This window comes from Lissotriton helveticus, chromosome 4_1 (assembly GCF_964261635.1).
Source record: "Lissotriton helveticus chromosome 4_1, aLisHel1.1, whole genome shotgun sequence".
NCBI lineage: Eukaryota > Metazoa > Chordata > Amphibia > Caudata > Salamandridae > Lissotriton > Lissotriton helveticus.
In genome coordinates, this window is record NC_136063.1 from 2,040,525,702 (window position 1) to 2,041,679,134 (window position 1,153,433).

At 45.8% G+C, this 1,153,433-nt stretch overlaps 2 protein-coding genes across 5 annotated transcripts; one reads left to right on the top strand and one right to left on the bottom strand.

Moving 5' to 3' along the window:
- The first annotated feature begins 44,301 nt into the window (after nucleotides 1-44,301).
- On the top strand, nucleotides 44,302-855,284 carry LOC144829492 (A-kinase anchor protein 17B-like). Of its 3 annotated transcripts, XM_078688685.1 has the most exons (6): nucleotides 303,094-303,206; nucleotides 303,465-303,632; nucleotides 381,456-382,249; nucleotides 742,081-742,199; nucleotides 771,245-771,479; nucleotides 852,932-855,284. In XM_078688685.1, the coding sequence occupies exons 3-6, from the start codon at nucleotides 381,572-381,574 to the stop codon at nucleotides 854,753-854,755; spliced, it is 2,856 nt and encodes a 951-aa protein (XP_078544811.1). In that variant the 5' UTR covers nucleotides 303,094-303,206; nucleotides 303,465-303,632; nucleotides 381,456-381,571; the 3' UTR covers nucleotides 854,756-855,284. The 3 variants fall into 3 exon arrangements, with proteins under 3 accessions (XP_078544810.1, XP_078544811.1, XP_078544812.1); XM_078688684.1 differs by lacking the exons at nucleotides 303,094-303,206; nucleotides 303,465-303,632 and adding an exon at nucleotides 44,302-44,717; XM_078688686.1 differs by lacking the exon at nucleotides 303,094-303,206 and having other exon boundaries at nucleotides 303,428-303,632.
- Nucleotides 855,285-1,006,928: 151,644 nt separating this feature from the next.
- PGRMC1 (progesterone receptor membrane component 1) lies at nucleotides 1,006,929-1,067,791 on the bottom strand. Of its 2 annotated transcripts, none has more exons than XM_078688687.1 (4): nucleotides 1,067,653-1,067,791; nucleotides 1,066,992-1,067,291; nucleotides 1,016,813-1,016,968; nucleotides 1,006,929-1,009,268 (listed from the first exon to the last, which is right to left on the bottom strand). In XM_078688687.1, exons 2-4 carry the CDS (start codon nucleotides 1,067,278-1,067,280, stop codon nucleotides 1,009,165-1,009,167), a joined length of 549 nt encoding a protein of 182 aa, XP_078544813.1. In that variant the 5' UTR covers nucleotides 1,067,281-1,067,291; nucleotides 1,067,653-1,067,791; the 3' UTR covers nucleotides 1,006,929-1,009,164. The 2 variants fall into 2 exon arrangements, with proteins under 2 accessions (XP_078544813.1, XP_078544814.1); XM_078688688.1 differs by having other exon boundaries at nucleotides 1,066,992-1,067,336; nucleotides 1,067,653-1,067,780.
- Nucleotides 1,067,792-1,153,433: the final 85,642 nt, after the last annotated feature.

Sequence of the window (1,153,433 nt, forward strand, 5' to 3'; positions counted from 1 at the left end):
AGAACTATTATGAGTGGAGCAGCACGATTCTTGTGCTTCAACCCGCTGACGCTGGGTAAACAAGTGGGAGGGGTGTGGGTAGTACAGCCGAGAGCAGGGACACGCAGCGTTTACCGTACGAGAGCAAGCGCACTAATTGCTACCATATGGTGCTGCGCACTCTCGCAAGGCAATCGACTAACGTGCATTGTGTGCAAGTTTTTAAGCGAAAAACCAAACCGATATCAAGTGGTCTCTTCCCTACGCAGCGCTGCGTAGGCGAGACTTAAAAAGAAAGTAATTGCCGCTACTTGCCGCTACTTGCCGCTACTTGATGGGTGCTTATTCCAAAAGAAGAAAATACTCAGTGGTGTAATGAAAGATACTTGCATCAATGAATGTACATATTTAAGCTTGACAGTGAAATCAAGAAAGTAGCCTGTTGCTAAGGATCCTAGCTGGAAGAAAAACATGAGCAGTTCTCTGAGAGTAGGCACCAGTAAAGAGCCAAGTTGTAAGGGTCTTTCTGAAGGTGAGATGGCTGGACATGCTTCTGCTAGGTGGAGAAGTGTGGCTCAATGGTTAGAGCGGCAGACCCTGATGAGGAGGTCTGGCCCGGGACCAGGGTTCAATTCCTGCCTCGGCGGGTCTTGGGCTCAATTTCCTCGGACCTGATAATTCTTGCCTCCGTGCCTACTCTAATCATGGGTCCCACTCTGCAACTCTGGGCAATAGCTAGCTTAATCTCCACAATGGCCCCAACAGCGCTGGGATGCCTGGCTTCACCTTGGGGGTGCCCAGGAGTGGACACTTCACAGGGAAAAGCCAGGAAGGATTCCACAGCGGTATGCGTACAGCGCCTAGAGGCCTCAGGGTATAAGTGCGCTATACAAGTACGAAGTTTACCGTTTTTTTCTGACTGAATGAGGGAGAGAAGTTCCCATCTCCTAGTCTGGCCCTTCTGATCTGGGGCAAAAAACAGTCCAAAAGAAGATGATGGAATGGTTCTTCCTGTGGTGTATCTGGACATTCTAGAGGACAGATATGTAGGTCCTATGTTGCCAAAGCATTACAGCTACTGCATAGAATCGTGGTGATAGATTGCCAAGCAATGAAGTGAACCTTGAAGGGTCGCGGCTTGCAAAACAAGATAATGAAAGATTAGTGATCTGAACAGAAGAAGAGAGATTACTGTCAAAGCTGATTTCTAGGATACAGGACTGATAATTAGGAGAAGGTGGCATGTCTAAGGAGGATGACCCCGAAGAATCAGACCTAATAGTATTATATGCCTGCATGCTTCTGATGAATGGACTGGATTGGATCCAGTCAGCAACCGCCTGCAAACAGGTATGAAAGACATACTGCAACTGAGAGAAATTAGAAGAAGACTAGACCTGTAGACTGGAGTGTGACCTGTGTAAGTAAAGAACATTGCCTGATTCTATGGATAAGGGCATGTGTAAAATGTAAATAAAATAGGACTAAGAGAGGACCCCAGGGGAACTTCCCATAGTTACCATTAGGATTTTAGATCTGTAGGATGAGAACTAAAGGGTTCTTCCCATTCTTCAAGAAAGTATGCAATCCAGGCAGGAGCACTGTCTCTCGCCCCCACAATCCACAGTTGACCTAGGAGGGCAGGCTAAGAGACGGTATGTATCAAATGCTATTGAGGAGAACAGTTAAAATTCAGGATGGCACAGCCACCAGCATTCAAGGAAAAATGCAATCTAATTCGGTAACAAACACAGATTCTGTGTTGCATGGCCTGACTGAAAAAAAGGTTTGAAGAGGATCAAGTACATAATTTCTCTTTAGAAAAGCGTACAGAGATCAGAGACAATTAAAAAAAAAGTCCTTAAATTAATCACACCCACTAGAATTCTCTGTGAATAAAAATGACAGCTGCCTTTTGCATGGCTCCTTATATACATTACGTGCACATGCTTAAATACGTCAGTTGCTGGAGCTAAAGGATTTCTTGGCCATAGCTGTACTCATTTTCAGATAACTTTGCCAGCTTTAAGAGCATCAGCAAACCAAGGAGATCGAAGATGCTTTGTCCAAGAAAGTGGAGCCATGAGATGAAACACAGAGATATCCAGTGATGAAGCTGAAGGTCTGCATTGGAAATATCATATACCAGAAAATGTGGTTGACACAGCACTCTAATAAAGGTTTGTAAAGTAACTCATAACTATTCGCTACCAGGAGTCAAAAGCCTAGTAGTTTGGGGTGCCACTGAAGCAATACTTTGAATTAGAAACTAGATCACAGAATGATGCTACTATGGATAGCATGTGACCATGTAGATTTTAGTAAGTCTGAAAAGCGCATAAATATGGTTAAGAAGAGGCGAGCGGGGTGATATTGTCTGATAGGGATTAAAAGAAGCACATGCTTGTTGTAGCAGTTCTGCCAAGTCAGGTTGATCGCCCACATCAATCCATATATTGAATTAGTCTAATAATATGATTTTAGGGGCTCTGATCATGAAAATATCGTTTTAATTCATTATTAAGGTACCAAATTTAGTTCCGGTGGTCCAGTGGGTGATATACAAGACAAAACAAAACAAGTGAGGTAGGAAGGGATGGACCTGAAGGAGTTTGGCAAAGTAACATGAAGGGGAAGTGAAGGAGATGGGAGTAAGCATGGTTTTATATACACTCTTCCATCTCCTGCCATGGCCTTGCAGAGATTAGACACCAAGAACAGAAAAGCCATTAGAAGCATCCACAGCAAAAGGGAGTATCTACAGCAGAGGCTTCATTGCACAAAGATTTGGTGATGTAAAATATTCATCTTCCCAGCAAGAAGTAAATCACGGATATCGTGTTTACTTAGATAATTAGCACACATTGAGGGAAGCGGCATAAAGGCAATAGAGGATAATAAAGAGGGATGTGAGTGAAGGCCAGGTAAAAAAAGTGGTCACCAGAAGAATATGTGACAATTAAGGTAGCAGGTGAAGGGTTAAGGATTAAGAGAGCTTCATAATGTATTTACAGATTCAGAGAACTAAAACAGGGCAACATGTTTTGCTCTGTGCTCAGTTGGTGCAAAAAAAACCAACAGACAGTTTTATTTGAGGGTGCCATGGCACATCCATGCCAACTGTGGTCTTAAATGGGTCGCTATAAGCCTTGGTGGGAAGGGTGAAAAGGTGTACAGGCAACCAAACACAACAAAGGAAAGAACATTTTTAAAAAAAATTAAAATTAAATACCAAATGGACCGCAGATGCTCCTCTCGTATCTGGCAGGAAATATTTTCCTATCGGATAATAGTCACCCCCACTCCCCCTCCCCCTTCCTCCTCTTAGGTAACCCCCCACTCCCCCCCCCCGATCCCTCGCCCCCCCTTGGCTTTTTATTTTCCCCACTTTTTAAGTAGGAAGTGCACTACACTGCATGTTATAAAATGTAAGTCTGCAAATAACTTTGAAATAAAAGCAAAAAAATATTCAAACGTCGTGTATCAATTATACTACAGGGTGTGGTTTGCTTGAAGACAAATGTCGACATATGAAATTATGTATTTCTCTGGGGAGGGAATGGAAATGAACAGATCTTGTTGTGAAGGGAATGCCCAAGAGGGCAGCCATTATCCCAGCTCTGCCCAGAGCAGCGCGGCAAACAACAGGGCTGGAAATAGAAACCAGAGAGGCATCGCTATGGACTTCAGGTAAATGTATCTTTGTAAATATGCAACACTTTCACAACACGGGAGATGACTGCTCTGGGCTGCACCTGACACAGCTCGGTGACGGAAGATGTCTTTCTTTGTTTACAACCCAGCGTCACATTGGTAAAGAAAGCCGTGTGCTACTGAAGGGCTTGGTGGAAGGCAACTGACAGAGCCTGTCTAAGGAACGTCTAAACTTTGGATTAGGAAACACTCCCTCAAAGGTCAATGACAACAACATAAATAAGGCCGCCATTTTATAGTGCAGCAGTCCACATAGTCATTTGTGAGGATTCTATATACCAGAATTTTGCCACAAGCATAATTGCGCTTTGCAAACAGAGGAGTTAGGCGTTTAAGATCCAGTCGCTCCATACAAACACCCAAAATAATGGAGGCTGGGTCATTTTACAGTGACGTTTTTCTGCCAAGAAAATACTTGCACTTTGGGTGCTTCTAAACACAGATGTTTAGCAATAAAAGGCAAACTTCACCCTGTTTGGGGCTCATTTCTGCCCTTCTTTTGGCAGCGGAGTGGTCAGTAGGTTGGCGCTTGTTGCTGGGATCTCTGTGTAACTGCAGGTCACATGTTTGTATCCACACCAGAAGTACTCTGCCCCTCATTCTTAATTGGTTAGTAAATTAAGAACCAATGAGCAGTAGAAAAGTAACATTTGCTATATACAGCTCTATGAAAGCAAAAAGGACCAGGGCAAACTGTGGGGAATCTACTTATCCTGCATGCTTACACCAGATGTTTCCCTTTTTCTAAACCCTATTTTTGTTGGTAATAGGACTGTGTGCCTTGTAACACTGCTATTCAGTGCAACAGTCTGTGTGTGTACTCTGGTCCTAAAATGGTATCAATAATGTTGGTTTCAACCATTTGATCTATTTAACTTTCCTGTAACACCACGGTAGATGGCGCAGAAATTCCACCAGAGGTGTGTAGGTTAAAAGTTCTATATTTACGCCACACAGATATATCAATAAACCAATCAATCCAGTTTTGTAAAGCACTGCAAACCACTTGTGAGGATATCCAGGCAAAGAGAGTACTGCTGCAGGGGGCTCAGTTTAACCCCGGCCGTCATGAGTCACGGTGGGCATGTGCGCACGGTGGCCGTCTGAGCCACACGCGCGATTGGAATGTTCAGCACCACTGGCGGAATTCACGCCGCAGCAAAGATGTTAACAGATAGGGTTTGAGGCTTTTTCTGAATTCCAGCAGACAGGATGAGGTCTATAGGTGAAGTTGGAGGTTGTTCCAGGACTTTGCAGCGACATAGGAGGAGTGTCCTCCACTGTTGGTGTGGAGGATTGGGGGGTGGGGGGGGGTTGTGGACAAGACATAGTGAGACGGAGCGCAGGTGTCTGGAGGGAAGGTGGAAGTTCAGGCAGTGGTTCATGAAGCTGGTCCCTGGTTGTGGAGGGTTTTGAAGGTGTGGAACATCTTGACCTGGCATTTCTTCTGAATGGGGAGCCAGTGGAGCTTCTTGAGCTGGGGGGTGGGTATGTTTTTGGAGGTCTAAGATGAGCCTGGCTGCTGAGTTCTGTATTGTTTGCAGTTTTTTGAAGAGGTGCGAAGTGATTCCTACGTAGAGGGCATTCCCGTACTATATGAAAAAAATGTATGGCTGCTAGGAGTATCAATGGACACTGACTGGGTTGCAGTTTAAAAGTGATGCAGTGACACATGAAAGATAACAGTGCATTTGCCATGCAATAAAATGCATTTTATGTATTACTCAGTCAACCTTAAAATGTGTCTTGTTAGTTTTCAAAATCGGAGTTTATGGTCAAATCCAATTTTTGATAACTTTACTAAAAATGTTTTTTTTTTTTTGTGGGACCTTGCGGAAAATGGTATGCAGCCTTGTGGAGCCCCTATCGACAATAGCTTTCAGCCTAACCCCCATTCCAGTTTTGAGAGCTAAAAAGTGACTAAGTCAAAAGATAAAACCTTGATTTGAGTTGAGGTGGATAACTTATCTAAGTCCAGCTTCATTTTTATCAGAACTTTTGGTGCCAACACAGACGGCCTCCATGGAAGCTTGACAACTACATATGCAACTTCTTTTTTTGTATTCAAATCGTTTTTTATTGAATTTTTCTGAAGCACAGACAGAAGCATAAGGTACAGTTGCGAATTAACTAAATACACAAACAACGTGCAATCGTGCACTTGAAAAAGGGATATAGAGGTGGGGATAAGAGGAGGCTGTGCAATGTTTGATTTGAAGACATAGATGTTATGTAGATAACTGGGACTCTCACGCAATAATCACATCATGAGGGTTATGCAAGTCTTAGAGTTCATCTTTGAATTGAGACATTATAACAGTATGCCACAGTAATCAAGAACCAATATTAAAGACCGCTTGGTAACCACTTTTTGCGGTTTGATTATATATGCAACTTCTAGAGATCCTTTCTGGCTTCTGTGGTGGACACTGGCCCTCAGATGAATACGGACGTCCAGAACTAGGACTAAGTCAGAAGGTAAAAACTTTGACCGAGGTGACTCTCTTGGTAGAGCCGACACCATTCCATTACAATCAGCCTAAAATCCTACCTAGATACCAGTCAACTACAAACTTTTGTAGCACTTTACTTTTTCTAAGAGCTTTTTGCCATAACATTTGTTAAAAAATCATATCTTCGCCCCCTCATTCAATGGTATTCAATTTGGTACCTTTTTGCTCATTACATTTTCTTTATAATTATAAATTGGTTTAAGAATGTTAATGTGTTGTTTCTTTGCTTTAAAATTGTTGATACTGCTTGAATTTAATACACACTAATGAAGAGATTTTCTGTTGCTTATGTCTTAACTATCAGGGACTGGGCAGAGATTCTCTATAAACTATGCTTTGGTCTACCCATATTGAGTTTATTAAGTTGCACTATATGAAAGGAAACATATATTTCTATTGCCATTACTGATATTGACTTTTATTGCAGCAAATAATCATTTATTAGTAATAAGAAACTGTAATGCATGTTGGAATACGAGAAGGAAACATATGTATTTACTTTTTTGTGATTGATGGTTGAATGAAAAGTTGCTGCCCTGATGAAGCGATAAATATCACCAAACACGTATTGGCCCACATTATTAATATTCATCATATAATAAAGTGAAATGAATGATAAAAAAGTGCACCTTACCATCATCTTACATACGTTTTAAATATCCCCTACCAGTTGTGCAGCCTGGTATAGATATATAAATATGAGAGTGCACAGTCCATTAAGGTGTGATTGTCCAATTTTCTATCAATTTTACACTAAAGAACACCTACCTGCAAAAATCCAGCAAAGTTGGCCCTCAGGTTCCCCACTAGCTCAGGCCCTGCAAACTGGCTTTGAGATCTTCGCCTGCTTCTAGCTGAGGAACTATCAGCCTTATTTAAGCTTTACAGTAACACAAGGAAGACACCACAAAAACACTCCAAACATGTTTAAAAATATATAGAATATTTTGTATAAATAAATCAATGCGTTGGTCTGCATCTGTGGTTCTGGAAGCGATGCAGAAGTTCTAAGTGCGATGCGCCGGGTTAAATTCCTGTAACTGGGTAAATGCGCTGTGTTAGAAATGGGGGTCTCTAGTTGGCAATGGTTTGCACCGTTGTCCAAGTAGGGACCCATCTTCCTAGTCAGGGTAAGGGAGATACACTTTTCAAATAACCCCTGCTCACCACTTTGATAGCTTGGCACGAGCAGACAGGCTTATCTCATAGGCAGTGTGTAAAGCCTATGTGCACACATACAGCAATACAGTGAAAAAACTAGAAATGGACACCACAAAAGTTTAGAAAAATAAGTCATCCTTATCAAGACCAAAACAAAAAATATATAATATACAGTAATCAAAATATGACTTTCTAAAGGTAGAAAAAGTTCTGTTCAAAGCAAATTGCAGATGCAACACTTTCAGCACAAAGTACCTTGCCTGCGTCAACCCAAAGGGAAGGGGATGCGTTGGTTCCTTACGCAAAGGGAAGTTAATGCGTCGGTTCCTTACGCCAGGGGAGGTGATGCATCAGTTCCTTGCTGCCCCGCAGGGGGGGTGATGTGCCAATTCCTTCCTGAAGCGGAGGTGATGTGTTGGTTTTTTACTGTGCGGGGAGGTGATGCATCAGGTTCCTTTTGTGACCCCAGCGTCCTTGCAAGACTTGGCGCCCGGCGCAATGCATGAGGATCAGGAATGCGTTGGTTCTCAATGCGGCGGCAAAGCACTTGCGTTGGTTTCTTCAGCCGCGGTCCCACAATGCTTTGGTTCTTTCAGCTACAAAGCAAGGTCTGCGTCTGAATCGGTGCGGTGATCTCTGCCTTTGTTGATTGGTGCACTCGATGCAGTGATTTCTCGAGCGGCGGGCAGGCACTGTGTCAGTTTCTTAGGCGATGCCTCGGAAACAGGTTCGGATGCACTTTTCCTCGTTGCTTTACTTTTCCAGGTCCCAACCACAGGAACAACCTCCAGAGGTCCAGAACAGAAGCAAGCACTTCTTGGCAGATCAGTACTCTCAGCAAGGGAGTTCAGGGGAGCTGGGAGTGAAGTCATGGTATCCCTGAGACTTAAAAAACAGGAGGCAAGCTTTACTTCAAGCCCTTGGAGACCGTCCTCAAGCAGGGAACAAAGCACAGAGCAAAGTCCTTGTCCTTTCCTTAGCAGAAACAGCCACTGCAGGCCAACCCCAGACAGCACACTGCAAATGGGCAGTACTTCTCCTCAGTTTCTCCAGCTCTTCTCCTTGGCAAGTGTTCCTCTAAAGTTCAGAAGTCTAGGCCCCACTCTTTATAGCACAAAATCGTTTGTTCTCTAATGGCAGAGAAGCTCTTTGCCCAGCCAAAACCAGTTATGTCCTCTCTGTTGCAGCTTCCTGGTGGGAGGTGGAGCCAGCATTGTCCAAGGCAGACCAGGCCCATTCAGCTGTGAAAGGAATCTCCTCCCCCTACTCTGAATGCAACCCATGTCTATTCAGCCCAGTCCTGACTTACCCTGGAAAGACAGAACACACCTCACCCCGCCAAGTGGCTGTCTGAACAGAATGCACATCCCCCAGCCCTTGTCACTCCAAAGCTAGACAGTCAATACACAACCTAGCAGAGGCACACAGAATGGATAAGAAAGAAAATACCTACTTTCTAAAAGTGGTATTTATTTTCAAACACAGAATGTAAAAATCATCCTCACTAAAAGATGCATCTTTATATTCTTAGTTCAGGCATTCTAAACTTTAATTTTCTATCTTGTCCCAATGGGAAGTTATATTTATAAGATGGTATAACTGAACTCACATTCTATCCTATGGGCTAGATAGGCTTTCAATAGTGAAAAACGAAATTGACAGCATTTCACTATTTTATTTTAATAATTTGTATGGCGCATTGAATCATCCCCAGAGGGATCTCTCGGCGCCTTAGAGAGGGACACAAATTAGGCAGTAGAGTCTAAAACAGCCAGGTTTTGAGTAGCTTCTTGAACCGTGTGAAAGTAGAGCTGGCACAGATCTCATCCGGGAGCCTATTCCAATGCTGAGGGGCAAGATAAGAGAACGCTCGGCCACCTAACTTGACCTTTCTGATCCTTTGAGTACAGAGTAGAGAGCGATTGCTAGACCTTAACTGCCGCGTCGGTCGGTACAATTCAAGTTTTCTCTTCAAGTAGGCATGGCCGTTCCCCTATAGAGACTTTAAGACCGTACATAACAATTTAAAGATGGCCGCTTCCTAATGGTGTGCCAGTGCAATTGATGGCTTATTCGGGGCTTGGCGGGCTGCCGTGTTTTGGGCCACCTGCAGTTTTGAGGCCAGATCTTCCCTTATTGCCACAAGCAGGGAGTTGCCATAGTCTATTCGATTGATCAAAAGCGACTGAATCAGAGATTTCCTGGCCTCAAGAGGGATCCACTGGAATATCTTCCTAAGATCCTTATTGTTCCAAAGCAGGTGCCCGAGAGTGATTTAACATGTTCATACATCAATAGCTTTTTGTCGATTCTGATGCCTAGATCCTTCGCCCATTTCTTTCGGGAAGGTGCAGATCCCAGGTCTGAAGGCCACCAATCAGTGGTCCACAGCTCTTCTGCTGGCTCAAATAGCAATATCTCGGTTTTGGTGGAGTTCAGCTGAAGGAAATTCTTTCTCATCCAGCTTGCTATAGTGGACATGCAGTTTTTGAACTGTTATTGTGACATCTTCCTCTATAGGAACTATCAGCTGTGTGTCGTCTGCGTAAGATATTGTCTCAAACCCGCAGCTTCTGATAATACCGGCCATGGGGGCCACATATATGTTAAACAAAGTGAGACTAAGGATAGATCCCTGGGTAACTTCCTTGTCAACCGTGGTCGTTTGAGACAAAAGAGAGTCCAGCTGAACACATTGTGTGACCTGTCCGACAGATAGATTTGTATCCATTTCAAAGCCGTGCCTCTGACACCAATCCCTCGCAACCTATCTAATAGGATACAATGAGAAATGGTGTCAAAGGCGGCTGAGAGATCGAAAAGGACCTGCATTGTAGGGGTTCACTTGTCCAACCTCCAGTAGGGCCGCCTCTATACGATGAGAGGCCCGAAAGCCGGACTGGAAAGGGTCCGATATGTTTTTTTCTCTCCAAATAGTCGGAAAGGTGCCTATTAACTATAGTCTCCAGGATGTATGAACACCAAGGGAGGCGAGAGATCGGCCTATAGTTTTGCAGATCATTCGGGTCCACTGATGCCTTTTTAGACAGGTGTTTAATTTGTGCATTTTTCCACTTCCGTGGAAATGTGGCAGTGGCTAGCGAGATGTTATAAACTTCAGCTAGCACATCTGCTAGGACCGGAGAAAGTTCTACTAAACTGCTGGCAGGACTGGGTCCAGTGGGGAACCTGATTTTACGTGCATAATTAAAGAACCCACTTGCTCACTCATTATGTCAGGATAAGATCCTAGGCTAGGGGTGGGGGCCCCCTGTGTAGGATCTTCCTTGTCCTGAGTCTCTTCCAACCCAAAGGACCAATTTGTTAATTCGATCTTGTTGGTGAAGTGGCTGGCTAAGTCGTCACATAGTTTCTGGGTGGGTGTCAGGGATAGATTTTTGGCACAGGGGTTAGTAAATTCCTTCAAATCAAATAATCAAATCAAATCAGGTGTTTGTTAAGCGCGGCTACTCACCCATAAGGGTCTCAAGGTGCTGGGGGCGAAGGGGGTTTGCAGGTTCCAGTCCATCAAGGAAGGGGTCTGTCGAAGAGCCAGGTTTTGAGGTTTCTTGTGAAGTTAGGGAGCGATGTTATCTGTCTGAGGTGGAGCGGAGGTGGTTCCTGGCTCTGGCCACGTGGAAGGAGAAGGAGCTGCCTACGGATCTGGTCTTTCTGGTGCGGGGGACCACCGCGTAGGAGAGCTGAGCTAATTGTAGAGTTCTTTGGGGTGCGTGGAATTTGAGTCGGCTGTTCATGTATGCTGGTCCGGTGTCGTGGAGGGCCTTGTGAGCGTAGGTTAGCATCTTGAAGGTGACTCTAGCTTCGAAGGGGAGCCAGTGGAGTGTGTGAAGGTGCTGGGATATGTAGCTGTGTCTTGGCAGGTTGAGGACCAGTCTTGAGGCGGCGTTTTGAATGTTCTGTAGCCTGCGAGTGAGGTTTTTGTTTATTCTGGCATAGAGTGCGTTGCCGTAGTCAAGCCTGCTGGTGACCTAGACATTAGTGATGGTCTTTCTGTGTTCGAGGGGGATCCATTTGAAGTTCTTACGTAGGAGGCAGAGGGTGTGGAAGCAGGAGGACAAGACGGAGTTGGTCTGGCGGTCCATTTTGAGCTCTGAGTCCAGGCTGATTCCCAGTTTGCGCACCTGGTCTGTGGGGGTGGGCGGGCTTCTGAGGGCGGGGGGACACCAGGTGTTGTTCCAGGCATCTGGGTTTGGGCCCATGATGAGTACTTCCGTTTTGTTGGTGTTTAGTTGTAGGCAGTTGTTTTTCATCCATTTGGCGGCGCCTTTCATGCCTTCTCGAAAGTTGTGTCTGGCGGTGTTGGGTTCGTTGGATAGGGAGAGGATGAGTTCAGTGTCATCTGTGTATGACACAATGTTGAGTCCTTAGGTTCTGACGATGGGGCGAGCAGAGCCATGTAGACGTTGAAGAGCGTAGGGCTGAGGGAGGACACCTGGGGGACTCTGCAGGTGGTAGGTGTAGGGTCTGAGAGAAAAGGGGGGAGTCTGACCCGCTGCGTACTGCCGGTGAGGATGGAGCGGATCCAGTCGAGGACCTTGTCTTGGATCCCAGCGTCGTGGAGTCTGCGTATTAGGGTACGGTGAGAGACTGTGTTGTACGCTGCTGAGAGGTCGAGGAGGATGAGGGCTGCTGTTTCTCCTTTGTCCAGTAAGGTATGGATGTCATCTGTTGCGGCGAGGAGGGCGGTTTCCGTACTGTGGTTTTTTCTGAAGCCGGATTTGGAGGAGTTGAGGATGTTGTGTTCTTCAATGAATGTGGCGAGTTGGCTGTTGAAGGCTTTCTCAATGACTTTAGCTGGGAATGGGAGCAGGGCGATGAGTCTGTAGTTTTTGAGGTCGGTGGGGTCCGCCGAGGGTTTCTTCAGGAGGTGGTTGATATCAGCGTGTTTCCAGTCATCAGGGAACGAGGCAGTTGCCAGGGAGTGGTTGATGGCAGAGTGTTGGCGGCTCTGTTTAAAATGTGGTGAGGGCAGGGGTCCGTGGGGGCCCCGGAGTGGATTGACTTCATCGTCTTCAGTGTGTCTTCGGTGGTGAGGGCTGTCCAGTTGTCAACCGCTGGCTTCAGGGTGTCGGGGGTGGTTGGTGAGGGTTCAGTGTGTTGGTTGTCTTCATCGAAGTTGTCGTAGATGCTCTTGATTATGTGGTGGAAAAACGTGCTGAGTTTGTCGCAGAGGTCTTGTGACGGAGAGATGTCGGTGGGCTCGCTGGTGGGTTGGGCGAACTCCTTGATGAGTTAGCTCAACCCATGAGTTGAGATTTTGTCTTCAATCGCTTTTTTCCTCATTTTTCTGATGAGTTGGTGGTGGGCGTTGGTGGCGGCTCTGAAGTTGTTGTGGGCTTCTGTGGATTTGGTGTTCCTCCAGACCTTTTCGAGGTGGCGGCAAGTGCGTCTGGGCTCCCGAATTTCAGTGGTGAACCATCTAGCTTTCTTGGCGTGGGTTTATGTTATTTTTCTTGAGGGGGGCTTATGTGTTGGCGCTGTCGATTACCCATCGGTGCAGGGTTCGGGCTGCAGTGTTGGCGTTGTGGTTTTCGGTGATGGTTGGGTTGGAGTTGCTGAGTGATGAGGTTAGCTGGTCGTCAGTGATTCTTCTCCAGTTTCTTTGTGGGAGCAGGTGCTGACGTCTGTGGATGGTGGGTGTTCTGAAGGTGAAGTGGACGCATCAATGGTCAGTCCATGGAAGTTCGGTGGTGTGGCTGAAGGTGATAGAGTCTCCTGGTGTAAAGAGGTGGTCGAGGGAGTGTCCTGCTGACTGCGTGGGTTCAGTCACGATCTGGAGGAGTCCAATGTTGTGGAGGTTGTCCAGGAGGGATGTGGTGCTGGGGTCCAGGTGGTTGTCGAGATGGAAGTTGAAGTCTAGTGACCGTGGGGGTTCCACTTCCAATTCCTGCATATTGGAGAAAATCGTATCTAACTGGTGCCCAGCCCGATGTGTGAGACTGGCAACTCTTGAGAGAAGGCCTGGTGATTCCATGGCTGACACTAGGCTAGCGGACTCTGTGTTGGAGGAAAGATCTAGATGATCATTAAAGTCCCCTACCAAAAGGAACTTATCCGTATGCAGTATGTATGGGGCCAGTCTTTCTAATAGAGTCGTACAGAACTCCTTCTTATTTTCTCCTGGAGGATGATACACTAGGGCTCCAGACCAGGCGATTGCTTGGGGTGCCTCCACCGTAAAGATTAGCAGTTCTAAGGTGGGAGAGGAGACAGTGTCCAGCGTCTTAATAAGATAGGGTGTACGTACAGCAATCACTAATCCTCCACCCCTCTTACCCACCCTATCCAGTAATATCACAGAGTATTCTGCGGGGAAAGCTAAAGCCAGTACTTGCGTAGACTCATTATGGAACCAGATATCTGTGAAAAGGCATACATCTGGTCTGGCATAGTCTATCAAGTCCAAAATTTCTGCCATGAGCTTAGAGACCAATCTGGCATTAAGATAGAGACCTTTAAAGGGAACAATTTGCTCTCCCCCAATCTGCTTTCCTATCCCCACTAACTGTTCCTTAAGGGGATCAGTTTTCCTGGCGGGGTGATGAGTTTTAATACAGACTTTCTATGGGTCACTCAGTGACCATCCACAGGGAGGACAGTTCCCAGGGCAAATCGTATATGTTACTCCCGGGTTATCGAGGTCCCTCACACAATGGGATATGTAGCCTATCTTCAATAGGTCCGCTTTCCTGTAGGATATCCTAGATGGGGCCCCAAACTGGGGGGGGGACGGGCAGCATCTCCTGGCAGCCGGCAGCGTCCAGGCGCAGACGTGCTTGCCTTAGACGCGCCTTTGGCGCGCTAGAGGAGTGCCCGCTTTGCAGCCGCTATCGCAATGAATTTATACCCCCAGCAGGCCGGCCGCTAGATCGCTGACTTCCGCAACTGGCGTCCAACGTGACTGGCAGAACCTAAAGAAATCCTCTCTCCACTCAATCACTCGTCTCGCGATTGCGGTGGACCAGAGAGGCTGCCTGGCGGTACACAGTTGAAACAGGTTTGATTGCGGCTCCCCGCTCCCTCCCAAACACAGCATCAAAGTCGCACAATACAAGTTAAGAATGTTAAAAATGTTATAAAGAAGTTTGTTTTAAAAAAACTCTAAAATTCCTGCACCTTCGTGTCTCTCGCTCTTTATTGGGACATGCCACACACATCAGGGCATGTCCTATCTTTCACATACACTGCACCCTGCCCATAGGGGTAGCTTGGGCCTAACCTAGGGGTGACCAACATGTAAGAAAAGGGAAGGTTATTTCCTGGCAAGTGGGTGCACTTGCCAGGTCGACATGGCATTACCAAACTGTATGGCAGGTTTGAGTTACATTTACAGGCTGCTTATGTGGGTGGCAAAATCAGTGCTGAAAGCCCATTAGCAGCATTTGATTTACGGGCCTTGGGAACACACAGTACACTGTACTGGAGACTAACGAGTAAATCATTTATGCCAATCATGGAATCACCAATCCATAACAACACTTTACAGGGAACATTTGCACTTTGGCACGGAACAGCAGTGGCAAAGTGCCCAAAGCATCTAGACCAGTAAAAACAAAGTCAACCAACCAGCAAAATAACAGGAGGCAAACGCAAAAATACAGGGGGAACCCATGCCAATGATGCCAGGTCTAGCACACCAGTTCTGCCACACGCAGACTAGAGATGTATCAATTTCTCTGGTGCAAGTATCTGAGTCCACTTCCACTGATTCACTGATTGCGGTGTCCCCAATTTATGGGGGGTGTCTCCAAATCGCACTCATGTGTTGATTCAATAAAGTTTGTTCAAAGGCTGTACAGTGTTTTCAAAAAATCTTTTATTTGTTTCATTTTCTTTTACTTTTTAGCATTTACTTGCTTTCTTCATTCGGTAGCATCCATTTCAAATAATTATGATCAAAATCATGTATTCAGAAACGTAAATACGCCCAATGCATTTCGGGCATATTACCTTTCATCCGGGGCTGAATCCTAAAAACATAATGGGCCCGATTCACAGAACTAACTAAAGACAAAATCCTAAACTTACTACCATTTTGGTATTCACAGAAGGCCCTTACTCATTTTGGTATTCGCAGAAGGCACTTACTCATTTTGGTATTCACAGAAGGCATTTACTCATTTCGGAATTCACAGAAGTTAGGACTCCTAACTTTAGGACTCCTAAATGCCTTCTGTGAATACTGAAAGTCTTAAAGTTAGAATTTTTCTCAGTTTAGGAGTAGTAAAGTTAGGACTCCTAACTTTGGGAATCCTAAACTGAGGAAAATCCTATTTGTAAGGCTTTCGGTATTCACTGAAGGCATTTAGGAGTCCTAAAGTTAGGAGTCCTAACTTTACTACTCCTAAACTGAGAAAAATCCTAACTTTAAGACTTTCGGTATTCACAGAAGGCATTTAGGAGTCCTAAAGTTAGGACTCCTAACTTCTTTGAATACCGAAATGAGTAAGTACCTTCTGTGAATACTAAAATGAGTAAGTGCCTTCTGTGAATACCAAAATGGTAGTAAGTTTAGGATTTTGTCTTAAGTTAGTTTTGTGAATCGGGCCCAATGAAACATAGAATAAACTCGAGCTTAGTCATCGCCGGTACATCAATATATTTACTGTAATTCATGAACTTATTGGTGGTGTAAGTGGTTCCTAATCTTTGACTTCAAACACTCATGGCGAAATTAGTATGGGTGGAACCTATTGTGTGCTGTTGTAAAGGTGCTGAACAGTCATAAAAGAGTCTTGTGCCTGTGTTATCTGGATCTACCGATGCCCATGTTCAGAAAGTTCAAGCAAGTCACAGTGAAATGCTCATGCATTCATAAAGTGAACGTGGATAACAAGTTCCACAAGAAACCAAAGGGAAACAGTAAAATACCAGTAAACGAGCTGAGTTGTGCTCTTGTTCTTAATCTCATACACATTTGTAAATGCGGATGACAAGTTCCCCAAAAGAAAACAAAATGGTAAAAAACAATAAGTGCTCTGGGTTGTGCCCCAATTCTACATCTTGTGCACGTAACCGTTAAAGATCCCGTTTACATGCAGGTAAAAACTTACTACAGAGGTGATAAATGGTTTGTTCTGGTGACCGCATTTGCAATTTTTCAAGTGTTTGACCTGAAAATGACAAAACATTACATAAATTCAACTTCACCAGAAAGTTAGAAAGTTTAGACCGTTCGTACTCAGCAATCGGACTTACCCGATTAGATTTGTGTCCTTGCGAACTTCGGTCGCCTCAGTCTTGTTAAATGGTAGTTTTTGTGTGTGTCAACCGAATATAAACATCTAATCCAGAATTATACAGCCGCGCTTCCCTCGTGAGGATAGTTTCAGTGAAAAAAGTGAAGAAAGACTTCATTAGATGACCCTCAGCTTGTGTCAAGACCGAAATGATGTGAAAAGGGCATAGAAGAATTATATTAAAAGATGTTCTTCCCGTTTCTAAGATAATGAGCCTACAGTGATGAAAATATCTGGGTCGGTGTAATGCCAATCACCTGTAGCAATGTATCTTACTGACGACATGATCAATCAAAACAAGAATAAATAGATTTTTAGACTGTGATGTTGAAATATAAAGCGGAATATAGTAAAAATAAAATAAAAATAACCGTATTTTACTTAATTGTTCGCAATCCTTTCAACCTCCTTATCGTGATGCACTATCAATGTATAGTGATAATTGTTATTAACGAATTAGATCAGCACTTAAACAAATGTTAATGTTCTCCCATGTGTATTTCCCCATTTAAGATGTTTCCTGTATCTCTATGAGACCTTGTATTCCATGTACAATAAATTTCACTTTATTAAAGAAAAGTCACATTAGTGGAACAAATTCAAGTCCTATGCCATTTAAACTCTATCCTACGGGCAAATGATATTTTAAATATAAGAAACAGCTTAAGGCCATACGTACATTAAGCCCTCTAGGGTTAACTGTGTCTAAGTGATTGATCCAAAATATTTCTCTCCATAGTAAGAATTGTGTATTGTCTCTTCCCAATTGGATAGGAACTGATTCTAAAATTAAGAATCTGAGTTTGCTAATGTTGTAATTGTAAGTGTTGAAGTGAGTAGCCACTGTTGATTTAAGATTTATTGGTTTGAATATTACCTTAATGTTCATTGAGGCGTATCTTCATTTTCTTCTCTGTTTTACCCACATATACGTACCCGCATGGGCATTTCAGTATGTAAAACACATTGCTACTGTTGCATGTAGTTGTCACTTTTAATTTGATGATTGTACCTCTAGTCGAGTGTGGTACTGTGTTACCTTTGATGATCGAATTGCAACTCCCACATTTCATACAGGGTAATGTACACCAATATGTTTGTTCGTTTTTCTCATACACTTTGTTGAGTATTTCTTTCAGGTTTCTCGTGCGTTAATATGCTTGGTTGATGCTCAAAGATACCTTTAAAATCCTTTTCCATTGTGAGCATTGGGCAATATTTCAATAAGGTCCTATTGATCCTATAACTGCGGGTGGAAAACTTAGATACATAAACGATTCAGTTTTCTTTCTCTTTTGGTACATTTGTACTGATCAATAAACTCTCTCGTGTTTTGCTTTGTGCCTTGTCAATGGCCTCCTCCAATATTGTTTGTGGGTAACCTCGTTGTCTGAATTTCTCAACTATGGTGATCATACTTTCATTATACTGCTTTTCGTTTGATGAGATTCTTTTTAATCTTAATATTTGGGAGAATGATAAATGTTTATTTAGTGATGGGTGGTGAAAACTGTTGTAGTGGAGGAGATTGTTCTGATCAGTGGGCTTGGTTTACACACTTGTTGTGAGAAGTCCATTAAGGTTAGTGATGAGAGTGTCAAGAAATGTAATCTGTCCTTTACTGATTGTATAAGTAAATCCAATTCTTTTCTCAACTGTGTTAAGTTTGTCAATGGCTTTTGTTAAATCCTGTTGTGACCCTTTCCAAAGTATGAAACTATCATCAATGTATCTTTTGTATGTAATAAGATTGTCGGTCCACTCTCGCTGGTTGAGTATATGATCATGTTCAAACCTTTACATAAACAAGTTCCCATACGCCGGAACGGCGCAATTTCCTATTGATGTTCCTGATGATTGGATGTAAAAGTTGTTCTGCCACTTGAAATAACTGTGAAAGAGTGAAACTGTATTAACTCCATGAGGAAACCTTTAAGATCATCTTCTTTGTCCTATTCCATCAAAAATGATTCTACTGCTTGGATGCCCAAAATGTGGGGAATTGAAGTATATAATGATTTGACATCAATGGTAAAAAGTGTAATTTACTGTGTCATTGCCGTTTTCGTTTTTTCCAAGGTCTTTAAAAAGTCTGTAGTATCCTTGATGTATGTGGACTTGTTCTGTACCAGAGGCTGAAGGTCTTTATCCAGATATTTCCCTATGGGTTCATTAATTGAATTTATTGTAGATAGGATAGGTCTGAATGGTGGTATTGTAGGATGTTTATTGAATTTTTGGAATCATACATATGTATGGTATTGCTGGATTTGTTTTGATAAGGTAAGTGTTTTCATCATTTGATATGGTTCCTTTTTCCAAGGCTGTATCAATTATTTTTCTGAACATTTTTTGAAACCCATTTGTTGGATCAAAGGATATTTTCATGTAAACATTTTCATCTTGTACATGTTCATTGACACTTTTCAAGTAGTACTCTGTGTCCATCACTACCAGTGCTCCTCCACTTCCACTGAACCAGGTACAGAAGCAGGGGTGGAGAATTTGATAGCCCTGAGTTTCAAGCAATAGGAGGCAAGCCAGCAAGTCGCTGGAGATCAATTCAGTTGCAAGGCACAGCCCAGCTCTACTCAGCAGGGTCAGAGAGTAGCAGGCATCAGAACAGCACAGCAGAAAAGCAAGCCGTCAAAGTCAGCAGTTCAGCAGAGGGTCAGTCCTCGATGCAGCACAGCATGTCTTCTCACAGAGTGCAGTTGGAGGTCCAGAAGTGTCTGATTTGGTGAGACCAGAGACCCAGTACTTATACCCTGTTGTGCCTTTGAAGAGGGAGTTACTTCAAAGAATGTTCTTTGAAGTGCACAGACGCCTTTTTTTCCCAGCCCTGGCTCCAGACTACTTGTGGGGAACAACCATTCCTTTGTGTGCCTGTCCATCTCTCCCTTCCTGCCCAGGAAGACCATCAGAATGCAGATGAGTACTCAGGCACACCTAACCTTCCTATGTTTGTGGCTGTCTGGAGGGAATGCACAAAGTTTAGATGTCAACCATCCAAGACGTGTATTGGAGACAGACTGCGGGCACACAGAGCTGTAAGTGCAGAGAAATGTCCCCTTTCTAAAAGTGGTACAAAAGGGGGTGGTGATGGACGGAGCATCTGAACCAATCAAATACTCACACCCAGTCAAGAGATCTGGGTTTAATCCATCACCGTTCTTTAGCCCACTCTGCCAACCCAGTTCAGACATGGCCATATGCAAATCAGTCTGACCCTGTGCCTCATGGGAACAGTCCAGCCCGAACTGCCAAGCCATGCCTTCCCTGGACCGGAAACAAGCTTCCTAGGACCGGTTTCTGGCATTTCAGTCGTCTTCAGCCAGGCTTGCTTGAATCCAGTGGCAAAGTGAGCAAGGGACTCACGTCTGAGCATACCCTGCCAACTATGGCAAACAAAGCGGTACAATAGGGGGTGGTGATGGACGGGGCATCTGAACCAATCAAATACTCACACCCAGTCAACAGATCTGGGTTTAATCCATCACCGTTCTTTAGCCCACTCTGCCACCCCAGTTCAGACAAGGCCATATGCAAATCAGTCTGACCCTGTGCCTCATGGGAACAGTCCAGCCCGAACTGCCAAGCCATGCCTTCCCTGGACCGGAAACATGCTTCCTAGGACCGGTTTCTGGCATTTCAGCCATCTTCAGCCAGGCTTGCTTGAATCCAGTGACAAAGTGACCAAGGGACTCACGTCCGAGCATACCCTGCCAACTTATGGCAAACAAAGCGGGACAAAAGGGGGTGGTGATGGACGGAGCACCTGAACCAATCAAACACTCACTCCCAGTCAACAGATCCGGGATTAATCCATCACCGTTCTTTAGCCCACTCTGCCACCCCAGTTCAGACATGGCCATATGCAAATCAGTCTGACCCTGTGCCTCATAGGAACAGTCCAGCCCGAACTGCCAAGCCATGCCTTCCCTGGACCGGAAACAAGCTTCCTAGGACCGGTTTCTGGCATTTCAGTCGTCTTCAGCCAGGCTTGCTTGAATCCAGTGGCAAAGTGAGCAAGGGACTCACGTCTGAGCATACCCTGCCAACTTATGGCAAACAAAGCGGTACAAAAGGGGGTGGTGATGGACGGAGCATCTGAACCAATCAAACAGTCACACCCAGTCAACAGATCTGGGTTTAATCCATCACCGTTCTTTAGCCCACTCTGCCACCCCAGTTCAGACATGGCCATATGCAAATCAGTCTGACCCTGTGCCTCATGGGAACAGTCCAGCCCGAACTGCCAAGCCATGCCTTCCCTGGACCGGAAACAAGCATCTTAGGACCGGTTTTGGCATTTCAGCCGTCTTCAGCCAGGCTTGCTTGAATCCAGTGGCAAAGTGAGCAAGGGACTCACGTCTGAGCATACCCTGCCAGCTTATGGCAAACAAAGCGGTACAAAAGGGGGTGGTGATGGACGGAGCATCTGAACCAATCAAACACTCACACCCAGTAAACAGATCTGGCTTTAATTCTTCACTGTTCTTTAGCCCACTCTGCCACCCCAGTTCAGATATGGCCATATGCAAATCAGTCAGACCCTGTGCCTCATGGGAACAGTCCAGCCAGAACTGCCAAGCCATGCCTTCCCTGGACCGGAAACAAGCATCTTAGGACCGGTTTTGGCATTTCAGCCGTCTTCAGCCAGGCTTGCTTGAATCCAGTGGCAAAGTGAGCAAGGGACTCACGTCTGAACATACCCTGCCAACTTATGGCAAACAAAGCGGTACAAAAGGGGTTGTGATGGACGGAGCATCTGAACCAATCAAACACACACACCCAGTAAACAGATCTGGGTTTAATCCATCACCTTTCTTTAGCCCACTCTGCCACCCCAGTTCAGACATGGCCATATGCAAATCAGTCTGACCCTGTGCCTCATGGGAACAGTCCAGCCCGAACTAACAAGCCATGCCTTCCCTGGACCGGAAACAAGCTTCCTAGGACCGGTTTCTGGCATTTCAGCCGTCTTCAGGCTTGCTTGAATCCAGTGGCAAAGTGAGCAAGGGACTCACATCTGAGCATACCCTGCCAACTTATGGCGAACAAAGCGTTACAAAAGGGGGTGGTGATGGACGGAGCCTCTGAACCAATCAAACACTCACACCCTGTCAACAGATCTGGGTTTAATCCATCACCGTTCTTTAGCCCACTCTGCCACCCCAGTTCATACATGGCCATATGCAAATCAGTCTGACCCTGTGCCTCATGGGAACAGTCCAGCCCAAACTGCCAAGCCATGCCTTCCCTGGACCGGAAACAAGCTTCCTAGGACCGGTTTCTGGCATTTCAGCCGTCTTCAGCCAGGCTTGCTTGAATCCAGTGGCAAAGTGAGCAAGGGACTCATGTCTGAGCATACCCTGCCAACTTATGGCAAACAAAGCGGTAAGAAAGGGGGTGGTGATGGACGGAGCATCTGAACCAATCAAACACTCACACCCTGTCAACAGATCTGGGTTTAATCCATCACAGTTCTTTAACCCACTCTGCCACCCCAGTTCAGACATGGCCATATGCAAATCAGTCTGACCCTGTTCCTCATGGGAACAGTCCAGCCCGAACTGCCAAGCCATGCCTTCCCTGGACCGGAAACAAGCTTCCTAGGACCGGTTTCTGGCATTTCAGCCGTCTTCAGCCAGGCTTGCTTGAATCCAGTGGCAAAGTGAGCAAGGGACTCACGTCTGAGCATACCCTGCCAACTTATGGCGAACAAAGCGGTACAAAAGGGGGTGGTGATGGACGGAGCATCTGAACCAATCAAACACTCACGCCCAGCCAACAGATCTGGGTTAAATCCATCACCGTTCTTTAGCCCACTCTGCCACCCTAGTTCAGACATGGCCATATGCAAATCAGTCTGACCCTGTGCCTCATGGGAACAGTCCAGCCCGAACTGCCAAGACATGCCTTCTCTCGACCGGAAACAAGCTATTAGGACCGGTTTCTGGCATTTCAGCCGACTTCAGCCAGGCTTGCTTGAATCCAGTGGCAAAGTGAGCAAGGGACTCACGTCTGAGCATACCCTGCCAACTTATGGCAAACAAAGCGGTACAAAGGGGGGTGGTGATGGACGGAGCATCTGAACCAATCGAACACTTACACCTAGTCAACAGATCTGAACTGGGGTGGCAGAGTGGGCTAAAGAACGGTGATGGATTAAACCCAGATCAGTTGACTGGGTGTGAGTGTTTGATTGGTTCAGATGCTCCGTTCATCACCACCCCCTATTCAACTGCTGTTATGTGTGAGCAAAAGTATTACATCACTGGCTATTGATGCTGGCAATGATCGATCGAGCGGAACTTGTACTTAACAACTCTCAATGGGTGTGGATCCCTCACTCCGTGAGCTATCCTGAGTTTTAATTCAAACTTTTTTTTTTTTGTAATAATTTTTATTGATTATAACACAAGAGGAAAAATGTACATACCGGGTGTCATTTGGTGGTACATAGTACAGCGGTGAACGGGCGAATGAATTGAGGAAATACAGTACAATTATAGGCATCCAAAAAATATCAATACCAGCTTAGAGCTGAGGCAAAACAATACGATACAGATAACCATAAGCAAACCTCATCAGAACCCGCCCACCAGGGATACAGGATATGCAGATTGGACATTCGACACCCGGATATGAGAGACAAAAAGATCAGGAGAAGGTGCCGCATCTCTTGTGAAGAAGGGAAAAGGGAAATAGAAAGGTCATAGAACACAATAAAGGAAAAATAAACCCACCCCCTTCTAACCCCCACCCTGCACCCCTGCGGATGGCTACGACCTAACCCCACTAGCAGCGTGCCTGTCGCCCCCTAAACTACACCCCAGGGAAGGGAAAAAAGATGGAGGAGGAGATGTATTACAAAACGATTCGGGCTCCCGGACTCCCCTCCCCCGCCAAAAGCAGACATCCCCTACCGCGGTATTAAGCAAGTTATAACATTCTAATAAGCAAACCAATAGGGGAGCCACCGACAGAGAAAAGACCGTCCCGCCCAGCCCCCGGCACCACAGAGACAGCAAATCCCTTTTCGATCATAGCAGTCACACCAAACCCAGACAATAAGAATTCCATCTGGCCCTCACTCCCACAGAAACAACCCAGCTGAGCCAAAAGAAAGTCACCGTACCGAATTCAAGTCAAATCAGCCCTGGCACTTACGATCCATTGCACAAACCCCATCCAGTAGAACCAATATAGTAGCAAAAGAGTCAAAGTGTTGTTGAAAAAGGAGATCAATATAGCCAAAAAGAGTCAAAAAGGTTAAGTCTCGAAGTCCATCAGATACACGAAAGTCAATCCAAAAAATAGTAGTGGTGGTCTGCAGAAGAGAAGGAAGAAGTGAGTCCTGTGCGGGTGACGACTTTGCCGATCTTGCTAGGTGTTCAGGGGCTCCAGTAACGTAGCGCTGTAATCGTGCGGGCACAATCGACACCAGGTTCAGATCATAGTCGGGGTTCTCCTCTCGAGGTAGATCAAGCGTCGCGGGGGTAAGCGTATGTTTCAGGTCTAACACAAGGCTGGAGTCCGGTCTCAAACAAACAGTCTCGAGGCGTGCAGTCAAATTGTGGAGAGCAGCCTCCATTTGCAGGCGAAGAGCCCCGATGGCGGCCATTACGGTCCCCAGGGTCGGTCCACACATCGTCTGATCCATCTCCGCGTGAGTGATAGAAAAGCAGATCTTCAGCCCTGGAGGCCGGCTACTCCGGGGAAACCAACAGGCGCGGAGTGGACGGAAGCGACTGGCGACTCACAGGCTTGGCGACCGTTACACCACTGCCGAGAGCGGGGGCCCTACCCGCGGACCCCGAGGGCTGCAGCAGGGTCCCGGGACCTGGCCCCCACCCACCGCGGCAACCACGTCTCGTCGCTGTTCATCCAGTATTCGCAGGGACCGAAAACCACCACCGGGATAGAGAATATGTTCCACTCCGATGAGACCGGACTCTGCCGGGCACCCGCGGCCGATGTTGTTCAACTGAAACCCGGCTGGGTCAGTACTCGAGGTCCCGGCTTACACGCTGGAGGAGGCCCGAAGATGAAAGACGGTGTAACTTCGTCAATAAAGGCGATAAAAACTCCGGGATTGCCCCTCTGGGCTCAGCAACCATTCAGACACACGGGAGTCTGGCGGGAGGTCAGGATGAAGTTCAGGATAAGTCCGCCAGCGAGGGAGGTCGACGGAGCCGGGAGCTTATGCGGCCATCTTGGATGCTTGCGTAGCTCCTTCTCCTTAATTCAAACTTAATAACAAATATTTGGTTTGAGGGGTGTGCAGCAAGGTATGGTCCTCTGAACCTGGGTGTTTAAACACGTAACAAATTGTTGCGCTGCCCCACTGGGAAGCATCCCTTAGGTGCACAGCCTGTTCTGGCACTGACCAATATTCTTTTGCCCAGTAGCCCCTCCAGGCCACAAGGAAGGACCAATCCCTGCCCAGGCAGTGCGCACCTGCAGCCTCTTTGGGAAGCAATGGGAAAAGTCATGCAAAGTGATGCCAAGCAGCACAGACCAGCGCTGGTGGTAAGAGCCAGCAATACTTACTTTGTCAAGCCCTTTATGCTTGTTGCTATGTGCAGCCATCAGTTTTTGGTACTGTATGTGGCACAGATGATCATTACTTTGTGAGCTATAGGAGTTGGTTACTGTGTGGGGCCTTTAATGCTTATTATGGTGTGTGGCCATTAGTGTTGGGTTTTAATTTTCATAACCAAGTGGGGCTGTTACTGCTCATTACAGTTTAGGGTCATTAATGTTAGTTGCTGTGTGTGACCAATTAAGCTATTTACTGTATGTGTCATTAAAGCAGGGTACTCAGGTTGTTCCTGTCTAGTGAGATTGATACAGGCTGAAGTCCTGCTAGATCTATGTTAGACACAGCTCAAATTCCCAAGTATCTGAGAATATTTCTGATGTTGTTTCTAACAACAAATTACATGGCCTTTTATTTTACCAATATATAAAGGAATGTTATATCATGTATAACTTGAAAATGGTAGTCAAGTGGTCGCGTTTTCATGGATGTTATATATCATATATCACTTAAGAATGGAAGTCATGGGCGTTTCTAAATCAGGATTATACCTACCTTGATTCTGTCCGTAATGTACAGCAGTTTGGCCACCTAGCTTTATACAACATGGAATTTGTGATAAAACTTAGTTGTCCAATTCAAATATTATACTGTGGTATCAAAACAAGTTTCCCAAGGTATTAGACTGATGTGGTTCAAGGATAGCTCAACATTAAGGAAAATAAACTGAACAGTATGGGTTTAGTAAAATGTTTTTCTTTTTTCAAACTTGTTTTAACTTAGCAGTTGATAACACACCATATAACAACATAGCATGTCATGTACGACAGTATCACAGAAAATAAAAAAGGACAATCTACTACAGCTGCCCATCAATCAGAAACAAATCAGAGACAATGATCCGCAAATTGGGGCCGAGGACCCACTATAGCAGTCACTTCTCGTTAGGCATGAAACTACATATATTGGATATATTATATGCATCTCCTCATCTTCGTTGAGATCTTAGATTGTATTACCTAATCAACTAAATACAGCCAAGGTAACAAAAACTGGAAAACATGAAAGAAAACCAAAAAACAGACAGCAGCAACAGCATATACCCATTGTGTGCACTCCCTCCCATGGAACCCTGTCCGTGAGAGAAGAGTTGAGGAAGAGAACCAGGGGGGAAACAGGGTGGGGCAGAGCCTTCCCCAAAGTGCAGGTGTGGGCAGAGGTGGTCAACACAGAAGGCGATAGATGGATATCCAGAGCACAGACCTGGGGGGCACCCTACGTCCTCCTGTTGTCTATAAACGCAGACAGACACACTGTACAGGGATCTGGGGCCCATCCTACACATCCCCTAGGTTGTCACTGAGTCCACAACTAGTGTGTTGCATGCTCCATCCCACAGTGAGGGCAAGCGGTTGATCGCGTGGCATCAAATCTATGCAGTGGGTGAGGAGTTAGGTAGGTGCGGTGCAAAGTGGGTGTGCTTGAAGTAGGCATTGTTGGCAACTTCCTGGATTTGTGAGAAAGCCCGTCTACATTCACCCTCCATGACGTTCTCCTATAGGTCGGTCAAGCACCTGTCCTGAACTCCGGTCAGATTTCAGGGCTCTGTATATGCAAGAGATCAGGCCTCTGGAGACCCAGCGTTTGCGACTCCTCCGGTTCCACTGGGAAGTCAAACCTGAACTCGTGAGCCATGCATGAGATCTTAGCATATTGTAAGATTTGGCCAGGTCATAACTGAAAGAATTCTAGCACCTCCTCCAATGTAAAAAAGGTGCCATTGAGGTGTAAGTCCCCAGCTGTGGAATATCCCCCATCATACCACTGCGTTAAATCCTTTACGGATTGCATCTGGGGGAAACAGGGTAACCATTGAGAGAAAGCAACCTGGCATATGGAGATCACGTTACCATTTCAGACCTGTGCCACTGGTTGCGTATATAGCAGCTTAATTCAGGAAGGGAACACCAGAGCCAGTCACATTCTCCATAGCACCTCCCAAAGATAATCCCATCTGAGGGTATCAAAGGTATTTTCAATATCTAATGCCACCACCACGGCTCTCAGGTATGTGCTACCGAGTGAAGTACATAGAACAGCCTTCACAGGTTTATCTGTGTTCCCTTACTGGTCGTGGTAGACCAGATGGGTCACCGCACTCTCTGAGAACATTGCCAAGGCCTTCGCCAGGATCTCAGTGTCAACCCCCAGCATGGACGGAGAAGCTGGGCTCTATCGGGTCTTTGCCAGGCTTTGGGAGCATGAAAATCTGGGCCTCCCTCATGAAACGTGGAGGTGAACCATTGTGTCTGGATTCCTCGCAGGCACAGAAGCAGAAGCCCTGCAACAAACTGATAATATTCTACTGGAAGCCTGTACTGGCTCGGAGCATTCATGCTCACCATGGTACTAATTAACCCTGCAATTTCTCCACCCGAAGGTCATCCTTGAGACCTTGTCCCTGTGCTTTCATGAGGCACAGGACGATCAGATCATCCAGGAATCCCCCTGTCAGAACGAGGGAATTTGAGGACCCCTTCTGTAGACAGTTTCCAGGTGGTCCCATAAAAGTGAGTTAATGCTGGGCTGGGTACGCACCACCATGAAGGCCGGGCATCTCAATGAGAGTATGAGAGCATGAGTGGGAGTAGGCGTACTCTTTTCAAGAGCCACACCAGTAATCTCCCTGATTTAGCACTCTGCAATGCAGCAGCTGCCAGTAATCGTGCCTGGTCACACAATAAAGGCTGTCCCAGATATGCCCCATCCGTCGCAGTGCAGCCAGCAGGAACTTGCGGTGCTCCCAGTCTACTGGCGCCATACGCTGAAGATCCGTCAGGACCTCCTCCACCTCGGTCAGCTCCCCCTCAAGGTGCCGGATCGCACCACCAACTTTGGATATGCATTTCCCACGCAGGTCCAGCTTCATGATATTCCACTCCAGCCCTCTCCGATCGGTGGACAACCAATTAGTGTTGAAGTACCTTCTAGCTCCCTTGTGAAGCTCCTCTCAGAACAGTGTGTCAACAAGTGTCTATGTGTGGAGAGGACTGCGGACACACCAATCCAGCAACAACGGCACGTGGTCCAAAGGGAATTTTCCCAAGAATTGGATCGGCAATATAGCAGCTGCCATATTGCCGGACACAAAAAACCTGTTGGGCCTACTATAAGTCTCATGCATAGGGATATAGCATGTGAATTCCTAAGCATGATGGTGGTTCGCACACCAGGCATCTGTGAAGTGCAAGCGCCCCATCACCATGCGTAGGGTGTCCGTCATTTGTGGCTTGGTGCACGGCTGTGAGGGGCGGGGGGGGTCTAATCGCCTATCGAGTACGCAGTTGAAGTCCCCAGCCCCCAACAGATGAACACCAACATATGGGATCAGTTCCCTCTCTAGCTCTAGGTATCATCCACATTTGGGTTATAGACCTTCAACAGGCATTCTTCCACACCATCCAGTAGGCCATGCACAAGAAGGTATCTCCCCTCAATGTGTGCCGCAAAGCCATGAACCTGGAAGGGGACATGTTGGGCCATCCAAGTCATCACCCCATGGGCATAGTTGGAGAACGTGGCGGAGTACAGTTGTCCCCTCCATTTCGTGTATACCGTGTGAACCTCACTCTACATTAAATGCGTCTCCTGCAACATCACTATATGCACACCATGTCTGTGAAAATACGTCTGTACCCTGTATCCTTTCACATAGGAGATGAGTACACAAACATTTCATGATACAAATTTGAGTGTGCCATCATCCTGCCTCTAACTCTATCCAATCCAGTCCCCCGTTCCCTCTCCCCCAAACCCCACCCTTTCAATCAATCAATTAGGGAATTGTAAGTGCGCTTCTCACCCGTGAGGGTCTCAAGGCGCTGGAGGACAGCAGTGCTGCTCAGTCGAAGAGCCAGGGCTTGAGAGTCTACCTGAAGGTGTTCAGGGAGGGGGCACGTCTGATGTTGATCAGGTGCTCATTCCAGGTCTTGGCTGCGATGTAGGAGAAGGATCTCCCGCCTGCTTTGGCTCTGTGGATGCGTGGGGTTTCGGCGAGGACGAGGTTGGCGGATCGGAGGTTCCTTTTGGATACGTGGAGAGGGATTCTGTTGTTGGGGTCCTGTGTTTCTGTAGGCATTTGTAGGCATAGGTGAGTATCTTGAAAGTGACTCTCTTCTTGATGGGGAGCCAGTGGAGCTTTTCGTAGGTGTAAGGCTGTGATGTGCTTGTGTCGAGGGATGCCCAGGACAAGTCTGATGGCATGTTCTGTATAGTCTGGAGCTTGCAGAGTAAGTACTTGTTTATGCCGGCGAGAGAAGACGCTACAGTAGTCCAACCTGCTGATGATGAGTGCGTGGGTGACCATCTTCCTTGACTCGGGGGAGGATCCATTTGAAGGCCTTACAGAGGATGCAGAGGGTGTTGAAGCAGCTGGAGGCAAAGGTGTTGACCTGTCGGTTCAAGAAGAGGGAGGTGTCGAGTAAGATGCAGAGATTTCTGGAGATGTCTTTGGGGGTCTGGGAGCTGCCGTGTTCCATGCCGATCGGGAGGTTCCGAGGACGAGGACATCAGTCTTCTCAGAGTTGAGCTTTAAGCAGCTGTTGTTCATCCAGGCTGCGTCGTCTTGAATTCCTTCCTTGAAGTTGAGTCTGGTGGTGGTGGGGTCGTTCGTGAGGGAGAGGATGAGCTGGGTGTTATCGGCGTAGGATACTATGCTGAGGCCGTGCCGTCGGACAATGGCAGCGAGTTGGGCCATGTAGATGTTGAAGAGGGTTGGGCTAAGCAATGATCCCTGTAGGACTCCGCAGTTAATTTTCTTAGGTTCAAAGAGGAAGGGGGCAGTCTGACCCTTTGGTTTCTAGCGTTGAGGAATTATCGGATCCAGTCGAGGGCGGTTCCTCGTATGCCGGCATCGTGTAGTCTGGTTGCAAGTGTGCGGTGGGAGACAGTGTTGAATGATGCTGACAGGTCGAGTAGAATCAGGGCTGTGGTGTGGCCTTGGTCGAGGAGGGTGCGGATGTCGTATGTTGCGGCAAGTAGGGCGGTCTCTGTGCTGTGGTTGCTGCGGAATCCGGATTGAGAAGGGTCGAGGACGGCGTTGTCTTCAATGAATCTTGTTAGTTCTGTGTTGACGGTCTTCTCAGCGACTTTCGCCGCGAAGGGGAGGAGTGAGATGGGCCGGTAGTTTTTGAGGTCCGTGGGGCCTACTGAGGGTTTATTGAGCAGGGGCCTGACTTCTGCGCATTGCCAGACGTCGGGGAAGGTGCCGGTCTTGAAGGTGGTGTTGATGGTGCGTTGTAGTTTGGGTGCGATGGCAGTGGCGGCTCTGTGGTAGATGTTAGGTTGCCGGGGTCTGTGTGAGCCCCTGAGTGGATCGCTTTCATGCTTGATGTGGTCACTTCGGTCGTGACCGGGGTCCAGGAGGAGATGGTGGGCTGGTTGGCGTGGGCAGGGGGCAGGGTAGCTGCGGAGTCAGGTGTAAGTTGTTGAAGTTGTCGTAGAGATTTTTTATCTTCAGGTGGAACCCTGCAATCAGTCCGCCGCCGCTGCTTAACCTCTACTGACTCAAGGAGAAAACCTCCCACCCACCGGGAAAACAAAGAAAACCAACAATTTGTACCTCCCCAATCATCACAACTCCCCCAAGTCCAACCCCTTTAGAAAGTCAGATCACAGCCAACTACAGTCCCAAAGGAGAAAACAAACAAAAAAATAAAAAGAGAAGAAAGAAAAAAGAAATGAGATTTTTGTTCTTTGGTGAATCTATCTGTTTGAGTCACTTCTTTCTTGAATATATATATATATGTTGTGACCAAGTGCCCGTGAGCTCGAAACGCGTCTGTTTTTGTGCCCTATAAAGAAATCTTGATCGTACCTGGCTGGTGTGGCTTGTCGTCCCTTAGTCGAGCGAGAGGATCGAGTCGATATATATATATATATATATATATATATATATTCACTGAAAAAACAATAGGTTTCAGGCGTTATATAGTTAGGAATTAGCTTTTAAAAAACCTTTGAAATTCACTCAAAAAACTATAAGTTTTAGGGGGTGTTATAGTTAGCTGGACATTTCACTCATACAAAACCATTGAAATTGCTCCTATATAGTTAGTTGTACTAACTATATTTCGCGCACCCGCAATCCACTGCTGATGATGTCACATATTAGATCATTCATGACATGGTCAGTGACATCACAGGGCACAGTTGAAAATGCACTGATTTGCATTTTCAAAGGTATTCCTTATTTACCACCAACTTATAGTTGGTGGTAAATAACGAATCCTAAAATGGGAAAAGCACTCCCTACATTGCAAATTCGGTAATTTACCGATTCGGTATTTTAAGGAATCGGTAATTTACCGATTCCTCAAAATACCAAATCGGTAAATTACCGAATTTGCAATTTAGGCCACCTACATCCCAAATGTCCAATACCGGTCGGTAATGGCCGAAATTCTGTAATTTCGGCGGTTACCGACTGGTTTTGGGCCACCTACATCTAGCCCTTTATATTTGTACATTTGGTCGCAGAAGTATACACCCCTAATTTGAGTGGGTAAAGACTTGTAAGTGTAAATCTGGGGAATCTCTACATAGAAAAGGTGAATTCCACCCATGAGTATATCTAGACCATGGTGTAGGTGGATATTTCCAGCTACAGGGATCCTCCGGATGTAAAGTTACCTTGGTGAATAGGTCCGTGACTGATCTTTGGTAAAAAAGGGAAAGTCATTTTCAGATATAGATAGTGATGTTTGTGTGTGTGCTATATTGTAAGAAGGTACACCATTGCTGGGATGGGGTACAGTGTATTGTTCCTGATAGTGTTGAATGGTGCAAGAGGTCCAATAACGGATTAGATTAACAAGGCTTTATGCATGCACTGTATAATTAGACTAAATACTTACTGGTCCAGGGCCACAATGCCTTTGGGCCTCCTTTGCTACGTTGTATTTGCTGATATCACACTGTGACGTTGGTGGTACGCTAAGTGCAATCTTAGGAGATAGGTTAGTCTGATATCAGGTTTACAGTGTCCGGTGTAAATGCAGGCCCAGTAAAAAGCTAGGAATAGTATGAATGTATAATAATGGTACAATTCATGAATATCAAGAACACAATATGGAATAGTCATACTATCGTGACCAGAATATCAAGGAACAAAATACTGAAATGTACAATTGAATACTAACTCTACATATACATACCTCAGTGATATATTTATCTTCAAAGTACTTAGATGTGGAGTTAAGAATAGTAAATCCACACCTCAGTACTTAGATGTGGAGTTACGAATAGTAAATCCATACCTCCCTCAAGACCTCTTCGAAATGTTGCCCCTCAATATTCTGGTGACGATATTGTGACCATTCAATATTTTGTCCTCCGTATTCCCTACTACATTCAATTAAAATAAATAAATAAAGCGCTGCTGCTATCCCAGGTTCTCCTGGTGCTAACTTATAGAAAACAGATAATGGATCTGGGTAGTCAATAGCCAACTCTTTAGTTGCTTTCTGAAGATTAAATTATCATTTGGCCTTTCAGAGACAGAGAAGGGTTCTTACATACCCTATCCGCCCAATAGTATTCACCCACTCTCACAGGAGTGGCAGATTGAAGAGACATACAAGAAGGTGGCAGTGAAAGACTGCAAAGGATGAGGAAGCATATGCGATTTGAAGTGATGGCTAAGGACAGAGTTATGTTGGATAACTCTGTAACAAATACTGAAGCTTTTAAAAACAGGCGTTAGGCTACATGGAGCCAATTCATGGTTTTCAAGTGTGTAGTGATGAGAGTCCTACAGGTAAGTCCAAAAAGGAGTCAGGTAGCATAAGTCTGCAAGAGAAAATTAAATATGAGATATCTAAGAAGAACTGTATACAGGAAGGTTCCAGTAGTTTCACAGGACAAGCTGGTGGCTAGTATAATAGTTGTACTGCGCAAGATGGTAAAAGAGTTATTTTAGCAAAAAGAAACATATGGAAGTTACTTTGTTAATATGGGATGAGGGTGTGGGATTATGGCCAGAGTTGACAACTTTGGAACTAGGAAACCAAACTTGAGTCTCCGTGTTGGCTCAACATCCTGTGATTCTAAGCAAACCACTTAATCTCCCCATTACCAAGAAAATGAATGTAACTGGTGCGCATGTAAAGCCCTCCTTCAGGCTGAGTTTGCACTACACAAAACTGAAAAAAAGATAGCCAGATTGTCAAAACTAAAAAACCCACATATATTTAGACTGCTCTGAGAAAGCTAGGGAGGCACACATGATGGAAGTGCACTATTCTGCGAATAATAAGGAAAGAGAATTGCACTGTGTGCTGAATACCACAGGCTAAATTAGGTAGTCAAACGGAGGTCATATTGTGACCCAGAGTTAGTGTGTGAGCTCATCGAGACCTATTTTTGTATTTGAAGTCTGGTAATCCATTCAAAATGCCAAAGGTAAACTCATGTTTAGAACAAAGCAAGGATGGATGACGTTTTCACACATTACATAGGGCCACATGAAATCCCTGCAATCATAAATACCTTCATTTCAAACCTTCCACCCAAGGAAATAGGATCTGGGTGCAAAAACCCAGCCCAACATTCTGACTCAAAATTCAGAATATCAAAAGTGTAAAAAGGTTAGTGTTGGAAATGACTGTCTTTTGTGTAGTATCTTCTCAGATTTTTGCCCTGAAGGCCTAATTTTTACATAACAGTTTTGTTTGGTTTTAGGACTATTCACACTTTACACCTGCTAACCAGTGGTAAAGTACTTGTGCTCTCTCTTCCAAAACATGGTAAAATTCGTATACACCTGATTGGTACATGTAACTTACTTATAAGTGCCTAGTGTATTGTACTACATGTACCCAGAGCCTGGGCATTATATACTACTAGTGGGCTGCAGCACTTGTGACACCCGCTAATGTAGCTCTGTAATACATGTCTCAGGCTTGCAACTGCAGCCTATGTATGCAGTTTTTACCTGCCAATTCAACCTTTTAATACTTACAAGTCACCCCTAAGGTAGGCCCTAACAGCTCATGTGGCTTGGTGTACTTAAATTTTACACGTCCCAGCAGTGATACCCAAGTCGTTTTTCAGTGTGGCAAGGCTAGCTTTGTACAGCATAGCACTGGTTTACCTACTATGTTTAATAAGTGATGATTTCAGTAGGGAACAGCTAGAGAAACACTTATTTTACTCATCTGAATTGTAATTTAAAATCCTCTTTTATGGTAAATTTTGGATTTTAAGTTACTATTTTGAAAATTCCACTTTTAGAAGGTTGGCATTTGTCTGCCTAAACCAAATATGCCTTTCTGCCAGTGTCCAGGGTCACATGACTGTTAATGGCTCTCTTGTGGTGTGATGTGTATTTCTTCCAGACAGTCAACAGAAGGGCCTTGGGTGTGAGTAAGGGTGCTCCTATCCTGAGCTGGATGGCCTGGGGGTGGTAGCCAGCCCCTTCCTGAGCTTCAAATGGTAGCATGAGGGCTGTACCCAGCTCCTTAGTGACTTCAGAAGATGCCTGTACTGTCATTTGCAAATGCAGCTCACACCGGAGCCTGCTTGCCCTTTGTTTCACCAGACAGACTGGAGCCAACCTGGGGAAAAGAACTGACCAGACCCAGTTTTAGATTTACACGAAAGGGTGACCCCACCCACAGGCAGGCAAAGGGCATAAAAGAGGCATCCCCAGACCCTCTCATCAGAACACTCATGGACCCGGGGAGAATGAGAAGGGCTCCCCTGCTGTCTAAAGAAGGAAGACGAGACCTGCTTGCCTTGATCCCAGGACCCAGTATAACGACTGTTAGGTGTCATCTAGTGTGCTTAGAATGGGAAACATCCTTTACAACGCAACTTTTACCACGCAGTGCTATTACAACGCAGGTTTTACAACGAAAACCATTACAACGCATTGCGCTGGGGGGCGCTCTAGGATAGGGAATATATTTAATTTACTATCCAACACCTTCCCTAGTGTCCACGGGGACTGGAGTTGGAATAGTAAATTAAACTATTCACTATCCAGCACCCCAAAGCGCTATGCGTTGTAATGGTATGCGCTGTAAAAACTGCGTTGTAACGGCATGCTTGGTAAAAGCATGTGTTGTAACATCATACATCCGCTTAGAACAGGTAGTCCCTGATATAGTCCATGAGGTTGTGACAGTAGACAACCAGGTGACCAGTGGCTTTAGCTTTCTTTGAAAGGTGTATGGGGGGTCGCAGGTTCCGTAAGGTTTGCTGTTAGTCTGGCCATGCCTGTTGACTGTCTATTAGGGAATGTCCTAGAGTACACCATCTGGAAAGCGGTGTAGCTCAAATGTCACCTAGAGATGTTGGGATTGCCTGAGTGGATGTCGCTGACCACACGGTCCATGACTGCCTGTCAGGGGAGCTAAAAGGACATGGAGCTGGCAAAATGGTCTAAGTACCTGTCAAGTAGAGGGAGAACATGAGAAAACCAGACCCGAGATTCCTGAGGTTTGGTAGGAGGCTGGTCCTGAAGGTGATGCCCCAGATCCTATAGGAGACGACATTGCTGCCCCGGAGGACCTCCTGAGTTAGCCAGGTAGCAAACTGAAGGGGGGACATCTGGGGCACAGTTATGCAAAGCACTGAGTAAGTGCCCTACTCTTGAGAGACTACTGGGGCAGGCTGAGATCCAGGCAATTGGAGACACCTCTGGTGATCATCTTATCTATTGAGAGAATGGTATCCTGTATAGCGAGCCTCGAGTCTCTGAGCCTGGAACAATCCAGTGGTGTTGGTGGTCCTCCAGTGCTATAGGGCCTTCCTACTGAAGCTGGCTTCAGATATTCTCATGGCAGAACGTCTGGGGCATGCCAAAACCTTTCACTGGCTGGCCACCTTTTAATACAGGCCATGGATGAATATGCAGTCTTATGCATTTTGAAAACTTGCATGACCTGCCAGGCCAGTGGGAAGTCAGGAGCAAAGCACAAAACTCCCTGCTACCATTTCCCGTAGTGGGAACACTCGTTGAGAGGGTGGGTATAAACATTGTTAGGCCTCTGAATCTCAAAACTGCCCACAGAAACAGGCTCATCCTGGTCTTGGTGAACCATGAAACATTGTATGCTGAGGCCATTCCTCCGAGGTAGGTGACTGATCATGCAGTGTCCAGGGCACTGTTTGGAGATATTTAACCTTGTGGGTTTCCCCGAAGAAATTGTGACTGACAGGGACACCAACTTCATGTCTGCCAACATGAAGTTTAAGTGGGATGAGTGTGGGGTACCCTATGCAGCCTTCACACCACTCCCAGACCAATGGGCTTGTTGAAAGATTCAATAAGACTCTAAAAGGCATGATTATGGACCTACCAGAACCCACACAGGGTAAGTAGGACATCCTTTTGCCATGCCTTCTTTTTGCATGCAGGGAAGTGTCTTGGAAGAGAGTGGGGTTCTGTCCCTTTAAGCTTAAGTTTGACCACCCTGTGCATGGACCTCTCAGTCTTGCAAAGGAGGGGTGGGAGAAAGCTCCTAAAAAGGCATCTGACTTTGCCAAATGATTTTAGTGCAGACAGATGCTTCAGAGCATGGTGTTAGGCCTGTCCTGTCACAGCTAAATGATGAGGGTTTGAACCAACCTGTAGCCTTCATCAGCAGGAGGCCACTTCCCAAGGAACAGAGATGGAGAGTAATTAGGAATGGAGCATTTAAAGTGGTCTAGGCGCTGAAGAAGGTTAGACCACACTTGTTTGGGATTCACATCTGGGAAAAGACAGACCACAGGTCCCTCAGATGCCTGATGGGAATGAGGGGTGATAATCCAAAAATGTTGAGGCGGTCCATCTACCTAAAGGGAATGAACTTTACAGTGGAACAGCCCTGGTATTGACCACATCAATGCCAATAGTCTGAGGGTGAGTGTCTGAAAAGTTTCTGTGCTCCATCCATCATCTCCTTGAGTTTGCTTTCTTCGCCATAAGTTGGCAGGGTATGCCCAATTGTGGGTCCCATTGCTCACTTTGCCATTGGAACAAGCTAGCCTGGCTGATGAGGGGTGTTAACCCGAAACCGGTCCAGGATGCTTGTTTTCGGTTCAGTGAAGACCTGGCTTGGCAGTTCGGTCTGAGCTGTTACTATGAGGCACAGGGTCAAGACTGATTTGTATATGGCTGGGACAGAACTGGGGTGGCACAGTGAGCTAAAGAACAATGATTGATTCATCCCAGATCTGACTGGGGTGAGTGTCTGAAAAGTTTCAGCGCTCCGTCCATCATCTACTTGTGCTTGTTTTGTTTGCCCTAAGTTGGCAAGGTAAGCCCAGACGTGGGTCCCTTTTCTCAATTTGCCATTGGATTCAAGATAGCCTGGCTGATATGGGGTGTTACCCTGAAACCATTCCCAGGATACTTGTTTCCGGTCCAGAGAAGACCTTGCTTGGCAGTTAGGGCTGGACTGTTCCCATGAGGCACAGGGTCAAAACTGATTTGCATATAGCTGAGTCTGAACTGGGGTGGCAAAGTGAGCTAAAGAACGATTATAAATTCAACCCAGATCAGCGACTGGGGGTGAGTGTCTAAAAAGCTTCAGTGCTCTGTCCATCATCTCCTTGTAATTGCTTTGTTCCAGTCCAGAGCAAGATAGCCTATGGGGTTGTGCTGAAGATCCGGGTTATTTAAGACCCAGCGGCGCCAGGGGAAACGCCCTAGTCTCTGGGTCCACCTGTCTTAGAGTACAGAGACACGGGGTACTTCTTGGTGACGTCAAAGATCAATTTTATTAGCTGCAGCCAGTAACAGATAGCCTAGAAGTACAACACGGTGTATGTTCTCAGGAGACTGCTCAACTTTACAAAGCTAGTCATCCCTTTTTATACCAAAAATTATGCTTCATGCAAATGATTTACAATTGACCATTCACATGTTTTCACGAAAAGAAAGAACAGGATCATGATGACAAGTCCATTTTTCAGTTTGTCCACCCCACACTCAACTATTGGTCGAACCTAACATTCTACATCAGACTTGTCGATCGAACCCATCATAAAATCGGGCACATCCCCATCGTAAACGGCCCATAAAGAAAGGAGCAAAGACAGGTGTGAGCAAGATAAGACATAGTGATGCGCAATAAAAGGTTTGATGGTGTCTTGTGTCTTGTTCAGTAATCTTGATCAGCTACTGGCTTAACAAGTTTCGGCTTCAGGCAAGAGGGTCGCTCGCTCAGGTCATTCAGAAGTCAGCTAAAGTGTATGTGTGCTTGGAGACTCGTTTGGCCACTGTCATCGGCCTATGTGAGGGCAACCATAAAATCGCTGCCGTATACAAAATGGAACCCGAGGGTTCAGAACGGAATCCCTGATTTCATGGTGATCTCGTCACTCGAATATGACGAAAATGCTCGTATACCTTACACTTGCCATTTTCGGTCTAATGCTACCAAAATCGTCATGATACGACGACAATTCTGAAACGGGTTCAGAATTTCAGTACCTCAGACCCTCCTTTTGCCCTTACATAGGCAATAACCTAAACCCATGTCAGTCTGAGTCCAGGTCTATACTCATCAGGTCATCAAGATGTTGCTGTAGCATCATCCTATTACTTCGCACGTCCCTCGATACAGGTCTCCTTACACACGATGTAGCACAGAGGCCACATATAGCAGGAGCACACTGTACGCACAGACAGAACAGGAAAAGAATGGCTAAGATCATCCCAATGACCATCAGAATCTTCCATCTCCACGTGGATAACAGTTCCCAGAACCATACCATCAACGACCAATCTCCTTTATCCACATGTATAGATTCGGAGATTTTATGTAGTTTGGAAATGGCCTGGTACACTGACGGAGCATTATCTGGAATGAAAACACAGCAACTTGATTGGATCACTTTACATACCCCACCTCGATCTGCAAGTATGACGTCTAACGCAACTCTGTTCTGGAGTGTCATAAGACGATCCGACTGGAGCTCAGCAGTCAATTTACTAAGGGCACCGGCAGTTTCAACTACGGTGGACTCAACCACTCTCGTCAATTGCCGTATGTTCCTGCTGTTCACCATAAGTCCCCAAAACGGCAGAAAACCCTTCAAGAAATCTCCTAATTCTTGTCCTGCAGTATCTTCCTTAGTGAAGACACCTCTAACTATCCTTGTCTTGTGGTAATCTGCCACAGCTGTGTAGGTGGGAGGCAACAGGAACGAGACAAAACATGTGCCCGAGAAAGCAGGGGGCAACCATGTGTATGCTCTATCATAACAGATGAAATAGGTACCCTTAGCTGCTAGGAACGATGGGGAAGTCTGGGACGCAAAAACATACGTCTCAGTGCAGGTACTCTTCCCTAACTGAGCTCTTGGGTTCTTGCCATTACCTTGCAGACATAGGTGAACCTGATGGGGTACAATCCAAATCGTAGAGGATCTTTTTGCTCGCTGGTTCTCGCTCAGACTCACTCCATATCCAGTCACGTTCCATCCAATATATGCTAGTGTCTCATCTTTCGGGATAGTCTCATAGGAACTAGCTCCCTTAATCATATCGACTATTGCCTTAACTAGAGCACTATTCTTTGGATTATCCTTCACAGAACGTAGGGGGTGGACTTCACGAGCATAGATAAACATCGTTCTGTATGCCCACACAGAACCATTGTAACTGAATGGCAGGACCAGATAAGGAATACCTTTTTCAGTAGTATGAGGCATAAGGCCACACACCCAACAGTTAGTCGTGTTTACGACTAACTGGTGTTGGTGTAGAAGCTGAACGAAAGAGTTATTAACGAATTCCAATCTCCTAATGGACTCATGTTCAGGCAGAGGATGAAAAGAATGCGAAGAAACAGTGGAAGAAAGTATGGGCTGTGTTGTGGGTGCAAACGTCACTTGAAAAGAGAATATAACATATCCCATTAAAAACATCATTAAGCTAAGCAACATAAAAACACACAATATTAAAAAACATTTTCTGCTCATAATTTGACACATTTTGGCTCTAAAATTCATTTCTTCAACAGGTCTCTCCATCTCGAAAAACTCCATCCTCTAACCTTGCTGCTCGCGGAGGTAGGGTGTTCCGTGCTAAGGAATGCGTCTGTCAGTCCAGGGAACGCCCTAGGAACAACCAGAACCGTCGAACTTGTGTCTACGGCTTGCACTCCAAAGACTTGACGCCGCGACCCTACAGCTGAACCCGGATGGCGGTTCGAAAAACAAAAATCGGTCAAAACAGTTTCTCAGATGGGAGAGCTGAACTTTCAAAAGTAGCAAAAAATATTTTTTATTTTTATTTGTCCGTGATTCTTGATCTCAAATTATAACGGCTTTTTCCAGGTAATGTCTGGTCTTGGAATAAGAGTTCAGGCTCGGTAGTGTCCAATCGAACTGGCGGTGGCACAGCTTTTTGCAGAAGATCGTCGCTTTCACGCTCAGAACTTGTCCCCATCAAACGTGCATCGCTGAAAGGCAGAAAACGAGGCACAGTTTCAGTCTCAGAATCAGGAATGCCCTCCTGGACCCACTGGTCGTACGGCAGAGGTAAAGGAACCCTCTTGCAGTGTACGCCGTGGATCCAGTTCTTTTTTCCTTGCACCCGCACTGCAGTTCTCGTGGACAAAAGCACCAGGTAGGGGCCGATCCAGCGAGGCTGATCGTTCTTTGTCCGCTGGAAATTCTTGATTAGTATCCAAGATCCAGGATCGATTGCATGCCCTGGATCTTCAGAAGCCTGAGGCAGTGTATCATGAACCTGTTGGTGTAAGACACGCAATTTAGCCGTCAAATCATACAAGTAATCAAGCAGTATAGGGTGTTCAATCTCACTGAATTTCGTCGGCCTCGGCACTCCCCATATGTTTGCCGGGCGATCAAAAATTATTTCGTATGGACTAAGTCCCACTCGTGAATGCACAGTCATCCTCGTTGATAAAAGTGCTAATGGCAGAGCATCAGGCCATTTAAGACCAGAGCTCGCTTGTATCTTGGCAAGTTTCAATTTGAGGGTGCCATTATAGCACTCCACTACACCAGCTGATTGGGGGTGATTTGCAGCGTGAAACTTTTGGCGGATTCCTAACCCTTCACACACTCTCCTCATCACTTGACCCACAAATTCACTCCCATTATCGCTCCAGACCATTCTCGGCAATTCAAAACCTAGGGAAGAATTATTTGACAAGGGCTTTAGCTGTGGACAAGGCAGTATTGTCTTTTAGGGGATATGCTTCTACCCATCTTGAGAAGGCACAAACAACCACTAGTACGTACTTCAGGTTGTTGCATCTCTCCATGTGAATGAAATCTAGCTGCAAAACCTCAAACGGATACGTCGGAGGAGCAAAATGACCAGCTGGAGTTGGAGTTCCCTTACCAGGATTGTATTTCAAACAAATCACACAATTCTTGACCACATTCTCTACACACTTAGGAATTCCAGCATTTTGCCGTACTGGAGCCAACAACTTACAGATCCCTTTCACACTGATATGGGCCATTCCATGCGCCATTGTAACCACTGCAAGCACGTACGCATCGAGTAACAACCATCGCTGATGTTCTGACAACTCAACCCAACAACCATTCACGTCTAATTTACCCGTACTCTCTCTCCACACCCTCAATTCTTTCTCTGTAGCTTCAGCTTGAATAGACTTCACACTCTCTATTGTATCTTCACACATTCCAACGTCACCAATCCATCTTGCAGGGCCCGCAACATACATTCGACTCATCACATCTCTTGCCGTTTCTTTCACAACTTCATCAGCAAACGCATTACCGCGACCAACGTCGTCAGTAACCTTCTTATGTGCACTGCATTTCACAATCGCAACTTGCAACGGTAAGGTAAGTGACTCAAGAAGCTCATTCACCAACTGACCATGCTGTATCTTAGTTCCATGAGACGTGAGGAACCCACGTTCCTTCCACAATCGTCCAAAACTGTGAGCCACACCAAACGCATACTGGCTGTCAGTATATATGGTCACTTTCTTTCCTTTTGATAATACACACGCTCTCGTAAGTGCAATCAATTTCAGAGGCCTCACCCGCTTTCCAGCTGACCACACTCAACTGTACCTGACCTGGTCCTCTCTGCGGGTGAGCATCCTGAATCACCGCCCCCCCCCCCCCCTCCCCCAAATTGCTGCCGTCCGGGTCCTGGACCAGGGCCGGACTGGTCGTTGCGGGCACTGGGCAATCCCCCGGTGCGCTGGAAGGGTGGGGACGGATTTGCTGCAAAAACAGCCCTGTAACAAAATCGGCCCCGGCAAAGAGCTCGGTCGCACCCCCAACCTCCCCCCGGGGGGCCTGACGAGCACTTTGTCAGGGCCGGTTTTGGTTTCCAGTCCGGCCCTGTCCTGGACCCTTGGCCGGACCCAGAATGTACTCCTCCCTGCTCAACTGAGAGTTTCACAGGATTTGACACATGGTCTCACCTTGCAGCTTCTGAACGATGGCTTCACTGAATTCGACGCAGAATGGCACAGGACAGTACATAGCTTTGCCTCTCAGCACTGCGCAGCCTCTGATTTGTGGCTTTACTGGATTGGAAGCAGGATGTTGCAAGGTCCTTGCATCACAGCACTGCGCAGCTCCAACTCAACTGACCCAACGCAGGGCGACGTAGAGCTTCATATCACAGTATAATGCAGCCCCGCACCGAGGACAAAAGGTACAACTTCCGGCTGGACGAACCTGGTCCCGTATCTGACCCATGCTTCATTGTGGCCGGCCTGAACTTGTGACTTTGTCCTGGTCCGACGCGACCAGATACCGGCAGGTGGTGCTTTGCTGCTTTTGCCACTATTTGTACCTTCAACTTTAAAAACTCATAACTCCGACTTTACTGATTAGATTTTTGGCGTTCTGGTGTCATTCTATTTATTAAAATATTCTCTAGTTTTCTAAAATTGATTTGGGTTTGCCCTTGTGTTGTGTTTTCACTTTATTGGTGTTTGAGAGCTGCATAAATACACATAGCCTAGCCTCTAACACACTGACTCATCAAAGACCCGTTTTGCGAGTCTTTAATAGCGATTCATAAGGAATCGCTATTAAGGACTTGCAAAACGGGATTCATGTAGGAATTACAGTAAATATTGCGATTCCTACATCTTCCTTATTTGCGATTAGCAAATTGCTAATCGCAAATAAGGAATAACTCCCCATTCATTCCTATGGGCCTGTAGGCCCATAGGAATGAATGGGGAGTTATTCCTTATTTGCGATTAGCAATTTGCTAATCGCAAATAAGGATGCGATTTCAAGGGTACCAGGGGTGTCCAAAGGACACCCGCTTTGGACACCCTGTAGCACCCCTGAAATGCAACATTACACAGGTGTTGCGCACACACATGTCCAAAGGACATGTGTGTGTGTAACATGCAACAGAGAATAATGCACTAAAGTGCTTTTTTCTATTTTTTTCGCTATTTACCACGAAGTCTGACTTCGTGGTAAATAGCGGCCAAATATTGCGAATTCGCAATTTTAAATTGGTTAATGAATTGCATTTAAGGAATCTCAAATAGAGATTCCTTAAATGCAATTCCTCGCTAAAATGTGAATTCTGAAATAGCGATTTTTGCATTTGGGATGATGAATCCCAAATGCAAAAATTGCGCTCACAAAAATCTGGCCCTTTGCGAGCCGATTTGCCTTTCATGAATCTAGCTGCAAGCCTCAGCCTGACTGCTTTTGTGCCAAGCTACCAGAGCGTTAAGCACGGGTTTATTTAGTAACTTTTGAAGTTTACCCTGACAAAGATGCGACCATTTTTGTTAAGATAAGCAGGTTCTCAACCCCTTCAAAGGAATAATAGAATTTCTTACCGTTAGTAATTACTGGAATATAAAATGCAAAACAAATACGTGTGAGCTTTTGTTAATTTCTTACGGTGAAGCAACCAGTTTTTTTACGGTTTGCAGACCGAATGCTTATCGTTTGTAAACACGTACAACTCTTTAAAAATAGCTCAGATGCAACAAACAGGGCATTTCTGGTCATGCACAAACGCCAAACACAACAGCCCGTGTTCCCAGATATGGACGGCTCTTGCTGGGCGTTGGGCTGCAAGAGAGCAGCGGTGGAGGTAGAAATTAAAAGCAGGCTGGCTCCTACCTGGGTAAACCCCCGCGGGGCTGGCGCATCCTAAGATTAGCCTCGGGCTCTGCACAGGCAGAGAGGTGTGTTAGTCCTGCTCTCCCTGCGCACAGGTTGTACCTCGGCTCGTGCTCGACGCAGGCTCCGGAACCATGAACAGCTGCTGCGTGTCAGTCGCTGCCCTGCCGCGCGCTGCTGTTTACTTCTTCGCGCTTTTGTGATTTCGGTGCGTACTGCGCAGCGCTCCGACGAGGAACCACCTCACAGAACGTCGAATTTGTGAAAGCCAACGGGGAAATGCGTCGCTAAGTCGTTACGTTTTGCTGCATCCTTATTTCAATGGAATGGATTATACGTGCTACTTCGAAGAACTTAACCATTTGCTTGAAGACTGTGTGCGCGAGCCTCCCCGCGCCCAGGCCTGCCACGCGCCTCGAGGTAAGCTGGTCTGTCGAGATTTAGCCCTCTGTTCTGATTGTTGGAAACAGCAACTGCAGTGTTTTGCATTGTATTGCATTAACGCAGAGTGTTAGTGTATATAGTGCTTACTGTCCTATGCGAGGTGTTGAGGCGCTTTACAGCAGGTAGCAACCCACTCCAGAACCTAAGGTTAGTAGTTGGTGTAGTGTTGTTGTTTATTGCTGGTTATGTGGGTTATCCTGGTTCTCTCAAGGAAACCACTTCATGCATTTACTCCAGTTGCTTTGTGGGAGATTACATTAGTAGCAGTTGGATGTGATTGCTGGTGTGAGTTCCTGCAGATGGTTGCTGAGATGAACAGGTAGGCCGCATAGGGGGGGGGGGGGGGGGAGAGTTTCAAAGGTGAGGACTGTGTCTATGAGGCGAGGTGTAGGCAGTATGCAGAAGTACAATCATAGAAAGTAAGCAGACAGGGGTAGGAGTTTACCTACTGGCATGCAGAGGATGGAGGCTAGGGCGAGGGCCATTCAACATAAAGACAAGCGAGAGAACGACCACCAGTTTGAATTCAAGGTCAATTTTTTATGCAGGAATATAGAGGGGGGGGGAGGCTTTTTGGGGTAACTTGAAATCTGAGGTTGTAATACTGTAGGGAGCATAAATAGTTAATGGAAAATGTATTGAGTAATTTTTTTATACATAGCATGGATTTGATTATGCATAGTCATCAGATTACTGCCATTTAACTATTTTTCGGGCAAGTCACAAAAGTGTTAATAAGTACAGAAGTTGTACTACAGGAGTACCCTTTTTATGTACTCTCGCATGTTTTTGCGGAATGGACACAAATCGTCCAACTGCTAGTTTATAAAACAGCAAAGAGGGCGCAGTCCTCTCTATTATTCTATATTAATCTATATTTCCGGAAAATTCACATTTTATTTCCCGTTGACATGTTTTGAGTGCCAAGTCACAAGACATTTAAGAGTACTTAAAAGAGTACTACAAGTTTGCTACTTTATGTACTCGAAGGATGGTTTTGGGAGTACACATGTCCTGTGTTGTGCATAGCCTCTGTCAGCAGTCCTTCACAGGAGTTTAATAATAGACAAAAATGGAATACAAGCCTCCCTCTGTGTTTCACTAAGAGTACTATGACACAATGCGGAGTTGTCAGTATTGCTTGTACACACAAATCACTGCTCAGCAAAAATGTATGTGTGTCTGCCAGCTTAGCCAGTTCTTGTCAACAGTTTAGGTGCATTAGCCATGGATTGACTTTGGCGTGCATTCTCATGCAATGAATCTTATTAAGCAGTTATGAATATAACATTGCACAAGTGCAGTGCAGGCCAGCAGCATTGCCATTTGCAATGAAAAATCAGTGCAAAAACATTTGCCATAAACATCTAGTGCACATCCTCACATTTTGCAGAAATCCATGCAAGAGTCAGTGATGCACTAGTTGGTGTAAATGTTTTTTGTTTTTGTTTTTTTGGCAAATGTCAGTCGGAACAAATGGCAGTAATTGCACTGTCCTGATGGTGGATCAGAGTCCATGTTTATTCTGATTGCACATCCCCCTGGAGTATCATCTTTGACAGTTTAAACTCTGTAAATTGGCCAAAGATATTGGTACATGTGCTAGTGTTTGAACAACGAGTGGGTATGAGGGATAAAAGTTTATTATTTTCTCTATGTTTCGTCCAAAGGTGTTTTGCTTTTCCCCCTGCTTTGTTGTTTTCTTTGATAACTAAAGTGAGTAGGATTTCCCCCCGGATACCCTGGAGCCAGGACCACTATCATGTTTCGTAAACAGCTGAGTTTGTGTTAGTTTCATCGTGTGCTCCTATCCATCGTGCAAATCGTCGTTGCTGATGGGGCCACATCTGGGCACTGAGTGCAGAATGATCCCCCATTCCCCAGCGAATGTCTCTAATTGCTATGTGAAGTATTGTCTGTCACCTGTTCCAGCAAGCACCAGGAGGTGTGCAGAGAGGCGCTGCCAACTGTCCCCACGTCCCCAGGCTTAGCTAGTTAAGGGTTTCAGAGCTTCTAGACTCCCTTTTGGGGTATTCCTGGTTTAATAAAAGAGAACTGTTCTGGAACTAGAGTGGATTACAACGCTATATGGTTCTAAAGAATTGTTTTTTTGTATTTTTTTTAAAGGGCAATTTTTGGTCACAACAAACAATGTGTTCCATCTACATAATGGAAATGCATCGTACAGAAAGTGGTATCACATGGCTATGAAAGAAAAACACAGAGAAAAAGTTGAATAGTTTAAAAAAAACATCCACACTCGTCCTCCTTCGCCCATTATTCACTGAGATATAATTGGGAAACATGATTTAAAATAGTCAACAATAGAAAAAAAAACAGCGATGTTGGAACATAAAAAAAATCATAACCTTCGCACTCAGCCCCACTCTTGCAGTGAATTACAAATAACATTTCTTACTTCCCCTCCCGCCAAGAAAGCCACTACACCTTTCTTCGTGGTGGTCATTTGTTGGCCGCAGTTTATTAAGGGTTACAAGGAAACAGGTATTACTTGCATTTGCATGTTATGTCATATACATTTCCTTGCCAATGTCTCTTGGCCCTTCTAGGGCGGTTTTTCTGTAGGTTTGATTTCCTTGCGCTTCCTCTGCGCGGGATGGGGATATTCGTTGTCCCAGAGTTAGGCTGCCTCGCTACCTTTCGGACCTTGTTGTGCCCTGCCATCCGGCGGGGGCTGGGCTGCGAGCGCCGTCTCCGCATATTCCCCCTTCCCTTCGTCGCATGTCACCCAGACGTGAGGCATCCCAGAGCCGCTGTCCTTAGGCCATCTCACCCAGCCTTGCGGCATCTGAAGGTGAGTGGACCTATTCTGGCGCACCGCTCTCCGGTGTGCCTCCGTACCAACCGTTCTCAGCGTAGCCCATCGCCACGCTCTTTCCCTATCTCAGCCCTGCGACAATGCTGATCCCTTGGTGTGGGTGGGTGGGACAAGATTCTTTAGCGCCGTGCTGCTCCCCCCGCTCCTGTGCATAGTAGTATCACTGGGGGGAGCGCGCTTATATGCCCCCCCCACGCCTGTCTCTGCCTAGGGAACCCCCCTCATTGAGGGGTTTGAATATCGCCTGCCCCCCCATTGGCCGCGGCGCGGCGGAAGCAAAGAGGGGGGGGGCGAGCCGGCCACCTTCCGGGGTCCCCCTGCTCACTAGGGAGACCCCGTTTTCCTGCCCTTGCTTCGTGTCTCCAGGTGCTGTCTCCCCCCCTTGCTGCCCTTCGGGGGCTCGCCGCATGGTTATGGCGACGGCTCCCTAGTCCCCTACGGGGGCCCGCCTCTGCAAGAACAGAAACAGTATTATGCTACACCAGAAGATGAAAGCCTTGCCCAGGCTCTGTTCTGACTCGTATTTAATTTTTTCTGGATTCACCCTGACCTAGTTCCGCACTGATTCATTTCTGGCAGAGTTCTTGAGCCCTTTTGTTCTTTTCTACTGCTAGCATTTCTGCCTTACACGAAAAAATTTTTTTTGCAAGGCCTGTCCTTTTATTGCAAGTAGATGCTTTATCGTTAATGTTTTTGTATTGTCAGGGGCGTAGCTTGGGCAGTAAGATAGGGGAGGTGTAAGTTTCAGATTTTCCAACAATCACCCTGACATATTTTGTTAAAATGCATTGTACACTAAGTAGGGTGCATGAGGGGCAATAGAAGGGGAGAGGAATGGGGATTGGTGGGGGAACTAGGTGAAAGAAAACAAATTTTTTTGTAAAATAACCAACATTTTTTAGGAATTTCAAAACGGAGAGAGTATGTGTGTGTGAGTTTTACTCTATGTGTATGTAAGAATTCCTCATGAAATCCAACATACACCTCATCATACCCGAGTGAAAGCACCTGTACCCAACTATTTATCAATTTATACATTTATTAGGGGGGTGTAACTCCCCAAACACCCCTACCCCTATAGTCTGTATAAAACTGTCGTCGGCAACTGTGTTGTGTATTTTTAGGGAAATATTATGTCATGATTATATGTGAGTGCGTGAGTATGGATGTTTAGGTGTGTCTTCCTTGTTAGCACTGGTCTGTAGGCGTATTTCATTGTTTAAATGTATAACATGCGTTCTTACCCTTTCTTGTAAGGAGAAGGGTTTTCGACTTACTAGGCCGAAGAGAGGAGTCCGAGAGAAGCCATTCAGATCTTAAATTTAGGATTTCTTTAACAACAGGCTAAGCTTCTCTTGGGATCCAGTTAGGTGGGTAGAATATGGAAAGCTGTTTTACCTGGGGTTCGATAGGCAATCGGTGAGCGATGTGCTGGTGGTCTCTTTGTGGCTTGTTTCTTGAAGAATAAACACATTTACCAGTACATTTCTGGAGCTGAATCTTCCATTCAGTGGCAATGAGGTGGTCGTGAACCTGCTTGAACCACTAGTTACCTGCTTTCGTCCATACCTTCTGCCTGTTGTCCTTTGATAGCATTCTGGGTCAGTTTCTTGCTTCTGCTGTCCTACTGATAGCCACTAGCAGCTTGATGTTCGTTCTCAGCTGAATGCTGGTTTGGGGATAGGTTTGGCATTTTAAAAAAAATATCCGCCATAAGTTTTAAGTGTGCACATTCTTTACTACCCTGCATGTGTTGACTCATTCTAACTGGTGACCCACGTGTGTAACCCAGAACGTCGTGTGGACCTTCTTTATTTGGCCATACCTTCAGTTGCTGAAAGTGGCCAGTATATGTGTGTGTACATCATGCTGCACATCGCAGCAGCCATTTTGGATTGGATTCATTCATTTATCAAGGAAATCGGTTCTGCAGATATCATTTTACTTTGAGATACTCTGCAAGCCTTCAGGCACTGAACAAATCTTACCGTTCTCCTTACTATGCCAGGCATTAGCGGCTACAAACTCTACGTACTGTTTTGTGAACTGTACATGGCATTATATTAGGCATTAGTGTGCACACCATGGATGTCATCAGTGCTCCTCCTCCTTTCTTATCTACACCTGATACACCTCCTTTAACCACTTGCACGCTAGCGGTTTTCCCGCTGTGTGCTGGATTTTCAAAATCAACATGTTGAGTGACGAGTTCACCTTGTCATCCGCACAGGGCAGGTAAAGCTGATGACGAGCTGAGCTCGTCATCAGCATGGAAGGGGTTAAACTGACCACAGGGGAAAGAGGCATTTAAGGCATACTTAGACGCAATTGAGCTTTAGTAGCACATACTCTAGGTGCAGAGTAGAGATCAGTCTTGAAAACTTCGCCCATACTGGTGGTAAGGACGCAGTTGGACCAGAAGGAAGCATCTGGAGAAATAATGTCAGGAGAAATAAAAGACGAGCATGCCTTGCTCATGTAAACGCTTGATAAGAGATTCCCCCTTCCAGAAATGTGGTTCTAGAAAGACATCATTTCTTACAATGAAGAGAACAATAAGGAGAATCAATTGAAAATGTTGTCTGTGCTTTAAGGATACCGGCAACCACATGTAACTATCTGGAATTTAAAGATGAAATAATTTTTGATCAATTCATTGACAAGACAACTAGGCCGAATCGAGAGGTTACTATAACAATTGCTAGACTGATTGAGAATTCAGATGCCTATTTCAAAGAGGTGTCTACTCCAGTTGATCCCGGAACAAGTGAATGCACTTCAAGTTTAGGAGGAACGCAAAAATGTAAAAATATTTATCAAGATGGAACGTCAATGGATGGCAAAAAGGAAAAAAACTGTGATGTCAATATACATTTTAGATGTAGTAGTCAAACTGATATTGCATCTGCCAAGAACTGTTCTGCATTACTTCAATTATGCTTTACTTGTAACTGCAAAGGTCATTTTGCAAACCTGTGGTAGCCCAAGTGGAGGAAGGTGTGGAATTATTGATGAAAATGACATGGTTTTGACTGTTATATAAGCTGGCCATCCTATTTGCAAGTCAGATTATGTGGTCGACAGTACATGTGTTGTATCTGTGAAACCTCTTTGTAGAAAGCCCCATATTCCAATGTCCTAATTAATGGCCTCAATGTACAGCTAATTAGTGATTAGGGGTCACCTTTCACTTTTATTGGTCCTGAAGTGTTCAGTATACTCAAACTCCTGTAACTATAAGATTCTTGCGTAGATGCATATACTTCTTGACCCGAATCATCTAGGTTGTGTAATGACCAAGTTCATACTGGCTTGTCTGAGGATGTCGTCCATAAATCATTGGGTGGACACGTTTACAGCAGTATTCACTAGCGAACTAGGACGATTGAATAGGTTCCAGCACAAAATCTTGTTGAACACACGTTCCACACAAGTTGCACATAAAGTGCATAGAATGCCACTGTCTAAGAGACATGATTTGCGCAGACAATTGGTTAACTATGTGAATGAGATTTATTGGAAGCTACAGGGTCAGACTGGGTTTCTCCTGCTGTTCTGGCATTGAACAGCATTAATAATACTCGGGGGTGCTTCAATGTTCACCACACTGAAAATGTCAGATGTTTATCACCAGGTAGTGTTGTGTGAAGAATGTAGATACTTGTGTGTGACTCCTGAAGGAGCTTTCCGCTTCAAGCTCATGTCATTTGGGTTGGCATCTGCTTCATTGGTGCCTAGAGGCTCATGAAAGAAATGTTTAAAGACTGTGTTGGGGTTGCGTATTTCTAGGATAATATACTCATGTTTGAAAATAATCTGGAATTACACAACACAAGATTAAACAAGGTTCTGCATATTTTGCCTGATAGTGGTTTAATGCAACAGTGTTATAAGTGTAAATTTGAGCAAACAGGAGTGGATTGCCTGAGACATTATATTTCCAAGAATGGTTTTAGTCCCAAAATGATGTTATTGGGAGCCATCGGAGAGGCTTCTTCCCCTTCCTACAAAGAATGGTTAAGGTCCTTCTTGGAGTTGGTTTAGTTTTCCTTCAAATTTGTTCCCCATTTTGCTTATAAAGCAAGTCTTTTGAGAAGGTTACTCAAAAAAGTAGATTGTATGAATGGAACGTAGATTGCCAAAGTGGTTTTAGCATGAAACATATGTCAGTTGTGTTAGAACAACCTTTTAAACTCTTTGAGAACAAGGACATGTGTGTTTTTGTGACTGATGCCAGTAGTTTTGGTTTAGGTGATGTTCTGATGCAAAGATGGTATGATGGTAGAGAGGCGGCTGTGGTGTTTGCTTCAAGGGAACTTTGTGGGGTGTATCACACCTACTCTACTGCTGAGAAGGAGGCATTAGCGTTGTGGTAGGGAACACAGTAATTTCACACTTATGTGTGTGTGGGGGCCTTTTTGGTCTCCATATAGATCACAACCCCCTAATTGATTTATTTAGCACAAAAGGTGGAGCCAGGCCCACACCCAAAATTGATAGGTGGTAGTATTGATTGCAGGAATTCAATTACAAGATTGAATATGTTCCTGGTGAATGTAGTTTTAGATTTTTTTGTCCAGAAGGCCATTGCATGGGTCAGATGACATGTCATAAAGTAACTATAATGGAGGATGATGACGACAAAGTATGAATGACCAATCAGATTGGCATTGTGATTGGGGGAGCCTTGGTGGAGAGTCAGGGGAGAGACAAGATGGGCAAATATGCAGTTTTTTCTAAGGTCATGTCATGGGTTATGGGTTGTTGGCCCAGTCAAATAACGGTGACCCAGGATGTTCCACCGTGTGTTCAGGTGGCCTCAGAAATGTGTAACAAGGGTCTTTTACGTAGACTTGGACAATTGGTGGTGCCTTGTGTCATGAGGAGGAAAGTGTTGAAGTTAGCACAAAGATGACACAGAGAGCATGAGGACTTCTGGTGGGCCACACATGACTAAAGCCATAGAATAGTCTGTCAGGGATTGTGGTCCTTCGATAATGAGTGATAAAACCCAGGTAACTCAACCACCTTTGTTTGGCTTGGTGGACACACCTTCAGTTCCGTGGTCAAAGTTGGCTTTAGACATAGCTGGACCCTTAAAAGTTTTTTGCAAAGGTTCCAGATGTGCAATCCTCTTGATCAATTACATCTCTAAGTGACCGGAAGTGAGTTTTGTTAATAACAAATATCTCCTCTGTGATTCTGTTTTTGCATAGAGTATTTATGAGGGAGGGTTTCCCTAGCAACATTGTAACTGATAATGGTGGCCAGCTACTGCCAGAAGAAATGAAGGTGTTTTTAGAATCCATGGTATCAAGCATGTTAGGACATTCTTTTATCATCCCAGGAGCAATAGTCAGTTGTGATTTTGTATTCCTGTGGTGGGTCCTCACAATAGCAAGATTTAGCTTGTGATGTGCTAACATTATTGTATTTGTCAGTGTCAATTTTGCTGTTTCTGTTTAATAGTTTAATGTCCCAATGTTGCTAACTTCATTAATGGGGCCAATCTTTTTGTATCATTTTTTAGGCTGATGATGCAGTGACAATGATACACTCCACAAACATTTTTATAAAAAAGTGCGTTACCTATACCTTACTTTGGAAGAGAATGAAGGAGAATGTTGTGTGTCATTGTTTGCAATTGCTGCAGATAAGATGCTGGTTTAGGAAGAATATTTTACTGCAGTGTCCAGAATCAGAGGACCATTCCTACGGCAGAGGAACATGGCTAGTATGAATGTAAGGACTCTATGATCAGATTAGAAAGACAAATTAAGTTGTGCTCCTGAGTAGTCGCAGAAATATATTGATTCTATACTCGCATTCAAGTTAAGACTTAAACTTTTAAAGAGCTTCTTATTGACCTGAGAAGTTTACCTACAACATGTCATTTTGGATATAGGTTGGAGGAGATGATTTAGAGATCTACCTGGATAATAGGTAACCCAAACTTAGATGAGTGATATTTACAGCAAAAGCAAATAACAGACACCTAGCTGAAAACGGTAAGTGAAGGTAGAAATTAAATGAACTCTAGTAATGTATATAGTGTGATTGGACAACCTCAAAACAAGATAGAAATAAAGATAAGACATTTGGTATGGAAGGGGGATCCGCATTGCATTTTTAAATAGCTTTCCTACTATCAAAAAGGACTGACATATTTGTAAATCCAAATGGTACTAAGCAAAAGAATGTATGGATAGTAAGGGGTCAACCAGAAATATAGTAGGGCAGTTTGGTGAAGGTGTGACTGAGGAGGTTAAAAAAGTATGTGTTAAGTTCAAGATTATGATTTTAGTTCTGAAAGATGTTAGTGAAGCAGCTCTTAGAATTCAAGTAACTCAGATCCACTCTTGTGTTCAAATGAAGTATATTGATGTGAAGAGTGTCATGGCATATGCTGGAGTCACCTTACACTGTCATTACTGGAAAACTAATTGGCAAAGTGCTGAGTGCCAAAGTTAGGTGCGTAGAGAAATCTGGTGTGTGTTTTGTGGTTGATATAGGTCATTCTATTATTTTCTATTTCAAATGGAAATTGCTTTTATGGAATGGCAAGCACCATTTGAGATATGTGGCATTTAAGGAGATAGGTCTTTGTCATTGGAGAACGCCAGTATATGCTAAGAATATTTTTAATACTTGTGCTTTTGAACAAGTTTTAGTAGCAGTAGTATGAGCCCCACATTGTACAATGTTTCAGTGACTTTTTTGTTAAGTGAGATTGAGCAAACCATTGGAGTGTGCTTACAAGATGTGCCTTTAGAATGAAGCTTAGTCTTTGAAGCAGAAAAAAGAGTGTAGCAATATTGCCTTTTCGGCAAGACTACCCCAGATTTTTTTTTGCCTTTTTCTAGAGCGTTTTTTAAATAAACTTAGGACTCTGACCATTTTACAAGGGCTAAACAGGAGTTACGTGCCCCTTATAAACATGGTTAAATTGGCTTACCTCTCATTGACTTATTTATTTGCTTACAAGTCTCCAGGATATGGTGTACCAAACTCACCCAGAACCTGAAATGTAAATGCCACATGTAGACTGAAGCACTTATTGCGCCTTCCACAAAGTAGGCCTTTAAAACATGGCCTCTGCCCTGCCCTGTGTAGCCTGCCTGCTGCAGTCTACAATTCTACTGTCAAACCTATCACAATAACCCTTTTTGACAGGTGAGAAACCCTGATTTTAAATATTAGTAAGACCCTTCTGGGTACACTTTGCTGCACACAAGGTTGGATGCCTGATATATAAAAGCTGAATATGTGAGAAATAAAAAAATGGCAAGTTCCTTCATTGACTAGCCCTAAAAGCTATTTTCACTGGCAGGGCGGTAGCTGAATCCTAGAAGTGTCAAAGTACAGATCATAAACCTGAATCTGTACAATTTGACAAGAAATAGCTACAAAAGTAATTCAAAGACTATTCTTAATATTTATTAAAAATAAATTATATTGGTAACTAAATAAAAGAAAGACTCCCCCAAGCAACAGTATCATAAAAGTCTAATAATATGGTCACAAAGGGGGTCATTAGGTTGGCGGGTGGATCGACCACCGCCGGCTCGGCGGTGGCGACCTGCCCCCCATCCCAACTTGATTTTCCCCCGCCATATTATTATGGCAAGTGGTATCGCGGTGGACGCAAAGTGCGCCCAACGCTTTTCCGCCGGTCGGCGAGAAGGCACCGCCGTCCATATTAAGATGGCTGGTTTCAAATGACTTTCCATGGTAAAAGGCTGGCGGGGATGTTCTTTTGGGGCCCGTTGTGGGCCCCGGGGGTGGGTATGAGGGGTGGAAGGTACCCATGGTACCCCCCTGCATTCCCATGCACAAGGTGGCAGGCACCGTGCGATGCCTGCCATGTTGTGCAAGGGAATGCACAACATGTAAATTTTGGCATTGCAGCGGATGTAAGCAGCACCTGCTGCAATGTCAAATATGTGGAATGTGACCGCCAGGGTGGCGGTCACATTCCTAATCAGTGGTGCGGGACCGCCGCACGTCTGACAGCCCATCCAAGCACCGCGAGGATGGCGGGCGGACTGAAGTCTGCCCGCCATCCTAATGGACCCCAAAGTGTTCCAAAGTTCCCTATTGCAATCTTCGAATTAGATCCAAAGAGCTTGTTGTATTCAAACTATCGTAGTTCCATTTACACATTGAGCATGAGCCAACACGTGTTTCATAGTTGAGGCACAAACACCTTCAACTTTATCAGGGCTACAAGCAACCATAAGCATACTTAAGCAAAATCTCCTATACAACAAATTTATACAAACCCACCCCCAATCCAACAAGCATTGGCATAGCCAATAGGTCTCGCTTTTGGGATTTTATAAGTTTTGAGTTATGTTTTATATTATTGTACGTGAAAGTTCTAATAAAAGTGTTAAAACTTTCACATACAATAATATAAAACATAACTAAAAAGTAGGAGCAGGGGTGCAGAGAGTAGAGGCAGGGTGCTGTGGCAGAGCTAAGCAGGCATAAGGTATTGGAAACATGGGGTGAGAGCGGGGGGATGTGGGGGGCAGAGAGTAGAGACAGGGAGCAGGGTGCTGTGGCATAGAACGGGACAGGCAGAGGGCATCGGAAGCACAGGGTGGGAGCAGGAGAGGGCAGAGAGCAGAGACAGGGACAGGCAGCGGTGGGGTTAGGTCTGAGGGAGGTAACAGAGAGTGAGCATGGCACCATAAGCACGGGGTGAGAGCAGGTGAGGGCAGCGAGGAGCAAAGGAACATGCTGAGGAATTGCCAGGAGGAACAGCGAGGTCAGCGGCTCCAAGCAGGGAGTCGTCATCAGGAGGCCTGCGCAGATCAAGAAGTGGCAGCGGCTATAACCGGTCATCGGCAGCTTATCGGCGACGAGTGCTGCTGCCTCGGAGGTGTTTCAAAGTCCTGTATGGCATTGATGCCAAGCCTGCGGGGTAGGTTGCAAGCGTGAGAAGGAGCCTGCAATGTGAGCAGGAGGGAAGGAAAAGCTGGCTGCAACAGTGGTTGTGCCTCGCCGACGACCCGGGAAGTCTGCTGCTCACCAGGAAACCACGATTGCACCGGAAGAAGCGGGAGTGTTTAGTGCAAGCAAGATGACGGGACAGTGCAATGCAGAGAAAAGGGTTGGCGCTGCATGCTTGGGGGGAATAAAAGAAAGCATCAAAGAAAGAAAGTTACTTTGGAGGGCGTGACGGGTGAGCTGAACTAAGCGCAGCTGTCGGCGACTTGGCTTGAGGCATTCAGTTTGATGAAAAAAGTGCGTACACACAGTAATAAAATTCTTCTGTATCTACTCTGGGGAGTTGAGTAACACAGTAACACAATTATAAAAGTAAAACATAGTTGCAAAGTGCCAAGCATTACAGACAGCTGCTGGGTCACTCTGATATCAATAAATCACTTGATTGCTGGGACATTTATTTTTTCTTAATTACCATTCTAAGTGGCGCCCACCATCTTGGATTGGTAAAAAAAAAAAAAAGAATACAATGGTGTGCCCACACCATTCCAGAGGTAGGTGCATGCAGCGTGACACATGCTTGAGTGTAAGCCATCATGCTGTGCACAAGTTGGAGGTACACGCGGGTGAGGGCATCCACCCACTATTTTCACAGAAGTTGGGCCCCATTGTTATGACATGTCGCTTCTGCTAGTGGGCAGTATACTTTTAGAGTATTTTGTTTTGGAGACGCACAAACTCAGAAGTTTAAACGTACCACAGTTCTTGACTTTACTAATAATTATATATTTCTAACCAAATGAAACCTTTTTAGCTACATTAGGATAATGTCTGACTGGGGCGGAAAAAACATAGCGTTCTAACCTACATCCAGTGCCACTGCCATTATGTGATTGTGCTGCCTCAAAAGTATCGCCATTATTATAGATTTATCGCCTCTGCCATATAAGCCATCATTTGGTGCACAATCTGCAAAAATAGTTTCTAGCTCAAACGGTTTAAAAGTTACAAAAACACTGCACAGTGAAAGTCCCTTTGCCAAGGTTCAATGGTCACCTTTCTGTTGCTTGTTGCAAAATGTTGGTGCTAAAATGGTACTAATGAGGTGCAACCAATGCCCAGATAGTTTTAACAGTTAAAAATAACAAAATAATGACGTAATACTATCACAAAATGTGCTACATTATGCCACATAGTTTGCCTTATATTGTTGCATTATTTGCTCAACCCTGCCGCATAATTTGGCCCTGTCCTGCCCTGCTACAAAATTCCAGCAGACCAGCCTGTATCCTGGAGTTTGTATGCAGCTCTTTGATGACAGTTCATTGCTCACTGTGCTATATTAGGGTTGTTGCTTATGAACTAGAAGTAACAAAGGGATCTCGGGACAAAAGCAGCAACTTACTGAGCAAACCACAGAAAATACAGTTTGGTGATATGCGTGGTACAGGTTTTTTGCAGCACGCATATTAACCCTCTGAGGTACCTTATCATGATGGAAACTGCCAGTAGATAAAACTCCGATCTCTCTCCAACAGGAACATTAATCACCAGAGTTATCTTGACATTTTTATTGTTGCCTGAAAACTGGACACACATGGAATCTGCAGCAGGTCTTTTCAAAACCTGTGCTATTTCTAAACATGTTGCTCCCCCGCCAGATCCGCCTCCCTTTTTTGATCCACAAGGGACATGTTTCTGCCCACTTTGATACCTAAATATTTATATGAACTTGTTTCCTCAATTTGTGTGTTCTTTACGTACCATTTATATTTTCTTGGTCTGGGGCCTGCAAGTCTCACCACCTTGGTTATTGTTTTGTTTAATTCCAGGCCTAAATGATCGAAATAGTCGATTAGTTTGTTTATGATCCTTTGCAGCGTAAACCTCCAGAGTTATCTTACCATTATTACTGTTCCCTGAGATTTATTCACCACACAAAGATATCAGAAGGAGGTGCCTTAACTCCATATTATATTTAAAAATGCAGATTTTGCAACTAATTAAGTAGACCAGATTTACTTCACATTTTTCCTTGTTGCCTATTATTTGTGGCAGAGTTTTTAAATATTCCATATATAAGTTGAGGCCCAGATTTTGAGAATGGGTTGCATCACTTTTTTTTCACAACCCCAATGCAAAATCTCATTTGTTAAATGTTGTAATGTGCTCAAATGTACTCATGATAGACCCGCCAAACATGTGTGAGGCGTTAAGATCTGTTGCCACTTCTATGTGCTTGCACTTCCTGAGAGTAGATGTCATGGGTTGTGATGCCACGTCTTGTGATACTGTGCCGTTATGTCACACGCCATGTTGTCACTTACATACTGCCTAACTTAGTCCCCCCACATTTTTTTAGGTCTTGTGAAATGCCATCATGCATGCCTAAGGAATGACATGCCAGGAGCATCATGACACCTACGCACACATGTGCATATCACGTAATGGCATCTTTTTCCTTTCCTCTTTTTGGCCGCTGCTATGCAGCATCATCAAAAGCATTTTTCTTTTTTGCTGATGCAGTATAGCACCAGAAAAAAACAAAGGCACAGCCAAAAGATAAACAAGCATTTGCAATCCAATAGGTCTTGCATGTACGCGTGACCTATTGCTTTGCAAATGGTAGGCATCACAACAGGAGGGAGGGTGGGGGGGTTAAGAAGGCATGGACAACGGGAGGGTGGGCGGTGGGAGATGGCATGGAGGGCGCGGGGAGAAGGCTTGGACAACGGCAGGGCAGGGGGCAAGACAGCAAGGACAATGGGAGGATGAGGGGGGAGAAGGCATGGACAACAGGAGGGAGGGGGGAGTAAAGAAGGCACCAAAGCATGTTGTGCCTGCAGTAGGAGAACCTCATTAAAGGAAATAGTGCTCACAGTCTAATAAACACGTACCATGTAACAACCGAAGTAAATGGGCCAGTCGCCATTGGAGGTCACAAATGAAGAGGAGGTGGGAATAATGAGGGATTAACAAGCCTATCGACGAATCAGAAGCCAGCATTTAGGACAGACAATGACACAATCCAAAAGCAAATATGGGTGGAGAGTGGGCGGAGCTTCTATTCACCTTCTCCTCTACAATAAGCCTCGCTGAGCAGCGCATGCACGCTGGCTCTAGGCTCGACCTAAAAAGGTGATACCTATTGGTTTCGGTAAAAGCTTGTTTTTACAGTATTTTAGGATGATAATTTCTATGACAAAGTCTGCCTCAAAACATTACACATTTGCATCAGTTTTGCTTTATATCGTAACTTAGTGGATGTACATAAACAGAGCTTCAACGTTCGATCTCAGCCAATTGAAAAATAGATTCATGTTTATTTAGTGTCCAATCCTCTTCTGTGCAATTCTCTTTACTGCACTGTAATTAAATCCAAAATACATGTTTATGTAATTTAGGAATATGAAAGTAGTTTGGCAAAGCTGGTTGAATTGCGCCTTTCAATTGTAAGTATGGCAAATTTGATTTATGAGTTTTAAATTCCTCATCAATATTAATAATTAGAACAGTTATTTTTTTATACCAATATGGATTTTAATATGTGTTTTCTACAGTGCATTTATCAATTGTACTGAAAAAGTGCAAAATGAAATCAAGAATCTATTTCTATGCATTTCGACCCGTTACCACAATAATCAAAGAAAGGCAAGACATGTTAGCAACATGAGACTCCACACAAGAAAAGCAAGCAACATTGAAACCGAAACTACCAAAGACGTGCACAGTGAAAGAAGGCCCGCATATTGGCCCAAGCTGAGCGGTCCTCACCTGGCTACCAACAAGATCTGACTGGAAGCCAAACAAGCCGAAGCTGGGCCTGCTCCACAGCACTGAGGGGCGCTGGTGTGCAGTGCCGAGTATCTATCTGTCAAACGCATAGCTTCACCGAAAGTAAAGTTTATTTCTCGGCGGGCCAGCTGTAATTGGGTCATTAGAAAAGCCTGCTAGCTCTCCTTGTGTCAGTGGTCATATTACGTCATTTCTTGTTAAACCGTCCAGACGAGATGGCTACCGATTGTTTTTTTTTTTACACCGACATCTATCAACACTAGCACCAAAAGAATAGCACACAACATTTTACCAAAAGTTCCTCAGTCAACTGACGGAGGAAAAAGCACATAACAAAAGTTGTTCTTAATAAACAGACTATTACATAAAAATGTGACCTGCATACAATCAGTTGACACAGCCACCATAAACCTGCCACGTCTAAAAGAAGATTAAAACATAAAAGCTTGAGCAGTTAAACAACATATTTACATACCAGTCCATGTATGTTCAGGAAACATGATACCATGCAAAAAAAAAACAGCACAAGTGTGCGCCTCGCGCGGCAGCAGGGGAAGGGGGCCTGCGCGATTCCCTTGCGGGAGGGTGCAGCAAGGCGCGATGATTGCGACCATATGGCGCCAGCATATGGCGCTACACGCTCCCGCAAGGGAATCGCCAGACGTGCACGCGTTGCCATGCAAGCAATACAACGCATGCACGTTTTTGCCCCCAAAGATGTGCCGATGGCAAAAGGTCTCTCTCCTATGTAGCGCTTGCGCGCTGCGTAGGCGAGACCTAATAAGGTACAAACCTTGATTACAATTGCTAATGTGGAACCATATCTAGCCAAAGTGCAGCGCCACCAGAGGTTCTATTTGACTCAGGTTTGGAATGGCTCATCTTTTGGTAGCATTTCCTTCAGGGGTTTATACCACTCGAGATCTAATACTTAATACCTTTTCAGTTACTATAGTTTTTCTCCTTTAACTTAAACCAGAACATGTGAACCTGCATTGTAAAACCCTCAATATTAGAGAGTGTAAGGGGCGCTGGAGCATTAGCAACTGCTGCAAACAGATGTGGTTTGCCAAACAATCTATATATTTATGGCCACTGTAGTCAACCAGGCTGATTAGTTGGGAAATATATGAAATTATCATAGTATTCTGCCCTTCAAGCAATATAATTAGAAGTTGATTAGGCTGTTTTTATTTCATTATTTGTTTTGTGTGCGTTTTTAAAACAAATATGTTTTTATATTTATGGATTGTTTTATTGTATTTCAATGTACTAGGGCACTTTATGTATAGTATTGTCAGCAAATGGATTGGAGAACCTTTCATTTGACTGTACTTCTCAGTTTTTAGCTTGTGATTTCTTGATATAACTTGTAACTTTGAAGGGGCATGGAATGATTTTAAGTTAGTTGATTTTATCTTTTGAGAATATATTACTCTAAAATGAGATGCATTTTCTGTGTATTCTTTTCTGCTTTTTTAAAAACAAAATGAATAAAGATTGGAAATGTAAAGGTGGTGCAAAACAAACACATATAGTGTGAAAGAATGTTACATACATTGGTAATCCATAACCAGCAGTAATGTCAAAATGGTATGATGGTGCCATCCTAAAACAATACCTTAGATTGAAAAGGATTCCAATTTAGTGGAAAATTCAATCGATCAGTCAAGGTTGGTAAAGCGCAACTACTCACCCCTGAGGGTCCAAGGCACGGGGCGGCAGCTCTGTTGAGTGATGGGGTCACCCGAAAAGCCAGGTCTTGAGGTCTTTCTTGAACTAGGGCAATGTGGAAGATTGCCGAAGGTGGAGGGGGGAATTGGGATATGAATTCCAGATCCAGAACAAACAATACAGAAAAACCAGAAGGGGACCAGGGAAAAGAGTTCCACAAAAGGAATGGCCTTCAGACAAGGTCCTGGAACAAGAAAAAACAATGACTCTGCATGTAGATTCTGGTCTTGATATTAATGTTGTTAATCTATCAAGTAAGGACTTGACTAGAAATATGTATAATCTACTAAGGAAGAGTATGACACTTTGTCCCACTATGGGTTGTAACATATATGATCTTAAGATTGATTTATATAGGTTTATACTTCAATTGAAATTTAGGAAATACCTTTAGCTAAACCCAATGAAGAATGAAATGGATGTATCAGAGCACCTTTTTAATAAACTGACTATTCAGGATGTCTATGACACAACTACACTCCTAGTACATATACATGGAGGAGAAGGAGGTATACAATGCTAGGTCACCCTCCAAAGACGTATCATGAAAAACAGAGCCCGAGGTATTGGGTTCTGAGACCTAGCTTGTGACAGGGCTACCGGCCAATGTGGTCAGACAAAGCCCAAAAGAAAGAAAAATGTCTTTCTAGAGTCCCCTCACTCACCGGGGTTGCCCCACATTGACATGCTTCATCATTGGGGCCATCCCAGTTCTCTGCGAACTGGGCCGTGCTACGACTTGCAAACTACGTAGGAGCACTATATTGTGAAGGACTATGTGTGGTGCACAGTGTAGTGGAGTGGGTGTAGGTGATTTAAAAATACCGTGCTAGTGGGCCTAAACACATTTTATTCTTGCTCCTAGGTTGGTATGGTTTAAAAATGGGGTAGAACACTGTATGCCAGCCCTGTGTATGCCACTCCTGTTTAAACCTAAATAGGAAAATAAATATTAAAGGATAGGTGGACGCTGCTACTAATAAAAGCATGCGTGAACATACATACGATTTCTATTCTTCGCAGTATATCTGTAATATAATAAGGAAAAAATATTAGTGGTACAAATCCCCTCTCTCCTCAGAGTCGGGGTACACAACTTCCTTCATGCTGCAGGCAAAATATGGGTGATTGTTTGCTCCATATCGGTGCTTGCAAACTCTCAGGGTCCAGTGATGTGCTGAGAAAGTAATGCTCGTGGTGATCTGTGGCATGAATTCACACAGAAAAACAACACAGGACTTAATATGACAGTAAAAACACACACACACTATCTAACACACATAACATAGAATAGTTAATTCCTCAATATTTACTTGTAAAAGTGCCTAATAGCACTCCATGGTCTCGGGGGGGAGGGGCTGTGGGGGTGGGGGAGGTGTCTCCCTTCGAAATACTCCTAGTGTTTGAGGATGAAATGAAAACACAAAGGCGGTTTTCGTTATTTTTTGTTTAACAAAAAGTCTCAGTTTGCATTAATTACGAGCGTTTTCAGGCTCGTCTGCACATCCGTGTGCCACAGCATCTGTAAGGAAAGAGAGATTCCACTTACTTCTGACTGGGGGACGCCGCGCCGGAACACCTACTTCGCTTCCCCGCCGGACCACATCTTAGCGTGTCTCCGGCGAGGGAAGGTTTAAAAACTCTACCGCGTTCAGTATTGCCGCGTGGAGCACACGGCAAGACTAGACCGCGGCGGTGTATACAAAATGGCCACGGCCCCAGGGCAAGTGTGGCGGCCATGATGTGTTCATTAGAAGAAGGCTTTGTTCATGTTAATGAATGAGCGATATGATGGGGTGTTTCAATTGATGGCGGATATTGGATCCATAAATCATGATCATTGTTAAGCATTCACTGTGGGAAATAAATCACATTGAAAGTGGTTACAAACCAGTTGTTCTGTTCATGATGAATTGCGAAAACAGGTCAATGTAAATGGCATACCAGGTTGTAATTAGTTATTTTTGAAATTAATTATTATTGAAATGCAATAGTTGCATTTGGGGTGCATCAGAGAAAGTTATCCATGTTACTTTTATGTTCTTTTTGTTCAGTAGGATGGGACACATATTTACTTTCGAAAGACTACATCACCCTGATGTAGTAAGGGTCCCATATCCTCTGGTCGATACCTATCTCTAGGTACAGAAGGCGCCCCAGGGTATGTCATCGTTCAGGCCATGTGTATCAGTGTGGAGTTTGAACACCCACCGCTGTTCACGTTCATGTAGTGATCTCTCAAGATTGTTCTTGTTCTTGATGCACTCTAATACTACCCACCTTAGGTCGTTGGGTGTATGCTGTTTTTCGATAAAGTGGCTCGTCATTCGTGTGGTTGCACGTTTGCAACGGATGTTGCTTCTATGTTCCACAATGCGAGTACGCACTTTTCTTGTCGTCATTCCCATGTAATGCAAATTACATGTGCAGGTGATCAAGTAGATCACTCCAGTGGCATTACAGTTGGAAAACTGGCGTAGTTCCCAGGTGGTATTGTTGTTAAAAGAAACTTGTTTTGTGGCTGTGGTTAGATGGCACACACTGCAATTGCTGCATGGGTAATGCCCTGTTGGTAGAGGGTGTTGTTTTCCATTATTCTTGGTCGTGTGTGTACCAGATGATTTTTCAGATTTATACCACGTCTGTGACTGAACATCGGTGTGGGTATATCTAGGCCCCCGCTGTTAAGTATTTTCCAGTGTTTATTCACTAACTTAGTGACTTGATCAGATGCTGTATTAAACGTGGTGATGCATATTGGTTGCCTGGTTTCTGTTTCACTGGTCCTTTTTGCTTCCAGGAGTGCTTCTCTGTTGTTATTGCCTGCCCTCTTTTTTGCTTTGTTGACCTGTTTTTTTGGGTAGTACCACACATAGTCCTTCACAATATAGTGCTCCTACGTAGTTCGCAAGTCGTAGCACGCCCCAGTTCGTAGCTAATGGGATGGCCCCAATGATGAAGTAAGTCACCGTGGGGCAACCCCGGTGAGTGAGGGGACACTAGAAGAAATGTGTCTTTCTTTTGGGCTTTGTCTGACCACATTGGCCGGTAGCCCTGTCACAAGCTAGGTCTCAGAACCCAATACCTCGGGCTCTGTTTTTCATGATACAACTACACTCCTATCCATCTTGAGTTGTGCACAAACTTAAGTATGGCTAGTGGACTGAAACATAAGCCAAAGTGACAATAACATAGATCGTTTTCATAAAGCAATTATTTCAGAGACCCGACAAATGGGATACTGGCTTCCAAATAAGATATCCATTGTGATATAAAGATCATTTCACTGTCAAGGAATGTGCTGCTCTCAAGCATCTGCAACAGGGTAAGATTTTATAATGAGGAAGGCAGACAAGTGAGGAAACATGATACTTATGAATAACACTGTTTATGACAATGAGATTTATAATCAGCTTAGTGAGCTATCTTGTTATATTGAATTGGACCATAATCCTATTTTGCATATTACTAAAGTGATTAATACCAAACTAATGCATTGGCACTGTTTGGGTTTGTCACATGATGGAGAATACTAAAATTTACTTATTAATCATCCTAGGTATATCTGTTTGTATGCTTTACCGAAAATATACAAAGATCAAAGTTTTCCACCAGTTAGACCGACTGTCACAGGTACTGGAGGCTGGACAGAAAGGATATCTGAATTTGTGGATATTTCTTTGCACCACTGTGTCTCTAATCTCCCATTATATATTAGGGAAACAACATATATTTTGAATTTACTTAATGATGTGACATGGGGGCCAGATATGTTGTTAGTTGCCATTGATGTTGTATCTTTGTACATGAATATCACAAATGAGTATGGAATTACAGCTTTGAGATATTATATAAACAAAAGACCTATTGAATTGCTTAAACATACAGATGTTGATAACAATGGCTAAATTGATTCTTGAAAATAATGTCTTCCTGATTACTGGCGAATGGCACAGACAACTTCGCAGTACTGCGATCAGCTCCAGATTTGCCACATCTTATGCCAACCTGTTTATGGGATGGTTTGGCTCAACTTTAGGGCCAGAGGCCATTAACTGGAGCAATACCATCTATTACTGAGGAAGGTATATACAATGATTTGGACAGGGGATGTTGTTGGGTTGAAACTGTTTTTTTGAATATCTAAACTTGAATATATTTATTATGTACTTTACATTTGAATGCAGCTATCAATGTATAGTGTGTCTGGATGTGGAGTTATACATGCATAATAATAGGATTCATAGCAGAATACACAGGAAAAATACATCACGGATTGCTTTGTTGCATGCTGCAAGTTCCCACCCCAGGTCTCAGATAAATTCTATCCCATATGCGAAAATGGTAAGAGGACAACGTAATTGCAGTGAAAAAACGTAATTCTTGAATATCTTATGTGATATTGATAACAGATTTTTTGTGATAGGTTATGATAAGGATGAAATCACGAGAGCCAGTAAAAAATCAGGTAAACTTGACCGTAAAACTGTATTGTGGACTAAAATGTGGGATGCTAAATTTACAGCCAAGACAGATTTTAATCCCTTTTCTAGTAAGATTTAGAACATTCTGCATAAGCATTGGTACTCACTCATCATGGAAAGGTCAAAAGTTCACCCAGGACAAAACTGAGCAAGGCTCAGGGAGACTCCATCTCACTCGAAGGCGATTGGAAATCTGAGGTGTGGTGGCTCTGCTGGGGAATGTGATTTCAGGGCTGGCAGCCGATTGGCTGAGTTTTGGACCACATAATAATGATGTTAGGTTACCAAACAATATTATTCCCTATGGGTGTTTTCTATTCAGTTTCTCTTTTACTGCTATGGTTATTATTTTACCGTGAGACTCCCACCATGACTACGGAGAAGATACAAACATGTGAATCTATGAAATATTCCTATACTGGAGAAACATGATTTATGGTGGACCGATATGACAAAGGGGTTCTTCAAATGAGACACTGTGATATGGGTCGGTGGGCTGATGACAGTAAGAAGGAGTTTTGTTACTGTGATTCTCGTGAATATATGATTAATACTCACATTGACTGTGAGTGAATTTTAAAACTTTTAAACTGTTCATTTGCACTTTTGCACTTTTGCTGATTTGCACTCTGTTACCCACTGCCTCCTCCTCACCGCGCTCGAACCCTGGTCCCGCAGAGGATTAGGTTCTGCCGTGGGACGCACTGGGGGTTAGCGGCCATTTTTGAAGGACTGTTGGGTGCGGACTAGTTGGTTTGTTAATCCCGTTCCTCCTAGGTATAAATGACGACAGTCACCCGACCGCGCAGCGGACGACCGCAGCGGGCGTGCCAAAGGCAAGCCCGTCTGCGCCCGTCCGCGCCAGACCGCTGCCAGGTGCCAGTTATTATGCCAGTTGTCCCAAAGGTAAGGCCCTAAAATCCGAGGCTAATGGGACGACCACTTATTCCAGGCAGGAGCTACTAAATCTTGCCAACCAAGCGGACTGCCAGGACGGTCCTGATTGCCTGTTCAACCGCTGTAAAAATCAGTTCCCTTTAGACCTGGAAGGCCCTATTGCTTGCCGGAATTGTAAGTTCCACAGCCTCCCTGCAAATATTGGCACCTCACCCCATAGCATTCAAGCCTTGGAGGAAACCCCTGCTGACCACAATTGGAAAGCCTTTTTAGTCAATGCGCGCTCTCTCCCCAAACATGCGACCCACATCTGGGACTTTTTTCCTCTTCGAACCCGGACCTTGGGTTTATCACAGAGACCTGGTTAAAGACCACTTCCGCCCCATCTGCTCTTCCCTTGCGGCATCTTGCCCTGAGCTTAGTGACCTACCCCTCCCTTCTCAGCTCACAGCCATCAACACCTGGCTGTTAAAGACATGCAACCGCATTGTTCCCCTCAAAAGAGTCGCTATTAAGCGTGCTCACGCTGCCAACAGGTGGTTTTCTCCCCTCCTTAAAGACAAGAAACTGGTGGCGCGTAGAGCAGAACGAGCTTGGCGTCGCAACTACTGCCCCCTTCTCAAAGCTAAGTACTGCCTTGTTCTCAAGGAATACAAACAAGATATTCTAACTGCTAAAGCTGAGTACTTTTCTGGTAAAATTCTGGCAGCGGAAAATCAACCGAAGGAAATATTTGCCACGGTACATGAGCTTGCTGCTTCTGACAGGGTGATCTCCAAAATCCCCCCGTCTCAATCACTCTGTAATTCTCTCAACTCTTTTTTTATAGAGAAAGTGGCGCTCATCAAGGCTAACATCCCTCCCTCTCTCCCTACTCCGTCCACTACCCTACCGCTTCCCGTTGTCCCACTCCTCACTCACTTCCCCTCCCTGACACGGGAAACCCTCCTTCCTTTACTGGCTCGGGTTAAATCGGGATCACCTCACGACATCGGCCCGGCTTTTGCCCTAACAGAGATCTTTTCCAGTTGTTACTCCCCTCCACTTACACTTATCAACCATTCCCTTACTTCTGGTATTGTCCCAACTGCCCACAAATCAGCAGTTATCATTCCCATCCTAAAAAAGGCAGGCGCCGATCCATCTATGCCTGCCAACTATCGTCCCATTTCCCTGCTCCCTTACTTGGCGAAGGTCTCAGAGGCCCACGTCACCCGGACTCTGAGTTCCTTTGTGGAGTCCACAGGCCGCCTCTCCCCTTGTCAGGCTGGCTTTCGCCCGCTGCACTCAACTGAGAAGGTGGTAGTGTCGGTGATGGACAAACTGAGGGAGGGCATTGACACCTGCCTCCCCCAGGCCCTGGTCCTCCTCGATCTGTCCGCCGCGTTCGACACGGTAGACCATGACATCTTATTGACCCGTGTCGAGGCGGTGGGCATTGGGGGCATGGCCCACGCTTGGCTCCGGTCTTTTCTAACTGACAGGGAGCAGGCTGTCCACCTGGCAGGTTTTGCCGCCCCTCCCCGTAGAGTAACATGCGGCGTTCCCCAGGGTTCCTCTTTGTCCCCTTTGTTATTTAATTTATACATCTCACCCCTCATTTTTTCTTTACAGCAGATGGAGGTCTCGGTGTTCAATTACGCCGACGACCTCCAACTTATCTTTAACCTCTCCCATTCCCCTTCTTCGGCCCAGAATTTTCAGAGGGTGATGCTTTTCATCCAAAATTGGATGAACTGCAACCACCTCAAGTTAAATCCCGACAAAACTGAGTTGGTTTTGACCGGGGGTGGTTGCAGTCCTTGGTCCCCGTCTTTCTGGCCTGACTCACTTGGTTCCCCCCCTCCCCGGTTCCCAAGGTCAAAACCCTGGGCATCTTTATCAACTCCCAGCTTTCGCTTCACACACAGGTTTTATCGGTGGTGTCCCCCTGTTTCTACTCCCTCCGCACTATCCGCAAGGTTTCCCGTTTTTTTTCTGTCCCTGCCCTGAAGCTCATTCTCATGGCCATGGTGCTATCGCGCCTTGACTATGGGAATGTGGTCTATAACGGCGCCCCAGACTATTTGATCCACCGACTGCAGCAGATACAAAATCAGGCTGCCCGCCTGATTTATGGACTCCCCAAATTTCATCATGCCACCCCCTTGTTGCAATCCCTGCATTGGCTACCGGTGAAGGAGAGGGCTCTGTTCAAGCTGGGCTGCATGACCTACCAGGCTAGATCTGGGACTGCCCCTGCCTTTCTTTGTGAGAGTATATCTCCTTACCTCCCGACTAGAGAGCTTCGTTCCTCTCACCAGGCTCTTCTGACAGTTCCACGCTTCAAGAAGAAGAGGTCTGGGGGGACGAGATTAGCGGTCCTGGCCCCCTCCTTCTGGAACTCCCTCCCTTTTGCCCTCAGAGCTTCTACTTCATATGCTGAATTCCGTAAACACCTCAAAACCTTCCTGTTTCCCAGTTCTCCAGCAGTTTAGTCTCCGTCCCTAACCCCTCTGGTTCTCCGCTGTCTAGCGCCAGGAAACCGTTTCGGTAACAGTGCGCTTTAGAAGTTCATTAAAATTCAAATTCAAATTATCTACAGGGACCCCATAAAAGCCATTGTTTTGGACCAACACCTGAGTACCAACCTAGAAGTGATTATATTTAGAATAGATCTTCATCCACAACTTAGTTGGAAAGGCGCACTCGTGTACCGTCCCCCTGGCCCTATGGCAGATTCGATTTCTATTCTCTCAGAGATGATTGCTCTCCATGTCATCTCTACTAATAGATTCATACTGCTGGGAGATTTCAACGTCCACAGTGAAAACACACTTGATCCAGCGAACCTGCATTTTCTTAGAGAAATATCCCCTCTCGGCCTGATTAAGAAAAATAACGCACCCTCACATAATGCAGGTCATACGCTAGACCAAGTACTCTCAAACTCCATGGACTTAATCTATAAACAAACGTTCCCTCTAACTTGGTCGGACCACCACATGATCACATTTGATCTAGTGGGTCCCAAGGCGAATATTCCTAACAAACAACCAGGCACGCGTTACTTCAGGCAATGGCATAAACTTTCACCGGTGTCCTTCTCAGAGGCATTTCACGTCCCCTCCCCAGTCATCCGATAGTACAGTTGAGGAGCACCTCAAATCCCTTCACGTTGCTACCAATCTTACACTAGACACCACCATACCCATAAAAAAGGCTTCCACCTTAGCACGCTGGCCCCAAGCTCCCTGGTATTCACAAGAACTGAAGGCAGAGAAAAGTAGATGTAAGGTACTGGAACGTATTTGGCGCCGATCTAAAGAACAATCAGACAGGGACACTTTCAAAGAGATGCTGAGAAAATACCATAAGAATCTAAAAAACACCCGTAAAAAGCATATAGCATCCCAATTGGAGCAAGCCGATAACACCTCCAAAACGCTTTTCCAGATTCTAAACTCTCTCGTTAATCCTAAAGCCTGCAGCCCTGAGGACGAACCGTCCCAACTACTTTGTGACAACATTGCCAATCATCTGACTCAGAAGATTGATGACATTTACTCTAAATTCTCTTCCCCCAGTTCCCTAGAGCCAGATACTGATACACTACTTATTAGTCCCCTTGCACACTCTCAGCCCTCTCTAAGAGTATTTCCCCTTCTTACCATGGGTGAAACCGAAATCCTCCTTAAATCAGCTAAATCAGGATCTCCCAAAGACCTCATCCCGGCGAAAATTGCAAAAACACTCGCAACAGAATTAGCAGGACCTCTGGGGGTGGTCTTTCATAGTTCGATCACTGAGGGCAAACTCCCGAAGGAATGGAAAGACGCACAAGTCATACCAATTAGGAAAAATTCTAAAGTTCCACCAGATGTGATTACAAACTATCGACCCATCTCCTTGCTTCCGTTATATAGCAAGTTGCTGGAGAAACACATTAATAAACATCTCTCATCTTATGTTGAGATCTCCAACTGCCTGGACCCCACCCAGTCGGGATTTCGTCCCTGTTACAGTACGGAATCTGCCCTGGTCAAGGTTCTAGACGATATCCGATTGCAGGCGGATGGGGGTCGAGCAGTTATTCTTATACTGCTCGACCTATCCGCCGCCTTTGATACCATCTCACACCGGATCCTCCTAGATAGACTGCACACCATAGGTATACAGGATACGGCCTTGGAATGGCTGACAGACTTCCTTAAGGATCGAACCCAAACTGTTAATCTGGGCTCCTTCAAAGCTAAGACCACCTCTGTTACTAAAGGAGTCCCACAGGGCTCATGCCTTAGCCCTACCCTTTTTAATATTTATATTGCCCCTCTTGCCGCTCTGCTTAGGAAGATTGGGTTTATCCCAGTCTCCTATGCAGATGATACACAACTGCTCCTGGCATACGATACCGATGCACCTAATATTCAAGAAATTTTCTTTGAAGGCATGCTAAAAATTAAGGCATGGATGAGTCAGAATTTCCTTCAGCTTAACACTAGCAAGACTGGAATTATGCTATTTACGGAAGCAGTCACCAGCTGGTCCCCGAGCTGGTGGCCGGAAGAGCTTGGGTCGGCCCCAACGTCCAAATCGGTAGTAAAGAATTTGGGGGTACTGGTCGACAATAAGCTAAACATGGAGGAGCACATACCATCCGTGAAACGTTCTTGCTTCCATGCCCTCAGTCTTCTGCGGAAAGTCTTTCATTTTCTTCCCCTCACTACTCGCAAGACTCTTATACATGCCCTGGTACTGAGCCGTCTGGACTTCAGCAACACCCTCCTTATCTCGGCCAAAGATTCTGCCCTACAGACCCTTCAAGTGGTCCAGAACACAACAGCTCGCTTGGTTACCAACGCCCCTCGTCGCACTCCTTCCCTCCCCCTCCTTCGCAAATTACACTGGCTCCCCATTCGTAAACGCATCCATTTTTAAATTTGTTGTTTAGTCTTTAAAGGCCTCCATCAGCTTGGCCCTATATATTTAGCCAACAAATTGACCACATATACTCCTTCGCGCAGGCTTCGTTCAGAAGGCAAAGGCCTCTTGGTCATTCCCCGCTTCAAGAAAACCAAGTGGGGAGGGAAAGCCTTCTCCCACCTGGCGCCCACAATGTGGAATCAGCTACCCGAGGCACTACGCTTCACCCACAACTACTTCAGCTTTAGGAAGAAACTGAAGACATTCCTGTTTTAATTGTTATGATCTCTTGCCTCAATAATTACAAAAAGGGAGTGGTGATGGACAGAGTATCCAAGTTAATCAGAACACTCCTACCCAGTCAACAGATCAGGGCTTGATCCATCACCGTTGTTTAGCTCACTGCACCATCCCAGTTCAGAACCTGGCTATATGCAAATTAGTCTGTCCCTGGCCCAGTGCATCATGGGAACAGGGCAGACCAAACTACCAAGCCAATTCTTCACTGGAAAGGAAACAAGCTTCCGGGGACCGGTTTCTGGCATTACAGCCGTCTTCGGCCCGGCTTGCTTGAATCCTGATGGTGCAATGAGCAAGGGACTCATGTCTGAGCATACCCTTCCACACTCATGGTGGCCAAAATAATTACAAAAAGGGAGTGGTGATGGACAGAGTATCCGAGTTAATCAGAACACTCCTACCCAGTCAACAGATCAGGGCTTGATCCATCACCGTTTTTTTGCTCACTGCACCATCCCAGTTCAGAACCTGGCTATATGCAAATTAGTCTGTCCCTGGCCCAGTGCATCATGGGAACAGGGCAGACCAAACTACCAAGCCAATTCTTCACTGGAAAGGAAACAAGCTTCCGGGGACCGGTTTCTGGCATTACAGCCGTCTTCGGCCCGGCTTGCTTGAATCCTGATGGTGCAATGAGCAAGGGACTCATGTCTGAGCATACCCTTCCACACTCATGGTGGCCAAAATAATTACAAAAAGGGAGTGGTGATGGACAGAGTATCCGAGTTAATCAGAACACTCCTACCCAGTCAACAGATCAGGGCTTGATCCATCACCGTTTTTTAGCTCACTGCACCATCCCAGTTCAGAACCTGGCTATATGCAAATTAGTCTGTCCCTGGCCCAGTGCATCATGGGAACAGGGCAGACCAAACTACCAAGCCAATTCTTCACTGGAAAGGAAACAAGCTTCCGGGGACCGGTTTCTGGCATTACAGCCGTCTTCAGCACGGCTTGCTTGAATCCTGATGGTGCAATGAGCAAGGGACTCATGTCTGAGCATACCCTTCCACACTCATGGTGGCCAAAATAATTACAAAAAGGGAGTGGTGATGGACAGAGTATCCGAGTTAATCAGAACACTCCTACCCAGTCAACAGATCAGGGCTTGATCCATCACCGTTTTTTAGCTCACTGCACCATCCCAGTTCAGAACCTGGCTATATGCAAATTAGTCTGTCCCTGGCCCAGTGCATCATGGGAACAGGGCAGACCAAACTACCAAGCCAATTCTTCACTGGAAAGGAAACAAGCTTCCGGGGACCGGTTTCTGGCATTACAGCCGTCTTCGGCCCGGCTTGCTTGAATCCTGATGGTGCAATGAGCAAGGGACTCATGTCTGAGCATACCCTTCCACACTCATGGGGGCCAAAATAATTACAAAAAGGGGGTGGTGATGGACAGAGTATCCGAGTTAATCAGAACACTCCTACCCAGTCAACAGATCAGGGCTTGATCCATCACCGTTTTTTAGCTCACTGCACCATCCCAGTTCAGAACCTGGCTATATGCAAATTAGTCTGTCCCTGGCCCAGTGCATCATGGGAACAGGGCAGACCAAACTACCAAGCCAATTCTTCACTGGAAAGGAAACAAGCTTCCGGGGACCGGTTTCTGGCATTACAGCCGTCTTCGGCCCGGCTTGCTTGAATCCTGATGGTGCAATGAGCAAGGGACTCATGTCTGAGCAATCCCTTCCACACTCATGGTGGCCAAAATAATTACAAAAAGGGGATGGTGATGGACAGAGTATCCGAGTTAATCAGAACACTCCTACCCAGTCAACAGATCAGGGCTTGATCCATCACCGTTTTTTAGCTCACTGCACCATCCCAGTTCAGAACCTGGCTATATGCAAATTAGTCTGTCCCTGGCCCAGTGCATCATGGGAACAGGGCAGACCAAACTACCAAGCCAATTCTTCACTGGAAAGGAAACAAGCTTCCGGGGACCGGTTTCTGGCATTACAGCCGTCTTCGGCCCGGCTTGCTTGAATCCTGATGGTGCAATGAGCAAGGGACTCATGTCTGAGCATACCCTTCCACACTCATGGTGGCCAAAATAATTACAAAAAGGGAGTGGTGATGGACAGAGTATCCGAGTTAATCAGAACACTCCTACCCAGTCAACAGATCAGGGCTTGATCCATCACCGTTTTTTAGCTCACTGCACCATCCCAGTTCAGAACCTGGCTATATGCAAATTAGTCTGTCCCTGGCCCAGTGCATCATGGGAACAGGGCAGACCAAACTACCAAGCCAATTCTTCACTGGAAAGGAAACAAGCTTCCGGGGACCGGTTTCTGGCATTACAGCCGTCTTCGGCCCGGCTTGCTTGAACCCTGATGGTGCAATGAGCAAGGGACTCATGTCTGAGCAATCCTTTCCACACTCATGGTGGCCAAAATAATTACAAAAAGGGGATGGTGATGGACAGAGTATCCGAGTTAATCAGAACACTCCTACCCAGTCAACAGATCAGGGCTTGATCCATCACCGTTTTTTAGCTCACTGCACCATCCCAGTTCAGAACCTGGCTATATGCAAATTAGTCTGTCCCTGGCGCAGTGCATCATGGGAACAGGGCAGACCAAACTACCAAGCCAATTCTTCACTGGAAAGGAAACAAGCTTGGAAGGGTATACTCAGATGTGAGTCTCTTGCTCATTGCACCATCAGGATTCAAGCAAGCCGGGCCGACGAAGGCTGAAATGCCAGAAACATGTCCCCGGAAGCTTGTTTCCTTCCCAGTGTAAGAATTGGCTTAGTAGTTTGGTTTGCCCTGTTCCCATCATGCACTGGGACAGTAACAGACTAATTTGCATATAGCCAGGTTCTGAACTGGGATGGTGCAGTGAGCTAAAAAACGGTGTTGGATCTAGCCCTGATCTCTTGACTGGGTGAGAGTATTCTGTTTAATTCAGAAACTCTGTCCATCACCACCCCTTGTTGTTAAATATTTTGTCCACCCTAAGCGTGGAAGGGTATACTCAGATGTGAGTCCCTTGCTCATTGCACCATCAGGATTCAAGCAAGCCGGGCCGACGAAGGCTGAAATGCCAGAAACCGGTCCCCGGAAGCTTGTTTCCTTCCCAGTGTAAGAATTGGCTTAGTAGTTTGGTTTGCCCTGTTCCCATCATGCACTGGGACAGGAACAGACTAATTTGCATATAGCCAGGTTCTGAACTGGGATGGTGCAGTGAGCTAAAAAACGGTGTTGGATCTAGCCCTGATCTCTTGACTGGGTGAGAGTATTCTGCTTAATTCAGAAACTCTGTCCATCACCACCCCTTGTTGTTAAATATTTTGTCCACCCTAAGCGTGGAAGGGTATACTCAGATGTGAGTCTCTTGCTCATTGCACCATCAGGATTCAAGCAAGCCGGGCCGACGAAGGCTGAAATGCCAGAAACCGGTCCCCGGAAGCTTGTTTCCTTCCCAGTGTAAGAATTGGCTTAGTAGTTTGGTTTGCCCTGTTCCCATCATGCACTGGGACAGGAACAGACTAATTTGCATATAGCCAGGTTCTGAACTGGGATGGTGCAGTGAGCTAAAAAACGGTGTTGGATCTAGCCCTGATCTCTTGACTGGGTGAGAGTATTCTGCTTAATTCAGAAACTCTGTCCATCACCACCCCTTGTTGTTAAATATTTTGTCCACCCTAAGCGTGGAAGGGTATGCTCAGATGTGAGTCCCTTGCTCATTGCACCATCAGGATTCAAGCAAGCCGGGCCGACGAAGGCTGAAATGCCAGAAACCGGTCCCCGGAAGCTTGTTTCCTTCCCAGTGTAAGAATTGGCTTAGTAGTTTGGTTTGCCCTGTTCCCATCATGCACTGGGACAGGAACAGACTAATTTGCATATAGCCAGGTTCTGAACTGGGACGGTGCAGTGAGCTAAAAAACGGTGTTGGATCTAGCCCTGATCTCTTGACTGGGTGAGAGTATTCTGCTTAATTCAGAAACTCTGTCCATCACCACCCCTTGTTGTTAAATATTTTGTCCACCCTAAGCGTGGAAGGGTATACTCAGATGTGAGTCCCTTGCTCATTGCACCATCAGGATTCAAGCAAGCCGGGCCGACGAAGACTGAAATGCCAGAAACCGGTCCCCGGAAGCTTGTTTCCTTCCCAGTGTAAGAATTGGCTTAGTAGTTTGGTTTGCCCTGTTCCCATCATGCACTGGGACAGGAACAGACTAATTTGCATATAGCCAGGTTCTGAACTGGGATGGTGCAGTGAGCTAAAAAACGGTGTTGGATCTAGCCCTGATCTCTTGACTGGGTGAGAGTATTCTGCTTAATTCAGAAACTCTGTCCATCACCACCCCTTGTTGTTAAATATGATCTCTTGCCTCTACTGTCAGCAGCGCGGAGATACCCCATGTGGGGCGATTCAGGCACTCTATAAATCATCTAAATAAATAAATAAATAAAGTACAGATTATATGATCATTTGCTCATTCCAGAAAGTTTATGTGGGCAGTACTATAAGACCAGTAAGAGAATGAATAACTGTGCACTTCAGGGCATTTAAACAGCAGGATAGAAAATACCCCATAGCAGTACACGCTATGGAATGTGAGGCCCAGAAAGGGCATTCAAGTTTTACATTTCATGGCATTAATCATATTAAGAGTGATGTAAGAGGTGGTAACAGATAACTGAAACTGGGACGACGTGATGCATTGTGGATAATGCAATTGAAATCTGTGGAAAGAGGTTTGAATATTGGCCATGAATTGCAATATTTTTTGGGTGCATGATTATGTTTGGAGGGGATACAAGCCATCCATTTCTTCCAATCACTGCAGTAGTTTAACATAAATTTTGCCTTTGCAGATATACATAGTTTAGCGGGTACATTATACAGGAAGTGGTCATTTTAAAAATACTGCTTATATGATGAAGGTTTGTTATAGAGTTCTGTGTGATGAGATATTTAGGGTTTAAGTTGTGCTATACTGATTTTCTTTAATCAGTTTTCTTTTGCCTGCATGATTATTATTGTTGGTATGTTGATCTTCATCCACATTTATAATAATAATTTGATATGGTTTGAATGGGTATGACTATGGATAGTTATTTATGTATACATTCTCTCTCTCTACACACACAAACACACACACACACACCCTCCCTCCCTCCTTCCTTCCCTCTCCCCCGTGCTCTTCGGGATACCTAAGTGACACAATGATTTGTTATGACCTAATTAGGTTTGACTATGAATGTCCTTACATAAATATCAGTATGTTTTTTTGTAGGATGTGTTGGAAACTAAGGCTGTGCGTTGTTACTTTCAAGTCCTCGTCCATTTTCATTAAAGCTGCACTTTATATCTCTAGTGAGCAGTACTTGTAGAGTACTGTTTGCTATCTTGTATTAGGTGAAGTGTTAAGTATAATATTGCGATATGGCGTATGCTTAACCTGCCATGCTTAAACTTGGTTGTGGAAATAATGGTTGTTGTGCAGATGCTAATTTAGTTTGTTTTTGATTATTATGGTCCTTTTTCTATCTCTCTAGTGAGTTTGTGCATGTGTGTTTACTTAACGATTAGGGGATTTAGAAGGCAACCATGGTCAATACGTTTTTGATTATTATGGTCCTTTTTCTATCTCTCTAGTGAGTTTGTGCATGTATGTTTACTTAACGATTAGGGGATTTAGAAGGCAACCATGGTCGATACTTTTTACATGTAAAAGAATTGGAAATTTAAGACATCGAGCTGATATGGTCAGTTTGTTGTTGAATTATATTACTATCCTCTTTTGGTATCTCTGTAAGTTAATGGGTATACACAGATTTAACGTTCTGGAAGATAATAATGGCCAATGCCCTACACATGTAAATAGCCTTCTGTCAAGTTCATTTTGGGCTGTCTTTCATTTTTGTTTCCATTTTAGATGTTACGTGTAGATCTCCGTTGTGGTCCCTTGTCTATCTCCGTAAGTGTTTTCAGGAGGTAATGAGTGAGAACACCTCTAATATATCAGAGCCCATTTTTATTTGTAGGCCGTCATTTATTGCATTTCTTCCATTATGGAGGTAGATGTAGATCTCTTGTATTTATGTATTTAAGCTTCTAAAGCACACAGCTACCCCCAACTGAGGTGTCCAGGCGCTAGCGTAGACAGAAGAAGGTGAGGGCGAGACAGAGTTGTCGAGCCACAGTGTGTTAGGGGAGGCTGAAGAGCCAGGTCTTCAAGGCCTTCCGGAAGATGGATTCCGATTTGGCCTTTCTAATGTCCTCTGGCATGGAGTTCCACAAGGTTGCGGTTTTTATGGAGAGGGACCGTCCTCCTATTCTTGACTTTGAAAAATGGGGGGTGACAAGGCGTTCAAGATGGTTTGATCTTAGGGTCCTTGTCCGATGGTATTTACAAACTCTCTTCCTGAAGTTGAGGGCCGATATCTTTGAGTGCCCTGTAGGCCAGAATCAGTGCCTTGAATTCAATTCTCCTTCTGATGGGCAGCCAGTGGAGGCAACGTAAATGAGGAGAGATGTGATGCCTCAGCGGGACGTTTCTGATAGACCTGGCTGCCGCATTCTGCACAGTTTGCAATTTCCTGAACAGGTATGCTGGCAGACCCAAATACAGACTGTCAAGCTGCGGCGTGATCAACGCATGGACTATTGTTTTCCTGCAGTTCATGGGTAGGAAGTCAAGGAATCTCCTTAGGGCCTTCATCTTCCAAAAGCAGGACAAGGAGAAATGGCCTATCTGGGTCTAGGGGGGGAGGGCTGATTGAAGAACAGTACCTCTGTTTTATCCGTATACAACTATAGGCAATTAGCTGTCATCCATGCTGAAATGTCCAGTTTGAAAATGCGTTCTCAGAGCAATCTTGGAAAGAAAACACATGCTGCGTGTCATCAGCATATGAGATAACATCAACCCCGTGTTGCTTTACTAGAGGGGTAAGGGGGAAAGGTAGAAATTAAAAAGGGTTGGGCTGAGGGCCGAACCCTGAGGTACTCCACAAATTAAGGGGCGAGAAGTAGAAGTGTATGGATGCAACCGAGTTCTCTGGGAGCGGCCTTCTAGAAAGGAGCTGAACCAGGCTAAGGTGGTCCCTATCACTCCCAACTGTCTAAGCCTGTCTAAGAGGATCTTATGAGACACTGTGTCAAATGCCGCAGACAGGTTCAATAGCACCAGCATTGCATAGTTCCCCTTATCCATTGTACCCCGGACAGTTTCTGCTACTTCGAGTAGTACTGTATCCCGCTCTGAATCCAGACTGAGAGTCATGGAGTAGTTTATTGGATTCAAGAAACTTGGATAGTTGTTTCTGTACTTCTTTTTCGAGATAGGTCTAAATGTTTTCAGTATTGCAGGATCTCCATTCTCCTTTTTGAGGATCAGTTGAACAACAGCGGTTTTCCAGATAGATGCATAGATGCAGTTTCCAGAGAGGTATTCCATAGCTGCTTTAGAGCAGGGTTGAGCAGTGGTGCTAATATTTCGAAAAACCTGGCCGGGCATGGGTCAAATGGAGACCCGGATTTAGTTTTTTCCAGCTGCTTAAGGGACGTATCCGGGTCAAGAGGGCTAAATTCTGACCATGTATTTGTCAAGGAAGGGGGAGACAGTGGTGTGTTTGACGTTTCAATCTCAGGAAATGCAGCGTAAATGTCTTGGATCTTCTCCTGGAAGAAGACCGAGAGATCTTCACAGAGAGAGGCAGAGGGGACTATATTGCTTTTCATTATCTCTGGTTTAATAAACCCTTGGACAATTTAAAATATTTCCTTAATGGAGTTGTCAGCTGATTTTATTTGATTGGCAATGTGGTCCCTAATAGTATTGCGTTTTAATTTGTGAAATTGTTTTATTGCCTTTCTGTACATATTTTTCGCCTCAGGGCTGTAGGTTTGGCGCCAGACCCACTCAAGTTTCTTGCAGCAGCATTTTTCTGAGCAGAGTTCTGGCGTAAACGAAGGGGCAGAGGGTTTGTTCCTGGCCTGTTTCATTACTTTCATGGGAGCTATTTTGTCTAGGGCCAAAGTGACCCAGTGGTTGAAGATTACGGCGTCCCTGTTCGGGTCTTCGGTAGATAGCAGAGGGGTGTTTGTTAATACCAGGCCTAGTGCTTCGGGGTAACTTTCCTCCAAATTCTTCTAACTTCGTTTTACGGGTTTCCTGACATTCTGATTTATGGAGATGGTTAGATAGAAAGGAAAGACTGTGGTCTGACCATATTAGTGGAATTGGATCCTCAGTTGTTAGGGTGGGGATATTAGTAAAAAATTAGATCCAAAGTGTGGCCAGCCACGTGTGTGGGCTTGTAGACCAGTTGTTTAAGGTTCAATCCTGTCAATGTCTCCGCTAGTTAGGTGGCCATGGGACATACATCATTGTCCATGTGGACATTGAAGTCACCCAAGACTACGAAGTTGGTATATTTTAGTGAGAGATCAGCGATCTAGTCTCATATTTACCATAACTCAGTGGGCTTACAGGCTGGTGGCCTGTAGATCAGCATTCCCACAATGGTAAGAGTAGGGGAGATTATGATATTGGCTGTTGAGAAGGATGCATCGGAGGAAGTTGGGTTCTTCAGTAGGTGGGTTGGTGGGCCGAGTGCTGGTGAAGCTGCAGTCCCGGCAGGAGAAGGGTCCTTGGGTACGCTTCAGGGCGGCCAGGCAGCAGGTGCGTGATCGTCCAGTGTTGAGTGCGTGGAGGGTGCGGGAGTCGTAGCAGAGGCGGGCGTCGTGGCGTTCACCAGGGGTCCTGGTGATGGGCGCGAACGGGCGCAGACAGGCTTGCCTTAGGCGTGCCTGTGGCGTGCCCCCGCTGCGCGCGTCCACCATATAAGGGGATGTGGGAGGGAGGGGCAGCTGGGAGGCGGGAGCGGGGCAGCGAATGGGAGAGCGGGGCGGGCGGAGCCGCAGGGAGGCAGCGGCGGGAAGGGACGGGGATCAACAGAAGGCAAGAGGGAGTGGGGGTAGGGGCACCACAGAACGTATGCAAAAGAATAGGCAAAAACGGCACAATACAGTACAGAAGATCCAAGCAGGACAGTGGCAGAAAAATTATAAAATGCAGCACAATGCGGCTACCAGGTCAACACAGGGGGGGGCAGTGCGAGCAGAGGAATGCGAGCAGGGGGGCGGGGGAGCGGCAAATTCACAGTGGCAGCAGCTGATACAGAGGCAAGCACACACAGGCGGCGCTGTGCGGCGAGGGGAGCGGCCTGACCTGCAAGCAGGGTCAAGGGTCACTCCTCAGCACCCGACATCGCCATAGCCATCCCGGAAGGCTACAAGATCACCCGCAAGGACCGCACCAACGGAGTAGGAGGAGAAATTGCCATCGTCCACAGGAACACTCTCAAAGTCTCGACAAACACAGAAGACACCGTCAGCACCGCCGAACACCTGCACTTCCAGAACCACACTGACCCCAACACCACCCTCAGAGGTACCCTCGTCTACAGGCCCACCGGACCCCGACCGAAGTTCAACTACGCCTTTGCCGACTTCATCAACACACACGCCCTTGCCTCCATGGACTACATCCTCCTCGGGGACCTGAACTTTCACATAGAGAACAGCAACGATCCCAACTCTTCCAACCTGATCGACAACCTCGCCAACCTCGGAATCAGACAACTCGTCACAACACCCACCCACTTCGCCAGCCACACACTGGGCCCCATCTTTTCAGCAAGCTCCCATGTCTTCTTCAACCACACGACCGACCTCCACTGGACTGACCACGGCTGCATCCACTTCACCTTCCAGAAACCCCCCACACACCACCGCACCCAGCAGATGCCTCGCCGCCGCTGGAGCAAAGTCACCGAGGACCAACTAACCACTGCCCTAAACCAAGAACCCACCCGCAGACCCGACTGACCCCGACGCCACAGCCCGCAGCCTCAGACAATGGATCGATGACTATGCCAACACCCTTATCCCGCACACGAAGCCCCCCAGCACCCACAACAGCAAGAGAACCAGCTGGTTCACTGAAGACCTCCAGGCCTCCTAGCGTACCTGCCGAAAACTCGAAAAAAACTGGATCCGTGAACAAACACCGGAAAGCTATACGCCACCAGCAGACACCACCACCTCATCAGATCGGTCAAAAGGACCTACTTCAAAGACCGCCTAGACAACAACGCACAGAACAGCAAAGAGATATTCAACATTGTAAAGGAACTCTCCAACCCCAGCTCCAACACCAACGACATCCCACCATCACAAGACCTGTGCGACTCGCTGGCCACCTTCTTCCTATGCAAGATCGCAGTCATCCATGACAGCTTCGAGGCCGTCACCACCCTGGCAACCGCTGAGACCCCCGCTCCCTCGACCACCACCCACACCAACCGCCTGCTCGCCTGGAACAACATCAATGACGACGACACCATAAAGATCATGAACACCATCCACTCCGGATCCCCGGAAGACCTCTGCCCACACCACATCTTCAACAGAGCCAGCAGTACCATCGCACCCCATCTCCGGAAAACCATCAACATTCTCCTTCGAGACAGCAACCTACCCGGAAAGCTGGAAGCACGCAGAGATCAACGCCTTACTCAAGAAACCCAAGGCAGACCCCAGGGACCTCAAGAACTTCCGACCCATCTCCTTGCTCCCGTTGTCGGCGAAGGTCATCGAAAAGACCGTCAACAAACAACTAGCCAGCTTCCTCAAGGAGAGCAGCATCCTGGACCCATCCCAGTCCAGGTTCCGCAGCAACCACAGCACCGAAACTGCTCCCATCGCCGCCACCGACGACATCAGGACCCTGCTTGACAAAGGAGAAACCGCGGCCCTCATCCTCCTGGACCTGTCAGCCGCTTTCGATACGGTAGGCCACCGCACACTATGAACACGCTTCTATGATGCCGGAATCAGAGAGAAGGCCCTGGTCTGGACCACCTCCTTCCTCTCCAGCAGAACACAAAGAGTCCGCCTCCCCCCCTTCCACTCCGAAGCCACCAAGATCATCTGCGGCTCATCCCTCAGCCCAACGTTATTCAATGTCTACATGGCACGCTCGCTTGTGTCGCACGACGACATGACCTCAACATTATCTCCTACGTCGACAACACCCAACTGATCCTCCCCCTCACCAAAGACCCCCACACCGCCAAAACCAACCTCCACAAAGGAATGAAGGCTGTTGCCGACTGGATGAGAAACAGCCGACTGAAACCGAACTCTGACAAGACGGAGGTCTTCATCCTTGGACCCACCCGCTTGGCCTGGGACGACTCCTGGTGGCCTACTGCACTAGGAGCACCCCCTACACCCACCGACCATGCTCGCAACTTAGGGGTCATCCTCGACTTCACCCTCTCCGTGACGAAGCAGGTTAACGCCGTCTCCTCCTCCTGCTTCAACACCTTCCGCCTGCTTCACAGGATCTTCAAGTGGATTCCCACTGAAACAAGAAGGACAGTCACCTAGGCCTTTGTCAGCAGTAGACTGGACTACGGAAACGCTCTCCACACCAGAGCCCCGGCTAGACTCCTGAAACGGCTCCTAAGCATCCAGAACGCCTCTGCATGCCTGATCCTCAACATCCCCCGCCACAGCCATATCACACGCCACTTGAGAGACCTGCACTGGCTCCCCATCAACAAGAGGATAACCTTCAAACTCCTCACCCATGCACACAAGGCACTCCACAACACCGGACCAGCGTACCTCAACAACCGGCTCAGCCTCTACACCCCCAACCGCCAGCTCCGCTCCGCAGATCTCGCCCTCGCCACCGTCCCCCGCATCCGAAGAGTGACCGCCGGCGGTAGATCATACTACCACCTCGCCGCCAAGACATGGAACACCCTCCCCGTCCACCTGTGGCAGACCGAAGACCTCCTAACCTTCAGGAGACTTCTCAAAACCTGCCTCTACAAACAGTAGCAGCGCCCCCCCACCCCAGCGCCTTGAGACCCTTACGGGTATGTAGTGCGCTTTATAAATGCTATGATTGATTGATTGATTGATATTAAAGGGCAAAGCTTCCATCAGGTCCATGTGTTCTACCCTTTTGTGTGATATTTCCCAATTGTTTTTTATGATCACCGCAAGTCCACCCCCCACTCTGTTTCCGTGACTATTTTGTAGCCTTTAGGGATAGCCATTGTGATATCGGGGTTAGAGCTCTCTCTCAACCAAGTTTTCGCAAGGAAAATGAGATCCCAAGTATTTAATTCTATCAGCAGCCAAATGTTATCTGCGTGCTTCGGAAGAGATGTGCAATTGATTAGACAGGCTTTTTTTTATGGTGGTTGAACTGTTACTGGAGATCCATAACTCTGAAGGTGTGGCCTCTTCAAGGGCCTTCCACTTTCTTCCCAGGACCTCTTTATTAAACTTGAGAGAGCAGGACTTACAGTTTAATCCCAGGTCATGTAGCTCATGTTCCATTGAATAGGAGCCAAGACAGGTCAGCCTAGGGCAGGCTGTTGAATTAAGCTCAAGAATGTGTACCCTAGACAGCATTATTCTTGTATCTGGTTGGATACGGGCAGCATGGCTGGCGCTTGTCGCGGGCTGGTCACGGACGGGCGCAGACAGGCTTGCCTTAGGCGCGCATATGGCATGCCCGCTGCGCGCGCCTGCACCCACTGCACACATCTGCTGCGTATCCGTGTCAGCATTGGGTTTAAATGGCAGGGAGCAGTAAAGCACCCGCCTCCTCCACGTCCGTGAGGGAGGATCTTTTGTTCCGGTCTCCGCCCTCCACTCAATCTGCAACAACCGTGGTGGACCGGGGTCGAGACCGGAAATGCAGGCAAAGCAAGTGGCAAGGTATATTTACTAAAAGCGCTCTACAACTATTTTAAACAGCATAGCAGTTTTAAAAACTGGTGCATAAAAACATAATAGCAGCAAGAAGTCTCAAGAACTAGAAGCACACTGGGCAAACTCAAAGCCCTTGTTTCCCTGATCCGCTGCACGTCCGTGTCAGCATTGGGTTTAAATGGTGGGGAGCGGTAAAGCACCCACCTCCTCCATGCCCCCAAATGCGTCACTGGCGAGGGAGGATCTTTTGTTCCGGTTTCCGCCCTCCACTCAGCTCCACTCAATCGGCGACAGCCGTAGTGGACCGGGGTCTAGACCGGAAATGCAGGCAAAGCAAGTGGCGAGGTAAATTTACTAAAAGCGCTGTGCAACTATTTAAAACAGCATACCAGTGTTAAAAACCGGTGCATAAAAACATAATAGCAGCAAGAAGTCTACAGAACTAGAAACACACTCTTGTGGCGAACAAAGCAAACACAAGGAGACGATAAATGGAGTGCTGAAACTTTTTAGACACTCACCCCCAGTCACATATCTGGGTTGAAGTCATCATCGTTCTTTAGCTCATTTCGCCACCCCAGTTTGGACCCAGCCAAATGCAAATCAGTCATGACCCTATGCCTCATAAGAACAGTCCAGCCAGGTCAGGTCCTCCCTGGACCGGAAACAAACATCCTGGGACCGGTGTCGGGGTATCACCTCTCATCAGCCAGGCTAGCTTGAATCCAGTGGCAAAGTGAGCAAGGGACCCACATCTGGGGATACACTGCCAACTCAGGGCCGCAAAGCAAACACAGGAGACGATGGACAGAGTGCAGAAACTTTTCTGAGGTCCCTTTTCAATTTCTGGAAGTAAATATTTAATGATAGGCAACATGGCACTTTACTTACACACCGGTTTGCATGTGGAGGCTGGATGGAGTACTCTCCATTAATTAAATACTTAGGTGACTTATGTTTGCATTGTTAATTAAATTAGAAATGCACTGTTTAAGATGTTGAACACTATAAATGTTTCTTCGATGCTGGGCTGTTGTTACTGATCGTGTGTGATGTCTGGGTTACAGGGACTGTGGACTAGTTCAAGATTTAGTTTATTTGGAGTAAAGCTTGGGGAGAATTATTGACTCCTCGTACATCCTTTTGGTTTTGTTAGAGACACGTATTATGGTTGGATGGGTTATGCTTTGCAGGGCGGGTATTTAATGAGGATATTTTTTAGGTAATTACTGATGGATTTGATGGTGAGGGTACTTTTTAATATTTATTTGTAGGAGATATTGACAATCATTTTTCTACTATATATGCCACATTGCAGTTTGGATTATTAGAAGGATGTAATGTATTGATGGCTATCAAGTGAGTACAAATTTGGGTGACTGAGGGACATAAAGCTTTGTCATATCAGTTTTTCCCATCTTTCTAGATGCAGTAGATACATTGACAATACTTGGATAAGGTGTATATCACTTCCTGACACGTGGGTGCTTTTGGTTCTGATCTGATTTACTTGTGCACGAGTGGATGGAAACACTGGTTGGGGTTTATCAATATTTGGTGACAATTAGTAATATGTATAATGAAATGTTTGATTTGTGTCTGATATTTTGGGTTTTCCTGAGCTGCTGGGTTCAGATTACTAATGTATGTAACCTTCTTTCACACTGAGGGAATCATTACGATGAGACTCGGAAAGCAGGTCTGAGGATTTATAGTCCCACCATGGGTTTCACTTTCGACTGCTGCATTACAATGGAGGTGGTCGAAAGTGAAATCGGCCAGTCATTCCTGCTGGATTCCGACAGGCTCCAGGAGCCCGTTAACCAGTCTGAGTCCTGACCGTAATCCCAATGGACGGCGTTTCCACAGTCGAGATTATGACGTCGGTTTCTGACAGGTTTTCCATGTTGTGCTTTCCAACATAGAAAGCCTGATAGAAAACTACTTTGGGGGCCCATAACAGGACTGCATCATGTGTAGTCGCATTGTAATGCTGCCATTGGGACCGGCGACCAGAGGTCGGTCGGTCCCGATTCCGCAATGGTGTCAGGCTCACGTGATTCCGCCCAATATTGTAACAAGTCCCTAAGTGTGTATATGTTGCACCTTTTTGGATTGGTGGTGGGTTGCAATACATTTATTGTATATGAGAATTTGCTTGCGTATTCTTATGTTTGCTTGTAGCCCCGATGAAGTAGAATGTGTTTGTGCAGTAAGGACGAAACATGTATTGGTTCAAGCTCAATGTGTACATGGAGTTATGGGTGTTTGAATACAAGAAGCCCTTTAGATCACATTAGAAGATTGCAATAAAGTAATTTGGAGAATTTTGGGACTGTACTATTTTATTCAATTATAGAACCACTGAGGTTTCTGTAAAAGTGTTTGGTGGCCTCTTTTCCGCCCTTGAACACCACTAGGTTCTAACACTTCTCAGAATGTGACGTTGTGTATGCTTAGGAGTGCGCCTTTTTTGCCTGGTCACCATTTGTTTTTGCTACACTTTAGTAACTGACAATGGTGTTCACTTAATTTTAGTTCTGGTGAAACATTTTTCAGAAGAGGTACAGCATTAAACACATCATTGCTGAACTGTGCAACCAACAATGTAATAGACTTGTTAACGTTCATGAGGTAGGGTAATCAGATGGGTTTGAAGGAGCTAGGCCCTTGATGTTTGTTGCTTGGTGAAGACTTGTCATACAGAGTTTTTCTTCATTCTGTTACTGTTTTAAGTCCTTTTTATTTGTTAAACAGTTGATCTCCTCCCTTTTAGGTTAGTCCTTGAAGGTTAAAAGGCATTACCAGAAAAGTCAGAATTAGCTTGTAACAATGAGGAAGTGAAGTCACCCAATTTTGTTTAGGCACAGGGAGATTAAGTGATTTGTGCAGAATCACAGGATGCTTGAGCCTCCCACCAAACTTGAACGTGGTTCCCCAATTTCAAAGTCGGATACTCTGACCATTAAACTACATCCTTTCCGATTATGTTAGTGCCACCCTGTGGACAGGCTAGTTCCTACTGGCAGCTTGAAGTTGGAAACTTACGGTTAGAACCCATTTATGATTTTAAACCACAGTATCTGGAGCTTTAATGAGTAAAGTTCTACTGATTCTTCGGTCAAGAAGACCAGTCTAAGGCTGGAAAGGGGGTGATATGGGTTCACACACAATCTTGCTGATAAAGTTTGAGTCAGGGTAATGCAGACGTATCACACTTTTAGTTCTGAAAATACCTTTTGACAGTCTTTGTCCCTCTTACAAAGTAGATGACTTCAGTTTGGTACTGGCAAGCTTGGCCGCAAGGTTATCCTGGGAAGCTCACTCCCTCAAGAAGACCTCCAGGCAAGCTTCAGACCACTACGTCTTAAGTTTGTCCTCCTGGTACAGAGCCAGCTCCTCTCCACACTTAGCTGTACAGCCTCTTAGCTGGGGCTGAACATGGATTCCCTCGATTCGTTGGGATGGGCAACAGGAATCTGCAAGAAAACATTACCTTTGAAATGCCGCGTCCAGACCAGAATATGGAGGCAAACCTCAGATTGTGCTGCCTTGTCACCCAGGAGCATAGAATCCACATTGCCCACTTTTTATTAGGTTTATCTTCTGTACATCAATAAGGACAATGATTTTTCATATATAGTCTAAACTTATTTTTTTTATTTTAAACCAATTTCTTAAGAATTTTATTTAGGCCACATTTGTATGCAAACCTTCCTTTTTGATCAATATGGCGGTCATATCTGACACTCAGTCCTGCTTCCCCACTCACATACATCCTCTCACCACAGTCTTGGCTGAGCCTAGTAGAGCTGATGCATTACAGTTTATTTCCACTGCAATAGTTTTCTTGTTAGTGCTACATCTTCTATGGTGAGGATGTAAGATTGCAACAAGTATTCATATTTTCCATGCCTTAACGGGTCTTATTCATTCAGGGAAAGCCTTATTGTCAAAGATTTAATATTTCTTTGAATGGCTCCAGCTGACATTAGCCTAGGGGTCTTGAATAATTATTTAAAAAATTGGAATGGTGTCTATGTGTTAAGGTAATGACATTTATTTTTCTGGTGTTCAGATTTGCTCATGAAATGATACATTTGCTCACACCACAATGAGTTTGCAGTACTGCTAATTTCCGATCCAAGAATTGTGTATTAGAATCCCTTGATTTTGGGGATGAGCCAGACATTTTTCTGAACCTTCCTATGCCGCTAGGGATGCTGTCCCATTTTCTAATGATTCTACTGCTTATTGGAATTTTAATATGTCCTGATTTTACATACTTTGTATATCTGTCTTACTGAGAGCCTTCATAGCATTTACTCTATTGCCTATTTGATTTTTTTCTGTTAAAAAATAAACACTTTTAATCTGCATTGTACTAGAACTTAATTATTGAATTGGCCCTATTACTTAATGAGCTATTTTACTCTACTTATTTGATGTTTGTCAACCAAACGAGGTACATTTTGAGGTTTCTAAATTTTGTGGTACGGTTTTGATCCTGCCCCACTAATTAATACAAAATACTCTACAAATGTGCTACTTTTTAGAACTTACTACCAATATGTAGGTGTCAATGAAAGGCACCAGTTATTATAAAATCAACAGATTTTGTGTTTAGCTTGTTTATAGTCTTCATTCCTAGGGTTCAGGTAAAAAACTTATGATGTTCACTGAAATTTCAGCTTCTGACAACAATCAATTTCCCCATTGCCTAGATAGATGTATGGCATAGCCGCTCTCTACTATGGTTAGTGAACAATTTTGGTATGCCCATTGGCCCTGAAAAGGCTCAAGTAATTATGAGCATGGTGGAGTAAATAAATATAGGGAGACCAGAATAACTAGAAAAAATCAAAGATGACACCGCTGTCCACACTATGTAAGTAATTTAATTCATACAAATTGTACTAGTTATATTTAAGCTCTTTCCTAGTCTGTTTTAGCTGCTTTCTAGCTCTGCTTCAGGTATGTACTGTCTACATTCACTTTTGATGTCTGTTGCCACTTTTCCTACAGTTCTACACAAGCATTGGTTCAGACTTCCAAAGAATACTCAAAAATACCTTTTCCTGTTTCTGCATTTTACACAATATATTGCCATAGACCTATGATTGTTTTGAGGAGCTTGTCCATGTACTGAGTAAGCTACATTCTAATGAGGATAAAACCCATGCAAGGAGCTGATTTCCAGTATTTGTATATATAGTGGAAGTTGTATTTATCTATAGTTAACACCTTTCTATTAGAAACTGTACAGATCAATGTATGTGATACTAAAGAACAAAGCAAGATTTTGTTGGATACATATAGAAGTGGTGACAATAAGTGGTGAGCAATGAAAGGCAGTGCATAACATACTGTCGTTATGTTATATCTTTATCATATTTACTCCAGGTGTAGGTTATTTTTGATGTTGATATATTGGGGTGAGGGGGATTTGTCATCTATTTTCACTTAAAGCTGTGACAATTTGGTTTTGTATGTAGTCCTGAAGTTTGATTAAGAGAAAATAGTGTAAGGGATGCCAACAGATGAAAAGTCCGAAAACAAGAGGAAGTGCAGGTTGCTTTGCATCCCTAAAGGATCTTGTGGCTCATAGAGCAGAGGTTACTCAAGGGTGTGTATATATGGGGAATGGTTTTTAGAGTGGTATGTTGTAGAGAAATCATGTGACTTGCCTTATAATTCAGAAATGTTAACAGGGCCCTGGGTTAAGCCAGCCAACTTGCTTGGTGATGCTAGTGTGATTTGGCCTGTTAAAGTAGGTTGAAAAGGATACTAGGGGCAACGTTGATAAGGTTGCCCAGGTAGGAAGCTGAAATACTGTTGGAGGCCAACCACAAGACTATTAAAGTAAAATATTTTGCTCAATACTATTGGCGAATTAAGCTGGAGGGTCCATACGTACTAGCTGCACTGAGGCTGATTTTTTAACTCCGACTCACCCTAATATTTCGGCGTTGTATATTTTACCTAAGATTTTACCTAAGATACACAAACACAGATGCCACATCCGGGCAGACCAATGGTGTCCGGTATTGTTTCTATTTTAGAACCTTTATCTCAATTTGTGGATTTGTTCCTTAGACCAATAGTGGCAGAAATGCCCTCATATCTCCAGGTTATGAAACACATCTGGTCCTTTTTGACCATGATCCATTTCGATCCTGAGAAAAATCTTCTGGCCTTATTTGATGTGGAGGCTTTGTATACAAACATTCCACAAGAGGATAGCCCTAGAGACGATTGAACAGCTGTTGATACAACACACACGGGGTGATCGAACACCAACATTCTTTGTCATGGAATGTGCATCCCTTGCCATGAGAGAGAATTCTTTCTCCTACGAAGACCAACTATACTGGCAAGTAACTGGCACTTCCATGGGCAGTACATTTGCCCCCAGTATGGCTAATTTGTATATGCACTGGTTTGAAGAGACTTACATCAACCCTAAGGAGTATCGATTCCAGTTTAATTTGAAAGTGTTGGAGAGATATATTGACGATTTCTTGGTCATCTGGGAGGGTGACCATATCTCCTTACAGGCTTTCTCTATATGGCTTAATTCTTTGAATATCACGTGCAAACATAGTGAGGTTGAACTTTCATTCCTTGACCTTAAATTGTATCCCAAAGAAGGTCTGATTTTTATGGAATTGTACCAAAAACCTATGGCCCGCAATTCCTTGCTCAGCTACAAAAGCTTTCATTCACAATAATCTCCCAGTAGGGCAGTTTCTGCGACTGAGAAGAAATTGTACAGAACTGAGGAAGTATAAAGAAAATGCTAATAACCTTATCCAGAACCTTCTTACACGACACTATCCACCACATTTGTCCGGAGAGACTCCAAATGGGCACATAATAATAACCGCGAGGCCCTACTAGACATCTATCCGAATTCTCGATCTGAGCGTTTGGTGTGTGTAAGCACATTTAGTCATTTGACTGAGACCATCAAGAAAGCCATCAATACCAACTGGCATATTTTGAATAAGGGCAATATGGTTTGCGAGAAACCTCTTTTTGCTTTCAAGCTTAAATGTACTGGTACATACCAGACCATGGCATACTGTGACCCCTGACACTTCACTTACCTTATGGACAGGTGTACCCATAAAGGGACATTTTCCCTGTGGCCCCTGTGTTGTTTGCCACTCTACACAACGTACTAAACATCTAGACCTAGGTTTAAAAACTATCTCGATCATAACCAACCATACCAACTGTAACTCTGAGGAGCTGATTTACCTGATCAAGTGCCCCTGTAATCTGATGTATGTGGGCATGATGACTCGCAAGGTTAAAACGAGATTTGTTGAACACAGGAGCTCTGTCAAATGTACAAAAATCCAACACCAAACTCACATGCCATTTTCTGGATGCTGGACACACTGAAAAAGATATTTTGTGGGTGGTCCTGGATAAACCATACTATTGTAGGTATATGGTACCTCTAGACAAAGCCCTCTTCCGTAGAGAACAGCGCTGGGTGTTCAGATTAGGATGTCATTTTAGCGGGTTGAATGATGACATTCCATGATGTGCATTATAAAACCCTTACATCACATACTTTGACCATTATATCCAACCGCAGTATATCTATACAACACTAAATAGTTCTACTCTACCGGTGTCTATGATATACCACAAGTTTGCTGATATCACATATCACTAAGCGTACACCTACCATACTCTGAATATGTGCACAGACATATTATATTTCAATACAGCTATGAGCGATGGCCACTCTGTCCTTCACTCGTATGGTCTATACCGAGAAGGATCATGGGTTGTTCTAATTTTTATTTTGACCCTTGTCATCTTTTGACACCCTTTATTATTCAGACCTGTTAATATATGTAGTACCGTTGCAATAGAGATCAGGGTGAGTTCTACTATACAGGGATGGGTTTCCTATTTAACCCATGAAACAACAACTGTCAGTTACACTCTCTACAACCGTTTGCTCAACAACTGCAATTGTTTATAGCAAGTATCCCTATGAACTACATTTCCCAGGCATGTTTTGTGAAGTTACGATGTCAAGACTTTGACCTTTTATTGAGCACCCAAGCCTCGGACAAACACTCCCACCAGAGGTCTCTTGCAGTGAGATAGGCGACACATAAGGTGTGGGTTTTGACACAATATGTGCTCCATTATGTTGCTTTGCTGGATGCGGTCTCTCGTTACGTACATTAGAAACCCTTTGCTGTGTTTAGGTTCTATCCTGCTGCTATACATGTTTTGCTTTAGTTTGGCTATCGCCGTGTTCCACATATGCCCCATCTGCATCTTTTCCGGCTGCCATTAGGTTTACATTGAAGATTATAACTCATACCGCATGCTATGGTTTGGCAACTTATTCAGGTGCGAATGGATATTCAGCTCGGCTGACGTGTGCAGCGAGCACCTAAGTTTTCAGTTTGTCTTTTAAATTGCCCAATAACTGGCGTATCTGTCTCTGTTATAGTGGGACACCATAACTCTGTTATGTTTAGTAGATACCACTATCTTATGGTCTCCCACAATAGTGTGCTTTCTTCAAATTTACTAACATGATACGAGTTGTTGATAAAGCACACTAAGTTGAATATCGTGTCCTCAGTTTTGTGATATGTGTTTGTATGTATTAAGGTAGAGCTCTACGTGAGTAGAGACTCTGTTGACGGTAGAGTCGGACCTTATTTATTCCTTTTGGGTAAGGTTGTGATGGATACTCTTTGGGAATATTTACACATTTTGGTTGTGGTGGTGGTTGACACTGGTGATTTACGTTGATTGTTATAATGCATATGTATGATATGTGCTTATTATTAGTATTATTTTTTCAGGGCCACCTGACTCACTCAAGAATCCGTTGCTATTGAGCACAGCTGGTCAAGAGTACAGCCCTGAGTATACCTGACGTATCATATGAGAGCGATACTATATGTTTTTGTACATGTTTTATGTAGCAGAGTGACTGAATAGCTTGGTCCTGAAGAATGCCCTGAACATCGCAGTCATAAACGGCAGAAACATGTTGAACTCGTACAGGGTGAACATCCATAACCCTATCTCATTATGCTTTTAATGTCAAAGCCTTAGGGCACAGGAATAAAGTTGTTTTGCTCCTATTGATATCGTTTTAATACACTAGTTTCTTTTGCCCTCTGCCCCTCACTCTATCCCGGAGGTACTAGTAGGTAGACGTGCTATAAAAACACTCCTGCTCCTTTCCTGCAGGAAAGTCGTAGCCAACACCTGGGACCTTGCAGTCCCAGTGTGTGGAGGGGATCCTATGATGAAGCATGTCACCCTAGGGTGATTGAGGGTTCTTGTCCAAACACTTGTAGTGCCCCACCATTTCTCCTTGTTTTCTTTCTTTCTCATTCCTCACTACTCTGTACACTGTGTGAGTCTAATTAATATGACAATGGCATAAGGACAGTGTTGTGAGACTAGAGGAACTTTGTAAAAACATTTTTGTGGTATGAGTTTAGTATGAGAAATAGAATAGACAGATAATGTCCCCTTGTATTAATACGAAAGCAATATTACTCTACTGAAATAGTAAGTAGTACTGTGCTTATGTGCTTCACTTGTAATGCTGTCTGAAATGGGAACCACGTAGAATTTCACAGTGCCACTTTTATGAAAGTATTTGAGTTATGATTCAGCCCTGCTCTGATGCTATTAGAACTATGCTCTTTCTGCTTTACTCTGTTTTATGTTCTTTTCTTTTACAGGGCAGTTCTTCTATTGTTTTGTTTTTGTTCTAATCTGCCATTGCCCGTTCTCTCCAGATAATGTATTCCGAGATTGCTTTTATTCTGGCAGGCTACATTTAGTTTTTGAGCCTTTATTCAGTTTTATTCAGTGCACAGGGACCTCAGCTCAGACTTTGAAATAATCATTTATGAATAATTGTGCAAGGATGAATAATCAATGTGTCATTTGTTCAACAATGGGTTGTTTGTGTTTGCTTAGCAGCACACAGGATATCCCGGTTACCAGCCAGTCACCCAAACAAGTCTAACTTGCTTTGCATACTGAAATTTAATAAGAATTGTAAACAAGAAACCTTGGCAGTACCAACATGCTGCATCATCTTTAGCTCCTAGTGGGTCAATATCTGGTCAATATGTGCCTGGGAGAATAACAGTTGGTACCTGGCTGAAACAAACATTATCACATGGACTTGGCCCTTGTTGCAGGGTCATCCCAGAACGTTTTGCCTTCCTCCTGAATGGTTACTGACCTGTTGTTGGTGGTTTTGTGACTCTGGACACTGCTGTTCAGTGTTAGAGTGCATGTGCTCTCTATGGTAAATGTGGTAAGATTGGTCTCCACCTGTTTGGAATATTTAATTAACCTGTCAGTCCTTTGTACAGTGGTAACCCATATACCCAGGGCCAGTAAATTAAATGCTACTGGTCGACTTGCAGCGCTGCTTGCGCCACCCACCAAAATAGCCTTTCAAACCTGTCTCAGGCCTCTGCGGGCCTGCTGGCCTGCGCTCGCAGTGTACTGCCGCTGTGATTTGGCACATAAAGTGGTTGCCACTTCTGTGACTCCCCTTTTACTACATATCAGTCACTTCTAAGGTAGGCCCTAGCTAACCCTAAGGGCAGGGTGTGGTGGAGGTATAAGGTAGGACATGTGCCTTAACTCTGTGGCATGTCCTGGTAGTGACAAACAGCCTATTTGGTTTCTCACTGCTGTGAGGCTGCCCTCTCATAGGAATGGATTAGGGATTCCCGGATATGTGATTCAGTGGTAATTCCTGATCTAAGTGGGGTAGCGTGATCAAGTTTGGTATGTTTGAAATAGTAGTGATAAATCCTGCTTAGTGGTGATTGCAGATTTATTATAACTATTTTAGAAATTATACTTGACAGGGGGAGCGGGGATGAGCATTCATTCCAGCAAGTCCCTGGGGGGGTTGAGGTGTGTCTTGCCCTGCCTGGGTGACTCGGCGCTAAGCTGAATAGACTTTGGCTGAATTTAGAGTAGTGAGAGGTGTTTTCCCTGGCACCAGAATAGGCCTGGCCTGCATTTGGAGTGGTGGGAGGAGTAGCACCTGCACCTGAATCAGGCCTTCCACAATGATGGCTCTGCCCCCTGTGGTGTGTGTGGAGCCAGGGCTTACACATTGAATGGGAAGTGTTGTGCACTGTAATTATATTTTTAGAGTGCCACCCAAACTGGTTTAAGCTGGGCTCAGGGCCTTGTGCCAAGGCAAAACAAATACTTTTTTGTGCTAACAGTATTGGAGCTGTGACCCCATGTCTGTTGAACTGAGCTTTTGGAACTAGAACAGAAGATACTGCGTGGGACCAGGAGGAACCACCATGGAATTGGACTTTTGAAAGTGCCTACTGCTACCTTCTGGGGCTAGGGGAAGGACTGCCACTGTGCCAAAAAGACTCCTTGTGCTGGCCTCCCTGGGGACAATTTGCTGTTGTGCCCCTGTGGTCCACTATGGCTTTGGGGCTTGCCCTATCTAATTTGTGACAGCGCGTGGTGAGCAATGTATTATTCACAGTTTGGCCTTCCCTGCACTGAGCCGCCTGTACCTTCCATAATACAGCAAGGGGCTCTGCTGACGTGGCCCGTGCTGTGTTTAGCCCATCTGCAAGGAAGGAAGGACACCGCCTGCAGGAGCAGTGTGGCTAGGGAAGCGCGTGCTGGGCACTTTCAATTTGACTGTCAGGAGTCCCAGAAGGGGGCTCCACTGCGAATACAGCAGGGGCAGTCATGCCGTGAAGAGCAAACTCGCCGGAAGCTAGTCAGAGGCTGAGACTGGTTGTGGGCAGGGTCTGACAGAGAGAGGAAGCAGACTCTCATGGCCTCCCATCAGCTGGGGGCCGGCGGAGGTCTGCAAGCGAGTGGAGACGTTGCAGCCCTGCCCCTCCCCCCTCAAAGGCCGATTATGGAGGAAGCTCCCGGAGGACAGGGGAGCTGGAGCCTGTCAGCTGTGCTAGGTCTCCACGCTGCAGCCCCTGAGCGCCCTGGCAGTGGTCGCTCAAGGCCAGAGGAGACCTCCCCCTGCTACCCTCAGAAGCGGGAAGACGACAAGCACCAGGTGACCAGACCTGCACCGTGTGTTGCGTGTAGTCCTGGCTTGAGGCAGCTGTCAGAAAGGCCCCGGTGAGTTTGGGCCTACGGAGGTGGGAAGGGCACGGCACCCCCTCCCTTTCCACTGCATCTGCGGCAACAGCTGAGCCCACTTCAGCGGGCAAAGGTCCCAGTGTGGACCTTTTGAGGGACATTGTTTTGGTAGTACAGGGATTACCGGGGCACGGATTGCTCCCTCTGACCGAGCCCCTCTATCTTGATCTTGGCGGTTGCGCCCACGTCGTGGGCTGCTGCCACTCACTTTTGGGGGCATTGCTTGGCAGCATAATGAGTAAGGACCCAGGAGTTGCATAGTAGGCACATCATCTATGATGCATGTATTTGCCTCACTCTAATTGCATCACATCACCTGCCCTGAGATGATGACTTATGTGATGGGTGCAATCTAGGGGTAGTTACCCCATGGCCCTGCCTGTGGTATATGTGTCATACTGTGCTGTGTTATGCCCTGATGTAACGTTGCCTATTGAAGAGATAGTCCCAGTGGGGAAGTAATCCTAATGTGTGCACTTTTCAAAGTGTTTTCCTATGGTGCACTGCTGATCATGGTAATGCCTAATGCTCTGTGCTAAATGCAATCCTACCAGTGGTTACTGGTTCGCCAAACTGTAATGATTATGGCAGTGGTCCGATTGGCCTAGTGATTTACGTAATCCCTGTGAAGTCATGATGAGTGCCAGTGGCACAGTGTAATATAGGTGATAGGATAGGATTTCGATTTATAGATCGCCCAAATGCAGAGGCGTCTTGGCGCTGATGTAAGAAAAAAGGGATCTAACAGTGCCAGTACTGATCAATTATGCCTCAGGGAACAGCCATGTTTTTATTTGCTTTCTGAACACTGTCCTGTTTGGTTGGAGTCTGGGTGTAATAGGCAGTTGGTTCCACAATCTGACTGCACAGTGCGATAGGCTCTTTCCACCCCATCTAGCTCTGCAGACTTTAGTGGCACAAATGAGGCCAGAATTAGCAGATCTAAGACTTCTAGTAGGAATATACCAGTGAAAGATTTTTCGAAGATCGGCAGCCCCTCCGCCATATAATGTCTTATATACCAGACATAAGGCCTTAAATTCCATACGTTGCTGTATTAGAAGCCAGTGTAACGCCTTAATGGTAGCAGAAGTGGGGTGACCTTTTGGGATATTCAATAATATTTGTGCGGCTGCATTTTGTATGAACTGCAATTTGGTCTTTTGTGCCTTGTCAATGCCTATGAATAGAGCATTGTAATAGTCTAGGCAGGATAAGACTAAGGCCACTACTACTGTTTTTCTTAGCTACAGAGGAATAAATGGGAACACCTTCCTCAGAAACTTCAGTATGTAAAAACAAGTGGAGGTTACGTGGTTGATCTGGGCAGAAAACCCCAGTTGGTCATCAAAGATGATCCCCAAGTTCTTAACTTTTGTGGATGGCGTTGTGCATCCACCTGCCTCTATCGGCCACCAGGTGTGGTTCCACTGGGACGGACCGCCACCAAACTCCATCACCCCCGTCTTATCCGTGTTTATTTTGAGGTAATTATTACTCATCCAGGTCATGATGTGAGTCAGACACGCATGGAATCTTGCGGCAACCGGCTCCGACTGTTTTGATATGAGATGATAATCTGTGTGTCGTCGGCATAAGACACAAACTAGAAACCATGCTGTCTAATGAGACTGGCGAGTGGGGTCACATAGATATTAAACAGAGTCGGTCAGCCTCCGCACCAACACCGTGTGGTTCACTGTGTCGAATGCTGCTGTTAGGTCCAGGAGGATGAGTATCGCTGCTCCCCCCCCATCCACCTGTCTCCGAATCTCCTCCGTTGGCATGACTAGCGCCGTCTGTCGAGTGACCTGACCAAAAGCCATGCTCACTTAGATCCAACAGGTAAGATGTCCGCTCCAGATTTATCGACCTTTCGAGGATTTCTGCTGCCATCGGCAGGCACGAAATCGGTCGGTAATTATTGACCTCCAGTGTATCAAGCGCCAGCTTTTTCAGAATGGGTCTAATGCACGCTTTTTTCCAGACCAACGGATAACTCCCTGATTCAATCACCTGATTTAGAATGGGAGAAGGTGCAAAATTGTCTGATTATTGAAAAAGTTTTGAGAGATTCTCTGAATTTTAAGGCTGGAAACAGAGCATAAATAACCGGGGAATTATTCCAGATTTTAGACACCCCATTGCCAATTTTTTTTCATGTTGGGGATATTCAAGAGAAAGGGAGAGAAAAAGGAAAAAAATGATGCTAAACTTAGGTTCTTGTGCATATACAGCTTTGTGGCAAATACAAAGATTAACCCATTCCATGTGCAACACGGCCAGGAGCCGTCGTGCGCAACAGTGCTCATGTGCGCAGGATGGCTACCGGCAGTCCTGGCACATGGCACCAGAGGGATTTCTTTTTCTCCCCTATAGCCTCGGGAGCTGGTGAAGAGCTTCCCCACCTACTGAGCCCCCCCCCCCCTGTTTCTGTGAAATGACGATCAGTGCACACGTCGCGCTGACGTCATTTCACAGAAACCTAAACTGAAAAGAGCCTTTAGGCTTATTTTAGTTTCCCTTTCTACGTGCTCAAAGGGCTATCTCAGCCCCCTAAGCACATAGAAAGATGGGAGAGGTATCATTGGAAAGGGGAGAATCTCCCCAGTGGATCCCTGCTTGGGGATCGCCCCAGGAAGGCAGAAATCCCCCTTGACTCCATGGATTTTTTTGTTGCCAAATGTGTTGCCAAAATGGGCATTTCAATGCCCCCACATCCCTCCACAATTACAGCCATTCTTCCCCCATGGGGGCATATGGAGGCAGTAGCCCTCAATCTGCTCCCCCGGGGGGGCAGAAAGCCCACTAGATGCCAGGGATGTTTTGGGGGGCAATTTATTGTAGGGAGTGTGGCGGCTTCCCAAAATGGGCATGTCAATGCCCCCACACCCCTCCACAATTACAGCCTTTCTTCCCCACATGGGGGGCCTATGGGGGCAGTGGCCCCCAATCTGCCCCTCTGGGGGGGAAAAATCCCAGTAAATGCCAGGGATTTTTCTTTGGGTAATTTGACTTAGGGTGGGGGCTGCCTAAAATGGACATGCCAATGCCCCCCCACCCCCTCACAAAAATTACAGTCTTTCTGCCCCCCGGGAGGCAGATGGGAGCTGTAGCCCCCAATCTTCCCCCCAGGGGGGGGCAGAAAGCCAAATAGAAACCAGGCATCTTTTTTATTCATGTAGGGGTAGGGACTGCCCAAAATGGACATGACAATACTCCCTGAAAAATTCCAGTCTTTCTGTCCCACCCCCCCCGGCAGATGGGGGCAGTGGCCCCTGATCTGCCCCCGGGTCGGAGGCAAAAAGCCCACTAGGCGCCAGCGATTATGCTGGCTTTTTTATGCTTGGGGGTGAGAGATGCCCAAAATGGGCATTCCAATGCCCCCACCCCCACATAAAATAGCCACAGTCTTTCTGCCTCACTTGGGGCATATTGGGGTGAACCCCCTCCCCCGATTCCCCTCCCAGGGCGGCAGAAAGCCCACTAGGCACTGACTTTATTGAGCAATGTGCCTACCTGTGGATTGTGGGCCCTAGCACAGCTGGCACATAGGGAAACCTAGCAAACCTGTACGTTTCTGAAAACTGGACACCAAGGGAAATCCAGGATCGGGTGACTTGCCTGGCTTTCACCAGGTTCTGTTACCCAGAATCCCTTGCAAACCTCAAACTTTGGGGAAAAAAACAAATTTTCCTCGCAATTCTGTTGTGGAAAGGTTCTGGAATCTACATGGATCGACAAATTTCCTTCTACGCAGCATTCCCCCGGAATGGTACCTTACTCACATTTTGGGTCAAGTACCCGCGAAAGGCAAGGGCCCAAATCCTAGTGAGGCAACATCAACATTACCTGTCACAAACCAACATGGTTTTCAAGGGAGGGTCCCATGAGTGTTTGGCCCTGGGCTCGGTGGCCAACTAGGGAAACCTACCAAACCCACACCTTTCTGAAAACTAGACACCAGGGGAATTCCAGAGAGGTATGGCTTGCGTGGATCCCCCAACGTTTTCTTACCCAGAATCCCCTGCACACCTCAAATTTAACTGAAAAAAATCACTTTTTCCACACATTTTTTGAGTAGGAAAGTTGTGACATCAACGGGCTGACACAAATTTCCTAACACCCAGTGTTCCCCCCGGTCTCCCGATAAAAATTGTGCCTCCCTCGTGTGGGAGGCCCAAGGACCCGCGACGGGCAAGGGCCCAAAACGTATTGAGGCGACATCAAATTGCCTATCACAAAACGACCTGGTTTTGCAAGGGGGCTGAACTGGGTTTTTGGCCCTGTGCTCTGCGGCAGCTAGGGAAACCTACCAAACACACACATTTCTGATAAGTAGACACCCAGGTGAATATAGCGAGGTATGGCTTGCGTGGATCCCTCAACGTTTTCTTACCCACAATCCCCTGCAAACCTCAAATTTAGCTGAAAAAATTACTTTTTCCCACTCGTGTGGGAGGCCCAAGTACCGGCGACAGGCAAGAGTCCAAAACATATTGAGGCGACATCAACATTTCCTATCACAAAACGACCTGGTTTTGCAAGGGGATCCCTGGTTTTTTGGCCTTGTGCCCAGCGGCCAGCCCAAACCCATACATTTCTGAAAACTAAAGACCCGGGGGATTATAGAGAGGTATGGCTTACATGGATCCCCCACATTTTTCTTACCCAGAATCCCCTGCAAACCTCGAATTTAGCTGAAAAAATGTATTGAGGCAATATCAAAATTGCCTATCCCGAAATGTTTTGGGCCCTTGCCTGTGCCGGGTACTTGGGCCTCCCACACGAGTGAGGCAACATTTTTATCGGGAGACCTGGGGGAACGCTGGGTGGTGGGAAATTTGTGTCAGCTCGGTGATGCCACAACTTTCCCACACAAAAAGGTGTGGAAAAAGTTATTCCTCTGGGTGTCTAATTTTCAAACATGTATAGGTTTGCTAGGTTTCCCTAGGTGCCGGCAGAGCTAGGGTTCAAAATCTACAGTTAGGCACTTTGCAAAAAATGGGTCAGTTTTCACTATGAAAATGTGGTGTGTCCATGTTGTGTTTTGGGTCATTTCCTGTCGCTGGCACTAGGCCTACCTCAAAAGTGAGGGACCATTTTTCTCGGAAGACTTTGGGGAATGCGGAGTGGGTGGAAGTTTGTGGATCCACGCAGATTCCAGAACTTTCCACCACAGAAATGTGAGGAAAATTAGGTTTTTTTTGGACAAATTCTGAGGTTTGCAAGGGATTCTGGGTAACAGAACCTGGTGAGAGCCACACAAGTTGCCCTATCCTGGATTCCCTGGGGTGTCTAGTTTTAAAAAATGTACAGGTTTGCTAGGTTTCCCGATGTGCCAGCTGTGCTAGGGCCCACAATCCACAGGTAGGCACAATGCTAAATAAAAAATAAAAATGTATAGGTTTGCTAGGTTTCCTTAGGTGTTGGTAGAGCTAGGGTTCAAAATCTACAGCTAGGTACTTTGCAAAAAAAGGGTCAGTTTTCACTGTAAAAATAAAGTGTGTCCACGTTGCGTTTTGGACCTTTTCCTGTCGCAGGCACTAGGCCTACCTACGTAAGTGAGGTACCATTTTTATCGGGAGACAGGGTAACACAGAATTGTAGAGCAACTGTTATTATCTATTGACTTTTCATGCATTTTTGCCCTCCAAATTAAAGACAATGTGTAAAAAAGAAGTCTTTTTGAAAAATTACCTATAAGTCTCAGGGTAGTATGGGTACTCACAATTTGGGAAATGTGCAAATAGCTACTGTTTCTAAACTCTATATTTTGTAACAATTTCAGAAATACATAAGTGTCTTTCATACCAATTTTTCCATGTATATATTTTCCCAAATTAATTGCTATATATCCGGAACATAATGAAAAAACATTGCAAGATGCTGCTCAGTTATTGGCTCTGGGTTCGTCGGGTTCTTGGTGAACCTACAAGTCCTATATATCCCCACAACCAGAAAGGTCTCGCGGATGTACCAGTATATTGCTTTCAAACAGCTGTCACAATTAGAAGAAGTTACAGGTTGACACATTTTTTCAACTAATTTTCAACTTTTCCTAGATCTACACAAATGACCCCTTTCTGAATTCAGAATTTTGTCTACTTTTCTAAAATGTATAGCTTTCCAGGATACATTATTGCTTTCATCCCCATTTCTACCATTAACTGAAAGGAGGTTGAAGGCACAAAAAAATAGCAAAAATATGTTATGTCCCAGAAAAATGCCAAAACTGTGTAAAGAATTTTGGTTTTCTGACAAAAGTCTGCTTGTTCCTGAAAGCTGGGAAGATGGTGATTTCAGCACCACAACCCCTTTTTTGATACAATTTGCAGGGAAAAAAACAAACGCATTCATCTGTAGCATTTTCTTCCCATTTTTCCCAAAAACACAAAATGTAGCTGTATTTGGCTAATTTCTGGTCAAAAAGTTACAGGGGCCTAAGCGCGAACTACCCCAAATAGCCAAAAAAAGGCATAGCACATGGGGGGAGACCTAGCAGCGAGGGGGTTAAAGCTGTCTCTCTTTTTGACAGGCAGACAGTGAAACTAGGTAAGATGGCGAGAACCAGTCACTCAACTAGTAAATGAGTAAGAGTGAAGAAAGCTTATTTTGTATCAGCTGTAGGCCATGAAATATATTTAGTACTTTTGAAATGTAAACATCAGGCCTGTCAAATGTAAATCTGAAGCTCTGGACTGCCTCAATAGACGTGGGACACTGATATAAAGGATTTGTCCTCCAGGCCTGTGACTACACGGATGAGTGGCTAGCAAATTCCTCTTCATCTTCTAGGATCAGCATAATGTGGCTGCTCCATGCAGTCACTCGCTTTATTTCTGGGCAAAGGAAATTTGACCACATCTTTTATGTCCTAATTCTTCAATGTATCCCCAGTAAAGCACTAACACTTTACAAGACACCATGTATCGTTCACTACATGATACCATGTATCATTCATAAAGTCCTGTATAACTCCATATCTGCTTCATGGCTGATAAATGGACACCTGTGGCGCCCAGCGAGGGTGGATGAATGCAGAATCCCTCCTCATTCAGCCCTCCCACATTCAAGCATGAGTGGTGTAGGAGGATGTGCAACAAGGATCAGGAACTCTCTCCCTCCTGCTCTGCACACAACCCCATATCATGCTACCTTTAAAAAGAAACTCATATCCCTCCTAGTCCTAATACATTTTGGTTAATGCTAGTTCCCAGTTAACGTTGTTCCACCTAAATAACGACTTTAGAGTAACATGTGACTATAGTTTCATGATAAAAATACCATGACTCTACATTTTTGTGGACAAAAATATTTTTCTTTTTTAAAATTTTATTCTTTTTATTAACCTTTGCTCAATTGACCATTCATAACCATAGTTACAGCAATTTGTACACAGTTGATATCTCAATCCTACCACATTTGGCTCCCAGAGGGATACAAGGACACTGGTATTATTCATTTCAAAAGACCCAATCCATGGCAGTTTATACATACAATCGGCAAGTTAACACAACAGGGCCACACTTTCTCCTAGCCTTGCCTCTTTGGTTGTTGATCCTCTACTCCCATCCCCATTCTATACTTACGCCATGGTGACCATATTTTCTCCCTCTTTTTGACGCACCCTCTACCTTTGTATACCGTTTCTTCCGCCCGTTGGCACCAATCAAGGTCACATTCCCAGTCACCCAAAGAAGGCAGCCAGGGCGCCCCCCACCTCCTGGCAATGTTCCTTTTGGCGATTTCGGCTGCTAGGGCAAGCCAAATTCCTGTATTTCTGGGCCAGTCTGAGTCGCCTTTGATTATTAGGAGGAGCCATTTGGCGTCCATAGGGACCTGTACACCTGTAACTCTGGACATTACATCCGTTACACCCTGCCAGTAACTGGCTATCTACGGGCATTCCCACAGAATGTGAAAAAAGGTGCCCTCTTGCTGACACGCCATAACGCAGAGCGCTTTGTGCGTTTTACCCCAGGTGTGTAGGTGCGTGCGTGGGTAGTATGTACGGTATAGTATTTTGAGTTGTACTAACCTAGTTCGCATCTGTACTGCAATCTCTCTTGGACTCAGTACTGCCTCCTGCCAATCAGTGTCGTCCATGTTCCCCAGATCATCTGTCCATGCTCTTCTAAGGGCCATGTTATTTTATTTACAAATTAACAGTAAATTGTGGTAGTTGGTTTTTCCATGATAGGGTCAAGGAGTAATCTGTCTTCCAGAAGTGAGTAATCTGGAATGGGGGTGCCATGCTGAATGTGTCGCTGCAGGGCGTGCATTAGCCTGATAGTGGTATTTTTGCGTGTGGTGTAGAGTGTATTCTTGTTGCAAATCTTCGAAGGTAAGTGGTGTTTCTCCTCTCCACACATTGCCTGAGTGTTCAATTCCTATTAGTTTTCACTTTCCAAAGCCCACAGAAGATTGGAGGCCCAATACTAAAGCCTGATGTCCCCGACCGCTAAACCCCCATCGTACACCCCTCCTTGCAACTTAGAAAGCGCGATCTTAGGTGAGCCCCCTTGCTATAGTAACAGTCTGACTTCCTGGGATATATTTTTTTTAATTGTTGGGGAGACTCGATATGTGGTGTTCTGGAGAACATAGAGAAGGCAAGGCAGTACCATCATTTTGAACAGGGCCGCCCTTCCCATTAAAGACAACCGGAGGGTAAGCCAGTGATGTACATCAGCGCTAAGGCACTCCAACTGGGCCTCAAGGTTTTTCCGCATGAACGCCTCCTGATCTCTCACAATGTATATTTCCTAGGTACTTAAACCCCTCTCTTACTACTGGGGCTGCACATTTAGCCGGTACCCTGTGCGGGGGCCCCAAAGTGGGAATATTACCGACTTAGCCAACTGATGCTGTATCCAGAATAGCAGCCAAAGAGCTAAAAAATGTGGAGCACCCTCGCCATTGAGTAATGCGGTCTTGCCAGGTACAGGAGAATATCATCCGCATATTAGCGAGATTCATTCCTCCCACCCTCCCGGTGGACAAAATTATTGAAGTTTAAATTATAGTTAACCAGAATATTGTTTTAATATATTACTTATTATAATGTTATTTTCATTATTTATGTTATTGTCAATTTTATTCTAAATTATTTTTAAATATTTGTATCCTAATGTGTATTTTTTATTTGGGTTAATGGGTTTAGCGGGATTGGACCAGAAGTGCTTATTTGTTAAATTATATGTTACATTTAATTGAATGTTAATTTTAATTGAATTATTTTTTGTTTTTGTTTATTTGTTAAAGTTTTAAATTGTTTATTACATTTTAATAGGATGATTAGTGGGTAGTGTTTCAATTATATATTAATTCAGGTTTATTGATTAATAGATAACTTTGTTATGGTTTTTTCTTTGTTAAACCCTTTAATTTGGAGTTGTGTGGTATTTGGGGGGGGGTTGTGTGAGAAGTGCTTAGATGAAATACATATACATTTATAATAATTGATTGATGTATTACCTCTGCATTTCTTTTATTTGAAATTATTTTCTATATGTTTTACTATTTAATAGGATATGTGGTTATATGTTTTTTTTCATTTTGAAAATGTATTTATTCAATTTCAAGTCAATACAAAAATCAACAGTGCAGCATAATATTGTCAAGCAATTACATTCTATAAATGTGGTAGGTACCGAAGTACAGAGAATTGAAGGTGGGACACATCCAAGAGCCAAGTATCCATCTATTCACAAATGGTCATGAGGGAGTCCTGCATAGGTTCCAGACCAGCTATGACAAAGAAGTAGTCCTGTAGTTCTGGGGGGGTAGATGAGTGTACGGGCAAGGGTGTCAGCTGCTCCACCTGTCCAGCCTCTGAGTCGGATATTACTAAGGACGCTGAACTTTGCTCTGTTTCTTTTGTAACCAAAAAAACTCTTTAATTTCTTTTTCTCGTAACAGATTTTATTACAATTGTTATGCTTATGTGTTATGCAGGAAAATGATTGAAGGATACTGTTTATTTTAAATATTATTTGTTTAAAACATTTGAATATTTTGTTAATTTTCAAAAATTATTTTTTTGTTCTAGTTTCTGTTATGTTAAGGTTTTTTTATTGTTTTTATTTACATTCAGGAAATAATTTTCAATGATTTTTTGTATTATTTGGGTGGGTTGTAGCTCAACCGTCCAATGTGTGCAATTTACACAATGTTTGCTACACTGGAGTTACAATAGTATATCTCCCCCACACCAAATATATGCACTTTGCCTAATAATTATTATAGTGAAGAAAGAATAGCAAATCTGAACCCCTTCCACCAGCTCTCAAAATATTCACTTTTCCCAATGACTGTTAGCCTGCAGTGGGAATAGTAAATTTAACTCCCCCAATGTAGGCACTTCCCCAATGTATGGATTTTACCCACTGATTGTTGGACGGTAAGTAAAACAGTAACATTTGTTAGGCTGTAATTTGAATATTAAATCTTTCCTAACTCCCTCTCAATTTATTGCCTTTTCCCCAATGTTTGTTAGACTGAATTTAGAATAGTAAATTTTATATATTTGTACCCCAATATTTTTTGGGTAACTATTTTGTCCTAAAACTCCCGCTACATTACCTAATTTGCCTTGCGTCTACCTGTCTGCACTGATCTCGTTACTACTGTTCTCATATGCGTGATTAGTCATTCATTACAAATTTCCATTCTCTTCTAAAACAATCTATTGCAATTGTGCCACATTTGCACTATATAAAACGGCAATAGATTATTAATTAGTTAACAGATGAATAAAAGCTCAAAGCAGGTAATAAGTCAAGCAACAGGAGCTAAGCTAGAGAATAATCTGAGTACGTCTCAGGGAAGAGACTATAGGCATAACACATGTCATTAGGTATCATTAGGAGGCAAAATGTATGATGTGTTTTCCAAAAATGAGGTAAGCTGATCTAAGGCCGCTTCTCCAATACCACCCTCACACAGCCCAGGAAATCAGGACTGTATGACAGAAAGCATCAAAGATGGCAGATAATTCCAATAAATAAATGCTTGAGCATGATTCACACAGAGATCATTTTGAGCCACTTCAAGAGCAGGTTTGGTGCTGTTATAGGCTTTAAATCATTTTTTAGTTAATGAAATGTAAATAAAGGCTCAAATGGCAGAAGAATGTGTTTTTTTCATTCAACCAATTCCGTATTGAGATGAGTTATGGCTAGGTAAAATAGTTTAATCAATCATTAAAAATGCATTCTTTCTATTATCAAAGGATCTTAATGAGATAAGTTGCTTAAGATTGTTAAAGAAAGACAAGTACATGTTACTTTTACTTCTTGCGACAATGTTTTTGAAAAAGAGTCAGAACAACTAAAAAAGAGTATAGGCTTGTAAATCAGAAAATAAAAAATCAATGGCTTGATTGTTGATTGGAATAATCGTATTTATTCACGCTTACATAGGGCAAAAACTAACACATACAGCTTCAAAGTGACTAGGATTGTAGCGATTAAAAAAAGGAAAACTTTGGCATTCTGGTATAATGAGTACATTTTTTATATAAGCATATGCCCAAAAAACACAAGCGTGTATTACACCAAGAGGGAGATAGAGGGTTTCACACTACTGTATGTCTTTCATATTATACATCAATCCCTTACAAAAAATACTGTAGTAATATCCACACCTAAGAGGTTGGGGATGTTGCTGGGGAAAGCGGGAGCAAAATTGAAAAAAAACAGCCAGAAAAGCCTCACCCAGATTGTTGTGGCATGCTTCATCATTGGCTAGTCCGTTCAACCCTTATAGGTTAGTACCATCAGGTTTCCACCTCATAACGAGCAGATTTTGAGAATCACCCTGCTTCTACTGACCAGTGTGATTATTCTCCAGAACCTTCTTGAATCTCTACGGGTGATGGCCTCACATGGGTCTATCTAAATGTTACTGGATCGCTGTTAAACGATAGAAGCTTTCCATCTAGCCCATCTTCTTTTTAATGAATTACTTACTTTCCTCTCAACATGGGGAAATATATGAATTGTCGCCTTTGAAACTTAATATTTAGTTTATTTATAGAAGATCATTTGCAAGGACCAATTGGCAGTCCTCTTTTTGTCTGATGACCTCCTTGTGCCAAAGGTGGTTTTGCAATGAACTTTCCCATAGCCTGATCAAACCTAACTAATGAGATCAATCCCTGCTCTCCCTTTTAGTGCATTGTTTAATTCTTCTCTTAATTTTTCTTTATTGGAAGCTATTCAACCTTTACTTGTAGTGAAGTGTATTTTCTTTCCCACCATATTCCAAGGCAAGTATTTCTTTGGGGCAACTCTTCCTAAGAAAGTTAATATTTTGTGATCAATCAAAGGAGTATTTATGATCTCTTTGTCAGATAGCAAATTAAAATGGACCGGGAAACAATATCAATCAATTATAGAGCTACAATTTGAATGACTATGAGTGCAATGAGCAGGGATATCTTTATCAAATCTTCCATTAATGACAATTGCCCCATTATTCCTATACTGTTCAAGAAGGACCTTCAGCTTTGGTCTGCCCTATATGATCTTGGAAAGATAGGGCTAGGGATATGTACTGCCTCTTCCCCCTCTGTAAATTAAAACTGACCTATTGTATGATTTAAGACCTTAACGTTATGATCCTGACAATAACTACTTTATTTATATATTTATTTTAGCTACTTGGTAACCATACTGGTACAGAGATTCAATGAGGAAACAGTTTTTGGGTCCAGGTGCAATGTATAAATTGACATGGAGAACAGTGTCAAGCCCCTGTCCCAAGTTCTTTTTCCAATTGAACGCTAAACACTGTACTAAATTCGAAGTGTGGCTAACTGATTTATAGGATCAGGAATAATTTGCAGAAAGCAATACTGCAATCCCTCCATTTGCATAGCCTTTTCTGGATTGTTTTGCTAGGCAATTAATTATTAAAAATTGATCACAGTCTAAAATCGCTGTACACCATTTATTCATTTATTTATTTATTTATTTATTTATTGTAAAGTTTTGTATAGCGCGAACAAGACCCGTGGGTATCAGAGCGCTTAACATAGAGGTATATGAGAAAGACATATATATACGACAATTATACGGACAACAAATATGAGGTAGATGATAAATATACAATATACGTGTGCAGTTCGCGTTGATAGTCAATGGTAGGTGTACTTCTATCTTAGGTAAAATGTAAAAGCGAGTCTGACAGTTAGGTCATGCTCAGATCGTGCATGTTCTATTCTAGGTAGTGTATTTCTTCAACAGAAAGCTCTTCACTTCTCGCTTAAATGATGCCACATTTTGGATCTTCCTGATGTTAGGAGGGAGTGAGTTCCATATTCTGGGGGCAGCTCCGGAGAACGCTCTGTCATAAGTTTTTTTCTTGTGGAAAAGGGCTGGCCGTAGTAGGAATTCCTCAGTACTCCTCGCTGGTCGATTACCTCCCGATAGCTGGATTTTGTTCGCTAGGTATCTTGAGGTGTTGTGGTGTAGCGCTTTATGGGTGATACATGCCATCTTCATTTGGATTCTCGCTTCGTAGGGTAACCAGCTTAAAGCTTTCAGGTGTGGCGATATATGATCGGATTTTCTTGATCCGGTGATAATTCTTGCCGCAGCGTTTAGGCAAGCTTTCAATGGCGCTGTGGACAATTTTGGTAGTCCTGCTAAGGTGGTGCAGCCATATTCGATCCTAGAGATAACTAAGGATTGGATTGCTAATTTGAGATCCGCTTCTGAAATGAATGGTTTCAATTTTCTTAAGTAGTTCAGGTGGAACCGGGCATTTTTTGCCATTGAGTTGATATGGGCTTTCATGTCCAGATTCTCGTCCAGAGTGATTCCTAGCGATTTCGCTGACTTGATTAGTGTTGGGGTGCAGTTTAGCGCAGTCACCACTTTCGTCCATTCCTTTATTTCTGTATGGCTCCTAGCTGGTGAGATTAGTAGGAACTCTGTTTTGTGAGCGTTCAACTTCAGCTGGTTGGTGGTTAGCCATTGTAGAGCCATTTTTAGAGTCTCGTTCATTAGCTCCATGTCTTTTAGGGAAGAGATCTTTAAGTATATTTGCGTGTCATCTGCATACATGTGATAGGATATCTGTGATTTTTGGAGAATTTCTGTGAGTGGTTCGACGTAGAGGTTAAACAGATCTGGGGATAATGATGATCCTTGAGGCACTCCAATTGAAATAGGGCATGGAGGTGAAATAGACTGGTTGACCAGGAATCGCTGTGTTCTGTTCTGTAGAAAAGAGATAAACCATTCCAGCACGGTTCCTGACAGGCCCATCCTGTCCCGTAACCTGGTCAATAGAGCTTCGTGATTTACCGTGTCGAAGGCTGAGGACAGATCTAGGAGAATCAGTAGACATGCTTTGTTTTGGTCAAGTGCCTGTAGAGCATCATCGACAATATGGAGGATCGCTGTTTCAGTGCTGTGTCCTGCTCTGAATCCTGATTGGCATTCATCAAGCAATGAAAATTTGGTGATGTGTCGGCTTAGTTGGTTCTGAACGCATTTCTCAATTAGTTTGGCCAGTAGCGGGATGTTGGTCACTGGGCGAAAGTTGTTTGGGTCTGATCTATCTGCTGAGGGTTTTTTGATTATGGGAGCAACTTGACCTGTTTTCAGGCAGTCTGGGAGGATCCCTTGTGATAGTGAAGCATTTATAATTTCAGTCCATATTGGAACCAAAACGTGATTGATTTCTCTTACACATTTTGCAGGTAGTGGGTCTTGGTAGTGGTTGTTTGGCTTTATTTCGGACAGCGTTTTGGCGATACTGTGCTGGTCATAAAGTTCGAACGAATCCCACCTTGCTTCATTTTTTGTCGTGGTAATCTCCGTTGTCGCAGCAGTAATTCTCGTAGGCATTGGATCTATGGGAAGGATTGCCACGGCGTTTTTGAGCTCCACTTCTAGCGATTTCGCCTTCTCTGTGAAAAATGTAGAGAATTCTTCGCAATTTAGGGGTGTTTTGGAGTTCTCATGGACTGATTTGGCTAGTTTGTTTGATTGTTGCTTTAGGATTTCAAAGAGTTTCCGTGGTCTGTTTTTGGCACTGTCCAGTTCTGACCGTATGAATTCTTGTTTTGAGTTGATGATCTTTTTGTTATATTGGCCTCTAATTTTTCTGAGTGCTTTCAGCTCTGGGGATGAAGGGTGTTGTCTCCATTTTCTTTCGGCCATTCTCAATTTGCGCCTTTCTTCATTTAGTGATTCGTTAAACCATGGATTTTTTGTCTTCTCCGAGATATTTTTCAGTTTTAGGGGCATGGTGTTGTTGACAATATTACCGACCGTTGTTATGTAGTGGTCGGTCAGCTCGTTCACATTATGCAGGTTGTTATGCGGTTTTAGGTCTCTTTCACAGCTTTCAACTAATATCTTTAAGTTTGCATCTCTTGTGTCTCTAACCCATTTTTTTGTCTTGAGGGGTTGTCTGGTCATGCCTTTTACCATTATAGGTATTACGAATGTTATGGCATGATGATCTGACCAGTCACATGGTGTTATAGAGAGGATTGATGTCTCTTTGTTTCGTGAGATAATCCAGTCTAACGTCGCTCCTTTCGAGTGAGTGGGTTGTGTGCATATTTGAGTAAGGTTCAAATCATCAAGGAAGTCTTTCAGCGATTTGACAAGTTTGTCGTTGTGGTCCTCCCAATGTAAGTTGAAATCACCAAGAAATATGTTGTTAACGCCGTCGTTAGAGTTGGTCGTTATGATCTCCATTAACTCCTCTGTAAACTTTGCGCTGTCTCCTGGTGGATGGTAAAAAGAGTGCAGGTTGCATCTTTGGTTGTTGGTTGTTCTTATATTAAGACCTAGGTATTCGCTGGATTCTAGAGGGTCGGTTAGGATTTGCTTGACCTCAATATCAGATCTGTGAATGCAGGCTATATCTCCTCCTACCTTTATGGGTCTATCGAGTCTCAAAATGTTATATTGGGGTGGTACTAGGAGATCCATGGAAGGGGATGAGGAATCCGTGAGCCATGTTTCAGTGAGGACTGCTATATCGATGTCCTTGTTAATGATGAGGTCAGCTATATCCGAGGAATGTTTGGTTGCTGACCGACAGTTGAGTAGTAGACATGTCAAGGGTTTTTCTTTGTTGATAAGGTCGCCAGTCTTATTCTCTGTTGCTATGAACTGTATCTGTTGTAGATTGTGAGGGTTAGCTGTTCTATCATTCTTTCTAGATGTTCTGTTAGGGTCGAGTGGTACTGTTTTGATTCTTTCCTCTTTCTCGTGGTCCAGTATTTCATACGATCGAGTTAAGGCCAGGGTTTCCTCTTTTGATAATGGTTTTGTCCTATTCGGTCGGTTGTCATTATGTCTCAGCTGCCAGACCGTTTCGTTATTCTTTTTTTGTGAACAATTTGCAACGTTTTGGATGTGCGTGACCTTGGCGTGAATGCTCGTCGTCAGCTCCTCGATTTTTTCAATTGCCTGTGATGTATTTATAGTGATTTGTGCCATCTTGTTTATTAGTTTCTGGAGCATCTTCATATCTTTCTTGTTCTGATGTGTTTTCTTAGGGTAGGCAGATCTGTTTATCCGGGATTTGTATTTTGTTCTTCTCTTGTTTGGATCTGTTCTTAGTTCAGCCTCCTTTCCCTTTGTAACCCCTAATTGATTGGCCCTTTCGTTATTGTTGGAGATGTCGTCATTGTTCGCTCCGTTCTGAGTTGTTGTGAGAGCATTTGAGGGTGATAATCTGCACGGCGTTGGTATTGTACTCGAGGGGGGTGTAGGGGGGTAGACATCTTCTCCCTCGTCCACTTCCTGGTCGTCCTGGGGCATTCTTCTCGAGTCCGATGTATGCTCCACCTGGGGGGTCTCTTCGTTCATGAGCGAGGGCTGCTCTTCTCTTTGGGGCTGGTCCTTGTCCTTATTCGCGCGTTTGCTAATCCTCTCCGTTCTTTCTGTCGTGTTCTCGGGCTTGGACATTATCATCTCAGGTCTAATTTCTCGTTCAGAGCTTAGAGCATGGTATTCCCTGATTTTAATGTCTCCTCTGATGTTATCATTAGTGACGGGAGTGTCTTCTGGTTGGGTCTGGAGTAGTTGGTGTCTTGGGTCTTCTAAAGAATCTTTCAATATATGGAATATCTTGGCAAATTTCTCCAGTTCTCGGTTTGCTGCTTGAATCAGCACAATACCCGATTTATAGATGGTGATACTTAGTTCTGCTCTACATCTGTGTGAAGGTGAGGTCATCATTTTTGTGCCATGAGGGATGTTTGTGGTCGTTTTTATGGTAAGCATCCTTGAGAAGGTATTGCGCCAAATTGTTGTTTTGTTCGTGTGGAATATGAGGTCATTCATTGATGTGCCTTTGGATATATTGAAATATAGGTCTGTAAATAGTATGTCGTGATTTTTTCTCAGGGTGTCGTGTTTAAATTTCTTGGCTGCATTTTTGGATAGGTTAGATGGGTATTGTATAATCTGAGCTTTCGAGCCTATCGTCTCTAGGTATCGTCCGCTCATATTGGTACTGAGTAGCAGGTCTTCGAGTGTCTCTTTCCACAGCTTGTCTCCGTGTAGAGTGGCTACTGATGATGCTTTGTTTCAGTTTTAAGCTCACTTTTCGAGTCTGGGCGTGTATGGATAGAAAAACTTTGTTATGTGGTGGTGGGTGCAGTTTCTACTTTCACCTCCGTTTACTTCTGATTATCTTATTGTCTTTGTAATTCCTGGTGGTCTCTTAGTTGTACTGTTTCTAGGTTGAGCAATAAAGTAGACAGACATTGTAAGATGGCTGCTGTCTAGTTGTTTTTTCTTTTAGAAGAGAAGACTTTCTCTCTTTCCACTGCTTTCCTCATAGGGCAGAGAGGGCTTTCTCTCTTTCCACTTCTTCCTTCATTGAGCAGAGGCTTTCTCTCTTTCCACAACTTCGAGTGAGTCCCTCTTCTCAATTCGACTATTGTTGTCTTTCATTTTTGGTTGTCACCAGGAGGTACTAGATTTCCACTGATGTTACTTTCATAGTTAGTATTAAATAGAAAGCCCTAGCTTTGATTAATCGCGCGCTTATTTCGACTTTAAACCGGGTTAATGTTTTTCCTGTCCGGTTTGGGCGCCATTTTAAGGTCAGGCAGGGCGATATTTGGCTCCCGGGTTGTTTACTCTTTGAGATTATCTATTAAGAAAAAGAAATGAAAACGAAAAGAAACGTCCCGCTTTCCCGCTTTCTCCTCACCGCAGCGTGCGGGCACTTCCACAGGCTCTTGCTTCGGTTACCGCCTCGCGTCTTTCTTTTGAACGCGGCTTCGGAGGTGTTTGCTGAAGAATCCGATGCGTTGGTTCGCTTCCTCTCGTGCTGGTGGGTCTCCGTTGCCGCCTCGATACTCTTGGGGCTGGCTTGCTGGCCTTTTAGGTACGCTTCGTCCAGCTTTCTCCAGGCATCATTTCTAAGCAGTCCGCCTCCGGAGGTTCTCTTTCTTCCGGGTCAGTGTGTGTCCGGTGTTTGCTGACCGGTCTTTGCTGTGCGCCCGTTACACTGCCCGTTACGCTGATTGAGATGCTTGTTCTTCAGCTCCTCGTCTTTGGGGTTCTGCAAGGGGGGGTTTTGGCTCGTCTTCGGGGTATTCCAGGGATTTAAACCGGTTACGGTGATCCCTACCCCAGGAGCTCTTTCACAGAGCTCTTATTCGGCGGCCATCTTCCTAGTGTTTTCCATGAATTCAGTAAACAAATAATATCTGCGGTCAAAGAAATCAGGGTGCACAATTTTTGAAACTCAGGTGAGCAACCAGCCAAATTCCAGGAATGGATTTTGTGACTTATTAAATAGACTGTACAGTTGTGTGGGAGCTTGAATATTTAAAGTTGAGTACACCATTTAGTTAATTTGTCATCTCCACCAGGCCGTGAGAAATTATTGTTTTGACCTAGGCAAGTGACAGAAACACTACAGTCTGCGAGACATGAGCATGCAGCTTTACCCAAGTATGTTTCTGAGAGGATGGGATTCTATACTGGAAAGTAAGGGATAACATAAATACCTCCACTAATGAAAAAAAATCACAATTTTCCAGTAATAAATTAACAATTACCCTCCATTTAAAGGTCACTTTTGATCTCTTTTCTATGGAGGCATGTAGCGATTGCACTAATGGAATGTCTTACCAACCTCAATTATACTACTTCTGAATGACAATTCAATAAACATGAAAGAGTTAAATACACAATATCCTTGAATAAAACAATGAAAACGAGAGTTATAGGCAAGTGTTTCATACCCCACTGCATTGTTAAATGTCCGTACCCAGGGCACGTTACATGTACCGCTAAATTTTCCATATTGTTCTCTAGCGGGTTTAAGTCAGGAGCAAATCTCAGTTTCCTTCTCCCATTTTTCAGCTTTCGACATTACCTGCTCTGTCTCTGTTTTTCCCCTTTTTTGGTGCTCCTGATGGACTGGGGAAATTACATTGTAAGAATGTTTTCTTTTTCTTAAAAAGTGGGAATGTTTTGTGCTGTACATCTTTTGGCATATGGCCTTGTCTGAACTGGGGTGGCAGAGTGGGCTAAAGAACGGTGATGGATTAAACCCAGATCTTTTGACTGGGTGCGAGTGTTTGATTGGTTCAGATGCTCCGTCCATCACCACCCCCTTTTGTACATCTTTTGGAGGCTTACTTTCCTTGTTACTCAGGAAGAAAACATCAGGGACTTTAAATAGCTCCTCAAAAATAAAGGAGTCTTTCATAATTTCTCTCACATGCTCCTGAGGAGCAATGGTGCCCGCCTTCAAACACAGGCAACCAACGTGGATCCCATCCTCCACACCTTTTTTAGGCCTACCATGTCCTTTCCCTGGCACTTATTTTCTCTTAATGCTACCTCAGCTTTTATGGGAAGTTTGAAAAGACAGAAGGTCGAGTATGTAGTCAGAGTTAAGTTTTTGTTCTTTTAAGCAGATTCAAGATCGAGCAGAGTATTCACTCTAAACATTGAAGTGATTAAAAAAATTGGACATATTTAGATGGAATGAAGTGTTCACATTAACAAAATATCATTACGACAAAGTGACTCCATTGTCAGGGTAGAAAGACATGCATTTTAGCACTGGTTAGCAATGGTAAAGGGCTCAGAGTCCTAACACCAACAAAAAGAGGAGGTAAGCAGGCAAAATGTTTGGGGGTAGACCACCCTAAGGATGACAGGTCTAACATTTGTCCTTCCCCCAGCTGAAAGTGGGGAGATCTACCCAACCTCTAGGGAGTTCTCTTCACTAAGGTGGAAGAACCTGGATAGACCATCAGAATTGGCGTTGTCTACCCTGGTCTGTGTTCCACTCTGAAGTCCATAACCTGTAGGGAAATGGACCACCTCTATGGTACTGGACTCTCATCCGTCATTTGCATGAGCCACCAGAGGGGCTTGTGGTCAGTCTGAATCAGGAAGTGAGAGCAAAACAGGTATGGCCTCAACTTCTTTAGTGCCCAAACTTCAGCAAAAGCTTCTCTTTCTATAGTACTCCTCCTCTGTTTCCCTGGGGAATAACCTCCTGGAGATGAAGTCTGCAGGTTGGTCTAGGCCCGCTTCATTTAGCTGCGATAAAACTGCCCCTATTCCATGTTCTGAGGCATCTCTTTGAACGATAAACTCCTGGGAGACGTTGTGGACCCAGAGCACAGGGGCTGTGCACATGGCCTGCTTCCCGGAGTAAACTATTGTTTGGCATGCCTCTGTCCTGATCACATTTCTAGGCATCTAGATAAACAGCTGAGAAGGCCTCCCTGCCAGCATTGACCTGGTTCACCAACCTCTGGAAGGAGGCAGGGGAATTTTTTAGTCCAAAGGGTATCACACAAAATTGGTAGTGGCCCTCTAGAGTGGGGAAGGGTGGCTCCCAGGCCATGACAGTCTATGTTAGCCTGGAGTGGCTGCACCTAACCCTGCCCACCAGGTGTCCCAAGTATATCGGAGACCCCTGCTCTATCTCGTACTTATTGGCCCTGATAGTCAGGCCTGGCTGTTGCAGAGCCTGTAGCATTTCCTGGAGGAGAAAGAGGAGGTTCTTCCAATTGTTACTGTAGACAGCTATGTCATCTAGATAAACAGCTGAGAAGGCCTCCATGCCAGCATTGACCTGGTTCACCAACCTCTGGAAGGAGGCAGGGGAATTTTTTAGTACAAAGGGTATCACACAAAATTGGTAGTGGCCCTCTAGAGTGGAGAAGGGTGGCTCCCAGGCCATGACAGTCTATGTTAGCCTGGAGTGGCTGCACCTAACCCTGCCCACAAGGTGTCCCAAGTATATCAGAGACCCCTGCTCTATCTCGCACTTATTGGCCCTGATAGTCAGGCCTGGCTGTTGCAGAGCCTGTAGCATTTCCTGGAGGAGAAAGAGGAGGTTCTTCCAATTGTTACTGTAGACAGCTATGTCATCTAGAAAACAGCTGAGAAGGCCTCCATGCCAGCATTGACCTGGTTCACCAACCTCTGGAAGGGGGCAGGGGAATTTTTTAGTCCAAAGGGTATCACACAAAATTGGTAGTGACCCTCTAGAGTGGAGAAGGGTTATCTCTCCTTGGGGATCTTCCAGTAATCTGATGTAAGATCAAAGCTACTTAACTATTGGGGAACCCCTAATTGATCAATCAGCTCATCAACCCCGGGATAGGATAAGCATCTGTCTTTGCTACTGAGTTTAGCCCTCTATAATCCACACAGAACTTTACTGCAAGTGTAGTGCCTGCTTGGGCAGTTTTTGGTAACAAAACCACATGACTGGACTAGGGGCTACCGGAGGGTTCTATCACCCCCAGTACCAGCTTTTAGAGACTTCACTCTTAATGCTGGTCCTCACCTTATCTGACAACCTGTAACCTGTAAAATTCATTCTTAACAGGTAGGTTTTCTCCTGTGTCTACATCATGGGTATATTGGTGGTAGTCCCAGGAATAAGGGAGTCCCAGCACTTGGTGGCATTCTCTCTGCTGTTCAGGAGTTAGAGTGGGGGAAAGGATTTTTCCCTCCACATATTCATCTGTCTCCTTGGAGTCTAAGGGGTCAGGGAGAGGTTCCCTCCCTTCCTCTTCTCCATCTGTCACCAACAGCATAGCAAGCTCAGACCTCTCAAAGTGGGGTTTGAGGCAATTAATATGGAGCGCCCGGTGGGGTTGCCTGGGGGTCTTGAGGTCTACCAGGTAGGTGGCCTTAACCTTGCCCTCAATTACCTCAAAGGGCCCAGTTCAACGGTCTGAGGGCCATGGGTTCCACAAGTTCCATAACCCACACTTTCTGGCTAAGCTGAAATTCCATAGTGGTAGAATTCTGGTCATACCCCTCTTTCATCACAACCTGGCTGGCTTCCAAGTTGTCTGAAACTTGCTTCCACAACTTAGCCATTTGGGTCCTGAAGGCCAGCATGTAGCTCACTACATCCTGGAGAATCTTCCTAGGAGCTTGCTCCCATCCTTCGTTGACCAAACCCAGAGGTCCTCTGACAGGGTGCCTATACAGAAGCTCAAATGGGCTGTAGCCCACTTCTGTGGTACCTCCCCGAAGGCAAACAACGGGCATGGCAAGAGATGTCCCACTTTTTCCTCAGGGCCTCGGGTATGCCTCTAATCATGCCCTTTAGGGTCTTGTTGACTCTCTCAACAAGACCATTTGTTTGTGGGTGGAAAGGAGTGGAGAACTTGTAGGGTACCCCCACTCCTTCCACACTGACTGCATGAATGCAGACATGAGGTTTGTGCCCTTGTCAGACACAACTTCCATGTTAAAACCCACTAGGGTAACAATCACCATCAAGGCCTTTGACACTGCAGGGGCAGTCATGATCCTCAGAGGCAGTGGTTCCCAAACCCTGACTCCTGAGGACCCCCATTGAGTCACCACTGGAAGCCAGGGACCCCCAACCAATTTGTATGATTTAAATTTCAAATATTAAAACAGTAATTAGAAAAAACACGTGTGCACACAAAACAAATACTCAAATTACTAAGGATTTTGGAGCCAGATGTACGACCATTTCATTTAGCGCCTTGCAATTGGCAACACATTGCGAACGGCAAATTGAGAGTCGCTAAATGAAATGTACAACAGTGTGTTTAACACGGTTTGGGATTCCCAATGGGGCCGCAAATTGTGACGCTCATTAATATTAATGAGCCTCTCGCAATTTGCAAACCCATTGGGAATGCTGCCCTCCCAGGAATGGTGGCCTGCTGGGCTTAGCAGACCACCATGTCTGAGACTGCTTTTCAATAAAGCAGTTTTTTAAAAATGGAGCCCATTTTCCATGCATTTTAAACAAAAGAAAATGAAACATTTTCGTTTTATTTTTTTAAGGGCAGGCGGTGGTCCTGGGACCACTGCCTTCCCTTAAAAAAAATTGTGCATGCATTTGCAAAGGGGAAGGGGTCCCCTGGGGATCCCTTCCCATTTGTGAATGCATCACCATCTACTTGAAGTAGGTGGTAAATGGGAGTATTTTGCCACCGCAATTGCGGTTGCAAAACGTTTGTACATGGTTTTGAAAAAATTGAGACTCGCGAAACTGGCTATGTACATGGCCCGATAGGTATTTGCATGCGCAAATGGGTTCACAAACCCGTTTGCGCATATAAAAACGGGTCGTACATCTGGCCCTTAGTATTTTATATTGAAGGAATTTGCAAAAAAGGAAAACATTTAATGGGAAGGTTGCTGCATCTCGGTGACTAACTTTTAAATTGTTTTTTTTATTTCCCAGTACTAGGCTTTTTAGCAGCATCAGGATAATGAATGAGTGGGAAAAAACATAAGTAACTAACTGGTACCAATCAGTTTGAAAACAGCTCTTTGATGACAGTTGATAGGTCCCTCTGCTAGATTACGATTGTCACCTATGAAGTGCACAGTAACAAAAGAATCTCTGTGACAAAAGCAGTAACCACGGACCTATGCACATAAAATACTGCTTTTTAAAATGCATGTTACTCGTTCTTTGCAGTACGCATATTAACCCTTTGTGCTACATTAGTTCAGTCAAAACTGCCACTGAACAAGACTCTCATCTCTCTCCAGCAGGTACATTAATCACTGGCATTATCTTGACACTTTTATTGTTGCTCGAAAACTTCTAATTATAGAAGGAACTTTGCAGTGCTTTTAAAACTGCTGCCTGCGGACCCCCTGGGAATGTGTCAAGGACCCCTGGGGGTCCGCGGACCCCAGTTTGGGAAACACTGCTCAGAGGGATTGCTTCTGGGTTCCTAGTGGCATGATCCTCCAGAACAAGGATAACCATGTTGCCTGATGAAGTCTGAGGATACATAGGCCCAACAATGTCGATGCCCACCAGTTCAAAGGGTGTGCCGACAGGCAGGGGATTAAGGGGAATTTCAACCTCTGCCCTGTCTTTCCACTGGCCTGGCAGGTCGCACAAATCCTACAGAATCTCCTGCCAGGTAGTTTTCATGAATCAGCTCCAGCAGAAAAGCCCTGTAGGATTGGGGGACCACTATGACTCTTCCTGTCCCATGCACAGGAGCCTTGTGCTCACTGTACAGAAGGTTGTTCCCTCAGTAAATGTGATGACTTCCAGAGGCATCCCCTGCTGCTTGGGCTTCAGTCTGCTGCCTCATGCCCTCAAGGATTGAGCACCCCCAAAGAAACCATCTGCTGGCAATACAGAGCTCACAGCAAACGTCAGAAGACCTGAGTCCCCATTCCCCATTCAAATGCTCCAATGGAAGAAGGGCCACTGAGTAGTGACCCTCTTGAGTGTCAGCCACTACAATTTGGTGGAGTACAGTGTGAATCACCTGCTCTGGGGACACAGCTGACTCCTTTCCATAGCCATCCTGGGACCTGTATCCCTCGTTGCCTCAACACCATGCCAGTTGATGGTAACCCACTGCCTATACTTTGTAGTATTTGAGGGCACATGAATCTTAGGAGCCATATTATTGTCATTCAGGGACCCAAAGGGTAATCCCAGTAACCCCCTGCTAGAAATGGGATTTATGGTTGGCTAGGGCATGCACCTAAGCCAGGCAGAAACCACTACTCTAGTCAGGGCAAGGGAGTTACACGATGAAGAAAAACCCTGCTCACCCACTTGGTAGCGTGGCACGAGCAGTCAGGCTTATCCGTGTGGCGATGTGTAAAGCGGTTGCGCAACACACTCACACAGCAGCGACACACTAGGCATAGCACAAAAGAAACTCCACACTAGGTTATATAAAAATAGCCTTTGTATTACTCATAAAACACATTAGAGCCCAATCACATATATATATTCACAGTGCCATCTGGCTCTTAGGTATCACTTTACAGAAAATTATATACATTACAGGGCTAATCGGGCCACTATCAGAACCATCAGAAAGCAGAAAGCACACATTATGCATCCTTTTAGGACCTTACGCTCTACCAACACCACAAAAATGACCCCAGGCCAACAGGCCTTCCTTGGGACCTGTCTAGGCTGTCCCAACTGCCCTTTGTCCCAAAAGTCAGGGCTTGATAATCATATGGCCTTCCACCAGGCCTTCCAGCTGCCAATGCAGCAGAGCAATGTGCGTGATGCACAGGGGAGAGGGAGTGCATCTTACCGCTTCCTCGCTACTAGAAAAAGCCTGCCCCCTCGCTCTCGCGGTGCTGCTGAGAAAATCAGCCTTGTTACCACTGTGCCTCTGAAGCCCCACTCTGGGACTTCTAAACAAAGAGTAACCCCTCATTGCAGCTGCCCGCGCTCTTGCAGTGCAGCTGGGAACGAGAAAGCATTGGCACCAATCGTGTCTTGGAGGCCCCTTCACTGGGGCTCTCCTCTGGAGAAGCGGTACCCACAGGGCCTCTCACAGACCCCACTCACCGGGGCCTTCTCAGACTCCTTCCAGGATATGCAGGACTTCAGCCGGGAGCCCACGAGGCTCCGGTCCCACTACTTGACCGCTGGGCGAGCCCACAAGGCACCGTCCCTTCAGACACAGGCCTCACTCTATCGCAGAAATACGCGGCCGGGGCTCTCTGTTTCCTAAGTAGAGCCCTGCCCACTATCAGGCCTTCCACTGCCCATTTTCCGGTCCGGGGGCGGCTGCTCTCGCCGCACCAGGGACCCGGGCCCACCATGCACTCCTGGGGAGGGGCATACACGCCGAAAGACACTGCCTAGCACAAGGCTTGGGGGCAACGCGGGGCTCTCCTCAGCCTCACAGGAGCCCCGCCTACAACCAGGCAGCCTCTGCCTGACTTGCTGTCCGCCGACCGAGCGGAGCTGGAGCCCTTCTCCCCGGGGCTTAGCAATACTCTGCAGGGGCAACGCTGGTGTTCTCGTCACGCAGTCTGATCTGCACACGGGGTTCTCCTACCACGGCGCAACAGCGCTTTCAGAGCGGCAAGGTGAGAGTCCCCTCCTCAGCTCCTGGAAGACAGCCGAAGTGGAATCCCACTCTTTGGGATCGGGCTCCAAGGATGTGGCGCTCACGAGGCGCTAGGACACCAGGTTTCAGAGGGGCTGGGCCCAAGGAGGCCAGCTCACAGGGCCCTCTAACAGAGGGGCAGTCCCTGCTGGTGGTTCCTCCTGGGGCCCAGCAGGTAAGGCAAGCACCCAAAGCAGCACACTGACATGGGGTCACAGCCCCAATATTTATACCACAGATGTCTTTGTTCTGCCCTGGCACGGGGCTAGGAGAACCAGTCCCAACTGAAGCAATTTGTTTACAATGCTCACATCCTCCTTTGGCTGGGGTTGGGCTCTGTCCTCAGACACACCACAGGGGGACGGAGCCAGCCTTAAACCAGGCAGGCACAGACCTATTTAAGGCTACTCCTCCCACTACTCCAAATGCAAATCTTCCTATTCAGCCTAGCACTGACTCACCCTACCCCTCTGGAGCCACACACCTCACAAGCCCCTGTCACTCCTGAGCCAGACATGCAATACACATCAGGCAGGCAAAGACACATAGCACAATGAAATGCCAACTTCTAAAAGTGGCATTTCTACACTAGTGATAATAAATCTGCGCACACCATTAAGCAGCATTTATTAGTACTATTCCAAACATACCAAACTTGACCACGCTGCTCCTCTCATATCAGGAATTACCACTGAAACACCTATCAGGGAATCCCCAATGCATTCCTATGAGAGAGCAGCCTCACAGCAGTGAGAAACAAGATGGCTGTTTTGTCACTACCAGGACGTGTCACCCACCTAAGTTACATCCCCTACCTTTTACCTAAAATGCACCCTGCACATAGGGCTAGCTAGGGCCTACCTTAGAGGTGACTTACATGCAGTAAAAGGGAGGTAACAGATGTGTCGCGCACTTTATTTGCCATGTCACAGCGGCAGTAAAACTGCGAGCACAGGCCCTGCAATGACAGAGGCCTGAGACAGGTTTGAAAGGCTACTTTGGTGGGTGGCACAATCAGCGCTGCAAGCTCACCAGTAGCATTTAATTGACTGGCCCTGGGTATCTGAGATACCACTTTACAAGGGACTGACAGGTAAATTAAATACGCCAAACTGGTGTAGACCAATCTTACCATGTTTACTACAGAGAGCACACGCACTTTACACTGGACAGCAGTGCTAAAGTGCCCCGAGTCCTAAAACCACCAACACCAGGTCAGAAAAAAGACTAGGAGGAATTCAAAAAGTTCAGGGATGACCCTGCAAAAAGGACCAAGTCCAACAACCTCCTACATTAACTGGGACTTCTCCCCCAAACAGCAACCTGCCTAACACATATTCATTAGACAAGATGTTTTACAACCGTTTACAAATTGGTTTTTGCCCTGCTACCTACTAGTCCATAGGTCACGTCGCAGAATTGCAAGAATTCAGTGCATAACTTGCACTCATTATTTGTGGCTTGCCTGCGCGAAGATCAAGCTCATAGTATGGAATACAGTTTAGCTAATTGTTAATTAATGCTATCTTATCCTCTTGTGTTATTATATTTATGGCTTTCGGCTTCAGTAACATTAGTGACACCATCTCTCTATAAAGAACCCAGCTCATTCCCTGTTGGAATTGACACACCATGTAATTTTAGTAATTATATCTATTTTCAAGCTCTTGGGTAAACTTGCACTCAGCCAAATCAGTCAAGATTGTTCACGTCATTTTTAGCCATGGTTACAGATGCAAGATTGAGTACTTGCTTCTTCAAAGTCAACAGTATATCAGAGACTATGTTTCTGATTTGAAATGAGTTTTATGTTCATACCTCCTTATAAATCATTCCGAGGTCTCCCACTCACAAGCCTTAGATGTAGAAGTAGCTTCTTGAAGTCAATTATTCCCTCTACTATTGAATCTTAGTGGAGATATCCTAGTGTGAAGAGATGCTTCACCTCCTGTGTCCTTGGGGCCATTCATGTTAGACACAGGGCGGTGATATCTTGCTACCTAATTTATTGGGGTTGTACTGTTACCTATGCCTGACTGGCATGGGTGTGCTGCAGAGTGGGTTGCATATATTCGGGCATTTGGTAGAATTATTTGTTTGTGGCTATTATGTAGCAATCTGGCATGCCGAGTGAACGAATGAACCTTCCCTGTCACAAGTTCAAATCCTGGCAGGTCCATTCAGCCTTTCATCCTTCTGAGGTTGATAAAGTGAATACTGTTGGGTAACATTAAACATCTGTTATTCAACGCAAAGATACTCTTCTGGGTGAGCGTGCGCTTTACAAATAAACATGTTAGGTTATCCGAGGCCTTTATATATTATATCATCTTTAGGTGCGTAGTAATGAGGTGGCAAAAAGTAGATCGGTAAGTATAAGTAGATTTATTTCCAAGTTGAAGCACCCACGACCAAGCGCTCTCGCTACGCACCAGGAAATCTGACAACTGAATAACATTCGCAGAATCCTGGCACACATCGTTCGCGGCCTGCTCGTGGAATCCTGCTCAAAAGATACAGAACCACGAGGCATCCTCGCGCTGGGCACAGTGCATGGAAAGTGCCAAACACTACAATTTCTCCCTCTTCACAAAGAACAAGATAGAGGAAGGAAAGCAAAACAAATGTGAAAATAAATGTCTGCAAACAGTAAAGGAAAACATAATGCAAAAACAACAATTCATGACAAGATATAATCATTGAGTTTGTAAGATAACTTCCTTTGCCGGATACCAAGAATACCATGCTGAATATCCGTCAAAAGAGCCCAGGAATAGTACCATCTTGCTGACTGACCTGTGAGGTTACACAGCGAGAAGCAACAGCTTCACTAGCTTGGTTTTCTCCAACCGGAAATGTGAGAACAGAAGTGGGATCATGTAACCAGCTGGTCCAGTCACAATTTTCTGCTTCCTGTTTAGACAACATGAGCAAAGAGGCAACCTGGGCATCAGAAAGATGCACAATAGATCTTTTATTCCACCATCCTCTTGAGTCAAGAAGCGCTGAACCCTTGCTCACCCCAATAACCTAAACAGGAGCAGAAAATTTGGACAACCCTTTTGCAACCTTTTTAGGATTTTTGATAAGGACCCAATCATTTACTTTCAGATCCATATTGTGAAAACTTTTCCCAGCATCATGTGTAGATTTCATGAGATTCTGTCTTTGTGAGACACGAGAAGCAATACCTTTTTCAGGATGGATATGCTTGTAATGTTTGTTTTGCAACCAAATGGGACACAATCTGGTGTGTGCATTTCTCCCCCTCAAAAGAGTAAAAGGCGGAACATTTGTGGTGCAAAGAGGTGAAACATTGTAAGCCCACAATTTGGTATCCACAAAATCTTGAACATCTTGGTGAGAAGAAACAGCTACCTAAATGGTGTCTTTAACCAACCTATTAGCCCTTTCAACCAAGCCATTAGCAGCTGGAGAACACAACGCAACCTTGAATTGACTAACATCATTATCTTCTAGAAACGTGCACATTTTGTGAGAAACAAAATGTGTACCGTTATTGGTAACAATGACAGAGGGCGAACCTTCAACTGCAAAGACCATCTTTTAAAGCTTGATAGCATTATCAGTACTAGCTGAATCCACTTTGAATGATAATCAACTATTAAAATGAGAAACCTAAGATTAAACGGTAAAATATCTTAGGGCCCCGAAAAATCCAAACCAACTTTATCCCAAGGTTTACTGGGGAAAGGTACAGGATGCAGGGGTGTGTTCATCAACTTCAATTTTTATCAGATAGCAAGCATTCTGTGCAAGTATCAATGCTGAATTTAACCTGAGACTCTAAAGATGGCCACCAATAATACAGCTTGATAAGTTGTGAGATTTTGGTTACACCCAAATGACCATGGTGTGCAAATTTGATGATATCTTCTCTGAGACTTGTGGGGGGAACAAAGGAATCATGCCGCATAACCATTCCATTAACAATGGATAACTCGGATGATACCATGGAAAAAGCTCTTAACTCACCAGAGAGTCTCCTTTGCTCAGGCCATCCTTTAACAATGTAGTCCATGACTTGTTTAAGAATGTTATCCTTATTGTATGCTTCTAACCACAACTGCTCAGTGATACCGGGACACTCTTTTATAGCATCTAAAGCTGCCACAACACATTCTGTGTCTTCAACATTTTCAAGGTCAGAGTCCTCCGGAACCGCCATGCGTGACAAACAATATGCCCTGAAGTTCTTACCACCTGAGATATGTTTAATAGAAAAATGAAACTCTTTGGACAACAGTCTAACCAGTCTAGAAGAACTGCCTTACCAAGACCGGACCGCATGTGTGTGAGAGGTTTGTGATCAGTAAACAGTTCGAATTCACTTCCCCAAATATAATTCTTGGATTTGTCAATCGCTCAAACGCATGCGAGTGCCTCACGTTCAATGGTGCTATAGTGGGCCTCAGACGGCTTTAGCATTCTGGGTGAAAAGGCTATTGTGTGTTCCTTCCCAGAAACCCATTGACCAAGAACTGCACCTAAACCAGTGAGACTGGCATTCACCATGATGAAGCATTTAGGACCATCTTCAAAAGCATGCAATGCAGGTGCTTCAATGATAAGTTTTTTAACCTGATCAAAAGAAGAGGAAACCTCTTCAGACCAGATGAATTTTGACCCCTTGCAAAGGAGGGCCCGTAAAGGTTCAACAGTTTGAGCATAACCCTTAACAAAACGAGTGTAATATTGTGCTAATCCCAAAAATGATCGAAGGGTATCTTTATCTGTGGGAGGAGCAGAATGGCTGATCGCCTTAATGAGGGATAACTTGGGCTTGATGCCCTCATGGGACAAGGTGTGACCTTGATAATCCAACTGCTGAGTACCAAACAGACATTTGTTGGTTCTAATGGTCATGCCTGCTTCTTCTAATTTACCTATAACTCTAGATCAATTGTTTAAATGTGTTTCCCAACTGTCTGTGAAGACCAGAATGTCATCTTGGTAGTCCTGGACTCCTGGCATGTCTCTAAAAAGATTATCCATAATCTTCTGAAAAACACTGGCCACGGAGGCCAGGCCAAATGGAAGTCTGAGATACTTATACACACTGAAGGGTGTAACAAAAGTCGTAAATTCTTGAGAATCCTGTGTCAAAGGTATTTGATGGTACGCTGAACGAAAAAACGTTGCACCACCCAAAATGGCAAGCAGTTCATGAATCTTAGGGAGGGGGTGGCAGTCAACCAAGATGTTTTTATTCAAGGCGCGTAAGTCTGCACACAACCTTAACTCCCCCGAGTTTTTTCGGACTATAACAATTGGTGAAACCCATTGTGAAGAGTCACATGGTGCAATGACACCTTCGACACATAATGACTTGAGCACAGCATTGATCTCATCCTTGGCACTTAGGGGCAAAGGGTGTACTTTGTGAACTATGGGCTGAGCATCAGGCTTAAGTCAAATTCGATGCTGGAATCCTTTAAAAGTGCCTAACATGTTAGAAAACAATTTGGGAAAGCAATCTAAAACCTTTTTAATATCTGAAGTGTGATCTTGAAGTCACAGACAATCCACCTTAGGATGTTCACCTTCTAATAACCCAGCTCCAGTATATGTAAATGTAAATGTAAATGTACAGGAATTTATATAGCGCAAATCACCAAGCGGTTTCTAAGCTCTTGCTTAGGGAACCCGTCCTGGTATTCCCCTGTGAGATAACCCCGGCAGGGTATCCACAAGGTGAAAGCCAGGCATCCCGCCGCGAGGGGCCGTTGTGGAGATTAAGCAAGCTATTGCCCAGAGTCGCAGAGTGTGAACCCGTGAATCGAGAAGGCACCGGAGCGAGAATTGTCGAGTCCATGGACATTTTTAGGACTCAAGACCCTGCCGAGCCGGGAATTGAACCCTGGTCCCGGGCTGACCTCTGCTTCCAGGTCTGCCTCCTCTAACCAGTGAGCCACACTTCTCCTTGAGGAACATCACCAAGAGCAATGGGATTTTCAGAGCCAAGAATGAGGTACAAGCCCATTTTTGCAAGATCCTGTCCTCTGATTATGTTGCGGCCCTTGAGAGCTACATAAACTTTTGTAAAAATTGATCTGCCTAAGCATTCCAACCTTGAGTTAAAGTAACCCAACATTTCTATGTCGAACTCACCAAATGCTTTTGGGTTAATGTTTGTCTGAGTTAGCGTAATAGAATCTTGCCACTTGTCATAAAACATTACATCTGACAATATAATAGGCAAACCCGAGTCAGCCATGATTGGGTTCTCTATTTTCCCAAAGAGTGCAACACCCAAAGGACCTTTGACATAACGGTCATTTAAAATAGAATTGCATTCAACCATTACAACAACATCATGTAAATGCTCTACGCAATCATCAAGAGCCTCAGAAAATTTCACAGCGTTAACTCTGGTGGTTCTTCTACCTGATCTACAAACTCCTTGAAAATGGCCTATCTTTTTACATAATAAACATCTCTTCCCAAGAGCAGGACACATAGGAAAGTTACTAAGATGTGATCTTGAGCCACACCTATAACACATTGTATTCCCTTTTCTGACAAATTGCTTAACACGCTTTTTAACAATCACAGCATTGACGAAGTGCAAAGAATCATGTGTGAGAGTCTTAACTGAACTTAATGATTGATCACTTCCAAGAGCTTTTGATGTGGCAATGGACCTTTCAATGTTCTTTGCAATATCAATGGTTTCTTCAAGTGAGTTTTTCTTGCAACTAAGAGGACGTTCTTGAATGTTTCTTGAAAAACAAGAGAAAACAAATTGGTCCAGGATGTAGGTATCAAGATTGGATCCAAACCCATAAGTGGAAGGCAACATTCATAAATCCGCAATATATTCATCAACAGTTTCATCAGAACGTTGTTTTCTTTTGAAAAAAATTGCCAAGGCCTCCTTGTAAGAATTCCAGTGATCCGCATCACCAGCTTCACCAAGGGGTGTGGGAACGGAGGTAAATTATCAAAAACATGTTGAGCAGAGAATCCTTGACAACCATACAGGATTGCAACCTGACGAGCAGGTGAAAACTTGACAGCGTCAATTGCCACTATGTGATTCTCAAGTGCCTTGACCCATTGCCTCCAGGGAATGCTAGGTTTACCTGGATGCTGTATGAAAGGAGGAAGTTGTGCAAATTGTTGTGAAGTAGCCATGAGAATAATGACAATGAAACAGAATTAAAAATTGGATAAGGTAAATATAAATGAAAAATTAAATGTAAGATAATCAGGAGAAAGGAGTATATGAATAATGATGTACTAATGTACAGAAAGTGTTGAAAAATGAGTAAAGCTGTCACTGAGGAAAAAACGCGGTAAACGGATTAAAAAAACAATATTGAATTGATTGAATAGCAGATAAAGTGAGCCTATCACAGAAGGCTCCAATTATGGTAAAATATTTGAAACAATAGCTGCAAAAAGGTGTGCCTGTCATCGTAAATGTGCAGGTAAAACAACTACCTGTATCCTCTTGTCGAAAGAAACAAATCCAAAATGGCCGCTAACGTAAAGGTTGATGATGCAGCCGAACAGTGAAAAGCAACCCAATCCAAGGTGGTCGCTTATGTGTAGACGTGATGACATTCAGCGTTAGGGAGCTGCCTACGTCACCAGATGATCCAGTCGGACTTGCACTCCAAGCGAGAAATGCTTCCGTTTGCGAAGTGCAGCGCGTCCCATGGAAGAGGAAGGAGAAGTGTCAGGAAAGGTCGGCTTTGTGCTGGGAGTCCGAGGGCAACAACCAAGCAGAGAAAGGCAGGAGCGGCAGATGAAGAGGAATTGGCCGGTGGGTGCTGGACGCGTGGGATAGACCAATCGTTGCCAATTGTAGGTATGAGGTGACAAAACGTAGATCGGTAAGTATAAGTAGATTTATTTCCAAGTTGCAGAACCCACGACCGAGCACTCCCGCTGTGCACCAAGAAATCTACCAACTGAATAAAGTTTGCAGAATCCTGGCACGCATCGTTCGCGACCCGCTCGTGGAATCCTGCTCAAAAGATACTGAACCATGAGGAATCCTCACGCTGGGCACAGCACGAGGAAAGTGCCAAACTCTCAGTATCAATGCTGCAGTGGATCGTGACTTCCCATCAGAGTGACTTATGTGGAATGACTTTTATATATGTTGAGAATATGTTGTGCACAGCAGGGCCTGATACACCCAAACAGCCAATATTATTAAAAAGGAGATTAAAACTCCTTTGAGCTGAGCCAAAACATGGTTGACAATGACTCAGACCAATAGGTGAAAGAGGCTGTTTGAAAAAAGCCAATGGTCGAAAGGTGCAGACCCAAAGCCAACTCATTTAACTTTTTGCAATAGTTCTGTTTTATAGCCATGCTGTAAAATCTCAGACCTTAAAAGTATATACAGACTCTGAAAAATGGGGCACGGATGCTTATAGAAGGGATTCTGATTAGAGCTGTAATAGCTTTAAGTAATATGGAAACAATGCATGGCTCAGCAGTAATACCCAAATAAAAGTTATGCAATAAACTACTCTGTATACCAGGTAAATATAATATAGGTGGAGAAAATAGACTGGTTGGTTAGGGATGTGTAATGAACTATAATTACATCTAGATATGGCCCAATGTTTAGAACTTTTGACTATGGAGCTGGAAAACCAAGTTCAATTTCGGCCTCGGTTTGTCATCCTGTGAATCTGGACAAATTAAATTAAGGCCTAGTTTATATATTGGGCCCTAAGTGAGCTACGCTGGTGGTCATTTCTAAAACATTGGCAGGAACCACCTTCATGGTGGTTACTGTTATTGATGTTTTTAGATTGGTGCAGAGCTAGATCACAATGGTGGAGCCCGGCAACAAACTGTTTTTTATTATTTTAATAATGAAAATCCCAAAGCAGCATTTTCTTTTTGAAAAGAAAAAAGAAAAAGATCTCCTGATCATGGCAGCCCACTCAAATGGTGAGGGAAGCATTTGGCAGTTTTAATTGCCCCTTACTGCCAGGGTTTCCCTAATGGTGTCCGGATGGTGAAAACTAACCTGTAAGTCTGCTCATCTAAATTTAGTGGGTGGAAATACTGGTCTGCCTCTAATGGCTCTTACTCCACAGGGCCGTCGGAGAGTTTATCACTGCGAAGATGAGTAGTCTGATGATTAAACCTAAGGCCCCTCCACTTTTAATTTTGGCCGGTGGCCTGTTATCTTGGTGGCATGTATACTCCGTTGCGGTTGTGAAAGAGTAAACATACTGCCAAGATATAAAAGGGCCGTTTATCTCACTAAGCATGAATTAAGAAAGTGTATCATCAGGTTCTCATAAACAGAGCTCCAAAGCTCTCAGGGTACATTTGTGTTATATAAAACTAGAAAACAGAAAAATCTAGCATGCAAATTGTTCTCCAATTTGTTCACTGAGTGGTAATAATACAGATTATTCCTACAGGTATGAATTGTAGGTGAATAGCAGATAATACTAGCTTGTAGTAAAATACTAAAATGTGTGCTTGTTATTTTGGGGATCAAGGCAGGGCTGCATTATATCACCTATAGACTAAAGATGCTTTGACAGATGTGTCTTTCTCACAGCACCCTACTCCACCAAAGCAGAACTCTACGCAAATGGTTAGAGACACCTGGCTATTGTCATTGTCACCAGAAAGGGGCAACGTAAAGCTACAGGGTGTACCCACAGTAACTTTAAGGCACGTGACAAGAGGGAGGACAAAGAGAGAGACAGATGGGTTGACAGCTGCAGCACGCACCTTTCACTGCCTGATCAGTGCTCAGTATCCACAGGTGTGTGTTCCAAGGGGTCTCAGCACGGTGGAGCAGTGCTGCAGTTGACAACTCAGTCTTGCCACTGTGCCACCACCTCCTCTGCCATCCCCCCAGACCTCACCCTCCCGGCCCCACCATGCTCCATGACGCTAAGATTTTGAAGTATCAGGACAAGGATACCATTCTCCGGGAGTCCCGCAGGCTGATTGAACTCTGTTACCAGGGTAATCTTGTGATGATCTTCCTGGATGACACCCGTGCAGTGCAGCAACGGTGTAGGACATACAATAGGGTCAAGCAATAGCTTCGCGCCAGGAGCCTCTGATATATGCTCCTTTGGCCCACGCCCCTCAAGGTGCTTCATGACTCTAAATATCGGTTCTTTGAATCCCCTGAAAAGGCCCTTACCTGGGCTGCTGAAGAGCTTCCCTTGAAATGCAACATCCTGCCACCGCAGGGCTCCACAGACATGGGGGAGAAGGTACCACCCAAGAAGTGCACAGATCACGATGCACCCAGCATAACACCCAAAGATGGTTTCCAAGGGAAGGAGACCTGCTGAGGCAATCACCCTTGCCCTGCTCACCCTCTTCAGCCACCTGCTCCTTAGATGATTGGGACCTTTCAAAGAAGGCCAGACATTCCATGGGGACTATATGCTTTTATTCTCTCATGATTACTGCCCGCTCTGCCATATCCTTTAACTAGCTCTAGCGGGACTGGAACTCAAAGGGCCATTCCTTTGTTTTGTTCTCCACTTAGTGTGGGGAGAGGGGGTTGTTCTGTTGCAGTGTTTAAAGGTTTCAATGGTTTTGTTTTTCATTCAGTTTCTTATTTTAGTCTACTGCTGCACTTTGAGCCCATTTTTCTTCGCGTACCCCTTTAACACACATCCCCTATGACAAAAACAGACACGCTGCTTACCACCTTCTCCTGGAACGTTAATAGCCTCAATCATAAAATCAAACGTGGGGCTGGTTTACAATACCTTAAATGGCACACACCCTGTGACATTGTATTAGGCTCTTTGAAGAAACTCATTTTACATTCCATGTAGAATCCCTGATGTGTAGAATACCTGTGTTACAGTATTCCATAAGAGTCAGTTGAAGACTTGCTGTTGATGGCTGAGGTGATAAAACCCTACGTGCTTTATACATCGGTGTTCCTGTATCTTTATTATCTACAAAAGACACCACACACCCCTAGTGGTGCTCCAGCACGAAAACCTCCTACTCGGAAATCATTGCCCCATCCTGTAGCAGGAATACACCAGAGTCTACCATGCCAATATACAGCCAGCTCCTGGGGAAGTGCCATTCTTTTACACAAGCAGCTTCCTCTGCTTGTAACAAGATGACATTGTGACGCACTCTGCCGCTTTGTCCTGGTGGAGGTTGATATTGAGGGCATCCACTGGATGATCGCTTCGATCTATGTCTCCCCACGCTTTTTTTCCCTACACTAAAGGCCCTCGCACCCCTACTCTTACAATTCCTCTCTGCTCCACCCTTATGGGGGGCGACTTCAACTGAGTGATGGACGCTCAGTTAGATTCTTGTAACCCCTCTGCCCATCGTACATAAGACATAGCTGCTTGGGCCTCTTTGTTAACCTTCACCAACTCATGGCGCCTGCTTCACCCACATACTAATGAATTAACTTTCTTTTCTCACCTTCACAAATCCCTTACTAGGCATGATTATCTTTTCATACCTCCCATGGACACTAAAAGGCTGATCGATGCCCGCATCCACCCACGCCCACTGACAGATTATGGCCCAATAACCCTGCTATCAGATCCTCCAGCGCCTGCAACTAAGCCACTGGCACCTTAGCTCATGGTGGTATACTGACTTCAATTTCGCAGACTTCCTTCAGACACAAATTTCCGACTATTATTACATCAATGCATGCTCTGTTACTTCTGCTATCCTAGTGTGGGAAGCCCTGAAGGCGCCCCTTTGTGGCCAGATAATCTCTTACCAGACAACTGCTCGATTCCATAGACTCAAGGACGTCTTTTCTCTACAACATGAACTGCACATAGCAGATGAGGACTATGTTGCTAACCTCAGCTCATCTGAAACACAGAGCAGATTTAAAGAGGCTTTCACTCTGCCAGAAACAGCTGGACACAGACCTCTGCACACCTTGCCTCGCAGAATCGAGTCTACGACAGACAGGACCTGGATGAACCCAACACGGCAGCCGAAATAACAGCAGCTACAGGTGCACTCCCAACAGTAAATCACCAGGTCCCAAAGGCTTCCCACTGGAAATAAATAAAAAAAATATACCTCCTTTTCATCTACCCCCTTGCTTGCAAGGTACAAAGAAGCACTGAGGGTGGGCAAACCTCCTTACGATCTCCGTGGCCCCACTATTTCTGTTATACTCAAACCACTGAAACCCCCAGGGACTGGAGGTGTTATAGGCCCATTTCTATCCTGAACATGAACTCTAAGATTTTTGCCAAAGGGCTGGCAAAACGATTAGTGAATATCATTACCTCCCTCACACATCCAGACCAGAACAGCTCTATGCTAGGGAGCAGCACTCGTCACTACCTCCGCCGGCTGCACAACGAGATTGCTCTTTTTTTAAGGCAAGACAGACCGTTGTGCCCTTGTCTCGAATGACTTTGAGAAGGCCTCCAAATCTGTTCACTGCCAGTTCTTGTTCCGCTTATTGGAGCGGATGAACTTTGGTCCTATCTTTTGCCGTGGGTTTCTAACACTATACTGGGCCCCTGGGAAGGATATGTGTAAATGGAGTCACCTCCCAGATTATCCCCGTTGAGCTGGGCACAAGTCATGGCTGCCCTCTCTCATCCCTTTTATTTACACGCCCCTTTGAATCACTGGCAGACTGGATCTAACGGGAAGCACAGCTCTGTGGCTTCTGTTGGCTTGTTGGACTTGAGGGCCAGGTCTTGCTACATGGATGACTTGCTTGTCTGTGTGGGAGACCCAAGAAATCGACCCCCACATACTACACCTGCACAAGTCTAGGCCGATGCTTCCGGCTTCATGGTGAACTGATCTAAGTCTACTTACATTGTCCGGTTGAGCTCTCTTGAAATATGGACCCATCCCAATGGTCTACAGGTAATTTCTGATGCTTGGAGATACAGATCGCCTTTCCCTGCAGCAGGTTGAGACCTTAACATCGCACCTCTCGCTGCCGGTGCCCGGAAGGACATGGCCCACCCTCCCTCTTAATGTTGCGGCAGGGGAGCATTATTTAAAATGATCTTGCTACCATGATTACTTTAGATCTTACAAAACTACCCTTACCCTATTCCTCTATCCTTCTTCCGCAGACTACAATCTGAGTTGACACATTTTATTTGGGCCAGTGGCCCGCCACAAATCGGCTTCTGAAATGCGTACTATGGCTATACAATGGTGGGTTGGGGATTCTCCAACCTTTCTTATATTACTGGGTCAGCCACTTTCTCCACATTACTGATTTGTTTTTCTCCGACCTTGGGGACCCTGCCATTGCTACAGAACTCGGCGAACTGGAACAACACAGCACCCCCAATCTACTCTACTGACATATCGCCCAATAAACCTGCCCTTGCCACCCTTTCAACTCTGCTCGCTTGACACCAGTAGCTGAAATGGATCGGATGGCACGGGGTGCCAACACCGTTATGGGCTGGGTCCTAGCTTTTCCTGACCACTACCTTAGAGGGCTTCAGTTGTATACACAAAACAACATCATGTGGTTGTGAGATTTAAACACATCTTTACTTATGCATGAGGTACATTTTGCTCAATAATCATAACCTCAAATTTGTTTTTGTAAGGATTGAACACAAATGTTTTTTAAACTTTCAAATTGAAATACGATAAAAGAAAGGACAATCCACATTCAACTCGATGGATATGCAGTGAGAAATATTTGAAAAGCACGTGTAAAATATGGAAAGGTAAGTAAATATACATTGTGAGAACGCAAAATTTATACATGAACTAGGCTAAAATTGCATCTTCACCAATCCAAGATTTTACAACACCAGAGCATTGCATTCACAGAAAGTGTTCTTTGTACTGGAACGTATAACGGTTCCAAAGGTATCTAATATGGGCTTCCAATAGTTTCTTCAGACAAATGAATTTATACGTCTATATTGATACTTGTTGAACTAGGATCCCTTATTGATCCCGGTCATTGATTTACCTGTTCATATTTCTCACGTGTTTTTCCAAAAATTTTCGCTGCATATCCATTGAGTTGAATGTGGATTGTCCATTCGCAAATAGAGAGGGGTCCCGATGGGACCCTTTCGGCCTTGAGAATGGAAAAACATATTTTTTAAGAGCAGGCAATGGACCTACGGACCACACCTGCCCTTAAAAAGTAAACTTTATAGTTTAATTTTCTGGTTTTGTAACGCACACCGTTTTCCTTCAAGGAAACATGCTGCATTTAAAAAAACAAAAAAAAGATTGCTTTGTTAAATAGCAATCACGGACATAGCAGTCTGTTGCCCTAGCAGGCCACCATCTCTGTGACTCCTATTATTCCAAATGGGTTGCAAACCGCAACCCACCTCATTAATATTCATGAGGTTGGTCAATTTGTGACCTCCTAGGAATCACTATTTGAAAGATGTACGTTTTCTTACATCAGGAATTTTGATTTCCTAATTGTATTTCGGTAACAATCGCAAATAGAAAATCGCAATTGTATATTTCATACATGTGGCCCCTGATTCATTACCTGTCTATAAAGCCATGAGGTGACCCTTCTTAATTAATGGTCAGATATAGAGAAAGCACTTTTTCTACGGTTCCTTTCCAAAAGATAATCCTCAGTTAGATTCTAGGAAAAGTTTCCTACGAATGTCAAAGTTGATTTCTTATGGCTGACTTGCCTTAGAGAGGAACCATAATTTGGAAAGATGTGGCACCAGCTGACATTACAGAAATGAAAGTTAAGGGGGCTATCAAGAGATCATTCGGCTTATAGGTAAGCACCTGCACTGCATACACAATGCAGTCTCTGAAGCATTGGCAACGAAATCCAACAGTGACAATATTGTACGTCAAGGCTCTTCATTATGGATATCAAGTTAGGTTTCTGTCTCACTTATCTTTTGATGCAGTATGTGCCACTGAATCAACTTTCGGTTCTGATACAGAAGCTAGAAGATATATAAGGATGAGATCCTTGAAGGTGGATATCTCCCAAAAGGCTATTGTGAGTCATCTTCTGTTCCAAGAGTGAAGCTGTTCAGGTAGCAATTAAAGGATATAATAAAGAAATCAGCACAGGACAGGACCGTTAATGCAAGTCAGTCTTCCTTCAGACGTAGAGGTTTTGGATACTGCAAGGCATTTGGCCCACCACAGTCTAGAAGACTGGTCAGCCCTTTCATGACCGGGGGAGTCCCTTTTCTGAAAAATCTTAGCCCCATCTGCCATCTCCCCAGCCCCTCCTACTATCCCAAAATTGTGACTATGCTGAGGAAGAAGGATGTCTTCTACAGTTTTCATCGGAGACCTGCCATTCAATGATATCAGACTCTTGGGTGCTTAAAGTACTTTAAATAGCTATAGCATTGACTTCCAATCGCTTTTGGGAGAGTTTGTCTTGGCACAATCTACATCGCTATGCTTACTAAACTGTCAGCTGTTGTTGAAGGGAATGCAGGACTTGATCAACAAAGAAACAGTAATGCCAGTTCAGGAAAAGGAAAATAGTCAACTATGTTGTACCTTGATTTTTCTTTTAGTTCAAAAACTTTCCGGAAATATTTTCACCAATTCTAAAAGAGGTGTATGCCTTTAACCTGTGCCAGAGATTCAAAATGGTTATGCCACAAAGCCCCGTGCCCCTATTGTCCTCATGAATTGTCCTGGCCTTGGTGGATCTTATTGATACCTATCTACACGCCCCAGTACATTTAGATTCCCAAAGCTACCTAAGGTTTTTACTATGGGCAGTCACTGCTGAAACCTGCCTTTCGGCCTTGTATCAGCCCGAATAGTGTTCTAACATTCTAATCTTTGTGCTCAGAGACTTTATTGTTGCCATGCCCAAATGATTGGTCAATCTGACCTCCTTTTACAACTTCCTGGAAGCAGTTTACCTGGCTTGCAAGATTCTCACAAGACACAGCTTTATGATGGAAAGTCCCACTTTCATCATGCCCAGGAGCTCCAATTCATAGGAACCCCTTTACTGGTTGGACATAGGATCTCTTTTACTTCCTCCTCTGAGTCAGTAGAAGTTGATGCCCCAGTTGAGATGCCTTCTTCAATGTTAGCAGGCTCCGGCAAGGCAATGGTTGATGGTTCAGGGAGACACGTCGGCTGCACTTCTTTTAAAACCTTGTGCCAGGTTACATTTATATCCTCTGGTCAATCAACTCCTGTCACACTGGGATCCAAGGAAAAGTGACAACGAAAAACTGATTCCTGCATCTTCTTCAGTGTCCCGGAAATTCTAGTGGTGACTGGATCCCTCAATTCTAGCCATAGGCGTTCCATTTTCTCCTCCCTAGAGACAAGAAATGCGTTACTTACCTGTAACAGCAGTTATCCAGTATTGGTGTCTTTCATAGATTCACATGCCTGAATCATTCCCCGTCGTCGAGACGGGAGCCTCCGGTATATAGAATAGTAATGTCTCATAGACATACATAAAGAAAAATAGGCCTAAGGATCTCACCTTAGTAGCCTATCCTCGTCCTTATGCAAAAAGGACCAAACTCTTAGAGCCAGCCAATCAGCTATCACCTCCCTCTAGAACCTTCCCTGCAGGAGCCTCAGTCTCTCAGATTTTCGTACGCACCAAGCTAGGTAGGCGTAGTATATGTTAGAGAGAGATGAGACCTTCCCGGGGAGGCGGGAGGGTTGCATGTGAATCTATGAAAGACACCAATACTGGATAACTGCTGTTACAGGTAAGTAACGCATTTCTTATCCAGTATTAGGGGTGTCTTTCATAGATTCACATGCCTGAATCAGAGTAGTTAGCAATATATTATGCACATTTCTGATGCAATGATGCCATATAATCAGTTAGATAATACAGGTAGTATCATGCGACTGTAAGTATTAGCATACATCAAGATAAGCAAATAGAAGAGATGTGCATACCAGGATGGCGGGATGTAGGAAGGCTCACCTCACTGGAATAGATGGCGAAGCACCGCCTGACCCACTGCTGCGTCTTGCAGAAGCTCAATATCCAGGCAATAGTGTCTGGCGAACGTATGCGGTGATTTCCACGTCGCTGCTCTGCAGATGTCCAGAATCGGCACTCCAGCGAACAGCGCTGCTGATGTGGACATCGCTCTTGTGGAATGTGCATGAACCGTGGCATTCAACGGCCGGCCGGCCTTTTCATGGCAGAATGCTATCGCCGAAGAGATCCACCTTGAGATACTCTGTTTCGTGAGAGGTAGACCAAGCCTTGGCCTACTGTAGGCCACAAAAAGTTGAGACGATGTTCTCGTCGACGACGCGGTCGTCGACGACGTCTTCGTCGTCGACGCGCTCGTCGACGATTCGTTCCTCGTCGACGATTCATTCCTCGTCGACGGTCTCGTCGACGATTCGTCCGTCGACGGCGGGCTTCTCGTCGACGTCCCAGTCTTCATCGTCGATGGGATCCTCGTCGACGGTGTCGTCGTCGACGATGGGGTTCTCGTCGACGGTCCCGATTTCGTCGTCGATGTGTTCTTCGTCGACGGGGTCGTCGTCGACGGCCCCGATTTCGTCGTCGAAGGTGATTTCGTCGACGACGGTTTTGGCAGTATGACCGATGGTATAGGTCTACCCGCCGACGACGACGATGATGGAGTGGTCGTCGTCGAGGCGAGGACTGACGACGCCGTCGTCGTCGACACCGGCGTCGTCGTTGTGGAGACGGCGAGTGGCATCACAGCTCTCTTTAGCGTTGAAGATGACGCAGGCTTGGTGGATGAGTGCGCAGGCTTCTTAAAGGCATGGGAGCCTGTGTCAGACACTGAAGAAGTAGTAGATTTTGCCTCTTAAGATTTCTTTTGTATCTTCATAGGAGGAGTGTCTGAGGGGCCAGGGGGGTCCCCCCTTGGCCTCTTGAGGGAGACGTCCGAAGTCATGGAGAAGCTGCCATCTGAGGACTCCACATTATCCCTCTGTTTAAGCCTGTCCAGCCAAATGAGAAGTCGACCTTCTCTATCCCTCAAGGTCTTATTAGGGAAAGAGCGACATATTTTACAGTCTTTGGGGACGTGGTCCGGGTAAAGGCAGTATAAGCACAGGTCATGCTTGTCCTCGACATGGAGCCTTTTCTTCCCACACGAAGAGCAGGCCCTGAAAAGGGCTTTCTTCTGGGATCCAGACATTCCTTAAAATTGTAAGGAAAGAACTCACTTACTGCAAGAGAAGAGTCTCTGTTGAAGAATTGGAGAAGGCAATCCTTTTCAAAAGTGAAAAAGTAGTTTTAGAAGATATCCTGAGGAGAGCTCAGGTTGGAGACTCCCTAGCACAACGTGCGGTAGAAAATCTGAGAGACTGAGGCTCCTGCAGGGAAGGTTCTAGAGGGAGGTGATAGCTGATTGGCTGGCTCTAAGAGTTTGGTCCTTTTTGCATAAGGACGAGGATAGGCTACTAAGGTGAGACCCTTAGGCCTATTTTTCTTTATGTATGTCTATGAGACATTACTTTTCTATATACCGGAGGCTCCCGTCTCGACGACGGGGAATGATTCAGGCATGTGAATCTATGAAAGACACCCCTAATACTGGATAACAGATGCCAGTTGTTTGAGTTTGGAAGCCACAGTGGGGTACACTCAGTCTAAGGCTTGTTCTCTGTGGCGGAGCTGAAGTCTCCTTCCATGGAATGAGATTGCTGCTGTTTACAAATCCCTGTTGTCCTTTGCTCTTCTTCTTCGGAGTCATGCAGTTCAGATCAGGCCATACAATCCATTCACAATATCTTTGGGGGCTACAGAATACAGAGGATAGCACACATATCAGAACTGATAAGAGACTTGGACAAGAAGAATCTACACTCTCCATCAGCAGTTTATCTCCCAGCAAAGAAAAATGGATTTGTGGACAGTTTGAGCTGTGTGTTACTATTCTCAGTAGCCACATGTCTTTGTACCCAGTTATTTCAGGAAATTCAGAAGGGTTTGAGAGTTCAATGGCTGCTCTCTTTGCCTCCCCACAGATTTTTCTTCTAACGAGTTTCTGATCCTTAAAGAAACTTGGGCTGTGCATCCAATACATTTTTTGTAGCCCAAAGTTCTACTTTATATGGCCACTCCCTTTGTCATGCACAGAAAGCCCTCTGCAAATTAGGAATTAGCAGGTGGAGGTTTCGGTTAGCTGTCCCGTTTGTGTGTTGCCAATATTTGTTTCCCCTCCTCCGGCAATTGGTCCAGATCCCTTTGGATATTTCCAAGATCCCATCCTCCCAAGATTCCCACTGATGTTAGAAATGTGTCTCCAAAGCCGGCCCTAGAGGTTTGGAAACTGAACAGTTAAGATTGGTGGCTTTAGGTGCCTTAAGGAGCCAAACCATTGCAATTTCCTCCAGGTATTGTATGTGGTGCTGTGTGTATCTTGTTATCCTAGTGGCATATAAGTCAGCGTAGTACTCTAGTATAGTGGTCTGGTTATTGGCAGTGTTGGAGGCGAGTGTGCCGTCTTGGACCTTAATGTTAGATATATATATGATTGTCCCCTGTGGGGGCCACAGTAAGTTGGCCATCGTTCTGCCGGGTCTTTCCCCTTCCCTGTCTCTTCTGGCAGAGGCATATTTCCCAAGTTAGTGTGCTTCTCTATCCGACGACTCCTGGAATTCATCTAGCAATTTGCATGCTTTAGGAGATAATTTGGCTCTAGACCATTGCACTCCCTATTTTCTAACGCCACTAAGTCGTCCTCTATATGCGCAAGCGTACTGCGCAGCAACCACAGTATACCTGCATGTTTGGATATACATATCCCTCTAATATAAGACTTGAAGGCATCCCATAGTACTGACCAGAGCCCACTGAGCCTTTGTTAATGTCGAAATATTCCTTTATGGTGGTCTAGAGTTCCGACCCGAATACTTCATCATGTATAGCCATATTTGGGAATCGCCACGGCCTCTCTATCCCTTCCGCTCTCAGAATTTGCAATTTGAGAAGCATAGGGGAATGGTCCGATAATCTGAATGGGAGGTGGGTGATAGCGGTTACCCAGGGGGGGAGATTAGGAATTAGTAACCAACAGTCCAGTCTGGTTCATGTGTCATGAAATGCTGCATTACGTGTGTCTGCTGTCTGCATGTGGTTGCAGCCTACCTGTGCCCCAGATTGCAGTGAGCAGAGTCCAGAAAGTGGTAAGGAGACTCTTCCTCAAAACAAAAGTTGTTAAAAGAACGATTTTCCCTTTCTGTGATTACTGTCTTTGCCTGTGGTTGTCACAGTTTAAAATTGTAGTTTTAACCTGCCTGTGATTGCATATTTTATCTCCTGTTTTGTGTTTTAAACTTGTGGTTTTCCCTGCCCATGATTCCTTCCATTTAACGTGTTGAATTGTGGGATTTGCAGTCCAAACTCTGTAGTTTATCCCTCTCATTCCTGGTGACAATTCAGTTTTCCCTCCAAATTTCTCCTTTGCTCTGTGCTAAGACCTGTATGTGAAAACTTTGCACCCCCAGCCACCATTTTGTGTTCACAAGGCAGTAAAACCAGCCCCCTTCCCCCCCCCCCAGCAACAGGGATATTTTACATCAGAGGGTGCTCCTGTGAGCTGTTTAAACTGTGGTTACTAGGAAACTTTCACATTTTGTGTGTTTTTTTTGGCCAGGAGAGGGAGTAAAGTTTTATTCAAACAGTATTGTTAGATTTCAAGTTTGTGAGGCCTTTACCTGCAGAAGTCCAAAGTGTGGATTGAGCCTGTCTGTCTCCTAGGAGATTCAGAACAGGAGAAGCAGCTTCCAACTCCCTGGCCTGCAAACCTTGTCTGAGGTCGCTAGGACGTTATATGGTCTGCTAGTGTTGGTACATGTGTTCACTGATTGGTGGTTGTATCTGGTGTTTCTATTGGATTTGGGTTAATGTCCTCATTGGTTGGGTATTTGAGGGTTCTGATTGGTTTCTGGGTCAGTGATTCAATCAATGTAGGGTTGGACAAGGGCTAGGGTTATGATTTCTATTGGAAGTAGGCACTAGGGCTTCCTATGTTATTGGTTGTTGGGAGTAGGGTGGGACTAGGGTCAGGGTTAGACCTTTAATTGGAAGTAGCGATTAGGGCTTCCGGTGTGATTGGTTGCTGGACTAGTTGTGGGACTAAGAGTAGGGTTAGGCTTGCTATTGGAAGAAGCGACTAGGGTTTCCTGTGCCATTGGTTGCTTGGACGTGAGTTGGGAATACTGGTAGGGCTAGGGCCTCTATTGGATGCAGAGATCAGGGTTTTTGAACTGTTGGTGTGCTTGGACTAGGGCTAAGATTGGCTATAATGTCCTGGTCTCCTATTGGTTCTAGATTTTATGCCTAGTGTTGTGATTGGATAGTGTTAGGGCTATGGTTCCCATTGGCTGAAGGGGTCACCTTATTACTAGGACTATAAAAGGCCAGGGTTAGGGCGTCGAGGCTAAGGGCAGAGAGGACAAGGGCAGTTGCCTGTTTGAGCCTGTTAAGGGCGGAGAGGACAAGGGCAGTTGCCTGTTTGAGCCTGTTAACGGCAGAGAGGACAAGGGCAGTTGCCTGTTTGAGCCTTTTCGAGACGGACCAGGGCCGGAGCCAGGGCCAGAAATGCTGCCCATTTCCCCATTTAGCAATACCCAGCCCACACCATCCACATGCACAAACGTATGGTACTTATGGATCTACATATTTATCACCTTCTAATTTAACATTTCCCATGCACTACCCTATTTCTCAGCCTATACTTCGCTCAATATATCTTCTAGCACAACCTTCTGGCTCCTCTCAAACATCTTTCTACTACTCTTTCCAATGCACTACCCTAACTCTCATCCTATACATCTATCAATATATCGTCTACATCCACTCTCTCATTTATCCAAAACCTCATACCACTACTATGTTCCCCAAAATAACCCTTTCTAGACTCTCTCCTACTCTACCCCTCCTTGCATCATCTGACACCTCTTTTACGATACCGATCCCATAAAAACGGATCTGGTGGCTCAGTGGACTAATGCGTCTACTGCAGGGGCCTGTGTTTGACCTCATGGTCACAGGTTCAAATCCAGGCGGGTCCACTCAGCCTTTCATCCATCTGAGGTCGATAAAATGAGTACATTGAATTGTGTAACAACAAACATCTGTTATTCAGCGCCAAGATACCCGTAGTGGTGAACGTGCGCTTTACAAATACACGTGTTATGTTTTTATGTTTAAAACAAACCTTTCTAAACTCTTCCCTCTGACTCTTCCCCTCCAAAACTCCTTTTTACTCATCTAAAAGCCTCCTCCTACTGCTTGAATAAAAAAAAAACATATTTCATTCTTTTATCCCTCCACTATCCTTTTCAATCAAAATTAACAGACTAACATGTTCACTTCTCAAATTCCATATTCAACTATACTAATTCACCACTAATTCATTATGGGTTCCGGAGTGGCGTGCTACTCGCCAGAAAAGCGCTTCAACACCCATCAGGGGTAACAAGTGCTATATGAATGGAAACCTTTCTTCCCCTTTTATCCCTCTACTTTCATTCTCACTCCAAGTAACTGACTAATATCCACCACTGAAATTACTTCATATTTCATATAGTAATTCACCACTAATCTTTTATGGGCTTCCTGAATAGCGTGCGTCAACACCCCATCGGGGGTAACACGCGCTATTTATTTATTTAATTTTATTTTAGTTTCTTCTATAGCGCAGGAATCAATCCCGTAAGGGTATCTCCGCGCTTTGCCAGCTATAGAGTTGGGTTAATGCTATATAAATACAAACCTTTTTCCTCCTCTATCCTTCTATCATTCCAAATCGGAATAACTGACTAACCTATCCACCACTTAAGGGCCAGTAAGAACTATATAAATGCAATTCCAATACAAATTACAGTACTCTGGCTCCAAGCGGCCATTAGTGTAAGCATATCGCACATCGCCTGCAGCGCCCTCCTAGTTCTAGCTTTGATGGATTGGGTATGGGCAGTGCTGTCCAGATTTGGTTGGAGCAGCATGTTAAGATCACCTCCTAAACAGACGTAGTCCGTTTCCTGGGAGTCTATTACTGTTTGAAGGTGCGCATAGTATTCCGGGTTGTCCTTGTTAGGAGAATACAGGTTCATTAGCGTTATGTGGTGCCCGAGTAGCTGCCCCGTTACTGTTAGGAATCGTGCGTCTGTGCCACATTTTTGGTCTAGTTGATGAAAAGGTATGTGCTTGTGTATTAGGATGGAAACTCATCTGGCGTATGATCTATAGTTGGAGAAGAAACTATTTTGTCCCCATGCCGAATAATAAAATAATAATAATCCACATTTGTAAAGCGCACAATCACCTGTTAGGGTCTCTAGGCGCTGGGGGCCGTTGGGAAGATTAAGCAAGCTATTGCCCAGAGTCACTTGGTGCTGGGCTAACCTGCCGCCGGAGCCGGGGATCGAACCGTGATCCCCAGATTCCAGCGTCAGTCGCCCTGGCCGCGGCGCCACACCTCTTCCTGCCGAGGCAAAGGTGTGTGTGTTTCTTGGCGGCAGATGTGTTTCTTGTAGGAAGGCTATGCCTAATTGGTGTCTCTGCAGGTATCGCAGAACCTGTTTGCCCGTACGCTGCTGAATCAGCCCCCTAATGTTCCAAGTTCTTAGTGTGATGTCTATGAATGGGTGCAAGTTAATGGTATTCTTCAGATTGTGTTAAGGTCGGTACGAGTATGAATTAAAGGCCTAGGGCAGTGTTCTAACAGTTGCGCTAGATTAGCATACAATTCTAACATGTGGTAACACCACAAGCCTCCCTCCCCCAACTCATCCCCCTATCACTGTGTCCAAGAAAACCCCTCGAAAAAAACAAGAGTTGTAACATTCTAATTATTAATCCTGACAACTTTGGGTTTAGTTCGTAGTGGGTATTCTCATGGGGGGGGGTGCCTGCTTCCCCAGTTCTTGTAATATGATATATAGTTTTTAAGGCCTTGGATGTAATGTCTGACGTTTCCTCACATATCGCATTTCCCGCCAGTCCGTCTGACGTTTTATAGCATGTTTATGGTTGTGGGTATTCATGTCCCTATTTTGCCTATCCCATTTCCAGCTCGGACCCATTTCTCTCCTTTGGCAGTGAGTCTCCCTCAGGACTCCAAGTTCGAGAAGGGCAGTCTGCTGTGTATTTTCGGCAGAAGTCCTGTACTATTTTCGGCAGAAGTCCTGTACCGCTGATGGATGTTCAAATATGTGTGGTGAACCATTTACGTCCACTTGGAGATGCGCTGGATATAGCATTCCATATCTCAGTCCCTGATTTCGGAGTGTAGCTTTAACTCCAGCGAATTTCCATCTCGCTTCTTGCACCATTGCCATGAAGTCGGGGAATATATTCAAGGTGGATCCTTGCCATTGTAGTGGTTCCTTGTGCGCTAAGCGAAGATCTGTGTCATGGTCTCTAAAGTTCAGTAAGTGGCCGATGAGTGGTCTCGGTGGGCAGCCAGGATTAGGCCTTGCCCCCAGTGTGCGGTGTGCTCTTTCCATTACAAAGGTGGAAGTGAAGTAGTCTCTGCCAAACATGGGTACCAGAAAGTTCTCCACCAATATGTCCAGTCCGCCAGTATTTGTGGTTTGGGCAAGGCCTATAATAGGAATATTGTTCCTCCTTCCCCGCACCTCCAGATCTTCGTTTTTGAGGGCCATGCTTTCATGATGTTCTCTAGCCGGTCCAGTTTCTTGGTGACTTGCTACACCCCAATCTTCCATTTCAGAGATCCTACCCTCTGCTGTGTCTAATCGGGCTTCATGCCGGTCTATCCGCTCACCCATCGCATCCAGCCGTCCGTCCAGGCCGTTAAAGCGTTCCTCCATGGTACGGAATCCACCTTGTAGTTCAGTCATGAGTACGGCCATTTCCGTCTTCTGTTCTGTTGTTGCCTCCAGTTCTCCCCCCACCTCAGCCATTTCTGACTGTTGCGAGGTGCCACAGTCCAATATCCTACGATGGGAAGGTGCTAGTGTTTGGCTCCCAGGTCGCGTGTGTTCTGTATCCTATGGGCCCCTTCTCATCTGTGCCTCTCACAGAGGTCCTGTTTTTGATCATGGATGCAGCTATCCCAGTACGGAATGTATGGCGGAGCCCTGTCAGTTGCTCATTTGATATGCCATTTCTCTGCTGCCCGGCCTCTATTTCTGGTGCAGCAAGGTCCGGGGAAAGCGTAGGGGCCCTCGACCTCAACGTCTCACGCAACGGTGTGGTTAATCCTGGGGGGACTGAGGTTTTCTGTCCCGCCCTCCAATGACTGCCAGACACCGTGAGAATCAGGTGGCCCGTCCTGGTGTTCTGAGAAAGTTTCCAAGGCTCGCCCGGAGCCCCAGTCACCGCGGGGCCTCTGGGGATGTGGTGGGCCGCCCTTTCCTCCTTGCTGGGCTCACCGCCCCACTAGCCCGACTGCCCGCTGACCTCATCTGCGTCTTCCCCGCTTCGGGTCTTTATCACAGGTGTGAAATGTGTCAAGCTGCTCCCACGGCCTCAGTTTGGTTACCTTGATCCCCCCACTCCGCGCTGTCTTATTTGGGCAGTGGCTGCTGATTGTTTTGGCCCTGGCGTGCAAGTTCCTCCTGGCCAGTGGCCTTGTCTCCTGTGAGTCTCGGCGCTGAATGTGCGTCTCACCACACTAGGCTGTAGGTCCGCAGCCAGTTGTAGGAAATGAGCGTCAGTTCCCGCCCCCTTTATTGCTGCAAAGTGTCGTCTGTACTTTTTCCACTCGGCCTCCGGAGGATGACTAGTAATTTGTTAGGAATATGCAGGATTGCTGGGTTGTGCGGCTGAGATTCAAGCCTACTGGGCCACCCTGGTCTGCGGCTTAGCCACACCCCTCTTTATGGAATGTTAATCTTGGGTTTGACCTGTTGTTTGTCTCCTGGCCTATCTTTCCAGGAGACCGAATTCACACAAGTTGGCAACTTTACTCTGTCTAACATCTTTCAGAAGAGTATCGGATATTAAGGCATTAGGGGTTTGTAGTAGGTTTTATTCCCCAGATGGGCTCCACTTTGAAATCTGGAAGAGGGCCATAATCATGTCTGAAAATATTGTTTATCCCTTTATCAATGACAGGAAAAAATTATGTGTAGTGAGTTGCATGAGAGTTTATGAACAAAGAATGCTGGAATCCAGACCAATTGGTGAGGATCATCCAGTAATTTAAGCCCTACAGAGCAGTTTTAACAGCTATTATTTTACGGTCGGTGAGAGTAGTGATGTCTGAAGCAGGAATTGATTTATTCAAGTTCCGGTCCCATTCTTCTAGGGGTGCAATGGACAGCAAAGTGTTTTATGCATGTGATACACTTGCAGATATTTTGAAAGTGGCAGATTGGTCAAGTGCTAACACATTTATGAGCTTTTACCTTAAGCCAGTAGAGCATGTGAGTAGTGTGGCACTAGGGACCTTTAAACATGCATAATGGTACATCAAGTTTTGTAATGAAATGGTGATTCTCCAATTAACATACACAGAGAATCTTGATTTCATTAAAGACAACAGAGGATAACATTATCCAGCCCACCACTCCCATTTAATTATCTTACAATTCTGAATTTGAAGTAGTTGTTTACCATGATTTATTGTGATTATGTACTTAACTTGATGTTTTTTCTTACAGAGGTAAATGATTATTTACTGTAGAATGCATGTTTTGGTAGTATCACTAAGATTCCTCTTTTTCAGGTAATTCTTTGAAGTAAGATTTTTTTCAAGCCAAAGGAGCATTACTTTTTTCGTCGCAGTTTAAAATGACAAAGTGAGATAGTTATATATTGTTTTGAATTTTCTAAGCTGGAATGTTTTATTTAATTCTCTTTAAAGGCTACATGTTGGGGCTGCTATAAAAGATTATTTATTTCATAATGTAAGCCTCCGTTGCCTTTAATGAAATGAAGATTATCTTTGTATGTTAATTGTAGAATCGCAATTCCCTGACAAACTGTCTTTTAAAGAGGTTTATGTGAGGAGACTGGTTCTACATTCTCCTGCCTCTTCCTGTGACATTCCTGTTGTGCTTTTTCTTTTACAGGGATTTACTTTTGAGTCATTTTTCGTAGGTGCAATTTCTTCATGTTGCAGAGTAGAGGAAAATTGTAGGGATCCTTTTCCAGCTAATAATCGATGTAATAGCTTTTTTGAAGATAAAGTGATGTAAGGACGCAACCCATCTTTCTTATCACAGGCGGGTTCTTATTATTTTTCTCAAGATCTACGACCAGGAAATCTTAGGGCACACCATAGATCTTCACACAGCACTTTCCATCTACTTCTACAAACATCATCTTTCAGACAAGGTAATTTATGTTTTGTCACCTTTGATTTAGCAAACAAGGGTCACCGTCCATACACCTCCCTCCTAGGTGGATAAGGATCACCATTGTTTTGGCCAATCAGAATGAAGCTGTTTCTCTTTCGTCCACTATACAGGGTTGTTTTAACAGGGGCATATCTTATTCTAGGGTGACGTTTAAGGGAGCCTCCCTTACAGACATTTGTGCTGCAGCAACCTGTGCACCTACTAATACATTTCATCATTATAAACCGCATGTGGGGGTGGTGATTTCTTCTTCTCCAGTATTGGGGTATCTTTTATAGATTCACATGCTTTAATTATTCCCCGTCGTCGGAGTGGGAGTCCCACGGTACATAAAAATAGCAATAAATATGCATAACATAGCCATATCATAGGTAAATTAGAACCAGGAAGTAAAATAGCTAGAAGTTAATGACTAGTCCAGGTCATTATATATAGTCCAAACTACAGCCAATCAGGTGACAGCACCTTCCAGAATGTTCTCTCCAGAGGCTCAGGCTCTCAGATTTTCTACCGTACGTCTTGTGAAAGGAGTCTCCCTGAGCTCTGCTCAGTACTTCTCATGTTTCTTCAGAATTTTCTTCATTCGTGATGTCTTCTTCTAAGAAATCTCTCTTTAGACCTTGTGAGTCTTGTGTGAAGCTCCAGCTGTTGTCTGAAGACCCCCACAAGAAATGCATTTATTGCTTGTATTCAGACAACCAGGTGAGAGACTGAAAGATATGTAGAACTTTCCCTCAAAAAACTCTGAGGGACAGAGAGGGACTTCTGCTTCTGTGGCTACAGAAGATTAAGGATCAGGATAACCCTTTATCTGAGGTTGGAAGTGTTTCCTCTGTCAGAACTGCTACCTCTAGGAAGAGGACTAGAGACACGGAATTAACTTCTCCTGGGCTAAGGTGTTGAAAAAACAGCCCACCTCTAAGAGTGCTAAGTTGCCTTCCACTTCCAAAAAGGCTCCTCCACCTATTAAGGGTAAAGCTTTGCCCTCTGCACCCCTGAGAAAGACTGTACAATCTCAGGCTTCTGAACCTGTTTCTGACAGAGATTACCTACCGCGACGAATGATACTGTCGTCAGCTTCTTCGCCGTCGGCGCTGGTGTCTGTCTCAGTGAGACCAACCACATCAGTCACTGCCTTCTCATTGACAATGAGATTGAAGTCTGCCATCGATGTCCCTCCGATTGTCTCGTCGACGGCCGCTTCATCGACGATTGCCTTGTTGACGGTTCCATCGACGACGGTTGCCTGGTCGACGGTTACCTCGTCAACGCCCGCCTCGTTGGTGACCACCTCGTCTACGACTGCTTTGTCAATGCTGCTATCTTCCTGCACTGATCTTCAAGTTTGGTCATCGTCTACAGCCACAGCATCCTCAAAGACATCTGTGGTGCTGTCTACGCCATTGCCACCGTCGACGATAGCGCCTTCCTTGCTTCATAGGCGCGGATCTTCTTTGGAGGTTCTCTCTCCAGTTCTCACATCCCCCAGTAGAGTTCCTCTTGCTTTGCCCGAGCAGTTACTGGATTATGGGGTAGATGAGGATGAATCTGAAGAGGATGACAGATTTTGTACAGCCAGAAGCCCTTCAGAACTCTTTATTAAATACCAAGCCGTAGATCAAGAAGAGGAGTACTATCCTGACACTGCTCCTCCAGCTCCAGAGTCAAACTCTATGGTACAATTGCCTTTATCACTTCTAAACAATCTGCAGTACATGCTCGATGACTATTACCGCCGATTTCCTTCATCTGAATCGGCTTCTTCTGTACCACCGACACCAGTACCTCAATCTTCCACAGTGTTGAGTTCGCCCAGACCAGTTTCTCCGGTACCTTCTATGTCGCATCATCAGGAAGCTCACACCATGGATGATAACAGGGAAGAGGGAGAATTGGATGATAGGTCACTCTTTACTGAATGGGATGAATTTCAGATACAGACGCTGTCTCCTTCGACTCCGGCTCCTGTTGGCTCACCTCCAGTGGACATCGGAGGTTTTCATGTTCTGATGGAAAGAGCAGCCTAACTTTTCCTTCTTCTTATGGAAACAAGGAAAGATTAAAGTTTCCTTTACAATTTTAAAGACCAGCCAAGGAAGCAAGTGAGAACTATCCCTATTATTGACTTTATTTGGCAGGAAGGAAGGACTGAAAGTCATGCAGACTCCTGCCTCCATTCCGGCGGTCCTGCCTTGCCTTGAAAATAAATACAAGGCACCGGATAAGTCACCAGCTTGTCTAACAGGGCAGCCTAAGCCGGATTCAGTTATTGCCCAAGCAGCGCAGCACCGAGCACGGAATCCTTCCTCTCCATTGTCAGCTCCCCCGGATCGGGATGGGAGACGTCTAGACGCAATTGGAAAAAAGGTTTCGACCATGGCGGCCACTACTGTTCATGCAGCTAACTCACTGGCCATCTTAGGCCGCTATGATAGGCAGATGTGGTCCGACATCTCCCTCTACATCGACATGTTACCTGAGCCCTCCAAAGAAGAAGCGCTCAAGATCCTCCAGGAGTGAGAACGAATCTCAGCTGAGATTATAGATTCTGCTGTGGATGTTGAGTCTACAGGTTTTAGGCAACTGGCAGGTGCAGCTGTCTTGAGGCGACAGGGCTGGTTGAAATCCACATCATTTCGTCAGGAAGTTCTGACAAAAATAATCAACATGCCTTTTGACGGCGAGTCTCTTTTTGGTCAGCATATCGATGAAGCCCTACAAGCCATTAAAAAAGATACTGAGACAGCAAGATCTCTCAGTACTCTTCAGTTTCGGAAGCTGCCTATTCGTGGCGCTAGAGGCTGTGGATCCTTCTCCAGTCGAGGAGGCTATAATCAGTCAAGGCAATACCAGTCTTATCAAGGTAACCAATGTTATTCCTTCCAACGACAACAATCCTTCAGGCAGCAACAAACTACGTCTTATGCACAAAACAGAAATAAGTCATCTAACAGCGGATGGAATACGTCCAAGAAGCAGCGACAACTGCCACCTGCTGTACCGCTCAATCCTACAAAAGTTGGAGAAAGGATCTCATGTTTTTACTCAACCTGACATGCTATTACGACAGACAATTGGTTCTTGGACATTTTGGCCAGAGGCCACGTTCTGGAGATAACCAAACTTCCTCCAAATTCTCCTCCGAAAGGCCCGCCTCCAGCTCATCTCACAGAGCTTTTCTCCCAAATAAATTTGATGATACAGAAGGGAGCGATCGAAATGGTTCCAAAATTACAAAGAGGCACCAGTTTCTATTCCAGATTTTTTTTATTAAAAAAAGAAATCGGGAGAATGGCGCCCCATCTTGGATCTTCGTTCCCTAAACACATATCTCAAAAAACAATCCTTCGGGATGTTGACTTTAGTCCTTCAACTCCTCTCTGCGAGGGATTACATGGCCACCCTCGACCTCCAAGACACTTACTTTCATGTGCCGACTTTACCCAGACATAGAAAGTTCTTGAGATTCAAAATGGCTGGCAGTGACTTCCAGTTCAAAGTCCTTCCCTTTGGACTACGGTCCACGCCCCACGTAATCACCAAAGTTTTTGCACCGTTGGCGGCACATCTTCGATTACAAGGAATCCAAATTTTTCCTTATTTAGACGACTGGCTTATCAAGGCGAATTCCTTCACAGTCGCAAAAGTCCATACTCAGAAATGTCTGTCACTCTTCCAGTCTCTGGGTCTCTCCATCCTTCTACGCAAGCTGGCTTCCCCAACAAAACTCGTGCGGGAATGCGTTTTTGATGAATTGGTTTCAGATCTATACCTACGCTTTTCCACCAATACCGCTGGTTTCCAGGGTTCTCCGGAAAATGAGGAAGGAGCCTTGTCGCCTCCTCTTAATAGCTCCCAGGTGACCTCGCCAGTTCTGGGTTACCGAACTCCTCCTTCTATCCGAATGCGATCCCATTCATTTGCAACCAATACCGAATCTCCTATCTATCCACAAAGGCATATCTGCCATCCGGATCCAGCATCTCTGCGTTTAGCAGCCTGGCACCTGAACACCTTTAGTTTGCCCACTTAGACATTCCTTCGGAGTGTAGGGAGATCTTGGCTAATGCTAGACCATCCTCCACAATAAAGATCTACATTCTCAAATGGAAGCGTTTTGCCTCTGGTGTCAAGCCGCCAACATTAATACAATACGTGCAAAACCGGAACAACTATTGCCTTTCTTTTTACATTTGGCAAAGTCAGGCCTTTCCCATTCTACTCTTAAAGTATTCTTAGCAGCTATCTCGAGATTACGACAAGATGGTACACATTCTCTTTACTCCTCTCGGATCATAGCCTCCACCCTGGCATCTCAACATTGTTCTGTCACAACTCATGAGACACCCCTTCAAACCTATTCATAGAGCTGATTTGAAGATGTCTCTGCCGTTGGCTCTCACATCAGCCAAGCATGTCAGTGACATTTAAGCCTTAACTATTAAAACGCCTTTCCTTCAATTCACCAGGGACTCGGTAGTGTTCCGCACTAACCCCATTTTTGTGCCTAAAGTGCCTTCTGATTTCCACCTCAATGAACCAATTATTTTTTAAAGACTTTCTTTCCTGATCCTCAATCACCTGCGGAAAAGGCCTTACATACCCTTGAGGTCTAAAATTTTACTTGCAGAGGACATCATCAATTCGAAAGTCTGATCAGCTTTTCATTGCATATGGGAAAATGCGCAAAGGACATCTAATCACCAAACAGACCATAGCTCGGTGGATTTCGGCTGCAATCTCTTTCTGTCATCAGCAAGCGGGTAGGCCGCTGCAGGCAACTCTGAGAGCACATTCTACTAGAGCAATCTCTTCTTCTACTGCTTTCTTTGCTGGTGTGCCTCTTCATCAAATCTGCAGAGCTGCAACATGGTCCAGCAGGCACACATTTACCAAGCACTACTGTCTGGAAGATACCAGTAATGCAGACACGTCTGTGGGACAAGTGGTTCTCTGTAATCTTTTTAAATAAGGTGAGCCTCACTCTTCCCTCCTCCTCTCTGATACATTCTTATGTGCATATTTTTTATAATGTATACATATTATATGTTGATGCAGATATTCATATGCATATTTTATACGGAATTGATTTATATTTATATGCATGTGCATATATATATATATATATATATATATTTATATGTAAATATATATATATTTCTTTGATGGTCTCACAAGCATCATTATGGAATTACTGCTCTCTACTCTGATTCAAGCATGTGAATCTATGAAAGATACCCCAATTCTGGAGAAGAACAAAAGTTACTTACCTGTAAACTGTGGTTCTCCAGTATTCGCAACTCCAGGTGTACTCATTTGGTGGTTGTTGTGTAACCACTTGGCTGGACCTGAAGCTGAGCCTAGGAGTCTGAGAGAGGGTTAAGTGTCCTCACCACCAGCCTTTATAAGCTTCCCAACTGCCAGGTATATCGCAGCTGAGAACAGAGAGGATAAGGGGGATTGTCTGTTTGGGCATGTCCAAGCCATGAAGAGTTGAGGGCCCAAAATTATTCCCATTTCAAAATCTACAAGAAACACAAAAGGGCCTTGACTCTACTCAGTAAGGCTGAGTCGCTATAATAACAAAATAGAACAAATGCCAATACTGAGCAACACCCCTAAACGTATTTGAAAACCGGGACCTAAGAATAAAACATATAGGTCCACACTTTCTACTATGCCATCAATTATTTTATTTGGCAGATATCTTTCAAATCACTTTATCAAAAATACTTTTTTATACACATATGCATTACCAATGAATACAAACAGAAAATATATACACAAACCTACATTTTTCAAAATCTACTGATCTCCAAGACACCACCACACATTCAATGCAAACCTCCAGACATACCTCAAACAGATTCACCAACCACTTATACCAAACACTCACACCATCCAACCGCCACACCAGGCCGAGTCTAGCCACACAAGCCAATAAATTTTAAGTGGCCCCAGACCTGGTGGACCACACTAAAAAAAATACCAAGGTCAAACAACCAAATGAATCCAATACACTCTCACTGATGTGCAGAGAACAATTCTGATTGGCCACAGTTTTCTACACTCAACAACTAATTCACTGCACCAGTGGATAGATACATGGTTTGATTGACAAAGCAGAAAAAGGGTCAACGTATTTCGAACCCCACTATTTGTAGGGTTCTCATCAGGACCATGAAGTTCTGAAAAGAAAGAAAACAACAGTTCATGTTTAGAAGGTTCCTACGACCATTACTTTAAAAAAGCACACACCCAACAGTGCATTCCGTCTACCTTATTTCATTAACAGACCAAATCTGCTGCCACAAAACAACAACGATGTTCGTATTCTGAAAAAGACAAACATGAGACAAAGGACAGTCTTTTACCCTGACGTCACACTGAAGCACTAATCCATCATGATAAGGAACAAGCTGGTAGTCGCTTACCAAGCGGAGGTCCTGGATTTATATTCTTTGATGAATGAAAACGGTTTAGGGGAGCCCTGCCAAAGAATGGCAGACGTGTTAGTATATGATGATCCGTTGTTCGTGTCATGCTGAAGAAACCCATAAGTTTGAGGCTTACCTCGATGCCGAGTCGAGATGTCTGTGATCACTTTATTCCATGTCTCCAATTTACAAACCAATCTATGGGCAAAGATTAAACCCTTTACTTAGTATGGCGGGTCCCTTAATGTCCAAAGAATTAAGCACATTAAACCACAGGCTTATTAACTGGAAAAGTATTATAGAAAAAGCGCCGTCCATGTCCTCGAAGTCTGGCGTGTGACGTCCTACCCGCAAGGAATGGTGGGATGTGAGGGGTGGCTGCGGTTTGTAGTCTTTAAACTGCCGGCATACCATAAAGGGAGCAGCCACAAACATAGCCATGCACACAAGCTCACAACAAACACCCAGCACACTCTACCAACAAATAAGGTCAATCCACCCACCGCTCACTCACCAAACAATACCTAGTTGTGTAATACACTCCTACCGCTACATTCATACACCCCTACATAAATCACAGCTCTGTACTACAACACAACCAAAAATACACTGTTGATATACCAATAACCTACAAAGCACACAACCTCAATCTCACAAACACCCACCCTCTCCAAAACAAAACCATTCCAATATCCTCAGCCTACTTCTAACATTGCACTTATTGACCCTCAGAACCCTTTCTTCAATCTTTAACATACCACTACAACACACAGACCAACGACATCACTTTTTCATACCATCACTCCAAACCCCTGTCATTCTCATGCTACTCAGACACTCTCTTCTCACACCCAATCCTTATCCCCACCTCATTCAACATAAACTCCTTCACATTCAAATCCTACACCTCAAATCACTACCAAAATACCAGTTAACACTAGCCCACTAAAATAACACCAAACACATACAAAATGTATCTGTACCAACGCATTAAAAAACACCCAACCTTCCCAACATACCTACACGCCTTCACTCTGATCTGAATCACAACATCAATAACACACATTCTCTAACACATACTTTCCAAGCAACAAGTACACCAACCACTCAATCCACATCATTCACTCACTAGTCTACCATCTATTGCAGAATTCAGAGCCTTAAACATGACACTCACGCTTCACCGCCATTCCTTGCCCATGCACCTCACACTTTCAAAATGAGCAAACGGAAGAACCTCCACAACACTTCTTGTCTATCACAGAACATGTCTACCTTTCAAACACAACTTTACAGCCCATCCCATCGATTTAAAAAAAAGTCTCACCACTTCTCAAACACGGCTTCTTCTGTACCACCGACACCAGTACCTCAATCTTCCACAGTGTTGAGTTCGCCCAGACCAGTTTCTCCGGTACCTTCTATGTTGCATCATCAGGAAGCTCACACCATGGATGATAACAGGGAAGAGGGAGAATTGGATGATAGGTCACTCCTTACTGAATGGGATGAATATCAGATACAGACGCTGTCTCCTTCGACTCCGGCTCCTGTTGGCTCACCTCCAGTGGACATCGGAGGTTTTCATGTTCTGATGGAAAGAGCAGCCTAACTTTTCCTTCTTCTTATGGAAACAAGGAAAGATTAAAGTTTCCTTTACGATTTTAAAGACCAGCCAAGGAAGCAAGTGAGAACTATCCCTATTATTGACTTTATTTGGCAGGAAGGAAGGACTGAAAGTCATGCAGACTCCTGCCTCCATTCCGGCGGTCCTGCCTTGCCTTGAAAATAAATACAAGGCACCGGATTAGTCACCAGCTTGTCTAACAGGGCAGCCTAAGCCGGATTCAGTTATTGCCCAAGCAGCGCAGCACCGAGCACGGAATCCTTCCTCTCCATTGTCAGCTCCCCCGGATCGGGATGGGAGACGTCTAGACGCAATTGGAAAAAAGGTTTCGACCATGGTGGCCACTACTGTTCATGCAGCTAACTCACTGGCCATCTTAGGCCGCTATGATAGGCAGATGTGGTCCGACATCTCCCTCTACATCGACATGTTACCTGAGCCCTCCAAAGAAGAAGCGCTCAAGATCCTCCAGGAGGGAGAACGAATCTCAGCTGAGATTATTGATTCTGCTGTGGATGTTGAGTCTACAGGTTTTAGGCAACTGGCAGGTGCAGCTGTCTTGAGGCGACAGGGCTGGTTGAAATCCACATCATTTCGTCAGGAAGTTCTGACAAAAATAATCAACATGCCTTTTGACGGCGAGTCTCTTTTTGGTCAGCATATCGATGAAGCCCTACAAGCCATTAAAAAAGATACTGAGACAGCAAGATCTCTCAGTACTCTTCAGTTTCGGAAGCTGCCTATTCGTGGCGCTAGAGGCTGTGGATCCTTCTCCAGTCGAGGAGGCTATAATCAGTCAAGGCAATACCAGTCCTATCAAGGTAACCAATGTTATTCCTCCCAACGACAACAATCCTTCAGGCAGCAACAAACTACGTCTTATGCACAAAACAGAAATAAGTCATCTAACAGCGGATGGAATACGTCCAAGAAGCAGTGACAACTGCCAACTGCTGTACCGCTCAATCCTACAAAAGTTGGAGAAAGGATCTCATGTTTTTACTCAACCTGGCATGCTATTACGACAGACAATTGGTTCTTGGACATTTTGGCCAGAGGCCACGTTCTGGAGATAACCAAACTTCCTCCAAATTCTCCTCCCAAAGGCCCGCCTCTAGCTCCTCTCACAGAGCTTTTCTCCCAAATAAATTTGATGATACAGAAGGGAGCGATCGAAATGGTTCCAAAATTACAAAGAGGCACCAGTTTCTATTCCAGATTTTTTTTAATAAAAAAGAAATCGGGAGAATGGCGCCCCATCTTGGATCTTCGTTCCCTAAACAAATATCTCAAAAAACAATCCTTCGGGATGTTGACTTTAGTCCTTCAACTCCTCTCTGCGAGGGATTACATGGCCACCCTCGACCTCCAAGACGCTTACTTTCATGTGCCGACTTTACCCAGACATAGAAAGTTCTTGAGATTCAGAGTGGCTGGCAGTGACTTCCAGTTCAAAATCCTTCCCTTTGGACTACGGTCCACGCCCCACGTAATCACCAAAGTTTTTGCACCGTTGGCGGCACATCTTCGATTACAAGGAATCCAAATTTTTCCTTATTTAGACGACTGGCTTATCAAGGCGAATTCCTTCACAGTCGCAAAAGTCCATACTCAGAAATGTCTGTCACTCTTCCAGTCTCTGGGTCTCTCCATCAATCTGGACAAGTTTCAACTCGTCCCGTCACAAACAAGAACATTTTTAGGAGCAACCATAGACACTCTATGGACACAAGACTTTGTCTCAAACAAAAAACAGCAAAAGCTGTGCAAGTTGGCCCTATTACTACAATCAAAAAAGTGTGTTTATGTCTGACAGTTCAAGTTGCTTCTAAGGATGCTCTCATCCTGCATGCTCTTGGTCCCCAAATATCGTCTCAAAATGAGACCCCTGCAAGAGGAGCTCAACAACCAATGGCTACAGGTCTCAGGGTCCTTCGACGATCTCATCCGCATCACTCCTCAGATGCGGAAGGTGTTGCTCTGGTGGACTTGCAAGAGGAATGTGGCAGCAGGCCTCTCATTCCTAGTGGAAGCTCCGAATTTCGTCATCACCACGGACGACTCCCTCGAAGGGTGGAGAGCGCACCTTCGAAGGCTAACAGTCAATGGCAAATGGGATGCTCAACAAAAGACTTGGCATATCAACCTTTTAGAGTTGCTAGCGATCTTCCTGGCCCTAAAATCATTTCACACCATCATTCTAGGAGCATCAGTTTTGATCCAGACAGACAACACAACAAGTATGCACTACTTAAACAAACAAGGAAGGACACGATCTTCTCTGCTGTCCCAGCAAGCCCAGCAAATTTGGGATTGGGCAATTTGTCATCAAATAACTCTGTCAGCAGTCCATGTCCCGGGAGTATCCAACATCCTAGCGTACTCCCTCAGGTGGTCGACAGTGTCCAATCACGAGTGGGAGCTCCATCAACCAACGTTAGAACATATATTCCGGAAGTGGTGTTGACCTGACCTGGACATGTTCCCGACCAGTCTGAACCGCAAAAGCCCATTCTACGCAAGCTGACTTCCCCAACAAGACTCGTGCGGGAATGCGTTTTTGATGAATTGGTTTCAGATCTATGCCTACGCTTTTCCACCAATACCGCTGGTTTCCAGAGTTCTCCGGAAAATGAGGAAGGAGCCTTGTCGCCTCCTCTTAATAGCTCCCAGGTGACCTCGCCAGTTCTGGGTTACCGAACTCCTCCTTCTATCCGAATGCGATCCCATTCAGTTGCAACCAATACCGAATCTCCTATCCATCCACAAAGGCATATCTGCCATCCGGATCCGGCATCTCTGCGTTTAGCAGCCTGGCACCTGAACACCTTTAGTTTGCCCACTTAGACATTCCTTCGGAGTGTAGGGAGATCTTGGCTAATGCTAGAGCATCCTCCACAATAAAGATCTACATGCTCAAATGGAAGCGTTTTGCCTCTGGTGTCAAGCCAGCAACATTAATACAATACGTGCAAAACCGGAACAACTATTGCCTTTCTTTTTACATTTGGCAAAGTCCGGCCTTTCCCATTCTACTCTTAAAGTATTCTTAGCAGCTATCTCGAGATTCCGACAAGATGGTACACATTCTCTTTACTCCTCTCGGATCATAGCCTCCACCCTGGCATCTCAACATTGTTCTGTCACAACTCATGCGACACCCCTTCAAACCTATTCATAGAGCTGATTTGAAGTTTGTGTCGTGGAAAGATGTCTCTGCCGTTGGCTCTCACATCAGCCAAGCATGTCAGTGACATTTAAGCCTTAACTATTAAAACGCCTTTCCTTCAATTCACCAGGGACTCGGTAGTGCTCCGCACTAACCCCATTTTTGTGCCTAAAGTGCCTTCTGATTTCCACCTCAATGAACCAATTATTTTTTAAAGACTTTCTTTCCTGATCCTCAATCACCTGCGGAAAAGGCCTTACATACCCTTGAGGTCTAAAATTTTACTTGCAGAGGACAGCATCAATTCGAAAGTCTGATCAGCTTTTCATTGCATATGGGAAAATGCGCAAAGGACATCTAATCACCAAACAGACCATAGCTCGGTGGATTTCGGCTGCAATCTCTTTCTGTCATCAGCAAGCGGGTAGGCCGCTGCAGGCAACTCTGAGAGCACATTCTACTAGAGCAATCTCTTCTTCTACTGCTTTCTTTGCTGGTGTGCCTCTTCATCAAATCTGCAGAGCTGCAACATGGTCCAGCAGGCACACCTTTACCAAGCACTACTGTCTGGAAGATGCCAGTAATGCAGACACGTCTGTGGGACAAGTGGTTCTCTGTAATCTTTTTAAATAAGGTGAGCCTCACTCTTCCCTCCTCCTCTCTGATACATTCTCATGTGCATATTTTTTATAATGTATACATATTATATGTTGATGCAGATATTCATATGCATATTTTATACGGAATTGATTTATATTTATATGCATGTGCATATATATATATATATATTTATATGTAAATATATATATATATATTTCTTTGATGGTCTCACAAGCATCATTATGGAATTACTGCTTTCTACTCTGATTCAAGCATGTGAATCTATGAAAGATACCCCAATTCTGGAGAAGAACAAAAGTTACTTACCTGTAAACTGTGGTTCTCCAGTATTCACAACTCCAGGTGTACTCATTTGGTGGTTGTTGTGTAACCACTTGGCTGGACCTGAAGCTGAGCCTAGGAGTCTGAGAGAGGGTTAAGTGTCCTCACCACCAGCCTTTATAAGCTTGCCAACTTCCAGGTATATCGCGGCTGAGAACAGAGAGGATAAGGGGGATTGTCTGTTTGGGCATGTCCAAGCCATGAAGAGTTGAGGGCCCAAAATTATTCCCATTTCAAAATCTACAAGAAACACAAAAGGGCCTTGACTCTACTCAGTAAGGCTGAGTCGCTATAATAATAAAATAGAACAATTGCCAATACTGAGCAACACCCCTAAACGTATTTGAAAACCGGGACCTAAGAATAAAAGATATAGGTCCACACTTTCTACTATGCCATCAATTATTTTATTTGGCAGATATCTTTCAAATCACTTTATCAAAAATACTTTTTTATACACATATGCATTACCAATGAATACAAACAGAAAATATATACACAAACCTACATTTTTCAAAATCTACTGATCTCCAAGACACCACCACACATTCAATGCAAACCTCCAGACATACCTCAAACAGATTCACCAACCACTTATACCAAACACTCACACCATCCAACCGCTACACCAGGCCGAGTCTAGCCACACAATCCAATAACTTTTAAGTGGCCCCAGACCTGGTGGACCACACTAAAAAAAATACCAAGGTCAAACAACCAAATTAATCCAATACACTCTCACTGATGTGCAGAGAACAATTCTGATTGGCCACAGTTTTCTACACTCAACAACTGATTCACTGCACCAGTGGATAGATACATGGTTTGATTGACAAAGCAGAAAAATGGTCAACGTATTTCGAACCCCACTATTTGTAGGGTTCTCATCAGGACCATGAAGTTCTGAAAAGAAAGAAAACAACAGTTCATGTTTAGAAGGTTCCTAAGACCATTACTTTGAAAAAGCACACACCCAACAGTGCATTCCGTCTACCTTATTTCATAAACAGACCAAATCTGCTGCCACAAAACAACAACAATGTTAGTATTCTGAAAAAGACAAACATGAGACAAAGGACAGTCTTTTACCCTGAGGTCACACTGAAGCACTAATCCATCATGATAAGGAACAAGCTGGTAGTCGCTTACCAAGCGGAGGTTCTGGATTTATATTCTTTGATGAATGAAAACGGTTTAGGGGAGCCCTGCCAAAGAATGGCAGACGTGTTAGTATATGATGATCCGTTGTTCGTGTCATGCTGAAGAAACCCATAAATTTGAGGCTTACCTCGATGCCGAGTCGAGACGTCCGTGATCACTTTATTCCATGTCTCCAATTCACAAACCAATCTATGGGCAAAGATTAAACCCTTTACTTAGTATGGCGGGTCCCTTTATGTCCAAAGAATTAAGCACATTAACCCACGGGCTTATTAACTGGAAAAGTATTTTAGAAAAAGCGCCGTCCATGTCCTCGAAGTCTGGCGTGTGACGTGCTACCCGCAAGGAATGGTGGGATGTGAGGGGTGGCTGGGGTTTGTAGTCTTTAAACTGCCGGCATACCATAAAGGGAGCAGCCACAAACATAGCCATGCACACAAGCTCACAACAAACACCCAGCACACTCTACCAACAAATAAGGTCAATCCACCCACCGCTCACTCACCAAACAATACCTAGTTGTGTAATACACTCCAACCCCTACATTCATACACCCCTACATAAATCACAGCTCTGTACTACAACACAACCAAAAATACACTGTTGATATACCAATAACCTACAAAGCACACAACCTCAATCTCACAAACACCCACCCTCTCCAAAACAAAACCATTCCAATATCCTCAGCCTACTTCTAACATTGCACTTATTGACCCTCAGAACCCTTTCTTCAATCTTTAACATACCACTACAACACACAAACCAACGACATCACTTTTTCATACCATCACTCCAAACCCTTGTCATTCTCATGCTACTCAGACTCTCTCTTCTCACACCCAATCCTTATCCCCACCTCATTCAACATAAACTCCTTCACATTCAAATCCAACACCTCAAATCACTACCAAAATACCAGTTAACACTAGCCCACTAAAATAACACCAAACACATACAAAATGTATCTGTACCAACGCATTAAAAAACACCCAACCATCCCAACATACCTACACGCCTTCACTCTGATCTGAATCACAACATCAATAACACACATTCTCTAACACATACTTTCCAAGCAACAAGTACACCAACCACTCAATCCACAACATTCACTCACTAGTCTACCATCTATTGCAGAATTCGGAGCCTTAAACATGACACTCACGCTTCACCGCCATTCCTTGCCCATGCACCTCACACTTTCAAAATGAGCAAACGGAAGAACCTCCACAACACTTCTTGTCTATCACAGAACATGTCTACCTTTCAAACACAACTTTATAGCCCATACCATCGATTTAAAAAAAGTCTCACCACCTCTCAAACACGCAGACTCGAAAAACAATTCTAAGCATTTTAGAGGAAGATAATGATAAAAACACTCTTTCTGTCCTGTAGTAGTTAAGACCACCACTAAAAGCACAACACCTACAACTTCAAAGGACAATATTTACGGGTTTAGCATTACAAACTCGCACAACCTCAAAAAACATTCTTTAGTCTGCTTACTGATAAATGCTTGTTCCATTTCAAAAAGCAAGTACTACATATTCGACCAAACAACAGACACAGTACCTTACATACTTTTCATAACCGAATACCGGCTTGGGGAAGATTTTTGTGTCAAACTGGCAATTACACAACTAAAGCAAATACAATGGATTGTTATTTAACTAACACGAAAGGACAACATGCCCAACCCATTTACAACAAAAGACTCCACGGGAAGGCAAGGTACTATCATCAACTGCATTTCTGTGTCTAGTGAAATCGAACCCTCTGACCCTTGTCCACCTCGAATCTTCAAAAACATTCTTTTAAAAACTTCAGTTGCCATCCCAGTCAGAACATGCTACTGGTGGTGGCAATGGAATTGCCTAATTTGTGTGGCATTATGTTATGCCGCGAATATCCACTCTTATTTCTTATTAATTATTGTAGCTCTGATGTACATTCGACGAAACACGTGTTGGCTTTTGGGAAGAATCTGCTGTTTCAACTTTGAAAATATCCACTATAAATGAACTTTGGAGTCAAACCTTTGGAACATTAAAACTTTTTGTGGAGTTGAAAACACCCAAGAGTTGATTACTGATAACACAATATTGTGTAAACTATTATATATATATTGTAGATAAAGTGAGTGCCAAAGGGATTAGTATGTATCTGGGCTGTTGACTAATGGATGACATGAAGCCACCTCAAATTGAATGCATTGAAAACTACAATATTCACCAAAAACTCAAGAGCACAAACTTAATAAAACTAACCCGCAAGGAAAAACAAAACACTTATCACTAATCTACTATCTATCTAACTCTGAACTTGGGTTCGGGAGTAGCATACTAATTACTGTAAAGTGCCTCAAAGCCGCTCCCGGAGTAGTAAGTGCCATATAAATACAATTTACAATTGCAATATGTGGAAATTATATAATTGTCTGGCAAGTGCCACGTCAGCATACCATCAATTAATAGCATCTATCCTCACTTTCTGATTTAGATGGTCCTTGCCAGCCTAACTTTTGAGATTGGGTAGTAACAGGAGCCAATGGCGGAACCTGAAGCAGGGCTCGAAAATCACACAACAAGTATTATGTAAAAATATGCTAAACACACTTTCAAATAAAATGTTAAAAAAAGGCTCTTGATGTAAATAAGGTGATACAATCAATCAATTACCTTGTCGGTGTTTTGAAATGGCTAGCTACAACCAGAATTATTACACAGCGTTGTATTGTCCTACCCTTGAATGAACACACCTATAAACACACTTACACTCACATGCTCACTCATACATCAACACATATCCACAGGCACACTGAAACATGTATGCACATTCAGGTGCACACACACTCTCAGACACGGACTCACACGTATTCTCGCTCATACACCAACAGCACAGACATTCAATTTAATTCTCAGCCCCTGCACACTTGGCATCTACACTAGCTACCTCCCAGAAAGAAGCTGTGTCTGGATTCTATCTCCACAATCTTGGCAGCAGCAGCTGTGTTGGGACTAAGAGTAGGAGTTTAGGATAGAGTTGGGGGCGAGGGGCAGAGGGACAGGGTTTACTGGAGGAGGGAAACATTGGGCCCCCACATTATTTTGAATCAGAGGAGGATGGAGTTGGTGGCTTCACCTATGACTTCACCTTTTCACATTTTTCAAAGGTTGTGGTGGGGTCAATGAACTTACAAACCCCACACTCGACTGTGGTAAGATGGGCAATAGTGGAGTTGGATACAGAGAATGGACTTTGGTTACATCTTCTGCTTCAAGCTGAGTTGTAAAGCACCACCAGAAGCAGGGCTGACATTTAAGACCATGGCCCTGCAGTGCTCCCAAACACTTGGGTGTGAATAAGTATGGGTTTGCCCATACTCATATTAACACACATGCGCAGAGGAAATCTCAGCTTCACCTAAAGAAAGGCTGAGGCGAGTGTGAGGCAGCTGTGAGAGAAAGCTCATTATTTTGATGTAACTAATACAGCAACAGTCTGCACTGTTTACTGTACTTTAATGAAATGTCAAAAATGGGCATGGCGAAACCCAAACTCCTATTTGAAGGAGACACCACTGGTTGGATTCTTGATATTTACCATACCTGATGCTGCTGGGACCTCAGCATCCACACCCTGCTGCTGGGACCTCAGCATCTATCACCCATGGTGCTAATGGGACCTTAGTGTCCATCACACCTGCAGCTGAGACCTCAGCATCCACCACCACTCTACTTCCAGTGTTGCCACAATTGTAATCTCGCAAACTTCCAGCATGCCCATGGACCAAACTGCTGTGGATGTAAGTAAGAACAAAATTGATGGAAATCTGCTTGCCCTTCTCCTTGAGGGTAATGGGAAGTATGAAGGCAAGACCATGTGCTCTGAGCGGAAAACGATGGAAAGAACTAGGCCTACTCCTGCAGCTGAGCTCTGGAAGGTATTGTCTGGAAGTTGCCAGTTTTTGAGGCATTAACAAACAAATTGGGCAACCCATAAACCCTTGGAGGCTTGGGTAAATCTAAATCAGGATAAGGCAAACATTCCTACAGGAGATTTAGTTATAGAAAATCTTATTGATTCAAAGAACTATATATATAATGCCCTAATTAGTGCCTTAAAGCGAACAAATTGACAATTTGACATATTTTTGAGTCATGGCATGGCTCCCTACTTCCAACTATGGAGGAGCATTCAAGGGCATTGATGGCAATCCATAAGATCTAGGACTCCATGAAGGAGCTGCTTGTTGTTCAGCACTAAAATATACTATTTGCCCTCCAACACAGAATGTAAATGTAAATGTAAAATGTAAAATGTAAATGTACAGGAATTTATATAGCGCAAATCACCGAGCGGTTTCTAAGCGCTTGCTTAGGGAACCCGTCCTGGTATTCCCCTGTGAGATAACCCCGGCAGGGTATCCGCTAGGTGAAAGCCAGGCATCCCGCCGCGAGGGGCCGTTGTGGAGATTAAGCAAGCTATTGCCCAGAGTCGCAGAGTGTGAACCTGTAAATCGAGTAGGCACCGGAGCGAGAATTGTCGAGTCCATGGACATTTTAGGACTCAAGACCCCGCCGAGCCGGGAATTGAACCCTGGTCCCAGGCTGACCTCTGCTTCCAGGTCTGCCTCCTCTAACCAGCGAGCCACACTTCTCCTACAGCCAAGAGGAACATGAATGCCCACCAGCTAAATCAAGTGTCCACGAAAGAGGTTGATCATGTCAACGTGCGGATTCCACCCAGAAGCAGACATAGGGACAAGTGGCTACTTGTGACCTGAGAAGCCAACTAAAAAATGGACATTATCTGCACTTCAATCATGTACATGTTCTGGAGAGAATGAGGGGGCAGATGGTTTTTGGAAGCCACTTGGTGGTCTAAGTCTGGGACCGTAGCAGCACCACTCCCTCATTTCCAGCATCCATCTTTACCCACTCCTTCCAGCAGAGCTTCCCAGCCAGAGCACACAGGAAGTGTGTCCATGCTGTAAAGCTCTCAGGGCTGTGGTCGACCTCTGCTTAACCAATTACTGAGTGAGCTCCATTCTGGACTTATGTAAAGTGATAGTTTCGATTTAAGATCTTGAGGAGTGTTTATAGGTGATTGTTTTGTTGAAGGTTCCGGTGGTGGGCTATGCAAGGGGATAGGGATAGTTGTGGATTTGGTAGGACAGCAAAGTGTAAATAGGGAATGTGTTATTTGGTGTTGGCTGTAAATGGTAGAGGTTGCCTGGGGATATTTTAGTTTAGGCGTGGGTTAGTGTATTGTGACTAGAAGATGTATTACGTAGGAGGGTTATGAAAAGAGGTAGGATAGCGCCGCAGAGCGAGGATGTTTTTTAAATAAATCTTTTTAACCCTAACATTTTACCTACTGTGTAATTTCATTTTAAAGTACATTATTCTCTTGTTTATAAATTCAAATGTAATTGTAGCTGAGATAGGCTCTAATGCCTCTACGTAACTACCAATGACAGCGTCCTCCTCGCCATCTTCTGGCGGTGACATACATCAATGAATGCCTCCTGATAGTGCAGAACGTGGTAGTCCACCGTATGGGCTTTCATTTCTAGCCATTTGACCTATTTCCTTTGGATCCCATGTCCAAATGTATCTGCCTCAGTTGCACTACAATTAACAACATTAGTCCCATCTTTTTACATAAAATATTTTCAGACTACTGTCCCATAAGAATTTAAGTTCCTCCACTGCCTGGCTGCTTATTATTTCTAGGACTATCACATCTTGCCTTGCATGCATTCCTTTTTCAGGCCGTCAAATCAGTGGAACTCTTTGCTTACATTGCCTTTCGAAAAAAACAGTTAAGACTAGGCTGTAGTGCTTAATTTGAGCCGGTGGTTGCCAGTGGAGCCCATCGGCCCTCATTTTCTGGAGACCAGCACTTATGTTTTATCATCTGACATTTACCCGGAGCAACAGGGGAAAACACACAAAGGGGAAAGAAGAAAGAACAGAAAACACATCACAAAGGGAGAAAGCAAGAATTTGAAAGAGTGAGATAAAGTGGCAAGGAGTGTCTGGTAGTGGGCCAAAGAGGTAGACTGCCTAGTGTTGAGGTCGACTCAACACTAGGCAGCCTTGGTGTTCAGCGTGCAGACATTTAATAGCGCCGGCTTCTTGCTTCAGCAAAGCTTTAGGCACTGGCACTCATTCTTTTGCAAATTGGGCACTACATGGCTGATCACTGTTTAATTAATGGTATCTAATATAATTATGGGTTGTAGGTAATCTCTCAAGGCCAGGAACCCCCATGGAGATTTGCGCGTTATACATATGTAAAAAAAAAAGTTACTTACCTGTACACTGTGGTTCTTCAGTATTGATATCTTTTATTGATTGACATGCTTGAATCTTCCCCATCGTCATGGTGGGAGTTCGATGGTAACATAAGAAATATCAGTAATACAACATTACGATGGACCTCCATAGAACAGAAAACTCACGTAAGTAACTATTCAGCCTCATTTTAGAACATCCATTCTTCAGCCAATCACAGCTGAGACCTCGAGTTCCCTTTCCCCACAGAGCCACCATACCTCAGATTTTGAGCACAAGTGTAAAGGTATACAAACTCTGAGGTAATTGGTGAGCCTAATCGGGGAGGAGGACGGGTCGCATGTGAATCTATAAAATATATCAATACTGGAGAACCACAGGTGAGTAACTTGTTTTTGTCTCATGTATTGACTCTTTTATAGATTCACATGCTTGAATCTGACTAGCAAGCAGTAAAAACACAATAAGAGAACAGAAATGGTGGCGGGAGGCGAACCATGCCACCATGACATAAACTTGTAGCATCATAAAACCAAGAAGAGAATAATAAGCATACAAATTTACACACAGTTTATAGAGAACATAGTAGGCTAAAAGCTGCCTACCTTCAGCAAAAGGGTGTCGGAGTGTAGCTTGTCCAACAGCGATATCTGCCTTTATACAACCATCAACGCAGTAATGCTTTGTGAATGTGTGAGGGTTCGCCCACGTTGTCACCCTGCAAATGTCCAGGAGTAATGTACCCGCAAACAGGGCTAAGGTAGTCACCACTTTCCTGCTAGAGTGAGCTTGTGCTTTCGCAAGAAGCAGACATCCAGCTTTTTCATGACAGAGGAAATCGTGGAGGTGACCCAATGAGCAATGCTGGCCCTTGTCAAGGCCTGTCCTTTCCTGGGTGCCGAGAAAGAGATCATTAGCTGAGAGAATTTACGGAATGACTCAGTTCTTTTCAGATAAAAGTTTACGTATCGTTTGATGTTATGTTATCACAACTTCTATAGCGCACTACTACCCTTAGGTGTCTAGGCGCTTACAGACAGCAAACTGGAGGGGGAACTTAGTTTTTGAAAAGCCAGGTTTTAAGGTTTTTCCTGAACTCAATCAGAGCGGGTATCTCTCTGAGATCAAGCGGAAGGGAGTTCCACAGCCTAATGGTGCTATGACTGAAACTCTCCCCCCTCCCCCAATTTGTTGTCATGACTCTAAAAGTGGGCATCAAGAAAACATTTGCCGATCGAGGTTGTCTACCAAGGGAATACCAATTGAAGGTATGCCAAAGAAATTGTGGACCTACTCTGTGCAATGCCTTGTGTGCTATACACAGTGCCTTAAATTTCACTCGTTGAGCGACTGGCAGCCAGTGCAGCTTTTGTATCTCGGCCGTAATGAACTGATGTTTAGGGACATCTAGAACCAATCTGGAAGCGGCATTCTGTGCCGACTGCATTCTTTTAAGTTGATTAGACTATAAATTCATACATAAAGCATTGCAGTAATCTAATTTGGACAAAACTAGGGAAGTTAGAACAGTCTTTCTTGTGTTTTTCGGAATAAATGGTAGAATTTTACACACTGTTCTCATGGTGAAAAATGCAGAGGTCACCACCTTAGAAACTTGTGATTTAAAATTTTGCTTTCTCTAGAACAACTGTGCTTCCAACTGAATTTGGTTGCATCCCCCTTTGGGCACACTCCTTGTCCTTTATTAAGGGTGAAAAAATTGATTGCAACAACTTTAATGATTTCCTTCATTAACTTATTTTATTGAAATTGTTTTCATTTCAAAATGTCTTCCTCTGCATTAATATTCATTTGTATTCATGAAACTCCAATGCATTTCGAGCTTACTCGCTCCTCATCAGGGAGTATTCCTACAATGTAAGCATTATACACTATTTATATGCACTTCTTTGTGTCAACATTCCAAAACTATGTTCTGTGTGTTTGGTACGTAAAACAATGCCTGCATGAACAATCCAAACTTATGTGCCCATTTTGTGCATTAAGGTGCTCGTAGTGAGAACGATGTCTGTGTGTAAAAATGATACATGCAGTTAATTCGAGTATCAAACTTGTGTTTCATACTTAAGAGTTCGCAATATTCATCTCGAAGCGAAGATCTATGCGGATAGAAAATATATGTAAACGCAACTGTTCGTGGCAAGTTCACGTTTGGCTTTAAATAAAGTTTTCCACCACAATTTAATACATGTGCATACTCGCGTCAAAAAGAACTTACTCGAAAAGTCGTAATTGCACGCTTCGCGCAGGTTCCAGCAACGTCTCCATATAACTCCGTGTGGCTCCGGTGGTTTTAAAACGAGCGCTATATTTACTCGTGTTTTGTGTATCCAACGGCTGAAGTCGCATCATTACAAAACTGACTGATGCATGTGTGTAATTACGGCAGCCATGTTAGGTTTGAAAACGGACTGATGTATATGTGTATTTGTGGTGGCCATGTGTAAACATATTGTTGAGGCTAAGCAGTGATGGGTGACTAAAGGAATGTGGATAACAAGACAATTGTTTGCAAACTGTGGTACATTGTATATACGCACTTTCTAATAATACAATACTTAGTCAACCATACGGTTCCAGAGAACAGAGCAGTTCTATGGCTATTTACAAATAGCACCCAAATTCTATACGTTCATTAAGGCCGTTCGGGCTGCATGATTGCATTTTCATTATCCAAAAATGTTCACGTCTTAATAAGTATTTTCTATTGTCTCTTCCTTCAGCCCTTTCAATGACTTCCAATATCAGATAAAGTAATTTGGGATATATTATGTTTTGCCTCCAAAAAGTGGGTCTCAACGGTCAATTTCATATTTTTGGTTCTAATATTAGACTTGTGTTCATTCATCCTTATATTGAATTTCCTTTCGATTTTGCCCACGTTTCAACATGTAAATCACATTTTCCGTGTCACAGGTGGCCGTGACATTGATCTTAATAGCATGTCCTTTCATTGTTTGATTTATTTTCACTCCTCGTATGATACCATTACAGTTGTTGCAGTTCAAACAGGGTATTGTGCCCTTCGGATTTGTTGTCGTCCTGGGTTGTTGTTTGAGTATTTCACCTAAATTTCTGCTTCTGGTATATGTGAAGATCGGTAGTTCTGAAAAATAATGTTTGAAGTCGGGTTCCGCAGTTAATAAAGGCCAGTGTTTAATGATGTTTCTTTTAAATATTTTACTAGCTGTAGAAAAGCTTGAGACTATCACTGTTCTGGTGTTTTCTGGTCTTTGTCTAGACTTAAGTAGGTTCTCTCGTGTGTTGGGTTCACATCTTTTGTTTTGCGTTTTCTAAGATTGTTTGAGGGTACCCTCTTTGTTTGAACCTCTCTTCCATTTCTGTAATTCTCTGTTGTGATATTATCGGGTTTGATACTATCCTTTTCACTCTCATCATCTGTGATGTGGGTAAATGTGTTTTCCATGTTGATTGGTGATAGCTACTATAATGTAGCATGTTGTTCCTCTGTTTTCTTCCAATAGATGTCTGTTTCTAATCCATTCTCAGTTATGGTGACTAATACATCCAAGAAGGTTATGCAGGTTTCTAAAATTTCACTAGTGAACTGTATACGCCCGTCTATCAGATTCCATTTAGAGAGGGCCATCTCTGCTTCTTTCCGGGTGCCTCTCCACAACATAAATATATCTGAAATATATCTGAAATAAGCTTTTATGTTTGGCTTCCATTGGGGGTTAGACAATATGTGTTCCTCTTCAAATTTTTGCATAACTAAATTAGAGTACGCAGGCGCTGTGCAATTGCCCAAAGATGTTCCTGTGAGCTTAAGATACCATTCGTTTTGCCACTGAAAATAACTTTGATATAGGGTGAAATAGATTAATTCCATGAGGAAAACTTGCATAGGTATTTCAAGTTCTGTGCGTGTTAGGGCATATTCCATTGCTTCCAAACCCAAGAAATGTGGGATTGAAGTGTATAATGATTTTATATCCGCTATACATAGTAGTACTGTTTCATGCTCCATCAAAGTTATTTTTTGCAGTTTGCACAAAAAGTCGGTAGTATCTTTAATGTAAGAATTCATCTTCTTAACACTAGGTTGGAGGAATTCGTCAATAAATTGACCTATAGGCTCATGTATGCTGCCGCAGGTAGACACTATAGGTCTAAATGGCGGATTTTTTTGGTCCTTATGGATTTTTGGAACCATGTATAATACAGGGTCCTTGGGTTTTGTGGTATGGTCTGATATATGTTCTTGTACACAACTTTCATAGTGCACTTTGTTGATGATTACTAGTGCACCTCCTTTGTCAGCTTTCTGACAGATGATGTTTGGGTTGTTTGCCAGTTTTTTTAGAATGTCCAGGTCCTTTTGGTGAGGTTGTTAGTGATTCTTCTGTTGTGATTTATTTGTGATTAATCCTGTTTTATTAGAGTTTCAAACAGGTTCAATGTTTTGTGGCTAACCGGGGCCATGAAGTTACTTTCAATTTTTAAACCTCGTAATTCATGAGATTCTGGTTGTCTTTGGTCTTGCAGGACGTTGTAAAAATAGTTTCTTAACCGCAATTTCCTCATAAGTTTCAATAAACTTACTTCCAATTCTAAAGAATTTGTTTTAGTAGTGGAAAATGCAATCATGCAGCCCGAACGGCCTTAATGAACGTATAGAATTTGGGTGCTATTTGTAAATAGACATAGAACTGCTCTATTCTCTGGAACCGCGTGGTTGACTAAGTATTGTATTATTAGAAAGTACGTATATACAATATACCACAGTGTGCAAATAATTGTCTTGTTATCCACATTCCTAAAGTCACTCATCACTGCTTAGCCTCAACAATATGTTTACACATGGCCACCACAAATACACATATCCATCAGTCCGTTTTCACACCTAACATGGCCGCCGTAAATACACACATACATCAGTTTTTTTTCTAATGATGCGACGTCAGCCGTCGGATACACAAAACGCGGGTAAATATAGCGGTCATTTAAAAACCACCGGAGCCACACGGAGTTATATGGAGATGTTGCTAGAACCTGCCCGCAGCGTGCAATACCGACTTTTCGAGTAAGTTCTTTTTGACGCGAGTATGCACATGTATTAAATTGTGGTGGAAAACTTTATTTAAAGCCAAACGTGAACTTGCCACGAACAGTTGCGTTTACATATATTTTCTATCCGCATAGATCTTCACTTCGAGATGAATATTGCAAACTCGTAAGTATGAAACACGAGTTTGATACTCGAATTAACAGCATGTATAATTTTTACACGCAGATGTCGTTCTCACTACGAGCACTTTAATGCACAAAATGGGCACATAAGTTTGGATTGTTCTCGAAGGCATTGTTTTATGTATCAAATACACCGAACATAGTTTTGGAATGTTGACACAAAGAAGTGCATATAAATAGTGTATTATGCTTACATTGTAGGAATACTCCCTGATAAAGAGCGAGTAAGCTCGAAATGCTTTGGAGTTTCATGAATACAAATGACTATTAATGCAGAGGAATACATTTTGAAATGAAAACAATTTCAATAAAAGAAGTTAATGAAGGAAATCATTAAAGTTGTTGCAATCAATTTTTTCAACCTTAATAATGGACAATGAGTGTGCCCAAAGAGGGATGCAACCAAATTCAGTTGGAAGCACAGTTGTTCTAGAGAAAGTTTGGCGTCTCCCAGGATGGTAACGTCACCCCAGGAGCACCCCAAATAAGAGTAAATCCACAAGGACTTTTTTCCAAAATACAGTTGTGCGTATAGCTATTATCACTCATTAGAAATTCATCTTCTCCTCTATTATGACCACCAGGTTTTTAGCTTTCAGTTCCAGGGTAGGGAGGGGGCCCAAAGTGCTTGGCCACCAAGCTGGTGACGAAAGGGGAGCCAACTTACCAAAAAGCACCACCTTGGTTTTGCTCGAGTTAAGCTTTAAACAATGCTTGCTCATCCAAGAACTCACAGAGACCATTCAGTCATGCAATTTATTAGAGTGACCGACATCCTGGTCTACGGCCGAGATGACCAGTTGAGTATCGTCAGCGTACGAGGTCGGCATTGGATTAAAACTTCTGATCAAGGGTGCTAATTCGGACACGTATATGTTAAAAAGCGCCAGGCTCAAGGAAGAGCCCTGCAGCACCCCACAAGGCAGAATAAAAGGTGAGGATTTAAAATCGCCCAATTGCACTGTCTGCGACCTATCTGCTAAAAGAGATGATAAAAGTGACAAGGCCTTTCCTCCTAGTCCAATAGTTTTCAGCCGATCTGTCAGCAGGTTGTGGTCCACAGTACCAAATGCCGCAGACAGATCGAGGAGGATCAGAGATGCTGATCCGCCGCCATCTAGTGCAGTGTGGATCTCCTCCGTGGTCCTAATTAACGCTGTCTCAGTACTATGGCATGAACGGAAGCCAAATTGGCTATGGTGTAAGACATTATTGCCTAGAAAGTTCCATTAAAAAAAATTCTCAAATATTTTTGCAGGCAGCGGTAGTCTTGCGATCGGCCTATAATTGGCTGGATCTGTTACATCAAGGTTGGTTTTTTTTAGTATTGGCAGTATGCAAGCCTGTTTCCACAATGTTAGAAAGGTTCCTTGTGAGAGCATTTGGTTAAAAATGCCAGATAGCTGAGGACTAATAATGTGACTAATATTATGCAAAAGCCTCGGGGGGCAAGGATCATGAGAGCCAGAATTAGTGGCAATCTGCTCTGGGGAAATATAGGTAACATTTTTAAAAGGTGTTATAGCTTTAACTTCCTGATCTATGTCAGCATTGTGAGAGGTATGTGAGGCAAATTGGTCATAAATCTGATCTACCTTTGCTTTGAAGGTCTGAGCTAATATGATGCAAAAATCTTAGGTGCAGTTCACAGTACTGTCTTTTTTTGCAGTAGTTAGATTATTTATGACTGTAAACAATTCCTTACTGGAGTTGCCCACCATCTCTATTTTCTGCACATAAAATTAACTCTTCTCCGTAATTATTTTTTTCTTGTACTTGCTAGTATGAGCTTATATTGTTCTTTTTCAGCTGCGTCATAGTTTTTCCGCCATGTTCTCTCTTGCCTCCTGCAGGCTTGTTAGTTTAATCGTAGGGCTTTGGAGAACCATGAGCCAGATGGAGTTATTCTATTTCGATTTGCCTCGGTCACAGGGGCTATTTTCGCAAAGTTAGATTTTAGCCAATAAGTGTAACCTCTTGCTGATCCTTCTGCTTCTGGCTCTCAGCTCGGGTGATTTAGCTGGATTCTAAAGCATCTGTATCAATATTATGCCAGGCTCTCCTAGCAAATTTATTACTAGCTGTATTGGTAGTTATCGAACCAGGCAGGACCCAATGAAATAGGATAGCATAGTGATCAGTCCATGTAAGGGGGAGAATAGAAGTAATAGATAAGGCTGGATTGTTTGTGAACACACCATCCGATGTATGACCTGCTTGGTGTGTTGAGCCTTCAACTAGCAGTGGAGACCTACATCCGATGTGATATCTAAAAGTTCCTGAGTTTCTTTGTCAGCTAATGTATCCAGGTGAAATTTCAAATCGCCCAGCATGGTGAAACATCTGGATGAAATTCCCAGTTCTAATAAAGACAATAAGCTTGTTAACAAAGTTAATTTTGGAGCCAGGTGGGCGATATATTAATAATCCTTTGAGGGTTACTTGGTCAGAGGCGCTAATATTAAAGTAAAATGCCTCACAGTCTGGAGAAGGATATGTTGAGCAATGTGCTATGAGTTAACTTTTTTTATGGGTCTATCGTGCCTAACAACCTTATATCCACATGGCACCGCAATATTAAAATCTGGGTCGAGAATGCAGAGAATGCAACGCCCTTTCCGCTGCTGAGGATGGATGAGAAAAGCACGTTGGTAAAACAATCGGCTCATTGAGGTGGGAAGTTGAAGGCACCTTAGGTATAAAAGAAGGATTAAAGCGTAGGATAACTCTGTCCGGCAAAAACTGCAGATACAGTTCCTTTATGGTGAGAGCTTGGATTTCACTGATATGTCTGGCTGACGTAATGGCCAAGAGAAAAGCCACTTTCCAGGAGAGAAACTTTAATTAGCATTCGTGTATAGGCTTAAAGGGAGGACGCATCAGTTGAGACCGAACAGTGTTTAATTGCCACAAGACTGCAGGAGGCTTAACAGGCAGGAAAACTCTAAAAAAAAAAAACCTTCATAAATTCTTTGATGAGTCGGTTAGACCACAGAGAAGTTTGATTTGAAAGTCTTCTATACCTAGAAGTTGCAGAAAGATGAACTTTTATGGAAGAGTGAGAAAGTCCTGATTTTGCTAAGTGCAAGAGATAAGGCAGCACCTGCTCCGGGGATGAAGAGAATGGATGCAGTGCTTGCGCGAAGTACAGAATCTTTTCCATTTAGCTGTGTAACATTTCAACGTAGATGAAGCTCAAGATTTCTGAAGTATCTTAGTACACTCTTTGGAAATCCGAAAATCCCCAAATTCAACCTGGTGAGGAGCCAAGCTGACAAATGAAGAGAGGGAATTTGTGGATGAACCACTTGTCCCTGGTTCATGTAGAGAAGATCCTCCTTTGGAAGGAAGACAATCGGGGCACACTGTGATAGGCAATGCAGCTTGGTGTACCAGAACTGTCTTGCCTACCCTGAAGCAATAAGAATGATCCGACAAGGCTCTTGCTTCATTTCTTGAAGTACTTGAGGAATGAGTGGAAACGGGGGGAATGCATAGGCAAACATTCCGATCCAAGGAAACTGGCAAGCGTCTCCCATTAAATTTTAATGAGGATGTCTGCTTGCGAAAAGAGGACACTGTTTGTTGAGGAAAATAGCAAACAGATCTAATGTAGGATAAGCCCGGGATTGAAACACCTCCTTCAAATGTTGGTAGTTGAGTTCCCATTCGTGGCACTGTTTGGAGACCCTAATGAGAGTCTGCCTTCCCTTTGTGAATCCCTGGCACCTGCTCCACTCGCCACGAGATGTAGTTGACAAGGAGCCATTCTCATATCTGTTGAGCAAGAAGGGAAAGCACCCAAGATCTTGCTCCGCCTTGCTTTTGGAGGTAAAACCTTGTTGTAGTGTTGTCGATCCTGACGAGCACTGACGCACCTTTGATGCGAGGCAGGAAGGCCTTCAGACCTAGAAATACTGCTTTGAACTCCATAATGTTTATATGAGAGTCCGATTCCTTTTTGGAGCACTTGCCATGAACCTGTAATTCTTTGAAGGTGAGACACCTATCTGTGCATCGACGCATCACAGGTTATCACCAGCTGTTGTACAGAGTGAATGGAAGAAAGACCTTGCAACTGGTTGTCCCTGACCATCCACCAGGCCATGGCAGCCGTCGCTGATGCTAAAAGACTAACCTTGTCGTTGAATGAGCCTTGAGACTGAACCCACTGCGCATTGAGCTGTTCCTGCAGCGGTCGCATGCGAAGTCGGCAATTGGGAATGAGCGGGATGCAAGAGGACATCATCCCCAGCATGGGCTTGTACTGCCTCACACAAGTGAACCTTCTTGATGAAAGAAGCTTTGTCGTATCCATAATGTGCATTATTATTTCCTGAGTGGGAAAGGCTTTGCCCAGGTTTGTGTCGAGATGCGCACCTAGAAAGACCAACGATTTGGCCAGGATAATGGATGATTTTTCCAAATTGATGCGAAGACCTGGAGACTGGAAGAGAATCTGACAGGCTGTCATTGAAATTTCTGCCGCTTAGAAAGACGGAGCCTTTATGAGCCAATAGTCCAGGTACGGGAACACTTGGTGACATGAACGTCATAAGAAAGCTGCTATCGGTGCTATGCATTTTGTGAACACCCTGGGTGTGGACTTTAAACCAAAAAGGGAGCACTTTGAATTGATAATGGCACCCTGCCACCTTGAACCTGAGAAATGTTCTATGTTGAGGGTGAATAGGAATATGAAAACAAGTGTTGAGGAGATCGAGAGATGTCAGAAAATCCTCTTTCTCCATTAGAAGAAGAATCTCCTGAAGAGAGAGCATCCTGAAATATTGACTCTTTATGAACTTGTTCAGCATTCTGAGGTCCATGACCTGCCTCCATTTCCCATTTTTGTTTTTGATGAGAACATGGTGGGAATAAAACCCCTGGTTTTGCTGGTTGAGGGGTACTTCCTCTATGGCCATTCTAATGTATTTCCTTCTTGAGATATGGAAGGTGGCAGAGCAGAACTTTGTGTGGTGGAACATTTGGAGGATGCTGAATACATTCTAGTGTGTGGCCATGTTGGAAAATGTCTCGAACCCATCTATCTGAAGAAATGGAATTCCATTTCTGAAAGGAAGACGTGATTGTGGTGTGGGACTATGGTAGCAGGGGCCTGATGATGTTCATTGTCTCCTATGGGAGTTTTGGGACTTTCCAGCACATTGCTGCCTCTTGCATCTTGCCAGTCTCAAATAAGTCTGAGAGGTGTTTGACTGAAAAGACGGGTTGTATGGCCCATAGGTAGTCTGTGGATATGGTTGGTACCGCTGCTGAAATTGCGGACGGAATAAGAATTGTTCCCAACCTCTGGTCCGAAAGGACTAAAAACGGCGCTGCTGGATATTGCCTAAGGCTTTGACTGTATCCGTGTCCTTCTTGATAGGTTGTAACTCCTTGTCTTTGTGCTTACCAAATAAGCACTCCCCATCAAAAGGCATATCTAAAACCTTGGCCTGGACCTCAGGGCGAAAGGTGGTTGCCTTTAACCATCCCTGGCGACACAGGACCGCCGCGCTCGCCATCTGTCGAAATGCAGTGGATGAAACATCCATGGCTATCTCAATGCGCCCCCAGGACCGCCGCGCTCGCCATCTGTCGAAATGCAGTGGATGACACATCCATGGCTATCTCAAGGCGCCCTGAAGATGCACTTTCTCCCTCCAAAAGAATATATTTTGCCACTGGGAGATGCTTCAACAGAGTAGAGATGTCCAACCACATCTGCCGGTCATATCGCCCCAAAATGGCCATGGCATAAGAGGCTCTAACTGAGGTAGCTGCCAAAGCCGAGAACCTCTTCCCAATATTGTTGAGGCGATGACCCTCCTTGTCCGGTGGGGCAGTGCAGGGAGATTCAGGATTCCTGTCTCTACTCTGTGCTGCCGGCATGATCACAGAGTCCGGCCTCGGGTGACCAATGAGGCACACAGGCGGGTCATCAGGAGCCTAATATTTTTTGTCCAGTTTTGGAATAACCGCTGGAACGGAGGCAGGTGTCTTCATCAACTTTAGCCCTTCTTGCCATAGAAAGTCAATTATAGGAATTGCTCTCACTGAACTTTGAGTGCCTGGTTTAAAATCATATAGAAAGCATTCAGTCTGTTTGGTTGGCATTGTTAAATCAAAACATTTGGAAGCCTGCTCCAGAAGATCATGAAACCCCCCGATATCTGCTGGAGGGGAAACCGCAGCAGGAGGATTAGGAGATGGTGGCATAGGGGCTATGTAGTCATCCCATTCATCATGGACATCTGTGTCTGTTTGTATCTCACATATTTCCGTCTGAGCATCCGGAGTGTCCTCCTTGATGACTATAGGAGGAGGAAGGGTCTTCTCCCTTGTGGATTTGGGAGTACGTTGACCAGGAAGAATAGGAGATATCTCCTGAGCAGGTAAAGGCCTCTGAGTAGCATTTGCGTCCGGAAAATGCTTGTAATAATTGTTAAGCATGTGACTGAGATCAGGCACCAGAGACATTGGAACGTTCATTGATGGTTCCCTGAACTGATGACGCCCCGCCTCTGTCATCGTAAGGCTAGAATTCCAGGAAGGAATCTAGCCTCTGCATGATAGATGTGCCTCTTTCCTCAAATGAAAATTCCCCTGCCAGATAAGAAGATCGATCATTGCCTTCAATGTCTTTATCATCAGAATCTTGGCACTTAACTCCTAACTGTGATGGACTGTATGCAGGGTCAAACATACCTTCATCCTTTGACTCTTGGAAGTCCAGAAGTCGAGCAGGAGGTAAAGGAGATATCTTTGAGTAATCCTGAATTTGCCTGTGCTGAAGTAGATGTGTAGTAATAATGTATACAATCAAACTACATGCTGTAAATGTTGCCCCTTTTAATCTGAAAAGTCACCGGCTGTAAGAATTAGCTTGTGCTTGTAATCATGAGGGCGAGGATATGACATGCAAACATGTGATACTTCTGATTCCCCCACAACTCGGGTACACATTATAAAACTTGAAAGGAAAGAAACTGTACATTTTCAATATGATCATTACAGTAGATATGAATACATGGAGATACTACCTCATTCACCAATATCCAGGATTTAAAAATTACAGAATTTTCCTATACTCCATTCTCTATCATCATCCAATCTGACAACAGAATTCATTACTTTAATCACCTCTGTGGCTGGAAACATTTACTTTCGCCTTTTTTTACGTGGCCCATTTATCTCACTTCCACCCAGTCACCACATTTCACACTCACAACCTTTACCCCTTTCCTGTTATCGTACCTCATTATTTTCTGTCTCTGAAAATCTGTCACTCTTGCCGTCATGCTGTCACGGTCCACCCATACCTGATCCTTCTTATGCATCGACATGGGGGATTCCTTTGTTGCAGGTTCTCTGTCCATGAGAGCTACAAATGGGGATAAACCAATCAGTGGATGTTTTATTACTCTATGACCCAATTTCATCTTATTCAGTTCCTCCTTCCATACCAGTCTGTTCGCCAAAGACAGCTGAATATTATCCATGATGATACGACTATTGATGTTCTGGGAAGAGTGGGAAAATAGTTTTAGTCTAATTTGGGATACTTTTAATGCCCTTTTAAATATGAATCTGTCCCTACCTGCTGTCGCTAATTCAAACCCTCTGGTCCGCTGCTGGGTTTCCCGTTTGTTCCGGAGAGAGTTGGCTGTTTTAGTTCCTGCCTCCGGCTGACTATCATTTTGAAGGTGGTTGACAGTCTAGCCTTCCAGGCCATTTCACGGCAATTACTATAAAATAAGATGGAAACCCGGGCGCACATGGCACGCGTTTAGTGAGTAAGGTGCCGCTGGGGGTGTTTTCACGCCTAAACCACTATTGATGTTCTGGGAAGAGTGTGAAAATTGTTTTTAGTCTAATTTGGGATACTTTTAACGCTGTTTTAAATAAATAATAAATCTGTCCCTACCTGCTGTCGCTAATTCAAACTCTCTGGTCCACCGCGGGGTGTCCCGCTTGTTGCGGAGAGAGTTGGCTGTTTTAGTTCCTTCTTATGACTGACCGCCATTTTGGGGGAGGTTGGCGGTCTAGCCTTCCAGGCCATTTCAGGCCAATTACTATAAAATAGAATGGAAATCCGGGCGCGCCATAGGCAAGCCCTTCTGCACTGTTCGGCGCTTGGACTGTGCTCAGTGCTAGCCACGTTGTCAGTATTTCACCAGCTATCTCTCTCTTTTAAAGCTTAAGGATCAGTACACAATGGACACTAATGTTATTGAAATGGTCAGGTAAGACATGCTCTGGTCCCTGTCTTGATCCATACAGAACTCAGGGCACTTCGCAATGATCTAACAGTGGCAATATTTTCCAGTACCTTCCATTACCTCCTAAAATACCTATTACCACGACAGCTCCTCCCAATGGGTAATGCAGACTGTTAATATAAGGTGTACTTATCAACACGAGGTCCTTAGTTAGGAATGCCATTGCATTCCGTTAATTTCTAGAACTCAATCAATTTGACATTGCTTTTATTACTGAAACGTGGTCAGACGCCTCCTCTGACCCAGATGTACTCTTTGCCATACCTGTAGGTTTTAAAATTCATAAAGCAGACCGAGCAGGAAGAAAAGGCAGTTGTAATCCCCTTCTTCTTAAATCAAGTTTTAAATCTTGCATTAAAGTGAACTTGGATAACCCGGACTGTGATGCCTTGAATTTAAAGTCGAACTATGTAGTCAATATTCCTTCAACTACATTTTACTCTTTTGCCCACCTAGATCTAGGGCCTCCTTTCTTGATAATCTAAGTATTCTCCTAGTTCGCAAAGCCGAACACTCCAACTTCTCTTTTTAGGTGATTTTAATTTTCATCTGGAAAAGGTCACTGACCCGGATACTGATGTACTTATTGATCAAAGGGCAAGCGCTGGGTTATGTCAACTTATTAACGGTTCGATATTGCTGGAATTTGTCTAGATGGGATTTTTACAGATAACGCCCATCCAAGATGGACTGGATCCTCGCCTATAATTTGGTCTGATCATTAAGCAGTCCTTTTTGAAATATCACTGCCTCGCAAAAGATGCTCTGAGGTCCGCTGGGAACCCTTTCTTGGTCGCTCCTGGAATAAACTAGAGGCTAAAGTATGGAATCCTCCCATTAGAAACTTTACCACACTTGCCCACCGATTCCGATCAAGCGGCAGCTAAATACGATTTTTGGCTGGATTCAGCCATGACGCAACTAGGCCCTCCTAAATATAGTCGACGCTCTAGGTGCTCTCCATCTGAACCGTGGTTTAATCACATATTGAGAGCTCAGAAAAAATTAGAGAGGAAATAGAGACTAAATGATAACTCATCCACCCACAGGAAATATAAATCATACCTCCAAACATACAAGAAACTCATCCTCAGTGAAAAGGCATCATTTTTTACCGAGAAATTAATAGCGGCCAACAGATGCCCTAAAGCTCTATTTACCACAGTAAAGATTCTGTCTAAACTGCCAGCGGCACCTGAAATTACCATCAGTGTGCAATTCTGCAACGCTTTAACTAAATCCTTTCAGCACAAGGTCAAGTCTGTCTTTGACTCCTTTGTGTTTCAGGACAACTGCTTAGCCCCGACCCCCGTTCGACTTGATAAGATACAAGAGTCATCAGAGTCAGCTATCCCAATCCTTTCATCCTTCACTGCCTTGACTACGGAACAGAAAACCAAAATTATTGGTGCAACCAAATCAGGTTCTCCCTTAGATCCCGGCCCTCCAAACATTTTGCACATGTCTCCAGAAACTATAGCTATTTCCCTCACACGATTTTTAATACTATGTTCACAACAGGGCGCTTTCCAATGGAGTGAAAAAAAGCCTATATGCTTCCATTATTTAAGAAATCCAACCTGGAAGCTAAAGAGACTCACATAGGCCGATATCAAGACTTACTTTTCCCGCAAAAGTGATCGAGAAAGCTATTAACATCGACTGTCCTCTTTTATTAATGACAATGCAATTCTGGATCCCTCCCAATTTGGATGTTTTGCTTATCACAGCACGGAGCTGGCCCGTATTACAGCTACTCAGGAGCTCAGGCAGACTTTAGATGGCGGGGGCACGCCGTCCTGGTCCTGTTGGACTTATCAGCAGCTTTTGATAAGGTTAATCATGAGCTGCTCCTGAACCGTCTAGCCTCTATCGGGATCAGGGGAAAGGCGCTCTCCCCGCTGGACTCCTTCCTGGTTAACCGGTCTCAGGTGGTTGCGTGGTAAATCTATGGGGCCTATTAGGATGGCGGGCGGATCACCCCCGCCATCCATGCCTGCATGACCCCCGCCATATTAGGATGGCTAGGGGGTCCGCGGCAGACGGGAAGCCCGTCCTCTGCTTTCCCGCCCATGGACGAGTTGACCCGGCAGAAAACGGGTTGAATATGGTGGCGGTGTCTGCAAGACACTGCCATCCATTTTATAATGGTGGCGGAGAGCAGGCAGGCAGTGTTCACTTGGGGGGCCGATGTGGGCCCCCTAAGTGTTGAGGGGGGTGCACATGTGGGTACCTATGGTGCCCCCCTACATTTGCATGTACAAGATGGCAGGCATCGCGCGGTGCCAGCCAAGTTGTGCATGCAAATACACAACATACCTTTTTTACATTGTGGCGGGTGCTGCTAACAGCACCGCCCGGCGCAATGTAAAAAATGCGGGATGCGCCCGCCAGTTTGGCGGGCGCATCCTAATCTGAATCACGGAACCGACGCACATATGGCGGGGGGTCCCTTTTGCTGTTACGGTGGCAGGCGGACTTTGTCCGCCCGCATTCGTAATATACCCCTATGTCTCATCTTCCTTTTCGCTACCGTGTGGAGTTCCTCAAGGATCTTCCATGAGCCCAACGCTTTTTATTCTTTATTTTACACCTCTGGCCGGATTAATTAAAAGCTATGGTCTTGCACTCGTGGCGTGCGCAGAAAATACACAGATTATTGTTTCTGTGAGCAATCTATCTGGACCCACAGCCATCAGCTTTTATGACTGCATGAGCCATATAGCCAATTGGATGACAGACAATTGTCTGAAGTTGAACTCATCCAAGACTGAGGTTTTGGTGTTTGGGAACAATCCCTCATTCTGGACTGATAGCTGGTGGCCGGTTCAACTTGGTCCTCTACGTAAACCAGTGCCTAAATCCTCAAAACGTTGAGGAAGATTCTCCCCTCAATACCAATGAATTTAAGGAAAACTGCTATTTCTGTATTGATATCATCAAGATTGGACTATTCTATTGCCCTTTTTACCAGTGCTTCCAAGCGCAGAATTCAAAAGCTTCATACTGCTCAATACGCAGCAGTAAGAGTACTTCTGGCAATCTCCAAATTTTACTACCTTTCCACATCTTTACTCCATTTGCAGTTGCTGCCGGTAGCTAAACAGATCTAGTTCAAATCATTTTGCATTGCCTTTAAATCACTTAACAACTAGGGGCAATGCAGCTGGCGAATTTCCTTAAGCCGTATACTCAAGCAAGATCCCTTAGTTCAGCCGATCTTGGAAATGTCACTTTTCCTAGAGTCAGTAGGGTTAGGTGGGGCGGCAGGAGCTTCACTACTATAACAACTAAAGTGTGGAACTCTTTGCCAACTTTGCTTATAAATGAAACCAGCCTGTTAAAATTTAGAAAGGGCCTAAAAACGTGCCTTTTTAAGGCATAATCTTAAGGTATAATTTTCATTTGTCGCAAAAATCTATAGTAACCACGCATACTGCAGGGTTGCTTCGTTAGCTTCTTTAATTACAGGAACATCTTAACACAACTGTAACCTCCAGCTATAATGATGAAGAAACAGCTTTTTCCTAGAGCACTCCTAGGCCCCCATTCCATCTGCACCATCAATGGTATTGAAAAATTCCACTTTGGAGTACATCTCCACGCGGTGTTTTCTTCTGACCAATTAAACCTTTGAAAGCATATTTTACTGGTTTTCATAACATTACAATTGACACAGAAAGCTACAAAATGGAATTATCATTCACCTCTGTTAATGGCATTAGGGCAGTCAACGTTCCAGGCAGGCAAAGCATTCTCATTCGTACAATACCTGCAAACATAAATACATTGATATCAGGCAGCACGCAGCTTGTTCAGTCAGTCAATCTTAATACAGTACTGTCACTGCCTTTCTCTTTCAGTCCAGAATATTCAGAGATCCTTTAATCATTTGCTTTAATGTCAGTAAGGAAAAATGTATATCCATGAGGGACCACTATTGGAGCGGTTGACAGAATTTCAAGAACAAAATATTGCTTGACATAATTATTGTTAAAAATATTGTTTACGAAAATATTGTTTTATATACTTACAATGAGATATACTAAAAATAAAAAAATTAAAACTGTTTTAATAACTTATGACAATGTGTATATATATATATATATATATATATATATATATATATATATATATATATATCCGCCGATTCGGCTCTCAAGTGCAGACCCCTGGCGCTCCCATCTCCGGTGCCGTACTCCTCAGCAGAGCCACGCTTTCATGTATTCAACAAACCTCCTTGATTTAAGGAAAATGAGTACTCACTCACAAAGTTCTCAGTTTCCCAAAGTTTTATTCGCAGTAATTTCCAGCAACCAACCAAATAAATCCAAACCGACGCGTTTCGCTACAAATGTGTAGCTTGCTCATGGTTAATTAACCGCGAGCAAGCTACACGTTTGTTATGCTGGAAATTACTGCGAATAAAACTTTGGGAAACGGAGAACTTTGTGAGTGCGTACTCATTTTCCTTAAATCAAGGAGGTTTGTTGAATATATATATATATATATATATATATACACATATATAATGAAACATTAAACATGTTGTAACTACTTTTAATTTAAAATATTTACTGTAACATAAAATAAAAATAAAGTAGCATATATACATCAAACAAAAATATCAACCCTAACATAATATTCAAATGAACATATACAAATAATTGTATTAAATAGTTTAAACTAAAAATACAAATATAAAAGATGTAAAATATAAAACCAGTATTTAAATAATTTAAAAATAACATATTAATAATAACAATAACTACATTAAAGAACATGTTGTAAACACAAATTGAACAATATAAAAATAACTGCTAACAGAAATGCATTTTAATAAATTATGTATATATATATATATATATATATATATTTTATTTTTTTTGTTATTATTTTTTTAATATTGAACATTTAAAAAAAATGTAATTCAATAATAGGAAAATAATTAACATACCTCCAATAAAAAAAAAGGGAAAACTGTTACACTTTGCACAGTGCATTTACTGTTATCAGTCCACTGTACACAAAGCCAGGGAAAGTTTTGGACTTTGTTGGAGTTAGATTTAGGGCCTGATTTAGATATCGGCAGACGGGTTACTCCATCACAATAGTGACGTATATCCCATCCGCCTAAATCTAAAGCGCATAATAGCCTATGGGATTTAGATTATGGCGGACGGGATACCAATCACTGTTATGACAGAGTGACTCATCCACCAATATCTAAATCAGGCCCCAAGTATTCCTAATCCACTTTAAGCAGCTGTAGGGAAGAGGCTAGAGTTCAAAGAGGTTAGATTCACTATTCCCACAACAGTTTAAACAGTTTATAAGCATATAAATTACACTTACAAATTAACAATAACAATGAAATAATTATAATGCAATTAGCTCACCAACCTACCCCCTTACAAACCAAGCAAGCAACTACTAAAATATCAATTACTAATTAAATTATTGAAAAATGCATTTTAGATTAAAATAAACATAAATAAGTGAAATACCAATTAAAAAATGTCTATACTATTAACCAATTACATATTTTTATTTACAACTAAAAGGCCTCAGTAAAAAATAATAAATAATTGTATTAACTTCCCATGTTATTCCCCTGCAAACCCAACAACCCAATACTATATTATAAATTACTAATTACATACAAAAAAATTAAATAGCATATCTAAAATTCCAAATTATATTTAAAAACATTATAACAATTATATTAATATCACTAACACTTAAATTAATGTACTGATACATGTCAATTTAATTAAAAACAGCTATTTTAATGAAAATTATATGAAAAATAATATATCTATAAACAATATTTTACACATATACATTTTTACCTTTGATATTCTGTTCCACGTTATTTTTTTCGAATCCATATTTTTGACACAACGTTCACGTCAGAAGATATTCTGGAATCGATATTTTTGAAATTCATTATAAACATAACTTTTAGTCAACCGTGTCCAACTCAAACATAACGAAAATTAAATCTGAGAGGTGAGACCCTTGCGAGTCAAGACAAATTTGTATACTAATTGCAAAAGTTTGTTGATTGATTAAAATGCAATCAGTCGCATAGACATTCCACTCCTTAAGAATATCGAAATTAATGAAATCTAAGCACCCAAAGAGAGCTGTCAAGGAGGAGGAAAAGGGGGTTCTGATCACTTAAATATGGTTCATGGTACCTTTACATAATAAGAATGTGAGGCAACTGTAGGTAGAAGACAACTCATAGACAAATCTAGAGCAATACTCACAAAGTCCTAAAAAATGGCCTAATCTGACCCTTATTTTTAGATACAGACATCTCATCAATGAACATAACTAGAAATCTATGGGCTTTACCATTTTTTTTCTATTTCATTCTGCACTGAAAAATAATAATACATGTTCCTACTTTGAATCGTTCTTCATCATCTCCAAAATGATTCTTGATAGCATCACCATGTTTCTCTTCTTCACCCGCGAAAACGTCTTGAATACCTAACACAAGTTTCTTATTCTTCTCCCTAAATGGTTAATATTCTCCCACCAAGCTAACTCGCCAAATAGCATGATGGCAAATAGTGAAAAAGTGTCTGACCTTCTTACATTTGAAACATTCCCTACAAATTGCAGGACAGCTTTTACTAGAAGCTGCATGGTTCTTTTAAGCCACACATAAAAAGTTTAAGGTTTACTTTAGACCTTCCTCCAATTTTCCTTAAAGTCGAAACGGAGGATGACCTTTTCGATAACCCATTCATAGATATAAGTAAAACAGCTGTGGAAATAGGAATAATAAAAAAAGGAATAACTACATCTCATATTCTGGAAAGTCAGGGACTTATTAGGATAGCGGACGGACCGTAGTCTGTCCGCCATCCTGGAGTAAACAGGGACAATCCGCCATACATGCGGCAGTCCCACACACCGGCTCAGGATGCGTCTGCCACCATGGCGGGTGGAATCTGCATTTTAACATTGCAGTGGGTGCAGCAGACAGCAAAATCCGCCGTGATGCAAAAATGCCGGGTGTTGCATTTCACAGCACCATACGGCAGGCACCACAGGGTGCCTGCCACGTGGTGCTGTGAAATGTTGGGGCATACCATCGGTACCCCCCAAGTGCACCCTCACCTCCCCACTACACCTGGGAGGGCCCGCAACGGGCCCCCGTCACAAATCCCCACCAGCCTTTCCATGGCGGCATCACCGACATGGAAATGCCGGGTGTAGGCTGCATCATGATTTGGTGTACTGTGCCTGCTACCACTGCCACCATATCTGGCCTTGAGGGCCGTCCACCAGGCAATCTGTGAGATTGATTTAGGAGGACCAGAGGCGGAAGGTATTTGCGTCCGTCACAGTCCTAGCGCGATTCCCTCCGCCATCGTAATGTGGCGGGGGAAAGCGCGGTACGATTGCAGAAGCACCGCATGGTTGCCAGTGCGGGCCTTCCGAAATCGTAATCGGCCCATAAGTTTGACACGAAATCAACCTTCACACCCAACTTACCTCCGGGGAATTCTATTCAGCTTTTTACACAGCATTACTTCATGGTTTGTACAAAGAACACAAAAAGTACATCTCCAAGACCAAATGCCTTCCTAAGAATCTGACGAAGGAACAACACAGGGTTTAGAAGATCTATATCATAATCCAGAAATAATATTCAACAAGGCTGACAAAGGAGGAAATGTGGTTATTTTACATATGGAAAATTAGCTATAAGAAGTTATTCGACAGCTAGATTATACCACCTGCTATCAAAAAGTATCTATAAATTCTATGTCAGACACCCTTAAGAAGTTTCAGTAACTCTGGACCTTGCAATCAAGGTTTAATGATCTTGAAGAAAAACTACATTGATGTATCAAACACCCAATCATTGCAACTAGGTACATACTTTCAAAAGTGCACAACCCAGATTGCCCACATTGATTCAATCTGTTCTAGATTAGAAGACACTGATAGCGAACAACAACCATACATGAAGAACCTCCCATCATACAGCTGTGATGCAAAAAATATCCTAAGAAAACTTGACAACATTTATCGGCAACCAGACTATGTTTTATCAGCTGTAGATGTTGTAAGCTTATATACTTACATTAATCAGGGAAACTGGTTGGAAGCAATTACACTCTTTCCTTTGAATTACATTAACCAGGGTTTTTATACACTCATATCAGCATATAGGCAATTGAATGTATAACTGCTTAACAACTCTCAATCACTACGTACATATGACCCTTGTGCCTATAAAAAATTGAGGGGCTCATTACGGTGTCGGGCAGAAACTTTCCTCCCAACTCCTTCTCGGAATCGGTTCCGACCGACTCGCGATCAGCAGCTCTGCATGACCAATTACAATGTACCCTTAGGTACCCCCTCGGCCCCCAACCTGAGGCCTCAGGATGAAGGGGGGCCTGCTAGGGGCCCCCAAAGTCCGTTTCTGACAGAGTTTGTCTCTGACATCGTATTCGCTTGGTCGGAAACACTGTTCGTAGAGCCATATGATGCAGTTCTGACCGACTCGTCTTCTCCGAGAGCCGGTTGGAACCAATTTGGAATGACCAAACAGTTTGCAGTCTGATTGCGAACATTGTAATCGGTCAGGCGAATTGGAATCCGACCGAGTCAGGCGGATGGGTTCCGACACGGTCTAGAAGAATCCGACTGTTGGTCGGAGGCTTGCCGCACAACATCGTAGTTGGCTCCTAAGTCTGGAAAATTGTAAAGAACCATGGGTTTAGGAAAAAGCAGCTACTTTGAACAAGAAAAGGTCTATGATCAAAATCATGGACGGCATAATTTTCTTGCTTACCTTCTGCATTCGTTCTGGTATAAGACTATTACAACATGCTCAAAAGAAGCATTTGAGAGAGGCATTTGCCTGAGTCTGGTGCTTTGGGTTGCACTTTGTTCAATGCAGATCATTTGTTTAATTTATTTCCTTATTTATTGAAATATTTACAATGAGCAACCTCTGGACTAATCCAAGGCTGTAGGAAACTCCTTGTCAAAAATGTTGACCTGCTCCTGGGTGAGAGCACTCTATGACAGCTTTCCCTTTGCACCTGTAGCTTTTCATCATTTAAAAAAAAAAAGCTTCACCAAAACCTCAATCACAGGTGATAGAACCCACTGACAACAGTCACAGCTTCCTCCTATTGATTGAAGAGAGTTCCAAGTTTTCTACTAAGCACAACAAAACCCTTTCTTTCTGGGCAAAAATGACATTTCCCTTCAAGGGAGAACTGCTCCACATACAACCTGGCCAGGTCATTAATTTCCACGGAATTTCGCATTTTAGACCGAAGTAACCTTTATTTGAAGCCTAATTTAAAGGTAAACTATGAATTAACCTGAAAACATGTTTTCACCCCTGAACAGTAAGTGCCGTTGAGTTTACAAAAATACCACCTCAGTTTCTACTTTTGTCTAAATCTCATCTCCTCAGTTATTTAATTGACTTGCAATTTAGTTTTATGCATTCCAAGTACCTCTAGCCAGGTTAAGCCTAACATTCAGCAAAGTTAATAAAACAAGATATACCATTGCCAGCCTTTGATAAAACTCTGCAGGATCACAGCTAGTTTTGGGAAGTGTGAAAAGAAGATTATAGTGCATTAAGCTTTGAGTTGTTAGTCACGCCCATCCTGACAGAGGGTTACTTCCACGCAGATACAATTTCCATTTTCCTTTTGCTTGGAGCTAGCACTCCTTCCACTTCAAATACCCCAAGAAGGCCCCCAGAAGGCCTGTCGGTTTCAGTTAGGGCATTACCTCCACTGCATCTACCCTTACCTGAAAGATTCATGGGATTACCTAAAAGATGTCCACAATTTCAGATTCAACAGACATAGCACTTCATAAACCAGAAATATATCAAAACGTTTTAAATTAACCTTTGTGATTCCTTTGCCCATGTGAATAGTTGCCCAGGGTTTCCAGATACATTCCATTTGGGCTGAATTACTTAACTTCAAACAGGACTAATTTTTGTTAGAAACTGTCTTTGAACCACATGTGACTAAGGGTAGAAAGGGCACTTTTAGTCGCTGGCTCTGGCTCCCCTAGTTGATGTCCAAGGCTAACATATTATTGCCATTTTACCTGACTTAACATACATACATCTTCACCCTCTGGTCTTTACTTGTTTTGCAGTATGCTACTCTACGCCACTCCAAGCCACTTTACACCACTTCACTCAATGCCACTCCATTCCACTCTACTTCACTCTACGCCACTGTAGTCCACATCCCTCTACGCTACTATACTCTACATCACTGTATTCTGTGCCCCTTTACTCAGTGCCACTCAACGGCACTCTACGCCTCCCTACTTATCCCACTCCTAAACTAGCATCATGATGCTCATTGGTTATATCAAACTTTCCAAAGCTGGTGTTGCAAATTTCCTCTTAGATAAGATAAAGGTTATAAGGACTGCCACTTGACCATCTGTCATGCGAGGTCCTTTGCCCCAGGTTATCCTGAGAAAGATACTGCCAGACCGGAAAAGGATTCTGCCTGCCAGAGATGTTAGCACTGCATCACACTTCTGTACCCGGGAGGTGTTAATTCTGATGCTGAATGCAAGTGTTTGCCCTTCATGGGGATACAGCCTTTATGATTCTTACCAATTACAGCATTTTGCTGTAAATAAGGTATGCAGTGCTCTCATCCTCCCTTATAAAATCTAGTTGCAAGTTATTATACTTTCCATGCTCTTCGGGTGTAGATCATATAAGTATGTTTTAGGTTTCTAGACGACGTTTTAAATCATTAATCTCATTGTTAGCAACATGCATTTGTGATGTTTTAATCATATTCTGTGCGGTTACTTTGGATGTGTTGAGCAACAGGGTGCACCTGTTGAAATAAACGCGCTTTTTAGTTAAAGTATCTCTTTTTTTATCGCATTTTGTGTGTGTATGATTGAGAAGAACAAGAAAGGTTTGTTTCTGATCACCACAGTGTCCCTGAGACCAACTTAAACTATGAATTGGGTGGAGCTCAGCAGTGGTCCAAAAACTTGTCTTTCACATTCTGCATTGGTGGATTGAACTAAGTTTACTTGTGTCACCTGTGGATGGGAAAGCAAACCTTGTAGAGCTGAGTCAGAGACTCAGTTTAGACAGCTCTAAGCCACTCTTCACCACTTCACTCTACTCCATGCCACACATTTCTATGCTGATCTGCTCCACTATACACCGCTCTACTCTATGCCACTTCTCTCTATGCAACTCCACGCTACTCCACTCTAAGTCACTCCCATCCACTCCACTCCTCTCTACACCACTCTCTTCTATGCCACTCTACTCCACCTCACTCCACTCTAGGCCATGCTACTCTAGACCAATCTATACCACGCCGCTCCATTCTACTCTATGCCACTCCACATAGTTCTATGGCACTCTATACCACTCCAATCTATGGCACTCTGCAGAATGCCACTTCGCTCTATTCCACTCTAATCTATGCAACTCCACTCTACACTACTCCAGATCACTCAACTCCACTCTATGCCACCCCATGCTACTCTATTCCACTCCACTCTACTTTACACACTCTATTCTACTCCTTTCTATTCTACACCACTCTACACCACTTCACTACACCGCTCCACTCTCTCTCCACAACTATATGCCCTTCTACTCTACACCACTCGACTGTGCTGCATGCCCCTCTACTCTACTCCACCCCACTCTATGCTACTCTACACCACCCTACTCCATGCCACTCTGCTCCACTCTACACCAATCTAGTCTTTGCCACTTTACCATTAGCAACTCTGACACTCCACTCCGCACCAAACAATGCCACTAAACGCAACTCTACTCTACTCCACAGCGCTTTACTCTATGCCACTCTACACCATGCAACTCTACATCAATCTCCTCTACGCCACTCTACTATTCGCCATGCTACACCACTCTACGCCAATCCACTCCACTCCCCTCCCCTTCACACAATGCAACTCTACACCACTTACCGCCGCCACTGCCCAGAGTCCAGGGTGCAGCCAGAGCGCTGAGCCGCCACTGCCGAGAGTCACTCTGCCCTTAAACAGCGCGCCACCGCTCCGGGGACCACAACACCCGGCAGGCCTCGCGGCGGCGCGCAACGGACACCTGACGCCTGACGCGAGCGCCAGAAGGAGAAATAAATTCCCTGACACCCCGGCGGAGCGGGGGAGAACCACTTACCGCCGCCACTGCCGAGAGTCCAGGGTGCAGCCAGAGCGTTGAGCCGCCACCGCCGAGAGTCACTCTGCCCTTAAACAACGCGCCACCGCTCCGGGGACCACAACACCCGGCAGGCCTCGCGGCAGCGCGCAACGGACACCTGACGCCTGACGCGAGCGCCAGAAGGAGAAATAAATTCCCTGACACCCCCACTTCGCGGGACGCCCGGGGCTAAGCCCGGGCAAAGGGCGGGCCCACTACGGCCCTCATCGGCAAGAAGAGACAGTGCCAGGGCCCTGACCTCTGTGCAAAATTCCCAAGTAAGTCATAATCTCCCAAAAACAATTGTCTGGGATATCACCTTCGACTAATACCATACGGATCTGCATAGACGTTACTTGGAAAAGTTGCTTTTTTTTTTAAAAATGTCGAAATCTAAAACCACAGCCCCCATTAACACCATAGACAATTATATGGTCCAGAAAGTTGCCAAAATCAACCATGATAGGAGATCATCCCTGGGGTTGAGTTACTCACCAGACTTGCTTATTGATAACATGCCCTTATCTACTTCCGCTCTCGATATCAGCAATGAGGTGTTCCAGATCCCAGATAACAACCCATTGACTCAGCTCCTAGTAGCCATTTCCGAACCAGCTCCGGAGAGCATACAGGACAAAGAAATTATTTTTCTAGGAGAGGAGGCCCCTGCACCGGTCCCTGCTCCGAGAGTAACAAAAGGGGGGGAGAAGAATATATCCAAACGGGGCGGTCTCCGGTCAAGCAAAAAGCGCCTCGATGCTTCCCCTCAGGATAATAGTGGAGATGATATAAGGGGTAATGTAGGAGGGAAGGTTTACTTGGATGAAGATCAATTCAAGAAGTTGCTTAATGCCGTAGATAATAAGATCAAAACTATAACCAAACCGCTCCTAAGTAAAATAGAGCAGCTTACAGAAGAGGTGAACGGACTGGGGGTTCTCCTGCAAAAATCACTAGAAGAAAAAACGAAAACCCCTCTGCCAAAAACACCTAGAGCCGAATCAAAATCTACCCAAACTGCCCTCAGGTTAGATTTATTCGCAAATACTCCTTTGACCACCTTGGGGAGTACAGCTCTAGGGAGGGGGGACCTGAGAGACATGGATCCAGATATTAATAAAGGGGACCCTGCAGGGCTGAGTTATAGAGGCAGAAAAGAAGATGTCACTCTAGAGAAGGGGCCCGTAGAACTAATCGTTGAGGCTTCACCATTAATATTGGTCCTAGCAAATGTCCCACAGCTGGAATCAGGGCAAGTAGAGAACGTTCCTTCTTTGATAAATAAATCACTCCATTGGCTATCAAGAAACATGGCTTTTACTCGGGGAGGCATGGATCAGTTGGCACAGGAAGTAGTTAAAGCTAGAAGAGTTGAATGGATCGGAGGTGGTACCAAAATATTCAAGGGGGATTGTGTGGTGCTACATCTTTCTGACCCAGAAGTTCTGCCAAATATTCTAGCTAATATATACCCCCCCCCCCCAGCGTAGATCAACTGAAATAGTGCCATTAACGTTGGATTTCTTTTATACAAAAAAAGGTAACACCTTAAATCCAACAATGCTGAAAACTAAGTGGAACCCTGTACTAAGAAAAGCCAAAACCCCTGATAATAGAAACAACTGGGGTATACCGACGGAAAATAGGTTCTCGGCCCTTTCTGGTCTAAGTGAATGTGATTGACTGGAAGAACGGAGGAGCTTAGGAAAGGTTATGGCTGTAGAGGTTAACTACGGGAGCGTTGGCATTATAAAGAATCTAGAAACGAATTGTAGTGAGGGTAAGACACCTGACCACAGGGAACATACTCCTAGTATAGTAGTGTATACCCCATTAATCACCCATATCATTGCAAGTAATGAGGAAAGTACTCCTCCATCCCTCTTGCTTCCCTTTAATCAGGGCATACCTTTACAAGAGAGGAACACTGAGTTGAAAGGTAGAATTAAACTCATTTCTTGGAACATAGCGGGAATCCATCACAAATTAGAAACTCCCGAATGGTGCGAGTTTATCGATCGGCATGATGTTATCATGCTGCCGGAAACTTGGGCAGTGGCACCAGTCTTTCGCCAGGGCTTTTTAAATTTCTATGTACCTGCGAAAAAGAATATTAAGGGGCGGCCTTCTGGGGGTCTAATCATTTGGGTACGACAATCTTTACAATGTACCACCAAACAGAGACATGTCAACAATTGTGACCTACTCCCATTAGTTCTCACTAGGGCTGATGGCCATAACCTGACCTTATATAATATCTATGCCAGGGGAACTCAAGGGGGTACAGTCTCTGATGTGATAGGTGCATTAGTTAATGATTTAGAGATTCTACCCATGCAGCACACCATCCTGGTGGGGGGAGACCTGAACACAACATTTGAACCACTAGGATGTGAGGATAATGAACTGGCCCAAGAGGAAGATACCAAATGGGGAATCCCCCAATTGGACCTCCCGCTGGTAAAAAAATGGACAGAAGTGGCAATACAGGTTAAGAGCCTATGCCTGTCCAGAGGATTGAGGGCAGTAAATGGCCGCACCCCTTCTGACCCACAGGGTAAGCATACCTTTGATAATTTGCGGTCAAGTAGCAGGATAGATTACATCCTTATAGATGTTAGAGACTGGCATAAAGTGGTGGATATGCAAGTGATACCACGACTGGAGAGTGACCACAACCCATTGTGCCTGCTCTTTAACCTGGAACAAGGTGTAAATTTAACTAACTTGAAAAGGGGTCTTACGACACTAGATGTCGTTTCAACCAATAATCTCCGTCACATTAAATGGGCAACTTTGGTAGATAAACCCGGGGATATGCAGGCCCTTGAGGAGATAGTTATTGAAGAGGTTACCAGACTGCAGATTCTTACTAATGAAATACATTTTAATCAATTGATTGAAGAGTCACAGCCAAAGTTCTTCGCCAATTTACAGAAGCTATTTTTTTTAAAAACCCAGCAGAGGAAGGGTACCAGACCACCAACAAAAAGAGGGTGGTATGACCACTCCTGCAGAAAAGCGCGACAGAAACTCAGCATAGCACTGAGGACTAAAATAGGAGTATTAAAGGCCAGGGACGAGTATAGGAAAGCACAAATTAGGGCAAAAAGATTATGGGATGAGAATATATGGCTAGATCTGAAGAAAGCATGTGCAGCCAAGCAGCAGAAGGAGTTTTGGGCCATCCTAAAGTGGGGCAGTGGGGGAATAGCAGACTGCCCGAAAAATCATGTAGCAAAGGAGGCTTGGGTGGACTTTTTCAAACCACAATACGCAGCTAACTCGCCTCCTCTAATTGAATCCCCCCTAGAAAGGGTATTCTATACTCATGAAATATTTTCATTGAAAGATGTAAACGAGGCAATGGATGGAGTATCCAGAGGAAGGGCGCCAGGAATCGATGGAATACCGGCGGATGTGTTTTTATCTGACAGGGCCAACTGGTGCAAATATTTTGTATGGCTTAGTAATGCCATCGCACAAGGAGCAACAATTCCAGTAACATGGAAAGGTGCGGAAATAATACCTGTTTTTAAAAAAGGGGATAAGGCTTTACCAAGCAACTACAGGCCCATCAGCCTTATCGACTCGGCGCAAAAACTGATGGGCAGGATGATACAAAATAAAATACAAGCCTGGATAGATGATAAGGATATCCTCTCCCCGTACCAAGCCGGCTTCTGCCCTTTAACTAGCTCTGTTGACCAGGTATTCCATTTTCTAACTATGTACTGGAAAAATGTAACCCTAACAAATGGTCCATTATTTGCTGTTTTCGTTGACTTGAAGTCAGCGTTTGATTTAGTTCCCCGCCAAAAACTTTGGATTGTCTTGCGGGATCTTGGAATAAGCCCTGAATTGCTGACCCTGCTGATGAGGATGCATGAAAACAACTATGCCCGGATTAGATGGGGTGCTCAGGGAGATGTCACTGAATCCTTCCCCGTGGATCGAGGGGTAAGGCAGGGCTGTGTCCTGGCCCCCACCTTATTCTCCCTCTACATCAACGGCATAGTTGACTTTTTAAAGCAATCCCCGACAGATGCCCCAATATTAGATGGGGAGCGGGCCCCAGTATTAATGTTTGCAGATGACACCCTGCTGGTCTCGCGGACCCCTAGCGGACTGCAAAAGACAATTAATGCTTTTGGTGACTTCTGTCGGTTACGGGGTTTGGAAATAAATACATCAAAGACTAAGTTTATGAACCTGAACCCTGTCAAGAAATTCAAGGGGAAAATGCATTTTAATGGGTCTTCACTGGAGGAAGTGAATGCTTTTACCTATCTAGGTATCTCCTTACAGGCCAACATGAACTGGAAATCCCATATGGACTCTGTGGTGCTAAAGTTCAACCAATTGACAGGGGCATTAGCCCAAAAACATAAATCTTCATTTACTAAACCCATCCAGCCAATAATGGAGATTTACAGCATGAAAGTGTTGGGCGCCTGCCTTTACGGATCAGAGCTATGGGGCTTCACCAATCTGAGCACATTAGCCGTTGCAGAAAACAAATTTCTTCGACGAATGACTGGTGTCCCCCAGAGCACTCCTTCGATCCCGCTCCATTATGATCTCGGGAGGAAAAAGATCGAGGGCATGGCCAGACTGCGTCCCCTCCTATATTGGAGGCGTATAAAAACTACTCCTGAATTGGGACATTACGCAGCTGCCCTCATGGACGTTGCTAGCTCAGACCGGTTTCACAAAATATCTTGGTTAAAAGAAGTTAGGAATTTGCTCCAAAAAATGCACCTAGATCACTTGTGGACTGCAGTAGACCCACATGCCTTTCCATCTAATGCTTTATTGAAAAAAATTTATTGGGACATGATAAATAATACTGTACTGATTTCCAATCAACCATCTTTGTTGGCATCCCAGTTCTTGGATTTTAAAATTACTCCTAAATGTGAACAGTACTGGGATTTGATCTCTAAACCCCTAGATAGGAAGCTGTATTTTCAGCTTAGAATTGGCTCTCTACCCCTCAATGCTTTTACGGCCAAATGGTCCCCTGGTAATGTAAAAACATGCTCTTATTGTAAAGCACATGTAGAGGACATCCCACATTTTCTGTTTGTTTGCCCATTATATGCTGCCCCAAGAAGTAGATGGTTAAAACCGGTTTGCAGGAATTTGGGGACAAGGAAATATCTTGAGGCACTAAGGATATTAAAATCAAATTGTGCCCCCAAACTTGCAATCGCAGTAGCCAAATATATGGGGTGGGCCTGGATAATACGCACGCGCACTTTAAAACTGTAATTAATTATAGGAAATGCATTTGTAATGACAATTTCAACTTGCTAAGGCCTTGTGCTGTGATTTGATTTTATAACGTATGAATTTTACAAATTGAAATATTTGCCAACACTGTATAAAATGAATGATATTTAATAATGCCTACTGCCGCCGACCCCGTGCCTGACCCCAAAATGGCGGCCAAAGAAGACATTGCCTGACTTCACAGTGAGTTATGACGGTGAAACTCACGAAGGGCATCTAACAGGGGGACAACGGTACGTCCTCTCCCACCATCCTCAACCACTTCTCCAAAAATGTCCAAGGAGGTCCTGCAGACCTAAAATACTTACCCTCACGCCAGACAGGGTACAAATCTATCAGAATGATCATGGCTGTTAGAGCTTATTAACAAGCAACCTAGAACTGCGTTAGTTCAGATCCCTCACGGAGCTGGCTGCTGGTGTGTACGTCTGGGAGGTTTTCTGCATGTCCTCTTCTAATCAGAGTCTCCATCTCACACCATTCGCAAGACGCTCGTCTACTAAAGTCTAACTACCAATTGGAACCGATCACCCGCAAACTCCTTAGCAGTACCACACGGGCTTTAAGACCCGCGCCATCGGCCTGGAACGTCAACCTCAACACTCTACGGGAACACCCCGGCTCGCCACTCCGGGCCCCCTAAGCTCCTAGCTTCACTTCGCAACTCACCAGGCTCTCCCCCCTCTTCTATCCTCACCATGGCCCGGGACCAACCTCCCCCGCCTCCTCCAGGAACTCTTGCCCACCTCAAACCTCACAGCCGGAACTCCTACACCATCATCTTCCCCCCCCTCCTCTCTACAAAGCTTCGACGCACTTTCAAGCAGAGACTCATCCGCAAACATGAAGAAACCCTAATCACTGACATTTACCATTCGACCTCCATAGGACCGATGAAGATGGACCTAATATTCCACACAGAAAGACCCGAATATTGGATCTCCACAATTAGATCGCGGATGTTCATCGCCAAAACCACCTCCACTGCTCACAGCTGCAAACTAACTACGATTCTTCCATTCAGATCAGTTGGCAGGGGCTATACAACCGTGACTATCTTCACCAATGGCACAGTCCTCATACAAGCCAACAATGATAACCTGGAAGCTTTCGACTCCTTATTCCCCTCTCTTAAGTCAGCCCTCCCTACCCCGCCGCACCTCGCATCTACACCCTCACCGTCCACTCCCTCGACAGACAGAGTAGACCGCGACACGACTCCCCTCGATCCTCATACAGCCCATCAGGCTCCCCTCCCCTCCGCCACATCCCTCCCCCCACGCCCACCCATCCACAACCTACAGGAAAGCCAACTCTCACCCCCTACCACCCTCCCTTACCACCTCACCCCCCACAGCTACCTCCCACCCCCGAGGACAATCACCCCCCGGTCAACTGGCAGACCACAGCCAACGAGCCTCCCCTCGAATCTCCCCCCTACTCTCAAACCTCCACCGTCTTATCCTCCTCCCGACCCTCCCCCCTTCCCGCCCATGTCCAATATCTCACCCAGCCCTCTTCCCACACCACCCCCGCCCTCTACCCCGATCCCTATCTCCCAACCCACCCCCCCGTACCTCAACTCGCTCGGCCCCACTGCAGTTGCCCACAACCCCCCCATTGATTCCACAACTAAGCGGCTCACGGCCTTGGAAAAACAGGTCGACTCCATCACCCAAGGCCTAATTGAAATCCTCCTCAACCTCGGTATAGCCTGTATGCCCCCTAAACTCCCTCCCCGAACGCCCCTCCTCGCCAACGACAACATCACCCAGGGACCCACAGTACCCCACAATGCACAACATAATGCCTCCAAACCTCCCCAAGCGCCCCTCCTCGCCAACGACATCATCACCCAGGGGCCCGCAGTAGCCCTCAACGCCCATCCCATCGATCCCTATCCCAAGAGCCTGGCTTCAAGTCCCATAAAATCTGAACTCCACAGAGCCCCATGGACTAGGCCCCCGACCACTACCTCATCTCACATCCCAGCACGCCCAAAACACCTGACCACCAGACCACTCAGATCAGAGGCGCCTATGTCAGACAGAGAAGCAACATTACTAGCCACGACCTACGACTCTCCCATCTCAGTCTCACCTAAATCTAAAATCCAAGTAATCACTGGTTACCGGAAAGATCAACTCACCCTCAAACGACAAAGATTACCAGTCCTCACCGCCATACCCAGAGAAGCTAAAGACAAAACAACCAGCATGCAGGAGAGAATCACCAACTGCCTCCTAATCAACTGCAGATCTGCCTCATTGCATGCAACGGACATAGCTGAAGCCATCCTTACACACGACATAGATGTTGCGTTCCTCACCGAGACCTGGCTAAATAAGTCATCTACCCCCTGCCTAGACATGCTGGTTCCACCGGGATTCTCCCTCATCTCCAAAGACAGGATAGAACAACGAGGAGGTGGAGTTGCTATCATCCACAAGGACAGCTGGAACATCACAGAAACATCCCCCTTTGAATACAACTCATTTGAATGTCTATCCGTTTCCATCAAAACCAAAGACAATGATTCTCTATTTTGCCATCTACTCTATCACCCCCCAGGCAGAAACAACGAGTTTGGAGACCAACTATCCAACCTGATCGCTCAAGACGCTCTCGGCGATTCCAAAAACCTAATTCTTGGTGACCTAAATCTCAGATGGAATGAAACCCACAACCCTCTAATTAGATCGCTATCCAACCTCCTCGCAGATAACAACCTCACTCAACATTGCACCGAGGAGACACACTACAAAGGAGCCACACTGGACGCCATCATTGCACAAAAGAATTCAATCACGATCAACCACATACTCCCCGTTGACTGGTCTGATCATCATATGATCCTATTTCACATTAATCACCCCATCATCCCGTTTAAACCTCCCCAAGACCCACCCAAATGGTCAAGAAACCTCTCCCAAGTCCCCCTAGACATTCTAGAAGGGCAGCTAAGCTCACTTCTCCCAGACAACTCTCCACACCTTTCGACCAACGATCTCATCGACCAGTACAACTCTGAGCTAGTCTCCATTCTCGATAATCTAGCTCCCCCAAAGCTTAAAAGAAGCCGTGCCACCCCGTCTAGAACCTGGTTCAATTCGGACCTCAACGCAGAAAGAAGAACATTGAGAGCCAAAGAAAGAAAGTGGAGAAACAACCCAACAGCCATCCTTCGCCTACAACTAAAAACAGCCCGAAAGAAATATAACAACCATATCAAAAACAAGAAATCCAACTTCTTCAGAGAGGCTCTTTCCAACGCCAAAAACAGACCTAAGGAACTCTACAACATAATCAGACATCAAACATCCAAGCCTCGGCCCTCACCCCTGCAGGCGTCCAAAGAACTCTGCGACAACTTCGCCAGCTTCTTCAACGACAAGGTCCTAAAAATCGAACTATCTCTAGATATCAGCAACACGACTATCCCTCAGGCCCTCCCTTCCGGCCCCCCTCCCCTCCCTTGGCTAAGCTTTCGCCACGTGCATGAAACAGAGATAATCTCGCTAATCTCGACCTCCAAACCATCAGCTCACATCTCAGATCCCATTCCCCCCTCACTTGTCAAAAAAATGAAGCTCACCTTAGCACCTATCTGGGGCAAAATTATAAACAGCTCCCTACAAAGCGGAGTGGTCCCTGACTGTCTAAAAATGGGTCAAGTCACCCCTTTGCTGAAAAAACCCGGCCTCGACTCTACTGACTTGAACAATTTCAGACCGATATCTAACCTCCCTCTACTCGCCAAAACACTGGAACGCTGCGTTCTCCTCCAACTAACTCATCACCTGGATAACATCAATCTCCTGGACCCCCTCCAATCTGGCTTCAGGCAAGGTCGTAGCACAGAAACTGCAATGCTGAACATCATAGACGACATTCACGGTTCTCTTGACGCTGACAAGTGCTGCCTCCTCATACTCCTTGATCTCTCCGCAGCGTTCGACACGGTGGACCACAAGCTCCTCATCAAAACTCTGCAAACAAGAGCTGGCCTCGGCGAGGTAGTTCTTGACTGGTTTTCTTCCTTTCTCCATAACCGCTCGCAAATAATAAAACTGAAGAACTACACTTCTGAAACACAGCAAGTCAACAAGGGTGTCCCCCAAGGATCAGTACTTTCTCCTCAGCTCTTCAATATCTATATGGAACCGCTCGCCAAACTACTCAGGAATGCCAACATCCTCTTCCACCTCTACGCGGATGACACGCAGATCTACCTGGAAACCTCTTCACCTAACGACATCCGTAGACTAAATGCTGTCTTAAAAGATGTTCAAGATTGGCTGACAAAAAACCACCTGAAACTCAATCCCGACAAGACCGAAACCCTTCTCATCTCTAACAAAGAAGACAACCCTCAAGTCACCGAGTGGCTGAAGTCGATCGATGCTCTTAAAGGCTCACTCACGCCAACTGACTCCGTCAAATCTCTGGGTTTCACCCTAGACCCTAAACTAACCTTGACAAACCACATAAAGAACTCGGCAAAAAGTGCTTTCTTCAACCTCAGACTGCTGAACAAAATCAAACCTTTCATTCCAAACAAGGATCTTAAACTTGCCACACAATCTCTAGTTCTATCCAGACTGGACTATGGGAATTCAATCCTTACAGGTATCCCCAAATCACACTTGGCGCCACTAAAAACAACACTACATGCGGCAGCAAGAATGATCACAGGATGCAAAAAATTCGACCACATCTCGCCAGCACTTAAAGAACTCGAATGGCTCCCGGTGGAAATGCGTAGCACCTTCAGAACGGCCTGCCTAACCCACAAGGCCCTCCACACCGGTAAACCAGAATACCTGGCAACCAAGCTCAAAAAAGCAGGCCAAAGCAGATATCTGAGAAGCTCCAACTCCCTGCTGCTCATCCTTCCAAAAACCAGAAAGAAGAAAACTGCGGACTGCTCCTTCACTGGAAATGCCCCCAAAATATGGAACTCTATCCCTCCGCATATCAGAACTCTACCGTCCTATGCGGAATTCAAGAACCAACTCAAATCCTTGTTCCTCATCCGCTCCCTAGGTCCCAGATAACTAAGATCTCCTACTGAACTATGTGTTATCTATGTATCCTTTTACCAAAAGTCCCACTTTACGAACTTTCCCTCCCCCAATATTGCCTTTCGAGGACTGCCTCTACCTGTTACATGTATTTTTGTTCACCCTGTCACGCCTGTTACTGTAAAGCGCTCTGCTACCTTCGGGTCTTGTTAGCGCTATAGAAAACTTCTAAATAAATAATAAATAAATAAAATAAATAAGTATTTTATTCTGTTCTTAAAACCTTAGCGTAGTATTTATTCTGTCTAGCTTAGGGAAACATGCTTTTATGACAATGTTGTCGAATAAAGTATTTAAACTTGAAACTTGCAACTCTACAGCACTCTATGCCCCTCTACTCTTCACCATTCTGCACCTCTCCCCTCTACACCACTCCACTCTATGCCACCATAGTCTACGCCACTCCATTCCCTATGTCACTGTACTATAGGCCACTCCACTCTACTTCAGTTAGCGCCACTCCAGTCTTCATCACTTCACTCTATGCTACTGCACTCTACGCCACTCCACTCTACGCATTTCTATTGTACCCCACTCCACTCTGAGCTAATCTACACCACTACACTAACCGGCCACTACACTCTGCTCTCCTCTAGGCCAGTCTCCTCTAAGCTATTCTACTCTGTGCTACGTCACTAACTTCAAGCTGTGCTGATAAGCAGCCACACTGAATTATAACAATGCTAAAAGACATTGTCAAAGACAATAGTTCTACTATAGGCCAACACTTTGCCAATGCTTGTTTCTTTTTCTGTAAGCACTTCACATAAGTGCAAGTGTTTTCTTGCTCTTTCCCTTCAAATCCTCGCCTCCATGCTCTGTGTCACGCACCTCCTGCCCCCTAGCATATCTGTTGCTTTCCCATCCTCCCTATCTGATAGTGCTCATGCTTGTCTTTTTCTTTTTAAACCTTATCTTAATTGTAGGCATGCGAGTGTGCTTTTAGATTTCCACCATGCGTTTAACAGATCTGATTCTTTGTACGTGTTATCTTATCGGTGCTGCATGTACTTTTTAGGTTGCAACCTGTCAGACAGCGCAACTGTCTGGTTTGCTAAAGACATCCTGGGACCATTAAGAAATTTGACTTGGGAATGCATTACGCCCATTGGTTACCATTGGCTTTGTGGTTTGTAACTCACATTTTCTGGGTTTCTATTTGCTGGCTTTATTTGCTTTAGGATGTCCAACTCGGGTTGGTCTCTCCCTTCTTTTGCCCAAATGTTACTGCATTCTTCCACAAACTCGATTTCTGTAAACAGCCCTTTAAATCTTGTTCTTATCTGGCACATTTGTTGTGCATTCAAATACTGAGGTCAAATGTCAGGCTGTGTTCTTCCAGAGAGCTTGGTGGGTTTCCTTTCTGAATTCAAATTGAAAGGATTTATTTATGTGCTAATCATGCTGCCTACAAGTAGTACAACTTCGAATCCTACATAAATCATACTACTTCAGGGTGTTGCTGCAGAAGATAGGAAGGGCTGACTCTCCTCTTTGCCTGCAATGTTGTGGACAGGAGGGCACATTATACTGCATATTCTTGGAGTGCCCCTAACAGTTCTACTGGGGGACAGTGGCGCAGAGAATAACACAGTTGCTAGAGCAGACTGTCCCATTGGACTCGAAATGGCTTCTTCTGTCTATAATGGAGGTGGTTTCTTCACCGACATGTAAGAAAATATGGCTGTTGATTGCAGCAGGGGGACCAAATTAAATATTGCACCGGCTTGGGGCGCAGACCACATTCCACGAATTGAGGACATAAGACTGGTGACAGCGAGCTGAGCAAGCAGTTTACCAAAGTAGGAGAAGCCCCTGATAGTGGAAAAAGGTTTGGGTCCCTGGAATGTGTTCCCTGGGTGCTGAACTTCGGGAATGGGATGGAGTAGAAATGGTGGGCTTAGGCTTTTAATGTGCTGGGGCTCGATGGCTGACACTGCAAATTACCAAACAGACTCCAGAGCAAATGTATAAATGAGCCTTCTCCTGTATTGCTTGTCCAGGCAAATGTATACAAGATGATTACTGCAATTAAATTACTGAATCCACTGTATGGCGAGTGTTGTTTAATAACTAGAGTAACAAGCATTTGCAATGCAATAGGTCTCGTATTTGAAAGAATTAGAGCTATTGGTGTTGTAAATGATAATGTCTTATCTATATGTTTGTCTTTGAGATCTTAGAAGTGTTTAGCCAAGCAGCATGCAATCCAAAGGTTTTGCACACACACCCTCGGATCGGGAGGTGCACTGCAGACGGAGCATTGCTTAACATACTGGAGCTTAAGCGTGAAGAACAGTAACTTAACTAGGCAATTCAATAAAACATCCAGAATGAAAATATATTTTTATATTAATCAGTTTCTGCAATTCTATATCAGCTGCAAGCGACTGGAGTTTCAAATATCAAGAACTCATGTTCTGTCTCTTTAGGAATTTACTGTATTATTTTCTCTAATAAATAGCAGTGGAAAACCCAAAAATAATTCAACAGAAAAAAATGAATTGTAATCACAGAGGCACGCGTATTTCAAGCATAAGAATTTAAAGCAGTGCTTTTGTGCAATATGTTATGAAGATTTCAGTAAACCTAGTGAAACCGATTTGCGGATTATTTACAGGCTGAGGAAAGCGCATATCATTCAGATTATTCTTTTACCAAATATTTATGAGCTTTTTCAAGTTTCATTTGTGGTGTGTAGAGGTTACGTTCACACGTGACCAATTTGCCACGAAAATAAAATAAACAATAGCAAACCCAATAGGTCTCACCTTTTTGACGTATGGACTTTGCCAATGTTTTTTTGCAAATGCTAGAAATGCGTTTTCTATTATCAAAATCTCCTTACCATGAGAATATCTCCAAATCTCAGTTCCGTAACATTCTTTTGCTAAAAACTTGGTAACCCATTTTGTACGCTGACACACAAGAAAGCCTCTGCCGCCTAGCCACGCAAGACGAGCAAGCAGCACAATGTGAAAGCACAGAAAACTAAAACAAACTAGCCCGGAAACACAACGACAGCAGCACAACTGACTGGATGTTGTGTCGCCATGCAGTGGTCTGGGACACTTGCGCTGTACAGCGAATTTGCATGCACTACACGAGCTTGGTGTCAACACAGGTCTTCTCTGGCAGCGCTGCTCCCCTGGAGTTTCGCGCAATAACCACTCCACGCATCAGTTAGCGTAAAAGGCCATTTATTAGGACAGGCATGACATCAGCAATAAACATAACACATTAACTTTTAACAATCCCCCCAACATCCTGCCATTCACCCATCATCCACTCACGTGCTTCACCAGCCACTCCCCCTTCACACCATGACCTCTTTGCATCTCATTCACTTTCCCCTTTTCACTTTCCAACTCCTGTCATCTCCATCCATCGCACTCCTGTCTACCACTCCCCCCATCCTGCACCTGTAACCCCCTCCCTGAAAGGGTGATTCTGCCCGTCATGGACTCCCCATCCCTCCCAGTTCCCGTCAACACCCTATCTTGCCATCCTGTCCTAAACTGGCACATTGCCCAACTTTGGCAATTACAACAAACGCCCACGTCCCCTTTTTCAACTGTAGGGTGGGTTGGTTTTAAAACTAACTTCTTTCCCTGAGGCACCGGGGACAGGAAGAGGAAGTCCTTCCCCCTCCTGTCCCCCTAAATAGCCTCCTAAACTCCTCCCACCCCTGACCTAACCCCCTAACTACATCCTGCCTGTCCCAACTATCGCGCGAACACCCCGGGGAAAAGACTGGTCTGCCGACCTGCTTTCCCCCGGGGGCCGCATCGCGCAATAACCACTCCACGCATCAGTTAGCATAAAAGGCCATTTATTAGGACAGGCATGACATCAGCAATAAACATAACACATTAACTTTTAACAATCCCCCCAACATCCTGCCATTCACCCATCATCCACTCACGTGCTTCACCAGCCACTCCCCCTTCACACCATGACCTCTTTGCATCTCATTCACTTTCCCCTTTTCACTTTCCAACTCCTCTGTCATCTCCATCCATCGCACTCCCGTCTACCACTCCCCCCATCCTGCACCTGTAACCCCCTCCCTGAAAGGGTGATTCTGCCCGTCATGGACTCCAAACCCCTCCCAGTTCCCGCCACCCAGGGATCCCCCGGAGGGCGGTTACCTGCCCCACCACACGTGCACCTTTCGAACTCATACTCTCGGACACCAGATAGATTCATTCCACAAATGGCTAATCAGGTCGAGCAACTCCATTAGGTAAAAGGCATTCCCCATGTGAGAAAGGTGCACGCCGTCGTCCCGGAAAAGAAGTGGCTGCTCCAGCTGAAGCCCGACACGAGCCAGCACGTGGATCCCCTTATCTGCACAAAAGAGTCTCATAGCCCTGTTCAGTTTCCTGCGTGCCCGTTCGACTGCCGCAGGCTTAAGCGCACCCCTCCAGATCCGTCGTGGAACAAATTCAGTCCACACAATACAGGCGCCAGCCAGATTGCGTCTCATTGCATCCAAATCCCTCTGCATCAAGTGCAAAAGTGACACCCCGACTGTTTCACTAAGTCATTCTCTCCCAAGTGGATGATGATCATGTCCGGGCAGCCCAGCTGCGCCACTTTCTTCGTGAGCCATGGTAGCAATTCTCCCCAACGCATTCCGCTCTTACCCCACCATTGCACTTCATGATGACTGCTCCTCAGGCCCAGGTTACGGCCGTACACCCGCCTGGCAGCATACTTCTCCCCCCAGTGCACAAAAGAGTGCCCAACGATCCAGGTGACCGTCTTGGCCCCCGGCGAGAAAGAGATTAGTACCCCAGCAGAACACGAGAAACAACAACCAAAAACAGTGCAGCCGGCCAAGCAGCACGCCCCACCCCTATTTACGCACGTATCGCTCGCAGCAACGCGACCTCCACCGACCAATCCTCCAGATCTCCTCCCACGACCAACCCAAACCCGCCGCAGCCGTGGCCGCCCCGATCCGAAACGAGTGCGTGCCAAAACGCGCCGGGTCCCTGCCCAACCTCCGCAAAGCCATCCGCAGAACCGCCAACAACTGAGAGGACGTCAAGCGCTTTCGCGACACATGCACAAAAATCTCCCCCTCCAAGCTCCGCTCTCGACCACAAAATGCCAGCCATTCACGCACCGGGCACACACCCTCACACCCACTCTCCGACAACCACACCCATTTGCCACGACCCAACTGGTCTGTCTTTGAACGTCCCAACCATATACCCAAACGAAACCCGTCCGCAAACACTCGGCCCGGCACCCCACGCGTCCCCAGCAACTCAGACACCCGAAATGCACCAAAAAACATCCAAATCATACATAAACGGAAGAGCGCCACCTCGTCCCCGTCATAACAACAGAAATGCAACTCCCTCAAAACCTGCACCAACAACTCAAACGTGACCGCCTCCCGTGGCAGTTCCCCCCCACCCATCTCCGCCCTCACCCGACCCCAACCTTTTAACATTCGGCTCAGCAGATCCGCCCTAGCCGGATCAAAACCCAAGTATACCATGCTGTCGAAAGATACGCCCGCCAACTTGCCAGCAATCGTCGTCTGCGACAGCCCTTTATCCATACAATCCAACACAAAGCGCACCACCTCACGCTCACATTCTTCCTTGGACAATCGTCCCACCCCCATCGCTCCCCCCACCAAGGACCCAAACTCAGCCCACGCCAACCTGTACGCCCGCCTAGTGGACCGCGCTATTGACCTTTCAACCAACGCAACCACTCTCACTCCCCCCAGGCCCAGATACCCTCCGGCACCTTGGTCTTGCAAGCTTCCGCTCCCGGCGCCAGCTCCCTGAAGCGCTGCCACTGCGAACGAGATAACGCATCCGCAATTTCGTTATTCACGCCTGGCACATGTTGCGCGCGGAACAGCACATTGTAACGCAGACACAGCAGCATGAAACTTCGCAGCAAGCGCAGCACCCGCAGGTCCCTTGCCTTCTGGTTATTCACCAAATCCACTACAGTCATATTGTCAACATGAAACAACACCGACCTGTTCCTGAACTCCGGGCCCCACACCAGCAACGCAACCAACAAAGGGAAGAACTCCAAAAACGCAATGCTCCTGCCCTGTCGCAGCCAATGAGCCGGCCACTGCTCTGCACACCAGCGGCCGTCCCAGAAAATTCCGAAACCAGCAGCACCCGCCGCGTCAGAGTAGAGCTGAATCTGCCACACCATCCAGTCACGCGCAAAATCCAAGGACACACCATTGAAGTCCTCCAGAAAAACCAGCCACACTCGCAAGTCCGACCGGACCCCCAGCGTGATCCTGATCCTGTGATGCGGGAGGGCCGCCCCCGACATGGCCATGCCGAGCCGCCTGCAAAACGTCCTTCCTGCCCTCACCACCCTGCACGCAAAGGTCAACAACCCCAACAGGCGCTGCACGGACCTCAACTCCAGCTTCCGAACCTCGATCGCACCTCCCAAAGCTTCCTGCATCTCCCCCACCTTCCGTACCGGTAGCCGCGCCTGCCAAGCCTCCGAATCCAACTCAATCCCGAGAAAAGTCAGGCAACAACTAGGCCCTTCAGTCTTCTCCGGTGCCAAAGGCACCCCAAAATCCTGTGCCAACAACTGAAACTGCCCCAAAGCCGCACCGCAAGCGCCAGAGTGACCCGCGCCCACAAACAGAAAGTCATCCAAATAGTGAGTCACCAGCCGGTGTCCACTGCGGTCCACAAAGGCCCACTGCAAAAAGGAGCTGAAAGTCTCAAAAAGCGCGCAGGAAATCGCACAACCCATCGGTAGAACCATGTCCACGAAGATGGACCCGCCAAACTGCATGCCCAACAATGAAAAATCCGCGGGGTGAATGGGGAGGAGGCGACTTGATGTCACATTTGGCCAACTCCGCCCCCTTCCCACAGGACCTCACCAAGCCTATGGCATCATCCACCGACGCATACAGTACTCTGGAGTCCTCCTCAGCAATGAAATCATTCACCGATCCTCCCTCAGGCCAAGACAAGTGATGAATCAATCGAAACTCCCCAGGTTCTTTCTTGGGCACCACCCCAAGAGGTGACACAATGAGATCCGACATCGGCCATTCCGCAAAAGGACCCGCAATCCTGCCCTCCGAAACCTCCTTCTCCAATTTACGCGCCACTACCTCCGGCAACTCCTTGGCTGACCGCAAGTTCTCAGCCCAACGTCTCTCCCTCGGCCCCTGATAACCAATTCGAAAACCTTCCATGAAACCCCAGTACAAACGCAGCGCCGCTTCTTTATCAGGATACCGTGAGAGCCATGGACCCATGGCCTCCAACCTAACCGGAGTATGGGCCCTTCGGCCCAGGCTGACCCCTACCCTTGGCAAGCTTCCACTGCTCTGACGGCGAAGCCAACGTGAGGCACTGTGTAACTGCATGCCGCCCCCCGCACTTCGAACACTCATGCTTGAACTTACAGGAGGGGCGGTTGCAGAAACCTTTATTAAAACCCCAACAGGCTCCTGAAGACACTGGCTTGTACTGTTGTCCCGCAGCCCCGTACCACACTGCCTGGTTTCCTGAACCACCTGAACTTCCTTGGCTACCCGCCCCAGACTGGGCAGGGCGCGACTGAAAAGACCGATAAGTCACCGGAAGACCGCTAGCCGTATGAGTGGAAGCCGCCGCCTGCGTCGAAGACATCCATTGGATACAAAGCTCCTGGTCCACCTCCCCCCATGGCTTGTCCGGATTGACGCTGATCCTGGCCCTAAACTCCTCGTCGTAGCTCAGCCAGGCAAAACCCCCGAAATGCAGCTGCGCCTTCCTAATCACGTCCATATACTTGAACAGAGCAATCGCCCGATCACCATGCTTTTCACAATATATACTCGCGTAAATCAGGAAAGCCGACGTCCAATTCTCCATCGTAACCGGCACCCTCGGCCGCCTGGTCAGCTCCCATTCCTCCTCCTTAGACCCTTCCTTCGCCTGAATCTCCCTATGTAGCAGTTTAAACACATCCACATACTCATGCCTCCAAATTTTCCCTCTCGTTTTCTCCGACAGATGCGATCCCAGGGGCACGGCCAAACCCATATAAGGTAACTTCTTGGGGAGCCTCCCCACACCATCATCTTTGCCCCCCAAATCCTCCACCTTGTCGGTTTGCGCACTGGCCGTCGTGACCTGCTTCCCCCCGGCAGCCGCCGTTGGCTCCGCCCCCACATAGGCCCCCGTCCTCACAGACCCATCCCCCACCCCCACCGACCGGCAGGGTTTCTTCCTCCCTCCTTTCCCCCCGTCAGTCCATGCGTCCCACCAAGAGCCCTCACCTGACAAGGTTGCAGGAGCGTCCGTCTCCCGTCGCCGTGCGTCCGCCGGCCTCATGGTCCCCTTGGTGGCCCGACTGGCGCCATCTCGTGCCTCATGGGAAACACCCACCGTGGCGGGTGCCACCTTAGCCCTGTCCACACACTCTGACTCGCGCAACTCACCCTCTTCCAACTCATCCTCCTCATCCTCGTAGTCCAACCACTCATCCTGAACATCCAGCGGCACCACTTCCGTCACCACTCTCTTGGCACCCTTTCCTTTCACACCAGGCATAAACTCGCATTCCAGCCTCGATGGTGCCCGCTCCCTCGATGGAGGGCAGGCCGCCGCGGACCCCCCTGCTTCTTCGTCCCGGCGTTTGGAGGCCGTTTTGCGCCCCGCCGGCCCACCCCGGCCTCTGCCAGCTGACCCCGCTGGCTTGTCCCCCCCCCCCCCCCGAGCCGTGTGCGCTCGGGGAGGCCCCGGTGCCAACAGGTCTCTGATCCGTCAAGGCAGTCCCTGAACCGTCCACCCAGACCCACTGCCCTTGTGACCCAGGGGCCCCCCTACCTCTACCTCCAGTCGGCCCCATCGCCCTTGAGCGCCCCACCCGCCTTCGCCCCCTTGGCCTCCCTCAAACGCTGCCACTCTCTCTCATACTCGAAAATGACGCGACGCTGGTCGCGGGCCCTCTCTTCCTCGGACATGTGCTCCCACCTGTCATAAATGGACGACCGCCCAGGCACCCCCCCCCCCAGGCACGGGTGCCGCAGCACCCCCGCCCCAGGCTGTTGTTGCGCCTTCAACGGGCCCTTGCCCTTGGAACCCTGCTGCCTGACAACCCCTTTCCGGCCCCCCGAAAGGTCAACCGGCTGCTCCAGGATGGTGAACTCCTCCTCCCCCCCAGACCCCCCCCCGACAGGGTGAGCGCAAAATCCTCACCAGCCGCCGCCTACCACTCACCCAGATCCTCCCCCCCACTGCCCTCACTGCTCTCATCGTACCCCACCAGAGGCCCCACACTCCCCGACCCCCCGGCACCCAGTGCCAGCGGAGTCCCAGACGCCCCACCATCCCCACCGTAAAAAGCCTCAATGGACTCGATCTTAGCCGGGAGGCTCAGCCGCCTCCCCCCTTTCTTGGGCGCCTCCTGTTGCTTCTTACCCCTAGCCTTTTTAGGCGCGCCCGCCCGAGCCCCAGAGGGCTCGTCCATACAGGCTGCGACAGCTGCAGCCACCCCCGCGGACGCCGACCGGGGCGTGCGGGACATCCCCACCCAAGCCTGGTCCAAGACCCCGGGTTGCAGGAGGTCCGACCTCCCTGCCCGTCCAAGAACCAGTAGTGCAGCCCTCACTGCCTCTGCATCAGGTGCTGCCATGTCACTAAAAGTGTTTTCCTACCTACCGCGAGATGCGTGAGGTTTGGCAACCCCAAATCCAGTCCGTCCGCGAGATGCGTGGGATTCGGCACCCTCGGCCCGTCCGCGAGATGCGTGAGATACGGCACCCGCGTTCGACGTACCGGGACACCGAGGACAAAAAGCTCGAAAATTACCCAAATGCAGATCCCGCCTAGCTGGACACAGTAAAACCGCCCCACTAAGTCGCTCTGGGGCACCAGAACGCGACCAAATTAACCCTTAATTCACACTCCACCTACAGCTCAAAAACTAACTTCTTTCCCTGAGGCACCGGGGACAGGAAGAGGAAGTCCTTCCCCCTCCGGTCCCCCTAAATAGCCTCCTAAACCCCTCCCACCCCTGACCTAACCCCCTAACTACATCCTGCCTGTCCCAACTATCGCGCGAACACCCCGGGGAAAAGACTGGTCTGCCGACCTGCTTTCCCCCGGGGGCCGCAATGGGGTGCTGCGTACACATTTTTTCACTGCGCAATGCAACATCTACACACACCTGCCACGATATCTGATGCCATGCTCATTATTATCAACCCCGCACCAATCTTAATCCTTTCTACTTAACACGTAAGAGAAATCAATTATCCCCATGTGTAAAAAAGAGAATTACGCCTCCTTGGAATAATCAAAAAGCTGGCTGCTATCAACACATTTCCACTCGGTTTTCAAGCACACTGTTTTCTAAGCACACACGCTCTGGAAGAAAGAGAGACTCTTACCTTTTGAGGGTCTTTTTTGTTTCGTTTGCAAGGAAGAAAACGTCCCCATTACTGCACCCATTTTGAAGTGGCACCTGTCTCACTTTTGCGTTCCCCAATGAAAAGGGGAAAAAATATATCTGGACCATGGATTGGAAAAAACTGAAGAAAAAAGGGGAAAGGCACAGCAAACTCGGTGCTTAGTGTGCTGTATTATGCTGCATAATTTGCTGTATTATGCTGCATAATTTGCCTTTTCTTGCCACATAAATCAATCGTACAACAAAATGTAGTCAGCCCACATAATTATAGTGGCCCTATATATAAGCAACATGCTGCGGGATTACTGTACGGTCTCGTTCACATCAGTCTGTGTAACCATTCGACTGCTTATGGTCCAAGGTACCGCTTTATTATCATGTGCCCAGCTTAGTCATTTGTTGACAAACTGTAACAAAAAGCCCCGTCTGTACCAAGGAGTTGTCTTGTGTCCAGACAACACTGCCTGCAGATGTGCACAGAGGAAGCAACAGCTAGTGTCAAGCGAATGCGCAGGATGGGTTTAGAGTGACTCGGTCCAGAGTGAAAAGGCAAGTGACAAACCATCTTTAGTGAAGAGTTGGTGACCTTGGAGGAAGGAGACGGAGTAGCTGTCCGTTGTCGTTTCATCATTTGTGCATTACAGTTTACCAACGCTGTAATGGCTGCAGCAGCATGATCCTGAGTGGAGAAAATGTTGCAGCTGGACCACTGCACCTTTTGGACCAAGTGCCACGAGGGTCTCTATGAGAACCGCAGTCTTCAGGGCCATGTGGAGGCATCCTGTGATCTGGGCCCCTTCAAAGGTTTAGACTGCAAGCCATGTATTTCACCATCTCAGATACGTCCATAGTCATTCTTGCAGGCATTCTGGTGTACAACCCCCCATGTGCTCTATCCACCTCGCTAGCTACACTGCTACACATGACTGCAGACCTATCACTCAGACACACGCACTTCATGGTGCTGGGAGATTTTAATCTCCATATTGATGATATTTCATGCACACTGACCACCAATTTGCTAGATACTATGCAGGGGCTGAACTTGACTCAACTGGTTCAGGGTCCCACTCACACAGCTGGCCACACCCATGACCTAATCTTTACTAACCACCCTGGGCTTACTACCCACCCCCCGCTTTCTCTCACATGGTCTGATCATTATCTAATTCCTTTCGAGTTAGCTTTACCTCAATCATCTGGCCCCTCAGTAATAGGTAGGGATCTTGGGAGAAAATGGCACAAGGTCACCTGTGCCGCCCTGGATCCTATCTTTTCTAAACAGATAGGGCATCCCTCAAACGATGTGAATGCAGATGTAGCCAAATTTAATACCTCCCTCTCATCTCTGAAACCCAAGGGTGAGAAAGCTAACCCTTATGTAAACATAAGGGTTAGCTTTCTCACCCTTGGGTTTCAGAGTTATAGGGTTTTCTCTGAACAAGCTGCACCAAACAACCTTACACCTTCATAACTACCCTACCACTACATGCTGTGCGCCATCCCGTCTGAACATTGATAACCCTTCGCTGAATTGTAACCTCCCTCTCATCTGCCATTGATCTTATTGCCCCATTGCAACCACTCGCCTCCTCCAGGTTAAGACCGTCGGCACCTTAGTTCTCCTCCGCTCTTCGTGAGGAGAAGAGTCGATGCAAAAAATTGGAACGCAAATGGCGACTGGCGTATGACGCTGAGGCAAAAACTACCTACAAAACCGCACTAAAGAATTTCCATGAATTAAAACGGTCCACCATGAGGAATTTCTTTGTGGAACAAATCAAGAGGGCCGATAACTCAGCTAAAACCCTCTTTAATATTATAAAGGATTTTGCTAATCCCCCAGCCTTGGTGTCACAGATTACCCCAAGCTAGGCCTTATGCAACTACTTTCATGACAAGATTGCCAAGATAACATCCACATTTACTCAAGATAGGGCTTGGCCCTCGTCTGACTCTAATGTCATGCAGAAGGCGACCCTGACATCTTTTAAAGACCTCACCATTGAGTCTGCCATGACTCTGTTTGACCAGTGCAAATCTGGGTCCCCTACAATTGGGGGTGGGGTCGCACACTACTCACACACCCCTTTGGATCCTGCTCCAGCATAGGTGCTGGGCAAACTTGCTCCCCTGGTGATTAGCCCACTCCTTGCTATCTGGAACACCTCGCTACGCATTGGCCAATTTCCGGCCACGTGGAAGCAGGCCATGCTGGTTCCAATTATTAAGAAGGCGGATGCTGACCCATCCCTGTTCAGTAATTACCGTCCGATATCTCTCCTTCCTAAACCAGCAAAAACATCTTGAAGCTAATCAACTATTGCATGACTCTCAGTCTGGTTTCAGACCAGGCTTTAGCACGGAGACGGCACTCCTAGAGGGGTAAACAACCTTTACAACAAAACTTTTACAACGCACTACCATTACAACGCGGTCATTACAACGCAAACCATTACAACGCATTGCGCTGGGGGGGATAGGGAATAGGTTAATTTACTATCCAATAACCTTCCCTAGTGTCCACGGGGACTGGAGTTGGAATAGTAAATTAAACTATTCACTATCCAACACCAAAAAGCACTATGCGTTGTAATAGATTGCAATGTAAAAACCGCTTTGTAAAGGTAGGCGTTGTAATAGCCTGCGTTGTAACGTCATACATCCTCCTAGAGGTGTCGGAGTCTATTCGAGAGTGTGTGGATGGGGGCGAGGAGGCCATGTTGGTCCTCCTCGACCTATCCGCAGCTTTCGATACTGTGTCACATGATATACTGTTAGACCGACTGTGCCATATTGGTATTGGGGGCACCCCACAGGCCTGGATTAGATCCTTTCTTACGGGGCGTACCCAGAAGTTCTTTCTTCGACCTTTTGAATCAGAAGAAAAACCTCTACTCTGTGGTGTTCCGCAGGGCTCTGCACTGAGCCCACCGTTTTTCAATGTATATCTTGCACCGCTGGCAAAAGTGGTTGAATCCTGGGGGGTCAGAGTGATCTCTTATGCTATGCTGATGATACTCAGCTTGTATTCTCTTTTAGAGATCACTCTGACAACAACTTGGCTAATTTTCGCCACTGCCTCAGCAACATCTCTTCCTGGATGACCTCCAATCATCTTAAATTTAACACTGATAAGACGGAGGTCTTATTTTTTAATCAGAAAACTCCACTGCCAGCCATCCAGTGGTGGCCGACAGAGCTAAATCCCCCTCCGGTCCCAGTCCAAGCAGCCCGAAATTTGGGTTTTCAATTCGATAATTCTCTATCTTGCAAAATCCAAATTAACATGGTACCGGCAGCTTGCTTCGGCAAGCTGCGTATGATTAGGAAAATTTTTCCTTACCTCCCGCTGGACTCCTGCAGGACCATTGTACATGCCCTGATCACCTCACATCTAGATTACTCTAACAGCTTATATGTGGGCGCCCCAGCTTACCAAATCGAGCGCCTGCAGATCGTACAAAATGTGGCGGCTAGGCTGATTGGCAATATCCCTTATCGCCACTCGGTGTCATCTTACCTGAGGAAGCTGCATTGGTTGCCAGTAACGCGGCGTATCCAGTTTAAGGCATTGACTTTTGCTTTCAGAGCCAACAATGGACTTGGCCCAGGCTACTTGAGAAAAAGGCTCAAACTTGTCTATTCCACCAGATCCCTTAGGTCCAACAATCTCCGCCTCCTGGTCACCCCGCGCTTTCGCTGGTCCAGAATGGGGGGTCGAGCGTTTGGGGTTGTAACCGCTAAGGTCCCTGAGGCGGAAAGCCGGGGAACCCAGGTCCGCTCTTATCCTGATTTACTGCTGCTAATGAAGTGCTAATTGAATTGCGAATTTGCACATATTCTATCTGCTACATTTTAATAATTTTACTCTGCATTTAATATTGGTCTGCTCGTTTATATCTACTTCAGCTTCTGCTTTGCAGCAGTCCCCGCAGCCGATTAGGTGCTGACGGAGGACGCTGATTGGTTCAGCCGCCATCTTTGCTGAGGGGCTGGGTCGCGGACCAGTTGTTTTTCCCACCCGCCCTTCTCCATTATTTTATGGACGGCACATCCCGACAGCGCAGCGGGCGTGTGCCGCGGGCGCGCCGACGGCGCACCCAAGGCGTGCCAAAGGCAAGCCCATCTGCGCCCGTCCGCAACCAGATCGCGGCCGGGGCTGGGGGAGATGCTGGAGAAACTGACTCGGTAAGATTGGTATACAGCCATACTCATTTACTTAATTTACGACCAAACTGCTGCTCTCTCATACGAGCCAACCCCCGGAACCTCTGGAGTGAGGACTTACTCTGCGAACAATGTGGCTTTTCATCGAGGGCTCAGGCTGACTCTAGTAAAGTGTCTCTTCCCCTTCCTTCACTGACCCTTGCTGTCCCTCAGCTGCAGCACGCCTCAATTCCATCCCCCCTCACGATCGACTCTCTCTACTCCATCCTTCCGCGGGTTAAATCCGGCTCCCCCCTGGACCCCTGCCCTGCCTACATTTTGAAACAGATTTATTCCCATTGCCCCTCACCGCCCCTCATGTTTCTTAATAGCTCATTATCCCAGGGTATTGTCACTCCTTCACTCAAATCGGCAGTGATCGTTCCTATATTAAAAAAACCTGGGGCGGATCCTTCGGATCCAGCCAACTATCGCCCCATCTCTCTCCTGCCTTTTCTGGCAAAGGTATTGGAACGTCACGTTGTCAGAACCTTGAGCGAATTTGTGGAAAGAAACAGTGTCTTGGCTCCCAGGCAGGCTGGATTCCGCCCCGCACACTCAACAGAATCAGTAATTATTTCGGTGCTAGACAACCTCCGAGAGGGTATGGACACTAGTCAGCCCCAGGCCCTGGTCCTCCTTGATCTCTCCGCCGCTTTCGACACGGTGGACCATGCCATCTTACTTTCACGTGTCGAGGCGGCGGGAATTGGAGGGACGGCCCTGCTATGGCTATCTTCCTTCCTAAATGGCCGCACCCAGGCGGTCCACCTGGGTGAGTACTCAGCTGACTTTTGTCCTGTCCAGTGCGGGGTCCCCCAAGGATCCTCTCTGTCCCCCCTGTTATTTAACTTTTACATTGCCCCCCTCATTTTTGCTTTACAGCAGATGGAGGTCTCTGTATACAACTATGCGGATGACCTCCAGCTTATCTTTTCTCTCTCTTCCTCCCCCGGATCAATATCTAATTTTCAGTTCGTCATGACTTTTATCAAGGACTGGATGAACTTCAACCACCTGAAACTCAATCCCGATAAAACGGAATTGGTGTTGACGGGTGGTTGCTCCAGTCCCTGGTCCTCTTCCTTTTGGCCCCCCTCTTTAGGTTCCCCACCCACTCCAGTTTCCTCTGTCAAGACTCTTGGTTTCAAAATCAATAATCAACTTTCCCTCCACTCTCAAGTCAGTGCTGTCGTTTCCTCAGCCTTCCTTTCCCTCCGGACAATACGTAAAGTTTCACGATTCTTTTCCCCAGCCGCCTTCAAGTTAATACTTCTGGCCATGGTGACGTCTCGCTTGGACTATGGCAATGCCCTTTATCATGGCATGCCTGCGTACCTCGTGAGGCGTCTTCAACTGGTTCAAAACCAGGCCGCTCGACTGGTGTTTAATATACCTAAATCACAACATGTCACACCCCTGCTCGTATCCCTTCACTGGCTCCCTGTCCGGCAGCGTGTCTTATTCAAGCTTGGCTGTACCATCTTTAGAGCGCGGACTGGCTCCGCCCCGTCCTTCATTAATACAGCCATTCAAGACTACATTCCTCCTAGAGAACTGCGTTCTGCTACCCATCATCTCCTTGTGGTCCCTCGCTTCAAACGGAAAAAGTGGGGAGGTTCCAAATTTTCTACCACGGCTCCCGCCTTTTGGAACTCTCTCCCACTCCACTTGAGATCTTGCTCCCAGTACCCCCTGTTCCGTAAAGGCCTCAAAACCTTCCTGTTCACCCAAGCCTTTCCCTCTTAAATTGCCGTATCCTTTACTCTCTTTGCCCCCTGAGTAGCAGTATTTACATAGCGCCAAGAAACCGTCTGGTGTATGCGCGCTCTACAAATCCCTTAAACTCAAACTCAAACTCTCCGGCCGCCCACACGAGGCCCTAAACTGACTATACCTATTAAGAGCTCACTGATAAATTGCAGGTCTTTGGTCAAGCATTCTTTTGACATCCAGCAATCCCTTATTGACAACGATTGGGACCTTTTGTTTTTGACCGAGACCTGGCTTACCGAGACTACCAACCCCGCAATCTCTCTGGCCATTCCTGAGGGTTTCAATATCATCTGTGCCAACCGACAGGGCGGAAAGAAGGGGGGGGAAACTATTGTTTACAAAAACAAATGGTCAATAACCTCTACGCAATTTGACCCCATCGACAATATCGAAGGGCTCCCTTTCTGCATTAAACTCTCAGCTTCAATCTTTTACGGGACTTTTAGTTTATCGGCCCCCTAATTCCAGCCCTTCTTATCTTCCGGCTTTATTGGACTACATCACCCAATCATGTGCCCGCTATGCAAATTTTAACGTGCTTGGTGATTGTAATTTGCATGCGGATGACTCCTCCTGTTCGATTAGCGCTAATTTTTTATCTTCTCTGGCTACTTGCGAATTGTTTCAGCTTGTTGCTCACCCTACCCATAGAGCCGGGCATATATTGGATCTTATCTGTTCCAATCTCCCTGAGATCTTTATTGATGAGCCCATTCCTGTAATTTGATCGGATCATTTCATTATCCCTTTTTCTATTCTTCTGACCCGTGTAGACAGACCTATGATGACTCCACGGGTACTAGGTAGAAACTGGAGTAAAATCTCTTATAGTTCGCTCAAGGAGCACCTTAATGATTAAAAATTAAAAATTAAATGTCGGAATTTGTAAAGCGCACAGCTACCTCCACCGGAGGTGTCCCGGCGCTGTCCGTATACCGCTTAGGAACCCTTCCTGGCTTTCCTGGGAAATGTCCACTCCTGGGCACCTCCCAGGTGAAGCCAGGCATCCCAGCGCTTTTGGGGCCGTTGTGGAGACTAAGCAAGCTATTGCCCAGAGTTGCAGCGTGGGACCCATGATCAGAACAGGCACTGAGGCGAGAATATCCAGTCAGGGGAATTAATGAGCCGGAGACCCGCCGAGGCGGGAATCGAACCCTGGTCCCTGGCCAGAGCTCTGCATCAAGGTCTGCCTGCTCTAACCATTGAGCCACACTTCTCCGCCACACTGATAGCTGTCCTATCCCTGCGGAGAACCTGGATTCTCGCATTTCCAACATCAATGACTGGATTAGTGAGGCTATTGATTCTCTGGCTCCTCTTAGGCCAATAAAAACATTCAGAGCCTCCCCAACCGCTCCCTGGTATTCGGATGAACTACGACGGCAAAAATCAGCCTGTAAAATATTGGAAAGGCGCTGGAGATCAGGGTACTCTGTAGAGAGTAAACAAGAGTACCGAAGAGCCCTCAAAGAGTATCGGAAGCAGATTATCATACATAAAAGAGGCTTCTTGGCAGAGAAGATTGACAAAGCTAGAAATGCCTCGCGAGAAATCTTCTCTATTGTTAGATCATTCACTGATTCACAGGCACTGATTCATCAGCAGCATGTCTCACACGAGCTCTGCTCCCAGCTTTCCGAATTCTTTGAGAATAAGATCACTCAGATCTACGCTTCTTTCCCCGCTGGTAATAGCTCGGGGTCACCTGTGGTTCAGACGGACCTGATTCATCAAGGCCCAGTCCTCTCTGAGTTTACAGAAATACCGGAGGACTTTTCCCTACGGGAACTACTCAGATGTAGGTCAGGAGCCCCTGGAGACCCCTGGCCGGCGAAACAATATAAAGCTCTGGCCTCCTTCCTTAACCCCTTTCTTAATCCTTTATGGAATTCCTCCCTGGCTACGGGTATCTACCCGGAAGCATGGAAGCATGCTTCCTTAGTTCTGATCCTAAAAAAGGCCAACGCAGACCCAAATGATCCAGCCAACTACAGGCCAATATCACTTCTTCCTGCACCAGCTAAGATCCTGGAGCGATTAGCCCATCAACAAATTTCTGGTTTTATTGAAACTCATGGTCTTTTCCATGATTCTCAACATGGCTTTCGCAGAGGATACAGTACGGAGTCAGCCCTTATTGAAATGGCGGACTCCGTCCGCTGGGCATTGGATCAGGGTTCGAGGGCAGTATTGGTGCTGCTGGATTTATCGGCGGCATTCGACACCATCTCTCACCCCATTCACCTGGATAGACTGAGGACTATAGGAATCCAGGGCAAGGTCCTTAAATGGATAGACTCCTTTCTGTCTAACCAAACGCAGCAGGTGCACACCCCCCTTTTACTTCCACACCCAGACCGTTGAAATGGGGTGTCCCCCAGGGCTCGTCTCTGAGCCAGCTTCTTTTTAATGTTTACTTTACTCCTTTAGCTGATATGATCTCCAAGCTGGGTATCAAAACTACGTCGTATGCCGACGATATCCAGCTGCTTTTTACTTTTGAGGATCCTTCCCTCTCCACTTTTGACACTCTTAAATCCTGCATCAGGGACATTGCTAAATGGATGGATCTCAATTTTTTAAGATTGACTACAGCTAAAACTGAAGTGCTTTTCTTCAATCAGCCATCCCCATTAAATTCTAATATTTGGTGGCCGGAAGATCTTAGCCAAGCCCCGATTCCGAAGGACTCGGTTAGGAACCTCGGAGTCCGGTGGGATCAACAGCTGTCATTTGGGTGTCAGGTCCAATCAGTTTCGGCAGCTTGTTTTTAAAAAATTAAAACGCTAATAAAACTTATCAACTATTTACCTAGTGCTAGCCGAAAGACCATCGTCCATGCATTAATTATCTCGCATTTGGACTATGCGAAGGGACTCTATTTGGGTCTATCTTCTGGCCTTTGCCACAAACTTCAATTAGTCCAAAATGCAGCGGCTCGCCTGATTGGGGGTCTATCGCGAAGGCAACACATTTCACCCTACCTCCGGGAATTGCACTGGTTGCCCATGAGTAAAAGAATTGAATTCAAAGCCATGATTTTGGCCTATCGTTCTACTCAGGGCAATAGATCTGTCCATATTAGAACTATCCTTCGTCCTTACTGTAACCCCAGAGCTCTTCGCTCAAATTCCAAGCTTTTATTGACCCTTCCCAGATTAAAAAAATCCCGTGCTGGAGGCAAAACATTTGAGCTAGGTGCCGCTCAACGATGGAACAAGCTGCCCTTGGGTTTGCGCATGATCAAAACTGAATCTGAATTTCGTCGTGCTCTGAAATCCTACCTTTTTTGTCTGTAACCTTTCTGTCTGAGGGATCTTGTGGTCAATCACTTAGCGCCGGGACACCCCGTTGGGGTAGCTGCGTGCTCTATAAATGACACAATAATAATAATAATAATAATAATAATAATAATAATAATAAACTCTGGAACAGCCTTCCATTAGACCTCAGGTTTACGTCTTCGGAATCACTGTTCCGGAGTAGACTGAAAACCTGGCTGTTTGTTAGCCCCTAGTGGCTACCACCCTATAGTTTAGCCTGCTGTCTGCAGCGCCGGGACACCCCCGTTGGGGGTAGCTGCATGCTTTACAAGCTTCAAAATAAATAAATAAATAAATAAAATAAAGCACATCTCGCGCATCTTCATCAGCCCCGGCATCTCGTTCTCCGCGATCTCAACAGCCTTGCGCCCCCATTCGGCCAGGCTGCTGTCCGCGACTTTAAAAGGCAGTTTATCGGACATGCTGAAGCTGGTTATGGAGAAGAAACAGAGGCAGCATGGTTCAGATAGCTGCTGGGGCGGGAAGGGCAGAACAGTCAAATTCATAAACAGCGTAGTGAGTACTGCGTCTCAAATGCCATCAAAATATTGCATTTTTCACGCATTCTCTCCTTACAAGAAAGTATCAACTTCATGGGCAAGCAGACACCTGCCGCCTCAGCACATTGCAGGTAATAACTGCTACACCAACATGTCTGGCCTTTACCAGAGATGAAAGGGGCCCTTGACAGGGGTTGTGGCCCCCTGTAACCCGAGAGCCGGCCCCCCGAGCTGCACCGAATGTGCAGAGCAGCACCAGGCAGCAGTCGGAGTTCCACATAATCGCAATTCAAAGCACGCGCCTCAAGTATAGCTTAGCAATTTTAGAGTGATGGAAACACCTGCGACTTGTAAAGGTCACAGTTTAACGTTGCGAACATGAAATGGGCCTAGTATTAGGTACGCAAGTTTATTTTTCCAAAGTAAAGAGGAAGAGATGAACGTGCGGGTCTTTAGGTTGACGAACAGCGGGTTATGCTAAATGCGGCGGCTGAAGCCTTCATGAAGCCTGTACCGGGCACGGGGAAAACTGCCATCCAACGCTGCTAAGGGCACTTCCTTTCTGGCTGTCGGTTCATATCTCGTGATTACTGGACACAAACTTGCTTTCGTCTGGGGTGGGACTACGTCACCGATCATTCCTGCACTTTTGATTTGCCCTCGGTGGGAGATAGGAGGGGGGCATGCCGCAACAACGCAATTAAATTCACTAAAAGGTTCCCGTGGCACAGGGCACAAAGGAGGCATGCCGCAACAACACGATTAAAAGTGCATTTTGCCAGAGTGATAAAAGACCGAAACCTGCTCAGAGCCACCACATACATTGAGGCGTGCCTCTACAAGCACAAAATAAAGTTAAAAGAATCAATAGGGAGGGAGGGGGGTGGGTGCATGGTGGGAGGGTGCTTCGGTGAGGGAAGCAGAAATAAACCCCTTTAAGGGGCTTGTTTTGAAGGAAGAGGTGGCTTAAGATATAAAGCTGCCGACTTTGGAGCGGCGAATAGAGTTCGAGCCTTGGTGTGGGCTCCATCATTTAATTATAAATAAATAAACAGTGATCTCTGAGGGAAGGGAAGGGAAGGGAGGGGAGGGTGGCGAGAAACAAATTAAACGAGCAGTGGAGCACGAGCAGTGGTAGGGTTGTCACCCTACTGTCAATTTGCTCTTTTAATGAAATAGGACTGTGAACAACATCGCTTGAATTCACTTTGCCTGCTTTTGCTTACAGGGATCGTAAGTCATGACGAGGGCCGCCATTGTCCCTGCTTTGAAAGTGAAAGCGGGCATGGCATATTGAGCTCGTGAAAGGGGCGGCAAAGCAGTCAGAGTCATGACCACGGCCACCATTGTCCCTGCTTTGAAAGTGAAAGAGGCCAGGGTGCGCTGAGCGCGAGTGAAAAAACAAGTAGTCCCTAAATATATAGTTAACAGCCAGGAGCGGAAGTAAATGGTAGTTGGTCGGTGCTGACACTTTACCATGCAGCACTGCACTCTAAACCACTCCAGTCTTGGCCACTCCACTATGCACAACTCCCCTCTGCAACATCGCATTCCATGTCAATGCACTCTAGTCATTACTCTATACCACTCCACTCTGCCCAGCATCACTCCACTCTACTCTACTACAATATACTCTAAGCCATTTGCACTCTATGCCACCACACTCTATGCCCCTGTACTCTGTTACTGCTCTCGACACCACTCTATGCTTCTGCACCACTCCACTCTACTGCACTCTATGCCACTGCGCTCTACACCACTGCATTCTACGTCGCACTACTCAATTCAATCCTGCCCCACCACTCTATGTCTCTGCACTCTTAAATCCCTTTTCTCAAAACTAATGCACTCCACACAACTGCACTCTATGCCAATCTACTCTTCATCACTGTACTATACGCTACTTCACTCTAGGCCACTCTCCACTCTTCTCTGCATGACCTGTCCTTGTCGATCAGTGTCTCTGTGATCTTCACTGTTTTCCACCGGCTTCTTCGAGCCCCAGGTGAAAACATCGATGGTAGATGGTGACAGTGGCAGTCTTATCTTCATCTTCTCGTACTCCAGCGTGCACATGATGCTGCACATGGCCCCACTATCAAGCACAAAACGTGTGCTGTGGTCTCCTACTTCAATCTCCACTGTTGCTCTTTTCTTAATCTCATGCTTCTCCACAGTGTTAATGTGCTCTGGCCTTCGTTCTTCTGTGGGTACATCTGACATCAGATACAGTTTTTTTTTAAACACTTTATTCATGACTGTATCAAACATTACAGTGTACTTTGAGCATTTCACCATTTATCAGTCTTTTCTCATTTTCTTAACATATACTGCCGGCGAATTAACAGGTGTTTCTATTCAGTTTTCCTTATATGCTCCAAGGTATCGATTTTATTACATCAGGAAGCGTTTTGCATTCACATTACAGTATCGCCTTTTAATGAACCTACATCCCACCCACGTCTATCCCACCCTCCCGTCTCCTGGCGTAGCTATCATGTACACACTGTTTTCCTAGGCACATGGGTCATAACTTGTTCAGAGAAAAATGTCGACATTTAGCTGGCTAACCCGCACCCTTGGTGTTCACATCCTCAACCCACAGTTCCTGTGCTTCGCACCCTTCGTATATGGTCATGGAGCGTTCCCCTGCGAGGACTCTAGGTCTACACTCTCCATCTCTATCAGCATTCGCTCCCAATCTTGCGCTACAGGGTGTTTGCGGGCCCCCTTCTCCTCCTCCCTGCGCAGGGTCGCACTTTCGGTTTTGCCCCATTTTAACAAATCAGAGCGCCACACCTCTACACTCGGTGGTCTGGCCGATTTCCATCTCATGGTGATAACTCTGAGTGCCAACAGGAGTGCCAGGTCTAGGAATTTCAGTTGTGCTCTGTGGGTCTTGGGCCTCTTCCTGTGTCCAATCAGGCAGGGCAGTGCCCCCTCCGGGATCTGCAGGGCTGTGATATCATGTAGTGTGTGTCTGACCATCCCCCAGTAGTTGCGTAGTCTCTGGCATGTCCATAGCATATGGAGGATATCAGCCTCATCCTCTTGACATCTGGGACAGTTGTGGGAGGAGGTAGGGTACATTCTATGGAGCTTATGGGGGGTGAGATACGCTCTGTGTAATATCATAGCCTGTATGAATTTAAATTTAACGTTCCTGGACACTCTCCTGTGATGCTCTAGGACAATCTTCCATTACCCATCTGTCATAGCCTCTCCTGTGTCCTCAATCCAAGCATCCCTGAGTATGGTAAGGGGTAGGGCAGCGTGTTCCCTAATGCCCACATAGAGCCATCGCACCAGATGTCCTCCCTCCCCCATATAGTGGAGGAGGTGTACCAGTTCATGTTGTTTCGGTTTGTTGCGCTGTGGAGCCCATGTACGTCGGACATATTGAATCACTGAGGCGTGCAGTAAGTACAAACGTAATGGGGCTCCTGTGGCCTGTGCAAAGGAGGCATGATTCATCAGCGTGTCTTCCCCGAACAGGTCGCCTACTCTATCTACTCCCGCCTCCATCCAGGGCCGTAACCTGCGTTGCGTCAAGTTTCCCTGCGGTGTTGGGAGCCCTAACAGGGGGATGTTATCCGCATAAGGGGCGGTCACGGCCGTGTATGCCAGTGCCTTTCGCCAGCACCGCAAAGCAGTGCGCAGCAGGGGGTGACAGTCCCGGGGAATCTTGGCTGTAGGCAGCAAAAGGGAGTGTAGTTCCCCGCGTGCCAGTCGGTCCTGTGTAAACGCGATCTCATGTAGGTCCCTACCCGCCACCCATCTTGTCAGCCACTGTAGTTGGCTTGCGTAGTAATAACCTCGCAGGTCTGGCACACCCAGGCCACCCTGTCTGGTGCTCAACTGTAGTTTTTTTAGGCTTATTCGATGTCTCCCCGGGCCCAATATGAGGGTAATCAGCAATGTGTTCAGTGTGGCAAATACATGTTGTGGAAGAAGGACTGGCAGATTTACAAAGTAGTACAATATCCGGGGGAGTAGGACCATCTTCGAGATCGCCACTCTGCCCATGACAGAAAGGGGCAGGGATATCCAAAAGTTCACACTACCTCGGAGACCATTAATTGCCCTCCGTATATTACCCTCGATCTGGTCCTCCTGACTTCTATAAATGTTAACGCCCAGGTATTTAAATGTGGCCGGTGCTATTTGGATCCAATAGTCACCAAATTGTATATGAGATGGTCGTTGTCCTTCCCGGAAGTAGAAACCCAGGGATTTCGACGGATTTATGGCCAGGCCAGAGACGGTCTCAAAATGGTCAAAGATGGTTGCCAATTGTGAGTGGTCCCCATCCAAATCTCGGAGATACACTAAAATATCGTCGGCGTATATAGAAATCAGGTTATGTGTACCTCTGACCGATATCCCCATCTCGGCCGCCCGAGTCCGGAGTGCGATTGCCAGAGGCTCAAGCGTTAACACGAACAACAATGGCGATAACGGACAGTCTTGTCTGGTGCCTCTGTAAATGTCATAGCTATCCGAGGTGTACCTCCCCGTACGTGCTCTAGCCGTCGGGTGGGTATACAATAAGCGTATCCACTCTATCAGAGTGTCAGGGAAACCGAAGCGCTTTATGACTTCAAACATAAAGTTCCACGTCAGTGAGCCGAATGCCTGTCGGAGGTCCAGGGCAATACAGCCAGCCTGAGGCAGATCTAGTGGCGTGGCCGACATGAGGGCGTGGAGCTGTCTCGTGTTTTGGGAGGTGCTTCTCCCTGGAAGGAAGCCGCATTGGTCCGGTTGAATTAAAGTGGGGAGATGGGCCTGTACACGCATAGCAATAACTTTACTAAGTATTTTATACTCCGTATGGAGCATTGAAAGCGGCCTGTAGTTATTTACGTCAAGGGTATCCCTGCCAGGTTTCGGGATGGATATCACAGAAGCCTGCATAGTCGTGGCAGGTAGGCGGCCGACCTCATAAGCGGTCCTATAAATTTTCTCTAAGACGGGTACTAGCGTTTCAGAATAAGTCTGATAAAGACATCAGATACAGTTGTTCTGCTTTTTCTGATGGGACTGTTCCTTCGGATTCATCTGAGGAGCTGCGATTTGCCGTCTCCATGTGCCTGGCATACCTGCTCATTACTGCTCGTGGTCTTGCCGGTCTACGTCGCTCACTTTTGAACTGACTACTCATGCAAGCACTCGCAAAATGATTGTCCCTGTTGCATTTCCTGCATCTCTGGCCCATTGCCGGGCATACACCTACGTGTGGGAAGTCAAGGCCGCACGGGTAGCACGTTCTTTCCTGTTTTTTTGTTGGCGGTGTGCTGTCTTTTTTCTTGTTGCTTCCCATTACGTGGTTTGCTTGTTCCTCCCGTCTATCTTTACCTAGCTCCATCTCTTTGGCATGTGTCATTGCTCTTGCTTCTGCTCGGGCCATTGTCAGTATCTTCTCCAGCGTCGTTAGTTCCTGGCAACCTTCGATGATGTGCAGTTGTATCACTTGTTCATTGTCGAACTTGTCAAACTCACAATAAGTTACTAGCTTTCGCAGTCTTTTTGCGAAATCGTCCAGGGACTCCTCTGCTCATTGACACGCGATGTTCAATGTGTACCTCTCGAAGTCGATGTTTCATTACAGGTCGAACTTCTCTGTGAGGCACTGTATCAGTCCCTTGTACGTCGCTGTTTTATCGCTGGGGAATGTTGTGAGCAGGTCCTCCACTTCATCTCCTACAAAATTTTATAAGAGGTCAACGTGTTTTGCCTCTGCGATGTCTGTGGCGCTCATGTAGCGTTCGAATTGCCGAATCCAGCTTTCCCACCTGATGCCTGCCTGTGGTTCCGATAGACTGAATGGTAGTGGTCTGCGAAATATTGCCTGTGCGCTGGTCTTGTCACTTTCGTTGGCCATGTTCCTTCTTTCTTTTTTCTTTCCGTCTTCTTTTCGTTATGCTGTGTTCTTTCCTTCCTCTTTGCGTTGCAATGTCCTTTTAGTTCTTTATTTTCTCCTTTTCCTATGGCTTTTTGTTAATGCCTGACTTCAAAATTGCCGCCTGGCCCTCTCCAGCCTCTCATTCGCTGTACCGCCTGACTCTAAGATGGCCGCCGGTACTTCTGTGGACAAGATTTGCTATCTATTGCATTGCCTGACTTTAAAATGGCCGCCAGGCCTTTCTCAGCTCTTCATTGGCTGTTCCGCCTGACTTCAAGATAGCCGCCACATTTTCACAAGCTTTCTGGTCAAATCTTAACGTGGGGCGCTCGTGCTCTCTTTCAGTCAGCGGTAGGCTTTTTCACGATCGGGTGCCTATTTTTGCACTTTCGTCACCTCACTCTCCTTGATGCGGCCGGGGTGGGCTCCCGATAACGTCGTAGATGCCGCACACAGACTAGGGTGGGCTCCTGGCTCTGTTTCCTCTGCGATCGGGGTGGGCTACTAATTTCGCGTCTTCTCTCTTTGGGGCCTGACAGACCAGGGTAGGCTCCTGGTTTCGTCTTCTTTTGTGGTCGGATGTACTCCCGACGTCGTCTCGTTGATTGGCGGACCAGGGTGGGTTCCTTGCTCCGCGTGGTCGTAGTGGCGAGGCACGCTTCGTGTCGCTTTTGGTGGTGGCTCCTGATCCCACCTCTTTGTCGCCAGTTGTCGTGTTCTCAGAGTGTCCCACACCGAGACTGGTAGGTGATAAGTTTGTTCTTTATTTTTTGGGTATCTCTGTGCCCACATGCACGTCTGTTCCCTCTGCCCTCGTCCAGTAAGTGCCCGCCCCACTCCCTGAACGGAAGTGGTGTCCGGTCTCTGTCCCCTCCCCTAGGTCTGAGTGCAAGGTCCTAGTGTCCCTGACCCCAGGTCACTATTCTGCATAGAATGTGGATCATTCAGATCACAGAGCTGGGTGTGTGAACTAGAGTATCGCTATAACATCAAATAAAAGAAGTTTCCTCACTGCATTACTATTAAGAATTGGTCAATGTTTCTATTCACAAGACAGCTTACAGCTCTACTCCCTAAACCACAACAAACAAAAATATGATAAACAAGCATTGGCAAAGCCAACAGATCTCGCTTATTCAGGAGCTGTTGACTTTGCCAATATGTTTTAGCAATGCTGTACACCAGAGTGGCTGCTGTTCAGCATTTTCTAAAATACCAGTGGAGTAAAGGAGAGCGGCATGGAGTGGCGTAAAGTAGAGTTTAGTGGTGTGGCGTGGAAGTGAAGAGGAGTGGCATGGAGTAGCTTATAGTGTTGTGGAGTGTCCTGGAGGGAGTAGAGAGTCAGAGTGGAAGGGCACGTAGAGTTGAGTGGAGAACAGTGTCAGAGTTGAGTGGAGTGGCATAGAATGTCATGGAGTGGTATAGAGTGGAGTGGCATAGAGAGTGTTACGTAGAGAGGAGTAGAGTAGGGTGTTGTAGAATTGAGTGGCGTCGAGTGGAGTGGCATAGATTGGAGTGGGATAGAGTGGAATAGTGTGTCATAAAATAGAGTGTAGATAAGTGGCATAGAGGGAGTGTCATAGATTAGAGTATTGTCTTAGAATGGCATAGAATGGAGTAGAGTGCTGTAGAATGGGCCACACCTAAATGACATGATAAGCTGTCTCACTGGTGCATGCCGATTCTCGAAGCTGGACCTGTGCAAAGGGTACCATCAACTGGAGCTCGAAGAGCAATCGAGGTACATTACCACGTTCTCCATGCACATGGGCCTGCTCTGCTACAAACGTCTGAGTTTCGGCATATCATCCACTGCGGAGATATTTCAGGAAACAATAAAGCAAGTGATAAGGCCGGTGAAAAACAGTTTCAACTACAGCAACAACATCCTGGTATTTGGTCGGTCCGATGAAGCGCATGACAGTGCCTTAAGTGGGATTTAGGGATTCCATCTGGCCCATTGGACTGCCTTGCCCACCTGGAAACTGTGGAGTTGCTAAGAACCTTGGGATATGGTTCGGTGCTGACCTGTGCTTCCGAGACCAGATCTCGAGACTGGCGGGAACCTGTTATGGGACTCTGATCACCCTCCGGAAGTTCTTCCCTCTTCTCCCCCAGGAAGCAAAGGAAACAGTGGCTAGAGCACTCATTCTGTCGCGCCTGGATTACGCTAATGCACTTTACGCGGGCGCTCCTGATTTCCTGCTCCGCAAATTGCAGGTAGTCCAGAACGCGACAGTGAGGCTCCTATTCAACATCCCCAAATGCCATAGTGTACGAAGACAACTGGCGGATCTTCATTGGCTTCCAGTTGCTCTCAGAGTGCGCTTCAAGGTCCTAACACTGGCCTTTAAGGCCTTACACGGTCCTTGCCCACCATACCTCAGTGCCAGGTTTGCCTTCTACCATCCCCCGCGACAATTGAGATCGGCCTCTCTCAGACATTTGGTCACTCCGAGATTTAAGAGAGCTCGTCTGGGAGGAAAATCCATGACGGTCATAGCTGCCCAGCTATGGAATAGCCTCCCTGACCATTTGAGACACACGACTAACCTCACTTATTTTAAAAAACACCTTAAGACTCACTTATTCAAGCAATTCATGTAAATGCACATCTTCTCTCTTGTTATGTTATCCCTTTGTTACTTTCTGACACTGAATCCCTCTTCGCGCCAGGACAGTCTTGACTAGCAGTGCGCGCTACAAGAAATATATAACATTAAGTGAAGTATGCCTGCAGCTGGAACAAGTAGGACTAACATTGAACGCTGACAAATGTGAACTGGGAAGAAGTGAACTGGTATTCTTTGGGCACATCTTCTCCAAGAAAGGAATGAGGCCAGGCCCCAGCAAGGTAGAGACCTTGAAAAAGGCGAATCCCCCAATAGATGTTGCCGAAGTGAGGTCGTTTCTTGGTCTTGCCAGCTACTGTGCCCACTGCATAAAGGACTTCGCCACGGTGAGCACACCACTGCGGGACCTAACAAAGCAGGCTCAGAAAAGTTCATCTGGTCTCAAGAGTCCAGCTGGGCATTTGAAGCCATCAGAGAGGCCGCGATGGCCGTAGATCACCTTGCCTATTTTGATGCATTGCTATGCACCGAGCTGACCGTAGACACCAGCCCGATCGGACCAGGGGCAATCCTAGCACAACACCTGCCAGGTAGATACTCACCAAGAAAAATTGTTGCCTACGCACGCTAAAGTCTGTCTGTTGTTGAACGAGCATATTCCCAACCTGTAAAGGAGAGCTTAGCTGTGGTATGGGCTTGCAAGCACTATCACATGTTCATTACGGAAACCATTCACCATCGTAACTGACCATCAGGCCCTGGTGACAATATATGGCAATCCAAATGCAAAGATGCCACCTCGCATTAAGCGCTGGGGCATAAGACTGATGGACTACGATTTCAAGATGTGCACACGCCGGGCAAAGAACACAACCTGGCCGACTACATGTCTCAGCACCCTTTACTACAGGCACCAGAGAAGACCTCAATGACAGTAGAATATCTCAACTCTGTACTAAGACAGAACACGCCGGCACCAATAACACAGGCTGAACTAGAGAAGGAGACAGCAAAGGATAACACAATGCAAGCGGCAAAAGCAACAACAAGACAGCAGAGATGGAGACACATCAAAAACAACTGCGCAGTGGGAGACGGAGTCAACAAGGAGGAAATGATAGCATTAAAAAAGATACATGATGAACTATCAGAGAATGAAAATGGTATACTGATGCGAGGAACAAAGATAGTAATACCAAGAGGGCGACATCAACGGACTGTTAACTCTGCACATGAGTCACACAGAGGCATGGTCACAACAAAGATGATGCTACGGGAGAAGGTATGGTTCCCTGGCCTAGACAGGATGGTGGAAGACACCATCCTGAGCAGCCACATCTGTCAAACAACAGGCCAACCAGCAAAGCCGGAACCATTACATATGTCAGAACTTCGAAAGGCAGTATGGACAACATTAGCAGCAGACTTCTATGGGCCGCTAGACACAGGCAACTATCTGCTTTTGAACAATGATGAATACTCGAGGTTTCCCATAGTAGGCCACCTCTCCTCGACATCAGCAACTGCAACACTACAAATATTAGATGACATATTTGCAGCCTGGGGATCACCAGAGACCCTAAAGACAGAAAATGGTCTTCCGTTTTCAGGGGAGGAGTTCAAAAAATTCATGACCTACCTAGACATTCATCACAGGAAGATAACACCTCTGTGGCCACAAGTGAATGGCATGGTGGAGAGATTCATGGACAACATAAAGAAGGCGGTCCAACGAGCAAAGCTGGTGCAGATTTCCATAGGACAGGTGCTCTGTCAAGTGCTACGAAACACCCCCCACAGCTCCACAGGACAATGTCCAGCTGAATTAGTGCTGGGAAGGTCAAGCAGTACGAGGCTACCACAGCTAGAGATAAAGAGGTCACCAGAACACAGCAGCATTGATGTGAGGGACCAGGAGGCAAAGGAGAAGAGGAAAGCATACGCGGACGGCAGGCAACATGCCACTCTGGTGCACCTCAAGCAAGGGGACCAAGTGGTGGTGCGTCGGCGGCAACGGAGAAAGTCTGACAGTCCATTCTCAAAAGTCCAACTAACAATAACAGAGGTCAAGGGGTCAATGATCACAGCGAAGTCGGGCTCCTACCGAATAACAAGAAACAGTTCTCACTTCAAAGGAGTGAAGACCATCGATGAAAACGGAGAGGACACCGCGGCAGAGAACATCGGCCAACAGGAGAGAAACAGAGCAATAGACAATGAAGGAAGATGCACGGACAAGAGTGAAGGACAAAAAGAGGAGTCACAGGAAAGAAAAGAAGGGACTTGTCCAAAAAGAGTGAGCAAAAGGACAAAAAGACTGATTGAAGAAATGTAGTGATGGGGATCAAGACATGTCTCTCCATTCTTCCCATTTTATCTCTCTCTCTCTCTCGCTCTCTCTCTCTCTCTCCCCCTCTCTCTCTCTCTATCTCTTCTTCCTCTTCTTCTCGACACATACATGGGATCTATCCCTCTCTCTCCTTGCATTCTTTTTCGTGAGATGTAGTGACCTGGGGTCAGGGGCACTAGGGCCCTGCACTCGGACCTAGGGGAGGGGACAGAGACTGGACACCACTTCCGGAGTGGGGTGGTCACTTACTGGACAAGGGCAGAGGGAACAGACGTGCATGTGGGCACGGAGATACCAAAAGAATAAAGAACAAAGTTATCACCTACCAGTTTCGGTATGGGTCACTCTGAGAACACGACATGCAGCAGGCACATTAACCCGCCAAACTACTTTGGGATGAGTCAAAACTGGCACTAGACAAAATTCCGATCTCCCACCAGTAGGAACATTAATCACCAGAATTATCTTGACAATTTTACTACTCCCTGAAAACTGCTGGACGCACAAGGAAGTGCACCTGCTTTTAAACCATTTGGTATTTTTTAACAATGCGCTCCCCACCAAAGTTAGCGCTAGGTGCAGCTGCACCAGTCGCATCGCCCTAAGGCAAGCCCTGAGTAAAGCAATGTTGGCTGGTTTTACAAGTCTGTACCATCTTTAGCTCAAAGGCTAATCTAATATGATTGTAGTTGTTACTTAGGAAGATAGGGTTCTGACAGTGTCTAGACTTCACTTCCTTTGAATTAAATTTCACGCCCCCCTACCTCTAGTGAAAACGTAATGATTCACAACGTCAATTTGAAATCGGGGACAAAATGGCTTTGTCAATGCTTGCGTTTGTTCACCGTTGCTGAGCAGAATCAGCCAAAAGTTGAAACCTCTTGCTTTTGCCAGTGCTTGTTTTATTCTGTTAACTCACTCCATTAGATGTCCAAATGAATGAGTTACCATTGATAAGGAACTAATGGTTAATAGCATTTTGACTTTTCTGTCGGAAGAACCCACATTTTTTGACACAGATGCAAACGATGGTCCCTCTTTTTCTTACTGTAGATTTTCATGAGGTTTTATAGGCCCATCAAGAAACACTGATTCACTATCTTGGATGTATTTACAGTCTGCCCATAGAGAAAAAATATATATATTCTCTATCAATAATACGTCCCTAATTTAGACAATGTACAACAGAAGACAGCTCATTTTAGTTTTCAGTCATTTTTATTGGCATTTTACTTCACTTGAAACAAGCCTTCAGTAGACCCCTCCACCTTCTCATCTATCCCAGTACCTTGCACTGTTGTCAAGCCTTCCCACAGGCGTTCTACTCACTGGCATCTGTCCTACAAACATTTTACTCACTGGCACCGCCCTAGAAGCATTCTACTCACTGGCATCCGTCCTACAAGCATTCTACTCACTGGCATCTGTCCTATAAGGATTCTACTCACTGGCAAGCATCCTAGAAGCATTCTACTCACCAGCATCCATTCTTGATCTACTTACCCCTTCTCTGAGTCAGATCAGAAATACCTGAATACCTATAACATATCCGCACAACCAATGTCTGCACTGATTACTCCTTTCTGCTCTCAGGTAGTTGTTGACGTACCTAGGCAAAACATTCTCAAATGTTAAGGGCATTTCCTCATGTTTTTGGACAAATAAGCAAGGGATAGTGACTAGATTACAAGTTGTATTTATTGTCTTTGAACAAGAAAAATATTCATCAGTTGAATCTGGCTTTACACCATTTTAGGATTTTTTAAAACTCAAAAAAAGCATGTTTCCTGATAAAAGCCTTTAGAATATCATCATCTGCTTGTCCAAATGAACAGGATTGCAAGATCTGAGTGGGTATTGTATATGATCCCTTTATTCCTAATCCTATCCTTAAAATACGGTGTATCCTGCAGACAGTGCCAAAGGTTAAGCACAATATGTCTGCGTTACTAACACCTTAAAACCAATCCTTTCTATTAATGTGCATTTTCTTTTTTTTTATAAGTCTTTTTTAATAAAAACAAGGCATGAGCAATGAAAATATCACGGTACATGTACATTGGCAATTTAGTTACAATACAAGAGTTACTTAAGACTTAGCGGTCATAAAACAATACTTTCAGTCCCCATTTAGACGTATTCAGGACCCATTTACAACATCTTCTCTTGATCTTGGAGGTTCCCAAATCTCTCATCTGTGAATGTTCCATTGACCCCAGACTTGCGTCCCTTTATTTGGGCACCCCCTGGCTTCATATATGGACTTTTCCGTGACCATACACCAGTCCATGTCTTTGCTCCAGTCCTCGATACCTGGTGTGCTCTGAGCCCTCCTCATTCTCGCAATATTGCGTTTTGCCACCATCAGCCCCAAGTTGACCCAAGTACGCTCCTTGGCATTTAGGTCGGTAGGGCCCTAGATGTTTAGGAGGGACAGTTTAATATTGCAGTCTATCTGCTGCCCCAACACTTCTTCCATAAGGTTTGCTACAGCCTCCCAATATCTCTGGATAGTCCTGTATTCCCAGAGTGTATGAACAAAGGTTCCCTCCTGCCCACACCACCTTACACAGTAGCGTCTGAGCCATATCCCATACGAATCAACACTGACCCAGACAGGTAGAATCTATGGAGAATTTTCAACTGCACCAGGCGCGGCCTGGAAGATGTGGCCACTTCCCGAGGGGAGGCGCACTGCTGCCAACACTTCGTCATCATCTAATCCCGCTACATTGTGATCCAACTTAACCCTCAGGTGGGTCAGGGGATCTGCCATGTTCTTAACCCATTTTTGGTAGATGAGTTATATGGCCTTCTCTGGCAAGTCGGCATCTAGTACTCTATCCTCAAGCGTGGAGGACTCTGGGAGTTCACTACCTTTAGGGAGAACCGCCAGTAGGGCATGTCTAATTTAGAGATACCTGAAATATTCCAGTTTTGCTATCTCTTATTCGTGCTGCAGCTGAGGAAAAGGGACCGCCTCGCCTGATTTCCACAAATCACCCACCTTGGATATACCAATAAGATTCCAGCGATCAAAACCCTTCGAACGAATCAACCTGCCCAATTGCTCACTATACCAGAGTGGTGTGGCCTGTGTAAGTTTCCCCTCCCATCCCAAACTTTTGGTAGCCGCCTTCCACACCTGCACCGCATGTCCAGTTGGACCAGTCAGGGCAGGTCTCAACGACCGTACATAAAGGGCCCCTTCAGAGCTATTTCCCAGGAGGAGCCATCTGTCCATCTGGAAGGCTGGGTCGCCCTCAGGCCTATACATACATTGGTTAATCGCTGCAAGGTATGATTCCCAATAGTACTTCTGTATGTCTGGAAGTCCGATGCCTCCATCGAACCATCCCAGCGTAAGCTTGTGTGTCGTGATATGAGGTGGCTTACCATCCCACAGCAGGTCTGATATGATACAGTCGATTTCCTTAAAGTACGATGGTGCAAGGGAGTGCGGAGTATTATGGAGAGCGTATACAAACCTGGGAAGGGACATAATTTTGAATAGGGCAGCACGCCACAAAATAGATAACAGAGGCGATTTCCAATGTAGGACGTCAGCTTTAAGACGCATGAGAGATGGCAGGAGATTGCAGTCATAAAATCTAAACGGATCTTTAGAGACGATGATCCCCAAGGATTTGAAGCCATCAACAGCTTCCACCAGTTGATATCCCAGAGGGAGCGTAGGCCTCTTTCCATAGAGGGTATATAATACTGATTTGGTCCAGTTTATGGAATAGCCAGCATATCTGCCAAGCACATGGAATATGTCCAGGACCACATTGAGGGATGCCGCCGGGGACGCCAGATACAGCAAAATGCCGGCTGCATACAGCGATCTACGGTCTTCCCAGCCGGACGTCCACCTGTGCCCCCTCATGGCGGGGTCGTTGCGGACCCACAGTGCCAGAGGCTTGAGGGCCAGGGCAAAGAGAAGCGGGAACAAGGGGCATCCCTGCCTGGTGCCCCTACTAAGAGTGAAAACAGGAGATTTCCTGTTGTTAACAACTACTTGAGCGGGCGGCTGTTGGTAGAGAAGTCGAACCCAGCTTGTAAACTCGGGCCCAAAACCCAATTTATGAAGGACAACAAACATATAGGGCCACTTGATGATGTCAATGGCGGAGGCAGCGTCGAAGGAGACCACGACAGAGCCCTCTCTAATTGTGTCAGCACTGCACAGTACTCTGTGGAACCTACGTAAGTTGAGGGAGGTGCTCCTAGCGGGCATAAATCCCTACTGATCCGGGTGGACCAGACGGGTGATGGCCCCAAGCAGCCGGGAGGCAAGGATCTTCGTGAGGAATTCCGCTTCGCAGTTAGGCAGCGAGATGGGTCTGTAAGAGGAACATTCATTACTCAGCTTGCCCACTTTATGGATGACTACGATATTAGCAAGCCGATGATCCCTCCATTCTTACTATCCCGAAACATTTTGGTGAGATAGGGTGCTATCTTACCCGCCGTGATCTTAAACAATTCAATGGGCAAGCTGTTGGGGCCCGCTGCCTTCCCATCGCACAAGTCTTGGATGGCTTTTTTGACCTCTGTGACTTTGATGTCCAGGTCAAGGTCGGAGCGATCCTCGACAGTGAGCAAGGGCAAAGAAATATTCTGCAAAAGCAAGGAATCCTCCTCCTCCGTGTGTGGCGTTTGAGACATATAGAGTGACTGGTAATATTGGCCAAATGCGTCTGCTATGTCCTGGGGGGCGGTGTGGCGGGAGTGAGAGTCCGTCTCTATTTCCACCACAACTCGACGGGCCTGATCTCTCCAATCTATCCAGGCTAACAGTTTGCCAGCCTTGTCACCAACGTCATAGATTCTGCTGAGTGTGGCCCTATTGTGCGACTTGGCAGCCTCAGTCGCCAAGTCGGTATATTCCTTGACTTTAATGCACAATCTCTGCCGTACCTCCCCGAGTCGTCAAGTCAAAGGCTTTCCTCTAAATAAAGGATTTTTTCCTCTAAGCAAGTCATATCTGCACCCTTCTCCTTTCGCTGTCCAAAGATCTGGGCCAGAGCCACCCCCGTATGACAGTCTTGTAGGCTTCCCATAGTGTTGTCCCGAATCTACCGTCCCGTATTTCTCCTGGAAATAAAGGTCTGACTCACTTACCATCTTATCTCGGATTGGGGGGGGTCATAAGATACCAGGAGTTGATCAGGGCTACACGGCCAACTGTGGGCTCCCCCACCTCCAGGCAACACAGGATAGGTGAATGGTGGGAGATTCCCTTGGCCAGGTGCTATCAAGTTGATGTGCGAGCGTCAATATATAGTCTATACGGGACATACTACGGTGTGCACCTGAGTAGAAAGTGTACTGCTGTTCGGCCAGGTGCAGACTCCTCCAGACGTCTACCAGACCCATCGCCCCAAGAAACCTGTGGATCCCCGTTCTGGAGGGCAGCAAGGCCTTCTGGGGTCATCGGTCAAGAGAATCAGAGACAATAGAATTGAAGTTGCCCCCAATCAATACTCTGCCAACCGGCAAGGCTAAAAGGAGGTCCCCAAGGTCTGCAAAGGCTTGGGTGTGTAATCCCGGCGGCATGTAGACAGAAAGGAGATTGAGTATGCACCCTTCCCAGGTCCCAGAGGGGGCAATGAATCTACCCAGGGCATCGACACGAACAAGATTGATGGTCATGGGGAATGATTTCCGGACCATTATGTCCACTCCCCGGAAGCCAGAACCGAAAGCAGAATGTGCCACCAGTTGGAAACCCCATCGCGACATGGCCTTACAAGCATTCCCAAGCAAGTGCATCTCTTGTAAGAGGACTACATCAGGGGAGTGTCTTTTCAAAACTTGGAGACCTATACCACGCTTGATCTTGTATGCCAGCCCTTTGACGTTCCATGACAACAGCTTGAGCCCCTGTTTGTACCCATTGCACCCCAGTGAGTGGTCATTTGGCTGCAATGGGAGCTTCCCGTGACCGCCCCAAGGGGGGGAACGCATTAGTAGACCACTTAATCTTCAGATACAGGAATACCAAAAGCATGTTACCAGTAATTGCCGTACCGCAGAGCCAGTCATATTTGTCATACCCAAAAAACAAAGAACAATACACTAAGACAACCCCCTCCCGTCCTTCGCAAGAAAAAACCCTCTGTACAAAGCACAGAGTAGGATGCATGAAGGAGAAGTGCTGTGAACAGGATATCCACACCCCCAAAAAACAATTAACCCAACAATAGAAGAAAAAAACTAACAAAAGCCCCCTCACACCCCAAAAAGAACCCTTGCACCCCCTCCCTGCCTCCCTGCATAGCGGGCCAAAAACTACCCGCCCCCCAAACTTGCAGAGTGCCTATCGCCCACCCTAAGAAACTTGTACGAGCGTGTACCAACCCCACTCCCCATAACAGTGTTTCGTAGCAAACTTATGCCCCCAGCGCTTGTCCCCAGTGAGGAGGTAGGGCCGTGAAACAGAACCAGTCAATGAGTACCCCCATCACCCCAATTTGTATACATAGTTACGTCTTTGTTGTGTACTGCATCCACAGCAGGCGAACTCCGGCAACTGACAGATGGCAGGCGCAGCACCCAGAGTACAATGACAAAAATAAGTTCACCAAGGTGGATCACAGTTAAGAAAGTTCCAGGGTCTCACTGCTCCTCCGTTTGACTCTGACCCAGTGAGGCATCAGCAACAACACTATCGGGCTTTGTGAGTCTTTGACGATCATTCGACCGTGGCTGTCAACCCGTCCCTCAGCGGTCCCTGTTGTTCCGCTTCTCGACTTTGTGCCATCCCCCAGCCATTCCCATGCGTCTTCAGGGCTGGAAAAGGACCAGGTTTTCCCCTCCGCTTCGACACGTAGCTTTGTGGGAAACAGCATTGCGTACTTGATCTCTTGCTCGCGCAGAGCGCGTTTTACCTCTAGAAAGCTGCGGCGTTGCTTCTGCACCCGTAATGTAAAGTCAGGAAAGAAAGTAATCGCGCTGTTGTTAATTGTGACTGGTGGGCTTACTCTAGCTGAGTGTAGTATGACATCTTGATCTCTAAAGTTGAACACTCGCGCCAGGAGAGGACGAGGCGACGCACCTGTCCGCGGCCTGCCACCTGGCACTTTGTGTGCCCTTTCAATTGAAAAGTTGCTGCATGAGATTCTCAACATAGAGATCGACCCCCTGTCCCTTCGCCCATTCAGGCGCACCCAAAATTTGCACATTGTTGCGGCGCATACGGCCCTTGTAGTCATCGAGCTAGTACATTAGCAATTCTGGGTTGGCCTGCAGGCCCGCCACCTGCCGCTTAAGCAGATCAGAGTCAGTCACTAGATCTTTGGTAGTTGATTTCACCTCAGAGAGACGCTCGTTCGTCTTGCGCATGTCCGCCCTAATCAGGGAGACCTCCCTAGCGACAGTGTCAATGCGGCCCTCTAGGGATGTACGCACTGTGGTAATGGCCACCAGAATATCCTGCAACGTCGGTTCTGGTGGGCTATTTGCTTCTGTGGGAGAGGTCTCTGCGTCTCCCTGCCCCTTCTGCCAAGCATATTGCACACTGCGGCCTCCTCTGCCACTCGCCATGTTGTCTTTGGCGCTTCAATTGGAGCCGGTCGAGGAGGAGGAATCCAACCGGCTATTCACCACCGCCTGCGTATGGAACCAACTTCCAACCAGCCTGTCGGGTTTCGCCAGTCAGAGATCGCCGGGGGCAGCAGTGATCGAAGCATGCCCTTCAGAGAGGGTGTGCAGAGCTACAGCACGACCCTAGTGTCACAGGTGGTCAAAACAGTTGTGTCCTGAGTGTACATTGTGATGCTGGTAGCAATATCAGCCCTTGGTGGTGAGGTCAGTGTTGCAGTGCCGTGGCTACCAGCGGAGGGCAAGTCCCAAAAGTATGTTCCAGCAACTGATCACTTCAGTCGGGCAGTAAGCAGGAGGCGCAAACAGTCATCCAGGGAGGTCGGGGAACAACAATGAGTGCAGAGTGCACCAGGCGCTGCAGTTAAGGGGATCTCCACATTAACGCACCAGAGATCATACCTGGCACATAATGAGGGGGCAGCTGTCTGTATTCACCCGCTCCACGAGCATCTGGTCACCCAACACTGGATGAGGAGCAGTCAGGAGTTAGGGTCAATTCACCCCCCACAGGCGCCACGCACCGGTCGGGACCGCCTCAGCCCCCAGCGCCATCCCCACAGGGGATCCGCGGCAGTAAACGGCACTCAGCTGCGCGGCAGTTGATTCGGGGGCAAGCGCCGGCTTAAAGAAGTTTTGGGCAGCAGGAAGCCCTCTGTGCACCTCCCGCTTAGCCCCGTCAGGCTGTTGGTGTTGCGCACAGGCCGGCTGTCAATAATCTCATATGCGTGCCGCCCGCCACCTGAAACTCCAGGGGCTTCGCTGCCGCACATCCGGCGGGAGCAGGACCAGTTCCAGGTGCAGCTAAGTGGCGCCCCATAAAGCAGCAGACGGGGCACCTCTGTAGCCGCAAAGCGGCGGAGTCAGGCGGCGCGAGTCCTCCAGGCAGCACCCCGGTCCTTCGCTGCACGGCTCAGGGTCAGACCAGGATCAGTGGCCTTGTTGATCGTAAACGGTTCTAAAAGCGGCTGATCGACCCTCCCTCTCACCGGGAACCATCGACGGCCGTTTCAGGTATTCTCTATCGGGGCAACGCTTGAATGAACGGATAGTTAGGGAATGCCGAAAGGGAGCTCCGCTAGTGAGCGCCCATTTCTCCTGGCAGTTGATCAATGTGCATTTTCAAAGGTCCAGCCAGGGCAGTCGAATAATGTCACCAGATCATTGGACATATATTTATGAATTAGCATTTCTTGTGGAAATGTGTGTATGGTGTGCTGCCTCTTGGTAGGAGCCCAGCTCCAAATCCTGGGCTTCCAGGTCTTTTCAATCTGAATACAAATAGATGCCAAATTAATCGTACGCAAACTAAATACAAGTCTATTTGTGATTGGCATGCTCTGGAGTAATGCTCTACATGGTGTCAGACTCGATGTCATGGCTTCTTAATAAGCAGCACGAATAACCACTACCTTACTTTGTAGCAACTAAAATTCTTATCTTGGATAGACCGTAATCCATTTAAAATGAGCCTATGAATCTGCTTTTATCAAGCAACTCCTCCCGCCAATTTGTGGAATGGGCCATGGCTGAAAGAATTTGGTCCTTTGAACTTTATGCAAAAAAGTAACGTCACTGTGCAGGAGAAAGTTACTTCCAGTCCTGCTTCTTCACTGTCACAGGGACTCTAGGGCCAAGGGCCTACCTCACATATTGAACCCTTCCAAAGGCTGAATTGTTTTGATTGTTAGTTAACGAATCCCTATCCTTAATTGATAACATACCTTATTTGTTAAAATGTTTGCCGAAAGCTATTTTACATTTCTACTGAATTGATAGTTTAGCAAATTGACTTACATTTTTATAAGTACTTTGCCGAATGAATAATTCAAGTAAGTATTTGCGTGCCCAGTGTATCTGCTCTCACAAGATACTCAGTCAAATCATTTCTTTCCAGCATCTGCCACTCAGAAACATACCAGCTGATACTCCGTCAAATCATTTCTTTCCAGCATCTGCCACTCAGAAACATACCAGCTGCCCACACGGTCACCTTTAATCCATCTCAACTAGACCAGCAGTCCCTTGTCCCATCTTAGTCTGACAGTCTACTGGCACCCTTACCATATCCTATACTGATGGCTTTAATCTTTCCAACCACTGTTTGTAATAAAAAAATGATAGGTTCACTAGACTCCTACCACGCACAACCTCCACAAATATATTTAGAATGAAAATATTAGCTTGTTGAAACCTCTCTGAACATGGATCTCTCAGAAAGCCACTCCTACCTAACCAACCTACCATTTAACAACAGCTCTGTTTATGGACTCTTACACAAAATTGTAAGTCTCCTTAATGTATACACAATGATATGCTTTGCCCTAAGATGTTTTAGATTGAGGTCCCGAGCCAACATTACCTTAACCAAAGGCTGTCAAATTCACAAGAAAAATAAAAACAAGACCGCAAACCTACTTTCAGCATTTAAGCACCTGCCAATTACTTGATCACTTGTCCTCTCGTGACTTTCAAAGTAGGGGTTGACTACTCACTAAGCTCAATCATCTCCACTCCTTAATCTTTGGTTGGTGTCTGTCTCTTTCATGTTCTTGATTCAGTGTAACTCTTCCAAGGGATTTAAAGCTCTAACTGAACTCTACTGCAGATACTCCATTTATTTGTGTACTTTGTGGGAAGCACTAAGAAGACTCTTCATAAATATCTAATTTCTCCTCACTAACCTGGTCACATCCTATACAAGTGTCATCGTATAGAGGTCTAAACAAATAAGACCCACCTTAAAGGTTTGACTGGATGGACAACCACTCAATCGCTTTCCATCAAGTAACATCTTCAAATGCTCTTTCAATCCAAACCCCCAAATTGCAGTAGGGTAGACGACTCAGGCTCTTCACCTACCCAGGCAAACCCTCTCACAAAGAGGAATGTAAAACAGGATTGCTGTACAATGGGGTTTTGAGATTGTTGGGAAAAAAGGTCACAGTCTTTATGCCAGCTGTGACAGAGAGTCCACAAAACTCAAACAAACTGACTCCTATGAGGTAAACTGTTTTCCATGAGAAATCCTTGCCTCGTTCTTGGTAGCTGGATTAAGCAACAAGGCTTGACTCACAGGTATGTGTGCATTGCATGTGTAATAACTGACCAAAACAGTAATACTGTTTAGGAAAACAAGAATATCACTGAAATGAATCAGAATTATGGAAGCAAATAAAACAAAGTAAACTACTGGCTGTGGTTTTCAAAACAGTCGCTAAGGGACAGCAGTACATTCAGTGTTGGCACTGAAACAAAGCAATGCCCCCATTGTATTTATCTAAGTGATAATAGATTTTAGAAATATGACCTCCAACACACCGTCCTACTCTCTTGTAACAGCACGAAATGCCCAGAGATCTACAAGTAATTCCTCAGAAATCCCTCAAAACTATCTACTCCTTCAGGTTCACAGCACAATGTCAATACGCAGCTGTTACCTGGATCCCCTCTGCAGATCTAATAACTTGATCAGTACTTTAAAAAGTCCAGTTTTTATTGGGCTACTGATTTTCTTCCAGGAATACATGGCTTCCTAGCTGTCTTTAGCATAGGCGCCAGGAGTAACACAATCCTCAGCTGCACTTGTACATTTCCATTATGCAAATAGTAAATGGAATTTTTACATCTGCCTTAATATTCCATGGTGAGCAGGTTTGTTTACATGTCACATGATACATTTTGTGCATTTTATAAATATGAAGTCCTACAATAGTAAATGAAATGTTCTAATATATATTTTTACGATATGCTTGCCTTTACTAAACTGTGAGATTCGCCTATTGCAACAGAACATTGCTTCCTCGGGTATTTGCATTTCCAGTATGTGATTTACATGCGGTTTCATTAGGCCCATGAATGTGTAATGCTTTTCTATGGTATTAGCAGTTGTTCAGTAGTAGAACTGCCCAACCGTGCCTCTGAGGTGTATTTATATTTGATGTTGTCCAGAAACCTTCCAACTTAGTCTGAGGAGAAACTGAGAGGTGCTGAACAGTTTGATGTAGCCACCTGCAGGTGAACTCTTCAGTGCTCCAAGGCCTCAAAATTATGTATTCAGAGCATTATCAGAACTGTAAGATAGTTTTGCAATCTGCCTGAAAATGTATCTCGCTATAGGGAGAGATGATTGCCAATGTGCAGAGACTGAGACCAACAAGCAGAAGTCCTGAAGCTCATCTCTCAGCTACGAGCAAGTAGTTAAAACTAGAAGCATAATTAAGACAGTGAGTAGATGAAGTATTTTAGAGCTGTCAGCCCAACTTATGCACAACTCCCTAAACTTCTCAGAGACCAGAAGAGTGAAAACTGCTGACTCTGTCCTTCCTGCAGATGGTCCTCTTGCGATTAAACTGTGAGGCCATTTACCCCTGGAGGATGTTTTTCCCGGACTTTTACCAAATACCTTAGACTACGCCTTGATATATATAGGGTAACTACCACAACTGTCCCTTGATAACAGCCTTAATACAGACCGTAAAACAACTGTCCCTTGATAACAGCCTTAATACAGACCGTAAAATAAAATTAACAAGCATTGGCAATGCCACTAGGTCTGACTTTAAGGAATGTTGTATGATAATGAGAAGCATTCCAAATAGATACCATGGGAAATCGATATGTGTTTGTGTAGAAGCAAGGATCTGTAGAATAATATTCATGTAAGTTAAAAGGTACGGTGGCAGTTGCACGGTCAAGACAGACCAAAACATTCATTATTGACTGCCCTCCGCCTCCTCCTATCTGTGCTGCTGCCTGAGAAAAACACAATAAATTATCTTGCTAACTAAGACAGTTTAATTACAATGTCATGTCTGTGTCTTTGAAGGTTCAAGCTCAGGCAGTTGGATGAATATAAAAAATGATTACATCTGTGTGGAGGCCAAACACTCTTTTTCTGAAAGCACACAACTACTCCCTAATCAAAACGGGTACTCTTGTGTCCCAAAATGTGGACAAAGCCAAAACCCCTTTCTAGTGATGCATCACATAATTGTCTGGCAACAGTTGCTCTGTCAAGCCAGGAAATAAATAAGAGTTGAATGTTTGGGACATTTTTCTGCTATGCCTGGGGAATAGGTGACGTTACAACGCATGCCATTACATCGCATGCCGTTTGTTGTGGGGGCGATAGATGACACCAGAAGAGGTTGCGGAATAAAAGTATTTTATTCAATTAACAGGGCCCACAGGGAGCCAGGGAACAGCAGTGCGCTAACAAGGGAAGCGATAAGGGAAGATAACAGTGACAGGTGTGACGTCACATATATCATCTCCGAACATTCGGAGAAGACGTATGTCTCGCGCTACAATAGACATGCAAAACACATTTCAGCATAACCAAGTGCAATTCACAACATCTCCCTTTTTTCCCCAACAAAAACGAAAAGAGGATAGATTGCAAAGCAACCTCTACCCTACAGCATAATCATCAAAACGTTTGGGCATTCTAACTAATCTTCCAGATTTGGACTTGGCACACACAGAATCATAGTTGTCAGCATTAACGACCTCCGCCCTTGAGGGTGCGTTATGCCCACTGGACGGAACTGAATCTGAACTTCTCAGGTCAGTCTCATTCAAACTGTCTTCACCTCTGGAGCCATATAGCCATCCACTGTTACTTCTAGTGTCCCCCAGACATTCCTCATTGCCTGCTGGACTTCGCACCTCATAGACATCTTCCCATTCCAGTATGCTCTCATCTAGACCAGATTCTTTCCCTTCCTTGCCTTTCATTATAATCTTCTCCTGTCCTTTTTTTTAATTTGATGACATCATCTTTACTTCTCTAACCTTTTCCCTCTATGCACACTGACCCTCTTAATGCTTCACAAACCCTTACCGGGTTACCATACATAGATTCTCCTTTAGCCACTTTGCAAGGTTTCTTCACTAGGATCCAATCTCCTTTTTCTATTTCCTTGTCTTTTGCTCTGTTTGTCATATCTGCGTACTTCTTAGTTTTTTCTTGCTTACACACAATTTTCTCTCTTACTTTGAGTTCATTTTCATCTATTTCATGAGTTGCGCTATCCCCCTTGTACCAATCACCGAATTTTGGGGTAAGCATATCATTGCATTTCCTGCCCCATATCAAACCTTGACATACAGTCAGCCCTGCAGTTCTTTCCGCCTTTTATGTGTCTTATGCTGAAGTTGTATTCCTAAAGCTTAGACAACAATCTTATTAGTCTAGAACTCGCTTTGCCATTTCCACGCCCCTCGCCGTCCATCATATAGACTAAAGGCTTGTGGTCAGTTACTATTGTGAATCTTTTGCCCCACAGATAATCTTTTAGTTTATGCACTGCCCAGACACATGCAAGGGTTTCGCGCTCAATTGTGCTGTAGTTTCGTTCCGTTTCGTTCAGTCTTCTTGATATGAACGTGATTGTATTCTCATTTTTCCCTTCTTGCTGGCAGAATATTGCTCCTAACCCTCTTGCGCTTGCATCCACGGTGATCACATTTTCCAGTTGTGGATCATAAGGCTTTAGTGCTGGTGCTACTGTAATGTTCTTCTTTACGTTGTTGAAAGCTTGGCTTTGTTCATGGGATCACTTGTAACTCACGTTTTTCCTCAACAATTTCCTCAATGGCTCAACCATGTCAGCATATCCTTTTATGAATTTCGAATAGTATTCGCTGAGCCCCAGGAACGATTTTAGTGTCTCCTTGTCGTTGGGTTCTGGGGCATCTCTTATTGCTCTGACTAAGTCATCCTTTGGCGTGATACCTTCAGATGTCAACACATGTCCCAAGTATTCTATCTTGTTGACCATGACCCTGCATTTTTCTTTGGAGACCGTCATCCCTCTGTTTTTCAGTATGTTCAATACTTTTTCCAGGACTTCAAGATGCTCCTTCTCGGTTCTAGAGTGTACCAGGATATCGTCTTGGAATGCCTCTACCCCTAACACTTCACCGAATAGCATATCCATCAGTTTTTGGAAGACTCCAGATGATGAGGCCAAACCAAAAGGCAAACGTACATATCTGTATGCCCCGAATGGAGCTATAAAAGTGGTTAGTTTCTTGCTGTTCTCTGTCAGAACCACCTGATGATAAGCCGCCTTTAGATCAATTAATGTGAAATATTTGGCTCCTGAGACTGATTGCAGTATCTCCTGGATCTTCGGAAGAGGGTGGCAATTCACTAGGATATTTAGAGACCTGAGGTCAACGCACAGTCTTAAGTCTCCCGTTTTCTTCTTCTTTGAAACTACAATAGCAGACACCCATTCAGATTCATCCGTTTCCTCAATGACACCTTCTTTTATTAGTTTTTCCAATACCTGTTTTAGTTCAGTCTTTATTGACAGAGGCACTGTTCTTACTTTATGCTTCATGGGTACTGCGCTCTCTTTTAATTTTATATCGTGGATGAATCCTTTCACACATCCTATCTCATTTTTGAAAATGTCTTTGTACTTCTCCAGAACATTTCCCAATTCCTTATTTTCCTCATCCATAGCTATGTTATTTATAAAATCTTCTCTCAGCATTATTGGCTCCTTGGCACCAGGTTGCAAGACTAGACCTAGCTTTGCTAAGTCTCTCCATCCGATCAGAATCCTTCCTTTCACTGCCACATACATTTTGGTTTTGATTATTCTCCCCCTAAAGGTAACGGTATCCCAAAAATAACCTACCATGTCAATGTCTTGTTCCCCAAAAGCCTTTCTGTTAAAATCAGTTTCTTGTAACGTTACATCTTTCCATTTTTCCTCAAATAAAGTGTCAGATATTGTGGTAATTGGTGACCCTGAATAAGCGGTAAACTGCAATTCAACATCACCAATTTTTACCTCGCCAATAGGTCCTTTTATTTTACTATCAATTACTTCTACAGACAGCACAATGTTGGCACACATTTCTTCATTGAATTCACCAATAGCATTTACTTTTACATTTCCATAAGACATTCTGGTTTTACATAAAGCAGTGTAGTGTCCTGTTTTTTTACATTTAGAGCATTTTTTAGTAAGAGCTGGGCACGACTTACTGTCAGCTAGGTGCTCGTGCGAACCACATCTGAAACAATTAAAGTTTTTGCCTCCCACCTTCTTACCGCTCCAATTTTTCTCATTTCCTTTGTATTCGCCTTTTCTTTTGTCCTGCAAATAAAATACATTAGTATTACTACTTGTACTAGAGAGCTCTTTTGTGGATATCATAGACCTTTCTATTCCTTTGGCGATATCCACAACCTCTTGCAATGACGGTTTCTTACATGCCAGCAGTCTTTCTTGCACCTTTTTTGAGTAGCAATAAAACACCACTTGGTCCCTAATGTAGGTTTCAGTCATATCCTCGAATTCACACTCTCTAGCTAGTACTCTCAAACATGCGATATACTCCTCAATTGTTTCTCCTTCCTCTTGCTTGCGTAGAGCAAATTTACGCCTTCCCACCATTATATTTGGTTCCTCGTCGAATTGTTTCTCAAGCCTTTTTACCGCTTCATTATATTCATCTAGAGGTATGAAAACCCCGGGTGGACTTTCGTATTCAGGCAAACTGTCGAATACATCTTGACCTGCCTTTCCTAGTAAACCAAATAAAATTGATGTTTTCCTTTCTGCATCGTATTTCTTCCCATCAATAGATATAATGTAGTTTTCAAATGCCCTCAACCATTTTCTCCATCTCATTACTGGCTTTCCTGGCTCATCAAGAAATAGCGGTGGTACACAAATATAATTACTTTGTGCCATGTTCCTGTTCAAAATAATTCTCTTTCACCTATGTTATAGCACAAACTTATGTTGAGGTTGTGACCCTTTATTTCCTTTATACACAGGTTTTCTATGTTGGTTTCACTTGATGGTTATTCTTTCCACCTTTACTTATACAGTGCTTTTTACGTTATTTTTATTGTAAATGCTTCCTTTTGTTACTCTTATTTTCCCTGTTATATTCACATCCATTTATATGCATTCAGTTAATTCTCCTGGTTTTATTCCTTAAGTTTTTTTTTATAAAGTAGGAATCAGTAATCAGTTCACATTTCCATTGCACTGTTCGATCGTGAAAGTTTCATTTGCAGTCAAAACGCCAAAAATGGCAGCTTGTTTATCTTAATAGTGACGTTTAACATCCAGCAGCCAATCATACGCTTGTTCTTGATAGCGCTCCTCCCGGCATGCCTCACGCGTACCTCTGACAAGAAACCTCAAATGCGCATATGCGGAGTCTCCTCAGCTTGATGCCAAACACGCTTCGCGCGCTGCCGGTAATTTTCGACTTACTTTTCTGCCGAAGCTGCTTTTTTCTCCTGTTCAGAAATCGAGATGAGGTTGGTCAAGTATTACTCACTCGCACCTCGTAGATCTATATTTCTGCACCCGTGGGCCCTCTCCTTTTGATCCTCGTCGCCAATTGTTGTGGGGGCAATAGATGACACCAGAAGAGGTTGCGGAATAAAAGTATTTTATTCAATTAACAGGGCCCACAGGGAGCCAGGGAACAGCAGTGCGCTAACAAAGGAAGCGATAAGGGAAGATAACAGTGACAGGTGTGACGTCACATATATCATCTCCGAACATTCGGAGATGACGTATGTCTCGCGCTACAATAGACATGGAAAACACATTTCAGCATAACCAAGTGCAATTCACAACACCGTTGTAACGCAAATTTTAACTCCGATTTTCAGTCGGGGATGGCGCTGGAAGTTGGAATAGATTAATTTTCTATTCCAACTCCAGTGTGTGCAACAGTAGGGAAGGTGTTGAAGTTAAATCCAACACCTTCTACCCACTGCTCCACACCTTTTGTGTTGCAACGACATGCCATGTAATGGCATGCGTTGTAATTGTTTTGTTGTATAGGCTGTCTCCCATGCCTGGGAGGGAGGAACTCCACCTCCCAGGAGTCTTTGGTTTGTTCTTTGAAAGGGAAAAGAGGTGGAGGCAGATGGAACCAACCCATTGAACTATAAAGTAATTCCATCGCCTAAGCTATGTGGGATATTTTGCTGCTTTGCCTGGAAGGGAGGTGTTAGATTTCGGGGTCTCTAATTGGCATAGGTAGGTACCTGTGACAAATAGGGACCCTTGCATCTAGTCAGGGTATGGGAGTACACTCCTAAAATAACCCCTGCTCACCCCCTTGGTAGCTTGGCACGAGCAGACAGGCTTATCTCAGAGGCAGTGTGTAAAGCATTTGTGAACCCATACAGTAACCAAGCGACAACACTACAGATGGACACCACACAATTTGTATATTAAAAATAAGTATCTTTTATATAGATTTAACACAAGAGAACAAATGACAAAAATCCACAATACCGTACTTAAAATGGTGGGATTAACTTAGATCTCTTTAGATCTTAAAATGCAACACTTTGAGTCAATGTACCTTAAGATGCGTAACGCAAAACATCAAAAGTGTTGCAGGGAAGGTGATGCATCAGTTCCTTACACGCAGGAACGGTGATTCATTGGTTCCCTACTGCTGCGTAGGGGACGGTGATGCGTCGGTTCGTCTCTGTGAGTGGAGGTGATGCATCGGTTTCTTGCTGCGCTTCCGTGGTGATGAGGCGAGCAACGCCGTGATGCGATGACATTTTGGTGCAAAGTAATAAAGATGTCGTCTTCTTCTTGGTGCGATATGATGCGGACGCAACAGGCCCTGCGACACGCATCCCGGTGATAGGGCGGCGTCTGCTGCAACGTCGATCCCCTTCTCCGGCGATGCGAGGCGCTCTCGTGTTGTGAAGCAGCAGCGGCATTTCGGCGTCACGCTTCTTGCTCGTGAGTCGCGCTTCCAGCTCCTTGCAATGCGCAGTTCCTCAAAAAGTCTCGCACAACCGCAGGCACTTCCAAAGAACCCTTGGGGAGCTGGGGGTGAAGTCTGTGGGAGACAGCCATTACAACGTGGGCTTTACACCGCGCTACCATTACGATGCAGCCATCACAACGCAAGTCGTTACAACGACTTGCTTACAACGACTTGCGCTGGACGGCGCTATATAATAAGAGGCAGAAGCTACAAGCCGGGGAGCGGGTCAGTTTGAACGTTGGTAGGGTGCATCCTCTAAACAAGAGAATATGCCCTAACGTCCCGTCCACTGAGGTGCCTTCGCCCAACATAATTTGGATGGAGCCTGGCATTTCTTAATAACAGAATTACACGCACACGAGGAGAAGCTACTCTTCCCTCGCTACATCAATAGAGTAGGGAATTCCCCCTCTTTAGCGTCCCCACACATAGGGGGATCTCTGAACCTTGCCCTGAAGAAAGTCCGGGACCTTTATGGCCTCTTAAGGACTGAAACATGTCGGCACTTCACTAGGGTCATAGGACCATAAAAATCCTAATAAACCCTTCTTTTATTCTTATTTTAAATAACCCAACCAGACCCATGAATAAAGGGATACCAGGGGTCTGATTGAGGTATTTTATTTATAACCCTTTTTCTGCCTTCATTATTATAAGAGCTTCCCAACACTGTGGTTGAGCCCACCCCGACCTGTAGGAGTCGGGGTGACCCAATGATGAAGCATGACACCACTAGGGTGTGTGAGGGTAACTAAAAACAACTAGTGTTGCACCCCTTCCATACATATGGATATGGTTAGCATATCAAACACATCCCTAGTTGAATAGTGTTTAATCCCTTCTCATACATAGGTATCTTCCGATAACTGCAACCTACATTGAACTTTTCTAGTCCTTTAGTAGGGAGCTTTTGGAGTATTTTTTGATGTACCGTAATTGTTGGGAGGACGTACTCCATATACCCTCTCAAAACCCCCCGGGACCACTGGATTAAACCACAGAGGTCCTTTGTGTTTGCAATCTTTTGAGGGCCCATGAGTTCATCCCCATATCATATGCCGATGACACCCAACTACTTTTCCCATTCAATAACATCACCCCAGCAGTATGAGTGGCCTTTTCCAATGGGATGAGAGCAATATCTCACTGGATGCGGAACAACTTCCTCCAGTGCAACGTGGGAAAAACTGAAATCATACTCTTGGGAGAGGCGCCCCTTCTGTGGACTCCTGAATGGTGGCCGACAGATCTAGGTCCCCATCCTGCCCCCAAGAAGTCAGTCAAAAATTTGGGAATCCGGTTGGACTAGGCACTTACTCTGAAGGAGCATGCCACCCAATCGGCTGGGTCTTGCTTCCATGTAATAGGCCTACTTCGTCGAGTTTTCCCTTTGCTACCGGATTCCTCCCGGAAAACCCTTGTCCAGGCGCTTGTGCTAAGTCACCTGGACTATTGCAACGGCCTGTTAGTCTCCGCCAATGATGCCTCACTAGCAAGATTACAGGTGGTTCCGAATACGGCGGCACGGATGGTCCTCAATGCTCCCGCAAGGACCCCTTCCCGCCCTCTTCTAATGAAACTGCACTGGCTCCCCATCCGTTAAAGAGTCAAATTCAAAATCTGCTGCACCATCCATAAGGCATTGCTTAACTCGGGCCCTTCATACCTCTCCGAGAAATTCATGCATTATGCCCCCTCGAGAGCGCTCCGCTCAAGCACCAAACATCTGCTGGTGGTGCCGCGAGTAAGAAGAGCAAGACTAGGAGGAAGGGCCTTATCCCATCTTGGCCCTCGCTACTGGAACGAGCTGCCGCTACCCCTGAGGCAGTGTCTAGACCACCTAAAATTCCGAAAGCTGCTCAAGACCACTCTTTTCCTCACCTGATAACTTACTGGAGTCATACTGTTACCCTTATGTTCTGTTAAAGCGCAGATATACCCCGGTCGATTATAGAGCTATACAAACAAACAAATAAATAAATAAATAGATGCAGATTTCTCTATTCAGCACTGTGCTGACTCTCCCTGTCTCCTGGAATCCCCAGCCCCTGTCACTCAAACTCCAGACAAGGAATATGCAACCTAGCAGAGGCAGGCTTGGATAGTTAGGCAAGAAAATACCTACTTTCTAAAAGTGGTATTTTCAAACACAGAATGTTAAAACCAACTTTACTAAAAGATGCATGTTATCATTCTGAGTTCAGGCATGCTAAACTCATTTTCTACCTAGTTCCCTGAGTCAGTTAGGATTATAAGACGTAATAATCAAACTGACCATTCTGGCCTATCGGGAACATGTAGCCTTGCAATAGTGAACAACGAAAATGCCTGTAATTCACTATTAGGACATGCCACACACATCAGGGCTTGTCCTACCTTATACTTACAATGCACCCTGCTCTTGGACCTACCATAGGAGTGTCTGATATGAAGAAAATGGAAGGTTTAGGGAATGGCAAGTTGGTGCACTTGCCCAGTCAGCATGGCAGTACCAGACCACACACAGGCTCTGCAATGGTAGACCTGAGACACACTTTTACATGTTGCTTCTGTGGGTGGCACAACCAGTGCTGCAAGCCCACCAGCAGCATTTGGTTTACAAGCCCTGGGCACACTCAGTGCACTGTACTAGGGTCTGACAAGAAAACCAAATCAACCAATCATGGAGTCACTAATCCATACATCAATTTACAATAGGGAGAGCATATGCACTTTTAGCACCGATCAGCAGTGGTAAAGTGCCCAGAGTCATAAAACAGCCAACAACAGGTCAGACAAAATACAGGAGGAAGGCAAAAAATTCAGGGATGACCCTGCAAAAAGGGACAAAGTCCAACAGTAGGAACTACACCTTTCAGGCTTCTTTGTTGTTTTGCTCTACAGGGGAGGATGGGGAGGCATGGAGAACCATGCCCTGCGCTATAAAGTGCTTCTGCCACCAAGTCTTCTGAGCCTGCAAGGGAGGAGCTGTACATCCCAGGCTTCTTTGGAGTTTTGTTTGACACGAGGAAGAGCATGGGTGAGGAGTAACCACCCAAAGTGCTACAAAGTGCTTCTGCACCGTACAGTTTGCTGCTATGCCTCGAAGGGAGGAAACAACCCCAGCCAGGCTTCTTTGTTATTTTGCTCCACAGGGGAAGGAGGAGGAAGAGGAGGAGGCAGGAAGAACCACCTTAGGACTGTAATTTCTGCCACTCCTGCTCTGCAGGATGCTTGGTTGCTATGCCTGGGAGGGAGAAACTATATTGGTTATAACTCTTCTGTATCTGCAGTGTCCTCTAAAAAGCCTCATATTATCACTCAGGATGGTCATAGTGTTGTAGCTCTTACAACATGCAGTCCGTGGACTTGCACAAGTTCTTTTCCAGCTTACAACTTACACCTGCAACAACATCTGATGTCATTTTTGCGGATGTATTTCCTCTAGCCCATATGCCTATGGAACCTTTCACAAATAAAGAGGTGCATTGTGTTGGTTCTGAAAACGGTGTCTGGTATTAGATTTCCGCCTTTGGATTTTTGGTATATTAATGACTGACTCTCCATTAAAAGTCCTATTATTTCAATAGGTGATAAGGTGGTGGAACAGCATGGCTATGTGGAAGATTCCAGATGAAAAGACCCTAGCATAGACACCTTTAGACTACTGTCTTGGAATGGTGCACATTTTCGATCGAAGATAGGCTCATAGGAGTGGCGAACATGATTTCTTAGTTTCATATTGTGCTCTTGTAAGGAACCTGGTGAGCTGAAGAGGTCTTTATCAGTGTGTTCTCAACTTCTAGCATTCTAGGGGGACGTCCCATGACAAAGCGAAGGGGGGACTGCTAATTTAGGATTGCACTTGAGAAAAATTGCACTTTTAAAATTCTAAAGTCTGATTCCTTAAATATCGTATCCCTGATGCTTTACATTATAACCTTCAGTACTCCATTACTTATTAATTTGTATAATGATTAGTTTACTGCCTCTAACATGAATAATATAAGGAAACAGTTTGTCTGTGATTGTTTATTTGAAAATAACTCTATATTTAATGTGGGATTTGCCAATACTATATTAGCAGGGGATCTGAATGTCAAACTGGGTTATTCAGACATAATGTCTGGCCACCGCAAAAATCTACGGTATTGTGACATGTATTTCAGTTGTATGGTATTCCATGCTCATACTCCTCTGCTGCTGGAGTTGTCAGCTAATTGTTATTTGTGTAATACTAGTACTATCTATCCTCCTGCATCTTACATTTCTATTTTTGTGGCAAGAGAGTCAGCTATCATTATTGACCACATTTTGTGTCATACTTATTGGTTTAAAACTTTGATTTACTATGAAGTTCTCTTGAGTATTTTAGTTATGATTACTAAATTACTCAAGATTACTTCAAAGTCAAAGTTTTAAATCAATAAGAATGATACAAAAATATGATCAATAATACTAGCTGATTCTCTTCCAGCAAAAGTAGAAATGTAAGATGCAGTAGGATAGATAGCACTTACATTCACCAGTAGGATAGGAAGTTGGAAATTAGCCAATCAAAGTCTTACGATAGAGAAGATTATCTCTATTTCCATATGTGGCACTGAGATGTGCCTGAAATACCCCAGTCCTAATATTTTTGTTATTAGAAGTTCATAAGGATGTCTAGTAATATTATCAAAAACGCTTTTACCATTTCCCTGAATTTTACACAATCTTCTTAAAGTCACTTGTTTGATTCTAGTTGCAGTAAAGCCAACTGTAAACTAAGTGTGGCCCCAAACAAAAGTCTAAGAGATGGCAGATTAAAATTGCAGACAAGCATATAAAAAGAGTTATAAAACACCATACATCACACCTTCATGATGTGTCTTGGAATAAATGAACAGTACCCTCTCTTCCTGATGATTCAAGTGGAATTTGGCAAGTAATTACTAAACAATTTATTTCACAGGAAGATCACGTTTTTGGCTTGCAGGTATAAATAGCCCCTCACCAACGAATTGCACATTTTTCTTAAATATATGGTATAACAAAAACACACACAACAAACATTAGCTGGTTAACAATCATCAAGCCCTATGTTTCACACTAGCAGGATTAGGCCTGGCACCTGCGAAAAAACCATCAAATAAAGCACCAGGCCCTGATGGTGTGCCACTGGATCTTTTTTAAATCCATCATTTATCTTTGGGCACCTCGCTTGACAAATATTCTGAGTAAGTCCTGTGTATCACCTACTTCCTCATCATGGAGGTCCTCTATTATTATTCCTGTTTTTAATAAAGGAAATAGACTTTTCCCAAATGCCATAGACTCATCTCACTCAAATAGTCTACTGTGAATATTATAGGCAGAATACTTCTAGGGTGGATCAAGAGCTTTAAACAAAGTGGTTCTCTCCACCTCACGTTAGTGGCCCCAACTCTGTAATGGACAAGGTAAACAGATGAAAGTTATGCCCATTTTTATGAGATGGGTGTGGACTGTTCAATTATCAATTGCTTTTAATTTGAACAGTGCAGTCTGGCAAGGTTTGTCCTGCCCCACGGCTTTTTAATTTGTATACAAATCAAATTAGTCACCACATAGCATCTTTGGCCGGATATACACAGATTTGCAATCCATCCCTGTAATGCTGAAATGCAGACAATGCTGTACTATTTTCTCAAACAGCTAACGATTTAAAGTGGTTCATATGTTCTTATGTATATTTTATGGCTGATTTAGATCTCAGAACTAATGACACTAACCTGTATGTGTTCACCTTGGAAACTAGATAAACTAAAACTTAAATTACAGTGAAGGAGCATATGATGAAAAAAGTTCTCTGTTTCTCATACTTAAAAATACAACTAGGTGGACCAATCTGTTATCATATAGAAAACGCCAATACATTGAATCTCCTGGTACTACATCATCTTCTGTTTCAAAGATGGTTAGGAAACCAACTGACAAAATTAAAATTATTTCTAAAAGTTAAAAAGTGTCCGTGGACACTTTTGGTGCCCGAGTCTGGAGGACAGTTGATGCAAGATATATGCAGATTGAAAAAATTACTTCTCTAGAAAACCTATTGGAAAGTTTCAGAATATGCAACACAGATTTGGATTTACCATATTCAGAAGATACAGTTCATGTTGCGGCTTTGCTATTATGGGTCTCAATTTGGACTAATCATGCTGTTTGTTTAACTAAGGAAATTATCATTGAGGGTCTAAACGCATGTTCTATAAATAACGTTCCATGATTATATTATGTTATAATTGAGCTCCTTAAAACATTTTTAAAGGCAGAAAATTGGTATTTAGAAAATCTTTTTTCATTCGTAAAGCCTTTGAGATGGAAAAAAGTGAATTATTGAAAACTAGTGTCAATTTTTATTTAATGGCTTTATATTCAAAGGGTCTTCCATCATGCTTGGGCTAGGCCCATAATTTGTATGAGTGCAAACTTTTAAAAAGTATTAAAGGGGTATAATGCACCAATCTCTATCATTTCCTAAACCCTAGATTTTACATGATGAACTAGGTTATTGTTCTTGTGGTGATAATGAGTCAGAAAATACAAAGATTAATTTTAATTTGTTTACTGCTATTTTTAAGATCTCCACATGTTAAATTTATTGTCCTCTATTACTGGATGTCAATTTTGATAACTGTTCCCAGTTTTTATTTTATTTATAAATGTTATCCTATGTGAAGGTATGTTATAGAATGGGAGAATTTTTAAAGGTGGCAATACTTATCAGATCAAATTGTTAAAAGATGTTCATTGATGTTATATATTTTTTTTTTACTATTTGTTGGGCTTTTATGATTAAATGCTAACTAAAGAAAACTATTATGCATTCATTCAGTTGTATGTGAACTATTTATTCGCTGTACTGACTATATCTGGATTTTGTACACAAGAATAGAATTAGCTGCCAGTTCCCATGTACTTCACTGAAATATAAAGAAACACCAACTTACATTTTTTTTTACATAATATATCACTACACTTCCTTCTTGTGTCAAATCATATCAACACAGCTCCGATTTATCAAAAACTATTTTCAGCTCTCCTTTATATACTACATGGTTTAAAATCATGTGGCTTGAAAAAACACATTCTCCTTGACAGTTTGGGGACAGAATTAATATTTTAGTATGTTTGTAATTAATCATTACATCTGATGGATATAATTTGGTTGATTTTCTATAGTTGATTGGTCATTTTTTTTTTCATCATTATTTATAAGTACTTTTATCAATCAAACATGTATAAGGTGATTCCATTGTGTATTTAAGATAATGTGACTTTGATCGACACAAAACGTTCTCTTCAGTTAGTGTTGTTAAAGAGCATATGTATAGCCGCAGCTAACCAAAAAAGGGTGTACTGGCACTATTGTTTCCTTATTTCTTTATAATCCTAGTGTACCTTGGCAAACCATCTACATCCTTTGTAGTGGTGGCCGGCATGACTCGCAGGTGGCGGGTGCGGGGTTGCGCAATAAAAACCGATATATATATATACACTTCTTGCCACTGGGTGCCGCGTGATTGGTTTTGTGCGTCCTGGTTTGACGCTCAACCAGGGAATGTGGACCTGGGCAAGTTTTCCACGCAGGCTGTAATACAGCCGTCATGGAGAACGGGGAAAGTGTGCATGACTGGTTTGTGCGGTCCAAGAGGGCTGACCAAACAGTCATTACGCACTTAGGAGTGGGCAAACTACTCTTCCCCTGATTGTTTCCACACCGTGTTTTCACGCTGCCCGACTGAGCAAGGAGGACGCCGAGCGAAGACGCCGAGGCTGCTGCTGTTCTCTTCTCCCGGCTCTTGGCCCCTGGCAGCTGTTACAGGCCCACAGCTTCCCTGCCCCTTTTTTCCTTGGCCTTGGAGGAGCGCGGAGTGGCCGAGGGAGCGCGTGGGGTCAGAGCCACGCACCCAGGGCCGGCGGCCGCAGTGAGCAGAGGGGAGTAGAGAGGAGCCGGTAAACAGCAGCACGACCAGGAGAGATCCGGGGGCCTCGGTGTTTACCTCAGACCGGCCACGGCAGCATGAGTGCATAGAGTGCACAAGAGTGTGCGGTGAGTCCTGTGCACAAAGGCGGGGAACACAGGATTCCTGTCCAGCACAGCCTAGAAAAAAAAAACTTTCAGCCTACAAACTGACCCATCTATCTCAAATGACATCTAACAAAACTCCGGTCAATTCGAAAATTAGAAAAGGAGGAGTGATCAAGCAAAGTGCTACCACTCACAAGACGTGCAAAGCCTTGATATTTAAAGAAGATAGATACGGGGTATATAGCTGGAAATTGACATACAAATTACCATACAAACTTGGTGACAGGATTGCACGAGAAAACCAAAGACAAGCTCACGCACAACAGGGGAGGGAAATGATGAAGAGCAGACCAGGCATCAAAATACGTAAAAGCAGGGTCGGTTCTGGCACCAGCATCAAGAAAAATTCGGATAAGGAGGCCCGAGCACAATTAGAATCTACCCCTATCGTGCATTTCACATTAAATTTAAATCCCAACTTAAAAAGCAAGGGAATCTGCCAATACTTTATGCCAAAACTTACTGGACAAAGAACCTTGGGGAATGGAGAGTCCGACGCCAATACACCAAAACAGGAGAAACAACAAGCTAAAGACGCCATGAGACAGGAATCAAAAATACAGAGCATTGACATACTGGACGATGGGAACTATTCTTCCTCCTGGAATAATGGATCAGACCCCTGTACATCCCCGGAAAGGAGACAAGACGTATTAGGGCAAGATAACCCGGAAATCCTGGAAATATCTTCAGTATCTGAACCATTTGATAGGAGGCAAGATGTACCGGGGCCGGGAAACCCAGTAGTCCTGGAAATATCATCAGCTTTGGGGTCCCCAAATAAGGTTAAACTGCAGATGTACGGGGAGAGCCCGGTGACCCCACAGGTAGCTGGCGGAGGATCTCATTACAAACTGTCCCAGTCACCGTATCTATCAGCAATCAAACTCCTCACCTCCACCAAAGTTTAATTTCGCAGGGAGCAGAGCTTAAAGAGAATAGCTCCCTGGGGGTACAAAATCCCCATCAATTAACTGTAGAGACAAAGAGCACAACCCAAAGTGGCTCTTACCAACAAAACAATTTATTATCCTCAATAAACTCCACATTGTCGACGGCCATCAAGGCTCTTACTTGGCAAACACAAAAACTTGAAATTCAAATGGACACAATGCAGGCAATTGCAACAGCTATGATCAACATAGAAGGGAAAATCGATATATTAGCAGGAAATTTGGAGTTGGTAAAGCTGCAGTCAACTGCTGGGTGTTCTTGTTTGCCAATGGTCGAGAAGTTTAGCTCTCTTCCAGAAGTTTTAACATCAATAATATCAGAGCTAAAGGAAAGACAATTGAAGTTTACAGATCAACCTAAACAAATATAGCTGAAAGAGCACTAAATCACTCAAAACATAATGGTATCAACGCCACAACAGGGGCTGATAGCCCCCTAATTTTGTTAGATCAAACAACGAAGAGCGTGAACCACATCCCAAGACCTGAAGTCAAGTCTTTTATGGACAATAATATTCAAGACAGCAAACTCACTTTAGGGCCGGACACACCTCCGACATCGACGCAGTTGGCGTTAGTAATGCGCCAAAATACACCCAACCACGAGGAACCGGTGACGGGCAAGACTGTCCATAGCAACTTTAACCATTCAGTTAACTCGCAAGAAGCCTCAGAACCTGCCAAAGTATTATCAAGGAGAGCAAAAAAACGCTTTAAGAAGCAAGCAAAAAATAATAAACAACGCAGCCGTGCAAAGGAATTACAGCTGGGCCTGGCTACATCACACGGCAGCCAGAGTAAAAAAACGAACCCAAAGAAGGCCCGTGCACAAAGCCCTCCGGAGTCTCAGAAATATTATCCTATATTTCAAAAGTTTAGACCAGGAAAAGATAAGCCAAACAAAATACCGCCATTGAAACTAATTACAAATACAAATTGTGACAATAATCAGCTAAATAAATCATTAGCTATCAAATTAACCACAAGCACAAATCTCGATGCTAGTCATATTTTCAAGCACAAAGAGCAGCCTATTGGGGTCCCAAATAAGCCCAAACGTTCACTAAACACAGATAGCGGGGAGTTCCACCTTGTAAAACAGCGCTTAGAAAATCAAGAACTGGTTGCATCACCACAGGCTAGGGGCAGAGAAAGGATATCCTTCCCTTTAGCTGAAAACCTCGGGACATGGGGGAATAAGGCCAGACTAGACGACAACAGAGTAACTACAACAACGGTTCAAAGTTTGGAAACACAACCTCCCGCTTGCGGCCAAAGGGTTCAAGTGCAAATGGAGACGGAGAGCAACATCATAATTTTCACACCTGAATATATATCTCGTGAAAGCTCCGACACATTAAACAGATCTAATATTTTACAAACCCTCTGATACATCCCAGAGCTCTCTTTTATTGTGAATGAAGAACTCATTCAAGTTCAATTCAAGGTTCTAGGGAGTAACACAACAAGAGAGTCAACAATATCAAAAGGGAAAAATAATTCAATAGCCTACAAAATCATGCAAGAAAGAGATCAATTTGCGAAATGGGGGATCAGTATATACATACCAAAAGAGGAAAAGTACCCACATATGTTAGGAGGCAGTTCAAACGACAAAAAGACAACAACTCCAAGAAAGACCATCTTAAGAGGAACAAAACCAGTTCCCCACACGTCATCGTTTCTTAACTTAAGAATACATCTTTCACCAAACCTCAACCAAACAGAAAGAGGACAAATTGACCAATCTAGAAAGTCCCAAAATGGAACTATAATGATCCGTACATGCATAAAACCAAATTGCTCCTAGCACAATAAGGAACGATCGTTTGGGGACTCAAATGATCACCACTATAAAAGTCATCTCATGGAACGTATACGGATTAAAAACTACGTTGCAAAATAGAGCTGCATTTGAATTCTTAGTCTGGGGATCTTTTGTGTCTCCAAGAAACCTGGTTACTCGCTCCAGTGGTCATCCGAGGCTTTGTAGAATTCCAACAACCAGCAAAAAAGTACAATATATTTGGCAGGCCATATGGGGCTTATCCATATACATACGAATTGGCTGTAACATAAAAGCTAAAACTGTGTTAAACCCGGATTACGTTCAAGCTATCTACTTGCAGGGATTACAACTGGAAGGCCGTCCATTTACAATTCTCCTATTGAATATTTACTTTAATTGTAAAGATAAACCAAGATACTCCGAGATGAGGGCCATGGTAGACACACTTCGAGACTTGCTTAGTAACCACTCAAACAGCGGGATCATATTGGCTGGGGACTTCAAAACCCAGAATCTGGGGAAAGTAAAAGATGCATCAATGCACATGGATCGCGCTGGGACCTTATTAAACATCTTTTTAAACACATACAGATTAAGGTCAACGCACGACCCACAACTTACCAACTATGCCACGAATAACGCTTCACAGGGGAAGACCAAACCCTCAATTGATTATATCTTGATGTGCAATTGCCTGTATGAACAAGCAGCAGAACTCCGCAATCCAGTGCTATAGACCAGTGATCATTTTCCATTAGCCATAGCCATCTCGCTGCAACCAGCCAGTCTTTTGAATATTCCCCTCAAAGCAAGCGGGACTTAAGACAAGCCAACCGTGAACATACGAGAGAGGGTAACGATAAAACACTTCAAAACCGGTTGTTAGCAAGAAAAGCTCACAGGAAAAACCTATGGGCCTACAAAAGGCAATTGCAAGACTCACAATGGCTGCATATCTTTAGCCTGCTGATGCCAAACAGACAGGCTGAATTCTGGTCATATATGAATAGGCTGTCCAGCCACGGCCACGACCGGCGCAATGGGGTCGCCAGCCACACATGTGTTTCCTATGTGACTACACTGTGCTGTAATGTTCCGGACCACAGACCAGTAAACCATCAAAGAGTTTCTACCAACATCAGTTCAATTAACCCCTGTATAATGACCACGGAGGAAGCTCCTGAAACTCTTGACACAGGCCCTCGGGTGACACTAATATTAAAAAATATTAGAAAGGATGGGGCCCCGGGACCCAATGGTCTGCCTGGATGCCTCTTTAAAGAAGACAGCGATTTTTGGGGAACTTTACTTACTCCACTTTATCAGTTCTCCCTGAATAACTCAATGGTGCCTGAAGCCTGGAAAGGCTCCCTGCTTCAACCGATACACAAAAAGGGGAACACTGGGGATCCAACTAATTATAGGTTGATAGCCCTCTTGGATATTGAGGCAAAAGGATATGCAAGCCTCCTCCTGCAAGACCTGCACAATTGGGCTAACGAGAATGAAATTCTTCCAGTATATCAGTCCGGTTTCAGGCCTGGAGTTTCAACACTAGATAACATCATAGCCCTCGCCTATCTGGTAGAACAGTCCACCCCGGAAAACCAGCTTCCACTTTTTGCATGCTTCGTGGATCACAGTATGTGATTGGAAAGCCATGTTAAAGGCAGCTGTGAGGGATGAGTAGAGTGTTGTAGAATGAGACCAAGCATGGCTATAAAAAATGATCCAAGAGACCTGTCAGAGCCTCACGTCATAGCATGGCACTAGACCTGGCTTTTGCACGAACAACACTGTGCATGTTGGAACTTGTAGTTTCATTTGGTTTGGACAGTTTTAAGAGGATTAAAATTGTAGCAGGCAAGGTATTTGCAAACACCCCACATCAGTCAAAGGGTTTTAACTAGATTCACTAACAGGGAGTACTACGGCAGCAGACAAAACATCACCAACAGCAAGGAACAGCGCAAGCAGATGTGGTAGTGCAAACTTCTCTTGCTTTCTCTTACACATACAAATATACAACAGCTATAGCATATTCTTCCCAAATACATAGAACTGGGATACACAAATCTATGTATGTACAATTTTGGAAAGGAAGTTAGGTCGTTTACACCATTCACTCTGAACACAGACATCTCTCACATATTTATTCACTCAAAATGTTTTCTTCTAAGTTACTCAAGGTAACTTCCAAAAGATATCATCTCACCTGTGCTGTAATTCCATGTGGTTGGGCCGAATTTATAGTTTACAGAGGTCAAAACTGGCCCTCGATAGAAGCAAAACGTCTCAGAAATTGGTGCCTCCTCACAGGCCAGAGTCTGATTAGAGTGAAATGGAATATAGAACTCGAAATACATACACAGATGTATTGTACTCCAAGTCCCACCCTGTGAACAATCCTGGCCTCCCTCTCGAAATCCCTCGTCATCAGCATGCGTTGTTATGAAGACTTTCTCCTTTTGTGTTTAAGTTCGTTCCATTCCGCTTAAATAGCCTTAGTGTGCATTGCAGAATATCACACACACCGCGGAAATGCCTGGTTATACATCAGACTGTTCACCTCATGATTCGTACAATTAGGGAATTTGTAACGTGAATGACTGACATGTACTGTAGAACATGTTGCTTAATTCGAAGTTTGGAATTTATTTGATTTAACACACATAAAGCTAGCTAATAGGAAGTCAGTCTGCTCTTATGGAAATACTTGATTTAATGACACTAAGGAAATGACGGAAACAGAACCCTACGTTTGTAGAAAGAAAACCTAATTTAACTAATGAAAGTTAATCTACTCCACTAAACCCCAACAAACAAATAAAGAACATAAAGATGTTCCAATACAGTAAAAGTGAAAGGATAGGCTTTGGGCCTTTTTTGTCATGCGTTTTCAGACAATAATCCTACGATGTGTGCTACGTGCTTCTCAAAATCTAGGTAATGCAATGAAGAGTAAAAAAAAGAGTAAATGCTGGAAGGTGGCAAATTGAAATGTGCCTTTGTGGTCTGGTTTCTCAGTTATAAATACACAAAAAATACCTCCATCGGATGTGGTCAGAAGTAGCAGAATTTCAGAAATTTGGCACACACAGAAGAATACAATCTCTAGGTGACAGATTTGATGGAGTCTGCTTGTAGAACCTTGGTGCTTCTAATGGCCTTTGCCGCATGTAATTTTCGCTACATGATACTGTCCTGTCACAGGGCACTAAATATAACACTCAAAAATATGCGCATCTAATCAGTGGGCATAGTGTGATGCTATTTAAACCTCCGCAAACACGAGCACGTGAAGTCTGCCCTGAAGGCTGTCCTCTGGCTTTAATTACATTGAAAGTTATCTGTCCCTATTTACATTGAAAGTTCTCTGTCCCGTCTTAAAAGAACTCTGGGGTTGTGGTCGGTACTGATCAGTGGTCAAATGACCGAAGAACACTGACATGGGTACCAATCGCATTTGATTGTATTCCAACTTCCCTTTTCACTTTAATTAAAATGTACTCTTATTATCTGTTGTTGGGCTCCGAAGCACTCAAAAGGTAAATGTAGCACGTCAATAAGAAAATGGATAAGTAAACACGCCTTTCCTTCATCTTGGTAATGCTGGTATCAAATGTACAATAAGGCCAGGCAGGATTAGAAATGTACCTCGCTTGCATGAAACGCACCCAATACAGGTGGACCACTCCTTTTGGTGCTTTTAAGCCAAAATGTAGTCAACTACGGGTCTGGTCTCAAATACCCGTTCCACATCACATGAGAAATAATAAGCCCTGCTCACAGGGGGAGCTTCCGTGTGTACTACACGCCCCAGAAGGAGCATGCAGGTCGAGGAATTGTATATTTTATTCTAGGGGCCGCATGTCGCAACGGTGGTACATTTTACACCGTTTCACTTACTTACTTACTTACTGTACTGGAAGACAAAACCAGGTAAAGAAAGCACCGTCCAAGTCATCGTAAGGATCTGACCTAATACAAACAGAAATTAACTTTGATCGCCCTGGACACAAAATAACGATCTAATAATTTATGGAAGTAATGCCGTACCAGAAACGCAGTTGCGGCCGGAATGACGGGTGGGGGGGAGGGGTGTATCGTGGAAATAAGGTCGTTGCAGGAGGTAAGCGGGAGGCGGGAGGGGTTGAATAAAAAAAAAAATATAGCATAACACTTACTGTCCTCAGCTTCTGGATGTCCCAACTCCCGCCGTCCTGCGTTTTTCAATTCCAGCTGCAGCTCTCGTCGTCATCACGGAAAGGCATCCTCCCTCACTCCCCTCCGCCAATCACAACGCTGCAATAGCAGCATTGTGATTGGTAAGGCACAGTAGGGAGTGCCCCAGCGGGCCCATTTACTCTATGTAGGCTGCTATGCAGCAGCCTACATTGAGAAAGTGGGAGAGTGGGCGGTCCTGCTCGCGCGCAGGGATGAGTGGCTTGCCCAATGTTGTGGGTATTGACTGTTTGGTCGGCCCCATTGAAGAACATTGAAACCTGAAACAGGGGTCCCACTGATACTTGGTCCTTTTAAACCAACAAAGAAGAAATTGGCACAGGAGCTGAAATATAAAAGAGCATTTTTATTAACCTCAAATGAGTGAGACTACCTCACACAGAAGCCTTAGCAACTGAATGAGGCAGTCTAAGGAGTACAGAAAACTGGGGCTTTATATATGCTTAGGGTTACATACTCAGCATAAGCCCAAGGGGCAGTCCTTGCTCATGTAAGCATGCAAAATGAGAAGATCTGCTTGCTCAACAAAGTGGGAGGAGAGTTACTTCTCCATGTAGCAGCAAAAATAACCTGACAGTTATACTAGAGAAGCAGGTGCATTCTACTAGCTAGGCCCTTCTGGGCATGTGCGAAGGTGGAAGATGCTAAATATAATTTGTCTTTAGGCAGACTTAAAGAGCAGTTAACACTGAGGGAGGACCGAGCACATGGCAAACAAAATGGCTGCCAGAAATACAAAATGGCTTTCAGCTCATGCTAACAAATCCGTCCAATATTTAACATATAGTCCTTTTAGCATGAGCTAAAGACATTCCCATGATCCAGTAGGAACATAGAAAATATTTTCTTATTAATTTTTCATACATTTATCAATATACTAATTCATTGCTAGGTGGGCATTTTCCATTCTAAACATTTCATTAAGCGGGTATAAACAAGAATACAAAGGGAACGAAGCATTATTAATTAACATTCAGATAGCAGGAGAAAGTAATGACCACTATCACAAACAGAATTATCATTTTTCCTAGTCCTAAGCAAAAGCAAATCCTAAAATCATCTAGTAAACATTTTCAGGGCTCCTATACATTTCAGTGACTATTCATTTTAAATTTCAGAATAGCTTGCAGAACATCTCTAATAAAAATATCTTCACTAGACTGTTCCATTTTCCTTTTATGAGGGCTAGAACATCAATTTATTACATTCAAGTAAAAGGGCAAAGTCACATTTTTCAATTGCTCAGAAAAATGTTTTTCGTGCATAAGTATAACTAATGCAAATATTAAAGCGACTAAACATATTATTACAAAAACAATCCTGGCTCCAAGGGATCAGGAGGACCACAGAGGGCCATAGGAATTAGAACAAAGAGCTGCAAAGGGCTGCTCCTCCTTAAAAATGGGACTACTAAAGGGGTACATTATTGACAAGAAAAAGAGAGAAAAAAAAGTCCTTGGGGAAATTGAAGCTGCTGTACAACCAAGCCAGAGGGGAGTCTTCTCCCTGTGTCCGTTTGAGCCTCACAGGCAGGCTCTTGTTGTTTCCATGGTGGAGCTGCACAACTCGCAGAGTATGCAGCTTTAAGACTGAAACACGCGTATTATACCGGGGGGGATAGATGCGGGCGTCTCCTGGCGCATAAGTTACGCACAATCACTCAGAAACAGGAGGTTAAGGAACTGAGGGGGAAGGACGGTGCACGTGTCGCTGGAGATCGGGCAATAGCAGAGGCCTTCAGTGACTTCTATGCCGCCCTATATGAAGCTGTCCCACCCGACCCGGAGGCAGAAACAGCCTTCCTGGAGGCGATCTCGTTACCGGTTCTAACTCAGGAGCAAATTGATAGCCTAGAGAAGGACATCCGCCCAGAAGAGGTTATCTCGGCTATTTCCCGACTCAAACTCGGCAAAGCACCTGGTCCGGACGGATTTCCAGCGTGGTCTATAAAACCTTCTGTGCCCAGCTGGCTCCGCTGCTTGCCAGACTCTTTACCTCGTTCGCGGAGGAGGGTGCGATTACCAGGGGCCTATCATATTTAGACGTATTCATTCATAAGCCTAAGCACAGAAGCCTAACTTGAAACATGAAACATTTTTGCGCCACTTTTTTTTTTAAAAGGACAATTATTTAACATCAGAACCAAGAATGTGCTTGTAAAAACGGCTTTAAGAAAGGAAATCCTCACTTGAAATGTTTTCTTGTTATACAAAATATTGAACCTGATTTTTTTAACTTTTTTTAAAGCAGCAGTCTGACATGCAGGATTTTACCCGTGTTTAACTGACAAAATCCTGGCTGAGTGAACATTTCTGTCTCTCTCCGTGGCTTACAAAAACAACAGCTGCTTGCTTAGCGGCAGTAAAAACACAGCTGAGGAAAGCTTTTCTTAGTGTTGAAATGGAAGCACGGTGACTGTCTATTTAAAACTGAGGCCTTTCAATGCGTGTTCTATAATATGCGTTTTTGTTCCGCAAAAATGTACTTCAGATGAAGTGTTTGCCTGTTAATATCTAATAACAATGTATCTAAGGAAAATGTTGTAAGTTTATTGCAAAGCACACAATTTCGTTTTTGAGGCCTTTTTTTATTCCTATTGAATGTGAATTCTAATTTTATTTTTTAAGCATTAGCAGTTTGTACATGTGCATAGTTGCTTACTCTATCATTTAAATAGTAACATAATTTATTTAGCATATCATATGGTTAATTTCTGGATTTTTCTTTAATTTTTATTTAATATTAATTAAATTACATTTTGCATAACAGACTGAAGACAACAAGAAAAACCACAAACACATGCATTAAGCTCATTCCAGACATGTACAGAAAGGGTCAAACACTCAGGACACATAATACAGGTCGCTTAATAGCCATTATTTCATAAATAGCGCAATCGCTATTTACTTACAGAAGTTGCAATGTAAAACCTCGAACCACATAGACATTTAAACACACATTTAACCCACAGATCAACACTTAAGACAGAAATAAAGGACAGCCCACAGACTGTACTTAAACCAAACCATTTGTAAATACTAGTTGAAAGTCATATTTACAAGAAACGCTTCTCAATAGTATTCCAAAAGACTGCAAAAAAAGAAAAACAGCCCAACAGACTGTTTTATTTCCAAGAAGCCAAAATACTCTCAATTCACTAGCTTTGGCTGGCAGAACACCAAAAAATCGCTCTGCATATCTCCATTCATAAAATTGCGCAGAAAAAGGATGAATATTTTAATTCCCTGGGGATACAGAATCACCAAGGAAGAAATATATTTTTATACCTAAACCCATCTAGCTATTCCCTCCAAGGAGCCGGCTAATTTAATTCACATCTCACTATGGTACCTCCAAAAAGAAACACATTCTTTGATGTGTGATTGAAACAGGCATGCCAAAAATATTGCAAAATATGCAAATATCAAAGTAGTGCTTAAGGTACTCTTCGTACGTTGCACCGTTAAAACAAGTCAGACAGAGAAAAACCTCCTCATTACCTGCCTACATTAATTGCAATTTACATATCTATCCCATACTAATCCAAAGTTGGCAAACACAAATCTAAGCCACAGTAAGTGTTACTAAACTACCTTACCAATCCAAGGCATCAAACCAACAGTAAGAGCCGCAGAACGACTCTTACCAAACAAATGGTTGTCCAAATTCTAACTGCCAAGTTCTGAATGACCTAACGGTCTTTTATTTTTTAAATACTCACGCCAAAAATGTTCTCAGTCAGGGATGACATCATGTGGAGGATCAAAATCAGGAAGACCAGAAATATACCAGACTGTAGAGAGAGAGAATCCCCAGAATCTCCGTGCACAGAGTACCTCCTTAGTAGAGTCCTGTCCTGTCCTCCACAGTAGATTTCTGTCTCCTGACAAGATCACTCCCTCAGATAGCCACTTCTCTGATGAGGTCCACGTTGGAGCGCCATTTGAAGAACATTAAAACCTGAAACAGGGTTCCACTGATACTTGGTCCTTTTAACCCAACAAAGAAATAATTGGCACTGAAGCTGAAATATAAAAGAGCATTTTTATTAACCTCAAATGAGTGAGACTACGTCACACAGAAGCCTTAGCAACTGAATGAGGCAGTCTAAGGAGTACAGAAAACTGGGGCTTTATATATGCTTAGGGTTACATACTCAGCATAAGACCAAGGGGCAGTCCTGGCTCATGTAAGCATGCAAAATGACTAAGATGGGCATATAAGATCTGCTTGCTCAACAAAGTGGGAGGAGAGTTACTTCTCCATGCAGCAGCAAAAATAGCTTGACAAATATACTAGAGAAGCAGGTGCATTCTACTAGCTAGGCCCTTCTGGGCATGTGCGAAGGTGGAAGATGCTAAATATAATTTGTCTCTAGGCAGACTTCAAGAGCAGTTAACACTGAGGGAGGACAGAGCACATGGTGAGCTCATGGCAAACAAAATGGCTGCCAGAAATACAAAATGTCTTTCAGCTCATGCTAACAAATCCGTCCAATATTTAACACCATGGCCGACCAAACAGTCAATACCCACAACAGTGGGCAAGTCACTCCCCCCTGCCCTCCACAGGACCGCCCACCCCCATCCCGGCACTTCTGTTTTCTCGCACTGCGAGAAGCAGAAACATTATGTTTCTGCCTTCTCGCACTGCGAGAAAGCAGCGGGGCAACGCCCCTACGCCCCAATGGGGGAGCTGCCACTGATGGCCAGTAAATGGGTCATTTGATTTTAAAAAGATTCAGTATGTAGAGTAATGTCTGTTTCAATGAAAGAGTCGACAAGATATGTTTGATTGTGTACAAATGTGGGAGAAAGAAGTGAATGAAAGACCGAGGAGAGAAGAAGCTATAGCAGAAAAAGAACAGCGCAAGACAATTTAAGCATTGGAATTGAAAAATAAAGAGACAAAGGAAATAAAAGAGAAAGATAGGGAACACAATTTAGAGGTAACTGGCCAGTACCCTATTAGGCGCCCCATTTATCCCATACTGAATAAACCTCAAGATGATTCTATTTTGTTAGATAGACCTCCGCCCCGGTATAAATTCCCTAGGGCCCCTGAGAATGAAGGTTCTGATGGAAGCATTTTTCTTCAGATGAAAAAGATGACAATAAATAAATTGGGTGGACGACTTGCTCTACTTTAACTAATGAACACAAGGCCACTCTCAGATCCGCTGCTAATAAAGCAGCTTGTGGGAGTGACTCCGACCCAGACCTTATAGAAATGATTCAGCAATGGTCAGATTTAGAGCAGTTATATTTTTTAGAGACATTTCCTTGGGAGTTAATACTCAGTTTTAGAAAACATTCTGGTGCTTTACAGCCCTCTGATATAAATTCTGATTATAAACAGTTAAGTGATGGCACCTTTCTTTCTTCACAGGTGTCCGATCTAATTAGGTGAGGGGTTACATTGCACATTGACGCATTCTGTTTATGAGAAGAGAAAAAGGCAGTTGATAAAGCTACAGCTGACAAACAGTTCAGTCTCCGGCGCAACGAGAAGGAATTGTAGGGACTGATAAAGACACTGGTAATATTGTAGTTACTGTGAAGCCGATGCATAAAGCTGTGCCTTTGTATGTTCCTCCAAAGGGAGCGGGAACAAGTGACGATAAATCTTCAGATAATGCAAAGCGATATTTAATTTATAATTGGGTCTATACCCCTTGGAGTAGAGCAGACGTTATGGCTCTTAAAGCTGCTTTGCCTGATTTGCGCAAAAAATCTGGCCGCCTTTTATGAAGAAGTAGAAGGAGCTATTAGTTCTTGCACTATGACATTGCCTGATATTGGCATGCTCTTTGGACTTATTTTACTCCCTGATATGTGGAGATCAATTCAGATGTAAAAGTAGCTTATGGTGATACTTGGGTGCACTTAGAGGAAATAGATGCTGCTAGAGAGCCTGCGCAGAAACCACAAGTGATATTAGATCTTCTCAAAGCTATTGTAACTAAGTTGAAAACTCTTATACCCCCTAAGAAAAAAGACTGGAGAACATTAGCGTCTTGTAAGCAGAAAGCGGATGAGTCCATTTCTGATTTCTTTACACGATTTAAAGAGACATTCCATGACTTTATTGGACAGTCATTGACAGATGACACAGGGTAAACATTTGTTCGTCGACAAATTTGTTGCTAACATATTGCCAGAAATAGCTAGTCGCCTAAAGGCCAGCAAGAGTTCATGGACTACGTCTTCCCCCATCTCCCTTTTGACTATTGCCCAGTATTATGAGCGTCAGGAATTGGAAGCCAAAGGCAAGTAGGATAAAAAGGTTAAGGATTTAAAAACTAAAGTTATGTTGGCTCAAGTCTATGGTCTGTCATTTAGAGGTAGTGTGAGAGGTGGATGTGCGATGTATCGCCCTGGTGTACCCCCTTTCCCTCGAACAACTTTGTCTTCTGTTCAGCGTGCGTATTGTTAGGAGATTGGACACTGGCGTTCTGAGTGCCCCCATTTGCGAGGTCAGCAGTATCAGTGGGGTAGAGGAAGTATGAGAGGCCGCCCGGGGAATACATGAAATAAGGGAGGCATAGATAATCGTACTAGATTTGAGGGAGTTGAAAACAACCCAACTTACCTTTGACAGACAAAACCAATAGTAAATGTCTGATTATTCGGCTGATGGTCCTATGGATTGTGATTATGCATAGGAATGCCTAAGATGGGGTAAGGAACCGGTTGAAGTCCCAGTAAATCAGAGGGGTCCATATGTTGATGGAAACGACTTTGGTTCTACTGATCGCTTTCTGGTTGATACAGGAGCTACTCGTAGTGCTCTGTCTAAACAATTGGTTCCTGGGGCTCCCCTGTCTGGCGCAATGATAACATCGATAGGATTCGATGCGACACCTTCCCTTAGCCCACTGTCACAGCCACTTGCATTTAGTCTTGATAAATTCAATGAAGCATGTCCATTTCTGCTTTCTCCTAACACCCTGGAAAACATTCTGGATATCGATATGCTTAAACATTTTCATGCTACAGTACGCTGTTTCCCCGAAGGTGTGTGTGTTATTTTGAATGACAACTATCCAATGGTTGAGAGGTCTTTTCTTATTAAAGAGGATATTGCTTTGGTATCGTTACCTAGTACCTTGAGGCCTACATCAGATACTGATGTGGGACAAATGGTTATCCCACCAGTACATATTCAAGTGAAGGAAGGTGCTTCATTGCCACGATTGCCCCAATATAAAATCTCTCGAGAAGGTGAAGAAGCATTGATACACATTGTGCAGGATTTTATTGGAGTGGGTGTTGTGGAAGGAGTCCCCTACAATACTTGTAATAGTCCTATTTTTCCTATTTTGAAAAAGGACACTGATACTAAGGTTTATAGATGTAACATTGACCTGCGAGAAGTTAATAAGATAGTAGTGCCCCAATATCTGGTAGTCTCTGACATCACAACACTTCTTACTATGGTTCCTCCTACTACAACTACATTCAGTGTGATTGCTTTGAATAATGCATTTTTCTCAATACCTATTCATCCTGACAGCCGTTATTTGTTCGGTTTCACTTTGAATAATCAATCCTTCAGATTTTGTAGAGCTCCACAAGGGTATACAGAGAGTCCTAGCATTTATAGCCAGGCATCGAAAAGGCAGCTTGATTCTTTCCCTGTGCCAAAAGGGGTGGCTCTTATTCAATATGTCGTTGACATCTTGTTGGCTGCTGATACCCCTGAACAGTGTGAAGAAGGAACATTGTTATTGCTCTCATCTCATTCCTTGTATCTCATCATCACAACGTCTCTTGGAAAAAATTGCAATATTATAGACAGCAGGTTACCTACTTAGGTCACCTCTTGTCTAAGGAGGGACGTGCACTCACACCAGATCGCGTTCAAGTTATTTTGGATACACCTGTGCCCTGTACTCAGAAGGATGTTCGTGCTCTGATTGGCCTTACTTCTTTTTGTAGGCAGTGGATCCCTAGCTTTTCTCACATTGTTAAACCCTTGTTGGCCCTTTTGACTAAAGACATCCCGATGCCCCTCCCATAGACTACTGAATGCCAGAATGCTTTCCAACAGTTAAGTCATGCTCTTTGTTCTGCACCAGTATTAAGAACTCCAGACTACAGTAAGGCCTTCACACTCTATGTACACAAGAGGGACGGTTGTGCTCTCTCTGTTTTAACCCAGAAACACGGTGATAAGCAGTGTCCTTGTGCATATTTCTCAGCTGTCCTTGATCCAGTCGCTCGTGCATTGCCTGTGTGTTTTCGAGCGGTAGCAGCGACAGCTGTGTCCATACGTCAGAGTGAGGGAATAGTCTTGTCACACAGATTGCCTGTGTTAGTGCCTCATTCAGTTGACGCCCTGTTAAACCAAACGAAAACACATTTGACTAGTGCTCGCTTGACAGGTTATGAATTGACACTTTTGGCCCCTCATATCACATTGAAAAGATGTTCAACCCTAAATCCTCCTACACTATTGCCATTTCTCGGTACACAGCCACAGTCACAAGAGTCCCATGACAGTATATCCCTTACTGAAGAACAACCAAAGGGTTGTATTGACCTACAAGATACGCCCCTTTCTAGTGTTGATGGGGAACTGTGGCTTGACGGGTCCTACTTGAAATTGCCCAATGGCACGACATCTGCTGCCTACGTGATCACAACACTTTATACTGTAGTTGAGACAGCTCGTATCCCACCGAAGTCAGCTCAGGCAGCTGAATTGATAGCGCTAACAAGAGCATGTGAGCTTAGCACAGATCTGTTTAACATCTACACTGATAGCCGATATGCTTTTGGAGTGGCTCACGATTTTGGGCAACTCTGGAAGGAAAGAGGCTTTCTTACATCACATGGGACACAAATAGTGCATGGGGAATTAGTACATAATTTCCTTACTGCCTTGACATATCCTACGAAAGTAGCGATTGTTAAGTGTAGCGCACACAAGAAAGTGACTGATAAAATAGGACAGGGCAATGCCAATGTCTTTGCGGATCACACAGCCCGTGAGACTGCAATGCAGCGAAGTACTACATCTATGTATGTGGTCAAGTCACAAGCTGAACGTTGGCATGATGCCAGACAAGAGGTGCTGGACATGCAACGATCTGCCTCTGCTGATGAATTAGACCAATGGTCTAAGGAGGGAACACTGGATGATGAGGAATAAAGAAATGACCAAGTGGAGATTGCCCACAGCCTATTTACATCCCATGATTCACATGACACATGGGCCGGCACATGTTGGAGCATCCTAAATAGCAAAGCTACTTATGCAAGTTTGGGATCATCCAGATATTGCCGGCACAGCTAAAAAGATAGTCCAGTCTTCCAGTATAATCCTGGAAAGGGAACATGAACTCCAACAGGAGGGTTTGCCATACCTACTGCACCTTTTGAGGTTCTGCAAATGGACTACATCAACTTTGAACGCTGTAATAATCTGAAGTATGTCTTAGTGGTGGTCTGTGCCTTCAGTAAGTGGATAGAGACATACGCTACGAAAGATAATACAGCTCTTACTACAGCAAAGGTGCTCCTAAAGGAGTTTTCCCCCAGATTCTGCGTTTGTCACATTTTGTGGAGTGACAACGGACCCCATTTCATTGGGCAAGTTGAGTATGTCTTGAAAGGATTGGGGATTAAGCAGAAATTTCATGCAGCTTTTCATCCACAATCAGCAGGGCTAGTGGAACGATATAATTCTACTCTCAAGCTTAAGTTAGCCAAAATCCAAGCTTCAACATCTCTGAAATGGCCTGATGCACTGCCCCTAGTTTTGCTTTCCATTAGATCGATTCCATATACATTATGTGGCCTCACACCATATGAGGTGGTTTTCGGGAGGCCAATGAATATTTGGGGCATTCCTAAGCCACCCCCTATACATGATGTACCTTATGTGTTGATGAGTGACTATTTGTCTCAGTTGACTGACAGCTTGCTTTTTAGTCATCAACAGGTTCGAGAAGCTCTTCCTGACAGGTTGCAAGGTGACTGATGGTCATGATCTGTGGCCCGGTGACCAGGTGATGGTGAAGGTGTTCCAGAGGTCGAGCCACCTGGAGCCTCGGTGGCAGGGACCCGAGCAAGTTCTTCTGGCAACAAGAACTGCAGTTCGAGTGGCCAATCGGAAGAACTGGGTACATTCTACCCATTGCAAGAGGGTGCCATCCGCCTTGGTGGAACCTGCTGCACTGAAAGGTCACCGTGACACTTCATTGTTGAAAAAGACTGTTAGAGCCGCTATCCTGGTTTAGTGAAAGTCTTAATAGCAAAGGGGAGGACTCTTTCAGTGATACTCATCTCAATCTCTGTGAAGAAACCAATGGCTGCCCAGGACCTTAGGGTACCATCTGTTTTGTTTTTCAACATCGAGATGAACATGCCTGCGGAAAAGAAATCAATTGCTGCAAGAGTCTGTGATCGAAAGAGTATGTTCATTATTGGACTCACTTTGATTGTTGTCATCATTGCTACAATAACATGGGTTGTAGAGAGAGTAGCTCCTGCTCAAAATCTACTAACTGTTACTACTCCTGGCCCCATTGAGCACCACTACTACACTCTCCCTTTTCATGCGTAGAAGCACTGACAGTCTTATCTCTACAATATATTCATTCAAATGTTGCATCACACTCACAATGCTACGAACATTACCGACTGTTGGGTTTGCGGAATGATGCCAGCTCATCAGAAAAAGGGAGGAACGCCTTTCATTTTTCTGCCATTTTCACACGATTGTTCTTGTAGGGCCTGGTTTGCGCTACTATGGGCTTCTAAAGTTGCTAACATTACTGAAGCTGATGTGGGTGGACTGAATGCCCAATTAACCAGGGCCTGTGACCCTGATGAGGAAGGAGATCCACGAGCTAAAAGAACTGTATGGGAAATGGAAGAGTATCGCCGAGGAAATTCCTCCACACACTATGTTTTCTCAAACACTTGAACTGTCAAGGGTAATGGATATCCTCTTATAGCTTCTACTAGAGCTCAAGCAGACCTTTATGTGAGCAGTATTGGCAGTATTCCTGTGGGGAAAAGTGACTGTACTATAGTTTTAAATGTTATTGGAACGAACAATAGTAGTTTTTGGTCGTCACATAACACTTATTTTATTTGTGGAAGTAAAGGTTATTACCACCTACTTATTGGGTGGTCAGGTGGCTGCAACGCGTCCTTTTTGCTACCACCTGTGTTTTTGGCTCCTGCATCTTACTACAAAGACTATAAACTGTATAATGACATCTCTACGAACCGATATAAGAGGACAATAAATCATGAGGAGGTGGATCAAACTGATACTGCACTGCAGCAGTACGTTGACTTTAATTTATGGCTATTCTTGTTTGTTGGTGCAGCCTTAAACAGCAGAAAAATCAGGCACTTGACATGTGTTGTAGAGGCTGTAACCAATCAGACAGCCATGGCACTTGGAAATATCACGGAAGAACTACAAATTGCGAGAATCGTGGTGCTCCAAAACAGGATGGTTCTTGACATCATCCTGGTCGATCGTGGTGGAGCATGCCGCATCAATGGGAGCAGTTGGTGCGTGTATATCCCTGACCACGCCCCTTCAGTTTTTAAGGCGATTTCTAAACTGCCTAAAATAGCCACTGAAATCCACCAGGATTCAGGAACATGGACTTTGACTGGATGGCAGAGAACAATGTTTACTGTCTGGGGCTGGAAGCTATTATCAGCCCTATGTATATTTGTTGCGATCCTTTTTTACTGCTTCCTCTGTATACAATGTGGCCCAATACTCTGTTCCCCATGTGTTTCTACTTGTACCTCATGTATACCAGCTAAACGAAATGTTCAGAATGTAAATGCCCCAACTAGTAACAGACCAAGAAATTAGTTAACTAATGTTGATTGATATTCATAATAACTTCCATGCTGCTACTTTATAGCGATGTCTTCAGCTAATGGTAAAAGGGCTGTCTGTGGAAATCGACAGAAATTGGGCATTAGCATGAGCTGAAGCCATTTTGGTTGTGCCATCCATTTTATTAGCCATGTGATTCTTCCGTCTTCACTGTTGCTTGCCTTTCTATTCTGCTTGAGTCATCAACTGTAGATAACTCTTTCAGGACTGAGCCAGAGCAATGTATGAGCTCAGAAAGGCCTGTAGCTGCTAGAATGCACCTGTTTTAGAATGTAACTGTCAGGCTATTTCAACTGATGTATGCAGTTCTGTCTCCCCTCCCACTCTGCTTACTAAGTGATATCTATCTGCCCATGTTAGTCGACAGCTATTCCTGTGTATGCCTGTACCTTCTATTTGAGTCTCCATGCTTACTGAGCAACAAACTGGGCATATAAGCACCATAGTTTCTGTATTCCTTGTACTACCTCCCACAGTGCCCGAGGGTGTTATATGGATGTAGTCTCACTCATGAGTGATTAATAAACTTGTTATTTGATAGTCCAGCTTCCGTGCCAATCTCTATTTTGTTGGTTCAGGGACCAGTGGACAGATAAGGGTGAACCCCTGCCCCGTGGGCCCCTAAAAAGGCTCATTTCCTCACCGTCCCATGAAAATAGGTATTGTGCCAGGATGATTCCGAAGCATGGGGTAGAACGTCACGCTGGTGCGGGTTGCCGCTTAGTGGATAGTAGAGCTTCAATGATTTCCGAACAGTGGAAAAGTCAACTAATGAGCTTCTCATTGACATGTTCAATTTGAAAGTAGCTCTGCCAAAATGCATACCTGTGACCAGCTGGTAATGAGGGCTATAGGGTTAAACAGGGTAGAGGCAGTGAATTCTTCCTTTATTTCAGTTATATAGCCTGTAGTTGATCTTGAAATGATTTACATGTGTTAGGTTGTGGAACACCTAAATTACTGTTCAATTATGGCCGAATTCTTAGATTTGGTAGATTCTCCTTGTTATTGAGTTTGGAGTCCTTCTTCAGTTTCAGTGTGAGTGTCTGCCAAGAAACAGTCCTACTTTACTTTTTAAAACCTGTGCATGGAAAGACCTCTCTCCCTTTCACATGGGTAGCGGATCGCCATCTTGGGAATAATCAACCATGTGGGATCGGTGGAAGAGTGGCCCCAAAATGGAGGGCTGGACGCAACCCCAAACATATAACCCCGGGAAAAGCGAATTACTGACAGAATATCGAGAGTCAGAATATAGACCTACATAAATATCGACGCAAAAATATCAGTCAGGAATATCGACATCCTATCTACATTATGGTAAGTACAAAAATATTGAAAGAATAATATTTTTTTTGTTTTTTTTAGTTCAAAGGTGCTTTATTGATATTTTCAAACTGCACACGAACACAGCTGTTTGCCTACAACCCAGGCAGCCATAATCATATCCGTAGTATATGCAATGATACAAATGTTAATTCCGACAGTGAGTAGGGTTTGGAGTGATAATGCAACATGCTGTCCACTGGCGTAGTGCTGTTCCGCATGCCACTATTGGCGCAGAGGTAGAGAACTATTTTATTTTTGGTTTAATGGTTCCAAAACTGATGCAACTAGCATAACTTAAGTAGACTAACCCTCTAAAGACCAGTACAAATCTGCATCCCGCCTCCACAACTCCACATTACAGAAGGGGAACTTTTGCACTGTACACACACAGCATAGTCCAGTGATCTATATGTATCAGGAATGTTTCATGTCTCAACAAAGACCTCACACACCACTCAACAGGTTGACAGTTTCTATGGCTCATCTCCCACTTCTAGATGTTGCAAGTAGTCCGTTAAATAACACCAAAAGTCTTTGGGGCGTGATTTCCTTGGCAAATCTTCTTCGTAGGTAACCAGCCTATCCCTGCAGTACGTCATATCTTGGAGCCAGGCATTAATATTCGGAAATAATTTACCCCCCCAGCATTTGGACACTTGTCTTTTTGCTAACAGGAGGGCTATCGCACAAAACTTGCGCCTACGTGCCTTAACATTTGGTAGCAGTCCCAGCAAGCACACCTTCATGGAGCATTCGACCTCTGCATTAACCATCGTACCCAGTGTGGTGGTCACCTTATCCCAATAATCCTGTATTTTAGGGCAATACCAGGCCAAGTGCGCAAAGTCGGCCTCATGCGCTCCACACCTCCTACAGGTAGCCTCTTCCCTCATCCCATATTTCAGCATGCGTTGTGGGGTGTAGTATGTTTGATGCAAATATTTTAAATGTGTTATACGTAAGTTGCCGTTCGGCGTTAGAAGTTTAATGATAGTGCATGTCGCAGACCATTCTATTTCTGATAGGGGTTCTGGCAATATAGCATTCCATCTTTGCATTGATTTCTCCGAGTTGTATGGGATTTCGCTTTGTGCCATGGTATCTGGATACTAGGTGGGAGGTGTTTGAGGAAGTTAGGATCAATTGTAGCGTGTTTAGGCAGGACGGTTCTAACGGGTAGTTTGGGTATAAATCTCGGATCGCCCTTTGCAGCCGGTAATATGTGAATTTGAATAGCATTGTCGGGTTGCTAATATATGTCAGTTCTTCCATTTGGCGGAAAGAACCTTCGTTGTACAGATCCCCAAAGCTATCAAAACCTATTTGTCTTAGGTTATCCATTCCAACTTTTTCGTTTGTAACCGAGATGTCAGGATGATAGTGCAGTGGTAGTGCCGGGTCATATAAAAAGAGAGTTTGGGTGCTAATCTGCCTAGTGTACGCCACGCATGTGTGGTTGCGTCGATGCTATTTATATCCGCTGCGTGCAGTGATGGCCTTTTGTGCGTAATGATCGCAGTAAGTGGTATAGGTGCAGCATCGCCTTCCTCTACTGCTATGTGCGTTAGGTAGGGCGTAGGGTGATACCAATGTGCAGCATAGTGCGCCTGGGCACATAAATAATACAGGTAAAAGTCTGGGACACAGAAGCCGCCCCTTTCATATGGTAGTGTTAGCGTGCGGAGTTCTATGCGAGCCTGCTTCCCAGCCCAAATTAGTTTTAGTACTAAAGATGTTATTCGTTTCAAGACCTCCTTTGGCGGCGTTATAGGAATGTTGTTAAATAAGTATACAAATTTTGGAAGGATATTCATCTTTACTGGAGTGGAGAAGTGTGGTTCAGTGGTTAGAGGCGGCAGACCCGTAAGCTGAGATCGGCCGTGGACCAGGGTTCGATTCCCCGCCTCGGCGGGTCTCGGGCTCAAAAAATTCCACGGACTCGACAATTCTCACTCCGGTGCCTGCTCGACTCACGGGGTCACACTCTGCGACTCTGGGCAATAGCTTGCTTAATCTCCACTACGGCCCCTCGCGGCGGGATGCCTGGCTTTCACCTTGTGGATACCCTGCCGGGGTATCTCACAGGGGAATACCAGGACGGGTTCCCTAAGCAAGCGCCTTGATACCTTCGGGTGATACGTGCGCTATATAAGTCGCAATACATTTACATTTACATTTACTATGGCAATGCGATCGGCCAGGGACAGTGGGAGTCTAATCCATCTATCCACTTTCTCCTCCAATTGTGACATAACCCTGCCATAATTGGTCCTGATGACCTCCTCTGGGTTCCTACTGTACCAAATCCCCAAGTATCTGGTCGGGTCTGTTTGCCAATCCAATGGGAAGTCTTGTGCATATGGTGTGGTTGAGTCTGTAAGGGGAATGATGATCGATTTGTCCCAATTTATTTGTAGCCCAGAGTGTCTGCCAAACTTCACGTATTCCCTCAATAGTGGGCTCAGGTTTTGCTCAGTGTCCCGAACATACAGGAGCATATCGTCCGCATATAGAGATATGTGGAGTGGCCTGCCTGGGAAATGTAGGGCAGAATGATTATGCATCTGACGTATGATACACGCTAGTGGCTCTAGTGCGATTGCAAATAGCAATGGTGATAATGGGCAACCCTGCCTAGTGCCTCTATTTATGCTGAAGGGAGCTGAAATTTACCCATTCACCCGGACTCTGGCCCTTGGTGACATATAGAGCAGTTGAACCCAGGTGATGAATCTAGCCGGAAAGCCCATCCTTTGTAATATAGTTAATAAATAAGACCACTCAATGGAGTCGAAGGCTTTGGCGGCGTCCAGGAGCACCGCGGCGGCTTTAGTTTGGGGGTTAAGATAGTGGGATACCGCAAACAGTGTCCTCGTGTTGTGGGAAGTGGCTCTGGTTGGAATAAAACCGGCTTGATCCGGCAGGATCAGATTAGTCAACAGGGGCTGTAAACGCTCCGCCAAGAGTTTGGCCAATATTTTAGAGTCTACGTTTAGCAGGGATAGCGGTCTGTATGAGTCGCAGAGCTCCGGGTCTTTACCCGGCTTTAACAACGTGATTATTACGGCTTCTCGCAGCGTGGGAGGTAGAGCGGCTTGGTCAAAGGCGGCTCCATACATTTCTACCAGATGAGGGGCCAGTATGTCTGCATATTTTTTGTAAAACTCGCCGGTAAAGCCGTCAGGCCCGGGTGCCTTGCCATTAGGTAGGGCTAGTATGATTGCCGTTACTTCTTCTACTGTGATGGGTTGTGCGAGATACTCACGTTGCTGGTCAGATAACCAAGCGATAGCTATGTTATGGAGGTAGTCTAATGTTTCACGCGGTGGTGCTATCGGTTGGGCCGTGTATAGTGACTCATAATTATGTACGAAGCTACTCAATATGTCTTCTGGCTGCGAATGAACACTACCCTCGCCGTCTGTCACCTGTATTACGCACTGGGGACTTCTACCTACTCAAATTTTCCTGGCTAATATTCTGCCTGGCCTCCCACCTTCCCCAAACTGTCTTGCAACCGGTCGTTTGGTGACGTATTTCATTTCGTCGTCAGCGAATTTCTGATGCTCAGTTGTAAGTGTCCTGATCTCACCCAGCAGTTCGGCCTTGTTTGTCTTTTCATATTCAATTTCCAGTTCCTTTATGAGTTTCTCCAGATTTCTAATCTGTGTCCTGATATCTCTCAGTATACCAGTGGACGTGCTCATGCATACTCCTCTAATGGTTGCCTTAAAGGCCTCCCATAGCGTGCCAGGGTCCTCCACTGTGTCGGTATTTAACTGGAAAAATTCTTTAATGGCCTTATCTAGTGTGTCTGTGAAGATCGGATCTAACAGCGCCCCGGCATTAAACCTCCAGCCGAAGGGCGGGGGCGTGTAGTGTGCGATATTCAATGTTAGTAATATCGGGTTGTGGTCCGACAGCGTTCTAGGCATTGTTTGAATGTTCTTTACCCATATGATCGCAGTGTCCGATCCCAACCAGAGGTCTATCCTTGACCAACTATTATGAGCCATGTTCACATGTGTGGCCCCTGGAATGTTCGGATATTTAACTCTCCATATGTCCCTTAGGGAGAGATCCTCCATGATCTCCTTTATCTTTCCTCTAGCTTGTCTGTGTGGTTCTATGGACATTGCAGAGCGATCCATAGCATTATCCAGTGCAACGTTAAAGTCTCCTCCCCAGATAATAGTTGAGTCGCTGAATTCCACCAAATGAGACCCTACCTCCTGAAAGAACTCTGGGGAGTCTACGTTTGGTCCATATACTTTTACCAAAGTCAAATTTTTCCCCCTGACCCTACCAGATATAATGACGTATCTGCCACCTGTGTCAAGGATGGAACGATCAATCTTGTATCCAGTACCTTTTTTGATTAATATCATGACCCCCCTTGAGTATGTGGAGTAATTGGCGGCATAACTCGCCTCAGCCCAGCGTGCCCCAATATTCCTACGGGATGTTGGGTCAATGTGCGTCTCTTGTAGAAGCGCTATGTCGACCCCAGTTCGGTCCAGACACGCGAACACTTGCCTCATTTTTTTTGGGTGTGTGAAGCCCCTAACATTCCATGTCAATAATTTCAAGCTCTCATTTCTAGCCGAACCCATCAATGAACCTGAAATATACTGTATCACGTTTGTAACAATGCATTCCCAATACCATGTGGTGCAACTGTACAGTGCTTGACTCTGAACCAACTTTACATTGTGCAGTGCGGATTACAGCGATGCATCTTAAATGCACTGGCCCCTCGAGGCATGTAACAGCCCAACTTCCCCCCCCAACACTTCCCCAACCCTCCCACTCCGGCAGCCCAATTATGCCGAAGCCGTATTCCCCTGTTAACTACATCAGACAACATAACTTTGTGGGGATCTCCCAAGTAGAGGTCTGCCGGGGGCACCCTCCGACACCCTAGTTAAGGGGTGTGGGCAGTGCATAAGAATGTAAATCAGATCTCGTAATGCGTAGGTTCACTATACAGATCACATAGATAACCTTAATACCTCTTGAACCTGGACGTGCAAAACATCTCACATTTTGACATGTTCAACCGCATAGGTTAAAGTAGCGAATGCCAACACTGGCCTCATGAATACACATAGCACCCACTCGAACATTTTATGTTAGGCAAGCTACACACTGCTTCCTGAATTGAGTTCAGTTCCCCAGGTTGTACCTTATGATTCAGCCTCACCACAGTGCGGCACCTAGAAGAGACCCAGCCAGGCCGTGTCCAGGGACTAATAGTCTGTGCCTGCACCCATGATGGCAGCACCCAGTGCCAAACCCAATGTCTCTTCTGGCTCCTCGTGGACCACCTACCGCAATGAGGAGAAGGCTATCCGCCCCGCACTTAATGCAACAATGCTGGAGCCCATATGGGAGTCATGCACATAAGTTCCAGGGTCTGTACGCTGCATGACTACAGTCACAGCTAAACGGTGAGTAAATGCACAAGTACGTGCCTTTCCATCCCTTCAGCTAGTTCGCACACATAATGTGACGGTGGAATGGACTGCAAGTACCATGTCGTTGCGATGGCTTACCTTCAATCGGAGTCTAAGTCCTTGTCTCTGCGGTTCGACCTTTTACCTTTGATCGCCGTCTTCTTTATGAAATCCATCGCTGCTTTAGGGGTCGACAGAAACACCGGCTTGTCCTCCCAGGTGATCTTTAACCGAGCCGGGTAGAGCATGGCGTAGGGAATATGTAGTTTACGAAGCTTGGCCTTGACGTCGTTGTACTCCCTGCGAGCCTGTTGTACCGCAACTGTGTAATCCGGGTAGAACTCCAACTTGGTACCTTGGTGTTGTATCTCCCCCTTCTCACGCGCCAGCCTTAGTATAGTGTCTCTATCTCTGTAATTGAGTATCCGGGCAACTATCGGTCTTGGTTGGGCACCCGGCGCCGGTCTTGGGGCTAGTGATCTGTGCGCTCTTTCCACGATGAAGATTGCCGACAGCGCTTCAGCACCAAAGATATCTCTGCAGAGCTGCTCAATGTAGGGCTCCATCCTGCCAGTGTTGGTGGATTCCGGCAGACCCGCTATTCTTATGTTGTTACGACGTGAGCGAGCTTCTAACTCCTCCGACTTAGTCTTGATGACCTCCAGCACTTTCTCCAAGCCGGTGCATTTGGTAGCGGTAGCATGAGATTCATCCTCCACGCTGGATATCCTGTTCTCCGCGGTATCTAGCCTTTCCCTTTGTTTGTCCAGTTTAGCCGCCATGCTGCCCACCCGTCCCGTGAGGTGGTCCAGCTTGCCGTTGATGTCTTGCAAGTTGACCTGGATGGCTTTCAAAATGTTTTCCATGGCACCACCTTCACCCGCTTCAGACTCCATATCTGCTTCTGAAGGCGCGTTCTGGCCCTTTGGCGTTTTCCGGAGTTCGAAAGTTAATTTGGCCTGCTGTCTATATGGCTTGCCCATAGTACCTGGAGGTAACTCCGCCGCTGTGTGAAGGGACGCGCCGACAGTACTGAGGACCCGACAAGGCGTCTTCCCGCTGTGCAATTAAGCGCAGCAATGCTCCCTATAGGTGCAGAACGTGACAGGCTTCCACATGGAGGCGAGTGCGTGGACTGAACACGAGCAGCGCAGCTATACCACCCCCACGATGTACTCAGGGGTCGCTACGATAGAAAGTGCCCCTTTCAGCTTATAGTTGTGTCTATGTTGGCGGACTGCGAGGGGCAGTGTTTTCATTGGCGTCTTGACCTTGTGGCTCCTTTCGCAACGTTAGTGACACAGTCCTCCGCTACCGTAAGAGTGGCGTATTAGAATGCCTCATGGCCACGTTGCCTCTAGACAAAGTTGCTGGGTATTCGGCATCTGGAGTGGCATGGACGTCTATGCTCGCGTTATCTAGCCATTCGGATCCGCATTGAGCGCACTGCCGTGTAGCTTTGAACCAGGTCTAGGCCACTGTAATCACTGGATAGCCCACGTACGTAGTGAGGGTTAGGCGTTTAGGACCTACGAGTCCCGGTTAAATTGCAGGGTCAGTGGGCGCCGCCATCTTGAGTATGATGTAAGTCTGCCTGAAATAGTCGATTTAGCGCCCAAAGGTTTGCAATTCTAACAAGCCGGTCTGCAGCCAGTATTTTTTACCATTGCTCTTCAATGTCTGCAGTCAGTGTACGTTCCCATATCGTTTGGAGGCAGCTGAAGCCGAGCATTACCCTCAGGCGCTGTGCGTTAACAGAGCGGGCGGCGCCATTTTGAATTGACGTTTCTGCATCTCCTTAGCCCACAGGAGCATCCAGGCGCCGTTTAACGGAATAAAGAACAGCCGCACTCACCCCTTCGCCTCTGCGTGTCTTTAGCTGAACGCAACGCAGGTACCTTTGATAGCGGTGACGCCTCTCACCATCTCACGGAGCCGTCCGTTCCCGCGTTGGTGGACGCGGCCGCCACCATGATGGCTGCTCCCGCGGGCAGAGCTCCGCCAGCGTTTTCAGCCGTGAAATCGGTCTCAGGTGCTCAGCACTCTTCCCTGAGCATGCCCCACACGGTCCGATTGCTAAAGATGTGCTTTTCGTGGATTAGCAATCTGATTAACGCACTTTAAAAGCGTTAAAATCGACTGCCCGGCTGAGCTGTTCTCTCAAGCAGCCATCCCGCTGTGCGCCTCCTAGCGCCTCCCCATTGAAAGAATAATATTAATGTCAAAAATATCGCTGTTAAAAATATTGGGTTTTTTAAGCTACAAAAATTATGTAAAATAAAGTAAATAATACATATAATTAAAATAAACATAGTTAAAATATTTTACAATGTTTAAAAATTATAACTAATATATATAATGTAAAAATAAATTAAACATATAGTATATAATATATATATATACTTAATAATATTTTAATTATTTTAATACCATAAATTGTTTAAAAATATCTTATAAATTACAAATACATCTCTACACATACAAAAATCATATAAATAAAAATTAAATAAATATATATAACATATTAAAAAATATATTATTTTTAATATTTTTAACATTAATTATATACTACATTAACTAAAATACTAAAAATATTAGATAGTTTTGGGAATAAAATTACTATTCCAACTCCAAACAGTGCAACAGGAGGGAAAATGTTGGACAGAGTAGGGATACATTTTACGATTCCCACTCCAGTGAGTGTAACAGTAAGGAAAGTGTTGGATAACGTAGGTGTAATAATGACGATTCCCACTCCAGTGAGTGCAACAGTAGGGAAAGTGTTGGATAGTGTAGGAGTAAATTTTTTTATTCCCAATCCAGTGAGTCCAACAGTAGGGAAAATGTTGGATAGCGTAGGGGTAAAATTACTGTTCCCACTCCAGTGAGTACAACAGTAGGGAAAGTATTGGATAGAGTAGATGTAAAAAATCTATTCCCACTCCAGTGAGTGCAACAGTAGGGAAAGTGTTGGATAGCGTTAGGGTTAAAATTACTATTCCAACTCCAGTAAGTGTAACAGTGTGGAAAATGTAGGGTAGCGTAAGGGTTAAATTAACATACTTAATAATTAAAACATTTTTTTTTAAATAAATAGCATATTCATAAATAATTAACAGAAAATTCATAATACATACCAATAAAATAAAATGTGTATTTACTTAAATAACATTAAATTACTTCCCACCCTATTCCCCTATCAATGCACAACCCACTACAAAAAAAGAACACAATTAATGTAATTATTAATTAATAAAAATTAATTAATAATTAATTAACAATAAATTAATAATCAATACCAATTCATAAAAATTAAAATGTACTTAATTATAATAAATTATTTCCCACCCTATTCCCCTATAAACCCTCAACCCGCTACACATAAATAATAACACAATTAATTTAATTATCAATTAACCAAATAATAAAAATGAATTAACAATTAATTAACAATAAATTAATAATCAATACCAATTAATAAAAAATAAAATGTACTTCATTATAATAAATTACTTCCCACCCTATTTCCCTATAAACCCACAACCCGCTAATCATAAAAAATAACACATTTAATTTAATTATCAGTTAATCCATTAATAAAAATTATTTACCAATGGATAATTATTTAATAAATTAACTAACAATAAACAAAAAATAATAAATTATTTTTATAACTAATATAATTATAAATTAATTAATTAATAAAAATGAATTATCAATGAATTAATAATTAACAATAAATTAATAATCAATCAGAATAAATAAAAAATATTAATTGATTATAATAAAATTACTTGCCACCCTATTCCCCTATAAACCCACAACCCGCTCTGATATTAAAACGCAAAAGTTACTTTACAAAAATTACTAATTTCTAAACATTTAATATATATTTAAAAATAATTACAAAACATTAACAAATATGTTAAACACACACATATAAAATACATACTAAAATACATAACACTTATATAAATATTGATATTATTAACAATGATATTTTTGCTAACGATATTACTTACTTCCATATATAAACAAACGATATTACTTACCTTAAGGTTGATATTCTGGTCAGCAATATTCTTGACTTCGATATTCTGTCCCTAAAATATTTAAACTCAATATTAGTGTAGGTCGATAATAAAAACTCGATATTATGTCTGCATACTGGAAAAAACACGGCAGGCACTGGACGCCCCAGCAACAAATCAACCCATTTGAATGATCCCACCAGTGACAGACATGCGTCGTCCCAAAAGGGCCGAGTGGGCGGCACCGCCTCTTCAACTCGTCCGCATGGGCGCATCTAGTGTCAGATGTGCTGCAGCCAATCTGTGATATCAGGGCACCCGTAGCCCCAAGCACGGCGGCTCCTCTCCAGGGCGTGTCCCACAGGAGTCCAGAAACATCAGGTATGCGACCGACAGCTCGTGTGGCGAACAAACGCCCAGGACGGGACAGTCCCCCAGGAAGGACCGAGGAGCTTGGCCTCAGCCCCAAACCTGGCAAGACCTGCAGAAAACCTCAGATGTGAGGCAGACACCCGGGCGAGGTGGAAGAGCATCAGCATGAGAAGAACCACCGCAGCAGGTCCGGGAAGTACAGTTGGTCCTCTGCCCCAGACCAGGTAAGAAACTTGTGAAAAAAGACACGGAGGTATGATGGTAATTCCAAGGGGTTTAATGATCCTTCACGTGTTCACATGTCCACAGTTCATCATCATTTAACATTCCAATTTCCCGTCCTTCCAACCCCCCACCTTCAAAAGATGCACACTCCTGAACCCTGTGCCTGGGCGTTCTTTACACGGCACGAGACAGACACGAGACGACATGCCATGTCATCTCGTGTCTATCACGTACCGATAGCACATTACATATTCCAACACACCTTCCCCCTTTATAAATTAACCAAAACAAACATTAATAATTAAATAATAAATATGATAATATGTACATATCTTGAATAGAATGAATATCATCATTTAACAAATTTATGGCATGTTTCTATTCTACAGTTATTTAATTCATAACACAGTCTTTGTACCTTATAGGTAAACAATAAGCTTTAACGCTTCTTTTTGAAATATCACTAGAAACATTAGGTGCAAGACAATCATCATTGTCTAATTTGATATCCAAAAATACATTGCTGTTACCATCACACTCAGAAACTCTCTTTCCTTTAAATATAGAGACCCTATTCAAATTCCATACACTTACTCCTTCTATCCTACCAGCACGTTTGGGAGTTTTCAAACATGCTGTTAGGATAGAAGGAGGAAGTGTATGGACCTACAGAAATATCACAAGTCCACAGTTCATCATCAATTAACATTCCAATCTCTCGTCCTTCCAACCCCCCACCTTCAAAAGATGCACACTCCTGAACCCTGTGCCTGGGCGTTCTTTACACGGCACGAGACAGACACTAGAAGACATGCCATGTCATCTCGTGTCTATCACGTACCAATAGCACATTGCATAATCCAACAAAACTGGTCTAAGCAATTTGGCCACACAACTTTTAGCTACTCACATGGGCCCAACCTCCCCAGAGCTGGCATTATTGGAGAGCTTGTGCCTTTACTGGGGAGAGCTCAAACATGCGAGATGGAGCAGCCGTTTCAAATATTACGCTGTCTTTCACTGTAGGTAGACCAGGCTTATTTTATTTGAAGGTCAGGAAGCCCTTCCCCCTTCCAGGTGTGTGCACAGTCTACAGTGGGAAGCCTGGGATCTCATTGGGACCACAAACTACAACTCTAAAGTCCCCCACCCCCCAGAGAAAACAAACTGTGCACCGCCTATAAGTGGTCTCTCTGGAACACGGGCATAGCTTCTTTTGGTGCAGAAGGTCCACTGGCACCGGAGGCTCAGAGACCTGAGTGGCCCATTAAACTCTGATTATAAAAAACACAGCCAGGGGACCCATTTTTTCTTGCAGTAAGGCCCATGAGACTGGCTAAGTTACTGGTTAGGAGCCTCTTTGCTCCTATTCACTTTGGTAACATGTTGCAGGAGCATGACTAAAGACGTTCCCACATATCGCAAATGAAGGTATGCCCTTTTGAAATTTATAGATGAGTCAGTGCAATGTGCATTAGAGAGGAAGCAGCTCAAGCTTGACACAGAAGGCCAAGGAGTAGGTGCAAACACCAGTGCATCCCCGAAAAAGAAACTTATTAGAAATGGGACTACTCTACTTTGAGATAAAATGTAGTTAAATCAATCGATGCATACCAGTGTTATACATCCATAAAGTGAAATGATCCAATAATTCCAAAAGAAGGGAGCGGTTTGTGCTGGCAATTATATTCAGCACAGAATCATTTTTCTGAATTGTGGCTAGGAACAAAAATGTATACTGGCTTCTATTTCTTGAGGTGTCTTACATACTAAAACGAAACATTTTCAAAGATTTAAAAGCAGGAGATGTTTTTTTCTGGGAGACATAATCAAGTGCCCTTTTCAAAGCTCTTTTCTGTCTCCCTCCTTCCTGGAAAGGGGCACCTAATACTTGCAAAACTTACAATCATTGTCACCCCGCACCACAGTAAGCTTTGCTAGTCAAGCACTTGTAATGAAGCAAGGACGCAGTGGTTATTTGATTTAAGGTTTATTACTTCGGAGCGCCGGGGCTGGCTACCTCTGGCGGTGAGCGCCAGAGAAAACTAAATGTCCCGCCTACCACGTCCTGTGACGTGGTTCCTGTTCCGCTCCTGGAACACTAGAGCGCTGCCACATCTCCCCCCTTTATACTCAATAAACAAAACTTTAAAAGTCTTACTTCCAGTCCATTTCATAGTCCTTGAATCTCTCCGGTACCTTGATTCTCCGCCCTGCTCGAGTTTCCACTCTCTCAATCTTTCTCTCTCCTCCTGTAGTCTCTTGTTCCCTTCTCTCTCTCGCACCTTCTGTTTCCCCATCCTTGGCCTTCTTCTCACACTCTTCTATGCCTCTGTTCTTTCCTTCCGTTGTCTCTCTACTCACTCTTTCTTCCTCTGCTGTTGTTAGTCCTTCCGTTCCGTTCACATACTCCTCTTGCCTTTCTCCACTTACACTTCCTCCATCCTCTGCGACATTCTCCGTTCCTTCTTCCGCCTCGTCTTCCCATTTCAGTATCTTGCTGCATTTGGCCATTCTGTCCATGGACCAAATTTTTCCATCGCTCAGGAGAGCTGATCTGGCATAAGGCTCCACCACTTTGAGGGGAGGTGAAAACTTGCTCTCTCCTTTCTTCTTCATGATGGCTAGCTTCACCCTCACCCAATCACCTTTGTCCAGTTCTGTACTTTGAGTGTTCCTTCTTCTGTTGTAGTGTGCCGTGTAGACATCCTGGGCTCTCTCCAGATTTTTCCTTACCACCGCCGGTGACCATTTACTCTGGACAATCAACTTCCTCCATGCTGCATTGTCTTTGGTGAAGGCTTCTCTGCCTCTTAAGATCTTGAAGGGGCTGTAGCCTGTGCTGCCCGGTGTGATTCGGTATGCCCAAATCATCTTCTCCAGCTCCACTTCCCAATTCTTGCCATCCTCAATGGCTGCCTGTATGGTGCCCATAATCACACGATTAAAGCGTTCCACCTGGCCGTTTCCCGCCGGGTGGTAGATCGGGGTGTGCTTCACTTCAATTCCGTTTCTGTTGGTGAAGGCCGTCCACTTTTCTGAAGTGAACTGGGGTCCATTGTCGCAGGTGATGATCCTCGGAATGCCTTCGCTGATAAAGGTGGTACGCAAGAACTTTATCACTGCCTCAGTATCCACTCTCTCCAAGACTTGTAGCTCGGGCCACTTGGAATACCTATCAATGGCGACCACCACGTACTTTTGAGTGCCCTCCTTGTTCAAAACTGGTCCCATTATGTCCACTGACAACATCTCCCACGGGCCATCTGGAATCGGAAACCTTCCCAGCGGGGGTCTCAGCATGCTCTGGGCCTTGTCCGATTTTGCGCAAGACTCGCAAGAGCGCACATGTCTTTCTACCTGCGCGTCGATGGCTGGCCACCAGTAGGCTTGTCTGGCCAAGGCTTTCGTCTTTGTGATGCCCTGGTGCCCTTCATGTAGTAAAGACATCAACCGTTCCAGAATGTTCCTGGGTGGAATCACCTTGTCCCCTCTGAGTAAGAACATTGGGTTTTCAGCCAAAGACAGTTCCTCTCGGACTTCCCAGTATCTCTTCAGTTCCTCCTTCAAGTGTCTCTTCTCGGGCCAGCCATGAACAACATATCCTTTTACGGCTTCCAAGTCTGTGTCTTCTCGGTATGCTTCTTCCCAGTCCTGGGCGCTTATTACCTCTTCAGTGTCCTGGATGGTGGCAACCACATATCCTTCCCACTCTTGCCTTTCTTCGTTCTTTGCCTCTTCCATGGCAGCTGCCCTACTTAGGAAGTCGGCCACTTTGTTCTGTGGCCCTGGAATGTGCTCGACGTCATAGACAAAGTCCAATAGCCGTAGGGTCATCTTGGCAATCCTGGGCGTGGCATGGTCATGTCCACTTGATGTCAGGACACGAACTAAAGGCTTGTGATCGGTTTTTACGAGAAACTTGGCACCCCACAAGTATTGCCTGAATTTTTCCACCGCCCAGACCACCGCCAGCATCTCTTTCTCCACCACACTGAACTTCTCCTCATTGGGCGATAACGAGCGGGAGGCGAAGCTGACGGTCGACGTCTCTCCCGACTCCTCTCTCTGCATTAGTACAGCTCCTAGGCCTCGGTCACTGGCGTCTGTGGTGAGAATAGACTCAGCTTCGGGGTCAAATCCCTTGAGGGGAATGGCCGTACCCATTTCTCGCTTGAGTGAGTCGAACTCTTCTTGCTCCTCTTTACCCCACTGAAACCTGTTCTTCTCCTTGAGCAGTTGTCGTATGTAGTGTGTCTTTGTTGCGAAATGAGGGATGAATTTGCTGTAATACTCGGCCATCCCTAGGAATGACCGAACATCTTCCTTCCTTTCCGGTGTGGGCGCTTCCATGATGGCTCTCATGTTTGTTTTCTTCGGGGTTATGCCTTGTCCACTCACCTCATGGCCGAGGTATGTGACCGACTGCACTCCCAAATTGCATTTCGTCCACTCGGCAGTCAATCCACTGTCTTGCAGTTTCTGCAGCACCTTGTGAAGTTTCACGTTGTGATCCTGCCTCGACTTCCCCATTACCAGTATGTCATCCTGGAAGAAGAGGACATCCTTAAGGTCTTTTAGGAGTTTATGCATGATTTTCTGGAACACGGCCGCGGCAGAAGCTAAGCCGAAGGGCATCCTCACGAACTCATAGCACCCGAAGGGTGTGATAAACGACGTGAGGTGGGTGCACGACGGATGAAGCTTAACCTGATGATAGGCCGACGAGAGGTCCACTGTGGAAAACCATGTGACGTCCTTTGTTTTCGCCAGCATTTCACTGATGCGCGGCAAGGGGAATCTGTCTATGACAATGTTTTTGTTTAACTCCCTTAGGTCCACGCAGAGACGTACCTTGCCGTTGGGCTTTTGGGCTACCACCAGGGGAGACAGCCACTCCGCGCTCTCTATCGCCCTGATGACTCCCTCCTTTTCCAACCTGTCCAGCTCTATTTGTACTGCCTCTCTGCAGCGGAACGGAATGTTCCTCACTCTGTGCACTACTGGTACCGCCCCTTCCTTCAGTTTGATGAGGTGCGTGTACTTGCCCAGCTCGCCAATCTGCCCGTTGAACACTTTGGGATATGTTTTCCTCCACAACTGCACATCTTCCCTGACCGCCATGTCCATGAGTAGGATCTTCTCTATGCCACCAGGGTTGAGCTGGATCCCCAATGCTCCTTGATCCTTCCAACTCAGAACAGACGGCCCTCTCTCCGCTACGTACAGCTTGCACTGCGCATGACGACCTCTAAATTCAAATAAGAGCGGGCAGTAGCCCAACATGGGGATCTTCTGTCCAGTGTACGTTACTGGTCTCACATCCATGGGTAGGAGTGTTTCTTTGATCCTCGCTGCAAAGTTGTCTTCCCATACCTGCCTCTGTACTATTGAGATGGGCGCTCCGCTGTCCGCAATCATCTCCAAGGGTATGCCTCCTATGTGCATGTCGAGACGAGGCCTGTCTGTGTTGGAACCGTCCATCTCTAGAACTTGGACATCAATGTACAGGAATTCTTCCTCTTCACCTTTGTCGTCTTGATCACTGGAATCTTCTCTCTGATCATGGTCTACCAAGCGCACTACGGCATTCTTCGGCTTTCTGCGACACACTTTCTCGTAGTGTCCAAAGATGTTGCAGTAGGAACACCTGGCCTTGAAGGCGGGGCACGCCTTGTCGTTTCCCATGTGGTTACTGCTACCACACCTGTAACACTGGTTTCTTTCTTTTCTGTGTGTCTTGCTGTCCGTCTGTGATTTAGTGGAGAAGTCAGCTCTGTTTCCTCCCTGCGTCTTCCGCGTCTCATTTTGCTTCCAACGGTCGTTTCTGTTTGGCGCCATTACTCTACACACTGCTTGCGATTCCTGGGCGTCCCTCTTCGCTGCCTGGGCACACCTTTTCGATAGCTCGGCTTTTTTAACCATCGCCCAGATCTCCTTGAGTGGAGCGTCGCCATTCACCCACAATTTCTCCTGTATGTGGGTACTGGAGGTATGCATAATAATTTGATCCCTGATGAATTCATCATGCAGTCCCCCAAATTTGCACGTGACTGCTAATTTCCTCAGTGCTACGACGTATTCGTCCACAGACTCTCCGCTCTTCTGTTTCCTCTGAAAGAAGTTAAATCTGTCGATGGCGACACACACTACAGGCCTGTAATGTGCGTCCAAGTCTTCAATGGCGTGATCAAACACCTCCGTGTCCGCTGCGGCTCTTTCTCCTTTCACTATGGTGTCATAGATCCTGAGCCCTTCTGGACCTAAGTTATGGAGAAGGATCTTCTTTTTTCTCAGACTCGTGAATGCGGTCTCGCCTTCCTCTTCTAGCGCTTCCAGATAGTTAAGGAAGTACCTCTTCCAGTCTTCCCATTTTCTTTCCGGTTCTCCGCTTTTCGTGAGGAATGGGACGAGTTGGGTGAGAGACGTGCTCTGACTCGCCATGGTTGGAGCCTTCCTCCTGGTGTTAGGTGTGACAACAGTTTTCCTGGATGGACTCCCTGGGGCGCTTTGATCTCCTCCCTCGTCCTCTCTGTTCTCGCACTCACTGTCCTCTCCCGGTCCACCCTCTGTGGTGAGAGATTCCGCCTCTGAGCTGCTTCTTGCCTTCGCAGTCGATGTGCCTGCAGTATCCGCCAGCGTGCACCCCTCTTGTCTGTGCTGGGGCGCCTGTGAGGGCTCACAGTGATGCAATAGGGCTGGTTGCTTAGTTGGTTTCCCTCAGGTGTCTTCCTCTCTCTAGCTGTGCTCACACTCCACCTGGGGCGTCATTTACCCGTGCTGTGGCCTTTACTGGGCTTAAGGACAGCTGTGGGGCCCCCTCCTGGCTCGTGGCTGTGCTGGCGCCGTTTTTCGCGCTTCTTCCCGCCTTGCCGGCTCCTCTGCCGCGCTCCGTTCTGCTTCTCACGCGTAATGCGTGTAAATACTGGGGTCGCGTGCTGATCCCATCCTCGTCGCCACTGTAATGAAGCAAGGACGCAGTGGTTATTTGATTTAAGGTTTATTACTTCGGAGCGCCGGGGCTGGCTACCTCTGGCGGTGAGCGCCAGAGAAAACTAAATGTCCCGCCTACCACGTCCTGTGACGTGGTTCCTGTTCCGCTCCTGGAACACTAGAGCGCTGCCACAGCACTCATACTTGAAAAACCCAAGTAAGTTAGTTCCAGTTAAATTACCGTTCAATCAGAAAGTGGCATGGCATTGCCACAAAGGAGCTTTCAAAATGGCATTTAGCAAGTTACGCTTTGGCATTAACAGTGTACAAAGTTAGGTTAACATGGTTTTATTCGATAGTGCAAACATAACACAGATGCACAACATTAAAATCTGGGGTGAATCATGTGTGGCGCTCATATGGACATAGTAGGTATTAAATTCAAAACACCAGGAAGATCTTTGCAATGGCATGGCACCCATGTAGCTAGCAGATTTGTGATTAGCTGTCAGTAAAGGCCAGAGGAAGAGAGCATTTTCCACAACGAGGCTCTCACGGTCTATTTTTATTTTTTAGGAGAAAGTGCTTTCAGGGATTCTGCTTTGTTTTGATTAATGAACTGCCATGCTGTTGGATCCCATGCACCATTCCAGCCCCTTTACAATGAAGGAAGCAAGGATGATTAATTGAGTCTGTTTGGGAGGCGGAGTTTTATGCAAGCAGTAAATATAGTTTTGTTGTGGGCCCTTCTTTTCCATGCCTGGTGATGTCACCTCTGGATTGTTCTTGAAGGAATGCATGGAACCTACAGCCTTTTTTTACTGGAGTACTCACTGTGAGGAGCTGTTTTACAATGGCGGTATTCTGTATTTCTTTAGTGGCGTACAATGTGATGGATAAATATCTTGGAAAGGAGCAGCTTTGGACATCGTCATTCTACATACCACAACAGATTTTTGGCGACAAGAAATTCCTGTGTTGGGGATAGTTTATAATGCATCGTCACCCCTGAGGATTTACTGCATTTTTTTGTTGTTTGATTCTCGGAACCCATGGTTTACGTAAATGAATTAGACTCACACAATGGACGTTTGTGCCTATTGGACTAATGATTGGTGTCTATTCATTATATTTTTAATTCCCTCTGGTGACAGTTCTATTGAGTTACCGTTACCTCATTTTTGTTAGAGTTCTTTTGTTCGAGTTCTTCGGCCTTCCGTTGCTCGCACTCGTGCTGCCAGACACGTTCACTCGCTCAACTTTCCGGCGCAAGAGTAGCGAGTTCTCCTTGACGATGTGCACGCACTTGCGCAAGGCTTTCTGGGAACTCACACGGAAGTTGCCTGCACGTGTGATCACACCGGTGGCCATCTTGCTTGTCCTCTGAGCTCGCATTGTATTCAGCAACTTTCCTCACATCGATCAGGTTTTATTTCCTACTCACGATTCCTGATGCGAGGTACGTGAAAATATGTGATATTTATTCTTTTTAACGACTTTATTTGGATATATCTGGAGATGTATTAACCAGGTGGAGAGTTCCTTCTTGGCGTTTGGAACTTCATCAACCCTTCTTTTAACTTCATTTAGGATTGGCCATAACTGGACGTTTTTTATATGTTAACTTATTATATTAGTTGTTTATTTTGATTTATCACTTAAACTTTTTTTTTTTTTTTAAATGATTGTTTTGCCTTGTTGTTCCTGTTTAATGCAGGATGGTGTCAACCAGTATGTACAAGCTCCTCCTTCTTTGAATGATGCTGGTAGGCCTCTTCTCCCCTGGAAAAGGTCAAATAAACTATTTGACTCGTATCTGGAGGCCATTGTTGGAGAGGAGTAGCGGCCGCTGCGCGGTGAGGAGAGCGACCCTTGACCTTGCCAGGTATGTTGCTCACCCCCTCCTCCCCCCCCCCCGCTGCAGCTCCGCCAGCGCTTGTGTGCCCCTTGCCTCAGCTGCTCCTGGTGCCCACTCTTTTCCCCTCTGTTCCCCACTCCCAGCCGCAGTTCCCGCCGCTGCTGCCCCTGCGCCCCGCCCTCCCATGCCCATTCGCTCGCCCCTGCGAAGGCAGCGCCAGAACCGTGGCCCCCGCACCAGCCGTGATGACCGCCTCCGATACGACGCCAGCACCCTCATCGCCCCCCACAGGCCTCCAAGGGCAGGTTGTGTTCCGGAGTGGCCTATGCCGTAGCTGCTGGGGCGCTGAAGTTCCTGCTGGGCGTACTACGACATACCTTTTGCTGTGGGGGGGTGGTGAGACAGGCTGGTGCCTCCAGCAAATTTGGTTTCTGTGGACTGCTGGCTGCCGGCGCAGGCTGGGACTCTCTCCCACCACTGGGGGCGCCTAGTTGAGGTTATCGCTGGCGGCACTGTGGTTCCTGCCTGGGCCCTCGTCTTGCTCCCCTCTCCGCTGGTGGGGTCCAGGGCGACTGCACTTGGGAAAGAGCCCTCATTCTGTCCACAGCACCGTCAATGCTTTCTCTCTTGGGCTGCGCTAGGCACTGGAGTTGCTGAATACCATACCTGCCAGTCTTAGTGACTGCGGCCCTGGCATGGGCTGCTTCTCTATCACAGCAGGTCTGGCCTGCCGAGCTCCCCGCGTGCCTTGCCCTTTGCTCTTATTTAGTTCTTGCTACTCCTCGGTCCTCAACTTTGTGGATGGCGGTGTCTATCAGACACCGCCACCATATCAGGCCCCTTTTCCGCCCGGTCACCTGTGTGACTGGCGGAAAACCGGCGGACGGTCTTTCTGTCCGCTGGGGGGAAATGGGTGGCGGGCGGGGTATGATGTAGGGCGGATTGCCACCGCCCGCTTGGCGTTGGCGATCCGCCCTACATCATAATGGACCCCTAGTATCAAAACTTTGGAACTCCCTCCCTATTCAACTCATATCTAATGGCAACCTGCTAAGCTTCAGGAAGCAACTAAATACTCACCTTTTCGCATAATCTATGCACTTACATCCTCACTAATCCTGTTAGCGCTAGGAAGTCGGTTCTGCGCTTTATAAGAAATTGTAACAACTCATATGGAAGTAATTGTAACATAACTCTTACGGATGGGAGACTATAAATGTGTGCTGGATAGGGATCTGGATAGTATCAAGCACCCAGCCCGACAGTAAGGTAGGGCCTCTAAAGCATTCATGGAATGCATGGACACTTTAAATTTACTGGAGCTGTAGCGGGCAACACATAGTCAGACTTGAGGCTACTCATTTTATTTGCCCTTTCATGGTGCATCCTCTAGGATCGATTACCTTCTGGTGCCCCCCGGGCAGGCAGCAAACTTAAGGGTGATTGAATATGTAGACCTCACACTCTTGCATCACCACCTGTTGGTGGCGGAGCTGAAAGGGTGCGGCTATGTACGACCTATACCACAGTGGCACTTCCATTCATGAGCACTACTGGACCAGGCTTACAGACTAGAAATCGGGGAAGCAATACAAGAGTTTTTTCAAAGTTAACACAGAAAGGGATACATTTGCGGGGATATTATGGGAGGCTCATAAGGTGCTCACAAGGGGAAACTGTATGGCTATAACCTATGGGGTGCGTAATTCACTGATGCACAATGTGAAAAGACTTGAGCAACAGATAGAAGTTATAGATAGGCATTCCCTACACACGGAAGAGATATGGGGGGGACAGACGTAGGTTACAAGTAGAAGAGGAAGAGGCTTGAGTTCCTCTCAGCAATCATGATTATAAAACATACATAGAGATCTAGCATGAACAGGGTGATACACCAGGCAGACTACATGTGTGGCTTTTAAAAAGAGAGCGGGGAGGAAATGGGGTTGTGACACTTAAAGATGCATACAGTGTAACCCTTATGACACAAGAGGATATTCTACACCCTTTTGTGGAGTTCTACAATGCATTATATGTGCAACCAGGTGGGAATGATATGGCGGGTATAAACGAAATCCTAGATGAGACAAAACTGCATACATCGGATGCCGCTGTGAGGGCAGCTTTGAATGTACCATTCACAGAATTAGATATTAGATGGGCCATAAAACAAATGAACATGGGAAAGGCAGCTAGGTATGATGGACTATCCGTTGAATTCTTCCGACAGTATGTAACTTTATTGTGTGCACCATTGCCAGCTATGCACGGTAAGGTATGGGGGTGTTTCCGGCATCGTTGTGGGAGGCCTACGTAGTGGTCCTCCCAAAATCGGTGACAGACTGTTCTGACTGAATAGATGCCAATATTTTGGGGAAAGTACTGGCACACCGACTGGTTGAGGTGCAGTGGGGCTTATGCACCCGGATCACACAGGGTTAATGGGTGGTTGCACTACCACCACTAATATCAGAAAAGTGTTCCTAATAGTGGAGCAGATTATAAAGGGGAGGGGGTCCTGCGCACTTGCTAGTTTGAACGTCCATAAAGCTTTTGACACTGTTAAATTGGGTATTCATGGATCAGGCCCTGCAATGTTATGACTTAGGTACTGACTATCTGAAATGGGTGTGATTACAGTATAGGGACACCAAGGCAAGGATTAGGATAGGTAGTAAAGTGTTGGATTGTTGGCAGGTGGAGAGAGGGACCCGACAGGGGGTGCCGTGCCCTCTCTCCACCGCTGATTTTTTCCCTGTTGCTAATAATACGAGCTAAGCATGAGGGTGATGGTAAACTGTTAGAGAGCAAACAGGCGATCATCTTCTTATATGCTGATTACATTCTATTGACTATATGGAATCCTTAGATGACCAGGAGAGCAGTAAAAATACAGCTGTCATGGTGGGGATACACTCTGGGTTCAAATTAAATGCACAAAAATCAATGCTTTACCCCATATGGATTGGCTGGACTGCAGATGGGAGTCTCCCTAACATACGAGTGCAAATGACACCAGTTAAATATCTGGGGGTTTATTTGAGCCCTGATATGGATGAAACGTATGCTTCCAATGTAGGAGCCCTACTAGATGGTATTGACCAGAATGTGCACAAGTGGTTATAGTTTCCGAGGTACCTAGTGGGTCGCTTAGCGATAGGCAAAATTATTATTCTACCAAGGGTTCTGTATGTACTGCAATTTATAACAGACACATGATTTCGTAGGCTTGATTACCTACTTAGACTGCTTTACTGAAGGAACGGGAGAGAATGCATTAGGGGGTTCTGAGATTACCCTAGGAGAGTGGAGGATTACAGGCCCGAACATTTCATAAATTACTGGGCATCTCACCTGCAGCATGTGGCGCAATGGTTCTTTGAGAGGGACTCAGACCTGTGACTGAACCGTTTAGGAGACTTTCTAGACCACGTGACCTACCTCTAGTTCATAAAAAAAAGAGGGTGACCCTACCAATGCAGGTTAGCACTATCCTACACGTATGGGAAGAGGCCTCTAGAAACAAAGGTGTTGATTACATTTACTTGCAGCAGTTGGTCCCCTGGTTTAAGGGACTTAGCCCCATGCTACCTATATTCCTGCGGCACTGGCAAGGAGGAGATGTCCCGCTGATACTGGGAGAGCTGAATGAATATGGTTGTTTACTTAGTTATGCTGCCTTTTGCTCACAATGGGAGATGACTGGGAGCTGTTTTCTGGCTTATGCCGGCGTCGCTGCGTCTATTCGCGGGGTTTGGGGAAGTGTTCCCTCAGGAGCCAGACTCTCGGATATTGAATCAAACTCTACCAGACATGGGAGGTGAATGTAGATTGGTCACCTGATTCTATTAATTATTAGTACCATTGACCGCCCCTCGCATGAGTTCCCTGAAGCTACAATGAGAGTCTGACATTGCTGTGGAACAGCAGGACTGCAAATGGACTGCTATTCTTGGTAACTGCAGGAAGGTCACACATAATTTGAGGTTTAAACTGATACATTACAAGTGTGTGCATAGGCCTTAAGTTAAACCATGCTGGTTGCACAGGATTTATGCCACTAAGTCCTACAACTGGCCTAAATGTAAAACAACAGCAGGAAATTACATACACATGTTGGGCATGTCCGGGTGTGAAGGAATTTTGGGAAGCAGTAGTTAAAACACTAGGGGATGTGACCGAACTGCCATTACAGCCAACAATTCAACTGTGTTTGCTGGGGTTGGTGACCCCAATTACACATACTAAGCATGCGGAAAAGATTATAGAACTAGCGTTGACTGTTGCAAATAAATGCATATCCAAATGATATATATTGTCCCGATTACCTACTCATAAACAATGGATCTAGGGATATGTGAGAGGGGTGAGACACATATTAGTTTGCATGGCAAAGGGACAAGGCAGAAGGATGGAATGGGATATAGCGGAGTTTAGATTACAGCAGGTACTAGAGAGCCTGAAATAGAGTAGTTATATATTGTTGCGCTAGGAGGACTAATTGGAGTTGTTCTACCTACTGAAAAAATTTATGTATCTGTATGGTCTTGATGCTATATATCACCTGTGACCGATATGTGATAGCTGTGTCATGCTTCTTTTCACAATTTGGGGGTTGAGGGGGTTGATTAGGGCTAGTTGGGAAGCTGTTTCTCCATTGCCGTATCCATGTTAACTCAATAAAAGAAATATTTAAAGAAGATGCCTGAGTTACATTTTGGGACACAGATAAATGTTGTACTTGAGAGTCACAAATTAGTTTCCCGTGTACAAGCGAAGACGGAAATAATTGGATATGTGGCATCCATAACGAACTTAGCTAGGACATTAGATTTTGGTGAACTGACTGAGTCCCTTATTAGAGATCAGTTGGTTTGTTGCACAAATATTGTACTTGTGCGAGAGAAGTTTCTTATGAAGAATCCTGAACTGAAGAAGGCTATGGCCATCATTGAAAGCATGGAGCATACCTCTCAGTGACGTTGGTGGTAAACTGGAAGTCTTTAGTGAACCCCATGAGGTTTCAATAAGCCTGAAATTAATAAACTTGTAAAGCCAGCGAGTGACTTGTTAAAATTAAATATGAGAAATTTCCATTGCTACAGATGTGGTAGTGGAACTCATGGTTACAACAATTTAAGTTGCATTGCCAGTAATTCTGTATGTAGGAAAGATGGCAAGCAAGGTCAATATACCTATGTGTGTAGATCTGTGTGTAGAACTAGTGATGAGAAAGTGAAGGTGGACAATTCTGTGGTGATACAAATCGAGGAGAACGTGGATGGTGTGAGGCAAATTGTTTTCCATGTAACTGATACTCCAGTACCATGTGAATGTGATGAAGGATCTCTCAAAATGCCTAACAGTAAAATTACCCTTGATGATGCTGAAATGAATGTATTAGCAGATTCAAGTTCACCTTTTATGCGTATAGGCGATAAGATTTGGGAGAATGTGTTCGGTAATGAGAATATTGTATTTAAAAAACGGACATACATTTGGTGGGTTATGCACCTATGAAAATCAGCATCAAGGGGAGAGAACATTTGGTAACCTGTAAGTGACTAAAATGTGGAGATAACTTGTTGGGATGGAGGCCCCAACAGGATTTGATTCAGAAAAGGGGGTGGTGATGGACAGAGCATCTGAATTAAGCAGAACACTCATACCCAGTCAAAAGATCAGGGCTTGATCCATCACCGTTTTTTAGCTCACTGCACCATCCCAGTTCAGAACCTGGCTACATGCAAATTAGTCTGTCCCTGGCCCAGTGCATCATGGGAACAGGGCAGACCAAACTACCAAGCCAATTCTTTACTGGAAAGGAAACAAGCTTCCGGGGACCGGTTTCTGGCATTACAGCCGTCTTCGGCCCGGCTTGCTTGAATCCTGATGGTGCAGTGAGCAAGGGACTCACATCTGAGCATACCCTTCCACGCTTGTGGTGGCCAAAACGATTCAGAAAAGGGGGTGGTGATGGACAGAGCATCTGAATTAAGCAGAACACTCATACCCAGTCAAAAGATCAGGGCTTGATCCATCACCGTTTTTTAGCTCACTGCACCATCCCAGTTCAGAACCTGGCTACATGCAAATTAGTCTGTCCCTGGCCTAGTGCATCACCACCCCCTTTTCTGAATCGTTTTTGGCCACTATAGGTGTGGCAGGGTATACTCAGACATGAGTCCCTTTCTCACTGCTCCATCAGGATTCAAGCAAGCCGGGCCGAAGAGGCTGAAATGCCAGAAACCGGTCCCCGGTAGCTTGTCTCCTTTCTGGTGAAGAATTGGCTTGGTAGTTTGGTCTGCCCTGTTCCCATGATGCACTGGGCCAGGGACAGACTAATTTGCATGTAGCCAGGTTCTGAACTGGGATGGTGCAGTGAGCTAAAAAACGGTGATGGATCAAGCCCTGATCTTTTGACTGGGTAAGAGTGGTCTGCTTAATTCAGACACTCTGTTCATCACCACCCCCTTTTCTGAATCCCAACAGGATTTGGGCATCACATTGAATCGTAATTTTCCAGTTCCAATTCTGATGATTTCTCATATTAGCGATGCTAGTGACATTGTTTCAAAATTTCCAAGTGCATTTGGAGACAAGTTGGGGCTGCCAAGGGTTCTCAAGAATGGAGCTTGACCTGTTGTTCACAAAGTTGTCAAGGTGCCTCTCTTGATGATAGCACCTCTGAAGTACAAAGAGGTTGAAGAGTATGGGTGTAGTTGAAGAAATTCAGTACTCAAATGGTTGACACCAGTGGTTCCAGCTCCTAAGGATGGGGATAAGAGTATACACATGTGTGTAGATTTGCAGGATTTGAATAGATGTGTTTGGGTGGATAGACAATCATTGCCCAACATCTCAGAAGAGCTTTCCCTCTTGCTTGGAGAACAGCAGTTCAGTGTAATAGCTTCATCGTTTACTTATCATCAGGTTGCTTTGAGTGAGGAGTCCAAGTTGTTAACGTCATTTGTGTAGGTGCTCATCGTTTTGTGAGAATGCTGTTTGAGTTGGAATCTGCTGCCACATGCTTTTAACGTATTATGAAGATAGCCTTGCAAGGTATATGGATTATAAATTTTTTCCAAGATCATATCTTGATGTTTGGTAAGAAAAAGAAAGAGCATGATGGGACACTAATAGAAGTTTTGAACAGGTTACAAACTCATGGACTTATGGCGAAGAGGGAAAATATCAGTTTAAAGTTGGGATATGAAGTGTCTTGGACACTATTTCTGGGAAAGGTATTAAACCCAAACAAGATTTGACTGTGCTATTGGTAGACCTCCAGTGCCATTAGTTAAAGAGCAGTTAAGATCATTCCTTGGTCTAGCTGAATATTATTCGAAATTCATCATTAATTTTGCAACTGAAGTTCATCCATTAAGATCTTTGTTGAAGAAGTGTGTTGAGTTTGAGTGATCTTCTGATTGTTATGTGATTTTCTAATTGATTAGGGAGCAGTGGGTTGCAAGTCAACTTTGGGTCACTTTGATATGCACAGGTGTGCTCATGACAGAGGTTAGCCTTAAAAGATTGGGGTCAGTGTTGTCACAGTTTGTTGACGGTTAGGAAAAGCTATAGCTTAGAGGTGCTGAGACAAATTAATCAGTCAGTGAACGAGAAGCACTAACCTGTGTGTGGGGTATTCAATGTTTTAAATTCGATTTGTTGGGTTTTCCTTATGTGATTAAGAGTGACCACAAACCTTTGGTCCACATTTTTTCTACCAAAGAGATTCAAAGTTTATAACCACATATTTAGATGTAGTTGGTATATGTGAAATAATACAATTTTGAAGTGCAATATGTGTGGGGTTGGGGAATAAAGTAGCTGACAGTCTTGCACTGTTATCACTGGCAAAACAGAGCTCTGGTGATGGACCATGGTGTGCTAGTGATGCCAAGGCTGTCAAATCTATCCATCGGAGTCAGAAATAGTGAGGAAAGAACGTGTCAGGGCTATCCAAGAAGGGTTGTATAGTAAAATTGCGAGTTTTGTGGTGAGTATTTTATGTGAGAATGCTGTTTTAGTTGGAATCTGCTGCCACATGCTTTTAACGTATTATGAAGATAGCCTTGCAAGGTATATGGATTATACATTTTTTCCAAGATCATATCTTGATGTTTGGTAAGAAAAAGAAAGAGCATGATAGGACACTAATAGAAGTTTTGAACAGGTTACAAACTCATGGACTTATGGTGAAGAGGGAAAATATCAGTTTAAAGTTGGCTGCAGAGAGTTTAGTTAGATGTCTGTTGTAGGAGTTATCATACTGTCAAAACAGAACTGTTTGTGTTGGAGAGTGTCTTGGGAAGAGGTGGTTGGAGGATTCCTCTGGATTCCATTAGAGAAGAGTTGGTGAACATTACTGATGATGGGCATTTAGGAATTGTATTGGAAGCCTGGTATGGATGGTATGGTGAAAACTGTGGGAAAGGGTTGTCTTTCTTGTGTTCATAATGACAGGAATAAGATGGTACAAAAATCACCTTTGTCAAAGTTGTCTGTTTAACCATGGAGAAAATTGGGATTAGATGTTGTGGGCCCTCTTAACTTGCTCCAACCTAAGCAGCGTTTTGTAAATCATATTTGTTGGTTATACCACCAAATGGGTTACTTCAAAGTGAGTGAGTTTTGTGTCTACTCGTGTCTTGCTGCAATTTGCTCAATGGGGCATTCCAGAAACAATTGTTATTGATAATGAAGTGCAATTTGCTACTGAAGAGATGTGTAGTTTCAGTTTCGTTAAAAGTTCACATATTACACACCAACGCACAGCTCTGTGTTGTCCGCAAGCCAATGGTTTGGTTGAGGCAAAGAACAAACATATGAAAGCCAGTATGGAAAGAGCTTTGCAGTGGAAAATGTCATAGTGTGATGTGCTAAGAGATACCTTGAGGGTGCACCGCACCACACCTAATAGTGTGACGAATACTTCTCCTTTTGAACACTTGGGAGGTAAGAAGGCAACTTACAAGTTAAGTCAACTCTGGTTGGGAGCATTGTCTTTGTCTTACCAGAGTGCAGAAAATGTATGGTCTAGAAGTGAGAGGCATCCGAGAAGGTATACAAGCTATGGTTTGGTAATGCACACAAAACTAAACTGAGATCATGGGCTGTTAATGAATGGGTTTTAATGAAAAACACAGATTTGTGAAATAAGACATCTCTGCGTATATGGGCCCTTTTAAAATTAGAGGGGTCCAGAAAAATATGGTGGTCCTACACAATGGAGAGGGCTGGAGCATGTCATGGTTAGTGAAATGTTCTAATAAGATTGTGAAGGATGTTTTACTGGAGGAAAAAGTGTAAGAAACTGGATTCTTGTTGCAGTACCTCCCACTTTTTGCCGGGTTTTTTGTGCAACCTTGACTGAGGTGTACTGTGCCCCTGCTGATTAGGTTCTTAGTACCAGTTCACTAAAACTGTACCACAGTTGACAGGACTTCAGCACCCCTGTAAGTCCCTAGTAAATGGTACCCCTGGTACTTAGGGCATTGGTACTGAAGAGGGTCCACTGAGGATGCAGCACCAATTGTGCCACCCCATACCACTCACCAAGACTAGGCAAGTTGCGTGCCTTGGTGCAGAGAGAGCCGTAGAGTCGATATGGCACACCACCCTGTGTGCCATTCCCCATTACACTGCATGAGGCTTAGGTAAGTCACCCCTACTGAAGGCATAACAGCCCTTAGGCTGTGTGCGCTATATCCCATGTGTGGATATATTTGCATGAGTAGATATAACCCTACATTATCAAGTCCATTCTTGTATATTGTAAGTGCACAGAAAAAGCCATAGAGAGTACATAGGCAGGATACTTGTCATTACAAGTTTCATAGCTCCATGAGGGCTTCACTGTACACTAAGATCTTTGGTATCAGACGTCTTGTCTTAATAAATCCTCACTGATGCCATTGTTAGATTTATTAATAACTGCACACAGGAGACAGACCTGTTAGAGGATCCCCTGAAAACCTACCAAGCACTGGTGGGGTCTCTGACTAGTCTTAGCCAGCCTGCCACCACCAGACTTGCTTCTGACTTCATGGGCGAGGGGCCAGTGCTCTCAGAGGCCAGGAACAAAGCCTGCTCACTGGCGTACAAGTCCCGCGGTACGAGGTAGCCCTCTAGGTCTAGGTGGCCCCCTCACCACAAATGCAAACTGGCTCTGAACTGAGAGCAGAGCCTCTGACTGGGTTGGAGGATGATGCCAACTGGGCCAATTCGTTTAAATATTAGCAACATCAGTGTCACTGACACTGTCACAAGAAGCTCCACGCACAGTCTGCACGTTTTAATAATTGCCTGCTGCCGTGCCTGTGTACTGCACTTACTGTATGTATATGGCCATGGACGGCAGGTCATTATTAATTTAATATGCCCCTGGAGACAAAGGTTCGGCTCGTGCAGCCGCACAGTGCCTGATTTTCACATTTGTGCAAGGCATGCATCGTCTGCATGCGCACTGCTGCTGCATGGTGTCCACCATGCACCGTGGTCTCTCTTCAGGGTGGGGCACAGGAGGGTGGGTCATGCACGCACCACGCATTAGAAACCGAATTGCGTTCGAGGGAACGAGCGTCTACTCTGCACCTGCCACTGCTACCAGTGTCACTGTAGTGAACGAAGTGAAGCAGCCTGCAATGCGATTGGTACTACTGCATCCACCAAATTACAGTATATTTTCAGTCTCTCTGTCACGACTACCCAGTTGACTCATTGAATGGTGCTGGGACTGCACAGGTTATCTGGGGAATGTAGCGGGCTGGCGGCAGTATTATTGATGCCTCATTCCCTGCCCCTCCCATATTATCATGAAACCTTAGCAGCATAGGCTGCTTTTCCTGTGCAGGGCTCAGTTACTGGTCACAGGGCAGACATGTGCAGCAGGTGCTGCAGGGAGAGGGTAAGACTTTCTTTTAGGGGCATAAAGGCTTTTAGGTTGTACTGCAGATGTTCAGAGACGTTTAAAGGCGTGGGCTCCAGCCCAAGGCCCCAGCCTTTCAGCCCACCCCCTCCCCCCGATAGAGTGAGCTCTATTTTACAGAGTCACAGAGTCCTGCCCCGATGACCTTGCTTAATTCTTAAACAGATAGTTTTAAATATCTTTTTCCTTGAATTTATTCTTAATGTGGGTGATGTGTGAGAGCCTCTCACAGGCATCTTGCAAAGAAATGTTGTCTTTACGTTTGATGCAACATCCATAAAAGTTATTTTTATATCAAAACACGATCTCACATATGCGAAATGGATGTCCCAGAGATAATTTGCAGTTATATTAATTAGCTGCTTCTTTAGTCACTATTCCTGAATATTAGATGTAAACACATTTAGAATTTGGATTAAAGTGCCTGTGCACTGTCTGTGACCTGGCCAGAGAGGGCATGAAATTGCTAAAATTGAGTCATACATTTAAATCTGTTCCAAACTGAGACCCCCAAAATACGTTTGACATTGGGATCCTAAAATCCTGAAGATGTCCCTGCAGACATTGTTCTTTGTTTGGTATGTTTTGTTAAAGGCAGAACATGACATCCATACATTTTCCCTGGCTGAGGATGGTGTTTACAAGGCATATGAGCTTGACTGGAGAAAGTGTGTAATGCTTTTAAGATGCATGATTTTGGGTTTCCCATGCCGGCCTTCCAAAAAGTGCATTGGACTTGGCCCATGTTATTTATGTTGCAGTGTGAGGTTCTCTGTGTATCAATCTACTACTGCATTGTGGAAACCGTCTCTGGGCTGTAGCTTGGTCGTTTTGTTTACACTGGGTGTTATTTGTCTGGAAAAAGTAAGTAATATGGTATTCTGCCAGTATATCATATTTTAAATATTGTGCTAATATATATAGGCTTCCACAATATGTGTTTATAGAAGGAAGAAGAAATGTATTCAATTCAACCTGACATATATGCCCCTCATTGACACGTTCTTCTTTTTGAACAGACAAAGGGGGCTTCTTTTTAGTAAATGGGTTTGTTTATTATGGTGCTGAACTTCTTAATGTTTTAACAGCACTTCAAAATATTTGTGCCTTTATCCACAAACAAAGTTGGCATTGTTTGACTAGACTTGTTTGATGTTTATGCTGTTGAACTTGTTGTTATTTACCAGTCACTTTAAATATTTGTGCCTTCATGTTCAAACAAAAGGGTTTGAACTTTATGCTGCTGTGCTTGTGATTGTTTGATCAGTCACTTTAAAATATGTGCACCTTCAAAAAAGGAATTGTTTGCTTACACTGGTTTGATTTTTATACTGCTGAACAAGTTGTTGTTTCACTAATCACTTTAAAATCTTTGCACCTTCAAAAAAGGAATTGTTTGATTTTTATGCTGCTGAACTTGTTATAGTGTTACAAGTCACTTTGAAATTTGTGCACCTTCATTCACATACCAAAGGGGTATAGGTTGACTAAACTAGTTTATTTTATGTATGCTGCTGCCTACTGCCTGCTGTACTTGTTATTGTTTTAACATCCACTTTGAAAAATGTCCACCTTCATGCACAAACCAAAGAGGGACTTTTATGACTAACCTTGCTTCATTGTTGCATACGACTGGACTTGTTTTATCATGCACTTTGAAAGTATTTTCACCTTTTTGCAAGAAGAAAAGGGGATTGTTTTACAAAACACACTTGATTTTTGTATATTGTTGGACTGGTGATTGTTTCATTATGCACTTGGAAAGTATCTGCACTTTTTCAGTTGCTTCATCAACTACATTTAGGGGTCGATTCCGATTGGGGAAAAACCGCTCTGAATAGCCGCAAGGAGCATTTTTCCCGTACGAATCGTACCCTGCAATGTCCCCCGTACATATGTCGAAGTACGCTTCGTACCAGGAGCTGGACTCCGTACGAATCGTACAGAGACCGTACGAATCAAACCCCCGTACAAATCTCCCTCGGAACCTGCTGTATGCGACATCCGTGCGGTTCGCGGCTGGTTTCTCCGACCCAGCAAGTACGATTCGTGTCCGGGAACGCACCGTACGACGCTTTTTTTACCGGAGCTGAAAACGTCCGGAGAAGCAGAGTTCGCCTCAAAACAGGTACGGAACGGCCCCCCCGGTTACGGTGCATACACCCCATGATCGCAGGGGTACGCACCGTACCCCTGTGATCATGGGGTGTACGCACCGCACCCCATGTCGGCTGGGTGTACGGTGAGTAGACCCTGCGATCGCTGGGGTACGGTGCGTACCCCTGCAATCATGGGGTGTACGGACCGTACGGTGTGTATGTGATTGTGTGCTTTTCCATACGAATCGACCTTACCTGACGTGGACCGTACGAATCGCGTCCTCATACCCCGGTCCGGATCGTACGGCATATTTACGATTCGTACGGAGAGGGCTCCAGATACAAATCGTACGGCCTTTTTTTTCCCGAATCAGAATCGACCCCTTAGTATAGATTCTGTGTTCAGGTACTTGGTAATATGGTTTGATTTTATTTTGCATTATGTGTTGTTTATGGTGTTGTTTTTACTTGTCTGTATTGTGTGCCTTAAATCTTTTAATTAGCATTATTTACACTACAGACATAAATAAAAACAGACAAACATCTGCATCAATGTTCTGAAGCATCTAAGCAGTTTGCCTGCCTGTTTTTGTCCTGCTGACTAACAAAGCCATGATGGTAGAAATTGAGATTACTTCATCAGTTCATTTTAAATACTGTAGAGCGGTTATTATCATGAACACCCCCTGACAGACGCAAGTGTATAGCATGCAGATAATTCACACCAATTTATTTCTCCTGGAGTTGGCAGAATACTGAGTTATAGCTTGTGTACTCCTTGCGTATATTGTCAGTCGAGTCTGTGAAATTGCAGGTTGGGTCTGTCTTTCACATTTTCAAGTAATTTTCTATCAATGTCAATTCTAATTCAGACCCTATGTAGTTGTCAGTCAGTAGTTGTTCTTTGTTCTTCAGCGATAGGCAGTTCCTGTAAATGTAAATGTAGTGTACTTGTATAGCGCACGAATCGACCCCAGCTGGGGTATCTCGGTGCTTGTACGAATACCGCTGTGGAACCCTTCCTGGCTTTTCCCTGTGAAGTGCCCACTCCTGGGCACCCCCAAGGTGAAGCCAGACATCCTAGCGTTGTGGAGGCCGTTGTGGAGATTAAGCAAGCTATTGCCCAGAGTTGCAGAGTGGGACCCATGATTAGAATAGGCACCGAGGCGAGAATGATCAGGTCCGAGGAAATTGAGCCCAAGACCCGCCGAGGCGGGAATTGAGCCCTGGTCCAGGGCTAGACCTCTGCATCAGGGTCTGCCGCTCTAACCATTGAGCCACACTTCTCCTGAGACAATAGGACCGCTTCTTGGTATTGCTCTGATTGCTTTCTCAGGGATTGCTCCCGCCGGGTCGGCAGTGGTCACCGCCGGCCCAGCGGGGGCAATCCGCCCGCCATCCGTACAGACAGTGACTCCTCAGTTTCCTCTTGCTGCGGTTTTTCTAGATGCCTCCAAGGCGTTTGACTCTGTGGAGTGGCGGTATCTCGTTACTGTGTTACAGAGGATGGGATTTCCGCCGATATTCCTGGCATGGGTGCAACTATTATATACAGAGCCCGCTGCAAAAATTCTAATAAATGGGCCCTGTCGGACCCACTAGTAATAACAAGGGGTACACGGCAGGGATGTCCGCTGTCCCCACTCCTCTTCGCCATTGCGATAGAGCCCCTAGCATGTCGACTTCGACAGTTGCATAAAGATAGCGCTTTTCGTTGTCTGCAGCGTCAAATATCAGTGTCACTGTATGCTGATGATGTCACGTTATAGGTCACTGACCCTCAAAATAAATGTAATGCCCGATTGCGAGAATTTGTGGCTTTTGGCAGACTGTCAGGAGTTACAATAAACTGGGGAAAATCGCAGTTCTATCCCCTAACTCCTGCGGTGCCAGACTTTCCCTTAGACTTCACCCTGGAATGGTGTCACACTGACCTGAAATATTTGGGCGTACAGATCTCCAGAGATAGGGAGGAGACGCTGAGGCTCAATTATGGTACAGCTATTGTGAAATTGGGTGACACCGTTACGAGATGGTTGACTCTTCCACTGTCGATGGCTGGCAGAGTGTCACTTATTAAAATGGTCATTCTGCCCCGTTTTCTATATTACTTCCTCAACATCCCGTACTACACAGGGGCTTATTTCTTTAAGACATTGAGAACAGAATTGATCAGATTGGTGTGGGGTGGACGTCAGCCGTGATTAAAATGGGCCGTTATGGCACAACCATATAGCAAGGGCGGATTCGACATACCAGATTTTGAAGCATATTATCTTAATGCGCAAGCCCACTATCTTTACCACTGGGTAAAGCCCACCCCATTTCTGCCCCAAATCGCTGCCGAAGACTGGATTGCTAGACCTCTACCCCTGAATGGGGTTGTATATGCTCCAATCCGTACATTGGACACTCCATGGAATACAGTGACCACTACAATAGATGCATGGCAGAGAATCTCAGGACCTTGGGTGTTGTATTCCTATATGCACCACGTATGCCCCTTACTTATCATCCCCGGGTAGAATTGTTGCAAGAAACTGGGCTTTCAGAATCTGTGTCAACGACTGCATATAACCACATGGGGAGACCTATTTATAAATGGTGAATTTCGTTCACATGACTTATTTTTTGGGAATACCAGTCCTTCTCCATTGGAGGTTTTCTACTATATTAGACTACGGGAAGGTATGAAGGCGCTGCTTCCCGACTACCCCAAGGAACCGGAATGTGTGGGGCCACTGCACACTGCACTGAGTAGCGTTGATGGAGCACATTTAGTGTCACACATCTATAGTAGTTTGCGGGCACACACACCGGAGATACCAGAGTCGTCCAGGGGGCATTGGAGTGTGGATCTAGAGAGAGAGGTGACTAATGACCAGTGGGACTACTGTTGCGGTATCACAGGGAATATCACATCCAGTTGCCGCTTTAAAATTATCCACTATAAGTTCCTGCATATGATATACTACACCCCAGCACGCAAATATAGGTTTCATTTGGCGGATAATGATTGTTGTGAACGCTGCAAACGACCTGGAGCTGGCTTCCTCCATCTATCTTGGGAATGCCCTAAAGTGGAGCAATATTGGGAGCAGATCCATAATGCATTGGAATTAATGTTAGATACTAGCCTTACCAAGGACCCATTAACCTTGCTATTGGGCTACACTGCACAGATACCTAGACCCTACAGGAAATTCCTAGATGTTTCTAGCCAAGCGACGACTTGCCTGTCGATGGGGCAGAGGGAGGGCCCCAAAGTTCAAAGAATGGTTGCAAGACATGACATATTGCCAGCAACAGGGTAAAATGTATGCAGAAACTCAACCCATTGCATCCAGACCTACGGATATCTGGGGGCCCTTACAGACCTACATGCTGCAACAAGGGACAACACCAACAGGGAGGGAAACCCCAGATGAATAGGGATGAGAGACTATATGTGACTGCAATGCCTCTTGATATGGACATGCTGGCCAGGCATAACTGTGCTGGCGATACCTTATAGACGAGAAATGTTACCCGCTTATTGTACAAGCACTTAGATGTTCCTTATATGCTCTTCCGCTCTGTCATGATAATGTGTGTACTGAATACGTTACCTGCTTTGATGTGCTTCTGTGATGAGCTGATATGTGGCTGACACTTCTCTGCTTTTTGCCTATAACATTGGAATCTGATAAGCTGCTTGATATATGCCCTCACTGTACCTGACGTGTTATGAGACTGTATGACGTGTCTAATTTTTTTCTGTATCTTGAAAATGTCAAAAATAAAGTAAAAAAAAAAAAAGAAGAAATAATATGTATGTGCTATGGAGCATGTTCAGGAACTGTGTCCCCATACTTTTGCCGACAGCACACTATGATTACAGATTTATTGCGTCCTAATAGATTGTGATGGCGCAGATCTTGTAAAGCGTATACCGTACTGTGCTTTGGGGAGAGGAGAATTTATGACTGTGTGTCCTGTGCATAAGGCTAGATCATTTTTGCATCACTGTAGTGCTAGCCATCCAGACTGTGTCAGCCGGCCACATCATGGTCTCTCTCTCACTTTCTCCTATATTTATGCCTACCCAGGTCAGTTAATAGGAAGTATCGGTAATGGTTTGTGGGTAGTACTTTAATGTGTGATTGACACAGGCACCGCCATTGATTTTCTCTTTAGAGCGGTGCCCCCTTCCTGAGCTGTCGCCAGGTTGAGGTTGAGTTCCTTACCCAGCAGTTGCGGGTAAGAGCCTTTTTTCTTTGATTTATGTTTGTATATCAACACAATTATTAAAGCCACTGGTTATATACCACTCACCGATAGGTTGTATATCACTGATCTACTGGTTCCGTTCCCATTAGGTACAGTGATCTTCTGAAGAAGACCAACCAGGAACATTATTGGTTTTGTATCTTTTTGATTTTTTCACTGAAGACACTTTAGCAGCAGCATCTAAATAGGTCCTGACGAAAGCCTTGCCCGAGCTAGGGGTATTATGGCTGGAACATGTTGACCAGTACTTTCCACCACACACATGCGGTTTAAATCCATATCGCTGGTGCACTGTTTTTAATCCTGGCAGGGACTACATCTAAATAAAGCTTGCATTTTGTCCTCTCTAGATATTTTTATTGTCACATCCCTCATGTTACATTCATTATCTTTCTTTGTGCTGCGCCCTCACTCAAACTTTAGTTCTCATTACTTGTGGAGTTAGAATATCCTGGTAGAGTAGACACCAAAACATCCCTGAGCTCCTCCCTCTCAGTGAGTGGGTTGTAGCCCTAAAAGGAACTAGGTTTTTCCTTTGAGAGGGGAATCCCAAATGATGAAGCATGTCACATTTGGTGTGTAAGGGATTTCCTCCTAAAAAGGAATTTCCTACAGCTAGGTCTGTGTGTTATAATATGTGGCTTTTGTCCTCTTCCCCCGTCACATAACCCCCCTATTGTCTAGTTTGAGTAGACCCAAGGATGTTGCCTTTTCTTGAGAACTAGTGTGTGCCAGTGTGTATGTGTCCAGATGTCGGGAATGAGGAGCGCGTCTTCACTATGTGTGGTGGGCATGTCGTGTCCTGAATAGCTGAGTATTCCCATCTACATGTGGTATCTAGCTTTGTTATTCTTTGGGGAACGCATGCCTTTGGCCAAACGTGTTTTATTGGGGCCAATTTGCTCTTGCCTGTTTGTGGTGCAACTATCTATCTGTTGGATTGATCAGGGTTTTCCCGGTATCAATGCTTGTCTTTGGGTTAAGAGAGACCCCACATGTGACATGTCATTCGATAGGCATGGGTGTGCGTCACAGCACCGGCCTGATCACGTATTTTTGTGTCCCGGTTGATGGGTTCATTGGAACGCCTGGAAATAAAATGGCAGTCACTGGTATCATTTTCATCGACATTCTCAAAATTTTGCGTACAGTTGTCATAGTGTACATCGATACTGACTTTACCGATATGGACAAAGTTATTCATGCCTAGATCATAGCGTACACCAACATTGTTTCTACTCGTTTCAACATTGTCATTTGTTAATCGATTGTGGCATTCATTGACATTGTTACTGCCGGTATTGACACTGCTTTGTGGGCATAAATTATAGCATACATTGACATTGCATTTAGGAGTACTGAAATTGTTATGAGGACACAGGTAATGGCATACGTTGACTTTGCATTTATTGGTATTGCCATTGTCAGACCTGCAAATATCATGGTATTCTTTGACATTGTATTTACCCATTCCAACAGAAGAATTCGGAGAGATCACTAAGTATCTGGTGAATCAACAAAAGACTGAGATTATGGAATGGAAAACCCAGGGGCTGTAGGGCTGCGCCCCCCTGAAATTATTTCCTTCACATTCCTGTACACATTTTGAATACATCCTTTATTAAGAGATACCCTGTATCTCTAAACAAATCTATGTATTTAATTCTGGGCTGTCTGTCCCAGGCTGCCTGCCCTGCCTTTGCTCTGAAGCAGGAGACGAAAGCCAGGCAGTAAATCTACTTTCTGAACTTTGGCGCATGACACAGGGCTTACTGTTCTAAAACCCTTCATAATGAATCAATGCCATTGTAGTCTATGGCAGTATCTACTATAGGCCAGTGATGCTTTCTGCGTCATTGGTTAAGGCAATGCAGTCTCCGTCCCTGCGTGAGAGCAGTCATCCATCATTCACAGGCATTGATCGTACCCTTACCCATACGTCACACATAGGAGTGGATCATGCAGGCATGTGTGTTTTTTGCTTCATTGACCAAGGTAATGGTCAGTGTTAGATTGCTAATCTTCTATGTATCTTGTTCTGAGACCCCTCGCCACCCTAACATCCCCTACTGTGACTATCCAGGTCCTGGGTGCAAGTTGCTAGCTCCATTGCTAGCTCCATTAGAAGTTGAGCTGTTGCTTTTGTTCGCCCGCAAAATGGATCCAAAACACGAGCAGGCCAGGTTTCTGGTTCCCTTGTGAAGTTGATCCAAATATCCGAGTCAAGCGCAAAGCAACATTAAAATGAGTGATAACAACATTAAGGCAATGCATGTCAGTGATTTAATTCCTCTCTTATTTCAAGTTTTACTTAATCTTGCCTTCCTAGAGAGTTAGCTATGTTGCATTACCTTATGTTTTTTTTTCATGCATACTTAGAGCTGTGCATGTGTTTATGAGGGTCTTTGATTGATAGCTCTAATGCTGACGCAGAAGCCACAGCAAAGTGCCTGTCAGTGGGTTGGCCTCTCTGCAGAGTACATACAGCAATTATCATGTATTCCAGTTGTAATTGCAATTTGGTGAAAATGTGTGTGAAGTGGTGCACAGATGACAAAATATTTACAGGACGAAGGCAAAAGTAAATAAATCGCTTAACTGTGAGTGCAGTCTATGTATGGAAGTGGTAAAATGAGGGTTATGCTAAGAAGTGCATTTGGGGAAGAGTGAAAAGAGGGTGCTAAAGAGGAAAGAGAGGTGGTTGAAGATGTGCAGATATTTCTTTCTATTTTTTTCTCTGGAGGAGACTCCATCCTGGCCCCCACGTTTGTACATTAAGCTTGCCCGTGTGGCTCCCTACATAAAAGTCATACCAAAGTCATACCAAACTTTTATGCTCACCACTTTCTGATGTCACCAGCTGCCACTGGGGAAACCCAAATCAGTAGCCCTTGGCCAGGAAGGAAATTGGGTGTCTGGGAATCCAAGTGGTATTACCTCAAAGATGCATTGTCCTTGTTTGCGCCACGGTGCATCTTCAAGCAGGTGCGCCAACCGCAACCAGGAACAGTGAGTACTATTGCGTGTGAGCTGAGCCTCTGCATTCAATTACAATGAATGAGTCCCCAGGGTAGCCCAAACTCGCCTCATGTTTTTCTGTGCAGGCAGCAACATACCTGCACTTTATAGAGGAAAGAAAGATCCCTCTGCAGTAACTTTGTCTACCTGCAGGTGAATGTCCAGAGGGCTATCCTCAGGGCGCGTACTAACAGTGCACCACCTTTTTTGTGGCTCACTATCAGTACACTTCCCGAGGGCATGTTTGCCTCTGCACTCACCTCAGTATATGGCAGTAGGCACAAAGACAATAATGATTCCCTCATTTGCATTGGGGCTGGCGTTACATGTGAGCCAGCGCTAGCAGTATTACAGAAGGTGCTGCACAGGCATCAGTGGCCCCTTCTTTAAAGCCATAGTGTTCCAGGATTCGAAAAGCAAGCGCACACGTCTGTTGCCTCCGGAACGACATGGCTATGTTTACAATGAGTGACCCTCCTTTCGTTGCTAAACTTGCTTTTCCGGACTATCCACTGGAACATATGTTGTTATTACCAGACAGTTTTTAGCAATAACATTGAAAAAATATCTGTCAGTTTTTCTATACGGCAGTCAAAAGTTAATGCATTAGCATAAACCTATACCGTGTTTTGTGTAGTTCATTATTGTACATGACTTAACGTAGTGCCCAGATTTTCTGTAAATACCTTACACCACGTCCACTGGCAGCTGGTGACATTTAAAAGTGATGGGGTGTAAAAGTCGCAAACAAACCTAACTATCATAAACCAGGTTCGGCATAAATCCTTTTTTGAAAGAAGAGTAGGCAAATCATTGCTTCCTTTTTTGAAAGAAGACTAGGCAAATCATTGCTTTATAATATTACTAGTAGAACTGTATGATTTGAAAATGTGGTGGCCATTTCAATGGAAATGTGCTATCTATGAATGACAGTGCACTACTGCACCATCCTCTAGTGATATATTTGTGATAGTGTGCCCCAAAATGCGCCACCTCCAGTTACATACTACATACACCCTTTCCAAGTTCCTGATGAACGGATGTACCTAATTTGTGCCACTTGTGCATTGTGCTACCTTTGCATTTTTCACAGGCCCTGTGAGTTCAGTGATGCAACATTGATAGCAGCACCCCCTCTCAGACAATTGTTCTAGCACCACTGCAGCATTTAATTCTGGCGCACCATATCCTTAGACCTTGACCCAATGCACTTCCTTTGTGGGCCTGCGGATACTGATGGTAAGTGCTGCACTTTTTCAACAGCATCCTCAGGCCCAGAATGGAAGCTGCACCTCTGCTGTTCATTTAAGTGGAATAACTGCATTTCACTGCGGAGTTCTTCTCACCGTCCCTGTTTTCCAAAGTCAAAAAGGAAGATCATCCTGGAGCCATTCTGAAGTCATTCGATGACTTCAGCCAGGCTATTCCTGTAATTATCTGGGGAAGTCATCCCAAACCATCCTGAAGTATGCCCACAGGGCAGAATATTTAAATGAGATGACTATTACTGTAATCACAAAACTACTCCTGGATGGTGTCCTGATTACTTCAATTAAAAATGCGTGATGATCCTGGACTATTGCAGGAATACTAACTGACAACTTCAGGATGAGTGTGATTTACACCTGGATGATTTCAGGATAACTTCAGGATGAGTCTGAATTACATCAGGATGTATTCAGGACAACGTCAGGATAAGTCTAAATTACATCTGTATGATTCCTGGACAATTTCAGGATGTGTCTTAATTACACCAGGATGATTCAGGACGTCTGTGTATTACTCGAGTATTATATTTAGATAACACATGAATGATTGTGAACTACTCCATATTTTTTAGAACAACTTTAGAATGCCCATGGTTACTCCATTATTATTTTCTATCATCTTGCAAATTATTATGGAATACTTTTGAATGATTTAATGACAACTGTATGCTGAAGCTCAAGAATTCCATGAAGAGGATTGGATAGTTGCAGATTATTCCAAAGTGACTAAATATTAACTTAGGGTTGGATCACCTTGAGGGTTTTCAGACAGGAGTACCTTCTCCGATTGGCACTTTGCCCATCCAGGGTTCATTAGGAAGAATTTGCAAAAACTAACTTGTAAGTAATAACTTTGAGAAGCACCACCCCCTTTTAAAACCGGCAATTGTGTTTGGGTGTAACAAATGTTCATTCTTTGCACAATACAGCTATTTAAAAAATAACCAGTAATCAGACCAACCTATGTTTTTTTTTGTCATATAATTTTGTGCATCTTCACAGTAAAAGGTGGACACTGATATGAACATGTGCAAAAAGTAGATGCCAGCAAAATGTCATCACTTGTATTTAAAAGCAGCATTGCATCTTGTGACGTTCACCCATACCAATAGGGTCCTGAATTTGAGGTACAGTTTATTATACTATGTTTTTAGTGACATGCCGATTGGAAAAAAAACATGGACTTGAATGACATATTGACATTTAATTTTATTAAGTTAAAACACATACTTCACCCCACAGGAACCCATAATACCATACAAGACAACATTAAAAAGATATGCAAAAATAAAAGTAGTCAGTGAAAACAAGCAACATTGTTATGTTTTCAGATTCAGCATTTTATTTAGTTCTCCTCGGATAGCATTTTTATGGCAAGCTTTTTCTTTTGTAGATCTGTTGTTTGGAGATTGCCAGCTGTTGGGCCTTGTACACAGGTTTTGTAAACTCTAAAAAATGATTAAAAAAGCATAGATTAGTGCCTTGCTTCTATTAGACTGGCCTGCCTTAAAAAAAAAAATATATATATATGTATATATTAAAAATAAATAAATAAAAGCAACAAATGTATTTACTGCCAACATGATATGGTGTTATGGGTATATGGGTTCATAGGTGATCTATAGGTGCAAAAAGAAGCACATGCACAATTAAGTCATGTATAGGATTATAGGTAACAAAAGAGCATATCTCCCTCTGAACTAGATGAGTAATGGGCCAGAAAGTGGCAGTTGCTAGACAAGCATTGACCAAGCCAGTAGGTCTCTCCTATGCAAGAGCTATTGACTTTACCAATGTATTTTAGCAATGTTGTACACCAGAGTGGCTGTTGTTCGCATTGGCTAAAAGTTAGTAGAGTAAAGGTGAGTGGGTGGTAATGGAGTGTCTTAAAGTGCAGTAGAGTAGAGTGGAGTGTTACGGAGAGGTGTACAGTTCAGTAAAGTACAGTACAGTTTAATGGGGTAGAGCATCATAGAGCGGAGTGTCGGAGTGTGGCCTAGAATGAAATGGCGTAAAATACAGTGGTGCAGAGCAGATTGGCGTAGAGTTCATTGGTTTTGAGTAAAGTAGTGTACATTGCATTGGCGTAGAGCTCATTGGAGTAGAATAGTGCGGAGTGCAGTTGCATAGACTAGAGCGATGCAGAGTAGACTCCAATGGCATAGAGAAGAGTGACTCAGTTGAGTAGAGTGGCGTTGATTGAAGTGGCATAAAGTTGTGGTTCAGAGGAGTGCAGTGGCATAGAGTGCATTCATGCAGAGGCAAGTGTCAGAGAACAGGGTCGTAGAGTGAAAGATTTTATAGTTGTGCTGGGGACAGTGACGTAGAGTACAGTGGTGCAGAGTAGAATAGGGTGGCGTAGAGTGCAGTGGCATAGAGTAGAATGTTGTAGAGTACAGTGGTGTAACACAGTACCCCGCAGTACGGGGAGCAAGCTGCAGGGGCCCCCTTTGCACAGTACTAGGACCCAAGAGCTCTGGATTAAATCTGGAGCAGGGGGCCCTCCCTGTACCTTGCAGGCCCCCCTTAATGTTTGTTACACCACTTGTAGAGTATAGTGGCATAAAGTGCAGTGGTGCAAAGAAATTGGTGTAGATGCAGAGGGGTAGAGAGCACTGAAAGTGTTGTAGAATGCAGTGGCATAGAGTGCTATGGTTTAGAGTACAGTGACATATCGTAGACTGCAGTGGCGTAGAGTGCAGTAGAGTGGCGCACAATTCAGTGGTGTAGAGTGCAGCCATGCAGAGTGCAGTGGTGCAACGTAGTTGGCATAGGTACAGTGGCTTAGGGTGCATTGGTTTTGCATAAAGTGGTATAGAGTGAATTGGCGTAGAGTGCAGTGGTTTGGAGTTGAGTGGCATAGCGTACAGTGGTGCAGTGTAGAGGCGCAGAGTGCAGCGGCAGAGTACTGTGGCGTAGAATGTATTGGTTTTGAGTAAAGTAATGTAGAGTGCAGTGGCAAAGAGTGGAACAGAGTGGCAAAGAGTGGATCAGGGTGGCAAAGAGTGAAACAGGGTGGCAAAGAGTGGAATAGAGTGGTGTAGGTAGCAGTGGCAGAGTAGATTGTTTCAGAGTAGAATAGAATGGCGTGGGGTAACGTGGAGTATGCAGTGTATGGTAGCGTACTGCCATTACAGACAACACATTTTCAAGAACCATTACATTTGCACTCACATCCAGTTTTACTGATAAAAGTATACAGCGCACAAACAATAGTGTGGAAATGTCATCACTCAAGTGTTGATTTAAGTAAGTAAGTAAATCTTTATTGCTCAGTTAATTAAAACCATTGCAAATATTGGCATAAAATACATTAATTAAATACAATTATTATAAAAGATATAAAATGACTATAACTTCATATAGAAAATAGAAATTAATACGTGACTTTATGCTTCTTTCACACTGAGCATGGATTAAAATAAAGTAAGTCACTTATTTTGCCTGAGCTGGATGTGTCGAAAGACTTGCACCTGGGATTAGACCGCACTGGAGTGTGTGCTTGGAACATAAAAGAAACTTTATATTCACCGGAGTCTATTTGTTCGTGGCGGTCCCCCACTGTTTTATTATTATTATTATTATTATTTAAAGATTTGTAAAGCGCCTGGTGACCCGGAGGCATCCCCGCGCTGTGAGAGCTTGAAATTGGCCAAGAGGGGAGAAAAAACGTATTTAGGGAAAAGCAGAGTTTTGAGCTGCTTGCGAAAACGCAAGTAGCAGGGTTCCAACCGCACACTGCGGGGAAGCGAATTCCAGCGTGTGGCTGCCTTTACGGAGAAGCGACGGCCTCCAGTACGTACCCTCCTAAACTTGGGGACATTTGCCAGTCGCTCATTGTCCGAGCGCAGAGATCTCGAGGCTTTGTATGGGGTGACCATATCTCCTAGGATCGAAGGGCCTTGTCCATTGAGGAGCTTGTGAGCGATGCACATTGCCTTAAACTCGATCCTCTCTCGCACTGGCAACCAGTGGAGAGCCTTAAGCGCTGATCTGGCAGAGGTTCTGGAAGGAAGACCCATCAGCATCCGGGCAGCCGCATTTTGGGTTCGTTGTAGCTTGCCCAGAGTAGCTTCAGGGGCTCCTAAATAGACAGCATTGCTGTAGTCCAATCGTGCAAGGACCAGTCCTTGAACCAGGGGTTTCCTAGATTGAAGGGGAAGCAGAGGAAGGATCTTGCGGACTGACCGCATAAGTCCAAAGCAGGTTCCAGCTGTTTTAGTTGCCTGGGTTTTCATTGATAAGTCCGGTTCGAGCCAGACCCCAAGACTCTTAATTTCTTTCTTGGGGGCGGGCAACTCACCCATAGTATCGGGCCAAACAGATGATGGAATTGCTGACCACTTCTTGCCCATCAGCATAACTTCTGTTTTGGACCCGTTAAGTTTGAGTGAGGACTCGCACATCCAGAGATGGAGTTTCTGGAGGCAGTGCAAGAGATTATCTGGGCATTGATCAAGATGTGAGAGAGAGACGACCAATTGCGTGTCGTCCGCATAACTCACAATCTTGATGCCGAAGGGGGCAACTACATCCTCCAGAGGGGCCATATAGGCGTTAAAAAGAGTGGGACTAAGTGAGGAACCCTGGGGAACCCCACTTGTCAAAGGAAGAGAGTCAGAACGGGAGTTGCCATCCCAGACCTGGAACGAACGGCCCAACAGGAATGACTCTATCCTGCCAACGCAGTGCCCCCGAGTCCTGCCCTGGCCAGCCGGTGGAGCAGGACACGGTGATTCACCGTGTCAAAGGCTGCACTAAGGTCCAGGAGGATCACTGCCACTGACCCCTCTGAATCCAAAATGCACCTTGCCTCCTCGATGACGGCGAGGAGGGCAGTGTCCGTACCTTGGCCAGGGCGAAACCCCGTTTGGGAACGTCGCAGCAGTTTGTTAGATTCCAGAAACTGGGACAACTGGACGTTAACCAGTTTTTCAGCAATTTTGCTGATGACCGGGAGGAGCGAGATCGGCCTGTAGTTGGCCAGATCAGCGGGGTCCAATTGGGGGTTTTTGAGAAGGGCTTTAACTACCGCCCCCTTCCAACTAGGAGGGATGGAGCCTTGGGACAGTGAGGCATTGATCAACTCCAGAACTGGAGGAACAATCGCAGAGGCGACTGCTTTCAAAAACCTCATGGGAGCAGGGTCACGGGGAGAGCCACTTTTCATCTTGGCCAGAGTCTTTTCAACTTCGTCCGATGAGACCGCCCTAAAAGCATTAAGCTGCGGGCGAGGGTCGCCTACTGGACAAGTGTCAGGCGTCACGTTGTCCCAGCAGGGTAGCTGGCTAGGCTGCAGAAGTGAAGTTAAGATGTGGCAGATTTTAGAGTCAAAGTATTTTGCAAGTTCATTACTCCTGTCCGGTAGGGCCCTGGTCAATGAAGGGGGTTGTGGTACCTTTAGGAGTTCTTTGACGATGAGAAAGGATTCTCTTGCGGAGTTTGTGGCATTTTTCTATCGTCATAGTAAGACTATTTCATTATTGTGTGGTAACTTGCATTCGGGAGTCTGTTCCTTGCCCATATTAGATGGTTGATTCGCTGTTCGTTGCCCCTTTGATTTTGCTTCTTAGGTTAGCATCATCCAGTGTCTGCCGTCTGTCGTTCTTGTTTCTTTTCTGCTTTCTCCAAGAATTTGACAACATCACTTACTTTATTTTAATCCATGCTCAGTGTGAAAGAAGCATAAAGTCATGTATTAATTTCTGTTTTCTCTATGAAGTTATAGTCATTTTATATCTTTTATAATAATTGTATTAAATTAATGTATTTTATGCCAATATTTGCAATGGTTTTAATTAACTGAGCAATAAAGATTTACCTACTCAAGTGTTGATTTGATTGTCAGCACAGTTCATTTACAGACATTCAAATTTTCTTGTATAAAAAAAAAAAGATCATCACACAGCCTTCCTCAAACAAACTCTAGTAGCCAGGATGATTGTCACATAAGTCCTCGCACTTTGAAGTTGGAGGGAAAAAAAACCCCACTAAGCTCCCTGTAAGACACAGCCTGGCATTTGACCTCTGTAGACTACACAGCACATGTCACAAGATGCGAGTTTGTAGAAAAATACAGTAAACAAGGTTTGAGCAACGGGCGGGACGAACTCGAGCAGGACAGCCTAAAGCAAATAAAGCCAGCAAATGTGAGTTACAAACTACAAAGCCAATGGTAAGCTTGGGCGGAATGCATTCCTAGGCTGCGACCAAAAATGCCCATCTGCAAATGTGCTATTTCATTTTTGTTCTGTTTTTCAAGTGAAAAGGAAAGTGGAGACTCTTAGCTCTGCCCCATATGATGCCATAGTTTTACATGGTAAAAAACACAGTTGATGGACAGAATGTAGAACAATGTCATACATTCACCCCAGTACAAAGATCTGGGCCTAAATCCATCGTTTTTTTGCTCTCCACACCACCCTGGGTTAGACACTGGCTATATGCAAATCAGCTCTAACCCTGTGCCTCATGGGAACAGTCCAGTCCGAACTACCAAGCCATGTCTTTCCCAGACCGGAATCAAGCATCCAAGGACCGGTTTCTGGCTATCAGCCTTCATCAGCCTGGATAGCTTGATTCCAGTGGTGTGGAGAGCCTGGGACTCACGTCTGGGCATCCCCAGCCCACTCGGGGTGAAATTGCAAAAAACACAGTTGATGGACAGAATGTAGAACAATGTCATACATTCACCCCAGTACAAAGATCTGGGCCTAAATCCATCGTTTTTTTGCTCTCCACACCACCCTGGGTTAGACACTGGCTATATGCAAATCAGCTCTGACCCTGTGCCTCATGGGAACAGTCCAGTCCGAACTACCAAGCCATGTCTTTCCCAGACCGGTATCAAGCATCCAAGGACCGGTTTCTGGCTATCAGCCTTCATCAGCCTGGATAGCTTGATTCCAGTGGTGTGGAGAGCCTGGGACTCACGTCTGAGCATCCCCAGCCCACTCGGGGTGAAATTGCAAAAAACACAGTTGATGGACAGAATGTAGAACAATGTCATACATTCACCCCAGTACAAAGATCTGGGCCTAAATCATCGTTTTTTTGCTCTCCACACCACCCTGGGTTAGACACTGGCTATATGCAAATCAGCTCTGACCCTGTGCCTCATGGGAACAGTCCAGTCCGAACTACCAAGCCATGTCTTTCCCAGACCGGAATCAAGCATCCAAGGACCGGTTTCTGGCTATCAGCCTTCATCAGCCTGGATAGCTTGATTCCAGTGGTGTGGAGAGCCTGGGACTCACGTCTGAGCATCCCCAGCCCACTCGGGGTGAAATTGCAAAAAACACAGTTGATGGACAGAATGTAGAACAATGTCATACATTCACCCCAGTACAAAGATCTGGGCCTAAATCCATCGTTTTTTGCTCTCCACACCACCCTGGGTTAGACACTGGCTATATGCAAATCAGCTCTGACCCTGTGCCTCATGGGAACAGTCCAGTCCGAACTACCAAGCCATGTCTTTCCCAGACCGGAATCAAGCATACAAGGACCGGTTTCTGGCTATCAGCCTTCATCAGCCTGGATAGCTTGATTCCAGTGGTGTGGAGAGCCTGGGACTCACGTCTGAGCATCCCCAGCCCACTCGGGGTGAAATTGCAAAAAACACAGTTGATGGACAGAATGTAGAACAATGTCATACATTCACCCCAGTACAAAGATCTGGGCCTAAATCCATCGTTTTTTTGCTCTCCACACCACCCTGGGTTAGACACTGGCTATATGCAAATCAGCTCTGACCCTGTGCCTCATGGGAACAGTCCAGTCCGAACTACCAAGCCATGTCTTTCCCAGACCGGAATCAAGCATCCAAGGACCGGTTTCTGGCTATCAGCCTTCATCAGCCTGGATAGCTTGATTCCAGTGGTGTGGAGAGCCTGGGACTCACGTCTGAGCATCCCCAGCCCACTCGGGGTGAAATTGCAAAAAACACAGTTGATGGACAGAATGTAGAACAATGTCATACATTCACCCCAGTACAAAGATCTGGGCCTAAATCCATCGTTTTTTTGCTCTCCACACCACCCTGGGTTAGACACTGGCTATATGCAAATCAGCTCTGACCCTGTGCTTCATGGGAACAGTCCAGTCCGAACTACCAAGCCATGTCTTTCCCAGACCGGAATCAAGCATCCAAGGACCGGTTTCTGGCTATCAGCCTTCATCAGCCTGGATAGCTTGATTCCAGTGGTGTGGAGAGCCTGGGACTCACGTCTGAGCATCCCCAGCCCACTCGGGTTGAAATTGCAAAAAACACAGTTGATGGACAGAATGTAGAACAATGTCATACATTCACCCCAGTACAAAGATCTGGGCCTAAATCCATCGTTTTTTTGCTCTCCACACCACCCTGGGTTAGACACTGGCTATATGCAAATCAGCTCTGACCCTGTGCCTCATGGGAACAGTCCAGTCCGAACTACCAAGCCATGTCTTTCCCAGACCGGAATCAAGCATCCAAGGACCGGTTTCTGGCTATCAGCCTTCATCAGCCTGGATAGCTTGATTCCAGTGGTGTGGAGAGCCTGGGACTCACGTCTGAGCTTCCCCAGCCCACTCGGGGTGAAATTGCAAAAAACACAGTTGATGGACAGAATGTAGAACAATGTCATACATTCACCCCAGTACAAAGATCTGGGCCTAAATCCATCGTTTGTTTGCTCTCCACACCACCCTGGGTTAGACACTGGCTATATGCAAATCAGCTCTGACCCTGTGCCTCATGGGAACAGTCCAGTCGGAACTACCAAGCCATGTCTTTCCCAGACCGGAATCAAGCATCCAAGGACCGGTTTCTGGCTATCAGACTTCATCAGCCTGGATAGCTTGATTCCAGTGGTGTGGAGAGCCTGGGACTCACGTCTGAGCATCCCCAGCCCACTCGGGGTGAAATTGCAAAAAACACAGTTGATGGACAGAATGTAGAACAATGTCATACATTCACCCCAGTACAAAGATCTGGGCCTAAATCCATCGTTTTTTTGCTCTCCACACCACCCTGGGTTAGACACTGGCTATATGCAAATCAGCTCTGACCCTGTGCCTCATGGGAACAGTCCAGTCCGAACTACCAAGCCATGTCTTTCCCAGACCGGAATCAAGCATCCAAGGACCGGTTTCTGGCTATCAGCCTTCATCAGCCTGGATAGCTTGATTCCAGTGGTGTGGAGAGCCTGGGACTCACATCTGAGCATCCCCAGCCCACTCGGGGTGAAATTGCAAAAAACACAGTTGATGGACAGAATGTAGAACAATGTCATACATTCACCCCAGTACAAAGATCTGGGCCTAAATCCATCGTTTTTTTGCTCTCCACACCACCCTGGGTTAGACACTGGCTATATGCAAATCAGCTCTGACCCTGTGCCTCATGGGAACAGTCAAGTCCGAACTACCAAGCCATGTCTTTCCCAGACCGGAATCAAGCATCCAAGGACCGGTTTCTGGCTATCAGCCTTCATCAGCCTGGATAGCTTGATTCCAGTGGTGTGGAGAGCCTGGGACTCACGTCTGAGCATCCCCAGCCCACTCGGGGTGAAATTGCAAAAAACACAGTTGATGGACAGAATGTAGAACAATGTCATACATTCACCCCAGTACAAAGATCTGGGCCTAAATCCATCGTTTTTTTGCTCTCCACACCACCCTGGGTTAGACACTGGCTATATGCAAATCAGCTCTGTTTTACATGGTAGCATCTTTAGACACCGTCTCTCTGGATTCTGAACTATAGAGCTCATAGGAGAAGAAAGACAGGCAAAGGTACATAAGTAGAAAAGGGAACCCCGATAAAATGCTTTCCCAGACCCAGCAATTGCGGTCAACAGATGACACTCTGCATACAGAGGATAAACAGTCAAAGCCTCAAGATATGGTTTCTTCAAGATGGGCCCTGAGGGAGATTTGATATTGAACTGTGCTTGCATCATGACTTCCTAGAAAAAAGAAAACTGCTCTAGCGACCGGTATCATATGGTGAATAGAAGACTTAATTCAGCTTATATTACGGTCTACTAAACATAGTCTGATAAAAAGTTGGGAACACAGTGTGCCATCACTGTAGTTCCTTCTAACACAGATTTATGGTCTGGGTCCTTTTCATGAGACCAGGAAAGACTTGCTCCTTTGGAAACATGTGATTGGAAGAGTGGAGAGAATACAAAATGGCAATGATGGAATCCTTTTACAATGTGATTTGCTAGGGAGTAACATATGCCAGACGGTTTTAAGGCTCAAAACAAACATATGCATACCACTATTTTTATGCAAACAATACAATACCTTTCACCTGAATGACTGTTACTAGTTGATCCACGTGCAATGCTGTCTTCAGGACGAGGGCATTTGGTACTTAGGGGGGCCAATCAAAATCATTCAGCCGGTGCTGCAGATCAGTCTGCATATAACACATAAGTATTATATAAGTCATTATGTATACATACTGTAAAATAATAAAAGCAGTGGTTGAGGATGGCGATTTGAAATATACGGAGCATCTGAACAAAATAAGATGCTTGCACCAAAAATACATATTAGCCATAACCTATCCAATAACCAGTTTCCTTTTTAAGGAATCATTGTTTCTCAAATAAACTAAGTATTACATGAATACTCTCAGAGTCTAAGAGAACAAATATGGTAAGAGTGGAAAATAAGGCAAGTCACCTTATATACTATCAATAAGCCACTGCATATTTTAGAGAATGCTGCATTTGTTTCCTTGAATATGTAAAAACCAGTGCTCACTACAAATTGTAAACTGCCAACTAATTTCCATGTATGCCTCATAACTGGGCTACAACTCAGTAACAATCCAAGATTCTGCTTTCCATTCTAATTCTACATTTGTAGTCCTGGTCATCCTATTACGAAATCTGAACTATGAGTTGTTCAATGCAAATATATATATATATATTTACAAAAGATGCTATACTCTTACATGGATTTAGGAATCTTGAACTCTGAACCCCCATGAGCCACTGTTGAGAAACAGTCGCCAAAGGCTCTGTGCAGGTAGAGGCTTAAGAGAAATGGGCACAACTGTCAGAGGGCATACAAAAAACATTTGCTTCTAAAAGCGATATTGAGGTGGCCACAGCATGGCTAAAAGCTACTGGTGTGGCGTAGAGTAGAGTGGCGTGGCATAGGGTAGAGTACTGGAGAGGGGCTCATGGTGGAGCTGGAAAGAGTGGTGAGTGCAATAGCGTGGATTGAAATGGAGTTGACTGTCAAAGAGGCGTAGCAGAGAGGGTAGTGAAGTAGAGTAGAATGGCATTATGTGGCGTGGCATAGAGTGTCATTAAGACAAGGGTACTCATAGTACGGCCCGCAGGCCGCGAGCGGCCCGGCAAGCCTTCCCTGGTGGCCCGCCGACCTTCCAGACATCTTACCTGTGTATTAAAAGAAAATGTAATCGTGTCTTCAAGCACTGCTGGTTGCTGCAGCGCAAGTCTAAGAGACTCTGCTGCTCTGTGGGGGCCGGCCGCCAGGTGATTCCAATGATAGTCAGAGTGGAGCTGCAGGGGCCTAAGAAGAGGTTAAATACAGCAAGGCCTCATTAACCTACAAATGGTCTTTCTAAAGACCTGTGAAGTGCTCAGGTGAGGCTGTGTGTGTGTAAAAAGGGGCTCGAGTGGGGGCGCGGCAGGTATAGGCAACACCTTTGTTTTGGTTACTTGTGGGTTTATTATTGAAAGCAAATGGTCAGTACAGCTCTTTCGACTTGAGGGGGGCCTTCGTGGCGATCTGCTGTGGCTCCTCCTACGTCTAGGGACCTTCCTCGGAGTCCGTCGCGGCTGGCTCTGACACCTCCCCGGTGGTGGAAACAGAAAAGAAACAGGAACCGAGTGTGAGTACTGTACACTCGTGAGCATCAAAAGGGGGAGGGAGTGAGGGAGTATTCACCGGTGCTCAACTATTTACAGTGTCCTACGTGGTTGGAAGGGTAGTGCACAGGAATAGGTTACCGGGACTTAGGTCTCCCCTGCTTCGGTACCTATTGTACTTTTACCACTAGCCCAGCCCCGCAAGCGATCACGCACCTGAACGAGCCACGCACCTCCCCTGGGTGAGTGGCTGGGCGGCTCACAGGAACGGTGGCCTCCTGGCTTTCTGCCGTCCTCAGCTGGCGCCGACTCAGCTTCCCTCTGTGGTTTCTTCACTCGTACTCCCCCGGCCTCTGATGGTATTCGCCGTGCTCCGTCGCCTTCTGTCTCCCGTGTTGTTCCTTCCGCCGTCCGTCGTCTCCCGCCTCCTCCTTCTCCTGTCTCGCTCTCCGTCTTCTCCCACTTGCTACTCCGCTCGTTCCGCTCCTCCGACCTCCGCTCCTCCGACCTCCAGGTGTACAAGCACACCTGTGTTTCCGGGTCCCGACCTTTTGTCGGAAACGCGTAGTCTGCAGGCTCCTCCCCTTCTTTCAGAGTCCAAGAATTAAAGGGCCAGTCCTCCTCTGCCGTCTTCGACGGGTTCCAGTCCATGTCCTGCGTGGAGGAGAGAGAGATAGTAGGGGGTGAAGGCAACACAGCATCAACCCCTTCCCTATTAGGTGCGGTGTCCCGAGGGGTTGTGGGAGTCGTAGGCTGTGAGGAGCTTTCGTACGCAGGGTCCCTCCTATACACCCCGTTACAGTGTGCCAGGAGGCTGTCTCAGCCCGGCTGACACACGCAGGGTGAGGTGAAGAGGGTGACAGAGGGAGGTAGTGGGACGGAGCCAGAGGGAGAGGGAGGGAGGGAAAGGAGACAGAAACATCGGGTTTGTTCCATTAAATATGAGCTAATGAAAACAGTTTTACATAGATACTTTAGGTAGATACACCACCTATGTGTATCTCGCCTGCTGTCTCTAATGTAGTAATCAAGTGTTTATTTAATGACACCGATTATATCCAGATGACTTTACTCTCACACTGTGTGTGACAACTTCATCTTGTCAGACCTGGCACCTTGTTTGTTTATCATGTTAATTGTGCTCCAAAGACGTGTTATTTTCTTTATATTTGTATTGACTTAGTACGACTATCGAGCTAAATTGGCCGGTCAGTTCTATCTTAATTACAGTCATCAAATAGCACGTGCTTAGCAAGAGCAGCAGCAAGTGCAGAATCCAGGAACACCATCTGGTGTTTAAATTCAAAAGGTTTCTGAGTTACGTAAACGCATTCCAAACTTGCCTGCAGTCAGCGCATGTTGAAGCGCTGGTGCGCTTCGGTTCGAGTAATTATGTTATTGCTGGCAATTTCTGCAGTGCAGGAGTATTGGGACCACTCAGTCCAATGCAGGTAAGCAATTGAAGCTGCCAAAGTATTGCAGTACTTCAGACAAGCAGCGCTAGTGCTTAGGGCAGTGTCTTTAGAAACCACATTGTTTTAAAACAGGCAACGTTTCTCAGTCCCGGCGTCGCAATGAACAAGATGCTGGCGTTCCCTTTTAAGGGAATTATGGTAATGGCAGTCTCTCACAGATAAATGTGCTGGGGCACTGGAAGGGAGGAAAAGGGAGGGAGACAGAGGGAAAGGAGGGAGAGGGAGACAGACAGTGGGAGGGAGAGGAAGACACGCAACGGCATTAGTCACATCCATGCAGTTACTCAAACTCTCCGCCCTGGAGGAGGGGCGGGTGATCGGGGAGGCGCCCAAAAACCTCAGTGCTCGAAGGTAGTCACAAGCACGGTGCAAAGCTTGTGACCGTAGCTTAGCTCCTGCATTTAACACCGTACCTTGAGGAGCTCCGAAAGGAGTGTGAGCTTCCAGTCACCGACCCAACAGGACAGTGTCTAGAGGCAGCTTTAGACGCAGCTGCCAGTCCATGGGCAGTTCCCGCGCTGTGCCAGCCTTCAGGTTTACCACGTCGAAGCCGCAGGGAGCTAGAAGCGCGAAATGGACAGCTGAAGTTACCTGCAGTCTCTAGGCAACCAACTGCCTAGGAGCTGTCGCAAAGGACATGGAGGGGCACCTAGAGGGTAGTGCCAAGACGTATACTTTTCTCACGGCCTGGCCTGCTTTCCTTCCGCTGCAAAAGGTTTATTATCTTTATGGGGCCCCCCATAAAGATAACAAACCTTTTGCAGCAGAAGGGAAGCAGGCCAGTCTGTCCAAGTGGGACGGACGAAAAAGAGAAAAGTGTCAAGCTCTTTCTCAATGGCTGGCCACGCCAGCCAATGGGAAAGAGGGGCGGGGCTTAAAGCCCGCTAGTGAATATCCCTCTAAATCATTAAATCTCACAAGTGAGACTGCGCATGTGCGCAGTTCACGCCAGCTCGACCTACAAACACTCTTGCGGAAAATGCCCTTTTTCTGACATTTTTCTATTCCAAAGTGAGGCGGGATGGAGAGAAATAGAAGGCTTTAATTATGAAAAATAAATACATAACTAAATAAAGAAAGACAGAGTGGTTGCAAAGTGGCCAGATTGGTTTTCTTCGCATCCAAATACATCAGCCTCACTTTACAGACTTTGCCGTGAAGCGCTACTTTTGTTTTGTCGTCTTTCTTCGAACATCATTGTAGTTCCTAGGTGTGAAAGTGTACCATCCCTGGAGGTACTGCAATACCTGGTGGATGGGTGGATTGGAAAACAAAATGTGTACCATGGCTCTGTGTTTATGGATGTGGTCTTTTAACCCCTTCCCTGGTGATGACGGAACCACGCCGTCATGAGCCACGGCGACGTGTGCTCCTGACGGCGTGGTTCCGTCATGCTGTGGCTGCTCCTCCCACGCGGCACTGATTCCCCGCCTGTGCGGGCGAATTAGCGAGTGGGCGGAGTCGTGATGGAACCACGCCGTCATAAGCACTGCGCGCCCGTGGCTCATGACGGCGTGGTTCCATCACGAGCATGGTGGCGCCGCGCTACCCTCCCACCCCCCCCCCCACCCCCCCCCCCCCACCCCCCCAGCGCCGCTGCGGAATTACCGCCGTGGCCACGGGGTTAAACCATACTGCTTACGTTTTGTAAGGATATAAGCAGTGGACATTGAAACGGTTCCCTTCAGGGCCCTGTAGTCATGTCCTTAACTTTTCAGGTAACACCACTCGTTGATTTCTGAATAGTGAGTAAGAGATCGTGAAGGTAACCATGTTTGTTTCTGCTTACATTTCACATGCACAAATGGGCAATACTACAGCATTGCATAAGTAGGACAGATAAGTTCACTACTGCATAATTGTGTTGATCGGGAAGCGTTTGGTGGCATTATGGCAAAGGGACAGATATTTCCCTAGTCCAGCACTGTAGAATTTGGAGTACCATGTGGATCAGTGTGGCATAGTCATAATCGGATAATGTAGATTGCAGAAGCATTGTGAAAAATGTGCTAATGTGTGCTTTATTGCATTTTTATGCAGTTGCAAAGCATCTAAAGCATTGCAGAACTTGGACAAATGTGCATGAATGTGCTAGGGTGACTAATCACAGATGAGCAAACTGCAGCACTATGGAGATTAGGCAAACGGGCATTACTGCAGTTTTAATGAAAATGTGCTATGCCCCTTACTTCAGGAGCCTAAAAACTGGGCGCATTCTTGTATCACTATCAAAAGGGGAAAACGGGCAAAAGTGCAGCACTGTGGAGACTGTGTAAATATGTGCATTATTCTAGGATTCTGAAAACGGGCTAACTGCATTGCTGCATCTCTGTGTGCAGACTGTACAAAATATGCTTTAGTGCAGCTCATTTTTGGAAACATACATTTGTGCTCAACAATACAGTTTGAAAAATAATGTGTAGTTCTGTAGTGCGGCCGCTAAAGTGAAAGCGGCCCATGCTGCTAATTAAGTAAGCACGGCCGCTAAAGTGAAAGCGGGCCGCGCTGTAAATTAATTACTTAACTAAGTGCATCCGCTATAGTTAAAGCGGACCGCACTGTAATTTAAATAAATACATTATGAATGCGAGCTGCGTGCTGCGATGGCGTGGGTGGAAGATGAGAACATCATTAAAGAAAATAGTGCTTACCGACTTATCAAACAAACTGTGTAACGACACAGGTAAAAAGTCCAGTCATTATGGGAGGTTACAAATGCAGACAAGGCGGTACCAAGGAGGGACTTGTGAGCCTATTTACAAATTAAAAGCAGCAATTTAGCAAAGACAGTAACAGGAGCCAATTGAAGAGATGGGCGTGAAATGGGCGGAGCTTCTATGCCTAACCTTAATACAGCATGCCTCGTAGATTGGCGCATGCGGTGCCCAGGCTCAACCTCAAAGGCACTTCTGCATAAATGTATGTAGATACGTCATAGTTGACAAGTTTCCCATGTCGATGCATGACTAGTTAGGACAGTCCCTTTTTTTCATATAAATCTGGAATTTGTAGTCTTATTTAACCCATAAAAAACCAGGACTCAAGTCCTAGAATTCTAAGAATAACATGAGACTGGAGTAACTAGTGTAGCAGGGACCTGGAAAAATGGCAGCTATGATGCTTGAAACAAAGATTACATGGACATGCTGAGATCCAAACCAGGTACGATGTTGCCATCCTGACCTATTACATAAGATCCACCATTAAGTAGTCAATACCACTAGGCATTCTGGAACTTGTAGTTTCAATTTTATAATTTTCCTGCTCAATGTTCTGGGTGACAAATCAAAGACTGGCTGAAATTTAACCTAGTGGGATAGGGTCAGTTGAGAACTTTGCTTGTGCAGCTGCATATTTCCTCTCAGTGACCCATCTCAAATGTGATCACTGCAGTCACTTTTGGCTTTTTTATGTCACATTTTTCTACATTTACCCATCTGCACTAGAAGTATAATCATTCTCAAAACATCAGGAGCAATTTCATAATGTTTAAAAGAAATGATGCTTGTGGAGATTTGGATGTTTATTTTCAAATCATCAAGCACAATTGGATCTTATGAAGTAATCACATACTCATTCTTAAATCCTCCTGAAGTCATCAGGAATAGTCACACCTTGTGAAGTCATCACATACTCATTCTTAAATCCTCCTGAAGTCATCATGAATTGTCACACCTTGTAAAGTCATCAGATGCTTATTTTCAAGTCATCCGCAAGTCATCAAGCTCAAGTTTCTAAAGTCTGCTGATGACTTCAAGTGCTTGATGATGTCTGATGATGTGAAAATGACTTCTAGAGTAGTTGGATGATCATTCAATAACTCTGGGATGGCTTCTAAAGTAATCCTGTTTGACCTGGGTTATCACAGCTGCAGTGTGCAGGAGGTGCATCATGCATGTCGAAGTAGAGCACACTTTGAAAACTTTCTGAGCACTCTGGGCAGCTTGTACTTCTGAGTACAGGGGATGCCTTTTGAATTCAGGGCACCTTTAAGGCAGGAAATATTATCTGGATGTCACCAGCTAAGCTAACATTTTGGGGCCTGGTTTAGCATTCCTCTGTTTACATTCTATTTTTAGAAGGTGTTCAATTACTTGTAAATTGCAGAAGGAATGCTGACCTGACTAGGACTGCTGCAGTGGCAATGCTGCAACCAAAATACAGCTTGTTACCACTGCGATGCCATACTACTCAGCCACTTGAGTTATACAAACGATGGCTGGGGGTTCCGTGTGCTGCAAATCAAGAAGCACTGCAAGCAATGCAACACGCTTCGGGTGTTGAATCTAAATGCTAGATCTGTGGTGAAACACCACCAAGCTATCTATGACCTCATTAAGGACGAGTCTCCTGATATATTTTCCATCACTGAAACTTGGCTTCAGGAGGCGGATGTGGCCATTATTAACTTAGCCTGCCCCCCTGAGTATTCTATTTACACCTTAAATCGGCCTACTAGAGGTGGTGGCATTGCCCTCATAGTTAGGTCTTGTTTTCCCTGTAACTGGAAGGGCCTTAACATCGCTGGTTGTGAAAGTGTCTCTTTTAAGATCTCAATCAGCCCCCAGTTTACGCTTTCTGGGATGGTTGTCTACCGACCTCCGGGTAGCGATGTAGTGTTCAGAGAAGCCTTTCAAGACGCCGTTAGTGCGTTAGCTATGGGCTGTGCCAACTTCTCCATCTTGGGTGACCTGAACCTTCATTTCGACAATCAGACCATCCCGGCGGTTAGTAGTATCTTAGCTGATTTAGAGGCCCTTCAGCTATTCCAACAGGTATCTCAGCCCACCCATGTAGGGGGCCATACTTTGGACCCCTTTTTTACAAACTTAGCTGAGGCTAGTGTTCTGTCCATTTCCCCATTAGGGTGGACGGATCATTTCCTTGTGTCCATTCGGTACCCACTGCCTGAGACCCCTTCCACTCCTTCGGTGAGACGGGTCCCTAGGCGGCACTGGACTAAACTCAGGCTGGATGACTTGCATAGTATCCTAGAGGAAGAGCCGTTAGGCCCTTTGGACAACGTGGAAATGGGGTACGATCAGTTTTGTAGGTGGATCTCCAGGGCGCTGGACTCTCTGATCCCCATCACTTCGAGCAAATTGAGCTCTAGAGAGTCGAGTCCCTGGTATGATAGTGCCTTACGTGCTTTGAAGGGTACGTGTAGACGGGCGGAAAGAGCATGGCGGAAGTCTTATGAGGCCGATAAGAAAGCCGCATATGTTGCTTCCATCCGGCTCTACCATCGAGCCATCTGCAGAGCTCGCGCGGCGTTCTATGCCTTGGAATTCCGTAACAGTTCGAACCCGTCGAAGACTATCTTTAAAGCCGTTAAAGATCTTCTGGCGAAAAGGACTTCTTCCCTGGCAGCCGGTTCCATCTCCCATTGTGAGGCTCTGGCCTCCTTTTTTCTGGAGAAGGTCCAGGTTATTTACCAGGCCTTCCCTAGTATCGGGCCAGTTTCGGGAGTTCTAGATTGCGCTCAAGGTCACACCACCTTGCACTCTTTCCCCCCGTTACTTCCGGAGGGGTTTAATAAATTGGCCCTGCAAATTAAGTCCGGCTCTCCTTCGGATCCACTAAGACCAGCTCTTTTCAGAGACCAGTCTTTTCTGGGACGCTCTACGGTGTGTTCCCTCATTAACCTCTCGCTGGCCTCGGGTGTGGTTCCGACCAAGTGGAAGCAGGCAGTGGTTTCTCCAATTTTGAAGAAGCCTTCTTTGGATCCTTCGAAACCCGAGAGCTACCGCCCTATTTCATTACTCCCTTGGCCGGTGAAGGTCGCGGAGGCCCATGTTAACCTGGCCCTGTCAGACCACCTCGCTCGGGCCAATGTCCTGAACCCCACGCAGAATGGCTTCCGTGCTGTGTACATCACGGAGACGGCCCTTCTTGCCTTGGTGGAGCATTTGCGGGCGGTGTTGGATGCTGGTCAGACGGCGGCGCTTGTATTATTAGACCTCAGCGCCGCCTTTGACACCGTCTCTCACAGCATTCTGCTGCACCGTTTGGAGGAGATTGGCATTGGGGGGCTGGCTCTGCAGTGGTTTCGCTCCTTTCTCGACAATCGTTCTTTTTGCGTGGCCACCCCACCTTATCAGTCCAAATTCCAGCCTCTGGCCATGGGGGTTCTGCAGGGATCCTCGCTGAGTCCCACGTTATTCAATCTTTACGTGAGACCGCTGGCTGAGGTCGTTAAGCAGTGGGGCTTGACTATGGGTTCATATGCTGACGACACTCAGCTGGTGGTTACTCTCAGTGGGGATGCGGAGCTGGATGCCCCTAGGTTTCAGAACGGACTGAAGGCAGTGGCCAGCTGGATGACGGCGAACTGTCTCCAACTTAACGCAAGTAAGACAGAAATTATGATTGTCGGTAAGAGAGCGGAGCTCTGGGGGGACAGGTGGTGGCCTTCGGAATTGGGACCATCTCCGACTCCGGTCTCGGAATTAAGAAATTTGGGAGTCTGGCTGGACTCTAGCCTTAGCTTCGTTGGCCATACTAAGAAAACCGCGGCATGTTGCTTTGGTGTTCTCCGGGGCTTAAGACCTGTCCTCAAATTCTTTGATGCCCAGACCAGCAGCTGGTGATTCAGGCGACGGTAATCTCCCGGCTTGATTACACCAGCTCTCTCCTGGTGGGGGCTAATCAGGCAGAATTTACTCGCCTGCAGCGCGTCCAAAATGCTGCTGCCAGAGCGATAGTTGGCTTGCCCGGATTTTGCCCCGTCTCTAACACCCTTCGCTCCCTGCATTGGTTGCTGGTGAGGATGAGAATTCATTTTAAGGTCTTATGTTTGGCCTTCAAAATCTTGACCAATCCTGACCAATCTTTTATCTTTGTATGTCCCGACACGCTCTCTCCGATCCTTGGGCCAGGCCCTCGCCGTGGTCCCCCGGTTCAAGCTTTGCCGTGCCGGGGGCCGATCCTTTCGAGTGAGAGCCGCGGCTATCTGGAACTCTCTACCGGTTGAGATCCGTTTGTTGGAGGATCTTCTGCAGTTTCGTAAGGCCATTAAAACCTTCCTGTTTTAATTCTGCCCCATAGTCGTTCCTTTTTCTTGTTCTTGCTTTAGTGGTGTTATGTTTTATCTTGTCTGGCGCCAGGACGCTCCTTTGCTGGAGCAGCTGTGCGCTCAATAAATAACTATAACATACCATAACATAACATAACTGCTAAACATCAGGTCAGCATCACAAGATCAGAGGGCGCATCAAAGGTAAGACTGGGATTTCATTCCCCAAAAATCACAGACTACAGCCTGAGCCCCTCATGATTACCACCATTATATATACCCACTTATGAAAAGCAGCCAGCCATCATCTGTTTCCAGGCCCCTCTCTATGTCCTGATGAATGGTTTTATTGCTCGCATTTCGAGTGCCTGCTTTCAGCAAACCACCGAAAATATTGGGCTGTAAAGTTCAGTGAAGAAAATGCCAGCTTTCCCTCTGATGAACTTGTAAACACAAGGGTTGGAGAGAGTTCACAAAACTTTAGTGAAAAGAACTCTTGAAGTGACAAATCAATGCAGTCCTGCACAAACAGCGCCTTACTTTTAATGTAGTGTGATGTATTGGACGGCTTCATAAGCTCCAGTGAGTGCACTGACGCGGGGCTCAAGACACAGTCGGACAGTATGAAGCGGTTAAAGGGTGAACATGCACGTCCGCTGACCACGTCACGTCTGCACTACAGTAATGTTCCAGTAGCAGTGTTTTGACTACACAAGAAATAAACAGCCCTACGCACATCTGCTACCAGACTTTCTCTTCCAAGGGACGCCTACCAGGATGTTTGCTCGAATGCACAATAGCTTTCAGGCGCGCCTGAGTTCAATATATAGAAGAAGGACATTACACCTCCCTAATCAATACCGAGACAAGCGCTCTGCAAATTGTACGTTCATTATTGCATTGTTCATCCAATGAAATGTTCATCACAAGGTTGGCATGTGCAGTTAGAGGCATACACATAACAATATGACAATCGATTAAAATAATGTGCCGCCATACAGCGCAACCATTGTGATAGATGTGGCGCAGCAGCCAGAACGGCTGGTTCCGGCCCACAGATCACAAATTGATTGCCGGCAGCAGCTTAGCTCAAGTCAGCATCATGTGACTCTTGGCAATCCCTCTCATAGGGCCCGATGTAGGTGGCCCACATACCAGTCGGTAACGGTGAAATTCGGTAAATTTCACCGTTACCGCCCGGTATTTAGCCATTTCTGATGTAGGGAAGGAATCGGTACTGATTCCTTAATACCGATTCCTTATTGGCCTTGCATTTAAGGAATCGGTAATACCGATTCCTTAAATGCAATGTAGAAAGCACATAACAGAGTGCTTTTGGGCCTTAAGGAATCGGTAATTACCACCGACTACAAGTTGGTGGTAATTACTGAACTCCTTTAAAAAAGCAATTACATGCTTTTTTTGAGGTGCCATGTGGCACACATCCATGCCCTTAGGGCATGGATGTGTGCCTTAGGGCATGGATGTGTGCCACATGTGCACACATGCACATTTCAGGGGTTCAACAGGGTGTCCTTTGGACACCCTGGCACCATTGCAATACCTCCCGGTATTACCGATACGGTAATACCGAATCGGTAATACCGAATGTCTTCACATTCATTCCTATGGGCCTCCAAGCCCATAGGAATGAATTGGTAGGTATTCGTTATTACCGAATCTCAATTACCGATTCGGTAATAACGAATATTAAGGATTCAGTATTTTTTACCGAATTCTTACCTACATCTGAAATACCGATTTCTTAATACAGAATTGGTACAATTCGGTATTTAGAATTCGGTATTTCACTATTACCTACATCGGGCCCTTAATCTCCCCGAAGGCCCTCGTGCCTTGAAACCTTAATGGGTGAGATGTTTGCGCTTTACAAGTAAGGATTAATATCCACCAAGCTTATTACACTTTGGGCCTAATTACGAGTCTGGCGGTCCTTGGACCACCAGACTCGTGGTGGGGCAGCATGGGTGGTCTTCCGACCGCCACATTATGACCTTGGCGGTCGTGCCACTTGGGACCGTTGACTTCACCAGGAAACCGTCATTCCCTGGCGTTGGTGTGGTGGTCAAGAGGCATCAATATGCTTTGCGGGACCGTCGATGTCCCGCCAAGCATATTACGACTTTCCTCACCACCACTGATTTCATGGAGGCCTTTCCTCCATGAAAACAGTGTCAGAGAGGAAAGTAGGGCCCCTTTGTGCCTCACTGAATCTGGATGCACAGAGGGGGAACAATATGTGCCCCCCTGTGTGCATACACCTCCAATTCCAGCATGCCATGGACTTCACAGTCCTTCTCTGGAGCCGCACCAAGAATATGGAACTCACTCCCGCCCGCCGTCAGAAGAATCCCGTCGCTTGCTCGCTTAAAAAAAGAGGCCAAAACCTTCCTACTGGGCAAATTCCTCGCCTAAACTCTGCCTGTTATCTCACCCAGAGATTAGATCTTGCTCTATCTCCTTGCTATGCATCCCTGGGAGTGCACAGGCGCTATCATTCCGGCTCCTCTGGGCTTTCCACCATTCACTTTGAACCCTTGTTTCCCTGTGAACTGTAAATATAACTGTTACTTTGTCCCTTTTTTTCTCCATTTGTTCCCAACTCCCGCCCCTCTCCAAGTTTTGGTGTACTGCTGCTGATTCCTGTAAAGCGCGCTGATACCATAACGGGTCAAGTTCGCGCTCTGTAAAACTCGAAAAGAAATAAATAAATAATGCCTTGGTGGTACTTCCTTTGATGTTCCCATTGTGGTGCCTATTTTATAGGCATCACTGTGGGAATGCCAAAAGAATCGCTCGCAAATGACTAAAAAAATCGTAATACAGCAGGCGGTTTTCATGCGGGATTGGCAGTGCGGCGGCGGGAGGTCCTGCCACCGCACCGATAAACTCATAATCGGGCCCTAAGTGGGAATTTATACTATCAAGAAAAAAATTACATCGCATTAAAAAAAAATTGTATTAGTAAACTTGGATAAATGGACTGATCTAGTCCCTGGTATAAAACTTTAGTTTGCCAGTTACAAATAATTCCTATTGCTGCAGCTGCTGATCTTGAAAATGTGAAATGGAATGGGGGACCTAGTGATAAAAGTTCCATCTTGTTTAGGAAAGGCTTATCCAGGCGCTCTTGACACAGCATGGTGCGAAAACGCAGCTTCCATTTACAGACCATTTTAAAACCCTGCTGGTGCAGTTCTAAATTACAGTGCGTTATGCGAGCAGCTGTAGAAACATTACTAAGTAAGAGCCAGGGGTGTCACACAGGCCCCCGCAGCCCACGCGGTGCGGGGGTTCCCCGTGGTCCAGGGGGCCCAATTTGGCACAATGCATGACTCTGGGATCTCACGAGTCATGGCATGCATCAGCTGGGCACATTCTCCGAGGCAGAAGAGAGTATAATAATGACATGGGCCTGCAGCCCATGACCCGCAATTGCTGGCTCTCTCTGCACGGGCGGCTCAGCGTGCGCAGCCGCAATCCGCAATGACACACGTTCACATTTTGTGCGCCATGATGTCATATCCATTTTAAAAAAATGGGGTTTACCTGAAATGGTCCTGGACCCGGGTATTTAATTGGTATCAAAAACAATGGTCCTAGAACCTCGTTCAAAGAAGGCTACGAGTCAAAAAGACATTTGTCTGAATAATTGATAAAAGTACAAGGGAGTTTTAGGACAAAGTTATTCAAACAAACTCCTTACACCTAAGTCAATAATTTAAACATCTAATGTACAGTCATACAGCAACAAACCAAACAGTTTTTAGTATTCAACAAATAATTTATTTTCTGATTCTGGTGAATTTGTCAAATATTATTCTGTTTATAATAAAAAATTGAAAAGAGGTTGCTCCAGGGGGAACGTGCGTAAAGGAGAAGTGCTCGGTGTGAGTCAGTGAAAAAGAAGGAAATTCAGTGACATAGAAGAAAAAGAACTTGGTATTCTTTTTTAACAATATGCACGGTTGTCAGTCACCGGCATATGCAGTCTAGCTCCACATAAGATACAATGCTAATACAGTTATTTACACGAATATGGGAATAATTTCCAAATTGGCACGATAATGGTCACATGAGAAAGTCTAGGCTTAATCAAGGTCGTCGACGTTTCGATCCGTCTTAGGGCGCAAGGGATATTCGGGGCCTCGGCCGTGCGGATCTTCTTCAGGACTGGGGTGGTGAAGGGCAACCTGGGATTGAGGTGGTTATGTCACCTAATGGATGGAGAAAATGTAGATCAGGTATGTTGCTGTGTATCAATAGCGCATCAAGGAAGACAAGGGAAGGGTGGGGGGTGGGCTTACCCTGCACAGTGGCATCGTGGGGAGCCAGTAACTACTTCATATCAACCTTGCTGGGAACGATTCATCCAGTGTAGTAGGCGGCGCTAGGGAGTAATGAAACATGTACCAGGATAAATGAGTATAATTTAGTGCATGGACAATTCCAAAACCGCTACAGGAGTAAGGACTTACTGAAACATACCTCAATAAGCTTGTGGTGAGGTCAAGGTCGTGTCTAAACCACGTAGTAATTGAGGTAGGTAAGGGCCGTCGGGGTCGTGTCAAAATCACAATGCGATCGGCAATCTAGGATTGATAAAAATGGGATCTCATCAGAGATACTGGCAATTGTAGACAAAGGGCGGTTGCAGAAAATAATAGTACAACTGCACGATGACCTGCGTAAAAATGACCTGATAATAGCAGTGACCCGCGATCTGTTCAGTCTCCCTGCACAAACAGAGTGCGGGCGGTCCTGACCGGCTGGTAGTTAGGGACCCGAGACGCGCGAACAGCGTGTGTCGAACGTGCGGTAAAGGCCAGAGTTGAAAGACTCTACCCGGTCATACGCCGGGACGTGAATTCGAAGAGAGCTGTTTTCGAGGCAAAAACTGTTTGGTTTGTTGCTGTATGACTGTACATTAGATGTTTAAATTATTGACTTAGGCGTAAGGAGTTTGTTTGAATACCTTTGTCCTAAAACTCCCTTGTACTTTGATCAATTATTCATACAAATGTCTTTTTGACTCATAGCCTTCTTTGTACGAGGTTCTAGGACCATTGTTTTTGATACCAATGATGTCATATCAGCAGTGGTCTGCAGGGTGGGGTAGGGTAGGATTCGTGGCATACACCGCACAGCAGAGGACGCGAATGAGGACGCTCCCTACTGCCTCATGGAGTGGTGATTGAGAATGTAAATTTTACACCTCAGTTTTTGGCTTGCCGCAGGGGTCCCTTTGGAATCAACAGGATTAGCCTGTTGCAGGCAGCGGGGCCACAAGTAATTAATAGTTGGATATGCCCGATTTTTTGCTTCGGGGTGAATATTGTGAGACATAAACACTATCCAAGCTAAGCTGGGACATAGTTTTATACATTCTTCTGAAGGTTTTTTGTGGCATCTGTATTAACAGCCTATATGACCGGGATACGGGCCTGTTTTCTGTTGGTTTTTTAGGGATATTTCTATTTTCTCTTGTTACTTTCATTTTGCCAATTGCAAAACAGCGCATATATATATATATATATATTACCTACTGGCGGTCGCCAGTAGGTATATATAGTTAGGATTTTTTCTCTATGGGATTTTTGAAAATTCTATGTCTAATAACTTTGGCGTTTGTGGACGGAATTGGCTGAAATTTTCAGGAAAATGGCACATTTTGTTTCTGAGCAGCCCTTGAAAATTTGGGGGGGGTTCCTCAAGGGGGGGCCGAGAAAAAAGGGGGGTCCCAAAACGTGTTTTTAACATTGAGTTTTCCATAGGGCGGTTGGCCTCACTTTTAGCCCGAACGGCTGAATGGATTTGCACGAAACTTGGCAAAATTGTAGGGACTGGTAACCCGATGTGCCTTTTGTAGGTCTCAATATATGTGCTCCAGTGGATTTTGAGAAATTAACATTTAAAAAAAGATATATATCTGTAACAGCGGACCTGGCAGCGTCCCAGGACGCTTACTTTTCGCGCAACGGAGCTTTGTGAAGCGAAGCTGATTGGTTCTCCGGCGTCTGTCAACATTCCAAAAAGTCCGTAGCGGCCGCCATCTTGTCTCTCGGTAGGATCGAGAGACAAGAGGAGGTCAAAACAAAGGGGGAAATAACTATAAGGGGGCATAGTAGATCCTCGCTGACCCCCTAGGTTTGATGTGGAGGTTTTAAAAGGGCCCCGCGGGGCAAACAATAATAATAATAATAATAATCGAACGGCTGAATGGATTTGCACGAAACTTGGCAAAATATTAGGGACTGGTAGCCCGATGTGCCTTTGCTAGGTCTCAATATATGTGCTCCAGTGGATTTTGAAAAATTAACGTTCAAAAAAAGATATATATCTGTAACAGCGCTCCGCTTCGCGTAACGGAGGTTTGCGAAGCTGATTGGTCATTCTGTCACTGGGCTATAGTTGGGCTACATCTGGCTGATATTTGGGCTACATTTGTTTTTTTGTGTGTCTGGCGGCCATCTTTGGGCTACATTGGGCTACATTGGGCTTCATTGGGCTACATTGGGCTACATTTGGGCTCCAACATATATATAGGCCAATGTAGCCCAATATATATTTTTCAAAGTTAATTTTCGTAAAAACCACTGGAGCATATATCTTGAGACATAGCAAAGGCACATCGGGCTACCAGTCCCTACAATTTTGCCAAGTTTCGTGGAAATCCATTCAGCCGTTCGAGCTAAAAGTGAGTCCAACCGCCCTATGGAAATGAAGGAAATGAATGGGTAATTTGTAATTAGCAAATAGCTAATCGCAAACTAGGAATGGTAAAGAATCGCTATTTATTCCTTAAAGTTCGCTATTTAGGAAATGCAAAAAACTTTGATGATACATATGGCGGTTCATCTCTAACAAGATAAGAAGCATAGGGATACATTTATGATGACTGGCGCATCACCAGGGATGTGTTAGTCATTCTGTGCCGCTGTTCCGTCACCTATGGTGTGCTGCATTTACAATGCGGCGCATCATGGGGCAAAAACAGCACAGATGCGTGATGTATCTGTGCCGTAAAGGTGGCGCATTGCTGGAGTTGTATCGCAAGTGTGATGAAGCTCCAGCAAGGGTCGGGGGTGCCCCTGTCGCAGGGTTTCTGTTCTCACACAGAACTGTGGACAGAGGATTGGAACCTCGGCGAATTAGGGTGTCCCAAAACTCACGTTAGTAATCAAAAACTCCTTAGTAAGCTAGGTACAGTGTCACATTGGATATAACAAACTCTCAATGTTTAGACAATCCAGAATATGAACTTATAGTACCTCAGGATACGTGGAACTCATGAACAGTCGGTCGTTATATATTTCTTAGAAACCAGAACATGGAGTTAAGAAGAACACATGTGTATTTGAAATGTTTATTTACTAATGCCGTCTTCTCAGGCGTAGTATCTTAGATAATACAAGTACACATATTATCAGTAGCAAAATTACCAGCATAGTTACTAGTACATAAAAAGCGAATGGTGATAGTATGTTAACATGCTGTAAATGAATAAGAGTTAGCAACACTTATAAGCAGCCGCGGGCCGTGGAGGGAGTTACGGTGAGGCAGGGAGGCGGGGAGGGGGAGAAGCAGGGTGGAGAATACAAGTACACATATTATCAGTAGCAAAATTACCAGCATAGTTACTAGTACATAAAAAGCGAATGGTGACAGTATGTTAACATGCTGTAAATGAATAAGAGTTAGCAACACTTATAAGCAGCCGCGGGCCGTGGAGGGAGTTACGGTGGGGCAGGGAGGCGGGGAGGGGGAGGGGCAAGGTAGAGAGGGCTCCACCCTGCTTCTCCCCCTCCCCGCCTCCCTGCCTCACCGTAACTCCCTCCACGGCCCGCGGCTGCTTATATCTCACCCTCCCTAATACACATATTATATTATTTGCTAAGAAGGTCTCTTTGTGTTGGTTTAGGGCGTGCCCATACTTTAGTGTCTTAGATTTGAAGGAATCACATCAGCATACACCAGCTCTCTCTTCATGTGAACCGCATCAACTGTTGTGTATGTGTGTTCGGCAAAGCAATATAAAACCCGCCTCATGCCCAGAATTGGCAGAAGTTGCACTTATGTTATGAGTATGAAGTCGTGGAGATCAGACCTCATAACAATTCTGTATCGTGTTGTTCTTGAAACTTTAGCACTCGCTGTACAGATATAGTTTAACAAGCAAAGCAGATAGTAGAGCAATAACATATTATTCTCATGTAAACCACGATGAACTACTAGGTGGAAAGCTAAAGCAACAACTAAGTGTCGTGTGCAGAAGTTGCAAAAAAGGAAAAATGGCGTTTAAACCGGTAATGAGCCCATGCTAACTTAACACGGTGTAAAGATATCCAGGACCTAGATGACACCTCCCCATGATCCGGAAACGAACTGAATAAGATAATAGAAGTGCCATCTCATGAGAGCAGATTGCAAGTTTATATGTGGACGGTCCGCAAGGTAAAGCATTAAAAACTAGGAAAATTTAATGCTAAAGAAAAATAAAACAGCCAAGTACTCTATCGAGTCTTAAGCCAATAGGCAAGGTAAATAATAAAAACTTGACAAATAAGTCAATGAATTGTCAATGAAATGCTAGTACTCAGCATATCAAACATGAAAAAGGTCTATGACATAACTGTGTATGCAAAATAAGCTGCAACAGCCTCCAATAGGAAGTCACCGTCTTCATCCGAAAACAGTTCAGCCATCCAATTTAAAAGCGGAAAAGAACATACGTGCTCTCCCAGCACCGGATCCTCTATCACCATCAGAGGACATCTCGGTGGGTTTTCAAGAAAGCTCTGTTCCAAGAAAGACTGTGCTGCCGCCAGTAAATTCCAGGGACCAAGTAGTCCATGCATCAATGCCACAGCCATAATCCTTTCGCCAGGACAAACCAACTCGTGAGTAATGATAGGAGTCATCAGCTGATTAAAGTCGACGTCAGGAGAAACCGGTCCGCAGAGACACAAATCAATGGCCCAATCGAAATCACAGGTCAGGCAGTGAAATACAGGCTGGACACAGGTGAAGTAGGAGAATCGAAAAGATAATCCATATGCCGTGCTTAATATCGCCAACGGCATTGTGCCATAATATTCTAGCATGCGATTGCGGAACAGTGTCAGCAGCTGCAGGGTGGGAGGTTGCATAGGAGGGACATCCATATTTAAAAATGTAAAAAAGCACAAGAGCGTCCGCTGGTAATGCAAGTAAAAATGCCAATCCACGAACCAGAGTGGAGAAAATAGAATGAAAGGAAGCAGGGATGACTCCAAAGATTTTCTCAAATGAAGTCACGAGACCACTGGTAACAACTTTAAAAAAGTGCGCCAGGGCCTTTGTGGAGGATGCGTTAAAGATAGTCGGAACCATCTTGCTGAAATTGAAAGGCAAATCTGAATTGAAAAGGGTCTGCACCTCTGTACGGGTGTTCGCTATGTGAAGCACGAAAGTTTCACGGGCCGAACTCAAGGCCACCTCTCTCTGAGACAAAAGAGCTCTTATTCTTGCCATGCCGTTGAAATCTGTCCCAAGGTTGGTATTTGTGGCCAGATTGAAAACTCCCTATGTTCATGTGTGGGAGGAAATAGAACATTTCTGCAGCAAATAACCCGTTCACTTACTGTTACGATAAAAGGAATACTTTTAATTAACTCAGAACAATCTTCATTATTGAGCATCAAATAACTACCATTTTCCAACAACTTGAACGTGGGGATGATAGCAGGAACTGGCGTGCCTTGCAACACGCAAGCCATATTTGGTCGGTGTTTGTTGCATGAACCGTGTAACTGTATGTGCCTACACATTAGTGAATGATCTGGCGTCTCAGTGCATTCCTCTCCATTCAGATAAACTTCTTGATCATCTTTGAAACATCTGTATGTGTATGGAAGCGACCAGACCTCATGAAGAAAAGCACTACCTAAAGGTTCATAACGGCCTATTGGTATATATTTCATACAATTTGAAAACTTATATAAAGCAAAAGGCAGCGTTATTAAACCGTGGATAAGGCACGTTGCCAAAAAACCCGCAATCCTCTGCTGATGATGTCACTGAGCATGTCATGAATGATGTAATATGTGACATCATCAGCAGTGGATTACGGGTAATAGTATCTCTAGTTTACTCCCCTATAGCTGTCTTTCTTTTAACATAAGTGTCTGTTTCCTTCCCTTATACTTACTGTTTTTGGTTCGCTTCCGGTTCGCGTACCGGCGAGCGAACTGGGAAGCGAACTAAGAGAAATAGAGGTTGGCACAGTTCCAAATATTGTACCAATTTTTTAATAACGGGGAGGTAGTTCTGAAAAGAACTTTTTTTTTATTGTTTTTGTTGTTTTATATTTTTTTTATTATTTTTCGGAACATTTTTTTACTTTTTTTGAATTTTTCTGAACAGTTTTATATTTTTTGGGGTTTTTCTTGGAGGGGGCAATGAAAACGATTCATTGTAAAGGGCTCAACAGGAGCAACAAAACAAAAAAAGAAGTATTTATTATTTTGGGCGTTTCGTACAAACTTGCATATGATAGTCAATAGCTCTGTTGATCAGAGTGATGCTTCTTTCTCCGTAGGAAATGAATCCATCGCAAAATACGCAGATGTGTTTTACTTCACCAAATTTCATTTGTATATTTGGCACCATCTCCCTGCCCTCTGGTCCCGTTACTTCCGGTACAACAGATCTTCTGGCCATAATAGGGAGATTATCTAGGTCGTTCCGAAACTGTGCAGCACTGTAGTTGTTAGGATGCCACCTAGTCATATGGCGATGCATTGTGTAGTTTCCGAAACTGTATTTTTTCTCGGTTCCTCTGGACAGTCTATCTTGACATATAAGGCAAGTTACGTATCTTGCATTTACTTTTTTCTGACCTTTGGGAATTTTAAAAAATTGCCAAATGGAGTTTTCTTTCCGGTGAGACGTCCTGGGCTGCTCAGGCAAAAACTGCCTCTCTTCGTGCTCGTCGTCCTGTTCCTCTTCTTCCTCTTCTTGTTGAATTATAACTTGAGCAGGTGGTCCACTCTTCCTTGGATGTGGTGGAGGTGGTGGGGAAGCACCAGCTGAAGCTACTAAAGAAGCCATTGCTCAGTGATCACAAAGGGTCTTTCTCTCACAATGATGAAAGTCAGAGTGAGGAAAGAAGGAGGGATTTTCATCATTTGGGAAAAACAAGAGTTCTCAACCAATCAAAAGTGTTCATTTTAGATTATATGACCTAGTCTTACATCATTAGGAAACCAAAAGTGAAATGAACCAATGAAAAGTGTTATTACCAAGTCACATGACTTGCTGTGTTTACGTTAAGCGCTTTGCAGGGCCTCCCGGTTTGCTTCCAGAAACCTGCGCTTTGCGACTCGCTTCGCGTACCAGTTCGCTAACGTAGCACGTCATATGACGTATCACGCGACAACGTGAAACGTCATGCGGACGGGAGGCGTCACGATGTTGTTTTCTAACGCGGCACTTGCGGTAAAGAAACGTTTACCGGCTCGCGGTCTATTTCGCGGCATCAAGGTCAGCTAACGGGAAGCTTCCCGATTCGCGAAGCGGGAACGAAGAAAAAAAAATATTAAAAAAAAAAATTATTCATAAACATATAAAATATATTTTTGGATTTAAAGAAGAATACATTTTACAGCTACAGATATTAGCTGTTAAAAAACCAATGAAATTCACAGAAAAAACCATAGGTTATAGACCATATATAGTTAGGAATTAGCATTTACAAAACCTTGAAAATTCACTGAAAAAACCATAGGTTATAGACCATATATAGTTAGGAATTAGCATTTAGAAAACCTTATTTTACTCACACAAAACCATTGAAATTCCATATATAGTTAGTTGCACTAACTATATATCGCGCACCCGCAATCCACTGCTGATGATGTCACATATTACATCATTCATGACATGGTCAGTGACATCACTGATGACATCACTGATGACATCTCAAATGACATCACTGATGACATCATCTAGTGTCTGTGTGTTTTTGTAAAGTTTAAATACGTTTTACATATTGAAGAATGAGTGGATGTATGGAAGACTGAGTGTGTGTGTGGCTGGCTGGGAGGTGTGTGACTCTGTGCATATCAATGTGTACTTGTATCAGTGATTGTATAAGAGAGTAAGTATGTGTTAGTATATGTGTGAAAAGTATGGTGTTCTGTGTTTAACTATAGATGAGGAAATCGAAGTGTGATTGATTCTTCACAGGACTGACTAGGTGTATGAGTGCATATGATAGTGTTCTAATAATAACTGACTGTATGTATGAGTAATTGTATGGGTGAATGAGTGAATGTGTGTGTAGACGTACGAATCAGTGAGTGCGTATGTAGTAACTGGTATTGGTGTGTCATGATGTCATCAGTGATGTCATTTGAGATGTCATCAGTGATGTCATTTCAGATGTCATTAGTGATGTCATCAGTGATGTCACTGAAGTATGGTGTTCTGTGTTTAACTGTATAGATGAAGAAATGGAAGTGTGATTGATTCTTTACAGGACTGACTTGGTGTGTGAGTAACTCCATGGATGAGTGGCAGTGTGTGACTGTCTGCATAGGTGTATGAGTGCATATGATAGTGTTGTAATAATGAGTGACTGTATGTATGAGTGATTGTATGGGTGAATGAGTGAATGTGTGTGTAGACGTAGGAATCAGTGAGTGCGTATGTAGTAACTGGTATTGGTGTGTCATGATGTCATCAGTGATGTCATTTGAGATGTCATCAGTGATGTCATCAGTGATGTCATTTGAGATGTCATCAGTGATGTCATCAGTGATGTCACTGACCATGTCATGAATGATGTAATATGTGACATCATCAGCAGTGGATTGCGGGTGCGCGATATATAGTTAGTGCAACTAACTATATATGGAATTTCAATGGTTTTGTGTGAGTAAAATAAGGTTTTCTAAATGCTAATTCCTAACTATATATGGTCTATAACCTATGGTTTTTTCAGTGAATTTTCAAGGTTTTGTAAATGCTAATTCCTAACTATATATGGTCTATAACCTATGGTTTTTTCTGTGAATATATATATATATATATATATATATATATATATATATATATATATATATATATATATATATACATACATACATTTGGGCTTCTTTGCTCATTGTTGTTTGGGGGAACAGGCCAGTGGCCCTCAGCTCACTTACTATAACATAATATTTTACATCATTAGAGCTGGATTCTACAATCTGGGGCCTCTTTTTGGAAATACATGCAATTGGTTTCACATGGCATACCGTGAAGCAATGCTGGCCCGATAAGATAACGATCTAGTGGATGGCGTATGCACTTTACATTGGAGTCAGATATGAGTCCTGTGACGGGGTGCTCAGCAAATCTTCCTAATAGAGTGCATATATGATTTAGTAAATCTCTGTCACTTTCCGGGAATCAACTGTCAAAAAGGGTGTGTGTATTTCTTTTTACATCTTTTATTGTTTCACTCTGCAGGCACTATTGCCAAAAGTTATCTAACGGCCCCTGAATACAGGAGGGAACACTTTCGAGGACAGACACTAACTATAGCCTGGATTTGTTTCCATAAGGATTGACTACGTTAGATGTGCAAATTTACTCATTGAGGTATGCGGCCTAAGCAATACTTTGCCTTGTAGGCACGTTTAGAAATTCAAACCGGAGGCAGGAGCAAGCTCGGAACAATCTGTCTTATGTCTACTATTCACGAGTACGATAGGAGTACTATATGTGTAAGTCTCACCCATTTCCAGCAAATCTCTTGTGATTTGTCTCATGAGGCTCAATTCTCACACGGTCTGATTCACAAAAGGTTTGTTACGAGTAGGCATGACAAATTCTTGCAGTACTCCTGGCTTACTTCCCAATTTCATTATAAACCAGGAAAACTCCTGGTTTACTCTTGGAATTCAGCCCCAAGAATACATACCATTCTCTGATGCCCTCCTACGACATCAGAACCCATTGCCTGTAATACCCCCTGAAACCCTACCCACCCTACAAAGGCTGACCTGGTCCTGCACACATTTGTCACCTCCTAATAGCTGGTGGTAAATCGAAGCAGATTTATCCACAGAAGGGAGGCTCCACATGCTGTTTTGGACCAGTCAATTCTCAGTTCGTGTTAATTCACATTCTAGGGACCAGTACTCAGAACAGCAGGATTTAAATCTGGATATACCATCTGGAATCACTCTTTCTGGCTAGAAAGTATCCTGACATCTTAATCCAAACTACTTGTAATTGGCCTAATGGTTCCTTTGATTTAAACCGATTCATTTTCTCTACACCCTTTTTGGTGAAATATTGTATTGGCTTCCCCTGAGTGGCTACCCAATGACCCTTTACTGCTGCATGTTCTGCTTTTATAACCATAATGAGAACTACCACTTCGGCATTCAAAAGAGATTTCAAAATATTTTAATCTTGAAGAGAAATATTAGTGGATCTTTTTTAGCAGGAAGAAACTCAAAATAGGCTATAAAGTAAGATGGTATGATATAGAAAACCTAAGTGTTACCTCAATTTATGGTACCATGCCCACCATCCGGCTAGAAGAGAAGAGTAACAAGCTATTTGCCTATACTATTATGGTTTCAAAGAGAGGTTTTCGAAACCTACAATCAAGATCTTGATCTTGGCATGAAATGCCTTAATAATTGCATACAAATGACTTTTTTCCTCCTAAAGAATATGGTATCTATCTATTCTCTGCATGTTTAAAGACGTATACCCCATCTTAGTTGTCTGGATACCTATTGCTGATTTTTTGTCATAGGTGAGCACAGATCATGCAGGTGTGTCATGACATAGGCCTGTCTTTCGGAATGCGGTTTTGTTGGAAGAAGAGGGGCACCCAAAGTGCTATCCTCATAGTGGCGGAAGGCTACAGCCTTCACCAGGAGTTCAGCAGCACAAGGGCGGTGGTGGCAGCATACTGTGTAGTGATCAGTAGTCGTGAACAGGTCCTTTTAAGACTGTGTCATTGGAGTCAGGCCTACTGGCTCACTCACTTTTTTGAAAGTTCAATGTGCTTGACTCACTGTTGGCCTACTTCCAGTAGATGTGCAGTGACTCTGCTCTGGATGTGTGTGTGCCTGGGAAGAGTACAGTGCAGGTATTTTTGTATGCTGCTGCCTGCTGTACCTGTTATTGTTTTAACAGTCACTTTGAAATATTTGCACCTACATGCACAAACCAAAGGGGCATTGGTTGACTTAACTGGTTTGATTTTTGTATGCTGCTGTGCTTGGTATTGTGTAACCAGTCACTATGAAATATTTGCACCTTTATGCACAAACCAAAGGGGCATTGGGTTAATAAACTGGTTTAATTTTTGTATGCTGCTGTACTTGTAATTATTTAAAAATTCACTGTGAAATATGTGCACCTTCATGCACAAAACAAAGGGGGAATTTTTTGACCAACCTGGCTTCATTTTTGCATATGGTTGGATTTGTTTTTATCATGCACTTTGAAAGTGTTTTCACCTTGGTGCAAGAAGAAAGGTGGATTGCTTTACAAAACACACTTGAGCTTTGTATAGTGCTGGATTGATGATTGTTTTATTATGCAATTTGGAAGTATTTGCACTTTTTCCTTTGCTTCTTCAGCTACAGTTAGTATAGACTATGTCATTAGGTACTTATTGTTTTTATCCTTCATAATGTGTTATTTATGGTGTTGTCTGCACGTCTATACATGTGCACCTTAAATCTTGTAATTGTTTACAATAGAGAGAAAAGATAAATACAGACAAACATCTGCATCAGTGTTCTGAAGCATCCAAGCAGTATTCATCCTCAGCCTTGTTTGCCTGTCTGTTTTAGTCCTGTTTACTAACAAAGCGATGATGGTAGAAATTGAAATTGCTTCCACAGTTCATTTTAATACTATAGAGTGGTTATTTTCATGCACAACCCCCTGAGAGAGGCAAGTGTGTGCCATGCACATAATTCACACCAGTTTATTTCTCTTGGAGCTGGCAGGGCACAGAGTTAAATCTTGTGTATTACTCATGTATATTGTCAGTCCAGTCTGTGTTATTGCAGGTTTGGGGTTGTGTTTCAAAGTTTAAAGTTATTTTCCATCAATGTTAATTCTAATTCAGACCCTATGTAGTTGTTCCTTGTACTTCAGAGATAGGCAATTCCTGAGACAATAGGACCGCTCCTTGCTATTGTTCTGATTTCTGTCTCAGTTAAATAATCTGCTCTTGACAATATTAATATAAATGGCGTAGCTTATATGTTAAGAGTGTTTCTCACTTTCTTATTAGAACTTTGAGCCCACAAATCTTGAGGCATTTCATTAAATGTTGGAGGTTTCAATTCAAAATATACCAGATTTTTTGGTGGTGTGGCAAAGTAGTAGGTGATGTGCCGGGGGGGCCCCCTCCATGTACTTTGCAGGGGGGCCCCCTCAGGTTTCGTTACGCCACTGGTAAGAGCCTATTTGTTTTTGCTCTGTCGTTTTATTTGTCTAACAGGGTATCTCGTTTATCATTTCTTCCAAATTTGTGCGAAATTACATTTGCTCTTTGCAAAACGTATCTTTGCACCGAGACAAGCAAAGGTTTCACCGCAAATATGTTGATTAGGCCACATGTTTCGCAGCTTAGCAGCAGAGTTTGGTAGGTTTCTAGCATCGGTGTGACCTTAGTTTCCAGGGGAGCGTGTGTGGAAAAGTCAGCCCATAACGCACCGGATGCCCAGGCTGCTGGCGCAAGGCGCCTCTTGGTTCCCATCATAAATAATTACCAAATGAAGAGACGGGCACTGGAAGCAGGAAGACAAGGAAAAAGGTTTATTTCTCATGAGGAGAGCCTGTCATTTGGGACACTCGCATAGTGTCTTCGGGAGGTGCTCTAACAAGTTTCTCTGAGGCTTCGTCTTTTATACACAGGTTTATGGCACACACATCCTTCATTACAATCAAGACATTGTGAAGTGTGAAGATATTCCAACACGTGGCTACAGTAGGGGCCCTTATCCTCCATACAATAGGAGGGGCTGTCACGCAGCTGAGTGTTCTGCTGATTCCTTTGGAATGTGTGCGCCTGGTCGAATCTCAGGGGTGGGGTGGTCATGATCAATAGTGGCTCCTTTCAAGAGAGGCGAGTGCATACAGTAGTGGGCAATAAACTGTATCCTCAGGCTAAGGGATGACCAGCGGTCCATGTGGACAATTAGGTTCAGAGGAAGAGGTCATCAAAGGAGAGATATTCATGAAAGGAAGGGTCAGTGTGGAAAATCGAGCGTAGAGAAAAGGGTTTATCAGAAGAGGGGTATTCACGGAAGGAAAGGAGGTGTTGGTCAGGCGCGGGGTGTGATTCTCAGAGACAGAGTCATGCGGGAAGGGAGGGCTCATGACTTGTGCATGTGAGAGCGGGGGCGGTCAGGGTGCATGGGGGAAGCTTGCAGGGTCAGGGAAGTGTGCCGATGATCGATCGTGAACAAGGAGACCATGATACCTAAAATGGCTGTCGTGTACGTGTGTGCATGGGTCTATGCTAGCGGGATAACACAGTCAGTGTTTTAGCGATATCCGTTCTGCTTACAACAAGGGGTACAGTGAACACAAATGAACGCCGCTTATGTACATACACATTGCTATTTTCAACAGTCGCCGCTTTTTTACATAAGCAAGTTCAATTTCTACATAGTCAATGCGATAGGCAGAATGCACTACATGTTAATTTACATTTGTTGGGTTCTTCATACAAGCCTAGAGATCGGCATAATATTTAGTCGGAGTCAAGAAAAGAGGTTCCGAAACATTACAGAATCAAGTTCAGACTTTTTCTCCGATGACATCAACATACAGTAAAAAGTGCTATATGAGACTTTTGGACTTGAGTGACCGATGAAATATTTTTGAGAGCAATAAAAATTGAGGGGGGGAATTCAGTTCGATGTAAACAACTAGTCAAAGGGTGGGTAGAAAGTTCAGGAAGGGGGGTCTTAGTGAAAATGTCTTTTTCAACGACGAGCCACCACTGGTAGACTCTGGTAGTCCGTTTTCTTTTCGTTGGCGCTTTTGAGCACCGGCGGTGGAGCTATAAGTCCAGCTCGGAATCATCCTTACGCGTTGCAGGGTGCGATCAGTCCTCTGCTGTTAGATCACAGTCCTGTTTCCTAACTGATCTCCTTAGGGGTGCCTTATGCTGGGCACCTGCATGTCTTTCTTCTTCCGCGGCAAAACCTAATTCTATAGTCAAAGCTTATATGAAAGAGTTTGTTGAATAATCGAGGGAGGAGAGGGCGGAGTGGGGCCAGACCTTCGAACACACCAAGGGACCAAGGGAGCAAAGGACAACGAGCAGGCAGGCCCATCAGTCGGACTCAAAAAAAGGGGGCGGGGACTTCAGGCACGAGTGGGTCAGCAAGTCGAGGGCTTTAAGGCAGCCCTTCATTCCTTCATCTGCCGAGTTTGAGAGCTGTGCCTCGTCCCGCGTCCCGTTGCTCTGCGGCTCCACCTTTGGTTGCGGTCACATGTGCTTCATGATCTGTGGCCAGGCTGTGCGTTACGTCCAGCTCCTCTCCTCCGGTGATTGTATCTTTGAATGGGTAGAAAACAAGTTTTAGAAAAACTGGCAGGAGAAGACATTTATACATCTCAATTCCGTCCCCAATCCTATGTAGGTGGGGGATAAGTTCATCGGTCACAGTCAGAATTCATCACTTATGGAGTATGTAGGAGGGCATTACCATTGAATTCATAAACCTGTTTGGCGTTCATTCGTGACGTATGTGGAGAGAAATTGGACCTTTATACACAGTGTATTATATCAAACTCAAAATCGAGTCCTTATGTAGAGACTCGCCCTTCCCTTCAACCCAAGCATCGACAATCTTACATCTCCCTTCGGGGTCGGCTAACTCTTGTAAGCAGGGGCGTTATCGTCATGAAGAAGGGGGAGGGGGCAGATGAAAAACATGTTTTTCTTGGGGAGTGAACGTTAATCAAAGTCATCAATTTCGCTTTCGAGGGTAGATGACATGAAGCTGGGGTTAATCGGGGGAAACGGAGACGCTTTGGACAGGGAGCTGGGGTCGATCGGGAGAAGTGGGGTACTCTGGACATCCGCACTCAGGGGCAGAGGAGCGAAGCAATCTGTGCATTGGGAATTGCATTTTGGCGAACCGAAAAACAGAAGGCCATTTGACGTTATAGTCCCCCCATAAAAGGCCAGATTAGGGGACATCCGTCGTTTTACCTATCCTTTCCTTCATTACCAACTCGGGTTCTATCGCTTTACAGGAAAGGGGAGGTAGTAATATGGCGAGTCACAATCGTTTAGTTCCGGTCAATTTTTCCAAACACCTTTGTGTTCGAGGAGACCCAATTAGGTGTTGTGCCGGGGTGGGCACAACGTTACCATACAAGGAAGGAGGGAACAGGGGGGCTTTAGAGAGTGTGAGAGAGTGAGAGAGCGAGAGAGTGAGAGTGAGAGAGGGAGAGAGAGAGAGAGAGAGAGAGAGAGAGAGAGAGACTGCACTCTAAGTGAGAAAGAGAGAGAGAGAGAGAGAGAGAGAGAGAGAGAGAGAGCGCACTCTAAGTGGTCCATTCAGTACACGTATGACATGGAGAGAGAAAGAGAGAGGGAGAGAGAGAGAGAGAGAGAGACGTGTACAATAATGGACCATTCAGTGCGCGCACAACATAGAACAACAGGGGTTAAGTAATACGGAAACACAAGCGGAGGGATGACGTAGATCCATACATCACGTACACACAAACTCAGACGGGGGAGACAGTACACGTATTATTTACAAAAATCCAAGATAAAACATAAAACAGTTATTGGCCAGAATTATCTTTTTCTGTATGCTGTGCATCCTTATCATCCTAAGCTCTTTTTACCCTTTTCTTCTCTTTTATTCGTCGGCTGCCTTTACTGGTGGTTTTGATTGTACACACTTACGCCGTTGGCAATTGGTCATGAACTGACCTGGTCGGGCTAATGCTCACGGTGGTATTTTCGAGTCATTTTAGCAAATGTGTTTCCAGGCTGAGACAACAGTTGGTGTCAATTGGAGAACAATGGGGCAGCCTTTAGTTACTTGTCTATGAGGATGCGAAAAGGAGGTAGTAGGTCTTTAAGTATCGGCAATATTCCTAGTCCTCCCGTCGGAGGGTACTTGTGTAATCCTTACCTCGGAATTTTCCTTAAACTTTCCCTATTTAGTTAAGTGTGGAGGGTTTAATCATGTGTGCACATTAGTTTAGGTTGTATTATTCGGAGTGCGTGGGCACCATAATCGAACGCCTTTTTCCCGTCTCTTCGTCCGTTAGATCACCATTTTCTTTTTTCGTATTTTTAACCGATGTTCCAAAGTGACCTGCAGAAAAGAGGGAAAAAGAAGGGGGCGGGGGCAGCATTTAAGAATACATCAGCGCGCATAAACCCGAAAAGGCTTTTACTTACTACATACGCGGTCTATCTCCCCGGAACGCAGTTCTTGCCAATTCGGCATTTAAGCCCAGATGAACCTTTTAGTGTGGGAGAGATGATTATCGGAAGCCGGTGGATAGCATAGGTCACCCAAGTGTGGTATTACGGATCATATGTAGGGAGGCCAGATGGCACTCCTTCGGAGCGACTTAGGAGCATTTTAACACAATTTTTCTGATACAGGTAGCATATAAAGTATAGACTGAATTCCAGGGTCTTTTAGCGGTTGCTTTAAGCTGTACAAAAATGTGCAAAGTACATACAACAAAAACCTGTACCATTCATTTTTGCAGTATCTCTGCGTACTATACTTTTTAATCCTTAAACAGTGGTCATTTATTCGAAACTTACTAATTCACACGTGACAACTACGTTTGCTTTTTCCAAAAATCTTTAATAAGAATGTCGGTGCATAAATATGGGCCTACAACCCCGTGGGCCGGCCACGGAGCAGGCTGGAACTGTTATATGTGGGGATACTTATTAGCAGAAAACTTTAATGGAGTCGGTGGTCGTTTATTTCATAATAAAAAGTGCGACAAGTGCAATAAAATCATGTAGAGACTTCAGTGTGAGCGAGTGTCATGAGTGTTGGGCTTCCAATTTTCAATAATCATGATGCGCCAAACTTAACAACAATTCATTGTCCGAATGTTCAATTAATACCCATCTGATGTCAATTTACCGTCTGAACACATAATCAGTACCCATCCAATATCAATTCATTGTCCGAACATATAACCAGTACCCATCCCATATCAATTCATTTCCCGAACTGACAGTACACATCCTGAATCAATTAATTGTCCGAACATATAATCAGTACACATCCTATATCAATTCATGTGGTTAAAAAAACCCTGCATATATATATCTCATGACACCAGGGCTGAACCATCGGGGTACAACAAGGAGTTGAAAGTTTCATTTGCATCGGCGCCATTTTGGGTGCAGTCAGGCAGATCCAGGCATAGTCTAAATCTCCACTAACTCGCGGTTGGCCCAGAGCTTCTTTTGGCAGTCCAAAAGTTCCGTTAAAGGGCAAAAGAAAGGATCGGCGGTATGAACCATCAATCAAGAGGGGAGGGAGGCAACAATGTTACTACCGGGTCATACTTGGTTTTCACCGGAACTGATCCGAACTGTAGTCTGCAGGATTCTAGTCATTCAAACTGAGGCTGGCGCCAGCATGGGAGCGCCGACGTCCTGCGGCTACATTTCCATCGTTCCGTGGGCAATCATGGCAGTCATTCCCCATCGGGGGTATCTGCGGGGTTCGGGGACTCCCGCGGCTCCTCTAGAATCTTCTAGGTCGTGGAGAACTTTTATGATGGTGGAGTCAACAAGTGACCGGGCCATTCCTTCATGCTGGGCCCGCTCTTGTAAAGTAGACCGCCATTTTGAGAGTTCGGCAGCTACCGGCAATCGCAGGGTCAAATGAGCAGGCGGGCTCCAACCTGCCGGGCGAGGTGTTGCAGCATCGCCACAGTGGATGAACCCTTTTGCCGGGCGCGTGGAGCGCCTAGGGTGCAGCTGGGGAGCCTCCACCTGGGGAGGCGGGAGAGGCTTGTTCGCACCGTCTCTCCCTCCCAGTGCACCCCACGGCGTCTCGCTTGACATTTGTTATGGCCGGACCAGGCGATGAGGACGAGGGGGGGGTCGGAGGCATGTGCAAGACATCCCCCCCCCAGTGCTGTCGCAGCCATTATTGAAGAAAGAAGAAATGTCCAGTGCGTCTTTTGGGGAGGGCCTCTGGTTGATGGTGGCCGGACGCTCCTTTCCACGGCCCCAGGAACGGGTCCCTTAGTCCATCCTGGGGACAGGCCTTGGCGCGCGGCGCCGCCTTCGGGCTGTTGGCGTAGCGGCCTCTCCACCCCCAGACCTCCCATGGAAGCCGGTCCAGACTGGGAGAGAGAGGGGGGGTCGAGGACATGGACATTCCCCCCCTGCAACTCTCCAGTGTTGTCGTAGCAGCCACCGCGGCCGGATCCCGTCGGCCTCGGCCTCTTATGATCTCCGGCCGACGGTTGGCAGCAGGACCCGCCCTACATGTGTTGCTGGGCGTAGCCGTAAACCTGTTGCACTTTGGGAGGTTCCAGAATGGGGGCGGATGTCTGCTGACTTGTATCTTTCCCAGGTTGCCGTTATTTGGGCGTGGCAGGCGGTGGGACAGACATGTTTGGAGCAGTGAGGGGCGGTGAAGCCTCGTTGCCTCATGGCCATCGCAATGTCAACGTTGGCTTCTCTTATCATTTTCAGGTTTCTTATTACGGGCTTATTTCTAACGTTTCTTGTTTCTAGGACAATAATAGGTTTTATCATTAAGTATTGTTATCGTTTCCTTGTTCGTTATTTAATAAAAAGTTCATCAGTGGCCTACTGATTTCGTTTTCCTATTCCTTTCTTTCCAGGTTGTTTCATGCTAAAGTTTCTGTTAACAGGATACAGTGATCACTTCGTTATTATTGTATATGTCCTTTTCACTAGGGGTGCTCTCTGGTCGGGCCAGATGACCTACCTCTAGTAAATGGTCCGGGTGAAACTGGCGTATCAATCAGTGGGGAGTAGATAGGCATGACAGATTACAACGGGGGACAAAGGTCCGCATTACCTACCCTTCACTACTTGCAAATATTTTTCCTACGTTATTTGCAAACAGGGAATACCTCCAAGAAAAGAACCAATTTCCAAACAGTCAATGTTCGGACAAACAATCAATCAATGAGGAACGAAATAGGCACGACGGGTTACAATTGGGGGCAAAAGCCTGCGTTACCTACCCTTCACTATCTGCAATGGGAGAGAGAATATTCCTATTCTTCCCCGTTTGTAGGCAGAGAATGATCCTTAAGAGAACCAACTTCGAACAATTCAATGCTCGATTCAAACAATCAATCAATGGGGAGAAAAATAGGTATGACGGATTACAATGGGGACAAAAGTCTGCATTACCTATCCTTCACTATCTGCAAAGACTAAACAGAGTATGGCGACTCTGTGCTTGCTTGCAAATAGAGAATCTCTCAGAGACAATAAAGTGAGTAATACTAGTATTTTCAAACAATCAATCAATCAATTTCGCAATTTGTCGTGTGTCACGACCTTACCCGGACCGGACCATGTGGACAGTTCTTCGCCTTCCTTTTTCCAGCGCCCGATCGTTCTCTTTCTCCATGTTTTTACCGCAGCATTCCTGTGGGATTCCAGTCAGGACAATAGGTCACTTGAGAGAGGTCCGTTCGGAATCGGTGAAGTTCATTCAATCGGCAGCCGGACGAGGGCCCTCTCAAGGCAGGTATACTCCAATCATTTAGATGTTCACCCCATCGTCTGGACCTCTCTTACCGGACCTTATGTCGCTGATGGACCCCGCGTTGGGCGCCAATTGTGGAAAAGTCAGCCCAAAACGCACCGGATGCCCAGGCTGCTGGCGCAAGGCGCCTCTTGGTTCCCATCATAAATAATTACCAAATGAAGAGACGGGCACTGGAAGCAGGAAGACAAGGAAAAAGGTTTATTTCTCATGAGGAGAGCCTGTCATTTGGGACACTCGCATAGTGTCTTCGGGAGGTGCTCTAACAAGTTTCTCTGAGGCTTCGTCTTTTATACACAGGTTTATGGCACACACATCCTTCATTACAATCAAGACATTGTGAAGTGTGAAGATATTCCAACACGTGGCTACAGTAGGGGCCCTTATCCTCCATACAATAGGAGGGGCTGTCACGCAGCTGAGTGTTCTGCTGATTCCTTTGGAATGTGTGCGCCTGGTCGAATCTCAGGGGTGGGGTGGTCATGATCAATAGTGGCTCCTTTCAAGAGAGGCGAGTGCATACAGTAGTGGGCAATAAACTGTATCCTCAGGCTAAGGGATGACCAGCGGTCCATGTGGACAATTAGGTTCAGAGGAAGAGGTCATCAAAGGAGAGATATTCATGAAAGGAAGGGTCAGTGTGGAAAATCGAGCGTAGAGAAAAGGGTTTATCAGAAGAGGGGTATTCACGGAAGGAAAGGAGGTGTTGGTCAGGCGCGGGGTGTGATTCTCAGAGACAGAGTCATGCGGGAAGGGAGGGCTCATGACTTGTGCATGTGAGAGCGGGGGCGGTCAGGGTGCATGGAGGAAGCTTGCAGGGTCAGGGAAGTGTGCCGATGATCGATCGTGAACAAGGAGACCATGATACCTAAAATGGCTGTCGTGTACGTGTGTGCATGGGTCTATGCTAGCGGGATAACACAGTCAGTGTTTTAGCGATATCCGTTCTGCTTACAACAAGGGGTACAGTGAACACAAATGAACGCCGCTTATGTACATACACATTGCTATTTTCAACACGTGGGGCTATTAGCCGAGGAGACGTCCAATATTAGACCATCTTTGATGATTTCCAATCTGGGGGTGGGACAGAGGGCACTGTTTGTACCACAGCAAAAGTCCATTCTGCGACTTTTATTAATGCATCACCAACAAAGCCCTCTATCAAACCTAACACTGAAGGTCACTTTACTGAGTCGATGCAGTTTCTTTCTTAGTCTCCCTTTGCTGTCCATAAAAAGCCAAGAAATAAAACATGGTACATTATGAGCAGAACATGCACTTTGCACTTGAACAAATCCATTTAGCCCATCTTGTAATAAATCACACTGCGGAGATGGTAAATGATGTGTAAACAGGAAAGAGACATGCACGAAGAGGCATGCACTCCGTAGATGTCTGTTACCCCTCACAAGAGGCTGCAACAAGGCTTGATTTCTTCCCTACTATGTGCATGGTCAGGAAATGCTCCTGGCCCTTACTACATGCTTTGACCTAGAGTAATTATCGGAGGATGGAGAAATTCAAAGTTAGCCCAGGTCAGGTGCTGCAGTGCAGAACTGACATTTGTTGCTATTGCTCTGCTCCACCACGCTTCATGCACAATGCCTTTACTGGCACGCTGCGCACAAAAAAGGGGGAGAAGAGCAAGTAATAGAAATGGCCAATCACTGTATGGGTTCATCATAAACGCCATACAGTGATTGGTCATTATTCTGGCCTGGACCTGAATCCTTCTCCCCCACCCCAGCGCTGTCCGATATGACTAGTAACCGTCCGAGATGCCTAGTACTCGTCCTTCGGAGCAATCCAGGTGCAGCTCTCCTTCAGAGCCAGGCTTGGCATAGTCAGGGAAACCCATCTCTCATCAGGAGTCCGGGGTATAGGAGGCTGCGGCTGTGAGCCTCCCCTGGCTCACTAATTGCAATGGGTAAGAGGCCTGCAGTGCATGGCAGGCTGGTCGCCAAAGGGCAGCCGGCCAACCTGACATGAGCTGACCTGAATGTTGTTAAGCCCCACCCCCTCAACCCTCCTGCACGACCCAGTCCCCTGCTACAACCATGCTCGGCCGCAGCTGAATAAAATGCTGTGGCATGGCAAGAATTAAAAAATATATTCAATTGTTCATAAAGGGCCTAAGAAGGCACATAGCTGCTAGGAGGAGGGCAAATAAATAGTAGGTCAACGTCCGATGCCTCAGTATAGTATAGTAACCGCCGCTTGTCATGTATTTTTAAGTAATACTTCATTTCAATCTGTTCTTATTCTAAGTTTGCAAAGAAGTGTTGTTATGGGTAGTAGTAAAGTCTTGTTAGTACGGACAAACCCACTCTCTGCATTCAGTTTTGAATCCTGACTTAATGCTTCTTAATTTAACATTTAATGATTTAACACACTTGCATTATATATTGTCTCTTTGTGTGTGTTGTAAAGCGCGCTGACACCCTACACTGGTATGAATGGAGCTATAAAGGATAATAAATACATACATTTAACATAAATTAGCAAGTGCTATTTAAATCGTTATTTTTGTAATTACTCATACACATAGATACAACTGACGTTCTTACTGTGCATGCACATCTCTTACAGGGAGGGGTTGAACAAAGTTAAAAATGTGCCTCAAAAATATAGTTTCTCTTAAGTACCTCTGAAGTGGTAAGTTGTGTGCATTTGTTTCCTTCCCTTGCATTGGCATTTAGGACTTGGGCTCCAGAAGGCTCAACAAAAGAAGGATTGATGGCCCTTTCAAATCAGACTTTTTCTTCTGCCACCACCCTAGGTTGGCGGGCAACAGTAGGGAGTACTTCAGATCCATTTCACTTAATTTCCACGTGACTGCTAGGAAGGAGCCATTGCGTTGTACCATGATAGTATAGTTGGGGAACAATGATGTGCATGCATTACCTACTCTAATGTCATCCACCTTGTGGGTTTCCCGCAGTATAGAATCTCTGTCACAGTAGTGTAACAGACGGAAAATTATCGGTCTGGACTTTGCTCCTGAGCTAGGTTTTCTAGTCAGGACTTGGTGTGCACGCTCTATGGAGAAGTATTATGATAGCATTGCCTCCGGTAACAATCTCTGTAACCATGTTTTGCTGTATTGTACCGAGTGTTGCCTCTCCTCACCCTCCAGAAGTCTGATGAGCTGGACATTTTTTTGTGTGGAGCGACCTTCTGCATCCTCCACCTGCGCTTCCAGGGTTGGTATTCGTGCTTGGCAATTTTGCAGTGTTGATTCCATTTGACGGGTGGTTGGCTGGATATCAGATAGTGTTTGTTCTACTGCACTTACTCTGTACGCCAGGGTATGATAATTAGCATGTAGTAACCTGAGGTCAGCCACCACATCATTAATTGTCGATTCTTAGGACGTGTGAGTCTTCTCTACGGCCTTCAACACAACATCAAGTTTATTCACGGGAGTTGGGCGAGGTAGTGCCCATAGTTAAGGAGGATTGCGAGGACGACCTTGAATTGTTGTTTCGTAGATGCCCCATGGTGGCAGTCCCCAGTATTAGGAGAGCAAAAGGGTAAATGGTCAAAATATCGAATCCAAAATATAGACAAACCAAAATATCGAGTCCAAAATATAGAATGGACAAAATATCGAATGGACAGAATATAGAATATAGACATCAAAAATATCGTTTTGAAGGTAAGTAATGTAATATCGATTTTAAAAATATAGACAGTCAAAATATCGATGTACATAATAAAGTTTATTAAAAATATCGAATTTTTAATATCGCAATTTTTTAAGTGTTTTTTATGTTAGTATATGTGTGAAAAGTGTATATATTTTTGTAATTTATTTTAAGTAATTAATTTTATGTTATTTAATTATTGTGTAATTTAATTCTGTAGCGGGTTGTGGGTTTATATGGGAATAGGGTGGGAAGTAATTTAATTATAATTAATTAAATATATTAATTAATTAATTGGTATTTATTTACAATAAATTGTTAATTAATTTTAAATTGTTAATTAATTAATTCTTAATTGATAATTATTTTTTATTAATTGATTAATTGATAATTATGTGAATTAAATTTATTTATTTTCTGTAGCGGGTTGTGGGTTTATAGGGGAATAGGGTGGGAAGTAATTTAATTATAATTAATTAAATATGTTAATTAATTAATTGGTATTTATTTAGAATAAATTGTTAAATAATTTTTAATTGGTAATTAATTAATTCTTAATTGATAATTATTTTTTATTAATTGATTAATTGACAATTATGTGAATTAAATTAATTTATTTTCTGTAGCGGGTTGTGGGTTTTTAGGGGAATTGGGTGGGAAGTAATTTAATTATAATTAATTAAATACGTTAATTAATTAATTGGTATTTATTTAGAATAATTGTTAATTAATTTTTAATTGGTAATTAATTAATTCTTAATTGATAAATATTTTTTATTAATTGATAATTATGTGAATTAAATTAGTTTATTTTCTGTAGCTGGTTGTGGGATTATAGGGGAATAGGGTGGGAAGTAATTTAATTATAATTAATTAAATATGTTAATTAATTAATTGGTATTTATTTTGAATAAATTGTTAATTAATTTTTAATTGGTAATTAATTAATTCTTAATTGATAATTAATTTGTATTAATTGATTAATTGATGATTATTGGAATCATAATAATTTATTTTTACTAGAGTGGGAATAGTAAAATTCACCCCTATGCTATCCAAAGCTTTCCCTACTGTTGCACTCTCTGGAGTAGGAATAGTAATTTTTACCCCTACCCTATCCAACGCTTTCCCTACTGTTGCACTCTCTGGAGTTGGAATAGTAAATTTTACCCCTATGCTATCCAACGCTTTCCCTACTGTTGCACTCTCTAGAGTGGGAATAGTAATTTTTACCCCTACGCTATCCAACGCTTTCCCTACTGTTGCACTCTCTGGAGTGGGAATAGTAATTTTTACCCCTACGCTATCCAACGCTTTCCCTACTGTTGCACTCTCTGGAGTGGGAATAGTAATTTTTACCCCTACGCTATCCAAAGTTTTCCCTACTGTTGCACTCTCTGGAGTGGGAATAGTAATTTTTACCCCTACGCTATCCAACGCTTTCCCTACTGTTGCACTCTCTGGAGTGGGAATAGTAATTTTTACCCCTACGCTATCCAACGCTTTCCCTACTGTTGCACTCTCTGGAGTGGGAATAGTAATTTTTACCCCTACGCTATCCAACCCTTTCCCTACTGTTTCACTCTCTGGAGTGGGAATAGTAATTTTTACTCCTATGCTATCCAACGCTTTCCCTTCTGTTGCACTCTCTGGAGTGGGAATAGTAATTTTTACCCCTACGCTATCCAACGCTTTCCCTACTGTTGCACTCTCTGGAGTGGGAATAGTAATTTTTACCCCTACGCTATCCAACGCTTTCCCTACTGTTGCACTCTTTGGAGTGGGAATAGTAATTTTTACCCCTACGCTATCCAACGCTTTCCCTACTGTTGCACTTCCAGGAGTGGGAATAGTAATTTTTACACCTCCGCTATCCTACGGTAATAATATTGTGTATTTATTATTAATATTATGTTAATATATATATATATATATATATATATGTTTTAACAGATATAATTGTATTTTCTTTATATAAGTTAAATTAGTTATTTAATAATTTTAAGGTAATTTAAGTATTTTTAAGTATATTTTAGCTATTTATGTTTAATATTTTTTTAATTTTACATTAATTTTAAGAAATTCGATATTTTTATAATGTATATATATATAAACGATATTTTTGGGTCGATATTTTGGTACTTACCTGTTTGGAGATAGGAATTCGATATTTTGTCTGTCGATATTTTGGAATCTATTTTTTTGGGTAGTCTATATTTTGTCCCTCGATATTTAGTCAGTCATCCAGCAAAAGGTCAGTAACATGAACAACAGTCCAGCTTGCAGGTGTTTTGTGTCGCAGTTCACACACCGGAGCACGAGCAATTTGGTGATTGCGGTCAGATATGGTCAAAATTGGTACTTCAGCCCAATATGGCCCAGCCGGCAACGCAAGATGGCCTTTGTGGCTGTCGGGGTGGAGGTGGTGGGATGTCTTTAGTTATTTGGTGATGGCCAGGGTCCAGTGTCAGTAATTCATGGGCCTTCCATCCAGGTCCGGGCGCAAGGATCTGCCATCAATTGGGCCATAACTTCCATTCAAATAAGTAGAGTTCGAAGGTATTTGGCAGCTTTTTCTAAGGCAGTAATTCACTGGTGTCAGTGTGCTTTAAGTTGCGGAATCCCGCAGGGGATTATGAGGTGGTTACAGTAGGTGGGTGGACTTCCAGTAGCCGATCAGGTACATGATAATTGAGGCAGCTCTAGGCAACAGCTTTAGGCTTGAATGCTCCTTGCGTGCAAGGTCTGTGCACACTTTTGGACCCACGCGCAGATGCTCACTTGTTCCTCAGCATTGCAGCACAAGCAGCCCAGGACTGTCCAGTGTTCACGGTGAGGGGGGACGTACACAACTTATCTGGACTCGAGTGAGCAGTCACCTACAGTACCTCTCTGAAAGTTCGCGTTGATCTTGATTTTGGTACAGCCTTAAGTACTGGACACTAGGCAAGAGGATTGTGCAGGTCTATGCTACAAACACCAGTGCACAAGTGGAGCACATCTCATGTCCATGTGTGGTATCAACGTTCCCGGTGGAAGATCGAGGGGTGCATGGCCGGCGCGGCGCAGTTTCCCCAAAGAGGCCTCTTCAGGACGTGTTGGCATATGGGTGCTGCTGATGAACAGAGAATGCACCGGCGTGGGACGAGGGTGTGGTAGGGCCCACGCAGCATCAACGGGTCCAGTTCATGTTTCAGGAGGGTGTGCCAGGACCCAAGTTCACAGTTGCTGGCCAGAGATTGCTGTCCACGTCTTATAAGCCATGATGCGGCTCAATAAGCAGAGGGAGTGGGACAGCTGATTTCGTTCAGCCAGATGTGTAGTCTACAATATAAGCTGGTCAGCCGTAGCAAGCATCAGGCTGCAGGGCTGCGGCTGTTCCGCTCACGGTCTGTCTCCAGATAAAAGCGGGGGCCCCTCTCCAGCGAGACGTGGTCCTCCGCATCTGCAATCAGTGCACGGGGGACAATTGCTACACAGCTGCTCTGCTCTCCCCATTCTGCCCTTCTCTTGGGGAGATGCCTACTGGAATGACGGGGCAAGGCAGTGTGGTGTTACATCTTAGTCCACGGCCCCCACCGGTTGTTGGCAACACGCAGGTTTCCCCTGAGCTGCAATTGGCTCTATGTGAAGTCCGGCTGCAAGTTTTCCCCAGCAGCTCCACCCGACTCTTTAGTGGCTTCTCCACTCTGCCGTGGTCTCCTCCGTGTAGGGCTTTACCTAGGCATGGGCGCTCGCGTAGTTTGCGTAGTTTGCGCAACTACGCGCTACGTGAATTGCACGTAGCGCAGTGCAAAAATGCAAAGCATAGCGGGCATTATTTGCTTGCTCGCGGTCCTCACCATCAAGTTTGGCAACTGCGAGTGAGCAAAATGACATCCCGGCTAGACTTTTTCCTCATTCGCGATCAGCAACATCAAGCTGCCGATCGCGAGCGTGGAAAATAAACCTCCCGGCGAGATTCTCAACACGTGGAGGTCAGGTTTCTCATCGCGAGTGGTCGCGTATGCTCGCGACCGCTCGCAATGAGAAACTACCAGTCCGCGTTGAGAAAACTGCTGCTTGAGTACAAATCTACTCAAGCGGCAGAAAACGACCGCTTGCACTGTACAAGGTGCCGTATGCAATGATTGCACAGTGCGACAAGCATCCGGCACTGTGCTATCATTGCGAACAGCATTTCCTACCGCACCACGCAGTTCGCGTAGTTCTACGCATAGCTCCCGTAGTGCGAAGTGCACTTTGCGAAGCTACGCGTAGCACTACTACGCCCAGGGTTAGTTTCACCACGCCCTAGTCGCTGCTCCACCACCACCTCCCTGATCCTCAGCAGCTCCTCAACCAAAATTTGTGCGTGGGAATCGATGCTACAACACTCAAGCCACACACCCCCTTATGTTCCTCAATCATCATAAACATAAGATTAGAAATATACATAAATCTAATTTTCAGTTTGAAGTTGCTTGGTCCAAGGGGAAAACGTATCAGAGAGTAAGCTGCTTTTGTAATAAGGTAAATGAAACTGTTAAACATATATAGGAGTTGTTCGATATAAGGATATTTTTATGGCCAATTTTTCGTGAAAATGGACCCAGAATTGTAGGAGATACTACGTTGCTCTACTTCAATGGCAAAATATGAAAACATATTAGTTGCATTGTAAAATTATTCAGGTTTGTTTTAATTGTTTATAGCTTGTTAGAAAACTATTGTAATTTACTGTATTTTGTAACTTTTTTATTGTTGTTTATCTGGTATGAATTTGATTTTTGAAATTCTACGTTTTTTTTGTTGTGACTATTAATCTACACAGTGAATAGACTTACTACTCCTAAAAAAATTTATATGTACGTATTTGTATATTTTTTTTTAGATCTGGTCGAGAGAAAACTTTAGCTGTCTCTCTAGTCTCATTCAGATTTTCTGTTGGCTTTTAGATTGTTCTCCTAATCCATTTTGTCTACTCAAGTGTGATTCTCTTTTTACTTACTCCCACCAGAGCATACATCATCGGGCAGTAGGTTAGCACTCTTCAACCATTAACTGTCTTCAGTGTGAGTGTTGGCATCTTGATTGTGCACAGGGAGATAGCTGTTGTGCACAGGGAGATAGCTGCTTAAATAGTCGTTACTTGAGTATCGCGGCCAGGAGGCTAATCTCTGCTTCATTTAATTGAGTTTTCTTATTTGTTTTGGCAATAGGTCATGTTTTACTTATAATTGTGCAAACATAAGCACACCACATTTAGAAAGCATTGATTTTACTTTGGATTACTTTTAGGCTTTCAAAACCTATTCCATATGTTTACAAACAGAAAGTAACCTTGCACCTTGCCAAGGTCAGATATATTGGCTTTGCCAGTGCTGTTTTATTTTTTTATGTTTATATTTTTGTGACACCTTTTTCTTTATGCTTATAGAATGAAGTATGTTTTTTGATACACATTTATTTTATCAAGCCACCTTGTCAGGCATAGATATATTCAACTTTTTTAACATTCATGATTACCAATAGCTGAATGTTTTGTCTGCATTGGCTTATACAATGGCTATGAAAGCTCATTTCTGCAGTATGCTTGCAAGAAATGTATGATGTTATGCTTCACATTCATAGTAAAAGAGCCTTTGGTTTTCCAGATGGCCGCATTACAAATGTAGTTACCAGTGTTGAGGTTGAAGCCTACCAGACAGTGCCAATGTCTTGTTTACTAACAGTATCTTAGGGAGATTCTGAAAGCAATTCCTGATAATGGATTCCTCCCATCGTTTACCATTAGCTTTGTGTTTTGTAACTCACATTTGCTTCCTTTCTATTTGCTGGCTTTATTTGTTTTAGGCTGTCCAGCTTGAGTTTGTCCCTCCCGTGCAGCGTAGCCTATTTATTGTATTCTTCCACTCCACTCTATGACATGCCACTCCACTCTATTCTATGAAATGCTACACTACTCTACGCCACGCCACTCAATAACATGTCACTCCACTCTGTGCCACTCAATGCCACTTCAGTCTACACCACTCCACTCTATGACACAAAACTCTACTCCACTCTATGACACTCCACTCTGCGACATTCTACGCCACTACATGCTGTGACACTTCTCTCCACTCTACACCACTCTACAATACTCCACTCTACGTCACTCTACTCTGTGCCACTGCACTCTACTCTTCGCCACTGCACTTTACACCACTCTACTCTTCCTCACTCTCTGACACTCCACTCCATCTCTAACAACTCCTCTACACCACTCTTTGCCATTCTACTCTATACCATTCTATACCACTATGGATCACTCTGTGACACTTCACTCTATGACACTCCTCTTCACACCACTCCACTCAATGACAATCCACTCAATGCCACTCCACTCTACATAACACAGAGTGGTCTTGTGACAGTGCTGTCAAACCAGACCGTAAATATCTAAAGCCAAGTTTAGAGCTAACTGCTTACCTGATATTTGCATTGCCTAACTTTTTTCTAAAATAGTATGCATATATGCATGTAAAATGAGTAAGGATTTCAAAATACAGTTTCTACAAAGTGTTTACTTATAAAAAGAACCTCTAAGTTTTCATTTCTTGATTCTCGTCTTTCCACAATTATATCCCTTTCTATATAGGGAAGTTGTTTATAAAGCTGTGCATTTAAAAACCTAACACAGATATAGTACCAAGCACATTCTGTCTACATTAAGATTTACCATGAAACCTGTGGAGAGATGGGCGGGTTGTAAACAGAGGGTATGGAAATAGGCAATATCCTTCATGCAACATCTTCCTCAGTGACAATGATTACTCCAAAATAATAAGACATCTCAAGTCAAATAAATACTATCTTGACACCTTCTCCACAATATCATAAAAACACATTTCACCTTTTTGTACAAGTCTGGTACTTTATGATTAATGCTTCACACACATGCCCAAATCATGCTCATATTAAAAAAGTAAAGAGTGACCTCAACATTGTAAACACACTTGAACCTATTTCTAACCTCCCATGGCCCAGAAAAGTGATTACAATTGTGTCCAATCAACTAATATCTTATATCAACAAGGAAGACAAGGAACACCTACTAGCACGTTATTAATCTGACCTCTGCACTGGCTGCAGAACTGAAAAGCCACTGCAGAAATCTATGTGACTACAGCCCACCCTGTATGAGCTCTCTGACTTGTCATTCTTCCCAATCCTCCAGTGGCAATTGACACAACCTGAATCTCACCCATGTAAGATAAAACGGGTTTCCAAAGACAAGTGCCCTTCTAGAAAACCATCATGAAATAAAAACAAATTGGAAAGCATACCTCTGGAAAAGCTCCACTGTCTTGCAGTGTTTCTCTGAGTTCAATCTCGACAGCCATAACTATCAATCTTCGTCTTGAGTCGCTGAGCACTCTATTTAAAAGAATGAGTGTCTCTATTTATTGGTATGTGAATGACACACAACTTTTCTTTAAAGAGTAATGGGTAAAATGCACACTTACTCTTCATTAATGCCTGCCAAACTTAAAAATGCTAACACCATGAAATTATGAGTTTCTACTTCTCATGCCGATGCCACAAACAGGTTTCTCCCCCCACTGATTGATGGACGAAATTTCTCTCCAGCCTATCGTTGGCGTTTCACTATGAACTCTACCATTCTAATTCATCCCACACATCCACAAAAATGATAAAACTGCCAATATCACCTCCCCCTGCTTAAAAAAATGAAATGCCTACTTTTAACCACACCTGAAATTGCCATCAAATGTCATGGTCATTTCTTAATGTGATTTTTGAAATATCATATTTGCATACTTAATACAATCCCTACTCACTCTACTGAAAGTGGTTCTTCACATGACTGTCAAACTCCTATCTTCCACAAGTAATATGATCACATGTCACGCATACTAAAAGACTTGCACTCAATGAAGCCATAATAAAATAAGAAATGTGCCGCCTGTTGTATATAACCATTAATCAAAAGAATCTGCCCTACTAAAAAGACTTACGATTTTAGATTATTAATGACAACACTGTGCATAGTGGTGGTGAGAGCTGCTGGATAGAACTGCCTAAAGACTGCTATCACTGATGAATTCGGATTATAATATTCTAATGAAGATCTTGGATTAAATATATATTATATACCATAGCTATTTAATAACAATGGCAGTGATTGGCTTTATATTTGTGCGAACAGTATATAATGTGGACTTTGTTTTAGACTTTGGCGGACAGGGTACACCAACAAAACGTAGTGGGTGTCCCATCCAGCATGTTACACATGCATTATAGAGAATGGTGCTCTAAATAGAGCGGACAGGACATCTGCTACGTTTTTACCCTGGGCACCAAACTCTGCATAAGGGCAGAGTTTTGCATTTTTTACCCTTGACAGTAAAAGTCATATTTGACCTGTCATTTTGCTTCTTGTCTGAGAGATGTATTTATTTACTGTAATTATTACCATCTTTCATAGATTTCTGCAACAAAACAATAGCTCCTGATATTGTATGTGAAACATCTGATGAAATAGAGCTGTGCGCCACTCAGTCGCTCTACCTGAAACCAGTGCCAAGGTTGACTATCCGAGTCATGCTTCCAGAATTACAAGATGCAACCATGACTTTTTCTAACCAAGACATAATAGACCAGTTGAAGGACACTGTTTCTCCGGATCAGTTTAGAAATATAAAGGTTTCAGAAAGCACAAAGGAATTCATTCGACTAGAAGGGGAGGCAGACACCAAAGGTTTGGCCCAGGCTTTTTTGGCAAAACTGCATGAAAGTGTCATCAAGTTGAATGGTCTAACGGAGGTCTTGAAAGTGGAAGTTAAAGAAGATCAAATTAATTTTCCATTTAAACAAAGCTGGGAGTCTTCACTGCAAGCAACAAAGGAATTGAAGGAAAATGAGGAACCTGAAGATGGGCAAAAGCAAGATATCCCATCTAGTCTATATTTAGAAGGGTTGCCTTGCCAATGGTTTCTTTCAACTGATTGCAATGGTGTAAAGCCAAGTGTAGATGTTTTAAAACAAGTTTTTGAAACATTTGGAACTGTGAGGGTTATTGATATCCCCATGCTAGAATCCTGTGCCGTGGAAGTGTCTGGAGAAGGTTGTGATAATGCCACTTTGGGATGTCTTGACACTTTTGAAGCTTTCATCCAGTATGAAGACTCAAAAAGCTTGAGAAAGGCAATGGAGTCCTTACGAGGAATGCAACTGATATTTAAAGGAGAAGACGGGAAAAGCGTGCCATGCAATATGAAGGTAGGTTCATTTGTAATTTTCTTTTATGTAATTAAACTGATTTAGGTGAATTCTTGTGGAAAAAAATATGATCTCTTTATCTGGAATAATTTGCTTGTCTGACTGTCTTGCACTACTGTTTAACTGTGTACAATAACTAATCGCAGTAGTTTATTAAGTTGAACAATTCCAGTGGACTAAGTTGACTGCTGTCATTCTCAAACTGCTATCTTTACCCATCTTTTGTGGTGCTGCAAAACTATGCACAAACTTCTGGTCTTATACTTTCATGTCTTAAAGTAGTTCTATTACTGCTGTGTCTTCAGTGATTTATTAAGCCGATTTCATGAATAGAAATTCTACCACCCCAAAAAACCCTACCCTTAAAGACCCTTAACGGTGACACCCACAGATGTGGGATCTGTTTTGTGTTCTTCTGAGTCCACCAAAAGTTCATATATGAAATGAGCATAAATTACAGCAGATACGGCACTGGAACAGGACTACAGTTCTGGACGGATCCATGGATGACAATGCATGCACATGCGCTATTTCGGCTTTGGTGGATGTAGCAGCCACCCATTAAAATAATGTTTGCTCCAATATGTTTCTGCAATGTGGCTCTTGAATTTCTGTTCTGTGCCATGGTGGTTTTGGTGTGAGAACATCTTGTCGGGGGAAAAATTCCTTTATGTAGCTAAATTAATTAATCACCACATCTGCAACAAAGAGAGGACCAGCATGTTTATTATATATTCACAAAATAAAAACAGCTGGAGAGTGACTCCACCATAAGAGAAGCACAAGTCAGTCTCAAATTACACACGATGTGAGTCCATTCTTAAAATACTATTTTTGACAAACAGCCATAACTTCAATACAATATTAACAATAGAAAAAGCTTCCTGCTTTTCTGTTCTTTTCCACCCAATCTGCACACATTTCCTGTTTTTGTGACTCTAGGAATCAAGCTACCTACAGGAATCTAAGTTTGGAACATCATCTGCTGCTCTGAATTTCCTGCAAAATATCCAAGTCACAAAGGTTCCCAGAAATACACAATATGAGGAGGAAAAAACACTTGAAAGTCAGACCGCATTTAGACCTTTTTTCAAAGCAGGCTGTAGATTACTTACCAGATAAATGTGCAACTTAACCACACGTTTAAACAGCCTCATACAAAATTTCCTTCTTTATTTGGTAATAATGCTTCACAGTTTCTAGGTGAAAGACAGGTAAAACAGAATATTGAACAGAATGATTAGGGCATAAGCTAAAATAGGGGTTTGGTTGCTTTCAGCCCCCTCTCTAGTCGATTCTTCAACTACTTCTTCAGTACACCTGTACATTTCCCCAACTTCTATATTTTGCATCTCTTTATTTCTTATTATAGGAAACATACCTCCCACCTTAGCTGTAACCCTCTTGCAACATACTAAGATAATCGGAAATACTAGGCACATCAATAGCAACAGAACTATTTAGGCAACAAGGCCTTAGAAAAACCCGACATCCAGGATGGCACCCAGCCAAACCAGCCAGTGAACCACTCATCTGGAGCACCCTCCTCTTTCTTTATTTATGTATGCAAGGTATACAAAGTCAAAATGGCCTGAGTCAGGTTTCCTTCACCTTTATCATTTGCTGGTATAAAAGTGCAGCATAGGGAACCAATATTCTTGCTCACTCCCCCTTCGATCCCTGTCATCAAGTCCAATATATATTGATGCTCCATTACCATAATTCTGATTGAACCCAGTTCCTCTTCAATGTAATTAAAGTCATCTTCTGTCGCATTGATGGTCTTCATCAATTCCCATTAGGTAATTTGCACCCAGCGAGCAGTTGGTTTTGCTTCAAATATGGGTAACCGACTTCCCCCTGTTTAAAAGAAAAATTAGAATGCTTACCTGTTAGGACTTGGTGTGGGGTCAAATGATGATCCTTTGAAGGGCCATTTCACAACACATCAAAGCCTGGGGAAATCAGTAAAACCAATTATTTTTCAATGTCATTTTTGATACTTTACTTTTTAATAAGCCATTCATCCTCTCAACTATTCCGTTATTCTCTGGGTGGTAAACTGGTGTTCCACTCCTAGTAGTATAGTAATTTGCTGAAATACTGTGTTAGCGAAGTGTTTGCCATTATTGTTGCATATTGACACTGGAACCTTTCACCCCAGTAGGACCTCTCTCACAAGGAATTTGGCTGCTTGGTCAGCATCACACCTGAGCAGGGTCCCGCTTCAATCCATCATTAAATTGATACACCACTACTAACAAGTACCTATATCTGTTACATTTTTGTATCATATTTACAAAGTCTATGTGTAACTCTATGAATGGACCTATTGGTCTTGGAATGGAGGATGAAGGCATTTTTGGTGATCTCTTATTAGAGTACTGATCGCACACATGACATGAAGCTAGGAATATGTCAGCTAATGGTCCTAGATTAGGGATAAAACTGTTTTTGTTTAATTCATCCATCATTACTCTTTTAGAATTGTGTGTTGATAAATGAAGTTGTTGAAGGGCTGGTATAAGTAGAGACTGGCTGATTATAACTTTACCTCAAGATGCTGATTTATAAAGGTGATCTAGAAATCCAGTCACTCCCCCCCTCGATTTCTAGAGATCTTTCTCCATAAAGGAGATGTGGAAATCCAGTCACCTCCGACCTCGATTTCCAGAGATCTTTCCCATGTTGTGGTGCTGCATTTTGAATGTCTAATAATGTCTCTGTAAAAATATTCTCATAGTGTTTTATCTTAACTTCATCACCTGCATCAAAAGTGTGTATACTGCATGTTCTCATTTCATATAAACTACCTTCCTTCGCTGCTGTTCAGCAACTTCATTTCCCTTAGACACCAAATCTGTTCCTTTTGTATGTGCCTGCCACTTAACCACTGCTACTTGAAAAGTTATTTGTAATGTAGCAATAAGGTCAGCTAAGAGAGCAATAAGGTCAGCTAAGAGATGTTGGTGCACTACTGGTGTCCCATCAGAATTGAGAAATCCTTGTCGTTCCTATCTCTTCAGTCCTGAGCGAGCTGTGGAAGCTAAATATGCTGATTTTCAGCGTATATCGTTACTGGCTGACCCTGACAAGCCTGTAGGGCCGTTATCAATGCTTTTAACTCAGCCACTTAGGCTGAGTCTTGGGATGGCAAGGGTAAGTGGTGCAGTAAGTGTAAGGTATCATTAGGTGTGTCAATAGCCTCAACAATAGCTGCACCTGTATGTATTTTGTCTGTCTCCTGGTCTATCCATGTGGAACCATCAATAAACAATTGTCGGCCATCAGGCAAGTGGTCCTCATGGGCCAGCAGGTGATCGTCCTCCTCCAATGTAATACTACAGTCGTGATCTGTGGGCTCTAGCGGGTGCACTAAAAAAGTTGTAGGATTGACTGACTGTACTCGCTCAATGCTGATGAAACGGTTGGACAGTATTATTCATAACTTGTCACTCTTTGAGCAGTAAGTGTACTTTTAGTTTTCTGCAGCACAGCAAATGGAGAGTGCTCAACATACAGGGTTATTGGTCATCCTGCCATAATAGTACTACTCTTTTCTACAGCAAAAGTTGCTACTGCAAGCTGCTGCTGCAAGCTGCTGCTGCAAGCGCTCGCGCACAATGAAAGTGACCTTTCACTTCACTGGATCTAACAATCCACTAAAATAGGCAAGAGGTGTGTGACCAACCAGGTATTTTTGATTAAGGACTGATATGGAATCCTCTGTGGCAGCGATGAACAGAAACCATCTCTTTGTATAGTCTGGATTTGCTAGCACTTGGGCTGAAGCAATTGTTTGTTTAATGTCTGAAATGCACTTACACTGTCATCAGTCCACTGTATGTATGTGTTGTCAGTTTTAGCTTGCTTCACTACATGTAATAGTGGTTGTATTATGGTAGCATAAAACAAATATCCGATGATGAATAAAATTACAAAGACCTTGACATTTTTGCATGTCTTTTACTGTCTTGGGCTGAGGTTGATCATGTATAGTTTGTATTCTAGAACCTGTTATCTTTTTTGCCTTCTGCAGATGACACTTGGCCCAAATACAGCACTCCCTGTTGCACAAACTGTAATTTTTTCCTTTCCACTTTGTATCCCTTAGTAGCAAGTAGCTTTAAGGGATTGATAGTGTCCAAAACCCATTCATATTCTGTCTTACTACATATTAGTAGATCATCTACATATTGGCAGACTGTACTGTCTGACTGGAAATTTAACAAATCGTCTCTCAACTCTCTATTGAACACAGATGGAGACTCACTATAGCCTGTGGGAGTCTAGAGAACACAGGTTGTTCACCATCAAAACTGAAGGCAGTCAAATAGTGACTGTCAGGATGTAAATGTATGCTAAAAAACAGCATTCTTTAGATCCACCGCATAAAACCATTTGTGTCACTTAGTATTTTAGTCAATATCACAGATGGGTCTGACACTATGGGGTACTCTGCTAATACTATGGCATTAATGGGGCGAAAATCCTGTACCGTCCTCCAGGTATTACCTGTAGCTTTTTTCATAGGATAATTGCAGTGTTACATTGTGATGGACAGGAATACAGGACTCCCTGATCCATCAGTGTTTGTATTGTCCCTCTAATACCTTATTTTGCTTCTTTGGACAGTGGATACTGTTTTACATGGGGCAATTGTGCACCTGGCTTCAACTTTATCTTAAATGGTTCTGCAGATAGTATCAGTCTCACCTCATCTGGAGCTGATGGTCAGAGACAAGGCGGGACAATATAGTGGGAGGGGGAATGGCACAACTGGTAACGTGGTCTGTGTAAACACACAATAACAAGTGCGGTATATGTGTAATCTATCCGTCCTGGTGGTATCGTCTGAAAAACGTTCTGAGTCAGAATTGTCCTGTGGTCCCAGTTCGTCACCACTAACTTACCTCCAGAAAACAAGTCTAGGTGGTAATTTCATCCATCTCCTAAAAGTATTTCCTAAGTCTTCAGAACCCTAGGTACTGCATCCGCTAGCAATTTATAATGCACCAACTCTGCCCTTCAACCATATTTTCTCTAGTATTCTTAGCAGATGTATCCCACATTTCGTTTGACCTGGTATTATGGACCCTTCAGAGGAAAACCTTATTGTCATGTTTAATATCCCTTCCTAAAAGAATTTTTTGTGAGTTTGGAGAATAAAGAAGACGTTCCTGTGTTCGCATTCCTGCCACCTCTATGGTTACATATGTCATGTACGGAATGCTCTGTACTTCACTAGTGAAGACCTACGTGTCCATGGTGGCAGAGGACAATGGAACATTTAGTTCTGAGAGCCAAGATTTTGTTGCCACTGTATCAACCAAGAAAGCATATCTCCTTCCCATTGGCTCCTCCTCTGGGTCAAAAGTCCTAGATACCACAGAAAAACTGGGATTCCCTGGTGTGTCCCATCAAGTTGTATGATAAAAGGGGGTTCCACCTTGAACAATGACTCCCCCTTGTCCTTGACTCCCTGTGCCCACCACTGTGGTAGTCTGTACCGGAGGCTGGCCTCCTGTCTGCACTACAGGTGCTGGCGTCCCTTGGACATTTACATTAGTAAATTGCTGTTGTGGCATATAAAACTGTGGTAGTGGAGTTATTTGTTGTTGAGGGTAGAAGATATACTCGTAAGGACCATATTGAGGCACTGGCCCTGAAATGTTGACATTTTATCGTCCCTTTCCTGTCCCTATTCCTATCACTCACTGTGCTTCATCACTGTTCTTAAAGCAGCATTCAGCAATAAAATGTTTAATGTTACTGCAGTAATGACATTTAAAATGTCTCCTTACTGGCATTTGTCTCCCCTCTCCTTGACCCCTTCCTTGCTCTCTGTTCACAACAGGAACCTGCACAGTCATTTCCTTTCCTGTCTTTTTCTTCTAATTTTTCTGTATTTTTGTTTCATCAGTTTGGCTTGGCCTCTATCACTTTGGTCTTTATTTTCCTATTATTTTCTTCCTATATTCTACAAAAATGTATTAATAGTTACTCCTTGTATCCCTGCACTTCTCATTAGGCTGTCCATCTCATCCCCTACAGTTGAGCTTAACAAGCTCTTTACATCTCCAAGAGCTAAAGGTATCCCAGCAGTTGCATTTTCAAATGCTTTTATCCATTTCCCTGCTCCTACAACCCCTCGAGGAGAGAGGAGGCAGGTCCTTGCTGCAGGATCATAACTCACTAAGCTGAAGCCCGATACCGCTTCAGGGTCAGGAGCTGGAGCCTACAGGCCCCAGAATTGCTTGTGGCCATCGCCATCACCGCCACACGTCATTCTTGCGCCCAGAGGCACTTTATCTGCATCTTAGGGCTACTGCTACGCAGGGTGTGCGCGGGCACGCCCGGGCTGTGCTTGGGCAAAGCCCAGGCCTAGGGCGGATCCATCTGCGCACGTCCGCGGTCGCCTGAGGCCACGCCAGTCCCTTTCTCCTGGCTGGAGTCAACCAGAGTCGGTGTTTTGGATGTACCACACCATTTTTCATCGGGGGAAACTCCTTCTTGGCTAAAGCGGTGGGGGCCATCTCAAAGGAGATGGAGCAGAGAAGAGATTATCTTTGAGGCCCGCTGGCCCCTCATTATCCCCGTCTGGTGAAACCTCAGTCATTGAAATCGTAAACTCTCAAACTTCAAAACCTCGGGAAAATGCTACAGGTGTTTTATTACCTTCATTACCTGCTGCATTAGTTGAAAGACCTAGTACTCCACCCTGGCCCTATTGGTAATGGCAGAAGAGCGACAATAGCTCCAAAACAAGGAGTGGAAGAGGCTACGAAGAACCAAGAAGCAAAATGAGTCGCAATGCAGAGGGGAGGACCCATAACAAATAAATAGAGCGATACGGGGGGAATTTGGGGATTTTTTAAAGCCAAAAATCACTGAGGGGACGACGGGTCTGCTGTCTCAGTGGTGAAACAAATTGAATAAAATGCTATCAGACTCTCGAGATACACATGTTAGAGTGGAAAGAATGTTGAACACTATTAATAAAGCACCCACCCCCCAGCCCAGATCTCCAGGGATAGGCAGTATGATCCGGAATGCTCCTGTTAACCAACCTAAAGTCTATACCACTACCTCATAACCACTTGAGGGGGGAAGGAGTTTTGATACACAAAACGGACCTGGGGAAGGCTTCTCACAGTTCTTTTAACCCCAAAGCTAGTGGTGGGGACAGGGGATATGGCGATAGGGGCTTTGGTGACCAGCGCCCTTTGCTATGTGTGCGTGAGACATCTAAGGAATGCTCATTTATTACAAATAGCCCTGGCTTACCAGTTATCGATCTCCCTCCAGCTTGCCCCTATACTGTGGTTCTGACTGGGGTACCAGGTCAGGGCACTTACAACGAGGAATCCCGGGACAAATTTATTAATAAAGTGACACACTGGTTAGGAAAACATACAAGATTCAAGGTAGCAGATAATTGCCACATTTTGATGGCCAGGAGGGTCTCTTGGATTGGCCGATTCATGAAAACAATCGAGGGTGATAGTGTGATTGTCTCATTCAGATTCCCAGAGCTTGCACGAAACATACTGAGACATTCCTTCCAGTCTCCGTTTTATGCTTCTGACATTAAGCCACTCCCATTTAGTTCTATAGACTAAATAATGCAAAGCTAGAATACAATAGCATTAGCAAAGCAAATAGCTTTACCTTAATAAAAGGCAACATCTATTGCATTTTCAATGTTTGTTTAAACCTGAAATCACTTTACACGTTCACTGGCACACAATCATTACTGAATTACAAATGGAGATCTGCTCTTCCCTTTCAAACAAACCGGAGTCTTTTTCTCCCCAACTATGAACAATTTGACACAGCAAAGTAGACTTTCCAAATATAGTTAAGGTAAAATGGCAATTTCCTACATTAATGAAAGTGCAAGGCCTTCTCTTACTTTGTATATAATCCAATTGTAGGTTATTTTTCATTTCTTCAGTAAAAAAAAAAACACAGTTGTTTTGTGCTTAACTCCTGTATTACAACCGGGCTGCTATCACCAAAGAGAGGATATAATATATGTACGTTAATATATTATGTCAGCGGACATAAACTAGAACTGGACCATGGAGAAGCTAGCATTCAAAGATCTGGCCTTTTTGTCTTTCTCGCAGAGACTATCCAAAATAACTTAATTGAGATTCACTGCTTCCTCTGTCCTCTGTGCAACATGTTCAAATATTTATTTTCAGAGTTTTGTAAGGAAGGCGGACAGCCCCATAGAAAAACGGTACACGCATGGAACATCACTCTCCACCTGCTTTAACAAGAAATGGGGGCATTTAACGCGGGAAGGCAGCCTGGTGCCAATGAGGGAAATCAAAGAGCGAATCATATCCGCCACACTCCATATAGTGATGAGCAGAAATTGCACAGTGTATTTTTAACAAATGTACAGAGGCTAGCCCCTAGTCACAGAGAAGACAGGAGTCCCTTGTGAATAAAGTTACACACTGGCTCAGGAAGGAAAGGCAATGTCGGTCAGTAATTAGATCGGACATAACAAATGTGGCAAGGATTCCTCCGGATTCAGGCAACTTAGATGATATAATGGTATCCTTCTGGTCCAAAGATATCCCTGAGAATTTAATTACTATGAATTTAAGATCCCATCTTCTTTTTAAATCAAAATTTGTATAAGACAGTGTAGAACAGGGGGGAAACATTGATTCTAACATATTTATTAACATATAGTGTTATAGTGATCTAGAAGCAATAGATTGACTACTTAAAGCCCCTAGTAGGCGACCTGAAGTGAATGTAATAGCCGAATCCTCCCCAAAAGCAAACTGCTACCCACCATCTATTGATTATTTTAAAATGCCTTTACTTTGTGAAGAAAATTGGACCGAGAGCAATCTAATGGCTGTTGGTGAGACCTTGGACGGTCCAATAATCTCCACTACTACTTGTCCTCAAACTGAACCATACAGGGATTTCCCAACTAACCAAAATAGATTTGATCTCCCAGCACACAACTTATCCCAATGTAGTCTTAAGATGATATCCTGGAATATAGCCGGGCTTGCAAGGAAAATGCACGAACCAGATTGGCAGACATATACTGACCTTTTTGATATCTGTCTTTTCTAAGAATCATCGGCCAGGGAACCTCTTTTTAAAATTGGCTACAGGACTTTCAGTCTAGAGGCGCACCAATCCCTTAGAGGGAGACCCTCTGGAGGCCTATTAGTCTGGATAAATTGACATCAATGTATCTGTAGATATTGTTCCCACTGGTTCCGATGATATCTTAGGTCTTAGCCTTAAATTTCCAAACAAGTACAGGATGTATTTGTTTAATATATATATAAGACCGAGGGAATCTCCCCAGGAGTCAATAATTGTCACTTTGCTAGAGGATGTTCTTGACACTCTTCATCCTAAAGATCTTGTCATACTTGAAGGTGACTTTAATTACTGCTATGCGCCATTAGAGGGAGTAAGCATGATTATTGAAGAACAGGACTCGGCAATGGGTATTCCCTTATTGGAGACAGATGAAATGTTAACACCTTCTGTTTCTGCACTCCAATTGTTCAATTTTACCATTGAGAGGGGACTAAGATCATGCAATTAGAGCCCAAATGCTCACATACCTTTTCAAGAGGGTTATCCTCCTCACAAATTGACTATATTATGATAAGTATTGGCTATTGGGACCTTATCCAGGGATTTAAGGTAGATTGTAGCAGGAAGGATAGTGACCATTTCCCTCTGTGCTCGGATCTCATGGGGAACTCATTTATGCTGCATTCTCCCCCCAACTAGCTAGGGCTCCAGATGTGATCCAACCACAGGTTTCTAATAATAGGAGGGCATTAAAATGACCATCCATCCTGGGTAATATTGAGCTTTTAACAGCAGTTTATAACATCTTTGCTGTGGCCAAATGATAACTCAAACTCAGAAAATTTTGATGGAGGGTATAAAGCCCCATTTAACTAAACCTGTCATTGAAAACACCAAATTGAAAACTAAATTGGGGCATTCTAATTCTTGGTTTGACTCTGATTGTGCCCTTGCAAAACAAAATCTATCACAAGCTCTGGACACAAAAAATAGTGTTTTGATTAGGCAAGCGAGGGGGCATATAATAATACCCAGAAAGTTGCACGCAGGAGATGGGATGACGATAACGGGGAGGAATTTCTATTAGCTTCCAAAAGAAATGACCAATTCCTGTTTTGGAAAATTATAGCAAATGGCACTAAGGCAAACATCCCGGCTCAATATTATAACCTGGATCCTAAGTCCTGGTATATCCATTTTGCCCGCCTTTATACTGTTCCAGTCCCAACAAATGAAGCCCTCTTAGCTACTGTTGATACATCTATGCTATTTAACCAGGCTCCCCCCTCCAATTTATCATGGCAGAGACATTGAGGGCAATTGCTGCTATTAAACCTTCAAAAGCACCCGGTCCTGATAAGATCCGGGGGGGTCTATTTAAGCATGAGATAGATGTTTGGGCTCCTTACATAAATCTCCTTTGTAACGGTATTGTCAATGGTCAGCCCATTCCTCACTCATGGAAAGGAGCAGAGATCGTCCCAATTCACAAGAAAGGTTCTAGGGACGATCCGACAAATTATAGACCTATCAGCCTTTTAGACATACTACAAAAGGTTTAGGCAAAACATATTATAGATAGGCTAAATGACTGGATTATGGATAACAATGTCCTCTCTCCCTGCCAAGCTGGCTTTAGGAATAAAATAAGCACCATAGATCAAGTCCTGAGGGGGGCGTGGCCGAGCCAGCCAAGATGGCGGACGCACTTCCCTAGTGATGCCTACCATCGCACAAACGGCCATGTACCGGCCGATTTAACTGCTACTCCTGTGAAGGACCCCCGCGAACACCTCTGGTGCCACCTGTGATCGCGGAGCTGCTGCCACGGACCCGGGGTGCCGCGCGACGGCCGGATCCACCTAAGATGGCGGCGCCCAGCTCCTGACGCCCGGGAGTCCGGAAAGGTGAACCCTGATGCCCGGCGACGCTGAGCTGTAGTCCCTATGAGCCCTGGGGGCACCCTGGACATGGCCGCTGTACTGCCGGTCTAGCGACGGTGAACGAGTCGCGGTGGGACCACATCTCAGATGGTGACCGGCCGTCCGTGACTCCTGGCCCGCCCGAGCGCCCTGGTGTGGTGCCGGCGGCTACGGACCAACCACGGAGAGGGCTGAACTACGGTGGGTCTCGGGGGACATCTCTGGCGCTCCCGGCGCCACCGGGACACTGCTGCGGACCCGAGACGGTATGCGACACTTGCCGCCCATGCCCACCTAAAATGGCGGCGGCCAGTCCGTGATGTCGGGGTGCCCGACGAGCCGGATCCTGGTGCCCGGTGACAAGACCCGACGATCCTGGTGACTCCCGGAGATGTCCCAGCCGAAGTGTCCATGCTGCCACCCCTGCCACAGTGAGTGCGTTGGCGCGGGGGCATCCGCGCTACAGACGACGGTGGGCCCTGCCTGATCCTGACCGGTCCGGGCGGCCCTGTGCGCCGCGGCCGGCGGTGGTGGTCCCCACGACCCGCGAGTGAACAAGGAGCGCACCGAGAGACCCAGCGATCGCCCCCCCAGGCTGCCAGCGGGGGGTGTCCCATACACCGGACACCCGAGCGAATCACCCCTCCCCCTCCTGAGGCCTACTGGCGAAGGACTCGAGGCCCCGGGGACGCCATACAGCGAAGGACGACTGTGGGGGGACCCTGGGACGGAGCTGCGCAGCGTACTGCGGCCCGGTGGACCCCCCGTCACCCGCCTGGACGCAACATGGCCGGGGGCGATTGAGACCAGAGGTGACCGATGAAAGACCCAAATAACCGCTTTCAGTGTGGGGACCCCCGCGGGCACGCGGGGCTGGGACTACCCGCATAGCCCATCATCCTTACAGCCAGCAGTTGCAGGGGCGCGGTTAGGGACCTACAGCGGGACCACTACGACGCTCCGTGAGAAGGGAACCCCACCTCCCCCGCTTCGACGACAACATCAGCGCTGCTTTGTGGCGGAGTGACGACGGGGGCTGGAGGGCCGTTTCAGTTTGCAACAGCAGGAGAACCCGGAGCGCATAGGCGAGACCCCTGTGCGGCGGGGGCCTCATACGGGGACACACCACCTTGGACTGCCACCCACTCGGAGAGGGGTGAGGAGAACCGCCGATCCGTAGACAGCGGCGTGAGGGCCCTCCACAGCGCACGGAACCGGGGTCACGCGATCCCATCTGAGAGACGGAGGCAGGGCACGCCGCCCCCGGGAAGGCCCCTGGTGCCCGAGGGGTGACTGCACCGCCGAACCGGTGGGCCATCAGCGACAGCGATGGGGAGATCACAGCGGACAGTGACCATGACGCCGGCACCCGCCCAGAGGCGATCGCCCTCCCCGGGCCCCTTGAAGATGCCGCAAGCCAGAGGACCGCCGCAGGGCGAGGATATGTCGACTAAGCTAGATAAAGTACTAGCGGCCATAGAGCACTCACGGCTGTCCATGGAGAATAAATTCGACGAACTCGCCTCGGATATTAACCTCCTGCGAGATGACCACAGAAAACTGGCGGATAGAGTGAGCCAAGAAGAAAAAACGCTACAAGACCTGAAACCACAGATCCAACTCCACCAAGAGGCCATCAAAGAACTCCAGAACAAAGTCAAATTCTTGGAACACAAGACAGACGATATGGAGGGTCGCTCTCGCCGGAGCAACATCCGCGTCCTCAACCTGCCGGAAGGAGTGGAGGGGTCTGACCCTATACACTATATAGCAACCTGGATAAAAACATTCACTCAGGTCCAGGACCTCACGCCCTTCTTCTCAGTGGAGAGAGCGCACAGGGTTCCAGCCCGACGCCCGGCTGCGGGCTCCCCCCCAGGCCATTCCTGCTTAAACTGCTACACTACCAGGACCGGGATGCGATCCTACGAGAGGCCAGCCAAGCGAGAACACTCAGGGTGGAAGACAAGCACGTAATGCTGTTCCCAGACTACTCTCAAGCAGTGCAACGCCAGCGAGCCACATTCCAGGCGGTAAAACAAACCCTGAGGCAACACAAGATACAATACGCTCTCCTCTTCCCGGCTCACCTTAAAATTCTACATGGGGACTCTGCGCACTTCTTTACGGACCCGGCGGAGGCACGGCGCTGGCTGGAACACCACGACAAGGATCTACCAGAAAGGAGAACCACATCATCGCGTCCCCTATCTAACAAACGGAGACTACGCTCCAAGAAGATAGCCCTCACGCAGCTGAGCGCCCATCGGATCCCAACACCAGAAATTGCCCGGATCTGGAACAAATAATAGCAGACAGACAGAAGGTCCTGCATGCGGCGGCGGAGACCTGGCGTACGGTGGATGGATCGGAGGAGGACCGGGGCCCACACATCTTCACATCCGAAGACGAAGAATGCAGTGACACACGCACCTCGAGGGGGGGGCTCAGTCTCCCCTCCACTGGTGACCCCCCAAATGGCGGACACGCTCTACTGAACGGCGACGAGCGGAAAATGTGGTAAGACCAGGACACTCAGACCGGGTGGGAGCAGAAGGGAATCGTAATCGATTCGATAAGTCTTTATTTCGAATAAAAAATTCATAAAAGACAATGTACAATCATACACAATATATAAAAAGACACTCCAGCAATATAATAATATTATACACAGAATATTCCTAAGAACAAAAAAATACTTTACACATATGTATATTAAAACAGATGGGACAAAAATAATTTGCACAAGAGTTAGTACCACTAAGAACCATGCAGGGCGCTATATACAGCTAGAAAAGGACATTCAACGTACAGGGATGCCCAATTTCTTGGATCGGATCAGCCAGGCCCATCTCAAAAATTTGGCAACACATACCACTACGGTTTCTGATCTAATAACACGAAGTTTGAGGAGTGCATCTCGGAAGCCACCACTGTTCATAGTCAAGCAGATCGGTCTTAACCACTTACTTCTTGGTGCTCGATAAGCAGGACAACCAAAGAAGAAGTGGCCAACACTTTCCTCCTGATCTGGACACCAGTGGCATTTATTTCCTGTAGACGTGTCCCATTTTGCTGTAAAAGAATTGATGGGCAAGGTGCCGATTCGGAACTGGTGGTATAGTTTACGATCTAATACGCTTGTGATTAGGTCCCAATACTGTTCTAGTGAGGGAACAGCCTTGAACACTAAAAAGGAGCCAGTTATGTTAGCGTCCAGGGATTGGTTTACAAGAATAGATTTTCTCCAGGCCCAAAAGAGTGCCTTAAACTCAAGTTTAGATGGAAATGTTGCCCCCCCTGGGTTGGACCAAAGCTCCGGGAAACCCATCAGGTTCAATACATTTTTAACTACCCAAAACCATTGTATTTTGTGTGCCCCCCACATGAGTTTTACTTCCTCCAACTCTTGGGTAAACAGACCAAGCTCAGGAGTGGTCCAGAGGCGGCGCCAAAAGGCCACCACCCGATACTGGGCCATCTCGTCGATTGGTCTGCAACCAAGATCCAACAGTAGGGGTTTAGTTGGAGTGGACTGAGGGAGACTAACCAGATTCCGTAGGAACCTGTTCTGCGCAGTTGCCAAACTGGAGAGATTCTTATGACCCCAAACTTCGGCTCCGTAAAGGGTTGCGGAGATGACCTTCGCCTCATAGATTTTTAAGGCAGGGGTAACACACCTAGTAAGGGAGTTCCTCTGTTCATGGAGCAAACAGCCAGCCAACCTCTTAAATTTAAGTTTAGACGTTTCCACTTGGGGGTTCCAGTTGAGTTGGTGATCTAGGGTCACACCAAGATATGTCATGACCCTAACCTGCTCGATATGGACTCCGTTTAAAGAAACAGTACACTTAGGGGGATTTTTCTTGCAAAAAACCATAAATTTGGTTTTATCCACATTTATTTGCAAGTCATTCATAGTGCAAAACTCGGAAAATCTATTCAGGGCTACCTGAAGCCCGGCTCTAGTTTTAGAAAGCAGGAGGGTGTCATCTGCAAAGATCAGCATGGGGTACTTTCGACCACCCAACATGGGAGCATCCGACTGTGTGTTAATGAAATGTTGTGTAACCTGATTAATAAATAAGAGAAACAACGTGGGGGCCAGGACACAGCCTTGACGCACCCCTCGTTGTACAGGGAATCGTTTGGTCACCTGCCCCTGACTACCCCACCTAACCTGGGCATAATTGTCCTCATGTAGTCGCTGGACTAGGATCAAGAGCTCAGGCGGAAAGCCCATGCGACTAAGGGCCTCCCACAACTTCTTCCTTGGCACCAAGTCGAAGGCCGACTTAAGGTCAACGAATGCAGCATATAACGTACCGCCACCCAACAGGACCACCTTCCAAAAAAGTAATGTAAACCGGAAGACTTGGTCAACTGTACTGGTCCCAAACCTGAAACCCGCCTGCATAGGGGAGAGTATGTTATTTGAATCGATCCAATCCAGGATTCTTGCTAGGATCATTCTCGACACAATTTTCTGGATTGAATCGATCAAACTAATGGGCCGATAGTTGTTGGGGAGGGTGCGGTCACCCTTCTTATATACTGGCAGAATTTTTGCTCCCTTCCATGAATGAGGAATCTCGGCCCCTGCAGCTATGTTGTTTGCCAGTAAGGTGATATATGGGATCCAAAGGTCAGGTTTGAGTTTAAAAAGGTCGGCGGGAATAGCATCGATGCCAGGAGATTTACCCGGCTGAACTGACTCGAGAGCAAGTGCGGTGTCAGATTCCAAAAATAAAAGTCTGTCTCCTATATGTGGGGGTTGGCACGTCAGTGTAGTTTTCATCGTCGGAACCGCCGCTACATTTGGATCATTAAACTGTGCGGAGTAAAATTCCACCCACAGTTGAGCGGAGACATGATTTACTGGAATCTGGGCGGCAGGATCCTTTCCCCTCCTTATAATCAACCAAAAATCTGTTAGGTTGGGGGAATCACATGCACCGAGGAGGTCAAGCCAATAAGAGTCGTCCCAGTCTCGCTTAGCAGCCTGGATGGTACGCTTGTAGCATTGCCTTGCTATCCTTATGGCATCGGAGTTCCGGGCCTTCACAGCAGCTAATAAGTTGCTGTGGGCAGCTCTACACTTCTTATTGTACCATTTTTTATATACTCTGGTTTTAGCAGGCCTTGATGGTTTCGTGAGAAGGTTTTTAAGGGTCGAAAAACACTCCTCATGGAGGTTAGTGATTATGGAGTCTGCATTGCCAGCAGGAGATAACAAAGGCATCCTACTCCACACGCCCCATACCTCTTCCTCAATCTTTGAAATAAGTACAGGGTCCTCCAGAACTCTAGGCCATTTTACACGGCGCCTGTTGTGGCACAGAATTACATCAGATGTTAGAATATTAGTCCTCCTGACAGGTGCCCCCATGCCTGGGACCAAAATCTCAAGTGAAAGGGGATTATGGTCACTCTCTGGGCGGGGCTCTATCGCCATGTCTTGTACAATGGACCAGCACTCAATTTTAATCAATATATAGTCGATACGGCTTGAGCACAAGCCGTTATCGAAGGTGTTGGACCCAAGGCAATCGGATCGTGTACGCCCATTGACGGCCCGTAGGCCCCATTCTAAACAAAAACCCAGCCAATGTAAAGCTGCCTCAGTGCCCCTGACACCCTTTGCAATAGTAAGCGGGGGGATTGCCCAAACAGTGTCCTCCTCAGAACCCACATCCTCTGCCAAGGAGGAGATGGGCTCAATGGGGGTATTCAAGTCTCCCGCTACAATTACGATCTGGTCGGTCCCGAAATTCTTAAATAGAAGATCAAGATCGTCCAGGACGGCTTGTTTTTTCCCACCCTGGCAACCGCGGGCATAGACATCGACTAAAATGATATCTGGGGTGTTAGGTTTACACAGGCTAATACATAAGAGATCCGCACACGCCACCGGTGTTTCCCTACCATGGAAACCCAAATTATTTTTTATCCAAATAGTAAGACCACCAGAGGCCCTGCCCTTAGGGCTCTTAATTGCGGGTTTTGAAAAATTAAGGTAACCCAACCTATACAATGGGACAGTTGACCAGGTTTCCTGGAAGATGACGATATCATATGGATCGATAAAGTTGGCCCAATCGTCATTCTCCAGACGTCCCCGTAGCCCAGCAATATTCCAAGAGATTACTCTTAATGGGCAATCCGTAGTTAGTACACATGGTGACTGTGCCACACCCTTTGCTTCATTCATAGCCAAGACAGGAATGTATACCGGATCTAAAGGTGCGCCCGGATTGTTAGACAACGGTGGGCCGACGAGAGATGGACTTGGAGGTGGAGGCCTCCGTTGGTGGGGAGTGATCATAGGGGGAGATAAATCTCCAGACCTCCCAAGTCAGTCCACCTCCTCCAGGCAGCCAAACCTATTGGAGGTTGAAAACCCTTGCCACCAGTTAGGTTGATTTTGACCAACAAAACTATGTGTCGGACGACTAACATTCCTAACAGTGGTCCATGACCCCTCACTCACTAGTTGTTGTCTGGGAGGGTAGAAAAAAGTGAGAGGCCTCACCACTATTGTGGAATTGGCCTCAAAAGATGGCCATGCACATAGATGCTGGGCTGTGTGGGGGTCAGAAAATGATACCACCACACAGTCACCGGCTATGGACTTGTGAGTGCGGCCAATCCAAGGGACTCTCCGAACCATAAGTACACTACTTCTTTGATGGTCGGGGAGCTGTTTGTTGGAATTCAGCCAGTGAATGACTTTATTTTTTAGAGAAAGATCATTCTCCTGGGATTGTTGATCCAACTCTGGAACACCGGCTAATATAACAACGTACGACCCTGCTTCTGGCGGGAGGTCAATAAACCCTCCTCGAAAGTTGTGGCGACTGGCCTGACGTGTTGGGTTACGCACCAAGGGCGGCCTGGGGGGGTGGTTGGCTGGTGCCCTGGAGTCAGTGTTCGGCCTGTATGCTGGTTTATACGGATGGAAGGGTTTAGGTACTACTGGGCTAGGGGTAGGTACAACAGTTTTAGCAATGGTGGTGCAAGGTTTTGGAATGGGTTTGGATATAGGCAAAGTCTCAGGAATGATTGGGGCTAATTGTAAAGGAGATTGAGCGGGTTCTGTATCTAAGGGCTGGGGAGTGGGTTCAGTTGCACGTAAAAGCTTAGCATCCATTTCCTTAAGGCTCAGGCTGGCCAGAGTGACTATGGTCCTATCCATTTCAAGGAGGTTATTCTCTATACGAGAAAGCCTTAGTTCTAGGGGAGAGAGTAACTGCTTTAGCGTGCCCCAGACTAGTTGGAGGAATTCGCTATCACCCTCCCTGTCAGACACTGGGCCGGTCACCCGACCCTCCAGGATGTTTGTACTATTCTGACTAGGAGAGATGATAAGAATATCATCTTCCACCGAACTAGGTATTTCCGTAAAAGCTTCCCCATTGAGAACACTTGGAATCGGTTTGGGGTTAACATCTTTCGCCCCAAGAGACCCCATAGCCCGTCTGTTATTAAAGAACTTTAATCTTGCTATTCTGGCTTTTTTCCTTGCGTGTAAGGTTCTCGCAAGGCATTTCTTTTTGTATGCTGCCGCTTTCTTAGCACTGCAATGACTTACTGCTTGGGTTGCTTTGGGAAGGGGAAAGGAGGCTGCAATGCTAAATAGAGGGGCAGGGCCAATATTTTGTTGCACTGGATTGGGTTGGGAGATTGGAGGGGAATGTAGAGGAATAATAGGGGGAGCAGGATGCATTACTACCGTTGTTAGTAAGGGCCGTGGAGCGGTTGAACGATCAGGGGTACGGGCAGATGCAATATTCCCCAGGGAAGATTTTTTGGAGCTAGCAATATGCGCTGACAGCCTTCGTGCAGCATCAAGTTCTAAGGAGACCTTGTGCTGCATTTTGCTGATTTCCTCGTCAATAGCCAAATTGGTTTTGACTAGGAAATCGTCTATGGACCTGTTGGAATTGCTAGCAGCCATAAGGGTTTTGCTCCGGCTACCCCGTGAACACATATTACAGAGTACAGGTCAATAAATTAATATACACACAACAATAAAACTGTAAGATGTGCCACACAAGACTAAAAACATAAAGGGGGGGTGGCCCAGCCCAGCCCTCTTAGACCTCGAACGGCCTCAAACGGCCCAGTCTTTGCCCTGTCTTCGCCCGGGCTGCGTCCCGCGCTGCGGGAGTGCTAAAACAATAAATAGGGGGGGCGTGGCAGCAGGGAGAGCGGACCGGAAGTTGTAAAATGGTCTTGCAGGGGCTCCTGGGCAATGGAGTCCCCTGCACGCTCGCAGCCCCGCTGACCGCACTCACCCGGAAGCCTGCAGCCCCTCACCAATGTCCCGGTCTGCAGGAAGGCGAAGCGGCACCCGCGGAGCGGGTGCGGCGAGATGTGGGTCTTTGTCCTCGGTTAGCCGCTGAGTAGCAAGGTCAGTCTCTAAAATGCCTCCAAAGTGCCTCTGTATGCTGGAAAGCGTCCCGCCAAAGGAAGGGGTGGGAAAGGTTTTAAAAGTGCAGGGGGCGGGGGGCGGCAGCAGGGAGAGCGGACCGGAAGTTGTAAAATGGTCTTGCAGGGGCTCCTGGGCAATGGAGTCCCCTGCACGCTCGCAGCCCCGCTGACCGCACTCACCCGGAAGCCTGCAGCCCCTCACCAATGTCCCGGTCTGCAGGAAGGCGAAGCGGCACCCGTGGAGCGGGTGCGGCGAGATGTGGGTCTTTGTCCTCGGTTAGCCGCTGAGTAGCAAGGTCAGTCTCTAAAATGCCTCCAAAGTGCCTCTGTATGCTGGAAAGCGTCCCGCCAAAGGAAGGGGTGGGAAAGGTTTTAAAAGTGCAGGGGGCGGGGGGCGGCAGCAGGGAGAGCGGACCGGAAGTTGTAAAATGGTCTTGCAGGGGCTCCTGGGCAATGGAGTCCCCTGCACGCTCGCAGCCCCGCTGACCGCACTCACCCGGAAGCCTGCAGCCCCTCACCAATGTCCCGGTCTGCAGGAAGGCGAAGCGGCACCCGCGGAGCGGGTGCGGCGAGATGTGGGTCTTTGTCCTCGGTTAGCCGCCGAGTTAGCCGCTGAGTAGCAAGGTCAGTCTCTAAAATGCCTCCAAAGTGCCTCTGTATGCGTGGGAATCGTAATCCACCAACGAAGGTAATGGCAGATGCGAATTCACTTACAGCTACACTGCGCGAAGGGCAGCCAGATCTTGAGCCTTCGGCAGCTACACCGACCCACCCCCCACACAAAACGAACTAGAGACAGTACGAGATGTACAGTTTGGACTTATTGTGCCAATTAATAGGCCCCTGTAGTTGGGACGGTTCCCCAAATGTTGTTCTTAAGTCCCCCCCCTTCATTCCACCTGTTCCTCATACCTCTGCGGGAGAGGGCTATTAGTCTACGTTTTGGGGAGGATTGTGCATGAGGAGGTGGCCATAACTATGGGCCCAGGGGTTAAAGAGTGTTGCCCTGTAAGACTAACAGACGGACATGACGAGAATCCCTAACACGGACATTACATTCATCACACTAAATGTGAGGGGCCTACATACAGCGAGTAAGCGCTATGCAGTATATGCTTATCTGAAAAGACAACAAGCACACATCGCCCTTTTGCAAGAGACCCACTTCACGACAACAGAGGTGGGGTGACTACAGAGGAAATGGCGGGGCATTGTCTGTGCTACCGGATACTCCGCATTTGCCAGAGGGACACTGATCTGGGTCAGGCCAGGTACCCCATTTAAAGAACAGACCAGGGTGGTGGATAAGGAAGGGCGATATGTGTTAATGGAAGGATTACTGGATGGGCAATCAATTCTAATAGGCAGTATCTACGCCCCTAATACTGAACAGAACGTATTCTGGAACCGCCTCACGGCAGCGCTAGCGCATCGCACCCACATCCAGTAGATACTGGGCGGAGATTATAACTGCGTCCTGGACACGACTTTGGACTGCTCCCGCCCCCGACCAGCACACTCACCACTTTACAAGCAGACAGAACTTTTTAATATTTGGGTGAAACACTGGGCATTGATCGACACATGGAGGGCACTACACCCCACCTCAAAGTTGTACTCATTTCGTTCCATCCCTCACGACCTCCGAGTACGCCTGGATAGATTTCTTTGCTCGGCGCAGTTACACGCTAAGGTACAACATACAGACTACCTGGGACGGGTGCTCTCAGACCACGATGCCCACTCATTGACCCTTAGATGGAATCCGCCGCACCCTCCAGTGCCCACATGGAAACTCCCCCAGGAGTGTCTTACAGACCAGGTATTCACACATGATCACCAGGATCACCTACAGGAACACTTTGCAGGGACGGCAACCTCCAGGCTCATAGAATGGAATACACATAAAGTAACGGCAAGGGGTCATTGTATACAACAGGTAGTGGGGGTGTGCAAGCTCCTAGAACGTACACTACAGGACTCGGAATGTGCTTTAGCATCCCTATCGAAGGCGGATGACCGCGGTGCGGCCACCCCAGAACGCGTGGCCGAAGCCAAAACCAGGTACACGGAAACACTGAGAGATCTCCGTAAATACAATTTTAGGATCTACGCCACCAAGGTACACCGGGAGGGCAACAGGGGAGGTACACTTTTGGCCTGGCTCGCTAGACAGGACCCCGATCTGAAACCTCTCACAGAAATTAGAGATCAGTCTGGACAGCTCCACACATCCCAGTCGGCAATCCTACGAGTCTTCTACACATATTACTCTGGCATATATAAGGCCCCGCGACAGGGAGACCCCCAAGCGATGGACGGATTCTTCCGCACTCTGAACATCCCCCAAGTCTCACCGACAGATAAGAAAGACCTAGACAGTAAGATAGGCCTACCCGAAGTGAAAAGGGAGATAGGGGCATTAGCTAGAAATAAAGCCCCTGGGATGGATGGCTTCCCCCTCAAGTATTATAGTACCTTCTCGACTCTCCTAAGCCCCCGAATGGTCACCATGTTTAACGCCGCATTCGAGGCGGGGATGTTACCACAATCCCTTAGGGAATCGATAGTAGTAACGTTCCTCAAACCACACAGGGACTCCACACTCCCATCGTCCTATAGACCGATCACGTTACTTAATACGGACTGCAAAATCTTAGGCAAAATACTAGCGGAGAGGTATACCCAAGTCCTACCTCCGTTAATCCACCACGATCAAAGTGGGTTCGTCCTCAACCGCAACACATCCCACAACCTCCGTAGACTATTCCATGTCCAAGACGGGACGCGAGAGCGGTTCCCCAATGCAGCATGCCTCATATTAGACCTCGAGAAGGCATTCGATACTCTCTTATGGCCATATTTATTTGAGGTCCTTCGAAAGTATAATGTTGGCCCGAGCCTATTAGCGTACACGAGGCTCCTTTATACGAGCCTCACATCCCGAGTCAGGATGGGCAGATACATCTCGTCAAAGTTCACGGTGGAGAGAGGAACAAGACAAGGATGCCCGCTGTCACCCCTCCGCTTCGCCCTAGCGGTTGAACCCCTCACAATACGCCTGCGACGGGAGGGCGAGGAGTGGGGAATCCCTCTGGCAGATACGAAGCACTACGTGTCCTTGTACGCGGACGACATCTTAATATATATCCGGGACGCTACTAATGACCTGACCAGTATCTGGAGAACTCTGGAAGACTTCGCGGACGTCTCGGGCCTCAAAGTCAACTGGGAGAAATTCTCGTTATACCCGCTGAGCCACCATATGGCCCCATTCGAGGCCCGAATAGGCCCCCAATTACTGGCGTGGGATGCAGAGGCCCCCCGTTACCTGGGAGTGCGGTTGTATCACACCCCAGAAGATCTATACGAAGGAAACCATCGCAAAACCCTAGCTGGGCTACGATCAGCGGTGGGCTTCTGGAAGACGCTTTCGTTGGCGCCTATAGGCCAGGTGGCCCTGGCAAAAATGATCATGGTCCCCAAACTAATGTATCATTTTGCAAACCTTCCGGGGGTCCCGCCGCGATCGTTCTTTAAGGAATTGGACAGTCTCCTCACGGAGCTGGTGTGGGGTGGGGGACGGCGACGGGTGGCGTTGTCAACACTCTACCTGCCCTCCACGGAGGGTGGATTGGGAGCACCGGCCTTCGAGGCGTACTTCTTGGCGGCCCAGATCCAATGGCTGTCATATTGGACAGCGTGCGGCACATGGGAGAAACCATCACAGCAGACGGCCCCATACCGCAACCAGCAATCCACCGAACGCTACTCCCAGGTACCAAACCTATGCGTACCCGACCCCTACAATTCTCCGTAGCTCGCACCTGTATGATGCATGTTCACCGCATGTCTAGAGCGCGCCCACCGTACTCACCCTTGCTGCCGCTGGTGGGCTTCCCACGAGGAGCCACGTACTACACGCAGGGTACACTACGGGTCAGGACTAAATTGGCAGTCACAGAGGTGGAATCACTCTTTGAAGAGGGACAATTGAAAACATATGACCAAATGATGGAGCAATACGATCTCCCCCCCGGACAATTCTTACTCCACAGACAATTAATAGAGAGTAGTCGTAGATACTGGGATCCTACCGCGGGAGAACCCACGCCACACCCAGTGATACACACGATCCTACACATGGGAGTGGGGCGCCACCTGGTTACCTGGCTATTTAAGGCAATACGCACACTACTCCTTCCATACCTCCAGCCCCTACGTCAGAAGTGGGAGACGGACATAGGCAGGGTGGTCCACGACAAAGAATGGAGTATGGCCCTGGAATACCCCAAGAAGGTCTCTAGGAATGCAAGATTCCCCAACATACAGTTTAATGTCTTCCATAGAGCCTATCTCACGCCGCATCGACTGCATCGCTTCTTTCCGGATACACACTTTGCCTGCCCCCGCTGTCAAACCCCGATAGCCGACTTTAAACACATGTCCTGGGACTGCCCCACACTCCAGGGGTTCTGGAACACGGTCCATCGGACCCTTGAGGAGGTGACTGCCATCACGACCATGTCTACATGGGAGGCATGCGCACTCGGAATCTTCCGCAGGCGGAAGACCGAGAAAGTGCAGTATCGTTTCCTATCACTGGCCACCCTCCAAGCAAAGCCGGGAATAGCTGTGCATTGGAGAGCCCCCGCCGGACCACCGGCGGCAGCCTGGATAGGCGCAGTATGCAAATGGGGTAAAGGAGAGGAGGAGATACTCCGGGAGGAGGAAGTAAAGGGGCACCGCAAACACCCTATCTCCCTGGATTGGGCCCAGTTACTGCATGACTTCACTCAGGCGACGAACCCACCAGAGATACAGACGGCCTCACAGTCCCAGACCCGAACAGTCACTCCGACCCCTATACCACACTAACACGGTCACACACCTTCCCAGGCGCCACATGGCCCCACTCCCCGCGATCCCCGTTCTTCAGCACAAGCCCCCGACTACCCGCATGCTACAATGCTGTGCTTCCTAAGTAAGATCCGCCACCGCCCCCCTGTACAACAGACCATCTCCCACTTCCCCCCCAGCCCCCCGCCCCCCCTACCAAGTTAACCCCAAAGGTTTAAACAATTGGAAGTTTAGATTGAAGGGAAGGTTACCCCTACTGAAAGTTTATTGGCAGAACCGGTAGACAAGAGCGTCACGAAGACACATGCAGACACGTATCTTGCCGGCCTCGTCGGCACTATATGGGAAGACTGGGTAAAGATCAATGAGTCACAGAGTCATTACTACACTACGCTTAGTAGGTCGATCACCACGGACAACCTCTGCTTGCCTGGGGAGTACGCCACTGACGCTAAGGGGAACTATGTGGTGAATATTAATGGTCCGTACAACTTGGATGGGCTGATTAACACATGTACACTGCATGGGGAAGGCTATTGGCGTGTATTGATACTGTGTACTTACGAATGCGTACCACTTACTGCTTTATCGCTGACATACTACCTGTAAAATGTCAACCAAAACCCAATAAACAATTTTAAACAAAAAAAAATAGATCAATTCCTGAGGTTAATAATTATCTCATGGAAGTACACGAAGCTGCGCAATGGTCACTTGTATGTAGCCTTCATAGATTTGAAGGCAGCATTTAACTCTATACCTAGAGATCGTCTTTGGGCCAGTCTTTTACACCAAGGGGTTCCGAGCAACATTATACTCCAGTTAGCCAGGTTACACGAGAATACATATGCAAAAGTGCGATGGGGGAAAGCGGGAGAACTGACAGAAGAGATTCCCATAAAAAGGGGTGTGCGCCAGGGCTGTGTCCTAGCGCAAACCCTGTTTCTCCTGTACGTTAATGATATGGTTATGACTCTTAAAAAATGCAACCATGATTCTCCGAAATTGGGTGGCGAACACATATGCGCGCTAACTTTTGCAGATGATACCATCCTGCTTTCTCAAACCCCAAGGGGCCTTCAAAACCTCTTAAATGTGCTGGATGGGTATTATAGACTAAAGGGGCTTGAAATCAACCCAATAAAAACAAAGTACATGACCATTAGATCCCATAAATGTTTTAAAAATAAGATGCAGTCAAATGGAGTCAGTCTGGAGCGTGCCTCAAACTTTGTATATTTAGGGGTGACCATTGACTCTAAACTTTCATGGAATCCTCAGATTGCGAAATCAAAATCTATTCTTAGTCAAAAAGCAATCACTCCTGCATTATTAGTCTATAAATCCGGGGTCCAATCAGCTGCACTATATGGTTCTGAGCTATGGGGAGGGGGGGCTCTCTCGCCACTAACTCTTGGGGAGAATAAATTCATGAGGAGACTTACTGCCCTTCCACAAAATACTTCGATGATCCCTCTGATGCTGGATTTAGGCATTAAGCGGATTGAGCATAGGGCCATATGTATGTCTCTTTCATATTAGATTAGAATATGGACAACGGAAGAGTTATATATATAAGCAGGCATTAAGTGAATTGATTGCCCTACACACTTTTGTCACATTTCCATGGCTGATCCATATCCGTTGGTGGTTTTTGAGTCTGGGCTTGACCAGGTACTGGGAACACCCGGACCAGCTTACCCCTGACTCAAAACAGGAATGTAAGACCATCTTCTGGAATTTCATCGACTAGAGTGTCATTCTAAGCCTTAGACATGGTTCACTGATTACGAGAATTCTATTGAGAAAGGGTTTTTAGGATGGGGGAAATACCGGGCGCACAGCCCCTGTTTGACGCATAAAGGTGATGTGGTAGAGGTAAAGGCGGTGGTGCAAAGAGGCAAGGGGATGAGCCCTATAACCCCTCAACAAGTGTGTGGTGAGAACCACACGCTAAGCAAAAACAAACAAATGCCTATTGCACACACCCAACAGGAGAAAAAGTACAGATTCTGTGCCTTAATAGACACCTAAAGAGATCAAATTGCAGCTTTCAGAGAGAACACCAATGTCTTTATGAATCAATCTTCATTTATTTATTCTTGATAGCCAGCCGACACGTGTTTCGTCGCGTGGGAGTGAAATGATTCCGCGACTCATCAGGGCTGGAAGGATACAAACAATATGTATGGAGCATACAACAATACAAAGAATGTACACCTTCATTGTATATGTAATGTGATTGAGTGATGGTCCCGTGGCATTTCAAAACTCTGAACAAGGTGACATGGGGCAATTCGAAGTGGAAACTTAAGACAAGACCCCAAATCCATTGTGGGCGAGGACATGCAAACGATAGTGCTGTATTTTAAAAGAGACATTGTGTGTGAAAAACGTCCAAGAAAGTTTTTGATGCCCTAAATAGATTGTGGAGAACAATGGGTATAAGTGCAGTTTCAGACAAGGACATCATGGTGAGTGTAGTGATATAAAATGATGGAGAAGTGGGTGCTCATTGGGGCATGCTGATCGGAATAGCAAATTAAAGGAGAAGTGCGTCATACCTGAAAGGTTGAGGTGGCGCACTTCAGGTCTGTAATAACAAATTGAAAACAAGGAAGGAAAAGGGGACACGATATTTAAAAATAGATCGACTCGTATGATCCACCCTGAGTTAAGTGGTGGAAATTACCATTTCTAGTTCAACACATAAGGAAAGATTTAGGAGATTAGTTTAAATTACAAGGAGGAAACTCACCGCTAGGCCGGTGATAATTCCAACCCGGCCCCGCTCAAGACCAGGTAATCAGAAGTAGGTCCTGATCAGAAGTGGGTCCTGATCAAATCTGCGCGTTTCTATGGGTGCCTGAGGAAAATGAAAGAAAAAAGAGGAGGGGGAGAGAGGTTAGCTAGATCCGATATAGGACCAGTCAGCTGTTATTGCTCTTGGAGGTGGCAGCAAGGGGTAGAACAGTATCTCACCTCCAGGTAATTCCGTTTGTCGGTTGTTCGGAAAAGAAACCCCGTAAGTTTGTGGTGACATAAGCGGCGTTCGGATCTTCAAATATACGGAATTTACTAGAAATGTAATCGAGGAAATGGGGGTCAAAATAGTGAGGGGGATGGGTATGCTCAGACGTGAGTCCCATGCTCTCCACACCACTGGATTCAAGCTATCCTGGCTGAAGACGGCTGATAGCCAGGAACCGGTCCTAGGATGCTTGATTCCGGTCCAGGAAAGACATGGCTTGGCAGTTCGGGCTGCACTGTTCCCATGAGTCACAGGGTCAAGGCTGATTTGCATATGGCCATGTCTGAACTGGGGTGGTGTGGAGTGCAAAAAAACGATGGATTTAGGCCCGGATCTCTGTACTGGGGTGAATGTATGACATTGTTCTGCATTCTGTCCATCAACTGTTGTTTTTGCATTTGTCACCCCGAGTGGGATGGGTATGCTCAGACGTGAGTCCCATGCTCTGCACACCACTGGAGTCAAGCTATCCTGGCTGAAGACGGCTGATAGCCAGAAACCGGTCCTAGGATGCTTGATTCCGGTCCAGGAAAGACATGGCTTGGCAGTTCGGGTTGGACTGTTCCCATGAGGCACAGGGTCAAGGCTGATTTGCATATGGCCGTGTCTGAACTGGGGTGGTGTCGAGTGCAAAAAAAGATGGATTTAGGCTCAGATCTCTGTACTGGGGTGAATGTATGACATTGTTCTGCATTCTGTCCATCAACTGTTGTTTTTGCATTTGTCACCCCGAGTGGGATGGGTATGCTCAGACGTGAGTCCCATGCTCTCCACACCACTGGAGTCACGCTATCCTGGCTGAAGACGGCTGATAGCCAGAAACCGGTCCTAGGATGCTTGATTCCGGTCCAGGAAAGACATGGCTTGGCAGTTCGGGTTGGACTGTTCCTATGAGGCACAGGGTCAAGGCTGATTTGCATATGGCCATGTCTGAACTGGGGTGGTGTGGAGTGCAAAAAAACGATGGATTTAGGCCTAGATCTCTGTACTGGGGTGAATGTATGACATTGTTCTGCATTCTGTCCATCAACTGTTGTTTTTGCATTTGTCACCCCGAGTGGGATGGGTATGCTCAGACGTGAGTCCCATGCTCTCCACACCACTGGAGTCAAGCTATCCTGGCTGAAGACGGCTGATAGTCAGAAACCGGTCCTAGGATGCTTGATTCCGGTCCAGGAAAGACATGGCTTGGCAGTTCGGGTTGGACTGTTCCCATGAGGCACAAGGTCAAGGCTGATTTGCATATGGCCGTGTCTGAACTGGGGTGGTGTCGAGTGCAAAAAAAGATGGATTTAGGCTCAGATCTCTGTACTGGGGTGAATGTATGACATTGTTCTGCATTCTGTCCATCAACTGTTGTTTTTGCATTTGTCACCCCGAGTGGGATGGGTATGCTCAGACGTGAGTCCCATGCTCTCCACACCACTGGAGTCACGCTATCCTGGCTGAAGACGGCTGATAGCCAGAAACCGGTCCTAGGATGCTTGATTCCGGTCCAGGAAAGACATGGCTTGGCAGTTCGGGTTGGACTGTTCCTATGAGGCACAGGGTCAAGGCTGATTTGCATATGGCCATGTCTGAACTGGGGTGGTGTGGAGTGCAAAAAAACGATGGATTTAGGCCTAGATCTCTGTACTGGGGTGAATGTATGACATTGTTCTGCATTCTGTCCATCAACTGTTGTTTTTGCATTTGTCACCCCGAGTGGGATGGGTATGCTCAGACGTGAGTCCCATGCTCTCCACACCACTGGAGTCAAGCTATCCTGGCTGAAGACGGCTGATAGCCAGCAACCGGTCCTAGGATGCTTGATTCCGGTCCAGGAAACACATGGCTTGGTAGTTCGGGTTGGACTGTTCCCATGAGGCACAGGGTCAAGGCTGATTTGCATATGGCCATGTCTGAACTGGGGTGGTGTGGAGTGCAAAAAAACGATGGATTTAGGCCCAGATCTCTGTACTGGGGTGAATGTATGACATTGTTCTGCATTCTGTCCATCAACTGTTGTTTTTGCATTTGTCACCCCGAGTGGGATGGGTATGCTCAGACGTGAGTCCCATGCTCTCCACACCACTGGAGTCAAGCTATCCTGGCTGAAGACGGCTGATAGTCAGAAACCGGTCCTAGGATGCTTGATTCCGGTCCAGGAAAGACATGGCTTGGCAGTTCGGGTTGGACTGTTCCCATGAGGCACAGGGTCAGGGCTGATTTGCATAGGGCCATGTCTGAACTGGGGTTGTGTGGAGTGCAAAAAAACGATGGATTTAGGCCCAGATCTCTGTACTGGGGTGAATGTATGACATTGTTCTGCATTCTGTCCATCAACTGTTGCTTTTGCATTTGTCACCCCGAGTGGGATGGGTATGCTCAGACGTGAGTCCCATGCTCTCCACACCACTGGAGTCAAGCTATCCTGGCTGAAGACGGCTGATAGCCAGAAACCGGTCCTAGGATGCTTGATTCCGGTCCAGGAAAGACATGGCTTGGCAGTTCGGGTTGGACTGTTCCCATGAGGCACAGGGTCAAGGCTGATTTGCATATGGCCATGTCTGAACTGGAGTAGTGTGGAGTTCAAAAAAATGATGGATTTAGACCCAGATCTCTGTACTGGGGTGAATGTATGACATTGTTCTGCATTCTGTCCATCAACTGTTGTTTTTGCATTTGTCACCCTGAGTGGGATGGGGAATACTTTATTGTGCATGGTTATTTAAAACCTTTACAATATAAATCAAAAAGGATTCAATAAAACATAAATCAAATTTAAGCGTGTTAAAACAGAGATACCGTCCTTAAGAGAAGACACAAGAATCCATGGTGAGGTAGCAGCAACAGAATTAAAAGAAGCTTAACATCATGTTAAACAGCCTATTTATCCTAAAAGCAGAAAAATAAAAAGTAAAAAATTAAGGAATAGATTCTTCCTCCCTGCCTGCCAAGGGAAGATAAAAAAGATGCCAAGGTGGAGGAGAGAATAGTTAAATTATGATAACAGTTCAGGGGAGCCCTATTACCAATCAGTACTAGACAGTGTAAGGGAGTGCAAAAGGTGTCACTCTGGAGGATGGGCTTCTGAAGTACCATTTAGCTCATCATTATGGCCCTTTACGGTACTACTTGAATTGTTCGTTCCTTCAAAATTTTGAAGCGGGCCTCAGCTGTTTCAAGAAATTTTACCATTCGGCAACTCAGTTGGATGTCATCTCCGTTAAAGCAGGCTAGCGCTGCTTGCCGGCAGGTCCGTATGTTACGAATTTTGAAAAGTGGTCGCAGGAGGACGCGGCGATCTCTGGTGAGATTGGAGAAGGTAGTGATCAGATGAACTATATTTTCCTTGCCAATCCCGCAGAGTCGGCATGTTGTAGGTAGATGTGGCCGTAACCATGGAGGTAGATGAGCCGCTGACGGCAGTAGACCTAGGCGATATTTCAAGAATTTCTCTTTTGTTTTTTAGTGAAGCCTATCTGCAGATAGGTTTGAGGCAAGAGCATGGTGTATGATTGAACTGTGAGCCAGCCATGAGCCCGCTCTATTAGGGCGGCTTTGTCCTGCAGCAATGATTCCTTCCGTACTATTTTATTGACCACCTTTTTGAAGAGTGCTGTGGAGCCAGAAAGTTCCCAGAGTTGCTGTAAGCCAAGGTCCTCAATGGCTGCTTCCAAGTACCGCCTTGCCGGGCATGTTTCTTTATTTTGAAGTTCCTTCCACAGGAGAGCGTTTAGGGTCTTTGGGTCCCCCCTGCTTACTCTATGCCAGGTTTTTATGTAGGCTCCCTTGAGCGCCAGCTCTTCTTTTTGTAACCCGAACTCTAATCTCATTTGGGCAGGCGATGCATACCTTGGAAGGCCGACGATCATGCAAAATGCTTTTGCTACTGTTCTGTCTAGAAGAGGAGCGTCCCTCCCCCTCATAGCTTCGCTGCCATAAGTGATTGCTGGAACTAATTTTGCCTGGATTACTTTTATGCGACGAAGTAAGCTTGGCCCCGAAACTGTGTTTTTTAGATTTCTGAGCGCCGCTGCAGCGATTAGTCCTCTCCTTTTTATGGCTTCACATTGCGGCTTCAAATTGTCCTTGTGATCTATGATGACCCCCAGATATCGATATTCGCTGACCTTTTCTAGCTTTCTGGATGACAAGAGCCAGTTTTGTGTTGCTTTCTTTTTAGAAAGGTTAATACACATGATTTTTGATTTTTCACGATTGATGGTAAGCCTGTTAGCAGCGGAATATCTTGAGGTGATGTCCAACAGGCGCTGAAGGCCAACCAGAGTCCGGCTGATGAGTAACAGGTCGTCTGCGTAGAATACATTTGAGATCTGTGAGCCCCCTAGCTTTGGAGCGTGCGAGTTGCATTCGTTTAATAGTATAGATAGTTCTCCCATAAAAAGATTAAAAAGTATTGGGGCGAGTTCAAAGCCCTGTTTTACTCCTGTATATGTTGGAATCTTTTTTGTTAGAAAATCACCGGTGCCGAGCCTAACTTGCACCCATGTCTAGCTGTGTAGGAGAATTAATTGGTTTAAAAGCAGCGGGGGAATGTTCAACTTGTGTAGTTTTTCCCACAAAAGGTTTCTGTCCACATGATCAAAAGCCGAGCTATAGTCAATATAGCACAAGTAGAGTGGATGGTTCGCTTCTTGGGCCGCATCAATTAATAAAGAAAGAGCTAAGATATTAGAGGTAGTTCCCATACCTTTGCAGAAACCTGTTTGGTTGTATGGGATTGCTGAAACTTCGGCTGCCCACGATGAAAGTTCCTCTAGAAGCAGACCCGCGAAGTATTTAGCTTCGTTATCGAGCAGAGCCACTAGCCGATAATTTTTCGGGTCGCTTTGGTCACCCTTTTTGAAGATGGGGGAAATAATGGCTCCCCTCCATGATAACGGGATTGATGATGTCTGCAAAATCTTGACGAACATTGGTCTGAGGGCAGCTGCCCAAAAATCGGGATCTTGCTTAAACAATATGGGGGAGTCCCGTTTGGTCCCGGGGTCCCCTCACGCTTTCCCTTTGATATTTGATAACAGATCAAGGCGCACTTAATTTCAATTGTCTGGTCTTGTTGCTGGGGCTCGTAATGGTCACAGCTGAGTGTTAAACATTCCTCGGTGTCTTTTATGAATTTGGACGTTCCTTGAGTGTTAGTATCAGTACCCTTGAAGTGAGTGCTAAGAAATATTATCGAATCATCTTCAGTGACAAAGGGATTAATGGCTTGACTCCTCCCCGTAGACAAATTGTTGATTTTTCTCCAAAATTGAGCGCTGTTGTTTGATTTGGCATCATATAGGAGTTTTGCCCACAGGGACTCTTCAGATTCTCGCTTAAGCCGCCAGACCAGCCTCCTGCGATCACGCTTTAACAGCCTCAGTTCATCCTTGGCAACAGGGTCTGTCCTTACCCTTCGTAACTTTTTTCCGATGAGAGTTTTTAGATGTTTTAGGTGAAGATTGTTTGTAAAAGCGTGATTGAGATACAGCGTCGGATTGACAGACTTTCCCCCTCCGTCACGCTGGTTTTTCCTCAGTGTTTTCCCCATGTTTTTGTGTAGTGTTTCTGTAAAATTCTCTCAGCTGGCAATTGGATCTGATGTTTCATTTTGTGCTTCGCCAAGTGCTTGCTTTGCATAGAGCAGGAGGCCCGAAGGGTCGTCTGTTCTGCACTTTAATCGCCTATCGTTTGCTGTGTAAACTAGTTCATTCCCAATGGCGCGTGCTGGGCTTGACATTGCAGAAGCCTCTAGAGTCACTTCTTGTGGTAAGTGGTCACTGAAATCAAGTAAACCGATATGGAAGTCAGTTGTCACTTGAAACAAATTACCAGAGAGGAAGGTGAAGTCAATTGTTGAACTGGTTGTTGTACTGTAGAATGTTGCTGCTTGGGGCCGATCCCCTGGGAATCTCCCATTAAGCGCTCGTAGACCAAGTTCTTCAAGAGTTACTAAAAGTCGCTGTGCTGCTTTAGTACTTCTTCTCCCTGATGTGTTGTCCTGAGAGTAAAGTTCCAATGCAAATGGATCCTCAATGGTGCTGACTTCAGTGGTCGATTTATTAAGCATGTTCTGATTGAAGTCGCCACTAACAATCAGACTATTAGTATCCTCTGCAGTTAATAGCCTTATAAGCTCTTCTTTCAATTGCAGGGCTCCTTGCTTCTTACCTCGGGGATGTAGGTAAAGGTTGATTAAAATTAACTCCTCCATCTTTCCCTGTTCTCGAATGGAGATTTGTGATACTTGCATTGCGTTGGGGGAGTCTAGATTGTCTAGAGTCTAGATTGTATGGTAGCGGGACTACTGTACGTGTTCTTTTTAACGAACAATAAGTGACAAGGCCCCCTTTTTTGTGGCCAAATCTTGCAGACTGGGTTGGAGGGATGAAATGCAGGGTAAATCCTGGAAGTGGTGGAGGATCTGACCAAGTTTCTTGCAAGGCTATGATGTCGAAGCTTTGCAAGTAGAGATTTAGTTCCAAGTCCATAAGCGTATCCCCAATGCCGTTGATGTTCCAGGAGCAGACTTTAAAGTTTTTAAGAGAATTCCCAATTTCAGACTTGTCATGTCAATGTTTTTCCGGCTTATTATTTATAGTCCTGGATAACCATGTCCAGTCTGAGTTAGCTCGCTCATTCCCGGCGTATTGCCTTCTTACGCCTGGTCCTTTTGGAGAGCCCCCGCCGGACCACCGGCGGCAGCCTGGATAGGCGCAGTATGCAAATGGGGTAAAGCAGAGGAGGATATACTCCGGGAGGAGGAAGTGAAGGGGCACCGCAAACACCCTATCTCCTTGGATTGGGCCCAGTTACTGCATGACTTCACTCAGGCGACGAACCCACCAGAGATACAGACGGCCTCACAGTCCCAGACCCGAACAGTCACTCCGACCCCTACACCACACTGACACGGTCACACAACTTCCCAGGCGCCACATGGCCCCACTCCCCGCGATCCCCGCTCTTCAGCACAAGCCCCCGACTACCCGCGTGCTACAATGCTGTGCTTCCTAAGTAAGATCCGCCACCGCCCCCCTGTACAACAGACCATCTTCCGCTCCCCCCCCAGCCCCCGCAACCCCGCCCCACCCTACCAAGTTAACCCCAAAGGTTGAAACAATTGGAAGTTTAGATTGAAGGGAAGGTTACCCCTACTGAAAGTTTATTGGCAGAACCGGTGGACAAGAGCGTCACGTAGACACATGCAGACACGTATCTTGCCGGCCTCGTCGGCACTATATGGGAAGACTGGGTAAAGATCAATGAGTCACAGAGTCATTACTACACTACGCTTAGTAAGTCGATCACCACGGACAACCTCTGCTTGCCTGGGGAGTACGCCACTGACGCTAAGGGGAACTATGTGGTGAATATTAATGGTCCGAACAACTTGGATGGGCTGATTAACACATGTACACTGCATGGGGAAGGCTATTGGCTTGTATTGATACTGTGTACTTACGAATATGTACCACTGTACTGCATTATCGCTGACATACTACCTGTAAAATGTCAACCAAAACCCAATAAACAAATTTAAACAAAAAAAATAGATCAATTCCTGAGGTTAATAATTATCTCATGGAGGGGCGTGGCTTGGACGGCAGTGTGAATGGCCGCCTAACCTTCGAGCTCCGCAACTCGGGAGAGCGACTTCATCGGTTCCCAGCTGACCCACCGTCCTGAACAGCGGGAGAAGCGACGGACCCGATGCCTCATGCCTCGCGGAGCCCTCCGGTGCCCTGATCACCGCTCTTAACACACCTCACGAGGACTTTTGCTGCCTTTTAGAGCGCCCACGCGCCGACATCAGTGCCCCTCAAAATGGCGACGCCACGTCACATCGGCGGTGCCTGACTATCACCTCGGGCTCTATTACCGAGCATCAACGGATCAAAACCAACACCACCGGGGATGTTAACTACAACGCCGGAATCCCCCACATGCCAGTAAGAGGCGTTTACAACAGCGCGAACACAGCATTTTAATGCTGATTCCTGCCCGTCTCGCCTGACCTCAAGATGGCGGCCATCATCGGAAAACGATCCGATCATAATTTAAGCTAAATAGCCACTAAACATCTGTTGGGGGAAGCGGTTCTCCTCTAATATCAAGGAGAAGACCTCCTGCCTGCTTCTTGTGAGGCTTTCATCGATTTTTGGGGACCACGACTTTAAGGCATACTGGCAGTGTGTCCTTAGCCAGTACCTCACTCTGCCTCTGATTCAGGCTTACTCACCTAAATCCCTATTACCAACTGCAACACTGACAAGCTGACAGGCCTTGGATCAGGGGACAACTCACCTACAGACACAGAGCCAACCAGCTTGCCAGCACTAAGGGGGTCATCTGCTTATCCGTGCCCGCCTGCCCGCCTGGTTCTGAGTGGATCTCCTTGTGGGTCCTTGCGGATCTCCCTGTGATATCACCTGGCCAACTCACCCCCTGGTGTTAGCCATCACTGCTTGCTACGCAGCCGCAGCCTGTATATACCTCTCTGTCTGAGCCCGCCGACGATAACCCCTGACAAGACTCCTGGACAGGGTAACTAGAAGATTCTCCTCAGTCCTCACCCTCAAAATGGCGGGCAGAGATGGCAGAGATGACAAGAACAATCCAAAGAAAGTGAAACCTGAACCACAGATTTCCGATTCCCCCATTAAAGGTAGAGCTGACATGGCGGCCACGATGGAAATGATATTGAAAAAGTTGGGAGACCTTACCGATATCTCCAAATCAACCAAAGCGAACACGGACTCTATGCAGCTAGAGTTAACAGCTATTAGAGCTGATATGAATGACCTAAAATCAGGGCTGGGAACAGCGGAGCAACGCATCAGCGATGTAGAGGACCTCTCACGCCAGTCAGCTGCTAGAATACAACGCCTTGTATCCACCACTGACATCCTCAGACGCCAAAATGCTGAGTTGGAAGACCGCAACAGGCGAGGGAACGTTAGAATTTTTGGGATACCGGAAAATGCGGAAAAAGACGCGGACTCCTGCGTGGCTTTCCTGGAAGCATGGATCCCCATGATCACCAAAATTGTATTCCCGCACGGTCTGGGGCTAGACCGGGCGCACAGAATCCCCACATTCACTACTAACCGCGAGAGGGGTCCCAGGCCAATGATCTGTAAGCCACTCAGATATCAGCATGTCGAAATGATCCTACAATACGCAAGAAAGAACCACTCCATCATGTGGGAAGGGCACAAGATCATCTTTACGCAGGACTACTCTAAAGACACAGTGGAAGTTCGCAAGGGGTTCCTCGAACTCCGCACCATACTCAGATCCAAGAGCATACCCTGCTCCTTTGCAGGACCCTCCAAGTTCAAAGTCATATTAAATGGCCACCCGAAGTTCTTTACAGACCCGAGGGATTTGAAAGACTACCTGAAAAATGGCCCACCTCAGGAAATGGACCAATCAAATGCCCCATCCAATAAAAGGAAGACCACGTGACTGTCCCGTCAAGGTGCAGGTCAACCGACACTTTGTCCTCTCCAGGTCGTACCACTGTGTATTTAATGCTACGTCGTAACTGCTTTCCTTTGGTCTCTATTGTTGCTAGCCGACCACTCACAATACCAAGTGCATGTCATATTATCCATTATCGCCCTATCGCTTCCATGCATATTGACAATGTTGTCAATGTTGTTAGTTATTCTCCTCCGTTCTACAAAGGTAGTGGAAGTTGTGAGCACAATAGCTAGATGGTTCTACCCCTATTTACAGCTTTTCTAATACGCAACGCAAACAGTCGCTCCTGATTTATTATTATATGTTTCTGTGCACATATATTTGCCATTGCTAAGGGAAGCTTAGTGCCAGTATAACGGTTTTAGTAGTTTTAGCACAATGTTTAGCTGGATCTACTCTTATTTACAATGTTCGTAGGCGCAATGCTACCAGTTGCTCCTGGTCTGTTATTGTATTGTTATTGTTATCTGCTGCAGAAAATAATACCCGCTACCACATTTAAGCTCGACATCTCAACCCACATACTTTCTAACATGGGAAATACTGAGCAACGTTTGTTAATGATTAATAACTCTTGTTTTGCCTAGCTGGGTACTGTCGTCTTACTCCCTACGTACGTATTTGGGGGGGGGGAGGGGGAGATGGGAGGTTTTGCATGGGTAATGGGAAAAAGAGAGAGCATTTTGCAGATTTAAAATGTCAGTACTTTAGAGCTGTATACTTCACCTTATGTTATTTTTGGTCGCTTTTTATGTCTGTTTCCTACAGGTACAACATGCGCACGCTAGATTTGTCCCTAGCCATGTCGATAAATCTGTCCCCTTGTTGTCGCAATAGCATACAGATTCTCACAGGGATAATTGACTCAATACATTGCCCCCCGCCAGATCATCGTTTAGCGATAATCTTGCCTGTCAATGTCTAACACTAATTCTATAACAGATGTCCTCAAGATTGTATCGCTAAATGTTAAGGGACTTAACCACCCTGTAAAAAGAAGGAAAGTGCTTGATTACATCGCCAAAACTAAGGGGGATATTATCCTTCTGCAGGAATCTAAACTATCGGAAGAGGACACACGATTCCTAAACATCCACTGGTCCTCCCATATACTGTCGTCTCCTGCACCACACAAAAAAGGGGGTGTAATTACCCTGATATCAAAGAAAGCGAACATAACACTGGTATCACACACTCACTACGCGGAAGGGAGGGTATTGGTGGCCCATCTGCGCAGGGATGAAGACCCCATACACGTAGTGAACATATACGGTCCCAACTCTGACGACCCCGAGTTCTGGGACTCAGTTTCTCGCTCGATGGAACATATCCCTCTGGACGACCTTCTGATTGTGGGTGGCGATTTCAATCTCCCCCTAGACCCCTTACTAGACAGGCAATCCAAATGCGCATTTCATCCTTCACGCTCGCATGAGGCCCTCCTGCGTCTATGCGAACGATACTGCCTTAGAGACTCGTGGCGTCTCCAAAACCCTGAGGGGAGAGACTACACCTTTTACTCCATTGCCCACAACTCATACTCGCGTATTGACTTTATCCTAATATCTTCCACGTTTGCACACCTAATCGAAGAAACTGACATCGCCCCTAAACTGATTTCCAACCATGCCTGTATTCACACCAAACTTGCAGGCTCCCGCTCAATCAGACCGCCCAGAAGATGGCGATTCAATGATGAAACACTAACCAACCCTGAGGACAAACTCCTGATTTCTAATGCCATCGAAGAGTACTTACTCTTAAATAATGTCCCTGACACGGACCCAAACACCCTCTGGGACGCACTCAAACCCACGGTCCGTGGAGTTATTATCAACATAAGAGCCAAAGCCAACAAAGCGATAAACAAGGAATTGGAGCAACTAGAGGAGGAGATCAGATCACTAGAAGCCTTACACAAAACCAACCCCCAAGACTCTAATCCCCTTGACCAGCTCATAAAAAAGAAATACGAGTATAATTCCATCACAAGTAAAAGAGCAGGGGTGTGGATCAACCGCTTCAAAGCCTTAAAACTATGTGAGGGAAACAAGGCCGGGAAGCTACTAGCCTCCTATCTTAAACACAAGCAGAAACTAGCAACCATTTCCTCTATAAAAGACCCCGCAAATAACACACACACTAATCAGTCCAAGATTCTTGATACCTTTAAATCATCTTACGAAGAGCTATATAGGAACGATAAGTCTCTGGACTTAAAGGCATGCTCGGATTACCTGGAGGCCCTCGACCTCCACAAACTTTCGGAGACTGACAAATTACATCTAGGGTCCCCCATCAGTATCACAGAAATCTCGACAGCCATCAAAACACTCAAAAACAACAAAGCCCCAGGTTCTTACGGATTTTCGGCATCCTTCTACAAAGCCTTTGACAGCCAACTTTCACCAATACTCCAAACTGTGTTCAACTCTTCGGCCTCTAGCGGGAGTATCTCTCCCTCGATGAGCGAAGCCACAATAATTGTTATACCCAAGGAAGGGAAAGACCCCCTCCAGACCAAAAACTACCGCCCCATTTCGCTAATTAATATTGACTGCAAGATCTATGCCAAGATCTATGCCAAGATCTTAGCTACTAGATTAAACTCTGTGCTACCCAAATTGATAAGTCCATCACAAGTGGGTTTCTTGAAAAATAGGATGTCGAATGACAACACCAGGCTCCTATGCCACATACTTGAAAAAGCGAAATCCTGCAAAACGCCGATGATTGCAATAACCCTTGATGCTGAGAAAGCATTTGACAAAGTCTCATGGCCCTTCCTTCAACAATGTATGGGCTCATTCAACCTGGGTAATTCATTCATTAAAATGGTGATGGCCTTATACTCCTCCCCCTCTGCCCGTATAGCAATTAATGGGACACTTTCCAGCCCGTTCCGCCTGTTCCAGGGTACTAGACAGGGTTGCCCACTTTCACCGGCTCTATTCCTACTGGCACTTGAACCCCTACTAACCGACATAAAAAATAATGAGGACATCACAGGTGTCGCCTTCGGAAAAACCCGGGTAAAACTAGCGGCATATGCCGACAACATCTTAATCGCCACAGAAAACCCATCTGTATCAATTATGGGTCTTATGTCCTCAATCAGCAAATACTCTGCATTGTCCAGTTATAAATTAAACAAGGACAAGTCCGAAGTCAAACCACTTAATGTACACACTACCAAAGAAGTCCTTGGTGATTCGGGACTAGCCTGGCAACCGGATGTCATAAAGTATTTAGGCATAGAATTCACTGACAACATATTAAGTACACTCAAACACAATGAATCGACCACACTAGCGAAAATCTAAAAAATCCTGGATGGCTGGTCACCGCGGTTCATCACATGGTGGGGCCGGTTAGAGACTATAAAAATGATGATTTCCCCATTGGTCAATTACCTAGGTTCAATGCTTCCCCTTACACTTTCTAACGACTTCCATTCTAAATTAGATAAGATGATCTCCTCCTTCCTCTGGCAAGGGAAAAAAGCCAGAATCAGCATGAAAAAGCTACGACTTGATAAATCCTTGGGGGTGTCAATCTGGCTGACTTTCGACTTTACCAGACCGCCTTCCTGGCAAAGCAAGGTGCGATTTGGTTCACATCGCAGTTTGATTACACACCTGTGTGGTTACAGGTAGAAAAATCTCTAGTGGAAGGTCTTGACCCCTCCGCCCTCCTCATCATTAAACTACGCCCTAACATCGACTCTGGGATCATATTTAAGAACACAAAGAACTCCCTGCTCCATATAAGCAAGTCCCTACCCCATCAATTTCGTAACTCAAAATGGGAATCTCTCTGGCAGAACAGCACTCTAACATACAGAGGAAAACCACTGTATAATCCTTCTTGGATCAGAAAGGGAATACACTTCCCTCATCAACTTTATGAGGGTCCAACACCACTTTCATTCAAAGATTTACAAGACAGATTCCAACTCGAGAGCATTGACTTCTACTACTTTCTACACGTTAAGGTCGCTCTAACAAAAGCAAACTTGGGCAACACTTCCCCCTCACTCCCTAGCCTTTTATCCGCCCTTGATAAACTTGGACATCAGGTATCCAGAATGTACAAAATGATAAAACCACCGAAATCTAACCTGGTCTCTGCAATACAATCTTACTGGGAATCGTATTCTTCCACTCCCACTTCGGAAAACGAATGGGCCAAAATTTGGGAGTCAACCACAAGACACAAAATTAGTCCGACTCTGTCCCAAACTAAATTCTGGCTCCTACACAAAGACTTTTGGACCCCTAGAAGACTCTTCCTTCACAACATCAAGGATACTGACTCCTGCTGGAACTGCTTGGAATCGGGAGGAGACCTTGAACATCTAATATTTAAATGCCCCCGGGTTACCACTTACTGGGACAGAATATTTGAATTTATTAACAAAGCCCTACACATTTCTCTCCCGAGAGAATTTGCTACTATAGTTATGGGTTCCTCCAAAGCTGTCACTTTAGGTGAAAATGACAAAGCCCTACTTGATCTTCTACTGACAGCGGCGGTTAAAATCATAACGACCAACTGGAAAAACACAGCCAAAGCCTCCTTCCCCCATTGGCTCAACTGGGTTTCTAATCTCAGGGGTGCCGATAACATTACCCTTGCTTCTAACCCCTGGCGACCATAACATAGGAAACTATGGACCTCACTTGACTCTCACTTTGATCTCTTCAAACCCCCGTGAAATGTCTAAATTCTGCTTACCCAATCATCTTCTCAATGTGTTAAAGGATGGACGTGATACACCCTACTGTGCTGTAAGTCTGATATAATTGCTTGCTGTAATAAGCCTCTCGTGTTGTACTGATATGATGCCTAATTGTCACTTTTCTTTATTTATTTACTTTCTCCCCCTCTTATGTTATTTCATCGCTTGATCGATTTTATTTGTACTTGTACCACGAACTTTATCTGCTCATGTATGTACTGTTCATATCATTGCCAATCTCTCTCAATAAAAAACTTTGTGAAATAATAATTATCTCATGGAAGTACACGAAGCTGCGCAATGGTCACTTGTATGTAGCCTTCATAGATTTGAAGGCAGCATTTGACTCTATACCTAGAGATCGTCTTTGGGCCAGTCTTTTACACCAAGGGGTTCCGAGCAACATTATACTCCAGTTAGCCAGGTTACACGAGAATACATATGCAAAAGTGCGATGGGGGAAAGCGGGAGAACTGACAGAAGAGATTCTCATAAAAAGGGGTGTGCGCCAGGGCTGTGTCCTAGCGCAAACCCTGTTTCTCCTGTACGTTAATGATATGGTTATGACTCTTAAAAAATGCAACCATGATTCTCCGAAATTGGGTGGCGAACACATCTGCGCGCTAACTTTTGCAGATGATACCATCCTGCTTTCTCAAACCCCAAGGGGCCTTCAAAACCTCTGAAATGTGCTGGATGGGTATTATAGACTAAAGAGGCTTGAAATCAACCCAATAAAAACAAAGTACATGACCATTAGATCCCATAAATGTTTTAAAAATAAGATGCAGTCAAATGGAGTCAGTCTGGAGCGTGCCTCAAACTTTGTATATTTGGGGGTGACCATTGACTCTAAACTTTCATGGAATCCTCAGATTGCGAAATCAAAATCTATTCTTAGTCAAAAAGCAATCACTCCTGCATTATTAGTCTATAAATCCGCGGTCCAATCAGCTGCACTATATGGTTCAGAGCTATGGGGAGGGGGGGCTCTCCCGCCACTAACTCTTGGGGAGAATAAATTCATGAGGAGACTTACTGCCCTTCCACAAAATACTTCGATGATCCCTCTGATGCTGGATTTAGGCATTAAGCGGATTGAGCATAGGGCCATATGGATGTCTCTTTCATATTAGATTAGAATATGGACAACGGAAGAGTTACATATATATAAGCAGGCATTAAGTGAATTGATTGCCCTTGACACTTTTGTCACATTTCCATGGCTGATCCATATCCGTAGGTGGTTTTTGAGTCTGGGCTTGACCAGGTACTGGGAACACCCGGACCAGCTTACCCCTGACTCAAAACCGGAATGTAAGACCATCTTCTGGAATTTCATCGACTAGAGTGTCATTCTAAGCCTTAGACATGGTTCACTGATTACGAGAATTCTATTGAGAAAGGGTTTTTAGGATGGGGGAAATACCGGGCGCACAGCCCCTGTTTGACGCATAAAGGTGATGTGGTAGAGGTAAAGGCGGTGGTGCAAAGAGGCAAGGGGATGAGCCCTATAACCCCTCAACAAGTGTGTGGTGAGAACCACACGCTAAGCAAAAACAAACAAATGCCTATTGCACACACCCAACGGGAGAAAAAGTACAGATTCTGTGCCTTAATAGACACTTAAAGAGATCAAATTGCAGCTTTCAGAGGGAACACCAATGTCTTTATGATTCAATCTTCATTTATTTATTCTTGATAGCCAGCCGACACGTGTTTCGTCGCGTGGGAGTGAAATGATTCCGCGACTCATCAGGGCTGGAAGGATACAAACAATATGTATGGAGCATACAACAATACAAAGAATGTACACCTTCATTGTATATGTAATGTGATTTAGTGATGGTCCCGTGGCATTTCAAAACTCTGAACAAGGTGACATGGGGCAATTCGAAGTGGAAACTTAAGACAAGACCCCAAATCCATTGTGGGCGAGAACGTGCAAACGATAGTGCTGTATTTTAAAAGAGACATTGTGTGTGAAAAACGTCCAAGAAAGTTTTTGATGCCCTAAATAGATTGTGGAGAACAATGGGTATAAGTGCAGTTTCAGACAAGGACATCATGGTGAGTGTAGTGATATAAAATGATGGAGAAGTGGGTGCCCATTGGGGCATGCTGATCGGAATAGCAAATTAAAGGAGAAGTGCGTCATACCTGAAAGGTTGAGGTGGCGCACTTCAGGTCTGTAATAACAAATTGAAAACAAGGAAGGAAAAGGGGACACAATATTTAGAAATAGATCGACTCGTATGATCCACCCTGAGTTAAGTGGTGGAAATTACCATTTCTAGTTCAGCACATAAGGAAAGATTTAGGAGATTAGTTTAAATTACAAGGAGGAAACTCACCGTTAGGCCGGTGATAATTCCAACCCGGCCCCGCTCAAGACCAGGTAATCAGAAGTAGGTCCTGATCAGAAGTGGGTCCTGATCAAATCTGCGCGTTTCTATGGGTGCCCGAGGAAAATGAAAGAAAAAAGAGGAGGGGGGGAGAGAGGTTAGCTAGATCCGATATAGGACCAGTCAGCTGTTATTGCTCTTGGAGGTGGCAACAAGGGGTAGAACAGTATCTCACCTCCAGGTAATTCCGTTTGTCGGTTGTTCGGAAAAGAAACCCCGTAAGTTTGTGGTGACATAAGCGGCGTTCGGATCTTCAAATATACGGAATTTACTAGAAATGTAATCAAGGAAATGGGGGTCAAAATAGTGAGTGGGATGGGTATGCTCAGACGTGAATCCCATGCTCTCCACACCACTGGAGTCAAGCTATCCTGGCTGAAGACGGCTGATAGCCAGAAACCGGTCCTAGGATGCTTGATTCCGGTCCAGGAAAGACATGGCTTGGCAGTTCGGGCTGGACTGTTCCCATGAGTCACAGGGTCAAGGCTGATTTGCATAGGGCCATGTCTGAACTGGGGTGGTGTGGAGTGCAAAAAAACGATGGATTTAGGCCCAGATCTCTGTACTGGGGTGAATGTATGACATTGTTCTGCATTCTCTCCATCAACTGTTGTTTTTGCATTTGTCACCCCGAGTGGGATGGGTATGCTCAGACGTGAGTCCCATGCTCTGCATACCACTGGAGTCAAGCTATCCTGGCTGAAGACGGCTGATAGCCAGAAACCGGTCCTAGGATGCTTGATTCCGGTCCAGGAAAGACATGGCTTGGCAGTTCGGGTTGGACTGTTCCCATGAGGCACAGGGTCAAGGCTGATTTGCATATGGCCATGTCTGAACTGGGGTGGTGTGGAGTGCAAAAAAAGATGGATTTAGGCTCAGATCTCTGTACTGGGGTGAATGTATGACATTGTTCTGCATTCTGTCCATCAACTGTTGTTTTTGCATTTGTCACCCCGAGTGGGATGGGTATGCTCAGACGTGAGTCCCATGCTCTCCACACCACTGGAGTCAAGCTATCCTGGCTGAAGACGGCTGATAGCCAGAAACCGGTCCTAGGATGCTTGATTCCGGTCCAGGAAAGACATGGCTTGGCAGTTCGGGTTGGACTGTTCCTATGAGGCACAGGGTCAAGGCTGATTTGCATATGGCCATGTCTAAACTGGGGTGGTGTGGAGTGCAAAAAAACGATGGATTTAGGCCTAGATCTCTGTACTGGGGTGAATGTATGACATTGTTCTTCATTCTGTCCATCAACTGTTATTTTTGCATTTGTCACCCCGAGTGGGATGGGTATGCTCAGACGTGAGTCCCATGCTCTCCACACCACTGGAGTCAAGCTATCCTGGCTGAAGACGGCTGATAGCCAGAAACCGGTCCTAGGATGCTTGATTCCGGTCCAGGAAAGACATGGCTTGGCAGTTCGGGTTGGACTGTTCCCATGAGGCACAGGTTCAAGGCTGATTTGCATATGGCCATGTCTGAACTGGGGTGATGTGGAGTGCAAAAAAACGATGGATTTAGGCCCAGATCTCTGTACTTGGGTGAATGTATGACATTGTTCTGCATTCTGTCCATCAACTGTTGTTTTTGCATTTGTCACCCCGAGTGGGATGGGTATGCTCAGACATGAGTCCCATGCTCTCCACACCACTGGAGTCAAGCTATCCTGGCTGAAGACGGCTGATAGCCAGAAACCGGTCCTAGGATGCTTGATTCCGGTCCAGGAAAGACATGGCTTGGCAGTTCGGGTTGGACTGTTCCTATGAGGCACAGGGTCAAGGCTGATTTGCATATGGCCATGTCTGAACTGGGGTGGTGTGGAGTGCAAAAAAACGATGGATTTAGGCTCAGATCTCTGTACTGGGGTGAATGTATGACATTGTTCTGCATTCTGTCCATCAACTGTTGTTTTTGCATTTGTCACCCCGAGTGGGATGGGGAATACTTTATTGTGCATGGTTATTTAAAATCTTTACAATATAAATCAAAAAGGATTCAATAAAACATAAATCAAATTTAAGCGTGTTAAAACAGAGATACCGTCCTTAAGACAAGATAGGTTTGAGGCAAGAGCATGGTGTATGATTGAACTGTGAGCCAGCCATGAGCCCGCTCTATTAGGGCGGCTTTGTCCTGCGGCAATGATTCCTTCCGTACTATTTTATTGACCACCTTTTTGAAGAGTGCTGTGGAGCCAGAAAGTTCCCAGAGTTGCTGTAAGCCAAGGTCCTCAATGGCTGCTTCCAAGTACCGCCTTGCCGGGCATGTTTCTTTATTTTGAAGTTCCTTCCACAGGAGAGCGTTTAGGGTCTTCGGGTCCCCCCTGCTTACTCTATGCCAGGTTTTTATGTAGGCTCCCTTGCGCACCAGCTCTTCTTTTTGTAACCCGAACTCTAATCTCATTTGGGCAGGCGATGCATACCTTGGAAGGCCGAAGATCATGCGAAATGCTTTTGCTACTGTTCTGTCTAGTAGGGGAGCGTCCCTCCCCCTCATAGCTTCGCTGCCATAAGTGATTGCTGGAACTAATTTTGCCTGGATTACTTTTATGAGACAAAGTAAGCTTGGCCCCGAAACTGTGTTTTTTAGATTTCTGAGCGCTGCTGCAGCGATTAGTCCTCTCCTTTTTATGGCTTCACATTGCGGCTTGAAATTGCCCTTGTGATCTATGATGACCCCCAGATATCGATATTCGCTGACCTTTTCTAGCTTTCTGGATGACAAGAGCCAGTTTTGTGTTGCTTTCTTTTTAGAAAGGTTAATACACATGATTTTTGATTTTTCACGATTGATGGTAAGCCTGTTAGCAGCGGAATATCTTGAGGTGATGTCCAATAGCCGCTGAAGGCCAACCGGAGTCCGGCTGATGAGTAACAGGTCGTCTGCGTAGAATACATTTGAGATCTGTGAGCCCCCTAGCTTTGGAGCGTGCGAGTTGCATTCGTTTAATAGTATAGATAGTTCTCCCATAAAAAGATTAAAAAGTATTGGGGCAAGTACACAGCCCTGTTTTACTCCTGTATATGTTGGAATCTTTTTTGTTAGAAAATCACCGGTGCCGAGCCTAACTTGCACCCATGTCTAGCTGTGTAGGAGAATTAATTGGTTTAAAAGCAGCGGGGGGATTTTCAACTTGTGTAGTTTTTCCCACAAAAGGTTTCTGTCCACATGATCAAAAGCCGAGCTATAGTCAATATAGCACAAGTAGAGTAGATGGTTCGCTTCTTGGGCCGCATCAATTAATAAAGAAAGAGCTAAGATATTAGAGGTAGTTCCCATGCCTTTGCAGAAACCTGTTTGGTTGTATGGGATTGCTGAAACTTCGGCTGCCCACGAATAAAGTTCCTCTAGAAGCAGACCCGCAAAGTATTTAGCTTCGTTATCGAGCAGAGCCACTAGCCGATAATTTTTTGGGTCGCTTTGGTCACCCTTTTTGAAGATGGGGGAAATAATGGCTCCCCTCCATGATAACGGGATTGATGATGTCTGCAAAATCTTGACGAACATTGGTCTGAGGGCAGCTGCCCAAAAATTGGGATCTTGCTTAAAGAATATGGGGGGGTCCCGGGGTCCCCTCACGCTTTCCCTTTGATATTCGATAACAGATCAAGGCGCACTTAATTTCAATTGTCTGGTCTTGTTGCTGGGGCTCGTAATTGTCACAGCTGAGTGTTAAACATTCCTCGGTGTCTTTTATGAATTTGGACGTTCCTTGAGTGTTAGTATCAGTACCCTTGAAGTGAGTGCTAAGAAATATTATCGAATCATCTTCAGGGACAAAGGGATTAATGCCTTGACTCCTCCCCGTAGACAAATTGTTGATTTTTCTCCAAAATTGAACGCTGTTGTTTGATTTGGCGTCATATAGGAGTTTTGCCCACAGGGACTCTTCAGATTCTCGCTTAAGCCGCCAGACCAGCCTCCTGCGATCACGCTTTAACAGCCTCAGTTCATCCTTGGCAACAGGGTCTGTCCTTACCCTTCGTAACTTTTTGCCGATGAGAGTTTTTAGATGTTTTAGGTGAAGATTGTTTGTAAAAGCGTGATTGAGATACAGCGTCGGATTGACAGACTTTCCCCCTCCGTCACGCTGGTTTTTCCTCAGTGTTTTCCCCATGTTTTTGTGTAGTGTTTCTGTAAAATTCTCCCAGCTGGCAATTAGATCTGATGTTTCATTTTGTGCTTCGCCAAGTGCTTGCTTTGCATAGAGCAGGAGGCCCGAAGGGTAGTCTGTTCTGCACTTTAATCGCCTATCGTTTGCTGTGTAAACTAGTTCATGCCCAATGGCGCGTGCTGGGCTTGACATTGCAGAAGCCTCTAGAGTCACTTCTTGTGGTAAGTGGTCACTGAAATCAAGTAAACCGATATGGAAGTCAGTTGTCACTTGAAACAAATTACCAGAGAGGAAGGTGAAGTCAATTGTTGAACTGGTTGTTGTATTGTAGAATGTTGCTGCTTGGGGCCGATCCCCTGGGAATCTCCCATTAAGCGCTCGTAGACCAAGTTCTTCAAGAGTTACTAAAAGTCGCTGTGCTGCTTTAGTACTTCTTCCCCCTGATGTGTTGTCCTGAGAGTAAAGTTCCAATGCAAATGGATCCTCAATGGTGCTGACTTCAGTGGTCGATTTATTAAGCATGTTCTGATTGAAGTCGCCACTAACAATCAGACTATTAGTATCCTCTGCAGTTAATAGCCTTATAAGCTCTTCTTTCAATTGCAGGGCTCCTTGCTTCTTACCTCGGGGATGTAGGTAAAGGTTGATTAAAATTAACTCCTCCATCTTTCCCTGTTCTCGAATGGAGATTTGTGATACTTGCATTGCGTTGGGGGAGTCTAGATTGTATGGTAGCGGGACTACTGTACGTGTTCTTTTTAACGAACAATAAGTGACGAGGCCCCCTTTTTTGTGGCCAAATCTTGCAGACTGGGTTGGAGGGATGAAATGCAGGGTAAATCCTGGAAGTGGTGGAGGAGTCTTACCAAGTTTCTTGCAAGGCTATGATGTCGAAGCTTTGCAAGTAGAGATTTAGTTCCAAGTCCATAAGCTTATCCCCAATGCCGTTGATGTTCCAGGAGCAGACTTTAAAGTTTTTAAGAGAATTCCCAATTTCAGACTTGTCATGTCAATGTTTTTCCGGCTTATTATTTATAGTCCTGGATAACCATGTCCAGTCTGAGTTAGCTCGCTCATTCCCGGCGTATTGCCTTCTTACGCCTGGTCCTTTTGGTTCTGAACTGGCCGGGGAGTTGCTGCGAGCCCCTCGCAATACAAAGAGCAAGTGGTGGTCCTGATTGGCCTGATTTTGTGCGTTCCGGTGTACAAAGTCACTTGCCAAGGGATCTGGGTATCTCAGTTTTACAAATGGGCGAAGTATTATGCCCCAGCCATTGAGTTTCGCTTGTTCGTTGAGCACGCGCTCAGCCACCTCTGTTGAGGCCCATACAGTTTTAGTGACCTCCACCCCCGGGTGTTCCGGTGAGACTATGAATTCGACTGAGTCGAGATCGTTGGTGGATATGTTTGTTAGGGTATCAATGGAGTTTAGCAGCGTAGAATGTTACCCCTGTTTAGGATGTCAAAAGCGCCCCTTGACGTGTATTCCGGGATTAATAAAATTGTGTGGTTGCCTAAATGCTCCTTTATCCGTTTGGGGCTGCTCAGCTGGCTTGTGGGGGTAATCTCAACCCTGGTGGATTCCTCTGCTGGCATTCTCTGATCAGGGGCCTTTGGTTCATCTGCTTCACTTACAACCTGTTTTGAAGAACTTCTGGTAGTTATGGCTTCAGGGGGATGATCTAATTGTACCCCTTTATCCGTTTTGGGCGGTGGATTTTTGGTTCTTATGGTGCTCGTGCTAATAATAGTTCTTTCCCCACAATCGATCAGACCCTCGCTCTTGTTAGATTTTTTAATATTTGCGCTGCCCCTCAGGTCGCGGCCGTCAACTTTTGTTGGGGTTGTCGTGTTAGAAGTATTTATTTTTCGATTCTTTTTCCTTTGGCTCGTATGCCACTGATCCTGATTAGGGAAGGGGCGTGAGTCCAATTCCGAGTCTGTCTCTGTACTCGTTAGGGCCCACTTGTCAGGCGTTGAGCCTGAAGGCAAGATGCTGACTTTGTTATTCTTAACTTTCCCTTCAGCCAGAGTACCTAGCTTTGACTTGCGGCCCTTCCTCCTTTGCTTTCTGCCCCGCTTTGGGGAGCGTCCGTGGTCCCTTTGGACATCCTTTTGGTTGGGTTCCCAAGTCGGGAATGAGCCATTATTCGCTGCTACCAGGGTTTCTCCTTCCCTGGTATGTCCTTGCGCTCTCAATAGCGTTGCATTTTCCTCTTCCCTTGCCAACTTGTCTTTTTGTATTAGGGGGGGGGGAGCCCTCATTAGGAGTTAAAATTTCTCTGTTGTTTGTTTGCCATGCTCCATTTGTTCTCTCCAGATGACCCGTTGGTGAACTGTTTTTGACGGCCTCTCTGATACCTGTAAGGAGGTTGTCCATTGCTCCAGGAAGTGTAGCCAGCTTGTCCACAATTGCGATGCCAGGACAATTTGATTGTATAAGTGCTGTCTCCTCTTGTGCCCTTTTGACAAGACTGTTCAGTTCAGCTAGCTTGTTGTCGATGTTGGAGACAAAAACTGATAGTGAGTGTAAAACTGTTAACTGAAGGTCCATTTTGTCCGATTGATATTGGATGGCGTTAACAGACAGTTGCATTGTATGCAAGAGAGATTCCCATACGTCTACCTTGGTTTGCGGTGATGCGATTGTGGGACTGAACTGTTGGGCTTTGCATTTTGGGGTTGTTGCAACTTCTTTTGGGGCCACATGAGGCTGAGAGGTATAGCAGGCGACCAGTTCTTCCGAACTCTACTTGCGTGGGATATGAAACCACTGGGTCCAAAGCTTTTGATGGAGTGGTGACTGTGGTTGCCTGCACCGGGAGGTGACCTCGAGGAGGGGTTAGGGGTTGATCAAACTGTGCCGAATGATGAACTTGTGCCTGAAGCCCGAGCGCCTCCGATGCCATAGAGAGGTTCCCCGACCGAGACTGTCCCGATGTTTTATCATCATATTCTACAATTACCCCTGAGCACTTACTAAGTTCTGGTTGCTCTTGCTCGAGATCTTGTGAAGAGGGTATATTTTTCTCTACCATAAGGTCCTGTATTGGTCCGGGGGAGCCTTGCCCTGCCTTTGTTGCAGGACCTAGGATCCTCACATTCAAGTTGCTTGATGTGCTAGGAGCTGGTGCCGGAGAAGCCGGGACTTCTGGAGTGCCAGGGATGCTGGGCTCCTTAAGAGCCATTTGACCCCCTGGATTTTTCTCAGAATCTCTGGCAATCTTGGACCAGTCTTCTGGGGAGCATTTTTCTCCCGATGGTTTGGTGGTGACCTTCTGGGCCGATTTTATTGTAAAACCCATACACAGGGCACTCTGAATAGATTCTTGCTTTTTGCTCGTGAATGCCTTTGATTTTAATTCATGCACCAGGGACTGAATTAAGCCCGGGTCAGAATCGAGGCCCCACTTTCTGATGGTCGTCGAAAAGGTTGCCCCTCTGTGGGATTCGCTGTAGTTTCCACTGTGATTTTCGGTCTGTGAAGTGTCAGGGCAGTCCCTCTCGTCGCTGTCTTCTTCTCTGACATCTTCTTCTTCTCCTCCTCCTTCTCCGTCTTCGTCATCCAACGCCTCCATGGGGGGCTTTCTTTTCAACACTCTCATTGGCTCTTTCTTTTGCTCTGTCTGAATCTCTTGTTCTGATGCGTAGGAGACCGGTAGTATCGGTGTTGGCAGGTTGTTGGGCTGCCGAGTGTTCAAGCAAAGAACCGAGCCTGCGTCCTTGATGAATGAAAATGTTGTATACATTTTTGGTTGGAAGCTTAACCCTTTGGGGTTTTGTGAAAGCTCAGGGCTTGGAAGGCGTGGGAGAAAGGGGGTCAGGGGGATCAGCCGCTCATCCCCCCCCTCTCACCTCCTTCTTCAGTTCTTCTTCTTTGCCGACACTCATAGAGTCTATGTTGGAATTCTTGTTGCCCTTATTTGCTCTCTTCGGTCTTTTAGTAGGGTTCAAGGGTACATGTGGGTCCCTGGATCTCCCGGATCTCATTGTGATCTTCTTGTCTTCTTGCTTTTGTTCCAACCCCTTGTTCTCTACTTCTTGATTCTTCGTCCTCTTCTTTGCGGGGTATTGCCTTAGCCCTTACTGCGCTTGCTCCCTTGGCCCCCTTGAGCCCTTTGGGCCCAACACCCGTGATTGGATAATCAGGTCTGGTAGGGTCTGGAATAGACTGCTGAGGCCTGGCACTGGGGGAGCCAAAAGACGGTGGCCACGGGTTGGTGGGGCTAGGTCCTAAACAAATGCGGTGGTGTTTATTGGTTGAGTTGCTACTTCCTTCTAACACCTCGGCATAAAACACTGAGGCGTCCCTCCTGAATGAGCCACTCGTGGAGTCTCTTCCTCCTGCTCTTACTGTTTCTGTAACCCCGCCTCTGCCTTGGAGGTTGGCAAGTAACTCTTTCCTTCCAGCTGCCTAGGACGCCGATTCCAGCTCAGCCGCGACAGCTGGGTAGTAGGGTAGTAGGGCTGCAACCTCCGCCTCTCTCACTTTCAGGAGGGGGCAGGATGGAGGGGGGGGAAGCAGACAACACTCCCCCACTCACCCCCTCTCCCAGCCGTGTGCCAAAGGTGAGAAGAGCGCTTGGGGCCCGCTATTCACTCGCTGCTCACTCCACGCTAATCCACTGCCACAGCTCACCTGCTCTCTGTCTTTTACCTGCTGCGGCTGGCTGCTCCTGCTGTGGCTGCAGCGTGACCGAGGCTCCCACTCCCCAGCCCTCCTCGCTCCCTGCTGTCGGCTGGACCGGGGGGGCAAGAGGGGGCTAGAGGTTAAGGTTTGAGGCTGAGGAGTGGCAGAGCGGCGGCGTCCTCCTTGATCCTCGTTCGCTCACACAGTGTGATCGGCTGGCTGCTGCGGGCTGGGAAACCCAGACTGGGTCACCTCTCCTGCAGCACCTATGCACGTAGTTGTTACGTGGTGTGAAAGACTCCTTAGCGGCTCCAACCACGTTAAGCTGAGTTTTAGTTTTAGTTTTTTTTTTGTTTTATTAGCACCGGCCGCAAAGAGAAATGTATTGGCTCCGGCCGCGTTGAACAAAGTTATAGCAGGTCAAAACTGTTTAGCGGCTCCGGCCGCAAAAGGAAATGTTTGGCGGCTCCGGCCGCTTTGAGCAGTGTTTTAGCCGGCCTCGTCCAGGCTGTTTGGCGGCATCGGCACTGACCGCAAGGAAAATGCCCAGCGGCTCCGGCTCCAGCCGCGTCCAGGCAGCTCCCCGCTGCCGAAAAATGCTTGCTGATGCTGACTCTGACCGCCGGTTCCAAACCCCTCGGCTCTGGATCTGCTCTGTTCGCTCACACGATCCGCTCGACGCCGACCAGTAGTGCAGACTAGAGTCAGACTCGGAGATTCAGTAAGGGTCTGCTCAGACGTAAGTCCCATGCTCTCCACACCACTGGAGTCAAGCTATCCTGGCTGAAGACGGCTGATAGCCAGAAACCGGTCCTAGGATGCTTGATTCCGGTCCAGGAAAGACATGGCTTGGCAGTTCGGGTTGGACTGTTCCCATGAGGCACAGGGTCAAGGCTGATTTGCATATGGCCATGTCTGAACTGGGGTGGTGTGGAGTGCAAAAAACGATGGATTTAGGCCCAGATCTCTGTACTGGGGTGAATGTATGACATTGTTCTGCATTCTGTCCATCAACTGTTGTTTTTGCATTTGTCACCCCGAGTGGGATGGGTATGCTCAGACATGAGTCCCATGCTCTCCTCACCACTGGAGTCAAGCTATCCTGGCTGAAGACGGCTGATAGCCAGGAACCGGTCCTAGGATGCTTGATTCCGGTCCAGGAAAGACATGGCTTAGCAGTTCGGGTTGGACTGTTCCCATGAGGCACAGGGTCAAGGCTGATTTGCTTATGGCCATGTCTGAACTGGGGTGGTGTGGAGTGCAAAAAAACGATGGATTTAGGCCCAGATCTCTGTACTGGGGTGAATGTATGACATTGTTCTGCATTCTGTCCATCAACTGTTGTTTTTGCAATTGTCACCCCGAGTGGGATGGGTATGCTCAGACGTGAGTCCCATGCTCTCCTCACCACTGGAGTCAAGCTATCCTGGCTGAAGACGGCTGATAGCCAGAAACCGTTCCTAGGATGCTTGATTCCGGTCCAGGAAAGACATGGCTTGGCAGTTCGGGTTGGACTGTTCCCATGAGCCACAGGGTCAAGGCTGATTTGCATATGGCCATGTCTGAACTGGGGTGGTGTGGAGTGCAAAAAAACAATGGATTTAGGCCCAGATCTCTGTACTGGGGTGAACGTATGACATTGTACTGCATTCTGTCCATCAACTGTTGTTTTTGCATTTGTCACCCCAAGTGGGATGGGTATGCTCAGACGTGAGTCCCATGCTCTCCACACCACTGGAGTCAAGCTATCCTGGCTAAAGACGGCTGATAGCCAGAAACCGGTCCTAGGATGCTTGATTCCGGTCCAGGAAAGACATGGCTTGGCAGTTCGGGTTGGACTGTTCCCATGAGGCACAAGGTCAAGGCTGATTTGCATATGGCCATGTCTGAACTGGGGTGGTGTGGAGTGCAAAAAAACGACGGATTTAGGCCCAGATCTCTGTACTGGGGTGAATGTATGACATTGTTCTGCATTCTGTCCATCAACTGTTGTTTTTGCATTTGTCACCCCGAGTGGGATGGGTATGCTCAGACGTGAGTCCCATGCTCTCCACACCACTGGAGTCAAGCTATCCTGGCTGAAGACGGCTGATAGCCAGAAACAGGTCCTAGGATGCTTGATTCCGGTCCAGGAAAGACATGGCTTGGCAGTTCGGGTTGGCTGTTCCCATGAGCCACAGGGTCAAGGCTGATTTGCATATGGCCATGTCTGAACTGGGGTGGTGTGGAGTGCAAAAAAACGATGGATTTAGGCCCAGATCTCTGTACTGGGGTGAATGTATGACATTGTTCTGCATTCTGTCCATCAACTGTTGTTTTTGCATTTGTCACCCCGAGTGGGATGGGTATGCTCAGACGTGAGTCCCATGCTCTCCTCACCACTGGAGTCAAGCTATCCTGGCTGAAGACGGCTGATAGCCAAAAACCGTTCCTAGGATGCTTGATTCCGGTCCAGGAAAGACATGGCTTGGCAGTTCGGGTTGGACTGTTCCCATGAGCCACAGGGTCAAGGCTGATTTGCATATGGCCATGTCTGAACTGGGGTGGTGTGGAGTGCAAAAAAACAATGGATTTAGGCCCAGATCTCTGTACTGGGGTGAATGTATGACATTGTACTGCATTCTGTCCATCAACTGTTGTTTTTGCATTTGTCACCCCAAGTGGGATGGGTATGCTCAGACATGAGTCCCTGGTCTCCTCACCACTGGAGTCAAGCTATCCTGGCTGAAGACGGCTGATAGCCAGAAACCGGTCCTAGGATGCTTGATTCCGGTCCACGAAAGACATGGCTTGGCAGTTCGGGTTGGACTGTTCCCATGAGGCACAGGGTCAAGGCTGATTTGCATATGGCCATGTCTGAACTGGGGTGGTGTGGAGTGCAAAAAAACGACGGATTTAGGCCCAGATCTCTGTACTGGGGTGAATGTATGACATTGTTCTGCATTCTGTCCATCAACTGTTGTTTTTGCATTTGTCACCCCGAGTGGGATGGGTATGCTCAGACGTGAGTCCCATGCTCTCCACACCACTGGAGTCAAGCTATCCTGGCTGAAGACGGCTGATAGCCAGAAACCGGTCCTAGGATGCTTGATTCCGGTCCAGGAAAGACATGGCTTGGCAGTTCGGGTTGGCTGTTCCCATGAGCCACAGGGTCAAGGCTGATTTGCATATGGCCATGTCTGAACTGGGGTGGTGTGGAGTGCAAAAAAACGATGGATTTAGGCCCAGATCTCTGTACTGGGGTGAATGTATGACATTGTTCTGCATTCTGTCCATCAACTGTTCTTTTTGCATTTGTCACCCCAAGTGGGATGGGTATGCTCAGACGTGAGTCGCATGCTCTCCACACCACTGGAGTCAAGCTATCCTGGCTGAAGACGGCTGATAGCCAGAAACCGGTCCTAGGATGCTTGATTCCGGTCCAGGAAAGACATGGCTTGGCAGTTCGGGTTGGACTGTTCCCATGAGGCACAGGGTCAAGGCTGATTTGCATATGGCCATGTCTGAACTGGGGTGGTGTGGAGTGCAAAAAAACGATGGATTTAGGCCCAGATCTCCGTACTGGGGTGAACGTATGACATTGTTCTGCATTCTGTCCATCAACTGTTGTTTTTGCATTTGTCACCCCGAGTGGGATGGGTATGCTCAGACATGAGTCCCATGCTCTCCTCACCACTGGAGTCAAGCTATCCTGGCTGAAGACGGCTGATAGCCAGAAACCGGTCCTAGGATGCTTGATTCCGGTCCACGAAAGACATGGCTTGGCAGTTCGGGTTGGACTGTGCCCATGAGGCACAGGGTCAAGGCTGATTTGCATATGGCCATGTCTGAACTGGGATGGTGTGGAGTGCAAAAAAACGATGGATTTAGGCCCAGATCTCTGTACTGGGGTGAATGTATGACATTGTTCTGCATTCTGTCCATCAACTGTTGTTTTTGCATTTGTCACCCCGAGTGGGATGGGTATGCTCAGACATGAGTCCCATGCTCTCCTCACCACTGGAGTCAAGCTATCCTGGCTGAAGACGGCTGATAGCCAGAAATCGGTCCTAGGATGCTTGATTCCGGTCCAGGAAAGACATGGCTTGGCAGTTCGGGTTGGACTGTTCCCATGAGGCACAAGGTCAAGGCTGATTTGCATATGGCCATGTCTGAACTTGGGTGGTGTGGAGTGCAAAAAAACGATGGATTTAGGCCCAGATCTTGGTACTGGGGTGAATGTATGACATTGTTCTGCATTCTGTCCATCAACTGTTGTTTTTGCATTTGTCACCCCGAGTGGGATGGGTATGCTCAGACGTGAGTCCCATGCTCTCCTCACCTCTCGAGTCAAGCTTTCCTGGCTGAAGACGGCTGATAGCCAGATACGTTCCTAGGATGCTTGATTCCGGTCCAGGGAAGACATGGCTTGGCAGTTCGGGTTGGACTGTTCCCATGAGCCACAGGGTCAAGGCTGATTTGCATATGGCCATGTCTGAACTGGGGTGGTGTGGAGTGCAAAAAAACAATGGATTTAGGCCCAGATCTCTGTACTGGGGTGAATGTATGACATTGTTCTGCATTCTGTCCATCAACTGTTGTTTTTGCATTTGTCACCCCAAGTGGGATGGGTATGCTCAGACGTGAGTCCCATGCTCTCCACACCACTGGAGTCAAGCTATCCTGGCTGAAGACGGCTGATTGCCAGAAACCGGTCCTAGGATGCTTGATTCCGGTCCAGGAAAGACATGGCTTGGCAGTTCGGGTTGGACTGTTCCCATGAGGCACAGGGTCAAGGCTGATTTGCATATGGCCATGTCTGAACTGGGGTGGTGTGGAGTGCAAAAAAACGATGGATTTAGACCCAGATCTCTGTACTGGGGTGAATGTATGACATTGTTCTGCATTCTGTCCATCAACTGTTGTTTTTGCATTTGTCACCCCGAGTGGGATGGGTATGCTCAGACATGAGTCCCATGCTCTCCTCACCACTGGAGTCAAGCTATACTGGCTGAAGACGGCTGATATCCAGAAACCTGTCCTAGGATGCTTGATTCCGGTCCAGGAAAGACATGGCTTGGCAGTTCGGGTTGGACTGTTCCCATGAGGCACAGGGTCAAGGCTGATTGGCATATGGCCATGTCTGAACTGGGATGGTGTGGAGTGCAAAAAACCGACGGATTTAGGCCCAGATCGCTGTACTGGGGTGAATGTATGACATTGTTCTGCATTCTGTCCATCAACTGTTGTTTTTGCATTTGTCACGCCGAGTGGGATGGGTATGCTCAGACGTGAGTCCCATGCTCTCCACACCACGGGAGTCAAGCTATCCTGGCTGAAGATGGCTGATAGCCAGAAACCGGTCCTAGGATGCTTGATTCCGGTCCAGGAAAGACATGGCTTGGCAGTTCGGGTTGGACTGTTCCCATGAGGCACAGGGTCAAGGCTGATTTGCATATGGCCATGTCTGAACTGGGGTGGTGTGGAGTGCAAAAAACGATGGATTTAGGCCCAGATCTCTGTACTGGGGTGAATGTATGACATTGTTCTGCATTCTGTCCATCAACTGTTGTTTTTGCATTTGTCACCCCGAGTGGGATGGGTATGCTCAGACATGAGTCCCATGCTCTCCTCACCACTGGAGTCAAGCTATCCTGGCTGAAGACGGCTGATAGCCAGAAACCGGTCCTAGGATTCTTGATTCCGGTCCAGGAAAGACATGGCTTGGCAGTTCGGGTTGGACTGTTCCCATGATGCACAGGGTCAAGGCTGATTTGCATATGGCCATGTCTGAACTGGGGTGGTGTGGAGTGCAAAAAAATGATGGATTTAGGCCCAGATCTCTGTACTGGGGTGAATGTATGACATTGTTCTGCATTCTGTCCATCAACTGTTGTTTTTGCATTTGTCACCCCGAGTGTGATGGGTATGCTCAGACGTGAGTCCCATGCTCTCCACACCACTGGAGTCAAGCTATCCTGGCTGAAGAGGGCTGATAGCCAGAAAACCGTCCTAGGATGCTTGATTCCGGTCCAGGAAAGACATGGCTTGGCAGTTCGGGTTGGACTGTTCCCATGAGGCACAGGGTCAAGGCTGATTTGCATATGGCCGTGTCTGAAATGGGGTGGTGTGGAGTGCAAAAAAAGATAGATTTAGGCCCAGATCTCTGTACTGGGGTGAATGTATGTCATTGTTCTGCATTCTGTCCATCAACTGTTGTTTTTGCATTTGTCACCCCGAGTGGGATGGGTATGCTCAGACGCGAGTCCCATGCTCTCCACACCACTGGAGTCAAGCTATCCTGGCTGTAGACGGCTGATAGCCAGAACCCGGTCCTAGGATGCTCGATTCCGGTCCAGGAAAGACTTGGCTTGACAGTTCGGGTTGGACTGTTCCCATGAGGCACAGGGTCAAGGCTGATTTGCATATGGCCATGTCTGAACTGGGGTGGTGTGGAGTGCAAAAAAAACGATGGATTTAGGCCCAGATCTCTGTACTGGGGTGAATGTATGACATTGTTCTGCATTCTGTCCATCAACTGTTGTTTTTGCATTTGTCACCCCGAGTGGGATGGGTATGCTCAGACGTGAGTCCCATGCTCTCCACACCACTGGAGTCAAGCTATCCTGGCTGAAGTCGGCAGATAGCCAGAAACCGGTCCTAGGATGCTTGATTCCGGTCCAGGAAAGACATGGCTTGGCAGTTCGGGTTGGACTGTTCCCATGAGGCACAGGGTCAAGGCTGATTTGCATATGGCCATGTCTGAACTGGGGTGGTGTGGAGTGCAACAAAACGATGGATTTAGGCCCAGATATCTGTACTGGGGTGAATGTATGACATTGTTCTGCATTCTGTCCATCAACTGTTGTTTTTGCATTTGTCACCCCGAGTGGGATGGGTATGCTCAGACATGAGTCCCATGCTCTCCTCACCACTGGAGTCAAGCTATCCTGGCTGAAGACGGCTGATAGCCAGAAACCGGTCCTAGGATGCTTGATTCCGGTCCAGGAAAGACATGGCTTGGCAGTTCGGGTTGGACTGTTCCCATGAGGCACAGGGTCAAGGCTGATTTGCTTATGGCCATGTCTGAACTGGGGTGGTGTGGAGTGCAAAAAAACGATGGATTTAGGCCCACATCTCTGTACTGGGGTGAATGTATGACATTGTTCTGCATTCTGTCCATCAACTGTTGTTTTTGCATTTGTCACCCCGAGTGGGATGGGTATGCTCAGATGTGAGTCCCATGCTCTCCTCACCACTGGAGTCAAGCTATCCTGGCTGAAGACGGCTGATAGCCAGAAACCGTTCCTAGGATGCTTGATTCCGGTCCCGGAAAGACATGGCTTGGCAGTTCGGGTTGGACTGTTCCCATAAACCACAGGGTCAAGGCTGATTTGCATATGGCCATGTCTGAACTGGGGTGGTGTGGAGTGCAATAAAATGATGGATTTAGGCCCAGATCTCTGTACTGGGGTGAATGTATGACATTGTTCTGCATTCTGTCCATCAACTGTTGTTTTTGCATTTGTCACCCCGAGTGTGATGGGTATGCTCAGACGTGAGTCCCATGCTCTCCACACCACTGGAGTCAAGCTATCCTGGCTGAAGAGGGCTGATATCCAGAAAACGGTCCTAGGATGCTTGATTCCGGTCCAGGAATGACATGGCTTGGCAGTTCGGGTTGGACTGTTCCCATGAGGCACAGGGTCAAGGGTGATTTGCATATGGCCGTGTCTGAAATGGGGTGGTGTGGAGTGCAAAAAAAGATGGATTTAGGCCCAGATCTCTGTACTGGGGTGAATGTATGTCATTGTTCTGCATTCTGTCCATCAACTGTTGTTTTTGCATTTGTAACCCTGAGTGGGATGGGTATGCTCAGACGCGAGTCCCATGCTCTCCACACCACTGGAGTCAAGCTATCCTGGCTGAAGACGGCTGATAGCCAGAAACCGGTCCTAGGATGCTTGATTCCGGTCCAGGAAAGACATGGCTTGGCAGTTCGGGTTGGACTGTTCCCATGAGGCACAGGGTCAAGGCAGATATGCATATGGCCATGTCTGAACTGGGGTGGTGTGGAGTGCAAATAAACGATGGATTTAGGCCCAGATCTCTGTACTGGGGCGAATGTATGACATTGTTCTGCATTCTGTCCATCAACTGTTGTTTTGCTTTGTCACCCCAAGTGGGATGGGTATGCTCAGACGTGAGTCCCATGCTCTCCACACCACTGGAGTCAAGCTATCCTGGCTGTAGACGGCTGATAGCCAGAACCCGGTCCTAGGATGCTTGATTCCGGTCCAGGAAAGACTTGGCTTGGCAGTTCCGGTTGGACTGTTCCCATGAGGCACAGGGTCAAGGCTGATTTGCATATGGCCATGTCTGAACTGGGGTGGTGTGGAGTGCAAAAAAAACGATGGATTTAGGCCCAGATCTCTGTACTGGGGTGAATGTATGACATTGTTCTGCATTCTGTCCATCAACTGTTGTTTTTGCATTTGTCACCCCGAGTGGGATGGGTATGCTCAGACGTGAGTCCCATGCTCTCCACACCACTGGAGTCAAGCTATCCTGGCTGAAGACGGCTGATAGCCAGAAACCGGTCCTAGGATGCTTGATTCCGGTCCAGGAAAGACATGGCTTGGCAGTTCGGGTTGGACTGTTCCCATGAGGCACAGGGTCAAGGCTGATTTGCATATGGCCATGTCTGAACTGGGGTGGTGTGGAGTGCAAAAAAAAACGATGGATTTAGGCCCAGATCTCTGTACTGGGGTGAATGTATGACATTGTTCTGCATTCTGTCCATCAACTGTTGTTTTTGCATTTGTCACCCCGAGTGGGATGGGTATGCTCAGACGTGAGTCCCATGCTCTCCTCACCACTGGAGTCAAGCTATCCTGGCTGAAGACGGCTGATAGCCAGAAACCGGTCCTAGATGCTTGATTCCGGTCCAGGAAAGACATGGCTTGGCAGTTCGGGTTGGACTGTTCCCATGAGGCACAGGGTCAAGGCTGATTTGCTTATGGCCATGTCTGAACTGGGGTGGTGTGGAGTGCAAAAAAACGATGGATTTAGGCCCAGATCTCTGTACTGGGGTGAATGTATGACATTGTTCTGCATTCTGTCCATCAACTGTTGTTTTTGCATTTGTCACCCCGAGTGGGATGGGTATGCTCAGACGTGAGTCCCATGCTCTCCTCACCACTGGAGTCAAGCTATCCTGGCTGAAGACGGCTGATAGCCAGAAACCGTTCCTAGGATGCTTGATTCCGGTCCAGGAAAGACATGGCTTGGCAGTTCGGGTTGGACTGTTCCCATGAGCCACAGGGTCAAGGCTGATTTGCATATGGCCATGTCTGAACTGGGGTGGTGTGGAGTGCAAAAAAACAATGGATTTAGGCCCAGATCTCTGTACTGGGGTGAATGTATGACATTGTACTGCATTCTGTCCATCAACTGTTGTTTTTGCATTTGTCACCCCAAGTGGGATGGGTATGCTCAGACGTGAGTCCCATGCTCTCCACACCACGGGAGTCAAGCTATCCTGGCTGAAGACGGCTGATAGCCAGAAACCGGTCCTAGGATGCTTGATTCCGGTCCAGGAAAGACATGGCTTGGCAGTTCGGGTTGGACTGTTCCCATGAGGCACAGGGTCAAGGCTGATTTGCATATGGATATGTCTGAACTGGGGTGGTGCGGAGTGCAAAAAACGATGGATTTAGGCCCAGATCTCTGTACTGGGGTGAATGTATGACATTGTTCTGCATTCTGTCCATCAACTGTTGTTTTTGCATTTGTCACCCCGAGTGGGATGGGTATGCTCAGACATGAGTCCCATGCTCTCCTCACCACTGGAGTCAAGCTATCCTGGCTGAAGACGGCTGATAGCCAGAAACCGTTCCTAGGATGCTTGATTCCGGTCCAGGAAAAACATGGCTTGGCAGTTCGGGTTGGACTGTTCCCATGAGCCACAGGGTCAAGGCTGATTTGCATATGGCCATGTCTGAACTGGGGTGGTGTGGAGTGCAAAAAAACAATGGATTTAGGCCCAGATCTTTGTACTGGGGTGAATGTATGACATTGTACTGCATTCTGTCCATCAACTGTTGTTTTTGCATTTGTCACCCCAAGTGGGATGGGTATGCTCAGACATGAGTCCCATGCTCTCCTCACCACTGGAGTCAAGCTATCCTGGCTGAAGACGGCTGATAGCCAGAAACCGTTCCTAGGATGCTTGATTCCGGTCCAGGAAAAACATGGCTTGGCAGTTCGGGTTGGACTGTTCCCATGAGCCACAGGGTCAAGGCTGATTTGCATATGGCCATGTCTGAACTGGGGTGGTGTGGAGTGCAAAAAAACAATGGATTTAGGCCCAGATCTTTGTACTGGGGTGAATGTATGACATTGTTCTGCATTCTGTCCATCAACTGTTGTTTTTGCATTTGTCACCCCGAGTGGGATGGGTATGCTCAGACATGAGTCCCATGCTCTCCTCACCACTGGAGTCAAGCTATCCTGGCTGAAGACGGCTGATAGCCAGAAACCGGTCCTAGGATGCTTGATTCCGGTCCAGGAAAGACATGGCTTGGCAGTTCGGGTTGGACTGTTCCCATGAGGCACAGGGTCAAGGCTGATTTGCTTATGGCCATGTCTGAACTGGGGTGGTGTGAAGTGCAAAAAAACGATGGATTTAGGCCCACATCTCTGTACTGGGGTGAATGTATGACATTGTTCTGCATTCTGTCCATCAACTGTTGTTTTTGCATTTGTCACCCCGAGTGGGATGGGTATGCTCAGATGTGAGTCCCATGCTCTCCTCACCACTGGAGTCAAGCTATCCTGGCTGAAGACGACTGATAGCCAGAAACCGTTCCTAGGATGCTTGATTCCGGTCCCGGAAAGACATGGCTTGGCAGTTCGGGTTGGACTGTTCCCATAAACCACAGGGTCAAGGCTGATTTGCATATGGCCATGTCTGAACTGGGGTGGTGTGGAGTGCAATAAAATGATGGATTTAGGCCCAGATCTCTGTACTGGGGTGAATGTATGACATTGTTCTGCATTCTGTCCATCAACTGTTGTTTTTGCATTTGTCACCCCGAGTGTGATGGGTATGCTCAGACGTGAGTCCCATGCTCTCCACACCACTGGAGTCAAGCTATCCTGGCTGAAGAGGGCTGATATCCAGAAAACGGTCCTAGGATGCTTGATTCCGGTCCAGGAAAGACATGGCTTGGCAGTTCGGGTTGACTGTTCCCATGAGGCACAGGGTCAAGGGTGATTTGCATATGGCCGTGTCTGAAATGGGGTGGTGTGGAGTGCAAAAAAAGATGGATTTAGGCCCAGATCTCTGTACTGGGGTGAATGTATGTCATTGTTCTGCATTCTGTCCATCAACTGTTGTTTTTGCATTTGTCACCCCGAGTGGGATGGGTATGCTCAGACGCGAGTCCCATGCTCTCCACACCACTGCGAGTCAAGCTATCCTGGCTGAAGACGGCTGATAGCCAGAAACCGGTCCTAGGATGCTTGATTCCGGTCCAGGAAAGACATGGCTTGGCAGTTCGGGTTGGACTGTTCCCATGAGGCACAGGGTCAAGGCAGATATGCATATGGCCATGTCTGAACTGGGGTGGTGTGGAGTGCAAAAAAACGATGGATTTAGGCCCAGATCTCTGTACTGGGGTGAATGTATGACATTGTTCTGCATTCTGTCCATCAACTGTTGTTTTGCTTTGTCACCCCAAGTGGGATGGGTATGCTCAGACGTGAGTCCCATGCTCTCCACACCACTGGAGTCAAGCTATCCTGGCTGTAGACGGCTGATAGCCAGAACCCGGTCCTAGGATGCTTGATTCCGGTCCAGGAAAGACTTGGCTTGGCAGTTCGGGTTGGACTGTTCCCATGAGGCACAGGGTCAAATCTGATTTGCATATGGCCATGTCTGAACTGGGGTGGTGTGGAGTGCAAAAAAACGACGGATTTAGGCCCAGATCTCTGTACTGGGGTGAATGTATGACATTGTTCTGCATTCTGTCCATCAACTGTTGTTTTTGCATTTGTCACCCCGAGTGGGATGGGTATGCTCAGACGTGAGTCCCATGCTCTCCACACCACTGGAGTCAAGCTATCCTGGCTGAAGACGGCTGATAGCCAGAAACCGGTCCTAGGATGCTTGATTCCGGTCCAGGAAAGACATGGCTTGGCAGTTCGGGTTGGCTGTTCCCATGAGGCACAGGGTCAAGGCTGGTTTGCATATGGCCATGTCTGAACTGGGGTGGTGTGGAGTGCAAAAAAACGATGGATTTAGGCCCAGATCTCTGTACTGGGGTGAATGTATGACATTGTTCTGCATTCTGTCCATCAACTGTTGTTTTTGCATTTGTCACCCCAAGTGGGATGGGTATGCTCAGACGTGAGTCCCATGCTCTCCACACCACTGGAGTCAAGCTATCCTGGCTGAAGACGGCTGATAGCCAGAAACCGGTCCTAGGATGCTTGATTCCGGTCCAGGAAAGACATGGCTTGGCAGTTCGGGTTGGACTGTTCCCATGAGGCACAGGGTAAAGGCTGATTTGCATATGGCCATGTCTGAACTGGGGTGGTGTGGAGTGCAAAAAAACGATGGATTTAGGCCCAGATCTCCGTACTGGGGTGAACGTATGACATTGTTCTGCATTCTGTCCATCAACTGTTGTTTTTGCATTTGTCACCCCGAGTGGGATGGGTATGCTCAGACATGAGTCCCATGCTCTCCTCACCACTGGAGTCAAGCTATCCTGGCTGAAGACGGCTGATAGCCAGAAACCGGTCCTAGGATGCTTGATTCCGGTCCAGGAAAGACATGGCTTGGCAGTTCGGGTTGGACTGTTCCCATGAGGCACAGGGTCAAGGCAGATATGCATATGGCCATGTCTGAACTAGGGTGGTGTGGAGTGCAAAAAAACGATAGATTTAGGCCCAGATCTCTGTACTGGGGTGAATGTATGACATTGTTCTGCATTCTGTCCATCAACTGTTGTTTTGCATTTGTCACCCCAAGTGGGATGGGTATGCTCAGACGTGAGTCCCATGCTCTCCACACCACTGGAGTCAAGCTATCCTGGCTGTAGACGGCTGATAGCCAGAACCCGGTCCTAGGATGCTCGATTCCGGTCCAGGAAAGACTTGGCTTGACAGTTCGGGTTGGACTGTTCCCATGAGGCACAGGGTCAAGGCTGATTTGCATATGGCCATGTCTGAACTGGGGTGGTGTGGAGTGCAAAAAAAAACGATGGATTTAGGCCCAGATCTCTGTACTGGGGTGAATGTATGACATTGTTCTGCATTCTGTCCATCAACTGTTGTTTTTGCATTTGTCACCCCGAGTGGGATGGGTATGCTCAGACGTGAGTCCCATGCTCTCCACACCACTGGAGTCAAGCTGTCCTGGCTGAAGTCGGCAGATAGCCAGAAACCGGTCCTAGGATGCTTGATTCCGGTCCAGGAAAGACATGGCTTGGCAGTTCGGGTTGGACTGTTCCCATGAGGCACAGGGTCAAGGCTGATTTGCATATGGCCATGTCTGAACTGGGGTGGTGTGGAGTGCAAAAAAACGATGGATTTAGGCCCAGATATCTTTACTGGGGTGAATGTATGACATTGTTCTGCATTCTGTCCATCAACTGTTGTTTTTGCATTTGTCACCCCGAGTGGGATGGGTATGCTCAGACATGAGTCCCATGCTCTCCTCACCACTGGAGTCAAGCTATCCTGGCTGAAGACGGCTGATAGCCAGAAACCGGTCCTAGGATGCTTGATTCCGGTCCAGGAAAGACATGGCTTGGCAGTTCGGGTTGGACTGTTCCCATGAGGCACAGGGTCAAGGCTGATTTGCTTATGGCCATGTCTGAACTGGGGTGGTGTGGAGTGCAAAAAAACGATGGATTTAGGCCCACATCTCTGTACTGGGGTGAATGTATGACATTGTTCTGCATTCTGTCCATCAACTGTTGTTTTTGCATTTGTCACCCCGAGTGGGATGGGTATGCTCAGATGTGAGTCCCATGCTCTCCTCACCACTGGAGTCAAGCTATCCTGGCTGAAGACGACTGATAGCCAGAAACCGTTCCTAGGATGCTTGATTCCGGTCCCGGAAAGACATGGCTTGGCAGTTCGGGTTGGACTGTTCCCATAAACCACAGGGTCAAGGCTGATTTGCATATGGCCATGTCTGAACTGGGGTGGTGTGGAGTGCAATAAAATGATGGATTTAGGCCCAGATCTCTGTACTGGGGTGAATGTATGACATTGTTCTGCATTCTGTCCATCAACTGTTGTTTTTGCATTTGTCACCCCGAGTGTGATGGGTATGCTCAGACGTGAGTCCCATGCTCTCCACACCACTGGAGTCAAGCTATCCTGGCTGAAGAGGGCTGATATCCAGAAAACGGTCCTAGGATGCTTGATTCCGGTCCAGGAAAGACATGGCTTGGCAGTTCGGGATGGACTGTTCCCATGAGGCACAGGGTCAAGGGTGATTTGCATATGGCCGTGTCTGAAATGGGGTGGTGTGGAGTGCAAAAAAAGATGGATTTAGGCCCAGATCTCTGTACTGGGGTGAATGTATGTCATTGTTCTGCATTCTGTCCATCAACTGTTGTTTTTGCATTTGTCACCCCGAGTGGGATGGGTATGCTCAGACGCGAGTCCCATGCTCTCCACACCACTGCGAGTCAAGCTATCCTGGCTGAAGACGGCTGATAGCCAGAAACCGGTCCTAGGATGCTTGATTCCGGTCCAGGAAAGACATGGCTTGGCAGTTCGGGTTGGACTGTTCCCATGAGGCACAGGGTCAAATCTGATTTGCATATGGCCATGTCTGAACTGGGGTGGTGTGGAGTGCAAAAAAAACGATGGATTTAGGCCAAGATCTCTGTACTGGGGTGAATGTATGACATTGTTCTGCATTCTGTCCATCAACTGTTGTTTTTGCATTTGTCACCCCGAGTGGGATGGGTATGCTCAGACGTGAGTCCCATGCTCTCCACACCACTGGAGTCAAGCTATCCTGGCTGTAGACGGCTGATAGCCAGAACCCGGTCCTAGGATGCTTGATTCCGGTCCAGGAAAGACTTGGCTTGGCAGTTCGGGTTGGACTGTTCCCATGAGGCACAGGGTCAAGTCTGATTTGCATATGGCCATGTCTGAACTGGGGTGGTGTGGAGTGCAAAAAAAACGATGGATTTAGGCCCAGATCTCTGTACTGGGGTGAATGTATGACATTGTTCTGCATTCTGTCCATCAACTGTTGTTTTTGCATTTGTCACCCCGAGTGGGATGGGTATGCTCAGACGTGAGTCCCATGCTCTCCACACCACTGGAGTCAAGCTATCCTGGCTGAAGACGGCTGATAGCCAGAAACCGGTCCTAGGATGCTTGATTCCGGTCCAGGAAAGACATGGCTTGGCAGTTCGGGTTGGACTGTTCCCATGAGGCACAGGGTCAAGGCTGATTTGCACATGGCCATGTCTGAACTGGGGTGGTGTGGAGTGCAAAAAAAACGATGGATTAAGGCCCAGATCTCTGTACTGGGGTGAATGTATGACATTGTTCTGCATTCTGTCCATCAACTGTTGTTTTTGAATTTGTCACCCCGAGTGGGATGGGTATGCTCAGACATGAGTCCCATGCTCTCCTCACCACTGGAGTCAAGCTATCCTGGCTGAAGACGGCTGATAGCCGGAAACCGGTCCTAGATGCTTGATTCCGGTCCAGGAAAGACATGGCGTGGCAGTTCGGGTTGGACTGTTCCCATGAGGCACAGGGTCAAGGCTGATTTGCTTATGGCCATGTCTGAACTGGGGTGGTGTGGAGTGCAAAAAAACGATGGATTTAGGCCCAGATCTCTGTACTGGGGTGAATGTATGACATTTTTCTGCATTCTGTCCATCAACTGTTGTTTTTGCATTTGTCAGCCCGAGTGGGATGGGTATGCTCAGACGTGAGTCCCATGCTCTCCTCACCACTGGAGTCAAGCTATCCTGGCTGAAGACGGCTGATAGCCAGAAACCGTTCCTAGGATGCTTGATTCCGGTCCAGGAAAGACATGGCTTGGCAGTTCGGGTTGGACTGTTCCCATGAGCCACAGGGTCAAGGCTGATTTGCATATGGCCATGTCTGAACTGGGGTGGTGTGGAGTGCAAAAAAACAATGGATTTAGGCCCAGATCTCTGTACTGGGGTGAATGTATGACATTGTACTGCATTCTGTCCATCAACTGTGTTTTTTGCATTTGTCACCCCAAGTGGGATGGGTATGCTCAGACGTGAGTCCCATGCTCTCCACACCACGGGAGTCAAGCTATCCTGGCTGAAGACGGCTGATAGCCAGAAACCGGGCCTAGGATGCTTGATTCCGGTCCAGGAAAGACATGGCTTGGCAGTTCGGGTTGGACTGTTCCCATGAGGCACAGGGTCAAGGCTGATTTGCACATGGCCATGTCTGAACTGGGGTGGTGTGGAGTGAAAAAAAACGATGGATTTAGGCCCAGATCTCTGTACTGGGGTGAATGTATGACATTGTTCTGCATTCTGTCCATCAACTGTTGTTTTTGCATTTGTCACCCCGAGTGGGATGGGTATGCTCAGACGTGAGTCCCATGCTCTCCTCACCACTGGAGTCAAGCTATCCTGGCTGAAGACGGCTGATAGCCAGAAACCGGTCCTAGATGCTTGATTCCGGTCCATGAAAGACATGGCTTGGCAGTTCGGGTTGGACTGTTCCCATGAGGCACAGGGTCAAGGCTGATTTGCTTATGGCCGTGTCTGAACTGGGGTGGTGTGGAGTGCAAAAAAACGATGGATTTAGGCCCAGATCTCTGTACTGGGGTGAATGTATGACATTGTTCTGCATTCTGTCCATCAACTGTTGTTTTTGCATTTGTCACCCCGAGTGGGATGGGTATGCTCAGACGTGAGTCCCATGCTCTCCTCACCACTGGAGTCAAGCTATCCTGGCTGAAGACGGCTGATAGCCAGAAACCGTTCCTAGGATGCTTGATTCCGGTCCAGGAAAGACATGGCTTGGCAGTTCGGGTTGGACTGTTCCCATGAGCCACAGGGTCAAGGCTGATTTGCATATGGCCATGTCTGAACTGGGGTGGTGTGGAGTGCAAAAAACAATGGATTTAGGCCCAGATCTCTGTACTGGGGTGAATGTATGACATTGTACTACATTCTGTCCATCAACTGTTGTTTTTGCATTTGTCACCCCAAGTGGGATGGGTATGCTCAGACGTGAGTCCCATGCTCTCCACACCACGGGAGTCAAGCTATCCTGGCTGAAGACGGCTGATAGCCAGAAACCGGTCCTAGGATGCTTGATTCCGGTCCAGGAAAGACATGGCTTGGCAGTTCGGGTTGGACTGTTCCCATGAGGCACAGGGTCAAGGCTGATTTGCATATGGATATGTCTGAACTGGGGTGGTGTGGAGTGCAAAAAACGATGGATTTAGGCCCAGATCTCTGTACTGGGGTGAATGTATGACATTGTTCTGCATTCTGTCCATCAACTGTTGTTTTTGCATTTGTCACCCCGAGTGGGATGGGTATGCTCAGACATGAGTCCCATGCTCTCCTCACCACTGGAGTCAAGCTATCCTGGCTGAAGACGGCTGATAGCCAGAAACCGGTCCTAGGATGCTTGATTCCGGTCCAGGAAAGACATGGCTTGGCAGTTCGGGTTGGACTGTTCCCATGATGCACAGGGTCAAGGCTGATTTGCATATGGCCATGTCTGAACTAGGGTGGTGTGGAGTGCAAATAAACGATGGATTTAGGCCCAGATCTCTGTACTGGGGTGAATGTATGACATTGTTCTGCATTCTGTCCATCAACTGTTGTTTTTGCATTTGTCACCCCGAGTGGGATGGGTATGCTCAGACGTGAGTCCCATGCTCTCCACACCACTGGAGTCAAGCTATCCTGGCTGAAGACGGCTGATAGCCAGAAACCGGTCCTAGGATGCTTGATTCCGGTCCAGGAAAGACATGGCTTGGCAGTTCGGGTTGGACTGTTCCCATGAGGCACAGGGTCAAGGCTGATTTGCATATGGCCATGTCTGAACTGGGGTGGTGTGGAGTGCAAAAAAAACGATGGATTTAGGCCCAGATCTCTGTACTGGGGTGAATGTATGACATTGTTCTGCATTCTGTCCATCAACTGTTGTTTTTGCATTTGTCACCCCGAGTGGGATGGGTATGCTCAGACGTGAGTCCCATGCTCTCCACACCACTGGAGTCAAGCTATCCTGGCTGAAGACGGCTGATAGCCAGAAACCGGTCCTAGGATGCTTGATTCCAGTCCAGGAAAGACATGGCTTGGCAGTTCGGGTTGGACTGTTCCCATGAGGCACAGGGTCAAGGCTGATTTGCATATGGCCATGTCTGAACTGGGGTGGTGTGGAGTGCAAAAAAACAATGGATTTAGGCCCAGATCTCTGTACTGGGGTGAATGTATGACATTGTTCTGCATTCTGTCCATCAACTGTTGTTTTTGCATTTGTCACCCCGAGTGGGATGGGTATGCTCAGACATGAGTCCCATGCTCTCCTCACCACTGGAGTCAAGCTATCCTGGCTGAAGACGGCTGATAGCCAGAAACCGGTCCTAGGATGCTTGATTCCGGTCCAGGAAAGACATGGCTTGGCAGTTCGGGTTGGACTGTTCCCATGAGGCACAGGGTCAAGGCTGATTTGCTTATGGCCATGTCTGAACTGGGGTGGTGTGGAGTGCAAAAAAACGATGGATTTAGGCCCAGATCTCTGTACTGGGGTGAATGTATGACATTGTTCTGCATTCTGTCCATCAACTGTTGTTTTTGCATTTGTCACCCCGAGTGGGATGGGTATGCTCAGACGTGAGTCCCATGCTCTCCTCACCACTGGAGTCAAGCTATCCTGGCTGAAGACGGCTGATAGCCAGAAACCGTTCCTAGGATGCTTGATTCCGGTCCAGGAAAGACATGGCTTGGCAGTTCGGGTTGGACTGTTCCCATGAGCCACAGGGTCAAGGCTGATTTGCATATGGCCATGTATGAACTGGGGTGGTGTGGAGTGCAAAAAAACAATGGATTTAGGCCCAGATCTCTGTACTGGGGTGAATGTATGACATTGTACTGCATTCTGTCCATCAACTGTTGTTTTTGCATTTGTCAACCCAAGTGGGATGGGTATGCTCAGACGTGAGTCCCATGCTCTCCACACCACTGGAGTCAAGCTATCCTGGCTGAAGACGGCTGATAGCCAGAAACCGGTCCTAGGATGCTTGATTCCGGTCCAGGAAAGACATGGCTTGGCAGTTCGGGTTGGACTGTTCCCATGAGGCACAGGGTCAAGGCTGATTTGCATATGGCCATGTCTGAACTGGGGTGGTGTGGAGTGCAAAAAAACAATGGATTTAGGCCCAGATCTCTGTACTGGGGTGAATGTATGACATTGTTCTGCATTCTGTCCATCAACTGTTGTTTTTGCATTTGTCACCCCGAGTGGGATGGGTATGCTCAGATGTGAGTCCCATGCTCTCCTCACCACTGGAGTCAAGCTATCCTGGCTGAAGACGACTGATAGCCAGAACCCGGTCCTAGGATGCTCGATTCCGGTCCAGGAAAGACTTGGCTTGACAGTTCGGGTTGGACTGTTCCCATGAGGCACAGGGTCAAGGCTGATTTGCATATGGCCATGTCTGAACTGGGGTGGTGTGGAGTGCAAAAAAAACGATGGATTTAGGCCCAGATCTCTGTACTGGGGTGAATGTATGACATTGTTCTGCATTCTGTCCATCAACTGTTGTTTTTGCATTTGTCACCCCGAGTGGGATGGGTATGCTCAGACATGAGTCCCATGCTCTCCTCACCACTGGAGTCAAGCTATCCTGGCTGAAGACGGCTGATAGCCAGAAACCGGTCCTAGGATGCTTGATTCCGGTCCAGGAAAGACATGGCTTGGCAGTTCGGGTTGGACTATTCCCATGAGGCACAGGGTCAAGGCTGATTTGCATATGGCCATGTCTGAACTGGGGTGGTGTGGAGTGCAAAAAAACGATGGATTTAGGCCCAGATATCTTTACTGGGGTGAATGTATGACATTGTTCTGCATGCTGTCCATCAACTGTTGTTTTTGCATTTGTCACCCCGAGTGGGATGGGTATGCTCAGACATGAGTCCCATGCTCTCCTCACCACTGGAGTCAAGCTATCCTGGCTGAAGACGGCTGATAGCCAGAAACCGGTCCTAGGATGCTTGATTCCGGTCCAGGAAAGACATGGCTTGGCAGTTCGGGTTGGACTGTTCCCATGAGGCACAGGGTCAAGGCTGATTTGCTTATGGCCATGTCTGAACTGGGGTGGTGTGGAGTGCAAAAAAACGATGGATTTAGGCCCACATCTCTGTACTGGGGTGAATGTATGACATTGTTCTGCATTCTGTCCATCAACTGTTGTTTTTGCATTTGTCACCCCGAGTGGGATGGGTATGCTCAGATGTGAGTCCCATGCTCTCCTCACCACTGGAGTCAAGCTATCCTGGCTGAAGACGACTGATAGCCAGAAACCGTTCCTAGGATGCTTGATTCCGGTCCCGGAAAGACATGGCTTGGCAGTTCGGGTTGGACTGTTCCCATAAACCACAGGGTCAAGGCTGATTTGCATATGGCCATGTCTGAACTGGGGTGGTGTGGAGTGCAATAAAATGATGGATTTAGGCCCAGATCTCTGTACTGGGGTGAATGTATGACATTGTTCTGCATTCTGTCCATCAACTGTTGTTTTTGCATTTGTCACCCCGAGTGTGATGGGTATGCTCAGACGTGAGTCCCATGCTCTCCACACCACTGGAGTCAAGCTATCCTGGCTGAAGAGGGCTGATATCCAGAAAACGGTCCTAGGATGCTTGATTCCGGTCCAGGAAAGACATGGCTTGGCAGTTCGGGTTGGACTGTTCCCATGAGGCACAGGGTCAAGGGTGATTTGCATATGGCCGTGTCTGAAATGGGGTGGTGTGGAGTGCAAAAAAAGATGGATTTAGGCCCAGATCTCTGTACTGGGGTGAATGTATGTCATTGTTCTGCATTCTGTCCATCAACTGTTGTTTTTGCATTTGTCACCCCGAGTGGGATGGGTATGCTCAGACGCGAGTCCCATGCTCTCCACACCACTGCGAGTCAAGCTATCCTGGCTGAAGACGGCTGATAGCCAGAAACCGGTCCTAGGATGCTTGATTCCGGTCCAGGAAAGACATGGCTTGGCAGTTCGGGTTGGACTGTTCCCATGAGGCACAGGGTCAAGGCAGATATGCATATGGCCATGTCTGAACTGGGGTGGTGTGGAGTGCAAAAAAACGATGGATTTAGGCCCAGATCTCTGTACTGGGGTGAATGTATGACATTGTTCTGCATTCTGTCCATCAACTGTTGTTTTGCTTTGTCACCCCAAGTGGGATGGGTATGCTCAGACGTGAGTCCCATGCTCTCCACACCACTGGAGTCAAGCTATCCTGGCTGTAGACGGCTGATAGCCAGAACCCGGTCGTAGGATGCTTGATTCCGGTCCAGGAAAGACTTGGCTTGGCAGTTCGGGTTGGACTGTTCCCATGAGGCACAGGGTCAAATCTGATTTGCATATGGCCATGTCTGAACTGGGGTGGTGTGGAGTGCAAAAAAACGACGGATTTAGGCCCAGATCTCTGTACTGGGGTGAATGTATGACATTGTTCTGCATTCTGTCCATCAACTGTTGTTTTTGCATTTGTCACCCCGAGTGGGATGGGTATGCTCAGACGTGAGTCCCATGCTCTCCACACCACTGGAGTCAAGCTATCCTGGCTGAAGACGGCTGATAGCCAGAAACCGGTCCTAGGATGCTTGATTCCGGTCCAGGAAAGACATGGCTTGGCAGTTCGGGTTGGCTGTTCCCATGAGGCACAGGGTCAAGGCTGGTTTGCATATGGCCATGTCTGAACTGGGGTGGTGTGGAGTGCAAAAAAACGATGGATTTAGGCCCAGATCTCTGTACTGGGGTGAATGTATGACATTGTTCTGCATTCTGTCCATCAACTGTTGTTTTTGCATTTGTCACCCCAAGTGGGATGGGTATGCTCAGATGTGAGTCCCATGCTCTCCTCACCACTGGAGTCAAGCTATCCTGGCTGAAGACGACTGATAGCCAGAACCCGGTCCTAGGATGCTCGATTCCGGTCCAGGAAAGACTTGGCTTGACAGTTCGGGTTGGACTGTTCCCATGAGGCACAGGGTCAAGGCTGATTTGCATATGGCCATGTCTGAACTGGGGTGGTGTGGAGTGCAAAAAAAACGATGGATTTAGGCCCAGATCTCTGTACTGGGGTGAATGTATGACATTGTTCTGCATTCTGTCCATCAACTGTTGTTTTTGCATTTGTCACCCCGAGTGGGATGGGTATGCTCAGACGTGAGTCCCATGCTCTCCACACCACTGGAGTCAAGCTGTCCTGGCTGAAGTCGGCAGATAGCCAGAAACCGGTCCTAGGATGCTTGATTCCGGTCCAGGAAAGACATGGCTTGGCAGTTCGGGTTGGACTGTTCCCATGAGGCACAGGGTCAAGGCTGATTTGCATATGGCCATGTCTGAACTGGGGTGGTGTGGAGTGCAAAAAAACGATGGATTTAGGCCCAGATATCTTTACTGGGGTGAATGTATGACATTGTTCTGCATGCTGTCCATCAACTGTTGTTTTTGCATTTGTCACCCCGAGTGGGATGGGTATGCTCAGACATGAGTCCCATGCTCTCCTCACCACTGGAGTCAAGCTATCCTGGCTGAAGACGGCTGATAGCCAGAAACCGGTCCTAGGATGCTTGATTCCGGTCCAGGAAAGACATGGCTTGGCAGTTCGGGTTGGACTGTTCCCATGAGGCACAGGGTCAAGGCTGATTTGCTTATGGCCATGTCTGAACTGGGGTGGTGTGGAGTGCAAAAAAACGATGGATTTAGGCCCACATCTCTGTACTGGGGTGAATGTATGACATTGTTCTGCATTCTGTCCATCAACTGTTGTTTTTGCATTTGTCACCCCGAGTGGGATGGGTATGCTCAGATGTGAGTCCCATGCTCTCCTCACCACTGGAGTCAAGCTATCCTGGCTGAAGACGACTGATAGCCAGAAACCGTTCCTAGGATGCTTGATTCCGGTCCCGGAAAGACATGGCTTGGCAGTTCGGGTTGGACTGTTCCCATAAACCACAGGGTCAAGGCTGATTTGCATATGGCCATGTCTGAACTGGGGTGGTGTGGAGTGCAATAAAATGATGGATTTAGGCCCAGATCTCTGTACTGGGGTGAATGTATGACATTGTTCTGCATTCTGTCCATCAACTGTTGTTTTTGCATTTGTCACCCCGAGTGTGATGGGTATGCTCAGACGTGAGTCCCATGCTCTCCACACCACTGGAGTCAAGCTATCCTGGCTGAAGAGGGCTGATATCCAGAAAACGGTCCTAGGATGCTTGATTCCGGTCCAGGAAAGACATGGCTTGGCAGTTCGGGTTGGACTGTTCCCATGAGGCACAGGGTCAAGGGTGATTTGCATATGGCCGTGTCTGAAATGGGGTGGTGTGGAGTGCAAAAAAAGATGGATTTAGGCCCAGATCTCTGTACTGGGGTGAATGTATGTCATTGTTCTGCATTCTGTCCATCAACTGTTGTTTTTGCATTTGTCACCCCGAGTGGGATGGGTATGCTCAGACGCGAGTCCCATGCTCTCCACACCACTGCGAGTCAAGCTATCCTGGCTGAAGACGGCTGATAGCCAGAAACCGGTCCTAGGATGCTTGATTCCGGTCCAGGAAAGACATGGCTTGGCAGTTCGGGTTGGACTGTTCCCATGAGGCACAGGGTCAAGGCAGATATGCATATGGCCATGTCTGAACTGGGGTGGTGTGGAGTGCAAAAAAACGATGGATTTAGGCCCAGATCTCTGTACTGGGGTGAATGTATGACATTGTTCTGCATTCTGTCCATCAACTGTTGTTTTGCTTTGTCACCCCAAGTGGGATGGGTATGCTCAGACGTGAGTCCCATGCTCTCCACACCACTGGAGTCAAGCTATCCTGGCTGTAGACGGCTGATAGCCAGAACCCGGTCGTAGGATGCTTGATTCCGGTCCAGGAAAGACTTGGCTTGGCAGTTCGGGTTGGACTGTTCCCATGAGGCACAGGGTCAAATCTGATTTGCATATGGCCATGTCTGAACTGGGGTGGTGTGGAGTGCAAAAAAACGACGGATTTAGGCCCAGATCTCTGTACTGGGGTGAATGTATGACATTGTTCTGCATTCTGTCCATCAACTGTTGTTTTTGCATTTGTCACCCCGAGTGGGATGGGTATGCTCAGACGTGAGTCCCATGCTCTCCACACCACTGGAGTCAAGCTATCCTGGCTGAAGACGGCTGATAGCCAGAAACCGGTCCTAGGATGCTTGATTCCGGTCCAGGAAAGACATGGCTTGGCAGTTCGGGTTGGCTGTTCCCATGAGGCACAGGGTCAAGGCTGGTTTGCATATGGCCATGTCTGAACTGGGGTGGTGTGGAGTGCAAAAAAACGATGGATTTAGGCCCAGATCTCTGTACTGGGGTGAATGTATGACATTGTTCTGCATTCTGTCCATCAACTGTTGTTTTTGCATTTGTCACCCCAAGTGGGATGGGTATGCTCAGATGTGAGTCCCATGCTCTCCTCACCACTGGAGTCAAGCTATCCTGGCTGAAGACGACTGATAGCCAGAACCCGGTCCTAGGATGCTCGATTCCGGTCCAGGAAAGACTTGGCTTGACAGTTCGGGTTGGACTGTTCCCATGAGGCACAGGGTCAAGGCTGATTTGCATATGGCCATGTCTGAACTGGGGTGGTGTGGAGTGCAAAAAAAACGATGGATTTAGGCCCAGATCTCTGTACTGGGGTGAATGTATGACATTGTTCTGCATTCTGTCCATCAACTGTTGTTTTTGCATTTGTCACCCCGAGTGGGATGGGTATGCTCAGACGTGAGTCCCATGCTCTCCACACCACTGGAGTCAAGCTGTCCTGGCTGAAGTCGGCAGATAGCCAGAAACCGGTCCTAGGATGCTTGATTCCGGTCCAGGAAAGACATGGCTTGGCAGTTCGGGTTGGACTGTTCCCATGAGGCACAGGGTCAAGGCTGATTTGCATATGGCCATGTCTGAACTGGGGTGGTGTGGAGTGCAAAAAAACGATGGATTTAGGCCCAGATATCTTTACTGGGGTGAATGTATGACATTGTTCTGCATTCTGTCCATCAACTGTTGTTTTTGCATTTGTCACCCCGAGTGGGATGGGTATGCTCAGACATGAGTCCCATGCTCTCCTCACCACTGGAGTCAAGCTATCCTGGCTGAAGACGGCTGATAGCCAGAAACCGGTCCTAGGATGCTTGATTCCGGTCCAGGAAAGACATGGCTTGGCAGTTCGGGTTGGACTGTTCCCATGAGGCACAGGGTCAAGGCTGATTTGCTTATGGCCATGTCTGAACTGGGGTGGTGTGGAGTGCAAAAAAACGATGGATTTAGGCCCACATCTCTGTACTGGGGTGAATGTATGACATTGTTCTGCATTCTGTCCATCAACTGTTGTTTTTGCATTTGTCACCCCGAGTGGGATGGGTATGCTCAGATGTGAGTCCCATGCTCTCCTCACCACTGGAGTCAAGCTATCCTGGCTGAAGACGACTGATAGCCAGAAACCGTTCCTAGGATGCTTGATTCCGGTCCCGGAAAGACATGGCTTGGCAGTTCGGGTTGGACTGTTCCCATAAACCACAGGGTCAAGGCTGATTTGCATATGGCCATGTCTGAACTGGGGTGGTGTGGAGTGCAATAAAATGATGGATTTAGGCCCAGATCTCTGTACTGGGGTGAATGTATGACATTGTTCTGCATTCTGTCCATCAACTGTTGTTTTTGCATTTGTCACCCCGAGTGTGATGGGTATGCTCAGACGTGAGTCCCATGCTCTCCACACCACTGGAGTCAAGCTATCCTGGCTGAAGAGGGCTGATATCCAGAAAACGGTCCTAGGATGCTTGATTCCGGTCCAGGAAAGACATGGCTTGGCAGTTCGGGTTGGACTGTTCCCATGAGGCACAGGGTCAAGGGTGATTTGCATATGGCCGTGTCTGAAATGGGGTGGTGTGGAGTGCAAAAAAAGATGGATTTAGGCCCAGATCTCTGTACTGGGGTGAATGTATGTCATTGTTCTGCATTCTGTCCATCAACTGTTGTTTTTGCATTTGTCACCCCGAGTGGGATGGGTATGCTCAGACGCGAGTCCCATGCTCTCCACACCACTGCGAGTCAAGCTATCCTGGCTGAAGACGGCTGATAGCCAGAAACCGGTCCTAGGATGCTTGATTCCGGTCCAGGAAAGACATGGCTTGGCAGTTCGGGTTGGACTGTTCCCATGAGGCACAGGGTCAAGGCAGATATGCATATGGCCATGTCTGAACTGGGGTGGTGTGGAGTGCAAAAAAACGATGGATTTAGGCCCAGATCTCTGTACTGGGGTGAATGTATGACATTGTTCTGCATTCTGTCCATCAACTGTTGTTTTGCTTTGTCACCCCAAGTGGGATGGGTATGCTCAGACGTGAGTCCCATGCTCTCCACACCACTGGAGTCAAGCTATCCTGGCTGTAGACGGCTGATAGCCAGAACCCGGTCCTAGGATGCTTGATTCCGGTCCAGGAAAGACTTGGCTTGGCAGTTCGGGTTGGACTGTTCCCATGAGGCACAGGGTCAAATCTGATTTGCATATGGCCATGTCTGAACTGGGGTGGTGTGGAGTGCAAAAAAACGACGGATTTAGGCCCAGATCTCTGTACTGGGGTGAATGTATGACATTGTTCTGCATTCTGTCCATCAACTGTTGTTTTTGCATTTGTCACCCCGAGTGGGATGGGTATGCTCAGACGTGAGTCCCATGCTCTCCACACCACTGGAGTCAAGCTATCCTGGCTGAAGACGGCTGATAGCCAGAAACCGGTCCTAGGATGCTTGATTCCGGTCCAGGAAAGACATGGCTTGGCAGTTCGGGTTGGCTGTTCCCATGAGGCACAGGGTCAAGGCTGGTTTGCATATGGCCATGTCTGAACTGGGGTGGTGTGGAGTGCAAAAAAACGATGGATTTAGGCCCAGATCTCTGTACTGGGGTGAATGTATGACATTGTTCTGCATTCTGTCCATCAACTGTTGTTTTTGCATTTGTCACCCCAAGTGGGATGGGTATGCTCAGACGTGAGTCCCATGCTCTCCACACCACTGGAGTCAAGCTATCCTGGCTGAAGACGGCTGATAGCCAGAAACCGGTCCTAGGATGCTTGATTCCGGTCCAGGAAAGACATGGCTTGGCAGTTCGGGTTGGACTGTTCCCATGAGGCACAGGGTAAAGGCTGATTTGCATATGGCCATGTCTGAACTGGGGTGGTGTGGAGTGCAAAAAAACGATGGATTTAGGCCCAGATCTCCGTACTGGGGTGAACGTATGACATTGTTCTGCATTCTGTCCATCAACTGTTGTTTTTGCATTTGTCACCCCGAGTGGGATGGGTATGCTCAGACATGAGTCCCATGCTCTCCTCACCACTGGAGTCAAGCTATCCTGGCTGAAGACGGCTGATAGCCAGAAACCGGTCCTAGGATGCTTGATTCCGGTCCACGAAAGACATGGCTTGGCAGTTCGGGTTGGACTGTTCCCATGAGGCACAGGGTCAAGGCTGATTTGCATATGGCCATGTCTGAACTGGGGTGGTGTGGAGTGCAAAAAAACGATGGATTTAGGCCCAGATCTCTGTACTGGGGTGAATGTATGACATTGTTCTGCATTCTGTCCATCAACTGTTGTTTTTGCATTTGTCACCCCGAGTGGGATGGGTATGCTCAGACATGAGTCCCATGCTCTCCTCACCACTGGAGTCAAGCTATCCTGGCTGAAGACGGCTGATAGCCAGAAACCGGTCCTAGGATGCTTGATTCCGGTCCAGGAAAGACATGGCTTGGCAGTTCGGGTTGGACTGTTCCCATGAGGCACAGGGTCAAGGCAGATATGCATATGGCCATGTCTGAACTAGGGTGGTGTGGAGTGCAAAAAAACGATGGATTTAGGCCCAGATCTCTGTACTGGGGTGAATGTATGACATTGTTCTGCATTCTGTCCATCAACTGTTGTTTTGCATTTGTCACCCCAAGTGGGATGGGTATGCTCAGACGTGAGTCCCATGCTCTCCACACCACTGGAGTCAAGCTATCCTGGCTGTAGACGGCTGATAGCCAGAACCCGGTCCTAGGATGCTCGATTCCGGTCCAGGAAAGACTTGGCTTGACAGTTCGGGTTGGACTGTTCCCATGAGGCACAGGGTCAAGGCTGATTTGCATATGGCCATGTCTGAACTGGGGTGGTGTGGAGTGCAAAAAAAAACGATGGATTTAGGCCCAGATCTCTGTACTGGGGTGAATGTATGACATTGTTCTGCATTCTGTCCATCAACTGTTGTTTTTGCATTTGTCACCCCGAGTGGGATGGGTATGCTCAGACGTGAGTCCCATGCTCTCCACACCACTGGAGTCAAGCTGTCCTGGCTGAAGTCGGCAGATAGCCAGAAACCGGTCCTAGGATGCTTGATTCCGGTCCAGGAAAGACATGGCTTGGCAGTTCGGGTTGGACTGTTCCCATGAGGCACAGGGTCAAGGCTGATTTGCATATGGCCATGTCTGAACTGGGGTGGTGTGGAGTACAAAAAACGATGGATTTAGGCCCAGATATCTTTACTGGGGTGAATGTATGACATTGTTCTGCATTCTGTCCATCAACTGTTGTTTTTGCATTTGTCACCCCGAGTGGGATGGGTATGCTCAGACATGAGTCCCATGCTCTCCTCACCACTGGAGTCAAGCTATCCTGGCTGAAGACGGCTGATAGCCAGAAACCGGTCCTAGGATGCTTGATTCCGGTCCAGGAAAGACATGGCTTGGCAGTTCGGGTTGGACTGTTCCCATGAGGCACAGGGTCAAGGCTGATTTGCTTATGGCCATGTCTGAACTGGGGTGGTGTGGAGTGCAAAAAAACGATGGATTTAGGCCCACATCTCTGTACTGGGGTGAATGTATGACATTGTTCTGCATTCTGTCCATCAACTGTTGTTTTTGCATTTGTCACCCCGAGTGGGATGGGTATGCTCAGATGTGAGTCCCATGCTCTCCTCACCACTGGAGTCAAGCTATCCTGGCTGAAGACGACTGATAGCCAGAAACCGTTCCTAGGATGCTTGATTCCGGTCCCGGAAAGACATGGCTTGGCAGTTCGGGTTGGACTGTTCCCATAAACCACAGGGTCAAGGCTGATTTGCATATGGCCATGTCTGAACTGGGGTGGTGTGGAGTGCAATAAAATGATGGATTTAGGCCCAGATCTCTGTACTGGGGTGAATGTATGACATTGTTCTGCATTCTGTCCATCAACTGTTGTTTTTGCATTTGTCACCCCGAGTGTGATGGGTATGCTCAGACGTGAGTCCCATGCTCTCCACACCACTGGAGTCAAGCTATCCTGGCTGAAGAGGGCTGATATCCAGAAAACGGTCCTAGGATGCTTGATTCCGGTCCAGGAAAGACATGGCTTGGCAGTTCGGGTTGGACTGTTCCCATGAGGCACAGGGTCAAGGGTGATTTGCATATGGCCGTGTCTGAAATGGGGTGGTGTGGAGTGCAAAAAAAGATGGATTTAGGCCCAGATCTCTGTACTGGGGTGAATGTATGTCATTGTTCTGCATTCTGTCCATCAACTGTTGTTTTTGCATTTGTCACCCCGAGTGGGATGGGTATGCTCAGACGCGAGTCCCATGCTCTCCACACCACTGCGAGTCAAGCTATCCTGGCTGTAGACGGCTGATAGCCAGAACCCGGTCCTAGGATGCTTGATTCCGGTCCAGGAAAGACTTGGCTTGGCAGTTCGGGTTGGACTGTTCCCATGAGGCACAGGGTCAAGTCTGATTTGCATATGGCCATGTCTGAACTGGGGTGGTGTGGAGTGCAAAAAAAACGATGGATTTAGGCCCAGATCTCTGTACTGGGGTGAATGTATGACATTGTTCTGCATTCTGTCCATCAACTGTTGTTTTTGCATTTGTCACCCCGAGTGGGATGGGTATGCTCAGACGTGAGTCCCATGCTCTCCACACCACTGGAGTCAAGCTATCCTGGCTGAAGACGGCTGATAGCCAGAAACCGGTCCTAGGATGCTTGATTCCGGTCCAGGAAAGACATGGCTTGGCAGTTCGGGTTGGACTGTTCCCATGAGGCACAGGGTCAAGGCTGATTTGCACATGGCCATGTCTGAACTGGGGTGGTGTGGAGTGCAAAAAAAACGATGGATTAAGGCCCAGATCTCTGTACTGGGGTGAATGTATGACATTGTTCTGCATTCTGTCCATCAACTGTTGTTTTTGCATTTGTCACCCCGAGTGGGATGGGTATGCTCAGACATGAGTCCCATGCTCTCCTCACCACTGGAGTCAAGCTATCCTGGCTGAAGACGGCTGATAGCCGGAAACTGGTCCTAGATGCTTGATTCCGGTCCAGGAAAGACATGGCGTGGCAGTTCGGGTTGGACTGTTCCCATGAGGCACAGGGTCAAGGCTGATTTGCTTATGGCCATGTCTGAACTGGGGTGGTGTGGAGTGCAAAAAAACGATGGATTTAGGCCCAGATCTCTGTACTGGGGTGAATGTATGACATTTTTCTGCATTCTGTCCATCAACTGTTGTTTTTGCATTTGTCAGCCCGAGTGGGATGAGTATGCTCAGACGTGAGTCCCATGCTCTCCTCACCACTGGAGTCAAGCTATCCTGGCTGAAGACGGCTGATAGCCAGAAACCGTTCCTAGGATGCTTGATTCCGGTCCAGGAAAGACATGGCTTGGCAGTTCGGGTTGGACTGTTCCCATGAGCCACAGGGTCAAGGCTGATTTGCATATGGCCATGTCTGAACTGGGGTGGTGTGGAGTGCAAAAAAACAATGGATTTAGGCCCAGATCTCTGTACTGGGGTGAATGTATGACATTGTACTGCATTCTGTCCATCAACTGTTGTTTTTGCATTTGTCACCCCAAGTGGGATGGGTATGCTCAGACGTGAGTCCCATGCTCTCCACACCACGGGAGTCAAGCTATCCTGGCTGAAGACGGCTGATAGCCAGAAACCGGGCCTAGGATGCTTGATTCCGGTCCAGGAAAGACATGGCTTGGCAGTTCGGGTTGGACTGTTCCCATGAGGCACAGGGTCAAGGCTGATTTGCACATGGCCATGTCTGAACTGGGGTGGTGTGGAGTGAAAAAAAACGATGGATTTAGGCCCAGATCTCTGTACTGGGGTGAATGTATGACATTGTTCTGCATTCTGTCCATCAACTGTTGTTTTTGCATTTGTCACCCCGAGTGGGATGGGTATGCTCAGACGTGAGTCCCATGCTCTCCTCACCACTGGAGTCAAGCTATCCTGGCTGAAGACGGCTGATAGCCAGAAACCGGTCCTAGATGCTTGATTCCGGTCCATGAAAGACATGGCTTGGCAGTTCGGGTTGGACTGTTCCCATGAGGCACAGGGTCAAGGCTGATTTGCTTATGGCCGTGTCTGAACTGGGGTGGTGTGGAGTGCAAAAAAACGATGGATTTAGGCCCAGATCTCTGTACTGGGGTGAATGTATGACATTGTTCTGCATTCTGTCCATCAACTGTTGTTTTTGCATTTGTCACCCCGAGTGGGATGGGTATGCTCAGACGTGAGTCCCATGCTCTCCTCACCACTGGAGTCAAGCTATCCTGGCTGAAGACGGCTGATAGCCAGAAACCGTTCCTAGGATGCTTGATTCCGGTCCAGGAAAGACATGGCTTGGCAGTTCGGGTTGGACTGTTCCCATGAGCCACAGGGTCAAGGCTGATTTGCATATGGCCATGTCTGAACTGGGGTGGTGTGGAGTGCAAAAAACAATGGATTTAGGCCCAGATCTCTGTACTGGGGTGAATGTATGACATTGTACTACATTCTGTCCATCAACTGTTGTTTTTGCATTTGTCACCCCAAGTGGGATGGGTATGCTCAGACGTGAGTCCCATGCTCTCCACACCACGGGAGTCAAGCTATCCTGGCTGAAGACGGCTGATAGCCAGAAACCGGTCCTAGGATGCTTGATTCCGGTCCAGGAAAGACATGGCTTGGCAGTTCGGGTTGGACTGTTCCCATGAGGCACAGGGTCAAGGCTGATTTGCATATGGATATGTCTGAACTGGGGTGGTGTGGAGTGCAAAAAACGATGGATTTAGGCCCAGATCTCTGTACTGGGGTGAATGTATGACATTGTTCTGCATTCTGTCCATCAACTGTTGTTTTTGCATTTGTCACCCCGAGTGGGATGGGTATGCTCAGACATGAGTCCCATGCTCTCCTCACCACTGGAGTCAAGCTATCCTGGCTGAAGACGGCTGATAGCCAGAAACCGGTCCTAGGATGCTTGATTCCGGTCCAGGAAAGACATGGCTTGGCAGTTCGGGTTGGACTGTTCCCATGATGCACAGGGTCAAGGCTGATTTGCATATGGCCATGTCTGAACTAGGGTGGTGTGGAGTGCAAATAAACGATGGATTTAGGCCCAGATCTCTGTACTGGGGTGAATGTATGACATTGTTCTGCATTCTGTCCATCAACTGTTGTTTTTGCATTTGTCACCCCGAGTGGGATGGGTATGCTCAGACGTGAGTCCCATGCTCTCCACACCACTGGAGTCAAGCTATCCTGGCTGAAGACGGCTGATAGCCAGAAACCGGTCCTAGGATGCTTGATTCCAGTCCAGGAAAGACATGGCTTGGCAGTTCGGGTTGGACTGTTCCCATGAGGCACAGGGTCAAGGCTGATTTGCATATGGCCATGTCTGAACTGGGGTGGTGTGGAGTGCAAAAAAACAATGGATTTAGGCCCAGATCTCTGTACTGGGGTGAATGTATGACATTGTTCTGCATTCTGTCCATCAACTGTTGTTTTTGCATTTGTCACCCCGAGTGGGATGGGTATGCTCAGACATGAGTCCCATGCTCTCCTCACCACTGGAGTCAAGCTATCCTGGCTGAAGACGGCTGATAGCCAGAAACCGGTCCTAGGATGCTTGATTCCGGTCCAGGAAAGACATGGCTTGGCAGTTCGGGTTGGACTGTTCCCATGAGGCACAGGGTCAAGGCTGATTTGCTTATGGCCATGTCTGAACTGGGGTGGTGTGGAGTGCAAAAAAACGATGGATTTAGGCCCAGATCTCTGTACTGGGGTGAATGTATGACATTGTTCTGCATTCTGTCCATCAACTGTTGTTTTTGCATTTGTCACCCCGAGTGGGATGGGTATGCTCAGACGTGAGTCCCATGCTCTCCTCACCACTGGAGTCAAGCTATCCTGGCTGAAGACGGCTGATAGCCAGAAACCGTTCCTAGGATGCTTGATTCCGGTCCAGGAAAGACATGGCTTGGCAGTTCGGGTTGGACTGTTCCCATGAGCCACAGGGTCAAGGCTGATTTGCATATGGCCATGTATGAACTGGGGTGGTGTGGAGTGCAAAAAAACAATGGATTTAGGCCCAGATCTCTGTACTGGGGTGAATGTATGACATTGTACTGCATTCTGTCCATCAACTGTTGTTTTTGCATTTGTCAACCCAAGTGGGATGGGTATGCTCAGACGTGAGTCCCATGCTCTCCACACCACTGGAGTCAAGCTATCCTGGCTGAAGACGGCTGATAGCCAGAAACCGGTCCTAGGATGCTTGATTCCGGTCCAGGAAAGACATGGCTTGGCAGTTCGGGTTGGACTGTTCCCATGAGGCACAGGGTCAAGGCTGATTTGCATATGGCCATGTCTGAACTGGGGTGGTGTGGAGTGCAAAAAAACAATGGATTTAGGCCCAGATCTCTGTACTGGGGTGAATGTATGACATTGTTCTGCATTCTGTCCATCAACTGTTGTTTTTGCATTTGTCACCCCGAGTGGGATGGGTATGCTCAGATGTGAGTCCCATGCTCTCCTCACCACTGGAGTCAAGCTATCCTGGCTGAAGACGACTGATAGCCAGAAACCGTTCCTAGGATGCTTGATTCCGGTCCAGGAAAGACATGGCTTGGCAGTTCGGGTTGGACTGTTCCCATGAGGCACAGGGTCAAGGCTGATTTGCTTATGGCCATGTCTGAACTGGGGTGGTGTGGAGTGCAAAAAAACGATGGATTTAGGCCCACATCTCTGTACTGGGGTGAATGTATGACATTGTTCTGCATTCTGTCCATCAACTGTTGTTTTTGCATTTGTCACCCCGAGTGGGATGGGTATGCTCAGATGTGAGTCCCATGCTCTCCTCACCACTGGAGTCAAGCTATCCTGGCTGAAGACGACTGATAGCCAGAAACCGTTCCTAGGATGCTTGATTCCGGTCCCGGAAAGACATGGCTTGGCAGTTCGGGTTGGACTGTTCCCATAAACCACAGGGTCAAGGCTGATTTGCATATGGCCATGTCTGAACTGGGGTGGTGTGGAGTGCAATAAAATGATGGATTTAGGCCCAGATCTCTGTACTGGGGTGAATGTATGACATTGTTCTGCATTCTGTCCATCAACTGTTGTTTTTGCATTTGTCACCCCGAGTGTGATGGGTATGCTCAGACGTGAGTCCCATGCTCTCCACACCACTGGAGTCAAGCTATCCTGGCTGAAGAGGGCTGATATCCAGAAAACGGTCCTAGGATGCTTGATTCCGGTCCAGGAAAGACATGGCTTGGCAGTTCGGGTTGGACTGTTCCCATGAGGCACAGGGTCAAGGGTGATTTGCATATGGCCGTGTCTGAAATGGGGTGGTGTGGAGTGCAAAAAAAGATGGATTTAGGCCAAGATCTCTGTACTGGGGTAAATGTATGACATTGTTCTGCATTCTGTCCATCAACTGTTGTTTTTGCATTTGTCACCCCGAGTGGGATGGGTATGCTCAGACGTGAGTCCCATGCTCTCCACACCACTGGAGTCAAGCTATCCTGGCTGAAGACGGCTGATAGCCAGAAACCGGTCCTAGGATGCTTGATTCCGGTCCAGGAAAGACATGGCTTGGCAGTTCGGGTTGGACTGTTCCCATGAGGCACAGGGTCAAGGCTGATTTGCATATGGCCATGTCTGAACTGGGGTGGTGTGGAGTGCAAAAAAAACGATGGATTTAGGCCCAGATCACTGTACTGGGGTGAATGTATGACATTGTTCTGCATTCTGTCCATCAACTGTTGTTTTTGCATTTGTCACCCCGAGTGGGATGGGTATGCTCAGACGTGAGTCCCATGCTCTCCACACCACTGGAGTCAAGCTATCCTGGCTGAAGACAGCTGATAGCCAGAAACCGGTCCTAGGATGCTTGATTCCGGTCCAGGAAAGACATGGCTTGGCAGTTCGGGTTGGACTGTTCCCATGAGGCACAGGGTCAAGGCTGATTTGCACATGGCCATGTCGGAACTGGGGTGGTGTGGAGTGCAAAAAAAACGATGGATTAAGGCCCAGATCTCTGTACTGGGGTGAATGTATGACATTGTTCTGCATTCTGTCCATCAACTGTTGTTTTTGCATTTGTCACCCCGAGTGGGATGGGTATGCTCAGACATGAGTCCCATGCTCTCCTCACCACTGGAGTCAAGCTATCCTGGCTGAAGACGGCTGATAGCCAGAAACCGGTCCTAGATGCTTGATTCCGGTCCAGGAAAGACATGGCTTGGCAGTTCAGGTTGGACTGTTCCCATGAGGCACAGGGTCAAGGCTGATTTGCTTATGGCCATGTCTGAACTGGGGTGGTGTGGAGTGCAAAAAAACGATGGATTTAGGCCCAGATCTCTTTACTGGGGTGAATGTATGACATTTTTCTGCATTCTGTCCATCAACTGTTGTTTTTGCATTTGTCACCCCGAGTGGGATGGGTATGCTCAGACGTGAGTCCCATGCTCTCCTCACCACTGGAGTCAAGCTATCCTGGCTGAAGACGGCTGATAGCCAGAAACCGTTCCTAGGATGCTTGATTCCGGTCCAGGAAAGACATGGCTTGGCAGTTCGGGTTGGACTGTTCCCATGAGCCACAGGGTCAAGGCTGATTTGCATATGGCCATGTCTGAACTGGGGTGGTGTGGAGTGCAAAAAAACAATGGATTTAGGCCCAGATCTCTGTACTGGGGTGAATGTATGACATTGTACTGCATTCTGTCCATCAACTGTTGTTTTTGCATTTGTCACCCCAAGTGGGATGGGTATGCTCAGACGTGAGTCCCATGCTCTCCACACCACGGGAGTCAAGCTATCCTGGCTGAAGACGGCTGATAGCCAGAAACCGGGCCTAGGATGCTTGATTCCGGTCCAGGAAAGACATGGCTTGGCAGTTCGGGTTGGACTGTTCCCATGAGGCACAGGGTCAAGGCTGATTTGCATATGGCCATGTCTGAACTGGGGTGGTGTGGAGTGCAAAAAACGATGGATTTAGGCCCAGATCTCTGTACTGGGGTGAATGTATGACATTGTTCTGCATTCTGTCCATCAACTGTTGTTTTTGCATTTGTCACCCCGAGTGGGATGGGTATGCTCAGACATGAGTCCCATGCTCTCCTCACCACTGGAGTCAAGCTATCCTGGCTGAAGACGGCTGATAGCCAGAAACCGGTCCTAGGATGCTTGATTCCGGTCCAGGAAAGACATGGCTTGGCAGTTTGGGTTGGACTGTTCCCATGAGGCACAGGGTCAAGGCTGATTTGCTTATGGCCATGTCTGAACTGGGGTGGTGTGGAGTGCAAAAAAACGATGGATTTAGGCCCAGATCTCTGTACTGGGGTGAATGTATGACATTGTTCTGCATTCTGTCCATCAACTGTTGTTTTTGCATTTGTCACCCCGAGTGGGATGGGTATGCTCAGACGTTAGTCCCATGCTCTCCTCACCACTGGAGTCAAGCTATCCTGGCTGAAGACGGCTGATAGCCAGAAACCGTTCCTAGGATGCTTGATTCCGGTCCAGGAAAGACATGGCTTGGCAGTTCGGGTTGGACTGTTCCCATGAGCCACAGGGTCAAGGCTGATTTGCATATGGCCATGTCTGAACTGGGGTGGTGTGGAGTGCAAAAAAACAATGGATTTAGGCCCAGATCTCTGTACTGGGGTGAATGTATGACATTGTACTGCATTCTGTCCATCAACTGTTGTTTTTGCATTTGTCACCCCAAGTGGGATGGGTATGCTCAGACGTGAGTCCCATGCTCTCCACACCACGGGAGTCAAGCTATCCTGGCTGAAGACGGCTGATAGCCAGAAACCGGTCCTAGGATGCTTGATTCCGGTCCAGGAAAGACATGGCTTGGCAGTTCGGGTTGGACTGTTCCCATGAGGCACAGGGTCAAGGCTGATTTGCATATGGATATGTCTGAACTCGGGTGGTGTGGAGTGCAAAAAACGATGGATTTAGGCCCAGATCTCTGTACTGGGGTGAATGTATGACATTGTTCTGCATTCTGTCCATCAACTGTTGTTTTTGCATTTGTCACCCCGAGTGGGATGGGTATGCTCAGACATGAGTCCCATGCTCTCCTCACCACTGGAGTCAAGCTATCCTGGCTGAAGACGGCTGATAGCCAGAAACCGGTCCTAGGATGCTTGATTCCGGTCCACGAAAGACATGGCTTGGCAGTTCGGGTTGGACTGTTCCCATGAGGCACAGGGTCAAGGCTGATTTGCATAAGGCCATGTCTGAACTGGGGTGGTGTGGAGTGCAAAAAAACGATGGATTTAGGCCCAGATCTCTGTACTGGGGTGAATGTATGACATTGTTCTGCATTCTGTCCATCAACTGTTGTTTTTGCATTTGTCACCCCGAGTGGGATGGGTATGCTCAGACATGAGTCCCATGCTCTCCTCACCACTGGAGTCAAGCTATCCTGGCTGAAGACGGCTGATAGCCAGAAACCGGTCCTAGGATGCTTGATTCCGGTCCAGGAAAGACATGGCTTGGCAGTTCGGGTTGGACTGTTCCCATGAGGCACAGGGTCAAGGCAGATATGCATATGGCCATGTCTGAACTAGGGTGGTGTGGAGTGCAAAAAAACGATGGATTTAGGCCCAGATCTCTGTACTGGGGTGAATGTATGACATTGTTCTGCATTCTGTCCATCAACTGTTGTTTTGCATTTGTCACCCCAAGTGGGATGGGTATGCTCAGACGTGAGTCCCATGCTCTCCACACCACTGGAGTCAAGCTATCCTGGCTGTAGACGGCTGATAGCCAGAACCCGGTCCTAGGATGCTCGATTCCGGTCCAGGAAAGACTTGGCTTGACAGTTCGGGTTGGACTGTTCCCATGAGGCACAGGGTCAAGGCTGATTTGCATATGGCCATGTCTGAACTGGGGTGGTGTGGAGTGCAAAAAAAACGATGGATTTAGGCCCAGATCTCTGTACTGGGGTGAATGTATGACATTGTTCTGCATTCTGTCCATCAACTGTTGTTTTTGCATTTGTCACCCCGAGTGGGATGGGTATGCTCAGACGTGAGTCCCATGCTCTCCACACCACTGGAGTCAAGCTGTCCTGGCTGAAGTCGGCAGATAGCCAGAAACCGGTCCTAGGATGCTTGATTCCGGTCCAGGAAAGACATGGCTTGGCAGTTCGGGTTGGACTGTTCCCATGAGGCACAGGGTCAAGGCTGATTTGCATATGGCCATGTCTGAACTGGGGTGGTGTGGAGTGCAAAAAAACGATGGATTTAGGCCCAGATATCTGTACTGGGGTGAATGTATGACATTGTTCTGCATTCTGTCCATCAACTGTTGTTTTTGCATTTGTCACCCCGAGTGGGATGGGTATGCTCAGACATGAGTCCCATGCTCTCCTCACCACTGGAGTCAAGCTATCCTGGCTGAAGACGGCTGATAGCCAGAAACCGGTCCTAGGATGCTTGATTCCGGTCCAGGAAAGACATGGCTTGGCAGTTCGGGTTGGACTGTTCCCATGAGGCACAGGGTCAAGGCTGATTTGCTTATGGCCATGTCTGAACTGGGGTGGTGTGGAGTGCAAAAAAACGATGGATTTAGGCCCACATCTCTGTACTGGGGTGAATGTATGACATTGTTCTGCATTCTGTCCATCAACTGTTGTTTTTGCATTTGTCACCCCGAGTGGGATGGGTATGCTCAGATGTGAGTCCCATGCTCTCCTCACCACTGGAGTCAAGCTATCCTGGATGAAGACGACTGATAGCCAGAAACCGTTCCTAGGATGCTTGATTCCGGTCCCGGAAAGACATGGCTTGGCAGTTCGGGTTGGACTGTTCCCATAAACCACAGGGTCAAGGCTGATTTGCATATGGCCATGTCTGAACTGGGGTGGTGTGGAGTGCAATAAAATGATGGATTTAGGCCCAGATCTCTGTACTGGGGTGAATGTATGACATTGTTCTGCATTCTGTCCATCAACTGTTGTTTTTGCATTTGTCACCCCGAGTGTGATGGGTATGCTCAGACGTGAGTCCCATGCTCTCCACACCACTGGAGTCAAGCTATCCTGGCTGAAGAGGGCTGATATCCAGAAAACGGTCCTAGGATGCTTGATTCCGGTCCAGGAAAGACATGGCTTGGCAGTTCGGGTTGGACTGTTCCCATGAGGCACAGGGTCAAGGGTGATTTGCATATGGCCGTGTCTGAAATGGGGTGGTGTGGAGTGCAAAAAAAGATGGATTTAGGCCCAGATCTCTGTACTGGGGTGAATGTATGTCATTGTTCTGCATTCTGTCCATCAACTGTTGATTTTGCATTTGTCACCCCGAGTGGGATGGGTATGCTCAGACGCGAGTCCCATGCTCTCCACACCACTGGAGTCAAGCTATCCTGGCTGAAGACGGCTGATAGCCAGAAACCGGTCCTAGGATGCTTGATTCCGGTCCAGGAAAGACATGGCTTGGCAGTTCGGGTTGGACTGTTCCCATGAGGCACAGGGTCAAGGCAGATATGCATATGGCCATGTCTGAACTGGGGTGGTGTGGAGTGCAAAAAACAATGGATTTAGGCCCAGATCTCTGTACTGGGGTGAATGTATGACATTGTACTACATTCTGTCCATCAACTGTTGTTTTTGCATTTGTCACCCCAAGTGGGATGGGTATGCTCAGACGTGAGTCCCATGCTCTCCACACCACGGGAGTCAAGCTATCCTGGCTGAAGACGGCTGATAGCCAGAAACCGGTCCTAGGATGCTTGATTCCGGTCCAGGAAAGACATGGCTTGGCAGTTCGGGTTGGACTGTTCCCATGAGGCACAGGGTCAAGGCTGATTTGCATATGGATATGTCTGAACTGGGGTGGTGTGGAGTGCAAAAAACGATGGATTTAGGCCCAGATCTCTGTACTGGGGTGAATGTATGACATTGTTCTGCATTCTGTCCATCAACTGTTGTTTTTGCATTTGTCACCCCGAGTGGGATGGGTATGCTCAGACATGAGTCCCATGCTCTCCTCACCACTGGAGTCAAGCTATCCTGGCTGAAGACGGCTGATAGCCAGAAACCGGTCCTAGGATGCTTGATTCCGGTCCAGGAAAGACATGGCTTGGCAGTTCGGGTTGGACTGTTCCCATGATGCACAGGGTCAAGGCTGATTTGCATATGGCCATGTCTGAACTAGGGTGGTGTGGAGTGCAAATAAACGATGGATTTAGGCCCAGATCTCTGTACTGGGGTGAATGTATGACATTGTTCTGCATTCTGTCCATCAACTGTTGTTTTTGCATTTGTCACCCCGAGTGGGATGGGTATGCTCAGACGTGAGTCCCATGCTCTCCACACCACTGGAGTCAAGCTATCCTGGCTGAAGACGGCTGATAGCCAGAAACCGGTCCTAGGATGCTTGATTCCAGTCCAGGAAAGACATGGCTTGGCAGTTCGGGTTGGACTGTTCCCATGAGGCACAGGGTCAAGGCTGATTTGCATATGGCCATGTCTGAACTGGGGTGGTGTGGAGTGCAAAAAAACAATGGATTTAGGCCCAGATCTCTGTACTGGGGTGAATGTATGACATTGTTCTGCATTCTGTCCATCAACTGTTGTTTTTGCATTTGTCACCCCGAGTGGGATGGGTATGCTCAGACATGAGTCCCATGCTCTCCTCACCACTGGAGTCAAGCTATCCTGGCTGAAGACGGCTGATAGCCAGAAACCGGTCCTAGGATGCTTGATTCCGGTCCAGGAAAGACATGGCTTGGCAGTTCGGGTTGGACTGTTCCCATGAGGCACAGGGTCAAGGCTGATTTGCTTATGGCCATGTCTGAACTGGGGTGGTGTGGAGTGCAAAAAAACGATGGATTTAGGCCCAGATCTCTGTACTGGGGTGAATGTATGACATTGTTCTGCATTCTGTCCATCAACTGTTGTTTTTGCATTTGTCACCCCGAGTGGGATGGGTATGCTCAGACGTGAGTCCCATGCTCTCCTCACCACTGGAGTCAAGCTATCCTGGCTGAAGACGGCTGATAGCCAGAAACCGTTCCTAGGATGCTTGATTCCGGTCCAGGAAAGACATGGCTTGGCAGTTCGGGTTGGACTGTTCCCATGAGCCACAGGGTCAAGGCTGATTTGCATATGGCCATGTATGAACTGGGGTGGTGTGGAGTGCAAAAAAACAATGGATTTAGGCCCAGATCTCTGTACTGGGGTGAATGTATGACATTGTACTGCATTCTGTCCATCAACTGTTGTTTTTGCATTTGTCAACCCAAGTGGGATGGGTATGCTCAGACGTGAGTCCCATGCTCTCCACACCACTGGAGTCAAGCTATCCTGGCTGAAGACGGCTGATAGCCAGAAACCGGTCCTAGGATGCTTGATTCCGGTCCAGGAAAGACATGGCTTGGCAGTTCGGGTTGGACTGTTCCCATGAGGCACAGGGTCAAGGCTGATTTGCATATGGCCATGTCTGAACTGGGGTGGTGTGGAGTGCAAAAAAACAATGGATTTAGGCCCAGATCTCTGTACTGGGGTGAATGTATGACATTGTTCTGCATTCTGTCCATCAACTGTTGTTTTTGCATTTGTCACCCCGAGTGGGATGGGTATGCTCAGATGTGAGTCCCATGCTCTCCTCACCACTGGAGTCAAGCTATCCTGGCTGAAGACGACTGATAGCCAGAAACCGTTCCTAGGATGCTTGATTCCGGTCCAGGAAAGACATGGCTTGGCAGTTCGGGTTGGACTGTTCCCATGAGGCACAGGGTCAAGGCTGATTTGCTTATGGCCATGTCTGAACTGGGGTGGTGTGGAGTGCAAAAAAACGATGGATTTAGGCCCACATCTCTGTACTGGGGTGAATGTATGACATTGTTCTGCATTCTGTCCATCAACTGTTGTTTTTGCATTTGTCACCCCGAGTGGGATGGGTATGCTCAGATGTGAGTCCCATGCTCTCCTCACCACTGGAGTCAAGCTATCCTGGCTGAAGACGACTGATAGCCAGAAACCGTTCCTAGGATGCTTGATTCCGGTCCCGGAAAGACATGGCTTGGCAGTTCGGGTTGGACTGTTCCCATAAACCACAGGGTCAAGGCTGATTTGCATATGGCCATGTCTGAACTGGGGTGGTGTGGAGTGCAATAAAATGATGGATTTAGGCCCAGATCTCTGTACTGGGGTGAATGTATGACATTGTTCTGCATTCTGTCCATCAACTGTTGTTTTTGCATTTGTCACCCCGAGTGTGATGGGTATGCTCAGACGTGAGTCCCATGCTCTCCACACCACTGGAGTCAAGCTATCCTGGCTGAAGAGGGCTGATATCCAGAAAACGGTCCTAGGATGCTTGATTCCGGTCCAGGAAAGACATGGCTTGGCAGTTCGGGTTGGACTGTTCCCATGAGGCACAGGGTCAAGGGTGATTTGCATATGGCCGTGTCTGAAATGGGGTGGTGTGGAGTGCAAAAAAAGATGGATTTAGGCCAAGATCTCTGTACTGGGGTAAATGTATGACATTGTTCTGCATTCTGTCCATCAACTGTTGTTTTTGCATTTGTCACCCCGAGTGGGATGGGTATGCTCAGACGTGAGTCCCATGCTCTCCACACCACTGGAGTCAAGCTATCCTGGCTGAAGACGGCTGATAGCCAGAAACCGGTCCTAGGATGCTTGATTCCGGTCCAGGAAAGACATGGCTTGGCAGTTCGGGTTGGACTGTTCCCATGAGGCACAGGGTCAAGGCTGATTTGCATATGGCCATGTCTGAACTGGGGTGGTGTGGAGTGCAAAAAAAACGATGGATTTAGGCCCAGATCTCTGTACTGGGGTGAATGTATGACATTGTTCTGCATTCTGTCCATCAACTGTTGTTTTTGCATTTGTCACCCCGAGTGGGATGGGTATGCTCAGACGTGAGTCCCATGCTCTCCACACCACTGGAGTCAAGCTATCCTGGCTGAAGACAGCTGATAGCCAGAAACCGGTCCTAGGATGCTTGATTCCGGTCCAGGAAAGACATGGCTTGGCAGTTCGGGTTGGACTGTTCCCATGAGGCACAGGGTCAAGGCTGATTTGCACATGGCCATGTCGGAACTGGGGTGGTGTGGAGTGCAAAAAAAACGATGGATTAAGGCCCAGATCTCTGTACTGGGGTGAATGTATGACATTGTTCTGCATTCTGTCCATCAACTGTTGTTTTTGCATTTGTCACCCCGAGTGGGATGGGTATGCTCAGACATGAGTCCCATGCTCTCCTCACCACTGGAGTCAAGCTATCCTGGCTGAAGACGGCTGATAGCCAGAAACCGGTCCTAGATGCTTGATTCCGGTCCAGGAAAGACATGGCTTGGCAGTTCAGGTTGGACTGTTCCCATGAGGCACAGGGTCAAGGCTGATTTGCTTATGGCCATGTCTGAACTGGGGTGGTGTGGAGTGCAAAAAAACGATGGATTTAGGCCCAGATCTCTGTACTGGGGTGAATGTATGACATTGTTCTGCATTCTGTCCATCAACTGTTGTTTTTGCATTTGTCACCCCGAGTGGGATGGGTATGCTCAGACGTGAGTCCCATGCTCTCCACACCACTGGAGTCAAGCTATCCTGGCTGAAGACAGCTGATAGCCAGAAACCGGTCCTAGGATGCTTGATTCCGGTCCAGGAAAGACATGGCTTGGCAGTTCGGGTTGGACTGTTCCCATGAGGCACAGGGTCAAGGCTGATTTGCACATGGCCATGTCGGAACTGGGGTGGTGTGGAGTGCAAAAAAAACGATGGATTAAGGCCCAGATCTCTGTACTGGGGTGAATGTATGACATTGTTCTGCATTCTGTCCATCAACTGTTGTTTTTGCATTTGTCACCCCGAGTGGGATGGGTATGCTCAGACATGAGTCCCATGCTCTCCTCACCACTGGAGTCAAGCTATCCTGGCTGAAGACGGCTGATAGCCAGAAACCGGTCCTAGATGCTTGATTCCGGTCCAGGAAAGACATGGCTTGGCAGTTCAGGTTGGACTGTTCCCATGAGGCACAGGGTCAAGGCTGATTTGCTTATGGCCATGTCTGAACTGGGGTGGTGTGGAGTGCAAAAAAACGATGGATTTAGGCCCAGATCTCTTTACTGGGGTGAATGTATGACATTTTTCTGCATTCTGTCCATCAACTGTTGTTTTTGCATTTGTCACCCCGAGTGGGATGGGTATGCTCAGACGTGAGTCCCATGCTCTCCTCACCACTGGAGTCAAGCTATCCTGGCTGAAGACGGCTGATAGCCAGAAACCGTTCCTAGGATGCTTGATTCCGGTCCAGGAAAGACATGGCTTGGCAGTTCGGGTTGGACTGTTCCCATGAGCCACAGGGTCAAGGCTGATTTGCATATGGCCATGTCTGAACTGGGGTGGTGTGGAGTGCAAAAAAACAATGGATTTAGGCCCAGATCTCTGTACTGGGGTGAATGTATGACATTGTACTGCATTCTGTCCATCAACTGTTGTTTTTGCATTTGTCACCCCAAGTGGGATGGGTATGCTCAGACGTGAGTCCCATGCTCTCCACACCACGGGAGTCAAGCTATCCTGGCTGAAGACGGCTGATAGCCAGAAACCGGGCCTAGGATGCTTGATTCCGGTCCAGGAAAGACATGGCTTGGCAGTTCGGGTTGGACTGTTCCCATGAGGCACAGGGTCAAGGCTGATTTGCATATGGCCATGTCTGAACTGGGGTGGTGTGGAGTGCAAAAAACGATGGATTTAGGCCCAGATCTCTGTACTGGGGTGAATGTATGACATTGTTCTGCATTCTGTCCATCAACTGTTGTTTTTGCATTTGTCACCCCGAGTGGGATGGGTATGCTCAGACATGAGTCCCATGCTCTCCTCACCACTGGAGTCAAGCTATCCTGGCTGAAGACGGCTGATAGCCAGAAACCGGTCCTAGGATGCTTGATTCCGGTCCAGGAAAGACATGGCTTGGCAGTTTGGGTTGGACTGTTCCCATGAGGCACAGGGTCAAGGCTGATTTGCTTATGGCCATGTCTGAACTGGGGTGGTGTGGAGTGCAAAAAAACGATGGATTTAGGCCCAGATCTCTGTACTGGGGTGAATGTATGACATTGTTCTGCATTCTGTCCATCAACTGTTGTTTTTGCATTTGTCACCCCGAGTGGGATGGGTATGCTCAGACGTTAGTCCCATGCTCTCCTCACCACTGGAGTCAAGCTATCCTGGCTGAAGACGGCTGATAGCCAGAAACCGTTCCTAGGATGCTTGATTCCGGTCCAGGAAAGACATGGCTTGGCAGTTCGGGTTGGACTGTTCCCATGAGCCACAGGGTCAAGGCTGATTTGCATATGGCCATGTCTGAACTGGGGTGGTGTGGAGTGCAAAAAAACAATGGATTTAGGCCCAGATCTCTGTACTGGGGTGAATGTATGACATTGTACTGCATTCTGTCCATCAACTGTTGTTTTTGCATTTGTCACCCCAAGTGGGATGGGTATGCTCAGACGTGAGTCCCATGCTCTCCACACCACGGGAGTCAAGCTATCCTGGCTGAAGACGGCTGATAGCCAGAAACCGGTCCTAGGATGCTTGATTCCGGTCCAGGAAAGACATGGCTTGGCAGTTCGGGTTGGACTGTTCCCATGAGGCACAGGGTCAAGGCTGATTTGCATATGGATATGTCTGAACTCGGGTGGTGTGGAGTGCAAAAAACGATGGATTTAGGCCCAGATCTCTGTACTGGGGTGAATGTATGACATTGTTCTGCATTCTGTCCATCAACTGTTGTTTTTGCATTTGTCACCCCGAGTGGGATGGGTATGCTCAGACATGAGTCCCATGCTCTCCTCACCACTGGAGTCAAGCTATCCTGGCTGAAGACGGCTGATAGCCAGAAACCGGTCCTAGGATGCTTGATTCCGGTCCACGAAAGACATGGCTTGGCAGTTCGGGTTGGACTGTTCCCATGAGGCACAGGGTCAAGGCTGATTTGCATAAGGCCATGTCTGAACTGGGGTGGTGTGGAGTGCAAAAAAACGATGGATTTAGGCCCAGATCTCTGTACTGGGGTGAATGTATGACATTGTTCTGCATTCTGTCCATCAACTGTTGTTTTTGCATTTGTCACCCCGAGTGGGATGGGTATGCTCAGACATGAGTCCCATGCTCTCCTCACCACTGGAGTCAAGCTATCCTGGCTGAAGACGGCTGATAGCCAGAAACCGGTCCTAGGATGCTTGATTCCGGTCCAGGAAAGACATGGCTTGGCAGTTCGGGTTGGACTGTTCCCATGAGGCACAGGGTCAAGGCAGATATGCATATGGCCATGTCTGAACTAGGGTGGTGTGGAGTGCAAAAAAACGATGGATTTAGGCCCAGATCTCTGTACTGGGGTGAATGTATGACATTGTTCTGCATTCTGTCCATCAACTGTTGTTTTGCATTTGTCACCCCAAGTGGGATGGGTATGCTCAGACGTGAGTCCCATGCTCTCCACACCACTGGAGTCAAGCTATCCTGGCTGTAGACGGCTGATAGCCAGAACCCGGTCCTAGGATGCTCGATTCCGGTCCAGGAAAGACTTGGCTTGACAGTTCGGGTTGGACTGTTCCCATGAGGCACAGGGTCAAGGCTGATTTGCATATGGCCATGTCTGAACTGGGGTGGTGTGGAGTGCAAAAAAAACGATGGATTTAGGCCCAGATCTCTGTACTGGGGTGAATGTATGACATTGTTCTGCATTCTGTCCATCAACTGTTGTTTTTGCATTTGTCACCCCGAGTGGGATGGGTATGCTCAGACGTGAGTCCCATGCTCTCCACACCACTGGAGTCAAGCTGTCCTGGCTGAAGTCGGCAGATAGCCAGAAACCGGTCCTAGGATGCTTGATTCCGGTCCAGGAAAGACATGGCTTGGCAGTTCGGGTTGGACTGTTCCCATGAGGCACAGGGTCAAGGCTGATTTGCATATGGCCATGTCTGAACTGGGGTGGTGTGGAGTGCAAAAAAACGATGGATTTAGGCCCAGATATCTGTACTGGGGTGAATGTATGACATTGTTCTGCATTCTGTCCATCAACTGTTGTTTTTGCATTTGTCACCCCGAGTGGGATGGGTATGCTCAGACATGAGTCCCATGCTCTCCTCACCACTGGAGTCAAGCTATCCTGGCTGAAGACGGCTGATAGCCAGAAACCGGTCCTAGGATGCTTGATTCCGGTCCAGGAAAGACATGGCTTGGCAGTTCGGGTTGGACTGTTCCCATGAGGCACAGGGTCAAGGCTGATTTGCTTATGGCCATGTCTGAACTGGGGTGGTGTGGAGTGCAAAAAAACGATGGATTTAGGCCCACATCTCTGTACTGGGGTGAATGTATGACATTGTTCTGCATTCTGTCCATCAACTGTTGTTTTTGCATTTGTCACCCCGAGTGGGATGGGTATGCTCAGATGTGAGTCCCATGCTCTCCTCACCACTGGAGTCAAGCTATCCTGGCTGAAGACGACTGATAGCCAGAAACCGTTCCTAGGATGCTTGATTCCGGTCCCGGAAAGACATGGCTTGGCAGTTCGGGTTGGACTGTTCCCATAAACCACAGGGTCAAGGCTGATTTGCATATGGCCATGTCTGAACTGGGGTGGTGTGGAGTGCAATAAAATGATGGATTTAGGCCCAGATCTCTGTACTGGGGTGAATGTATGACATTGTTCTGCATTCTGTCCATCAACTGTTGTTTTTGCATTTGTCACCCCGAGTGTGATGGGTATGCTCAGACGTGAGTCCCATGCTCTCCACACCACTGGAGTCAAGCTATCCTGGCTGAAGAGGGCTGATATCCAGAAAACGGTCCTAGGATGCTCGATTCCGGTCCAGGAAAGACTTGGCTTGACAGTTCGGGTTGGACTGTTCCCATGAGGCACAGGGTCAAGGCTGATTTGCATATGGCCATGTCTGAACTGGGGTGGTGTGGAGTGCAAAAAAAACGATGGATTTAGGCCCAGATCTCTGTACTGGGGTGAATGTATGACATTGTTCTGCATTCTGTCCATCAACTGTTGTTTTTGCATTTGTCACCCCGAGTGGGATGGGTATGCTCAGACGTGAGTCCCATGCTCTCCACACCACTGGAGTCAAGCTGTCCTGGCTGAAGTCGGCAGATAGCCAGAAACCGGTCCTAGGATGCTTGATTCCGGTCCAGGAAAGACATGGCTTGGCAGTTCGGGTTGGACTGTTCCCATGAGGCACAGGGTCAAGGCTGATTTGCATATGGCCATGTCTGAACTGGGGTGGTGTGGAGTGCAAAAAAACGATGGATTTAGGCCCAGATATCTGTACTGGGGTGAATGTATGACATTGTTCTGCATTCTGTCCATCAACTGTTGTTTTTGCATTTGTCACCCCGAGTGGGATGGGTATGCTCAGACATGAGTCCCATGCTCTCCTCACCACTGGAGTCAAGCTATCCTGGCTGAAGACGGCTGATAGCCAGAAACCGGTCCTAGGATGCTTGATTCCGGTCCAGGAAAGACATGGCTTGGCAGTTCGGGTTGGACTGTTCCCATGAGGCACAGGGTCAAGGCTGATTTGCTTATGGCCATGTCTGAACTGGGGTGGTGTGGAGTGCAAAAAAACGATGGATTTAGGCCCACATCTCTGTACTGGGGTGAATGTATGACATTGTTCTGCATTCTGTCCATCAACTGTTGTTTTTGCATTTGTCACCCCGAGTGGGATGGGTATGCTCAGATGTGAGTCCCATGCTCTCCTCACCACTGGAGTCAAGCTATCCTGGCTGAAGACGACTGATAGCCAGAAACCGTTCCTAGGATGCTTGATTCCGGTCCCGGAAAGACATGGCTTGGCAGTTCGGGTTGGACTGTTCCCATAAACCACAGGGTCAAGGCTGATTTGCATATGGCCATGTCTGAACTGGGGTGGTGTGGAGTGCAATAAAATGATGGATTTAGGCCCAGATCTCTGTACTGGGGTGAATGTATGACATTGTTCTGCATTCTGTCCATCAACTGTTGTTTTTGCATTTGTCACCCCGAGTGTGATGGGTATGCTCAGACGTGAGTCCCATGCTCTCCACACCACTGGAGTCAAGCTATCCTGGCTGAAGAGGGCTGATATCCAGAAAACGGTCCTAGGATGCTTGATTCCGGTCCAGGAAAGACATGGCTTGGCAGTTCGGGTTGGACTGTTCCCATGAGGCACAGGGTCAAGGGTGATTTGCATATGGCCGTGTCTGAAATGGGGTGGTGTGGAGTGCAAAAAAAGATGGATTTAGGCCCAGATCTCTGTACTGGGGTGAATGTATGTCATTGTTCTGCATTCTGTCCATCAACTGTTGATTTTGCATTTGTCACCCCGAGTGGGATGGGTATGCTCAGACGCGAGTCCCATGCTCTCCACACCACTGGAGTCAAGCTATCCTGGCTGAAGACGGCTGATAGCCAGAAACCGGTCCTAGGATGCTTGATTCCGGTCCAGGAAAGACATGGCTTGGCAGTTCGGGTTGGACTGTTCCCATGAGGCACAGGGTCAAGGCAGATATGCATATGGCCATGTCTGAACTGGGGTGGTGTGGAGTGCAAAAAAACGATGGATTTAGGCCCAGATCTCTGTACTGGGGTGAATGTATGACATTGTTCTGCATTCTGTCCATCAACTGTTGTTTTGCTTTGTCACCCCAAGTGGGATGGGTATGCTCAGACGTGAGTCCCATGCTCTCCACACCACTGGAGTCAAGCTATCCTGGCTGTAGACGGCTGATAGCCAGAACCCGGTCCTAGGATGCTTGATTCCGGTCCAGGAAAGACTTGGCTTGGCAGTTCGGGTTGGACTGTTCCCATGAGGCACAGGGTCAAATCTGATTTGCATATGGCCATGTCTGAACTGGGGTGGTGTGGAGTGCAAAAAAAACGATGGATTTAGGCCAAGATCTCTGTACTGGGGTGAATGTATGACATTGTTCTGCATTCTGTCCATCAACTGTTGTTTTTGCATTTGTCACCCCGAGTGGGATGGGTATGCTCAGACGTGAGTCCCATGCTCTCCACACCACTGGAGTCAAGCTATCCTGGCTGTAGACGGCTGATAGCCAGAACCCGGTCCTAGGATGCTTGATTCCGGTCCAGGAAAGACTTGGCTTGGCAGTTCGGGTTGGACTGTTCCCATGAGGCACAGGGTCAAGTCTGATTTGCATATGGCCATGTCTGAACTGGGGTGGTGTGGAGTGCAAAAAAAACGATGGATTTAGGCCCAGATCTCTGTACTGGGGTGAATGTATGACATTGTTCTGCATTCTGTCCATCAACTGTTGTTTTTGCATTTGTCACCCCGAGTGGGATGGGTATGCTCAGACGTGAGTCCCATGCTCTCCACACCACTGGAGTCAAGCTATCCTGGCTGAAGACGGCTGATAGCCAGAAACCGGTCCTAGGATGCTTGATTCCGGTCCAGGAAAGACATGGCTTGGCAGTTCGGGTTGGACTGTTCCCATGAGGCACAGGGTCAAGGCTGATTTGCACATGGCCATGTCTGAACTGGGGTGGTGTGGAGTGCAAAAAAAACGATGGATTAAGGCCCAGATCTCTGTACTGGGGTGAATGTATGACATTGTTCTGCATTCTGTCCATCAACTGTTGTTTTTGCATTTGTCACCCCGAGTGGGATGGGTATGCTCAGACATGAGTCCCATGCTCTCCTCACCACTGGAGTCAAGCTATCCTGGCTGAAGACGGCTGATAGCCGGAAACCGGTCCTAGATGCTTGATTCCGGTCCAGGAAAGACATGGCTTGGCAGTTCGGGTTGGACTGTTCCCATGAGGCACAGGGTCAAGGCTGATTTGCTTATGGCCATGTCTGAACTGGGGTGGTGTGGAGTGCAAAAAAACGATGGATTTAGGCCCAGATCTCTGTACTGGGGTGAATGTATGACATTTTTCTGCATTCTGTCCATCAACTGTTGTTTTTGCATTTGTCAGCCCGAGTGGGATGGGTATGCTCAGACGTGAGTCCCATGCTCTCCTCACCACTGGAGTCAAGCTATCCTGGCTGAAGACGGCTGATAGCCAGAAACCGTTCCTAGGATGCTTGATTCCGGTCCAGGAAAGACATGGCTTGGCAGTTCGGGTTGGACTGTTCCCATGAGCCACAGGGTCAAGGCTGATTTGCATATGGCCATGTCTGAACTGGGGTGGTGTGGAGTGCAAAAAAACAATGGATTTAGGCCCAGATCTCTGTACTGGGGTGAATGTATGACATTGTACTGCATTCTGTCCATCAACTGTTGTTTTTGCATTTGTCACCCCAAGTGGGATGGGTATGCTCAGACGTGAGTCCCATGCTCTCCACACCACGGGAGTCAAGCTATCCTGGCTGAAGACGGCTGATAGCCAGAAACCGGGCCTAGGATGCTTGATTCCGGTCCAGGAAAGACATGGCTTGGCAGTTCGGGTTGGACTGTTCCCATGAGGCACAGGGTCAAGGCTGATTTGCATATGGCCATGTCTGAACTGGGGTGGTGTGGAGTGCAAAAAACGATGGATTTAGGCCCAGATCTCTGTACTGGGGTGAATGTATGACATTGTACTGCATTCTGTCCATCAACTGTTGTTTTTGCATTTGTCACCCCGAGTGGGATGGGTATGCTCAGACATGAGTCCCATGCTCTCCTCACCACTGGAGTCAAGCTATCCTGGCTGAAGACGGCTGATAGCCAGAAACCGGTCCTAGGATGCTTGATTCCGGTCCAGGAAAGACATGGCTTGGCAGTTCGGGTTGGACTGTTCCCATGAGGCACAGGGTCAAGGCTGATTTGCACATGGCCATGTCTGAACTGGGGTGGTGTGGAGTGAAAAAAAACGATGGATTTAGGCCCAGATCTCTGTACTGGGGTGAATGTATGACATTGTTCTGCATTCTGTCCATCAACTGTTGTTTTTGCATTTGTCACCCCGAGTGGGATGGGTATGCTCAGACGTGAGTCCCATGCTCTCCTCACCACTGGAGTCAAGCTATCCTGGCTGAAGACGGCTGATAGCCAGAAACCGGTCCTAGATGCTTGATTCCGGTCCATGAAAGACATGGCTTGGCAGTTCGGGTTGGACTGTTCCCATGAGGCACAGGGTCAAGGCTGATTTGCTTATGGCCATGTCTGAACTGGGGTGGTGTGGAGTGCAAAAAAACGATGGATTTAGGCCCAGATCTCTGTACTGGGGTGAATGTATGACATTGTTCTGCATTCTGTCCATCAACTGTTGTTTTTGCATTTGTCACCCCGAGTGGGATGGGTATGCTCAGACGTGAGTCCCATGCTCTCCTCACCACTGGAGTCAAGCTATCCTGGCTGAAGACGGCTGATAGCCAGAAACCGTTCCTAGGATGCTTGATTCCGGTCCAGGAAAGACATGGCTTGGCAGTTCGGGTTGGACTGTTCCCATGAGCCACAGGGTCAAGGCTGATTTGCATATGGCCATGTCTGAACTGGGGTGGTGTGGAGTGCAAAAAACAATGGATTTAGGCCCAGATCTCTGTACTGGGGTGAATGTATGACATTGTACTGCATTCTGTCCATCAACTGTTGTTTTTGCATTTGTCACCCCAAGTGGGATGGGTATGCTCAGACGTGAGTCCCATGCTCTCCACACCACGGGAGTCAAGCTATCCTGGCTGAAGACGGCTGATAGCCAGAAACCGGTCCTAGGATGCTTGATTCCGGTCCAGGAAAGACATGGCTTGGCAGTTCGGGTTGGACTGTTCCCATGAGGCACAGGGTCAAGGCTGATTTGCATATGGATATGTCTGAACTGGGGTGGTGTGGAGTGCAAAAAACGATGGATTTAGGCCCAGATCTCTGTACTGGGGTGAATGTATGACATTGTTCTGCATTCTGTCCATCAACTGTTGTTTTTGCATTTGTCACCCCGAGTGGGATGGGTATGCTCAGACATGAGTCCCATGCTCTCCTCACCACTGGAGTCAAGCTATCCTGGCTGAAGACGGCTGATAGCCAGAAACCGGTCCTAGGATGCTTGATTCCGGTCCAGGAAAGACATGGCTTGGCAGTTCGGGTTGGACTGTTCCCATGATGCACAGGGTCAAGGCTGATTTGCATATGGCCATGTCTGAACTAGGGTGGTGTGGAGTGCAAATAAACGATGGATTTAGGCCCAGATCTCTGTACTGGGGTGAATGTATGACATTGTTCTGCATTCTGTCCATCAACTGTTGTTTTTGCATTTGTCACCCCGAGTGGGATGGGTATGCTCAGACGTGAGTCCCATGCTCTCCACACCACTGGAGTCAAGCTATCCTGGCTGAAGACGGCTGATAGCCAGAAACCGGTCCTAGGATGCTTGATTCCGGTCCAGGAAAGACATGGCTTGGCAGTTCGGGTTGGACTGTTCCCATGAGGCACAGGATCAAGGCTGATTTGCATATGGCCATGTCTGAACTGGGGTGGTGTGGAGTGCAAAAAAACCGATGGATTTAGGCCCAGATCTCTGTACTGGGGTGAATGTATGACATTGTTCTGCATTCTGTCCATCAACTGTTGTTTTTGCATTTGTCACCCCGAGTGGGATGGGTATGCTCAGACGTGAGTCCCATGCTCTCCACACCACTGGAGTCAAGCTATCCTGGCTGAAGACGGCTGATAGCCAGAAACCGGTCCTAGGATGCTTGATTCCGGTCCAGGAAAGACATGGCTTGGCAGTTCGGGTTGGACTGTTCCCATGAGGCACAGGGTCAAGGCTGATTTGCATATGGCCATGTCTGAACTGGGGTGGTGTGGAGTGCAAAAAAAAACGATGGATTTAGGCCCAGATCTCTGTACTGGGGTGAATGTATGACATTGTTCTGCATTCTGTCCATCAACTGTTGTTTTTGCATTTGTCACCCCGAGTGGGATGGGTATGCTCAGACGTGAGTCCCATGCTCTCCTCACCACTGGAGTCAAGCTATCCTGGCTGAAGACGGCTGATAGCCAGAAACCGGTCCTAGATGCTTGATTCCGGTCCAGGAAAGACATGGCTTGGCAGTTCGGGTTGGACTGTTCCCATGAGGCACAGGGTCAAGGCTGATTTGCTTATGGCCATGTCTGAACTGGGGTGGTGTGGAGTGCAAAAAAACGATGGATTTAGGCCCAGATCTCTGTACTGGGGTGAATGTATGACATTGTTCTGCATTCTGTCCATCAACTGTTGTTTTTGCATTTGTCACCCCGAGTGGGATGGGTATGCTCAGACGTGAGTCCCATGCTCTCCTCACCACTGGAGTCAAGCTATCCTGGCTGAAGACGGCTGATAGCCAGAAACCGTTCCTAGGATGCTTGATTCCGGTCCAGGAAAGACATGGCTTGGCAGTTCGGGTTGGACTGTTCCCATGAGCCACAGGGTCAAGGCTGATTTGCATATGGCCATGTATGAACTGGGGTGGTGTGGAGTGCAAAAAAACAATGGATTTAGGCCCAGATCTCTGTACTGGGGTGAATGTATGACATTGTACTGCATTCTGTCCATCAACTGTTGTTTTTGCATTTGTCAACCCAAGTGGGATGGGTATGCTCAGACGTGAGTCCCATGCTCTCCACACCACTGGAGTCAAGCTATCCTGGCTGAAGACGGCTGATAGCCAGAAACCGGTCCTAGGATGCTTGATTCCGGTCCAGGAAAGACATGGCTTGGCAGTTCGGGTTGGACTGTTCCCATGAGCCACAGGGTCAAGGCTGATTTGCATATGGCCATGTCTGAACTGGGGTGGTGTGGAGTGCAAAAAAACAATGGGTTTAGGCCCAGATCTCTGTACTGGGGTGAATGTATGACATTGTACTGCATTCTGTCCATCAACTGTTGTTTTTGCATTTGTCACCCCAAGTGGGATGGGTATGCTCAGACGTGAGTCCCATGCTCTCCACACCACGGGAGTCAAGCTATCCTGGCTGAAGACGGCTGATAGCCAGAAACCGGGCCTAGGATGCTTGATTCCGGTCCAGGAAAGACATGGCTTGGCAGTTCGGGTTGGACTGTTCCCATGAGGCACAGGGTCAAGGCTGATTTGCATATGGCCATGTCTGAACTGGGGTGGTGTGGAGTGCAAAAAACGATGGATTTAGGCCCAGATCTCTGTACTGGGGTGAATGTATGACATTGTACTGCATTCTGTCCATCAACTGTTGTTTTTGCATTTGTCACCCCGAGTGGGATGGGTATGCTCAGACATGAGTCCCATGCTCTCCTCACCACTGGAGTCAAGCTATCCTGGCTGAAGACGGCTGATAGCCAGAAACCGGTCCTAGGATGCTTGATTCCGGTCCAGGAAAGACATGGCTTGGCAGTTCGGGTTGGACTGTTCCCATGAGGCACAGGGTCAAGGCTGATTTGCACATGGCCATGTCTGAACTGGGGTGGTGTGGAGTGAAAAAAAACGATGGATTTAGGCCCAGATCTCTGTACTGGGGTGAATGTATGACATTGTTCTGCATTCTGTCCATCAACTGTTGTTTTTGCATTTGTCACCCCGAGTGGGATGGGTATGCTCAGACGTGAGTCCCATGCTCTCCTCACCACTGGAGTCAAGCTATCCTGGCTGAAGACGGCTGATAGCCAGAAACCGGTCCTAGATGCTTGATTCCGGTCCATGAAAGACATGGCTTGGCAGTTCGGGTTGGACTGTTCCCATGAGGCACAGGGTCAAGGCTGATTTGCTTATGGCCATGTCTGAACTGGGGTGGTGTGGAGTGCAAAAAAACGATGGATTTAGGCCCAGATCTCTGTACTGGGGTGAATGTATGACATTGTTCTGCATTCTGTCCATCAACTGTTGTTTTTGCATTTGTCACCCCGAGTGGGATGGGTATGCTCAGACGTGAGTCCCATGCTCTCCTCACCACTGGAGTCAAGCTATCCTGGCTGAAGACGGCTGATAGCCAGAAACCGTTCCTAGGATGCTTGATTCCGGTCCAGGAAAGACATGGCTTGGCAGTTCGGGTTGGACTGTTCCCATGAGCCACAGGGTCAAGGCTGATTTGCATATGGCCATGTCTGAACTGGGGTGGTGTGGAGTGCAAAAAACAATGGATTTAGGCCCAGATCTCTGTACTGGGGTGAATGTATGACATTGTACTGCATTCTGTCCATCAACTGTTGTTTTTGCATTTGTCACCCCAAGTGGGATGGGTATGCTCAGACGTGAGTCCCATGCTCTCCACACCACGGGAGTCAAGCTATCCTGGCTGAAGACGGCTGATAGCCAGAAACCGGTCCTAGGATGCTTGATTCCGGTCCAGGAAAGACATGGCTTGGCAGTTCGGGTTGGACTGTTCCCATGAGGCACAGGGTCAAGGCTGATTTGCATATGGATATGTCTGAACTGGGGTGGTGTGGAGTGCAAAAAACGATGGATTTAGGCCCAGATCTCTGTACTGGGGTGAATGTATGACATTGTTCTGCATTCTGTCCATCAACTGTTGTTTTTGCATTTGTCACCCCGAGTGGGATGGGTATGCTCAGACATGAGTCCCATGCTCTCCTCACCACTGGAGTCAAGCTATCCTGGCTGAAGACGGCTGATAGCCAGAAACCGGTCCTAGGATGCTTGATTCCGGTCCAGGAAAGACATGGCTTGGCAGTTCGGGTTGGACTGTTCCCATGATGCACAGGGTCAAGGCTGATTTGCATATGGCCATGTCTGAACTAGGGTGGTGTGGAGTGCAAATAAACGATGGATTTAGGCCCAGATCTCTGTACTGGGGTGAATGTATGACATTGTTCTGCATTCTGTCCATCAACTGTTGTTTTTGCATTTGTCACCCCGAGTGGGATGGGTATGCTCAGACGTGAGTCCCATGCTCTCCACACCACTGGAGTCAAGCTATCCTGGCTGAAGACGGCTGATAGCCAGAAACCGGTCCTAGGATGCTTGATTCCGGTCCAGGAAAGACATGGCTTGGCAGTTCGGGTTGGACTGTTCCCATGAGGCACAGGATCAAGGCTGATTTGCATATGGCCATGTCTGAACTGGGGTGGTGTGGAGTGCAAAAAAACCGATGGATTTAGGCCCAGATCTCTGTACTGGGGTGAATGTATGACATTGTTCTGCATTCTGTCCATCAACTGTTGTTTTTGCATTTGTCACCCCGAGTGGGATGGGTATGCTCAGACGTGAGTCCCATGCTCTCCACACCACTGGAGTCAAGCTATCCTGGCTGAAGACGGCTGATAGCCAGAAACCGGTCCTAGGATGCTTGATTCCGGTCCAGGAAAGACATGGCTTGGCAGTTCGGGTTGGACTGTTCCCATGAGGCACAGGGTCAAGGCTGATTTGCATATGGCCATGTCTGAACTGGGGTGGTGTGGAGTGCAAAAAAAAACGATGGATTTAGGCCCAGATCTCTGTACTGGGGTGAATGTATGACATTGTTCTGCATTCTGTCCATCAACTGTTGTTTTTGCATTTGTCACCCCGAGTGGGATGGGTATGCTCAGACGTGAGTCCCATGCTCTCCTCACCACTGGAGTCAAGCTATCCTGGCTGAAGACGGCTGATAGCCAGAAACCGGTCCTAGATGCTTGATTCCGGTCCAGGAAAGACATGGCTTGGCAGTTCGGGTTGGACTGTTCCCATGAGGCACAGGGTCAAGGCTGATTTGCTTATGGCCATGTCTGAACTGGGGTGGTGTGGAGTGCAAAAAAACGATGGATTTAGGCCCAGATCTCTGTACTGGGGTGAATGTATGACATTGTTCTGCATTCTGTCCATCAACTGTTGTTTTTGCATTTGTCACCCCGAGTGGGATGGGTATGCTCAGACGTGAGTCCCATGCTCTCCTCACCACTGGAGTCAAGCTATCCTGGCTGAAGACGGCTGATAGCCAGAAACCGTTCCTAGGATGCTTGATTCCGGTCCAGGAAAGACATGGCTTGGCAGTTCGGGTTGGACTGTTCCCATGAGCCACAGGGTCAAGGCTGATTTGCATATGGCCATGTATGAACTGGGGTGGTGTGGAGTGCAAAAAAACAATGGATTTAGGCCCAGATCTCTGTACTGGGGTGAATGTATGACATTGTACTGCATTCTGTCCATCAACTGTTGTTTTTGCATTTGTCAACCCAAGTGGGATGGGTATGCTCAGACGTGAGTCCCATGCTCTCCACACCACTGGAGTCAAGCTATCCTGGCTGAAGACGGCTGATAGCCAGAAACCGGTCCTAGGATGCTTGATTCCGGTCCAGGAAAGACATGGCTTGGCAGTTCGGGTTGGACTGTTCCCATGAGCCACAGGGTCAAGGCTGATTTGCATATGGCCATGTCTGAACTGGGGTGGTGTGGAGTGCAAAAAAACAATGGGTTTAGGCCCAGATCTCTGTACTGGGGTGAATGTATGACATTGTACTGCATTCTGTCCATCAACTGTTGTTTTTGCATTTGTCACCCCAAGTGGGATGGGTATGCTCAGACGTGAGTCCCATGCTCTCCACACCACGGGAGTCAAGCTATCCTGGCTGAAGACGGCTGATAGCCAGAAACCGGGCCTAGGATGCTTGATTCCGGTCCAGGAAAGACATGGCTTGGCAGTTCGGGTTGGACTGTTCCCATGAGGCACAGGGTCAAGGCTGATTTGCATATGGCCATGTCTGAACTGGGGTGGTGTGGAGTGCAAAAAACGATGGATTTAGGCCCAGATCTCTGTACTGGGGTGAATGTATGACATTGTACTGCATTCTGTCCATCAACTGTTGTTTTTGCATTTGTCACCCCGAGTGGGATGGGTATGCTCAGACATGAGTCCCATGCTCTCCTCACCACTGGAGTCAAGCTATCCTGGCTGAAGACGGCTGATAGCCAGAAACCGGTCCTAGGATGCTTGATTCCGGTCCAGGAAAGACATGGCTTGGCAGTTCGGGTTGGACTGTTCCCATGAGGCACAGGGTCAAGGCTGATTTGCACATGGCCATGTCTGAACTGGGGTGGTGTGGAGTGAAAAAAAACGATGGATTTAGGCCCAGATCTCTGTACTGGGGTGAATGTATGACATTGTTCTGCATTCTGTCCATCAACTGTTGTTTTTGCATTTGTCACCCCGAGTGGGATGGGTATGCTCAGACGTGAGTCCCATGCTCTCCTCACCACTGGAGTCAAGCTATCCTGGCTGAAGACGGCTGATAGCCAGAAACCGGTCCTAGATGCTTGATTCCGGTCCATGAAAGACATGGCTTGGCAGTTCGGGTTGGACTGTTCCCATGAGGCACAGGGTCAAGGCTGATTTGCTTATGGCCATGTCTGAACTGGGGTGGTGTGGAGTGCAAAAAAACGATGGATTTAGGCCCAGATCTCTGTACTGGGGTGAATGTATGACATTGTTCTGCATTCTGTCCATCAACTGTTGTTTTTGCATTTGTCACCCCGAGTGGGATGGGTATGCTCAGACGTGAGTCCCATGCTCTCCTCACCACTGGAGTCAAGCTATCCTGGCTGAAGACGGCTGATAGCCAGAAACCGTTCCTAGGATGCTTGATTCCGGTCCAGGAAAGACATGGCTTGGCAGTTCGGGTTGGACTGTTCCCATGAGCCACAGGGTCAAGGCTGATTTACATATGGCCATGTCTGAACTGGGGTGGTGTGGAGTGCAAAAAACAATGGATTTAGGCCCAGATCTCTGTACTGGGGTGAATGTATGACATTGTACTGCATTCTGTCCATCAACTGTTGTTTTTGCATTTGTCACCCCAAGTGGGATGGGTATGCTCAGACGTGAGTCCCATGCTCTCCACACCACGGGAGTCAAGCTATCCTGGCTGAAGACGGCTGATAGCCAGAAACCGGTCCTAGGATGCTTGATTCCGGTCCAGGAAAGACATGGCTTGGCAGTTCGGGTTGGACTGTTCCCATGAGGCACAGGGTCAAGGCTGATTTGCATATGGATATGTCTGAACTGGGGTGGTGTGGAGTGCAAAAAACGATGGATTTAGGCCCAGATCTCTGTACTGGGGTGAATGTATGACATTGTTCTGCATTCTGTCCATCAACTGTTGTTTTTGCATTTGTCACCCCGAGTGGGATGGGTATGCTCAGACATGAGTCCCATGCTCTCCTCACCACTGGAGTCAAGCTATCCTGGCTGAAGACGGCTGATAGCCAGAAACCGGTCCTAGGATGCTTGATTCCGGTCCAGGAAAGACATGGCTTGGCAGTTCGGGTTGGACTGTTCCCATGAGGCACAGGGTCAAGGCTGATTTGCACATGGCCATGTCTGAACTGGGGTGGTGTGGAGTGAAAAAAAACGATGGATTTAGGCCCAGATCTCTGTACTGGGGTGAATGTATGACATTGTTCTGCATTCTGTCCATCAACTGTTGTTTTTGCATTTGTCACCCCGAGTGGGATGGGTATGCTCAGACGTGAGTCCCATGCTCTCCTCACCACTGGAGTCAAGCTATCCTGGCTGAAGACGGCTGATAGCCAGAAACCGGTCCTAGATGCTTGATTCCGGTCCATGAAAGACATGGCTTGGCAGTTCGGGTTGGACTGTTCCCATGAGGCACAGGGTCAAGGCTGATTTGCTTATGGCCATGTCTGAACTGGGGTGGTGTGGAGTGCAAAAAAACGATGGATTTAGGCCCAGATCTCTGTACTGGGGTGAATGTATGACATTGTTCTGCATTCTGTCCATCAACTGTTGTTTTTGCATTTGTCACCCCGAGTGGGATGGGTATGCTCAGACGTGAGTCCCATGCTCTCCTCACCACTGGAGTCAAGCTATCCTGGCTGAAGACGGCTGATAGCCAGAAACCGTTCCTAGGATGCTTGATTCCGGTCCAGGAAAGACATGGCTTGGCAGTTCGGGTTGGACTGTTCCCATGAGCCACAGGGTCAAGGCTGATTTGCATATGGCCATGTCTGAACTGGGGTGGTGTGGAGTGCAAAAAACAATGGATTTAGGCCCAGATCTCTGTACTGGGGTGAATGTATGACATTGTACTGCATTCTGTCCATCAACTGTTGTTTTTGCATTTGTCACCCCAAGTGGGATGGGTATGCTCAGACGTGAGTCCCATGCTCTCCACACCACGGGAGTCAAGCTATCCTGGCTGAAGACGGCTGATAGCCAGAAACCGGTCCTAGGATGCTTGATTCCGGTCCAGGAAAGACATGGCTTGGCAGTTCGGGTTGGACTGTTCCCATGAGGCACAGGGTCAAGGCTGATTTGCATATGGATATGTCTGAACTGGGGTGGTGTGGAGTGCAAAAAACGATGGATTTAGGCCCAGATCTCTGTACTGGGGTGAATGTATGACATTGTTCTGCATTCTGTCCATCAACTGTTGTTTTTGCATTTGTCACCCCGAGTGGGATGGGTATGCTCAGACATGAGTCCCATGCTCTCCTCACCACTGGAGTCAAGCTATCCTGGCTGAAGACGGCTGATAGCCAGAAACCGGTCCTAGGATGCTTGATTCCGGTCCAGGAAAGACATGGCTTGGCAGTTCGGGTTGGACTGTTCCCATGATGCACAGGGTCAAGGCTGATTTGCATATGGCCATGTCTGAACTAGGGTGGTGTGGAGTGCAAATAAACGATGGATTTAGGCCCAGATCTCTGTACTGGGGTGAATGTATGACATTGTTCTGCATTCTGTCCATCAACTGTTGTTTTTGCATTTGTCACCCCGAGTGGGATGGGTATGCTCAGACGTGAGTCCCATGCTCTCCACACCACTGGAGTCAAGCTATCCTGGCTGAAGACGGCTGATAGCCAGAAACCGGTCCTAGGATGCTTGATTCCGGTCCAGGAAAGACATGGCTTGGCAGTTCGGGTTGGACTGTTCCCATGAGGCACAGGATCAAGGCTGATTTGCATATGGCCATGTCTGAACTGGGGTGGTGTGGAGTGCAAAAAAACCGATGGATTTAGGCCCAGATCTCTGTACTGGGGTGAATGTATGACATTGTTCTGCATTCTGTCCATCAACTGTTGTTTTTGCATTTGTCACCCCGAGTGGGATGGGTATGCTCAGACGTGAGTCCCATGCTCTCCACACCACTGGAGTAAAGCTATCCTGGCTGAAGACGGCTGATAGCCAGAAACCGGTCCTAGGATGCTTGATTCCGGTCCAGGAAAGACATGGCTTGGCAGTTCGGGTTGGACTGTTCCCATGAGGCACAGGGTCAAGGCTGATTTGCATATGGCCATGTCTGAACTGGGGTGGTGTGGAGTGCAAAAAAAAACGATGGATTTAGGCCCAGATCTCTGTACTGGGGTGAATGTATGACATTGTTCTGCATTCTGTCCATCAACTGTTGTTTTTGCATTTGTCACCCCGAGTGGGATGGGTATGCTCAGACGTGAGTCCCATGCTCTCCTCACCACTGGAGTCAAGCTATCCTGGCTGAAGACGGCTGATAGCCAGAAACCGGTCCTAGATGCTTGATTCCGGTCCAGGAAAGACATGGCTTGGCAGTTCGGGTTGGACTGTTCCCATGAGGCACAGGGTCAAGGCTGATTTGCTTATGGCCATGTCTGAACTGGGGTGGTGTGGAGTGCAAAAAAACGATGGATTTAGGCCCAGATCTCTGTACTGGGGTGAATGTATGACATTGTTCTGCATTCTGTCCATCAACTGTTGTTTTTGCATTTGTCACCCCGAGTGGGATGGGTATGCTCAGACGTGAGTCCCATGCTCTCCTCACCACTGGAGTCAAGCTATCCTGGCTGAAGACGGCTGATAGCCAGAAACCGTTCCTAGGATGCTTGATTCCGGTCCAGGAAAGACATGGCTTGGCAGTTCGGGTTGGACTGTTCCCATGAGCCACAGGGTCAAGGCTGATTTGCATATGGCCATGTATGAACTGGGGTGGTGTGGAGTGCAAAAAAACAATGGATTTAGGCCCAGATCTCTGTACTGGGGTGAATGTATGACATTGTACTGCATTCTGTCCATCAACTGTTGTTTTTGCATTTGTCAACCCAAGTGGGATGGGTATGCTCAGACGGGAGTCCCATGCTCTCCACACCACTGGAGTCAAGCTATCCTGGCTGAAGACGGCTGATAGCCAGAAACCGGTCCTAGGGTGCTTGATTCCGGTCCAGGAAAGACATGGCTTGGCAGTTCGGGTTGGACTGTTCCCATGAGGCACAGGGTCAAGGCTGATTTGCATATGGCCATGTCTGAACTGGGGTGGTGTGGAGTGCAAAAAAACAATGGATTTAGGCCCAGATCTCTGTACTGGGGTGAATGTATGACATTGTTCTGCATTCTGTCCATCAACTGTTGTTTTTGCATTTGTCACCCCGAGTGGGATGGGTATGCTCAGATGTGAGTCCCATGCTCTCCTCACCACTGGAGTCAAGCTATCCTGGCTGAAGACGACTGAAAGCCAGAAACCGTTCCTAGGATGCTTGATTCCGGTCCAGGAAAGACATGGCTTGGCAGTTCGGGTTGGACTGTTCCCATGAGGCACAGGGTCAAGGCTGATTTGCATATGGCCATGTCTGAACTGGGGTGGTGTGGAGTGCAAAAAAACGATGGATTTAGGCCCAGATATCTGTACTGGGGTGAATGTATGACATTGTTCTGCATTCTGTCCATCAACTGTTGTTTTTGCATTTGTCACCCCGAGTGGGATGGGTATGCTCAGACATGAGTCCCATGCTCTCCTCACCACTGGAGTCAAGCTATCCTGGCTGAAGACGGCTGATAGCCAGAAACCGGTCCTAGGATGCTTGATTCCGGTCCAGGAAAGACATGGCTTGGCAGTTCGGGTTGGACTGTTCCCATGAGGCACAGGGTCAAGGCTGATTTGCTTATGGCCATGTCTGATCTGGGGTGGTGTGGAGTGCAAAAAAACGATGGATTTAGGCCCACATCTCTGTACTGGGGTGAATGTATGACATTGTTCTGCATTCTGTCCATCAACTGTTGTTTTTGCATTTGTCACCCCGAGTGGGATGGGTATGCTCAGATGTGAGTCCCATGCTCTCCTCACCACTGGAGTCAAGCTATCCTGGCTGAAGACGACTGATAGCCAGAAACCGTTCCTAGGATGCTTGATTCCGGTCCCGGAAAGACATGGCTTGGCAGTTCGGGTTGGACTGTTCCCATAAACCACAGGGTCAAGGCTGATTTGCATATGGCCATGTCTGAACTGGGGTGGTGTGGAGTGCAATAAAATGATGGATTTAGGCCCAGATCTCTGTACTGGGGTGAATGTATGACATTGTTCTGCATTCTGTCCATCAACTGTTGTTTTTGCATTTGTCACCCCGAGTGTGATGGGTATGCTCAGACGTGAGTCCCATGCTCTCCACACCACTGGAGTCAAGCTATCCTGGCTGAAGAGGGCTGATATCCAGAAAACGGTCCTAGGATGCTTGATTCCGGTCCAGGAAAGACATGGCTTGGCAGTTCGGGTTGGACTGTTCCCATGAGGCACAGGGTCAAGGGTGATTTGCATATGGCCGTGTCTGAAATGGGGTGGTGTGGAGTGCAAAAAAAGATGGATTTAGGCCAAGATCTCTGTACTGGGGTAAATGTATGACATTGTTCTGCATTCTGTCCATCAACTGTTGTTTTTGCATTTGTCACCCCGAGTGGGATGGGTATGCTCAGACGTGAGTCCCATGCTCTCCACACCACTGGAGTCAAGCTATCCTGGCTGAAGACGGCTGATAGCCAGAAACCGGTCCTAGGATGCTTGATTCCGGTCCAGGAAAGACATGGCTTGGCAGTTCGGGTTGGACTGTTCCCATGAGGCACAGGGTCAAGGCTGATTTGCATATGGCCATGTCTGAACTGGGGTGGTGTGGAGTGCAAAAAAAACGATGGATTTAGGCCCAGATCTCTGTACTGGGGTGAATGTATGACATTGTTCTGCATTCTGTCCATCAACTGTTGTTTTTGCATTTGTCACCCCGAGTGGGATGGGTATGCTCAGACGTGAGTCCCATGCTCTCCACACCACTGGAGTCAAGCTATCCTGGCTGAAGACAGCTGATAGCCAGAAACCGGTCCTAGGATGCTTGATTCCGGTCCAGGAAAGACATGGCTTGGCAGTTCGGGTTGGACTGTTCCCATGAGGCACAGGGTCAAGGCTGATTTGCACATGGCCATGTCTGAACTGGGGTGGTGTGGAGTGCAAAAAAAACGATGGATTAAGGCCCAGATCTCTGTACTGGGGTGAATGTATGACATTGTTCTGCATTCTGTCCATCAACTGTTGTTTTTGCATTTGTCACCCCGAGTGGGATGGGTATGCTCAGACATGAGTCCCATGCTCTCCTCACCACTGGAGTCAAGCTATCCTGGCTGAAGACGGCTGATAGCCAGAAACCGGTCCTAGATGCTTGATTCCGGTCCAGGAAAGACATGGCTTGGCAGTTCGGGTTGGACTGTTCCCATGAGGCACAGGGTCAAGGCTGATTTGCTTATGGCCATGTCTGAACTGGAGTGGTGTGGAGTGCAAAAAAACGATGGATTTAGGCCCAGATCTCTGTACTGGGGTGAATGTATGACATTTTTCTGCATTCTGTCCATCAACTGTTGTTTTTGCATTTGTCACCCCGAGTGGGATGGGTATGCTCAGACGTGAGTCCCATGCTCTCCTCACCACTGGAGTCAAGCTATCCTGGCTGAAGACGGCTGATAGCCAGAAACCGTTCCTAGGATGCTTGATTCCGGTCCAGGAAAGACATGGCTTGGCAGTTCGGGTTGGACTGTTCCCATGAGCCACAGGGTCAAGGCTGATTTGCATATGGCCATGTCTGAACTGGGGTGGTGTGGAGTGCAAAAAAACAATGGATTTAGGCCCAGATCTCTGTACTGGGGTGAATGTATGACATTGTTCTGCATTCTGTCCATCAACTGTTGTTTTTGCATTTGTCACCCCGAGTGGGATGGGTATGCTCAGACATGAGTCCCATGCTCTCCTCACCACTGGAGTCAAGCTATCCTGGCTGAAGACGGCTGATAGCCAGAAACCGGTCCTAGGATGCTTGATTCCGGTCCAGGAAAGACATGGCTTGGCAGTTCGGGTTGGACTGTTCCCATGAGGCACAGGGTCAAGGCTGATTTGCACATGGCCATGTCTGAACTGGGGTGGTGTGGAGTGAAAAAAAACGATGGATTTAGGCCCAGATCTCTGTACTGGGGTGAATGTATGACATTGTTCTGCATTCTGTCCATCAACTGTTGTTTTTGCATTTGTCACCCCGAGTGGGATGGGTATGCTCAGACATGAGTCCCATGCTCTCCTCACCACTGGAGTCAAGCTATCCTGGCTGAAGACGACTGATAGCCAGAAACCGGTCCTAGATGCTTGATTCCGGTCCATGAAAGACATGGCTTGGCAGTTCGGGTTGGACTGTTCCCATGAGGCACAGGGTCAAGGCTGATTTGCTTATGGCCATGTCTGAACTGGGGTGGTGTGGAGTGCAAAAAAACGATGGATTTAGGCCCAGATCTCTGTACTGGGGTGAATGTATGACATTGTTCTGCATTCTGTCCATCAACTGTTGTTTTTGCATTTGTCACCCCGAGTGGGATGGGTATGCTCAGTCGTTAGTCCCATGCTCTCCTCACCACTGGAGTCAAGCTATCCTGGCTGAAGATGGCTGATAGCCAGAAACCGTTCCTAGGATGCTTGATTCCGGTCCAGGAAAGACATGGCTTGGCAGTTCGGGTTGGACTGTTCCCATGAGCCACAGGGTCAAGGCTGATTTGCATATGGCCATGTCTGAACTGGGGTGGTGTGGAGTGCAAAAAAACAATGGATTTAGGCCCAGATCTCTGTACTGGGGTGAATGTATGACATTGTACTGCATTCTGTCCATCAACTGTTGTTTTTGCATTTGTCACCCCAAGTGGGATGGGTATGCTCAGACGTGAGTCCCATGCTCTCCACACCACGGGAGTCAAGCTATCCTGGCTGAAGACGGCTGATAGCCAGAAACCGGTCCTAGGATGCTTGATTCCGGTCCAGGAAAGACATGGCTTGGCAGTTCGGGTTGGACTGTTCCCATGAGGCACAGGGTCAAGGCTGATTTGCATATGGATATGTCTGAACTCGGGTGGTGTGGAGTGCAAAAAACGATGGATTTAGGCCCAAATCTCTGTACTGGGGTGAATGTATGACATTGTTCTGCATTCTGTCCATCAACTGTTGTTTTTGCATTTGTCACCCCGAGTGGGATGGGTATGCTCAGACATGAGTCCCATGCTCTCCTCACCACTGGAGTCAAGCTATCCTGGCTGAAGACGGCTGATAGCCAGAAACCGGTCCTAGGATGCTTGATTCCGGTCCAGGAAAGACATGGCTTGGCAGTTCGGGTTGGACTGTTCCCATGATGCACAGGGTCAAGGCTGATTTGCATATGGCCATGTCTGAACTGGGGTGGTGTGGAGTGCAAATAAACGATGGATTTAGGCCCAGATCTCTGTACTGGGGTGAATGTATGACATTGTTCTGCATTCTGTCCATCAACTGTTGTTTTTGCATTTGTCACCCCGAGTGGGATGGGTATGCTCAGACGTGAGTCCCATGCTCTCCACACCACTGGAGTCAAGCTATCCTGGCTGAAGACGGCTGATAGCCAGAAACCGGTCCTAGGATGCTTGATTCCGGTCCAGGAAAGACATGGCTTGGCAGTTCGGGTTGGACTGTTCCCATGAGGCACAGGGTCAAGGGTGATTTGCATATGGCCGTGTCTGAAATGGGGTGGTGTGGAGTGCAAAAAAAGATGGATTTAGGCCAAGATCTCTGTACTGGGGTAAATGTATGACATTGTTCTGCATTCTGTCCATCAACTGTTGTTTTTGCATTTGTCACCCCGAGTGGGATGGGTATGCTCAGACGTGAGTCCCATGCTCTCCACACCACTGGAGTCAAGCTATCCTGGCTGAAGACGGCTGATAGCCAGAAACCGGTCCTAGGATGCTTGATTCCGGTCCAGGAAAGACATGGCTTGGCAGTTCGGGTTGGACTGTTCCCATGAGGCACAGGGTCAAGGCTGATTTGCATATGGCCATGTCTGAACTAGGGTGGTGTGGAGTGCAAATAAACGATGGATTTAGGCCCAGATCTCTGTACTGGGGTGAATGTATGACATTGTTCTGCATTCTGTCCATCAACTGTTGTTTTTGCATTTGTCACCCCGAGTGGGATGGGTATGCTCAGACGTGAGTCCCATGCTCTCCACACCACTGGAGTCAAGCTATCCTGGCTGAAGACGGCTGATAGCCAGAAACCGGTCCTAGGATGCTTGATTCCGGTCCAGGAAAGACATGGCTTGGCAGTTCGGGTTGGACTGTTCCCATGAGGCACAGGATCAAGGCTGATTTGCATATGGCCATGTCTGAACTGGGGTGGTGTGGAGTGCAAAAAAAACGATGGATTTAGGCCCAGATCTCTGTACTGGGGTGAATGTATGACATTGTTCTGCATTCTGTCCATCAACTGTTGTTTTTGCATTTGTCACCCCGAGTGGGATGGGTATGCTCAGACGTGAGTCCCATGCTCTCCACACCACTGGAGTCAAGCTATCCTGGCTGAAGACGGCTGATAGCCAGAAACCGGTCCTAGGATGCTTGATTCCGGTCCAGGAAAGACATGGCTTGGCAGTTCGGGTTGGACTGTTCCCATGAGGCACAGGGTCAAGGCTGATTTGCATATGGCCATGTCTGAACTGGGGTGGTGTGGAGTGCAAAAAAAACCGATGGATTTAGGCCCAGATCTCTGTACTGGGGTGAATGTATGACATTGTTCTGCATTCTGTCCATCAACTGTTGTTTTTGCATTTGTCACCCCGAGTGGGATGGGTATGCTCAGACGTGAGTCCCATGCTCTCCTCACCACTGGAGTCAAGCTATCCTGGCTGAAGACGGCTGATAGCCAGAAACCGGTCCTAGATGCTTGATTCCGGTCCAGGAAAGACATGGCTTGGCAGTTCGGGTTGGACTGTTCCCATGAGGCACAGGGTCAAGGCTGATTTGCTTATGGCCATGTCTGAACTGGGGTGGTGTGGAGTGCAAAAAAACGATGGATTTAGGCCCAGATCTCTGTACTGGGGTGAATGTATGACATTGTTCTGCATTCTGTCCATCAACTGTTGTTTTTGCATTTGTCACCCCGAGTGGGATGGGTATGCTCAGACGTGAGTCCCATGCTCTCCTCACCACTGGAGTCAAGCTATCCTGGCTGAAGACGGCTGATAGCCAGAAACCGTTCCTAGGATGCTTGATTCCGGTCCAGGAAAGACATGGCTTGGCAGTTCGGGTTGGACTGTTCCCATGAGCCACAGGGTCAAGGCTGATTTGCATATGGCCATGTATGAACTAGGGTGGTGTGGAGTGCAAAAAAACAATGGATTTAGGCCCAGATCTCTGTACTGGGGTGAATGTATGACATTGTACTGCATTCTGTCCATCAACTGTTGTTTTTGCATTTGTCAACCCAAGTGGGATGGGTATGCTCAGACGTGAGTCCCATGCTCTCCACACCACTGGAGTCAAGCTATCCTGGCTGAAGACGGCTGATAGCCAGAAACCGGTCCTAGGATGCTTGATTCCGGTCCAGGAAAGACATGGCTTGGCAGTTCGGGTTGGACTGTTCCCATGAGGCACAGGGTCAAGGCTGATTTGCATATGGCCATGTCTGAACTGGGGTGGTGTGGAGTGCAAAAAAACAATGGATTTAGGCCCAGATCTCTGTACTGGGGTGAATGTATGACATTGTTCTGCATTCTGTCCATCAACTGTTGTTTTTGCATTTGTCACCCCGAGTGGGATGGGTATGCTCAGATGTGAGTCCCATGCTCTCCTCACCACTGGAGTCAAGCTATCCTGGCTGAAGACGACTGAAAGCCAGAAACCGTTCCTAGGATGCTTGATTCCGGTCCAGGAAAGACATGGCTTGGCAGTTCGGGTTGGACTGTTCCCATGAGGCACAGGGTCAAGGCTGATTTGCATATGGCCATGTCTGAACTGGGGTGGTGTGGAGTGCAAAAAAACGATGGATTTAGGCCCAGATATCTGTACTGGGGTGAATGTATGACATTGTTCTGCATTCTGTCCATCAACTGTTGTTTTTGCATTTGTCACCCCGAGTGGGATGGGTATGCTCAGACATGAGTCCCATGCTCTCCTCACCACTGGAGTCAAGCTATCCTGGCTGAAGACGGCTGATAGCCAGAAACCGGTCCTAGGATGCTTGATTCCGGTCCAGGAAAGACATGGCTTGGCAGTTCGGGTTGGACTGTTCCCATGAGGCACAGGGTCAAGGCTGATTTGCTTATGGCCATGTCTGATCTGGGGTGGTGTGGAGTGCAAAAAAACGATGGATTTAGGCCCACATCTCTGTACTGGGGTGAATGTATGACATTGTTCTGCATTCTGTCCATCAACTGTTGTTTTTGCATTTGTCACCCCGAGTGGGATGGGTATGCTCAGATGTGAGTCCCATGCTCTCCTCACCACTGGAGTCAAGCTATCCTGGCTGAAGACGACTGATAGCCAGAAACCGTTCCTAGGATGCTTGATTCCGGTCCCGGAAAGACATGGCTTGGCAGTTCGGGTTGGACTGTTCCCATAAACCACAGGGTCAAGGCTGATTTGCATATGGCCATGTCTGAACTGGGGTGGTGTGGAGTGCAATAAAATGATGGATTTAGGCCCAGATCTCTGTACTGGGGTGAATGTATGACATTGTTCTGCATTCTGTCCATCAACTGTTGTTTTTGCATTTGTCACCCCGAGTGTGATGGGTATGCTCAGACGTGAGTCCCATGCTCTCCACACCACTGGAGTCAAGCTATCCTGGCTGAAGAGGGCTGATATCCAGAAAACGGTCCTAGGATGCTTGATTCCGGTCCAGGAAAGACATGGCTTGGCAGTTCGGGTTGGACTGTTCCCATGAGGCACAGGGTCAAGGGTGATTTGCATATGGCCGTGTCTGAAATGGGGTGGTGTGGAGTGCAAAAAAAGATGGATTTAGACCAAGATCTCTGTACTGGGGTAAATGTATGACATTGTTCTGCATTCTGTCCATCAACTGTTGTTTTTGCATTTGTCACCCCGAGTGGGATGGGTATGCTCAGACGTGAGTCCCATGCTCTCCACACCACTGGAGTCAAGCTATCCTGGCTGAAGACGGCTGATAGCCAGAAACCGGTCCTAGGATGCTTGATTCCGGTCCAGGAAAGACATGGCTTGGCAGTTCGGGTTGGACTGTTCCCATGAGGCACAGGGTCAAGGCTGATTTGCATATGGCCATGTCTGAACTGGGGTGGTGTGGAGTGCAAAAAAAACGATGGATTTAGGCCCAGATCTCTGTACTGGGGTGAATGTATGACATTGTTCTGCATTCTGTCCATCAACTGTTGTTTTTGCATTTGTCACCCCGAGTGGGATGGGTATGCTCAGACGTGAGTCCCATGCTCTCCACACCACTGGAGTCAAGCTATCCTGGCTGAAGACAGCTGATAGCCAGAAACCGGTCCTAGGATGCTTGATTCCGGTCCAGGAAAGACATGGCTTGGCAGTTCGGGTTGGACTGTTCCCATGAGGCACAGGGTCAAGGCTGATTTGCACATGGCCATGTCTGAACTGGGGTGGTGTGGAGTGCAAAAAAAACGATGGATTAAGGCCCAGATCTCTGTACTGGGGTGAATGTATGACATTGTTCTGCATTCTGTCCATCAACTGTTGTTTTTGCATTTGTCACCCCGAGTGGGATGGGTATGCTCAGACATGAGTCCCATGCTCTCCTCACCACTGGAGTCAAGCTATCCTGGCTGAAGACGGCTGATAGCCAGAAACCGGTCCTAGATGCTTGATTCCGGTCCAGGAAAGACATGGCTTGGCAGTTCGGGTTGGACTGTTCCCATGAGGCACAGGGTCAAGGCTGATTTGCTTATGGCCATGTCTGAACTGGAGTGGTGTGGAGTGCAAAAAAACGATGGATTTAGGCCCAGATCTCTGTACTGGGGTGAATGTATGACATTTTTCTGCATTCTGTCCATCAACTGTTGTTTTTGCATTTGTCACCCCGAGTGGGATGGGTATGCTCAGACGTGAGTCCCATGCTCTCCTCACCACTGGAGTCAAGCTATCCTGGCTGAAGACGGCTGATAGCCAGAAACCGTTCCTAGGATGCTTGATTCCGGTCCAGGAAAGACATGGCTTGGCAGTTCGGGTTGGACTGTTCCCATGAGCCACAGGGTCAAGGCTGATTTGCATATGGCCATGTCTGAACTGGGGTGGTGTGGAGTGCAAAAAAACAATGGATTTAGGCCCAGATCTCTGTACTGGGGTGAATGTATGACATTGTACTGCATTCTGTCCATCAACTGTTGTTTTTGCATTTGTCACCCCAAGTGGGATGGGTATGCTCAGACGTGAGTCCCATGCTCTCCACACCACGGGAGTCAAGCTATCCTGGCTGAAGACGGCTGATAGCCAGAAACCGGGCCTAGGATGCTTGATTCCGGTCCAGGAAAGACATGGCTTGGCAGTTCGGGTTGGACTGTTCCCATGAGGCACAGGGTCAAGGCTGATTTGCATATGGCCATGTCTGAACTGGGGTGGTGTGGAGTGCAAAAAACGATGGATTTAGGCCCAGATCTCTGTACTGGGGTGAATGTATGACATTGTTCTGCATTCTGTCCATCAACTGTTGTTTTTGCATTTGTCACCCCGAGTGGGATGGGTATGCTCAGACATGAGTCCCATGCTCTCCTCACCACTGGAGTCAAGCTATCCTGGCTGAAGACGGCTGATAGCCAGAAACCGGTCCTAGGATGCTTGATTCCGGTCCAGGAAAGACATGGCTTGGCAGTTCGGGTTGGACTGTTCCCATGAGGCACAGGGTCAAGGCTGATTTGCACATGGCCATGTCTGAACTGGGGTGGTGTGGAGTGAAAAAAAACGATGGATTTAGGCCCAGATCTCTGTACTGGGGTGAATGTATGACATTGTTCTGCATTCTGTCCATCAACTGTTGTTTTTGCATTTGTCACCCCGAGTGGGATGGGTATGCTCAGACATGAGTCCCATGCTCTCCTCACCACTGGAGTCAAGCTATCCTGGCTGAAGACGACTGATAGCCAGAAACCGGTCCTAGATGCTTGATTCCGGTCCATGAAAGACATGGCTTGGCAGTTCGGGTTGGACTGTTCCCATGAGGCACAGGGTCAAGGCTGATTTGCTTATGGCCATGTCTGAACTGGGGTGGTGTGGAGTGCAAAAAAACGATGGATTTAGGCCCAGATCTCTGTACTGGGGTGAATGTATGACATTGTTCTGCATTCTGTCCATCAACTGTTGTTTTTGCATTTGTCACCCCGAGTGGGATGGGTATGCTCAGTCGTTAGTCCAATGCTCTCCTCACCACTGGAGTCAAGCTATCCTGGCTGAAGATGGCTGATAGCCAGAAACCGTTCCTAGGATGCTTGATTCCGGTCCAGGAAAGACATGGCTTGGCAGTTCGGGTTGGACTGTTCCCATGAGCCACAGGGTCAAGGCTGATTTGCATATGGCCATGTCTGAACTGGGGTGGTGTGGAGTGCAAAAAAACAATGGATTTAGGCCCAGATCTCTGTACTGGGGTGAATGTATGACATTGTACTGCATTCTGTCCATCAACTGTTGTTTTTGCATTTGTCACCCCAAGTGGGATGGGTATGCTCAGACGTGAGTCCCATGCTCTCCACACCACGGGAGTCAAGCTATCCTGGCTGAAGACGGCTGATAGCCAGAAACCGGTCCTAGGATGCTTGATTCCGGTCCAGGAAAGACATGGCTTGGCAGTTCGGGTTGGACTGTTCCCATGAGGCACAGGGTCAAGGCTGATTTGCATATGGATATGTCTGAACTCGGGTGGTGTGGAGTGCAAAAAACGATGGATTTAGGCCCAAATCTCTGTACTGGGGTGAATGTATGACATTGTTCTGCATTCTGTCCATCAACTGTTGTTTTTGCATTTGTCAACCCAAGTGGGATGGGTATGCTCAGACATGAGTCCCATGCTCTCCTCACCACTGGAGTCAAGCTATCCTGGCTGAAGACGGCTGATAGCCAGAAACCGGTCCTAGGATGCTTGATTCCGGTCCAGGAAAGACATGGCTTGGCAGTTCGGGTTGGACTGTTCCCATGATGCACAGGGTCAAGGCTGATTTGCATATGGCCATGTCTGAACTGGGGTGGTGTGGAGTGCAAATAAACGATGGATTTAGGCCCAGATCTCTGTACTGGGGTGAATGTATGACATTGTTCTGCATTCTGTCCATCAACTGTTGTTTTTGCATTTGTCACCCCGAGTGGGATGGGTATGCTCAGACGTGAGTCCCATGCTCTCCACACCACTGGAGTCAAGCTATCCTGGCTGAAGACGGCTGATAGCCAGAAACCGGTCCTAGGATGCTTGATTCCGGTCCAGGAAAGACATGGCTTGGCAGTTCGGGTTGGACTGTTCCCATGAGGCACAGGGTCAAGGGTGATTTGCATATGGCCGTGTCTGAAATGGGGTGGTGTGGAGTGCAAAAAAAGATGGATTTAGGCCAAGATCTCTGTACTGGGGTAAATGTATGACATTGTTCTGCATTCTGTCCATCAACTGTTGTTTTTGCATTTGTCACCCCGAGTGGGATGGGTATGCTCAGACGTGAGTCCCATGCTCTCCACACCACTGGAGTCAAGCTATCCTGGCTGAAGACGGCTGATAGCCAGAAACCGGTCCTAGGATGCTTGATTCCGGTCCAGGAAAGACATGGCTTGGCAGTTCGGGTTGGACTGTTCCCATGAGGCACAGGGTCAAGGCTGATTTGCATATGGCCATGTCTGAATTGGGGTGGTGTGGAGTGCAAAAAAAACGATGGATTTAGGCCCAGATGTCTGTACTGGGGTGAATGTATGACATTGTTCTGCATTCTGTCCATCAACTGTTGTTTTTGCATTTGTCACCCCGAGTGGGATGGGTATGCTCAGACGTGAGTCCCATGCTCTCCACACCACTGGAGTCAAGCTATCCTGGCTGAAGACAGCTGATAGCCAGAAACCGGTCCTAGGATGCTTGATTCCGGTCCAGGAAAGACATGGCTTGGCAGTTCGGGTTGGACTGTTCCCATGAGGCACAGGGTCAAGGCTGATTTTCACATGGCCATGTCTGAACTGGGGTGGTGTGGAGTGCAAAAAAAACGATGGATTAAGGCCCAGATCTCTGTACTGGGGTGAATGTATGACATTGTTCTGCATTCTGTCCATCAACTGTTGTTTTTGCATTTGTCACCCCGAGTGGGATGGGTATGCTCAGACATGAGTCCCATGCTCTCCTCACCACTGGAGTCAAGCTATCCTGGCTGAAGACGGCTGATAGCCAGAAACCGGTCCTAGATGCTTGATTCCGGTCCAGGAAAGACATGGCTTGGCAGTTCGGGTTGGACTGTTCCCATGAGGCACAGGGTCAAGGCTGATTTGCTTATGGCCATGTCTGAACTGGGGTGGTGTGGAGTGCAAAAAAACGATGGATTTAGGCCCAGATCTCTGTACTGGGGTGAATGTATGACATTTTTCTGCATTCTGTCCATCAACTGTTGTTTTTGCATTTGTCACCCCGAGTGGGATGGGTATGCTCAGACGTGAGTCCCATGCTCTCCTCACCACTGGAGTCAAGCTATCCTGGCTGAAGACGGCTGACAGCCAGAAACCGTTCCTAGGATGCTTGATTCCGGTCCAGGAAAGACATGGCTTGGCAGTTCGGGTTGGACTGTTCCCATGAGCCACAGGGTCAAGGCTGATTTGCATATGGCCATGTCTGAACTGGGGTGGTGTGGAGTGCAAAAAAACAATGGATTTAGGCCCAGATCTCTGTACTGGGGTGAATGTATGACATTGTACTGCATTCTGTCCATCAACTGTTGTTTTTGCATTTGTCACCCCAAGTGGGATGGGTATGCTCAGACGTGAGTCCCATGCTCTCCACACCACGGGAGTCAAGCTATCCTGGCTGAAGACGGCTGATAGCCAGAAACCGGGCCTAGGATGCTTGATTCCGGTCCAGGAAAGACATGGCTTGGCAGTTCGGGTTGGACTGTTCCCATGAGGCACAGGGTCAAGGCTGATTTGCATATGGCCATGTCTGAACTGGGGTGGTGTGGAGTGCAAAAAACGATGGATTTAGGCCCAGATCTCTGTACTGGGGTGAATGTATGACATTGTTCTGCATTCTGTCCATCAACTGTTGTTTTTGCATTTGTCACCCCGAGTGGGATGGGTATGCTCAGACATGAGTCCCATGCTCTCCTCACCACTGGAGTCAAGCTATCCTGGCTGAAGACGGCTGATAGCCAGAAACCGGTCCTAGGATGCTTGATTCCGGTCCAGGAAAGACATGGCTTGGCAGTTCGGGTTGGACTGTTCCCATGAGGCACAGGGTCAAGGCTGATTTGCACATGGCCATGTCTGAACTGGGGTGGTGTGGAGTGAAAAAAAACGATGGATTTAGGCCCAGATCTCTGTACTGGGGTGAATGTATGACATTGTTCTGCATTCTGTCCATCAACTGTTGTTTTTGCATTTGTCACCCCGAGTGGGATGGGTATGCTCAGACATGAGTCCCATGCTCTCCTCACCACTGGAGTCAAGCTATCCTGGCTGAAGACGGCTGATAGCCAGAAACCGGTCCTAGATGCTTGATTCCGGTCCATGAAAGACATGGCTTGGCAGTTCGGGTTGGACTGTTCCCATGAGGCACAGGGTCAAGGCTGATTTGCTTATGGCCATGTCTGAACTGGGGTGGTGTGGAGTGCAAAAAAACGATGGATTTAGGCCCAGATCTCTGTACTGGGGTGAATGTATGACATTGTTCTGCATTCTGTCCATCAACTGTTGTTTTTGCATTTGTCACCCCGAGTGGGATGGGTATGCTCAGACGTTAGTCCCATGCTCTCCTCACCACTGGAGTCAAGCTATCCTGGCTGAAGACGGCTGATAGCCAGAAACCGTTCCTAGGATGCTTGATTCCGGTCCAGGAAAGACATGGCTTGGCAGTTCGGGTTGGACTGTTCCCATGAGCCACAGGGTCAAGGCTGATTTGCATATGGCCATGTCTGAACTGGGGTGGTGTGGAGTGCAAAAAAACAATGGATTTAGGCCCAGATCTCTGTACTGGGGTGAATGTATGACATTGTACTGCATTCTGTCCATCAACTGTTGTTTTTGCATTTGTCACCCCAAGTGGGATGGGTATGCTCAGACGTGAGTCCCATGCTCTCCACACCACGGGAGTCAAGCTATCCTGGCTGAAGACGGCTGATAGCCAGAAACCGGTCCTAGGATGCTTGATTCCGGTCCAGGAAAGACATGGCTTGGCAGTTCGGGTTGGACTGTTCCAATGAGGCACAGGGTCAAGGCTGATTTGCATATGGATATGTCTGAACTCGGGTGGTGTGGAGTGCAAAAAACGATGGATTTAGGCCCAGATCTCTGTACTGGGGTGAATGTATGACATTGTTCTGCATTCTGTCCATCAACTGTTGTTTTTGCATTTGTCACCCCGAGTGGGATGGGTATGCTCAGACATGAGTCCCATGCTCTCCTCACCACTGGAGTCAAGCTATCCTGGCTGAAGACGGCTGATAGCCAGAAACCGGTCCTAGGATGCTTGATTCCGGTCCAGGAAAGACATGGCTTGGCAGTTCGGGTTGGACTGTTCCCATGATGCACAGGGTCAAGGCTGATTTGCATATGGCCATGTCTGAACTGGGGTGGTGTGGAGTGCAAATAAACGATGGATTTAGGCCCAGATCTCTGTACTGGGGTGAATGTATGACATTGTTCTGCATTCTGTCCATCAACTGTTGTTTTTGCATTTGTCACCCCGAGTGGGATGGGTATGCTCAGACGTGAGTCCCATGCTCTCCACACCACTGGAGTCAAGCTATCCTGGCTGAAGACGGCTGATAGCCAGAAACCGGTCCTAGGATGCTTGATTCCGGTCCAGGAAAGACATGGCTTGGCAGTTCGGGTTGGACTGTTCCCATGAGGCACAGGGTCAAGGCTGATTTGCATATGGCCATGTCTGAACTGGGGTGGTGTGGAGTGCAAAAAAAACGATGGATTTAGGCCCAGATCTCTGTACTGGGGTGAATGTATGACATTGTTCTGCATTCTGTCCATCAACTGTTGTTTTTGCATTTGTCACCCCGAGTGGGATGGGTATGCTCAGACGTGAGTCCCATGCTCTCCACACCACTGGAGTCAAGCTATCCTGGCTGAAGACGGCTGATAGCCAGAAAACGGTCCTAGGATGCTTGATTCCGGTCCAGGAAAGACATGGCTTGGCAGTTCGGGTTGGACTGTTCCCATGAGGCACAGGGTCAAGGCTGATTTGCATATGGCCATGTCTGAACTGGGGTGGTGTGGAGTGCAAAAAAACGATGGATTTAGGCCCAGATCTCTGTACTGGGGTGAATGTATGACATTGTTCTGCATTCTGTCCATCAACTGTTGTTTTTGCATTTGTCACCCCGAGTGGGATGGGTATGCTCAGACATGAGTCCCATGCTCTCCTCACCACTGGAGTCAAGCTATCCTGGCTGAAGACGGCTGATAGCCAGAAACCGGTCCTAGGATGCTTGATTCCGGTCCAGGAAAGACATGGCTTGGCAGTTCGGGTTGGACTGTTCCCATGAGGCACAGGGTCAAGGCTGATTTGCTTATGGCCATGTCTGAACTGGGGTGGTGTGGAGTGCAAAAAAACGATGGATTTAGGCCCAGATCTCTGTACTGGGGTGAATGTATGACATTGTTCTGCATTCTGTCCATCAACTGTTGTTTTTGCATTTGTCACCCCGAGTGGGATGGGTATGCTCAGACGTGAGTCCCATGCTCTCCTCACCACTGGAGTCAAGCTATCCTGGCTGAAGACGGCTGATAGCCAGAAACCGTTCCTAGGATGCTTGATTCCGGTCCAGGAAAGACATGGCTTGGCAGTTCGGGTTGGACTGTTCCCATGAGCCACAGGGTCAAGGCTGATTTGCATATGGCCATGTATGAACTGGGGTGGTATGGAGTGCAAAAAAACTATGGATTTAGGCCCAGATCTCTGTACTGGGGTGAATGTATGACATTGTACTGCATTCTGTCCATCAACTGTTGTTTTTGCATTTGTCACCCCAAGTGGGATGGGTATGCTCAGACGTGAGTCCGATGCTCTCCACACCACTGGAGTCAAGCTATCCTGGCTGAAGATGGCTGATTGCCAGAAACCGGTCCTAGGATGCTTGATTCCGGTCCAGGAAAGACATAGCTTGGCAGTTCGGGTTGGACTGTTCCCATGAGGCACAGGGTCAAGGCTGATTTGCATATGGCCATGTCTGAACTGGGGTGGTGTGGAGTGCAAAAAAACGATGGATTTAGACACAGATCTCTGTACTGGGGTGAATGTATGACATTGTTCTGCTTTCTGTCCATCAACTGTTGTTTTTGCATTTGTCACCCCGAGTGGGATGGGTATGCTCAGACATGAGTCCCATGCTCTCCTCACCACTGGAGTCAAGCTATCCTGGCTGAAGACGGCTGATAGCCAGAAACCCGTCCTAGGATGCTTGATTCCGGTCCAGGAAAGACATGGCTTGGCAGTTCGGGTTGGACTGTTCCCATGAGGCAAAGGGTCAAGGCTGATTTGCATATGGCCATGTCTGAACTGGGGTGGTGTGGAGTGCAAAAAACCGACGGATTTAGGCCCAGATCTCTGTACTGGGGTGAATGTATGACCTTGTTCTGCATTCTGTCCATCAACTGTTGTTTTTGCATTTGTCACCCCGAGTGGGATGGGTATGCTCAGACGTGAGTCCCATGCTCTCCACACCACGGGAGTCAAGCTATCCTGGCTGAAGACGGCTGATAGCCAGAAACCGGTCCTAGGATGCTTGATTCCGGTCCAGGAAAGACATGGCTTGGCAGTTCGGGTTGGACTGTTCCCATGAGGCACAGGGTCAAGGCTGATTTGCATATGGCCATGTCTGAACTGGGGTGGTGTGGAGTGCAAAAAACGATGGATTTAGGCCCAGATCTCTGTACTGGGGTGAATGTATGACATTGTTCTGCATTCTGTCCCTCAACTGTTGTTTTTGCATTTGTCACCCCGAGTGGGATGGGTATGCTCAGACATGAGTCCCATGCTCTCCTCACCACTGGAGTCAAGCTATCCTGGCTGAAGACGGCTGATAGCCAGAAACCGGTCCTAGGATGATTGATTCCGGTCCAGGAAAGACATGGCTTGGCAGTTCGGGTTGGACTGTTCCGATGATGCACAGGGTCAAGGCTGATTTGCATATGGCCATGTCTGAACTGAGGTGGTGTGGAGTGCAAAAAAATGATGGATTTAGGCCCAGATCTCTGTACTGGGGTGAATGTATGACATTGTTCTGCATTCTGTCCATCAACTGTTGTTTTTGCATTTGTCACCCCGAGTGTGATGGGTATGCTCAGACGTGAGTCCCATGCTCTCCACACCACTGGAGTCAAGCTATCCTGGCTGAAGAGGGCTGATAGCAAGAAACCGGTCCTAGGATGCTTGATTCCGGTCCAGGAAAGACATGGCTTGGCAGTTCGGGTTGGACTGTTCCCATGAGGCACAGGGTCAAGGCTGATTTGCATATGGCCGTGTCTGAAATGGGGTGGTGTGGAGTGCAAAAAAAGATGGATTTAGGCCCAGATCTCTGTACTGGGGTGAATGTATGTCATTGTTCTGCATTCTGTCCATCAACTGTTGTTTTTGCATTTGTCACCCCGAGTGGGATGGGTATGCTCAGACGCGAGTCCCATGCTCTCCACACCACTGGAGTCAAGCTATCCTGGCTGAAGACGGCTGATAGCCAGAAACCGGTCCTAGGATGCTTGATTCCGGTCCAGGAAAGACATGGCTTGGCAGTTCGGGTTGGACTGTTCCCATGAGGCACAGGGTCAAGGCAGATATGCATATGGCGATGTCTGAACTGGGGTGGTGTGGAGTGCAAAAAAACGATGGATTTAGGCCCAGATCTCTGTACTGGGGTGAATGTATGACATTGTTCTGCATTCTGTCCATCAACTGTTGTTTTTGCATTTGTCACCCCAAGTGGGATGGGAATGCTCAGACGTGAGTCCCATGCTCTCCACACCACTGGAGTCAAGCTATCCTGGCTGTAGACGGCTGATAGCCAGAACCCGGTCCTAGGATGCTTGATTCCGGTCCAGGAAAGACTTGGCTTGGCAGTTCGGGTTGGACTGTTCCCATGAGGCACAGGGTCAAGGCTGATTTGCATATGGCCATGTCTGAACTGGGGTGGTGTGGAGTGCACAAAAAACGATGGATTTAGGCCCAGATCTCTGTACTGGGGTGAATGTATGACATTGTTCTGCATTCTGTCCATCAACTGTTGTTTTTGCATTTGTCACCCCGAGTGGGATGGGTATGCTCAGACGTGAGTCCCATGCTCTCCACACCACTGGAGTCAAGCTATCCTGGCTGAAGACGGCTGATAGCCAGAAACCGGTCCTAGGATGCTTGATTCCGGTCCAGGAAAGACATGGCTTGGCAGTTCGGGTTGGACTGTTTCCATGAGGCACAGGGTCAAGGCTGATTTGCATATGGCCATGTCTGAACTGGGGTGGTGTGGAGTGCAAAAAAAGATGGATTTAGGCCCAGATCTCTGTACTGGAGTGAATGTATGACATTGTTCTGCATTCTGTCCATCAACTGTTGTTTTTGCATTTGTCACCCCGAGTGGGATGGGTATTCTCAGACATGAATCCCATGCTCTCCTCACCACTGGAGTCAAGCTATCCTGGCTGAAGACGGCTGATAGCCAGAAACCGGTCCTAGGATGCTTGATTCCGGTCCAGGAAAGACATGGCTTGGCAGTTCGGGTTGGACTGTTCCCATGAGGCACAGGGTCAAGGCTGATTTGCTTATGGCCATGTCTGAACTGGGGTGGTGTGGAGTGCAAAAAAACGATGGATTTAGGCCCAGATCTCTGTACTGGGGTGAATGTATGACATTGTTCTGCATTCTGTCCATCAACTGTTGTTTTTGCATTTGTCACCCCGAGTGGGATGGGTATGCTCAGACGTGATTCCAATGCTCTCCTCACCACTGGAGTCAAGCTATCCTGGCTGAAGACGGCTGATAGCCAGAAACCGTTCCTAGGATGCTTGATTCCGGTCCAGGAAAGACATGGCTTGGCAGTTCGGGTTGGACTGTTCCCATGAGCCACAGGGTCAAGGCTGATTTGCATATGGCCATGTATGAACTGGGGTGGTGTGGAGTGCAAAAAAACTATGGATTTAGGCCCAGATCTCTGTACTGGGGTGAATGTATGACATTGTACTGCATTCTGTCCATCAACTGTTGTTTTTGCATTTGTCACCCCAAGTGGGATGGGTATGCTCAGACGTGAGTCCCATGCTCTCCACACCACTGGAGTCAAGCTATCCTGCTGAAGACGGCTGATAGCCAGAAACCGGTCCTAGGATGCTTGATTCCGGTCCAGGAAAGACATGGCTTTGCAGTTCGGGTTGGACTGTTCCCATGAGGCACAGGGTCAAGGCTGATTTGCATATGGCCATGTCTGAACTGGGGTGGTGTGGAGTGCAAAAAAACGATGGATTTAGACACAGATCTCTGTACTGGGGTGAATGTATGACATTGTTCTGCATTCTGTCCATCAACTGTTGTTTTTGCATTTGTCACCCCGAGTGGGATGGGTATGCTCAGACATGAGTCCCATGCTCTCCTCACCACTGGAGTCAAGCTATCCTGGCTGAAGACGGCTGATAGCCAGAAACCTGTCCTAGGATGCTTGATTCCGGTCCAGGAAAGACATGGCTTGGCAGTTCGAGTTGGACTGTTCCCATGAGGCAAAGGGTCAAGGCTGATTTGCATATGGCCATGTCTGAACTGGGGTGGTGTGGAGTGCAAAAAACCGACGGATTTAGGCCCAGATCTCTGTACTGGGGTGAATGTATGACATTGTTCTGCATTCTGTCCATCAACTGTTGTTTTTGCATTTGTCACCCCGAGTGGGATGGGTATGCTCAGACGTGAGTCCCGTGCTCTCCACACCACGGGAGTCAAGCTATCCTGGCTGAAGACGGCTGATAGCCAGAAACCGGTCCTAGGATGCTTCATTCCGGTCCAGGAAAGACATGGCTTGGCAGTTCGGGTTGGACTGTTCCCATGAGGCACAGGGTCAAGGCTGATTTGCATATGGCCATGTCTGAACTGGGGTGGTGTGGAGTGCAAAAAACGATGGATTTAGGCCCAGATCTCTGTACTGGGGTGAATGTATGACATTGTTCTGCATTCTGTCCATCAACTGTTGTTTTTGCATTTGTCACCCCGAGTGGGATGGGTATGCTCAGACATGAGTCCCATGTTCTCCTCACCACTGGAGTCAAGCTATCCTGGCTGAAGACGGCTGATAGCCAGAAACCGGTCCTAGGATGATTGATTCCGGTCCAGCAAAGACATGGCTTGGCAGTTCGGGTTGGACTGTTCTTATGATGCACAGGGTCAAGGCTGATTTGCATATGGTCATGTCTGAACTGGGGTGGTGTGGAGTGCAAAAAAGTGATGGATTTAGGCCCAGATCTCTGAACTGGGGTGAATGTATGACATTGTTCTGCATTCTGTCCATCAACTGTTGTTTTTGCATTTGTCACCCCGAGTGTGATGGGTATGCTCAGACGTGAGTCCCATGCTCTCCACACCACTGGAGTCAAGCTATCCTGGCTGAAGAGGGCTGATAGCGAGAAACCGGTCTTAGGATGCTTGATTCCGGTCCAGGAAAGACATGGCTTGGCAGTTCGGGTTGGACTGTTCCCATGAGGCACAGGGTCAAGGCTGATTTGCATATGGCCGTGTCTGAAATGGGGTGGTGTGGAGTGCAAAAAAAGATGGATTTAGGCCCAGATCTCTGTACTGGGGTGAATGTATGTCATTGTTCTGCATTCTGTCCATCAACTGTTGTTTTTGCATTTGTCACCCCGAGTGGGATGGGTATGCTCAGACGCGAGTCCCATGCTCTCCACACCACTGGAGTCAAGCTATCCTGGCTGAAAACGGCTGATAGCCAGAAACCGGTCCTAGGATGCTTGATTCCGGTCCAGGAAAGACATGGCTTGGCAGTTCGGGTTGGACTGTTCCCATGAGGCACAGGGTCAAGGCAGATATGCATATGGCCATGTCTGAACTGGGGTGGTGTGGAGTGCAAAAAAACGATGGATTTAGGCCCAGATCTCTGTACTGGGGTGAATGTATGACATTGTTCTGCATTCTGTCCATCAACTGTTGTTTTTGCATTTGTCACCCCAAGTGGGATGGGTATGCTCAGACGTGAGTCCCATGCTCTCCACACCACTGGAGTCAAGCTATCCTGGCTGTAGACGGCTGATAGCCAGAACCCGGTCCTAGGATGCTTGATTCCGGTCCAGGAAAGGCTTGGCTTGGCAGTTCGGGTTGGACTGTTCCCATGAGGCACAGGGTCAAGGCTGATTTGCATATGGCCATGTCTGAACTGGGGTGGTGTGGAGTGCAAAAAAAACGATGGATTTAGGCCCAGATCTCTGTACTGGGGTGAATGTATGACATTGTTCTGCATTCTGTCCATCAACTGTTGTTTTTGCATTTGTCACCCCGAGTGGGATGGGTATGCTCAGACGTGAGTCCCATGCTCTCCACACCACTGGAGTCAAGCTTTCCTGGCTGAAGACGGCTGATAGCCAGAAACCGGTCCTAGGATGCTTGATTCCGGTCCAGGAAAGACATGGCTTGGCAGTTCGAGTTGGACTGTTCCCATGAGGCACAGGGTCAAGGCTGATTTGCATATGGCCATGTCTGAACTGGGGTGGTGTGGAGTGCAAAAAAACGATGGATTTAGGCCCAGATCTCTGTACTGGGGTGAATGTATGACATTGTTCTGCATTCTGTCCATCAACTGTTATTTTTGCATTTGTCACCCCGAGTGGGATGGGTATGCTCAGACGTGAGTCCCTTGCTCTCCACACCACTGGAGTCAAGCTATCCTGGCTTAGGACGGCTGATAGCCAGAAACCGGTCCTAGGATGCTTGATTCCGGTCCAGGAAAGACATGGCTTGGCAGTTCCGGTTGGACTGTTCCCATAAGGCACAGGGTCAAGGCTGATTTGCATATGGCCATGTCTGAACTGGGGTGGTGTGGAGTGCAACAACACGATGGATTTAGGCCCAGATCTCTGTACTTGGGTGAATGTATGACATTGTTCTGCATTCTGTCCATCAACTGTTGTTTTTGCATTTGTCACCCCGAGTGGGATGGGTATGCTCAGACGTGAGTCCCATGCTCTCCACACCACTGGAGTCAAGCTATCCTGGCTGAAGACGGCTGATAGTCAGAAACCGGTCCTAGGATGCTTGATTCCGGTCCAGGAAAGACATGGCTTGGCAGTTCGGGTTGGACTGTTCCCATGAGGCACAGGGTCAAGGCTGATTTGCATATGGCCATGTCTGAACTGGGGTGGTGTGGAGTGCAAAAAAACGATGGATTTAAGCCCAGATCTCTGTACTGGGGTGAATGTATGACATTGTTCTGCATTCTGTCCATCAACTGTTGTTTTTGCATTTGTCACCCCGAGTGGGATCGGTATGCTCAGACGTGAGTCCCTGCTCTCCACACCACTGGAGTCAAGCTATCCTGGCTGAAGACGGCTGATAGCCAGAAACCGGTCCTAGGATGCTTGATTCCGGTCCAGGAAAGACATGGCTTGGCATTTCGGGTTGGACTGTTCCCATGAGGCACAGGGTCAAGGCTGATTTGCATATGGCCATGTCAGAACTGGAGTAGTGTGGAGTGCAAAAAAACGATGGATTTAGGCCCAGATCTCTGTACTGGGGTGAATGTATGACATTGTTCTGCATTCTGTCCATCAACTGTTGTTTTTGCATTTGTCACCCCAAGTGGGATGGGGAATACTTTATTGTGCATGGTTATTTAAAACCTTTACAATATAAATCAAAAAGGATTCAATAAAACATAAATCAAATTTAAGCGTGTTAAAACAGAGATACCGTCCATAAGACAAGACATAAGAATCCATGGTGAGGTAGCAGCAACAGAATTAAAAGAAGCTTAACATCATGTTAAACAGCCTATTTATCCTAAAAGCAGAAAAATAAAAAGTAAAAAATTAAGGAATAGATTCTTCCTCCCTGCCTGCCAAGGGAAGATAAAAAAAGAGGCCAAGGTGGAGGAGAGAATAGTTAAATTATGATAACAGTTCAGGGGAGCCCTATTACTAATCAGTACTAGACAGTGTAAGGGAGTGCAAAAGGTGTCACTCTGGAGGATGGGCTTCTGAAGTACCATTTAGCTCGTCATTATGGCCCTTTACGGTGCTACTTGAATTGTTCGTTCCTTCAAAATTTTGAAGCGGACCTCAGCTGTTTCAAGAAATTTTACCATTCGGCAACTCAGTTGGATGTCATCTCCGTTAAAGCAGGCTAGCGCTGCTTGCCTGCAGGTCCGTATGTTACGAATGTTTTAAAGTGGTCGCAGGAGGACGCGGCGATCTTGGGTGAGCTTGGTGCAGGTAGTGATCAGATGAACTATATTTTCCTTGCCAATCCCGCAGAGTCGGCATGTTGTAGGTAGATGTGGCCATAACCATGGAGGTAGATGAGCCGCTGACGGCAGTAGACCTAGGCGATATTTCAAGAATTTCTCTTTTGTTTTTTTAGTGAAGCCTATCTGCAGATAGGTTTGAGGCAAGAGCATGGTGTATGATTGAACTGTGAGCCAGCCATGAGCCCGCTCTATTAGGGCGGCTTTGTCCTGCAGCAATGATTCCTTCCGTACTATTTTATTGACCACCTTTTTGAAGAGTGCTGTGGAGCCAGAAAGTTCCCAGAGTTGCTGTAAGCCAAGGTCCTCAATGGCTGCTTCCAAGTATTGCCTTGCCGGGCATGTTTCTTTATTTTGAAATTCCTTCCAACGGAGAGCGTTTAGGGTCTTCGGGTCCCCCCTGCTTACTCTATGCCAGGTTTTTATGTAGGCTCCCTTGCGCGCCAGGTCTTCTTTTTGTAACCCGAACTCTAATCTCATTTGGGCAGGCGATGCATACCTTGGAAGGCCGAAGATCATGCGAAATGCTTTTGCTACTGTTCTGTCTAGTAGGGGAGCGTCCCTCTCCCTCATAGCTTCGCTGCCATAAGTGATTGCTGGAACTAATTTTGCCTGGATTACTTTTATGAGACGAAGTAAGCTTGGCCCCGAAACTGTGTTTTTTAGATTTCTGAGCGCCGCTGCAGCGATTAGTCCTCTCCTTTTTATGGCTTCACATTGCGGCTTGAAATTGCCCTTGTGATCTATGATAAACCCCAGATATCAATATTCGCTGACCTTTTCTAGCTTTCTGGATGACAAGAGCCAGTTTTGTGTTGCTTTCTTTTTAGAAAGGTTAATACACATGATTTTTGATTTTTCACAATTGATGGTAAGCCTGTTAGCAGCGGAATATCTTGAGGTGATGTCCAATAGCCGCTGAAGGCCAACCGGAGTCCGGCTGATGAGTAACAGGTCGTCTGCGTAGAATACATTTGAGATCTGTGAGCCCCCTAGCTTTGGAGCGTGCGAGTTGCATTCGTTTAATAGTATAGATAGTTCTCCCATAAAAAGATTAAAAAGTATTGGGGCAAGTACACAGCCCTGTTTTACTCCTGTATATGTTGGAATCTTTTTTGTTAGAAAATCACCGGTGCCGAGCCTAACTTGCACCCATGTCTAGCTGTGTAGGAGAATTACTTGGTTTAAAAGCAGCGGGGGAATGTTCAACTTGTGTAGTTTTTCCCACAAAAGGTTTCTGTCCACATGATCAAAAGCCGAGCTATAGTCAATATAGCACAAGTAGAGTGGATGGTTCGCTTCTTGGGCCGCATCAATTAATAAAGAAAGAGCTAAGATATTAGAGGTAGTTCCCATACCTTTGCAGAAACCTTTTTGGTTGTATGGGATGGCTGAAACTTCGGCTGCCCACGATGAAAGTTCCTCTAGAAGCAGACCCGCGAAGTATTTAGCTTCATTATCGAGCAGAGCCACTAGCCGATAATTTTTCGGGTCGCTTTGGTCACCCTTTTTGAAGATGGGGGAAATAATGGCTCCCCTCCATGATAACGGGATTGATGATGTCTGCAAAATCTTGACGAACATTGGTCTGAGGGCAGCTGCCCAAAAATCGGGATCTTGCTTAAACAATATGGGGGGATCCCGTTTGGTCCCGGGGTCCCCTCACGCTTTCCCTTTGATATTCGATAACAGATCAAGGCGCACTTAATTTCAATTGTCTGGTCTTGTTGCTGGGGCTCGTAATGGTCACAACTGAGTGTTAAACATTCCTCGGTGTCTTTTATGAATTTGGACGTTCCTTGAGTGTTAGTATCAGTACCCTTGAAGTGAGTGCTAAGAAATATTATCGAATCATCTTCAGGGACAAAGGGATTAATGCCTTGACTCCTCCCCGTAGACAAATTGTTGATTTTTCTCCAAAATTGAGCGCTGTTGTTTGATTTGGCGTCATATAGGAGTTTTGCCCACAGGGACTCTTGAGATTCTCGCTTAAGCCGCCAGACCAGCCTCCTGCGATCACGCTTTAACAGCCTCAGTTCATCCTTGGCAACAGGGTCTGTCCTTACCCTTCGTAACTTTTTGCCGATGAGAGTTTTTAGATGTTTTAGGTGAAGATTGTTTGTAAAAGCGTGATTGAGATACAGCGTCGGATTGACAGACTTTCCCCCTCCGTCACGCTGGTTTTTCCTCAGTGTTTTCCCCATGTTTTTGTGTAGTGTTTCTGTAAAATTCTCCCAGCTGGCAATTAGATCTGATGTTTCATTTTGGGCTTCGCCAAGTGCTTGCTTTGCATAGAGCAGGAGGCCCGAAGGGTCGTCTGTTCTGCACTTTAATCGCCTATTGTTTGCTGTGTAAACTAGTTCATGCCCAATGGCGCGTGCTGGGCTTGACATTGCAGAAGCCTCTAGATTCACTTCTTGTGGTAAGTGGTCACTGAAATCAAGTAAACCGATATGGAAGTCAGTTGTCACTTGAAACAAATTACCAGAGAGGAAGGTGAAGTCAATTGTTGAACTGGTTGTTGTACTGTAGAATGTTGCTGCTTGGGGCCGATCCCCTGGGAATCTCCCATTAAGCGCTCGTAGACCAAGTTCTTCAAGAGTTACTAAAAGTCGCTGTGCTGCTTTAGTACTTCTTCCCCCTGATGTGTTGTCCTGAGAGTAAAGTTCCAATGCAAATGGATCCTCAATGGTGCTGACTTCAGTGGTCGATTTTTTAAGCATGTTCTGATTGAAGTCGCCACTAACAATCAGACTATTAGTATCCTCTGCAGTTAATAGCCTTATAAGCTCTTCTTTCAATTGCAGGGCTCCTTGCTTCTTACCTCGGGGATGTAGGTAAAGGTTGATTAAAATTAACTCCTCCATCTTTCCCTGTTCTCGAATGGAGATTCGTGATACTTGCATTGCGTTGGGGGAGTCTAGATTGTATGGTAGCGTGACTACTGTACGTGTTCTTTTTAACGAACAATAAGTGACGAGGCCCCCTTTTTTGTGGCCAAATCTTGCAGACTGGGTTGGAGGGATGAAATGCAGGGTAAATCCTGGAAGTGGTGGAGGAGTCTGACCAAGTTTCTTGCAAGGCTATGATGTCGAAGCTTTGCAAGTAGATATTTAGTTCCAAGTCCATAAGCTTATCCCCAATGCCGTTGATGTTCCAGGAGCAGACTTTAAAGTTTTTAAGAGAATTCCCAATTTCAGACTTGTCATGTCAATGTTTTTCCGGCTTATTATTTATAGTCCTGGATAACCATGTCCAGTCTGAGTTAGCTCGCTCATTCCCGGCGTATTGCCTTCTTACGCCTGGTCATTTTGGTTCTGAACTGGCCGGGGAGTTGCTGCGAGCCCCTCGCAATACAGAGAGCAAGTGGTGGTCCTGATTGGCCTGATTTTGTGCGTTCCGGTGTACAAAGTCACTTGCCAAGGGATCTGGGTATCTCAGTTTTACAAATGGGCGAAGTATTATGCCCCAGCCATTGAGTTTCGCTTGTTCGTTGAGCACGCGCTCAGCCACCTCTGTTGAGCCCCATACAGTTTTAGTGACCTCCACCCCCGGGTGTTCCGGTGAGACTATGAATTCGACTGAGTCGAGATCGTTGGTGGATATGTTTGTTAGGGTATCAATGGAGTTTAGCAGACGTAGAATGTTACCCCTGTTTAGGATGTCAAAAGCGCCCCTTGACGTGTATTCCGGGATTAATAAAATTGTGTGGTTGCCTAAATGCTCCTTTATCCGTTTGGGGCTGCTCAGCTGGCTTGTGGGGGTAATCCCAACCCTGGTGGATTCCTCTGCTGGCATTCTCTGATCAGGGGCCTTTGGTTCATCTGCTTCACTTACAACCTGTTTTGAAGAACTTCTGGTAGTTATGGCTTCAGGGGGATGATCTAATTGTACCCCTTTATCCGTTTTGGGCTGTGGATTTTTGGTTCTTATGGTGCTCGTGCTAATAATAGTTCTTTCCCCACAATCGATCAGACCCTCGCTCGTGTTAGATTTTTTAATATTTGCGCTGCCCCTCAGGGCGGGGCCGTCAACTTTTGTTGGGGTCGTTGTGTTAGAAGTATTTATTTTTCGATTCTTTTTCCTTTGGCTCGTATGCCACTGATCCTGATTAGGGAAGGGGCGTGAGTCCAATTCCGAGTCTGTCTCGGGACTCGTTAGGGCCCACTTGTCAGGCGTTGGGCCTGAAGGCAAGATGCTGACTTGGTTATTCTTAACTTTCCCTTCAGCCAGAGTACCTAGCTTTGACTTGCGGCCCTTCCTCCTTTGCTTTCTGCCCCGCTTTGGGGAGCGTCCGTGGTCCCTTTGGACATCCTTTTGGTTGGGTTCCCAAGTCGGGAATGAGCCATTATTCGCTGCTACCAAGGTTTCTCCTTCCCTGGTATGTCCTTGCCCTCTCAATAGCGTTGCATTTTCCTCTTCCCTTGCCAACTTGTCTTTTTGTATTAGGGGGGGGAGCCCTCATTAGGAGTTAAAATTTCTCTGTTGTTTGTTTGCCATGCTCCATTTGTTCTCTCCAGATGACCCGTTGGTGAACTGTTTTTGACGGCCTCTCTGATACCTGTAAGGAGGTTGTCCATTGCTCCAGGAAGTGTAGCCAGCTTGTCCACAATTGCGATGCCAGGACAATTTGATTGTATAAGTGCTGTCTCCTCTTGTGCCCTTTTGACAAGACTGTTCAGTTCAGCTAGCTTGTTGTCGATGTTGGAGACAAAAACTGATAGTGAGTGTAAAACTGTTAACTGAAGGTCCATTTTGTCCGATTGATATTGGATGGCGTTAACAGACAGTTGCATTGTATGCAAGAGAGATTCCCATACGTCTACCTTGGTTTGCGGTGATGTGATCGTGGGACTGAACTGTTGGGCTTTGCATTTTGGGGTTGTTGCAACTTCTTTTGGGGCCACATGAGGCTGAGAGGTATAGCAGGCGACCAGTTCTTCCCACTCTTCTTGCGTGGGATATGAAACCACTGGGTCCGAAGCTTTTGATGGAGTGGTGACTGTGGTTGCCTGCACCGGGAGGTGACCTCGAGGAGGGGTTACGGGTTGATCAAACTGTGCCGAATGATGAATTTGTGCCTGAAGCACGAGCGCCTCTGATGCCATAGAGAGGTTCCCCGACCGAGACTGTCCCGATGTTTTATCATCATATTCTACTATTACCCCTGAGCACTTTCTAAGTTCTGGTTGCTCTTGCTCGAGATCTTGTGAAGAGGGTATATTTTTCTCTACCATAAGGTCCTGTATTGGTCCGGGGGAGCCTTGCCCTGCCTTTGTTGCAGGACCTAGGATCCTCACATTCAAGTTGCTTGATGTGCTAGGAGCTGGTGCCGGAGAAGCCGGGACTTCTGGAGTGCCAGGGATGCTGGGCTCCTTAAGAGCCATTTGACCCCCTGGATTTTTCTCAGAATCTCTGGCAATCTTGGACCAGTCTTCTGGGGAGCATTTTTCTACCGATGGTTTGGTGGTGACCTTCTGGGCCGATTTTATTGTAAAACCCATACACAGGGCACTCTGAATAGATTCTTGCTTTTTGCTCGTGAATGCCTTTGATTTTAATTTATGCACCAGGGACTGAATTAAGCCCGGGTCAGAATCGAGGCCCCACTTTCTGATGGTCGTCGAAAAGGTTGCCCCTCTGTGGGATTCGCTGTAGTTTCCACTGTGATTTTCGGTCTGTGAAGTGTCAGGGCAGTCCCTCTCGTCGCTGTCTTCTTCTCTGACATCTTCTTCTTCTCCTCCTCCTTCTCAGTCTTCGTCATCCAACGCCTCCAGGGGGGGCTTTCTTTTCAACCCTCTCATTGGCTCTTTCTTTTGCTCTGTCTGAATCTCTTGTTCTGATGCGTAGGAGACCGGTAGTATCGGTGTTGGCAGGTTGTTGGGCTGCCGAGTGTTCAAGCAAAGAACCGAGCCTGCGTCCTTGATGAATGAAAATGTTGTATACATTTTTGGTTGGAAGCTTAACCCTTTGGGGTTTTGTGAAAGCTCAGGGCTTGGAAGGCGTGGGAGAAAGGGGGTCAGGGGGATCAGCCGCTCATCCCCCCCTCTCTCACCCCCTTCTTCAGTTCTTCTTCTTTGCCGACACTCATAGAGTCTATGTTGGAATTCTTGTTGCCCTTATTTGCTCTCTTCGGTCTTTTAGTAGGGTTCAGGGGTACATGTGGGTCCCTGGATCTCCCAGATCTCATTGTGATCTTCTTGTCTTCCTGCTTTTGTTCCAACCCCTTGTTCTCTACTTCTTGATTCTTCGTCCTCTTCTTTGCGGGGTATTGCCTTAGCCCTTACTGCGCTTGCTCCCTTGGCCCCCTTGAGCCCTTTGGGCCCAACACCCTCGATTGGATAATCAGGTCTGGTAGGGTCTGGAATAGACTGCTGAGGCCTGGCGGTGGGGGAGCCAAAAGACGGTGGCCACGGGTTGGTGGGGCTAGGTCCTAAACAAATGCGGTGGTGTTTATTGGTTGAGTTGCTATTTCCTTCTAACACCTCGGCGTAAAACACTGACGCGTCCCTCCTGAATGAGCCACTCGTGGAGTCTCTTCCTCCTGCTCTTACTGTTTCTGTAACCCCGCCTCTGCCTTGGAGGTTGGCAAGTAATTCTTTCCTTCCAGCTGCCTAGGACGCCGATTCCAGCCCAGCCGCGACAGCTGGGTAGTAGGGTAGTAGGGCTGCAACCTCCGCCTCTCTCACTTACAGGAGGGGGCAGGATGGAGGGGGGAAGCAGACAACACTCCCCACTCACCCCCTCTCCCAGCCGTGTGCCAAAGGTGAGAAGAGCGCTTGGGGCCCGCTATTCACTCGCTGCTCACTCCACGCTAATCCACTGCCACAGCTCACCTGCTCTCTGTCTTTTTCCTGCTGCGGCTGGCTGCTCCTGCTGTGGCTGCAGCGTGACCGAGGCTCCCACTCCCCAGCCCTCCTCGCTCCCTGATGTCGGCTGGACCGGGGGGGGCAAGAGGGGGCTAGAGGTTAAGGTTTGAGGCTGAGGAGTGGCAGAGCGGCGGCGTCCTCCTTGATCCTCGCTCGCTCACACAGTGTGATCGGCTGGCTGCTGCGGGCTGCTGCGGGCTGGGAAACCCAGACTGGGTCACCTCTCCTGCAGCACCTATGCACGTAGTTGTTACGTGGTGTGAAAGACTCCTTAGCGGCTCCAACCACGTTAAGCTGAGTTTTAGTTTTAATTTTTTTTTTTGTTTTATTAGCACCGGCCGCAAAGAGAAATGTATTGTCTCCGGCCGCGTTGAACAAAGTTATAGCAGGTCAAAACTGTTTAGCAGCTCCGGCCGCAAAAGGAAATGTTTGGCGGCTCCGGCCGCTTTGAGCAGTGTTTTAGCCGGCCTCGTCTAGGCTGTTCGGCGGCATCGGCACTGACCGCAAGGAAAATGCTCAGCGGCTCCGGCTCCAGCCGCGTCCAGGCAGCTCCCCGCTGCCGAAAAATACTTGCTGACGCTGACTCTGACCGTCGGTTCCAAACCCCTCGGCTCTGGATCTGCTCTGTTCGCTCACACGATCCGCTCGACGCCGACCAGTAGTGCAGACTAGTCAGACTCGGAGATTCAGTAAGGGTCTGCTCAGACGTGAGTCCCATGCTCTCCACACCACTGGAGTCAAGCTATCCTGGCTGAAGACGGCTGATAGCCAGAAACCGGTCCTAGGATGCTTAATTCCGGTCCAGGAAAGACATGGCTTGGCAGTTCGGGTTGGACTGTTCCCATGAGGCACAGGGTCAAGGCTGATTTGCATATGGCCATGTCTGAACTGGGGTGGTGTGGAGTGCAAAAAAACGATGGATTTAGGCCCAGATCTCTGTACTGGGGTGAATGTATGACATTGTTCTGCATTCTGTCCATCAACTGTTGTTTTTGCATTTGTCACCCCGAGTGGGATGGGTATGCTCAGACATGAGTCCCATGCTCTCCTCACCACTGGAGTCAAGCTATCCTGGCTGAAGACGGCTGATAGCCAGAATCCTGTCCTAGGATGCTTGATTCCGGTCCAGGAAAGACATGGCTTGGCAGTTCGGGTTGGACCGTTCCCATGAGCCACAGGGTCAAGGCTGATTTGCATATGGCCATGTCTGAACTGGGGTGGTGTGGAGTGCAAAAAAACGACGGATTTAGGCCCAGATCTCTGTACTGGGGTGAATGTATGACATTGTTCTGCATTCTGTCCATCAACTGTTGTTTTTGCATTTGTCACCCCGAGTGGGATGGGTATGCTCAGACGTGAGTCCCATGCTCTCCACACCACTGGAGTCAAGCTATCCTGGCTGAAGACGGCTGATAGCCAGAAACCGGTCCTAGGATGCTTGATTCCGGTCCAGGAAAGACATGGCTTGGCAGTTCAGGTTGGACTGTTCCCATGAGGCACAGGGTCAAGGCTGATTTGCATATGGCCATGTCTGAACTGGGGTGGTGTGGAGTGCAAAAAAACGATGGATTTAGGCCCAGATCTCTGTACTGGGGTGAATGTATGACATTGTTCTGCATTCTGTCCATCAACTGTTGTTTTTGCGTTTGTCACCCCGAGTGGGATGGGTATGCTCAGACATGAGTCCCATGCTCTCCTCACCACTGGAGTCAAGCTATCCTGGCTGAAGACGGCTGATAGACAGAAACCGGTCCTAGGATGCTTGATTCCGGTCCAGGAAAGACATGGCTTGGCAGTTCGGGTTGGACTGTTCCCATGAGGCACAGGGTCAAGGTTGATTTGCATATGGCCATGTTTGAACTGGGGTGGTGTGGAGTGCAAAAAAACGATGGATTTAGGCCCAGATCTCTGTACTGGGGTGAATGTATGACATTGTTCTGCATTCTGTCCATCAACTGTTGTTTTTGCATGTGTCACCCGAGTGTGATGGGTATGCTCAGACGTGAGTCCCATGCTCTCCACACCACTGGAGTCAAGCTATCCTGGCTGAAGAGGGCTGATAGCCAGAAACCGGTCCTATGATGCTTGATTCCGGTCCAGGAAAGACATGGCTTGGCAGTTCGGGTTGGACTGTTCCCATGAGGCACAGGGTCAAGGCTGATTTGCATATGGCCGTGTCTGTAATGGGGTGGTGTGGAGTGCAAAAAAACGATGGATTTAGGCCCAGATCTCTGTACTGGGGTGCATGTATGTCATTGTTCTGCATTCTGTCCATCAACTGTTGTTTTTGCATTCGTCACCCCGATTGGGATGGGTATGCTCAGACGCGAGTCCCATGCTCTCCACACCACTGGAGTCAAGCTATCCTGGCTGAAGACGGCTGATAGCCAGAAACCGGTCCTAGAATGCTTGATTCCGGTCCAGGAAAGACATGGCTTGGCAGTTCGGGTTGGACTGTTTCCATGAGGCACAGGGTCAAGGCAGATATGCATATTGCCATGCCTGAATTGGGGTGGTGTGGAGTGCAAAAAAACGATGGATTTAGGCCCAGATCTCTGTACTGGGGTGAATGTATGACATTGTTCTGCATTCTGTCCATCAACTGTTGTTTTTGCCTTTGTCACCCCGAGTGGGATGGGTATGTTCAGACGTGAGTCCCATGCTCTCCACACCACTGGAGTCAAGCTATCCTGGCTGTAGACGGCTGATAGCCAGAAACCGGTCCTAGGATGCTTGATTCCGGTCCAGGAAAGACTTGGCTTGGCAGTTCGGGTTGGACTGTTCCCATGAGGCACAGAGTCAAGGCTGATTTGCATATGGCCATGTCTGAACTGGGGTGGTGTGGAGTGCAAAAAAACGATGGATTTAGGCCCTGATCTCTGTACTGGGGTGAATGTATGACATTGTTCTGCATTCTGTCCATCAACTGTTGTTTTTGCATTTGTCACCCCGAGTGGGATGGGTATGCTCAGACATGAGTCCCATGCTCTCCACACCACTGGAGTCAAGCTATCCTGGCTGAAGACGGCTGATAGCCAGAAACCGGTCCTAGGATGCTTCATTCCGGTCCAGGAAAGACATGGCTTGGCAGTTCGGGTTGGACTGTTCCCATAAGGCACAGGGTCAAGGCTGATTTGCATATGGCCATGTCTGAACTGGGGTGGTGTGGAGTGCAAAAAACGATGGATTTAGGCCCAGATCTCTGTACTGGGGTGAATGTATGACATTGTTCTGCATTCTGTCCATCAACTGTTGTTTTTGCATTTGTCACCCCGAGTAGGATGGGTATGCTCAGACGTGAGTCCCATGCTCTCCACACCACTGGAGTCAAGCTATCCTGGCTGAAGACGGCTGATAGCCAGAAACCGGTCCTAGGATGCTTGATTCCGGTCCAGGAAAGACATGGCTTGGCAGTTCGGGTTGGACTGTTCCCATGAAGCACTGGGTCAAGACTGATTTGCATATGGCCATGTCTGAACTGGGGTGGTGTGGAGTGCAACAAAACTATGGATTTAGGCCCATATCTCTGTACTGGGATGAATGTATGACATTGTTCTGCATTCTGTCCATCGACTGTTGTTTTTGCATTTGTCCCCCCGAGAGGGATGGGTATGCTCAGACGTGAGTCCCATGCTCTCCACACCACTGGAGTCAAGCTATCCTGGCTGAAGACGGCTGATAGCCAGAAACCGGTCCTAGGATGCTTGATTCCGGTCCAAGAAAGACATGGCTTGGCAGTTCGGGTTGGACTGTTCCCATGAGGCACAGGGTCAAGGCTGATTTGCATATGGCCATGTCTGAACTGGGGTGGTGTGGAGTGCAAAAAAACGATGGATTTAGGCCCAGATCTCTGTACTGGGGTGAATGTATGACATTGTTCTGCATTCTGTCCATCAACTGTTGTTTTTGCATTTGTCACCCCGAGTGGGATGGGTATGCTCAGACGTGAGTCCCATGCTCTCCACACCACTGGAGTCAAGCTATCCTGGCTGAAGACGGCTGATAGCCAGAAACCGGTCCTAGGATGCTTGATTCCGGTCCAAGAAAGACATGGCTTGGCAGTTCGGGTTGGACTGTTCCCATGAGGCACAGGGTCAAGGCTGATTTGCATATGGCCATGTCTGAACTGGGGTGGTGTGGAGTGCAAAAAAATGATGGATTTAGGTCCAGATCTCTGTACTGGGGTGAATGTATGACATTGTTCTGCATTCTGTCCATCAACTGTTGTTTTTGCATTTGTCACCCCGAGTGGGATGGGTATGCTCAGACGTGAGTCCCATGCTCTCCTCACCACTGGAGTCAAGCTATCCTGGCTGAAGACGGCTGATAGCCAGAAACCGGTCCTAGGATGCTTGATTCCGGTCCAGGCAAGACATGGCTTGGCAGTTCGTGTTGGACTGTTCCCATGAGGCACAGGGTCAAGGCTGATTTGCATATGGCCATGTATGAACTGGGGTGGTGTGGAGTGCAAAAAACCGATGGATTTAGGCCCAGATCTCTGTACTGGGGTGACTGTATGACATTGTTCTGCATTCTGTCCATCAACTGTTGTTTTTGCATTAGTGAATCTGAGGCGGAGGCACTGAACCTCCCGATCACCCTTGAGGAGGTGTCGGATGCCATATCACGCATAGCGGCCAGTAAGATGCCAGGACCGGATGGGCTCCCCCAAGAATTGTATGCTTCTTACCGAGACACCCTGGTCTCACCTCTAGTGGCGATGTACCGAGAAGCAGTGGATTGCAGCTCTTTCCGCCCAGAGACGGACCCAGCTACCATTGTAGTGATTCCTAAGTCTCAGCCCCACTCGAGCTGCTGTTTTGACTACCGACCCATCTCTCTTATTAACACTGAGCTTAAGATCTTCGCCTCTGTCCTGGCCAACCGCATAAGAGCGCACCTGGATAGTCTGGTTTATCCAGATCAATGCAGCTTAATACCTCTCCGAGGGCCTAGGCACTGTCTTAGACGCCGTCATCTTGCTCTCGCGAACCGGTACTTGATGTCCCTCCATTTGTCTCTCCTTCTTGTAGATTTTGAGACGGTGTTCGACTCGGTTGACCGGTGGTATTTGGGGGCAGTGTTGGAGCAGATGAGTATTGTTGGCCCAGGGCGAAGGTCCTCGTCACTGGGGCTCTATCTCGTCCCTTCCCCATTAGAAGAGGTACGAGGCAGGGGTGCCCCCTCTTGCCGATCCTATTTGCTTTGGCAATGGAGCCCCTTGCTTGACTTATTCGATTTGACCACTCTCTCACTGGATGGGGGTGGCCTGGTTTTGGAGAGGATAAGATCGCACTCTATGCAGACAATGTGCTGCTGTTTCTGGCGGACCCGGCCCAATCGGGGCCCGATGCCTTCGGGCCCTAGACCTCTTTGAGCACACCTCCGGCCTTTGGTTAAACCCGGCCAAGTCTGTTTTGGTTCCCCTTCACTTGTCACGTGAATGCTTTGACTGGCAGTCGACGATCCCTCTTCGCCGACAGTCCTTCAAGTACTTGGGGAGCTGGGTGCCCTTCTCCCCAACCTTGCTTGGTCACTTAATGTCACCCCACTGGATAAGCAGATCCGCGCCTATCTCCTTAAATGGCTTACCCTACCCCTAATTCCTCTAGGCAGGATAGCCCTTTTCAAAATGACGATTTTACCTCGCTTTCTATACGTGCTTCAAAATACACAGCTTTCTTTCGCTAGGTCCTGGTTCCGTGAGATTGACGGCTTCGCCGCTAAGTTTTTATGGGGGGGATGGAGGCCCAGGCTGGACCTGGCCCTGTGCTGAATCCTGCCCTTTGATGGAGGTCTTGGGATGACAAGCCTATATCTTTATTACTTAGCGACCCGGCTCCTTACAGTACACGATTGGTTTAACAGCAGCTGGTCCGACCCGGCGTACCGTCTTTAACTGTACACCCTAGGCTTTTCCACTATCCAGGGGATGCTGTACGGGGAAGTTGTTCCCCAAGCTCTCCCTGAGGTCACACGCGGAGTACTACTGGCCTGGCGGGCCTCCCTGCGTCACACCCACTGGTCGGGCAAGCTGACCCAGTATACCCACTTGTGGTGCGGCACGAGGCTCCGGGAGGCTGCTTCTCTTTCAGGATTCCGGCCCTGGGACCTCATCGGGATTTCCCTGCTGGGCGATGTCTGAAGCGGTACCCATCTACGCTCCTTTCAGGATTTGAAGGTACTCCACTCCCTCCACTCTTAGTTTTTCCAATATTTGCAGCTACGCCATGCCCTCCGCTTCTAGTATAGTCCTCCGAGGCTCAGGTAATGACCGCCGATCTGGGAAGGGGAGGGATCTCCCGTATTTACCGTTCCCTCATAAACAACACCCCCAACTCCTTCGCTCAACTCCCTCGCTCAACTCCGGGACAAGTGGGAGGATTGGCTCGGGACCTTGGAAGACGACGACTGGAGAGACGCCCTGATGGCTCCTAAAATAATTTCGGTCTCAGCAAGACTTTGACTAGTCCAAATATACTTCCTACATGCCGCCTATCTCACACTGCTGTGTCATCACCGTGCTGGGCTTCGGCCTGATGCCCTCTGCACCGCTGTCCTCACTCCCATGACGAGTTTTATCATAGGGTATGGCTTTGCCCTGTGATACAGGGTTATTGGGAATCCGTAACGGGGAGCTCACAGAGGTCTTGGGCTGGGAGGTTCCTCTTGACCATACACACGTTCTCTTGGGCCTCACCGAGGGGCTGGATGGCAACAGGGCTGAGAAGCTCTTCCTTAATACAGCACTAGCAGTAGCCAAGAGGGACATTGCAGCTCACTGGCTGAACTCTACCGCACCGGAGTGATAGAAGACTGATTTGGACTGATATGCTATCTAGACTGGGAGTGGGTATGCCGATATCGGCCCTATTTACGTCTATCCTTTTATGCCAATGTGATATGTTTGTGCCTTGGTCGTGCCTTTTACGATGTATTTCTGAACGGTGCTGTTTTCTTTGTTGCAACCATAAACCAATAAAAATTGGTTATCAAAAAAGCTGAAAGCTTAACTATTTGTACTATCCCCACACTAGCTCTCTACTTTCCTCAATCTCCTCTTGCTGTCTGAAGACAAGTCCCAAGCTCCTCACACGCTCCGCCACGGGTCCCGCTCTCCTCATAGTAGGTCCATAAATCCCAGGGTCCGCACACTGGCTGTCCTTTTGACACTAAAGTAAAAAAAGAGACCCCTTTGGATAAATGCACACTTCACACAACATTCATACACAAACCCGCCTCTCAACAGTGGTATAGCTGTGGGTACGAGGGATGCAGTAAAGCAAGAAGAAATTATCTAAAAGAATACAGATCTGGAAAAATAAACAAATTTATTGATAATTAAAAATGATTAAAAACACTGTACATATCACAATACAATCAAATTCGTAACACTTCCAGTCATAAGCTGAAAGGAAACATTGTCTTTCTTTTCTCTTTAGACCATGGTGTAAGCTCTATTAAAAACACACATGTATATTTACACACAACACATTAATATACAAAAAATTTATATACAAACAAATTGGAAACATACAAGGAAAAACTAATTCCTATTACAAAAGAAAGCCAGTAAGTCGTACAGGGATCAATTGTGACAGCTATAGTTGATGTACGAAAATGCTGTAATTTGAAACGATTGTCACCATACATTTTACACGGTGTTCTCCGAGAAGCATCAACGCTTTTCAGTGGGTGCTAATTGTTGGCCAACACCTTCTTCAGGAAAATATATAAAAAAGTCCCAATCAAAGAAAACATCTGTTAGTTCTGGGAGTTTTAAAGAATCTCCAGAGTGGAATGCCAACTGGAACTCAGAAACAGTACTGCCAACAGGTTCTGTATATCATCAATACCTTTAGGCAAGTTCAAGTCTCAGTATAATGTTCAGCGATTATTAGGTGATTGTCAACCATCTGCAACTCAACAAATGTCCTCCATCCTTAAGTAGTTCGATATATTCTGTTATGCTGTTAGTATTAGCCACCATACACTCCTTAGTAGCTCCACAAGTGAGAGTTAGTAGTTTCCTGCCTGTACAAGTCCTTGCCAGTGCGCATTAAATCTGTCTTGTTACAGCGTATCACACAACGGGGTTATTGTTGGTTCACACCCGTTCTTAAAACAGCGACTGTCTATCAGGATTCAATAAATCACAGTCCTCGACAGCGATCTGTTTCTTACTGTAATCTTCGTGCGGGGCAGAATACCTCCGGCAGTCAGCATCAGACTGCCTGAGGGTGAGTGCTTGCAATGTTCAACACTTCGGCCATCATCCCCTTTGGTTTTGCTTTGTTCACACTATCAGCCACTGATATGGGGAGACGCCTACGGTGGTTACAGGTGGATACTAGTGGTTTTAAGCATTCTCTTGCAGCAACAGGAGATAGTAAATTGTTTACATATGTCATCCTCAGAAGAAGAAATAGTTAGTACATTTATTGTTATCGCTCAGTCAGTTGCAAGTTTGCTAACCGCCCTAGTAGCTTTTACCTGCTAGGAAAACCCGAGATGGTTTGGCAGTGAGTGCTCCAAGGCTCACAGGAACCTTAAATTGGCCCTGTAACAGATCCCATGTAACAGATCCTGGGTGGCTAGTTGTCGGAGTAATGATAAAAGGGCCATTAAGGAATGTAGGAGCCTGTTACAAAAACAAGCTTGGGATGATTTGTTACAAGCAAGCGATCTAAGAGATAGCACTCTTTTCTGATCCAGACAAGCCAAATTTATGTTATAATATTACCTGTGTCCAATGGAAGGTTCACTTCCAGGCTGTTTACAACTATGAACATGAAGAGGGAAGTCATTAATGATTTACAGCCCTTGCCTTGTGAGATGCCGTTTAACATCCTCCTTGACGAGGTTAGGGTAGGAATTGAGGGACTGTCCCGGAACAAAGCCCCAGGACCCGATGGGATCCCTCTGGATTTGTTCCTGAACAATATTTAGGTGTGGGCACCGGTTCTGACCCGGGTCTTACATGCCTCAGCATCTACAGTTATGCCACCTTCATGGTCCACCAACACTATTGTCCTGATCTTCAAAAAGGGAGATAGGGATAATCCTTACTGCTATCGCACATTTCCCTTATTGATTCCATGGTTAAAGTTCTGGGTCGTGTTTCGTTAAACAGGTTTTCTGAGTGGGCAGATAGCAACCAAATTATTTTGGAGGTGCAATATGGCTTTCGTATAGGCAAATCTACAGTAGACCAGTGCCTGAATCTCTATTTTCTAATCTCCAAATATACGATCGCCAAAGAGGGATTCCTTTTCCTGGGTTTTATGGACCTTACTGCAGCATTCGGTTGAGTGAATTGTAACAAATTGTGGTTGATACTTGGTGAGTTAGGAGTTGAGCCTGCAATCATAAATGCTTTAATGACTATCTACGCCCACACCACAGCTGCAGTCCGGTTCACCAAAGAAAGAGGACCTATTGATAATTATAATTGCTCTAGAGGGGTGCACCAAAGATGTATTCTTGCCACTTTTCTATTTATGTTATATATCAACGGTTTAGAATCCGCTCTGACATCATTACAGACCGATACACCAAGAACAGGCAGGAGACTAATGTCTGTTCTGTTGTACGCGCATGACGATGTCCTTATAGCGCGTACACCTTTGGTGCTGCAAGTCCTAATAGATGGGTTTGTCTCCTTTATGAATGGGTTAGACCTGTCCCCTAATTTCACTAAATCATTTGTGATGGAGTTAGAAAGTGGAGGGACCAGACTAAAAACTTACAAGGCAGGTACACATAGTCTAGCCATGGTTCCAGCTTTTTCATACGTTGGCATTTTGTTCGATGATAAATTAAAATGGAAAACCATGAAAGAGGGGAAGCTAAGGGATATGAAAAAAATCCATAGGCGCAATTGCTAATTATGCACACAGAATAGGCACATGGTCCCCAGGGGTTATTTTTAAATTATACCAATCTTTTTGTATCTTCAGGGTCCTGTATGGCAGTGAGGTTTGGGAGTTGACAAATTACAGACGGCACTAAACACATTTTTAAGACGGATGCTGAAAGTCCCCTAGGGTACCCCTGGCTTTACTGTACACAAAGAACTAGACATGAAGTACATAACTGACCTAGTCGTTGTTAAGCCCTTGTTGTGCTGGGGGAACGTTTGGTCTAATGAGGAGGCATCTTTTAATCAAGCAGTAATGGTGGATTGCCTTTCACTTGACCAAGCGTTTAAAATCCAGTGGCTAAGGTATGTTAAGGAAACTTTCTCGGCTCTGGGAAGAGCAGACATTTTTATGAGATATGACAAAGTGAGGCAACAGGACAAAAACGAGGCTTATCTCTCCATTTTAACCAGTGCCCACAATAGATTTTTAATTACCTGTTTTAGATTAAATATGTTTTACTATTTAGTGGCATCCCCAGCAGGTTTTGTTTTACACTCAGATGATAGAGGTGCCTGTGGCTTTGACAATAGGCCTCCACAGGACACCCTATATTTTGTATTTGTATGTAAATATTTTACCTATCCCTGGCAATTGTATCTTAAATCTTATTTAAAAGAATTGAGGTTCAGGCAGGCTCGTGCAGTCCTTTTGCAATTGCAGCTCATGCCTATTGTTCACACGCTTTTTATTGTCACAAATTTTTTAAGAGCAGTTTGAAAATCAAGAAATTCGAGACATGATAGATGTTTAGAGGAATTTTCGCGATTTTGCACAGTAATATTATATTGTTTTAATGGATTGGTAATTATTCTTATTCTTTGTGTATATTTTATGGCTGTGAATACAGCTGAATAAAGGATATTATTATTATTATCACCCTGCTCCTTCACGTAATGGAGGCAGGCCCTTTGTTATATTTTCTTTATCCATATGTTGCCGTGGAACATAGGCTGTGCTCCATGTGTCTTATCCACCAGTTGCATCTACGTTACAGCGGTATTCCTGCCACCATGTTTTTGTAAAGTATTTTTTTACAGAGTTTTATATAGCACAAACTTGACCCGAATCGAGTATGAGAGCGCCTAACATAGCTCCAGTTCCGTTACATGAGGACACATTCAACACATTCATTTTTTGTTAGGCACGGAGAGATTAAGTGATTTACCCAGAATCACAAGATGTTCAACGTCATTGCCGAGACTTGTACCCGGTTCCCCAGATTCGAGGTCGACCGCCCTAGCTGTTAGGCCAACTCCTCTCCCCATGTTTCTCATAAGGTATCACAGACCTTATGGCATATATCTTCCTCACACACAGACTTTGTTGCATGTAATCATAATTCCAGTCTGGGTCCCGATAACCTTGAAAAATACATAAATCTGCCATATCTATCAATTCAGGCTCAAAAGATCCTGTTCTTGGCCACACTTTCATTTGCTACACCATACTTCCTGTCCACCCCGCACGGTCATTAGTAAATGGGACAACATTATACCAACTGTTTTCTCCCTTCTCTACTATATGATTGGGTGTCAAGTCACTATGGGCCAGATGTAGGAGCCATTTACCGAGCGGTAACGGCCGATTTCGGCCGTTACCGACCGGTAAATGGGTTTTTGGTATGTAGGGAGCATATTTTACCGATTCGGTAAATTTACCGAAAATACCGAATCGGTATTTTTACCGATTCGGAAACTTTCAGATGTAGGTGGGACTCTTCATAGTCCCAAAGGCCCTACAAATTCGGTATTTTACCACACAATCCAATTGTGTGGTAAAATACCGAATCCAGGTGTGCATGCACATGTGTGCATGCACACCTAGCCATGTGACAGACAGACATGCCCTTAGGGCATGTCTGTGTGCCACATGGCTCACATGCCCGTCTTTGGGGTGCTAGAGGGTGTCAAAGTGACACCCCCTGCACCCTTGCTAAAATCGGTATTTACCGATTCTGTAATTACAGAATCGGTATTTCCCATTGATTCCTATGGGCTTCAAAGCCCATAGGAATCAATGGGAAATACCGAATCTGTAATTACAGAATCGGTAAATACCGAATCTTAACAATTCGGTATTTACAGACTCTGTAATACCTACATCTCCCCCCTTCATATTTACCGACTCTTAAATACCGAATCGGTAAAATTCGGTATTTAAGAGTCGGTAAATATGAATTACCTACATCTGGCCCTTTTTCCTTTCCTTTATTTTCTCTGTATAAAACGTGTCCTTCCTGAATATTTCGTACACGAAGGGATCTTGCTCCTGCTGGAAGGAAATTTGTCCTAACTCTATCATACCCTCTGCTCGAAACGGATGCCAAGAACTTGTTATACTATTGGGAAATATCTGTTCTCCTCTTGTTTCTAAAGGCACTATGCTCCTCTAATCTTCTAATTATTTTAGCATTTCTGTTCTCAGCCTCTTGCTACAATTCCATGTGCTCATGGTCAAGAACCCTTCTGATTTCCCTCCCCACTGAGTTTATCTCTTCATCATCTTTCTCCTCTTCTTCTGTCACATTCTTGATTTCTACATCATATCCTATATCCCTTACAACTGGCTTTTCATCTGTCTTATATAATAAGTAAAAATATAGATTTACATATATTTGAACAATCATCAGCAATATGGCTTAGTCTCTCAGTTGTCTTCTGAATTCCCTTTACACTGGTGGTCATGTCACAATATCCTCTTCCTGATACATCTTTGATCGTGCTCCTAAGTCAAACTTCACATGTGGGGAACTAGTATAGTATAATAAAAATAACAAAAGGGGGAGTGAGAGAGAGTTTGGATTTGTTCTCCCTATCCGTATATGCATAAACAATAAGAATCCAACTGTGAAAAGAGAGTGTTCCCTACAGTGGTGGGGAGCACACAGTGTGTGTAAAATACCCCTCACACACCAAAATGACCCTTGGTGTCATGCTTCATCATTGGGGTCTTTGTATCGCACCCCTCTACGGGATGCGGCGTGCTGCGACCTACGACTATGCGGGAGCACTTACTTTTGTATCTATGTGTGGTGCATGTGAGGGTTTTTAAAAAAACAATTATAATGTGCGTGAGTGGTGGGGTTATCAAGTGAGTGATAGTGAAAATTAAAAAGGACCTGGCTCGTGGGGTAGACAAAAAAGAATTTTTAATGGGCCCCCGGGCTGGTACTACTAAAAACGTGAAGTTGGAGGTATTTATGCAATATAATGTGCATTACCTCCTGTGGGCGTCTGGGTGCGTCAACATGTTTCGGAGTGTGAACTCCTTCTTCAGGACGGGGTGCACAAATCCCCTACCTTACTCATATATATATATATATATATATATATATATATATATTACCTACTGGCGGTCGCCAGTAGGTAGTTATAGTGAGGACCTCGTTTCTATTCAAAAAGCATTTTTTGTTTTCCCAATAACTTTGGCGTCGTTTGATGAATCTTTGTGAAATTTTCAAAACTAGTGGCCCGCTCCTGTCCTGAAAGTTTCAGGGTGATTCGTCAAGCGGGACCAAGAAAATAGGGGGGTCCCAAAACGCGATTTCCCCATGTTAATTTTCATAGGTAACTTTAGACAAAGCTACAGCCCGAACCGCTGAACGGAATTACACCAAATTTGACAAAAAGGTAGCCCTTGGTTCAGAAAGAGCTCTTGTTAGGTCTCGCCTGGCGATGCAGCGCAAAAGTGCTGCGGCCAGCGAGATCTATTGTCGCTGACTTGCCTTCCAAGGGAGACAGGAGATGGGCACGCGCAGGACAGACTGGAAATGTGGACACGCACGTACAGTCCATGTATGCACATCTCCTCTCCCCCTTCCGTCCTCGCAAGCCAGCATTCAGTTTCACTTTCTTTTTTTTATGTGCATGCGCGCTCACTTTAACTTCTGGCCCCCAAAAGGGGCTTTTAAATAAACTAGCCCCATCGTTGGAGCGTCCCGCAACAGCTGGTCCACACCGGAAATAAACGTGGACACTGTTCCTTCATCGGAAACCACCTACTGCCCGCTCAGTCGTGCACCCCCTCATCTAAGAGCTCAGCCATCCCCCTACAGAAAAGCATACAAATGGAGAATCCCCCACTCACCCGGTCTGCGGGGGGAACTCCTCCTCAACAGCAGCTGGCTGCGGTGTGCTTCCGGAGCACTCCAGCTCCTCTGCCAGCATGATGCGGGGCTCTCTCCTCAGTCATGGGAGCCCCGCACTGCTGTCTGCCGCTCTTCACCCCGGCCCCTCCTAGGAACTTGGGACTTCAGCTCCCACACTTCCTCTCTGGCGCCTCTTTACCACGGAAGCCCCGGTAGGGGACAGACGCTGCCTGCACGGGTCACACGCGCCGCCACTTGGCCCGAGACACAGGTACTGCGCATGCGTGAGCCCTCCCAGTTCTCCCCCCCCGGCCCTAATGTATCTCATTTAACCCCCTGTACGTTAGCAGTGGATTGTCAAATTCCTAATTTGTCAGAAACACAGAACCTACAGGGGCGACGAGGTTGCTGGCTTGCTCCTGTAGAATGTGAGTAATTGGGCGCGTACTGCTTGAAGGTTTAAAACACGGAGATTGGTTATGTGCAATTTTCACTCAGCTATTCAGTCCTGGCTACAGAGACGACATGTTCCAGGCACCCTGTATCAAAACAACATGGAAGCACATAGCCCAAAATTTCCTTGACGCTACAAACATATGTTCACACTGGGTGATTTAGAAAGGCCACTCACAGCTTCATTTAAAGGTTAGTGGTCCCGAAATATGGAGAAAAAATAAAACGTTTTTTAGAACTGTCATAATACAGCCTCATTACAAGCGTGGAAGTATAACGGGACACAAAAAATGTCCTGGGTCAATACTATTACCGCTCTGAAGTGGTATTAACTACGGCAATGTTTGTGCCTTGTTCTAAAACCCTATGCACAAGATGAAGTACATCAACACAACTTGTTGCAAGTGCTCTCTGTACACACATTTAGCTGAACGTAAGCACCGCCTCCAGGCCCCACACCAAGACAACTGGCTCCACACCAACTGTACCTTACCACTGTACAAAACGTCTCTCAGCGAATTTCCCTTCAGTGTCCGAAACAGCACAGTCACATGGGGCATGCTCATTGAACAGCAACAACTAGACCCTGTGCGCATGCTCAGGGACCTCTCTATCAATAGTGCAACAGGTGCAGTGGCACCAGTGCACAAGTGTCTGAGAGGGCATGGCACCCCATAATGGCTATTTTTAATAAAAAACTAGAGATTAGGGGAAAGTATGTCTCCATCGCTTGTGTTAGGGCCCTGCACATTGTATCTGTAAAAAAAAAACACATGCACATGGTAGGTGTAAACCAACACACTTCTTTTCACGTGACTTAAACACAAATGTAACTCTCTGCCGCTGCCCTCCATGCTCATACCATCTGCACAACATACCCCATGCACATGCCAACCTCACACAAAATACCTGCTGCACGTGCCCTCTGCCCCCAACAGAACTCTGCAAATACCCCTATACGTACAAGCAAGCTTTGCACATGGCCTCTATGTGCGCTGCTGTATCCCAACACAGATGTCTGAATAGCTCCTCTGTCCATTAACACCCCTATGCGCACACACTCCCCATACAAATAAAACTGGAAGCGTCAAGGTGGCATTTTCATAGTGAAACGGCTGAATAATCCCAAAGGCCAAAACAAATTATTAAGTAGGAACTCGAGTCACCATTGGACAAACAACAAGAAACATTTTAAGGAAATAATTCCAAGATAGACAGACTTTTTGTCATTAAATTGTCAATAGACATCTAGGCCTCTATTAGTGAGTAGACGGTGTGCTCGATTCGATAGCATCACACTCTTGAGCCTGCTCATGGCAGGCTGTTTTCCTGCTGGGACCTGCAGGGCATGTATCTCTGCATTACCAGCCTGCTTGGGGAACAAGCATTTGCAATGCAATAGGTCTCGCATTTACGCGAGTTTGAGCTATTGGCATTGTAAATGGCCATGCCTTTTATTTATATTTTGGTTTTTAAAACATAAATAAAAGGCATTGTCATTTACAATGCCAATAGCTAAAACTCGTGTAAATACAAAACCTATTGCATTGCAAATGCTTGTTATTAAATGGTGTAAATCCATTCAGTAGTTGCTGAGAAATTAAAGAAAGATAAAATGTATATATCTGAGCACTGAGGAGGGTTCGCGAACCCTCCCGGGCACGAGCTTCACTCTGATTGGCTGCCAACACTCCAAACCAGGAAGTAAACATGCATTGGCATAGCCAATAGGTCTCGCCATTTGGGGCCATATAAGTTTTTAGCCATGCAGCACATTATCCTGATTGCTATAGCATCTACTGTTCTTTAACGTGGAAGCTTTGACACTAATAGGCATATTATAGAACTGCATTGAAAATTACTTAAAGTGTTATTTTTGTATAACCAATAGTCTGAACTCACATGAAGGCCTGCATGCACATTAGTGTACACATAAAAAACCTAAGCAACCAGAAACTGCAGATCTGTAAAAGCTGTAAACTGTAATGCTCTCATTCACTTCAACTTCTGTACTGGTTCATTCATGAGATAACAGGTAAGCAACTTCATGTTACCCGTTATTATTGAACACCTGAAGATAACCGGTTTACCGAAATCCAAACAGATTAACAAAATGTATTAGTCCACTCAGGCAAGACACAGCTGAGCATATTCAACGGTAAACTACAGACCCCATAGGTTTACAAAATATGAATGCTCTTAATCAGAAGCATGAATAATAAAACCTCCACCTCTCTCTGAAACAACAGAAAAAGTATCCTGAGTGCTCAGAGTAAATAAACATGTCAGTGAAAGTGTTTCTGCTGAATTAATTTATACAATACTAACAATCATGAGTGTTAGCACACCAGTACTTGTAGGCTACGTTTTAAAATGGAGGCTCCATTTTGTTGCCTGTTACAGGTTGTAGTATTTGCCATTTTCCATTTGGTTAGAGCATGCCTTCCGCCATTTTTTGTGCCTAATGCTGGCAGCTACTTTGTGGGAGTTAACAAGCACTTAACAGCTTATTCCCGAAGGTCACAAGATGGTTGGTAAATGGAGCATTATTGCTGAGAATACTGTGCTAAATGTTCCAAAGGCATTGACATCTACCGAAATTCCTGCAGAAATACAATTATTATAGGAACGTCAGCAGTCAACAGGAGGTAAAAAGGCTACTATTTACGAAACAAAGAACTAAATCCAAGACTGGAGCCAAATGTTGTTAAAAAGCAACCCTTCGCCACTCCACCAAAACCAAGAGCCCCCTATCGAGAGGTACTTTGAGAGCATGGCAATTTGTAGGACTTCTGAAACGGCTGCTTACCATTTACTTTTCTGTAAAATATTTAAAGGAACAGTTATGTTTGGTTCGAAAAGAAACTGCTGAAGGGCAGGCATTATACAAGACCAATAATGTCTGACGTATTGCCGCAAAAGTACGGAGGCCACTCTAGTTGTGGAGTTTCCTTTAAACCTTGCTGATGGATGAAAGACTGTGCTGCAATAACAGTCTGAAAACACAGTAATAAAAGCCCGACCAAAGTTTAATGTCGGTTTCTAAATGCAGCATTACAGAGACACTTCCTTTCCATTAAATCATCACTAATGTCTCCCTGGTTCCATGATTTATTTGAAGTAGATATTCGGCTTTATACATTCATAAATAAGATGGTCTTTTCATTTCACAGTTACTAATCTGGAAACCAGCTTATGGTGTAACTAATTACTGCAACACAAAGCTGCTCTGTTGATCCTTGCAGGGAAGACTCCACTGGATGACAAAAAGATAAATGTCTTTGAGGAACACCACAATTTATACATAGGTGTTGCTGAAAAATTTCACATTTTAATAACTGTTGCGCTCACCAGTAGGCAGCATGCTGAGAGAGCGAGCAGGGAGGGTGTGCAGGCTGGAGTTGATATTTCACATGGCTCAACACGTAACACAAACCGAGAGTACCGAGACGGAGAGAGCGAGAGTGGAACAGGCAGTTCCAGGGACAAAGGGGCAGAAGACACAGAAATTCACCGAAGGTAGGGACAGGAGACAGTTAAAATAAATCATACCAGAGGCAGTAGATAAGAGAAGTGGATCTGTCAATAGATAACACAGTGCTGGGGAAACTGGGACAAAAGATGTGGGTGCTGACTGGAGGAGAGGCAGGTGATACAGAGACACTAAAAACAGACCGTGCCGGGGGCGTGGCTAGCAGCCGACGATGGCGGCCGCAGCGTAGAGAGGCTCCCGAGTAACGGCGGCTTCCCACGACTATCCGTCACATTAATCCTGAATTTTATAGTGCTGGCGGGAGAGGATCGGACCCGGAGTCCGTGCGGCACCCAACGCTGCAAAATTGGAATCGGTGGCAGCCTGGACGAGCTTCAGCACACGGAGCGGAGACCGGAGGTGCAGAGGGCCTACTGCCAGCCTGGAAGCGGCGGGGTTGCGGAGAAAGGGTGGCCGGCCGGAAGTTACCCTGAAGCGGCGGGGGAGCGACAGGAAGTGTCGGTTACCGGACGCGTAGTCCGAGAGACCCGCAATCGTGCCTCCAACAGTCCCGAAGTAAGTGCAGCCCCCCGCGACGCCTGGAACAGCCATACAACTCCATTTGCTCTGATCGGGGGCGCATTCTGGACTTCTGGCATCGGCAGTGACGTCGCTATTCATTCGCGCCTTGCACAAGCGGCACCCCGGCACCTGACAGAGGCTCTCCCCACAGGACTATACTTGCCTCAATTCACCGGAGTACTACGTGGGGGGCCGGCGGATCCCTGAAGGTCCCATTCATTACCGTGTTCGGCCCTCTGCGCGCGATCCGCGGGGGAGGCGCCGGAAGGAGTAGTGGAACTCCCGGCGGCTAGCGCACAGAGTGGGGTGCTTTGCTCGGGCGCCAGTTATACTCACGGCACGCCACCAGACTTTTTGGAAGCCTCAACAAGGATTTGGGGATCGAGCGTCCGCCTTGCTCCTAGTGCCACAGAGGGTAGCACTGCATAGATTGGCATAGCCTTGCCGACACTCTGCAAAACTTAACCGAGGTGCCCCCTAACTGCTATACGCCTGAGGGGAGGACTCTTCACCCCCTCACTGTGAACTTAACGCTGCGCCCACGACAGGAGTGTTTTGCTGGTGCGGCCGTGGATGGCGCGAACGCTGACATATCGTGGATCTCGGCGCCGCCAACGCCACACATTACCATGTCAAACAGGGGCCCCAAAAATACCTCCACCCAAGCCAAACTGGATAAATTCGCGTATGAGAGGCAAACGCCGCCCCAAGAACAACGCAAGAACGCAGGGAAAGCGGCGGACACGGATGGGGCTAAGAAGGCCACGCTTGAAGATGTCCTGGCGGCATTGGCCCAGGTGCAGACGACGGTCGGGGCAACCGCCACTGAAGTCACCCTGATACGGGCGGACCTCCAAAAAATGAATGAGAGGGTCAAGCAAGTAGAGGTCGTCACCAAATCTTTGGTAGAGGACGTGTCTGAACTGCAAACGGCGATGGAGCGACTTCAAGCCGACAACAAAATACTAAGGGACAAACTGGATGACCAGGAAGGCCGCTCCAGACGCAACAACGTCCGAATTTTAGGCGTGCCGGAATCCGAAGATACGGGGGCGATGGACCTCTACGTGGAGGGCTTGATTAAAACCCGACTTCAACCTAAGGGACTCTCAAACTTCTTCTCGGTGGAAAGGGCCCACCGCATTCCGGGGGGAAAACCGAAGACAGGAGGCCCACCGCGGCCGATACTAGCACGACTATTTAACTTCAGGGACCGAGATGCCATTCTACAGGCCGCAAGGGTGGCACCTGCCATTCAAATCCAAAACTCGAGACTTGCATTTTTCCCTGACTACACGGCTGAGGTATCTAGGAAAAGAAAAACGTTCCTGGAAGTTAAAAGAACGTTGAGGGAGAAAGAATTACCATACTCGATGATCTTCCCAGCACGTTTAAGAGTTGTTGCGGACAAAAAGGTGTGGTTTTTTGACTCCCCCGAGGCTGCCCGGGACTGGCTGGAAGGTTGGCACACGGTGGGCCGGCAACGCAAGAACCACAGACCGGATCACGAACGCAGAGACGGCAGCAGACATGGTTCGCAAACATCTGGTCGAGGTGGGGGGGCAGAGGACTCTCCCTCCCGCGGAACAAGAGGGGCAAACGGAGAGGGGTGACCCTCCCCCCGGGATCTACGCTGACCACAACTGCTGACCATCGACTTCACGTTTCAGTTGCTGCACGAAGACACTGGCATGACCTCCCCTGAGGCACGCAGGGATGCCGCCTGCTCGGGGAGACACTCTCCCCCCTACACGCAAGTACTCTGGTTGTGGGATGGGTTAAGCACTCTGCTCAGTTGGGGAGGCGGGCAGTTGAAAGTCCGTTAGGCAGGGATGCAGGGAGGGGGGGAAGGGAGACGGGTTGTTTTTTTACGGTTACGAAATTGTTTGTTAGGAACACATATGTACGGCCGAATACTACACCATACCACTCAAGGGACGTATCGAACCGCTTGACCCAGTTAGGCACAAGAATGGGGGGGAGGAATTGCTTTGTACTATTCCTGCTGGGCCTGTACTCATATAGGCATGAACGATGTTTCCACTGTTATGGGACTCAATACACGCAGACAGGGGCCCCCGTGACATCTTTAGGCTCTTCACTGTGCGGTGGCGAAACTACCGGACCACTGGTACCTCCTGTGTGCTCCATCTCATACCTCATAATCCCCAATGGCTAACAACATAGCACCATTAGGGGGAACGGAATCCACCGATACACAATGCCCGACTCTGTCCTTGATGTCATGGAATGTACGGGGTTTGGGGGACAAGGTTAAACGGGGGTTGGTGTTGGCTGCTATTAAGCGACTACGACCTACCGTGGCCCTGCTGCAGGAAACTCACCTGGTAGGGAGGGCTAGAAAAGCTCTGGATAGACGGGGTTACAAAATGTGGGCTCATTCTGACTTCACGTCCGGTTCCAGAGGGTCCGGCATTCTAATAAAAAAGAACTCACGATTCATGCCTCTATCGTCTCAAACAGATGACCAAGGCTGCTTCGCGGCCGTACATGGGCAATGGGAGGGGTCACTTTTCAATCTTGTGTCAGTATATATTCCGCCGGCATTGCATTCGGTACACCTCCCGAGACTAGGGGACTTCCTTCTGACTCTCCCGGAGGGTGAGATTATCCTGGGGGGAGACTTCAACGCAGTCATGGACACGCAGCTAGATAGGCACCCCACACCGGCCCTGGCAGGGGGGGACACGTACCTGCGGCGGTTTGCAACGGCCATGGGAATGACTGACGTCTGGAGACACTTGCACCCGGGCGCAAAACAATACACCTTTCTCTCCGCAGTGCATGGAAGCCTATCCCGCATCGACTACTTTTTGTCGATGGGTGGTGGCCTTCACCACGTAGACAACCTAGTGATACACCCTCGGGGTGTTTCAGACCATTCACCCCTCACACTGAACCTCACCATGCAAACGAGAACACGCAAACGCATCTACCCCATTCATGCATCCTACTTTAAAGTTCCGCAGGTCCGAAAGGCCCTTAAACGTGCCACGAAACATTACTTTCTTGAAAATGTACACTCAGTACGCTCCTCAGCGACACTCTGGGAAGCCTATAAGGCGGTCCTGAGAGGGCAAGCAATTAACACTATAACCGGGTACAAGAGGCAGCAATCCCAGGCATTGGCCGATTTAGAGGTGGCATTGAGGGAACGGACCACGGCTCATGAGCTACACCCCTCCCCCTCCACCCTACACGCACTCACTCTCCAACAGCAGTTGTATAACGATCACCTACGCGTGGTTGTTAAAGGATACATAACGGATACTCAAAATAGAATTTATGATGTGGGGGACAAAGCAGGGAAAATGCTAGCATGGCTGGATAAGCGTGAGACCAATTCCAGGGGGATACAGCGGCTCAAAGACATGCATGGGGTGCCACATTCAGATCCTAGGCGCATCACAGAGATACTGGCGGCCCATTTCCAACAAGTGTACGCCCCGGAACGGATAGTCACATCTGAAACCGCAAGAGCTCTCTTAGCTCCGATTGAGGTCCAAACACTGTCACCAGAGGCATCGAGTGACTTAGAGGCAGATATCACTGTGGAGGAAATCTAACTGGCCATTCGGGCACTGAACCCAGGCAAGGCGATGGGGCCGAATGGAATACCCATAGAATGGTACCAGGCGATGCCGGAGACCCTCAGTGTACATTTGTTGGGGATGTTCAGAGACAGTCTCGAGAAAGGCTCCCGTCCGCTGGACCAGCGTGTGGCGACTATTGTAACAATCCCCAAGCCGGGTAAGCCGCCGGAGGAATGTTCCTCCTATCGACCCATTTCCCTACTAAACGCGGAAGTGAAAATCCTGGCTAAACTCCTAGCACAAAGGATTCTGCCCCATCTGTCATCGATCATACATCCGGATCAGTCCGGATTTATGCCGCACAGAAACACGGCGTTGAACCTGAGGCGACTACATGGGGTACTGGCTAGAACGGACGCCATTAAATCGCCAGCAGTGATTCTAACGCTTGACGCCAAAATGGCGTTTGACCTGGTGGAGTGGGAATACTTGTTCGAGACGCTGACACATATGGGATTTGGCCCTCGCTTTCTTGCATGGGTCAAGCTGCTGTACACGGACCCAATGGCTCACGTGGTAGCTAATGGCCATATTTCGCATGCATTCCCGTTGGGAAGGGGCACGCGGCAGGGGTGCCCTCTGTCGCCCTTGTTGTTTGCCATCTCTCTGGAACCCCTTGCATCCCTCATACGAGCTTCACCCCTCGTTAAAGGCATAACATGGCCTGGGGGTTGGGAAGATCGGCTGTCCTTATACGCCGATGATATGTTAGTATACCTAACCGACCCCGATGAAGGCATACCAGCGTTGTTGCGCATCTGCGACACACACGGCAGTGTCTCAGGCTATACACTAAACTGGGCCAAGTCTGAAGTGTACGTTCTGCAAGGTCCAGCCCCGAATCTCAACAATGCGTGCCCACTGAAGTTGGCGGGAACGTCCTTTAAATACCTAGGAATACATGTCACTAGGGACCCGGCAGAATTCATGGATAAGAACCTGAATTCACACCTGGGCCGGCTTAAACGAGATGTAGAATTTTGGTCGGGCCTGCCGTTAACGCTCTTGGGCAGGGCGGCACTTTACAAGATGATGGCATTACCGCGGTTTTTATATGTCCTTGAGAACTCACCATATCCTGTGCCACCTAAGTTCTTCCAGAAAGTGGCGGCTCTGGTCTCCAACCTTCTATGGGGTAACCTCCCGGCACGAGTGGCACAGTCCAAGCTACACAGAGACTGGTATAGCGGGGGTCTCGCACTACCAAATCTGAAATTGTACTACTGGGCTGCACACCTCAAGCCAATTAATCAGTGGATCCACGTGCCGCATACTGACCCGGCATTCCATTCGGACAGGGCACAACTGGGCATAAATAGTTTGTTAGGTCCATTGTACGATCGCCGCAAGATGCGGGCACTACTAGGCCCCACGAAACTAACAGTTCAAATATGGCACACGGCAACGGAAGCCCTGGGTTGGAAGGGGAAGATAACCAAGATGACTCCACTGTGGGACTCTCGGGCATTGGGCAATCTCAGAAACACCAAGGGGTTCGCACAATGGGACACGATTGGCATCACCACAGTGGGGGATCTGTGGGAGAGGGAGGAGGTAATTCCCTTTGCCCGACTAAAAGAGCTATATGATTTCGGTGACAGGGAACTTTACAGATACACTCAAATCCGCCATGCACTGCTCACAGTCCTGCCACCCAGCACACCGTTACCGGAGTCTTCTCCTCTGGAAGACCGCCTCCTCACTGAGTACATGCTAGAGAAAGCGACGTCCCTCACATATCGTAAATTGCTTAATAATATCCCAGATCCGACACTCCACCTGAAGGAGAAATGGGAGGGGGACATTCACGATATGGATGAACACGACTGGAATGCGGCACTTGGATCACCTAGGGAAGTGGGCATCTCTGCACGCATGAGACTAATACAATTTAAGATCCTCCACAGGGTTTACTACACAAGGACGGTGCTGCACCGCATACAGCGTGCGCCCCATCCTTACTGTTTGCGCGAATGCGGAGAGGAAGGCACATTCTTCCACACCATATGGGACTGTCCCAAAATCCAGGAGTACTGGAGACAAATACTCCGCACACTCTCACAAACACTAGACCAATCCCTACTGCCTGACCCGAGGAGGTGCTTATTGAATATATGGGAACCTACTGACCTGTCCAGGTATGAACAACTCTGGGTCACAGCGGGGGTCATGGTGGCGAAACGCGACATAGCACAGCGGTGGGGGGCAGTGGACCTGCCGACTAGGTCCCAGTGGTGCCAGACCATGGACAGAGTAATGTTGACCGAGAGAGCAATATATGCCAGCCGAGCCTGCCCGGGGAAATGGAACAAGATTTGGTTAAAGTGGAATGTATTTAGAGGGGATATTTGTGAGCCCTTGCCCGAGGATGACCAGGAAGATTCCGACGACGGAAGTGATGAGGGTTGAGAATAGTGGGGGTGGAGGGCTAGAGACACGTGAAGGTTTCCTGCAGGGTATACCATGATGGGTCAGGCAATGAGGGAGAATGTATTGAATACTGGACACATTTAGGCACTGGGAACTGTGGTTCGACTTACTGTCCTCCAAAACGACGCTTCTAGCTTGAACTGTATTGTTTTGTGGCAGAACGTACTGTCATTCCTAACAGGTTAATGTTACTAGTTTGTTGTTTTACAAACAGAAAAAGCGAAAAATACCATCAAAACCGCATTTTCCGAATGTTTTATTTGCTAGTACTGCACTTTTCTTACACAGCATGTTTCGGTAAACACTATTATGATTTTTCCTTAAATACTCGTTCTGCTGTTGTATGCTGTGAGTAACGATCTTACAATGGCGGCCGGCCCGCAGGGTTGTAGGCATTCCGCTGTGTAATATGCAAAGTGCAATAAAGGTTTTGGAAAAAAAAAAAAAAAAGACCGTGCCAGGGAGACAGAGACAGGAACTGGGTGGGTGGGGGAAGGAGATAAGTATAACAGGCAGTGCCATGGGAACAGGAACCGGAAACCCGAGGGACGAACCGGAACAGGAGACATAAAGTGGGTAAAACTGACGGTGCAAAGGGTACCGGGGCAAGAGACATGGGAGCTGAGTGGAGGAGGGACATGGGATAAAGAAAAGAAAACAAGCACTGAGGCGAAGAAAAAATACATTTAGGGGTTAAGTCCCACTTACAAACATATGAAATATATTGCTCGGCCTGTGTGGCGGGTTCCTATTAGCCCAATTTAATCTATTCTGACACACTGTCAGGAAAAGAATGGGCAGACTCGAAGACGGAAGCTCTGGACTGCTTGCCGATGACTGGCTGTCGTGTGATTATACAGCCCCGGCTGGTGGTTTTGGTTTAATTTCTGCTTTTTTTCAGCGCTCACAGGGCGCATGGCTCTTCCTGGATCTGTGGTCATGAAAAACAAGCCTCCTTGTTTCCGGGGTAACCTAACATCCAAGATGTTGTGACCCTAAACTAACCGACTGAAGTGGATTTGAAAGTATTGAGACTTAATGAGCCTTTTTTAGTCATTATTCAATCAACCCTCGCCTCCTATGAGAAGTCTGTAAACCACCCTCATCAGAGAGAGCCGTCTCAGAATTGGGAGGGGGGAGTGCGAGCGGAGCAGCATGAGTCACAGCAATCTAAAAAAGAGAAGGGCGGGGGGAGAAAGGAGGGGGGAGTGAGGAAGTAGTGCAAGCAGAGCAAGGCTTAATGAGATTAAAATGGCAGATGGTGGCGTTCACGCGCACATGCACGCAAGCTTTAGGCCAGGAAAAGCTTGTGGGTAGGGCTTTGATAAGCCCCTTACTAAAAGTCGAGCAACAGCGCATGCACTGCTGTAGGCTCGACCTAAAAAGAAGAAAAGGGGGCAGGGTCGAAACACCCTGACCCCCTAGGCTTGCCCAGGAGGTCCCGCAATATCCCCCCCAATTTATTTTTTATAATTTCAACGGAATTTGCGTTGGGGTCGTGAATCCCGCTTCATTTTAATGAGGCCCCCGGGTGGGCCTGGTCCTGGGGGCAATGAGTATTTAACCGCCACCTCCCCAGGGCTTTGAAAATAAATGTGTGGGATTCCCTGGGGACCACCACCTACCCGGGGCATTGATGAAAATGGGCGGGGGCCCCACTGGCCCCCGAGTCCCAGGGACTGCCACCTCCCCAGGGTTATACAGAATAATTAGTGTGAGGGAGGGCTCAAGCCCCCCACACTGCCCCGGGGACCGCCACCTTCTCGGAGCACTTAATATTTAAATATGGAGGGCCTTTGTGGACCCCCGGGCCCTGGGCCCCGGGACCACCACCTCCCCAGGGATTTGAAATGGAGGGCCCTCCAGGAGCCCTCAATAGCCCTGGGGACCGCCACCCCCCAGGGCCGGCTCCTGCCCACCCTCGGGACACTGCTGTTTGCTATGGCAGGTCGGGAGGCAGCTCCCGCCCTGCCATACCAAACACTGCTTTGCTTCCTTGAAACGAGAGCAGGGAAACCTGCTCTGGCTTCAAGGAAGCAAAGCAGAATTGCTTTTGAGCAAGGGGAGCTGCATGTCAGCAGCTCCCCTTGCTCCAAAGCAATGCTGGCTCCCGCAGGAGGCGGGGAGCCAGCTGGACCGTGGGGGCATTGTGGCTCCCCCACTGGTCCCCAAAGGAAAGGGCCGTCCCCGGGGGATGGGGTCCCTGGGGCCAGAAGTGGCCTGGGAAGGGGGGCCACTCGGCCACCCTCCGTCATTAAAATATTTTTTTTAAAAGACAATAGAGGCACAGCCCCGGGGAATGGGGTCCCGGGCCAATCGAGACCTCAGGAGGGGGGCCACACAGCCCACCTCCTTAAAAAAAAATGTTTTTATTAAATATGTGGCCATGCCCCGTGGGATGGGGTCCCCGGTGCCGCAATTGGCCTCGGTTGGGGGGCCGCGCGGCCCCCTTTCTGTTTTTGTTTTTTAACTGTAAACAACAGGTCAGGCCCTGGGGGATGGGGTCCCCAGGGCCTCAAATATTGTAAAAGAAGGCAGGCCACACAGCCCCCCTTCTAAAAAAAAGTTAATAAAAAGGAAATCCGGCATCGAGCCGGAGGCCCCGTCCCCTCCTTGCAGCACTCGGCAAACGTGGCGCGTTGTAAGTTGGGGAATTAATTCGGAGTATTCAGAGGCCATGCCTCTTTTTACATCTCTCTGCAACAGAGCACTGTGGCGCTTACTGGAGGTACCTGATGGGCTAGTTGGTCCCCAGGGACCCTCAGAAGTCATGGGGAATTAATGCCCCAATTTATAACAAGCCAGGGGGCGCGTATGCACAGTGGTGCAGGGAGGGGGCGGGCCTGATATAACAAGTTAGCAATCTTGCTGTGTGGGACTTACTGGAGGTAATAAAAGGGGTAGTTGGCCCCCAAGGTTGACGTTGGGGGCTAACTACCCCTCCTGTTATAGTTAGAAATTAGCTTTAAAAAACCTTTGAAATTCACTGAAAAAACATAGGTTTCGGGAAGTTATAGTTAAAAAATTAGCATTTAAAACACCATGGAATTCAGGCACGTTATAGTTAGAAATTCGTATTTAAAAAAACATTTAAATTCACTGAAAAAACCATAGCTTTCAGGTACGTTATAACGTCCCTGAAACCTATGTTTTTTTTCAGTGCATTTCTAAAGTTTTTTAAATGCTAATTTCTAACTATAACATGCCTGAAACCTATCGTTTTTTTCAGTGAATATATATATAAATATATATATATTTTTATTTTTTTAAACAACTCACATATCATCAACTTTTTCTCTCTTTCTCTGACATTTCCCTAATTCACGCTGTCAGGATAAACTTCTTATATAATTCTTATTTTTCTAATTCCAAGAGGAAAAAAAAACAGTCTACCAAGTTAAAATAAATAAACATCTATTTCTCTGACAATTCCTTAACAAGGGTCTGTCAGCATCAACAAAGCACATTTACTTCTCTCTCTACCTCTTTCACGATTCCTAAACAAAGGTCTACCAGGATTAACTAATTACATATCTCCGTTTGTAACAGTTGTAGATAAATTCACAACCGAATCGGCAATCGCCCTTTTTTCCTACATTATCTGGCCGCTGCAGACGTCCCCTAGACCGGTGCCCCTGTCATCCAAAAGACAGACATTTTGTCTCAATGGGCATCTGTCATCCTCCTCGAAATGTGGATGCCTAAATTAGTTGTCCAAAGGGTAACCGCCCCAGCGGCAGGCCGGATCTGCCACAATGTCGGGAAAAAAAATCCTATATGTACCTAAAATCATTAATCACCAGATCTGCAACAAAGGAGGACAAGCACGTTTATTAAATATTCCCTAAATGAAATAGCTGGGAGAGTGACTGCACCATAAGAGAAGAAGCACCTGTTAGTCTCAAATTACACACGCTGCAAGTCCATTCTTAGAATACTATTTTTGGCAACCAGCTATAACTTCGATACAATATTAACAATGGAAAAAGCTTTCTGCTTTTCCGTTCTTTCCCACCCAGTCCGCACACATTTCCTCAGAGCGCAGCTTTCCTGTTTTCGTGACTCTAACAGTCACGCTACCTACACAAATTTAAGTTTGGAACATCCTCTGCTGCTCTGAATTTCTTGCAAAGTATTCAAGTCACAAAGGTTCAGAGAAATTCACAATATGAGAAGGAGAAAACACTTAAAAGTCAGAACCCATTTAGACTGTTTTTCAAAGCAGGCTGTAGATTATTTACGAAATAAGGGCCATATGTATCAACATTCCTTTTTGCGATTCCTAAATAGCGATTTTTAAGGAATCGCTATTTAGAAATCGCAAAATGGTATGTATGTAGGAGGAAATCGCTTCTTTTTAGCGATTCCTTAACATTCCTTAATTGCGATTAGCAAATTGCTAATCGCAAATTACCCATTAATTTCTATGGGCCAGGAGGCCTAAGGGCATGTGTGAGCGTCATATGGCACCTTTGGATTTAAAAAAAATGCTTTTTTTAAAGAATTTGCAACTTACCACCAACTAGGAGTTGGTGGTAATTTGCGAATCCTTATGGGCATTTTTTTATTAATTTTTCTTTGATACATTGCATTTAAGGAATCGCAAAATTTGCACAATTTGCAGCCAAAATGTTTCATACATACCAATTTCGGCCTCTGAGAATGCGAATTTGCTTGATACATATGGCCCTAAATGTACAACTTATACATGCACTCTAACCACACATTTAAACAGCCTGATACAAAATGTCCTTCTTTACACAATACTAATGCTTCGCAGTTTCTGGGTGGGAGACAAGTAAAACTGAATAATGAACTGAATAATTAGGGCCTCAACCTAAATTGGGGTTTTGATTCCTTTCACTCTCTTAGATTCCGCTTGGTTTTTAAGGTTGGTATTCAGAAGCATTTCAAAATTTGGTTTAGTAACCATAAAAAATGATTTTGTTTTGTTGTAAACTTCACTACATCGAATTTTAATGAAGTCTGGAACTTAGATGTTTGGGCAAACAAACTCCATTAACATTGCATGGTGAGTGTTTGAGGTCTTGAGACTGTGACTTATAGTACAGGATTTAATCAGTCCCTGATCAGCCGTTTAAGTCACCACGGCAAAATAGGATAACTAGACACCTGCTGCTATTTATGTATTTGTATATTACATAATGTATTAATTGATTTTAGTACTCTTTAGAAAGATTTGAAGCATTTGAGCGTTATACATTTAGTATTCATTCTTTGCCTGAGATTGGGGATATGTCTGTTAATGATGTCTGTTTTTGTAGGACCTAAAATGATAATATTTAAATTTAGATTTTAAGCCAAAATGTGCAGCATTACAAGTCAAATTTTAAATGCAAAGCACAATGTAAGGAAAATAAAAATAGTTATTCTAAGATGTTCTTTTCTTCAACACATGGCAAATTTAAAGAAAGAAAATAAACTGCATTGTGAAACAGTGGAATGCTTTGCTGATAGGCTTCTGGGTATAAAAGCTTGATTTTCACACACTGGAGATGATTCATTGGGAGATACTTGCATAACGAATGGACATGCAAGGGTGAAATTGGCAGGGGTGCTGATTAATTCTCTGAGAGCAGCACTGTCATTGTGAACGTTTTTTTCTTTAGCAGCACTAAAAGAAACACAAAAGGTTGTGTAGACCATCCATTAAACTTTTGTATTTGTATGGGAAGTTAAATATCCTTTAAATTAAACCAGCACTGTGAATTATAGGAAATAATTAGGTTTAACCCTCTTTAATGATGTGAAACTACCACAAAAACAAGAGCTCTAGAGGAATAATAAGACAGCGGTGCACCCTCCATTGAAAGTCAGTTACAGCAACACAGCCCCAACGTCATTCAACCTAGTACTCTTTTAAGTGATCACTCTAAATAGAGACCCTGTAACCTATATCAAAGTTCAATACTGCTCCGGTACAACTCGGAGTTAGACCATATGTCAGGGTGTGATTCTTAAGAAACAATGGTGCCAATGGACCTTATACAAAAAAATATTCAAAATTATAGGGAGTGCCTCACGTAAGTGACCACTATGAACTGTTGGCTAATGTTGACCAACTGGCTCACTGTATCATCATTGGCACTTTCACACAGTGTGAAACTATACCCGCTCTGCCTTGTCATAAGGAAGAAACCTAATAAGAAATGAATATGCATAGTCTTATCTGTAGGTCATTTGGTGGCAGCGCACTGTGCTGCTCTCTGAATAAGCAACTGAAGCAGTAAAATGCCATGACCTTCAGCATCCCTTGAACAGCTTCATGCACTTGTTTTTGCTTAATCACAGAGCGCTGGCTGACTTGTGTGTTTTTTGAGCTGCACTGCATATAGCCCATGGGCAAATGCATACTTTCTCTTAATTAATGTATGAAATGTAGGCAGCACAGTTTCAGCAAAAAACAAAGAAATACATTTTCTGAGACTGCAGAGGGGGGCTGAATATGTTCATAATATGGGCCTTTAGGAATGGTTTTCAGACCATGACAATGTAAAACTAAAAAGAGGAGTGTTGGGGGCAGTGCTTTATAGGAGAGTATTCTCAGCTTGAGATCAGTTGAGTCCATGAATCCTCGTGGCGTGATATAAACTAATCAATGATGCAAGGTTGTTGAGCAGCCAGGATTTTAAATTAAACACATGTTATGATACCTGGGAGAAAGTGCCATCTTTCTTGCATGGTATGCCCCCACTTTTTACTGAATTGCTGATGTGCTTTGACTGAGTGTGCCCTGGGCTCGTGCCAATCAGGTGCCCAGGGCCTGTGTTCCTTCCCTAAAACTGTATTGAAGCTAAAACCCAATTGGCATCTCTGGCCACATGTCAGTCCCTGGTAAATGGTACCATAGGTACCCAGGGCATTGTGACCAGAGAAGACCCCTAAGGGCTGCAGCACTTATTGTGCCACCCTAAGGGGCCCTGTACCCTGACACACACACACTGCCTTTGCAGGCTCAGTGTCCTGGTGCAGAAATAAACAAAGAGTTGACATAGCACACATCCCTGTGTGCCATGCCCACAAACCTACTGGCCTGGCATACATCAGTCACCCCTCTAGCTGGGTAAACTATGCCAGTAGTCTGGGCACAGGTGCGTGAGCCCTGTGCCCCTACAGTACCCAGGGCCATTCCTGGGCACTGTAAGTGCAGTGATGCCATTAAGAGTATATGGTGCTGGGAGGTTGTCATTACGAACTCCACAGCTCCATAATGGCTACACTGAAGACTGACAAGTTTGATACCAAACTTCTCAGCACATTAAACCCACACTGATGCCAGTGTGGGATTTAATGTAAAATGCACTACAGAGGGCATCTTAGAGATGCCCCCTGAAACCTAACCTACAATCCACGTCTTGTCTGAGAGGCTGCCTAGTCTGCCACACAGCAGACATGTTGCTGGACCCCTGGGTGGAGAGCCCCCGCTCTCCTGGGCCTGCAACAATGCACATCCTGGGCAAGGTGCTAGGTCTCCACTCCCAGGATGGGCAAGGGGAAGATTCAAAGGCATGCCGCCTTTGTGAGCTTCTCCAGGCCACTTGCTGTACTCAGCAACTGCCCCCCACCAGTTCTGACCCCCACTCTGGCGGGAAGACTGGCGGGAAACCCTACGTCAGGAAAGGGGGTGTGTCAGCCTGTGCCAACTCCACCCCTCAGGTGGGAGAGGCGAGGTGAAGCACGACTCCGGGCTATCGCCATCTTGAGGATGGGGAGCCCTACCCACTCACAGCTAGGCTCCTGCCCCCCTCCCATAGGAGAGGAGCAGGTTAGGGGGCATACCCACCCCAGGAAAGGGACCTATTGGTCCCTGCCCTCACCCTACCTGTAACAGTCCTAAATTTAGTATTTAGGGGCTCCCTGAACCTTCCTTCCTCAGATCCCAATTTCGAAACAAGAAAGAAGACTAAGAAGAAAGTGACCAGCCGTGCAGTTGCTAACAAGAGGACGACACCAACTGACTTGGCCCCAGGCCTACAGGCCTGTTGATCCTTGAACCTGCTCCTGCTAAATCCCGGCTTCTCCTGCGGACAGCAACCTCGAGAAACCCGGCGGACCTGCCTGCCTTGACCCTCTTAGAGACTGAGACTCCCATGAGCAGTGGTTCTGCTTGAACAACAATACCCCTGGTGCCAGCCAGGAACCGCAAATCCAGCCCACTCTGCACCCTCCGAGCCCGGCCTGTGCCCGAGTGGACAAAGATCCTGAGGACGTCCTCCCGGCGATTCTGACCTGGAATCTAGTGCCCAAGGACCCTCCTCGACGATCCAGACGACGCCTGCAGCCTCAGAACCAGGGACCTCCCTAGCTGCGATCAGCAGTAGGTTAAGATTTCCCGACGCCAAAAGACACCCCTGCACCCTGTGCCCCCCGGCATCTTGTGCCCAACTCCGGGGTGCCTACCTACCCTCCAAGATCCTAACTTACCCCTCGAAGTGTTGCTCACTCCAGAAGATCCTCTGTGCCCGAGCCTGCAGCATTTGTTCCCTTTTCAAGATCTCCATTGAATACCATTGAGCGCCCGATGGCTCAAAAGCACCCTGCACCCAGCTGCCCGAGTGCCCCTCTAACAGTGCAACCTTTGTCCTATCCTACTGCCCCATTTGCCCTGAGCAAGTGACCAGGAGCCCACCTCCCACAGCCGTGTGGCCTGCTAGCCAGCATCCACCAACCGAAGGCCCCCTGCCTCTCATTGGATAACATTGGGCCTAACTACCTCTACACCCGGCCGCCACTGGGCCGCTGAGGGTGTATCAACTGTACCTACCTGACCCTGGGAGACTCCTGAGTCTATGCCCAGAACCTTAACTCTGCCAGTCGAGTACTTACCTAAAAACGATAACTCACTTTTCTTCCATAACCTAACATTGACTGGTTTCACTTGGAAATTCTTCAGTGTGGAGTTTTGGAACTTTATAATATTACCTCAGTGCTGCATCTTTGAGCCCAGTACTGACTGTGAAAAGTAATTCTAACCGTACTTACCAGTAACTTGAATTTCCTTCCATAGGATATCATTGCCTGCTTTTTGCTGAAAAAGTTTCTGTAGATTATTGAAACTGATAAATATTCTCTAAAAATCGTGCCAACGATAAAAACGTAATTACTTGCCTGTTTTAGATAGAGGTCCCAGTGCTGAACCTAGGAGTCCAGCACTGGATTACAAAAGTAACGTGAACATACTTTACCTGGAAATTGAATTTCCTTCAATAGGATAACATTGGTAATTTCAACTGAAAAAGTTTCTACGTGTCAACTTTTAAAATGCAATAATATTCCTTAAAAATCACTACTGTAACCAAAACGCTTTTACTTAACTGTTTACAGCTCATGTCCCAGGACTGAATCTAGGATCCAGTCCTGTGGTTAGAAAAGTTATCTACAAAGTAACTAGAAATTCCCATTGAGCTCAATGTTGCATTGTGTTTGAAATTGTGTTACCTGTTGCAACAAACTGTAACTATTGCATTCAAAAAGTCTATTGCCTATTTGAAAAGTATTTAACTAAAGTAACTCATCCTGAGAAAGTATTTTGATACCTTGTTGGTTCTAAAATAAAACAACTATATCTTTTGATACAAAACAATTGGCCTAGAGTTCAGTTCTTGAGTGTTTGAGACCATTTGCTGCCTGAGTGTGTACAACAAATGCTTTACACTGTCCTCAGATACTGCCTTACTGCTCGACCAAGCTACCACTTTAGAGAATAAGGTTATATCTAATTTTAGCCTCTGCCAAACCTCTGGGGACTGGGGACTCTATACATACTGTACCTTACTTTGGTCCAGTATATATAGAACCACTTTCCTACATTGGTGGATCAGCGGTGGGATACAAACTTGCATTTGTTGGTTACCATCTGATCACACGACAGAACTGTTAAAATTGCCTTTAGAATTCTGAAATAGTTTTTTCCAAAATACTAAAAGTCTTGTCAGGGCCTTGCTTATGTCCCATTAGAGTTCTAGAAAAATAAAAGTCAGAACTGTCAGGTTAGAATGTCTCAACAGAACCCAGCCATTAGTGAAGATAACACCATGGACCTGGTTGAGGAGCTCGACCTCACACCTTACTTACACTTGAATTTCAAGGAATTGAGGTCCTTATGCAAACTTAAAAATATACCAATGGGCCTGCATCCAACCAAACTAAGGGCCCCATTAGGATGGCGGGTGGAAAACCCCCCCGACCGCCATGGACGCAGAAAACAACCGTCCGCCGGGACCATGGATAAACTGGCGGTCAAATTAGGATCAACCGCCAAAAAAGACCGACCGCGGCGGTAGCGGGTGAATAAAAACCGCCCAACGCGGGCAGTGACGATCAAAAACCGACTGCGGCGGTCGGAAACACTGCGGAATAGCTACAACCTGCCGCAAGCATAGCGGAGACACCGCACGGGAAATTAGGAAATCCCTGATGGTCCCGCGGTACGATTCGCTGTTTCTGACCGCCGCTGTCGCACACTGGAGTGAATGGGAGAGCCGGCAGAAGACCTGCAGCATAGCCACCACTGCGGACAATCCGTGAAAAACATGGCGGACAATGCAAAAACACCACAAGAAAGGCAAACATTGCACAAATCAAACTAGCCATGCCCCCTCAATACACCAAACACATCCCAATGAAACAAATAAATGTCAAACAGAAACATACAATTTCCAGGACAACTCCCACAACACACCTGACAGCAAAGCTCTATTGGACACACCCACATAGCTGAGTATAAAACCAACCCCTTCACTGACCTCAATCCTTTGCAACACTCCAGAAGAGAAGGGCATACACCAGACCTGACAGGAGAGGCAAGAGAACACAGCACACTCACCACCACCACCATCACACCAGCACCAACAATCCCCCAGCACATAACACACCTCACACACAAACACCACACCCATCACCCACACCCTTGCACCCACAAACACTTTGCACACTACACACCAAGGCATCACAGAAAATGCCCAAATTCACAGAGAGTGAGTTGACAGTCATGGTAAATGAGATAGTCAGAGTGGAACCACAACTGTTTGGTAGCCTGGTCCAACAAACACCATCAGCCACAAGGACCCAAATGTGGCAAAGGATAGTCTAAAGGGTCAATGCAGTAGGAAACACCCCGCGAACCAAGAAGGGGATCATGAAGCGGTGGCATGATCTCAAGAGGGTTGTCAAAGAGAGGAGGAGCAAGAACTGGGAGCTGGCTAACTGGACTGGCAGTTGCCCTCCCATCCCTCAGAAAACATTAACACCATGGGAGGATAAGGTGCTTGCCATACTGCATCCTGAGAGTCTCACAGGATTATCCCGGGGAGTGGAGGCTGGTAAGTACAAACCCATGTTAACCAACACACTGATATGTACTTTCCTGCACAACCAAAACCCCATTGCATTGTACACCCTCACCTAACAGGTAGGTAGCCATCCTGCCTGGGAGGTCTGTTTGGGGGAGGGAGGCCTGTACCACTATTCCCACCATGCCCCCTGTCCCACACCCCTGCAGGATGGATCACTCCCTCACCCAGAAGCACTTGGAATCAAGCCATTGCAGTACACCAAACAAGCAGGTAGGAAGCCATCTTGCCTGGGAGGCCTGTTTGGGGGAGAGAGGCCTGTACCCCTATTCCCACCATGCCCCCGTCCCACCCCTAAGCAGGATGTAGCACACCACACCAACCCAGAAGCAGTTTGCAGCCAGTTTATGGTTCATCCTCACCTAACAGGTAGGTACCCATCTTGCCTGGGAAGCCTGTTTGGGGGAGGGAGGCCTGTACCACTACTCCAACCATGCCCCCTTTCCCACACCGCAGTAGGATGGATCACTCCCTCACCCAGAAGCACTTGGGAGCCATTGCATTGTTCACATTCACCTAACAGGTAGGTAGCCATCTTGCCAGGGATGTCTGTTTGGGGGAGGGAGGCCTGTATAACTACTCCAACCATGCACCCTGTCCCACAGCATCATCAAGATGGATCCCTCCCCCACCCCACCCAGAAGCACCTGGGAGCCATTGCATCACCCTCATCAAACTTACAGGTAGATAGCCATCTTCACTGGCAGCGTGTTTGTGGGTGGGAGGCCTGCACTTCTACTCCCACCATGCCACCTGTCCCACTCCATAGCAGGCTGTAGCACTCCACACCAACCCAGAAGTAGTTTGCAGCCAGTGTATTGTTCATCCTCACCTAACAGGTAGGTACCCAACTTGCCTGGGAGGCCTGTTTGGGGGAGGGAGGCCTGTACCACTACTCCAACCATGCCTCCTTTCCCACACCCCAGTAGGATGGATCACTCCCTCACCCAGAAGCACTTGGGAGCCATTGCATTGTTCACATTCACCTAACAGGTAGGTAGCCATCTTGCCAGGGATGTCTGTTTGGGGGAGGAAGGCCTGTATAACTACTCCAACCATGTACCCTGTCCCACAGCATCATCAAGATGGATCCCTCCCCACCCCACCCAGAAGCACCTGGGACCCATTGCATCACCCTCTTCAAACTTACAGGTAGGTAGCCATCTTCATTGGCAGGGTGTTTGTGGGTGGTAGGCCTGCACTACTACTCCCACCATGCTCCCTGTCCCACCCCTAAGCAGGATGTAGCACTCTATTCCAACCAAGAAGCAGTTTGCAGCCATTGTATTGTTCACCCTCACCTAACAGGTAGGCAGCATGTACGTGCACCAATGAAATGCTGCCATATGCCAACACCAGCCTTCTCCATCCACAAATATGCACCCGACCCTGCTTGACACGCACAGTGTGCACACAGGTAAGCAAAGGGAATGGTCACAGATAACAAAGAGTCACACACCAATGGACATGCACAAGGAAGACCATACACAACCATGCACAGCACTCACTGATGAGTGCATTGCCATGTGGCCCAATCAGCAAGGAGCATGTAAAATTACAGAAAGCATGTGTGGGCTCATAAATCCAAATATGTACATTACAGGTCTAAGTCATGCAGTACAATACAATGGCCACTCCATGGCCAAATGTGACATCAGTCAGGGAATACGAATCAACATTGAGAGAACCATTAAACCCATTTGTGCTGGTCCCTACATGGCAACTGGTCCCTGTGAACATGATCACAGCACGATTTGCATGCAATGCATCGACATCTGACAACATGTACGAGTCATGTATGTACCTCTGCATCATGTCATGAGGCACAGTATTGCACATAGCAAAGGATGTGAAGGTCAGTCAATTGTGTACTGTACAGACACTGGATGCCACACAGCTAACAGAATTCTTGCTGAGTGCACAACACTGACCATTTCCCATCTAATCCGCAGGTGACCAAGAACTCACTGCTGAGGACAACATCAGTGACCAGCAGAGCCATTCTCCACCCCGGAACATGGACTCTCAGATGTAGACTCCCAGGATTTTCAGGACGATGAGCTCGAGGCCGGCCCATCTAGTGTGCCAGGGAGCACCAGGTCCCTGGACCCCATCCTCCCCACCACCACGTCTGCTACAACAACAACAGCACAGCTGAGCCCTGCTGTTACGGCCTGTGCGTCCACCGCCACCACCATCACCACCACCACCACCACCACCACCAGTGCCACTTGCAACACCCTGTCCCAGGGGATGACCAGCCCACACCAACAACTGTGGACGGCAGGGAGAGTGTGCGTGGACCCACAGTGGCGAGGCAACAGGTCCGTGGCAGCAGGGCAGATGGGAGGACCAGGGTCACCCCCAGACATCAGGAGGTTGGGACCCCATCCCTGGACCACTTCACCAGAGTCATCGGGCCTATGAACAGGTCCAGGGACAAAGTGGCCGGTCTGACGAACTCTTACGCGAGTTCATCCTGCTGATGAGGTCCATCGACACCCACTTGCTGACCTCATGGGCCAGCAAGTGGTGTTACTGAGGGACAGGCCTGCATCCCAACCAACACCTCTACCCCCCTCTGGTGTGCTGCAGGATGACAGTTCACCATCCTCCCCTGCTGCCAATGAGAGGGGTGATTACTCAGACGCCTCTGGCACCACAGCAGGGCCCACCCCAGCGAAACGACCAAGGGGCCGTCCAAAGAAGAGCCTGGGAGACTCTGGAGCTAAGCACCAGCCAAAAGGCAGTCACGGAGCCAGCCCTGATGGCAACCCTCTTCCCCACTGCATTGTCTGTTTGGACTGTCCTTCTCCACTCTGCTTTGGGAATGGCACCTGTCTGTTGGACTGGGTCACCACATCGATGTGGTGTCCACTCATTCATCTCATTTGTGGAGTGGTGTGGCTCACTGGTTAGAGGCGGCAGAGCCGGAAGCAGAGAACGGCCCGGGACCAGAGTTCAATTCCCGACGCGGCAGGGTCGTGGACCAGGGTCAGCGGACTCGATAATTCTCGCCTCGGTGCCTACTCTAACCAGGGATCACACTCGGCAACTCTGGGCATTAGCTTGCCTCATCTCTACAACGGCCCCCCACATTCGCCGGGGATGCCTGGTTTCACCTTGGAGATACCCAGTAGGGACCATCTCACAGGGATAGCCAGGACGGGTTCCCCAGCGGTCTACAGCGCCAGGACGCTTCAGGGCAGCAGTGCGCTTTACAAGACACATACATTTACATTTACCATGACTGTCACCTCACTGCTCGATCACCACCTTCATGTTTATCTGCCCGCCCCCTCACATGTCAACTTTGTAAATAAAATACCTTACACGCTTTCATCGTGTCAGCTTTGTCTTTAGTGCAAGATGTACAGTCTTCAAGATGTCCATAATGTATCAGAAAGATGTACTGTATGTAGGAATGGATAAATTTGAGGCACCTAGGGAAACACTACAGAACATCATTCACTACTGTGAGTGTGGCATCACAGACATTAGACTACACTAACCAACTACATAACCCAACATGCAGACAACTCAATGGGCAACAAGTGTCAACGAACTTGTCCCATATACGTTCACAGATTATATGTCACTGTCACACAGCCACACACAGGCGATTTTACATCTGGCTGTCTGTACCATTTGCACATAGCCCTTCATGACACCAGCAATCACACCAGACAATGTACATTTTGTACTTTATCACCCACCTTTAAGTGAAGTAGCGGGAGCTGTTGACGCATGTCACCTCCTTCCTCCTCTCTACTGTCCTCATCATTGGACCCAGGTTCTTATGCAGGCGGGGGCCTTGGGTCCTCATCATCATCCAGGAACAGGGGAATCTGCTTGTGAATGGCCAGGTTGTGGAGCATGCAGCATGCCACTACGATCTTACACACCTTCCCAGACGAGAATGACAATGCACCTCCAGTTTTATCAAAGGAGCGGAAACGTGACTCGAGCAGGCCAAAAGTGCGCTCTACCACACAACGTGTCCTGCCATGGGCCTCATTGTATCTGATATCAGCCGGGGTCCTGGGATTACGCAGTGGGCTCAGCAGCCATGGACGGCTGGGATATGCAGAGTCACCTAGGAATGACAAACACACATTGCAATGTTGCACAGGCAGAGGGCAGCAGGTCACACACCCAGCACGCCATACAACTAGGCATACTCACCCACAATCCAAGCACGCTGGAGAAGCAGATTAGCCATCAGCCGGGGCACAATGCTGTTCCTCAGGACGTAGGAGTCATGGGCAGAGCCGGGGAATCTGGCACACACATTCGAGATGGTCATATCTGCCAGGCACACCACCTGCACATTGATTGAGTGATAATGTTTTCTATTGCGAAAAATTTGCTCACTTGCCTGTGGTGGCACAAGATCAACATGTGTGCAAACTATGGCACCAACAACATGGGAGATGTGCCCAAGGGGATAGAAGTCTCCCTTAACAGCTGCCAATTCTGCACCCCTGGGGAAATGTATATATCTGTCTTCGTGAATCATCATGGCAGACAAAACATCCCGCAGCACCATGTTGAACATGGGTTGAGACATCCCTGAAGCTCCGGCCACGGTCTCCTGGAACGATCCAGTGGCAAAAAAATGGAGGGCTGCCATCACTTGGTAAGTTGGGGTGAAAGCTGTTGGGTATGTGCGGCGAGGCTGCTGGTGGGGCTCCAACAGATCACATAGGGTCTTCAGGGTGGCTCACTCGAGACGGAATTTACGAATGATCTCCACATCCTCCATGTTCTCCAGCAGTGTCAAGTGACATTATCAGATTAGGCCTCCTCCTGGTTAAGATGAAAGTGGACACGTCAATGACATCCATCATAAGATGGCCACAGTCATCATGAGATGGCAACAGCATATCCCGTTCAGGATGATACAGAATAAACAAACACTGACTTGGGGGATGTGTGACACACCATGTTACATGGGTGGACATTTGAGCCACACAGAGGGCACACCTCTCCATTTACAAAAAACCAGTGCGTAAAACACCACATAGGTCAATGTGAATGCACACATTTCATGCCAACATTCCTCATGAGCACGCCTGGGAGCGTGGCATCCAGCCATTTTGCAACAAATCAACACAACTGTCTCATACTCATCTGCTGTACATGTCACACCTCAATGCATCATTCAAACTTGGCACACATCGACAACACAATGATCACAGTTGGCGGTGAATTGACAATTGCGTGTATGAGCACACAGATAAGCACAAGTAAGTAACAACATCATACAGTGAGACAATCCTTGCCAAGGTCATCACTGCCCCACAACACATTCATATGTGTACACATTGTAGAGTCCACTACAACACTGTTCTACCTCATCAACCATCTAATGCATTTGTAACATGTTAGGGACTACAGACCAATGTCCGTCACACATTCACAACCATGACCCATGTAGGCACCTGTGGAGTCATTGGAACTTTGACATTGTGTTAACATTGATGTAGCATTCACCATGTGGCCACTGTGCACTGTTGAAGTGTTCCTGATGGACATTGTTATGTTATATTATGTTATGTTATTAAACATTTATATCGCGCACGGATACTCAAGAGTGTCCCGGCGCGGATGGTGAACCGTAACAGCAGAGCCGCGTATTTAGATGGGTTGGTTAAAAAGAAAGGTCTTCAACTGTTTCTTAAATAGCATGGTGTCCTGAATGTTGAGCAGCTCCAGAGGAAGGGAATTCCAGGCCTCCGCAGCCTTAACAGAAAAATAAGTACCCCCTAGCTGAACCCTGCGGAAACGGAACGGCATCAGGCGCTGGGTGGTAGAGTGGAGATTTCTGCGAGTAGCGTCGAAGGAAAATCGCCTCTGAAGATAGACAGGGCCTAGACCATGCAGGGCTCTATGAGCCAGCGTAAGGGCCTTAAACTGGATTCGGTGGACCACAGGCAGCCAATGCAGGTCTCGTAAATGCTGTTTCATACTTGCGCGCCCAGGGATTTGCAGCAGAACCCTGGCAGACGCATTCTGTATTACTTGTAGTTTCTTTGACTGATACCCTGGGAGACCAATATATAGACCATTGGCATAGTCGATACGGGACAAGAGGAGTGCCCGAGTCACCATTTCACTAGCAGATCTAGGTAGCAGAGGGAAGAACTTCCTAAGAGATTTTAGGATACCGAAGCACACCCCCGCAGTCGCTTTATCTGAGCGGTAAATCTGAGATCTTCCCCAAACCAGATCCCCAAATTTTTTGCAGGGTTGTCAGATGACAGAGGCTGGGGGTACTCTGGAGGCCACAGAGTCTCTCTAAAAAATGGAGGGAAGGAACCATAGAGAAGAACTTCCGACTTGCCCTCATTACACTTCAGCTGTGTCCGGGCCAGCCATCCGAAGACAGCCGAAAGGCACCGCTGGGCTGCTGTAAGGGACACTTCACTTTCCTTCCAGGTAAAGAGGAGCTGAGTGTCATCCGCATAAGCTATGACTTTTGCACCCAGCTCCTCTGCAAGAAAGATCAAGGGTGTAATATAAATGTTAAAGAGCAGGGGGCTCAAAGTCGAGCCCTGCGGAACACGAGTAGCCACTTTCTGGGGGGTAGAGGAAAAAGGTGGCATCCAGACCTGCTGTGTACGATCTTCTAGGAAGGATTCAAGCCACTTCCAGGCCCGACCAGGCACGCCAATGTGAGCCTAGAGAGAAGTTGATGAGGGACCGTGTCGAAGGCGGAAGAGAGGTCTAATAAAATCAGGGCCGCTCTGCCGCCCCCGTCCAAACACTCCCTTATAGCTTCATACATTTCCATTGTATGTGTCCCAAATCGCAGTCGCTACCGCCTGGCCCCGGCGGTGTGTCACCAGCACCCCCCATTCACACAAGTGCGGTAGTGCTAGCCATAGAGACATGCCAAAATGGCGGTGGGCATGCTCCGCCACCCAACTCGTGGTAACTACCGCCTGGCCCCGGTGGTGTGTCACCAGCACTCCCCATTCACACATGTGTGGTAGTCATTGGCATGGAGACATGCCCAAATGGCGGTGGACATGCTTCGCCACCCAACTCGTGGTCGCTACCGCCTGCCCCTGGCAGTGTGTCACCAGCACCCCTCATTCACACAAGTGCGGTAGTCATTGGCATGGAGACATGTCAAAATGGCGGTCGGCATGCTCCGCCACCCAACTTGCGGTAGCTACCGCCTGGCCCCGGTGGTGTGTCACCGCCATGGAGCATTGCCTACAGCTAATGGGAGCGATGATTGCGGTGGCATGATGCAATTTTGAAAATTGCGGTAGGCGTGCTCTGCCACCGAGGAGACTGACATTGGATGCTTTTGAAAGATGCACCATCGCGGTAGCGCACCCCGGCCCCATGCGGTGCATCACCGCCATGGAGCATTGCCTACAGCCAATGGGAGCGTTGATTGCGGTGGCATGATGCAATTTTGAAAATCGCTGTAGGCGTGCTCCGCCACCACAGAGACAGTCATGCTTTTGAAAGAGGCAGACCTGGACAACCAATTGTTGCAGCTTGGCACCTTAGAAACGACCCCAGGGGGCTATGTATATGTGGGAGTGAGCCTCATACTTCCTATGCTCACAGAGCCTGCTGCCTGGGACCCTCATCTGCTGCTGCCTCCAGAGCCTGCTGCCTGAGACCCTGATCTGCTGCTGCCTCTAGAGCCTGCTGAATGAGACCCTCATCTGCTGCTGCCTCCAGAGCCTGCTGCCTGAGACCCCTCACCACCCAATTCCACCACAGGTGTTCCATGTCCACAGGGATGGCAAGGACAGAGAAGATCCATGCCAGTCCACTCACAAGCGAGGAGCTAGAGGTCCTGGTGGACGAGGTGCTCGCACAGTACCCAAGGCTGTATGGTGCCCCAAATGTCATGGTAAGTCATCGGAAAGGGAGATGTAGGGCAGGGGGGCAGATATGTAGTTGGACTGCTGCAGTATATGCCTGAGGGTGTAGGGTTGTGCCATGCACTGACAAACATGCTGTCTCCAGGGGGAAGGAGTGTGTGTCCCAATGGCACAGGTTTCCCTGCCTGCTGTTGTATGACTGAGTGGAGTGTTACATTGTCAGCCATACAGAGACACAGTATGTTGGACATGCAGGTGCCAGGACAGTAATTGCTTGGCTGAATGTCTTTGTGTGCCCCTGTTGTCTGACTTAGTGTGAACCCAGATGCTCTGCACAGTGCCCGCCCACCAAGACAAGATCACATCACTGCACTTACTGTGTCCTTACTCTTGTTAATTCACACTGAAATCCAAATATGCACCATCTCAGCCCTTTATAATTGCATATGACCACACTTGTGTAGATCTATATTTTGTTGGTGAGTCCATGTACCCCGATGCCACACACATGACATACATATATGTTAACAGGAAATGCTCATTGAATGCTGCCCAGTCATGCACACAGTGAGTCTACACACAGACACAGGTCGATATGTGATGTATGTAGTGGCCAGACATGCATAGGACTGGAGATGTGTGCAAGCCACAGATGGGGTTCAGTGCAGTCATCCTGCATGTGTGTGAGATTAGCAGGGACCCTGTACACCCTCTTAAATGCATGCAATCACATCAGCTTAGCCCATGCAGAGTGCCCATGTGAGGTGTACCACAGGGTGGGATGGACAGAGATTACATTTGGTAATGAGTCTGTGTCTTGCTACTGTATTGATAGATGTTGGTACATGACACTGTGTCACTGATCTTTTCCCCCTCTTTTCTCCCATGCCTGCAGCTCAATGTACACCAGTGTAAGGCCTTGTGGAGGGCCATTGCAGCAAAGGTGTGAGCACTGGGGGTATCTAACCGACGACGCACCCACTGCCGGCTGAGGTGGGACGACATCAGCCGGCTGGCAAAGAACGTGGCAGAGATGACCTTGGAGCTGCTTCCAAGCACTGGGCGTTTGGCAAGGTGCAGCATGACACCACTGATGGGCCTCATCTTGGTAGTGACTCATCCAGAGCTGGATGCACGTCTGAAGGAGCATAGGCAGCAAGGCAGTGGTGAGTATTTGGGAAGGGTGACTTTGGCAGGGAGCGGATGCATGTGTACAGGGCCTGTGGCAGCAGTGGCCTATGTGTTGTTTAAGGGGTAGTGCTGTGCTCTGTCACTTGAGTGGCTGCTAGGATGGGTGCCAGTGTCATGCATTAGCTCAAACTGGCCGTACAAAGGTGATCCTCCCTGTGCATTCCCATAGCCATATGTGTTAGGATCTTCATGGCATGGTCATTCAGCATTGGGATAGTGTGGGGTATCAATTTGGGGGTGAACAGCAGTGTCCACAATCTGAGTGTGACTTCATGTATGCGTACATTGCATGCACCATGATTGTTGAGGCCTACACATCTAACAACAATGTGCCCCAGAGTACAACATGGTGTTTGGCATGGGCTTCTTGCCATTGTGGACTGTCATGTTCCAATAGGTGTCTGTGTTGTCCCCTCCTGTTCCCTCAAGGTCTGTCAGTGGCAATATGTGGTGTGCCCACATCATGTCCCTAGGTGTGGGCAGAGCAAGTTGTGTGTCTGACAGACTCCATCCATGGGCAGGGTGTTGTGCTGTATGGCCTTACCATGGCTCAGTCATGGCAAATATCCAGGGTTACAGGCACTGTTGTGGTCTATGAAGTGAGTTGCTGCAATGTATTGGCAGAGTGTGGTGGTCAACAGGTAGATTAAGTCATCTTCTGTACTGCATTGATTGAATTGCTTTGTCCTGTTGATGACACTAACTCAACCCTGCATCTCTCTCTCTCATGCAAATTCGCCAGTGAATACGGAGGGACAGGAGCCGGACACCAGTGATGGCGAGACTAGCACTACAGCTGCACAGGAGCCCAGTGACACAGAGATCACCAGCGCATCAGAGGGAGGCTGGAGTATGCAGGAGGAATCCCTGCCTGAGACACAAAGTACAACATCATCTGATGCCAGCGGGGGTGCATCCATGTTGGCAGGCACAGAAAATGGGTACTCTGCATCATCTTCTACCACACAGCGGCCAGTGCCCACCCTCCCATCCACTTTCTCGGGTTTAGCCGTGTCTGTGTCAGTAGGAGGGGACGAGTTACATTCTCCCTGGCACCACTGCCCCTGGTACCGCTGCCCCTGCCCCTAACCCTGTCCCCCCTGCTGCCCTCAGTGCTGAGTCTGTTAACCTCCTGTGCCAGCTTTGTGTGGGCCAGACTGCCCTGCTCAATGCCTTTGGTGACCTTGACAAAAAATTAGGCCAGGTGGTTGCCTACATGGAGGGCATACACTCTGATGTGGGTGGGTTACACCGTACTGTCCAGGCTTTGTCGTCCACAGTGACGTCTGCCCTTCAACAGGCACATACTCCCATTGCTGCTCCAGGGCCTTTGTCCAACCCCAGTCAGTGGCCACATCTGATGATAGTGACCACGGTTCCCATGCGTCACAGTCACGATACAGCACAAGAAGCACCCAGCAGAAACAACCCAAGCGAGCCCACCCGCAGACACCATCCCCACAGAAGAGCAAAGCCACCCCAGAATGCAAAGACAAGAGCACGTCAGGGAAGAGCAAGGCCAAAAAAGCAATGAAGCAGACATCAGGCTCACATGCCTCAGAAGCATCACCAGCGAAGTACTCTCCTATCCCTGAAACTTCACGCAAAGCTAGGCGTGCAGTTTCTATGCCCACTGAGGAGGTGTTGTATGGCCAGGGTACACCTAGGAAGGGCTCAGAGCTTAATTCAATCACTACATTGACTCCCATTCCAAGCCCAGTAAAACAGAGGAAGGAGGGCACTGTAGGGGGTAAACCTGGTAAACAGGGGAAGGAGGGCACTGTAGGGGTACTCCTGGCAAACAGGGGAAGGTGGTCCAGAGGTGTAGCCAGACAAAGCGATCCGCAGGATCCAGCACGTCACCAGTGTCTGCACCTGATGCGGGTCTGTTGGTGTGTGTGCCTGTTGTGTCATCACCAGTTCCCATTAACCCCAGTACAGGGAAGGCATTTCGTATTCCCACGAAGTGGAAAGGCACCCCTCAAACCTCTAAAACACACAAGATGATGGACGGAATGTTGCACAATGGCAAAACATTCACCCCCAGTCACAGATCTGGGTTTAATCCATCGTTATTTTGCTCACCAAGCCACCCCAGTTCAGACATGGACATATGCAAATCAGTCTTGATCCTGTGCCTCATGGGAACAGTCCAGCCCGAACTGCCAAGCCATGTCTTCCCTGGACCAGAATCAAGCATCTAGGACCGGTTTCTGGCTATCAGCCTTCATCAGCCAGGGCATCTTGACTCCAGTGGCGTAGTGAGCACGGGACCCACGTCTGGGCATACCCTTCCCACATAGGGTGAACAGCAAAACAACACAAGATGATGGACGGAATGTTGCACAATGGCAAAACATTCACCCCCAGTCACAGATCTGGGTTTAATCCATCGTTATTTTGCTCACCAAGGCACCCCAGTTCAGACATGGCCATATGCAAATCAGTTTTGACCCTGTGCATCATGGGAACAGTCCTGCCCGAACTGCTAAGCAATGTCTTCCCTGGACCGGAATCAAGCATCCTAGGACCGGTTTCTGGCTATCAGCCTTCATCAGCCAGGATAGCTTGACTCCAGTGGCATAGTGAGCACGGGACCCACGTCTGGGCATACCCTTCCCACATAGGGTGAACAGCAAAACACACAAGATGATGGACGGAATGTTGCATAATGGCAAAACAGTCACCCCCAGTCACAGATCTGGGTTTAATCCATCGTTATTTTGCTCACCAAGCCACCCCAGTTAAGACATGGCCATATGCAAATCAGTCTTGACCCTGTGCCTCATGGGAACAGTCCAGCCCGAACTGCCAAGCCATGTCTTCCCTGGACCGGAATCAAGCATCCTAGGACCGGTTTCTGGCTATCAGCCTTCATCAGCTAGGATAGCTTGACTCCAGTGGCGTAGTGAGCACGGGACCCACGTCTGGGCATACCCTTCCCACATAGGGTGACAGCAAAACACAAAAGATGAAGGACGGAATGTTGCACAATGGCAAAACAGTCACCCCCAGTCACAGATCTGGGTTTAATCCATCGTTATTTTGCTCACCAAGCCACCCCAGTTCAGACATGGCCATATGCAAATCAGTCTTGAACCTGTGCCTCATGGGAACAGTTCAGCCCGAACTGCCAAGCCATGTCTTCCCTGGACCGGAATCAAGCAGCCACACTGTGTCACAGGTCTGCATGACTTCACCTCCACGTGCCACTACACCACCTGGTCCAAACAGCCCTCCAGCTTGCCAAGTCACTGATAGCCCTACATCACCTGGTCCTCTCTCTCCCCAGTCAAGTGGTCCTGCTGTCCCCGACACGCAGCTAGCTCCAAGTCTGCCTGACAGCAAAGAGTGAGTGCTAGTCCCCCTCACACACCTTTCTCTCATACAGGTGTGCTAGTCCTGCCCATTGTTTATCACCTGAGTGTGTTGCTGGCCATGGAAGGGTACAGTCAAACACACTCACTGTGCAGCTTCTCATGTACTCACTCTGCACTTTGCCATGCCCACTGGCCTTGTCATTCACTGCTGTTCTGCCCTTGACTGTGCAGCTTCTCATGTACTCACTCTGCACTTTGCCATGCCCACTGGCCTTCCTGTTCTGCCCTATGCCTGTGCAGCCTCACATGTACTCGCTGTGCGCCCTGCCATGGACACTGACCCTGTTGCTCTGCTGCGTTGGACTCTACCCTGTGCAGCCTCTCATGTACTCGCTGTGCACCCTGCCATGGATACTGGCCCTGTTGCTCTGCTGTGTTGGACTCTCCCCTCTGTAGCCTCTCATGTACTCGCTGTGCACCCTGCCATGGACACTGGCCCTGTTGCTCTGCTGTGTTGGACTCTACCCTGTGCAGCCTCTCATCTACTTGCTGTGCTCCCTGCCATGGACACTGGCCCTGTTGCTCTGCTGTGTTGGACTCCCCCCTGTGAAGCCTCTCATGTGCTCGCTGTGCACCCTACCATGGACACTAGCCCTGTTGCTCTGCTGTGTTTGACTCTACCCTGTGCAGCCTCTCATGTATTTGCCGTGCACCCTGAACTGGCCACTGACCTTCCTGTTTAGAGTTTGCCTGTGCAGATTCTCTTGCATATGCTCAGAATTTTGTGCCTTGCTCTTCTCTACTGTTGTTCTACTGTCACATCTGTGCAATATGTGAATAAAGACAGTTACTCCTGTTGTCTGTTTTGTCAGTGTCCTTGCTAATTAAAGTTCTTTTGGTGTGTGCATTTGGTTGACTGTGCCCCATGCTCTATGTGTCACTTCAACATTGCCAAGCTCTTATTATTATTATTATTATTATTATTATGGAATTTGGTAAAGCGCGCGGCTACCCCCACCGGGGGTGTCCCGGCGCTGTGGACAGGAGCTCCAGTGATCAAGGTAACTAGTAGCAGGAGAACAGGTATCTTTTCAACTTGGATCTGAAAAGGGGTTACCCGCGTCACATTTTTTAACAGGGGTGACAGGGACTTCAGTCCATTCAGACACTGATACTGATACACCACAGATACTGATAACACAAGTATCAGTATCTGTGGTGTCAATTTTACCTGTCATGTTTTTCTCTTTTTCGTAGTTTGCTATTGTTGGCTACATTGTTCACATGTCAGGTTGGGGGACACTGCCAGCACAGGGTGTGATACTATGCGCAGGTTTGCATGCAGGCTGGGCAATGTCATCATGTATATGTGTTATTCCTTTATGTGTACCTTTTATCCTCCTGTATGGCATGGTGTGTGTGGTGTAATGCCATCCTCTATGTGTGCCACTTATGCCTACCCATTGTGAGTCTACACTCCCTCTATTTGTGTATGGTACACCCCTTACATGTCGACTACTGACATGCAAGGCAGTTCACTTTGATTTCAGCTGTACCCTTGGTTTACATGTGTGTGTGCCTCCTCATCACTTCATTTGTGACACTGTGCTTTGTGGTGCAGTTCTTGGGCCAGGACAAATGTTCCACTCTGGACATTGCCCCAATGGTTTATGTGTGATGTTCTTGTGCTATTAATCAGTCAGGATTACTCATGTGCACTTCAGCTGTGTGTGCTGCCCAGTGCTCTGGTCAAGATGGTTCTGCTCTTGTATCTCAGAGTGGTGCATCTGTTGTTGTTGTGTTGGATGTGTGTGTGTTGGCTGTGGTATTGCTTCACTTACTGGGTGTGCTGTTGTGTTTGTGCTATGCTGATTTGTGTTGTGTGTGTTGAGGTTGTGTCAGTCATGTCTGTGTGTGACTGTTATGCTTGGTGTGCACCCACTGCTTTTTTTTTTTTGCTGAGTTTTATATAGCGCGAACTAGACCCGAACTGAATCAGGTATCAGAGCTCTTTACATAGCACCAGTTACGTTACATGAGGACACAATTTCATTTTAGGCACGGGGAGATTAAGTGATTTGCCCAGAATCACAGGAGGTTTTTGGCGTCGTTACCGAGACTCGAACCCAGATCCCCAGGTCCGAGGTTGAGCGCCTTAGCCGTTAGGCCAACCCCTCTCCCCTCTGTCTGCTTGTTGTGCATACAGTGCTGTGTGCATGTGACCTTGGCTTTGGCTGATGTGCATCACCTGATGTCCAGCAGTGTGTGTTCAGTTTTTATTTCATGTGCATCTGTAGTTGGTTTGATGTGGCAGTGTTGTTCTGTGATGGTGCACTTCTTGTTTGATTTGTGGTATATTGTGTGTGTTTTGGTCCTGGGTGATGGGGTTGTGCACTCCTGTTATGTCTGTACTTCCATTGCCTTTCCACAGTTTGACTAACAGGGTATGTCTGTTTCTGAAGGGGGTCTGTGTGTGTTTCAGTTGTGTTTTGTGTTTGTGTATTGTTTTTGGGCAGACATCTGTTCTGGCATCCCTCTGTGTGTGTGTGTTATGTTTGTGGCTACACCCAGGGTGTGTGTTTGTGTGTGTATGTACTGACAAGTATTGGCAGCTTTCAGTGTGTGTGCCACTGGTGTTGTATGCTGTTGTTGTGAGGGGGGGGGGGTATGTGTGTAAATTCCTCCTGGTGTTGGTCAGTAATGGAGTATGGGCCCTGTGTGTTGTGCTGCAGGTGTACTCCTGTGGGGTTGTTGTATGTAAGCATGAGCGCAAAATCCGCTCCGATCGCGGATTTTGCGGATTTTCGGCAAATCCGCGATCCGCGAACTCTCGCGGATTTGCCGAAAATCCGCAATCCGCGATCGGAGCGGATTTTGCGGTCAAAAGTTCAAGCGCGCCTAATTAACGATGGCGCCGGCAAGCTGCCAGCGCCCATCCTGCAATAGTTACTTAATTAGCTTCAACAGGAAGCTCTAACAGATAAGATACAGCAGGGCCTCGAGCGCCTGCTTTATTTTAGCAGTTGGAGCTTCCTGTTGAAGCTAATTAAGTAACTTTTGCAGGATGGCGCTGGCAGCTTGCAGGCGCCATCGTAAATTACTTCAACAGTGGTGTCTTCTTGAATAAATATGAAGGGCAGGGTTCATTCGGGCACGACGGTCCTGGCACAATTAAATAATTAATCTGCTGCTCTGATCGGTCTCTGACCTTTTATACACACAAGAGGCATGCTCGCATGGACGCCCCGTCCGTTTGGCCCCGCCCACACACTCGAGGTGTGCACCGTCTTCCCACCATTTACCCACTATGATGGACATTTCACTCAAGGGACCCCTGCGCACTTCGGCGCGATTGCATAGTGACACACACTTGGTCGCTGGAACTAGTTGAAGCGCAAATGCAGTGACTCATTCAGCAGCCCAAAAAAAAACGTGAGCGTTGGGAGGCTGGGCATCTTTGACTTTTACGAGCGCAACCCCCGTGCTGTTCCTGTGACCAGGGGCTTCTGTCTCTTAATCTGCTGCTCTGATCGGTCTCTGACCTTTTAGACACACAAGAGGCATGTGCGCTCGCGTGGAAGCCCCGTCCGTTTGGCCCCGCCCACACGCTCGAGGAAGCCCCGCCCCCAAATCCGCAAATCCGCTGAATCCGCGGATTTTGCGGATCCACGATCCGTGAATCCGCTGAATCCGCGAATCGTGGATCCGCAAAATCCGCCCATGCTTAGTTGTATGTACGTGTGGCTGTTCCCAGTTACACTTCCAGGCCTTCCTTCCTTACTTGTGCCTTTACTTGGTATGCCTTGCTGTCTCCACATGTTGTTGCTTTGTATTGGCTGTGGTTTGACTTCACTGACTGTAGCAGCCATGTGTGGTTTGATGGGCTGAGGGAGGTGTTCCGTGTTGCTGGTCTTGGATGTGATGTGCACATGCTTGCTGTGTGTCTCCATGGCCTCCCATTTGTGTACATCCCACTTTGGATTGCTGATTTGTTGTGCTTCATTGCTGTGGACATTTTGGGTGTCTGTGTGAGTGTGGGGTATGTATGTGTGAGTATGCAGGCTGGGTGTCCATTTGTATGTTTGTTCCTTGTATGTGTTCCTTTGGTGCTTGTATTCATGTTTGTTTCCATATGTGTGGTGGTGTTGTGGTGTCTGCGTTTCGTGGCACTGTGCTGTGTGTTGTGTGTTCCTGTGCAGCCACTCCTGCAGTGGCTGTCTCCCTGGTTGTTTGTTGTGTGGTGCAGGGTGCGGATTGACCTTGCTTGTTGCTCCGCATGGGGGTGCACAGGATGGGCCCCTGGCCTGTGCCTTCATGGGGTGTGTTGATGTGTGGTGGGGGGAGGTGTGTCCCTGGGGTCCTTGTGCCCTGCCCATGGCTTGGACTGACCCTGCCTTCTGCATTGTGTGCATGTATACACCGCTGCGATGACGTGACCGGGACATTGCTGCAAGTTCACGGTCGATGTGTGTCCAGGATGCAGAGGGGTGACTTGGTGGCAGGTGGTTCATGTGTGGGTGCCCTTGTGGATGTGTTGATACCCCCAGCAGGGTGTCTGGTGTGGATTTGGACCCTGTGTCAGCCCGTGTGTTGTGTGTTGTATTTGTGTAGTTGCGTACCTGCGGCGGCGTCCGCGGCGACCCATAAGATGATAGTGCTGTAGCAGGTACAGCAGCGGGAACACCTGTAGAGCTGGGTCCATGGCGGTCGTGACCGGGTAGTGTGGACCGGGACTTTATCGCGCTCTGCTGTCGAGTTTCCGCCGTCTCTGGTTGGGCAGGTCTCCGCTGCGGTGTGTCTGCTTGTTTGGGCCATCCTAATATGTGGAGTGGGGCGGACGTCATTCCACACGGCGGTGAGTCTCCATTGGCTCACACCGCCGCGGTGGCGGGCGCACTTTGATGGCGGTGGGCGTCGCTCTGCGGGGGAGGGGAATTGACCTATATTTTGCAATACTAATATGGCGGACAATGTTTCCCGCTGCTCGCGGACGGAAAAATGTATTTTTCCACCCCACCAGCACCGCGGTGGTGCCCCCGCCCGACATCCTAATAGGCCCCTAGGGCTTCAGGAGCAACTGGCTGATGATGCTAAAGGCCACCCCTCTGAACATGGTGATGACCAGTCAGAAGGGGGAGAGGTGTCAGAGGAGGAGTATAATTCCCCCCCAGTCATCTTTAGGGAGGAGAGGGCCCACATACCCTTAACTCGAAGAGTCAATCTCTGGGATCCTAGGCCTCACACAGGTGGACCAGGCCCCAGGGGAAACATTGGGAATAACCCCAGAGACGAGGACAGCTTTTTAGCAAAGCTGGCCAAATGAATAGAACTAGAGTCCAGACTCCTGGCTCTAGAAAAATAAAGGAAAGAGATGGGTTTAGCACCCATCAATGGTGGCAGCAATACCAAAAATACGGATAGGGAAGACATTTCTGATCCTAAAATCCCCATAGGGATTGTACCTAAATTTGAGGAAGGTGATGAGATCACCAAGTGGCTCACAACCTTTGAGAGGGCTTGTGAAATAAGAAGTAAAGAAACCTCTCTGGGGGCACTCCTGTGGGAACTGTTCTCTGGTAACTGCAGAGACAGGCTTCTTACCCTCTCTGGGCCAGAGGCAGGGGCCTATGATCTCATGAAGAGCACTCTGATTGAGGGATTTGGACTCACCACTGAGGAATACAGAATTAGATTCAGGGGGCTCACAAAACCCAGACCCAGTCCTGGATTGACTTTGTGGACTACTCAGGGAAGACACTGGATGGTTGGTTAGCTGGACATGATGTGCATGACTTTACTGGACTTTACAATTTGTTTATGAAGGAACATATATTAAGTAATTTGCACAAATGAAAAGTTGCATCAGCATTTGGTAGACCTAGGTCTAATTTCTCCCCAAGAATTGGGAAAGAAGGAAGACCACTGGGTCAAGACTAGGGTGACAAGGACAACCACTGGGGGGTGACCAGAAGAAGGTGGTTACAAAACCTCCCCAGGGGAAGGTCGTGAGAATCCACAAGATAAAAAGTTTGAGTCTTCCAACGGACCCCAAAAACCTGTACAGGTGGGTAGGCCCCAAACTACTCCCTATGTGCCTCAGCCCTATAGGGGGAAGAACTTTGATCCCTCCAAGGCCTATTGTAACCACTGTAAGAAGTTGGGACATTTAACTGTAGACAAAAATTACCCCCACAACAAAGCCCCTAAGGCACCCAGTACAGCTAGTCCTGGGGCAGAAAGTCTAGAACTGGGATCAGAAGAGTGCCCAGAGGAAATCAGGACGTACAGTCAAGCAAGTCTAGTTTCCATGGGGGAGGTTGAGTTTGCTAATGCAGCTGTGTCACCACCCAACTTAAAAAAGTATTTACAATAACCCTAGGTGAATGGGAACAGAATAGAAGCTCTGAGGGATACAGGTGCCAGTGTCACTATGGTGAGAGGTACACTGGTTTCCGCTGAGCAATACCTAGTTGGAAACACTTTTCCAGTCACCAATGCTGACAGTGTTAACACTATTCATCCTATGGCTATGTAAACACTAGGCTGGGGGGGTGGGGGTTACTGGCCTGAAACAGGTAGTGGTCTCTCAGAAATTACCAGCTGACTGCCTGCTTGGCAATGACCTAGAAACCTTAGACTGGGCTGAAGTTGAGTTGACAACCCATGCACCCATGTTGGGTATCCCTGAAAGGGTGTGTGTGTCTGCAAACAAGAGCACAGAGCAGAAAGAAGATTGAACAAGTAGATTTGGAGCCTGAAAGTATGGCCCAACCAACCAAGAGAAAAAGCAAGAAGACTGGGGGACCAGCTTCTACACAGCAAACCCCTCAGGACCCCCCTCCTCGGGGAGAGGACTTGGAAACCCTAGAGGGAATTTATTTTATTTTAAAGGTTTTATAATAGCGCTGGCTAGACCCGGAGGTATCAAAGCACTTTACATGAGTATTAGATCATAGTTACAGGTTACATCATTACAAAGGTTACACAGTTATTAGAGCATGGCAACATAGTTACTTGTAAGGTCGAGATAAACAATAAGCACAAACAGGCAAGAGGAGAGATTCAGGGGAGGGCGTGGGAGCAGGGGAAGTAGACAGATAATGAAGGCAGGAAAGAGGAGGGGAGGGTGAGAGACAGCATGGAAAGAAGAGGGAAAGAGCGACTGGGACACACACCGGTAGACGAGTCAAAGCAACGTCCAGAGTCCAGTAAGCTGTGATCCCAGGGGAAGTGGTATCACTTCCCTATCTCTGTTGCGAGAGGCTCCCTTTACAGAGTGGACTCTGTCAGAGGGGTCTTTAAGACTCCAAGGCCTATATACTGGATCCTTCCCCAAAAAGGGGAGAAGGAGTGCTTTGGCAAGGGGTGCCACACCATACATCAGCTGTGAGTGGCTCCCTTGGCGCAGTGGACTCTCTCAGCGTGTTCACTGAGACTACAGAGTATAAATATTGGATCTTTCCCCAACAAGGGGAGAAGGAGTGCTTAGTCAAAGGGCACAAAGGACTGGGGGGCTAGGCAGAGTAGCAGGCAAGGGGAGAGATTCAAGGGAGAGGGGATATGAGCTAGGGAAGTAGACAAAGAGAGAAAGAGTGCTAAATGGGAACATATTTAATTAATGAGTTTTATAAAGCGCTGGCTAGACCCAAACGAATCAGAGCGCTTTACATTTGGAGAAATAATGCTGCAATTTACATCAGTTAAAAGTTACATATGTATCAAGAAAAGCGGGGGGGTGGCTTAGCAAAATGGTCGGCTAGACGTGTCCTAGCCCAGCTCCTGCCCTAACGCTGTTAATCCTACATTATCCTGGCACAGGAGAATTGTTAAAAAAAGGTGCTCCTGGGGTGTGGAGCCCCCCCCCCGGACCTGACCTGCGCTGTTTTGGAAAGAACTGGTCTGTCGGCGACGGCTGGGGACCGGGTGGCCTGTCCCGGTCCTGATCGAGCGAACGGCGGGCAAATGGTGGCCGCCTCACCCTGAGGGCACTGGAGGACTGGAGACCGTTCGGGGCTGCAGAGCGCCCCCGCTGGAGCCACTGAGCTGCCGAGGGGGACCGGGCGGGACACTCGCCAGACCCGGTGGTGCTGCGGAGCGGCTGCGAGAGGTGCTGCTGCGGACCCTGGAGTCCATCCCCCCCCGCGAGATCTGGAGGACGAGGCCTTGTTGCCTTCTCGCGCCCCGAGATGCTGCCTGAGAGGCCGGGACTGACCCTCTCCCCCCGCCCCCCGGCCGGCGGAGAGACGCTTGGATGTTTTCCTGACCCCGGGGGGGTCAAGTGCTGGCGAAGCGGTTCGGGGGAGGGCTTCGGCCCCCCGGCTGCCCTGAAGTGCTGCGTGGCCCGCGGACGTGCGGGGAGGACTGCTACGCCCTTCTGGTGGTCACTGGAGCTGGCGGCGGACGGCGAGGGGCAGATCGCGGTAAGAGTGCTAGGTCCCCGGCGTGAGAGCTCTGAGTGGGACGCCTTACGGCGGCGCGGCCTACCTGCCTCCTGAGGGCCCTGAGCCACGCTGCAGCCTGCTGCTGGGAGAGCGATCGCTGGGACTGGACTGCTTGGGGGTCGGTGGTTTCTCCTCCCCCTCCTGCAGCCCACCTATGGCCCGCGAGGATTGAAGGCGCCCCAGGCTGTGGGGTGGATCGGTGGAGATAAGAGGTGATCCGGTGAGGCGGGCTGAGACCCCCCCTGGTTGAGGGGGGCGCGAAGACTGGTGGTTTTGGCTGGGTGGAGCACGGTGACCCGCAGACTGGACACTTGCAGTTGAGACACCCCCCCGCCTTGCCCTTTGGCGGTGAGAGGGCTCGGGAGACCCCGCGGTGGTGCCCGCGTGTCTGGGGGCCGCCGAGGCCGGGAACTGACTTGGAGCCGGACCTGCGGGTGCTCAAGGGATAGTCCAGCCAGACCCTGGGTCGTAGCGATTGGAGCCGTACTGCAGCTTGTGGAGTGATAACATCTGGTGCATAGGTCCCCCCTGGGTAGCGCCCGGTCGATCGCCCTCGGTGACCGCAGAATTATGGGAAAGGACCGACCAGCAACGAGGGGTGCTCAGGCGAACAAGATAGTTCAGTACACGGTCCCGGGCCCCTTGGCGACGGAGCGCCCAGGCATGGATCGGAGGGTGGAGGCCCAGTCGGAGGCGGCGGCCCGGGATAAAGCTGATATCCTTGCGGCAATACGTGACTCCAGGGTGGCACTGGAAACTAAGATGGATGGGATGGCCATGGACATCAACCACCTGCGCCTTGACCTTCGGCAGGTGGCAGACAGGGTCACCACCACGGAGGGGGATGTGGCTTTGTTACAGACTGAGGTCCGGCAGATGAAGGAAACATTTGCGCCCCTCCAGGAGCATACCACCCGACTGGAGGAGCGGGCCGAGGATGCGGAAGGGTGTCCCGACGGAACAATCTACGCTTTCTGGGTTTCCCGGAGCGTGAAGAGGGGCCGGCGGCGGACCTGTTTCTCGAGGAATGGATCGGCAAGGTGTTCCCGCACCTGCGCCTTTCTAAGCTGTTCGCAATCGAGAGGGCCCATAGGACCCTGGGTCCGCCTCCGAAACCGGGGTCTCCACCCAGGGCCATAATAGCCCGGTTTTTCAATTTTAGGGACCGGGATCTGATCCTACAACATATCCGCCGGACCGGCCCACCTAGGTTCGACAATCACGACATCCATATCTTCCCGGACTACACGAGGAAGGTGCAGGACCTTCGAAATGACTTTCTTCAGGTCAAACGACGGTTGCGGGCCCAGGATATCAAGTACAGCCTGCTGTTCCCGGCCAGGCTTCGAGTGCTGCATGGTGAGCGAACCCACTTCTTCGACAGCCTGTCGGCCGCGGAGGACTGGATGGACGCGCTAGGCCTGGCGGGCCTGGACCACACACAGGGCTGGCAAGAACAGCGACGACAAAGTGCACGACGCCGGAACTGCCGACGCGGTACGGAGGGTCAACCCAGGGGAGATCGTACCACTCTGGAAAGTGAACGTATCACGGTGGGCCCGGATGGCACCCTGCAGACGGACCAGGTGACAATCCCAACTCAAAACCAGTTCTCCCCACTCTGCTTGGTGCAGGAAACCCAGTCGGACTCGAGGGGTGCAGCCAGCCCACTGGTCGAATCTGCGCCGGACAATTGACTGGTAACTCGGATGGTCGAATGTACTGCAGGGGGTTCTGGACACTGTGAGTATCTTACTACCTTAAACTTGGGGGATTGCTGCAGCCTGTTGACCTAAAGATCAGACTGTTCTCCGGAGTAATGGGAGTATCATGGTGAGGGGACGGGGGGAGCGATATACCTGTTCTTACAATGTTAGTACTATTGTGCCAAAATTACCTTAAGTGGCCGATTGTAGTGTGCCGCGGTAGCTGGCCGGGCCTCGGCCGGGCAGGGCTGCACGGTGCCAGGCAGTCGGCTGAACGTTCAACTACGAGGGGAAGTGACTCTTTCGAACTATAACATACTTTATTGTTGTGCTTGGTTTGTTGATACGCTAATTTCAAGTTGACTGGTGGGTCTGAGGGGGGTGTCACATTGGGGCGGGGGTCGTGGTCTCCTGACCGGCTTCGGATTGGGGGATGCGGTGCTACCGCCTGTGGGTGGGAGATGTTGAGGTTCCTTGTTTTGGTTTTGGGGGAGGTGCTGCCGGGTCCTTTTGTAACCTTTTTTTGAAATGTCTGGTTGGTTTACCCTGTTGGGGGTCATGTGCTCTGCACTGTCCAAATGGTCTACCTGCTGAAGGGGCATGTCGCACTGAGGGGGGGGTTCCAAGGGCCTTCAGACGGGAGGTGCTAAGTCAGAAACAACAATACTATGTCTGGTGCCACATGTAAATATAAACTGATGTCCTGGAATGTTAGGGGACAATAGAATCAAGCGGATCAGGGTGGCCACTTATCTCCGCCGGTATGGTGTCAGCTTTGCTTTCCTCCAGGAAACGCACCTTTGGGGACACTGTCTTAAGTATGTCCAGCGTCGTTGGCGTGGGCAGTTCTATGCTACGTCCTACTCTGGGTTTGCCAGGGGGGCCCTAATATGGGTGGCGCCAGGAGTTCCTTTTAAAGCTGTTCGCTCAACGTTCGACCCAGAGGGACGGTTCGTAATAGTGGTGGGCACTTTGGATGGTCGCGATGTATGTTTGGTGAATGTGTATGCCCCAAATGTTGATGATGGAGAGTTCTTGAGTCGAATGCTGGGACATCTGGATATAGACCCTGAGACGGAGCTCCTAGTGGCAGGGGATTTTAACTGTGCCCTTGATGGAGATCTAGACAGGAGTCCCCCAAAGTTAGACGCGAAACCCAAAATGAGAGAGGCGCCGACCCAGATGCTCCGTAGCTATGACCTGGTGGATGTCTGGAGGCATCGTAACCCTGTTAGCCGGGTGTACTCGTGCTACACGCCTGCTGCCATCACTCATAATAGGCTGGATTATTTTTTTCTCCAGGGTGGTGCCACTGACCGGGTGGAAGAAACCCTCTATTTGGCGCGGTACCTGTCTGATCACTCTCCGCTCCTGCTTACATACTTGGTGGGCGGCCCTCGGCCCGCGTCCCGCTCTGGAGGCTCAATATTGAGGCTTTTGGTGATCCCACCTATAGGGAGGCTATTTTGCAAGGGCTCGAGGCGTATCTCGAGGTCAATTGGGGATCGGCTAGTACGCGGGCGTTTGAATGGGACGCCATGAAGGTGGTTATACGGGGCACTTGCCTGTCCATGGAAGTAGGGGTCAGGCGGGTACTGGAACGGGAGCTGCGCCAACACGAAGACCGGTTGGCGGAATTGGAAAGGGACTTCCCCACTGACAAAGAACAACGGTCGGAATGGACAGCCACGCGACAACGTCTGGGGGATACCTGGGCCTCCCTTGGCAAATTTAACAGGACAGCCAGTAGGAGGCGTTGGTACACAGAGGGCGACAAGGCTGGGAGGTTACTGGCACGCTTGATTAGGGCCGAAACCCAACCCCACCCGATTTTGGGACTGCAAAACGAAACAGGCCAAACGGTGTACACCCAACAGGCGATCAACAAAGTGCTCCGGTCCCATTTACTCCGAACGTATTCGGAAGCGCAGCCCTTAGCGGCTGTCGAGGATATAGACCAGTTTCTGGAGGGGTTACAACTGCCCAGCATTGAGGCGGGGAGTCAGGAGGAACTGGGGGGCCCACTTCGGGTGGAAGAACTGCGTGCTGCTATCACCCATCTGCGAACGGCTAAGTCCCCCGGGATGGATGGACTCGCGGCCGAACTTTATAAAGAGTTCGGGGGCGTTTTTGGTCCCGAAACTCCTTTAAGTGGCTATGGAGGCCTATGATCAGGGTTTGCTCCCGGACTCCATGCGAGCGGCGGCTATAGTTATGATTCCCAAGCCGGGGAAGGATCCCCTCCTTCCGGGATCCTACAGACCCATTTCCATGCTGAACGTGGATTTGAAAATTATCAGCCAGGTGCTCGCCTCTAGACTCCTTCACTACCTTCGTCGCCTGGTCAATGACGACCAATCGGGGTTTATTCCGGCCCGGAGCACCCTGCGGAATGTCCGCCGCTTGGGCCAAGTCATGCAAACTTTGAAGGGTCGGGCCGGGCAAAGCACTCTGGTGTTTCTGGACATCGAACAAGCGTTCGATTCAATCCACTGGCCCTACCTATGGAGGGTGCTTTTAAAACTAGGCCTGGGGGAAGGGTTTGTGCGGTGAGTTCGAACTACTGTATGCTCGACCGGTGGCAAGAATCCGCACGGGTAGATGCATCTCGGAGGAAATATCGATATCGAGGGGAACTCGGCAGGGGTGCCCCCTCTCCCCCCTACTCTTTGCCCTGGCGATGGAGCCTCTGGCTTGCCATCTCCGTACGGTGCTCCAGGACCGGGGTATTTGAGTGGGGGCGGTGGAGCATGTGGTGTCTCTGTATGCGGACGACGCTCTGATCTACCTGAGTCGGCCGACGCAATCATTACCGATCCTGATGGCCGCATTGACACGGTTTGCGGCCGCCTCTGGCCTGGCTGTAATTAATAAGAAATCCCAGTTGTATGCGATTGGAGAACAGGTGGAGTGGGAGGGGACCCCGCGTCCGGAGCTAGGACTCCCGTGGGTGGACAACTCGCTCCGCTACCTGGGGATTAGGATCGGTCGCAACTCGGCCACTTTCTTCCAACACAACATGGGACGGATAATCCAGGGTCTAAAGGGGATTATCACCTTCTGGAACACTCTTAAGCTTTCTCTGATGGGGAAGATTGCCCTAATTAAGATGGTGATCCTCCCACACTGTCTGTACACTATGCAGGGGTCCTTCTATGAGATACCGCACCGGGTCTTTCGAGAACTGGACTCTCTCCTAGTCCTTTTACTATGGAACGGGAAGAGATGTAGAGTGAGTCTGGAGGTCCTAAAGCGTAGATGGGGCGCGGGAGGACTGGAGGTCCCTGATCTAGAGTTGTATTACTTTGCCTCCCAACTGCAGCACGCGGGACGTATGGGAATGGGCAACTGGGTGCACTGCTTTGGCAGGCGGGGAGATGGCGTGATCTCGCCCCCCCCACTGGTACGGCTGGCCGCCGCGGTCTGGGATCGGGTGGTGCGACGCCTCATCCACTCCGAGCCCTTTGCCCCTGACTTGGATCTCTGGCTGTTGCCGTCCTTTGCCCGGATTGCGGGGGTCATGTCACTGGACAAGTGGACGGAAGGAGGATGCCTCATGCTGGCGGATTTGTATCCAAATGACAAGTTTATCACCTATCGGGAGGCGGTTGCCACCTTTGAGCTTGGCCCGGGGCTGTTTCTCCAATATGCTAAAATAGCGGCGACAGCGCGGCAACTCTGGGATACATTCCCGGAGGCCCCGGTGCACACTCGTACTCTTGTCACAATGCTGGCAATGGCGGGAGGCCGAAAGTTCGTGACTCACCTATATCGAGCCCTGAGAGAGGATAGACAGCGATAGAAGATAAATGGCAGCAGGCGTGTCCACAAGAGATCACCCCTCGTGACTGGGAAAAAATTCATGAAAGTGTGCGGAAGGTGTCAGTGAGCAACCGATTTAAGCAGATCCAATATAATATCATACATATGGCTTACCTCTCCCCAAAGCCCCTCCAGACCATAGACAATGCCAGGGATGCCCATTGCCCGAGGTGCCCCAATCCCATGGCGGACTTTATACATATGGTATGGACGTGCCCAGTCCTCCAACTCTATTGGGCGTCGATACTGGAGGTCATGGGGAAAGTGTCGGGTTGGGTAATAGATTTAGACCCGCGTCCATGCCTCTTAGGTTTAATCCCCCGGGACCCCAAACGAAAGGTGAGCAGACGGTTTTTAATACTGAGCTTGGTTACGGCCCGACGCCGTATTGCAATCCACTGGTTGTCCCTTCAGGGTCCAATGCTGGCTTAATGGAAGGCGGATCTGAGAGAATGGGCGCTGGCGGATGAAGAGCACATAAGGCGCACGAGGAGGGACGGGAAGCTACCTGAGGTCCTCCAGGCTTGGGGGGCTATGTTTAAGGAGCTGGTGGGACTGGATACCCCCTTGACACACACAAACTCAGAACTGGTTGACTCAGGACTAGAAGAGGAGCAGCCCCAGGACGATGCCCCGCGTGCTGGCTCATTATGAGGTGCACTTGGCAGAGACCCTATGTTTAGTGTTTTGGAATAACTTTTTGACCCTACAGGAACAAACCTGACAGCGTGAAAAGGGGGAGTTATGGGCACGGCAGCGGGGAGGGGGGTACGGTTGGGGGTGTGGTGGGGGTGGGGGGTGGGAGGGTAGGAGGGTGACGGGGGGATGGGAGTTTGGATGGAGTTTTTTCTGTGATGAGAGACATGTAACTACACAGTAGCTGCACAAGGGGCAGTCGGGGCCCGCAAGGTCCTCGTTCTTGGTATGCTGTTGACCGATTGCTAGCATGGTTAAGAGGATCTTTCTGTATCTAGAGCATTACTTGTTGGACTTACTGTATTGGAGATGAATACCGTCAAATTTAATAATTGAGGTTTAAAAGAAAGGATAAATAAAAACAAGGGTGGAATGCTAACTGCATGGCCCACACATCTGACTTCTTATGTACATTTCTGTCCCTACGAGCTCACTATACCTGTTACCACTGCTGATTCCAGTTACAATGACAACAGCTTAAACGCGGCCGGCCCGAAGTGGTTGTAGGCGGCTTGCTGTGTTAATATGCATTTTGTTTTGAGTTATAATTTGATGCCTGGTGATTACTGCAAAGCGCTGCCGGCCATGCTATGGTTGTAGGCACTAAGCTGTGTCCATGCTCGCAATTATCGATAAAGGTTTTGGAAACTTAAAAAAAAAAAAAAAGTATCAAGAAAAGCATATAAAGAACATAGGGGACAAGGTGGATGGAGCAAGGAAGGGTAAGGGGAACATAGGGGACACGGTGGATGGAGCAAGGAAGGGTAAGGGGCAGATTTGGAGCCATCGAGAGAAGCGCTGATGTTGGATTTAATGTTGTTGCACAGCTATCTTTTAAAGTCCCTGAGTGTGGCCTGGAGATCATCGCGGATCAGCCCCATATTCTCCTTTGGCTGTTTATGCCCTAGTTCTTGTCCGTCTCCCGTGTTAGCGTTTCCGAAGTAGCTTAAGACCTTATGGCTGCGGTGGCCCACACAGTGGTCCCGTGGTGTGGTCAGGCTTTGGCCTCGGCAGTGGCCCAGCATCCCCAGACTGTCAGGCCAGTCAGTTATTACCCCAATTCCAGGAATAAGCGGTGTTCTGCACTTTGCATAGTGTGTCTGGGAGGTTAATAGTAGGCCAGTGTCACAGTCATGGCTCCCCCCACCCATCAACAAATAATGTGCTGACGGGGATGTCCAGGTTGAACTCTTGGGCCCTAGGTGACCCACTAGGGAAGAGCTGTGCCAGGGTCAGCAAGACTGTCCCACTCTTGAAAGCCTGAGGCAGCAAGCTATTTCCGAAGCACAGGGAGATTCAGCGGTACCCACAGAGCTTACTGGGAAGAGGGATTACTGTATGCTGAGGCAAGAAACCCCACTCCTGGAAGCACCAGGAGGGTGGTAGTGCCTCAGAAGAACAGGGAGTTCTTCCTAACTTTGGCTCATGACATCCCCCTAGCTGGACATCTGGGGCAAAACAAAACTTGGGAAAGGCTAGTGAGTCACTTCTACTGGCCCCAGATGCACCAAAAGGTGTAGGAGTTTGTTAGCTCCTGTGTTACCTGTCAAGCCAGTGGCAAGACAGGTGGCCACCCAAAGACCCCCCTGATACCTCTGCCAGTGGTGGGGGTTTCCTTTGAAAGGGTAGGTGTGGACATTGTGGGTCTACTTGAACCTCCCACAGCCTCAGGCAACAAATTAATTCTAGTGATAGTGGATCATACTACTAGGTACCCTGAAGCAATTCCGCTTAGGACTACTACAGCTCCTGCAGTAGCCCAGGCCCTCCTGGGTGTATTCACCAGGGTAGGGTTTCCTAAGGAGGTGGTTTCAGACAGAGGTTCTAACTTCATGTCTTCCTATCTAAAGCACGTGTGGAAGGAGTGTGGAGTACAGTACAAGTTTACTACCCCATACCATCCACAAACCAATGGACTTGTTGAAAGGTTCAACAAGACATTGAAAGGTATGATCATGGGGCACCCTGAAAAACTCAAGAGGGGATGGGATGTCCTGTTGCCATGCCTGCTGCTCGCTTATAGGAAAGTGCCACAGAAGGGAGTAGGGTTTTCCCCCTTTGAACTTCTGTTTGGTCATCCTGTGTGGGGACCACTGTGTCTTGTGAAAGAGGGTTGGAAGAGGCCTCTCCAAGAACCCAAGCAAGAAATTGTGGACTATGTACTTGGCCTAAGGTCCAGAATGGCTGAGTACATGGCAAAAGCATCCAAGAACCTTGAGGCCAGCCAGGAGCTTCAGAAGCACTGTATGACCAAAAAGCTGCACTAGTTGAATTTCAACCTGGGCAAAAGGTGTGGGTTTTGGAGCCATTGGCACCAAGGGCTTTCCAAGACAGATGGAGTGGCCCTTACCCTATCCTAGAAAAAAGAGTGAGGTCACTTACTTAGTTGACCTACAATGACAGGGCTGACATCACCATGCTGATGGTGACTGATGAGGAACAGGAAGCAAAGAGTGAACCTCTCCTTGATCTCCTCTCCTGCAGCCCAAAAGATGGGTCAGTAGATGAGGTTGTCTTTTCAGACACCCTCTCTGCCCAGCAGCAGACTGACTGCAAGCAACAGTATGCTAGTCTATTTTCCATGACACCTGGCCTGACAAACTGGTGTACCCATGATGTGGACACTGGTGACAGTTCACCTGTCAAAAACATGATCTATCGCCAGTCAGACCAAGTCAAGGAAAACATCAAGGCTGAAGTCCGCAAGCTGCTGGAGTTAGTGGTTACTGAACCCTCTGAGAACCCCTGGACTAGCCCAGTGGTTCTGGTCCCCAAACCGCATCAACAGGGTGAAAAGAGAGAGATGAGGTTCTGTGGTGACTATAGAGGGCTCCACTCTGTCACCAAGACAGATGTGCACCCTATTCCAAGAGCAGATAAACTGATAGACAAATTGGGGGCAGCCAAATTTCTCAGTACCTTTGACTTGACTGCAGAGTACTGGCAGATTGGCATGGCCCCAGGAGCAAAAGAGAAAACAGCATTCTCCACACCTGATGGGCACTATCAGTTTACTGTAATGCCTTTTGGGTTACACAATGCCCCTGCCATCTTCCAGAGGTTGGTGAATCAAGTCTTGACTGGGTTAGAGTCCTTTAGTGCAGCTTATCTTGATGATATTGCTGTTTTTAGCTCCACCTGGCAGGATCACCTGATCCACCTTGGGAAGGTTTTAGCAGCCCTGCAATCTGCAGGCCTAACTATCAAGGCATCCGAATGCCAGATAGGGCAGGGCACTGTGGTGTACTTGGGCCACCTTGTTGGTAGAGGCCAGGTACAGCCCTTATAACCCAAGATCCAGAGTATTATGTACTGGGCAGCTCCAACCACCCCGACACAAGTCAGGACATTCCTTGGCTTGACTGGGTACTACAGGAGGTTTGTGAAGGGATATGGGTCCATTGTGACTCCCCTCACAGAACTCACCTCCAAAACGATGCCCAAGAAAATAAACTGGACTGTTAGTTGCCAAAAGGCTTTTGACATCCTAAAAGAAGTAATGTGCTCAGCACCAATTCTAATAGTACCAGATTATGCCAAGCAGTTCATAGTGCAGACTGATGCCTCTGAGCTAGGGCTAAGAGCGGTCCTATCCTAGACCAATGATGAAGGCCAAGACCAACCTGTTGCTTTAATAAGCAGGAGGCTACTCCCCAGAGAGCAGCGTTGGAATGCCATTGAGAGGGAGGCCTTTGCCGTGGTTTGGTCCCTGAAGATGTCGAGGCCCTACCTGTTTGGAACTCACTTCCTGGTTCAAACTGACCACATACCTCTCAGATGGCTTATGCAGATAAAAGGGGAAAATCCCAAACTACTAAGATGGTCCATCTCCCTACAGGGAATGGACTTTGAAGTGGAACACCGACCAGGGACTGCCCATGCCAGTGCAGATGGACTTTCCAGTTTCTTCCACTTAGACAATGAAGACTCCCTAGGGCAAGGATAGTCTCATCACCTTTACGTTTCGGTGGGGTGGGGGGGGGGGGTTGTTTGTGTGAGAAAGTGCCATCTTTCTTGCATGGTATGCCCCCACTTTTTGCTGAATTGCTGATGTGCTTTTACTGAGTGTGCCCTGGGCTCCTGCCAATCAGGTGCCCAGGGCCTGTGTTCCTTCCCTAAAACTGTATTGAAGCTAAAACCCAATTAGCATCTCTGGCACATGTCAGCTCCTGGTAAATGGTACCATAGGTACCCAGGGCAATGTGACCAGAGAACACCCCTAAGGGCTGCAGCACTTATTGTGCCACCCTTAGGGGTCCTGCACCCTGACACACACGCACTGCCTTTGCAGGCTGAGTGTCCTGGTGCAGAACTAAACAAAGAGTCGACATAGCACACATCCCTGTGAACCATGCCCACAAACCCACTGCCCTGGAATACAGCAGTCACCCTTCTAGCTGGGTGCCCTATGCCAGTGGTGTGGGCACAAGTGCATGAGCCCTGTGCCCCTACAGTACCCTGGGCCATTCTTGGGCACTGTAAATGCAGTGATGCCATTAAGAGTATATGGTGCTGGGAGGTTGTCATTACGAACTCAACAGCACCATAATGGCTACACTGAAGACTGATAAGTTTGAAACCAAACTTCTCAGCACATTAAACCCACACTGATGCCAGTGTGGGATTTAATGTAAAATGTACTACAGAGGGCATTTTAGAGATGCCCCCTGAAACCTAACCTACAATCCACGTCTTGTCTGAGAGGCTGCCTAGGCTGCCACCCAGCAGACATGTTGCTGCACCCCTGGGTGGAGAGCTCCCCACTCTCCTGGGCCTGCAACAATGCACATGCTGGGCGAGGTGCTAGGTCTCCTCCCCCAGGATGGGCAGGGGGAAGCTTCAAAGGCATGCCGCCTTTGTGAGATTCTCCAGGCCACTTGCTGTACTCAGCAACTGCCCCCCACCAGTTCTGACCCCCACTCTGGCGGGAAGACTGGCGGGAAACCCTACGTCAGGAAAGGGGGTGTGCCAGCCTGTGCCAACTCCACCCCTCAGGTGGGAGAGGCGAGGTGAAGCATGACTCTGGGCTACCCCCATCTTAAGGATGGGGAGCCCTACCCACCCACAGCTAGGCTCCTGCCCTCCTCCTGCAGGAGAGGAGCAGATTAGGGGTGTACCTACCCCAAGACAGGGACCTATTGGTCCCTGCCCTCACCCTACCTGTAACACCCATAAATTTAGTATTAAGGGGCTTCCTTCTTCAGATCCCGATTTCAAAACAAGAAAGAAGACCAAGAAGAAGACGACCAGCCATGTAGCTGCTAACAAGAGGACGACACCAACTGACTTGGCCCCGGCCCTACAGGCCTGTTGATCCTTGAACCTGCTCCTGCTAAATCCCGGCGTCTCCTGCCGACAGCTACCTCGAAAAACCCAGAGGACCTGCCTTCCTTGACCCTCTTAGAGACTGGGACTCCCATGAGCAGTGGTCCTGCTTAAACAACAATACCCCTGGTGCCAGCCAGGAACCGTGAATCCAGCCCACTCTGCACCCGCCGAGCCCGGCCTGTGCCCGGGTGGACAAAGACCCTGAGGACATCCCGCCGGCGATTCTGACCTGGAATCCAGTGCCCAAGGACCCTCCTCGACGATCCAGACGACGCCTGCAGCCTCAGAACCCGGGACCTCCCCAACCGCGACCAGCAGCGGGTAAGATTTCCCGACGCCAAAAGACACCCCTGCACTCTGCATTCCCGGCCCCTTGTGCCCAACTCCGGGGTGCCTACCTACCCTCCAAGATCCCAACTTACCCCTCGAAGTGTTGGTCTCTCCAGAAGATCCTCCGTCTCGAGCCTGCAGCATTTGTTCCCTTTTCAAGATCTCCATTAAATAACATTGAGCGCCCGACGGCTCAAAAGCACCCTGCACACAGCTGCCCGAGTGCCCCTGGCAGTGCAACCTTTGTCCTATCCTACTGCCCCATTTGCCCTGAGCAAGTGACCAGGAGTCCAGCTTCCACAACCGCGTGGCCTGCTAGCCAGCAGCCACCAACCGAAGGCCCCCTGCCTCTCATTGGATAACATTGGGCCTAACTACCTCTGCACCCGGCTGCCCCTGGGCCGCTGAGGGTGTACCAACTGTACCTACCTGACCCTGGGAGACCCCTTAGTCTATGCCCGGAACCTTAACTCCGCCAGTCGAGTAGTTACCTAAAAACCGATAACAGAGGAACCGATTCACAGAACTAATTTAAGACAAAGTCCTAAAATTAGGAGTCCTAACTTTACTACTCCTAAACTGAGAAAAATCCTAACTTTAAGACTTTCGGTATTCACAGAAGGCATTTAGGAGTCCTAAAGTTAGGAGTCCTAACTTAACTACTCGGAAACTGAGAGAAATCCTAACTTTAAGACTTTCGGTATTCACAGAAGGCATTTAGGAGTCCTAAACTTAGGAGTCCTAACTTCTGTGAATACTGAGATGAGTAAGTGCCTTCTGTGAATACCAAAATGAGTAAGTGCCTTCTGTGAATACCAAAGTGGTAGTAAGTTTAAAATATTGTCTTAAGTTAGTTCTGTGAATCAGGCCCTCCCTGTTCTTCCATAGGCTAACATTGACTAGTTTCACTTGGAAATTCTTCAAAGTGTGGAGTTTTGGAACTTTAAAATATTCATCTAAAATCAGCCGAACTACGAATTCCAATTTACTCATCTGTTATCAGGAGAGACCTCAGTGCTGCATCTTTGAGCCCAGTACTGACCCTGAATAAAAATTCTAACCATTCCTACCAGTAACTTGAATTTCCTTCCATAGGATATCATTGCCTGCTTTTTGCTGAAAAAGTTTGTCGATTTTTAAATCGTGCCAAGGCCAAAAACGTATTTACTTGCCTGTTTTAGATAGAGGTCCTAGTGCTGAACCTAGGAGTCCAGCACTGGATTACAAAAGTAACGTGAACATACTTTACCTGCAAATTGAATTTTCTTCCATAGGATAACATTGGTAATTTCAACTGAAAAAGTTTCTAAGTGTCAACTTTTAAAATACAATAATATTCCTTAAAAATCACTACTGTAACCAAAACGCTTTTACTTACCTGTTTACAGCTCATGTCCCAGGACTGAATCTAGGATCCAGTCCTGTGGTTAGAAAAGTAATCTACAAAGTAACTAATTGCATTTAACTTGAATTTCCCATTGAGCTCAATGTTGCATTGTGTTTGAAATTGTGTTGCCTATTCAACAAACTATAACTATTGCATTCAAAAAGTCTATTGCCTATTTGAAAAGTATTTAACTAAAGTAACTCATCCTGAGAAAGTATATTTTGATACCTTGTTGGTTCTAAAATAAAACAACTATATCTTTTGATACAAAACAATTGGCCTAGAGTTCAGTTCTTGAGTGTGTGAGACCATTTGCTGACTGATTGTGTACAACAAATGCTTTACACTGTCCTCTGATACTGCCTTACTGCTCGACCAAGCTACCAGTTTAGAGAATAAGGTTATATCTAACCTAAGCCTCAGCCAAATCTCTGGGGACTGGGGACTCTATACACACTGTACCTTACTTTAGTCCAGTATATATAGAGCCACTTTTCTACAATACCCCTGACGAAGGGAATAGATATTCCCGAAATGCATTGGGTGTTGCCAATAAAATGGTGACATGTGGAAACACACACTCCTTCCTTTTTTGTGTTACCTTTTGGAGTACAACAGACGCATGAGTAAAATAAATTGATTAAAAAATGGAAGAAGCGGTTAAAAGTATATGAAATAAACAAGAGTATAAAGAAGAAGAATTGAATATTTTGATTTATTGGACTCATAATAGTCCAGGACCAGGCTGTGCAGCCAGAAGGGTTCCCAGAATGTGGTTCCTCTGTGTTTAGTAATATAAACTAACACTTTGAGCACTCATGCTCAAAAACTACTGAACGGATGGATCTAGCTTTCTGCCAAATTTGGTGGAAATACGTTCAGCAGGTTTGGGCTGTAGCTGTGTCTAAAGTACATATGGAAAAATTTACAGGAAAAACGTGTCCTGAGACCCCATCTTTTTCTCGATCCCCGCTTGACAGATCTCCCCAAAACTTTCTATGTGCCATCTCGCCAAAAAGTAGCACTTGTTGGAAAGTTTCGTGAAACTACACCAAAGTTATTAGCAGCACATAAAAGATGTTTACTATGGAAACACAATCCTAACTATAATTACACAGTGGCAATTGCCACTGGGAAATAAACAAATATAAATGTACTACTATAAGTACTGTGTCTACTACATTTTGAAAGCCTGCCGACAGCCTGTAGCCCTGGTTGTGCCATCATGTTGAACTAGTGGTTTGCTCTCTGGGCATACTGCTTCAAACTTGATGCATTTCCACCATTCCTCCATTCTCTCTCTCCTTTATTCTGTCTCTCTAACTTATTTTCTCTCCCCTTCTCTTTCCTGTTCATTTTGTTGCACACTCCCTCCCCTTTATCCTCCCTCTCATTTCTTCAGTCTTTCGCCCGTGCCTTCTTCCTCTTTCTCTTTTTCCCCTCTATTGTACCAGGCTGTTTCACATCTCCACAGCTCTCTTTCGCCCTTACGTTTTTTCTTTATAATGTCCTAAAACATGCAAACAGGATTTGTGGAGACCTGTCTTTGCATGCATCAGCACATTAGAGCCAGGCCTAATGCCTTTGCTAGTGTTTGTGTAGAGAAGTATGACCTGGGGCAGTTGTTCCAGTATCAGACAGTTTTATTAGGTACAAAGGTACATGGAAGACGTCCCATCCACGAAGGCTGCCAACCAATACCCCTCGTCTAACATTCTACTCCCTAGCAACCTTCTAAGAGCAAGGTTCCATATTTCTCATCTCTACATTCTCAAGTTAACATTGTACTCTACCTAAGCTACAATAATAATACTAAACCACGCACCTTCCCCCAATAATAGCCATAACAAATAACATAAACAGAATGTATAGACAGAAAGGAAATACAGCATACAAAACTAAAATAAGCAAAGAACATTCCTATACATAATCTTTAATAAATCTAGGAAATTAAAAATAGGAAAAACATTACTAAGCATAATCCTCCATAAATCTAGGATGCACCTCAGGCCTCTTACTCCACTTTAGATCAGGGTGAACAACATTCTTACATTTGGGAACTCTGTGACAGGCCAGACCAGGAGAAACAATAGCAATCCTACCTAGATTCCAAATGCGGTTGTCATCCAGCTTAATCGCTTTGTGAAATAACTTGACTACACTGAAAGGAGAGGAAAACTACCTTTCTGAGGATATCTTACCTTTACTGTATCCCTCAACTTTACCTTGGTTACAGAGGTGGCATATCTTACATCAAAGTTGAGTTTTCTTTTCAGTGCTCTCTCATTTTGAACTTCTTACGACATTTTTTCACCTGCGGAATTGCCTACATTCTTGCAATTCATTCAATCAGGACACAACATCGAGTTGGGTTTTCTGTCCTTGAACAGTTCAAAGGGTATTCTGTTTGTTGTGTAATGAGGTGTAAGTCGATACAGTTTCCCACTCTCTGCAATCACAACCCTCCAATATTTGTTCTAAGAACTGGCCATATGAATGGACTCTTTTAACACCCTGTTGAACCTCTCTATCGCCGTTAGTCTCGGGTTGATGGAGCACGCATTTCTGGTGATTGATTCTACACAGTGACAAAAACTCCTCCATTACCGTTGAGACCAGTTGAACGCTCTTATCTGTTGAAATGCATTCAGGCAGCTGAATTCAACCCTGGTGAGGTGTGGCGCCGCGGCCAGGGCGACTGACGCTGGAATCTGGGGACCACTGTTCGATCCCCGGCTCCGGCGGCAGGTTTTCCCAGCACCATGTGACTCTGGGCAATAGCTTGCTTAATCTTCCCGACGGCCCCCAGCGCCTAGAGACCCTTACGGGTGATTGTGCGCTTTACAAATGTGGACTTTACTTTACTTTACTAACCCTAATGGTAATCTTGTGAACTTGAATAACCCAAAAGGAGATGATGAACACAATTAAGTTGGGGGAAAGATTATCTAACTCAATCTGGTGGTAAGCAACCCTAAGATCTAATGTGGAAAACCTCACAGCTCCATCCAGTAGGGTCAGCATCTCGGCAATTCGGGGGACAGGGCACCTGTCAACCACCACATTTTTGTTAAGACCACACAAGTCTACACAGAGCCTCATGTCTCCAGACGCCGTGCTCGCTAGAACAACCGGAGAAAGCCATTCGATCGCTTCTGTCGCTACAATGATGCCCTCCCTCATCGCCTTGTTAGGTTCTGAGTGCATGGATTCCCTTAGGGTCAGAGCTCCCCCCTCTCATTTAACATACAATAGATGTGATATTGTCCTTAAGCACAATCCTATGAGAGTAGTCAGTTAGACAACCTAGCATCACTGAAGACTCCATTAAAATCCTAATGCTCCCCCTCAATAGGCTCCTCATTAAGCCTCACCTCTTTGTGTAGTAGCATCTTTTTTAAGTCAATGCTAGGTTCATTGTTCAGATCAAGCATGACATTGAGGTCTTTCGGATGGAACCAGCTTATAATACTGTCCCCTTTGCATGAGTTACCCAGGAAATAGCTTGGTTGGCTACCATAGGCTAACAGGCCTGATATCTGACTTAAACATCTTAACCCTACCCTTTAACTTGTATACATAAAACTCTTTTGGGATCAGAGAAATCTTAGCCCCAGAGTCAAACAGCATCTGAATGGGCTCACTATTGACCAAGACTATATCAATGGGACCTTTACCCTTATTTTGTTCCACCTGGAGAACCACTTCACCGCAATGCAAGGCATCATAGTCACAATCACTATCATCATCAGCTAAGTACACTTCCATCATCCGTTTAGTATTCTGTTGGGACCTGCAACATTTAGCAAAGTGTTCCATTTTCCCTCAACTGCGACATTTAACAGAAACTGTAAGTCATGACTTGTTGTTAGCTAGAGGACCACAGCTTCCACATCTAAAACACTTCCCTTTGAAAGTTTTCTTAGCATACGTAGCAGCGGGGCTTTCTAAATGTTTGCTAAGTGCTTTGTTTACACTCTGCGCTTCCTCTCCAACCACTGAGCCATTTTCTTTTTCATTAACTTCCAAGCATTCAAGTTAATGTTCAATGGGCATTGGCTACAAGCAAGACATTGTCGACTTTAAGATTGTATCACTGCCAAAACTCATCTTTGACCTTCTTGATACTGCAACCTAGTATGGTCACATAAATGCTCTTCTAGGGCACTTGCAACCTTGCATGTAGCGCCCAATTTGTGCAGGTCTGTAATGTATGATTCAAAAGGCTCTTGTAGCTTTTTAACTCTCTTACTGAAATGATAAAGTTCCAAAATCATGCTTACCTTCGGCAGATACTATTTATCTAACTTGCATGAATACACCTCAAAATCATTCAAATCTTCCGATTCACTGCTCACAAGCTCAGGCAAATGTTCAAAGACCTCCTGGCCTTCCACTCGAACTATAAACAGTGCAAAACCAACAAGGCTTTCCTTTCAGCACTCAGCGAGACTCCACAGATGCGGGCGTAATGTAAGAAGACCTTTTTCGATTTTGACCACTTGCTTGTTGGTTCACCAGGAGAAAACAAAAAGAAGAGTGGTGGCGTAAGGTTTTGCATTTTTACAAAAATGTGAGTACGCTGTTGTGAATAATAAAGGGATACCTCCCACAAGATACAAAAACTACAACTGCAAAGTGCCCAACTCCAGTATGTGACTCACACCCGAGATCCTCCTGATAGGAATGCTACCTGTTAGATTTGGGGGTCTCTAGTTGGCACAGGTAGGTACTTGTGACAAATAGGGACCCTTGCCTCTAGTCAGGGTAAGGGGGTACACTCCTAAAATAACCCCTGCTCACCCCCTTGGTAGCTTGGCACGAACAGACAGGCTTATCTCAGAGGCAGTGTGTAAAGCATTTGTGACCACATACAGTAACCCAGTGACAACACTACAGATGGACACCACACAGTTGTATATTAAAAATAAGTATTCTTTATATAGACTTAACAGAAGACCAGAAACAACAAAAATCCAAAATACAATACTAAAAAATGGTAGTTTTAGCTTTGTTCAGTTCAGTTCTTAAGATGCAACACTTTGCGTCAATGTACCTTACGATGCGTTGCGCTTCCACAACAAGTAATGTTGCAGCGAAGGAAATTCAGCAAAGTTCCGGTGCAAAGAAATAAAGACGTGAAGTTCATCGAGATGCGGCACGCTTCTCCAGGGATGCGAGAAGTCTCGATTCGATGAGTCAACTGCAGCGGCGACACCCTTGTTCAGAGATGGGACGGCAGCAACTTCAGCTGCGACACTCTTTTCTGACGGTTGCGTGAAGCTTCCGCACGATACAACAACTACAGTGGCGACATCATTTTTCAGAAATGCAGCGCCGACGGCGGCGCGTTTCTCCAGGGATGCAAGGCGCTTTCCTCGGTGCGGTGCAATTCGACAGCGGCAGCGTGACACCCTTGTTCAGAGATGCGACGGCAGCCACAGCGACGGCGACACGCTTCTTCTTCGTTGCTAGACACTTCTCTCGATGCGGTGCAATACCACAGCCCCAGCGGCGAGACCCTTGTTCAGAAGTGCGATGGCTGCAGCAGCGATGGCGACACGCTTCCTCTTCGTTGCGTCGCGCTTCCAGCTCCTTGCAACACACAGTCCCTCAGAAGGCCCAAAACAGAAGCAGGCAGTTCCAAAGAACTCTGGGGAGCTGGGGGGTGAAGTCTGTTGTCCCTGAGACTTCAGCAGGAGGCATGCTCTTTTCCAAGCCCTTGGAGATCCTTCACAAGTTGAAAGTAAAGCACACAAAGTTCTTTCTCCTCTCTTTGGCAGTAAGGCAACCACTGCAGCCCGATCCCCTAAGCAGCACTTCAGCTTAGGAATAGTCTCTTCTCAGTTTCTTCAGGTTCCTCTCCTCAGCAGAGGTTTCTTCTTGTTTGTCCAAAAGTGATCTAATTTCTTGGGATCAGGGTCCCAATATTTATACCCCAAAATCCTTTGTTCTCTAAGGGCAGAGGGGCCTTTGCCCAGTCCAAACCACACTCTGTTTACATGACTCCTTCTTTCCTTTCACAGTGCAGGGCAGAAACATCAGACGCCCCACAGGAGGTGGAGCCAGCATTGTGGAGGGAAATCACAGCCCTGGAGCACTTTGTTGACATGATTCCTTCTCTCCTTTCACAGTGCAGGGCAGAGACATCAGACGCACCACAAGGGGTGGAGCCACCACTGTGGGGGGCAGGGACAGTCCTATTCAGGTCCCAGGGCCAACTCACCCTGTCTTCTGGAATCCCCCAGCCCTGTCACTTAAACTCCAGACAAGAAATACACAACCTAGCAGAGACAGGCTTGAAAGGTTAGGCAAAAAAATAACTAATTTCTAAAAGTGGTATTTTCAAACACAGAATGTTAAAACCAACTTCACTAAAAGATGTATTTTATCATTCTGAATTCAGGCATACTAAACTCGAATTTCTACCATGTTCCCTGAGTCATTTAGGATTATAATAATGTAATAATCTAACTGCCCATTCTGGCCTAGGGAGAACAGGTAGCCTTGCAATAGTGAAAAACGAAAATGGCTGTAATTCACTATTAGGACATGCCACACACACCAGGGCAAGTCCTACTTTATACTTACAATGCACCCTGCCCTTGGGCCTACCATAGGGGTGTCCGATATGAAGAAAGGGGAAGGTTTAGGGACTGGCAAGTGGGTGCACTTGCCCAGTCAGCATGACAGTACCAGACTGCACACAGGCTCTGCAATGGCAGGCCTTAGACACATGTTTACAGGCTGCTTCTGTGGGTGGCACAACCAGTGCTGCAAGCCCACCAGCATCATTTGGTTTAGAAGCCCTGGGCACACTCAGTGCTCTGTACTAGGGTCTGACAAGTAAACCAAATCAGCCAATAATGGAATCACTAATCCATACATCAATTTATAATAGGGAGAGCATATGCACTTTAGCACTGATCAGCAGTGGTAAACTGCCCAGAGTCATAAAACCAACAAAAACAGGTCAAACAAAATACAGGAGGGAGGCAAAAAGTTCAGGGATGACCCTGCAAAAAGGGCCAAGTCCAACACTACCAAACACAGTAAGTTTACAAAAATGTCATTTGATATGCAAGTTTGCCTGTCACTGAGGTTATGCTTAAGACATACCTATTAAAGACATGACAAGCAAGAATCAAAATAAGTGGGCCTGTCACTGCGGTTAATTAGAAACTCATCTACTAGTGTCAAGCAGGGACAAGCACTACAACCAGTGTGAATGTCACTGAGGTTAGAGTGAAATGTTTGAAAATCCAGGTTTGAAGTTAACTCTTCTTGTCGGCCCGTCCCGCGTCCTTGGTCTGCGTCGTCCTCTGTACAATAGGAAGCAGCCGCCGCAGCCTCTGTCCCCTCCCCTAAGCCAATCACAGTGCTGCAGAGGCAGCGTTGTGATTGGATGGGACACCGACCCCACAGGTGTCTATGGGGAGGCCATTTATGCAGAGTGCGTATGACTGGTTTGGTCGGCCCTGGGGCCGACCAAACAGTCAACATCCACATCAGTGGGCAAGCCACTCCTCCCCTGCCCTCAAGCAGGACCGCCCACCCGCCCGGCCCCAACCAAACCCTGCCTTCTGTTTCTCACAGTGCAAGAAGCAGAAACATAAAATGGTATTTAAAATACCATTTTAAGTTTCTGCTTCTTGCACTGTGAGAAAGCAGTGGGGCGACGCTCCTCCGCCCACATGGAGGAGCCGCCCCTGGGAAAGTGTGCTGATCACTAAGCTTAGCCAAAGGCAGAGTTTTCCCAGCTAAACCAGCAAAGATACAGAAACCTGCAAATATTTCCCAAGAGTGCCAGCGGAAATCCACCAAGTATGCCTGTCACTGATCTCACAGCGACAGGCGCAGCACCATCTGTGGCTTCTTCACCAGGCCAAATATGTGAGCAAACACAGGGCGCACCTTGGCGGGTAGGCGGTCCTCTTTGACGCAGCATTCTGAAAGAACCAGACTCACAGGCAATCCTCCAGGCGCGAGTTACCTAGCTCAAGAAAGACCAGAATTCAGGCCATAGAAATGAAGCAGCTCCCGAGGGGGCCATGCGGCGCGATGCAGCAAGTCAGTAAGGAAATTAACTGCTCGCCTAAAATGTAAAAGTAAATAAGCACAACAGTACATTGAGCAAACGTGGGATACATTTCCCTCAATTCACTTTGGGATGTCTCATCCATTTACTACAACACCTGTTGGTTAAAACACAGGGTAGGCCAAAGAGCCGTGCAAACCGAGTCCATTACGCACTCCTCTCTCCGGAAAACGTATAACAGCAGAGACAGGAAATTCTGTACAGCAGTGTGGGGTTCACTCCATCGCCATTGTAGAGAAGTATGACCTGAGGCTGTTGTTCCAGTATCAAACAGTTTTATAGGTACAAAGGTACACGGAAGCCGTCCCATCCATGAAGGCCCCTAAACGATACACCTCGTGGAACATTCTACTCCCTAGCAACATTCTAAGAGCAAGCTTCCATATTCTACATTTTCACATTCTCAAGTTAACACTATGCTCTACGTAAGCTACAATAATACTGTGATACCACAGTTTGTTAATTACTAGGTAATAGGAGGCAATCCTACCAATAGTGTTCTTGATTCTGAGACAGTTTAAATGCAGCTGTATATTTAACCAAAACAGGGCTGCTATGTCATCCTCAATTTCTTGAATTACTTTCATGGGGTTACCAATTAACCCATTTCAATGCAGGAAGGCTGAGCTCATGCAGACTTTTTAGGTCTGGTCTAGAGACAGCTTTAGCTGGTTCACCAGCCTCTTGTCTTCTAAAAAATCTGTAATAAAAATGGATAAACATATACAGGCATACAGGAGCTTTTAATCCGCCTTCTTAATCCACTATGCTCTGCAAGTGTGAATCATATTTTGTGTCCACCCACCACAGCATATAGTATTGGGGAAATGGATCAGCCCTCTTTAGTCATTGGCTGTCTTGCACTGTAACAGCAATTTACCTTAATCACATGTGCACTGCTGCCTGAAAAGGAGTGCACTTCAGTGCTAGAGCTGGGATAACTAGGTGGTGGGTAAATCCTTTATTTTATCATTCTATTTTGCCATACGGGTTATATTTACCCCCGAAAATAATTGAAAAAACACTTGCACTGGCCAGATCTGTTGGCTTTGCAATTGCTTGTTTGTTTATCTATGAAATCTGTTGAAGAGTTTGCATTGGTCTAATTCAGCTGTGTTTTAATATTGAACAAGTGCGCCCCCTCTTGCACATGGGTACACTACACATCGCACCATTTAGTGGTATTGACAAGGATTATTCGGAGTTAATACAAGGATGAAGGATGAGCAGACATCTTTTTGATAAAAAAAACATTTTAGGGATTACTTCGCAGCAAAGCACAACACGTTTAGATTGGGATGTAGGTCACCGTGCTGTTTTGAAAGTGAGCCCTCTGTAATCAAAGCCCAGCTCTGGTGGGCACAGATTAGGGAGGTCTGCTTGTAGAAATAAACCCATTTTGATCGAGAGCAACTGGTTCAGCAGGAGTACAGTTGGAATTTCCTATTCAGAGGGGATTGCTTTTAATTTATACTGCTTTAGTGAACAAAGCTCTACACTTGAATTTACGATCTGAGAACGTAAATATGCCCCCTCTATTATATGCTGGGTCGGGTTGCCCTGAATTTAAACCCCTAAGGAGCCTGAGGGGCAAACGTGGTGTGCAATTGTACAGGTTTCGTGACACATTATGCAAAATCAATATTTCCTCATAGGCACCGAGTCTGCAAATTAAATGTGGCATCGGAATGCGCTCTTGGCAGGCGATCCTGGGTAACCCATGATTCCATACCGCATCGTGACCTGGTAGACTCGCACACTCAGCAGCAGGGAAATAGTTTGAGGTTAAATAAACAAGGTAATGATATGCACAACTTGTGTTATATAAGTCGCTTCTGTTGTTTTTAAGTGCTTCAAAGAAGAGGAGTTAATATTACCAATACTTGTGGTACTCGGTATCCCCACTTAAGAAGAATGAAAGTCTCAGCTTTCCTTGCTGAAATTCAAACTTATATCCACAATGCTGTAGCAAGGGCTAATGTAAAGAAGGAAAAGGGAGCCCTTTCATTTGCTTGGGTTGAGGAATACAGCCATAATAGGGGTAAATAGGGCTTGCGGATGTAACACGAGGACGTGTATAGGCGCGCGGTAAGTGTTCCAAATGTAGTTCATTAAGTTTTATGTTATGTTGTTGACTAAACATCAAGTAAGTTAAAACAGTATACTATGATGTCAAATCGATTATTGGACAAGAGTACCCTGTACCAGTTGAAATTGGCTGATGTGTAGGTAGGAAATGCGTGATTTAATTCTATAACGCCATGATCTGTCTTGTATTAACAATGTGGACCAAACACAGAAAAGATAATAATACACTGTAAATTGCAAATTGTTGTAAAATCAATAAAACAAAGATAAACAAAAAAAAAATAGGGGTAAATAGGGCCGCTTTCAACTTTGGGCCCCAGAGCATGGGGGTATCTTGACATAGGATAGGATATGGGAGGGCAGCCTGCCCCTCAGTCACTGTAGGACTGTTCATTTTTTTACCAATTCAGTGACAGTTCTGTGAGGATGCGTTGGAGCCAGCAGAAATGGTGTCTAAAGACTGAAAGCTGGAAATGTTCTCAGAAGTGCGGCAGGTTTTGTCTGGAGGTGTGCCCTGAGGTCCACATGGGTTCTCTGAAGATGAAAAAAGCTTCAGTTGAGGGCTTGCTGGAGGTGTCTAAGGCATACAGCTGGTCTATTAAGGGTTGGCTGGTGGAGTATTAGGACTGGCTGGGGGGTGCTTTGAGAGTGGACTAATGGTGTCATAGGTCAGATCAAGATTTCTAAGGCCTGGCTGAGGGCCTCTATAGGCCTGTTGGTGGTATCGTAGGGCATGACAACAGTCTCTGAAGGTTTTTTGTAGAACCAGCTTGCGGTGTCTCATAGATCACATTCAGAGAAGTTCTCTTAAATTCTTTGAGGGCAGGATAAAGATGTCTGTCAACAAGCTGTGTGTTGTATGTTGTGTTCGTAGTTGACGCGCATGCTATGCATGCGCGTCAACAACGAACATTATGCTGGCCATGTGTTGTGATTTGAAGGCTGTCACGTGGGGAGAGATGTTTGTCTGTATCGCGTGGGAGGTTGTGTTTTGAATGGCAGCGGAAAGATGTTAGTGGGGGAGTCGGGCGGTTTACCGGCATTCATGACTGGGAGACGTTTGAGCTTGTACATGGAATAAAGAGCTCATTACATGAACATACCAGATTTGTGTATTTCTTCTTCAATATCAAAGAACCATCTTTGTTACACTGGCGACGAGGAACTATCCATTCCTTACCCCATTCCTCTTGAATCAGAACAGCACCTAAACCACAATCACTTGCATCAACCATTACAATACATTTTTTCCCAATAACAAATGGTTTAAGACAAGGAGCCTTGACAATCATTTCTTTCACGGAATTGAGTGTCGTTGTCATAGAATCTGTCCATACATATTTTGCATTTTTCTTTAAAAGAGACCTAAAGGGTTCTATAACAGTAGCATAGTTTGGAATGAACTTAGCATAGAACTCTACTAATCCCAAAAAGGCTACTAATTGATCTTTGTTTTGTGGAATCGGTGCTTTGCTGATATTTTCCCAATGTGATGCCTTCGGCTTGATTCCACTTCCACTAATGCAATGGCCTAAATATTCCACTTCCTTCTTCCTGAATCTGCATTTGTCAGCATGGAGAGTCAAACCCTTGTTTGAAAGAGCATTTAATACTTCCATCAAATTTTTGTCATGTTTGCTATCATCTTTGCCACACACTAAAATATCATCTTGGAAAGCCACTGCTCCTGTTAGACCATTTAAAGTTTCTTTCATCAACCTTTGGAAGACAGCAGCAGCACTGGCTAACCCGAAAGGCATCCTACAAAATCTATATAAGCCTTCAGGCGTTACAAAAGCAGTTAAGTCTTTTGAATCTTCATGAAGAACTACTTGGTGATATGCACTTGCAAGATCCAGACAAGAAAACACTTGTGCATTCTCCAACGTCGATACCATCTCATGTAAATTTGGTAGAGGGTGTGAATCTACGCAGATAGCATTGTTTAAACTGCGTAGATCAATGCATAAACGAAGATCTCCTCCAGATTTAATTGAAATCACAACTGGAGAAACCCAGGGAGATGACTCAATAGGTTCAATTATTTTCTTTTCACACATATCATGTAGCATTTCCTTTAATTTAACTCTATATGACAATGGAACATTCCTGACTTTATGCCGAATAGGTAAGGCATTGGGATGTACTTTTATACAATGTTCAAAACCTTTATACCTGCCTAATTTGTCACTAAACAGTGTAGGAAATTTCTTTTTGATCTCTAATAGCAATGAGTCACTACTACTTATCAACATATTCGAGTCATCAATAGAATACACAGGCGGATCAGCATTAGGATCCAGTTTAATACCAAGTTGTTCTTGATGAGGCCAACCAAGTAGTGATTCTCCAGCTTTTGTAACATACATTTTCCCCTTTGTGCTTCGTTTTGTAAAGCTGAGTTCAGCTATAAAATATCCCTTAAGTTGTAATTTATGACCAGTGTAGGCACTAGGCGCTATATCAGGTTGCATCAGTTTCACATTAGGCCAGTTAGATTCAACCAAGGTGCAAGGCAGAATAGGCAGAATAGTATACCATGAACAAGAGTCAACAAATACTTTAGTTGAGACTCCATCAATGATGATGTCACAAGAGGGAAATTTCTTGCAACAACATCAAATTCACAGTCACTTGTATCCTCTTGTCCGTGAATAAGATTGATTCTCCCAGGAGCTGATCTACATACTCTTGAAAAATGCCCCTTTTTATTGCACGTTGTGCACACTTTCTCCAAAGCTGGACATGACTTAGAATTCCCTAAGTGATAACCACTCCCACATCTGAAACAGTAAGTACCAAGCATTCTTGAATCTGGTCTTTGCCAATAGTTCATTCTTGAATCTGGTTTTTGCCATCTATTCCAACTTCCTGATCTAAATTGATTTTCATTCTTTTGATTTGTAAATTTCTTTTGTTTGTCTAGGTCTTTCTGCTTATCATTCTCCTTGTTGACAATATGAACATCTGACTTATCACTTGATCTAATTTCATCTACAAACTTCTCTGAATGCTCAATAGCTTTTGCTATTTCAATTGCTGCATTGAGTGGCATATCAGTAGTGGTCCAAAGCCTTTGTTGTATTTTTATATTATTTGTACGCATAAGAATTTGATCCCTTAATATGTGATCATAATTTATATGTTCAAAATCACATGTAACTGCTAATGCTCTTAGTGCAGAAACATAATTGTCAATGGACTCATCACTGTTTTGTTTCCTTGAATAAAATTTAAATCTTTCCATAACCAGATTTATTTTCTTCCCATATCTGATAGCAAGTTGTTTAGATGCAATTTGATATTTATTCAAATTAGAAATGCTGCTCAAGGGAGGTAGATTTTTGAATTCCTTAAGAACAATACCTCCAAGACAATGTTTGAGTAGAGCTAATTTCCTGTCAGCTTCACATTCTTCCCCTTCAAGAACATCCACATAAGCTAAGAACATTGCTTCCCATATTTCCCATTAAATTTGAGGATCACCTGGCATAGATAAAAATGAAGGTGGCGGTTGAATACCAGACATATTTCCTATGTCTTGTTACCAATGTTGCATAAACACAAATAGGTTAAATAATATATATGGCAATGTATTCCAATAAACACTCCTTTCCTTCGTTTGCTATAATTTATGACACACTGAAAATGTGTGTGTGTCACAGTGGTTTTACTTACAATTTGTGGTCACAGCGCTAACGTTGAAAATAAATGAGAAATCATCACGTAGTTTCCAGAGAAGGTTTTGTTATCGCTATGAAAATGAAATAAACACAACAGACTGTCCTCGAGTATAAGAAGAAAGATCATTTGTTGTTGAGGACAACAGGATTGGTTGAAAATTTCTTTGACCAATGACAAACGAGGAAAATTATCCAATGAAAATCAGTAAAAGAATCTCCCCGTGTAGTTGATCAAATTGCACTTGCAGGATCCTTCCAACGTGGAATGAGGAAATGGATAAAGATTTGGAACTTAAGGAAGTGAAGAAATTCGTATTGGATAGTTGGCCTGAAGGGAAAGGATTTGAAGGAAGTTTGATGAGTTACCACAAAATTAAAGATGAACTTGCTGTGGAGAATGGTATTGTTCCACCATTTGGACTCAGGAAGAAAATTCTTGATTTAGCCCATGAAGGGCATTTTGGTATATCGCTTACCAGAAGACGGTTGAGGGACAACTTTTGGTGGCCAGGGATTGATTCGTATGTTGAACACCAAGTGAGGTCATGTGAATTGTGTATGAATAGTGACAAATCGGCAAAAGCCTTATCTACTGTTCCACACCCGATGGAATTACCTGTTGCGCCTTGGAATAAACTTGGCATTGACATTATTGGGCCTTTTAGTATTTTACCACAACAGTCTTCATTTGGAATAGTACTGATGGATTATTTTTCTAAATGGCCAGAGATTAAAATGGTCAAGGAAGTTACTACTGATGCTATTATACAATTTATGGATGACATTTTTTGTAGAGAAGGTATTCCCCAGGAGGTTGTAATGGATAATGGGCCTCAATTTGTTAGCAAGCGCATGGAGAATTATTTCTCAAGATGTGGTATATCTCATAGGAGGATTGCAGTGTTCCATCCTGAAGCGAATGGTCAGATAGAGAGATTTAACAGAGTGGTCAAGGAAGCGATTCAATTGGCTGTTAAAGGAGGTTTGTGTTGGAACAAAGCTATTCAATCCATGTTGTTGTCATATAGGACAACTCCCAATGCTGTTACACTTTTATCACCTTTTGAGTTGTTAAGAGGGCGTAAACCTAGTACACAGCTGGTACCATGGTGGTTGAAAAACAAAGAGAAAGGTTGTATTGACTTTGCTGAGGTTGATTTCAAGGAAATTCGTAGGAAAGTTGATGCATATAAAATGAAAATGAAAAACGATTTGTTACAGAGGAAAACTGGTAAGGAAGTTTATGTTCAGGTAGGAGATTTTGTGCGATTAAAAAAAGGTAATTTCGTACACAAGGGGTTAGCAAAGTGGTCTGATCCTATAGAGGTAATTGAAGTTTTCAAGAATGCGGTAAGGGTAATGGATGGTAGTGTTTGGAACTTTAGTAGGGTATCTAAGTATAGTAATAGAGGAAGTATTTCTTTTGATGATTCTTCAAACATTTGTTTGGATGTTACAACTAAGAATATAGAGGAATGTGAGCCTGGTGTGTCTTTGAATGAATCCTATGATTCTAATGTTTTAGATCCATTGAAAAGTGCAAGAATTCGTAGGCCACCTGTCAAATTCAAGTATTTTGTACTCACTTAAAAAAAATTAAAAAAAATTAAAGGAGGGAGGTGTGTTGTATGTTGTGTTCGTAGTTAACGCGCATGCTATGCACGCGCCTCAACAACGAACATTATGCTGGCCATGTGTTCTGATTTGAAGGCTGTCACGTGGGGAGAGATGTTTGTCTGTATCGCGTGGGAGGTTGTGTTTTGAATGGCAGCAGAAAGATGTTAGTGGGGGAGTCGGGCGGTTTACCGGCACTCATGACTGGGAGACGTTTGAGCTTGTACATGGAATAAGGAGCTCATTACCTGAACACACCAGATTTGTGTATTTCTTCTTCAATATCAAAGAACCATCTTTGTTACACTGTGCCTGTCTGAAAGGTGGCTGATGGCTTCTAAGAATCAGTAAGTGATGTCAGAAGGCAAGTTGAGGATCGCTGAGAGTTGGCAGGCAGTGCACGAAGACCAATCAAGGGTCAAGACATTATTTGGGAACTGCTATATTGAGGACTTCTACATGGAGGACTTCTAAGTGCCAGGTAAGTCAGTCGAACTATCATCTAGGGAGGAATGAGGACAGACTGAAGGTCTCAGAGGGTGTGCAGGTAGTCTTAGAGGACATTCTGAAGGCTTCTAATATTAGGTCAGGAGAGTTTAAGTAGCAGCTGTGAGTAACTGAGGTAAAGTTGACTGTCTCTCAAGATAGTTTGAAGACCTCTGAGTGTTGGCCTGGGGACACACTTGAAGTATCTAAATGCAGGCAGAGGGTATCACATGTCTCACAGAGGATCTCTAAATGTCAACTGTGCATGTCTAATGGTAGGCTATCAGTCTCCAAGTAGTGTCTAAGGACCCGCTGCAGGCATCTAAAGGCAAACTAAAGGTCTCTGACATTGTTTAAGCACCATCTGGGGATAGCTGAAAGTGGGCAGAGGACCAATTAGTGGTAGGTATTGATTAGCTGGATTGTCAGTGTGCTGGCAGAGGGTCACAGAGAGCCTGCTGACATTGTCTGAATGTATATTCGGAGTATCTGAGGGACATCTGGTGGTGATTTATGACTAGGTAGGATGTTTGAAGGTGGCTCGAGGGCTTGTTGGCTGGTGTGGGGCCTACCAAGGTTTGTACTGATCGAATGGGTTGTTGGAATGCCTGCTGAAGTATTTTGAGGGCTGGATGGCAGTGGGTTAAGATATACTGAGAGATTTTGAGGGACATCAAGTGGTGGTAATGTCTAGCTGTGGATGGTTGCATGTGGATTGAGGACTGACAGACCCATCCATTGTGGATGTTTGAGGAGAATCAGATCCTTTGGGTCTCTCATGGTATACTAGGATTTCTAAGATCTGGTCTGGTAGGGGGTGTCAGAAGACAGACACATGGTCTCTATGAATGGCTGAAGGGTCTGAGAAGGGTCTTCTGGAGTGGGTATATCTGACCTAAGTGTCATGGAATATTAACAAAACAAATGAATGCGTCTGAAAATCAGCCACTGATGGTGAAATAATGGTATTTGGGTGCTAGGGATGCTACCTCTGCCTGGATAAAATACAGACTGTTGTTCCCATGCCCCAAACCTTAATAGTAAATAAATTGGTCTACCCTAAATTGATGGACCCACTAAATGAGGCTCTAGGTTGTAGAACCCTGTTGGGTCCTGCGTATCTTTAGAATTAAGTATATGTATTTTCTAGTGTCTGTGTTTACCTTTGAATGTTATATAAACAATAACAATTCCCAACAGGTGTCAGTTTAAGGCAGTTAAATGATGTATGCAATCAGCATTACATGAACAAGAAACAAGGAGGCTCAAAAAAGTTTAAAAGCTTGTTATTCACTAATTCAAAGGAGGGTGTTTTTCACATAGAAATACAGTTAGGCAGCACTGTACAGAGATAATCATGTGACAACCCGGAGGCACTTGGTGAATGGTGATATATACAATTGGTGTAGGTGATGCAAGTGCTAAAGGTGAACAGCGTGGACGGCGCAAGGTGACAAAGAATTAATACAGTGATGACTCCGCAGAATCAAGTTACAGTCACTTAAATCATGGAATAAACAATTTTACAGGAGCACAAAATGTAAAATGCGCCATAGAATTGCGCTGTGATGTCGACGGCGTTTCGATCCCCGTGAGTCGGGATCGTCATCAGGACAGGGTTGTTGAAGTAGGACAGTGTTGGGCACGCGATCACAGTCGCGTGAAAGGCTGGAGGCCAGGCGATAGCTCGCGCTGCGGCGTCTGATAATGAATATGCGTCGCCGTGTACAGGACCAGCGGGGCAGCGCCTGAATAAAGCAGGCGGCCAGGGGCGATGAAGGCTCTCCGAGTACGGGCAGCTAGCGGTGAATGCAGGGCTCCGGGCCTTTGAATGTTAGCACATGCCACCATTACATTGTTCCATACTAGAATGGTGGCATGCGTAATGGTCAGAACAGCAGTTGTTCTTTGCTGTCGCTCTGGCCGGTCGCATACCTTGGACATCTCTTATTACAAATAAAGAGATTTGACTTACCTGATCAAGTTTCCACTTCCTTTCAATGGCGACTACGGGATTTGAACCCTGGACCAGCAAAGAGCACCTATGTTTCCTGAGGAGATCCTTGCTGTGAACTATTAGTTGTCTCCGTTTTGTGACAACCACTGCATTTCGCTTGATGCTAGATCTGATTCCTGTTGCAGTTGAGAGCTCTCTCCGGTAGGATCTTCCTATTTCTTTTGCCTTCCTTTTTGGCTGTTTTTCTGCTGTGGTCCTGTTGGTCGTCGCGCGCATCACCACTCGCCTCAGCTCGTGGGCGTGTTTACTTTAAAAGATTTTGTCACCGCATTTGCTGGATCTTTAACCTGTATCCATTTCCAGTGCGAGAACAACAAACGTTCTGCTACTGGTTGCCTGTCCTGCCTGACGCCGTCTCTTCGCTATGTTATCACGTAGCTGGCGGCCATTGCAACATTGTTTCTGGTGTCTCCTGGCAACTGCAGAAGTGAATCAGGCGCTCGTCCATTTTCTTCCTGCCTTACCTGACGCCATCTCTACGCTACATTGCTACTTAGCTGACGGCCATTTTAGAAAGTGTTGCTACTGTTCCCTAGCAACTGGCTTGGCTGTTATGGACATCGTGTTTACTTTCTCTCACTCGCCCACAGCCGATTTACAGATCGCTGATGCGCACAGCTTTAATTAGACTTTAAAGCCTGTTTTCATTGCTCTTAGTTTTCAAGGTCTCTGTGTCTTCCACAGTTTCTTAGTGTTGGTGTACAACTCACTGATGCACACAGCTCATTTCTTTAGTTTTGCATTGTATGTTTTCATACTTTCTGATTTTCAAAACATCAGGTGAGTGCGCATCACGGTGATGCGCTCACCTTTTTTACAGGACATTTATTATTAATTTCAACCATAAATATTCGTTCATTCCAGTGCATATCAGTGATGTGCACACCTTTCCACATCAATACTATTTAGTAGTTATATTGTTGACATGTGCATGTGAGCTAAGTTCATAATTCATATTTCATGTTAATCATTAACAGAGTGTGTCACTGTTATAGTTTTGCATTTTTGTGTACCAGATTGTTAGAATGCAACAATCTGTACTTCCACCGTCCCCCTTCCTTGCTACTCATGAAAATCCTCCTATAGAATGGGAATTGTGGTTAGAAGGTTTTTAGACTCATCTAGAAGCCATTGCAGTGGAAGTTTTTACACAGAAGAAAAGAGTTGCTTTTCTGCGTCACTCTTTGGGTACAGAAGGGAGGAAAGTTTTAAAACATTTGCCTCCTGTTGTAATCATGGGTGAAGGTGACACCATTGATCAATATGCTTCAGCCATAAAAATGTTGGAGTCCAGATTTAAAAAGAAGCGTAACATCAATATGGAGAGGCACAAGTTTTATATGAGAAAACAGTTACCTGGTGAATCTGTTGAAGCTTTTGTAAGCGACCCAAGAGTCTTAGCATCTATTTGTTATTACAAATCATTTCAAGATGAAATGTTGAGAGATCAAGTAGTTGAAAAAACACGTAGCAAAGAAATCCAAGAGAAATTGTTAACTACACATGACCTAACCTTGGATAAAGCTTTAGTGATAGCTAAACATATAGAATCTACAGCAATGTATATGGACCAAATGGGTTTGGGTTCTAAGGTACATGCCTTTGCTGTTGACAAGGTTGTTATCAAGAAAGATACTAAGTATGATAAACAACGCAAACCATTTGAGTGTTACAGATGTGGTAGCAGGAGTCATTTAGGAAATGCTCCTTTTTGTCCAGCTTTGGATAAATTCTGTGTCAAATGTAAAAAGAAAGGTAATTTTTCTAAGGTTTGCAAAGCTAAATCCACCAATTCCAACTTTAAATCTTCCACCAAAAAAGTTCTTTCTATTGAAGCAAAATCGGAAGTAGATCCTGATTCTGATAATGAGGATGGTAATGAAATCATGATGCTATCTATTTCTGATGAATTTGTCAAAGAATCCCAAAATATTTTGAGTACACCTCAAAATCTTAGCCTTTCTGAAAATGTTCCTCAAATATTGAAACTCCAATCTGCCAGTGTGAAGCGCCCTTACTGCCAAGTTGGGGTTAATGGTAATCACATTTCCATGATGGCTGACTCAGGTTCTTTCTTCACATTAATTGGTCCAGAGGAGAGGAGCATTACCGTGAGAAAATCCATTGTCAAACCTGGAGCATATGGTGCCAAACCTGTTCAAGTTTTGGGTGAATTTGATTGTACTTAAAGTTTAAAGACCATGTTACTCAAGCTACTGTCTAAGATGGATCTTCACTTCTTGGCTGGTTGGAGCAAAAGAATTTGGGAATCATTTTGGATCCTAACAGTCCTGAACAGGTTCTCCTCAGAGATCATTTTACACTTGTTTGTTCTATAGATGCCCATGATTGGAAAACATCTTTTCCATCTGTATTCAGTGGAACTTTGGGTAAAATAAAAGGTTTTTCTCATCAAATCATTCTTAAGCAAGGTGTTCAACCAGTTGTGCATAAATCCAGACAAGTTCCTTTGGCCATGAGAAAGGAATTATCCCAAAAACTTCAATCACTTTGCAATCAAGGCATCATTGAGCCTATAGAGAGCTCAGAATGGCTTGCTCCGGTAGTTTTAGCCAGAAAACCCAATGGAACTCTTAGGATGTGTATAGATTTGAGGAATCTAAATGACAAAATGTGGGTAGATCGGTATCCCCTTCCCAACATCACAGAAATGTTGAGCACTCTCAAGGATGCTAAGGTATTCACTACCTCAGATATGTCCTCAGCATACCTTCAAATCTCTCTCAAAAAAGACTGTTTTCACCTCACTTCTTTTGTCACTCTCGCTGGTGCATATAGGTTCAAAAGGATGCCCTTCGGTTTGGCGTCAGCTTCGGCTGTATTTCAAAGAGTGATGGAGTCCATGTTTTCCAAAGTACCTAATGTAAAGTGTTTTCAGGACGATATATTGGGCTATGGTAAAGACATAGACTTTAGCTATTGTGTTATCCATTTTAACTGACCGAGGCGCAACCTTAAATGCAGAGAAATGCAAATTTGCTGTTAAAGAAGTAAATTACCTTGGTTACAAACTATCAGCTAAAGGAGTGGAACCTAAGGAAGATTTGGTTTTTGCTATAAAATGCTTTCACACTCCACAGAACAAAGATCAACTTCAATAACTTTTTGGCATGTTAGAATTTTACGCCAGGTTCATCCAAAACTGCAGTAGCAAAATACATAATTTGAGATTACTCATGAAGAAAAAACAACATTTTATTTGGTCATCTGATTTAGAAAAAGAATTTCAATCAATCAATCAATCACATAATTTGTATAGCGCACTGTTCACCCGGAGGGGTCTTAAGGCGCTGGGGGGGGGAGGGGTCCGTCACTGCTCGAAAAGCCAGGTCTTGAGTTGCTTCCTGAAGGAGAGATGTCCTGGGTCATCCGTAGGTGGATGGGAGGGAGTTCCATGTCTTGGCCGCCAGGTAGGAGAAGGATCTTCCTCCGGCGGTGGCTCTGCAGATGCGTGGTACGGTGGCGAGGGCGAGGCTGGTCGATCGTAGCTGGCGGGTGGGTGTGTAGAAAGTCAGGCGGTTGTTGAGGTACCTGGGGCCCAGGTCGTGGAAAGCCTTGTGTGCGTGTGTGAGGAGTCTGAAAGTGATCCTCTTGCTGACGGGGAGCCAGTGCAGGTCTCTCAGGTGGACGGAGATGTGGATGTGTCGAGGGATGTCCAGGATGAGTCGTGCGGAGGCATTCTGTATGCGCTGGAGTCTTTTCTGTAGTTTGGCTGTGGTTCCTGCGTAGAGGGTGTTCCCGTAGTCCAGTCAGCTGGTGACGAGTGCCTGGGTGACCGTCTTCCTGGTTTCGGTGGGGATCCATTGGAAGATCTTGCGGAGAATGCGCTGGGTGTTCAAGCACGATGATGAAACGGCGTTGACTTGTCTGGTCATCGAGAGGGAGGAGTCCAGGATGAAGCCCAGGTTACGTGCGTGGTCCGTTGGCTTGGGAGTGGTGCCCAGGGCAGGGGGCCACCAGGAGTCGTCCCAGGCGGAGGGCGATGATCCCAGGATGAGGACTTCCGTCTTGTCTGAGTTCATTTTCAGGCGGCTGTTCTTCATCCACTCGGCGACGTCTTTCATCCCTTCGTGAAGGCTGGCTCTGGCGGTGGCGGGGTCGTTGGTGAGGGAGAGGATCAGCTGGGTGTCGTCGGCGTAGGAGATGATGTTGAGGTTGTGTTGGCGTGCGATGGTTGCGAGAGGGCTCATGTAGACGTTGTAGACGTTGAAGAGGGTTGGGCTGAGTGATGATCCTTGAGGTACGCCGCAGATGACTTCGGTGGCCTCGGATCTGAACGGGTCTATGAACTAGAATTGAGTAATGCTTTTCCCTTACAGCCTTTTGAAACATGTGACCAATCCATTGTAGTCACCGATGCCAGTCAGTACGGTTTAGGTGCTGTTCTTCTGCAAATAAGAGAAGGGAAGGAGGAGGTGGTAGCCTTTGCCTCTCGTACCTTGAAAGGTGCGGAGTCCACTTATTCCGTTGTGGAGCGTGAAGCTTTAGCCTGTTGGTGGGGTGTTGATCACTTTAGACAGTATTTATGGGGTTCTGAATTTACCATTCGCATGGACCACAAGCCCCTGGGTAATTTATTCACGACTAAAGGAGCTGGTAATGCTACACCCCGCATTGCCAAGTGGCATTATAGATTAATGGAGTTTCATTTTCATTAAGAATACATTCCTGGTGTTAAGAACATTTTTGCAGACTGTTTGTCCAGACTTCCCCTAGTCAATGAACAATCAGGTGAACAAGGGGAGGAAGAATTTTGTGTTGTTGCTTCTTTAATGGACTCTAATTTTACAAGCATCTTGGAAGAAGAGTGGAAGTCTCCTGTTCAGCAAGATATTTTGTTACAAGAGATAATTTCTATGTTAGGTAAAGGTTGGTTGCCCAAGCACGAGGAAATAGCTTCATTTAAACACGTTTTCCCTGATTTGAATCTACAATCTGGTATTCTCAATAGAGTGGATTTTTTGGTAGTGCCTGTGTCTCTACAGAATAACGTTTTGGTGCTTGCTCATGAGGGCCACATAGGTATGAGAGCGATGAAGAGAAGACTTAGAGAAGTATTCTGGTGGCCTGGTGAGGATCGTTCTGTTGAGCATTTTGTAAGAGATTGTACATTGTGTGCTACCAGTGACAAGACCCAAATTACTTTCCCCAGTCCCATTGAACTTATTCCTATTCCTGACAAACCTCGGGTCAAGTTAGCCTTAGATATTATAGGTCGTTTGTTTGTTTTGGATTAAAGGAGCAGATACGGTTTAGTGTTGGTGGACTACGGTTCCAGATGGCCTGAAGTAAAATTTGTAAAGTCAGCAACCACTGAGGAGGTTGTGAGTTTTCTCCAGTCTTTGTTCTTAAAGGAAGGTGCCCAAGTCAAACTAGTCACTGATAATGGGGTACAATTTGTGTCCAAAGAATTTCAAGCGTTTCTGTCTCATTGGGGTATCAAACACATTACCACTTCTTTATATCACCCACACAGTAATGGTTTGGTGAAACGCTGCAACAGGGTCATAAAGGATAGTATTCAGCTGTCTGTAGGAATGTATGACATTACAATGCATACATTTACAACGCATGCACTTACAACGCAGTTTTTGCATTGCAACATATACTACAACGCATTCCATTACATCACATGACACCACGTCACATTTAAAAAACTACCTTTACAACACATTCCATTACATCGCATACTACCTTTACAAGGCATACCATTACAACGCATGCCATTACATTGCATTTAAGGTAAGTATTGGATAGTATAGGGTTAAAATTACTATTCTAACTCCAGGGGGTGCAACAGTAGGGTACGTGTTGGATAGTGTTGGGGTAAAAATTACTATTCTAACTCCTGGGGGTGCAACAGTAGGGTAAGTGTTGGATAGTGTAGGGGCTAAAAATTACTATTCTAACTCCAATGGTATGCGTTGTAATGCCTGTGTTGTAGTGACATGCGATGTAGTGTCATGCGTTGTAATGGTATGCGCTGTAATGCCTGCGTTGTAGTGTCATGTGTTGTAAAGGATGTTGCAATGTAATACCTGTGTGGTAAGTGTAGTGCGATGTATTGGTTGCATTGTAAAGGTTGTTTCCCGTCTGTGGTTAATGGTTTAGACTGGAGGAAAGAGCTGTCTAATGTACTGTGGGCTTTGCGTACTAAACCTAATGCTGTTACTAAAGTTTCTCCCTTTACATTATTAAAGGGTAGATCAGCTTCTTCTAAGTTGGTTAGAACTTCAATGTGTGATCTAAGTGTTCCCAAGGTTGATCGCGACTTAGTGAAGGCTGATTTTCTCACAGCCCAAAGCAAGTATGTTACTAATGAACCAATTAAAGGAAGGAGACAATTTGTTTTCATAGAAGGTGACTAGGTCAAAGTGAGATTTCCTGGTTTCATTGCTAAAGGTTATTCTAAGTTTTCACGTCCTCTGCAAATCAAATCCATAAGGAAAAGATCTGTTAAAATAAGCGATGGTAAATGGTGGAACATGGAAAGATTATATAAACAGAGTTCGTCTGGCGACCCTTGTTTTGATTCCTCATCTCACAGTGTGCCCAGTTCCTTTCATGGCGAATCCAGTTCCAGAATTCCTGTAAGGGACCGTAAACCGTCCATTTGGTTAAAGGATTATGTCAAATCCTAATGTGTTTACATCTTTAGTGTCATATGCACATTTGTTCTTCTTACAAGATGTTTTGTCATATTTCATTCATTTTTTTTGTTGATTTAGGGGGAAGATGTGTTGGGTACTGTGTATCTTTAGAATCAAGTATATGTATTTTCTAGTGTCTGTGTTTACCTTTGAATGTTAGCACATGCCACCATTACATTGTTCCATACTAGAATGGTGGCTTGTAGAATGGTCAGAACAGTAGTTGCACTTTGCTGTCGGTCTGGCCGGTCGCATACCTTGGACATCTCTTATTACAAATAAAGAGATTTGACTTACCTGATCAAGTTTTCACTTCCTTTCAAGTCCCCTTTAAGCTCTACTATTATAAATGTCTGAAGGACAAATTCGAGTCATATATATTTATTTAGATGTTCAAAAGTATTAGATTTTATTCATGCTGTTCAAAAATGAAATACAGGATTCAAAAATATGCTGCAAAGGCTAACATGTGTTTTGTAACAATTGCATTCAGAGTGTTGCATCTTCACTGTGTCCTTTAAAAAAAATATGTAATTCAAGAAATTCTGTGAAGTGTGTTTAGAACATCAAAACACAAAGTGTATGAAGACAATAATTATTCAAATAGAAATGAACACGGAAAAATAAGGAAATCAAAAGGAGTAGAGACAGAAGAAATTACAAGAAAAATAAGAATTCAAATTCCAACATTGAGCAGATTCTTCAAAAAAGCATGTGATCATGATAGTATTAAAACAATATGAATTCCATGAGAAGCAGAATTTACTGTGGCAGGCTCAAACTGACCAATTACTTCCTAATTAATTTTTGCGTACTGATTTATCAGATTCAAAAAGCCGATGCCAAATCATATTTCATATTTTCTTAGTGGAGTTAATATCAAATCATAGGCATTAGAAGGCCAATTGCTTTAGGATCTTATTATTAAATAGAATTTTCAAAGTGATGCTATGAGAGGATTTATATCAGAGATGGATAATAATTTGATATTGGGTTGATAGTAACAAACGGAATTATTGCCTACCGTTAGTTACAATGATTAAATGCATGCTGTATGCACAGCCCATTATTTTTTTTATTCTAGAAGATAACAAAATACATATAAGATCAATTTATGATTTCATAAATTATAGGTGAAAAAAATTGTTTAGGAGAAGAGGATTTATAAATACTTACACAAAAGTAAATGGGACAATTATCCATCTTTGTAAAAGCGATTAATACAGGATATCTAGCAGACATAAATATTAAAAAGTCCATGTCCTGGAAGGGGATAGCCTGAATGCAAATATTTATAGAATAAGAGTAAACTAAGTGTAAAACATTGGCAGATCCGTTAGATATTAGTTTAGCATCAAGGATCACCTTTGGTTGTTAACAAATGTATACTAAGTGCCATATTGGCTGCCATGCTATGGCAGTCTGAAAAGTAAATGAAAACTCTATGATTAGAGGTGGAAACTGCAGGTTGGAACGCAAGCTGAATTCTAGTCTAGCATTGGGTATTATAAAGTGCACAACAGTAGCCGAAGGAATCAAACTAATATTACAAATAAGGTTTTCAGAAACTTTGTGGCTTGGCAATTTATATTCAATTGAAGGAAATATAATTTGAGACAGGGAAAAATACACTTTTCATATTTTTTTTTAATTAAATGCCAAACTTAACCAAGCAAAAGTAGAAGGCTATAACCCTTATTTGTTAAGAATTTGTGCCTAAGGATGACAGCCAGTCTCAAAGTGAGCAAAAAGAACCTTGAATGAGGTAAGAAACAAGTCGATAGGAGAATTGAACTGTTGTTCGCTTTGATATTAAGAACCAATTTTTCAAAGTAGAGATAGTCTTAATCATGTGATACATAGTGACATTTAAATGTAAGTACTTTGGTTTGTTTCTCAGAATTGGCAACATTACTTGCAATAAGTCTAGACAATTTATATTGTTCAACAAACAGCACGTAATGGTTAACTAATACAAAGACATCAGGAAAAGTGGCTCAACATTTTAATTTTATAATTTAAAAAAAAATACTTTATTTGTAGTTTTCCAACAATGGAACAAATAAACTTGAGCAGTCATTTACAGAATCCTTACAGACAGTTCTTATCGTCACATTCTTTCGTTCAATCATGAGAGTCCCTGGCGCCCATTACAAGCCATTGTACTTTTATACTTCCCGTGGCATAGCAGCGCTTTCAGTAACATAATACAAAAAACATCAGGGCTGACATAGGCACCTCACACACAATTTTCCCCATCAGACAACAACAGTTCACTGCTCAATTCTCTCCAATTTTGTATGTCCTCATCTAGCTTTTCGTCCCTTCAACATGCCTTGATATGCAACTCCTCAGCCAAGGACCTCTCAGCTATATCTCTTAGCTAGTTCGCAAAAGACGGAGATCTCTCACCCATCCAACAGATGGCTACCCTCCGTTTAGCCAACACCAGTGCCAATTGTACAAGCTTATTTGCCATTTTTCTTTTTTTGCGTCGCAACACTCACCCCAGGAAGCAGTGTCTAGGCGTTGCCTCCAGCGCAATTCCCACCAGTCTGAGCATGCGCACTACTACTTCAATCCAATACTGGTGAACTTCTGGGCAATCCCACGCCAATTGCATGACACCCAAATGTACCCCATGACATCTAGGACATTCATGCGATCGGGAGGTATCTATGCGATGGAGCCGCGCCGGAGTCATGTACACCCAGTGTAAGAAATTATAGTGCAGCAACTTCAACCGAGTGTTGCAGGACACCTTACGCGTTAGCGCACATGCCCTTCCACACTCCTTTTCCTGTATCAGCTCCTGCAAATCTGTATTCCACGCGTACCACGCCTTAAGGACAAGGAGCCAGGGTCAGCCCTCATAGCCTTATACAACAAGGACTCCACCCTGCGCCCACCTCCACAAGTTAGCAATATATCCAGAGTTACTGTGACAAGGTACACTGGCCACGTCATCTTGGCCACTTCCAGCAGACCAGCATATTGTAAGTATTGCCAAATCCCTCACACGCCTGCTCAAACATGATATACGTGTCATTAATATACAAGACTGCCAACACCAGACAGCCACCCTCTTGCCATGCCTGAAAAGACATGTTGTCCACCATACTACGCACCGGAACTAACTGCCAGATGGACAGTTCCGGGTGAAAAGGAGCCCGCCCCAGTACTCGTTCAATGACTTTCGGCCATATCTAGGCTGTTTGCTTAAGCACACGTGGAGTGGTGTGGCTCACTGGTTAGAGGCGGCAGACCTGTAAGCAGAGAACGGCCCGGGACCACGGTTCAATTCGCGACGCGCCAGGATCTTGGACCAGGGTCAACGGACTTGATAATTCTCGCCTCAGTGCCTACTCTAACCAGGGAACACACTCAGCAACTCTGGGCATTAAGCTTGCCTCATCTCTACAACGGCCCCTACAGATGCTGGGGATGCCTGGTTTCACCGTGGAGATACCCAGGAAGGGACCATCTCACAGGGAAAACCAGGACGGGTTCCCCAGAGGTCTACAGCGCCAGGACACTCGGTTAGAGTAATAGTGCGCTTTACAAGTATCCCACATTTACATTTACATACGGCTGCTCCGCACATGCCCCAGCACCCTCCATCAGGACCACAGGCACGTCCTCCGCCAACACTCGTCCAGCAAGCAGGCGCTTTTCCCAGAAATGTTCATCTAGCCACTTAACAGCATGTTGCAGATGTGCCACATAACAATATAGATTATTTCGAGAGACAGTGGTCCCTGTGAAAACCAATGTTTTGACATCAAATAAATATAGCCCCAATCGGTACTATATCTGAGCCTTTGATCCAGCTGGAAAAAGGCAGTTTAATATGCAATTATATCGAATAGGGAATCAGGGGCCACTGTCTCTCGAAATAGGCTAGCTCCCAAGGTCCCTAACCAATCTAATTTGGGTTCCCTTGTTCCTTTTATATACAGCATAATAATATAGATCAAATCTAGGGACCCCAAGTCCACCTTCCTCATATCACTTTGAAGCACAGACAGCGCAACCCTACAATGCTTTCCTGCCCAAAGCACAGGAATCGGGCCCAGCGCATTCTGCAAAGCATAAAGACATCTTGGCAATAAGAAATATAAGAGGGTCCCTGAACCATAACATCTAAGGAGAATAAGGAGAAGAGGGCAGGGTACATATGAACAACAACAACAGAACCTCTCCTTAACATTCAAATTACTATTCAGGGATTTCCACCATCATCAAAGAAAAAACATTATCCCACTAATGCATTAATTATTCATCTTTATATTAATCAAAAATATTTATATATATATATATTTTTTTATAGATATAAGAATATATTCATTTGTTTTTCAATTTGTTTACAAAATCTCAACAAAGATTAGAGCCCACAGAACAAGTAAAATAAATATCTCACAGTGCATACGCACACCACCAGACACAAAACTAACACTAATCCAACACAATCATACTCCATAACAAAAACTAAGACTTAACAGTTAAATACATGTTTTAGTTCATTAAATAGATACATAGAGCAAACGTCACAAGGAAAGCGCCAATGCGCGTTTCGGAGTGGGGTGACAACCGACAGTTGCTTCGTCAGGGCGCAGCAGGTTTGAGAATACTTAGGTGATCAATTTGTCGTCCAAAAACATCCTGGGAATTTCTTATGAGTGGTGCGATAGGGCTCCATATAACAATTGGATTCAACTTTAAAATCAGTCTGTGGGGACAATGGAAACTCATATGAGTACATCTATATGATTTACTTCATGCAAAAATCGTCAACCTGAAGCTTTGGCGAAAAGACCTGAGCAAAGTTCCAACACCAAGGGCCAGATGTAGGTAAATCATATTTACCGACTCTTAAATACCGAATTTTACCGATTCGGTATTTAAGAGTCGGTAAATATGAAGTACCGAGATGTAGGTAAATCCAGATGTGGATTTACCGATTCTTTAAAAGTCGGTATTTACCGATTCGGTAAATACCGACCGGTAATGCTCCATTCATTCCTATGGGCTTTGAAGCCCATAGGAATGAATGGGGCATTACCGGTCGGTATTTACCGATCGGTAAATACCGACTTTTGGCAAGGGTGCAGGGGGTGTCACTTTGACACCCTCTAGCACCCCCAAAAAAGGTTCGGGGGCCATATGGCAGGCATACCTGCCCTAAGGGCAGGTCTGCCTGTCATATGGCACAGGTGTGCATGCACACATGTGCATGCACACCTGAATCGGTATTTCACCATCAAATTGAATTTGATGGTAAAATACCGATTTCTTAGGCCTTGTGGGACTCATAAGAGTCCCACCTACATATCGATTTTACAGATTCTGTAAATATACCGGTCGGTAAATTTACCGAACGGTAAATTTACTGATTCTGCCCCCTACATCTCAAATTCCTTTTACCGGTCGGTAACGGCCGAATTCGGCCGTTACCGACCGGTAAAACCCTACCTACATCTGGCCCCAAGTGTTTTGAAAAAAGAGGAGATGAGAAGGAAGGTACAAACAACATACCACCACCAAACCACGTGTACATGAGAAACAATAACTTTAGTGGCACAAAAAAACTACATTTCAGAACGTAGAGAAAGCTGAGTATCTAGGCCGACCGTACATGGAGTGCCCAGGACCCTATTTTTCTTTCCTCTTCAAGGGTAAGACCTGGCAGAAAACGATGGAAAAGTTAACTTACACTGATTAAATAACTATAGGAGTCCTCTTGTTATTGGATATATATGGGGCCCCTATCTGAGTACATAATACTACACCAGGACTATAGATTTAGCTGAATATAGCACCGATTGGGGCTATATTTATTTGATGTCTAAACATTGTTTTTCTCAGGAACCACTGTCTCTTGAAATAAGCTAGGTCCCAAGGTCCCTGACCAATCTAATTTGGGTTTCCTTGTTCCTTTTATATATAGCATAATAATATAGATCATATCTAGGGACCCCAAGTCCACCTTCCTCATATCGCTTCTGAAGCACACGCAGTGCAACCCTACAACGCTTTCCTGCCCAAAGCAGAGTTACCAGGAGAGAATTCAATTGTCGAAATACTTTCACAGGAATCGGGCACAGCGTATTCTGCAAAGCATAAAGACATATTGGCAACATCACCATCTTTGCCGCCACTATTCTGCCCATTAATGACAACGGCAGTGTATTCCAGAATTCCACAGAGCACTGCAATGACTCAACCACCCTATTGCTATTCAACAGATGCAGTCTAGCATCCCCGTGAGCAACCTGTACCCCTAGGTATCGGAAAAGGTCCATCTCCCACCTCAGCTCCAGTCCTGGCAGTTCTCCAGCCTCTCTCTCTCTCATCTCAGCTAATGAAAACTCCAGGGAATTGTGCCTGTTAATGCGCAGCTCCGAATAGGTTGCAAACCCATCCATTAACCCCAACAATTGTGGTATGGCTTCGCCTGGAGATGTAACATAAAACAACACATCATCGGCGTAAAGTGAAATGAGATGTGAACTGAGCCCAATTTGTATGCCCCAGCAGCCAAATTCCTGCCTTGGCCACACTGCCATAGGCTTTAAAGCCAGAGCAAACAGTAGCGGTGACAAGGGACAACCCTGCCGCGTGCCCCGTGTCAGCGACCATTTCGCCGACCTAGTGTGTCCCATCCGCACACACACCACAGGATCCGTGTATAGTATTTTGACCCATCTGCAAAAACGCGGTCCCAATCCCAGCTGGCTAAGGATTGCCAACAAATACCCCCAGTCCACCGTATCAAACGCCTTTTCGAGGTCAATGGACACCATAGCCATCTCCTCAGGTGCCCCCTGCGTTTCATGCAGTAGGTGCGCCAACCGCCGCACATTCATGGACGTACTACGGCCCGGGATAAAACGCACTGAGCCTCCTGGACTAAGTGGGCCACATGCGGTCCCGGGCGGTTAGCCAGTACTTTATATAATATTTCTATATCTGAATTGAACATTGTCAATGGTCGGTATGCCGCTGGGTCCTGTGCATCGCTGCCCGGCTTTGGGATCAAGCAGATTTCACCCTCACGCATCGTAGTGGGCAATATTCCGCTGTCGAAGGACTCATTTGGAGTCTGTAACAAAGGCCTAACCAATATCGCCGAGTATGCTTGATAGTACTCAATGGGTAACCCATCTCCACCTGGTGCCTTGGCCCTAGGTATGTCCCCCATCGCTTCCCTCAATTCCTCTTCAGTAATGTGCTCATCAAGTTCTATCCTAACATCCTTAGATACCTGCCTTAATTTAAGGTCCTCCAAAAATGGGACATATAGGTCCGCGTTAACCCGAGGGTCTATCTTATAGACAAACTGCAAGTGGTGCTGGAAAACTTCCAGTATGGCTGCCCGGTCATATGGCAGCTCGCCCGAGTGGGCTTTACGACAAGTAACCTGAGGGGGTTCTTGCTCTCTGCGCAATATCCAAGCCAATAGATGACCTGCTTTGTCTCCATCTGCATGTAGCCGCTGATGATATTTTATAAGAGTGTACTTATCCAGTCGGCAAGTGTCGGCAACCTGCTCCCCTATTCGTCTCTCTCAGTCCTGGATGTCAGCTTGACCCTGTGATACTGACTGTAGATTGGCCAACTCTTTCTCCCTACCTGGTAGTTCAGACTGCAGCTGCTTCCAAACGTGATATGTCAGACCCATTGCCGTCCCCCTGACCACCGCCTTCATCGCATCCCATTCGTGGGCTCAAGTGCTAGCAGTGCCCCAATTAAGGGTCAAATATTCAGTCAAGGAATTTGATATTGCCTCCTTCCCTATTGGGTCCTCAAAGATATCAGCAGGAAGCCGCCACCCGCGGGGGCCCTGTTCCCTTGCATTCCACTGTACTGTGCAGCACACAGGTGCGTGATTAGACAAGAACCGCACCAAATGCGTGATCGTTGCCGCCATAAATGCTGGGTGCTCGGTCGCTAAAACCTTATCAAGGCAATTATGTGTATTGTGAGTGGGCATAAAACAGGTAAACATCCTCAACGTCAGGTGATGCTCCCTCCAACTATCCTGGAGACCCAAGTCCCCCGTTTCTGCAGTTGCTTAGTCATGCAGTGCCCTTTCTGGGAGGGTGTCTATACAGCTCTGGGTCTATTACACAATTAACCTCTCCCAACCAGATCAAAGGGGCATCTAGGTCTACAGTAATCAGGTAGAATACGACGAGTGAAATACCTGTTCCCTCCACTTTTTAGCCAGTCGCCCGCCCCAGCATCATTCAAGTGCGTGTTTTGCAAGCACGCCACCATTATCTTAAGCCGCTTAAGAAAGGATAGGACTCTGTGACGCTTAGCGCAAGTGCCTAACCCCTAACATTCCAGCCAAGAAACTTTACCGCCATTGCCATAGCTATACATTTGTGCTACCTGTTCCTTCTCATGCCATGGCTCAACACTTTTCTGCAGCGACATGCTCTTTTGTAAAACCCAACATAATTCCACACAATAAAGAAAAAAACTGAACCAACAACTCCCCTACCCTCCCCCACCCACGGACAATGCTCGATTATCATCACAGGCTATTTTGCCCAACCCTCGCTCGTGCCAGGAAATGCACAGCATCCCTCCAAGCCCAACGGGGCAATGAAAAGAAAAGAGAAAAGTATTGTATCTCCATTCCGCCCACACTACAGTGAACAAACACAAAAGATACGGGGTCCCACTAACATATTTTGATCCGTCAGCAACATTGTGCAATGAAACCAACTGCCCCCACCTCCCGGGTCCCACCCAGACTATCAGTACCGCAATTCCGACTCCCACCGCCATCCCCAGCCCTGCATCAGCAAGCCACCCCACACAGGATCCTTACACTCCAATAGGACTGTTATAAGCTGCATTCAACACCAGAGCCCAGCAGACCACAGTTAGTCACTCTCGCTGCCACCTTCAGGGAGATCCTTAAACAAAGTCTCAGGTACAACGTCCACTGTTGGTGGCAACAATTGGTCCTGCGTATCCTGTCGGGCGGCCGCAGCCCCCGTCAGATCAGGTTCCGCAGTACTCCTCACAAGGGGGTCAAACTGCAGAGTCCCATTGTTGCCCACCGTTATCCTTCCCTGCGATGTCTCCAATGCAGTTTGGGGCCTCACTGAACTCTGTTGGCTCCGGCGATCTCCGTCCGGCCGAGTTACCCAACGTCTCTTCTGGCCCGTGCTTCCCCAGGTGGCAGACCATCGCCGCATATCTCCAGCCATTCCCAGACATCCTCTGGGGAGTCAAAGAATTTCGCTTTGCCCCCTGAGAACACCTTCAGTTTGACAGGGTACAATAGCATATATTGCAACTTTAAGTCCCGCAGCTTACTCTTCACTCCCAAGAAGGATTTACGAAGGTCTTGGACTTGCTTGGTATAAATGGACACTTTGTTGCTGTTTTTATTTAAGCTCTTTATGCTCCCTAACCGCCTTCAAGATGCAGTCTCTATCTCTGTAGTTTAGTATTTTGGCTATAATAGCTCAGGCTGCGCCCCTGGGGTGGGGGGAGGGACAAGAGCCCTATGCGCCCTTTCAAACAAGAACACCTCTGACAGTCCCTCAGGATACATGTAAATACGGATCCCAACGTTCCAGGAATTGCTCGGGTGCCCCAGTACTGCTCTTTCCGGAATGCCAAGCACCCGAATGTTGCTGTGTCTCGCCCTCCCCTCCTCATCCTCAAAGCGACTCTCCAGGGCCCTCATAACCATAGTCATCTGCGCCACCTGCTGCTTGAGAGTGACCACTCCACCTTTCAGGTCAGCTATATCCCCCTCCGCACTCGTGACTATATCTACTACCTTACGGAGGTCTGCGCTTAGTAGGTTCACATCCACTGAGACAGTGTCAATTCTGTCCTCCAGTGATTTTCTGTAGCCCTGTACGGCTGCCATGAGTTCTGCACTTGTGGGCTCCGGGCTCTCCCCCCTCCCCCGAGTCCTGGTCTGCCCCTCCGCTGTGTCTGGTCAGGTGCTGGGGGGGGGTGCCTAGGAGTGGTGTACTATGTAATTGTGTTGGGGCCCACTGTCTTCTGGGGCTTGTCCTTGCCCATCGTGCCCCCCGCCATGTATTCCTGCCACCTTCACCAAGGTGCTAATTATGCAGCGGAAGACTCTGGGCAAGGACACACTGGGTGGCTGATATGCCAGGCGACGCGTCACCCAGGGGCTCACACTTCACCCGCAATGTCTATAACTCAGCCATACAGTGCCTGCCGCTTCCCTATCCCAAGGCCACAGGCAAGTATCAACTCCAGTCCACCCAGGCGAGTCTGCTCAGTCAACAAGAAAGTTCAGCAGGGCCACCGGTGTGCGCATATCCAGGCGACATCCACCAATCCATCAGTATGGGCCACTCCCGAGCATGCCCAGCACCTCCACACAGCTCAGAGGAGGCCCAGCTGCAATTACCAACAGCCCTGTACGCTCAGCAAGGGCTTTCCAGCAGTCTCAGCAGGCCAGCTCATGTGGCCATTCCTTCTAAAGGTACCCCCGGTGCCCCAGTTCCAATTATTAAGAGCCAGAAGGCCAGTGGGCGCTGCCAATGGACTCTCCATCCCCACTGCACCTCAAAATGCTGCGTCCACGACCCAAGGAGGGGGGTGCAGAGCGCCGGACGCGAGTGCGACCCGCACCGCACAACCAGGCCCAACGTGGACCGCTCCGCCTGCGAGGCCCCAGTCGCGCAAGCCCCACCCGCCCCAGGCCACTCACCCGCACCAGGCAGACAGCTGCGCAGTCACTATCCACTCCTGGGCACCGACGAGACAAGGAGCAGGTCCTGGGAGCTCCAGCAGCTGCACATCGGATCCCCACAGGACCACCCCGCCAACAGGAGACACAGAGGGCAGGGCTCTCCCTGTCCCTTCTCACCGCTTTGGTGCCGTCCAAGTCAGGCAGTCAGCCGCCACCGTAACCAGCGCAAATTAGGCAGAGGGGAGTTCTTCTTCTACTCGCCCTCTTTGTCTTTAAGGCCAGGCCCCCTATGCCCGGGTCTCGGCCACAGCAAAGCATCCAGAACAGGCCAGATCGGCCCTGCACTCCCTCTCCTCGTACGCGATCACCAGCTGCAGCCTGCTCCGTTTCTAGCACCCAGACCCAGCGGGGGTCAGACATCGTTTCCCGCTCCGCTAATCCGCTTTTCAGTGGGGCCTCCATGAGAAATTCAGGATTCGTAGGCAGACGGACGGGGAGCTGAGAAGGCTCACGTCCTGTCGGCCATACTGCTTGGCCACACCCCCTTTCATGTCTCAATTAAGATTATATTTCTTATTCTTTGTTAAATAAAAAATCATGAAATATAATGATCACAATTCATTGTATAATGAGATATAAAATGTAAAAACCAAAAGTGATAATGCAGACAACCAAAAAATATAATAATCAGTCTAAATGTAATACATTGGTAACTTTTAGAAAAGTATTAAGTTCATCATCAAGGTTGAAACCAAAAGTTGTGGATTTCAATGTACATATTCAGAAGTTTTTCTTTTACTTGAGGTGTCGTTCCCTATTTCCTCATTTTCTTCATTCTAGTTAGCTAGAAATGTAATATTAGCAGCGCCGTTCTTACAATCCGTGGCACGAATATATATCAACATTGAATATCAATTAACTCATTTTTTTAAAGGCTCACAAATGTTCCTTCATTTGTTATTGTTCTCTTGGTGCATCCAACAGATATTTGTGAACAGGCACAAGTGGTCACATACATTTAGTAAGTCAATGATTTCAAATTTACTGTTATTTGTTGCATTCAAAAACGTTTCTTTGTTCAAAATATACAGTTGCCACATTTATAAAAACCCTTCAGATCAGCTATGGTTGTTGTCTTCTAGTGTGATTGAGAATATTTAACATGGAACATAAGACATTTTTAATTCAATCTTTCATTTAAATATATTAAATTAAATAGAAAATATTTTCGGAAGTTCAAATTAAAAACATTAATTCCCACCCAGAGCAATTTTCCGTTGTCATGCATTAATAACTATTAAAAGTGATTACTAGAGGTAATGAAAAGTAATGACTATGTTTAATAAAACAATAATGTTACACCAATTTTTAAATGCAAAAAGGCTATGATATTTAATAATTTAATAATACATATGTACTATTTTTAGATTTCTGTTAACATTACATTGGATTTATTTATATTTTAAATAATGTATTTAATTCAACAATATTTCCAATGGTGTTTTTTTATTTTAACTCCATACCTCAATTCTTTTCTATGGGAGGGTGTTGCAGTATCAGTGGTTTACTGCGTGTAGTGCTGAACTTACTGCTGTTTCTTTTTTTGCAGTAGTAACTTATGCTAGTAAATTTGGTGGATATGTATGTTTACATTTTTGAGAAACTTTCCACTCTGATTTTGTGAATAGCCAAATTTAGTAAAAATACTCAAAAGTGTAAATACGTGTAAATTACTTACACAAGTGTAATTTACCTTTGTACTTTCCATCCTAACTGCTTAAATAGGCTTACACAAAACAGTACGCAAACACTGTTGGGAATCGATAAACAACCTTTACAACGAAACTTTTACAACGCACTACCATTACAACGCGGTCATTACAACGCAAACCATTACAACGCATTGCGCTGGGGGCGCTCTAGGATAGGGAATAAGTTTAATTTACTATCCAACACCTTCCATAGTGTCCACGGGGCCTGGAGTTGGAATAGTAAATTAAACTATTCACTATCCAACACCCAAAAGCACTATGCGTTGTAATGGATTGCGATGTAAAAACCGCGTTGTAAAGGCAGGCGTTGTAATAGCCTGCGTTGTAACGTCATACATCCTTGGGAATCAGGGTTCTTGTTGACAGAGGTATACACCCTATCCAAACACGAACCACAATCCTAGTCAAGGTAAGTCAGATTCACACCATAAATTAACCTGTACTCACCCTCTGGTAGCTTGGCACAGAAAAGGCAGGCTTAACTTAAGAGGCAATATGTAAAGTATTCGTGCAACACTTCAAACCGTAACACAGTGAAAACACCACTAAAAGATTCCACACCAGTTTAGGAAAATAGGTTCTGATTTCATAAATAAAACAAGATCAAAACAACAATCCAATAAGTAGAAGTCAAGATATGATGTTTTTTAAAGATTTAAAGTAAATATAGCGCTTAGAAGTAATAAGTGCATATGGCATGGTTTTCAAACTGGGGGCGGGCCGGTGTGTCTGTAGGGGGGCTCAAGTGATCCCAGGGGGGCACCAGGCTCTAGTCAAATGAAGCATTGTGCTGATAACAGTGCTTTGTTTTAAGCAGAATAAAATGAGCAGCAGTAAGCCCCTCTGTAATGGTTCATCACTAACATCTTTTGGCATTATATCCTAGCTGGGAGTATGCGTCAAAAAGGAAGCAACTCCAAATATTCTTCAAAACCCCCACCCCCATTTCTAATAATCACACTGTAGATACTTTTACACGTTAGTAAGGCTTCCATGACCAGAATAGTATGTTTGGCAATCATATATTTGATTGCATTTTTAAACTGTTACATAATTCAACAGTAATGTTTAAATAAGTCTAGACACATTTAAACATTGCCTATTTATTAGAATAAATGTGAAAAATTCTGAGGGGTGCTCAGATGATTTTTTTTCCATGGGGAGGTGGCATTACAATGTTCGAAGACCGCTGGCCTGTGGGGTTATCTGGTTATGGTGGACTGGGGCAAAAGTCAACATTTCAGGCTGACCACGATGGAGTGCGAGCCGGATACAGGAGGAAAGCAGGCAAAACGTTTGGGGTAAGATACCCCTAGGCTGTCAGGTCTATCACCCTCAAGAAAGAAAATGATACAGAAATTAGACAGGCTTATTCCTATTTCAGAAGTGGACTTCATCACATCAATTACACTCAGCGGCCCATCAGACATGTCATTGGACCCAGCCCTGCCAAATATTTTAAACAACTTATGCCTTATTTGGTCACTGAAGTAAGAGATATCTTTGAAGATTCCCTCAATACTGGCATAGTTCCCTCAGGCCGGAAGGAAACAATAGTTCATGTACTGTAGACCCTTCAGAAACTGGAAACTTTAATCCTATTTCACTTTTGATTTTCCTATCTAAATTGGTTGAGAAGATTGAGTTTCTTCAAATACAAGAGCAGGCGGAGTTGCATCTACTCCTACTTAACCACCAAGATGGATGTCTTCCAAGCTGTTGTACGGTACTGTTAGTTGTGTCAGCATGAGAAGACCTCAGATGATGGATGGATGCTAGAAGTCCATGGACCTTGGTGTTCTTAGATCTCTCAGCTGTGTTTGATACTATGCCTGTAGATATTCTAACCTGTAGATTGGTAGATATTGGTATAGAAGGCATGGCACCAGCATGGCTTAAATACTTTCTAACCAATAGAACACACAAAATCTCTCTTCCTCCTTTTTAAAAAAATGTACTGAGTTCTTCATGTACACGGATGACACTCATCTTATTTTTGGAGTGTCCTCTAACCACTTAAAGTTAAACTCAAGCTAGACAGAAAATCTGCTTATATTTATCACTAGCAATATGAAAGACCTCCACTGGCCTAGCTCTAAAGTGGCATCTCCCTCCCAGTAAAATCTAGTTACAGCTTCATCTGTTACACAGTCAGCAAAATTATGCTTCTTCCTCCTCAGGATATTCCATCAAATGTGCCTGTTCTGAATCCCACAATTAGACTACCTATTGTTACCATCCTCCTACGATCTAGAATTGATTATGGCAATGTCCTTCTCTTCGGCGCTTCTTAAAATAGCTAGCCATCTTCAGGTATTTTGAAACACTGCAGTCCGTCATATATGTGGATTAAAAAAGCCCTGATTCAATAATAACAACCATCAGGTGTCCACATTGGCTTTCAGTACTTTCTCATGTGATGTTTAGGCCTTGTGCATTATGTGTAACGTTTATTCTAAAAATAGAATTATTTTTGGCAAAATAATTTCAGCTATGCCACACAGCAAAATCTCAGGTCTAATCAGCAATTCTTCCTTCACTTACCTAAAACTCGAAACCTGAGATAGGAAGACAGGGATTTCTCTGGAGTTACATTAAAAAATTGGTATTCACTCCCAAGACATCTTCACAAACTGCCTCACCATCTTACATTTACAAAATCTACAAAAACCTTTCTTTTTCATCTATAATCATACCTTTGATAAAACGTTGATGGTCCAGCACTAAGAAACATTTCCAGGTGAATCCTGTGCTCTAAAATGATCAACTCTATAACATATCATACTTATTTGCAAATACATTTACTGCAGGTACATTATAAATTGCAGCAACATTTCTCTTGAATGTATTCCAATAAATATCTTACAAATAATTTCCCCATTGTGTATAACAACGTGATTTGTCCAAAATATTGGGGTAGGACTTTAACAAAAAAAATTTAAATAAGGAGTCTTATACCACCTCTTTAAGATTCATGAATAATGCAATTGAAGGAAACCATTTTTAAAAAGGGAACAAGAAGCCATCCCTAATCTTGGAAACTCTTTTAGTCAAAGAAATGAGGAGGGCATTTGGACCATAGGTGCCTGAATTTTTTCCTCTTAAAATATGGAAATAACCTAGGAGCAGGAAATGTAAAGGTTTTTGTTATCCATCTTAAAATAATCAAAGAGAATTTTTGTTTTAAAAAACACATTATAATTGAGAAACACAGGAAATGTATTGCACTTCTCGAATTGAAAAAGATTACAGCTGAATGTTGTAACTATGACCAATCAAAATACAGTCTATGATTTTTACATGGCAGTTTCTTTCAAATTATGCTATGCATGAATTTCAATCTCCTCCCACTTCACTTCCTGTCATCCTTCAAAACTTTCTTAATTTATTTGCTTTGCTCTTTCATCTGTAAAGAACAAATAAATTACAGATGAATATTTGTGTTTCAAGTAGTTACTAATTCATGTTTTATTCTTTCCTCTCTATTGTAAAAAATGGAAGATTTCTCATTGATTAATGGAGCAATATTTTTACAACTTTTCATAATATAATTAAAATAATTTTATTTAAAGAGTTTTATATAGCGCTGGCTAGACCCAAAGGTATCAGAGCGCTTTACATGAGAATCAACAATGTAACAGAACAAGTTCAACAAATTACACAATACATCAAAAAATAGGCAATTCAATTAGGAGGGGAGAGAAAGGAGAGAGAAAAGTAGTGGGGGTAGAGGAGGTGAGAAAGTGAGGATAAGGGAAGAGACAATAAGGAGAGACGAAAAGAAGTCTGTCTAAAGACCGACTGGGTAGGTGACGACCAAGGAGGGAATCCACGGCCCATCTCCCCTATAGCTAAACCAGGTAGCTCCATCGGGCATCAGACAAAATAGTTCAGTCTCAATACATTGAGAGAGGAGAGAAGGAGAGACTTAACTAGAGGGAGGATGAGGGAGGAGACGACAGGAGAAACGAAGGGAAGTGCAACAATGTGGTTCAACAATATAACAGAAAAAGATCGACAATTACACATTACATCAGACAATCAGCAATACATGAGGAGAGAGAAAAGTAGTGGGGGTAGGGGAGGTGAGAAAGTGAGGATAAGGGAAGAGACAACCATAGAGACGAAAGGAAGTCTGTCTAAAGACCGACTGGGTAGGTGACGATCAAGGAGGGAATCCATGGCCAATCTCCCCTATAGCTAAACCAGGAAGCTCCATCGGGCATCAGACAAAATAGTTCGGTCTCAAGTGTCGAGGGAAGATGTTCATTGAGAAACAGGGTGGGGACAAGGGGCAGGGGCAGGTGATGGCAGAGGACAGAAGCTGGAAAGAGTAGGAGCGGAGAGGGTTAGGGGAGGAGAGAGGGGGAAGATAAGGTCAGGAGAGACGCAGGAGCGTTTGCCCGAAGTCCGGCTAGGTAGGTGATAGTCAAAGGAGGGAGTCCAAAGTTAATCTCCCCTATGGTTCGCGAGGTAGCTCCACCGGGCATCATACAAAGGTAGCTTTAGAGTTGAGGCCACAGAGTTGAGACAACAGAGTGTATTGACGCAGGTTCCCGTCACCGCCCACTGGAGTGAACACTGTTGTTATGTCGTCTTGCACTGGTTGTTATCACGCTGCAATATCCACTGGGTAGATGGGAGTCTTTGTCGCTTTTTTATTTCAGGGTAGGCTTTCAATATGTGGCTACCGGCTTAAGTTTTCAGTACCAGATAACTCCACCACTATGTAACTATGTACAGTGTTTGAACAAAATATCCCAAAAATATATTGGAATACAAAAATATTGTGAGGCGGAAATATAATTTTTTTTTCTGGCAAGTAATATCTCCAAGAATATCGTTGTTATTTATTTTCAATTATATATTTGTAAAAATATTGCTTTTTAATTATCTTTATATGTGATAGTTAATATAATAGTTTTGTGTTATTATAGTTTGTATAATTGTTAATAATGTTTTTAAATATAGTTTGTAATTTTAAAGTGATTTATAATTTTTGTATTTAATTGCTAATGGTAATTTAGATTGTTGTAGTGGGTTGCTGGGTTTGTAGGAGTGTAGGGTGAGAAGATAGTTAAGGAATAATTAATTACTATTTTGTTAATAATTATTTAATTGATTACTAATTATGTTATTTAAGTTATATATTAGGTGCGGGCTGTTGGGTTTGTAGGGGTATAGTGTGGGAAGGTAATTAAGTAACAATTAATATTTAATTTAACTAAATATTAATGATATAAATTGTGTAATAATTGTATTTTTAAGTTACATATTAGGTGCGCGATGCTGGGTTTGTAGACATATTGGGTGAGAAGTTAATTATGAATGAATTATTAAACGATTAATTAATGTTTAATTGATTATTAATTATGTTAATCGTGTTACATTTATTTTAGTTATATTGTAAGTGTGGGCTGCTAGGTTTGTGAGGGTGTAGTTTGGTAAGTTAATTAAATAATAAATAAATTAAATTTTGTTTATTGATTATTAATCATTAAATTGTCTAACAATCATGTTAATTATTTAATTGTTTTTTATATGTATATTTTTTGGGTGTTAAATCATATTTTCATATTAAGAGCTTTATATTTACTATAAATGAATAGGGTTATGTTTTATATATGTTATGTGTTTGAAGTGAAGGTTTTTCCATACAGTTGCACAGACTGGAGTAGGAATAGTAAATGTTACTCCAACAGAGTCCAACGCTTTCCCTGCTGGAATAGAGACTGAAGCTGGAATGGTACAAATAACACCCTCCAAAGACCTACACTTTCACTACTGTTGCACAGACAGTAGTGAGAATAGTAAATTTGACCCCTCAGAAGTCCAACACGTTCCCTACTGTTGCATAGACTGGAGTGGGAATAGTAAATTTAACCCCTCTGAAATCCAATGCTTTCCCTACTGTTGCACAGACTGGAGTGAGAATAATGATTACCCCTTAGAAGTGCAACACTTTGCCTACTGTTGCATAGACTGGAGTGGAAATAGTAAATTTAACCCCTCTGAAGTCCACCACTTTTTCTACTGTTGCACAGACTTAGGTGGAAATAGTAAATGTTAACCCTCTGCAGTCCAACGCTTTCCCTACTGTTGCCCAGACTGAAGTGGGAATAGTAAATGTTACCCCTCCTAAGTCTAACGCTTTCCCTACTGTTGCATAGACTGGAGTGGGAATAGTACATTTACCCCACTGAAGTCCAACGCTTTCCTTACTGTTGCACAGACTGGAGTAGGAATAGTAAATTTTACCCAAACTGAGTCCAATGCTTACCCTGTCGTTATGGAGACGGCATCCCCTCTGAAGTCCAACACTTTCCCTACTGTTGCACAGACAATAGTGAGAATAGTAAATGTGACCCTTCTAAAGTCCAACACTTTCCCTACTGTTGCACTGACTGTAGTGGGAATAATCAATGCCATCCCTCTGAAGTCTAATGCTTTACCTACTGTTGCATACACTGGAGTGAAAATAGTCAATCTTACCCCTCCTAAGTCCAATGCTTTCCCTACTGTTGCATAGACTGGAGTGGGAATAGTACATTTTACCCCACTGAAGTCCAACGCTTTCCTTACTGTTGCACAGACTGGAGTAGGAATAGTAAATTTTACCCGAACAGAATCCAATGCTTACCCTGCTGATATGGAGACTGAACCCCCGCTGAAGTCCAACACTTTCCCTACTGTTGCACAGACAATAGTGAGAATAGTAAATATGACCCTTCTAAAGTCCAACACTTTACCTACTGTTGCACTGACTGGAGTGGGAATAGTAAATGTAATCCCTCTGAAGTCTAATGCTTTACCTACTGTTGCATACACTGGAGTGAAAATAGTCAATCTTACCCCTCCAAAGTCCAATGGTTTCCCTACTGTTTCACAGACTGCAGTGGGAATAGTATATCTATTATTCCAGACTTGAGTACTTTTTTTATATTGTTTGAACATACCTATTATTATTATTTATTTGTTTCATTTTATATGACAAATGACATTTACATATATATGTATATATAATAATTATTTTAAATATTGTTAGTAAAATTATTTTGTTATTTATATTTAATTAATTTGGTAATATATTTAATGTTTTGCATTTGATTTGTCAATATGCATTATGTTTTATACATTTATATACATATAACTATATACATAGTCATATATATATATATATATATATATGCTTTTATAGTAGTAAAGTAAAAAATAAATCATATAATGTAAAATATATTGTTTAATAGTTGTGATATATATGTATATATAAACATGCACACAAATATATATTTTTGTCTATGTTTATAAGAGTATATATTTATATATAGCATTAAATGTATTTAATTTATATTTTATTAATGTTATATATTAAAATATTTAAGACTTACCATTTTAAACTACATATATGACAAAGCGATATTTATGTATTTCTTTTAATATTAGTGTGAAACGATGTTTTTTTCGATATTTTTGTATTTACCATTATAAGTATAGGAAAACAATAGGTTTGTAATCAATATTCCCAGTGTTGCGCTGCCTTGCGTTACTCCAGATTTTCTAAGCAACGCTGGGCCACACAGGGTGGCCTTACGTTGCTTCCTACATCTGACTTAGGGATTGCATTGCCCTAGTGACACCCTGCGTGACATAAGGGCAGTGCAATCACTTGATTAATCTAGCCCCTAGTCATTAAGGCCAAGCACTATTCTGGTAGCCAGAAGCTCTGGTAGGCTAGAATACATAATATTCAGCCTCTCACTCAGTGTCCATCTGTTAATGAATGGTGCTCTTGTTTATAGACACCCCCCACACACACCCTAGGCCCAAAGAACATTTCAGCTCTGAGCTCCTTGATCTTATCACTTCTTACCTACTTAAACATGATAGCGTTCTTCTCCTTTGCGAATTTAACTTCCACCTTGACAATATCATCAACTCTGCATTCAAAGTCTTAGTAGATGACCTGTTGGTGATCAGAATACCCATAAGAGTTAACTGTCTCACCCATGAAGAGGGTCACATATTTAACGCAATTTTTACCTACATTAGTAATCTAAAGATATATGCTTCTCTTCCAATTACTTGGTCCGACCATTGCCTCATCCACCCCTGGCTCATTTTCCTCTGTTTCTCCTTCTCTTCCCCTTCTCAGCCAACGCTAAATCCAGTCCATGAAACAATATCACCAGGGCTAATTTAGAGGAAGCTCTCAATTAACCCCTTCTCGTCTCTGACATTAATACCAATATTGAAGATTTCAATAGCAGAATCACTAAAGCCTTAGATTATATCACCCCTTTTGGAGCCCCCTCGGCTGCACACAGATCCCATTCTACTAAATGGTACACGCAGGTACTCAGAGACTTTAAATACAATTGCCAGTGTCTAGAACGTGCATGGTGACACTCTCATAATCCTTCCAACAATGACACCTACAAATAAGTCCTGAAGATATCTCTGCGGCAGATTTGCTATACCCAGTAATTTGTTTTCGATCAACCGCATCCATTCTAACAATTATGAGTCCAGAGAAATCTTCTCTATTATTAGAGAATGTTTGCAGCCTAATACCTGCCCTCTGTTTATTCCTGCATCCCAAGCTCTCTTTCTCAGCTCTCAGGCTTTTTTCCAGAGCAAAGTCAATAGTATCTAAACCAATTTCAACCCTCAATCCCTAGTGGATACGCTCCATTACTTGACTCACCTCTTACTGCCATCCATTTTCTTTTCTCTGACTTATTTCACCTCCTTTCTTCTACGCTAGCTGATCCTTTAGCTCTGCCCCCATGTTTGAAATTTGGCAATATGCAAATGTTCTTCGTGTTCTCAAAAAACTCACTGCTCACCCTTCGTCCCTTAGCAACTATAGACCCATACCCTTATGTCTTACCTAGCCAATGTATTAAAAAGCTCAAATGCACTCAATACCTTGAAGCAAATCCTCTTGTTGACATTTCCCAAATGGGGTTTAAAGCAGCCCACAGCACCCAGATGGCACTTTGGTGGCCCGAGGTGACATTTGCCGCCTTCATGAGCCAAACCCTGTATTGTTTTTTTCTTGAACAGGGTGCATCTGCCACCTTGACCTCATGCCTGCGTTTAATACAGTCGCCCATGTTATTCTGCTCAGTCACCTACATAATTTTGGCATCTGCTGTGAATTAGTTCAAATTCTTCCTATCAAACAGATCCCAACTGTCTGTCTACCTCAATATTTTTCTGGGACAACCAGCAACATTTGTGAGGTTCCTCGGGGTTCCTCAAGTAGTCCCACCTTTATAATGTCTAAATGAGCCCTCTGACTGGAAATATCAAATCTTTTGGGTTCAAAATTGTCTCTTGTGCTGACAATGCCCGTTCATTGTTTCCATCATTGAGAACATCTTAGAAGCTAGGGTCATGTTTACTGTCTGTATGTTCAAAGTAGAAAGCTTTATGAAAGAAAACTATCTTAAGCTCATTGAAGATAAGACAGATGTGATCCTCTTTGACAAGTTGACCTTGGTTTGGTGCAAGAGATGATGGCCCAAAGAGCTAGGTTAACTGCCTCTATCTACTAACTTAGCCAGAATGCGTCCCAAAATATTCAAGTGGTGTACCATCAACACCCACACGATTGTTAACAAAGCCCTAATTACAAACCACCTTTTTTATAGCAACACTCTATACAGACAATTTTTAGCCCCTCATAAAGAAATTGCAGATTGTACGGAACACTATTACCCGCCTAGTTTTAAACGTCTCTGCTCGCACCTGGTTGACTCCCCACCTCAAGGCCCTATATTAACTGACCATTCACAAGTATGCCACTTTTAGGTTCCTATGTCAAAAACATAAAGCACATTTTGGCCCTGGCCCTTGGGATCTGTATAGCAGGTCACCATATATAACCCGGGTAGAGTTATCCGCTTCATTACGCTTCATATGGCAGTTGTTCCACCACATATGAATTCGAGGACATTCCTTTTTTTACCTGGTGGCTTAGAATCGGAACCTCCTCCCTGAACTAGCCATCTTACCAGCAATGTACTTATTTTCAAAAAGAAACTGAAGACCTGACTGTTCTAACAGCCGCCGCAGCAGTTCCTTTCTGTTTTTGGCCTCTCTCTGTAGAGTTCTAGGTGTGCCTTGATTCCCCTTTCTAGGGTGAGTTTGGTACCTTACAAATCTATATAAGAAGCCAATCCTCAGTATAATCATTGCTTCCTGCCACCTTAAGAGGTAGCCTGTCACCCATGCCTTTGTTGTGTTTGTCAGTGCCAAGAGGCTACTTCAGCGATGGATGCTTCACTAAAAACTTCATGTAATTTTTGTATCAAAAGAATAGCATGTCTTCTAACTTCTGACAGTTATCTCTGAAGCATCTGGAGAACAACTCCTATCCAGTAACATTTCTGAAAACCCTAACATTTCTCATCTGAAATCTGTGAATTGTCTTGGTTCACTTTGCAATACTTTTTCTGTTCTTCTGTGGCTAGTGCCAGTCTAGCCATATGGGCGTAGGTAACTGTTCTACTAGAGAATAACCAAGTCTATCAAACCCTTTTTTTACTTTTCAGGAAACAGTGGCCTCTAAATGATAATAGATACTCCGGTACCTCTGAGCTAGATAATTAAGTAATTTGCTGGAAAGAGGCTTGTGATGTGAGGCGTCAATCTGTCATCCAAACACAACTCAATGAGAGTACCAAGACATTCAGTGACTGGTATATGGATATGTGTATGTTTAAATAACATTTTTAATGGCAGTTCTTCTTGCATTTTTAAGCATGGCCACAAAGGTATTGAGGGTGGTGGTGGGGGCACAGAATTTTGGGGTCATCACTTTGCCAGCAGGCATAAAATGATTCTCTGGCTCTATCTAGTTAGAAGCATTACAGTTGCTAATGTGGCAATTATAGAGCTTGTCAATTAGGGAAGTGTGAATACTGCTTCCATGGTTGCTAGGAGAGTTATTTGTGGCCACCTTCATGAAAGTAGATGGTTGAGTGGGTTTTCTGTAGTAGCAATGTGCTGTCTATGTGGTGGGTAGTGAGGTCTAGAATTGTGGTTGAAAGTGACCATCCCTGACTTGTCAGATTGCCCCATTTAGGTAATAATAGGCACCTGAAATATTGAATCCATGTTCTGCTTCTCAATATGTAGTGTCCAAAGTGTAAATTCAGGGTGATCTATTGCTTATTTGTAGGCTCAATTTTGAATGGGCTTAATCAATTGTGGCAGATTGTCAGGTTAAACGGTTGGTCTAGAACATTATCTTACCATTTCTGTAGCTATTTCTAATACATCACGTGACCACCAGGTGAAAGTGAAATTAGAAAAGCATGGCTCCAAGTCCAGGTCAAAGTTGCAGTATTATGACAGAACAGATAGTTACTTCTTATATCTTTCCGATTGTAGTTTTAGTTGACTTTCAATATAACAATTTTGCATTTGTTACCAAAGAAACTATTTATTTTTTGGGCCGAACACTTAAACCTTTGTTTCATCTTCTCTTTTTATTTTAACTTGTTTCTTTAACTTGTTGTTTGGTTGGCCCCCTGCACTTTATACTAAATGTCTCTCTCCGGATTGCCTCCCTTCTCAGGGTTGTATTCCAGATTATTGAGTACAAAAATATTGCATTCCACAACACTGTGATAGGAAATATAAATAGGCCAGATCAGATTTATTATGGCTAGTTTTAGTTTGGACCACCTTTCCATGGGAAAATGATTTTTTGGGGTTTGGCGCCGTTTACCACAAGTTTCCACCCAAAAAAGTCTCATCCACATCAGCTCCTACAGGTAACGTTTTGGGGTGATCCCAGAATGCACTTTCGCCAAGCAGTTTCCTATAAAAAAAATAAACTCATCTAGAGCCAAAACGGCTGAATGAAATTACACCAAATTTGGCAGAAAGCTAGCTCTTTACCCAAAAAGCATGCGTTTGTGATTTGGTTTGAATCCATTCAGTAGTTTTTAGGTCTCATGCGCTGCTCTACGAGGATTCTAGTAAGGACTTTCAACTCGCACCACACGTGTGGGTGCTTTTTTTTTATCACAGGCTATTGGCCTTTGTGTGCGTCTTCCTAAGAAAGACAACACAGAATTAGCCAAAGGCGGGTGCATGCCCCGCCTTCTCTCTCCCCTGGCCTTGGGAGCTCGGGAGCTTGCAGCAGCGCGGCCGGGTGCCAGCTGCATACCTCACATTCCTTGAGCAGGGGCGCACAGGCTGCCAGCTGGCTGCTGCTCGCTCCCGAGGACTGCACGCCTCCCCTCCCAGTCCATGCCGTGTCACATGACACTTCTGCCGCGGCTGCTGCTTGTTTTATATTGGAGTGGTTCGATTCATGGAGATGTTATAATGATATGACTGAGGGAAACCAGTCAGCTCCCATGTCCATGGCCGAGGGAGGTGCGGCGGGTGTTTGTTGGGTGTATGGGCGTTGTTGGTACCATGATAACAAGTTGTGTCTTTTGTAGAGTGGCGTGCGGCGTGTCTTAAATGAACTTGTTTATTCTATAGTAACTGGTATTTGTGAGTTTGAATGACGTCTACCTCACTCTCCTGTGCACTGTAATTTCAAACGTGGTTTTCCGAATAAATTAACCCCTGAAATACCAGCAAAAGGGACTCAGCGTGGGCAGTTGTGTCTGTGAATTCACTCGTAGCACTGGTACAACCTAATTAGTGCCTAGTTTTCACTGGTGTGGCCTTGCAGCGCTCTTGCCCTCTCTGAGGGACTGCTTGCTGGAACCTGCTTGTATGGCTCGAATGTGGGTGGATGGACGCTTTGAAGAATCTTGTTTAGCTTCTACTTCATTTCTGGTCCTGAACCAGACAGTCATCCCCACAGGAAGAAGCATGGCCTGCTCTGACCAGCAGACCTGCACAACTGTTTCCATCTGTGTTGGTCAACGTGCCCCTCCAGCCGCTGGCCTCTGGTCCCAGTGACCGCAGTGTGCACCAGGAGCTGTTCACGAGGAACTCTTTATAGGACTTGTGCTGGGGGACCATGGGGCGCGCTGTAGAGCACTGATGTTGTTAGTGCCCCGAGGACGTGCCTCTTATCCGGTTGAATATTCTTGGGTCTGATTGGAATTTCCCTTCGGAAGCTGAGAGCCGGCAGTGTGCAGTGTCCCGGACATTCCTCAGGGGTGAAGCAGGGGCGGCAGGGAGGGAGGCATAGGGTGCCACCGAGGATGAGGACGAATCACCTGTGAGAGCCCTGAGGGCTCCAGGTCTCACCTGGCCCCTGTGACGTGTACGCACAGGTGAGGAGGACAGGGAGGTGGGAGTTGAGGTGACGTCCCACCTCAAGAGGAGTCTGGCCTTGGAGGCATGGACGGGCCGCCCGAGGGCACAGCTCAGGTTACCTGGACTCGTACTCCTGCCCCAGGCTCTCTTGCCAGGCGGACCACGTTTTGCAATCTTCCCTTTAATCCTCAGCAGACCCACGCTGTGCCAGGATGCCAGTGTCGGCGAGCGCTGCAGCCCCCCCCCCGTAGGGATAGTAAGCATAGGATACTCAGTAAACACATAAAACATCATTATTGCATAACCCTGGCGTCGTTGGTTTCCAGTGCCTCAAGCATCATTGAACACTGCGCCTGCAACTTTCTTTATTCCAGCATCTCTAGCATCCATTAAGGCCCCCCAACATCCTTGGGTCCTCTCCTGGAGTCCTCCCATATCATTGGGCCCTTTCCTCCCGCATCCTTGGGCCCCTCACCTGCTGCATCCTTGGGACTGTCACCTCCTGCATCCTTGGGCCCCTTACCTCCAGCATCCTTGGACCTCATCCTCGACACTTCACCTCCCGCATCCTTAGGTTCTATGGCTCCCACATCCATAGGCCCCATCCTTGGGCCCCTCACCTCCCGCACCCTTGGGCCCCTCACCTCCCACATCCTTGGGCCCCTCACCTTTTATATCCTTGGGTCCTCATCTCCCGCACACTTGGGCCTCTCACCTCCGCACCCTTGGGCCCCTCACTTCCCACACCCTTGAGGGTGTGGTTGAGGCTTACAGTTGTCATAGATGCTGGCAGGGCACAAGTCCTAAAACAAGCATTGGCATAGCCAATAGGTCTCGCCTTTGGGACATTATAAGTGTTTAGCCATGCAACAGTTGATGTTGCACCAAGGATATTGTGCTGCATAATTAAATACTTATAAGGTCCCAAAGGCGAGACCTATTGCTATGCCAATGCTTGTTGAACCATGCACTGCTTATGACCACACATATTACATCACTATTGACATGGTAAGCATTGATAACATCACTGATTATATCAGAAATTACATCATTGATGACACCACTGTGCATGGCTGGGACAAGAGTTATAGTTACTTCGTTTAACAATAACTTGTGAATTTCAGTGGTATTTAGAGTTTAAAACAATACATTTCACCTAACTATAAAGCCACTTTATCTTTGTTTGTTTCAAAGAATTTCTGAGGTTTTTAATATTGTAAGGTAAGATAATATTAACAGATCCAACAGACCGACTTTATCAGCACGCACGCCCTGACCTCCACCGACTATATCCTCCTCGGAGACCTGAACTTTCACCTTGAGAACAACAACGACAACAACTTCACAACTCTGATAGGTAACCCTGCCAACCTCGGACTGAAGCAACTCGTCACAATGCCCACCCACTCCGCCGGCCACACGCTCGACCCCGTCTTCTCCTCAAGCCCACACGTCTCCATCAGCCACACCACTGAACTCCTCTGGACCGACCACCGCTGCATCCACTTTGCCTTCCAGAAGCCACCACACACCAACTCACCCAACAGATCCCCCGCCGCTGCAGGAGCAAAATCACCGAAGACCAACTACATGCAAACCACTCTCTCCGCCCACCCACGGAACCCTCCAACACCGACGACGCTGCCCACAGCCTCAGAAGCTGGATCGCGAACTGTGCCAACACCCTCGCCCAGCTGAAGAAACCCCCTCACAGACACCAGCAAGAGGGCCAGCTGGTTCACCCCAGAACTCCTAGCCTCCAAGCAAGTCTGCCGGAAACTAGAGAAGAAATGGCACAGTAAACAAACTCCGGACAGCCACGCAGCACACAAGGATGCCATCCGCAAACACCACCACCTCATCAGGGCGGCCAAGAGGACCTCCTTCAAAGACCGCCTCAACAACAACGCACACAATAGCAAGGAGCTCTTCAACATCATGAAGGAACTCTCCAACACCAACGACATCCCGCCGTCGCAAGCCCTGTGCGACTCCCTAGCCACCTTCTTTCACCGCAAGATAGCAGACATCCACGACAGCGTCAACACCCAGACAGCCCCATCAGACAGCAACACAACAGACCCTCTGCACACCATCGACCACGACCCCCTGCTAGCCCGGGCCAGCGTGAGCATCGATGACACCATCAAGACCATGCGCACAATTCACTCCGGCTCTCTGTCAGACCCATTCCTGCACTACGTCTTCAACAGAGCGAGCAGCTCCATCACACCCCACCTGCGCGACGTCATCAATCTCTCCCTCGAGACCGCGACCTTCCCAGAGATCTGGAAACACGCCGAGATCAATGCCCTACTCTAAAAACCTAAGGCAGACCCAAGAGACCTCAAGAACTTCCGGCCCATCTCTCTGCTCCCCTTCCTGGCCAAGGTCATCGAGAAAACCGTCAACAGACAGCTAACCCGATACCTCGAAGAAAACAGAATCCTGGACCCTTCCCAGTCCGGGTTCCACAGCAACCGCAGCACCGAGACTGCCCTCATTGCCGCCACTGATTACATCAGGACCCTGCTGGACAACGGCGAGACCGCAGCACTCATCCTAGACCTCTCTGGCGCCTTTGACACCGTCTGCCACCGCACACTACGCACACACCTCCATGCCACAGGGATCCCAGACAAGGCTCTGGATTGGACCACCTCCTTCCGCTCCGGCAGAACCCAGAGCGTCCGCCTCCCCCCATTTCGTTCCAAAGCCTCCGAGATCATCTGCGGCGTACCCCAGGGATCCTCCCTCAGCCCGACGCTGTTCGACATTTACATGGCCCCGCTCGCACATGTAGCCCGATAGCATGACCTCAACATAATCTCCTACGCCGACGACACTCAGCTGATCCTCTCCCTCATCAAGGACCCCATCACTGCCAAAGCCAACCTCCACAAAGGAATGAAGGCCGTCGCCGACTGGTTGAAGACCAGCCGTCTGAAGCTGAACTCGAACAAGACGGAGGTCCTCATCCTCGGTTCCAACCCTTCAGCCTGGTACGACTCCTGGTGGCCAACGGCAGTGGGGGCAGCCCGATACCCACCGACCACGCACGCAACCTGGGAATCATCCTCTACTCAACGCTCTCAATGACTAAGCAAGTCAACTCCTTCTCCTCCTCCTGCTTCAACACCCTCCACATGCTCCGCAAGATCTACAGATGGATCCCAACAGATTCAAGAAAGACAGTCACCCAGGTCCTCGTCAGCAGCAGACTCGACTACGGAATGCCCTCTACGCGGGAGCCCCGACCAAGCTCATCAAACGACTACAACGCATCCAAAACGCCTCGGTACAGCTGATCCTCGACGTATCATGCCACGGCCACATCACCCCCCACCTGAGAAACTTGCACCGGCTCCCCGTCAACAAGAGGATATCCTTCAAGCTCCTCACCCACGCACACAAGGCACTCCACAAGACCGGCCCAGCTTACCTCAATAGACGGCTCTCCTTCTACAACCCCAACCGCCGGCTCCGCTCTGCCGACCTCTCACTCGCCACCGTCGCGCGCATCCGAAGAGCAACCACCGGTGGGAGATCCTTCTCCCACCTCGCCACCAAGACATGGAACACCCTCCCACTGAGCCTACAACAGACCCAAGGCCTGCTGACCTTCAGGAGGACACTCAAGACCTGGCTGTTCGATCAGTCGCGCCCCCCCCGCCCCCAGCGCCTTGAGACCCTTGCAGGTATGTAGTGCGCTTTACAAATGATTGATTGATTGACCTAACTGTAATATCAGCTGTTTCCATATGCACTCTTGAACCTATACACCCAGTGAAACAACCATTCACATATCTATGCACATAGGCAGACCCCCCCACCCACAAACAAATACACTCAGGCACCCATACAGATACTCAGAAATAACCCATATAGACACTCATGTAGATAATATCCAAGCAATTCAGCCGTTTACACACCAACTAACAGACTAATAAAGACATTCACACAGTTGAGTCTCTAACCCATGCATTCAGTAAGACACATTTAATCACTCACTTATACAGTCAGACACTCACCTACTAAATAATCAATTCAGGCACTCATACACCCACTCATACTTCAATACACCTTGGCATATATATAAAACATATTTTTATACTTTACTGAAACACACTTTTTTACTGGATGATGTCATCAGTGATGTCATTTGAGATGCCATCAGTGATGTAATCAGTGATGTCACTGAGCATGTCATGAGTGATGTAATATGTGACATCATCAGCAGTGCATTGCGGGAGCGCAAGTTATAGTTAGGTCTACTAACTATAACGGACACATTTCTATGGTTTTTTGTACGAGTGAAATCTCCAACTAACTATAACGTCCCTGAAACCTATGTTTTTGCAGTGAATATATATATATATATCAACACTCAGAACTCCGCATGGAGATCATCGACCTCTTTTGGGCAGCCTCGGCGTGTGGGGACGGAGCACCCCACTTAAATCCAACCAACTACTCCCTTGCAGCTTCTTCAAAGGAGCGCGCCGCTCACCCAACTTTCAAGCCAAGGTGCTTTATTTCCACATAACTGTAAAGACAGCAAGTTCAATTCCTGATGCGTTTCGCCATCTAATCTGCCTTGATCACAGGTAAATTTCAAATCCTTGTCATGTGACTGTCGTGTCATATCTTGCTTTTAAACACCCCTTGAGACTACAGAATCGCCATGCGGTCTCCTTATTACTACAGTCACCAGAATGCACCTTGATAGTCTCTTAGTAAACTCGCATCATGTGAAGTTCATTTTAAAGGGGACACTGCACACATAGCTGCTTTAAATATTCATAGAGTTGACAAGGCGTTGTTGAAAAAAACACAACGCTCGCTGTCCCCTTAACTTTTTCCGCTTACCATCCTACTGGCGAAAGTCCTCATGAAGAACACCATCTCTTCACTTTCCTTATATATATATATATATATATCATCCAAATTTCTTCCAGCGAAAGAACATTGGGTCGCACGCACTCACGCACCCCAAGATTGGGACCAAGGTCTTTGGATAGACCAAAACGGGTTGTTTTAAGCTTTCACTCTGTGGCAATTAGTAAGGCAATAAAAGGCATCTTAGTAAACCCCTTGTGAGTGCGACCCAATGTTCTTTTGCTGAAAGAAATTTGGATGATTAATAGCGGTTTGGCTCCACTGCGGGGTTCCGCACCATCAGAGAGTGCCAGAACATACAGCAAACTGAGCCAGTAACGGAAGGTATATATATATATATATATGTATGTATATATATATATATATATATATATATATATATATATATATATAAATATATTGTCTCACAATCCACTCCAATTAGGCTAGAAAAATGACCAGCACAGCCATATCGATGTGATTTCTTTTAATTCAAGCCCCTACCCCCACAACAGACGCGTTTCGCCAACAGGCTTCGTCAGTTGTGGGGGTTAGGGGCTTGAATTAAAAGAAATCACATCGATATGGCTGTGCTGGTCATTTTTCTAGCCTAATTGGAGTGGATTGTGAGACAATATATAGCGGCTCACCAGCGCGGACCGAGCACCCGGGAATACGAGGAGCGATGGCGGTGGAGACTTGGTGCTATAAATATATATATATATATATATATATATCCACCGATTTGGCTCCGTTTCACAATCCTCTGGCGCTCTCTCCACCGGTGCGAAGACTCCTAAGCAGAGCCCCGCTTTCTCAATATTTTATCCAACTCCCTTTCGTCAAAGGAATGAGTCCGCACTCACGGAAATGATTATTTCCCAAGTTCTTTATTTTCAAATCGTCAATGCTCCAAAACACAAGCACAAAACCAACGCGTTTCGCAACAACAGTCGCTTGCTCACGGTCAATTAGCAATGTGTTTACTCCTCCTATATTTCGAGGGAACCGCCATGACTTGTGATCTCACTTCCTGTTAGTTAACAGGAAGCGAGATGGGAAATGTAGTTTTTTCCTTTAGTAAATCGTGATTTTTCCAATTAGTGAGATTTTATCGATCACAAGTTTAAACATAAATGTGGGTGAACAATTTCTTTACATGACTCATTTATATTGCTCACTTATTTGTGTGGATATTTACATTTCAACATTAATTATTTAAATAATTTAAATAAGGAAAAGTCAAGTTCTTGCCCACTGGTGGGCGAATTGGATTCATGCATTCTTAATGAGAAATTCAATACATTTGATCTAAAATAAAGCCCTCTGGTGGGCATATTTCCACATTTAGTCATATTAATCCATTCAACTCTCAGTAATAATGAATCCATTTTGAAAATCACATTAAGTATATTCTTATCACTTGCAAATGATCACATTTGCTTCCATCTACCCACCAGGAATACCGATTAATCTTTTCGACATGAAAATCACCATTTATCTCATATCATTATACTTCTCATTATTGTATTATCTTTTCACTACAATTTTTATATAAAAAGTTCTTATTTGTCTATATTGCTTCCTCTCTTTTGGACAAAGTATCAACTTAAGTTTAGACACACTAATCCATCTGTCTCTTATAGATGTACATATAGTTCTTCGCTCTGGTTTAATCCCCAAGGGGTCATTGTTCGGAAATTTAGGATTTGTCTGGATTCTCTACATCTTAATTGTTTTTCTTGATCACCACCCCTTTCATGTGGCAATATACATTCAAGTGCATAAGTTTTAAGCAATTTCCAATCACTGTTGTGTGCCAATTCCTTATGTTTCGCGACTGCATTGCTTCGATCTTTGTTTGCAGTCGCTCTTATATGTTCCAAGATTCGTTGTTTGAATTCCTTTTTGGTGCTCCCAATATATTTGAGCGAACACGGGCACTCAATTACATACACTACGTGTGTACTCTTGCAGTCAATCAATTGTTTTATTTGCCACATCTTTTTATTTGGTAACATCACTTCCTTTGTATTGATCGCAATCTGGCAAACCTTACAATGTTGGCACTTTATGAATCCTTTGGTATTCAGCCATTGTATTCCTTTTTTCTTTTTCGTGTGGTCTTTATGGTGACTATGAATAAGTCTGTCCTTTAAATTCCTAGCTCTCCTGAATGTGACCAGTGGGTGTTTCCCCATTACTTTTCCAGTTGTCTGGTCAAGGTGTAGTAATTTCCAGTTTTTTCTTAGGATATTTATGATTTGTTTAGATTCTCTACTGTAGTTGAGAATTAGTCTGATTTCCCTTTCAGAACTTACACCCTCCACGGTTTTCTTGGTGGTTTCTTTTATGGATGTTAAGGCATCCCTTCGAGTCTTTAGATTTGCTCTTTGCCATCCCTTCATTATGATCTTACTGTTGTATCCTCTATGTTTGAACCTCTGGGCCATTTCTTTGCTGGTTTTTTCCCATTGTTCCTCCTCTAAACATATTCTCCTCAGCCTGAGGAATTCCCCGTACGGTATGTTTTCCTTTACCGATGGTTTATGAAAGCTATCAAAGCTCAAGGTAGAATTCGTAGCAGTCTCTTTTCTATGTAATGTGGTCTCAACTCGGTTGTTCCGGATATAGATTTCAGTGTCGAGAAAAATAGCTTTGTTGCTGCTAATGTTATACGTGAATTTGATGTTGGAAGTGGAGGAATTAAGTATTTGGAAGTAACTTTCAAATTCTTGGGTTGTTCCTTCCCACACGATTAAAAGGTCATCTATATACCTTGTCCATTTCGCAATTTTTTCCACATAGAAGTCATTTTCTGGGTGCCAGGCCACTTGTTGTTCCCACCACCCCATTGTGAGGCAGGCGTATGCAGGACTGAAAGAAAAACCCATGGCGCAGCCACGGGTTTGTTGATATATTTCCTCTCCAAATAAGAAAACATTTTGTGTCAAACACATCTCCACCATGTCCATCAACATTTGGTTGTGTCTGTTGAACTGGATGCCTCGGTTTTTTTAGAAAAAATGCTGTTGCATTCAGACCGATATCGTTGTCTATATTTGTATACAACGATACAACATCCATAGTCACTAATAAATAATTCGGCTGCCATGATAAATCCTCAAGATGTTTCAGTAGGTCTGTTGTGTCTCTTAAGTATGAACTCAAGTTGGTTACGAACGGCATAAGAAAAAAGTCTAAATAGTTCGCCACAGGTTCCATCAGAGATCCCTTTGATGACACTATAGGTCTCCCTGGTGGTCTTAGTGGGTTCTTATGTAACTTAGGTAGGAAATAAATAGTAGCTGTTACTGGATGTTCCGTACTGAGAAATTTCATTTCATCTAGATCAATTAGATTGTGATTGTTCCAGACTTTCAGTTTTTGATCTAGTTTTTCCTTAAAAATCTTGGTAGGATTGCTTTGTAGTTTATTATAGTATTTTTTATTGTCCAACTGTAGATGTGCCTCAGTTACATAGTCTACTGTATTTAAAATCACGATGTTTCCACCTTTGTCTGCTGTTTTTAACGTGATATTTTTATCATCCATTAGGTTTTTTAAGGCATTTCTCTCTTCCTTGGTTAGGTTGTCTTTGTAATTGGATCTTTTGATCTGATATATATCTTTTATGACTGCTTCCTGGAACAAATCAATTTTATTACCTTGAGGTAACTGTGGGTAATATTTAGATGATGCTTTCATCCCGCTTAACCCTGCTCCTTCTTGGGGAATCACTCCTGAAGCAGAGATGGTTTCCTCATCATTGTTTGTGTCTAGGTTTGTCAATGCTACTAAGGTTGGTTAGTCCGCTGATGTTAACTCTTCTCCAACTGGGGTTGTTTCCATACGTGTTTTCTTTTTATTTTTAGCATAATTAGCCATAGTTTCATTTTCTTCAAAGGTTTTCGCTAACTTTATTTTTTTGATATATTTGTATATATCAATTCTCGTTTGTGCCATATCCATACATTCGGTCGGGCAGAAATTTATTCCCTTTTCCAATAGGGATATTTCACTTGTACTCATATCTCGGTTGGACAGATTAACAACAAGACATTTCCCTTCTTTTGCACCATTCATTTCTGTTTCTTCTGACGCATGGCTCTCGTTTCGGTTCCCACTTTTTCTGAGCCATCTTTTTCTTTGCCCTCTCCTTGTTGTTTTTTGGAGGTATTCCTGATCTGGGCACCCATCTGCGTCCTCGTCCTCTTCCTCTTGTTGTTTGATTTTGATTGAATTCCCAAGTTCGTTGTTGGAGGACTAGCCTCATATCCCCTAAAAAATCCTTGCTGGTTTGATTTATGGATTCTACTCCTTCCTCACTTGTTCCAGTCGATGTTAATGATGTGACACTTGACGCACTTTGATAGTTTAACCCTTTACTTCCCTGATTTTTGAAAATGGCATATTTTCTGGCATATGTGAAGATACACCCTTGTGTGTAACCTTCCTCGTCACGTTGGAATTTTGATTGCTTGCGGTTTCTTACTACCTCCTCGTGTTTACTCACATATTTTTCTAGATCCTCCTTTAGTTTGATTTGTTCCGGATTTAGTACCAAGGTTGCTAATTCTTTTTCTAATTCACCCAATTCTTCCTTTATTTTCACCAGAGCAATCTCTAGATGTTTTATTAAGATCTTGATTAAACCCAATGATGATTCTAGAACATATTCTCCCCATTCACGTAACAAATCATCAGACACATCTTGTTGACTCGGCATTAGGGAAATTCTCAAACCCCTAGGAACTCGTTGTACTTCCACATATTTTTTCAGGGTTATTAGTTCCCACCATTTGTTGATTTCTTTCTTACTTAGTTTTTCCCACAACTTGAGTTTGCTTTTCGTATCTGTTTTATGATTATCCTCTTTGCTTTTGCTCCTAGTAGTTGCAGTTGATCTTTGTTCAAAAAAACGAGAGTCTAGCAATTCGGTTCTCTCTGCATCTCTTTTGTCCATTATTATATTCACTAAGTGTGCTAACAGATTGGAGACCTTATTTTTGTCTTTTTTTTAAATAATTTTAGTAGTGTACAAATCTCTCTCACTGTACCAATTTGAGATTTGTATCTTTTTGGGAAATTATTGTCCGTTCGCTTTGGCGTTTGCAATAAGGTTACTATTCAGCCTTAATCCGCTTGGTTATATCTTCAACACAATTGCGGTAATTTTGCCAGTACCTTTGAATCTCCTACTATCGCGCAATGTAACCAAAGTCTTTGGATTCTCACACAGCTTATTCGGTAACAGTCACAGGGTAACGTAATACGCTCCTCCGTGCTTACCTCCACCTTCCGATGTAAGTCCGCCGGGTCGCGTCCACGTCCCCTGTCTGCCGCTTCCTGATATCAGCTGTTTAATCACAAGTTTGGCGTTCACCAGGATTGTATCTTACATCCACCGATTTGGCTCCGTTTCACAATCCTCTGGCGCTCTCTCCACCGGTGCGAAGACTCCTAAGCAGAGCCCCGCTTTCTCAATATTTTATCCAACTCCCTTTCGTCAAAGGAATGAGTCCGCACTCACGGAAATGAATATTTCCCAAGTTCTTTATTTTCAAATCGTCAATGCTCCAAAACACAAGCACAAAACCAACGCGTTTCGCAACAACAGTCGCTTGCTCACGGTCAATTAGCAATGTGTTTACTCCTCCTATATTTCGAGGGAACCGCCATGACTTGTGATCTCACTTCCTGTTAGTTAACAGGAAGCGAGATGGGAAATGTAGTTTGCTTTAGTAAATCGTGATTTTTCCAATTGGTGAGATTTTATCGATCACAAGTTTAAACATAAATGTGGGTGAACAATTTCTTTACATGACTCATTTATATTGCTCACTTATTTGTGTGGATATTTACATTTCAACATTAATTATTTAAATAATTTAAATAAGGAAAAGTCAAGTTCTTGCCCACTGGTGGGCGAATTGGATTCATGCATTCTTAATGAGAAATTCAAAAATACATTTGATCTAAAATAAAGCCCTCTGGTGGGCATATTTCCACATTTAGTCATATTAATCCATTCAACTCTCATTTTGAAAATCACATTAAGTATATTCTTATCACTTGTAAATGATCACATTTGCTTCCATCTACCCACCAGGAATACCGATTAATCTTTTCGACATGAAAATCACCATTTATCTCATATCATTATACTTCTCATTATTGTATTATCTTTTCACTACAATTTTTATTTAAAAAGTTCTTATTTGTCTATATTGCTTCCTCTCTTTTGGACAAAGTATCAACTTAAGTTTAGACACACTAATCCATCTGTCTCTTATAGATGTACATATAGTTCTTCGCTCTGGTTTAATCCCCAAGGGGTCATTGTTCGGAAATTTAGGATTTGTCTGGATTCTCTACATCTTAATTGTTTTTCTTGATCACCACCCCTTTCATGTGGCAATATACATTCAAGTGCATAAGTTTTAAGCAATTTCCAATCACTGTTGTGTGCCAATTCCATATGTTTCGCGACTGCATTGCTTCGATCTTTGTTTGCAGTCGCTCTTATATGTTCCAAGATTCGTTGTTTGAATTCCTTTTTGGTGCTCCCAATATATTTGAGCGAACACGGGCACTCAATTACATACACTACGTGTGTACTCTTGCAGTCAATCAATTGTTTTATTTGCCACATCTTTTTATTTGGTAACATCACTTCCTTTGTATTGATCGCAATCTGGCAAACCTTAAAATGTTGGCACTTTATGAATCCTTTGGTATTCAGCCATTGTATTCCTTTTTTCTTTTTCGTGTGGTCTTTATGGTGACTATGAATAAGTATGGGATGGTGGGAGAAAACAATTGCGTGGGATCCCACAAATCAAACAGACCTAGAGAAACTGATTCTATGGGTCCGGTACATAGACAATTTGTTTTTAATATGGAATGGCACCAAATCTGAATTTGATTCCTACTATTCTAAACTATGTAACAACAACATAGGATTGGAATTTACGTACAACACTAGTAAAAAGGAAATAGATTTCTTGGATTTGAAAGTTTACGTAGAACATGACCGGATACAAACTACTCTATTTCGGAAAAAGACCTCTACCAATAGTATCCTACATGGGGCCAGCTTTCATCCGCAACCGCTACTTGCGAGCATCCCATATGGCGAATTTATTCGCATGAAAAGAAACTGTTCAAATGAAAAGTATGCAGAAATTAAAATCAAAGAAACAACTGAAAGACTGAAATCACGTGGATACAGTGAGAGAACTTTGGAAAAATGCAGAAAGAAAGCCGCCACACAGAACAGATCAACAATACTCATTCCAAAACCTAAATCAAATGACTCACAAGGTCCACCACGCTTTGTAACAACATATAGCAAAGAGAGTGGAATCATCAAAAGCAAAATAAAAAAATACTGGCATCTTATATCAGGGGACCCTGATATTGGAAAGTTAGTAGGAACTGAACCAACGATAAGCTATAAGAAAACCTCTTCTCTTAAAGACCAACTAGTGCATAGTCACTTTAAAGAGAAAAAATCTAACATCAAAAGCAATTGGCTTACTAATGAAAAAAATGGCTTAAAAAAATGCAACGTTTGCAAAGCATGCAAAATTGGCCAAAATAAAACTTCGTTTGAAGAAGCGGATGGAAGAAGTACTTTAATCTCTGAAAAAATAAACTGCTCCTCCACACACGTAGTCTACGTTATACAATGTAAATGTGGATCTAAATACATTGGAAGTACAATTTGTGCACTGAAAAAACTTATTTTAGAACACATCAGAGCTGTAAAAAATAAAGACATGTCATATGCCACAGCGAAGCACATGGCGAGTTGCCAAAAAAGTGACTGGAGAGCAATGTCCTACTATGGCATACATATGATTAATATGGACGAACGTGGTGGCAATAGACAGCGTAAACTAAGACAGACTGAATCAAAGTTCATAATAAGACTCAAAACTAAAATGCCTAGAGGGATGAACTTCGACGAAGAACTTTATGTTCATCTAGAATGATAACAGAGAAACGTTATACTAACTGTACAGGACTCATGTAAATACATGTAATAGCTTGAAGAAAATTGGTACTATATCAAAGGATGAACATGTATATATGAATGATGTTGTAATTGGGTACTATACCACAACAACAATCATCAGCGCGGAACTGTATACTCATGTTGTGATTATCACAAACACTTAGCGCATATCAACAGCGCGTAATCACAGTATTCTACCAAAAATATAGTATGTGCTTAAAATATTGTATGTAAGAATAATGTAAATATACTGCTATAATCTTGAACCACTAGTCCCACAATGCACCTTAATTGCCAGGTGGTATAAATAGTAAACATAGACGAGTGCTCACTTACCGTGAACAAAGCCTGTCCCTAGGCTGAAACGCGTTGGTCTGAGCTGGAGTAATAAACTCTGTGTGAAAAATCCAGAACTTTGTGTGCCGCATCCTTTGTGAGAAAATTGAGTATTCGGGCCAGGATCCGGCCCCCATGCAGAGCACCCACAATTGAGCGCCCGGAGTCGAAAGGATCACTTTGGAGAGAAGATATATATATATATATATATACATATTCACTGAAAAAAACATAGGTTATAGACCATATATAGTTAGGAATTAGCATACAAAACCTTGAAAATTCACTGAAAAAACCATAGGTTATAGACCATATATAGTTAGGAATTAGCATTTACAAAACCTTGAAAATTCACTGCAAAAACCATAGGTTAGAGACCATATATAGTTAGCTGGACATTTTATTGACATAAAACCAATGAAATTCCATATATAGTTAGTTGCACTAACTATATATCGCGCACCCGCAATCCACTACTGATGATGTCACATATTACATCATTCATGACATGGTCAGTGACATCACTGATGACATCACTGATGACATCTCAAATGACATCACTGATGACATCACTGATGACATCACTGATGACAACATCCAGTGACTGTATGTTTCTGTAAAGTTAAAATGTGTCTTACATATTGAAGAATGAGTGGAAGTATAAGTGTCTGGACAAAGGATTTAGTAGGTGCATGACTGAATGTATGAGTGAGTGATTAAATGTGTCTCACTGAGTGCATGGGTTAGTGACTAAACTGTCTTAATTTGTGCATCATTATGTCTGTTGTTCTGTAAACTGCTGCATGTGTTGATCAGTAGCTATATGATTAACTATATGGGTTATTGATTGATTGCCCAAGTATTTGTATGGGAGACTGAGTGTGTGTGTGGCTAGCTGGGAGGTGTGTGACTCTGTGCAGATCAATCTGTACTTGTATCAATGATTGTATAAGAAGGTAAGTATGTGTTAGTATATGTTTGAAAATGTAAGGTGCTCTATGTTTAACTGTATAGACAAGAAAATGGAAGTCTCATTGATTCTTTACAGGACTGACTAGGTGTGTGAGTAACTCCATGGATGAGTGGCAGACTGTGAGTGTCTGTATAGGTGTATGAGTGCATATGATAGTGTTGTAAAGATGAGTGATTGTATGTATGAATGATTGTATGGGTGAATGAGTGAAGGTGTGTGTAGACGTAGCAATCAGTGAGTGCGTATGTAGTAACTAGTATTGGTGTGTCAATGGTTTCAAAAATTATACTCTTTTTAACACTGGGTGAAACAGAGGTTATATTAAAATGTGAGGAGATGCATTGTATTGTCACATGAATGATATCATCAGTGATGTGGTCATTGATGTCAAATGAGATGTCATCAGTGATGTCATCAGTGATGTCATTTGAGATGTCATCAGTGATGTCATCAGTGATGTCACTGACCATGTCATGAATGATGTAATATGTGACATCATCAGCAGTGGATTGCGGGTGCGCGATATATAGTTAGTGCAACTAACTATATATGGAATTTCATTGGTTTTATGTCAATAAAATGTCCAGCTAACTATATATGGTCTCTAACCTATGGTTTTTGCAGTGAATTTTCAAGGTTTTAGAAATGCTAATTCCTAACTATATATGGTCTATAACCTATGGTTTTTTCAGTGAATTTTCAAGGTTTTGTAAATGCTAATTCCTAACTATATATGGTCTATAACCTATGGTTTTTTCAGTGAATTTCAATGGTTTTTTAATAGCAAATATCATAAGCTGTCGAATGTCAAGTACGTGGTAAGTAAAAACATTTTCGTGTTTATGCACACTGATCTGCTTTGAATGCTGCCCCCCACCCCTCATTTCTATTAGGAGTACTCTCTCTTTGCAGATAGTGAAGGGTAGTTAACGCAGCCCTTTGCCCCCTTTGTAATCCGTCGTGCCTGCTTCTCTCTCCATTTGATTGATTGTTCTCTTTGGTTCATTCTCTATTTACAAACAAGCACAGAGTCGCAGTACTCTGTTTAGTCTTTGCAGATAGCGAAAAATCGTGTAAAAAAACAAAAGGAATCAAACAAAATCCGTAGGCCACTAATGGGATCTCTTTTTGACCTCGCTAAAATAGAAACATTAGGAACAACCTGTTGAAAATAGCAATGCGTATGTACATAAGCGGCGTTCATTTGTGTTCACAGTACCCCTTGTTGATTGTTTCAATCGAGCATTGAATTGTTCGAAGTTGGTTCTCTTAAGGATCTTCTCTGCCTGCAAACGAGGAAGAATAGGAATATTCTCTCTCCCTTTGCAGATAGTGAAGGGTAGGTAACGCAAGCCTTTAACACGTCGTACCTATTTCATTCCTCATTGATTGTCCGAACATTGACTGTTTGGGAATTAGTTCTTTTTGGAGGTATTCCCTGTTTGCAAATAAACGTAGGAAAATCTTTGCAAGTAGTGAAAGGGTACGTAATGCGGACCTTTCTCCCCCGTTGTAATCTGTCATGCCTATCTACTCCCCACTGATTGATGCACCTGTTTCACCCGGACCATTTACTAGAGATACGTCATCTGGCCCGACCAGAGAGCACCCCTAGTGAAAAGGACATATGCAATAATAACGAAGTGATCACTGTATCCTGTTAACAGAAACTTTAGCATGAAACAACCTGGAAAGAAAAGAATAGGAAAACGAAAATCAGTAGGCCACTGATGAACATGAACTTTTATTAAACAACGAACAAAGAAACGATAACATAACGTAATGATAAAACCTATTAATGTCCTAGAAACAAGAAAACGTTAAAATATGCCAGTGGTGAGAGACCAGAAAAACAGTAAGAGAAACCAAATCACCCCTCGCTGTCCCACCGCCTGCCACGCCAAAAAAATCGATAGACTAGGGAAAATGCAAGTCAGTAGAACATCCGCCCCCACTCTGGAAACTTCCAAGGTGGGGCAGGGTTGCGGCTACGCCCAGCCGGGAGCAGCCCATATAAGGCAGGTCCTGCTGCCACGCCTCGGCCAGGAGATCCTAACGTAGGGTGTAGCCGGAGGAGAGGCCGAGGCCAGCGGGACCCGGCCAGGGGATTGCCTTTACAACGCTGAACAGTTGCAGGGGGGGGAATGTCTCCTCGACCCTCCCCTCTCTCTCCCAGTCCGGCCGCGGTGGCCCTTGAGAGTTGCAGGTACTCCCGCCACATGCTCTTCCGGTCCGGCCAGCAACGGTCGGGGGGCCGAGGACGACGGGATCCGGCTGCAGCCGATAAACCAAGAAACCCGTTCATGGGGCCAGAGCCAGGGGCGTCCGGCCGACATCTACCGGAAGCCCGGCCCGAAGACGGACGGGACACTTCTTCTTTCATGAATAATGGCTGCGACAACACTGGGGGGGATGTCTTGCACATGCCTCCGACCCCCCCACCCCCCCCTCGTCCTCATCGCCTGCTCCGGCCATAACAAATCTCAAGCGAGACGCCGTGGGGTGCACTGGGAGGGAGAGACGGTGCGAACAGGCCTCTCCCGCCTCCCCAGGTGGAGGCTTCCCAGCTGCACCCTCAGCGCTCCAGGCGCCCGGAAAAGGGTTCTTCCACTGTGGCCATGCTGCAACGTCTCGCCCGGCAGGGTGGAGCCCGTCCGCTCATTTGACCCCGCGATCGCCAGTAGCTACCGAACTCTCAAAATGGCGGTCGACCTGGCAAGAGCGGGCCCAGCATAAAGAAATGGCCCGGTCACTGCTTGACTCCACCACCGTAGTCCTCCACGACCTTGAAGATTCTAGAGGAGCCGCGGGAGTCTCCGACCCCCGATGGGGAATGACTGCCATGATCGCCCGTGGAGTGACGAAACTGTATCCGCGGGACGTCGGCGCTCCCATGCTGGCGCCAGCCTCACTTTGAATTACTAGAATCCTGCAGACCTCAGTTCCGGTGAAAGCACAGTGTGACCCGGTAGGAAAAATTGTTGCACCCCCTCCCCTTTTTCACTGATAGTTCAAACCACCGATCCTTTCCTTTGCCCTTTTAACGGAACTTTGGACTGCCTCCCCCTCTTTTACATTTTCTAGAGAAAACAAAACATTAACCACTACATTAGCATAGCAGTTGACACCAGAACTGTTTTCAAATAGCTGATAGCCTGGACAATCGGACACAGAGGAAGAGGAGTGTCAGAGGGTGCGGTAGTGAATAGGGCGAAAGGGAGGTGTCGGGCGGGCACAGAGTGTGATTCTCAGGGAAGAGCAGCGCAGATGGGGGGAGGTTTATTGCCCATGCATAAGACAGAGAGCGGGGGTGACCAGTGCCTGGGGAAGATGCTTGCGAGGGTGAGGAGCCATGCTACGAATCGACAGCGTGCAGAGAGTGGGTCTGGTCAAGACATCTAAAATGGCTGCCGTGCACCACAAAAGTGTGGCATTTCAAAAAAGGCAAGATGGCGCAAACAATGTTTTTCAACACTTCCTCATTTCCTTCGAATCGAACGTTAACAGACGTTGGGGCATATTACCAAAGTTAAGCGATATTTATCGCTAACGATGCTTACCAACGAATTTATTACCGCTAAGCATCGTCAGAAATTATCGAAGATAAACCTTGCTATTATCAAGGTTTATCGCAAATGCGATAATAAACGGCCGCAATGCATCAATATCGCTAAAAACTCAGCGATATTCATGCATTACCGAGCTAATGCTCTTAGCCATGTTATCCACCTCCCATTGGATAACATGGCTAAGAACTGCTAAGGGCAGGTGTTACTTTTTGGAGATATTCGCGCTTAGCGCGAATATCTCCAAAAGGAGATAGATATCTTGCATGTTGTAATGCAAGTTATTGTGGTATATGGAACTCATACCATAATCTCTCAGGAAAGCAGAAACTGATCCTTTTGGGACCGCCTAAAAAGGCCTAGGGGGTGAGGAGTACTCTACTTTGCCCCCTTTTCACGTTCCGAACTATTTTATTTTACTCTCTTCTGTAATTACACAAAATAGCAGCGATAAGATGCATCGGAGACACACAGGGGCATATTACCAACAACTAGCGAAAATTTTTGTCTCTAACTTGTTTAGAGACAAAAATTATCGCCGCACATCGGCGATTTTTATCGCAGATAAACCTTGCTATTAGCAAGGTTTATCGCAAATGCGATAAAAAACGGCCGCAATGCATGAATATCGCTGAAAAGTCAGCGATATTCATGCATTATCGAGCAAATGCTCTTAGCCATGTTATTCACCTCCCATTGGATAACATGGTGAAGAACTGCTCAGGGCAGGTGTTAGCTTTTGGAGATATTCGCGCTTAGCGCGAATATCTCCAAAAGTTGGTAATAGGAGATAGCGATGTTAGCGACTGTTTCCAGTCGCTAACATCTTGGCACGCCCACTTTGCATGTCATTAGTGATAAATATCACTGACATGCAAAGCGGGGCCCAAGATGGTCGCTATCTCCTATTAGCTGTCACTAACTGGTGTTAGCGACAGCTTGGTAATAGGGAGATAATTTTATCTCCGCTTTCTTGGCTTTTAAAGCCAAAAAAGCGGAGATAAACCCCCTTGATAATATGCCCCACAGTGAGAGAAAGGAGGCCGGAGATGAAGAAGAGATGTCAAATACACATTGGAGATAATATAGTGGCAGAAGGGAAGTAAATATGAGTAAACTTACCATGTAACATAAAAATGTTGCACTCTATACTATAAGTCTCATTTTATACTACAATCACTTCGCTACAACCTCATAAATTAAAAATAAAAATGAATAATGTCTCAAACAATTTTTGATTTCTAAATATAAATTTATTCTTCAGAATTTTCTAAATTTGAAAGAACTAGTAACATGTCCTCATCAGCAATGTCCTCATGAAAAGTCTGCAATGATGATTCTTGTAACTCTATGGTCTCCAAACATTCGATAAATTCGCCATCAAGAGATTGATCAAAAAAATCATTCAAGTCATCTCCTCCTTGTGACAATATTTCATTATTGGTGCTGTCAATTTCAATCAATGTAGTGGAATCATTCAAGTCATCTCCTCATGACAATATTTCATTATTGGTGCTCTCAATTTCAATCAATGTAGTGGAATCATTCAAGTCATCTCCTCCTTGTGACAATATTTCATTATTGGTGCTGTCCATTTCAATCAATCTAATGGAATCATACAAGTCATCTCCTCCTTGCGACAATATTTCATTATTGGTGCTCTCAATTTCAATCAATGTAGTGGAATCATTCAAGTCATCTCCTTGTGCCAATATTTCATTATTGGTGCTGTCCATTTCAATCAATCTAATGGAATCATACAAGTCATCTCCTCCTTGTGACAATATTTCATTATTGGTGCTCTCAATTTCAATCAATGTAGTGGACAATTCAAAAGAAATTGCCACGGTCTCTTCATTGTGAGCCATTTTATTTTGAAATTGCTTGCTGTAAATTGCAGAAAAAAATAATCACTTTCATTTATCGTTTTTAGTAATACATAATATAAAACTAACTTTATCAAGTATTTAGTATAACAGAAGGACTGCAAATAAATAACAGAAAACATTTTTCAAATTATCTTCAAGTGTACAACATAGTTCCCCTTACAAATTAACAACTCACCTTTTTAAAAGTAGGAGAAGTGTTAGTACTGTGTAAATCAAACACCAGAAATTCACCACCAAAAATTCCTCACAAATGTACCTCAGACAGTAGTATCACAAAATGGCTGTGGTTTCCTCTCATTTGAAATATATACATAACCAATTAACTTTCATCACACACAAATACAAAACCAAACTAACATTTTAATTGGTTCTAAATTTCAACACTTTCAAATGTGTTTTCCCCATGCAATTTTCCATAGGACATTTACATACGTCTACAGCCTGAATGGCTGAACGGAATTACACCAAACTTGGCAAAATGGTACTTCAAACCTAAAAGGTCAGGAAGGATCTACTATGCCCCCTTATGGTCATTTCCCCCTTCGCTTTGGCCTCCTCTTGTCTCTCAATCCTACCGAGAGACAAGATGGCGGCCGCTACGGACTGTTTGGAATGTTGACAGACGCCGGAGAACCAATCAGCTTCGCAAAGCTCCGTAACGCGAAAAGTACGCGAAGCGGAGCGCTGTTACAGATATATATCTTTTTTTGAACGTTAATTTCTCAAAATCCACTGGAGCACATATATTGAGACCTAGCAAAGGCACATCGGGCTACCAGTCCCTAATATTTTGCCAAGTTTCGTGCAAATCCATTCAGCCGTTCGATTATTATTATTTTTTTTTTTTTGCCCCGCGGGGCCCTTTTAAAACCTCCACATCAAACGTAGGGGGTCAGCGAGGATCTACTATTCCCCCTTATGGTCATTTGCCCCTTCGCTTTGGCCTCCTCTTGTCTCTCGATCCTACCGAGAGACAAGATGGCGCCCGCTACGGACTGTTTGGAATGTTGACAGACGCCGGAGAACCAATCAGCTTCGCTTCACAAAGCTCCGTTGCGCGAAAAGTACGCGTCCTGGAGCGCTGCCCGGTCCGCTGTTACAGATATATATCTTTTTTTAAACGTTAATTTCTCAAAATCCACTGTAGCACATATATTGAGACCTACAAAAGGCACATCGGGCTACCAGTCCCTACAATTTTGCCAAGTTTCGTGCAAATCCATTCAGCCGTTCGGGCTAAAAGTGAGGCCAACCGCCCTATGGAAAACTCAATGTTAAAAACACGTTTTGGGACCCCCCTTTTTTCTTAGCCCCCCCTTGACGAACCCCCCCCCCAAATTTTCAAGGGCTGCTCAGAAACAAAATGTGCCATTTTCCTGAAAATTTCAGCCAATTCCGTCCACAAACGCCAAAGTTATTAGACATAGAATTTTCAAAAATCCCATAGAGAAAAAATCCTAACTATATATACCTACTGGCGACCGCCAGTAGGTAATATATATATATATATATATATAAATTCACAGAAAAAAACAGGTTTTAGGGGTGTTATAGTTAGCTGGACATTTCACTCGTACTAAACCATTGAAATTCCTCCGTTATAGTTGTACTAACTATTACTCGCACACCTGCAATCCACTGCTGATGATGTCACATATTACATCAGTCATGACATGGTCAGTGACATCACTGATGACATCTCAAATGACATCACTGATGACATCCAGTGAATGTGGTTTGGTTCCATATTTTAATAAGTATTATGTATATAGGAATCTATATTGAAACCTGAGTGGATGTATAAGTGTCTGGATGGAGGATTTAGTAGCACTGTGATTGACTGTGTAAGTGACTGATTTAAAGTGTCTCTCTAAATATATGGGATAGTGATTAAACTTTGTGAATATCTGTATCACTCTGTCTCTTCCTGTGTAAACTACTTCATAAGTTGGTTACTACCTATGTGAAACTCTATATTAGTTTTTAATTAGTTAAGAGAGTATTTGTATGGGAGAGTGAATGCGTGTGTGGCCGGGTGAGAGGTGTGTGACTGTCCAAAGATGTGTAAATAGTTGTTTCAGTAGGTATATGAGGTTAAGACTGCATGTGGAAACAGTTGTTTGGGTGAGTGAATCTCTTTATGGACGTGTTGATGAGTAAATATATTTCTCAATGATACATATCCAACAATGTAGAAATATAAAAAGCAGTGTATGTGACAGCTGTTGTATATAAATAAGTATACATAAGAATCAGTGATTGTCTGAGTGACTCTATGGAAAACTGTATACTTGTAATAGTGATTTTATAACACAATAAGTATGAGCTACTTTCTATATGAATAAATAAAGTGATGTTTGTATAAGTGTGTAGCTGAGTAAATGTAAGTATGATCAATTATTTGCATAAGTGAGTAGGATGACTGCATAAGTGAATAGGATGTGTGCTGGTGTGTAATGTTGATATAGCTGTATAAGTATATTTAATAGTGTTCTATTGATCTTTGTCAGCATGTATGAGTGAATCTATAGGTAAGTGTTTAGATGTGTGTGTGTAGATCTACAAATCACTGAGTGGGTTTTTAGAAACTTGTATTGGTGTGTCAATGGTTTAAACACGGTACTCTATATTTTATAGTGAGTGATGAAAGGTTATACTAGTGTATGATGAGGTGTATCAGATTGTCACGTGGATGATGTCATCAGTGATGTCATTTGAGATGTCATCAGTGATGTTATCAGTGATGTCACTGACCATGGCATGAATGATGTAATATGTGACATCATCAGCAGTGGATTGCGGGCGCGCGAGTTATAGTTAGTACAATAGCAGAGGAATTTCAGTGGTTTTGTACGAGTGAAATGTCCAGCTAACTATAACACCCCTAAAACCTATGTTTTTTTTCTGTGAATTTCTAAGGTTTTTTTAAATGCTAATTCCTAACTTGAACATGCCTGAAACCTATGGTTTTTTGAATGCATTTCAAAGGTTTTTTATATTCTAATTCCTAACTATAACATATCTGAAACCTATGGTTTTTTCAGTGAATTTCAAAGGTTTTTTCAAGACAATTTTTAAATATATTAATTGGTATTTAGTTTTTTGATACTGATTTTCTAAATTTTTTAAACTATTTATTTGTACATATTTTATTTTTTAATTACATTACATATTTTTAATATAAATTGAAAAAAATGTTTTTCAAAATATTTATAATATTTTATTTATTTATTTATATTTTCACTTTTTGGGGGGAGTCGCGCACCCAAAGCGTACCTCTCTCGATTACTGCGTGGAACCTAGCCGCCATTTTAGGATTGTTGTGTAGGATTTGCATAGGGTGTGCGATGGGTTCGTATTTTAGTGCGCGATCGCTATGCGACCGGTACGTGACTCCAAGCGCATACACAACATATACGCATTACTTTACGCAACGCTTGCGCGGTGGGTGCGTGACTCCCACAAAAAATGTTAATGTCTAAAAAGATATATATATGTATTTAATATAAATATTAAGGCAAGACATTATCTGAACTAATCATAAAAGTAATATACGTTTACTCTTAATAAACCTATATTACTTCTAAATGCAATTCCGCGAAGTGGCGCTGGGTGCGTACTGCCTGTGCGCACAGTGCGCAGACCCCATGTGACCTGAAAAAGAGATTTGATTGGTTCATAACACGTCCTATTCTAACTATTGAAGACCCCACCCATTTCAATCATTATTCTTAGACTTTCTTTAGAGGAACATCTCTCTACTGAGAAGAACCTTTGTTTGGTTGATAGCACACCTGCTATTGGTATACTTTGCAAAAGAATGGCTTCAGCACAGCCGCCATCATCTGAGTCGGAACATTCATTGGATGATGGATTTGCGCAAGAACATCCACGCCCTGAGAGGTATACATCTGTGGTGTGGACATGTTTTACATTTCCCGAGGGACAAAAGAAAGTAAATGCAACAAAAGTAACTTGCAAGATCTGCAAAAGAGTGCTCTCAAGTGGGGATCCAATGAAAAAGAACTCTTGCGGGACTGCAAGTATGCTCAAGCATTTAAAGACTCTGCACCCTGTCAACCTGGCGTACTAGGAGTGCAGAAGACACCGGGAGAGCCCACCACCGGCAGTACCAAGCACTTCTGGGACATCTCCATCCGTGCAACATCTGGACATACGTCCCCAATTCGCCAACCTCAAGATACACTGTATTAAGTGTAACAGATTGCTCTGTTACAGGGAGCAGTCTGTGGACTTGATTTGCAGAACACAGGAGAACCATCTGTGCTAGAGGTTTTTTTGTTCCCTGAAGTTCATTGTTTTGTTCCTCCGGTTGCCTTTTTTTCCTTTTGAAAAAAAAACAAAAAAATCAAAAAATTGTTCAGAAAACCACAAAATAAATATAAAATTTTAAAAAACCAACAAAAACGTTTTTTTCAGAACTAACTTCTCTGGTTAAAAAAAGGTATATTTGTATGATAGTGTGTGAAAGTTTAGACGAATGTATGTGTAGTGCAGAACTTAAAGGAAGTGCTGCAGCATGACACTGTAAGCTCTTTAGCTGCAGTGTGCTGTGGTACTTCGAAGCACAGGGATGAAACATATGTACATAAATATGTTGCAAGTCTATGCTTCCCTCTGCACTGCTGCTTAAACTGCAGCCATGTGGTGACACAGGCACCCTTGCACCATGGTGCAAGAATATCTGTGTCGTGTGGAGTTTGTTTTTGTGCAGAAAGACACACCTTCCTGCACAAAAACAGTGAGGTCATTTTTCTCCTTCAATGTATGCTGTGCATTGTAGCATATATTGAAAGAGAAAAAATGAGGAGAAATGAAAACAATTCTCCTTGTTGTGCCTTGCTACAGCAATTGGAGGATGGTGCAGCATTTACACACATGTCCAGATTTAGGATTTATGATAAATCTGGAGATGTGTCTTGTTCTATCAGTGTTCTGTGCAAACACACACATCAACACCTATAGAACGCCCTTTCAACGCAAAGTGGTGTGTATGATGAGGTTATATTTACATGGAGACGAAAAGGTACACAGAATACCTTTTCCTCTCTTTGTATATATGAAAGAGTGTCTTGCGCTATAACTATATTACAAAAAGTGACATATTGTTGGCACTGGATGCTACTAAATTTGCCCCATAAGTGCTTAGGTATTAGCAGACCTTTACAATAAGAACATATTGCTAGTTAATTGTATAGAAAATTGCATGAGAATGATATGAGGTAAGCACAGAATTATGTCTCCAAAAATGCTCAAAGAAGAATGATTAAAATAATTGCGGTCCTTCAGTAGGTACAATAGGATATATTATGAACCAATCAAATCTTTTTTTTTCAGGTCACACAATATCCTATGACAGGGAGATTCAAAACTACATAGGTATAAACTGGGTGTTTTGAAGACTGTATTAATACGTTGTAGCTTCTTGTAGATCTGCTTGCATAGTATATAAAGAAATTAACTTGTATTAGGGTTAATGACTAGGCCAATCCTTAACTATATGAGTAATTCCAGTACCACAAAGAGAGAACAAGATAAATTAGTACTTAGGTTTTGGCAAAGTGATAGGACATGTTTATAGAGTTGTGAAGGGAAGGGATGGGGCCTGATGTGACATGTGCAAACACACTCTGAGATGTGTTTCAAGTTAAGGAATTTAGTCTCTTTTAATCCTGAAAGTCCCTGGTCCCTACTAGCCCATGTCTCTCTATTGAACACCATACAGCTGCATAGCAGAGAAGAGCTCTGAAGCCATGCCCCATTTTATACCTCTCTACAATGCACCTCTCTGGCATTTTTCGCACATATCTGGTGGGTTAGTTGGCCGGGCTCTGCTCCGCCGCAACGCGCAGCACCATCAGTTAAGGGCCGGGCCTTGCTCCGCCTGCTTCCCGGCCGGGCTTGGCTCCGCCGGGTCCCCTCCCACCACCACCAGTGACGCAGTAACAGCGCCAGGAGGCGCATAAAGGCAGCGCCAGTTCCGAGGCTTGTGGGGGTGATTAAGGTACCTGTTGGACACGGCCGGGCTCTGCTCCGCCGCAACGCGCAGCACCATCAGTTAAGGGCCGGGCCTTGCTCCGCCTGCTTCCCGGCCGGGCTTGGCTCCGCCGGGGCCCCTCCCACCACCACCAGTGACGCAGTAACAGCGCCAACGTCAGCCCCTCGTCCCGCGGGGACGCGCCGGGCTAAGCCCGGGCAAAGGGATGGGCCCTCTGTGGCCCTCAGAGGCCTGAGGAGACTGGACTGGGCCAGGGACCTTATATCATTTCATCCAGCCTTTTATTGTGTATTAATCACGTGAGACTTTATTACCTATTTAGTTATATTTCTTATGAGTAAGTAGTGGTTTTATCTGAGTGTATATCTGGTGTCACAATTGTTTAATATGTCTAAATCCAAAACCGTTAAACCAGTAGTGGGTCCTGCTACCTTGGATAACTATTTGGTCAAGAAAGTAAACCAGATAAATAATGAAAGACGTGCTTCTTTAGGGAAGGGCACTGTGATAGTGAATCTGCCAGAACTGTCTCCCACCAGAATGACTGTAGATGTTGAGGCCACAAATGGTGTCACCATAGTAGAACAACCAATGCCCATAACAGTGAGTATTGAGGTTCACTCTGATCAACATGTTTTGCCAAGTGAAGAAATAGGTGTGCTAAATGAGGCCCAGCCTGATATCAGGCCGATGCGCACCTGTAGGATAGCTCATCAAAAAGGGGTAGGGAAGCATAATACTAACACTAAAAAAAAGGACGGGAAAGTTCTGCATAGCCCTGCCATAACCCCTTTTGTATTTACAGGACATAACGATACTGGTGTTAACTCGAACCTTGATCAGTTTGCTTCTCTCATTAAAAATCTCGAAGCAATACTAACAATGAAGATAGAGGAGTTAATTAAACCTCTAACCAACAAGATTGAGAATCTGGTCACGGAAGTAGACAGGCTGGGCGGCTTGTTATCTGCACACCTGAGTGCACCAACTAATGGTATCATAAATTTGGGTGGTAAAGGGCAGGATGCAGTGAAAGCTAAAGATCATTTAAACAAGGGGACTACCGTTGCAGCAGCTGGCAATGGGAATGAGGCTTTAAATACACCGGCCGCCCCAGCGGCAGCTGTTTCGCGGCGAAACCCCAATATAGTCCCTCAAAGTGGTATAGCCCCTAGATCCCCCAGGTATAATCGATACCTAAATCTACCACCTGATTGTGCACCGTTTGTGGCAGTGTTGACCAATGTGCCACCTTGTGGCACTCATCCCGCCTCTCCTTATGATGAATTCCACGCCTCTTTGAAAAATAAGACAGTGGCGTTGCTTAATAAAAATTTTGGTTTTCCTACTTCTTATTCAGAACAGATAATGGCAGTTAGGCGGGTGAACTGGGTAGGTCCTTCCAAAAAGATGGGCAATGGGGACTGCATTGTCGTAAATTTTAAACATCCCCAGCATGTGGCAACTGTTCTTTTGAGAGCCTCGTCACTAGTCTACAACGAGAACAGTATTTGTGTGCGCCCTCTGGGATATTTCTATGCACATTTGTGCAAACCTACACCTCAACAAAGACTAACTAGGCGGGTGTTTGAACCACAGACACCAGTCCAGGAAGCACAATTTACATACAACATCACTAATCCCTGTGGTTCTGGAGGTATGAACGAAATCCATAACAGGGTTAATAGTGTTGGTCGCTATCAGTATGGGTCTAATGTTAATACACAGAACAGGTACGAAGTACTGTCTGGACTTGAGCTGTGTGATTGACGGGAGGTACCTGCGGCTCAGGGCACTGTGGCTACAGGTGAACCTATATACATAGAGCATTCTCAGGCTAAAGCATCTGGATGTAATATTGTTTCTTGGAATATTGCAGGCCTGGCTGCTAAAATGTCAGATGAAAACTGGGTTAATTATATAAAACAATTTATGATCATCTGTCTACAAGAAACGTGGGTGGTGGGTTGTGATTTCTTTTTGGAAGGGTACAAGGCCTTTTATGTGCCAGCCACACCATCGACAAGGGGTAGGCCTAAGGGGGAACTTGTAATTTTTGTTTCCATTTTAATATCATGTAAGGTACGAAGAATTGAATCACAGCATACAGGCATGATGGGCTTAGTTCTATTTGGAGATAACTGTCAGGTTGGCATGGTGAATTTCTATAATGCTACTCATGATAGGAAAGGTTTGAATCAAATTTCAATATTAAATTCTTTTGTTTCCAGCTTTTTGAAAGATCTGGGCCATAACCTCATGATCATGGGGGATTTTAATGTGCACCCTTGTGGTGATCCGCTGAAGAAATGTTTATCAGAGCTGCATTGTGAACGTATGGGTGGTCTCCATATGGAACACACTGAGGAGGGGGAATCATGCAATGATCTGTTGAATAACTTCGACCTTTCATTGGCTATGACACTCATGGACCCGGTGAAATGTTTTGATATCCCTACTTTCAAAGGACACGGAAAGGGCACCTTCATAGATCATATGCTCGTTTCCTTGACGATGCAGACTTTCCTAGATTCGTTCAGCATTGTTTCAAGTGAATTTAGTGACCATAATCCTCTACAATCTGCTTAAAAGGTTCCTGGGTAAAAAAGGCAAATCAGAATAACAGCATAGGTAGGCTGGGAACAACAGATGGGAGGAGGCGACTTAAATGGTCAATGGTCTCTCCGGATATTCTCTATAAAAATATCGCTGAAAGTTGTACAGAGGATATCAAAGAATGTACCCTTGATGGTGGAGATCCCAGGCAGGTTCTAGCTGCGTATCAAAACATATCGGAGAAGGTGTCAGAATTACTATCTGTCCCGAATAAGAGCCAGATGAAGGTGGGTCCGAGGTGGTTTTCCCATGACTGCACTAAAGCTGCACGCAATCTTAGGTCCGCTTTGTCAGCTACCCCCAGGAATCGTGAGGATGTAAAATTGTGTAGAAAGGAATACAAGGCTGTCATTTCTTCCCGCAAGGAGTTCTTAAGAAGAGAGGCCTGGGATGAAATACTTAACCCTTCAACCCTGAATTGCAGCACCAAATTTTGGGCACTAGTTAAAAAACCTTTTCTGGTAGATGATTCGGGTGATGGACTTGATTGCTGCATTACTAAGGAGGAGTGGGAATATCATTTTAAAAACCTGTATTATACAGTGGATCCTGTAACCATCGATGCTGCCTCCGTTGATAGGGGAGGCGATATTAAATTTGATAAAAGCGAGGTATTGGTTGCCATAGAGGGACTCACAGCAAACAAAGCTCCTGGACCAGATGGTATCCCACCGGATCTTTTTAAATCAGATCCAGACTTTTGGGCACCCATTCTGGTGGCAGTATTTAATGCTGCCAGTATAGTGGGTTGTCCAACGTCTTGGGGATTGTCAACTATTGTCCCTGTCTTCAAGAAAGGAGACCGGGGGAGTGCTCTCTGTTATCGCCCAATATCACTTATAGATTCTATGGTCAAGATCATGGGGAGAATATTATTGCAGCGTTTATCAAGCTGGACTGTTGATAATATCATTATGTCAAAATCCCAATACGGCTTCTGTGAAGGCCGTTCAACCATAACACAGTGTCTTAACCTGTTTCTCATAATGAGTAAATATACTGTTGTACAGAAGGGAGCCGTTCACCTTGCCTTCATGGATCTGTCATCAGCCTTCGACTGTGTCAACAGGGGAAGGCTGTGGCAGACCATGAAGGAGAAAGGTGCTGACAGGGGGATTGTGGACTTTTTGATGAATCTGCACAGTGATACAAGAGCTAATGTTAGGTTTTCATCCAACGGTGAAACCACGGGAAATTTTAGTATTAAAAAGGGAGTGCGCCAGGGTTGTATCCTGGCTCCATTTCTTTTTAATTTTTACATTAATGATTTAGATGCCGTACTACAGGAGGTAAAATCAGATTGTCCTAGAGTTGGCAGGAGGGGTATTCCTGTACTTTTATACGCAGATGATGCGGTTTTAATCTCAAGAACAGAAAAGGGTCTCCAGGCACTTTTGAATGCTTTTAATGATTGTATGACTAATAGGGATCTTATGGTCAACACCTCGAAGTCTTATATAATGCATGTTGGCTGCCCATCAAAAAAGAAATTTATTTTTAAACTAGATGATGTCCTGATCCCCATCACTTACACATTCTCATATCTTGGTGTTTTATTTGATACAAAGCTTAGCTGGGTCCCACATGTGGCAAGAAAGAAGGGGGAAATGACAAGAGTAAATGCCTCTATTTTTAATTTTGCTACAAAATTGGGAAAAAAGCCAAACACTGCCATGATGAAACTATACAACGCTAAATCAATAGCTACTGTGGTCTATGGCAGTGAAATATGGGGCTATGTAAGCGGTGATCACTTACAGGTTATTAAAAATAATTTCCTAAAGCGTCTGCTCTGTGTCCCAGCCAGTACATCGAATCTGGCGGTGCATGAAGAGCTGGGAAGTCAGTATTTATCTGACATAGTTGGGTTAAGACCACTAACATGTTGGGTAAATGTATGGTTAAATCATGACATTCCGTTAACCCATCTGATAGTGAAAGATCTTGTATCACATGATAACGCAATGTGTGTACCCTGGCTTAAATATTTGAAGTCTCAGTTCCTGAAGTTAGGACGCCTGAACCTGTTTGAAAATCCAAGTGAGATAGTAAAGGGTGATGTGGCAGCAATTAAGAGCGCTTTTTATATGGACAGAAGGGCCCAAAGAGAAGAAGTTGAGCTTTTGAAACCTAATGTTAGAAAATACGTCATGTTAAGAACTTGTGATAGTATGGAACTATACCTAACATGCTCCTTTACTTCTCATGAAAAATTGTTGCTGACTAGGTTCAGGTTTAATATCTTTCATCATCTTTTAATTAGACCAAAGCTGGACACTTTTAAGAAAATTGCAGCTCCCTGTGGCTGCGAGGGGAAGTCTCCACAGGATATGCTGCATTTTATATTTTTATGTAGATTTTATCAATACCCCCGAAAACGCTATCTTGTAACCCTTTTAAAGAAATTAACTGCTCTCATGTACTTACAGCTCTTGCACAGTGATAGTGTTCTCCAGGTGATAGAATTTTTAAAATTGACTGTGAAAATAAGAAAGTGCTTAGATGAGTGATTATATATCTCTGAAAGATGTTGCACTAACGCACTTTATTGTATTTTGGTACTACCTGCATTTTTTGTGATTTTGATTTTGCCTACTTACTCATCAAAGAAATCTGTATTAACCGTTTTTTTTTTCTTTTTTTTGAAATATGTATCGTTTGTTCTAATGTAACGGTAATATTTACTATGAAATGTTTATTGTATTTGTGCTTTTATGGATTGAAATATATCCGAAATAAAGTCTAATTGAATTGAATTGGTTAGTTGGCCCCCAGGGACACTCAGTATTCATGTTAACTTTATCCTGTAACTTAAAACACCCACAGAGCATCTTTCCACACATATCTACTCCATCCATCTCCCCTTTCTTCACCTGTGTGCAAACACAGGCCATTGTGCATTTTAATAATTAGTTAATCTTACCTTCACAGTAATAGATATAAAAAACGCAACACATTTTTTTCAGTTGTTCAGTTGTTTTTTATAATTTAAATTTCTAAAAATGTCATATTTTAGAATTAGGATCTGTGAAAGAGAAGATAAAATACAGCCATAATATATAATATTATATTTTTTACACCACAGCAAAATTTTAACATTTTACAAATTATTATCTTTGCCGTTTTTGCTGTTCTCAGAATATATAGAATTTCCCCAGAAACAATGATTTCAATCGTACTCATCACATAACAGCGGGCAAAAAAAAGCAATCAATAAGATTGTTTAAAAAAGCCAAAACTACATCTAACATATTTATCATATACCCAACTATTGCTGAACATTCTACAAAAACTACATCCTCAATAACAAACCAAAAAATACAAATCACACATATCTAAAATGCTTTCTTCTAAGAGAAATTTCTTACTTGAATATGAAAGAACTGAAATAATGATACAATGAACAAATATTTTTAATTTTCATACACTGTAAATAATGTTATTTAAAAATATATGCTGACAGAATGTGCAATAAAAAGTCCTTAATTCAAATGAATACTTTTCCTGTAGGCCAAATAGTATTCTTGAAATCCTTTGTATTGAAATTGTCCAATAGTAATCGTATTAATACATATTAATAAATTCCTCAGAGGCCGAATTATGTTCCTAAAACTTTGGCTTTAAAAATATTAGGTAGGTCTAGTTCTGAAAAAAAAAAAAATATTAGGTAGGAATTTGGTAATTCGCTAGGCAAACGTTGTTTAAAAACCAATTGAGCATCATTACAATATGTCCATCCCTTATCACATTTTAAATAGGCAGTGAAATGTCCAGATGTTGTAGAAGGACCATCATGGAAAATAATTGCTACTGTTACAAAAGTTCTTCTTGATATTGATACTTGAGTTGCTACAAAATGTTTAATTAAAATTTCCAATTTTCTTCCATCAGCTGTTCAATGTTGCATCATTAGAATTATATATTTTCCATATTTTTGTATAAATAATGTTGATAACATTTCTGATTTGCATTGGCTACCCTCCATGTTTTGATTTGCTGCTTTAACTAGTTTGTTGAAAGACACTGATTTACAGTCTGGTAATGTCAAATATATAAATCTTTCAGTGTCTATGTTAGTGCTACATGTAAACATACAATTTTCACATTGATGTTCCCATTTATAACAAAGGCCAAAAAGATTTTCAATTTCTATGCCTTCATTTTCCATAAGGCAAGCATGTACATTCGAAATTCCTGAGCATCTTGTTGGATATTGTGCGTAAATTGTGTAGAACCAGAACATATATCCAGAAGATTACGAATATCATAAACGCTTTGCATTTTACTTTTATCAGTTCTCAATTTTTCATAAACAGAATGCAACAAGGAACAAAATCTTTTTTCCCGATTCTCCATAATTTGCTTTTCCACATTTTCAAGAAAAAACCCAACATTGACCGCTACATTAGGAAGGCAGTGGATACCTGAACTATTTTCGAACTGATAACCAACAATCTCTTCAACAGTATCCTTTTTCTTTTTGCTTGCAATCACAAATGTATCTTGTTATTTTCCTTCTCTATACATTCACTACAGATATTCTCATATCTTCTTTTTCGACCTACCACACGCTTTTCAAATACAGGATATTCAACTAAATTGGGAGCATACACTCTTCTTAACCTATTATGCTCGTTTACACAGTTTGTATCTGCAATAACCTTTGTGTCATCAAAATCAATCAAAAACAAACTAGATAAGGTTCTGACCCGGGACAAAGCAACATATGCCAGACCCTCTTTAAACATTGGCTACACTTAAACCTTGAGATTTATGAATAGTCACTGCATATGCCAGAGAAAGTGGAAACTGTTTTCTACGGACATATAAATCTATAACAAGCAAAAAACAAACTGAACAAAGACCAATTTGTTTTACTTCTTCAATCTGATCAAATAATTTTTTTTTAAATTCAATTCCATCTGTATTCTGATAATTAACAAAATCCACAACTGTGCCCATTGCTCCATTAACTAAACCTTTTTCTACATCCAAATTACGCCTTAAAATTACCCGACAGTTTATACATGCATATGGATTATTTTCTAAACCAGCAGTTTTAGATATCGATTTTTTCTAAAGAATCCAATTTTGTTTTCAATTTTTCTGTCAAAATAATAGTGATTCCTTCATGCTCTATTTTATCAATGGCTTCCATTTTTATTATTTCTTCATTTTCCAGCTTCAAACGTTGTTCATTGACTATAGAACACTCACGCAGTGTTGGCATTAAGCAGATTATAGATTTGTTTTCTGCAATTTTCATACATATTTTCTCAGGAACTATATTTTCATTTGGATACAAATTGGAAATTAATCGACTCTGCAAAGCTTCTTTGCCATGTTCTGTCAGTACTCCAATTCTTATATCTTTTAAGAATAGTTCCATAATCAACATCATTTGCCTTTCGCATATTTGTAATGAGTTCTTTGTATTCAAAATATGACCAAATGTTAACTTTTCCAACACTTCCCAAAGACTTTTTGGTGTCTTCATGTACAAGTGTTTTAAATACTGGCTGTCCTTTTACGGGAGCAAGTTGCAGTAGATCTCCAAAAACTATGACATGTTTTCCTCCAAATAAGACATCGTACTCTGTTTTAAGAATTTGCTGCATTCTTAAATGCACAAAAGCAAGCATTAAGTTTGAGACTATGCTTACCTCATCAATAATCAGAAGTTTCATTTAATTTAGCACTCTTGAAACTTCATAACAAGCTCCTCCAGACAGCTTGTGATATTTCAATTTGTTTTCATGCTCCACAGGTAGCATAAGTAAACAATGCAATGTTATTCCTTTAATGTTGTGTGCAGCCAACCCATTTGGAGTAGTTACAACACAAGACAAATGTGAGTCAGTAATTTTTGGAGTTAAGAGGAGTCAGAGGCCCCTTTATACGTTCTGTACCAAATACTCTGTAACCATAAGATGTACGGTAAGGGATACATCTAACCTTGTCTTCTGGGGCCCCTTTTTGTCCATCTCTTGGTACACAATCTTTTTTGTAGGGGGGAGCTAGTCATAATGATGACTCAATTCAAGGCCCGGCTTGAAATCGTTGTTACTTTTGCCTTAATCATTGGACTCCCTAGTATTTGATTGGATGTATCTTTCCCAAATATTCCAGAATTTGTTTTTCCTACTCTCCTTCCTCTGCTTATCCAGTTTGTAGACACATAGTATGGAGTTTAGCCAGTCGGTATGTTTTGGTGGAGTTTCTTTTACCCAGTTAATGCAAATTTCCCTTCTGGCTAACAGTGTTAGTAGAAGAAGGATATTTTCTTGGTCTTTAGTCAATGTAGGAAGGTGTATATTGTAACTAATCCCAAAGATAACCATTTCCATGCTTAGCTCAATACGTTGTTCCCATATGTCTGAAAGAGTCTTAACAATCTGTTCCCAGAATTCCTCCAATTGAGTACAGTCCCGGAACATATGCAGGCCGTCTGCTCTTTCTTCCCCACATTTAGGGCACTTTTTTTTACCTTGTTGCTGTTAATCTTTGACTGTCTTTTTGGGGTCCAATACGATCTATGTATTGTATAAAGTTGTTTTTTCTTCAATGGTGCGGATTTTGCTACGTGCCAAAAAATTGCATTAGATGTTTGCCAGTAATGGGTGATGTCTGACCCTGGCAAGACTTTCCCCCAGATGTCCTTTGGGGCTTTATATTCTGTTTCGCCTGCTTTTATGAGGGCCCTGTACCAAAATGATATTTCCTTTTTAAAGACTTCTGTGCTCAGTAGTTTTTGCTCTATGTCGTCATCCCCTTGCAAGTTTTCCTTAATGCCTTTTATCCAGCTGTTTAGTTGATAGTATTTGAATCGGGCTACTGACTCTTGAGTCTCTTCTTTTAAGGTCTCCCATTCTATGATTTTGTTGTTTTCTATCAACTGCCCCCAGTAGTTTATATTACCTTCCCTCAGAGGGGTCACTAGGCCGTCTTTTACGCAGTCAGGAGGACCTAAGGATTCCCAGATTGGTGCATACTTACTGTAGTATGGTATCTTTAGGGTTATCCTTATTTCATACCAAGTACTTGCTGCTGTTTTCATCGTCTTTAGTGTAATCTTTTTGAAATATTTGGGGTGACCAAATTTGTTTAAGTAATGGTCACCGTCAGGGCCGTTGAGGGCTTTTAGATGCAAAGGCCATGTTTCCCATTTGCCCACTAGGATCCTTATGTTCTTGAACTGAAAGGCTCTGCAGTACTCAAGTATATCCGGGCTGGCAATGCCTCCCTTGTGCTTTGTTCCTTCTTAGGTTTTCCCAGCTAATTCTAACTCCCTTGGCTGCCCAAATGAAACTAGAAATCTCCCCTTTTTTTATCTGCTCTATCTTAAAATATAACGGATAGAGCTAAATAAGTATGTGAATGTTGGCAGTATTGTCATTTTGACTATTTTGAACTTCCCTAAGCAGGATAGTTGTAAGCCTGCCCAGGCATTGAGGAGTCTCCTTGTGGATTCTGGCGAGATTTAAGCTAGCGATTCCGTCTATATCTTTTATATACTCTATACCTAGATATTTTATTTTATCCTTTACTAGCGGGTTTCCATACACTGTGTTCCATTCTAAAATTTCGATTGGTTCACCAAGTACCCTGAGACTACCCCAAACTGACCTATAATCTCCTCTATCTTTGGGAGTGAGCTGTTTAGATTGCCAGTAAATATCATTAGGTCATCGGCATACAGGGCGAAATTTCTTTCCCAGTCTTGATGTTTAAAAGGTACAATCCCCTCTTCCCCTCTCAAGAGACACGCTAAGGGCTCTATATAAAAATTAAATAGGAGTGGGGAAAGGGGGCACCCCTGCCTTGTGCCTCTCTGTATCTGTATACTGTCTGTGAGAGCGTCATTAACCAGTATTTTTGCTACCGGATTTTTATAAATATTTATTGTTGCATTCTCAAAATTATCCCCAAGTTTAAATTTGACTAAGGTGGCATTTAGGAAAGGCCAGCTCACCCTGTCGAACGCTTTTGCAGCATCACAAGTTATAACTGTCAAGGGTGTAGAGTAGCGGGTTGCGATATCCATGGTGCTAATGAGCTCATGTAACAGTTCGTAATCTGCCTACCTTTAATTATGCCTTTTTGATTTGGATGGATCAGGGACCCTGCCACTGCCCCTAATCTTTTAGCCAGTATCTGTGTGTATATTTTGTAGTCTCAGTTCAATAGGGAGATGGGCCTGTATGATTCACACTTGGTTGGGTCCTTTCCTGGTTTTAATATAATGCTCACAGTTTCTTCGTTCAATGAGTTTGGGAGATCTTGTTTTTCTAAAAAGATATCATTAAGGAGGTCAGTGAGGGGGCTAAAAGTATTTCTCTTAGAGTTAAGTAGATTTCATTTGGTAGTGCATTTGGACCTGCTGCCTTTCCTCTCTTTAGACTTTTTATTGCTTCTAGGACCTCTTCTCTAGAGATCTCCTGGTTGAGTTGTATTTTCGGTTCCGGGGGGGCCTCAGGGATTGTAAGTTTGTCTTGGAAACTTTGTATTTGCTCTTTAGAGCTAGATGTTTCTTCTGTGTATAGTTTGTTGAAGAAATCTGTAAATTCTTGCTTAATTTCACAGTTTCCTGAGCAGTACTCCTGTTGGCCTTCCTTCTGTACCTTTGTGACCCTGTTCCTAGTTAGCTCGGTTTTTGTCTTCCATGCCAGGATTCTCCCACAGACCTCTCCATACTCGTATTGTGAAAGTTTACTGGCATCCCACTTGTTCCTTACTATTGTTTCAAGGAAGTTGCTTAACCTACCTCCAAGGTCATAAGTTCTCTTTCAATTTGTTCAATAACTATTTTCTTCTCTCTATTTTAATGACCCGCAATGCATAAAATTCTCCCTCTGATAAAGGCTTTATATGCGTCCCAGGCTATTTGCTTTGTTGTGCCTTCTTTGTTCAATTCGAAGAACAGTTTTGTCTCTTCTGCTAACTGATCTGTGTGAGTTGGTTCTAAAAAAATGCTCTTGTCCACTGTCCACCTCTGAGAAGAGGGAAAGGTATTTAAGACCAAGCTAAGTTGTACTGCCGAGTGGTCTGAGATGTGCGCTGGTATATGTTCAACTTTCTTTGTGGATTCCACTAGGTTACTTCTGATCAGGAAGAAGTCAATTCTGGAAGCATGGCCCAGCCTTTTATTTGTAAGAGTAAATTTATGATTCTTATTTCCCTTTTCCTTCCACACATCCACAATCCCCAGGTCCTTAATGCACAACCCATTCTCTCATTCTTGGTATATTGGGGAGGTTTTTTGCTGGATACCGATCTTCTTTGGCGTTTGGAAGTATGTTGAAATCCCCACCCATTATTATTGGTGCATGGGCTGCCAGTAATTTGGAGTATAATTTTTGAAGTGGGTCAGGGTCGTCAACGTTTGGGCCGTAATAGCCCACCACAGTGTAGGAATTATTATAAATCCTTGCTTATACAATACCCATCTTCCCATTCTATCTGTCTCAGTTTTTTCAATAACTGCTTTTAGGGATTTTTTAAATAAAATCACCACGCCCTCGACATTGCAGTCTTAACTAGTACATATGCAATGGTCTATCCAGTTTTGGTTTTTACAAATCATACCCCATTCTTCCTTGTTAGATGCGATTCTTGAATTATAATTATTTTACAGTCACTGTTTTCTAAGTATTCCAGGATCTTCATTCTTCTTTTTATATTCTCTGCCCGTTTGTATTCCATGTTAGTATGTTAAGCCCCTTTTCTTTCGCCCCCTTATTAGTGACTGACATCCTTATGGGCCGACTTCCTCCTCGTAATTTGCTTTTAGGACCATTTTTTCATTTTTTCCTATTTTGCTCCCCACCCGTGCTATATTTTCCTTTTTTTATAGGTTTTTTGGTGAGCATTTTGTGCATTGTGCCTCCCCCCTCCCTGGAGAAGCCTCCCTTTCTTTCTTCCTTCTGTGCAGAGTTCTGCCCTTTTGAGCTCCTTGCCCTTCAGGTTGAAGATTTTTTCATCTACCCCCGGCTTGAGCTCGCCTTGTAGCTTGTGGGTTTTATTTCATATCCTAGGAGTGGTCTTTCCGGTGGGTTTTGATTTGCTTAATGAGACTTTCGGCTTCCCTTGGGTCTCTTATATTTAGCATTTTATTGTCCCACTTGATTTTCAGTGATGCAGGGAAACGCATCTGAACGTTAGCACCAAGTGCCCTTAGTTGTGGCATGAGCTGGGGCAGCTCCCACTGTCTGTTCAGAGTCGTTCTTGATATGTCTGATCTGATTCTACAAGAACAGTCGTCTTTAGCAAAGGAGACAGCTTTTAAGCCCTCATTCAGAATTCTCTCCTTCAGGGAGTTTGTCATAAAGTTAATCAGAATTTTCCTGGGATTTTTCCTTGCTTTCCCCTTCCTGAAGGGATCACGATGTATCCTCTGAATGTCTTCGGCGAGGTTAACTGATTTGGTCCAGGGGATTTTTTTCTCCAGTAGCTGGATAACGAATCCCTTTATGTCATCCCCTTCAATACCTTCCGGTACCTTTAAGATTTTTAGGTTGTTCCTCCTAGCGTGGTTTTCAAGGGACTCCATTCTTTCACTAATCTCAGTTTCTCTGGTTCTTAACCTGGTTATTTCCTTGCAGTTAGCCTCTGTTCTCTTGCTCAGCGCCACTACTTTGCCTTCCACATGTGTCACTCTATCTATGAGAGTGTTTATTTTTTGATCTAGTGTTTCACATGCTTCTTGTATCTTAGTCTGGTTCCTTTTAGAGATCGCAAAGTTGGCTCTCATCTCCTTCATCATTTCTTCCAGAATCTTCTCCCCATGTGGGCTGTTAGACGGTATTTGGTCATGTCTAACGCCTGGAGTGTTGTCTACCCTTTCAGGGGTGGCACTCTTGGGAGCTATCCCTCCAGTTTCTGCTTCTTGAGTTATGAGTGCCAGCAATGTGAAACACCTCCTATATGGGTTCTAAATGAAATGATCCCGCTCCTTGTTTTTGTTACAGAAATTGAACAAGGTGGCCAAAACCTTTAGGGGAACCAGGAAAATAGAGCCTGAATACAGCCTGTGATTGTAATGATAAGAAGGCTTATTTGCATGTTATTCAGGTACAATACTAAGCTTAATATAGAGGTAGTGATAATGTATTGAAAACAAGGAAGCTTTCCAAACTTGTAAATGTTTTCTGTTTTTCATACATCTTGTGCAGAAAATTAGAAAAGCCCTGATGAGAATCTAGGTATTGATTTCCCTTGATTCGAAACGCGTCGGCACAACGAAGGAGCGCAAAAATACAAGGAATCAAGATCTTGATTTCAAAGAGTTTGAATTCATTTTTGCTATTGATGAAATATGCCAGTTATGGTTTATTGCTCCTTTGGACTACAGGCATTTGGTCTTAAATTTGAATATTGATTCACCCATCTGCAATTTAATAAGGTCATAAGTATTTGTTTGTTTTGTGTAAAATTGTGTACTGTTTGTGTTTTGTGTAAAATTGTGTACTTTTGATGTATAATATTAAGTTTGTTTTAGTGAAAATGTGGACTCTAAATGGTTTGTTGTAAATATTTGTATAATTGTTTGAATATATTGTACAGAACAGTGGATTTTCTCTTCCTTTTCATACATAAATGGTTTAATGAAAATATAAAAAGTATAAATAACATACCGGTGCAAACAAAAAGAAGTTGTGTTTGGCCAAAAAGAAAGACTTGCGATAGCTTAAAAAGTAAGTGTGGTTCAGGCAATCTTATTGTTTATTGATTGTTATATGGCCCTGCCTAAATCCACATCCCTTTGGGCCTAACTCCTCAGTTTTTCATCTTGAGTAGAGAGAGCATGGTATTTGTTACTTGTCAATGGATCTAAGCCCCCTTCCTTCAGTTTCCCTGTCATTTTTGTACCTTTTAATTCTTTGGGTTTTATAGGCGCTGAAAGAGATGTCTGGGGGTCAGCTTCTGAGGAATCGTGTCCACCGGTCTCCAAGCCTTCGTCTCGCTCCCAATCTTCTCTTTAGTGTGTTTTTTTCCCGAACCTCAAAGAAGGATCTTTGGGATGGAGTACATTTTTGAACTCTGCTATGTCCTGGTGCATTTAGACTAGCACGGTGTGCCCTGGATAGCGGTGCTTGTGGCTGCCCCGAAATGTGTTTTTTTGTTTTGCCTTTTCCCCCCTTTGGGCGGAAGCTTACCTGGAGACTGACTTTTTCCTTTGATGTTTTTTATGCCCTTTACCTCGAGGTATTTACTTCTCAGGCTTCTCAGACTAGACCCCGTAACCTCATTGGTTTCACCCCCCAGGGCTCGGTTGTTAATAGGGCGCACCCTGTGATGGTTCTACTACTACTTTCCCCTGTTCTTTGCCCTTTTCTGTGCTTAACCTTTGTATTGCCCTTAAACTTCCTGCAGCATGCACATCAGTATATACATCAAAGTTTGAGCTGGGATCAGAATCCCTCGCTCTTACCGGCTCCAGCTCCCGCCGTCTTAGAGCCTCCTTCAATCCCGCTTTAACCCATCCTGGGCTGCTAACGTTGCTGTGAGGAGAGCTGTTCTTCCTCTCTCTCGTCAGGCGATTCCTTGGCTGCCACCACCTCTTTCCCCCGGAAGGACACTCTACACACGACCCTCCTACTGCTGCAGTGAGCTTTGGCTGCCTCCGTCCACACCCCGACCGAGCGTAGTGCCGCTGCCCTGGGCTCAGTTTTTCCGCCCACACGCTCCCCACCAAGAACAAGCACCGGAGACTCCCACGAAGAACCGCCTACGTCCCGTTAACGTCCCGCTAACGTGCGCAGTCTGCCTTGGCAACGAACAACGAGCAAGGAACAAGGGATAGTTTCCAAAAGAGCCGGGATCTGCTGCCAGGTAGGATTTTCCCCCTCCTGTCTTCCTTCTGTATTTTTGTTTTATCTGGTTGTGGCTCATTATTACTATGAATGCCCGATTGACTCCGGTTCACTCCGACTGATGCAGCTCAAAATCCGGTGTAGAAGATGTAGATGATCATTCTATGCATTTCTGGGACCTCCGGGCAAGGAGCTCACGACCGAGCTCTTCAGTCAGCCGCCATCTTCTCCGCCTCCAATTGGTTGTGTTTTATTGCAGTGAATAGATTAGTACATGGTGCTGAAAGGGTCACTACAGGAGTGCAAGGGGAGTAACAGGGTGTTTGTAGCAGGGTATGTATTCTGACTGGGGAATTGTAGGCCTGAAATACAAGTGTGTTGGTGGGTAGAGGACTACATGCATAGTGCAAAGGAGTTTGTACCAGTCCAAGTGCTAAGGCCGAGAATCACTGCATAAGTACTTACGTACTGATCGAAAGATTACAGTACTACAAGGAGATACACTGGGTGAATTTATAATTGGTTGTATTTTACTGCAGTGAATGGATTACTACATGGTGCTGAAAGGGTCACTAAAAGAGTGCAAGAGGAGTAACAGTATTTACAGGAGTGTATGGATACCGACTAGGGAATTGTAGACCTGAAACACAAGTTAGAGCACTACATGCATAGTGCATAGGAGTTTGAAGCTGTCCATGTCCTAAGGCCTGCCTTGCTGCATGAGTACATGGATACTGACTGAATGATTAGAGTAGTACACAGGGAGACACTGGGTGAAGTTACCAAATGCTTCTGTCACAATGGTTCCCAAATGCACACAGACTCACAGTGTGATTCTAGACAAGCAACACTATCCCTTGGACTTTACCCAAACACATTTACTACTCTGGATGAGGTAAGGTGACTGCACACATTCCACATATTTTAGTACTGCACTTTAGTGTGGAAGCCTGACTCATTTTGCAAATACATAAACAATGACTGGTTTCTAATTCTACCAAAACTTGAGAACAGGATAGGTTTTTAAGCAGTTATGTGTCTACAAATGATGTGATTCTAGACAAGCAAGACTACTCCCTGTCCCTGCACTTTAGCAGGAGAAACACATTACTCTTATTAAAAACAAAGGCACCACATACAACCCCTCACAAATTAATAACTCACCTTTCAAATTGATTTGTAGATTAAGAAGTAGGTCAGTCACACACCAGACTTTCTTATTGAGAATCTTTGTACTGTACTGCTTTTCGCAAAACCAAAAAATGGAAAACTTTCCCTCTAATTCTGCACACATATACATGTAACTATCAAATCACATTAATTCAAAAGCTAACACACATTTCTATTGGTTACACATTTCAACCCTTTCCAATTGACATGAGTTTGAACCCTACCCCCAATCTGCTTACTGCCTGTTCCCATAGTAACAGATCATGGAACACTCAACTGAGCACACAGGTCACAAGTTCAGCACACAATGTTGCTAATCCAAACAGCAAGTGTGCTTGACTTTTCAAAATATCACCTTATCCTATGTAATGTTCCTGTCAAACAGTTTTTGTTAACCAATAAGAAACATGCTTCTAAAAAACAGAAACATGCACCCTACTTTTCAGTCTAGAATGTTCTCAAACAGCCAATCATTTATTTTCTTTTTTCGAAACTGCATCTTATCTACCATTTTAGAAAAATCTTAGTTTTCAAACTGCCATTTCACATACAGACACCTTCTGAGTGCATCCAGACCTCCCTTCAAGATGCTTAGAGTGTGGATTGTGGGACACAGCTATATTTTCTGAAGCCAAAGGTATGCAGAAAACAGAGGCATTGACAAAGACATAGCTTTGCCAAATGTAGCCATTAAATGGATTGGAAAGAGAGGGTTAAAGTGGCACCAATTGATGCCTTTGGTTTAATCCTTTTTGCATCTCCGACACCCTGACCTCATAATTGTGCACTGTGGTGGCAATGACCTAGGCACTTTAACTGGGGTAGGTTTGGAAATGCTTATGAAGGACACCTTTGGAGAATTTATGTCACTTTTCCTCCAAACTGCCTTTGTCTATTCTAACATATGCCAAAGGCGGAAATGGAACTGATCCAATCAATTTTGTCCACAGATTGAGAAAACTAGGAAACATTCCAATTAAGCTGTTTCTGTTTATCCGAGATTATAGGATGGGGTCCATTTACCACAACAATCTGCGTTTCAACATGGATGGCATCTATAGGAGAGATGGTGTACATTTTACAGATAAGGGTAACAGAGTCTTCCTCATCAACTTTAGACTCTGCATAGGTACTTACTTATAGGTACTAAAGTCTCTCAATAAACACAATGGCTCTCTTTAGAGGCCACCCAAGATCTAAACACATAAGCTTGATGTATATCTGAAAAATGTAACTTTTTTTGCTTGGAGTCACGCACCCTACACGTTAGGAGTTGTGCACCCAATTCGTGCACACCAGGGGGCCGCGCTGAGCGCCGCGCTGGGTGTGCGACTCCTCATTTTACCGTAAAAACCCCCCACATCTATCACTAATTTCTGTTCTCCCGGGGACCCCATCCCCCGGGGCATATATACAACGTTGGGGACCGTGGGGGGAGCCCCAAGGCCCCCACAGTCCCAGCCGGCTCCCCACGTCCTTCGGGAGCCGGCATTACTTTTCCACACGGGGAGCTGATAACATATAACCTGCAGCTCCCTGTGAAGAAAAGCAATATGGTTTGCATTTTGAAAGAGAGAGCAGTGTTCCCTGCTCTCTCTTTCAAAATCCAAACCAAGTTTGCTATGTCAGGGCGGGAGCCTCGGCTCCCGCCCTGCCATAGCAAACAGCAGTTTTCCGGGGGTGGGCACCCGAGACACTGCAAGAGCCGGCCCTGGGGACTAACACCCCCCAGGGCTGGCTCTTGCAGTGTCTCGGGTGCCCACCCCCGGGAAACTGCTGTCTCCAGGATGGCTCCAGGAGGGGGGCCGCGCGCCCCCCTCCCACAACATACAAAGCCCCGGGGGTGGTGGTCCCTGGGGCTTGGGGGGCCTTTGAGCCCCTCCACCCATTTTTTTTAAAGCCCCGGGGGTGACGGTCCCTGGGATGGGGGCCCCTCAAGGTCCCCCATAAAATGTAATATTTGTGCCCCTTGGACTTGGCCCCCCTGGGGGCTAATTATTAAAGAAGCGTGGGAGTCCGCGCTTCATTTTATTAAATTTTTTATGTCCGGATCCGCGCACCTTGCGTGTAGTTTGCGTTTTCTAAAAAAAAATATTTTGTAGGACCCCCTAAGCAGGTCTAGAGGGTCAGGGTATTTCTACCCTGCCCCCTTTATACATTTTGCACACTTGTTCCACTGATTTCTTAGGCCTCGCTTCTACCGAGGCACAAAATGGCTGCCAACACTTCCTGATTTAGAATATCGACAGACAGTTGACAGCCAATTAGCATGCAGCTCGTGATCGGAAGGGTGCGCGGATCCACCGCTACCATAGATATATATGTGATTTTACTTTTGATTTTCTCAGCAACTACTGAACGGATTTACACCATTTAACAAAAAGGCACCACTCTGAACCAAGGGCTACCTCTTTGCCAAATTTGGTGTAATTCCGTTCAGCAGTTCGGGCTGTAGCTGCGATTAAAGGTTCCTATGGGAAATTGCATGAGGAAAACACGTTTTGGGACCCCCTTTTTTCTCGGCCCCCGCTTAACGAATCACCCTGAGACTTTCAGGATAGGAGCGGACCAAAGGGGGCCATAAGTTTTGAAAATTTTGTGAAGATTCGTCAACCGGCGCAAAGTTATTTCAAATAGAATGTTGTGGATTTCCTATGGATAATAGGTCCTAACTATAACTACCTACTGGCGACTGCCAGTAGGTAGTGTTATATATATATGCATACTTTTTACGAGAGAGATGACTGCCCAGTGGAAGCCTCCCCATCAAACCACAGCTCTTTGTCCAAGCTGTGAGGCTCCCTCTGAGTCGATTGCGCACTTTATGTTTGTCTGTCCAGCATATAAAGTCCCAAGGGGGTGTTGGCTGAAACCAATATGCAAAGAGCTGGGCACTGGCAGCCACCGAGTTGCACTGCATATCCTAAAATCCGATACTCGGGATCTCTATGCCTGTGGACTAGCTAAATATCTTAAATGGGCATGGAGCATCAGAGCTGGTGTGGCTCACTGGTTAGAGGCAGCAGACCCGGAAGCAGAGAACAGCCCGGGACCAGGGTTCAATTCCCGACGCAGCAGGGTCGTGGACTAGGGTCAGCGGACTCGATAATTCTCGCCGCGGTGCCTACTCTAACCAGGGATCACACTCGGCAACTATGGGCATTAGCTTGCCTCATCTCTACAACGGCCCCCCACATTCTCTGGGGATGCTTGGTTTCACCTTGGAGATACCCAGTAGGGACCATCTCACAGGGATAGCCAGGACGGGTTCCCCAGCGGTCTACAGCGCCACGACGCCTCAGGGCAGCAGTGTGCTTTACAAGACACATACATACATACATACATACAGAGTGCAAAAAAGGAAAGCTAACTCCTGAAGCACGAAATCCGAAAATTTACTTGGTCTCCTTTAATGTTCCTTTCCCTTGTACTACTACGCAGTTGCTGAGACAACTTTTATAACTATTTATTGCTTACTGTTTTTCGAACTGTCTAATTTTAACGTTTTTTTTGTACATTACGTATTTTTAAAAATGTGTGCATTATGGTATATTTTGTATACTTTTTATATTGGACTGTATAGCTTTCAAGATATTTATTTATCGAAATAAAGCTTATGAAACCGAAACCGAATATATATATATATATATATATATATATATATATATATATATATACACACACACGCATATATATATATATACATGTATTCAAATATATGTGGGTGGGTGTATATATATATATATATATATATATATATATATATATATATGAAGACAGTCCCTGCTTGCTCTCGCCTGGAGCCCAATCCTGGATACCGCAGCGCAGAAGAAGAGAGGAGACCCAAGTGCAGGTGAGCAGTGTATTTTATTTCGTCGGGGAGACGGCACACCACAGCATGACGTTTCGGCCTTCACAGAGGCCTTGATCACATGACGCATGCTCGGGAGGAGGCAATTTTTAAAGTGCTAGTGCTAATTCAAATGGACACCCATTGGTGGGACATGGTCACATGTAAGGTAAATGTCATAGACATAGACAATCAGTTCAGGCACACTTCATCACGGGATAATCCCAGATAACAGACTATGTGGAAGTGTGCAAACAACAATCAATAAAGTGCAATATTGGTCGTATTTAAGCGCTACACTGAAAAAGATTAACTGGATAATCCAAATTTAAAGAATTCAAAAAACAGTGCAAAGTTGGCAATGTGCAACACGATAGTAAAGTGCAATTGGTGTCTTGTAAACAAACGTCATAGTAATAAATATCAGAAACATACTTAATACACCAGATCATGTTAAAATCAGATGTAGAAAAATATATATACACTATGGGTTTAATCATATATAAATATATGTATAAAAACACGAATGTACAAGCATATTCACAATAAATATATATACACCAATTATATAAAGTTGGAATTAGCACAGGATGAGACCTCAGGTAAACTAAAATCCTGGCTGCATAAATGCATTTATAGCCTATACTCCGAGGTCGCAGCATCCTGACTATACTCAACGCACTAGCCAAGCATGTGTCTATGAACTGCAAGAGGGTTGGGAGGAGAGGAGATGCTACCAAACCAGCGGTTTGGAGACCATCGCAGCCACGCCTCCCAAAGCACCATACTTTACTGGATGACCATGAATTCCACAACACCATTCTAGTGATAAGCGTAAAAGTGAGCGGTGAGGAAAATGAAGTTAAAGTGCTCATTTTTTTGTGTTGAATTTTTGTTGTAAGGTTTTTTGTAAAAACGATTTTTTCTCTCTTATATACAATTCTTTTCATTATTTATTCAAACATGCTTTATCATGATTGGTGTTATATTAAGCATTTGATACATCATGCAACCTAAGCCTAGGCCGCACAACACTCTGAAACTATCTGCAACTTTAGACATGTGCTGGTCAATGGATAGAAATTGTCAAAATTCACTGCCAGTCGGATAGCTGGACAGAAAACCTGGGGAGATGGACTAATTCTGGATAGGGTGGAGCCTCAAGATACACTTCTATAGATCGTTTAAAGACAAGTGTAAAAATCTTCTGTGGAATTCAATCCCCCTGGGGCTCGACTGTCCATTTCCAATATGTACCTGGTCTCCAACTTTCTAAGGGCACCATCTCTGTCACCTCCTCTCCTTAGCGGGCCCACACAGTCTACAGCATAGTAACGTAGAAGGGTGCTATCATTGTTGTGGTGCTCCCTAAAGTGGCGGGCCACCGGATATGCCGGGTCGTTGGTGTTTATGGCCCTTATGTGCTGGAGTATCCTCTTGTGCACCTGCAGCTTGGTGCTGCCCACATACCGCAGGGCACACGGACACTCCAGCACATAGACCACATATTCACTCTTGCAAGTCAGCTGTTTTTTGATCTTGCGTGCACTGGAAGTGAATGGTACTGCATATTCGGTTTTGTATATATATATATATATATATATATATATATATATCCAATCTCTAATAAGAGGTTTTAAGAGGTGAAGGTCCAGCTTATCTCAGGGATAAACTTTTCAAGCACACAAGCGAGTGCAACCTAAGTTCTAATGATCTAGCCCTCCTGAACATTCCCCGGATACTGCTAACCCACACAGGTGGTAGAGCATTCTCATTCGCAGCACCAAAATACTGGAACTCCCTCCCAGTGACGCTGCGAAAATCCCCAACCTACCAAACCTTTAGGAAACAACTAAAAACCTGGCTGTTCTGAGCCTTCCTAACCACAGGCTACCCCCCTCTTTCTGGTGAGCGCTGAGATGCCCCTGGGTGAGTCATGCGCGCTAAAAGATTTTTTTAACATAACATAACATCTCTGCAGGAACCAACTTCGGAATGAGACCACACAGAGATGAAATATGCTCGTTCCTTTATTGACAGCTTGCCAGCAGGAGCACATATTGACCTCGAGCAGGGGGGTGCCAGTCTGAGGCTCATTGGCAGCTACAAAGCAAAGCAGGTGCCTTTTGGAACTTTGGGCATCGTGAATTAAAGTGATGGAACTCTAAGAAGCGCACCCACTGGGGAGATAAAACATGGACTACAGCGCCCAGAATGCCGTTAGGCCACGCCCACTAAGGCAGGTGTGAGGAATGTATTTAAAAACTGAGGCGTTTCTTTCTGTGTTTCCTTTTGCCACTGAAGAAAGGATTTGTTTCCTGAAACGCGTCTGGCAAGTGTTAAGTTGATGCGAGTTGGTTTTAATATGTGCTCCTGCTGGCAAGCTGTCAATAAAGAAACGAGCATATTTCATCTCTGTGTGGCTTCATTCCGAAGTTGGTTCCTGCAGAGATTGGATATATATATATATATATATTACCTACTGGCGGTCGCCAGTAGGTATATATAGTTAGGATTTTTTCTCTATGGGTTTTTTGAAAATTCTATGTCTAATAACTTTGGCGTTTGTGGACGGAATTGGCTGAAATTTTCAGGAAAATGGCACATTTTGTTTCTGAGCAGCCCCTGAAAATTGGGGGGGGGTTCGTCCAGGGGGGGTCGAGAAAAAAGGGGGGTCCCAAAACGTGTTTTTAACATTGAGTTTTCCATAGGGCGGTTGGCCTCACTTTTAGCCCGAACGGCTGAATGGATTTGCACGAAACTTGGCAAAATTGTAGGGACTGGTAGCCCGATGTGCCTTTTGTAGGTCTCAATATATGTGCTACAGTGGATTTTGAGAAATTAACATTTAAAAAAAGATATATATCTGTAACAGCGGACCGGGCAGCGCTCCAGGACGCGTACTTTTCGCGCAACGGAGCTTTGTGAAGCGAAGCTGATTGGTTCTCCGGCGTCTGTCAACATTCCAAACAGTCCGTAGCGGCCGCCATCTTGTCTCTCGGTAGGATCGAGAGACAAGAGGAGGCCAAAGCGAAGGGGCAAATGACCATAAGGGGGAATAGTAGATCCTCGCTGACCCCCTAGGTTTGATGTGGAGGTTTTAAAAGGGCCCTGCGGGGCAAAAAAAAAAAATAATAATAATAATCGAACGGCTGAATGGATTTGCACGAAACTTGGCAAAATTGTAGGGACTGGTAGCCCGATGTGCCTTTGCTAGGTCTCAATATATGTGCTTCAGTGGATTTTGAGAAATTAACGTTCAAAAAAAGATATATATCTGTAACAGCGCACCGCTTCGCGTACTTTTCGCGTTACGGAGCTTTGCGAAGCGAAGCTGATTGGCTCTCCGGTGTCTGTAAACATTCCAAACAGTACGTAGCGGCCGCCATCTTGTCTCTCGGTAGGATCGAGAGACAAGAGGAGGCCAAAGCGAAGGGGCAAATGACCATAAGGGGGCATAGTAGATCCTCGCTGACCCCCTAGGTTTGATGTGGAGGTTTTAAAAGGGCCCCGCGGGGCAAAAAAAAAAAATAATAATAATAATCGAACGGCTGAATGGATTTGCACGAAACTTGGTAAAATATTAGGGACTGGTAGCCCGATGTGCCTTTGCTAGGTCTCAATATATGTGCTTCAGTGCATTTTGAGAAATTAACGTTCAAAAACAAGATATATATCTGTAACAGCGCTCCGCTTCGCGGAGATAAAATTATATCTGTATTACCTAGCTGTTGCTAACACCAGTTAGCGACGGCTAGTAGGAGATAGCGACCATCTTGGGCCCCACTTTGCATGTGAGTGATATTTATCACTAATGACATGCAAAGTGGGCATGCCAAGATGTTAGCGACTGGAAACAGTCGCTAACATCGCTATCTCCTATTATCAACTTTTGGAAATATTCGAGATAAGCGCGAATATCTCCAAAAAGTAACAGCTGCCCTGAGCAGTTCTTAGCCATGTTATCCAATGGGAGGTGGATAACATGGCTAAGAGCATTAGCTCGGTAATGCATGAATATCGCTGAGTTTTCAGCGATATTAATGCATTGCGGTCGTTTTTTATCGTATTTGCGATAAACCTTGATAATAGCAAGGTTTATCTGCGATAATTTCTGACGGTAAAAAAATCTTTGCAATGCATCGTTAGGGATAAATATCGCTTAACTTTGGTAATATGCCCCAACGTCTGTTAACGTTCGATTCGAAGGAAATCAGGAAGTGTTGAAAAACATTGTCTGCGCCATCTTGTCTTTTTTCAAATGCCACACTTTTGTCGTGCACGGCAGCCATTTTAGATGCCTTGACCAGACCCACTCTGTGCACGCTGTCGATCCTTAGCATGGCTCCCCACCCTCGCAAGCATCTCACCCAGGCAGTGGTCACCCCCGCTCTCTGTCTTATGCATGGGTAATAAACCTCCCCCCATCTGCGCTGCTCTTCCCTGAGAATCACACCCTGTGCCCGCCCGACACCTCCCTTTCGCCCTATTCACTACCGCACCCTCTGACACTTCTTTTCCTCTGTGTCCGATTGTCCAGGCTATCAGCTAGCCCTGCAGATGTAGTTTATGGCCACAGCTGTAAAGAATCACCCCTCTTCAAAGGAGTTATAGTAGATCAAGGCCCACACTCGATGAGATCCGTCACAGCAGAAGCGTTGCTATTATCTGAAAACCATCCTGTATTGTGATTGGGGAGGGGACCGAGCGTGAAGCGGAAGATTCCAGGGATGACTCTTTGTACATCAAAGTTTTTACAATTATGTGTCACATTAAAAATATATAGCACTCCGACAAAGTAGTAAGATTATAAAACTTTAATAATTTATAAATATATACAAGAAAACAAAAATAGTAATAACATATAAACATTTTTAGGGAAAAACAACGAAGTAGCGGTCGGCTGTGCGAATAGTCCCAACGCAGCACAACGTCCAGATTTCCGGCGTGGGGCGTCGCGGGGGGTGGGTCATCAGTAGCAAACTGTTGTGCGAATAGTTCCAAGGCAGCTGAACGCGCCGAAATCTAGATGACACGAAAGTGATGTCTAGTAAGTTGCCACCCAGCAAATAACGGCGTGGGGCGTCGCGGGGGGTGGGTCATCAGTAGCAAACTGTTGTGCGAATAGTTCCAAGGCAGCAGAACGATGGCACCAAGGTGATGTCCAGTAAGTTGCCGCACTGGTTTTGGTATCCTACAATGCTGCTCCGAATAACGGCGTGGGGCGCCCCGGGGGAGGCGGCGTGAACGGGCCTCTCCAGGTGGAGTGTCATCTGTTGTAGTGGGGCGCCCCTTTACCGTTTCAGTTGCCATTCCGTCCGTTTTTGGTCCACTGTGTCAAAAGCCGCAATTCAGCTGAGTTGCGCCCACTCTTGCGGTGCAGCGATAGGCGGCTGTCACAGGACTCTCAAAATGGCGGCAGGCTCTTTCCTTTTTGGGCCTGGTCCACTGAAATGGCCCTGGGACACCTTGGAAATCGGACGCTTGTCTGCTAGGTCTTGGACCCCATTCTCGAAAGCGTCCCCTCCGCCTTGAGAATTCATCAAAAGTTTTGGGGGCCCCGACTCCTGCAGGCTTCTGGTGGGGAGCGGCTGCCATGATTGCTCGCGGAATGACCACGACGGAGCTACGAGATGGTGGTGCTCTCATGCTGACGCCAGTTTAGTCTGAAACATCCAGAAACAAGGTGGGGCTTTCATCGTTTGGGAAAAAAAAAAAGTTTTCATCCAATGAAAAGTGTTGTTTTTAGGTCATATGATCAAGCCTTCCATCATTAGGAAACCAAAAGTAAAATGAACCAATGAAAAGTTTTATAAACAAGTCACATGACCTGTTATGCGGCATAGGGTATAAAATGCGTAGAAAATACGTTGGCACGTGAGGCGGCGTCAGTAGCGGACCGATGTGCGAATAGGCCGAAGGCAATACAACGCGCCAAGATCCGGATGGCACCGAGGTGGTGTCCAGCAAGTTGCAGCACTGGTGTGGCCATCCTACAATGCTGAAAGTCGGCGTGGGGCGCCCCGTTGGCCTGTGAGTTTGCGTCAGTAGCGGACCGATGTGCGAATAGGCCGAAGGCAGCACAACGCGCCAAGATCCGGATGGCACCGAGGTGGTGTCTAGTAAGTTACCGCACTGGTGTGGCCATCCAACAATGCTGAAAGTCGTCGTGGGGCGCCCCGTTGGCCTGTGAGATGGCGTCAGTAGCGGACCGATGTGCGAATAGGCCGAAGGCAGCACAACGCGCCGAGATCCGGATGGCACCGAGGTGGTGTCTAGTAAGTTGTCGCACTTCTGTGGCCATCCTACAATGTTGAAAGTCGGCGTGGGGCGCCCCGTTGGCCTGTGAGATGGCGTCAGTAGCGGACCGATGTGCGAATGGGGCCAAAGGCAGCGCAACAATATTTTCTGACTGACACCACAAGGCGCTGAGATGCCAAGATCCGGATGGCACCGAGGTGATGTCTAAGTTGCGGACTGATGTGCGAATGGGGCCAAAGGCAGCGTAACAATATTTTTTGTATGGAAGATACCACTAGGCGTTGAGATGCCAAGATTCGGATGGCACCGAGGTGATGTCTAGCAAGTTGCTGTACTGGTGTGGTCATCCTACAATGCTGAAACTCGGCGTGGGTCGCCCCATTAGCCTGTGAGATGGCGTCAGTAGCGGACCGATGTGCGAATAGGCCGAAGGCAGCACAACGCGCCAAGATCCGGATGTCACCGTGGTGGTTTCATAGTTGAGAGGCACTTCATCTGCAGTGGGGCGCCGAGATCCGGATGGCACCGAGGTGATGTCTAGCAAGTTGCTGTACTGGTGTGGTCATTCTACAATGCTGAAAGTCGGCGTGGGGCGCCCCATTAGCCTGTGAGATGGCGTCAGTAGCGGACTGATGTGCGAATGGGGCCAAAGGCAGCGCAACAATATTTTCTGAAGAGAAGACACAAAAAGGTGCTGACATTCCAAGATCCGGATGGCACCGAGGTGGTGTCTAGCAAGCTATGCAGTTGAGTTGTGTGCGCACTTGCGGCGAATAGGTCGAAGGCAGCATAACAATGTTTTTTGAATAGAAGACACCACAAGGCGTTGAGATTCGGTTACCACCGAGGTGATGTCTAGCAAGTTGCTGCACTGGTGTGGCCATCCTACAATACTGCTCCGAATAACGGCGTGGGGTGCCCGAAGGGGGGGGAGCCGGCGTGAATGGGCCTTCCTTGGTGGAGGCTCGTCTGCTGTAGTGGGGCGCCCCTTTACCGTTTCAGTTGCCATTCAGCTGAGTTTCGGCTGCTCTTGATGCTACAGCGACAGGCGGCTGCAAGAGGACTCTCAAAATGGCGGCCTGTTCTTTGGATTTGGGCCTGGTCCACTAAAATGGCCCTGGGACACCTTAGAACTCGGACGCTCGATTTTTTTTCCCTTTCCTGTACATGCAAAAAAAGGTAAAGGCCCGGTACGTTACACGCTTCATCTGCCACGATGAACTCTCCAGAGGAACCGAAAAAAAATATAGTTGTGGTAACTATACCATGCATCGTCATATGGAGAGGTGGCACCAATTAATTATAGTGCTGCATAAAAGAGAGATTTGGAGGAGAACCCCTGACCTGCTAGTACATTCATCAAAGAAGTGGCACTGAGAGCTTCAGAGGCAAGGGAAACGGTCCCAAATATTTAGAAGAACTTTGGAAAGATTAAAATGACATGTTTAGATTGTGGCAAATTAATTTCATGTGGACAGATGAGTGTTACTCTAATAAATACAGCATATGAACATCATCATAGTCGATGGTTGGTAGAGACATTTTGACTATATCCTGGACCTGCCCGTCCTCGCCCAAAATGGCGCCGGAATAAATGGGACTCGTAACTCCTTGTTGTGTACTGGTTGCAGAACCTTGAAATCACGAGATACGTATGCAGTTTTGAAGCACATGGCGGGCGGGGACGAGAATTGATTGACTATTTCGACATCCCTATTGATATTAAGTTCTGATGTGTTATTGATTACTGTACTGTTGAAAGTTCGAATTAACGTCACCCATGGTACTTGCCCGCAAATGTATATCTAGATAATTTTATTGTAACTGGCCCTGTCGTATTTTAATTATAAAATGTACGTCCACCGATTCCGTAACTGTTAGACACCTTAGTTCTTGCAACCTAATGGCCCGCCCGTTACGTTCCTCTACAGTGTAAATGTCTATTCATCATATACGATTACAGTTTGCTCTGTGGCAGGCCCACGTGGTTATAGGCTCGTATTTGTATAATGACATTTTCACAATAAAGGTTTTTAAAAGAAAACATGGTAGTAGTATATACATTGGTAAAGTTTTTAATAATAGTGACTGTTTTAGAATCATTAAAAGGCAAGTGAAATAAAGCAGACCAATTACATGAAGGGTAAAAGGTATAATACGAAGGAACGCAGTAAAGATAAATGGTCAAGGGCTGTTGTGTTTTCTATTCCTGCAACATAAAGTGATCGATAAGAATCTCATATTCAGGCGTATCGGCGACTAAGACAGCAGGTCGACCCTCTTTTGCTCAACGGCTCCGTCATGGGACGAAGAAACGCTCTTTTTCTCGAAAAAAGAATATATTTTACTTGCAGGACAGTTGTAAAATTTCCGGGAAAGTACATTAGCCTGGAACATTATAACATATATTTAAGAAAAAATAATGTTCGGAAGTAATGAAAAGCGTAATTTTTAGGTCATATGACCAAGCCTTTCATCATTACAATAAGAAAAGTAAAATGAACCAATGAAAAGTTTTATTAACAAGTCACATGACTTGTTATGCTTACGTTACGCGCTGCGCGCCCCGGATGACTTCCGGATGCGCTAACGCGGCGCGTCATATGACGCATTACGCGACAACGCAGGTACAGAATATAGTCAAAATGTCTCCACCAACCAGCGGTCGGAACACAACCCCTTTCAGCAGGCTAAATAGTTCTGTTAAATGGCAACAGAAGGGACAGGCAACAAGAACCATCAGTCAAAGAGGGGAGGGCTAGTTCTTCTCTACCGGGTTACATTGGGGCGCTACCGGAACTGATCGAATTGGTAGTCTACAGTGTTTCTGGATGTTTCAGACTGAAGCTGGGGTTAGCATGAGAGCAGCACCATTTCGTAGCTCCGTCATGGTCATTCCGCAACCAATCATGGCAGCCGTTCTTTATCGTTATTTTGGGCGGGGTGGGTGGCGGAGCCGAGCTGTTTTGCAGCCATCATTGTGTGGAGTTCAGTTCATCTCACTAGTTTTGTATTTGTCATGAGGGGTTGTTCCTAATGTTTCTATTTTAGCGAGGTCAAAAAGAGATCCCATTAGTGGCCTACTGATTTTGCTCGATTCCTTTTCTTTTTTTTTTACACGATTTTTCGTTATCTGGAAAGACTAAACAGAGTATTGCGACTCTGTGTTTGTTTGTAAATAGAGAATGAACCAAAGAGAACTAATTCTAAAACAGTAAATACTTGGATAACAATCAATCAAATGGAGAGAGAAGCAGGCACGACGGATTACAACGGGGGCAAACGCCTGCGTTAACTACCTTTCACTATCTGCAAAGAGAGAGTACTCCTAATAGAAATGAGGGGGGGGGCACCATTCAAAGCAGATCAGTGTGCATAAACACGAAAATGTTTTCACTTACCACGTACTTGACATTCGACAGCTTATGATATTTGCTATTAAAAAACCATTGAAATTCACTGAAAAAACCATAGGTTATAGACCATATATAGTTAGGAATTAGCATTTACAAAACCTTGAAAATTCACTGAAAAAACCATAGGTTATAGAACATATATAGTTAGGAATTAGCATTTAAAAAACCTTATTTTACTCACACAAAACCATTGAAATTCCATATATAGTTAGTTGCACTAACTATATATCGCGCACCCGCAATCCACTGCTGATCATGTCACATATTACATCATTCATGACATGGTCAGTGACATCACTGATGACATCACTGATGACATCTCAAATGACATCACTGATGACATCACTGATGACATCTCATTTGACATCATTCTTGTGCTAATACGATAAACCTCTTCAGACTCTAATATAACCTTAGATACACTCAGTGTATACAGACACTCACACACTGCCACTCATTCATGGAGTTACTCACACACCCAGTCAGTCATGCAAAGAAACAATCTCACCTCCATTTCTTCAACTATACAGTTAAACACACCTTACTTATTGAAACATATACTAACACATATTTACTCTCTTATACAATCCCTGATACAAGTTCACAATGATCGATACAACCACTCACTCATTCAGTGGCTCTCATGCACAGTTATTTATATATGCCAACTCTCACATGTACTGTGTTTTACATATGTACTTACTATGACATGTAGCATTGAGATATCCATTCACTCATCAATACACTCATGCACACAGTCAACTGCCCATGTAGCTGTTTCCACATGCAGTCTTGAACTCATACACCTAGTGAATAAACTGCTCACACATCTATGCATAGAGTCACACACCTTCCAGCCACCCCCACACAAACTCAATCTTCCATAGAAATACTTGGGCAACCAATTAATAACACATATAGCCTCTCGTATAGCTAATGATCAACACATGCAGCAGTTTACATCACAACAGACATAATGATGCACAAATTAAGACAGTTTAGTCACTAACCCATGCATTCAGTGAGACACATTTAATCACTCACTCATACAGTCAGTCACGCACCTACTAAATCCTTCATCCAGACACTTATACATCCACTCATTCTTCAATATGTAAGACATATTTTAACTTTACAGAAACATACAGTCACTGGATGTTGTCATCAGTGATGTCATCAGTGATGTCATTTGAGATGTCATCAGTGATGTCATCAGTGATGTCACTGACCATGTCATGAATGATGTAATATGTGACATGATCAGCAGTGGATTGCGGGTGCGCGATATATAGTTAGTGCAACTAACTATATATGGAATTTCAATGGTTTTGTGTGAGTAAAATAAGGTTTTTTAAATGCTAATTCCTAACTATATATGGTCTATAACCTATGGTTTTTTCAGTGAATTTTCAAGGTTTTGTAAATGCTAATTCCTAACTATATATGGTCTATAACCTATGGTTTTTTCAGTGAATATATATATATATATATATATATATATATATATATATATATATATATATATTAATATATATATATATATATATATATATATATATATATATATATATATATATATATATATGTAGAGAGAGAGAAAGAGAGTTAGAGATGGAGAGAGTTGGAAAAGTAAATCTATGCTTACCTTTGTATACCTACCTTTAAGATAGTGTTCTGGCTATGATATATTTGTAGTCAAATGATTAAATCACTTTTATGGTAGAATACCTCTAAGAGTGAGACTATATTACCTCTGTTGATAGATGATGGCCTTTCAGGAATCTTGTATTTGAGAATTTCCGTGTTGTAGTTCTGCCCCAGTTGACATCACAATTCTAAAATTGCCCCCTCCTTCAATACAATGCCAGGGATTTTCCTACAGTAAGCATAAAGAAGTTAGTTCTTACAAAGAAGCAACATGGTGGCCAGTTTCTGATGACCAGATAAAAATCAATAATACTCAGACTTATTTGCTAAACAGTGCAAGAACATTGAATTGGCCCAATTACTGCTGCAAAATGTTTCCTCTTGAAGGCAAGAGAACCTTTCCTTTCTTTCAAAGTGAGAAATTAGAAATGCTATGTATTTCAAAATATATTCAGTTTGTGGTTTATGAATAACCATTAAATAAGTAGACAATATACAAAGAGGATTGGATCTTTCAAAAGATGTGAGCGATATTAATTCTCTTTCGAATTATCTAGTGTTATAATCCCATTAAAGTGTACTTCATCAATGTTTCAATGCTATTTCCCTTTACAGATCTTGAGTGAACAAACTCCATGTGGCTTCTTATTATTGTGACTTTACTTGACTTATGTGAGTCAACATAATGAACATTCTGTTTTTGGAGAGGCCATTTCTATATGGACACCATGAGCTTACTGTACAATCTTACTTCCTTGATACAGCATATTATACTGCGGTCAAATTTCTATTTTGAATGTGACTGCTGCATAAATGTCAAAAGGATACAGCATAGCAAGATTGGTATCCCTTACCATCAGCTTATTCAATATTTTCCCACTCAAGCCCAAGCATGATTTGAGTCCAGATTGTCGCTTTGCAGCCATCCAACTGCTCCCTGGTCTGATGTTCCTACCAATGTGGGCTTCAAAAGGATGATCATCATAAGTAGAGTGAACTATCCCGGTATCAAGCTTTGTGGGCGTTGAAGAGGTTTGGGAGTCAATTGCGGACTGTAACTGGCTAGCAGAGCTGGTGATAGTTATGGAAAAGCAGAATCTTAGGGTGTCAGTTGTCAGAGTCAGTCGAAACTTCTTAATTACTTGTTCAGTCCTAGCCAGACATAGGATACGTAACCATATGTTGGATAAGGAAGCCAGTGTCCTTCATCTGGCTGCAAAGCACAGGGAGTGGGTTTTGTCAGTCATTTTGTGGGTGGTGCAATATTGTTTTTTTATTGCACAGCACACGCGCACACAGGGATGTCATGTACTGATCTTTAAGGCATTGGTTGATACGGAATCCGATTTAATGTGAGGGTGAGGGGCTGACTTTATATATGATGTCCACTAATGGAAGTGGGCACCTTGCACCAGTCCAGGTGACTTATAGGTTTTAAGTGCAGTGACCCTTAGATATAGTAAACCTATATCTGAAGTAAGTGGTGCATGCATCAACTTACACAGGCTGCAATGGCAGGCCTGTAGGTCCATTTTGAATGGTCTCTCATGGGTGGCACAACACATGGTGCAGCCCATGGGAGACCTCTGGGGTATGCCCTGGGTACATGGGTACTATAAACTAGGGACTGACAAGGGTACCCCAGTATCCAATCTGGGTGTACCTAGGTACATAGCATAACAGTTTAGGGAGAAAGCAAATGGACTGAGGTCCTGATTAGCAGGATCCCAGACAGACTTGTAAAAAACAGCCTTACATCCAGCAAAAAGTGGAGGTAACCATAAGAATCAGATCCTACTTTCATACAGTGAGAAACAGGGATAATAGTTTATATCTCTATACTGCATGTGTATTTTACCGGATGGATAACCATGTAAAAATGGGGGAATAATCTGTATTGTTCTTTAGGAGCACATAATGAAGCGTGATACATAGCTGCCATCTTAAAAGCGCAACCCTAAAATCAAAATCTTATAATAAAAATGTATAGTCTTGTTTAGTATCTAAATTCCGTTTTAATTTTTTTAATCATAAGTGCAGGATAGAGGGCATGGTTGAATGGTTGAATTGTTGACTTTAAGTAATGGCAGTGTGGTGGCCTTTCATCTACTCCAGGAAAAAGATGGCAACATTTGGTTTTCTTTGTATTTATGTTCTTTCAGGCATGAATTATCCTCCAGGATCACTAAAATAAGCTAAACAGTAATACTGAAAGTGAGTTTATGAAATATGTTTTAAATGATTTAAATGATAATGGGATGCTTAGAACATTAACAAGATGTGATATTTGTTATGAATTACTCAAGGAAATTTGATTGAGAAGCAGATGTTCGTTAACTTTCAAGAGAAACCCAGGCCAAAAAAGACACATTTAGACTCTTATCCTGTGGGGTTTAACACCACATAGAACACTGCTGGCACAGGGTCTGTGCTGGGTCAGCTGGATGAGATGGTGAATATTTGCACAAAATGCTTGTCCTCAAAGAAAACTGAAAATGATCCTGCCACAAAGAACCAGAAGTAGAGTAGGGCACATACGCCCATAGAGTCACCTAAGACAGACAATGACAAGAACAACAAGAAATCTGGACATTCTGTCATCATGTGATGATAATTGTCACATTGTACCATTTTGCAAGACAACCACCGACTACAAGAGAGATAGTGAACACCATATGAAACTGAGCCAAACTAATTTGGCGTTATGGGGAAATTAGCAAGAGGTTTATTCAAGGTGTACCTTACATTTAGAGACATATGAACTTCAAACCATGGTACAGTGAATCCAGATCGACCGAAAAAATATTGTTCCAGTTGTTGTGTTTAGGCGGAAGATGGGCATAGCTATATGGATTGAGGGGAACAAGACGACTGGGTTAATGGAAATTAGGAGTGAATCCACCCTCATCTGTGAATCATATTAAATAAAATACAAGACACATTTACTCTTTGAACCACTGGAGTGGCGCGCTCTACACAGTATTGTAGATGCTCTTAATGAGTACGTTGGTTACATCAGGTTGAAGATTCCAGTGTCTCATAAAGTTGCTGGTTCCTACTCCTTCTCCTATTGTTGATTGAACGCAAACACCATGTGTAATGGAACCATTTCAAACACATTGAAACAGAACAAAGGGTAGTCGGACAAAAGAGTGGATCTAACTATGAATCCTCTTTGGCAACAGGCACATTTAAAATAAGTGAAAACATCCTTGCAAAATACTAGAAGGAGCTGTGGGAAATGTTATGCTCTAAAGTATATGATCACTGAAGATTTTACAAAGCACAAAGAAAATAGTATTGGAGAGAGTTTGCATTCCTGCAAGTCAAAAATTACAGTGATTAGTGGTGAGAGCAAATTAATGAGCTATCTTACCTGAAGGATTTATGGTCTAGCATACCTCCTTAGAACCAAAGATCCAAAGAAAGAAAGATGGTGGGCAATTATGTTCCCATGATTAATGTTACAAACTGGGATACCGCTCTTGTTGGAATAATTAAGATAGTTGTATTTCATTAAGCCTCAGCTAGTTGACATTTCTTGATTTGAAATCTGCAAAGCTGAATTTTAAATATTCAACATTGTACGAGTGGGAGCTAAATTGAAACGAATGCTTGTATTCTCAACAAATGAGTGGGAAGTTATATGCCCATGTTGTAGAACATTACTTTAGATTGTCTGACGATATGCTAATCAAAAAACAATCAAGTCGTATATGTGAAAACATCTGGAGGTGGAGGGATTATTGGTAACGTGTCGCAGATTGCCACATCATAATTTTACTGCTAGGTCTCATTTCAATTGGGACAAAGAAGACTATTTCAATGGAGAAAACGGGTGAGTATGGGGCTTGTCTTCATAAGCACTCCCACTAGTGTAGTTATGATTAGGCCTGGGCGGGACATTCCGTTCCGCTCGTGGAATTCCAGAATTTGGGTAATTTCTCGTTCCTTGGAAAATGCGGAATTGCCAAAAATTCTGCTGCTTCGCGGAATTTTTTGCTTGTTCGTGCTGTCAAAATGTGTGTTTGCAAGATATTTCTCCCTGAGCATGCAAACAGCGTTCGCAAACAGGAAAAAAGCATCACAAAGAGGCGGAACAAGCAATTCCGTGTGTTTGTGGAACTTTTGCGTGCTCGCAGAGATTTGTTACCATTTCCCGGAGCTTTGCGTAGACCGACTATGCAAATTCCACCCACCCCTAGTTATGATTCATAATTGTGTTTTTCACTATATGGTTCTTCCTTGATCTTCTACACTGTGAGGATGAGTCAAGTCAAAATTACTTTATTCGTCAATAATGCCATAAAAGTGCATCACACAATATTTCATGTACACAATATATTCAGCAATAATTATAGCTAACGAATAATATCGTCATTTTCTAATTAAAATAGCAGAATCGATAATTCATGATTAATGAAAACAGTCACGAAGAGGGGCATGTCAGACCTAAAGCAGTTAGGCTCGGCAGTAGTCTATCGTGCTGTTATCAGTTTTATTAGATGCTCGTTAATTACAAGAAAAATATATTCTTAAATAGACAAATATTTAGTGTTTGTCACATCACTTATTGTTTCTACCATATAGTTCTGGCTGCTGATTTTTGGGACTCTTTTATTTGTTTTTTGATTGTGAGAAGGAGAGTTATGATTCTCGTTGGCTGCAACTGGGCATGCAATATTGCCAGTGTTGGGGCTTTTACTTCAAGTTGTCCCTCACTTACCTCTTGGGTTACCAGTGGTATTTTGATGAAATTTCTGTTACCATACTGGGAGTTGTTGCTGATTTTGTGGTTGATGGCGCACAACATTTCAGCGCTGCAGTGACAGTGGCAAAAAAGTTCTAGCCATAGTTATGATTTGATATGCGACTCAAGTGTGAGCCTGAATTCTTGTTTTCATTTCCTTGTGTGATGTAATATATTTAGGGTAATGTAACACAGGGAATTGTTTGTTACTTTTTCCTCTGTATGAGGTATGCATGATCGGGTAAGGTAGCAGGGAGATGGAGTGTAAATATGGCTGCCCGACTGTGAGATGTAACATTTTTGGGTATTGTAATACAAAGGGCAGTGTGTTGAGATGTGTTTCACGGCGTCAAGTTTCTTGAAAAAACAAGTCTTGATTTATTGTGTGAGATGGGGGTTTTCACTAAATATTCTCTGGTTGTTTGCTGCTCTTCACAAGCTATCTGAAATGCAATACTAAAAGGGTATGGTTCAGAGTCTACCTAAAAATAGGTTATCTGTGCGAGTTAGAATTGATGGTGTCTAGGCCCTCAATTGTTACATTGGCATTACAGGGAAAGGTCACGATAGTAACTCCAATTATGCAAGTCAGGTTTAGGGAAGCAATCTGTATATCTTAAAATATATATTTCCTAATTGGGAAGATTATAGACACTGATTACCTCTTTTATCCTGTTAGGCCCTCCTCCCCTAGGAAGTGTCCCTAGGTTACTTATGTAGAATTTCCCCTTCTGCCTCATTTGTGTTCCTCTCGGGTTAGATGCTGGAAGTACAGACTGTGATCTAGATTAGTTTAGACAGAAGAAGGCCCATTGCATTCCTGAAAGTTTCGACTCCAGAGTAACACATTAGCATATTCACCTTTTTATCAAGCTTGCTGTGTTCGTTTAAGTGACACAACAAGAAACATCAATTAATCCAGAAGTCTTTACTCCTACCTGATTGTAATCTACTCAAAGATGACCTGAGAGTTTGCATTGACTATCACACACTGAATAGAACTGTACCTGATCAGTACACAGCTGTCATAGGTGATGATCCCTTATGCTATTTAACAACCAGTCAAATAGATTCTGTTGTAGAACTCAAGATAGCTGACTGCCTAATTCCCGTGAGATCACCAAATAAAGGTAGGCCTTCGTCTGCAAGCCTCGAGTTTACATATTCACATGTGTGCCCAGGGTATCTAAGGTTCCCCAGTGAGCTTCCATTATTAGATTGAGAAGACCTTTGTTGACATGACTCTTTTATGCTGGTGTATCTTGGTGATATCTTTGTGTTTGGCAGGACTCGGGATGAACACAGCAATAGAATGTTGAAGGAGCTAGACAAACTGAGAACATAGTTCAATTACAATCTTGAAGTAGTGCATAGTGTATTAGTCACACTGTATGAACAGAAAGCATAATGTTGATCCCAACACAGTGGAAGTACATCAGACATGGCCAAGACCTTGTTACAACGACATAGCTTTTTTGGTAAACACTGAAGATGAGTACCTGATTTTTAAAAACATGCAAACCATGTATGTTGCAAAAAAACGTACTGAAGATAGCTGCAGACAATAGATAGTCTCTTTCTCCCAGGTGTAGAACACCGCAGTTGTGCAATTTGCAATCACTTTTAGAGATTAATCAGGAGTCTGATTCAGCAAAGACGTAGACAACAGAGAAAGCTGGAAAAGGGTACACTTCCAACAAGAAAAAATGGGAAGACTAGACAAAGAACTTAAATCGGGAAAACTCAGAAGACTCATATTCTGATATGCCTGACCTGAATGTTTATTTGTTGTATGGTTATTACATTCCATAATAAGTTTTGCACACCACCAGTCGATTAAATAACAGTCTTTGAATGTGTCTAAATACCTAGAAGTACAGGGACCAACAAAGGTTGAACACCATAGACCTGAAATGATTTCTCACTCCAATTCTGTTGATTTGCTGTGTTGGACCTGACATCCTTGGTGTGGTATTCCCCAAATATTTTGCCTTCTAGCCTCCTGTTTTTGCTGACTTCATTTCTGCTGGCTTTAGGGCTCTGCATACTTAAGCACTTCTAACCAGTGCTAAAGTGCGTGATCTCTCTCCTTTAAATATGGTAACATTGGCTTACACCCAGTTGGCATATTTAATGTACTTGTAAGTCCCTAGTAAGGTGGTGTAACAGTTGCCCAGGGCTATAAATGAAATGCTACCAGTGGGCCTGCAGCACTTCTTGTGTCACCTGAAGAAGCCCTTGAAACCTGTCTCAGGCCTGCCACTGCAGGACCTGCATGCGCGGTTTACTGCCACATTGACTTGGCATTTAAAACTACTTGCCAGGCCCTAAACTCCCCTTTCATTATACCTAGGTCACCCCCTAAAGTAGGTCCTAGGTAGACCTATGAGCAGGGTGTAATGTAAGTAAAGGTAGGACATGTACCTTTATGTTTTGCATGTCCTGGTAGTAACAAACAGCATATTTCGTTTTTCACTGCTGTGAGGCCTACTCCTCTCATACGCTAGCACTTAGAATTCCCTTATATACTTTTAGGTAGACTTTCCGATCCGTGAACTTCACACTAGGGTTGGTGCTGAGGAAGGCTTTTCTCCTTGCTTCATGGTGGATTTTACACCCCATGCAACTCCCCTGCTTATACAAACGTCTGGCTCATACAGACGGAACATAATATATAGAGGATAGCATTTATTTTTCTCGCTTCACCTACCTGCCCGTGTCGACCATTTCCTTTCTTGGAGGAATAAATCCACTGATTGAAATTATGAATTAACCAATTCTTGATGGGATATTGCATTGGGAGATATGAAGAAATCATTACATGTTGCACGTTATCTTTTGGTTGACATTTAAACCTCTGTAATAGAACTAATAGAACCACCATTATATTTGCTACATGTGTTGCGAAGGATGTGAGTGAAAGAGAACAAAATTGACCTTGATTTTGTTTTTGTGTTAATAACAATTGTATATATTTTGTAAAGTTATCAATTGTTTGTTGTAATGTTTTGTTCAATATTAAAAAAGCGCAAAGGAAAATAAAGTATCGCCAACAATGGGGCTTGAAAGTATATTGTTTTATGATTTTGTTGAATTGATGTCACCATAAGTAATTAAGTTGGCACCTCAAACACATATGTTTTGTTTGGGATACCAAATGACACTAAGTAGTTTCTCCTGAGCTCTTCCACTTTTCTGCGGATACTAGTGGCTCTGCAGCACTGATTGAGCTGCCCACTTAAGTATCCCTTTGAACATATCTCAGGCCTGCCTTTGCAGAGCCAGTGTATGCAGTTTAAACTGCAGTTTCGACCTGGCAATATAAACCTTGTGCCAGACCCAAACGTTCCTATTTAATATATATACGTCACCCCTATTGTAGGCCATGCTTATCTAAGAGAACAGGGTGCAATCTATTTAAAAAGTAGGACATGTACTCTTAAATTTGTTTATTTTTTCACAATTTCTCTTTACGTTTTGTAAATGCACATGGCCTAATAGAGCAGGAATGAGAGTTCGGATAATGGGAGCAACTTACCAAATATCATGAACAACTTGTACAGACTGTCCCACCCATCCCGACCCAACCCCCAACCTTTTTACTACTGCAAGACCAACCTCTCCCATAGGATAACATTGCCTTATTACATTTTACAACTGTAATTTCCAATTGGAAGAGATAACCAGCTCATGGTTGGTGTCTCTGGAATCACAATTTGAACACCTAACTTATGGTGAGTTCGGAATTTAAATTTGTATTCTGATATTGCCACAGAATTGAGATTTTACTGCCCAAGCCTGTCTTGGGTCACATGACTGGGTTTAGCGGACAGTTAGACTTTGTGAATTCCTGCAGGACAATCACACAATAAGGAGATTAGGTGTGCCTGAATGGGTATTCTACTGGCAGGGTGGGGAGGCGGAGCTAAGCACAGTCCTACTTGCAACTGAATAGCCTGTGCTCTGCCTTCATACAAAGGGCCTAATGACCCCACATTGTTACTCCAGCCAGTTTGGACCCAGGCCACTGGGGTTAGGGAATTCCATGCTCACCAGGGGCCATGGTATAAAAAGGGGACCTCAGAAACCAACTCTTCAATACACTTCTGGACCTGAGGGTGCTCTGCTAGGAAGAAATACTGCTGTGCTGCTGAAAGGACTGTCACTCTGCTGGACTGCTGCCCTGAAGAATCCGTTGCCTTGCTGTGCTGACCGGCTGCCCCCTTGCCTGGGGAAGAAGAACTGGACCTGCAACTTCATCTTGAAGCCAGGACCCCAGAGTGATTCAAAGGTCCAGTCTGCTGACCACCTGATCTGAGCCCCGTGGACATAAAAGGCTCCTCAACAGCTCCTGGACCCATCTTCAGTGAGTTCCTGACCCTCAAGTGGTTGTGCTTCCTAGTTCCTGGACTTTGGTGTGGCGCTCGAGCTCTTGAAATGAAGCTTTTGGACTCTTTGTAATTGCGAATGGGCCTATTTGTACTGGAACCTCACTCCAAAAATCAGTGTGAGCCAGCACGTCTCCTCACACTGCAGCATCAACAGCGTGTGGAGCACTGCCAATGCGTAGCTCCAGCCACCCATCTGTGACGCCAAGTCTGCACTGCTCACCACACCAACTTTCACCTGCAATGCCCTCCTTGCTGCTGGCTACACTCTCCAACGCAAACAGGACTCTTGGTACAAAACTTGAGAAGGTAAAAGTTCAGCAGGACTACTCTGGGACTGTATCTGACACACGCTCCATCATGGTGGGCCTGAACTTTTGACTTTGACCCAGTCCAGTGCGGCCAGATAGCTGTGGTAGGCGCTTTATGCTTTTAGGTGCTATATTGCAGTTTATACTTCAAAACTTCATAACTCGGGATCTACCGATTGGATTTTTGTTAGTTTTGTCTTGTTTTAACTATTAAATTATTTTGCCCTATGTTTTTTAACCCGGTGTGGGATCCTTTTTGTCTGGTGTTTCTACTGCTTTACGGTTTGAAGTGTTGCACAAATACTTTACATATTTCCGCTAAGTTAAGCCTAATTGCTTCGTGCCAAGCTACCAGGGTGTTGAGCATAGGCTAATTTGGGGTTTTCTTGTGCCTTACCCTGACTAGTAATGTGGTTGCTGCTTGGCCAGGGCTCACACTTTAGTCAACCAGTAACCCAATTTCTAACACTACGTTTAAACCCTAGCCTAATGCATCTGAATTACAGCATTCGAAAACATAAACACTCTGTTTTCAGTCGACCCTTTCTGAATACCGAGACCCTTTCTGAAAACAGAAACATGCTAAATTTGCTAAAATCAGCTGCTTAAAAAACTGAACTATTACTGTAAATCCGGTACACCTTGTCACTCTAACTCAGTGCCTAATCATTTTTACTGACAATAAAGGGTAAGCACAAAAAAGACTTCAACCCAAGCAGCAACACAGCAAAAGGCTTGAACGCCATTTATTTATCTGAGAGATATTTTGTTTATATGTTTATGAACTGAACTTACATCTTGTAGCGCAAAAGAGCATTCACTTTAAAAACAATGTGATAGAAAGTGATTTATTCTTGGGGTGGATAGTAGTCTACCACAAGTAATAAAGTCACTGACCTGTTAGGTCCAAGCAAAGGTTTCAATAATTTAAACCTGGAGCTCAACCCGTGGTAGATATGGCACAGAGCAGGCAAGACTAACTTAGAGAAATGCATAAAGCAATTAGTAGTACCAAACAGATAAATAGTCAAAAATACAAATTCCCACTTCAGTTTATAAAACAAAAAGAAAATGGCAAAAATCCAATAAAGGGAACCAGAGATATGATTTTTTGAAGATTTAAGATAAAAGGTACCTAGAAAAAGTAAAGTGCCAATTAGAAATCATTGTTCGCGGTTGACCAGGACCTAAATATGATTTCAGACCGACTGCGAAGGAGTGCAAGTCAGATACACCAAACAGGTTCGTAGTTGTCAAAGATTTTTTCTTTTGACTTAGTCTCTGAAATGGAAATCAGAATCCACCAGGGGGCAAGTCAGCCGGCTGTAAACTTCCAAAGTCTCATTGAAGTCAGATAGGCATTGAGCGAAATCCTGCTGAAGCCATTGATTTTGGTGAGAAAGGCTCAGAACACAAAAAGTCAAATTGTGCACCCAGGGAAGTCTGTCCAGATACTTCTGGAATTTGTGCCTGTCAAGATTTCTAACTTTGGCTTTACCCTTTATTTTAGAGCTCGGATTCTTCCAGTGGTGTAAGGCAGCAGGCAGTATCTTAAAAGGTTGCAACGAAGTTGGAAAGTTTTGCCGCCTAGGTTAGCTGAACTGGATTTTCAAGCAGCAAACCTGATTTTCTTGCCCAGAACATTTTTGTCTTTGATGGTTGGTCTCAGTTCTCCAGAGGACTGGAAGTCCAAACCTTTTGAAAGTCCACATTTTTTAGACATTTCAGGAAAGGTTCTTCTGTATACTACCAGGGCTTCCAGGATCTAAAGAACAGCTCTTAGCGGTCAGGACTCAGTCCAGCAGAAATCACCAACAGGTTTCAAACCTCTTCCAATTGCAGCCGGTCACTGTGTGGTAAATAAATAAATAATACCCTATTTTTGACTAGACATATATATCATAACAGATAGCTCAATAAATAAGAGTCAAGATTCGAGGTAGTAGGAGTTCTGCAGGTTTATTACAGCATAAGGACAGGAACAGGACAACCTGCATAGGAATAGGATGACAGGGCCCAGCAGCTGCTGGGGCTCGACCTGGGATGAGCGCGCTGACTTTTAATAACAATACATGAGCATATATACATAACGCAAACACATAGCATTACATTGCAGTAGGCGTAGCAGTGGGTGGAGCAGAAGGCGTGACGCGTAGCAGTCGCGAAAGATAAGGGGGAAAAGAGGTGTAACAGGGAGTATACATAGACATGTGATGCAAACGTAACAGAATATGTCATGAATGGGGCGGAAACCATGGAGGGGGCTACCTGAGGAGCCGGGACCTCTAACCTGGTGGTGCGCGCAAACTAGCAATGACGTATTACTAGGAGAAGCTGGGGGCTATGAACTCTGTGCTAGGAGCAGAGACTGAAGTCTGGAGAGTCAGGGCGACATGTACCTAAACAGTATCTAGTATCTGATGTTTAGAGAACATGTTGATAGGAACTAGAAGTCAGGAGGGGAAAGGCTAACTTGATTCTGAGACTGGACCATGCATTATTCTACATGTAGTGCGTGATGAAGAATATTAAATGACCATTAATACAGTATTTCTCTAACGTGGAGACGTGAAGGCTAGACAATGACGGAAACTATTGATGCAGTTCAGTAGCTTAGGAATGCAGAGAAGGAGAACTGAACTGATAACTGGACTCATAACATATTCTTGGCAGACTCAGAGACTGAGCCAGGCTGCACCGGGCACTGCGAGGCAGGAAGTAAGTGAAGGGTCGAGGATACAGGTGGGGGCTGTATCCCTCCTCAGCGAGGCTTCAGGAGACAGGAGCTGAATCTGGTGTCCGGGCCCTTTTGAGGCCTAGAAACGGGGACTTTATAATGGAATAACGTGCACACTGAGAAACGTGGCAACGTAGCTTTACATAGGCCTGATATTCGTAGTATTCACGAGGACTGGAAACTGGCATACTAGAGGTGGACACAACTGTAATTGCGTCATTAATCGGACATGGGGAGTACATATGCATATTTGATCATGCACACATAACATATGATGGATGAGGCGTAGGGACACAGAACATGGCAAAATTTACTTTTCCACATTCCCTCCTTGTCACTACGTTTCCATCAGGAAACATCAATTTTCATGATACCATCTATCATTTCATACAGTATCATTTGCTCATCTCGAATTCTCTTGGAACGGGATTTAGAACGGGGCTTGGGACTATGAATACAAGAGGTAGCACAAATGCCGCAAATCGCAGGGCCACATTGTATACAGAGGCAGCAGCTGAATATAATCGCTACTGCAATACCTAGAAAGGACAATATTTTCCATCCCCATGCGGAAATTATATTCCAGAACCAACCGGACCATGTCCAGGTGCCTGGATCTTGGTGTAACAGATGGGCAATTTTATGGAGTCTGGTTATAGCTGAATAAACAGACGGCGCGTTATTTGGAATGAAAATGCAGCAACTAGATCCGATGACTCTACAGGCCCCGCCCCTATCGGCCAGTATGACGTCAAGGACGAGACGATTCTGTAAAACGACAAATCTCATAGCAGATTGCTCTTCAGTTAAATTACCTAGAGCAGAGGCAGTCTCATTTACTACAGCTTCAAGGGTTCTGGTTAACCTACGGATTAACTTACTATTCTGGATAGGTCCTATAAAGAAGAAGAAACCTCTATTGAAATCTGTATACTGTTCCAGAGCAGTTTCAGTATAATCGACAATTGGGGACTCCCTTCTATGTCTAATGTGTACTAGATGTGTATTTCTATGATAATCAGGTGGGGCTAGGAAAACAGGTGGCAGTAGGAAGGCAATGTAACAGGTTCCCTCCCAATCGAGGGGCAGACGAACATATGCGGTTTGACCACAAATAAAATATGAATGACGTGAAGCTTTGAAAATAGATTTCCCACTGTCACTATACTTGACAATAGTAGTACAATCACTATGTCCTACATGTACAGAACCCTTATTTCGGACACATAATTCGCCTTTGACTGGTAGTACTGAAATAGCAGGTAAGTCTGGAGTAGTATCAGACTGAACATTCAGGACCATAAAATTCGACGAATAATTACCTAAATTATACACTTCATTTTCTAGATCTAAACCTGTTCGGTGAGGGAGACCTTGCTTGTCTGGGAAACATGTACTGTTAAGAAAAAACATATCTGTTGAGGATGACGTTAACGTGGACCATGCTCCACATGAACCATTATGTGAGAATGGATAAGGAAAAAGTGGCAGAACTCCCTTTGGTGTCTGGAAAGGGGGGAGTCGACCACACACCCAACAATTAGTGGCATTGCTGGTCTGGTGTGAGTAATGTAACATACGGATAAATGAGTTATTACGCATAGCGAGGCGGTAGGACAGCTCGTGAGGAGGCAGATCACTAAACGTGTGCTCTACTGTAGCATTAGCAGACTTATTTACATGAAGAACTGGGAAACATAGGTAAAATGCATAACTGGTGCAGGAAATCATAAGGCTGGAAAACAATATGAAACATAGAAAAACGATACATCGGATTGAGTTTTGACTGACTCTCTCACTATGGGGGTCTATTTTATACATGTCAGAAACAGTCTAACCGTTTCACCTGGGGGAGGACTTAGACAATCAAACTGACTGACTTAATTATTTACTAGACCGTAGTTTCTGTTTATACTCCTGCTGCGGAGTTTTCTCTAACAGGGGGGGTTTTGAATCAATGTCATTTGCGGGACAGTCCTTGAGAACAATATTCTGGCAATCCTTCAAATCCTGGGAAATGTTCTTAAAGACGGGTTTCAGTCCATTAAAAAGTTTAACATGAGAAAGGTGCACCCAGCCCTTGCGTCCTTCCAACTTCACGGCTGTACGGGTGGTGAGGAGGACCTGTCGGGGCTCTTTCCAACGAGGCTCCAGCGGACTTGATCTGTCAAAGTTGCGGACCATCACCATGGATCCTGGAACGATTTCATGCGGTGCCACCTCGGTTTTGTCTGGAAATGCGGCGGCAACCTGTGAACGACATGAGTTGAGGGCAGACATCAAGGAAGCTAGGTAATCTGTCAGCATATTACTTGAAACATCGGTAATACTTCGGGGTCTAGGAGTACCCCACATATTAGGGGGGCGGCCGAATACGACCTCATACGGGGACAGACCTGATCTGGAATGTGCGACCATGCGCATATAAAATAGAGCAACTGGCAGAGCTACTAGCCAGTCCACACCTTTTTCTTGACAGACTTTGGCGATGCGGATTTTCAGGGTTTGATTATGTCTCTCAACGAGACCGGCTGCTTCAGGATGGCGTACACAATGGAACTTCCACTGGTACCCTAACAAAAGGGAAACGTGCTTCATTAACTCTGAGGAGAATGGCTGGCCGTTGTCAGAATATACGACTCTAGGGAGTCCATAACGGGGGAAGAACTCACGAACCAACTGCTTAGCAGTGGTCGCGGCTGTGTAATCTGGGACTGGATATGCTTCTGTCCACCTGGACAAAGCGCATACAACTACAAGGACATACTTGAAACCTCGACATCGCTCCATCTGAATATAATCCATCTGGAGGACTTCAAAAGGGTGGTCAGGGGGCTGGAATCCACCTTGTTCCACCGGGACACTTTTACCTGGATTAAACTGACAACATATCATACAGGTACGGACTTTCTGCTTGGCTGCAGCTCGTAAATGCTTGTTGAACCAAATGTTCTGGATACTGTCTAACATAGCTTTTTCTCCTAAATGTGCTGGACTATGTGCGGTATTAATAATGACTTGAACCATAGAGTCGGGGAGAAACCATGTGGCTCTACCCTTCGTTACCCATCCCTGATCTGTCTGGACCCCTCCTTGTTCGGACCATTTCTTGATTTCATCGGGAGTAGCATGTAACTGGATATCTATGACATCTTGTGTAGGGTCCTTAACTGTCATACATGTAGTCGGATCTGGAGTGTGTGTCATGTTAACTGGAATGTCTGGAGTCTGTGTTGTGAGCTTGGCTGTGCGATCTGCTAGATCGTTACCTTGAGAAATAATGTCAGTGACTTTCGTGTGTGATTTGCATTTCATGATGGCAATGGATGTCGGTAAATGTATTGCATCTAACAGAGCTTGAATAAGGAGACCATGCTGAATCTTGGTTCCATGAGAAGTCATGAAACCTCTCTCCTGCCAGAGCACTCCGAAGTCGTGTACAACTCCAAATGCGTAGCGTGAATCTGTATAAACATTAACTTTCAAGTTCTTGGCGTGTATGCAGGCTTGTGTCAGAGCAACTAGCTCTGCTGCTTGAGCGGACAGGGTATCAATACGGTGTGTCTCAATAACGTCAGTGTCAGTAGTCACTGCATACGCGGCGACTAGTTCTCCTGTACTAGTTCTCATACATGAACCATCCACATAAAGTGTCAGGTCGGGGTCTGATAACGGAGTATCTGTCAGATCTTGTCTTGGCTTTGTCGTAATGTTAACTACTTCCACACAGTCATGTGGGTCAGGATTTGAATTAACTGATGGTAACAGTGTAGCAGGATTTAAAATGTTGCAGCGTCTGATTTCTATGTGTGGCTGGAACAGTGTCAATTCATAACCTGTTAGACGTGCAATTGTCAAGTGCTGAGTTTGTGTTCGGTTTAAAAGAACTTCCACGGAATGTGGAACTTGTACTGTCAAGGTATGTCCTAAGACTATGGAATCACTTTGTCTGATAGCTAGGGCTGTGGCTGCAACTGACTTGAGGCACGCAGGCAGAGCCTGGGCTACAGGATCTAATGTGCTCGAAAAATAAGCACAGGGCTTGTATTGTCCTGCTTGATCTTGTGTGAGAACAGATAATGCTGTACCTTCACGTTCAGTAACGAAAAGTGTAAAAGGCTTACTGTAGTTCGGTGTGGCTAGAACTGGAGCTTGGCATAAAGCTTTCTTTAACTCGTTGAAACTAAGTGTATGTTCAGATGTCCAAGGGAGGACAGTCGATACGGCTGCCTCCTGTGTCGTTAACTGTATCAGTGGTTTGGCTAGAAATGCATACTGGGGAATCCATTGTCTGCAATAAGAAGTAAGGCCGATAAAGGCACGTACCTCCTTCTGGGTCTTGGGCTGAGGAAGACTCGCTATTAACTGGATACGGTCTGGTGTCAACTGCCTACCCCTCTTGGACAGTAAGTGTCCTAAGTATACCACTTGCTGGACACAGAATTGAAGCTTCGAAGGGGACACCTTGTGCCCCATCTCGGCCAGGAAATACAGAACCGTTAGTGACGCTCGCTCGCAATCACGTTCAGAACGGGCTGTGATCAGTAAATCATCGACATACTGGAGCAGGGCAGTGTCAGTTGGCATGTGAATGTTGTCTAGTTGTCTCTTAAGTGCTTGACTGTAAATACTAGGACTTTCTGTGAAACCTTGAGGAGCGCGTGTAAACATATAGCTCTTTCCATTTAAACAGAATCCGAAAAGAAACTGGCTGTCTGGATGAATAGGAACACTGAAAAATGCGTTCTTGAGGTCTATTACTGTAAAGAACATGGCTTCGGAATCAATGGCTGTCAATAGGGAAGAGATATCTGGGACAACTGGGTACTGCGGAATAATACATTTATTAAGCTCTCGTAGGTCGATCACTAATCGATATACTGGGGGTGCATTTGGATCAGTACGTTTCATAACTGGAATGATCGGAGAATTACATACGTTGGAGTCAGTTTCTACAACCACTCCTTGAGCCATGAGCTCGTCAATAATTTTGGATAAGGCTGCTACAGCCTCAGGTGGCAATCTGTACTGTCTGATTCGTGGTAACACTACACCTGGTTTAAGAGTCACACGATGGGGTGTGATTTGCATGTACCCTACATCAGTTGGACCTTGCGCCCATAAATGCTGCGGAACATTAGACAGTCTTGGATCAAAATCTCGTAATACATAGTGACCCTTAAAGTCACGTAGGAACAATCGTATTCCCTCTGGGGAACAGCATATAACTGCACCTAACTCTTTCAGTGTCTTAATGCCTAACAGGTTTTCTGGACATGACTTAGTAAGTAACAGATCAGTAGTACGGGACAATGGACCTACTTCTAGAGTAACTGGCTTTGAGATCTCATTTACGATAGGTTTTCCTGAAAATCCAAGGGAAACATTTCTTGAGCCTGAGAGCGGAGCCCCTGGAACTTCGGCGTGACTAATTGTGGTCCTACTTGCCCCTGTATCAATCAAAAACTTTCTGTCTTTCCCTAATACTTGACTGTGAACGTAGGGACCTTCTTGATCTATAGGTATCTCGATGAGAGGCAAGCCTACCTCCCTCTCTAGGCTGTTTCATGAATACTGCTGGTACTCTGGATACTCAGACTGTGCATACTGGTACATCTGCTGTGTGACATGCTGGGTTGCAGCAATAGGCTGCGGTACTGTAACTGTCTGTTGTGCATTCTGTGGCTGAGGAGTCTGTGAAACTTGTTCTTGTCTAGGCGGACGTGGTCTTTCTTTTGTTTTACCAGTAGCTATGTTGTGTTTCAGAACTGCACACTCATTTATAAAATGACCTGGCTGTTTACAATAGTTGCAGTTCCCTTTAACGGGAGCTGCAGGATGACTGGCTTGATTCGGACCCCTCTTCTGACTGTCTTGAGGAACAGATTGTGCAACTAGTACTTTCATTTTCGTGTCTTTCATACGTTTTCTCTCGTGTTCTTGCTCTTCCCTGATTCTATTCTGGTGGTACTGGAGCATCTGCAACATCTGGGACGGGGTATTAGCTTGCCAGGTACTTTCGACTTTCAAAACTCGATTTTTAATTTGTGGGCTTGAATTCTCGACTAATTTAGTAACAAAAAGATGAGGGTATGACTCACTACTTGTCTTGAGGCCACTATTGATGCTAAAGCATTTTTCAAACCTAGAATAAAAATCACTAATATCTTCCTCTTGTTTCTGTTTACAGGCTGAGATTGCATCCCAGTCTTCTTTTCTAGTTGTCAATAATCTGGGTAAAACTTGTATTAATAATTCTGGTAATTCTTTACATTTATCTCCAAGACCAGTACCTGGTACACGTGACTTATCTTCAGCTTCTAGAACTGCCCAATCGATCTTTTTCTCTCCCACCTCCCATTCTTTTTCCTTTAGCTTTTCATACACCCCTGCGGGCAACAGGACCTTTAACATTTTAATGATATCTGGGTAAGTGTATTCTCCCATACGGAGCATGTCTTTTAATTCTCTATGGAACCCTGCTGGATCTTTGTCATGACAGGGAATTAATTTCTTCATTTCGAGGAGTTCCATCTTTGTAATCGGGGTGTAAACAAACACTCGTTGCATTTCACCGTCCTCTGTCTTAACTGGATGCACTTCTCGTAACGGGTTCTGTCTTTCCATGTAAAATGGTTTACTTTCTGGGGGTGAGACATGAACAAAATGCGGGTTCAGAAACGTTCTATATTTGTGACGCTGTTCTAGAATGGTACTAATTAAATCTGTACCTAGACCTCTCCATCTATACTGGAGTAACTCGTTCAGGACATCGTGTAACGGACCTGGATCAGAGTGCTGACCCTCATACAAAGTAATGAGGTGCTGGATCATATACATACCCACCAGTCGCTGCTCGGCTGGGGGCATTTTCAGAAACATTTGTGCCACTATTTCGTCTGGAAAAGTGGTAGAATCAGTAATCCATCAGACTGCTGATCGGGCTAGTTCCTGCTCATGCATAGTACTTAATTCACTGTAACCGATTCGTGATTTCAGAATGTGATCGGTAGCTTGAAATACTTGTTCTAGGGAACCTTGTTCTGGTGCTGGATGATGGAAAGTAGACTTGTGTTCTAGGCGTAAATGGCGATCTGGAAATCTAGATTTTCCTACATACGCTATCCTGGCGGTATTCTCGTCGTCTTCCTCTTCAGGATCAGAGTTACTTTCTTTCTCGCTTACTTGTGCTGCTTTACGTTGTTCGTGTATCTTTATCATTTCTCTACGGATTTTCTTGTACATACTCTCCATGGCACTAATGGTATTGTGCTTACCCTCGGCTATATTATCACTCCATTTTGTCAGGATTTTCATTTCGGCCGGATCTTTAGACGGGTAATCTTGTTCTCTTATTAGACAGTTAATTAAAAACTTTAATATCATACGCTGGATCTCAGCTTTCCTTTGAGACATGGCATCACTAATACTTTCTGGATCATCCCCTGTACGGATGAAACGATATATTCTGTCTAGATCTTCTTTCATATTGGGTAGGGTGACTAGATACTCGGTCACCCTCCTTACGCGTACTGAATATAAAACCATATTATTCTCGCCTGGGACTGGGTCATAGGCACATTCGCCAAGGGCTTGCCTGATTTCTGCAACAGACTTATTACTCTTGGGAGTACGCTGTGATGCTTGAGCATGTAATTCGAGTGCTGATAAACGCTTGCGTGGCGGCGGGGTTTGAGGAGGACCTCCTCCTGCGGCCCCTAGACTAGAATCGTCGACTGATATTCTTCGTGGTGGAGCGGGAAATTGAAATGCTGGCTGGACCGGGGGTACCGTAGCAGGTACTGCATGAGGTGCCCCGGTGTCTGGAGGAGCAGGATGTGCCTGATTTACAGGGACTGGCAGGGCGCGAACAGGATCTGCATATTCAGGGACTGTGTCGTCCAGATAGGACGAAATAAAAATATCAGCTGCGGTCGGTTTGTGACGTAGCTTGGTCGGAACTAATGGTGGCGGGAAATTACTGGATGCCTCCGGGGTCGCTTTTGGCAAGCCCTCGGCAAGAAGAGGGTACATACCCTTAATAAGGGCATTCCTCTGTCTGTCTGACTGTTCGGCTTTGACTTGTTCACCTATCTCGATTAATTCTTTTTCTTGGGCTCGCTCTAAGGATTCCCTACTTAATTCTGACTTTCTGATTTCTTTTTCAGTTCTTTTATGAGCTTCTTTACGCCATAACTCGATGGCATCTTTCTGTGACTGTCTGGCTTTCTTTTTCCATAATGCTTCTTCTACTCGCATGATGCATTCAGCATCCCATGTACCCGATACGGGCCATCTATACTTTTCTTCTAACTGTTTGGTATACTCTACCCATAAATCTAGATACAATATGGCACTTATGCCATGCTTCTGGTACATAAAGTGACCTGGACTGTCCCTGGGCGGGACGGGAACTGCTGCTTCCAGCAGACCCTTTCTAGTTTTCAACTGACGTAACTTGGAAAATATGGGCATGACTGAACTGTAATCTAGACACAATACAATACACAATGAACACGATACTTATTCCCCATTCATACCACGACATTGGAATACATGAAAAACATTTAAAAATAACAGTTCGAACAGAATACTACCTGGAAATACTGAGAACAGAACACATAAATTTTCTCGAGAACAGAAACTGACTAGAACAGAAACTAGATGCACTGCTGAAACAGTACGAAACTTACCGGTCTCATAAAGAGACACGTCAGGACCCGCATCCACCGACGTGGACACTTCGTTTGTGGGACTGTGTACCACCAACCCACAGACCAGAGTCAATTAAATTGACCCTGTCTAGATACCACCCCAGTAACGGTACTCACCGGGCAGCAAGAACGGAAGGCCTCAGACTGGACTGGACTGCTACGACGACGGACGACGAACTTCGGACTTTGGACTTCAGTTACGGGTGGACCTCCGGATACCTCGGACCTTGGACTCTTGGCTTGGGCTCTGGTCGGGACTCGCCGCGTTCCTCCACCGTCTCGTCTGGATGCTGGACCGCCTCCTCCGTCTCCTCCGTGGGCCTGAGGGATACTTGAGCAGAAATATCTGCCACTGCGCAGAAGAGTTCCGTCACGACTGCAGAGGGTCAGGGGGTCGGCGTGGCTTCACCGACGCGTGGGGAAAGGGCAAGTCCCTGTTCGGGCGCCATTATGTGGTAAATAAATAAATAATACCCTATTTTTGACTAGACATATATATCATAACAGATAGCTCAATAAATAAGAGTCAAGATTCGAGGTAGTAGGAGTTCTGCAGGTTTATTACAGCATAAGGACAGGAACAGGACAACCTGCATAGGAATAGGATGACAGGGCCCAGCAGCTGCTGGGGCTCGACCTGGGATGAGCGCGCTGACTTTTAATAACAATACATGAGCATATATACATAACGCAAACACATAGCATTACATTGCAGTAGGCGTAGCAGTGGGTGGAGCAGAAGGCGTGACGCGTAGCAGTCGCGAAAGATAAGGGGGAAAAGAGGTGTAACAGGGAGTATACATAGACATGTGATGCAAACGTAACAGAATATGTCATGAATGGGGCGGAAACCATGGAGGGGGCTACCTGAGGAGCCGGGACCTCTAACCTGGTGGTGCGCGCCAACTAGCAATGACGTATTACTAGGAGAAGCTGGGGGCTATGAACTCTGTGCTAGGAGCAGAGACTGAAGTCTGGAGAGTCAGGGCGACATGTACCTAAACAGTATCTAGTATCTGATGTTTAGAGAACATGTTGATAGGAACTAGAAGTCAGGAGGGGAAAGGCTAACTTGATTCTGAGACTGGACCATGCATTATTCTACATGTAGTGCGTGATGAAGAATATTAAATGACCATTAATACAGTATTTCTCTAACGTGGAGACGTGAAGGCTAGACAATGACGGAAACTATTGATGCAGTTCAGTAGCTTAGGAATGCAGAGAAGGAGAACTGAACTGATAACTGGACTCATAACATATTCTTGGCAGACTCAGAGACTGAGCCAGGCTGCACCGGGCACTGCGAGGCAGGAAGTAAGTGAAGGGTCGAGGATACAGGTGGGGGCTGTATCCCTCCTCAGCGAGGCTTCAGGAGACAGGAGCTGAATCTGGTGTCCGGGCCCTTTTGAGGCCTAGAAACGGGGACTTTATAATGGAATAACGTGCACACTGAGAAACGTGGCAACGTAGCTTTACATAGGCCTGATATTCGTAGTATTCACGAGGACTGGAAACTGGCATACTAGAGGTGGACACAACTGTAATTGCGTCATTAATCGGACATGGGGAGTACATATGCATATTTGATCATGCACACATAACATATGATGGATGAGGCGTAGGGACACAGAACATGGCAAAATTTACTTTTCCACAACTGGTTACTCAAGGGAAAATGCCTCTTGCGACATTTAATGTCCCTGTAGCTACACAGAAGTTCAGCCAACTGACCCTTAGATTCCACTTATTTGTCAAGGGTACAAGTGGGAGCAGGTCCAGCCCTTCATATTTCCGACACGTTTAAGACAACAGGTTCAGTCCTATTCTGTTCTTTCACAGGTACAGTAAGTATTCCCTTGAATTGGGTGAGATGCCAGTTTTGAGGGCTTCACAAGCCAGTGGTTTAGGTATCGCTCCTGGACAATCCCTAACCAATGACTAAAATGTGCCCAGGGGCAACCCTTTCTGCTTTTTTCACTGGATCCTGTTTGCCTTCCTGCAAACTATCCCACAGGGAAATCCAAGATGGCATAGACCTTCTGACTCTGAAGGGCGCCTTTGGGCCAGCCAGGGGTTAAAAAAATGTGCCGATCTCTCCTCTGCAGCTACGCCAAACTGTTTCTTGACCAGCTTCTCCTCACTCTGGCAAGGTGCCCAAAAGGCTGCACTTCCTCAGTCTTACCCTTAAAATGGACTGTGAATGGACAGGCCTTGTCCTTGTCGCGGTGAAGTAAATTAATATCCAGAACCCTCCTAGCTGCTCTTCTTTGGCTGACATGTGTCACATACCTTACCCAATGCCTATCCTGTCACCAGGCATAAACCAATGTCTCTGCTCTGCAAGCAGTGTTCACACCATATTAATGTCAAACACTGGTAAGGGGAGCTGCTGGCAGGTTAATGCTAATTAGACCAAGGAGCGTCAGAAAGGGAAAAGATAACTTTGTAGAAGTTCTCTTTCCTACATAGTTATTAAAAACCTACCATCACCATTACATTTGACTTTTTATCATTCCTTGTCACAAACCAAAGTTTGAAAAATAAATATGTTATCTGCGCTCTAGTTTTCCTCATAGGACAACCTATACCTTCAACAGTGAAAATGGCATTTGGGAGCTTGCCACTGTAGGGACACTGTAGCATTACATTTCTACATGTTCTACTTTTGATAACTAGTCACCCTATCCTGTGGGCTACAAGGCCAACTTAGTTGTGGCTTATTAGTATTTAAAAGGAAGTTCTTTCCCTGTCAGCAGAGTTATTTCGGGAAATAATTGCAGGTTCCAGGCTGGAGTCTGATACAAAGTGTTGACACGTGTGGGATACACCAAGGGATCCGAGGGGTAAGCATCCTGATTCTCCTCTCTTTACCACTGGAAGCCCTCCATACTTGGGAGGATGCACAAGACTATCAAGCTGCTATCCAGGGCCGCTGCTATAGGGAGATGTGATCATTGGGTCATGGTAGTTCCCCCCAGGTTTACAATCTAGGGGTTTAGAGCGCCGGTGGACATGACTGACAACCTCCCCAAATGTGTTGATCATTTCTAGGGGTGACCTCATTCTGACATTGAACAAGGACATGGACAGGGTGACTGGACTCTTTTTTTAGTGCCACATTCTAGACGACAAGGTACTCTGGTAACACCTTCCTCTCCCGAGGCTTATCAGACCACTCGCCACTGCTTACCAAGGTTTACCTGGATGTCCCGACCCGAAAGGAAACATGGAGACTTAGTGCATGAGAACTGAAGGACAGAGAAACCAAAACAGTGGTGGCTATGGTGACAGCCAGTCACTTAACAGAAAATGAGGGTACCGTCCAATTGGCCACAACCTATGGAAAGCATATAAAGTGGTCCTGCAGGGTCAGTTGATTGCATGCAGGGTGGGCCTGAGGAGGTATAGGGAGCTGGATTGCCAGAAATTAGAGGAGCAATTTTTTCAGCTCAATGCCAATTATGTGGCCACCCCGATGGGGACCGGGTGCACAGAATTGGGGAAGTTAGGTGGGAATACGATGCACTGGTGCGACAGGAGGCTAGAGCCCAATTTTAGGTCACTCAGGGTTGGATATATGAGGTTGGCAATAAGGCCAGCAAGCTCCTAGCTTGGCTGGCAAAAAAGGAGGAGGGGCAATGTTGAGTTAGTGGCATTAGAACAGAAGGGATGGCCCTGCGGGAAATATCCGGGGCTTTTGGAGAGAATTTGTGAAATATCCAGAACGGCTCTACCAAGGCCAGGCCACCCATGACTGAGGGAACCTAGAGGCTTTTGTCGGTGATCTCCCGACACCTTGACTGGATCTGTACTGTGCTAAGGCGTTGGAAGAAAAGATGACTGTGGGTGAAGTGTTGCCGGCCATTGCACAGCTGAACAATTGTAAAACACCAGGTCCAAACGGCTTCCCTGTAGAATTTAACAAATGTCACTTCGAAAGTGGTGAGGCTGTACCTGTCCATGTTTAATTTGGCCAGGGAAGCGGGCACCCTGACTCCTGACTTTCGAGAAGCCACATTTATCTTTATTCATAAAGCAGGATAGGTGGCTGATGATTGTACCTCATTTTTTTTTTTAAACCGTTTTTATTGCAGAACCAAAATATATAGCATACATTTATAAACATCTGGTGCTGCCAACGCTAGTGCGTATGTCTTGTTCAGTTGTTACCTATACACAGCCTGTAAGCCCACAACCCGGAGGTCGGGCAGCGTCAAACGTTGGACTATCATTCACAGCAACCTCTGACCGTTAGCATTTTCCCATGCAAGGATGTCTTCTGTCTGCTTTTCATTTTTTTTTGTTCCCCCCCGTTCGCCACCTCACAAACCCCTCCTCCTCCCCCAACTTCGTAACTCCTGAACTCCCTCCCCCGCCCGCCTCTCACCGCCCCCACCTACGCCTGAGCTCGCTGTCTGACGATTGTACCTCATACCAGCCAATCTCCCTAATCACTACAGAGACTAACATTTTGGCCAAGATTCTTATAAATCGTCTAATACAAGTGATCAACTCTCTTGTTGCTCCAGGCCGGTCCGCTTTATGCCATATAGAGATACAAGACATAATCAGAGGAGATTGATGGGCTGCTTGTGTCTACAGAAGTTTGGGGTCCTCTTGACCTTGGATGCCGAGAGGGCCTTTGACTCCCTAGAATGGCCATACATGACGGCCGTCCTCCAGAAGATGGGTATCAGCCTGTACTTTCTGTCCTGGATCAGCCTACTATATACAGACTATTTGGCATGGGTCTGAGTGAATAGGTAATATTGGATCGATTCAGCCTCTCTCGAAGTACCCTTGGCATGATGGATCAGAATGGATGCACAAATCAGGGGGTTTTAATGGGACCCGGGCTGGGAAGACGTAGTCTCCCTATATGCTGACAACGTTCTCCTTTATCTGGCGGACCCCAGGCACTCAATACCAAGAACCTTGGATACACTTTTTTGTTCCTATGCGGGTTTCCGAATAAATTGACTTAAGTCTGTCGCATTTGCACTGGGGACTGACACCTCGGCAATGGTGGGTAACTGGCCATTTCATTGGGCAACCCTGGGCCTCTGATATCGGGGCACTTTTTAACACTGAATGTAGTCCTATATATACAGGAGAACCTGGAGAGGTTCTTGAAGGGCTACCGCACCACCATCATCCCAGATCGATACCTCTGAAATCTCTATGGGGGAGTGCACTCGCCCTCTCCCCGTCCCACTCAGGAGGTGGTCCGCATTTGAAGGAGGGCGATGGGTGCGTTGAGGTGGCGAGACAAGGTGACATTGTGTACTCCACTCTTGGACTTGGATCTCTTCCACTGTCTAAGAAGCATAGAGGTTCATCGAAAATAGGACCTGCTGAGAATGTGCTAATTGGGGATGCCTGGAGGGATATCGAAGTAATCCCGTTCCACGAACTACAAACTGAGTGCGAACTGTCTGGTATTCAATTTTATGCGATACCAACAAATGTGCTTTTTGCTCAGCAAGTGTGAAGCATTACTGGCCGAGGTAGAGGAGGAATCGCCCTTGGAGTGTAGGGTCTTGGCTTCCGCTCTGACAGAACATGATGTGTCCCGAATCCACTCCACGCCGCTGAACAACAGTCTTCTTCCTCTGGACTTCTTGAAGGAGAGGTGGGAGAAAGATCTGAGTACCCTGGAGGATCACTGGAGCCAGGCATGCGCATATGCCAGAGAAGGTTCGATCCAGGTGGGTTTACGTCCAATACAACTGAATGTTTTGCATAGGGCCTAAAACACCAGAACCAGGCTGTTTAATGTGGGTCAGAATCCTAATGACTGATGCCTCTTGGGCTGCCAGATGAGGGGCACCTTAATTCACAAGCTTTGGGAGTGCCCAAAGTTGGGGGCATACTGGAGAAGGGTGGGCAAAGAAATGTCGGCGACCACGGAGGCGAGGTGAAGCTCACGCCCCAGTTGGTGTCCCTGGGGATCTGGGTCGACCAACCCTTGGACCTCTATAGCTTGCTGTTCTGCAATCTAGCCCTGATGGTGGCCCACAGGTATATCCTGAAAATGCTGGGGGACACTGACTTTGCCAACAATGAGAGAATGGGAGGAGGGTCTTGTCTGGTGAATGGGGGTGGAGAAATTGGTATATCAGGCACAGGGCTGCCCACCTAAATTTGATCAAATCTGAGGTCCATGGGTGGAGGTGAGAGAAAAAAGAGGGGTAGAGGCAATTTGTGGAAGCCTGGCGCACAGACGAGCGGCTGAGGCCTCAACTCTAGATCAACTGAGGGGATCCTTCTGGCATGGGTGGCTATCAACTGGAAGGAGTCTTATTTGTCATACTATTATCCGGTGCAGCCCACCCTTGGGTGGTTCACTGTATTTCGGAACGTATACTGTATCCTCATGTCCACGAAGTTGGGGGGTTGTGTTATGCAGTGTACCTTTATGCAAAAGTGAATAAAGAGTTTCTTTTTTAAAAAGGGGGTTATTTCAGGCATCAGGTTTAAACTGCAGCAGTGAGGGTAGATTAGTAGGCTCGAAGTCTTGCTTTCCTCATTGATGGCCCTATAAGAAATGAAGTCCACAGGTGACATTTAACTTTCCATGCCGTGGTGTAATTTCTACACCATATACTATGGCCTTATAGGAAAGTTAAATATGCCAATCAAGGATTAGACCATTTAAACATGTTTTACAGGTTTGAGCACATACACTGGACACTGAACAGCAGCACCCCACTGTGCAGAGTGTACAAACTGGCAAACTAGTCCCACTGAAACCTACAAAATTCAACAAAACCCCAGATCATGCCAGCTTGTACACTCCAGAACTCAGGACCACCAAGCTCAACTGCCACCAGCTGGAGAAACAATGATGCACCACTAAGAACACCGCCGACAGAGCAGCTCACAAAACATCCCTCAGCAAATTTCACTGGCACATCAAGGAAGCCAGAAAAGAAGCCATCACCACTTACATCAACTCCGCGGCCAACCAAAGTCACCAAAGACCAGCTCACCTCCGCCCTCACCAGCACCCCACCACAGACGGCGCCAGATGCTAGAACCGCGTCACACAACCTCCACTGCTGGATCAAGAACTGCACCGACATCACTGGACCCCTCAAGAAAGCCACAGAGACACATTAAGAAAGCAAGCTGGTTCACCCCTGCACTCCAAGAATCCAAGCGCTCCTGTCAACGACTCGAAAAGACATGGAGGAACAACAAAACCACAGAAACATGCACCGCCTACAAAGCAGCCACCACAGCACATCACCACCTCATTAAATCCACAAAGAAGAACTTCCTTCAAGACAGAGTCCTCACCAACGCCCACAACTCCAAAGAACTCATCTCCATCATCTAAGAATTTGTCAAACCCGGCAGCTAAACAACAGACATCCACCCTCTCAAGACCTCTACAACAGACACAGCACCTTTTTTCACCTCAAGGTTAAGACGATCTACAACAACTTCGACAACCAAAACCTCTGCACTCCTCCAGCTTCAACCCCAAGCGACGCCACCCAACAGACCCTGCTCACCTGGACCCCGCTCACAACAGAAGACACCTTAAAGACAATGAAGAGTATCCATTCTGGAGCCCCATCAGACCCTTACCCACCCCACATATTCCACAGATCCGCCACGGCCTCTGCACTCGACCTATGCCAGACGATCAACTGCACCCTCGAAACTGCCACATTCCCCGATGACTAGAAACACGCCAAAGTCAACCCCCTCCTGCAGAAACCCTCCGCAGGCCAGATGAACCTCAAGAACTTCAGGCCCATCTCCCTGCTTCAGTTAACAGCCAAGGTCATCGAAAAGGCCGTCCACACCCAGCTAGCAAACTTCATTGAAGCCAACAACGTCCTGTACATCTCCCAAACCGTATTCTGCAGCAACCACAGCACCAAGAGTGCCCTACTTGCTGCCACTGACAACATCCACTCGCTCCTCGACCAGGGCCAAACGGCACCCCTCATCCTCCTGGACCTCGCTGCTGCATGATGCTGGCATCCGTGGAAAGGCCCTTGACTGGATATGCTCATTTATCACAGGCAGAACAGAGCGAGTCATACTCCTGCCCTACCTCTTGGAACCAACAGAGACCAGATATGGAGTGTCCAAGGGATCCTCCCTCAGCCCCACCCTCTTCAACATCTACATGTCCCCCCTCGCAAGCATTGTCAGAAACCATGGGCTCAATATTGTTTCCTACGCCGATGACATCTAGCTCATCCTCTCCCTCACCAAAGCACCCAACATCACAAGGCATAACTTCCAAGAAGGGATTAAAGCCGTCACCACCTGGATAAAGAAGAGCTGCCTGAACCTCAACTCTGAGAAAACTGAAGTCCTCATGCTTGGCTCCACCCCCTCTGCGTGGGAAGACACCTGGTGGCCTCCCTCCCTCAAAAACTTCCCCACCCCGACGGACCACGCACGAAACCTCAGCATCATACTAGACTCATTGTTCTTGATGAACCAACCACCAGATCAACTCGGTATCCTCAGCCTGCATCAACACTCTCCGCATACTCCAAAAAATGTTCAGATGGATCCCATCTGAATCCAGATAAACAGTCACGCACGCCCTCATCAGTAGCAGACTAGACTACTGCAATGCTCTCTACGCCGGAATCAACAAGAAACTACTCTGTAAGCTCGAGACCGGCCAGAACGGCGCAGCCAGACTGATCCTAGACATCCCCAGCACACCCACATCACCGAACACCTCCACGATCTCCACTGGCTCCCCATCCAAAGAGGAATAACCTTCATGCTTCCCACTCATGCATACAAGGCCCGCCACAACCTCGTACCAGCATACCTAAACGGCCGCCTCTCCTTCCAATCATGCAAGAGGCTCCTTCGATCAGCTGACCTCCCTCTGGCCACCATCTCACGCATCTACAAGACCAGAACGGGAGGAAAGTCCTTCTCCTACCTCGCAGCCAAGGCCTGGAACCACCTCCCCCTCTGGCAAATCCCTATACTGTTCCAGTTCAGGAGGGACCTCAAGACCTGGCTCTTCAGATGACCCCAGCAGTCAACGGAGCTGCCCCCGTCTGCACCCAGTGCCTTAAGACCCTCGCAACCGAGTAGTCATGCTCTACAAACCCCTGATTGATTGATTGAACCAAGGGAACTCTTCAAAATAGTCAAAGAATTCTCCAACCCAACAGCCACAGAGAACATCATCCACCCCTCCCAAGAACTCTGCAACACCCTCTCAGAGAACTTCCACAGCAAGATCAACATCTACAACAATTTTAACTTCCAAACTGCCACCCACAACCAACAAACATCTTCCAAACCATTATCACCTGGTCTCCGCTTGCCGCCCTTACCACCTCAGCCATCATGTCTTTTATCCAGTATGGAGCGCCCACCACCTCTGCCCCACCACCTGTACAACCTTGCAATGAACCCAATCAGCACGCAACTCAATGGCATGGTGAGCAAACAAAACGATGGATTTAGGCCCAGATCTCTGTACTGGGGTGAATGTATGACATTGTTCTGCATTTTGTCCATCAATTGTTCTTTTTGCATTTGTCACCCTGATTGGGACGGGTATGCCCCAGACGTGGGTCCCGTGCTCTCCATGCCACTGGAATCAAGCTATCCTGGCTGATGAGGGCTGAAAGTCTTAAACCGGTCCTAGGATGCTTGTTTCCAGTCCGAGAAGGACCTGGCCTGTGAGTTTGGGTTGGACTATTCCCATTGGGCGCAGGGTCAAGACGGATTTGCATATGGCTGGGTCCAAACTGGAATGGCATGGTAAGCAAAAAAACGATGGATTTAGGCCCAGATCTCTGTTCTGGGGTGAATGTATGACATTGTTCTCATTCTGTCCATCAATTGTTCTTTTTGCAACTCCATCTCCACAGCAACCTTCTTGGACAGATGGAAACACTCAGACATCAGACCCCTCCTAAAGAAAGCCTCAGTGGACCCCAGCGATCTAAAAAATTATCATTTGATCTCCCTGCTCCCCTACCCAGCCAAAGTACTAGAGAAAGCCATCAACCATGAGTTCACTGAATTCCTGGAACATAACCGCCTACTGAATGCCTCACAATCAGGATTTTGTGCCAACCAGAACACTGAGACCGTGCTGATTGCATCCACAGACGACATCAGAACACTCCTCAACTGCAGAGAAACTGTGGTCCTGATCCTCCTCGACCTCTCTGCGGCATTCAACACTGAAAATACCCTCATCAACGGACTCTACAACATAGGCATACAGCAAGACACCCTCAAGTGGAATGCTTCCTTCCTTACAGGACACACACAGAGCATCCAACTGCCTTCCTTCACCTCCTCTCCCAAAAACATCATATGCGGCGTACTACAAGGATCATCCCTCAGCCCCACCCTGTTCAACATCTACATTACCTCCCTGGCAGACGGCATCAGATCTCATGGACTCAGCATAATCTCCTATGCAGACGAACCTCAACTGATCCTCTCTCTCCCCGAAGACTCCCCCTACTCCAAAGCAAACTTCTGCAAAGCCATGACCAACGTAGGCAAATGGATGAGTGATAACTGCCTCCAACTCAACTCCGACAAAACTGAAGTACTGATCTTTGTGAAGAACACCTCCATGTGAGACCACAGCCGGTGGCCTGCAGAACTCAGGCCTACACCCACACCGACTGACCATTCACACAACCTCTATATAATCTAAACAGCCAACTGACCATGAAATGACAAGTCAACACAGTTGCCTCCTCCTGCTTCCACACACTTCGCATGCTCCACAAAATCTTCAAATGGATCCTAACCAACATCCGAAAGACTGTCACTAAGGCCCACGTCACCAGCCACCTCGACTATGACCATGGCCCCTATGTGGGCATCTCCGCCCAGCTCCTCAAAATACTCCCGACCATACAGAACTCTGCAGCCAGACTCATCCCGAACCTCCCCAAATAAACAAACATTGCTCCTCACCTGAGAAACCTTCACTGGCTCCCCATCCAGAATAGATACCGGTTCAAGATCCTCACACACGCCTACAAGCCCTCCTCGACCTAGGACCTGCCTAAATCAACCATCTAGACATCTGCACTCCTCTTCATTCGCTCTCACACACACACACCTGCATCCGTCACAGCTGCAGTGGTGGTCGCTCCTTCTTCTACATTGCTGCCTGGACCTGGAACAAGCATCCCCTCAAGCTCCCTACAGCCCCCTTGCTTGCAGACTTCGGAAAGAGACTTAAGGCCTGGCTCTTCAGAGACCCAGCGTCTAGATACCCCTAGGTGTGGCAATGTTGCGCTTTACAAAAGCTGATTGGTTGATTGATTGCTTGATTGATAGAATTCCGCAAAAACATGGAGTTGCCCACACAAAAAGGAGCATTTTTCCCTCACCTAGTTTCTTATGATTCCGTATATATTTTTTTGCATTCGTTTAGGGTTGTTATATAAAGGCAAAGTTTACTTGGGCCATAGTATTATTTATTTACCGGTCATTTTACAAATACAGGGATATTTTCAATTTATCAAAGTAGGAAGTGTTCTAATTAAATGCTTAAGTTCAACTTATTCGTGCTGTATGCCTGCATTATCAATCCATGACTGACGAACACAAAAGTGCAGAAGGTTTTAGGTTTATCCTTTGCAGATTGATTTAGGTAATTTTAAGTGAAGATGTATACAAATGAATATTTATGAAAGAAATACCTATGTGGTACTGCCTCTTTTTATGTCATATATCCCCTAAAACAGAAGTTGTTTTCATTATATATGTTTCAGGAAGATTTCACATGTTGTATGCTGCCTAGATGTACCAACTATTTTGATTGATTCACTCATGTACCTGCTGCTTATTAAGATGGGTGTGTATCCCTAATCTTGTTTACCATACAGCATCTTTGATACATGTTCAGGGCTACTGAAGTGGTCATTGTACCAACTATCCTCATGTGTATTTTATCTATCTTTACACTCATATGTGTCCAGGAACTGTGTACAAAGAGTGAAGCCATTTCTTATTTCACTGTACCACTTAGAGTTTTGCTAATACGAGGAAGCGTTAATGAAAGGATTACTTCAGCTGAAATAGTGACTATGGCCCTCATTGCTAGTTAATGCTATATTCCAATCCCTGTACAATCCCACCTTTTCATAGTGATCGGAATTATGAGTTGTGTGATTATTATCACACGCTCGAAGTTTTCCCCTAATACATTCCGGCAAATCAAACCTGCCGAAATTTATCAGAAGAATAGGCCCTCGAAAAATTGTGAATTCAATGTGTTGGAAACCAATCACACTTGCTATTCCTTATTTTCCTTTTGAAAACTCTCAATAGGAGGTATTTACCACATTTAGGGCCTGATTACGATGGCGGAAGGCCAGCCACGGACAGCTTGTTGGTGGCGGGCCCTCCGCCATCGCAGTGCGAATTTCCCCCGCCATATTATGATGGCTGGGGGAAGCGTTGGGGAAGCGTGTCTGTCGGAAAGACCGGCCACCACGGTTCGGACAGGCGGTCCTTTTCTGACCGCCTGTCGGAGCAGCAGTATTGCCCAGCATTTCGGCAGTGCCTGCCAGGTACCTCTGTTGGGATTTTGATATCCCTTTCCGCCGGTCGTTGCAAGGCAGTCAACCCTCAACGAAAAGCTAGGCGAAAACGGCTTTGGGGGCCTGTAGCGGGCCCCCCTTCATCCATGGGCCTGGGACAAGGGCACTGTGACCCCCTGCATATCCCTACACCATATGGCAGGCACCACATGGTGCCTGCCACGTAGTTCAGGGATATGCAAGTTCCTTTATTAACGCATTGCGGCATGGGCTGCTAACCACATCCCCGCCTCGCATTGTGGGGAGGCCCCCTCATAGACAGCCGATCCCAAATCCGAAACGATGGCGGACATACTGTCCGTCCGCTATCATAATGACCCCCTTAGTTACTACCTCTCCATGAGGAAACTATGTATTTTTCAAAAGGAAAATACATATTTTTGTTTGAACTCAACCTGTTTTTCAGATCTTGGACAACTTTAGAGAGTAAACATGTTACCAATATTTACATATTATAGATAAGTTTAATAATTTTTAAAAATCAGAAATATGGAAAATCATTAGAATCACTTTTTTCGAGGAAAAAAGGATGGAAATTTGACCTGCATACTTTTCGTAGAAAAAGTTCTGAGTTTGTAATGCAACCAACCATAAGGCAAAAAAATGTCTTAGCATGGGTGGTGCAAACCACTTACAATTTAGGAGGTTAAAAATGGTTAGAAGTGATTAAAAGAATTGTGTAGTCAACTAAACGCTTGCCAATCTGGTGCTGGAGATGAAAGGAAATCCATCTGTCAATAAGTCAATGTGTAAAGCTTTCTGTATGCATCATGTTGTGTTTACTTGACTGTACCCACGTGTGCTTTCCGTAAATCTTTTAGTGGATGTGCAGGAGCTTCTGGCTTTAACAGTTATCTATATAGAAAACACATATCAAAGACATGTAAAAGACTGAAATACTATTACAGGCACACAGCTTCAGTGATTGCTGTTAAGTCAATACTATCAATGCAATTCTTCTCGTCTGATTTTTGCTTGCTGATAGCTCTTAAAATTAAGGGCCTGATTTTGAGTTTGGCAGACAGGTAACTCAGTCATAAACGGGATGGATAGCCTGTCTGCCATATTACAAGTGCATTATGTCCTATGCAGAAGCGTCGCACCACTGCTTTTAAGCAGTGCACTGCAAAGTAGAGGAAACATAAAATGATAATAACTTTGAGTTAATATCTTTTTATGTTTCCTGCTGCTTTGCGGGCGGACAGGTTGGAAGGGCTGCTCTGCTCAATGGCTGTTTGGTCAGCCCTCTCAGGCGTACTTTCCCCGTTCTCCATGGCAGCTGCGTTACAGCCCAAATGGAGAACAAGCCAAGGCCCCCATTTCCTGGTTGAGCGTCAAACCAGGACAGTCAAAACGAATCACAATGCTGCATTGCAGCATTGTGATTGGTCAGGGGAGCCTTTTCTGTGCTCCCTGTGCCTCTGTCTGACGGGAAGAGAGCAGATACGCGGGACCAGCGCGGCAAGGTAAGTGTTTCTTTTATTAAAAAGAATGGCATTGTTCCCGCCCCCCACCAAGCCTGCCTCTCGCCCCTGCACCACCCATGAATAATGTCGGCCGCCATTGATCCTATGACACTTGCAATGTGACGGATGGGTTGTACATTACGTTTGTGGCGTAGTATCCCATCAGCTGAACTCTAAACCAGGCACTCAATGTGTTAATGTGTGAGAATAAAAAGCTATGGGCTAGAGAAAGATTAATTCTTCACTCAAACAATTTGTCTGGTATTTATCACAGGTCATGCTTGATACAACCAATCATTTTAGTGAAGAGGTCATTAATCAACGAAATCTTGAAAAAATAGAGCTGTTGGAGGAAGAACAACACGAAGAGCAAAAGGAAGAGAAAGATGAAAGGTGAGGCAAATTCACATTGACTGGCAATGATTATGTGATCTGAATTATTCCTCAAATAAATGTGAATGAAACCATCCTGCAAATTATTGACTGTTACATTGTCCGGTTTCATTCAGTATCAATGTGTTGTGTGTCGATTTATATATTGTATATAGATTTCCCGATATATGCCCTTATATAGCTACAATTCACATTGCCCTTATTTAGGCATAGAAATCCAGCCCTTATTTAGGCATTGTTCATGTTAACCAAATACAGGCATTGTCAACTACATCCGATCCTCTTCATCACGAGTTCTTGGAAAACCAGACTCTTAAGCCATTAGGACTTCCCCTTGCCTGGATATTGATTTCTCCAAGAACTCATTTATTATGCATGAACATCTATTCCTTAGGGGTTCATTCATGACGTTCATATGCCCGACTTACACGTCAATACAGGCATTCCTAAACACCTTCAAGGTATAAATATACCGTCACTTGCTATGGCAAGGCACGTTGTGGTTTGGCTACCTACTTGCACAACGTGGCTCGCCACAGCAGGTCCCAAAGGAAGTCAACTCCCTAACTGACGAACTGACAAGACGCTGTCATCCTCCTCGCCGAGAATCCAGCTCCAGTGTTTCTGATTACCCTTGCGGGGTGTTAGAGATTGAGTCCCGGGAAAGAGATTCCAACCACTCTCATTCTAAGTTATGGAGCTGATTAGAATCTAGAGAAACGTTTGGCAAGGTGGGCAGTCATAATATCGAGTCTTTTATTTCGACTGGACAGAATATCGAGTAAAAAATATAGAATGGACATAATATCGACTAGACATAATATAGACAACAAAAATATCGACTAGAGAAAATTAATATCGAATAGAATGGACATAATATCGAATCAAAAATATAGAATGGACATAATATCGACTAGACATAATATAGCCAACAGAAATATCGAATTTAAGGTAAGTTAATAATAATTTTTATTTTTTGTGTAATATAAGTCTGTAGCGGGTTGTGGGTTTATAGGGGAATAGGGTGGGAAGTAATTTAATTATAATTAATTAAATATGTTAATTTATTTATTGATATTTATTTAGAATTAATTGTTAATTAATTATTAATTGGTAATTAATTAAAATATAATTGGTAATTAATTATAATTGATTAATTGATAAATATTTTAATTTTAGTAATTTTTTTTCTGTAGCGGGTTGTGGGTTTATAGGGGAATAGGGTGGGAAGTAATTTAATTATAATTAATTAAATATGTTTATTTATTTATTGATATTTATTTATAATTAATTGTTAATTAATTATTAATTGGTAATTAATTAAAATATAATTGGTAATTAATTATAATTGATTAATTGATAAATATTTTAATTTTAGTAATTTTTTTTCTGTAGCGGGTTGTGGGTTTATAGGGGAATAGGGTGGGAAGTAATTTAATTATAATTAATTAAATATGTTAATTTATTTATTGATATTTATTTAGAATTAATTGTTAATTAATTATTAATTGGTAATTAATTAAAATATAATTGGTAATTAATTATAATTGATTAATTGATAAATATTTTAATTTTAGTAATTTATTTTCTGTAGCGGGTTTTGGGTTTATAGGGGAATAGGGTGGGAAGTAATTTAATTATAATTAATTAAATTATTATATTATTTATTGATATTTATTTATAACTAATTGTGATTTATTTATTAATTAGTAATTAATTAAAATATATTTGGTAATTAATTATAATTGATTAATTGATAAATATTTTAATTTTAGTAATTTATTTTCTGTAGCGGGTTGTGGGTTTATAGGGGAATAGGGTGGGAAGTAATTTAATAATAATTAATTTATTTTTTTAAATTATTTATTGATATTTATTTATAATTAATTGTTAATTATGTATTAATTGGTAATTAATTAAAATATAATTGGTAATTAATTATAATTGATTAATTGATAAATATGTTAATTTTAATAAATTACTTTCTGTAGCGGGTTGTGGGTTTATAGGGGAATAGGGTGGGAAGTAATTTAATTATAATTAATTAAATATGTTAATTTATTTATTCTTAATTATTTGGAATACATTGTTAATTAAATAATAATTGGTAATTAATAAAAATATGATTGGTAAATAATTTTAATTGATTAATTGATAAATATGTTAATTTCATTCATTTATTGTCTGTAGCGGGTTGTGGGTTTATAGGGGAATAGGGTGGGAAATAATTTAATTCTCATTAATTAAATATGTCATTTAAATTATTGGTATTTATTTTGAATTAATTGTTAAATATTTTTTAATAGGTAATTAATTAAAATATAATTGGTAATTAAAATTAATTTATTAATTTTGAAATTGTAAATTAATTTATTGTTAATAGGTAATTAATTAGTATGAGTAGGCAATTTTTATAATTAAATAATTTTATTTTGTATTTATAAATAAATATTTAATATTTTTTATACACGTACAATATTTTATTTATTTGTAATTGGTATTACTATTTATGTTATTTATATCTATTTGTGAAGTATTTACTTTCCCTATTATTGCACTCTCTGAAGTTGGAATAGTAATTTTAACCCCTACGCTATACAACACTTTCCCTACTGTTGCACCCACTGGAGTGGGTATGCAACGTTTACAACGCAAATTTTACTATGCACTACCATTACAACGAAACTTTTACAACGCAAAAACTTTTACAACGCATACATATACAAAGCATGTTTTTACAACGCAGATACCTTTACAACACATACCATTACAACGTAAGTATTGCTAAGTATATAATTATTTTTAAAATGTTATATGTTTGGGTTTTTGGGTAAAGGGGTATTTTTAGGGTTCAGGTTCAGTTTTCAGTTTTTGGGTAAAGGGGTATTTTTAGGGTTCAGGGTCAGTTTTCAGTTTTTGGGTAAAGCGGTATTTTTAGAGTTCATGGTCAGTTTTCAGTTTTTGGATAAAGGGGTATTTTTAGGGTTCAGGGTCAGTTTTCAGTTTCTGGGGTAAAGGGGTATTTTTAGGGTTCAGGGTCAGTTTTCAGTTTTTGGGTAAAGGGGTATTTGTAGGGTTCAGGGTCAGTTTTCAGTTTTTGGGTTAAGGGGTATTTTTAGGGTTCAGGGTCAGTTTTCAGTTTTTGGGGTAAAGGGGTATATTTAGGGTTCTGGGTCAGTTTTCAGTTTTTGGGTAAAGGGGTATTTGTAGGGTTCAGGGTCAGTTTTCAGTTTCTGGGGTAAAGGGGTATTTTTAGGGTTCAGGGTCAGTTTTCAGTTTTTGGGTAAAGGGGTATTTTTAGGGTTCAGGGTCAGTTTTTAGTTTTTGGGTAAAGGGGTATTTGTAGGGTTCAGGGTCAGTTTTCAGTTTTTGGGTAAAGGGGTATTTTTAGGGTTCAGGGTCAGTTTAGGGTTTTTGGGGTACAGGGGTACTTTGTAAAAATAAAGTAAAATTATATTTAAATTACATTAATTAAATAAAATTAAATTATATTATAATATTTTAAATTAATTTATATTAAAAAAAATATTATATACTTACCAATACTTACGTTGTAATGGTATGCGTTGTAAAGGTATATGCGTTGTAAAATCTTGCGTTGTAAATGTATGAGTTGTAAAAGTTTTTGTGTTGTAAAAGTTTTGATGTAATGGTAGGTGTTGTAAAAGTATGCGTTGTAACGTCATACATCCCTGGAGTGGGAATAGTAATTTTAACCCCTACGCTATCCAGCGGTTTCCCTACTGTTGCACCCACTGGAGTGGGAATAGTAAATTTTACCTCTACGCTATCCAACACTTTTGCTAATGTTGAACTCACTATAGGTGTTACAATAAATTTTAACCATTTTCTATGCTACGCTAAAAATGTTATATATGTTTATTTAATAATATGTTTTTATATATATATATATATATATATATATATATATATATATATATATTATTTTTGGTGATATAATTTTTTTAATTATAGAAATTATTTATTAAAATTAAAATTTTAAAATAATTATTTCTAAGTTTATATTAAATATATGTATTACTATATTAGTTTTAACTTAATTTTAAGACATTTAAAAAAATCGATATTTTGACAGTCTATATTTTTGTAAGTCGATATTTTGGAGTCGATATTTTGGTACTTACCTGTTTGTAGATAGGGAGTCGATATTTTGTCACTCGATATTTTTCACTCGATATTTGTGTATCTCGATATTTGTGACGTCGATATTATGTCAGTGATCCGTTTGGCAATTCTTGGCATAACTAAACTAAACTAGACTATAGCTAAAACAGCACACACTTCTTCCCTCTTACTAGACTTAGGTTAGGTACACTGGGGTAAGATTATTTTAGAGGCACCAGATGAGTATTTTCGCCTGTGTTATTTATGTATGTATTTTCATATATGTCATAGATACAGACCATGCTATTACAGTATTTTTTTATATTACTGTTTACGCTGTATGCATTATACTTCGCATTCTTCCTTACGATTGTAGCAGTTCATATCTCTTGCATGAGAAAGAAACCCTTTTATTGAAACGCCTGTCTCTCTATTTCTGTGCAACTCTGTAGAAACTAAGCATGCACGATTGACTGAGTGAAACTGTAATTTATTATTTCCACGATTCTGAAGATATTGTTCTGACTCTAAGGGAAACAAAGTTGTCATGTTTATGCGGTTATCAGAAACTAATCCCTTCTAGTTCATTCGAGAAAGTTTCTAGTGACCTCTGAGTTAGCTGGCACGAACAAGTAATTAAGTTTAATGTACTCGAAAGAGACATACTGACCTCAGTCCTATGTCAAATCTATAGTGTACATTATTTCAATGCGCAGAGCTTATCAGGGATATAGGAACTACACTACATGGCGGCCAACGTTTTGGTAAGGCACTAATTTAATGCTAGATACTGAAGTAACTCAGTCGTGCTTTTCTCAGAGACCTCTTTACTCGTAATACTCCAATAGACGTCTGGAGTGGGTAAGGGATAATCGTACAAAACTTTTGGGTGCATGGGATGAATGGGCGCTCATATAGTAATTATCACTTCGTTTAACTTCACAGACAAATTAGTTTGGTGCATCCAAAGTATGGGAAGGGAACACCCTACTGCCCTAAACTCAATCAGGGATTGACAACTTTAAACAATAAACCTTGGAGCACACATGCACAATCAAAAGTTCAATTTATAAATATGTGAAGAAATCAGCAAAAACAGCGGTAGGGCTCTTGTTCTCCTTTTATATACTCATGTTGCATATGAGATAGGCATCTTTTACTGTTGAAGCCTTGCCTCGCATGTTCTGCAAATAATAAGAGATTCTCCTCTACCTTATCAGGATTATCACCGGAGAAAAGCTAAAGGTACCAGCATCAAATTGATGCAAATTTTATTAATTATTTTCACATAGGGTACATAAATATAATACCACCATGGTTGATCCAGGGTTCAAAGTTGAATGATCACGTTGTCACACTGAACTAGATGTTAAAGGACTTCATGGACGTATCTGTAAATCTGAATATGAACTCATGTTTTACAATGTTTTGATGGTTTTGGCAAAAGTAGAGGATTGTTGCAAAATGACACTCACACTGTACATTTGAATAGTCCCTTTGCACTTGGTTGTAGTAAAGTGGGCTCTATTGGCACTGACTCGAGTTCTACTGTATTTAATTACAAATGTGCAATCTGTATTATTTGGAGCCCTGATGAAGCCATAGGTTAACTCTACCAATGCGAAACGCATTGGCACAAAGGGATTGGAATTTGGTGAAATTGAAGAAAAGAACAACAAGAGCCCTACTGCCGTTTTTGCTGATTTCTTCACATATTTATAAATTGAACTTTTGATTGTGCATGTGTGCTCCCAATGATTATTGTTTATTGGGTAAGGGATAATATCCGCCACAGCTGAGTAGGACGAAAAATCCTATGTATTAGCTTTTTGGTTTGTTTAACGTTGAAGGATACAGTGTTGTAAAATATTGTGCACCTTATCTTTGTAATGTCTAATAATGACAATTGCACCGAAACCGGTGGAGCTGCGGCTGATCCAGTCGAAAGCAGCTTTTAACTTTACAGGTTTCCAAGAAACCGACGAGAATGCTTTAATCATTACTCCAAATTTAGGGAGAGCCTTCACTCTAAAACTTATAAAACATGGCCTTACATCAAGAGGTGGTAGAGCAGTTTTTATGATAGAGGTACATGAATATCACCAGACAGAGGTATTCTACCCATGGATTGTATTCCCTGAATCAAATCCAGTAACACATATGTTTCACTTCTACAAAGAAGATGATCCACCAGAGGAATATGTTCCCTTCGAGGATATTGAAATTCCACTCACATACCAGAAGCATGAGCTCTGGTTTAAAGGCACCCTAAAACATTTAAATCACATTACCAGGCTCGGTCCACTAGGTAGACCAGGAGCAACATGGCCCATTTAGCTGGCTATACACCTCATCCTGACATTAATGACATATCAGACGTAGAACTACTCGCTCAACTCAAAGAGTTAATCAAAAAATTTAGACAATTGGTTCAATATGTCATGCGGACTCTCACAGTCCAACCTTCAGTAGTTATTCCACAACAAACCTCTCACCAGGGGAATACACTAAAAATTACACCACAGACTGTACACGCAGTCATGGGTAAATAACCCGCAAAACGTGAACAAATTCCGGTCTGGATTGCTCAGAAAATGACTCAAATCAAAGCAGTATTTACTACTACTAGCCCTCATGAGAAACTCAGAATTTTAACAATCTGTTTACCGATGGGGATCATACCAATCTGGGAGGACTGTACCACTTCGGGCACAGTCTTCGCTGAAATCTACACTAAAACACATGGTGTTCCGTCTATGACGGTAATGCCTGACGTCCTGAAACAGATTGAAAACGGATACGGGTCAGAGCCTGCTCTAAATTTTATTTATTTTTTAAACTCTTTTTATTTTATTTTAATCATAGAACAAACATACAGTCTTCCTCACAGTGTACATTCTATGTATTCGGTACATCGGTACAAATTTTTAGTTTTGTTGTTGGTACGGAGCTTTAGGCTCTTTTCACATCAGTACAAAACAGGCATCAATCCCATACAGCGATATCCCTCCTCCCGTGATGCCCCGGCGTTGTCTTACAATCTGTGCCTCTAATCAGGACGTCTTGTCATTTATATCACATTTGTATATGTACTTCTCAGTGCTCGAAGCAAAGAATGGGTTACAGATTCTACCAAATCACCATGCACACAGCTCTGCGATCTCCTTCTCATATATCCAACCCATGTGTCTGCCACCCCCCGTTTCTCAGACCCCTGTCTCTCTATTGCAGTAATATAGCCAAAGCGACTCATGTGGGGTCTCGTGGGTGTGCTGTCAGGTAGCATGTTAATGGGGCCCAAATGTCTCTAGGCCTAGAGGCCACGGGAAGCATTTCTGCGTAGGTCAGGAGCCTTTCCTGGCAAGTCACTAAGTCATCAAACCAAGCCTTAAATTTGGGTGCTCGCAGCCTGCTCTAAATTTAGGTATGAAATTGCTGAAAATGTTTTGCCAGGTCTCATCAATAATATTATCTAATATTAAAGGAAAAGCAGCATCAGCGGTGATCCACCATACATTAAGGGAATTTGATGTAACAGAACAACCACAAGAACTAGCCACAATAATTGAAAAATCCTATGAAGAATTATGCAGAGACAGTTTGGGTGGGAAACCAGTGAAACCACAACTGCACAGTCTTCGCTGCAATCTACACTAAAACACATGGTGTTCCGTCTATGACGGTAATACCTGACGTCCTGAAACAGATTCAAAACGATACGGGTCAGAGCCTGCTCTAAATTCTTTTTTTTTTTATAAACTCTTTTTATTTTTATTTTAATCGTAGAACAAACATACAGTCTTCCTCACAATGTACATTCTATGTATTCGGTACATCGGTACAAATTTTTAGTTTTGTTGTTGGTACGGAGCTTTAGGCTCTTTTCACATCAGTACAAAACAGGCATCAATCCCACACAGCGATATCCCTCCTCCCGTGATGCCCCGGCGTTGTCTTACAATCTGTGCCTCTAATCAGGATCTCTTGTCATTTATATCATATTAGTATATGTACTTCTCAGTGCTCGAAGCAAAGATTGGGTTACAGATTCTACCAAATCACCATGCACACAGCACAACCCGCTACGGGGGTAAACAAGCTTATAGTACAGCATGCGCGATCGTAAAAGGTTGTATGCACGATGGCAAATTCAGACCTATGATCACAAAAACAAAATCTCTAGGAGATTGTACAGCTCAGCGAGCTGAACTACAAGCATTCATCATGGTACTTGCAAATACAGATCGTGAATTCCCCACACTCAGAGTGTGCAATTCTTTCTACTGTGTAGAATCATATAATGAATATTTACACAATTGGCTTCAAAAGGGTTTCAAAGATGCAAAAGGTGGCACAATTAAGGATAAAACGCTTTGGGAATAAAACACTCATGTGATACACACGCTGAGTCATCAACATGATGGCGTTCACGTTGTAGGGAATTCATTGGCTTATGAAGCTGCAAATGGGGCTGTGCAAACGGCTTCCGTAGCTGCAATCACTCGTTCAAAAACGAAAATAGACAGTGAAATATTACTAGCTGTCAATGCTTCATGCAAAGGCAGTGATGCAGCGTTACCTAAAGGGTTTCCACTCAAATACTCATATATAACTGATACAAACAATGTTCCGTTTGCTCAAATCTCTGGAGTGGGGGATAGGGTAATTCCAAACACGGAACAAAGATTAGGACTAATCCTAGCAACACATGAAATGCTCACCTTTGCTCATGCAGGTGTATCCGCCACAGTATCATTATTAAAACAGAGATACTATTGGCCAGGCATTAGGAAACAGACCCGGAACTATGTTTTGGACTGTGAAATATGCCAGAAGATGAAAGTCTCCACTATGAAACGTCCTGCACAGATGCCCCTGTTAATCTCAGATAAAACATTAGCCTGCGTTTACCTGGACCACTGCGATCCCTTACAAAGGGATGGTAACTATAAGTATATCATGGTCGCAGTAGATATGTGTTCTAGGTTCCTTTGGATGTGGCCTCAGTGCTCGGCTGATGCTCGAACTGTTATAAAAGATTTGTGAGTCTTTATCGGCACATACGCAATAGGCGCGCTACATTCTGACCAGGGTCCTGCGTTTAGCTCTCGAGCTTACAAAGAAGCAATGGCCAGTTTGGGCGTTGCCTTGCAGTACTCTTCTCCATTCAATTCTCAGGGAAATTCGGTTGTGGAAAGAAAAGACTGGGACATAAAGCAGTCTATAACAGCTAGGGTATTAGGTTCGGGTGACGGGTGGGTCAAACATCTTTTTGGGGTCCAACGTAGTCTTAACTTGTCAGAAAATTCTCTAGGGGGTGTCACTCCATATGAGGTCCTATTTGAGACAAGAATGTTAGTTCCGGACCTTGATTGTCACACAACAGTGGTGGAAAATAAGAAATTTGCTATCAAAGATCATTTGGCTGTTTTACAGGACTTAAATGAACTAAGAATGAAACAAAGCAACGTGTTCCTAAAGCCAACCACCACTGTGGAAAAACCAACCATCCCAGCAAGGCCTGTCTGGATCCCAAAGCTTGGTGATCTAGTCAGCAAAAAGATCGTGGACAAGAAGGAATGTGTGCCTTCTTACAGACAACCAGTACCTGTCCTAGCAATCCACGGAACAAGAACAGTGATACTGCCGCAACTTGCTAGTAAGAGGGAGAACTGATTTGTGTCTATCGACCTGATCAAGCCACACTATGTGGCTGTAAGGGGATCAGAAGGAAAACGTAGTAAGCTTCTTCTAGGTAAAGCAGGCTTTATTTTTAGATAGGTATGCTTTTTTGCGAGTAGCCAGTCTGAATGATAAGTAGGGGGGGTTTCAAAGTCTTTTATCCTCTCTGTGCGAGTCCTAGCGGCGTCCTCTATTGGTCCCGTCCACCAGCTATTCCTCTGGTCAGGCTTTGGTTCAGGAACTCCTTAACCCCAAAAGAAAAAGGATTCAAAAGAAAAGCAGGGGTCAGTGTAATGTCCTGACTTAGTAGTGCGGGTGAGGGAGTGAGGGAGCAATCCTGTTTACCCAGTGTCCAGGCGGCAAACGGTGAGGAGTGGCGGTGAAAAGGGGGGGGGTATTTACACTATATACAGCGAGGCGGAGAGCGGTAGATGTTACTTGTTTGGCCTCTCCCGCCTCCCGGCCCAACTCGCAAACCGCTCCCATACCTGTCTCAGCCACACTCATCCTGGAGCGCGACTCGACGAAGGTTTACACAACACTCTCCTATTTCCCTTTCCTCTTGAGAGCTGGATGTTCTCTCCTGGCACCTCGGTTCTTCGTCCTGCTCTCTGGTCTTTAATTCTCCGGTCTCCTCTCGCTCCTTCCGTCCTCCGGTGTCACTTATTGGAGCCCAGGCGATGACTTCCTCCCTTGGGGCAGGGTCTCCGGCTCGTGAGCTCCAGTTAAAAGGATCGTCCTCCATTTCTCTGGGATCTGTTTTCGATGCTGACCACCAGTCATCCTGTCAAGGAAAAAGCAAAGGGGAAATATCATTCCGGGCTTCGCAGCAGTCTTTTGTTAGCCCTATTGTTTCCCCGCTCAAGTCTGCCTTGTGACATTGGCTGATACTAAGCAGTAGGCCAAGTGGACTCCGCCAATGTAGCAGACACACTCCTCTAGCTACTATTCAAGAGGTTGAAACTGAGAGACTCATCACCATTGAGAAATCTGCAGTGAGAAAAAAGGACTAAGCAACAAAGCTATGGAACTCCTTCCTCCTGAGAAATAACAGTTCGTCCTGAAACACCTGTCTACACAAAGGTAACAAGTGATCAAGTGGTTCCTGCGATTTCAACGAATCCGGATGCAATTCCAACCATTGACAGAACTGCCTCTGGCTATTTCATTAACTTTGATACGTTTTCTGAGGATCCCAGCTTACCTGAAATGACGCCAGCAAAAAGAACTTTCAAAGGGGGCGTGGCTTCGCGGGCGAAGATGGTGGATGCAGCTTGCTAGAGCTCCCACCAGCCCGATCCTGATCCGATGATTTATCCTGGCCCCCGGACCCGCACTATAGCCCACAATTGCTGCTGTGGTGGCGAACGGCAGGGGGTGCCTTCCGGTGCGGAGATTTGCGCTCCCGGACCCTCGGCGGTGGAGATAGCGGCTGCGGCGGCCTGAGGCCTGGTCCCGGCGGGTGCAGCCGGGGCCTCGATTTTGGTGACTCCCGGTCGGGGGCTTCCGAGGCTGGTCGGCCATCACGGCTGTTGGGCCCCTGCCCTGGGGCTTGGATCGGTGGCGGAGTGAAGAGTGGGGGCTTGGCCGTGCCCTCACGTGCAGGTGTGGCTGACAGGGCTGTGGAGACACCGGAGGAGGACTGCGGCCTGCGCCGAGATCCGGAGACCGGGGCCTCGAGTTTGGAGGTCCCCGGCAACTAGTGGTGGTGCGTGGAGGAGGCCTAAGCGGTGCAGCGGAGGAGCCGACGGCGCTGTGGCCCCCGGGGCAAGATCCTGCCCGGTCTGCTGCCGGGTTTGCCTGGATTCCTGTCCGGTGGAATCCCTGAGGCCTCCACGGGTGTGATGCCCGGGATCTGAGAGTGCCCGTGAGCAGTGGCGGCGGAGACGAGACGTGGTCGGTGAGTGTCCCCGGGGCCCCCGTGTGAGTGGCCGAGAGGCTGAGGAGCTGCGGCCCGCTGCTGGTGTGCCAGTAGACCACCCCGAGACTCTGGGCAGTGGTGTGGGGGAGCCGGCGGCCCGAGGCGTGCGGCTGGCAGCTGAAGGGTCTGGACTGGTGCCACAGGAGCGTGGAGGCATAGCCGGACCGGAGCCACACTATTCTCCCTGACAGACGGCCGGAGTTGCATGGAGGCCTGAGGTGTCCCTGGTCATTAGTGGAAGACTGCGCAGTGGAACCGTGTGCCTTGGGGCGGTAGAGCTCATAGGGTGGAGTGACCCTTGCTGATCCTGGTGGCGCAGTCAGTCCGGCCTGAGACGTTTCACGCATAGATTGCTGGGGACTGCCCCCCTTTACATCCCCAACATGACCAGAGGTGGTGGGGGCTGTGCGTCCTCCAAACAGGGGCCCATTGACAAATTCACCGGACCGAGTGGGGGGCCCAGGGCATCTGGAGGTGGCCAGGGCACAGGGCCGGACAACGCAGCGCTTATGGCGGCGATAACTCAGTCCAGGGATATGCTGGATGCCAAGATTGGAGCGGTAGGGGCTGATGTGACTCTGCTTCGTCAAGACCTTCGCAATGCAGTGGCTCGCATCACGGAGGCCGAGTCCAGAATCTCGTGCGTGGAAGACGATGTGGGGACTCTGAAGCAAAAAGTGGCTGCGATGGAGAAAATTCAGAGAGGCCTTGCGCTCCGGGTGGAGGACGCCGAGGGCGCGGGCGTGCAGAAACAACCTTCGCTTTGTGGGCTTTCCGGAGGGCTGCGAGAAGGGGAACATGGAACGCTTCTTATCCCAGTGGCTAGAGAGCTGGCTCCCCCCGGATGTTCTGTCGCGCTGTTTTGTGATAGAACGTGCACACAGAGCTCTAACGCAGAAGCCGCCTGCTGGGGAGCTGCCCCGGCCAGTGATTGCTAGAATTCTGAACTTCCACGACAAAGACACCATCCTGCGGGAGGCGAGGGCTAAGGATCAGCTCACATTTGAGAACCAGAAGATCATCATCTTCCCTACTTTATCCGGCCCGCCTTCGAGTGGTTTTCCAGTCACGGACCCACTTCTTTGATACCCCAGAGGAGGTTTTCAGATGGACCGATAAGACGGTAAGGGTCCGCCACATGCCCAACCGCGCTTGAATCCGGGCTCGTCACGGGGCTCATCACAGGAGCGAGGCGACCAGAATGTCCGGAGCAAGCGGCACAGAAGATCTAGGTTGCGGAAGCGCTCCTCCTCTCGCAGTGGGACACGGGATGGGACACATGCCGACTCTGACCACTCCGGAAAGGAACATTGACGGACGCTGGGGCGTGAGATTATCTGCTGGTGTCCTGGGCCTCTGCTGGGGGTGATCGGAGGGCTGCACTCTGCTGATCGGACAGCCGGGGACTGAGTATATGATGACTGTTCGCTTTGCATATCCATGATTGTTTGGTGCTGCGGGGTGGGGTTCGGGGTGCTTATGTGCAGGGGCTTCTTGTCTCCTACGTGGGAGGGAGTTGGCGGGGGGGTTCGTCTTGGTTGAGTGGGTAGTTGGGATCCATTGGTATGGTTGGCCTTGGGCGCTCTGTTTTGGGCCCGATGTTACCCATGCCACGACAGATACTTCAGCGTTCTATGAGGTATAGGGGTGGGTGGAGGAGGGAGGGGATTGGGGGTTGAGGGGGGTGTTCTGGGGGGGAATGGGTGGGGGGGCGGGAGGGGTTGGTGGGGGATGCACGTGATTTCTGCTGCTCCATTTCTGATTGTGTTGTCTACTCTGGCCTGTTGCTGGTTTCCCTGGTCTGGTGTTCCCTGGGACTATGGCTGATGCATCAACTCCGGGACTCCCTAGGGCGTCCATGCGTATCTTGAGTTGGAATGTCAGGGGGATGCTGGATAAAATTAAGCGGGGGGCAATTCTGCGATGTGGGAAGAGGGAGGCAGCGGATGTCCTACTGCTACAAGAGACACATATGATGGGGCCGAAAGTACTTAGTCTACAACGCTTTGGCTACCACCAAGTCTATCACGCTGGGTTTACCAGGGGCTCCAGGGGGGTCGCCATATTGGTTCACCGCAGGCTGGCCTATGTGCATGAGAGGCAGTGGCTTGACTCGCAGGGTCGATTTGTCTTTGTGAAAGGTATGGTGGGTTCAGAATCTGTTGTGTTTGGGAGTGTGTATGCGCCTCCCCCGTTGCAGTGGTCCTTGGCTGAGAGGCTGTTTGAGGTGTGGGCAGAGATTCCGGAGTCCCTAGCTGTACTGGGAGGGGATTCGAATGATGTGATGGACGTGAGTATGGACCGTCGGAGACCGCAGGAGACACCGACTGTGGTAGCCCCCACCCGGCTGAGTGCGATGGCGGACGGGCTGGGTTGGATTGATGTGTGGCGACACTTGCATGCTAAGGTTCGTGAGTATACCTACGTTTCAGCTGTGCATGGCTCCTTCTCGCGACTGGACTGTGTCTTTGTGCCTGGTGCGTTCCTGAGTAGAGTGCGTGGGGCAGATATTTTGCCTATTTATTTAAAATATTTGTATAGCGCAGCATACACCAAACGGTTTCTTGGCGCTTTAGGAGGACATAGGAGGCAAAAGAGTAAAGGAAGAGAATTACTGAGGGAAAGCTTGACTGAACAAAAAAGTTTTCAGGCCCTTACGGAAGAGGGAGTAGTGTTTGATCGCTCGTAGATGATCGGGGAGGGAGTTCCAAAAGGTGGGGGCCAAAACTGAGAAATTGGACCCTCCCCACTTTTTCCTCTTATAGCGAGGTACCTGTAGAAGGGATTGGGAAGATGATCGGAGCTGTCTGGTGGGGATATATATTCCTTTAACAGGGAGGAGATAAAAACAGGGGCCGTACCCTGGCGTGCCTGGAAAACCATGCAACCGGTTTTAAAGAGTAAACGTTGCCGAACAGGCAACCAGTGTAGCGCCTTCAGTAGTGGTGTAGAATGATGGAAGCGGGGGAGGCCGTACACCAGCCGAGCTGCCTGATTTTGCACAAGCTGAAGTTTACGTAGGCTATAGGCCGGAATGCCATTGTACAGGGCATTTGCATAGTCTAGCCGGGAGATCACAAGGGCCGACATAATCAGCTTAAGTGCCAGAGGGGAAAAAAAACGGGAGACAGTGCGAATAGTACGGAGAATAAGAAAGCAAGAAGAGACAACAGAGCTGATTTGTGAATGAAGGGTAAGGTGATTATTCATTTTAATACCTAGGGTCTTGACTGTAGAAGAGGGAATGGGAGGGGAACCAAAGGAAGAGGGCCAAAAGGAAGAGTTCCAGGGACTGGAAGAGCCACCAGTGAGGACCAGCTCGGTTTTGTCCGGGTTCAACTTCAAATGGTTGTGGCTCATCCAGTCCCTGATGAAAATCATAATAGTTTGAAAATTAGAGATAGCGTGAGAAGAAGAGGAAAGATTGAAAACGAGCTGGAGGTCATCTGCATAGTTGTATACAGTGACCTCCAGCTGCTGAAGTGAAAAGATAAGAGGGTTGATATAGAGGTTGAACAGAAGAGGAGAGAGAGAGGAACCCTGGGGGACACCACAAGTGATCTTAAGTGAAGTTGCCGTGAACTCCCCCAGCCGGACCGCCTGGGTGCGATCCCGCAGGAAGGACGAGAGCCAGACTAGTGCTGAGCCCCCGATTCCCGCCGCTCTGATACGTGAAAGCAAGATGGAATGGTCCACCGTATCAAAAGCGGCGGAAAGATCGAGGAGCACCAGGGCCTGATGTTTATTTTGGTCCAAGCCCTCCCTGAGGTTGTTCAGGACCGACACCACGACGGACTCGGTAGAGTGCTTAGGCCGAAAACCCGCTTGACAGGACGCCAAACCCCCGGTTGCCTCCACATGGGTACTAAGTGCCGAGGCAACATGGCGCTCAAGCACCTTGCCCAGGTAGGGCAGCAAGGAGATGGGCCGGTAATTAATTGGGGTGGATGGATCGGCGCCTGGTTTCTTCAAAATAGGCACAATAGTGGCCGATTTGAGAGCTGGAATCACAACCCCTTGTGCAAGGGAACTGTTGAGGAAGGTGATCGGGGGCTGAGTGCAGACGGAATAAATTCGTTGGAGAATGCGGGCCGGACAGATATCGGCTGGGGAACCTGACTTTACTTTAAGGAGTGTTTCTAGAAACACTTTTCCGTGAAAGGGGGGATCGAGAGTAGACAAGGTTGAATGGTGGGAGGAAGGGGGTCAACATAAGTAGCAGAAGGGGGAGGGATATTGGTCTTGATATTGGAGATTTTGTCCAGGAAATAGTGATTCAGAGAGTCACACAGGGATTGAGTAGGAAGAGGTTTAGAAATGATCCTCTCTGAAAAGGCTAAATCATGGACGATGGTAAAAATTTCTCTCGATTGGTTCTCTGCTGCTAGAATTTTGGATGAGAAATGGGCAGTTTCAGCTCCTAAGATAGCTTTTTTGTACTCCTGCAATAATGTGAGGTAGCAAGTTTTCTGCAGGGGACAATATTCCCTTCTCCATAATCTCTCAGCACGCCGGGGGGGACAGCTTTTTTTCCTTTAGGTCTTCATTAAACCACCGATTCGCCTCCTTTGGTCTTTTGGTTGATATCCGGCGTAGGGGGGCTATTGAGTTACAGCCTCCCGCAAGCCAGGTATCAATCCCAGTAGCTTGTGATGAGGAGGGTAGGCCCGCCAGGTCAGGTGAGGAAATTAAAAGGGAGGATGATAATGAGGTAAGATCGACACGATTCCAGTTCCGTGCCCAGATGTTTTTTGCCAGCGGAACCTTAGCAGCGGGGTTAAGGTGGAGAGAGAAAAAAATAAAGGCATGGTCAGACCATGGGCATGGGGACACTAATATGGAAGAAATAGAATGGTTAAGGGACCAGACTTGGTCTAACACGTGTCCGTGTACATGTGTGGGAACTTGGATGTGGGGGATAAAATTCAATGATTGAAGCAGTTCTGTAAATTGCTTAGAAGCTGGGCATTCAGAGGAATCATTGGGCCAGTAGTTAAAATCACCTAGTACTAGGACAGAAGCATGATTGACCGCCAACGTGGCCAGTAGATCCTGAAAAGCTGATATAAACAGGGGAGTAGGCTGGGGTGGTCGATATGTTAACAAGCAGATAGCGGGCTGTCTGACCACTCCCCAGTAGCTGTAGATGTTGAGTTGCACAGGAAGAGACAACCATTTAGGTGGCGGATGTCCTCATGGCATCTGCAGCAGGCTGATTATGTACACCATATGCGGGGGGCGATCGCCCACTATTGGCAAGAGAACCTTGGGGCGGACGTGGACGTGACGGTGGTCTGGGAGGCCATAAAGCCCACATTGCGGGGGGTTGACATCGTGTGGTGTGCGGCGGCCCGTCGCCGACGCAAGGAAGCCACAGTTGCTGCCGCAGCGCGCGTGGAGGTTCTTGAGCGGCGGTGTCAAGGAGGGGGGGACGATGTAGCGGTGCGGCTACTCTTGCAGGCACAGCAGTCATATGCGTCTGTGTTGCTGGACGAGGCCCGGCAGGCGTGGCTGGCCACACGAAGTAGGGTTTACCAATGGGGGGACAAGTCCTGCACTATGCTCCATAGGCTGTGTCAGCGCACACTGCAGCCACTGACGCTGCCGGGGCTCACAGATGATGCCGGGGTTACATTGACGGATCCGGTGGAGTTGCGGCTAGCTTTGCTCGATATTACGCAGGGCAATATGCGCCGCGGGACTGTCTTCCAGCCGCAGAGGTCGATACATTTATTGCTGATTTACCCCCGAAAACCGTCTCTGACGACGCGCGCGCGGCGTTGGACCTCCCTCTTACAGTGGAGGAATTGGGCGATGCGCTGGGTCAGCTCAACCCTGGGAAAGCTCCTGGGCCGAGTGGCTTCCCCTGCGAGTTTTATAAGAAATTCCACCTCCAATTAGGGTCCCACTACAGGGCCGTGCTGGAAGCGGCGCGGGAGCAGGGGCGATTGCCGGCTGACTGGCGCCACGCTGAAGTGGTGGTGTTTCAGAAACCGGGTAGGCCGCCGGACCGCCATGAGTCCTACCGCCCTATCTCTTTGCTTAACATTGAAGCTAAGCTGCTGGCAAAGGCGTTGGCGAACCGCCTTCTCCCCTATGTGGCGGATCTGGTGCACCCAGACCAGGCGGGCTTTATGCCGCACAGGGCAACGCAACATAATATTCGGCGGGCACAGACGGCGGTGGACGCGATGGGGGCCACGGGAGAGAGAGCGGCCCTACTGTTGGCGGATATCGATAGGGCATTTGACTCCGTGAGCTGGACCTACCTGTTTGCGCTCCTGCCCCACCTTAACCTGGGCCCGGTCTTTATTTCCTATCTCAAGCTTCTATACACCGACATTATGGCGTCCGTGCGAGTCTCGGGAGCGGTCTCTGAGAGGTTCCCAATCGGTCGGGGGACCCGCCAGGGTTGCCCGCTGTCTCCGTACCTATTTGCGCTGGCTATGGAGCCCCTGGCCTCCTGGGAACGAATCGATGCACAGATGCGGGGCTTTCGGTGGGGCGGGGGACTCACGGACAGGATCGCACTCTATGCGGATGACGTCCTCTTTTTCCTCACGGACTTGGATAGATCGGGCCCTCGGTGTTGGAAATTATGCGCGTCTTTGGCGAGGTGTTGGGTCTTTATCTTAACCCTCGTAAGTCCACCCTGTGGGTATTGGGCGACGGGGCGTATGCGGGCTCCTGGGCGTCGGCTTTGCAAGTAGCAGATGGAGACTTGCTGTATCTTGGCGTGTTCCTGTCTGAGTCTATGGCGATCTCTTGGGAGCGTAACGTGCTGCCGGTGTGGGAAAAGGTCCAGTCGGACATTAAAACGTGGTCCCGAATGCCTTTACCATATATGGCAGGTCCGCGATCTTTAAAATGGTTGCACTCCCGCGCCTTCTATATCAACTGCAGAACCATCCGCACCTGGTCGCACCCCAGTGGTTCCGACAAGTTAATTCCGTGTTGGGACGCTTCTTGTGGGTGGGAGGTGCGGCCAGAGTGGCATTGCGTACCTGCTTTCTGTCCACTTACTGTGGTGGCCTTGCGACATCCGACGTGCTGTCGTACTACCAAGCCTCCCACCTGTTAGTATTGAATGACTGGTGGTATGGAGATAGGGGGGATCCGGCTTATGCTTTAGAGCGCTCGTTGATGGGAACTAACACGTTGCATACGCTCTTGTACTCAGCCAAACTGAGGAGGCGGTTGCCTCGTGCCACGCAAGTGGTTTTCGTGATATGGCGACAGGTGCTGCGCCGCATGGGCTGGTGGGGCAGATTGACGGCGGAGACTCCTCTGTGGAGCAATGGGCGGCTCCCCGCTTTGGCCGCGCTGGCAGGATTTAGCGGATGGGATTCTATAGGGATCTCTTCGCTGGGAGATGTTGTGTCCGGAGTAGTCCTCAAATCGTTTCAGGAGCTGAGAGACGAGTTTCATATGCCCAATACCCAATTTTTCAAATACCTGCAGTTCCGCCATGCGCTTGAGCCCAGCTTGGTGGGTCTTGAGTCGCTAACGGAGTTCAGCCCCCTGGAAGCGAAAGTCTTCATGGGGGGTCTCGGAGATAAGAAGGTGTCACGTATTTACCAAACCCTAGTCACCCATTGTTCCTCTACTCTAAGCCCATTGAAGGCAGCCTGGGAGGGGGACGTTGGATCCCTGGATGAGGACGACTGGAGAGAGGCCTTGGAGTCCCCGCGTGGGACCGCTATCGCAGTGCGTCTCAGGCTGGTCCAATTTAAATATTTGCATAGGGCCTATTACACGAGGGAGCGACTGTGGAAGGCAGGCTTGATTGGATCCCCGGAGTGTTTGCGATGTGGAGCTGAGATGGGTACCCTGTTGCATACTGTATGGTCGTGTGTGGGCCTGACCGGTTTCTGGAGGGGTGTATGGGGCTGCCTGTCGGAGGTGCTGGGGTGGGATCTTCCCCGTACCCCTAGACTGGGCCTGTTACATGTATTGGAGGGCGTGGGGGGAATACCTACAAGCGCCATCTTTTATTGTTAGGTCTTATCGTGGCGAAACGAGATCTGGCGCAAGCATGGAAGAGTGATCGTGCCCCCCCGTTGAATGCGTGGAAAGCAGGGATGTACTATTTTATGGGGCTAGAGCGCCCTGTGTTTGACGCCAAAGGATGCCCCCGGAAACATTACAAAATTTGGAAGCGGTGGGCGGAGTATCGGGGTCTGACTCTGGTACCTCCAATGGACCCTGATGATGGTCTAGATGTGGAAGATGGAGTATAGGCCCGAGGGAACACGAGTTTCCTGGCTGGACGCTAACATTCTTGGAGGCTTATTGGGATCACGTGCACAGGGTTAGGGAGGGATAAGGGGTGGGTAGGTGGGTCAGGGGGTGGATGTGGGAGGGGGTTTGGTTATGTGGGGGTGTTTCTTTGATTGGTTTTTTTTTGCATTACTCATATCAATGTTGACATTTGGCAGGCCCTCCTGACTGTGGAGAACTGCATACTTGCCTTACATGATCAATCAAAATAACAATTTGTTGTGAAAAAAAAAAAAGAACTTTCAAAGAACAAGCAACTGACCTTTTTTATCACCTGGAAAAAACGTATCTGGTTTCACCATGGAATGAACTTTGGATTGTGTTTGGAATATTTTTTCTTCTACTTTGGTTAGCTCTGGGAATAACTCTGGGTATGCTGATAAATGGTAGATATGTAAAAATGGACACAACAATTAAACAAGTGAACTTACTTCTGAAGCCACACAAATCATCCCATTGTGAACAAAGAGATTTGTCAGCAGTGAACATCACAGCCGTTCCTATACCTGATGGTATAGCTTGGGACAAAACAGAATATGACATTTTTGGCCCATCGGAGCTGTTGAAGATTCCACACTTATTCAAGATTTCATTAAGTGACTTTATTACCTCTAGTACCTTTTCTGATGATTGGTACTTCGAGACTGTTAATAATATGATGTCTGATCTAGAGATGTCTGCAGTATTCACAAATCATGAATATTTAGAGGGTTCATCAGACTATGATCAAATGTATTGTTATAACCATTGTGGTCATCATTTCTTGCACAAATCTGCAATGCCTAGAAATGTATATATGTATAACCAATGGGAACATTGTCCTACACCTCCAAAGGGTAGCTCCAAAAACGTTTGCGAATAAGTTTCCATATTTTTCAGGGTTCAATGTATCCAATCCAGAATCATTTTATTTTAGAAATGTGAACAGAACAGGAATGAAAAGTATGTTAATTAATACAAAACAGATTTATTCTGCAGCCTTTTATGCCCAACTGTATAGACAGGGTTTCGGCTTTGGGAAAGACAACATTGAGACAAAAACTGTTTGTGGTTCAAAAGATTGGCAAGTGCAGGGAGTAGAAGCTTTGTTTAGAGCATGTATCATCCCTGAGTAAATTATGTTTTTGAATGATAAGTCCAACAAAGGTCTTGCTTTGGGTTAGTCAAGATCAAGGACATGAACACACCGACCATACCTATACCTGAAATTCATAGCACTACACGGGGGGAGGTCGACGTACATAATATTTTGCATCACAACAGATCAGATCCAGATTGGAAGAAATGGTTGCTCTGGCCCATAGACACAAACAACTGTCAAGATCGATTCCTGAACAAAACTCAAGGTTTCAAAGTCAATAGGCTGGACCCAAGATATGTTCAAAAACAGCATCCTGTGGTAATAACAACATACAGTGTAGGGAAGCAATGCCTTGATTGGCTACAGAGCTACACTACAGGATGTAAAGCAACACTTATCTTTACTTAAAGATTGCGCTGACCAAAGGGAATTATTGCTAGGACCAAGAAAACCGCGTCAAAAAGTTTCATATATGCCGGTATAAATGCTGCATATAACGAAATATGGAAGATTACGCAAGCAGAGACTACAGAACTAATATGAAAAATTGATTGAAATCTCTCTCTGTAGTAGACTATGGGTTAACAACTCTGTCGTCCAGGATATATTCATTGGACAGCATTGTGTCTTCTGCCATAGACATCATGGAACAAGTCATGGTCATGTTGCAACATGGTCAGTGTCAGCTACGTTCTATCATGCTAGTAGGTTGGACGCTTCAAAACTTGCGTTCAGGCTATGTGCCTTGGCGTTTAATCAATACTATTTCACTGTTTTCAGAATTCAATCTCACTGATAAACAGATCAAACAGGCACAAAGCGGAGCAGACTATACGGTTCTGAGCATTGAAAAACTGGAAAGATTACCATTCACAGTGTCAGAAAAACCAGCTACTGAATGGATAATACAAGGAACAATCACTGTGCCGGTTACAATTTTCCATTTTCAGTATTGCCTAAAACACATACAAGCAGGCGAATATGAAAGGTTGGGTAAAGAATACATCAAGACATCCTGGGATTTACCATACACACACAGATGTTGGAGTGGGGGGCGTAAAGTGTTTCTTAGCGGTTCAAACTGTGAAAACGCTCTAAGCAGTTCTCTCCTTTGCCAGGGTATTCATTTACATGGGGCCTGTGATGGTACCTCTAACAACTTATCCTGTCCCCTGCAAGGTTTACCAGCTACAGTGATTGATCCAATTTTTGGACAACTTTCAAATGGAAGTTACCTCATGTTGAACGATCACAGCTACTGTGGCATGTTTCCAGGTATTCCATATCCAGTGACTGTTTCATCCAGGGTCATTTGCTGAATGCAAGTAATGTCTCCACAAACTAAGACAACCAAGGAGTCGCCTTTATGGCCTTCACTGAACATCTCTTCTGTACGAATTGATACTCTGAGCAGAATGAAAGCCATTCTTTTGCAAAAAACTGTGCCATTGACCTCGGCCAAAGAGACCTATGATCTACAAGTCGAGATATATGCCCTTTTGAATGCAAACTGCCCTATAGATTTCTCAGAAATGTTAGGTTGTATCTTAAAAATGTCTGATACGAGCGGTATTGAACATGTATTTAAAACCGTGTTTTCCGGACTGTTAGCACCTTTTCAAGTAGTCCTCGGAATCATTCCAAACTTTGTGCACTCTGTGTTTGGTGGATTGCCCCTCCTTTTGGGACTTGTTGCAGGGATACTATTTTTGCTCCTACTGCTACGATATGGCAAGCCAAATCACCAGCAACACCCAATTCACCGTGGAGAGAGCTCTGCCGGAGGTGAAGTGTCGTGAGCGCATTGTTCAAATTTTGGGTTTACCTCGTGTACGAAAATTAAATACCACATGGTTTCTGTCATTCAGACCAATCTGGCAAGATTACATCTTACCTGTTCTACGCTGCCTGCTTTGCGGTGAAGAATGCGTGCTAGACATCTGTCTAACACTCCCATCAGTCATACCAACGGATGTTGATACTCAGCTGGACCCTGTAACGGCCCATGCTCTGTGTTGTCCCCAGCGGCTACCAATTCTGATGACGGCATTCATTGAGATCTCACAGATGTAAATTGCAACTGCTGAGGTACGAGAGGAATCAACAGGCGCGCAGGTAACATCTGATTCCAACATTGCTGATGCGACCTATGCTGAAGGCGAAGCTTCTCATCTATATGCTGTTAATCTTCTAAACGAGGTAATCCAACTTTCACCTACAATGGTAGACAACTTTTTGTCTATGGACATAGAAGATTTCAACGTTTCTCCAAGCCCTAACACTGACTTTTGATTTTGTCACACAGTGTACTAAGTGAACTCTGATTTTGACCATCATTTTTTAAAACAAGGTACTAACTTTGGAATTTTTTCCTATGATTAATTTTTTCAAAATTTGAATTTTTTCATTTTTTGCCACAAAGTAATCTGCCTATAGCAGAACTATTCATAGAGAACAAGAATTCTTTGAATACTTCCAAGAGACAATATTTGACCTTGTCCACAAACAAACAATTTTATATAATCTGACATGAAATGGTTTTGGCCCTTTTTCTTCTGTATTTACGAGCCATTTCATAAATGCATATTTTCGTGATTCATTCAGTTAGGTATTCAAATGTAAACATATGCTTGGAATGAAACATTGCTTTAATGTGTACAGCACCAATGCATTTTCATGCTTACAACTAGTTTTGATGCATTTTTTACAATGTATTTGAAACATGCTTTTAGCATTTCGTGTGTAGATATATTTTAGATATGTTATCATGTTTAGGATCTAAGAAATGTCATTCATACGAAAGTGGAGTGGGTGTTGTGTGTCGAATTAGATATAGTATATAGATTTCCCGATATATGCTCTTATATAGGTACAATTCACATTGCCCTTATTTAGGCATAGTTCATGCTAACCAAATACAGGCATGGTCAACTACATCCGATCCTCTTCATCACAACGAGTTCTTGAAAAACCAGACTCTTAAGCCTTTAGGACTTACCCTTGCCTGGATATTAATTTCTCCAAGAACTCATTTATTATGCATGAACATCTATTCCTTAGGGGTTCGTTCATGACGTTCATATGCCCGACTTATATGTCAATACAGGCATTCCTAAATACCTCAAAGATATATATATACCGTCACTTGCTATGGCAAGGCACGGTGCGGTTCGGCTACCTACGTGCACGACGCGGCTCGCCACAGCAAATCCCAAAGGAAGTCATCTCCCCAACTGAAGCACTGACCAGACGCTATCATCCTCCTCACCGAGAATCCAGCTCCAGTTTTTCTGATTCCCCTTGCGGGGTGTTAGAGATCAAGTCCCGGGAAAGAGATACCAACCTCTCTCATTCTAAGGTAAGGAGCTGATTAGAACCTAGAGAAACTTTTGGTCATTCTTGGCACAAATAAACTAAACTAGACTATAGCTAAAACAGCACCTACTTCTTCCCTCGTGCTAGACTTAGGTTAGGTACACTGGGGAAGGATTATTTCAGAAGCACCAGTTGAGTATTGTAGCCTGTGTTATTTATGTATGTATTTTTATATATGTCATAGCTACAGACCATGCTATTACAGTATTATTTTATATTACTGTTTACGCTGTACGCATTATACTTCGCATTCTGTCTTACGGTTGTAGCAGTTCTTATCTCTTGCATGAGAAAAAAGACTGTTCAATAAACCCTTTTATTGAAACGCCCGTCTCTCTATTTCTGTGCAATTCTGTAGAAACGAAGCATGCATGATTGACTAAGTGAAACTGTAATCTATTGTTTCCACAACTCTGAAGATATTGTTCCGAATCTAAGGGAAACAAAGTTGTCAAATGTCAAATCTATAGTGTATATTATTCCAATGCGCAGAGCCTATCAGGGATATAGGAACTACACTACAAATGAAGTTCAAAGTTTCGCTCTATTGTGTATCATGCAGTCATTCTTAATAATTTTTGTATATTACAGTCACACATAATCAACTCAAATCCCATTTCTATCACAGCTTGATTACGGGAATGTCCTTTGCCAGGAATGCCTGAGTGAACTATGATACATTAATAGAGGGTACAAAGCCGCATGGTCTGGGTGATTTGTAAACTCATCCCACAGCATTGGGTATCTCCGAAGAAAGAGTGTACCCACTTATTGCAGGTCGAGCCAGGTGAAGTTCAAAGTGTCATTTATACACCATAAAACCCTGCCAATTCCCTTCCACGGGTCCAGGCTAGGGAATCTATTCCAGGGACCTAGAAAGGGTTTGCTTTAAACAAACAATAATTACTGCTTATGGAATATTAACTTCGAACTGTGTCTGGGAAGCTCTTTTCACCTTTAACCTTGAAATTTAAGGTTAAAGGTCTTGGGGCAGTGAATTTGTTTTCTAATCCCTGTGTCCAGGAAGAGGCAAATGTGGACCATTGAGGTGTTGTGCCTAAATATCAGATAGCATGGGATAACTCATGAAAATATACCAAATAAATGCTCAGTCTATATACTCACATTTCTACTCTTTGTAAATAAACCTAATAATACATTATTCTGTAATATGTTTTATTTTCTATGAAAGTGTTCTCAAAAGTGCTCAAAAACGTTGAAAAACTAAATTCAATGTGAGTGGCAATAACATTGGAATAAGAAGAGGGTCCCAAAAATATAAAGAAAATTAATTGCATCATCAATTAATAATATTTTTTTTTCAACAACTTTATTTATTAGTTTTTATTGCCCAACTGGTCAGTTGTACAGACATCGTTAATTAACTATTAATGACTTTTGATCATTTATGTTATGCTTTTTGCTACATCAATAAAGAGATGCTGGTCTGTATATACAGATTAATATGAATACATATTTTCAATGATTCATGAATTGACACACCCAGCATTTCTAGGTGTTCCACTGAATCAATGCATTAGATTATTCAGAGCAGACCACTACCCAGTTTTAGGTCTCGCCTAGCAATGCAGCGCACGCGCTGCTCGCTTGCGACACTATTGTCTTCGGTTTTGCTTCGGAATCGGGGTGGGAGCTCCACCTATGCTTTCCATTAGCACTCGTGAAAAATCCTTGCTTTTGATTGCAAGGGAGGCATGTTTGTTCCCTCCCTGTCTCCTGTTTGCTGTGCCTGCCCCGACAGGAGATGTGCACGCGTGCAGCGTCTCTTTTGCTCACGGCGGACTCGACAGGGCTTCAGTAATTGGGTGTAATATGTGTGCGCAGCCTACGTAAACCAGCTTTGCTCCGCCCGAGTTGCAGTGGAGGAGTCATGTCTCTGCGGCAGCTCTGGAGCAAATGTCTGTACACACTGAACATGCTGCTGCAGCGGAAGAAATACCATGCAGCACTTGCTGTGATTAAGGGGTACTGCAACGGAGCAGTGAAAGAACAGAGGGAGTGGAGAGCAAAGGGCCGAGCAAGTCGCTATCCTTTTCCCGCTGCTTCAGCACTGAACTTTATACCCCTTGCAACAGTGCTGTGTGTTTCAGCACCGCACTGTACCCCAGCGCTGCATTCAATATCGATTACAATTTGATCCTTTCAGTTTGTTCTGCGCCTTCCCAACTACCTCACCCAACACTACACATCTGCCTGTCCTGGGCACAACTCCCTCGCTCAACACTGCACACACCTCCTGACACAGCAATGCATTCTCGCTAGAATTGAGCACAGCACCCGGTTTTCTGCCCCAGAGCTCCCACTTTAGTCTGCACATCTTCCAGGTGCGCACTGTCTCCGTCACAGAAAGTACTTTGTTTTGGGAATTTCTGCCCTATTGTTGCATTTACCTCCAGGTTGTGTCCCTAATCGGGCCCTGTCTAGGACGCACCCCAGCACTGTTTCCAGTCCTGCATTCATTGCATTGCACCCAGGTGGCACGAGCCGCTCAATCAAGTCCCCTGGGAAGAAAAAGAAAACAGTTGCGAGAGGGAATAAAGTGAAACGTTCTCTACTTAATTGATGCATGCTGACAATCACATCTGTCCATACGCCATTTCATGTACTGCTTCGCGGGTCACACGCTAGGAATGCTAAGCGGCCTTCCCGTCTGTGAAGGGCAACTGATTCCAACTGCGGAATGAGCCGGCCATTCACAGACACAACACTCGCTCCACTGGAGAACAGCCCAGACAGACACATCTGTGGACACCTGTAGAATAGAAGAAAAGAGAAACAGTTGTGGGCTGTGGGGAGAATAGACGGGGATTACAGAATACCAGTGTTTTACACAAGCACACATGCCAGGGGATAGAGAACAAGGAATGCTGACTCATGCAGAAAGCGAGGTGCGGGAGGGAGAGGGGGTGCAGAAGAATGACAACATTCTGTGGTTTCTGGTGAGCAGTGATGCTGTAACGTACAAGGAGTTGTGTGTATGTGTGTGTGGGTTGCTCACATGGTGGGCTATAGTGCCCGTAGGAGCTGGAGTGAGCTAGCACTAGGAAGGACTGAATCCCAAAGCCCGGAAATTTGGAGCACCAATGATTTTTTTTTCTTAGTTCCGATTATTTAATACGTCAGGACCACATGCTGATGGTGGCATTGGCGACTTGGAAGGGATTCGCGGCAGAGCGAATATCTGATTTTTTATAAAATATATATTTGTACTAAACCTGTTTTCCACCAGTTAACAAACAAGTGTGCATTCCGGCAGCAAATTCAGTAAAATGTTAGAGAAATTTGCTGGCAAAAACACTTTGTCACCCGTTTTCTTAACATTTGCTGCAAATGATATATATATAAAAAATAAATAAACAAAATCAAGCACTATCCCAGTAAAACAATATTAATGCTTTATAAAGCACGGTCAGAAGACGAAAGTGATATTTACATGTAAATCCAATACTTAATTGCTTTATCTTTAACATTGGGAATAAGGAATACAATGAATTCCAGTGCAGCCATGTAGTTTGCATTGCACTTGGGGCCTCTAGATAAAGAAAACAGCAGTCGTAAACCCTGCACTGTGCCACATTTGTGCACTATGTACTAAGCATATTTTAGGAGTCTGCAAAGTTTTATTACAATTACTGATTCCAAAAATGAGTTTAGAAATGGATTACAAATGGTAGTTTAGAAGGGGCATATTGTGGCAGGCCCTTCCAGAATGCGATATCCATCTATATGTATTAATGGTTTACAACCGCAGTAGCAGTCACAAGCCAGAGAAAAGTTGCCGACCCCCCAAGCTAGTGCGGTAACTAATTCTCAAAAGAGATGGTGTTCCCTTTGGACAACTTCCCCTTTGTGAATTGGGACAAAGGTTTCAGGGGGAGCAGTCAGTGGTAAAACAACAGTCAAACATAAAAAAACAAAAAACATTTGCAATGCAATAGGTCTCGCATTTGCAAGAGTTTGAGCTACTGGCATTGTAAGGAAAATGCTTTTTATTTGTGTTTTGAAAACCTGAAAGTGGTGCGTAAACACCCACTTTGTACTTCTGGACCTTGCTTACGAGAAGCAAGGTTGCCATTAAAAAAGGCGCTGTTATCTCCAGCCTTGCTTCTTGTAAGCAGGGTCAATAAGTACAAAGTGTGTGTTTACGCACCACTTGCAGTTTTTCAAAACAAATAATAAAAGGGCATCGTCATTTGCAATTCCAAAAGCTCAAACTCTCGCAAATGCAAGACCTATTGCAAATCATTGTCTTATAATCTGCTGATGAGAGGAAGGGTTGTGTTGTAGTGCTTTCTGTTCTGACCCACTACAGTCCCACAACAGTACCTCAGACCAAAGTACAGTGGTGGAATGATGTTTAAAATGAACATTGAAGATGGGATTGCCAAACACCCATAACAAGGTACAATGACAGGTAAAGCAAGAGAGACACAAACAGCAAGGTTTTATAGCACTAACAAAGCTTAAATACTTTCTTATGCTTGTAGGGGCTGTGCAGCAAAATGACTTGCACAGGTGAATGATTGCATGTGAAACAAAAACTTTGCTTTATTTGCTTAGAAAAGGAAATGATGAAGAAAGAACTGCATGTGAAGAGACTCAGGAGACTCAAAATGAATGTAAAACACAACAGGAGAAAGACCTAGAGGAAAAACCTAGTGAAACCGTATGCCATAGTGAAGTGGAAGATTTGTGGATAGACGGCACAGCGGAATGGGAAGAAAGGAAACTTGTATTGGCCCAGAGAAGAGTGGAATCCATGAAACTCCTTACAACACTTTTGGAGAAAGTGCAAGTAAGAATCATTTTAGTAACAACTAACTTAAGTCAGTGTCCACCATTTCCTGCGTAGGCATGTATATGAACTAAATGTATTAGTTGTTAGCATATGTTTTTGAGTCTGGCTTTATTTCTGAATGTACAATTTTCAGTGTTGCAAAGAAGACAAATAGCGCACACAAGACCAATAAATGAAACATCATGCATGTTATTAGGCCCTTCCATATGCTGTAAAACCAACATTCAGCTTTATAAGTGTAACACAAAGTTTCACTATTTTGAGGGTACTTTTTGAGAAATTTCTTTTTGTTTGAAAATGTTGCTGTCGGTCAACAAATAAGGCAAAATAAACTAACTTTTCACTAAGCAGAAGCACAGTATGTTAACCCCTTCGATGCTGGCCCGTTTCCGCCGCTGTGCGGTAAACAAACGAACAGGGCGGGGCCGTGACGAACCCCAGCCGTCATCCGCACACGAGCACAGCAGAGCATGGCGGCTGGGGTTCATCACCAGCATGGAAGGGGTTAACATGCATTGTACATTTACAGTTCCACCTACATACTCCTGCTTCCAAACAGCTCCCTGTTATACCTCAATGATGACTCATAAGCAAGTTGAAATCAGCCTGGAGTTGCTTGTGTTCCTGTTTTGAGCAGGATAAAAGCCGGTTTGCTTATGGCTGGTCGCTGTCTAGACTGGCATAGTGACTTAAAATGTTTGGCCACAATGCAACCCAAGCAACTGCCAGTGGCTGGGATTAATCCCAGTATTCCTCCTATTACGTTGTTGTTTGTTGCACTATTTCTCTCAGGGCAAAAGTGCTGAAAAGGTTTGTCAGTGGGTTCACCAAAAAGGTTAGTTAAAAGACACCACCAAACTCATCATCCTCAGATTGTATTCAATTTAAGAATTGTCATAGCCTATGTCTTCTGAGCTTGTGAGGCATCCTCTAATTTCTGCTGTTGAGCCTCTTAGTTGGCTCTTTACCTAAATATCTTAGGACGGTTCCTGTTTGGACACATCTGAATCCTGAGCAGTGTGCAAATATTGTAAAAAGTCTATAAGTCTCTAATTTTGTCTTTCCTTAGTGAGAGTGAATTTGTTCTATGTAGTGCATTTTTCCACATTGAGTGCCTGATTCACAAACTGCACTTTGGACCACCAATTACAATTCACAAATTACGTGATGAGTTTATGCCTCCGCAATTGCCTATACATATGTGTGCGGAGTTCTCCACCCTGACCGTGGAGCCTCTGCATACATAAGTATACATTTTAGTGGGAAATGTGTGTGGAACTGGTTGGAATGGTTGTAAAAAGGGACATACTTACTTCAAATGGGGATAGGGAGGAGTAAGAGTGGTGTAGGGAGGGACATCGCCAACTCAAGAGTAAACCAATTGCTATACTCTGGAAGAAGAGACATGTAACTTAAAAAAAAATTATATTTAAATTTGGAATTTGTGAATACCGTAAAGCAGTAAATGTACTCAAAATTGTACGTTAACTGTGAATCAGACCCATAATCTGTAAATTCTTACCTTTGGCATAAGTACCAAAACTCCATTCACTTAGATCCCCTCCTGTTTGTTTTAGTATATGTAATGTGGGGTTGGCCCTACTGTTCGCATGCATTTATTCTATCTCTTCAGAGTTTGGTGTATTTTTTAATCAGTATCTTGAGTTATAACCCTCCGCATTCTGACTGACCCATTTAAAGACATTTCCTGTCATATCCTGGGAAATTGCTCTACCACCATTTATATCAAAATATGTTTAATCTGTTTCTGCTGTTTTGTTTTATGTACTGTACAGCACCCGATCTAAATGATTAATGTCAATTTCCTTTGTTTTCATTGTTTGTAACATAGACATTATTGTACTTGAGAGTGGCCAGAGTTTGTAATGCTGCAATATTGGTTTCTGACATATTATACAGAAGTAAGCTGGATACAAAAAGAGAGTCAATATGTATGTAAGAGCAGTAACTATACAACCAAAAGTAGTATTTTCGGGGTTCCTGTCTCCACATCTCTCTTAGGTCCAGTTCTACAATCAAGATTTTTATCATTTTGGCCTCACCTTACTTTATCCTTACCTCCCACCTGACCTAATCAAGATATTGTCCCAAACAACTTGTAAATTTCTTAAATTCACATCTTACCAAGGTTAACCAATAAAATTATTCCACACACTTTTCGAATCATTCATTTGTCGATTTGTTTCAAGTATTTTAACACATTTTTTGTCACATACTGCACAGAAATGGCAGCATATGATGTTAACAAGTGCATCAAAACAGGCCTAAGCGCCAATAGTCATGGACAGCAGTAAACTGGTATGCACAGAGTAAGACTTCACTGCAGTGTATGCCGATCTTACCAGTGGTACAAAATACACACTTGTTGTCGTGCAAGCAGGGTGCAATACAACCTTTGTTATGTGTGCATTGCAGTAAGTCATAGTCATATATCGCTGTATTCGGAGTCATGAAAAAAAATCCATAACAGCAGTTGTACAAATATAAAATATGTTCAATTTCATTTCATTACAAGTAATAAAGTACAATCCAATCCATTAAAAAATAAAAAGGCAATGTAAACATGAAATCGGATTATTAAAAATATCTGCCTACCATATTTTTCCTTTACTGATATAACAGTTTATAACATGGCCTTGTGCTAGTTCAACAAAAATGAAGTGCCCCCAGGGGAGACTGGCACAGTGGCAGCTGAACATAAATTAATATCGGGCTGTTTTACGGAAACTGAACAACTTCCGGGACAAACAAAGCATAGTTCAAGTAAAATGCACCGCCACTAGTGAAGTGAAGGAATAGTCTGCAACCCCTGGTTGGATCCCAAAGATTGGGGATCTGGTCAGGGAGAAAATTGTGGACAAGAAATAATTTCATAGCAGGAAGACAGCTTTATACTAATACAATGTTTTTAATGGAGGCACTAGATTGGTTTTAATGTCAATAAGATTGAGGCACAGATCTGGTTTTTAGATGCCGAAAAAGCATTTGATCTTGTCTCGTGGAATTGTCTTTTTGTGATTTTGGAAAGGTTTGGTTTCCCAAATGAGTTAATTTTTTTATTAAAACAACTTTATATGAATTCCCAGGCGCAAATTTTAATCAACTCTCTTAATATAGGGACATGCCAAATAAATAGAGGCACCAGGCAAGGCTGTCCCCTTTCCCCAATCTTATTTGCTCTATTTATAGAGCCATTAGCAATCGCAATTAGGAAGAAAAGAGCCCACACGGTCCCGGTTAACACCATGGATGCTGCAGATATTCCTCTGCTGTGCTGGGCCATAATGTTAATGGGTGTGGTCATGACGAGCTCAGCTCGTCATGAGCATCGAAGGGGTTAAAGGAGTGACGAACACAAAACTCTACGCCGACGATATTGTTCTTTCTCTGAACTCAAAGATAGCCACTCAGGTGAAAGTTATGAGAGTCTTTGAAGACTTCCAAAAGATAGGAGGGTATGAAATAAATAAGACCAAAACAGAAATCATACTATGCAACTGTGATGTGAATTCCCTCCTATCAGAGTTCAGACAGACGTATAACACCCGTCCAAAGAGGTATTTAGGGATTTATGTAACAGAGAAAGTAGAAGATCTTTTTTCCCTAAATTATATTCCACTACTGAAAAAGGTGAGCTCTCAGCTAGCATGATGGAATCAGCTCTCGTTATCAATAATAGGGAGAGTTGCGTTAATTCGAATGTCCATCCTTCCACTTTTTAATTTTCTTTTTAGTGCAGCTCCATGTGCAATACAGGTAGACAGTATGTTTTCTTCTTTCTTATGGGCAAATAAGGTACCAAGATTGGCACTTAGCACTTTAAATTATCCTGATGCAGAAGGAGGATTATCTCTTCCGAATATTAGAAACTATTATTTCGCGACATTTGCACATCACAGTTTGATTCTTTTTTTTAGATCCTCAAGAGGCAGATAACTTTTTTATGAAAAATATCCTAAGGGAATACAACATCATCGACCCTACAAGAGTGACCAAGTACCCTAAGAAAGTACATTACAAGATCTTACAATGGTTATTTAAACAAAAAAAACAGCTTTTACCACATTACAATATCTCAAGAATTAATAATTCAACAAGGCTTTCGAACAGGTATTTTTGGGAATAATATACTAAGATTGTGGGGAGAAAATGGGTATGATCAGATCCAGGATTTTATCAAGGGGAGTTGCTCGAAAACCTGGGCAGATATTGAAATGGGGTTTCATCATTCCAACACAATTTTGAAATGGTCTTTTACTAGATTAAAATCTGTATTGGAAAAGCTAAACATGGAAAAATTTGTGTTATAAAACTAGCATTAGTGAAGCCCTTAACTGCCCCACACAACGGAAGATCAGCAACTGGATTAAAATCTTTGATGAGAATAAATCTCTTTTATTATATGAAAAAATTATGGATAGATGGAAGAAAAGGGAAGATGTACAGATTGTTAAACCAACCTGGAACAGGCTAAATAAGTTTAATGCAGTTATATTCAGAGGGGCGAATTTTTAACGCATGCAATACTATTCGAAATGGCTGATTTATGGAACACCCTCTTTTCTCCATAGAATATACCTGCAAATTGAGGATAAATGCTTTCGCTGTACAGAGAAAGGCACTTGGACGCATATCATTTGGGAGTGCCCAAAAATTCAAAATCTGTGGGAGGAGATCGAGAAATATCTTAGATTTACAATAGACCCCCAAATCTCAATTGATGCATCTATTGCAGTTTTGGGTTGCTCGCCTGTTATCTCCGCACATGAGGAATGCTTGTTCATTGCAGCGTTAATAGCAATATCTCTAATCCTGCCACTCTGGAGAACAGAGAAAGTACCTACTTTTAATGCATGGAGAGCAAAATTGTCTAAAATACAAGAGCTGGTAAAGAAATATGCAATAAGATCTGGAGCAGTAAGAAAGTATGAGAAATATTGGAGTGTGTTTGAATCATAATATGTATGTACCTACTCTTAGATAGCACTCTGCACTTTATTTTTAATGTGATCTTTATCTGTACTCTTGTAGTATCAGGGATAAAAAGATGGAAGATACATGTATTTATATATTTCAATTTGGCACTTTGCACTTTAAATTAATATGATCCTTTTTCTGTATCATAGGATTATTGTGATTGCATTGTTGGATACTTACTTTTGAATCATGCCAATTGTTTTGATCGCAATAGCTTTTTGAATATGTATTTATACATGATATTATCATATGTTTGTAACATTATGAACTCTCAAAAAAAAAAAAAAAGAAATACTTTGGGTCATCCTACAGAGCTCCTGTGCCTGGCCATTGAAGGTACCAGAAAGGTACTTCTTCCACCTCTTGCCGGCTGCAGAAACAACAGATTTGTCACGATTGGTCTGATGAAAGGAAGTTCTTATGGAAGCTTTAATATCTGAAGAAGCTTCCTCTCCCCAGATGAGGATAGCAGAAAAAAACAATGAGGTATTCCTTCTACCTGTTACTGCAACAGCTACTAGACAATCGACTTGTAGAGAAACACAGATTTCAATTCGGAATCCTGACACAAATGCTTTTTACGCCAGTGTTTAACAGATTGAGTCATCTCCCAGTTCTACAAAACCTGCAGAGATGTCAAAAATAGGTCGAACTGCCTCTGGCTACTTCATTGACTTTGATGACTTTTCCTCTGATTCATCTGAGCCACCAGCACCTCCATCTCTACCACTATGGATGACACTGCGAGTTTTCTATCCTTGGTTGAAAAGCACAAACTTTGTTTCTCCATGGCTACACCTGTGGATTACAATTGCGTTACTCTTCCTCATCCTTGTGGATTGGGTTTGTGACAGTCTTTTTCTTGCTTCTAATTAGACACTATCTCACAGAATTGTCTGCTGTACAACTGGTAAACCTTGTTTAGTAACTACATTCTTCATCACATAAAGGATTGTTTGGGATAGGGTATCATATGATGTGTATGGTCCTACAAAACCTTTACAAATTCCACATTTGTTTAGATTATCATTGAATGACATCATCACCCTTAGTATTGTCTATGATTGGTATGTTGGCACAGTGCATGAAATGCTAGAAGCTCTTGGTCATTCTACTGTGTTTTCTTCTGATGAACTGTACAAAGGTACATCTAATTTGATGAAATGTTCAGTTTCCAACATAACGGTCATCATTTCCTGCATAAAGCAAGTACTTCCTGTGCTGTGTTTAACTGCACACAATGAGAACATTTCCCTACACCACCACTGAGTAATTCGAAACAGTTGCGCAGAAGTTTGCTTAATTTTCGGTTATGATAGAGATGATATTTTTTTTTCAACCAGATTTTATTGATTTTCAATACATAGTCAGTATACAAATACATTGCTCAATGGTCATGTCATAGATCAAACGTGTTGCACACATTACACACATTTTTTGACACCCTGGTGGCTTAACTTAACGTACCCATTTAACAGAAACGTCTTCCTCCTCCCCTTGAGTTGCATTACGTGGATATTTACAATCCTGCGTGTTATTGGGTTCCCATGAGTCAGGCTTCCAGTCTCTATATGTGTCGGATGGTTGGCCATGGCCATATTTGGTTTTCTCCTCACCTGCTCCCGTGTTCTAGTGCTGCTAGTTGCAGAGTGCTTGCCCCACTACCATTGTCCTGCCTGCCGGCTATCAGCTTGCTCACTAGTCCTTCCCACGCTCTGGCCCTATCTATTGCGCCTATCCCCTGCTGGTTCTCTGAGCAATATAAAAAACACCATACAGAAGGAGCACTGATGTAATCTAAGTCTTAGCAATCAAATACTGAAGTCCATGAATAATCCAGTTCCAATGCAAGCTTCTTTTATTTTCAATGACTGAGTCCAGTCCTTTATTAATATATGATGTTTGTTATATATTTTTCTTTCTTTTCATTCAGAAGATTTCTTCAAATGACATGTCACAAAATAAATCATAAAATGCACAATGCACACTCCACAGCCTACGCGTTTCGTCCCTCACGGGACATCATCAGGGTCCGAGCAATGCTAAAAAAGTCCTAATCTTCCTCCATAAACAATCCTGCTTTTCTTATTTAACCAAATGGATCATCTGTATCTATATCTTTCTATTACGATCCAAAAATTATCACTGATTAGTCTTTCATCAATAAACCTTCTAGTGTGTTCAGGTTTTCAATAATCAATCCTATTAATATTGTGTGTGAAGGTTTGATTCTCTGAGCAATAACCTGCCTTCAGCTCCTGCCCATTTCTCGAGTTCTTTTTACCAGGAAGTAATCCAGCCCCTCCTCCCCGGTGCTTTCCAATTACTGGCTATCTCTCTTTTAGCGAGCGCAGAGGCCAGGTCCTGGAACTTCCCAGTCATCTTATTCTTGGCCGTATGTGGGAACCACCCTAACAGGAAGTGCTCATGAACGCGCGGGGGCTCTTTATCAGTGAGATTACCTACTACTTGTCTTAATTCCTCCCAAAAGGGTTGCGATGTGGGGCTGTTCTAGAACATGTGGATTATGTGTGCCTCTCTCTCTCCACACCGTGGACTCGCAGCTGTGTCCGTGCCAAGTATCTCCTGATTCAGAACATGGTGAAGTACGCTCTATGCAAGACATAAAATTAATTATTTAAAGCACGCATTTCTGGATGTCTTCTGGGTTCGCTCTAGGGTCCTATCCCACTCCACCTCTGGTATCTGTTTACCCACGACCTCTTCCCATTTTAGTCGCAAGCGCTCTAGTGGTTGTTGCATGTCTTGTCCCTTGGCCTTGTAGAGCAAGATACTGTTTTAATCCTCCCCACAGACAGCGCCACATATCTGCATCCTGCTAGTGCCCGCGGCTCCGTACCTCCCAGTCCCCAGTGGAAGCCAATCCCTCTAGTGAGGGCCCCATGTTTCAAGAAGTGGCCTCCCAGCAAGTCATACGCGGCCCGTAGTTCGTCAAAGGGTAGTAGTGTGGAGTCTAGGTACAGGTCCCCCATCACTTTCAGACCTGCCTCTACCCAGTCCTTTAATCCTGCCCAGTACTCCCTCTTTGGCAGATAGCACAGCCGTGTGATGGGTATATCTGGGGAATAGGAGGTCTTGGCACCTACTCGTCACAAGTATCTAGCTCAACAACGCACCACAACCTTGTCTCCGTTGTGTCTTCGGATGTGTTCCGCCGCACTCGTAGCAGTATCTTCGCAAGAGTTGCAGTATTCGGCGCATCTAGGCACTGCTCCCGCCCCGGGTCATGATCCTCCGCCAGCCACCGAATCAGCCAGTACAGCTGAGCAGCTATGTAATAGCCCTCAAAATCAGGAACCCCTAAGCCCCCCTCTGCCGTGGAGCGCCGCACGGTCAAAGCTTCTCTCCGACGCCCCACCCCCCAGATGAATGACGTGATTGTTATGTCAAGATCTTTGAATGTGGCTCGTGGGATCCACACCAGGAGGGCACCAAAGTAGCATAATAGGCGCAGAGGTGCCATCATCTTCAAAACGGCTACCCACCCAGCCACAGACAGCGGTAGAGTTCCCCAGAAGTCCATTGCAGACTTCACTGATCTGATCGCTCTACCCACATTGCCCTCTAATAAGTCTGCCACTCCATGGTATAGTTTGACTCCAAGGTACTGCAGGCAGCTAGATTCCCATTTCAGGTGCTCCAATTCAGGTGGCGGGGTGGGGGTGTTGGGCGCAAGAGGGTACAAACTGGATTTCCGCCAGTTGACTTTGAGGCCAGACACGGTACCAAAGCTGGCCAGCACGTTCCTTGCTACTCTCAGTTCATCCGCCGTATTGCTGAGGAAAAGTAAGAGGTTGTCCGCGTATAAAGCTATAACATGTTGCTCCGCACCTGCCCTTAAGCTGGTAAAATCTTGTCCACTCCTGGCCCTGCACGCCAGGGGCTCCATGGCCAGTGCGGACAGGAGCGGGGAGAGGGGGCATCCCTGCCTTGTGCCCCACTCCCTGCCTGGGTGAGATGGTCTTACCCGTACGCACCGAAGCCGTAGGGGACGCGTACAGCAGCCGTACTCATTCCAGAAAACCTCTTCCCAATCCCATTTTAGCAAGGACTTCATAGAGATAAGGCCACTCAAGGCTATCAAAATCATTCTCAATATTATTCACTGCCGCTTCCCGTTTGTCATATCTGTCGGAATCCATTATGGCCATTAGTCGCCTAATGTTAATGGCCGTATTCTGCCCCTGGATGAACCCTGCCTGGTCTGCATGGACCAGCCCTGGCATGTGGGGGAGAAGACACATTGCGAGGATTTTGCTTAGGATTTTGTAGTCCATGTTCAGCATGGATAGTGGCCTTTATGTCGTATAGTCATGCTGTTCTTTTCCAGGTTTGGGCACTGGTTCAATAAGGGCCTTCCTAGCACTCTCTGGCAATACTCCCTCTTCCCGGGCCTCCTGGTACATTGTGACCAATCAGGGTGCCAACTCTTCTGCATAGGTTGCATAGAACTCGACAGGCAGGCTGTCTGTGCCCGGGGTCTTATTCCTAGCTATACTCCCAATTGGAAATCGCACTTGTCGTTGCATGATTTATTTAGTTATTTATTTATTTGAAAAGATTTATATACCGCTGGCTAGACCCGGAGGTATCAGAGCGCTTTACATGAGGAAAAACATTGTTTCAGAACATGGTTACACAGTTACATCAGTTGCTGAAGCATAGTTACATGAGTTATAAAAGCATAGCATAGGCAAAAGGGTAAACAAAGCAGGCAGGGAGAGAAATTCAGGGGATAGGGGAAAGGGATAGGAGAGGTAGACAAAGAATGAAGGAGGGAAGAGGTGGGGAAAGGGGTAGGAGGCACAGCATGGAGACGAGGAAGTAACATTGTCTGACGTCCGGCTGGGTTGTTGACGCCTCCCAGGAGTAAGGGGATCTTTCCCAGTCCTCCGTTATGTGTGATTCCCTTGTCGCTGTGGACTCTTGCAGAGGGGTCTCTGACACTCCAGGGCATAAACGCTGGATCCATCCTCAACAAGGGGAGTAGGAGTGCTTTGGACAAGGGCACACTTATGGAGGCCATTTTAGGGACAGCCGGGCTGGTAGAGAAAGATCCTCACTGTAGTAGGGGAAATGCGAGTTTGGTCACTGGTGCCAGGGGGAGAGACGGTCGCCATGATAGGATCAGGCGGGGGGCATCCAGAATCGCTCTCGGTTGCATGTGGCGCTAAACAAGGACTTCCTTTGAGGCCTGAGCTGTTGCTGCTATTTCAAACAATGATGCTGCCTCTAGGCTGGAGATGCTAAAGGGGCCTCCCTTAGGGTGATTGTTTTTGTCCCCTGGCGGCGATCTTCTGCAGATGCCATTTTGGGGTCAGGGGTGTTTCACAAAAATGGCTCACGGAGACTATTGAGTTCAATTGCCCTGAGAGTCTAAAGGGGGACAGCTCACACCTTTGGAGAGGATTGATCTGCCCTTGTTGTCCCCTCTGGTCCCCAGTCCTGTAGCTGCTTCTTCCCTCCTTCGCATCATCCACCTCGCACGCCGTCCCTGGCACCCACGGAGGTATTGATGCCTGTATTTATCCCAGCGGCCGCCATTTTGAAATCGGGCAGGCCACTCGGGGGCTTTCTAACTCATGCAGGTGCCTCTGGAGAGCCCCGGTCCTGTTGTCCCCCAAGCCTTCGGTGCCGATTTTCACCACGGCATCTCCACTCACCGGCTGGCTCCGGCGGCCCCTAAGCTCAACTCTTTGTTGCGCTGCACTCCACGAGGCTCTGCGCGCACGGAACTCAGGTCGAGCTCCTGGTCGCGGTCTTGTTTCGGTCGCGTATCAGGGTGCCCTCCTCGATCAGGCTGGGACCCCACTGAGGATCCTCACCTTCTGCTTCACCTCCTCAGGTGCGCCGCATGTCTGGAGCCGGTTCTGCAGCCAGAAGAGGCTCCGACGAGGGTCCAGAGCCCACTCAACTGTGGAGGGGTCAGCCACCACTTCAGGGAGCAATCAATGGGACCAAAGAGGTGAGCAGGTACTCAGGAGCCATGCCGCTGCCGTTAGCATCGGTGGGGTCGGGCCAGTACGGGACATTAAACAGAGTTGATCCCGAGGCCCGGGAGCTCCCGTTTAGGGCTCTGTCCCGGCAGCCATCTTCTCTCCGTTCCCAGCTCCTCTGCCATTCTAGGAGTTACCTGCGCCATCCCCAGGTCTGCATGGTACTCCCTTGTGTCTGTGGAGTTGTCTTCTCGCGATTTCCTATACAGCTTCACGTAATAACTGGCAAAGATCTCATTAATTGTTGTCTGCGTGTAATGCCTAACCCCTTCCTCGTCCTCGATTTCAACTAGGGACAAGCTCCTACTCACCGGTTCGCCAGCCATGCAAGAAGTGACCCAACTTGTCCCACTCAGCAAGGGTGCGCTCTAAATATTTCTTATATTCAAAACATCTAAGTCTTTCTGTCTGCCTTGCCACTTCCTCATTGGCCTCTAAGAGTGCCTGCTGCAGCTCTGAGTGCCTTGATCTTCTGCGTGCTAGCTCTCTAAGGGTTGCCTATGCTACTTCTCCCAGGAGGACACACCTGACATCCGTGGTAAGCGTTATACACTGGCCCCTCAGGACCACCTTGAAGGTGTTTCACTCCGCGTTCGTCGAGGTGGCCGTCCTTCATTGGCCGCAGAGTAGTGACTATTTCTCCCCTGATCTCCTCTCAGAAGACTTGGTCATCCAGGGTGTCCGGGCAAAGTCGCCAAGTAGGAATCGCTGACAGAGGGTGTCCCCATTGTAAGGACAGAACAAATGGGTTATGGTCGGATATTGTTCGTGCAAGGTATTCCGCGGCAGTGAATGAATGAATGAAATGGCTTTTATATAGCGCATGGCTACCCGGGAGCATCCCAGCGCTAAAGCAGAAACTAGAGTTGCATCAAAAAATCAGCCAACGCATTTCGCTCCCACACTGAGAGCTTCCTCAGATCGAATCTCGGACCCTATATTAGAGCTGCCTGGGGGTCCCTGTGTGTCAGGAACAATTAAGAAAAAAAAATATTGGATGCGTTGTGCATCAGTCAGACGTTGAACCTTTTCCCTTGAAGCTCTAAATCGGACTTTGAGAGGCGTGGAACTGGCGATTACAGGATCTTTGCCCCACTATACACTTGTTTCAACTATAAGAATTGGTTTCACATGACCCTCAAAACCTTTGGGACAACTTCAGGCTCCAATATCATCTGCTTTGCGACCTTTAACTGCACTTGCAATTCTAACAGCTGCACTCTGTTCTCGTGGTAACAGACCGATTGAAGTTCCTTTTTTCTCTTGCCCTGAGGAAGCTCTCAGTGTGGGAGCGAAACGCGTTGGCTGATTTTTGATGCAACTTGTTTTTAATTGAAACAACTTGACTAAATAAAGAAGAGATATTTTCACATACTTCCTGCCTTTCTGAACTTCTTAAGTTGTGCACCCCCATTTCTATTCGAGTCTTCCTGAAGGTGTTCAGGGAGGGGCGTGTCTGATGTCTGCCAGTAGCTCGTTCCAGGTCTTGGCTGCGATGTGGGAGAACGATCTTCCGCCTGATCTGGCTCTATGGATGCACGGGGTTTCAGCCAGTGCGAGGTTGGATGATCGCAGGTTTCTTTTGCGTACGTGGAAGTTTATTCTGTGGTTGAGGTACTTGGTTCCGTTGTTGTGCAGGCATTTGTAGGCGTGAGTGAGGATTTTGAAGGTGACTCTTCTCCACAGGGAGCCAGTGGAGTCGCCGCAGGTGTTGACTGATGTGTTCGTGCTGGGGGATGCCAAAGACAAGTCTGACTGAGGTGTTCTGTATTGTTTGCAGTTTGCGCAGTAGGGACTTGTTGATGCCCGCGTAGAGTGTGTTGCCATAGTCGAGTTTGCTGGTGATGAGTGCGTGGGTAACTGTTTTCCTCAATTCTGAAGGGATCAATTTGAAGGTTTTTCGGAGGATGCAGAGGGCGTTGAAACAGCTGGAGGTGAATGCTTTGACCTGTCAGTTCCTGGAGAGTGATGAATCGAGTACAATGCCGAGGTTCCTGGTGTGATTTGAGGGGGTAGGTGGGCTTCCGAGGGCGATGGGCCACCAGGTGTTGTCCCAGGCTGAGGGGGTGTTTCCAAGGACGAGGACTTCTGTCTTCTCTGCATTGAGTTTTAGGCAGCTGTTGGTCATCCAGACTGCCACTTTCTTGCATTCCTCTCTGAAAGTTGAGTTTTGCAGTGGTGGGGTATTTTGTGAGGGAGAGGATGAGCTGGGTGTCGTAGGCATAGGATACGTTGTTTAGGCCGTGTTGTCGGACGATGTCTGCGAGGGGGGCTATGTAGATGTTGAAAAGGGCTGGGCTCAGAGATGACTCCTGTGGGACTCCGCAGGTGATGTCCATGGCGGCAGAGAGGAAGGGTGGTAGTCTGATCCTTTGGCTTCTTCCGGTGAGGAACGAGCGGATCCAGTCTAGGCCAGTTCCTTGTATGCCGGCGACGTGAAGACTGGTGATTAGTGTGCGGTGAGAGACTCTGTCAAAGGCTGCAGATAGGTCGAGGAGGATGAGGGCCGCAGAGTGGCCTTGGACTAGGAGGGTGTGGATGTCATCTGTGGCGGTGAGTAGGGCGGTCTCGGTGCTGTGGTTGGCTCTGAATCGAGACTGGGATGAGTCAAGGACAGCGTGTTCTTCGACGAATCGTGTCAGTTCGCTGTTGACTGTTTTCTCTGCCACTTTGGCTGCGAAGGGGAGCAGCAAGATGGGCCAGTAGTTTTTGAGGTTGGTGGGGTCGGCCGTGGGCTTCTTGAGCAGGGCCCTGACTTTGGCATGCGTCTATTCATCTGGGAAGGTGCCTGTTTTGAAGGTGGTGTTGATGGTGTGTTTCATTTGGGGTGCGATGGTGTCTGCAGCTCTGTGGTAGATGTGCGGGGGCAGGGGTTGGTGGGAGCCCCCAAGTGGATGTCCCTCATGGTTGCTGCGGTGTCCATGGTCGTAACTGGTTGGAGATGGTGGGCTGGCTGGCATCTTGGGGAGACATTGGGCCGGCTGACGTGTCTTGTGGGTGGTCAGTGAAGCTGTCGTAGACTGTTCTGATCTTGAGGTGGAAGTAGGTTCCGAGTTTGTCACAGAAGTCTTGGGACGGGGTGATGTCTGCGACTTAGCTGCGTGCGTTGGTGAATTCCTGGATGACGTTGAAGAGTTTCTTGGAGCTGGTGGAGTTAGTGATGATTTTGTTATGGATGAAGTTCCTTTTGGTCATTCTGATTTGGTTGTGGTAGTCCGTCATGGCATCCTTGTAGGTGGAGTAGCTGTCTGTTGTCTTGGTATTCCTCCAGTTCTTTTCCAGGTGTCTGCAGGTGCGCCTGGCTTCTTGGAGGTCAGTGGTGAACCAAGCGGCTTTTCTAGGGCGTTGTTTGCTGGGGTTGCGTAGCGGGAGAGCTCATCTGCGCAGTTGGAGATCCATGTGTGGATTTCTCTGGCTACGGTGTTTGCGTCAGATGCCCCGGTGTGGTTGTGTCGGGAGAGGGTGGAGTTCAGTTGCTCTTTAGTGACCTTGCTCCAGTTCCTTCGAGGCGGGCGTGGGGCTGGTTTAGGTGCTTTGGGTTTGTCAATGGTGAAATGGACTCAGTGGTGGTCGGTCCAAGATGGGTGCGTTGTGTGGCTGAAGTGGATGCTGGTTCCTGCAGCAAAGATGGGGTCGAGGGTGTGCTCAACCCTGTGTGTCGGTGTGTTGATGAGTTGGTTGAGTCCGATGTTGGCAAGGTTGTCACGAAGGATCAATCAATCAATCAATCAATCAATCAATGCATTTGTAAAGCGCGCTACATACCCGTGAGGGTCGCAAGGCGCTGGATAGGGGGGGCTGCTACTGATCGAAGAGCCAGGTTTTGAGAAGTCTTCTGAAGGCCAGCAGAACAGGTCTGTCGTAGGCTGGTAGGGAGAGCATTCCAGGTCTTGGCGGCGAGGTAGGAGAAGGATCTGCCGCCGGCGGTGGTTTTCGGGATACGAGGACCTGTGGCGAGGGCGAGGGTGGCAGAGCGGAGGTTGCGGGTGGGGGTGTGGAAGCTGAGTCGTTGTTAAGGTATGTTGGTCCGGTGTTGTGCAGCACTTTGTGTGCGTGGGTGAGGAGTTTGAAGGTGATTCTCTTGTTGACGGGGAGCCAGTGTAGGCCTCTCAGGTGGGGTGTGATGTGGCTGCGTCGGGGGACGTCGAGGATCAGTCGTGCCGAGGCGTTCTGGATTCGTTGTAGTCGTCTTAGGAGCTTGGTTGTTGTTCCTGAGTAGAGGGAGTTCCTGTAGTCGAGTCTGCTGGTGATGAGGGCCTGGGTGACGGTTTTTCTCGTGTCGGGAGGGATCCATTTGAAGATCCTGCGGAGCATTCAGAGGGTGTTGAAGCAGAACACGGAGACGGCGTTGACTTGCTTGGTCATGGAGAGGGTGGAGTCGAGGATGAACCCCAGCTTGCGTGCGTGGTCGGTGGGTTCCGGGGCTGTGCCTAGCGATGTGGGCCACCAGGAGCTGTCCCAGGCTGATGGGGTGGGTCCGAGGATGAGGACCTCCATCTTGTCTGAATTCAGCTTCAGTCTGCTGTCCTTCATCCAGTCGGCGACAGCCTTCATTCCTCTGTGGAGGTTGGCGTTGGCGGTGTGAGGGTCTTCGGTGGGGGATATGATCAACTGGGTGTCGTCGGCGTAGGAGATGATGTTGAGGTTGTGCTGTCGTGCGACGTGGGCGAGGGGTGCCATGTAGATGTTGAAAAGCGTCGGGCTAAGGGAGGATCCCTGTGGGACGCCGCAGATGATCTCGTTGGTTTTTGTGCGGCAGGGTGGGAGGCGGACACTCTGGGTTCTGCCGGAGAGGAAGGATATGGTCCAGGCCAGGGCCTTCTCTTGAATTCCGGCGTCATGGAGGCGCGCTGATAGGGTGCGGTGGCAGACCGCGCCGAAGGCAGCTGACAGGTCCAGGAGGATGAGGGCAGCTGTTTCTCCTTTGTCCATCAGGATTCTGATGTCATCGGCGGCGGCAATGAGGGCGGTCTCGGTGCTGTGGTTGCTGCGGAATCCGGACTGTGATGGGTCCAGGATGTTGTTGTCTTCGAGGTAGCGGGTTAGCTGTTTGTTGACAATCTTCTCTGTCACTTTTGCCGGGAACGGGAGCAGGGAGATGGGCCGGAAGTTCTTGAAGTCCTTGGGGTCTGCCTTGGGTTTCTTCAGGAGGGCGTTGATCTCGGCGTGCTTCCAGCTTTCCGGGAAGGATGTTATCTCGAAGGAGATGTTGATTGTTTTCCGGAGGTGGGGTGCTATGGTTGTGCTGGCTATGTTAAAAACGTGGTGAGGGCACGGGTCGGAAGGGGATCCAGAGTGGATGGAGTTCATGGTTTTGATGGTGTCTTCGTCGCTGACGTTGGACCAGGTGGTCAGGCGACTGGCGTGGGTGGAGGTCACGGGGATGGTGGTCTTGGTGGTGGGGGTGGGGGTGTCGCAGTTGAAGCTGTCGTGGATGTCGGTGATCTTGCGGTGAAAGAAGGTGGCCAGGGAGTCACACAGGTCTTGTGAAGGTGGGATGTCGTTGGTGTTGGAGCTGGGGTTGGAGAGTTCTTTCACGATATTGAAGAGCTCTTTGATGTTGTGTGCGTTGTTGTCTAGGCGGTCCTTTTTTTAAAAAATTTATTTTTGATATTTTGTATAGAATGATAATTATACACGGGTATCATGGCACGCGTTCCATCAAAATCAGTAATAGACACGGCACAAGATAAATCAACATCTAGAAATCACACAGTCAACAGTTAATAGAAGAAGTATACAGATGCATAGAGACGTATCAAGTCAATCAGTAATAAGGCATCAATAGCAGCATTATATAGTATGTAGTCACAGTCCGTGGAGGAACAGAAGGGTCATATCACACATAGACATATATTACAATAAAGGAAATAAGTTGATGTGGGAGTCGTACATGAGAAATGACAGTAGCACCATCAGGATTCTTTACACAGTTCATATATTCTACTATAACATATGGCATAAGTCACGTGTCAGAGATATCTTGATCATCCAAGACCTCATTACCCGTCTCAGGGACCACATCAGGCTGTGAACTCTTATTTGTCTCTCCCTGAGATAGAAGATATGTGGTCAATGGTCCCCATATGTCTTTAGGTCTACTGGACAGTGGTTGTGTGTCAGCAAAAATGGCATTCTGTTCCTGACAATAAATTACATCCTTAAGCCATTCCTTAAATTTCGGGGCTCTCCCCTGACCCCAACTGCACGCCACTCTTCTCTTTGCTAGCAAGAGAGTAATGTCCAGGAACTTCTGGTATGATTTAGGCATGTGCATCGTATATCCCAGCAACATGAGTAAGGGGTTGGCATCCAGGGTCCCTCACACCATGGCCTCCAGGGCACCGTGTACTTGCATCCAATAATCCCTGACAGTAAGGCATTCCCACGCCAGGTGGAGAAACCCAGCACCTTCTGTATGGCAGCACTCACATCTATCATTATCAGAGAGATTAAACCTAAACTTCTTAGCTGGCGTATAGAACATTCTCTGCAAAAAAAGATAGTGGATAGTTTTGAGTCTACAGCAAGCAGAAATATTGGGCGTAATGCTACAGCAATAGCACCATTGCTCGTCAGTGATTTCCATATCCAAATCCACCCTCCAATGTGATCTGGCAGACCCCTTGAAACCCTGTTGCTGCGCCCTAATATGGCCATATATGCCTGACACAAGGTGCGAGCCATCTTGCGAACCTAGCAGAAAGTGTAATGGAGTCAGGTTGTCAGGCTCCCGGGGAAAGTCCGGCAGGACCTCTCTCATCCCTTGACGCAGCCGTATGTAATAAAAAATATTGAGCGGGGTGGTAATCTTTAAAAAACAGGTCCATGGTACGGAATTGCCCATCCACAAAAAGGTCTCCCCAGGTCGTCACTGTAAGACGTTGACATAAGAGTCGGAATCCAATCTCCTGTAGCAGCACCAGTCTAGGATGGTAGGTCAAAGGCATTCGTGCCGAATGAAGTAAGGTACAGCAAAATATTTTAGCTATGCGTCGCCACGCATCTATCGTGCATGTGACAGTCGTAAATGGAGTCTCTATGGCCGTAGCCAGACCATGTATGAGTCTGCTCAGTGGAAGGGGATTCGCCACCCAATCCTCCACCGCCAGTTGAGGCATACCGGGCTTGGGTACCATCCAGTGATGAGCTTCGTGTGCCTGGGCACTCACATAATAAACTTCAAAGGAAGGTATGTCAAAACCCCCTTTGTCGTATGGTTGTACCAATACCGACCACCGGAGCCTCGGTTGTTTCCCTCCCCAGAAGAGTCGAATCAATTCTGTTCTTAATGTTTTGAAAAAAAGGCCCCCGGGTAATAGGGGATATTGAGAAAGAGATCTAAAAAACGGGGCAGTATCACCATTTTAATGAGTGAAGCTCTCCCCGCCATTGATAAAGGGAGGAAAAGCCAGCGGGTAATAGTAGAAGTTAATTTAGTGATGGCAGTGCCATAATTAAGCCGAAGTGTCTCCTCCCTATCTCTTGATACCTGTATGCCCAAATATCGGAGATCTGAGTGACACCATTCCAGCGGAAAGTCAAGGGAGAATTCCGGCACAGCATCTGTAAGGGGGAAGAATTGCGATTTACTCCAATTGATTTGTACCCCGATAACCTGCCGAAGACAACGAACTCTTGCAACAAGGGATTTAGATTATGTAGCGGATCCGTAACAAATAGCGTCATATCGTCAGCGTAGAAGGAAATTGCAATTTGGCGCTGAAAACACCTGAACGCACCAACCGGGTGCAGCTGACGAATTCTACAGGCAAGTGGCTCTATGGCTATAGGGAATAGAAGGGGGGATAATGGGCACCCCTGCCTGGTGCCACGGGTAATTTTAATCGAGGGGGATAGGTGGCCATTAATAAGGACTTTTGCAGTGGGCTGCGTATACAATAACTTTACCCAGGAAAGGAACAACTTAGGGAATCCCATACTCTGTAACACAGCAAATAGATAGTTCCATTCAACCAAGTCGAACGCCTTAGAGGCATCCAGAAAGATTGCTGCCACCGGGAAGTCCGGAGCCACTGTTTGAATCAGGGAGAACAGGGTCCGCAAATTATGGGTGGTAGAGCGACTAGGGACAAATCCCGACTGATCGGGGAGTATGATTTTGGTCATCAAAAGGGACAAACGAGTAGCCAGCACTTTGGCGAGGATCTTCGCATCGCAATTGATCAGGGACAGCGGGCGATATGAATCACAAGACGTGAGGTCTTTCCCAGGTTTTAAGAGGGATGTGATCACTACTTCTCTGATCGAGCGGAGCAGGACTCCCTTCCCTAATGACTCCCCAAACACTTCACGAAGGATGGGTGCCATTATATCTATGTAACTTTTGTAGAATTCGGCAGGGAGCCCATCCAACCCCGGAGCTTTACCATTTTTCAACGACATTATTGCCTTCCTGATCTCGTCTAATTCAAAAGGTGCACTCAGAAACGTTCTATGCACGTCGCTTAACCAGCATAATGCGACGTCACCCAAGAAGTCATCAAACCTCTCATTACCCAGACTTTTCGTGGTGTATAATGTGCTATAATGTGACACAAATGTATTCAGGATTCCCGCGTTGTCTCGGCACACCCCTCCCTCCGTGGTGGCGACTTCTAACAGTGTTGCTAAAACGCGGATTGCGAGTAGTGACTGCCCGCGCTTTGCCAGGTCTGTCACCTTCACAAAACTTGCGCGCAGACCATTGTCTCCCTCTAAACTTGGCTTCTCTCTCCGCTTCTACTTCCTACTCTGACAGCTTAGCTCTAAAATCTATATGTGCCTGTGTCACCTCCCCCTGCACCATAAGAGTCTCTAACCCCTTCAGTTCACGGGCAAGGGAACGTATCTTCCTTTGTATATCCCGAAGGACACCAAAGGTCTTCGAGATACAATATCCTCTGATCGTTACCTTAAAGCCTCCCATATGACTTCGACACTGTCAACTGACCCCTTGTTGCAAGGGAAAAAAGCTTCTATCTCCTCCCCCAGCTCCACCCTAAAGACCTCATCCAGCAGGGCTGTGGGCTGTAACCTCGACTGTGGCCTAGGACTATCCCAACCCGGCATGCGTATCTGTATCAGAACCGGACTATGTTCAGAATAGGTTCTGGGAAGGTGTTCAGCCCGCTTCAGACCCGTAATCAAACCCCTGGTCAATAAGCAATAGTCCAGGCGTGCCCATGTGCCAGTCAATGAAGTGAAATGTGTGCCTTCCTTTCGCTGTGGATAAAAGAAACGCCAGCAATCAGTCAAACCACCTTCTTCTGCTATTCCTTGTAAGGCTTCCCTAGAGCGACTTTTGTAAAGCGCCACCCTGTCCGCCCTATCTTGTGTAGGCACCATAGCAACATTGAAGTTACCCCCCCATATAATATGCATAGATCCAATGTCGACAATCTTGCCCCATAGCGTTGTAAAAAAGTCAGGCGTATCAACATTAGGGGCATAGCAGTTCACTAGGGTAACCGTGTCCATCCCCAGACGACCCCACACGATGACATATCGCCCGCTAGGATCAAGGGCCTCCCCTAGAACCACAAATTACGCTGTTCTCTTAATCAGAATAGCAGTACCCCTCGCATAGGTGGAGTAGGACGAGAAGAAGCGGGTAGCCGCCCATCTACTAGCAAACTGGGTTTGAGAATTTGGAGCCAGGTGTGTTTCTTGGAGCATCGCAATATGAACCTGATGACGGTCTAAATATGTGATGACCTTTCTACCCTTCCGGGCATCGTTAAGGCCCCGAATATTCCAGGCTATATGTCTCAATAGTGATTCAGTCCCCCTTCCTGCCATAACTTGAGATGTTGTGTATAACTGTGTGCTGCATAATAAGCAACTGTATGACAGCCTCTCCAAGAAAAGCTAAAAATGAATTTGGAACTCGTACCATCCCCACCCCCTCTGCGAAAAAAGAAACACCCCCCTAACTGCACCACCCCCCTCCCACTGAAGCATCCCAAACATGGCAGTATAGATCATCCCTCCCCCTCCCAGAATAGAACAAACCACATTTCAAAAGGGGTACTCCCGTTGGGGTGTCCATCCAGATGGCACACGTATACCCTGCTGTTATAGAGGGAATCCTCAGGTCTTATGACTCCCAATACAAGCAGGGGGTGTCCGGCTTACCAGGAATAGGGTGAGCTAAGTTCCCCCTAGAAGCCAAGTTTCAGTAACATAAGTAACAGGTATTATAAACTAGCAGATAATGTAGCAGGTATACATTGCAGTCTAGGAATGTCCATCAGTCTCTCAGCCATCGTCCCGGCAGTGTGCATTTAGCCACACAAAGTATGGATCTGTGGGTCTGCTCCTCGACGTCTTCATTCCACCTCGGACAACGTTGCCTCCTCAAGCTCAGCCGAGTCATGCGGGACATTTTCACGTTTCTTCAGCGTCTTCAAAAATTTTTCAGCCGATTGCGGCGTATTGTGAAAAGTTTGTGTTCCTTGATGGGTGATGCGTAGACGCGCCGGATATAATAAAGCATAGTCGACCTGTTCCTGGCGCAATTTCTGCTTTACAGCGTTGAATTTGCGGCGTTCCTCTGCACTCGGGCCGTGATATCCGGGAAGACAGTGAAGGGGACGCCCTCATAAGTAAGCTGCTTCTTTTCCCGTGCAACCCAGAGAACAACGTCGCGATCACTGTAGTTTAGCAGACGCGCTATGATGGGTCGCGGGGTGGTCCCCGGGGGCGGCCGTGGGCCCAGTGAACGGTGTGCCCGCTCAACTATAAATTGAGCTGACAGGGCTCCCTCTGCGGTAATTGCCATCAGCAGTCTCTCAACATACTGCTCCACGCGCCCTGTGTTGGTACTTTCAGGAATACCTAAAATACGGACGTTGTTGCGCCGACTGCGCGCTTCAATATCCTCATTTTTAGCGTCTATTATGCGCATCAATTTATCCATTTGGGTGACTGCCTTCTTTAGCTGTTCCTGTGTGTCCTCAGAGTCGGATATGCGTTGCTCCGCTTCTTTAAGCCGGACAACATGCGTATCTATTTTATGAGCAATACTGTCCATGCGAGTTTTAAGTGTGTCGACTTTATCCGCTATTATTGCGAATCCCTGACGCATTTCTGTGAGGATAGTGCACAGTTCATTGTCCGAACTGGACGATGTAGCGCCCGCCATTTCCACCGGTCGTGCCTCCTCTACCTCCGGCAGTTTTTTGGCGGGTTTTTGGGTTTCGAAGGTGAGGCGAGGTTGTCTAGAATCCGGTCTGCCCATATCTCCCAGTCCAGGCGGCCTGTACCAATGTCTAGTATATGTGTATAAGCCACACTACAGCGGAACAATAAGTACAAGGGCTTTAAAATCGAACCAAGATAAGGTCAATGTCAGGATACCTCAGTAGTCAGCAGGCAGCACAACCTTATTGAAGGAGAATCCAGTGCTCTGCCCCCAATACTTTATGTAGAAGGCAGGCGAAGGTATCAGCAGTGGTCCAATCCCCAGCTCGTGGCCCCAGTCAGTGGATGTTACCACCATAAATCTGCCGCTTCTCCCGCAGCCCAGTCACGCTGCGCGATCCATCTCTTCGGGGTTATAGGAAAAGTAGGTTATATACAGCAGGCAACCATCTGCCCTGCACCCTCCAGGCGACAAGAACCACGTATCCTTTACTCCGCTGTATTGTACGCTGCCATTTTGCGTCAATCCCCAAGAGTTATGGCCGTCCCCAACAATGCGGAGTGACAGCGTAGCAGTGTCGTGAGGATTCCCAGGGGTAGTTGCGCCAGCAATGCTGCCCTCGTCCACCACTGCCCCCCACAGAATTGTCCACCAGCTGATAGGAAGGATGTATGGGACAACTGGCAGGGTAGATTTGGCGGGCTTAAAGCAGCATCAGCACTCGGCTGATGCAGCAGTGTGTTCTCTGGGCCTTCTCACGTTATAGAGGGCCAGCAGGGATAAGAGGCATAGGACACGCAAGGTGCTATAGTCTGCCCATCAGCTGAGGCAGGGCAAGGTCCTTCAGCCCGACTAAGCCAGGCAACTCTCGAACATCTCCGCCATTTTGTCTCTGTGGGCCTCCCCCCAAACCGGGCCTCAGTCAACCTCCTTACTTCTAGACCACCGTCCGGGAGGATAGCATACAAGGGGGGTCTGTCAGAGGCTGCCGGGGTCACACCGGTATCACCAGCCGATCGCTGGTCGAAGTTTTCAAGTCCCGCACTCCGCCGCTCATGTGTGGCTCGTGCTCACTGGCACAGCCGCGCCGCTCGAGTTGCCATCGCCGCCGGGCACAGCCTCCACCAGGATTGCAGGTTTAACTTTCTCCACTCTGCGGGAGGACGAAAGTGTCACCGCGCTCCGCTCAGCAGCCCATATAAGCAGTCCGCCGGGACCACAAAGCCTTCAGCCATTCAGGACAGTAGATTTGACCAGTGGAAGGGAAGATTTGGCACAGGATTAATGACGGATCAGGAGCCGGATAGCGGGAGCCTCAGCAGACCGCGGCCATTTCGTTTGTGCGCCACCTAGCACCCCCCTTGTCTAGGCGGTCCTTGATGGTGGAGTTGGGGTCGTTGGGGTTATCGAGGTGGAAGTTCAGGTCTACAATGAGTATGTAGTTTGTTGATGCGATGGTGTGGGGTGCAATGAAATCAGTGAGGGCGGTGGCGAAGGGTGTCCGGGAGCCAGCTGTCTGTAGACCTGTGCCTCACGAAGTGCGGTCTTAGGGCTGGTCTTGATCTGGAAATGAAGGTGTTCGGCAGAGGGGAAGGTTTTGCTGGAGGTGGAGAGGCGGAGGGTACATTTGTGGACTATAGAAAGGCCTCCTCCCGGGTGGTTGGGGCGGCCCGTCCTCTGGATCTTGTAGCCGTCTGGGATGGCGGTGTTGATTTCGGGGGCGGAGGCGGTGTTGGTCCAGATCTCTGTGAAGAAGGCGACGTTGGGCGAGAGAGAGTCGAGTAGGTTCCAGATTTCCATGGTGTGTTTGTGTACGGAGCGCATCTTGAGCAGGATGCAGCTGAGGGTGTCAGCGGTGCTGGTGTTGGTGGTGTTGGGGGTCAGGGTGGTAGTGGTGGTGGTGATGAAGGTCCGGCGGAGGCAGGAGAACTGAGTTGTGTTTGGTAAGGCCTGTTCGCAGTCTGTGAGTCTTCCGGAGTCGAGTGCGAGGAGGGTTTTGGTGTCGTAGTGATGGATGGTTGGAGATCCAGGGTTCCTGGCGATGGTCACGGACGGGTACAGACTTAAGAGTGCCTTCAGCATGCCAGCAGCGTGACTGCACAGCAGCTGCCATTTAGTAGGGGAGGGACGAGCAGCTGGGAGGCAGGGGAGGTCAGGGGGAGGGGTCCCAGGAGCAGCGGTAGCGGCGGGAAGGGAAGGACCAAAACAGCAGAGGGCACAGCTAAAGAATGAACACGACAACAAAATAAAGGGCAGGAATGACAAAAATATCCTAATGAGGTACAACAACAACAGTTACAAAAAACAAACTACAAAATATGCTAATGAGGTACAACACCAACAGTAGGGCAAGCTTAGACAAGGGCAGGAGCAACCAGGATGCACAAAGAGGCAGAGGGAGAGAACGAACAAGGCTAAAGATAAGGCCCTCTATTTTTTACGGCAGGCCAATGATTCTGAGGTTGCTCCTTCGCGATCTGGTCTCGGCGTCTTCAGCTCTGGATTCCAACGTCTTTACTTTCGTCTCGAGCGCCACTAGGCATTGTTTTGTGGTTACCATGTCTGGCAACGTTTTGGAGAGTTGGCCCTCTGTTTCCTTGATGCAGTCCGCCAGTTTTTTGTGGTCTTCTCTGAGTAGGTCCAGATCTAAGCTCAGCAAGTCTATTTTGGTTTCCAGGCGCTAACTGGATGAGGTGATGGCTTGCAGTATGTCCTGCAGCGTAGGGGCTCTAGGGTTGCCCGTCTGGGAATGGGCCTTCCCCCTCTCCTCCATCTGTTTGTCCGTTGGGGTCTCTTCTCTGTCCTGCTTCTTGAAGACCTACCCCATGGTGTCTTCTCTGTCTGTTGTGCTTTTGGTGCTACGCGCGCTCATAGGGCACCCCCAGGACCGCCTTGTCCGCCACTGCCGCAAATTCTCCTGTTATTCCACTTCCCAAGGCACGGCTTTTGTCCACAGCGTGTACTGTAGCTTCCCGTCTGGTCAGATAGGGGGGTCGGGGCTACGCCACATTCAGGCCCTGCGCGCTCCCACTGTGAGGGCGATCATGTGCACTTAGAACTCAGTCCAGTGACCCAGCTTTTTCCTGGCTGGGCCTTCACAAAAGTTGGGGGGTCCCCTCCCCCGACCTGTTCGGAGGGTCGGGGCTCAGGTGTTCAGGTCTACTCCGTGGCAGTAGTGCTGGGCCCGCTCTTCAGGGTTATACTGTTCATCCGGGGCAGGTGGTCCTCTCTACCACTTTGGAGGTGAAACATTTGGGGCGTCCAGCTGCCTCTTCTTCTCCGGCTACCCCATGCTAGAACTCTGTCCGTCCCTTGATCAAATCACCGGCTGTTTAAGTACTGTAAGGCCCACTCGCCTTGTTCAGGCCTATCTCTCGGGTCTACCAGCTCTCCTCGCGTTCCAGCGGCCCTCGGTGCTCCAGTTGCCCCTCGCTGTGTGCCCTCCTGTACGGTGGGAGGGCCTCCTCAGGGGCTCCAGCCGCCCATTCAGGTGTCTCGTTGGGGCCTTATATCACAGGGCCGCCGGGTATCTAGCAGGCCGCAGGTGTCACAGGGAAGGGGTACCGCTTGCTCCTCGTTATCGCTCCCGTTCTCCAGTGTCCATCAGCCTCAAGGAGGGTGCTTGCTCCTTCCGCTTCCAGACTGTCTGTAATTGCTCCTGCTTCCCTCCACCTGACATCACCGCCACCCTCTCACCTCAGAGCAGTGTTCACCATCTCTTAAGGGGCCATTGTCTCCTTTTCTCTCTCCTTCCCCGGCCACCTCCCGGCTCGGCACTCGGGCTTGCCACGCGGGGTCGCAGTCAAGCCCACATCAGCTCCCGCTCTACCCCTCTGGTGTAACTTCTGGGGGGACCTCTGGGCACATTCCAGGGCTTGCGGTGATGCGAGAAGGTGGGACACCCACTGCTACGATCTGCTGCGGCTCCGTCCCAGTTTTCTTCCCGGGAACCTCCATCTTGGCTCGCCTCACGGCCGCGATTGGCTCCCACAGCTTCACTGATTTCAGCCTGTCGTCTTGGATTTCTCCTTCTGTGGGATGCACCGCTCCGTTTATACAACTGCGGGGGTGCACTGTGTGGGCCCCGGTCCCGCTCAGGGCGTCAGGACGACCTCGGATGGCAGCACACCGACCGGAGCTCGCAAGCTTGCTGCTCATTCCATTGGCGCCAAGCCACGCCCCTTGATCCAGTGTCTTCTTATAAGCTTACACTATCACTTGCAAAGAAAAATATGCTGCCAGACACCAAACTTTTATAGTCTGCTTCTTTTTTTTCTCAGCTGTCTGCATAAGGGTTTGACTTTTGGAGTGACACTATCAACTTAAAATCAATTCAATTCACAAAACTTTATTCGACAGTTGCATCATAAAAGCACATATTACAGTATATAGTAAAACAAATTTTTAAATTAGCTAAAAAATGTTAAAATACAATTAAACCATTCTTTAACCATCGAATAAGTAATCACACAATCATGTTAAGACTATATGTTAAAAATGTAACCAATTATTTCATTCAATAGCACATAAGATATTACTCAATTTATAGATCTAAAGTGACAAATAGTGCAGTTGGGTGAACAGAGCGTCATGCAAACATAAGCCCAAAGAGATTAGGGGCAGAAAGGAAAGAAAGCAAAAAAATAGTATTCACTCATTGGGACCTGGGTGCAATGTGCTCAAGATAATTCGCCAGGCCCACTCCAAGAACTTTCCAACAGCTAGGGAAATTGGAGGTTCCGGATCAGAGCACAGTATTCTCAAAGCTATTGCATACCTTCTGATTCCCATCACTGTACAAATAGGCTTTAACCAAATTGTACGTGGTACAGTGTACAGGGGGCAGAAGAAAAGTATGTGCCCCACAGTTTCAGATTGATTAGGGCACTTTTGGCATTTATCATTGCTTGCACCTCCCCATCTACAGGTGAATACACGAGTTGGCAATGCGCCTACTCTTAATTGAAAATACAATTTACGATCATGTGCTTTCTCGATCGTATCCCAATATCTTTCGAAAGTTGGGCGAGACTTTAGCTCGAGAAAACGGCCTGTAAGGTGGGTCGAGAGACCTCTAGAGGTTTCTACTGTAAATACCATTTCCCAATAGCATTCTTTCAACTTATCCTTCGAGGGGAATTTCGCATTGGATGGATCAGTCCAAAGTTCTGATAGACCAAGAGTCCCCAGGAGGAGTCTGATTTCATTTAACCATTTTATTTTGTGGGACGAGTCAGCTGTTATAACGTCCATAAGACCGCTAGAGTAGTGAGTAAGTTCCTCTGTACACCAGAGCCTCCGCCAATATAGTAAAGGGCGAAGCTTTGCAAGATATTCCACGAGCTTCTTGCCAAGATCGAGTAATAGTGGTCTTAGAGGAGTGCTTTGGGGGAAGCGTGTTACTTTGCGTAAAAACTCATTCTCCAATGTGGTCAAACACTTTAACCCTTTCTATGCTGATGACGGAACCGCTCCGTTATCAGCTGCGGTGGCGCTGTGCTGATGACGGAGCAGTTCCGTCATTGCCCGGCCGCCGCGCCTGCGCGGCGCGGATTCCGTGCCTGCGCTCGGCGTTCTATTGAGCGGACGGGGCCATGACGTAACCGCTCCGTCATGAGCACAGCCCAACCGCGGCTGATGATGGAGCGGTTCCGTCACCAGCATGCAGCCGCCCCGCCCCCTTAGCGCTGCTGAGGAATAGCCGCCGCAGCGATGCGGTTAAGTTTTCGAACCCCCACAGCTCTGCTCCATAAAGGCAAGAGCTCAAGACTTTCATCCCATAAATATCTAAGACTGGACTGATGGTTTTTGTGAGGGAAGTTTTGAACTATTTTAAAAGAATTCCTGCTTGCTGTTTATGCGACAAAACTGCCCGATCAAGTTGGCAGTTCCATCGCATGTCACTCTGTAACGTGACGCCCAAATATGTAAAGGAAGCGACCTGTTCCAGGGGCATATTATCAGGGCCGGATTGGGAACCAAAACCGGCCCTGGCAGAGAGCTCGGGCGCCCATTCTCCCCCTCCGCCCCGGGGTGCCGCCGAGCTCTTTGCCAGGGCCGGTTTTCGGACGATTTTGTTACAGGCCCTGTAACAAAATCGGCCCCCAGAGGCCCAAAACCGGCCCCCACCCGTGCGGCGCACCGGGGGATTGCCCGGTGCCCGCTACGGCCAGTCCGGGCCTGCATATTATCCATGAGTACGTTGCCCTTGAACAACTTATGCACGTTAAATGACATAAATTTCGTTTTTGCGGTGTTCACCTCCAACCCGTGTAGTTTGCAGAATTCTTCGACGAGCCGGAGGGCTTTTTGTAAGCCACTAGGTGTCTTCGAAATTATTAGAGTATCATCCGCAAACATGAGAATTGGGATGGGTGACCCTGCCAGCCTCGGGGCATCCGTGGGGGACAGAGCGAGGAAGTCGGCCACCCCGTTGACAAAGAGCGAAAACAGGGTAGGCGCCATGATGCAACCCTGTCTTACACCCCTGCCAACAGGGAAGTCTTCTGTCACTTCGCCCTTGCTCCCCCACCGGACCCGAGCATAATTCCCCTCATGTAGGCGGATGATTAGGGAGAGTAGTTCTGAGGCCATCCCCATTTCCCTCAAGACCTGCCATAGTTTCTCTCGCGGTACCAGATCGAAAGCTGCCCTTAAATCGACAAATACCGCGTAAAGGGCTCCTCTACCTATAACCACCGTCCTCCAGTACAGATTGATGAAACAGAATACTTGATCTATTGTGCTGGTTCGGGGCCGAAACCCAGCCTGCACAGGGCTTAAGATGTCATTGATCTCAATCCAAGTCTGAATATTTTCTAAAACCAATCTGCCCATCACCTTCTGCACTGAATCTACTAGACTTATTGGTCTATAATTAGCTGCTATGGACTTGTCGCCCTTTTTAAAAACTGGGACAATCTCCGCTCCCTTACACGAAGGTGGGATGTCCGCTCCTTTTGCAATTGCGTTAGCAATGCGCGCAATATAAAGGCGCCATGTTTGGATGTCATTTTTAAAAACGTCTGCCGGAATGCCATCCATACCCGGCGCTCTACCCTCAGTCTATGCGTCTAGTGCCCTATCTACATCTGCTGGGGTAAAAATCTCCACTTCATAGTATATGTCAGAGGGCAGGTCAGTAGACACTGCGTCATCACTTCTAGCGTACTGTGGCTTAAAGTAGTCGACCCAGTCATTTTGAGCCACATTGTTCTGAGGACGATCAGGACGACCTCCCTTATTCCATTTAACAACATCCCAGAATAATTTGGGGTTCTTCGATGCACAAGCTTCCTTAAGCTCCTTCAACATTTCTTAGTCCCAGATTTTTTTTGCCTCTATCATTGTTTTCTTGTAGTGGGCACGAGCAGACCTTACCGATGATATATCTCCAAGCTTGAGAGCTCTGCCTAGATTGGCCCGAGACTTTCGAGAAGCTGGGTTATACCATCCCTCCTGCTTTATTCCTTTTGTTTTCTTACCTATATTTGGTCTACAGAAGTAAGTTTTTAACCCTTCAAAAAGCTTAGTATGGACATCAGTCACATAGTGTCTGTTGTCCAAGCTGAAAGAGGTTCTAGTAATGCGTTATCTACCTCCTTATTGATAGCAACTACAATTTCGGGGTCCTCAATGATTCTGCACCATTTTAAGTGGCGCATATCATTGTTTAAAACATGGTCGGATGCTAAAGTCCCCCAGAAGGGTGATATACCCCCCTGGATGATCAAATTAAAAACGGAGGTAAGTGGGTGGTGGTCACTCTCTATTCGTTCTATAACCTCCATACCTACCAAATGGGACCAGAGCCTTAGGTGAACTAACAAATAATCGATATGGCTCGACCTAAGGCCATTATCGAAAGTATTTCTGTCAGACTTATCTGACAGGCTACGCCCATTAGCTGCCCTCAGATGGCTGCCCATACACAACACTTTCGCCTGGACTGCTGCTTCAGTCCTCCTTTTAACTGGAGCTGCCTCGATAGTTGGAATACCCCATCTTATATCTTCTTCTTCTGTTAGCAGAGAGTCATCAAATCCTAAGGGCTCGAAGGTGGTATTGAAATCCCCTGCTACCAGGGGGAGGGTATTCAGGGGCAACGCTCCTAGTAACTCCTCTAAATCGTTTACAACCTCCGATTTTTCCCCCCTGGGATGCCTCGCACATAAACATTAATAATCTCTATGCTTTTCCCCGCAGTAGTGCTGACTCTGATTGGCAGTATGTCCTTATTGGGGGCAGTACTTTGCTTAATCTGGCCCCATAAACCCTGCCTCACCCATGTTGTTAGTCCCCCAGCTGGACGGCCCCTATCTTTTTTCGTCGCAAGGATATAAAAGTTAAGGTAACCATCATGGAAAGCAGGTTCTAGTAGCCATGTCTCCTGAAATAGGCATATATCAAATTTTTCAATAAAATCTATCCACTGAGGTAAGACTAGCTTTGAACCCAACCCCGCCAAATTCCATGATATTATCGAACTTCCTTTGTCCTAAGTTGTTCCCCCTACACAATCCGGCCCTGATACAGGGTCACAGCGACTAACACTCTCTTCAGAACCCAAATCATTCACCAAACCCAGGTCCGCCCTATGTAAGAGATCATACCGATCACCTTTGTTGGGGGTGCTAGCTAGGGAAGGTTGGGCCTCTGTTACCCTCGATAGGTGTGCTACGCTCTCAGTTCTAGGTGGTGGGTGGACGCTACATTCAGGCACCAGTGGAATGTTGTGATAGCTAGGGGTTGCAATAACCTCATCCCCTTTAGCACCACCTACCAATAGATCACTTCCCCTAGTTTCTGTTCGCTGAGGATGGGCTTGGATATTGGTCCCGGATCCGGCCAATATTTAATTTTGCTGTCAGGAGAGTAGGATTGTCTCCAGCGTCTCTCCAGCTGTTTACAGGCCGATTTGTATTTACGGAGTTCGTCCGAGTACCAAGGTACAGTGGGGGTGGCTCGGAAAGTTTTAATGGACTTGATGGGGGCGAGTTGGTCAATGGCGGTTGAAATCCAACAGTTAAGGTTGGACAATCTAGTGTCCAAATCTATGGCTTCCTTAGGGGCAGCCGAAGGAAGGTGAGCAGCTAAGCTGTATAGGGAGATCTTGCTCCAATTGCGGCCTACTGTTTTGGCCGGAAGTCTAAGTCGGTCTTGGTGGTGTAAGGAAATGGAAAAAGGGATAAAAAAGTGATCAGACCAGATCACAGGGAGAGGTTCACTCATCGATATATCGGCTATATTAGTACAGATAAGGTCCAAAGTGTGTCCGGCCTTATGGGTAGGGCCGGAGATGAGTTGATTTAGACCACCATCCGATAAGGTAGAGAGAAAGTTAAGAATGGTGGGGTCATTGGCATTATCTACATGGAGATTGAAATCCCCAATCAAAGTAAAGTTTGCATAGCGGGCGGTTGCCTGCAGGACATAGTCTAGGAGGGCAGGGAGATGGGCAGTCTTGGATTTGGGGGGGCGGTAGACTAATAAGCCTGAGCATGTGAGGTTAGCTGCCAGTTTAATACAAAAAGGTAGTGCTTAAATGCATTCTATTTGGGTATAAGGAAAGGAGGAGATGGACCATTGTGATCTATAAATTATGGCTACTCCTCCGCCTGGATGGAGGGTCTGTCTATTGGCGCACAGGATGTTGTATTCTGGCGGTATGGCTATGCATAGGGCAGGATTGGTTTCATCCCCTAACCAGGTCTCAGTGAGAAAAAGGAGATCCCACTTGTTGTCCTCCAGTGATTGAGCTATGTCTAGGGAGGGTTTCACTAATGATCGGCAATTGATCAAGCCCGCTTGATCAATACTGCTTCAGTACAATGGTGGAGTTGTTCATTCATTTCACTGTACTCATGTAGCAAATCACTTTTGTTTGCTTCTATCAATTAATCATAACAGTGCATATATTCTATTCAAGAATCACAATGGTGCAATAAATATTGAAACGCCCCTTTGTGAATTTCTTGTGAATCTACAATTTGTTCGTGCCAACAGGCCTGACCCCTCACTTAAAGCTTCATATGCTCTTATACAGAGACCCACAGACAGCTTTTGGTGATCCAGAAAAGCTGGAAAGTACACCGTTCAGACATTGGTCTTGGTGGCTTGAGACACCATAAAATGTACTCCCTCAGGGGAGAACATTTTGTCAGAGACATTCATCACCAGAAACCCTTTTTACAGGGAATTAAGCACAAAAGCATTGCTAGCTTATCTGTTAATTACTTTCTAGACAAAGACCTGCTATCCTGCCAGGATTCAAACAGATGAAATACCACATTTACATCCCACAGGTGTGGAAACTTACACTTGGTGGACTAGACAGTCTTACTCCCTGCAGGAGGTGACAAGACAAAGGGTGTTCTCCCATTAGAATCCCATTAAGAGGTTTGTGAGCAACCGTAATCCCCGATCTGTGTTGAGCAGGGGCTCCATACATGAAAAAGGACGTTCAGGAACACTGTCGGGAAGAGCGTCCTCTACGCTCTTGGTAAGGAGATACGGGGCTTAATTCTCGGGCAGGGGAAAACGCCCTCCAAATGGTATAGAGCTTGCAGGGTGGGGCCCCGGAGACCGACCGACACAGAGTGACGCTCACCGGACTGGAGGAACTTGAAAGAGGCGGGGAAATACTCGCTATCAAGAAGGATGGCAGCACTACTGAAAGGATTTAACGTCCAGAAACAGAGAGACGCCAGGAACGAAACAGCGACTGCCGAGGAAGAGAGCCTCTCGTAAGCAGGAAGTAGGAAGGGGGCGTGGTACCGGAACAGTAAGCCAAGCAATGGCTACGTTCCGACGCGCCTCTTTACGTGCACAAGGGAGCGTCTATAAATCTCTGTCTGCCTTGGTAGTCCTGCCGTAGGGATCGTGTGTAAGGACATAAGGGGAACCTGAGGATAATAACGCAAGTCAAGGTCTTCCAGTGCGCCCGAGCCTCGAATTCCTAACAGTACCCCTCCCCAAAGGCCTATTAACAGGACCCGGTTTAGTGGGGTGTAGTCTGTGAAATTGTCTGACCAATCTAGCTGCATGGATGTTCTCAGCTGGTTCCCAGAACCTGTCCTCCGGGGGGTAGCCCACCCAATCTATGAAATATTGAAGTTTACCCCTATGTCTTCGGGAATCTAGGATTTTACGTACTTCATATTCTTCTTCTCCGTTAATTATCAAAGGCAGGTGTTGGACCTCAGGTAAAACTGGGGGTATGTACTACTTTATCAATGAGCAATGGAATACAGGGTGTATCTTCATTTGGGGGGGTAGCTGTAGTTTCAAGGTAACAGAAGTTATTATCTTTTCTATAGGAAAGGGTCCAATTAATCTGGGTTGAAATTTTCTAGACCCTTCCATTCTAAGGTTTCTGGTGGATAGCCACACTTTTTCTCCTATGGTGTATGTGGGTTCTGTTTTTCTATGTTTATCTGCCTGTGTTTTCATGGCTACTTTGGCCTTGCTTAACTCTCCCTTAGCAACCTCCCATACCTCTTGAAATTTTAAATGGTGTTCCTCTAGAGCAGGTATGTCTGTCTCCTTCTTGTTCAGTACAATTGGTATCATTCTGGGGTGTTGGGCGTAAAGAAAAAAGAAGGGAGAAATTCCAGTAGCAGAATGTCGAGAATTGTTATAAGCAAATTCTGCTAATGGGAGAGCCTGAACCCAAGTGGATGAGAGGGAAGTCAATAAACAACGGAGGTATTGTTCGAGAGTCTGATTGGTTCTTTCAGACTGTCCATCTGTTTGTGGATGGTAGGCGGTAGAGAGCCTATGATCGATGTCTAGAATGGAGCACAGACCTCGCCAAAACTTTGATACGAATTGGGGATCTCTATCTGATATTATGACTGAGGGTAACCCATGAAGTTTTACTACGTGGTCTAGAAAACTGTGAGCCAGTTCTTTAGAGGTGGGTGTCTTTCTTAATGAAATGAAATGGGCCATTTTTTACAGCATTTCCACCACCACATAAATAGTGTTGTTCCCTTGACAAGAGGAATGGTCAGTGATAAAGTCCATGCTTATGGTATGCCATGGTGAAGGAGGGATGGCTATCGTTTTCAATAGCCCAGTAGGGGCACAATGTGAGGTTTTTTGTCGGTCACAAGTGGAACAGGCCTGAACAAATGAGACGATATCTTTAGACATAGTTTCCCACCAGAACCACCGGTGGCACAGGTCAATGGTTTTACCGCTGCCAGGATGCCCTGCTAAAGTGCTGCTATGACACCACTCCATGATTTTTTGTTGAAGAGCAGGAGTGGGTAGGTACAGTTTATTACCATGATAATACAACCCTTCTCTGATATTGTTTAAGGGATTCTTTACCCACTCTTCCGGAGACAAGGAACTAAATTGGTCTTTTAATTACTCAATAAGTTTTGTATCCTTATCTCCCACGCCCAGAATTTTGTTTTCAGGAATGATAGGGAGGGGTTTCTCTGTCTCTGTATCAGTAGGATGTCCTAACCGCGACAATGCATCTGCTTTCCCCTGCTGAGGTCCATGACGATATGTGATAATGAAGTCATATTCACTAAAGAATGTTAACCACCTCATCTGTCTAGGCGTGAGTGCTCTTGCTGATTTAAAAAACGGTAGGTTTTTGTGATCTGAATAAATGGTGATCACGTGCGGAGACCCTAATAAGTGATGCCTCCACTCTTGGAAAGCTAATTTAATTGCTAGCAATTCCCTTTCACCAATGGTGTAATTCTGTTCGGCTGGTAACAAGGTCTTAGAAAAATAGGCTATGGGATGCATGTGACCGGATTCTTTATCTCTTTGTGAAAGTATTCCTCCAACCGCATATTGGGAAGCGTCTGCTTCCACAAAGAACGGCTGTGTATTGTCAGCGTGGTGGAGGATAGGAGCAGTGGTGAACTTGTTTTTAAGTGAGCAGAAGGCTAGTTCAGCGTCTTCGGACCATACAAAGGGCACTCCTTTCTTTAACAGCTTTGTGATTGGAGTGACAGACTCAGAAAAATAATCAATGAATCGCCGATAAAAATTGGCAAAGCCTAAGAAAGACTGGAATTCTTTGACCGAAGTAGGACTAGGCCACTGGATCAATCATTTTACTTTCTGTGGATCCATTTGAATGCCATGAGATGGTACGCCCCCCGAAGATCTATTTCGTGAATATTTTTGCGCCTTTGATCTGATCAAGAAGAACAGGAATGAGAGGAAGCAGGTATTTATTCTTTATTGTTACCTTATTTAAGGCCCTATAGTCCAAGCACGCTCGGAGGCCCCCTTCTCTTTTATCGATAAAAAACAAAGGAGATGACACAGGAGAGGTAGAGTGTCTAATAAAGCCTTTTTGAATCATGTCTTCTAAATAGTTTTTTAGATATTCAGTTTCAGAAGGGGTCAGGGCATAGATACGGCTGCAAGGCAGCTCAGCACCGGGTATTAAGTCAATGCGACAATCATAGCCCCTGTGGGGTGGTAATTTCATGGCGTGTTTTTCTCTCGTGTAGCCTATGATCTAACTTTACAGCTAATTCGATGAAAGAGGGACAGTCTTCGGGGGGATTTACAATTTGGGAAAGTAAGTCTTTCAATTCATCGCACAATCCCCTGTAAAACAGGGAGGTTCTTTTGTCCTCCGGCCAATGAGTTTCCGCAACTAGTCGGTTAAAACTAGTTATGTAGGAAATGAGATCTTTGGATCCTTGTCTAAGGTTTAAAAGGGCATTATCACTGGCCTGCATATATGTGTGTTTCGCAAACAAACTCCTCATTTTTTCTTGGAACAATGGGAAATTATATAACAAACGGTCATTGTTTTGCACTAGAGGAACTGCCCATTCGGCAGCATTCCCTGCAAGGTAGGATATGATGAAGGCTACTTTCGCCGAATCATCTGGAAATGCAGAAGCCTTACATAAGAACTGTAGCTGACATTGGTTCATAAAAATGTTGTATTTTGCGCTATCACCTGAGAATCTTTCAGGCATCGCCAGGGGAACCAGACTGGGGGTATGAACCGTGACTTGTACTAGAGGTAGATTAGCATCCCCCTGAGTCAGTAGTGGGGGATGACATGGAAAAAAGTGCTGGTTGAATGTAATTTTTTCGTGCTTTAGGAATAGTTCCTGTTTCCCGGTGTTCAACTGCCTCTGTTGTTTTTAGCTGGACCACTTCTGCTTGCAGTCTCTGGTTTTCTATCCGTAATCTCCCTACTTCTGACTGAAGGTCTACTAATGCTGCCGCTAATTCATCGACTGTGTGTGCATGTAGACCTTGCTCAAGAGAAAAGACAGTATTGTCAGGATTCATCTTCGCTCAGGGGAATTAAGTATTCGTGGGCTTAGCTTTCTGTCAGGGATCAAAGGATACAAGCCAGTTTCCACGGGAACGAAGAGGAATCCTCAACACCTCCTGAAAACAGAAACAAGAATGTGATAGTGAACACGCTCCTGACGACTGTTCCCTAAAAGTATGGGGGAAAAACCCAAGGAGTGTCCACCACTCTCCCCATACGAGGGGTTAGGTAACAGGGCAGGTGTAGGTCCAGGCTGTAAGAAAACAGGACATGCACTAATATACTATACACAATTTAAAAGAGTGATCTATCAAAACATTGACATGCGTTGTTATGCCACAAAGGTCACTTACCCCAGTGAAGTCCACGGGTTGTCTTAAGTTGAGTTCTTGTTGAAGAATATGGCCTGAGGAATATGATACCAGGCCGGAAAGAGCAGAACTCGTGAAAGGACACACACTCACCATACACACCAGAAAATATAATAAAGGGGGAAGGACTTGAGGTGCACTGGCCGGTTCTCACGGGCGACAAAGAGCGGAGCAGCTACACTCTCAAGAGGAGAGACACCCGGCCCGGGAAACTATTCCGAGCGGAGCGCTCTCTCTCAGCAGGAAAAAAGGAATGAATAAGCCCAAACGGTTTGTCTGAGAGCAGGGGCTCCATACATGAAAATGGACGTTCAGGAACACTGTCGGGAAGAGCGTCCTCTACGCTCTTGGTAAGGAGATACGGGGCTTAATTCTCGGGCAGGGGAAAACGCCCTCCAAATAGTATAGAGATTGCAAGGCGGGCACCAGAGACCGACCGGCACAGAGTGACGCTCACCGGACTGGAGGAACTTGAAAGAGGCGGGGAAATACTCGCTATCAAGAAGGATGGCAGAGCACTACCGAAAGGATTTAACGTCCAGAAACAGAGAGACGCCAGGAACGAAACAGCGACTGCCCAGGAAGAGCGCCTCTCGTAACCAGGAAGTAGGAAGGGGGCGTGGTACCGGAACAGTAAGCCAAGCAATGGCTACGTTCCGACACGCCTCTTTACGTGCACAATGGAGCGTCTATAAATCTCTGTCTGCCTTAGTAGTCCTGCCGTAGGGATCGTGTGTAAGGACACTTCCCCCCCCCCCCCCCACCTGAGGATAAAAACGCATGTCAAGGTCTTCCAGTGCGCCCGAGCCTCGAATTCCTAACACTTCTGATGACTATGTCTGGAGCCAATCAGAAGACGGCCCTGCCATTCCATGCCCTCATGTGGTCCCTCCACCACTGAAGCTCTGTTTTGCCTTCCTCTGATAATCCATGTTCGGTTTGTAGGAGAGACCTCTTCGCAGATGGGAGGTTTTCAGGCACTGCAAAGGACCTGGCAAGATCGCCTGAATCGAGGACGCCAGCAGCCCTATGTTCTGGTCAGATACCTGAATAAATGTATATTTTGATAAATAGTTGAGTACAGGTGCTTTCAGTCCCGTATTGTGAGTTGTCTGTTGGAGTTCCCCAGGAATTTTTCATACACACAAATACTCACACACACTCTCTCCCTCTTTTGAAATTCCTCAAAAAAATATTGTGTTTTCTCTCACCTAGTGCCCTCTCAATCCACATTCCTCTCCCCTTCCTAAGCCTCTTAAACCCCCTTCATGCACCTTTCTCAAACAAAGCATTTTAACAAAATATGCCTGTGTGTTTGTTGGAAAATCTGAAATGTACACCCCCCTCCCAGTCTTACTGACCAAGAGACACCCCTTCCCTCTGGTTCTGCCGATCCCCCCTTTCCCTATTCCCTCATTAGAGGTGGAAGAATCCTACCTAGCCTTACAGCCTCCAACTTACTGGCAGCATAGGGCACTCAGCTTCCCATGCACACTCAGGCAAACACATTTCTATACTCTGTTCATAAGGTAGTGGCTATTTAATTAACATGTCTAAAGTTGAGCAAGATGCTTTTCCACTTGACTTAAATAGTGGCTCTGAGTCAAGCAGAGAGATTTGTGCCTGAATTCAACCTTGCTTTGCGACGTAGGGAACAACATATCCAGAAGAACATTGCTATACCAGTCCATGATCTACCCAAGGTGAAATTGTAACAAAACAATTTAGCAGTGTTCTTCTGCGTCTTCTTTTCAGTATGTTCTAAAGAAAGTTTGTATTCTGGCACAGTGCTCTGTTTGACAAAGAGTCTCTATCATAGAGAAGTGAATAGACCTTCATCAGTTTATATTTCTTCCTTGGGCAGACTTTTTCTTTCAAGGCTTCTGGGAAAATCTTTTGGTGGACCTGTGACTATGTGTACTGGGGCCAAACTACTGCTATATTTCTGCTACTGCAGTGTGGCTTCAAGATCCAAAGAAGGTTAGCTTATGGAAATCCTCTAGTAGAAAAATGCTTTGTGAAGGGTGACTCTTTCGTACACATGTGCAAAAAGGGTATATCTGGGCAAAGAGTACCTCATATAGCCAGTTCACTCCTGTGAAATCATACTATCTTGCTCTTAGCACTGAAGCTTCAGCAAGTCTTCACCAGTCTGAAAAAGTACGAAATGGCTAATTAACCCTGCTCTATGGCTTCACTGGCATGTCCCCAATTCTCGTGTCGTCTTGGTATGGAAGCACCAGTCAGTGTATTTATTCTGTTCCCTCCACTTACCCACCTATGTTTTTTGGATTGAGTTCTCTGCTCAACTTTTAGGAGTCCTGCTGGTGTCCCTAATCTGTCCTGGAACAGAAGATTTTGCTTTCCCCGTTGACTAAAGCCCATTACAGTATCTTTAGAGAAATTGAAATTAGCCACCACTTAGGGTGAGAGACTCAATTTCTCTAACTGGATGCTTCTAAGCTCCACTCTAAGGTTTGCGAGTTAGGCTCATTGGTTGAATTCATTCCAAAGTTCTATAGGAGTAGTAAAATAAGACATCCGTGTAGCTTAATTAGCAGGCCTTCACTATGGACAGCTTTTACTTTGTTAATTCTTACCATGTGCTAAAGGCAGAGGTCCCAATTCACAAAAACGTTCACTTTTCTGTATGTTTCCTATATTTTTGATATTCACAAACTACAAGTTAATTGTAAGCTTACAACTGCGGAGACTTCAGTAAGGGAGAAAGAGAGACATGCTCCTGCAGTTTAGTTGATGGAAACCCAGAATGCTGCTTATAGGGCTAGTCCTATTGTGGCTGCTGCAGCAGCCGGACTTTGGAAGTATTTCCCGTTTCTATGAGTGTCTGTAGTTTCTCTTGAACAGTTCTGTACCTTCTTCATGTTTGAACGCTCTGGGTCTTCTTTGGGCCTTTTCGGAGTCTTTTCAGGGATACCTAGTCTAGTACCCTGCCACAGTTATGTGATAGATATGATGAAGGGCACTTTGTGACTCTTTCATTTCTATTCGTTCTCTCATCTCCTTCACAACATAATTTTGTGTGCAATACCCCCGGAGTACTCTGAACCATCAAAGCTTCTGAGAGTTTTTGCCTGGTGTATCCTCGTTTCTTATGATAAATCCATTTCATTCTGCCTCTTCTAAGTGCAGGACGGATTTGGGAATTGTGCAGAGTGTATTAGCTGAGCCATTGTTTGTTTTTTGAGTGATTGCTTAGACTTCTGATGTTATTGAGAAGACGAAATATGTGGTTTAGACAAGGCTTCAGCTTGCAAAAGTGTGAATGAATCTCTCAACGGGGCCAAAACTAGTGTTGAGAAGGCTGGATTAATAGGTGGAAATCTAAATAAAGGAGGTCAGGATTTAGAATACTTTTTTTTCAACATTATTCAGTTGAGGAGCAAATATTAGAAATCAATTGTGAACCAAGAAGTCAGGGTCTCGGGAACGGAAACTTAAAGAATGTATTATTTTGAAAGAGTTAGTTTTCTGGCCGTTCATTAAGTAGCGTGTGCAAACTGTTATGAAAGTGCTTGGGATCACCACTGACACTTTTTTTTAATTTTTTTTTTATTTTTTTTAAAAAAACCTTTATTCGGAGAAATAAGGAGATACATGCGCAGGCCCACAACCATCATGGCCGGCCGCAAAGACAGTCAATTAAAAACAGGAGAAATGCAGACCAATCGGCAAATAGGATATGTTAAGGTACACCAGACGCGGTAGTGGGGACTGTAACAAAGGATATGAGGTTTTCATTTTTAAATTTTGAAGAAGAGTAGGGGCTGCAACAACAAGGACATAGCACCTCACATAAAAAACATAAGAGACAAGGGGGACATACCCCAACCACTGACACTTTTTGACCATCAATCACAATGTGATGGAGATGCTGGGTTTCTTTCTCCGTTCAGTCCAATAAACATGAACATGGTGTCAGTAGCGGCTGGTGACATTTGAAAGTGGTGGGGGGTAAAAGCTAGGTACGACTTTTATGTAGCTTTCACTTTTATGTAGCTATCAAAGTGAGAAAGCTTAATGGACAAAGGTGGGGTGTACATGTGACCCCCTAGTGGGGTCTATTTCATTGAGGCCATGCGGAGTAACATAAGTACAGTGCAGAAAATGAAACTGCTAAGGTTTAAACCTGTTGTTACAAGATACAGTGCGGGCAAGGCCCAACACGCTCGGAATCTGAGAGGGTTGTATCCAAATCCCTTTTCCAGACTCCAAGCGCAGAAAATTGGTGCGATTGCATATAAGACCAAAGGGCTCTTTAAAAATGTGTAATTAAGTGGTGTCCCTCTCCCCATCCAAAAAGACCATCCAAGACTGCAGAGGGCTTGGGCGCCGCAGGAAAATCCAACCAGACTCCCTCGCCACAGTTTCCAATTTTGCGTAGTATAAGAAATTACCTTGTCGGTAGGAGAGTAGGATCTGCTTACTATGGTTACCCCCACTTTTTGCTGGTGTTTCACAGTTTTTTTTACTTTAGTCTGGCTGGGGCCCTGCTAACCAGGACCCCAGCCTAGCTGCTTCCTCTCTAAATTGATTGCATGTACTTTAGGTACACTCCAAATTGGTTACTGGGTTACCCTTGTGAGTCCCTATTAGATGGTACCTTAGGTACTGAGGGCATAGGTACCCCAGACGCCTACCAGGGGCTGAAGCATGTATTATGCCACCCCTGGGAAGCCTTCCAAAATGGAACCACAGGTCTGCTACTGCAGCCTGGGTAAGGTGGGTCTGCACCCCTTACTAAGATATAGGCTATTTATAACTACCTTATATCACTGACACATATAAACCTATAAGACACTCCTATGGCATGCCTTAACAATCCTCAAGGCAGAGTGCTTGGTTTTGTGTGAGAGGGTGCCCAAGCATGAGCTGAGCCACTCTGCAGCTTTCGGAGTCACTTCTCTGTAGCTGTTCTGTGATGCAGCCAGACCATATACTCTTAAGTGCATTATAACCGCAAAGTAAATGATAACTTTGGAATGGCTGCATGGAAACATGTCGTGTTTGGTATCAAACACTTTGGAATCCTACCCCCCGCCAGTCCTGGCGGCGGGGGTAGAATCCCACCCTTCTAGAGGGAGAAGACATGTACATACTTACTTAACCAGTAATAGTTTTAAGGAGCCCTGGCACCACAAAATGGATGCTGCAGCCAAAGACACAAGTCTGTCCTCCTACTGCTGGACGAAATTCCGGCAGGGGAGGCCTGGACAATAGGTTTCCTGTTACAGGGAGGTGTAACCACCTCCCAGACAGGCTTTAGTGTAATGGGGCTGGGTGGGTGCATTCATAGAATGCTTTTTCAGACAGTGCTGGGGCACACTTGGTGTCCCTGTGCATACCCCAATTCAAACCGGTTGCAGGGGCACTCAGCCCCTGTTCTGGCGCAAAACTGGACAAAGGGAAGGGTTGTAACCACCCCCAACCTGGGTCCTCCTATAGGTGGGACCCTAGAGTAAGTCCAACCCTTAAACTTAGTATAAGTATAGGAACCCAGTCTTTAGGACTTTAGATTATACTTGGACGAAACTCTGCAACATATATCCTGGAACTTCGATATTCTATTTTGACTAGAAGACGGAAGAATCTCCCTTGGGGTCAAGGAGTGACTCCCCTGTTCAAACAGGCACCAATGAAGCATCTTGCCGGTCTGCATTTCCAAGGCTCCTGCCGGATCCCGACCTATTTGCGACACAGGATCCAGACTTCCAGACTTCTCCAATGCTGACACGAGAACCCGACACCAAAAGACACCTATGCACCCGGCTTCCCTGGGTGAGGTAACTCGAGTACTCCGGTGCTCCTGTGGGTATTGACTCTAGAACTGCCTAGTTCTAAAGGGGTTTGCTCTAAGTCCTCTTCTAAGTGTCCTTAATCTGTAATTTTCCAACCGCGACTTTCCCCATAGAAGTTAATAGTGATTTGCGGCTGTGTTTAGACACTGCACGCGTCCCCATGGGTCGCCTGTGTCACTACCTTGGGTGGTTCCTGGTGGCCCCAGCGGTTCTAAAGGCTCTAGGCCATGTATCTATGTCAGTCGTGGTTCTTATACCACTTTCTTAGTATATGGTTTGTAACGCCCCTAGGGTTAATCATATATTGTGCTAATTTAATGTGTGCTAAATAAGTTTACTTTATGTACTTTTGCCTCTAGCCTCATAAAGAGACTAGAGGGATGTGTTTAGAATAAATACATATATTTTATATATATACCTGGTGTGGTTCTCCTTTCATTTGATCATTACATGAGATTATAAACTGGTAAAACAAGCTGCTTTACATTCCTTCAAGACTTAGCCTGAAGACTGCTCTCCACAGCTACCAGTGGGATAGCATTCTATAAGGTTGTCTTTAACCTACCATCAATAAGGGGTCATTTGGACTGGTGCAAGGTGGCCACTAGAATAGTGGACAGCATATGCCAGGCCAATATCTCACATTGTCTTATCCCAAAAGTATCCAGTGCCTCCTCTAATGAGATGAAGGTATCTCCTAGGCAAACATCCCCTGTTCCCACACATCCCCCTCCAGCCACTGCTCCTTAGACATATTTGAGTCAATATTCCTAAAGAACGTCAAATTCCATAGTTTTAATTCCCTACTGAAGGGGGCTCTCCGAATTACTTTGTAAACCACTTTTTCCCATATACCGGCCATATGTGTGACTAAGTACGGAGCAAGGAGCTCCGGCCCCCTCCTCGCATTAACAGTTGGGGCAGAGTGTCACCTCCGAACTCAGTTCCGAGAAGCCCTTTCTCCCAATTGTCCGACACTGTAAGCCACCTGGCTGCATGCTGCAAGTGTGCAACGTAACAGAACTGCACATCCGGGATCGCCCATTCCCCATCCTCGAAGTCCTTCTTCAGTGTTGTGAGTTCCACCTGGCTGCACCTACCCGCCCACAAAAGAGACACCAATAGATCTCCAACCTATGGAAGAACTGATCCTCCAGGGGAAACAGGGAGTTTTGCACAATGTATTGGCAGTGAGGGAGAAAAAACATATTTCCCACGGCTGCAATACCCATCACTGATAGAGGGAGCCTATTCCATAATTTAATGGAATTCTCCCGCCCCGTTAGCACCCTATCTACATTCCATCGCTGATATTATACCTCTGTGTTTCTGATCCAGCTCCCCAAATACTGAAATCCCTCCAATTTCCTATGAAGACCCACTTCAGGCAACTGATTTAGTTGTTTCCCAACCAATTCACCCAGAGGGAACAGCAACGACTTGCGAGCATGGATCTTAAAACTGGAAATCTCACCAAAATCTTCCAAGAGGTGCATCAGAATGGGAACAAACACCCCAGACAAGCACACGTATATCAATGTGTCATCCGCATATAGCAAGACAACATGGACATTATCACCTACCCTGATCCCCCAGGGTCCCAGCTCGGCATGCAGGAACAGAGCAAGAGGCTCAATTGCCAGGGCAAACAGGAGGGGCAAAAGAGGGCACCCATGATGAGTAACCACCGGCCAAGTATCAAAAAGTTCACTGCGCTGGATGAATATAGGAGGAGCTGTTTACAGTAGTTATATCCAAGGACAGAAATTATGCCCAAACCCCATGCCCCACAACACCACCATCAAAAAGGCCCACTCAACGGTGTTAAATGCCTTTTCAAGGTCTAGGGAGACCAAGGCCTTCTCCCCCTCCCCTTCAACCAATTAATCAATCAGGGATTTGTAGAGCACAATGCTCACCTGTGAGGGTCTAAAGGTGCTGGTTGGGGGTTTCGGGCAGCTCCGGTCATCCGAAAAGTAAGGTTTCGAGGATCTTACTGAATGCTTCGTTGGATGTTGAGGGGGAGTTCGTTCCAGGTCTTGGCTGCAATGTAGCAGAAGGATCTGCCTCCCGTTCTGGCTCTGTGGATGCAGGGGATTTCGAACAAGGCTTGGTCAGTGGAGCGGAGGTTTCTCTTGGGGGCATAGAAGGAAATTCTTTCATTGAGGCATTGGGGTCCGGTGTTGTGGAGTGCTTTGTAGGCATGTGTGAGCAGCTTGAAGGTCACTCTTTTTTTGAGAAGGAGCCAGTGGAGGTCTTGTAGGTGTCGTGAGATGCTGAAGACGAGTCTGCCTGAGGCGTTCTGGATCGTCTGGAGTTTGAGTAGTAGAGATTTGTTGATTCCAGCCTAGAGGGCGTTCCCGTAGTCCAGCCTGCTGATGATGAGTGCGTGGGTAACGATCTTCCTGGATTCGGGGGGATCCATTTGAAGGTGTTGCGTAGTGTGCAGAGGTTGTTGAAGCATGTGGAGGATACGGTGTTGATCTTTCGGTTCATGGTGACGGAAGAGTCGAGTATGATGCAGAGGTTGCGGGCGTGGTCCATGGGTGTGGCAGGGCTGCCGAGGGTGGGGGTCACCAGGTGACGCCCCACGCAGGGGGGGTGGATATGGCGATGAGGACTTCCGTTTTCTCTGAGTTGAGCTTCAGGCAGCTATTGCTCATCAAGGTTGCGAAGTCCTTCATTCCTTTCTGGAAGTTGTGTCTGGTGATGTTGGGTTCCTTGGTGAGGGAGAGGATGAGATGGGTGTCATCGGCACAGGATACTATCATGAGTCTATGTTTTCTGACGATGGTTGTGAGGGGGGCCATGTAAATGTTGAAGAGCTTGGGGCTGAGGGAGGATCCTTGGGGTACTCCACATCTGATCGCTGTGTGTTCGGAGAGGAAGGGCAGGAGTCTAATTCTTTGAGTTCGGCCGGCAAGGAAGGAGCGGATCCAGTCTAGGGCAGTTCCCTGTATGCCGGTGTCGTGGAGTCTAGCGACTAGTATGCGGTGGGAAACAGTGTCGAAGGCTGCTGAGAGCTGTAGAAGAATGAAGGCTGCAGTATGGCCTTGGTCGAGGAGTATGCGGATGTCGTCCATGGCAGTTAGGTAGGCGGTCTTGGTGCTGTGGCTGCTGTGGAAGCCGGATTGAGATGTGTTGAGAATCTCGTTGGATTCTATGAAGTTTGTTAGCTGGGTGTTGACGATCTTCTCAGTGACTTTGGGGCCGAAAGGGAGGAGGGAGATGGGCCTGTAGTTCTTGAGGTCCGTCAGGTCTGCAGAGGTCCTCTTGAGGAGGGGTTTGTCTTCTGCATGTTTCCAGTCATTGGGGAACATGCCTGTTTCAAGACAAGGGTGCAGTTGATTGTCCGTTGTAGTTCTGTGGAAGATGTGTGGCGGGCAGGGGTCAGTGGGAGCTCTAGAGTGTATGCTCCTCATGGTCTTTGCGGTGTCTTCTGTGGTGGCAGGGGTCCAGGCGAGGAAGGTGGGCTGGAGTTGCTGGTGGAAGGTGTATCGGTACCTAGGTCCTGTTCATTGAAGTTGTCATAGACTGTCCTGATTTTGTGGTAGAAGAAGGAGCCAAGTTTGTTGCAGAGATCCTGGGAGGGAGGGACATCAGAGATTTTGCTTGCGGTGTCTGGTGAATTCTTGTATGATGTTAAAGAGTTCCTTGGAGTTACAGGAGTTGGAGAGGATTCTGTTCTGGATGAAGTTTCTCTTCGTAGATCTGATGAGTTGGTGGTGTGCTGTAGTGGCTGTCCTGTAGGCGGTGCGTGTTTCCGGGGTTTTGCTGTTCCTCCAAGCTTTCTCGAGTCATCGGCAAGAGTGCTTGGATTCTCGGAGGTCCATGGTGAACTAGGTGGCTTCCGTAGTGTGTTGTCTGTCGGAGTTCTGAGGGGGTGGGAGCGTGTTGGCGCATCGGCTATCCATTGGAGTTCGTTGGCTGCCGAGTGGACGTCAGTCATGGTGGGGGGAGGAGTGCGACTGAGGCTAGGTGCTCTTCAGTGATCTTGTTCCAGTTTCTGCACAGAGGGCGTGGTGTTGGCATGAGTGAGGTGGGTTTCGCGAAGGAGAGGGGGACACAGTGGTGGTCAGTGCAGAGGGGTTGCGTGGTGTTGATTCCTCAGGCGAAGATGCGGTCAAGGGTATATCCCACCTTGTGGGTGCGGGTTGTGACGAGGTGCTTCAGTCCGATGTTGGCAAGTTTGTCTAGAAGGGCATGGAGTTGGGATCGCTGATGTTGTCAAGGTGGAAATTCAGGTCTCCAAGCAGTATGTAGTGCGTGGAGGCGAGGGTGTGGGTGTGGGACGCGATGTGGTCTGCGATGTTGTTGGTAAACGGGGCGGGGGCCCGGAAGGTCTGTAGGCGAGAGTTCTGCGTAGGGTTGTTCTGGGGTTAACCTGGATCTGGAAGTGGATGTGTTCCATAGGGGGCACGGAGTCGCTCGAGATGGAGGTTGTCAGTTGGAGGGAGCTTTTGTGAACGATGGCGAGGCCTCCCCTGGGGTGGTTGGGACGGTCTTTACTCTGGATATTGTTCCTGTTGGGGGTGGCAGTTGTGATGTCGGGTGCGGAGCTGGCGTTGGTCCAGGGATCTGAGAGGAAGGTGACGTCAGGGGAGAGGGTGTTGAGGAGGTCCCAGATTTCTACTGCGTGTCTGTTCAGGGAGCGTACATTGAGGAGGATGCAGCTCAGGGATATGAGTGCACTGGCGTCCGGCTCAGTCCACCTCTGACTTCCAGCATGTAATAGGCGCCACCAATCCAGGAGTCCAAGATTCTGCATTGCCCCCCTCAGAGCACCCGCCATCAGTGACTTGGTACCATCCTTGGGAGGACAACGATTCCCTGCCCTATCCAATACACAATTAAAGTCCCCTGCCCAGATTATGGGGAACCCACGTTGTCCATCAACAAATACTGCAACCCTTCAAAAAATGCCGGGCATCAATATTAGAAGCATACAATTTTAACAGTTTAATCTCTTTCCCATCCAGGGTGCCTTGAATCAGGACATACCTCCCCTCCACATCTGCCTCACTATAAGTGAGCCGAAAAGGAACCGTGGGAGCCACCCATATGATCACCCTCCTTGCGTAAGAGGAGTAAGAAGGAGAGAAAAGTTGACCCCTCCATTTGTTACAACATTTCTGCATCTCATCAACCTCAAGATGTGTCTTTTGCAATTTGGATCTTGTGACTTCTAAGAAAAAAATTGGCTTTCTAGTGTTTGTTGTACTCTCAAAGCCTGCAGACATTCCACGGGACAATATTAATTTTCTCAGCCATAGGTATAATAAAGTCTCACTCCAGACCCCGCTCCCACCCCAGCTGTCAGGATTCCTACCATAGCTCACCTCTCTTGACTCACTATATAACGGCATGACTCATATCCTTCCTCCAAATACTTATGAATGAACAAATGTCTAGTACCCTGACCTTTGACCACGTTACATGCTGTTGGTAATAGCTTGCTGCAGCTGGTATTACACAGTTTGTTTGAAAAGGCTTAATAGCTTTAACAAATGTTCTACCATGCATATGCAAGGTCTGGTGTCACTCACTTTAGGGCCCCAACTGACCTCCAGGAAGTTGCACACCTCCTTACATCAGGGCAGCCCCCATGCAGGCCCAGTGCAGCATTGCTCCAAATATTGGCCTGCAGTGATCCCAATCACTGCAGTAGGCCACAGTAAACAAAGGAATCCCGGCTCAATACCTGTATGCCGCCACTCACAGGACAGCTGCCACCCACAGTTGCAGCCCGGCAGTGCAGCCACAGCCAGTCACAGCGACGTCCGAGGGTGATCCTCCATCAGTCCCAATAGCGTGCCACCCAAGTGTTATTTTGGTTTCTCTCTGAGATGTTATTGCATCCAGATATATAATACAACTGGCATACACTTACCTGCCAGTACTATTGACTTTGTCAATGATTCTCAGCTGTTTAAGATAAATGCGTAACAACAATGATTTGCTATAAGTAATTAAAATTGGAAATGTTTCAATTCTGAAATTGTGAGACTGTGACATAAATATTATTGAGGCTATGTAAGAAGTATTGGTCTTCAGTTATGTGCGCTTTAAATTAGATATTTATGCTGTTTTTCTCTGCACATCTTGTTCTTGTCCATCTGCACATCTTCACCCTCATCTCTTTCCTCTTCAGCATCCCCTTTTCACTCTCCGCCAAATGCACTTCCTTGCATCTCCTTTACTTCACCACCCACAAACATACACTCACTCATATTTTTGCACTTTATTTTGTTTTACTTTTGCCTTGTAAATATTTTGACAACTGTATACCCCCTTCACACACATTTACACAAAATTTCAATTGCAACTGGAGTACATGACAATGGTTCTGTGTGCTCTGCAGAGAGGCGAACCCACTGCAAGGCACTTTTCTTTGTCAGTTTTAGACTCCGCGCCAGAGCTCTCAATTAAAGCCCCTCAGAAACACCTGGAAAGACTCAAGGTATTGATTATACAAGAGTAATAAGATGCACACAAAAAACAGAAACCCAACATGATGAAATAGCTATCTCTCTTGGGAAAAACTTGAAAAAACGAGCAACTAAGTCACTGACATGCATTACTGTTAGACCTGGCATCATTGGCATGAGTCTCTCCTCCATTTTTTCTGTTTGCCTCCTCTGTTTACAATGTTTTTGCTGGAATATTGCTTTGGGCACTGTGCCACTGCTGATCAGTGCCACAGTGCAAGTGCTCCCTATGTGAAATTGATATTGATTGGATTCCATGTTTGGCTTATTTGGTTTACTGTCAGTCCCTAGTAGAGTGCACCAGGAGTGCCAGGGCTTGTAAATACAAATGCTGCTAGTGGGCTTGCAGCACGTGTTGTGCCACCCACAGAAGCAGCCTGGTAAAATATGTCTAAAGGTCTGCCATTGCTAGACCTACGTGCAGTCTGGTACTGTCACGCGGGCTGCGCAAGTACACCTACTTGCCAGTCCCTAAACCTTCCCTTAACTTCATGTTAGTCACCCCTATGGCAGGCCCAAGGGCAAGGTGCATTGTAAGCATAAGGTAGGACAAGCCCTGATGTGTGTGGCATGTCCTAATAGTGAATTACAGCCATCTTCGTTTTTCACTATTGTAAGGTTACCTGCTCTCTATAAGTTAGAATGGGCTGCCAGGATTATTAAACGGTATAATCCTAGCGGGCTCGGGGAGCATGGTGCAATGTCGAGTTTGGTATCCCTGAACTCAGAGTTTAATAACGCATCCGTTTGGGTGGTTGGTTTTTAGACTCTGTGTTTGAAAATAGCACTTTTAGAAAGTGGCTATTTTCTTGTCTGACTGTCTACTGGTCTCTGCTGGTTTGGTGTGCGTGTGACAGGATCTGGGTGGCTCCAGAGGTCTGAAAGAGTCAGTATGGGGTGAGTGAGGCATTTGCATTGAGAGTAGGGGAAGAGTAGTTCCTGATAGCCTGCCCTGCCTGACACAATGCTGGCTCCACCTCCTGCCAGGCGACTGATGGCTCTGTGCCTGCCAGGGACAATCCTGGCTCCACCTCCTGCCGGGCGACTGATGGCCCTACCTATGCCAGTGACAATGCTGGCTCCACCTCCTGCTGGGCGGCTGAAGACCCTGCCCTGCACAGTGAATAGGCCAGGTGCCTCGGCCTGGCAACACCCACAACAAACCTAGGAGGGGGGAATTCCCCTGCATGGACAAAGGGATCAAAGCAGAAAAGGGGTATAAGAGAAGGACCCCTGAACCAAAGATTTAGATCACTTCTGACAAGGAAACCTGAACCAAGGATAAGAAGCATGCTGATCCAAGGACTTGCCTACCCCTTCTGCCAGTGTGCTGTTTGTTGGGGGAATCCTGCAGTTACTTCTTTATTTTTGCCAAGGAACCAGGAGAGAGGAACTGAGTGTGTACTCTCAAGCTTTGCCAAGGAAATCTCCAAGAGTTGGAAGAGTGCCAGTCTCCTGTTGAAGTCACAGGGTTAAAGGACTTCATCATTTGCTAAAAGTGCCTGTTGCTGGAACCTGAAAGTCTAGCACCTCTGAAGAATCCAGCCATCCCGACGCCGACGGACGCCGACGAATCCAGCTCGACATCGTGAGTGCAGCTCCAGTGTCCCGCACCTTCGACGCCGGACGCCGGGCCCGGTCAACGCTAGTAGCGAAGCCGCTACCAACGACTCGACACCGAGCCCTCTCGACGCCGTGAGCGCTGCTCACTCTTGCAACATCACCATCGACATCGACGACGACGCCGTATCCTGCTTCACCTCGTGAGCGCTGCTCCTGCCTGACATCTGTCGCCGCCGCTGCAGATCGTCCCCGACTCCGAGGCCAGATCGACGCCGAAGAGGCGACGCCGGACATCTCGACGCCGCTGACCATCGTGTGCTTCACTTTTCCATGGTACTGTGTTGTGGGGGTCTGTTGCGACTCCAGGCTCGACGTAGCGCTCCTCGCGGTCGACGCCGAACCTTTGGATTAACTTTGCCTCGACGTTGTGTGACTCCTGTGGGGGTTACATTGTTGCCAAGAACTGTGATTTAAAGAAGAAGAGTTGCTTTTATTACTAAAGACTTTGTGCTAAGAAGAAACTACACTTGAACTATTATTTTTCCTTCCAAGAGTATTTATTAAGATTGTGGTATATTTTTGTCGTTATTTGGTCTTGTGCTAAGTCTTATATAAACATCCTTATTTTTATAATACTACTGTGTCGTGTCCATTTGTAGTGTATTCACTTTATTACTGTATGTGGTCATAAATGCTTAACGCACTGCCTCTGAGATAAGCCTGTCTGCTTTGCCAAGCTACCAAGGGGGTGAGCAGGGGTTATCTAAGTGTGTGATCCCCTTGCCCTGACTAGAAAAGGATTGTCCCTATTTGTCAGAAGTGTATACCTCTGCCAACTAGAGACAGCCGATTCTAACATTGGTGGGTCAGCTGTGAGGATTTGAACTTTGCATTTATGACCCATGTGCAGTGATTAGTGTGTGCTACATAGTGAAAGCAGACCATAGTGCAGCCACAATCTATTTTGGTAGGATATTCTATTTTTGTTCTCCGCTTTCCTGGAGCTTGATTTTTGAACACTGCCAGTTTTGACCATGAGTGATGCTGGAGTCACTACCCCTGTTGTTGTGGAGGAGTTTGATAGGAAGAAGATAAAGGATTACAACAGAAAGCAATTGGACCATTTTTGCAAGCAGTTGAAAGTTCCTACCACAAGCTGCAAAAACAAAGGGGAAGTTCTCAAAGCACTGGAAGCCTGGTTAGAGGCCAGAGATCCCTCTGATCCGGTGGTAGTACCGCCAGAGGAAGGGGAGGAGGAGGTGCCCGTGAATGGGCCTGGGTCCTCTCCCGGCAGCAGTGTTTCCTCTAAAGGTCTTTCTCCTGAAGAAATAGAAGACAGGGCGAAGGAGCGAGCATACCAGATAGAAATGGCAAAACTTAAGATAGAAGGGCAGTTGGAGTTAGAAAATGCAAGAAGCAGGAGAGAAGCCGATATGGAGATCAAAAGGTTGGAGTTTGAAAGAGAAAAGTTAGCTTTTGAACGTGAGAAAATGGTGAGGGAGATGGAGCTCAAAGCTAAGAATTTAGAATTGAATCCCTCTGGTGGTAGCATCCCGTCTGTGCCTGCAGAAAGTAGGTTTTATTTTCCCAAAGATGTGATAAAAGATTTTCATAAGAATGAAGATATTGGCCAATGGTTTAAAGCGTATGAGTTAGCATTGTTGGCCCACCGGGTCCCTGAGAAGGATTGGGGAGCGGGGTTGTGGGGTCGCTTTGTGAATGAGGGGAGAGATACCCTGTTGGACATGCCTGTTGAGGATAGGATGTCTTATACTCATATGAAAGATGCTTTAATGTTAAGGTATGGCCTAACCCCAGAAAAGTACAGACAAGCCTTTGAGAATGTAAGAAATTGCCTGGTACTACGTGGGTTGAATATGTGTCATTTTTTGCAGAGCCATGGATGGTTGGGTAAAGGCCAGCAAAGTGGAAAGTTATGATGATCTTTATGATTTGTTTGCTTGGGAGCACTTGTCTAATAACTGTTTTCCAGAGCTGCGCCAGCACCTTATTGATAGCAAGATATCTAGCCCTAGAAAACTTGCTGAGGAGGCGGAACGCTGGGTCTGTACCAGGGTCCACAAGGGTCCAGTGGGAGACTCAGCCAAAGGTGGGCAGGGTCCCCAGCAGAAGAGTGGGGGGGACAAGGGTAAACAGAGGGAGTTTCAGAAAGGGCCCCAAAGTAATCCCCAAGGGAACCAAGGGAAGGGTTCCCAGCCTCCCCCAGTGAAGAAGTCAGAGGCCCCGACAGGTAAACCTGTTCATAGGGGCCCAATGACCTGCTACGTTTGTAAGCAGGTGGGACACCGTTATTATGATCCCCAGTGTCCCATGAAGAACTCTAATGCACCACTACGTGCACCCCCCGTCAGTTGGCGAGTGTAGCCCTGGGAGGGGAGGAGATGGTTGCCCCTGGTGGGGAGGGCCTCGCAGAGATGTCCCTGGTCTCTTTAGGAGACATGGAAATGGTCCCTCCACCCCCTCTGCCTAGTAACACTAAGAAATATAGGCAGTGGGTGACCATTAATGGCCATAGGGTGGAAGCTCTCAGAGACACCGGAGCAAGTGTGACAGCTGTCAAGTGTCACTTGGTGTCCAGAGAGCAGGTGGTCCCTCATGCATTCTACCCTGTTATAGCTGCTGACAACTCCCAGAGAGAGTGTGAGGTAGCTCAGTTTCCCTTTGAATGGGGGGGGGGGGGTTCAGGTACTCTTCAAGTTGCTGTAAGGCCCACCATGCCTGGTGATTGTCTCCTGGGCAATGATTTAGAGAACTCCCCCTGGACTAGGGTGGAGAGGGAGACCCATTTGAAAATGTTGGGCGTGCCAGAGTGGGTGTGTGCAACCACGCGATCGATGACAGCAAGTAAGGGTGTTGATGGGGTCCCGGAGCCTGAAAGTATGGCCCAGGACCCAGCTGTGATGAGAAGAGGCAGGGGGTGCGGGAAACCGTCCCCCATAGTTCCCGTGGTCCAGGAGGAGGCAGACCTTGAGGGGGATGCCCTGGAACCCACAGGGGAACAAGTTGCTGAACTGGGAGACCTGCCGAGCTGACCCACTGGCAGCAGGATGGTGGTCCCTCCAGGGAGGAATTTTGTGCAGAACAGAAAGCGTGCCCTTCTCTTGTAGGTATGAGGCAGCAGGCCTCAGCCCAGACAACAGGTGATCAGTCAGGGTCATATTTGGTCTACTGGGAGAACGATCTCCTGTATAGCGAGCCTAAGGCTGCTGAGCCTGGGTCAGCCCGTGTGCTGGTGGTACCCCAGCGCTTCAGAGCCTTCCTACTGGGTTTGGCTCATGACGTTCCGTTAGCTGGACATCTGGGGCAGGACAAGACCTATGACAGGTTTGTTACCCATTATTATTGGCCTCAGATGAGAAGGGATACAGATATCCATTGCAAAACCTGTCAAACTTGCCAGGCAAGTGGAAAAAGCGGGAGGAAGCAGAAGGCTCCCCTCCAACCTTTTCCCGTGGTCAGTACCCCTTTGACCGGGTGGGGATTGACATTGTTGGACCCCTGGACCCCAAGACAGCCATGGGCAACAGGTTCATCCTGGTCTTGGTGGACCATGCCACACGGTACCCGGAAGCCATCCCTCTCAGAACAGTGACGGCCCCCGTGGTGGGACGGGCACTGATGGGTGTTTTCTCTCGAATGGGGTTCCCCCGAGAGGTGGTGTCAGACCGGGGCACCAACTTCATTTCCAATTATATGAAGTCTCTGTGGAAGGAGTGTGGGGTAACCTACAAGTTCACCACTCCTTACCACCCTCAAGGTAATGGGTTGGTTGAGAGATTCAACCGTACCCTTAAAGGCATGATTATGGGTCTTGAAGAACCAATGAGGCGTAAATGGGACGTCCTCTTGCCATGCCTGCTGTTTGCTTACCGTGAGGTGCCACAGAAATCTCTAGGGTTCAGCCCCTTTGAGCTTTTGTATGGACACCCGGTAAGAGGACCTTTGAGTCTGGTCAAAGAAGGCTGGGAGCAATCTCCCAGGAAACCTCCCCAAGATGTATGCAGTTACATGCTGGCCTTTAGGAACCAGACTCGGCGCTTCAGAGATATTGCTCAGGCAACTCTGGAGGCCAGCCAAGAAGAGATGAAGCGGTGGTATGACCGGAATGCCACTCTGGTAGAGCTTCAGCTTGGTCAGAAAGTTTGGGTCATGTCCCCTGTGGAACCTTGTGTGCTCAAGGACAGATGGACTGGACCGTTTGAGGTTGTGGAGAAAAAGAGCGATGTCACCTACATGGTGGACTTGAAGTCTCCCAGGAACCCCTTGCAGGTCCTGCATGTCAACCGTTTAAAGCCCCACTTAGAAAGGTCCGGTGGGCATGCTCCTAGCTACAGATGCTGGAATGGAGGAGGAGAGTGAGCCTCTTCCTGACCTCCTGTACGCAAAAGAGCAAGATGGGTCAGTGGATGGTGTTGTCCTCTCTGACACACTGACCCCTGAGCAGCAGCAAGATTGTCGCCAACTGTTGGGACAATTCCCTGATCTGTTCTCCTTGATTCCTTGTGTCACTCAGTGGTGTGTCCATGATGTGGACACCGGGGACAGCACTCCTGTGAAGCACAAGGCCTACAGAGTGACTGACAAGGTCAGAGCATACACCAAGGAGGAGGACTCAAAAATGTTTGCCTATGGGGTGGTTGAGTCCTCTAGCAGTCCTTGGGCCAGCCCAGTGGTCTTGGTCCCGAAGGTTGCAGCGCCGGGGGCTTCACCAGAACTTCGGTTCTGTGTGGATTACCGAGGACTCCATTCAGTCACCAAGACTGACGCGCACCCCATCCCCAGAGTTGATGAGCTCATAGATCGGTTAGGGGCTGCCCGGTACCTTAGTACTTTTGATCTAACGTCTGGGTACTGGCAGATCGCCTTGACTGATGGGGCAAAAGAGAGGTCAGCATTCTCCACACCAGATGGGCACTACCAGTTCCGGGTTATGCCCTTTGGGATGAAGAATTCCCCTGCCACCTTCCAGAGGTTTTTCAACCAGGTATTGGCTGGACTGGAGGATTTCAGTGCCGCCTACCTGGACGACATAGCAGTGTTCAGCGCCAGCTGGGAGGAACACTTGCGCCACCTCCAGGAAGTGTTGTTGGCCCTGCGCAGAGCAAGCCTCACAATCCAAGCCAGTAAGTGCCAGATTAGACAGGGTTCATTGGTGTACTTGGGGCACCAAGTAGGGAGCGGCAAGGTGGCCCCCCTGCAACCCAAAATTGATACCATCCTGACTTGGGCACCACCCAAAACCCAGACTCAGGTGAGAGCCTTCTTAGGTTTCACGGGTTACTACACGAGGTTTGTCAAGGATTATGGCAACATTGTGCACCCCTTGACTTCGCTGACTTCCAGGAAGCAGCCAAGACTTGTGATCTGGACTGACGCCTGTCAGACGGCCTTTGACACCCTGAAAACTGCAATGTGCACAGCACCCATACTCCAGGCACCCGACTTTTCTAAAGAATTTGTTGTCCAGACGGATGCTTCAGAACATGGCGTGGGGGCTGTTCTAGCTCAGGTAAATGAAGAGGGCCGAGACTTACCTGTAGCCTTCATCAGTAGGAGGTTACTTCCCAGGGAACAGAGGTGGAGTACGATAGAGCGAGAAGCATTTGATGTGGTCTGGGCGCTGAAGAAGCTAAGACCCTACCTGTTTGGGACTCACTTCCGGGTTCAGACAGACCACAGGCCCCTCAGATGGTTGATGCAGATGAGGGGTGAGAATCCAAAGCTGTTGAGGTGGTTCATTTCCCTACAGGGGATGGACTTCACGGTGGAACACCGCCCTGGTACAGATCACGCCAATGCTGATGGTCTGTCCAGATTTTTCCACCTTAGTGATGAGGACTCCCTAGGGTAAAGGTAGTTCTCCCCACATTTCAGCTGGAGGGGACACGTGTTAGACCTGGCATCATTGGCATGAGTCTCTCCTCTATTTTTTCTGTTTGCCTCCTCTGTTTACGATGTTTTTGCTGGAATATTGCTTTGGGCACTGTGCCACTGCTGATCAGTGCCACAGTGCAACTGCTCCCTATGTAAAATTGATATTGATTGGATTCCATGTTTGGCTTATTTGGTTTACTGTCAGTCCCTAGTAGAGTGCACCAGGAGTGCCAGGGCTTGTAAATACAAATGCTGCTAGTGGGCTTGCAGCACGTGTTGTGCCACCCACAGAAGCAGCCTGGTAAAATATGTCTAAAGGTCTGCCATTGCTAGACCTACGTGCAGTCTGGTACTGTCACGCGGGCTGCGCAAGTACACCTACTTGCCAGTCCCTAAACCTTCCCTTAACTTCATGTTAGTCACCCCTATGGCAGGCCCAAGGGCAGGATGCATTGTAAGCATAAGGTAGGACAAGCCCTGATGTGTGTGGCATGTCCTAAGAGTGAATTACAGCCATCTTCGTTTTTCACTATTGTAAGGTTACCTGCTCTCCATAAGTTAGAATGGGCTGCCAGGATTATTAAACGGTATAATCCTAGCGGGCTCGGGGAGCATGGTGCAATGTCGAGTTTGGGATCCCTGAACTCAGAGTTTAATAACGCATCCGTTTGGGTGGATGGTTTTTAGACTCTGTGTTTGAAATTAGCACTTTTAGAAAGTGGCTATTTTCTTGTCTGACTGTCTACTGGTCTCTGCTGGTTTGGTGTGCGTGTGACAGGAGCTGGGTGGCTCCAGAGGTCTGAATGAGTCAGTGTGGGGTGAGTGAGGCATTTGCATTGAGAGTAGGGGAAGAGTAGTTCCTGATAGCCTGCCCTGCCTGACACAATGCTGGCTCCACCTCCTGCCAGGCGACTGATGGCTCTGTGCCTGCCAGGGCCAATCCTGGCTCCACCTCCTGCTGGGCGACTGATGGCCCTGCCCCTACCAGTGACAATGCTGGCTCCACCTCCTGCTGGGCGGCTGAAGACCCTGCCCTGCACAGTGAATAGGCCAGGTGCCTCGGCCTGGCAACACCCACAACAAACCCAGGAGGGGGGGAATTCCCCTGCATGGACAAAGGGATCAAAGCAGAAAAGGGGTAAAAGAGAAGGACCCCTGAACCAAACATTTAGATCACTTCTGACAAGGAAACCTGAACCAAGGACAAGAAGCCTGCTGATTCAAGGACTTGCCTACCCCTTCTGCCAGTGTGCTATTTGTTGGGGGAATCCTGCAGTTACTTCTTTATTTTTGCCAAGGAACCAGGAGAGAGGAACTGAGTGTTTACTCTCAAGCTTTGCCAAGGAAATCTCCACGGGTTGGAAGAGTGCCAGCCTTCTATTGGAGTCACAGGGTTAAAGGACTTCATCATTTGCTAAAAGTGCCTGTTGCTGGAACCTGAAAGTCCAGCACCTCTGAAGAATCCAGCAATCCCGACGCCGCCGAATCCAGCTCGACATCGTGAGTGCAGCTCCAGTGTCCCGCACCTTCGACGCTGGCCGTCGGGCCCGGTCGACGCTAGTAGCGAAGCCGCTACCAACACCTCGACACCGAGCCCTCTCGACGCCGTGAGCGCTGCCCACACTTGCAACATCACCATCGACATCGACGACGACGCCGTATCCTGCTTCACCTCGTGAGCGCTGCTCCTGCTTGACATCTGTTGACGCCGCTGCAGATCGCCCCGACTCTGAGGCCCGATCGACGCCGAAGACGCGACGCCAGACATCTTGACGCAGCTGATCATCGTGTGCTTCACTTTTCCAAGGTACTGTGTTGCGACTCCGGGCTCGACGTAGCGCTCCTCGCGGTCGACGCCAAACCTTTGGATTAACTTTGCCTCGACGTCGTGTGACTCCTGTGGGGGTTACATTGTTGCCAAGAACTGTGATTTAAAGAAGAAGAGTTGCTTTATTACTAAAGATTTTGTGCTAAGAAGAAACTACACTTAAACTATTATTTTTCCTTCCAAGAGTATTTATTAAGATTGTGGTATATTTTTGTCGTTATTTGGTCTTGTGCTAAGCCTTATATAAACACCCTTATTTTTATAATACTACTGTGTCGTGTCCATTTGTAGTGTATTCACTTTATTACTGTATGTGGTCATAAATGTTTAACGCACTGCCTCTGAGATAAGCCTGTCTGCTTTGCCAAGCTACCAAGGGGGTGAGCAGGGGTTATCTAAGTGTGTGATCCCCTTGCTCTGACTAGAAAAGGGGTGTCCCTATTTGTCAGAAGTGTATACCTCTGCCAACTAGAGACAGCCGGTTCTAACAATTACCTTAACATTTTTAGCATTAATTTTTCGTAAATCAATCCATGTTTTGGACTTAAGGCCATGAAGATGGGGCCAGTTTTACCGCCTTAACCGTCTTTACTATGAGCACATATTTCTCTCTTTGTGCTTGACTCCGATATATGAATCATCTTCGCAAGGGAACAAAAGCCCTGCTCATCTTTTGGAACAAATACAGCAGCTTCATTGGAATAATAAATCCTGTAGGTTAGACGTAGGACTGAGGTCGACTAGGTCTTTACCGAATCTATTAGACTTAATTGTGAGTGTCAGCTAGCTCAGAGGTCACTAGAAACTTTCTCGAATTCACAAGAAGGGATTAGTTTCTGACAACCGCATAAACATGACAACTTTGTTTCCCAAGAATAAGAAATCAATCTCTGGAGTCGCGGAAACAATAGATAACTGTTTTACTCAGTCAATCTTGCATGCTTCGTTTCACTAGAGGTGCTGAGAAAATAGAGAGACGGGCGTTTTCAATAAAAGTATTTATTGAACAGTCTTTTTTCTCAAGCATAAGAAATGTACTGCTACAATCGTAATACTGGTTATAAAGTACAGGGCATATAATACGACGAGTATTATAAAGTAATACTGTAAAAGCATGATATGGTTTCTAAGCCATAAATTGTCTAAAACATATAAAATACATACAGTGATAAAAGAATGACTAAAAGTACTCAACTGGTGCTTCTAAAATACGCCTACCCCCCTGTACCTAACCTAAGTCTAGTACAAGGGAAGAAGTAAGGAAGGAGTAGCTTAAATTTAGTCTTTCTCTGCCAAGAGTCTGTCCAAGAATTCTCAAAGGGTCTAACCAGCTCCGTACCTTGGTTTAGAATGAAGGAGGTCTTGTATCTCTCTCTCAGGATTCGATTTCCCAGCAACCCGCAAGGGTAGCCTGGAAACACTGGAGCTGGATTTCTCGGCAGGAGAAAACACAGCGTCTCTCAGTGCGTCAGCTGGAGGATCGGCTTCTTCGGCACTTGCTGCTGCAGGGCGTCGGGCAAGTAGGTAGTCGATCTGCTCCAAACCACCGTGTGTTTGTCTGGGCAAATGTAGGCATATTTATACTTTGAAGGTGCCGAGTTTGACGTATGATTGGACTTAATAACGTCATCAAAGACTCAGTTCTTTGAAAACTCCATGATTTCCTAGATAAATTAGTATTCAGGCAAGGGGAAGTCCCTAGCTGCTGAAGGTGGGTTTCTCTAAGAAATCATTGTTGATTCTTGGAACTTAGTGGAAGTAGCAATGCCGTATTAGGGCTGCATAGGCTCAGTCTAAATATGGTAATGATTTCTATGCCTATATAAGGATCGAACAATCTATAGCTATATAAGGGCATGAATCGGGAAAATTTACACTAGGGTCCTAGATTCATTTACAACACCAACTCCATGATTTTAAGTTCAATAAAACTAAACGTATAAGCACTGAACATCTCTAAGGCTAGTGTTTACAATCCCACCCAAAATACAAAATACAATTTGCATTTTAAAAGGCTTGTTTACATGAAACTAGTATAATTTTGTATGAAAAAGACAGTTCTCAACAGATATGACGCACGGCATTCTAGCATACATTCTAGCTCAAAAACATAAAATTACATCCATGAAATGTCTCTTAAGTTTTTACAGAAAAGAAATCAAGACCATCCCATAGTATAGAATTTAAACCGTTTTGTTATGATGATTAGGCCAATTATTGTCATTTAGGAAGTTTTTTCAAAAGAAATCATGTTCTCTAAGAATAGTTCTACTTTAAGCAGATTACTCTGTGCCAAAAGTTCTATTTTGGAAAAAGTTCAAATTGGTAGAGGGTTTGTTTAGAAAAATCAAGGCCGAATTACAGAGTTCACGGAACTGTGTCAGGAGAAAACATCAGATCGTCTAGGCTAGGCAAAGAAACTGTCTACCGTAGTAGGTGAAAGTGGAACCACTTCAGTTAGCAGGTCAAATGTGCATAGGTGAGGATCATCGCCGCCAGCGTTAGATGCATTAGCAATGTCCGCAGCAGGTGGTACCTGTGTGCCTGTAGTTTCTCGTATCTCACCCTCAGTTAGACTTGCCGGTGAGACCTCAATGAATGCCGTAATCAGAATGGGCAGCCGTTGGGGGCAACACGATGCAAGAGTCGTTACCGGACCTAGCAAAGCGTCAACATCCGATGGCAGGACTGATGGTAGTGTAAGACAAATGTCCAACACGCATTCCTCTCCGCAAAGCAGGCATCGTAGAACAGGTAAGATGCAATCTTGCCAGATTGGTCTGAACGATAGAAACCAAGTTGTGTTCAGATCTCTTAAACGAGCCAAGCCAAGAATCTGTGAAATTCTCTCACGATACTTCATGGCAAGGAGGCATTGTTCCATGGTAGTCTGTGCATCGCTGGTGACCGGACTTGCCATATCGGAGCAGAAGGAATAAGAATAGAATTCCTGCTACAAGACCTAAGATGAGAGGCAGGCCGCCGAAAACAGAGGGCACGAAATTTGGAAAAATGCCAAGGACTGCTGTAAATGGTGTTAACAGTCCCGAAAAAATCGTCTTAAATGCATGTGCGATGCCACTGGTATCAGACATATTTAAGATTTGACTTGGCAGTTTGTTGATAATAATGCATGTATCGCTGCAGAAGTCCTTGCAACTTCAGATCATATGTTTCTCTAGACGAGGTCAGTGGCACATTTTTTTGTAAAAGAATGACTTTCATTCTGCTTAAAGTATCAATTCGTATAGAAGAGATGTTTAGTGAAGGCCATAATTCCGTCCCCCTGTCTGACTTGCTCTTTGGATACAATACTTGCATACAACAAGTGACCCTGGATGACACACTAAAGAGATAAGTTTTTCCTGGCAACATGCCACAACAGCTATGGTCATTGAGCATAACGTAGCTGCCATTGGATAGCTGCCTGAAAATTGGTTCTATCACTGTGGAGGGTGAACAGTGCAGGTGGCATGAGAGGTTATTTGTAGAACCTTCGCAGGCTCCATGTAAATAATACCATGGCACAGAAGTGTACCACTTAGTGAGTTCTTACAATTTTTACCACTAAGGAATACTTCCTTTCCCCCATTCCAACATTTGTGTGGGTAAGGTAAAGTCCAGGTCGACTTAATGTTTCTTTACCCAACCTTTCATACAGGCCCGCTGGTATATGCTGTAGACAATACTGAAATTAGAAAATCGTCACTGGTATTGTGATGGTGCCATGTATTATCCATTCAATGACAGGCTTCTCAGAAACTGTTAATGGTAATCTTTCCAGTTTTTCAATGCTCAGCACCGTATACTCTGCTCCTTTTTGTGCCAAAGAGATTTGTTTATCTGTAAGGTTAAACACAGTAAACAATGACGTGGTATTGATTATACACCATGGCACGTAGCCTGAACGGAGATTTTGCAACGTCCAACCTTGCACCATTTTTTGTTTTGAAAACATATTTTATTGACATTTTAGCATCATACTGACCAAAATACATATCACATCCCTTGTATCCATCAATTATGTCTTCATGGTTGCTCCCAACTAATCCCTTGTCCCCCCCCCTCATTACAGTTGGTGTGGGCACATTTCAAATATACATATCATAGCATAGTGCCATCTATCAGGACAACGTTCACAACACAATTCGCATATCAAGAACCACACGTACATTCTTTATACATTAGTCCTCATCCTCCCTCTGGGAATCTAGCAGAGCCTGCACCAATGCTTCCCAAGCTTTAGCCAATTCCAGAGCTTTTTCATTAGCCGTTCGTTTGGCCTGTTGAAATCTAATGACGCTCTCACTGCTAGCCCATTTACATAGTTCTATTCTCCACCTCTTGCTCGATGGTCCCTCTCTTGACTTCCAGTGCCAGGTTATTTCCCGTTTAGCCAGTAACAATTCTAGGTCAATGAATTTGCTAGTTATCTTAGTTGTAGCTGTATGCGGGAACCAATGCAACAAGCATACTGCTACGTCGAAGTCTAACTGTCTGTCTGTTATGTCGTTCAGGAGCTCCCCCGCCTCCACCCAGTATCGCCCCAAGATCGGACAGTTCCAAAGCATATGCTCCAACTCCACACCCTGTTCTAAACATCTAGGGCACGCTGCATCATGGACCCGGAAATATTGCCGGATCTTCCTTGGGGTCAAATAAGCTCGGTGCAGTATGAAAAATTGCACCTGCTGGAAACGTGCATTTCTGTTCCCCTTCCATACTCTCCCAAGAATGTGGCCCCACGCTGAATCAGGTATCGGCCGGCCTATGCTCGTCTCCCATTTCAGTTTTAGATCTTCTAATGGTCTCAGTCCTTCACGCAGCATCCGAGACTGGAGGCATGTGACTGCTTTAAAGGTCCCTGCAACCATTACAACATACTGGCAAGCCATTGTGGTCACTGGTTCCGCCTGCCCCCCTTTCCAATGCTTCCGAATTGCCGCTGTTACTGCTGCATGAATCAGGAAGCTACCGTCTGGGAGACCATACTTTTCCTGTATCGCCTGGAAGGGCAGCCGCCCCCCATCTTCATATAGATTCCCTACCATTTGGAGTCCTAGCTGTTCCCATTCCATGAGGGGGGACCAGTCCCCACCGTGTGGTAGCGCTGTCAGCATTCCCAACGGAATTTCCGGTGCATAGGGATGTGCTACCCCCGCCTTGCGCTGACTCCTATTCCAACACAGTCTCAGGGTTCTCTCTTCCATCGTTAAGTCCCGCAAGTGAAGTTTTTGCTGGAGAACTATATACGAAAGGACACGCCTTGGTATCCCTCTGCCTCGCAAATGTTCAGGGCCCCAAAACTCCGCAAGCAACGCCCTGTGTGAGGACCTGCAGTTGTGCTGCTAAATAATATAGCTCAAAGTCAGGGACCGCCATCCCGCCTTCAGTTTTAGGTCTCATCAATGTAGCCAACGCTACTCGCTTCCGGCCATTTCCCCAGAGAAAGCCCGTGGTCAATGACCGTAACTCTTTAAACATGCGCGGGGGAATCCAAACCGGCAGGGTTCAGAAATAATAGAGCAGTCTAGGTAAGGCCACCATCTTAAGGAGGGCCACTCTACCTACCACCGAGAGGGGGAGTGTCGACCAGAATGCCATGCTCCCCTTCAAGGCACTTATACAGCGCCCCACGTTCCCTTCTAGCATATCCGTTATTTCATAGTAAATTCGAACCCCCAGGTAGGTGAGACACGTCGGCTCCCAATTTATCTCCTGAAACAGCTTCGGTGGACGCGCACATGGCCGTATCGGGAAAAGGCATGTCTCCATGATTTTAAGTTCAATAAAACTAAACGTATAAGCACTGAACATATCTAAGGCTAGTGTTTACAATCCCACCCAAAATACAAAATACAATTTGCATTTGAAAAGGCTTGTTTACATGAAATTAGTATAATTTTGTATGAAAAAGACAGTTCTCAACAGATATGACGCACGGTATGAGAGCATACATTCTAGCATACATTCTAGCTCAAAAACATATAATTACATCCATGAAATATCTCTTAAGTTTTTACAGAAAAGAAATCAAGACCATCCCATTGTATAGCATTTTAACCGTTTTGTTATGATGATTAGGCCAAATATTGTCATTTAGGAAGTTTTTTCAAAAGAAATCTTGTTCTCTAAGAATAGTTCTACTTTAAGCAGATTACTCTGTGCCAAAAGTTCTATTTTGGAAAAAGTTCAAATTGGTAGAGGGTTTGTTTAGAAAAATCAAGGCAGAATTACAGAGTTCACGGAACGCTGTGTGCATGAATCAAAAGTTATTCTCTGTGTCAGGAGAAAACATCAGATCGTCTAGGCTGGCAAAGAAACTGTCTACCGTAGTAGGTGAAAGTGGAACCACTTCAGTTAGCAGGTCAAATGTGCATAGGTGAGGATCATCGCCGTCAGCGTTTGATGCATTAGCAATGTCCGCAGCAGGTGGTACCTGTGTGCCTGTAGTTTCTCGTATCTCACCCTCTGTTAGACTTGCCGGTGAGACCTCAATGAATGCCGTAATCAGAATGGGCAGCCGTTGGGGGCAACACGATGCAAGAGTCGTTACCGGACCTAGCAAAGCGTCAACATCCGATGGCAGGACTGATGGTAGTGTAAGACAAATGTCCAACACGCATTCCTCTCCGCAAAGCAGGCATCGTAGAACAGGTAAGATGCAATCTTGCCAGATTGGTCTGAACGATAGAAACCAAGTTGTGTTCAGATCTCTTAAACGAGCCAAGCCAAGAATCTGTCAAATTCTCTCACGATACTTCATGGCAAGGAGGCATTGTTCCATGGTAGTCTGTGTATCGCTGGTGACCGGACTTGCCATATCGGAGCAGAAGAATAAGAATAGAATTCCTGCTACGAGACCTAAGATGAGAGGCAGGCCGCCGAACACAGAGGGCACGAAATTTGGAAAAATGCCAAGGACTGCTGTAAATGGTGTTAACAGTCCTGAAAAAATCGTCTTAAATACATGTGCGATGCCACTGGCATCAGACATATTTAAGATTTGACTTGGCAGTTTGTTGATAATAATGCATGGCATCCAAACCGGCAGGGTTCAGAAATAATAGAGCAGTCTAGGTAAGGCCACCATCTTAAGGAGGGCCACTCTCCCTACCACCGAGAGGGGGAGTGTCGACCAGAATGCCATGCTCCCCTTCAAGGCACTTATACAGCGCCCCACGTTCCCTTCTAGCATATCCGTTGTTTCATGGTAAATTCGAACCCCCAGGTAGGTGAGACACGTCGGCTCCCATTTTATCTCCTGAAACAGCTTCGGTGGACGCGCACATGGCTGTATCGGGAAAAGGCATGTCTCCATGATTTTAAGTTCAATAAAACTAAACGTATAAGCACTGAACATATCTAAGGCTAGTGTTTACAATCCCACCCAAAATACAAAATACAATTTGCATTTGAAAAGGCATGTCTTTCGCCAGTTTAACCGAAGGCACGAAAGTTCTCCAAATCGCGAAAGCAGAGATACTGCTCCCTGCAATGCGTCCTCCGTGTTTCCCAAAAACAGGAGCAAGTCATCTGCATATAACGATATATATTGTGGCATTCCACTTGACCATATTCCCTGAAAGATTTGCTCTGATCTTGCTTGTATCGCGAGGTGCTCAATTGCTAGAGCGAATAACAGCGGAGATAGGGAACACCCCTGTCTCGTTCCCCTCATAACCGGGTACTGAGTGGATATCACCGCTCCCAATCGTACTCTAGCCTGCACTGAAGAATACAATACCCTCGTCCAAGCCCCAAACTGCGCTCCCAGACCGAATCGCTCCAGCACTCTATGGAGGTATGCCCATTCTATGCTGTCAAAAGCCTTTTCTATGTCCACCGATAGGACCGCCGGTAGTTGTAGGTCACAATGATTGTCTCCCATAATCCGCACCAACCTTCGGATATTGGAGGATGTATTCCTAGTCGGAATGAACCCTGCTTGGTCCGCATGCACCAGCGTGGTCCTATTTGGCAATAGTCGGGTTGCCAGTATCCGGCTCAGAATTTTGTAGTCCGTTGTCAGCATAGACAACGGCCTATAAGAGGTCACATCCGCATCCTCTCGTCCCGGTTTTAAAAGGGGGATAACTAGCGCTTCTCGCATCGACGTGGGCAACTGGCCTAGCTCCCTGGCTTCTGTGTAGACCTCCAGCAAGCGGGGTGCCAAAATGTCCACATACTGTGTGTAAAATTCTACGATAGGCCATCCACTCCCGGCGTCTTATTCCGGGCCATTTGTTTGATTGCGCATTGAATTTCAGGTAGTGTGATATCCTTCCCCAATATCTTTGCTTGTGCTTCGTCTAGTCGCAGAAGCGAGACCCCTGCTAAGTACTCCTCTATGTCTGTTTCCTCTACTTCCAAATTACACTTGTACAGGGATTCATAATAGGTTAAGAACCGTGATAGCACCTCATTTTGCGAGTAAACCATGTCCCCTTCGGCAGTCTCTATCCTCATTACTGGGCCCCCTCTCTGGATTGGGTCCGCCAACTGCGCCAGCAGCGTTCCTATCTTGTCCCCCCCTGCGTGAACCTTTACTGTGTAGCTCTTATAATCAAAACTTCGCAAACGCTCTATTTCAATCGCAGCTGCTTCCTTTGCTTCTACAAGCCTCGCTTGCAATATTGGTTGTTCTGGCCTTTGTTTTTCTATCTCCCTCAGGTATTCCTCTGCCTTTGCTACGTCACTTAGCACCACTTTCCTTACCCCCGAGTACTTGCTGATACAGAGCCCTCGCATCACTACTTTAAAGGCATCCCATTCTACCGCCCTAGTGGAAGCTGTTCCCTGATTTTCTTCAAAATAACGTTCAATGCCCTCCTTTACCTCTGTTTGAAAAACCTGGTCCTCTAGCGTTTCGGGGCGGAGCCGCCAGGTAGGTATTGAAGATCTTGCCCGCAGCCAATCAACAGATAGTAACTGTGGATTGTGGTCAGATATAGTCCTAGCTAAATACTCGGTGCGCACCACCATAGGGGCTATTGATTGAGAACATAGTATAGTGTCTATCCTAACATGTAGCTCATGTAAAGCCGAAAAAAAGGAATAATCCCTATCTCAAGGTTGGTGTCTGCGCCATGTATCAACTAACCCCCATCTGCCTGCCAATCTGACCTACTTCTGGCTAACCGACGAACTGGTGAATCAGCTAGTGGTGGATGTGACCTATCAAGAGCTACGTCGGTTATCGAGTTAAAATCTCCTCCCACTATCGCCGGGCCGGCCAGATAATGCGCTAGCGCCCCCGATCATCGGTCCAGAAAGCGCGCCTGATCCACATGTGGAGCATATATGCTACTGAGTACAACATCTCTTCCATATAGCCTTCCCTCCACCGCTACATATCTGCCTTCCGGGTCTAAAATATGGTTTGTGGCCTGGAAAGGGACACCTGCTCTCACCCAGATCAGCACACCCCTGGCAAACGCCGAATACGACGTGCTGAAAACCTGACCCCTCCATCTGCGTTGCAGCGCCTGCCCCTCTGCCTTAGTTAGATGGGTTTCTTGGAGCAGGGCTATCTGGACTCTCCTACGCACTAGATACGCATGGACCTTGTGGCGCCTTGTCATAGTATTCAGACCTCGTACGTTCCATGTGACACATCGCAATTCAGGTAATGTTCCCATTGTGATTATCCCTCAGCCTCCTGCTTCTCATTATGTGCTTGCCCACACCAAATTTGCCCTCCCATTCAACAACATCCCATTCAACATTTCCCCGATTCCCCCTAATAACAAACTATCAGCCCCCATCCAAACCCTGTAACAACTCACACAACTATATCCTGTAGTAGTCACTACAGGTTTGCCTTAAGCACAATCGGGGGTTGCTCGGTCCCAACAGGCAGCTACGCCAGCTCCAGGCCACGCCGCCCTGTGATCCCATATATAACTTGCAACATCCATCCTTTCCCACTCCACTCCCAGGTGCAGTTGTAAGTCCAAACGTTCTATGTGACTGAGTCAACTGCCAGCATCCTTTCAGTTAAATTATTCGTCAAGCATGCCCTCTGCCGTCCTAGGTGTGACATCCGGTCCCTTATTGCTGTCCGCTTCCGAGAGCTCAGTATCTGAACGCGCCTTGTCCTCTTCCGAGTCAGTCCTCATCACCGATTCAGTCCTCTGTGAGCCAGTGGGAACTGACGTTGCTGCCAATACTCCCTGTCTTTCAGCTGCTGCTTGTAACGTCAATTGCTTCCGTAGGCTCCTGTTTCGTTTCCTTATTCTCTGGGACTTGCGCATCTGAGTTACTTTGGGCGGTTCAGACTGTCGTTGTTCCTTGTGATCTGTGCCCGCTCTATAAGTTTCCAGCCATGTCCACCCTTCCTCAGGTGTAAGAAAGAACTGCGTCTTATCATCTACAATAATTCTCAGCTTTGCAGGGAATGTCAATGAATATTGGATCCCTTCCTCCCTAAGCTCCTTCTTAAGTGCCAGGAACGAAGCCCGGCGTCTTTGAATCTCCTGTGTGTAGTCTGGAAATATTGTTACTTTGCTATTTCCTACTGTGAAGGGGCCAGTTGTGCGCGCTCTTTGGATCAACAGGTCTCTGTCCTTGTAGTGGAGTAATCTTGCTACCACTGGTCTAGGAGGACGGCCCGGTAACGGCTGCCGCGCCGGGACCCTATGTGCTCTCTCAAGTGTGAAGAAGGATGACAATCCCTCTGGCGCAACCACCGTCTTGAGCCAATTCTCCAGGTAGTCGATCATGTCGGCTACCTCCGTTTTCTCCGGAAGACCCAACACGCATATGTTATTGCGTCTATTTCTACTTTCTGAGTCTTCCGCTTTCTTCTCCAACTCCACTATGCGGTTCAGAGCATCCGCCATCTGGGCCTCCAGAGCAGCGTGAGCCGGTGTCAAGTCCCGGAGGGTGGTCTCATTTGTTTTCACTCTATCTGCCAATTTCGAGTGGTCTGCGCGCAAAAGCCCCAGCCCAGTCGCCACCTGCGCAATTTCTTGTTGGAGGGCTTCTTTTGGCGCAGCTATGGCATCTAATATCCTGTCAAACTGTTGCCGTAGCCCTGGTTCTGACATTGTTTCCGTGGCCCCCTGCTCGGCCCTATTTGTGTCGTCCGTTTCCGCGGTCTCATCCCTCCTGCCTTTGGGCTTCATGGCGGCCCAACGACTGCTTCTCGACCAACAAAGTGCGTCTGCTTCCCTCAGGTCCCTGCGGATTCTGATCCCTCCACTAAGCGTCCAGCATGTAGGAAGCCCCACTGATCTCGTTCTCGGCAGTTCTCAGGGGTCCGGTTGCATGCCCAAAGCAGAACCGACCCTTATTGTAGTGCGTTCTGGATTTGTTGCCACACTAGTGTACTATGACTCCGTTCAGTCCCAACAGACTCCACTGCTGTTCATTTCCTCCTCAATTCTGCCCTATCAGGGAGCTCATGTTTCATTTCCCCGCTAGTTCGGCCCGCTTGTTGTCCTGCTCCAAGCACAAAGCCCCGCGTTCTTGCTGCTGAGTCCCCCTGTATTCATGAGGTCCATAAGTTGTCCGTTCTAGTATGAAACCGTTGGGACTCGACTATCTCATAGTGTAATTCAGTAACCCCTCTCCCTTCACGCAGATTCACCGGGCAGTGCAGTATACCCTTTGGGTGTCAGCTACTGAGGCCGCCTGATGCTCTTTCCTCCTCCCTACGGTCGTCTCATGGGGGATGATCCTTGCGCCTTCACCGCCCTTCCATTGCACCTTTACAACGCTGCTCTCGGGGTCCGCCGCATTAGTGCACACGCCCTTGCCCTTGTGCATGCAGCGCTGCGCGCCTGATTCCCGCCCCACCTCCGCAGCACAGGGCTCAGGCACAACGCGCCACACTTACCCGGGCTTTACTGTCGGGCTCCACAGCGGCCGCTCCTCTCATCGCATGCAATCCTCCCAGTATAAATCCGCGCTGCAGCGCTATCCAGGGTCTTCTGGGCACCGCAATTCTAGTGTTCCCTGTATGAAGGGCGTCAACTCCAGGCAGCACCACCACGAGCCGGCACCTCGGGTCTCAGCTGACTGTCGTGGTCACAATCTCGCCGCGACTGCGCTCCGATGCTAGTTATAGGTACCGTGTCCCGTTATCTGCCGTTCAGCAGTCCTGCGCTTCAGAGGCCGATCAGCCGCCCAGCCGCCATTTTCCGACCTCGGTGTCAGTTTGCTGTCGGTCTCGGAGAACAAAGTGTCGGACTCGCCTTTGCCGCTCTCCGACTCGCACTGCAGTCGGGGCAGTTCCCCAGTCCACTCGCTTTCTCACGTCAGCCCCGCAATGTTGGCGCAGGTTGCTCCGTGTTGCTGAGGTTCAGCGACTGCCAGGTTCCGCCGCCATCTTGCCGCGCCTCTCAAGTCGGTTCCGCTCAGCTAGGTCGTTCTAGTAGTCGTTTGACAGGCTCCTTTCACTCCACTGGCAAAGATCTGCATGTCCCCAGCTTTCATAGTCCTGGAGCGCCCGTTCTTATTGTCGAGCATGTAGGATAAACAGGATATTTTCAGGGATCGGGCACGGGGCTCCAAGCTCACGCCGCCTCTCCCATCGGCACCCAAGCCACGCCCCCAACCTTGCAGCATTATAGAACGTAATTGAGACTGGCCATGTTGTAACATTAGCAAGTCTTGCTCTATTATGTCAATTGCAGAGGATACAATGCTGTCCAAAGAATATATTCTGGAGGACAGAGTCGTTAACCCATTGTCCACTACAGAGAGAGCTTTCTCTAAATTAATATGATCAATTTCTCGTATTCTTTCTGCAGTTTCCATTTGCGTTATTTTCCAAGCTTCGTTGTACGCAGCGTATATACCGGCGTATATGAAACATTTTTGACGTGGTTTGCGAGGCCCCATTAAGAAATCTCGCAAATCATTGCCTTCTTTAAGTAAAGATAAGTGTTGTTTGATTTCTGGAAGTGTAGATTTCTGTAGCCACTCAAGGCATAGCTTTCCTACACTGTAAGTAGTAACTATCCCTGGATGTTGTCTCTGGGAGTATCTTGGATCTGGCCTATTAACTGTGAATGTTATCAACAAGAGGGAGGGAGGAGGGGGCGATATCCACTCACTATGAGTGGGAGGTCCAGCCACAGCGTTGGCCCCAGAGAATCAAAACAAAGAATGCTGAGCTGTTCCCCGAGAGGAGAAAGCTTTGCTTCACAATTCAGTTCTGGTACCCCTGATCTCAATGAGATTACAGTTGGGCATCCATTTTGTTGGATGTAATGCCCTCACACACCCTTGCAGGTGTCATGCTTCATCATCTGGGCTTGCTCCTCGTTGGGTCGGCGGTGCAATACCCAACGGGCTCACCACGAAGGGGGGCTCTTTATCGGAGATCTTTTTCCAACAGCCGTAATGTGAAGTGCGGGTATGGGGCCAGAATTGTGTAGACAATCGGGTGAATTAAAATAAGGCTGGGAGTACCTAAAGGAACATTTTATTCTGGAGGTCTCCTGTCTTAATTAAAATAGTTTGGTGGCCAGCACTGGAAGGAATATTATGTTCCAATTATAGTGCTGGTCCATGTGTATTGGTCAACATGTTTCTCGCGTTTATGTAATTCTACTCGCGATTCTTCAGGACCTACGATAGTAGTGTGTCTACACTCCTGGATCTACAAAGTATCCATTTAGTTAAATTATGTGTCACAACTAGCGTGTCTTAATAGTGAATCTTAGGAGCTCTGGATCTACCTGTAATGACAAAACAGGGCATAACAAAACATATATATAGGTATCCAGAACGTATTAGTGGTGACAGCATTCGATTTCTCCAAAACATGATCAAATCATGCAGCTAACGTGTTCAGTGATAAAAATTTATTTTTTTTAAAGAGGAATTGTTTTGACCAACTCATTTTTAGTGAGCGAGTTGTGTGCAGCATGCCCCTGTGGACGTATTCGCAGAGTTCAGGAAAGTTGTGAGGACTCACCTATTTCTTCATAGTACCAGGCCTCATCAGTACCCGGCTGTCCGCACAGTGGATTAAAAGGAGGCTTCCATCAATTATATGGCTGTGTGTAAAAACGCAGATGTTGCTCGGTAATCAGTCTGCCCATGTTTACATTCTAACTATATATGAGAGAGGCTGGGAACCCCGTTGCATGTGTAGGCTAGTGGGTTGTTAGACTCTCATGTGTTTGCTTTTGTTCAACTATCGATTAAAAAGTGTCATTTTGTACGGCCATTGCTCCGAGTGGAGCCGAGGCTAATATACCGCTGTCGTATAAGCGGACTGATTGACATGGTGGATTGGTGATTTAAAACGAGAATTTTGATATGTAGTGGTGTCAATCTCTTTGCGCTAATTCATTGCTCATTTTAGGAACAATTATACAACGTGAGTGTAGTTCCCCGGGCCAGTGTGGAACTAAAGGCTCACTTCCATTAACGGGGATACGTGTATGCGTATTAGTCTCCCAATACGGGTTACCGGAGCCGGTTGCTCGGATTACCCCGTGGCGTGTCTAAGGTGCCCTTCCTGTTAAAGAAATCTATTCGTTGTGGAGTAGACTCTCAGAATCCGGGGGCCATGCGGGAAGTTTTTTTTCCGATGCTTACCCTCCCTCCTGCGTCCATAGTGGCGCTGTCATTGTAAATAAGGGGTGCGTGGGGGACCTAGAGAGGTACAAATCGTAGCTGTGTCAAAACGTACTCACATATTGTAGCCTCGTGCGCCGTCCGGAGGACCTACCCACGCCGCCAGGTCCGGATAGGTGCCTGTTGACTGGGCGGCCATGCTTATCACTCGGAACTATGTTCACGTGACCTAAGGTCATGTGACTAGTCGTTCGTGTCTTAGGAGGTCATGTGAGTTTGTTTAGGGAGAACGGTCGCCATGTTGGAGTGGTGTTAGTGACAAGTAAATCACGCCCGTGCAAACTGTCGGCAGACTTAATTACTGATGTAAATAGGTGATATTATTGCCGAAATGTGAATATCATATTGCCTGATATGGAGCCCAGATGAAAGTGAGCTCACCGAGGATATTCCGTTTCACTGTCAGCGTTAAAAAAGTCCACCATTGGTTAGGGTGTTTGATTTTGTATACCGTGTTTTTTGGTCTTTCCCATAAATATGGAGTTATTGGTATTGACTAGTGACTAAATCAAAAACGGCCCTCTCATAGTTCGTGGTCAGTAATACCCCTATGTAACCCTAAGCGGCGAGTATGAACGTATGTGTTGGTTTAGCCTTTGTGATTTTATCGGGTGGTCCCATGCCAGAAAGGGGGCATTAAAAGTATGGTATCAGTAGAATCTATTATATCAGGGTCATTACAACAGTCATCTAGGTTCAAAAGTCGATTTAGTTGTGTGTTGTATAATATTCCAATATTCAGTCCCAATTGTGTACAATCTCGTTCAGGTGTAGTAGGACCTCAACAAAAGTGTAGTGATATGTTGATATCATCACCCGCGGTGAACCCTTGTGTTTTGTTCAGGAATATATCTTGACAGTTATTCATGTCTGTGGGCCAGATTAACCATTTTTCCAATCAGGATTAGTTCTGTTTTGTTTCAAAATATAGGTTACGTCTACCTCCTTGTCTGTAGTATCGTTACTGCCAGATGTGGGTTTAGGTATTGACGGTTTATTTAAATCTTTTATCTTAGCCAGGCCAAGACAAGAAGTTTGTTGAACAGTGTCATTTAAAAACAGTATTTGTTCTGGTATAATGCAGGCTCTGAACAAGGCTTCTAAACCTTGCCCCTGCCAGTCTTTTGTGCCCCAGACAGTTTTTGTCCCAATGTTGTTTTTCCAAACGTCAAAACCTAATGTAGACAGCTGAGCAAAAAAGTTTGCAGAATAAATTTGTTTAGTATTGGTCAGTATTGTTTTCATTCCTGTCTTATTCATATTTTTAAAATAAAACGTTTCTGGATTTGTAACATTAAACCATGAGAAGTACGGAAACTTTTTATAAAATGTTTTGAGCTGCCCTTTGGCGGCGTTGGACAATGTTCCCATTGATTGCAAGTAAAAACATTTCTAGGGCTTGCAGAATTATGCAAATAATGGTGCCCATAATGATTAAAACAATACATTTGTTCATAATCTGATGAACCTTCCAGGTATTCATGTTCTGTAAATTTAGCTGGCATTTCTAAATCTGTCATCATGTTATTAACAGTTTCAAATTCCCAGTCATCAGAAAATGTACTGGGTGAGACAAAGTCACTCAAAGAAACCATGAACTGGTGTGGAATCTTCAGCAGTTCCACCGGGCCATAGATGTCATAATCAGTTCTGTCCCATGCTATACCACCAGGTATAGGAACGGCTGTGATGTTCACTGATGACATGTCTCTTTTTTCACGATGAGATGATTTGTGAGGTTTCAGGACCACGTTTTTTTTTTCTTACTTGCTGTGTCCATTGTACTATATTTTCCATCTATCATTCTTCCCAAACTTAACACTAGTATGAGCCAGAGCAGGAGGAAAAGTACACCTAACACAATCCAAAATTCAACCCATGGTGAAACCAGATATGTTTTTTCAAGTTGATGAAAGAGTTCTGTTATTTTTTCTTTGAAAGTTTTATTTGCTGGTGTTTCTTCAGGTTCACTGGGATCCTCAGAAAATGTATCAAAGTTTATAAAATAGCCAGAGGCAGGTCTGTCAATTGTTGGAATTGCATCCAGATTGTCATGAATCTTTAGAGCTTGCTCTTCCTTTGTCATATTTGTATATTCAGATGCTACATCATTGTAGACAGGTGATTCTTGACGAACTTGACAAATTTGGGTCTCAAGAGGCACAAGTTCCATGGCTTTGTTGCAAAGTCCTTCTTTTGTTCCTGCAGGTTTATCAAAGGTGATAAGTCTTTCAGTTTGAACCTCTTGGATTGTAGCAAGATTTGGTCTTCTGCTACATCTTGGGAGTCCACTGGGCCTACTACTTATTATTGGCCACATGATGTGGTTTGACCAGGTCGATGGACACGACTCGGTTCTCCTTTTTACCAGCAAGGGGCGGTAGTACTACTGATCTTGTTCCGTTGATAGCTAAGACAGGTACTGCTTTTCTGTAAGAAGGCCCAAATTCCTTCTTCACCGCGATATTTTCCCTGACCAGAGCCCCAATCTTTGGAATCCAGACAGGTCTTGCTGGGACAGGTGGTTTTCCTTCAGTGGTTGTTGGCTTCTGTATCGTGTTACTCAGACTTCTTCTTGTTTCATTTAAGTCCTGTAAAACAGCCAAACGATCTTTGACATCAAAGGGTTTTTGTTCCACCACTGAAGTTTGACAATCGAGGTCTTCAATTAACATTCTAGTACCAAATAGTAATTCATATGGAGTGATTCCACCCAGAGAATTTCTTGGCAGATTATTAGCACTACGATGGACACTTATTAGATGTTTGACCCACCCATCACCCGAACCTAATACCTTAGCTGTTATGGATTGCTTTATGTCACAGTTTTTTCTTTCCACTACCGCATTACCCTCAGGATGGAAGGGACTAGAATACCGCAATGCAACGCCCAAGCTAGCTATGGCCTCCTTGTAAGCTCAAGAGCTAAACGCAGGACACTGGTCAGAGTGTAGCGTGCCGATTGCGTATGTGCCGATAAAGACTCGCAAATCCTTTATAACAGTTCTGGCGTCAGCCGAGCGTTGGGGCCACATCCAAATAAATCTTGTCCTAGTAGTTGTGGGACCGCATTCGTCCATTATGACGTTTGCGTGTAGATAGTCTAATACTGTCTAGCAATGGTATCTGAACTGGGCTGGTTACACTGTAGTCAGGTATCTGGTGGCTTTCGCTGCTGCGATCTCTGTTGCAGTTAGGGCACTAAATTGCGTAATTGTACACATCAACGCACATTCCCGCCTACCAGTACATCTTTTCTAATTCTATTGGAGATTCTAAGATCCCTTGATGTCTCAGACCCTCTCCCATATGTGCTTTGTGTACCAAAGCAGCTCTCTGATTCCTGTTTGGAATCACTCTGTCCCCCACTCCAGGGATTCAAGCAAAAGGAACGGAGTTTGCATCAATTATGTATGTATTACCGAGTGGATAGTTTAGAGGTAACGCTGCATAGCTGCCTTCCATTGAGGCTTTTACTGCTAGTAACGTTTCACCGTCTATAACTATTTTTGAGAGAGTGATTGTAGCTACGGAAGCTGTTCGTACAGCTGCCTTCGCGGCTTCATCAGCTAATGAATTCCCTGCAACGTGAACGCCATCACACTGATGACTTAGTGTATGAATCACGTGTCTTTTGTAGTTCTTTCTGCAAAAGAACTACTTGTTCCCAAAGCATCTTATGCTTGATTGTGCCACCTTTTGCATTTTTGAAACCGTTTCGAACCCAGTTCTGCAGATGCTCGTTGTAAGATTCGACGCAGAAATATGAATCGCACACTATGAGTGTGGGGAATTCGCGATCGGTATTTTCAAGCGCCATCTTGAAAGCCTGTAGTTTAGCTCGCTGAGCTGTACAGTCTCCGAGTGATTGAGTTTTAGTGACCATAGGTCTAAATTTACCTTCGCGCCAGCGACCTTTAACAATCGCACATGCAGCACTATACGCTTTTTTTATCCCCAACTGCGGGCTGTGCTGATCCGTCTGTATAGATTATACATCCGTAATGTTCTAGAGGCTGAATCTCGGTCAGCAGAGGACATTCTTTAGGAGATTTCTGTCATCTAGAAGTGCTTGGGCTTCTTCGTCAGTAATCATTATTTTTACTGATTGAAGAGTTTTGCAGAACAAGTTTCAAGGAAACAAAGATTAGGTGCACAATATTTTGGAACACTTTATCCTTCAACGTTGAATAAACCAAAAACTAATACATAGGATTTTCGTCCTACTCAGTTTTGGCGGATATTATCCTTTTACCCACTCCATACGTATATTGGAGTAATTTACGGGGAAAAGGGGTCTGTGTGAAAAGCACGACTGAGTTACTCTAGTATTTAGCATTAAATTATCGCCTTACCAAACGTTGGGCGCCAAGCAGTGTTGTTCCTATATTCCCAATAGGCTCTGCGCATTGGAATAATAAATCTTGTAGGTTAGACGTAGAACTGAGGTCGACTAGGTCTCTACCGAATCTATTAGACTTAATTGTGAGTGCCAGCTAGCTCAGAGGTCACTAGAAACTTTCTTGAATTCACAAGAAGGGATTAGTTTCTGACAACCGCATAAACATGACAGCTTTGTTTCCCAAGAATAAGAAATCAATCACTAGAGTCGCGGAAACAATAGATAACTGTTTTACTCAGTCAATCGTGCATGCTTCGTTTCACCAGAGGTGCTGAGAAAATAGAGAGACAGGCGTTTTTAATAAAGGTATTTATTGAACAGTCTTCTTTCTCAAGCATAAGAAATGTACTGCTACAATCGTAATACTGGTTATAAAGTACAGGGCATATAATACGACGAGTATTATAAAGTAATACTGTAAAAGCATGACATGGTTTCTAAGCCATAAATTGCCTAAAACATATAAAATACATACAGTGATAAAAGAATGACTAAAAGTACTAAACTGGTGCTTCTAAAATACGCCTACCCCGGTGTACCTAACCTAAGTCTAGTACAAGGGAAGAAGTAAGGAAGGAGTAGCTTAAGTTTAGTATTTCTCTGCCAAGAGTCTGTCCAAGAATTCTCTAAGGGTCTAATCAGCTCCGTACCTTGGTTTAGAATGAAGGAGGTCTTGTATCTCTTCCAGGACTCGATCTCCCAGCAACCCGCAAGGGTAGCCTGGTAACACTGGAGCTGGATTTCTCGGCAGGAGAAAAGACAGCGTCTCTCAGTGCGTCAGTTGGAGGGTCGGCTCCTTCGGCACTTGCTGCTGCAGGGCGTCGGGCAAGTGAGTAGTCGATCTGCTCCAAACCACCATGTGTTTGTCTGGGCAAATGTTGGCATATTTATACTTTGAAGGTGCTGAGTTTGACGTATGATTGGACTTAATAACGTCATCAAAGACTCAGTTCTTTGAAAACTCCATGATTTCCTAGATAAATTAGTATTCAGGCAAGGGGAAAGTCCCTAGCTGCTGAAGGCGGGTTTCTCTAAGAAATCGTTGTTGATTCTTAGAACTTAGTGGAAGTAGCCATGCCGTATTTGGGCTGCATAGGCTCAGTCTAAATATGGTAATGATTTCTATGCCTATATAAGGATCGAACAATCTATACCCTAATAAGGGCATGAATCAGGAAAATGTACACTAGGGTCCTAGATTCATTTACAACAGGGGGTAACCAGGGGTCTCAGCACAACATGCATAACACAAGATTAGCATCATAACATCATTACAGAGGACAGGGCGTCTAATACGTGCTTTGATTCAGTCCTACCATGTGACGAATGGGAAAGTATGGTATCTGTGCCTTTGAATGATGGATGTCTCTGGCCTCACGCAGGGATGCGGACTCTTGCGCCCAAAACCATGACACTGTCACTGGCCTACAATGGATACCACCATAGACTACAAGGCCAATGAAGGGCTTTAGAAAGTAAGCCAGAGTTGTGCATCACATTGCAGAAAGTTAATTTACTGCCCGGCTTCTGTCTAGTGCTTCAGAGCAAGGTGGTTCAGTCAGCTCGCGACAGATAGCTCAGACTTAAATACATTCTCTTTGTTTAGATATATGATCATATATCTAAATAAATAAATCTATTTAATCATTTTAGGTAAAAGTGTAGGAATTTCAGAGGGGCGCAGGCCCAGAGTCCTAATAGAGAAACCACCTCGGAATGCTGTGCCCTGTGAGATACCCTAGAGCTGGGCTGAATGTTTTTCAAAAGAACTATGAGAAATCTCAAGGGGATTACCGGCTGGACATGCTATTTTCACAACTCCTTTTGCTCCACTATTTGCGTAATCAGATGGAGCCACATCCTCTGAAGGGATTACTATCCAGATTAATAAGTATAGAATGCTCATGTATCTCCTGCAGAATGTTTACTGATATGCAATCTATAGAGCTTGTAAGATACAGGAATAAAAGGGTTTATATATATCCCTTCAGAACTTTGATATCACCTGGTTAAATGCTAGGGGAAAGAGGTGGGAAGAAGTACAATACCCAAATAAATTGCTGCTTCTGGAGCCACTTCTGAAAACACTACAAATATCCTAATGGCTTGTGTTTTCACAATCAATCGTTTTCCACCTTGATGTTTGACGGAATGCAACCTTCTTCTCATTAGAACAGGAATTACCATATTGTTGCATTAATTTCCAAAGGGAAATATGGCCCAGTTTATTGGCTAAAACTGAGGACTTCTTCCGAGGGACCTAGCCAGGAAACCTGAACCATGGCCAAAGGCCCTTCCTTTCCCCGTCTCACAAGAAGCTATGATGCACATGGGTATTGATGTGTTGGTAGGTTAAAAGGAGGTCAAAACCCCTATGCACTCCCAGCGCATGCCACAATTCTAAAATCAAGCAGACCCTGACCTGCAACTCCCTACAAATTGCTTGTCTTTTTCCAAATATTTACACAAAGAAGGGAATAGAAAAAAACCTCACCCTAAAGTGGTCTACACTGCATAATAGCATACATCATTGCAGATAGAGTATCTACTTGGCATAGCAAGGAATCAAACAAGGAACCTCCTTAATTCTGAAGAGGTGCAGTAGATGGCAGGAGTTTTTAAAGCAGTACCGGGAATCCTAAAAATTAAGTGGTTGTATGATTAGGCAACAAAGATGCCATTCTCCTAATGAGAGACTTGGGTGTGATTCAGAGTTTGGCGGCTGTGTTACATCATCACAAACCTGATAGAAATCCAGTCCGCCTTATTAAAAGTGCATTATATTATCTATGGCACCTGTAATAAGGCGGATGGGAAGTCCTTCACATTGTGACAGAGTAACTATTCTGACAAACTCTAAATCAGAACCTTACTCTCAGACTGTGACAGAGACAACGAGGGAACAGATAGCCCTAGTTGTGCAATTGTTGCTATAGGCAGAGTATGAGATATTTTAAAACAGAAACACAGATGATATGAAGCTTTACAGAAAGGTGGTTCCATAATTTCATGTCACAACAACGGAATGATTACAATAGAAACTGATTTAATTCAAGGTCTAGGGTTGCCAAGCAATGAGGATCATGTTCCTGTGGTGGCTATCCACATTTCTCAGTGAGGTATATGGGACACTGTATGTGGATTGCCTTGTATGCCTTCCACATTATATTAAAGATGGCTTTGACTTCCATTACTTTCAGTCCATGGTCATTGGGATTTGTGAAATGTGGTGTGATTGAAGTGAGCTTGACATCAGACAGCTTGACACATGCAGTAGATCTTGATTACAAAGGCCCATCAGCAAGGCATTGCATTCCATTTTTATTTTATCTATTTTTAAAAATTTGGAGAGCACATGGCCACCCAACCCAGAGCTAACTGAACCAACAGACTGAGAACAGCAGATGCATTGGTCAGAAGGCCAGGTCTTAAGTTTCTTCTGAAGATGATCATATGTGGACTCGAACTCAACTGAATTGGAAGTGGGGTCCAGAGTTTAGCAGCTTGAACCCTAAACTAAAGCAATAGCAGATAATTGTTAGCATTAGAACATTGAATACCGTGCAGAAGGCCGAGGGGTTCAAGTTCTTATGTATTGATTGCTGCAGTTTCTTATCTCTTACTCAAGGACATTTTTCTAGATTTTTCCTAGAGAAATGTCCAGAGGTTGGGAGGGTGTTTAATCAAGAGTGCGGTATACTTGATAAACTCGTAATCCTGATTTGTGGGCTATCTTCAGTTACGACTGCATTGGGATTACCTGCCAATTACATAGATGGAACTAATATAGATTCTTACACGTTTTCTGCTATATTAATATAAATCTTCAGCAAAGTGCAAAATCATTATAGTAGCAACTATAAGATTCAGATAGGCTGTTTCTCAGGCAGAAGGGAGATTATTTAATTCCTCTGAGTCTTTACATTACTTTACATGTTCTCTAGTTAATTGTGAAATTTGACGTCAGTGTTAATGCATAGCTTGTTACCCTACATATGTTTGACATGTATCATGCTCAATCTTTTTATTTTTTATTTTGTTTCAAGGAGTACATCATTTTGGACAATTTCAGTAAAGAGCTGCTTCTGAATTTTGACGTGGATAAAGACACCTGCCAATCAACTAAAGTGAAAAGTGTGAAAAATGCAGAAAGGATCTCAGAGATCGTTCTAAGTGATGAGCTAGATTGGGAAGTCAATTCTGAGATTCACTTACTCACTGAAGAAAACGACTCAAATTACGAAGGGGAGGGAGAGGAGGAAGAAAACGAGAATGAGCACAAAGGAGAGCTGGATATAGAAGACAAATCATGCCTTTCTATTTCATCCTCGGTGTCGTCATACGATTTGTCGATAACTACATCCAGTGAAGAAATGGAGAGTCAAAGCCCTGAGAGAAAACCAGCGAAAGCAGAGCAACGCAAACGTAGCTATAAATGTGGTGCCCTACAAATGGCAATGCATAAAATCAACCATCAAACAGAAACACAGACTAGTCGAGGAAATTGGCTTAGCTACAGTGGGTGTGGCTCCGGAGACACCAATGAAGCAGTTTGTTATAAAAAGCCCAAAATATATGAAACAGATGAGTTCATTCATTATTTGTTGAATTACTATGAGTATCCAGCCTATGCACGAGTCTGCCTAGTGCAAAATAATACAGAAAGTGATGCGTGGTGGCAGCGGGTGGTCTTTAACAATGGCAATGGCTTCCAGATCAGCCTGATGAATCTCTGTGGGCAACCATACAATAAAATGAACGCTTCACCCAGTCCTAAGCAACTATCCCCAAAACTGAAAAGCAAATGGAGAACCACTCTTCCAAAATCAGAGAATCTCTTCGGAAGTAAATCTTGCCAGACGTTTACTAAAGATCTTCATAGGAAATGGGCACATGCTGAAAACATACTGAGAAGTGTCAAACAGAAAAACACCCCTTTCAAAAAACCCAGTGCGATTCCTCTTACAAGTTGCAAAGGCAGACAAAACAAGACCCAAAAGTCCTACCAACAGGCAGCTGAGGCCAGCGAGCTGAAAGATGTTTTGGAGAAGATAAGCAGTGATTCCGAATACTTTAGTGAGGAATTGGAGAACTTAGAAAGAAAGCCTAAACGAGTATGCAAGGAGGATTGCCAAGTAGCGTGTAAGAAAGTGCCAGCCAAGAAGCGAACCATTTTCCCAAAAAGAAGAAGAAGAGCCACCATTTTTCCTAACACAATCAAAGATGAAACAAATGATCCAGAAGAAATGTTCCCTGACTTTGGCTTACAGTTCAGCAATATGTACAGTAATCTCAAAAGCCACTGCAGATGCAAACGTAAGCAAAAATGGAGAAGGCCCAACAGTATACAGCAGTCTGAAGAGCAAAACAGTGAGTCTGAATCTACCGACGAAGAGGAGATAGCTCAAGCAAATATAAATGGTAAAAAGATTGAGGGAAATTGTCCAACAGGGGGTGCTTACTGCTGCTCTGACAATGCTTACCACAATCACCTCTGCAACCTCCAGAAGGACTCATGGAAAAAAGCATATCTGCAAAGAGTGATTGAGAGGAGGAGGAGGACTGAACACAAAGTGAAGTTAAAACTGACTCCACATCTGCTTGGTGCAGCAGACCATCCATTTCAGATGTGTCACCGAGGACTACGCTCTAACCAACAAGACACGAGTGTATGTGCCGCCACATGCAAGCACCGCGAGGAACCCTCTTGTGAATATTGCTCTGACAGCTGCGAGTGCCTAAACCAGCCAATCGTAAGGAACAGTCTGGAAAATATAAAACCATTCTCCTTTTGTCCTAGAAACTTTAATGACTATTTGAAATGGCAGCGCTGTTTCTATGATGAAGAGGATTATGCCAGCATAAGTTAGAAGCCGAAAAATAAATATAATATAACTATTTACATTATTATAACACATAGAAGCTTTAGAGCCTAATATTTCATTTTTCAAAGAGTCAGCAATTTTTAAATGCTGGTGCACCACTTGGAAGAGAAACAGGAGTTGTAAAAATATAAAAACGAACTGGTAAAGTGACTGCCTGGAATATGTTTTTCACTATCACCTATATGTTGTTACCAGTAACTTTAACGATTTGCTTAAGTAAATACATTTCTAGCAATAATACAGATGGTCTGGAAATAGATCACTTATTGGTCAATGTAAAGAAATCCTTGCAATTAAACCTTAGAGCGTCATATATCGTAACTTTGACAGCGAGGCTGCTAGCTTATTAATTCCACTCATATCAAGCCCCAATTGTGAGACATCTCTGAATTCAGAATTTGTAACAGAATGTGTTTTAATTATGTTTTAAAAAAGCCCTCATGACTCAATGCTCTGCATTTTGTAGTCTAGCCACCCCTGCTATAACTTCAGTTACAGTAACTTCGAGGAGAGCATCAACACATATTTTGATTAAGGGAGCTTTACGTAGCTTATATACAGACTTTCTCACCCAGCAACCATATTTCTGGTTATTCGAAATTCTCATAAAGAAAACAAACATTAAGGAATTTTGTGCTACTTATAGCTCTGGTGCGTGTAACAATATTGCCCCAAAAATACAGTTTTTTTATGAAGATACAACTATATTTTCCATCTGAAACATTGATACCTCCTAGTTTTTAACTATATTTCAAAGCCCATATTAATCAGTTTTCCTAAGAATGCCATCTTTACATTCTGATATTTTTATCAGTAAATTTAAAGCAAACAAATACCGACTGTATGCTTATCCAGAGCACAAATCTCTTTCAGCTCAGAAAGATTGCATCTGGTCTGTCCCACTAGTCTAAAATTATTCTTTTGTGTCTGAAGGTTACGTACTCTCAAGAGTTAATCTTGACTATTTATGTTCTCATTCAGGAATGATTCAAAGTCTATAGAAAGAAACTATAGTCAAACATACCAGTAATCTCTTTTGGAAGACCAGATAATGCCTTGCCATACCACATCCTAGTGTCTGCAGAACGAAATAACCGTAATTTGAAAGTCCTCCTGGTAACCATTTTAAAGAAAAAAACATATTATTTGAGACCTGGGTAACACTGAAAGTACCTGCTACAGTCTTTACAGTCATACCTTTGTCCTACCGAACTATTAACAAGTTTCCTGTCTGCAATAATGAGATTTGGAAGATCCTGCATCCAACTAAAACGTTATCCCACTGTTTCTCAAAATGTGAGAATTTTGACTCTACAATACTTAGACGAATACAACAATATTGGCAATTATTAAATGACGACAATTTCATACCAGTTTGACCCAATCAGTATGTAGGTTGTGTGATCTAAAGATGATCTCTGAATTAAAAAAAAACATCAATCGTCCAAGAAGCTCTTTTACAATATTGGTAATGAAAGACAGTTCCATTACTACAGTCAGGTAAACATACTTCCCTAATTTCCATGAGTAAATACTGCAGAAACAGGTTTGGCTTCAGCAGGAGGAGAGCCTGGATTTTTATATGGTGCAGATCTTTAGTCACAGATTAAATATATAGTGCCTGATTTAGAGTTTGGAAGACTGTTACTCTGCCACAAACATGATGGCTATCAGCCTCATCGCAAGCGCCGTAGGATATGATGCACTAGTAATACAGTGGATCGGATGTCTGTCACTTTTGTGATGAATTGACCCGCCTGCCAAACTCTAAATCAGGGCTATAATTCTTTCACAAACCACTCAGAATCAAGAACCTAGCAATTGTATAATGGCTACCCATAGACAACCCTGGTATCTTTTGAATGAAAGTGATGTTGATTTAAATTAGAAGAGAGAAAGGAAACAACCCTGAGGTATCCCGTAAGCGTCCTGCGTAAAGTCACATATTAAGTCGCACTGGCTGCATGTTAATCATAGTGAGTGCAATCCTTCCCAGGCTCTATGTGTTGCTTTACTCTATCAATTTTGCTCATTTGGTCTTTTTTCACCACCAACCCAACCATTTTTGACAAAAAGATTTAAAGGAACTGCAATCTTCCTCCCTGCCTCTTTAGATACATTTTGACTGGCAGAATAACAAATGTACCCTTTGAACTGCAAAAAACGTTCAGTACTCAGTTCGATAAACCTGCAGTGACTTTCAGTTCTTGTTAATGATGCTAACTTTGGCTCTGGAGATAAAATGAAGGTTCCTGGTCTTAATGTCGAAAGTAACCTTAGTATTTCTGAGGCATCTTTAAGACTGTAATATACTTCCGGAAGGTTTAGAGGCCTCTGGCGTGGACTCCTTGCTGGAGGAGTGGCTTCGGAGTTTAATACCCTCAGACAAATTGTCAACTTACTTTGTGGTGGAAAGTGCTCACCGATCCTTTGCTAAAAGACTGCCAAAAGGTGCCCCGCTCAGGCCCATCATTGTCCATATCCTCATTCACCAGGATTGCAACGCCATCCTGCAGAAAGCCACAACCTACCAGGACCTCAGGCTCCAAAAACCAAAATTGTAATCTTTCCAGATTACACCTGTGTAGTCCAGCAGTCCTGACGATCCCTTTAGGAGATTAAATAGAAACTCTGAAACCTCCAGTAAATACTGCTCGTCCCTGCCTGCGTTAAGGTCATATACCATTCCTCAACCTCTTTCTGTAATACCCCAGAGCAGGCATGGGTGTGGGTGTTGAAGCGCCTGACCTCAGGCTCCTGCAGAACAAGGAGAGGTCGCAACCTATCAGAGACACTGCTCACGATGGAGGGTGCCTGTGCCCCAGAACCAATGATCCTCCCAAGCCCACAGAGCAATGGAACTGTAGCAGGGGCTCCCATATCTGTGGCTGCCCTCTCCAACACACTGGACTTATTTTGTACTGAGGTTGAAAACTTCGAGTCCATCAACCGTGGGGACTTGAGGTGGTGCACACCCAGACCATGCTAGAGTCCCTGCGGAGGCACGATAGAGACTGGTTGGATGAGTATGGCTGTTAAAACATTGCTTGATGGGGTACAATGGGGGAATGTTCTTATCACTGTGACACCGCTGTCACTCACATTTGTAATTTGCTGTCGGGCATCAGAATCTTTTAAGACAGGTGCCGGGATCCACTGCGACAGGCTGCAGCCCTCTACAGTGTTAGATGTGTAATGGTGAGGCAACAGATACCTCAGGGGTGGAAGTGTGTGGTAGGAGGAAGTTTGGAGGGGTTTGTTGTTTTGTTTCCTTGTTTCAATTTAGGTTTACATGCAGTCAAAACATTACACACTGCTGTTCTACACCTGAACGATCATGCACCTCAAGTTTACGAGATGAGCACCAGAAATTAGCACATCCGGCCTCTCCCTCGAGAGGAAGCCCCCTCAAGGCCCTGCCCCACACCCCCAAATGATCAAGGTCATTTCATGAAACATAAACGGCCTACTAGACCTTAATTAATGGTCGGCCGTTATGAGGTACACAAAACGTCTCCTATCAGAGGTAGTCATGCTCCAGGAAACCCATTTGCTGGACATATACTTTTTTTTTCTCCATCGCTTTCGGTCTGACTGGGTGTTCCATGCAGAGTACACCCAGGGATCTCAGTGGGGTGGGGTGGGGGTAATTCTGCTACACAAGGAATTCTCCCTGACGGTCTCTGCCACACATGGAGACTCTCAGGGGTGATACATAGGGATTGAAGGTCGTTATGAAGCCAGACACTATAGCTTCATCTCAACATATGTTGCCCAACAATGCTTCCAATCATCACTCCAAGCGCTATGGGGTCTCCTGTTGGTCCTCTCCCAAGGGACCACACTTATCGGGGGTGACTTTAATGCGGTCCCAGACCCATCACTAGATACTTGCGAACCCCTTTCCCAAACGAACAACCCGCTGCACGCTACCTTCCCACCTCTCCTCATGGACCAATTCAATGGGATTGTGCAATGCATGGCGAAAAACCTCTTTGACACATCAGCTGCTCATAAGTTCCAGTCACAGATTGGGCAAATCTGGCTACTAGTCAAAGACCTTTTGCTAGGAAAGGTAGAAGGTTCCACCTTTAATGGGTGTATGCACAATAATACTTCGACCATGTGGTCTTCCACGAATTACTCAATTACAATGAATTCATAAATTTTTCTTTTTCTTTACAGATATCCTTTATTTTCTTATTTGATCATGTTCGACTTTTCATATATTTCATAATGATTACTGTGATTCACTTCATCACTCCACATATACCCAATGCATTTCGGGTCATATGGGACCCTTCATCAGGGGTCTGTGTACAGAAAAAACAAGGAGATATTGAGCCAGCCTCATACATAAATCATGAAACAATGAATGAGCTTTAAGAACCAAAACAACACTTAGTAAGTCAAACATATCACAGTCATGAATCAGAAATGATATCCGCACATAACATTATTGTCGAAAACGAACCTGAAATCTGAAATTATCAATAAACAAAATCAGTGAGAACTACTACGTGGTGAAACAATGTATCCTACCTAAAAACCGTAAAAAATATCTACCGTGTGGTCAAACAAAACGAGAGCAGACAGGCTACCAAGCTCACAAATCACTTTATACTGGCCAAACATCTTCCCACAGACATAAGGTGGACAGTCTTGGAGCAACCAACAATACCGGCACACATTGTGGACATTAGCACATTTCTATTTAAACGTGAGCAGAGATGGGTCCATAAGTTACAAACTTACAAAATAGGATTGAACGAAGACATCCCATGGATGTCATTATGAATCACATCTCAGCTGTTTGCACTATTTTCTGTATACATATATGAATAGATACAGCGAACAACCAATAACGTCATAAACACCACCGAATATACAGATACCATCGAGACTCTATCTATTCAAGACGCTGTACGTCATTCTAGACATCAGCATATTGATATACCTCATCATTTGATAGTTAATGTAACGAAAAAAAACTAGGATTCTGAGCAAATTTTGTTGTTGGTAATAGTCATAAAGTGACGTGATCACAACAAAGCAGGCACTCTGCGTTTATTTGCCTAATTTATTTTGGACACCTAACACACACGAGTCCACAGTAAGAGATATATTTATCTCTGTAAATACGCAAATATAAAAACATTTCTTTGGGTTTGTGTTGCACTTGCGGGAGGAATAGGCAATACACTAATTTTAGTCTTTACAGGTTTTATTTTTAGATACAGCGAGTCTGAACTTTTCTTTCTGTTGGTTGTTGCTCCTCGAGGGGAACGGCTCCTCGCCGCCTTTCGGATCCCGGATTCTGTAGACGTGGCCCTGCGTCCTCTGTCGGGCTTCCGTCGAGGTGATTCTTCTTCAGCTTCCGTCTTGCCTCTCGATTAAAACAAAGAGAAGACAACGGGGTATCAGTTGTTGTTTTTACAATATTAGTTCCTATGGGGAAAGGGAGTGAGGATCCACTTCTAGTGCAGTCTCTTAAACTATTGCCGTAGTGAGTGGGGTGGTGTGCTCAGGGAAAAGGGTGTACCAGGAAGGGTGATAGACTCCCGGGCTTTTACTCGGTGGCAGCTGCCTTACGAAAAACCCAGCCCCTGAATTTCTCACGTACCTGGCTGAGCCATACACCTCCCGCGGGTGTATGGCTGGGCGGCTCGTGTTGTCGGTGGCCTCCTGGCTTCTCCTGCTCCACGTTCTCCTCAACGTCTCTCCGTCTTCGTTCCACGTCCGCTATATCCTGCTGCTTCGTTCCGCTCTCGTCCCCTCCTTCCCTCCGCTCCCTCCTGGTGAATAGACACACCCTCGATTCCTCGTTTCCGGCATAAGACGTCTCAGAGTCCTTACGAGACTCCTCCCAGTCATAGGTCCATTCCGCGTTAAAGGGCCACTGTTCTTCCTGTGTTTCTATGTCAGTTTCAACATTCTGTGGGAAGTATAACGGGTAAGAGGTAGTATCGGGCACGTGTCTTGTAATATTTCGTGTATAGTCTGGCACTTGAGCTGCCCCCATAGTGTTACATACCTCCCCCTCCGGACACTCACGATCGGTGAGTGGGTGGCGAGATAAGAAATCAGCCCCTACATTCTCACTGCCTTTCCGGTGATGGATAGAGAACGTGTATGGCTGTAGGGACAAAAACCAATGCAATACTCTCGCATTGTTAGCCTTATTGCGAGCCATCCAGAGCAAGGGTGCATGGTCCGTGAAGAGGTCGAAACGTCGACCCTCGAGCTAATAAGCAAGTTTCTCAATGGCCCATTTGATCGCGAGACACTCCTTCTCGACAGTCGCATATTTCAATTCACGAGGGAACAGTTTCCTGCTGACATAGAGTATCGGGTGGTCAAGCCCATCGCTGCCCGTTTGTGAAAGCACGGCCCCGATGCCGTAATCCGAGGCATCGGTGTGCAAGGCAAAAGGGCGAGAGAAATCCGGTGATGACAACACAGGTGTGGATGTAATCACAGACTTCAAGACTCGAAAGGCCTCCTGCATTTGGGGGGTGGGACGTACCGGTGAGGAAGCCTTCCCAATGTTCTTTAAAGCATCCGTGAGCGGGGCGGCAATATCCGCAAACTGAGAAATAAATCGTCGGTAGTAACAACAAGGCCCAGAAAGGATCGCAATTCTCTCCTGGTAGATGGAAAAGGAGTGTCGGCAATTGCCCTTACTTTTTCAATCTGTGGCTCTATGAGACCATGCCCCAAAACATATCCAAGGTATTTAACCTTTTGGAAAGCCAGTTTACATTTTTTTGCGTTCACCGTGAGTCCAGCCTGTCGGAGAGCCAACAGAACCCTTGATAGGTGTGTGAGATGAGCGGACCAATCCGAACTATAGATCACAATGTCGTCTAAATAAGCAGACGTAAAATCCGACAATCCAGCAAGTACAGTGTTCATAAGACGCTGAAACATTGCAGGGGCCCCATGCAGGCCAAATGGGAGCACCGTGAACTCAAAGTGCCCCTCCGCCGTCGAGAACGCAGTCTTTTTAATGTCAGCAGGTCGAAGGGGCACCTGCCAATATCCCTTAGTTAAATCAAGGGTGGAAATGTATTTTGCATGTCCCAGTTTTTCTAGTAAGTCGTCCACTCTAGGAATGGTATAGGCATCGAAGAGTGAAATTTCATTAAGGGCGCGAAAGTCCATACAAAACCTCGGACTGCCATCGGGCTTAGGGACCATAATAATGGGGCTGGACCAATCACTTTTAGAGGGACGAATCACTCCCAGGCGAAGCATTTCATCCACTTCAGACTTAATAGCGGCTCTCCTTGCTTCGGGGACCCTGTAGGGTTTAATCCGCACCTTTTTGTCAGGAGGTGTTACAATGGAATGTTCAGCTAGAGAAGTTCTCCCAGGCCTGTTGGAAAATACGTCACCATAACATTCCAGTGTGTCCCTCAACTCTACCTGTTGCCGAGCCGTTAGTTCCTCATTGTGAACAAGCATGTCCACCGTAGAGTCGGTTGAGTCTGATTTGTCAGCCAGATGAACGTCTGCGGGAGGGGGTCCCAACCATTTTTTTAAAAGGTTGATGTGGTACGATTGTTGTTTATTGGGGGCAACCTTCAATTTATAGGTAGTGCGCCCAATTACTTCCGTCACCTCATAGGGGCCCATCCATACTGCCTTAAACTTATGCGAGGACGACGGTAATAGAACCAAAGCCCAGTCCCCCACCCTGAGTTGCCTCCACTTTTTCCCCTTGTCATAAGCAACTTTTTGTCTACGCTGGCTATCCACCAGGTGAGTGAACGCTAAGTCCCTTAACTTGCCCAGTTTAGATTTTAGAGCCCTGGCGTAGTCAAGGGTAGCACTAGTTTCTTCCTGTTGTTCGTTAATCCAGGCATCCCTAGTCATTTCTAATAGGGAGCGGGGTTGACGGCCATACAGCAGTTCAAAAGCAGAAACCCCTAAGCTGCTCTGTCTCTGTGCCCTGATCGCGTATAATGCCAAGGGCAACATCCGGTCCCAGTCAACCCCGCTGACTTCCATCATCTTACGGAGGGTGGTTTTCAGAGTACGGTTGTAACGCTCCACCAGTCCGTCCGTTTGAGGATGGTACACCGAGGTACGGATCTGGTGGATGTCCAACGTGCCACAGATTTCCTTCATTAATTTGGAAATGAACGGCGTACCCTGGTCAGTTAAAATTTCCTTCCGGAAACCCACCCTGCTGAACAATTCAATCATTCTGTCACCAATCTGCTTGGAATTGGGTGCAGATAGGGGAAACGCCTCGGGGAACCTAGTGGCATAGTCAACGATCACCAAGATGTGTCGGAACCCCTTTTTAGTCTTGGGCAGTGGCCCAATGATGTCCATACCGACCCTTTCAAAAGGCTTTCCGATAACCGGCAAGGGCTGTAAGGGAACGGCCGGGGGTCGCACCATATTCATCCTTTGGCATATGTCACAGGTTCTACAATAAGATTCAGTATCTTTATAAATACCGGGCCAAAAAAATTGTCTGAGGTTATTCTGGGTCGTTTTTTCTGCGCCGGAGTGACCGGCAATGATGTGGCTGTGTGCGAAGAAAAGTACTTGCTCTCTGAAAGAGACAGGTACTAATAGTTGAGCAGGGTCTCCTTCCTTTCCAATCCGATACAGTAGGTCATTCTGGATAATAAACCCAGGAAAAACTTTAGAGCCTTCTGATCTTTGATGAGCCTGTTCCCATGCAGTGAGGAGAGTGGGATCACTGATTTGCGCAAATTTAAAGCTTTTGTCCAAAACCCATGGGTCCTGTGAGGTTACGGAGTGTATTTGAACGTTTGTTGGGTCAGAGGAGCCAAACCCTTTGGAACCTCTCTCTGTGTCGTTCAACTCGCCTAGTTCTTCTACTAAGGGATTCGCTATGCATTCACAAATGAGTTGTGCTACTCTATCCCCTCTCTTGACCTTAAACTCGTCAGTCCCGAAGTTGAATAGGAGGACCATAACATTACCCCTGTAATCCGCATCAACAACTCCTGCCCCGACATCAATAAAGTATTTAGCCGCCAGGCCCGATCTCGGGGCTATCCTGCCATAACACCCTGGGGGGACCGCTATTTGTAGGTCAGTTTTGACTAGTGCTTTTTCTTGACTGTGTATTACATAATCATAGGCGCTGTACAGGTCATAACCCGCCGCCTTAGTAGAGCCTTTAGTGGGAGAGGTTGCGTACTTGGTCAATTTCACAATTTTAAGACCATGAACGAGGGGACTTTCTCTACCCATGTTCCCCTCCTCCTCTGTTTGCCTCTTGTCCTCCAGTCTATCTTTAAACATGTTCAGGAAGTTGGGGTTATCTGTCCCGATTATTAAGTCTTCAGGTAAATTATATATCACCCCCACCTTAACTGTCTGTGAGCATCCTACTGTTGTCTCAATGGTAATGTGGAGAAGTGTGGCTCACTGGTTAGAGCAGGCAGACCCTGAAGCAGAGGTCAGACCCGGGACCAGGGTTCAATTCCCGACGCGGCAGGGTCTTGAGCTCAAATGTTCATGGACTCGATAATTCTCGCTTCGGTGCCTGACCTAATCATGGGTTCACACTCTGCAACTCTGGGCATTAAGCTTGCTTAATCTCCACAACGGCCACCCTGCGGCGGGATGCCTGGCTTTCACCTTGGGGATGCCCTGTAGGGGCTATCTCACAGGGAAAAGCCAGGACGGGTTCCCAAGGCAAGCGCGGAGATACCCCTTCGGGGGTCGATTCAGGCGCTATATAAGAAACATAATAATAATAATAATGTGCGCTATGGGGTAAGGTCTAACATCCCCATGTACACATTTAATATTAACCACCCCCTGAGAGACATATTGTTCTGACTTTACATAGGGGGACTGGATTACTGACTGACGACAGCCAGAGTCTAACAACGCTAATAGGGAGTGTCCATTGACTTTCACACTTACTCTGAAGGAGTTTCCCATTTCGGCTGAAAACAAGACGGGTTTAGGGAGGTACCCAATCTCCATTGGTTCTTCCTCGTTCCTTTTCCTTGGGCACATTCGGGCAATGTGGCCCCATTGACCACAATCGAAACATTGTGGCCCTGTAGGTGTATTGTTCTCGGTCCTCCAAGTACGTGGACGTATCGTTTCTCTCCCTCGAGAAATATTCTTTTCCTGTCGTATTCCTATTTTCCTGTCTTTTTCTATCTCCAAGGGGAAATTTTTAGGTTGTGCCCGTGTGAACGACGATGCCATTTCCACAGCCTGGGCAGTCGTCAAATTATTATGCTGACGAAGCCATTTTTGGGTGGCGTAGGGGAGAGCTTCAAGGAATTGCTCTAAATAGATATGGTCCATTATTTCCTCTTTACTGCTTGTGGTTGGTGTGAGCCACTTATCCGCGGCCATTTTCAGCCTTACAAATAAGGTTTTCGGATTTTCCCCTACCGCACCTCTCTCCTTTCGGAATTTTAGTCGATATGCCTCTGTGTCTAATCCTAAGTGGTCGAGGATTATTCTTTTAATTTCCGCATACGTAGTGTCCCCTCTTGGATTTGCCACTTGGTAAGCGGCCTGTGCTTCTCCTCCTAACAGAGGTGCCAAAAAAAACGGCCATTTTGCTACCGGCCAACCGCATGCTCTGGCGGCCCTTTCAAAATTTAAGAGAAAAGCATCTGGATCTTCCCCGTTCCTATACTTTTGTAGGGACACTGCGGGTGCTCCATGGGTTAGGGGTCTTTCGGTTGTTCCTCCTCTTAGGACGGGATCGACCCAGGCTTGGTCGCTTTTATCCTCAAGGGCTTTTTTTATCACCTCTCTATCCGCTTGGGCGGAAACTAAGTGTTGTTCAATCACCCATTCAATTCGTTCCTGTCCCTTTACTAATTGTTCGACAACGTTCTCCATCTTGACTCCACAGATGGTGCCTATGCCCGCATTCTCCACCACTGTTGCACTTGCGGGAGGAATAGGCAATACACTAATTTTAGTCTTTACAGGTTTTATTTTTAGATACAGCGAGTCTGAACTTTTCTTTCTGTTGGTTGTTGCTCCTCGAGGGGAACGGCTCCTCGCCGCCTTTCGGATCCCGGATTCTGTAGACGTGGCCCTGCGTCCTCTGTCGGGCTTCCGTCGAGGTGATTCTTCTTCAGCTTCCGTCTTGCCTCTCGATTAAAACAAAGAGAAGACGACGGGGTATCAGTTGTTGTTTTTACAATATTAGTTCCTATGGGGAAAGGGAGTGAGGATCCACTTTTAGTGCAGTCTCTTAAACTATTGCCGTAGTGAGTGGGGTGGTGTGCTCAGGGAAAAGGGTGTACCAGGAAGGGTGATAGACTCCCGGGCTTTTACTCGGTGGCAGCTGCCTTACGAAAAACCCAGCCCCTGAATTTCTCACGTACCTGGCTGAGCCATACACCTCCCGCGGGTGTATGGCTGGGCGGCTGGTGTTGTCGGTGGCCTCCTGGCTTCTCCTGCTCCACGTTCTCCTCAACGTCTCTCCGTCTTCGTTCCACGTCCGCTAAATCCTGCTGCTTCATTCCGCTCTTGTCCTCTCCTTCCCTCCGCTCCCTCCTGGTGAATAGACACACCCTCGATTCCTCGTTTCCGGCATAAGACGCCTCCGAGTCCTTACGAGACTCCTCCCAGTCATAGGTCCATTCCGCGTTAAAGGGCCACTGTTCTTCCTGTGTTTCTATGTCAGTTTCAACATTCTGTGGGAAGTATAACGGGTAAGAGGTAGTATCGGGCACGTGTCTTGTAATATTTCGTGTATAGTCTGGCACTTGAGCTGCCCCCATAGTGTTACAGTTTGTTACTGAGCAACACGAGCCCTGCTTTGCTCGTTGTGAACTACATTTCCCAACATAGTCAGTAAACCATTACGTTGCCTTGCGTGATGCGAGATGTCACGCAACACCACGAGACGTGTTCTTCCAATTGCGTCCTTAATGCTCAATCACCAGGAAGGACAAAGACGTTGCCTAGCGTGACGTTATTCCGTAGGCAACACCACGTGACGCGCGCATCCAATCGCGTCTATGACGCTCGGCAATCAGGGAGGATAAAGACCCGCTTCCTGTCCGTCATGGTACCTCCCTCCACGACAGCCTAGACGGATGTCCGGAGTACCGACGGACAGGTAAGCAGGGCAAGGGGTGTGTGGTCTTTTCCAAATATATCGAGGAAAGGAGACGCCTAATGTAATAAAGCTTGCATTACCCTATCTCTAATGGTGTGGTGTGTTAGATATTTTGAATGATCGTTTCTCGATCACCTCATTGACTCGAACTCGCAGGATATGCATGTAATCTCTTACAAGCTTTATTAGTAACATGCAGCCTTGTGTGACAGAACTGGAGCTAAACGCTTAAGAGAATTTCCTGTGCATTCATTCGATAGACATCATTCACAAGCGGGTACAAACGAATGGGTGACTATTCTATCAGCTATCACCTACTAACATACCCAGATATAATGGCAATATATGTTCTATAACAATAATGCTATGGACTATCTTTCTGTAATTATCGTGCTACCAACATAGATGCGATGATCACAGTTTATGCATCTTTCCTCCTTTATTTCCTTTCCTCCTTCTCTCCCTCAGAGCGGTGCTCCGTTTTTACCTGAGCTGTAGCCAGGTGAGGTGGAGTGTATATTCCCCACACATTGGGTGAGTAAAAGATAAATGTATCTTTCTTATAGGTCCCACTTTCAAGGGGCAATGATATCTTATGGTCTATTGATTGAGACCAATTGACCAATAATGATTGGCTTTAAATCAACCAACATATTCACTATGTGTCCAGTAAACTGTTGACAATATTTATGTGTTTTTCTTGTTTTTCATTTGTTTGTTCGTCCCTCGTGACTGTCTGAGTAGGCGAATTTCAGGTGACATTCATTTCACTTTTTATTAAATGTTCAAATTATGCAGTAGCATTGACACAAGGTCCTGATGAAGCTGGAGGAGATCTCGAGACTCCATCTACCGCAGAAACATGTTGACCTTTAATACATCTGAGTAGTTATATGTTTAATACTACCTTGCACTGTTTTTACTGTTGGGTGTGGATAGGATATCATTAAAAAAAAAAAAATCCACTTCTACAACCCAATCTTTAAATCACTCACTGTTCTAACACGGTTACTTTAACACATTTTTGCACTGCGCTATACTCTTACCCTCCTTGTGCCATACACACTAAACCATCACATTTGAGATTTTTTCCACTCGATTAGGTTACAGTTCATCTAATCCCAAGTGGTTGTACATCACTTCCTTCGGGTGAAGGATCCCAAATGATGTAGGGCGGCACAGGATGGGTATCTGATGGGAATCATTTGATGGCTACCACGTACTATTTAAGTATGGACTTGGTGACTGCTCCCTAACCAACACATTTTTTCAGACAGTTTACTTTCTTTTCCTTTTTGACCTACTGGTATCTTTTGTTATAATAACAAACAAAACGAGAACCACTTCGTTAGTACTTACGGAAGTGTAACTGAAATCGACCACGAATCCTCAACCAATCCAAATGGCGCTGAGAACCTACAGCAAATGCTCACTTTTAACTAGTCTGGTGATTGGGCCAAGTTATGTCACGTGATCGCGACTTAACACGAAAGCCGAAAACGGCTGATTTAAAGTAAAATAACGATATTGAACATGATACGATGCCCACACTCCTATATACTAAATCATGGATGTTATATGTGTATTAAAGCAAAAAAACGGCAAACGTGAAAAAGTGTAAAAAATGTAAAAATCGTAAAAAATTTGAATTACTTCACCAAATGTATAAGTACCTCGTGAATAACATAAATAACAGGATTAACGGTTTCTAAGGTAGTTTACACTCGCTAGCAGTCGATAACAGGAGTAAAATGAACATTACAGTAATGTTAGTGTCAGCCATCTTCGAATGGGGTGTTGTTACACCCATGTAGTATGCAGAATCTCAAAAGCATTGTCAATAAAGGTTTACAAAAAGCCAAATCCAAAAGTATTTAAGACGTGGGTACCTGAAATCAATACTTGAAGAATCCAAAAACAGAGTTATGACATTAAACAGAGAAGATCTACTCAAGACCAAGGAAAGAACAGAGTCAAAACTGACAGTGTGTGTTTTAAAACACTCAGTACAAACGAAACAAATAACTAAGATAATGAGAAAACATTGGTCTTTGATCACTCAAGAACCAGACCTTCAACCACTATTTTCTGATTGCATAACTATTGCGTACAACAGATCAAGAAATATCAAAGAACTTCTGAAAAGACGAGAACCAAAGAGTAAACCTGAGAATTTCAAAAGAATGCAAAAATGTGAGAATTGCATACATTGCAATAATGTTATAACAGGTCGAACATTTACGCATCCTATGACTGGGAAACAAATTCCACTATTACACTCCAGTACATGTGACACCAAAAATGTCATATATGGCATAAAATGTCCCTGTGGAAAACTATATGTTGGCCAAACTGAACAGAAAATTAAAATAAGAATCACCGAATATAAGAGTAACATCGGACAAAAGAATCAAAAGTCAACTATAGCCATGCACTGGATGGAAGAAAAACATAACATATCCCAACTTCGGTTTACAATATTAGAAGTGATTAAACCTCAAGAAGACATGGACAATCATAAGAAAAGACTTAGATCTGAATATTATTGGATTCGGAAGATGGGCAGTCATCAACCGCAAGGATTAAATGACAGGATTGAACATTCGTGCTTTTTGTAAACCTTTATTGACAATGCTTTTGAGATTCTGCATACTACATGGGTGTAACAACACCCCATTCGAAGATGGCTGACACTAACATTACTGTAATGTTCATTTTACTCCTGTTATTGACTGCTAGCGAGTGTAAACTACCTTAGAAATCGTTAATCCTGTTATTTATGTTACTCACGAGGTACTTATACATTTGGTGAAGTAATTCACATTTTTGACGTTTTTTACACTTTTTCACTTTTGCCGTTTTTTTTGCTTTAATACACATATAACATCCATGATTTAGTATATAGGAGTGTGGGCATCGTATCATGTTCAATATCGTTATTTTCCTTTAAATCAGCCGTTTTCGGCTTTCGTGTTAAGTCGCGATCACGTAACATAACTTGGCCCAATCACCAGACTAGTTAAAAGTGAGCATTTGCTGTAGGTTCTCAGCGCGATTTGGATTGGTTGAGGATTCGTGGTCGATTTCAGTTACACTTCCGTAAGTACTAACAAAGTGGTTCTCGTTTTGTTTGACCACACGGTAGATATTTTTTAAGTTTTTTAGGTAGGATACATTGTTTCACCACGTAGTAGTTCTCCCTGATTTTGTTTATTGATAATTTCAGATTTCAGGTTCGTTTTCGACAATAATGTTATGTGCTGATATCGTTTCTGATTCATGACTGTGATATGTTGTTTGACTTACTAAGTGTTGTTTTGGTTCTTAAAGCTCATTCATTGTTTCATGATTTATGTAGGAGGCTGGCTCAATATCTCCTTGTTTTTTCTGTACACAGACCCCTGATGAAGGGTCCCATATGACCTGAAATGCATTGGGTATATGTGGAGTGATGAAGTGAATCGCAGTAATCATTATGAAATATATGAAAAGTCGAACATGATCAAATAAGAAAATAAAGGATATCTGTAAAGAAAAAGAAAAATTTATGAATTCATTGGATATTGAGTAATTCGTGGAAGACCACATGGTCGAAGTATTAGTGTGCATACACCCATTAAAAGTGGAACCTTCTACCTTTCCTAGCAAAACGTTTCAATTCAGTGTTCCTAGACAAAACACTTCAGGAGGAGTTGCACAGAAATTAAAACGGATGAAGTAAAAGTCACTAAATTAGATAACTTAAGAGTGCACCAACGGACCTAGTAATAATATAATATCCTAGTCAAAGACCGACATCTTCTGCGGTGCATACAGATACTCCCCCACGGTATCTCGGACCATGCCCCCTTTTAACGGAACTAGGGTCCACACAAGGAACCTTGCGCCCAATGTAGCAGCTCAATGCTTGGCATCTGCTGGACCAAGACTGTGACGATTACGTAGAGGAGGAAGTGACAGCCTACTTTAAGCGGAACTGCTTCTTGGTAGAATAGGCAGGAACCCTGTGGCTGGCCAGTAAACCTACACTTAGAGGTAGTATCAACGGTTATATACAGGATCAAGGGCACTAAGACTGGCACAAATGGCAGAGCTAGAAGTGCAGATCCTAATATTGGAATGACAAGCCAGTGGTTGGTCCTTGTCGGATATAACCTGCAAGCTTGTCCTAACAAAAGCATGGCATAAACAAGTGTCACTGGAGGAAGCCTGGAAATGCTGGAGAGCCCCCACCCAAAGAGTGTAGGAACACAGAGATAAGTTGGGCAAACTATTATACTGGCTAGCCACTTGAGACGCAATGTCTAGAATCATGCTCACAATACGAGACGCCAAAGGAGATACCCACGAATGCACAATAGAGAGAACACAGGTATGTGCAGACTATAGAGTACAATTAACACTTTCCCAGGTATAGCTTAACACTCACCCCATGACACTCCTCCTGATCGACATCGAAATGGTGTTCAACACAGTTCTGTGGCCTTTTTCGATGGGGGTCCTACGAAAAGCTGGCTTCAGACCTCATTTTCCCAAACTGATAGGTCTTCACTATAATACCTCCACTACTCAAGTGCAGGTGAATGGAGTGCTAATCCCGCTCTTTCCCATTCATAGGGACACCCACTATGGACCAACTCCTATTCGCCTTAGCGATTTAACCTGTGGTGAGACTCATTAGATGCAATGCCAAAGTGGACAGATGGTCCTGGGGCAATGGAACAGAGGAATGCCGACGACCTGTTGCTTTTTCGTCCCACAAACTGTGGGTCAACAAGAGTAAATCTGTGTTGGTGCCTATTGAGGGAAACGCAGAAGGACACACTTGGTGTCCTACAATTCCTGTCCATCGTCTCTCCTTTAAATACCTGGCAATATATCTCCCACCTCCCAGAGTTGACATGGAGCTTGAATATTAGCGCACTGATGGCTGGCCTGAAAAGGGACCTGACCTCCATCACTGGGAATGCCTGCCCCTAAACTCCTTAGGGTTTAGGGGCAGGCATCGGGGGGAGTGACCTTTTAAAAATAATCAGCCTCCCACTGTATGTTCTTGCCAACTTTCCCCAACCAATTCTGAGGAGGTGGTTCCACACAATAACATCAAAAATTGCAGCCTTTCTCTGGGCACCTGACTGCTTCTCCATCCTCCACCAGAGGTGGGAGGCCTGGTTAGGGGAATTGAATGAAGGTGGTTGGTGCGAGGCCTCGATGGCCCCAAGGGAACTAGCTATCTCTGCCCAATAGAGAGTGGTTCAACTTAATTATCTAAACTAGAACTACCTGACCCCCCAGTGCCAACTTCACGCAGGGAGGGCCTCATATGCCCACTGCAGTAGATACTCACTAAGTGAAGCCAATTTCTTACATACGGTATGGGCCTGCCCTGCAATTGCCTCCTTCTGGGATGGTATTGGGATTGAGCTATCACAGGTTCTTTGGGCGCATAGTGGAGCTCACTCCCAGGGTGGCACTACTAGAATTGCTGGAGGAGGCCGAGGTGAGGGGGGGCAGAGAGTGGGAAGGACATTTGTGGAGGTGGCCACATTGGTGGCCAAAAGAGACATTGCCTGCAAATGGAAGCTGCTGGATACCCCTTCGTTGATGGAATGGAGGAGAGGGGTGGACTTCTGTGCCCGGTTGGAACAATCCATCTCTGAGGCGAGGCGATGCTCGTAAAAGCACGACAAACTCGGGCAAGTGGTGGGAATACCACGCTCTGAATGGGGGGCCATAAGTCTATATAATCATCGTTTAGATGCTGCTTACTGTGCTGTACCTTGAGGTGATAGAAATTGACTTTGTAATGTTCAGTTTAAAATTAATAAAAGTTGGTTATTTAAAAAGACTGTAATATACCTATTTATTCTGAGTTACGACTTGTGCCTCTCTAGACCATGGGGTCGCTTCAGGTACAAGCACCTGGGTTGAACTGTGCTACAGTTCACATGCAACAGATAGAAAGCTGTACAGGAGGGAAAGGTAAATGAAGTTCCATGTATAGAGTTTAATAATATTTTTTTTAAGTGTCTAAGCATAAGCTACCTAAAGCTTGGTGGAAGCTCATTGCCTTCCACTTTTGTAAAACCCATATGTTATGTTATTAAATCATTTATTGAGCGCACTAACACTGATTAGTTTCTTGGCGCTAAAAATTGACGGTAACACAATCGGAGGTGAGGGGAAAAGTAGGTTAAAAAGCTTGTCTAAAAAGCCAGGTCTTCAGCGCTTTCCGGAAAGGTAGGAGATCTTGACAGAGCCGGATTTCCAAAGGAAAGGTGTTCCATAAGCAAGGGGCAAGTGTTGCAAACCTACGTCCACCAGAGCGTTTAAGTTTGAAGAGGGGGGTCTGGAGAAGGCCTAAGTGGAGTGAGCGGGGGTTGCGGGAGGGAACGTATCTGGTGATTAACTGATTAATGAATTTAGGGCTTTTGCCATGCAGCGACTTAAAAATCATACAGCCTGCTTTGAAGGTGCAGCGTTGTGTGACCGGAAGCCAGTGCAGTTTGATGAGAAGGGGAGTCGCTGCCTGCCACCTTGGTTGCTTCAGGATCAACCTAGCAGCATAGTTCTGCACCATCTGGAGACGCTTGAGTAGATAGCTGGGGAGACCCAAGTAGATGGCATTCGCGTAATCCAGATGGGACAGAACAGTGGCGATCAGAACCTGGGTGATAGCTTCTGGTGTTAGTAGTCGCCGGACCTTCCTGATTTTTTTTAGCTGGTAGAAGCATTTGGAAACCACCTGGCCCACTTGTGCTTTTAATGAAAGGTCACTGTCCACAATGACTCCAAGCGTTTTAGCCGATGATGATGGTTGCGGAGCTTGACCCAGATCTGATGGCCAATAATGGGGTCCCCAATGCTTAGCACTATCCCCAGTCAGTACCAGTTCGGTTTTACCTGGATTTAGTTTCAGCTGATTTTGATCCATCCAGGATTTAATAAACCTCATGGTTGACTGGAAGTGACTAATGGATTTTTCGGAGTTGTCAATGGTGAAGAGTAGCTGCAGGTCGTCTGCATAGTTAAATACTCTCACCTGTTTGTCCCTCAAGGTTTGTATAAGAGGGAGTATGTATATATTAAAGAGATGAGGTGACAGGGAGGAGCCCTGTGGCACTCCGCATGGGATAGGCTGTTTAACACCGGTTAGGTCCCCCAGGCGCACTGCTTGGGAGCGATCCTCTAAGAAGGACCTTACCCAGCAGGCCGCCGCGCCCTGTATGCCGGCCTGTCCGACACGGTCGACCAAGATGTTGTGGTCGACCGTGTCGAACGCGGCCGACAGATCCAGGAGCACCAGGGCCTGGGGGGAGCGTCTATCTGCGCAGTCTCGAAGTGTGTCCAGGACTGCAGTGACCACTGCCTCCGTTCAGTGTGCAGGCCAGAATCCAGCCTGATGAGGTTTAAAGCAGGAAGACTCCTCCAGAAAATTAGAGAGAATTTTCGCCACGTGTGCCTCTAGGATTTTTGCCAGGTAAGGCAATAAGGAGATGGGCCTGTAGTTTGCCTTACATGCAGGGTCAGCCCCGGGTTTTTTTAATAGAGGTATGACCGTGGCTTCTTTAAAAGCAGACGGGACTATGCCCGATAGGAGGGAGTCGTTTAGGAGGGCAAGAACAGAGGTTGGGTAGGTGGAGAAGCATTCTTTCAAGATGCGAGGGGGGCAAATATCCAGTGGGGAGCCGGATTTGACTCTCATAATTAGTTCCGAAAGCTGGCCATAAGTTATGGGTTGAAAGTTGGTAAGGGTGGCAGAACCGGTCTTGATTGCCATGCCGGTCGTGATTGGAGTCTTTGATTGGGGAATGCTAGTTTTTATGTCAAGTCAAGTCAAGTCATAGAATTTATATAGCGCACTACATACCCAGAGGGTCTCAAGGCGCTTAGAAGGGGAGGAGGATTACTTGTCAAATATCCACGTTTTAAGTAGCTTTCTGAATGCTAGATGGTTCTGGGTAAGGCGAAGGTAAGCGGGGAGTGAGTTCCATGTTTTAGCAGCCAGGTATGAGAAGGATCTGCCTCCCATGGTGGTCTTGTTGATGCGAGGTACCGTGGCGAGGGCTTGGCTGGAAGATCGTAGTTGGCGGGAGGGGGTGTAGAAGGACAGTCGTGAGTTGAGGCATTCTGGTCCGATGTCGTAGAGTGATTTGTGTGCGTGGGTTAGCAGTCGGAAAGTGATCCTCTTATTGACGGGTAGCCAATGGAGGTCTTTAAGGTGACCAGAGATGTGTTCGTTGCGTGGGATGTCTAATATGATCCTGGCTGAGGCGTTTTGGATTCGTTGGAGTTTCTTCTGGAGTTTAGCGGTAGTGCCTGCGTAGAGGGTGTTTCCGTAGTCCAGTCGGCTCGTGACCAGAGCATGGGTGACTGTTTTCCTTGTTTCGGTGGGGATCCAGCGAAATGTTTTTCTGAGCATGCGAAGAATGTTGAAGCAGGAAGAGGATACGGCGCTGACTTGTCTGTTCATTGAGAGTGAAGAATCCAGGATGACGCCTAGGTTACGTGCGTGGTCTGTCGGGATGGGTGCTTTTCCGAGAGCTTCCGGCCACCAGGAGTCGTCCCATGCAGAGGGGGATGTACCTAAGATGAGGACTTCTGTTTTGTCTGAGTTCAGTTTCAGACGGCTTTGTTTCATCCATTCGGCAACTTCTTTCATTCCTTCGTGTAGGTTAGTTTTGGCGGTGCTAGGGTCATTGGTGAGAGAAAGGATTAGTTGAGTGTCATCCGCGTAAGAGATGATGTTGAGGTTGTGTTGGCGGGCGATGGCCGCGAGGGGGCTCATGTAAACGTTGAAGAGGGTGGGGCTGAGTGAGGATCCTTGTGGTACGCCACAGATGACTTCAGTGGTCTCGGACTTGAATGGTGGAAGGCGGACTCTCTGGGTTCTTCCGGAGAGGAACGAGGTGATCCATTCAAGTGCTTTTCCTTGGATTCCGATGTTATTGAGGCGTTGTAAAAGGGTGCTGTGGCAGACTGTGTCGAATGCTGCAGAGAGGTCGAGGAGGATGAGGGCGACTGTGTCTCCATTGTCCAGTAGAGTTCGAATGTCGTCTGTTGCTGCGATGAGGGCGGTCTCAGTGCTGTGTTTTGCTCGGAAGCCGGATTGTGAGGAGTCAAGGGATTTGTTGGCTTCGAGGAAGGCGGCGAGCTGGTTGTTGACCGTTTTCTCGATGACTTTGGCCGGGAATGGAAGGAGCGAGATGGGGCGGTAATTTTTGAGTTCGGTGGGGTCCGCTGTGGGTTTTTTCAGAAGGGCGGTGAGTTCAGCGTGTTTCCAGTCTTCCGGGAAGGTGGCGGAGTTGAAGGAGCAGTTGATGACATCTCGGAGGTGCGGTGCTATGACGGAGTCTGCTTTGTTGAAGATGTGGTGAGGACATGGGTCTGTGGGGGATCCTGAGTGGATGGAATTCATCAGGCGGATTGTGTCCTCAGTGGAGATTGGGTTCCAGTCGTTAAGGGTGTTCACGGGGGGAGAATGTTCAGCAAGTGGTAGGGTGGGTTGGTTTCCGGGTTGGTTGTCGAAGCTGTTGTGGATGTCTGCAATCTTGTTGTGGAAGAATGAGGCTAGGGAGTCGCAGAGGGCTTGGGAGGGGGTGATGTCGTTGGAGTTGGCCGAAGGGTTGGTGAATTCCTTGACGATGTTGAAAAGTTCCTTGCTGTTGTGGGCATTGTTGTCAAGTCGATCCTTGAATGCTGTTTTCTTGGCCTTTCGGATTAGTTGGTGGTGAGTGCGGGTGGCGTTTTTGAAGGCGTCCTTGGTGCTAGTGGTTGGTTCTTTTTTCCAGGCCTTTTTAAGGGAGCGGCAGAGTTTCTTGGACTTCTTAAGATCATCGTTGAACCATGAGGCCTTTTTGCTGCCAGGTTTGCTTTGACGTTTTTTCAGTGGTGCTACGGTGTCGGCGGTGTTGGATAACCATAGGGTGAAGTTGGCGGCGGCTTCGTTTGCGTTAGAAGAGTGGGCTGGGGCGTTTAGACGGAGCGAGGCGGAGATCTGGTCCGAGGTGATTTTGTTCCAGTTTCTTTGCAGAGTTGGTTGGAGGTGGTTGGTGGGTTTCGGCTTGTTGTAGGTGAAGTGAACGCAGCTGTGGTCAGTCCAGAGGAGGTCCGTAGTGTGGCTGAAGGAGACATGATTGCTGGAGGTGAAGATGGGGTCGAGTGTGTGACCTGCGATGTGGGTGGGGGAAGTGACCAATTGTTTAAGTCCGAGGTTGGCGAGGTTGTCTAAGAGGGTGGCGGTGTTGCGGTCGTTGATCTTTTCGAGGTGAAAGTTGAGGTCTCCCAGAAGGATGTAGTCTTTGGAGGGGAGCGCGTGTGGGGTGATGAAGTCCGTGATGTCTTCACTGAATTTTGCGCGGGGTCCTGGTGGTCTGTAGAGGAGGGTGCCTCTGAGTGTGGTCTTGGGGTCGATGTGGATCTGGAAGTGAAGGTGTTCGGAGTTAGCGAGGTTGGCGTCAGAGCTGGTTGAGATGCGGATTGATTTCTTATGGACGATGGCGATTCCTCCTCCTGTGTGGTTGGCGCGGTCCTTGCGTGTGATCTTATAGTCTTCAGGGATGGCAATGGTGATGTCTGGGGCGGAGGAAGCGTTCATCCAAGTTTCTGTTAGGAAGGCGACGTCTGGAGAGATGGTGTCTAGTAGGTTCCATAGGTCGATGGCGTGTCTGTGGACCGATCGGGTGTTGAGAAGGATGCACTGTAGGTGGTTGGGGTCGAGAGTCTGTGGTGTGATCGTAGTGAAGATGTTGTCGGTGCCGCTGAATTTGCAGGAGTAGCAGGAGAAAGGTCCATGGGTGTGTCCAGGAGCGGCTTGGACGCAGTTGAGGGTGCGACCGGGGTTAAGGGCTAGGAGGGTGGCTGCATCATAGGTAATGCGGGAGGGCTGGGGAGCGCGAGGGGCAGGGGGTCTGGCGCTGGGCGCGGTCCAGGCGCGGACGGGCGTAGACGGGCTTACCTTTGGCGCACCATCGGCGCGGATTGGGCGCGAACGCTGCGCGTAAACGCTGCGATTATGCTTGTCTTATAATGTCTGTGATTATGCTTGCTTTCAGCTATTAACGGGCATTGGAAAACAATCCCTGTTTGTGGCCTTATTATTTTTAATTATCTCCTTCCTTCTCAAGAGTACTAGGCAAAAGGAGTAGTCGTTCAGCTTTTGTGAAATCTTAAATTTCTCTAGCAATATTTGCTTTAAGCTGTGAATTCATCAAGGCATGTGTCAAGCTAACTGATCAGCCCAAACCAGACGAAGTTCCTGAAGTTTGACTCCTACATTATTTAGTACAGGCAGTGTACTCTTTTCTGACAATGTTGGTCATCTGGTTCACAATGATACTGATAAACACCTTTGTATCAACAGCGGGAGAAAGTGTACCACAACAACTTTAATAGTGTATTTATGACTTAATACTGTATTCTGGCTGGACTTGATTTATCGCTCCATGAGACTCTATAACGCTGTTCCCAACACATGAGGGGGCTGTGTGTACATTTTTACATGTTTAGTAGGAATGGGCGGTGAATTCCTCTGCTCCGCTCGCAGAGTTTGCGGAGTTTTCTGCACTCCGCGCAGCACGCAGAATGTAGAAAACTCTGCTCCGCGTAGTGCTGCAGAGTTTATTCCCCACTCATGCTCGCCAACGGTAAGTTGGCGAGCGCAAGGTGCTGCTCGGGTAGAATTTCTACTCGAAGGGCAGGAAGATCAGCGCAAACAGCAGTTTGTGCTGCACTCCGCCACTTGCAAAACTCTGCTGAGTTTTTTTGTCACTTCGTGAAGTTCCGCTCTGTCCATGCCTGACATTTAGTTTAGTTTTCCAACATTATGACTCATGGCTCTCTAAATTATTTCCCTCATTTGCATGTTGTTTCATAGGTGGATGGTGCATCAAGCCTAAGCCTCGTACATGGAGTGGTGCCCTAAAAAACTCCGTGAAATGTACAAATCTTGTAAAAGCTTTTTTAAAATTAATAGAGGCAAACCATATTAAACTTTTGAAAATACTACATGACAGAGGAGCTGGTTTATATCAGTAAGGTTCTCAGGATGATAACAATGTCCAAAAAAATCAGGTATTCAAAAGGAGTCTGAAAACACATTACAACTAATAAAAATTGTATGCAACCTATGCATTTTAATCAGTATTTATCTGACTTGTTCCTTCTTAAAACTGACTTCAGTATCATGACAATGATGCCCTGGGGACAAACAAGTTATGAGCAAAGAGATAATTATGCCTATAATAGCAAGTTATAAGATACAGTGAATCCCACAGTATTATGCTATTCACTCAGCCATATTGGACTTGCAAAATCTTCTATATACCTATAAGTTATCCTTCAAGTCATACATTTTATGTGACGTGTTCCAACATTTACATCCATCATATTTGAATCCAATGGTCTTTTGAAAGCTCACTGTATTTTTTCCACGTGTGCAACAAAAGAGATTGTAGCAATCGGGAAACCTCTTACCAGGGCCGGACTGGCTACCGGGCAGTTGTGTGTGCTGCCGAGCAGGGGGGTGATTTCTCCGTGCTATGGACGTATTTCGTTGATGGGGACCTGCGTGCACTTTGGAAAACAAAAAGCATAACGAATTTCGTTTTGCACACACAGGTCCCCATCAACGAAAGCATCCCCCTGCTCGGCAGCACACACAACTGCCCGGTAGCCAGTCCGGCCCTGCCTCTTACCACCAAGAATGTGTAATATTTGTTCATTCAAGCCAATCCGAGTTGCCATTGAACAACTAAATTATCTCACATTAGTCCGTTTTCCTCATGTTAAGTTCTGAGTGATCACCTCCCAATGTAGACATTAATTTTCTTCGTTTTTTAATTAAGCTTTGTCATTTTCTTTGGACTCAAATATTAAACTTACAGACATGATATAACATGGACATTATTTTGATAACTAGCATCCCCTCCTGATCACTGGTTGCTTACTATTACTTGTTCAAGCTAATCAGATGCCCAAGACTATCTAGCATTTTTCACCAACACACTGGCTTGTTCTGCAAACTTCCTTCTTCGACTTAACCAAGAAATCTTGGCACCTTTTCATCTTCTTTCAGCTGCCATCACAGTTGACTAGACATGCACCTGTGCTGCCAGGATTTATCTATCCATTTGGCCTACTCCTTGGGTCATCCTCAGCTGGCCACGTCCTTCCACATCCTGCCCATGTCAATAGATCTTGAACATAAGACCCCTGGGCACTGTCAGTTACTTTATGCTGCTGTGCCACCTCCATCCCGAGAATTACCTTACTATTGCCTGCAAACAATTACGCGCTGTTTGTTGCAAGGTCCAAACCATTGAATAAAATACATACATTAGGAACCATTCAAAAAATCTGTATCCGTTCATCTGAAATTGAATCACCAGGCTCTTTTCCCTGTCTGTTTTACTTATTTTGCAGCACATTTAAGCGCATTCATTGCTTATGTGTTGTAAACTACAGAGAACTTATTGACACTTGAGCAACACTCTCTTCCTAGGTTAACTAAGCCTCAGAACTCTCATGAAGTACAGAGATAATAGTTTTCATGCCTTGCTTCTTGATCAAATGGTTCCAAATCTCTGAACAAGGTAATGAGAATTCACTTGTCTATTTTAGAAACTTAAGTTAATAATTATTGAGGCAAGCTTATGATTCCATAATTTGTAGAGAATGATCATAGAGTCTTTTCATGGCAAACATTGGATCAATTATGAGTGTGTGGTGGATTTTACCAGTCCTTTTTTATATTGAGTGTAGCTGTTGTGTTTTTGGTACTTTCCAGCACAACAGCACAGCCCTAATATAATGGGAAATCTAAACACATGCAATGATAGAATGTTGTTTAGTGGATGCTTCTCAATCTGAGTCTGTTAAAGATCTCATCATTCATCAGGAGACACCAATGTTAGGCTAGCGTTAAATGACCACTTGGAAAAACTTCACAAGGCAAGATATTTGCTCCAAAAGCTTAGGTGGCATTCCTTTGAAAGTATCCTATTTAAATTGTCCCTGTACCAGGATGAGTCTAAACATACATTTCTGAATCCTCCTTCAGAACTGAGCAAGCTGGGGGCTTAGATGCCAAAAATATATTTTGAAGGAAATATTGAATTCACTAGAGCACGTCCATCTTAATCACAGTAATCTCTGCCAAAGTCTACAAATTCAAAGCGCTGAAGATTCTTGAACCAACATACTTACTTAAGGAGACTTTCAGCTATGTATTAGCCCGGTTATGTTCCATTCACACTTTTCTTCATTTTCTTCACAGTGAGGTTAGCCATTGGCTAACCTCACTGTGAGTTTTGGCATTCTGCTATTTCACAAAGACCACATCCACATCTTCATTGTCAGGCACTAAAATTGCAATATATGATCTTTTTTACACAAACAAAATATTTTTGCTTTTTAGCTAATTATTTTCTAGGTTGACGAGGGCCGGGTAGCTTCTCCAACAATAACGTTTTTGAAAAATCCATGACAAAAAAAAAATAGGCATTGATAGAACCTAAAGGCTAGCGACCAACGCCAGGCCTGCTGGCTTTGCCAATGTTTGTTTTCTTTTTTTATACTCAGTCCGTGTACATACTGGCATATGCCACGGTTTCACATTATGTCACTAGGTGAAGGATGCTGACCCAGGATATAAGGATGACAATTGAGTGTTTCGCTTTCATACATTTAGTTTAAGTATGCCACAATAGGAGTTTACTGACACTGAAGTCTGTCATTTTGGCTATACTTCAACTAGCTTCAAATCTCCACTAAACAAACATTTTGACAGCCACAAGATAGAGTTTTGGTAATATTGTCTGTGTATATGAACTTATTTACAGCTGAAAATGCAGCATAGATTTTATGTTTTGGTGGAAAACCTCGAGTCCAGATGGGACAGATAGCAAATTCTTGGACACTATTGATATTAACATATTTGCTATTCTTGCAAAATTAAGCCTTTCTGCATATTAATAAATGTATTGTTAATGAAATATAAACATATTTATTATAATATTATTTTACCAGATTTCAACAGTTTAGTAGTGTAAGCTATTGCAAGAAAAACGATTTGTCTTTCTGATTTAAGTCTTTCATTTCCTGATTTTTTCAGATGTGACTAGAACAATATATTTGTAGAAAGTAGATGCTTATTTCGTGTTAAACTATTATTGATTGATTCATAATTTGTAATAAATGATTTATAAGAAGTCTTCCTGGCCTTGTTGTGTTTGCAAAATTATGATTCAGACCATCAATACTTAAGACTAATTCATTATGGAGAAAACTACAATTACATGTGTTACACTGTTGTGAGGACCACAGCTCTGCACATTTTCTAGAAGTGTTAAGAACCATGACTACTTAGAAGAAGAAAAGAAAAGTGTGTGACTGATGTGTAACCTTTTATTATATAGCGCTTTGTGCAACTGGTGGCTGCTTTAAAGAAGTGGAGTTTGGCACCTTGCTAAAAAGAAACCTTCCACAAATGTCATAGACATTGCTTACTAAAAGTATATGATATAGTGTTTATTTTCTTTTTTTAATTAGTTTTTTTTTATTTTTCAGGAAATATTTCTTACATTTCTATAGCATGCACATTTTCACTACTAAAACAGGACACAGATTGACTGATTGATTTTTAGTTTTATAAAGCACATGATTACCGTAGAAAAGGGTGTCCTGCAACTGCCTAAACCTGAAAACATAGGAAAGTCTCTTACAGAGGGTGCTAAAAGGGTGCATTTTTTTTAATTTGCTAAACTTTGTAAGACTTTTCAGATCGAAGTTTCAGGGTAAGGGCGTTCCATGCCTTGGACATCACTGCTGCAAAAGATCGACCAGCCAGACTGGCTTTCCTGAACCTCGAGACTTCCGGGAACTGGAACATATAACACGAGGAGGCATGTAAAATAAGAATAAAGACACCATTTATTCGTACCCACAGAGATCATGAGAGGCTTTGTGCCAGTGGCAAAGAGCTTTTAAAGTGCCTCTCCATTTGAAACTTGGAGCCAGTACAGCTGGGTCGGATGGGCAGAAATGTGGGAACGTTTGCTGAGACCTAGTATCAGGATGGCTAAAACATGCTGCACTAACTATGGGCCAGGTGAGACGAAAAACTCATAAGTAGAGTAGTCGAACTTAGACGTTATTAAGGCTTGCACCAGGACTTTCCTGGAGAAATTGGGCAGGAAATGCAGGGTTTTTCTGATGATTCTTAGCAGACAAAAATAGCTGGGAGTCAGAGTGCTAATGTGAATGTCGAAAGAGAAATGATCATCAAAGATAATCCCTAAATTGCGAGTCTGAGTCATCCAATTGGACATTTCACTAATACAAGTTTTAAATGTTATTGAAGTAACACCATATCTCCATCAAGTCTGAGAATAATCTGAGTGTTATCAGCAATAGTCCCACATTAATGGGTTTAAAGGAAGATATGAAATTGGAAAAAATCACTTTGTGCGTGCAATGGGATTAAAAAAAGAGGAAAGCTATAGACTGTGCCTCTGACACTGATGTCTTAAACTTGCTTTAGCAGGATGTTATGAGGCACAGTGTCAAAGGCAGCAGACAACTCAAGCAAAATCTAAGTAGCAGCACCAACAGAATCTGAAATCATCTAAATGTCATTCAAAACCTTCACAAGGAATGTTTCAGTGCTGACGTATTTCTTTTTCTGGTAGCCAGATTGCAAAGAATGCAAGAAAGAATGGTCTTCTAAATAAGATGACAATTGTAAGTTAACTATATGTTCAAGAACTTTAGCAACCAAAAAGAGTTGGAAAAATCGGTTGGTAATTCAACATAATGGAGGGGTTCGCCTTATGTTTTGTTTTAAGAGTGGGGTTACCAGGGACGATTTCCAGGATTTAGGAACAATCCCTGAAGATAGCAAAGAGTTGCAAAAAACTTTAAGGGCAGGAACAACCATTATGGCCTCTTTTGTAGCTGTCGCACCAGACAAAGATAAAGTGGCAAGCCTGAGTAAATGGATAAACATGTATGCACCAATTGGTCAGTGGTAGCTAAACTGATAGAAATCCAGGAGAGAATAGAATAATCCAAGAGGGAACATGTGGGTGTAGTTGAGAAGGATGCAGTGGAAAAGACGGCGATTAATTGATAAGAGATCTTGTCATGAAAAAAGCACAATTCCTAACTCGGTGCAATAAAGGATGCAGCTGCAGTTGAGGAGGCCTGGCTGTGAGAAAGTGAGAAAACTTCTTTGGTTCTATTATGATAGTGGACAATATGCCCATGAAAATAATTGGTTTTACCCTTACATACCAATGCTTTATGCTCATGCAATTCTGTCTAATGAAGAGAGAAATCTTCACCCTCCACTTCGCCCTTCACTTTTTCTCCAGATTATGGCAAAGTTTTTTGCAGTGACTATGTCTTCAGAGAAGAAATGGGCTGAAGGGGCTAGACGACAGTGCATGCACAATTTAGTATGAATCAGGTTGTCAGGTGAGTTAGAGAACCAGTCGTTAGAAAGTTTGGTGTTCGATGGATTATCCAGAGAGAATGTGGGACTAGTTTTTTTCTAGAATATTGGTTTTGACCAATGACATTACAAAGTGACTGGTTGATCCCTAGACTGAATTTTGTGTGAGAGTCGAATAAAAAAGTATATGATCCTATGGTCAGTCCAGGCCAGTCGTTCTGAGCATAAAAAATCAACGAATGAGCAAGAGAGAAATACTAGGTCAATGGTATAGCCCATTAGTGCTTATGTTCAATTAGTAATATGTCCATATTTAGTGATTGCCAGATATTTAGCAATTTTGTGGCACAACATCATTATAATCATCAATGTGAAGGTTAAAATCGCCCAGCACAATTAATTTATTATTATTAAGCAAAGTGGCAGACAGTATTTCAGAAAATAAGGAAACTAAATAGGTGACAATTCCAGAATACTTTTAAAATTGGTTGACAGATCTACATTTATTGCTAGGGATAAAAACTTGATGAGCTACAGCATGACTGTAGAAGAAGTAAACACATTACAATGTGATCTATAAATACAAGCAACACCTCCACCAATGTGACCAACATTTGGAGTAATGTGATTAGTTTTAAGGCACGGTAAAGAAGAATATCTTGCAGCCATATCTCTAGGGTTATTCTGAGGCATACCACGAAGCCAAAAGAGTCTAACAGCTTACCTGAATGGAAGAACAAGCAGCTTTTCTGACCTTAGGCCCAGACAGGATATAGATAATAGTGAATGAGCTTGCCTTTGGCGTGCCACTGGCACACCTGCTGTTCATAAGTGCAGCTCCCACAATTATTTGACTGTGCATGAGCAAAAGGCTGAAACGCATCCAAGACACTGAAATTCTGTAAACCTCACCTAAGACCGCAGTAGTAGAGTAAGGCCGATCACTTCAATGGAGCTCGGAAAGGACCTCAACTGACCTCCAGCGAGAGTGAAGAAAGACAAAATAAAAGCAGATTCAGGAAGCAAAAACGAAAACAAATTCTAGCATTCGGGATAACAAATTTAAATTCTATTAAGGACATGTAGGCGTCAATTATACTTCTCTTTCTTTACTATATTTTTTCAGCAGCTAATAAAAATGTAAAATTTAAAGCACTGAATTTCACATGTATGCCCACAGTCACATTTACTAATCATGGAGTCCACAGCCCTATATACCTCCAAAAATGCCATCTTGTATTCTTTTTCTTTGCCCAGGTATGGAAAATGACTGTTCATCAACTCTGGAATCCTACAACAACCCTTATGAACTTGAAGAAGAAACCAGGGCTCAAAAGAAGACCAGCTTGAAGCCCTTACTCCTGTGCATTGCAACCTCCGTAGAAGACGTAAATATCTGTCACCTGACTCCCCTATCTCACCCAACATGACACGCCCTGACCTGACCTTGACCAACAATCCTAATGCACCTGTCATTTCCCCTATCCCCTCTACCACTAGCCCCTACCTACATAACTTCATCACTAGACTGCAAGCTTGCCCAGGCACGAATTTCACCAACTTCCCTTCCCCTGACTTCCCCTACATCGACCTCTCACCTCATGCTCCACTACGTCTGAAATTGAACTCTCCTCTAGTGGACTTCCCACACCCCTCCCGTCCACCTCTCCCTATCTCCCCTTCTCCCCCCCATTGGCAAATCCCCTGCCTCACCTCAACATGACCCATACTCCTCACCCGACCCAGCTTCTAAACTCAAGACTATAAACCACGAACTGCTAACTCTCAAAACTGCCATCCTTAAACACATTAAGGACACTGAAGTGCTAGCCCATGATCTCTCTCCCAAAATGTCCACATGTGAGATCCCCCAATGCTCCTCCACCATGCCTACACTTGAGTCCCCACATTTGATCCTCCGCCCTCCACCCTTATCTCGAACACCACCCCCTATCCTAACGCCCCTTCTCGACCTACCAGATCCTTAAATCTTTATCCAGAACCAGATATTCTCTCCCTACTCCTTGAGTACACCTCCCCATACTCAGAAGATGATATTCTCTCCCTCCTCCTCGAATACATCTCCCCTCCTTCGACTATGTCGGACCCTGCACTATGCTCCTTAACACCCCCTCTAATTGTTCATAACCCTACACTCCCTAAACAAGGTACTATGGAACCCATCCGAACCATCTCGCCCAACCCACATAGAACGACCAGGCCCAACGCCAATACCATTAACTCCAATAACCTCTTGCAGGTCCCCACTACACACCCCGTGCTCACTGACACACTTCCCAAATCACATCTGAAAAGCATGCTAATTAATTGTAGATCAGCGGTGTAACATGCCACAGACCTGGCTGGTCTCATCCTAGCTCAAGACATAGACCTCCTTATCCTCACAGAAACCCGGCTCAACGACTCCTCTGGCCCAATTATTAGCATATTAGTCCATCCTAGTCACAACATTATTAGACTCGACCGAGCTAATAAATTGGGTGGTGGCATTGCCTGCATCTTCCGCAACTCTCTCTCATCAAAACAGTCCCCAACTGCCAATCTCGCCCCTGCGAATACCTTTGCATAGATATCACCAGCACTCTCAAACCCTTATGCAGCCTGCACATCTTCTATCACCCCCCCGGGTGATAACCTCCTTCTAATCGAACAGGTTATGGAAATCATTTCGTCCAACCTCGACAGACACTCCCCCCAGATCTTCCTTGGGGACTTCAATCTCCATTGGAATGACCCACACGATCAGGCTGTCACAACCTTCAAAAAAATTTCCTTACTGACATGTCTCTTACCCAATTCTGCGCCACCCCCACCCACAACTTAGGCTCAACACTTGATCTAATCATCTCGAATCATAATTCTATTCAACTTGAATCCATTCTCCCCTGTGACTGGTCTGACCATCATTTTATCAACTTCCTGATAATTGAAAGCTGGAACCACAAACAGGGCCAACCACTCAAACTTAAACAGTGGATAAGAACGCTCCACACCACAAGTGTTAATGAGCTCATAGAACGTTGCAATCTCTCCCTTACCTCGCCCTCCAACATGATTGACGTGCACGACCTTACCGACCACTATAACAACATCATGCTTTCTGCCTTGAACGATACGGTTCCCCTTCAACTAAAAAGAATTCCCATTAAAGACTCCAAACCATGGTTCAAATGACAGACTTAATGCTGATAGACGCAGTCTTAGACTAGCTGAATTCAAGTGAAGATCCTCTGCCTCCACAGATCTTGTAAAATCTCTTAGATCACAAAGAAGTAGACACAACAAACTAATAAGAACGACGAAATCCAACTTCTTCAAACACCAACTTGACAGTGCCAAAAATCGCCCGAAACGACTTTTTGAGCTCATCAAATCTCAATCCAATAACCCTGCTACCAAATCTCAGCTGACAGCTCGCATGCAACCTAATTGTGATGTGATGGCTGAATTCTTCCTTGAAAAGACTAACAAAATCGAATCAGACCTAATGTCTGCTGTGCTCACTCTCGCGTCCCCTCCTGACGACCCTGTCTCCACTCCCCTGGCTGCGCATCAGGTCCTCACACTCAAGAACAATGCCTCATGGAGCCATTTCACTCCCCTCAATGACATTTCCATCCGCAACATTCTCTCCACCCTAAAACCCTCCAACCACTACAATGACCCGCCCCCCAACTTCTTCAAAGAAATGATTCGCTCACTTGCGCCACTCTGGTTCAAAATAATCAACGCCTCACTTCTTCAAGGTAAGATACCGGACTGTTTGAAGGCGGGCCTGGTGCTCCCTATTCTAAAAAAACCCTTGGCAGTCCCTGATGACCTGAACAACTACCGACCAATCACAAACATTCCTACCCTGGCGATACTTCTGGAGAAATGTGTTCATGAACAACTTTGCAAACACATTGAGCAATTCCAGTTTCTCGACCTATTTCAATCGGGTTTCCGCAGTGGCTACAGTACTGAAACAGCCATCACTCACATCGTTGACGACACCGTCACTTTACTCTACCAAAATGAAATTTGCCTTTTAATTCTGCTCGATCTCTCATCGGCTTTTGACACTGTCAAACACGACAATCTCCTTTTTCTACTGGAACGCAGAATGGGGCTCTCTGGCACGGTCCTAAAATGGTTTGCATCGTTCCTCGACAACAGAACCCAAAGAGTCAAATCCAACCAGACTCTCTCCAACCCGAGTCCCTGCACATTGGGTGTCCCTCAAGGATCATCACTCTCCCCCACCCTCTTCAACCTCTTCCTTGAACCCCTGACTGATATTCTTAAATCCTCCAACATTCAATATCACATGTATGCTGACAACACCCAACTGTATATCAAAATCTCTTCCCCGATGACATCATATCGCTCAATGGAACCCTTCGCAAAAACCTCAACTGGCTTACTTCCAACCACCTCAAATTAAACGCCCTCAAGATGGAATTCCTCCTTATTTCACCCGCTAGATAATCCCCCACTGTGCAACAATCTCTTTGTAACCTCATCGCCCTCAACTGCGTTCCTCTCATTGTTGACTCTACTAAATCTCTGGGAGTTGTGCTTGACAAAAACCTAAACATGCAAGGCCACATCAGATCATCGACCAAAGGAGCAAACAACTTTCAGCTCTGCATCCTAAGAAAAATCAAACCATTCCTTCCACATGATGTCTTTAAAACAGCGGTACAAGCACTGGTCATCTCCGGGCTAGAATACGGCAGTTCCACTCTGCGGTCTGCTGAAACTTAGTTTAGCTCCCATCAGAGCCTTTCTTAATGCTGCCACTAGACTCATCACGGGCTCTAAGAAGACCAATCACATATCACCTGACTTGATATCGCTCAACTGACTTTCCTTTGAAGCTAGAATACAATTAAAGATTGCATGTATGACTCATAGAGCACTTCACTTCAACACCCCACTCTACCTGACTAACAAGCTTGAGCTATCTGGTGGCTCCAGGTCCACAAGGAGCTCAGGCACTTTGCTGCTCAAGCCAAAGAAAATTAATAAGGTTAAAACATACAATCGCTCTTTCTCTGGCATCACCCCGAGAATCTGGAACTCCCTTTCAGTTGAAACAAGACTGATTCTCTCTAGCCTTGCCTTCAAAAAGGAAGTCAAATCTCTACTACTGAACAAACTCCTCAACAAACAATGTGCTGATCTTGATGCTATGCTCCTACTGACTATAAATGACTGTGTTTATCTGATTTGCTCTTGTTGTATATTGCCCTACTTGTCTCCTTCACTTCCTAAACCTATGTAAAGCACTCAAACCCCACCTGGGTCATGCTCGCGCTATACAAAACTTAAAATAAATAAATAAATCTGTTGAAGCCAACACCCTGAGAGTGAGAACCCACAGTACTGCAAAACTTCAATCCAATAAGTGGTCATTTCACATCGTTTTCTGTGAGGAAAAGATAACTGGAGCCATAAACACTGGCCAGCACAATCAAAATTGCATAACCAGATACAAATAACTTGGTCTGCATTAAGTACAATAAAAATGTTATCAGTAAATAACTATATAAAAAAAATAGCCTATGGTGGAATATTCTTTACCCCCTTGTCCTTAATAGCATTGAACATTCTTGTCACAAATGATACAAAACATTTTATTCTGTTTCAGGACTGGAGCCTCCGATTATGCTTGTCATTAGCTGAGCCACCACCACTAAGGCAACAAAAAAACGATACTTTGCGGAGCAGAATAATGAGGCCAAATCCTCATCAAGAGAATTGTTCAAAACTATTACCAAGTTGACGAATCCGGATAGACCCCTAACACCTAGCAGTTCTGTCCTTTGTGAATCACTAGCTCTCTTTTTTTGGAAATAAGGTGGAAGCCATCTTTTCCTCCTTTTCGCAAAGGCAAAGAGGGGAGGTGGAGGTCTTAGTTAGGCCAATACCAAATGCCATCAAATCTGTTCCTCTATTAGAGGGCTTCACACCACTCGAGACACAAGATTTAGTTAATCTCTTAAAGGCATCTTGATCCGGATCACCCATGGACCCGTGTCCAGTGTCAGTGATTAAAAGTGCCCCTTACGCCATTGCCCACACCCTTACTCCTTTGTTTAATACCATCCTTATTGCTGGCCAGTTTCCCAGTTCCTGGAAATCTGCCTCAATACCGCCGCTTATAAAAAATCCAAAATTGGACCCTTTGGATCCTAACAGCTATAGACCTATCTTGGGCCTCCCATTACTGGCTAAAAGGATCGAGAGGGCTATGAACGTACAACTCAGCACATTTATTCAGATCAATAATGTGCTAGATCCCACACAATTCGACTTTCGTGCTGAACACAGCACAGAGCTTGCCTTGATCAAAGCTACGGAGGAGGTGCGAGAGGCGATATACCAAGGTGGAGCACCAATTCTGATTATGCTAGACTTGTCAGCCGCCTTCGACGCGGTCCACCATGAAGTTATGATGGACCGGATATCGGCTGCAGGGGTGCGGGGCAAAGCATGGACTCTCCTGAAATCTTTTCTGGCTGACAGACTTCAGACTGTGGACTTGGGTACACATAGGTCAAAGCCGTTTTCTTTTCCTTGCGGGGTTCCGCAGGACTCTTCCCTCAGTCCCAAGCTTTTTAATATCTACGTGGGCCCGCTGGCAGCACTTATAAGATCCTATGGGCTCCAGTTAACATTTTATGTGGACCATACACAAATTGTGTTGTCCCTATAGCGAGGCAAGGAACTGGAAAATGGCCTAAAATGCTGCAAATGCATGAAAGCTATTGCCGGCTGGATGTCCTCAAATTGCCTAAAACTTAATGCAGGCAAGATGGAGGTCATCATTTTCGGCAATAATCCTAACATCTGGACCCCTAATTGGTGGCCTGAAGAAATGGGAATCCCCCCGGCCCCTACTAGCGAAGCTAAGAACTTAGGGGTGTTTATGGATAATAAATTAACTTTTGGAGAACAGGTTAGTGGAGTTGTTTCAATAAGCTTCTATCTCCTCAGAGTCTTGAGGAAAATAACATTCTTTCTACCGGAGGAAAGCTTTAGGACGGCAGTCAAAGTGCTCATTTTGTCTCGGCTGGACTATTGTAATAGTCTGTATGTGAACATTCATAAAAAAACATCTAAATAGACTCCAGTTGGTGCAAAATGCGGCATCCAGGTTACGTACCAGTACGCCTAAGTTTGTCTTAAGCAGCTTCATCTGGCTTCCAATGAAACAGTGTGCTCAATTCAAAGGGGCCCTGATTATGTGAGGAAACGTCTTCAATGGTAAGTCCCCCGGAGAACATTGCGATCAGCAGAGGCAAAGCAAGTGGTCATCCTTTGAGTTAAAAAAGCCACCTGGGGCGGCCGAAGTTGCATCGTCAGTGCTGCTAAAGCTTGGAACAATCTGCCATCACATCTCAGGAATGATACTGAGCTCCTCTCCTTGAGGAAGGGGCTGAAAACTTGGCTATTTTCCCAATAGCCTTTTTTCGGGTATCCAGTTAGGCATCGGCTTGCGCCAGGACACCTTTGGGTAGAAGTGCGCTTTAAAAGCTTATTCACATAACATAACATCGACAATAGGATTATAATGAAAGGATTTGAAAGTGGACTAGGACGACCAGACAGCAGCTTTCATGATATCATACAATCTGGGCCCTAACCAAAAAGACTTTGAGGCCATCGCCCCTCTAGCCAAAACTGGTTCAAAAACAGAATTATTGTCAGCCTCTGACAACAGCCAATGCATCCACCTGGCTAATGTGGCATCTGCTACAGGTCTGAAGGGCTTTTGTAATGCAATCAACAACTGACCCCCATATCAGAATGGAATTCACTGGTAATTACCTCTTAAGCCTTCAAACATTGCACCACACAGACTTTACTATTACCAGGGAATGCTGAGTAAGAAACAGAACAGCAAGTTGTCTTTGTTCTCCTGCTGAAAGCAAAGGAACCACCTTCAAGAGAACACTCTACCGGATAGATCTGGCACCCGAACATAAGACACTCTTTTACAGGAAATTAAGCATAAAAGCATTGTCAATTTGGATGCCAGCTGCTTGTGCGATAAATACCTGTTATCTGGCCAACTCTCTAAAATCTTTAGAACAATATTGATGTCCAACAGAATTGAATTCTTCAGTTGGGGAGGGTTGGTCATAGAAATACCACCTAAGAGCTTTCATGCAATAGGATGTTCACCAATGGGCTTACCATCAATAGGAAGGTGACCCGCAGAAATTGCAGACATATACCAGCAGATGCCAAAGAAGAAAAAAAATTACGAATAAAAAACAATCTGCTGCAACAGGATTTGCACCCCGCTCACTGTACCAACCACACCAGTGCAACTATGCTGAGGTGTAGAGTTTGAAGTTTCAGCAGACCATGCCAAGTTGACAGCATCTTGAGAAATGCCTGGGAGACTCCACCTCTCCTGGAAACACTCCAGGCTTACAGAGAGAGCTGTCCGAAGAAGATTAGAGGGTGAGGCTGCCCTCTTTAGTCAGGCAACAGGTATCGAAAGAATGGAATCAAGACTGGGCAAGCACATGCCAAATCGAGGACTACCGGAAACTATCAACACTCCGTCTATCATCCCCTTTGGTTTTGCTTTGTTCGCCCTAAGTTGGCAGGGTATGCCCAGACGTGCGTCCCTTGCTCACTTTGACACTGGATTCAAGCTAGCCTGGCTGATGACGGCTGATTAGCCAGAAACCGGTCCCAGGATGCTTGTTTCCGGTCCAGGGAAGACATGGCTTGTCAGTTCAGGCTGGACTGTTCCCATGAGGCACAGGGTCAGACTGGTTTTGCATATGACCATGTCTGATCTGAACTGGGATGGCGGAGTGAGCTAAAGAATGATGATGGATTAAACCCAGATCAGTTGACTTGGGGTGAGTGCTTGCATTGTTCAACACCATCATCCCCTTTGGTTTTGCTACCGGAAACTATGCCTGGGCTTTACTGAACAGAGTCACTAGAATCATCTCCGCTATCTGACGTCTCACCCTGGGAAAGAACCATGGGAATCATAAACAGGGGTAACATGTAACTCAGGCTAGGAAACAAGTCCTGCAGAAAAGCATCCATGGTCTGTGCTTCCGTATCTGCGTGCCCACTGAAAAAGGACGCAAGTTGTCAGTTGAGACAAGAGGCAAAAAAAACAACAAGTATGGGCTCCACCTGCTTTAAATCATGTGAAAGATCTTTGGGTGAAGTCTCCAGTTGCTGAAATCCTGTAGATGACGGGATTGCAATTGTATAGCGCTGGCCTGGGATATTTTCCGCCAACATGACAAGCGATGTGGAAAGCAAAAGTGGCAAAAGTCCTTGTCTATCTCTGCCATAAGGCGAGATTTGGTCCCCCCTACTTGTGTTCATATACCAAACTGCGGAGACATACATTTGCAGAAGGATGCAACAATCCATCTTGTTGGGAGAGAGGCTCTGAATTGCAAAAGACCCAGCAAGTAGCTCCAAACAATTGATATGAAGGGACATCTCCGACTTGGCCTAACGGCCCCAGTGGAGATCGTTCTGCATCTCACTCTTCAGCCCCACTGGTTGATGTCCGATTCTATAATCATCTCTGGAGCTGATTCAAGGATGGCTGTGCCATTCCAGGCCTAGATGACATTTCTGTTGTGGCTTCCTATGACAAATTCACTTGTCCCGAGTAACTAGCAGAAGTGTTGGGTCTTGTGGTGTCAAAGGGCCCTGTAGGAGAGAGGATCTGGGAAAATCCTGGCTTAAATCGTGGAAGATAGAAGCTCTACAAGCCGAGCTATCAACCACCAGGAAATCGCCTGCATACACAATGGAGACCCCAACTCCTTGATGTTTTGGACCTTTCGAGGGGACAGAATTAGCTACATCAAGCCCGAATCTCCTTGAAAACCCAGGAACTCCAGGCATTGAGCTGAGATAAGAACCGATTTTTAAACATTGATAATGAAACCCAGATCCTGAAGATGGAGAATCGTCCATTCTAAGTGCGTAAAAACTGTTTGAGGGCTCTGGGCCATAATAATGATGTTGTCCAGGTAGACAATGAAGTGTACACCCCTTGCTTGAAGGGATTGTACCACTGCCCTCATGATCTTTGTGAAACATCACAGAGGCGAGGCTAAAAGGCAGGACCTTGACCTCTTAGCAGTCACCTAGCCACAGAAACTGCAGAAAACGATGAGGGACAAAAATTGGGATGGCCAAATATGCATCTTTTAAATCTAGCTGAACTATTCAATTTCCTTAATGAAGGGCGTCTCAGAAAAGAGGGATGCTCTCCATCTTGAAGTGTTGGTAAACTAACTAAGCATTAAAGTTCTTCAAATTGAGCATCAGACACAAGCTGCCCCCTTTCTTTTCTACTAGAAAGATAGAACTGAGAAAACTGGTCAGAAGAGGAGATGTCATCCCATGGCTCCTTTCTCAAGGAATGTCTGAATTTCTGAGGTAATTAAATCTGGCTCTTGTTGGGAAAAATGCATCACGTTGGAAGAGGGTGTCATAGAACTCCAACCTGAACCTCTGTACTGACTCAAGTACCCTACATCTTGGGTTAACCGTTGCCAATTGTTAATGTTAATGTTATTTATAAAGCGCACAAATACCAAAAAGGGTGTCTCGGCGCTAAGGACCGTAGGCATCCCTACATAGCACCCCTCACTGGAACAACCAAGTTTTCAAGCTTTTTCTAAAGCTCAGAAGGGAGCTGGCCTTCCTGATCTCGGGGGTAGCAAGTTCCACAGCTTCGAAGTACCATACTGAAAACTCCGCCCCCCCCCATTCCCACCCCAGTGCATGGTCTGAATTTTAGGCACCCCCAGTAATTTTGCACCAGTGGAACGGAGATGTCTGACTGGCTGGTACAACACTAAAAGTTTCTGAAGAAACAGTGGACCCTTCTGTGTAGAAATAAACCAGTTTTGCCCCCCCCCCTCCAAGAGCGAACCTCTAAAGAGGAATGATTCTCACCCGTAGTGCTAGATTACTGGGAGGTTCATTGCAGCCCTCTAAAGCGACCTCTCTAGAAGCGATTCCTGCTGCCTTGGTTGCGGGAAGGATAGAAGTTGGAGTTATAAGAGGTGTCTTGTCCACCACCTCTACCTCACTTTTAGTAGTCTTGCTGCGTTCCTTGATAGTAACCCAGCCGAAAGCAAGCCCCCTGAAACATGCACGCATGCCAAAAAGGGACTGGAGAAATACCTTCCTGAGAGACCCTGGGGCTGTACATGGCTACAGTTTTTGTGAGTTCCTTGGAAACGGGGCCCAACAAAAAGACCTTGCATTACTGGTGCTGGTCCAAAGATGCCAAATCATTAAGGTTAGGATACATTTGATAAGAATGGGGTAACTATGCTCGGTGGAAATTGCACAGTTCTCATTGCCGAGTTGGTACATAGCCCTTTAGGCCCATCCCACCAAAACACCCAGATCGATGGGGGTTGCGGAATCCTTGGGCTGAAAAGCCAACTCCAGGATCTTCGTAAGAGGGCTGGTGACGTCAAGCAACTTATACTGGCAGTTGCACCAGGTGCGGTGAAGTTCCCTTCCTGGGGTCTCTGGAATACGTTTTTAGAAAAGTAGCCATGGAGGGATCCCCCTTGGGGGTTTCAGTCACCTTGCTGGGGTGATCCGACCTGGGGCATTCCGACCGTAGTCAACAAAGTCACTTCTTGCGGAGGGAACCAGGTGGTGAAGCAAGGGTTAAAAATCTCTGTCGGCTCAAAATCCAGCACTTTTGACAGTTTCATGGACTCTTTGTGGCGCCTTTTGTGCTTACGCTTGCTGGGGCCAGGCTTGTCTTCGTGTCCTGAGCGTTTTAGATTAGAGGATTTGAGATCCTTAAGCCCCTGAGAAGGGCAAGAGGCTCTATCAGGCTGAGTACTATATGCATGATCCCACAACAGGGAGTACGCTAGCTTCTCAAATGCAGTCAGGTGGAGACCACAGTTCCTTCTAGGCTGTGAGCCTGCGCGGTCGCCCTGCTTCCACCTTCATGCTGCGCAGAAAGACATGAGCTTGCACTCTCATTCACAAGTTTATAACTTTAATAATGAAAGTAGTTGAACTATTAATATTTTGTTGGTGCAAGGTTAACCCTTTCCCAAATGGGATCCCTTAATTTTCAAGGATATAAATATAGTGAAACTAAATTAGGGAACTCAAAGCTACATGGCTTCCTTCAAATGCTGTGCAGGAAGATGCAGCTTTACAAGTATGCATTTCTAGATTTTTAGCAAGCTTTGTCTGAGAATAATGACTTTGGTCTGGAAATAAGCTTCTCCATTACAGTTTGGAGTCACATTTGCTAAGACAGCTGCATGGGCCTGTCATAAAATAGGAAGGATCATGGTAAATAATGAACATCCCTCTCACTGATATGGAAAAGTGCCTTTGACATGAATTAATTCATTATTGTTTTCAAAGTTTCATTTAATTATTGCCCCTGGAGAAACCTTAATTTGTACTTTTTTGCCATGCTCATTTCTTTCACATCTTTTACAAGTTTGGTGGTCCATAGGACCGCCAAATTTGCGGTGGAGGTGCAGTGGCGATCGTGGACCGCCGCACCAGTGGTCCAACCGCTGTATTACGAGTACGGCGGCCAGAGCGCAATATGACTGCTGCAACCGCCATGCATATTACGAGTTTTCTCACATCCACCCTTTTCATGGCGGTGAGTCCGCCATGAAAAGTGTGCCAGTGAGGAAACATAGGGGGCCCTATAAAGCCCCCGTTCCCACAGGGCCATGGGATGCATGCAGTGGGTAACATGGTGTTCCCCCTGTTTGCTTGCACCCCCTTTCCTGCACAGCATGGACTTTATATTTGATGCCAAAATTAGGTGCCTTAATGCCCCGGAAATCTCATTACTTATGTGTGAGGCCTTGCCACATGGGGGCAGTTGGCAGAGATTGACGATTTGGGCAGACCGGGAATTGGCTAAATAGGGGGACTTGTATGAGGAGGGTGACATGATTCCATTTAATGACCTGCAAGATCGATATAACTTACCCGGAGGGGACTTCTTGTTGCACTCTGCCCTCAGAGCGGCCATACGAAAACTCTGGGGAGAGGGACTCACTGAACCACATACATCATTGGGTTGCCAATATGTGGTGATGGCGGCAGGTACCTTTAAGGCAGTCACATGTTTATACAGGCGCATAACGCAGGAAACACTAATGCCCTTATTGCGACTAACGTGGGAGGCAGACCTTGGAGAGATTATTCCACAATACACCTGGGGTGAACTAGTGGAGAGGGCATGGAAGAGCACCAGAAATGCCAGATTCCAATTGGTACATTTTTATATCTTACATAGAGCATACCTCACCCCGGAGAAGATTAATAAGTATTTTGCTACCCAAACAGCGGCTTGCCCGCGCTGTAATAAAGGAAGGAGCAGATTTCAGACATATGTTCTGGGACTACCCTCAATTGGGTAATTTTTGGGGAGAGGTAACTACGCTGTTGGCCGACGTCACCGAAAGGGAAGCAGAGACGTCTCAGAAGTACTGCCTTTTACACTGGTTTCCTCACACAACCAAAAATAAAATCACAAGTAAATTCTTAGATATGGACTGACTCCTAGCTAAAAGAGACATCACCATGTACTGGGAAGCAAAACAGGGCCCAAGTATAGCCAGATGTAAGAAAGAACTCATTAAGTGGGCAGAATGTGAAGGAATAATCAGGATGCAAATAGCAAAAAGAACGGGGAGCAAGAGGGCACCGCAGGCAGCATGAGCATGGGAAACTTTGGTTGTACTACTTCAGATCCCGTATGATGACGGAGATGAGGAATCAATAGGGAAAGCCCCGGCAGGAGTAGGCTATACTATATACCCATTGCAAATAATAGACCCCTGGAGTTAGACAAAAGACATAATGCACCGCCGCCCTTACTGAACGATGGATCCCAAAGTGCTACCTCAGACGAATGTGAAACGCAGCTTGGAGCAGCTGTGTTCCGCAAGTTAGTAATATGAACACAAGTAACACGCCTGTGGGGAGGGGTGTGGGGGGATAGTTGTGGGAAGGGAGTTTGTTTTTGGGATTGAGGACATTAATAGCTGCTCAAGAATTGAATACAGAACTGCTCGTGATCATTGGTTCGCTGGGGGCGGGTGGAGAGTTCAGGCTCATTGTGATGACCTGTGTTTCCTTGTTTTCTCTACTGAATTAATTGCATAAATGTCTGGCCAATTACAATCCTGATCAATGATAATTATGATGCACTGTCAATACCTGGAACCTATTGTAAAACCCAATAAAGTTTGTTTAAAAACAAAAATTAAGAAGGACAAATATTTATAATCTACCTATTATAAGTACCTTTGTGCTGGACCATCCCCTGCACAGTGTATTTTCATGCCCCCTTGCCAAGAATGACTGACTGGGAGTACCTGTTTTGAAATTTTTGCCCCACCCTCACGTGAATCCAAGGTGTGCGCAAAGGCCTAAGTCTCTCCCTTGTCATGAGCGAGGTCCTAGACCCATCCTAAAACTTGAGGGACATATCAAGCGTGCCCTCACAACTGACCCTGTCATGGGTTTAGCATGTAGAGGGGCGGTGACAGATTACCATGCGTTATGGATCAGTAGTTGTGCCCAGTTCTTTTTATCTCTATCACCGGAGTAAAGACCAACAGGCTCATTGATGTAAAGTCCAGCTTTTGTGCACTAAACCAGATCCTAGCACTAACATCCTGAGTACATGTTAAGGGGAGGGGACTGCAGCGTGGCCCCCGGAATCAGAAAGGTTAATTCCACACAGAACTGAGGACAGTGACCTGCTTGCTCTAAGGAACGTGAGCACAGTCTCTCTAGACAAGCGGTTCCAGTTTGAAACCATAGTATCTCCGGACTGTGCGTGCGCCAAATTAGTAAAAACAGATAATCTGCACCTGTGCTTTACACCTGCCATGGCAGGACTCGAACCCAGGAGAAGGGGAGAAAGAGAGGACAGCATGGGATAGGAACACTGCCCTAAGAGCACCCCTACCCTACATCATTGAAGTATTTGTGACTGTAGACTGTCATGAGTACTATTAAGTTTTCTTTGTGTATCAAAGTACTTTTAAAAAAAATTAAAGTTCTGAGTTGGACAATCCAACCCGGTATTGTGCTGTAGGATGATTTGAGAATTATGAGCTTAAAGCTCCACCACACTACCTCACTGAGAAGCCTGTGACTACTCACCATCACTATCAATGTGAGTCAAATGCTGAAAGGGTGGCGCTTGGCCACATTGCAGAGACATAGCAGGACCGGACTCTGGACATCGGAGACAAACAACCCCAGCCTCCATGGCTGAGGCCTATTAGCCCCCGCTTGGAGCTGAACATGGTGCGACAGTATCAATGTGTCGTTTACAATGCATATGGACCAATTAAATGCCACCCATATTCACATTCTGTTCAAATAGGACAAACTCAATAATTGTCTCATCTTGATAGTTTAGAGTGGGTTCTGCAAAGTCTACTACAATGCACTCTCAAGACATCAGAGCACGGACATGATCCAATGTTGATGCAGTAGCTTGTTCCCTCAACATCTATAGGGAACAGTCAGGGTAAAGAAAAAGAGGGGTACCCCTTAGAGAAGAAACATCATCATCAGTGTAGCTTGCTGATAGCCTTCTTTCTTTAAATGTAACTTAAAACAGGGAAATAACAGAGGGCAGTCTGTCCTGTACGAACAACTGAGGACTGGTCAACAGATTTTTCTGATTATATCATAGATTATTAAGAATAAACTAAACCTGATGGTTAAAGAAGAATGTATGTCAACTTCGGAGTTACATCTAGATCAAAGCTATAAGAAATTCCATTAAAAATATACCTATAACTACCAGGTAGGGCATCAACTCTGGGAACTTTAAGGAGAAAGAAGTGGTCAAGTCTTGGAAAAATTTAGCCAGGGGTATTGGGAGTGCTCATGTGCAAGAAGCAACTGCTATTTTTACTAGACAGTGGATGGTATGCCTCAAACCTTTTACATACAACCCTGAAAAGACAGGGTCTTGGTAAGACCGGATGGACCCATTTTTATGGAGTATCTAAGACCTTTCAAGTGAAGGAAAAGGACTGGTCAAACTATTTCAATCATCTGTTGAAGTTTAGTATAAACCTATAGATGTGCTTGTACAGAAAACAATTCTTAGAGTTTAGAGGTCTATTTACGAAACGGAAAATCTATGTTATCGAGAGAGAGAGGCTGATCTTAAAGATGTCAAGTCTCACATGCTGGATTGGCCATCTTCTTGTGGGCCGCGCAAAATCCTCTGATTGGTGGCGAGAGGCGCAAGAAGGGAGGATTTTATCAACAACCACTGATATATTTGTGGTTTTATATTGAAAGTTGTATTTGCAGTCATTATCAATTACAAAAGTGATTGGACTATGGAGGGTCACATGCAGGGATATATGCAACTGTCAGGCGATGAAGAATGAGATAAAAGCATTCGGTAAGGACTAAGGAATGTCGAGAATTAAATTAGTCCTCATTCGGAGGACTTGCAGGAGAGTTCTGGTGTCACCAGGATGAAGTGCAAAGTTCCATTCATCCAAGATTGTCAACACCAAGATTTACAAAGCAGAGCATCAGATATAACATGCTCTTTCACAAGTAAGTGATTCTTCAGATTGTTTTTTTATAAATGTAGAAGAGTGTTGTCTGATATCACTGGGTAGGTTTTTCCACAACCTTGAAGTAAAGTCTAACAACGATGGAGATAATGTTAGAATCCCATTCAAAGAATTGGATGCATTTAGTTTCAAGGGTTTAAGTGTGGTGCAAGGAAGTACGAAAGTGTAGGAAGCATGGAGGGGGAGGCATTTAAGTTCAGTTAGTACTGGCGTAATGTAATCAAGCTTCCTCGGATTTGGGATTCATCTTATTTATTTATTTATTTATTTATTTCGAGGGTTTTATATAGCGCTGCTGGACCCTGGAGTATCAGAGCGCTTTACAACAAGGTAGAACAACAAAATATAGTATAACAATAGGTGCAAAATTAGCAACGTGATACAGTATTGCAATACGTCATTTAAAAGGGGGGAGAAAAAGGAAGGTAAACTAAATAAAGGACGAAAACAGCAAAAAGTGATAAAAAGTTGCATTCAGAATGGAAGGGGGGATAAGAGAGGAGAGAAGAGTGGACAAGCTCAGTGACAATATTGTTATATACCCCAATATTTGTTGCTGAGAAGTGCTTTGAGTTCACTTTTGAAAAGGGAGTAAGAGGGGATGCAGCGAAGGTCCTTGGGGAGAGAGTTCCAAATGGTAGGAGCATTACCAGAGAATGCGCGTGATTGGGTTTTTTGACATTTAAGTCTAGGTGGGATCAAGAGGAGGGAGTTGGTGCTTCTCAGGGACCTGGAGCAACCTGCTTTTTTTAGTTTGGTTGCAAGGTAGGAGGGGGTGTTTTGGTGAAGAGCTTTGTGGGTGATACAAGCGGTTTTGTAAGCGGATCTTCCTTCAATTGGGAGCCAGTTAAGATTTTTGAGGACGGGGGATATGTGGTCAAATCTTTTGCAGTCAGAGATAAGTCGTGCAGCTAGATTGAGGACAGATTTAATCGGAGCAAGATGGGTTTTAGGAGAGCCGGTAAGCGTGGCGTTACCATAGTCAATCCTGGAGAGGACAAGCGATTGGACAACGATTTTGAAATCATCGGCTGGAATGAAAGGTTTGATCTTCTTGAGGTGGTGAAGGGTGAAAAGAGCACTTTTGGCTGTGTTTTTAATGTGGGGGATGAGATTGAGATTCTGGTCGATGCTGATGCCTAGGGATTTAACAGAATTAGAGGTGGAGAGGGAGCAATTTAGAGCTTTGATATCGTCGATCCAGATTTGGATGGGAAGGGTATTGTTTTTGGGGGTGAAAAGAATGATTTCAGTTTTTTTAGGGTTCAATTTGAGATGGTTGAGGTGGAACCAGGCTTGTACTCTAGTCAGGGTGTCATTGAGGTGAAGGATGTCATTGTGGGATTTGATCTTGTAGTATAGTTGGGTATCGTCAGCGTAGAGGTGGTAACTTATTTTAGCTTGTTTGAGAATGAGGGTGAGAGGTTCCATGAAAAGGTTGAAAAGGGTTGGGGATAGGATAGAGCCTTGAGGGACACCGAGGGAGACAGGTTGGGGTTTAGAAAGGAAGTGGCTAAGCTTGATTTGCTGAGATCTGTTTTGAAGGAATGAGCAGAACCATTTATGTACCGTGCCTTCCAAGCCAAATCGAGCTTTGAGAGTGTTGAGAAGGGTGGGATGATGGACAGTATCAAATGCCGCCGATAGGTCAAGGAGTATTAGCAGTGAGGATTCACCTTTGTCAAGGGAGCGATGAATGTCGTCTGTGATGTTTAACATTGCAGTTTCTGTACTACAGCCTTTTCTAAATCCAGATTGAAAAACATCAAGGAGATTGAAGGCGAGGATATGGTTCTCTAGTTGAGATAGGACACATTTTTCCAGGGCTTTAGAGAGGAAAGGAAGGTTAGAGATAGGGCGTAAGTTGTTAAGGTCATTTGGGTCGGCAGAGGTGTTTTTCAGGATGGGAGAGATTTGGCCAAGCTGAAGGGAGGCCGGGACGCAACCAGTGGCAAGGGAGGAATTGATGATATTGGTCCATATAGGGGCAATGGTAGATTTGAGGTCTTGGACCAAATGAGCGGGAAGAGGATCCTTGGAGTGGGAGGAAGGTTTGAGTTTGGTGATGATGTTAATGATTGATGACTCTGAAACTGGACAAAATTCACTCCATGAAGCATTGTTTTTGGCTGTGAGTTCATTAGGAGGGGGGTGTGGATGAGCGGGGGTAGGAAGGGTTATAGAAGGGTCGCGAAGAGTGGGAAGACTGGACGAGAGTGACTTAGGAGTGTTCGGGAGGGTGTGTTGTGTGTAGGAGGGTTGGAGTGATGGGGGGAGAGAGGAGAAGGAAAGTTCGATCTTATTGACTTTGTTAATAAAGAAGCTGGCGATTTCTTCGCATTTGTCAATAGAGGCTGATATTTTAGGGGGGCCAGTAGAGGTTTGTTTTTTAACAATGCTAAAGAGTTCTCTAGGTCTGTTTCTAGCCTGGTCAAGTTGTGAACGGAGGAAGGAGGATTTTTCGTTATAGATGTGTTTTTTGTATTGGGCTCTAGCAGTTCTGAGGAGGACCAGATTGTCAGCAGTGGGACGATTTCTCCAAATACGTTCAGATTGTCTAAGGGACCGTCTTTCATTATTGAGTTCAGAATTGAACCAGGATTTGGGAGGGTTGTTTTTTTGTTGTTTGAGTTTAATTGGAGCAATTATATCAAGGGCTTCGAGAATAGAGTTATTGTAATGGTTAGTTAGGTCATTGGTGCTGTCAGAGGGAGGGGGGAGAAGTAAGCGGGTTTTAATTGTGGATTCCAGTTCACCAGGAGGAATAAGGTGAAGGTTGCGTGTAGGTTTCTTAGGTAGGGTGTTTATGGGGGCGGGACGATTAGAGGGTCTGTTCACGTTGAAGAGGATGAGGTAATGGTCAGACCAATCGACAGGAAGTATACAAGAGAGGGAGGCCAGGTCGTTGCTGGTTATGATAGCATCTAGGGTGGAACCTTTGTTGTGAGTGGGGGAATGGCAGAGTTGGGACATGTTGGTGATGTCCATGGTATTCTTCAATGTGATGACAGCAGGGTCATCACTTTTGTTCCAGTGGATGTTGTAGTCACCAAGGAAGAGATTCTTAGAGTGTGAGAGAGAAGCTTGGATAATAAGGTCAGACATCTCTTCAGAAAAAGAGATACAATTTCCAGGGGGGTGGTAGATGGTATGCAGCCGAGTGGTGGGAGAGTCGTGCATAAGGAGATCTGCGCAAAGGTATTCAAAGGATGAAGGGTTTTGTGATTCGACAAGCGAGATGTTATGTTCAGCTTTAAAAATTAGTGCAAGGCCGCCTCCCGTTTGCTCTATTCTATCTTTCTTGATGATAGAGTAACCTGGGGGAATAAGAAAGTCGAGAATCGGAGTGGAGTGGGCGGTTAGCCAGGTTTCGGTTAGGAATGCTATGTCGATGTTTTCGCTGAGAATGGTTTCAGCAATCTCAGTGGCGTGGCAAGAGGCGGATCGGCAGTTGATCAACATGCAATGTAGGGGAGAGGGGTCAGGTTGTTGAGTTGAGGGACAGGGGGGACAAGGGGGGATAGGTCTCAATTGTTGTGGAGGTCTAGGGGAGGTAGGAAGAAGGGGGAGTCTGCTTATACCTAGGAGAACTGGGATAGTAGATTGATGAGTAGAGTGCTTAGTGTCAGAAGATTGGTGAATGAGTGGTGTAGCGGATGAGGGTAAACAGGGGGCGGAGGGTAAGTTCGTGTAAGGTTTGGTTTCAGAGGTTCTTAGGCAAATATCAGGTTGTGGGTGGGGGGGCGTGATGGAATTGTGGAGTGAAACGATTGAGGAAGGTTGAGCGGGTGAGGGACAGGTTGAGGAGCTATATGCGGGCGGAGAAGAGTTGATGCTGGTAGTCTCAATTGTGGGGCAGTGTGATGGTGGGTTGGAATTGGTGTTAATGAGCGGAGATAGTGTGTATTTGGAGGGGGTGGGAGAATAGGTATGGGTAGAGGCGATGGTATTAGTAAGGAGAGAGATAGCGTTTCTGAGTGAGGAGAGTTCAGAAACGAGGGATGAAAGGAGGGGTTCAGTGTAAAGGGGTGTCAGAGTGTGGGTTGAGTTTGAGTTTGGAAGAACAGTATTAGTTGGGTAGTTGTATGGGTTAGGATTGGTCCGAGGGGGGATCAAGTGAGGAGTAAGGGGAGGAAAACCAGGAGGGGGGAGGGGGTGGAATTATAGTGTGGGGGAGGATCATTATTGGAGAGTGGGAGTGTATAGAAGGTGGATGTGGGAGGGGTGATCCTATTAGGGAGGCAATTAAGTGAAGATGGCAAGGGGGTAGTAGGATTTGGCGTTGTTGGAAGAATGTGGGTTCTTGGGGATAGCAAGGGTGTGTGTGAGTGGGGTAAGGTTTGAGGAGGTGTGGGGGCAGTAAAAGCAGTTTGGGGGATGCATGAGAGTGGGGTGAGGGGAAGAGGAGTGAACGTAGGAGAGGTGGTAATTGAGTCAGCGGAAGGGAGAGGCGTAGTAGAGGGAGTAATATTGGGAGGTTGGGTTACCAAGGGGTGAGTGTTAGAGGGCGAAGGGACATGGGAGTCTGGGGGAAGGGGGAGCATAGAGGAGAGGGTTTGTTTAGAAGGGGGGGAGAACTGGGGGTAAGTGGTAGAAGGAGAGGTGAGGTGGGCGTCAAGGGGTGGGATGGACATAGAAGTGAGTGTATTGTTTGAGTCAGGGGAGATAGGGGGGAGAGTGAAGCGGGCTGAAGATAACATTGAGGGGTTGAGTAGTGTGGAGGAAGATGGGGGAATGTTAAAGAGGAGATCGAAAGGAGAGGAGTGGGAGGCGGAGTATAGAGAGTTCAGGGATGGGGGGGAAGCAGGAGTGGGCAAGAGGGAGATAGGGCAATCATACAGTGTGGAGGATTCATGGTTGGGGAGGGGGGAGTTGTTGTTGTGGGCGGGAGGAGGGGTGGCATGGGGCTGGGAGATAAGGGAGTCGTAACATGTTATAATGTTGAGCGCGAGAGAGGTGAGTAGGGATTGGGTATAATCGGTGGTATTAGTTGTGGAGGGGGAGGGGGAGATCAAGAGGGGGGGTAAGGTGAGAGGGGTGTGAGGGGATTCCGTACTAGTACTAGTGACGTAGGCTAGGGAGGACAATAGTGGGTTGGAGGGGGTAGGGTAGTTGGAGGTAGGAGAGGAGGGGGGTATTTCTGGAAGAGGTGAAAGGAGGGTAGTGGAAAAGAAGGGAGAAGACGGTGATAAAGTTTGGGGTGATTCAGAGGAACGAGAAATGGGTGCGTGGGAAGTGTTGCGTGGTGATGAGCCGTGGGATTGAGGCGGTGAGTGGGTAGGGTTCAAGGATTGTGTGAGGGATTGGGAGATAGTGCTAAAGTGTTGTTCAAAGATATCGAGATTATTTTCTGATGATTGTATGAGAATGGTTCCGGATTTGAAGATGGAGATATCTATTTCACCTGGAAAGGAGGGGGACGGCGTGGTGGAGAGTTTAAGGCCATATGGGATTTTGCGTGAGTTAGATATAGGGAGGTGACTAAGAAATAGGCTTTTCCATTTAGATGGGCGTTTGGTGAAGAAGATGAAGTTGGTGATGAGTGAGGAGTTGGGGCTGTTGTGATGATCTGCAAATAGAGTTTCTGGGTGGAGGCAGAGAAGTTTGTGCTTGAAGTTTTTCTTGCCATGTTTGGAGAGGTGGGAGGGGTAGAGGATGGACCAGGAGTTAGGGCTAATTTTCGAGATAGGAGAGCTTGAGGTCGGGGTGGGGAGAGAGAGGGGTGGCATGATTCAGAGAAAATGGAGAGAAAGAGTGCAGGTCAAAGTAGAGTTCAAAACTCCTAGCGGTGAGGATTAAGGTAGAAATACCTAGCGTAAAATTAAGTGGAAAACCAAGAGAAATAGAGCATCAAATGAGGCTGAGCAGGTAAGTAATGTAAATGTAAAGCAAAACAATAATATACGTCATAAGGGTTGAGTAGAAGGAAGGATATATCTTAACTAGACAGTCCAGGAGTTGAGAAGTTAGAGATCTAAAGCAAAGTTAGATAAGTACAGCAATAAAATAAATATCTAAGCGATAGATTACTAGTGAGCATATAATGGCAGTATGCGTTGAGGATTAAGGGACAATACCTAGTGCAAAACTAAGTGGACAAACAAGCGAAAAAGATCATCAAAGCAGGATGAGCAGGTAACTAATAAGAAAATGTAAAGCATAACAGTAATATACGTCATAAGTACAACAATAGAATAAATATCTAAGCGATAAATTACTAATGAGCATATAATGGCAATATAGGTTATATAGGATAGGTCAAAAGTCAGTTTAGGAGGTGGTAGGGGTAAGGTGAGGAAAATATTGTAGTAGTTTAAGTGAAGAGGTTAGGTATGGTAGGGAGGTAGAGGAGAAAATTGGAAGGAAGAGTGAGGCAATGTGTATATATATATATATATATATATATATACATATATATATATATATATATATATATACAATATATATATATATATATATATATATATATTTTTTTTTTTATGCAAATAGGGAACAAATACAGCAATAAAGTAATATAATATAGCAACATCTTCTAGCAACACGGAAGATACCGAGAGCCCGTAAGAATAGATACCCCACATTTTAGACGTGACATTATTGTTGCCTGAGTGAATTGTTTATGACCCTTTTCAGGTATGACTTCTGGAGCCTTAACTGACAGCAGACACCCTTTACCAGAGTCTGCTTACACTGAATCTTACAAGTTCTGTTTTAGATGAACATCTTCAGGAAGCCACAGTTCGTGCATGTCACTGGCGTCAGGATTGGCCCTAGCTTTCAGGCTCATGCCATGACTAAGACGGCGGCCCATATATTCACCAACAACTCAATTTGCAAACAGAATTCCACTGCCAAGTGTGGAAGAGGAATTGTGCACTGGAGCACAGTCCTTCCTCAGTGTTACTGCATCTGTCTTGAGTCGTTGATTCATTAAACACTGTACTTCAGGTTCATCAATTTGAAAATTGCTTCTCAGCAGCTCTACCAATTGCTTGTACGATTTGTGAAAACACCCAAGAGCATCAAAACGTCACCATTCAAGTCAAAGAAATTTTATTCGGCCAACCTCAGCCATAAAAGCAGATAAAATACACAGTACCAAAAACTGATCAATATAATATGTTAAACCAGTGTGGTATATAAATAAATAATACCGGATCTAGGTTTTACTGGACATAGCAATAACAGATAGCTCAATAAATAAGAGTCAAGATTCGAGGTAGTAGGAGTTTGCAGGTTTAATACAGCATAAAGGACAGGAACAGGACAACCTGCACGGGAACAGGATGGCAGGGCCCGGCAGGGGGGACAGGATTGGACTGGCGTGGCCCGGCAGCTGCCGGGGCTGGATCTGGGATGAGCGCGCTAACTTTAATAACAATGTACAAGCATATATACTAAAACAGTTGCATTACAATGAATACAGTAGGCGGAGCAGTGGGTGTGGTCAATAACAGTCGCGAAAGATAAGGGTGAAAGTAGGTGTAACAGGAGGCGTATACATAGACATGTGATGTAAACGTAACAGAATATGTCATAAATGGGGCGGAAACATGGAGGGGGCTACCTAAGGAGCCGGGACCTCTAACCTAATGGTGCGCGCAAACTGACAATGACGTGTTACTAGGAGAAGCTGGGGGCTATGAACTCTGTGCTAGGAGTAGAGACTGAAGTCTGGAGAGTCAGGGCGACATGTACCTAAACCCTATCTAGTATCTAATGTTTAGAGGACATGTTGATATAAACTAAAAGTCAGGAGGGGAGAGGCTAACAGACTCTAAGACTGGAGCATGCATTATTCTACATGTAGTGCGTGATGAAGAATATTAAATGACCATTAATACAGTATTTCTCTTACATGGAGACGTAAAGGCTAGACAATGACGGAAACTATTGATGCGATTCAGTAGCTTAGGAATGCAGAGAAGGAGGGCTGGACTGATAACTAGAATCATAACATACTCTTGGCAGACTCGTAGGCAGAGCCAGGCCGAGCTGGGCACTGTGAGGCAGGAAGTAAGTGAAGGGTCGAGGATACAGGTGGGGGCTGTATCGCTCCTCAGCGAGGGTTCAGGAGACAGGAGCTGAATCTGGTGTCCGGGTCCTTTTGAGGCCTAGAAACGGGGACTTTACAATGAAATAACGTGCACACTGAGAAACGTGGCAACGTAACTTTACATAGGCCTAATATTCGTAGTATTCACGAGAACTGGAAACTGGCATACTAGAGATGGACACAACTGTAATTGCGTCTTTAATCGAACATGGGGGATACATATGCATATTAATCATACACACATAACATAAGATGGGGAACACGTAGGGACACAGAACATGGCAAAATTTACTTTTCCACATTCCCTCCTTGTCACTACGTTTCCATCAGGAAACATCAATATTCATGATACTATCTATCATTTCATACAGTATCATTTGCTCGTCTCGAATCTTCTTGGAACGGGATTTAGAACGGGACTTGGGACTAGGAATACAAGAGGTAGCACAAATGCCACAAATCGCAGGGCCACATTGTATACATAGGCAGCAACTGAATATGATCGCTACTGCAATACCTAGAAAGGACAATACTTTCCATCCCCAGGCGGAAATTATATTCCAGAACCAACCGGACCATGTCCAGGTGCCTGGATCTTGGTGTAACATATGGGCAATTTTATGGAGTCTGGTTATAGCTGAATAAACAGACGGCGCGTTATTAGGAATGAAAATGCAGCAACTAGATCCGATGACTCTACAAGCCCCGCCCCTATCGGCCAGTATGACGTCAAGGACGAGACGATTCTGGAGCACGACAATTCTCATAAAGGATTGCTCCTCGGTTAAGTTACCTAGAGCAGAAGTAGTCTCAATCACTACTGCTTCAAGGGTTCTCGTTAATCTACGTATCAGTTTACTATTCACAACAGTACCTAAATAGGGGAAGACACCTTTATTGATATCTATATATTGTTCTAGAGCAGTTTCAGTATAATCGACAATCGGGAGGTCTCTCTTGTGTCTAGTATGTACTAGGTGGGAATTCCTATGGTAGTCGGGTGGGGCTAGAAAAACTGGTGGCAGTAGGAAGGCAATGTAACAGGTTCCCTCCCAATCGAGGGGCAGACGAACATATGCGGTCTGACCACAAACAAAATAAGAATGACGTGAAGCTTTAAAAATAGATTTCCTACTGTCACTATACTTGACAATAGTAGTACAATCACTATGTCCTACATGTACGGAACCATTCTTTCGGACACATAATTCGCCTTTAACTGGTAGTACTGACATAGCAGGTAAGTCTGGAGTAGTATCAGACTGGACATTCAGGACCATAAAATTCGAAGAATAATTACCTAAATTATAAACTTCATTTTCTAGATCTAACCCTGTTCTGTGGGGAAGACCTTGCTTGTCTGGGAAACATGTACTGTTAAGAAAAGACATATCTGTTGAGGATGACGTTAACGTGGACCATGCTCCACACGAACCATTATGTGAAAATGGATAAGGAAAGAGTGGCAGAACTCCCTTCGGTGTCTGGAATGGGGGGAGTCGACCACACACCCAACAATTAGTGGCATTGCTGGTCTGGTGTGAGTAATGTAACATGCGGATAAAGGAATTATTACGCATAGCAAGACGATATGAGAGTTCATGAGGAGGCAGATCACTAAACGTGTGCTCTACTGTAGCAATAGAAGACTTATTTACATGAGAAACTGGAAAATACAAATAAAAAGCATAACCTGTGCAGGTAATCATGAGGCTGAAAAACAATATGAAACTTAGAAAAACGATACATCGGATTGAGTTTTGACTAACTCTCTCACTATGGGGGTCTATTTTATACATGTCAGAAACCGGTCTAACCGTTTCACCTAGGGGAGGACTTAGACAATCAAACTGGCTGACTTATTTTACTAGACCTTAATTTTTTCTTATACTCCTGTTGCGGAGTTTTCTCTAACAGGGAGGTTTCAGTATCATTGTCTTTTGCGGGACAGTCCTTAAGAATAGTACTTTGGCAGTCTTTCAAATCCTGGGAAATGTTCTTTAAAACAGGCTTTAGTCCGTAAAATCTTTTCACATGAGACAGGTGGACCCAGCCCTTCCTGCCTTCCAGCTTGACGGCAGTACGGGTGGCCAGGAGGACCTGTCGGGGTTCCTTCCAGCGAGGCTCCAGCGGACTTGAACGATCAAAATTCCGGACAAGAACCAGATTTCCGGGAACGATTTCATGCGGTGCCACCTCGGTATTGTCTGGAAATGCGGCAGCAACCTGTGAACGACAAGAGTTGAGGGCAGACATCAAGGAAGCTAGGTAATCTGTCAGCATATTACTTGAAACATCGGTAATACTTCGAGGTCTAGGTGTACCCCACATATTGGGGGGGCGGCCAAATACGACCTCATACGGGGACAGACCTGATCTGGAATGTGCGACCATGCGCATGTAAAACAAAGCGACTGGCAGAGCTACTAGCCAGTCTACACCTTTCTCTTTACAAATCTTGGCAATACGGATTTTCAGGGTCTGGTTATGTCTCTCTACGAGACCGGCTGCTTCAGGATGGCGTACACAATGGAACTTCCACTGGTACCCTAACAAAAGGGAGACATGTTTCATGAGCTCAGATGAGAATGGCTGGCCGTTGTCAGAATATACGACTCTAGGGAGTCCGTAGCGGGGGAAGAATTCACGAACCAACTGCTTGGCAGTGGTCGCGGCTGTGTAATCTGGGACTGGATATGCTTCTGTCCATCTGGACAAAGCGCATACAACTACAAGGACATACTTGAAACCTCGACATCGCTCCATCTGAATATAATCCATCTGGAGGACCTCAAAAGGGTGGTCAGGGGGTTGGAATCCACCTTGTTCCACCGGGACACTTTTACCTGGATTAAACTGGCAACATATCATACAGGTACGGACTTTCTGCTTGGCTGCAGCTCGTAAATGCTTGTTGAACCAAATGTTCTGGATACTGTCTAACATAGCTTTTTCTCCTAAATGTGCTGGACTATGTGCGGTATTGATAATGACTTGAACCATAGAGTCGGGGAGGAACCATGTGGCTCTACCCTTCGTTACCCATCCCTGATCTGTCTGGACCCCTCCTTGTTCGGACCATTTCTTGATTTCATCGGGAGTAGCATGTAACTGGATATCTATGACATCTTGAGTAGGGTCCTTAACTGTCATGCATGTAGTCGGATCTGGAGTAGGTGTCTGTGTCGGATTAACTGAAATGTCTGGAGTCTGTGCTGTAAGCTTGGCTGTGCGATCTGCTAGATCATTACCTTGAGAAATAATGTCAGTAACTTTCGTATGTGCTTTGCACTTCATGATAGCAATAGATGTCGGTAAGTGTATGGCATCTAACAGAGCTTGAATAAGGAGACCATGCTGAATCTTGGTTCCATGAGAAGTCATGAAACCTCTCTCCTGCCAGAGTACTCCGAAGTCGTGTACAACTCCAAATGCGTAACGTGAATCTGTGTAAACATTAACTTTCAGGTTCTTGGCGTGTATGCAGGCTTGTGTCAGAGCAACTAGCTCTGCTGCTTGAGCAGACAGGGTGTCAATACGGTGTGTTTCTATAACGTCAGTGTCAGTAGTCACTGCATACGCGGCTACTAGTTCTCCTGTACTTGTTCTCATACATGAACCATCCACATAAAGTGTCAGGTCGGGATCTGGTAATGGAATATCTGTCAGATCTTGTCTTGGCTTAGTCATAATACTAACTACTTCCACACAGTCGTGTGTGGCAGGATTCGAATTAACTGACGGTAACAGGGTAGCAGGATTTAGAACGTTGCAGCGTCTGATTTCTATGTGTGGCTGGAATAGTGTCAATTCATAACCTGTTAAACGTGCAATTGTCAAGTGTTGAGTCTGTGTACGGTTTAAAAGAACTTCCACGGAGTGTGGAACTTGTACTGTCAAGGAATGTCCTAATACTATGGAATCACTTTGTCTGATAGCTAGAGCTGTGGCTGCAACTGACTTGAGGCACGCAGGCAGAGCCTGGGCTACAGGATCTAGTGTGCTCGAAAAATAAGCACAGGGCTTGTATTGTCCTGCTTGATCTTGTGTGAGAACAGATTATGCTGTACCTTCACGTTCTGTGCCGAAAAGTGTAAAAGGCTTACTGTAGTTCGGTGTAGCTAGAACTGGAGCTTGGCATAAAGCTTTCTTTAACTCATTGAAACTAAGTGTATGTTCAGATGTCCAAGGGAGGACAGTCGATAGGGCTGCCTCCTGTGTCGTTAACTGTATCAGTGGTTTAGCTAGAAATGCATACTGAGGAATCCATTGTCTACAGTAAGAAGTAAGGCCGATAAAAGCACGTACCTCCTTCTGTGTCTTGGGCTGAGGAAGACTCGCTATTAACTGGATACGGTCTGGTGTCAACTGCCTACCCCACTTGGACAGTAAGTGGCCTAAGTAGATCACTTGCTGGACACAGAATTGAAGCTTCGAAGGGGACACCTTGTGCCCCATCTCGGCTAGGAAATACAAGACTGTAAGTGATGCTCGCTCGCAAGCACGTTCAGAACGGGCTGTGATCAGTAGATCATCGACATACTGGAGCAGGGCAGTGTCAGTTGGCATGTGAATGTTGTCTAGTTGTCTCTTAAGTGCTTGACTATAAATACTAGGACTTTCTGTGAAACCTTGAGGAGCTCGTGTGAATTTATAGCTCCTTCCATTTAAACAAAATCCGAAAAGAAACTGGCTGTCTGGATGAATGGGGACACTGAAAAACGCGTTCTTGAGGTCTATGACTGAAAAAAATGAGGCTTCGGAATCAATGGCTGTCAATAGGGAAGAGATATCTGGGACAACTGGATACTGGGGAATAATACATTTATTAAGTTCTCGTAGGTCAATCACTAATCGATATACTGGGGGTGCATTTGGATCAGTACGTTTCATGACTGGAATGATCGGAGAATTACATACATTGGAGTCAGTTTCTACAACTACTCCTTGAGCCATGAGCTCGTCAATAATTTTGGATAAGGCTGCTACAGCCTCAGGTGGCAATCTGTACTGTCTGATTCGTGGTAACACTACACCTGGCTTGAGAATCACACGATGGGGTGTGATTTGCATATAACCTACATCAGTTGGACCTTGCGCCCATAGATGCTGCGGAACATTAGACAATCTCGGATCAAAATCTCGTAATACATAGTGACCCTTGAAGTCACGTAGAAACAGTCATATTCCCTCTGGGGAGCAGCAAATAACTGCACCTAATTCTTTCAGTGTCTTAATGCCTAACAAATTTTCTGGACATGACTTCGTAAGTAACAGATCAGTAGTTCGGGACAATGGACCTACTTCTAGAGTAACTGGCTTAGATATCTCGTTTACAATAGGCTTTCCTGAAAATCCAAGGGAAACATTTCTAGAGCCTGAGAGCGGAGCCCCTGGAACTTCGGCGTGACTGATAGTCGTCCTACTTGCCCCTGTATCAATCAGAAACTTTCTGTCTTTCCCTAGTACCTGACTATGAACATAGGGACCTTCTTGATCTACAGGAATCTCGATGAGAGGCAAGCCTACCTCCCTCTCTAGGCTGTTTCATGAATATGGCTGATACTCTGGATACTCAGACTGTGCATACTGGTACATCTGCTGTGTAACATGCTGTGTTGCAGCAATAGGCTGCGGTGCTGGAACTGTCTGTTGTGCATTCTGTGGCTGAGAAGTCTGTGAAACTTGTTCTTGTCTAGGCGGACGTGGTCTTTCTTTAGTTTTACCAGTGGCTATATTATGTTTCAGAACTGCACACTCGTTTATGAAATGACCTGGCTGTTTACAATAATTGCATGTCCCTTTAACGGGAGCTGCAGGATGACTGGCTTGATTCGTACCCCTCTTCTGACTGTCTTGAGGAACAGATTGTGCAACTAGTACTTTCATTTTCGTGTCTTTCATACGTTTTCTTTCATGATCTTGCTCTTCTCTGATTCTATTCTGGTGATATTGGAGCATCTGTAACATCTGGGACGGGGTACTAGCTTGCCATGTACTTTCGACTTTCAAAACTCGATTCTTAACTTGTGGACTTGAATTCTCGACTAATTTAGTAACAAAAAGATGAGGGTATGACTCACTACTTGTCTTGAGGCCACTGTTTATGATAAAACATTTCTCAAATCTAGAATAAAAATCACTAGTGTCTTCATCTTGTTTCTGTTTACAGGCTGAGATTGCATCCCAGTCTTCCTTTTTAGTGGCTAATAATCTTGGCAAAACTTGTATTAACAATTCTGGTAATTCTTTACATTTCTCTCCAAGACCGGTACCTGGTACTCGTATCTTATCTTCAGCTTCTAGAACTGCCCAATCGATCTTTTTCTCTCCCACCTCCCAATCTTTTTCCTTGAGTTTTTCATATACCCCTGCGGGCAACAGGACCTTTAACATTTTAATTATATCTGGATACGTGTATTCTCCCATACGGAGCATGTCTTTTAACTCTCGGTGGAACCCTGCTGGATCTTTGTCATGGCAGGGAATTAATTTCTTCATCTCTAAGAGTTCCATCTTTGTAATCGGAGTGTAAACAAACACTCGTTGCATTTCACCATCTGTTGTCCTGACTGGGTGTACTTCTCGTAACGGATTCTGTCTATCTATGTAAAACGGTTTACTTTCTGGAGGTGAGACATGAACAAAATGCGGGTTCAGAAACGTTCTATATTTGTGGCGCTGTTCTAGAATGACACTAATTAAATCGGTACCTAAACCTTTCCATCTATACTGGAGTAACTCGTTCAGGACATCGTGTAACGGACCTGGATCAGAATGTTGACCCTCATACAGAGTAATGAGGTGCTGGATCATATACATACCCACCAGTCGTTGCTCGGCTGGGGGCAGTTTCAGAAACATTTGTGCCACTATTTCGTCTGGAAAAGTGGTAGAATCAGTAATCCATCGGACTGCTGATCGGGCTAGTTCTTGTTCATGCATAGTACTTAACTCACTATAACCGATTCGTGATTTCAGAATATGATCGGTAGCTTGAAATACTTGTTCTAGAGAACCTTGTTCTGGTGCTGGATGAGGAACAGTTTTCTTGTAGTCTAGACGTGAATGTCGGTCTGGAAATCTAGATTTTCCTACATACGCTATTCTGGCGGGATTCTCGTCCTCTACCTCTTCAGTAGAAGAGTCATTTTCCTTCTCGCTTACTTGTGCTGCTTTGCGTTTTTCGTGTAACTTTATTATTTCTTTACGAATTCTCTTGTAATACTCTCTATACTACTGACGGTTCTGTGTTTACCCTCGGCTATATTATCACTCCACCTCGTCAGGATTCTCATTTCGGCTGGATCTTTGGTCGGGTAATCTTGTTCCCTTATTAAACAATTAATCAGAAACTTCAATAACATGAGCTGGATTTCAGCTTTCCTTTGAGACATGGCTTCACCAATACTTTCTGGATCATCCCCTGTACGGATGAAACGATATATTCTGTCTAGATCTTCTTTCATATTCGGTAGGGTATCCAAATACCCGGTCACCCGTCTTACACGGATGGAATATATAACTGTACTATCATCACCTGCAACTGGATCATAGCGGCATTCAGTGAGAGCTCGTCGGATATCTGCAACGGACTTATATTTGGGCGTACGCTGTAACGCACATTCATGTAACTCGACTAACGTTAAACGTTGGTGTGGTGGCGGGGTACCAGGAGGACCTCCTCCTGCGGCCCCTATACTGGTATCATCGACTGATACTCTTCGTGCTGGCAGAGTGGGAAATTGTAATGTGGGCTGAACCGGGGGTACCGTAGCAGGTACTCCGGTGACTGGAGGAGCAGGATTTACATTATTTACAGGAGCTGGCGGAACAGGATTTGCATATTCTGGAACCGTGTCGTCCAAGTAGGACGAAATAAAAATATCAGCTGCGGTCGGTTTGTGACGTAGCTTGGTCGGAACTAAGGGTGGCGGAAAATTACTGGATGCCTCCGGGGTCGCTTTTGGCAAGCCCTCGGCAAGAAGAGGATACATACCCTTAATGAGGGCATTCCTCTGTCTGTCTGACTGTTCGGTTTTAACTCGTTCACCTATCTTGATTAATTCCCTTTCTTGGGCTCGTTCTAAGGATTCTCTACTTAATTCTGACTTTCTGATTTCTTTTTCGGTTCTCTTATGAGATTCTTTGCGCCATAACTCGATGGCATCTTTCTGTGACTGTCTGGCTTTCTTTTTCCATAATGCTTCTTCTACTCGCATGATGCACTCGGCATCCCATGTACCCGATACGGGCCATCTATACTTTTCTTCTAACTGTTTGGTATACTCTACCCATAAATCTAGATATAATATGGCACTTATGCCATGCTTCTGATACATAAAATGACCTGGACTGTCCCTAGGCGGGACAGGAACTGCTTCTTCTAACAGACCTTTTCTAGTTTTTAACTGACGTAGTCTGGAAAATAACGGCATGACTGAACTGTAATCTGGACACAATTACAATACACAATGAACACGATAATTACACCACTCTCATACCACGACATTAAAATACATGAATGACATTCAAAATAACAGTTCGGACAGAATACTACCTGGAATACTGAAAACAGAATACATGAATTTCTCGAGAACAGAACTGACTAGAACAGAAACTAGATGCACTGCTGAAACAGTACGAAACTTACCGGTCTCATAAAGAGACACGTCAGGACCCGCATCCACCAGAGTGGACACTTCGTTTTGGGATCTGTGTACCACCAAACCCCACGGACCAGAGACAATTAGATTGACCCTGTCTAGATACTACCCCAGCAACGGTACTCACCGGGCAGCAAGAACGGAAGGCCTCGGACTGGACTGGACTGCTTCGACGCCGGACGGACGAACTTCGGACTTCAGTTACGGGTGGGCCTCCGGATACCTCGGACCTTGGACTCTCGGCTTGGGCTCTGGTCGGGACTCGCCGCGTTCCTCCACCGCCTCGTCTGGATGCTGGACCGCCACCTCCGTCTCCTCCGTGGGCCTGAGGGATACTTGAAGCAGAAATATCTGCACGTGCACGGTATGGTTCCGTCACGGCTGCAGAGGGTCAGGGGGCCGGCGTGGCTTCACCGGCGCGTGGGGAAAGGGCAAGTCCCTATTCGGGCGCCATTATGTGGTATATAAATAAATAATACCGGATCTAGGTTTTACTGGACATAGCAATAACAGATAGCTCAATAAATAAGAGTCAAGATTCGAGGTAGTAGGAATTTGCAGGTTTAATACAGCATAAAGGACAGGAACAGGACAACCTGCACGGGAACAGGATGGCAGGGCCCGGCAGGGGGGACAGGATTGGACTGGCGTGGCCCGGCAGCTGCCGGGGCTGGATCTGGGATGAGCGCGCTAACTTTAATAACAATGTACAAGCATATATACTAAAACAGTTGCATTACAATGAATACAGTAGGCGGAGCAGTGGGTGTGGTCAATAACAGTCGCGAAAGATAAGGGTGAAAGTAGGTGTAACAGGAGGCGTATACATAGACATGTGATGTAAACGTAACAGAATATGTCATAAATGGGGCGGAAACATGGAGGGGGCTACCTAAGGAGCCGGGACCTCTAACCTAATGGTGCGCGCAAACTGACAATGACGTGTTACTAGGAGAAGCTGGGGGCTATGAACTCTGTGCTAGGAGTAGAGACTGAAGTCTGGAGAGTCAGGGCGACATGTACCTAAACCCTATCTAGTATCTAATATTTAGAGGACATGTTGATATAAACTAAAAGTCAGGAGGGGAGAGGCTAACAGACTCTAAGACTGGAGCATGCATTATTCTACATGTAGTGCGTGATGAAGAATATTAAATGACCATTAATACAGTATTTCTCTTACATGGAGACGTAAAGGCTAGACAATGACGGAAACTATTGATGCGATTCAGTAGCTTAGGAATGCAGAGAAGGAGGGCTGGACTGATAACTAGAATCATAACATACTCTTGGCAGACTCGTAGGCAGAGCCAGGCCGAGCTGGGCACTGTGAGGCAGGAAGTAAGTGAAGGGTCGAGGATACAGGTGGGGGCTGTATCGCTCCTCAGCGAGGGTTCAGGAGACAGGAGCTGAATCTGGTGTCCGGGTCCTTTTGAGGCCTAGAAACGGGGACTTTACAATGAAATAACGTGCACACTGAGAAACGTGGCAACGTAACTTTACATAGGCCTAATATTCGTAGTATTCACGAGAACTGGAAACTGGCATACTAGAGATGGACACAACTGTAATTGCGTCTTTAATCGAACATGGGGGATACATATGCATATTAATCATACACACATAACATAAGATGGGGAACACGTAGGGACACAGAACATGGCAAAATTTACTTTTCCACACCAGTCAGACTGATAATTCATATAACTGTTTCAGACAAACGGAAGGTATATGGCTCGGAAGACCCCGAGATTAGAGATTTAAACCGCCCTGTAAAGTGCAAAATAGTGCAGTACACATATATAAAAAACACTGATAAGATATAATAAAACTACTAAAACCAGTCAGTGCTAAAAAGCCAATAGATGACGTGGGGGAAAATATCAAAAAACGAACCCACTTAAACTGTGAACAGATTTTTCCTTTATCTTAATGCACCTGATAAGAAACTGGCAACTCCATAGCAAATCAGAGGGGAAGACAGCATTTTCAAATATATCAGAGCTGGTTTCACTTGTGCAAAGTTACATTGCTTTAACAATGGAAGAATATCTTTGTTCCATAAGTTACCATAAAAATCACAGAAAACAATAAAGTGTACACGGTATTGCTTTGAAAAAGGATCACAAGGACAAAGTATTAAGGCGTCCGTCTTGGAAAAGCCCCTAGGGACAGATAGACCCCAGTGAATAACATTAAACATTAACCTGGTTAAAAGAGAGAGTTGATACTGGCTCTTACTATATGTCCAGTAAGGATGTCCAAGGGTCCCTGGGTTTGCTATTACATATTGCCTTACTGTAGGTTTGGTGAGTTCCCTGCTTTCCCTTTCTACCATCCTTATTTCTAAAAACAGTTATTGTATGTCTCTAAAGTCACTGGGGCGCATCGGCCTATGATTTGTGAACAACTCGGGCAACCTAGGATCTTCAACTGCTCTAAGACTTAACCGAGCCATGGATTATCAAGGGTCCCATCAAATTTCCTACAGTCCTCTAGAATAAGATGGTTCAGCGTAAAATTAGGGTTAGACCAGTGTGGGGTTGAAGCCCCAACCATCACTGCCATAAATGGCCATGGGTATACAGTTCTCATTGTAAACCTTTGATAGGGCTGGTAGTGGTTTGGCCGCCAATCTCCTGGCAAAGTCCAAAGTGGCTCCAGGTGAAATGGCCAGTGTGTTTTTTCTGAGTGCCCTCTGACCCACTCAAGACCCCCTTTCTTCAAACAAAACGCCTACGTTTGGGAATGTAGAAACTTTAGTCAATTCACCTCCCCTACACAGAAGCCTACATTTGGAAAGCTTTGTTCTTCCGGTTGATATTGAAGGTGACTTAGAAAATTTTATTAAAAGGTCAAGTGAAACCATAAAATCTATAGAAGCGTTAACAAGACTTTGCGACCCCACAGTTGTACTGGCAAGTAACACTGCATCATCTGCATACAACAGAGCTGGGGAAAAATTAGAGTCTGCTTTGGTGATGTCTTTACACGCAGCTGACAAAACACTCCCAAGTTTATTAATGCATAGGGTAAACAAAACAGGGGCTAAAATGCATTCCTGCCTCCCCCCCCATACCTCTCCCGGTTGACCTCCCAGGAAGCTGAAAGTGAGCAGTTTTCATTACATCTAACAGAGGCTTTCTGAATTGAGTTTGACCAATGCAAAGAAGCCACCAAATCGGCATCCATACTCATCTCTAGAAGTGAGGTCCTTAATTTGGGCCTATTAACATGGTCAAATGCAGAAAAGAGGTCCATAAAAGCCATATGTAAGTTTCCCTTTTTGGATATTGTATATTTACCGATCACCAGTAGCAAATTATTACATTGATACAAAGTTCCCCTACCTTTCCTAAAACCGTATTGCAGTTCAGAAATAATAGAGGTCCAAAATAACCCTGCCCATAGGTTTTGCAGCCAAATCACGTAGGGAGATCAGGCAGTAACAAATCGGGTCATCCCTTGGTCCCTTTTCAAAGATCGGTAAGATAAACGTGGTAGACCACGAGGGCAGCAGGCAACTCACGGCGGCTGCATTAAAAATCCGGGCCAAGTTCTTGGCCCACCTCACGGGAACAGCTTTAAAAAGATCCGATGGGACCCCATCGGGACCCGGTGCTTTCTGCCTGGCTGTGCCATATGGGCAATCTGAACCTCATCTACCCTAAAAATCACAGGACGCATGTCTGCATTTGGGATCCAAGGAGTATCAGTCGCTTTGTATCTACCCCTATATAGATCTCTTTAAAATGTTGGACCCTTATATCAGCCGGCATGGTACAGTTCACTCTTGACGAGTGTTGATCTACAAAGAAAGGTCTATTAATAACTTCCCAAAATTTGGAGCTAATAGATAATACACTGGCCTGACTTAAATTGTCCCATGTCTGTTCCTTTATGACTTCTTTAATTTGTTTAAGTGCTACTTTAAAGGCTCCCCTACAAACCTTAACCAACCCTGCGTCCCTAGGTTTTTGTTTTAATGTGGACATGAGGGATTTATGTGATTTGGAGCATACAGCATCAAACCAACGTTCCCCCTTATTGGCTCCAGCTCTGACACTAACCTCGAGATTATCTGCTATCTCTTAACTAGGTTGCTCTAGGCAATTAAAACCACAATATCCTGAGTACAATTATCAGACAGAGTTCAATGTTTTTCGCACCTTCTGCAAACAGTATCTAAAAAAATCTGGCATTATCTTCTACCATTTAATTCTACGTGCCTGATAAATAGTTTTTAGTTCCCCATGCTAGGCTCTTACCCTTCACAACATGAAAGATCTGAGCCCTTCTCAAATCCATAATTACTGGATTATGGTCACTAAAGCTAGTCCAACAAGAGTATAATTTGAGCACATTGGGGAGCAAAGGGGCAGCTACCAAGACAAAATCAATGGTAGAGAAGCAACCCCTCCCAGTAAATGTTGGTACGAATCTACTTTTCCCATGTTTTCAAGGCACAACATATTATTAACTGCCAGCAGACTCTCTAACCGAAGACCTTGGGCCGAATTCTCAAAATGAGCTGAGGGTGATAAGGCATCCCACGGTCCCTTAACTGGAGCACAATTCTGTTGACAGAGATGAGCATTAAAGTCCCCAAGAATAATAACCTCGTAAAATGGGCGTTCTACCGCCACATATTGCTCTAAGAATCCCTCAAAGGCAGCAATGTGCTCAGTGTCACTATTCTAGAAAATGAATTATAGAAGTTAATCACCAACAGAGTAGGGTACTTACTGAATATTAATTCCACTGCTAGCAAACGGGGAGAGTGTCATGTCACCACCTTAATGGTGCAAGCAATTTTAAGCGATATCAGGGTTCGCAGGCCGCCCTTAGCGCGACCTGCTGTAGAGGGAGAAGCTGTTTTAAAAAAAGAACTAAAACCATCCAAAACAAAAGAGTCAGGTGTATTCTAAGTTTCCTCTAGTGCAACCACATGACAGGACCTTATTACCTCTAGCCACTGGTCCTCACCCCTCTTAACCCTCAAACCCGCAATATTCCAGGTCATTATTCCAATGAAGGGATAACTGGTGGAGGTGGGATCAACCTGTAACAATGGCCTAGGAAATTCAACTGGTCAAACAGGTGACCTTGCAGTTTGCCTACCCCTTGAAGATCTTTCTTGTCAATCTATAATGTCTAGGCAGCCGCGGTCGGTAGTGGGTGTACCTGCAGGGCGGTGACGTGGGGAGGGGGAGGGGCAGGGTGGGAGGTAGTAATGTACGGATTACGGAGCTTTACAGGTAAGTAAACATGTAAATAAATAAAACAAATTTTGTTGCGCGCACTGCATCGCATTTGGGGATGCAGTGCATGCAACGAAATTTGTTTTATTTATTTCAATGTTTACTTACCTGTAAAGCTCCGTAATCCGTACATTACTACCTCCCACCCTGCACCTCCCCACGTCACCGCCCTGCAGGTACACCCACTACCGACCACGGCTGTGTCTAGGTCCTTCAGAGGGGCAAACCTGTTGGTCAAAGGAATAGTTGAACTAAAAAACGGACGCTGTAAAATCCTTGCTGGGGGAAAAGTCCTATTGCTATGAGAGCTTACCAGATAAAACATAGCCTTAGGATAGAAAAAATGGGACGGGGCGACCCCAATAGAAGATTTGGACTCTTTCACATAGTGACTTTCAAACATGACTCTCGTGTGATTGGGGTATATAAGGTTAATAACAATGCATTTGCCTTCCCTATCCTTTTTTAAATTTAAATTTCCCCCGGGGTCATTGGGAGTGGACCCAATGAGTTGGACCCTTCAACATTAGACCCTTTGAGCATGGCGCCCCCGCACCTGTTAAGCGTTAGCTCTCTAAGCATTGCTTTAGCTACATTTGCAAAAATAACCTACAGTAACCCCAGTCTGTGGATTAACTGCTGATTGTATGTGACATGCCTGGTGGGAGGCATGGGTGGGAGGAGGTTTTAGAAGTGTAGGACTGTTTTAGGATATGGGATGCTGACAAAGCGTGCACCATATGCTTATAGCTGTATGTGTGATTCCTCCATTGTGGGTAGGGGGGTGGTAATTCCATATGCAGCCGAGCTACTACATTTATATTATATGCAGTGATGCTTTCATTAATTGATCTGTGAGTTGTAGGAGAGTAGGGTCTGCTTCCTATGGTCACCCCCACTTTTTAATGTGATTTTCTGGTTTTTCGACTTTAGCGTGGCTGTGGGCCTGCTAATCAGACCCACAGCCCAGCTATTCTCCTTCTACATTGATACCATGTACTTTAGGTACATACCTGATTGGTTATTGGGTCACCTTAGTGAGCTACTGTATAGTGTACCATAGGTACCCAGCAGTACAAAAGGGGGGTGGTGATGGACGGAGCATCAGAACCAATCAAACACTCACACCCAGTCAAAAGATCTGGGTTTAATCCATCACCGTTCTTTAGCCCACTCTGCCACCCCAGTTCAGACATGGCCATATGCAAATCAGTCTGACCCTGTGCCTCATGGGAACAGTCCAGCCCAAACTGCCAAGCCATGCCTTCCCTGGACCGGAAACAAGCTTCCTAGGACCGGTTTCCGGCATTTCAGCCGTCTTCAGCTAGGCTTGCTTGAATCCAGTGGCAAAGTGAGCAAGGGACTCACGTCTGAGCATACCCTGCCAACTTATGGCGAACAAAGCGGTACAAAAGGGGGGTGGTGATGGACGGAGCATCTGAACCAATCAAACACTCACACCCAGTCAAAAGATCTGGGTTTAATCCATCACCGTTCTTTAGCCCACTCTGCCACCCCAGTTCAGACATGGCCATATGCAAATCAGTCTGACCCTGTGCCTCATGGGAACAGTCCAGTCCGAACTGCCAAGCCATGCCTTCCCTGGACCGGAATGTTACAAGCTGTTCTCCATGACATCGCATGTTCAGTTTGATATGGTAAACAGCGAAGTAGGATTATATAAACCTAATTTGCCCTCAGCACACCTCACCGAAGTTCCTTGAGAGCCCAACAGTGTATTTACTCCTCAGTTACATGTATCAATACACACATATTTCATAAATATTTAAAACCGACGTCAAGCGTTAAAACTAACATAGTTCTCCACAGCTGTGGTTAGTTACTCTCCACATGCCATGTAAAATACATGTAAACAACACAGCTATGGGCACTGCCGAAAGGGACATTGTTGACACAAATAACTGTAAACCCATTCCTGGTTTCGCACACTGCTTTGCTAATTTCCGACGCATTTTTACTTATTTGTAGATGGCAGAGTGCAAGGTTTTATTATTTTACTAGGATAGGGACAGCCACCTCATTTTGCCTCAAGGTTATCTCAACCACGGTGTATAATTGGAAGTGTAGTAATTTCTTCTAGGGAGCATGCTGAAAACTCCAATAACCTACTATCAAACTAGTGCCTATGCAAAACCAATACAGGTAGGCGCTATCTGGCATCAGTGGAGCTACGCAGTATCTGGCATGACTCACTCTTTCCACTCTGAGACATCGGCCTATTAGAGTTTTGTGTAGGTTTCCCTAGTGGGTTAGACTGTCTCTTCACCAGTGCCAGTTCATATTGTTTAGCGGTTGGCACTGTGTAAGCCAAAAAATACTTCCTCAACTGTACATTCTGATGGCTCCTGTCACAGCATCCACAAATACCTGCACATAGTAAAAGGAAAAATAAACTTCTGAATTCCTTCATAAAGTAGAGCTTGCTCCAGGCATGTCATAGTATTTTTCAAGCAGCGGAGATATTTGCGTAATTTCAGTAATGTATCAATATGCACAGTCAAGTGACTTACACCCCTTGTCATACTCCTTCTCCACCATGATACTAGGCAGCACATACTGCCCTGTAGGGGAGGATGAGATATTTGAAAACTTCAGTAATTGTTAAAGACTTGCCTCTGAAACTCTCTGGTCCCAATAAGCCAGATGTTGTGACCATGTGCAAATCAGGTGGTAGCCCTTTATTGGGAGCACCAATATGCAACTCATTTTGGAATATGCGCTTTATGGAAATTCAGAAGAATTTTCTTGCAGTGTTATGGGTTTGATATGTCAAATATGTGCATTTTTCACCATATATGAGGCAAAATCAGTCAAAGGAGATTGGTGTGTTTTATCTTTGTTCCTCACATTACTTGGAAAATACATTTAGAGTTCTTATATTATTACGTAGTTTAAATTCATTTTTTTAAATGAAACTGTGTTTACCACACCGCGTCTTATATTTGGCACAAGATGTAATGGAAGCTCAAAATTAATAGATATACTGGTGCAATTTTTGTTGTTGCTTTGTTTATACTGGTAACGCTGTTTTTAAAGTCATTAGCACATTGTGGTACAAGTCAGAAGGTGCTAGTATCACATACTGCAGGGAAGTACACTACAAGGTTACACATTTAGGGTACAGTAATACTGCATTCCTGTGGCTGACATAAGTCCAGGAAAAAGACCCACTAGGCAAGAGCAACGTCATTACAAACACACACTGCATTCTACAGAGAATCTGTTCTTCTAAAAACAGAGATCATATTATGACGGTTAATACTTTCACATTGTATAGCTTTGCTCGTCAAGTTGTGATGATGGTCTCAGTTTGGAATGTCATGACATCAGTCGAATGCTATGATGTAATCTGCAGGTGCGGCCCTAGGTATGTGCAAGCTGTGCACCTGCACAGGGCCGCCAAACCCTAGGGGCCGCCACGCCAATATATATCCTTAATATAATAATCCTCTGAGGATGGATACATATTTGCGTGGCGGGCCCTGGCAGGGATTTGGCGGCCTCCGGCTCTGTTCCACTTCCAAACACCCTGACCCCCGCCTCTTCACTGGACTCCTTGCCTGCGTTCCTCCGGTGTCCCCTAACTACGCTCCCTGCCCAGGGCCGCCATGAGCCTAGAGACGCCCCTGTAATCTGTTTCTGGTTGTGGCGGCAGTTATCTTCAAGCCTCTGCTGAATGGCTGCATCTTACTGCTGTCATTAAGGATATTCTAATTCCATGTCTTGTGCCGATTCTTTTACTACAATTTTGGCTTTTAGGATCAAATAACACTTCTGCTGTCCTGCTGCAGTCTTAAGGTTTTGTGAGTAAAAGGTTTCTGTGCAACCCGTGTTTCAGAGCGCTTTGTGCAGCGCCCAGCAGATTAGGGTGAAAAGAGGTTCTGGTTTTGCCCGGACAGTCCCTGTTTTTGCAGGACTGTCCCAGCGTTCCAACACTTTTGTCTAAAACAAAGAAATGTCCAGGTTTTAGGTCGAGCCTGAGCACTGCATGCGTTGCTCTGCAAGGCGTGCTGTTTTGAGGAGTGGAATAAAAGCTCCACCCATTGCCCACCCATCTTTTCAATTGGCTCCTGTTACAATAATTTCAAAATTGTTGCTTTTCATTTGTGAGTAGGCTTACTAGTCCATCCTTGCTACCACCTTGTCTGCATTTGTAATGTCCTGTAACAACTGGACTTTTTACTTGTGGCCTTACACGGCTGCTTTATCTAGTCGGTGAGCACTATTTTCTTTAATGGTCTACCCCTATTCCACCCACAAAGTCGCCACCCGCTTTTACATTGTTGTTTTTAATGTATTTATTTGTAAATTTGCAGCGCGGTCTGCTTTCACTTTAGCAGCAGTGCTTCTTTAATTATGTTATTTGCAGCTCTGTCCACTTTTACTTTAGCGGCCTGCTTATTTATTTATTTAACTTACACCGCGATCTGCTTTCACTTTAGCGGCTGCGCTACAGTAACTTGTTTTTTTGTAAAAGCGCCTTAAACGCTTTTTCGCTTTAATGTTGGCCATGTCACTTTATTTAGACGCTGCTCACTGTAACCTGGGCCTTTTAATTTACAATGCCAATAGCTTAAAATTTCACAAATGCGAGACCTATTCCATTGAAAATGCTTGTTTTTAGATTGAGCCTACTAGACAGTCCATCCGCTAGACATATTGTGGCTTACCAAGGACAAAGAAGGTATTCGAGGTCACGCATTGCCTACCATTGGTTGGCCTTTTTGTCACTTATTTGCCTTGTGTTCCAGTTTGTCAATCTTGTGTTGGTTCCTCCAATGGAGCATTGCCTTTTTCCATCTCTGATTGGCTGGCATCTCTGCTCCAGTGCTTGCTTTTCAAGCACTACCTTTTTCTTTGGTGTCTAAAGTGGTCCGGAATACTTCAGCGAGTTTGGTACAGAATATGCCCCCCAGAACATCATCATGGCCTCTTTTGCGACAGCTACACTGGCTCCCAATACATCATAGAATTAAGGTTAAGATCTGATGCATTGTATATAAAGCACTAAACGACAAAGAACCAAGCTATTTAACAGAAAAACTCCTCCCTAATCAACCATGCAGATCCTCACGCTCAGGATACAAATCTCTCTTCATTACCCCCCGTTTTAGGAAGTCTCGTACCGGGGGCAAGACATTTCCTTATTTGGCTCCCCTATATTGGAACGCCTTACCACCACCCTATCGCCGCAAGTGTACCGATCTCCTTACTTTTAGAACATTTCTGAAAACTGAACTTTTCAGCAATCGATATACTGGTCCAATGCTGCATAGCGCAGAGATACCTCTGCGGGGGTGACTCAGGAGCATTACACATTTTTCATTCATTCATTCATGAGAGTGTATGTGCTTTCAAACAGTCTCCTTCGGGTACATCTCTCCCCCTGCATTGCCCGATGCTCTACATCATCTGTGTGCTTCTCCTCCTCCCCACTGCGCTCACCTGTGTGCTTCTCCCCATTGGTTCCACCACCCACTGTGTTGCTTACCCAATCCTGGTTGCTGTGCAGCATGACTAAAAAACAAAGGCGAGACCAACTGGCTTTGTCAATTATTGTTTTCTTGAGCTGCTACACTGAAATATAAAAACAAAAGCTGATATTTACCTCCAAACAAATAAGTGTTGGCAGTGTTATAATTTTATTATCATCATTAACAAAGCTATTTCTGCCAGCAGTGACATGTATATATGAGAGAGCGAAATTTGAAGTCCTTTCTGCATAGTTTCAGAGATAACATGATACAAAAAATTCATGTCCATTCTCGTTCATCCAGCCATACTGTTTGCATTAATACATTTGTCTTGGACGCTAAGAGCAGTGAAAAAGGCCCAGCGTGGACTTCTCTTTAAATGCCATAAATTCACTTGTGTTTGTACAGCAGTCCATTATAATCTTGTTTCGGTTCTTGGCAGTTGCTCTCCCAGTAGCTGCTTGCAGAACAGGGGCCAGGCTGATCTGTACTTTTCGTACTGTACTTGTTTGAAGACACCAAGTTCCTATTGAGAAGAATCAGAAATCTTCTGCAATGGTTATATGTGGATTTTGCCCAAAAAAGCTAGATATATTCAGTTTTCTCATGTTCAGATTAACAGCTTGATAAAGTTATAATTGTGATCGTAACGCATGGCTCACTGTAGGAAAGTAGAATATTATGTGGTATGGCTGGGTAGCCATAACATGTAATATTATCACTATACCCCAAAGATGGTCCTTGGATTCACACTAATAAATACTTTGCTCCGTCCTGGTAGAGTGTCAAAGGGCAGTCAGGCTTTACTAGAGGAACATGTGCTAAGAATATCCGAGTATCAACATGGGTATAAGTAATCAACACAACTAGAGAGAAATCCAACACCAATTTATAAAAAAGAATGTATTTTTATCTAAATTTAGACACCAGAATGAACAGAATAGAATACATGTAACCGGAGTTATAGATTTTTAAAGTAATATTAACTCAGTTCAGAAAAATACATAGACCAAAAAACATTTCGTTCAATGGCAAAATCAACTGGTGACAATCGATCACTTGCAGACAGAGCTACTTGGAAAACTCTTTCACAATCCATTCACAGTGCAAGCTCTACAGCTTTTCCGCTAATCTAAGCATGACTAGGGCAAAGGTCAGCTAAACACAGCGCGGTTCTCGGCTTAAGCAGACCTATCCTAGCGCGATACATTATGATGCAACAACGCAGCATACAGCGAAAATTCCAATAAGCGAAACCCAATAACTTTTGTCGGTTTCTTCTAAGTGAAAAGTAAATCATAGTTCAAAATACAGATTGTGCTTTGCTGCACTTACAGTCACATAACAGCAAGCTCTCTCGTGCTGGGGTGCTCACTCTTGTGCACCAAAGACGAAAAGGACAGCAATCTGCCCTGAAGAACATCGGTGGGCGGGGTTGCACTCCTCCTTGTACTGGTCCCGAGTGTGGCCTGCCCAGACTACTCGGTGCAACAACTGCTGGTGGGGAGCAGTACAGAGGCAAGAGTTGCAACTGAAGATTGCCTGGGTGGTCTGGCGGGGCAGTCTGGAAGAACTGGGCATCGAGAGCCTGGGAGACAGAAGATAATTTGGCTATGGCAACACACGAATCGCACTATAACCGTGCAGGAGGTGATCCCTAAACAGAGTAGGGTGCAGAGGCACCTGTGTGAAGCAGAGGAGAATACAAAGGAGCCTGGCTGGAGGCGACTCCATCTTGGACGGAGAGGCAGATATGGGCAAGCCTAAGCAAATCCCGGCCGAAACCAACAAAATGAACAATTATGCGGTGATCAGGACACTGGCAATGGGGGCAGTCGGGCCAGGAGGGACCTACGGCACCCACTCTTGGAGCCATAATGGTGGCAATAGCAGATCTGAAGGGAGCACTTGAGCCTACATTGGATGCAGTGACATCGGACATTGACCTCCTATGGGCAGACTTCCATGAGATCTCGGATAAGGTCTTGACAGCGGAGCTCAACATAACACAGCTACAATCATCGGCGAGAGCTTGGAAGACCTAGTTGATCATCTAACTAAACAACAAGCAGTCTTGGCAGCGAAGCTGCAAAATCAAGAAGGAAGTGTGTGACGGAATAACATAGGGGTGGTGTGAGTGCTGGAGGGAGCGGAAGCCGTGAATGTCGACCTCACAATCAAAAAACAATTCCCCCACGGCCTCTTATTATTTTCACAGTTTTTACCTTGGATTATCTGGGCATAACCAATCAATAAACATACATAATTTTTTCTTTTTCATTTCTTTTCTTATTAAAGTTATTATTTTCTTCCTTTTTTTTAAACAATTATAACATGATTATTTTCGTAACATTTGTTTTCAATATTTAAAAGCAATTCATTTCTTTACATAATTCATTGTAGTCAGAAAGACAACATGATTCCAAACAACATTTTATATTATTCATACACAAATACTAAACCGATAGCCAGGTAGAGAACACAAAAATACACACTCCACATTTACTCACAATCACACACCGTCATAACACTCATATGTCTGGACATGTTAACATTCCTATTAGTTGTTGTCTCTATTGTCCAGTATTTATCCACTCAATTCAGTGGGATGTTAAAAGGACTTAGGTCAACGCGTTTCGGTGAAAGGAAAAGGCGTTATAACCACCTTCATCAGGACCTGCCCGATTTACCAGTCTATGTTCTCTCTACCCTGGTTAGGATCTGTAGTTTTTTCAGCAAAATGGAGGGACATCTACTCTCTCCTTCCTTTTTCTAATATCTGTAGATACAACGGCAAGCTCCAGGTGTTTCAAAAAGAACTTCTTTAAATGCTGATGTTGACGGCGTGCAATGCAGGACGTAGACGTGTGAAAAGGCTTAAAATTGTTAGTATCCGCCTGGAGAAAATATGCACGTCTGCAGGAGTACTCCCTGAATGAAATATATTCATTGCAAACTTTAAGGTGACGACAGTATTTAATGGGACTTCGCTTACTAGTAACAGCGAATGCAGATTTTGACTAAAGGACCTAACTGTGGATGTGCTTTTTCAATCTTGGCCTAACCCATTTAAAGAAGTTCTTTTTGAAACACCTGGAGCTTGCCGTTGTATCTACATATATTAGAAAAAGGAAGGAGAGAGTAGATGTCCCTCCATTTTGCTGAAAAAACTACAGATCCTAACCAGGGTAGAGAGAACATAGACTGGTAAATCTGGCGGGTCCTGATGAAGGTGGTTCTAACGCCTTTTCCTTCCACCGAACCGCGTTGACCTAAGTCCTTTTAACATCCCACTGAATTGAGTGGATAAATACTGGACAATAGAGACAACAACTAATAGGAATGTTAACATGTCCAGGCATATGAGTGTTATGACGGTGTGTGATTGTGAGTAAATGTGGAGTGTGTATGTTTGTGTTCTCTACCTGGCTATCGGTTTAGTATTTGTGTATGAATAATATAAAATGTTGTTTGGAATCATGTTGTCTTTCTGACTGCAATGAATTATGTAAAGAAATGAATTGCTTTTAAATATTAAAAAAAAATTACAAAAATAATCATGTTATAATAGTTTTTAAAAAAAGGAAGAAAATAATAACTTTAATAAAAAAAGAAATGAAAAAGTAAAAATGATGTATGTTTACTGATTGGTTATGCCCAGATAATCCAAGGTAAAACCTGTGAAAATAATAAGAGGCCGTGGGGGAGTTGTTTTTTTATTGTAAGATTGTTATTCCCCTCTGCTCCCTTGCCCTAAAATGATTGTTTGAGAGGGGGTCCCTGAAATTCTACTTGGTGAATGTCGACCTCTTCTTGGAGGATCTTATCCTTAAGCATCTGCAACCTAAGTGCTTGTCAAATTTTTTCTCAGTTGAGTGGGCCCACAGAGTGCCAGTCCCCAAGCCAAGACCGGGAGCGCCCCCACGCACAATCATAGCCCGGATCCTGAATTATGGAGACAGAGACACTATCCTGCAGGCTGCTTGATCACACGGAGACTTGAAAAATGAGAACACGGTAATCTTTTTTTCCCCGCATTTTACTCTACATGTCCAGCGCAGATCGTTTGAAGCCGTGAAGAGGGAGCTCCATGTCAAAGTCCTTAAATATATGATGTCATTCCCTGCTCGGCTTCAGGTCGTGGCATAGAGGGCTTTTATCACTCCAGAAGAAACATGGGAGTGGCTGGAGAGCTGGCGGATGGTGGGATGGCGCCCACCCCGAGGGGCAGGCAAGGGAAGGGCCCCCAGGGGCCGTGCTATATTGAGTCGATCAGATAAGGTCAATCAATCAATCAATCAATCAATCAGAGCATTTATATAGCGCACTACTCACCCGGAGGGTCTCAAGGCGCTGGTGGAGGGGGGGTCCGCTACTGCTCGAACAGCCAGGTCTTGAGCTGCTTCCTGAAGGCAAGGTGGTCCTGGGTCAGGCGGAGGTGGGTCGGGAGGGAGTTCCAAGTCTTGGCGGCCAGGTAGGAGAAGGACCTTCCTCCTGTGGTGGCTCTTCGGATGCGGGGGGCGGCAGCGAGGGCGTGGCCGGTCGATCGAAGTTGGCGTGTGGGAGCGTAGAAGTTGAGGCGGCTGTTGAGGTATCCTGGGCCTTGGTTGTGTAGGGCTTTGTGGGCGTGGGTGAGGAGACGGAAGGTGATTGTTGACCGGGAGCCAGTGCAGATCTCTCAGGTGTCCGGAGATGTGGCTGCGACGGGGGATGTCCAGGATGAGTCGTGCTGAGGTGTTCTGAATCCGCTGGAGTCTCTTCTGGAGTTTGGCGGTGGTTCCGGCGTAGAGGGAGTTGCCGTAGTCCAGACGGCTGGTGACGAGGGCCTGGGTGACCGTCTTCCTGGTCTCGGTGGGGATCCACCGGAAGATCTTACGTAGCATGCGCAGGATGTTGAAGCACGACGAGGAGACGGCGTTGACTTGTCTGGTCATGGAGAGGGAGGAGTCCAGGATGAAGCCCAGGTTGCGTGCGTGGTCTGTTGGTTTGGGTGCGCTGCCCAGGGCGGGGGGCCACCAGGAGTCGTCCCAGGCGGAGGGTGAAGATCCCAGGATGAGGACTTCCGTCTTGTCCGAGTTCAGTTTCAGGCGGCTGTTCATCATCCACTTGGCTACGTCTGTCATCCCTTCGTGTAGGTTGGCTCTGGCGGTGGCGGGGTCGTTGGTGAGGGAGAGGATCAGCTGGGTGTCGTCGGCGTAGGAGATGATGTTGAGGTTGTGTTGGCGTGCGATGGCTGCGAGGGGGCTCATGTAGACGTTGAAGAGGGTTGGGCTGAGCGAGGAGCCTTGAGGAACGCCGCAGATGACTTCGGTGGCTTCTGATCTGAACGGGGGGAGGCGGACTCTCTGTGTCCTTCCGGCGAGGAACGAGATGATCCATTCCAGTGCCTTCTCCTGGATTCTGACGCTGCTGAGGCGCTGCACTAGGGTACGGTGGAAGACAGTGTCGAAGGCCGCGGAGAGGTCTAGGAGGATGAGGGCCGCTGTTTCTCCGTTGTCGAGTAGGGCTCGGATGTCATCGGTGGCTGCGATCAGGGCGGTCTCGGTGCTGTGGTTGGCCCGGAAGCCAGACTGTGAGAGGTCGAGGGATCCGTTCGTCTCGAGGAAGGCGGCCAGCTGCTTGTTGACGGTCTTCTCAATGACTTTTGCAGGAAACGGGAGCAGCGAAATGGGGCGGTAGTTCTTGAGGTCGGTGGGGTCGGCTGATGGCTTCTTTAGTAGAGCGCTGAGTTCGGCGTGCTTCCAGCTCTCCGGGAAGGTCGCGGTGTTGAAGGAGGTGTTGATGATGTCCCGCAGGTGGGGTGCGATGACAACGTCGGCCTTGTTGAAGATGTGGTGAGGGCAGGGGTCGGTTGGAGATCCGGAGTGGATGGAGTTCATCGTGCGGATGGTCCGGAGCCTGACAGCTAATCTGCACAATGAGGGGCGGAATTCACTTGAGAATGAGAACTGATAGTGACAAAATTAATAGGAGGACAGCTGGACGAAAATTGTAATGAAACCCAGGTGATATCCTGTGGTGTTGGGAGGAAGGGATTATTGAGAGAGGGAAAAGTCAAAGTAGGTACTCCTGGGCCAGGACTATAATGACTCAGCTGCAGTCCTAGGCAAACTGTACCACTTAGGGGGCCAGAGGTCTGATCGAGCCCACCCTGAAACAGTTGATGCTAGCTACTGTGCGACAGCCAACTGTATGTGGGAAAGGTGGATAGTTTTTTAACCCGCAAGGCAGGGTAGCAGGAAGGGGGAAGTTAAACAATGGAGAACAAAACATACAAGTTGTTTGGTGGCTAAGGAACCATGCATGGCGGACGTGTGAGCTTGGAGTTCTGCGCCGGCCCGACTCTTATCATTGGTATCGGATGGTGCTGGAGGCCGGGAACACATCAGCAGTTTCCTAGACTGTGCCGGCTTCCCTGAGAGCTGGTCCTGGCGACCGCACAGCCGTGTGAGCAGCGACAAGATGATTGGCTCCCCAAAGGCCGCTGGCGTCCAAAGCGGATCAAGATGGCGGCCCGGAATGGACCCTTCTAGCCTTGCTGTGCAGAGTTCGGGCCCCCACCTGAGGATCGAACTGAGCCCAGTAGCCAGCGCAAGGAAGACTGCAGCACACAATAGTGTGCTGTGGGTGAAGCCTGGAGTGTAAGTTCACTGCAGACACATCTATGCAGCATTGTGCCGGCACGCTGTTCACGAGGTAAGGCGGTGGGGTTCAGGCCTGATCAGGCTGGAGAGCTGCGAGGAGTAAAGTGGTGTCAGCCCAGCGGTGGGGGTGAGCGGGGGCGAAAAGACCACTGTGGAGTCTGTGACCCCAATAAAGCCAGCATTGGACAGGGGGGTACCCCATTACAGCGGAGGCCTGTAGTTTGCTAGGGCCTGCTGTCCCCCCCTTCTTGCCCGATTGCCTTGGAAGGTGCTGAATTGTGGAACCCCAGCTCCCACACACGCAGGACTGGGCTATGCTGGGTGCTGCATCTGCGGGCGACACAATGCTGGGCAGAGCAGGCATTTGGGGCCCACACCGGGGCTCAGGGGATCGGAGTGTGGGTCTTGCTACAGGCCCTTCCCCCTTTGTCTTTCTGAGGGAAGAAGGTGCACACATCGCCCTGACTGGCCTGGATTGTAGCTTGCTGTGACCCACGGTTTGCGCCCTGCGGAGCGGAGGAGACCGGGCCTTGTTGGACCTGTTCACCGTACGGCGGGACAGGCATCACCTTGGTGGGTGTTGGATCCCCTTCCTGGACCTATAGTGCCCTGGTCGATGCTGGATGTGGCGGGTGTGCCGTCATGCAGGGTGTGGGGGGCCCTGGACATTGGCGTGAGCCCAGCTCCGAGTGGCTGCCTGGCTGCAGATAGCGCACAGTAGTACGAGTCCTTATCGACTCTTTGGCGGTGGGTCTACTGCTGTGGCTGGGGTGTTGGAGCTCTCCTGAGTTAAGCGGACCTGGCCCGTTTTGTGAGTGGCGGAGGTACGATATTGGCTGTTGGTCTGACCTCTCTCCCAGACAAGACTTAACGGCAGAGGGGCTGCTTACTATCATGGGCAAACCACGGGGCCGGCAAGCCGGTGCCACACAAGACCCAGAAGATAACGCCCAGGAACATTTGCAGCCCATCCTGGAGGCCCCATTACAACAACAACTGTGCAAGATACTGGAAGCCAAAGCTATACGAAGGCTACCCTTCACCAAGACATCAGCACTGTGGCGGTAGGGCTGGGTCATCTGCGAGAGGAGCAAAAGAAGCTTTTGGAGCGGGTGATGGAGACCAAATCCATTATCACCGCAATGGCCCACGCCCAAAAAGCCCTGGAGCAACAGATGGAAGCACTCACAGACAGGGTGGGGGTGTTGGAGCAGAGAGCCGAAGATGCAGAGGGCTGCAACAGACGGAACAACGAGAGAGGTGGTGGCACCTGAAGGTTTGTCAACCTTTTATACTCTTGAGAGAACTCACCAGGTCCCGGCCAGACCTCCAGCACCGGGGGTCCTCCTCGTCCGGTGGTGGCCTGCCTGCTTCACTTCAGGGATTGAGACTTGCTACTGCGAAAGGCATGGATGGATGGCCCCTACACTGTTGATAAAAGCAAGGTCTCCCTCTTCCCGGATTACACTCTTGAGGTCCAGCGGAAATGGGCCTTGTTTCTAGAGGCCAAGAAGGCGCTGAGGGAAGAGGGCCTCCAGTGCTCCATGATGTTTCCGGCCCGTTGCGGATCGAGCTGGATGGCAGCACCCATTTCTGTTGCAGCCTGGGCGAGACTTGGGCCTGGATCGAAGCCTATAAGGCAAGAACCTCCCAGCCTATGGGCCCTAAAGCCCTAAAACCCTGGGGTGAAATAAAACTGAACTGGGGAAGCGAACACGGCGCTGCCCCCGCAGAGGAGCCCCCAAGAAACCGTCCTTATCACAAACTGAGAGGGAGCGGGCTGATACCCTACAGGCTGTGGCGGCGCTCATGCAGGGCAGGAGCCCCACCCCGGAGGCGGGGACCCGCTTGTCGAGGGACACTGGGGACAATAACTCTGACTCATCTCATAGTGGTAGGGTGAAGATGCCAGTGGTGACCCTGGGCACGGCTGATGAAATCATCTGAGATTGCTGAGACTGAGACCAGAGCTCGTCATTTAGGGTATTGCTGGACTGCCGATGGAGAACCCTGATCTTGAGCTGTTCTATTCCGAAGGGGGCGGCGCGCTCTGGCCAGCTTATGTGTCAGATCTGTCTTTCTCCCTATCTAAGCTCCTTTGATCCTTCCTGGGTACCTTACTAGTGTAAAATCTCACTACAAGAAATGTTCCATAAGCTGTTTGGGCGGCTGACCGTTGTCAGGTTGGCCTGGGATCAGGGAGTTGTTCACCATTGGGGGTTCACTTGTTGCTCTTTGTTTGTTTGCAGGGGGGTCGATTGTGTACATGCGGGGAGTGGGGGGTTCCCCCCTATGGCTGCTGTAGGTCAAATTCTTGCAGAAATGGAGAGTAAATCTAATACCCTGAAGATTCTTACATGTAACATTCGTGGGATGGGAACGATGGCTAAGCGGCATAATATATACTCCTATCTGAGGCGCAGGGATGTCCACATTGCGTTCCTTCAGGAGGCGCATCTTAATAAGGAGGAGGCTGGGAGGTTAAAGAAGAGATGGTGAGGCCAGATCTTTGCTACCACCTTTTCGGCTTTTGCCAGGGGGGTTCTGATTTGGGTGAGGCATGGGGTCCCCTTTGCTCTCGACCGCTCATCGCTTGATACAGAAGGGTGATATGCCCAGCTTACGGGGTAATTGGCAGGGCGGGAGGTGATGATAGACACTGTTTACACACCTAACCAGGACCAAATCGGTTTCCTGGAGTCTTTCTCCACCTCCTTGGCTCACTGTCATGCTGGGGGGCGATTTCAATTGCGTGGCGGACGTCATACTTGACCGTTCGCACCCTCCCCTACCAGGGACGCAGCCACATCGTACAGCGTCTGGCTATAGGACTTGGATATCCCACTGGGACCTGGAGGATACCTAGAGACTGCAGCACATGGTAGATAGGGAGTACCCTTTCTTTTCGCCGGTCCACCAGGTTCATACCAGGCACACATTTCTCTGCTCGCGGGCTCTCAGTGGTTCGGTTTCTCACTCTGAATATTTATAGCGTACTTTGTCGGACCACAGCCCACTGCTAATAATATTCCAATTATGGGGTTCGGCGCCCTCCGCTTCCCAACTGGAAGTTAAACCCGGTACTGCTTGATGATGCCTCCTTCCGAGCCTCCCTACTTACACTCATTGAGTCATACTTTTCCATCTATTCGGGAAACGCCTACTCTTCACAGATGGAATGGGAGGCGATTAAGGTGGATGTGAGAAACCATTTTATGGCCCAGGCGTGAGGGGCATACAGGAAACTTAATAGGGAACTTCTGGACTTGGAAAGGACCATCCGTTGATTGGACAACCTTCAGGGTATAGACGACTCGGCCCTCGTGTCCTTGCAAGAAGCGCGGACACTATACAACGACATATTAGGTAGATTACAGTGCTACAATTATAAAGATTACTTAGACAAAGTACAAAGAGAAGATGGGAGGGTGGGTCGGTTACTAGCACGATTAATTAAACCTGAGTTGGGGGTAACACCTATCACACAGTTGGGACTACACACGGGCGGTGTGGTGCACAACCCTGAGGCCATCAATGATTTCTTCTTAAGATACTATGAGTGGTTGTATAGTGCCCTGACTACGACCCCTTGCCAGCTATACAACGCTTCTTGCCCCCCTTCGGCTCTGTACACTGGAGGAAGAAGCTAGGGAAAATCTGGGAGTCCCTATCTCTATAGACGAAGTTAAAGCTGCAATAGTGGCATTGGCCTCTGGTAAGACTCCTGGGTCTGATGGCCTCCCGGCCGAGTTTTATCAGCGGTTTACTGATCTACTGTCTCTGTGTCTGGTCGCCCTATCCATGGAGGCATATGAGGAGGGAGGGTTTGCCAGATTCCACCCAATCGGCACTTATGATTCCGCTTCCTAAGTCCAAGCAGCATGATGCAGGAGTCAGGGAATACTGTCATCTCTCCATGCTAAACCTAGACTTTAAGATTTTGAGTAAGGTGTTGGGGGGCAGGCTACTTCCACATATGCAGTCTTTGGTCCACCCGGATAAAAACGGGTTTATTCCCTCTCGTAACACCTCCTACAATCTCCGCAGGCTGTACTCCGTGCTCTATCACATGGAAGCACCGGCGCTCCAGCAAGCGGCACTGTTGTCCATCGACCTACAGAAGGAATTAGACACGATGGCCTGGGAATATCTTTTCAAGGTGATGCACCGCTTGGGAGATGAATGGGGACAATGGGTGCGGCTTCTGTATGCTTCACCTACTGCAAGAGTTAAGGCAGGTCAAACCATATCTAGATCATATAAGATCTCCCGGGGATCCCGGCAGGGGTGCCCTCTTTCCCCGCTCCTTTTTTGCCTTGGCTATGGAGCCGTTGGCTGAACGGTTCCCCCTGGGTGGGAGCGGGCTGGGGCTGACATTGTAGCTGGGCTTCTGCCCAGACCGGAGACGTTGCCGATTGACACACTCTGGGCATAATGGGCAATAAAAATCCCGACCAGGATCAAATTATAAAAACTGGTTATGCTGCCCCAGCTGTTGTAGTTCTTTGTGACCCTCCCGGTCTTGATACCTAGTAGCTGGTTCCGACCTTTACACGCACTCCTGCAACACCTGGTTTGGGGAGATGGACGCCCGAGGGAGTCCTTGCAAACTCAGATGGGGGTGGTCTTGGAGTACCCAACTTCAAATTTTATATGCTGGCCGCCCAACTACAGTGGTTGGCACAGTGGATGGAGGGAGTGAATGAGGAGGAAACGTGCCTGTCAGAACCGGCACCGAGTTGTGGACTGATAACGGCAAAGCACCTGCTGCCATCAACGCCCACCCCTTCCTGTTCCTTGCTCCAGAACAGGGCCTTCCAGGCGAGGAGGCGATGTTGTAGCGGTGGGCAACACCGTGCAAAATATTCTCCCATGCTACCCCTGGTGGAGTTGCCGCATGGTGACCCACAAACTGCATTCACAAGTGTGCAACTGACTAAACTGTCGGAAGCTGGACTGGATAATGTCGGGGGTTGCTACCTGGATAAAGAACTGATTCCTTTCGCAACTTTGGCGGACGATAGTGGCCTTTTCCCGGGTCCGTTTTTGCTCTATGAGGCGCTGATGCATACATTTGCACAATTATGGGGTGCTGGGAGGTTGGAACCTTGTCCTCCATGCGTTTTTTATCCTTGGCGCTGCGGGCCACTTGGTAAAATGACTCTATATCGGATTAGTGGAGGCTTCCAACGACCCCCTCTGCAGTTTGCGGGCGCATTGGGAAAGAATTGGTGGCAGTCTGACCCTGCCAAGACTTCATCTGGAAAGACTGATGCTAAATGGGGCAAGGTTCTGCGCTATTCGGGGAAGATTTTCCGGAACACTTGGTTGAAATACATCCAATTCAACTACACTCACATGACTTACATGACGCCTCACTGGCTTAACGTGACGTACGGTGGGGAAGTGCGACAGTGTCCCAGATGTGCTCACCCGGATGCTGATTTAGGCCACATGACCTGGGATTGGCAATGGGTGCACCCTTACTGGGAGCCGGTGTTGGCCAAGATCAAGGACGCACTCGGAAGGGAGCTGACCTTCACGATTCAGACATGCTTGTTGGGTATTTTCCCCATGCCACCTAAACGCAAAGTCTGATGGACCTTGCACTGGGCCTAGCTAAGGGAAGTATAGCAATGGAGTGAAAGTCACCCAGGGGGCCACAGATTGCGGACTGGAATAGAGATGTTATTGCATGGTTGGGGCGAAGGGTAGAGCATTAGTATGGGAGCAAGCCAAAGGAGTGAGATTGTGCCCAACTGCTGTGCAGATTGTGCAACACCAGCATGCCTCTGACACCATAGATTCAACAAACTTTTCGGTACCCGAACGGTTTTTTAATTAACGTTGGGATATTTGCATTTATCTTTTTTTTTTTCAATTTTTCAAAATACACAAACACAACCCAATAATAGGCATTAGAAACATTTCTTAATGTGTACAATCTAAACAAGGCAGTGTGTTCTGTAAATATATACAGTGAAAAACAACTTAAACATGTGATAATATATACATTAAAGACAAGTGTGTTCCAATAACAAAAAACATAGGGAAGTATTAAGAATATTTCAATGGTATTGTAAGGTACAAATGGATGTAAGTCTTTCCATCCATCGTTAGTCCTATTACTTTGAGAGGCTTGGGACAGACGTGGCACTTTGGAGGGGCCACTATCCCCGATGAGTAGAGGGGCCCTATTTAAAATGATGCCCGCTTTCTTTATGTTCTACAAAATACCCCCTGTAGGGTTCCTCACAACCTCTGTCGGAAGATAGACCGAGAGTTAAACGCTCCTCTGTGATGGGGTAGCTCTAGAATTGCTCTTTCAAAGTTGCAGAGAGCAGTTTACGAAGAGGGTCTGGCAACAAGGGCAGACTATAACTTTTTACTGTCCTCAGGCTGATGGTACTCTTCTATGCCAGGGGAGAGGTCAAGGGAATTATTTCCAACACGAGGGACAGAAACACCCTGGATTCAGGGCTAGAATAGATTCAATTCAAAGTCTGAACTCTACTCGGTTAGCCTAAAAACCTCTCTCAAAAATGGGCCAACGCGTTTCGACCTTCTGGGTGGCACTTCTTTTAGGTGAAGGTCTTCATCAGGGAAGCAAGTTCAAAAGAACAGGACTGATGTACCATATTTCTTGTTGTGGCCACACCTGATGTTGGGCGAGGGGTCCTGTAGTACTGTTTGACTGTGTCTTGAGCTCCTTATTTCGTGAGGTCTGGATATACGCTGCTCGGAGCCGGCATCTGGCGTCTTCTTTAGCCGTCCTGTCAGGGCGCGGACAGGTCCGCGTTGTTAAATTCAAGCGCGTCTTCTCTCTTCTTTTTCCAGCTTTTGTTGCACAATCGTACCTTGATTCCAACCTCCTGACATTCCTCAACTGAATCAGTCCCCCCTGTTTACATTCAACTGCTGAGCAGAGGCGCTTGCTGAATGGGAGAACCCGATGGAAGCCAGTAGTGAGGAGGGAAACTCGGAAGGTGATCCACATGCAGATGCCTGGGCTAACTCCTCGCGTGCGGGGTCTCCCGGAGTACCGGGGTGTTGATCTAAGCACAAGGAAGCTTGGGCCTGAGTAGCCCACAACTGTATTGGACCCGGCACGGGACAGTTGTCGGCTGTGGAGGGGGATCTCCCCATTAGTCCAGCTCCTGAGAAGTTTCATGTTTCAATTTGCAACAGATGTTAAGGCCCGGATGTGTGCACACCACTCCTCTGCACGAGTTGTTTTGTTTTTGCTGTTCTTTCTTTTTCCCCTTCTTCTCTTTATTTACTTTATTTTTATTCTATTTGTTTCCTTTTCCTTTTTTTTTCATTTCTTTCGTTTTTATTGCGTCTGGATTTGGAGCACAGTATATGGTATGTAATGTGTACAATGGCAAAGAATTGTATATAAGTTGATTGATGTTTGAATGACCTCCCCAACACTTCGCTAGATGTAAGCGGTTAAATGGAGCATGCACTCAAAGACAGATGATGCACCATGTTTTGTTTCTTTGTCTATCCTTTATGCATTCATTGTACGGTAATATAAAAATACCAATAAAAATATCTTTTAAAAAAAACATCTGAGTTGCTTTCTTTGCTTTTTTTTGGTTTGCTCTGAACATGATTATGATACAACACAGGGGACAGATACGCAGAACAAGTGGGTGGTGGTGTGGGGGGAGCTCGCTCCCCGAGGCCCATCTGCTGCAGAGACATCGTGATCCACCATGATTGATTCACTGAGGTAGATGCAGGCAAGTGGGGATAGGCGAGCCCATCCCCCGCTGGGTCACCAGGTGGAGGGGGGCTGCGGGTCATGTCTTGGAATGTCAGTGGGTTGGGGAGCAAGATAAAACACACAGTGCTCCTGCAAAGAATCAAGAGACATGCCCCAAATGTAGTCCTTTTGCAGGAAACACACCTGAAGGGGAACTACTACAAAGCACTGGATCGATATGGTTATGCCCTGCGGGCACATGCAGGTTACACATCTGGCTCGAGGGGAGCAGGTATCCTAGTGATGGTCTCAACTCCGTTAGTACTAGGGCAAAAATGGTATAATAGGTTGGGCAGATTTGCTGCAAGCACTGGAATGTGGGAGGGAGTAACTGTAAACTTCTGCTCAGTATATGTTCTCCCCCGGCTACATGTTGAGACACTTCCGGCATTGGGAACCCTACTGCTTGAACTGTTTCTGGGTGTGCTAGTACTGGGAAGGGACTTTAACGCAACCATGGATCCAGAAACAGATAGAACCCTATTCCGGAGCCGGGCCTAGGAAGGTAGCCCCTACAGGGCTTTGTGGAAGCCATGGGTCTATCGGATATATGGCGTGAAAACAATCCCACACAACTGCAATATACATTCTATTCTGCCTCCCACGGCAGTTATGCAAGGTTGGATGACATTCTTACACACAAGCGCATGCAGGTCTCTTCTGCTCAGTCGCCCATCGAGCGAGAGGTATCTCAGACCATTCACCGGTGGAGGTGCAGGTACAGGGGCCCCGGCAGGACATCAAGCTTCCCCCAAGATTAGATGCAAAGGAATTTAAGGACAAAAACCCCCGGCAGAAGGTACTGGGCAGTCGGAATTATATTTGAAAGAAAACGAAGGGTCAGTTGCCTCTGCCAATACGCCGTGGGAGGCATATCAGGCAGTTATACGGGGACAGGTGCAGGGAATGATAGGGGGAAATGAAAGGAGAGGCAGTTGAAGTATGAATAGCTTGAGAAAGAAATTGCAGAGCTATGGGCCATGGCATTGGCCGGAGACGCTGAAGCAGCAACAATTGCCCATCGGGTCCGGGTTAAGCAGAAAGAACTGAGAGACCTGGCTGAGAATAGCACCAGGGCCCAAGCACTGGCAACCCAGAAGAAACTCTACGATGTAGGAGACAAGGCCAGCAAAATGTTGGTGTGGCTTAAGTGGAGGAACCAGGGTAGGAACTGGGTGCAGGAAGTTGAAGCGCCTTTTGGGACACTATACAGGGCTGGGAGGGAAATAGCCGGAGCCTTTGCAGACTACTATGAACAATTTTATGCTCTGGTTTAAACATGCACCGCAGAGGACTGAGTAGTACTCCTGCGAGATATAGCACTTACAGTGCTGTTGGGGGGGGGCAAGAAGATGTTGGAGCAGGACATTTCTGAGGAAATAGTGGGGGCTATCCAGGACCTACAATCGGGTAAGGCCCCAGGTCCGAATGGCCTACCAATTGAACTCTAGTAAGGAGTGGCAAAATACGTGCTCAATATGTTCCAGGTAGCAAAAGACAAGAGGTGTTTCAAGATGATCTGCGTGGAGCTTTAATAGTGACCATTCCGAAGCAGGGGAAACCCCTGGAGCTATGTAGATCTTATTGGCCTACATCTCTACTTAACCTGGAGGTCAAGGTCTTGGCAAAGGTCCTTGCGTCTAGGCTATCCACAGTGATATCCTCAGTGGTGCATCCAGACCAGTCAGGCTTTATGCCACAAAGGAGCACCAGATTATACCTCAGGTGTTTATATGGGGTTATACTTATGACCCAAGATCGACCAGGGGAAGAAGATGTCCTTTAATCACTAGAAGCCTGAATGGCATTTGACAGCATTGACTGGTCATACCTATTTGCAGTGCTTGAGAAGTTGGGATTTGGACAGGGGTTCATCAGCTGGACATAGCTATTGTATGGAGACCCGAAGGCGAGAGTTTGTGTAAATGGGGGTAGTGTCCATAGTCTTTTCATTAAGACGGATGACAAGACAGTGGTGCCCGCTGTCCCCAATGCTCTTTGCATTAGCGCTTGAACCATTGGCAGCATGGGTGAGGGCGGATCATAAAGTGAGAGGCATTGGAGGCATAGAGGGGTGGGAAGAACGAATTTCGCTGTACGCGGATGATATCCTCTTACTTGCCACCAGGACTTACAGCACATACTGCTCCATATCTTCTGGATTTTTGGGAACTACTCCGGCTACCAGATTAATTGGGACAAGTCCCTCCTACTTCCCTTGTCAGGAGACTACCCACCTAGACTGGTGAGGGGCACACACCTACTAGTGTGGACGAGCTTTAAATACTTGGCTATACAGATCACCAGGGATCCTCATGAAGGACAATCTTGCCCCACTGATTGAGAGGCTTGGGACAGACGTGGCACTTTGGAGGGGCCACTATCCCCGATGAGTAGAGGGGCCCTATTTAAAATGATGCCCGCTTTCTTTATGTTCTACAAAATACCCCCTGTAGGGTTCCTCACAACCTCTGTCGGAAGATAGACAGAGAGTTAAACGCTCCTCTGTGATGGGGTAGCTCTAGAATTGCTCTTTCAAAGTTGCAGAGAGCGGTTTACGAAGAGGGTCTGGCAGTCTCACATATTAAGTAGTACTACTGGGCAGCACAGTTGGGTACACCCAATGCATGGATGTATGCGGATAGGGAGGAACCAGCTTACAGGGTAGACCAGCAATCAATGTGCGAACGAGGTTATCCAGCAGTGTTAAATCAAAAAAAGGGATTACGACAACTCCCACTGTACACCTGGACAGTGACTCAAGTAGGGCATGAGGTTAACAGATACCTGAAATGCACTAATACTTTGACGGAAAGAACCAGCGACTTGCTATGGAAAGTGGGCAGACTGGAAGAATTCCACAAATGGAGGTTATTGGGGATAGACTTGCTGGGGGAAGAGCGGCAGGACCGAGCTCTGATCACATTCAGGGAATTAGAAGACGAGTATAGCATAGCGAATACTGAAAGGTTCACTATCTACAACTAGATTATGCACTTAGGACACATATTCGAAAAGGGGATAGCCAGCCAGAGTACATGCCTTTGGAGGATAGACTCTTGCTGGATCCCATGGTGTCCAAAGCAGTCTCACTGGCATACAGGAAGATTCTTAATAACTTGCAGGACTCCTCAGTCTCACTGCAAGAGGCAAGGGTGTGGAAGTAGGTAAGCTAGAGGACGATGATTGGGCAGAGGCGCTGCAGGGAGCATGGGAGGTGGCAATAAGATTGCGCTTCCGGTTAGTGCAGTTACGGATACTGTACAGATCCTATTCCTCTAGCTCACTCCTATATAAGCTAGGATGTGGGGAAAAGGATAAGTGTAGGAGGGGCTACGGGGAAGTGGGATCGTTCTTTCATATCCTGTGGAATTGCCCAATTATCCGGGGCTACTAGAAAGAGGTCGCCAAAGCTATGTCAGAAGTAATAGGCAGGGCAGTCCCATTGGAGCCGAGATGGCTCATCCTATGTATCTCGGGTAAGGAGCCGTGGCCAAATACCAGAAAGTGTAGCTTATGATAGCAGCAGCATTGGCCAAGAGGAATGTGGCTAGGGAGTGGGGCACAGCATTCTCCCAAAGAGTTGAGGCATCGGAACAAGATTAAGAGTGGTGTAGTCAGGCCGAGAGGGTCATCTATCAAAGTAGGGGCTACCCAGGGAAATGGACGAAGGTCTGGGGTGGGTGGGAAGGATGCATGGAACATTGAATAGATTCTCCAGTATCCTCAACATGAAGCGTGGGCCGCTGTTGGTCTCGCTCAGATAGACTACAGGTGGCAATTCTAGGCATCAGCAGTCATTTGCTATTCCACGGGATAGGGCGGGAGACAACAGTGAGGGTTTAAACCTGTGTTTATCTGACGGTAGAGAATAAGTGTATTGTATCTGAGTAAATGGTTGAATAAACAGAATTTAAAAAAAAGTAATGACCAAATTAAGGTTCCACTGTGGGCTCACAAAGGGTTTAGGAGGAAACATGAAGGTAACCTTTAAGAAATTGCATCACAACAGGCGATTTGAACAAGGATGGTTGGTCCTGTAAATGGAAAAAAAGCCAAAAGGGCTGGCAGATAACCTTTAACCGTGCCCACTGAAAGTGCTTGCTAGCACAAAGAAAAAACAAATAATAAGTTCAACAGTTTGCTCCACTACAGGGTATATATTTTTCAGGTGCCACACCAAGTCCCAAACTTGTCCCTGTGTCTAGCACAAACAGACTTTGTAGATGGACATCTGGTACCAAGGATAACATCCGCTACTGAAAAGGACTACTGAATGCAGTCAAGTGCTATTTCCACACATATTGGTGTAGATTGCACAGGGCTGGGTGCAAGATCTTGCCCTCCCTTCTGCAACATAATATCCTACCGAAGCAGCAGCCTGATCAGAGGACAGATGCTCATGGCCAGAAGTTCCGGGTACCACACTCTCCTGGCCCAATCCAGGGCCACGAGATGACTTGAGTATGGTTGTTCTATATCTTTTTCAGAACTTGGAACAAGGTAGCTGCGGGAAGGCATAGAGGATTCTTATGCTCCCCTTCAGGTGAAATGTGAAAGAGAAAGCCTTCCTAGGCACTCTCACTACTCGTTCTCAGTGGTGGTAAAGAGATCAAGCCAGGGTTCTCCTCACTGCATGAAGACGCCATAGGTGCCATTCGTAATCAGCTAGACCTCACCGGATGAGTTCATTTGCTGTGGTGATTATAGACTTATTCACGTGGTGTATAATCATTCTGACGATTCAACCAGTTTCAGAGGCACGGGACTCCGGACTCCCACCATGCCCTGCTTATTGCAATTCCACACGGAGATTTGATTGTACATGAGGACCTGAACCAACCTCCCCTTGATGGATAGCATGAAGGCTTTGAAGACCAAATGAATGGTCTGCAACGCTACAAAGCTGATGTGGAGATGGGTCTCTGCCAGAGACCAAAGTCCTCTGATCTCTACATCTTCCAGGTGACCTCCCAACCCAGAAGTTCTGGATGTATCACCACAGTCAGCTCTGGGTGGAGTTTGGAGGTGAGTCTGCTCTTGGTCCATTTGCAGTCATGCAGCAACCACTGAAGAACTTTTGCAGTCTCTTGTGTAATCTGGATTCAGTCTGACAAGTTCCCTTGGTGCTGGACCCACTGCAACTTCAGATCCCACTGCAGAACCTGCATATGCCATCTGGCAATTGTCAACAAGCAGGATGCAGAAGGGCAATAGTCCAAGAAGCCTCAGAGTCACCCTCACGGAGACCCAGAACCGAGACTGAAACATTGGGATCACAGCCTGAATGTCCTGAGTGCACTAATCCTGAGAGAAAGCCTGAATTATATCCAGGGTGGCTCAGATGAAAGGGAGCCCCTGCGAAGGAGTCAGGTGCAACTTTGGCACACTGATAGTGAATCTCAAGGATGACACAAGGTTCACCCTTGTCTGGAGGTGGTCCATGAATATCTGTGGCTAGCGCGTCCTCAACAGCCAGTTGTCGAAGTAGAGGAAGACTAGTACAATCTCCAAAGGAATACTGCTACCATCGCGATCACCTTTATGAATATCCAATGGGCAAATGTGGGTCCAAAAGGGAGCACAGACAACAAAATACTTGTTGTCCACCTTAAACCGCAAGTAGGGCCTGCATGATGGGAACATGGAAATTGGTGTCCTGAAGCTCAATGGATACCATACAGTCACCTGGATCCAGGGCAGATAGAATCTGGGCCAGCATGAGCGTTTTAAATGTGTCCTTCAGCAGAAATAAATTCAGGAGGTCAAAGATAAAAAAAAAGACAAAGGTCCTTGCCTTTTTGTGCCACAAGGCAATAACAAGAGTAACATCCCGTTCCAATTTCCGAGGCCAGGTCTCTCTATTGCTCCTTCTGCCAAAAGGCCTGAACTTCCTGCAGGAAAAATTATCAAGTGTTCCCCTGAAAGCTGCTCTGATGTTGGTGGAAGAGGCAGCGGGCAGAAAGGAATGGCAGCCTGGCAGGGCATAACTCCATTCAACTATCGACAGGACTCACCTGTCGGTTATTGTGACCTGGCACCAGTGGAGAAAATGACTGATTCTACCTCACCCAGTGTGCTGCTCAGGGCTTGGAGGCTGCTGCCGGGGGTGGGGGTTTGGGAACTGTGCTGTCCCTGCGGGCTAGGAATCTGACTGCCTCAACTCCGAAAGGACTCTGATCCCTGTTTTTGGGGTGCAGGGTCTTAGCGCAGCCTGTAAGCAAAACTCCTAGCGATGCATCAAAAGGGGAGAAAATGTTGGGGATACTGCCTTTGCGGGGATGGAATGACAGAGGAAGTGCATTGCGGCTATTCTGCCTTTAAAGCGTGCTGGGGTGGAGTCAGCTTTTTGCCAAATAGTTGAGACCCATCAAAAGACATCCTAGAGTGATGTCTGGACATCACTCAAGACGCTGGTAGATCTCATTCATGCAAGGCACTGGAGCACCACATTACTACAGACTAGTCTTCCTAAACAATAGGTCATGCCCAGGCCGGACATTATTATTATTATTGTTCGAATTTGTACAGCACATGGCTACCCAATCAAGGGTTTCCCAGCACTATGCTACAATAAGGTACCAGAAACAGAGAAGCGAACTGCTGAGGACGGCAGAGTTTAAAAGAGCCAGGCTTTGAGTTTCCTACGGAAAGCAGAGAGCAAATGATACAATCTCAGCTCAGCTGGGAGAGAATTCCATAACTTTGGGCCTAAGAAAAATAGCTTGTCCTCCCAGTCTGGCTTTCTTAACTCTAGGAACAACTGCAAGATCCAAGTTGCTAGTACGTAGAGAACAACTAGGCGTATATGGCAGCACCAAATATCTTAAATAGGAGGGACCAAAATTTGAGAAACATTTATCTACCTAACACAGTGCCGTAAATTGGATGCGGTGTACACAGGGCGCCAGTGCAGTTCGCGAAGCAGGCAGGCAGTGGAATAGAACTTGGGGGGATGCAATATAAAGCTTGTGGCTGCGTCCCAAACTATTGGAGGTTTTGTCCAAGTCAGAGTAGACAGGAGCTGGTAGCTTTAGGACTTTTCTGACTTTGGTCAAGGTCGAGACTGATTCTGTTTGGACAGGACAATAGGACTGGTTTCCTCCTTCAGCATTAATGTGGCAGCAACCGGCATGGATCATAGTGTCTGACGAGATAAAGGTAGGAGCTAGCTCCAGATCCACACAGTAATGCATAGAAAGAAAGGAGCTGACTGACATCAGCTTGCTTGGGTGGCATTTATATGCTGCTCCAGCCGGCACTAGACCTATCGGATATTGCCCTAGGAAGCATTACAACACATCTTTTCGTACCCCACTGTGCTGCTCTAGACAGAGGCCTGCCATATACAAATCATCACTGACTGCTGTTCTTGGCAATAGTCCATTCCGACCTGGCAAATAAGGCCCTCTTCAGAAGGGACCACAAGCAACTTCAGACTGGTTTCTGCCTTGGTGTGACTCATCAGTGAGGTATAGCTTAGGCTTAGACAGTGTGGAACAGTGAGCAAGTGAACAATGCCTGGGCATGTTTGTGGCCACTGAGGGTGTCACATCAAACATACAACAAGCATTTACAATGCAATAGGTCTCGCAATGACATTATTTTGAGCTATTGACATTGTAAATGGCAATGCCTTTAAAAAAATAAAAGGAATTGTTATTTATAATATCAAAAGCAACAGCTATTGCATTGCATAGCGCAGTGTCCGTGAAGACGGCACCGCGCTTATTAAAGTAAAAAAAAAAGAGCGTGCTGCAGGGCAGGGACGAGGGTCCCTGACAGCCCCCACCCGCACACACACACAGCACTGGCCGGTGTTGAACCACACTGTGCCCTCACTCTAGTAATCTCATGGACAGACCACACAATAATAATGTTCACACAAATTCACTCACCCGGGGCTCTCTCTTTGCCGCGATGGTACGGGAGCAGCCAGGGCTGTCTCTCCCTGAAACGTGTGTGTGGTGGGGGGGGGGGGGTGGTGCCTCCCTCCCACCAGGGCTGGTGCCTCAGACTCTCAGTACAGTAAGATCAGGGGAAGAGCTCACAATATTAATACCTGTGTACACACCCGAGACTCTCGGTCTGCTTGGGGTGACAGGTCGCGGCCGTGTAAATCTTCCTGCAAGAGAAAGTTATGCAGACGCCCTCCAACCCTCCCCCTCACACACACAGCTAGGCATCTCCCCACTCTGTGCCCTACAGTCCTTAGAACCCTGTGTACAGTAATATCAGTGACAGGACAAACACTATTAATGCACGGCCCCACATCCGAGGCTTTATCCTGCCCGGGGGGCATTGCCCCAGCCAGGGCCGACTCTCTCTGAAAGGGAGGGCGGCTTATTGACCTGCTCCCGCAAATTCTGCGAGCTGGGAGTACAAAATGCAGCTTTCAGCTTCAGCTGCTGACAGGTGGGAACAGGAAAACCAACTAGGAGATCGTTTTCTCCAAATGCTGAAAAATGTAACCCCCACCACCGTTGTGTGTGGACTAAGGGGCAGATTTACAAGCACCTTGCGCCTTATTTACGCCGCTGTTGTGTCACTTTAGTGACGCAGTGGCGGCGCAAATCCTGCTCCATGGTGTAGGGGTACTTACAACGTGACGCATCTGGGAGATGCGTCACGTTGTAATGCCCTGCGCCACATGTAGGCATTCCTGTGCAGGGGGGGGGCGTTCCGGCGCAGGAACGCCTCCTAAAAGTGGCTGAGTGAAATCTACAAGATTTCACTCAGTCACTTTTAGGCCCATGCTGCGTCAAAACCCTGTGTGGACTAAGTGATGAAAGATGGCGTTTTATGTGCAAAGGGCCCTTGCGCCTCTTTTGGTGCTTTGAGCATAAACATTCACTAGAAGCATCACAAAGTTAATGCATGTTTTGCAGACAGAGGTATTTCGAGTTAGTGCACGCGCTCAACACTAGTGGCACACTAGTTTATATCTTTCTTTTACGTAGTGCTGCTCTGTCCCTGATAAGTCGGTGCTTTTCTTGGCCTGGCAGAGTTTATCACCCGGACGCAGCCAGCAAGAATAAAACTTCCTCCTTCACATAATGTGTTCCTGGATTTGGCAGTAGTACTATATTTCTTTTTGTATTGGTGCTCTGTACACGTCATTTTCCAAGTTGGGATGTTTAAGCACAAATCAGTGGCATATGGCCAAAATGATGCCTTCCCTACCAGCCTAGAAAGCGATGAAGGGGAGTGACCCCATATCTCTCAGATATATCCTTGAAGGGTTACCCAACTCTCTCCCCACCCCCTTCGCAAACGTGTATGGTTCTAGTGAAACTTCAAGGCCCAGAATGCACAGCACCACTGGCGAAAGAGGTAAAGAGTGGCCAAAGTCGTCAATGATTGGCAGCTATGGGTTTGCTCAGCTGTTTAAGAAATTAACAACCCCCGCTTGACTCCAGTCCTTGAGCTAATTAAGTAGATGTTATGAGATGATAACAGACGAACAGAAGGAGACGTGCCCTCGGTTATTTAAGCGGCAAAATTGGAGCAGGGGTGACAAGGCAAAAACTATTACTGCTCCCCCCGACTTAACTGGAGCGCAGATCACCCCAATAACCCCCCTTCTCCCCAACCCGGAGATCTACAAACACATTTCCAGCGCGGCGAAGTGCGACCGCTTCTCCAGAGGGAATACGGGCGACTCACCATAGCATAGACCAAATGTGGAGGCCACAATGTACATACATCTAGGAATACAGCTACTGCTATAGACAATTGGTAGGCAGTTCCAGCGATTGTACTCTGGTCACGTGATAGTAACATCCGACCCACGGGATGGTTTTTTTCCCCAAGGACAACAGCTCTTTCTGGTGTGCACTTAAAACCAGGTTTCTTGGAAACAAAAGCAATGCTGATAAAATGCTTGAACAGCCCTGGGCATCTGGAGCGAATGGTAAAGGTGGGGTCGCCACTGAGCTTCAGAAACCAGCATCCTGTGTCTTCATACACGCCCCCCACTCCTCAGAGCTTAGTAGAGATTTTTCTAGGAATGTGACTCCTATTCGTGTAACTATGACCTCTAAAATTCCCCTCAATAGGGACAGCTGGGAGGTGTGTGACAGCGTACTGAAATGTTGCTAAGAAAGGCACAGCAAGTGAGACAAGTAAAGCGACATGAGCTCCAATGAAACTTACGGCGCGGCTAACTTTGCCCTCTGCCTCAGGAAGCTCATGAACAATGAACAGCGCAACTCTGGGGAGTTAGCTTTTGGATGGGGGAAGGAGAGGGAGGAGCTGGTAGGATTTCCAATAAGGAGCCAGCGTTTCCCGTAAACACAGATAGCAGCACACCCTCCTACGTCACACCAAACAAAGATGGCGTGGGCTAGTCCAGATGGGCCGTCCCAAAAGGCAACAGGGCAGTAACAAAAAAGCCTGATATCCAATCACTCGCCACCGTTTACCATAAAGGATGACAAAAGCCAATGGGAAAGAGGGCTGGGGCTTCAAGTCACCTTCCAAAATGATCAATTACTATAGCTCTGCAGAGCGAGCAGCGCATGCGCGCTGCAATGCTAGGCGAGACCTAAAAAGGTGATGGGAGAAGTGCTTGCAAATAGTTTAACCAATGGCATTCGTTCTGGGTTGTATTCCAACCCATCGCTTTCACCCACGGTGCAACTCTAGTCCACCGCTTTCTATAAATCTATGTAATCTGAGGCGGTATGGTGGGCAAAATAATGATGGATTGGAATGCTACCCAGAAAGATTGCATTGGTTATACCTATTGCAAACATCCTCCAAACACCTTGGGTGTGTTTGATGACCAGTACCAACTGGACCATCCTAGAATATGTGCACTCAAACAGCTTTTCCTAAACTAAGGCAATGCAGTACATTTACGACAATGGGTTTGGGGCTAGTGCAAATGCCTTATGAGACATGCTCTTCGGGTTTATGCAAACCTCACATTTTTTAATTAAGATTAGAGGCAAAAGATGAAATAAACCACTGGGTTTTTGCTCTAAGAGTTAACGGAGATAAATGCCTTAATAACATTAAGAAAGCCATCATTTCTTGTACAAGTCGCTTTAAACTGAAAAGCATGGACTCTTACTAATCCCGCCAAGTAGCTAGCGTCTGTCCAGAAATCTTAAACTTTTGCAGTGATGGTTTTACAATCGGAATCTCCATGTCCATATGTTAATTATTATTATTTCAAAATATGAATTGTGTGCCAAGTTCATGTATGTTCTTGATACAAATCTGCTTCAACTCCCAACGGCAATAACCATACTGTCCTGTTACCACTCCATAGTAGTAAGGCAGACAACAAGTAGAATTATAGATGGTAACTGTCAATAAATGGATTATTTTCCAAAGAAGTGTTTCAAGTAACATTAAGCACAGAGTGAAGCTCGAGTTGTTTAAGAGGTCACTTGGAACGCCAAAGTATGAATGGATGCTGATGGCCAATTAGTGAACATGCCAGTAGCCACAATTTCACCAAAGTGCATGCTTTGATTACCACGTTTGAATATTGCACCACATTTAGTAGTCTTTAACACACGTTTATAGCACTAAATACAGAGTTTAATCAAACACAGCTTTCTCTAGAATAGAAACAATGACTGAATTAGCACTTTCTCACTTAGACTAAGCTAGCTATCTATATCTGGGTCAGGCAGCATTACAGAATGCTGGTCAGGTTGAAGGTCTCCCCCCTAAATATGCTTAAACTGCCCAGCGGGCTCGCCAACCCATTGCAGGGAAAATGCACTTGCAGTAGACGGTACGAATTCCCTTCTTTATAATACTGATGCCAGACCCTTGATACTGGTCACCATGTAAACTGAGGGGCCATCCTGGAGAAGCCAGAGTCTAATTCCCTGACAGGCAACAAAGAACCTGGTGAAACCAGTAAGACTACTTCACACTTATAAACGCCCCCAGCCCCTGGTGAGTAGAGGAGGTCATAATTAATTGAAACTCAGAAGAAGTATCATCAGGGGAGCACAGACTCTCTAGGTGAACTTTACCTGCCCCCCTCGAGCGGGCCGCCAACGTGAGTCCTCCTTGCAGGTAAATTGCTTGATCAACGCTGCAGCAGACCAAACCAACTGGAGACTGTCCCCGTGGTTCTATGCACACATAGCATCCTGCTGCCCTCGGGGCACTGATACAAACCTTTGTCACATGGCCTGGCTAGAAATGACGTCATTTTTATGCTCACGTCCCCTAAGTTGCCTTATTTTTGCAACAGAGTGACTTTTGACATACATTTGTGCACTTGTTAATGCAGGATAGGATTCCCCAAAAATGTATTTAGTCACATTAGGCACAGTAGGCACACTATCATAACACCTTGAACATTCAATACAATGTATAGAGTTCACTGAACAAATGCTTAACTTTTTTAATGAGCTGTCATAAGCTCAGGTCGTCAAAGGTGGGCAGCCTAGCGCACCACTTATGGGCTAGAATTATGTTCCTTTCTAGGATGGTAGAATAGAGCAGGCTAGCTTAGAAGCCCAGAAAGCAGGGTCCTCCTTAAACAGGGCTGGAGGGATGCCTCCTGGTCCAGGGGCCCCATCTTTCCGTCCCTTTTTGATCTGCATTTGGATTTCATCCTCCAGGGCTGTGCTGCACTCTATGTTGGTACCGTGATTGTAGCTATCGAATTGCTTTTCGATTATTGGCGCTTTATAGACACGCTCTAGAGGTTGCCCTCCATCCAAGGTTGAGCTTCCGAAGCTTTGCTGCCCTCTGTACCAGTAGCCTGATTATGGATGTAGTCTTGTGGGTCATTAAAATGACTGCACAGAAAGAGGTACTGCTCAGATTCCAGTATATTTGACGAAGCAACTTTGGGGATGCTGCCCCCTAAACTGTTTATAGTGCGCCAAAACCTCTCAGAGTTGTTTGACCTTATGTCATGGTATAGTCTGGCCCAGACGGAATTCCAATAAGTCCTTCGTTGTTCCCTTTTGGAAGCCTTCAAGTAGCTTCGGGCATCTCTTAGTTTAGTTATTATTAGTGGGTCCATTGGCTTCCTTTTAAGGTCCTGCCATAGCCGGTTTATGCTGCGCTTGGCCAATCGTATCACAAGGTTCCAGGGGGTCGGCTGTTGGGAAGGTCGCTTTTGTGTACTTTGTCGGTTTTGCATGCCTGGCTATCACATTTCTTGAGAAGCTTTTACAGTTTGAGATTGGGTCTTTCCTTGTCCTGCTGGTATTCCCGATCATGTGCTTTGCTTCCGTCGCTAGGAGCTCGAGATTATTAACTGAACACTTGATATGTTTTAAGTTGATAGTAGAGCTTTCAAAGGCTTGTGCCACTGCCTGAACATGTTGCATCAGCCTAATGCTGAGGAGGAATATTTATTGAGGGCTGTGGTCACTTTCTTATCTATTGGCAAACCCAAAGCCAGAGACATGATTCAAGAGGGAGGGAAAGGCTGACAAAAGAGTAGTCGATCAGTGATGCTCCAGTTTTTGATAGGAATGAGAGACCAGGCGGCTTGTCAGGAAGAAAGCGCCCGTTAAGGGCTCTCAGGCCGAGATGTTCCAAATTGCCTTGGAGGGAGCGGCCCTTTGGGTTCTCTTTGCACCATCAAGGATGATCCTGTGGTGGTATGGCCCAGTCGCTTTCCTGCAACTTAATTCCCTCGTTCTTTTGTAAGTCAGACATCAGCCACATGTTGAGATCTCCAGATAATATGATGTCTGCATTCGGGAACCCAGATCTCATATTTAGTACTGTCCCAATCACCTCTGGGTAGGTTGCCCCCCCCCCCCATCCGCGCAGCGCCACCTGTGCGTCCAGCTCCCTGCTGCTGCTGAATCTGAGGCCCAACCTCCACCCGCAGGCTACCACCTGCACCTTATCCCTGGTGGCCAGTGGTAGGCCGTAGGTAGGTTCTTGTCATTGTGAGCATCACTGTTACTGTCTTGCCCCTCTGTATTTGTGCCCCCACTGTTCTCCACTGTTTTTGCCCTTCCGTTCTGTGCCCCCACTGCTGTTTACTGTTTTCGCCCTTCTTCGCCCTCCCAATTCCCACGTGTTAGACCTGGCACCATTGCGTGGGTCTCCCTTACATTTTTGTTGCTGTTGCCTCATGTGTTTTGCTGGTGTTAGCTGCTCAGAGCACTGTGCCACTGCCAACAAGTGCCACAGTGCAAGTGCTCACTGTATAAAGTGTATACATTGATTGGATTCCATGATTGGCTTATTTGGTTTACTGTCAGACCCCAGTAAAGTGCACCAGGAGTGCCCAGGGCTTGTAAATCCAAATGCTGCTAGTGGGCTTGCAGCACTGGTTGTGCCACCCACAGAAGTAGCCTGGTAAAATGTGTCTAAGGTCTGCCATTGCAGAACCTGCGTGCAGTCTGATACTGTCAAGCTGACTGAGCAAGTGCACCCACTTGCCAGTCCCCAACCTTCCCTTAACTTCATATTAGTCACCCCTATGGTAGGCCCAAGGGCAGGGTGCATTGTAAGCATAAGGTAGGACAAGTCCTGATGTGTGTGGCATGTCCTAATAGTGAACTACAGCCATTTTCGTTTTTCACTATAGTAATTCTACCTGTTCTCATAGGCCAGAATGGGCTGTTGGAATTGTTACACCATATGTTCCCAACAGACTCAGGGAACACGGTAGAAATTCAAGTTTAGTATGCCTGAACTCAGAATAATAAAATACTTTTTTTAGTAAAGTTTATTTTAATATCCTGGGTTTGCAAATACCACTTTTAGAAAGTTGGTATTTGCATGCCTAACCATTTCAGCACGCCTCTGCTCTGATGTGTATCTGCTGTCTGGTTTCTGTGTGACAGGGCTGGGGAATTCAAGGAGACAGGCTGGGGCTGCCAGGGGGTGAATAGGAAGATTATAGCCAGCTGGGTTGGAGGAGTGCACCTAGGTACTGAATAGGGCTGTGCTCTGCCACCACAATGCTGGCTCCTCCCCCTGTGGATCGTCTGAGGTCTCTGCCCTGTACCTTGTAAAGCGAGAGGGAAGACTGTCAACAGTGTACTCCTGGACTGTACTTGTCACCACAATGTTGGCTCCACCTCCTGCGGAGCGTCTGATGTCTCTCCCCTGCACACTGAAAGCAGAAGCCTGCATCGTGTCAACAAAGTGCTCAGAAGCTGGGGGCACAGGCCCCCTGGCCTGAGAGAACAACAGATTTGCAGTATAAATATAGGAGCCCTGCTCCTAAGAAATCAGATCCTGTTTTGAACCAAGAAGAACTTCTGCCCGACGAGAAGGACCTGGGAAAGCTGGAAGGAGGAGTACTGTCCCTGACCTGGGGAATTGGCCTGTAGTGGGCGCCTTGCTGCGAGAGGAGAGGAAAAGATTGAAGAAACTTTTATCTACTTGTGCATTCTGAAAGATCTCCAAGGGCTTGTGGGTGAGCTTTCCACCTGAACGGAGTCCCAGGACTATTGGACTCCTCCTGCCTTCGCTGATGAGCTGCTGAACTTTGCCTGACCTTTGCCTGACCTTCCTTGTCGTTGAAGCCGCGACCCCCAGTGCGCCTCGTCCCCTCGCTTGCTGTGACGCCTGTGCCCGGCCGCCCCGCACCGTGTGAGCCCGCTCTGCTACGAGCCGTCCCTCGCACTGTCCCACTGGGGCCGCCCGCACTCTGCCTCACCCTCCCCCCTTTGGAGGCGCACTGTTCACCTCGCCGCCCCCACCGCTGGAAGCCGAATCAGAGCGCATCGCCAGGCGAAGTACGGCCCATACGCTCAAAGTGTACCGCCGCCTCGCACCGCGCTCCTGATCCTTGAGGCCGCGCCATACTGAAGAGCCGGCCCGTACGCCCCGTACTGGCTGCCTCGTGCAGCGCCACACGCATCGGAAAAGCAGCCCCCGAACCGAAGGTACGGCTCGAACGCCGCCTAACGCCATGAACACATAAAAGAACCAGCATCGTCCGCCGCGCTCCTCGAGGCTCCACCGCTCTACGCCTCTCACTGAGATGCCTGCAGCAGCCGGGGCCCGCCTCGCAAAGGAGCCGCCAGCATCCTTGGTTTGCCTTCACTCCCCGTATGCCTCATTCGAGCCGGACTCATCACAATGAAAGGTACTGCCACTCGACTCGCACCCCTGTGTGTACGCCACGGACCAAGGAGTCCACAACGCTTGTGCAGTCCCTTTAGACACTATTTCCCACCCGGCTGCCCTACGTGGTAGTATTAGGGTCTCCCCCCCAGTAGGATGTATCAGGCTCCTCGAAATTACTGGTGTCTGTGTGATTTGCCGATTTGCCAAGCTTGATGTTCGCGCCAGGGCTACCCTGGCAGATGGTCACGAAGGGGCTCAAAGGAACAGGTAAGCCCTTGATTCTCATATTCCTAGAGAAGACGGCTGACCCTGCGTCTTTCAGAAAGTCAAATTTGGACGTTATTTTCGGTAGTATGCCAGATGACTCATAGCTAGCAGGTCCAGCTCCCAGTGAGAGCGATGGAGGGTGTGGACTGTAGTGCTTTCTTGTAGGTTTAGCGGCAGGTCAAGTATCCGATCTGTGTCTACAGTCAGTGTCCTGTGCATCGCTCTCTGCTTCTTTTTCTTTTGTGGGGCCGTGCCCCTCTGCTTCCCTGATCTCAAGCTTCGCTGTGTCCAGGTAAATTGCAAAAACCCAAATGCTCTGGCTTTGGCCTTCAACTTGTAGGCACGAGCAGCACAAACAGGCTGGGATGCAGGAGGAAGGAGGATGAGAGAAGGGCTCACTGCTGAGCTACAAAAAGCACCCAGTGCAGCTGGGCCACTCCGCACACTCACTGGTCACACACTTCGCAGTCACCCCTAAAGGTGACCGCGCTCACTTTCCTTTTCCCTACTCCTGTGTCTGCTGACTGCTCTCTGTTAGCTGCCTGCTCGCTGTTGGTTGCTGCTGCCTGTTACAGCTCTCAGATCTGCTCACAAGATCTGCATCTTCAGGACCAGGTACCACTAAGGATTTCGTCCCGCTTTGTGTTGCTAGATTACTCACTTCACACTCAGACAGGGCGGGTATTTACCCCCAATGAGGCGGGAAGCAGAGTTCAGATGATGCCTCCTCCTCCTCTAGCTCCTTCTTTTTTTTTTTTTGAAAAACCTTTATTGTAGCATTCAATATAAATACAAGCATGGGCCTACAACCGCAGGGGCCGGCCGCCAAACAAAAGTAAGATCACAGCACGACACAGCTCATCAGCCGACAACCCCGAGGACCGGCAGCGATTCAGGATATAACTTGTATTAGAATGCACAACTGAGTCTGAGGATGAGACAGAGGTTCCATTTTATATTATTCAAGAAAGGATCAGGTGCCACACAATCAAACAAAAAACACGGGGGACAGAGGAAGAAACAGGATATGCACGTAAGAACCGTTATAATGGGACATTGGCGCCAAAGCATATAGGTGGATGCAAACGACAATACAATATACATTCAATGTTGAGCGCCAGTTCTCAGGGCCTGCCCACCCGGGAATCATGATATCATAAAAGCATAGGCACTAAACACAAATACACAATAAGAATCCGAATGATTCACAAGCTATACTGATCCTTTAAGGAAGAGAAAGGGAAGGAAGAAAAAGGCCATAGAAATAAAAAAAGGCAAAATAAAAAAAACCTTTCCAGCCCCCCACCCTGCACCCCTGCAAATGGCTACAGCCTAACCCCACTAGCAGCGTGCCTGTCGCCCCTAATAACTAAAACCCTAAAAGTAGGAAAAAGAGTGGAGGAGGGCTTACCCGTTTGGGCTCCCAGCCCCTTTAGTCCCCCCGCCAGAAACAGACACCCCCTATCACTAAAAGACCAACGTATGACAACACTTACAGAAAAAATTAGGGGGTACAGTAAGACACCGCCTAGCCTTTTAGATCAAACAGTTGCAGATCGAACACCCGTAAAAGCCACTCCAATCCGTCCCGACCTAGTTGATCTTAACCTGGGCCCTTCCGAATCAGCACACGAACCCCCCCCCCCCAGCGAGACGCAAAGGCACACAAAGGAGCAATAGAGGAAGAGGGAGTCATCAAGAATCAATCCATAGCGACTCGTAGGCAGTGAGTCCACAAGAACTTCAGACGCAGAAAAGCTCTCCCTCCTAGATGGACAGTCCCACCGTATCTTGCCCAGGAGTCGTAAAGTCACCAAGAAAGGAGAAGACAACCACAAAAGGAATGGAAAGTCAAGAACAAAAGTCTCCGGGAGGGGGATGCCTTTCGATACCTCCAAAGTCGATAGTGGTGGAAGATTCGGCAATACATTGACGACCTCGGGAACACCTTTCTCCAGGGCACCATCCGATGGTATCAATACTTGCTTCCTCACGGGGTTCTCGCATGGAGTCAAAATGGCCGTGGTTTGAATGGCTGCAGATTGCTGTTCCAACAGTAAGGCTGGGTCCGGTTCCACCAGGAGCATCTCAGATAGGCGCGTGTCCAATTTGCACAATAAGACATCCACATGTGTATGAAATGCCCTAATTTCTGCCAATATTGACCTCAGCGACGGCTCAAGCATCGTGCGATCCATAATCTCACACCCGACACCAATCACGATCACCTCCCCGGGTGAATCTGGCATCCTTAGGGGGGACAAACAGGATCACAAACGTGCAGATGCGGAGGGCGACCAATCTTTATTCGCAGCCACGGTCAACCCGGTTAAGGCCGCAGGCCGGAGACCCCGACCCACGAACCCCGGCGGGCCCAAGACCGGGTCCGCGGGACGGGGACCCCCACCCGCAGCCAACAACAAGCAGAGTCACTCCTCCATCAATGCTGAGCAATGGAAACGATCGCCGCCAAATTCGGGCTGAAACAAGCCTCCACTCCGATTGACCGGACCCAGCCTCCCAGCCGATGTTGTTGCACTGCAGCCCGGCTGTGAAAGTACTCTAGGCCCCGGCTTCACTGCTGGAGTAGGCCACAATCTTCAACTCGACGTAACTTCGTCAAACTAGCCGATAAAAGTTCCCGGATTTCACCATCGGAGTGCTGGACAGTTCATGTACACAGAGGCTAGGCGTAAAATCAGGATAATGTACAGGATATTGCAGCGGGGTGCGGAGGTCGGTGGAGCCGGGAGCCTAAGCAGCCATCTAGTTTGCTGACGTAGCTCCTCCCCTCTAGCTCCTTCTTGACTGCCTGTGGGAGGCGAGTCAGTTGCAAATTCCTCAGGAATAGGACAAAACGGTCAGCCCAAACCCAAAGTGTTGCTTAAACACTTCCAGTATGCCTCCCAGTAAGTCTCCTGCAGAGTTGCGCAAGCAGGTTGTCAATGAGGGGGCCCAGCTCCATGTGCAAGATCCAGGCCAGTAGGTGTCTGGACTTGTCGCCTTTGGCGTGGAGCCGCTAGCGGGATCGAGTGAGCGTGTATTTGTCCAGCTTGTCCCAAATGTCGCTTATCGAACAAGTTACTTACCTTCGGTAACGATATATCTGTAAGAAACAGTAGTTAGTATTAGATTCCTTACCTTAGAATATCCCCAGGCGTCAGTCTGGATCCGGAAACTTTTGCGTAGCAGTACCCCTGCGCGTCGGTAGGCGTCGTCTGCAGGCGTCCCCTGCGGCTCCGCGTCGTCGGCGTCGTGCGCCGTGATGACGTCGCTGGAGTATATAGACGCCGCCTCCGCGCGCTGACGTCAGTTCTTTGCACACAGCTTTTCCGCGCCAGAACACGCAGAGCCATGTGAGAACCAACACTGGTGCCATTTGAAACTAGGGCCCTGAAAGGGATGTCCCTAACCCTAGGTATCAGTTCGCAGAACGGGGAGGATGGGCGGGGCGGTAAGGAATCTAATACTAACTACTGTTTCTTACAGATATATCGTTACCGAAGGTAAGTAACTTGTTCATCTGAAAGAAACAGGTTAGTATTAGATTCCTTACCTTAGAATAGATACCCCAGCAATACCAACCCCGGTGGTGGGTCTGCGAACCAATACAACCTACACCAGAAAGTCCTGGAGGACCGAACGGCCAAAGAAGCCATCCCTCCGGACTTGACTGTCCAGGCAGTAGTGCCTCGCAAAGGTGTGCAGCGAGGCCCACGTGGCCGCCTGGCAAATGTCCTGCAAAGGGACTCCCCGGCCCAGGGCAGTAGTAGCCGCCGTGGCCCGAGTGGAATGGGCCCTCAGCCCAACAGGAGGCTCCTTCCGAGCCAAAGAGTAGCATGCTTTGATGCACAGGACGACCCACCGAGAGATGGTCCGTTTCTGTACCGCCCTTCCCTTCTTCTCACCCACGTAGCCAACAAACAGTTGGTCATCCACCCGGAACTGGCGTGTGCGATCCATATAGAATGAAAGCGCACGTTTCGGGTCCAGACGATGGAGCCGCTCTTCATCCTTTGAAGGATGCGGAGGCGGGAAGAAGGAGGGCAAGGTGATGGACTGCCCAATGTGAAAAGCAGAGACTACCTTGGGCAGGAAAGAAGGTCTGGTCCGAAGAACCACCTTATCAGGATGAACAGACAAGAAAGGAGGTTGAACAGAAAGAGCCTGGAGCTCACTCACTCTCCTGGCAGAGGTGATGGCTACCAGGAAGGCCGTCTTTAAGGTGAGAAGACGGAGAGGACAGGAATGAAGGGGCTCAAAGGGAGCGCACATCAGGAAAGTCAAAACCAGGTTCAAGTCCCACTGAGGCATCACGAACGGAGCTGGAGGATACATGTGCGTGATGCCCTTTAAGAATCTTAACACAATAGGGGACTTGAACAAAGATGGCTGATCAGGTAGCCTCAAGAAGGCGGAAAGGGCAGAAAGATAGCCCTTGATAGTGCCCAGAGCAGAGCCCTGCTGGGCAAGGGAAAGGAGGAAGAGGAGAACCTCAGATAGAGGGGCAGAAAGGGGATCCACAGCCTTCGCTGTGCACCATGCCACAAATCTGTTCCACCGGCAGGCGTATACCGACTTTGTGGAGGGACGCCTGGCTGCCAGAATGACATCACAGACTTCAGGAGGCAAGTCAAATGGCCTCAACTGTCGCCGCTCAATCTCCACGCATGGAGGTGGAGACTGGACAGGTTCGGGTGGAGGACCGTCCCCTGCTGCTGCGACAGAAGGTCCTCCTGAAGGGGCAGGCGGATCGAGGGACCGACTGTCATGCTGAGTAGCTCGGGATACCAGTACCTTCGAGCCCAGTCCGGAGCCACAAGGATAACTTGGGCCCGGTCGCGCCTGATCTTCTTCAGCACTCTGGGCAGAAGTGGTATAGGCGGAAAGGCGTACAACAGACCGCAACTCCACTCGCGCCGAAAGGCGTCGCCGAGCGAGTGCCGTCTTGGAAACTCCAACGCGCAGAACTGATGACATTGCGCGTTCTCTTCTGTGGCGAATAGATCTAACCAAGGCTCTCCCCATTGCTGAAAGAGGCCTCTCGCCACATCCGAGTTCAGACGCCATTCGTGATCCACCGAGCACCGACGGCTGAGTTCGTCCGCCCTGGCGTTCAGAGAACCTGCCAGGTGTTGAACCGTCAGAGTCACGCCCTGACGCTCCAGCCATTGCCAGAGGCGCAGAGCCTCTTGGCAAAGGGTCCACGACCCCACACCGCCCTGTTTGTTGCAGTACCACATGGCGGTGGTGTTGTCCGTGAACACCTGCACTACACTCCCGTTGACAAAGGGGAGGAATGCCTTCAGTGCCAGGCGAATCGCCCGCAGCTCCAACATGTTGATATGGAGCCGGGACTCCGCCGGAGACCAGAGGCCTCTGATCTCCGCCTCTCCCAAGTGGCCACCCCAGCCTTGGAGGGACGCGTCCGTCACAACCACGTGCTCCGGCTGGGGAAGGGAGAGGGATCTGCCCCTGACCCAATCGCGGTCTGTAAGCCACCACTGCAACTGTCTCGCAGTGCCCTCCGAGATCAGGACATGGTCGGATAGGTTGCCCAGATGCTGGGCCCACTGAAACTTCAGGTCCCACTGCAGAGCCCGCATCCGCCATCTGGCGTGATGCACCAGAAGGATGCAGGAGGCCATCAGCCCCAGAAGCCGCAGCGTCAACCTGACCGAAACCCGGGATAACGGCTGAAAGATGGGAATCAGAGCCTGAATATCCCGGACCCGCCGTTCCGGGGGATAAACCCGAAACTGCGCCGAGTCGAGAACCGCTCCGATGAAAAGGAGCTTTTGAGAGGGACACAGGTGTGATTTCGGCACATTGATGGAAAACCCCAACTCGTGCAGGAGGTCTGCCGTCATCTGAAGGTGGTGGACGACTGTCTGGGGCGAGCCCGCCTTCAACAGCCAGTCGTCGAGGTAGGGGAAGACTGAAACCCCTAACCGGCGCAGATGAGCTGCGACCACCGCCATCACTTTCGTGAACACCCGTGGGGCGCTGGTAAGGCCGAATGGGAGCACGATAAACTGAAAATGCTCGTGGCCTACCGTGAACCGCAGGTAACGCCGGTGGGCCGGCAGGACGGGGATGTGAAAGTACGCATCCTGCAAGTCCAACGCTACCATCCAGTCTTGTGGGTCTAGAGCAGCCAAGACCTGAGCCAAAGTCAACATCTTGAACTTCTCCTTCCGGAGGAAGCCGTTGACGTTCCGTAGATCCAAGATAGGACGCAGGCCTCCCTTGTCCTTCTTGGGTACCAGAAAGTAGTGGGAGTAGCAACCACACCCTACTTCTGGCCCAGGAACGCGCTCGATGGCCCCCTTGGCCAAGAGGGCCGTAACTTCCTCCTGCAGAAGTGTCAAGTGGTCCCCCGACACACGGTGGTTCTGCGGTGGCATGGCTGGAGGAGTGGACTCGAAGGGGAGGGCATAGCCCCTTCGGACAAGCTGCAGCACCCACCTGTCCGATGTTATCGCGCGCCAGCGGGAGTGGTGATGGCGAACCCTGCCACCCACTGGCGTCACGTGAGCCCGAAAGCTCGGACTAGGAAGGCTTGGATGCCGCAGCGGAGGGAGGCGTGGACTGACCACGACGCTGGCCTCTACCGCCACCACGGCGGAAACCACGGGCGCCACCGCGCTGGGGAGCGCTCTGCGCCGCGTGGCTGGCAGCACGTGTGGGACCTCCTCTCCCTTGGCCACGAAAGGGCCGAAACGAACCCGTCTGCTGGCGCTGGGTCTGGGTCGAGAGACCCAAGGACTTGGCCGTGACCCTGGAGTCCTTGAAGCGCTCCAGCGCGTGGTCCGCTTTGTCACCAAATAGGCGACTGCCATCAAATGGCATGTCCATAAGCGTATTTTGGACGTCTGGTGAGAAGTTGGCAGATCTCAGCCAGGCATGGCGACGAATCGCCACCGTAGTGGACATGGCCCGTCCCAGGGAGTCCGTGGTGTCCAGACCACAACGGATCGAGTACCGCGCCGCATCCCGGCCCTCAACAAAGGCCCGGGTGAGCTTGTCCCGCACTTCCTGGGGGCATTGCGGCAAACACTCCTCGACCGTATCCCACAGGGAGTGGGTGTAGCGGCCCAAGAGGCACGCGGTGTTACAAGACCGCAGTCCAGCACTCAAAGAGGAAAACACTTTCTTTCCGAATTGGTCGTACCTCTTTGATTCCCGGTCGGGCGGAGCCGACGGAAATGCGGACTGCGAAGTGGAGGCCTGGATCACCAGACTCTCCGGGGAGGGATGGGTGGACAGGAAGGCAGGGTCGTCCGCGCAGGGACGGTGACGCCTGGCAACGTTCCGGTCAACCGGCGCACCAGAGGCGGGCCTGGACCAGGTGCCCAGAAGGACATCCGTCAGGGCCTCATTAAACGGCAGCAGAGGCTCCTGGGGGCATGACTGCGGTTTAAAAACTTCCGTCAGGATATTCGGTTTGACCTTCGCGACGGGGAGCTCAAGGTGTAAGGCCTTGGCAGCCCTCATCAGGACCACCGAATAGGCAGCACCCGCCTCGGACGCCACAGGGGACGGAGAGACAAACCCAGGGTTGGGCGACTCGTCCAGGCCACTGGCATCACCCAGATCACCTACCCAGTCCACATCGTACTGGCAGGCACGGGATAGAGGGTCCTCAGACCCCTCCCAACCCTCACCATACTCCTCCTCGTCATACCCATATTCTGGGTCGACGATATAGACATCGGGGTCAACAGGCCCCATCGGCGTCGGGTCCGGCGTCGGCCGACGCCGGTCCGGCTCCGAGTCCGGAGTCGGGGAGGAAAGGGGGGTGGCGCCGCGCGGCGTCGGTGCCGGGGACCCGACGCCGGCCGGAGCCGACGGCGGAGTCGCTGCACCACGCGGGGGCGGTACCCTGGGCTGGCCCACAGGAACCGACGCCGGAGAGGCCGGGAGACCAGCCGGCGACGAACCAGAGGGAACCAGCGGCGCCGGGGCCGGAGCCACCGGCGGCGCCGGGGCAGGAGCACCCGAACCGCTCGGGCCCCCAGACGGGACCGACGGGCCCGCAGGCGCCGAAGGCCCCGCCGGAGAAGACCTCGCCCTCATAGCAATGAGGAAGGCCTCGATCTCCTCACGCGACGCGCCTTCCCCAGGGACCGACAGGTGTGGGGCAGACGGCGTCGGCGACCCATGCGGGACCGCGGGGGTGGGGTCACCCGAGCCCCCGGCCGCAGCACGCGGGCGTCGGGGGGAGTCGGGGGTGCGATGGCGACGCCCCGACTTCTTGTGCTTACCTGACGAGCCGGAGGAATGGTGGCGACTCCCGGAGCGCCCATGGCGGCCCCGCGACCGTTCCCTCGACCGCTCCCTCGACCTCCGACCGGACCGGGACCGCTCTCGACGCGGGGCCGACAACCGGAGCTCGAGAAGCTTGCGGGACCGCTCCCGCCTAGCTTTTCCAGTCAAGGCCCGACAGTCGACGCAGGACTCCACGTCGTGGTCCGCGCCCAGACACCGGAGGCAGAGTCGATGGTGGTCGGTGACCGACATCAGGCGGTCGCACTCGTCACAACTCTTGAAACCGGGCATCCTACCGGCACCGTAAAGAGTTAACAAAAAACTTGGTCAAAAGACCGGAGTACTGCTCTTCGGATCTGCGCTAACTGGCGCGGAAAAAAGAAGAACTGACGTCAGCGCGCGGAGGCGGCGTCTATATACTCCAGCGACGTCATCACGGCGCACGACGCCGACGACGCGGAGCCGCAGGGGACGCCTGCAGACGACGCCTACCGACGCGCAGGGGTACTGCTACGCAAAAGTTTCCGGATCCAGACTGACGCCTGGGGATATTCTAAGGTAAGGAATCTAATACTAACCTGTTTCTTTCAGATTGTTTGCGCAGCACATGCTCCAGGGCATAGTCAGTACGGTGTACCTGGTCACCACCAGGGTATCTGCCTTGTCCATCAACTGCCTCTGCAGCTGATGTCGGACTCCACATGTGAGCTCCATACCCACTACCCGCATCACTGCTTTCATTGCGTCCCACTCAGTGGATTGACTGGTTATCCCATTCCACTTAAGGGTCACATAGTCTGAGAGCACTTGAGAGAGCGTCGATTTTCCCTCCTGGTCCTCTAGTTTGTCAGGAGGCATCCTCCACCATCAGGGACCCTGAGCAGAGGTATTCCACCACTCGGCACACAGCACACCGTTGTGTGGTGTGATAGATAGCGGGCCAAGTGTGTTACCTCAGCCTCTGGAAATGCAGGCGTTTTCGACACCAATACACTGTCAAACCTACTGTGTGTGTTATGTGTGGGAGAAAAACAGGTGAAAAGCCTCTGGGCTGGGTGTCGTGCTCTCCAAACGTCCTGTAGGCCTATTTCCGTCATCACTGCTCACAGTTGGTTCGTGCAGGCTCCTGGAGTATGCCTGTCCAGTGTAAGGTCAAGAACACAATTAAAATCCCCTGGCCAGGTCGTCAAGCTCTGGAGCTATTAACCCCTTCACTGCGGCGGCTATTCCGCCGCAGTGCTAAGGGGGCGTGGCGGAAATGCGGCGGGCGCATGCTGGTGACGGAACCGCTCCGTCACCAGTGTCGGTTGCGCTGTGCTTGTGACGGAGCGGTTCCGTCATGGCCCGCCCCGCTCAATAGAACGCTCAGCGCAGGCGCGGAATTCGCGCCGCGCATGAGCGGCGAGCGGGCCATGACGGAATCGCTCCGTCATCAGCACAGCGCACCCGCAGCTGATGACGGAGCGGTTCAGTCATCAGCATGCAAAGGGTTAAGTTCTGCATCACCTGTTAGAAGGCAGGCTTGTCCGTGTTGAAAGCTGTTAGAACTGGGGGTCTCTAGTTGGCAGAGGTAGGTACCACTGTCCAAATAGGGACCCTTGCTTCTAGTCAGGGTAAGGAGGAAACACTCTTAGATAACCTCTGCTCACCCTCTGGTAGCTTGGCACAATCAGGCAAGGCTTATCAAAGGCAATGTGTAAAGTATTTGCACCAACACTCACAGTAACACAGTGAAAACACCACAAACTGACTCCACAACAGTTTGGAAAAATAAAGGTATTTAATCTAAACTACACAAGACCAAAACGACAAAAATCCAACATACACACTTCAAGAATATGGTTGCAAAAGAATTCTTAAAGTTGCGATAAAGTAATCCACAGTTGCGTGAAAAGTTCACAGTTGCGTGAAAAGTTCACAGTTGCGTCACGTTTAGCCAACAGTACCTTTAAATGTGACAAAGTTCCAAAACAGAAACTGGTGCGGTGGAAAACAAGCGATGCGTCACTCCTGAGACCTTGGGGAGGCAATGCGACAGCCCCGCTGGATGTAGCGGGCGTGACGCAGTGACTCCGGTCTGTATAGGGAGGGATGCGATACCTTGTATGCATTCCTGTGTGGAGCTTCCGTAGTGAAAGAAGCTTACAAAGGCACGATGCGATGATCTTTGGAGTTGTGACGATCTCCGGGGCAACGATGCGCGGACCAGCGGTGATCTTCCTCCCGCAGCTCCTCGATGACAGGCTCTGCGACGACACTCGCAGCGATGGTAATCTTCCCGCATCGGTCTGGTACGTCCCGCAAACGAAGGACGCAACGACTCTGGCAGTTGCAACAGGCGCTGCGACGATCTCGGCCTTCGTAGCGGCGGGAATTTCCTCGCACTGTCGGGGAAGCGCTCCGCAAGCGAGCGATGGGACAAAACTTGCAGAAAGTCTTTAAAAGCTTGGTTTCCAGCTTCCCAACACAGGTACAACTTCCAGAGGCACCACAACTGGCCCAAGCACTCTGGGAAGGACAAAACTCTCTCAGCAGAGTTCAGGGAAGCTGGGGGTGTAGTCCTTTTGTTCCTGAGACTTCTTAACAGGCAGCCAGCTCTTCTCAGGCCCTTGGAGATTCCTTCAAGCAAGGGGACACAGCACCAAAAGCAAAGTCCTTCCCCTCTCCTTGGCAGCAAAGCAACAGCAGGTCAGTCCAGCAGAGCAACAGCAGGACAGTCTTCCTTCTTCAGTTTCAGCTTTCTCCTTGGCAGAGGTTCCTTCTTGATTCCAGATTGATCTATTTTTCTGTAGTCAGGGGTCCTGTACTTATACCCCTAAAAGTCTTTGATCCCTTTGTGCAGGAGGGCTCTGAGCCCAGTCTGAACCAGTTCTGGGTGTTCCTTTTCCTGGCCTCTCCCTTCCTTTCAGGGAGAAGGGCAGGGTCGTCAGCCGCCCAGCATGAGGTGGAGCCAGCATTGTGGAAGGCAGGCACAGCCGTATTCAGGCCCAGGTGCTATCCCCTCCCACCACTCAAGATGCAGATGCAGTCATTCAGGCTAGGGCTGACTCAGCCAGCCTCCTGGGGGCTTCCAGCCCCTGTCACTCTCAAACCAGACAGCCAATTCACAAACAGGCCAAGGCACACAGAAGGGTCAGACAAGAGAACAGCAACTTTCTAAAAGTGCTGTTCTCAAACACAGGATTTAAAAACAACCTTTCCTAGAAGATGTGTTATTACAGTCTGAGTTCAGGGATACCAGACTTTTATGTCCAATCTTGCTCCTATGGGACGATATGCTGGTAGCCACTGTAGCCAGCATCCCCCATGATAGCCTGTAGGGCAAGATAGCCTTACAATAGTGAAAAAGGAAAATGGCTGTAATTCACTACCAGAGCAGGTCACCTGCACAAGTACATGTTCTACCTTTCACATACACTGCACCCTGCCCAAGGGGGTATCTTGGGCCTTCCATACGAGTGACCAATGTGTACAGAAAGGGAAGGGTTAGACCTGGCCAGTGGGGACACTGACCAGGAGGACATGGCAGTTCACAGACTGTACACAGGCACTGCGGTGGCAGGCCTGAGACACCATTTTAGGGCTACTCATGTGGGTGGCACAATCAGTGCTGCAAGCCCACTAGTAGCATTTGTTATCACCAGCCCTGGCACACTCTGTGCACTTTACTAGGGACTTCTTGGTGACACAAATATGCCAATCATGGATAACCAATCTACACAGGGAGCACTTGCACTTTGACACTGAACAGCAGTGGCAAAGTGCCCAAAGCATCTAAACCAGCAAAAACGAAATTCAGCACAGCATCAAAAATACAGGAGGTAGAGGCAAAAAGATAGAGGGAAACCACGCCAAAGATGCCAGGTCTAACAAGGGCATATTTATTCATTATAGCTATGTCACAGCCATCTAGCTGTCCACGCAGGAGCACAAAGTGACCCCCTATGTTTGCCTCCATGTACTGAAGGGTGAACGGGGTGCCAAGCACCACCCAAACCAGCGTACCCCTAGCATATGTAGAATAGGAGGGGTGAAATACCTGACCCACCACTTTTTTGTCACCATCGCTGGTCTCGAGTCATCAAGATGAGTTTCCTGCAAACATGATGTTGTGTCTTTTCAAGAAAGAGAGCACCCTATGTTGCTTGGTGCAGGTGCCCAGACCCCTAACATTCCAACTAAGGAACCTAACCCTCTGTGTCATAGGAGCACGATTCAACATTCATCCTGCCTACGGACCCGCAATCCGAACCCCAATCGGACCCCCAATCCAACTCCCATGCCTACCGATCCCTGCACACCCACAACACTTACAATCATCAATGAACCAGTAAACAAGAACTTCCCGACCCCACCCATGGACAATACAAGCACAACATCACTGTCAAGATTGCTCATCCCATGCTTGTGCCAAGACGTACACAGCTGCCCCAAGAGTCTTCAGGGACTGTTAACGCAAGATGCTTCCCCAACAGCCCCCCAGCCATAAACCATCCATTTCTTCTTCAGAAACTAACAGACATTAGAATAGGTTCACACCTAACTCTGGGCTCAAGGCGCAATCCCCTCCCGTTATTCAACCCCCCCACCACATCTAAGCCGCTCAGGGTACCATCCAAGCCTTTACCCTCATACCGGCATCACTACTAGGGCACCCACATCACACTCAGGCCCAGTTCTCATCACATACATGTGGGGTATACACCGACCAGACATCAACAATTCAACCGGTACTTAATTCAGATTCAGCCTCGTCCATCAGGGTGTCAGGTATAGTATCCCCCGTTGGACCCAGTATCTGTCACAGCTTTTCTGGATCCAGTGCCACATCTGATAGCGGCAGTGTTCAAGAGGCCCAGGACCTGTGGTGGGAACCAGCTGCAACTATCAGTCATCCCCCACAGTGACCCTGTGGTCGCCCGACGGGTCCGCGTCCCGGTTGATGCAGGCTCAGACTGACGTTGGGAATCCCTTTTGGTGTGTTACCTATCTCCACTTCTGGCCACGTTGTTCTCGGGGCGGGAGGTCCTCCCCCCGAATTTCCAACAACTCACAGACCTCACCAGGAGATTCGAAGAATTGGGGCTTGCCTTGCGACAGGGCTTTCAATTTGGCCAGGTAAAGGAGCATATATTGCAACTGTAGGTCACGTAACTTCTGCTTAACCGCCTGGAAGGATTTCCGTTGCTCCTGAACCTGTCTGGTAGAGTCTGGGTGAATGGAGATCTAGTTATTTTCACAGTGGAGATCTGGACATTCTCTAGCTGCCCGCAGGACACAGTCTCTGTCATCATATTGCAGCACTTTCACTATTATGGCTCGCGGCAGTGCACCCGGGGGGCGGGCACCAGGGCCCTGTGGGCTTTCTCTATAACAAACAGATCAGAAAGCCTCCGGGGGCACAACTGGGTGCATACCCACTTCTCCAAGAATTATTCAGCCGACCCCTGCTCCGCACGTTCTGGGATCCCCAGCAACCGGACTTTACTGCATCGGGCACGCCCCTTTTCATCAGCGGCCCGTTCCTCCAGTGCACTCGTGGCTACCGATATTTGTGCCACTTGTTATTTGAGCATCTCCATCTCTCCCTGTATCTGCAAGATCTCCTTTGGCCACTGTGACCTTCTCAGCCACTTTCCACAGTTCTGCTTTGAGAAGGTTACATTCTTCCTCCTCCTCCGCCTCATTGACCCCCGTCTGCCTGGTAATTCTTTGTGGCGGGAAACTAAGCGTGGTGTACTGGGTAATCGTGTTGGATCCAGCTGCCCTATTTTTGTCCATATTCACAGCAATATGGTGGGTTTGCCACTCACCACCTCCCCGGTCCAGCAACCCTGGAGTTCCCTCTAAGAGAATATGTCAAGTTCAGCACCTGCCGGCCATAACAACTACCACAACAGGAGGCGGTCACTCAGTGGGGCCTTCCAATTGTCTGAGGTGGTTGGAGGTGTTTGAGTGCAGCCAGTCCGCTTCGCCCTTGGTCATGCTCTCCCCGACCTCCTGGCACATAAATCACGGGTCTCTGTGCCACATCTCTCACAGGCGAACTCCTCCCTACAAGCACCAGACAGGCAAGGCAGAACACCGGGGGACGTGGGGGGGAACCAGATAGTCACCGCCACATGGGACTGCACTGTTCATACAGTAGGGGCCAATGTATCAGTGCCCGCGTACACACTGGTCCAATTTCTGCACTCTTGCAGTGCTTGATGCGCTCCCATCTAATTCCCAAGCAGGAGCAGGCCTCTGACCCAACGAGCCTCTCCTCTCTGGGTCACTCTCATAATTTCAGGCTTCTGGAAGAAGTCTGGTTGCAAATGGCACAGGCAGGGCGCCACGCGGCCAGGAATCAGCCGAGTCCAAGCAGACAGGGAGGCACAGTGGCCACCACTGGGAGAGCACCGCAACCGCCGGCCTCAACCAGTGTCTGGAGCGCCTCTCACCATGCGACGCCCAATGCGGTAGCTGCAGTGTGCAGTATCCAGCTGCATAAGGACAGCACAGATGGAGCTAGGCGCGCACCAAGTCCCCACCAAGCTCCAAGTGGTCCTCACCCCAGCGCCCAACAAGCTGATCTGCAGGCCGCAGGAGACATAGGCGCGGCCAGGGACCATCGCCAGTCACCCGTCTGGCCAGCCGGCTCGCTCCGACATCTGCGATCTCTGTCTGCAGCCCACGATGTGGGGGCACTGCCATTTGGAAATCACGGATCCGCAGCCGAGTACACTTCCTCCCGCGAGGGCAGCAGCCGCAGTCTGCCTCCAGCTCCCTACACGCGGGCCAAGTGTACCAGCAGTCTGCAATGCAAATCGTTCGATCACTGGCTCCGGAGGCCCCCAGGGCACCCCCACGCTGGCAGGTAAGTAACCGGAGTCAGTTGCAAAAGTTTACAGGCTGGTCCACAGATATTTGGACAGGATTAGTCAGGATTTCAAGACGGTCCGATGGGAAGTTCGAAGGCTCACATTCTGTCAGCCATATTGCTTGGCCACGCCCCCCATAAAATACAGGATTCTTACCATATGCTTGCCAATGAGGATGGCTCCCCCTGTGGAGGACTGCGCCATTTGGGACACACTCTTTGTTGCAGTATATACCAGGGCTCATGGCACACCCTTACCAAATGTTTTACCAGAAGTGCTAAAATAGATCCAAATGGAATACGGGGCAGAATCAGTTAAACATTCATATGCCAAGGAGTGGGTGTTAGAGATGGCTCCTGCATTACACCGTAACTATGTGGGGTGGGATGACGGTTCCCCATATCAAATAATACCAGTGAGGCCATGAGAAACTTGCTCCTCTCCTATGAATAATCCAGTTTCCAGTAATGAAACCAGACCTCCGTATGTTGCTATGGAGCGAAGGCGCCACGTGGAATGCCCTGAAGCAGCTATAGCGAGGCATATATGATGGAGGTCTTGTGGTCCCAAATATTAACCTATATTACTGCATGAGGGGTCGACAGAGGTGCAATGCCAGGCGAGAATTAGAGGACCATTCTGTACAGTAGGAAGAGAAGAGGGACTCTTCCGGCTCAGGCGGCCACGGTGGTAGAGGCCCATGTCGGAAGCCGTGGTATTATGACAGACAGGACCCTGCTTTGGTTGAGTGACAGATTGTCAGCAGTCTCAAACTTAAATGGTTTCTCAGGATGGGCAAAAACAGGCATTGAGCACCTGGGAGACAAGTGGAGGAGTGGAGTCTTCATCTTCCTAGAGTCCCTGAGTCGAGAATGTGACCTGGCGGCTTCTCAGACATTTAATTACTACAGGCTGGGCCATGCACTTAGGGTGCACATCCAGGAGGAGAGCAGTCTCCCTGACACCTCCCCACTGGAAGATCATGTACTGTTGGACCCTATCCCAAAACAGGGGGTATCAGTAATATATATAAAAAATTGATAAATAATACACCAGATCCACTGGGACCCCTGAGAGCGATGTGGACGAACGGTTTAGGTAACATCACAGATGAGGATTGGACCGAAGCTCTCCAGGGTCCCAGAGAGATAGCCATATGTGCATGCTTTAGACTAATGCAGCTGAAGGTTCTTCACAGAACATATTACTCTCGTATTCTAATACATAAAATGGGAAGGGTGGAAGAGCCTCTAAGCCTGGGGGGGTGTGGGCAGGGGAGTTCCTTTTCCGATACCCTTTGGGAATGCCCATGGATCCGCAAATACTGGGAGGCAGTGACCGTGATCATGTCACAGGTGCTCTCAGTAAAGGTATCGCTTGAGGCAAAGGGGTTGCTGTTGTTGATACAGGATGAGGATTGGCCCAGGTATGCACGAAAGTGGGAGGCGCTGGCCGCGGGGGTATCCAAAAGGAATATTGCACGAAACTGGGGATCGAGGCACTTGCCGGTGGTGGCTGACTGGGAAAAGGATCTGGAATAGTGTCTAAGGGCGGAAGAAACAATATACCGCAGTAGGGGGTATATTAAAAAAACGGTGAAAAATCTGGGGTTCATAGCAAGCATACCGCACATTAGACCTAGGGTAAGGACCCCTTTACGGAGGGAACAGAGTCCCTCAATGACCTGATGTTATATGGATGATGAAGACCATGACCATTGAGTATTATAGGTGATATCTGTACCAGACTCACCAATCTATGATGCGGTGATGGACACTGGAAATATGTTGATATTACAATGTGAATGTAACCGCTACCGTCTGCTTACTGTATTGATGATTGATGAGCTTGTTTAATAAAAGGTTAAACAAAAAAAGTAAGGAAACCAGACCCTTCATATAGTTTAGTATTGGACTACAGATATTTAAACACAGCTACATGTACATTCTCGTTACTAAATGCGCACAGCACTAATGAACAATATAGTGCATAAAAAATACAACACTACACTGGATATCTCAAATGGATTTTTTTGCCAGAATATAGTACCTGAAAGCAGGTATTTGACAAGCGTCAAGGCTTTGGGTTCTCATTAGCAGTTCTGTTGTTTACCCCAGGGGCATAGGACCAGCCCGGGTTACAGAACTTTTACAACAATTTGATGACCAGGCATTGTCCTACGTTGACGACATTTATTTACAAACTTGACGATCAGATTGCTTAGTTCTGAGATTTGCTCACATGCATTACAAATTCAATTTAAAATAAATAAAAGATTGCCCATCTCAATGTCTGTTTCTGGGATACAATCTGTCTAGTGAAGGCAAAAGCCTTGCAACACACTTCTCAGAGAAGTGTGTGCTCTCACATCCAGCAGACTCAATGAAGAAACTACAATCCATATTAGGATTCTTACATTTTGGCAGACCCTACATTCCAGATCACGTAGAATGGGTTAATCCATTCTACGACTCAATTCATCCAGACTTTTCAAGTACACATTGGACAACTGAACACACAGATTTTACATTCAGTCCAAGCAGACATGCTAGCTTCAAAACACTTACATACACGTGTTAACATCACAAACCTGGTGATCCGAATATTCGCAGGGGCATCAGGGTACACCTACATTACATTCAATGAAGGAGACACAATCCCAACTGCATATAAATCACATTTATACACTAATGCTGAAATGCATTTTGCACCAACTGAAAAAATACTGATGCGGGACAGACTGCTGTGGTGAGAAAGACTGAACTGCGCAGCTGGCAGAACTCAGAGCTTTGATTCTGGCCCTGGAGAATATGGGTCCCGAATATCCCATGCTAATAGTGTGCGATTCGTAATATTGTGTTTAATCATACAAATAATATTTACACTACTGGAGCCAGAATGGGTTCAGAGATTTTAAAGCGTACACAAAGCATAAAACGATTTGGGGGCTAGTGGCTAAGCTGAAAGCATCCTTACCACGGACTCCTGTGATTCCCATCTTGGGTCACCAAAGTATAGGCATATACGTTGTGATCCAGCGCTCTCACCAAAATATTGCACAAATGACACTATCTACTACCACAAAACTTTCACTACAACACTAGGCCCATAACAACAATAGAGCGCTTGAATCATGAGGCGATAAGATCTAAATATAGTTGTTTAAACCATCTGCAATAATCAAGACCAGCTTGTCATTTTAGAAAGTTTATTTTAACACATCTGGAAAACTTAGGTTTTGGTATTTTATTAAACAAGCATTAGAAAATGTCATAAAGAAAGATTTATTCAGTATTAATAAAAAGAGCATAAATCAAGAATTATTATTCATTAGCAAGAATAAGTAAAATTAAGCATTTCCAAAATCCTAACTATATCTCTGTCTCTACCCTCATCACCTAGTAATAAAGTAATTAATAAAAACTCCTGTCCTCACGTGTAAAGTCCATCAGCATAACTTCGTCCTCCAGAATTCTCGAGCGTAAGCCAACTATGTGTTCTCTGAACCTATTCTTATACCCTAATTTAGCTGAGCTAACTATTTTTCACATTCCAGCAGACGAATTCTAGTTCTCCATTGGCTGAGCCACCTCGTACCACAGTAAACTGTGACACCTCCTTCTTACATGCCCGGGCAAATTCACTAGTCCATTGTTCATGTAGAAGTCTTGGCAGTTCTTCCTTAGGCTGCTACATTTTGTAGCGACAGCTTCCTTTTTAACCTTGAGCTAGTCAACTCTGAACTCCCGTGGCACGTTAGCAACCGTTAGCAAATTTCTCCAAAAAGTCATCTTTTTAGCAGTTCATTCCAAAACCTTTCAAAATAAAAGCTCAGAGGCCTTTTCCATCCTTTCAGAATTATTTTCACTTGAGCCATTTTCATCATTAGGCCTCTTTCAGAAAGCGTCAATTTTCTGCGCCACCGTCCCTGCGTCACTTTTAAAAGGGTACTATTTTCCTGCAGCCATCTCTAAGCTTCACTTGTAAAACTATTATATAAACAAACACAAAGAATAATTAATGAAAGAAATACAGTTTGTTCTGTTGCCTCCCATCATTGCTAATAATTAACCCATTAGTCTAAATTACCTAGCAGTAAAGCACAAATAAAGCAGCATTTTATATTTACCAGTCTTCATAATCCATAAAGCCTTATGTGCACCTAGAATAGTAGAAATGACATCACATAGACAAGGGAAGCAAAATAAGCACATGCCATTATTTCAAAAACAGCTGCTATTAGTTATGACATGACAATAGACAAGATTAATTTATTATTTTCCACATACATAAGAATGCAACATAATGCACATTTATGAGCACACATGTTAGTTTCCCACATGTCTTTTGTGTATGCAACTTTAAACTAGGTTGAATTATTATACACACAGCACAAGTTGTTAGCATTATTAATTTATTTATGGAAGTGTGACTTCACGGGTTTAAACAAATTTTTGTTTTCTATCCCGCTCCATCAACTCCCTCATCTGGTGATTAACAAATCACCACACCAGCACCCAAAAATTTAGCAAAGATTTTATCTAAGATGAACATGATTCAATTTCACCTGTGTTAGTATTTCTAAAGACTTATCTCATCAGTTTATCTACAACTCTCATATTGAGTTTTAAGAAACCCCTCTAGTTCTATTTCTTTCTCTTGTGTATCATACAACTAAGCTTCGACAAAAGTGTTGCAAAAACTATAACTAATAAAATGTCTGTATCTTGCTTGTCATATAAACTTTAAACTTCTCCTTGATTATTTCTAAAAGAACAATAACCTAAATTATCCAAAGCAGAATTATAATTGCATTAAGCTTGCAAAGAAAAATAAAACAAAAATTTTAAAAATTTTACCTAAATTTTCTAAAAATTTCTAACACCCCCCTTTTTCAAATTTTTTTTTTTTTTTATATACTCTTTAAACCTTCTAACAGTTTTTCTTCGACCTAATGTCACAAATTAATTTTTCAGCTAACAGGATTTCTTCGACCTTGTGTCATCTAACAAGATTTCTTCAGCCTTATGCCAAAAACAGAATACCTAAAATTTTAACAGGTATGTACTTCAATCATTGTCACTTTTGTTTTCAATCTCTGTTTGACTGTCACTATTTACCTCCATTACAGGTATCACTTCTATTTTCTTTCCTGCCTCAATCCGTTTCTTTGATCTGTGTCTCAATTTGAATTTTAGGCCTTCATTTTCTCCTTGCCAGTTATCACTTTTTCTTAGTAATTTCTTCTTTTGCTTGGTCACTTTACATTCTGTTCTCCAAGCTCCTTTTCTGAATTTTCTTATTTCAGAATCTTCATCACTTTCATCAGTTTCAGTGTCAGAAATTTCAACTTCAGACTCAGGTACTTCTTTACTCAGCAGCTTCACTCCGTTAGGAACGTCATCTTTGTAACTGGTACTTGGCAATTCATATTCTTCTTCAATTACCTTCAACTTCCCAGTTTCAGAATTCCTGTTCCTGCTTTCAGAGCTACTTTCCTGCTTTTCAATACTCTCCTGGTCTTGAATCAGAATCTGATCACATTCTTCTTCTGCTTCTTTTTCTGGCAGATTTCCATCATTTTCTGTGTCTTCAGTCACAACTTTCAAGTCTTCTTCAATCATGGCTTGTTTTCTTTTCATGTTCTCCAGATGTCGACCAACTTGTCGACCTTCAAGATCTGGATTCTCTTCAGGCTCTTCTTCAGAATCTGAATCATCAATTGTGACACTATCCTCATCAGGATTTTCAGGTGTAGTTACACGAAAAGTATGGCCAGTGTCAATCCACCTCTTCAGTCTTTTGCACTTCTCTGCATTTGTTGTAACAAGACTGACTGACCTCCTTTTCTGCCACCTTGGCACTAGAGAATTTCTTTTTAGACGAACCTTTTTCCTGATCCTTTTACCTGGTAACAGATCAAATACTTGCTCCTTTTCTCTTGTTTGCACTTCAGTTTCATCTTCATCAAACACAGAAATCATTTCATCTGATAAATTCCTGCAGTTCTCCAAATTGATGCTATCATTGATAGGCATCATTCTTTTCTCTGGTATAAATGTCTGTCTCATGACTTTGTCCATCATAATCTCACGTGGACTGAAATCTGTCTTTTTATCAATAGTACTTCTCAGAAACATTAAAACAAGTGGAAGGACATCTGTCCACTTTGTACCTGCAGCTAGGCACATTTTTGCATCTCTGTCTTTTATAGTAACATTCTCATGCTCCTCAACATCTAAAATTTCTAGTTTATCAGAATAATGGAGTAATCTGTTTTCAATATGTTTTCTGTTATCTGATAACTTTGCAACAGTAATTTCATCATCATGTCGTATCTGAAATTTTTCAACCCATTTTGTAATCAAACAAAAAATCACAAAAATGTAGCACAGTTTATCATGTAGTGACATTTCACAGTAATCTATTTGTAATCTGGTCAATGAATCACTCTCCTGTAATTCTGTTCCCAATCTCACAACTATTCTCTTAATTGTGTTCACTTGTTGATAAGTCAGACACCTCTGGTAAAGAAATTCTGCAATTTTATGGTATATTCTGTCCATATCAGTAATCATGCTATTTAGAAAAACTACTCTGTCATCTCTGTGTGTCAAAATCTCATTCTCATCTCGCTGTCTAAAATCTGTACTCAACCATGTGTTTCTCAACCATGTGTTTTTCTCCTCATGAGTTGCATCATCTCGTAAGTCTTTGATTACCTGCCATGTTTCAACTACAGATGTTAGTATTAGTGAACTCAAAGCATGTTCATCATTCATTTTGTATGCTGCACATATCATGACAGCAAACCTTTCTGCCAATTGAATATCATCAATCAACTTTTTAATTAAATTTGCATTTCTGAAAAGTGAACCTGCAGAAGTCAATGTTTCAATCTGTTGATCAATTGCATCCTTTACCTTGATGTCTTCACTCAAAAGAACATTATTTTCATTCCAACATTCTGGAAGTGCATTTAATCCTTTTGGACTGTTTTCCTGTTCTTTATTTAATCCTGTATCTGCATTGTCTGTCTGTTCATTAACAAAATTTTGTAATGGCAGTGAAACCATCTCATTCTGCTGAATCATTACCTGTCGCTGTATTTGTAGCTCTTTATTCAGCTCATTTATTTTAAACTCCTTTTCATGTGACCATAATTTTGACTCATCAGGCTGTATCAATTTAATCAGATCAGTATCAGACTTCTCACTTACCAGAACTGAAGTCATCTCTGTTTCTTGCTGAGTTGCAATCCCTACTAATTCAATTTCAAGTACAATAGAATAAACTTTTTCAATTAATGGGACTTTTAAAATTGCGGAATTAATTTCATCTTTTCCCAGCACAGGGACTATCTCTTTTTCCATAATTTTCATGGACTCCTTTAAATCATTTGATGAATTCACATGATCAGGAATATTAATTCCAGATGTACCAATCATTTCATCATGTTTTTCTATCGCATCAATTTTAGAAAAAGTCTGAGCTGGCACTTTATCAATCTGATCTGATACCTTTGGCGTTACATTAATCTGCTCTGGGGGTCTTCTTGTATTCCTGTTCTGATCCATATTTACAACATCAATTGTACACTGATCTATATTTTCTACTCTGACACTTTTATTATCTATTTTCGCTAATTTGGGAATCTTTAATTTACTCTCACATTTGGCAACAACCTTTTTCATTTTCTTATATAAGGAAGACATTTTATTTAATTAATTTAGTAAACGTACTCTCTAAATTTGCCTTGCAGCGTTTGCTGATCAATTAATTAATTAATTTAATTTAACACTATCAAATATTGAAAACCTTATAATTTGGTCAATTTAATGTATCTCCTAATTTACCTGTATCACTAAATTTAATTAACCTGTAAAGAAAAATATCAATTTGCAAAAACAGTAGCAACGCAAAATATTTATTTATAGTAATACCAACATATAATCACATGTGTTTTAAATGTACTTATTTTTCACTTACACACCTTCTGCAACGTATACCTGTGGAAAAAGAAAAACCTAACCTGTTTGCTTTTAAATTTTGGGCAGTAAATGTAAATTAACTAAAACATTATTGGTAATAATCTAATCAATAAATCAAAATTAAGGACAAAATTTGATAATTTTAAAAATAATTCTCCTTCATGCGCAATCACCTTAGACACAGGTAATCTCTCTAAAACACTCTGTCTAATTTATTAATGGATAGTTCCTACTCTATTGTAATCAAATTAGTTTGATATAATAATCACACCAGTAATACAGTAGTCGGCACCACTAAAGCACTTTTAATCTAAATTCAAAACACTGATGTTCTTTTCCTTAAAAATTTTACACTCAAATGCTTGCCTCACACTTCTTTTTATTTTTAACAGTGTTATTAACAGGAATAAAAAACAGGACATTTACAGCAAAATTTTTGTATTGTTTTAAACAATCACCGCTTCATAAATGCCTCGGCCAAATCAGAACTCTGGGTGGTCGTGTTGCTCCGGACACTTTGGCCAATCAGTGCACGGCAACCACAACCCTCATTAACACACTCTGCCACTATAGTGTCCTAATAACACTCCAACCAAACTAAGAAATACTCCTATAATGCTCAACTAGCTATAACCCAGTTTTTGCTATTATCTGTACTGCTATTGCTGCAGTCTTCCTCTCTCGCGCTCAACCCCTTCTATTATTGCTCTTCACTCGTTAGTGGCTACATACAAGTCAGCTTTTCTTTTAGTAAATGAGATTTGAATACAGCGCGTAGTCACTTTAATCAAAGCAAGCCGTAGCTATTTTCATACATGGGAGAGTCTCACCCAATCAAAACGGTGCTCAGGAGCCTCGCCCAATCAGAGCGCGGCTCTGTTTATGACGCACTGGTCACTTTCTACTAATCAGGGCAAAGCGGCTCTAACACACCCTCTCGCTGTAGCTCCAAGCTCTCTCCCCTCGCGCTCCAATCAGTAGCCTCTCTTGTAAATTTAATTCAGCCCTCAAAGTTCGTCACACTAATCAGCTGTGACATACTTCAATTCCAACAACAGGACCACTAAACTTTTATTTAATAGCGAGGAAACAGCGCAGCTCCGCTGTAACACACACTATGGCCCTTCAACCAATCAGGGAGCGGCCCTACTATGACGCTGCGCGTCAACAGCCAATGGGTGCGCGGCCTTTTCTATGACGCGCTGAGACTTTAACAAATCACAGCGCGGCCCCTTCGTGTCGAGCAAGGACAATTCTAATTTAACAAACCAAATGAATACTCAGAAACCTTTGCCAGAATCCGCCCAAAAAGAACATAACCTTCGTGACTCTCATAGAGTTTCTCTCACCTTGCGCTTCCAACAGTCTCTTTAATATATCATGTATTCGCTCGCCCACATCAGTCACAACACCCCTCTTCTTCTGAAAACAACTACGCGACTACAACAGAGGAAACTAAAATAAATACTTAATTTTTTATTACTAAGGATACTTTTAAATGTACAGATAATATAGACGCGCAATAGTATATTTTTAAACGCGATCACCTTTTAAACATATAAACGCTGTCAGCCAATCACAGCGTTACTTGTAAAGCGTCTTAGCCAATCGGAGCACACCTTTGCTGTGACGCTCCTAATACATTAACCAATCAGAGCGCGGCAGACTCTGACGTATGCAGAAGCTGCGGCTGCAGGCTCTCCCTCTTCGCGCTCTCACTCACACACAGCCCCTCCCTTACAAATCTTATTTCAATAGAGCGCGCTAAGTTTCCTTTTTAAATATCAGCGTTTGGGAAGAATTATGTTTAAATTAAACGGTCATTTATTTCGAGGATGTTTATTTAGATAACAATTTTCAGCAGAAGACACTCCAGACTCTTCAATTAAACGGAGTGATATTTTATTATGACACTTTGGGCGAATTTTATTCTTCAATCAGTATACTTACTACACACATCAGTTTTTAATTTAGCAGAATTATTAAAACGAAGGGAACATCAGTGGAGGCTTAGCTAGTTACTCCATAACAACGCCTCAACCAATCAGGGGGCAGCTTTTTATTATCAATGCTGACGCTCTAGCCAATCCGAGCGCGGCAATTCTGACGTAGGCAGCTGCTGCAGCTTCTGTCTCTCCCTACACGCTGTTTCACTCGCAAAACCAGCCCCTCCCTTACAATTTTCGATCGGGGCACAATTTAATGGTTTTAAACTACGGAGAACAGTATAATACTATATTTAAAGCGAGGAATGTTTATAAAATCAATATTAATTGCTTTTTACTTATTTTAACGAGTTTAATAACGTGGAATACCTTAATTATTGCCTAATTAATACAAAACATTCTAAAATGCTTCTGAATGTTTTAAATTAGCACAGTTTACCTTTTTATACTTTTCAACTATGCTGAATACTTTTCAATTGAATTTTATTAGCGTGCAGAGCTTTTAAATGTATTTAAACACTGCACAATACTTTTAGAAAGTCTTAGAATGGTATAGACTTTATCCTGAACTTTCCTAAGTACCTTAAAATTACTTTTGGTACATTTTAGTGAATATATAAAAACGAAACACATCTGTCTGCTTCTCTAATTAGGATAGTTTACATACATTCAAGTATCCACACTTCGGAATAGACGGCGCTATTCACACTAAGGATAATTTCCATTTGCCAGTAGAGCAACTCTTACTCTACCCTTCTAACACGTAAGAATATGAACTCATTTTGCTCTGAACCCACCGCGAAGTGAAAGTTCTAAGAGTTCCACTTGAACATACCTTACAAAACAATCACGCACTTTCACACTGAAAATTCCCTAACTTCAGTCACACATGAAATCCGTACAGGACTCTCACCTGTTTATAGAAATCATGCACCGTTAGCAAAATAACACCGTTATCCGTACAGGGCTCTCACCTGTTTATAGATATAAAACATGTACCCGTACAGGACTCTAACCTGTTTATAGATAATCATGCACCGACATTACCCTGCCCTTCACTCAAGCTTGAATATAACTAATACTCTTATCACAGTGAGTTTTATGGAAGGCGCTTTGTCCCTATTCTCATGCTGCTCTAATTTCTTAGAAAACCCTCACTATTACAAGATTCACACCTAGCCCTAAAACTGTGTTGCACGGCGACAACACTGTATTGCACGGCGACAATACTTCTGGTACACGGCGATACCAACAGTGATACTCGGCGATATCACAGAAACAGATCAGATATTCTGCATGACTACTTTCTCATCACACAGTTTTTGTACCGGTACACACATAGCACAAAATAAACAAACTCAACATGTGTTAAAACTTAATCCTATGAATTTACCAACATATATGTATCATGCATGTAACATGTATGTCAAAAACAACATATATAAACCGTCCGATGGCTACCAGAAATTGATCCAGCGCTCTCACCAAAATATTGCACAAATGACACTATCTACTACCACAAAACTTTCACTACAACACTAGGCCCATAACAACAATAGAGCGCTTGAATCATGAGGCGATAAGATCTAAATATAGTTGTTTAAACCATCTGCAATAATCAAGACCAGCTTGTCATTTTAGAAAGTTTATTTTAACACATCTGGAAAACTTAGGTTTTGGTATTTTATTAAACAAGCATTAGAAAATGTCATAAAGAAAGATTTATTCAGTATTAATAAAAAGAGCATAAATCAAGAATTATTATTCATTAGCAAGAATAAGTAAAATTAAGCATTTCCAAAATCCTAACTATATCTCTGTCTCTACCCTCATCACCTAGTAATAAAGTAATTAATAAAAACTCCTGTCCTCACGTGTAAAGTCCATCAGCATAACTTCGTCCTCCAGAATTCTCGAGCGTAAGCCAACTATGTGTTCTCTGAACCTATTCTTATACCCTAATTTAGCTGAGCTAACTATTTTTCACATTCCAGCAGACGAATTCTAGTTCTCCATTGGCTGAGCCACCTCGTACCACAGTAAACTGTGACACCTCCTTCTTACATGCCCGGGCAAATTCACTAGTCCATTGTTCATGTAGAAGTCTTGGCAGTTCTTCCTTAGGCTGCTACATTTTGTAGCGACAGCTTCCTTTTTAACCTTGAGCTAGTCAACTCTGAACTCCCGTGGCACGTTAGCAACCGTTAGCAAATTTCTCCAAAAAGTCATCTTTTTAGCAGTTCATTCCAAAACCTTTCAAAATAAAAGCTCAGAGGCCTTTTCCATCCTTTCAGAATTATTTTCACTTGAGCCATTTTCATCATTAGGCCTCTTTCAGAAAGCGTCAATTTTCTGCGCCACCGTCCCTGCGTCACTTTTAAAAGGGTACTATTTTCCTGCAGCCATCTCTAAGCTTCACTTGTAAAACTATTATATAAACAAACACAAAGAATAATTAATGAAAGAAATACAGTTTGTTCTGTTGCCTCCCATCATTGCTAATAATTAACCCATTAGTCTAAATTACCTAGCAGTAAAGCACAAATAAAGCAGCATTTTATATTTACCAGTCTTCATAATCCATAAAGCCTTATGTGCACCTAGAATAGTAGAAATGACATCACATAGACAAGGGAAGCAAAATAAGCACATGCCATTATTTCAAAAACAGCTGCTATTAGTTATGACATGACAATAGACAAGATTAATTTATTATTTTCCACATACATAAGAATGCAACATAATGCACATTTATGAGCACACATGTTAGTTTCCCACATGTCTTTTGTGTATGCAACTTTAAACTAGGTTGAATTATTATACACACAGCACAAGTTGTTAGCATTATTAATTTATTTATGGAAGTGTGACTTCACGGGTTTAAACAAATTTTTGTTTTCTATCCCGCTCCATCAGTTGCAGGGAATTCGATGACTGATGAAGCCACAAAAGCAACAGTGCAAATTGTTGCTGCAATAACTCGTTCCAGCACGAGAAACATTGAGAAATTATGGTGACAGTCAACGCTGTACATGACGGCACCCACCTGCCGAAAGGCTTTCCTAAAAAGTACTCCTACGAGTTCAGTGTGCAAAACATACCAGTCATGCCACTGGAGTCAAGCTATCCTGGCTGATGAGGGTTGAAATCCCGAAACTGGTCCTAGGATGCTTGTTTCCAGTCCAGGGAGGACCTGGCCTGGCAGTTCGGGCTGGACTGCTCCCATTGGGCGCAGGGTCAATACTGATTTGCATATGGCTGAGTTCAAACTGGAATGGCATGGTGAGCAAAAAATACAATGGATTTAGGCCCAGATCTCTGTACTGGGGCAAATATATGACATTGTTCGGCATTCTTTCCATCAATTGTTCTTTTTGCATTTGTCACCCCGAGTGGAACGGGTATGCCCAGACGTGGGTCCTGTGCTCTCCCTGCCACTGGAGTCAAGCTATCCTGGCAGATGAGGGCTGAAACCCCAAAACCGGTCCTAGGATGCTGGTTTCCAGTCCAGGGAGGACCTGGCCTGGCAGTTCAGGCTGGACTGTTCCCATTGGGCGCAGGGTCAAGACTGATTTGCTTATAGCTGGGTTCAAACTGGAATGGCATGGTGAGCAAAAAAACGATGGATTTAGGCCCAGATCTCTGTACTGGGGTGAATGTATGACATTGTTCTGCATTCTTTCCATCAATTGTTCTTTTTGAAGGGTTCCACCATAGCACGCCTACCACAGACACCATTATTGATGTCAAACAAGCTTCTTGCTTGCATTTATCTGGACCACTGCGGCCCCTTAAACAATTTGCCTAGAAAATCCCTGGGTGGTCGGACTCGCTATAAGATCCTGTCCAGGGTTAGGATGTGGGTTCCAGACCTTGACGGTCCCAGCACAGTGGCGGCAGAAACACTATTTGAAATAAATGAATGTTTAGATGTTTTACAGGAACTCAACAGCTTCCAGACTGCACAAAGCAACGACCAAGCAAAACACACAGCAACTCGAGGAGTGAAGGAAGTGCCCGCCATTCCTGGTTGAATCCCTAAGATTGGGGACTTGGTCCAGAAGAAAATAGCGGACAATATAGAATTTGGGCCATCTTAAAGAATGCCTGTACCGGTCCTGGCAGTTGAAGGTACCAGAACTGTGCTTTACCACTGCTTGCTGGCTGCAAAAACAAGTGATTTGTGTCAATAGATCTCATCAAACCACATCAAGTGGCTGGTTCTGCACAGTAGACCGCGCGGACTCTTGGGTATTTACCGGTCTCCTCTCACTACCATAGAGGAAATCCCGTTGGATGCTTTGATCACGGATGAAGCTTCTACTCCCTGGCTGGGAATCATTAGCGATGAGGAATCTCTTCTACCTGCTACATCAACGTATACCAAAGCAAAGATTTCTTTCTGTTCTACAACCCAAAACAGATTGTGTCTAAGTCAATGTACCATGGTCCGAGCAAACTCCAAGCTCTACAGAAGTTCCAGAGCTGCCAAAAATAGACCGAACAGTCTCTGGGTACTTCATCAATTATGATGACTTCTCTTCGGATGCATCAGATTCAACTCTGCCATCTCTTTGAGGCAGACTACGTGTACTGTACTTTTGGCTGAAGAAGCTGTACTATTTTACTCAATGGCTATAGCTTTAGATTACAATTTGTTACTTTTCCAGTTCCTTTAGAATAGTTTTGTGAGTCTTTTTCATAATTCTGAATGGACATTACCTCCCAGAACACGGTTTTGAATTTGGTTTTAACACCCCATTATTCATCACACAAAGTTCAAAGAGACCTTTCCCTGGTGAACATCTCTGCTGTTCCAGTTCCTGATGAAATGGTTTCATATAACATATTTTGTCCTACTGAAGTTTTACAAATTCCATATTTGTTCAAATTATCATTGAATGACTATCACCCTTAGATCAATCTCTGATGTTTGGGACATTAATAAAGTTAACGAGATTCTGGATGATCTAGAGCATTCAACGGTTTATAATACAGATGAACTGTATACTGGTAGTGCTAATTATGATGAAATGTTCTGTTTTCAACATTATGGTCATCATTTTTTTTGCATTAAGCAAGTACCTCACATGCAGTTTATTATACACAGCGGGAACACTGCCATAGAACCCCACTGGGTATCTTATTATAGGCGCACACCAGCGCCTGCAAAGAAAAACATGCTCACAGACACAAAGCTGATATATTCTGCATGTTTTCTTTCCCAGTTTTCCACACAAGGGTTTGGCTTTTGGAGGGACACAATAGATGTGAAATCGATTTGGGGAACTATGGAATAGCAGGTTCAGGAAAAGGAGGCTTTGTTTAGAGCATGCCTTATACCACAACAAATGATTTTTCTGAACAAGACTGAACAACAAACATCATGTCTTGGCCTGGCTAATATAAAGGATTTAAATACACCGAAGATTCCCTTATTTGCACGTTTTGCATACTGGCAGCAGTTCACGAATTACAATGAGGAAACACTGGACACCGTGTTTCTCGATGGCAGATACAGTTCATCGGGTACTAATCATGGGGGATGGTTATTGTGGTCCTTACACTCTTAACGGATGTCTGACAGGTTTCATGGGTAATACAAAAGGGTTTACGATCAGCAGTCCTGACCCACATTATGACACAACACTTGGGGTGGTACCAACTTACAGTGTTGACAATTTGTGCCTTCTCAACACTGGCTAAAAACCTCAACATTGTATCCGGTGAAACAACACTTGTCCCTTCTCCCTGATGACATGAGACTACAGGACTTTCTCATAGGTCCTTAAAAACCGTGTCAAAAGCATTTTTTGTATGCAATATACAATGAAGTTTGGAAGGTTTCCCATCAGGAAACTGCTGAGAGACTGCGCGAGATGGGCAGGGCAAATTTGGAAAGGGCATTTCCAGTAGTTGATAATGGTATGACCACCTTGTCTACTGGAAAATACTCTCTTAGTAACAATGTCTTGTCAGCAATATAAATCATACAGGATGCCATGTCTACTTTACAACATGGGCAATCCCAGTTTAGGACTATCATGTAACTAAGCTGGACACTCCAGACACTTCCCACCAGTCGCATACCATGGCGACACCTTAATGCCATGAATCTGTTTTTACCTTACAATCTCACAAAACAGCAAAAGAATAATGGCAAGGAAGGATGCGACATACACTATGTTGCACATAAAGTTAGAAAAATTACCATTCACTGTTGCTGAAACACCTTCTATGAATTGGAAAATCCACAGCTTTATTTCTCTGCCAATATCGACATTCCACTTTCAATACTGTTTACAACACCATCAAGTAGGAAGCTATGAAGCACCGGGGAAGGGATAAGAACACGAGTCCTTGATGTTACCTTTGATATTGCTGCAGGAATGGAGAGATTGAAGTTTTTCTTAGAGGCACAGACTGCTAGAGTACTTTAGAACATTCCTTAGTGAGTAGGGAAGTGTTGCTGCACAGTACATGTAATGCGTATTTAGCAAACTTGTCCTTCTATCTGAAGGGTTCTCAAGCTGCAGTGATCCGTCTGACCTTCAAATTGCTCTCTATTGGGAGTTATTTGATGTTGAAGGATCAGAGTTGCTGCGTCATGAAAACGGGAATGGACTATCTGGTGATGGTTTCTGAGGTTGTGACCTGTTGTACGCAAGTATTTTTTCCGCCTGCCTGTACAGTTCGGGAAAAAACGATGTGGCCTTTGATGAGCGTTTTGATGCCTTAAGCAGACTAAAAGGTACTTTTTTCTGGAAGGACGAGGCCTTAATATCTGCACGGGAGAAGTTTAATCATCAAGTTGCAAGGCACTCGTCTGAGCTATAGTCGCTACTTAGCACCATTTTGGGGAGCTGGTGCACCGCATTTTTAACATGTCTAATACAGTGGGAGTAAAGCACTTTTTAAGATCCTTGGCTCATGTTTGGTTAGTACCTTCCAGACAGTCTTCATAGTTATTCCATCATTTATAAATCAGTGCTTGGAAGCATTTTTTAAGGTCTTACGCTGGTCCTGTTTCTAATTGTCAGGACGGTGCTTTTATTTTATCTGCTCTGGAATGAATGTCCCATCACAAGGCCAAATGAAACTGGCCACCCACATGTGCTCCAGTGTCGTGAAAGCATGATAGTGCTTTGGAGCGCCCTTGCTTCAGAAATTAAATGAACAATGGTTCTTCCAGCCTGTGTGGCTATACTGCATGCAGCTGTATTCCAGTCTTCTGTGCGCTTTTGAGTGTGCTTTGGACATATGTTTAGTCACCGGATATTGCCCTACTGATCGGTCTGTTAATGGCACTTACCGTTGCTCCTAAATGCATTTTACCAGCCCTCCGGTGATGTTTCCTGCTCCTGGTGAACTGGATTTCGGCTCGACTTCTGCGGATTCAGCACTGTCTGTTCCTCCTTCAGCAGCTGCTAAAGGGGGCTGGAGGGGATCATATTTGCTCTATGGACCTGATTGATGGGTCTGTCAAGATGTGGCACTCCACTGTAAATACCAACTAATGAAGATTGTTTTCTTTGATAAACATACATTATTTCACGATTCTCCCAATGTGATCCTGTAAACCCTCTCTTTTTAATCAAACAACTAATCACATGAGATTTGGTTTGCAATTGGGTCTTTTCTTTCTCAAGTTTTTAATATGCATCTGTCATCTTACATTTGTAGGAGTTGATGCCACATTGAGTTTTTGCGCCAAGGCTAAAGTTGGGATAGATTGCCTGACTGTTGTAGGTAAGCTGATACTTATCCATTAATTATGCTTAGCCTGTTTGGAGCCATTGAGCCCCAGTAAACAATACTTAACCACTACAGGTTCCACAAACTTGCTGTGAACCAGACCTATTTGGATTGAATGTTATGTTTTTCACAACACCTAATGAATGTTTGAAAGGTGCAACATGTTGTCTCCTTACAGGCACTTTTGATCAGTGGATTTCTGACCCGAGTGGTGTACCGCTCCAACCACATGTTTTGTATTCACCAATTTGTTGTTTGGTTTCATCATTTATGTTACACACACTTGGTAGTAACACTCATGAGGTCCTGAAGAAAGCCGCCACACTTCTCACAAGGGTACTAGGACTGAAACAGGTCAACCTATGATTCACACTACACTCTATGATGGGTTTAATTCCTTGCAGTTCTAGTTTAATTTTAATCCTGGTCTAGGGATGCATGAATAAATCCAATTGTGTACCCCTGAACTAACTTTAACTCACATTAATTTTCGTGGAGCATCTCTTACCGCACCAACTTCACTTAAGGTATTTTGTACACCTCTTGAACGCAGACAAACCATCCCCGAGCTCCTCCCTCTGAGAGGGAGTTGTAGCCGGCACTATGACTATGTGCATAGTGAGAGGAGGAAACAACACTGGTAACTCAACTGATTGATTGATATGAAAGGCAAAAACTACTTTAAGCAGAAATTTAGGATTGGTTCGAAGAACCACCGTATCTTGTGAAGTTGAAAGAAAGGCTCTTGTATAATTAATGCCCGAAATTCACCAACCCGCCTAGGTGAGGTTATTGTTAAGAGGAAAGCAACCTTCCATGAGAGGAATTGTATTTGACATGTGTCTATTGGTTCAAAAGGTGGACCCATTAGCCTTGTAAGTACTATGTTTAGGGTCCACTCTGGTGCAGGGGTGAACTCTTGGTGGTATCACCCTTTTTAATCCTTCCATGAAGGCTTGGATCACTGGTACTCTGAATAGAGATAAGTGTTGTCTATTTTGCAAGTATGTTGCTACTGCTGCTAGGTGTAAACAAATGGATGTGTAAGCCAATCCAGACTGCTGTAAATGTAACTGGTAACAAATGATGTTTCGTACAGAGGGATCAAGTGGATTGATATTACAATCGACAACAAACCGTTTCCATTTTGCTGCATAACATGCTCTCGTATTAGGCTTTCTAGCCTCTTTAAGAATATTCATACCGTCATACCACTCATGAACTTGGTGCCTGTGTCTGCTGAGCAAGTCGGCAATTGGATTGTCTACCCCCTGGAAGGTGTTCTGCTAGGAGATACATTTTGTGAATAATTGCCCAATTCCAAATGCTTTGTGCCAGGCATGACAGCTGGAGAGTGTGTCCCTCCTTGATTCTGCAGATAAAACGTCGTTGTCATGTTGTCTGTGCGGACTAAGACAGTTTTGCGTAGAAGGTGAGTGTGGAAAGCTTTGAGTGCTAGAAACACCGCTAGAAGTTCCAGGTAGTTGAGGTGGAGACATTTATAATTGTCTGCCCACAGCACTTGTACGATATGATGTCGGAGATGAGCACCCCAACCAGTTAAAGATGTGTCTGCTGTGAGTTCAGTCTGTGGAATCGGGTCTAAGAAAGGCTGTCCTTTTGATAAGTTTTGAGGGTTCCACCAGTGCAGAGAGCGATGGGTGCGGCAGTCTACCAACATTAGATCGATTAACTGACCCTGTGACTGATTCCACTGACTTGCTAGACATTCCTGCAGAGGACGCATGTGAAGCCTTGCGTGAGGTACGATTGCAATGCAGGATGCCATCATTCCCAGCAGTTGCATACTAACTCTGGCATGTAATGTTTGATTGGGTTAAAATTGTAGTATTGTGGCCGAAATATTGTCAATCCTGGCTACATTGGGAGAGGCTAGAGCTTTTGAGAGTGTTGAGGGAAGCTCCTAGATAAGATTGAACCTGCAAGGGGACGGATGAGATTTCTGTGGATAGATTGTGAAACCTAACTGATGAAGTAGGTGTACAGTTGCCGGAGTGTATGGTATACAGTTCTGGTAAGTGCCCGCTTTGATAAGCCAGTCGTCTAGGTAAGGAAAGACATTCTGAAATGAGCGGCTACTACCGTGAGACATTTGGTGAACACTCTAGGGGCTGCGGTGAAGCCAAATGGAAGTACCTTGACCTGGTAATGTTTGCCTGCTATCACAAATCTGAGGTATTTGCTATGAGCTGGATGAGTTGGAATGTGAAAGTATGTGTCTTTCAGATCCAGAGTAGACAAAGTCGCCTTGCTGTAAAAGCGGAAGTACCTGTTGCAGTCACCATGTGAAAGTGTTCTGACACTATGTATTTGTTTAACTCTGAGATCTAGAATAGGTCTCAATGAGCCCTCCTTTTTAGAAATCAGAAAGTAAAGGGAATACACCCCTGACCCTTGGTACTGAAGTGGGACTGGATCTATAGCCCCTTTGAGTAATAAACATTGCACTTCCTGTTGAAGCAAGGGCTGGTGGTCTGTTGACAATTAGTGATATTGAGGTGGAACGTTTGGAGGATTGTTGGTAAGCTCCAGGAAATATCCATGTTGGATAATTCCAATCCCCCATTTGTCGGTTGTTATTGATTCCCAAATGGGAAGAAAATGTTGAAGTCTTCCTCCGATAGGTGTGGAATAATCAGAGGGAAGTGTGGAGAAGTCACTACTTATTTGGGAAAGGGGAATTGAGTGTGTGGTCTTTTTACCTTTGCCCCTTGGACTGTTTCCCCTGTAGCCTCCTCTGAAAAATCATCTTGTAAAAGATGATTGAGAAGTGTTTTTGTAAGAGGAAGTGTTTTGGTCTGTCCCCGTGGATTTGGACCCTCCCCTGTAAAAAGAGCGCCGAAAGGAACCCCTGTTAGAGGGAGACTGAAGCGCTCCCATGGATTTTGCTACATCTGTATCTTTTTTCATCTTTGAGCGCTTGATCAATCTCAGGGCCAAAAAGATGTTTTTTTGTCAAAGGGTAGGTTTAAAATGGACAGCTGTACTTCAGGTTTAAACCCAGATACATGTAGCCAGGCATGTCTACGGAGTAGGATGCAAGTATTAAACCCCTTACCTGCAGTATCAGCTCCAACTAGAGTGCATCTAATGGAGGTGTGGGAAATCAGTTTACCTTCCTGAACTAAATCTTGTGTTTTGGTCTTATGCTCATCCGGGAGAAACTAGAAGTTGTTCTATTTCCTCCCAGTGGGCTTGATCATATCTTGCAAGGAGACCTTGGGTATTAGCAATACGCCAATGAATAGCTGCTTGCACAACTACACGTTTGTCAGAAGCATCAATTAGTTTGGACTCCTTATCTGGGGTAGGAGCACCCCTTGATGCTTGAGAATTGACTCGCTTTCAAGCACTGGCTACTACTACAGAGTCCAGTGGCAACTGACCCTTAATAAAAATAGGGTCCGTTGGGGAAGGTTTGTATTTTTTATCCATTCTAGGAGTGAGGATCCTAGCACGTAAATGGTCTTTAAAGATGTCGTCTGTGTGCCTTAACATACCTTTAAACATAGGCAATGTCTGACTGGATTTATGTGTTGCTAGAGTTTCAAAGAGAAAATTCTCTTCTAAGGATTCTTTATGGAGCTCTACACCATGGTAGTGTGCAGCTCTAGCAATGACCTCCTGATAATCCATTACTGTCATCAGGTGGTGGAGATGGTCTGGTAGGGTAAAGATCTAGGTCTGTATCCTGTGGAGGACCAATGGTATAATCTGTCCAAGGATCTATTGGTGACTGTCATCATCATCATCATCATCAGGGTCATCATGGTAAGGTAGAGGAGACTGACTCGGTGTAATGTGTAAGGGATCAAACTGTGGCGGAGAGTGAGGAGGCGATGCTAATGTTTGGAAAGGACTAGTCCCCACATGTTTCTTCTTCAATGGAATTTTAGAGCGGTTGTCATCCAGAAGCTTGTGTTTAGATGGAGGTTTAGCGTAAATATGTCCAGTATCCGCATTAATATAGAGATTTTTCTGTTTTGGATCAGATTTGGGTGATACAATGTCCATGCTTGAATCCAATTGCAGTACCGGCAGCTGTTTAATTTTCGGCACCGAAGCTTTCGGTGCAGAGCTGGAATGTCCTATTGGTGCCGTAGATTTCGGCTCCAAGGAATGCTTCCTTGGTTTCGGTGTGGAAGGTATCGGCTCAGAGCCCAACTTATGTTTAGAGCCCAAAGGTTTCGGCTCTGAAGTGGGTTTTGGCCGATTCCGTCAGAGCCGGAAGGCTTGTCAGAGTGTTTCTGTGCAGACCCGGAAGGCGGAGCATTAGAAACCTCTTCTTGGTGCGGACCTTGGCCTGAAGGCAGAGGTGGCGCTGAAGCCTTAGATTATCTAGGGACATTGGAAGGGGAAGGGGTCTTCCATACTCACGTCGACTTGTCCCTGCGGCACATCGTCGTCTTCGAGGACAATCAGCAACTCTGTCTCGGAGTACTGTGGTACTGAAAATTCTGGACTCGTGTAATAAACTTTGTCGTAGCATGACGATTTTTATATCAAAAGACCGAGAATGGCTAGTACACTATGTACAAGCATTTTTGTTATATTCCAGTAACAATTTCACCTCGAAATCGTCATTTTCGTTTCTGAACCCTTGGCTTCCATTTTGTGTACAGCAGCCATTTTGTGTGTTGCCCTTTACATAGGCTATAATACAGCTAAATTCGATTCCAAAGGCCACGTACACCTTGATTGACTTTTCTCTGACCTGGACAAGGTGGAACCATTGCCCCAGGCCGGACACACCCTGCCCTATCTTACTTCCATCTGTTCCTGTTCCTACCTCCACGAGCTATTTATGACATGGGCTGTGACCTTACTGTTTTGGGTTTATCCGGCCTTGACAGTTAGAGAATGTATGCATTATGTGGACATTGTTTATGGCCTGGACAGTGGGTTTTGCATCTGTGTGCACGTTCTGGGAATGTACTTCAAAGCAAAAATGTGTGCCATGGGCATAATACATGGTATAAAGGATCTGTGCTCAGACCATTCAGAAGGCTATCTCATTCAGTCGCTTTAGGTGTGACTGGGCGACGTAGCCTCACAATTAATTGTAATAAAGATGTCTTTTCATATTTCAGATTCTCTGTTGATTTCTTTGCTGCTTTTGAATGGACTACTTATTGGTAAGACCCCTGAGAAGGAGATTGGGGATTCCTAATACGTCAAATGGCGCCCTAACAGTGGGCCTCATCAAGCAGTGACTATCTGGAGGAGTAACCTTGTCAGAGGACAGAAATCTACTGGGGAAGGCAAGACAGAAATCTACTAAAAGAGGTACTGTGCAGAGAGGTTCTGGGGGATTCTCTGTCTTTGCGGCCCAGTATATTTTTGATTTTTCTGACTTAAACTCTCCAAAAGATGTCACTCACGACTGAGGAACCCTTTTTGGCGTGTTTTTTATTTTTAAAAAAAAGAGAGACTGTTAGTGCAGTTAGAACTTGGCAGTTAGAATTTTGACAACTATTTGTTTGGTATAGCTTTGATAGGTTTGTATAGGTTTGTATATGCGAATTGCAATTTGTGTAGGCAGATAATGAAGAGACTTTTCTCCATCTGCTTTAGTGAAGTGGGTCGCTCCCAGTCCTTAGTTCTTAGTTCTTTGGTCCTTAGTTTATTTGAATATTGCAATTTCCAAAAACCGAGGGTCTTGTATATTTACAAGTGTATCGATAGAGATAGCCCCCTTGAAGTTTGATGCTAGATTAGTGAGCTATAAGATGCCTGATCTTAGCGAATTTGGAGCTTTGTGTTGGCCAACTTTGTGTACGTTTGGATTAGCCGGCTAAAATATCTAAATAGGTTTAGATATGAAACATATTTCTTCCTTGGTGATTTTGTATCCCCAGGGAATTAAAATATGACATAATACATGTAAGGATCCTTTGTTCTGTGTGATTTTATGAATGGAGATGCAGAACGAATTTTGGTGTTCTGCCAGTATTGAGAAGCGGTTCTTGTAAATATGACTTACATTTAGTATTTACAAAATGGTTTGGTTTGGGTACAGTCTTTGTAGCTGTCCTCTGTTTCAGTCCTATGTGTTGACCTGTGGGTTCCATGTGTGTTTAAATGTGTTTTTTTGCCGTTACTGTAACTTCTGTTGTGAATAGCGTTGGCGCGAATTTATGAAACGAAATGCCTACTGCGCGGTCTTGCGTGTCCTGAATGTTTTGAACACTTTCTGTTTCTGTTTGAAATAAGCTCAATATGTGTATTGGGAGTTTCTTGATGTTTTTCAGTTTGTTGAGTGAAATGTTGGATTAATTAATATTAGGTCGAAATTACATGAACATGCAGCAGTTTACCATGCGACATGCTAAAATCGCTATATGTTGCTATTTAATTTATACATTAAGCAAAACGCATATGTGCAAAATGTTAAAGGCTTAAATTAGATAAAGTTAAAATTCGCATTCACTAGGAATATGAAAAGGCCTCAAAAATAAATTGTGTGTTTTATAGAAAAACGAATTTATAGCTTTTTTGTACCTACATGCATTAGTATATGCACGCATACAAAACTGCCGTTACACGCTTAAAAAGGATAAAATTAGGAAAAACATTCAATGGATATAAATAAGGCTCCAAAAGGAAAAAATGAAATGGTCTATTTTTGCAAAAATAAATAAATTTACTGCATTTTTCCTTAGATGCACTGTATTAGATGGTCACGGGCAAACATCTCAGCTGCAGTACATTTGATAGGAATGTTCATTCAGCCAGCACTTTTCCAGTTAAACATGGGTGGAATTTTGCATAACAATCCTTTTAAATAAATGTGGCGCAGAAATGTGACGCAGGAAAATGTCATGTTTAAAGTTAGGCTTTGGTGCTTCGGCGCATAAATGAATTCATCTAAAATGATAGGCAAGGGATGCAGCTTACCTTTATATGTGGAATTCTCATAAAAAAGATAATTGGTTTCTTTGAAAGAAAAATTATTAATTATGAAAAAAAATTATCTAAAAAAAAAAATTGTTTTTTAAAATCGTTTTTTGATATTTATAAAGCTTAGTACTCATACTATGACCCCCTAGCATTAAAATTTGATTCAGGTTTTGTGTTACTGAATAATTAGGTAATTTGCATGTTGGTTTTCACTTGGCGCAGGCGTAAAACGCTCTTTTTTCTAGGATTTACATGAGAGATGTCCAATGTAAATCTCTGTAATGTATAAAGGAAATTCTGAGGATGATTAAAATGTAAAGCAATCATAGGATATTAACTTTTAAGTTCCCTAAATTCCAAAGTCGAAAATGGGTAAATTAGACTATTAAAAGAGGCATTCTTGCCATTAGAGTAGCTTTTACAGTGGCTTAGGCTTTAGTAATTGCATACATTTAGGTATCATACAAATTTGCAAGTTGTTCTTATTTGGGGTTGTTTTTCATAGCTCAGTGAGCCAATGTGCCTGGTGCACAGGGCTGAGTTTAATATCTATCAGGATTGAAGGTTCTAACTTTGGCAGGGCCCATTTGGTCGTTCATCTTTAGGATTGCTAAAATGAATATCATTGCAGAGGGTGGTAACAGGCAGTTGTTTTTAAGATGGTATGTTGTGTTGTTGTGCTCAGCAAATTCTTCACAGTGAATGTTTTAATAATCTAAGCATAAATGAATTTTAGCCACTAAAAGAAGTCATCTATAAACATGTGTTTTTCAATAGGGTTGATTATAGGAGGGTTAAAAAGAGTTGGACAGCTTTTTGCCTTTGTCAGCTCGAGAGACGAATAGGAGGGGGGGCCAAGGAGTGCGCAGAGTGCGCCAGGCAGAGTTTGACCTGAAGGTCAGTGAGGTGGGGGTTTAGGAGTAAGTGAAAACAGATGTTCTGCTGAGGGCCTCTCGGCCAAAGGGGGCCTGCTGGCGCAGAGGATGTAGAGTGTCTGTGAATAAGTTTTGCTTTTGGGAAGTTGGAATTAGTATGTTTACGGAAGATGGTTAATTACAGTTGGTATTTTTGTATGTTATGTGCAGTCAGCAGTATGTTGAAAAGAGATGGGTTTTTATTATGACTTCTTTGCAAGGAAATGTTTGTGTGGTTTTTTCATGATTTTGCATTTTCCCCTTTATGAATCGTTCCTGCTGGTCCAGTGTATCAGAAGCGACACTAAGTTTTATTTGACAGTTCAATCTCCAGTGCTGGTGATCTCCTGTCAAAGGGTGGGAGTAAGTGAAAGTGTAATTTTGAGACTAAATGAAAGTATAATTTTGGTGCAATTTTGATTTTGATTCTAAACCTGACAAATTAAGCAGGCCTGCATTTCTGGGTTTTGGGCTGCATGAATGCATGCGTCACTGCTTCTTTACATGTGCTATTGTAATTTGTCTATGCCTTTTTGTGCTTGCTATACTGCATGTATATTTGATGGCTTGGTATATGTTGTTTGTGTTTTATGTTGCTGCTTAAGAAATTATTACAAGTTTGCCTGTGTTGTGAGGAGGCATGTATGACGATATGTGTCACTTTACAATAGTTAGGTAAAATGTGTGTTGATACTAAATTTCACAGACATGATGTTTGCATGCTGTGGACAAGAATAGACAACACCTCACCAGTGTATGTCAAAATGTGGCCATAATAGTATTAAAGTAAAATAAAAGAGATATACAGGAGTCATGATACTGCCCTCTCCCTCATGGACCAGGTAGTTCTAGATTTATGTATCCTTGATTGGACCTAAGGATGAAATTATAGATTTGTGGCTCTTGTTAAAGGTGACCTAAACTTTTCATTTTTTCCCTGCAGAGGGACTGGACCATTAACTGACATTACCGTATATGGTGTAGGGGCCAGTGGTAGAGTCCAAATTTCTGCACTATTGTGACTTTTTGTGTCCATGCTTTTGGTATTATGTCACAAACTTGACTATCACCCAAGTAATTTTTGTTCTTCCTATAGATTTTTCTTTTGTTGCTTCTCCCCTGACCGATGTCGCATCATGCTTAATTATTGGGGATTTTAGTTCTGTCCTAGTTCCATTTCCCTTTTTCATATTCCTTTCACCAGTCAGCCCATTTATTATTATGGGTGTATTGTTTAAGTGTACACTTCTAGATTGAAGTGATGTATTAGGGACCCCCATGTTATGTAAAATGTTTTTTTTTTCCCAGACTGACTATCGGGGTAGTGATAGGCTGGTTAACTGACCCAATATTATAGTAAGACATGTTTTCCATCTCAATAGGAGATATCTTAAGTTTACCTTTTGAACATGACAAATTTTCAATGTCTATTTTAATTTTTCAGTTCTCTTTTATTCCTGCTGCTTTCATTTTTGGTGGGATCAGATGTGTTCTAACCATGCAAATACCAGGACTCTCTAGTTCGTGTCCTTTTGTCTGCACATTTGACCATTAGCCTTTGTATTGCATATAATGCACAATTTTAAAGGGACTTTTCTTCATGTCCTTGATAATCTGTATTATGTAATTTCTCTATTTGAGATGTTCTAGATAAGGAATTTAGGAACACCTAGGCGTAATCATTGAGGAAAATATGTATTTGCACCATTAGACAATGCCACCATATGTGAAGACATCCATTTAGATAGAATTTTCATGTAGTTATTTACCCTTAGATGATGAAGGATATGCTCTCACACGGAAACCCAATTGAAAAACCTAGAGACACTGTTTTGCCTACTGCCTTTTTGTTTGAATTGCTTTTTGAAAATGACAGTGTATTCTAGACCAACATTGTCCCATGGCGTGTGGCCACTCCCTTGCAGATTGCAGGCCACTTGCTTGCAGTCCCCTTGTTAAAACCCATGAACTGTTTTTGTGCTTGATTTGAAGGAAACTAACAATTGTGTTACATTTCCTATATCACTAGGTTCTGCGGGATCTTCCAGAGTCAAAGGAAGAGTGATACCCTGCAGACCTGTGATCGAGACTAAGCCCCATCAGTGACCGCTACAGATGAACGACAGATTTCTTGGCTCTACAATTTCTGCAACCAGAAAGTCGCGAGGCTGAACAGCGATCATCAGCGTGCCGTCAATGGTACCTCCCAAGCAAGGCATTTGCTTCATCGGAAAGCGTTGCAGAGGAAAAAAGGAGCTGGTTCCTTGTTTGCCACAGAATGAGAGCTTCTGTTTGTTTGAGCTTTGTACCTGTTATGTACTGGTAACCTCTGACAGTGTACAGTCCCTTGAGCCCTTGGCCCGAGTTTTAGCCACACACACACACCTCTTTTCCCTTTGTTCCATCGGAAAGGCAGTGCACCCAAGGATCCACGTTTGGAAAAAGGCACTACATTCTGGTGCCCATGAGAGAGCAGCTTGAGCGTCCTCTGACACTAAATAATGAGTGTTGGAGTCTGAAAGTGCTGCTGATCTTGAGAGGTTGTTTCTAAGTAGTGCTTGGATCTGCACGAGATGTTTTGTGCCCATGATCGATGAAGAGCACATCATTTGTAGTGTCTGCCACAAAGAAGAGACACTGGTGCACTGCCTTGAGACATTGAGACTTTGTGAATGAGCTATGAGTGTTTGCCAGGAGGGCACTCCAACTAAGCAGTACTTTTTCTCATGAAAAGGCCTGAAATCGAGAGGCCCAACGCGAAGAAGACACTGGAAGCGGATTTGATGGACAATAGAAGCCTGCCAGGAGAGGCTTTGACGGACTCTGGGTATTTTCTGTGAGCTTGTATAGAATTGGAGTTTGGAAACTAATTTTTGCTGCTTTGCTGGCATTGTTTTAAAGTAGTATTCTGTTTAGAAAAAGCAGAATAAAGTCCATTTTCTGTGAAAGAGTATCCCCTTTTCACCTCAGAGCATTAATGAGGGTCACCACTGTTTCACTTGAACATATAATGAATTACAGAAATGCATAGGAAGACCTAAAATGTACTAGATCATTTTAGGATTTACTTTTGCTTAGGGTTGTGGAAAATTATGATTCATTTGTAATAGCGGTCACTACTTTGTCTATATGTTCTTAATGACGTGTTTTCTAGTGTTTATTTAAACATGGCATTGTCTTTATGGGTGGGATTGTTTTTGCTGCCCAATTCACATCTGTACACACCCCCCAACCTATGTCTCTTCCTACTTCCACTTCTTTGCATCCTGTCCAGATTTTACCCGAACACGGATAGTTAGGAGATCAGAGTTTACTGATAATTCCTTTTGTACAGTTTCTGCATCAACACCAGTTAGTAGTTGAACATCACTGATTGTTGGGCGTGTGGTCTTGTACCACATACTTCAGATAGAGGCATTCCCTATTTTGGTACTGCCATATATGGCCTTTGTGCTACTGCGTGTGTAGGGAGACCTGTCCCGAGAGAGTCGCTAGGTAATAGGATTATGCTTCAGTAACATCTTGAGGATTTTTATAAAATATAGATCTGGACTCAGACTAGCGTGAGTATAGATTATTGCCTATGTAAGGGCAAAGGGTGCGTCTGTGGTACTGAAAATTCTGGACTCGTGTAATAAACTTTGTCGTAGCATGACGATTTTTATATCAAAAGACCGAGAATGGCTAGTACACTATGTACAAGCATTTTCGTTATATTCCAGTAACAATTTCACCTCGAAATCGTCATTTTCGTTTCTGAACCCTTGGCTTCCATTTTGTGTACAGCAGCCATTTTGTGTGTTGCCCTTTACATAGGCTATAATACAGCTAAATTCAATTCCAAAGGCCACGTACACCTTGATTGACTTTTCTCTGACCTGGACAAGGTGGAACCATTGCCCCAGGCCGGACCTGTTTGGTCAGTTCCTCTCCCAGTGGCCGAGCAAGATAGCATCATGCCATAAACCTTTTCATCGCACACACACCCTGCCCTATCTTACTTCCATCTGTTCCTGTTCCTACCTCCACGAGCTATTTATGACATAGGCTGTGACCTTACTGTTTTGGGTTTATCCGGCCTTGACAGTTAGAGAATGTATGCATTATGTGGACATTGTTTATGGCCTGGACTTATCTTGAAAGTGGGTTTTGCATCTGTGTGCACGTTCTGGGAATGTACTTCAAAGCAAAAATGTGTGCCTAGGGCATAATACATGGTATAAAGGATCTGTGCTCAGACCATTCAGGAGGCTATCTCATTCAGTCGCTTTAGGTGTGACTGGGCGACGTAGCCTCACAATTAATTGTAATAAAGATGTCTTTTCAGATTCTCTGTTGATTTCTTTGCTGCTTTTGAATGGACTACTTATTGGTAAGACCCCTGAGAAGGAGATTGGGGATTCCTAATACGTCAGTACGATGCCCCTGAAGCATGTTCTTCTTCGGCTGCTGAGGCTTCCTCTTATTCAAAGTTTCCGCTGATGAGATCTGGTGTGTCGTCCAACTGCTGGGCTGCATCTCTCGACATCGAGCCAGACGATCACTGAGAGTAATGTTTGATCTGAAGGATCGACACGCTTCAGTCTCGCTCTTTGTGCTCTGGGGACAAGCACAAGTTACACACCTGATGTAGGTCCGTACGCGGATATTTCACGTGGAACAGGGGGCAGAATTTGAACTGAGTCGGTTTCATCGACCAGGTGCCGGACCGACGCGGATAGGCCGGTGGGCCACCCGAGAAAAACACAATCGAAACTGGAGATCTCTTGATGTCAAGTCAAACCATGGAGAAAACGGAACTCGTTCGAAAAAAATACAGTCTAGGGTAGAGTGGATTGCGCACCGTGGGGAACCAGAGGACCGATTCCGAAACGGAGCACAGCAATACCCCCCCGAACCCGATGGAGGAAAAAAACAATCTAACAATGGAGTTGATGCCCATAAGCACTATCACCGAAAGGAGGAGTCACCTTACCTCTTGACCAGAAAGACTTCTTCGAAGAAAAACAACTTGCAAACATTAGGACCTAACACTAGATGGCAGGAGTATGCAAAGCATGTGATCTACAGCTCACATGCCTCGAAAACTATGTTCTTGTAAGATACTGTGACTTATTGATTGCTTGACGGCGAATATTGTTTGGCTTCAATGCTTGCGGGGCATATTTAAACTTTTATTTTCAAATTACAAAAAAGTTTTGTAATCTTTAATTACAATGCAGTTTAAGAAACTAATTTTAAAAAAAAAACAACCATCAGGTGCTTCTCTCATGAAGGTGAAATACCATAGTTGGGCCTGTTCACCAGCAATGATAAGAGGTCATTCTATTAGTTATCAGATGTCATACAAAAGCCCATCATAACAGATGCATGAGCCAAATACATACACCTGTGACTTCTTAGTGACACTGGCAGTCCTGTAGGACTAATATGATAAACACAAAGGAGGACCAGAGGAAGTTTAAAGACTGGCAGAGGCCGATTCCCCACTACAATTTGAAAAACACAACAGGGGCACCTGGGTCTAGAGGTGTATTAATGGGGTTCTGGAGTGTCCCTTTCTTAGGACGATTCCCCTCACCCACCCGTGGGTGGCATGCTTCATCATTGGGGATCTCCTCCCTCTATGAACCTAGTCGTAGTGCAGGCTACAACCCCTCTCTCTTAGTGGGAGGAGCTCGGGGATGTTTTAATGGAGATGCTAAGGTATACTAAAACCTCTTGAGCTGGATGTGGTGAAACGGGAGTGAGATAAAGCTGTACGTGATTAAAACGGACTATGGTGTGCTAATCATTTAATCTGGCATTCCAGGTCAGGATTAAAACATGGGGCTGAGATAGAGGGCGATTCGATCTATCAAAGCAATCGGATGGTCGAAATGTTTCAGCCTAATACGCCCCATGGGGATGTAGCGGCTTTCATCAGGACCAGAGTGCAATGTGCACTTAGTTGAAGTGGAAAAAAGTGCACATTAACCAATACATACAAATACAACTAGTAGTTTGAGTGTAGGTTCACTCAACCGTAGAGTGTACTGGTCAGGAAACTCCCTAGAAAGAGAAGCAAAACTGCGTTTATAAAGAACATAGGTACACCTGCATGTATAAATGGCTCTATAGAGAGTACATATTACACCATCAAATCACATATGGTGTGGAATTTCACCTACCCGAGTAGTCGGGCAAGCGAACAGACACCTATAACCTTGGCATTACAAACTCAAGGCGGTATCCAATTCCTGTTTTGAAAGCATAAAGGTGGAGAAAAATGTGTATGAGTGTAAGACGTAGTGATACACGCACAGAATACACCATTATCTCACTCCTGTTTCACCACACCCAGCTCATCAAGAGGTCTTATTATACCTCAGCATCTCCATTAAAAAATCCCTGAGCTCCTCCCTCTCAGAGAGGGGGGTTGTACCCCACACTACGACTAGGTTTATAGTTCAAGGAGAAACACAATGATGGTGGTGGGGGTGATCGTCCTAAGAAAGGGACACTCCAGCACCCCATAAATACACCTCTAGACCCATGGGCCCTGTTGTGTTTTTCAGTCCTGTAGGACTCCCAGAGACAGAAAAGGCTGGTACCGGGTGAGAATGCTTCAAACCAGGCAGTGACGGGAGTGGAGTGGGCGTGGAGGTTGGTTGATAAGGGCAAATAATATTTGCCAAGCTGGGCTTGGTATTAGTGCTCCAAACCATTGCACATCACTTCTCCACATAGTGCAGTCCAAAGGAAAGTAGACACTTTGCAGTATTAGGATGACCGTATTGAGACACAGTCCTGATGGACTTCCATACCAAATTAAAGAGCATCACTTTTTTTTTTAGAACTCCTTTCTGATCTTGTCATCCAAACCATAAGAGCTTCTTGAAGGGATTCGGGAAATAGACTAATTTTCGACTTTCTTGAACATCCCAATAGTAAATGGACTAGTATGGGTGACGATCATCTAATACCTTTTAACTCATTCCCTACAAATGTCAGACAAAGGAATTACTGCTTTTCACCAAACAATGTACACAGTCTCCCGAACCATGTAGAAAAGTTACCATAACACTTAACCAAGAATATCTAGAAAGAAAAAAAAATAGGTTTTCCATTGGGTGAAAGCCTTTTAATATTCATAGGGACAAGAATGTGCAGTTTAAATGTATTTAAAATGGCTCTCTCTTTTTATCTGTAAGCAGCACCAACAACAATGAAACTTTAACATTGAACTTTGAACCACTTCTTGACTAACAATCATCAATTAACATTAATCAATGTTTCGGTCCTTTTTTCCCATATGAACCGATCATCTTTTTTATCAAGAATACTACTTAGGCCCACTGCATGCTGAGGAATGGAAATCAGTGTTTACCCAACAGGTCCCCAAATGATTTGCATACATCCAACAGTTGCTAATTGGTAAAAACAAAAAGGCACAATTCACAATTTCAAGAGGCTCGACAAGCAAAAAGAAGAAGGAATGTGAACGCTCAGGGGGAATATAAACCTAAGTGAATATGGAGTAATTGAACACATCTCAACCCAAATGTGCAGTTAAAACAAGGACACTGGACAAATGGCAAGTTCACTTTCTAAAATAATTGGGGGGAAATTTTGATACTCATTTGCAGTGGTACTGGCAACAATGGGCAGCCAGAACTTGTCAAGTTCTAGCCGGGATAGCAGGAACAGATGAGCCACTGATTTGCCAAACACTTCAACACATGGTTCAAATCACTATTCACCTTACGCCCCTTTGCAAATTTGCTGAGTATTCCCTTAAAAATATAATTATAGGGCCACTTAAGACTGGGGAAAGTAACCCTTTAAATAACAGAAAGAATGATGTACTCTTTTTAATAATACTGGAAACAAAACAATAAAGTGCCCATCCTACACTTGCTTTTCGTCCAAGAGTACAAGATAATAAAAATTAGATTAGAGCACATGATATATTTTTAGTGTATCTTAATGTTTCTGGGAGGTGCTGTAAATCAAATTTGCTAGTCCTTCAAGCATTGACATAACATTGACCAGTTTGTGTTAATTGCTTCGCAAAGGAAACCTCTGCAACTTTCTACAATGCTCCAGGCCACCTAAGGCTTAATCAGGAGAAAAACACTGAATATCACTATCCAGTACAGATAGGTGTAGTGCCAAACTGTATGCCAACACTAGCCCTTCCTTAACACATTATTACATGTGTATGGTCCATTACAATTGTACCGTTTTGCAACAAACAGCGCTATAAAGCAACTACATCCAAACTTGAGCACAAATGTCACATTATGCTATTCCAGGCCACCACATAACATAAGGCATGTCCATGCCACAGCACTGAACTTGCAATCTGGCTTTTCTAATGGCACTAAAATGTATAACCCTTTAAAGCAATGATGAAAATAAGGTATGAAAGAGTAACAGACTGCTCTCAGCGCACTCTTTGGAGAATGTACAAAGCTAACAAAACAGTCATTGAAGAGCCCTGCAAATCGAGGCAGTCACAAATTATAAATTCAACTATTTCACCACTAATACTTCATCTTGTGCTGTGTTCTACAACAGATTTTATAGACAGCTAGGAAGAAAAACTGTGTAGTCTACAGAGAATGTGGCATGTCGTTTGACATCTGGTCTCAAAACAAAGGTGTGGATGCGTACTTATGAACAGGGAAGTTTCTTGGTCAAAACCTGGAATCTTTTTTGCCACATAATCTAGGCCCTTAGCAGGCAATTTCTATTCTGAGATCATTACCTCCTCTATTAGCTTTCCCCCCAATAGAGCCCACCCTCCCACTTTTATTTCATTAAAAAAACAATATTGTCTATAGTCAAAAAGCAGCTTTTTCCCGCTTAAACATTGTTGCCAAAAGGGGTGTTCAGCGTGCATTCATAAAGGCCTGATCCATGCCAGATTTTCAGGTAACTACAGACCATGTAAATGGTTCCTACTAGGATCCAGTGTAGATAAATGTATGCCAGGTGGATGTCCTGAAAACACGGAATGGATCGGGTCCGGATGGATCAATGCCGGGCACCCATGCTGTAGACTGTAGAGTTGACAAAGTATTAAAGCAAACCCTTCTCACAATGGAACGAACAGTATTATTTCCAACACAAATATACACAATATAAACTACTCTTGGAATGCTGTGAATCTAATCGAAGTGTCCCTTGAATAAAGAGTAGATTTTGTCGTCTAGTGCAAGCAAGAAAAAGGTTCAGAACAAGAACCACAGCAAAACGTTAGTGTTTTAAAAACATGGATAGTGAAAAACATGGAACTGTTGTGATACTGCTCGTCATTGTATAAAAATAGACTTTCTTCATTATGGTTTTTCTAGTCATTCTTTCGGTCCTTGGCGTCTTTTGTGTCCTCCTCGTCAGTGTATTCGGTGGGCTCCTCGCCCTCCTTCAGAAGCTTTCCGACATGATGATATTTGACTGTAAAAAAAATATATATATAATTGCCGACTATGTATGAGCAGAAAGACAGAACAATAATTATGTAAATACTGTAGCGTTAATGGCTATTTAGCACAGTGCAATAAGGACAGTTCAGCCTGTACTGAACTCCAATAGATGAATGTCTGCAACTCCAAGCCCACTGCCCCTTGTGGTTGTTCTCAAAGAAATCTAAAAAGAAAGGATTGATAAAACTACCAGTTTTTTCCCCTTAAGATAGCCATGAGTTGTGGTTTCCAGCTATGCACAAGAGTGTACCACAGCATAAGAGTCAGGCTGAAGGTGGCTGGATGCAGAGGGGAACAATTTGGTTGCAATTGCCATGATGGGGCAGGGGTAAATTACTGGTTTCCTCGTACTGGGAAACTGCAGAATTGACACAATACTCCCATCTTTTTGCCGCATAGTTTAGCAAACCCTTGCCCATAATTTGGCTCTCTCCTGATGCGTAATTCCAGTGGCACTGATTAATACTGTAACCGACGGACCAGTAATCTGGCATCAATTTGTGACTTGCATCGAGATTACACCTGCCTTCTGCTCAGATCTTCACCCATGGTAGGTGGAAGCTGACCAACTGTACTGTCTGGAGATTCATGTCCACTGAATGCACCCAGCAACAATGATGGAAGGGTTGGGGCATTTAAGGAAGAACATAAACATAGAAATAGAACATAAAGTCAGACTTAACTATGTCGATGGTGCTGTAAACAGATGCCAACCCTCCTCCTACATTACCTTAATGAATTGAGCTTTCAGGACACTCCATGGAGAGTGCAAAGGGAGGTCTACACAGCAGAGGGAGGCCACACAGGATAATAGAGAGCAGCTCTACACACCATGAGGGAAGAGGACCATACATAACAGGAGGGCAGGCAACTATACCCAAAACACAAGGCAGGACACCTATAAATGACAGGACTAAGATAATTACTTATCACATGGGAGCAGGGAGAGCTATGAGCTGGATTGGGGTCAATAGGGGCATTAATGGTACGGGGCCTCATGCGGCATGAGATTTAGTTATCAAAAGCATCATGGCGTGAAAAAAAGAGAAGCCAGCCCCACAAACAGCGACAACCGAGGATACAAGAGGGGTGGAGGGTGGCAAGGACACAAATTAGAAGAAAAGGAAGTTGTTTGCTTTCTGAAATACAGCATACCCGAAGATCAAAAGAAGCTTAAGAGGAAGATGGGGTATACATAGGATTGGAGACATGGAAGGGCCATTCATGACACATACAGCACTGCCTGAAAGGAGGGCTTCTCATTCATAAAATGGGGACGGATGGGAAGTGGCCATAAGAGATAAGACTGTACATGACCACATTCAAGGGAGACTACATGGAAGGAGGCCCCTAGGTTAAACGACAAGAGCCTCGAGTGATGGGTGAATGTCTTGTGCGCAAAAAGGTACTAATACACATATTTCAGTACCAAGGCCCACGTTACATTCCAATAGGCGCTGCAATTATACTGCATCATTAGTAATGAGGGTTAAGAGACTTGAATAAAGTTACTAACAACTTTTCATTGCATTAGCTTCTGCATCTCAAGATAACGCTAGCCAGGAAAAGGTTCTACATTTATCTCAACTCCGCTGATTTCAAATGATTTTTATTAGGTTTTTATGTTATTCAATGCTGTGCAACACTGCAATACATTTCGACGAGCATTATTCCACTGTATACTTTAGAAGATATCAATTCATTAGAGTGACTTTGAAAATATATTGTAAATGACCATAAACAGGTGAACAGCTTCGAGTCATAAATGTTTGACTGAGCCAGGTTTATACTTTGCTGGTTTTTGGGACCGTATCAGCAAAGCAGTCTGATCCAAATATGATTAGATATTACTGAATATTTAAGGCCTCCACCATGGTACAAGTTGGGGTTTGGTCAAGATGGGAAACTCAAGATGGAGGAGAGAAACAAAGTGGAATACACGAGCGTCTAACATGGCTAGGCGCATAAATGAAAGGATTGGGGGTGGATGCACAGGCCAGGGGGAGCCCAGGAACATTCTGAGTATCTAACAGCAAGTAGAGCGAGCCCAGATCCTACCATGCGCCTTTGTTTCTCCATCAGTGGGGGAGGGCCTTTAGGGTTTTGTAGGGGATGATCACTGTGTATGTGAGGAGAGGAACGATGCCTGCTGCCCGACTGGAAAACAAAGACGACCTTTGGATGTATGGCTGGCCCCGGGTTTGGAGGGCGAGGAGGAGTAGGGAGATGGTTGTAAGTTCTTTGAATTACATTAACTTGGTGTCCCAGGCTGCTGATAAGGGGCGTCTCTGGATTCTTTGGGCTTATTCCCAATGAAGCGCAGAACTTTCTGTGTCACCCCCAACAGAGTAGAGCCAGCCTTTTACCACTGTAGGAAGGATGCCAGCTGTTGTGCAAGCCAATGCATGGCTAGCAGGCGCTTAGCCAAAAGAAGAGCTAGATTAGAAAAGCGCACTCCCACCTTGTGGTTTTCCCTCCTGGGAAATATGCCCAATGCTGTGGCCTTCCATGAGTGGAGTGTTGTGAGCTTGGTAGCGGTGGCTAATAGAGTGTGTGTTGAGTGCCAAAAGCCAGTTATACTGGGGCATGACTAAAGCATGTGTTGAAAGTCTACTGATTGGGCTTCACATATGCGACAGGTAAGGTTGCACATTGGGAACATACAGAAAATATGGAAGGTGCGAGGTAAGCTTTATGGAGTATCAAATATTGAATGATTTTAAATCGTGCGTTTCTTGAAATAATGTGGGGAGATTAGAGTGCCCGTGCTCATTCAGAGTTTTATAGGGAGCGCTCCAACTCCTCCTCCCAGTCCAGTGGGAACTCAGTATGTTTCTAATGGCTTTGTAAAACCAAGTGATAAGGTGCCGTCCTTGTCCTATGGTGTGCAGTGTATGCATCACTGTATGGGTGGGAGGCTCTGCATCAATCACGTCCCACAGTGACCCGAGGACTCCTAATAACTGCTTGTGTAAAAGAAATTCAGTCAGGGGAATGTTGTATTCCTGGCACAACTGATCAAACGGGAGTAAATGGGCATCTCAAAACAAACCCCCCCCACCATGTCAATGCAATGCTCATGTCAGGTTACCATCTGGTCAGCAGTCAAATGCCCAAGTGTTGTTGGGGAGTGTGTGCTTAGTGAGCTGGAAGACTCTCACCGAGCACCTCTGAGCTACTATCGCATGAAGGGATCACGAGCGGTGCAGCTTAACGGTGGGATGAAGAAGTTGTCTCACACCCAAGGTGAGAGTACCATCCCCTGCACTAGTTTCATAAAGATTGATTCCTGATCCAAGTGCAAGTCAAAAAAGAATTGCTGCTTAGAAAATACCGAGACGTTGACAAAGTAGTATAGTAGCCTGGGAAAGATAATCATCTTGGAGAGAATACTCTAGAACGGGCCAGCGCCAACTGTTGCCAAAACCGCATTTGAGCCTTGAGCGTCGTAAACGCCTACTGTAAGCTGCCGTCGAAAATATCCTGCTGAGAGTGGTAAAGAAGGACCCTGAGATACAGGCCTGCTGCTGTCGCCCAGCTCAATGGCTCTGTGCCCAGTCGGATTACATGCAGTGGGGCCTTGCAGCTAAGTGAGAAAGCATGTGATATCCCCTAGTTCACCCATAGTCCCGCTACATGCTCAAAGTCTAGAAATGCTGCCAAAATGTGGGCCACGTCACTCGTAGCGTCCCAAAGATATAGTAGCATGCTGCCCGCATATAGCGACACTACATGCACTGTGCGGTCAAGCACAATGCCTCATCGCCCTCCCCAATTGGAGTCGCTGCACCAAGGACTCCATGGCAAGGGTAAACAGGATGGGTGAGAGGGGACCCCCCCCCTGCCGCGGCCTATTGAGGCGGAGATCAGCTTGCCTACTTGTGCTCGAGAAGTAGGGTTTGGGTACAGCAGCTTTGTATAAACTAAGAGATACCACATTTGTCTCTTAGAACATCCAACAAGTAGTCCAAGGATAAGAAGTCCAACACCTTTTCTAGGTCTTGTATGAGGCATGCCGCTAGGGGTTAGCGCAGCAAGGCCTGATCCATGATGTGGAAAAGTTTGCTGATATTATGTGTGTTATGACCTGATACAAATCCGTTCTGATCTGGATGGCGTTCTGATCTGGATGGATCAGTGTAGGTAGTAACTGCACATATTGCTCAGCTAGTACCCTTCCAAGGATTTTATAGTCTGCGCCCAATATAGCTATAGGTCTGTATGAGGAGAGTTGGGAGGAGTCGCTGTCAGGTTTGAGCAAGAGAACTAAAAGACATTTGAGGAGATGCAGATAGCTAGGTCTGTAGTAAGGGACTCACTGTAAATTTCAACCAATTTGGGGACAAGAAGGATGGATAAACAGTCCTAGTATTGCAACAATAGGCCGTCCAAACCAGGGGTCTTATTTCGGGCAAAATCATGTATTAAGCTTTTCACCTCGACTATGGTAATCAAGCTGTGAAGCTCCTCGCGTACAATGGCAGTGGATGGTAAGAATAAGGATCTAGAAATTATTGAACGGCCTCCGGGGCGTGGCACTGGTAGCGCCCAATATGATGCGGTGTAATAAAAGCAGAATGCTCGCTGTACGTCTACTTGGGTTCGCAGGGGTGGGGCCCCATCCTGTGTGAATTCCTTATTTCAGTGATTGGCATCTCCTCAATCAGAGACTCCACTGAAGTGTGCAGAGGTCTCTATGGCTTGTAATATAGAGTCCAACTGGGTGGTGGAGTCTTGAGCTGGCAGGGTCAGCGGGGGCCCTTGGTCCCGACGGTCTGGTGAACGAAACTGACCTCTGTGTGCTTTGAGCCTGCAGATGGTGGTAGGAGGTTAGCGGCACTTCTACATCAATATGGTGTGCCTATAGCTGCTATTAAGATATCGCACAGGCACTTGTACACAAATATTCATCTCAACTCCATAGTAGAAAACAGTCTTCTGGAGTTGTCTCTAACAGAACCCGCAGAACAGTCCATTATGGTTCCATCATAAGCGGAACAGAATCCACTGGTGTCTCACCTTAGTGAACAACCACCGACATCAAAAGAATGGTTACACCGCAGGCCCTACTGGGCACCGGACATTTTCCCAGTGGGCTGGCAGGATGGGGATTGTGTCACTGCTGGTGAGGGTCGGGTTTTGTTGCTGGGGACGGGCAGTTGACATTTCCTGTCCGCAGAGTTTCCGACCTTTAAAAATAAATAGTGGAGGACAAATGGTTTTAAAGTATGTTTCAAAGACATTGTTTTTGCAATTGGGCAATTCGGTCTCCTGGCAAGGTTGCCACAAGCAGCACTGATCTTAAGGGCATTGGGAGGGGGATGTGGTGGTAGAGAGTGAGGGCTCTTCTGTGGCTTGACTCAGAGAGGCCAGAACATATAAGATAAAGAATCTTCAAAATTCAAAACCACTTATTTCTTTATAATGTGGTCTTAGAAATACATTTTACTTCAGTATATTAAAATGTACCATTGCAATGAGTGGTAATTATTAAAAGTTTCAGATTCAAATCATGAACTTGAAACTCCACCCCATCTGCTCTGATGATGATACTATTAGTGAACTAAGACATAAATCAGTTATCTCGTCCGTATGGTCCAACTCCCAGGTGCCTGCTGAGTTTGGCATTCCACCTACACCAGTTAAATCAGCTAGGAGCTTAGGAGTGATCTTTGATGACTCACTGACATTTTCAAGTTATATTCGTTGAGTTATGTATTCCTGCTTACACATCGTTAGAACAGTTGGAATGTTTTTCCTTGTATCCCAGTTTCCTCACAGAAAACACCGATCTTAGCTCAAATGTCTTCTCGCCGTGACTGCCCCAATGCACTCCCCTAGGAATCAGTCAGGCATCCCGGAATAGATTACAGGTAGAACAGAATGCTGTGGACCACCCTTTTTGTAATACACTGAAACATCATTCGGTTACCAAGGAGCTTAGTTACATTGGTTGGCTGTACCGAAGAGGGCTATGTTCGAAGTGCTTTGGCTTGCACACTAAGCTCTCTGCTGTACCCTGTACATAGAGACACTGCTAGCCTTGTAGTATTTCCAAGTCTTCTTTATCAGTTTCATGTCCAAGTAGCAACAGTCTTCGTCCAGCCATGTACCAGCCCCACCAGGAGCAGCCTGCCCAGCTGCTCAGCCCATCTCCAACTGTCACCACTCATCCACACAGGAACCCGGGCATTCCATTCCTCACAGTCACACCAACATTCCATTACCATCTCTTACTCTGGCTGAGCAGCTAGGAGACAACTAGGCTGAATAACATTAACTATCACAGTCCGGATATAACACTCTCCATAACAGAGGTCCAATATTTCTAGCATCTAGGCTCTATTGGTGTACTCCTGGATGCCATCTAAGAACATGTGACAAACGTGATGGTTTCAAAAGTGAGACTTAGCCGCTGGGGAGCTAAATCCTTCCATTTCTTGATGACAAAACTCTAGAACTCTTTGGCACTGGAACAGCGTCTTTGAAATACCAAACTTTGTTTAATAGAAAATCCATAAAGACATGGTTATTTACACTATGAACCTGTTTGCTTTCTTCAATAACTTCTTTGACTTCGTTTGTTGGTTTCCAGCTCCAAAATGGTAGTCGAGTACTATGCAAGTTCTTTCCATCTTATCTAGCACCTTATACATGGCCTACACAGGGTTTTACTATGGAAAGAGTAACATTAAAGCCTGTTGTTTTTGTGAGGCACACACACCGATCTGATGGTTTTCCAAGATGCTCTCGTAAGGATGGAGTTAAAGGGGGTACTTGCCTAGGATCTAGTGCTAAATTTGCGCTTGTAGTTGCTGGTGGGGGCCACTGGCACTCATTTTTATGGACCGGCAGATATTTTTCCCGAGAGCAAGAGAGAGAAAAAAAGAAGAAGCACTAAGTGGAAAGATGGTGAGAGGGAAAGCTAGAAAACCATTCCAAAGGGAGAAAGCAGGAACTTGCATAAGTGAGATAAAGGGGCAGGGAGTGTCTGGTACTGAATTAAAGAAGTATGCTTTAGATGGAAAATTATGCAGACTTTTAACAGCATCGGCCATAGGCTTCTGAGCAAAGATTTGGGCGCCTGCACTCATTTTACAAATCAAAAACGGCTAGGATCACACAATGTGGCCAAGTGGAAGCCACGACTGATGCAAGGTTCCCTGGTTTTACATTGTGCAAGTCAGCCAGTACATGGTTATGTCATTTGCTCTCTTGTTTTAGATCAAAGCTATTTGAGTTCAATTCTTTGAGGCGCTAAATTAGTGCAGTGGGTTAAATACATCCACGCTATGCATGTTTCATAAGGACTGGCGGTAGTAGAGTTTGGGGAGGGTATGTCGTAATGAATCTGCAAAATGAAAAACTTTCAAAAGCAAAAAGGTTCATAAGTCCAAAATGTTGACACTGCATTTTTTTAAATTATCCTGGCTGGAGTCAAGAGCACAGACAAGTGTAATATTTAAAGTCAATACCTGAAAGCAGCCCATGTAATGGTAAGACAAATGCACTTACAAGAAAACTGTGCTTCCCAGTCACTCAAGGTCTCTCGCTGAGTAGCAGTAAGGTCAGATAAATCGTCATACGTATCACGAAGGGCCTCCTTATCCAGGCAGAAGGTAGCCAAGCCCCTAGATGCATCCTTCCCCGCAAACACACCATAAGGACCTTCTGTTAAAGGAACAAAAATGTTGTGTTTATTATGCTTTTCATAAATTCAAGAACTTTAGCTCACTTAAGTCTTGGCCCAAAGCTAAGTGAGGCTTTCCTCTGGCCATAAACCTGCAGGTTCAAACTCCAAAGGTGGCACCAAGAAAGCCAGCTCATGCTGAGCACAGAACACAGTGTGTCTAATCATGGAATGCTTTATTGACTTTTCAGACAGGTTTTGCAATACAGAATGGGTTAGAAGTGACTGTGTCTAAACAGCTTTTAAGTATGTTAAACATTACCAACACTACTGATCTCAAACATTAACTTCTTATATCAAAAAGGTGTGCGACCGAAAAATAGTACTTTAGATTAGTAATAATATTTGGATGGCCAGTTCTAAACCACTCCATTATATTCCACAACATTTTAATCACCTAATGCAAATTAAACATAATAAGTGTGGGGCCTGCTTATTTATTGATGGTAGAACTATAGCTCACAATGAATATATTTATAGGTGAATCATAAACCTCGGTGAACAATGTGATAAAGAATGCAATGTTCTAATGTCCGTCCATAGGTGTAAGCCATTTTGTGCAGTTTGTTCTAAACATTAACAAGGTGATTGTAGTTAAATGTATTACAACAGGGCAGCGTTTAAATGGTTATTGAGATGTTGATTTAGAAATATGGCATATATACTGTAGGAAAGTGGACTTTTGGCACCAAACTATGTATGTCTGCACCAATCTCAACAATCGTCCACCCTCAGGCAGATGAACCTGTGTTCCTGAAGATCAGTTCTGTCTACCAATTTGGACCCCATGGTTAAGGTACTATGGCCTCGAGGAGGATAACGAGGAGATGAACAGCAGCGGCTCACTGTTGTGATCCCGTTTCGAGATGTAGCAATGTATATTTATGTTTCCCAGATACGATTTGTTAACATTGTAATGTATGTTATGATGAGTACTCCATTAAGTGTAATGCATATGTTATTAAATGCTGGCAATTGCTGTGTTAATAAAAAGTTTTTTAAAAAAATCTGTCTACCAATCAAGTGAGAGTACATCAGGACCAACCAAAGCTGCACAGGACCAATACTCTGGGTCCCGGACCCCTTGCAGCAAACGCAGATTATGAGAGTCCAATCTGGGCTCCCACTGCACAGAGACCGAGCAGCCATCAAGGGATGTCAGCACCACAGAGACCCACTTACAGAGTGGTCCAGCTGTCCTCATTTTACACTCACAACCAGTGAAGACAGACAACTGCTAGGCCCTAGACCACAAGAAGCCCAGCTGACCTTTCTACCCTGCACCTGAGTTTGCAAGCCCGGGTACCAATGAATTGGCTGTGCCCTCTTGTCCCCAGGATTCTTGTGATGTGATCCCTCTCGGCAGCTCCAGAACATGTCCCCAAGTCCCTCTCTGCAGTCTTTTTCTAGGTGACCAGCCTTCTTTTCACCAGTGTAGCGCACACATCTACCAATCTAACCAGCACCTCTGCACCTGGATGCCCCAGGGCAGGTAACAAGTAACTGCTGGTGGTGGTACTTTGGACCTTTGCTCCCTACGACCCTAAGCTCTGAAGGAGACCCCCAAAAAATGGTCGCAAATAACTATGCAACATATGCCTTTTCTCTCATTGGGTAACATTGCTGCATAAAGACACATGGAATTCAACTCTTTACTGATCTGTAAAATGGCATAACTAAAAATAGTACTTACTTGATACCGAGGATCTTGGTATAAAATTACGAGTTATTTTTCTAAATAGGTCTTGGATTTATTCTTGAGTGTTGTGATTACAACAAATGCTTAACTCTTCCCTCTGATAAACCTAACTGCTCACCCACATTACCACAAAAAAAGAGCATTTGGGTTATAATTTCTACCTCTGTAAACCAATTGGGGTTCGCCAAGACTCTATAAACTGTGTACCTCATTTAGGTCCAGTATATAAAGAGCCAGCTTATTACATATTCCTATGCATGCATGCATACACACACATTCACATATAGAATATGGTCTTGTAAAGTTACATACATTTTAAAAAAGTAATCAGTCCGTCAAATGGTTCTTTGGTACTCAAATGAGACAAGCGTCTTATGGAACACCCTACTATATGAGGTATTTCGTAAAGAACAAAGTTTCATTGCCTTAAAGGTGAAAGCCAATTTTGAATTCTTGTAACACTAAAACATAGTATTCTTGAGGCCAAATGCTAGAATTGAAGAAGAGCACCAGGCCCACTGAAAATTGGATACCAACATCATATTCAGAGCTGCAGAATGTAAATTTTGGGATGGATAATATTTCCTGATGTAACACTGGAGGGGGGCCATGGCCTGGAATGCAATGGAGTAATACGTGCTCTGTCTCCCTGGGGCCCATCTGCTAGCTGCCGAGGGAGGCCTGCATCGCCATCACACCCACAGGCATGAGCATTGTACAACGCTCTGCAGCTGCTGGAGGGGGCCACTGTAGTAAGTAGGTCCACGAATAAAATAGATTCCAAGAAGTATTTATTCATGTGATAGAACAGCTTAACATCCACAGCAGAGAACAGCAATAACGATCTTCTTCCTACTGTCACCAACCTTCATCTGCCCGACATTCTACTCACATGCTACAGTGACCTCACGGGTTCTAAATGACCCAACCATAGAATACCACACACCTCCCCCCTTTTGGAAAGAAAAAGAAAAAAATGAAAACAAGAAAAATAATAAAGACCTTGCCCCAGAAGGAGAAAGGAGAAAAGAAAGAAAAAAAATAAGGTTAAAAACGAACAAAGTCTTTCAATTTCACAGGAGTATGTTTAACACGTGAACTCCTATGTGGAAAACCAGCATCTTGATTGTAATCAGTAGAAATAATGTTAGAACAATCATCATGTACAACAATGTCAGAAATATTATCATTGGTTACATTTTCATGAATAACAGTGTTGTCAGACATATTAACATTAGTTGCATTTTCCTGAAAGTTGTCTTCACATGGAGGAGAAAGATTATCAAAGACTTCATGAGTACCAGAGAATTCAAAATCATTATCAACAATTTGCGGATTACTAGGAGACGCTAGGTTAGAATGTTGTTGCGTAGACCTCAAGTCATTAGATTTATAAATTGAAATGCGTCTAAAATTCCAGATCTTACCACCTTCTACTCTAACAGCCTTACTAAAAACTTCAGTAACTTTAACTGGGTTGGACCATCTGGAAGCTCCTTTACAAATTTGTCCTCCAAACTTCACTCACAAGATCCCCTGCTTTTAATTTAGAAGTATTAGCTTTCTGTACAGAATTATGTGACATTTTCGCTTGGTACTTACTAACACGATCTCTAACGCTTTTCAAATCTAATTCCAAGTAAATACCATTCTTAGCTTTTAACCACCAAGGCATGAGTTTAGAGCCTGGTTTCCTGCAACGCAACATTTCAAAAGGAGATAACCCAGTTACAGAATTGGGAGACATGCGATAAGTCAAAAGAGTAGCTTGCAAAGCTTTTCTCCATTTCAAACCACTCCGTAAAGCTAGCTGACAAGACTCCTTGATCACTCTATTAAAATGTTCCACTTGGCCGTTAGCTTGTGGAAAATAATTGGAAACTCTCTTATGCACAATACCACAGCTGGATAGAAAAGATATAAAAACATCACTAACAAACTGCGGGCCATTATCAGAAATAATTTCTTCAGGCAGACCTTTTAGCGCCGGGACACCCCTGTGTCGGGGGTAGCTGTCGCGCTCAATAAATGACAGTATTATTATTATTCTCTACAGAAAACTTCATTTAAGAACTCTATAATAACTTCAGAATTGACTTTTTCAACAATTTTCAATTCTGGCCACTTCGAAAAGTAATCGATCAGAACAAAAGCGAACATATCTTTTCCAGATTGGTAATTAAAAGGACCAATAATGTCTATTCCTAATTTACGCCACGGACTCTGAACAAATTCAATGGGGGTAACACCCACTGAAATTGGTTTCACAGATTTGTCACTTAAAGAACAAGGAGAACAATTTCTGACCCACCTATCATGCAATCCATACTAGGCCACCAATACAATTCTCTAATTCTCCTCTTAGTTGTGGACATTCCCATATGCCCCTCATGTGCAAGATTACAAATAGACTCTCTCATATCTTTGGGGGGAACAATTTTATCAGCTCTGAAAATCATGACAAAACTTTCCATTAATTCATCCTTAATCTTAAAGAAAGAGGCAAATTCACCACTGAGTTTCCTCTCTTCAGGCCAACCTCTACTTAGAAAAACCCTTACTTTCTTCAAGACTTCATCTTGTTGCATAGCTTGTGTCCATAAAGTTTGAGAAATCAATTTGGATTGGTCATTACCTTTGATAACGTTTACATCACTTATAGTAAAAGCAACATCACATTCTTCGGGGTGTTTTACTACAGAGCTATCTGAGATGGGAAAGCGTGACATGCAATCTGCGTGAACATTGAGGCGTCCTGGGACGTAAACAACCTCACAATGATATTCTTGTAATTTTGCAGCAAGTCTCGCTAGGCGAGCAGTGAGAGTCCTACCACCACAAGCAGACAGCATACTAACAAGAGGTTTGTGATCAGTTCTTAATGAAAATGTTGTCCCCCAGAGAAATTGGCGGAAATGTTGAGTCGCCCAAGTACAAGCAAGTAGCTCCTTTTCTATTGTAGAATAATTAAATTCTGCATCTCGAAGAGACCTTGAACCATAGGAGACTACATATTCCCCAAGCTTATCTTTTTGCATCAGAACGGCTCCTAGACCAACATTACTAGCGTCAACACAGACAATGCATTCTTTACCAACAGAGAATGGTTTCAGAAAAGGAGCATCAACAATTTTACTTATGAGAATGTCAAAAGATTCTGGTTGCTCTTTGTCCCAAACAAATTTTGCTTGTTTCTTTAACAAAGAAAGCAAAGGATGTACTATAGTGGAATCATTTTGTACACATTTTCCATAGAATTCAGTAAGGCCTAGAAAGGATAACAATTGTTCTCTAGAGGTAGGAATGGGAGCTGAGGTAATACTTTTAACATGGTTAAATTTGGGTTTGATACAATTTCTTGAAATTTCATGGCCCAAGTATTCTACTTTAGACTGTCTAAACTTGCATTTTGAAAACTTTAGAGTCAAACCTTTCTCTTGAACACTGCTGAATACAGAATGTAGATTAGAATCATGCTCTTTAAGATCTTTACCGAATATTAGAATATCGTCTTGAAAGGCTATTGCACCATTACAATTCTTAAGCAGATCTTTCATCAACCGTTGAAAAACAGAAGCGGCACTAGCTAGTCCGAAAGGCATCCTCAAGTATTGGAACATGCCTTCCGGAGTAACAAATGCAGTTAACTTTTTAGATTCTTCATGTAATTCTACCAGGTGATATGCACTGGTCAAGTCAATTGTAGAAAATACAGTAGCACCAGATAAAGAAGAAATTAATTCATGGATATTTGGTAGGGGATGTTTATCAACCCAAATTTCTTTGTTTAAACTGCGGAGATCCACACATAAGCGGAGATCTCCAGAACTTTTAAGCGATAAAACGATGGGAGATACCCATGGGGAGGATTCAATGTGCTCAATAATTTGTTTCAAAACTAGGTCGTCCAAAATTTCTCGAAGTTTACTCCTGTAAGCTATTGGAACATTCCTTACACTATGTCTAACTGAAACTGCATTTTCATTTAGAATTATTTTATGTTTAAAGTCTGAGTATTTTCCAAGTGAGTCCTTAAAGACATTAGGAAAATTCTTCTTAAGGTTATTAACAAAACTTGAATCTTCCACAAGCACACTTGAATTCGTCTCAACTAAACTAATAATTTCCGAATCTACAAAACATACTGGAGGATTGGCATTAGGATCAAGCTTAATTCCTAGATCACGTTGATGTGGCCACCCAAGAATAGCTACCCCTTTAGTAGCTACATACACTTTCCCATTTGTGATTCTATCTCTGATTTGAATGGTAGCCCAAAAGTAACCTTCCAGATTTATTTTTTGTCCAGTGTAACCTCCAGGTCGAATATCAGGAATTAATAATTCTGTTTCCCCATAAACTTCTGAACAAGTTTAAACCAATGATAGTATACCATGAACAGGAATCTATCATCAATTCAATTGAAATATTGTCTACTAAAATGGGACAAGAGGGAAATTCTTTGTGTTCATTTTCATCTACGGAAAGAATACAGTTAAAACTATGGAGAACTTCTTCTTCTTCTTGTGAAATATAGTTAATTCTTTGAGAAGAACGACATACATTACCAAAATGTCCTTTTCTTTTACATTTGACACACACTCTGTCCCAAGCAGGGCACCCTCTATAATTACCAACATGGTTAGAACTTCCACAACGATAGCATGAAATATTTCTTTTTTGAGAAAACTTATTATCAGAAAAGTTCTTATTATCTACAAGTTTTTTATCACTGTCTTTTTTAAATAAACCTTTGGAAGATAAGTTCGAATTAGTTTGGTTCTTAACTAAGGAAACTTCAGGTTCAGGAATTTGTGGTTTAACACCAGTACCTTTAATTTCTGATACAAACAATTCTGACTGTTCTATACCCATGGCAATATTAATAACCGCACTGAGGGAAGATTCTGTGCCTAGCCAAAGTCTCTCTTGTATTTTCTTGCTCTTTGTTCGCATCATAATCTGGTCTCTAAGAACTTGTTCATAGGAGATCGTTTCAAAGGCACAGGAACACGCTAAAGAACGTAAAGCTGAGACATAATCCTCAATGGATTCATCTGGTTTTTGAACACGAGAGTAGAATTTGAATCTTTCCATGACTGTGTTTATTTTCCTCCCAAAACAAATTTTCATTTGTCTGGTTGCTTTTTCGAAAACATCAATATATCCTGCATCATCAATAGGAGGAAGATTGTCAAATTCTTTGATGCCTGCGCCTCCTAAGCAATGTCTTAAGAGAGCTAATTTCCTCTTTGCAGAGCAGCCATCCTTCTCAAGTACATCTACATATGCCACGAACATTGGGAACCATAAGTCCCACTCAATGTTAGGATCACCAGCAGTTTGTAGAAAATGGGGAGGAGCTGCAATGTTCGACATTTCACACAACAAGTTCTTTACTTAGAGAGTATCAATAATGAGGTAAGTATAAATAAGAAATACCTTTGAGTATAAATTAAAGGAGTTATCAACTTCTGTGAAGATGTCTGATGTCAAACTTGTTTCCGAATGAAAATACGAGTAAAAAGTTAAAAAAAAATTAAAATGGCCGCACGCAAATGACGTTAGCGCGTTATTGCAGGTGATAGGTGATTCCAATGATGTTTTGCGGTTAGCTCCGAGAATGTTTAGCGAGAAGGCATCCGCGTCATCAGAAGAAAACAGTGGAAGATGTCGCATGCAGAGAGTTCGGAGACGTGTTTGAGGGATTTTGAAAGATACACGCTCTAACGGCATTCAAGGTAAAGATATTTTGATGCTTTAAAATATGTTATTTGAGGCAACGTATGCGCAAAAAATTAATAAATAAATAGTATCAAAAGTACTTTACCCGACAGTAAAGAAGGTTCAATTCAACTCCAGTTGAAAAGAAAACATGGAATAGTCCCAAATAAAACAGTGAACGATGTTCTTCATATCTAGAAATCTTCAATCCCAAACGTCGCCAGGAATTATGTAGTAAGTAGGTCCACGAATAAAATAGATTCCAAGAAGTATTTATTCATGTGATAGAACAGCAAAACATCCACAGCAGAGAACAGCAATAACGATCTTCTTCCTACTGTCACCAACCTTCATCTGCCTGACATTCTACTCACATGCTACAGTGACCTCACAGGTTCTAAATGCCCCAACCATAGAATACCACAGCCACTAGTGGCTATGAAAGATTTAGGATGACCGGAAGCTCTGAACTGCAGCCGAGGCACTGGCCGCCATCTTGGTCCCGAGGGCGATTGTGCCACTGAGAAAGAGCCGTGTGGGAGTCTGATGAGCCCAGCCTCACACTAAGTCTAACGCTGGGAAACTCTGTAAGGCCAGAGTGAGTGGCAGCCCGTGGCTGGATCGGGGCCGAACCGGGTGCTGCCGCGGGTGCCTCAACACGGCGTGGGCCTGTCAGAGCAGTGGGGATTGCTGCCCTGTAGCCCTACCTGCAGGTGAGCCTTCGAATCCCAGAGCACCGAAGATCTGACAGTCGGGGCAGAGTGCAGACGATCCCTCGCGGCACAGCCGGGGGTCCTGCTGTGACTCGGTGGTGCAGGTGAATGCAGAGGCAGGGCGGGTGTCCCCTACAGCTTCGGCAGTGATGGTGAGTGCGAAGACGGGGCGGGTGCCCCGATTGCAGGCCTGCCGGTGGCAGCAGCAGAGCACCGGCGAAGACCAGGACTCCACCCAAAGGTGAAAGCGGATTGCCTGTGTGAGCTGGGACCAAATCCTAACAGCCTCCTTGGCCAGAAAGGCAGGCGAGGCCATATTAGAGCCAGAAGGCCTGGGGGGAGGGGAAGCCTCACACCCTAACTTTCCAACGCGGCGGCACCGTGTCACCAGTGCGTACTGGTGAAACCTTGTGGACACAACCGTGGCAATCCCCTGGCACAGCAGGAAAGATGTAGTTGCTCCCCTGACTGAGGAGGGTGATCCACTGTGCTGTCTGACCCCACTGGAACAAGTCTGGTACGGGGTACAGTCGGTGGGGGTTGGCTGCTGCATCAGGCGGGTAGTGGGCCTCCACTGCATCGTTGGATGAGGAGACCTCAGGCACCCTGCCCTAGAGGAAGCTGTAGACACGGAGCCCAGTCTCAGCAAAACCAGAGAAGGTGGGTGGCTAGAGGGGTGAGATCGGCACAGCGACACCCTTTAGAGCCGAAATTCACACAAAGCCTCAAAACTGTGAGCATGCCGAGGTGAAGAGGGACTGGAGACCGCGGCCGACCTGGTCAACCCGCTATGCCACGTTCCAAAGCACCCAAGGACAACCTAGTGGTATCCCTTTGAATACGGCCCCACAGACAAGGCAGCCACTCCTCCCGCACACGCTTGCCAATGATGGACGACAGGCCCTCTGCCCATTACTCAGTGGTATATGGACTAGTTTCCTGCAAGAAATTCAGATGGATATAACCTCTCTCCAGGATGAATTCAAATCCTGCCTGCGCGACATCTGGAGAGACATCACTAAAATAAGGGAAAGAGTAGAGGACCTTGAGCAGACCATTGACGCGAGGTCTTAGGACCAGGAGATGCTCTGGCGTCTAGAAGCAGCGCTGGAGGAACGGAATATTAACCTACAAAGTAAGCAAGAACACCTCGAAAATAGGAGCCGCCGGAATAAAATATGCATCCGGGGACTACCGAGATGGAGCGGAGGGCAGCAACATTATGGCCTTCGTGGCAGAGTTACTCCTAGAGGTCCCGGGTAATGATGAGGCCTCTCCGCCCGCCTAAGAAAGGGCCCATCGGGTCCCAGCTACTGCTGGAATCGCGGAGAGTGCTCCAGAAATCCTAATCAGTGTCCACTTCTTTACAGAGAAAGAGGCGATAATGCAGGCAGCCAGGGGCAAGACTGAGCATAAGACTCAAGGACATACAATACAACTTTTTCAAGATCTCTCTCCTATCACTTATAGGAAGCAGCATGACTTCAAACCGGTCACCGACAAGCTCTGTGCCCCAGGGATTTGATATCAGTGGGGCCATTCTTCGCTCTCCTTTTTTCCTGGGAAGGCAAACAACGGGTACTGCGGTCGCTGGCAGAAGCCAGAGCCTTGCTGGAGCTCCCTTATGACTCAGAAAGATCATGCCCCTCTACTTTTGAGCCCCTCCTGGCGAGGACTTCAGTCTAAATGGTCCACGGTCCCTCCGCGGCAACCTGATAACTGACAAGCAGAGTCATCTTCTCAAGAAACAAAGCGAGACATTATTCAGCATCTCAGCACACTCAGCCTGGCGCCACCCTGGCAAAATCCGCTGCGGACTCTGAGTGACCCCATGTGTTGTATGGCAAATATACGCATTCATAAGACAGAACAACGGCTACGCTACTGTCTTTAGAATTGACCTGCTGCTGGAGCATGAATAATGAAATCTGACACTCCTGTGGGACCCCTGTTTGCCGCCCCCCCATGACTATCTTCTGGAGGGTGACTCCTCTGTCGGGTTTTGAACACCTCGGTGCCAACTTCCCCATGACTAAGAGGTCATGTTTGGGCCAGGTTAGTCTACTGTAATTTTTCAAAATGTTTACTGTTACAGGCCATATAAGGTACATTACGAGCTAGAGGGGATGGTGCACTGACTTGTGTGGCTTTGGATGGGGATTGGGGGGGGGGGAATTGGCCGGGGATTGCACTATACTCTTGGCCTTGGGCAGGACCATGCTTGGGAGCTGCTATCAGGATGGGGGCGGAAGTGTGGATCAGCTATCATAGAGGGGGTCGTACGGGATTAAGCCCCCCCCCCCCATGCTCAAACTGCTTGCGCAACCAAATGTATTCACCCTCCTGTTAACACCGCATCTCATGTGCACCCCACGACCCTCAGCCTAGAATGGGTGACCTCAAGCTGATCTCTATGAATGTGCGGGGTCTATACTCCCCAAATAAACAAACAAATCTGGAGTTACACGCTGCAGCACGACCCAGATGTCTTTCTGCTCCAGGAAACCCACTCAATGAGGCCAGATTGCTGCCGAATGGCTCACCCTAAATACCCCAAGCAACACTGGGCATACACGTCCTCGAAGACGTTGGGCATTCTCTGCAAAGCAAGTTTCTATACCTCAGTTATAAAAGAAGTCCGCGACAGGGAAGGGCGCTACCTAACCTTACATCTACTCCAGGGACTGCGCAAACGGACACTACTCAACCTCTATGACCCGAATGCTTCCCAAGATACCTACATTAGGCATATTCTACGCGAGCAACCTGAAGGTGTGGATGGCCACATCAGTCTGTGGGGACCTCAACCTGGTGTGGAACCCTTCATTAGACAGAAACGGGACGACGTTCCACAACACCGGGGCAATGTCCATGTGCTTAAAGAGGGACATAGATGACTGTGGACTGGTAGATGTGTGGCATTATAAGCACCCTGACCCGCGACATTACTCCTTCCTCTCACATCTCCACGCTTCCTACTCCCGCATAGATTACGCCTTTGTTACCATCCCTTTTGTCCGCTGCTTATGTGCTGCAACACTCCAACATTTCTATGTCGATTAGGCTCACATAGAACTTGCCTGGGCTGATACGACAAAATGCTTGGGGCACATACCGCGCTGGAGCTTAGCCACGCACCTCCTGTGTGATCCCGTACATGTAGAGGAGATGCATAAAGGAATTACTGGCTATTTTCAGGTCAATGCGCTTCCTGAGACCTCCCTCCACACACTTTGGAATGGATATAAAGCCACAATCAGAGGGAACGATAACATCTATTGCCAGTGCATGAAGGCGGGAAGCAGGGTTCGCAGAGTCAGCACTGACGGCAGAGATTAAGCAATTGGAGCGCACAGATAAGGATGCCCCCATCCGCCGGACCAAGTGACAGCTAGCCATACTGAGAGGCCAACTGTTCACCCACCGCTCAAGAAAGGCAGAATGTGCTCTCTAGCAGCAATATTACGAGGGTGGGTATAAGGTGGGGAAGCTTCTGGCACGAAGAATACAACAACCACGTGCCAAAACCACATTGCTTAGATCCGGGATGGGAGCTCGGGGTGGGTCACTGCAGAAGGGGACAAATTAGAAGCCTTCCAGAACTATTATCAACACCTCTATACCTGGGAAGATCCCCCGCCTGCACCGCTTCGCTCAGATCTTGCAGATTGTTCTTGGGAACTTCTGCCGCGACAGCATGTCACTCTTCTAGGTAGCCCGATCACTGCTGACGAGCTACGGGCAGCGGTATGGGCCCTTCCCCTGGTTAAGACGCCAGGCCCGGACGGGCTGCCAGTGATCTATCGTATATTTTTGGTCCAACTCCAAGAGTACCTCTTCCGTCGGTTTAATTCTTTCTCCCAAGGCACAGGCCTCATGGCTACAATGGCCGAGGCGGAGATCTCGCTTATACCTAAAACGGGCAAGGATCGAGACGTATGTCCCTCTTATCACCAGATTGCCTTGCTCAACACTGATACCAAGCCAGTCACCAAAGTTCTAGCTACCCGACTACAGCCCTATCTACCGGGCCCCATTAGCCCTGACCAAGTGGTATTTATCTGTCAGTGACAAGGGGCTGACAATGTTCGTAGTATAGCACACCTGGAAGAAAAATCTCACAGATTTGATATTCCTACCTGCCTTCTCTCACTCGATGCAGAGAAGGCCTTTGATAAGATTGATTGGAAATATCTTCAGGCAGTTCTACACAAGGTTGGCTTGGGGAGTTTATGTCCAAGGTCATGGCCTCTTACGTAGCACCGGTAGCTCGTGTTCTGGTCAACGGGCAGACCACGAACCCTATCTCTCTGCGGCGGGGTGCCCGCTCTCACCATTGTTTACCCTAGCAGTTGAGCCGCTGGCTATTCGAATCCGTGACGCAGACACGATCAACGGCATACCCTTTGGTAGTCAAGTGCGTAAGATAAGCTTGTTCGCAGATGACATCCTACTACCCCGACGTGACCTGTGGTATCGCTCCCTTGTGTTGTGGAATACTTGCAGACCTTTGAAACTATCTCTGGCTTTAAAATTAACATGTCCAAGTCGTCCGTGCTCAATCTCACCATCCCGGCCCAGGAGGTTAAAGATTTACAGCACCTTGTGCCATTTCAATTGTCCCCGGACTCCATCAAGTACGTGGGCCTCTACATCACCCCGACGCTTGCTTTCTGGTCCCAAGCAAATTGGCCATCTCTTCGCCGCTCCATCTTGGTGGATTTGTGGAGATGGAAATCGACACACATCTCCTGCTTAGGACTTATTAATGTCAAATATTAACATCCTCCCACGGGTCCTCTATGTGTTTCAGATACTGCCCGCACCGATCCTGCAGGAGGATATCCTGGGTCTCCAAAGGGACATCCATACCTTGCCTGGCTACCCAAACAGGCTTGGCCGCGCAGCATGTACATTGCGACGCCGACTAAGACCGTATTAAAGATCTGGGATAAGATAGCTCTGAAAAAGGATCTGACCACACACACCTATAGCTTGCCTTCCTTCCTCCCAGGCTTATCAGCCTCCTCATTTCGTAGTTGGAGTGAAGGGGACTGTCCGACACATCAAGATCCCTTTGCTGGAGGCGTCATGAAGACGTTTGAGGAGTGTAGGGCCGAATTTCACCTTACGGCCACCACGTCCCTTGAATATCTCAAGCTGAGGGCATTGGGCACACTCCCTTCGAGAAACTTTTATGCACCTTTGATGGCACTCGAGGGCTAATATCCAATACCTATCGGGTGCTGCAACACCCACTTCCGAGTCGCACATTTAAGTACCAATACACATGGCACGACACTACCTCAGGGGAAATCGCTCCTGAACAGTGGGAAGCACTGTGGCGAGATATCCCTAAAATCTTCCGGAGCCTCTCTTCACGTGAGTCTGCATACAAGCTGATGTTCCCGTGGTACCGAACGCCAGCCAGCCTGTCTCAAATTTACTCAGGTGTCTCTCCTCTCTGCTGTCATGTGTCACACACTGGAAGAAGATTTTGGGGCGTATCAAAGGCATTATAGGCCTGTCCCGGGCCTTTACCCCGCGATTATATTTGGCACACGCCCCAACTATCTAGACGCCATGCCGCACGCAGACTGGGCCCTCATTAGCCATTTATTGCTGGCAGCGCGACAGCTTATTGTAGTCATGTGGAAGCAGCCTGCACTGCCCTTGATTGCACAATGGTTCACGCAAATAGGGCACATTCTGGCATTGCGAATAGCTATCCCAAAACCCGACTAACTCAGCCCAAAAAATCCAGCTCATATGGCAGCTATTAACACAAAACATCATGCATATAGAATTTACATGCTTCAGTCTGCAAAAACTTAGGGCTCTCCAACTCTTCGACTAGACGCACTATACAAGCTTTCTCCCACTAGCACAATGAGCACTGAGTGCCGAGGGAGACACACCTGTCCCACTTCCCGCTAGCTATTACACCTCCTTGGACTAACTTAAGCCCTGGCATTAGACGAGACCTGTTAAGAGTTTGTTTGTTAGTTCAGTAATTCACTGATATCAATGTTGATCTGAAGTACACAGGGTGTATGACAATAGCTTTAGAAGTGTTAATGATGGCCCCACAAATAGGTGGAATACAGCATGCTGATCTGCAATTGTGCGGCAGGACTTATTCTGATCTTCTATAGACATGCAATCCTAGTCATCAGTATTGCTAAGTACAGGCCCCTGTGTGGTAGCCAATGTGCGACAGTACTATTCTGAGCTGTACTGCTGTTGATGAGATCACACTGGAAGCTTCCTATTAATGTATTAGGAGCACTCTTGTATTCCTGTGATGTAGACTGTGGTGACTAGCATTGACACTGTAAACGCAAACTGCATGTTATGAATATACCACACCCTGTCTAAGCATTGTTATGTACTTTTAGTGCTTATCAATAAAAAGACTAAGTAAAAATTGTAAAAAACACTGGAGCCAGAGTAGTTAGACATCAGCATACCAGACACAGGAACCTCGACAGGCAACCAAAGGAGGGAATGTAACAAGCAGGGGAGCGTAGCAGACCCCAAGTGCTCTCAAAGAGATTCTCGCTGCCACATTCGGAATCACTAGTTTTTTCAGTAATCCATCTGGCTGGCCTAAATTAGACAGAGAATTCCTTTAAACAAGTGTTGAGCCAATAAGACTGGGGTTTTCCATCCCACCACAGTGAAGCATAGTGTGGCCTCATTTTCTTGATGTGGTAAAAGCAATTGCTGCATGTTAGATCTGGCCCTTTCTGTAGGTTCTTCCCCAATCGGTTTGCCTTCCTCATACCTTTTGGATGGTCTTGTTTTGGTGGCTTTAGGACTTTGTGCACTTTACCACCGCTAACCAATGCTCAAGTGCTTTCTGCTTGAAGCATGGGCTTATACCTTATTGCATATTTAATTTACTTTTAAGTCTCTAGTAAGGTGCACTAGATCTGTCTAGGGCCTATAAATTAAATGCTACTAGTGTGCCTGCAGCACTGATTGTGCCACCCACTTAAGTAGCCTTTCAAACATGTATCAGGCCTGCCATTGCAGAGCCTGTGTGTGCAGTATAAAACTGCCATTTCGACCAGGCTAAATAAACCTTTTACTATGCCAAACATTCACTATTAATACATTTGGTAGCACACCTAGTGTAGGCCCTGGACAGCCCAGAGGGCATAGTGAAATCAATTTTAAAAGTGTGACGTGTACTTTTAAGTTTTACATGTTCTGGTAGTGAGAAACTCAAATTTGTTTTTTCACTACTGCAAGACCTCTCTCCCCCATAGGAGAACATTCAAGTTGCCTTTTTACAAGTTAGAAGTGTAATTTCCAAATGAGAAGAGATAACTGGCTCATGTTTGGCATCTCTGGATTCCAAATTTAAAATCTTAACCTACAGTAAAGTTGGATTTTAAATTACAATTCTGAAAATACCACAGTTAGAATATTGGGATCTTCTTGTCTACGCCATTTACCAGGCCTTGGTCACATGACTGGGTGTAGGTGGCACTTGGGCTTTGTGTATTTCTCCTAGAGAACCACACACAATGGGAACTTAGGTGTGAGTGGATTGGCCATCACTGGCAGGTTTGGAGGGAGGGAGGACTTGGCCAAGCCTCACTTACAACTTATTAGGCTGTATATGGTCCCCACACAATAGGCTGCATACCTCTTTTAGTTAGTCTGGAGCCATTGTAGGGAAAGCAGGACCTATGTGCCCTTCAAAGACATGCCTCTAGAAGCTTGCCCCCACTTCAAAGGCACAGATGTGTATAAAAGATTTACCCCAGATGCCAACTCTTCAGTACACTTCTGAACCTGTGGATAGTGTGCCAGGAAGAAGTAATGCTGTGCTGCTACAAAGACGGCCACTCTGCTGGACTGCTGCTCTAAAGGAACTGCAGTGCTGACCTGCTGCCTCTTCCATGGGAAAGAACTGGACCTGCAACTTTATCTTGACCCCAGAGTTACTTAAAGGGCATCTGAGTCTCAGGTACATAAAAAGCTTATCAGCTACTCCTGATCCCGTATTCAGTGAGTTCCTGACCCCCAAGTGATGCCTCCCAGGTACTTGATCCTTGGTGTGGCTCCAGAGCTCTGGAATTAAAGCTTTTCAGCACTTTGCGACCACAAACAGACCTGTTTGCACCGCTCGCATTGAAAAACCCCACAAGCCGCTGCCAGCCTGTCTCGAACGCTGGTAGGGGACTGCCAGTACGAAGCACCAGCCTTCTAGCAACTCCTGGCCTGCTCTTTGCACCACACAGAGTACCGACTGCGACGGTCTCCTTGCTACTAGGGACACTCTCCAATGTGAAAGGGACTCTTGGCACAAAACTTGAGACGGTAAACCTTTAGCACAACTAATCTGGGATTATATCCAACCTGCACTCCAAACTTTTGTCTTTGAAGTGGTACAGCGTGACCAGATAGCTGCGGATGGCGCCATTTCTAGGTTCTATTTTATAGTTTACTCTTTAAAAGTTCATAACTTCGGCTCTTCTGATTGGGTTTTTGTCTTGTTTTATTTATTAAATTAAGCTCTATTTTTCTAACGTGGTGTGGAATCTTTGTGTGGTATTTTCACTGCTTTGCTGTTTGAAGTGTTGTACAAATATTTTACATATTGACTCTAAGTTAAGCCTGACTGCTCTGTGCCAAGCTACGGGGGTCGGGGGGTGTTTCAAGTGAATGAAACATATTTGAAGTCAGTGCACCTGGGCAAGGATACAGTGGAGATCCAGATTAACTCTGATGAAACAAAAATATATAGAAAAGACCTGCAAACTCTTAGGATGCCACTGTGTGACACACAATAGTGTCTCCCTTCACACATGCACCTGGCGAGGACCAGATAGTTCCACAGTGGCAGGGAAAAGGAGCTGAAACACACTGGATTTCCAGCTTGTTTCCAGTGGCTTTGAACTGCCGACGTCCATCAAGAAGTGTGAAAACACCCGAAGGACATCGGCACCCGCCTCAGCAAGATTTTTCCCTTTTTTAGTAGGGGGGTCTTGATGGTGGGGGCAAAAGTGCCTATTAAGTACTTTTCAGCACAAGGTCCCCAACCCCCGCCTAACAAAGCGGATTGTTTGTTTTAGTTGGCAGGTCTGTGTGATGTCTTTCAGAAACCATGAGAGCAAGTCGGTCCAAAGTGTCCCACAAACATTTCTGGTTCAATGGCAGCTCGAACATACAAGCCTATGCTGCAAAACAGGGAATCAAAGTTCCCGCGAAGGCAATGTGTTAATACAGACCGTCTAGGAATAGTGAGTGCTCCCATTAGCCTGAAAGCCTCCTTTTGACGGTTGTACCCTACTTGAATAATACTATTTATAAGCTTGATAGAACTCGGTTATGTAAAGATTTAGAGACGCTTATGTTTCTCTATAGTGTACTGTCATCTGAGATCTTTCAGATGGCATAATCTGGGTCTAAATGGGACAAATGCCAAGTGGATGGATTCAATCTAAGTGAGTATCCTTTCAAAGAGGGCCGGGCAAACATATTGAAGGACAGAATGATCTGCTCCGCAGAGTCTAGTGAACATAACGAATATGCGCTTTTACAGAGACAATTGAGCAAATCCACGAAGCAATACACAGGGAGTTTATACCAATCACATGTCATTCTTTTTTGTTTTTTCCTCAGATGACCGATAAGAGCCTACACTGTTGAATTCACAGCTAAAACAAGCATTTACAATGCAACGGTTTGCTTTTGTAAAAGTTAGAGCTTTTTTCATTGCCCATGACAAATTTTCTTGTATATGTTGTTGTAGAAATCTGATGAGTAAATGGCATCTAATTGATAATGACAATAACTTAATGTTTTTAATTGTAAGTAGTGAAGAGTTGCATTAGGGTTAGTAGTAGAGAGTGAGTATTATTTGATGGTAGAGTAGTAGAGAGTGAGTATTAGAGAATGAGTAGTACAGTAGTAGGGAGTGCTGGTGATGAGAGTAGTAGAGTGAGTATTATAGAGTTATTATAGTTGTAGAGAGTAGAGAGTGATTAGTATAGTGTGACAAGAGTATGAGAAAGTGAGTATTAGAGTAAGTAGTAGTGAGTAATAGTGAGTAGTTATTGTTAGAGAGTGTGCGTACTAGAGGAGTAGAGAGTGTGTTAGAGTATTATATTTAGACAGAGTAATAAAGTTATTAATAGAGAGTGAGTAGTTATGTGTACAGTAGTGTAGTTATTAGGTATTTTTGTGAATAGTGTAGTGTGAGTACAGAGTAGTTGAGCGAGTAGGCAAACTTAGTGAGTTATAGAGTAATAGAGAGTTTAAGAGAGTGAGTAGTAAAGTTGGAGTAGTTAGTGTATATTAAAGAGTGAGTAGTAAATAGTGAGTAGTGGAGTGATAAGTGTAGTGAGTAGTATAGAGTATTAGTGAGTATATTAGTAGAGAGGCTTTAGAGGCACCAAGCATCCATTTCATTTCTCCTTTCCAGATGACTTCACATTTATCCCAAACACCTGGACATGTTTTCAAGGTTAAGAAAAGCAGCCCTCTGAAATCCGAGGCGCCTGGTCACCCTTATCTTTTATGTAACTAATGTAATCCTAAATCCTTATGTATCGCAACTGATCCTTTTGTAAAGCGCTCTGACATCTTCGGGTAATGTTCGCGCTATAGAAAATCGCATTAAAGAAATAAATACAAATAAAAATGTTTTTAAAAAAAGAGCAACCAGGCGTGGAATGGTGCTACCGAGCAGGCAATGCTCGATTACAGCAGCTGGGGAGCGACCCTGCTGTGGGAAAAGTCACCATTTTAACCTCGTTCTCGGAGGGGGAGCGGGCCGTAGAACACGTTGGAGAAACAGCTGGCCCAGTGACATCACAAATGACCCCTTAAGCCAGCCTGACTGTAAAAAAAATTGAGGCTGGCAATGTCAAAACTATATGTTGCCATCACTATGGGATGCCGGGGTAATGTGCGGCGTAGTACTACATTATGTGACGTTTTTTATTTAAATTGTTTACCGGCTTTCGTCGCAGCCTCGTCTTGAATAATAAGGTTGAGATGAGGGCACCAAGGCTATCTAGGCAGCTCAAATATAGCTTGCAAATTGTAAGACCGTTGGGCGGGATACTATATCGTACAAAGCGAAACTCATTCCGATTTGTAAAACCGTTGCTGCAGAACCAGAATGGTGCGTCATAAAACACAGAGGAAGGACTGTGGTTGCTCATGCAATTACATTTTACGGCGTTCCATGTACTGAGGGTATTTTTTTCAACCTACTGTACCATTTGACATTGAAGCAACGAGTTCAATAAGGAATACGAACCGATCATACCATTTTTAACCAAGAAAACAAATCATAGTTTAGCTGAATATTGTGCATTTTTCTTTATTAAAATATTATTCTTTACAAGACCAGGTGTTACTGAGCTTCGAGAGAATTTGGCGAGGAATTCAAGGGGCTGAGCAACAATACAGGTGAGAAAACACCGGAGGAGGGTCGTTTTGACAGGCGGCGGCCGAGGTTGTGGGTGAGCTTGAGAGGTAAGAGACAGCGCAAGAAGGGCTGTAAAATGGCGTAGGAGGGGCAGGAAGGCAGGCGTACGTAGAGTGGATGTGAATCCTGCTTCATGGAGGGATACAAGACAGGGAAGAAGAAAACGGGGTGATGTTGACACAGGGATGTCAGAAGGGTGTGGTAGTGAGGGGAATTTAGGGGATGACGTATTAATGTGGGGTGGGCAGTGGAAGCAAGTGGGTGTCCAGAGGGTAACCATTTGACAGGCGAATACTTGGCCAAAGGGGTTTACCTAATTTTTCTAATTTGCTTTACGTGAACTCTAAATATCTGGACGCCATGTGGAGTTAATACTGTATTAGGCAGAAAGCCATGGAGTTCAATGTTTGTTTGTGCTAAGCTTTGCCTCCTGAATCGCGGGTTTGAGGAGTAAAGGGGGTAAACGATTTTTCGTAAATATTTTATACTAACCTTTTGTTCGCTGCCAACCTATAGCTTTCGATACATTTAAATCCAGATGAAAAATTGAGCGCCGTGTGCTCCTTATTCTCTGCAAGTGCACGTGTAAAAAGAATGCAGAAAAGGAGGTTCTTTTTTTACTTTCCACCTCCTTTAACCACTTGGCTGCTAAGGGGTGTGTGCGAGGTCCATTGACTTTCCATTGAAATCAATGGAAAGTCCATGACGAGTTACCCTTGTCATTAGCACTGAAGGGGTTAAATGATTCGCTGGAGGGCGAGGTTGCAAGGAGTGAAAACAAGTCAGGCCCGTGCTGTGATTGGCTGACGTCACGGGGGTGTCTCGGGCCGGCAGCCAATCACAGCGCGGCCCGGGAAATGACGTCACGGGGGTGTCCCGGGCCTGCAGCCAATCACAGCGCGGCCCGGGACACACGGCAGCAAGGGGCGGGGCTTAAAAAAAGACCCAGAAACGCCCCCGAATCGCGTTTTCACTGGAAAACGTGATTGACGGCCAATCTCTTCCAATGGCTAGCCTCCATTTATGGAGCTAGCCAATGGAAGAAGGGGCGGTTTCAAGTCCCCACTCTTGAGATTACATTAGATTTCGCCTTAGGCGGAACAACTGCTACGCAGTTGCAACGCCAGGGCGAAACCTAAAAACATAAAAGGCAAGTATAATTAAATATACATTAGCAGTGTGTGTGTGGCCCAAGTACTAACTCAATGGTACGCTCCATGGGTTGGTGTCTTTAACCACGATGCAAACTCTAGACTTCTCAAATGAGATGACCAGTCAGGAAAAAGGGTAGGTTTATCAGTCCTGAAACTGAAATTGGCCTGCAAAATTATATTATTTCAGAATAGTATGGTTAAGGGGATGTTGACATTGCAAAAACACCGCAACATACAAAGTTCACAAACCGGCTTAAATCATTAATAGTCATTGGCAACCATACTCTTTGTAAAACAGCGGACGTTTTTTTGGGAGAACGACAAGTCTGGTTTGCATAATGTCTGATGGGGCATAAATAACCTGAGCAATTGCCAGTGGCTGAGATTTTTTGCAAGCATTCCACTCACCTCCTTTTTAGGTCTCGCGTGGCGCAGGCTGCGCACATGCGCAGTCTCGCTCGTGAGATTTAATGACTGAGTAGCAAGGTTTAACCCCGCACCTCTTCTCCATTGGCTGGCCTCCTAAACGGCGGCCAGCCATTGGAGAAGAGGTCTCAGTGTCTTCATTCTCTCCATCTAAGCCCCGTCCTTTTCGGATTGGGGGCGCGTTTTTTAGTTTTGTTCTACTAGTGACGTTCTCAGTCAAAAACACGCCCCCCAATCGCAAAAGGACGGGGCTTAGATCGAAAGAAGAACCATTTGTTTCTAAGCCCCGTCCTTTTCAGACTGGGGTGTTTTTGATTGTTCTTTACATACTAGAAAACACGCCCCCCAATGTGAAAAGGACGGAGCTTAGAGAAAAATGGCTAGCGCTTGTTTATTATATTGGTGGTTCAAAACTGGGCAAACTTAGTATTCGCAACCCGGGCATTCAGCAGCGGGCTTCTAAAAATGTATTGTATATTTTTAATCAAATTAAGCACTGTGTGTGAAGGGAGTTTATGGGAGCATGTACAACTTTGAACTTGAGTTGCCAGTTTTGTGTCATCACATTCTGCTGTCCTGTAGTGAAACCTGTAGAAAAATCATTTGACAGGGTTTTTGGATAATTTGTTTCTAATGCATCGTTTATCGGCGTGCAATTGCAGCTAAAGAATACTTCTTGTCCCAGTTATGGTGTCCTGGGGTATCCATTCCAAGATCAACGATTGTTTCCCTTAAAATGTACCACTTTCAGATGGCCGCTGCATTCGCCCAGTACTGTCAGCTTACCCAAGGCTCCTGCAGTTCCTTTTCCGCGGTGGCGCACGCATATCACAACAAATGGGGCGTGTGTTTGGTGGGCCGGCGCGCTCCGATGTCGCAGTGGGCCCAGCCAATCGGGGGTGGGCTGACCAGACGCCGCCAAGTTCGGTTTCTTGCAGTTGACTGCGGCTGCCAGGAGAGTCTGGGAGGAAGCCGCAGAAGGACTGAGAGTTGGGAGGGAGCCCAGAGCTAGGCGCACACCTACTTTTACTGACAAGGCAACGCGCCGCCGCTGCCTAGAGATAACAGGCGCTCCATTGCTGGAGTCTGGAGGATCCACAGGAAAGGAGATTGGTTCAGAATGTGTCATGGGTCGGAAGTTATTGTGTACTTGCTAGACTGGATTTTTGTCCAGGCGCAGGCCCTCCGTCTGTATGCGCTGCCTGTATGTAAATGGATAGTTTATAATGATCGTTCTGGGTCTACTGTAGAAAAGGCCACGTCTTCTTGGGTCTGACTGCAGGGGTGGGGCTGCCCACACTCCTGGCACAGCGGTCAGCCCTGGGGAGCTGAAACAGGGAGGGGGGGTCGGTGGCAGCAGGTGTTTGGTGCCCTGTTGCCGCGTCCTGTGACTTCAGGGGGGAGGTGGCGCTACAGGCTTCGTGGGGAGCCCTCCAGAAGCAGTTTGTTAGAGGAGCATTTGCTACGTAGGTGGGGTGCCATGGCAAGGGAATATAGCATTTACATGTGGAAGTGATTGAATGGTGCAGGTCAGTGTACCCTTCCTGTCACATGCATAAGGTGTGATGGTAGTGGGTGGTGCAATGTTTTCGAAGGTGAACTGGCATGGTAAGGCTGACAGCCAGTGTTGCAAAAATACTGAGCTCCGATCGGGGCGAATGCGTTGAAGGCGGCTTCACCTGCCACAGTTTTAAGCGAGCCCTGCGAGCTGAACCTCCTGGACAGCTGCTCTTGACCCCAAATGTTGCACAACCTTAGTCCGGTATCCGGGCGCAGGTCCCCAGAGGTGCACGGGGGCGGGTGATTCAGAGGGCGGCCGCTCCTACTTGCCCGTCTCTGTGGGTGCAGGTAGCAAGGGTTGCGGTGCCAGGCGCAGGTGTGTGTGAGGGGGAGGAGGTAAAATGGCTGCCCGATCAGATTGTTTTTGTTTCGGTGACCGGGACCGCCCTGCGGAGCGGATTACATAAAGAGATGATTTGTGTCGTTGCTACCAGGGTCTCTCTAGAGTCCGAGCTGTGATCGCTCATCAATTGGCTCTAAAGTCAGGGAGCATGTAAAAAAAACCCACATGAAACGCAGCAGCGCCCACCCTCCAGATATGAGATTGAATCCCACATCCCACAACCCACACCTGCAGTGTAAGAGACAGCAGTGTGTAGGAGAGACAGCAGTGTGAGGGACAGCATTGTGTGTAAGAAAACCAGCATTGTGCTTGAGAAACAACAGTGTGTGTGTGAGAGAGAGAGAGAGAGACAGCAGTGTGAGAGACCGCATATGTGTGTTCTAGGGAGAGACAGCAGTGTGAGAGAGACAGCAGTGTGAGACATTTTAATTATGTTTTGGTTTTTGAAACATAAATAAAACGCATTGGTATTTGCAATGTCAATAGCTCAAACTCTCAAAAACATGCGACCTAGTGCATTGCAAATGCAATAGGTCCCGCATTTGCAAGAGTAAGTTATTGGCATTCTAAATGACAATGGCATTTATTTATCTGTTTTCAAAACCAACACATAAATAAAAATGTTTTCATTTACAATGCCAATAGCTCTAACTTTTGCGAAGGCGAGACCGTTGCATTGTAAATGCTTGTTGTTTCCCTCGGTAAGTGTAATTAGTCAGGCTTGATTCTCTGTTCAGTCACAGTAAGGAAAGCACTCACATCTGTGACACCTGATCTTATTTGTATTTTTGCTGTTGATCAACTCAAACTTGTTTACACAAGTCGGTTCTTTGCTGGTCTTCGATTTCAACAGCTAATATGACTAAAAAGGGTGCAGGATACACAAGATCAACATCTGCCTAGGCTGAAAATACACGATGTCCTCGTTTCTTAGCTCTCTACACAAGCTTTATGTGTTGTTAGGGTGATACGACTCCCATATAAAGTCGGACTGAACCATTTCAAGGACCACAGAACCAGATTGTTTTCGGAGTTTTATACTCCACTGTGTTCTCTTCTGACTTTCTGGAGTTGATGATCTTGTCATAAAACGTCTGCATCACTGAGAATGTGTGTTTTTGCCAAAACTATGGGAGACTGACGATGTAAAATAAACTCAACAGCACAGATACGAAAGGCTATTGTTATACATTCATTTTACAAACGGTTTCACAAGTTATACACTAGTTCAAGTTCAAGTTCAGGTATTTATAAAGCGCACTACTCACCCAGAGGGTCTCAAGGCGCTGGAGGGAGGGGTTTACTTTTTATCGAATAGCCAGGTCTTCAGTTCGTTTCTGAAGGAGATGTGATTCTGAGTAAGGCGGAGGTGGGTGGGGAGTGAGTTCCAGGTCTTGGCAGCCAGGAAGGAGAAGGATCTGCCACCCATGGTGGTTTTTCGGATGCGCGGGACTGCGGCGAGGGCTTGATTGGATGATCTTAGTTGGCGGGTGGGATAGTAGAAGGACAGTCGGGTGTTGAGGCATTCGGGTCCTAGATTATAAAGGGACTTGTGTGCGTGGGTAAGAAGGCGGAAAGTAATTCTTTTGTTGATGGGAAGCCAGTGGAGGTTTTTTAAGTGACCGGTGATGTGCTCTTGGCGCGGGATGTCTAATATGATTCTCGCTGATGCGTTTTGGATGCGCTGGAGTTTTTTCTGCAATTTTGTTGTAATTCCGGCGTAGAGTGTGTTGCCATAGTCCAGTCGACTAGTGACCAGTGCATGGGTGACAGTCTTTCTTGTTTCGAGGGGGATCCAGCGGAAGATCTTTTTGAGAATGCGAAGGACGTTGAAGCAAGAGGACGATACGGCGTTGACTTGTCTGGACATTGAGAGTGAGGAGTCTAGAATGAAGCCAAGGTTGCATGGTCTGTGGGTGTGGGCGCTGATCCCAAAGCGGAAGGCCACCAGGAGTCGTCCCAGGCTGAAGGGGAGGATCCTAGGATGAGCACCTCCGTCTTGTCTGAGTTGAGTTTTAAGCGGCTCTGTTTCATCCATTCGGCTACTTCTTTCATACCTTCGTGAAGGTTGTTTTTGGCGGTGTTGGGGTCTTTGGTGAGGGAAAGGATTAGCTGGGTGTCGTCGGCGTAGGAGATGATGTTGAGGTTGTGTTGACGTGCGATGGAGGCGAGGGGACTCATGTAGACGTTGAAGAGGGTGGGACTGAGTGAGGAGCCTTGAGGTACGCCGCAGATGACTTCGGTGGGCTCTGAGTAGAATGGGGGGAGTCGGACTCTCTGTGTTCTCCCGGCTAGGAATGAGATGATCCAGTCCAAGGCTTTTCCTTGTATGCCGATGTTGTTGAGGCGTTGTATGAGGGTGTTGTGACAGACAGTGTCGAAGGCGGCGGAGAGGTCGAGTAGAATGAGGGCCACTGTTTCACCGTTGTCCAGGAGTGCTCGGATGTCGTCGGTCGCCGCAATGAGGGCGGTTTCGGTGCTGTGTTTGGCTCGAAAGCCGTTCTGTGAGGGATCCAGGGAGTTGTTGGATTCAAGGAAGGCTGCTAGTTGGCTATTGACGGCTTTCTCGATGACTTTGGCCGGGAAAAGGGAGTAGGGAAATGGGTCGGTAGTTTTTCAGATCTGAGGGGTCTGCTGTTGGTTTTTTCAGAAGGGCACTGAGTTCGGCGTGTTTCCATATTTCTGGAAAGGTGGCGGAGTCGAAGGAGCAGTTGATGACATCGCGGAGTTGGGGAGCGATGATGGAGTCAGCTTTGTTGAAGATGAAGTGGGGGCAGGGGTCAGAAGGTGAGCCAGAGTGGATTGAGTTCATGAGGCGAATGGTGTCTTCAATGGTGATTGGGTTCCAGGAGTTGAGGTAGTTAGTTGGAGGGGTGGGATCTGAAGTGGGTGGGGTGAGTTGGTCATTGGGAGTATTCTTGAAGCTGTTGTGGATGTCGGCAATTTTGTTGTAGAAGAAGGAGGATAGGGCATCGCAGAGGTCTTGGGAGTTAGTGATGTCGTTGGATGCTGCGGGAGGGTTGGTGAATTCTTTGACGATATTGAAGAGTTCCTTGCTGTTATGAGAGTTGTTGTCGAGACGGTTCTTAAGTGCTGATCGGATCAGTTGGTGGTGTTTGCGGGTGGCTGTCTTGAGGGAGTCCATGTTGTCTGAAGTTGGTTCTTTGCTCCAATTCTTCTCCAGGGTGCGGCATGTCTTCTTGGATTTTTTAAGGTCATCATTGAACCAGGGAGCTTTTTTGCTGGATGATTTCGACTGGTGTTTTTTCAGGGGTGCTAGTTCGTCCGCACTGTGGGTAATCCATTGCCTGAGGTTGGTGGCCGCTAGGTCTGGGTCCGTTGCCAGGGTGGGAATGTTTTGGCTGAGTGATGTGTGGAGTTGTTCGGTGGAGATTTTGTTCCATTTTCTTCGGGGAATGGGTTGTAGACGGTTGTGGGTCAGGGTTGTTTTGTAGCTGAAGTGAACACAGCTATGATCCGTCCAGTGGAGGGCTGTAGTATGATCGAAGGAGATGTGCTTGCTGGAGGTGAAGATAGGGTCGAGCGTGTGTCCGGCTATGTGAGTGGGGGTGTCAACAAGTTGTTTGAGTCCGAGATTGGACAGGTTGTCCAGAAGGGTGGTGGTGTTGTTGTCGTGAATGTTGTCAAGGTGGTAGTTGAGGTCTCCTAGAAGAATGTAGTTCTCGGAGGCGAGGGCGTGCGGGCTGACGAAGTCAGTGATGTCGTCACTGAATTGAGATCGGGTGCCTGGGGGCCTGTAAATGAGTGTTCCTCTAAGTGTGGTCCTGGGGTCGGTGTGGATCTGAAAGTGGAGGTGTTCGGCGGTTGCAAGATTTACGTCAGAGCTGGTTGTAATTTTGATGGTGTTTCTATGGACGATGGCGATGCCTCCTCCAGTTTTTTTATTGGTGCGGTCTTTTCGAATGATCTTGTAAGCGTCCGGTATGGCTATGGCGATGTCGGGGGCAGAAGATGCATTCATCCATGTTTCAGTAAGGAAGGCGATGTCAGGTGACGCAGTGTCGATTAGGTCCCAGAGTTCGGTTGCATGTCTGTGGACCGAGCGGGTGTTCAGTAGGATGCATTTCAAGTCGTTGGGTTCGGAGCTGTGTGTGGAGGAAGTGTGTTTGGTGAGGGTCCTGACGCAGTTGAACTTACAGGAGAGACAGGAGAGGCAGGAGAATGGGCCGTGGGTACGTCCTGGGGTAGCTTCGCAGCAAAGTGGGGTGCGTCCAGCGTTGAGGGCGAGGAGAGTAGCGGCATCATAAGTTACTCTGGGGGGTTGGGAGCGGCATAGAGCAGGGGGACGGGCGCTGGGCGCGGTCCAGGCGCGGACGGGCGTAGACGGGCTTACCTTTGGCGCACCTTCGGCGCGACTGGGGCGCTCCCGCTGCGCGTGAACGCTGCGCGCAAATACGCCTGTCATATGTGGATGGTGGGAAGGGCGGAGCGAGGGAGGGGCATTTGGGAGGCGGGAGCGGGGTGGAGGGACGGGCTATCAGGCACAACAACAACAAGATGGCAGCAAAAAGGGAAGCGAAAATAGGACAGGTCAGGCACAAAGTAATTTATCGATCCAAAATAGCGACCAGTATAGCGCTATTAAAATTGGGAGGCACAAATGATTAAAAGCTCAAAGCCAGCACAGGGTTGCGCAATGAATGCAGCACAGGACATATAAAGTTAAACTTTAGCAATGCACAAGCGTGAGGGCAGAGCGCTGCGATGTGGCAGAACAGCAGAGCGCTACGCTCTTTAGTGAAGCGCCTAACACAAACACAAAATGCTATCAAAGTACAGCGCTGCGCTCTTAGTGAAGCGCCTAACACAAACACAAAATGCAGTCAATGTACAGCGCTACGCTCTTAGTGAAGCGCCTTACACAAGCACAAAATGCAGCCAAAGTACAGCGCTACGCTCTTAGTGAAGCGCCTAGCACAAGCACAAAATGCGGTCAAATTAGAGCGCTAAGATACCCAAGGGACAGGGAAGCGACCGTTTCTGATTGTAGTCAGGACGGTCACAGCGCTTCCAGCTACATCACGAAGTTAAATACCAGTGCGAGGGAGGGGCATTTGGGAGGCGGGAGCGGGGTGGAGGGACGGGCTATCAGGCACAACAACAACAAGATGGCAGCAAAAAGGGAAGCGAAAATAGGACAGGTCAGGCACAAAGTAATTTATCGATCCAAAATAGCGACCAGTATAGCGCTATTAAAATTGGGAGGCACAAATGATTAAAAGCTCAAAGCCAGCACAGCGTTGCGCAATGAATGCAGCACAGGACATATAAAGTTAAACTTTAGCAATGCACAAGCGTGAGGGCAGAGCGCTGCGGTGTGGCAGAACAGCAGAGCGCTGCTACGCTCCTTAGTGAAGCGCCTAACACAAACACAAAATGCTATCAAAGTACAGCGCTGCGCTCTTAGTGAAGCGCCTAACACAAACACAAAATGCAGTCAATGTACAGCGCTACGCTCTTAGTGAAGCGCCTAACACAAACACAAAATGCTATCAAAGTACAGCGCTGCCCTCTTAGTGAAGCGCCTAACACAAACACAAAATGCAGTCAATGTACAGCGCTACGCTCTTAGTGAAGCGCCTTACACAAGCACAAAATGCAGTCAAAGTACAGCGCTACGCTCTTAGTGAAGCGCCTAGCACAAGCACAAAATGCGGTCAAATTAGAGCGCTAAGATACCCAAGGGACAGGGAAGCGTGGGGAGCGACCGTTTCTGATTGTAGTCAGGACGGTCACTGGGCTTGAACGCGCTGTAGCGACATTTTTTTTGCATGTTCTTATATTTCATCTACACAGACTCATAGGTATATATATATATATATATGTCTTGGTTTTCATACTTCTCCTTTTTGTTGCCAAACCTAAGCCCATTTCCTACCCAATGCCTCCAGGTACAGATTCTACAGAAGGATCAGACTTACTCGTGCCACGTTCCTATGGGACACTGCCTGGCATCCGTGTGTTGTAGTTACTGTAGCTCGGATACCACTTAGACAGTCGAAAAGAGCTCTGTTTTACACCATATGTATGTGTTGGGTAGAATGTATTTTTGAAGATGGATGAACCAAAATATTGATAAAAAGGTACAATCTTCTACCACTCAACAGATGAACTGCTTTGAATAACACAGAAGGCATGTCCTTGAACCTACGAAACTACCTAAAAGCATGCGCACTCTATTGCCAATGATGTGCAACATATAGAATCAACTGGTATTTGTCCCCTTGACGTAGCACACACTACTTTACATATCCACAGAATTTCCGATCTCCTGAGTTTGGTACTACAGCAACACTAGTTTCAATGGATCAAGTATTTCCTGGAATATGCCAATTCTATTTCGCATCCACCATTGTTTGAAATGACAATATGTTGCATGGTATTCCTCCCGAATGTCAATAATGCACATTTCGTACTGCAAATACTTTGCACATGTACTTGAGGATTCTGTCCGTTCTTCTTCCCCACACCCCTGCCCGCCTCTAGCGGTCCATTCTGTTTACCCACCCTGCACCCTCCATGCACTGTCTGTTCTTTTACCAATCCCTTGCCATCCTCTCACTGCCAGTTCTAATTACCCACCCCACCATCCTCCGCTGTCTGTTCGGATTACCCACCCCTTGCCTTCCTCGCTGTCCTGCTGTGTAACATTTAAAAAAAAACACTGACAAAGCCAATAGATCTTGCATAGGCGAAATATAAGATCCAATATTCAATTTTTTATAAAATATTTATTTGTGACAGCACAGCATAACATCCTGAAACTAGGACGGATCTAGTACAACTGCTGTAGTGCATCCAGAGGTTCCAAGATCAGCATTCACCTGGAACCTAGAATGCACTACAAATAACAGCATGTGCATGGAACATATGCAAATATGCTCTGCAATACATCACAATGCAACGCATCCTTCCCCTACAAAACAAAACCAAACACAAATAGGCAATAACAATTCTTATTTTACTAATTATCAAACCTCTTTGGCACTTGTCTAATTCTGCTTTCCCTTTTGACTCTCGAACTCACAGAATCAGCAACCCCTTCAAACACGTTAACAGATTCTTTACCTTCGTATGTATTTACATCATGATGGTCATCTGGTGCCCTCTTATCAAACTTCACCAAAGTACTATTAGACTACTCCCGTGTCCTCGCTCCCATTCCTGTACTCACTGTTTATATTCCTGAACTTGAACTTAGCAACTCTCCTCACATGCCATACCTTGCCATCCTGGGTAATTACGCGATTAGTAAACACTTTCATGGCTTCCCAATACTGGATAAACCTTGGTTTACGAAACCCGGTTTAAGAATCCTCACCAAATCTCCAACCTTAATTTCATGCAACTTTGTTCTCCATTTATTGTCATACCACTGTTTGGATTTGCCCTTTTTTCTCCTCACATTTTTCAGAAATGTCCATCACATTACATTCCACTTCTACTCCTCTACTCAACCTCCTGTACCACCAACGACACAAAGAGGATGCCGGTCTTCTACCTTTTAATAACTTAAATGGGCTTACTTCAAATGGTAGTATGTGGAGTAATCCGGTACAGCCATAACCTTTCCCTCAAAGCATTCTTCCAATCGCTTCCTTGACAATAAGTCTCTCCAACATATCTTTTCAACACACGACTGAACCTTTCCAATTGACCATTTTCATGTGGTTCGTATAATGCAGTGGTCTTAGGTTCCATTCCATTCCATTTATAGAGCGCACGGCTACCAACGGTGGTGTCCCGGCGCTGCACAGCGGAAAAAAAACCAGAAGAGGACAGAGAAAGCAGGACATGTTCAATGTTTAAGGAAAGATTCCATTCCCTCACTAACCAATTGAACCCCGTTGTCAGTAACCAGTACAGATACGCATGCTTCCCTGGCAAAAACGTCCTTGTTAAACTCAACTACCACCCCCGTAGTCGCTTGTGCCACCAATTTGACCTCTGGCCATTTAGAATGGTAATCAATTAGGAATAACGCAAAATGGAAATCTTTAGTTAAAAACTGAAAGGTCCAGAAATATCAAAGGACAAGTTTTGCCATGGTACTCCGGCCACACACTACTCTTAATGAGTGGAGTTTTTACTCTTAGCATCTTTCCGCTTCCTGCAAAACTTAACACTCCATCACCATTCTATCAATCATTCTGTTCTTGCTTGCCACCAAAAGTGAACGCTTATAAGGCGTTTAATGGCAGACATCCCTGGATGTACCTTGTGTGCCAACTTAAGAATGGTTTACGGCACACCAGCCGGTGGAACACACTTACCATCCTTGAACGAAAAACCTCCTTCAAGCATGAGTTAGTCTGACACTCTATACATAGGTAACCACTCCGGCTTGATTTCACCTTTCCTGGGCCAACCTTCAAAAACGCACTGCTTGGTGTTTCTCCAGATCTCATCCTCTATCTCACTTTTTCTTCACAATTCCGCAGACATTTCCTCAAACTCTTTGAAATATCCTTAATGGTGGCAACTATCTGCTCTTCATTACCTTCACTAAAATCTCCTTCTGGACATGGTAACCTCAACAGGAAATCCACAGTCACATTTTTCTTGCCTGGCACATACTCAGTATTTCTGCAATCTCGATGTTAGTCTGTCAATGTGCATGGTAAAATTCCAACCACCGCCCAGAGACAGAATGTTAACCAATGGTGTGTGGTATGTCCTTAAGATACATTTATATCTTTTTGATACCAGTCAGGATTACCTGCAGGTGAGTCTCAGAGATGAGCTGCATAGATTTAAAAAAAAATACACTAAAGTCTGTTCTTGATGCTCTCTTCCTGAACTGCTTCTGTATCAGGGAACAGAAGGGTAAAGGTGCTGTATATACCTAACTGCTGTGTGTGAGTAGCAGTTGTTAGGCATAAACCTGGGGTCAGCTGTGTTATATGTAATGCAGTTTTTGTAGTAGAATCATATTTATGTTAGCAGTGCCTTGACATCTTAAATGTTTTAATACCATTGTTGATGAAATGATCGAGAACAGACGCCAATAAAATGTGCCTGGTGTCATTCAGAGCTAGTTAAATGTATTGTACTGTTCACAAAATGAATAACTTATAAAACATAGTGCTCAATTAACTTACTTATCCTCTCCCCACTGATGTGGGCCCGAGACCCGGTATGCTCCGCTATCTGGGGGTCTGGCTTAGCCGGGCTATGGATGAACCCTGGAGGGAGAACTAAGGCAGGTAATTACATGGCTCAAGGACGGGGTTGCTGCCTGGTGGAAGTTACCGCTGTCCCTCAACCGGAGGTCACTATAGAAAAAATGGTAATACTCCCCAAATTCCTATACTTGTTTATCGCTCTGCCTCTCCCTCTACCAGCATACTTCCGCAAGAAACTCCAATCTCACCTTATATCACTGACTGGCATGGGCTGGCAAACAACCACTAGTGGAACGGGCGATACGGACGCTCCCTTTGGAGCTGGGAGGACTTGACTTAGACTAACACCTAGGCGCATTTAGCTCAGTACTGATTACACCCCTTCCAATAGCAGCCTCACACTGCCCCGGAGAATGACCATGTGGCTCAATGCCCACTTCAGACAGCTCACTATGGCCCCATCAGACGAGTGCGACAAAAGGTGAATACAGTGGCCTGCACGGTGTCTGCTTGGAGTGAGTTGCGGAGGAGAGCGCGCCTTGACCATCTGTTTGCCCCATCGGTTCTGATTCCGGGACACCTGCTGCTGCTTGCAGCTGACACAGGTACCGGGGCGTGACTTTACCAGACGCAGCTAACTTCCTTTGGCCCTGTATATACGGAGGGCAGCTTTGTTGCTCACCAACAGGTATTCTAAAACTCTGCTGCTTCGCTTCTAGACACCATGGCCTATGTGGTACACAAACAATGATGCGTAGTCCAGATGTAGTAGTAGATTCTTCTTTATTAGTAGATAGATAGGTGGCAGGTTACAAGGTAATTAGATATAAGGATAAAACCCCACCAGGAGCGAGCTACCAGCTCCTCAGCCTGAGATGACCAACTGACTCTCTAGCCAGAGTCAGGCACTCAACATTCCATGATGTCACAGGACATTCTGATGCAGTGGTAAAGAATAGATATAGAAAGCATTTACCACAGCCTACTATCCGTGTTGTGATGGCATTGTACCATTCTGTCCCCTCTCACCCTCCGTAACCTCCTCCCCGTCATCAGCTGAGCATTCTGGAATGTTGACGGACGCCAGCTGCGGACCTGCCCTTTCGGATGCTGCTCCTGCCTTCTCCCCCTGACCTCATGCTGTGTTGGCATTCCACTTAATAAATAAGTGAATACTGCAACCTCTTCTCTATTAGTTCTTTACAAGTTGGAGACGAGGGCCAACACAGCAGAACCTGCGTGCAACCGCCGGTGAAGTGAAAAACCGGATGACTGACAACCGCAAGAAAGGAGTTGCCTTCAAGGGAAATTCAGACAAAAAATAACAAAGTCAGATACAAAAAATTCAAAAAAGAACTTCTTGATGCCATTTCTGGTGCGCCTGTACCGACAAACAAAGACGAACTTCACTCTTTCCTGGGCCTCATAGAATTATACTCCAAATGCATAGAGAGGTTTTCAGCAAAAACATTTGAACTGAGACAGTTACTGAAAAACAAAAACAAATTTGTATGGTCAGATGAATGCCAGAAAGCATTTTGCCTGCTAAAAAACAATATATGCGCTGCTCCACCCTTGCAAGGATTTGATCCATGATTGAAAAGTATAGTGACAACAGACGCAAGTGTAAAGGGTTTAGGTGCTGTGCTAACTCAAATAAAAGTCAAAAAGTTTTATTTGCATAATTAGTTAAAATTGTTACAAAATTCACATAATAAAATAACAGTGCAAAATGTAAAAATACTGAAATTAGTGTCTCTCAGTCTCTCTTTTTGTTGGGGACTGGGCATATAAAATCCAGGGGTTAGGGTCAGCCTGTTGTCCCACCAGCTGGCTGGGCCTCCTGTTCTGTTAGATCTAGGCATTTTCTTGCTTCTTCCATGAATTTAGCTCCACGGCATGCCAGGATTATGGAGGAGCCTCCAAGCCAGCTTGTGACTGCGTGTGTGCAGGAGCAGATGTTTAGCGCGTTGAATATGGGTTTCAATAGGAGTAATCTCTGACTAATCAGGGCCGGACATATACAGAAAAGGTGGACAAGGGTTTCAGATTTGTAACCGGAGAGGCGACATTGTTTCATCTGGTGAGACAGTTTCCAAACCGGTAATAAATCCTTTGAGACATGCATCCCCATCCGGTAGGCTATAAAGGCCTTTTTTAGATGACCACTGAAGTGGGATACCAAATATGCTTGTGGTTGTTGGGTTGTGAAGGAGTTCATGATGGTCCAGGCATGCCGACGTTTTGCCAATAACTCTTTGTCCTCCAAGAAGGATTTCCTTTTTGCTGACAAATTGGCTAATTTACTTAGCCTTGCTTTGTCTGTCTCAGATTTCCAGACTGCTTCCAGCTCCAACTTTTCCACACTGAGTTTCAGATACTTTCCCCAGGTGTTCGGGGTTTCGGTTTCCCCCCGTTTTTTTATTTCCTCCCAGCTTAGCCAGTCCAGTGTCTCTGGGTCTGCAGATCTAAGTTTGTAACAGAATTTCACGAAGCCGCTCATGCCGGAACTTCTGATTTTGCAGACCAAATTCAAGCCTGACTTGTGAGGCAGAGGCGGATTTTGGCAAATTGAAAACCGATTTGTAAATTTTTATCTGTAAATCGTTTAAAAGATCGACCTCCTTGCCACACCATGTGACTAAACCGTAAAATAGGGTGGGCATAATCTGCGCTGCCATTACTTTTAACAGATGGTTATAATTGGGACAGTCCATTTTTTCCTTAAGAGAACGGTACGCAAAGATTAAAGATTGTACTTTTGCTTTTAGTGCGATTTTGTGGTCCTTGTCGTTTGCTCCCTTGGTGATTGTAATTCCCAAGTACTTGTAGTACTCTTGTTCTTTTACTGTTGTTCCTTGGGCCATCCATTTATACTTTAACTTTTGTGGGTCTACTAGACGGACCACTTTGTTTTTTTCTTTGTTAAGTTCTAGGCTTTCCCGTTCTAAATACAAGGTTAATTTATTAATAGCTCTTTGTAGGCCGATTGGAGTTTTGCTCAACAATACGATATCGTCGGCGTATTGAAGGTAGTGTATTGGGTTGTTGGCCAAAGATGGAGGGTGGCTATCTGTTGAAACGATCGCGCTTGAGAGATCGGAGAGAAAAAGGTTGAAAAGGGTGGGGGCTAATACACAGCCTTGTTTTAGGCCTTGGTGCGTTTGTATGCTACTGGTTGTACTGCCTCCATTTCCCAGTTTCACTCTTACCCAAGTGTGGTGATGTAGGGCTTGGATAGCTCTTAAGAGTTGGTATGGCACTCCCCAGCTCTCTAATTTCCTCCACAAACGCTCTCTGTTTACCCGGTCGAAGGCAGACTTGATGACTATAAAACAGGCATACAAGCGGGTGCCCTTAGCTTTTGCTTGATCCGTTAGGATAGACAGACAAGTTAGGTTAGTTGTTGTTCCCATTGCTTGCCTGAATCCTGTTTGAAATTTTGGGATGATTTTTGTTTCTAATATCCAAGCTTGTAGTTCGAGTAGGATACAAGAGGCGTAGAGTTTGGCCTCTACGTCTATTAAGGATATTAGTCTAAAGTTCGAGGGATTGCGATGGTCTCCATACTTAAAAATGGGATGGATGATACTGCCTTTCCAGGAGGCGGGTAACTCTTCTTTTTTGGATATTTGGTTGAACAGAGGCATTAGGGTCTCTGCCCACAAGTCCGGGTCGTGCTTAAAGAGCGCGTTTGGCAGCTCATTTGGGCCTGCTGCACCCTCTGACTTTAATCTTGAAATTATCATCCTCAGTTCGTTTTTGGTGGTTAGGTCAACTAGCTCTGTTGACCCCTTCTGAGCTCTGGTTCCCTGTATTCCTTGTTATTCAGTCCTTTTGATTCCTCTTTATTATCCTTAGCTGCCCCTAAGTCTTTAAAGTGGCCTGGGTCTGTGTTGCTATATAGGGTTTGCACATGTCTGATCCAGGTTTCTGCTCCAACACCTGTGTCTTGTTGGAGTTTTGCCCCTTGGTTAAGGTCATTTATTATACCCCAGAAGTCCCGGCTATTAGGATGTTTTCCCGCTATAAACAATTTGTTCCAGATAATTTCTTTGTATCGGTGCTTTGCGGCCCTCAGAGCCTTCCTGTAGGTACTCCTAGCTTCCCTCAGATTTGATTTGTTTGCCACTGACCCCAGCGTTTTTTGGCTTGCGAGGGCTCGGACTTCTTTAGCAACCTTTCTCTTTTTGGCTCTTAGCTCCATGTTGAACCCAGGCTCCTTCTTGGTGTTAAAATTATTGTGGTTCCCTGACCTTGCTGGGAAGTTTTGCTGCAGGACCTGAATCATTCGCTCCCACTTTGATAGTAGGTCCTTCTCCTTTTGGGTTCCCAAGTTGGCCATATGGGCTTTAACTGAGTCCGTGATTTTGTCCAACCCGTCTCCACGCCATTTTAATTTCCTCAGGTTAAACTTTGTGGCGTGATGCAAAAGGGAGGTCGTTGTTGGCACCGTGCTTGGTGCAATGTTCAAACTTATTATTTGGGGGAAGTGGTCACTTTCAAATCGATGTTCTATACCAAATGAGTCGACGCTGGAAATTAACTCGTCACTTACTATTGAGTAGTCAATTGTTGAACGGGCCCTGCCGCTCAAATATGTGACGGCTGCCGGTATGTCGCCCTTTGTGTTGCCATTCAGGATGGACAGTCCATATTCGTTTAGTCTGGATACTAGTTTTTTTCCGCTACTGTTTCCAGTCATGTTTACCTTCGCCTTGTTTTGATCAATTAGGGCATTGTTAAAGTCCCCGGAAATTACCTGTGGGTATTGCGAATAGCTCCTTTGCATGGCCTTAATGAGTGACAGCAAGGACGCGTGTTTTCTTTTTGTGCCTTTCTGTCAGGATGGATGTAGACGTTGAATATTAACATTTTCCATGGCTCAGTCCCCGATGATGGGGCTTCGTGATTTTGATCACTTGGGCCCACTTCAGACCTACATCTATCTCCTCTGAAACCCAGTTATATTTATGGGTTACATACGTTGATAATCCACTGCGGGGATGCCCATGAGTGGACAGGCTTTCTGCGTATATTTGATGTTCTTTGAAACCTGAAATAGGAGTCGATTGCAGTTTCCATGATTCCTGGATCAAGATTATATCTTGTTGTAGGAAAAAGGCTTGAGTTTCGTTGTCCTGGGCCATTTCTCGAAAGCCATGCACGTTCCACGAGCAAATTGAAACTTTTGATTTCTTTGCTGGGCTCTGGGGAGCATCTCATTCTGCCGGGTTACGTAGAGGTTTGGGTCTGGGTTAGGTAGCTTTATTGCACAGGACGTTGGGTATCCACGACCAATCTGTTCTATCTGCGTAATGGAGAACTGTTGTTCGTGATTTAGGACTTTCGTGTGCCCGCTCTGGCGTGGAGGCCCGGGCGCCTCGTAAACAAGTGGTATGTTGACCTCTACTCCCTTGCCCTTTGTTTTGCTAACTCAAATAGACTCGGAGGGTACAGAATGCACCATTGCATTTGCCTCACGTTCACTTACACCAACAGAAGAAAGGTATTCTGTCTTCGAACGTGAGGCCTTTGCCTGTGTATGGGGACTGGAACACTTCCGACAGTTTGTGTTAGGCAGCAAGGTAATTTTAAGAAGTGACCACAAACCACTCACTAATGTTTTAACCAACAAGGGACAATATGCAGCATCTCTAAGACTCACAAGACTATTCGATTATAACTATGAGGTACATTATGCACCCGGTGTGAAGAATGTAGTTGCAGATTTCCTGAGTATAATGTCAGTTTTGATCCAAGAAACCAGCGGGGAATCGGATGAGAAATTCCGGGTTGCCAGTGTACATGAGGAACAACACGGAATTTCACTAGAAAAATGGATGACAGAACTTTGTAAAGACCAGACATTGAGCACAGTGTGTGACATGGTAATGAATGGATGGCCGTTGAAAAAGAGTGTGATGAAAGAATTGTTGCCTTACTGGAAAGTGAAAGATTAACTAGAGGGGTTACTCTTAAGGAGCGGCAAGGTAATTACCCTAGCCTCCCTAAGGCGTACCATTTTAGAATTATGCCATGAAGGACACCTGGTAGTTATGGAAAACAAGGGTACCCCGTTGTGCGAACCAGGGGTTGAAGTACATGTAAAAAAGACAGTGGTTCAGGGGTTGCCTAAAAGGTCCAGGGTAGAGTAAGCAATTATTTGGTCTAGAAACTAAAATCAAGAGGGAGCTGGATAAGTAGGGCAACATGTATAGTTTTAATTACATTTAATAAAGTCAATTTTATAAAGATACGTTCAGGTGCTCACAAAAGTGACAAGGTGTGTAATGTGACTGAGTGGCAGTGAAAAATATACGAAATATCACAAACAACAATGCGAAATCCACAGAGAAAATATACAATGAGTGGATTTTCATTGGGGGTCGACGACATTTCGATCTTTACCTAGTTAAGATCATCATCAGGACAGGGTGAGCAGTCTGAAACTAGAGTAAAAGGAAGCTTAGATTAGCACTGTGCCCTACATGATGTATATATCTAAAGCAGTGCTTTTGTGCTCCTGGTGTCACAGGAAGAACAATTGGCATGCAAGGTGCTATCTGACTTAAATTACTATTTGTTCCCAAATGGTTAGAGGACTGCGAGGGGCATTAATGGCATGCTTAAGGGTCAATCTATTCAAACTGTGCGCATTGTGCGTTGGGGTGGGTCCGTAGTTCTATCTGCAGGATTAAGGAGTGTTGGTCGCTTCACTCGTGATCACGGAGGATCGGAGATGTATAATGAAAAATGGTGTCAACCTACTAGTTTATAGTTAAAGGGAAGTGAAGTGAAGTGAAGGGATATAGTCAGCCTCTTACTTTAGGTTCCTTGATATTGATCAACCGTCACATATTTGGTTCAAGCGTTCCAGGAGCTTAGACGTGCTTACTAAAGGAGAGAGTAAGAGTTCATTACTCATAAATGGTTCAGAATACAAATTTTTTAGTTAAACGGTTAAGAGCAGTTTTCTCACTTAGGTTACATTTGAGGTGGTTTTGGACTTGCAAGGGGAGTCGGTGTCCAATGATAGGTTCTAAAAATAGGTGAAATTAGGTAAATATTAATCAATGGAGAGGAGTCGGGTTGTTGATAAGGAGGCCCTTATCGGTGTAAGGTATACTTCGAAATTTGCATCGCGCTATCGTGGCAATGAACTTTACAGTCAGTGAAGCGGGGGTAATGAATATTTATCCTTAGTTGGGTTAGGCATACTTCTAATGGGCCAAGCAGCTCACGTGACTATCTACATTCACGTAGGTAGGGCGGGAGTTTTTTGCCATCATGAACGAATAATTATGGTCGCCCTTTACTTGGAAATCTGGGAGTCATATCTCCTGTATTTAACAAAGCGATCTAACGCCACAATGCTTCCAAGGGGTCAACCGGTTACAGTGACTATTAGTATTGGTGATGCGGGAGTTAAAACATTGTGAAAAACTAATTGTGGTGAACATTTACCCGTACGATCGCGGCGGCGTATCTTGAGTATTTGAATCGGTTTGGAAAAAGGCGGGAATTACTAAGCTATCTCTCACCAACACGGATAAATGAAATTGGGTCGGGTGATTGGGGCACACACTTACTTAGTTCTCGATTTTAGTGGCAGCAAGGGCCATCCTGGCAAACGCGGCGATTTCTTCCGAAGCTGTTAATGCGTTAGGGAGAGAGGGATCGGAGGGACGTGATTTTATCCAACAATTGTCATAAAACCATGTAACAAAGGTGGAGGTATCGCAATCCAAGATAAATCTACCTATGACTCTGAAATCCTACGTCAAGTGAATACCACCCTACATTACGAACGACTAAACAAAAATCCTTTGCAAAGTATCCATGAGGAAATTCTCCAAGTCACCCAAGAGGGCCTAGAAAGTGGATTCATCAGCAAGAATGAATTACAGTTCCTCAATAACAAAGACCCACTCACTCCGGTACTATATACGCTGCCCAAAGTGCTTAAAAATGTAGAGGCACCCCCAGGAAGACCCATCCTGTCAGTGTGTGGTTCTATCCTGGAACCCCTAGGAAAGTATATTGATTTTTTTCACCAAGGACCTCGTCCAAGACACGGTAACTTACGTCAAGGACACCACCCACCTAATCAATTTGATTGAATCACAGCCTTTCGATCCCGATATAGAACTCCTTGTCACTCTAGACAGAGTCTCTGTATGCAAACATTCTGCAGCAAAAAGGCATAGACGTAATAAAGAAACGCCTAAATAATCGCCCAGCACCCCATCAAGTACCCCATCAAGTACCCACTGGATTCATAACTAGACTACTTGAAATTGCCCTCACTAAGAATTACTTTCTGTTCCAAGACACCTATTACCGACAGTGCAAAGGCACTTCAATGGGGGCGATTTTTGCCCCCAATTTTGCCATTTTGTTCGTGGATGACTTGGAAACGAACATCATTCTCAATGACACAAATCCCTAATATGACAAAATCCGTCTTTGGCGCAGGTACATAGACGATATCCTCATGATTTGGAATGGTGACCAGATCGCATTGCACAAGTTCTGTGCTTGGCTTAACACCAGCCAACCGGACCCGAGATTCACATATAGTTTTGATGTACATCAAGTGGACTACCTAGATGTGATTATCAAATGTCAAGATGGTTAGCTATACACTACCTTATTCAGAAAGCCAACAGAGAGGAACACCCTGTTGAATATCACAGTGCACATCCAAGGGCACCCAGAGATGGCTTGCCCTACGGCCAATTTCTTAGGATCAGGCGCAACTGTAAATTCAAGGAAGATTTCTTCCAGGAGGCTGAAATCCGCTTTAAAAAACTGACCTCCAGAGGCTATCCTAGGAAACTAGTTAAACGCGCCATGAAGAGAGCGTGGTATGCCCACCGTGAACATTTACTGCAGCCACGGGATAAGAAACCCCTAACAAGGATCACCTGTCACTACATTTTGCACAGTAAGCAATACACGGTCCAAACTAGTGAAAAATACTGGGCAGTACTGGACCCATTCGAACTAACTATAGGAACACCCCTCTTTTCCTTTAAAAGAGGGCGAAACCTTAAACATCACTTAGTCAGAGCATACACACGAGCGAGAAAAAATAATACTATCCAGGCATGTTTCAATCTGCCCGCAATTCTTGGACACTACAAATGTAACCACTGCATGGCATGCAATTCCACCATGAATACAAAAGTTTTTGAATATGATACCTGTAAACATGTCCTAAAGTCATCTACAAACTAATTTAAAAAAAATGTAATATATTGCATTGAGTGCCCATGTCATCGACGTTACATCGGCTAGACAACTCAGCAGGTCAAGACCCGGATCGCACAACACAGAAGCCGCATCCGCTGCAAAGTGCTCACGGCACCATTGATGGAGCACTTTAAGACAATGGGATATTCTGAATTAGACTTCACCTGGCAGGTGATAGACAGCCTGGTACCCAACACAAGGGGGGCAACCAACAATCTATACTTGACAGTCTAGAATACAAGATTCTAGATTTCAGCTGTAAGACAACTGAAAAGGGACAAAATACTCTTGATGAGTGGAACACTTATGTCTGACAACACTAGCTATTTTGCATTTCAGGACTATTTATAATCACACTGTGATGTTTCACTATGACAGTATTTACCACCATCTGAGTATTGTACTTGTCTAACAATTTTTTATAAAATGTGTTTATCCCATACTGAACCAATCCTATATGGCTTGTTCAGGCAATGCATCCTTGCCCTATCCATATGCCACTTTCAACAATGTAAGGACACACTACATATAGTATGTAAGGTTTCGCCACGCACCCACCACTCTATGCAGGCTACAAACACATGATTATATACTGCAGTAAGTTCCCATAATTTGAATCCTCATTGGGAATTATACATTTTGACGCTCCGCGCTTTAGTATGCTTTAGGCCACTACATATCTGCTCCACGTCACACCGGCACCACCTTTGGCCTTAAAAGTAAAGATATTCCCATCAAACAACTCCATTGCCATATCAGCATCCAGGACAGCTGCGCGCAATACGAACACTATCTGGGATAGTGACACGGCTCAGCAACGACAGCACATGCGCTTAATTAAAATTGGTCCCTGAAGTGGATAAAATCACGTCCCTCCGATTCCTCTCTCCCTAACGCATTAACAGCGTCTGAAGAAATCGCCACGTTTGCCAGGATGGCCCTTGCTGTCGCTAAAATCGAGAACTAAGTAAGTGTGTGCCCCAATCACCCAGCCCATTTTAATTTATGCGTGTTGGCGAGAGATCACTTAGTAATTCCCGCCTTTTTCCAAACAGACTCAAATACCCAAGATACGCCACCGCGATCGTATGGGTAAATGTTCACCACAATTACTTTTCCACAATGTTTTAACTCCCGCATCACCAATACTAATAGTCACTGTAACCGGTTGACCCCTTGGAAGCATTGTGGCGTTAGATCGCTTTGTTAAATACAGGAGATATGACTCCCCGAATTTCCAAGTAAATAGTGACCATAATTATTCGTTCATGATGGCAAAAAACTCCCGCCCTACCTACGTGAATGCAGATAGTCACGCGAGCTGCTTGGCCCATTAGAAGTATGCCTAACCCAATTAAGGATAAATATTCATTATCCCCGCTTCACTGACTGTAAAGTTCATAGCCACGATAGCGCGATGCAAATTTTAAAGTATACCTTAAACCGATAAGGGCCTTCTTATCAACAACCCGACTCCACTCCATTAATTAATATTTACTTAATTTCACTTATTTTTAGAACCGATCCTTGGAAAACTACTCCCCTTGCAAGTCCAAAACCACCTCAAATGTAACGTAAGTAAGAAAACTGCTCTTAACCGTTTTTTAACCAAAGAATTCGTATTCTGAACCATATATAAGTAATGCACTCTTACTCTCTCCTTTAGTAAGCACGTCTAAGCTCCTGGAACGCTTTCACCAAATTGTGACGGTTCACCAATGTCAAGGAACCTAAAGTAAGAGGCTGACTCTATCCCTTCACTTCCCTTCAACTATAAACTAGTAGGTTGATATCATTTTTCATTATACATCTCAGATCCTCCTCGAGCACGAGTGAAGCGACCGACACTCCTTAATCCTGCAGATAGAACTACGGATCCACCCAAACCGTTCAATTATTCTTACCAAATAGTAAGTTGAGCTGAGGCACAATGCACACAGTTTGAGTAGATTGACCCTCAAGCATGCCATTAATGCCCCTCTTGGGACCAAATAGTAATTTAAGTCAGATAGCAACTTGCATGCCAATTGTTATTCCCGTGACACTGGGCACACAAATGCACTGCTTTAGATATATACATCATGTAGGGCACAGTGCTAATCTAAGCTTCCTTTTACTCTAGTTTCAGACTGCTCACCCTGTCCCGATTATGATCTTAACTAAGTAAAGATCGAAATGTCGTCGACCCCCAATGAAAATCCCCTCATTGTTTATATTCCCTGTGGATTTCGTATTGTTGTTTATGTGATATTTCGTATATTTTTCACTGCCACTCAGTCACGCTACACAACTTGTCACTTTTGTGAGCACCTGGACGTATCTTTATAAAATTGACTTTATTAAATGTAATTAAAACTATACAAGCTGCCCTACTTATCCAGCCCCCTCTTGATTTAGTTTCTAGACCAAATATTTGCTTACTCTACCCTGGACCTGTTAGGCAACCACTGTACCACTGTCTCTTTTACATGAAGGACACCTGGGCATTGGCAAGACCAAAAGCAGGATCAGGTACATGTACTGCTGGCCAGGGGGGGGATCTAGCGACAGCGAGTTGTGAGAGAATGCATGCAGTGCAACAATTCAGACAAGTCCAAGGTCACGTACAGACCCCTATTCCACCCCATACCATCTCCAAACATGCCATGGGAAAGGATAGGTATAGACATCATGGGACCCATAACTGATCAAGGGGAACAGGTCTATGCCATATTGATTATTGAACACTTCTCGAAGTGGCCTGAAGTGGAATTAGTGTACAAAACCGATACCCTGAGTGTTCTGCAATTTCTTGATGAGGTATTCATTAAGGAAAGGCTGCCCAAATGTATTGTAAGTAACAACGGCCCCAGTTTACTTCAGAGATGCTTGGTGACTACTTAAAGAGAAATAATATTGCACACAAAACTACTTCTGTGTACCATCCTGCCAGTAATGGTGCCATAGAAAGGTTTAACCAGGTCATTAAGGGAATTTTGCAGCTTGCCACCACCAACAATCTTGCGTGGAGAAATGAGATTGGCAAGACATTGTGGGCGTACCGCATAACACCATGCAATAGTACAGGACACAGTTAATTCAAACTTGAGAGGGAGGATACCCATGTCTAAGGACAATGTAGATTGGCAGACAGCCACCAAGAGGGCAGACTGGTCACCCGAAGTGGCCAAACGACGTTTACAAAAGACACAGATAGACAGCAAGAACCACTATGACAGGAAACATAGCTGCAAACCTGTACAAGTATCTGTGGGTGATATGGTTTGTGTGAAATGTAGCGGACTCATAGCCTAGGGTCAGAGCAAATTTTCGCAACCACTCGTGGTAACGTAAGTGTTCTGTAACTTGGCCTTGCTGATCAATGGTAGAGTGTGGCATTTCTCGAGATTAGCCCGTGGCAATTACAGTGGATAATCAGTGGAGATTAAGTTGATGCGCGTAGAACCAATAGAGGTGGTAGGATGGATGTATGTGATGATGGATGAGGACAAGGAGGATAAGGCACAGGACACCCGGGGTTTATCCTCCGCAAACGACGTTTTTCTGACAGGGATGTCGAAGGGGCTGTTTCAGAGGGGACCCAGGATTCAGCCTATATTGGCTGCAGTGAGAATGTACCTGTCAGTGAGAGAGTAGGACCTTCAAAAACGAGATGTGGTCGCAGAGTCCTGCTGCCGAGCAAACAATGACTTTGTGATTAACTATGTAACCATTCATTGTTGTTCCTCAAGGAGGAAGATGTGTTGTGATTGCATTGTACCATTCTGTCCCCGCTCACCCTCCGCACCCTCCTCCCTGTCACCAGCTGAGCATTCTGAAATGTTGACAGACGCCAGCTGCTGACCAGCCGTTTCGGACGCTCCTCCTGCCTTGTCCCCCTGACCTCATGCTGTGTTGGCATTCCACTTAATAAACAAATGAATACTGCAACCTCTTCTCCGTTAGTTCTTTACAATCCGCTCCGAGCGTCGCTGCGAGGCCTCCATGTCAAGTTCCCTGCAGCCCCTCCCCCCCACGTTTGTAGTGCTGGAGGAAATGCTTACTAACCCCTCCCCCTACAAGCTCATCACGCACATCTATGCTGGTATGCAGCCGACTGCACCTATCCGCTCTCCCTCTGCCCAACAGACCTAGTCGGACGACCTCAATGTAATGATCAGCGATGAACAATGGATGTATTGCTGCTCCCAGTCCAAGGCCTTATCAACGAGCTACAGGCTGCACATAGGGTGACCAACCGTCCGTAAATTTCACGGACTGCCCGCTATTTGGGTCCGTTGTCCGTGAACATTTCTTTCACGGACGCCATTTGTCCGTAATTTGGGGGTTGTCAGCCAGCTGTGCTGTCCCCCTGGGACAATCAGTCAGCTCGCACTTTTCAGAGGCTGCAGCAGCCCCTCCCCGACCACGCTCAGTCTAAGGACGGGCCCATTGTCATTCTGATGTGGATGATTATCACCTAAAGAATGACAATGGGCCAAAGGTGTGGAGAAGCACCGGAGGAAGGGTGGGGGGTGCAGATCAGCACAGGGCAGAATAACAAACAAATAAATAAAAGCAGGAATGATCACTGTGATGCAGCTTTGAGTGTGTGTGTGGGGGGGGGGTCAGAGGGGGCTGAAGTAGCCAAAAGCAGCGACAGAAAGAGAAATAATGATAATGTGTGGTATCTGGTTCTTGGTAAATCAAAAAGAAGCACAAGGCAAATGGAGTGAGAAAGCGAAGGAAGAATAGAAAGCAAATAATGAAAGAAAGCTGGAAAGATAGAGAAGATTTAGATTTAACAATGGAAGGAAGGATAAGAGGATGATCAAATGGAAAAAAGGAACAAAATGAATGTTAATGTGGAATATGGAAATATGAAAAGAAAATGAAATAAACATTTAAAGAATAGAGAGAGTGAGACGAAATAAAAGGATGCACAGACAAAGAAAAATAAATGGAGGATGTAAAGATGGAAGTAGAGAACAAAGGTGGATGGAAAGGACATAAGGAAAGAAAGAAAATGAAAAGACGGAAAGAATAAAAGACAAACGTCAATATAGGTAAATGCAGTTTTTGGCCAAGTTTCTTTCCTGCTGTAAAAAGCATACTTTTGCATTATTTTTGCAAATTTTCCTCAGGGGAACAATTTTCACAGACTTCAAAGGGAGAGACCTGGATAGCTCACTTTGCTCTTTAATTTAGTGCCATATAAAGGGGGGGTATTTTAGTTTTGTGGCCTCTCCCTTCCAATGGGCCCTTGTGCAGTTACAGCATGTGGTGTGCCATCCTCTTCATAGTTCTAGGGCACAGCATGATGCTTTTGTGGAGTAGTCGTCCTGGAGGACCTAGCTACATTTTGAAATATCCATCAGGATGAAAGGCAAAGCCTTCTGAGTGCTTTGCGCATCTGCAATTTTTGGGCCATAACAAAAATGTCTATTTAACTCTGGTGATTAATGTATCTCTTGGAGAGATCTGAGGTTTCACTAATCCAGTTTTTGACACATCATAAAGAAGCATAGAGGCATAATGCGCGTCTTGTAAAGCACAGTGTAACATGCAGAGCAAAGTATTTATTTGTATAATAATTGTAAAGACAACCCTAACCACTATGTTATGTGTTACACCCACAGTTTGTATTTCAGGGTCACTGTAATTATGTGATTGTGCGGCTTCAACAGTTTCCACATGATTATGGATTTGCCACATGTGCCACATATTCCATCATTAGCTGAATATAGCTGAAGATTCTAATGTAAAAAGTTTCTTCCTCTAATGGTTAAAAAATAACTAAAAAGGCAGTGATGTGTTGCAAACGCCCTATGTAAAGGTTGACCTTCCTTTGCATATTACTATATTTGGGTGTTATACGGGTACTAATGAGGTGCAACCTATGACCAGAAAGTGTTAAAATGAGAAAACAATATGGTAATACTATGACAAAATGTGAAGCATTACGCTGCATAAATTTCCTTTTCTTGCCAAATAATTTAGTCAACGCTGCAGCATAATTTGGCCCTCCCTGCCGCATAATTCCAGGGGCCCTGCATATAGTACCTACCAGTATGGATGCCATGTGGATCATACACCTTGTAGCCCTCCTTGTCTTAAGCAGCATTTCCTATACATTGAATTACATACTTATGAGTTATTGTCTCTGAACAATAAGTGTGTGAGCTAAAGCGCTCAACACCCTACAATGGGCTGAGCAGCACTGTAAAATAAATGACACATACATGAGCGAGGGTCTATATAGAGATGAGGGGCACCATGGGAGATAGTTAGTGACGGAATCTGTGAGGAAGGAGGTCTTTGGTGAAGGGGTGTAATGAAGGCCTTTGCATCTCCTGCAGTGTGGGTGGGACAGCACTTAAAAGGAACCCCAAACTGTAAACAAAAATCATATGAAATACCACAAAAAGACCTGCACAGTGAGGAAATTAGCTGTGCACATACCAAAACGGTGAGGTGCATGATTGTCTCAACTTAATATAACATTATTTTGACGTACTTATGTTGGTTGTCTATTTACTTACTTTTACACTATTTTACGACCTCCTCTGAAGTGTTTGAAAACATACTTTGTCTGAAATTTCTCTCCTGAATTTTGACCTTCTGTCCAGAATTTTTGTCCTGAATTTTGACCCTTTGTCCTGAATTTTTAAACTCATTGTCCTGAATATTCAACTATGCCAGTTGGTCACCCTAGCTGCACATGATACACTTTAAATACTTACACAGAACCTAATGCACACCAGCGCGGCTGTTGAACATGGGACTTGTAATGCAATATGTTAGACAATTGCCATTCCTTGCAGACCACACAAAACCTGTAATCCACACTGGCACAAATTGCAATGAGAAAAGCAGACCGCCTTTGGTACGTTTGTGTTTACTTTGGAACTCTGCCTCTTTCACTCAGTCTTCCGACGTATTTTATTTCGTACAACTAATCTTCATGCAGCTGTTAACACTTCATAGACTGGCCCTGCTATTCATTTTGTAATTCATGTCCTTCCAATCAGGAAGGGCGAAGATGGTGTCGCTGATAAGTTTTGGCCCAGGTATCCTAACTCTGTTAATGCTATGTTTATACTTTGGATACACACTTTTTTCCACACAACTATAATTTATTTTCCCCTTTTTTTCCTTCTATTCCTCACAATTGGTCCATCTTTTTCTCTGTGTTTCTATCTTTTTTGAGCCCTTTCACTGCCACTTTCTCTTTCCCACCTTTCTATCTCTAAATGCTGTGTTGATCCCCTCATAACCAAGGCCAGTGGAATTTATGCAATTCTCTGGCCCTAGCCGTTTCCGCATAAGGATGGATTTGCCGCACAACCCATTATCTGTTGAATAATCTGCAGATTTTAGCAACAAAAAAATGTTCCTACTACAAACAGACCAACAGATAATAAAAGGATGGCGACATGTGCTCCTGTACAGCTGAAATCATTTTCAAAGGTTTACTAGTGATCTTTCAGTTATTTAGTGCTGCATTATAGATTTAAACTGGTACAAACCACGTGAAATATCTTTGTGGAGAGTTACGATGTTTAAAAATGACAAAATAAAGTAGTACTATTACAAAATGTGCCGTTTTACGCCGGGAAACGGCCACTACAACGCGGCCGTTTCCACGGAAACATTAACCACGCATGTGTTACAATGCATGCGTGGTTACCACGAAAGCCTTTAGCACACATACCATTACTACGAGGTAAGTAGTAATGGCATATGTGGTAAAGGGTAACAAAAAAAGGGAGGGTTGGGGGAGTCTCCCCCCCCATAAAATGAAACTCACCTCAAAAAACGTCGAGATGTGCAGGCAAACGGCACCCTTTAAGAGGAAACGGAAAGAAACTTCCGTTTCCTCTTATGACGTCACCACGGAAGTATTAGAGGAAAAGCCTATGCGAAGAAAAAGCATTCCGTTGTAACGCATGCGTGGTAAAGGCATGCGTTGCAACGGAATTCGTTGTAAGAACACATTCTTTTACGCCACTTAATTTGCGTCTTATTGATGTATAATTGAATCAACCCTGCCACATAATTTGACCTTCCACTGCCGAATAACTCCAGCGGCAGCAATTAGGATAGGTTAGTATATAGCGCGTGTATGTGTGCCTTCTGTCTGCCTTTGCTCCTGTGATTTATCTACGTGTGCAGAATTTGGTCTTTAGGTCCGTTTTTAAACGGTTTGTGTGCCTATTGGTCAAAGATATAACTTTAATGTGCTAGCATGTAGACACATGTAAGTACACATACTGTTTCCTTTTGTTACCAAATTAAACTCCAACCTGTCGCCTATGCAAAATGCTTGATTTTTATTTGCTGATAATGCACATCATCGGCAAAAAAAAAAAAAAAAAAAAATTGGCTAAGCTAATGGGTCAATTAGTTGAGCCCTATTGATTCTCCCAATGCTTGTTTAACTGAGACGCCAAGCGGCAGGTCATATGAGGTTCCAGGTGATCCAATTATTGCTCAACTCCCTGGGGTCAATGTGCCATGTTCGTGGCTCGCGGCAGCAGCTCTTACCCGGCCCGTAGAACTTCTTGCCCTTGGTGACGTCGAAGACCTTGCCGCTGATGGCCATCAGGATGCGGGGGTTGCGTGTCCCGTCGAACTCGCTGAGCTCGGCGATGGTGAAGTCCCTCCGCTTCATCTTGGGCAGCTGCTCCTCCCGCTCCTCCACCTCGGGGGGCCGGTCCCCCCGCACCATCTTGTAGATGAGGTAGAGGATGACGCCCAGCAGGCCCAGGTTGAGGGGTGAGGTGAAGATCTCGTGCAGAATGCTCGTGCTGGGCTCGACCTCCTCCTCTGCCATTTTCCTGGTGCCTGTGGGACACAAGACCAATGCGTGTGGGAGGGTTTGCAAACACCCTGGCATTGGAAGCATGCGTAAACATAACTTGCAGTACACTTAAACATACAACCCCTTCTGATCTACCCACTCCCCGCCTCGGTGATGGTTCTGCATCGTGCAAACACAAACCCTGCATTGAGCCGCTGTGTAAAACGGTTGCAAAACATACTATACAATGTTTACACGTAATAAACCACGATTATTTACATATTACTCAATGTTTGCACGTAATAAATCACGATTATTTGCAACAAAGTTGTGCATGCTGTCAGTCCGCAAATACTTAAAGCAGCCTGTAAATGGCTATTGCACTAAAATATGACGTGCCCTTACCTGATGATGTACTGCTTTAGCTGCTGGTACTTTGCTCTGATCGTTACTCCACTGCCTCTACTTTCCCTGGTCTGTTCTCTGTCTGTGGAAGGGGCGGGCAGTAAACTCCGGAGCATGGACTTTACTACAGAATGACTAATAAAGCTGCGCAGTTTCACGACTGAAGACATGGCCGACATAGGGGGCGCAAAAGCTCAATAGTCGACACATTGGAAAAAAAAAGAGCACCCTTCATCGCCTTTTTATGACACAGTATTCTTGTCTGAAATTCCAGGTATATCTTGAACGTCAAAAACAGCCGTTACATTTTTATATTATCACGACAAATGAGTTTATTATTCACAAAATAAATTATTATTCAATTTTTTTTAAAAATATTTCTGAAAGGATTTTGCAATGACCTTGACAAATTTTACCTTAAATAAGAAAATATACTCCTTTATTTTGGCAAAAGTACATTTTTGTTAGGCTGGTGGTGATTTATAAATACAGACTTAAGGTATTTTAAGATGGCGTTGGGTAAGCAACCGTTAACGTTTGGCTTTGACGCTTGTCGCTAGGCTCTAGGTAGCGCGCGGGCTCGTGAGCTGCGAGTCCCTTTTCTGTGGCTATGCCTTGCATATTGCATAGAGGCCATGTCGCTGCCCAGGGCTGTGTCATGAGAGCAAAGTTCACACATTCTTTCCTGGTACCGTGTAGGGAGCGTCCGTACCCAGAAATACAGGTTTTGGATTTGGAATTACCTCCAAGGATGGCTTTAGTGCATCTGCCATGCACTATCGCTTTTAATTGTTAATGGTTAAAAATACTTCACCGCAGCAGAACACGTAGCTGCTTAGTTGCATTTGAATTGGAATAGCTCAATCACAGATTTAATAAAAAAGCATTTTAATGAGATCTGCTTGTGTGTAACCTGAATATAAGTGCCCATGCGTTTAATGCCTTTATGTTATTAGATTTTCATAAAACTTTATTAATGTTTATATCACAAGTATGAGTTAAAAAATGTTTTTGTTTTCACACATGCCAGCATTGAGTTTCATTTATTCAAAGTATTAATTTCTACACATGAATGTAGCATACAAGCAGGCGCACAACGCCCATAGGGCTAAAAGGGCTTCAGCCCCCCACCCCTGCTGTGTGTCTCAGGGGCTGCTGCAGTTCGAGCTGCTTGGGATCCGCTGGGCAGTGTCTGGAGTCTTATGCCCTGCACGCCCGAGTTTTTCAGAGGTCTTTTAAGACCATTTGGATATTTACATACCTTTGTAAACTGGTTACAGAGGCTTAGTTTTTTTCTGGTTCCAGTACCCCCAGGTCCCCCACTCTGCCTATTCCTTACATTTGTATTTAACATTTACTGCCGTAGTGTGAGAATGCATTTCATAACAAGCATTGGCATAGCCAATAGGTCTCGCCTTAGGGACCTTATAAGTGTTTAGCCATGCAACAGTTTGTAAAGTGGCTGCCCTAGGTAGAAACGTCTGGCTGCACAAACCACATCAGCCCTTGGATTCGATTAGGTAGACTTTATTTTCACAACAAGTTATAACCTCGGGAGAGCCGGAACTGCACTCCTCCGTGAATCGGAGTCCGCGCGCCAATGCCGCAACATGGCCGCTGCCGGACATCCGCTGACGTCACTGCGTGGTGTGCGCGGCAACACTAGACCGCTACACCACATCTCCCCCCTTTAACAACAACGCTATAGTAACCGTAACAGTCTTACTTGCATCACGTGTCAGGTTTTAATGTCTTTATTTCGATATTAAAATCATAAAAGACAGATTTTCAACAGACATTTAAAACAATTTCATCATCCCTACATAAAAGAGAAAATATTATAAAGTAGTTGCTTCTATATAACATCAACAATCTAAACTCTATTTAAAAACCATAATTTTTTAAAAAAGTTATTAAACCTTGTTAGAAATAAACAAGACATTACATTTTGACAATTCCTAAAAATTAATTTTATCAATTCTTAAAAAATATATTTGACAATTATTGGAAGGTATTAAACAATTTGCACACTATTATTTAATCATGTGGCGGATGAATTCGATCTTGCCCTGATTACCCATGCCCATCCTAAGTATTTGGCCAGACATATCACAGTGAAATCAGATGTATTTGTTTTTAAGGCCCATATTGCATCCGAGGATTTTTTGCATTTCGTGCGTTTAAAAATGGGTTTTAGCCATTTTAGACGGGGTTCTCTATATTGGGGGCAGGCGAACAAGAAATGACCCTCTGTTTCTTTACACCCGGGGCAATAAATACAACAATTGTTAGTATTATTGCACCAGGATGAAGTAAAGGAATTAAGAGGTAAAGAACCCACCCGAAATTGGTGTAACAATTTTCTGTCCAATGGTCTGGAGATAAGATCCCAATATGTCTCACGTACCGGATCCAATTTGAATCTTAAGAAACGCCCCGTTAAATCATCGAAGCTTGATGCACGTGCCAACGAGTGACGAGTTGAGGCCCAAAATAAACTCTTAAATTCCTTTTTTGAGGGGAAATTGTGAGTACTTGGCGAGACCCATAGGTGACTAAGACCCATATCACAAAGGCTCTTTTTCACCGATTGAAGCCAGGGTATTCGCTCTGAGCGCCCGATTGCCTTCACCTCAGTTAGCTCCTTCGCAAAGAGTGCCAACTCCTCCGTAGTCCACAAACGCCTCCAGGTGGACACTACTCTAAACCTTGCCATGTCCGATATCGGCAGGCAACCCATGTCATGACAAAGAGGGGTCAGTGGAGTTGATTGGGGGAGCCCCACTAAGTTGCGAAGAAACCTACACTGGGTTTTATACAAGCTCGAGAGATCCATAAAACCCCATAACTCGGCCCCATAGAGTGTTGCAGCATTAATTTTAACATCATAAATTTGTAATGCGGGGGCGACCCTTTTGGTAATAGATTTCTTTTGCTCTCGCAGGAGACAACCGGTCAGTTGGGCCAGTTTTAGCTGCTGGGTCTCTATTTGTGGCTTCCAAGACAAACGGTAGTCCAGGGTGACCCCCAGATACGTCATCGTGTCAACCTGATCCAGGTTAACCCCGTTAAGTTGGACACTACTACGTATTGGTTTTTTCCTGGAGAAAACCATGAATTTAGTTTTCCCTACATTTATTTGGAGGTCATTTTGGTGACAGAATTCCTCAAAGTGGTTTAGAGCTCTCTGCAGACCCCCCCTCGTCCTCGATAAGAGGAGGGTGTCGTCCGCGAAGATCAACATTGGGAATTTAGTCCCCGCCAGGGACGGTGCATCTGTATTGAAAGTCCCGAAGAATTTCACTACCTGATCTATGAAGAGTAAGAATAGGGTGGGTGCGAGAACGCACCCCTGGCGGACTCCTCGTGATACTCGAAATGAGTCCGTAACTTGCCCTTGTGTCCCCCATCTAACCCTAGCGAAATTGTCTTCGTGTAGTCTAGTAATAATTTCCACTAGTTCCCCCGGCATTCCTAGGTCCCTTAATACCCGCCATAATTTTTCCCTCGGCACCAAATCAAAAGCCGATTTCAGGTCGATAAAAGCGGCAAAAAGGGTACCACCTCCAAGTGTGACAGTCTTCCAAAAAATCATACAAAACCTCAAGACCTGGTCAATGGTACTTATACCAGATCTGAAGCCCGCCTGTAATGGGGACAATATTCCTTCAAGCTCCATCCACCCCAAAACCCTCACCAGAATCATTCGAGCAAACACTTTTTGAAAACAGTCAATTAAACTGATTGGGCGGTAATTCCCAGGGTTTGATCTATCACCCTTTTTATGTATGGGGATGATCTCCGCCCCTTTCCAGGTATTGGGGATGCTAGCACCTCCTGCTATGGTATTGGCTATATTAGTTAGATAGGGTACCCAAAGGCCTATGTTTACTTTGAAAAGGTCTACCGGGATTTGATCCAACCCAGGTGCCTTCCCCCTCTTTGTTAACCCTAGCGCATACTCCACTTCAGCTTCGGTAAAAGACAGGGTCGTAGTACTTGGGATTATTACCGTCAGCATAGAAGGTCTGGGTAAGGGATCTACGGCTACTGGGCAAAATTGGGTAGAGTAATATTTAATCCAGTCTTCCGGGGATACATGGTTAGACGGAGTGCGAAACTCACCATCCTTTCCACATTTAACTATATCCCAGAATTTAGTCTGGTCATTTGATTTACTGGCATCTAGTAGATCTGACCAGAACTCATCTTCCCAATCCTTTTTTGCCACCCATTGCACCCTTTTATACCTTTTCCTGGCCTCTTTAACTGCACCAGAATCTCTAGATTTAACTTGCTCAATGAGATGTCTATGGGCCTCTCTACATTCTCTATTGTACCATTTTGCTCTTTGGGGATTCGAGTGACCGCTGTTTAACTTACATGGCTTTGATAAAATCATTTTAAGTTTAGAAAAACATTCATCATGTAGGCCCATCATCGTATTTAATTCACCCTGACCCCGCTCAGCTGCAACGGACCTCATATTCTTTATGGTGTTAGTAACAACATTTTCAATGTCGGCCTGTATCATTGCATCGTTAGAAATTAGTGACCACTTCACTCTCCTCCGATCATTTGCCAAGGTTACAACCCCAGGCCCCCTTTGAACAGGTTCTCCTAGGCCTATCTGACCGGACATTTTAAATTTCAAAGACAAGGGATTATGGTCACTTTCTGGACGTACTATAATTTCCATGTCATCAACTATACTCCAATATTCCATTTTTATAAAGATGTAATCAATCCGACTTTTCCTTGCACCATTGTCAAAAGTGGGTTTAGCTTCAATGTCCGATTTGGTGCGTCCATTCACTGCCCGAAGTCCCCATGTAAGACAAAAAGCTGTCCAGTTCAGGGCTGCATCCGTGGCTTTGACTGGAATTTTGTTGGAAAGTTCGGGGATCATCCATGTGGCGTCTTCCTCAAACCCCCAATTGTCCTCCGGCAGATACAATGGCTCAATCGTGCAATTGATATCCCCTGCTATAATGATTAGTGAGGCTTTGTTCCAGCCCATTAGTAGCGTATCTAGAGCACCAATCAACCTGGGGCTTCGGCCACCCGGGAGACCTCTGGAATATATATTAATAATGAGCATGTCCTGCCCCCCTGCTATGCTCACCCTAATAGCCAGAATGTCAGGATTATCTATATACAATTCAGCAGCTGAGAAACACCAGGACTGTTTTACCCATGTGGTTAATCCCCCAGATGCCCGCCCCTTTGTACCTTTTATAGCAGGTTTAGAGAAGTTTAAATAACCAGCCAGATAAAATGGAGATGTAGCCCACGTCTCCTGCAACAACACAACCTCATAATTGCCTATAAACCCCAACCAATCCTCCGATTCCAAGCGCGACTTGGCTCCAGCAACATTCCAAGACACCATATGTGAGTTTAGTGAATCTATCTCTGCATGATTGTTACTAACAGGGATAGAAGAATGGGGGCTCAGTGAATCAATGCCAATTGGACCATTGGCTTCTATATTAGAGGTGGTGATGTTAGTCCCCCCATGCTCCCTCTGCGTCCTAGGATTATGGAGCGTAAGCAGTTGCTCCTTTGCTAGTTGTTGGATATGGGTGGGAGGGGTATACACTTCTTCAACTTCCATAGATCCTGAACTAGGTAGCTGGGTCGTTGCACATAGTCAGTCCACCCATTCTAGGTCTGACAGTGCCTCAAATTGGTTGTGGAGTGGAGGATAATATTGGGGGTGGTGTGTTGCAGGCTCTCGGGGTCTTCCCCCTTTAACTTTCCATGGGTTGTGGCCCATGTAATTAGTTTGGTGTATATAGGGATAGAAGTAGCCAAGGTTTAAGGTCTGAACGTCACCCAAACGGGCGAATCTTGGTTTCCTCTGGATTCTGTCTACTACCCAGTAATCTCTAAATGAAACCAAAATACAGTCCCCTTCCAGATCTTTTTCACCCTTTCCTACCCATTCTACTCTCCTTACATAAAGGATTTCTGTAGGGGAGGAAGGGGGAAGTGGGCGATGTTTATTCAGCCAAAATGTGACCTTATTTCGCAGATCCATTTGGGATTCTTTGGAACCCTCTCTAAGGGGGGCCACGCCTGTTAGTACAATAGTATATTGTGACGCTTCTGTGGGCAGATTAACTCTCAATGGGTTTCGTGTGGATCTATTATTAGTCCTCTTATTCCTGTCGGTATATGGGGTTTTATTATCCCTTCCCAATGCAGGGGTGTAAACCGGGGTGTTTTCCCCCTGATTTGATGCACCATTCCCTCGTTCTTTTTTCCCCTGAACAGTATTAACTGCCAAAGGATGTTTGGCCTTCGGTGTTTCTTTGGCCGGGACTCTACTAACAGGTGGTATTTTTATCCCCGTTTGTTGTTTCTTGTTTGTATTAGTAGTTGGTGTCACCACTGGATTGATCTTGGTTATCCCCGTATTTACAGTTGTTCCCCCATTTGGGTTTGGGCCCCTCAGCTTTATACCAGTGGGTATTAAATTTTGTAAGAGGTCCATATTAATATTAATAGCTGCTTCTAAAACATCTATTTTAGCGGACATTATCCTAGTATTCTCAATAACTGGAAGCAATAAGGATTTAACCATTGCTTCCATTTTTGCCAACAGGGCATCGTCACTGCTAAAACAGGTTGGACAAGTGTTTGACGACCCAGAGTGAGCCAGTGATGGGCAGTACACTACTGGGGGTCCTTGAATAGACTGGGAGTGGGAGGAGCTATTTGCATGATCTAGTTTGATTTGTTTCTGCTCCATGACCCCCTGTGGGCTTGAAACGTGTTTTCTTTTTCGTGAAGCCTGCTTAGGAGTTACAGGTAACGGGACAGGAGTACTGGGTAAGGTAAGGATATGTACTTGCGGGTTTCCTGGCGAAGTACACTTATCATTCTCACTAAGTACGCTATCCCCTTCTATACTAGTCGAACTATAGTCAGGGTTCAAATCCATATTTTCTTGTGGCTTATGTGTTATAGCTTCAACCCCGTCCTCATGGACTATTATGTCAGTGTTTGATATAGAGATACAGTTAAACGCTGCATTGGTTAATGGACTTTTAGCACAGGCCAGAGCACCTAGTGAGGAGCGTTTCCCAGTGACTAAGTCCAGGGACAATCTATGCTCGACCTGTTGAATTTCTTTTTCTAATATTCCAGTAGCTCTGGTAATGAAAGCATCTAGGGGGCCTGAAACAACACCCTGTGTAGTTTGAATATGGACCAATCGTTGTTTACCTGATCTCAGGGCCATATTTATATGTAAGTGTTAGAGCCTCTGGGTACAGTTAGACAAAAGTATCTAAATATAATATAAGAAATTAAATGGACCAGGACTTTTGGCCCAACCCAACCTCGTCCGGCCCCGGACGGCCACAGACGGTCCCGCCCTTGTCCCGGGCTTCTCCCGGCGCTACCGCGCGCTACCGCGCAGCGGAAATGGCGGTGACAATTTATATGCAACTGAAGGGGAGGGGGAGGAGCAGGCAGGGAGAGCGGCCCAGGTGATCTCTATTCGGGCAAGCAAGCGCTCCTGGGAGCTGTGGTCCTGCTCCAGCGCCTGCTTTCACTCGCAGCCCCGCCTGACTCACTCCTTCGCCAGACACCGACGTGAAGATCAAGGGTCCAGAATCCACCCCAAGCGCAGCGGGACCCGCGGAGCGGGTACCGCAAGAAGTAGGTTTTTCGTGCAGGGATTAATACACCGTCCTCGGATTAATACACCATCCTCGCGCTAGCAGCCAAAAGCACAAAATAAGGGCGTCCCGGTGCAGGTCCAGAACACAGGAGTTTTAAAGTCCAGAGGAGGGGGAGGAGCAGGCAGGGAGAGCGGCCCAGGTGATCTCTATTCGGGCAAGCAAGCGCTCCTGGGAGCTGTGGTCCTGCTCCAGCGCCTGCTTTCACTCGCAGCCCCGCCTGACTCACTCCTTCGCCAGACACCGACGTGAAGATCAAGGGTCCAGAATCCACCCCAAGCGCAGCGGGACCCGCGGAGCGGGTACCGCAAGAAGTAGGTTTTTCGTGCAGGGATTAATACACCGTCCTCGGATTAATACACCGTCCTCGCGCTAGCAGCCAAAAGCACAAAATAAGGGCGTCCCGGTGCAGGTCCAGAACACAGGAGTTTTAAAGTCCAGAGGAGGGGGAGGAGCAGGCAGGGAGAGCGGCCCAGGTGATCTCTATTCGGGCAAGCAAGCGCTCCTGGGAGCTGTGGTCCTGCTCCAGCGCCTGCTTTCACTCGCAGCCCCGCCTGACTCACTCCTTCGCCAGACACCGACGTGAAGATCAAGGGTCCAGAATCCACCCCAAGCGCAGCGGGACCCGCGGAGCGGGTACCGCAAGAAGTAGGTTTTTCGTGCAGGGATTAATACACCGTCCTCGGATTAATACACCGTCCTCGCGCTAGCAGCCAAAAGCACAAAATAAGGGCGTCCCGGTGCAGGTCCAGAACACAGGAGTTTTAAAGTCCAGAGGAGGGGGAGGAGCAGGCAGGGAGAGCGGCCCAGGTGATCTCTATTCGGGCAAGCAAGCGCTCCTGGGAGCTGTGGTCCTGCTCCAGCGCCTGCTTTCACTCGCAGCCCCGCCTGACTCACTCCTTCGCCAGACACCGACGTGAAGATCAAGGGTCCAGAATCCACCCCAAGCGCAGCGGGACCCGCGGAGCGGGTACCGCAAGAAGTAGGTTTTTCGTGCAGGGATTAATACACCGTCCTCGCGCTAGCAGCCAAAAGCACAAAATAAGGGCGTCCCGGTGCAGGTCCAGAACACAGGAGTTTTAAAGTCCAGAGGAGGGGGAGGAGCAGGCAGGGAGAGCGGCCCAGGTGATCTCTATTCGGGCAAGCAAGCGCTCCTGGGAGCTGTGGTCCTGCTCCAGCGCCTGCTTTCACTCGCAGCCCCGCCTGACTCACTCCTTCGCCAGACACCGACGTGAAGATCAAGGGTCCAGAATCCACCCCAAGCGCAGCGGGACCCGCGGAGCGGGTACCGCAAGAAGTAGGTTTTTCGTGCAGGGATTAATACACCGTCCTCGCGCTAGCAGCCAAAAGCACAAAATAAGGGCATCACGTGTCATATACATCAAACCTTCTGGGGAGGTTGATCTTTCTGCCCCGCCTTGTCTGGATACTGTGGTTTACCGTGATGGGAGACTGTTGTATCTGTTCAGGGTTCTGTGTATCACCTGTGTCCTGGTCTCCACCCTCGGTCTCCACTTCTAGTTCCACTCTCACCGGGTCGTGAGAAGCCTGTTCACCTTGCTCCTCTCTCGTGCCTTGCTCTCTCCTGTGTTTAGCAGCTCCTTCGCCTTCCCTGGTACTTCTGGGGAGCTCCCCCTTCCCCGGCGTGTCCTTCCCTGCTACTTTTATGGTGTCCCAATTCTCAACGCGGTTGCACTTCGCCATCCGGTCTTGAGACCATAGCTTCCCATCGCTGAGCAGGGCTGATCTGGAGTAGGGTTCCATAACTTGTAGAGGGGGGGTGAATTTACTGTCTCCCTTCTTCTTCATCGTGGGATGCTTTACTCTCTCACCCACTCTCCTCTCTCCAGAGTGGTCTCCTTGGTGTTGTGCCTCTTGTTGTATTGCTCCGTGTATACGGACTGAGCTTTCTCCAAATTCTTCCGGACTACCGCCGGTGACCAGTGGCTTTGAACTGTCAGATGTTTCCATGCGACATTGTCTTTTGTGAACGGATCACGCCCTCTCAAAATCCTGAAGGGACTGTATCCTGTGGTCGTTGGTGTTATGCGGTATGTCCACATCAATCTTTTTAGTTCTTTCTCCCAGTCCTTACACTGACTGATAGCGGCCTGGACCGACCCCATGATCACTCTATTGAACCTTTCGGCGAGGCCGTTTCCTTCAGGGTGATATATCAGTGTATGTCTCACGGCTATGCCGTTCCTCTCCATGAATGAGTCACATTTGGCTGAGACGAACTGTGGCCCATTGTCACTGAGTATCCCCTTGTGTATTCCTTCCCGTTTGAATGTGTCTGTAAGGAAAGCCAGTATGGTTTCTGTTTCTGTGTTCTCCGTTATGTCCACTTCCGGCTACTTCGAGTACCTGTCTATGAGTACCGTGATGTATTTCGGCGTGCCCTGTCCATCCAGGATGGGTCCTAGAATGTCTATGGATATTTCCTCCCATGGATTTTCCGGACATTCATACTTCCCTAAGGGTGGACGTAGTACTCTTTGGGTCTTATCCGTATTGCTGCATTGTTCGCATGCACAGACATGTTTCTCGATCTGCAGGTCCATTCCTGGCCACCAGCAATCTTCCTTCATTCTCCATTTGGTCTTAACTATGCCAAGATGTCCTTTGTGCCCTATGGTCAGCAGTTGGTTTGTCAGGGACTGGGGGGGGACTACTTTGGCGCCCCTCAGCAGGAAACAAGGATGGTCTCCTATGGAGAGTTCCTCTCGGACTTCCCAGTATTGCCGTACGTCGTTGTCCAGTAGCCTCTTGTCCGGCCATCCAGTGGTCACGTATGACTTCACGGCATTGAGTGTTACGTCTTTGGCATATTCCATTTCCCATTCTTGGGCACTTATGGCCCTTTCCGGGTCTCCCGTCATAGCAATGGCATATTCTTCCCATTCGCTGTAGGTTTGGTCTTCGGCCCTTTCTTTGGACGCTGCCCTGCTTAAGAAATCTGCTATCTTGTTCTTGTGGCCCGGTAGGTACTCCACCTCATACACGTAGTCTAGCAGTCTCAACGTCATTTTCGCTATCCAGGGCATCACGTGGTCATGTCCGCTCGATGTGAGCACCTTCACTAAGGGTTTGTGGTCTGTGCATAGTAAAAACTTCCCCGCCCCTCAGAAATTGCCGGAACCTCTCCATTGCCCATACAGTCGCCAACATTTCCTTCTCTATGACGCTGAACTTTTGTTCGTTCGGGGCAAGGCTCTGGATGCGAAACTTATCGTGGCTCTTCCTCCTTCGCCTGTACGTTGCGTCAGCACTGCACCTAATCATCGATCGCTGGCGTCTGTGGTCAATATGGTCAGGGCGTCTTGGTCAAACCCTTGTATGGGCACGGCTTCAAAGATGTTCCGTTTCATTTAATCAAATTCCCGCTGTTCCGCTTCGGTCCATTTGAATGTTGATTTGTCTTTCAATATTTGTCGCATACAATGAGTTTTGGAGGCAAAGTGGGGAACAAACTTGCTATAGAACTCTGCCATCCCCAGGAAGGTTCTGATATCTTCTTTGTTCTCCGGTGTGGGAGCGTCTCTGATCTCTGTCACGTTCGAGGCTTTTGGTACGATCCCTCGATCGCTTATTTCATGCCCTAAATATGTAACAGAATTCACGCCGAATTTGCACTTGTCCCACTGGGCTGTTAGCCCGTTCTGCATCAGAGTGGCCAGTACTGTCCTCACCTTCCTGTCGTGGTTCTCTCTTGTTGTCCCCATTATCAATATGTCATCTTGGAAAAACTGGATGCCCTCCATTTTATGGAACAGACGGTACATCAACTTTTGGAATACGGCAGCCGCCGAGGCCAATCCGAAAGGCATCCTCAAGAATTTGTAACAGCCGAATGGTGTAATGAATGACGTAAGATAGTTGCATGACTTGTGTAACGCTACCTGGTGATACGCCGATGTCAGGTCAATTGTGGGAAACCATCGCACTCCTCTAGTTTTTGCCAGCATTTCGTTTATTTTGGGGAGGGGGAACTTGTCCACCACAATGTTCTAGTTGAACTCGCGGAGATCAACGCACAACCTCACTTTTCCATTCGGCTTCTGTGCGACCACCAAGGGCGCTAACCATTCGTCGCTGTCAATCGCTTCTATTACACCATTTTCCTCCAACCTCTGAAGTTCCTCCTGCACGGCCGTCCTGCACCTGAGCGGAATGTTGTGCACTTTATGGCACGTGGGTTGTGCCCCTTCCTTCAAGCAGATTTTGTGTGTGAATTTCGCCAAAAGGCCTATGGTGTCTCTGAAGACAGCTGGGAATTCTTCTCTCCATCCTTGCGCTTTGCAATCCTGCACGTCCGTTGTCATGAGGACTTGTGTGCGTCCTCCCGGGTTCAGTTTGATTCCTAGGGCTCCTTGGTCTCTCCAGCCTAACACTGACGGCCCTTTCTCGGCTACGTACAGTTTTCCCTCATGTGTTCTGCCCTTGAATACAAATGGCAGCTGGCAGTATCCCACCATTGGAATGGGTTCGCCCGTGAACGTCACCGGGCGGATGTCCGACGGTAACAGGTGATGGCTCGTTCTGGGTGCAAACTCCTTCTCCCACACTCTTCTATGAATGATCGTGTATGGCGATCCTGAGTCGGCCACCATGATTATTGGTACTTCTCCTATCACCACTCTGCACTTGGGCTTCTTGTCAGTGGCGCACTCCAAGCCCAGAACCTGCTCCCCTACCATCAAGATTTCATCATCTTCCTCGGTCTCTTCGTCTTCATTCTCCTTGTGTGAGTCATGCGATATAAACTTGACTTCGCTTTTGGATGCCTTCCTCCTGCAAACCTTTTCATAGTGCCCCATGAGTCTGCAATAAGAACATTTGGCCCCAAAGGCTGGACAACCCTTGTCGTTGGGCGCATGTGTGTTGCTTCCACATCTGTAACATGCGTCCCTGTTCCAATTCCTGTGTCCTTGCGTTTTGTTGGTTTTAGGGGTGAACCTTTTTTTGTTGCGTGCTCCAAATTGTCCTGTTATCTGTTTCGTTTCTGTCGTTTTCCTGTCCATCACTTTGTATACCGCTGCCCCTTGGTTGCTTTCCTGTTTGGCTGCTTCCGCGCACCTCTTCGACATCTCTGCCTTCTTCACTAAGGCCACTACTTCTTTTAGAGGTGCATCGCCATTCACCCACAGCTTTTCTTGTACTGATGCATTAACCGTGTGCATAATTATCTGGTCGCGTATTAGTTCCTCCTGTAGTGCTCCAAACTTGCAGGTGATGGATAATTTCTGCAATGCTGCCACGTATTCGTCCACCGACTCCCCCGAGTCGTCAACTGATGTTGTTGCACCAAGGATATTGAGCTAGATAACTTAAAACTTATAAGGTCCCAAAGGCGAGACCTATTGGCTATGCCAATGCTTGTTTTTAGTAACTTGTTATCCGTTTATACTAGAAAAAAATGTTTTTGTTTAAATCTGCAGGTTATGTAGTAGATGATGGACCATGTGGCAAATATTTAACTATGCTGAAAACGCTGTGGCCACAGATTTGCATAATTCCAGTGGCCAATCCTCTATCCAGTGATCCTGGTCCTCTGATCACATACCGAGGATGGGCCAAGGCTTACAGGAATGCATCTTCACCTATTCTCCAAAAGAAATAACCAGCATCACCAACACACAGTAGTGTAAACAGAGGATGGGATGCTGGCAGTAGAGCATTTTATGGGTCTGGTGCATATACCGACTTACACCATGCTGAGTATTGTACTTTGCTTAAGTTGTGTAACACAGAGCTGCTAAAGCTATGTGGAGCGGTTGAATATGTCTCGGTTTCCAGAATAAATGTCAACACACCAGGCTGGAAGAGCATGTACAGTGTAGGAAGTGCAGATTTACTTTCACGTTCCTGGCTGATCACGGGTTCCCTTGGTTGGTAGCACATATTTTCTTACATCACACTGGGAGATAACGTCTGTCTTTGTAGCACAGGGTCCATACTGGAAGATCATGTATGTCCTGTTGCATTGCACGGATCTCTGCTCGTCATGCTCAAGATCACGTGCTTCTTGTTGTGTAACACAAACATTGGCACACTATGCAGGAAGATCATATATGCCCTGTAATTTAGTGCAGACATCCATGCACCACACTTGGGGATCATGTGTGTCCTATTATGAAACACAGATCTCTGTGACCCACACTGGGAGATCATGTGTGCCCTGTTACATAGCACGGATCTCCCAGCACCAAGCTGGAAGTTCATGTGTGTCCTGTAATGTAGCACAGATCTCCATGTATCATGCTGGGATACAATGTGCGTCTTGTTATGTAGCACAGATATCCATGCATCATTCTGGGATATAATTTGTGTCCTGTTATGTAGCACATAAGGGAAGATCATGTCCATTCTGTTGTGTGGTATGGGTCTCTGTGCACCATACTGTCCTGTTTTGCAGCACAGATCGTCGTGCAGCACAGTGGAAGATCATGTATGTTCTGTTATTTAGTTCAGATCTCCATGCACCATGCTAGCAGACCAGATCGTGTGTGTCCTGTTACGTTATACAGATCTCTGTCCACCATTCTGGAAAATCATACATGCCCTGTTATGTAGCACATATCTCCGTGCACTAAACTCGGTGTTCATGTGTGTCCTGTTATGAAGTATTTCTGATATCCGTCCGCCACACTTTGGAGGTCGCGTATATGTATCCTGGTATGCAGCACAAATTCCGGGCAGAGTGCTGTTTCATTGCACAAGTTTCCATTCACGATTCTAGGAGTCAGCTGTTGAGAGCCTCGTCATTGCTGTCCTCTCTGGCATAAAGGTCGTCGATTGTCACACCAATGGCACTAATTAATAACAAAGTTTGCTATCTCTATTACTCAAAGCAAATGTGCTTTTATTCTGGGAGGGTAAACATATGATGACCACTTATGTAAATGTATTGCGACTTATATAGCGCACGTATCACCCGAAGGCATCAAGGCGCTTGCCTTGGGAACCCGTCCTGGCTTTTCCCTGTGAGATAACCCCTACTGGGTATCCCCAGGGTGAAAGCCAGGCATCCCGCAGCAGGTGGCCCCTGTAGTGGAGATTAAGCAGCTATTGCCCAGAGTTGCAGCGTGGGACCCCATGATTAGAATAGGCACCGAGGCGAGAATTATCGAGTCCGTGGACATTTTGGGCTCAGGACCCTGCCGCGTCGGGAATTGAACCCTGGTCCCAGGCCAGACCTCTGCATCAGGGTCTGCCGCTCTAACCAGTGAGCCACACTCCTCCTGCATTCAGAGTCCGGGCAGAGTCAGGAACAGGCCTCGCCTGGCAGTGGGGAAGGGCAGTGCTTACTGCTGTTCCAGTGCAATGTTAATACACAAATTAGCGAGGCTTCATAGCGCTGTGCATTTTTATGTATGTGTGTACAGTGAATGTGCTTGCTTCAGAATAGATGTAAGCCCGCATTTTACCTTCTCTGGGCTATATATCTACCGCCCCCCCGGTCATGCTCCTAAATTTAGTGAGGCCCTGCTGGAGCTAGCTAGCTCCCTGGTAGTGAGGTCTGCAAACTTCTCTATTATAGGAGACTTGAATCTCCACTTTGATCAAAAATCGGATCAAGCCATTAGTAATTTGATTGCTGATTTGGCTGCTTTTCAACTAGACCTCCTGGTGCAGGACGCTACTCATACGGCAGGACATATATTAGATCCTGTTTTTTCCAACATCCCTGATTACCGAATTGATCGACCTGTGCCTATGGGCTGGACTGATCACTATTTGATCAAAGCTAGCTGGATGTTATTACAACCTCCAAAGTCAGTCAAAACTACTTTGATGTTTAAAAGGCCTTGGCATAAACTCAATATCAACTAATTTCACTCCTATCTGAGAGAGACTTCTGTTGAAGATTTGGCTGACCCTGAGGCCGCCTATTCCGCCTTTTGCAACTGGCTAGAGGGTGGGCTTGACACTCATTCCAGCCAGATGGGTCAGGGAGCGCAGCTCAGTCTCCAACCCCTGGTTCTCTGACGCCCTCATGGCACTCAGAAAGGAGTGTAAAAAAGCTGAGAGGCTTTGGAGAAGGACTTACGATAACGACCTCAAATTTGTATACCTGGCTAAACTGAAATTCTACCATAAAATGATTTGCTCTACACGTGCTAGTTTTTACGCCGAAAAAATCAAAGCTAGCTCCAACCCTACGAAACACATCTTTAAGATTGTTCAAGAACTAAAAAACACGAAAACCTTAACTTCCCACGTAAACTCAGCACAGCAATGCGAGGAGCTTGCTTTGTTCTTCACGAACAAAGTGCAGAAAATCTATGGCACTTTCCCTCAACTCCCCTCTATTCCGAGTCCTGTTACAGTTAAGGAAGGGACCTCTATTCTGACCATGATACCTGAGATCTCATGTGAAGAACTGGGGAAACTTTGTAAGAGGGTCAAATCGGGCTCCCCATCTGATCCTATGAAGCCGGCTCAGTTCTTAGAATCTATGGAGCTCATCCAGAAACCACTAGGTCAGATTCTTAATCTATCCTTTACCATGGCCACAGTACCCCTGGCCTGGAAACTAGCCCAGGTTTCACCTGTTATGAAAAAACCCACTCTTGATCCCTCCTTGCCTGAGAGTTTTAGGCCAATTTCCTTGCTTCCATGGGTCTCTAAATTGGCAGAGTCACATGTGAATGAGGTTCTATCTCGACATATGACCCTTACTAACATCTTGGATCCATCGCAACATGGTTTCAGACCGGGTCATAGTACCGAGTCTGCCTTGTTAGCCTCCACCGAGTTTCTAAGAACTACTCTTGACGCCGGTCAGAGTGCAGCGCTCATATTATTAGATCTTAGCGCTGCCTTTGATACGGTGTCCCATGACATCTTATTGTACCGTCTGGAGACTATCGGGATTACAGGCCAAGCTCTGGAATGGTTCCGTGCTTTCTTAGCGGATAGATCCTTTCAGGTGTCGGCACCGCCTTTTCTATCGCAAGCTCATCCCGTCCGTCAAGGGGTTCCGCAGGGCTCTGCGTTGAGCCCGACGCTGTTCAACCTTTATGTACAACCGCTGGCGGAGGTAGCAAGAGAGAGGGGCCTAACGTTGGAATCATATGCCGACGATACTCAGCTGGTTGTCACCTTGGCTGAAGGCCCCTCTGCTGCTGCCGCAAGGTTCAGCGACGGTATGACTGCAGTTGCTCAGTGGTTGGCCGACAATTGTCTACAACTGAACACCACAAAAACTGAAGTGATGCTGGTAGGGAAGGACACCTCTCTTTGGAATGAACACTGGTGGCCGGCCTCCTTAGGTACTATACCTATAGCCAAGCCAGTGGTCAAGAACTTGGGAGTTTGACTGGATGCGGACCTCAATTTTCAGTACCACACGAAGAAGGTGGCAGCGACTTGTGTGGGTCTGTTGAGAGGTCTCCGCCCCATTCTGAGGTTCTTTAATGCACCTGTTTGGCAGCTTATTGTCCAGGCTACTATTTTATCTCGCTTGGACTATGCTAGTGCTTTACTTCTTGGCGCTAACAAAGCAGAGATAGCTCGACTTCAGCGAGTCCAGAACTGGGCGGCACGCGCTCTTGTAGGACTCCCACGCAGGTGCTCTGTTAGTGCCACTATCAGTGCCCTACACTGGTTACCGATTCAATTAAGAATTCAGTTTAAGACGCTATGCCTGGCGTTCAAGATTCTTAAAGGTATTAGCCCGGATTTACTTTGCCCTCTTTTAACTCCCTATACCCCCCAACGGAACCTGTGTTCCCTAGGCCAACATTTGGTGACGATACCCAAATTCAGACTCTGTCGTGTTGGTGGCCGCTCTTTTCGACTACTTGCGGCTAAATTGTGGAACTCTTTGCCTGTATCTATTCGCTGCATTGATGAACTTCTAACATTTCGGAAAGCCGTTAAGACATTTCTTTTTCCTCTGAACTAGGTTCCTTTTCTTTTCAGCCTTCTATGATTCTTGTACAATTGAAACAGCCAGCGCCGGGACGCCCCTTAACTGGGACAGCTGCGCGCTTTACCAATTTTTTAACATAACACTATACAGGAATAATGCGGAGTGAGCAGAATCAGTCAGTGGGGCACAAACAGGTAAAATGAGGAACCATTGAGTGAGGAGAAATCAGTCAGTAAGACACAAACAGGTAAAATGAGGAACAATTAGGCACAGTGATGGATGCTGTTCAGTGGTAGAAGTAGGGAAAAGAAAGTAGGGGAACTGTGGGTGGAGAATCAGGGGGCGGGAATAACCGAAGATTGAATCAGTGGGCGGAGTCAGGGGTGTGGCTAGAAGTAGCAAAACATACCAATTTAGTGTACGTTTAGCATTTCACTGACCAGTTACAGCTTATAACGTTATTTAATTCAAACAATGGATAAACATGTGTATTTGAGGTTTAATTAAGGAAAAAGCAAACACTCCTAGGGAATACAGGTTTATGTAAAGCGTGCAAAATATATGCAGGAACAACATGTTACCTTAATGCCTTTACTCTCATTGTTCAGAAATCCATGAGTGTTTTTGTTTCAAACATTGAGGACTTGAATACAGGGCTCCTCCTGTACACATGTATTAAGGAGGGCTCAGAAAAGAAAGGGACTGTTCAGGAGAATCTAGACTCAAGGAAACCCACAAAGGCTCATTCATATTCATGTCAGCCAGCCAGCTGCTCAATCATAATATAGCAAAAAGAACAACTGGTGGATATAATGCAGAATAATGTCATACATTTATCCCAGTACAGAGATCTGGGCCTAAATCCATAGTTTTTTGCTCACCATGCCATTCCAGTTTGGACCCAGCCATATGGAAATCAGTCTTGATGCTGCGCCCAATGGGAACAGTCCAGGCCGAACTGCCAGGCCAGGTCCTCCCTGGATTGGAAACAAGCATCCTCGGACCCGTTTTGGGCTTTCAGCCCTCATCAGCCAGGAGAGCTTGATTCCATGGCATGGAGAGCACAAAACCCACGTCTGGGCATACCCGTCCCACTCAGGGTGACAAAAGCAAAAAGAACAACTGATGGGCAGAATGTAGAACAATGTCATACATTCACCCCAGTACAGAGATCTGGGCCTAAATCCATTGTTTTTTGCTCACCATGCCATTCCAGTTTCATCTTCTGCCCCATCACTTCTCCTGCCCTGTCGCTTCTCCTGCCCCGTCCCTTCTCCTGGCCCGTCCCTTCTCCTGCCCCGTCACCACTCCTGCCCTGTCACCACTCCTGCCCGGTCACCTCTCCTGCCTGGTCACCTTTCCTGCCTAGTCACCTCTCCTGCCCGGTCACCTCTCCTTTCCTGTTGCCTCTCCTGGCTCGTCACTGCTCCTGGCCCGTCACTGCTCCTGGCCCGTCACTGCTCCTGCCCCGTCACTGCCCCTGCCCCATCACTTTTCCTGCCCCATCACCGCTCCTGCCCGTTCACCGCTCCTGCCCGTTCAGCACTCCTGCCTGATCACCGCTCCTGCCCCATCACTTCTCCTGTCTCATCACCTCTCCTGCCCCGTTCACTGCTCCTATCCGTTCACTGCCCCTATCCGTTCACTGCTCCTGCCCGGTTACCGCTTCTGCTCATGACTAATCACCACTCCTGCCCTGTCACTTCTCCTGCCCCGTAACCTCTCCTTTCCTGTCGCCTCTCCTGTCCCGTCACTGCTCTTGCCCAGTCACCGCTCCTGCCCAGTCAATTCTCCTGCCCCTTTACTTCTCCTGCCCCGTCACTTCTCCTGCCCTGTCACTGCTCCTGCCCCGTCACTGCTCCTGCCCCGTCACTGCTCCTGCCCCGTCACTGCTCCTGCCCCGTCACTTCTCCTGCCTTGTCACTTCTCCTGCCCGTTACTTCTCCTGCCCTGTCACTGCTCCTGCCCAGTCAATTCTCCTGCCCATTACTTCTCCTGCCCGGTCACCTCTCTTACCCCATCACCTCTCCTTTCCTGTCACCTCTTCTGTTCCGTCACTGCTCCTGCCCAGTTCACTCTATGTAGAACATTGACAAATTACACAAGGGGGCAAGTTCCCCACAGTACTCTGTTTGGGGAAAGCTCCTCTGTTATGCCCTCCTCTTTCTTGAGCTCGCCCATGTGCTTCTCCCCATTACTTCCCCACAAGCGGCCTCCGTGTTGCTTTCCACCAATCCTTGAATTGCTTTTTCTCCTTCCTTTCCACTCTTGATTTTGTGTCCCCTTCAGCTCTCTCCATCTGTTGCTTCTGCGTCCCTACTGTCTTGCTGCGGTGCCCCCCACCCTCCCGTTCACTTACAAAAAAAACACACCTTTGCACATTCATTTTTTTAGTTACCTGGTACAACTTGGATCAGTAATAAAAAGGTTTTTAAAGCAACACGTAATTTTGTAGGGCCTCACATGTATGGTGCATGCGCCTATAAATATACACAGGTGGCCATGTCGAAGGCTTTCGTATTATTATTTTTTTACTTAGGCCACCCTGCATTGAATCACTGATGCTGTGAAGCATTACTGAAAACCATTGCCATTTATAATGGCTCACACAGGCAAGACCTAACAGCTTTGTCTAGCACATGATATGCAAAAAAGGCAGGCAGCGGGCGGGCGCATTGTCATTCCAAAGGGGATAATCAGCCTCAATCGGAATGACAATGGGCCTGCCCTCGGTCCGTGAGAGCTCAGGGAGGGGCTGCTGCAGCCTCTGGAGCTCAACAGAGAAGTGCGAGCCACCCCTGGGCCGCCACACAAGCTGAATGGAAAAGTTATTGTTTTAATAAAGTACAACTATTCTTGCCGTCCCGGGATGCTTCTTTGAAAGAAAGAAGTAGGGGAACGGACTGAAATATTTTTTTTAAGTAGGGGCACGCCGTGCCCTTCCGTCCCCGCCCACTTCTACCACTGATGCTGTTACACAACTAACAGCGGGTCCCTGGTCTCTAGGATGTCAGTCTTACAAAGACGATTGTTCCATATGGTAACCTGAGACTGGAATGCAGCCTGCCCTCCATCTGGCAATCTGTGTGCCTACAAAGATAACAAAGATAATTAAAAACAGATGGCACAGGGCCGCGCTGCTGCTCGCTCCCGAGCACCCAAGGCCAGGGGACAGAGAAGGAGGGACATGCACCCGCCTTGGGCCAATTGCGTGCTGTGTTTCTTAGAAAGACGCATACAAAGCCCAATAGCAAGTGATAAACAAGCATTTGCAATGCAATAGGTCTCGCATTAGGAAAGTTTGAGCTATTGGTATTGTAAATGACAATTGTTTTATTTATATGTTGGTTTTGAAAATAGCGAAATGAAAAGCTTTGTCATTTACAATGCCAATAGTTTTAACTTTCGCAAATGTGACACCTATAGCATTTGTAATGCAATATGTGTTGCATTTACGTGACTTAGATGTATTGATATTACAAATAACAATGGCTTTTAATTTTTTTAAATAATTAAATAAAAGTTATTGTAATCTATAATGGTAATAGCCTAAACTTTTGTAAATAACTTTTGTGAATATTATAGTTAGTGTATTTCATTGTGACAAAAATCCAAGAACAGAAGTGAAATATTAACATCTTTTTGTGACATTTGTAATAAAACTTGAAACATTGAGAGAACATATTTGAACTAGTTGTTGCACAGATTGATGCTGTGGTGGCGCTGAGTGATTTTGTGGCGTTCAGTGATGCTGTGGTGCCCCTGAGTGATACTGTGGTGATGCGATAGATAGATAGATTGAGTGCAATAGATAGAGTTAGGGCAATAGATAGATAGAGTGAGGGGCGATAGATATATAGAGTGAGGTGATAGATATATAGATAGATAGCGTGAGGGCGACAGATAGATAGAATGATAGAGGGCGACAGATAGAGTGAGCGCGATAGATAGATAGAGTGAGGGCGATAGATAGATTGAGTGAGGGCGATAGATAGATTGAGTGAGGGTGATAGATAGATAGAGTGAGGGCGATAGATAGATAGATAGAGTGAGGGTGATAGATAGATAGATATAAGAAGGGAAGCTCAGCTTAATGCGCAATGAGTGAATCAGCAGAATTAGTTCCAGGCTGATGATTTCTCCAGAAAATGTAAACTCCTGCTGTTACAATTTTTGCGTAGTTCTTTATTGCAGAATTTCATTTTTTGAAGTCAATCATGTTTTGTTTCCTTGAAATTGTGCACACTGAGTGTTTAACATATGCCCAATGCATTTGGGATATAAATATGAGCCCGTTCGTCAGAGAGTAAAATGAAGTTTGTTATTAACCGTGCATGTTCATATCTAAGGTTTTCCGTGGGCTATTGCTGTGCCCACAGAATGTGTGGACACCTCCTGACGAAAGGCTCATATTTATAGTCCGAAATGCATTTGGCAGAATGTAACACAAATACATGCAATTTGAACAGATAAATATATATCAGCTTCAGAAATGAGAGTATGTGGTGATTCAAATGTTCACATGTTCCACAAAGTTAGAATATGGGTATATATCCAACATATCCAGGCGATAAAGTCTGCAACAAATTAATAACAGAACCCGAGATCTCCATTATGACTTTAATTTGTTTGTATATTAGAACTCTCTAACTCAGACATCCCCCCAATCTCTTGGATCTGGGGGTTAGATTTAAGCCAAGCTGTAGCAATGCAAAGTTTAGGAGTGCTGATGCAAAATAGTTAATTTCATCATAAATCGGTGTTAGATTTAGGAATTATCCTATGTTTCTTGTTGCTCCCACTGTTTATCCCAGGTGAGAGAGAGATGGTCAGGAGGCCATGTTGCTAACCTCGGAAGCTGGAGACCTGTGTTGTAATTTAGACCAGGACAATTTCTTATTGCAACGGTGTAATCTTGCAGAGTACCTGATTGCAGGTTGTTTTTTGGTTTAAATGTTTTTTTATTATTATTATTTCCTCGTGTGAGCCACTGGTCCAAATAGAAAATGTCTTGCAAGATGTTTGAAACTTATGTGCACTACAGTGATAAAACTTTCAGTTGTACGACTTTTGTACGGGTGGTATGCTCTTCCATACGAGATACAAGGGCATTTTGTGTAATATTGTATTTAGGCTTTCCTGTTTTCAGTTTCTATTTTTGGTAAATTCTGGTGGGGTTTTTTCAGTGTATTCCAGTGATTTCAAAACCTTAAAAAAACAGTGGTTATCAGTGGTTACACATTTTCGTGCCGTTAAAAATAACATAAATGGTGTTTTTCCGGTGTTTATGGAACGTTTTGCTTTTATTATTGCTTGCTTTCTGCAATGATAGGGACTGGTATATAGGCAGTGTACTACAGCATTTATGGGGTCCAAACACATTTTACAAATCAATCTTATTGTAGTACAAGATACAATACTTCTTCAGTGAGTCTTTGATCATGCACACTCGCGCTTTCCTTCCTATGTAAACTGTCATCTGTGTAAAGGCACTCTCCACATTGCCAATTGAGACAGGCAACGTCAAAACAGCCAGTACACAATTTGCTGCACCTGAAGATTGTAATTCCCTGGGAAAGGTGCTGCAACCAATGAGCTATGGTATGAGAATGAGAGTAGTGTTAGAGAATATAATGAGATTGGTATAGGTTATTGTATTGCAGATGCTGAATTAGGAGTAAAGAAAGAAATATAAAGATACATAGGTACATGGAAGTTATATATGTGTACGGAAGGTAATATATCTTCTCTATAGTTTGTTCACTGGGTTCTGTAGGGCAAATAGAGGCCGGGGATACTCGATTAAGCGTACTATCAGGTTTAGAAATTAGTGTGGGTGCAGAACTGTCTGTGCAGAAAATCGGTCATTACTGGGGTCAAAATGTCTCATACAGCGAGCAGCAATTCCAACACAGTAGCAAGTATGGAAGCAAAGACTCAGTAATGCTGCAGATGTGCCAATGATTGACAGTCTGCGTCTGCTAAAACAGGAGTGTCCACTACAGGTTGCGGAGGCCCAAATCACAGCCAGATCTTCAAGACCTCCTGCAAGCTGATCCGACGACTTTGCATTGACACTGCCCCAAAAATTAGGTTGCTCCCGCTCTGAGCTTTTCTGCATCAGCAAATCCAATTCAGCGGGACCTGGTGTAGAAGGTATGTCGCCTTGTGGAGCGCTCTTCGACTACAGCCTGCAGCCTTGCTCCACTGGAACAATCGATGTCCAAAGAAGTGACTATGTCTGGAAGTAGAAATCCTCACTAGCGAAAGTGTAAAATGAATCCAACTGGCAAGGGACCTTCTTTGGGTGCGAAATTCAAATATATCTCAGAGATTTTCCACCAAATGTCAATGACTTCACCATGACCTCGCCCGGTAGCTATCCAACAACTAAGGCCCTCTTCGGCCACAGCCGGTTGTCTTGCCCATTAGAAACACTGTAATTCTTTGTTATTTCTGCTGAGTGAACTCTAATCCTCCAAAGTAGCGTGCTGTTTGCTGCTGCAGGGTGCTTCAATGCCTTGCTAGGGATAGTCAGAGCTATATAAATACAATTTACTGTTGAACCAAATGGCTTGAACAACACATCTGCCTAAAAGCACGCATATTCCCCGCTTTCATTTATCTGGTATTGAAGAGTGCCTCCTCCTGATTAAGTAAATCAAGTTGGGCAGCATTTCTGGTGGTGGCTGTTCAGACTACTAAACAACTGCTGAGCCGCCAGGGGTACCTAGAATCGTAGTCAGTGCCAGCATTGGAACTTTGCTATTAAATTTTGCCTCTGAGATACTTTCAGTACATCCAGTAATTCTTCTTTCATTTCTGTTGCACCTGCACACTTTTCAGCAGACACAATCTCTGAGAAACTTCATAAATACAATACTGAAATATGCATCTTCCTCTTAAACATCTGAGCCACAGATTTCAACACGGAGTACTGCGAAGTAAATCATAAAATCTGGTGGAGAGAAAGAACTGAAGATACTAAAAACAAAGGAAGAGGTGTCATATATGAATCCAATATAGGCCTCATGACTGTCAGGTTAAACACCACATGAGAACTGACAAAAAGAGACGCACAGGCTGTGATTAACCTGACACAAAAAGTGGCTAAAAAGAGAACACTTTTTCCTACTTTCTTCTGTTCCTTTCTTCCCTTTCTCCCATTATCTGAACCACTTCACTTCTTCATCTCCCTTTCCTTGTCTTTTCACATTGGTTCTGCTTTTTGTATACTGTTATATTATGCTGTACTCTTCTTAAACAAAATAAAACTTTATTAAACTGAAAAAAAAAAGAGAACACTTTATCTGACATGGTGGAGATTAGCCCTGAGGGGGAGTGGGCCAGGATTTGTAAATCAGATGAGGCATAGTCTCCATAATAATTACTAACCTTTAAAGGAGACCGCCGCTTTGTAGATTATTTTTGCATCGGGTGAAATAATGTGCTGGTTGAATTTCATGTTTCCAGCCGCCTAGAACATAACATGCCAGGTGACCTTGCTATGGTGAATGATTTTCACTATCCCCTTGATCCAGTTTGGAACTGGAAAACAGTTACTGAGCGGTGGTGTGGCAAGTCTTTCCCACCTGTTTTTAAGCAATATTTCTCTCACTCCGCAGTGGCCAATCCCCTCCACTCCTCCATGGGCATCCGGGAAATGTGCCCTGGGTCAGATTAAATTGCTAATGAGGTATTTTGCAGCATAGGCCCCCAGGCTGTCACCAGCGTGACTCCGGTGCAGCATGCACTGTATATTTTAAAGTGAAAACTATGTACGTTTTTAGTCAGAACGAGGGCTGGTTCCTATCTGCTCACATATGCACATAAAAAACGGATTATATTGGCAGTAAGAACATTAATGGAAAATGCATGCCTAAGCAGCTGCAGGGATAACAATTGTAGAGGAACTCTCAGAGCTGCAACTATGGCCAAATTTGGCGGGGGGAAGGAGGGAGGTGGGGGCGGTAATCCTTCCAGCTCGAGTCTCTCTGCCTGAGACAGGGGCTGAGTCAGCTTCCCGGTTACACACAGCCGCACCAGAGTACTTCACAGATCTTTATAAGACCATTTACGTCTGGACGAGGCTTTGTTGCTTTTTCACCCCTTCATCGCCAGAATCCTGGAGATGAAGGGGTGAAAAAGCAACAAAGCCTCGTCCAGACGTAAATGGTCTTTTAAAGACCTGTGAAGTACTCGGGTGCGGCTGTGTGTGACCGGGAAGCTGACTCACCTCGGGTTGACACACACGACAGGGGGGTGGGGGGAGGAGACTGAAGCCCTTTGAGCCATATGGCCATTCTGAGCAATAACTGGGAATGCGCGTTTTCTGATCAGATGCAAAGAGAGGTCTGCCGCACTCGAACAGCTGTCCCGCCCAAGTTCTGAGTGTCCCAGCCCTGCTGCGCTACCTGCTGCCATCGAGCTGTGTCTTAAAGAGCAGGACTTGGCCAGCCCAGCTCCTCCCTGGGCCGCCTGCCAGGGTGAAGTCAGCTGCCCCGAGCGTTTGTATTGCACGCCTGATAATGCAACAAAAGGGGGTGGAGACCCCTGCGGTTGAAGACTAATTAGCTCTTCTCCCCAGATAAAAAGGGGCCCCTCCAGAAGTCGGCATGCTAGTTGCCCTTTAAATACCACCCCGAGCTCCTGCACACAGCAGACCACCCGTGCACCCTAGCCCAATCAGTAATATTTTATTGAGCAACACGGAAAACAAACAATGGAAAACCCTCGAGCAACCTTTTCAGCACAGTTCAACTTTGTACTGCTTTGGCTCCCTCAAGTGGCCAAGCAGTATAAGAATGTGAAAAATCTGTGACACTCGGTTTCAACCGGGTCAGCGAATTTTTAGGCGGTAGGGTACTCTCGAGCACAATCGGTTTAAACCGAATTCCGAACAGCCTAATTGTATTCTACGACTATTCAGTAATTTTATAATTTAATCCAGTTCCTCCACCAGTTGTAATCATTGCTCCAGCACTTGACCAAAGATCCTTATGTTCAAGATGCTTTCACTGCAGCGTGGGGGTTCTCTCTACTCCTTGAGGCTAAGATTGTCCTACATCACATTACATTAGCACGTGGTGTTCTGGAACGATTATTTATTTTTTTGCACTTTTATGTAGCGCGAAATGAACCTGAAGGTATTATAGCGCTTTACATAAGTACCTGTTACGTTACACAAAATTACGTGCATTTTTGGTAGGCACGGGGAGATTATGTGATTTGCCCAGAATCACTGGATGTTTAGACGACGCTGAAACTCGAAAGTTCTGAAAATGCTTTCTAGAAATGTCTCCTCGGTCAATGTGTACAAAGTATCTCACGTCCACGCCTTTCGACCCAGACATGAAACGGCACTTAATGAGCCAACAAAGAGGATGCGGTCGCTTCAGGGATTTAGTGGTAGGTGCGCAGGCGGCGGAACCATGACACCAAAATTGTCAGCTACTTCACAATCAAATGAGAGGTCCTGGGCACAACATTAGCTAGATCCCCCAGAGCTGCACTTGCATTATCTACCAAACTGATCAGTGCTTCGAAAAAGTTTAAGGGCTAGTAATCGCTACACTCAAACAGCACATTTGAGAGGATGTACCTCGGAGACAGCGGCGAGCTCCACGCTGAAGAGGCCGCGCACTCTTTGCAGCTTCACCGGCGGGTCCAGGTCCAGGTCCCCCTTGGCTCTCCCCGATGCCCAGCGCAAGAAAGCCTGCATGATGGCGCTAGGATGCTTCCCGCGGCTGAATAGGGCCGTCCTCATATGCTGGCAGCCGGGCAGCAGCTGGCAAACCGGCGAGTTCGGAGCCCGCGCTGGGGCTCGGCCACTGGACGAAAATAGGTCGGGCGGGGGGCGCTGGCCGAGTCAGCACATATTTGCTGCCAGAAGTTAATTTGGCCAGGCGGGCCGGGGTGGTGAGCGCAGTGCTTTCCCGGCACGGTGACTTATGCCCGGGGTATGCAGGCACCCATGCACAGTGACGCGCGCAGCGTCTCAGCACTGCCCCTCGGCAGCGAGCGGAGGCCGGCAGGGATATGTATAATCCCCTCGTCCCAGAGCACCGTAAGGGCCAGGGAGGAGGCCGCGACCCGGGTTCACACTCATTGGAGCTTCAAGCGCCGTGCATGGCCTGCAGGGTTGGTCCACATAATAAACATTCATTCATTCAGCGAGTTTCTAGCGCTGTGCACGGCCTGCAGGCCTTGACATCATGGTACACATTAGTTCATCTGGGCTGTTTAATGCACCGCTTCTACCTCTGGGCCCGCTGCTGATGAGATGCCTCATGGGGCTGAGCACCTGCAGCTGAGATAAGGGTGCTACGCTCAGTGGGTGTGAATATCCGTAGCATTGCTTTGTAGGACTAAGGGGAAGTGTGGGCTGTAATAGTGGAAAGGGTTCCTCGGTTCTTATCTCCCTGCGTAGTTGCTGTCTCACCTTCTGGCTGGCTAAAACCGGAAGTTCGGGAGTGTCACGACATGGGGCGAGACTTCCGCCTTCTGCGGGAAGCCCGCGCCCACGGAGTGGCTGGCCCAGAGGAGCAGCGGTGACACGGAGCTCCCATGCCTGAGGGAAGCCCCGCGTGTGCTGATGCGGCGGAGATAACACCAGGGGAGTGCGGAGCCTATAGCAGCGCAGCGACAAAAGGGCCCGGTGAGTGGGGGGGTGGGGAGGGGGTGTGTGGTGGGGGTCATGGAGGGGTTGTGGCTGAGGCTTGCAAGAGAGACAGGAGATGAACAGCGCATGACTGTAAGTCACGTGGTGAACGTGCGCGTCCCGATCCGGCCTGCAGCCTGCGGCTGCCTATCTCCTGTCTCCCTTGCAAGCCCTTGAAAGCATAGGTGCTGACTATAGGTCTCGCTGGCGACAGCGCTTCGCGCAGTATCGCCAGGTGCGAGACCTAAAAAGGAGTTTAAAAGCCCTTACTAAATGCCTCGCAGGGCAGCGCATGCGCTCGGGCTCAGGCAAGACCTAAAAAGGAATATAAAGTAGGTTTGCCAAAAGAATAAGCATTTGCAGAGCAATAGGTCTTGCATGTACCCGAGTTTAAGCTATTGGCATTGTAAATGACAATGCCTTTTATTTATGATTTAAAAACAAAAATAAAAGGCATTGTCATTTACAATGTCAATAGCTTAAACTCGCATAAATGCGAGACCTACTGCATTGCAAATGATTGTTATATATGGCACTAAAGAGTGGACTCCTGTCTCTTTCATAGCGCTACAACGTTGGCTGAACATGGACCAAGGGTACTTATTGAGACTACTTATGATCACTTTCACAGGTTGTGTTCCTTTGGCAAAGATCACACTTGTTGGTCAACTAGAGTAGCCAGGATTGGAAACGGGAAGTCCTGAACCAATACTGATTTAACCACAGAGCCATGCCTTCCAAGCGCTAGCACATTTGCCGTAGGGCATGTTTCTCAAGCGCTAAAACATTTACAGTTCACCCTAAAAATAAGTTCACCTGATAGAAATAGCTCAAGAGTTTATGCCCATCCACATATCACATCGTTTCAGCCGCGCTCTCCAAAGAATTATCATGGTTAGTGGACGGCAGACCCCAGTGGTGTAGGTTTCAGATGGCCAGTCACAAATGGCTTATAATAGATCCAGTTACATCATATGTGGTATTGTACATACAGTTGTTTATGTCCAGCTGACAACACAAGGCTCATTCTACTGGTAAAATAAAAATGCCAGTGCTAAAACACAACTGGAGTTGTCTCTGCAGTAGGACCGCACATTTGTAACCGGCAAGCGCAATTTGCATTAATAATAAAATATTGCATAGAAGGAAGATTCATATACGCAATTTGCATATGTGCTATCCACGCGTAAACACGCGACATGCATATGTCTCGTCAGGGGTAGTAAGCGCTATATAAATGCAATTACAATACAATACAATATTCATGAGATAAGGCGCACTGTGACCTGCAAACGTGCCTTGTATTCTGGTCCTAAAGAGGCTTCTTACTGAGTTCTGTTAATCGCCTTACTAAACATACACGCACCAGGTCTCTTTCCCCTACCCAACAAACCTTTCACACATCTACCAATGACAGTGAGTGGCCTACATTCAAAAAAGTGCCCAAATTAAGTGCCTTTAGTAGGGTTTATGTAGACTATATGCAATCTAGATGTATCAGAAACGTACAGTGATCTAAAACATTCAACTATGATGATTAAAAGGATTCTAATGATTATACATTAACCAAACAATTCAAATTTTACATATGTTCCTTTAATGAACAAAAAGAACAGAAATGTGACAGGATAAAGACATCTTTCCTGTTCCAGGTACTTTCTGGATCTCAGTACTAATGCATTAATCATTTTTGTAAGGGTGGGTTTCCTGCTGGCAGTTCCAGTTCACCCGCAGCCATTGGTTTCTGCCGGATATGTGTTTTTTGGAATAAGCTTTTTGTTTTTGGACATCAGAATTCCAGTTCATCTAGGATTTAGTTTTTACTAATTAAATGAGTTTTTTTTGTTGCTTAAGTGAGCATTTGTATTAAACCAGCAGAGTATTACACGTTTGCATTAAACTTAACTTAGCTAATAAAACAAGCGCCCCTTTTCCCTTACACACCATTTATCAATGTAAGCCCTGAACAGGTGAAGTATTCACTGCGTGCACACCGTGATATTGTGTACACACCCAAATTAACCTAACAGTGTTAGTGAATGTACATTACAGCCTATAGGTTGTGATCTCACTAATAAGAGTACACTGGTAGCGGGCATATACAAATTGTGCACATGATTGTGAATAGAGCAGTGGGGCATGCACAGAGCTAATAACTATACCCTCCAAGCTGCGCACTTGCCTATGACTCCTTTGACGTTTTTCACATTTACATAAGCTATGTTTTACTCATCCGCACACTGCTAAAGCGAGTTTAGAGTGCAGTGTTGTGCACAGACAAAGTTACTAAACAGAGACACTACGTCCACGTTAATGATGAAGGTTACGACTTGTGACTCAGCTTAAACTATTGTGGAATATTCCAGTCGCGCCCCGCCCCCTAAACATTTCTACTTAGGGTCCGATTCTGATGCGGTTTGGAAAGCTTCCCAACCGAATAGGTTTGGAAATGTTTTTTGACCTACTCGTATCGGGAGAGTCCGACCGACCGAGTACGATGCACCCGGATGCTTCCAGATACGTTTTAGTTGGACTCCCATTGACTTCAATGGGAGCATATGTTCCTAACCGTATAATAATTGGGCCTTCGGTCGGGAAGACACATTCCCCATCCGATTTGGAATGAGCAAATGCCATTAGGAGGCCTTCCTAACTGCATCATAATCGGGCCCTGGGTGGGAATGCTTTCCTAACCGCATCAGAATCAGGCCCTTACTCGTATAAGTGAAATCCGACTCCGAAAGGGACCTCGTGGCATCATGTAGCTGTGAGCAGTTGACTTCTTCCGGTTCAAACGCGGGGGAGGGGTGCTTGGGCATTGTTGAAAAAACGGCCACTATAATAAAAGAGTGCCCTGATTACAAAATGAAAAAATAAATACGACACTGTAAAAAGGAGCAAGTTCAGCAGAAAATTAATGCGCGTGGCCGCTTGAAGGCAGACCACGCTGTAAATTAACTAAATAACTATTAAAGGCGCGTGGCTGCTTGAAAGCGGACCCCGCCGTAAAATAAATAAATAAGCGCAGTCGCTATAGTTGAAGCGGACCGCACTCTAAAGTAAATAAATACATTAAAGGTGCTGCGATGTCATGGGTGCAATAGGGGAAGCGCATTAAAGGAAAAAGTGCTCGCCAACTTATAAAGAAGAGTGTGTAACACCGCAAGTAAAAGATCCAGTCGTTATGGGCAGTCACAAAAGGAGACAGGGCGGTAACAAGGAGGGACTAAGAAGCCTCATATTGAATCAAATTCACTGAGGATAATGGCACCAGCCAATGAAAACTTCCACAGTTTCCACAGCACTTCTACAGCATTACCTACTACAGCATGCCTCGCAGAGTGAGCAGAGCATGCGCGCTGCAATGCTAGGCTCAACCTAAAAAGGCCAGCCATGTGTTGTTTAAAGAGCCCACAAAGACCTCGTCTTGACACTAAATAGGGTTATAAATAAAAAAAGTATGTAGTCTTGTAATGTGACTTTTCTGTCTTTGTTCTCTTGAATTTTCAAGACGCGCGGGAAAGGCTACTGCCGGGGTACGTCGGGGAACTAATCCGCAGTGCAGAGAAACAAACTGGTGCTGGTCCTCGATATATACAAATATATTGTACCTCATCTCCGATAATTGCTCCTCTGTGATTTACCAATAACCGCCACCATATTTCCGTTGTACTACTATTTATACTTCACTGACTTGGTTATGTTCACTACACTGGGGTGCACAATTCACTTTCAGATGTGATATATGTAAAAAGTGTACATACACAGATAATAGATCTTTTATTCCTTTTGTATGTTTAAATCTGTTTGGCAAAATAAATAACACTCACTTCGGCTGAGGTGAAGTTTACAAAACATCTCTGTTCTGTGGGCCTTTTGAGGAAAATCACTGTGATAATATTTGTTTGCCTTATTTAATGACAGGCTCTATTGTAGATTGGTTGTTCTAATTGATTTAAGCGGGATAGATTAATAGCTGTTAGAATGTATTATTTTTCATAAAAATAGTTCCTTGTGAACACTGTTTCTGCTGATAATCAATACCCGGTACGCAAGGACATTTGGGTCACTCTTGTGTTTTGTAATCACTTAGTACAAAATCAGCATATGATAACAAAACTAGAAAGGATAATAGAGAGGAGCTTGGAAAAACAGTGTTAGAACTTCAGTCCATCCACAAACGTACGGGTGCTCACTGAATCTGGCATAAATTGGAACAGGCACGGCTTCAACTCAAACTACTGATCTCAACAGGGCAGAATATGCTGTGCTCCACCTCAAACACTAATTCCATGTAGGTTCTAACAAGGGGGGTCGGATGCTAGCTCACTGCTTACTCAGCACTCAGCACGCCAACACAGTTAAAGCTATCCATACATGTTCGGGCCTGATTGCACACAATGCCCCAGATATAGCGACAAAGTTCCAGTCATTTTATACCAATTTATACACAAGAGATCACTTAGCTGTCCCTGACCCACTACTCTACCTTCAGGTCGATGCGATCACCCCATTGCCATTGCTGGACTCAGACGCCCTTGACCAACACATCAGGATTGAGGAGGTGATTGCCGCAATGCCAAGACTGAAGCCCTTGAAAGCACCGGGTCCAGAGGGCTTTAGTGCTATCTTTTACAAGACATTTTGCCTTGAACTAGCTCCCTTTCTGACCCACCTTTTCAACTCCTTTGCCGAGACCGGTTCACTGACCGAATTCATGCCGCAGGCTTCCATCTGTGATCTTAAAATCCGGGAAAGACCCTGAACAGTGCAGTTCTTACCGCCTGATATCTCTGCTCAATGTCGACGCGAAGCTGTTTGTGGGCATTCTGGCACATCGCCTCAACCCCCTGATGTCGAGCTTGGTCGACCCGGATCATGCAGGGTTTATCCCCTCGCGTCAATGTGGGGACAATACCAAGCGTGTGCGTCACCTCATTGACAAAGTCATTTTCTCCCAGGAAGAAGCACTCTTGGTGGCAATAGACGTGGAAAAAGTGTTCAACAGGGTGCATTGGCCCTATCTGTTTGTGACCCTCAAGCACTTTGGGTAGGGAGGCCGTTTTTGAACTGGATACGCAGCATGTGCAGCGCGCCCAGTGCAATGGTCCGGGTGAATGGGGTAAGTTCAGAAGGGTTTTGAGTGGAAAGGGGCACCAGGCAGGGCTGTCCACTTTCTCCACTTCTTTTTGCTCTATACATGGAACCCTTTGCTCAGAGACTGCATGATAACCCCAAGGCTGCGGGCTTCTACGCCGACGATATTATTTTTCTGTCATCCAGCCCTTCTCCTCTCTAGTGGCGATCATTTCTGAATTGGAGGCATTCGGGGCAGTTTCAGGCTTCAAGATGAACCTGTCAAAATCGCAAATTCTGAATCTCACCACCCAGCCGTCCACAGAACAAACTCTCCACACATGGTATGAGTTTCAATGGGTGAATGCCGCACTCCCACCTATGGGTATTGTGCTAGACTGGAGCCTTCCCAAAATGCACGGACTAATTTCTCTAAACTCGGGGCCACAATCTGTAATGATTTAGACCGATGGCAGCATCTGCCTTTATCCTGGCTTGGTAGGATTGCCACAGTAAAGATGAATGTGCTCCTCGAGCCCTCTTTGTCTTCCAGGCGCTCCCTCTTTCTCCTCCGCCCGGAGAACTGCAGCATCGCTTCATCTCGGGTGGGACAAAACCCAGACTGCAGAAACAACTGCTACAGGGCACAAAGGTGGAGGGAGGCTTGGAGGTTCCTAATGTCTTGCGGTATTACCAGGCCGCCCAACTGAGATTTCGGGTAGAATGGAATCATCCCATGACGGAAAAGCACTGGGTCATCATGGACCAAACAGTGGCGGGTTCACATATTTGGAGGGAGGCCTGGCTCCAGTGAGCTCATAGATCCTGGGGACTCTACTTGTCTCCGGTTACGAGCACTACATTCAAGGTCAGGGACAAGGTGGGGCATTCCGCTGGTCTCTCGTCGTTCCCTTCTCTGATGACTCCACTGTTCGCCAATCCGCAATTCCCTCTGGGGTTATCCTCACATGTTGCTAAGAGTTGGTTGGCAGGTGGGTGCCAAAGGGTGGGTTGCCTTTTCGATCACACTGGCCTCATTCCCTTTGACGATCTCAAATCACAATATTCATTGTCAGAGCAAGACAGGTGTATGCATACTCAACCCGCCCACTGGGTACTTGGTCCCAACGTACACCCCAACACAAGCAGACTCATGACCCCCTTTGAGAAATGGCTGTATCTTAAATCAGACAATAAGAAACTCATTTCTGAAATCTATTGCTTCCTCATGAAAACATTACACACACAAAAGACGCCTGGTTAAAGACGGTGGGAGGCAGAACTTGGACTCAACCTCTCTGACAAAGAGTGTGGGACATATTCTTCAGGACCCACCACACAGTCTTCAACTCAAGTCGAACAGGAGAAGCAGCTTCCCAGCCCCCACCCCCCGGCCAGCAGAGCATTGGCTATTCAGCTACCAGACAACTTTGAGCCCTCCCCTCACACATGCCCAGGCCCCTTAAGGCTTTGCTGGATGGATCCCAAATCATTCTCCTCCATCTTGTGAGTTGCAGCCTACCTGTGCCCCAGATTGCAGTGAGCAGAGTCCAGGAAGTGGTAAGGAGACAGACTAGTGCTGTCTCTTCTCCAAAACAAAAGTTGTTAAAAAAACGATTTTCCCTTTCTGTGATTACTGTGTTTGCCTGTGGTTGTTACAGTTTAAAATCATAGTTTTAACCTGCCTGTGATTGCATATTTTATCACCCGTTTTGTGTTTTAAACTTGTGGTTTTCCCTGCCCATGATTGCTTCCATTTACCGTGTTGAATTGTGGGATTTGCAGTCCAAACTCTGTAGTTTATCTCTCTCATTCTTGGTGACAATTCAGTTTTCCCTCAAAATTTCTCCTTTGCTCTGTGCTAAGACGTGTATGTTAAAACCGTGCACCCACAGCCACCATTTTGTGTTCACAAACCAGTGAAAGCATCCACCCTGCCCCTCCCCCCCCCAGCAACAGGGATATTCGACATCAGAGAGTGCTTCTGTGAGCTGTTTAAGCTGTGTTTACTAGGGACTGTGCACTTCGTTTTTTTTGGCTAGGAGAGGGAGTAAAGTTTTATTCAAACAGTATTGTTAGATTTCAAGTAAGTGAGGCCTTTACCTGCAGAAGTACAAAGTGTGGAGTGAGCCTGTCTGTCTCCTAGGAGATTCTGAACAGGAGAAGCAGCTTCTAACTCCCTGGCCAGCAAACCTTGTCTGCGGTCGCTAGGACCTTATATGGTCTGCTAGTGGTTGGTACATGTGTACACTGATTGGTGGTTGTATCAGGTGTTTCTATTGGATTAGGGTTAGTGTCCTCATTGGTTGGGTATTTGAGGGTTCTGATTGGCTTCTGGGTCTGTGATTCAATCAATGTAGGGTTGGGACTAGGGCTAGGGTTAGGATTTCTATTGGAAGTAGGGACTGGGGCTTCCTATGTTATTGGTTGTTGGGAATAGGGTGGGACTAGGGCTAGAGTTACACCTTTAATTGGAAGTAGTGATTACGGCTTCTGGTGTGATTGGTTGCTCGACTAGTTGTGGGACTAAGAGTAGGGTTAGGCTTTCTATTGGAAGTAGGGACTAGGGCTTCCTGTGCCATTGGTTGCTTGGACTTGAGTTGGGACTACTGGTAGGGCTAGGGCCTCTATTGGACGTGGAGATCAGAGTTTTTGAACTGATTGGGTGCTTGGACTAGGGCTAAGATTGGCGGTAATGTCCTGCTCTCCTATTAGTTCTAGAATTTAGGGCTAGTGTTGTGATTGGAAAGTGTTAGGGCTAGAGTTTCCATTGGCTGAAGGGGTCACCTGTTTACTAGGGCTATAAAAGGCCAGGGTTAGGGCGTCTCAGCCCGGGTGTTGAGGCTAAGGGCAGAGAGGACAAGGGCAGTTGCCTGTTTGAGCCTGTTAAGGGCGGAGAGGACAAGGCCAGTTGCCTATTTCAGCCTGTTCGAGAGTGGCCAGGGCCAGACATGCTGCCCATTAACCCATGTAGCAATACCCAGCCCACACCATCCACATCCAAAAACGTATGGTACTTATGGATCTATATATTTATCACCTTCTCCTAATTTAGCATTTCCAGTGCACTACCCTATTTCTCAGCCTATACTTCTCTCAATATACCTTCTAGCCCAACTTTCTTACTCATCTCAGACTTCTTTCTACTACTCTTTCCACTGCACTACCCTATATCTCACCCTATACAACTATCATTATATCCTCTACACCCACTCTCTCATTTATCCCAAACCCCATACCCCTACTATGTTCCCCAAAATAACCCTTTCTAGACTCTTTCCTACTCTACCCCTCCTTGCATCATCTGACACCTCTTTTACTATACCGATCCCCTAAAACAAACCTTTCTAAACTCTTCTCTCTGACTCCTCCCCTCCAAAACTCCTTTTTTTACTCATCCAAAAACCTCCTCCTACTGCGAAAAACAAAAAGCAAAAAAAAACATCTTTCACTCTTTTATCCCTCCACTATCCTTTTCAATCAAAATTAACATACTAACATGTTCACTTCTCAAATTCCATATTCAACTATACTAATTCACCACTAATCCTTTATGGGTTCTGGAGTTGCGTGCCACTTGCCAGAAAAGCGCCTCAACACCCATCAGGGGTAACAAGTGCTATATGAATGCAAACCTTTCTTCCCCTTTTATCCCTCCGCTATCTTTCTCTCTCCAAAAAACTGACTAATATCCACCACTGAAATTACTTCATATTCCACTATAATAATTCACCACTAATCCTTTATGGGCTTCCTGAATACGGTGCGTCAACACCCCATCAGGGGTAACAAGCGCTATATAAGTACAAACCTTTTTCCTCCTCTATCCTTCTGCTATCATTACATATCCAAATAACTGACTAATCTATCCACCACTTAAAATGTACTTGCATGTTTCACTATACTAATTCAACACTAATCCTCTATGGGTCCCAGAGTAGCGTGCTACTCGCCGAAAAAGCACTTAAACGCCTCGTCAGGGGTAGTAAGCGCTATATAAATGTATTTCCAATACAATACAGAGAAACAGAATATAAAATTACTTCTTATTGGTATTATACCCCGACAAGCATGCAAAAGTGGAATGCACTATGTGATGGCCAGTGCTGGAGAGGCTGTGGAAACCCGGGGTCACTAATACACTTACTGTGGAACTGCCCCAAGCTTACGAGATTTTGGGAGCTAGTATTAAACAACATAGACGATGCTTTCCAAACTGAGATCCCACCATTCCCCGCTTACATACACCTACCCTCTTCGGTCAATCAGGGGGAGACAGATAGCCTTGGCCCTTAATGCCGCTCACAGGATCCTTTTGGCAAACTGGGGCTCGAATAAACTTCCAGAACACAGACAATGGCTCCGTCAACTTTGGACACTATTAAGCATGGAACGACTGTCAATGTCTGCTAGTGCAGATCCCTCAACCTATGCGAAAATATGGTCCCCATTTATCAATATCCTGTCTAAGGAATTCAGAGAACTGATCTGCCCGGCATGCCTGCATATCCTTAAATTAGTGGCACCCACTTAGAGAGAAGCTATGATACCACAGTGTTCTTCCCCTGAAGCATGATGGTCTCCCTAGCATCTCAACACACTCAGATGGCCAGGATCAGAAGAAGAGAGGGTGCGGGTGGGTGGGGTCTCTTGTTTAATTCTGTATGTTATTTTATGGTAATTCGTTTAGATCCTTCTGAGCAAATGCTTTGCCTCCACTGCATACAGCAAATCATTGGCATGATAGTGGTTATTCCCCACTGGGTATATAGTACACTCTTAGCGCATTTTGCCAGCAGGTTTGTCCCCTCACGCGGCCGGCCCATTCTGGGTTGTAGCGACATGCTGTGTACCTTCCCTTTTTCCCAGAGGTCACCACGTTATTGCTTCAGGGGCAGTTTGATATTCTACATCGGATTTAGGTGGCCGGCCAAGATGGGGTTGTAGGTGACTTGCTGTGTGAACTATTTGCTTTATTCTATGTCAATAAAAAGATTTAATCCTAAAGAATAAGGGAGATGGAAAGGACATTACTGATCAAAGCAGATTGAATTCTGATTTGACTGATACCGAATACACTGGTGGTTTCTTTCCTCCTCCTCCTGATCAGAAGGGCAAATATATTTCGAAAGAACTGTTGCCACCACTGCTCAGTCATGTTAAATATGGGCTTTTCTGTGGAGGAACTGAATCTTCTTAGGACACGTTGGCGCAATTTAAGAAAATCTAGTTTTGGGGTCTCAGTGCAGCAGCATGTTTTGGATGTGATCTTGAATGAGTGAAAAGACCCTGATAAAATTAATCTGCCCAGGTTTATGCCTAAATTATGTCCATTCGGTGAATGGAAGAAAAATTACCCAATACCATCCATGTGGATCCTGTGGTGTACAGCCTCGCGAAAAAATCTTCCACAGCAGAAGAAAACAATTTAAAAGATTCCAGCTAAAAAGAAAGTGGGTGCTGTGAGAAGTTGGCCTGGTATATGATGTTCACTATTCTAGTGAGCACCTTGCACCAGTCCAAACAACCCTTATGGTGATGGCTGTAAAGTCAACCTTATAGACCAGCTAATCCTAGTGGTGGCATGGACAAAGCAGTCTTACGCTAAACTCAAGAGGGCATGTGAAGCCAGCTGTTTTACCATATGCAATCCCTTTAATACCAAGTGAAAGGACACCACACAGGTTGTATATCAAAATATATATGTATTTATTTCTAACACAATCCTCTGAACTCTTTATGAGGTCAGAGGCACCAGCACATAACAAGATACTTAATCAAAATACAATAAGTTGCACAAAATACAGTAATGCCCTAGGGGCACTTCGAACCATATAATAAAATAGTGGTATAAGAACCACGTCACGAACAAAGGAAAGGCCTAGGGCCTGGAGAATCGCTGGGGATACACTGTACTACCAAAGGATAGGGAGCATGAGGCCCACGGGATGCGCGTGCAGTGTCTTTACACGCACGCGAGTTACCATAGAGTTAGAATGGGAACGAAAGTATTGGAAACTAGTTCTTTTAGGACACTTCCTGATGGACTAGGGAAAAGCTACTTGAAACTAGGACACTAGGATAGTCAATACCCACAGGAGTACCGAAATACTCGTGTTACCTCAACCACAGGAAGCGGGTGCATAGGTGTCAAAGTGTGTCGGGTTTCGTCGCTGATTCCTATGGAGCCATGGAGAAAGATGCTGCAGGCGACCAGGAGAGAAGTGTCCGGTTGGATCCAAGGGCGGATCGAGGATGCAGAGTACCTGAAAGCAGAGGGGACAGAGTCTGGGTCACTAGCCAGTGACCAGGATGGAACCAGGAAGGAACCAGGCGATGTCAGGATGCGATCAGGTGATGTCATGAAGCTTGTCTCTGCAGCCACGTGGACCAGGAGGTGTCGTTTTCGACGACCAGGAGCTGGGCACGGACTGTCCACGAAGGATCTCGCTGTCGGTCGGTGTCGGCTTCCGGATTGGAGTCAACAAGCCTTGGCAAAGGCTACCCACGCAGAAAAGGAAGATGGCTTCTTAATTAGACCAGCAAGGTCTGATGGGCTGCTCCTTTTCAGGGGAGCAAGGACCAGTCTGGAGCAACCAGACCAGCGGTGTAAATCAAAGGTTTCGTCGTCACAGAGGCCACTAGCCAATGGGCAAGTGACCGGACAGACGCGTCGAGCAGGAAAATGCAGAAGGACCCCACGCAGAACTCGTGGAGTGTGAAGGGCTGATCTTCGGTGCAGTTGGTGCTCGGGGCTGGGGCTTCTCAATCCCCAATGCACAACTTCGAGGGTGCCTCAGAAGTTGCACGGAAAGCAATTCGCTGGCTTTCCAAGATGGCTGGTCCCACGTCTCTCGTTGCCTCCACGGGTCTCAGCTCTACTGTGACTGTGGATCGGGCTGTTGGATGTCTGGAAGTCCGGGTCTTGTCAGGTTCTGTGCTCGGGCTCCGGCGGGAGTGTCGACAAAGCAAACCGTTGATCGCTTGATGGTGCCTGCTTGTGCAGGGTGGTCACTCCTTGACCACAAGGGAGATTCTTCAGTAGTCTTCGTGCAAAGTAGATCGTCGAAGGTCCAGAGTTTCGTTTCAGTCAGGATAAATCTAAAGTCTTGGGACTCAGCTCCTACCTATAAACCAAATTTAGGGGCTGGATTACCTGCTAGGTCCCTCCTATGGGTGGGACCCAGGAAAGGGGAGGTTACACCCCTTTCCCTTTGTCCAGTTTCGCGCCACAGCTGGGGCTGGAGTGCCCCAGCACCGGTTTGAACTGGACTATACATGGGACACCTTGTGTGCCCCAGACAGTGTCTCATTTCATTCAGCCCTCCCTGCCCCAATACACTATAGCCTGTCTGGGGTGGTGCTAGCACCTCCCAAGACAGGAAACCTATTGTCCAAGCCTCCCTCGATGGAAGGACTCCCAGCAGCAGGAGGTCAGACTTGTGTCTGTGGCAGCAGCATCCATTTTGTGATGCTGAGGCTCTGGTTAACTTTAACCGGGATTAGTAGGAACAACATGTCTTCTCCCTCTAGAAGGGTGGAATGCTACCCCCGTCGCCACAACTGGCGAGGGGGTAGTATTCCAAAGCGTATGACACCTTACACGACATGTTTCGATAAAGCCAAACCAAAGTTAGCATTTAACCGCGAGGTTCATAATGCACTTAAGAGTATATGGTATGGCAATATCCTAGAACAGCTAAAAGGACATGGTTCTGAAAGCTGCAGACAGGCTCAGCTCATGCTAGAGCACCATCTCACATAAAACCAAGCACTCTGCCTTCAGGATTGTTAAGACCTGCCATAGGAGTGACTTATAGGTGTATATGTGTCTAGATATAAGGTTAGATATAGGAATACTATATCTAAGCAAGGGGTGATTACACGACCTTGCCCCAGCTGAGTGATCAGCCAGTTGTGTCAGTTTGGATGGCCAGCCAGGGGTGGCAACAGATATGCTGCAGCCCCTGGTAGGCCTTGGGTGCACCTATGCCCTGGGTACCTATGGTACACTGTACAGGGACTCATAAGAGTGACCCACATTCCAATTGGTGATGTACCTAAAGTACATGGTGTGAATTTAGAGAGAGAACAGCAGGGCTGTGGGTCTGATTAGCAGGCCCACAGCCACATCTAAGTCGAAAACCAGTGAAGCAAAAAGCAGAAAAGTGGGGTGACCATAGGAAAGCAGACCCTACTCTCCTACAGGTGCAGTCCATCAAAAGGTTTATTCTGGGTCTTACTTGATGTTGTGGGCAGGATTATACAGATTTTATACTTTGCTGTTAACTGACTTTAAAAGTTTGTTTAAAGCAATTCAAGATGGTCAAGAATGTTTAGAATTGTTGGAAAATGAGGACAAGCAAGTTGAATTTATTTCAGAGGTAGCTTGATGCAATAAGAGCTTCCATTTTAGCCTGCAGTGCATCAGAGGCTGCATGTGCAATCTTTTTCTCGAAGATTGGGATATGGTCTCTGCACAAAGATCTACAGCATTTAGAATGCTATTTAGAGGAACAAGACTATTTTGTTCTGAACTAGAAGGTAAGTTACACAAGATTTTTGAAGAAAGATTCATTCTCCTTTAGGCAAAAGCAGTCGAAATCATCCAGTTCTTTCAGGCAGAAAAATGGTGTTCAGACACCTATGTAGAAGACAGAATTCTGAGGAGTTTTCAAAATTTTAATTGAAATCTTTCGCTGCAAAATTCCAAAAGAAACAGAGGCAATGCTCACAACAAAGAGCAGTGGTCCTGACTATGCCATCTACCAGGAAGGTGATAGTCAGGGATTACAGGTCGGTGGAAAGATCCATCACTTCATGTCTGGGAAAAGTCCTTCTTGTGTTTATGTACACTGAGCATAATAAGCACGCGATATCGGTTAGAGTTTGTTAAAACCTGGCATCATACCTACATCTTACCAAAGGGCCAAGCGAAGCGGGTAGCCTTGACGAATAGATACAGTCTTTACTAAGAAAGACAGCGATTATTCCAGTGCTAGAGGAGCAGAAGGGAAATTAGTTTACTAAATTCTATTCCTTGATGCCAAGTTGAATGGAGGAAATCAGGATTGCAAAAGACGTAAAGAGACTGAACAAATATGTGAAACCCTTGAATTTAATGGATGTGTAACGGTATGTTCCAATGTCAGAGGAGCATCAGAAGTATGTGAGATTTTGCATCATGGGGTGTCATTGGCAATTTAGAATCTTTCACTTCGGGTTGCGCTTTGCTCCAAGTCTATTCATGAAGGTGCTGGCTCCCCTGGTTGCTCGCATTTTATTTACAAGGAATTTCAATCTTTTACTATTTAGACTGGTTGAAACATGAACCATCAAAGGAACAGTCTAATGACGTACAGTCATAACACACTGGTTGAGATAGTTGAAGGATCCTTTATTGAAGAACAGCGGGTGCCTACTCGTAAGACGTCCCATCCACTAAGCCTCAGCAACAACTGAAAGCTCAGAGTTCAAGGTAGCTTAACCAGGATAAAAGCTCTAGAACTAGAACTCTAGACAAAGCTAGGTGAAAGGAACTGGTGACATGTCAAGAAGGTCACTGTACAGTGTAATAAGAAACAGATGACAAACAGATGAGACTCAGGTCATTACACACCTTCCCTCTTTACACAAGAAAACAACCCCTCCCCCCAAAAAAACACAGTAGAACCGGGAAAAGGAAGAAGGCAGAGCAAGAGAAAACATTATTGAAGAACAAAATCATGAAGTTTTGTTGGAATCTTACCAGCACGAGAACTTCTTCGTAGTACAGAAAATCCAAGAGGATTATTAGGAACAGCCAACTCAGAATGAACTTTGGAACGACAGGGAGCAATCCTGTTCAAGTTCCAGATGCGACCATCATTCAACTTAACTGCAATCTGAAAAAGTTTTTTCACAACAAAAGGCGTGGAGAATTTTGGGATTCCTGCAGATCTCTGTGGAAAACATACTCGTATTCTATACCCCACACGGACACAAGTATGGGCTACAACGTGTCTGGTGTCAAAATATTCTTTTTTTTGGCAATCTTCAAATCCTGACCACCTTACCAGGACTCATTGTCCGGAGAGACCATCCTAGACCATGTAACAGGACCAACATCCATGCCCTCACTCATACTTTTGTTTCTCGTCCATGCTTGATACATCCGGGTATTGGGAGTTCTTCTGGGAAGTTTACTAGTGGTTGAGTGAGGTGTGAGGCGGTAAATTATTACTCGCTCCATGATTTCAGACCTCCAGTTGCTGTTGTGGGATTTAGCTAGTTGAATGGTTTCTTTCAAACACGGTTGAAATTCTGCACCCTTCTGTTGCTTTCGGGATGGTAGAGAGCGCACCGCTTATGTCTGATTCCCCTTTCTGCCAAATAATCCTCCATCTCCCTTGAAACTAGTTGGACCCCGTTATCGGTAAGTAGACAATCCGGGAGTCCCTCTTGTGGGAAAACTTCATCAAGGAACTTGATGACATCTTTGGTCTCAACACCATGAGTAACTTTAATCTCTGGTCACCTGGAGAACATGTCCACTAAAACTAAGACAGAGAATTGACCAGAGGTGCTAGTAATGGGACCCAGAAGATCTAAAGCCACATCTTGCCAACAACGAACAGGTATCTCACCAGAACAATCTCTCACCATGTGCTCGACAAGGAGATCAATCCCAGGCCACCAGAAGTGTAGTCGTATCCTTTCTTTTGTTTTGGAGATACCCTGATGCCCCTGATGAGCTTGTTGAAGAATTTGTTGCCTAACTGAAAGATGTTGAACGAGTTTGGTACCCCTCCAAAGCAAACCAGAAGAGACTGACAACTTGTGACGCACGTTCCATAACGTACTCACCTCTTCATTCAAACCTTTAATACCCCCCCAACCTTCAGTCACCAACTTGCAAACTTCTTGAATAGTGGGATCCTTTTCCAATGAAGACTTCCATTCTCCCTCACTCAAGACACCAGCCATGACTTCACACACCTTATAATTGTCATCGTCCCATGAATCCCCTGAATCTTCAAGAGCACTATCAGAGTTGTTCTGTACGAGACGGGAAAGGCAATCCGACACCTTGTTCTGAGCACCAGGAATGTGGTGCACAATAAAATCAAAGTCTTGTAGTGCAACTATCCACCTGGCGATTCTTGAAGAAACCACATCAAGGCTCTTTTGTGTAAACAAGTCTTTCAAAGGCTTATGATCAGACTGCACTGTTAAAAGTCTTCCCCAAAGAAATTTCTTCATCTTCCTAATAGCCCAAAAGATGCAAAGAGTCTCTTTCTCTATGACAGAGTATTGCGCTTCTGACCCCATCAGCGCTCGTGAGAAGAACATGATAGTTATCTCTTGTCCATCCTTCACCTGTTTTAGAACAGCGCCGAGGCCCTTTGAGCTGGCATCAGTGACGAGTACAGAATGTGCAGAAGCAACAAAACTCAGCTTGGCATTGCAGTGACCAGACAAATCTCACGCCTTTTTTGAGGAAAGCTCTAAGACCAAAGGTGCGAGAAGCAAATTGAGGGACAAACTTGTTATAATATTCGGCCATGCCGAGAAATGTAACCAACTCATCTCTGGATTGGGGCATGGGAAGATTCTCAATGGTCTTTACTAAATTGTCCTTGGGCCTTACACCTCCCGTGGACAACTTATGCCCCAAATAGTCGATTTCACAGAGATTAAATTATATTTGTTCTCACGAAGGGTCAAACCTCGTGACTTGAAACATTCAAGGACAGCTCTGAGCCTTTCATCATGTATCATTTGAGAAGGTCCATATACCAGCACATCGTCCTGGTAAATCTTTAAACCAGGTAACCCTTTCAGAACATCTTCCTTTGCTCTGTAGAAGACAGAGGCCGCTGAATTCAATCCAAAGGGAAGTCTTGTGAATTTGCATGTGCCAAAAGGTGTTATGAACGCAGTGAGGTCCATAGAGTCAGGGTCGATCTTGATTTGATGATATGGGCCCTGATGTCTAGTGTGGAAAATACTTCAGCCCCGTTGAGTTGTGTGAGCATCTTTGTGATGTTTGGGAGAGGATATTTATCAGCTATGACAGCTCAATTAAGAGCACGCAAGTCCACACATAGTCTTACCTCACCAGAGGCTTTGCGGGCAAGTACTACTGGAGCTAGCCAATCACTTGTCTCAGTCTCAACAATGATCCCTTCAACTTGTAGCTTCTGTAATTCGTTTTGCTTGGACTCTCTTAATGCTAAAGGTACGCTGCGCACCTTGCGTAGCTCCGGGCCTCAGCGTGATTCTATGTATATAATCAGTCAAACACCTTAGCTTCTCATTGAACACTTGCTCAAACTCAGTGCGCCATTCACATGCATGTTCAGTGTTTGTAGACACTTGTTCAAACCAGTGCGCAAATCACATGTATGAACAACTTTGTAGACTCAGGTGTATTAGCAGAAATAGGAAGTGAAGGCGGAACCAATATCAGCCTGGTGAATTCAGCTCACAATGCTGTCGCCTCTGGAGGAGATGTAAACTTTCCCAGCTGTAAGATTCCCTCTGTATTGAATCTCACCCTCAAGGAACCAAATATCTTTATAGGTTGACCACCGTAAGCAAGCAGTCTGTTATCCGGGCTGAAAACTTTCACTTTGCCTAAAAGAGAAGTGTCACAGAAACGTTTGGGAATCAGAGTGATTTTTGCGCTAGAAAAGCAGAATCAAAGTACAGACAACAGTCTGTACTTTCTCATTCGTATTACTCGCAGAGCCATTATCTTTCTTTATTACCTCAACGCATGCAAGTGAGTGCTCAATGCGCTTGGCTATAGAAATGACCTCGACTAATTTAGGATCGTCCTTCTGCCAAAGCTTGTCCTTGACTTTCTCTATGGCACATCCTAACATAAACTGGTCCCGTATGCTTCTCTCCCGTGCTCCTTCGAACTTGCAAGTGGAAGCCAGTTTGCGTAAATGAGTCACATACTCTTCAACAGACTCTTTGGGTTGTTGTACACGTTTCTCAAAGAGATAACGTTCCAGGACAGTGCTGACTTTGTTGAGGTAATGTTTGTCTAGTTTTTTAAGACAGATTTCAAATTCGTTTAGGTTATCAGATTCGGTGTCACTGAAGTCAGGTAAATGTTCAAAAAACTCTTGACCCTCCGAGCCTAAACAGTGTAAGAGTAAAGCTGACTTCCTCTCAGCACTGAATGATACAACGCACACTTTCGCATAGTTGAGAAAAATCTTCTTTCACTTTGACCAGCAGATGGAAGGCTCGCCTAATTGGATAAGAAGAAGGGAGGTGGAGTGATGTTTTACATCTTGTTAACAGTGGTGTGCCTGTCACCAAAGTAAAAAAAAAAATGCTTTAATACCAATATGTTATCAAGGATGAGCTGTGCCTGTCAGCGAGGAAGGCAGCAATTAAGCAAAATAAAGTAAACAGCTGTGCTTGGTATTTTTATATTTTCCCAAGATAGCTGTGCCTGCCGGCGAAAGTTATGGGTATGATAAGCAGGCGAAATGACAAAGAATTGTGGATTTTAATTACTTGACAAGCTGTGCCTGTCAGCGAAGAAGGCGGGAAGATGCTTTCATGTATGGCAAATAGCTGGAAGATGCTCACAAGCAGACACATTTAATAGCGAGAAGCTGAGCCTGTCAGCGAGACAGGCAGGAAGAAACTTCCAAGTGTGCCAAATATCTGCCAGCGAAGCAACAATGCACATGTAAGTAAAACAAAGCTGTGCCTGCCAGCAAGAAGAAACAGAGGCAGGCTTTATATTGGAGAAATCACAGAATGGAAAACTCTTTTAAGTTGAGCGCGGATGTAAATAAAACAAAGCTGTGCCTGCCAGCGAGGAGAAACAGAGGCAGGCTTTGAACTGAAGAAATCATGCAGATGTAAATAAAACAAAGCTGTGCCTGCCAGCGAGACAAAAACAGAGACAGGCTTTGCATAGAAGACATCAGCTGTGCCTGTCTTGAATTTTCAAGTTTTACAATGTCCAAAACTATTGGACAACATACAGACTGTAGTACTCCAACATCCACCATCCAGCATATTGCAACTATACAGTGTCACCTATGAAATAACACATTACATTTTACAAGTTGATGCACATTTAAGCAGCTTGGTTCTTTTGCAGATATACAACCATATATTTCCAATAGTCTCTTGGCTTAGAACCAGTGGGCAGCTCCTCCTCATATGTTTGTGGAGTATCCTTGCAGTAGGCCATATCCTGAAGCCATTGTTTAGTTTTTGGAGCCACCCTACTTCACCAGCATAGTGAGATTCTGCGTTTGGCTAGAAGTAGGGCTATTATGCAAAATTTACGCTTCGTAGCGGGCACATCATGGAGTAGTCCCAGCATACATGTACGAATCGTGCATTCTATAGGTACACCCACCATTTTGCCCAACCTCTTTACAACTTTTACCCAATATACATTTATTGATTCACAATACCAGGCAAGGTGTATGAAATTGGCGTCTTCTGCACCACACCGTTGACATCTAGCATCCTGAAGGAGCCCATATTTACAGAGTCTGGCGGGAGTGTGATATGTTTGATGTAAGTATTTATAGTGTAAAATTTACAGGTTTCCATTCGGTGTAAGCATGCTGGTTAGGGTGCAGCATATCGCCCAGTCATCCTCCGTTAGATGAGTATTAAGTGTATCATTCCATCTTGCTAACACCTTATGCGTGGTGTCACCTATGTCCTCCTGTAATTTATTGTATAGTTTCGATACCATATGCGTGTTGCTAGGTTCGTGATAAGCAATTGTAGCATGGAAAATTGTGATGGTTCAGCAGGGTAAAAGGGGTATACTTTTTTATGGCACCCTGTAACCTATAATACGTGAATTTAAAGAGTAATGTCTGATTACTAATATATCCGAGGTCTTTAGTCTCTATAAAGGTGACATTTTTGTACAGATCTCCCATTGTGCTAATACCCACTTGTTTTAGTAAACCTGTTCCTACTTCTTCCCGAGTAACTGATAGTTCCGGGTGTTGAAGTAAAGGCATCGCAGGGGCATAGAGTGGGAGTTTACACGCCAGTCTGCCCATCTTACGCCAAGCTGCATTTGTAGCATCAACGGTATTGATATCTCGAGAATGAAGCGGGGCCATTGATGAGTTATAATAGCATTTAACGGTATTGGATGTGTATCACCTTCTTCTATTGCCATGTGCGTTAGGTAGGGGACAGAATAATACCAGTAATGCGCAAATTGCGCCTGCACACACAGATAATAGAGGAGAAAATCTGGGACCTTGAAGCCTCCTCTGGAGCAGGGCAGTACAAGGGGACGCATCTCAATTCGGGCTTGCTTACCCGCCCAAATCAAGCGTGTCACCATAGCATTCAGTCTTTTAAATACAGATGCTGGAGGTGTGATAGGGATATTATTAAAAAGATATAGAAACTTAGGTAAAATGACCATCTTGACAACAGCCAGGCGATCTGCCAATGTTAATGGAAGCTGAATCCAGCGCTCTATTTTTTCCTCCATTATACTAATCGCTTTTCCGTAGTTTGTACGAATCACTATTTCTGGATCTCGATGGTACCAGATGCCTAAGTATTTGACTGGGTTTGATTGCCACTCAAGTGGGAACTCTGTGAGATGTGGCTTTGTGGTGTCTGTTAAGGGTATAATAAGAGATTTAGACCAGTTAATTTGAAGTCCAGAGTGTCGGGCGAATTTGATGTATTCTCTCAGCAAAGTGGCCAGATGTGTATTAGGGTCACGTACATATAGTACCATATCTTCTGCGTATAGCGAGATATGTAGTGGTCTTTGTGGAAATTAAAGCGCTGAGTAGTGATGTCCCTGTCTTATTTTGCACGCCAACGGTTCAAGAGCTATGGCAACAAGTAAAGGGATAGTGGGCATCCCTGTCTTGTTCCTCTTGCAATTGGTATGGTATCTGATATATACGTATTAACTTTGACTTGCGCTGTAGGTGCTGTGTAAAGTATTTGAACCCACTGTAGAAAGATTGGCGGAAACCCCATTCTTTGTAACACAGTGTGTAGATAGGGCCATTCAATTGAATCAAATGCTTTTGCTGCGTCCAAAAGGACTGCAGCAGCTTTCGTGTTTGGAGTCAAGTAGTGCGACAGTGCAAATAATGTTCTGGTGTTGTGAGATGTTGATCTAGTGGGTATAAATCCCGACTGGTCAGGGAGTATGAGATTAGTCATTAGTGACTGTAGACGTCTTGCATGAAGTTTGGTCAATATTTTTGTATAGGCATTGATTAAGGACAGCGGCCTATATGAGTCACAATGCTCTGGGTCTTTATTCGGTTTTAAGAGGGCTATGAGCATGGCTTCTCTCAGTGTTGGGGACAATATCTGTTTGTCATAGGCATCACCGTACATTTCCACCAGGTGAGGCGCCAGTTGATCAACAAATACTTGATAAAATTCTCAGGTGAAGCCGTCTGGGCCTGGCGCTTTACCATTCGGGAGTGATTTAATTACTTCGGTTACTTCCTCTATTGTTACCGGCAGGGAAAGATATTCTCTTTGCGTGTCCGATAGCCAAGCTATCACTACGTCTTCTAGATAAGTCATGATTTCAGAAGGTGGAGCAGTATTTTGTGAGGCATACAGATCGCTATACATTCCCTTGAACGTTCTCAGTATATTCTGTGTTTCATATTGGAGCTCACCGTTAGTATCCTTAACGGCCAGAACCGTTTGTGGCCTGTGGGCAGAGCAAATTTTGCTCGCTAACACACGACCTGGTCTGCCTCCCTCGCCGTAAGAGCGTGCGGTTTGGCATTCTGTTAGATATTTAAGTTCATCTTTTGCAAATCATTGATATTTCCTCATGACATTTCTAATATCACCTAATGTCTTTACGCTGTGTGTGCGTTCGTACTCAAGCTCCAGTGCATCCAGTGTAGCCGCGCGTTGCTAAGTTGACTGCGTATATCTTTTAATATACCAGCGTTCATGCTTATACATACACCCCTTATGGTGGATTTGAAGGCTTCCCACAGCAGGCTAGGGTCGTCAGTGGTTCCTGGTTTAATGTGAAGTAGTCAGTGATGGCCTGGCTAATAGTTTCAGTATATACAGAGACTAGGAGCGCCTTCGCATTAAATCTCCAGACATATGGTGGGGGGGTGTAATGCAGAAGGTCTATAGTCAATAGCACTGGATTATGGTCAGACAGGGTCTTAGGCAGGTGGTGTATGTTTCGTGTCCAGGATGCTAGTTCCTCTGTTCCAAGCCAGTAATCTATACGGTACCAACTGTTATGTATCACCGATTTGTGGGTGGCTTCCATACGCCCAGCATTTCGGGCTCTCCAAAGGTCAATCAAGTGTGTTTCAGACATAATATCTTGTAATACTCCCACCGCCCGTCTGTGTGGCTCTTTTGTGACGCCCGTCCTGTCCAAGTTGTCATTTAGGGCAACATTGAAGTCACCTCCCCAAAGCAATGCCATTTCTAGTAACTCATTAATTTTACGCCAGATTCTTTTGTAAAAATCTGTGTCATCCACATTTGGGCCATACGTATTTATCAAAGCCAGTCACTGCCCCCTGATTCGTCCCGTTACAATGACATAACGATCTAGGTCATCCGTGATGGTGCTATCTATTTAAAATTGTGTCCCTTTCCTTACCAAATTCAGTACGCCCCTAGAGTATGTAGAATATAATCCACATTTAATAATCCACATTTGTATAGCGCACAATCACCCGGTAGGGTCTCTAGGCGCTGGGGGCCGTCGGGAAGATTAAGCAAGCTATTGCCCAGAGTCACATGGTGCTGGGCTAACCTGCCACCGCAGCCGGGGATCGAACCGTGATCCCCAGATTCCAGCGTCAGTCGCCCTGGCCGCGGCGCCACACCTCCTCCCTAAGGAGGAGCTATGCGTAGTTTCCACCCATTTGTTCCCAATATTACTCGTGTGTAGGGGCTAGATGGGTTTCTTGGAGGAGGGCAATGTCAATATGAAGCCGATCTAAATAAGCTAATATCTGGCGTATCTTTTTTGTGTTATTAAACCTCTAACATTCCAGGACACCAGGTTCAAGTGCGTTGGTTTTAGTCTATCTGTAGGTAATGACATACTCTATGTTATAATGTATTGCTTTATAGTACTCACAATGTGTGCATCTAGTGTTGCTATTAGAGGCTTGGTGACAATAAACACATTAGACTAAATCTGGATATCCACAATGCATCTCAAGTACTACAGTCTGCAGAACCGTTCCCAATTCCATCCCACCCATCCCCCTCCCACTTTGGCATCCCAACTTTGCCAAAGACAGACCCCTAACGGAACTGACTATCAAAACTTTTGGTGGGGAGTACCCTCCTGGGGGAATCCATCAGGTGCACACAACTCCATCCATCGTAGTGGATGTGTTCGGGTGTTGCGTTACTAGTGCAGATATATAAATTTCCTGTATATGACAACCATTGCAGGATGTACAGTCACCACTCGACCAATACAGCCATGTGGCAGCAGGCACAGCGAGCAGACAAGGCTTACTCCATATTTAGCGTCCATGTCCTCTGCCTGGAATATGTTAATACATGCATAGTCCATACATTACCACCGGTAGAGATCTTCGCCTTCTGCCTTTCCAACATTTTGGTCGCATAGCTTAGTCTGTCCAGCAGCAGGATGCAGTAAACAGGAGATTCACCTATATCCCCAATACAACAGCTAGATAACGCAATCAGTTTATTCCATGCAATACGTGTCTCAGTCTACATATCTAAGAAGGCAGCTCCTGTAGTCAAGTCCAGGCTCTCCAGCAATCTATGACGAGTCCATGTCGGGGAGAGTATCTCATATTTTCATATGTTATTCGGAATCCTGGTCCTGTTCATTGTGTTTTTTTATCCTTGCATTCATTACCTTTTTTATGAAGTCCTGCACTGCTTTTGGTGTCTGAAGGATCGTGGGACGCCCATCATACGTTACCCTCAGCCTAGCCGGGTAGAGCATTGCGTATTCGATACCCAGCTCACGTAGTTTCTTTTTCGCAGGGTTAAAGTCCTTATGCGCTGTCTGTACCATCAACGTAAAGTCTGGCTAAAATGCTAGGTCGTTGCCCTGGTAGGTGATGTGCTGCTTTTCTCTGGCCATCCTTAGAACGACGTCTCGGTCCCTGTAATTAAGGAGCCGGGCAATAATTGGCTGAGGTGGAGCACCCGGCGGTGGTTTCGGCGCTAATGATCTGTGTCCACGCTCTACTATTAGTACCATCGAGAAGTTGTTCGCTCCAAAGATGTCGCGCAGCATATCCTCTACATATGTTTCCATCTTCCCGGTGTTCGGTTGTTGTCTATCTGGCTTACCCATTGTGCCCAAGGGTCAGTGTTGCAGACAATTTCAAAAGATGATCTAGATATGGCACCGCAGCTATGGGTTTTAGGTAGTTTGGAGCAGTCTCTCTGCAAACAATGTCAATTACATAGGACTTAATTAGGCTTTTTATCAGTCATTAGCCAGATGGTGCCAGAACAGTAGACCGGTTCACAGACAGCCGTAATTGACGTAACCACTTACTGTCCAGCGAGGTGTCTCCTTAGGTTGGTGACTGCCCCACCTCAATGGCAGGCGATGCGTATCACAGTACAGTGGTTGGAGATTACTCTCTGGCAAATGTTCGTTATGCTCTTTCTGCAGTACCACTGGCATGGATTACAGGGGGTCCTTAACAGTGCCAGCGAGGTGCCCACATAGCATTCTCGCGCAAGTGTCCAATGTGGATACCTATGTGATATTGTACCTTAGAGACATTAGCGGCGCCAAGTATTTGTGGCAGTGTCAGCCATCCACGGATAATGTGCAGAATTCGCGCACAGCAACATCAGGTTCGCCTCTTTGCTCCACACCACATGGCCAGTCAGTTTCAGCGCCGCCGCACGAAGTTTCTACATATACCATTATTTCAGAGGCATTCAGGTTGCCTGTAGGGCTGTCACCTTATGTAATGCCACATGAGCAGCCGTTTTAGCTATTCCTAAACATTGTATACAGTGGTTGGAAGGGCGGCAAGGTGGAGCACAAGCCACTATATTAAAAGCGGTGCCATACTTTTTATTCCTCACCGTTGTTCAAGACTTCCATCCACCCGCCCTATGCGAGTATTACTGCAATTGTGCCGCCGTCATACAAGTCTGCCATTTTGCGTCACCTTGACGCGCGCCAAGAAGTAGAGCCCGGTCCTCGGCTGATATCTCACAGATTGACCCCGCAAATATAACATCCAATAAAACTAGACAACACTCGCGCCAGATATTTCAGTTTTCAGGGGCAGGCACACAAACAAGCCTCTCCGCGTGTCTCAGCCACTCCGGTCCGCTAATTCTCTGGACGGCGCCATCTTGTGAACATCGGGTCGTTTACTCTTGCCGGCGGTTCACTCCAGTTTCTTGAGTGCGGCTTGTTTTTCAGGGCTTACAGCACGTTTCCTCCGCTGCCAAGCGGTTCCGACATCCCAAGGGGTATCTTGTGGTCACCTTGACATCCGCAATGCAGTCTTTTTTGGCGGATAAAGATCACGACTGGCGGAGCTGTCTTAGGAGGCAGCCATTCCCTAGTGCGCCCTCTAGCGCCCCGAGGCAGGATTTATATTGAAGAAATCAAATGATTATTTTAAAGTTGAGCATGTCTACGCTCGTTCGGCAACAAGATAGCGTAGTGGAGTTGCTAGGCGCCACTGTTGACAGAGTCTCTTGTTGCTTGGCAACAGTAACGTAAGCAACAAAAGAGTCACGAGCATCAAGAGTTGTTTGGCAACTTAAGCGCATTTGTACGCAACTCGCATATCTTGAAGGAAGAGGAATGTCAATGGTAGCTAAGCAGTAAATAACAAAAGAAGGTATGATTAACAAAAGGAATCCACCTATGGTGGCTGAAAGCGCCCTCTATTATGATAGGGAGCACTTAGTGTTTTTTAAAATACCCCTCACACACCAAAAGGACCCTTGGTGTCATGCTTCATCATTGGGGTCTTCGCACCCCTCTACGGGATGCGGCGTGCTGCAACCTACGACTACGTGGGAGCACTTTAGACAAAGACTATATGTGGTGTATGTGAGGGTTTTCTTAAGTGAGTGGTGGGGTGAGTGAGATTTAAAAAGTGCCTGGCTCGTGGGGTGAAACTAAAAAACTTTTATTAGGCCCCCGGGCTGGTACTGTTAAAATAGTGAAGTGCGAGGTGTTGATGTTGTGTTACTGTACATCACCTCTTGTGTGCGTCGACATGTTTCGGAGATCAACTCCTTCTTCAGGACGGGGTGCACAACTTCCCCACCTTACTCACGTTTTGCTGTATTGAAAAATGTGTGGATATATTTATAAAATAGTGCAAATATTATTAGGTTACAATGTACCTACAGCGGTTACTTCAGTAATTGGCTATTTGCATTACTTATCTTGGCTGAATAATGTACTTCATGAGCCTTCCTGAATGTCTGGGGTTGTTTGCCAAATTGCAACGAACTCAGTGCGAGTCGATTTCAGTGTTCCCCCATCCGCGGCTCCGCTGGAATGATGAGCGGAGCCGCGGATGGGGGAACACTGAAATCGACTCGCACTGAGTTCGTTGCAATTTGGCAAACAACCCCAGACGTTCAGGAAGGCTCATGAAGTACATTATTCAGCCAAGACTTCTTGTAGTAACTACAAGAAGAAACATTTTTTATATGTGTAGTATTTTTGTGATTTAAATGTGAATTATTTTGTAACTGTATGTGTAACCTTGTATTTTAGGAATTGTATTGTTTATATTATTAATTTTCAGGATGCTTTGAACTACATGGTTTTTAATATGAGTGAGAGATCTATAGATATAATTGAATAAAACTAGTAAACTTTCTTTAGACATTTTTCCAGCCATTTATTTCTGGCTTATCCTCTGTATATTGGTGCATGAATGATCCTTTAGTTGGCTAGGAACTGTTTTCTACATTCATGAAGTACAGTAACAACACACTGGTTGAGATAGTTGAAGGATCCTTTATTGAAGAACAGCAGGTGCCTACTCGTAAAACGTCCCATCCACTAAGCCTCAGGAACAACTGAAAGCTCAGAGTTCTAGGTAGCTCAAACAGGATGAAAGCTTTAGAACTAGAACTCTAGACGGAGCTAGGTGAAAGGAACTGGTGACATGCCAAGCCGATCACTGTTTAGTGTAATAAGAAACAGATGATACGCAGGTCATTACACACAGTCAATGCCCATAACTACTCTAAGTGAACACGGATTCCTTCTAAACGTCCTTAAGTGCCAGCTAGTACCTTCAAGAGATCTGATCTTAATCAGGGCACGGTTCAGAAATGGACTTGGGCAAAGTGTTCCTACTCATGGAGATAGCAGTGCGTCTTCAGATTCTTCAAAACTTCTCTGTTTAAGCTTCAGAAGGGCTTGTCATGCAAGTGGATAGAATCCAGGAACACATGTTATCATGTGTGTTCATGGTGCCGAGGGCGAGATATAATCTTTACCTCCCCAGACACTACTCCCCAGTGTTGGACCTGGGGTCACCGGTCCGTCTAGGGTAGCTTGGCACGAGAGGGAAAGACTTAAATCTAAGGCTTTTGTGCTGTACTTGCGTCACACTCTCTCCAGCACCTCAGCGTACTTCCACTCAAAAAGAAATGACACCACACCGTATTTAGAAAAAGTTAGAAAAGCTTTATCTTTTCTTGTACTTAGTTTCTCAGTTATCGCACAATTTGTCAAATCTGCACTTTAAACATCACTATTATTTCTCATGCTTTTGTAAATTTCCTAAAGAATAGCAAAGATCTAATTTCATTAGCAGACTTTTTCATCAACAATAATCCTGCGCAAAAAGGTAAAAGAGTTGCATTTCTATGTCAAATAATTTGAAATTACAGTGAATGAAATACATGTCCTAAAAGCAGCTCTGCCATATTGACACTTCTAGCAGAATCACCAATCAATGGCCTGGAGGATCAAAGGTGAATTTAGCAGATCATCACAGTAGCATTGAATGTGTTAATATCGCAGGAAGTCAGGATCACTCTCCAGAGTAGTCTGGCTTTACATAAGAAAAATTCGATCCCCCTTTTAGCAGTGCTCAGTCCCTATTAAATTGGTTTAACTCCGTATAAGTTGGCTGCAAATAACCAGTACACTCTTGGTAGTTAACGTCCCCAATTATGCACTCCTAATGGTGCGGAGAACATACGGGAAATGGGCCCAGTTTTCTTTTATCAACAAGCACCCCCTTTGAAATTATTCGGTCCGAGGAAACCTCCCAGTTAAGGTTACAATAATGGTAACTCCTCCCTCCTCCTGAAAGGTCCCGGCTTACTGTGACTCAAGTCTGATGGTAATACCGGCTCTGGTAGATTCCGTGATCGAATCTCCCTGCTGTTCAAAGCGCTCCGGTGACTGCTTTCACTCTGCAGTCCTACCGAAGGAAGGCGCGTTGAGAAAAAGGGGAATGGGGGTTAATTCTGGCGTTTTACCCACTGTCAGGTCCTTCACATTTACAGCCTTCCACACGGGGAAGCGCTCCGTGTTGGCCCGGCCTCCTTCCAGCCTGCCCCTCACCTTCCGGCGCCTTCTGTCAACTCACCGGGCGGGGCTTCACTGGGCCTTCGTTGCTGGGCAACACTCCAAGATGCGGCTCCTTCTCCTCACACTGATGTCGGTCGCCTCAGAGTGCCCGAGGAATCCCAGGCTGCACACGCTCTCTCCGTAGCGGATTCCCAGGTTAGAAACAGCAATTGAAGGAAAGTGCTAACAGTGCCATGCTGCCCATGGTCTGTTTCTTTTATATTATGAACCTTCCGTGTAATCAGCTCCGCACCAGGCTTGGGGGAAAACTAGCTTCAAAGGGCAGTCCTTAAGGTTTTGGGACAACCACCACGGTAAAGTGGATTAGGTCAACGGACTTGGGTCCCCTGATATGTGGTAGATGCCCCCACCCTCCCACTTGGCTCACTAGTCTGAACCGGGTTCTCCTCACAGAAGAGGGGGGGGGGTACCAAAATGGGGCTACACCTCGGGGTCAAGAATAAAGGCAGGGCCAGGTCATCAGACCGGAGGGGACGTCATTAGAAAAGGGTAGCAGGCCCGAAGACAGTCAATTCCCTCCTCAATGCGCCAGCCTCTCCTATCCAAAGCCTCTGCTCCTGACTGACCCCACTCCTCACATAATGACAAAATGGCCACCAACATTCCACCTTTGATAGCCTGGGCCAAGAGAGTCCAGAGTGGACCAGAAGGTTCTAGAACCCCTCAATGCAACCCTATGGCCCCAAGTCATGAGGTGATTTGGACAGGCAACCATTTTGTGTTTCCACCTATCCCTCCATTTTAGAGGAGCCCTTGTGCCACATGGTTAATTGGTAACCATGGGCGTCCAGAGACCTATGGTCAACACCAAAAATATATAGTGGACACACAAAAAAAACAGAAGGCAAAAAGAGGACAAAAAAAATTATGAGGGACCACCCAAAGGGTTGACAGGTCTAACACCCAGTATCCGAGAGAAAGGAGGAAATAATTTCAGTGACATAAGAAATTAAATCACAGTTATAGTGGTGGATGGTTGCAGGGAATCTAAGTAAGGGGATGCTGATGCAGTCAAATGCACAGGGGATCTAACCACAGACACCAGTGGAGTAGGCTGAGGTGCAACCTTAGATACTAACAGCTTATATAAATCATCACGGCAGCATTCACTCATGGTCCCTAAACAAGCTAGCTTGCTGGCTGGGGTTGTGGGCAGAGAAAAATATGTTATCAGTATCAGAATTTCATTCCAAGGTTCTGGACAGTAGTGAGGCAGATGACTCACACTTACTTTGATATGATTTTGAAGGTAAGGCTGATGGCACAAAGACTTATATGTAGTAATCCGGGAATTTCTCCTTCTTGACGTAACTGAATGTTCTATATTTTCTCCAAAAGACAACAACTTAAATTTTTCTCTTCCCAACAATTTTAGCTGTTTATATTCTACAGTGACTTCCCAATCTTTTGTAATTTCCAATTCCTTTAAAATTATGTTCAGGTTTTTTTAATCCATAGGGAGTTTTTAGTAAATCTAAGTGTTTCGTTTCATTCCAAATGGCTGATTAAAGAGAGTCCCCTTCAAGAGTGGCGCAATCTGTGACAATAATTTATAAACTGCTGACTGAGGACATTTTTACTAGCCCATACTCCAATCTTAGTTTGCTTATTGCCGTTGAAGATAGTAGCTCAAAGATAAATCTTAATGCATAGCTCTTGGTTTTTCCAAGCCCTCGCTTAGTTTGTTCGCAGACGCAACTTCCCCATATGTCTCGGACAGGAATTAATTTTTTTTTTATTATTTGTTTATTGAGGTAAGAGGATTGATGCACTTCATGTTGCTTACAAACAGAAAACAACAAGGTATACACACACAGTGCATATGCCTACATCCATAAATGGCCGGCTATCCGCACTCAAAAATCAAAATCATTGGCTTTAGTGTTACACAGCCCAGCAGCCGACATCCAACGGACCGGCGGCGTAATATTCGATAGCCTCCACATATATCTCAGTGCTGTATTCGTTCACTTATAAATCAGTAATCTTACATTTTCAAAGTTTATTTTTTCCCTATCTTGTATCGTAACTTTAACAAACCAAACAATATAATCCCCAACTTTTAGTTCATCTTCTGATATAATCCGTCTGTGTCACAGCATCCTCCCTCCTCAGTGCCATTATTGCGAAACTTGTGCACTCTGAGTTGTCAGTGTCGTATCTGTAGGTCCCTCTATCTCCGTCTCCGTTCCAGCATCATCATGTGCCAGTAAATACTCCCGCAAGTACCCCCAATAATCTTTGGGCCTAGAACCACCTGGCAGCTCTTCTTCATACGTTGCGAGTGTGTCTCTACAATACACCATATCTCTCACCCAATGCTTTACCTCGGGGGCCCTTTTGCCATTCCAATGCATAGATACCCTTCTCTTAGCCAGTAAAAGCGCTATAGCACAAAATTTGCGTTTCAATGCTCTAAGTTGCGGGATAATGCCTAGCAAACAGATCTTCGCATCACACAGCATAGTTGTCCCCAGCATCTCGTTCAGTACCTGCATGACGCATTTCCAATATCCCGCCACTTTGCGGCAGTGCCACGCTAGGTGCATGAAATCCGCATCATCTTGCTTGCATCTATAACATTGTGAATCATCTCGCAAACCATATTTATGTAATTTCTGAGGCGTGTGGTATACCTGGTGTAAATATTTGTAGTGTATTATTTTCAAGTTCCCGTTAGGGGTCAACATGCCAGTCAGCGCACATGAGGAATCCCATTCCATGTCAGTGAGAGGTTCTGTTAGTCCAGCGCTCCATCTGTCCTTGGCCTTGTGTGTATTCGCCCCCACCGCCTCCTGTATACTGGCATACAGTTTGGATACTAGGTGAGACGCTGCCGGTGTAGTTAGGAGTAGTTGTAGGGGCGCGAGTGCGGGAGGCTCCTCAGGATGTGTCGGGTAGAGTTCCCTAAGTGCCCTTTGTAGTCTATAGTAGTTGAAACTGAACAATGGAGTCGGGTTTGTTATGTAGTGGAGCTTGTCCAGTGTTAGGAAGACCCCGCCATCGTATAGGTCCCCAAGAGTGTCTAGTCCCGCCCGCTTGAACAGATCCATGCCGACCTTCTCCTGTGTTACCGAAAGAGCCGGATGATGTGCCAGGGGAAGTGCCGGTGCATACAGTGGTAAGCTGTGCGTTGCCTTGCCTATCAGCCGCCATGCCTCAGCCGTGGTATTAACTGGATTTATGTCTCGTTCATGTAGTTTAGTGCGTTTATGTGTCAATATGTTGGCTAGTGGGATAGGGTCAGTGTCGCCCGCCTCTACGGCTACATGTGTCAGGAAGGGCACCTCTTGGAACCAGTAATGCGCGTACTGCGCTTGCGCGCATAAGTAATATAAATAGAAGTCTGGTACTCTGAAGCCCCCCTTTGAATATGGCAGCGTCATGGTGCGTAATTCCATCCTCGCTTGTTTCCCCGCCCACAACAAATTAAGGACCAGTGTGTTAATGTTACGGAATACGGCTGCGGGCGGTTTGATTGGGATATTATTGAACAAGTATAGGAGCTTCGGTAGAAGCACCATTTTTACAATGGCCGCCCTGTCCGCCAACGAGAGGGGAAGTCTGTTCCATTTCTTAACTTTGTCCTCTAGTGACGAGATGGTCCGCCCGTAGTTCGTCCTTACCACCAGTTCCGGGTCTCTGTGGAACCAAACACCTAAATATTTCGTAGGTTCCTCCTGCCATTTTAAAGGATAGTCTAGTTTGGTCGGGCAGGTGCTGTCCGTTAAGGACAGGACTAGGGATTTATCCCAGTTAATCTGCAACCCGGATTGTAGGCCAAACCTAATGTACTCTCTCAGGAGTGGATTAAGGTGTTGTTCAGGATTTTTAACATACAGCACCATGTCGTCTGCGTACAGCGAGATATGTATGGGTCTGGAGGGCATTTGTATCGCTGAATAGTGGTGATGCTGCCGGATCTTACATGCTAGCGGCTCCAGCACTAATGCGAATAGCATCGGCGAGAGCGGGCATCCCTGTCTAGTACCTCTGCATATTGAAATGGATTCTGATATGTATTTGTTCACTCTAATGCGTGCTGTCAAGCTTGAATACAACATCGTTATCCAACCCAGAAAAATCTGTGGAAACCCCATACGCACCAATACTGCTTGGATAAAGGGCCAGCCTATTGTGTCAAATGCTTTAGCTGCGTCCAGCAACACAGCCACCGCCTTCGTTTCCGGTGTTAAATAATGGGCCAATGCGAACAATGTACGAGTGTTGTGTGTAGTCGCTCTGTCTGGGATAAAACCAGATTGGTCCGGTCTTATCAGCAAGGGCACAAGGGGTTTCAACCTGTCCGCCAGCAAACTAGCTATTATCTTAGTGTCCACATTCAATAAGGAAAGAGGGCGATATGAGTCGCATTTATCTACCTCCTTACCCGGTTTCAACAACGCCACGAGGAGTGCCTCTCTCATGGTCGCCGGCAGCGTCTGAGCTTCGTGCGCTGCCCCGTATAGCCGCACCAAGTATGGTGCAAGTGTATCAGCGTATTTTTTATAGAATTCCGTGGTAAAGCCGTCCGGCCCAGGAGCTTTGTTATTCGGTAATCTCCGAATGGTATCAGCCACTTCTTCTACTGTCACCGGGCGTTCTAGATATTTCCTATGTCCGTCCGCTAGCCATGCCAGTTCTATATCTTCCATGTAGTGCAGTAAATCCCTTTGTGACGGTGATGGACGTGCTTTGTAAAGTGCCTCGTAAGTATTCATGAATTCAGTTAGTATCCCCTTGGTGTCCGTGATCACCTCCCCTGTGTCCGTTTTAATGGAAGTTACGTGTTGTGGGGCCCTACCCGCGCATATTTTTGCTGCCAATTCCCTACCAGGTCTACCTCCTTCCCCATACCTCCTCGCTGTCGCACGCTTTGACACATATTTCAGTTCGTCCGTCGCGAACCCATCGTATTCAGTCAGTAGCGCTTTAATTTCCCCCAAAATAGCAGTGTCGCCCGTCTGGGTGTACGTTTGTTCCAAGGTTTGTATAGCCTGTTCTCGTGTGTGCAGCTGCCGTCTGATATCTTTGAGGATGCCTGAGGTGGTACTGATACAGATCCCTCGTATCGTGGCCTTAAAGGCCTCCCATAGCAGACCAGGGTCTTCAGTAGTTGGGGCATTGAGATCGAAGTAATCTACTATAGCCTTGTGTATAGTTTCGACATATATGTGATCTTGCAGCGCAGCCGCATTGAAACGCCAAGTAAAGGGTGGTGGGTCATAGCATGGTATAGCGATGTCTAAGAGTACTGGACCATGATCCGAAAGCGTTCGCGGTAGGTGAGTTATGTCCCTAACCCATGAAAGTATCTCTTTCGTGCCCAGCCAGTAGTCTAGCCTAGACCAACTATTGTTCGCTGCATTTATATGTGTCGCTATAGTTGTTACTGGGTTGCGTGTTCTCCATAAATCTACCATGTTCAGGTCGTCCATGGTGTCTTGCAGCATCAACCGCGCCTTGCCGTGCTGTTCCAGCGTATGTGATGCCCTATCCAGAGTATCCTGTAGGGTGACATTGAAATCCCCACCCCAAATTACTTGAGTTGTCTGCTTGTCGACGATAGTGTGCCACACCTGTCTGAAAAATTCCGGGTCATCCACGTTAGGCCCATATGTGTTTACTAATAGTATCTTCTGCCGCCTTACAACTCCAGCTATTATCACGGTCCTCCCTCCTGAGTCCCTGTGTATGTCCGTGATCTCAAAACACGTGCCCTTTCTGATCAATATGCTCACCCCTCTTGAGTATGACGAGAAGTTCGAGTTGGTGACAGACTCAGCCCATTTAGCGCCTAGTGTGGAAGTACTGTCTCGCGCTAAGTGCGTTTCCTGTAAAAATACAATGCTAACATGTATCCTGTCAAAGTAAGCAAAGAGCCGCCTGATCTTTTTTGGGTCACCCAGCCCCCTTACATTCCACGTTAGAAATTTAAGTGTGTTAGTACCTGCCATGGGTGTGAACCTGGTTATCAATGATGTATACCTTACATATATAGCTCTGTCTTTTCAGTGCATACTGGCATAAACATTTTACAGTGACCTGCATCGATGTTGGTATGTTCTGTACATAGACATCTCTCAAATCATAATATACAACTAAGGAGTTCGCCATGCTTCTCAGACACAGAGATTGCAGTATGAAGTATTCAGAAATCCCCATCCTCCCCCCACCCACTTTAGCCCCCGAACTTTGCCAAAGCCATCCCTGAACAACCTTTAACTGTAAAGTCAAATTCTTAGTGGGGAACACCCACTTGGGGGTAACACCAGGTTCACACATCACCATCCACATAGTGGACGTGGACGGTCGCAGTCCATGCTGTAATGCAATACACGTGCTCTAGTATCCCCCAACCCCCCGCCCCCTCCAGCACATGTAGGGCCGCCAAGGCGGCATGTTGTCAGTTCGCCAGAATCCCCACCATTAGTTACATCTTCGTAGCCACTAGACTCAACCATGGTACGGCATGGATAGCGTGCCCCCTGTCAGTGGAATCATGCAAACCATATTTTGCGCCCGGGTGGTAGTCACTAGGTTGTGACCATGCAGTCCTCACAACTGAGTAGCAAATAACCAGAGACCCTTGTGTCCTCCATACCATTTATACTCACAGTCTTGTTTACTCTGCTGCGGCACATCACCATCAGGGTCTATATTTACAGTGAGTTCGTAAGTGCCACACCAGGTCGCCATCTGCTACCGACACAACTGTCTAGGTGTGTGTGAATAGCTGCCCACTTACGCAGCGTCTATCGCCTGCTTCACACAGATGCGCACCGAAATTCAGTATCGTGCGCCCACTGTTCGGGTCATTCATTCTACATCGCTCGTGTCCGCACTCCGATCTTGTTGCTTGCGCCGTTTCAGTTGTTGCCGAACGTATTCCTGTGCCGCCTGTACCGTTGGTAGTATGACCGGCTTCCCGCCAGTGAAGATTTTGAGTTTCGCCGGGTATAACATTGCATATTCTTGTCCGAGTTCCCTCAGCTTCTTTTTAACTGGAGCGAATTCTTTCCGCGCCAGTTGCACCGCCATGGTATGGTCTGGATAGAACTCTAGCGTGTTACCTTGATGCGTGACCTTACCCATTTCTCTGGCCAACCTAAGGATTGTATCGCGGTCCCGGTAGTTGAGCAATCGGGCTATGACCATGCGTGGGGCGGCACCAGGTTTTGGTACTGGCGCAAGTGAACGGTGTGCCCGTTCGACCAGGAACACGGAAGACAGTTTCTCAGAACCAAATATCTCTTTGACCAACGACTCTATGTAAGACTCCATCTTCCCTGTGTTTGTGGATTCCGGCAAACCCGAAATCCGGACGTTGTTGCGCCTGGACCTGGCTTCCTGGTCCTCTACCTTGGCGCGTAAGGTTTCCACTGTCTTTTCCAGGCCTCCGCAGGACCTGGACATGGCCTGTTGATCATCCTCCACTTGCGAGATTCGTTGTTCGGCTTCCGTTATACGTCCGTCGTGCTGTTCAATTTTCGCCGTCATGTTGTCCACTCTTTGCACCACGTTGTCTAGTTTCCCATTCATTTCTTGCAGGCTTTTCTGAATCGCCCTTAGCACTGATTCCATGCCCGTGGTGCCCGAATGTTCCTGGCCTCCTTCCGCCTCTGGGTCTGACGTGGCCATTTTATCTTGCTTTCGCGCTTCAAATTGGAGCTTAGTTTGCTGCCTGTCTGGTTTCCCCATGTCAATCAGCAGCTTTGGCGTAGTTTGCGTCGATGACAATCTGGGGCTGCTAGTCGTTGTTCCACCGGTTGTGGAGTTGACACGGTGTGTTTTCGCCGCAGCCCCCCACCGAGCTTTACGTGTAGACATTCGCCAGTCACGTGTTTTGGAAATATGGCCGGAATATGGCCGGTCGTCTTCGTGCAGGGCCTTCTTCTTAGGGCTCCAGTCGGCGCTCTTATAGTGGCTGCAATGTGTTGGGGGCCCCCCCCTCAGAGCAGGTGTGCAGAGTCAACGTGTGTGGCAGAGTTATACAGTCCGTTTTTCATGCGTGCATGTGCCATGCATACCCCTCACCACCATGGTAATGCTCAGTCCGCCTCATGATACTCGTGGGGGCCAGATATAGCGCTTGCGAAAGATGGGTGCATATATCTCTTGCAGGCAGCTGAGGCGTGCTCGGTACTCACTGCGTGTCTTCGTGTGGGGGCCTCGCTGGCCGAGCTCTCCACAGGCGTCTATCTGCGACGAGGATTCAAATGTGTCGTCTCTCCCTCATTTGTGAGTGGCACCGCTGGACTTCGAGGGGCTCCGATCGGCCTGATCGGCCGTTCCCGCCGCCAGTGATGTGCGGTTCACGGGCGCCGCCATCTTGCCCACAGTGGAACGCACGCCGATTTCTAGTTGCGCCAAGCACTGGGGACCTTCGGGGGCCCCGCCGAGCCCCAGGTGTTGTCGGACAGCCTTATATCAAGTTGCGCCAAGTGTCAGCATCAGTTCAGGTACGCCAGGTGCTGGTAATCGCTCCGGGTCCCTGATCCTCCGGGGCGGCCATTTTGAGCAGCGTCCGCGATGGCTCCGATCTTTTAGCTGTCTCGTCTGTTGCTAGCCGCTCAGGACGAGTCTCCTTGTCAGGAGAGGTCGGCCCCACATTCCGACGCACAAATCTCTGCTCAGCGCTTGTGCCGGTGGGGTTTTAGGGGGTCAGAAGTCGGTAAGAGCGCGACCGTCCGGCGGAGCTGACTCTCTAGCCAGCCATACCGCAGTGCGCCCTCTAGCGCCCCCCCTCGGACAGGAATTAATTTTGACAGAAAATTTTTAATAATTGAGTTACCCATTAGCCTGAGCTGCTCAAAGCACATCCTCCTAACATGGCATTATAAAACACTGGCTTTGCCTTTCTCTGCTTGATGTGCAGCCAGACTCATAGACTATGGTACGTTTCGGCTTGCTTGCTCCTTTCCTCCCATTATTCAGCTGTGCTTACTGCTTATTTTACTAAAATTCAGAATATTGGTATTTGGCAATATTCAACACAAAGTGGTTTTATTGTTTTTTTAAAAGATTTTTTTTATTGAGTTCTAAGTATACAAAAGGAAGAGAAGGAGTACATAGACGGATGACAATTCACAGGATCGAATTATTCTGACAGGACACACACATTATATTTACTAAGTGGTTGTCACTTTTCTAAGTGGTTGTCCCTATTCTGAATAGGGTCGTTTCCGGTGTTCTCTGTATCTCAATGTACATATTAAAAACTATGTAACCAAAACCAATTTGATCAGACTTTCGCCCTGCTTACTTCTACAACAATCCCAGCTAAGTTCCACTGCCTCCCCTGGGTCCAGCTGTCCCAGCTACTTTGCAAGTGGGCTTGCATTATGTTTGGATCACCCAACAGCACCGTGGCCTGGCCCATGGTACCTCCACCCCTCCTATGCATCCATTACTTATTGGGGTGCCTAGCTGTATAGGGTTCTTCTTATTGTTCAAGATCTCTCGAGTACCCCAAGACCAATCAGGGGGGTCTAGTCCTCAGCGGGTCTGAGAATTTCCAGTATGATCTCAATTCACGTTTTTTGTTGGTCTTCTATTAGTTTTTCATTGCGTCATACTATTCGCATATGCACTTCCTCTGCATTTGCCCATTCTATCATGTACGCCCTCCATGCACTGGTCTCAGGGTGCTCTAGGGCTAGCCCAGTGTATGGCTATGTGTCTCTTGGCCAGTAGCATGCCTAGCTTGAAGAACCTGACTGTAACGGGGACAGCATGCCTCAGGTTACCTCTACGAGCCCTACACACCCGTGTGGGTATTCACCTTGTGACCCCCCTCCTTTCATTGCAGCCATCGCAACCGCAGGTCTGGAGTATGCCTGACGAACAGTACAGCTGTGACGCTGAAGAAGACGACTGCGGGACCTTTAACTGGCCTGGAACCGGTGAAGAGGAGGAGCCTCAAATACGGCAGGTGAAAGCACTCAGGTGTGCTTGTACACCGGAGGAGCGGAAGGCGAGTGGAGAGGAGCGGCGTGGAGCGAGAGGAGCAAAACGAGAGAGGTGAGGAGAGGACCCGGTATTTCATCTACGGAGGAAGAGGAGGACGAGAGGAGAGACCCATCGGCGGCGCGGGAGCCTGGAGGCCAACGGCAACATGAGCCGCCCAGCCGCACGCCAGGAGGTGTGTGGCTCTCAGAGGTACGAAAGCGTATCACGGGCTGGGTTGGGAGAAGGGGTGGGTCAGTACCGTGACCGAATACCCTACGTTTCCCTGATTTCCATTCCTACACCCCCACATCCCCTCACTTCGTTGTAAATAGTCACTGCCGGTGTCCCATCACTCCCTTTCCTGAGTAACTGTGTTGTGGTCTGACTCGGGACTGATACGGCCTCTCTTGTGTCTTCCCTCACGGCGGAGAGAACCTCACCACGGAGACGGACGAGGTCGAGGCAAGACGGAGCCCCGTACGGAGGAAGGAGGAGGGAACCAGGAGAAGACGCCGAGCAGAGAGAAGCCGATCTCCGAGGAGGGCTCCGGTCAGGAAGACTTGTACTGACTTTCTTTACCAGCAAATAAAACCATCACGAACCAAAACTCACCTCCTGCCCATTTCTACCCAGACCACTACATTGGTGGAGAATGCGGGCACTCCTTCCATCTGCATAACGAAGATGGATGTCGTCATACAACAGCTCGTGAAGGGACAGGAGAGGCTGGAATGGGTGATGGAACAGCAGATAAGGTCGGCGGAGGCGGACCGGGAAATCATGAAGGCAGCTATGACCGCCCAATCAAAGGACCCGCCCACCAAGAGCTGGCCTGCTACAGGAGGGGGGTTCCTCATAACATTAGTGGAGTATCCCTACAAAAATATCAACCGGGGGATGACCCGGACTCCTTCCTCCTTAATTTCGAAAGGGCCGCCAGGGCTTGTGGATGGCCCGTGGCAAAGTGGCCCTTCTTCCTCGCTCCCCTGCTGGTAGGGAAGCGCATGCAGCTTACCAGGTGGCGAATCCCACGGGAGACACCACCTACACGGACGTAAAAAGGATTATATTGGACCATTTAGGATTGGATCCTGAAGCCTACCGACTACGGTTCAGGAAGGAAAGAGGAGTCCCCGGGGAAACCCCCAAAACCCTGTTTGTAAGGTTAAAAATGGCAGCCGACAAATGGCTAACCCCGACTGTGAGCTCCAAGGAGGACATAATGGACCGAGTTTATTTGGAACAGTTCTTAGAGGCCCTCCCTTTCGCCACTCAAAAATGGCTGAGACAACATCACAACCTTACAACTGCACAGGCCGTGGAAATGGCTACCACGTTCTCCAGGGCTCAGCCATGACCCCCCCCTTGGGAGAACGAGAAGCTGGCCAAACTGTGCCATAAGACAGAGAAGAAGCCAGCGAGAATTCCGGAGCATACCAGGCCAAAGCCCTGGAGACCCGACCCCCCTACGCCCGGTGGACCCTAGTGTTTCGAGTGCGGTAACTGGGGACACATTGCCCGGCTGTGTCCCAGACGGAAGCAGACCGAGGAGCCGATGGAGGTTGGATACCTCCCAAAGACTGTACGGTATTCAGCAGAAATGGGCCATGCCTTTCGAGTGAGTGTAAGGGTAAACAGGTCCCTTATAAAAGCCCTGGTAGACTCTGGCTGTCGTCAGTCAGTAGTACAGTCTCAACACGTGAAAACCCCTCAATATATCCCACACAAAAGGGTTGCATAAGGTGCGTTCATGGGGACGTCAAACCCTACCCTGTAGCCAACCTTCCCATAGCCCCTCTACGGGGGGACCCCCGCACGGTTAGAGTAGGAGTGTTGTCCTCCCTTCCGGAAGACCTCATTATAGGGACCGACAATCCCTCTTTCCTACACATGTTCAAGCAAAGCCTCGGTCCCGGCGGGAAAACCGGCCCCAAGGACAGAGACCATACCCGGCCCTTGCCCGCCTTTGTGACTCCCGAACCTTGGGTTTTGGACCGGAGCTTCCGGTTTGCCCAAACGAATGACACCACTCTGTTTAACGCATGGGAACAAGCACACCTAAAACTAGGACAGGCCACCCCGCAGTACCCCCGTTTTTTTGTGATAAACGACCTTCTGTACAGGCAAGGACAAAAAGACGACCCTGAGCAACTCTTGGTTCCCGTGTCCTTTAGAGAACAGGTGCTGTTCTATTCCCACGCTCATCTGGTTGCCGGACACACTGGAGAAGAAAAGACTACCCAAAACATACTACGGCACTTCTACTGGCCAGGGATATACAAAGACACAATGACTTTTTGCCAGGAGTGCGAGGTCTGCCAGAAGAGGAACATGACCCGACCCCCGGCCGTACCACTCCAACCCCTTCCCATTATCGGGGTTCCGTTCAAGAGAGTGGGTATGGACCTTATAGGGCCTCTTCCTAAAACCAGAAAAGGTCATCAATACGTGCTGGTGGTAGTCGACTACTCTACGAGGTTCACGGAAGCCTTCCCTCTGACTACCACCACGACCAAACAAGTAGCCGATAGGATGCTGGAGCTCTTTTCCCGAGTGGGGTTTCCCAAAGAGATCCTCATGGACCAAGGGACCCCTTTCGTATCAAGATTGATGAAAGAAGTGTGCCAACTGTTAAACATACAGCAAATAAGAACGGCGGTGTCCCACCCCCAAACCGATGGGCTCGTGGAGAGATACAATAGGACATTGAAAGCCACCCTCCGCAAAATGTTAGAGGTAAACGGAGCTGAATGGGACCAGATCCTGCCGTTGGCTTTGTACGTCATCAGAAGCCAAAAACAGAGTAGACTTGGGGTCTCCTCATTCGAGCTATTATACGGGAGACAACCCCGCTCTTTATTGGACATGACCAAGGAGGCCTGGGAGAACGAAATACCAGAAGAGACCCTGAAGACCCTAGAATATGCAAGGAACTTGAGGTCCAAGTTGGGGAAACTGCGCAACTTTCCCTTCTTACACCACCACGTCCCCTCACTTCGTTGTAAATAGTCACTGCCGGTGTCCCATCACTCCCTTTCCTGAGTAACTGTGTTGTGGTCTGACTCGGGACTGATATGGCCTCTCTTGTGTCTTCCCTCACGGCGGAGAGAACCTCACCACGGAGACGGACGAGGTCGAGGCGAGACGGAGCCCCGTACAGAGGAAGGAGGAGGGAACCAGGAGAAGATGCCGAGCAGAGAGAAGCCGATCTCCGAGGAGGGCTCCAGTCAGGAAGACTTGTACTGACTTTCTTTACCAGCAAATAAAACCAGCACGAACCAAAACTCACCTCCTGCCCATTTCTACCCAGACCGCTACACTGACCTTCACTTACTTTTGTTTTTTCTCCTTCGGAAGGATATTGAGAATGTAGCTTTTGATTGTGAACGTGGTCACTGCCTTTATGTTCTTGCCTTTCTCCAGCCCCACTTCCTACCAGAAAGTATGGATCCCCAGGAGCTGCTATGTGATGTGTCTAAAGCCTGCATTTGCCTGCGTGTATCAGCCGCAATTGGCAGAGATAGTTGGATATATCCTGTGCAGTTTTGACGGGGCTAGATATGTCATGTGGATGTAGTTATATTGTATAAGTTTCAATTGCACATTACTAGAGACTATCCGGACTCTCTGGCACACCTCCTGACACTTTTTGTTTGTTAGTTCACTTACAAGTACGTCATTCCTTGTGACTTGAATTGGCAATGGTTAATCTGGTTTATCTGTTTCAGTGCCCTGTATAAGTGTGTGATCAGGCATCAACATCCCAGGAGGGTTAGCCGCGTAGTCATGGTGTTGGGTTCCGGTGGGTCGTCGGGAAAGGACGTCCAGATTGCCCAGGCTAAAAATGTCAGCTTTGTGTATTGAAGGAACTGTCCGCCAAAACATCTATGCGTCCGCAAATGTGATATATCTATTGTCTGGGTATAAGTCGCAAGCGTTGAAAATCCTCCTCTTTTCCATTTCTCATTTGACATTGTCTTAGCCATGTTTGAGATGAGGACGAAGTCCCACTAAGGCAAGGCGTTCGCATAAGGAAGCACTCTCATGATGATTCTATGCCGCACATTACCAACGTGTTGTAGAACATACACTAGATTTTGTGGCATCTTCCGACCCTTCATCAGTACAGCCGGTAGTGAGTCCCTCTCATGGGTACCCCTCAGTAGTCTTTTCTCCCAGTTGTCCTTCTAATCTAGCCAATATACAGCATGCTGTAGGCGGGCAGCTATATAATATAATTCCAGATTCTGTACTTCCATTGCCTCCTTTCCCATTCTTATTTCAGGGTGTCCAGCTTTACTTTGCTCTTCTTTCCCACCCTTATCAGATTGGTCTAAGCTTGGTTAACCACTTGGATGCTAAGGTACTCTACTTCTTCTCATTGAATTTCCATTGAAATCAATGGAAACTCCATGACGAGTTACCCTTGTCATTAGCACTGAAGGGGTTAAAGAGTGTGAACACATGGCTGGGAATTGGACAAGTGGCCCCCTGTAGAACATATAAACACCTAGGCAAAATAACCATTTTGGCAACTGCTATCCTGTCCATAGCTGACAGTGGGAGCTTATTCAAACATCTGACTGACTCATGGAGCCCCGGTAGCACTCGCCCCACATTCAATCTATGGCTATTTGCTTTGTCTAGCGTGATTCAGATGCCCAGGTATCTGAAATCAGATGTTTCCCAGGGAATATCCAGTCAAGGTAGCTGCGGGATCCCAGGATCTTATAAACTTCAAATAGGGAAGAGTTTAGATTTGGCTCAATTTATTCGCAGGCCAGAGACCTCCCAGTACTCTGTTAATTGAAGTAACAGGTCGGCACCAAGAAAATCGGGTGTCAGAGGTAGTCCAGCATGCTGTCCGCATACATAGACTGTTTGTCCAACCATAATACACCGGGAACACAGCACCGTCTACGGCCTGAAGGCTAGCGGCTCAAGTACCAAAGCTCTCAGTAGAGGCAACAACGAGCAATCTGCTGCGTCTCCCAGCTTGTTGTACAGCTTCCACTATCTCAGTGGGAACTGTGCATTTGTGGGACAACATAAACATTGGGATGGTGCCAGGCTGATTCTATGCATCACCTCAGGATATGTTGGCTATAGTCCTGCTAGCTCACAGTGCCTCAATAAGTACCATTAAACCTAAGATAGTATCATATGTAAGTGACAACCTCAGAACATGACAACCCTGACTCACCAAGGAATCGTGGTAAGAGATTTAGAACCCTTTCGCTCAGTCACCCGTGCGTGCCCAGAGAGATACACAAGACATACACAAAGGGGCGTTTCAGTATTTATTGAACAATTATGATTCTTGAGTAGAATATATGCACTGCAATGATTAATAGACAGAAGCATTGGAAGTGATTAGCAATATGAGAACAGTGAAAAGGATAAACAATTCCAACATTGTGCTAAAGCAGTATATATATGTTTGCATATAAGTACTATGTATAGTGTACTCCTACTATGCGCTTCCTAACCTAGATACCTAGGGCAGGTGATCTGCTGAAATCTCTACTGGATCATCTAACTCCCCATTACCTGTGGACATTCCTTCTTGCAGAGGGTAAACAGAAATCAGCTGGGCTGAAATTCCAACAAACAGCGACCTCGCAGTGACAGCAGAGGGCTCCTCTGATTTGGACACAGAAATGCGTGTGTATATACAATTATTACATCTATGCTTCCGTGCTGAGACCTCAGCCAGGCTGTCATTGTTTATCCTCTTGTGATAGCTGTGTCAACATACAGACGAACAACAAACAACAACATTTTCACAATGGACTTTAGACATTGTACTAAATTGTCTAAAGGTCCATGGTGTCGTTATAGTGTGAAGTGGAAATGTAAGCAATATGGTTTCAGAGAAACTAATCCTGCACACAAGCAAATGTGTGTCAAAAGTCATTGTGTAGCAAAGAAGGCAACTTAAGAAATGTGTGCATGCAAAATGGCAGTGTTTCCTCCTGGGCCTAACACATCCATGAGACAGGCTTGTGGTGAGTTGGTCTGGAGTATACATGTTCTCCAGACCCAAGCAAATGGTCTTTTGTATAGCAGTTTAACTCACTTTTTGTATACCTAGCCTAGGCCCATTACCCTGAGAACTCCCTTCAAATAGTCCCATAAGACCGAATCGATGTTCAGTGTTGAGGAGCGCCAGGACGCAATCTTGGTTGGACCTTCCCACCGCGTGAAGTACACGTGTCAGCATCCAAACATTATGTAAGATGCTGCTGTGCAGCATGAAGCTACATTGATCTTTGTAGACTATGGTCGTGATCACCGCAAGGAGTCAGTTCACCAGTACTTTATTTACTACTAGCAGCCCGTCCCGACCTTGTCCGGGAGCAATCAGGCTTCCCCGACCCCCGCCTGCCCCGACATTGGCCAGCAGCCCGGGCCCCCGTCCGCCCCGTCCCCCAGCTGCCCCGACCCCCGCCTGCCCTGACATTGTCCTCCGGAGGCTTACCTCACACAATTATGCCAGAGGCCCAGTGTTGCAGTGGTGGCCAGCAGCAGCGCCTGAGGCACTGGGGAGCTTTCTGGGTAAGTGGGGCTTTGGCGCTCTGTTTGCACGGAGGCGAGGATGAGCAGAGGTTGCAGGGATAAGAGTAGGAGTTCACAGAGTATGGAGCGGCCGGCAGGAGTCGGGAGCTTGAGCACAATTATGCCAGAGGGTCCCCCGCCTGTCCCGACCCCCGCCTGCCCCGACATTGTCCCCCGGAGCCTTTTTGTTGTAACTCCCCGTCCCCCGCGTGCCCCGACATTGTCCCCCGGAGCCTTACCTCAGCCGCCGCTCCTCAGTTCAGTGCTCCTCGCCGCTCCGCTGCTGCTCACCGCCTGTGTGCCGCTCGTCAGTGCTCCTCCCCCGCGCCATGTCCGCTGCTCAGCCGCCGCTCCTCAGTTCAGTGTTCCTCCCCGCTCCGCTGCTGCTCACCGCCTGTGTGCCGCTCGTCAGTGCTCCTCCCCCGCGCCATGTCCACCGCTCCTCCTCGCGTTCCTGGACGCCGCTCCTCCTCGCGCTCCTGAACGATGTCAGCACGCAGGTCGCGGCCGGCGCTACTTCGAGGGGACTACTTTTTTTTAAATGTACATTTTTTTAAATATAACGTATTTTTAAAATGTATATAGCCTATGTCCAGCTGCACACCCTGCGGATTCCAACGATGTATCGGGTGTGTGGATTGGCGCTGTGGTTCCCGAGTTTACCCGCCTCAAAGCCTCAAAGTTCTTCCTTTATAATAGTAGTATAGATTTTAATGTACATGTTTAGCATGGACAGTGGTTGGTAGGAGCAGACATTTCGAGGGTTTCTGTGCGGCATAGGTACCAATATGATCTGCGCCTCCCTCATAGAATCAGGCAATATGCCCTTTGTGTAGGGCTCATTATACACTGCCAACAATTTGACTGTTGCCCCGTGTTTTCTCTTACAGCATGTCCTCGGTCACCATCATGATTTCTTCTTTGCACAGTGGGACCACTAACTCTTCCCTCTGCTCTGGGGTCAGTATGCCTAGCTGTATGTCTGCGATATAATCAGTTATATGCTGTATATCTGCTGTTTGGGTGTGTGAGTATAGGTCCTGCATATATTGGGAGTGTAGATTATTGATTCCTTCTTATATGTGTATAAGTCGTGTTTGCCAGTCTTGGAGCCACAGGATAGGGGCATGTGCTTTGTCTGACCAGACCAGCCATGGCAACAGGCAGCTGGATTTGTACTCCTCCTTATGTAACCTCTGGTGGTATGTTCTAATCGAAACTTTGTCCAGCCAGCTCACGTCACCCATGTTAAGACTTCCCTGGCTTACCTAGGGATAGGATGTTGCATACATCTGTCCTTTTTGATTTTTCCTGACCATGGGAATGTCATCCCCATATAAAAGGGTCTCCTGGAGTAGGGGGGCTACTAATACCATATCGTTTGAAGTATGAGTGTTCTGTGAGCTTTCATGTCATTCCGGGTGTATGGGCCCCCCGGTGCAGCTTCCCCCAACTGACTCCAATGCTGGGGTGGAGAGGGAGGATACAGATTTCCCTTATAATCTATGCCCAAAACTTCACATAACTGTGTAACTCCCCATTCCCACCCTTTGGATAGCTAATTAGAGCTCCAGAGGTTTCTAAACAGTCCCATATGAACAACTAGAACAACTAGAATGACCATGCCTGCCAGCCAGGTTTAGTACTAGTGAACCAATCCCCCCTTAGGGATATAAAACAGTAACCAAGTTGTTTGAACTGTGGAGAAAAACTTCCTGGCGTGTTTAACTTACTCCACTGCACGAGCAGTGAGTAGAGTGATATTTGCCAAGGCAGATATCTCTCAGCTCTCCTGGCAGGGAGTGTCTTATCCAGTACCAATTGCACTCCACATTTCAGCATTCTGCTCAGTTCTCGCTTTCAGGTGTCGGACACCTGGGTCTACTCAAGCAACGCTACCTTTAGCTGACATACCTGTCCCTCTGTTGTATTCCCTCTCAGATACTGATCTCCAGTGAGGCTACTTTTAACCACCGCGCTCATGAGCCCCACCTGTTGCCCGTGTAGCCTGGTGCAGTCATTGTTAGTGAGCTGAGTGTGCATCTTCGTTATGACCATCTCCCCCTCCTGCCCAGTTTTGAGGACCCCTTCCTCATTGTCTGGTCCTTTCTGGGCTTCCATTAATGTGCCGTCTTGTTGGACCTCGATTTTGCATGCCGATCTCCAGAAGATCCAAGTGCCAGGGAGTCTCCCATCCCTGGCTCTGAGTCAGTCTCGCCAGGGTCTATTGGTGCTTGACTCCAGTACCACCTAACCCCATCCGGCCGTGCTGTTGTTCCAACCAGTCCCAGACACCCCCTGTGGTGGTGAAGAAGTGAGCCTTGGCTTCATTCTGGATATGTCATTTTTACCAGGAACATTAGCCTGTATTGTTCGTTTAGGTCTCTGACTTTATGTTTCACAGCCTGGAATGTGTTTCTGTGATCTTGTGCTCGTTTAGTATAATCAGGGGAAACCATAATGGAGGCATTTTCGAAAGTTTGGGCCCAACTTGCGCACATGTTGCAGTATAGCATCTCGGTCTCTGTGGTTCAATAGTTTTGCTATCATGGCTCGCAGGGGGCATCCAGTGCTGGAGGTGCCAGGACGCAATGCACTCTCTCTATGGATAGCCAATGAGGGTGCAGCGTTTCTGTGATCCAATCTTCTAAGAATAATTCTGCTGATGGGCCACTTTCTTGAGGACCCCAACGAATCGAAGGTTGTTGCTTCTCAAACTCCCTTTCCTCATCCTCCAATCTGTCTCCAAGTTTATTGGTCTGGGCAGTGGATTTTGTCTTTGCCTATGGTAGGTTTTTTTCCTCCCTCACCTTTCGGGAGCTTTTCAAATCGATTTGTCCCATTGGCTGCAAGACACTAAGCGTGAGGGCCCATTGTATTGTGTTTTCTTCGGTTCATTACTAACCCGGCGGGCCAGCACTCTTTTTTTGTAGTTCAACAGTTACTTTCGCCCCAATCGCAGTGTGTGTGCCATTGACTGCTACTGATTCTCAGTAACCGAAGCATCCCAAGCAAGCATGCAACGCCCATTCAGCAGCCCCCCGTTGTGTGTGTCAACCCGGGCTGAGAGAGCTTCCCGGGCTGGCGACCATCTTATTGCAGCCACACCTGAGTACTTCACAGGTCTTCAAACAACCATTTACTTGTTAACTAGGCTTTGTTGTATTTTCACCCCTTCGTAGAGCACCTGCATCTCCACTCTGCCTATCGCTGGAAGAATTAGCCCCCCCCCCCAAAAAAAATTCAGTCCCCCTCCGAAATTTGGCTCTGGTTGCGTTTCTGATCCAAAAGCCAGCTATCTCGTCTGAGCATGGGCCCCCAGTTCCTCCCCCATCCAGCGCCACCGATGTTGTGTTGTCTCGTATTTGCCGCACTGCTCTTTGCCCTAAAATTGTCCCCTGCTTTGCTCAGTTCCTCTTCTCTCTCTAGACTGCCTCAGCACCGCCCCACCTGCAGTCACACTTGCGTGCTGGTCTCCCTGTCGCCTCTTTCCTCTGCACCAGCACCCTGGACTCACGGCACCCTTGCAGTCTTTCTGGAAGCCTGGGCCCTACCAATGATGCCTGGACTGGGCTTGTCAGGTGAGGGCTCTTGCCCCTCTCTCTTGGCAGTGTCTCTCCCCCACACAAGCCAGCCCACTCTCGCTCCTCAGTCCCTTCGCAATGTGTCTCTCCCAGCTGCTCCTGGCCCAGGGCCCGCCTCGCTGGGAGTAGGTTCTGGTTCGCTGCTACATCCAGTTACTCCGAGCCACCGCCGTGTCCAGATGGCTTGGGTCGGCCACTGGGGCCCACTTGTTACCGGCTGTACCTTTCTCCTAGCCCCGTCCCCAGTCCGTAGCCTTGAGGCGGCTCCCTCGCGCATGCCACCATCCTTTCTCTCTTCCTTTTGTTGAAGCCAGTGCTGATTCTTTGCTCTCCCAAGGCTATTTCTGCTTGCTGCCCGGTGTCCCTATCACTGCGAAGTGCAGTTTCCTATTAATCAGGCTGTGGTGCGTGTTAATTGGAGAGGATTCCTTCAGGATTATGCCTCATGTCCCGAATCTAAAGGGGAATACAGCTAGTCGGCCGTGTTGCTCGCCCACCCCAGGATTACTTTAGAAGCCATCCTAGAGTCATTCGATGGTCATCCAACTACATTAGAATTCATTTTCACATCATCAGACATCATCAAGCTCTTGAAGTCATCAGCAAAGCTGAAAAGCTCAGCCTGATGATTTGAGGATGACTTGAAAATGAGTACTCGATGACTTTAATAGGTGTCATTATTCGTAATGATTTAAGGATGACTTGAAAATGAGTATCTGATGACTTCAGAAGGTGTTGTTTTTCCTGATGATTTAAGGATGACTTGAAAATGACTATCTGATAACTTTACAAGATGAGATTGTTCCTGATGACTTTGGGATGATTTGAAAAATAAGTATCTGATTACTTCAAAGGTACTATTGTGTTTTCAATTAGATGTTTTTGCTTCTGGTGATTTTAACAGGAATTGCTTGTCTATTTAGAAAGCATGTCCACCCCTTTTGTTGCAGTTTTTCTAAAAAAATGCAAACTGTTGGATGATTGCATGATTAATTGCGGAAAACGCAAAACGACATATACGTTTTCTATTATACCCAACTGAGCATATAATGTGCTTTAGCAAACTGTGTATAAGCCATACGTTATTTTTTAACACATTTTTTTATTTTTGTCACTTTCTCTTTGTACAAAACATGTAAAATAAGCATCCACTGTAAAAGGATCAATGCCTAACATTAATAAAGATGAACATTGGCCATTGTATGCATAGTCACTGAAGTTAAGGGACAATGAAGTATGAAAATATGTGGCAGGATAGACTAAATAACGTAACAAAAATAAATGCTGCATATTATGCAATCACTGGAGGCACATTATGCAGCAGAACATTATCTAGCCATCTAATATTTATTGATTTGCACCACAAAATAATACACGAAGTGACAGAAACAAGCATCCATCAGACAGATACAGAAATTATGAAATATTTCATTTAATTCACAAACAAATGCAAATTATTTTTTTAACTTTTAATGGGAAGGTTGAAGCTTTTCGAAACTCAATTGAGACCACCCATTGGTCATACTGTATTGTATTTGATGTACTTGCACTGCTTCCAAAAATGTATGTGAGGATACCAAATGAATTATTAGCTGCACATTTATAAAAATGTTTTGATATTTCAGTTGTACATTTTGCTTCTATATTGATATACACTTTATTATTTGGCCAACATTACTATGTTTTATGAGCAGTCTAGGACCCCTGCGTAGGTGTCGCGGACCCATAGGTGTCCTTGGAGCACAGGTTAAGAATGTTTATCAAGATGATTTCTAATCAAATGTGCTATAAAAAGAGACGTGCATGTAGGAGACCTTTCTATCATGATTTGCCTTAATCTATTTCAAATCGATTTGGCATTTCACTTGCAAAAGATTCATTTTCTACCTGAATGTAAAAACAGGCACATTTTATCATTGATATCCTGACAGCTGTGATGTTGTTATCTACTACTACCAGATGAACTGGTTCCCTGATGTCATAGGATTCACACTTAAGTGCAACCATGAGTGCTAGGAAACAAGACACGTCTGCCTGCTTACACTGAATGAATCTAGTGACTCTGCCATATTCAAACACTCCAGGTTCTGTTTCATATTTTATTACACTTTGATCTCTCCTCTGAATACGAGTGTAATTTGTGCTGAAAACAGTAAGATTGCTTTATTCTAAGAATATTTTGTTTTAGGCTACTACATCCGAGCCTAAAATATGAGTGATCTGAGTTACTGCTATATATTCATTCTCTGTTAAGCTGTAAGGGTATGTAGAACCAACAATGTAAATGCATTTTTGTATTTTTAAGTATCGCTGTCTCTTTCTATTATATGAACAATTCATACTCTGGTAAAATTCAGCCTCAACACTATCAGGAGGCAAATGATTTTCCATGAACACAGGTATTACTTGTATTATATTTACTGCATCTAGAATTTGTGTTTCTATGCCTACTGTACCATGCACATGTTGTAAAAGAAAACCATTAAGATTTTCAAAACCAAAACAATTAGCAGTAAACTGAGTCCTACTGCACTTACAATGTCTACTAAGTGGACCAATTGAGGAACATTCATTGTTAAAAATATTTTTTCATATAAATCATTAAACAGTTCCATAAACAAAAGTAAACATTGTTCTGCTATATTTAAATCGTCCTGGCTAATGTCATCATTTAATAGCGTATGAATTGCTTTCTTTTTTTGTGTTGAAATTTTTTATTAAAATTTACAGATAAAAATACAAATATGGTAACAAAGCAAAATGATATAATGGTAAATGGAAGAGAATATAGGTGATAATGAAACTTACATAGGATATAGCAAATATGAGGAAATAAAGAATAACATATATTCCATAATCCAATATAAGGTAACAATAGAAAGAATAATAAGTAAATCCTAATATAAAAGGAAAAATAAGGAAAAAGGAAAAGAAAAGGAGAACAAAAGAAAAAAAAAAAAAAAGGAAAGAGACAAAAGAAAAGAAAGAAGAAGAGTACCAGAGCAACAGAAACGAATAGGGAATGAATTGGTAGAAAGGAAGGGGAAAGGGTACCCACAATGAAGTGAGAGAAGAGGAACCATTGAAGGGATAGAATTAAGTAGAAACAGCATGTGGAGAAGAAGAAAGAGTAGATGTAGAGTCATCATCTACCGTGGTCTCCAAGAAAGGGGACCAAATTTGGAGAAAAATGGAGGCCTGATCTTGTAGATTATAAATTGTGCGTTCATGTAAAGCTGTTTGCATCATTGCCACCAACCATTCCTCCTGAGAGGGAGTCGAGGGGGATTTCCAGTGACGCAGTATACAATTTTTGGCCGTAGCCAAAGCAGTGTGAAGAAGACGAATTTGTGGTTTGGAAAGTTTCGGTAAACCTCGAAAATCGTGTAGAATAATGTTGGCAGCTGTAAAAGGTAAGGGTAATGACATTGTAGAAGCCAATGTCTTCCTCACAAAAAGCCAGAAGGATCTAGTCCGAGGACATTCGCAAATGATATGTGTAATATCACATCCGGAAGCAGAACATCTCCAGCAGGAAGTGTGTGATAACAATTTAGCTTGGTGTAGTTTAACAGGAGACCAGTGCCATTCATGGAGAATTTTGAAAATACAGAATTTAAGACGAGCTTCCCGAACACCTTTATGTAACCCTTCTAAAATTTGATCCCATTGAATATTGGAATATACAACTGATAAACGGGATTGCCATTTCGTCTGAAGAGCTTGTGAGAGAGGCTGTGAGAATAGAGGATTCAAAAACGTCTTATAAAGACCAGAAGTCACACCTTTGAGATTTCCCCATAATTGCAAATAAGACAAAATGGGAGAAACTGAAAGTAGTTCTGGTGGAGAGCCTAAGTGTTTTGTGATACTTTGTTGAAGTTGGGTATATTTAAAGGATTCTGTAGGTGGTAAATGAAATTCCTCACAAATTTGGGAAAAGGATTTAAAGGTTCCATCATAAAAAAGTTGATCTATAGAATTGATGCCAGCCTCTTGCCATAAAGGCCAGGACAAGGTGCGGCCGCCAATACGAATAGCTGAATTAAGCCATGAAGGAGCTTTAATGTGGATTCGCGGATTGGATTTAAGTATCCGATGACCTCTCTGCCAAGATTTATGCATTGCCGATAAAATAGGGTTTTTAGGGTCGGAAGAACTAGTCCCCGTACCGTATAAAAGGGACAGACCTAAACCTTGAGCCAAAAGGTGACGTTCAAGTGGAACCCATTGAGGTATATCTTTAGATTTGGGAAGGAAAAATGTAAGTTGGGAGAAATGAAGGGCCAATGAATAATGCTCAATGGAGGGAAGACCTAAACCCCCATGTAACTGATGGGCCTTCAATTTGGCCAGGGCAAGGCGTGGTTTGACCGTACCCCAAATAAAAAGTTTAATTTTGGAGTCAATAGATCGAAGGGTAGTTAGGGGAGTGTGGAGAGGAAGCATACCTAGAACATAAAGAAACCGTGGTAAAGTAACCATCTTAACCGCCTGAACTCGTCCCCAAAGAGATAGTCCCAGAGCTTTCCACTTATCAAAGTCTCTTTGCATTTGTGTGAATAAAGGAGTTAAATTATCCGTAACCATATTATCCAAAACTCTATTAATTAATATTCCTAGGTACTTAAGACGGGATGGTTGCCAATGAAAAGGAAAGCCAGAGATTGCTGTCTTTGTAGTGCCAATTGACATAGGTAACGCTTCACTTTTATCCCAGTTTATTTTGTAACCTGAGAAAGAAGAGAAATCGTTGATAATTTGAAGGAGAGCGGGAAGAGAACGAGGAAGGTCAGTAAGAGTAAGAAGAATGTCATCTGTATATAAATAAATTTTAGAAGGACCAATTGGAAGAGGGACGCCTACAACTTCAGTAGATTGTCGTATTGCCGCAGCCAAAAGTTCCATCGCTAAGAGGAAAAGAAGAGGGGAAAGCGGGCAACCTTGACGGGTGCCTCGTCGAATTGGAAAAGGGGTAGACAAGAAACCACCACAATTAACTTGAGCTAGTGGACTATCATAGAGCAGACGTACTTTATCTATAAATTGATCGCCCAAGCCAAACCTTTGCATGACTGTAAAAAGGTATTCCCATTCAATGCGATCGAATGCTTTTTCAGCATCAAGGGAAAGAAGTAATGCATCGCCTGTAAGGTGTTTAGCTGACCACAAGGCATGAGATAAAGTGCGAAGATGGTTACGAGATGAACGACCTGGAACGAAACCTACTTGTGAATTATGAATTTAGGAAGGTAAAACTTTACGAAGACGGGATGCAAGAATGCTAGCCAGTATTTTAATATCAGAATTCAAGAGAGATATAGGCCGATAACTCCCACACAACAAGGGATCCTTACCAGGTTTTGGTAAGACAGCTATAATTGCTTTGTTAGAAAGAGATCCGAAAGAGGTTTCCTCAACAGCTTCTTGAAACGCTGCATGTAAGGTATCGATCATGTTCTGACCAGTCCATTTATAAAATTCAGGAGGAAAACCATCTTCTCCTGGAGCTTTATGGTATGGTAAGGCAGTTATAGCTGAAGAGATCTCATCTTTTGTAATAATACCATCAAGTAAAGCTCTACCGTCATCCAAAAGTCGTGGAAGGTGTATCGTATCTAAAAGATTTGACATTTGAGGTTTATCTATATGAGTACTCGGAGAATAAAGAGATCTATAAAATGAAGCCAATTCTTCAACAATTTCTTGTGGTCTAGTAAGTACGTCACCATGACTGGATTTAATAGCTGGAATCGCCATAGCGGCCTCCCTCTGGCGCAGTTGTGCAGCTAGTAACCGACCAGCTTTTTCCCCCTGCTTGTAATGTCTCCCTTTCATTTTTTGCAAGGCGTATTCGGCCTTAGAAGTAAAAAGACTATTAAGAGACATTCGTGCCTGTTCCAGTAATTTATGATTCTGAAGGGTAGGATTTGAAATATACAAGTGAGAAAACCGTTGAATGTCTTGCTCAAATTCTGCTTGTTTGACAGCATTGTTCTTGTTAATAAGAGCAGCATCGCGCATTAGTTGACCTCTAATGGTCGCCTTAGCTGCTGCCCAGACCGTTCTCTTAGAGGAAATGGAATCTTGATTAATAGTGAGATAGTCTTGGAGGTGTGATTGTAAAAGAAGTTTACCTGCAGGTGTCTTATATTTATTTATGCTTATTCTCCATGGTTTGCGTCCTGGCCTAGAAAGACCTAAATCGAGGGACAAAAAAACAGGAGAGTGATCTGATATGGCTGCTTCCAAGATTCTTGACTCTGTAACCAACTGAACTGCCTTTTGTGAAAGAAGGAAATAGTCTAGACGGGAAAATGTGCCATGGGTAGAAGAAAAGAATGTGTACTCTTTATCTTGTGGATGACTAAGCCTCCAGTGGTCAACGAGACCATTGTCGGCAAGAAAATCATGCAAAATGGCTCTATCTGAAGCGTTGACATTATCAAGGCAACCTGTTCTGTCGAGGACAGGGTCTGGAGTCAAATTCCAATCCCCTCCAATGAGAAATTGGGAGGCATTGATTTCTGTGAGAAGGCGATTTATTTTAAGGAAAAATAGTTTTTTAGTACCAAGTGGAGCATAAATAGATCCGAGACAGATAAAAGAGTTTCCAATTTTCAATTTGACAAAGACATATCGACCCTCCGGATCAGACCATGTCTTGGAAATTGTGAAGGGAAGTGACTTCCGGATAAGGATGGCTACACCACATTTACGAACAGGATTAGGGTTGGTGAGATCAGGTTTAGAAATACTACTATGAATAACCTTTCCAACCCAATCTCTGCTGAGTTTACTAGATTCAATATCATCCAAATGTGTTTCCTGTAGTAAAGCAATGTCCACATGTTTAGAGTGCAAATATGAAAGGACTTTTTTCCTTTTAATATAATGGGTGAGACCATGAACATTCCAGGAAATCACTGATAGAGGATGAATAGGAGACATAGTAGAAGAATTGTAGAACAGAAAAAAGGGGGTATACAAAGAAAAAGGATAAATAAGTTACTCTGGAGAACAAAAAACAAAATGTGTAAAAGTCCGAGAAACTAATGAAAAAAGGGATAGAAGGAAAAAGAAGAAAAAAAAAAAAAAAGGGTGGATGTGAAGAGTTTTAAGAAAGAAGAGTAAATATCCTAAAGAGAAAAAAGAAATAGAGAAGGTATAAGAAGTGGAGAAAAAATAAATGAAATAAAGAAGGAACCGAGACTGTTAACCGCGGGCCTGGGCGCACTGAAGCAACGCCGTGGGACGAGACCCCATCCGAGGAGAGAAGAATGTGGATCAAATGACTAAAGGATAATATGGAATATATGAAAGATCGCAATAAAGTAAAGTAACATTATAATAACCATAAGAAACCTTAACATATTACTGTGTAATATAAAGCCATGAAATAAGAATATTGACATCTACAATATAATATAACTATGGAAGAGATTAAGAAAGAATTGCAATAAATGAAGACAAAAGGTGTGGAAAGGGAAGAAAGACATAATACATAACAAACAATTATTGTGAAAAATAAGGTATAGAGGCATAGAAGACAAAATACAAGAGAAGAAGATAAATTGTAGGATAGAATATATAGGGCAAGAGGAAGAAGTAAGATGAAAAAGAAAAGAAAACACTTAGAATAAAAGATGAGAACATAGAAATGAAGGAGACAACAAAGCTTACCTACGAACACACAGAACAATTAAGCAATAATGTTAACTACAACCTGTAAACAACTAAGAATAGTAAATATGCATTGATAAGTTGAATAATACTAGTATTTCCAAATGAAGGAGATCAACAATGTAAAAGGTATATGCAACATGTGAATTACTATGGTCTAAATATGCAATAAACAACTTAGCAAGAGGAAAACATGTGTCTTTAAGACGCAAAAAGAAAATAATGCCAATGTGAAATTACGTAAAAAATATTAGAGTAGATAATGCAATATAAAATATGGAGTAAATGTAATTATATTATATAATACAACAAATCAGCAAGATAAACAGTTGAATGTCATAGTTAGCACCTATATCAAGAAATTGTAGAAATATATAGATGAATAGGAAAAGAATAGTCAGTCAGCATCTGAAAGAAAAGTGATATGAGAAAGAATAATAAAGGAAAATGAAAGAATGAGAGAGCAACGGCATATGTAAAAAGAGGAATGAAAAAGAGAATGAATAGGCAAAAGAGAGAACAGATAACAGAGTGAGATAAATTAGGAATTGATAAATGAACTAAGAGTAGAGAAACAGAGGAGACAATAGTACAATAGGATGGGACAAGTTACAGAATGTGAAATAATAGAATTGAAACCTGAAGGAAAAGAAAAAGTAAAAAATATATCATGATCATGAAAGAATGAAAAGAGTTAAGTAATTACAAAGAGAAAGGGAGAGGTATTCAGCGATGTAAAGTTACTGACTAAAGAGAAATAGATTAATTGTATGGGAAGGGGAAAAATAGAAAGCGCAGACGAAAAGTATGGAGACATGAGAAGCAATGCGAATTATAGAATTGACTATCGACTACTTAACATACAATAACATTAAAGTGAGTACCGCTATATAAAGAAGATATAAATGGGTACAAAATATAATCAAAGAAGCAACAGAGCATATAGGTAAACTCTTAGACAATAAAGAATTATTCAGTCAGCATCTGAAGGTGTTTTAAGAGGCGATCTAGATTTGTCTCTTGGTGGGTCTTTAGTGAGGTTAGAGATGGATTGTAGCACTGAGTCCCTATCAGCCTGTGAACGATTGAGACGGTTGACTTCCCTGCCACGTTGTCTAGA

Coding starts and splice junctions, on each gene's coding strand:
- PGRMC1 (XM_078688687.1), bottom strand. CDS start 1,067,280: ATGGCAGAGGAGGAGGTCGAGCCCAGCACGAGCATTCTGCACGAGATC. Junction 1,016,969..1,066,991: donor CAAGAAGTTCTACGGGCCGG/GTAAGAGCTGCT, acceptor TTCCTTTAACAG/AAGGTCCTTATGGTGTGTTT. Junction 1,009,269..1,016,812: donor CTGGGAAGCACAGTTTTCTT/GTAAGTGCATTT, acceptor TTTTTTTTACAG/TCAAATATCATCATGTCGGA.
- LOC144829492 (XM_078688684.1), top strand. CDS start 44,624: ATGGATTATACGTGCTACTTCGAAGAACTTAACCATTTGCTTGAAGAC. Junction 44,718..381,455: donor GGCCTGCCACGCGCCTCGAG/GTAAGCTGGTCT, acceptor CATCTTTCATAG/ATTTCTGCAACAAAACAATA. Junction 382,250..742,080: donor GCGTGCCATGCAATATGAAG/GTAGGTTCATTT, acceptor TATTTATCACAG/GTCATGCTTGATACAACCAA.